General features: G+C 43.4%; 10 protein-coding genes and 1 long non-coding RNA gene across 28 annotated transcripts in view; 4 read left to right on the forward strand and 7 right to left on the reverse strand.

Moving 5' to 3' along the window:
* Positions 1–157,630, reverse strand: part of TEAD1 (TEA domain transcription factor 1) — a 230,359-nt gene extending 72,729 nt beyond the window's left edge. Inside the window, exons 1-4 of one of the 5 annotated variants that reach the window (XM_069739006.1) lie at positions 157,429–157,618; positions 155,359–155,478; positions 78,896–79,150; positions 8,098–8,162 (exon numbers count right to left, since the gene is read on the reverse strand). In XM_069739006.1, coding sequence (XP_069595107.1) covers positions 8,098–8,162; positions 78,896–79,043 — 213 coding nt within the window. In that variant the 5' untranslated portion in view covers positions 79,044–79,150; positions 155,359–155,478; positions 157,429–157,618. Of the gene's footprint in view, positions 1–8,097; positions 8,163–78,895; positions 79,151–155,358; positions 155,479–157,428 lie in introns of those variants that run through there. The other 4 variants (XM_069739004.1, XM_069739008.1, XM_069739005.1 and 1 more) reach the window with 4 other exon arrangements.
* Positions 157,631–235,540: 77,910 nt separating this feature from the next.
* Positions 235,541–302,171, reverse strand: PARVA (parvin alpha). Of its 2 annotated transcripts, none has more exons than XM_069740193.1 (13): positions 301,990–302,171; positions 252,163–252,252; positions 252,010–252,080; positions 250,133–250,235; positions 246,798–246,938; positions 245,899–246,014; positions 243,587–243,645; positions 241,662–241,681; positions 240,649–240,710; positions 240,165–240,233; positions 239,635–239,736; positions 237,280–237,352; positions 235,541–237,197 (listed from the first exon to the last, which is right to left on the reverse strand). In XM_069740193.1, exons 1-13 carry the CDS (start codon positions 302,123–302,125, stop codon positions 237,121–237,123), a joined length of 1,119 nt encoding a protein of 372 aa, XP_069596294.1. In that variant the 5' UTR covers positions 302,126–302,171; the 3' UTR covers positions 235,541–237,120. The 2 variants fall into 2 exon arrangements, with proteins under 2 accessions (XP_069596294.1, XP_069596295.1); XM_069740194.1 differs by lacking the exon at positions 301,990–302,171 and adding an exon at positions 255,290–255,611 and having other exon boundaries at positions 235,720–237,197.
* DKK3 (dickkopf WNT signaling pathway inhibitor 3) lies at positions 300,392–713,447 on the forward strand. Of its 4 annotated transcripts, none has more exons than XM_069740188.1 (9): positions 300,392–300,465; positions 629,395–629,667; positions 639,515–639,643; positions 664,610–664,690; positions 699,899–699,991; positions 700,362–700,500; positions 702,393–702,546; positions 710,570–710,794; positions 713,309–713,447. In XM_069740188.1, exons 1-9 carry the CDS (start codon positions 300,430–300,432, stop codon positions 713,310–713,312), a joined length of 1,134 nt encoding a protein of 377 aa, XP_069596289.1. In that variant the 5' UTR covers positions 300,392–300,429; the 3' UTR covers positions 713,313–713,447. The 4 variants fall into 4 exon arrangements, with proteins under 4 accessions (XP_069596289.1, XP_069596291.1, XP_069596292.1 ...); XM_069740191.1 differs by lacking the exon at positions 300,392–300,465 and adding an exon at positions 625,967–626,065; XM_069740190.1 differs by lacking the exon at positions 664,610–664,690.
* MICAL2 (microtubule associated monooxygenase, calponin and LIM domain containing 2) lies at positions 322,917–587,601 on the reverse strand. Of its 5 annotated transcripts, none has more exons than XM_069740179.1 (30): positions 587,493–587,601; positions 516,003–516,346; positions 483,080–483,287; positions 482,861–482,977; positions 472,912–473,013; positions 470,714–470,869; positions 467,043–467,143; positions 466,700–466,957; positions 466,501–466,616; positions 462,108–462,234; positions 458,926–459,016; positions 458,250–458,397; positions 457,359–457,558; positions 456,658–456,770; positions 452,402–452,470; positions 440,545–440,694; positions 416,899–417,085; positions 415,649–415,731; positions 413,495–413,594; positions 376,328–376,499; positions 374,572–374,720; positions 373,163–373,237; positions 369,386–369,447; positions 368,034–369,141; positions 359,628–359,716; positions 351,957–352,049; positions 347,733–347,826; positions 332,959–333,058; positions 331,373–331,446; positions 322,917–323,604 (listed from the first exon to the last, which is right to left on the reverse strand). In XM_069740179.1, the coding sequence occupies exons 2-30, from the start codon at positions 516,264–516,266 to the stop codon at positions 323,399–323,401; spliced, it is 4,812 nt and encodes a 1,603-aa protein (XP_069596280.1). In that variant the 5' UTR covers positions 516,267–516,346; positions 587,493–587,601; the 3' UTR covers positions 322,917–323,398. The 5 variants fall into 5 exon arrangements, with proteins under 5 accessions (XP_069596280.1, XP_069596279.1, XP_069596282.1 ...); XM_069740178.1 differs by lacking the exon at positions 587,493–587,601 and adding an exon at positions 571,548–571,715; XM_069740181.1 differs by lacking the exons at positions 322,917–323,604; positions 331,373–331,446; positions 332,959–333,058; ... (7 more) ...; positions 376,328–376,499; positions 587,493–587,601 and adding exons at positions 404,945–405,163; positions 409,716–409,771; positions 571,548–571,715.
* On the reverse strand, positions 429,878–438,538 carry LOC138649635 (streptococcal hemagglutinin-like). The gene is made up of 5 exons (XM_069740187.1): positions 438,419–438,538; positions 435,701–436,816; positions 434,776–434,877; positions 433,092–433,226; positions 429,878–430,078 (listed from the first exon to the last, which is right to left on the reverse strand). The coding sequence occupies exons 2-5, from the start codon at positions 436,586–436,588 to the stop codon at positions 429,899–429,901; spliced, it is 1,305 nt and encodes a 434-aa protein (XP_069596288.1). The 5' UTR covers positions 436,589–436,816; positions 438,419–438,538; the 3' UTR covers positions 429,878–429,898.
* Positions 641,008–643,927, reverse strand: LOC138649025 (uncharacterized). Its single transcript, XR_011315223.1, has 3 exons — positions 643,841–643,927; positions 642,251–642,343; positions 641,008–642,016 (listed from the first exon to the last, which is right to left on the reverse strand). It is a non-coding gene; the product is annotated as an uncharacterized lncRNA (long non-coding RNA).
* LOC138649474 (microtubule-associated serine/threonine-protein kinase 3-like) lies at positions 643,966–647,674 on the reverse strand. The gene is made up of 7 exons (XM_069739950.1): positions 647,608–647,674; positions 647,384–647,506; positions 647,133–647,233; positions 646,946–647,037; positions 646,470–646,549; positions 644,188–644,280; positions 643,966–643,985 (listed from the first exon to the last, which is right to left on the reverse strand). The coding sequence occupies exons 1-7, from the start codon at positions 647,672–647,674 to the stop codon at positions 643,966–643,968; spliced, it is 576 nt and encodes a 191-aa protein (XP_069596051.1).
* A 5,094-nt stretch (positions 713,448–718,541) lies between the features above and the next one.
* USP47 (ubiquitin specific peptidase 47) lies at positions 718,542–756,039 on the reverse strand. 4 transcript variants are annotated; one of them, XM_069740186.1, is made up of 28 exons: positions 755,904–756,039; positions 738,778–738,969; positions 737,590–737,703; positions 737,139–737,292; positions 736,937–737,033; positions 736,327–736,472; positions 735,419–735,498; positions 735,177–735,326; positions 732,864–732,959; positions 732,633–732,785; positions 731,794–731,958; positions 731,570–731,698; positions 731,376–731,452; positions 731,068–731,123; positions 729,787–729,899; positions 729,613–729,717; positions 728,592–728,799; positions 727,600–727,715; positions 727,265–727,384; positions 724,635–725,409; positions 724,187–724,362; positions 723,694–723,774; positions 723,332–723,447; positions 723,132–723,250; positions 721,275–721,405; positions 721,131–721,178; positions 720,902–721,032; positions 718,542–719,749 (listed from the first exon to the last, which is right to left on the reverse strand). In XM_069740186.1, exons 1-28 carry the CDS (start codon positions 755,940–755,942, stop codon positions 719,575–719,577), a joined length of 4,062 nt encoding a protein of 1,353 aa, XP_069596287.1. In that variant the 5' UTR covers positions 755,943–756,039; the 3' UTR covers positions 718,542–719,574. The 4 variants fall into 4 exon arrangements, with proteins under 4 accessions (XP_069596287.1, XP_069596286.1, XP_069596285.1 ...); XM_069740185.1 differs by lacking the exon at positions 755,904–756,039 and adding an exon at positions 746,145–746,280; XM_069740184.1 differs by lacking the exon at positions 755,904–756,039 and adding an exon at positions 743,445–743,728 and having other exon boundaries at positions 731,794–731,955.
* A 189-nt stretch (positions 756,040–756,228) lies between these two features.
* LOC138648920 (uncharacterized) lies at positions 756,229–776,159 on the forward strand. Of its 3 annotated transcripts, none has more exons than XM_069738901.1 (3): positions 756,229–756,366; positions 761,382–761,479; positions 774,569–776,159. In XM_069738901.1, the coding sequence occupies exons 1-3, from the start codon at positions 756,363–756,365 to the stop codon at positions 775,574–775,576; spliced, it is 1,110 nt and encodes a 369-aa protein (XP_069595002.1). In that variant the 5' UTR covers positions 756,229–756,362; the 3' UTR covers positions 775,577–776,159. The 3 variants fall into 3 exon arrangements, with proteins under 3 accessions (XP_069595002.1, XP_069595004.1, XP_069595003.1); XM_069738903.1 differs by having other exon boundaries at positions 756,233–756,378; XM_069738902.1 differs by having other exon boundaries at positions 756,249–756,476.
* Positions 776,160–887,994: 111,835 nt separating this feature from the next.
* GALNT18 (polypeptide N-acetylgalactosaminyltransferase 18) overlaps positions 887,995–1,080,000 on the forward strand; it is a 255,237-nt gene continuing 63,231 nt past the window's right edge. Inside the window, exons 1-3 of the mRNA XM_069739538.1 lie at positions 887,995–888,442; positions 1,067,209–1,067,401; positions 1,077,906–1,078,072. Coding sequence (XP_069595639.1) covers positions 888,199–888,442; positions 1,067,209–1,067,401; positions 1,077,906–1,078,072 — 604 coding nt within the window. The 5' untranslated portion in view covers positions 887,995–888,198. The remainder of the gene's footprint in view (positions 888,443–1,067,208; positions 1,067,402–1,077,905; positions 1,078,073–1,080,000) is intronic.
* On the forward strand, positions 914,936–917,918 carry LOC138649287 (uncharacterized). Its single transcript, XM_069739539.1, has 2 exons — positions 914,936–915,502; positions 916,294–917,918. Exons 1-2 carry the CDS (start codon positions 915,262–915,264, stop codon positions 917,616–917,618), a joined length of 1,566 nt encoding a protein of 521 aa, XP_069595640.1. The 5' UTR covers positions 914,936–915,261; the 3' UTR covers positions 917,619–917,918.

The following is a 1,080,000-nucleotide window of genomic DNA, read 5'->3' on the forward strand; positions in this document are numbered from 1 at the left end:
GAGCAGAAGCTCAGCAAATTACGGTACTTAACTTAAAAATGACTTCATTTTATCAATTTACATCCCTGATTTTTCAATATTTTAAAAGCCAAGTCGGTGGTCACCCTTCCGAGATGTCTGTCCATCAGTAAATAGGACCAGCCACTGGACTAACATTATTTATTTATATTTTAAGTACACTTTAAGGGTATTTTCTGGAATTTTCAAAAAGTTAAGCCACTGGATTTATTATGAAACAGTAGAACAAGGAGTACCATTTACTTGCTCAATTACCCTCTGCTCTAGTACCACCACTCCGGTGATCCCCGCCAGCCTTGCATCAATGGAGCAACCTCTATCGAAGAGACTGCTGTAACCAATCACTGGCAGTATATGCAAGTGTCATTTCTGAAGCCAGCGATTGGCTGCAGAAATCATATGCCAAGGATGGGACAAAATTGCTCTCTCGGACCAGCGGAGTTCACTGGAGAGAAGTGAGATTTTAATAAGTAATTGCAAGTGCTCATTACTAGAGTTTGCCTAGGGTGCTTGGGTATGGACAGAGTACCGCGAGTGCTCGAGTGACATGTTAGAGTCCCCTTGGCCGCATGTTTCATGGCTGTTAGACTTCAGTGTTTGTCAGACAATCCCCACATTTTGTGGCTTTTTAATAGCCGCAGAACATGCAGCCACGGGGACTAACATGTCACTAGAGCACACGCGATACTCGATGCATAAGCAAACACCCTAGGCAAACTCGAGTAACGAGCACTTGTGTTAATCACTATTTATTATAATTGGAAATTTTTTTTAAAAATCTTAAGACAATGCCTTTAAATATGCCCACTCATCAGCCAAGTGTAAGGCAGTATACACTAAGTGCTAAATGGTATATGGTGGGCACGGAAAGTATTCATACCCGTTTACATTTTTCACTCTGTTTCATTGCAGTCATTTGGCAAATTCAAAAATGTTATTTTTTTTTCATTAATATACACTCTGCACCCCATCTTGACTGAAAAAAGAACAGACAGAAATGTAGTAATGTTTGCAAATTTATTAAAAAAGAAAAACTGAAATATCACGGTCATAAGTAACATAGTTAGCAAGGTAGAAAAAAGACATTAGTCCATTCAGCTCAGCCTATATTCCGTCAGAATAAATCCCCAGATTTACGGAAGACATCCAGGCCTCTCTTGAACCCCTCGACTGAGTTCGCCATCACCACTTACTCAGGCGAGGAATTCCAGATTCTCCCTGCCCTGACAGTAAAGAATCCTCTTCTATGTTGGTGGAAAAACATTCTCTCTAGATCAGGGGTGTCAAACTGCATTCCTCGAGGGCTGCAAACAGGTCATGTTTTCAGGATTTCCTTGCATTGCACAGGTGATAATTTAATCAACTGCAGAGAATGATTCCAGCACCTTGTGCAATGCTAAGGAAATCTTGAAAACACGCATGGTTTGAGGCCCTCGAGGAGAATGCCCCCTTGTGACCGTCACCTTCCTTGGTATAAACAGATCCTCAGAGATATTCGTATTGTTCCCTTATATACTTATACATGATTAATAGATTGCCCCTCAGTCATCTTTTTTCTAGACTAAATAATCCTAATTTTGCTAATTATCTGGGTATTGTAGTTCCCCCATCCCCTATATTAATTTTGTTGCCCTCCTTTGTACTCTCTCTAGTTCCATTATATCCTTCCTTTGCTCCGGTGCCCAAAACTGTACACAGTACTCCATGTGCGGTCTAACTAGGGATTTGTACAGAGGCAGTATAATGCTCTCATCATGTGTATCCAGATCTCTTCTAATGCACCCCATGATCCTGTTTGCCTTGGCAGCCGCTACCTGGCACTGGCTGCTCCAGGTAAGTTTATCATTAACTAGGATCCCAAAGACCTTCTCCATGTCAGATTTACCCAGTGGTTTCCCATTCAGTGTGTAATGGTGATATTGATTCCTTCTTCCCATGTGTATAACCTTACATTTATCATTGTTTAACTGCATCTGCCACCTCTCAGCCCAAGTTTCCAACTTATCTAGATCCATCTGTCTGATTCAGACCCTTTCTCCTCAGTATTGAGTAGAAGCACCTTTTGAGCTAGTGCAGCCATGAGTCTTCTTGGGAATGATGCAACAAGCTTTTCACCCCTGGATTTGGGGATCCTCTGCCATTCTTCCTTGCAGATCCTCTCCAGTTCCGTCAGGTTGGATGGCGAACGTTGGTGGACGCCATTCTCGGGTCTCTCCAGAGATGCTCAATTGGGTTTAGGCCAGGGCTCTGGCTGGGCCAGTCAGGAATGGTCAGAGTTGTTCTGAAGCCACTTCTTTGTTATTTTAGCTGTGTGCTTAGGGTCATTGTCTTGTTGGAAGGTGAACCTTGGACCAAGTCTGAGGTCCAGAGCACTCTGGAAGAGGTTTTCGCCCAGGACATCTCTGTACTTGGCCGCATTCATGTTTCCTTCAGTGACAACCTGTCGTCTTCTCCCTGCAGCTGAAAAACACCCCCAAAGCATGATGCTGCCACCACCATGTTTCACTGTTGGGATTGTATTGGGCAGGTGATGAGCTGTGCCTGGTTTTCTTCACACATACCGCTTAGAATTATCACCAAAAAGGTCTATTTACGTCTCATCAGACCAGAGAATCTTAATTCTCATACTCTGGGAGTCCTTCATGTGTTTTTTTAGCAAACTATGCGGGTTTTCATATGTCTTGTAACTGAGGAGAGGCTTCCGTCGGGCCACTCTGCCATAAAGGCCCGACTGGTGGAGGGCTGCAGTGATAGTTGACTTTGTGGAACTTTCTCCCATCTCCCTACTGCATCTCTGGAGCTCAGCCACAGTGATCTTGGGATTCTTCTTTACCTCTCTCACCAAGGCTCTTCTCCTATGATTGCTCAGTTTGGCTGGACGGCCAGGTCTAGGAAGACTTCTGATGGTCCCAAACTGCTTCCATTTAAGGATTATGGAGGCCACTGTGCTCTTGGGAACCTTGAGTACTGCAGAAATTCTGTTGTAACCTTGGCAAGATTTGTGCCTTGCCACAATTCTGTCTCTGAGCTCCTTGGCCAGTTCCTTTCACCTCATCATTCTTATTTGATCTGACATGCACTTTGAGGTCTCATATAGACAGGTGTGCGCCTTTCCAAATAAAGTCCTATCAGTTTAATTAAACACAGCTGGCCTCCAATCAAGGAGTAGAACCATCTCAAGGAGGATCACAAGGAAATGGACAGCATGTGACTTAGATATGAGCAAAGGGTCTGAATACTTATGACCATGTGATATTTCAGTTTTTATTTTTTATTACATTTGCAAAAATTTCTACATGTATTTTTTTACAGTCAAGATGGGGTGCAGAGTGTACAATAATGTGAAAAAATGAACTTATTAAATTTTGCAAATGGCTGCAATGAAAAAGACTGAAAAATGTAAATGGGTCTGAATATTCCGTACCCACTGTAAAACCCAACACAGAAGATGTATGTAAACAGACTCCAGCAGAATAGTGAGTGCAGCTCTGGAGTATAATACAGGATGTAACTCAGGATCAGTACATGATCAGTAATGTATGTACACAGTGACTGTACCAGTAGAATAGTGAGTTCAGCTCTGGGGTATAATACAGGATGTAACTCAGGATCAGTAATGTAATGTATGTACACAGTGACTGCACCAGCAGAATAGTGAGTGCAGCTCTTGGGTATAATACAGGATGTAACTCAGGATCAGTAATGTAATGTATGTACACAGTGACTGCACCAGCAGAATAGTGAGTACAGCTCTGGAGTATAATACAGGATGTAACTCAGGATCAGTAATGTAATGTATGTCCACAGTGACTGCACCAGCAGAATAGTGAGTGCAGCTCTGGAGTATAATACAGGATGTAACTCAGGATCAGTAATGTAATGTATGTACACAGTGACTGCACCAGCAGAATAGTGAGTGCAGCTCTGGAGTATAATACAGGATGTAACTCAGGATCAGTAATGTAAGGTATGTACAGTGTGACTGCACCAGCAGAATAGTGAGTGCTGCTCTGGGGTATAATACAGGATGTAACTCCGGATCAGTAATGTAATGTATGTCCACAGTGACTGCACCAGCAGAATAGTGAGTGCAGCTCTGGAGTATAATACAGGATGTAACTCAGGATCAGTTATGTAATGTATGTACACAGTGACTGCACCTGCACAATAGAGAGTGCAGCTCTGGAATACAATGCAGGAGGTAACTCAGAGTCAGTAATTCATATACATAGTGGCTCAACTTTTACTTTGTCAATGTGAATCCTATTCAGTTGTGTAGCTGCTCTGATCCACTTTAATAAATGTACATAACTTTAAAGATTTTTTTTTATTTATTTACTTCTGGTGACAAAATTGAGTCAATCAATCTTATACCAGCATTTCTCCAGCAATGCATAGTACACAGCAGGCTTAATGCAGAGCACCACTTAAAGGGAATCTGGAAGCAGATTTTTGCTATATACCGTAATTCAAAGACAACAGGAGACAGAAACACAGATTTCAAGGATGTATCCCTTTTTTTGGTTGTGTGCCATTTACTAACACTGAAGGTTTTATCACCAGGACATTAATCACTGCCAGGACTGGTGTTCATGTGAGTTGTCCTACCACGCCCACAGCAATGATAAACAGCTCAATGTCTATAGACCATGTACATACAGAGCATGAAGTGCACATGGACAGCTTTCTGAGCTCTGCTACATCTAAATTCTGATTGTGTCACAACTTCTGCACCCAGTAAACCAAGTGATACATTATTGGAATCGGGGTCTCTATGTTGCAATCAGATGAGGTAGTAAAAACCTGATGACCGATTCCCTTTAAATCTGGTTCCTCAAAATAATTTAATGGCATGTAACCAAAAGTGTTCACTTTTATCAATTTTATCAAAAAATAAAATTTACCGTATTTTTCAGACTATAGGACTTCCCTCACTATAAGACGCACCCCAAGTTTGGACAGCAAAAAAAAAATTAAAAACAAAAAAAGGAAAAACATGTTTCCTACTGATTAAAGCTTCCCTGTAGGTGTAAATTTAGTTCAGGTTTCTCTGCCGCATGTGTATTATACACACATAGCTTGACAGCATGGAAATTCTGTGCACTATGCAGCACACCTCTGCCATGTGCACATATGTAACGCAGCTATACACGCACAAAACTTTTCCATGTTCGCTACAAGCATGTGACTGATCACATGACCTGAAAGGTCCTTCAGCTAGAAGCCAGGACTTGCAGATGTGTACAACCCCTGGCAAAAATTATGTAATCACCGGCCTTGGAGGATGTTCATTCAGTTGTTTAATTTTGTAGAAAAAAAAGCAGATCACAGACATGGCACAAAACTAAAGTAATTTCAAATGACAACTTTCTGGCTTTAAGAAACACTAAAAGAAATCAAGAACAAAAAATGTGATAGTCAGTAATGGTTACTTTTTTTAACTAAGCATAGGGAAAAATTATGGAATCACTCAATTCTGAGGAAAAAATTATGGAATCATGAAAAACAAATAAAAAAAACACTCCAACACATCACTAGTATTTTGTCGCACCACCTCTGACATTTATAACAGCTTGCAGTCTCTGAGGCCTGGACTTGATGAGTGTCACACACGACTCTTCATCAACCTGGCTCCAACGTTCTCCGATTGCTGTCCCCAGATCAGCTCTGCAGGTTGGATTCTTGTCATGGAGCATTTTCTTCAACTTCCACTAAAGATTTTCAATTGGATTGAGATCCGGACTATTTGCAGCCAATGACATTGACCTTATGTGTCTTTTTTCAAGGAATGTTTGCACAGTTTTTGCTCTATGGCAGGATGCATTATCATCTTGAAAAATGATTTAATCATCCCCAAACATCCTTTCAGTTGATGGGATAAGAAAAGTGTCCAAAATATCAACATAAACTTGTGCATTTATTGAAGACTAGATGGCAGCCCGATTCTAAAGAATCGGGAGTCTAGCATCCATATATACTTTATTTATTCAAATGTAAGAATAATACAATTAATAAATAATAGTAAGAAAGAACAAAAATAATAGGCAGTATATGGAGAAAACACCAAACAAAAGTTCAAAATTGGTGTGAAAATGTCACTGAACCACTTCACAACTAAATATATATATATAGTTTTGGTAAATGGTATTATCATTTTTTTGACGAAATTCGGCAGGAGCTTGAAGAGCAACGTCACTGGGCCCGCCTCCACGCAGTAAAAACTTGCTGTGAGGTAAAAATTCAAAAATCACACCAAAATGGCGGGCGGAGTGTGTCACAGTACGGCACGTTTCTGATTGGTTGCCGCCTGCTGCGAGCGACCAATCAGACACTGGACACTCTTGACGTCACTTATCTCCGGACATTAGCTCCGGACATTAGCTCCGGACATTAGCTCCGGACATTAGCTCCGGACATTAGCTCCGGACAAAGCCACGGAAGTTGGCAGAAATTGCAGGAAGTAGTATTCTAGGCAATTAATCTCCGGACATTATCTCCGGACATTATCTCCGGACAAAGCCACGGTAGTTGGCACAAATTGCAGGAAGTAGTATTCTAGGCAATTATATATTAGATGTAATGACAGCCATCTCCCCAGTGCCTTTACCTGACATGCAGCCCCATATCATCAATGACTATGGAAATTTGCCTGTTCTCTTCAGGTAGTCATCTTTATAAATCTCATTGGAACGACACCAAACAAAAGTTCCAGTATCATCACCTTGCCCAATGCAGATTCGTGATTCATCACTGAATATGACTTTCATCCAGTCATCCACAGTCCACGATTGCTTTTCCTTAGCCCACTGTAACCTTGTTTTTTTCTGTTTAGGTGTTAATGATGGCTTTCGTTTAGCTTTTCTGTATGTAAATCACATTTCCTTTAGGTGGTTTCTTAAAGTTTGGTCACAGACATTGACTCCAGTATCCATCCATTCGTTCCTCATTTGTTTTGTTGTGCATTTCCTGTTTTGGAGACATATTGCTTTAAGTTTCTGGTCTTGACGCTTTGATGTCTTCCTTGGTCTACCAGTATGTTTGCCTTTAACAACCTTCCCATGTCTGTATTTGGTCCAGATTTTAGACACAGCTGACTGAACAACCAACATCTTTTGCAACATTGCGTGATGACTTACCCTCTTAAGAGTTCGATAATCCTTTCCTTTGTTTCAATTGACATCTCTCGTGTTGGATCCATGACTCATGTCAGTCCACTTGGTGCAACAGCTCTCCAAGGTGTGATCACTCCTTTTTAAATGCAGACTAACAAGCAGATCTAATTTGATGCAGGTGTTATTTTTGGGTATGAAAATGTACAGGGTGATTCCATAATTTTTTGTCTCAGAATTGAGTGATTCCATATTTTTTTCCCCTATGATTGGTTAAAAAAAAAAACTAACCATTACGGACTACCACATTTTTGTTCTTGATTTCTCTTAGTGTTTCTTAAAGCCAGAAAGTTGCCATTTGAAATGACTTTAGTTTTGTGCCATGTCTGATCTGCTTTCATTCTACAAAATTTAACAACTGAATAAACATTCTCCAAGGCCGGTGATTCCATAATTTTTGCCAGGGGTTGTAGGATCTGGTAGCCTTCTCTCCTGCCCAGCATCGATTAGACAGATCAGTGTCAAAAAGGAGAGAGCAGTTCTCTCAGTGATTGGGAAGGACGCGGTGTTGAAATTCTCGATCATAAGCTGCCTCCAGACAAGACAATTAAACTTTTTATAAAGAAGATTGTTTTTTCTTGCTAGAAATGGAATACTATGGTCAAAAAATACGGTAACTTTTACAAGGGTACAGGGTATATCGCTTCTGTCACATCAACCACTCCAAATGCTATTGCACTGTTACGGCATTTTCACTTTTCAATTTTGCTGAATATTATATATTTAGCAAAGTCATAGCAAGTAAACTTTTTCAGCGTTGCTGGTGAGCTTTAATTTGCCAAAACGTGCAATATTTAATCTCAGGAGACTTATGCACATTTGTCCTTAAACATTATAATTTCTATTTCTAACACAAATTACACAATTTCCAAGCATCCATTAGGTTACCAAAAAAGAACAAATAGATTACCTGTTTCCTGGTCCGCGTTTTCCCTGTCCGTAATTTGATGTATCTTGCTATCAATTCATTCCTACCTAAAATAATGAATAGAAAAGACTTTGTAACATGTACAGTAAGCATCTTACATGGCATGAAATAGAAAGTGCAACACATTGTGCTCTGCATATTACAGAGATCCTACAAGTCCTGTATGTACTGTATACATATTATGATATCACACAGTTATCTCCTCCAACTGGTGGGGTTTTGTCAAGGAGTATATCCTATAGAAGCAATGATCTGTTGCCGGCAGCTCTGCAGCTGTGACAAAAACTCCCAACCAGCAAGATACTTGCAGATATTCAGGTATGCTAAGTATTTTAGTTTTGCAACAGCAAAAGTCATGGGTTACAGACCAGTACCAGAGAGCTGTAATCTGCTTTTTTCCTTCCATGAGGCCCAGTGTATTTGATGCACTCTACTGGTACCCGCAATTTTCTACTAAATTGTCCCTTTGAACTTACTGCAGCTTTTAGACCGTGTACAATTTTTTGATCCATTAATGATATTTTCACAGTGCAGTTGTGCACAACTCATTCACAGTACTTGTACCTTGCTGCAGTTCCTTTAGGGTATGTGCACACGTTGCGGATTCTCTGCGGATCCGCAGCGTTTTTTGAGGTGCAGAAACGCTGCAGATCCGCAATTGATTTACAGTACAATGTAAATCAATGAGAAGAGAAAAAAATGCTGTGCACACTTTGCGGAAAATCCGCTGCGGAAACGCTGCGGTTTAAAAGAAGTAGCATGTCACTTTTTTGTGAATCTGCAGCGTTTTTGTACCCATTCCATTATAGAAAACCGCAGGGGTAGAAAACGCAGCAAATCCGCAAAAAAAAAAACCACAGCAAAATTGCACAAAATACGCTGCGGAACCGCAGGTGCGTTTTCTGCCAGGAGAGGCAGAATCCGCACCAGAAAATCCTAAGCCTAATCCGCAACGTGCGCACATAGCCTTACTATACATATTCTGAGGATTTGTCTATGGAGAATCTGACATTTATTTACAAATGGATCAGAGGCAACAATCCGAGGTAGATATCTGCTGCGGTTGAGCCAAGGCTCATTTAGAAGAGCCGACAATCAGAAGTGAGTGTGTGTTAGAGTGCTTATTCACCGATTATCGGCTTGTGTAACATGCCAGCAATACTCTACAAAGGAGAAGAAAGCTTGTTCATCACATAATTGGATCGCTTATTCCAGCATTCAAATAATTGTTATCGGCAGCACATTGCCCTGTGGATGTGCTGCCAATCAGGGCTGTGGAGACAGTCATGGAGTCGGTGTCCATTTGGGGGTGGGGAGATTAGACTCCTTAAAATGTATAATAAATTGGGTACAGTATGTGCTGTAAAGGTCATCATAAGAATTTGGGAACCTTGAATGAAATGTCTGTTCTATTCTGATCTAAGGATCTCGGCTTTTAATTGCGATGAACCTGTGCTGCACTTTATGTACATGCTCAGTAGTGATCAGTGCTGTGAAGTCGGAGTTGGAAGTCAGAGAAATTGAGGAGTTGGGAGTTTTAGCTTACGGACCTCACAGCCCTGCTGCAAATAAAGCAGAGATTCTGGATGCACAGAAAAATAGTCATCCTGTGTGCACAGAAGTCTGGTCAGCTTATCTAGTCAAGAGATTAAATGTTGGCGGTCATTCAACGGCCACTGTCGGCTTGACCAAATGGGTCCTTCATCTAACCAATGACTTCTCTGTTACGAATCTGCAATAATTTGAATGTATCATTCTTGCATTGTTTCTTTCATTTTCAAATACACAGTTTAAGAAGTTTAAAAAATAAAAAAGACGACTCAATTGGAATGGATGTGGAAAGTAGATGGACGTCATGAGGATTTAGGCTTAGGAAGCCCTCCTATATACTCATCAGATGCTCAAGGTGAAAATAGCTTTACATAAAAATTGTCCACCATTGACATTAACAGAGAAAATGCTATATTCATATCATAATTCTACTATGGAACTTCTATTGCAGCGGCCCCCATAGACAACAGATGGCTGTTGGCCAAGTGATGGTTTGGTTGGCAACCATATCGTTCATCTCCTCCGTCCACTGTAGCGCTCACTGTCGATCTCTTCTGATCATTACAGCAGAGTTGTTGCCAGACTTCTATTTTGGCAACTTACCTCGCTGAGAAGCAAAGGATGGTCAGTGTGTAATCAGACATGCCGAATATCGAAGCATTCAATGATGGGTATGGAGGCCTTACTTAGGACTAGTGATGAGCGAATATACTCGGTACTTGAGATCTCCCGAGCACGCTCGGGGGTCCTCGGAGTATTTGTAAGTACTCGGAGAATTAGTTTTCATCGCCGCAGCTGAAGGATTTACAGCTACTAGCCCCCATAAGTACATGTGGGGATTCCCTAGCAACCAGGCAACCTCCACATGTACTTATGGTGGCTAACAGATGTAAATCATTCAGCTGTGGCGAGGAAAACTAAGTCTCCGGGTACTTACAAATACTCGGAGGTCACCCGAGCGTGCTCGGGAAATCTCGAGTACCGAGTATATTCGCTCATCACTAGTTTTAAGTAAGGCCTCCATACCCATCATTGAATGCTTCAATATTCGGCATGTCTGATTATTCGCTCATCACTACTTAGGACCCTGTCACCAAGTTAAAGTGTGCATTTTGGCACATTTTAATTCCCACTGCTTTTTGAGTATTCAGGTTTTTTTTTTTTTTTCCCTTAGGCTATGCGCACACGTTCAGGATCTTTTGCGTTTTTGATGCGGTGTTTCGCTATAAAAACACAAAAAAATGCATATATTAAGCATCCTATTATTAGAATGCAATCCGCAATTTTTGAGAACATGTTGCGTTTTTTTCCGCGGCGGAATCGCATTCCGGAAAAAGAAGCAGCATGTTCATTCCTTGTGCGGAATCGCGGAGATTCTGCACACATAGGAATGCATTGATCCGCTTACTTTCTGCATGTGGCTATGCCCACCGTGCGGGAAGTAAGCGGATCATGTGCGGTTGGTACCCAGGATGGAGGAGAGGAGACTCTCCTCCAGGCTCTGGGAACCATATAGTTGTTAAAAAATAAAAAAAATAAAAAAAAATTTAAATGATAAATCGAGATATTCTCACGTTCCGGCGTCCCTCGCAGCGTTCCCGCTCCTCGCGATGCTTCCGTTCCCAGTGATGCTTTGCAGCAATGACCTGTGGTGACATGCGGTCTCACAGGTCATCACAAATTGGTCACACTTGTCAAATACTATGCTTGACAAGTGTGACCAACCTGTCAATCTGTTTTCCAAGTGATGCTACAGATCGTTTGGAAAATGCTAGCACTCTGCAAGCTACGGTAATTACGCTTGTAAAACGCTAGTGTTTAGCGGGAAAACGCATGCCAATTCCGCATGCGTTTTACCCGCAGCAGTGTTATGGAATTCCAGACGTGTGCACATAGCCTTACATCTGCCACACAGTTCAACAGATACAGGATTATTTTTTTTTATGTACAGTGAAGTTATGCAAAGCAGCCTGAAAACACATCCCCAGAGAGTCCTGTGAGCCAACCCCCTTGTAAACGCCACAAAATCTCTGGAGCCATATGGTGGATTGACAAAAGATAAAAAATGGCATACTGAGGGGAATAAATAAAAAGGCTATATTGCCTGGCCACTTTGTACCTGATGACCAGTTCTCCTAGGGTAAACTCAAATAAAAATGACTATTTAAGCCAATGCATAAATATAACCACATATAAAAAGGTTTCAAGTGAAACAATGCAACAATAAGGTGAACAATTAGCCAGTCTGTATACCTGGACCACATAGGAAGAAAATAACATTCAGATGCCAAAAAAAAGATCCTACCTGACTCAACGTTTTATTATGAAGTACAGCACATGAGATCCAGGTCTTATAGCCATAAAATACTGCACATCGCTTCCTACTTTCAGGCTATTTAGAAGGGGATGTACAATAAATGGATTACATGGTATGCAGGATGTCAAGGATTGCGGTCCTGCTTCAGTCCCGGTCACCTGTGACATTGTGTGTAAACATCAATTTGTCTACCTGGAACGCTGAGAATTTCTAGTTACCTTAGAGAGTAAATATAAGAGGAGTTCACAGACATAAACTTTACTATCCAGAAACATATCAAGAGACTGAACAATGACCTAAAACTGCCAAGGTACATAGTGCAAACATTGATCTGACACTTCTGTGTGGTGCAACACGATACACTATTACATAACACTGCAATAATCAGTGCAGACAGTGCCTACTAGAACAGCCAGCACTTCTGCCTAGTCACTTATATCTGAGCAAAACATACTGGCCTAAAATAAGAAAATACAGTAGGAATAATTGTACAGTAAACAAAGTAAATAAAGAAATATATGTATATATTCGTGATGAGCGAGTGTACTCGTTGCTCGGTTTCCTCCCACATTCCAAAGACATACTGATAGGGAATTTAGATTGTGAGCCCCAACGGGGACAGCAACGATAATGTGTGCAACCTGTAAAGCGCTGCGGAATATGTTAGCGCTATATAAAAAAATAAAGATTATTATTATCTAGTACACTCCATAAATATTTGGACAGACATTTTTCTAATTTTGGTTCTAGACATTACCACAATGAATTTTAAACAAATCAATTCAGATGCAGTTGAAGTTCAGACTTTCAGCTTTCATTTGAGGGTATCCACATTAAAATTGGATGAAGGGTTTAGGAGCTCCAGCTCCTTAACATGTGCCACCCTGTTTTTAAAGGGACCAAAAGTAATTGGACAGATTCAATAATTGTAAATAAAATGTTAATTTCTAATACTTGGTTGAAAACCCTTTGTTGGCAATGACTGCCTGAAGTCTTGGACTCAGGGACATCACCGGACGCTGTTTCCTCCTCTTTGATGCTCGGCCAGGCCTTCACTGCGGTGGTTTTCAGTTGCTGTTTGTTTGTGGCCTTTCTGTCTGAAGTTTAGTCTTTAACAAGTGAAATGCATGCTCAATTGGGTTGAGATCAGGTGACTGACTTGGCCATTCAAGAATATTCCACTTCTTTGCTTTAATAAACTCCTGGGTTGCTTTGGCTTTATGTTTTGGGTCATTGTCCATCTGTAGTATGAAACGACGACCATCAGTTTGGCTGCATTTGGCTGGATCTGAGCACACAGTATGGCGGCTCTGAAGACCTCAGAATTCATTCAGCTGCTTCTGTCCTGTGTCACATCATCAGTAAACACAAGTGACCCAGTGCCACTGGCAGCCATGGATGCCCAAGACATCACACTGCCTCCGCCGTGTTTTACAGATGATGTGGTATGCTTTGGATCATGAGCTGTACCACGCTTTCCCCATACTTTTCTCTTTCCATCATTCTGGTAGAGGTTGATCTTGGTTTCATCTGTCCAAAGAATGTTCTTCCAGAACTGTGCGGCTTTTTTAGATGTTTTTTATCCTTTTTTTTCTTGATGCATATGAGAGGCTGCACCGTGCAGTGAATCCTCTGTAGTTACTTTCATGCAGTCTTCTCTTTATGGTAGATTTGGATATTGATACGCCGACCTCCTGGAGAGTGTTGGTCACTTGGTTGGCTGTTGTGAAGGGGTTTCTCTTCACTACGGAGATTATTCTGCGATCATCCACCACTGTTGTCTTCTGTGGCCGCCCAGGTCTTTTTGCATTGATGAGTTCACCAGTGCTTTTCTTCTCTTTCTCAGGATGTACCAAACTGTAGATTTTGCCACTCCTAATATTGTAGCAATTTCTCGGATGGGTTTTTTCTGTTTTCGCAGCTTAAGGATGGCTTGTTTCACCTGCATGGAGAGCTCCTTTGACCGCATGTTTACTTCACAGCAAAACCTTCCAAATGCAGCACCAAACCTCAGATCAACTCCAGGCCTATTATCTGCTTAATTGAGAATGACATTACGAAGGGATTGCCCACACCTGTCCATGAAATAGCCTTGGAGTCAATTGTCCAATTACATCTGGTCCCTTTAAAAATAGGGTGGCGCATGTTAAGGAGCTGAAACTCCTAAACCCTTCATCCAATTTTAATGTGGAGACCCTCAAATGAAAGCTGAAAGTCTGAACTTCAACTGCATCTGAACGGTTTTGTTTAAAATTCATTGTGGTTATATATATATATATATATATATATATATATATATATATATATATATATATATATATATATATATATATATATATACATACACACATACATATATACAGAGTAATCTCGCAAGGTTTCTTTGCTAGATTACTCAATATGTCTGGGTGTAAGGAAGCTTCTCTTCTCCCTTGCACTGGGATACTGCACCAACTCTCTTCTCCACGCTTCTTACTAGATGTGGTCGGTCCGTAGCAATCACAAATATGGCAGAATTCTAGGAATCATCACCTAACAGATTGTGTGCAAATCAAAAGCATCAAGGAGCCTCCCAAATAACCAACCACTCAGAAGTTTTCACCGATTTGGGGATTCAAGCTTCTGCATTGTGATCCATTTTCACAGCAACAGCTAAAACGGTCATCCCAACTCTATCTTGAATCTCCCGCCTCACCCATCAAAGGCCAATGGGCACGCTTCTGAAATCTAAGCTTCTCCTTCACATTACAACAAAATCCTCTTAGTCATGAAGAGTCTTTGAAGCTCCAAGAAAAAGAAAAAAAAAAGGGGGGGTAGATTGAGTTTTGGAAGTCACCGACGAGTTAAGTAGTTCCAGGCAGTAAGTCGGGTACACAATAAGAAGAGAATAGTGACAATATTACAAGCAGGTGCTTTGGTAGAGAGCTCACACTGCGGTGTATGGGAGGGGAGGTCTGAGCGGTCCGGGCACTCTGTGCTGAGGGGGCTTTACTGCAGGAGGTCATGTGACAAGGGCCAATAAACAGCATCTGGGGACTTTTAATTACAGCCCTCACCCAGCATGCCTGCACTGTAATCTCTACCAGATGAGGCTCAGGCCTCACTATTTTCAATATTTCACACACTGTGTACACATAACATGACAATAAGGGCATTCAAGCGGCCACCTGATTCGCAGATCAAAGCTCCTAAATGGGCGGCTGTAGGCATGCTTACTGCTGAATTATTCATTCTTTTCACGGGCTTGGGGGAAAAAAAATGCTCAGCAGGACTTGGCCGCTTAAGGCCCTTTTCTGTGTAGTATTCTAGACTCCAAATCTGAAAGGGAAGCAGCTCTCTAAAGGTAGAGGAAAAAAAAAAACCATCCCACCAAAATGGAGATTAGCAACAAATAAAATCTCCTGCACAAAGCCAGAGTGTGCAATCCGCTGTGCACTTTACCCGCAAATACAGCATCAACCAGCACTGAGGAAAATGGGTTCAAAGGGCCAGTCAGGTTTTATCAGTGGAAACAATGGCTTGTAAAAACGTTTCATCATATCTATATTTATGCTCAAGAGAACATTAAACAAAAGATAAAGAAACCAGAGAAGGGAGTGAGGAGAGAGGGAGATGGCACTCAATAACTTGAGGAGCAAAAATGGGAATGCACTCTTCATCACAGTCTGTAACACCTCGGGCGCTAGCCTGAAGAGGGAAGAAATGGAGAAGACCTCTCCACCCAAAATTCAGTATCACCATTAGCAAAGAAGATCACCAGTCTGAAGTAATATCTATAACTGCAGAGGAGGATAGAGTAGTGTATCCTTCAGAAGTCTTATCCTACATCAATTAGGCCAGTTTTACAAACCTGAATTTATTCTGGTACGTATGTATGTATGTATGTATGTATGTATGTATGTATGTATGTATGTATGTATGTATGTATATATATATATATATATATATATATATATATATATATATATATATAGGGAGGTGGTGTCGGCACGTTCAGCATGAGTACTGCCTAGTATATATTATGCACTATGAACATTTCTTTCTTTGAAACTGCTCCTGTTGAGGATACTTTTAGTACATGAGATGCCAGTTATTTATTTCAGCAAATATATTGATATATATTTGCGCGGCCGAAACTCCTCCCCGGACTGCATAATGGTCAGCGGATGCATTGAAAAACTGCATCCGCTGTCCACGTTTTGCAGTTATTTCACAACATCCATCGGTACGTCGGCCCGACGCATTGCGACAGGCCCGCACAGACGGAAATGTGAAAGTAGCCTTAGCTGCTCCTGGAGATAGACAGGGGACTACATTTGCTTACAGACTCTGGGTGGTTTATTGCATCATATACCAGGAACTGAAACTGGTAACAGACAACAGCCTGTCTGGCTCAAAAGAAAGTAAAACGTTCATACACAGTCTTGTCCAGTACTTCTGGGATAACAACTATGGCAGCTCTCACAGGAGCTTCAGTATGGAGGATTCCTTCCTTCTCACAACAGAGATAACAAAACTGGCTGGACACTTAACTCCCTCCACAGCCACACCCTGAAGGTGGAGATATGGCGGGTAGGCATCCCATCCATCTCTGACCTACCCACCATGAAAACCAGGCCCAGATAGCGACTGGATTGCTCAGCACATATCAGGCTGGAGAAAACACTAATATATATATATATATATATATATATATATATATATATATATATATATATATATATATATATATATATACACACACACACATACATACATACATACACACACACCACTTCTATATGGCAGAGAACATTCTCAAACATGTAAGGTTTATTCACACAGTGCCATCAAATTGGGCTATCCGCTAGCGGATTGCGCTAACGCAATGTCTTTTTCGGGGTCGCGTTTAACGTCCCCACTAGCGCAGATCCCCGATCAGCGAGAGCGGGGAACGGACCTCACAAAACACCGGCACATCGCTAGCGCGTGCCTAAAATGGCACGCACTAGCGATGCGCGTTCCCATTGCTGCCAATGGGTGCGCTAACGGACGCGTTGCACGGCGTTAATTTCGCCGTGCAACGCTGTCCATTAACGCGGTCCCATTAACGCAATGGGAACCTAGCCTAAGCGTTTTGTGAATAGACCACATAAGAGAGTTAGGGGGACTCGGCTTAAACTTATTTGTACGACGAACACACTTCTATTACACCTAAAGTGGCAGCGTAGTAAGCAAAAGTAAATTATGGAGAGAAAAAAAAAGCCACTTTGGACATTCCCTTCTCTAAATGAGAACCCGTCAGGGGGTAGTTGCAAATGGACACTGCAGGATACCTATGGTATTATATATGGCACCGTTTGAGTTGAGTCTTCAGAGGGGCTTTTTGCTCTATTATTTTTGGTTCATAGAGGATGAACGGTCCTGATAGAAAGAATCTCCTATCTTATATCCACATATCCCAGCTGACTTGTACATGTAAACCTACATATGTATACACCTCTGCAAGAAAAAAACAAAACAAACATCCTTATTGTAGGAGCTGTTGGGTTTCCACCTGTTACACCTCAGAATAAAGCGATGCATTGAAGAATAATTATCCCCTGCTCTGCGTGGCCTTTTTTCTTCCTTCATTTATAAGATGGAAATCGAAATGAGCTTTTGTACGTTTCACGTGCTTTGTTTAATTATATTAGTGTTTCATGGCCGTCAATCAGCAGTGAAACAGCAGGATGAACTAGGTGTGACCTCCCCTTGTAGTGAACGCCTGCTGCTAACCAGCTGTGCACAGCTTACTCCGTACTCTCCTCAATGCTTCCCTCCACATCACAATGATCCCTGCAACTTCCAAAATCCGTCAATTGTTATTGAAACTCTGCCTACAAAGGGGGGAGCAGAGCGGCAATTGTGCACCCGTCCTGAAGCAGCTGACATTTTATTCACTGACAAATCCAATTTAGCAGCTACAAGACTCTTGAGGGGGAGGATTCATATAAAGATGGCCACGCATAGAGACTCTCTGCTGGAAATTGGGGTCAATAGGAATTCAATACCTGCAGAGACTGAATGTGATTCTGTTCATATGAATATCCACACAATGTCTATCAGCATTGACCGTGCTCCTGTTGCGCAGACATTCAGATAGAAGAAAAATAAAATAGTCCTATATGATAAATGCACAATATGTGCATCGTGCAATGGATCACCCACCAGAAGACCCCACAATAAGGGCAGATTCTGCGTCAAGAATTCTTGGAACTAGAAATCAGTTTTAGTCTGTGTGCACAGATTTCTGCAAGGATCAGCCGAATGGGGCTAATACATTTCTATATCAAATTCTGCTGTGTTAAAATGGTCCTATAGTCAAATGCCCTGATCTACACTGGGGTAAAGCTACTAATGAAATTACATGGCTTCATTCCTAGCGCAATATTGGGGACGCTCCTTCATTTGACGCTTGGGTCAATAAAATTGGCATGGCTTTTTAGATCACACAAAGTGAAACATTTATAGCCGCTTTCTAGACTCCTTTCAAGCAGTGGTCTAATAAGTAGATTATAATTGGCCCTCGACAGTTCCTCAAACTCGGGCCCCGTATTTTCCACAGTCACCAAGCCACACCATGTCTATAATCAATACTTGCTTCTGTTTGCAGCTTAAAAAGAAAAAAAGTGAATGATTAGTACCCATCCTTCATCCTGGTCATAATATGATCAGACACTGACCACAAACGGGTGACTTACAAACTCTATGCAGATAAAACGCATTTGTATCAAGATGGCAATGGACAACAGATGTTCTTATCGATAATTGACCCCTTTGTCTGACGATTTCCCTCCTTTAGAAAGATAATGCCTGACAGCTGAACATAACGATGTCTGGAATAGACAGAATGGAGGAAGAATCTAGCTGTACATTTTTATTTCGGATTTTTTATCCCATTCCTGACAAACGTTTTCTGCAGGATTTCTTCCGTGTTTTCTGGATGTATGACCACAGAGGCACAATTACAACAATGTCAAAACACAGCTGCAAGTCCACACAGGCGCCCATAGCCTATAGGTAAGAGGAGAACATTTCAGCAATGCTTCCTTTCCATTTTTAGGTATAGATAGAAATCCTCGATATGTGCCAGAATACCTAAACTCCTATTCATTTTAGATGTTCCCAGACTTGGAGTGATGAGCAGAAGGACTTTCTTACTCACATTTAAAAAAAAAATTGAGGTTTAAAAGTATTATTTGCCTTTTGACACATGAATTGGGAGGTTTGCAGTGGAGATCAATCCCAGCGCAAATATGCAGATTTGTCACTCAGGACTCTGAGAAAGCTGAGCATAACCTCTGATAACGTTACACAGTTTTGTAATTTGTAATGACAATCAGTAAGACTTTGCTAAACAATTTTAATTAGACATTGAAAAATAAACCCTCAATGCCTTTATGAGTCCATGACAGGGCTCCATAAGGTCAGACACTCCAGATGCTCTGACAGCTACCCAATCCCAATATGTCTGCCCAGCTGCCAGAGAATGCTGGGAGATGTAGTCTGACAACCAGTGTCATAAAGTTGCTGATCCCTGGTCTAGGAGTTAGAAATCAACTGGTGAGGGTCTGTGTGCTAGGAGTGGTGGTAATGGGCAGACTTTGTTTAAGGGTATGTGCAAACGTTTTTTTTTTTTTTGTTTTTTTGTTTTTTTTTATGTGCAAACGTTGCAGATTTTGCTGTGGATCTGCAGCAGATTGGCCGCTGAGGACTCGCAGCAGTTTTCCATGCGTTGTACAGTACCATGTAAACCTATGGAAAATGAAATCCGCAGTGCCCATACTGCAGAAAATACCGCGTGGAAACGCTGCGTTGTATTTTCCACAGAATGTCAATTCTTTGTGCGGATTCCGTAGTATTTTACACCTGCTCCACAATAGGAATCCACACAAAAACCGCAGGAAATCCGCGGTAAATCCGCAAGTAATCTGCAGTGCGTTTTACAAAAACGTTTACGTTTTGCAAAAACGGTGCGGAAAAATATGCACACCAATCCGCAACGTGTGCACATAGCCTAAAGGTAGATCTCCTGTGGGGTGCACATTTTTAAAAAAACAATTACGGTATATATATTATTCATTTTGGGGTTTGTAAAGTGGGGTCATATAAAATACTGACAGCTGGGGATTATTTTCATTATTTTTTTTAATGTGTGGATAAAAGACGGGGGTTGAGTGTGTGCCACGGTTTACTCTCCTCTCCCGAATAAAAGCAGAGACAGCACCGAATCTGCCATAAAACACTCTAATGGTGCCGTGGGGGACCAAATTAACCTAGAATAGTATTACTAAGATTTCCAAAATGCTTTTTTGACAGGAAGAATTGTGAAGAACGAAGCAGCATTCTTCCTGTTAATATTGAAGGAAAACAACCTCCAAACCAAACCTGTGATGGCAGCGGGAGTATAGTCTATTTTTATTAAGATTTAGAAGTGATCAGGAAAAGTAATATATGTACACAGTGACTGCACCAGCAGAATAGTGAGTGCAGCTCTGGAGTATAATACAGGATGTAACTCAGGATCAGTAATGTAATGTATGTACACAGTGACTGCACCAGCAGAATAGTGAGTGCAGCTCTGGGGTATAATACAGGATGTAAATCAGGATCAGTAATGTAATGTATGTACACAGTGACTGCACCAGCAGAATAGTGAGTGCAGCTCTGGAGTATAATACAGGATGTAACTCAGGATCAGTAATGTAATGTATGTACACAGTGACTGCACCAGCAGAATAGTGAGTGCAGCTCTTGAGTATAATATCGGATGTAACTCAGGATCAGTAATGTAATGTATGTACACAGTGACTGCACCAGCAGAATAGTGAGTACAGCTCTGGGGTATAATACAGGATGTAACTCAGGATCAGTAATGTAATGTATGTACACAGTGACTGCACCAGCAGAATAGCGAGTGCAGTTCTGGAGTATAATATCGGATGTAACTCAGGATCCATACAGAAAGTAATTATTTGTTTGAAAAAATAATTACATTGAAACAGCCTTTTTCTGTGGAATAATTGTTGAATGGTTTGGATAAAAACCGACAATACTTAAAAATATTCTCACTGTCATGATCCAGACCGGGTTTTGAGTCCTGTTTTCCCTTTTTCCCGGTCTGGTCATGTCAAGAGTTAACCTTTCCCAGCCTCAGGTTGGCTATTTATCGCCGCTGCTTCCTGCAGCCGATGTCAGCCTAGGGCTGCTGTAGCTGACTACGATTGCTCTTATTTGTCCTGCTGTGTTTGCTGTCTGAACCCGTGTCTCTGTTTTCCCCTATTCCTGTCTTGACTCAATGTTTCCCTTTAGTGTGCTGACTCCCTGGTTTTTTGACTTGGCTTGTATCCTGACCTGCTTCTTTTGTTTTTTGTCTTCTGGCTTATCCGCTCCTGACCGTTACTGATCCCCTGGCTTGTCTCTGACCGTGAGTTTGCTTATTCCTTTGGTACGGCGCTAGAGTCTAGGATCTGACCTGGCTTGTTTGACTATTCTGCTGCCTCTTGTGGTAGCCTCACTGCTGCATTGCAGGCCAGCTCTGTTTAGGTGCAGTCCTGCTTCCATGCTACTGCCATCTAGTGGAGCCTGCACCTTTCTGCATTGCAGCAGCGTGACACTCCAGCAGAATTAAAATACTGCAGATTTTCTTAAACAGTAATCTATGATCAGTAATAAAAGCTTTGGTGGTCCAATTGAAAATAAGGTTGCGAGAATTTTTTTTTTCCAGCTTCATCTAAAATTAAGCAACATTTGCTCAGAAACTGACATCTTTGCTGTACAGTGTGGTTACGCACAACATTTTTCTAGCCTTGAGTACAATATGTTTGAGGGAATTTACAGGTCTGTCCCCCAGTTCACTGTGGTAAGCAACATTGTAGTTGTGTTTTTCCTTAATCGCTTTCATTTGAAAGCAAGGACACACACTGGATAATAAGTGACTTTTTTTTTGCGCCGTATTTCACATTTTGTCTGAGTCTCGGGTTTATACCTGTCTTTCTGCACAAACTATAAAAAAAGCGCTGTATGGACAATTCTTATAAAAAATAAATACCTGAACAATAAGAACCAAGGACACAAGTGTTTTTCCACAGCGCATACGAGAATACAGTTATTTAATAACATTTCTCTTTTAAGCACATAAAAAATTATAGAATAAAGCTCTTAGATCCTCTCCAGTCCAGCCTCTTATTAACTATTTGAGCTCTGCAGATACATAAAAAAAACAACAAAAAAAACAAAACACACATTATGCCACCAAACAGATGTGACTTGAAAAACGAGAACTATGAAGAGTCCATAAAACAAGAGACTATTTACTCCACAAAAGGCACAACGTATCATCTCAAGGCAGCTTTTCCCTATGAACAAAGTACATTTTAAAGTTAAATTTTAATCAATCCATCTTGGAATAATAATAATAAAATGATAATTTCCACAATTGGATGTTTAAAAAAAAAAAATGTTCCTGTGCGGAGATAATCTTATAACTGTGCCCCTGTACTGTGTAATGGCCGTGTCTGCCCGTGCAAGAATAAGGTCTGATCTTACGACAGCTGCTGGCCGGGAGTGAGTATACAGCTAGCACAGAATGCATGGGATCACAGCCGATTCTTTGTGATGTAAAACATTTTCCTACCCGTTTTTAAAAAAATAAATAAATGTTTTACCTCAAAGAAAAAATTATTTGCGATCCTGTGCAGTCCTATATGTATACTCTTTTGCTTCCTCCCCTACCCAGGAGCTGCGGTATGATCAGACCATGTCCCTGTACGGTCAGACACGGCCATTACACAGTACACAGCAGGGACAGTTATAAGATTATCTCAGCACAGGAACTTTTTTTTTTTTTTTTTAAACACATCCAATTGTGGAAATTATTATTCCAAGATGTATTGAATAAAATGAACTTTGTTCATGGGACAACCCCCTTTAACTTAAAAAGCTGTTTCCTTTAAAATATGAAAGCATGTTGTAAAGAAAAGTCACTTACGAAAATTTTCAGTACAATACTGTAATTAAAAGAACCCATTGCATGAGGGTAGTCACCCTTCTTTCCAAAAGGGCCAAAATGTAACTTATAAATCTACATTTAACAAAGTAATTTATAAAAATAGGAAAACACCAGGAAAGCTAAGGGCTGTCATTAGTGATGGTCGCCTATGGGACTGATATGGAAACGGCTGAGTACAGAAGGAATTTTTGCTGAATGCTTTTTTTCCATGGAATACGAGTGAATGTAATTATTGGAAAACAGGACAAAAAAAACATGAAGTTTCTGCCTTCATCCACAAACACAATGCTAGCCAGACACGAGAACAACCCCTCTCCCATATCGCAGAATAAAGCAGTTTATTTTACAACCAACCACTTGTCACAACACATCAGTAACACATGAAGACTGCGCTGCTACCAGCTACGGGTTGTATTTGCAGCCTTTTAACATATTTCCAGGTCTCAGTCTTTCTAATGCAAACGCCAATGATTTATAACGTTTTAAACGCTACAACAACATTTTATAATCCAGACAGCGGAGAGAGCAAATTACCGAGCTACCTGAAAAATCATGCTGCACACAGAACTCATTCATAAACGAGCCACTGTCATAACAGGCCAAGCACCAGCCTCATCTGTAGGGAACAAAAAAAAGGCATAAAATACACTAAATGCTCAGCTACGAGTCCTATCCAGTCTATTGTTTCAGGCTGAGGGACAGGTGCGTACAATCTATTGCTTCCAGTTATCAGCCCTTTCGGGGCTGCAGAGACACAGTCCATAGTGTTCTTTAAGTGGGTTGTCATTTAGTCCCAACGTTGTGATCCACACACTCCTCTGCCTCATGGCTTCCTGCTGGCCAGGGGGTGGTGAGATCCTGAAGACTGACAGGTCAGGCCAATGGCATAGATGCACCTGCGGGTGTGAACTGCGCCTTCTTCCACGCTGATAGAAGCTTTGCCACTGAAGTATTGGAGAAGCATAGGGTCCGGTTTTAGAGCTTTCAATCGCTCACACTGCTTATGAAATCGGCCACCTCAAATATCCTGGACAGGTGGCCGTAACCTAGGCAACGAGCAGTACGCTATAAAATGTTTCTATCTTTCAGCTCTGGAGAACACAGAGGATTTTTAAATACAAGCTAACATTGTTTTAAACACACACAAATGTATCCATTCAAAAAGTTGAGATCTCCGGTGATTGAATTAGTGAAATAAGTGCACAATACTCTCTGTATAATAATACAGCATTAAAAGGGACATTAGTGGCACAAATGTCTGACTGCTTGAGGGCCCAGATGTATGTTGAACAGTAGATTTCTGGGCTAGGGTGACATCTCCTTCAGTAGAATAATGACCTATAAAAGTAACACAAGCATCTTAAAAAGCGCTGATATGTTTGGTGAAGTAAACCCGGGTTGTGTATGCCGTCTATGTATTCGACTCTACAATTTCTCCTACGCTCTTCCGGTAATTCATGTGTCATGCCAAATCACCAAGAGCAATTTAAAAAAAATTAATTAGAATTCCAGTATGCTCCATCTTAATGATGCTTACTCCCAGCTCCGGGCTGTATTTCAGGAATATGAAGACAATAAGGAGCTGCACCAACTATTGCCCAACCCAGGAAGTGATTATATTTAGGTTTCTCATTCTCCGGTAATTGAGCTTTTATAGCCAGGGGTGCCTCGCACACGACCAAGCAAGGTGCAGTGTATGGCGATCTGATGTGCCGACATGTAGACTATGGCCAGGACTACCTCTGGCTTTACAGATGGAAGAACCTGTGGCTGCATTACAGTGAGCACTGGGGAGAGTGGCCTCTCCAAGGCCGTGCACCCTATCCACATAGCTTTTCCCAGAACATTTTAACCCATTTAATAACAGACATTGTTATTTTTACTGTTTTTGCACTTTTGCTTTTCCTCCATTCCTCTCAAGAGCCATAACATTTTCAATTTTCTGTTGACATAGCCGTATGTCAGCTTTTTTTGTAAGAAGAGTCGTAGTTTTGAATAGCATCATTCACTTTACCATTATTAGAAGGAAAAATAAATTTCGCAATTTTGTATTTTTGGGGGGGTTGTTTTATGGTATTAATTGCATAGTGCAAATGATGACTAGGACCCAACATATGACATATTAGTACATCATATTTCATAAAAGGGTTAAATGGAGCATAGCTGGACCTCACGCATCTTCAGTTCATTTGAGGCGGAGGCAATGGGAAGTGAATCTTTTACCCAAAGACCCATCGTGGGGGGAAAATTTTGCCTTTTTGTATGCTGATGGGCTCACACACTGACCAAATTTGTGCAAAAAAAAATCTTTTTTCTTTTTTTTTTTTTTTACAGAATTCAAATTATTGGAAGTAAAATAAATTCCTGTAAGGAGACATTTATACTATGAATGGCCATGACAAAACTACAAAGGAAGATTGTGCTTTTCTCTACCCACAATGCCACTCAGGTCAATGGGCTGTGTCTGATAGTACAACTCAATCCGGTTCAAGCAAATGTAGTCTGTAATGTTTTTGGGGAAAAAAAAAAAAAAAAAAAAGAGTGTTCCATCTAATCAGTTTTATCCCCTCATATACACAAATGTACTAGAAAGTCAAAGATTAACGAATGAAAGGACCCAAATCGGAGCAAACAGGGGGAAGGCATTATAATAGATAAACTTAAAGGAAGATTTGATTACTGGTTCTTCATTCGGGTACCCCCAAACTCTAAAGATGAAGCAACAACAGCTTCATCGTCACATCTGTCAATCATATGTAGCGTCCTAGAGATTTATTACATGATAAATCAGATACACTGTTTTGCATTGGAAATGCATTACAAAATTACAATACGATTGCCAACTTTTCATTTTTAACCCCTTTACCCCCAAGGGTGGTTTGCACGTTAATGACCGGGCCAATTTTTACAATTCTGACCACTGTCCCTTTATGAGGTTATAACTCTGGAACGCTTCAATGGATCCTGGTGATTCTGACATTGTTTTCTCGTGACATATTGTACTTCATGACAATGGTAAAAATTATTTGATAGTACCTGCGTTTATTTGTGAAAAAAACGGAAATTTGGCGAAAATTATGAAAATTTCGCAATTTTCCAACTTTGAATTTTTATGCAATTAAATCACAGAGATATGTCACACAAAATACTTAATAAGTAACATTTCCCACATGTCTACTTTACATCAGCACAATTTTGGAACCAAAATTTTTTTTTGTTAGGGAGTTATAAGGGTTAAAAGTTGACCAGCAATTTCTCATTTCTACAACACCATTTTATTTTAGGGACCACATCTCATTTGAAGTCATTTTGAGGGGTCTATATGATAGAAAATACCCAAGTGTGACACCATTCTAAAAACTACACCCCTCAAGGTGCTCAAAACCATATTCAAGAAGTTTATTAACCCTTCTGGTGCTTCACAGGAATTTTTTGAATGTTTAAATAAAAATGAACATTTAACTTTTTTTCACAAAAAATGTAATTCAGCTCCAATTTGTTTTATTTTACCAAGGGTAACAGGAGAAAATGGACCCCAAACATTGTTGTACAATTTGTCCTGAGTATGCCAATACCCCACATGTAGGGGTAAACCACTGTTTGGGCGCATGGCAGAGCTCGGAAGCGAAGGAGCGCCATTTGACTTTTCAATGCAAAATTGACTGGAATTGAGATGGGACGCCATGTTTCGTTTGGAGAGCCCCTGATGTGGCTAAACATTGAAACCCCCCACAAGTGACACCATTTTGGAAAGTAGACCCCCTAAGGAACTTATCTAGAGGTGTGGTGAGCACTTTGACCCAACAAGTGCTTCACAGAAGTTTATAATGTAGAACCGTAAAAATAAAAAATCATATTTTTTCACAAAAATTATCTTTTCGCCCCCAATTTTTTATTTTCCCAAGGGTAAGAGAAGAAATTGGACCCCAAAAGTTGTTGTACAATTTGTCCTGAGTACGCTGATAGCCCATATGTGGGGGTAAACCACTGTTTGGGCGGATGGGAGAGCTCGGAAGGGAAGGAGCGCCGTTTGACTTTTCAATGCAAAATTGACAGGAATTGAGATGGGACGTCATGTTGCGTTTGAAGAGCCACTGATGTGCCTAAACATTGAAACCCCCCACAAGTGACACCATTTTGGAAAGTAGACCCCCTAAGGAACTTATCTAGAGGTGTGGTGAGCACTTTGACCCACCAAGTGCTTCACAGAAGTTTATAATGCAGAGCCGTAAAAATAAAACAAAATTTTTTTCCCACAAAAATTATTTTTTTAGCCCCCAGTTTTGTATTTTCCTGAGGGTAACAGGAGAAATTGGACCCCAAAATTTGTTGCCCAATTTGTCCTGAGTGCGATGATACACCATATGTGGGGGGAACCACTGTTTGGGCACATGGGAGGGCTCAGAAGGGAAGGAGTGCCATTTGAATGCAGACTTAGATGGAATGGTCTGCAGGTGTCACATTGCGTTTGCAGAGCCCCTAATGTACCTAAACAGTAGAAACCCCCCACAAGTGACACCATTTTGGAAAGTAGACCCCCTTAGGAACTTATCTAGATGTGTGCTGAGCGCTTTGACCCACCAAGGGCTTCACAGAAGTTTATAATGGAGAGCCGTAAAAATAAAAAAAAAATTTTTTCCCACAAAAATTATTTTTTAGCCCCCAGTTTTGTATTTTCCCGAGGGTAAAAGGAGAAATTCGACCCCACAATTTGTTGTCCAATTTGTCCTGAGTGCGCTGATACCCCATATGTGGGGGGGAACCACTGTTTGGGCGCATGGGAGGGCTCGGAAGGGAAGGAGCTCCATTTGGAATGAGGACTTAGATGGAATGGTCTGCAGGTGTCACATTGCATTTGCAGAGCCCCTAATGTACCTAAACAGTAGAAACCTCCCACAAGTGACACCATTTTGGAAACTAGACCCCCTAAGGAACTCATCTAGATGTGTTGTGATATCTTTGAACCCCCAAGTGTTTCACTACAGTTTGTAACGCAGAGCCGTGAAAATTAAAAAAAAAAATCTTTCCCCCCAAAATTATTTTTTAGCCCCCAGTTTTGTATTTTCCCGAGGGTAAGAGGAGAAATTCGACCCCAAAAGTTGTTGTCCAATTTGTCCTGAGTACGCTGATACCCCGTATGTTGGGGGAAACCAACGTTTGAGCGCATGGCAGAGCTCGGAAGGGAAGGAGCGCCATTTGGAATGCAGACTTAGATGGAATGGTCTGCAGACGTCACATTGCGTTTGCAGAACCCCTAATGTACCTAAACAGTAGAAACCCCCCACAAGTGACCCCATATTGGAAACTAGACCCCCCAGGGAACTAATCTAGATGTGTTGTGAGAACTTTGAACCCCCAAGTGTTTCACTACAGTTTATAACGCAGAGCCGTGAAAATAAAAAATCTTTTTTTTCCCCACAAAAAATATGTTTTAGCCCCGAGTTTTGTATTTTCCCAAGGGTAGCAGGAGAAATTGGACCCCAAAAGTTGTTGTCCTATTTGTCCTGAGTACGCTGATACCCCATATGTTGGGGTAAACCCCTGTTTGGGCACACGGGAGAGCTCGGAAGGGAAGAAGCACTGTTTTACTTTTTCAACGCAGAATTGGCTGGAATTGAGATCGGACGCCATGTCGCGTTTGGAGAGCCCCTGATGTGCCTAAACAGTGGAAACCCCCCAATTATAACTGAAACCCTAATCCAAACACATCCCTAACCCTAATCCCAACAGTAACCCTAACAACACCTCTAACCCTGACACACCCCTAACCCTAATCCCAACCCTATTCCCAACCGTAAATGTAATCTAAACCCTAACTGTAACTTTAGCCCCAACCCAAACTGTAGCCCTAGCCCTAACCCTAGCCCTAACCCTAATCCTAACCCTAGCCCTAACCCTAGCCCTAACCCTAGCCCTAACCCTAGCCCTAACCCTAGCCCTAACCCTAGCCCTAACCCTAACCCTAGCCCTAGCCCTAACCCTAACCCTAGCCCTAACCCTAGCCCTAACCCTAGCCCTAGCCCTAACCCTAACCCTAGCCCTAATGGGAAAATGGAAATAAATACATTTTTTTAATTTTTCCCTAACTAAGGGGGTGATGAAGGGGGGTTTGATTTACTTTTATAGCGGGTTTTTTAGCGGATTTTTATGATTGGCAGCCGTCACACACTGAAAGACGCTTTTTATTGCAAAAAATATTTTTTGCGTTACCACATTTTGAGAGCTATAATTTTTCTATATTCTGGTCCACAGAGTCATGTGAGGTCTTGGTTTTTGCGGGACGAGTTGATGTTTTTATTGGTAACATTTTCGGGCACGTGACATTTTTTGATCGCTTTTTATTCCGATTTTTGTGAGGCAGAATGACCAAAAACCAGCTATTCATGAATTTCTTTTGGGGGAGGCGTTTATACCGTTCCGCGTTTGGTAAAATTGATGAAGCAGTTTTATTCTTCGGGTCAGTACGATTACAGCGACACCTCATTTATATCATTTTTTTATGTTTTGGCGCTTTTATACGATAAAAACTATTTTATAGAAAAAATAATTATTTTTGCATCGCTTTATTCTCAGGGCTATAACTTTTTTATTTTTTTGCTGATGATGCTGTATGGCGGCTCGTTTTTTGCGGGACAAGATGACGTTTTCAGCGGTACCATGGTTAGTTATATCTGTCTTTTTGATCGCGTGTTATTCCACTTTTTGTTCGGCGGTATGATAATAAAGCGTTGTTTTTTGCCTCTTTTTTTTTTTTTTTCTTACGGTGTTTACTGAAGGGGTTAACTAGTGGGCCAGTTTTATAGGTCGGGCCGTTACGGACGCGGCGATACTAAATATGTGTACTTTTATTGTTTTTTTTTTTTTATTTAGATAAAGAAATGTATTTATGGGAATAATATTTTTATTTTTTTTTCATTATTTTGGAATATTTTTTTTAATTTTTTTTTACACATTTGAAATTTTTTTTTTTTACTTTTTTACTTTGTCCCAGGGGGGGACATCACAGATCAGTGATCTGACAGTTTGCACAGCACTCTGTCAGATCACTGATCTGATAGGAGTGCAGGCTGCTTCACAGTGCCTGCTCTGAGCAGGCTCTGTGAAGCCACCTCCCTCCCTGCAGGACCCGGATCCGCGGCCATCTTGGATCCGGGGCTGGAGGGAGCAGGGAGGGAGGTGAGACCCTCGCAGCAACGCGATCACATCGCGTTGCTGCGGGGGGCTCAGGGAAGCCCGCAGGGAGCCCCCTCCCTGCGCGGTGCTTCCCTGTACCGCCGGCACATCGCGATCATCTTTGATCGCGGTGTGCCGGGGGTTAATGTGCCGGGGGCGGTCCGTGACCGCTCCTGGCACATAGTGCCGGATGTCAGCTGCGATAAACAGCTGACACCCGGCCGCGATCGGCGGCGCTCCCCCCGTGAGCGCTGCCGATCGCATATGACGTACTATTGCGTCCTTGGGAAGAAAAGCCCACCCCACATGGACGCAATAGTACGTCTAATGGCAGAAAGGGGTTAAAGACAAGATATAAGAGGTACACAAGTACAGGATTGTAGTGGCTGTACATGTTCTCGCCTCACTTCACTGAGCCTTTTGTGGTTTTCAAACACATTTTGGCAGCCATTTTTGCCAGGCAGCCCCCAATATCTCCTCGACAAGCTATTTTAATTCTTGTCACCCACCTCCTGGTCTAATGACAGAAAGCGGCACTGTAGTCACATCTCAGGACTGGGCTATTGATGCAGCAGTCGTTTATAAAGATCTGCGGCTCCGCTCGCTGGGAAGAGTCTGCTGCATGTTGCCAGATTCTCCCTGCGCTTCCAGCAGATGCTGATCATGGAAGAATTACTTGAAGCCTGGAGCATAGTGTTACGTGCCGATTCCTTTTTAACAAATAATAATAAGTTTGACTTTTCATTTACACATTTCTGCCAATTGCTAACAAGTCTCCATCTTGCTCAAACACCACATTGATTGTAAGAAATTGAAAATATTGATTTAACCCTCTGCTTGATCTGCACGGCGGAGCCCTGCTAGTGAAGTCTTAGCACATTACAATTGGTTGGCTGTAATTCCTCAGGGCCTCAATAATCACTACCTCACTTTGTCTTCTTGTCTACTGAAATTATGCTGCCAGTTGTCAGAGTCAATTTTGAATCATTGGAAACTGCTCTCCATCAAGATACGTGGCTAATAGACGATGATCCAGCAAGACGGGAGGTAATAGACAGGACGATTTGTGGTGTAATGAATGGTGTTAATTGTTCCCCGGTGCCAGGACAATAATGGACTGAACACGATCATTGAACCCATTAGATTCTCATTGACAAGAGTGACAGGGAGGAGGTGAATGTCATTGACAAAAGCACTTTAAACAATATATAAATATATATTCATATAACAGGGGAACGATATAATTGTAGCACCTGGAAACGAGTCACTAATATAATTTATTTCATTAATCTGGATGGAGATGCATCCAGGCAATGCACCTTAATGACATTTTAATTGCAGGGAGAATTACTAGGTTTAATCACAGTTAAAGTAACGGCTTATTACAGCTAAAAGGTCCGTATTCACAATGGATAATGCACGACCCTCTCCAGTCGTAGTATGAGCACTAACAGGGCTGTCTTTGTGCAGAAATGTTTAATTTACACAAAATAATATTTGGACATATTGGACTTAAGATGAAAGATCACATACGGTCAATGCTCCCATCCACGTGGCAGTATAAGGAGCAGGACACTAAACATGTAGGCTCTCCACAGAGCTATAAGCAGTAGGTGAATATGCTGGATGTAATGGTAGCTTTTCTAGTTACATATTTCTGGGTCCTGTCGGGGCTTGCGTCTGAAACCTGCTCCCCACCCGCCCATTCGGACATATGTGCAGACTGGGCCATAGACTATAATTGTTGCAGTACAGGAAACGTGTGTTCTGCCCTGCTTCATCAAGAGTGTATGCCTACTGGTGGCGGACACCCCAACATAGACTGCATCTGGGTGCCTGCCTCCAGTAGGCATACACATCCGAATATGTTGGCACGGCACAGTACAAGTTTGCTCTGACGGTGCCATTATAGTCTACGGCGCAGTCAGAGTATACGCCCAAACCAAGTTTTGCGGGGAGTTCAGATGCAAGCCTCCACAGGGCCACTGAATGGGTGCCAAAATGCAATTTGAAAGCACCCTTATGCTCAACTTTCTGATCACCAGGGTTTCCCCCAATTCACAAGAATTAGGCGCTCTACAAAGCAGAATCCTGGACTCGGATGGAATTTGGAAAGGGTGTTCTGATGCTAATGGACTCCCTAAAATAGAATATACGTGCACAATGATTCCACCAGAATAGGGAGTGCAGGACTGGAAAATAATACAGGATCAGCACATGATCAGTAATGTAGCGTCTACACAGTGACTCCACCAGCAGAATACTGAGTACAGCTCTGGAGTATAATACAGGATGTAACTCAGGATCAGTAATTTAATGTATGTACACAGTGACTGCACCAGCAGAATAGTGAGTACAGCTCTGGAGTATAATACAGGATGTAACTCAGGATCAGTAATGTAATGTATGTACACAGTGACTGCACCAGCAGAATAGTGAGTACAGCTCTGGAATATAATACAGGGTGTAACTCAGGATCAGTAATGTAATGTATGTACACAGTGACTGCACCAGCAGAATAGTGAGTGCAGCTCTGGAATATAATACAGGGTGTAACTCAGGATCAGTAATGTAATGTATGTACACAGTGACTGCACCAGCAGAATAGTGAGTGCAGCTCTGGAGTATAATACAGGGTGTAACTCAGGATCAGTAATGTAATGTATGTACACAGTGACTGCACCAGCAGAATAGTGAGTGCAGCTCTGGGGTATAATATAGGATGTAACTCAGGATAAGTAATGTAAAGTATGTACACAGTGACTGCACCAGCAGAATAGAGAGTGCAGCTCTGGAGTATAATACAGGATGTAACTCAGGATCAGTAATGTAATGTATGTACACAGTGACTGCACCAGCAGAATAGTGAGTGCAGCTCTGGAATATAATACAGGAGGTAACTCAGGATCAGTAATGTAATGTATGTACACAGTGACTGCACCAGCAGAATAGTGAGTGCAGCTCTGGAGTATAATACAGGATGTAACTCAGGATCAGTAATGTAATGTATGTACACAGTGACTGCACCAGCAGAATAGTGAGTGCAGCTCTGGAATATAATACAGGATGTAACTCAGGATCAGTAATGTATGTACACAGTGACTGCACCAGCAGAATAGTGACTGCAGCTCTGGAGTATAATACAGGATGTAACTCAGGATCAGTAATGTAATGTATGTACACAGTGACTGCACCAGCAGAATAGTGAGTGCAGCTCTGGAGTATAATACAGGATGTAACTCAGGATCAGTACAAGATTAGTAATGCAAGTAATGTAATGTATTAAAAAAGGCATTCAACTGAAAATTACATATATCTATATAATTGTCTGTCATCCACTTCCATCTGGACGTCCTTGAATGCCACCGCGCCGCACCGGAAGTACACCGACCGCCATATTGGATTACCCAAGTGATGGGTATTCCAATATGGCACCCGCTGGTGGAACCAGGCCTTTGCGCAGTACCACCAGCGGGTCATCGACAGACCCCCCGCTGCTGGGACTCCCCCGCCTCAAGAACCCCAGGACGCAAGGACCCCTCCCCACCGCTGGGATCCAGGCCGCCGCTGGGATCCCGACCACCGGGCACCCTCCCCGCCGGGCAGCCGTCTCAGTGCTGCAAAGCCTGCCCCCATTGGGACGTCACCACCCTCCCGATGCGATAGCATAGGGCCTCCATCTAGTTTATGTATAAACATGTTCAAAAGCTGAACATCCATTCTACATAAACACCTGTTTGAGCATATTACGGTACCTATTGCAATATGCACCAGTGATGAAGGTCATCCTTACCTTCCCAGTCCAGCTCTGGTTCCCAGCTACCATATTTCAGTGCCTGGTAGCCGGTCAGTGGCAGCTATTAATACCCTTCACCATCAATTCAAGTCAAGTCACTGCCAGGGCTGGTTAGGAGCATGGAAATAGAAGCATCGTCACCCACCTTATTTTACTAAGCAGCACACTGACCAGTGCCTCTGTAAGATCAGTTAATTAGCTGAATTGGTAAGAAGTTTTAACTGTTGTCTTTGCCATCTAGCAGCAGCAGGGCATGCTCGGACAATTCTTATGTCACTGAAATAATTTAAAGCTTTAGAACCAGGCTAATATCATGGCTTTAGCATCTTAATTGAGGATTATTATTTGGAAACATAAAATAAACTATTACCTAGGCGTACTGAAAACTATTTGCTTAACAGAACATTGGCATGTCCTTAGGGGTGCAAAACAAGGCATTACTGTTTGAGCCTTTAAGTACCACTAATATTCTGCTATTTTAGTTATAGCTAAAATCTCTTAATGTAACATATTTGTTCTGAGAAATTCAATACGCTTTCTCAGCGTGAACCCGGGGCTCAGACTGTTAATGCAGTGTGCTCTGCTACATGCCTTCAAATCAGCTTTATATGAAAGCACAAAGTGCAGCGCTATTGAATAATAGAAAATTATATATATATATATATATATATATATATATATATATATACACACACACACTAATATATATATATATATATATATATATATATATATATACACACATACACACACACACACACACAGTATATGTTTTTTTGGGGGGAGGTGTTAATGAAACAGAACACTGTCAAAAAATCAAGTGAAAGCATTGTTGATAAGGGTCAATAAATACATACAAGCGAGTGAAAGTTCTGATCTATAAAACGTGATTTTTGCTGCTGCTGTGCATGTTTATGGCTCAGCAAATATCAGCTAGGTGGCATCAAAATTCCAGATCAACACTTGAATACGTCAGCATGTAGAGAGGGTTCATGGCCTGATATTGCACCGCAGACTATAAAAGGAAAAGGCCAAGAAGAAAACAATTACCAGTATTGGCATTATTTCATAAAAGTCATAATAACATATAGGGTTGCCACAGGGACTTTAAAGTCCCTGCAAATTAATAAGGGAACCTTAAAATGTTTACAGTAGCATATATTGTGCCGATGTGATGCGAATCTGAACTTCTGCAGCATCTTATTAGCAGCTTACTCCACCCTAAATGGACAACTGTTAAAAAAAAAAAAAAAAAACCCGCACACTGACCTCAATGTGTGAATAGCAGAGCAATGAGCGGCATTTTGATCTTGATGGTTTTCAATCTATGAAACGAGTTTTGCTACTAAGGCTCAACAGTTTCAGGCCTGCGGTTCATAAATCTCTGGTTTAGCAACATACCAGATTACTTGTGTGTTTATTTTATTGTTCCATGGGGTGCATTAAAGGGAACCTATCAACAGGTTTTTGACACCTAATGTTAGGGCAACATAATGTAGAGACAGAACTTTATTTCGGCCATGTGTCCCTTATGGGGCTGCTTGCTGTAGCTTTGATAAAATCACTGTTTTATCACCAAGATATTATTACTAAAGTACTTGTAATATGTCGGACTACATGCTTCCATTTAGTCTCAGTCATGGTCTCTGTATAATCCTCCGACCTCTGATTGAAGGCTTTCTGCCTATGCACAGTGTACACAGAAAGCTGCCAGTGGTGTGGGTGGGGTTATACAGGGCTCAGCATTCAGAGAACTGGTATTTCTTCAGCAGAGTAAAGTTTTTATTAACTCCTTAACAACTGCCGATACGCCTTTTAACAGTGGCAGTTTTAAGGGTACTTCTGCCTCAGCGCCCCTTTTTAGCGGCACTGAGAAATAAGTATATAGCGCCCGCTAGAGTCGGAATTTCTCTGGGGTCTCGGATACTGAGGGTAGCCGAGACCACAGAGAACATGATTCGGGTTGATTTTTACCGACCTCAGTGTTGCGATCACCATTATTAACGGAATAGCGGCGACAGGAAAAAAAAAAAGTCCGATTTCCCATTTAATTTCTCTCTCCTCTGATGTGGTCCCCCGATACCCCAGTTGTCCTTTATCACCCCCTTAGATAGGTAAAAATAATAATATAAAAAATGTATTTATTTCCATTTTTCCATTAGGGCTAGGGTTGGGCTAACATTAATGCCAGGAGCGGTTTGGATTCTGCAGGTAGAGCGATGGTGACTTTTCTGCCCTCTGCTCCTCAGCACTCGGAGACCCCACTCTAACTTTATGTGGTCTCCACCTCGTGGCCAAGTTGTTGCCGTTCCTAAATGCTTCCACTTTTCAATAAAACCACTCACAGTTGATGGTGAAAAAATGTAAAAGAAATTTCATGAACTTCTTACACTGGTGGCTCTTATTACATGACCATATTCTAATTGAGTGAGCTTTGAGGAAAGAGACATTCTTTCACAGAAGTTAGAGAACACAGACTGAATGGCTAGGGGCTGGATTTTATACACCGTTGACACTGACAAACGTTAAGTCGGTGATTGAAGAAAAAAAAAATTATATGTCCCAATATTTTCGTCCATGTAGGCTACATCATATATCCTGTGACATAGCATGTATTACATTACAGAGCTGTATTCATAATGCTGCTGGGGCTTATTGTTAACTGACTGCTTTATGATGGTCCTAGAATAAGGGGTAATTGTTTTTTTTAATTCAGAGGAATGTAAAGTACCTGGTGTAAATGCATTTACAAAGCTGCAAAAGACTAGCACGACCTTTGTGCAGACACTGAACAAGCAGAGGGTACCCTGTATACGATACTAATTTTGGGAAATTAAAATTGAAAGTTGAGCTCTAAAACTATTACACCCAGTTAGTGAAATGGAAATTCAGCTACGATGATAAAAGCATCAGAGATGTTTTGTATTTTCCAATGTGTTTGATAGACTCCCAGCATGCAGAAGCTGCTCATCATATAAGCATCTCCGGAGGATGGATCAAGCAGATGCTGTGAAATGTTACAAAGTTATGTCAGCGATTCGCTCAGATATTTATAAAACACATTAAAAAGGGTAGTGCTTGAGAAACTAAAGTATGTAACTCCGCCAAAGAATGCTTCCTCCTTTGTCCGACACTTGGTCAGTGCAGCTCATTGTTACATGCTAAAGCACACTTTGTATGTAGAAAAACCTTCTGTGAATTTAAAATATTTCCTTCTTAAGTATATGTAATGTTTTTGCTACAGACACTATAAAAATACATTTTAACATCACTTTTCAGAAATGGATAGCCCCACTGAGACCTCCTCTTCCCATCCAATGCCTAAAATACAAAAAAACACACACACAAAAAAAAAAAAAACAGTACTATTCACCTGCAATCTCCACACACTACCTGACTGCAACAGTTCTAGACATTGGATGAAGTCAGCCTTGATAAAACAAAATCTTCAGTTTTATTCAAATTAATAGATGCAAAAAAAAAAAAAAAAAAAAAAAACTACTACATCTAGTATTTTGTAGGACCTCCATGGTTTTTAAAGGACAGCACAAAGTTTTCCAGGCATGGAATGAACTGGTTGGTGACATATTGCAATATCTCTGTTTCCATTCACGAACAACGTCATTTATAGCCTGGATGCTGAATGGAGAGTGATACTCAACCTGTCTCTTCAGACTGCCCCGTAAGTGTTCGGTTGGGTTCACATCGGAAGACACTTGGCCACTGAGTCACTTTCACAATCTTCTTCAGAAATGCTGCACTCACGTAGATGTGCGTTTTGGATACTTGTTACGTCTACCAAAGGCACAGAGTGATGGGAACATGCTTTAACCCCTTAATCCCATATGACGTACTATCCCGTCGAGGTGACCTGGGACTTAATTCTCAGTGACAGGATAGTACGTCATATGCAATCGGCCGCGCTCACGGGGGGAGCGCGGCCGGTTGTCAGCTGACTATCGCAGTTGACATCCAGCACTATGTGCCAGGAGCGGTCACGGACCGCTCCTGGCACATTAACCCCCGAAACACTGTGATCAAACATGATCGCAGCGTTCCGGAGGCATAGGGAAGCATCGCACAGGGAGGGGGCTCCCTGCGCGCTTGCCCGAGACCCTCAGAACAGGGCGATGTGCTCACCTTGTACCGAGTGTCTCCTCCCTGCAGGCCCCAGATCCAAAATGGCCACGGGGATACTTCCGAGTCCTGCAGGGAGGTGGTTTACCAAGTGCCTGCTCAAAGCAAGCGCCTGCTCAAAGCAAGCGCAGGTAAGCCTGCAGCCCTGCTTGTCAGATCGCTGATCTGACACAGTGCTGTGCAAAGTGTCAGATCAGCGATCTGACCCTAGAGTGTGATGTCCCCTCTGGGACAACGTTATGAAGTAAAAAAAATTTAGATAAGCTAAAAAAAAAAAATTCCTAAATAAAAAATATATATATATATATTGTTCCCAAATACATTTCTTTATCTAAAAAATAAAAGAAAAGTACACATATTTAGTATCGCCGCGTCCATAACGACCCCACCTATAAAACTATCCCACTAGTTAACCCCGTCAGGGGACGGCGTTAAAAAAAGAAGAAAAAAACAAGGCAAAAAAAAACGCTTTATTACCATACCGAACAAAAAGTGGAACAACACGCAATCAAAAAGACGGATATGAATAACCATGGTACTGCTGAAAATGTAATCTTGTCCCGCAAAAAACGAGCTGTCATACAACTTATCAGCGAAAAAAAAAAAAAAAAAAAGTTATAGTCCTCAGAATAAAGCGATGCAAAAATTATTATTTTTTCTATAAAAGTTTTTATCCTATAAAAGCGCCAAAACATAAAAGATATAAATGAGGTATCGCTGTAATCGTACTGACAGAATAAAACTGCTTTATCCATTTTACCAAACGAGGAACCCATTGGGGTTAGGGCTTGGATTACATTAACAGTTGGGATTAGGATTAGGGGTGTGTCAGGGTTAGGGGTGTGGTTAGGGTTAGGGTTTCAGTTAGAATTGGGGGTTTCCACTGTTTAGGCGCATCAGGGCTCTAAAAACGCGACATGGCGTCTGATCTCAATTCCAGCCAATTCTGCGTTGAAAAAGTAAAACCATGCTCCTTCCGGTCTACTTTCCTAAATGGTGTCACTTGTGTGTGTGTGTGTGTGTGTGTGTGTGTGTGTGTGTGGGTGGGTGTGTGGGTGGGTGTGTGTGTGGGTGGGTGTGTGGGGGGGTATCGGGGGTGGCAATGTTTAGGCACATCAGTGGCTCTCCAAACGCAACATGGCGTCCCATGTCAATTCCAGTCAATTTTGCATTGAAAAGTCAAGCGGCGCTCCTTCCCTTCTGAGCTCTGCCATGCGCCCAAACAGTGGTTTACCCCCACATATGGGGTATCGACATACTCCGGACAAATTGTACAACAACTTTTGGGGTCCATTTATTCCTGTTACCCTTGGTAAAATAAAACAAATTGGAGCTGAAGTAAATGTTTTGTGAAAAAATGTTAAATGTTAATTTTTTTTTATTTTTTAAACATTCCAAAAATTCCTGTGAAACACCTGAAGGGTTAATAAACTTTTTGAATATGGTTTTGAGCACCTTGAGCGGTGCAGTCTTTAGAATGGTGTCATACTTGGTTATTTTCTATCATATAGACCCCTCAAACCTTATAGACTTCAAACGTTATGTGGTCCCCAAAAAAATGGTGCTGTAAAAATGAGAAATTGTTGGTCAACTTTTAACCCTTATAACTCCCTAACAAAAAACCAATTTTGGTTCCAAAATTGTGCTGATGTAAAGTAGACATGTGGGAAATGTAACTTAAGTATTTTGTGTGACATATCTCTGATTTAAAGGGCATAAAAATTCAAAGTTGGAAAATTGCAAAGTTTTCAAAATTTTCGCCAAATTTCAGTTTTTTTTTTTCACAAATAAACGCAGGTAATAGCAAAGAAATTTTACCACCATCATGAACTACAATATGTCACGAGAACACAATGTCAGAATCATCAGGATCTGTTGAAGCATTCCAGAGTTATAACCTCAAAGGGACAGTGGTCAGAATTGTAAAAATTGGCCTGGTCATTAATGTGCAAACCACACTTGGGGCTTAAGGGGTTAATATAGAGCAGTAGATCTGTGAATTCATGATACCATGAATGAAATGTAGCTCCCCAACATAAGGATACTGCCACCACCATATATTTATCTTTGCACTCCTCACCTTTACGAATCCATACAGTTTTGAAGTCATCAGTTCCAAAAACACTTCGACGACACAGGTTAGGATAGGAAAGCGGGGCCACCTGGGAAGTATATTTTAGAATAATAGTAATAGCCTACCCTTCTGCAGTATGTGCATAATAGGGTGTTGGTGGTCTCCTGCTGATGTGTCATTTTATCCAGCTTTTACGTTTGAATAAAATTATTTTCTTTTATCATTTCCTGGCTTGCATTTTCTATTACTGGGGTTTCTACTTCTTTAACTAACTGCAGTGAACGTGCATGTCGATTTTCTTTGACTCTTCTCATCAGATGAGGCTCTTCTTTAGGTGTAACTTCTGTGGTCGGCCTGGGCCGTCTCTTGAGATGGTCACAGTTCCATTTATATTACAATTTTGTATCAACCTTCAGAACACTGTAGCAAAAGTAAGTAAAGCTTTGCCAACCTTCTTGAAAGCTTCACTTTTTTGTAAAAAAAAAAGAAAAATGTGATTATTTCTCTTCCATGTGGTGCCATTGTCGAAAGCAGGAAAATGATAAGAGGCTTTCACTGTGAAGTACAGTATTTTTTGGATTATAAAACGCACTTTTTTTCCCCAGATTTGAGGGGGAAATGGGGGTGCGACTTATAATTCAAATATACCTTACTGGCCACGGTGGAGCAGTGTCCAAGGCCGCTGCTGAAGAAGGCAAAGGTGGAGTGTTGCTGCAGGCTGGGATGAGGGGGTGTTTGGAGGAGCAACACTGCGGGCGTTTGGTGGTGCGGGGGCTGCGCCAACATTTTGTGAAAGCCCGAAGCACTCGTACTTCCACGGTGTACATTGCGGTGGACTCCGGGAAAATGGCTGTAGGGGGGCAGCGCGTGCACAGATGGATATCTAGGCACCAAGATCTCGGGAGATGAGATCTCAGCGTCAAGATCCCCATCTGCGCATGCGCTGCCCCGACGGCCATTTTCACAGAGTCCACTGCAAATTAAATTATGGAAGTAAAATGTCCGCAGAGCCCCTGCACCACCGAACACCCGCAGCGCCACACATCCGAACACCCTTTTCTCCCAGACTGGGGTCCGCAGCATCGCCCCACTCCTGTCTCCGCCATCAGTGACCCTGGGACAACTTCACTGCAGCCACCACCCCCGGTAAGCAGTAAGACGCATGGATTGTAAGAAGCACCACCATTTTATTAAAAAAAAAAAAAAAAAAAGTTTTTTTCCCCCCATTTTTCTTCTCAAAATATGGGGGGGGGGGGGTGTCTTATAATCCAGTGCATATTATAAAACGCAAAATACGGTAATGCTCTGTCTGCCCGATTAATGAATTAAGACTTTCTTGCGGTTGAATTTTGGTTACCGTATATTGGGGTATACACAATTTTGCAACATGGTCTTGAATTGTGCAAAATTACAAATATTGTTTGCAATCAATATCCCACATTTGTATTTTGTAGTATGGTATCCCATAGAACATTTGGATTTCTAAAAGCTGAATACTATATTATTATATATACATATCTACATTTTTCAGAACTGGTGCAGGTTTGATTGTGATTCGACTACCAGGGTACAAGAAATGCAACAATAATTTTCTTCTGCAACATTACCATGAGTTCTAATACTGTGCAGAGAACACTCCCACCAGTAACCTTCTGGAAACTTTAAGCAGATAAAGGCCTTTTAGTAACAGGTTCGACAGGTTGCCATGAATGCACAGATTTTCCACAACTGTCTTTTTTCAACCCAACTGGGTGTTCCAGTTCATTAACCCTGTGGACATTTCCCAACCCCTGACAGGCGTCAACGTCAGTCCGCACAATTGGCGGACTACAAGAGAAAACCTTAAAAGTGACCTAGATTCAAGTTCAAGTTGTGGAGAAGTCGATACTCATGGATTTGGAGGATGGGAAGAAAACTGGTGTTCGCTCAGAAATTTCCAAGGAACAATTATCTAGAAGAACATGGTCTTAGCTTAGATTAGGGAAAAAAAATATCAAGAAAGTCTGTATTGAATTAAAACAAATTAGAATTATGGCATCCAGAGACAGAACAGAGACAGTGTGAAGAAGAAGCTGGATTAACACATGGCCTTGATTTTTTCCAATGCTGTAAGCACAATATAGCTGCATCCATGGATTACGTGGAAAGTAATACTGAAATATAAACTCACAATTACACAGGACGTCATACTTAGGTGAACCGTTATTGTGTTAGGTAAAGTCCCTAGTGTCTAGAATTTAAAGGTCCATATTCATTAAGAATGGTGTTTTGAAGACCCTGCTGAAGATGCTCCAAATTGTTTAATAGGCGTGAGCAACATTCAGGATTTTGGCACATATTTACCACTATTGGGGGTTTGATGTACATTTCTAGCATACATTACATGACTTTTGTAGCGTAAAAAGAAGCGCCCTCCTTGCTAAAAGCAACTTACTGTTTACACATTTGGTGGAAATGGTGTAAAAACACAAAGTACCAAAATTTGTAAGCAAATACAAAATGTGGAAATGTTTATTGAAATTCCAAAACCGTTTTATGCAACACGTTTGGAGCAAACTGTTTAATGAATCAGGGCCTAAGTGTTTACTTGTGACAGTGTCTTTTTTTTTTTTTTTTCCAGTGATGTTCTAAATCTGCTACAAAACAGCAATTTTAAAATATATGGTCCAAATTGCAACATGTAAATAAACAAATCAGGTAAAAAAAAAAAAAAAAATTCTGGTTATTCCTCCCAGATTCTGGAAAGCCTCTATATGGAGATATTTATGAACACAAACTCACGGGGCAGGGGCCTCACATTCTCTACGCCTTTCATATTAACAAAATCATCTTTGACAGCTGTAATATTTACGGTGTATGTCAATAAGGGGTGGGGCGGAGGCCCCCTGAGGCCATTCACATTCCAAAGCACACACAATGAACTTTATGACAGTTACTCGGAAGGGTTGGTGTCTACCTTAAATATGACTTTAGATGATCTAAAATGGTCACCTAGGAGCCTGAATGCACTCTCTCATACATAATATAAAAAGAAAAAGAACACTAGCAAAAATGAACCAATTAAAATGATCCACTTGAACATTTTGTAAAAAAAAAAAAAAAAAACAACTAAAAAAATGTAAGAAAAAAAAGCTACATTTAAGAAAACAAAACAAACAGATGCACTAAATGGGTCAAGCAGCAAAGCTGATAAATTTGACAGTATGTTCTACTTTCAGTTTGTGTAAGAAAAAAAAAGTCAAGACTTACTGTTTGTGTTACACCTAAAAATGATATAAACACTGACTATAGGAGAAGTATGCACGTGAAAGTTTAATTATTCATTGTAGACAGCACATATTGAGTGTGGGGATAATGTCAAACTAAGGAATAATGGGGATTATACAGCAGGGGCGCATCGCAGAGGACTAGCAAAGCTGCAGCAGATATAATCCTCATCAAAAGTAATGCAAAAAGCGCAGTGGTAGAACACAGAGGTAGAATCAATGATTCTTACTATACTTTAGGCAATTCTCAGAAGAGACTAGGTAGGGGATAATTGTAAGATTGCTTTAGGTCCGATTGTTGGGACTGACCATAGATTACAGCATGCGCTCAGGTAGTGAAGCCCCTAGGTAGTCAATAGAGCAGTAGCCCCACACGTGCTTTAGCGCTCTACTCAGACAAGGACCTTGATCTATTCTAGAGCGCAGCTGGAACTGCCAGCACTTACCGTATTATTCGGATTAGAATACACACTTTTTTCCCCAAATTTTTTTGGGGAAATGGGGGGGGGGGGGGGGGGTGAGTCTTATAATGCGGATATACCTTACCGGCCACTGTGGAGCAGGGTCGCTGCTGGAGGAGGCAATAGTGGAGCGTTGCTGCAGGCCGCAGGCTGGGATGAGTGGGTGTTCGGTTGTGCGCCGCTGCTAGTGTTCGGTGGTGCGGGGGCTATGCCGACATTTTATTAAAAGCCCAGAGACCATCCACTTACATAGTTTACTATGCGGTGGACTATGGGAAAATGGCCGCTGAGGGCGGCGGATATGCAGATGGAGATCTCAGCGCCAAGATCTCGGAAGATCTTTGCTTACGACCACCGGTAAGCAATAAGACGCATGGATTATAAGAAGCACCGCAGTTTTATTGAAGTTTAATTTCCTATTTTTTTCCCCTCAAAACTTGGGGTGTATTTTATAATCCGGTGCATTTTATAATTCGCAAAATACGGTATATTTTAAAATGATACCAGATATCCATGCGATATGTGATTTAAGACAGTGCTTTCCGACTTGTAGCTTTATACATGTTGCAGAATCAAACTGCTATAGGAGCTGTAGTTTAGCAACCAGATGAATATATATATATATATATATATATATATATATATATATATATATATATATATATATATATATATATATATATATATATATATATATATATATATATATTTTCAAATTCACCCAGATCATTATATCAACCTGCAGGATAATATTCCAATAACCGCTGTTGATACGTGAAGGCAATTGGTTTCCAAAAAAACAACCATAGGAAGCTTTTTTCAATTCCACTGTAGTGTAAGAAGATGGATCGGACTGGGGTACCTTTCGTGCACCGGTTCCGGAACGGTCACCATTGTTGCCCAGGGGAAAGCTTTCTGACCCAGACCGACCTTTGCACTGTTCAACAGGGGGCGTGTTCAATATAAAGGGGCTGTGCACGGGAAGAGACCAGGAGACTTGGAGGGAAGAAAGCAAGCGCAGCAGAAGGTTGGTGCTCGATCCTGCGAGCAATATGACAGCGCAGGCCCGCGCTATATACCCCCGACTGTCAAGTACAGTGACTGTGAGCAGAGACCTGCAGTGTGCCCGCTGGCTCCAGCATCCAAAAGTGCCAGAGGCTCCAGGACGGTTTTTGCTGCGTGCATGCCGCCTGATACAGACAGGGTAACTTGCATAGAACTGTGTCCTACCTCACCTGTAGTGTTCTGCCAAGCTGAACCATGCTCAGGCAGCATCATAGACTATTGTCCACTCCTCACGGCGTATCCAGACCCAGGACCCCGCTCGAGACAGTGAGGACTTGTCACCACCAGTAGGAACTAGATCTTCAACTTCTTCAGTTCTACCCCTGGATGATCACGCATCGGTTGCGAAGGCGACACCGTTGAACATTAGGGCTCTGCAGCCGAGAAGCCGTTGGACTGATAAGTTTAACCTCTCATGAACAGTTGCTTTATCTATTGCCATTGTTACATTATCCCGCCCTTATACTGGGCCTTTTCCTCCAGCCATATCCCTGTTTACCCATCACTTCCCTGTGTGGAGTAATCTCTTTATTAAACCTGTTACCTCTTATTCTGCCTCCTGTCCGTCACTGCAACCCCAACCTGCTCACAGTAGCCGAGTATCCCCATATGTAAATGACCTCCTTAGACAATTAAGCTCAAGCCATTTTCAGGACATCATTTCATTAGGGCCCAAGTCCTGTCCAGTCAGTTGTGCGTCAATCCTTTAAAAGTATTTTAAGAATTGTGTGAGTTTTGTTGAAATACAATGTTGGGTAGTATGAAGTTTTTGTGCATATTGTGCGATTTGAAATAAAAAGGTTAATCTGCGATCTCAGGACCCAGAATGAGAATTAAAGCTTTTGCGCCTGCAAAAGTCAATCTCAAATAACAATGGCGAACATCGCAGTGGCCGGGAAGAAAGCAGCTGCAATAAATACACTGTACATAAGCGCTCAGCACAGCGGAGACATTTCACTATTTAGAAGAGGAGAAAGAAATGTGCCTTAAATTTATTGCCTCTTTCACAGTGAAAGAACATCTCGAGAGTCCTTTTGTCACATACAGGGTGTAGTTTATTGACATTTAAGAATATAAATCATGTAACTACGAACAAATGAAAGCTTTGTTTGTGGCTAATAATTACAATGCGTGGGTAAAAAACAAGTGCGGAGCAAACCACGCTAAACAAGGGCTTATTGTGACCATTAAAAGTATTACAATCAGGAACGAGACCCAGTTTTGTCATGCAATGCACTCACTTAGCAGCCAACACAATGGACCAGTGATATTTTCTACATGGTGACATTTTCAAAAGACTTTTTGTAAGTTCCCCAATTGAAAATACATCAGATTAAGGCGAAGTCACACTTATATTTGCCTTAAAGATTTTTATTTTATTAAAAATTTAATTTTTTAATATACAAAATTGTTGATTACGATTCCTAAATATAAAACCACCAGAACGCAAAGCTGAGAATACACATTGGAAAATATTTCAGGGTCCTTAACTTCACAGAAATCATCTTCACACTATGCCCGAAAGTGCAGACCTATCTCCTTATCTATAGGGGCAGTATTATAGTAGTTATATTCTTGTACCTAGGGCCTGTATTATAGTAGTTATATTCCTGTACATAAGGGCAGTATTATAGTAGTTATTTTCTTGTACATAGGGGCAGTATTATAGTAGTTATATTCTTGTACATAGGGGGCAGTATTATAGTAGTTATATTCTTGTACATAGGAGCAGTATTATAGTAGTTATATTCCTGTACATAAGGGCAGTATTATAGTAGTTATTTTCTTGTACATAAGAGCAGTATTATAGTAGTTATATTCTTGTACATAGGAGCAGTATTATAGTAATTATAATTATATTCTTGTACATAGGGCCTGTATTATAGTAGTTATATTCTTGTACATATGAGCAGTATTATAGTAGTTATATTCTTGTACATAGGGGACAGTATTATAGTAATTATATTCTTGTACATAGACGACAGTATTATAGTAGTTATATTCTTGTACATAGGGGCAGTATTATAGTAGATATATTCTTGTACATAGGAGCAGTGTTATAGTAGTTATATTCTCATACATAGGGGCAGTATTATAGTAGTTATATTCTTGTACATATGAGCAGTATTATAGTAGTTATATTCTTGTACATAGGGGACAGTATTATAGTAATTATATTCTTGTACATAGACAGTATTATAGTAGTTATATTCTTGTACATAGGGGCAGTATTATAGTAGATATATTCTTGTACATAGGGGCAGTATTATAGTAGTTATATTCTCATACATAGGGGCAGTATTATAGTAGTTATATTCTTGTAAATAGGGGCAGTATTATAGTAGTTATATTCTCATACATAGGGGCAGTATTATAGTAGTTATATTCTTGTACATATGGGCAGTATTACGGTAGTTATATTCTTGTACATAGGGGCAGTATTATAGTAGTTATATTCTTGTAAATAGGGGCAGTATTATAGTAGTTATATTCTCATACATAGGGGCAGTATTATAGTAGTTATATTCTTGTAAATAGGGGCAGTATTATAGTAGTTATATTCTCATACATAGGGGCAGTATTAATGAAATAGCAAAATGAAAAAACCTCCCACTATGACCGTAAATAAATTGGAATGAAAAGTGACAATTCCTTGTTCTAAAACCAGTTGTAAATTTCCTTGGCCCACTGGCATTGACAACTCATACAGCCTTAATAAAGTTACCGTAATTCTTTCCCAATTACCCAGCAGGACTATAGCATATTTTTGGCCATCATCTAGAGTTGTCAGATATTTAAGTCTTCTGACCTGACTTGATTCCACATGTGCTTCCAGAGCAGTAACACACTATGTGTCTTAAATTATAAGTCCATAATAGTGGGCAACCTGACAGTTCCTGAAACAAAATCACATGTGAGAAACATATCCTGAAGCAAAGTATTGCCAATGGTGATTTTCAGCCTGGACACAGATAATTATGATGCAAACGTCTCTCACAATCACTGCATTGTACTTAGTTTTAATGGCATTTCATTTAATAATCTAAACTAAATACAAAAAAAATAAAAGCAGAAACTTGTGAACTTCAAAGCCGCTCACATCATATTTACCAAACATTATCTTCATGTAATGCCTTCAAATTTAATAGTTTAATTTAATTTCACTCGGGATAATTTTTCTCCTAATCTGATAATGTGGTTAGCATCTGACAGAGACTGTGGTTTAAAACTAACCGCACTGCCATCTCTCGTCACACAGCATACAACAGGAGAGCCAAAGAAACCCATTAATACACCGCGACAAGAAAATAATTCAGGTGTGCGGGTTTTTAGCAATATGGATAATACAGCTGAATAATGAAGGAATATACAACTGTCTATTTATTACACCTAGACTTCAAATCTTCTCACGATTTTGATTGCGGACAGTGAAAAGGAGACATTCTTCTTTACACCCAGAGGCTGAAAACCCTCACATCCAGCTGACACAGGTACAAACTTGTACTCGTCCTTCAGCCGGAGGAGCAGGACAAGATTCTAATCTCTGGATGTAGATCACAAATATCTTTGTTTATTTATCTATATTATCATGAAAAGAAAAAATAAAGAAAAAGTCGCAAGGTTTTTTTTTTTTTGTTACACATTGAATAGAATTGTCCCTACACCACTATTATAAGTGTCCTAGATCGGTCTAGCTCTTATCACTCACATGCCAATTAGTCTGATCCAAAAGCAAGATGGCCATTTACAGTTATATCCATGACCAGCTTAAATCCTGATAATCTCAGTATTAAATTGAAGGGGTTTTTTGTGTTTTTTTTTTTTTTTAAATAATGGCGGCTGAGAATTTTGACTCATGCTAAACCTCATTCTTGTGAAGTAGGAATTATAAAACTCAAAAATAGTTTAAAATCGATATTAGAAGACTTCATATGGAGGGAGGTCAATTGGGCAGCTTTACTAAAACAGTCATGGTAGGATAGTTAAAGGTGGAGCAAATGTATCTAGTTCAATTTTAACCCCTTAACCACCGATATGCCTTTTAACTGCGGCAATTAAGGGTATTTATGCCTTGGTGCCGCTTTTTAACGATGCTGAGAAAAAAAGAAAAAAAAAAAAAAGTGTATAGCGCCCCTGCAAGACAGGAAAGTTAACTGACTGGTGAAACCCCTGGGGCATCAGTGGGATTTAGCAGAAGAGTTTATGCTTATTTGTAACCCTGGATGATCCCTATCAAAGATCAGTCCATATTTATACAAATGTTGAGTCTCCAACCTTACACTTAAGGGTACCGTCACACTATACGATTTACCTACGATCACGACCAGCGATATGACCTGGCCGTGATCGTAGGTAAATCGTAGTGTGGTCGCTGGGGAGCTGTCACACAGACAGCTCTCCAGCGACCAACGATACCGAGGTCCCTGGGTAACCAGGGTAAACATCGGGTAACTAAGCGCAGGACCGCGCTTAGTAACCCGATGTTTACCCTGGTTACAAGCGTAAAACTAAAAAAAAAAAAATAACAGCACATACTTACATTCTGGTGTCCGTCAGGTCCCTTGCCGTCTGCTTCCCGCACTCACTGACTGCCGGCCGTAAAGTGAAAGTGAAAGCACAGCCGCTGTGCTCTGCTTTCACTTTACAGCCGGCAGTCACAGTGCGGGAAGCAGACGGCAAGGGACCTGACGGACACCAGAATGTAAGTATGTGCTGTTTGTTTTTTTTTAGTTTTACGCTTGTAACCAGGGTAAACATCGGGTTACTAAGCGCGGCCCTGCGCTTAGTAACCCGATTTTTACCCTGGTTACAAGCGAACGCATCGCTGGATCGCATCGCTAGATCGCTAGATCGGTATCAGACACCGATCTAGCGATGACAGCGGGAGATCCAGCGATGAAAGAAAGTTCTAAACGATCTGCTACGACGTACGATTCTCAGCAGGATCCCTGATCGCTGCTGCGTGTCAGACACAGCGATATCGTAACGATATCGCTGGAACGTCACGAATCGTACCGTCGTAGCGATCGAAATGGTATAGTGTGACGGTACCCTAAAATGTAAGGTTAGCAAATTACCATGTGAGCCAAGTTCTCAAAAATGAGGGCCAGACTAATAAGAGCCCTTCAGGTAACACACGGTAATAAAGCGAAACGCGCACATGAAACAGACAGTGGTATAGACGATGAGGCAGTTGCTATAGAGACAGAAGCTAATTAACTGCATTGGGCTCTGAGAAGAAGATGCCGCGGGGCAGACAACACTGTATATCTCAGATCAAGAAACGCAGAACATTTCATGCAATCTCCAAACATCTCTCATATCTGGAATACCTGAGTATTCGCTTAGCTTGCAGAACCCCTCAGGAAAGACAACAATGTATTTTATTAATTTTGATCCAGCAACATTCTTTAATAGCATCAGCGAGACGACAGCTCATTGTCCGTGCCCAGGAAATAGAATGAAATCATTTGTACATCAGGCTTCCAGTGGAATAAGTCAGGTGCAAATAAGATTACAAGGAGTCTGATCCAAATGGAGTTTTGATCCCTTAGAAGCCTGTGATATAGTTACAGCGTTTCTCTTGTTTATAAGCCAAATCAGTTTTTCTTTCCAAGTCACAGAAAGCAATCATTAAAGAAACTGTAATTAAGGAAAGTCCAAAATTTGTTACAGTTTAGGTGCACTCCTAATGTGGTCAATAAACAGCCAATATTTAAACATTATTTCTATAAACAAGGCTACATTAAAATTTGCAGAGCATAAAAACGTACAAATTAAATCAAAACAAACTCACTTCCCCTAAAAAAAAAAGTTGTATAAAACAGAATAACACTAACTTATAGGCTCAGAGCTGGTATTGGCAAGTAGATCAGTAGTTAACCATAGTCTACCTCCAGCAGCAACAGTCTTTGTTCTCACTCCCCAGTTATTCTCACCACTCCTTGTCGAGAACAGTTCTTTACCGTAACTAACTGGCACCTTCATACCTCAATGTTGTTTTAAAAAGCAAACAATGCTCAATTCCCTCCTAGTACTAATCGGCACTATAAGACAGATTCACGCTAGTCTCCAATCCACTTCTACGGAAGCTCCTTTGGCACAAAAAATAAAAATAAAAAAAGATCAGCTACTGCTGTAATTGTCCTTCTCCAAAGCATTTTTGTAGCCTTGGTTTAAAAAGCCGTAGATTGTAAGTAGAACATGTTGGATATAGGGAAGACAAACACATATACGCTGCTTATGGAGTGCCCGTCAGGGCCGTGGGGTACTCTGTACCGGGTCCGGTGGTACTTAAAGGGGAAGGTCACAGCAGCGGTGACCCGGTACGTGGCCCTGGGCATCCAATTAACCCCTTCCCGACCTGTGACACAGCGTATGCATCATGAAAGTCGGTGCCAATCCGACCTGTGACGCATATGCTGTGTCACAGAATGATCGCGTCCCTGCAGATCGGGTGAAAGGGTTAACTCCCATTTCACCCGATCTGCAGGGACAGGGGGAGTGGTAGTTTAGCCCAGGGGGGGTGGCTTCACCCCCCCCCCCACCCCCGTGGCTACGATCGCTCTGATTGGCTGTTGAAAGTGAAACTGCCAATCAGAGCGATTTGTAATATTTCACCTAAAAAACTGGTGAAATATTACAATCCAGCCATGGCCGATGCTGCAATATCATCGGCCATGGCTGAAAACATTTATGTGCACCCACCCCACCGATCGCCCCCCAGCCCCCCGATCTGTGCTCCGCTCCTCTCCGTCCTGTGCTCCGCTCCCCCGTCCTCCTGTCCGCTCCCCCGTCCTCCTGTCCGCTCCCCCCGTGCTCCAATCACAACCCCCGTGCTCCAATCAAACCCCCCCGCACTCCGATCCCACCCCCCGCACAGCGATTCCCCCCCCCCCCCGTGCTCCGATCCACCCCCCCCGCACAGCGATCCCCCACCCCGTGCTCCAATCCACCCCCCCCCCCCCGTGTTTCGGTCCACCCCCCCATGCTCCGACGCCCCCCGTGCCCTGATCTCCCCCCCCCCCCCCCCCCTTATACTTACCGAGCCTCCCGGGGTCCGTCCGTCTTCTTTCCTGGGTGCCTCCATCTTCCAAAATGGCGGGCGCATGTGCAGTGCGCCGGCCGAATCTGCCGGCCGATTCGTTCCAGAGTGAATTTTGATCACAGATATAACCTCAGTGATCAAAATAAAAAAAATAGTAAATGACCCCCCCTTTGTCACCCCCATAGGTAGGGACAATAAAAAAAATAAAGAATTTTTTTTTCCCACTAAGGTTGGGGTAAGAACTAGGGTTAGGGTTAGTATTCGGGATGTGCACACGTATTCTGGTCCTCTGCGGATTTTTCCGCAGAGGATTTGATAAATCCGCAGTGCTAAACCGCTGTGGATTTACCGCGGTTTTTCTGCGCATTTCACTGCGGTTTTACAACTGCGATTTTCAATTGGAGCAGTTGTAAAACTGCTGCGGAATCCGCAGAAAGAAGTGACATGCTGCGGAATGTAAACCGCTGCGTTTCCGTGCAGTTTTTCTGCAGCATGTGTACAGCGATTTTTGTTTCCCATAGGTTTACATTGAACTGTAAACTCATGGGAAGCTGCTGCGGATCCGCAGCGTGTGCACATACCTTTAGAATTAGGCTATATGCACATGGTGCGGATTTGGCTGCGGATCCGCAGCAGTGTTCCATCAGGTTTACAGTACCATGTAAAAATATGGAAAACCAAATCCGCTGTGCCCATGGTGCGGAAAATACCACGCGGAAACGCAGCGTTGTATTATCCGCAGCATGTCAATTCTTTGTGCGGATTCCGCAGCGTTTTACACCTGTTCCTCAATAGGAATCCACAGGTGAAATCCGCACAAAAAACACTGGCAATCTGCGGTAAATCCGCAGGTAAAACGCAGTGCCTTTTACCCGCGGATTTTTCAAAAATGGTGCTGAAAAATCTCACACGAATCCGCAATGTTGGCACATAGCCTTAGGGTTAGGGTTGGGTTGGAATTAGGGTTGTGGTTAGGGTTAGGGGTGTGTTGGGGTTAGGGTTGTGGTTAGGGGTGTGTTGGGGTTAGGGTTGTGATTAGGGTTACGGCTACAGTTGGGATAAGGGTTAGGGGTGTGGGGGGCTTAGTGTTGACGTCAGAATTGAGGGGTTTCCACTGTTTAGGCACATCAGGGGGTCTCCAAACGCAACATGGCGCCACCATTGATTCCAGCCAATCTTGTATTCAAAAAGTCAAATGGTGCTCCCTCACTTCCGAGCCCCGACGTGTGCCCAAACAGTGGTTTACCCCCACATATGGGGTACCAGCATACTCAGGACAAACTGCGCAACAATTACTGGGGTCCAGTTTCTCCAGTTACCCTTGAGAAAATAAAAAAATGCTTGCTAAAACATCATTTTTGAGGAAAGAAAAATGATTTTTTATTTTCACGGCTCTGCGTTGTAAACGTCTGTGAAGCACTTGGGGGTTCAAAGTGCTCACCACATATCTAGATAAGTTCCTTGGGGGGTCTAGTTTCCAAAATGGGGTCACTTGTGGGGGGTTTCTACTGCTTAGGCACACCAGGGGCTCTGCAAACGCAACGTGACACCCGCAGACCATTCCATCAAAGTCTGCATTTCAAAAGTCACTACTTCCCTTCTGAGCCCCGACGTGTGCACTAACGGTGGTTTACCCCCACACATGGGGTATCAGCGTACTCAGGAGAAACTGGACAACAACTTTTGGGGTCCAATTTCTCCTGTAACCCTTGGGAAAATAAAAAATTCTGGGCTAAAAAAACGTATTTATTATTTTCACGGCTCTGCGTTATAAACTTCTGTAAAGCACTTGGGGGTTGAAAGTGCTCACCACATATCTCGATAAGTTCCTTTGGGGGTCTAGTTTCCAAAATGGGGTCACTTGTGGGGGGTTTCTAATGTTTAGGCACACCAGGGGCTCTGCAAACGCAACGTGACACCCGCAGAGCATTCCATCAAAGTCTGCATTTCAAAACGTCACTACTTCACTTCCGAGCCCCGGCATGTGCCCAAACAGTGCTTTACCCCCACATATGGAGTATCAGCGTACTTAGGAGAAACTGGACAACAACTTTTGGGGTCAAATTTCTCCTGTTACCCTTGGGAAAATAAAAAATTGCGGGCTAAAAAATCATTTTTGAGAAAAGAATTTTTTATTTTTATTTTCATGGCTCTGCGTTATAAACTTCTGTGAAGCACTTGGGGGTTCAAAGTGCTCACCACACATCTAGATTAGTTCCTTTGGGGGGTCTAGTTTCCAAAATGGGGTCATTTGTGGGGGATCTCCAATGTTTAAGCACACCGGGGCTCTCCAAACGCGACATGGTGTCCGCTAATGATTGGAGCTAATTTTCCATTTAAAAAGCCAAATGGCGTGCCTTCCCTTCCGAGCCCTGCCGTGCGCCCAAACAGTGGTTTACCCCCACATATGGGGTATCTGCGTACTCAGGACAAACTGGACAACAACATTTGTGGTCCAATTTCTCCTATTACCATTGGCAAAATAGGAAATTCCAGGCTAAAAAATCATTTTTGAGAAAAGAAAAATTATTTTTTATTTTCATGGCTCTGCATTATAAACTTCTGTGAAGCACCTGGGGGTTTAAAGTGCTCCGTATGCATCTAGATTAGTTCCTTGGGGGGTCTAGTTTCCAAAATGGGGTCACTTGTGGGGGAGCTCCAATGCATAGGCACACAGGGGTCTCCAAACGCGACATGGTGTCCGCTAACAATTGGAGCTAATTTTCCATTCAAAAAGTCAAAAGGCGCGCCTTCCCTTCCGAGCCCTGCCGTGTGCCCAAACAGTGGTTTACCCCCACATATGAGGTATCGGCGTACTCGGGAGAAATTGCTCAACAAATTATAGGATCCATTTTATCCTATTGCCCATGCGAAAATGAAAAAATTGAGGCGAAAAGAAATTTTTTTGTGAAAAAAAAGTACTTTTTCATTTTTACGGATCAATTTGTGAAACACCTGAGAGTTTAAAGTGCTCACTATGCATCTAGATAAGTTCCTTGGGGCGTCTAGTTTCCAAAATGGGGTCACTTGTGGGGGAGCTCCAATTTTTAGGCACACGGGGGCTCTCCAAACGTGACATGGTGTCCGCTAAAGAGTGCAGCCAATTTTTCATTCAAAAAGTCAAATGGCGCTCCTTCCCTTCCAAGCCCTGCCGTGCGCCCAAACAGTGGTTTACCCCCACATATGAGGTATCAGCGTACTCCGGACAAATTGGACAACAACTTTCGTGGTTCAGTTTCTCCTTTTACCATTGGGAAAATAAAAAAAATTGTTGCTGAAAAATCATTTTTGTGACTAAAAAGTTAAATGTTCATTTTTTCCTTCCATGTTGCTTCTGCTGCTGTGAAGCACCTGAATGGTTCATAAACTTCTTGAATGTGGTTTTGTGCACCTTGAGGGGTGTAGTTTTTAGAATGGTGTCACTTTTGGGTATTTTCAGCCATATAGACCCCTCAAACTGACTTCAAATGTGAGGTGGTCCCTAAAAAAAATGGTTTTGTAAATTTCGTTGTAAAAATGAGAAATCGCTGGTCAAATTTTAACCCTTATAACTTCCTAGCAAAAAAAAATTTTGTTTCCAAAATTGTGCCGATGTAAAGTAGACGTGTGGGAAATGTTATTTATTAACTATTTTGTGTCACATAACTCTCTGGTTTAACAGAATAAAATTTCAAAATGTGAAAATTGCAAAATTTTCAAAATTTTCGCCAAATTTCCATTTTTATCACAAATAAACACAGAATTTATTGACCTAAATTTACCACTAACATGAAGCCCAATATGTGATGAAAAAACAATCTCAGAACCGCTAGGATCCATTGAAGCGTTCCTGAGTTATTACCTCATAAAGGGACACTGGTCAGAATTGCAAAAAACGGCAAGGTCTTTAAGGTCAAAATAGGCTGGGTCATGAAGGGGTTAAAGGGGATGAAGTGTGGTGGAAAATGAAGTCTATGGAGAAATATTCGTGACGCCACTTGTGGTATTCTGCCAGAGATGACAGATGCTGCTTAAAGGGGTCCGCTGGAGCCGATGGTGATTCAGCTTAGATGTTATTGCTCCCCCACAGGTAGAGCGGAGGCCCCAGGGCTACCAGGACAGTCTACAAGGGTTTGTAGATGTTGGAGTGCAGGAAATAATTGGAGGACACAGGGTTGCAGTCTCTTTACCTTTTACTGGTGAAGTTCAGGTACACAGATTACAGGCGGTCTTTGGAATCCAGGCAGCCTGGAAGAGATTTGGAATTCCCCTAGCCAGGTGGGGTTGGAAGCCTTCCTTTCTGCGCTGAATTCTAGGTCCTTGATGCTTTAGCTTTCCTTAAGTCCCTATCTCAATCTGTCCCTAAGGTGGAACTCTACCCACATGGAAGGCATCTCAAGCCTTTTTACAGGTGTCCCTTTCTCGTGGTGACTCCGGGCTCTAATCCGCTGCTGTGCCTTTGGGTGAGAGTGGTGGCCCACAAACAGCAACTGAAAACCATCGCAGTGAAGGCCTGGCCGAGCATCAAAAAGGAGGAAACAGCGTCTGGTGATGTCCATGAGTTCAAGACTTCAGGTAGTCATTGCCAACAAAGGGTTTTCAACCAAGTACTAGAAATTAACATTTTATTTACAATTATTGAATCTGTCCAATTACTTTTGGTCCCTTTAAAAACAGGGTGGCACATGTTAAGGAGCTGAAACTCCTAAACCCTTCATCCAATTATAATGTGGATACCCTCAAATGAAAGCTGAAAGTCTGAACCTCAACTGCATCTGAATTGTTTTGTTTAAAATTCATTGTCGTAATGTCTATAACCAAAATTAGAAAAAATGTTGTCTCTGTCCAAATATATATGGACCTAACTGTACATCCACCTGCCTAGCTCTTTGATTGTAAAATTATTGGACTTCCTCATAGATATACAGGCGCTTCTCACAAAATTAGAATATCGTCAAAAAGTTAATTTGTTTCAGTTCTTCAATACAGTGAAACTCATATGGAGTCACTACAAAGTGATCTATTTCAAGTGTTTATTTCTGTTAATGTTGAGGATTATGGCTTAGAGCCACTGAAAACCCAAAAGTCATTATCTCAGTAAATTAGAATAATTAACAAAATACACCTGCAAAGGCTTCATAAGAGTTTAAAAAGGTCCCTTAGTCTGTTTCAGTAGGCTCCACAATCATGGGGAAGACGGCTGACCTGACAGATGTCCAGAAGGCGTCATTGACACACTCACCAAGGAGGGCAAGCCAAAAAAAGGTCATTGCTAAAGAAGCCGGCTGTTCAGAGTGCTGTATCCAAGCATATTAATTGAAAGTGGAGTGGAAGGAAAAACTATGGCAGAAAAGGTGCACAAGCAACCGGGATAACCACAGCCTTGAAAGGATTGTTAAGAAAAGGCCTTTCAAAAGTTTGGGGGACATACACAAGGAGTGGACTGCTGCTGGAGTCATTGCTTCACGACCCACCACACACAGACATATTCAGGACATGGGCTACAAGTGTCACATTCCTTGTGTCAGCCACTCATGGCCAATAGACAACGCCAGAAGCGTCTTACCTGGACCAAGGAGAGAAAGAACTGGACTGTTGCTCAGTGCTCCAAGTTGCTGTTTTCAGATTAAAGTAAAGTTTGGATTTAATTTGGAAATGAAGGTCCCACAGTCTAGAGAAAGAGTGGAGAGGCCACAATCCAAGTTGCTGGAGGTCTGGTATTAAGTCTCCACAATCAGTGATGGTTTGGGGAGCCATGTCATCCCCTGGTGTAGGTCCACTGTGTTTTATTAAGATCAGAGTCAGCGCAGCTGTCCACCAGGAAATTTTAGAGCACTTCATGCTTCAATCTGCCGACAAGCTTTTTGGAGATGGAAATTTCATTCCCCAGCAGGACTTGGCACCTGTCCACACTGCCAAAAGTACAATACCTGGTTTACAAACAACAGTATCACTGTGCTTGATGGGCAGCAAACTCGCCTGACCTTAACCCCATAGAATCTGTGGGGTATTGTCAAGAGGAAGATGAGAGACACCAGACCCAACAATGCAGATGTGCTGAAGGCTGCTATCAAAGTAACCTGGGCTTCCATAACCCCTCAGCAGTGCCACAGGCTGATCACCTCCATGCCATGCCACATTGATACAGTAATTAAGGCAAAAGGGAGCCCGACCAAGTATTGAGTGCATTTACTGAACATACATTTCAGTAGGCCAACATTTCGGATTTTAAAATAATTTTTTCAAGCTGGTGTTATAAAGTATTCTAATTTACCGAGATAATGACTTTTGGGTCTTCACTGGCTGTAAGCCATAATCATCAACAATAACAGAAATAAAGACTTGAAATACATCACTCTGTAATGACTATATAATATATGGATTTCACTTTTTGTATTGAATAACTGAAATAAATTATCTTTTTGATGATATTCTAATTTTGTGAAAGGCACCTGTGCATACTTTTTGGGTAACGTTACTGCACTTGTCACTTTTTCGATCATTGATTTTTGACAGATCTGTACATGCCTACTTATTAAACGGACTGAACTTTGTGCTTCATTGTAAGGTTTCTTTGCACTTGCAAATATATACACACAAACGCTAATGTTTTTCTTGTATTACCTTTTGACTGACCTCATAGTATTTTATGCCTGTTAATTTTTTATGTGATAAAGTATTCAGGTTTTACACACTTCTATATTTTTATTGGGTGAGAATAGTTTATTTCATTTTTATTTTTTTTTGTCTCTGCATGTCTATGGTGAACTAATGATTAATATACTTGTCAACACTAGCTCTGCGGCAATAATTTTACTTACTGTACATAACTGGAAATTCCTTTACTATGTTAAGGCTATATGCACACGTTCAGGATCTGTCGCGCTTTTTTCGGCCGTTTTCCATTGAAAACATGCTAAACAAAAACCGATTACATAAGCATCCCATCATTTTTAATGCATTCCACAATTTTTGTGCAAATGCGTTTTTGTCCGTGAAAAAAACGCATTGATGTTAAAAAAAAAAAAAAAAAAAAAAAGATTTTTCGCATTTTTGCCGCTATATCATTGCATTGGGGAAGCTCTGAAAAAAAAAAACACGAACTGATTTCTTGCAGAAAAGGTTCGTTTTGATTTGAAAATTCTGCAGAGATTCCTGAAAGCGTGCACATAGCCTAACGATTTCTCCAACTTCCCAAAATAAATTTTATTAGTTTCCCAAAATTTTAAGAACTCTGCTTGGTGTCAGGTTTTTGAGGACTAGGCAAGATTGATACAGTCTACTAATACTTCTCAGTGTTGAAGAGTCTGCAACAATTGTATCCAGTCTAGACAATCCTAGAATTTAGATTTGACATTATATCTGCACTGACATCATAGAAGTTTGCAAGTAAAAGCTCAGCTATGAGACATACCAGGTCATAAACTTTCATAGCTAGTCTAAAATAAAACAACATGTATTGTTAGATGCATGACAATTTAAGCAAAATCTTGTCTCGTCATGACCATTAGGACATAGAGGCAAAATGGACAATAGGGTTACAAATACAGTATCCATACCCAGCGAAGGTCTTGATTTTATTCTGAAAATCATGTTTCCTTGCACATTAAATCCATGCTACCTGGCTGATACTGGCTGGAAATACATCCAACTGAACAAGACCAAACGTGAATATTTTTTTTTTAGGACGTCAATCATAGCTGGCCACAGTTTTCCCGCGCAAAATTAACTTTTGTGCCAGGAGAGAAATCAATTGCTCCGCCTGGAGGCCATGTTTTGTAGTTAAAGATATATTTGTAAGGAGGTTTGCCTCCAAACCAGAAAAAGATTTACAATACAGAATGATTTTAGCCAACAAAATGAATTCAGAAAATTGCCAGCACATAACCTTGAGTATAATGTTTCATGCAAAACTGGTCAGAATTGACAGAAGTCTCCTCCGGGTATTGTAAATTGCTACGTGTAAACACCGGTACAGTCACACGTCATAAGACTCTTGCTGAAAACTTCTCTGTAATGGTTGATTAGTTCTGGAGAAGACATACAGCCCTGCTGGGGTTTCAGATGAGGATCACCTTATGTATGCGTGTATTCTCGCTCTGTCTTGGAGTATACGTCTGGTGCCAGGTATATAAATAAAAAAGACAAGCACACACCTTCAGTAACCTGATCTGAAGTTGCCAAATACTAAAAGCCTCTTTAATCTCAGCAGTGCCGGAGGGCTACACAAGGTGCTCCTGTCCCTCTGGCAAGGCGGTTAAAAACTGATTTCTCAGATCATGACCGATTAGGAAAGTCCACACCTTGTCACAAGAAACAACACTTGTCCCCGTCTGTCACAATGGTTGCAAAATACCTTCCACAGTCCATAATATGAGGTGCTTAACAGGTATCAAAATATCCCTCTTACAAAGTTGTGCGTAGCTTTTTAGCAACTTCTGAAACTATGTCATAAGATAGGCCTGATGGTGATGGAAGGGGCTCTATGATCAAGAAACTGATACATAAAAAGGTACAATGACATTTCAATTAGACAAATTGGAAGGTACATTTTTTTCTGTAGAGATTAGAGTTGTATTACAGTCACGTCCAGTGGTTGTTGAGCGTTATATCACCAAGTAATTCATACTGCAGTTTGTGGTCTTATGGAAATATTCTTCAACTTTCAGTATCTGATATTTTAACGTGTTTTTAACTCTTAAACTGTGTAAAATTGCTATATTACTGCCGCCTCTGTTGCTCATCAGAGGTGGACAGTTTCATATGTAAAGAGCGCACTCTAACAAGCTGTTTGCTGCATGGTTTGCAAGCACAGCTCTTTTGCTCTTTTAGTGCCTATGTGATCCTCCAACCGTGGAACGACTATGATGCTGGCCCAAATTGTCCAAATCTACAGGACTGAGCAGCATTCCCTTTCCTAGGAAGCAGAGCGGTGTGCTCCTAAATAAAGAAGTTTAGACTACTCCTGATGGGATGTACTTAACAGATCTTCAGGAGCTTACCACTCCTCTGGCTCCTGAATAATTGAGAGTTCGGACCTCTGCAGCATATAAGAGTAACCATGTCAATCAGTGGCAGCTTTACCTCTGGCGCTTTGGAGGAGCACAGGAAAACTGCAGCTTACCGAATCCAGTTATCCGGATAGCTTCAGAGCAGTGATTACAAGCTCTATAGGTAAGAGCTTGTAAGCGCTGTGCTCCTTGCATAGAAGGCCAGCCTACTCTGATAGACTGCAGCGGTGGGCTGTAACTTAGGCAGAGAAGGGTAAACTAGAACATTAAAATCCCCCCGTTCTTGAAAAACGATAGTATAGGTACAATGCAAATTTGCTTGTATTCATAAGCACTTCGCAATATTACAATTTTAAATGTTGAGGGAAAAACTGTTTAGCCTACAAAGTTTCAGACTTCTTTACTTTAACAAGAAGTATGAAAAGTAGTTAAATGGAACCTGTCACCCCCCAAAATCGAGGGTGAGCTAAGCCCACCAGTATCAGGGGCTTATATACAGCATTCTGTAATGCTGTAGATAAGCCCCAGATGTTTCTTAAAAGATGATAAAAAGAGGTTAGATTATACTCACCCAAGGGCGGTCCTGGTCCGATGGGCGTCGCGGTCAGGGGCCTCCCATCTTCATCAGATGACGTCCTCTTCTGGTCTTCACGCTGCGGCTCCGGCGCAGGCATACTTTGTCTGCCCTGTTGAGGGCAGAGCAAAGTACTGCAGTGCGCAGGCGCCGGGCCTCTCTGACCTTTCCCGGCACCTGCGCACTGCAGTACTTTGCTCTGCCCTCAACAGGGCAAAGTACGCCTGCGCCAGAGCGTGAAGACCAGAAGAGGACGTCATCGTAAGAAGATGGGAGGCCCGGACCGCGACGCCCACCGGATCGGACCTCCCAGGTGAGTATAATCTAACCTCTTTTTCTTATCTTTTAGGATACATCGGGGGCTTATCTACAGCATTACAGAATGCTGTAGATAAGCTCCTGATGCCGGTGGGCTTAGCTCACCTTCGATTTTAGGGGTGACAGGTTCCCTTTAAGGTATACAAAGCTACCAGAGAATATTAATATTTTGCACAAACTGTATATTTATGAACATTTAGATCATATAAAAACCACAAGAAAAAAAAAAAAACACGAAATTACATTTGTGTGTTTTTTGTACAATGTAGGAGTAGCACTGAATTTCATGATCAGATCCATTGATTAAGTCTTTGTTGAGGGTTATTTATTGTATAGCACCCTTACTTTTAACGCACTACACATGCAAAAAGAGGGTTCACCATACATAATCAGCTATCAGTAGATAAGGTACAAACAGTATAAGTACACATGGCTCAGTAAATGATAGACCGGTACAACGATAGAGGACCATGCTCGGTGGTCATATCACTGATGTGGGCTGTAGTATGTTCCTTGTAGAGAGAATCATAGACTTGCATTGTAGTAATGTTTAGTAGGGAGTGCCTAGCAGTTGGGATAAGGAGGTTTAACTATAATATTTTTAACAAATAAACAGCTAAAAGTTCTAGCTAGCTGGTCCCTGGCGTGATTTCATATACAGAAGTCTTATCACCGGCATAAATAAGTTAACAATTCACATACAACGTGATGTGTTTGAGTACAGATCCTCGGAGGGCTGAAGAGTCTCGCAGAGGTGATAACGTCCAGAACTAACCTGATATTAGACCGGACGAAATTCACAGCGTGATGAGCCGCTGCAGAGGACGATTGCTCGGTGTAATACATGACTCTGGGGGCAGACGGAGCAGAGAGTAAAGTGACAAGTAAAAGGCTACACTCTGGAGCAGTGGTGGTCTGACTTGTAGTTTGCAAATTAGAAAAAAAGGATTTCACAGGGCTACTGAGGCTATGTCACAAGTGAGAAATACAAACCCCAATCCTATTACATTCCCTGCAGCTTCCACTTCATATCTCTTGTCAAATCTACAGCTCTAAAATGAAGTTACCAACTGGAACATCACTCTCATAAACACAATATATCTCCATATAATTCTGTAGCCAACATGACCTCCCTAATAAAAAGCCTCATCCATCCTACACTACATGCAAGAGGGAGCACCAGTCTGGTAGCAGGAACGCAATGTATGAGGATATGAAGTATATTACCAAGCACAGACACATGAACGCTCTGCACATGGTCTATATCAATCACTTCTAATTACTAAGAGCATCTATTAGATGATCCCTAGTCTATGTAAATTTCTTGCCTGTATTCATATAACAACGAAGGACCAGACTGAACCTACCTTATATATTTCACCTAACATGGAAAGAGCCAACATACAGATAAATGGGAACCATATAATAGATGGCCATGCTAATGGCACCCCATTATGGTCAATAGAGCAGAATGAATAGAGTGGAATTTTCAGCCCCCAGCCCATATGATGAGCTTACAGCCTGCAATATAGGGCAGCAGGACAACCGCCATTCCAGGGACAACATATACCACAAATGAGCTGTTCAAACGCCAAAGAAATAGACAAGATAGGACATTTTATTGGGGCATTATACCACACTGAATGCAGAAGTGGATTCCCAGTAATTATTACCCACCCCCCACCCCCCTCCAAAAAAGCAGAAAATAAAAATCCAATAGCTTAGATTTATTTTTCCAGCAGATTGGTTGATCCCATCAGACATGAATGGCATCCAAATTGCTCGGTATGGAAAAAACATGTACAGTGCCAGCTAATAGATGGGTTCAGATTTCATATTTGGTTTCAGTTTAACAAATATGCAAATAAAAGCCTCCAATTCTTGCATTACACAGAGGTTTAAGAGATATCCCATAGTGATGAACAAACGCGCTGGGATAAGGTGTTATCTGAGCATGCTCGTGTGCTAACCAAGTGTCTTCAGCGTGCTCGAAAAATATGTTCCAAGTCCCTGCGCCTGCATGTCTCACAGCTGTTCAACAGCCACATGTGCATGGATTACCTGTTTGACAGGCAATCCCTGCATGTGTTGCGGCCCTGTCGAACAGCTGCGAGACATGCAGGTGCGGGGTATCGATCATGCTATTGAAGCACACTAAAGACACTGATCGCACCTGAGCATGCTCAGATAACACCTCATCTGAGCATATCTACTCATCACTACTGACCAACAGAGGCATGAGTTATCCATAGACTAATATGGGGTCCATTCAATGGTTAAAGTCAAGAAATAGCTGAGAATGAATCAGGTAAAGTTGGATACCATTATAATTTTTGGGCGACCAATACCACAAATAGGCATCAGATTACTGCATCCATTCACGCTAAACTATAATGGCGTCCACTTAACAAAAAAGTCATGAAAAGCTACTGAGAAGCTCATGTTACATCAGTCAAATAGGCACAGGATTTCATGCTAAAGCATGCTTGCTTTTATCATATATGATTTTCTAGACTTCTTGGGATGACATAACATAGTAACATAGTTAGTAAGGCCGAAAAAAGACATTTGTCCATCCAGTTCAGCCTATATTCCATCATAATAAATACCCAGATCTACGTCCTTCTACAGAACCTAATAATTGTATGATACAATATTGTTCTGCTCCAGGAAGACATCCAGGCCTCTCTTGAACCCCTCGACTGAGTTCGCCATCACCACCTCCTCAGGCAAGCAATTCCAGATTCTCACTGCCCTAACAGTAAAGAATCCTCTTCTATGTTGGTGGAAAAACCTTCTCTCCTCCAGACGCAAAGAATGCCCCCTTGTGCCCGTCACCTTCCTTGGTATAAACAGATACTCAGCGAGATATTTGTATTGTCCCCTTATATACTTATACATGGTTATTAGATCGCCCCTCAGTCGTCTTTTTTCTAGACTAAATAATCCTAATTTCGCTAATCTATCTGGGTATTGTAGTTCTCCCATCCCCTTTATTAATTTTGTTGCCCTCCTTTGTACTCTCTCTAGTTCCATTATATCCTTCCTGAGCACCGGTGCCCAAAACTGGACACAGTACTCCATGTGCGGTCTAACTAGGGATTTGTACAGAGGCAGTATAATGCTCTCATCATGTGTATCCAGACCTCTTTTAATGCACCCCATGATCCTGTTTGCCTTGGCAGCTGCTGCCTGGCACTGGCTGCTCCAGGTAAGTTTATCATTAACTAGGATCCCCAAGTCCTTCTCCCTGTCAGATTTACCCAGTGGTTTCCCGTTCAGTGTGTAATGGTGATATTGATTCCCTCTTCCCATGTGTATAACCTTACATTTATCATTGTTAAACCTCATCTGCCACCTTTCAGCCCAAGTTTCCAACTTATCCAGATCCATCTGTAGCCTAGGCTACATGACTTGGCAGCCTACTATAACTTTCTTTTTGCGGTATCGCGTCCTGGTGGAGTCCAAAAGGAACACTACTGGGCAAAGGAGCTTTATTTACCATCATAGTTCTTTCTAAGCATACATACTTCTAATGTAGGACTAAAATTTTATCTTAATGGTGCATAAGAAAAACAACAGAAGAACAAAGTAACAAGACTTTTTTGTAGCACAACGTCAAGAGAACGTATTAAAATCTAATATGTACTCCACAAGACCACATAATAAATTACTGCACATACATACCTACATATATGCAAATGTGCCCTGAGTTTGGCTGTAGATTGCAAAGACAACCCCCCTTGACACAATGTGAAATAAAATGAGGGGTTACAATGCAATATACGATAATAGAATTAAAAGCCATGTACACCTTTGGAAGAGTTTTTAGGGTAAGTTCACACAGGGCGTTTTTGGAGCTTTTTTTTCTGCAGCAAAACCTGATGATCTTGGCAGGCAAGAAGCTGCGTCAAAAATGCAGGTTTAGGTGCGTTTTTGGTGCGTTTTTTTTCTTTTTGTCCATGCTAATGTCCTTGGATTTTCAGCAGCAAAAACGCAGCAAATGAGGATACCTGCGTTTTTTTCAACACCCATTCAAGTCAATGGGTGAAAAAACGAAGAAAAAACGCTGAATGAAGTGACATGCTCTATGTCCAAAAAACACAGCAAAGCACAAAATACTGATCAAACAAAAAACCAATGTATCTGCGTGAGATTTCTGAAATCTCATAGGTATTGTAAAAAGCAGCTGAAAATTAGCATTAAAAAAACGCAGCAAAAACGCCCTGTGTAAACTTACCCTTAGTGTTCATTTGCTTTTATAAGTGTGAAGATAAGCAATTTTCTAAATAGCCCGCTTCAAAATTTTTCCTTCATTTTGCTGCTGCAAAGAATCTAAAGGTACCTTCACACTGAGCAACTTTAGAACGAGGACAGCGATCCGTGACGTTGCAGCGTCCTGGATAGCGATCTCGTTGTGTTTGACACGCAGCAGCGATCTGGATCCCGCTGTGACATCGCTGGTCGTAGCTAGAAGTCCGGAACTTTATTTGGTCGTCAGGTCGGCGTGATTCGTCATGTTTGACAGCAAAAGCAACGATGCCAGCAATGTTTTTTCATGGAGCGAACAACCAGCGAGAACGATAAGTGATTCGCCGTTACGTCACAGGATCGCTCCTGCATCGTTCAGCTGTTGCCGGTGTTTGACGTCTCTACAGCGACCTAAACAGCTGCAGCGTCGCTTAGTGTAACGGTACCTTAAGTCTCTTATGTAGCACAATATTACACATGTGAGCGCTCCTGGGATAAGCACAATATTACACATGTGAGCGCTCCTGGTGGCTTTCTGCTCCTCGTTCCAGAAGGGATGGAGAATAGGTTGTGAACAACTCTCCACAACATAAGGAGGGAAGAAAGTGCATACAGGTTCAGGAATGTCAGAGAAAACAAGCTATAGTCAAAGAGGAAAGCAAATAAAAGGTAAATACGTGCAGGATACAAGCCATGGTGGTAAGTGAATGAAGACAGCAGCATCCTGGATAGGCACAGACCTCATATCCAGCCTGTATTATTGTAGAAACACTCCCCATAGAAACATCAGCAACTTGGATCAGGCTACAATTTAATGACTGAAGCAATGAAGACTGCAGACAAAATTTATTGCATTAATATATGTAAAAAAAAAAAATCATGTCAAATGCACAACCTACATCAAATATATTTACCTACATTATATGGTTTCTACCATACTGTGAAGATTTCACAAGGAAACAGTCTCCGGTATAACTAGACTGGGTTGACACAGGACCGGTGATCAGTTTGAGCATGTTAAATCATGGAATAATGGCTACAGACATGAGTAATTAGTTTTTATTTCATTAAATCCTTCTTTACGTAACTTCAGTTTAGGTTCTAATTTATGTAAGGCGGGCTTTACCAGAGATTTATCTCTGGAGCGTGGATTTCTTCCCCTGCATGAGGTTGACCAATCATAAGCAGGCAGGAGCTTTCAGGGTGAAAAAAAAAAAACAAAAAAAACAAACAAACACACAACTCGGCTCTACTCCCAGCACTTTGATCTCCTTGTACAGCTGTGTGTGATTACAGGCAGTCTGTCTATCATATGTCTCAACTGAGAGAAACATGCTTTAAAGGGGCATGTGTTCATTTTTTTTTTCCTGTCTGTTGCTGCCAGCTTTTGATTGGTCCAACTCACGCAGGAGAAGAACTACAGTGAAAAGTGTCTGGTAAAGTTCCCTGGGACTTGACAAATTATAAAACTTAAAAGAATTACAAGCTAATCTCTCCTCAATGGAGAAAATAAATTAAAGCAATAAAAACGGTGTTTTATTCAGCTCGGCAGCCACTGTTCCATTATGTGGCAGGTTTAACATCCTCAAACGTCCTCTTTAAGGGAAAGTCTCCTTGCAGAGTAACTTCAAAAGACACGATTCTAGCTAATGGCCGCATTCTGATGTTTCCAATGGGCAGACCGTGCTCATCTCCGGTTACATCTAATCCTTTTCACCTTTAGATTTAGTATTAGGTTCTTTGCGTTTCCCTCCCGTCTTTTTCATGACTCTCATAAACAAGTCTATGATTTTATTTTTCCTCCTAGCTCGCAATTACTGCACCCTATACAGTTTCGTCCTGCACGGATCAGGTGTCCATGATACAACTAGTAGAGGTTGCCGAGAGACCCAGAAGACAATAGAAAATCTGCGTACAGTGATTACAATAACAGATGAAGCAGCACGCAATGCGATACCTCACATCTGGTATTTACTTACAGACAAAGACGACATTTTTAATGCTCAATATCCTGGAATATTTTAGAATCATAAATGCCATTCAAGCAGTGCAGCAAAAAATTAAAAAAATAAATAAATAAAAAAATGTGGAGAATTCAGCTTTAATTGAAAACTTACAGACGCTGAAAAAAAAAACAATAAAACCACAACATCATCTACATGACATGGAGGCAAAAATATTGCTGTAGGATAACGGCATGTAGGCGATCATCCTAAAAGCAAATGTCACATACAATGCACTAATATTTTCGGTGGTGTTTACCTCCTTTCACTCACATAAATGACATTTCTTATGGAATGGAAAAAAAAAATAGACAAAAAGTGCAGAAAGTGGACGAGGCAGTCTAGAGTCATCAGTAACCATGGAAACCGATATAAAGATGGCAGCAGCCTATGCAATTATGGTCCACCAAAAAACACAAGGGATAAATTTAAGGTGCTTGTTCATCTGAAGATGAGGAAAGCTACGATGGTAATGCTGCTACCAATCTCTGCCGAGGTCAGAGCAACAATTAAGCTTTAAGTAGAGTCCTGTCTGACAGCTTAGTTGTTAGGAATAACACTGCCGAACATCATCACAAAATAGGCAGCTGTATTTAACACCAGGCCACGACACTAATGCACTACAGGATGCAGCAAGCCCCTACCATGATAAAGGGGTAGTAACATTTTGCTATGCACATTTTCTCATCTTTTGCAGGATGCAGCCAAGTTCTTTAGTGTTGGCTTGGGAGAACATGCGGTGTCTGTCGTTATGGGGTGCACTTACATATTGCTTGGAAGCCCAACCTAATAGTATGGGTATATAAGCCAGACACTGTGCACTACATGTTTGTATGACTGGCGCCCATACAAGCCTCATCCATGTGCAATTACAATACTAGGCACCCACTATCTGAATGGTAGATGTGCGGGTGGTTGTTTCATCACTATGTTGTACCGCTGTTTATTATGGGGCTGTGGATTCCTGCAGGGCATTGCTATTGTATCCTGGTGTTAGTCAATATGGCTGCCTTTTTGTATGTGAATTTTATTTGTAGAATTGTACATCCTTTTCATGCTGAGCACCTATACAGGTCCTTCTCAAAAAATTAGCATATAGTGTTAAATTTCATTATTTACCATAATGTAATGATTACAATTAAACTTTCATATATTATAGATTCATTATCCACCAACTGAAATTTGTCAGGTCTTTTATTGTTTTAATACTGATGATTTTGGCATACAACTCCTGATAACCCAAAAAACCTGTCTCAATAAATTAGCATATTTCACCCATCCAATCAAATGAAAGTGTTTTTTAATAACAAACAAAAAAAACCAACAAATAATAATGTTCAGTTATGCACTCAATACTTGGTCGGGAATCCTTTGGCAGAAATGACTGCTTCAATGCGGCGTGGCATGGAGGCAATCAGCCTGTGACACTGCTGAGATGTTATGGAGGCCCAGGATGCTTCAATAGCGGCCTTAAGCTCATCCAGAGTGTTGGGTCTTGCGTCTCTCAACTTTCTCTTAACAATATCCCACAGATTCTCTATGGGGTTCAGGTCAGGAGAGTTGGCAGGCCAATTGAGCACAGTAATACCATGGTCAGTAAACCATTTACCAGTGGTTTTGGCACTGTGAGCAGGTGCCAGGTCGTGCTGAAAAATGAAATCTTCATCTCCATAAAGCATTTCAGCCGATGGAAGCATGAAGTGCTCCAAAATCTCCTGATAGCTAGCTGCATTGACCCTGCCCTTGATGAAACACAGTGGACCAACACCAGCAGCTGACATGGCACCCCACACCATCACTGACTGTGGGTACTTGACACTGGACTTCAGGCATTTTGGCATTTCCTTCTCCCCAGTCTTCCTCCAGACTCTGGCACCTTGATTTGCGAATGACATGCAAAATTTGCTTTCATCAGAAAAAAGTACTTGGGACCACTTAGCAACAGTCCAGTGCTGCTTCTCTGTAGCTCAAAAGTGGCTTTACCTGGGGAATGCGGCACCTGTAGCCCATTTCCTGCACACGCCTGTGCACGGTGGCTCTGGATGTTTCCACACCAGACTCAGTCCACTGCTTCCTCAGGTTCCCCAAGGTCTGGAATCGGTCCTTCTCCACAATCTTCCTCAGGGTCCGGTCTCCTCTTCTCGTTGTACAGCGTTTTCTGCCACATTGTTTCCTTCCAACAGACTTACCATTGAGGTGCCTTGATACAGCACTCTGGGAACAGCCTATTTGTTGAGAAATTTCTTTCTGGGTCTTACCCTCTTGCTTGAGGGTGTCAATGATGGCCTTCTTGACATCTGTCAGGTCGCTAGTCTTACCCATGATGGGGGTTTTGAGTAATGAACCAGGCAGGGAGTTTATAAAAGCCTCAGGTATCTGTTGCATGTGTTTAGAGTTAATTAGTTGATTCAGAAGATTAGGGTAATAGGTCGTTTAGAGAACCTTTTCTTGATATGCTAATTTATTGAGACAGGTTTTTTGGGTTATCAGGAGTTGTATGCCAAAATCATCAGTATTAAAACAATAAAAGACCTGACAAATTTCAGTTGGTGGATAATGAATCTATAATATATGAAAGTTTAATTGTAATCATTACATTATGGTAAATAATGAAATTTAACACTATATGCTCATTTTTTGAGAAGGACCTGTAATCTTTTCAAGGCTATGTGCAGATTGGGGGGGGGGGGGAATTAAGTTTCTTGGGGCTTAGATACACAAAAATAAAAAAAAGTCTAAAACTGCTGTAACATTCTTCCTATTCATTTCAATGGTAATCCTCTTTGCTCTTCATATTTACAGGGGTTTTTTTTGTTTGTTTTTTAGTGCTTTCCCACTTCAGGTGTTGGAGAAAAAAAAACAACAACAAATGTTACTTCTCTGACGTGGAGATCGCTGAGAGCTGCTACTGTGCAGGCGGCGCCATCTTGGAGGAGGACATTTTTTTCTTCAGCAAGATGGCGCCGCCATCACCTGCACAATAGTAGCTATCAGATCTCTATACACACCCCGATAGCGGCTACTGCGCAGGCACCATTTTCAAATTTTATTTTTTTTGCACTTGCTTTGTAACCTTAAGAATACTTAATAACTGGACACTAAACATGCGATAATGCTGCAGCGCAGGTGCCACGGGCTAGCACCTGCCTGCAGAAGCATTTTTTTTCAGTATGTACAGGTATTTATTATGCAAACTAGGGGTCAGGCCAGTGAGGGATCATTGACCTGTCAGCAGTCTGCTTTATGAATACCTAAGCAGAGAACCACATAAAGACTTCTTCCCCACAGGATGCCCCCCCTGGGGCACGAGCATATCATTAACTAAAAACTGAAAATAAAGATTAAAAAACAACCACAAGACGGATTTCATCACCCATGTATCATTTTAATCAGTATAACGCCGCCGACCTGACACTGTGTGTAGGTTACTGTGTGCAATCATGCCGACAGGTTCCCTTTAAAATTTGCATAAAAAATGCTGCAACGTGTGAACATAGCATTAACAAGGTTCTGTCGATACTAAATACCTAAAAAGCATAGCAGCACACATACATGGCATACCAAAAAGACAACAACAAAAAAAGCAGCGCCAAAAAGGCATGTTGAAAAAAAAAAAAAAAAAATTAATTCATTCTAATTTAGCCAATAGGTACAAAAAAAAAAAGGCTGCAGAAGATCTGCAATATCAAAAACTCAAACACCACGAGAGCTTAGCCATAGGTTTTTCAGCCAACATATGCTTAATAGCCAAGCTAGAAACGCAAAATGAATTTAGACATTCCCATAGAGCTTTAATGGTTACCAAGTTTACTTTAGGAATGTGCATTGCTACAAAAGTCTAGTGTCCAGTCTTCTCTAACTTGTCCTATAGGATAAGAGCAAATAGACAAGTAAAACCAACATCCGAATAACATGGCGGTCATCCTCTATACAGAACACACAATGCAATCATAGGAGACACTGGCTTCTATGGGATCTGGAGTGCCTGTTATTCAGCAACCTTTGAAGACAACTCATTATCTCCTATAGACAGGCGGTACATCCTCCGCTCCTGACAACAGCATATTTACACATGCAAAAATGAATGAATTCGGGTGGAGTGATGGGGAGAGATCATCTTTAAAAGGGGGATGTGTTATGGGGGATGCATTGTTGGCGGTTCACAGATTTCCAATTAAATCCTGTGGAGCTCATGTAAAGATGAATTGTATGGTTTAGGCCGGAGTCACACTAGCATATAATACAGACGAGTGCTATGCGAGAAAACATCGCATAGCACTCGAACCAATGTTAATCTATGGGGAAGCTCACATCACGTTTTTTTTTCCCCTCGAGCATATTCTGCGATTGTATGCGTATATCGGCCGAGTCTCGCCAATGCAAGTCCATGGGTGCGAGAGAAAAAAAAAAAAAAAAAAAATCGGACACCACACGGACCATCAGTGTGACTTGCAAGAAAAACGCACACATTTTTCTCCTTTCAGCCCATAGAGCCATAAAATTCAATGGGGAAAAGCAGTGAGAAATGTAATGCCATACGGATACATAGGTGCAAGAAATTCATCGCATTGCAAACGCATTACATACGGATGACCATACAGAGAACACTTGTGCGACTCTCGGCCTAGAGAATCGGACCGGTTTTTCATACGGTAAGTGTGACACCGGCCTTATAGGGATGCCCAAGGAACCCCATTCCCCAGAAATATGCATGAACCTACAAAGAATACCTCTAAAACCTAGGTGTGTCTCAGGCTTTGTGCACATGTTCAGGATTTCTTGCAGAAATTTTTTGAGCAAAACAGGACATTTTCTGCAAGAAATCCGCATGCGTTTTTTTGCGCGTTTTTACCACGTTTTTGGTGTGGTTTTTTTGCAGATTTTTTCCAGAGGTTCCCAATGCAATAATATAGTGGGAAATCCACAAAAAAATCTGCAAAATTAATGAACATGCTGCGTTTTTTACCGTGATGCGTTTTTTTCGTGGAAAAAAAATGCACCATGTGCACAAAAATTACGGAATGCATTCTAAATGGGATGCCCAATGTATGGTTTTTATATCGACAAAAACGCGAAAAATCTGCAACGTGTGCACACAGCCTTATAGTTCGAAAAAAAAAAGTATGTTACACAAAACAGTTAATAAATAACATTTGCCATATGTTTACTTTACATAAGCACATTTTTAAAAACTTTTTTTTCGTTAGGAAGCTAGGATTAAAAGTTGTTCAGAAAGTTCTCATTTTTTCCCAAAATTTTTTACAAAACGATTTTTTTTAATTTTTAGGCCCACATCACATTTGAAGTGACTGAGAGGACTATATGACAGAAAATACCCCAAATTGACACCATTCTAAAAAATGCACCCCTCAAGGTGCTGAAAACTATATTCAAGAAGTTAATTAACTCTTCCAGTGTTTCACAGGAACTAAAGCAACGTGGAAGGAAAGAATGAACATTTAACTTTTTTTAACCAGAATTTTACTATAGTTCCAAATTTGTTACATTTTTTTTTACAAGGGTAATGGGAGAAAATGGACCCTAAAATTTGTTGCACAATTTCTACAGAGTACGTCGGTACCTCATATGTGGGGGGAATCCACTGTTTGGGCGCACGGCAGGTCTCGGAAGGGAAGAAGCACCATGTAACTTTTTGAACACAAAAATGGTTGGAATCGAGAGCGGACGCCATGTTGCATATGGAGAGCCCCTGATGTGCCTAAACAGTGGAAACCCCCCTCAAAGTGACCTATTTTGGAAACTAGACCCCTCTAGGAATGTATTTAGAAGGGTGGTGAGCACCCTGAACCGCTGGTGCTTCACAGAAGTTTTTAACTTAGAGCTGTGAAAATAAGAAAAAAAAATCATTTATCTTCAAAGATGTACTTTTAACTCATTTTTATTATTTTCACAAGGGTAAAAGGGGAAAACTGACCCCACAATTTGTTGTGGAAGTTCTCCTAAGTACACCGAAACCCCATATGTGGAGCAGAACAACTGTTTGGCGCATGGAAGGGTTCGGAAAGGAAGGAGTAACGTTTTGGAATGCAGACTTTGATGGAATGGTCTGCAGGCGTCATGTCGCATTTGGAGAGCCCCTGATGTCCCTAAACATTGAAAAAACTCACAAGTTAATCCATTTTGGAAACTACACCCCTCAAGGATTTTATCTAGGGGCATAGTAAGCATTTTGAACCCACGGGTACTACACAGAATTTGATAACATTAGGTCATCATACTGAATTCCACCCCTCAGCTTTCACAAAAATGTTGTTTTAGCATCACATTTATAATTTTCACAATGGATAATAGGAGAAAATGGACCCCAGAATTTGTTGCACAATTTGTCCCAAACGCAACAATATCCCATATGTGGTCAAAAACTCCTGCTTGGGCACATGGCAGGGCTAGGAAAGGAAAGAGTGCTAATTGCCTGGGATAGATTGTGAATGCCATGTCGCATTTGAAGAGCCCCTAACATGTGAAAACAGAAACCCCCACAAGTGACCACATATTGGAAACTATATGGCCCTCAAGGAATTTGTCTAGGGTTGTAGTGAGTATTTTGAACCCACAGGTGCCTCTCAGAATTTTATAACATTGAGACTCAAAAAATTCCTCATATGGACAGTAAAGTGGATTTACCATATAAATAAATATGACGAGTATTCCCAAACAGATTTGGAGGGCTTTGAGGCTAAGTGCACATGTTGCAGAATTGCAGCGGAAATTTCCGCAGCAATTACGCAACTCCTGCCGCGGGTATATCGCATGCGGAATTGGCATGCGTATTCCTGCTAAACACTAGCGTTTTGCAAGCATAATTAGCTTGCAGTATGCTAGCGTTTTCCAAGCCTATGCAGCATCCTTCCGGCAGCCTTACCGCTCCTCGCGATGCTCCGGTCCCAATAATGCATTGCGGCAAAAAACCCATATGACAGAGGTCTCGCGAGACCGCTACGTCATCACAGGTCATTTTCGCAATGCATTATTGGGAACGGGAGCATCGCGAGGAGCGGTAAGACTGCTGTGGACGCTGGAAGGTGAGAATATCATGATTTTTTTTTTTTTTTACAATTATATGGTTCCCAGGGCCTGGAGGAGAGTCTCCTCTCCTCCACCCTGGGTACCAACCGCACATGATCACCTTACTTCCCACATGCGGAACGTAAGCGGATCAATGCATTCCTATGTGTGCGGAATCCCAGCGATTCCGCACAAAGAATGAGCATGCTGCGTATTTTTCCAGAATGCGATTCCGCCACGGAAAAAAAACGCAACATGTGCACAAAAAGTGCAGATTGCATTCTAATAGGATGGGGGGTTTTCGTGGTTTTATCGTGTTTTTATAACAAAAAACAGCGAAAAATCCTGAACGTGTACACACAGCCTGAATCATATCTGTTGCAAACAACTTCTTAAAACCCTGAATAAAGACTAGAATAAGCATCATGACACACATCTCAGACATTATACAACACTGGTGACAGGCCCAATTATCAGCAGCGATTTTACTTATATGCAGTTCTTTTACACTTTTTTCCATAACCCTCGATGGTCATGTTTTTTTGGGATATCTGTACGGGCACTGGTACAGTTATGCTTCATTTTTATCGCAAATCAAAATTGGGAAGAGCAGAGATCTGTTAATCTCCAGATCTTGCAATCCGGCAGGAAACCAGGGCCTACAAACTTTCTGCCAAGAGCAGCTGAGTAGCATCAGCACAAGGCTATTTTTTTCCCAGACATTATGTTCCATTTGGCTGCTGAGGTCACATGACAGCTGCAGACTAAAATCCTGGAGGATTGCTGCTGCTTCCAGTGTACACTGACAGCCTGGAAGAGCCTGCACACCAGAGCAGGAGCAGGGGAGGGGGGTCCGGCTTTCCATTACATCATCCAGCCAGCACTGGAGGGGGGAGTGGGAGCACAGCTGGTGGCAGCCGCTGTACCATCTGCTTTCCCCCTCGCACTCTGTGCTAGTTTTCGCTTCAATCTCCTACTGTTACTTATTGAGAAGCAAAAACTGTACAGAGGATGAAACGAGTCCTGTGCAAGAGCGCCAGAATTAATTAGTACAAGAGAGGAGGGTTTAGGAGGAGTGTAATATGCTGGATGGGAGCAGCCCCCAGTTAAATTGTGCTCTGACCTCTTATCTATGCCAGTCATGACCTTCAAAATACACTGCAGCTACCTGAAGAGCTCGGACTACTAATAATGTAATCACAGTTTTTACAACTACTGATGGGCGAACCTAAACGGTAAAGCTGGGGGTCCGTACTGAGCACCTAGTGTCCATGGTCAGACCCCAAACATGGACTTCTCCAGTAAGTCAGTGTCACTGCTCGGTAGCCCGAACATTGTGTGTTTCTCACGCTGTCATCGGTGTGACCGCAAGAGAAACAATGGCTCTGATCGGCGATAAGTTAGTTACCGTCGGTCAGAGCACTGTGGTTCCCACACTGTCCTACACGTGAGCCAGCAGTTCTAACCGGAGGTAAAAAAGTTACCGCCAGTCACAGGCTTTGGATCCATCGCCCCTTACCAGTCTGAATACCAGCCAGGTTATTATTATTATTATTATTTATTATTATAGCGCCATTTATTCCATGGCGCTTTACATGTGAGGAGGGGTATACATAATAAAACAAGTACAATAATCTTGAACAATACAAGTCACAACTGGTACAGGAGGAGAGAGGTTGCCTTCTTATTAACGATTCTGGCAAAATAAAAAATTTGGTATGCAAATATGACAATATAACAAAAATCACCATGTCAGAGGTGGCTTCTGCACTCCTGCAGCTCTTTATTACAGAAGTGCTCACATGTTGCCCTTTAATTAAGATGACCTCCTGCATTAAATTGTGTGCACGTGACAACCAATGTCACAACTACGATAGTACAGGTAGGTGCACAAGTTCAGTAATTGGCAGCGCTTTGGACACAATGTATGTCCGCCTCGTCCAAAGCGGAGCGAGCTATTGAACTCAGGTGAATCCGCATGTGTGCATTTAACCATGAGGTTTCACTGCGTCCAATACATTCTATGGGCGAAATTTATCTTGGGGAGACTTGAGTCTCTGCAAGATAAATAGACAAGCAGCAGTCTGGAAAGATGCGCCGCACGTCCGTTTCCGCAGGTAAGCTGCAGGCGTCTGTGCACGCATAGTGGGAATGGGATTTCTTGAAATGCCATTCACTATGCTGTAACATCTGGACGCTGCGCAAGTATGCAGTACGACTCCAAATATGAAAAGTATTCCAGCTCCAGCAGATGGATAAAAAATATGTCTTTATTAGAAAATTACACGTAAAAATATCCTTACACCAGGTAGACCAGACTGGTATGAGTAAGACCTCTAGTGGTCGAAACGCGTAGCCGTCTCACTCACACTATCACCTGTCATATTTGGAGTCGTATCGTTGGACGTCTTGGTCTGGACGGATTCCGTGCCCCGCATCAGATGGTCTGGTTGGTGAGCTGGCTCTGGCTTTTGTAGCCAATTTTTCACAAGTATGCAGTGTCCAACCCGCAGCGTTTACTGACCCTAAACGATTCTCAGGCTAATAAAACATGGGGCAATTGTGTATTATATTTACAAGAGCTTTCTAGTAACTATTGCAGCATCAGGAATTTGTTTTGTACGCTCCACTGTTTGTTCCTTTGGATGAAAGTCATGTTTTTGTTTGATTTGAGTATTTTCAGACCTGTTATACAATGCTCTGCTATAATCTAGAATGGGACTATTTGCACTATTCATCTTATTCTTCCAGTTTTTATAGACAGAACTATTGTGATAAATTGCACGGACAGGGCAGAAGGCAAATGCGGTATAGCAAAAGTATGCACAATTGAGAAAAATGGGTACAGAACTTCTGTATGTAACTTTACAGACTTCAAAGAGCTTGTGCACGAGGCCTACTTACATGTCAGCATGCAGGTTCTGACAAATTTTGATGGGATGCATCAATAATCTACCCATTAGCCGTCGCATAGAGACTGTCCCACCATGGACAATCACCTATGCAGAGATGAATAGTGATAAAATGTTTGGCCACTGCTGGGACCAACCACTAGAACAGAGGTCTCTATTGCTCCATTCGAGGTCTTTAGAAGTGACAAAGTGCTGTCATCCCTTGAATAGTGTCGGGTCGAGCAGATCTTTTCCATTTAAAGTTCTTTTTACTTCCAACAGGTCTCCAGTAAGTCTTAGATCATTAACAAGTTCTAGCATGATAATTTATCCCACCAGACCTTGAGAGCCAGTGACCCATCACCCCCTACCCCACCATTAAATCTTTAAAAAAAAAAAAAGTCAAAATGTGATCTGTATGTGCAATTACAAAAGCAGAGATGATGCATTCCAAGTGGATATGCACGTACAGCATGGCGTTGGATCTCTTTTTATCAAGTCATTTTTTGTTTTGTTTTTTATTTGGTCTGGGTACAGTTCAGTTTTGGATGCGTCAGAATCAGACCATTGAGCTCCAAGTATCTTTACATCTGATAAATTACTAACTACTTAGATCAGTAATTAGAAAGATACCTCTAAGGTACCTCAGGACTCCATAACCTGAGAAGATCCTTAATGATTCAATGTATTCTGTTTGTTTAATTACTCAGCATAACATGAGTTGATGAAATGCTTTTTTTCCATGAGACATGCACACACACACACAAACAAAATCTGGCAATGATGTAAACAGCAGCTGGCACTTACCATACATTTTGCCTTCATCTGACAGTATAATTTTCCTTCTCCCACATGGTGGGTAGATAGCGAGCGCTTCCTGAAAGCTCTGCTCAATATCCGGGCTCCAGACACCTTCTGCATCATTGTCCATGGGTTTATCAGCAGAATCACTCATTCTTTCAATATCTTCGGCAGGACTTTCGCTGCCGCTCCAACTACCGGGCTCAATGGTGGCGGTTGGTGTACTCCAAGCCGAAGCCTGGATGCTGGACAAAGAGAAACCTGGAACACAGAGGACAGGATATTAAAATACATTGTGGGCATATCACCCTCATGTTAATCTGCAAGCAGAGAGAGCCAGTAATCTTACAAAGAAATAAGAGCTTTTCTACTTCCCACATTTCCATTCAGTAGACTGCATCTATCTTTCCTGCCAATTTGCAGGATTTGAGATTAAAAAAAAAAAAAAATTGGGGTAAAGTTAAAATTTAAGAGTTGCTGCCTTTGTGCTTTCTGCAAATGTTTCACAATTTTTTTGAGGGGAAAAAAAAACATTTATTACTAAACTTTGACAGAGAATCAAGATATTCTTTGGGGCGAGAAGTCTCAGGAAGCAACAGAAAATCAACAAGCAACATCAAAAAATGCATTCATCACTTGGTTTCTTGATCACACAGTGCCTTAGTTGTACAATTCTCAGAGCATCAGAATTTCCGGAGTATTAGATGGTGAATTAGGCCTCATTCAGAAATCCATTTTTCACAGACAGAACACGAATCCATTATAGTATAGTTCACGTCTTTTTTTGCCGACTGTCTAAAATCTGCCGAAAATCTAACTTTTTTTTTCTTAACTATAGAGAAAAAAAAAAATCAACTGAAAGGGACAAGGCTTTAGAAATAACTAAATTGATCACAGCAACATCAACAGTTGTGAGTGACAATCACGGAGGAGCCAACAATCCAGCGGCGTTTGTAACATATGTTCAGATATGAAGCAGCAGCATGAACAGAAGCAGTCTGCTGTGAAATGGGAAGGGGCTGCCCCAGAGCCAAGGGTCTCCAAACTCCTGAGCTCTGGTCAAATATAAGCCTCTAATACAAAAGTCCTCCAACTGAGAGAAAAAACAGATCATGAAGGATCTGCTATGAAGCAGACAGTAGAGCAAACACATTTAACCTGCTTTAACCCTTTTATCACTTTTCAGCTTTAATTCACAGATGTTATTACTGAAACAGAAGAAAAAAAAATCATGTGAACACAAGGCATTTACTAATACTTGGCATATTGAATAGCATAGTACAAATGTAATTTGTCACTCAGTGAATGATATTTCAAACTCACTGGAAACATAATTGACACAATTCTTCTATAATGTCGCAAAATATAGTAGCAGAAAATGACTAATAAAAAAATATATATATAAAAAGATCCGATCTCCGAGAAAAGCAGCCTTACAATAAAAATCCAATAGTAAAAATCATGATAATCACATCTACAGGTTTGTACATTCATGAAAACAAAGTCTTAGGGTATGTGCACACGTTAAAGGGAAGCTGTCACCCCCAAAATTGAAGGTGAGCTAAGCCCACCGGCATCAGGGGCTTATCTACAGCATTCAGATAAGCCCCCGATGTATCCTAAAAGATGAGAAAAAGGTTAGATTATACTCACCCACAGGCGGTCCCCGCTGCTGTCCGGTCCGGGGCCTCCCATCTTCTTACGATGACGTCCTCTTCTTGTCTTCACGCTGCGTTGTCTGCCCTGTTGAGGGCAGAGCAAAGTACTGCAATGCGCATGTGCTGGGCCTCTCTGACCTTTCCCAGCGCCTGCGCATTGCAGTACTTTGCTCTGCCCTCAACAGGGCAGACAAAGTACGCCTGCGCCGGAGCCGCAGCGTGAAGGCAAGAAGAGGATGTCATCGTAAGAAGATGGGAGGCCCCGGACCGGACAGCAGCGGAGACCGCCTGTGGGTGAGTATAATCTAACCTTTTTCTCATCTTTTAGGATACATCGGGGGCTTATCTGAATGCTGTAGATAAGCCCCTGATGCCGGTGGGCTTAGCTCACCCTCGATTTTGGGGGTTCCCTTCAAGTAGGCCCATATAGCCTACCTACCTTAATTATCCATACAAAATTAGATGCGCAGTGGTGACTGCCCATTTTATTTATATTAAAAAAAAAGTGCCTAGAGGGCAGACAAAGTACGCCTGCACTGGAGCCGCAGTGTGAAGACAAGAAGAGGATGTCATCGTATGAAGATAGGAGGCCCTGGACCGGACCGCAACGCCCATCGGACCGGACCACCCCTGGGTGAGTATAATCTAACCTCTTTTTCTCATCTTTCAGGCTACATCGAGGGCTTATCTACAACATTACAAAATGCTGTAGATAAGCCCCTGATGCTAGTGGGCTTAGCTCACCTTCGATTTTGGGGGTGACAGATTCCCTTTAAGAAATTCGGTGCAAAAATTTCTGCACCATTTCTGCATCTTTTTTGCAAGAAAAATGCAGCATATAAAAGGTTTTAGCTGCATTTGTTGTGCAGATTTTTCTCCACTAATTACTTTGAGTGAAATGTGCAACAAAAATGCTGAGAGAATTGACATGCTGATGTTTAGAAGGCTATGTGCACACGTCAGGATTTTCTGCAGAATTTTCCTTAACAAAACCAGACTTTTTCTGTAGGAAATCCGCATGCTTTTTTTTTTGCACGTTTTTGACGTGTTTTTTTCTGGAGCTTCCCAATGCATTAACAGGAAAAACGCGAAAAATCCGCAAAATTAATGAACATGCTGTGCTTTTCTCACGGAAAAAAAAAAACACATCATGTGCACAAAAATTGCAGAATGCATTAAAAAATGGGATGCTTATGTATGCATTTTTTAGAATTTTTCCGGCGGAAAATGGCCGAAAAAACACAAATCCTGAACGTGTGCACATAGCCTAAAACAGTACCAAATCTGCAAGTCCCAAATAAGCAGGGTCTGCATGAGACTTCAGGATTCTCATTCACTTTGCTGGCATCAGAACACCCTTCAGGTTTTGTGACAAATCTGCACAGGCCGTAGTGTGGGTTAAGCTGGCCATACACAAAAGATAAATATCTGCTAAACAGAATGTACGGCCGACAGCCATCTCTCCCGATTCCTATTCAGATGAGCTCTCATCTCAGTGGAACATGGTCTTCCCCAACATTCTACAGGAGAGAGTCAGTAGACCTCCATACATTTCAGATTGTTGACAGGTTTGCCAAAATTGCGGATTTGGCCAACTTTCATCTAATGTGTGTGGTCATCTTTACACTGCAGAAAATATAACCTGCCAGCACAGGATGCTCTAGCCTAAAGGTCCTTGTGATGCAGTGACCCCTGTTACAGCTAGGGGGCGCTGCATGGTCTCAGAATACACACGGAGGCATATTGAGGCCATGGGAATGCATAGCAGTTACTGGCATAACTATGATGCCGACACAGTGTCCAACATGATTGTAAATGGCCGGTATGTGTCGCAGAGGGAATCTGCGCTGTAAGCCAGTTTTGTTGTTCTGGGACATGTAGTCCCACAAGTATTGTTGTGTAGCTTTAAAGGGAGGCTTACAGGGTTAGTTTGAGAGCTGGGGGGGCTGACTAACCACACACCTCCCACCTATGGGAGTGGTTACAAATATATAATGTGACCATGGTGTGGTCACATGGTCTCTGTGGTAGAGAGTGTATGGATCTGATTGGTCTGTGTGCAAGATCCTGGATGGCCGGTGTGTTGGGAGATCCTGGGAGTAGGATCAGATCCCTGAAGAACACATGATGAGGCCATGGATCTGAAGGCCTGTGTTGGAAGATCCTGGGAGTAGGACGTCCTGAATAGCACAACCTGTGTTGGAAGATCCTGGGAGTAGGACTTCATGAAGAGCACATGGAAAGGCATGTATGCAGAGTGTGACGGCACTGCATTGGGGGAGCTACCGTCCGTCTGAGGATCTGGACTGTCAGGTGGCCTGGTGAGCAAGGTCTTGTCCGAGACGATGATCCCAGTTCGGCAGCTTCCCTGGGAGAGAGAGTACTGACAGGAGTCAGCGTGTGGAGCAGGAGCTCCTGGAAGGTAATGGAAGGTAACCCAGAGTATGGGAACTGTGTGTTCTGACAGGGGGTCAGTTAATGAACTGTGCAGTCACCCATGGTAACTGGAAGGAAAGAGGTCTAGCATGTTTAGAGACTGAAAACTAATGTTGTATGTTTTTGCCTGTTGTGTTCCATGGACATTAATGAACTGTTTGGCGTGCGGTCACCCACGGTAACTGGACAAAGAGGTCTGGGGTGTTTACTGACAGTCTCAAAGCCGTATACTATGAAATGCTAAGGTCTATGTGAGGTCTGTGATGGGTAACATGGCCTACAGCGGTTTAAGATGCTTGAATAAACCAAAATACACTGTTTAAGTTGAAAACCGTGCCTGTCTAAGTTTATCCTGTTGCAAAGTATTCCCCAACCCGCTAGTGATCGCTGCATCACATCCTCTATACACATTTGAAGAGATTTGGATGAAAACCTCAATGTTACTAGGAAAGATCAGGTGTTTGGTGGTGCAGGGGCTCTGCCGACATTTTGTGAAAGCCCAGAGCCCCCAGACTTACGGTACATGGTTTACTGTGCGGTGGACTCCGGGAAAGTGGCTGCCGAGGGTGGTGCATGCGCAGATGGAGATCTCTGCACCAAGACAGCGCCGAGATCTCATCTCCCATGATTTTGGTGCAGAGATCTCCATCTGTGCATGCGACACCCTCGGCAGCCATTTTCCCCAGAGTCCACCGCACAGTAAACCATGTATTATAAGTGCGGGGGCTCTGGGCTTTCACAAAATGTCGGCAGAGCCCCCGTACATTGGAACACCCGCAGCGGCGCACATTGGAACACCCTCTCATCCCAGCCTGCGGCAACGCTCCACTCTTTCCTCCTCCAGCAGCGACCCTGGGACCCTGCTCCACCACGGCCAGTAATGTCTATCTGCATTGTAAGACGCACCCCCATTTTCCCCAAAAAATTTTTGGGGAAAACAGTGTGTCTTATAATCCGAAAAATACGGTAAATACCAGGCAATGCAGAAATCCGGTGTACAATGCCAGCCCATGGAGAACAGAACTCAAAAATCTTACCAGCTGCCAATGCAAATTCAGCTTTACTGGAGTAGTCCAGAGACCAATCAAATATGCAGCGTTTGGCTTGGAAACTTCTTCGGTATGCTACCCTTTTCCACCAGAGTTTGGGGAATTAGAAAACTACCATGGTGCCCTAATCTCCCCCCCTTATACTTACCTGGCCTCCCGGTGTCCGTCCGGCCGTCTTCTCCCTGGGCGCCGTCATCTTGCAAAATGGCGGGCGCATGCGCAGTGCGCCCGCCGAATCTGCCGGCCGGCAGATTCGTTCCAAAGTGCATTTTGATCACTGAGATATAACCTATCTCAGTGATCAAAATAAAAAAAAAATAGTTAATGACACCCCCCCCCCCCCCTTTGTCACCCCCATAGATAGGGACAATAAAAAAAAAATTAAGAATTTTTTTTTTTTTCCGCTAAGGTTAGAATAGGGGTAGGGGTAGGGTTAGGGGTAGGGTTAGGGGTAGGGTTAGGGGTAGGGTATTTTCAGCCATTTTAACCCTAAAAAACTTCCTAGAAAACACACAGACTCTGCATAGAAAACTGCATAAAAAAAAGGATCAAAAAAAGGACCAAAAAACGCATCAAAAAAGGACCAAAAAAGCACCAAAAAAAGGACCTGCGTTTTCTGCAAAGACCTGCGGTTTCAGTCCTGAAAAAAAAAAAAAAGGATGGAAATCAGGAACGTGTGAACATACCCTAAATAAGATTCTAAGCAACAAGTTATGTGTTACAAATAAATATCCTAAACAAGCTACATTTTCCCCAATAAAAAAAAACAACTATATCTTTTTGTCACATTGTTCCTTTTGTCCCTTTCGGAATATTTCAGCAGCACGGTTAATTCATTTGTTCTGTCCGACATGAAATCAATGAGAAGCCACTTGCCATACAAAGAAGCATCACTACACTGTAACTTTGATTGGAGGAGGAGAGGGGATATAAAAGCCTCCAGGAGATAACGTTTCCTAGCCAACGCACGAACCGTAGAAAACGATTTTAGCAAATTAGCAGAAACACTGTAGCCTGCGAAGAATGATCGGCAGGTAAATAGGACATAGGTATTTTAATTAACACATCTGATTTCCTGGCTTAACAACACGACTGAAGAGGCCTCATTAACACCTTGAGTACTGAAGATTACTTTAATGACCACAGAAATAAAGACCCAAGATCTATAAATATCACAAGGGATTATAGTTTAAATGAAGAGAAGTTCTCTTCCTGTGTTACAAAGACGACATCAGTGGAAAAGCTTAATGAACAAACTTTAAAAACTCTACATTTATATCACAAATTGTGGAAAACTGTACCATGATAAAGTTACATTATTCCCACTGATACAAACAAATTACGGTACACAAAATTCCAATCTTCGTGGAATTCACCAAGTAACCACCAGTTTTAAACAATACAAAAAGCTACACCAAGGGTCCCCACCTGTGACTCAGGAGCCACATGTGGGCCTATAATTTGTGGTGTGGGGCTGTCTGCCAGCTTGGTGCATTAGCACTATGTCTATCAAACAGCTATGAAGAAGGGGACCCCAGATGGTGACTTTTGGGAGTAGTCCCACACATATACTAGCCTTGGTGGGCTTAAATATAAATTACTTACAGTAATCTGGAGATGGAATTATACTGATAGTCGGTGTAAGTGCATGAAGCTGGATGTAATGGGAATGCTTGATACCAAATCGGAAAGGGGGTAACCCCAGGATGTAAGTACTGCCTAGAAGGGAGGGAGTCACAAGATCTTGGTGTGATGGGGAAACTTTGGCTGTAATCATGCTGGTAACTAGGGCTTTGGGTGTCGCCATTTGAGTGGCTGTTATTTGGCTATGAATTGCCATGGACCACACAATCAATATCTCAGGGTACCAATGGGGTTAAAGAGGGAGCCCCCACACTGTTAACCATCTAGATGTTGTAGTCACTATTGACAGCAGCATTTAAGGGGTTAATTGACCATAATCGGTGCCAATGCCGATCGTGGCTGATGCAGCAAGTTGTCAGCTATAGTGTACAGCCAACAGCTGCTGGATTATCTCCTGTATGGGGATGCCAGTCTCTTATATTGCAGGACAGTAGCAAGATGTACTGGTGGTCACTAAGGGGTTAAGAGGTTTTCCGTTTTTACTGAAATAAAGCTTATTCCACTTAAAATGAGATGTTCTGCCATTTTCCCGCTATACCTGGAGAGTAATTCCTCATATTAAGAACCGCTACTTTGGCTTCAAAAGGGGTTTTAGTCTCAAAGTTGCCCACAAATTGACATTTCTAGTTCTCGGGATTGTTTAGGTCCCAGCGGGCAGACAGTCGATTGGGAAGTTATCCTTATCTTTGGTAAAAGGGGGACAACTTCTAAAAATTAAGAACACCCCTTTAAGTATCAGACTGTTTATATTAAGTGGATCTAAAGATGATGTCAATTGACAAAAGGGCACCAATACAATGTAACAAGCCATACATCACAGTATCATTCTGACTGCAAACAAATGTTTCTATTCACGAACAGCAAGAAGGAATCTTGAAAACTGAGGAACGGAAATGCAAATTACCGTATATAACAAGGCTTCGGGAATTTTTATATTACAGTGATAGACTTCTAGTCAATGTATATATGGCGACAAAAACTATACAGGTACAAATCTTGCATGGAGAATTAAACCATCTTGTTCTACATGGCAATTTTATAACCAACCTCAATCTTTCAAGAAATCTGAATGCATTAAACCCAGGTTTGACTCAGAACAAGCTTCAATTGACTGTGCCCTACAATTACCAAATACCTTCCCAATTAAACTGCATGACACTAATCATATTGGCCTCATGTATTAATATAGGTACAATATTGCATTGCCGGATAAAGTTCAAAAACTGTCAATTTCCTATTCAGGAACCCAGTTCTCCATTTTCTGAGGGAGCAAAAAAGATTCAGAAAATGTCAACATCTATGGCCATCAAAATTAGTCCATGGGTCTTATTAGGAGGTAGGATTGTTGGATTAGTTAGGATTGTCTGAACAACTACTTGTATAAATGTACCCCAAAGTCTATAAAAATACAGAAAACAAAGCCTCGCAAGGATAAGGGTGAGGAAGCCACAACAGAGAATCCAAAAAGAAAAGGAAAACCCAGTTAAGATTGATGGTTGCTAAAAAAAAAAAAAAAAAAAAAAAAAAATATATATATGTTATGGTCTCATGAATAAGATGCAAGTTAAAACGCGTTGATCTTGTTTCATAAGTGTAATACAGTGCTGGACAGAATATGTAGCTAAATTATTTCATCTGCTTGGAATAAAATAAAAAAAATTTTTTAGCAACCTTCCCCCTTTGCTCGATTTCCTTTTCCTTTTGGATTCTCTGTTGTGGCTGCCAAAGTCTATAAGAGGTTACTGACATGTGATATTGAAGACAGAAAAAAGTAACATTTTATGTAATAAAAGTAGTATATAAAAGCTTCAGGGAGTATTTGGCTTCTGACTGCATCATTCGCCTTTTGTCATTATGCAAGCTCATTTTAATTTCCTTGCTTCTCTGGCTTTAATGGCAGGTTATGGATTAAGCACGGTTCTGGAATTTATCCACCAAATGTATTAACCCGGCAGGAAAGCAAAATAACTACCATTCTAAGCAACTATAACAATGAAACAATGATTACTTAGACTTCAATTATTACCAGTAGGTGCTTTCAGACACAATATTAAAAAGAGCGAAAAAAAAGTTCAGAAGTCGTCACATTCAATCTAAGCCAAGATAATAAGCCGATGCTTAGGGATAAATTGGAGACAAGTCAAGGAACAATCAAAGGTGTCCCATTAATCTGCAAAATGCATTGGTAAAAATATTGAGGAGACAACTTTTATTATTTCAAAAGGAAAAAAATTATGATGAACAACTGGGAAGATGTTTGGAATCAGACTTACGGTACTTTTTCATCTTTTCTTCAGGAGTCTGAACAACAAATCTTGGATTTTATGGTGTGGTAATACAATTATGTGACAACACTTTATTTTTATGTTTTTGTAAATATGCACTGATTCTTTTTAAATAAAAAATCAGATACATTTTTATTTAACCCCTCTCTGACCTTAGACATACTATCCCGTCGAGGTGCCCTGGGCCTATCTGACCCTCGACGGGATAGTACGTCATAGCGATCGGCTGCGCTCACAGGGGGAGCGCGGCCGGGTGTCAGCTGCCTATCGCAGCTGACATCCGGCACAATGTGCCAGGAGCGGTCACGGACCGCCCCTGGCACATTAACCCTCGGCACACCGCGATCAAACATGATCGCGGTGTGCCGGCGGTGCAGGGAAGCGTCGCACAGGGAGGGGCCTCCCTGTGGGCTTCCCTGAGACCCCCGCAGCAACGCGATGTGATCGCGTTGCTGCGAGGGTCTCCGTACCTCCCTCTGTGAAGCCTGCAGTGCTCTAAGTCAGATCGGTGATCTGACAGAGTGCTGTGCAAACTGTCAGATCACCGATCTGTGATGTCCCCCTCTGGGACAAAGTAAAAAAAAAAAATTTCCAAATGTGTAAAAAAAAAAAATAAATAAAAAAAATTCCTAAATAATGAAAAAAAAAAAAAATATTATTCCCATAAATACATTTCTTTATCTAAATAAAAAAACAAAAACAAACAATAAAAGTACACATATTTAGTATCGCCGCGTCCGTAACGACCCCACCTATAAAACTATATCACTAGTTAATCCCTTCAGTAAACACCGTAAGAAAAAAAAAAAAAGAGGCAAAAAAACAACGCTTTATTATCATTCCGCCGAACAAAAAGTGGAATAACATGCGATCAAAAAGACAGATATAAATAACCATGGTACCACTGAAAACGTCATCTTGTCCCGCAAAAAACGAGCCGCCATACAGCATGATCAGCAAAAAAATAAAAAAAAGTTATAGTCCTCAGAATAAAGCGATGCCAAAATAATTGGGTTAGGGCTAGGGTTAGGGCTAAGGCTAGGGCTAAGGCTAGGGCTAAGGCTAAAGTTAGGGTTAGGGTTTGGATTACATTTACGATTGGGAATAGGGTTGGGATTAGGGTTAGGGGTGTGTCTGGGTTAGAGGTGTGGTTAGGGATACCGTTGGGATTAGGGTTAGGGGTGTGTTTGGATTAGGGTTTCAGTTATAATTGGGGGTTTTCCACTGTTTAGGCACATCAGGGGCACTCCGAACGCGACATGGCGTCCGATCTCAATTCCAGCCAATTCTGAGTTGAAAAAGTAAAACAGTGCTCCTTCCCTTCCAAGCTCTCTCGTGTGCCCAAACAGGGGTTTACCTCAACAAATCGGGTATCAGCGTACTCAGGACAAATTGGACAACAAATTTTGGGGTCCAATTTCTCCTGTTACTTTTGGGAAAATACAAAACTGGGGGATAAAAAATTTTTGTGGGAAAAAAAGCATTTTTTATTTTCACGGCTCTGCGTTATAAACTGCGTTATAAACTGTAGTGAAACACTTGGGGGTTCAAAGTTCTTACAACACATCTAGATAAGTTCCTTGAGGGGTCTAGTTTCCAATATGAGGTCACTTGTGGGGGGTTTCTACTGTTTAGGTACATTAGGGGCTCTGCAAACGCAATGTGACGCCTGCAGACCATTCCATCTAAGTCTGCATTCCAAATGATGCTCCTTCCCTTCCAAGCCCTCCCATGCGCCCAAATGGTGGTTCCCCCCCACATATGGGGTATCAGCGTACTCAGGACAAATTGGACAACTTTTGGGGTCCAATTTCTCCTGTTACCCTCGGGAAAATACAAAGCTGGGGGCTAAAAAATAATTTTTGTGGGAAAAAAAATTGTTTTATTTTTATGGCTCTGCATTATAAACTTCTGTGAAGCCCTTGGTGGGTCAAACGGTGTGCTCACCGTACCTCTAGATAAGTTCCTTAGGGGGTCTATTTTCCAAAATGGTGTCACTTGTGAGGGGTTTCAATGTTTAGGCACATCAGTGGCTCTCCAAATGCAACATGCCGTCCCATCTCAATTCCTGTCAATTTTGCATTGATAAGTCAAACGGCGCTCCTTCCCTTCCGAGCTCTACCATGTGCCCAAACAGTGGTTTACCCTCACATATGGGGTATCAGCGTACTCAGGACAAATTGTACAACAACTTTTGGGGTCCAATTTCTTCTCTTACCCTTGGGAAAATAAAAAAATTGGGGTCAAAAATATAATTTGTGAAAAAATATGATTTTTTATTTTTACGGTTCTGCATTATAAACTTCTGTGAAGCACTTGGTGGGTTAAAGTGCTCACCACACCTCTAGATAAGTTCCTTAGGGGCGTCTACTTTCCAAAATGGTGTCACTTGTGGGGGGTTTCAATATTTAGGCACATCAGTGGCTCTCCAAACGCAACTTGGCGTCCCATCTCAATTCCTGTCAATTTTGCATTGAAAAGTCAAATTGCCCTCCTTCGCTTCCGAGCTCTGTCATGCGCCCAAACAATGGTTTACCCCCACATATGGGGTATCGGCGTACTCAGGACAAATTGTACAACAACTTTTGGGGTCCATTTTCTCCTGTTACCCTTGGTAAAATAAAACAAATTGGAGCTGAAGTAATTTTTTTGTGAAAAAAAGTTAAATGTTCATTTTTATTTAAACATTCCAAAAATTCCTGTGAAACACCTGAAGGGTTAATAAACTTCTTGAATGTGGTTTTGAGCACCTTGAGGGGTGCAGTTTTTAGAATGGTGTCACACTTGGGTATTTTCTATCATATAGACCCCTCAAAATGACTTCAAATGAGATGTGGTCCCTAAAAAAAAAAAATGGTGTTGTAAAAATGAGAAATTGCTGGTCAACTTTTAACCCTTATAACTCCCTAACAAAAAAAAATTTTGGTTCCAAAATTGTGCTGATGTAAAGTAGACATGTGGGAAATGTTACTTATTAAGTATTTTGCGTGACATATCTCTGTGATTTAATTGCATAAAAATTCAAAGTTGTAAAATTTCCGTTTTTTTCACAAATAAACGCAGGTATTATCAAATTAATTTTACCACTATCATGAAGTACAATATGTCACGAGAAAATGTCAGAATCACCAGGATCCATTGAAGCGTTCCAAAGTTATAACCTCATAAAGGGACAGTGGTCAGAATTGTAAAAATTGGCCTGGTCATTGACATGCAAACCACCCTTGGGGGTAAAGGGGTTAACCAAATTCAAGGTACAAAGCAATAAAACAGAAATCGCAATGAGAACAACATTAAAAATGGTCATTAGTTTCAGAAATTCCCTTCCTCCCTTCCCCTCCCCCCCATTACATACAAGAGCAGCATATAATGCATGGTATAACCTAAGTTCAGGGGCATCTTCTCTCCACCCAAGGTGTCCATAGTGTCTCAAATGTACTTATGCCTTTTCTCTTAACATGAATGTTTTTTCCATATTCACAATAGAGTCAGATGGTCTGAAAAATTCCCTGAACGTTGGCGGATCTTCATTTATCCAGTATCTGGCGATTAGCTTCCGTGCAATATATAATAATCTAGCTATTGCCACCTTATATTTATTATGTACCCGGACCTCCTCCACATATCCCAGTATACACACCACAGGATCCCTCTCAATCCTACAACAATATGCTCCTCCTATGGCATTAAGCACCGCTGCCCAATATGGGTTCAGATTTGGACACTGCCATAACATATGGAGAATTCCAGCCCCCTCCATCCGGCACCGAGGACACTCAGAAACTGTCTAAGACCCGCTCTACAGAGCCATTCATGAGTCCTATATACTCTATGGAGTACATATATCTGCGAGAGTCTGCCCGGCTCACTCAGCAATAATTGGGGTGTATATTCCATAATCACTTCCCATTTATCTTCCTATATCCTACCCAATTCCTCCTCCCATTTCCCCTGAGCTCTAATCGGATAATTATTTATATAAGTATGCATTAGATCCTTATAAATGCCCAACACTACCCCTTTTGTTCCCCCCTCTGCGCAGACATAATCATTATATCCTTGTGAATCTCCATATTCATGCACCGATTCTTCCTTAACGTAATGCTGCGTTCCCACGATGAGCTTTAGGTGTGTTTTTGCTGCGTCAAAAAAGCAGCTTCTTACAGTTCCAGCAAAGTGGATGGGATTTATGCCGTAGAAATTTCATGTCCACTCTGCACACTAGGGCAGCAAAACACATTATAAAAGATAACTATTCTGGAGTCATCTGATGTGCCACAAATTGAATTTAAAATTTGCAAAATTAGGCTTGCAAGTGCACTGGTGGGTGTATCAAGTGCGCTTATTCTCTTGGCTTACATTACTTCACATGTCAATAGCAACATTTTGGTGATGTGGATGGCTTAATAGGAATCTGTAATAGTGTTTTATACTGCTCTACCTCTTTTTGAACAAGAAAAGTATTACCGAAAGGGTATCATTAAAGCGGACAAAAAGGCTGGACTAATTAGCCAAAAGGGCAAATACACTGATATTTAAGTTGGCAGCCAAATGTGTCCAAAACCATGGCTACATTCACTTACAGCTAATGGAAGCAAAACTTTGATAATGATACTATGGTTTTACCTGAAAAATTGTGAACTTTTTGGCCACTGAATCTAATGGTATGATCACACATCACGTTTTGTCTGTGAAAAATGCAGTATTTTACTCTTCCAGCAAAGTGAAAGATATCTGAAATCTCATTCAGCTTTTTCCTTATAGTTTTGAAGCCATTTCAAATCTACAGCACCTCAATTCTTACAGCATTTTCCTTATTTTAACCCCTTAGTGACAGAGCCAATGTTGTACTTAATGACTGCCAATTTTTACAATTCTGACCACTTATTTTAGGAGGTTATAGCTCAGGAACGCTTCAACGGATCCCATGGATTCTGAGACTGTTTTTTCGTGACATATTGTACTTCATGTTAGTGATAACATTTCTTCTATATGACTTATGTATTTATTGGGGGGGAAGGAAATTTGGTAAAAATTGTGAAAATTTTGCAATTTTCAAACTTTTAACGTTTGTGCCCTTAAATCAGAGCCATATCACACAAAATAGTTAATGAATAAATTTCCCACATGTCTAATTCACATCAGCACAATTTTGGTAACAATTTTTTTTTGTTAGGACGTTTAAAGTTGACCAGCGATTTCTCATTTTTCCAACAAAATTTACAAAACCATTTTTTTTTTTAGGGACCACATTTGAAGCAAGTTTTGGGATCAATATAACAGAAAACACCCAAAAGTGACACCTTAAGTCGCACAAAACCACATTCATGAAATGTATTAACCCTGAAAGGTGCTTCACGAGAACTAAAGCAATGTGTAAGGAAAAAAATGAACATTTTACTATTTTCACAAAAAATTTACTTTGGAACCAAACTTTTTTATTTTAACAAGGGTATCAGGAGAAAGTGGATCACAAAACTTGTGCAATTTCTCCCGAGTACGCAGATATCCCGCATGTGGAGGAAAGCCACTGTTTGGGTGTATGGCAGGGCTCAGAAGAGAGGGTAACCGTTTGACTTTTTTGAACGCAAAATTGGCTGGAATCAATGACGGGCGCCATGTCGCGTTTGGAGACCGCTGATGTACCTAAACAGTGGAAACCCTCCAATTCTAACTCCAACCTTAACACAGCCCTAATCCTAACCCTAACCCCAACACACCCCTAACTGTAGCCTAAACCCTAAACTTAGCTCTAACCCTAGGTCCAAACACAACCACATCGTAAAAAATGGAAATAAATACTTTTTTTTATTTTATTATTTTTACCTAAGGTGGTGATAAAGGGGGTTTGACTTACTATTTTTTTTTTGATCACTGTGATAGGGTCTATCACAGTGACCAAAATGAACCAATAGGAAAAATCTATTGTTGCCAGGTGCCGGCCGGCAGATCTAGGCGGGCGCATTGTTCATGTGCCCGACATTTTCTTCCTGGAAGAAGATGTCGAGGGCCAGGGGACAGGACCGAGGGATGCAGGAGGTGCCACCAGGGGTTCCCATTTCTCTCTCCTCTGATGTACTAGATGAGTGTTCACCAACTGGTCACGTTTTCAGGATTTCCTTAGTATTGCACAGGTGATTGAATGCTTGCTTGTTCAGGTGATGCAATTATCACCTTTGCAACACTAAGGAAATCCTGAAAACATGACCTGTTGGTGGCTCTTGAGGACCGGAGTTGGGGAACACTATGCTAGATCACATCAGAGGAGAGAGAAATTAAATGGGAAATAAATAAACAGTGATTGCAACACTGCGGATTGTAAAAACCGACCTGAATCATGTTCTCTGGGGTTTCGGCTACACCTGGGTAGACTAGACCCCGAAGATTTTCCGACACTGGGTGGAGCGCTATAACCTTATTTCTCAGCACCATTAAAAAAGGCGTAAGTACCCTTGACTGCCACCGTTAAAAGGCGTATTGGCGGTCATTAAGGGGTTAATAAATGGGAAGGCACACATACAAAACACACAACAAAAATGTGCATTTTTAATGCATTTTTCTTGCAGAAATATCTGCAAACAATTAGTGTGCACATACTCCAAGCGTGATTTCCAATGCATGTGGCTGCTGAAGGGTGGGGGCAGACCAGGTGGTAGTGATTGTGCAATAAGTGATGACAAATTTACAAGCAAAAATGAAGATAAATCCTACAGTAAAGAAAAAAAAAAGTTAAATTTAAATAGGAGGCCTAGGGTCATTACGTCCACACACAAAATAAGAGCATCTTATGAAAAGGTCACATACGTGGGGAGGGACAACAAAAACAGGTCTAATTGAAGGCTTAAAACCTAAACAGAACATTTTTCTTCTTCTAGTAGCAGCAGAGCAGATGTCTGGGGCAGGTCACAGATGAAATGCAGCAATATAATAACATAACTGAAGAGATTTGTGCCTGAATGAGATCCATTTACTGCAAACAGGAGGAATGGACATCATTAAATGAGGGCTTTGTCACAGCAGACATCCCCTGACATATATGATTGCCTGAATAGTGCATCAACCTTAGGACAGCCGTGCATTATATCTATTATTAACAGTATCTCCAGCTTTAACGACGCACCGGGAATTAAATGCCACAGGTTAACAGGCACCATGAGATGTACAAGTTATTCTGCACTACTCACTGCCTATATAAATGAACAACAATGTCACAGGTCAAAAAAAGGAAGAAACAATTCAGTGTGACAACATGTATCTGGACACCTGATCAATGTCCAGATAAAAGATACCGCAGTTATTCACAATTACTGAAAGGGTTATTCCCATGATTTAAAGGCTTTGCCATTGAACAAAATTATTTCTACATATGTTGGTGGTTACTATTGCAATCTTCAATCCTTTAATTTTTAAACCCCTGATATGCAGTTAGCAGCCGAATCAAAGTTTCAGATTTTTGACATTGAGAGACTCTCTTCCTAGCAGTATAGCCTGAATTTGAGGTTTGTGTGTAATAATAATAATAATAATAATAATTTTATTTATATAGCGCCAACATATTCCGCAGCGCTTTACAAATTATAGAGGGGACTTGTACAGACAATAGACATTACAGCATAACAGAAATACAGTTCAAAACAGATACCAGGAGGAGTGAGGGCCCTGCTCGCAAGCTTACAAACTATGGGATCCAGTGTACTGCCATCTTCCCTCTCATATCACCACATCTTTATCCTGCATGTATTCCCTCTGCATGTGCCTTCCCCTCCTTTCTTTACCCTCCCCGATACTGTAAATACTTTTTCTCTCCACATTGTGGACATCTGTGAACAGTCCCCTCTCTCTTTCCGCTACCATCTCTAAGGGCTCATGCAAACGGCAGATTTTCTTGGACGGGTGCTACCCATGGTTTTTACAGATCGTGTTCATACCCATGGTATGCTTATGCCTGGTACAGTACCTAAACCTACGCCATTCTTTTGTGCTCTGCACAGGTCTCATTTTCCATGGACCAAATAGCTCAAAATCGGCAATGGAAGTCTATGGGTCCATACAGTAAAAAAAAAAAAAAAAAAAAGACCAATTTAGATTTCGGTATGGAGAAGCTGTAGAAACTTTCTTTTTTTTTTTAGCCTGGTTAGATGTGGAGATAACAAATCAATAGTTCTGATAGATTTTTTACATTTTGCAGATCACTCAGCAAGTTAAATGACTCTGCATCAGAATTTTGGTAGAATTTTTTAATGAAGACCATTTGGAAAAATCCTTAGCCATGTATTTAGGAAACAAAATTAAAAATTAAAAAAAAGTGAACATGGCCATTAAAGTGATCATCCTTCATTGGACAGAAAGAAAAAAAAATAGTGCTTGAAGCAAACAGTTTAGGAAATGTAATTCCATTATGTAGAAGCTTTTCGGTCTAGAAAGCATTATGATATATCACATATTTGCATGTTCAAAACCCCATACTGAATGTACCTTCTGCAATTACTTATTCCATAAACGATACATGCAACTGACGAATTAACGCATTTCAAATGTCTGCGCAAGAAAAAAAAAAAGATACCATGTAGCTCGGGGGTGTCAAACTGGATTCCTCGAGGGCCGCAAACCATGCGTGTTTTCAAGATTTCCTTAGCATTGCACAAGGTGCTGCTATCATTATGTGTGTAGGTGATTAAATTATCACCTATGCAGTACAAGGAAATCCTGAAAACAAAACCCCTGATGTAGCTCAAACCCCAACCTTTTATCACAAATGTAAACCTGTGCAGTAATTGTAGTGTCCAGGTCTATTTAAGAAGGAAAAGCTGCAGATTTTTTACCTACAGACTTGAACGTGTAAAATCTTTTTTACAACAGATCAGAGGTAGGAATTTAAACCTTCATTTGTATAAAAAAAAAAAAAAAAAAAAACTTAGACATTTTTTTGTTGAGAGTCATCCCATTCTCAAGGGGATGACTCACCAGTAAATCCTGACAGCCCTGCCCATTGTGCACGACAATACAAGAACAAGCTCCTGGTGCATTAAAAGACATCCGCCTACATAGACCGCACAGATTCAAGAAATGTGTATGGCTACACAAACAGCACCGAAGGCGCAGCACTTAATCACTCATCGCAATTGCGGGGTAGATCTGGGGGAAAGAAGTGGGGAGTGGACCAAAAAAAAAAAACAAAACTTAAACTACACACAATGTAATTGCCACAGGTACTACACTAATTTAAAGGGCCAATAAAATACAAGCCCCACCGTTGTCCCTATATGTACTTTACAAAACATATACAGGCAAAATTTAAAGGGTATATTCATATGTGGCAGATTTAGGGTATGTTCACACATCACGTTTTTTCCCTGTAAAAAAAAAAAAGGCAGTATTTTAATGCCACAGAAAAGTAAAAAAGATTTCTTAAATTTCATGCACATGTGGCATATTTTTAACATGCAGATTGGAAGTGCTATGAAATCTGCAGCATGTCAATTTTTCAGCACTTTGCACGCATTCTGAGTAATTGGACAAAAAGAAACTCTGAATGCAACATTTTTCCTGCCGAGACTTGTTTTTGATTCAGAAACGTCTGCAAACAGATACTTAACGTAACCTTTTTGCATACATCCATGCACATATGGCACAAAAAAGTTGGCTAAATATCTGCCGTGTGTGAGCATAACACCCTCACCCCCTCAAAAAAAAAAAAAAAAAAAATAGTATGATAACTGAAAATGCAATATATAGTAGCTATAGCAAGACCAAGCCCTACCCATAAGGCCTCAGTCTATATGGTTTATGTACCATACACAAGAGATACTATGGTGGGAGATTATTAAGGGACCTTGCCCAGCATTACAACTTCGGTAAATTCAGGATGCATTTGGTGATTTTTTTTTTTGGTCAGATTGTAGAATAAAAGGATGACCGGAAGACGGCAATGTTAGACAATAAGAGAGAAATATAAGCACAAGGGACTGCCTCATCCACGCTCCAATTTCTTGTGTGCACCTGAGCTAAAAAATTAAAAGAAAAAAACATGTACTAAAGCTCATTATCTGCTGCTTCCATTAAACCATGACTAGGGCTCCTTTATTTTTTTGCAATCTCAAGTTCAGATGTGTGTCAGGGTTATACGAATAGAGAGGAAAGAAAATACACCAATTCTCTGACTTTAGAGGAGGCCAACTTGGCTGCCCAGAAGTAGTGCGCTTTCTGGAATGCTTGTCATCTCTGCTATGAGAGTTTTTCAAGACCAACTTGAAAATCAAGTTTAATCCTCCAGGTAGTTAGCCAGAAGCAACAAGCACACCCACATCACACTTCACCGCCATCCTGTGTTTGCTCGGGCTTGATAATGAGAAGAAGGTCCTGTGAACCCTATGCTTGAACCAATAACCTGCATCTTTAACTCCTTGCTGCTAAGAGCCAACAAATATGGCAGTAGAGCAAATAAAGGGAAAAAAAAAAAAAGGTATGCGCTTTATCAAAAGCAAAATGTGTATTATCAGTAGCCAACGCTGATACTTCCAATTCTCAACCTGCATAAACAAGTCAAAGTGGTGACTATAGAGGTTTGTCGGGTTAAACAAAAATGATCATATGCATGTGTTCGTAAAGTGTATTTCCACCTTTAATAATTTGTACACTACATAATTAATGTCTGCTAATATAGTTCATGAGAGACAACATGCAAATCTATGGTATTGTTGTGGAAGTAAAACTGACCACAGACATGATCTTCTAATTGACAGACTAACAGGAGTATGAATAGGGGTCAGTACTTTCCAATATATCTCATTATAGGGGTAAAACCTTATGCTGTTTACTAAAATACGTACTTGTTAGGCTATGTGCCCAGGATACATTCTAATCATGCAGTCAAATCTGTGTTAATTGAACCATGCGGATTTACCGCAACTAGTGAATGGCTATGGGAGAAACTACGCAGTGGAGACGCGAGACGCAGATAATTGACATGTTGCGGCTTGAAAACCAGCACCATGGGCGAGTTTACGCAGCATTAAATAGAACAGTGGGCGTAGGATCCCATCCACTGTACTTCTAATATAGAACGCGTTTTGGACGCAGTGCAGGTGATCTAGGTCCAAAACGCTGCTATTCCTGATCGTTGCCACATACCCTAACAGGTTTTCATTTTGAGGTGTAGGTGTTCAAAAAGTCTGACAAATTGAAGGATGGAGTTGGCAGCTGCCTGTAAAATGATTTTTTCTTTATCTATAGTTTATTACAACTTTGGTGTGTTAATCTAGACAAAAAGTTAGTAACAATTACTGTACTTGTTTCCTTATGGCATCCCATAACTTAGTCTGGTCTCTGAATTGCAGCAATAATACTGGAACCCTGGACTCACAGAAGAGCCTCCTGCTATGAGCTGTATTAACTTCACATCAGGTTATTATAAGCCCCAGCAGGGAGGTGTATAATGCTCCACAGGGAAACATGGTGGAGATACTTTCAGGAACATCATGTTGCACAATATTCCTTTATGGCAAAACAAGAAGCATCAGTGGAGTCCTTACAGGGAGTGCAGTGGGTGCATTTCCAACTGGGCACTAATGCCTGCAGGGGTCACACAAGTTACTCGACCACATAAACTACAGCGCTGCAACATACATTTACAGCTCAAATTTACAAAAGCTATGGGTTTGAGATCTGCAGCTTTTCAGTTTACTGTATGTTGTGGATGTAGCTGCATACTACAAAGTACAATGATAGCAGCGATGGTAAATGCCAAGATGATATCGCTGGGGGAGATCCACAGTGAAGAGGCTGTTGAGGAGCATAGCCCCAGATGGGCTACAGCAGGGGTTCCCCAACCTGTGGCTCTGGGCCCAAGATATGTGGCTGCAGCTGTCTGTCAGCTGGCTGCATTAGCACCAGGTCTAATGAGCAGGTCTACAGATTCAGACATGTGAGCAGCTTCACACAGAAGAGCAGATCTGGATGAACAAAACTAGCTTAACCCCTTTACCCCCAAGGGTGGTTTGCACGTCAATGACCAGGCCAATTTTTACAATTCTGACCACTGTCCCTTTATGAGGTTATAACTCTGGAACGCTTCAACGGATCCCAGTGATTCTGACATTGTTTTCTCGTGACATATTGTACTTCATGACAATGGTAAAAATTCTTTGATAGTATCTGCGTTTATTTGTGAAAAAACGGAATTTGGCGAAAATTATGAAAATTTCGCAATTTTCCAACTTTGAATTTTTATGCAATTAAATCACAGAGATATGTCACACAAAATACTTAATAAGTAACATTTCCCACATGTCTACTTTACATCAGCACAATTTTGGAACCAAATTTTTTTTTTGTTAGGGAGTTATAAGGGTTAAAAGTTGACCAGCAATTTCTCATTTTTACAACACCATTTTTTTTTTTTTTAGGGACCACATCACATTTGAAGTCATTTTGAGGGGTCTATATGATCGAAAATACCCAAGTGTGACACCATTCTAAAAACTGCACCCCTCAAGGTGCTTAAAACCATATTGAAAGGGAACCTGTCACCCCGTTTTTTGAGATTGAGCTATAAATACTGTTAAATAGGGCCTGCGCTGTGTGTTCCTATAGTGTATGTAGTGTACCCCGATTCCCCACCTATGCTGAGAAATAACTTACCAAAGTCGCCGTTTTCGCCTGTCAATCAGGCTGGTCAGGTCGGGAGGGCGTGGTGACATCGCTGGTTCTTCCTCAGCTTTACGTTGGTGGCGTAGTGGTGAACAAGCAGCGCGCGATCTGCGCTGTCATCCCTTTCGTCGGTGGGGGCGGCCATCTTCCTGGGGCCGCGCGTGCGCAGATCGAGTGCTCTGCTGCACGGGGCTTCAGGAAAATGGCCGCGGGATGCCGCGCGTGCGCATTAGAGATCGCGGCAGCCATTTTCCCAAAGCCGAGATGCAAACTCGGCTTTGGGAAAATGGCCGCCGCGATCTCTAATGCACACGCGCGGCATCCCGCGGCCATTTTCCTGAAGCCCCGTGCAGCAGAGCACTCGATCTGCGCACGCGCGGCCCCAGGAAGATGGCCGCCCCCACCGATGAAAGGGATGACAGCGCAGATCGCGCGCTGCTTGTTCACCACTACGCCACCAACGTAAAGCTGAGGTTAATGTGCCAGGAGCGGTCCGTGACCGCTCCTGCCAGATGTCAGCTGCGATAGTCAGCTGACACCTGTCCGCACTCCCCCCCGTGAGCGCAGCCGATCGCATATGACGTACTATCCCGTCAGTGGTCATACGGGCCCACCCCACCTCGACAGAATAGTACGTCATATGTCAGAAAGGGGTTAAGGGTTGGAGAGAAAATTTTAATATGTTAAACTGGAGATAGGATGATACTGACAGTTAAAGGGGATATCCAAGCCTTTATGTACAAAATATGTGCCCAAGTACTGACAGGAAGTTAATTGCTACATTCTTGCCTGTTGTGCTCAGCGGCGTTCTTCACCAGCACAGAGCGGTCACATCAACAGGTTTCTTTTCTGCTCAGTTGACAGGGTGAGATTACAGACATCATTCTGATAGACAGCAGACTCCCAGTTGCCTAAGTGGGTGAGCCAGCTGTCTATCAGCATGATGTCGGCAGTCACGTCAACAGAGCAGCCCAGAAGAAGAGCTGCTCTGTTGATAAGGAGCAGCTGAATTGCTGGCAGGAACGGTCAATGATCGCTCTGTGCGGGTGTCATGTAGTTGCCATAGTTAGACAATTAAAACAAAAGAAACAAGCAGATAGTTGCCATGTGCTAAAAATCTATGTCCCAGACTTCCCCTTTAATGGATTGCTTGAAACAGGATGCAACAGTGTGTTGGCAGTGCCTAATGCAAAAGTACAATATGGGGTAAGGTACATCCTCTAGATTTATATTGCCCCAGCATTATTTCTATGGGGACATTTTGGCTATTACATCGGTAATGAGGGCTCCGGGTGTCACTACTGTGGAGGGGGGAGTAGAATTGAAATGTCACTACTCGAGGGCTCTGGCTCGCAACCCTTTCTCAGATGTGATTGTGCCTCTCAAGGTAAAAGTTTGGGGACCGCTGAGCCACAGGATACCCTACTCCTTAATATAAAAACTGCTAATCTGGAAAATTCCAGGCTTATAAAAGTTAATTGGTAATTCTAGTCAAATACAAAACAAAACCTGCGAAGCCCCCATTACAGAGGCACAATCTAGAGCACAAGCATTGCATGACAGCCCATGTTCCCAGTCCGGTTTATCATCCAAGACAAATCAACTCAAGTTCATATATTAAGTGTCCAATTCCCGCACCTCAGACCTCCCCATGAGTCACGTCTTACACAATCAGAACTCTAGACAGATGCTTCAAATTAAATCCCAGAGGCAAGAACTGAAGCTCCAGGGCCTAGAAACAGTCTGAAGTTTGGCCCCACGTCTTATACCAGTAATAGCCTTCTACGGGTCAGTGGGCATAAGGAACCAGGATGACAAACCTCTGTACCCTTTAAAGAGGGTCTCTAAGGCTGGTTTCACATGTGCGTTTTTTGCCGCTGCGTTTTAGCGCAAAAAAACGCATGCGTTTTTTTCCTATACTTAACATTAAAAACGCATGCGTTTTTCTTGCATGCGTTTTGCTGTGTTTGACGACGCATGCGTCGTTCCTATGCTTGCGTTTGTTGCGGAAATGCAACATGTAGTAATTTCTAGAGGCTTTTTTTGCGGCAAAAAAACGTATTGCTGTCTATGTAAACGCATGCGTTTTTAAGCAAATGTGTTTGCTTGCGTTTTTAAACGCATGCGTTTCAATAGAAAAACACAAGAATACACACTGATAAGCCACCCCCCACCATAAAGGTGATAAAGGGATCCAAACCCTAACCCTAGGGATCCTAACCCTAGGGATCCTAACCCTAGGGATCCTAACCCTAGGGATCCTAACCCTAGGGATCCTAACCCTAGCCATTTCTGTTTATAGTGGGTTTTCTAGTTGATTTTGAGGATTGGCAGCTGTCACACACTTATCATGCGTTTGAAAAACGCAAACGCACGAAAAAACGCAAACGCACGAAAAAACGCATGTAAACGCGTCAAAACGCCGCGTTTTTTTACCACATGCAAAAACGCATGCGTCTAAAAAATGCAGCGTTTGCACGCGTTTACATGCGTTTTTTTCACCACCTGCGTTTGCGTTTTAAACGCTGCGTTTTTAAACGCAAATGTGAAACTAGCCTAACAGTAACACATAATTTCAAAGAGAAAAAAAAACAAAACAAAAAAAAAAAAACTCCAAGTAAATGTGGCGCTAAGCACCTACGGATTTTTTTAATTAATTCATCCACTTCAAGTGAAAAATGTTAAAAAATTCATTTATTTTCTCAAAATAAAATATATTTGTAAATTTTTTTAAAAAACAGTACAACGCGTTTCGGCTGCTATTTTTACAGTGCAGCCTTCATCAGGTAGTAAAAAAACAAAAAGAACAAACAATACAATAAGCACTATAAAAACAAGTGAGCTGCACACCTTATTGGATTATACAACATACGAAGAAGAGTTGCCTAAAGAATTGATTCCTTGAGAATCTCAACGTGCATTTCTTACCGATAGAAGGTGAGCATAACTACAAATAAAAGAAATGTTTTTAACTTGTTGGTAAAAACGTATTACGCTCAGAGGAAGCGCCGCACTTGTCTCTTTTTTTTTTTTTCCCCTCTTTCCCTAAACCAGGGTATTTCTAAGTAACACATAATGCCATCTACATCTTCTATTGCCAAATTACTCAACCACGATACACAGTAAAAATCCTGCTTCCAGTTTAACCATCCCTAACTGCACACTGAATTATTAATCACCCCTCAGTTTAATCCTCGAACACCCACTTTACCTTTTGGAAGCTATTTTTTCCATCTAGTGTGTTGTGTATGTACTGTATAAATGGGGGAGCTTTGAAGCTGGACCAGAATAAAAGGTAACGCAAACTTCAAAGTGCACCAAAAATGCATTATACATGAGCTCCCAGCTGCACAAGGCCTTCTTCTACGAATATCAGAAGAGAAGCCCATGTCCATGTACTCACAAAGGGAAACCATTATCTGGCTTTGTCGCATGTCTCATATCTTACATTTTTATTAGACAGTATGTGTGGTTTTTGGGACTTATGTCAAAGCTCGCTGGTAATAAATCATGGACTATAGCAGTAGAGCAAGAACAACTAAACCAAACTGATGGAAATGTCATCTGACATTGTGAGGACATCAATGGATACTTCACACTTCATTGTAAGTGGAAATATATCATTTTTAACTTGTTACATAAATATATATTTTTAACTTGTTACATAAATAACAGATTATTGGGAAGATGGACAAAATCTCTGTACTGGTGATATAGAACCACATTTACCTAAAAGTAGAAGGCTAGATATGACGTTCACATTTTCGATTAAAACGTCAGTGTATCGACTCTGTAGTGGTCAAATTACCCATTAAACAATCGTCCGTACAGTTTTGTGGGTGAAACCAATTTTCTCCCCTGAATTCAAATAAATTGTTTAAGGCCATGTTCACACCATCCTTTTTTTCATGCGGAATCGCCGCGATTTTCCCGCTGCGGGTACGCAGCTGTTTTCCATGCAGGGTACATTACAATGTACCCTATGGAAAACAGGAACTGCTGTGCCCACATTGCGGAAAATCCCGAAAAAAGCTGCGCTGAATAGCCGCAGTAAAAAAGAAGTACCATGTCACTTCTTTTTGCGGAACTGCAGCGGTTCTGCACCCATTGACCTCCATTGTGAGGTCAAACCCGCAGTAAAACCCGCAGATGAAAAAAAATATCTGCGGGTTTTCTGCGGTTTGTGGTGCAGAACCGCTGCAGTGTGGCTGCCCCCCCGTGCCCCAATCCCACCCCCCCGTGCCCTCATCCCCCCCCCCCTTATACTTACCCGGCCTCCCGGTGTCCGTCCGGCTTCTCCCTGGGCGCCGCCATCTTGCAAAATGGCGAGCGCATTCGCAGTGTGCCCGCCGAATCTGCTGGCCGGCAAATTCGTTCCAAAGTGCATTTTGATCACTGAGATATAACCTATCTCAGTGATCAAAATAAAAAAAAATAGTAAATGACCTCTTTCCCCCCCCCCCCTTTGTCACCCCCATAGGTAGGGACAATAAAAAAGATTAAGAATTTCTTTTTTTTCCACTAAGGTTAGGGGTAGGGTTAGGGGTAGCCTAAAGGGAACCTGTCCTGACTTTTTTAGCATGCAAACTGTCCCCGATGTGCTGTTAGTGATGCAATATACATCACTAACTTTTTTTCCAGTCAAATATGGCAGTCTAATCATGTGCAAAAAGCACTTTATATACGGTAGCTAGATCATACCTGTTCCTTTAATCATAGGGGTGTGATTCATTTCATTCAGTCAAGGATGTCACGGCCCATGCAATTTGAATCATGTTCCAGAGGTTGCGTCGACGTCACTCAAATCCGCTTTGAAAAATCCTGTGCTTGCGCAGTGTATCGTGAAACGTGCATGCGCAGTGTCGAGTGGCTACCCACGCGCGCGCCCTGAAGAGGTGTAGTACCCAGCTTCAGTGACTGTGCAGCTGGAGACGATAGTTATGGCGCAAACATGAGAGGGGAGCCGCTAGTCACGGCACAAGAGCGGCTCCCCACTCAACACTGCACAAGGGCGGGGATTTTTTTAAAGCAGATTTGAGTGACGTTGGCGCAATCCCGGGAACATCACTCACACTGAATAGGTGGCGACAACTGTGACTGAATGAAACAAAGCACACACCTATAACTAAATGAGCAAGTATGATCCAACTATATAAAGTGTTTATTTCATTAAACCCAGGTAAGTGAAATAAACGGGTTAGTGATGCACATTGCATCACTAACCATGCACTGGAGACAGTTTACATGCTAAAAAGGACATGTTTGCTGCAATGGGCAGCTTGAGAACTATAGCAACACTCGGCCGGATCGAGACGTGAAGGCCTTACCCTCAAAGGTTAACCGGAGTTGTTAATTTGGTTGCTGCGAAAGTGCAGCAACTGCATTACAATTATTCCTATCTTTAAACAATGACATCCATAAAAGAAAAAGAAAAAAAAAAAAAAAAAAAACTTTCAACAAGTATGTCACGGAAGAGTAAAAAAAACAAGATGCAAGGCTACAATAAAAATTGAATGTAAAAGAAGTGTTCGGTTACTGGGAAATATACATTTTTCTAAATGAAGTCCTTTGATACAAATGGGTAGAGAAGCAGGATTTCTCATTTATTCTTCAAGAGAAAAATTCAGCAGAAATTACCTTAAAAAATTGAGACGGATTCAGAGAGCTCATAGCTAACCATACAATTATGGTTTCAGTAAGCCTTCTTTCAATCACAGCAGCCACTAGCCAGCATGGAGATTGCCGCCGGTAGAGTGCGCGTCTCCAAAAACACACCGATGAGGTCATCCTGGTGCCATGCCAAACTCCACAGACGTCTTCTCTATTCCCTCTTGCTTCTCTTGAACTTTAAAAATATACACTATGTAGAAATAGGATCCAGTAAAGCTTGTCGCTGTTGGATTTCCTTTTTTACCCCTATGCATTACTCTTCCCAGATCTGCAGCTTTGCAGGAATTAGCACACAGATGCGGATATATAAACACTCAGAGCCACAAACAAAATAATGGCAATCCTAGCTGACCTCATAGAAGGGAAGGACAGCTAGAGGAACAATAGAACGTGGGAGCTATTGATGTGCACTGCTAAATGAGAACATTATGTAAGTTACAAGAAAAGATGACAAGGTTGTTAGTAACATTAGAGGTGTTCAGGGCACATTGTTCTAATCCATCACTACTCGCGGAGTAAGCTCTTACTAAACATAGTTCGTTAATGCAGAAGCATATTATTTTTCCTGAATTATTTATATGCCAGCCATATACAAGTCGGCTTACCAGACTATTGGTTGGGGGCCAAGACTTGCGGTTGCAGTATGTGCAGAGAAATGCGCCAAGATTTGCGGTTTAAATAGGAGAAAATTCTAGAAATACGTCTATGTGATCACATGCAGAACTGTCCCAAATGTGATGTTTTCGTTAATATCTGAAAAACTGGGCACTTTTTAAATCAACAATTGGTCACCTTCAGGGCTATCCTGACTTTTCCCAGACGAGAAAAGTCCTAGAGGTGGCTCGAAGACACTGAAATGTCTAGTACAGTGTTCCCCAACTCCGGTCCTCAAGAGCCACCAACAGGTCATGTTTTCAGGATTTCCTTAGCATTGCACAGGTGATGGAATTGTTGCCTGTCTAGGTGATGCAATAATCACCTGTGTAATACTAAGGAATCCTTTAACCCCTTAGCGACCGCCGATACGCCTTTTAACGGCGGCCGCTAAGGGTACTTAAGCCACAGCGCCGTTAATTAACGGCGCTGTGGAAAAAGTACATAGCGCCCCCCAGAGGCCGATTTTCTCCGGGGTCTCGGCTGCCGGGGGTAGCCGAGACCCCAGAGAACATGATTCGGGTCGGTTTTCACCGACCCCGCTTTTGCGATCGCCGGTAATTAACCGTTTACCGGCGATCGCAAAAAAAAAAAAAAAAAACGCGATTAGTATTGTGTTTCTCTCCCCTCTAATGTGATCGGACATTAGAGGGGAGAGAAATAGGGTCCCCCGAGCCCCCCACGGTACCTTATGTACCGGAGAAGGTGCCCCCCCGGTCCCCGACCCTCCTCCTTCCTGCCCGGGCTCCAAAATGGCGGGCGCATGTGCAGATGCGCCCGCCAAAGCCTAGCTTCCCCCGGTGTATTGGGGTCTGTTTTTACAGACCCCCTGGAGCGATCGCAGACCCCCTGGAGCGATCGCAATCCCAGGGGTCTTTACAGACCCCCGGGATTGCGATCGCTGCAAATAGTTTGTAAAAAAAAAAAAATGCTTTGCATTTCTCTCCCCTCTGATGTGATCGCACATCAGAGGGGAGAGAAATAGAGCCCCCGAGCCCCCCACCATACCGCCTGCTCCTGTCCCCGGTCCTCAGTAGTGGTCCCCGGTCCTCAGTAGTGGTCCCCGGTCCCCAGCCCACTGCTCCTGGCCCCCCTTCTAATCTGCTGGAAGAAAATGGCGGGCGCATGCGCAGTGCGCCTGCCATGATCTGCCAGCAGAGACCCAGCAACATATGAGAATTTTCTCATTGGCTGCTGGGTTTTGATTACTGTAATATGTCCAATTACAGTGATCAAAACCCCTAATATTTGATAAACATGGCAGCACTTGGGCTGTACCTTTCTCTTCTCTCCTTGTAGTTGTTCTAGGAGAGAAGAGAGAGAGACTACAGTTCAAGTGCTGCTCTGTCAGTGACAAAAAACATAATATCTGCCTCCGCCAGCATCCCATTTACCCACCCCCGTTCTCCGTAATCCCTGCATCACCAGCAGAGGATTATAAAAAAAAAAAAATTATAATTTTTTTTAAAAAAAATTTTTTTAGGGTTAGGGTAGGAATTAGATAAAATGGCTCGCAGAACTTTTAGCGCGGAGCAAGCTTACAGCCTGCTTTGCTCCGGCAGCGAAACAGATTCTGCCCCTGAAGTTGAGCAGTTTTCAGACAGTGATGACGACTCTTCCTCCACGGGATCCCCCAGCCCGGTGGTAGCGGAGTCGGTCGTCACTGCTGAAGCTTCAGAGGCAGGACCAAGTACCGCAGTCCCCCCACCGCTGTGGTATAATGACACCTCATTTTCCCCTCAAATTCCCCCTTTTTCTGCAGTCCCTGGAATAAAAGTAGATGTCGCCAATTTTACCCCCATTGATTTTTTTGAAATTTTCATTAGCCCCGAAGTCCTGCAATTAATCGTCCACCAAACTAACCTATATGCCCGGCAATATATTTCCCAAAAACCCACTGCCTTTCATTCCCGTTCCTGGATCCCCACAAATGTCCCCGAAATTAAAAAATTCTTAGGCCTCACCCTGAATATGGGTATAGTAAAAAAAACCACTCTCCGCTCTTACTGGGCAACAAAAGCTGTCCACTGCACCCCTGTATTTGCAGCCATCATGTCCCGAGCCCGTTACGAAGCCCTGATGAGATTCCTCCACTTCAGTGACAATGCCCAAGCTCTCCCAAGAACTGACCCCAACTACGATCGGCTAAATAAATTAAGACCCCTAATTTCCCTCCTAAAAACTTCCTTTCTAAATTCCTATACCCCAGAGCAAAATATGGCAGTCGACGAGTCCTTGATGAGCTACAAGGGCCGTCTTTCATTCTGCCAATTTATTCCCTCCAAGAGAGCCAAATACGGCGTAAAATTATATAAAGCTTGCGAGAGCTCATCAGGGTACACGTCCACCTTCCTAATTTACGAAGGTAGGGACCGCCAAATAAACCCCCCAAACTGCCCCCAGACAATTGGTATCCCAGGCAAAATTGTCTGGGAGCTAATGACGCCCTTTCTCAATCAAGGGTACCACGTGTACACAGATAATTATTACACGAGTATCCCCCTATACAAATCCCTCCATGCTGCAAGTACAGGGGCCTGTGGGACAGTGAGGAAAAACAGAGTGGGGTTTCCGTCACAGTTGGTGTCCAGACGTTTGGAGAGGGGGGCGTCATTTTCACTTGCAAGCGACCAACTACTTGCAGTGAAGTGGAAAGACAGGAAGGACGTCTATATGCTTTCCACACTGCATACGGACACCACTGTGACGGTCAGAGAGAGGGGTGCCACCAGGGACAAAGAAAAACCTGTCTGCGTCACAGAATATAATAGACATATGGGTGGCGTAGACCTGTCAGACCAGGTTCTGCAACCATACCTGGTCAAGAGGAAGACCAGGGCGTGGTATAAAAAGGTGGGAATCTATCTAATTCAGACTGCCACCTACAACAGTTTTGTCCTATACAAAAAATCTCAAGGACCACTAACTTTCCTGCACTTTCAGGAAAAAGTAGTAGAGAGCCTCATATTTGAGTCCATGGCACCGGGGGAAGCCTTCGACTCTGAGGATTCCCGGAGACTGTCAGAACGCCATTTTCCTCACCCTGTCCCTGTCACTCCCACCCAAAGGTATCCTCAAAAAAGGTGCCGAGTTTGCAGAAAGCATGGCAGGCGGAGTGATTCCCGATTTTATTGCCCCACATGCCCATCCCAACCAGGCCTTTGTATCTCCCCCTGTTTTGAGACCTACCACACCACCTACAATTATTAGTTTGTTTTTTTTTTCAATCATTTTTATTTTCTGCTTAGTGGCCCCAGTAGTACAATTTGGAACAATTGATAAATATTTTAATTAGTAGATCCCATTTTACCCCATTTCACAATTAATTCCAGAATTTGATCAATCCCATACCAAACTACTATTCCAACAAATTCTCATCCACGTACCCACGTCTGTACGCTCTAGAGTGTGGACCCCACAAATGTTCTTGCAAAGTCAGGTCATCTGAAAATTCTACGACTCGATCAATCCCATACCAAACTACTATTCCAACAAATTCTCATCCACGTACCCACGTCTGTACGCTCTAGAGTGTGGACCCCACAAATGTTCTTGCAAAGTCAGGTCATCTGAAAATTCTACGACTCGATCAATCCCATACCAAACTACTATTCCAACAAATTCTCGTCCACGTACCTATGTCAATAAGCGTTAGAATGTGGACCCCAGAAATGATCTTGAAAAGTGAGATTATCTGAAAATGAATTCTAGGACTTTATTACTCAAACATTTTTGACCATTTATCTAACTTTGACTGTTTTTATAACTGTCTTGCTACACAAAACTTTGGCTTCCATTTATATTACTTATATTTATGTTGATGATACGGGCATGATCATTTTATTGTAGGATTTCTAAAAAATGAGGAAGTTCCGTACTTATACACTATGGGCTTTACTTTATGGTTCTTGCCGAACCTCTGGTACCAGACAATACTTTCTATAGAGAACTGGTTGTTTTGTGCATATAGCGGTTCTGACCTTGGCGGGTGGGAGCTTGCTATGGTGTACCACGTCTATTGGCACATTCGTCTCTCATATAGGGATTGATGGAGCTAAAAGGACGTTGTACGACCAGTCTCTGAAAGTGTCTGCCATTCTAGCCCTGATGGTGTTCTTTCATCTTTGGAACAAACTCCGCTTTGCCACATAGTTGGCTGCATTTTCCTACACATTTTGCCCTTCATTCCAGTACAGTTTATTCTTCCTGCTACAATATACGCAAATGCGGGACAACTGTTTTGTTAGCAAGACCAATTTTATAGTCAGCCATTGTGTTTTAGGAGCATGCCTCCCTCTGTGAGTAATAATTCCTGGAAGGATTTTCTTTTTTGCTCAATGTCTCTAGAAGCTTTGAATGGGTCCTGGATCTTCAATTTCAAATAAAGCCAAATTTGTCACATTGTGCCCCTTTCTGTCCAAGCCCTGCCATTTGTCCAAACAGAACTTTTTTACTACATATGGGATATTGCTGCACTCATAATAAAGTGGGTAACGAATTGTGGGGTCCACTTTTTGATGTTATTTCTGAAAAATCGAGACATTCAGGTCTAAAACAAGATTCTCGTGGAAAAAAATGAATTTTTTCAATATGACAACCTAATGTTATCAAACTCTGTGTCATACATGTGGGTTCAAATTGCTCAATATACCCCTGATTAAAATCTTTGAGGGGTGTAGTTTCCAAAACGGGGTCAGTTGTGGGGGGTTTCTGCTGTTAGGCACATCTACAAACCCAAAATGACGTCCGCTCTCACAATTAAGAGATTAAAAAGTCAAACGGCGCGCCTTCCCTTCCAAGCTCCGCAGTGCGCCCAAACAGAGGTTTACCCCCACATACAGGGTATCGACATACTCAGGACAAATTGCACAACAACTTTTGGGGTCTATTTTGTCTTGCTACCCTTGGGAAAATAAAAAATTGGGGGTGAAAAGATCATATTTGTGAAAAAAAAATGATTTTTAATTTTTTCGGCTCTACGTTATAAACTTGTGTGAAGCACTTGGGGGTTCAAAGTGTTAACCACACACCTAGATAAGTTCCTTAGGGGGTCTAGTTTCCAAAATGGTGTCACTTGTGGGGGGTTTCCACTGTTTAGGCACATCAGGGGCTCTCCAAACGCGACATGGTGTCCGATCTCAATTCCAGAGAATTCTATGTTGAAAAAGTCAAATGGCGCTCCTTCCCTTCTGAGCTCTACTGTGCACCCAAACAGAGGTTTACCCCCACATACGGGGTATCGACATACTCAGGACAAATTGCACAACAACTTTTGGGGTCTATTTTGTCTTGCTACCCTTGGGAAAATAAAAAATTGGGGGTGAAAAGATCATTTTTGTGAAAAAAAAATGATTTTTAATTTTTTCGGCTCTACGTTATAAACTTGTGTGAAGCACTTGGGGGTTCAAAGTGTTGACCACACACCTAGATAAGTTCCTTAGGGGGTCTAGTTTCCAAAATGGTGTCACTTGTGGGGGGTTTCCACTGTTTAGGCACATCAGGGGCTCTCCAAACGCGACATGGTGTCCGATCTCAATTCCAGGGAATTCTATGTTGAAAAAGCCAAATGGCGCTCCTTCCCTCCTGAGCTCTACTGTGCACCCAAATAGTGGTCCCTCCCCACATATGGGGTATCGGCATTCTCCGGACAAATTGCACAACAAATTATGTGGTTCATTTTCTTTTTTTACACATGTGAAAATAAAAAAAATTGATTCTGAAGTAAAATATTTGTGAAAAAAAGTAAAATGTTCATTTTTTCCTTCCACATTGCTTCAGTTCCTGTGCAGCAACTGAAGGGTTAATAAACTTCTTGAATGTGGTTTTGCGCACCTTGAGGGGTGCAGTTTTTAGAATGGTGTCAATTTTGGGCATTTTCTGCTACATAGACCCCTCAAACTGACTTCAAATGTGAGGTGGTCCCTAAAAAAAATGGTTTTGTAAATTTTGCTGTAAAAATAAGAAATTGCTGGTCAAATTTTAACCCTTATAACTCCCTAATAATTTTTTTTTTTTTTCCAAAATTGTGCTGATGTAAAGTAGACATATGGGAAATGTTATTTATTGACCATTTTGTGTGACATATCTCTCTGATGTAAGGGCATAAAAATTCAAAGTTTGAAAATTGCAAAATTTTCAAAATTTTCGCCATATTTCCGTTTTTTTAATAAATAAACGCAAGTAATATCAAAGAAATGTTACCACTAACATGAAGTGCAATATGTCACGAAAAAACAATCTCAGAATCAGCGGGATCCGTTGAAGCGTTCCAGAGTTATAACCTCATAAAGTGACAGTGGTCAGAATTGTAAAAATTGGCCTGGTCATTAAGTACCAAATTGGCTCTGTCACTAAGGGGTTAAACATGACCTGTTGGTGGCTCTTGAGCACCGGAGTTGGGGGAACACTGGTCTAGTAGGCCCCCTGTCCCTATGCTCACTCAGCAAGTCTTGCGCAGGCAGACGCCCATACAAATTGGACATCGATTGTATTGCAATACACGGACTGGGAGGTGGCTCTGCATATTTCTATGCAGCGGTCACGTTTGGGTCAACACAGGGCAAAAAGTTGGAGCTCAACCTAACATTTTTTTCATAACTAGATCAGCATAATCCACAGCAAAGAGGTTTTGCAAGAACATACCCTTGTGTGAATGGTCAGCAGTAGTTTTAACAAGATCAATTCTGGGAAAATTAATATTCATATTCTTCAATGGCAAATCTCTAAAGAAACAAAATAATCAAGCTAATCTTGAAGATTAACAAATTAGCAAAGTTTGTCATTTTGAACATTCCACTGAATGTAATGTAACCCCTTAACGCCGACAGTTAAGAGTAATTCCTCAGTGCCTCTTTTCTAACAGCGCAAAGAAATAAGGTTAAGGATAGGAAATTCTCCAGGGTCTCGGCTACATGATTCGGGTCAGTTTTTACCGACCTCAGTGTTGCGATCACTGTTATTCACGGAATAACGGCAACAGCAAAAAAGATCTCCATCTGCGCACGCGCGGCATCCCACGGCCATTTTCCTGAAGCCCCGTGCAGCAGAGCACTCCATCTGCGCACGCGCGGCCTCAGGAAGATGGCCGCCCCCACCGATGACAAGGGTAATAGCGCAGATCGCGCGCTTTTTCTTCACCTGCGCGCAGTGGATTCGGAACTTGGACATGCGCACAGCACTACGCCACCAACGGAAAGCTGGGGAAGAAACAGCGATGTCACCACGCCCACCTGACCTGACCAGCCTGATTGACAGGCGAAAACGGCGACTTTGGTATAATGTATTTCGCAGCATAGGTGGGGAATCAGGGTACACTACATACACTATTGTAACGCACAGCGCAGGCCCTATTTCACAGTATTTTTATCTCAATCTGAAAAAACGGGGTGACCGGTTCCCTTTAAGTTCTTTTTTTTTAACAAATATAAAGCTGGAGGCCATAGGCATCACTACAAAAAAATAAAAACAATTCAGGACAAAACGACGTTGGCATCTCATGAAGCATCCTACTCCTGGAAAACTCCCTGGGTTCAAATGCATCTAAAAAGAAGTCATATGCCCATCCATATGGGTGGATTCAAGTGTGCTTTACACTAGGATCAAATACACAGGACAACCTGCATTGCCTACACTTGGATTTTGATGCATGTACAACAGGTGCCAACACCGTTTTAGGCTATGTGCACACGTTGCGGATTAGGCTTAGGAATTTCTAGTGCGGATTCTGCCTCTCCTGGCAGAAAACGCACCTGCGGATTTGTTGCGTTTGTGCAGTTCCGCAGCGGTTTTCTTGCGGATTTGCTGCGTTTTTTACGCCTGCAGTTTTCTATAATGGAATGGGTACAAAAACGCTGCAGATTCGCAAAAAAGTAGTGACATGCTACTTCTTTTAAACCGCAGCGCTTCCGCAGCGGATTTTCCGCAAAGTGTGCACAGCATTTTTTTTTTCTCATTGATTTACATTGTACTGTAAATCAATTGCGGATCTGCAGCGTTTCTGCACTGCAAAAAACGCTGCGGTTCCGCAGAGAATCCACAACGTGTGCACATACCCTTATACAGCTGCTCCTGGGGGGAGAAGGGGAGAGACAATGGGAGCATTTGGCTGCTGCATCCATCAATTGGGCAGGTAGAAGAAGTCATCTTCCCATCCCCTTGCCATCAGTGAATCCCGATAACCATAGAAGTTTACACAGTAACTGTGGGAAGTGTTTTACTAAAAAACCTTATGCATTTCTTGCTCATTACCCAATCTGTATAACACTTTATTCACAGTTATGCCTCACCTCTGATTGCACAGCAAGTCATCCCCATTTTTCAGAAGTTAAATACAGGTGTTTATAATAATAAAAAAAAAAAAATGTCCACATTCAATTAAAGCTGATTGGGGGTTTAGAGAATGAAAGGCATTCACCAGCGTTCTTTTTATACTAATTTATACATCTAATCACGTCGTAAACAAATGATTTCAAAACACTACGGTTTCCAAGTGTATTCAAATTGCCTCAGGATTCGAGACTACTCATTATTTGGACCCAAGACACAAAAGAATGCATATTTCATATTAACATGGTCTAGCTTACAAATTCTACTTAATTGTGGTTGATGAGTGCGCTAAAGTGTTCAACAAAGGCATGCATCTTCAGTAGTGTGCAACACCATCCCCCAGCCGCAAGATGAAGTCAAAGCATACCTTACCATAATTACATTCATTAATGTGAATAAAGTAACAACACAAATGCTACACATGGAGCAATTAGCTATGCTTGGTAGATACACACATGAACACATGACGGGTGGGGGAAGCCAAAGTCATAAGTTAGAAACTTTTTTTTTATTATTATTATTTTTTTTTTTTTTTACATATCTTAAACAATTGAGAAGCCGCCTAATGATATGGCAAGGAATATGTGCAGAGACCAACAACTAGATTGCTGGCTGAAAACATGGTAGTGCACAATAGGCTGCAATAAAAAAAAAATCATATTCGAAGAATTAGAAAATACATCTTCACGATAACATAAGAATTCAGCCTAACCAAAAAAAAAAAAAACAACCTGCGGAAAAGGTTTTATTTTCTGTGCACAGACTATACAGATGCCTCAGTTGTGTTCCCATTACTGTACTGGTTGCCCATCTGCGACAATACAACAAATTTATCACCAATACCAAAAAAAGTGCTCCACTCTACATTATTTCTGTCTATCACCTACCCATGCTCTAGATTCTGCTAATGTTTTAGAGCAGTGTTTCCCAAACTCAGTCCTCATGAACCCCAACAGATCACGTTTCCAGGATTTCCATAGTATTTAACAGGTGAGAACCTATTTCTGCTGCCTTCATAATAATTGCATCACCTAAGGAAATCTGGGAATCATGATCTGTTGGGGCCATGAGAACTGGAGTTTGGGAAATACTAAATTTAAGGGGAACCCATCACCCCCCCCCCCCCCCAGGCATTTGTAACTGAAAGAGCCATCTTGCGCAGCACTAATGCTGCATTCTTACAAGGTGGCTCTTTTAGTTCTTGTTGCTGTAACCGCTGAAATAATAGTTTATGAAATTTGTCCTTCATACCTTGAAATCGTCCTGGGGGCAGGTCTTTCCCCCCTAATACAGACGCACCACAGCCGTCACTCACGGCCTCTGTGTGCCGCCTCCTCAGCGTTATTCAATTGTCCCGGCACCTGCGCTGTCATATTAGGCCTTGGGCATGCGCAGTTAGTGCTGCCCGTCCACTGACATCACTTGATGTCTTGCTTACTGCGCCTGCGTGCACGCGCAGCCCGAGATCCCGCCCCGCAATCTCTTATGACTTATTCACACTGTGGGGCTGAGAATCTTGGGCATGCGCAGTACTTATCTGCGGCTCTCCCTCATCTCCCTCTGCCTCTTTCCTACTGTGCAGCGTCATAGGAATCGTCAGATATCTGATGATTCCTATGACGCTGCACAGTAGGAAAGAGACAGAAGGAGAGCCGCAGATAAGTACAGTAGCAGTAGGGTCGGCACTGAGAGGAATTCCGATTCCAACTACGGTATTACGATCAATACTAATATTGTATTAAATGCATGGATGTGAATGTTGGAGGACAACAGTCGGCAAGGCTGTAGAGTCGTGGATTCAAAGTCTGTATAAAATGGTCCAACTCCTAAAATATATAATAAATTACAGTACAGTAGTTCAGTACAGGATGTGCAGTAAATTTGATAATTTGGGAAAGTTATGAAATGTCCTATAAAATGTATGTTCTATTCCTGATCTCAGGATCTCTGCTTTTAGTTCAGATGAACCTGTGCTGCACTTTATGTACATGCTCAGTAGTGACCAGTGCTGTGGAGTCGGAAGTCAGGGAAATTGATGGTCGGAATGGAAGGAACAAGGTTTAGCGAAGACCAGCAACCTGATGGCTTGATACAATCAAAATAACGGAAGACAGTAAGGAGCATAAGGCACGAGTAATGGTAAAAATGATCACATCACCGACGTGTGTACAGCGTAAAAAAATTACAATTGTGAGACGTAAACCATGCAGTAGTTACCCAATCTTTATTAGATTTGTAGGATACGCTTCCTGAAGTTCTATAATACAAAGTTTTAAACTTTGTGTAAAAGAATGTACAAAATTTTACTTTTTTTATGCGCAAGACACTCCTTCCTTTTCATAAACTCGGTCTATGCAATGTATATATCCAATGTGACCCTTCTTCTGGACATAAGAAGTCACAGAGGATTGAGGGCTGCAGTCTGTGTGGATTTGTACGCCTTTGTTTCTTAAGAGTTCAGGTCCGCGTTGCTTTGAACTGCAGCCTATACACTAACCGCTAACACTTCCATAAGCATTTCTCTGAGAGGAAGTCATTGAATCCTGGATTTCCTGCTTGAGGGCTGAGCCAAGAACTTCAAGACATGCAGTGGTTTCAGGAACTGACTCACACTGATTCATGGGTAACCTACTGGCTGCCGTCATCTATTCCTGATGAGAGAAAGTTTTCATGAACGGAGAAACCGCTCAGGCCGCTAACAAATAAGACATTTCTGAAAAGTACATTAAACATTCCCGTCCAGCGTGATCTAAATGTCTCCTTAAAGAAACAAGTGCCACTTCTCCACGGACCCCCAGATTCATATAGGTTGATATAATTTGGTCCTGTTCCTGGAAGCCAGATAATTACCATACTTGCAATTACTTGAACAAACCATTTACATTGAAATAAAAGTAAATGCATCATTAAGAGACAAATCAATGGCAGCTGGAACAGCCGGTTGTTGCTCTGCCATAATTCACAAGCAATTTTGTCCGAGTTGGGAGACTTATTTTATAAAAACCTGAAATATATTCCTTTCCAATGTACAAAAAAGGTGGCAGACAACTTAAAAAGAAAGGAGAAGAGTTACCCACAAAACCATTTTTTGGACTTGACTGAGAAAAGGTGTTTTTTTTTTTTCATCTGCCAATTTAGAAGAAAACTGACTCGCAGATTAACAGGCTGTAGTTCTTTCTTGGAACATTGGCTACCTAATTCCCATAAACCGTCAAGTTCCTTGACTGCTAGGACAGGATACATTTACAAAGCTTTTTACAATTTACTCTTGTAGCAGAATTTAGCAAATCAAAAGGTGTTTTAGAGGCTCATTGTATCAGGTAGAGCTGGGTGTTAAAAGTGCAGGTCACAGATTGGATTAAAAGTTTTCATAAGTCATTTCAGATCCAAGATATTTCACAATGACTAATGCAAGAACGGAAAAGATCACGAGAGCGGGAAGAATTAAATTCATCTCTTGTAAACCTGGGAAAGCGATAACTGCTATAATGGCATGGCAGGTGGGATTGCGTTTCCACACTGTAATGACAGCCTTCCACGGACAAACGCCAGCAGCGTTTTAATCAATCACAGAGTGTAAAATTGTGGCTGCTGATCTCCATTATTTAGAAATTAATGTATAATTTGAAGCTAGCTGTGGCAAATAAGGGAATGTGTACATTACTACACAGACTAATCACTGACAGACTGTATGCCTGAGACAAGTGATAGCAACACGCTCAGCTTCTGCATAGTTCTGCATGCAATTTCTAATTATGTAGATTAGAATAAACAATGATATTAATAGGAGACTACCCAATGACTAGGCTTCTTCTGTTAATATGCACATGGCAGCATTTAAGCAGTCAACCAGCCATGTGTAATTAAAATATGGCATCTCTCATTGACAATACTAATGTTTCCACACATGGCAAATCTTGCCATTTCATTGGGAAAGCCTGTAAGACTGGCCTAGTCTATTCACAATTTTTCGTTTGGCCAAAAAGTCACTATTCTACATCAGATTACCTTGACACCTACAACATACAGTGCCTTGCAAAAGTATTCGGCTCCCTGGAACTTTTCAACCTTTCCCCACATATCATGCTTCAAACATAGATACCAAATGTAAATTTTTGGTGAAGAATCAACAAGTGGAACACAATTGCGAAGCTGAATGAATTTTTTGGGTTATTTCACATTTTTGTGGAAATTCAAAAACTGAAAAGTGGTGCGTGCAATATTATTCGGCCCCTTTACTTTCAGTGCAGCAAACTCAGTCCAGAAGATCATTGTGGATCTCTGAATGATCCAATGTTGTCCTAAATGCCTAATGATGATAAATATAATCCACCTGTGTGTAATCAAGTCTCTGTATAAATGCACCTGCTCTGTGATAGTCTCAGGGTTCTGTATGAAGCACAGAGAGAATCATGAAGACCAAGGAACACAACAGGCAGGTCCGTGATACTGTTGTGGAGATGTTTAAAGCCGGATTTGGATACAAAATGATTTCCAAAACTTTAAACATCCCAAGGAGCACTGTGCAAGCGATCATATTGAAATGGAAGGAGTATCATACCTCTACAAATCTACCAAGACCCGGCCGTCCCTCTAAACTTTCATCTCAAACAAGGAGAAGACTGATCAGAGATGCAGCCAAGAGGCCCATGATCACTCTGGATGAACTGTAGAGATCTACAGCTGAGGTGGGACAGTGTCTTTTTATTGTGACACCTTGTATCTATGGAGTAGCTGGTTCCATATCGTGCCTCCTGATGAACCACAAGGATGGGGAAATGCGTCGAGGCTGGAAGCTAAGTTTGGGATAACACCCAGCTATGTTATTTTCAATTGCTCATCAATGTCCATTAATTGTATATTTATGCGTTCCTATGTGAACTATGGTGGACGGTTAATTTTTGGTTGAACCAGGCTGTTTGATTGGCTAAATGACCCCTCTTACTAGGTGTACAGGCCCTGTTGAGCTATTAAGAGACCATAATATATATCCAGTGTGTATGGGTCTCATAGAATGTTTATTTTTGAGAGACCGGTACTCTAGATGAGGGTGTTTAATTTTTACAATGACCTGCTTATCTTAATTACCGTATATACTCGAGTATAAGCCGAGATTTTCAGCCCAAATTTTTGGGCTGAAAGTGCCCCTCTCGGCTTATACTCGAGTCAAGGTGGGTGGCAGGGTCGGCGGGTGAGGGGGTGAGGGGGTGAGGGCGCTGAGGCATACTTACCTGCTTCCAGCGATCCTGACGCTCCCCGCCTGTCCCACGGTCTTCGGTGCTGCAGTTCTTCCCCTCTTCAGCGGTCACGTGGGACCGCTCATTAGAAAAATGAATAGGCGGCTCCACCTCCCATAGGGGTGGAGCCGCCTATTCATTTCTCTAATCAGTGGTGCCAGTGACCGCTGATAGAGAAAGAGGCTGTGGCACCGAAGACCAGCTGTGACAGGCAGAGGGAGCGTCAGATCGCTGGGACTAGGTAAATATGTAATATTCACCTGTCCACGTTCCAGCCGCCGGGCGTCGCTCCATCTTCCCGGCATCTGCGCTCTGACTGTTCAGGTCAGAGGGCGCGATGACGCATATAGTGTGCGCGGCGCCCTCTGCCTGATCAGTCAGTGCAGAGACGCCGGGAGCTGCAAGCAAGAGAGGCGAGTATGTGTTTTTGTTTTTTTTATTGCAGCAGCAGCGTCGGCACAGATTTATGTGGAGCATCTATGGGGCACCATGAACGGTGCAGAGCACTGTATGGGGCACAATGAACGGTGCAGAGCACTGTATGGGGCACAATGAACGGTGCAGAGCACTGTATGGGGCACAATGAACGGTGCAGAGCACTGTATGGGGCACAATGAACGGTGCAGAGCACTGTATGGGGCACAATGAACGGTGCAGAGCACAGTATGGGGCACAGCTATGGGACAAAATGAACGGTGCAGAGCATTGTATATGGGGCACAGATATGGGGCAATAATGAACGGTGCCAAGCACAGTATGGGGCACAGCTATGGGCAAAATGAACGGTGCCGAGCACTATATGGGGCACAGCTATGGGACAAAATGAACGGTGCAGAGCACTATATGGGGCACAGCTATGGGGAAATATGAACGGTGCAGAGCACTATATGGCACAGCTATGGGGAAGAAATGATCTATTTTTATTTTTGAAATTCACCGGTAAATGCTGCATTTCCACCCTAGGCTTATACTCGAGTCAATAAGTTTTCCCAGTTTTTTGTGGCAAAATTAGGGGGGGGCGGCTTATACTCGGGTCGGCTTATACTCGAGTATATACGGTAATAAGCACTATCCCTTCATTTCTTTATATTGCTTATTGTTTTCCCACCTATAGCAAAATAGGATTTATCAGGGCTAGTCGGGGACAGCTGTTGGAGTGGGGGCGCCAAATAATCGTATCTAATAGGGTGCCAACCTCCACTGCCAGGAAGGGATAGCAGATAAGTATAGGGAATTGCTAGGTTATTGTTAAGACCTTTATTACATTTGGTAATTGTTATTGTCTGCACTGGGAAGGGTATTTTTAAACCAAAAAATTGTTTTTCATTAAAGTTTTGACTTTTAAAGGGATTAAATGTTACACGTTTGAATACTTTCCGTGGCTTTATACTATATGTCTTTGCCGAATAATATTGCACGCCCCACTTTTCAGTTTTTGAGTTTCCACAAAAATGTAAAATAACCAATAAATTTCGATCAACTTCACAATTGAGTTCAACTTGTTGTTGATTCTTCACCAAAAATTTACATTTGAAATCTTTATGTTGGAAGCATGATATGTGGGAAAAGGTTAAAAAGTTCCAGGGAGCCGAATACTTTCGCAAGGCACTGTAACTCTTCCAGAAGATGGTGGAATATTGGGGTGATGTCTGGTCTCTGAATAATTTACCTGGGTGTATGGGTGGATGACAAACTTAAATTCAGTGGCCAGTGTCAGGCAGCTGCTACAAAGGCAAATAAAATAATGGGATGCATTAAAAGAGGCATAGATGCTCATGAGGAGAATATAATTTTACCTCTATACAAGTCACTAGTTCGACCACACTTAGAATACTGTGCACAGTTCTGGTCTCCGGTGTATAAGAAAGACATAGCTGAACTGGAGCGGGTGCAGAGAAGAGCGACCAAGGTTATTAGAGGACTGGGGGGTCTGCAATACCAAGATAGGTTATTACACTTGGGGCTATTTAGTTTGGAAAAACGAAGACTAAGGGGTGATCTCATTTTAATGTATAAATATATGAGGGGACAGTACAAAGACCTTTCTGATGATCTTTTTAATCATAGACCTGAAACAGGGACAAGGGGGCATCCTCTGCGGTTGGAGGAAAAAAGGTTTAAGCATAATAACAGACACGGATTCTTTACTGTAAGAGCAGTGAGACTATGGAACTCTCTGCCGTGTGATGTTGTAATGAGTGATTCATTACTTAAATTTAAGAGGGGACTGGATACCTTTCTGGAAAAGTATAATGTTACAGGGTATATACACTAGATTCCTTGATAGGGCGTTGATCCAGGGAACTAGTCTGATTGCCGTATGTGGAGTCGGGAAGGAATTTTTTTCCCCAATGTGGAGCTTACTCTTTGCACATGGGTTTTTTTTGCCTTCCTCTGGATCAACATGTTAGGGCATGTTAGGTTAGGCTATGGGTTGAACTAGATGGACATATAGTCTTCCTTCAACCTTAATAACTATGTAACTATGTAACTATGTAATTTGTGCCATAAGTTTTATATTCTACAATTACTCTATGTAACTCACTGTGGAGCATAAAGTAATGGTAAAAAAAACACTATATGTAACATGCTTGAGAAAGGTTCATATCCCAGAACAGAGACATCGCCATTGCCACTATGGGCAAATAAGCCACCAGTTTTTGTTTTTTTCCATATTGCTTGGTGTGCCTCCTCAAACCGTTACTACTTACACAGTCATTGCCGAAAGTGTTGGGATCCTTGCAATAATTTTCTGGGAGAAATACTTCATTTCCTGTAATAAATGTCAATTACACATGTTTTGCTATACACGTTTAATACCTTTGTGCATATTAGAACATAAAAAAAAAAAAAAAAACACTAATTGGACATAATTTCACACATTTCCAAAAATGGGCCACAAAATTTTGTCTGGCCCATTTTGGGAGTTGTGTGTGAAATGTCAAATTTGTCTTTTTTTTAGCCTCTTTTTTTGTGTTATGCCAATACAAAAGGTAATAAACATGTATAGCAAAACATGTGCTGCTGGACACCTCACAGACTAATAACACCAGCCCTCAGCCGCCCCAGGAAAGGTGCATCCATTAGTGTGTATTTCTTATTACTAAGGGGTTAGTAATGGGGGTGTCTTATAGGCAGCTCTCCATGACTAACCCCTGGGCTTGATGTCAGTGTACATTACACAGGTGACATCAAGCCCCCCAAAAATTACCCAGATTGCCAAAGCACCAGGGTAATCTAGAAGAGGCCAAGAGCCAGAATTGGTGAATATAATAGAAATGCCACTTCTGGGGTGGATGGGGGCTGTTATTAGTCTGGGAGAGGACCAATATCCATTGCCCCTTCACAGCCTATTCGTATCAGCCTGGAGCTGTCTGCTTAGCCATTGTTTGTTAAAATAAGGGGGACCCCACATCTTTTTGCCCCCCCCTACTTCCTTTTAATAACTAGCAAAGGCAAAGTAGACAGCTGTGAGCAGATATTAATTGCCTGGAAAGATCCTTGTTTATTGCCCCCTTGGCAGACTAATAGCACTAGCCCACAGCTGTCTGCTTTCCCTTTTCCATTTAATTTTATATCACCTAAATACATGTGCAGTAAATGTATATATCTCACTGACATCTTTATCTAGTCTCTCGGTTCACACTGAATTTACTGTACTTGGTTGATGAAATGTCAGGTTTCCTATGAGATGCGTAAAGAAACAAAAAAAAAAAAAAAATCAGACAGTACAAGTATGATTCGTGTGTTGTGCGATTTTTCTGAAAGGGTATGTGCACACGTATTCCTGAGGTCTGCGGATTTTTTCGTAGCGGATTTGTGAAAACCGCAGGTAAAAGGCACTGCTTTTTTACCTGCGGAATTACCGCAGTTTTTGTGTGGATTCCACTGCGGTTTTACACCTGCACAAAGAATTCACATGCTGCGGAATGTAAACCGCTGCATTTCCGCGAGGTTTTTTCCGCAGCATGTGCACTGTGGATTGTGTTTCCCATAGGTTTACATGGTACTGAAAAAAAAAAAAAAAAAAAAGGGAAACCGCTGCGGACCTGCAGCTGCGTAAACGCTGCGCATCCGCAGCGTGTGAACATAGCCTAACACACACTGACTTGCATTGGCGAATCTTGCCAGATACATGCGACCACTTGCATAACACAGATTTTTATTTCAGTCTAATCCGAGCGGAGGGAAGAAAAAAAAAATGCTGATGAACATCGAATTAGTGAATAAGTCAGAATGCAATCAAACCTGATGCAGATGATAGGTGCACTAGCCAAAAATTGGCCTATCTTTAGTGAACTTGCAGCCTCCTTAAGGCTATGTGCACACGTTCAGGATTTCTTGCAGAAATTTCCTGAGAAAAACCTGAAATTTTCTGCAAGAAATCTGCATGCGTTTTTTTGCGTGTTTATACTGCGTTTTGGTGCTTTTTTTTTTTGCAGATTTTTCCAGACATTTCCCAATGCATTATATAGTGGGAAATCCGCAGAATTAATGAACATGCTGCGTTTACAGCGATGCGTTTTCGCGGAAAAAAAACGCATCATGTGCACAAAAATTGCGGAATGCATTCTAAATGATGGGATGCATAATATATGCTGTTTTATAGCGTTTTTATAGCAAAAAATGCGAAAAATCAGAAACGTGTGCACACAGCCTTATAAAAAAAAAAATCCAATCTTTAATTTACGGTATATTTGTACTTTTCTTTTTTTCAGTGAACGAATATCCATTTGTGGCAGGGAAGGCTTTCCCTATGCTACATAAGCAAAGTAATGATATTGCTAACCCTAAAGCCTAACAGGTTCCTTTTAAAAGGTATGCTTTTTCCAAGTCATAAAGTTGTATTTATGCAGTGGATTCTGTTGCAAATTTAAACACTCACCCTTAGGCTATATTCACACTTAGCGGTTTTTACCGCGGAACCGCTGCGATTTTGATGCTGCGGGTCCGCAGCAGTTTCCATAGCGTTTACAGTAACATGTAAACCCTATGGAAACCGCAAACCGCTGTGCACATGCTGCGGAAAAAACCGCGCGGGAACGCAGCGGTTTACAACCCGCAGCATGTCACTTCTTTGTGCAGAATCGCTGCGATTCTGCACCCATAGGAATACATTGAACCGCTTACTTCCCGCATGGGGCTGTGCCCATGTTGCGGGAAGTAAGCGGATAATGTGCGGGTGGTACCCGGGGTGGAGGAGAGGAGACTCTCCTCCAGGCCCTGGGAACCATATTTGGGGTTAAAAAATAAAAAATCTGGTTATACTCACCCTCTGATGTCCGGAGCTCCTGGGCGCTGCACGCGGCCGTCCGGTCAGAGTTGCTGTGCGACCAGGACCTGCGGTGACGTCGCGGTCACATGACCGTGACGTCACGAAGGGTCCTTCTCCCACAGCATCTTAGGAACCGGACCGCCGGGTGCAGCGCCTAGGAGATCCGGACATCAGAGGGTGAGTATAACCAATTTTTATTATTTTTAACATTACTATTGATGCTGCATATTGCTGCATATGCAGCATCAATAGTATAGGCGGAAACCCGCAGCGGAAAACGCGGAACAAACCGCGATAAATCTGCAGGGAGAACCGCAGTTGTTTTGCCCTGCAGATTTATCAAATCCGCTGCGGGAGAACCCGCAGGGACCCGACGCAAGGTGTGAACATAGCCTTAAGGTATGTGCACACGATGCAGATTTAGTGCAGAATTGGTGCAGAACTGCAGCAGATTTTTCTGCTGCAGAAACGCTGCAGAACTGCACTGTGATTTACAGTACAATGTAAATCAATGTAAAAAGAAAAAAGCTGTGCACATGGTGCAGAAAAATCTACGCAGAAACGCTGCAGATTTCAAAGAAGTGCACGTCGCTTCTTTTGTGCAGTTCTGCAGCGTTTCTGCAGCAGATTTTTCTGCACCATGTGCACATCTTTTTTCTTTTCACATTGATTTACATTGTACTGCACAGAAACTGCACAGAAACTGCACAGAAACTGCACAGAAACTGCACAGAAACTGCACAGAAACTGCATCAAATCTGCAGATGCAGATTTAGTGCAGAAAATTCTGCACCACATTTCCTACGTGTGCACATAGCCTTAAGCTTCTGTCATGGATTTTAAGTTTTAACCACACCTGCACGTCTACAAGTAGATTAGTCCCATTTAATCTATAGCCGCCACGGTTGGAATCCGCTTTAATAAGCGACATGTCACTTATTCACGCTGCTTTCAAATCTACGACTTTAAATCCATGGTCATGTGAATAGCAATGTAGAGATAGAAATGAAAAGCATTTTGTGGCGGTTTAACGTAAAAAATTTAAAATCACAAAATACACGGGAAAAAAATCTGCAATTGGAAAAAAATTACATCTAAATGTAAGGTGGTTTCACAGACGTTTTGTTTGGAAAAAAAAATTTTTACTTAAGTTTTTGCTACTTATGACATCTACCAAAAAATTTCATCCTGTCAAGTACTGTAGTACATTTCAGGTGTAATTTACGCTACTAAAGCAGTGTAAATTTTAATGAATTTGATGGCCACATTCATGTCTGCCAGCTCTGCTCACTTTGGCGAAGCTGACCAGGACAAAAATAAGAAAAAATAGCAGTAAGTCAAAATGTTCGCGCAACTTCGAGCTGAACAAAATTTGTTTGATTTCAACGACTTTTACAGTGTAAAAACCTTGATGTACAGTGTTTAAGCACACTTGATAAAAAATTTTAACAAAAAGATACAAAAAAAAATGCTCCAGCAAAATGTATTCAATGCAAGTAATACAACAAGATTAAGGAGTTACGGTAATACAGAAGATGAATACCGTAAGTCAAAGTGCAATAGACAGAAAGCCCTTTCCATGGCTCCTCTCCTATAGCAGAAAGTTCCTTGTGACGGTCAGTGGCTTCAATCCAGCCTTTCCTCTGCTTCAGTTTACCACTATGACGCAGACTGTAATCAAAAGTCCCTTTACAAGTCAGACAACCCAGCAGAAGACTGGCCGGCAGTGTACATGACAGTGTCCTCCGAGAACTTTGGAAAAAAAATCAAAGCTGTCAAGCACTTGATCATCATTCACTAATGGCTGCTTTAAAGGAGACAGAGATGGTTTATAACGTAAAGCAGCAGTAGAACAAAGCAAGGCAAAATGGTGATATCTTCTAAGGGAACGCTTAAAACAATCCCATAGACCCAAAGAGGTTTTAGTGCATATTTATAATACACAATAACTGCATAGCTAAGTCTCATGTGGCAGAAACCATGTCTTAGCTTCATACCGTGCTTTTGAGGGGTGTGAAAGGCAAGTACATTCAATTATGAAGACAGAGCACAGTTTTATTTCTCCTTTAACATTAAAGGGAACCTGTCACCCCCAAAATCGAGGGTGAGCTAAGTCCACCAGCATCAGGGGCTTATCTACAGCATTTTGTAATGCTGTAGATAAGCCCCCAATGTATCCTAAAAGATAAGAAAAAAAGGTTAGATTATACTCACCAGGTGGCGGTCCTGGTCCCGGTCCGGTCCGATGGGTGTCGTGGTCCGGTCCGATGGGTGTCATGGTCCGGTCCCTCCCATCTTCATCAGATGATGTCCTCTTCTGGTCTTCACGCCGCGGCTTCGGCCCAGGCGTACTTTGTCTGCCCTCAACTTTGTCTGCAAAGTACTGTAGTGCGCAGGCGCTGGGCCTCTCTGACCTTTCCAGGTGCCTGCGCACTGCAGTACTTTGCAGACAAAGTTGAGGGCAGACAAAGTACGCCTGCGCTGGAGCATGAAGACCAGAAAAGGACGTCATCCTATGAAGATGGGAGGCCCCGGACCGGACCTAGACGCCCACCGGATTGGACCTCCCAGGTGAGTATAATCTAACCATTTTCTCATCTTTTAGGATACATCGGGGGGCTTATCTACAGCATTACAGAATGCTGTAGATAAGCCCCTGATGCCGGTGGGCTTAACTCACCCTCGATTTTGGCGGTGACAGGTTCCCTTTAAGTAGGCCCATATAGCCTACCTACCTTAATTAGCCATACAAAATTAGATGGGCAGTGGTGACTGCCCATTTTATTTATATATATATAAAAAAAAAGTGCCTAGTGCAGTCAAAACATGTCGGACTGGGTCATGTCGACCATGTAAATTTTTCCTTTTTGTATGCACCATAGTTTATTTTGAAAAAGAAAGGGAAAATCTAGTCCTGCTGAGCCAGACTCCAATTTTTCTATTCTCTTTTGAATGCCCCAGTGTGCTGCCGAAGCATATATTGCAATTCTTGGGATATAATTTTTACAAGATAGCCAGATCCAATTGAAAAACTGTCACATTTGACATGATCTAAAACAATATTTTATGTCAAGTCAACTATTTTTACTGGCACAATTATAGTAGGGAAGGAATAGCCAATACTATTGCAGTTATGTACCATCAGGTCACACCATGTAGCACAGTAAGATATGACCCTATAGCCTGCACCATTTAATTTCTGCTTGTAAAATATGTATCACATGGTGCAATGTGATGTGTTGTATGACTCTGCTTCATTATATGCAAGGCGGTATAGTCTGAAACACATCAGCTTTGTTCCCTGGGAAAGATAACTGCACGGTTTATCTTAGATTAGTAAAATAAAGTGCTGGCAGGTGAAGCATAATAAACAAAGTCTTGCTCATTTATAGCACACATACAACGTGTGCCTACACTAACAATCATTAGTCAGAAATGCAATCTGTAGCACTGGTCATTCTGTAAACATTGGGGGAGTTTGGACTAACCAGATGGCACGAAAATACGTTCTATACAGAATTTTTTTTTTTTTTTTTTAAATGGAGAACGCAACATGCTTAAAAAATAAAGGACATGGGTAGACTATGAGGGGCCAAATCAATCCAACCTGACGTCAGGCTCTGTATTTCTCTTGGCTTTCACTGCGCAGTTTGGTGTGCCCATACATTTCTGGGTAAGCTCCCCACGCCAGAAGTCATTTCCTGTACAAGCGATGCCACACACAAGTTGTGTGACATAATCATACGGACGCATTCTAGTCCAATGCTCTTCAGGGTCTCGCATTAGCTCTATAATAACCTTGCTTAACCAGGTGATGGGGGCAAATGGTTTATATAAAGTGGTCATATGTACGAAAATTTAAAAAAAAAAGGAGGTTTCCAGTTTCAGAACAGCTCTATGCCAAGGTGTTTTTGTTTTGTTTTGTTTTTTTGTTTTTTTTTTTATAAACTTCATCAGCACAGGGGTTTTCTGAAAACCCCTTTAATGTCAATACTTCTAAAGCATTTGTGAAACACAAACCATAATAATAATATTTTTTATTTATATAGCACCAACATATTCCGCAGCACTTTACAATTAAGCCATGTTCACATCACAATGCTGGTCTTAAAGGGAACCTGTCACCCCGAAAATCGCGGGTGAGGTAATCCCACCGGCATCAGGGGCTTATCTGCAGCATTCTGTAATGCATTCTGTAATGCTGTAGATAAGCCCCCGATGTTACCTGAAAAAGGAGAAAAAGAGGTTAGATTATACTCACCCAGGGGCGGTCCCGCTGCTGGTCAGGTCGGATGGGCGTCTCCGGTCCACTCCGGCGCCTCCCATCTTCTTTCCATGACGTCCTCTTCTGATCTTCAGCCACGGCTCCGGCGCAGGCGTACTTTGCTCTGCCCTCTTGAGGGCAGAGGATAGTACTGCAGTGTGCAGGCGCCGGAAAGGTCAGAGGCCCGGCGCCTGCGCACTGCAGTTCTTTGTCTGCCCTCAACAGGGCAGAGCAAAGTACGCCTGCGCCGGAGCCGTGGCTGAAGATCAGAAGAGGACGTCATGGAAAGAAGATAGGAGGCGCCGGAGCGGACCGGAGACGCCCATCCGACCTGACCAGTAGCGGGACCGCCCCGGGTGAGTATAATCTAACCTCTTTTTCTCCTTTTTCAGGTAACATCGGGGGCTTATCTACAGCATTACAGAATGCTGCAGATAAGCCCCTGATGCCGGTAGGATTACTTCACCAGCGATTTTCGGGGTGACAGGTTCCCTTTAACCAGAGGCATAAATGCAAAAACCACTATTGGTCAAGCTATGAGGTGGTGGGACTGGTAACTACAATCTGAACACAGTATGCCTTTCATGGAGGGATACTGGCCAAATGATGTATTCTATGGTGGTTAAAAACACATCTGAAGAAAAAAAAAATTGTAGTGGTTTTGGAATTCAATTGGGATATGTTCATGCAGTTTTTGAAGCAATTTTTAGCACATACTTCCCACTCAAATGCACGTCAAGAAATGTTTCAAATCTGCTTGCAACTAGATTTCATCATAGATGTATTTTTGTTGCCATTTTTTATGCATTTTTCCTCAGACAAAAAAAAAAAATGACAAGATACCCTTGATTGTCAGGGTTTTTTTGTTTTGTTTTTTATTCACACACACACACAAACACAGTATATCACCAAAGTGAGCACACCCCTCAGATTTTTCTAAATATTTTATTATATCTTTTCATGGAACACTGAAAACATGACATTTTGATACCATGTAAAGCAGTCAGTGTACAGCTTGTATAACAGTGTAAATTTGGTGTGCCCTCTAAATAATTAAACACAGCAGCAATTAAAGCCTCAACCATTGGAAATAAAAGTGAGTGCACCCAAAGTGAAAACGGTCAAATTGTGCCCACCATTATTTTCAAGCAATGTCTTATCTCTCTTGGGTATGATTGGCTAGTCTAGCACCTTTAGGCTATGGGCCAACGTTGGGGATTCGTGTGCGGATTTATCCCATACTGTTTTTGCAAAATCCGCAGGTAAAATGCACTGTTTTTACCTGCGGATATACCGCAGAATTCCTGCGGTTTTTGTGCGGATTCCTATTGAGGAGCAGGTGTAAACCGCTGCGGAATCCGCACAAAGAATTGACATGCTGCGGAAAATACAACGCGTTTCCACGCAGTATTTTCCACAGCATGGGCACTGCGAATTTGGTTTTCCATACGTTTACATGGTACTGTAAACCGCATGGAAAACACAAATCCGCAAAGTGCACATAGCCTTACCCTGAGTTTCTTTAGCAGGCAGTGTTTGTGTGTTATGTTGTAATACTGTCCTGCGGCCCAGTTTCTGAAGGGAGAGGGATCATGCTGTGCTTCAGTATGTCAATGTACATGTTGGCATTCATGGTTCCCTCAATGAACTGTAGCTCCCAACAGCACTCATGCAGCCCCAAACCATGACTCTCCCACCACCATGCTTGAATGTAGGCAAGACACTTTTCTTTGTACTCCTCACATGGTTGCCACCGCACACTTGAAACCATCTCAACCAAGTAAGTTTATCTTGGTCTCATCAGACAGCAGTATACACAAAAACTTGCATTGTCTTGCTAAAGCATGCAGACATGGACTATATCAAATATGAATAGCAATACTGCTCTGGATAATAAGAAAAAAATTGAGACGCTTAGCACATAAATTTGGCCAATTCATGCATGCCCAGCAACCAACGACAAGGTCGTCTCATGCTGCTGAGACCCTACCCATAAATAAAGGCTTTTGAGAGGGTCACATTTACCCAGGAATTCAGACTTCAGCCTAAGAGAGGTATTCACACTAGACACATAGGGTCCCAGCAGCATGAGACCACCTTGTCGGTTGCTGGGCATGCATGAATGTCCAAATTATGTGCTAAGCATCTCAATTTTTTTTTATTATTATCCACAGCAGTAATGCTATTCAGATTTCATATTGTCCATGTCTTCATGCTTTAGCACAACAAAGTGCAACTTTTTTTTGCACATTATATATGGAGGTGGCTGCTCCTAGTATGCACCTGTTCACATTAGCTTGGAAGTGCCAGTCAGTCTTTTGTCATCAGACAGCAGGATATGGTTCCAATAATCCATGTCCTTAGTCTGCTTGTCTTCATGTGCATCATCTTTAGAAGAGTATTCCTTCTGGGACGACAGTCATGCAGACCAATCTGATGCAGTGTGCGTTGGCCAATGTCAGAGCTAAAAGACTGACACCACACACACTTTAATCTCTGCGGCAATGCTGGCAGCACTCATTTGTCTATTTTGAATGAAAAGACATCTTCTGCAAAGGAGGTTGAGCAAGTGCACTCAACTTCTGTAGTTGACCAAGGCGAGTCCAGTTCTGAGTGGAACCTGTCTTTTTAAACCGCTGTATGGTCTTGGCCACCATGCTGCAGCTCAGTTCCAGGGTGTTGGTAATCTTCTTATAGCCTCAGCCATCTTTATGTAGAGCACCAATTTTTTTCAGATCCTCAAAGTTCTTTGCCATGACGTGCCATGTTTAACTTCCAGTGACCAGTATGAGAGAGTGAGAGCGATAAAAAATTTACCACACCTACGCCTCCATTCACACCTGAGACCGTGTAACACTAATGAGTCACATGACAATGGGGGACAAATGGTTGGGGCAACACTGTGGCTCAGTGGTTAGCACTGCAGCCTTGCAGCGCTGGAGTCCTGGGTTCAAATCCCACCTTGGACAACATCTGCAAGGAGTTTGTATGTTCTCCCCGTGTTTTGTTTGCGTGGGTTTCCTCCAGGCACTTCAGTTTCCTCCCACATTCCAAAGACATACTGATAGGGAATTTAGATTGTGAGCCCCATCGGGGCTGCAAAATATGTTAGCGCTACATAAAAAGATTATTATTATTTATATAAAGTGGTCCCATGTACAAAACTTATAAAGGAGGGTTCCAGTTTCAGGACAGCCCTATGCCAAGGTGTATTTTTATTTATTTTTTTAAACTTCATTGGCTAATTGGGTACAAATTTACCATTTTTACTTAGGCGTGTACTCACTTTTTTTTGCCAGCGCTTTAGACATTAATGACTGCTGATTTAGAGGGCACACCAAATTTACATTATTATACAAGCTGTACAGACTACTTTACATTGCATCAAAGTGTCATACCTTCAGTGTTAATGTCCCATGAAAATATATAATAAAATATTTTCAAAACATTACTTCCTTTTTTGATATAATGTATATAAAACTAAGTATATTTCAGTGGTTAAAAAAGAAAAAAAAGTTTTTCAGATGTGGCTATTAAGACCATGTCCAAATACCCCTAAAACTTTTTTTTTTTTTTTTAATTTGCAAGTTGGCAACAGCATACATATGCAAGTGCTTGCCATCTACTGAGCAGTTCTGGATGCCATGTTTTCTGTAATATTCATGCCACTCACAGGACAAATCTAGACACCGATATGCTGTTACACTGAACAGCTGCACATGGAGCGCAAATACATTTCTTATACTGAACAAATGCCTTACACAGTAAGAGACAGATGCACTTATGATGATACTAGAGATATGTAGGTGACAATTAACAGACATGCAACCTGCCAAAAGTTGGTTATATCATCAGGCCAGGAGTTTATGAAAATACTTCAAAACCCTATAAGTTTTCCCTATTTAAGATAGAATGGACAAAATTAAAAACAAGTTATAAAACCGCTGTATGTCACTATCAATAGTCATCTGGGAGGTGCTGCAGCCGTGACTAGTCATGGCCTTCTTTGCACTGTTAGTTCCATGAAAGCAGAGTGGCAAGCTAAGGAAAATGATCAAGAAATAATGTTTAAATCAGGTTTGTAGATTACATACATATAAAAAAAAAAATTAAAAAAAAACACTTTCATACGTTTATTAAAAGGATTTCAACTATACGTAACACCTCTGTATACACAGGGTCCATCACTCACAATGATTTATGTCCTGACTGACTCTGCTCTCCTGCCTTCATAATGACCACATTGCTCATTAGACACTCAATATAAGGCCTTCTTCACACTTTTTTTTTTTTTTTTTTAGACCCGCAGCTACAGGCATACGAACACCCGCTGCTTTCAATGGAGGTACGCACAGGTCAGGTTTTTCACACGGACCGTGTGCCCATGTGAAAAACCCACAGACGTGTCTTTTTTTTTTTCCACGCAGCACAGACAATGTGTGCTGCACGCTGACACATGAATGACATCTGGGTCATCAGTGTGACACATACCGACACCGGGAAAAAGCAGTAAAATTAGCACTGTACCCAGCGCCGGATATAGATCTCATCATTGTCGCCTGGTCTCCCTGCAATTTGCAAGACCAAGCAACGGTGAGTCTTGTAGTCAGAAGCAGAAGTCTGTGTATTGCACATGTTAAATTTTTGAATAAAAAAATGGATGGGGTCCCTCGTATTTATCATAACCAGCTGAGGGAAAGGCAACAGGTGGGGGCTGATGTTCAAATTCTGTGAAGGAACCAATAGCCATAAATGTTGCCTGGCTATTAATATTAGCTCACAGCTATTTGCTTAGCCTTTACCAAGTATAGGAGCCGCGTTCTCACGAACTGCTCAGTATGTTCAGGCCGGCATGGCGAGAGGTTGCTTCACTTATGTGAAAACTCACCAAATTATACGGATTGTCGTGGGACATTGCCATTTATGATTAGCGGAAAGGCGAGAATAAGTTTGCTTTTATATTTTTTATGGAATAAATGGGTAACAGAAGGTCGGGGAGTTTTTATATTAAATAAAGGACTTTGTGTGTATTACATTTGACTATGGAGTTAGTAATGGGAGTGTCTTATAGATGCCTCTCCATTCCTAACCCTTGGGCTTGATGTCAGCGGTCATAAAACAGCCGACATCAACCCCACTTGCCACCACACCAGGACAAGTGCGTAGAGAGGAAGCTAAGCACCAGAATTGGAGCACCTTATGGATGTGCCATTTCAGGGGTCAGCTGAGGACTAATGTCCTTCGTCTGGGAGGGTGCCAATATCCATGTGCCCCTTCCTAGATATTAATATCAGCCCACAGCTGTCTGTTTAGCCTTTGCTTGTTAGTAAATATACGAATGATCCAACGTCATTTTTTGGGGGGGCGAAGGTGGTGTAAGCTGATATTAACCCCTTAACGCCCAAGGGTGGTCTGCACGTTAATGACTGGGCCAATTTTTAAAATTCTGACCACTGTCCCTTTATGAGGTTATAACTCTTGAACGCTTCAACGGATCCTGATGATTCTGACATTGTTTTCTCGTGACATTGTACTTGTAAAATTTCTTTGACATTACCTGCGTTTATTTGTGGGAAAAAAAAAACGGAAGATTTGCGGAAATTTCACAATTTTCCAACTTTGAATTTTTATGCAATTAAATCAGGTATGTCACAAAAAAATACTTTAAAGTAACATTTCCCACATGTCTACATCAGCACAATTTTGGAACCACAATTTTTTTTGTTAAGGAGTTATAAGGGTTAAAAGTTTACCAGCAATTTCTCATTTTTACAACACCATTTTTTTATTTTTAGGGACCACATCACATTTGAAGTCACTTTGAGGGGTCTATGACAGAAAATAACCTAGTGTGACACCATTCGAAAAACTGCACATCTCAAGGTGCTCAAAACCACATTCAAGAAGTTCATTAACCCTTCAGGTGTTTCACAGGAATTTTTGGAATGTTTAAAAAAAAAAAAAAACGAACATTTAACTTTTTCACAAAATTTTTTTTTACTTCAGCTCCAATTTGTTTTATTTTACCAAGGGTAAAAGGAGAAATTAGACCCCAAAAGCTGTTGTGCAATTTGTCCTGCATATGCCGATACCCCATATGTGGGGGTAAACCACTGTATTGGCGCATGGCAGAGCTCAGAGGAGAAGGAGCGCCGTTTGACTTTTCAATGCAAAATTGACTGGAATTGAGATCGGATGCCATGTCGCGTTTGGAGAGACCCTGATGTGCCTAAACATTGAACCCCCACAAGTGACACCATTTTGGAAAGTAAACCCCTAAAGAACTTATCTAGATGTGTGGTGAGCACTTTGACCCACCAAGTGCTTCACAGAAGTTTATAACGTAGAGCCGTAAAAACAAAAAAAAATCATTTTTTTCACAAAAATGATCTTTTCGCTGATACTCCATATGTACGCTGATACCCCATATGTGGGGGTAAACCACCGTTTGGGCACATGGCAGAGCTCGAAAGGGAAGGAGCGCCGTTTGACTCTCTAAGGAACTTATCTAGAGGTGTGGTAAGCACCTTGACCCACCAAGTGCTTCACTACAGTTTACTGTATAAGGGCCGTGAAAATAAAAACTTTATTCCCCCCCCCCCCCCAAAAAAAAAATATTTAGCCCCCAGTTTTTTATTTTCCCAAAGGTAACAGGAGGAATTGGACCCCAAAAGTTGTTGTCCAATGTGTCCTGAGTACGCGGATACCCCATATGTTGGGGTAAACCCCTGTTTGGGCGCATGGGAGAGCTTGGAAGGGAAAGAGCATTGTTTTACTTTTTCAATGCAGAATTGGCTGGAATTGAGATCAGATGCCATGTCGCGGAGAGCCCCTGATGTGCCTAAACAGTGGAATCCCCCCAAATCTAACTGAAACCCTAACACGCCCCAACCCTAAGCCAAACCATAACCCTAACCACACCCCTAACCACAACCGTAAATGTAATCCAAACCCTAACTTTAGCCCCAACCCTCACCCCAACTGTAGCCCTAACCCCAGCCCTAACGGGAAAATGGAAATATGCATTTTTTTAATTTTATTATTTTTCCCTAACTAAGGGGGTCATGAAGGGGGGTTTTATTTACTATTTATAGCGGATTTTTTGGCGTTTTTTATGATTGGCAGCTGTCACACACCAAAAGACGCTTTTTATTGCAAAAATTAGTTTTTGCGACTCCACATTTTGAGAGCTATAATTTTTCCATATTTTGGTCCACAGTCATGTGAGGTCTTGTTTTTTGCGGGACGAGTTGATGTTTGTATTGGTACCATTTTTGGGCATGTGACTTTTTTGATCGCTTTTTATTCCGATTTTTGTGAGGCAGAATGATCAAAAACCAGCTATTCATGAATTTCTTTTGGGGGGGCGTTTAACCGTTCCGCGTTTCATAAAATGAATGAAGCAGTTTTATTCTTCGGGTTAGTACGATTACAGTGATACCTCATTTATATCATTTTTTAATGTTTTAGCGCTTTTATATGATAAAAACTATTTTATATTAAAAAAAAATATTTTTGCATTGCTTTATTCTGAGGACTATAACTTATTTTTTCGTTGATGACGCTGTATGGCGGCTCGTGTTTTGCAGGACAAGATGACGTTTTCATGGTATAACCATACCATGTTATTTATATCCGTCTTTTTGATTGTGTGTTATTCCACTTTTTATTTGGCGGTATGATAATAAAGTGTCGTTTTTGCCTCTTTTTGTCTTACGGTGTTCACTGAAGGGGTTAACTAGTGGGACAGCTTTATAGGTTGGGTCGCTACAGACGTGGCGATACTAAATGAGGTACTTTTATTGGTTTAGTTTTTTTATTTAAAGAAATTTATTAGAACAAAAAAATTTTTCTTTATTTAGGATTTTTTTCCCCACATTTTTTTTTTTTTTTTTACATTGCCCCGGGGGGGGGCATCACATCATAGTGACAGATCGCTGATCTGACACTTTGCAGTGCACGGTGTCAGATCAGCAATCACATAGGCACTGCAGGGAGGCTTCCCGGCTCCTGCTCTGAGCAGGTGCTTGAAAGCCACCTCTCTGCAGGACCCGGAAGGCCCCCTGCGGCCATTTTGGATCCGTGCCTGCAGGGAAGAGGAGGTAGGAGACCCTCGGAGCAACGCGATCACATCGCATTGCTACAAGGGTCTCAGGGAAGCACACAGGGAGCCCCCTCCCTGCACGATCCTTCCCTATGCCGCCGGAACGCTGCGATCATCTTTGATCGCAGTGTGACGGGGATTAATGTGCCAGGAGCCGTCCGTGACCGCTCCTGGCACATCGCGGCCGGGTGTCAGCTGACATCCGGCACCATCAGCCGCGCTCCCCCCGTGAGCGCGGCCCATCGACTATGACCTACTATCCCGTCACTGGGAATTAAGTCCCAGGTCACCACGACGGGATAGTATGTCATATGGGATTGAGGGGTTAATAGGCTGGGAGCCTTTATGGCTATTGGCCCCTCACCAGAATATCATCAGTCCCCAGTTATCAGCTTTCTTGCAGCTGGTTATAATAATGATGGGGGACCCCAAGCCATTTTTTTTTTTTTTAACACAAGTGCAGAAAAAAAATCAGCATGGAAAGCATTGTTAAAAAAAACAACACGGCGAAATACTTCCGGGACATAGTGCGTCGGCGCATGTGCACTAATGCTTTTCGGCTTTGCCCGCAGCTGGGCAAAGCATAGTGCGCGTGCCCAAGGCAAGATTGCCTTGCGCACGCGTGTTCTACGAAGGAAGGTGAATCAACTTCAAGACAATATTGCGGCCAGCGGGAAAGGAAGGGGTGCATAAAAGACCCGAAAACACCGCCCATCGGACCGAAAAAAAGGGCCCGCCAAATTCAGGTGACAGGTTCCCTTTAAGATCTTTAAGCGTCCACTCACATTTTCTTCAAGTAATGAGAACATCAACAGAAAATTATTTTTATTGTACTGTACAATCCATAGCCATCACTATCCTCAAGTGCTCACAATATAATCCCCTCATCTCACACAGGTTTTCCAAGTGTGACAGGAAATAAGAGTAGCATGAAGAAAACTACACAACCATGGTGATAACACAAATTCTATGCTAGTGTGGCCCCAGGCTGGAATTGAGCCAAGGACCACTGCAGATTGATGGGTGCTCCTATAAATTTTCTGCATTCTCTGTACTGTGAGAAGCTGAATGAAAGTAAGTACAAGGTCAGAAGGCGGTAAAAGAACTCCAGCAGCCAGTACAGGAAAAGTGCCCCCAGGAGATGGAGAAGAGAGACCTGAATGAGACATGGAATTCTTGTAAAACAGATGTCACAGTTATGGAAACCAGCAGGAGCCTATGCCCAGAAATGGTAAACTGTTTAATTCATGCAAAAGAAAAGTAGGTTTCTCACTGGTAAGAGGAAAGAGGCAAAGAATGGAAATATAGGTTCCTGTTATGAAACAAGACAATATTTTATTCCTCTTGATTCTTCAAATGAAGCCAGAAAACTCCCTACTCACGAATAATAATAATAATAATAATAATAATAATAATAATAATAATAATAATAATTATATATATATATATATATATATATATATATATATATATATATATATACATACATACATACATACACACACACACATATATATACATACACACCGTATATACTCGAGTACAAGCCGACCCGAGTATAAGCCGACCCCCCTAATTTTGCCACAAAAAAACTGGGAAAACTTATTGACTCGAGTATAAGCCTAGGGTGGAAATGCAGCATTTACCTGTGAATTTCAAAAATAAAAATAGATCATTATTTCCCCATAGCTGTGCCATATAGTGCTCTGCACCGTTCATATTTCCCCATAGCTGTGCCCCATACTGTGCTCTACACCGTTTATTTTGTCCCATAGCTGTGCCCCATACTGTGCTCTGCACCGTTCATTTTGTCCCATAGCTGTGCCCCATACTGTGCTCTGCACCGTTCATTTTGTCCCATCGATGCTCCACATAAATCTGCTGCAATAAAAAAAAAAAACAAACACATACTCACCTCTCTTGCTTGCAGCTCCCAGCGTCCGGTCCCAGCTTCTCTCTCCGCTCTGACTGATCAGGCAGAGGGCGCCGCGCACACTATATGCGTCATCGCGCCCTCTGACCTGAACAGTCAGAACAGAGACGCCGGGAAGATGGAGCTGCGCCCGGCGGCTGGAACGCGGACAGGTGAATATTACATACTTACCTAGTCCCAGCGATCCTGACGCTCCCTCTGCCTGTCACAGCTGGTCTTCGGTGCCGCACCTTCTTTCTCTATCAGCGGTCACCGGCACCGCTGATTAGAGAAATGAAAACGCGGCTCCACCCCTATGGGAGGTGGAGCCGCCTATTCATTTTTCTAATGAGCGGTCCCACGTGACCGCTGATAGAGTAAGAACTGCAGCACCGAAGACCGTGGGACGGCAGGGACAGCGCCAGGATCGCTAGGACTAGGTAAGTATGCCTCAGCGCCATCACCCGCCGACCCTGCCACCCACCTTGACTCGAGTATAAGCCGAGAGGGGCACTTTCAGCCCAAAAATATCGGCTTATACGAATATATATATATATATGTGACCCTTGATATGCACAGTTGAAACCAGAATTTTACATACAGTACGTAAAAAAGACGAGAGAGAACGTGCTCATAGCAGTCAGGCGGTGACAACTATAATTATTTATTATTATTATTATAGCGCCATTTATTCCATGGCGCTTTACATGTGAGGAGGGGTATACATAAGAACAGGTACAATAATCTTGAACAATACAAGTCACAACTTGTACAGGAGGAGAGAGGACCCTGCCCGCGAGGGCTCACAATCTACAACTATAGAGGCCTCCAGGAGACCTCTGGCTGTCATGCCGACCCATCAGTGACCCGCGGTCATGTGAATCGTGTGACACGGGTGCGGATGTAATGATGCACTTCCTGGGCGTGCATGTTAAATGCCGCTGTCAGAGCTGAACAGCTGCATTTAACATGTTAACAGCCGCGGGTAGATCGCAAATCTACCCGTGGCCGTTAGGGGCACATGTCAGCTGATCAGCTGTCATGTGCCAGAAAAATGGCAAGGCACATCGCCGGAGCCCGCACCAAACAGGGGGAGAAGTCCAATGACAGACTCTGCCAGTCATTGGACATTAAGGGGTTAATGGCATAGTAATCTTAGTGTATGTAAAGTTTTGACTTTGCAATAGGTAATAAAAATGCCTTAAAACATTCTCTCTCTCATTATTCTGGCATTTGGCAAATAATGATGGTAATCCTAATTACCTAAAAGGGGAAATGTTTAATCTAATTTCAAGTCAGATATTAAGAAAAACATGCATGTGTTTTTTTATATAGTGTATGTAAACTTCTGGTTTCAACTGTAGCTTCCAAAAGTTACCTGAAGATACAATTAAGCCCAAGAATGGCACAGTATTAATAGCAGGGGTCAAAACCTTACAAAGAGGGATTGGGTCAGAAAATAGGCAAACACTATGCATGGGAACCATGCAATACCATTTCTCAGCATTTGAAGAGTATTGGCATAACGCTGACAGATTACGGCTAAGTTCACATTAGCGTTCGGGGGCTTTGCCAAACGCTAATGTGAAACCGGTCTTATTGCGAGTTTATAAAATAATTTTCTAGCAACCCCAAGCTAATTTTATGAATGAACACACTGATATCAGAGCTAGCAGAGGTTTTTCACAATTTATCCAGCCATTTTCACTGTAAAATTGCTTAAAATGAACTTTAACCTTTGGCGTTTTTAACCCATCAACTTTTCGAGAGGTGGGCTTGGCTCAAGCATTGGCAAGTGCATCACAAATTCATTATAAATCTACAACACTTTTGATTACAAAAGTGTTGTAAATTAACACCATGATGTATTCCAGCCATTGGCTGGGGCACATTTTTTTGAAGGTGGAGCACAGGGGTTGAAAGATGCTCACGCCAGTCTTAAATTGGGCCCTCTCTTTCCCCCAAAAAGGCAGGAACTGCAAACAAACCAAAAATGTATTAAATCTGTTGCATTCCTTTTACTTCCCTGTAGCTCAAGATTCACAATCAACTCATGTGATCACTGCAGTCTCAAGAGCTTCGTGCCATATACTGATGGAGCCAGTGATTGGCTGCAGCAGTCATGTAGGTAAATCGCACTTGTCTCTTTTCCACTAGAGGGAAGTAAACAGAATAGAATATTTTAACCCCTTAGTGACGGAGCCAAATTTTTTAAATCTGACTAGTGTCAATTTATGTGATGACTCTGGAATACTTCAACAAATCCCAGTGATTGAGACTTTTTTCGTGACACATTATACTTTATGATAATGGTAAATTTAGGTTAATATGTTTTGTGTTCATTTATAAAAAAAAAAATCAGAAATTTGAGAAAAATGTTAAAAAATTTGCAATTTTCAAACTTTGAATGATTATCCCTTTAATCCAGATAGTCATACCACAGCAAAACATTAATAAACATTTCCCACATGTCGGCTTTACATCAACACCATTTGTAAAATGTTATTTTATTTTGCTAGCATTTTAGGAGGTTTAAAAATGTAGCAGTAATTTTTCATTTTTTCAAGGAAATTTACAAAATTTATGTTTTTAGGGACCTATCTATGTTTAAAGTGCCTTGAGTGGACCCATATATTGGGAAACCCCCAAAAGTGATACCATTTTAAAAACAGCACCCCCTGACATATTGAAAACTGCTGTCAGGTAGTTTATTAACCCTTCATGTGCTTTTCAGGAATTAATGCTAGTGGCATGACAAATGAAAATGTGTATTTTTACCACCTAAACGCCTCTAACTTCTCAACAGGTTACAACAGCCGTCAGACTCTAAGGCCGCTATTTGGTCGTGAATTGCCATGGCAAACATCAGGACCACAAAATCATGATTGGAGGGCACCAATTGGGATAAAGAGGAAGCCCCCACACTCTTAACCATTTATAACGATGTAGCCACAATTGACAGCAGCATCTAAGGTGTTAAACAGATTTGGACGGTGCAAACACCGATTGTGGCTGATGCAGCAAGTTGTCAGCTACAGTGTACAGCCGACAGCTGCTGGATTATCACCTGTATGAGGATGCCATTTTCTTATATCTCAGGTCAGTTAAAAGACATATTGGCGGTCATTAAGGGGTTAAATCCCTGACTAGCAACAGATTTTGACTGACAGCACCGAATCACCCAAAACAAACATGACAGGCCTGTCGGACATAACCAATTTGAAAAAGTCAGAAATTTAAATGAGGACTTAATTTCCAGTATCAAGCGGAACTGACGTACCGCTCTACAGCAGTAGTGTAATGTCATATACTGCATCTCATTTTACGATACTAAAAATCTAATAAATACTTTCAGATTCCAAAATAAAAGTGGGTTTTCAGAACATTAAAACTTCATACTTAATTCCTTAAAAGCAACATGGATTTACACTGCTAAAAGTAGCCATCTAGTGCAATCAATGAGCAAAAATATGTTAGCCATAGGTTGTGGTATAGAAGAGAACCGCCCAAAAAAAAAAAAATAAATAATAATACTATAACGCTTCAGTCTTCCCTACTTCACCACAATCAAGTGGAAAGACAAATTGTACCTCTAAAGTATTCTGCTGGCAAATTGTATAGTTATTGGGGACATTGTATTTTAAAAAGGAACACGAATTTACCCTGTGGAACATATGCTATTTAGTGATAATAAAGTTTATAATTTGCAAATTTCAGTCACTGTTGACTGCAGTTTACTAAAGCTTAAAAAGGGGGGGGGGGGGGGGAACAAAAAAAAAAAAAAAAAACACATTACAGATCAAATGCACTTTGGGATGAAGCTGTGCATCCTGAGACTCCTGGTTCAGAAACGGAATGCCAGTACTACTGTAAGGAGCAACAGAACTAAACAAGAGCATTTATGGTAGATGCCAGAGGTCATGGAAAGCAGTGCCTGCTTTTACAAGTCACCCAGTGTTGGTTACCTATGTACTGCACGATAAAGATAAAACAGAGCTCTAATTCTGGAATACATTTATTTCCTAAATGAGAAAAGAAAAATGATAAAATCCTGAAAATTCCTGAAGCTGCAGTCTGCAGATCTCATTTTGACAATGAAATAGTAAAGAAATAGCTGGAATTCCAATGTAAAATCTACACAAGCAGTGGATTTTCTAAGCATACTTGAACAAGAGGCAAAGTAGACTGAACTCTGTGGCTGGTGACACAACCATCCACGCTATCAGAAAGCTCAGAATTATCCGATAACTTATCAGGAGCGTATAGTGAGCATATGGTGACAGGGCCTCAGAAGCCTGTTGCTAGCCTAACAATAGAGAAGTAGAGCAGTCCACTAAGAGCCCCTGTTAAACAGTCAGCAGCATTTTTTAGAGCACTGGGGCGATGGAAAGCCTCTTGTATTTGCATTTTCTTTTCTTTTACAGGTGAAGAAAGAGCAACCAGATGTCAGCTTCACAATTGAGTCATCCACTGCTGACTTAACTCATTGCGGAGCAGAAGTACGGCAATTGCAGGAACCCCTCATGTACTCTTCTCAAAAGACGACATGCTCTTCCCTTAGGTGTTGATCGTGGGCTGGTTCTGACTATCAGAAGCCATGCATGGGTGACAAAGCAATTTGAGAAAAGTTTATTAGAACATTCAAAATACAGTACACAATTATAGTGATTGTCTTACAAGACAAAGTTTGACTCACAGTGATAACAAGAAGCTAGCAGAAACCCATCTGATATCTGCTACATGGAGACTCATCAACCCTTTTACTCTGTTTTCAGAGAAACCATCTAATATTGTTCACAGAAATCCAACAGGAAACGCTTCAAAGTTGAGATCTGGTTTGGAGAAGCTTTTAAAAGCAGGAAAGTGCTCAGAGTGCAATTCCATCATCTTATGAAGCTATACTTGGAATTGCTTTTGTTTTCCGCAGGTGAAGTTTAGGCTATGTGCACACGTTCAGGATCTCTTGCAGAAAATTCCTGAGAAAAACCTGAAATTTTCTGCAAGAAATCTGCATGCGTTTTTTGTGCGTTTTTGCCGCATTTTTGATGCGTTTTTTTTCCGGACATTTCCCAATGCATTTTATAATGGGAAATATGCAAAATTAATGAACATGCTGCGTTTTTTTTTTTTTTACGCGATGCGAAAAAAACGCATCATGTGCACAAAACATGCGGAATTCATTCTAAATGATGGGATGCTTATTGTATGCTGATTTTTTGTGGTTTTATAGTGTTTTTATCGCGAAAAATGGTAGTTACCTGCCGATAACGGTATTTCTCTGATCCCAAGATGGCACCACGGAGAGAGGGGTCCGCCCCCAGGGACAGGAAACCTACAGATGAAAAAGGGCGTACCTCTCTCCCACATCAGTTGGATTACAGAGCCTTATACAGAACTTCAGCTGCAACTCAATATTTGCACAAATTTAACTTAACCTATTTAACTTAACAGAGGCACCGTGACTAAAATTAATTACTAGTACATTATCAAGTGCACACCTGTGTGTGAAAAGGGAGGGAATATACGAGTGCCATCATGGGATCAGAGAAATACCGTTATCGGCAGGTAACTACCATTTTCTCTATCCCCATGATGGCACCACGGAGAGATTTGAATAGATAGAGCTATTAGGGAGGGACCACTGCCTCTAGAACCCTTCGCCCAAAGGTAGGATCAGAGGAGGTCAAGTCTAAGCGGTAATGCTTGAAAAATGTAGACTGGGAAGACCAAGTGGCCACTCTACATATCTGTTGCATTGAAGCGCCAGCTCTCTCCGCCCAGGATGATGCCACTGCTCTGGTCGAATGAGCTTTTATGTTCTCTGGGATGGCTGTCCCACAGGATGAGTAGGATAGGGCGATGGCGTCTCTTATCCATCTTGCTAACGTGGCTTTCGATGCTTTTTGTCCTTTGCGTGGACCCTGGAAGCAGACAGAGCCCTATCCTTCCTGCACTCCCTAGTGGCTGATAGATATTGGACCAGACATCTTTTTACGTCTAGGGTATGCAATGTTTTTTCCCCCTCATTTTTAGGGTTGGGACAAAAGGAGGGTAAAGAAATTTCTTGCGTTCTGTGAAACTGTGACGCTATTTTAGGGAGATAATCCGGGTCAGTTTTTAGAATGACTCTGTCATCAAGTATCTGAGTAAAGGGCGGGCATGAAGATAACGCTTGTATATCGCTGACACGACGAGTTGAGGTAAGGGCCACTAGGAGTGTGGTTTTTAGAGATAAGATCTTTAAAGGAATTTCTGTCAGGGGCTCAAAGGGAGGTTTGGTTAAGGTACCGTCACACTTAGCGACGCTGCAGCGATACCGACAACGATCCGGATCGCTGCAGCGTCGCTGTTTGGTCGCTGGAGAGCTGTCACACAGACCGCTCTCCAGCGACCAACGATCCCGAGGTCCCCGGTAACCAGGGTAAACATCGGGTAACTAAGCGCAGGGCCGCGCTTAGTAACCCGATGTTTACCCTGGTTACCATCGTAAAAAAAAACAAACAGTACATACTTACATTCAGCTGTCTGTCCCTTGCCGTCTGTTTGCTGCACTGACTGCTGGCCGCAAAGTGAAAGCAGAGCACAGCCACAGCGGTGAGTCACCGCTGTGTGACTCACCGCTGTGCTGTGCTTTCACTTTCACTTTGCGGCCAGCAGTCAGTGCAGGAAATAGACGGCAAGGGACAGACAGCTGAATGTAAGTATGTACTGTTTGTTTTTTTACGATGGTAACCAGGGTAAACATCGGGTTACTAAGCGCGGCCCTGCGCTTAGTTACCCGATGTTTACCCTGGTTACCAGTGAAGACATCGCTGAATCGGTGTCACACACACCGATTCAGCGATGTCTGCGGGGAGTCCAGCGACGAAATAAAGTTCTGGACTTTCTTCCCCGACCAGCGACAGCACAGCAGGGGCCTGATCGCTGCTGCCTGTCACACTGGACGATATCGCTAGCGAGGACGCTGCAACGTCACGGATCGCTAGCGATATCGTCTAGTGTGACGGTACCTTTAGAGCGTTTAGTACCAGGTTTAGATCCCATGGGGGAGAGTTGTGGAGGGGAGTGGGTCTGGACCTAGATGAGGCTTTAATAATTCGCATGACCCAACGATTTCTGGCCAGATCATAATTATACAGTGCTGCCAAGGCTGCTACCTGAACCTTTAGGGTGCTTGTAGCCAAACCTCTTTCCAGACCTTTCTGTAAAAATTCAAGGACTTTCCCTATAGGAATTTCCCCAGACGGGTCTGCCCCTGATACTGACATGAATTTTTTCCACACTTTCCCATATATTCTAGTGGTTACGGGTTTTCTACTCTGTAATAGAGTGGACACCAAGTTAGGAGAGAACCCTTTGTCCCTTAGCAACCTCCTTTCAAAAGCCACGCTGTCATGTGTAAATTTTTTACATTGGGGTGAAATACTGGACCCTGGGACAGAAGTTTCGGCGTGTCTGGTAGAACCCATGGACTTGATATGGACATTTTTTTTAGCCAAGAAAACCATATTCTGCGGGGCCAGAATGGCGCTATTAGTATCACTGTAGTCCCCTCCTCCCGAATTTTCCTCAGCACTAAGGGGATGAGTGACATTGGAGGGAACGCATAGGCAAGGTGATAGTTCCAAGGAATTGTCAATGCGTCTAGAGCTACAGGGTTCCCCCGGGGATCGATTGAGCAGAATGTTTTTACTTTGCGGTTTTGACTGTTCGCGAATAGGTCTATTACTGGTAGGCCCCAGAGATTCACGATTTGATCGAAGACCGATTGGTTTAGCTCCCACTCTCCCTGCTTTAAGCATGTTCTGCTCAGGAAGTCTGCAGTTTGGTTTTCGGAGCCTTTTAAGTGGAGAGCTGTCAAGGACTTTAGACTGTGTTCCGCTATGTGGAAGATGGATTGGGTTACCTCCATCAAAGCTCGACACCTGGTTCCCCCTTGGTGGTTTAGATATGCAACCACTACCTGGTTGTCCGAAAAGACTTTTACATGATGACCGTGAAGGAGATATAGGAAGTGTGTTAGGGCCAGTTTTACCGCTAGCAGTTCTTTCATGTTGGAAGAGTCTAGCTCTTGACTTTTGTTCCAACTCCCCTGTGCCACTTGATCGCCTATATGTGCTCCCCAGCCCCAGGGGCTTGCATCCGTCGTTAGAATCTTCTCCGTCGGTAGCGCCCAAGGAACCCCTTTGGTTAGATTCCCTGGGTCTGCCCACCATGCTAGGGAGTGTATCGTGTTTGGAGAAATACCTAACTGCCCGTCTAAATTTCCGTGCAGAGATATGCCTAAATTTAAAGTCTCCCATTGTAGATCCCGGGAGTGAAGTTGTGCCCACTGAACTGCCGGAATGCAGGTAGTCATAGAGCCCAGGAGGGACATTGCTCTCAGAGTGGTGACTGGGGATACCGTCAGCTGCAACACTGCCTGTGTCATTTTTTGTACCTTCTCCTGAGGAAGATAGCATGTCTGCGTGATCGAGTCTAGGACTATCCCCAAATACTCCTGTACCCGGGATGGAACCATTTTGGACTTGGGTATGTTTAGCAGCCACCCTAGACTCGACAGAGAAGCAATGACCAGATTCAACTGTTGTTCGCAGTGTTGAAATGAGTTCCCTACCACGAGGAGGTCGTCCAGATAGGGAACTATCAGGATATTCTGTTCCCGTATGTGGGCCATTACCTCTGACATTTTCGTGAATACCCGAGGAGCGATAGCTATCCCGAAGGGGAGAGCCCGGAATTGGAAGTGTTTTACTTCCCCCTGGATATTCACTGCCAGTCTGAGATATTTTTGGTAATCTCTGTGGATGGGCACATGGTAATATGCGTCTCGTAAATCTAGAACAGTCATGAAACACAAAGGAAAGAGTATTCTCACGCAAGATTTTATTGTCTCCATTTTGAAATGTTGTATCTCCAGGAAACTGTTTAGTTTTTTGAGATTTATGATCGTTCTGTACGATCCGTCCGGTTTTTTGCGGAGGAAGAGAGGAGAATAGAAACCCGTGCCTCTTTCCTGGTATGGAACTTCTTGCAATACATCTTTCTGGATTAGGCTCAGAATCTCCTTCTGGAGAGCTGACTGTTCGAGTGATTGTTTTTGAGGCGTTACCATGAAGGAGTTGCCGGGAGGAACACGAAATTTGAATTTGAGGCCTTCTCGTATAATACCTAGAATCCAAGGACTGTTTGAAATTCTTTCCCAGGCTGGAAGAAACTCGGCTAGTCTCCCTCCGACCCGGGGAGTACCTTCATTGGGATTTTTTATTATCTGGAGGGGGGGGTTTGTTGAACAAGAAGCCCCTGTTTTTGTTTCTTCTGTCTTCCCATCCGTCTTTATTTCCTTTTGGAGGTCTTCTGCGCATGAACTTTCTGTTCCGAAAGGAGCGCCTATATGACTGGTTGGGGAACCCGGGAAAAGGTTTCTTTTTATCTCCTGCTTTGTCGAGGATGTCGTCCAACGTTGACCCAAACAGGAATTCACCTTTGCAAGGTATTGAGCAAAGCTTGGTCTTTGTCTGCAGGTCCCCCGGCCAGCACTTTAGCCACAGGGCGCGTCTTGCGGCGTTTGAGAAAGAAGCCGACCTGGCTGATAATCTTGCTGAGTCCACCGAAGCGTCCGCCAGAAAAGCTGCTGCCCCTTTCATCATGGACACTGACTTTTGTATTGTCTCTCTTGGGACTTTCTCTTTTAGTTGCGAATCCAAATGCTCAAGCCATACCATTAGAGCACGGGCCGTGCAGGTGGCTGCGATGGCTGGCTTTAGACCCCCTCCTGCCGCTTCCCAGGAGTTTTTTTTAAGAAGGTGTCTGCCTTTTTGTCCATCGGATCCTTTAGAGTGCCCATGTCCTCGAAGGGCAGAGCGAACTTTTTAGAGGCCTTTGCTATGGCCACATCCAGTTTGGGTGCCTTGCTCCAGGATGAGCAGGCTGGGTCATCGAACGGGTACTTTCTCTTGGGGGTCAAGAGAACTTTTTTATCCGGTTTCTTCCATTCTTTCTTAATCAAAGAATGAATTATCTCATTTATTGGAAATACTCTTCTTTTCTTTTGTTCTAGTCCGCTGAACATTATGTCCTGTGCTGTTCTTTTAGGGCGTTCGTCTACCAGACCCATAGTTGTTCTGATGGCCTTTACCAATGCGTCTGTCTCCTCGATGGGGAAGCAACTGCGTCCCCCTTCCGATGATAGTGAGGAGGTCTCGGATGTCGATGAATCATTAGAGTCAGATGTCTCGTTTTCTGATTAGTCTATACTGGACTCGGGAGACTTATGACCTGATCTATGCTTTTTCCTCGGAATTTTAATGCCTTTGAGGGCACTTTCCACTTGATTTTTTATTAGAGTTTTCAGGTCTGGCGCGAACGTCGGAGATTCCTCCTGGATGGTTTTTTCTATGCAGGACATGCATAGCTTTTTTTCCCATGAGGAAGGTAGCTCTTCCAAACATATCGCACACACTTTGTGCTTTGATTTGCCTGTACATTTCCTTCCCTAGGAGAAAAAGTAATTTCGTATTACATTATTACTTTCACGTAGATCACTCACCCCTTACGACTAAGATACCGTCTCTGGCCTCGGGACTGTATCCACTGGATTCGTCGCCGGCCGTGTATTTCCCCCAGAGACTCGGCTGCGTTGTGACCCTGAGCGTCCGCTGCTGCTGCGTTGCTGGGATGAAGCGTTCCCCTTGCGCGGATGTTGTGAGCGCGGACGCAGTACTTGCTCAGGTGATGATTGTGCACATTCCTGTGCCTCTTGTGGTTCTTTACCGCTCATAGTGGCTCCGCACTGCGTTTGCCAAAAAGAGAGGGTTTTCCACGTTTCCCCTACGGAGAACGCTGTTTTTTAAACTTGCCGCCGGTAGAAGTGGTCATCTGCGCATGCGCGCGCGTCACTTCCGGTTCGCGGCACAGGCGTCCTATAGGGAAGATATTATTGGGGACGCCTGTGCGCGCGTTCTAACGTTCCGCCCGAGCCCGTACTTCCGGTTTGGGCGGCGGTTCAGCGGTGACCTGCGGCGCTTTGCTCTAGCGCTCCTGATGATGGTAGCGTAGCCGCCGCTACCCCCATGCACCGATTAGTGGTGCAGAGGCTGTAATGGTGACCGCCGTCACCTGCCTCTTTCCTCCCCCTTTTTTTTTTTTTTCTCCTTTTCCTTGGGGAAGGCAGGCTCGAACCTCTTCACTGCCTTCCCCTGCAACACTCACCCGTAGGGCCCGCCGACCCCCGTGGTGGTGCCTCAGGGTCGGAGAAAAGGGGGGAGAAAACCAGCTGGACACAGCCGTGACAGGGCGCCCCCTGTCAGGAACCGACCGGCCAGCACCCTGGAATCCCACGAAGAATCTTCAGGTACGTCGCTGTAGGTTCCCCCGTCAGGGACAGGAAACCAACTGATGTGGGAGAGAGGTACGCCCTTTTTCATCTGTAGGTTTCCTGTCCCTGGGGGCGGACCCCTCTCTCCGTGGTGCCATCATGGGGATAGAGAAAAAACGCAAAAAATCAGCAACGTGTGCACACAGCCTAAGCTCCCATGATGATTTTTTTTTTTTAAATGCATGTAACCCATTTTACTTAATGAGTGCCGAAAATCTGCAACATCAAAGTCTCACCAAAAGTTCATTGCTGGAACATAGCTAAGACGGGCATAATCTAACACGGAGTAATAAAACATTTGTTTTGTACATCATTATTTTTCTCCCACTGCATTCATAAGAAAAAAAAAGTATGCATATGCCAATATGTTTATACAGTTGCATATAGATCTAGAGAATACCTTTGGCAGGGAGAGGATATGAAACGAGTTAGGACAATTGCATGACAAAATAGAATGATGCTCTAACGGTACAAATAAAATAAAAAAATAAAATAAAAATACCCTCCATCATGAATAAGCAGCCTGCTAAATGATGTGCACGGCATTGTGGGTAGAAAGCACAGTGCTGTCATGAAAGGGTTTATAGATTCAAGCGGTCCAGCCAGAGTTTGACTGCACACAATGAGTGTCTGCCTGGGGGGTGTGCATGCTTCAAAACACCTGGCTTTTTTTTTTTTTTTTTTTTTTATTCCAGCAGCCTTCAAGTGCCAGCACAAATCAAGTCATTTTATGCTATCTGCACTTTAAAAAAAATTGCTGAGCCTCCCTGTTTGTACAGGGTCTGTGTCACTACAACATGTTTAGGGTGAAAAAAAAAATACAAAATGTCAAAAAGAAAGGAGAAAAATGTTACACATTAGACATCTCCACATTAATTACAATGCCTTGTGCCACACAGTCTTGGAACTGACAACACGGAAATGACAGCATTATTTCAGCAATTAGAGTCTGAATCATTAATAAACAAGAGCTTTCCCAATTTAGTTGAAAAGAAGGCCTGAAAGACAGCCAAAGCACGAACACGGCCATCAACTGGACTTTTGGCAGTCTGGAGAAAGAAAAAAAAACATGCAAGATTTTTTTTCTAAACCTTCTCACATCAATATCCATAAACTGACAAAAACAATGCGAGACATAACATTTGGTATTAATAAGCTTTGTATTACTCACGATCATATCCGTAAAAAAAAAATATATAAGATCTGCACAATAATGAGATGTGTATGTAACAGATTTGACATTGACCAAGGCAGATTAAATATCCAAAAAAATAAATAAAATAAATAAAAAGGGGTAGTGGGAGGGCTGTACATCTGACAAGGCCCTCTCTCAGTGGGTTTATAGTCTGATTGGATTAAAATCATATTTTTAGAGTACATACGGTATATTACAGTCAGACTAGCTGGTCAACATTCTAGCAAGTAAAAGTTAACAAGAGCAAAAAAAATAAAATAAAAATCAAATACAACAAGAAACAAAAGTTTTCAACCATAACTAGTCCTAGTCCATGCATGGTTCCATGCCCATGTGCCAATATGAAGAACTTCAAATATATATTAAACATAAGAGGAATTAAAGAATTTCCTGAATATGGGCATTGTCACAAGAGCATAATAGATGCATTTTCAGGGATCTATGATGCTGTCGTTTAGACCCATGGTCAGATCGTAACTAGAGGCAGTAACACTAGTGCAAAAAATGTGCCCGTAGTAAACTTGCTTGAAACTCTGAAAAGGTATATAGCGAGTCTTAAGTAAAGAATTACAAGCTATTAAATAAATTAAACAGATTGCTTGTCGTTATACATTAAACTTAAGGATTTTTTTAATTCTAATTTTTTTAAAATACAATTTCCAAGTATAAGCGATAAATAGAAACGTAAACAGCGTGAATACTTTTTGAAAAAATGTTTTTCGATAAACTAAACTACTAACAAAAATAGAAGAAACTGTACAGGCCCAAATCATTTAGCATAAATCAGATAAGCGCATAAAAATAAAATCAAAAGATCACGACAGGTCTGTATGGAGAATTACCATAGGAAAATAATAAAAAAATAAAATAAAATAAAAAAGAATCATGGGGGAAAGTCAATAGCATTTCAGACTGCTCCTTAGTAAAAGCAGGTTTCTGTACAAAGGTTTAACCAAACCCTCAGGCTCTGTGCTTATGGGATTTACAGTACATTATTTCATCATTAAAATAGCTTCCAGTCTCTCGCGGGAATGGTAAGCAGCAGACACATCTAAATAGAAGTTCTCCATCCCTAAATACATTCCACACAGCCATAATTAATGGTATCTAGGAGATAAAAGACACAACCAATTCTACAAGACTGAACCCTCAACATATCAATGTAAAATGAAAATAAATAAAAGCTTGTAAAATGTTATACAAGAACTGCAGGCAGTGCTAGAGCTCCAACATCACATTTCCAAGAAACCTTGGAATATTCAGGGTAGGAGTGAGCGGAGTTTTGGAGTCACCGCCCCTTTCTTTTCAATTTTAAAATTACATGGGCCTCGCATGAAACAAGTAGAAACATGTGGAAAGCAGTCAGCTGCGCCCCCTGAGAATGTCAGAGCCCACCTGCAAGAGCCAGAAGCTCTTTACATGCCCCTGATCTGCAAACTGAATTACCCTCACGAGCAGAAAGGTATTTAACCCTTTCCTAATGACAAAGTATAAATATTGTTTCCTACATTTTAAACACGATAATCTATATTACATGCACACCAAACAAAAAATGGTTTTAATGTAAAAAAAAAAAAAAAAAAAAAGAGATACATTATCTGATAGTCTGACAGCACTTTATGGTATTTAGTCGCCTAGTCATCTGAGTGCAGTTTGCAATAATCTACATCTGCTTGTCATATAAAAACAAAAAAAAAAAAACTCAATCGGATGAAAAGAACAGATTTTGAATGTCAGAAATATTTGCAATGAATCTGCAGCATGCGATTAAACCATAAAACTGAATGATAAAGATTGACTATAGAAATATAGAGATTGTAATGCCAGCTTCCAAAACTCTAAATAAATAAAAACAATGACACTAAAGAATAATTTGAATAAAAGAAAAAAAAAAAAATCAGAATAAAGACTAGTTTCATTGGATGATTTCTAACCTAAAAGTGTCATTTTATAATACAAAAAGTCTGATAATGTAGCACCTGTCTAGCCTTGCTCTTATGACACAGCAATAGTTACAACATTTAAAATATACCGTACATGTTACAAAATATATATCTTTATAAATCATATTGTAACCTGATGCGAGTTTCTTGAAAGAAGTTATATACCAATAAGTGACATGTCAATTGTATACACATTTTAAAAAAAAAAAAGTATATTTTATAATATAATTTTTTCAAAGATATTTGATCTACACATTTGACATCTTTTATACTGGTATATGCAATTGTGTACAAAAAAAAATTCTGTACATACACAATTACATATATCATTATAAGATGTAAATTGTATACACCATATATTTTTAAAAACAATATATAATTCTACAAAAAAATACATATATATTTATATTCACACACACACGGGTACTTCTTGCACATGTGACTGGTTTGAAATACTGTCACTGGATAGGGGATCAAAATCCAGTTCCAAAAATTAAACGTGTATATATTCTTGTTTACATTTTTTTATTATGTTTTTTTTTCTTGTCATAAATTTTTTTCCTGGGCTTTATTTCACCAGCTTTTTTTTTTTCCAACCCCCCTTCCCGTAGGAGTATGCTTAAGTGGGTACATGACTGCAGAATATGTTTGCACTTCACAAATAAAAGGACAGATGATCACACACATCACCAAGGCAGCAGTCTGTGCTCAGATCTGCACCTCTACCACACAGGCGGATGCAGCAGCAGCGCCAGGGAGCAACAGATTATAGGAGGAGGATGCTTTTTCCTACCAGAAGGGAAGTTTGCTGGGAGGAATCCTGTTGGATTTGCTCCTGGCTTTCTCCACTATTCTCTCGGATTTTGCTGACTCCAGACACTGACACTTGAACTTGGAGGGAAGAGGAGCAGCCCTGTAAGAAAGGGAGGGAGGGGGGGTAGATTTGACTTTCATGTCTCTCTATACAAGCTTCTGGGAGCGAACATTACAGGAGTGAGGGTGGGTGGGGGATTGTCTGCTGCTGTGGGCTGGTTTCCCTTTCCCAGGCAAAGTTCTTCCTTCTTTTGGAAAAATGTGAAAAATTCCCTTTTTTCCCCCCTCCTCAGCTTTAATATATATATATTTTTTGTTATGTCAGATTTGTCGAGTGGGTCAGAGGAGTCCACAAGTACTTGTAAAGGATCATGATCCTTTGTCATGTACCCCATGATCAAAATCATCTGACCCCCCACTCCCCAAATTTGTATTGTACCCCAATATTCAGTCATAACCTGACACAATCACAGAATGGTCAGAGAAACCTCAACATTACAAAAAGCCTCAGACTGTGGTGGAGAGGTCACTGTACTGTTGTCCTGTTAGTCTGGGCCCCCCATAGCTTACAGAGTACCCCCAAAAAACTAAAAAGCCTGGATGCTGACAGACATGACTGTAGACTTAAGACACTGGAGAATAAGGAGTTTGAGGATGTCTAATCACAAGGAACCTTAACTTTAGAATTAAAAACTCTTCGACTTGCACTCCCCAGAACAACCACATCACACACAATTCCCCGAAAAGGTCTGCACTAAACCAACATGACATCTAATGCCCCCCAAAAGTTTGCACCAAACCAACACGACATCCAATGCCCCCCAAAAAGTCTGCACTAAACCACGACACATCCAACGCCCCCCAACAGTCTGCACTAAACCACGACACATCCAACGCCCCCAACAGTCTGCACTAAACCACGACACATTCAATGCCCCCCAAAAGTCTGCATTAAACCAAAACACATCCAATGCCCCCCAAAAGTCTGCATTAAACCACAACACATCCAATGCCCCCCAAAAGTCTGCATTAAACCACAACACATCCAATGCCCCCCAAAAGTCTGCATTAAACCACAACACATCCAATGCCCCCCAAAAGTCTGCATTAAACCAAAACACATTCAATGCCCCCCAAAAGTCTGCATTAAACCACGACACATTCAATGCTCCCCCAAAAGTGTGCATTAAACCAAAACACATTCAATGCCCCCCAAAAGTCTGCACTAAACCACGACACATTCAATGCCCCCCCAAAAGTCTGCACTAAACCACGACACATCCAATGCCCCCCAAAAGTCTGCATTAAACCACGACACATTCAATGCCCCCCCAAAAGTCTGCATTAAACCACGACACATTCAATGCCCCCCAAAAGTCTGCATTAAACAACGACACATTCAATGCCCCCCCAAAAGTCTGCATTAAACCACGACACATTCAATGCCCCCCAAAAGTCTGCATTAAACCACGACACATTCAATGCCCCCCCAAAAGTCTGCATTAAACCACGACACATTCAATGCCCCCCAAAAGTCTGCATTAAACCACGACACATTCAATGCCCCCCAAAAGTCTGCATTAAACCACGACACATTCAATGCCCCCCCAAAAGTCTGCATTAAACCACGACACATTCAATGCCCCCCAAAAGTCTGCATTAAACCACGACACATTCAATGCCCCCCAAAAGTCTGCATTAAACAACGACACATCCAATGCCCCCAAAAATAATCATGGCACATGAAATGCACCCCCAAAAACTACACTAAACAATTACGAGTCATGCAATAGCCCCCAAAACATCCACAACACTAGTAACGCGCCCCCCTAAAACTGCACATACAATGTAACCCCCGAAACACTGAACTGTAATCCCCCCCTGTGGAGTTTCCCAAATGTGTAAGTTGCCCCTTCCCCCTCCAGTAGTGTGCGGTGTGGGCCTCCCGCACCCCTCGCCTCAGAGCCCACCTCCCTGTGACGGCCCCCTTCTTCCCCGGCTCTCTCCTGACAGACTCCCCCCTCTTTCCTCTCACACACACAGAACTTACCCCGGCGGCGGGCGGGCGGCTGAGGACACCCCACAAAGCGGAGCTGCAGCAGCAACTTCTCCCACTCTGCCTATTGTCCGCGGAGCTGCGGGTGGCGGGGGATGGGGGGCAGCACCCCGGGGAGGGCCGAGCGCGGTGCGGGGAGCGGGGACTCGGCGCGAGCGATGCGAGGAATGCTCGGAATGAGGACAGGAATGAAATGAACGTCAGGACCGAAGCAGCGGAGGAGGCGTGTCCCGGGTGACGTCAGGCCCCTCCCTCACAACCAGCCCCGGGGGGCTGTGCCCTGACGTCACGGGGAAGTCCGAAGGGGGCGGGGACAAAAAAAAAGTCTGTCAGCTCTGCCCACATCTGTCGCCGCGCGCCTCCAGTTCCCGCCCTTTAGCGCGGTCACGTGGTACGAGTTTGAGCGGGAAGATCCCTGAGGGGGAGCTATAATAGCGCTCCTGATCTGTGAGGGACACTGACGACGACGGCATGGCGGCTGCGGCTGTCCGTCACTGTGTCCTGTGCTCACACAAACATTAACACAAAACATCTCAAGAGCCAGAAATGTTTTTTTTTGTTTGTTTCTACAGACATTTTTTGCCGACACCATTCGGTTTACCATATGTAGTGTACTGAAAAAAAAAAAAAATAAAAGTGCATTGAAATGAGAAAAAAATACAATTTCAACCTTAAAAACAATAAAAATGGCACGATTACACGATTATATAGAATGTGTGATAGAAAAAAATGAAATTTGTCAGAAGTAAACTTTTCCTTTTTTTCCACCGTTTTTGTGAGACCCATATCTTTTTTATTTTTCGGCTGATAGTTGTGTCAGGCTTGATATTTTTTGCGGGCGAGCTGTAGTTTTTATCAATGCTATCTTGAGGTCTATAATAATTACAGATGAGATCTTGAAAAGTAAAAGAAAATATTGAAAAAAACAATAGTAAATTTAAACAAAATAAAGGGAAAACGGATAGACCGACGTATCCAGATATAGGGGATTCAGTAAAATCCATCTGACCAAAAACGTAAAAGCATTTATTTTCTCTTAACAGCCCCCATTTTCAGCATCATCTGAAGCGTATAGGGGGCCTCGTGACTTTATTTTGTTTATAGGGGAGATAAGTAGCTGCCAGAATTGTCTTGCGGCATCTTTCTCCTCTCTCCCAAACATGAACACTCGGTCGAGCTTAGTGCTCGTGTATAGAGGACAGAGGGATTTACACCAAGATAAGTGATCCCGCTGCGATGGTGTCCATGAACCATCATATTCATAATGTTGGACCACTCAAAACATAAGATCAATCAGATTTCGGTATTCACACTCACGTGTTATTATGGTTTGTTCAAGGGTCTCATAAGTTAATTGTCTCCATTTATACCACCATGGATGGGTGTTTACTCCTCCACAAAACACAGCATCCAGGGAAATAATCTTTTGGAGCTACTTCTATAAGACAAAGAGACATCCAAATATAGTGTAAAACAGTATTAGCCTCTTATGATTTGCCAAAACCGGTATTTCACCCTTCAGGCTGTGGCTAGGGCATCTGGATGAACACCATGCAGTTGAAATATTGTCCACTGCTTCTAATATAACACAAAGATACATCCAACCATAGTGTTAGACAGTAACAGCCTCATATGACTTGCCCAACTGTGTGTTTCGCCTTCTGGCTTTGTGTAGGGCATCTGGATACAAATCATCCACTGCTTCTTCTATAGGACAAAGATACATCCAACCATAGTGTTAGACAGTAACAGCCTCATATGACTTGCCCCAAACAGTGTTTCACCTTCTGGCTTTGTCCAGGGCATCTGGATACACACCATCCAGTTGAATAATCCTCCGACGCTTCTTCTAAAGGAAAAAAGAGACATCCAACCACAGTGTTAAATAGTAATACCCTCATATGACTTGCCTGACCCAGGGTTAGGCCCTTTTGCCTTTGTCTAGGGCAGAGGTCCCCAACCTGTAGCTCGGGAGCCACATGTGGCTCGCGATCCCAGGAATTGTGGCTCGCGACTGTCTGCCAGCTTGGTGCATTAGCTCCAGGTCTAGCAAACAGGTATGAAGAGTCCATCTCAAAATTGTGAAATTTTGAGTAGCCCAGCACAGAAGATCAGATCTGGATGCACATATACTAGTCTTAGGGGTTTAGAGATGTTTTAGGTATGGTATGCTGGAGGATGATACTACCTATTAGATGAGGTTCTTGAAGCTGGATGCAACAGTGTGTTGGGAGTCCTTGATGGGATAATACTGAATTGGGGCATTGTGGGAACCCTTGGGTCTCAGTGTACTGCTTTGGAGTGATTTCTGTGGAAAAGCTTCGGTTATCATTATACTAGTAATGGAGGCTTTGGTTGACACAACTTTGATGGGGACAGAAGCAGGATGTTGCTCGTGACCCCCTCTCAGAGCTGAATGTGTCTCTCAACCCCATCTCAGTGCGGAATGTGGCTCTCATGGTCAAAAAGGTTGGGGACCGCTGGTCTATGGCATCTGGATATACACCATTCTGATGAATAGTAACATAGTAACATAGTAACATAGTTAGTAAGGCCGAAAAAAGACATTTGTCCATCCAGTTCAGCCTATATTCCATCATAATAAATACCCAGATCTACGTCCTTCTACAGAACCTAATAATTGTATGATACAATATTGTTCTGCTCCAGGAAGACATCCAGGCCTCTCTTGAACCCCTCGACTGAGTTCGCCATCACCACCTCCTCAGGCAAGCAATTCCAGATTCTCACTGCCCTAACAGTAAAGAATCCTCTTCTATGTTGGTGGAAAAACCTTCTCTCCTCCAGACGCAAAGAATGCCCCCTTGTGCCCGTCACCTTCCTTGGTATAAACAGATCATCAGCGAGATATTTGTATTGTCCCCTTATATATTTATACATGGTTATTAGATCGCCCCTCAGTCGTCTTTTTTCTAGACTAAATAATCCTAATTTCGCTAATCTATCTGGGTATTGTAGTTCTCCCATCCCCTTTATTAATTTTGTTGCCCTCCTTTGTACTCTCTCTAGTTCCATTATATCCTTCCTGAGCACCGGTGCCCAAAACTGGACACAGTACTCCATGTGCGGTCTAACTAGGGATTTGTACAGAGGCAGTATAATGCTCTCATCATGTGTATCCAGACCTCTTTTAATGCACCCCATGATCCTGTTTGCCTTGGCAGCTGCTGCCTGGCACTGGCTGCTCCAGGTAAGTTTATCATTAACTAGGATCCCCAAGTCCTTCTCCCTGTCAGATTTACCCAGTGGTTTCCCGTTCAGTGTGTAATGGTGATATTGATTCCCTCTTCCCATGTGTATAACCTTACATTTATCATTGTTAAACCTCATCTGCCACCTTTCAGCCCAAGTTTCCAACTTATCCAGATCCATCTGTAGCAGAATACTATCTTCTCTTGTATTAACTGCTTTACATAGTTTTGTATCATCTGCAAATATCGATATTTTACTGTGTAAACCTTCTACCAGATCATTAATGAATATGTTGAAGAGAACAGGTCCCAATACTGACCCCTGCGGTACCCCACTGGTCACAGCGACCCAGTTAGAGACTATACCATTTATAACCACCCTCTGCTTTCTATCACTAAGCCAGTTACTAACCCATTTACACACATTTTCCCCCAGACCAAGCATTCTCATTTTGTGTACCAACCTCTTGTGCGGCACGGTATCAAACGCTTTGGAAAAATCGAGATATACCACGTCCAATGACTCACCGTGGTCCAGTCTATAGCTTACCTCTTCATAAAAACTGATTAGATTGGTTTGACAGGAGCGATTTCTCATAAACCCATGCTGATATGGAGTTAAACAGTTATTCTCATTGAGATAATCCAGAATAACATCCCTCAGAAACCCTTCAAATATTTTACCAACAATAGAGGTTAGACTTACTGGCCTATAATTTCCAGGTTCACTTTTAGAGCCCTTTTTGAATATTGGCACCACATTTGCTATGCGCCAGTCCTGCGGAACAGACCCTGTCGCTATAGAGTCACTAAAAATAAGAAATAATGGTTTATCTATTACATTACTTAGTTCTCTTAGTACTCGTGGGTGTATGCCATCCGGACCCGGAGATTTATCTATTTTAATCTTATTTAGCCGGTTTCGCACCTCTTCTTGGGTTAGATTGGTGACCCTTAATATAGGGTTTTCATTGTTTCTTGGGATTTCACCTAGCATTTCATTTTCCACCGTGAATACCGTGGAGAAGAAGGTGTTTAATATGTTAGCTTTTTCCTCGTCATCTACAACCATTCTTTCCTCACTATTTTTTAAGGGGCCTACATTTTCAGTTTTTATTCTTTTACTATTGATATAGTTGAAGAACAGTTTGGGATTAGTTTTACTCTCCTTAGCAATGTGCTTCTCTGTTTCCTTTTTGGCAGCTTTAATTAGTTTTTTAGATAAAGTATTTTTCTCCCTATAGTTTTTTAGAGCTTCAATGGTGCCATCCTGCTTTAGTAGTGCAAATGCTTTCTTTTTACTGTTAATTGCCTGTCTTACTTCTTTGTTTAGCCACATTGGGTTTTTCCTATTTCTAGTCCTTTTATTCCCACAAGGTATAAACCGCTTACACTGCCTATTTAGGATGTTCTTAAACATTTCCCATTTATTATCTGTATTCTCATTTCTGAGGATATTGTCCCAGTCTACCAGATTAAGGGCATCTCTAAGCTGTTCAAACTTTGCCTTCCTAAAGTTCAATGTTTTTGTGACTCCACTAACCTAATCCTCCACTAACACTCCTAAAGGACAAACAGACATCTAACCATAATGTAAAATATTAAAGATTGATTGATTGATTAGGTTCAATATATTTTGCTCAGTTAGCTAACTCAATGCTTTAAAAATCATTAAAGGGCTATACAATAGCACTCCTCATATAACTTGCTCGACCCATGGTTTCACCCTTCTGGCTTTGTCCAGGGTATCTTTTATAACACTCTATATATAGTAGATAACGCAGAATCCACTGCTTTCAATAGGTGATGTCACAGCTCACCTCCTCCTACTCCTCCTGTATAATGACTGATAACACCTCTATATACAGTAGATAACACAGGATCCACCATTCACAATCGGTGATGTCACATCTCACCTCCTCCTCCTGTACAATTACTGATAACACCTCTATATACAGTAGATAATACAGGATTCACCATTCACAATAGGTGATGTCACAGCTCACCTCCTCCTCCTGTACAATGACTGCGGCTTTTGGCATCCAATGGGTAAGACATGCTTGTCTGTGACGTATATGCACTTTTTGCACATTACCTTTAACTCTGAAGGAATGCGGTGATTATGTCAAACTTTAGATTTATTGATTAGCATGTCCTTTTGACAAGCATGGTATACCTTGCCCATTTATACTAGGCTTTTTATGAGGCTACTCTTTTTTATACGCACACATGTGGGGTTATTTTGAGTGCTCTCATTTTACGGATTGCCTGCCTCTGTCAGTTTGTATCATTGTTCATTAGATCTGTCCAGTATTTTTTTTTTTTATTATTGTATGCACTGGTTTGCCTTGTTTGTATTTAATTATTAATAAAGGTATTTTTTTTATAGAATTTCTCTGGGCATTTGTGATTATTTATTCATTATTAATGAGTTATATTTGGGAATTTAAAGCTCTTGTTTTCGTTCTTGTGTATACTATATAGCTCTATCAGAGTATTCCTTATGAATATGGTCATCTTACATTATCGGTTCTGGTATGTTATTACATTCTACAGGATGGTGGGGGAGGAGACAGTAGGTTGAGGGTTGCAGCAGCCCCGGTGATGGTGCGGCGGTGGCTCCGGTAGTGGTGAGGAGGCACCGGGGTCAGTGCAGGCTGTAAGCTTTCCTGAAGAGGTAGGTTTTCAGGTATCATCTGAAAGATCCGCAAGGGGTTGATAGTCGGACGTGTTGGGGCAAAGAATTCCAGAGGATGGGGATATTCGGGAGAAGTCTTGGAGGCGGTTGGGTGAAGAGCAAATAAGTGTGGAGGAGAGAAGGAGGTCTTGGGAGGACCGGAGATTTCATGAGGGAAGATATCGGGAGATTAGTTCAGAGATATATAGAGGAGACTGGTTATGGATGGCTTTGTAGGTCAGTATTAGTAATTTGAACTGGATACGCTGAGGGAATGAGAGCCAGTGAAGAGATTTGCAGAGGGGGGAAGTGGAGGAGTAGCGAGGAGAGAGATGAATTAGTCGGGCAGCAGAGTTAAGGATGGACTGGAGAGGTGTGAGAGTGTTAGCAGGGAGGCCACAAAAAAGGATGTTGCAGTAGTCGAGGCGGGAGATTATGAGGGCATGCACAAGCATTTTAGTAGATTGAGGGTTGAGGAAATGACGGATTATGGAAATATTTTTGAGCTGGAGGCGACCTCCACCTCCTATACAAATCATTAGGAAGTGAAGTGCAGTAACAAGCCCCAGCCACTACAAATAGAAGGCCAGCTCCGCAAGTAAGTACATGCGGCCGCCGCCACCAAAAACAGATGATCGACGGGGTGCCAGACTGCGGCCGATCACACGTTGATGACTTATCCTAAGGATAGGCCATCAATGTAAAAATAATGGACAACCTCTTTAAAGCTCATTTAGACCTCTGTGAAAATAGGTAGAAGATCAGACTGAATGCACGAACTGGCCGCCGGTCCTCCAACCTGAGAGTGACAGCTTCATAGAAATATATGAAGCTGTCACGCTCGGGTTTGTGGACCCACGGCCAATCCGTTCATTGTGGTCTGATCTTGGACCAATTTGCATGAAGGTCTGAATTAACCTTAAAAGTGAGATTTCAGGCCAGCACTACTTTTTCATATATACAACTTGGTTCAAGCTGCACGACTTTGTTGCAATGAGGTGATAGTGGTCAGGTAACACGTGCCACTGATGCGATGCAACCGTGATGTCCCAACTTTGTACACACTATATAGCAGTTCAATTGATCTGCTTTCATAGTGTAAATGTATCATGTTATTACTATTATGGTTGTATTCCCATTAGCATACTTTTAATTTTAAATTAAAATTAGTTGAATCCCACATGAAGAGATTTTTGACAACGCTTACTGCGGTTTGCGGATGCTGCTATGCAGATTTTGCCCTATACATGCTTATATATACTTCCTGCATCAGGGTTATCTACATTGTGGATTATACAAGTACAGGGTGAAACAAACTGTCTGAATGCGTGTCATAATATTTTTTTAACACACATCAATCTGGTAGTCAGGATCTTTTGAGAACATTCATATAATGAATATGTGACTTGTGAAAATAGATTAAATAACTTCCTCTGTCATTGAAAAGATAGTGAGTGAGGTCAAGTGGTTACAGAAAAGTAATCTCCTTGGATACCTATTGGACTCTAGGATGTGAGCCGCTGAGTACAGATGACTCCTCCAACCTACATATGTGTGACCATCAGAGGCGTAGCTAGAGCTTTTGCCGCCCGGGGCTGTTCCCGAGTTTGGCGCCCCCCCCCCCCGGCTCAATACACACAAAGGTTACCAAAAATGGTTTTCCTGTTTTGTAGAACTTAAACTGGGCCTAATGGTGTCGCCCCCCCACATGCCACACCTGTGACTTAATACCACCACACCATGACCAGGCCACATAGTGACCGAATAATACTACATACAAGGGACAAATACCACCGCACCATTTCCAGACCACATATTACCACCACATAGTGACTGAATACTACAATACTGATCAGTAATAAAAAAAAACCCACAATACTATCACCATAAGTGCCAGTATTCACAGGAGCTCTGTACTTAGTATGCAGTGTCTGTGTAGAGGTAATACAGAGATCACTGGTGACATTATACACAGGACCTCTATATAGTATACAGTGTATAGTGTCAGTGTATAGGTAACACTGACTCACCAGTGACGTCTCTAGGTGAAGTCCTTCATCTTTCATCCAGCACAGACCGCCATCATTCCTTCCAGCCAGGACTCGTTTCTGCAGGAAATAACACAGTTATCTCGAGCTCCGCTTGCAGAACACATTACTTAATTTTTCACAACTTCTACATTACATCACATGAAGAAAAAAAGGTGATATAGTGTCACTCTGCACAGTAACAGGCCTGCCCCCCATTTAAAACAGTATACTCAAAAAATAAAATAAATACATCACCGCAGTAATAATATCCCTTAATTATCCCCTATGGTAACACTATTCCCCACCCTGGCCCCGTTTATCTCATTCCTGGCTCCAGCCATATGTTCTCGCATCCTGCCCTCATGAGTATCCATTCTACCCCATATGATCTCCCCATCCTGCCCCACCAGCCTCCATCGTATCCGTCCTGCCCCATGATCCAATCCTGCCCCGTGTCTCCAATCATGCCCCGTATCTACATTCTGCCCATGCCTCAAGTCCTGCCCCCAGTGTGTCCAGCATATTACCCCCATGTTGTCCAGCAATCTGCCCCAGTGTGTCCAGCATATTACCCCCATGTTGTCCAGCAATCTGCCCCAGTGTGTCCAGCATATTACCCCCAGTGTGTCCAGCAATCTGCCCCAGTATGTCCAGCACTGCCCCCAGTGTGTCCAGCAATCTGCCCCAGTGTCCAGCCTTTCCCCAGTGTGTCCAGCAGTCTGCCCCAGTGTGTCCAGCATATTACCCCCAGTGTCCAGCATTGCCCCAGTGTGTCCAGCATATTACCCCCAGTGTGTCCAGCAATCTGCCCCAGTGTCCAGCATTGCCCCAGTGTGTCCAGAAGTCTGCCCCAGGGTCTCCAGCATTGCCTCAATGTGTCCAGAAATCTGCCCCAGGGTCTCCAGTATTGCCCCAGTGTGTCCAGCATTCTGCCCCATGGTCTCCAGTATTGCCCCGGTGTGTCCAGCAATCTGTCCCATGGTCTCCAGTATTGCCCCGGTGTGTCCAGCAATCTGCCCCATGGTCTCCAGTATTGCCCCAGTATGTCCAGAAGTCTGCCCCAGGGTCTCCAGCATTGCCTCGATGTGTCCTGAAATCTGCCCCATGGTCTCCAGTATTCAGTGTGTCCAGCAATCTGCCCCATAGTCTCCTGTATTGCCCCAGTGTGTCCAGCATTCTGCCCCATGGTCTCCAGTATTGCCCCAGTGTGTCCAGCATTCTGCCCCATGGTCTCCAGTATTGCCCCAGTGTGTCCAGCATTCTGCCCCATGGTCTCCAGTATTGCCCCAGTGTGTCCAGCAATCTGCTCCATGGTCTCCAGTATTGCCCCAGTATGTCCAGAAGTCTGCCCCAGGGTCTCCAGCATTGCCTCAATATGTCCTGAAATCTGCCCCATGGTCTCCAGTATTCAGTGTGTCCAGCAATCTGCCCCATAGTCTCCTGTACTGCCCCAGTGTGTCCAGCATTCTGCCCCATGGTCTCCAGTATTGCCCCAGTGTGTCCAGCATTCTGCCCCAGTGTGTCCAGCATATTACCCCCAGTGTCCAGCATTGCCCCAGTGTGTCCAGCATATTACCCCCAGTGTGTCCAGCAATCTGCCCCAGTGTCCAGCATTGCCCCAGTGTGTCCAGAAGTCTGCCCCAGGGTCTCCAGCATTGCCTCAATGTGTCCAGAAATCTGCCCCAGGGTCTCCAGTATTGCCCCAGTGTGTCCAGCATTCTGCCCCATGGTCTCCAGTATTGCCCCGGTGTGTCCAGCAATCTGCCCCATGGTCTCCAGTATTGCCCCGGTGTGTCCAGCAATCTGCCCCATGGTCTCCAGTATTGCCCCAGTATGTCCAGAAGTCTGCCCCAGGGTCTCCAGCATTGCCTCAATGTGTCCTGAAATCTGCCCCATGGTCTCCAGCATTGCCCCAGTATGTCCAGAAGTCTGCCCCAGGGTCTCCAGCATTGCCTCAATGTGTCCTGAAATCTGCCCCATGGTCTCCAGTATTCAGTGTGTCCAGCAATCTGCCCCATAGTCTCCTGTATTGCCCCAGTGTGTCCAGCATTCTGCCCCATGGTCTCCAGTATTGCCCCAGTGTGTCCAGCATTCTGCCCCATGGTCTCCAGTATTGCCCCAGTGTGTCCAGCATTCTGCCCCATGGTCTCCAGTATTGCCCCAGTGTGTCCAGCAATCTGCCCCATGGTCTCCAGTATTGCCCCAGTATGTCCAGAAGTCTGCCCCAGGGTCTCCAGCATTGCCTCAATATGTCCTGAAATCTGCCCCATGGTCTCCAGTATTCAGTGTGTCCAGCAATCTGCCCCATAGTCTCCTGTACTGCCCCAGTGTGTCCAGCATTCTGCCCCATGGTCTCCAGTATTGCCCCAGTGTGTCCAGCATTCTGCCCCATGGTCTCCAGTATTGCCCCAGTGTGTCCAGCAATCTGCCCCATAGTCTCCTGTATTGCCCCAGTGTGTCCAGCAATGTGCCCCATGGTCTCCTGTATTGCCCCAGTGTGTCCAGCAATCTGCCCCATGGTCTCCTGTATTGCCCCAGTGTGTCCAGCATTCTGCCACATGGTCTCCTGTATTGCCCCAGTGTGTCCAGCATTCTGCCCCATGGCCTCCAGTATTGCCCCAGTGTGTCCAGCAATCTGCCCCATAGTCTCCTGTATTGCCCCAGTGTGTCCAGCAATCTGCCCCATGGTCTCCTGTATTGCCCCAGTGTGTCCAGCAATCTGCCCCATAGTCTCCTGTACTGCCCCAGTATGTCCAGCATTCTGCCCCATGGTCTCCAGTACTGCCCCAGTGTGTCCAGCAATCTGCCCCATGGTCTCCAGTATTGCCCCAGTGTGTCCAGCATTGCCCCAGCCCCAGACAGTCAGACATAAAGAAAAAAAAAAAAAAGTAAAATCCTCACCTCTCCCGTTCCTAGCGCAGGTCCGGTGCAGCCAGTCAGCGTCTCTCCGGCTCTGCGACGCTCAGGACAGAGAGGCAGAGCGGCGCGCACAGTAGTGACGTCATCATCGCGCCCTCTGCCCTGAGACGTCGCAGAGTCAGAGGACGCTGAAGCCGCAGGAACCAGGAGAGGTGAGTATTAGAGCGGGGGGCGGGGGCGGGGCCCGGTGGTGGGGGGAGCTGGCCCTGGTCGTGGCGGCGGACGGCGCCGCCCGAAGATTTAAAGGGGCGTCTTTTTTTTTTTTTTCTTCTTCTTCTTCTTCTCCTGCAGCGCCGGCCGCCCCCCGCATTGTGCCGCCCGGGGCGGACCGCCCCCCCCCCCTCACCCCCCTTCCTACGCCACTGGTGACCATGTGTGCAATTATTACCTCCAGCTATGCCAGGACAGACCAGTGATGTATTATAAAATGGATTTTCAAAAGTAATTGCCTGTGTTAAATTCACATACATCTGTGTACCATTCTGCAACACATACCTATTATGCTATTTTTATTTAGATTTATCATAAAATTGAACTATATCATCAGTCATTTTTGAATGTGGAGGACATGTAATAAATGCATTAATAGAGGTTAATGAGATAGATATGTCACATACAGTCATGGCCGAAAGTGTTATCACCCTTGAAATTGTTACAGAAAATGAAGTATTTCTTCCACAAAATTATTGCAATTAGACATGTTTTATTATAAACATGTTTATTTCCTTTGTGTGTATTGGAACATCCCCCCCAAAAAACTGAGGAAAAAAAGGCAAATTGGACATAATTTTACACTAAACCCCAACAGTGGGCAGGACAAAATTGTTGGCATGTTTCCAAAATTGTGGTTAAACAACTTTGTTTCAAGTATCTGATGCTTGTTCAAACTCACCTGTGGCAAGTTACAGTTGTGGGCAATATGAAAATCACATCTGAACCCAGATAAAAAGGGGAGAAGTTGACTCAATCTTTGCATTGTCTCGGCATGTACAATACTAAGCATGGAGAACAGAAAGCGGATAAGAGAACTGTCTGAGGACATGAGAATTAAAATTGTTGAACAATATTAATAATGTCAAGGTTACAAGTCCATCTCCAGAGATCTTGATGTTCCTTTGACCTCGGTGCACAGCAAAATAAAGAAGATTACAATCCATGGTTTTGTACTGCTGGCTCAGGATGCATCAGTTTCAACACATACTATCTGCCGACATTTGAATGAAATTAAATGCTATGGCAGGATACCCAGGAGAACCCCACTGCTGACAGGGAAGTAAAAAAGCTAGACTGCAGTTTGCCAAAATCCTTCCGTGAACATATCTTCTGGACAGATGAGACCAAGATAGAGCTTTTTGAGACCTGAATGAGACCTACATAGAAAAAAACACAGTACCTACAGTCATAATTAGTGGAGGGTCAAAGATGTTTTGGGGCTTTTTTGTGCCTCTGGCACTGGGTGCCTTGACTGTGTGCAAGGCATCATGAAATCTGAAGATTACCGAAGGATTTTGGATCACAATGTAGCTACCGCTGTTAGAGAGCTGGGTTTGCATCCTATGTCATGGGTTTTCTAGCAGGACAATTACCCCAAACATAATTCAAGAAGCACCCAGAAAAGTATGGAAACAATGAGTCTGAATCTAAATCCCGTTGAAAACCTTTGGAGAGATCTTAAAATTGCTGTTGGGAAAAGGCACCTTTCAAATATGAGAGGCCTGGAGCAGTTTGCAAAAGAAGAGTGGTACAAAATTCCAGTTGAGAAGTTTGTTAATGGTTAAAGGAAGTGATTGTTTAGTTATTTATTCGTGTGGAACCAAACATTAATTTGAGGGTGCCAACAATTTTGTCTGGAACATTTTTGGGGTTTTGTGTGAAATGATGTCTCGACACTCATCAGTAAGCAAGACTGTTTGGAAATTAGTCTTCATGTATGTCTGGGCCCACTGCAACCATTTCTGCTTGTGAACACTGTTTAGGATTGGCCGAATAATAGGTTTATGCACCACAGCAAGCCTTTGAAGGATCCTACACCTTGAGGTTCGAAGGACTCCAGAGGCACCAGCAGCTTCAAATATCTGTTTGCTGGGGCGTGGCCTAGCAGGAGATGTGAGAGGACGCCTGCCGGACCTCTCCCGCTGCCCGAACGGAGACTTAGTGGATACTAAAGGCGCCGCCGAACGCCAAACACCGGAGGAGCAGCTCCTGAGTAGCCGGGGAGCAGGGAGAGTAAAACGCGCGCAGCAGGAGCCGAAAAATGACGCGCAAAAGGCAGAAAGAAGCCGGGGTGGCTGGCTGCACGCGCTCCCAAGATGGCGCCGACAGCGCAGCAGAGGAGGCGGCAAAGGCAGGCGCTGCTTACCAGAAGCGGCTAGAAATACTAGCAAAGCTGGAGCAGTTCGCCAGAACAGAGGAGGCAGGACGGATAATGCAAAGAGCTGAAGGAGAGGTGACAGGAGGAGCGGTGGACTCAGTGGAGCAGACGGGTGAGCAGGCTGGGGCACAGAGGGAGGTGGTGGAGAGTGAATCCTGCATAGCACCCACCATAACACCAGCCATAAGCAATGCCCCACTGGATAAAGGGGCTGGGCTGGCCCTGGATTGTGCAGCACAGCTGGGAACTGTATGTACTGATGAGGCTGCGGAGCCGACCCTGAGGGACATTTTCTCTGCTATATTGTCTTGCAAGACTGCTTTAACAACCCTAACTGCTCAGGTAGATGGCCTGAAGGGGGAGGTCTCCTCGTTTCGCTCAGCCATGCACAAAATGGAGGGGAGAGTTGAACTGTTAGAGGAACGTGTAGGGGGAGCGGAGGACCAAATTGCCGAAATGACTAAAAGGGAGAAAAAATACATCCAGCGCATTTCAGAGTTGGAGCTTAAAACTGACGATCTGGAGAACCGCTCACGTAGAAATAACTTGAGAATTGTTGGTGTGCCTGAAAAGGCAGAAGGAAACAACCCCACGGAATTCATTGAGACATGGTTGAAAACTAAGGTGGGAGGAGATAGTCTCACTAAATTATTTGCGGTTGAAAGAGCGCACAGGGTGCCGTCCAGACCTCTGCCCCCTGGATCCCCTCCAAGGACCTTTCTGGCTAAAATCCTGAACTATAGAGACCGAGATATTCTGATGAGGAAGGCCAGGAATATGGAGGAATTAACCATCGATGGCAACCGAGTATCTATTTATCCTGACTATTCCACAATTGTGCAGAGGCTTAGGATGAAGTTTGGAGAGGCTAAAAGACGTCTGCGTGAACTGGGCCTGGCTTATTCTATGCTGTATCCGGCAAAACTACGCGTGGTGGCTATGGACAAGGTCCACTTTTTCCAGAGCCCCGAGGAAGTGTCACACTGGTTGGATCTGAACGCGAAGCGTATTGGAGCGGAAAAGAACCGCTGAGGAGGATCAGGAGTGATTTTCTGTCTAAAGTGTTCATCTGACAGAATTAACTGAGTTACGGGTTCACTGTGACAGAATACTGGAGTAACTTGTTTTGAAGGACTATTGCGCTATGGTTGTGTTCGAGGGCGCAACTGTTTTTACATTCTGTTTCAGATGGGCGGGGGGAGGGGAACGACATGGATAGCGGGGAATTTATTGTGGGTGAGTGTCAGCTTTTAAGTCACTGGTAGGAGTGTTAGTACGTTCCCCCTTTTTCTCATATAGAGAGGGAGTAGGAGTTCTGTGAGGAAGGAGGTTATTGAGGGAGGGAGAGGTAAGGTTCAGGTTATTTTGCAATAATGAGGGATTGGGGGGAGGTTTAGGGTGGGAGGGGTCAGTTTAGGGGGGGGAAGAAGATCAAAAGATGGGAGAAGAATATTTTCATTGTTTGGCAATATGATGGGAGATAAAGTAAAAATTTTGAGCTGGAACATTAGAGGTCTATCAAACAATACAAAGCGTACGGCGATTTTGCAATATATCTTGAAACAGAGACCCTCGCTGATATGCCTTCAGGAAACCCATTTAGTAAAAGAAAAAGTGGATATACTGCATAAAAGATGGGTGAGGAAGGCGTACCACGCGACATTCTCGAACTACGCTAGAGGGGTGTCGATTCTGGTGCACACGAGCGTACCGTTTGAGGAGGTGGAGGTGGTGATAGACAGTGATGGACAGTATGTATTCCTAGTGTGTAAAGTATTTGCTAAATTGCTATGTGTAGTGTCGGTATATATTCCTCCACCGTACTCGGGGAAAAAATTGCAGGAAATCCTTAATATAGCCGGTAGATGGGGGGGAGTTCCTTTGCTTATAATAGGAGATGTCAATAACATTATTAACGATCACTGGGATAAGGGTCAACACGCACAGCTGAGGGCGGAAGGGAATGAGACAGCGTTTGGCAGTTATTTGAAAGAAGTGGCATGGAGGGATCTGTGGAGAGTCCGTAACATTGACACATACTGCTTTTCCTGCTATTCGGCGACATATGGCTCGTTGTCTCGCATCGATTTGGCCCTAGGTAATGAAGGAATGGATGGGCCGGTGGAGGGGGTGGAATATATGACTAGGGTAATCTCGGACCATAGTCCGCTTGTGGTAACACTGAAAATTGAAAGCTAGGGGGAGATAGCTAAACGGGGGTGGAAAATTAACCCTTTCTGGTTGCAAATTCTGGATATGGGAAAGATAGGGGAGGAGCTGGAGGAGTTCTTTCAAATTAATAACGGTAGTGCAGCGAAATACGTGGTGTGGGATACCATGAAGGCATTCTTGAGGGGGATATTATTTAGAGAGATATCTAGGCACAAAACACGAACAAGGGAATCTGATAAAGCGATAATGGAAGAATTGAGGGTAGCGGAGGCTGCACTGAATGATCTGCGCTCACAGGACACCATAGAACGTATGAAGAAGGCTCAGGAGGAGGTGAATAAGTTACACTTACGTAGAGCAGAAAGGACAAGGAATTTCCAAAGAGAGGCATTTTATGCGGAGGGAGAGAAAGTGGGTCATCTGCTGTCGGTGGTGGCATCGGCGCAAAGGGAATCGGCACATGTACATGCCCTAGAATTGGAGAATGGCAGTATTGTCACACAGGGGGCCCAAATTGTGGAAGGATTTAAGGGATTTTACAGCAAATTATATACATCACGATTGGAACAGGGAGAAGAAGGAATTGACAGGTTCCTAGAGGAGGCAGACTTGCCTAGAATAGAGACAGAGGATAGAGAATGGTTGGATAGGCCGTTTACGGTGGAGGAATTGGAGGGGGCCTTGAGATCCATGGCGGGAGGGAAGGCACCGGGGGCGGACGGCATTCCTGTCGAACTATATGGCGACCTTGCTGAGGAGCTGATGGCTCAGTTGTTGGGGGTCTTTGAGGAGTCGCTGGAGAGAGGTATATTGCCTAATTCCATGAGGGAGGCCATTATTGTGGTCATCCCCAAACCAGACAAAAATCCACGGTTACCGGAGTCATATAGACCAATATCACTCCTAACAACAGATGTCAAGATTCTGGCTAAGGCCCTGGCGAACAGGCTGACCTGGGTGATAGAAAAAGTGGTTCATTCAGACCAATCAGGCTTTATGCCTAATAAATCAACTGACATTAACTTGAGAAGGCTATTTCTCAATATGCAAATACCGGCTGATAATGCTGGCAGGAGAGTGGTGGTTTCCCTCGATGCACATAAGGCCTTTGATAGTATAGAATGGCAATACCTGTGGTCGGTGCTGAGTCGTTGTGGGTTTGGGCCAGTCTTTATGTCATGGGTGAGACTCCTATACTCCTCTCCGGTGGCCAAAATCAAGGTGAACAATATGATGTCAGACAGCTTTCAGCTTTTTAGAGGTACAAGGCAGGGGTGCCCGTTGTCCCCGCTACTGTTTGCTTTGGCGGTGGAACCACTGGCAGCGACTATCAGACGGTCTCAAATGGTGAAAGGGTTTTTGTATGGGAAGATGGAGGAAAAAATCGCCTTATATGCAGATGACATACTGCTTTTTCTTGAGAGCTCTGGGGAACCATTGAGGAACGTAATAGCATTAATCGAGAGATTTGGGCAAATTTCAGGGCTAGTTATTAATTGGGACAAATCGAGCGTTTTGCAGGTAGATAGAGAAGTGGATTGTACAAGGGAGGTGGAAGAAGGTACAAAATTAAGGGTGGTCACTCAGTTTAAATATTTGGGGATTCAAGTAGCTCTTCCCTTAACCAGATTTGAGGAACTTAATCTCGAGCCTTTAATAACTAAGATACGCACTAAGATCTCAGCTTGGAGTAAGCTAAATTTGTCGGTGGTAGGAAGAGTAAATCTCCTCAAGATGGTGGTGATGCCTCAGATCTTATATGTCCTACATAATTCTCCGGTATGGATCCCGATGAGAACATTCCGTAAGCTGAGATCATTATTCGGAGAGTTGGTGTGGGGAAAGAAGAGCCCGAGGATTAGGCAGGAGACTCTGCAGAGACCCAAAGATGAGGGGGGGCTTGCGTTACCCAACCCATGGTTGTACTTTCTGGCTGCACAGAGCCAACATCTTAGGGGATGGGGGAAAGGGTTAGAGGAAGAAATGGGTCACAGTAGTCTGGTGCATATCAGCGGGGTGTGGCCCTTGAGTTTGGGTCTGGAATCAGGACTATTTAGGAAATTGGGGACTGGTTGTCCCACCATGAATTTAATTCATAGAGTATGGCAGATGCTGAAGCGAATTAGGGGAATTGGGGGATTCACGGAATTTTCACCTATCTGGGATAACTCATCTCTTCAAGAATTTAACCATATGGAAGGAATGGGAGAATGGAGGGAAAAGGGCATTAGGCTATTAGGACAACTGATTCACAATGGGAGTCTTAGGTCTTATGATGCGCTTCAGCAGGAATTTCAGTTTCCGGGGTTGAAATGGTATCAATATAGGAGAGTTCAGCACGCTTTTCAGGCACAGAGGAGGAGGGGGCCCATAGTGATTCAGAAGGATCTCATGTTAGACTGTATACTAAATAATAATGGAACAAAGGGGGCTATATCGGAAGTATATGGGGATTTACTACACACATTTTTGGAGGATTACCCGATTAAAGCTAGAGAGAAATGGGAGGCCGAACTGGGGGAAATAGACGATGACAAATGGGGGTCTATTCTGGAATACATTCCTAAATTGTCAATGAGTGAGCCTGGGAGACTGTCGCAACTGTATGTGGTTAATAGGGCCTATAGGACACCCGACTTGTTGTTCAAAGCCGGAGTGAGATTGGATTCTGAGTGCCCTAGGTGCACTCAGACTGAGGCGGGTATGCTTCACATGTTGTGGGTGTGCCCCAGGCTCTTTTCGTATTGGGTAGCAGTGTTGAACCAAATCGGGGTGCTTTATGGATGTGCGGTTCCCAGGGATCCAGTGGTTTGTATACTTGGGTATGTGGAGGAATTGTCGGCCGATGAAACTGCCAAAATGGCAATAGCCAGATTGCTCTTCGTTGCAAGGAAAGTGATTGCGAGATACTGGATTAGGGAGGAACCTCCAACCAGACGAGAGTTTGTTGCACAAGTGAATCATATTGTCCAGCTCGAAAAAAGCATCTATACCAAGAGGAATAGGATGGGATTTTTTCAAAAGCTATGGCAGTCATGGCTAAATGGGAATGATTAAGAGGTTGTGGAAAACAATGTTAATAATGCAATATGTTTGTAATAAAGAAGATCATCTTGTGGAGGAGGGGGGGAAAGTTGGGGTTGGTTATCTGAGGGAGGGAGGGGGGAGAAGGGGTATATTTTCTTGTTAAAATAAAAAACACAAATGCACCTTGTTGTATAAGTAGATAACATTTATTATGATCAATAAAAATTTATCTGATTAAAAAAAAATAATATCTGTTTGCTGCTTTGTAATGGTATTTTGGCAGCTGCTTTCTCAATCCAATTAATTTGTCTGGCAGAAACCTTCCTCATTATGCCTTTATCTGCATGAACTCTGTCTGTGCTCTGTTTCAGTCACAAATCTCTTCACAGTATGATGATCACTGTTAAGTTTTCGTGAAATATCTAATGTTGTCATCCCTTGTCCAAGGCATTGCACTATTTAAAGCTTTTCAGCAGCAGAGAGATCCTTCTTATTTCCCATATTGCTTGAAGCCTGTGGCCTGCTTAATAATGTGGAGCATCATTTTGAAGTAGTTTTCCTTTAATTAGAATCACCTGGAAAACTAATTATCACGTGTTCAAGATTGATTTCAGTGATCCATTGAGCTTTGAGACACAATACCATCCACGAGTTTATATTAAAAACAAAACAATTATATTTATGACACTTAATTCTAATTTGCATAATAATTTGGAACACGGTGTAGGTGTCAAAGTCCAAGGTAGAAAAAAAAAAAAAAAAGGTTTATTACAGAAAAATGCCAAAAATACTGTACAGTATAACAACGGTCAATACTGATGTCCCAAGGAATCAATATGCTACAGATCCACCGTATGATAACGGGTATAGGCAATACATGAGCCAATAGATGCATATAAGACAAGACATATGGTATCTATATTGAACAAAATTACGGTATGTGTCAAAGTAACAGAAAGGTCAGAGACTATACAGAGATATTAGTTTTTAGACACCATATACTGTAAGCCATAAACTGGTAGGAACATCTCCCGAATACTATGTATATACAAGTGAAACAGTGCTACAATAGGTATAAGTAGAGATTTACATGTAGTAGAGAGTCAATCTTGTTCAGAACAATGCAGAGAAAGAAGGTAATATGAAAGAGTTAAATGGGAGAAAGAGGATATGCATCTTAAAGGGCCTTTTAACCCATGGTACCCCGTGTGGTAATGTGCAGCAAATGGCAGCCACAATGCACGTTTCGTGTAGACTTCCTCAGGGGCTGTGTTTATGTGTGTGAAGTGTCATCATTACATAGGAGCCAACTAAGGTGTTAATGGGCACCAAATGTAGGAAGAATTACCGGTAACAGCTGTGCCTGGAGCAGTGTGGATTGCGGCGCATACCCAGTGAGAACCCAGGCCATTCATGATGCTGCTTCCGGCATTTGCAGCAGTGTAGCTGGTATGGGGGAAATCCCACATAACGTCATTGACCCGCATATGTCAACGCCGAGTGCTGGCGACATTTATGAACATAGAACTCACCGCATATGCGTCCGCACCAGACTCCATTTTTAATGAGGGCAAGGACAGAAAAAAGAGATACAGAGAATGCATGTTATTTAATGTATGGAAAATAGATTGGCATACATGAAAGAGTGTAATATCTCTACGAATGGGTGATTTTTAAGGGTGTATACCAACAAGGGTATTAAAAACACAAATGAAGAAAACATATTAATAAAATGTATATTAAAGTGGCTAGTGCATAGTAAATCAAACTACAAAGAAAATTAGTAGTGACAAGCTGAATAGAGATCATTGATAATGATGGAAGTAGTCCAAACTGTACTGTCATCCGATGTAGGAAAATCCTTCTGTAGCGATGAAAAACTAAAAATAGTGTCTGCTCACAGTTTGTCATGAGCCATGATGGGCATTGTAATGGTGGTCTTTGTATTTTTAAAGGGACACTGTCACCTGAATTTGGAGGGAACAATCTTCAGCCATGGAGGCAGGGTTTTGGGGTTTTTGATTCACCCTTTCCTTACCCACTGGCTGCATGCTGGCTGCAATATTGGATTGAAGTTCATTCTCTGTCCTCCGTAGTACATGCCTGCGCAAAGCAATCTTTCCTTGCGCAGGCGTGTACTATGGAGGACAGAGAATGAACTTCAATCCAATATTGCAGCCAGCATGCAGCCAGCAGGTAAGGAAAGGGTGAATCAAAAACCCCAAAACCCCACCTCCATGGCTGAAGATTGTTCCCTCCAAATTCAGGTGACAGTGTCCCTTTAATAGAATATGTAAAGCTAAGATTAGTGTTTCACAGTGGAGTATGTTATTGAACCATCATAAGAAGCTATCTCGCCTTACTGGACCCGCAGTAATATGTATCAACTACTGTACCACTTTTGTGTCATGGTCACCTTGTCCAGTTATTTCACTAGTTAACATTTCCTTGAAATCAGACATCACTGACTTTCTAATCCCTTCCATCAACAGGATTAAACTAAACTGACTGAAACTGCTCCACATCCAAACTTAGTGATATTTTACAATCTTATTGTAAATTCAGTGTAATTATCAATGACAGGTTCTCATTACCATTACATTAGAAAATGTCTCACACCCATAAAACTGGGACTACACAGATTTATTCTGATTTTTGTCAGATTTGTGCACTACTGGCCACCTACTTGTATGTGATATACACTATTTGTTATATATAAATTACATGAAAATATCATGTAAAATTACATCTATCTGTGGTTTCGTGTATTTCTACATATCTCTCTCTGGTGCAAGAATTTCTTTTGAAATTATAATTTAGAAAGTCTGTGTGTTTCCGTTTTTTTTTTACCGTATGCGGTCTGTTTTTTAAGGACCTCAAACATAGACAAACGCACACCCATTTTATTCAATGGTGGTGTGCACGTCAGGTTTTTCCATGTGAAAAAAAAAACACATATATGTCCTTTTTTTCACACAGCATGGACAAAATGCGTGCAGCACACGTGTGCACGGTTGACATCCTTGTGTCATCAGCATGGCATGTACTGGCACCTGGGAAAAAGGGGTATAGTTCGCAATGAACCCAGGCACCAGGTACTGAAGGCAGCTCTCATCATTGTCTCCTAATCTCCCTGAGACTAGCGCGACCAGACGACAATGATGGCATTTGTATTCAGCACCCAATCTGTACATCATGTGTAAAATTAAGAATTAAATTTAAAATACTGCTGGGGGCTGATGTTAATAATTTAGGAAAAAGCATAATATCCCGAAAAGTTCCCAGACTATCAATAACAGCTCACAGCTGTTTGCTTAGCTTTTACTGGTTACTTTATGGGGGAGACCCGAGAAAAAAATTACATAGGGTCCAGCAAACTAACCAGTAAAGGCTAAGAAAACAGCTGTGAGCTGTTATTAATAGCCTGGGTTATATCCTGTATTATACTCCAGAGCTACACTCTCTATTCTGCTTGTGCAGTCACTGTGTACATACATTACATTACTGATCCTGTACTGATCCTGAGTTACATCCTGTATACCGGTAATACTCCAGAGCTGCACTCACTATTCTGCTGGTGCACTCACTGTGTACATACATTACATTACTGATCCTGTACTGATCCTGAGTTACATCCTGTATAATACTCCAGAGCTGCATTCACTATTCTGCTAGTGGAGTCACTATGTACTTACTGTATCTTACTTCTCTTCTACCTATAATGATTTACATTCTGCATTATATTCCAGAGCTGCACTCACTATTCTGCTAGTCACTATGTACTGTAAGATTGTGCTTACCGTATGCGTTGGGGGACACTCACTTGGCACGGGATTCAAGCACACGGGCACGTTTTTTTCGTTTAAACACAGTCTATGCGGTTTATTAAAGTGTCAGAAACCGGGTTATGCACAGTTCATTATATACGTTTCATACAACACAATAGGCACCAACTGGAGATATTAACTTACAGCTTTATCTTAGACACTTCATATACAACTTTATCTCACAGACACTAAACATGCTGGACCTCTCACTTCGTCCAGTTACCATGGGTGTCCGTACGCCGAACAGTTCATCAATGTCCCAGTTCATCATGACATTGGGTCGCGGTCTCTAAACACGCTGAACCTCACTTCATTCAGGTACCGTGGGAGACCACACAGTTCATAGACTATCACAAGCACCAACAGACAATGGTACCTTATGGAAGCTCCTGCTCCACCTGCTGACTCCTCGTAAGTCCTCTCTCCTGGGGAAACTGCCTTACGGGGTTCACCAACTTGCCTGGCCATCACACATCAGTCAGTCCAGAGCCACCGAAGGACGGTAGTTTCCCCAACACAGACCATCCAGGTCCATAGTCTCTCAGGTGCTCCAGAAAGACTCCACTCACAGGAGCTTCCAACACAGACTGTCCAGGACCATAGTTTTACTGTGCGCTATTCAAGACGTCCATCCCACATGGGACCGTCCAACACACTGGCATGTGCTCTTCAGGACTGCTACTCCCAGGACATCCAACACAGGTTGTGCTCTTCAGGAAGCCTACTCCCAGGACTTCCAACACAGGTTACTTAGTGCGCTATTCAGGATGTCCATCCCACATGGGACTGTCCAACACACAGGCATATGACCTGTAAGGGTGCTATTCAGGACATCTGTCCAACACCCCAGGCCACCAAGTCCAAAGCCCCACCATGTGCTCTTCAGGGAGACGACACTCCCAATACATAGGCTCTCCAGGACCTTCCAGCATAGACCATTCAGGTCCACACTCAGCGACCATGTAACCCACACCCTGGTCACATTATGAAGCTGTAACCACTCCCCCAGGTGGGAGTGTGTGTGTGTGGCCAGTTCAACCCGCCCATCTCTCATAGCTAGCCTAGTAAGTCTCCCTTCACAACTATAAAAACACTTGTGGGACTACATGTCCCAGAACAACATTACATCAGACTTACCACGCAGACTCCCTCTGCGACACATATCGGCCACTTACAATTCTGCCAGTCACTGTTTCACCACCATAACAACAACAGATACGCCTCCATACATATCCCAAGGAGCACACACAGTGCCCCCTAGCTGCCACAGGGGTCACTGCATCACAGTACATATATTACATTACTTATCCTGTACTGATCCTGAGTGACATCCTGTATTATACTTCAGAGCTGCACTCGCCATTCTGCTGGTGGAATCACTGTGTACATACATTACATTACTTATTCTGTACTGAACCTGAGTTACATCTTGTATTATACTCCAGAGCTGCACTCACTATTCTGCTGGTTGAATCACTGTGTACATACATTACATTACTTATCCTGTACTGATCCTGAGTAACATCCTGTATTATACTTCAGAGCTGCACTCGCCATTCTGCTGGTGGAGTCACTGTGTACATACATTACATTACTTATCCTGTACTGATCCTGAGTTACATCCTGTATTATACCCCAGAGCTGCACTCACTATTCTGCTGGTGCAGTCACTGTGCAGCTGATTAGTTGCGGACCCACATATATTGGACATCGCCCCTCACCTACCACGCCCCCCGTAACAAGCCAGCGGTGAAACGCGCGTTAGGGTGGGGAGATGCCACGCTCATGATTTCCAGGTAGCTACCGTTTCTGGATATATCTATATTCCCCCTCCACTGTGGAGTTTTCCTATGCATGTACTGCATTAGGGGATTGTTAATGACCACTAGGTTTTTGCTGTTTGCTTAATTGTACTAACAGACCATTGTACCTAGGTACTACTTATGATAAATTATGCAAATGGATTTGGCTGTTGATAAACCTGGTTATAATTTACGATGTATTATGTTTATGTATTTTGTGGCGTCTCTTTTTGTGTGAGACATTTTCTGCTTTTCTAACTTTTTTCTATTGTAGTTTTTTAATGGATTATTAATAAATATTTCATCTTTTACACACTCTGGATCTCTTCATACTTTTATTGACGATTTTCAGTAGAATTGTGGTTATCTGAATTACATAATGTATTATACTTTGGAGCTGCACTCACTATTCTGCTGGTATAATCACTATGTACATCAAAATTAGAATATCATCAAAAAGTAAATGTATTTCAGTTCTTCAATACAAAAAGTAAAAGTCATATATTATATAGAGTTGTTATAAACAGAGTGATCTATTTCAAGTGTTTATTTGTGTTAATATGGATGATTATGGCTTACAGCCAAAGAAAACCCCAAAGTCATTATCTCAGTAGATTAGAATAATTAGCAAAAAACACGTGCAAAGGCTTTCTAAGTGTTTAAAAAGCTCCCTTTCAGTAGGCTCCACAATCATGGGGAAGACTGCTGACCTGACAGATGTCCAGAAGGCGTCATTGACACACTCCACATGGAGGGTAATCCATAAAAGGTCATTGCTAAAGGAGCCGGCTGTTCACAGAGTGCTGTATCCAAGCATATTAATGGAAAGTTGAGTGGAAGGAAAAAGTGTGGTAAAAAAAGTTGCACAAGCAAACGGGATAACCGCAGCCTTGAAAGGATTGTTAAGAAAAGGTCATTCAATAATTTTGGGGAGATTCACAAGGAGTGGACTGCTGCTGGAGTCATTGCTTCAAGAGCCTCCACACACAGACGTCTCCACGACATGGGCTACAAGTGTCACATTCCTTGTGTCAGCCACTCATGACCAATAGACAATGCCAGAAGCGTCTTACATGAGCCAAGGAGAAAAAGAACTGGACTGTTGCTCAGTGGCTCAAGGTGTTGTTTTCAGATAAAAGTATGTTTTGAATTTCACTTGGAAATGAAGGTCCCAGAGTCTGGAGGAAGAGTGGAGAGGTCACAATCCAAGCTGCTGGAGATCTAATGTGCAGTTTCCACAATCAGTGATGGTTTGGGGAGCCACGTCATCTGCTAGTGTAGGTCCACTGTGTTTTATTAAGGCCAAAGTCAGCGCAGCCGTCTACCAGGACATTTTAGTGCAGAGCACTTCATGCTTCCTTCTGCTGACAAGCTTTTCGGAGATGGAAATTTCATTCTCCAGCAGGACTTGGCCCCTGTCCGCACTGCCAAAGGTACCAATATCTTGTTTAAAATCAACAGTATCACTGTGCTTGATTGGCCAGCAAACTTGCCTGACCTTAACCCTATAGAGAATCTATAGGATATTGTCAAGAGAAAGATGAGAGACACCAGACCCAACAATGCAGATGAGCTGAAGGCTGCTATCAAAGCAACCTGGGCTTCCATAGCACCTCAGCAGTGCCACAGGCTGATCGCTTCCATGCCATGCCACATTGATGCAGTAATTGATGCAAAAGGAGCCCTAACCAAGTATTGAGTGCATTTAATGAACATACATTTCAATAGGCCTAAATTTCGGATTTTAAAATAATTTTTCAAGCTGGTGTTATAAAGTTTTCTAATTTACTAAGATAATGACTTTTGGGTTTTCATTGGCTGTAAACCATAATCATCAACATTAGCAGAAATAAACACTTGAAATAGATCACTCTGTAATGACTCATGTGTTTAACTTTTTGTATTGAAGAACTGAAATACATTAACTTTTTGATGATATTCCATCTATCTTACTTATCTTGATCTTGAGTTACATTCTGCATTGTATTCCAGAGCTGCACTCACTATTCTGCTGGTGCAGTTACTGTGTACATACATTACATTACTAATCCTGTACTGATCCTGAGTCACATCCTGTTTTATACTCCAGAGCTGCACTCACTATTCTGCTGGTGCAGTCACTGTGTTCATACATTACATTACTGATCCTGTACTGATCCTGAGTTACATCCTGTTTTATACTCCAGAGCTGCACTCACTATTCTGCTGGTGCAGTCACTCTGTACATACATTACATTACTTATCCTGTACTTATCCTGAGTTACATCCTGTTTTATACTCCAGAGCTGCACTCACTATTCTGCTGGTGCAGTTACTGTGTACATACATTACATTACTGATCCTGTACTGATCCTGAGTTACATCCTGTATTATACCCTAGAGCTGCACTCACTATTCTGCTGATGCAGTCACTGTGTACATACATTACAATACTGATCCTGAGTTACATCCTGTATTATACTCGAGAGCTGCACCCACTATTCTGCTGGTGCAGTCACTGTGTACATACATTAAATTACTGATCCTGAGTTACATCCTGTATTATACTCCAGAGCTGCACTCACTATTCTGCTGGTGCAGTCACTGTGTACATACATTACATTACTGATCCTGAGTTACATCCTGTATTATACTCCAGAGCTGCACTCACTATTCTGCTGGTACAGTCACTGTGTACATACATTACATTACTGATCCTGAGTTACATCCTGTATTATACTCCAGAGCTGCACTCACTATTCTGCTGGTGCAGCCACTGTGTACATATATTACGTTACTATCCTGTACTGATCCTGAGTTACATCCTGTTTTATACTCCAGAGCTGCACTCACTATCCTACTAGTGAAATAACTTTACATATGTTAGTACTTACGTTGTACTGATCCTGAGTGCAGCTCTAAGGTGTAAAGTAGGATGTAGCTCAGACTTGAAAATTTCAGTCTCTAAAATCATCCTCTAGGGCAGGGGTGGGGAATCTCAGGCCCCAGGGCCATTTTGCGGCCCACGATGACCTTTTGTCAGGCACCCGAGCAGATTCTCAGGGACCGCATTCTTGGGCAGGGAGGTGTATTTTGATTACAACCAGCTCATTAATTTCTTCTTGCTCTGTTAGCACACACATGTAGTTTTCACTACTGAACACTGAAGGGCATGCAATGAAAGATTACGTCCTGAAACCAGTGCCAGAGTCAGGATGTACAATGTGGGCGGAGTTTGTAGGGCAACTGAAGGATGGTATAATTATCCAAATGGCCCTTGGCAGAAAAAAGATTCCCCACCTCTGCTCTAGGGTAATGTGTTGTCTTTTCATATTCTTTTTAGCCTGATCTGCACAGGTAACAGATGCTGGTTGATAACTGTATACCGTGCCCATGGACTTAACTGACATATCTTGGCATTGTTAAACAAAGTTTTATCTCTTTTGCTTACTCCATCCTTCTGATTTGCCTACCTGTGTAAATGCCAAGAAGGTAGCAGTAGCTAAGAAAGGTTTGAGACAATGTACCTTAACATAAAAAGGCACAAAACTAATAAATCCTTAAAAACAGTGAGTTCTTATTTCTCATGGATCCAGCATTGGACGCTGTTTTCTCCTCCTGCTCCTGGCTCTCTCTTAACATTGGAAGCTTAGGCAGTGGATTACCACATGAGTATTCAGGTAACAGGTGTCCACGCCTCTACTGTGACTGCTTTCCTGCGCCAGCTCTGCATTTAGCCATCTAACCAGCTCCAGCGAACACCAGGTAGCTGCTTAGCTACGCCCGTACTTAGGCAGATCCAGCCACGTGGCACAGTGGGTCCAGAAACCACGTGTGCCACCTGCGGGTGAGACACTCTGCTTAATTTGTCTTCCTAGGCTTAGTCTCCTGCTTCTGTAGCCTCCATTCCTCCAGCTGCCATCCAGCTACTATGGCTACTTTTGCTCCAACCAGTACTTGTCACTGCATCAATGTCAATAGTCCTTGCTGCATTTCATCTGGACTAAAGGCTTCAAGGATACAACTCTTCAGAAGGACACTTAAAGGGCCATTGTCACCCCCTCCAGCCGTTATAAACTAAAAGAGCCACCTTGTGCATCAGTAATGCTGCATTCTAACAAGGTGGCTCTTTTAGTTTTGTGTTCATGTATTACTAAAATAAAGCGTTTTGAAACTTTTCAAAAATACCTATCTTTGTCCATGGAGGCGGGTCTGAAGCCTCCTCTGTGAAGCGCCCAACTGCTGTCACTCATCTCTTCTGGGGCGATGGTCGCCGCCCCCTGCGCGCTGGTTTCTTCTGAAATCCGGCGCCTGCGCTGTGCGTGCCTGCCTGGGGCAGGCGCAGTGAGAATTGGCCGTCATAGCTCTCAGATGCCGGGTTCCTGCCTGCGCCTGTGCGGGCAGTGCGGCCACCCTGTTACTGAATCCCCGCCCCACACTGTGTTATGCATTATGCACAGTGCGGGGCTGGGATTCCTGGGCAGATTCCTGCACAGACCGACGCTGGAAGGCGGGGAACCTGGGGGAGCGTCTGACAAACGCAGTGCGCATGCCCAGGAATCCCAGCCCCGCACTGTGCATAATGCATAACACAGTGTGGGGCGGGGATTCAGTAACAGGGTGGCCGCACTGCCTGCACAGGCGCAGCCAGGAACCCGGCATCTGAGATCTATGACGGACAATTCTCAATGCGCCTGCCCCAGGCAGGCACGCACAGCGCAGGCGCCGGATTTCAGAAAAAAACAGAGCGCAGGGGGCGGCGACCATCGCCCCAGAAGAGATGAGTGACGGCATTTGGGCGCTTCACAGAGGAGGCTTCAGACCCGCCTCCATGGACAAAGATAGGTATTTTTTAAAAGTTTTAAAATGCTTTATTTTAGTAATACATGAACACAAAACTAAAAGAGCCACCTTGTTAGAATGCAGCATTACTGCTGCACAAGGTGGCTCTTTTAGTTTATAACGGCTGGAGGGGGGTGACAGTGGCCCTTTAACACAATGACAATGGCATTGTGAATGTTACAGACTTACATATTCTCTTCTCAAAACCATCCTTCTGATCTGAATGCAGCTCTGACATTCTAGTTAGATGTCAGGAAAAATGCCCAGCAGTGAAGGTAGGGGGCAAATAGCGCAAATAGATGCCCCTGAAGAACGAGTGAACTAGCCGAATTGCATCTTGCCGTATATCTTCATAGGGGGCAGAGCTCAAATTTAGCAGACATTTCTGGCAACCTGCTGCCATCACTAGGGGGCGTCTTCTGTATGCAGATGTATACAACTCATCCTGTGTACAAAGGCAAATGAGTCTCGCTCTGGCGCTCAGAAAATGTTCCCTCTGTTCCAATATAAGTCCCCCTAAACAGTAAAGTTTCATTTAGCGTCTGGATAAACATCTGCAAAATTCCTAAAAACCATACAGATGCACCTCCTGGCTTGATTTTCATTCTTCACTGTTGTGCTGCCCTTCTAATCATAAAGAAGCTTGGGATAAATGTTACTAGTAGTAGTGTAGGCTGTATGGCAGCTAAAAGCAGAATTTAGACTTTTTTATGTGGTTATTATCAGTAAGGGTCTGTATCTATAAGTGCTACTTCTATGATTTCACATTTTTTAGGCCTTTTTGTAATACCGCATTAGTATTTTTTTTTTTTTGCCTAGAATTACTGGATCCCATTGTCTGAGGTGTTTATCATCACAGAAAAGTTTACAGTGAAGATGAAGCTTTATACGAGAATCTGACACAGAGCAGCTTGACACACATCTTATGTAGAGGCCTCTTCAAAAACATAATAGAAAAAGCATGGGAACTTGTCCAAGGCGCAAATCCTCATCTTCATCCTTTCTTCCAAAAAAATAGACTGAAATTGTGAATTTTTTTTTTGTTATTATTGTGCATTCTGTTAACCAGGGCTGCATGATTCGTATAAAAGGGTCACACTGGCCGTGACTGGACATAAAGGAAATGTGTTAATAGATAATCAACTTTTGTTTAAATCAGGTTTTTATTTGAAACCCATTTTTATTTTTATTTTTTTCTGGGTTTTTTTTTTTTTCAATTTTACAAATTACTATCTACAGGACTTATACTAGGCTCATACTTCCTGTTCTTTACAGAAGACTTTTTAGCATTCTCAGTATCATCACAGACAGGAGTAAAATGAAAGGTAGCACCCAGTATATACAATGGATAACAGTAGATCCTCCATAAACCTCCACCTTCTCCCTTCATAATGACTTTTGTCCAGATTAAAGCATTACTGGATAATGCTTCTAGACAAATAGGGTAAGTGTCAGTATGTTGCTGCTAAAATCCATAGTTACTATGCAAAAAAATACATAATTTTCTCTTTGAAATTCCCTTTATCGAGAACATGTCACCAGAATAAATGCTATTAATTTGCAGACATGTGGTTAATCTGCAGTTTAATAGTGTTATTAACCAGCCCGGCATCTGCACTTACCCGAACTCTGCAGGGAGAAAATTAATTTTACTCCCAGCAGTGTTTCGGTTTCAGTCAACGGTTCAGTGGAGGCTGTAACTGCACCCCAGCACTGACTGACAACCAGCCTCAATGCAAATCAAGTGTCAGTCAGTGCCGTGGGCACAGTTACAGCCACCGCACTGTACGGCGCCACCCTGTGACTGAAATCGGAACACTGCTGGGGAAATAAAGTTCATTTTTGCACGAGCAAAAATAATTGCAGCATGCACAGTTTGCTGCCAATAGATGGCAGTCACAGAGTCACACAATGGGTCCATGGAAAACATCGGACAGCACTCGGATGGAGTCTGAGTGCAGTTCGATTTTTCACGGACAGACTGAATGAAGAAGATGGAGAATGTTTTTTTTAGTTCTCACATCTGAGAAAATCAGAATCCGATCAGACTAATCAGACCAATTTTCTCAGATGGAGAACATACGGTTGTGTGTCCCTAGACTAACACTGTGAAGTAACACTACATCAGTGAATTATTATCTTCCTTCATTTTTTTTTTACAAAACACAAACATCTTGACAACCTTTTCCATTTTTAGAAAATGCCATAAAATAAGCAAGAAAGAATTCTCAGCCAGAATATTCCCATAGCGCCCAACTCAACTGTGCAGCCCCCCCATCAGAAAACTTTACAGCTCAACTTCATGCTGCAGATAATTAAATCCCACGTGGAGAGATCTGCAAATGGCAGCCATCCAAACGCTAATGAAAACCATATAATTTTTACAGGACTCCTATTAATCCTTTACAGTTTTCCAGAAATCATTAATGGAAACACGGCGTCATCCATTGTTATGTTAATCTTCTATAATGGTAGAAGTAATCATCTTTATGATTAGGTCTCATGTCCCATTAATAGACATCAAAATATATGGACGCGGATAATATATGTATTAGCCTAATATCCAGAAGTGATTATTATAGATTTCATTGATACATTTTATTTGGGTTAATAATTTATATTTCAAGACAAACTCACTGTTCCTCAGGTGGAAGCAGTAACCAGTGTAATCTGTCAAACAAACAAACAAACAAACAAACAAACAAACAAACAAACAAACAAAAAAAGGAACAGAAACAGCGCCACCTTCTGGCTAATTTTATATAAAGTGTTATTGTCAAAAGTTATCAGATCACCACATACATGGTTAGTTATAGCACCGAAACAATATAAATTTTTTTTGTTTTAAATAAGTCTTCATACTGAAATAAATGGACAGAGACTGTACAGAGAGTCCATGAAGATTCCCATGCAGCATACAAACAATGTACTGCTTGGATTTTCTAGCCGTAAATCAGTTGCGTTTTATTATTATTATTATTTATTTATATAGCACCATTAATTCCATGGTGCTGTACATGTGAAAAGGGGTTACATACAGGGTTATAGATATCGTAAACAGCAAACAAATTTACAGTGACAGACTGGTAGAGAGGGGAGAGGACTCTGTCCATGCGGACTTACATTCTTCGGGATAAAGGGGAAGAGACAGGAGGTCGGTGTGCTGCAGCACTGGTGGTGGCGAGGCGGCAGCTTGGGTGGTTGGTGAGGCGGCAGCTCGGGTGGTTGGTGGGGCGGCAGCTCGGGTGGTTAGTGACGTGGCGGAGCACGGGTGGTTGGTGAGGCGGCAGCTCGGGTGATTGGTGAGGCGGCAGCTCTGGTGGTTGGTGAGGCGGCAGCGGCTCAGGTGGTTGGTGGGGCGGCAGCTCGGGTGGTTGATGAGGCGGCAGCTCGGGTGGTTGGTGAAGCGGCAGCTCGTGTGGTTGGTGAGGCGGCAGAATGGTTATTGCAGGCTGTAGGCTTTCCTGAAGAGATGGGTTTTCAGGTTCCGTCTGAAGGAGCCGAGAGTGGTGGATAGTCGGACGTGTTGAGGCGTGGAATTCCAGAGGATGGGGGATATTCGGGAGTAATCTTGGAGGCGGTTGTGTGAAGAACGAATAAGTGTGGAGGAGAATAGGAGGTCTTGGGAGGATTGAAGATTACATGAGGGAAGATATTGGGAGATTAGTTCAGAGATATAGGGAGGAGACAGGTTGTGGATGGCTTTGTAGATCAGTGTTAGTAGATTGAACTGGATTCGTTGGGGAATTGGGAGCCAGTGGAGGGATTTGCAGAGGGGAGAAGCAGGGGAGTAGCGAGGAGAGAGGTGGATTAGCCGAGCAGCAGAGTTGAGGACAGACTGGAGTGGTGCAAGGGACTTAGCGGGGAGGCCACAGAGGAGGGTGTTGCAGTAATCGAGGCGGGAGATGATGAGGGCATGCACAAGAGTTTTAGTAGATTGTGGGCTGAGGAAGGGACAGATTCTGGCAATATTTTTGAGTTGGAGGTAACAGGAGGTGGCAAGAGTTTGGACGTGCGGTTTGAAGGACAGGGAAGAGTCGAGAGTTACCCCGAGGCAGCGGATTTCAGGTGCGGGAGAGAGCGTGGTGCCATTTACCATAATAGATAAAACAGGTAGGGGGGATACGCGAGATGGGGGAAAGATGATGAGTTCGGTTTTGTCTACATTGAGTTTTAGGAAGCGAGAGTTGAAGAAGGAGGATATGTCTGACAGACACTCCGGGATTCTGGACAGCAGAGAGGTAGATCTGAGTGTCGTCCGCATAAAGGTGGTACTGGAAGCCATGGGACTTTATGAGTTGTCCTAGGCCAAGGGTATAGATGGAAAAAAGTAGAGGCCCTAGGACAGAGCCTTGAGGGACTCCAACAGAGAGGGGGCGGGGTGAGGTGGGAGTGGGAAACGCTAAATGTGCGGTCGGAAAGGTATGAGGCAATCCAGGACAGGGTGAGGTCTTTGATGCCGAGGGAAGAAAGAATCTGTAGCAGTAGGCAGTGGATCGACTGTGTCGAAAGCAGAGGGTAGGTCAAGAAGGATGGAGAACTGTCTGTTAGCTTTGGTTGTAAGTCATTAGTAATTTTGGTCAGGGCAGTTTCGGTGGAGTGGTGGGGGCGGAAGCCAGATTGGAGGTTGTCAAGGAGAGAGTTAGATGAGAGGTGGGAGGAAAGTTGACCATGGTTTTAGGCCTCATTCACATGTCAGTGAAAAATGGTACTGGTGTCATCAGTGTTGTGCATCAGTGTGTCCATTTTTGCAATCAGTATGTCCGTTTTTACCATCAATGTGTCCGTTTTTACCATCAGTGTGTCCATTTTTACAATCAGTGTTCGTTTTTACAATAAGTGTGTCCATTTTTACAATCAGTGTTTGTTTTTACAATAAGTGTGTCTGATTTTACCGTCAGTGTGCCCGTTTTTACCATAAGTGTGTCTGAGTTTACCATTAGTGTGTCCGTTTTTTTGCCATCAGTAAGTCTGATTTTACCATCAGTGTGTCTGTTTTTACCATAAGGTTATTAGTTTTGACATAGTGTTATTAGTTTGACATTTTTTTCCATCAGTGTGTCATCAGTGTTTTTTTACAGATGGATAAAGAAATAGATAAATTACAAAGCTTCTCCTATACTTTGCAATGTCAAACATGGACAGCACATGGATAGTACAGAGATGGAATCCGTGTACTGTACGTGTTTTTCACAGACCCATAGACTTGTATTGGCTCTTATCATCTGTGCTGCCAGAAAAACGCAGCAGCACAGACTCCATGTGTTATGCAAGGACACATTGTTAGAGGCCGGTACTTCCATCCCAGGTGGGATGTATCGCAGGAACTGTTTGTTGCTCTGGTCTCCCATTCAGGTCTGGCCACTGGGTCAGCTGATTAGCACAGACATTGTTCCCAGCATCTTGCTCAGGCTCCTGTTATACATGTGGTTACTACTGGCTCTCAAGCTAAAGTTTATGGTAACCAGTGGTATTCAGAGGCAGCCCCACTCTCTTTAGTCTAAGTCCAGAAATCACCTTACTGAGCATGTCCGTGATGTGGCGTCTTGTCATTGGTGCTCGGATGCTTTTGGCTCTGGTGATGTGGCATCTCCAGATTGGCCCACAGGCGACGCCCCGTCCAACTGGGTGTGAGTGTTTGAGGTGGAGCCTGGCGCATAAAGTGCTTTAAGTGAAGCAAGCGGGCATGCTAGCGTCACTTGTGTTTGGTGTGTGTAGGTGGATACGCTACCACTCTGTCGGTGAATTTTTGTGTGTTTTGCACCGTATCAGCTACCAGTGGGATGTCAGTGATCTGTGTCAGCAAGTGTTCAGGGCTGGCCCTGTGCCATTAGAATTCCGGCACCTCCGGAGAGGAGATTGGCTGTGTGAGTTCAGGGATGTCATCAAGCCATTAGAATTCCGGCACCTCTGGAGAGGAGATTGGCTGTGTGAGTTCAGGGCTGGCATCAAGTCATTAGAATTCTGACACCTCCGGAGAGGAGGTTGGCTGTGTGAGTTCAGGGCTGGCATCAAGCCATTAGAATTCTGGCTCCTCTGGAGAGGAGGTTGGCTGCGTGTTCTTGGTGATTGAGTTTTTGCTATCTGTTTCTGTCCGGGGTGTGTATGTTATATTTCCCTGTGGGGTTAACAGGGTATTGCACCATAGAGCAAGTTCTACCCATGTGTTCTTTAGCAGTGGTTCTAATGGGGTATTGCACACTTCCTATTGTCCCTGTACCCCTTGGTGGTTGGCTGAGCTGGTACTTTCCCTGTACCCCTCGGTGGTTAGCTGAGCTTGTACTTGCCTTCCCTGTACCCCCTGTGGATAGCTGAGCTGGTACTTACCTTCCCTGTACCCCTTGGTGGTTAGCTGAGCTGGTGCTTACCTTCCCTGTACCCCTCGGTGGTTAGCTCAGCTGGTACTTACTGTGTCTGTACCTCTCGGTGGTTAGCTGAGCTGGTACTTACCTTTCCTGTACCCCTCGGGGGTTAGCTGAGCTGGTACTTACCTTTCCTGTGCCCCTTTGTGGTTACCTGAACTGGTACTTACCTTCCCTATACCCCTTGGTGGTTACCTGAGCTGGTACTTGCTGTCCCTGCACCCCTTGTGCTTAGCTGAGCTGGTACTTACCTTCCCTGTACCCCTCGGTGGTTAGCTGAGCTGGTACTTACCTTTCCTGTACCTCTTGGTGGTTACCTGAGCTGGTACTTACCTTCTCTATACCCCTCGGTGGTTAGCTGAGCTGGTACTTACCTTTCCTGTACCCCTTGGTGGTTACCTGAGCTGGTTCTTACCTTCCCTATACCCCTCGGTGGTTAGCTGAGCTGGTACTTACCTTTCCTGTACCCCTTGGTGGTTACCTGAGCTGGTACTTACCTTCCCTATACCCCTCGGTGGTTACCTGAGCTGGTACTTACTGTCCCTGCACCGCTCGGTGGTTAACTGAGCTGGTACTTACCTTCCCTGTACCCCTTGGTGGTTAGCTGAGCTTGTACTTACTGTGCCTGTACCTCTCGGTGGTTAGCTGAGCTGGTACTTACCTTTCCTGTACCCCTCGGTGGTTAGCTGAGCTGGTACTTATTGTCCCTGTACCTCTCGGTGGTTAGCTGAGTAGGTAATCCTCTCCCTGTGTACCTCTGAGTTGTATTAGTTTTTTTTTTCTGCATTCCATTTAAACTGTGTGGAGTTAACCCAGTGTGTTTATGGAGGAATGTTCCCTAGTTTTTTATCCATTATTTACAATAGCAGCAGTTATTCATCTCTGCAGGGTGGACCACAGGTTGCGATTGCACTTTTTAGTTTAATTTAATTTAGTGCAATCCACCAACCCAGCACACAAGGTCTGTGAAAATAAAAACACGGACATGTGAATAACACCATAGATTATAATGGAAAGGGATACCACACGTATTGGAAGCTCTAAAGATTCTCAGGCACCAGAGTAATTTTGGGATAAGACTTAACCTTTATTCCATGTTTAAAATCGCACAGTGACAAAACAAAAATGAGGTAGACAGTGCAACATTTCAACCCTAACATGCCTTTATCAAGCCAGAAATACAATAAAAGTTGCAGGTGACTTGATTGAGGCTGTTTATACATCAGGGAACCATTCAGTTCCTCCTCCTCAGAGTCCATCCCAGTTGTCATGACAGTCGATAAATTATTCCAGCACTTTTGTAATCTCCTGGATGCTTTCTCGTTGACTCCTGATGGGACAATGGACATAGTGAGTACACCAGTGCCATGAAAAATTTAAATTTTTAATAATTTTTGTTTATATTTAGCTATATTCCATTTATTGCTTTTCTAGCTCAGTAAAGGCGCGTTAAGAGTCAAAACGTTGCACAGTCTACGTAATTTTTGTATTATCACTGTGATTTTTAAGGATGGAATAAAGGATATGTCTTATCCCTAAATTACTATCTGGTGCCTTGGAATCTGCACCTTTTAGGAATGGGTGAAATGTTGAGCAAATCTGTAGAATTTCCACAACAAAAAATGAATATTTTGCTATTGTTGATTTGGGTGCAGGTTTTCTTAACCCCAACACCATGAGCACTTTGTGTGCCACTATATGGTGCTCAGTATTGCACCATATTGCAGAATATTCATGGCCTTCAGTAGTTGCAGCACTCCTACTTTGTAGAACTGCAAGGTTTTATGAAGTCATAAGGTAGTGTGCATGAAACGTAAAGTTAATTAACCAGAAAACAGTCACTTAAACCCCTTGATTTCTTCTTGTTTTCAGTTATCTAAATGCAGATAGAATGGAGATTTATACATATATACCTTCTCACCTAACCTATATTAGACCCAATAACATACACAAAAATTATTAAAGGGAACCTGTCACCCCGTTCTTTCAGTAGGAGATAAAAATACCGTTAAATAGGGCCTGAGCTGTGCTTTACAATAGGGTATTTTTTGTCCCCTGATTCCCTACCTATGCTGCCGAAATACCTTACAAAAGTGGCCTTTTTCGCCTGTCAATCAGGCTGGTCAGGTCAGATGGGCGTGGTCACAGCGCTGTTTCTCCCCCACATCTTGCTTATGTTCCCGTTGGTGGCATAGTGCTTCTCGCATGCGCAAGTGCCAAATGCACTGCGCAGCTGTAGAAAAAGAGCGCGCTCGCCGCTATTCAGCGGTTTCTCGGTGGGCGCGGCCATCTTCCTGAGGCCGCGCGTGCGCAGATGGAGTCTCCTGCTTCCCGGGGCTTCAGGAAAATGGCCGCCGCGATGTCCATCTGCGCACGCGCGGCATCCCGTGGCCATTTTCCTGAAGCCCCGGGAAGCAGGAGACTCCATCTCCGCACGCGCGGCCTCAGGAAGATGGCCGCGCCCACCAAGAAACCGCTGAATAGCGGCGAGCGCGCTCTTTCTACAGCTGCGCAGTGCATTCGGCACTTGCGCATGCGAGAAGCACTACGCCACCAACGGGAACTTAAGCAAGATGTGGGGGAGAAACAGCGCTGTGACCACGCCCATCTGACCTGACCAGCCTGATTGACAGGCGAAAAAGGCCACTTTTGTAAGGTATTTCGGCAGCATAGGTAGGGAATCAGGGGACAAAAATACCCTATTGTAAAGCACAGCTCAGGCCCTATTTAACGGTATTTTTATCTCCTACTGAAAAAACGGGGGTGACAGGTTCCCTTTAAATGAGAAACACTTTTGCCCTACAGGCAAATATATGGGACTGTGAGCACAGCCATGGGAACTATTCTGAAAATGGTAGAACACTGCAAACATCTTATATATAATTGTCTAAGGGTCACTTCTGTCTGTCTGTCCTTCTGTCATGGTTATTTATTCACTGATTGGTTTCGCCAGCTGCCTGTCATGGCTGCCGCGACCAATCAGCGACGGGCACAGTCCGGAAGAAAATGGCCGCTCCTTACTCCCCGCAGTCAGTGCCTGTCGCCCGCATACTCCCCTCCGATCACCGCTAACACAGGTTTAATGCCGGTGGTAACGGACCGCGTTATGCCGTGGGTAACGCACTCCGTTACCGCTGCTATTAACCCTGTGTGTCCTTATCATACTGAGGACTAAGGGCACATTTGTTGCTCGAAACGCGTCCAGTCAGGTGTTGGTTGCTCTCCTTTACCTACTATGCCGGTCATGTCTCAGCAGCATTTTAATGTGAACTAATAAAGTTTTTACATTTTATTCCTGGAGCTGGATCCATATTTCCTTTCTCTACACCTTTAAATGCCGCAGCATTTCAGAGTAAAACATACTTGGCTGAACTGACTCCGATTCATGTTGGCATGGGCAGTATAAATCAGCTGCCAGGTTCACTTTAAATACAAAAACCTGATAGGGCAAAACTGATACAAGGAAATTCAGCCAATTTCAGCAGAGAATGGGAACCTTCTTTACTTTCAGAACCTAAAAACCTACAGATAAACCCACAGATGAGGACACATACAGAAGTAGACCCCTGTGCAAGAACTATATATGGGCCCTTTGCAATCCAATAGGTTATCATAATGTACAATTCCACCTGCTTCATAGGTGGAAGCGGCCCGGCCCACTTGCCTTTTGGGTTGCACCAGTAGTATGTCCGCCCCGGATAACCCATACATGCTTAATACTTTTAGCTGAAAGTTTGCTACAAATGTATTCTGACTACACAATCCTCAGTGAACTAAATAACCCCAACTTCAGACTGAAACATTTTACCTGTGCTGATACATTGTAACGGGTGAGAAATTTGTACTGCTAATTTTAGTTTACTGGATAAACAAACAAACCCTCAGCTCTGAGTAGTAGTACTGGATAGCATTTAGCTATCCAGGCTACGTTCCCACAATGAGTATTTGGTGAATTTATAATGTTGCTTATTTACTGCAACAATTCTGCATCTGTTGGGTAAAATACGCTACTAAGGTTTTTTTTTTTTCGGATGGATAAATAAATGACATAGCTGCTACTATGCTTTTCAATGTTAAATACAGACAGAACACGGATGGCGTACTGATGGCATTCATGTGCTGTACATGTCTTTTATGGGCCCATAGATGTGTATTGGCACTCGTCATCCATGATACTGGAAAAAAAATGGACATCTCTGTGTGGTTTTTCAAAAAGACAAGGCCATTTGAATATCACCATTCATAGATAATAATAGGTACATGTTCTATTTGTGAAAAAAAAGAAAATCCCAGATCGAACAGGTATGTCTGAATGAGGCCTTGCTTTCATAAACCCAGAAAACACACTTATAGCAGCATGTCCTTCACTGGAGTTACAGATAAGTGGTTCATAATATAAATCTTTGCAACCTCAGACATTCACAATAGATTGTTTCAAAAAGTTTCTATAGTGTAGCAGCACTTTCTGTAACCTTTCTCCTCTTCAAAAATATAGTAAAGCCCTAAGTCTTGTGATTGTGTTAATACACTAAGCAGCAGATACGATTTGTCCCTGAAAACATAATATACGATTGTGTCTATTGTGTATTGTGCTAGAGAAGTTACCGTATTCTCTGTTCCTTTTAGAGAAGCAAATTCAGAAAAGTACATTGCATGAGGGTGTGCATAGAACTACAGACTAGCATGTAGTATTGTGCTGTTCCTTGGTCTAGCAGGTCAAGGTGCAGACAGATGTTAGGTTTCAATATACAAAGTCTTACAACTCCGATACAAAGTAAATCTTGCATTTATCATAACTAAAGCCCGATCTTTTCTCAGTCTGCAGGGTCACGATGAGTGACATTTTTTATGTACCATGAGGCTAAAAACTAATTTACTCCCTTGTAATTCAATCCTACAAAAAATGTTGATGTAAAAAGGCGATGCAGGGAATGAATAAAACATGCGCAGGGTTCTAAACTGTAACCACAATAGAAATAGTTGTTTGTGGTGCAAAAATAGAAACTGTCCATTAATGGCAATTTTTCTTTTATTATTGTATATCACAAGGAGCACTGAAGACCTTCCTCAGCTATGACTGACCATGATTGATCCAATAAAGTATAAAACATTTATTATTTGTGGGGAGGTTGGGGGGTAAGATGTTATTGTCACAGTTTTATCACTCACTGTAGCCTAGGGAAGCTGTGAATGACAGCTTAGCCGTCCTATAGGATCTGAAGTGTGCTGGGCTATCAGCATTTTTATTGACAGACCTGCTGCTCAGTCTGGCTTTGCCTGCGGGTTCTCCTCCAGGTGCCTCCCAGTCTTAATTATTTGCTAGATATTTAGCCGGCTAGCTGTGAGCAGACAATTGTCAGCTGTAGCATTGCTCTGTGTCTGATTGGCTGATCTTTTTGCCGGACCTAGGATTTGTCTTGTCTATTCGTGTGTTATCCCTCTTGCTCCTGACACTCTGACCTAAGGTCCTTGACCCCGGACTTGGCCTCTGACTATCCGTTTGTCTCATCCCTTTATCTTGATGGACCCTTTTGGTATTTGACCGTGGACTGTTACTTAACCATACCTTTGTCTTGACCCTCTCTACTACGAGTTCTCCTGGAATCTGACCTTGGACCTCCTGACTACCCTTTCTCATGGCTTGACTCAGCATCACAGTAATCAGTTACAACTTTTTGGGGGATAATTCTCCCTTGTATGGTCTGGACCTATGGAATTGATACTAGTAGGAAAGGGAGTGTTACTATAGGATAAAACTACACAGAGTTTGTAGTCTATAGCCATGGAGACACAAGTCTAATTTGTAGCTGTAAACTCAAAATGGTAGAAGCTTAATTTTCTATTTTTTTTTTTTTTCAATTTAGATCTATTGGAGCAATAAAAAATTAGTGCTAAGATAGGTTTACACTTTCAGGTGGATGTCAGTGGGGTTCTGTGAGATGGCTGCGATTAATGGTAGACTTCACAGGTGCTTGCCTGGAGGTCCCAAGGGATGTAAATCTCCATGTAGTGCCTATGGGTTTCCAATATTTCATAAAGTGTTGCAACCCCATTCATTTATAATGAATAGGATATCAACTGTTGGACCCCATGACAATTTACATTGCAAGATGATAGAATATGGATAGCAGACTAACCCTAAAGAAATGTTTGGTAACTTACTTTTTTTGTTATATCCTATGGAATATAGAATTCGAAGGAAGTATGACTGTAGGATCTGACTACACATGGTTTATTTGTAGTCTGTAACCATAGAGACAGAGAGACAGACTAAAGAAATTATTCTGCATTATTTAGATGCATTTTAAAAATAGAAATTAAGTGTAAAGTTGGTCATACCATTTTAGAAGAACAGTACATAATATTTTGTTTGACATTTCATAGTTATGGTGAAATTGGTGTAGTCATTATTAGGGTATGTGCACACGTGGAAAGGTGCTCTGCGGATTTTTCCGCAGCAGATTTTAGAAATCCGCAGGTAAAAGGCACTGCGTTTTACCTGCGGATTTACCGCGGAATTTGTGCGGACTCCACCTGCGGTTTTACATCTGCGGATTCCTATAGAAGAGCAGGTGTAAACCGCAGCGGAATCCGAACAAAGAATTGACATGCTGCGGAATGTAACCCGCAGCGTTTCCGAGCGTTTTTTTCCACAGCAATGGGCATTGTGGATTGCGGTTTCCATAGGTTTACATTGTACTGTAAACGCATGGAAAGCTGCTGCGGACTCGCATCTGCAGATCCGCTGCGGATCCGCAGCAAAATCCGCAACATGTGCACATAGCCTAACTAGTTATACAGGTGCTTTGTTGAAAACGCCGATGACAGAAAGCACCAGTAGATGTAGTAGCAGCGCAGAGGGCGTACCTGTGCTTGATAGAGCACTTAAATTTAATTGGGGTCTCAGCTACGGAAACCTGCCTACTTATTAACATTTTCATAAATTTTATTAGAATAAATGTTGGTTGCTGATATGGATTCAGTCCAGCTGGACAAAAGCAAAAACAGTATAAAGAAAAATTGTCACTTATTTTAAATATTACAAAAAACATTCTTATTCAGGTTGAGAACTGCAATTTTGACACAAATTTAAATGTTCAAGTTCCTGTTTTTGGCTTTTAACTCCCGCATGAATCATTATGACATGTAGAGAGTGAACTCGTACATTACAGAGCCTGTAATCTTGTTTTTGCACCAGCTGAAAATTACAGGCTAGTTATCTGCATTTCTGTTCTGGTGTGCAGAGCCAACACTTAGCATTTAGTATAGCTCTCTACAATGTGCACAAACAAGAGGCCAAGTCAGCGCTGTAATATACAGTGCCCTGAAGTAAGTTATCATTTTCTTTTTTTCCCTTTAAAATACTTAAAAAAAAATATTTAGAATTGAGAGTCCTCAGTGGTTGATACCTTTTAATGGCTAACTGAAAAGATGGTAACAAATTGCAAGCTTTAGAGACTACACAGGTCTCTTCATCAGGCAAAGACTAAAAGAAATTCTGAAGAATCACATATTTATGCACAACATAGCACAGAAAAAAAAACCATACCGTATATAAGACAGGTGACATGAAGAAGAATTACCATGATTGATAAACAGTTATGTCCATAAATATTGGGCCAATTCTTAGATAAGGAATGTTTTATTGTCCTCTGATTGGGGTCTGGTTCTCTTGTAATGACCCCTCATAGTCTGAGGGGCAAGTTCCTTAGTTGATGTAAAAAGACATAAATCCATGCGACACATTCATTCCTGCACTAAGACTGTCAAAGGTCATCATCAGTTTATACTCCCAGATTCTTCTGTCTCTCTTAGATTTGAAGTTACCTTTTAACACAAGTAATTTCATGTCCATAATGTTATGATTTGGGAGACAAAAATGTTTGGCCACAGGTAGATCCATGTTTTTTTTCTCTTATTGTGTGGTGGTGAGAATTCATTCTTGTTCTAAGCTTTTGCCCTGTCTCCCCCACATACAGACTCCCAGTTGGACATTTAGTACAAATAATTAAGTGCACCACATTAGATGTGACGCAGCTGAAAGTACCTGGGATCTTGTAGTCCTGATGTGAATTGGGGATCTTTATCTTGTCCGTGGTCATTATAAATGGACAGGTTTTACATTTTTTCTGATTGCAAGCAAAGGTACCTGCAGCTGTTGGAGAGGACAGGGAGCTTCTGACAATGATGCTTCTTAGATTTGGGGGCTGCCTAAAACACAGCAGTGGGGGGTCTGGGAACATGGATTGTAATCGGGCATTTTTTTGTAGTAAAGGTTGTAATTTCCGTGCAGCTCCCCTTAGCACCTCCAGATTTGGATTGTAGATAAATACTAGAGGTACCCGGTTATTTTCTTCTTTAGCTTTGTAATGTAGCAGGTGATTCCTTGATATTCTGGTGGCTCTTGTAATCTGGTTTTCAATTGTTCTTGGATGGTAGCCCTGATTCAAAAAGGTCTTTCTGAGGTGACCAAGGTGTTCATCCCTATCCATTGGCTTGGAACATATATGATTGTATCTGATGGCTTGGCTGTAGACAATGGAGTTTTTTATGTGTTTTGGATGGAAACTGTCCCATTTAAGGTATGTTGGGCAGTCAATTGGCTTCTGATACAGGGATGTCTCTATTTTATTGTTCTGCAGCTTAATGATGGTGTCCAAAAAGTTAATTTCAGTACAGGAGTAGTTGAATGTCAAGTTGATGGTAGGATGAAACTGATTAAACTGTTCATGGAACGTCTTTAGCTGTGGTTCAGACTCCATCCAGATGATTAAAATGTCATCAATGTAGCGGTAGTAGGCCAGAGGCCTGATGGGACATGAGGAGAAAAAGTCGCTTTCAAGCTTGGCCATGAAAAGATTTGCATACTGTGGGGCCATTTTACTTCCCATTGCTGTGCCAGTCTCCTGTAGATAGATCTTCTTGTCAAATTCAAAGTAATTGTGGGTGAGGATGAATTTTATAAGTTTCACCACAGAATTTTCATCAGTCCCTGTGTTTTCCAGGAAGAATTTGCAGGCATTTAATCCATCCTGGTGTGGGATATTGGAGTACAAAGATTCCACATCCATGGTGGCCAGGATGGTTCCTTCTGGTAGAGGACCTATTGCTGATAGTTTATTCAATAGGTCAGTTGTGTCCTGAATGAAGCTGGGTGTATCCTTTACCAGAGGTTTAAGAATACCCTCTACCCATCCAGATACCTGCTCAGTAACAGTCCCCACACATGAAATATTTGGTCTTCCTGGATTTCCAGAGTTGTGGATTTTGGGAAGCATGTAGAATGTCCCTGTTCTTGGACTTTCTGGTATGAGGTCATTGGCTCTTATGGATTCATCAGGCAGTCAAGATACCAAATTGTTTAGTTCCTTGTAATAGTCCTGTGTAGGATCCGACTCCAATTTTTTTGTAGTAGCATGTGTCCGTAAGTTGTCTGTTTGCTTCCTTCATATAGTCTGATGTGTTCATCATGACTATTGCACCTCCCTTGTCAGCAGGTTTGATAATCATTTCTTTGTTGGTTTTCAGAGACTGTATGGCCTTTCTCTCCTGGGCACTGATGTTGGTTGATTGTCTCCTGTTAGTATCTATGATGGTGGTTAGGGTTGCATCCAGGTGGAGGTGTCCAGTCTGACCTCTTCTTTGTTGCTAGGATCCCTTTTCCTTCAGTCCAGGTGAGTTCTGAATCTTCTGTATCATTGAAATATTCCCTCAGGCGCAGTCTCATGAAAAAATATTCCATATCACTGCAGAGTTCAGTTTTATCCAGGGCCTTAGTAGGACAAAATGAGAGTCCTCTGGAAAGCACGGCCAGCTCCACTTTGTTGGGTTTATAATCTGAAAGATTAATGACACAGTTACAGGCCCGGATTTAGGGGGGGCCCAAGGGGCCCGGGGCCACCCACCAAGCGGGGGCCTCCCACCAATATAGGGATAAATATCTCAAAACATGTAAAATACACGTCTCTTTGCTGTGAACCATTTCTAATAACATAGTAACATAGTTAGTAAGGCCGAAAAAAGACATTTGTCCATACAGTTCAGCCTATATTCCATCATAATAAATCCCCAGATCTACGTCCTTCTACAGAACCTAATAATTGTATGATACAATATTGTTCTGCTCCAGGAAGACATCCAGGCCTCTCTTGAACCCCTCGACTGAGTTCGCCATCACCACCTCCTCAGGCAAGCAATTCCAGATTCTCACTGCCCTAACAGTAAATAATCCTCTTCTATGTTGGTGGAAAAACCTTCTCTCCTCCAGACGCAAAGAATGCCCTCTTGTGCCTGTCACCTTCCTTGGTATAAACAGATCCTCAGCGAGATATTTGTATTGTCCCCTTATATACTTATACATGGTTATTAGATCGCCCCTCAGTCGTCTTTTTTCTAGACTAAATAATCCTAATTTCGCTAATTATTATTTATTATTATTATACATTTTTATAGCGCCATTTATTCCATGGCGCTTTACATGTGAATACGGGGCAAATATAGACAAATACATTAAACATGAGCAGATAACAAGGCACACGAGTACATAAGGAGTGAGGACCCTGCCCGCGAGGGCTCACAGTCTGCAGGGGGTGGGTGAGGATACACTAGGAGAGGGAAGAGCTGGCTGTGCGGCTGTTCAGTAGGTTGAGGATCACTGCAGGCTGTAGGCTTATCGGAAGAGATGAGTCTTCAGGTTCTTTTTGAAGGTTTCTATGGTAGGCGCAAGTCTGATGTGTTGGGGTAGAGAGTTCCAGAGTATGGGGGAAGCACGGGAGAAGTCTTGGATGCGGTTATGGGAAGAAGAGATGAGACGGGAGTAGAGAAGGAGGTCTTGGGAGGATCGGAGGTCGCGTGTAGGTAGGTACCGGGAGACCATGTCACAGATGTATGGAGGAGACAGGTTGTGGATGGCTTTGTATGTCAGTGTGAGGGTTTTGAACTGGAGTCTCTGGGCGATAGGAAGCCAGTGAAGGGCTTGACACAGGGGAGAGGCTGGGGAATAGCGGGGGGACAGGTGGATTAGTCGGGCAGCAGAGTGTAGGATGGATTGGAGTGGTGCCAGAGTGCTAGAGGGGAGTCCAGAGAGTAGGAGGTTGCAGTAGTCGAGGCGGGAGATGATAAGGGCATGCACTAGCGTTTTTGCAGTGTTGCGGTCAAGGAAAGCACGGATTCGGGAAATATTTTTGAGTTTGAGACGACAGGAGGAGGCAAGGACTTGGATATGTGGCTTGAAAGAGAGGGCAGAGTCGAGGATCACCCCGAGGCACCGGGCGAGTGGGACTGGGGATAGTGAGCAGCCATTGACATTGATGGATAGGTCTGGTGGAGGGGTAGAGTGAGATGGGGGAAAGATGATGAATTCTGTTTTGTCCATGTTCAGTTATAGAAAGCGAGCAGAAAAGAAGGCTGAAATGATCTATCTGGGTATTGTAGTTCTCCCATCCCCTTTATTAATTTTGTTGCCCTTCTTTGTACTCTCTCTAGTTCCATTATATCCTTCCTGAGCACCGGTGCCCAAAACTGGACACAGTACTCCATGTGCGGTTTAACTAGGGATTTGTACAGAGGCAGTATAATGCTCTCATCATGTGTATCCAGACCTCTTTTAATGCACCCCATGATCCTGTTTGCCTTGGCAGCTGCTCCCTGGCACTGGCTGCTCCAGGTAAGTTTATCATTAACTAGGATCCCCAAGTCCTTCTCCCTGTCAGATTTACCCAGTGGTTTCCCGTTCAGTGTGTAATGGTGATATTGATTCCTTCTTCCCATGTGTATAACCTTACATTTATCATTGTTAAACCTCATCTGCCACCTTTCAGCCCAAGTTTCCAACTTATCCAGATCCATCTGTAGCAGAATACTATCTTCTCTTGTATTAACTACTTTACATAGTTTCGTATCATCTGCAAATATCGATATTTTACTGTGTAAACCTTCTACTAGATCATTAATGAATATGTTGAAGAGAACAGGTCCCAATACCGACCCCTGCGGTACCCCACTGGTCACAGCGACCCAGTTAGAGACTATACCATTTATAACCACCCTCTGCTTTCTATCACTAAGCCAGTTACTAACCCATTTACACACATTTTCCCCCAGACCAAGCATTCTCATTTTGTGTACCAACCTCTTGTGTGGCACGGTATCAAACGCTTTGGAAAAATCGAGATATACCACGTCCAATGACTCACCGTGGTCCAGCCTATAGCTTACCTCTTCATAAATACTGATTAGATTGGTTTGACAGGAGCGATTTCTCATAAACCCATGCTGATATGGAGTTAAACAGTTATTCTCATTGAGATAATCCAGAATAACATCCCTCAGAAACCCTTCAAATATTTTACCAACAATAGAGGTTAGACTTACTGGCCTATAATTTCCAGGGTCACTTTTAGAGCCCATTTTGAATATTGGCACCACATTTGCTATGCGCCAGTCCTGCGGAACAGACCCCGTCGCTATAGAGTCCCTAAAAATAAGAAATAATGGTTTATCTATTACATTACTTAGTTCTCTTAGTACTCGTGGGTGTATGCCATCCGGACCCGGAGATTTATCTATTTTAATCTTATTTAGCCGATTTCGCACCTCTTCTTGGGTTAGTTTGGTGACCCTTAATATAGGGTTTTCATTGTTTCTTGGGATTTCACCTAGCATTTCATTTTCCACCGTGAATACCGTGGAGAAGAAGGTGTTTAATATGTTAGCTTTTTCCTCATCATCTACAACTATTCTTTCCTCACTATTTTTTAAGGGGCCTACATTTTCATTTTTTATTATTTTACTATTGATATAGTTGAAGAACAGTTTGGGATTAGTTGTGATTAGTTTTACTCTCCTTAGCAATGTGCTTCTCTGTTTCCTTTTTGGCAGCTTTAATTAGTTTTTTAGATAAAGTATTTTTCTCCCTATAGTTTTTTAGAGCTTCAATGGTGCCATCCTGCTTTAGTAGTGCAAATGCTTTCTTTTTACTGTTAATTGCCTGTCTTACTTCTTTGTTCCTTATCCTTAATGATAAGGAACATTTAACAAAAGAGAAACTATTGAAAGTGTAGGGACCTGGCTACGGTCCTACATCTCAGTGGCTGGCGCAGAGTGGCAGAGTCATGGCACCTGACCTGCGTCAGTATCCACTGACCTGGCTAGCCTAGCTAGACTTCCTTAGTACCCTCCCTGTATCTAATGCTTAGCTTATGGCATGCGGCGGCCTTCTCCGATCCCAACAGAAGCTTCTAGGCCCTACCTATTCAGCTATATGATTGCTCCCTCGGATTAGATCAGATGAGAATTTGCTCAGCTCCCTTCCAAGAAGGAGGTGGAGCCACGATGTCGGCGCGAGAAGAGGATTCTCCACCGCGGAGATACAGAACAGAAACTTTCTTGCCTATCATTGATCAGTTTATCGCTTCTCTTGACAAACGTCTTCAAGCATATAAAGATATATCAAATTTAGCTTTTTTAGCCATCTGAAAGAACTGTCTTCAGACGCGCTTAAGGTCACAGCAGTGCAACTCGTCAGTTCTTATTCAGATGACTTGGACATTACATTTATCGATGAACTGTTTCAGTTTGTAACATTTGCCAATTTATTCACAGACGAGGAGCCAAAAGATATCAGCACTGAGCTTTTCATGTATAAGCTTATCATGGAAAAAGGTGTGCAAGACACTTTCCCAAATATTGAGATAGCTCTAAGGATATATCTAATTTTGATGGTAACAAACTGCAGTGGTGAGCGTTCCTTCTCAAAACTCAAATTAGTTGAAAACTAATTAAGGACATCCATGAAGCAGGAACGACTTGTAAATTTGGCTATCATGAGCATCGAGTCAGATATACTGCGTGAATTGGACTTTAGTGACATCATTAGTGATTTTGCAGCACGAAAATCAAGGAAAGTGCCTGGATTGTAAAAAAATGAATGATTTTACCTGAATTACTCTGCGTACATGATTTTTGTAAATAAACTTGTGTTCTCTGTTTTTGCATTACATATTGCAACACCTTTTAAAATGGGCCTCCCTCAAAAATGGGCCCCAGGCCAACCACCTCTTAAATCTGGCCCTGCACAGTTAGATGCTTTTGAGTCTGGAATGGAGTGGTTGTCCAAGTTGTCAGGTTTTGGCTTTGTTTTGTATCTGTTTTTTTTTTAAAGAAATTAACCTTCTTAAGATGAATTATATCCTAAACAGGTCTAACGACTCTCACAAGTATCTGTCTTTGCAGCACGGCAAAATCTAGATTTTGTATCTGCAGCCGCAATAGAATAAGAACATAAAGTTAAAACAATGCGTGCAGTGTGTCTCAAAAGTCACCGCCTCAAGACATAAACTAGACAAGTGCAAGTATTCAGAATCCACTGACAGAATCCCTGCAGCATTGATCGTGATTTTAAAAAATCCATCACCACAGATCGAGACAGGGAGAGCGTGTGGATTAGTAAGTTCTAGGGCAGAGACAGATGGCCGTGTAAATCGGGTTGAGATCGGAACTGGTCGGCGGCTCTCCTGACTCGAATGTGGTAGCTTCATAGAAATACATGAAGCTCTCATTCACGTGTAGGGAGAGCAGCCGACCACTCCGAGCATTGCGTTCCAATCTCCGGCCGATTCATACGGATATCTCATTTCTCCCTTAAAGTCATGCAAAACTTGTAACTATAAGGGCTCATTTAAAGGTGATTTTTTTTAACATAGTAACATAGTAACATAGTAACATAGTTAGTAAGGCCGAAAAAAGACATTTGTCCATCCAGTTCAGCCTATATTCCATCATAATAAATACCCAGATCTACGTCCTTCTACAGAACCTAATAATTGTATGATACAATATTGCTCTGCTCCAGGAAGACATCCAGGCCTCTCTTGAACCCCTCGACTGAGTTCGCCATCACCACCTCCTCAGGCAAGCAATTCCAGATTCTCACTGCCCTAACAGTAAAGAATCCTCTTCTATGTTGGTGGAAAAACCTTCTCTCCTCCAGACGCAAAGAATGCCCCCTTGTGCCCGTCACCTTCCTTGGTATAAACAGATCCTCAGCGAGATATTTGTATTGTCCCCTTATATACTTATACATGGTTATTAGATCGCCCCTCAGTCGTCTTTTTTCTAGACTAAATAATCCTAATTTCGCTAATCTATCTGGGTATTGTAGTTCTCCCATCCCCTTTATTAATTTTGTTGCCCTCCTTTGTACTCTCTCTAGTTCCATTATATCCTTCCTGAGCACCGGTGCCCAAAACTGGACACAGTACTCCATGTGCGGTCTAACTAGGGATTTGTACAGAGGCAGTATAATGCTCTCATCATGTGTATCCAGACCTCTTTTAATGCACCCCATGATCCTGTTTGCCTTGGCAGCTGCTGCCTGGCACTGGCTGCTCCAGGTAAGTTTATCATTAACTAGGATCCCCAAGTCCTTCTCCCTGTCAGATTTACCCAGTGGTTTCCCGTTCAGTGTGTAATGGTGATATTGATTCCCTCTTCCCATGTGTATAACCTTACATTTATCATTGTTAAACCTCATCTGCCACCTTTCAGCCCAAGTTTCCAACTTATCCAGATCCATCTGTAGCAGAATACTATCTTCTCTTGTATTAACTGCTTTACATAGTTTTGTATCATCTGCAAATATCGATATTTTACTGTGTAAACCTTCTACCAGATCATTAATGAATATGTTGAAGAGAACAGGTCCCAATACTGACCCCTGCGGTACCCCACTGGTCACAGCGACCCAGTTAGAGACTATACCATTTATAACCACCCTCTGCTTTCTATCACTAAGCCAGTTACTAACCCATTTACACACATTTTCCCCCAGACCAAGCATTCTCATTTTGTGTACCAACCTCTTGTGCGGCACGGTATCAAACGCTTTGGAAAAATCGAGATATACCACGTCCAATGACTCACCGTGGTCCAGTCTATAGCTTACCTCTTCATAAAAACTGATTAGATTGGTTTGACAGGAGCGATTTCTCATAAACCCATGCTGATATGGAGTTAAACAGTTATTCTCATTGAGATAATCCAGAATAACATCCCTCAGAAACCCTTCAAATATTTTACCAACAATAGAGGTTAGACTTACTGGCCTATAATTTCCAGGTTCACTTTTAGAGCCCTTTTTGAATATTGGCACCACATTTGCTATGCGCCAGTCCTGCGGAACAGACCCTGTCGCTATAGAGTCACTAAAAATAAGAAATAATGGTTTATCTATTACATTACTTAGTTCTCTTAGTACTCGTGGGTGTATGCCATCCGGACCCGGAGATTTATCTATTTTAATCTTATTTAGCCGGTTTCGCACCTCTTCTTGGGTTAGATTGGTGACCCTTAATATAGGGTTTTCATTGTTTCTTGGGATTTCACCTAGCATTTCATTTTCCACCGTGAATACCGTGGAGAAGAAGGTGTTTAATATGTTAGCTTTTTCCTCGTCATCTACAACCATTCTTTCCTCACTATTTTTTAAGGGGCCTACATTTTCAGTTTTTATTCTTTTACTATTGATATAGTTGAAGAACAGTTTGGGATTAGTTTTACTCTCCTTAGCAATGTGCTTCTCTGTTTCCTTTTTGGCAGCTTTAATTAGTTTTTTAGATAAAGTATTTTTCTCCCTATAGTTTTTTAGAGCTTCAATGGTGCCATCCTGCTTTAGTAGTGCAAATGCTTTCTTTTTACTGTTAATTGCCTGTCTTACTTCTTTGTTTAGCCACATTGGGTTTTTCCTATTTCTAGTCCTTTTATTCCCACAAGGTATAAACCGCTTACACTGCCTATTTAGGATGTTCTTAAACATTTCCCATTTATTATCTGTATTCTCATTTCTGAGGATATTGTCCCAGTCTACCAGATTAAGGGCATCTCTAAGCTGTTCAAACTTTGCCTTCCTAAAGTTCAATGTTTTTGTGACTCCCTGACAAGTCCCCCTAGTGAAAGACAGGTGAAACTGCACAATATTGTGGTCGCTATTTCCTAAATGCCCAACCACCTGCAGATTTGTTATTCTGTCAGGTCTATTAGATAGTATTAGGTCTAAAAGTGCTGCTCCTCTGGTTGGATTCTGCACCAATTGTGAAAGATAATTTTTCTTGGTTATTAGCAGAAACCTGTTGCCTTTATGGGTTTCACAGGTTTCTGTTTCCCAGTTAATATCCGGGTAGTTAAAGTCCCCCATAACCAGGACCTCATTATGGGTTGCAGCTTCATCTATCTGCTTTAGAAGTAGACTTTCCATGCTTTCTGTTATATTTGGGGGTTTGTAACAGACCCCAATGAGAATTTTGTTACCATTTTTCCCTCCATGAATTTCAACCCATATGGACTCGACATCCTCATTCCCTTCGCTAATATCCTCCCTTAAAGTGGACTTTAGACAAGACTTTACATAGAGACAAACCCCTCCTCCTCTCCGATTTTTACGATCCTTTCTAAACAGACTGTAACCCTGTAAGTTAACTGCCCAGTCATAGCTTTCATCTAACCATGTCTCGGTTATTCCCACTATGTCAAAGTTACCTGTAGATATTTCTGCTTCTAGTTCTTCCATCTTGTTTGTCAGGCTTCTGGCGTTTGCGAGCATGCAGTTTAGAGGATTTTGTTTTGTTCCAATCTCCTCACTGTGGATTGTTTTAGAAATGTTCTTACCTCCCTTCTGAGTATGTTTTCCTGGGTCGTCTTTGTTCGAGTCTAATGTTTTTCTTCCCGTCCCCTCTTCTTCTAGTTTAACGCCCTCCTGATGAGTGTAGCGAGTCTTCTGGCGAATGTGTGTTTCCCAGGTTTGTTGAGGTGTAGTCCGTCTCTGGCGAGGAGTCCATCATACCAGTAATTCACACCGTGGTCCAGGAATCCAAATCCTTGTTGTCTGCACCATCGTCTTAGCCAGTTGTTTGCATCAAGGATCCTGTTCCATCTCCTGGTGCCATGCCCGTCTACTGGAAGGATAGAAGAAAAAACTACCTGTGCATCCAGTTCCTTTACTTTCTTCCCCAACTCTTCAAAGTCCTTGCAGATTGTCGGTAGGTCCTTCCTTGCCGTGTCATTGGTGCCAACATGTATCAGAAGAAATGGGTGGACGTCCTTGGAGCTGAAGAGCTTTGGTATCCTATCGGTCACATCCTTGATCATCGCACCTGGAAGGCAGCATACTTCTCTTGCAGTTATGTCCGGTCTGCAGATGGCTGCTTCGGTGCCTCTCAGTAGTGAGTCTCCCACCACCACCACTCTTCGTTGCTTCTTGGCTGTACTTTTTGCTGTCACTTGTTGCTGTGTGCCCTTTTCTTTTTTGCTTGCTGGTATTGCTTCATTCTTAGGTGTGCCATCTTCATCCTCTACAAAGATTTGATATCGGTTCTTCAGTTGTGTGGTTGGTGATTTCTCCATGGTCTTCTTGCTTCTTTTGGTCACATGCTTCCACTCATCTGCTTTTGGAGGTTCTCTGACACTTTTTGCACCTTCTGTGACCAGTAGAGATGCTTCTGTTCTGTCTAGAAAGTCTTCATTCTCTTTGATGAGTTTCAAAGTTGCTATTCTTTCTTCCAGACCCCGCACCTTTTCTTCTAAAAGGGCCACTAGTCTACACTTCTGACAGGTGAAATTTGATTCTTCTTCTGGTCGATCTGTGAACATGTAGCACATGCTGCAGCTCACCATGTAGGTTGTCACATCTGCCATGTTGCTCCTAGATCCTGCTGACTTGCTGTGTGTTTTCCTTCTTGTGTAATCTACTCAGTCAAGCTCTCTTGCAATAATGTCCTACAGGCAAAAATTTGCGCGCCGTAAGGCGCGCGGTTTGGTGATGCTTTCGAAGCAGCTGGTCCCGGCTGTACCCAACGATCTTCTAGCTTAGTGAGACTTCGCTTCTCCCAGAAGGCACCTGGAATATGCAAATTAGCCTCCTGAAGCTTGAATCCCTGGTTTGGTGATGCTTTCGAAGCAGCTGGTCCCGGCTGTACCCAACGATCTTCTAGCTTAGGGAGACTTCGCTTCTCCCAGAAGGCACCTGGAATATGCAAATTAGCCTCCTGAAGCTTGAATCCCTGGTTTGGTGATGCTTTCGAAGCAGCTGGTCCCGGCTGTACCCAACGATCTTCTAGCTTAGGGAGACTTCGCTTCTCCCAGAAGGCACCTGGAATATGCAAATTAGCCTCCTGAAGCTTGAATCCCTGGTTTTGCTGTACGTGTTCTGTCCGTGTTTTTCACGAACTCAGCGCTGATCACAAGTCTGTGTATTTTTGCAGACCAAGCAATCCGCACCAAAATAGTCACGGTTCAAACTTGCCTGTGCAAGTCTATGGGTCTAGGAAAAAATAGAACAGCACTCAAATGATATCCGCGTATCATTCATTTTTCATGTTTGTGTCGCAAGAGAAGATTGAGAAAACGTCTCTTGCACAAAAGAAACTGATGAAACGCAAATGATAAAAACTGATACAAGAAAATCAAACGCTGTTGAAAATCTGACACCAAGCAAAGATGAAAATCAGCCAGGTTTTTGTGTACTAGAAAAATCACTGACGTCTGAATGAGCCCTTAGAATGAGGAGGAAAACCGATAAAAACTTTAGTGTGTCGTTTTTTTGGTTCCAGTTTTTTAGGTATTTTTTTCTAGCCCAAACCATAATTGTTTGATTGTAAATTATCATCTGCCTAGGTATATTGGGAGCTTCACTTCCATTGGTTTATCTGTTTTGGCTGCTTGCTCTGACATGCTGCTTGTTTAGCTTCATGTTCAGATATCAATGGGCATTTCCTATGAAACTGTTCTTTTTTCTTTTCCTTTAAAGAGGTGGTCCACTACATTGTATAATGCACCGATCAATTTACACCTTTTAACAAAGTACTTTTGTAAATACCGTCTGCTTGCATATGTGCCTGCGAGCGGCGCTATCGCTCGCTCAGTCCGCATCACATGACAGTCGGCGGCGGTAGCAGCATGTTAACTTCTGTATTTACTGAATTAACCCAGGCATTACCCAGTTGCATCCCGCTCCTGATTGACTGGGCTGTGTGTGCCGTTTCCCGGCATGTAACAACCCAGTATCCAGCGCACTTTCCCTCTCTCCTCTGCTTTCATTGGCTGCAGGCGCGCTGGATACTGGCCTGTGATGTGCAGTGAAATTTCGCCCACAGCCCACTCAATCGGGGGGGAGGGTTGGCCATGAGACTAGGTCACACCTGGCTGAATTCAGTCAATCTGGAAGTTAACTTGACATCTGCAGCGGACCCGCGTGTGTACGAGGTGTACGGATCGGAGCCGCGTGTGTACGAGGTGTGCGGATCGGAGCTTCATGAGTATGAGGTGTGCGAATCAGCCGCGGGTGTGCGGAGTGGAGTCGGGTGTGTACAAGATGTTCGGAGCGTAGCCGTGTGTGTGCGGAGCGGAGTCGCGTGTGCATAACTCCCAACTGTCCTGAATCCAGTGGGACAGTCCCAATTTTGAGACTCCGCCCCGGCCAGGATCCTCCTTTTTCCGCATGGCCTCAGACCAAATGTACCCCCGTTCTAAACTGCTTGCGCGATCGCTAGCTGTGTCGGATCGGAGCAGATATTGCTCCTCGCTCTGACACTGACTGGCAGAGGAGCCACGGAGAGGTCCTTATCAGTGACGTACCGGAGATGCAGCGACGTGAGCAGTCAGCGGCATGGCTGGATGACATCATTCAGCGCCGCAGGAGAGGAAGCTGCCGGCAGCTGTGAGGGAGAATGGTGAGAGATGTGTGTGGGTGTGTGTGTAGTGTGTAGTGATGGAGAAGGCAATGATGGGGGTTGGGGAGAAGGCAATGATGGGGGTGGGGAAAATATTTGTGGCCATTATACTGTACACAGCATCATGTGGAGCCAATATACTGTACCCAGCATCATGTGGGGCCATTATACAGTATGGAGCACTGTGTGGCCATTATACAATATTCAGCATCATGTGTAGCCATTACACAGTATGGAGCATTATGTGGGGCCATTATACAGTAGGGAGCACTGTGTGGCCATTATACAGTATTGAGCATCATGTGGGGCCATTATACAGTATGGAGCATCATGTGTGGCCATTATACAGTATGGAGCACTGTGTGACCATTATACAGTATGGAGCACTGTTTGGCCATTATACAGTATGGAGCATCATGTGGGGCCATTTTACTGTATGCAGCATCATGTGTGGCCACTATACAGTATGGAGCATCATGTGTGGCCATTATACAGTATGGATCATCATGTGTGGCCATTATACAGTATGGAGCATCATGTGTGGCCATTATATAGTATGGAGCACTGTGTGACCATTATACAGTATGGAGCACTGTTTGGCCATTATACAGTATGGAGCATCATATGGGGCCATTTTACTGTAGGTAGCATCATGTGTGGCCATTATACAATATGGAGCATCATGTGTGGCCATTATACAGTATGGAGCATCATGTGTGGCCATTATACAGTATGGAGCATCATGTGTGGCCATTATACAGTATGGAGCATCATGTATGGCCATTATATAGTATGGAGCATCATGTGTGGCCATTATTCAGTATGAAGCATCATGTGTGGCCATTATACAGTATGGAGCATCATGTGTGGCCATTATACAGTATGGAGCATCATGTGTGGCCATTATACAGTATAGAGTATCATGTGTGGCCATTATATATCACGGAGCATCATGTGGGGCAATTATACAGCATGGAGCATCATGTGTGGCCATTATACAGAATGGTGCATCATGTGTGGCCATTATACAGAATTGAGCATCATGTTGGTCCATTTTACAGTATGGAGCATCATGTGTGGCCATTATACAGTATGGAGCATCATGTGTGGCCATTATACAGTATGGAGCATCATGTGTGGCCATTATACAGTATAGAGTATCATGTGTGGCCATTATACATCATGGAGCATCATGTGGGGCCATTATACAGCATGGAGCATCATGTGTGGCCATTATACAGAATGGAGCATCATGTGTGGCCATTATACAGAATTGAGCATCATGTGGGTCCATTTTACAGTATGGAGCATCATGTGTGGCCATTATACAGTATGGAGCATCATGTGTGGCCATTATACAGTATAGAGCATCATGTGTGGCCATTATACATCATGGAGCATCATGTGGGGCCATTATACAGCATGGAGCATCATGTGTGGCCATTATACAGTGTGGAGCATCATGTGTGGCCATTATATAGTATTGAGCATTATGTGTGGCCATTATTCAGTATGGAGCATCATGTGTGGCCATTATACAGTATGGAGCATCATGTGTGGCCATTATACAGTATGGAGCATCATGTGTGGCCATTATACAGTATTGAGCATCATGTGTGGCCATTATACATCATGGAGCATCATGTGTGGCCATTATACAGTATGGAGCATTATGTGTGGCCATTATACAGCATGGAGCATCATGTGTGGCCATTATACAGCATGGAGCATCATGTGTGGCCATTATACAGTATTGAGCATCATGTGAGGCCATTATACAGCATGGAGCATCATGTGTGGCCATTATACAGCATGAAGCATCATGTGAGGTCATTATACAGCATGGAGCACTGTGGGGCCATTATACAGTATTGAGCATCATGTGTGGCCATTATACAGCATGGAACATCATGTGTGGCCATTATACAGCATGGAGCATCATGTGTGGCCATTATACAGTATGGAGCACTGTGTGGCCATTATACAGTATGGAGCACTGTGTGACCATTATACAGTATGGAGCACTGTGTGACCATTATACAGTATGGAGCACTGTGTGGCCATATATTTTTGTTTATACTTATTGTTTATGAAACAGTGTGATCAGCAGTGCCAAATGGGTGTGGTTGGGGTGTGGATAAGGGTGTGACTGGTTGTGAAATGGGTGTGGTCAGAGGCATGTCTTAAAATTTGCTGCAGCGCAGTCAGCGTGCCGCAAACTTTGTCCCTCTTTCCCATCTTAAAAAAGTTGGGAGGTGTGCATAAATGTCTTTTGTGAGACAACCCCCTTCATGAATCTATTTACAAATCTTTATTTTTTTTTCTTAATGGATCCGTGTGTCTATTCCATTAAATGCAGTGTATTTAGATTGTGAGCCCCAACGGGGACAGCGATGATAATGTATGCAAACTGTAAAGCACTGCAGAATATGTTAGCGCTATATAAAAATAAAGATTATTATTATATCAGGAGGCATTGAAGTGTTGAGATCCTGAAGGTTGATCTTGAGAAACCCCCTTTAGGAGATTGTATCTACAATTATTTGTGATGGCATCTGACATCAATATGTGGAGTAAGTACACAGAGAACATATCACGTAGACTTCAGTTAATATAGTAGCTAATAGTAATAGGTATTATAATATCATGAAGAAGGGAAACATTGTGTACAGTAATGTTATAAATTACCTTTAAACTGGCATTAATGGAAGTGAAAAGGTACAGATTATTAGAAATTAGATTATTTGGGTAAAGCCGGTATCATTTTATTGGTAACAGTAGAAAACCCTTAGAAAGCCCAGAATACATCTCCTGCTGTAAAGTTGTAATCTTCCCATTGGTTTCATTTTTCTCATTCTTCCGCACCTACTGGAATCAAATGACAGATTATCAGTCTTTCCAAATTACTAGATGCTGAATTAATGGAATTTCACTGTACAAAGAAATCCATCCTGCCTGTGGGGAGTCCCAAATCAGTCATTGAATTTCTGTTATTAAACATATATTTAGCATCCTCCTTGGTTTCAGCACTTTGCTCAGCACTAAACACACTATTTATACAATTCTGACACATTATTTTCTGTAAAATACTTGATCTATATGAGTCCAGCCAGGGTCTCCCACACATCCACTCTGAAAATGGTCCTTCTGCACTGGTAAACTTCACTGCACTGATGTTCCCATAGGAATGTGGCTTTTCTCCAAATATTCTCATGAACATTTCATTAATCTTCCTGGCTCAGAGACAATCTCAAAACATTGTTATGTAGAAGTTTTAACTGTTTGTGTTCCTTTAAAATGCCGGTTGTGGAACTTTTGCAGAGATGATTGCAAAACCGCCACTGAAGCTGCTTCAGGAAAAAGGCCATCGGCTTTGCCTAGGAAAACCTCAAGGCAGCTAGTGTCTTAAAGATGCTGTGTTAAAGATTGCCTTGCGCAGGCTTGTACTACGGAGGACAGAGAATGAACTTCAATCCCATATTGCGGCCAGCATGCAGCCAGCGGGTAAGGAAAGGGTGAATCAAACACCCGAAAACTCCGCCCATATGACCAAAAACCGGTCCCGCCAAATTCAGGTGACAGGTTCCCTTTAAGGTTTTTTTCGTTATAGTTGCAAAAAACTCAGTGTGCACATAAACTTAAACTTAGAAACACCTTGATGCTATGTGCACATGTCTTTTTCAAGCAGATTCCACCCAGAACCCGGCTGAAAAAGTGCTGCATAAAATGGGCATAATGCACAGCAATGTAAAAACAACATTGCTGTGCCCATGTTTAGTTTCATGTCACTTCTTTAATCGGATAGAAAACCCTGAAAAAGTTCTAAGTGACATACTCATTCTTCGAGCAGGGTCCATTAAGAAGCTTCCCGCTTTCTATACTGCACAGTATAGTTTGAAAGACGCTGGCGGAGCGAACTCGAGATCGATGGGCAAAACGTCGGGGAAAGCTGCTTCAGGAAAACACCCGCAGGCATTTTCCGCAGCTGCGGAAATCTGGTAGCTGTGCCAGTGTCTAAAACACTCTGTTTATACATAGCCTTCAGATTTTTCAGATTCCGTACATCACTTCCCAGTGTACTATACATCCAGATCTTACCGATGTGGCACAGACTATGGCGAGTTACCATCGAAATGTGAAGTAGCTGTAGGGTAATAATCCTGAGCATTGGATGAAAACTGGCCTCTTTTTACAGACACATCTTCTCCCTGTGTGTGGAAACTAGCGCTTTTTACTCATATCCTGTTCTTAAACATCTTGAATGTATTATAATGAACAGCTCACATTTCATGTCATGCAATTAGGACATCACTTTCTAAACGAGCAAAGTTTTCGGAGCCGAGGCGCGCCAATCCTCTTTACTCCAGAGAACAATTATGAACAGATATGTTTAAATACAGCAGCATATAAATAGATTTCCTTCTCAATTCTTAGGTGCATTTAATATGTTTCTTCATGGCGGCCAAAAAACCTTCCCCAATGAAACTTCATCACTTTGTATGGGGAGATGGAATGTACTGTAAAATTCAGGTGGTGCAGCGGTGAAGTTGGTAGGAAATGAAGATAAATTTATATTACAGAGGTTTTACTGTCTAATCTAAATAAATCATCTGCTCCTTTACACTACACTTGGAGGGCTTGCTAGATGGGCTTACTAGATGTCAGTGAATAGAAACATTCTAGTTTTCATCCTCCAGCAAAACCCTGTACAGACCTAATACCTCTTGCATCTGACAGTTTATTGCAATTGTATCTAGTTTACATATTTCTCTGTAAATATGATAGTCCGGACTATTTTCTACCTGTCCTGAGTCACTAAACTATTAAGAAACTAGACGGTGGCCCGATTCTAACGCATCGGGTAATTTAAAATATGTATTTATGCATGTATATAGCAGCCACATAGTATATAGCACAGGCCACGTAGTATATAGGAGCCATGCAGTATATAGCAGACAAATACTACGTGGCCTGTGCTATATACTATGTGACTGCTATATACATACATATTGTAGAATACCCGATGCGTTAATACAGGCCAATCAATATATAACAGTGGCCACGCAGCATATAACACAGCCACGTACTATATAACACAGCCCACGCAGTATATAGCAGCCACGCAGTATATAACACAGGTGACGTAGTATATAACAAAGGCGACATAGTATATAACACTGGCCACGTAATATATAGCACAGCCCATGCAGTATATAGCAGCCACGTAGTATATAACACTGCCCACGCAGTATATAGCAGCCACATAGTATATAACACTGCCCACGCAGTATATAACAGTGGCCATGTAATATATAGCACAGCCCACGCAGTACATAACACAGCCCACATAGTATATAACACTGCCTATGTAGTATATAGCAGCCACACAGTATCTAACACAGCCCACGTAGTATACAGCGGTGTGGGCACCATATCACTGTTAAAAAAATAATTAAAATAAAAAATAGTTATATACTCACCCCTGGGAGCCAGCGAAGCTCCGGCTATACGCGCGCAGCTGCCGCCATCTTCCGTTCCCAGGATGCATTGCGAAATTACCCAGAAGACTTAGCGGTCTCGCAGCGGATGCAGTTTTACAACGCATCCGCTGCCTATTGTGATGAGCGGCGAGGAGGGGGCGGACTTTCGGCAGCGCATGCGCGGACGAAAATGGTGGACACGTCGCACAAAAAAAGTTACATTGAACGTTTTTTATGCCGACAGTCCGCCAAAACACGACGCATCCATACGTCACAATGCGTCGCTAATGCAAGTCTATGGAGAAAAAATGCATCCTGCGGGCAACTTTGCAGGATGCGTTTTTTCCCCAAAACGACGTATTGCGACGTAGCCCAAACAACGGAAGTGTGAAAGTAGCCTTACACTGTTGCTTTCTTGTTCTTGTTGCTGTTTTCATTGGTTCAGTTCTGACCAAGAACAATGAGATTCCTCCTCTCAGACACATCTCAGAAAATGAAATCAGTGACCACAAGGGAACCTGTTCTTCCTTTTCATGACCTGTCGGTGGGTACTGATAGGTATATTGATGACCTAGTCATCAGGTAATTCTACGGTGGCTCAGTGATTAGCTCAATTACCTTTCAATGATTGGGTCCTTAGTTCAATTCTGGCTAAGGTAGGAGTATTTCTACATCTCAGTTGTACTTTAGAAATTGCAAATGGACCTGGTCTAGTTTTTCCTGATCTTCCCATTGGTGCTGCTAGTCATATCAATGATTTTGCCAAAGGTTATCTTCTGAGCAGCACGGTGGCTCAGTGGAAAGCACTGGTGCTTTACAGCATGGAAGTCCAAGGTTCAAATTCCACCATGCATGACATTTTCAAGGAGTTTTTATGTTCTCCCTGTGCTCAGGTGTGCTGCCACCCATGCTCCAAAGACATACAGGTAGGGGGCCAGTGATGGAAGCGCTGTGGCTAATGATGGTGTCATCTGTGCAGCATCCAGGAGGGCTGTCAACTTCATTGGGCAAGAATCCTGATTGGGTGAATGTTCTGGTACAAGTATCAACAAATTGACTTGTTATATATTCAGCTCAGTGGCAACTGAGCTGTGAAAACGCCTTTTTGGACTTAGCAAAAGTTTTCAGGCTTTTATCCCTGTCATGACCTGTCAATGAGTACTGATAGGCATATTAATCACCTAGCCATCAGGTAATTCTCTGGTGGCTCAGTGGTTAGCTCAATTACCTTTCAACACTTGGGTCTTTAGTTCAATTCTGGCTAATCCACAATAAATGAAGAATGGATGGCACTCACCAATGCGTTTTTTTCTTGCCTTATTTAACGCTGTGCGGCTCAGGCACGGGAGACATGTGCAAGGTATGGACTACAGCTGTTTCCCGCTTCAACAGGTCCTGCCAATTCTGGCTAAGGTTGGAGTAATTCTACCTTGTAGTTACACTTTAGAAATTGCAAATGGACCAGCTCTAGTTTTTCATTTTCTGTTGATGAGCACTGATAGACATATTGATGACCTAGCCATCACGTAATGCTCAGGCAGCACGGTGGCTCAGTGGTTAGCTCGATTAACTTGACAGGGCATGACGGGGATAAAAGCCTGAAACATTTTACTAAGTCGAAAAAGGAGTTTTAACAGCTCAGTGCTTTCCACTGAGCCACCATGCTGCTCGGAAGCTAACCTTTTGGCAAAGTCATTGATATTATTTCCAGCACTTATGGGACGATCAGGAAAAACTAGGGCGGGTCCATTTGCAATTTCTAAAGTAGAGGAGGAATTACTCCAACCTCAGTCAAAGTAGAACTAAAGACCTAAGCACTGAATGGTAAGGGAGCTAACCACTGAGCCACCACAGCATTACCTGATGTCTAAATCATCAATATGCCTATCAGTATCCACCGACAGGGCATGAAAAGTAAGAGCAGTTTTCATTTGAAATCTCTGATTTCATTTTGTAAGATGTGTCTGAGAGGAGAAATCTCATTCAGAGTTGAACTGAGGACCCAGGTGTAGGATTGCAATGGAGGAAACCACTGAGCCACTGTGCTGCCTGAGAGTTTAGCTCTGGCTAGATCATCAATAGGACTCTCAGCATTTATGGGAACGTCTGATAAAACTGAAGCAGGTACCATTACAATCACTGACTACAATTTCTAAAGTACACCTGAGAGGAGGAATCATACTGTCCTCAGTCAGAGTTGAACCCAGGGCACCAGCATTGGAGAGCAACAACTGCGCCATCATGCTGCCTGAGTGCTAACCTCTGGGTAAGTCATCTACAGCAGGGGTCCCCAACTCCAGTCCTCAAGGCCCACCAACAGGTCATGTTTTCAGGATTTCCTTTGCATTGCACAGGTGATGCAATTATTACCTGGGCAAGACTAAGGAAATCCTGAAAACATGACATGTTGGTGGGCCTTGAGGACTGGAGTTGGGGACCCCTGATCTACAGGACTACCAGCACCTATGGGAAGGTCAGGGAAAATTAGAGCAGTCCCATTTGCAGTCACTGATTACACTTTCTAAAATACACCTGAGTGGAGGAATCTCATCGTCCTCAGTCTGAGTTGAACCCAGGGCACCACCATTGGACAGCAGCAGTGCTAACCACTGGGCCATCATGCTGCCTGCATGGCTGCTATAGGGCAATAATGGTCTACCTCTATGTCGCGGCCGTTTATGGTGGTCTTTGGCGGCTGGCACTGAGGTAACTGGGCAGCGGAGTCTCGGAATAAGCCCCTGAAGCAGTGGACCCTCATCGTGCACCCGCTGAGCAGCTTGCAGGTGAAGCTGCCGTGAAACGTGCGGCTGAGACCTCAAGACCCGCTCACCTATCCGGACGCGGACCGGGTGTTCGTCATGGTGAGCGGGTGTCTTCCCTTCTCCCTGCAGAAGACACTGAGGCTCTGTATCTGTACTGCAGGTCTCTGCTGCGACCCAGTGTCTGAGCTGAGGCTGGAAACACAGCGAGGCTCAGACTCCAGGGGGTCCAAGTGGCTGATGGGCGAGGGCAGGGTACGGTGTGCAGGGTAGGATGGGCAAAGTTCGGTGTGCAGGGTACAGTGGGAAAGGTACGGTTGGCAAGGTGCTGTGTGCAGGGTACGGTGTGCAGGGTACGGTGTTGTGATTTCTGTTGTCAAGCTCCCTCCTGTGGTCATGAATGGTACTTCGGCTGGTTCTGTCCATGGGCTTCCTCTGGTGGTTGTGAGTGGAGCTGCGGCTTCTGAGTTTCCTTCCACAGGTGACGAGGTTAATTCGTTAGCTGGCTGCTCTATTTAACTCCACTTAGATCATTGCTCCATGCCACCTGTCAATGTTCCAGTATTGGTCTGGTTCTCTCCTGGATCGTTCTTGTGACCTGTCATCCCAGCAGAAGCTAAGTTCCTGCTTGTTTTTCTCTGGTTTGCTATTTTTCTGTCCAGCTTGCTATTTTGATTTTTGTCTTGCTTGCTGGAAGCTCTGGGACGCAGAGGGAGCACCTCTGCACCGTGAGTCGGTGCGGAGGGTCTTTTTGCGCCGTCTGCGTGGTCTTTTTGTAGTTTTTTGTGCTGACCGCAAAGTTACCTTTCCTATCCTCTGTCTGTTCAGTAAGTCGGGCCTCACTTTGCTAAATCTATTTCATCTCTGTGTTTGTAATTTTCATCTTTACTCACAGTCATTATATGTGGGGGGCTGCCTTTTCCTTTAGGGAATTTCTCTGAGGCAAGGTAGGCTTTATTTTTCTATCTCTAGGGCTAGTTAGTTGCTTAGGCTGTGTCGAGTTGCATAGGGAGCGTTAGGCGCAATCCACGGCTATTTCTAGTGTGTGTGATAGGATTAGGGATTGCGGTCAGCAGAGTTCCCACGTCTCAGAGCTCGTCCTATATTATTAGTAACTATCAGGTCATTCCGTGTGCTCTTAACCACCAGGTCCATTATTGTCCTTACCACCAAGTCATAACAGTACGGTGGGCAAGGTGCGGTGCGCAGGGTACGATGTGCAGGGTACAGTGTGCCATCTCACGAGGATCTAATCTCCTGATGGTCCTACATGATAGGCTCTAGGAGAACTGATCTGTGACTACAGCAGCAGTTGGCATCAATGTGGCTGTTTTTCTCATCATCCCCTTTGGCACATTTGCGCCTGTCTGATGCTTTTGTGACCAGATGTGCAATGTTAGTAAAAGAGGATTACTTTTAGGATATGCCGTGTGTATCAATCAGATGGGTGAAGGCCATACCGCTGTGGTCTAAGGATTAGCAGATTCTCTCCAATCACCCCGAGACATTTGGTGAATCAAATGTGCAGTATTATACTGTGAGGTCCAGTGCTATACAGTTAGGTCCATATATATTTGGACAGAGACAACATTTTTCTAATTTTGGTTATAGACACTACCACAATGAATTTTAAACAAAACATTTCAGATGCAATTGAAGTTCAGACTTTCAGCTTTCATTTGAGTGTATCCACATTAAAACTGGATGAAGGGTTTAGGAGTTTCAGCTCCTTAACATGTGCCACCCTGTTTTTAAAGGGACCAAAAGTAATTGGACAGATTCAATAATTTTAAATAAAAGGTTTATTTTTAGTACTTGGTTGAAACCCCTTTGTTGGCAATGACTGCCTGAAGTCTTGAACTCATGGACATCACCAGACGCTGTGTTTCCTCCTTTTTGATGCTCTGCCAGGCCTTCACTACGGTGGTTTTCAGTTGCTGTTTGTTTGTGGCCTTTCTGTCTGAAGTTTAGTCTTTAACAAATGAAATGCATGCTCAGTTGGGTTGAGATCAGGTGACTGACTTGGCCATTCAAGAATATTCCACTTCTTTGCTTTAATAAACTCCTGGGTTGCTTTGGCTTTATGTTTTGGGTCATTGTCCATCTGTAGTATGAAACGACGACCAATCAGTTTGGCTGCATTTGGCTGGATCTGAGCACACAGTATGTCTCTGAATACCTCAGAATTAATTCGGCTGCTTCTGTCCTGTGTCACATCATCAATAAACACTAGTGACCCAGTGCCACTGGCAGCCATGCATGCCCGCGCCATCACACTGCCTCCACCGTGTTTTACAGATGATGTGGTATGCTTTGGATCATGAGCTGTACCACGCCTTCACCATACTTTTCTCTTTCCATCATTCTGGTAGAGGTTGATCTTGGTTTCATCTGTCCAAAGAATGTTCTTCCAGAACGGTGCTGGCTTTTTTAGATGTTTTTTAGCAAAGTCCAGTCTAGCCTTTTTATTCTTGATGCTTATGAGTGGCTTGCACCGTTCAGTGAACCCTCTGTATTTACTTTCATGCAGTCTTCTCTTTATGGTAGATTTGGATATTGATACGCCGACCTCCTGGAGAGTGTTGTTCACTTGGTTGGCTGTTGTGAAGGGGTTTCTCTTCATCATGGAGATTATTCTGCGATCAACCACCACTGTTGTCTTCCGTGGGTGCCCAGGTCTTTTTGGATTGATGAGTTCACCAGTGCTTTCTTTCTTTCTCAGGATGTACCAAACTGTAGATTTTGCCACTCCTAATATTGTAGCAATTTCTCGGATGGGTTTTTTCTGTTTTCGCAGCTTAAGGATGGCTTGTTTCATCTGCATGGAGAGCTCCTTTGACCGCATGTTTACTTGACAGCAAAACCTTCCAAATGCAGCACCAAACCTCAGATCAACTCCAGGCCTTTTACCTGCTTAAATGAGAATGACATAACAAAGGGATTGCCCACACCTGTCCATGAAATAGCCTTGGAGTCAATTGTCCAATTACTTTTGGTCCCTTTAAAAACAGGGTGGCACATGTTAAGGAGCTGAAATTCCTAAACCCTTGATCCAATTTTAATGTGGATACCCTCAAATGAAAGCTGAAAGTCTGAACTTCAACTGTATCTGAATTGTTTTGTTTAAAAATTCATTGTGGTAATTTCTATACCCAAAATTAGAAAAATGTAATTGCTGTCCAAATATATATGGACCTAACTGTATACCCCTGTGTGTATGGTGGGAGTTCTGCACACCCCTCACCTGCCGCCGTGGTCACAGACGTTAGTAGGGTGATGGTGCCCTGGGGTCACACTGTGATTACACTGAGGCTGCTATATAGTCTGATCGCTTTACACGCGGACTGTGCTGTGGTTTGCGGTGCGGGTATCTCTAGATACGCCTCCATCAATGGAATTCCCTACAATCTGCAGTGTGTTTTCTGCGACTGTTTATTTTACTCACTTACATAGCGCCATTAATTCCACAGCGCTTTACAGACATCATCATCACTGTCCTCATTGGGGCTCACAATCTAGATTCCCTATTTGGAGTACTGGAGGAAATCCCTGCAAACACAGGGAGAACATATAAACTCCTTAAAGATGTTGTGCTTGGTGGGATTTGAAGCCAGGACCCCAATTCCACTAAGCCACCGTGCTGCCCTATGTGTTATATGGTGGCCACTGATATGATCATCTATCTATATAATTGTCTAACGTCCACTTCCGTCTGTTTGTCTGTCACGGAAATCCCGTGTCGCTGATCGGACGCGCCTGGCTAGCGACCAATCAGCGACATTGGCGCGGGATTTAAATCACGCTTTGCTGATTGGTCACGTCCAGCCAGACGCGACCAATCAGTGACAGGCGCAGTCTGGCCGCGAATTGGCACTGGATTTGAACCACACTTTGCTGATCGGCCAGCCGGGCACGACCAATCAGTGATATTGGGGCGAAATTTAACCCCCACTCACAGCGCAACGTACATACATACATACATATTCTAGAATACCCGATGCGTTAGATTCGGGCCACCATCTAGTTAGAAATATTGATCTTGTAGAAAATCTTCCTTTCCTTCATCCAGGGTAATATTAGTAATATATCCCATCTGGTTCATGGGGACGGGGACAACATGGACCTGTGTGATTTCAAATGCCAGGGCTGAATTTCAGCCCCAGTCTATACCTGGTTGGGGTATATGGAGATCATGTCTTTTCAGGTGGATTCCACCTGGAACCCGATTGAGCAAAACCGCCACATAAAGGAAACGTAAGAGAACATCTAATGCAACCATATTTTCGGTCCGAGTGCGATCCGACAAAACATCAGACCGCACTTGGATCAATATCATTCTATGGGGCGGAGGGATTTTTCCCTCACATGGCAGCATGCCCGATTGGCATACAATTTAGATTGCACTCAGATATGCAAGTCAGTCAGTCTGTTGAAAACAGTGGACTGCACTTGGATGACATCTGCACTTGCAGTGCGATTTTTATGGATTGACAGAATAATAGACTGGAAAAGATGGAGTTTTTTCGAATATCTCCACATAAGATAAAATCAGATCTGATTAGTTTTATTGGAGTGTGATTAGCATAATCAGCCCAATTCTCTCGGAGATGACATTGTTTTTTTCTATACACCTTTTCATAATGTTTGTTAAATATTTTTAGCTTGTTTTTTTATTTTATTCTTTTGAATGGCATTTATTGTATGGGTTATAATTTATGGTACCGTTTTATAGCTTGGGTCATTACAGGTGCGGCGATAACAACGGTTCATTTTTTGGTTTACTTTAGTTTATACATAGAACAACATTTGTTAGTCTCCAAAAACATTTTTCATACTTTATTTTGTTTTTCCCTTAATTGGCCACATACAGTATGTTTGTCTTACAATTAGCACCATATAGTAATTTTGACCAATATCTTATAGTAATGCCCCCATCCTGCAGTAGTTTCCCCATCTTGTTTTAATGTCCCAATCCTGGACCCCATCTTGTAGTAATGTCCCGATCCTGGTCCCCATCTTGTAGTAATGTCCCGATCCTGGTCACCATCTTGTAGTAATGTCCCAATCCTGGTCCCCATCTTGTAGTAATGTCCCAATCCTGATCACCATCTTGTAGTAATGTCCCGATCCTGGTCCCCATCTTGTAGTAATGTCCCGATCCTGGTCACCATCTTGTAGTAATGTCCAAATCCTGGTCCCCATCTTGTAGTAATGTCCCGATCCTGGTCCCCATCTTGTAGTAATGTCCCAATCCTGGTCCCCATCTTGTAGTAATATCCCCATCCTGATCACCATCTTGTAGTAATGTCCACAACCTGATCACCTTCTTGTAGTAATGTCCCCATCCTGATCACCATCTTGTAGTAATGTACCATCCTGGTCCCTATTTTGTAATAATGCCCCATCTTTGTCTCTATCTTGTAGTATTATGCCTATCTTGTTCCCCATCATGTAGTAATTTCCCCAATTCCGACAAAGTTTCACATACACATTAAAAACAATTCTTCTCACCTAACCTCCGCTCCCTGGGTGAACATTATCCTTTCATCTTCTCGTCCGCAGTCTCGGCGGTGCATGGCAGTAACGTCACACGCTGCCTGCGCCGGCCTGCCGACTTCAGCTGCCGTACTCCGATTGGCCGGTGGCTGGTATTGCGGCACGAAGAGCTGGTTTCTGCGCCATGATTCATTTCAATTGAATTCGTGATCAAGGATGCACATTCAACCGAAAAGAATCACTGACGTCAGCGGCCATCACGAATGAAGCAGCCTCAGGGGTCGCATGCGGCCCGTGGACCGTGTGCTTGATAACCCCCCTACCCTAGCCTAATGCACAGCAATTTAAAAACAACATTGCTGTGCACATGTTTAGTGTTTTGTTACTTCTTTTAACTGCTTCAGTGTTCGGAAACTGTGAAGTAGGTAAAAGAAGCAACATGTTCATTCTTCCGCTGGCTTTCACTTGGAAGCTACTTGATAGTTATAGTTTAAACTACAGAAAAAAATATGACTGTGCTGCAAAAATGACAATGGAACTGATTCAGGAAAAAAAGACTACAGGCTTTTTCCAAAAGTGGCTTTGTTTAGCAAAACGTTGGTGGTCCGCCAGTGTCTTAAAGATGCCGTATGCACATACCCTTACTAGCAAGAGGGCAGGAATTGGCTGCAGCTATCACATAGATGTATGACACATTACCACTGAAGGAAACTCACCAAATACCAACCATGACCAATGGGAAATCCTAGTACAGCGGGGTATCCATCTATTGGAAGAATAATGAGTATGAGAATGGTGAGGGTCCGGCACCTGGCACTCCCACCAATCTGCTGTTATCTCCTCTGGGGGCTGCCAGTTGTAAGCAGGGTATTGAATTGTACACCCCAGCTCCGTACGCTTTTCCTGCACACTATTCTCTTCAAAAGGAGCTTCTCCTGTGACCGCTCTATAATCCGAAGGTGACAACAGCAGATCAAGTTGGGTGCTGGGCGTCGGACCCCCCCACAATCTGATCCTGATAAATTATCCAGAGAATAGGTTATCAATATAAAAGTAATGGACAACCCCTTTTAAGTCTTTTTAATAGAAAGAGGCAGAAGAATTTATCTGTTCAGAATGTTTGTGTTGGACGGTGCTGGAGGATGATTATGGAGGACATTTAGGGCCTGTGAAATTCCGCAGATGTTCCCGTCTGGTCCACTTTCGTGACGTCGCTTGAGTAGATTAATATTTAATACTCTCATTTGACTCTTCACAATGGCAACTCAATCCTGTGGTTTCTTTCTGTTTTTCCTAAAAGGACCATTGAGAAAAGTAAGTAAACACGGGCCATCCTGTATTTAAAGGGAACCTGTCATATAAGATTCATGCTGCTCCAACTGCAGGTAGCATGAATCAGACATGGCTTCTGCACCGCAAAGATCTACCGTATTTTTTTTTTTTCACTCCTGAGAATGGAGCATAAATGGATAATGAATGGGGCAGAGGTTGAGCATGCACACCTCTGCTCCGTTCATGACGAGACTCCATGAGCCCAATTCTTGGGGTGCACTGCCAGGTTTTTGGGATCATTAGGGGTTCCAGTGGTCAAGACCCCAGTGATCAGTAAATTATGCCTTGTCCTATGCGTGGGGGGATTACTTTCAATTCTGAGAATGTCCCTGTAAGCAATTCCCCAATATATAACTGTAACAATATTTAACTTTACAAAGGTCAGATAAGAACATGTCCTGCTCCAAACAATGGAAGATAAGAATTGTATCTGAAACTGATACATGTTATTGTCACAGATGTTAGTGATACAAGCATCCTCAATCCGACAGCTCGCCTGAAAAATAGCTGTACAAACAAAGAAAGCCGTCCAAATGTCACAGTGACTCCATGTATCCTTAACAATCTGAGCTCAGAAGAATAACAAGATGAGAGCCCCTCGTGCTGGATCCAACGAGATGAAAATGTGAAGAAAGCCCCCGTCTGTTGCTTAGTCATATAAAAAAATAATAATAATTATAGTTAAAGGAGTCCTATCTGCAAGTCTCATACATGACCAGGCTGCTACAACTAAAGCGGAGAGATAGAGCAAGAGCTTTGGCACCGTGTTAAATGTCACGTACAAGTACCAGTTGGATGTCATCAGAACTGATTTGAGATCTAAACAGGAATGTCTCCATTCACTGATAGCAAGCAGTGGTTGTGAGCAGATTGTAATAAATTTAAAGGTTGTATGGAGCCGGGGCTTCCAACTCTACTAGTAAGATAAAGTCTAATCATTCCACTATTAAAATTTCTGCGCCCTTTTTAAAATCACTGCTTGCCGTCAGTGAATAGAAACCTAGAAAAATAGAAATTTGGGATGTTAACAAGAATGTTTCTAATCACTAACAGCAAGTAGTGATCAGAAAACAGAACATTGTGTTAGGTGTGGGGCTGTGTCTGAATAGAGTCTCATTCTATGATGAGGATCCACCATTCTTAAAGGGAACCTGTCACCCCCAAGATTGATGTTGAGGTAAGCTCACCAGCATCAGGGGCTTATCTACAGCATTCTGTAATGCTGTAGATAAGCCGCCGATGTATCCTGAAAGAGGAGAAAAAGACGTTAGATTATACTCACCCAGGGGAGGTCCCGCTGCTGGTCTGGTCAAATGGGTGTCTCAGGTCCGCTCCGGCACCTCCCATCTTCATTCCATGACGTCCTCTTCTGGTCTTCATGCCGCGGCTCCGGCGCAGACGTACTTTGTCTTCCCTGTTGAGGGCAGAGGATAGTACTGCAGTGCGCAGGCGCTGGGCCTCTCTGACCTTTCCGGCGCCTGTGTACTGCAGTACTTTCCTCTGCCCTCAACAGGGAAGACAAAGTGCGCCTGCGCCGCGGCGTGAAGACCAGAAGATGACGTCATGGAATGAAGATGGGAGGCGCCGGAGCGGACCTGAGACACCCATCGGAGCAGGACCGCCCCTGGGTGAGTATAATCTACCCTCTTTTTCTCATCTTTCAGGATACATCGGCGGTTTATCTACAGCATTACAGAATGCTGTAGATAAGCCCCTGATGACGGTGAGCTTTCCTCACCATCGATTTTGGGGGTGACAGGTTCCCTTTAAAAGGGACGGAATGAATCCAAGAGTGTTGGGATCAGTAAAGAGAAACATAGGTGAAGGGAAAGGGCTGTCAGGGCGCCAGAGAGTCACGCCGGCCACTGGTAAAGTAGCTGCATGCCAATCACACGGACACACGAGACAGTAGACTTCTGTGCCATGTAGCAGGTCCGACTCCCGGCAGCCTGGATTTATGACATTGCATTTACTTTCATGCCACTCACACCACCTTCCCCTAGTGATTAATATAGCACTAATCTATCTTCCTGCAACAGTAACCTGCACAGTCACCAAGTAAGGAATTAAAGTTGTGGATTTTGGCGCAGTTTCAGGTTCTTCAGCTGGAATTGGCCTTGTATCAGGTTTCCTAAACTCAACACGAATAAGCGGAATTTGTGCACATTTTTTTCTCTGGCTGCTAGGATGCCAACCATCCATTATACCCTCCAGGGGGTATGAATGTTTTCTTGTAGAAGACACAAACTAAGGGTATGTGCACACAACATCCTTTTTCAACAAAAGGGAGACTCTTCAGGAAACACTGGTGTTTTTTTCCTCAAGCGTCTTTTTTTTTATTACACTTTTTTGGGTGTGTCCCGAGTGCTGTTTTGACATTTTTGTAGATAAATATGAGGGTGTATACATAAAATCCACAGCGAGGGAAAACATTTTTTTCACTGGGATCCAAAAGACGCCAAGGTAGGAATGCAGTGTGCACCAACAGGCAATAAGATTGGTATTTGGTTTTGAAAAAAGGACACATCCGTGTTTAAATGGAGTTACTGCGCTGGTCGGCGTTGGTGATACAGTGGGAATGCTGAGATATATATATAACCAGGCAAGGAGGATTTATAGCCAAAAGAGGGTTGAGAAACAAGTCCGTTGGTGGTCCAGCTGTGCCTGCAGATCAGGCAGTTTCCCTGGAGTTGCTGCAGGAGCCAGAGTTGGTGGCTAAGGCCGGAGTCACACTACAGCGAGATACGGCCGAGTATCGCAGGTTGAAAACAAGATCTGGCACCGGTACTCCGGAGCGGAGCGTGCGGCTCCATGAATTGCGGCCGTTTGTAACCAGCGAGACTCGGCCGTATCTTGCTGTGTGTGATCCCGGCCTAAGTGGGAGATGCTGACACAGACGTGTCTAAGCAGAAGTAGGCAATCTTATTGCCTGTTGGTGCACACTGTATGCATTCCTACCTTAGCGTCTTTTGGACCCCAGTGAAAATTTTTTCTTCCCTCGGTGTGGATTTTATGTATACACCCTTTTATGTATACATCAACAATAGTACATGTTCAAATTCTAGAAAAGAACCTACGAAAGGCAACATTGTGGTCAAGGCCTTTGATTGGTAGAAACGTTATTTTTTTCCTGTCGCCTCACTTTTCACCAATAAATTATCCACTTGAAGCATACCTTCTCCTGTACGAGTGCAGTGATTATATATTTTATTATCGATGGGATTACTGGCTCCGTTCACTAGCACCGTCACCTCCACAGAAGTCGAGTGCTAACCTTCTTCTTCTTCTACGGTTCACAGCAGTGACAGTTCTATTACAATAGACAGGGTCGGCATCCGTCTGTTATCTCCTATGACCATGGGGTGCCGTATTATGACACTGTTAGTGTCCTGCTGCTACTGTGAAAGCAAGATGTCAGCCCCCAGTGCCATCTTTAACCTCATATAACACAGAAAATAGGTTTCAAATGTATTCAAAACTTGTTTATAACAGCATGTTATGCTACATTTCATTGATTTATTAATGATTTACAAATGCGGTACCTTCCCTTTAAGGCCTCTTTTACAGCATTGTAGTAAGTCCTCAAACGCCTCTGCATAGCACAAAAAATAACTTATTCTACTCCCATACGGTCCTGTCCAATACGAGTGATAGAGAAGTCGAGACTGCAGAAACCATGCCTGCCGGACCAACAAGATTAACATACAGTGCGGAAGAACTTCAAAAGGTTTTTAGGGGAATATACATTGGGAGTCAAGGGGTTATATTACTATTGATGGCCTGCAGCACAGGCACTGATCAAGGTCATAGTTTTAGTTGACACAGGACAAAACTGGTGACCATTTCCGTTTAAAGATTAATAATTTTTAGAATTTTTAATAATAATACCAATCACTCAAAATGTCATGAATAGTTTCTTTATTTTTAGTGAAAAAAAAGCATAATATGTCATACATCACGGTACAAATATAATTTTCTTCATTTTATGAACAGCAACATAAAAATATAGATTGCAGAATACAAAACAACGACATGTACATTGCGGCAGCTGTTTAACACTGCGACAGACTGAAGTCAACCATTTTGCACCATTATTGTATTCTTTGAAAGCCTCACGGTGATACACTTATATAGATATATACTTCTGTCTGTTCTGGAAAAAATAAGGCATCCACTATTTCTAATGTAAAATGGCTTTGATTAAAGTTTCTAAAACTTTTCACAGCTGCAGTACCAATCTTCGCCACTTCATTTTTCTATAGGAGTGAAGGCAATAGCGCCCCCCACGAAGAAGAGATCTAATGCAGAGGAAAATTGTGATCCTTGCACTGAAAATACCTTTGAAAAGAATCATCCAACACAAAAACAGATGCCAAATCTTAAACAGAAAAGAGGACAGACGGTAAAATAATATTTGATAAAACAGACGCAATTACATCTTTAGGGAAACTATATGCCGTGTAGTAGAATGTCTCCGTGATGGCTGCACCTTCCATGTCTATGGGTAATGAGTGCACAAGATTTAGTTTTAGTAAAGCTTAATATAATTTATCCTTCTACATTGTGCATAAATAGAATAAAGAAATCATGTGATGAAACATAAGAGTAAAAATCCCCATAAATATTAAATGAACCAAATTAATCATACAAATACAAATGTAGTGTTTAGTATAATGCAGACATTTTTTTAGAGCTCCTGTTATCATGTGCCATGCAATTCTACAAAACAATGTCACGGGGAACCAAATATACAATGATATTTGCAAAAATAAGCCAATTATATATTTCTCGGCTGCTGGTCATGGAAAACTCTTGGACCAATAATGACTAGTGAATTGGAAAAAATGTTTAACCAAAAAATCCATATTCCAACTTATTAATGAAAAAGAATCATATTGCACTAATTATTGCTAATTACCAAGATTGCCCTGCCATTATTGTGTCTATTGCCCGCTAAGGGCCCCGTTGAAACTTTTATTTTTATTTTTGCATACATGGAAAAACTAAACAACTTTCATCATTTTTTTAAATCAAATTTTCATCACTGGGATGCAACCAGGTTGCCATCCGCCTACTGCCCCAATTTCTCAAAGACCCATAAACATAAATGGGCGAGTTTGATTTGTGACTAGGATCAAAAATGGACATGCTTCAAATTTTTTTTTTTTTGTGGACACTTAGTGAAAAGTCCCAAATACCATAAAGTGTACATGCATTATTCATGAAAAACAAGGACGCCTGAATGAGGGTAAAAGAAAGTGTCCGGAATTAGAAAAACGTGACAGTTCTCTTCCAGAAACAGCGCTACAACAGTATATGTGTTATGTCTGGTATTACAGCTCAGCTCAATTGAAGTGAATAGGACTGAGATTACACAGAACCTGCGGACATGTGTGGTGCTGGTTTTGATGAATGCAATTATGGGTTTTCTATTGCAGTATAACAATTAATGAAATGTCCTATTGATACATTTTGAGTTTAGTAAACATGATAACCAGAAACGGGGTAATAGATTCAAGCATACCCTTAAAAAACTGCAAAAAAAAAAACCCTTTGGGAAAAAAAACAAGCTTTCAAAACTGCATCGGGAGAAACTCCTCAAAAAGGAGCATGTCCTGAAGTAGTTTCCACCTTTAAAACAAAAAAAGTCTGTGTGAGCATACTTCGTGAACTTGATGAATCTATGTCTCTTTCAACCTAGGAAATGCACAAAGAGCTTTTTTTAAGAGCTTTTGGAGCAGAAACGAGCTATGTGCACACAACGCCTTTTCCAGGCAGATTCCGCTGCAGAAGCCGTCTGAAAAAAAAAAAACCCTTTGAAAAACTTTCAAAAAAAATGAACACAAGCAATTCTATGTAAACATAAGGCGTTCCGGTTTTCGAAAGTTTTTTTAAACCCTTCAGGTTTCTAAAAACGCCAAACAGTTAAAAGAAGTAACGTTTCCATTCTTCTGCTCTGAAAACGCTCCGTACTTTACAATGTAAGTCAATGGGAAAGACCAGAAGACGCCCAGAAGACAACCGGACATTTTTTTAAGTGCTTTGCGATCCCAACAGTTTCTTTACTAATTCAGTGAAATGAAAAATGACCAAAAACAACAGTGAAAAAAAAAAGGTCTCACAAAAACGATGGGAAAACCATCCAAAAAAACCTGCCAGCTGAAAAAAAGAAATCATCCAAAAACGACCGAGGAAACAGTTGAAAAACACAAAAGACGTTTCAGGAAGAAAAACTTTGTGAAGTTGTTTTCTCTTTGAAAAACTCGACAGGTTCGCCCAAGTTTAAAAGATGCGATGTGCACAGAACCACTGAGAAGAAACTCTACAAAAGCTTGGGAGATTCCACTCATTTTCCACTCCAAAAATGCAGCAAAAAGACCCTTAACTATGCATCATGCTTTAATTTCAGAATTCAATGATACATATATTGTAATATGCCAACTAGCCGCCCCCACTTAAGATTATTTAGGAGGGGAGAAAATATTTTCTAACTCTCTTGAGCAATTTTTTTCTCTATGAGAAAAACCTCTTTAATGTTTTATGTCCTACATTAAGACTATGTATAAAACTAGAAATATAAAAATAAATTTCACCATTAAGCTTCGGCGTTAAGACAATTTTTTACTAAATAAAACCCAGAAAATCTAATAATGTCATTTGGCAAGCGGATGGCGCCCAGCCAAGCCACGGCCAATTATCCCAATAGGTGAAATATTATATTATTATTGAAATGGTATGCGACCGAAATTCCTCGCTACGGTGCGGGTGTAAACATAGGGCCACTTTCGTTTCGGGAGAACATGACTTACAATTAATCCATTTGTAGATCCTGCGGGGGATCGTCATGATATTATCCTTGATTTAGGAAGGAAACACCTGACACAATGGCCTGCGTGTTCCGTATCGGTGGCAGATTAGCGGCACGCCGAGCTTTCCTCGTATATATATTTCAACCTCTTAATTTTCACAGCAGGTAAATTACAGACCTGCAGCAGTTATTCATTAGCGGAAAATTTGCAAAAGCCATAAATTACGTGTTAAATGAGTTCAGACCAAGACGTTTTCATGGAAATTAACACCGTCAAATTCTTATTTTTTTACAACCTTTTTAAACACAATTTTTTTTTCTAGAAATGGTCCATTAGTGCGTGCAATTATTTTCCGTTTAATTTTATTGGTCTAGGTTTCACTGTCATTTTTCACCGTCAGAATGGCTCAGCGTATAGCAATACTTGGTTACAATGATTTGGAATGGTCAGGTTTTTTTTTTTTTTTTTTAGAAAAGAAGCATTATTGGATCTGTTCTAAATGTCAATATTTTGACGAATGCTAACCCTATAAAAACAAACAAACCAGAAAATAGAATTGTGAGCAATAGGCAAAAGCAGATAGTAAATAGATATAAAGTGTGTATTTTATCAGTGCTGTAGGCGGGGGTTATACAGGGCTCAGCATTCCGAGCTCTGCTAGATCTGCCGCAGAGAAAACTGGGATTGTATCACAACTGCTGCACCCATAAAACTAAGTGATACATCAAAAACCTGCTAACAGATTCCCTTTAACCCCCTTCCAACATCGGTCGTAAGGCTATGTGCACACGTGAGGGTTTTCTGCAGAATTTTCCTGAACAAAACCGGACTTTTTCTGCAGGAAACCCGCATGCGTTTTTATTGCGTTCTTCTCTCGTTTTTCGTGCGTTTTTTTCCAGAGCTTCCCAATGCTTTAAATAGCGGCAAAAATGCGGAAAAACCGCAAAGTTAATGAACATGCTGCGTTTTTCACCGCATTGCGTTTTTTTTTTTTTGCGTGGAAAAAAACGCATCATGTGCACAAAAATTGCAGAATACATTAAAAATGATGGGATGCTTATGTATGCATTTTTAAGCGTTTTTTTCAGCGGAAAATGGCCGAAAAAACGCGACAAATCCTGAACGTACGCCGATGTCGGACTCCCTCCCTTTGATGGGGGCTCTGGCGGTGAGCTCACATCTTTTCAGGCACATGTCAGCTGTTTTGAACAGACTATTGACTTTCATTGCTGATTTTGATCTGACCCTCGCATCAAAATGAGACATGTCTCCGATATTTTCCAGGGTCCCCACGGGCTGAGGAAAAATCAGACATGTAAATGGCCCCATAAACTATCATATGAAAATCACGGATAACTTGTACGTAAAAATGGACGCCTGAACGAGGCCTTAAGCTACAAAACCACCATAAGGGATGCGTTTTTAATTGCACAACAGCACAAAAATTACCCCATTCAGAGACCATAAAGTTGGGTGACAACCCACATATTCGCATATATATTATTTGCATATTGGTTGTCACCCAGTTATCTTCCGAATAAATAAGAGACAGCTAGGCAGAGTTTTTAGGAACCTGGACTTAAAAAAAAAATGGGGTGAAATGACGGATGGAACCCAAAAACAAGATGGCAGTGTAAAAAACAAAACAAAAAAGAAGCACCATCTAATAGTGCTTAATTACCATTCTCCTATAACCTGGATTGACCTGGATTGTGGTTTTAGATGGGAATTTATATGAAACAGTCTTAAAAATAATCCAAAAATATATCAAATGTTCCCTTTTTCTCAAGCATTAGATAAACATAGTGAATAGATGTGAAGCTTTTCAGACTTTTTTTTCTCTGGATTTCTTCCTCTCGTTGGGGCTGCGTTATTCCACGCTGCGATATTTGGTGAAGAGATTGTACAGGACTCTGAGTGTGGATTTCAAGTCACAATTCACTATGTCTGAGGGGTAAAACAGAGAGATCAGAAACCATCAAAGTGGAGGGGAACAATAATAACTCAACATGATGAAGACTGAACTAACCTTCCGGCCTTGGCTTTGGCTTCTCAAGGCCGCCGTCCTGCATGAGTTCAAATGCAAAGGATACATTTACGACCTAGAGAAATCGGAAAAGGGCTTTAATAATATGGAAGCATAGAATCATAGAATGGTAGAGTTGGAAGGGACTTCCTGGGTCATCTTGTCCAACCCCCTGATGTCTGTCCAGCCTCTGTTTGAAGACTTCCATTGAAGGAGAACTCGCCACCTCTCGTGGCCGCCTGCTCCACTCATTGATCACCCTCACTATCAAAAAGTTTTTCTAATATCTAATCTGTGTCTCCTCCCGTTCAGTTTCATCCCATCGCTTCTAGTCTCTCCTTGTGCAAATGAGAATAAAGATGATCCTTCTACATATTCACATTACAGCACAGAGTATTTCAGGAGAATTTTGTGGGATGCCAGTGCACGGCTAGAATATTGTTGGCGAGTTAACATTTTGGCCCCAATTCATCATTTGTGGTTTTTTTAAGTCAACTTTCTTTTTTTGTCTTGCGGTATTCATTGTCTTTTTTTTTTCTGCTAAATTCTTCAAAATGGCGCAATGGGTTCATGAATTTGGTGCAAAGTCAAAAATGGTCTTTATTTTTGATTTTCACTTTTTTATTACTTTTTAGTGGGAAAAAAAAAAAAGTCGCAAGTGTCGCAAAACTGGTGCCAACATTTCAGGTCTACATAACATCACTCTTAGGATGGGGACTGGAGTACATTTGCACCAAATTTTTTTTTTACATTTTTGAAAAGACGCAAATAATGAATCAGCTGAAAAAAATTGGAAACACCCATACCTTGCTCATGAGAGTGAAAACATTAAGTATACTTAAAAAAAAAAAGGTGAAAATTAAAAGGAGAATTAGAAGCAAATGATAAACAGACAAAGAAAAACACCCCAAAAAAGGACAACAATGCAATAATTAATGAAGCGCCAAACTATTATTAATCTGCATTTTCAGCATTTGTTTTAAATAGAGATGGTTATATAAAAATTTGGCTATTATAATATGTCGTTTCCTAATGAGACATTCCCCTTAACACTTTTCCGCCGTGTTAATCATCATTAGCACGGTGCAATATGTCACTACCAGCCTGTATTATAGTAATTATTATTGCAGTACTTCCTTTCTGCCAAGACAAGACTCAACATGTTTGCTACACATTAAACTAAGCATCAGCACAAAGGAAATATCTGTGAAAATGGATTTTATCAACTTGTTTTCGCCCCTTGAGCAGAAGTGCAAAAGTGAAAGAAAATTCACAAAACCATCCTGATGACATGGAAAATGTACAGATAAAGCCTTTACCTGTAACATTAGACCTAGTGATTGCTTGACTGTAAGGCTACGTTCACATTTGCGTTGTTGGGCGTTGCGTCGGCGACGCAACGCACAACGCATGCACAACGCATGCAAAAACGCATTGTTTTGTGACGCATGCGTCCATTTTTGGCTTGATTTTGGATGCAAAAAAAATGCAACATGCAGCCTCCTCTGTGCCCTGACACTTGCGCCAAAAATGTGCCCTGACGCAACGCAAATGTGAACGCAGCCTAAGGCGTGGGAGAGCGCCCCCTAGTGTGAACCATTGCTAGATGCTAGCTAACTAATCAGAACGCCCTTTAGGTGGGCAAAGATGAGCCGTGAAGGCCACTGGAAGAGGCTTCAGAAGGTCAATAGATAGGGGGCAAACTAGTTCTGGGAGAATAAAGATATGTAACTACCATTCGACACTCCCACGTTCCCGGCTTTTGAGAGATCAAATTTCCTGAGACTGTATCTGAAAATTCAGGATAGTTCCGGCAAATTAAGAACAGTTGGCAAGCATGTGAAATGTGTTGATAGCTGCATTGTTACCCTGCGTCTGCGTATCTCAATACACATTAGATACCCTTCGGCCAAACTGACAACTTTCTCTTCCAATTCCCAATACATAGGAACGCTGGGCTCAGCAAAACACTCCTCTGTTCTCTATGAGAGAGTCGCTGCCAAAGTCATCTGGCAGCTGCTTATCTTCAGGGAGAAGAAAAGAATTGGCTGCTAAAATTCAGCAAAGCGGATCCTTCTTTCCCCTGACATCAGCCGGATCCTACTCTTCCCCAAGAATGGTGGGTTCAACAATGGTGGGCCTTAGTATAATTTGTATGGGGCCTTTAGTTCTTGCACATACACCTTCCATTAGCTTTTCATGACATAGGGACTTTATAATATTAGGCCCAATTAATAACAAATTGTACAACACAATATTCACACACACATATAAATATATTACTTTGTCTCAAGAGCATCTCTATCAATATTTATGACAATAAAGAAATTTGTAGATGATACATTTATGTAGAATTACCTTTTGCTCAAAGCTGTCTGGAGTGAGGAAAAAATTATGAAGAGGCACAAAATATCCTTCCAAAAGACCCATCAATAGGACAAGATAGACGCCATCTGCAAACTACAAAAACACAAACATTGTACAACTTTTTTTTTTATACAAACAGTTATTCGGTTAAATATTGTTGTGTATTTTTCGGCTTTCTAACTTCTTGCACGCAACTTGTAGTGTGAAAAATTGAGGTTTTCATTTTAGTTTCCATGGGTACTTATTGATTATGTTTTTTTTCTGTGCTGCTTAGTACACTTCACCCCTGTACTATAATCTATGTGTATATTACATCAAGCGCAGAAAGAGTATTCACATGTATCCATACAGATCTGAAAAACCCCAAACACTATACTTTACACTGCTTACTGGACCGAGACAACTAAACCCTACTGCAAAATATAAACAGTTTAAGTAGGAAAACTTTTAAAAATGATATTTTCACAAACTCAAATAAATGAATAAGTAGTTGTTAATAAGAACCTAGAATCACTTCTTACCTGTGTCTCCAGCTCTGTCACTTCCAAGTTCAGTTTATTGAGGTGTTTATTGACAAAAGTTATCAAAGTCTACAAAAGTTTGAAAGGAAACAATAATTAATCGTTCAGAACAATGAACTTCCATCATTTCCTGTCATTTCTTTTTCTTCCCTTCAATACCGTTGACGTTAATAACTGCTATGGTAGCATCAACAGAGTCAAGGACCCAATACATCTTAGATGAGAGATGGTCCCGCTGAAATCGGCAGGTTTGGACAACCATTTGAGGTGTATGGAGGCCTCCCGACATCATCCGTCGGGGAAGAGATGTATCGGAAAGTTAACATTTCAACACCCGGTCCTTTTATTTTCATAGAAGAAAAGCCGCTGTCAGTGGTTATTATTTTCAATGTTAAATCTATTTAGCTTACTTTTTATTTTTTTTGCGATAACATTATCCCTGTAAATAAATAGAAGAGCGTTTCCAATTTCCCCCATAACTAACCTTTTTAACCACATTAAGTTTATCGGGTGCGTGGTCAAAAAGTGTATCAAAAGCATCTCTCTCTACAAAGACAAAACATAAAAGCGTTAAACACAGGAATAATGGAAATGCATACTTTGTTGAAAAATAAAAACATTGTACGTTATTGACATTTTGCACTTAGATGATCACCGGGAATCTTGCCTCAAGGATCCCTCCCATCAAGGTTGGCCAGGCATGTGGTGTTGATGATCTATTACCAACAGCAGATCGGTAGGGGTACGATGCCCGGCGCCCGCTCTGATCATCTGTTTTTGCTCTGGTGTTGAGCAGATGTAAACACTTTGAAGGAAGCTGCCGAGTGCAGCGCTGATCACTGTAGCGGCTGCTGCTGGCTACTGTAGCACAGTTTTGTATGTAAATAACAGGAGCCGGCTGTGGCTATCACATGTTGATTAGAGCGGCGCTTAGCACCCCCAATCAAAATATTTACATCCACCAAGCACCAGAGCAAAAACCATCTGATCGGTGGTGTCCCAGGTGTTGGACCCCCACCAATCTGTTCCTGTAAATGGCTCATCAATAACATATTACTAGATCACCCCTTTAATACTGGCTCATTTCACAGCAGAGGAAAGCAAATATTCATTTTTCAAAATCTCCATTTGCTAACAGTGGATGAAAAGCTTTTTGCATACATCCACAGGCTGATGATCTATTGCTTTAGATGACATATTCGGCTGACAGCTATTGTTCCTGACATCCCGTACACACAAAGACTCTTGCTCATCGGTCCACAGTACAGGTGATAATTTGTTGATTACTGAAGGAACCACCAGAGGGACCGCCACCGATCCCCAGGACAAGGCTTCGAGGGGGAAGTGCTCTGTCTGCATGCACCCAATGCTCCACTCATTGATATAATCTACAGTATATCCATCCAAATACTAGGGATGACGGACTATTGTCATTTTATGGAATTGTAATATAATATTTCTAATTTGTAAATCACATGAGACATCCAGTACACTCACCATGTCTTCCTGATAAGGCCCTTTGGAAATAAAACAGAAGAAATAGTCCATTAATTTTTAAGAACGTCCATGTAATTATGACATCTTCTCCAAACCCTATCTATTCCAATGTGGAAAAAGTTGATGTAAAAGCCATTGTTTTTGTATTTTATTTTTGTGAAGAATGCATACCCTTTTTATGTGTCTGCATGATCTTACCCTGGTGATTTGTATCATGGGGAATGTCTTCAGCAAAATACAGTAATGAGTGAGATTCCAGCTCTGGAATATAATATAGGATGTAACTCAGGATCAGTAATGTAATGTATGTACACAGTGACTGCACCAGCAGAATAGTGAGTGCAGCTCTGGAGTATAATACAGGAGGTAACTCAGGATCAGTAATGTAATGTATGTACACAGTGACTGCACCAGCAGAATAGTGAGTGCAGCTCTGGAGTATAATACAGGATGTAACTCAGGATCAGTAATGTAATGTATGTACACAGTAACTGCACCAGCAGAATAGTGAGTGCAGCTCTGGGGTATAATACAGGGTGTAACTCAGGATCAGTAATGTAATGTATGTACACAGTGACTGCACCAGCAGAATAGTGAGTGCAGCTCTGGAGTATAATACAGGGTGTAACTCAGGATCAGTAATGTAATGTATGTACACAGTGACTGCACCAGCAGAATAGTGAGTGCAGCTCTGGAATATAATATAGGATGTAACTCAGGATCAGTAATGTAATGTATGTACACAGTGACTGCACCAGCAGAATAGTGAGTGCAGCTCTGGGGTATAATACAGGAGGTAACTCAGGATCAGTAATGTAATGTATGTACACAGTGACTCCACCAGCAGAATAGTGAGTGCAGCTCTGGGGTATAATACAGGATGTCACTCAGGATCAGTAATGTAATGTATGTACACAGTGACTGCACCAGCAGAATAGTGAGTGCAGCTCTGGAGTATAATACAGGATGTAACTCAGGATCAGTAATGTAATGTATGTACACAGTGACTGCACCAGCAGAATAGTGAGTGCAGCTCTGGGGTATAATACAGGATGTAACTCAGGATCAGTAATGTAATGTATGTACACAGTGACTGCACCAGCAGAATAGTGAGTGCAGCTCTGGAGTATAATACGGGATGTAACTCAGGATCAGTAATGTAATGTATGTACACAGTGACTGCACCAGCAGAATAGTGAGTGCAGCTCTGGAGTATAATACAGGGTGTAACTCAGGATCAGTAATGTAATGTATGTACACAGTGACTGCACCAGCAGAATAGTGAGTGCAGCTCTGGAGTATAATACAGGGTGTAACTCAGGATCAGTAATGTAATGTATGTACACAGTGACTGCACCAGCTGAATAGTGAGTGCAGCTCTGGAGTATAATACAGGATGTAACTCCGGATCAGTAATGTAATGTATGTACATAGTGACTGCACCAGCAGAATAGTGAGTGCAGCTCTGGAGTATAATACAGGATGTAACTCAGGATCAGTAATGTAATGTATGTACACAGTGACTCCACCAGCAGAATAGTGAGTGCAGCTCTGGAGTATAATACAGGATGTAACTCAGGATCAGTAATGTAATGTATGTACATAGTGACTGCACCAGCAGAATAGTGAGTGCAGCTCTGGGGTATAAAACAGGATGTAACTGAGGATCAGTGCCTGGTACAGTGACACTACTGCTGTATTAACCCTTTAGTAAAATGAATTTGGTTAGACTACCTCACTGAATACATGTATGATACCCCACATAGAGGACTGTACTTTATATGTGCCGACTGTCCCGGTCAGGCTGGCAGATTGGGACTGGGCTGTCCTCTGCTTTCCCCTTAAGCACATTGATATCAGATTAGTTAGCTCATACACATCTGTTCTACATTAAAAACCATCAGACAGAAATGATGATCACATACTCAGTGTCACCGGTTATTTCCTCCTGGATCTGACGAGACTGCAGCATTCCGTCCAGCTTCTGAAACAGAATAACCTCACACAACTGAGTACGGCTCATACACCTAGCAGGAAAATCTACCCAACACAATGGGAATTGTTTAATAAAATATATATAAGAGGTTGCATGATTTTGCAACTGAAATTAATTGCTCCTGTGCTTTAGATGTAAAAAAATAGCACTTTGGCAGAGTCCTGCAATGCATCTAAAATGGAATTATGTAATTTTAAGAACTAGCCTTGATTAAGAATTTCTCTCATTTAGTGAATCTAGATCCTATTTAGACCTCTGTGTGTATATGGTTACAGACTACAAACACTCTCTGGAATCTGTCTCCTCTTCTGCTGTCCGACTGCACAGTGTTTGTGTGGAGTCAGTAAGCTTGGAGACACATAGGTCTGCACGGGAGCTGGATACATAAAACGAGAGAGATTTTAAAATCAATACTACTTGGTAAAGGTGCTTGCTTTTGATTTGAGAGGCATGGGTAGAATAAAAGAAAAGCGTCAGAAGTTTACACACTCAGATTTTACCTTCAGGGCTCAGAATAAACAGGAAAACCCTTACTGTAACCCTAGAAATATAGCTGGAATTGAAAAGAATTTATAAAATTTGGACAGAACAACTAAGGATATATATTCACGAGCAAATGTCTTGCAGAAATATCTACGACTTTCCCCATTTACCTAAAAACCCATAGCATATTTTTACTAGTGATTTTTAGAGAGAGTTCTACTTAATTTCTTTCTTTTTTTTAATAATTTTTTTTCTGTCCCAACTTCATTGTCCAGACTGTTCTACGTTGCTGTAGATCAAATTTGCCAAATAAATGTGTTCTGTGGCTCATTATCCATCTGACATCTATTACGTGTCAAAAAAAGGTTGACAAATGCGCAAATTAATGGGGATGATCTGATTTTAGTATCATTAGCGTAGTCGCCCATAATATAGGGTATCGCACATTATTTAGGTTTCCAAAATAGAAATAAACTGATGAGATATACTAATAAGCCATCACCAGGACAAAAGGGGCCAGTTTTTGCTGTTATTTTATTACCGCTGTTCTCCTGAATATTTTTTTAATTTCTGCTTAGAAATCCACCATATGGTTCCAGAGATATGGGCCTTTTTATTTTGTGCTATTTACCAAGGGGTGTAGGTAATTATGCAGGGCAACCTAAATACATGGCTACATAGAATCCTGTTAGCGACACCATAAAAAATAGCACAAAATAAAAAGGGATCATATATCTGAAACTGTACGGCAGATTAAAAAGCAGCAACAACAAAAAAAGCAATACTCGGAGCGGGAATAAAATAAGAGCAAAATCTGCCCACTTTCCGCCAGTGACAGGTTCTCTTTAAAGGGACATTGTCATCACAGGAAGACTGTTCACACCAAGTACAGGCGTTCGGTGCAATTATTTCATCCATTTATCTCCAACCTTTTTCTGGCTCTAAGAAGCCAGAGCTGTCAATCAAAGAAGAAGGGGTGGAGATCAAATGATTGGCCCCGCCGTGATGCACCGAGCGGCGGGATTTAGTTTGTACAGTTCTGTCCCTTTAAATATATTTCTGTGGAATAAGACATAATCAAAGTGACATGGAAGTTACATCATTGGATTATTTATTCATCTGACAGATTTTTTGGCCCAAGAACCTTATACAGTGATGACTGGTTTATTGGCTTTGATTTTCTTCTGTGTATAAAGGCTCATTCAGATGTCAGATAATAATAATAATCTTTATTTTTATATAGCGCTAACATAATCCGCAGCGCTTTACAGTTTGCACACATTATCATTTTCTCTAGTACGCGTGCTATCCATGATTTTCCTCATACCTATGATAGTCTACGGGCTTTGCACATGTCCGATTTTTTTTCCAGACCAAGTGGTCCATTTAAAAAAACAGATTTTCATCCGAGGATTGGATCAAAATCAACAAGGCAAGTCAATGGTTCCATTAAAAAAAAAATCAGACCACACTCGAGTGCAGTCCGGTTTTCATGGACTGACAAAAACGAGAAGGTGGAGACATTTTTTTTTACAAGATAAACTGATGACACGTGGAAAAAAACGATGTCTGAATGAGGCCTAACTAGAAAAATCTAACATTGAAAGAAAAAAAGCCCAAAGTCAGTAAATGTTCGTTCTGTACGAAAAAAGGGAAATTGTTATGAAATGCCAATGTGTTATTCCATTTTATCCTAAGTACAAAGTAATACCTTTATTCAATGCCTCTGACCAGAAAATACGATCAAATGTTACCTACCTGTACAACCACCACTTGTATTGACACATGATCCGGAAGTCTGATAGGAGCACGGAAATACTGAGATAAGGCAACCAAGAGATGGAGGATGGCCACTACAGATTTGGCATGGACAGCTGAAATATAAAGAAACAAGAGGTTACATAAAGCGGAGTATGACGCGGTTATTGTGCTTAGATGTGGCAAGGCTATATGTTTGGTAAAAACCATCTATGAATGAATCTATAAATCCAGGTACAATTACCGCAATTCACAGCAATAGAAAAACATGGCTGCTAATAGAAAACACTGCAACAACTGTCCAGAAGTAGTGATCAGTATTAGGTTATGTTCTCACGATGCGTTTTTGATGCTGCGTATTTTTGACTGTGCAAAAAATTTGGTTACAGATCCAGCAAAACAGGTCGGATTTATAGAAATTAAATACATTTTTTATAATGCGTATACGGACCTGCGGTGCGTGTTTGAAATCCGCAACGCGTCAACCGAGAAGTATACAAGACAAAGCTGCTTGAGTTACAACATGACAAACCAAAAAGAGACAAAACCCGCATCGTCAAAAGCGCGATACAAAAGCATGTGAAAAAGCGCACTCAAAAACGCAATAAAAAAAAAGTAACCGAATTGAACTGATAAAAATCTGCAACTTCAAAACCTTTCCAAATACCACTGTGTGAACGCAGCCTTCAGTATTTGAGCCGACATGTTTTTCTAATCTTGGACTGTTTTTACTACTTTACTAAATGCTTAAGCAGGTTATAGTGACAACTCCACGTCCTTTCCTTTATACTGCTTCACATACAAGGTTTTTTTTCCTGTATCAATGTGTTGTAGCACTTGTCAGAGTGGTTTCCATTAAGGTTAAGTAGTGGTGAGGAGGAGATGTACTGGGAACTCACAGTCCACGTTCCACTTTATGCTTCTTGGAGGAAGTTTCAGGGTCTCATTGATCTTCTCCAAGACTGTTTGCAGTTTCTGCTTTTGGGCAATTTCGGACTGTGTGACTTCAGCCACGTTCAGCTTTTCTCCTTCCAGCTTTTCTGGATTGTAAGACAAGAGCAGAAGGGAAAAGCTACTGCACACGGACTCATCGATTGCAGTCATGGATTCATAACTAATCATTTATAGTACTATTTAACCTGACATTCCCGATTCATTAATAAGTTACCAGAGATGACAGCATAGCAGAGCAGAAAGAATAAAATAATAAAGTTTACATGTATTGGTTAAAGGGGTTGTTGGAGCAAAAAAAAAAAAGTTTACTAGGAACTTGGAGGCATAAAAATGACTAAATAACTTCTACTTACCTACTGACCTTCATCTGGATTCAGCGTTCGCTGTGCTGTGGTCTGCGCTGACCAAGAGGAGACGTCACTGTTCAACCAGCAGCATTCGATGACTGCCTGCAGCTGTCAGGTGACTTAACCCTCCAGTCATTGGATATTTTTCTGCTCAAGTCAATTGACCACTGCAGCCAGTCACAGGCCACAGTGTTCCTGCTGCAGGCAGAAAAATGGCCTCTCTTCTGCCTGTGTCAATGCAGAAAACAGAACGGTCAGCTCCAGATCCAGGTGGAGGTGCCATTATTCCAGTATCATTTAATGTCATATTTTACAGCACCAAGGCCCTGGGAAACTTTTTTTTTTCCCCATACAACCCCTTTAATTGATGCTTCTTTAACGGCGCAGTCAGTCATATAAATCGGACCAAGACTGGACGGCAATGCACAAACTGGCCGGCAGCTCTCCCCACCTGAGTGTGACAGTTTCATATATTTCTATGCAGCTGTCATGCTGATGTGGGTAGAGCCGCTGACCAGTCCGTGCATTTCGGTTCGTACTTGGTCCATCTGACTACCCCCTTCGGGCGAGTACATACACACGAGCCGCTACTCAGTTTATTGAGCCGTGTGGCAGCAGGGGATGAGCATTTCTTATCCTTTTTTTTAACCCATTCCATACCTTGTGCAAAAAAATCTAAAACTGGCAGACAAAGTATTGTTATATATTGTCAGTATAACAAAATAACTACATATAAATATTTAAAAAAAAAAATCTATAAAATAATAGGAAGAAGAAAAATAAGCTGGACTTAAGAGCAGGGAGCCGCAGCCCTGCTCTCACTGAAGAGCCGGTGTGTGGCTCGAGTACACAGAGATGAAAAGAGATGAGTGGATGGATCAGACTCGCCAGAAGCAGAGCCGCTGAAAGCTCAGATGCATCTTTCGGCCCTAGCTACAGGCGGAGATATTGCATTGGAAATCAATGAGCCTCATATTAAACACAGGCAGGGTCGCTAGGTTTTAACACAAGCGTGAATGGAGCTTACATTTTTTACTGAGGAAATTATAGACCAAACATGAAGCCTGGTGCTCTGGAGACACATCTGTACGCCAGGTCAGGGGAAGGTTACACCGGCGATGCATGTCATTATAGGTATTATTAAATAAATGGGAAAAATTACACCGAGGAGGCGGTAATGAGACTTATTTATATTGAAAGGAATGTATACAGGCTGCTGACACAATGGAGAACGTACCTACGATGATACAACATATAATGTATTTACATTGATTTACAGATATAAAAGGTAAAATGTCATTGTAGTAACACCCGATATATGAATAATGTATATATGCAGATACCCATCTGGTGCCAGTATAAATATATTATACATATATTTGGTGTCAGTATAAATAAATACACTATATGGACAAAAGCACTGAGACAGGAGCTTTTCTGACCTCCAATTCTAGACCTAGTAAAGGGAACGTGTCACCAGGTTTACCCAATATAATGTACGGCCATCACCTTTGAGGCCGCTTTTTACAGCATCGTAGTATGTTGTATACATGTCCCCGAACCCTTCTGCATAGCACTAAATAATATCATTATACCCACAGATGGCGCGTTCCAATCTAATGGGTGTCCGGCCTTGATCCGGTGCCTCTTCTTTTCTTACAATCGCCGTCCTCCCTACTTGTTTCATGTGGATGATACATCCTACGTAGAGAAGAGTGAATCCGAACTGTAAAGTTTGGGGTTTGTACAAGAAATCTGGTGTCAGTTGCTGGACTCGTTGCTGGACTCTGAAGACGGACTTCTCCTGTAAATACGTTTTACAGATCAGGGAGGAGAGAGATTTTCCGGCTTCAAAATTCGAGTCCCCATTGATTTCGTTTTCAGGTTCAAGTTTCGGTACAATTCTGGTACCCGAACTGAACTTTGAACTGAAGTTTGGTCGAACCCAAAGAACTGGAAATTCCAAGGGTCCGCTCATCCCTAATCCTACGTCATCCACGTAGTGTCCTCCATCGCGCTGCGGCACTGGTGCATTGCTCTCTGCCCCGCTGAAGACAGAGGAAAGAAGTGTGGTGCGCATGCGCCGGCTTTGCTTCAGTCATCGGCGCTCCTTGGCCTTTCCTGGTGTATGCGCAGCGCACGTACTTTGCTCTGTCCTCAGCTGCGCAGAGAGAGATGCGCCTGCGCAGAAGCGAGACCGGGGGACACTGTGGATGAGATCGGACTCGTCATCCACATGAAGCAGGCAAGGAGGACGACGATTGTAGGAAGAGAGGAGGCGCTGGATTGAGACCAGAGACGCCCATCGGACTGGACTGTGGGTAAAATAAAAGTTATTTTGTACTATGCAGAGGGGCTTGGGAACATGTATACAGCATACTGGAATGCCGTAAAAGCAGCCTTAAAGGTGGTGACTGTACCGGGCAAACCTGGGGACAAGTTCCCTTTAATATGGACTTGGTCCCTCTGTATATATCACAGCTCCTGCTTTTCTAGGAAGTAATTCTACACAATTTCGGAGGAGTCTCGAATGCACTGAATATAGTATATCATGCACGAACACTGGATACAACCTGTGTATGTTCTGATGCTACAATGTATATATAATATGTTACCTAATGACAAGAAGTTTTTCCTAGGGCAGAAGTCTCCCATCTAACTGCATCCTCAGAACAGCGCCTGTAACGTGACTAAATCCTTCATCTCCCTCAGCCTATAATGTGATAATAAAACCTTTTTCTCCCCTGGAAGTTGCCTCCTGCGCAGTGCGACAAGGTCTCTACATTGTTCCAGATTAATGGCGTGATCACTTCTGTACGACAATGCCGCCTGCTATTGTGAATGTGTAATCTAGACCCCAGATGTTTTCACTCAGTCGTCCATGAACTCTTCGCCACCCCCATTTCTCTACTCTATTCAATCTATTTTCTTACCAAAAAGTTTCTGCAGAACCTGCCCGTCGTAGAGATCCTCCGCAAGGTCCTTCACTATAATTCGCTCTCCCACCAGCACATCATTAATCCAGTCAATTAGAACCTGGGGAGACAGACAAAAGTCACAAACATTAGCGGCCTCATACCAAGGAAAATGTTTTATCCATTTCTGTGGGAGAAATCCTTTTTAGTCACAAAGCAAAGCGTACACTTAACAAGATAAATGCGAAAATTGCCAAGACGTCGCCGCAACGGATTGTTTATTCTGCCGACCCCACGGGCGCCGATGCATTGACCGATTTCTATTACACTTTCTAAACAAGTTGCAAGCGACATCACGGAAAGGAACAGATGAACACGTGAACTTAATGCTTGCATAAAACAATTCCAACGCATTGTATAGGGTTTGTTTAACGGGCAGAGTGATACAAAGACTCTATGAGAATAATGCAGAGAAAACATTCCAGATATTCGCTTAAAAGCGCCATTGTGCGCAGCGGCCATTGTACTAGATGCAAAACGCTGTAATTCAAAGTTATAAAACCCATCTTGTAAGGTAATATCACACATATGTGAAACGTGCAGAAGCAAAGAGGTATGGGAGGGAATCATGGGCGCGATAATAAAGGATGCTACCTATATACCAACACTGGCATAAGTATACACCAGCGACTGACCATATGGCTGTCCATGATTGTAAGCTGGTGAGCTCGGCCCTCATTCCTCTTAGAACCTGTTGTGCTTATTGTCTGTACAAGTCCCCTCTAAAATGGAAAGTGCTGCGGAACATGTCGGCGCCATAGAAATAAAATTATTATTATGATGATGTCCTAGAGAAAATAACTATTCTAATGGTCAGAAACAAGGAATTAAGGATCACGTGGATACAAAAAAAAAATAGCTGCCTCCATGCAGAATAATGTGCTGGGAAACCTCCATGAATAAAGTAAGTGTTACAGTGAATAAACATTGTGAACGTATGAGTTCTACATACTTGATACTTTAAACAGGCTGAAGGGGATACCAAGACTGGTGGGATTGTGCCACTTGTGTGTATGACGTTTGCTCCAGGAGAAAGGACTGTAACCTGCTCAGGTGATCACGCATTGACATATGTGATCACGATTAAATGTTCAGGCCATAGAACCGCAAGTATCAGGGGGTGCTATGGACGATAGCTGTTCTGTCTGACAAAGCTGGGGCTAGCTCGGCAGTGTAGGAGCAGCCAGGGTCCGTCCTGTGTAGTTAGCGCCTGGACAAGTCCAAGGATTTACCGTATGTTTAGGATGATGTGGTTTTGGTGATGGGCAACCTGTGGAAAGCAATAAAAACTGCACGTGTGTTAGGACTAAAACTGCACTGCGTGTGTGAACGTGACCCAACGCCTGTTGCCTAAGAGAGAGTGAATCCCTACACACAAGACGAAAAAAGAAGTGGGACTTCGCCACAAATGATGAATCGGGACCTAAGTCTTTACGTTTTCCGCAACAGCGCTAACATATTCCGCAGCGCTCTACAGTTTTGCACACATTATCATCGCTCGCTGTCCCCAATGGGGCTCACAATCTAGAATCCCTATCAGTATGTTTTTGGAATGTGGGAGGAAACCGGAGTACCCGGAGGAAACCCACACAAACACGGAGAGAACATACAAACTCTTTGCAGATGTTGTCCTGGGTGGGATTAGAACCCAGGACTCCAGCGCTGCTGTGCTAACCACTGAGCCACCGCGCTGCCCAGTATTCACTGACAACCATCAGAGATCCTGAAAATACTGAGGAATTGAAACACAAAGTATATTACAAAGTTGTTCGCCTTTCATTATACAACGATGAAGCTTCGGTGACAGAACAGAATACATAGTAAATATCTGGTACCTTCATGAGCTCCTGTAGTCGGGGGTCACTTCTAGAGTAGGGGTCAATCATGGTCCTCACCTCATTCTCCTCTTTAGGAAAGAAAAAAAATACATATTATCTAAAACAAATGAAGAATAGCCAGCAAATACCAGCGACAGGATTATAACTCACCCAACATGGTATCCTCCGGGTCCAATTCATAAGGAATCGGATTAAGCGGCAGATTGATGGCGTTGATGCCTTCTTGTTGGAGATCAGATACTGAAAAAGAAGCATAAAAGTGTAATAACTACAGGAACGTTTGTCAACCATTACACATCTATTCTGTGCATACAGCTTTACGCAAACTCATGTGTCTCCATGGTAACAGACTACAAACAAACCCTCACGTAGTCCTATAACATATATTTGGAAGGGTAACAACAAGGATGTGACAGACGGGATCATAGCTTTTTTTTATTTTTTAGTCTGCAACGGTCATACGCTAGATCAATATAAGAAATAATTACAACAATATTCATTCATGGGGGAAAAAGTTACCAATTTAAAGGACACAATATCCAGCATTTTCTCGGAGATCTTCGCTGCCCGGTAGGTGTGCTCTGACAGAACACACAGACATTCTCATTTAATTGAACGTATTTTTCAGGAAATGATTCTGTACAGAAACATCGCTCATATTCCATTATCTCCTGATTCCCTGCCAAGCAAATATGCAAACTGCTCTACAAACGTCTATTTGCTTTCCCCACGCACTAGAAAAAGCCGCCATTATGTGGCACAGGGACTCATTTTAACGGATAAACAGAGCACAAGATGATGTAATTACATTGAGACACATGCGGGGAGCTCGCAGTCCACAAGCGTCGGCCCCCAAGGCCAGGGTCTCCACGTACAACTGACCCCCAGCTTGGCACATTCACATCAAGGACCGACAAAACCATCCTGGAGAATTAAAAAAACCGCAGGAGCGCATTAGCAGCAATTGCTTCAGAGCAGCATTTCTCTCCGCACATTAGCTCCTATGGCTTCAGAGCAGCACTCCACTCATGTCAATCCCCGGTCTGGGGAAAAACACTCCCATCACATTTGTTCACAAATTATCAGATTGTAGATGATACTTTATTGACTGACAGCCACAAACCTTATCTTGAAGATGATCGGGCCTTTGGGAAACCCGTCATGTAAACGGCCATGTTATATACTATCAATCATGGAGTTCCTGAGCCCCAATTCAAAGTGTGTAACAGAGCCCCATACCTACCATGTGCCATTTATACTGGTGTATTATACTGGTGTATTATTGGTAATACTGGTGTATCAGGATCTTGGACCCCAGGACCCAGGTGTGACTGCTACATCTGTACCCTCTTATAGATGGTACCATGCAATTACTTATTAGTCAGAACTATCAGCAGATATAAAGTAAATTAATGATACAGTCTTGCGATTTTGAGAGTCCCGTATAGAACCTCCAAATAACGAATCAATCAAACCTACGAGTAGAAGGAAGAGAAGTTATTTGACCTGTATGATAGTAGCAGATTTATGTCAGAACTAGGGTCATTCCTAAAAAGGATAGGAAATGACTTGCTGATTGTTGAGGGTCCAGCGCCCCGGCGGCAGATCGGGAACGGATTGGAGGTGCGCATGCTCGGCCTTTTCTCCATTCGTAGTCTGTGAAGCTGCCTAACGCAGCTCTTGGCTATTTCTTGGAGTTCTATAGATAATGAGTAGAGCAGATGCCGTGCGCGGGACTACAGAACCCTGAGCTTGGTATCACTGGGGGTCCCGACAGTTGGATCCCCAGCAATCCTTCATTTTCATTAAAAATAAATAAAAACCTCAGTAATTTCCCTTTAGTTTCTCCATTTGGAAATCTGCTCCGCCGTCTCAAAGAAAGAATTAAGCAAGTGTGCAAATAGTTTAGATTAAAAAAAGTCCATTTTGTGTGTAATAATAATAATAATAATCTTTATTTATATAGCGCCAACATATTCCGCAGCGCTTTACAGTTTATCAGTTTCAAACACAACAGTCATAGGTAACAATGTTAACAATACAGTAATAAAGCAAAATAAGACAAAATAAGACGTGTGTACAGCTCCTACGCACACCTATGTGTCTCCGTAGTTACAGACTACAAACAAACCCTGTGTAGTCTGATCTAGTAGTCATGTGTTACTTCGTTCTATCTGCTTTCTCCTCTGCTGTCTGTAAGTTATCAACGCCTGGCCGGATCGGACTACACAGGGCTTGTTTGTTGTCTGTAATCACGGCGACACCTGGGGCTCGAGAACCCTGTGCCCCATAAGAATAAACCAGGATTCTAAATGGAACATGGTAGCCGTGGGAACGTTACAGATTTTTCCATTGAGGCTCAGGAGCTCCAAGATTAGACTACAAAGAAACTGGATATGTAATATGATAGGAGATGTATAATTACTGTATACATTTCTTAGCCATCCATACATTATATAATTAATCAAAGTCGAACAAACCCATAGCACTTATACAAAAAAAATGGCAAGATTTTGTCCACACTCTGGTGCTTGTCTATCACAAGTAGATAGCTTACATAACAGTCTTCCTGCATCTTGTAACGTCAGCGGGATCTGAGAAGAGACCCTATTGCTAGTTATATAATTCAGCTCGGAAAAAAAGGTCTGCAGCTCGGAAACTTACACAACACAATCCCTAATAAGGCAACTTCCCCGAAAATGACGGTACACATTCCCCAGCAAGTATAAGTAACTAAAACCCCTTTCTAGATCTGAGCGAAAGTCCCTCTCACTTCTTCTATCAAGGTCACAGGTTGCCCACCTGACCACCCAATGGCCACGAAAATCCAATGTCAAGTCAGCTCAGCTTCATCTGGATGGAAGACGAAACTCTGGAGAATGCAAATCAGCACCACTACATCAGGTTGGCTTTAATCTGTCTCAGCCCCAACGGGCAGAAATTGTCATTACTGCAACCCAAAGTTTGATAAATCCAGCAATCTCTATTTAGATGTAGCAGAGCTAAATCTGTCACTCACCCAGAATCTATCGGGTATAACGGGTAGCCGCCACACTGAGATATTGCCTTGAGCTTATGGAAAATGACAAGTTAGTCTGCTTTACCTGTGTATAGGTTTATCACTGTCAGAAGGATATGGAATTAACTTGTCGACATCCATGTTTTGCATATTCCTTGCCCTGGATGTCAATGAGCTATGAAAATGGCGCGACTAGAAATACGAGGAGGTAATGGAACCGCTAGCTCCAGTGCATCACCCATGGATATGGCATCTTACCTTGAGAACATAGAGCACCGCAACCCATGGTACCTCCACCCGGCCACGGGCATGTTGTTTTCTGAGCTCGGAGTGATGTTTAAACGATGATCAGGGTCGACCGGTGAAAAGGACGACGCTGCACGAAGACACCAAATCCCATCTTTACTAGCAGCAGAGCAGCACTGGGAGCTCTGACTGGTCGTCTGTATAATTTAATATGGAGCCACAGGAGAATCACGAATAATGTGCAGAGTGGCGTTACACGGCCTCCCAGCGTCTGCAAGCTACAGCCCAGCGATACCGTATCCTGATCTCACAGCAGCCGCCATGTATCAGATACAGGCAGGGGGACTCAGGCAGAATACAGATCAACCTAAGGAAAGCTTCATCCCAAAATCAGAATCCTACACACAGGGAATGCAAAAAAATCCCCAAACAACTGCACTTGTCATCTATAGGAAAACAAGTTCTATATGTTCATATTTGCGACGACCATTATGTACAATAATATAAGGCTATATGTGCAAATACATTGGAATTAATGAATGCATGAATCCCATCATACCTGCACACATAAAAAATGAGGTGCTTAGCTAATATTTTTTATCAAGAGTGTAAGGCCATGTTCACACGTTCCTGATTTCCCTGCTGTTTTTCTGCACTAAAAACCGCAGCTCTTGGCAGAAAACGCAGGTGCGTTTTTTGATGCGTTTTTTTATGCGGTTTTTAGTGCGGTTTTTTATGCAGTTTTCTCTGCAGAGTCTGTGTGTTTTCTAGGAAGTTTTTTAGGGTTAAAATGGCTGAAAATACCCTAACCCTACCCCTAACCCTATCCCTAGTTCTAACTGTAGTGGGGGAAAAAAAAAAAAATCTTTATTTTATTATTGTTACTACCTATGGGGGTGATAAAGGGGTGGGTCATTTACTTTTTTTTTTTATTTTGATCACTGTGAGGTTATCACTGTGATCAAAATGTGCCTGGAACAAATCTGCCGGCCGGCAGATTCGGCGGGTGCACTGCGCATGCGCCCGACATTTTGGAAGATGGCGGCGCCCAGGGAGAAGACGGACGGACACCGGGAGGCACGGTAAGTATAAGGGGGGGATATGAGGGCACGGGGGGGGAAGAGGGGGGGGGCATGTCGGAGCACGGGGGGTGGCATCGGAGCATGGGGGGGTGGGATTGGGGCACGGGGGGACAGCCACACTCCGCCCACGCACTTCCTGCTGCAGCAGTTCTGCACCACAAACTGCAGAAAACCCGCAGATATTTTTTTCGTCTGCGGGTTTTACTGTGGGTTTGACCCTCACAATGGAGGTCAATGGGTGCAGAACCGCTGCAGTTCCGCACAAAGAAGTGACATGGTCCTTCTTTTTTACCGCAGCTATTCAGCGCGGCTTTTTTAGTGAATTTCCACAATGTGGGCACAGCGGTTCCTGTTTTCCATAGGGTACATTGTACTGTACCCTGCATGGAAAACAGCTGCGGACCCGCAGCGGCAAAATCGCGGCGGTTCCGCAGTAAAAAACGCATTGTGTGAACATGGCCTAAAGGAGACAAGGTGACCCCACTGGATGAATCCCAACTTTAATAACTCAACTACCTAGGTTCCTAATCAGGTATCAAATGATCTGGGGAATAAATCCAACTTAGCCCTAATTAAAAAAAAAAAAAAAAAAAAGTTTTGGAAAGATAGGTGGAAAAGGGTACACGGCCCATCACCCATGCAAAATGCAGAAAAATATAGGACAAGGTCAGCATGCCTATAGTATTAAATTAATGTGCAGGTGCATTAATAGTTGTCTGAGGAATGGTCTGCCATGTTGAATGCACTTGAGCAAAAAAATCATCAAGATCCTCTGCTGGCAGCTCCTGTGCAACTGCTGACTATTGACGTTCTAGCTGTGCTTGAGTGAAGACGCTGCAGGTCATAGTAGCACGTTTAGCACATGCTGGCTGCTCAGAGTAGCACAAGCAACATGTGGCCTGGGGCTCTCGTGTTGAAAAATGGGTACTAGGACACCTATACATCACCCGCACAGTACCACTTCTCCTGTTGAGTAAATCTCAGCATCTGTATTACTCTGCATATGCTCATTTATGCTTAACCATGCTATGATTAAGAGCAGTGTACCACTCGAAACGTGTACCGTATGTTTTTTAATGGATCTTCAATAAAATAACTTTTTTTTATTTTACCTATGGGTGGATGTGGAGAATTTCCTTTTCTACTGCCTATTATCGCTGCAAACTGACAGCTCAATACTGCAATCGCAGTGTTGGATTATTTCAAACGGATACCCCTATTAACAATGTTGGTGAGCTTCGTACCCTAAGTTTTGTTATTATTTTTTTTTTTATAAAATCTTTAAAGACCATGTTGCAAAAAATGAGTACACACCAATCAAAGTCTTAGGAACAGGGCATTATGTAACAAAGAAAATCCTGTCCCATTTCATGTGGTCAGCAACGGCACCACATGGAAGAGAAATGTCACAACACTGAGAAGAAAAAAAATATTTTCATAAGAAAGGTGAAAAGCTTTATTTCTCAGTCAGAATTTGGTACCAAAATTGATACAAAAAAACAAAGGTGGAACTGAAGCCACCTCAAAGACGTCTAGGCCACCACGGGAGGTACCACCTGAGCAGGAGCGTTTTCTGATGAGAAGAGATAAAGAAAATTCACATGTAAGCAAAAAGCCAAATTGGAGTTAATGATTTCCCGAGACACAATACGGCATACACTGCAGAGGAATGGCATGAATGGTTGTCGTCCATGAAAGAAGCCAAAAACAAAAACAAAAAACAATTTGCCAGGGCCAATGCTGAAATATATGAAGACTACTGAGACTCTATACCCTGGATTGATGATCGAAAGATAAATGTTTTTGAAACTGGATGCCGCCATCACTCTGTGCCCTCGGTACACAAACACTTTTTCAACATGACAATGATCGAAAAGACAAATCTACGGCCACTGTTTCATTTCTGAAGAAGAACAGGGTGAGAGTGACTCAGTGGCCCCGTGTCTCCTGATCTGCCCCCAACCGAAAACCTATGGGGACGTCTGAAGAGACAAGATGTCATCACTCTTCATCCAGCATCCAGGCTTACAGAACACATTGTTCTTGAAGAATGTTTTTCTTCAAGAGTTTTTTTTTTTATTTCTTGAAAGAAAAGAAATAATTTAAAGATTTAGGTTTCCAGGAGACTTTTTATTTTACATTACCCAGTAATTCCCCATAAATGGTCTTTTTTCCAACATTCTCACAAATCATCGGCCGCATCTGAGATTTCGTCTGGGGCCCCAGTATGCACAGAACGTACCATTAGTGACAAAACAGCTCAAAGATAATAAAAAAATCCTGGCAGGCGCATCTATCATGGGGGCGTAACGCTATACAGTATATCGCATTAGGCTAGGAAACAAATACACTATGTAAAAACATCATTGGTACAGTGTGAGCTTAAAAGGTTTGGGTCCACAAAGGAGAAGATGCAATTACTGCCCGTAATCTCAATCAGCGTCATGCGTAATTATATTATACCGCTTTCGAAACAAGCCAGATACTGTCCGCCAGAGATACCCGACTCTTTCATCTGTGGCATCTGCTCTCCAAACGACTGACATTTCTTCTACATATCAAGCATTCTAGAGAAATGTTTCACGCACGATTCATCTCATACTGAGCAACCAATAACGTAAGCGCTAAGACAAAAATATATACGTCTTTCCAGTTCATCCTATTCTACATCAATGATGTAAAAATCCTTTAATCCTTTTTTTTTTAAAAAAATCCATAAATGATGATATTCTGGCACAAAACTGTAGCATAAATCCGAAAGTGGAAAAAGTAACCAACAGTACGTTCCGTAGGCACTTTATTCTCCAGGAGGGTATGTTCACACTATGTTTTTTTTTTTTTTAGAAGCCTTTTAGAGCGGGTCCCTTCCAAGAGATGCTTGAAAAAAAAAAGTCAGAAAACGCTTTAAAGACTCTCAAAATCCATTTCCAAAACGACATGACTTTTCCGATTTTTGAGGATTTTTTAAATTGCTTCGGGTTTCCACAAAACACCAAGCATTTAAAAGAAGTGAGCGGACCGGTCTTTTGCCGTTTTCCCGCTTTGACACCGCTCTATAATTTACAATAGAAGTCAATAGGAAGGCTGGAAAAAAATGCCTGTTCTCGGAGATACATTGAAGGAAAAGACAATTCACGGATGCGGTAATCGAAATGTTGATCCTTGATCCAATATATAAAGAAGCGATTTTTATTCCATGACGGACTGGCATCTTTCTCAAGTGTAAAAACCAACTAGACTTGACAAAGTCGTCAGTCCGGCACGGATTTAAAAAAAAACAAAACACTTCCTTATAGATTGGTTAGTGCAGTTCAAAACAGAGAATTTTCTTTTCCTCCAATGATCCCGGTGGAGACATCCCCCCAACTACGGGGCGGCAGCAACCTTTATTGAGCTTTCACAGGCGTTGTGCCTACCCAACTCGCTAAGGGGAGCAGATGACCTGGTTTTAATACTGTATATGTTTTTATAAAGGTATCACCCTATGGTCTGGTGCACGCTGTCTCCCGAGATACATTGTAACAGTCAGACTTTCCCCTTTTCGACTCATTACTCTGAACACACATGTACACTGGAACATGTCTGCGGCGGCTGCCAAGAAGACAGCTGGAGAAGTGCTTGTCCTAAAATCTGATACCAGCTACAAAACTCAAGTGTTTCCATTTGTTTCAACCTGCAATACTCAGCACATTAAAACTGCAAGCTAAACTCAATGACCGTTCCCCAAAAACCACAAACGATGCACAATACCCAGATATTATAGGTGATGCCACACAATAATATAGGGGCTTAAAGGATAGTCATTGTCCACTGCACTCCTGTAACAGGTCATCCCCCAATTAACCCTTTATAAAGTGTGTAATTAGTCGCTCTGCTGACGGAGAACAATTGAGAAATGCCAACGCTCAAAATTACACATTGCACATTTTCGTCAAGGAAAAATTTCCTTATTGGAAATTTGTTCTAAGCAAATGAATATCATTACCAAGATCCCTGCCTGTTGTACCTGTATGTTAGGGGTTAGCCTAGGTTCACATTGCGGTAGTGGGTATCCGCTAACGGAATCCGTTACATAGCGCCACTAGCGCAATGTAACGGATCCGTTAGCGCACCCATTGACCGCAATGTATGCAACGCATTCCTAACGCATGCCATTTTTGGCACGCGTTAGCGATGTTCCGTTATTTTGTGACAGACCTCGAACGCTGTCTGCAGCGTTTTTGGGTCCGTTCTCACAAGCACAGATCGGTCATCTGCGCTAGCGCGATCGCTAAACGTGATCCCTTTTTGGACATTGCGTTAACGCAGTCCGTTAGCGTATGCGCTAAACGGACTGCACTAACACAATGTGAACCTAGCCTTAGTGAGCGTTTGCTACATTTATATCCAGTGTAGTAAAGGGATACCATCATGTATTCTGAGGACAGAAAGTAGATATGTGGAACTACCACTACATGAAAACAGAATTATGAATGCTGCTCTGGAGGAGTCTGGAATTAAAAGCTGGCCACACATTTGGGATCCCATATTTTTTAATTAACCGCTATACTTAGTGGGTCATTGATTTGGACTTCAGTGGCATAAGTTAAAACAACAATTCGCTAATCAATTGTAGCCATGATCTGTAGCCTGATCTTCCATTGATTGGATGCAGTGGTGGTCTTAAAGAGGACTTGTTAGCAGGTCAAAAGCAGCCAGTTTTTGTTCTTTATTCCTGCTGATCCCCCGAGTATTCCTTTTTTCCCGTTTTTAGCTACCATGCAGCCTTTTTTCTCTAGTCCTAATTTTTATGGTCTTTACCAAGGGGGCATGATTTACAGAATTTTCTGGAGGCGTGTTTTTAGGCTGCTCTGCGTTTATACTGTGTGAACTACGTCTCCTCGCAAAGACCATAAAAATTAGCACCAAATCAAAAAGCTCCATATCTCTGGAATTGGATGGTAGATTTTATTTTTTTTTAAAAAGACATACGGTACTCAGATGAACAGTGGAAATTAAATAAATACAAAAACTGGTCACTTTTGACTTAGTGACAGGTCTTTTTAAATCCAACTACTACTTTTATCCAATCCTGAAGCTAAGGGCAGGTGCAGGTGAGCGTATTTTTGTCCAAGTGTAATATGACAAAATTTGGAATTGTACCCAGACCAATGTTATTCTAAGGGGTTGTGCACATGTCAGAATTTTTCCTTGCTCAAAGTCTGTCTGGGGAAAAAAAAATTAAAAAATTGCATACGGTACAGACTAAAAGTTTGGACACACCTTCTCATTTAACCCCTTTCTGACCTCGGACGGGATAGTACGTCTGAAGTCAGAAGACCCCCTTTAAGATGCGGGCTCCGGCGGTGAGCCTGCATCAAAGCTGGGACATGTCAGCTGTTTTGAACAGCTGACATGTGCCCGTAATAGGCGCGGGCAGAATCGCGATGTGCCCGCGCCTATTAACTAGTTAAATGCCGCTGTCAAACGCAGACAGCGGCATTTAACTACCACTTCCGGCCGGGCGGCCGTAAATGATCGCATCGCCGACCCCGTCACATGATCGGAGGTCGGCGATGCTTCTGAATAGTAACCATAGAGGTCCTTGAGACCTCTATGGTTACTGATCGCCGGTAGCTGTGAGCGCCACCCTGTGGTCGGCGCTCACAGCACACCTGATTTTCTGCTACATAGCAGTGAACATAAGATCGCTGCTATGTAGCAGAGGCGATCGCGTTGTGCCTGCTTCTAGACTCGGCTTCAGGAAAATGGCCGCCGCGATGTCCATGTCCATATGAGCACGCGCGGCATCCAGCGGCCATTTTCCTGAAGCCCCGGGAAGCAGGAGACTCCATCTGCGCACGCGCGGCCTCAGGAAGATGGCCGCGCCCACCGAGAAACCGCTGAATAGCGGCGAGCGCGCTTTTTCTACAGCTGCGCAGTGCATTCGGCACTTGCGCATGCGAGAAGCACTACGCCACCAACGGGAACATAAGCAAGATGTGGGGGAGAATGACCACGCCCATCTGACCTGACCAGCCTGATTGACAGGCGAAAAAGGACACTTTCGTAAGGTATTTCGGCAGCATAGGTAGGGAATCAGGGGACAAAAAATACCCTATTGTAAAGCACAGCTCAGGCCCTATTTAACGGTATTTTTATCTCCTATTGAAAAAACGGGGTGACAGGTTCCCTTTAATTCATAGTTTTGACGCCTTCAGTGTGAATGTCTTTAATTCATAGTCATGAAAATACAGAAAAATCTTTAAATGAGAAGGTGTGTCCAAACTTTTGGTCTGTACAGTATATAAAATCGCTGCATGCCCGTACTCCAGCCATGGAAGTAAATGGGTCCATACTTGGCCATGCAAGTCAACGTGTCCATGAAAATTATCAGACTGCACTCGGATGACTCCCTCAGACTTGTACAAATAAACACCGTGTGCACTGCTATATATGTGGTGCAGAGACTAGGTTTCCAAACCGTCAGCAATCAATATAAAAGTCTCGCACTCAACTTCAGTTACTTGGATTGATGAATTTTATTTGTGCAAGGTAGCACTGGAAACGTTTCAGCTCACATGGAGCTTTCATCAGTCACGTGCTTAGCCATACACGTATTCAACGGACAGATCATAAGTTGGTGTAGAGAAGGTGCTTGATGCATGTACTTACAGCCAAAAAACCGTGGGAGGATCGGACAGTGGTTCTGTGTTAAGAATCTAAACTATAGCATATGGAATCTTGTATAGATAAATAGTACTGGGGAGGGTGGGCCCAACGGTAATCAGCAAAAGACTAGGGGCTAATATACGTGACGCACGGTGGACTCCGCGTCTCAGGGGTGGTGACCCAGTTCCAGGCGGCTCATCTTTTAAGCCCCTGTACCGCTTATGCCTATTGGAGGCCACTACCTCCTTCCACGGATACTATAAGTATAAGCCCCTGTTCCGCCTATGATCTGATTGGAGGCTGTCACCTCCCACCGCGGATTTCACGTATATTAGCCCCTAGTCTTTTGCTGATTACCGTTGGGCCCACCCTCCCCAGTACTATTTATCTATACAAGATTCCATATGCTATAGTTTAGATTCTTAACACAGAACCACTGTCCAATCCTCCCACGGTTTTTTGGCTATAAGTACATGCATCAAGCACCTTCTCTACACCAACTTATGATCTGTCCGTTCCATACGTGTATGGCTAAGCACGTGACTGATGAAAGCTCCATGTGAGCTGAAACGTTTCCAGTGCTACCTTGCACAAATAAAATTCATCAATCCAAGTAACTGAAGTTGAGTGCGAGACTTTTATATTGACTTCCTCAGACTGACATAATGGAGAAAATTGAGACTGATCAGAATGTAATTTGCATAATCAACCCGATTCTCTTGGATTTCAGAATACACATTTGCCTGCACTTGCCTTTAGGATTGTTCTCAACACTGCAACCGTTGCAATATAGAATATGCAGAAAAGTATCACTGGTGGATTGTTACAAATAGTCTGCAGGTAACAGAGTTTCAAAGTAATGTCCAGAATTTGTAGAACAAAAAACATAATTATTTCTTGTTTCTATTCGCCCCCATTGTTGGTGTGATTGCTAATCTGTGTTGCTGGAAAAAGTCAGTCTCCTTCCTCCTCTGGCTTCAAACAATAAGACTAAGTTCACACCGGGTTTTTTTTTTACGGGTTGGGTTTTTTTTTTGTAGCAGATCTTCTCTAAAGTCCTCCTCAAAAACACTTGGAATACTCTTCCTATTACGGTAATTTCTTTGGGGGAAATTGACTTTGCTGTTCAGATGAGGAGTTTTCAAGTTTTTTTCCCTGAAGACTTTTTCAAAAATTCATGTTGGGGAAAAAAAAGCACATCAAGTGCTGTATTTTTATTAATTTAGCAGAGAGTTACTGCAAAAAGCATCAGCTCTCATTGTAGGGGTCTAACGGAAGGCTAGTGACATCAATGGGTGCTGTATAGTGCCTCACCGTCCTTCGTCTTCTTAACACTTGCTGCTTAGCTCCATGGACAGCAGAACTAAAGTCTCCACCCCCATCAAATCGTGAATTATATTATGGAAGGGGGTGTCCATAGAGCAATGTCCTATAAAATAATTTTCACATTACCTTGAACTCCATAAACAGTCATTGCTGAAAGTGTTTGCACCCTTGAAATTGTTCTAGAAGAAGCATTTTCCCCAGAAAATTATTGCAATTACATGTTTTATTATACACATGTTTATTTCCTTTGTGTATATTAGAACAACACAAAAAAATAGAGACAAATAAGGCAAATTGGACATCATTTCACAGAAAAAAAACCCAAAATGGTCCTGACAAAATTGTTGGAACATTTAAAAAATTGTAGATATCAACTTTATTTTAAGCACGTGATGCTCGTTCAAACTCCCCTGTGGCAAGTAACAGGTGTGGGTAATATGAAAATCACACCTGAAACCAGATAAACAGGGAATAAGTTGACTCAATCTTTGCAGTATGTGCCTGTATGTGCCAGACTAAGCATGGGGAACATAAAGAAGAGAACTGTTTGAGGACTTGAGAACCAAAATTTTTGAAAAATATCCACAATCTCAAGGTTACAAGTCCATCTCCAGAGATTTTGATATTCCTTTGTTCATGGTGCGCAACATATTCAAGAAATTTACAACCCATGGCACTGTAGCTAATCTCCCTGGATGTGGGTGGCAGAGGAAAATTGATGAAAGGTTGCAACATAGGATAGTCTGGGTGGTTTATAAGTAGCCCAATCAAGTTCCAAAAAAATTCAAGCTTTCCTGCAAGTTCAGGGTTCACCAGCGTAAGTGAGACCTATCCACCGACATTTTAATTAAATGAAATGGTATGGCAAGAGACCCAGAAGGACCCCACTGGTGACAAAGGGACATAAAGAAGCTAGACTGCAGTTTGCCAAAATGTATGGGAGAAAGCCAAAATCCTTCTGGGAAAGCATTTTCTGGACAGATGATACCAAGATAGAGCTTTTTGGTAAAGCACATCATTCTATTGTTTTCTGAAGCCAGAATGAGGCCTACAAAGAAAATAACACAGTACCTACAGTCAAATATGGTGGAGGGTCAAATATGTTTTGAGGTTGTCTTGCTGCCTCTGGCACTGAGTGCCTTGACTGTGTGCAAAACATCAGGATTTTGGGTAGCAATGAAGTGTCCAGTGAAGAAAGCTGGTTTTGTGTCCTAGGACATGGGTCTTAGAGCAGGACAATGACCCCCAAACATACTTCAAGAATCACCCAGAAATTGATGGAAACAACGTGCTGGAGCATTCTGAAGTGACAGCAATGAGTCCGGATCTAAATCCCATTGAACACCAGTTTAAAGATCTTAAATTTGCTGTTAGGAGAAGGCGCCTTCACATATGAGAGACCTGGAGCAGTTTGCAAAAGAAGCGTGATTCAAAATTCCATTGAGAGGTGTAAGAACCTTGTTGATGGTTATAAGAAGCAATTGATTGCAGTTATTTATTCCAAAGGTTGTGCAACCAAATATAAAGCCGATGGTGCCAATAATTTTGTCTGGACCATTTTTGGAGTTTTGTGTGAAGTTACGTCCAATTTGCCTCTTTCGGCCATGACTGTATAAATGACTTCCTACAGGCGACACGGCGGTTTGGGGCTTCTTTCTGCAGACAGGGGAGCAGCACGAGACACAATGCAAGATTTTCATTTTAACTAAAACCAATATTTTGTCTAATGTCCAGCAAAAGCTCTGCGCTGCTGATGAAGACTAAAACGTCGTCTGGTCGAGGAAATCTAATTTTATCTTTGCTGCATCAGCGTATATTTTCTCTACAACCCAGAAGAATATGTGCGGCCAGCTATTCTGAGTAGGAATGAACATCTGGAAGAGTAGCCCTGGAAAGTGGAGACCTGGAGCAGATTCTGTTCAACAGGAACCAGACTTGAGGCTCAGTTATTGCCTTAAAAACATAACCCTTAATGTAGGGATGGTGCCCAGATTTCCCAGATTAGTTAATAGTTAAATTTGTATGACAGCCATAACGGTTGTCACTTAGCTTCCTCAAAGAAAAAAAATATATAATCATCATATTGACTTTTATACTAGGGTATCTCATGAATCCTTTTCTTACCAATAGTCCTAAAAGGCTTTTAATAACAGTTTTAAAGTAATATGCAGAATTTGTAGTGCAAAAAAAACATTGTTCTGATTGCTTGTTTCTATGTGCCCCCATGTTGGTGTGGCTGCAAATCTGTGATGTTGGATAAAATCAGTCTCCTTCCCCCTCTGGCAACCAGGGCTGTGGAGTTGGAGACATGGAGTCAGAGTCCATTTAGGTGAAGTTGAAATAAAATGGACCAATTCCAACTCCTAGAATATATCAAATCGGATTTAGTAGTTCAGGGCAGGATGGGCTGTAAATGTTTTCATAAGAATATGGGAAAGTTCTGAAATGTCCTATAAATGTCTGTTCTGTTCCTGAGCTCAGGATCTCGGCTTTTAGTTGAGATTAATCTGTGCTGCACTTTATGCACATGCTCAGTAGTGAGGCAGTGCTGTGGAGTCGCGAAGTCAGAAGTCAGGGAAATTGAGGACTCTGAGGTTTGTCTTACTTGCCTACTGGCAACTTATACTAAGGATAAGTTCACACTTAGGTTTTTAAGAAATTTTTTAGCACATTTTTTCCAACATACTCCTCACAACGCTTGGGAAAACTCATCTAATTAATTTCTATTAGAAATACACTTTGATGTTCACATAAGGAGTTTTTGTAAGTTTTTTTCTTTACCTGATGTTTTTGAAAAATGCCTGGTGGGAAATAAATTGTGAAGGTCACTCACTTATTTGAAGAGAATCCTGTTGGAAACCTCTGTAATCTTGACAATGTCCAATACAAAGGCTAAAAAGAAAGCACCAGGAGAAAAAAAAAACTCTTCCAAAAGTTTTCAAAACCATTTCAGAAAAAGAAAAACTTTACAACATTTCAAAAAATTCACAGGATGCACTAGTTTTTTCCATGTATTGGATGGAACTCGGCTGTTTTAGGGTATGGGTGAGCAAAAAGAATCAGATTTCATATTGAGCAACCATATAGCATCCGATTTTTAAGGATACATTACAATTCTTTCACATAGGAAACGGTTTGATCAGAAGAGTCTCTACGGTCAATCAAGCGGTGATGGTGGAGAGAAGTGTAGACTACGTGTGCACTCATGGACTCAGTAGTGGACTCATCTAGATTAGAAGACCCCCTGGACTCAGTGATTGGCTGCAGCCATAACGAACGCTGTCAATGTGACATCACAGCTGCAGCCATAATATAGAGATTGGCACAGTGGTAGAGAGCCTTTGACGGAGAGCGTGATTACTTGCTGACTTTCTTATTTAACACACCTGCCAGCAATTGAGGTCGACTTTGCTGAAAGTTGAAAACCTCTTAAAAACAGAACATGGGTTGTCCACCACTTAGCTATTGATGACCTCTCCTTAGGATAGGAAATCAATATGAGATCGGTGGGAGTCCCCACTCTGATTAACTGTTTGCAGCATGGTCGTGAGCAACTGGAGCTGCAAACAGCTGAACAGTAAAAGTGCCGGGTGTCAGACCAATTTGATATCGAGGACCTATTCTATTGAAAGGTCATCAGTCATGGAAGCCCCTTCTACACAATCTACATTTCAGTCGTTGATGACGATACGGACACAGTCATGGAAGGTGATGGGACATACTCTCCCTCCTCAAGATGAGCTGGTTCTTGGCAACCCAAATAGCATCCTTAAAATAATTCATAAGGTGCCAAGTCTCCTGGATGGCTCCGATGGTATGAAGCCAAGGGAAGAGTCCGTAAAGCACTGAATGGATCAATAGGCTCACTCTGCGGATACAGTTACTCGGGTTCCCCTCCAGGGCAACCAACAGGCACCGGGCGAAACGGTAATCCGAAAAGATGTGCACAGATGTTTCCTCCACAAAGGGACACCTTGGGCAGTATCAGATGGACAGTCTACCCTGTATCACTATCCACGACAGTAAAGACACATTTAGGCTACGTTCACATTTGCGTTGTTGTGTGCTGCATCGGCGACGCAACGCACAACGCATGCAAAAACGCATGGTTTTGTGACGCATGCGTCCATTTTTGGCTTGCTTTTGGATGCAAAAAAAAATGCAACTTGCTGCGTCCTCTGCGCCCTGACGCTTGCGCCAAAAATGACGCATGCGTCACAAAACGCAAGACAACGCATGTCCATGCGCCCCCATGTTAAATATAGGGGAGCATGACGCATGCGTCGCTGCGGCTGCGCCCGACGCAACGCTAATGTGAACGCAGCCTTACACATACAGTGCCTTGCGAAAGTATTCGGCTCCCTGGAACTTTTCAACCTTTTCCCACATATCATGCTTCAAACATAAAGATACCAAATGTAAATTGTTGGTGAAGAATCAACAAGTGGAACACAATTGTGAAGTTGAACGAAATTTATTGGTTATTTTACATTTTTGTGGAAATTCAAAAACTGAAAAGTGGGGGTGCAATATTATTCGACCCCTTTAATTTATTAATAGTGAGGAAAGAATGGTTGTAGATGACGAGGAAAAAGCTAACATATTAAACACCTTCTTCTCCACGGTATTCACGGTGGAAAATGAAATGCTAGGTGAAATCCCAAGAAACAATGAAAACCCTATATTAAGGGTCACCAATCTAACCCAAGAAGAGGTGCGAAACCGGCTAAATAAGATTAAAATAGATAAATCTCCGGGTCCGGATGGCATACACCCACGAGTACTAAGAGAACTAAGTAATGTAATAGATAAACCATTATTTCTTATTTTTAGGGACTCTATAGAGACAGGGTCTGTTCCGCAGGATTGGCGCATAGCAAATGTGGTGCCAATATTCAAAAAGGGCTCTAAAAGTGAACCTGGAAATTATAGGCCAGTAAGTCTAACCTCTATTGTTGGTAAAATATTTGAAGGGTTTCTGAGGGATGTTATTCTGGATTATCTCAATGAGAATAACTGTTTAACTCCATATCAGCATGGGTTTATGAGAAATCGCTCCTGTCAAACCAATCTAATCAGTTTTTATGAAGAGGTAAGCTATAGGCTGGACCACGGTGAGTCATTGGATGTGGTATATCTCGATTTTTCCAAAGCGTTTGATACCGTGCCGCACAAGAGGTTGGTACACAAAATGAGAATGCTTGGTCTGGGGGAAAATGTGTGTAAATGGGTTAGTAACTGGCTTAGTGATAGAAAGCAGAGGGTGGTTATAAATGGTATAGTCTCTAACTGGGTCGCTGTGACCAGTGGGGTACCGCAGGGGTCAGTATTGGGACCTGTTCTCTTCAACATATTCATTAATGATCTGGTAGAAGGTTTACACAGTAAAATATCGATATTTGCAGATGATACAAAACTATGTAAAGCAGTTAATACAAGAGAAGATAGTATTCTGCTACAGATGGATCTGGATAAGTTGGAAACTTGGGCTGAAAGGTGGCAGATGAGGTTTAACAATGATAAATGTAAGGTTATACACATGGGAAGAAGGAATCAATGTCACCATTACACACTGAATGGGAAACCACTGGGTAAATCTGACAGGGAGAAGGACTTGGGGATCCTAGTTAATGATAAACTTACCTGGAGCAGCCAGTGCCAGGCAGCAGCTGCCAAGGCAAACAGGATCATGGGGTGCATTAAAAGAGGTCTGGATACACATGATGAGAGCATTATACTGCCTCTGTACAAATCCCTAGTTAGACCGCACATGGAGTACTGTGTCCAGTTTTGGGCACCGGTGCTCAGGAAGGATATAATGGAACTAGAGAGAGTACAAAGGAGGGCAACAAAATTAATAAAGGGGATGGGAGAACTACAATACCCAGATAGATTAGCGAAATTAGGATTATTTAGTCTAGAAAAAAGACGACTGAGGGGCGATCTAATAACCATGTATAAGTATATAAGGGGACAATACAAATATCTCATTGAGGATCTGTTTATACCAAGGAAGGTGACGGGCACAAGGGGGCATTCTTTGCGTCTGGAGGAGAGAAGGTTTTTCCACCAACATAGAAGAGGATTCTTTACTGTTAGGGCAGTGAGAATCTGGAATTGCTTGCCTGAGGAGGTGGTGATGGCGAACTCAGTCGAGGGGTTCAAGAGAGGCCTGGATGTCTTCCTGGAGCAGAACAATATTGTATCATACAATTATTAGGTTCTGTAGAAGGACGTAGATCTGGGTATTTATTATGATGGAATATAGGCTGAACTGGATGGACAAATGTCTTTTTTCGGCCTTACTAACTATGTTACTATGTTACTATGTTACTTTGTTGCGCCACCTTTTGCTACGATTACAGCTGCAAGTCGCTTGGGGTATGGGGTATGTCAGTTTTGTACAATTCTTCCTTGGCAAACAGCTAGAGCTCAGTGAGGTTTGATGGAGATCGTTTGTGAACAGCAGTTTTCAGCTCTTTCCACAGATTCTCGATTGGATTGAGGTCTGGACTTTGACTTGGCCATTCTAACACCTGGATACGTTTATTTGTGAACCATTCCATTGTAGATTTTGCTTTATGTTTGGGATTATTGTCATGTTGTCCTGTCTCTGTCCCAGTCTGAGGTCCTGTATTTGGCTCCATCCAGAAAAGCACGCCCAAACCATTATGCTGCCACCACCATGTTTGACAGTGGGGATGGTGTGTTCAGGGTGATGAGCTGTGTTGCCTTTACGCCAAACATATCGTTTGGCATTGTTGCCAAAAAGTTCGATTTTGGTTTCATCTGACCAGAGCACCTTCTTCCACATGTTTGGTGTGTCTCCCAGGTGGCTTGTTGCAAACTTTAAATGACACTTTTTATGGATATCTTTGAGAAATGGCTTTCTTCTTGCCACTCTTCCATAAAGGCCACATTAGTGCAGTGATTGTTGTCCTATGGACAGACTGTCCCACCTCAGCTATAGATCTCTGCAGTTCATCCGGAGTGATCATGGGCCTCTTGGCTGCATCTCTGATCAGTCTTCTCCTTGTTTGAGATGAAAGTTTAGAGCGACGGCCGGGTCTTGGTAGATTTGCAGTGGTATGATACTCCTTCCATTTTTGCACAGTGCTCCTTGGGATGTTTAAAGGTTTGGAAATTCTTTATGTATCAAAATCCGGCTTTAAACTTCTCCACAACAGTATCACGGACCTGCCTGTTGTGTCCCTTGGTCTTCATGATGCTCTCTGTGCTTCAAACAGAGCCCTGAGACTATCACAGAGCAGGTGCATTTATACGGAGACTTGATTACACACAGGTGGATTATATTTATCATCATTAGGCATTTAGGACAACATTTGATCATTCAGAGATCCACAATGATCTTCTGGAGTGAGATTGCTGCACTGAAAGTAAAGGAGCCGAATAATATTGCACGCCCCACTTTTCAGTTTTTGAATTTCCACAAAAATGTGAAATAACCAAAAAAATTCATTCAGCTTCACAATTGTGTTCCACTTGTTAATTCTTCACCGAAAAATTACATTTGGTATCTTTATGTTTGAAGCCTGATATGTGGGGAAAGGTTGAAAAGTTCCAGGGAGCCGAATACGTTCGCAAGGCACTGTAGGTCATTAGTATCTAAGTAACGGAAAGCTGCTTTATACAATCGACATTTCAGGGTAGGCTGACTGTAAGGACATAGTCACATACAGGTCCTTCTCAAAAAATTAGCATATAGTGTTAAATTTCATTATTTACCATAATGTAATGATTACAATTAAACTTTCATATATTATAGATTCATTATCCACCAACTGAAATTTGTCAGGTCTTTTATTGTTTTAATACTGATGATTTTGGCATACAACTCCTGATAACCCAAAAAACCTGTCTCAATAAATTAGCATATCAAGAAAAGGTTCTCTAAACGACCTATTACCCTAATCTTCTGAATCAACTAATTAACTCTAAACACATGCAAAAGATACCTGAGGCTTTTATAAACTCCCTGCCTGGTTCATTACTCAAAACCCCCATCATGGGTAAGACTAGCGACCTGACAGATGTCAAGAAGGCCATCATTGACACCCTCAAGCAAGAGGGTAAGACCCAGAAAGAAATTTCTCAACAAATAGGCTGTTCCCAGAGTGCTGTATCAAGGCACCTCAATGGTAAGTCTGTTGGAAGGAAACAATGTGGCAGAAAACGCTGTACAACGAGAAGAGGAGACCGGACCCTGAGGAAGATTGTGGAGAAGGACCGATTCCAGACCTTGGGGAACCTGAGGAAGCAGTGGACTGAGTCTGGTGTGGAAACATCCAGAGCCACCGTGCACAGGCGTGTGCAGGAAATGGGCTACAGGTGCCGCATTCCCCAGGTAAAGCCACTTTTGAACCATAAACAGCGGCAGAGGCGCCTGACCTGGGCTACAGAGAAGCAGCACTGGACTGTTGCTAAGTGGTCCCAAGTACTTTTTTCTGATGAAAGCAAATTTTGCATGTCATTCGGAAATCAAGGTGCCAGAGTCTGGAGGAAGACTGGGGAGAAGGAAATGCCAAAATGCCTGAAGTCCAGTGTCAAGTACCCACAGTCAGTGATGGTGTGGGGTGCCATGTCAGCTGCTGGTGTTGGTCCACTGTGTTTCATCAAGGGCAGGGTCAATGCAGCTAGCTATCAGGAGATTTTGGAGCACTTCATGCTTCCATCGGCTGAAATGCTTTATGGAGATGAAGATTTCATTTTTCAGCACGACCTGGCACCTGCTCACAGTGCCAAAACCACTGGTAAATGGTTTACTGACCATGGTATTACTGTGCTCAATTGGCCTGCCAACTCTCCTGACCTGAACCCCATAGAGAATCTGTGGGATATTGTGAAGAGAAAGTTGAGAGACGCAAGACCCAACACTCTGGATGAGCTTAAGGCCGCTATTGAAGCATCCTGGGCCTCCATAACATCTCAGCAGTGTCACAGGCTGATTGCCTCCATGCCACGCCGCATTGAAGCAGTCATTTCTGCCAAAGGATTCCCGACCAAGTATTGAGTGCATAACTGAACATTATTATTTGATGGTTTTTTTGTTTGTTATTAAAAAACACTTTTATTTGATTGGATGGGTGAAATATGCTAATTTATTGAGACAGGTTTTTTGGGTTATCAGGAGTTGTATGCCAAAATCATCAGTATTAAAACAATAAAAGACCTGACAAATTTCAGTTGGTGGATAATGAATCTATAATATATGAAAGTTTAATTGTAATCATTACATTATGGTAAATAATGAAATTTAACACTATATGCTAATTTTTTGAGAAGGACCTGTATGTTGGATTCCATAAAAAAAAAAATTGCCCCTGAATCAGAATGAACTCTGCCTCTCAGGCATGTGAATGGGTTTTCCACAAACCTGTTTACAAATATCAAAGATGTTTTTTTATGCTGCCATGCTACCTATTTCCAATAGTTTCCACATGGAATAGCTGAGGGTTAGCCTAACTGAATGATTTCGGGTTAATTCATATTCAGATCCGTGGCAGTACAAATAGAAAATCCGTAGCACATATCCAAGGGTCAGCCGGGATATCTGCAATAGCAAACAACAGTTGACTGGACTCTCCTTCAGACAACAGCTGCTGCCTCCGACCCCCTCCTTCATGCACACGTCAAATAAGCACCTTTAAGGCTACGTTCACATTAGCGTTGTGCGGGGCAGCCTCGGGCGCAGCCGCGGCGACGCATGCGTTATGCGCCCCTATATTTAACATGGGGGGCGCAAGGACATGCGTTGTCTTGCGTTTTGTGAAGCATGCGTCATTTTGGCGCAACTGTCAGGGGGCGCAGAGGACGCTACATGATGCAGTTTTTTCTGCTCCAAAAATCATGCAAAAATGAACACGTGTCACAAAACGCTGCGTTGTGCATGCATTTTTGCATGCGTTGTGCATTGCGTCGCCGACGCAGCACCGCACAACACAAATGTGAACTTAGCCTAAGGGAAACTATCAGAACGTTCCACCTCCGAAATGTTCAAATGGTCATGTTGCTCGCTGACAGATAATGTCATCCACACCTATGCTACGGATTCAAGGCTTAAGTGCTCTGGGTGGGATCAGGGTACTTCCCAAGTCTCTGCCTCCCTGACTCTATTCCCCACCATCCTCTGCTTGACTGACAGCTCACTTACTATATAGTCAAACCACATGACTCTCCTCTGATATGTGGGGAAGGATCGGAATAGTTGTATTTCACCATGGAAGAAACACCAGTCTGTGGCGGTGGCTTTCCCCGCTGTTCTTATTAACACTAATGGGGAAATCAGGTGAATATAATCTAGTGCTCCCCGTTATCAGCCATTTAAAGCTGGAGAGAGGCCGACTGGAAACACGAGAAGCAATCGAATGAAACTGAGAAGATACAGATTAGATATTAGAAAAAGCGTTTGTTAGTGAGGGTGATCAATGAGTGGAGCAGGCGGCCACGAGAGGTGGTGAGTTCTCCTTCAATGGAAGTCTTCAAACAGAGCTGGACAGTCCGAGATGGTTTAGTGAATCCTGCTTTGAGCAGGGGGTTGGACACGATGACCCCGGAGGTCCCTTCCAACTCTAACATTCTATGACTACAGTGTTCTTTATTAGTTCAGGCATCCGATATTCACGTCCTGAGTATGGTCCAATGTATGGAGTATCCAGTATAGGCATCTATGAGGCTGTCAAGGTGACCCACGGCTAATCCGTACAGCACGGTCTATACTCAGATCGTAAATGTAGGATGTGTGAAGTTGGCCCAAGTGCTAAGACCTCACTGCCCTCTACGGTCACTACTTTATGTCACATATCAGAGGTGTCGACAAAACTGTCCTGCTTTTTCATCACAGACAGGGGTGTTGCCCTTTAAGAAAACTTTTCCGACTTTTTAAATAAATAAATAAATAAATGAAACTGCAGAAAAAGCTGAATTTCTGCTTTAATAGCCTGGAGTTTTGTTATTGCTCCGACATCATACACCGCTGTATTTATTTTTATCTGTACAATCATGCATGTAGAGGAGCGTTCTGATGGGACGCCAGCAGTCATCCTTACCGACTCACATCTGCACTCAATTTTCCACACTTACTACCATAAAAGGTAAATAAGGAACTGGATTTGCACTGGGATAATCCAAACAATATGATTCGTGTTACTGTAAGACACCATCTGGAAGACAGTGCGCGGCCCCAGACTATTAACCCATTGCTGCACAGGGAGGTAAGGCCTGATCACCCCCCAGAAGGCTCTGTCCTACAGGAGGGGTGCAGTTACTATTGCAACCCAAATATGAAGCCAAAGTTGGATTGTATTTTTTTTTTTACTTTACTGTGTGGGATACTTAACCCTTTGGTAGCGATACCTAACTCGCGGTGAAAGGGTAAAGCGGAGGCGGCGCTACTCCCAATGTGGTCACATGACCCTGTACAGTAAAACAGCAAAGTCTGCATCAGGGGAAAAAAAAAGGTCATGATCTCCAACTGGAAGGAGGGAAGTGGAATATTAGTTATCCGGACTCTCTGCAAATACTTGGAGCAATCTCCCATCCAGCGGCGAAGAATGAGAAATGCAGTAAAAATTCTGGTCCGATCTGTAGCTACAAAGCTGCAGTAGGATTAGTTTTAACCCCTTTACCCCCAAGGGTGGTTTGCACGTTAATGACCAGGCCAATTTTTACAATTCTGACCACTGTCCCTTTATGAGGTTATAACTCCGAAACGCTTCAACGGATCCTGGTGATTCTGACATTGTTTTCTCGTGACATATTGTACTTCATGATAGTGGTAAAATTTCTTTGATAGTACCTGCGTTTATTTGTGAAAAAAACGGAAATTTGGCGAAAATTTTGAAAATTTCGCAATTTTCAAACTTTGAATTTTTATGCAATTAAATCACAGAGATATGTCACACAAAATACTTAATAAGTAACATTTCCCACATGTCTCCTTTACATCAGCATAATTTTGGAACCAATTTTTTTTTTTGTTAGGGAGTTATAAGGGTTAAAAGTTGACCAGCAATTTCTCATTTTTACAACACCATTTTTTTTTAGGGACCACGTCTCATTTGAAGTCATTTTGAGGGGTCTATATGATAGAAAATGCCCAAGTGTGACACCATTCTAAAAACTGCACCCCTCAAGGTGCTCAAAACCACATTCAAGAAGTTTATTAACCCTTCAGGTGTTTAATAGGAATTTTTGGAATGTTTAAATAAAAATGAACATTTAACTTTTTTACACAAAAAATTTACTTCAGCTCCAATTTGTTTTATTTTACCAAGGGTAACAGGAGAAATTGGACCCAAAAAGTTGTTGTCCAATTTGTCCTGAGTACGCTGATACCCCATATGTGGCAGTAAACCACTGTTTGGGCGCATGGGAGAGCTCGGAAGGGAAGGAGCGCTATTTGACTTTTCAATGCAAACTTGACAGGAATTGAGATGGGACGCCATGTTGCGTTTGGAGAGCCACTGATGTGCCTAAACATTGAAACCCCCCACAAGTGACACCATTTTGGAAAGTAGACCCCCTAAGGAACTTATCTGGATGTGTGGTGAGCACTTTGACCCACCAAGTGCTTCACAGAAGTTTATAATGCAGAACCGTAAAAATAAAAAATCATATTTTTTCACAAAAATTATATTTTTGCCCCCAATTTTTTATTTTTCCAAGGGTAAGAGAAGAAATTGGACCTCAAAAGTTGTTGTCCAATTTGTCCTGAGTACGCTGATACCCCATATGTGGCAGTAAACCACTGTTTGGGCGCATGGGAGAGCTCGGAAGGGAAGGAGCGCAGTTTGACTTTTCAATGCAAAATTGACAGAAATTGAGATGGGACGCCATGTTGCGTTTGGAGAGCCACTGATGTGCCTAAACATTGAAACCCCCCACAAGTGACACCATTTTGGAAAGTAGACCCCCTAAGGAACTTATCTAGAGGTGTGGTGAGCACTTTGACCCACCAAGTGCTTCACAGAAGTTTATAATGCAGAACCGTAAAAATAAAAAATCATATTTTTTCACAAAAATTATATTTTTGCCCCCAATTTTTTATTTTTCCAAGGGTAAGAGAAGAAATTGGACCTCAAAAGTTGTTGTCCAATTTGTCCCGAGTACGCTGATACCCCATATGTGGCAGTAAACCACTGTTTGGGCGCATGGGAGAGCTCGGAAGGGAAGGAGCGCCGTTTGACTTTTCAATGCAAAATTGACAGGAATTGAGATGGGACGCCATGTTGCGTTTGGAGAGCCACTGATGTGCCTAAACATTGAAACCCCCCACAAGTGACACCATTTTGGAAAGTAGACCCCCTAAGGAACTTATCTGGATGTGTGGTGAGCACTTTGACCCACCAAGGGCTTCACAGAAGTTTATAATGCAGAGCCATAAAAATAAAACAAAATTTTTTTCCCACAAAAATTATTTTTTAGCCCCCAGTTTTGTATTTTCTCTAGGGTAAGAGGAGAAATTGGACCACAAAAGTTGTTGTCCAATTTGTCCTGAGTACGCTGATACCCCATATGTGGGGGGGAACCACCGTTTGGGCGCATGGGAGGGTTCGGAAGGGAAGGAGCGCCATTTGGAATGCAGACTTAGATGGAATGGTCTGCAGGCGTCACATTGCGTTTGCAGAGCCCCTAATGTACCTAAACAGTAGAAACCCCCCACAAGTGACACCATTTTGGAAAGTAGACCCCCTAAGGAACTCATCTTGATGTGTTGTGAGAGCTTTGAACCCCCAAGTATTTCACTACAGTTTATAACGCAGAGCCATGCAAATAAAAAATATTTTTTTTTCCACAAAAATTATATTTTAGCCCCCAGTTTTGTATTTTTCCAAGGTTAGCAGGAGAAATTGGACCCTAAATGTTGTTGTCCAATTTGTCCTGAGTACGCTGATACCCGATATGTGGGGGGGAACCACCGTTTGGGCGCATGGGAGGGCTCGGAAGGGAAGGAGCATCATTTGGAATGCAGACTTAGATGGATTGGTCTGCAGGCGTCACATTGCGTTTGCAGAGCCCCTAATGTACCTAAACAGTAGAAACCCCCCACAAGTGACCCCATATTGGAAACTAGACCCCTCAATGAACTTATCTAGATGTGTTGTGAGAACTTTGAACCCCCAAGTGTTTCACTACAGTTTATAACGCAGAGCCGTGAAAATAAAAAATCTTTTTGTTTTCCCACAAAAATTATTTTTTAGCCCCCAGTTTTGTATTTTCCCAAGGGTAACAGGAGAAATTGGTCCACAAAAGTTGTTGTCCAATTTGTCCTGAGTACGCTGATACCCGATATGTGGGGGGGAACCACCGTTTGGGCGCATGGGAGGGCTCGGAAGGGAAGGAGCATCATTTGGAATGCAGACTTAGATGGATTGGTCTGCAGGCGTCACATTGCGTTTGCAGAGCCCCTAATGTACCTAAACAGTAGAAACCCCCCACAAGTGACCCCATATTGGAAACTAGACCCCTCAATGAACTTATCTAGATGTGTTGTGAGAACTTTGAACCCCCAAGTGTTTCACTACAGTTTATAACGCAGAGCCGTGAAAATAAAAAATCTTTTTGTTTTCCCACAAAAATTATTTTTTAGCCCCCAGTTTTGTATTTTCCCAAGGGTAACAGGAGAAATTGGTCCACAAACGTTGTTGTCCAATTTGTCCTGAGTACGCTGATACCCCATATGTTGGGGTAAACCCCTGTTTGGGCACACAGGAGAGCTCGGAAGGGAAGGAGCACTGTTTTACTTTTTCAACGCAGAATTGGCTGGAATTGAGATCGGACGCCATGTCGTGTTTGGAGAGCCCCTGATGTGCCGAAACAGTGGAAACCCCCCAATTATAACTGAAACCCTAATCTAAACACACCCCTAACCCTAATTCCAACGGTAACCCTAACCACACCTCTAACCCTGACACACCCCTAACCCTAATCCCAACCCTATTCCCAACTGTAAATGTAATCTAAACCCTAACCCTAACTTTAGCCCCAACCCTAACTGTAGCCCCAACCCTAACCCTAATCCTAGCCCTAACCCTAGCCCTAACCCTAACCCTAGCCCTAACCCTAGCCCTAACCCTAGCCCTAACCCTAGCCCTAACCCTAGCCCTAACCCTAGCCCTAACCCTAGCCCTAACCCTAGCCCTAACCCTAACCCTAGCCCTAACCCTAGCCCTAGCCCTAGCCCTAACCCTAGCCCTAACCCTAGCCCTAATGGGAAAATGGAAATAAATACATTTTTTTTTATTTTTCCCTAACTAAGGGGGTGATGAAGGGGGGTTTGATTTACTTTTATAGCGAGTTTTTTAGCGGATTTTTATGATTGGCAGCCGTCACACACTGAAAGACCCTTTTTATTGCAAAAAATATTTTTTGCAATACCACATTTTGAGAGCTATAATTTTTCCATATTTTGGTCCACAGAGTCATGTGAGGTCTTGTTTTTTGCGGGACGAGTTGACGTTTTTATTGAAAACATTTTTGGGCACGTGACATTTTTTTATCGCTTTTTATTCCGATTTTTGTGAGGAAGAATGACCAAAAGCCAGCTATTCATGAATTTCTATTGGGGGAGGCGTTTATACCGTTCCGCGTTTGGTAAAATTGATAAATCAGTTTTATTCTTCGGGTCAGTACGATTACAGCGATACCTCATTTATATCATTTTTTTATGGTTTGGCGCTTTTATACGATAAAAACTATTTTACAGAAAAAATAATTATTTTTGCATCGCTTTATTCTCAGGACTATAACTTTTTTATTTTTTTGCTGATGATGCTGTATGGCGGCTCTTTTTTTGCGGGACAATATGACGCTTTCAGCGGTACCATGGTTATTTATATCTGTCCTTTTGATCGCGTGTTATTCCACTTTTTGTTCGGCGGTATGATAATAAAGCGTTGTTTTTTGCCTCGTTTTTTTTTTTTTTTTCTTACGGTGTTTACTGAAGGGGTTAACTAGTGGGCCAGTTTTATAGGTCGGGCCGTTACGGACGCGGCGATACTAAATATGTGTACTTTTATTGGTTTTTTTTTTTTATTTAGATGAAGAAATGTATTTATGGGAATAATATTTTTTTTTTTTTTCATTATTTTGGAATATTTTTTTTTATTTTTTTTACACATTTGGAAATTTTTTTTTTTACTTTTTTACTTTGTCCCAGGGGGGGACATCACAGATCAGTGATCTGACAGTTTGCACAGCACTCTGTCAGATCACTGATCTGATATGAGTGCAGGCTGCTTCACAGTGCCTGCTCTGAGCAGGCTCTGTGAAGCCACCTCCCTCCCTGCAGGACCCGGATCCGCGGCCATCTTGGATCCGGGGCTCGAGCAGGGAGGGAGGTGAGGAGACCCTCGCAGCAACGCGATCACATCGCGTTGCTGCGGGGGGCTCAGGGAAGCCCGCAGGGAGCCCCCTCCCTGCGCGGTGCTTCCCTGCACCGCCGGCACATCGCGATCATCTTTGATCGCGGTGTGCCAGGGGTTAATGTGCCGGGGGCGGTCCGTGACCGCTCCTGGCACATAGTGCCGGATGTCAGCTGCGATAAGCAGCTGACACCCGGCCGCGATCGGCCGCGCTCCCCCCGTGAGCGCGGCCGATCGGCTATGACGTACTATCCCGTCCAGGGTCAGATAAGCCCAGGGCACCTCGACGGGATAGTACGTCTAAGGTCACAGAGGGGTTAACATCATTTCATGATCTCTGCTTGCTGTCAGCGAATGGAAATATACATAGTCCTAGCTTACAAAGATGCATTTAAAAAACAAACAAAAAAAAAAAAAAACGGTATAGGTGCAGAAATCATCCTGGAGGCCAAAAAGGAGACAGATTTGTGCTACTGAATTTAGCATCCAAAAGTCAGTATACTCCCAATGGGAACCTATTACAGAGGCAGAGTGTATGATTATGGGGTCGGTACTGATCTGCTTTCCATGCTTTTCAAAGCCCATCATAGTGACTACCTGCGGCGGCCACAAGAGGGAGCTCATCAAATGCAGATTTGAGTGCAATACTTACTGTATGCAATCAGCGCCCTCTAGTGGCTGCAGCAGGGTGTCAAAATTAGATTGGCTATGTAAAAAAAAAAAATAAATCAAATCTCCCCTTTGCTAATATAATATGAAATTATTTATCCCATAATTTGCACCTTACGATTCCCTGGTGGCCATAAATTTGTAGCACATCAGTTACAGGCGTCAATGGAGAACTGGAAAAATTTAGTTTGGTGCAGGATAGACCAAGTCAAAAAGTCTCAGAAACCATCTCAATCATTACTCTTATCCTCTCCATAGGGGTTTGAATTCCTCCAGAATATTTTACGAGGGTCATGCTTTATTGCTTTTATTCAATAGATTTGGAATAAAATGGAACATTTTGCAGTAGGTCTATTTGGCGTGTGCCAAAATAACTGCAGGCTTGTGCCAAATTCACCTTCTTTTTTAGCACAATTTTTTTTAAGTTAAAGTGGGTGAGATTCAACACTATAATTATATATATATATATATATATATATATATATATATTAAATGCAACTTTTATAAAAGTCTTAAAGAAAGTTCTAGACTGAAGCAAAATCCTAAGACTTTCAATTTCTCTCTTCAAAACAAATGGTTTTCACGGATTCCCCTGATCAGGGTTGTCGTAAGGCACTTTGATTCAGAGCCTGCGCCCCCCGTATCATAGTGCAAAGCATGGGATCGAGTGCTGCTTTCACCACAAGCTAGTGCCACGCTGCGTATCTCAGCCACGCTGACTCCCAGGCATCAAGTCATGGACGTAGGTTGCTCCTAGATGATACCTGCACAACTTGCAGAGAAGCATTGCGGTTTAAAAGTCTCCTCACCTAGGCATATCAGGCTTGACACGTCACTCTCCACAAGGAGAAATGTTACCCCATGGATCCCGTTACCAGATCTCACACTTTGCACTGATGAGGGGCAGTACCCCAAAAACGGTGTCTGCAAATTGAGATTTTGGTTTTTGCTTTTATCCTAAATCATGTGACAAGGCTCATTAGAGACTTGACTTTTAGGATTGCTAATTACTATAGGTGGCGCTAGAGTTCTAGTCCTCTTCCTCTGCAGAGACAATCTGTAGTCCTATTGTCACAGGGTTATCGTAACAGAGAGGAACCAGGACCTCAGCGTCCGATTGCTCCTACTCCGGCGCAGAAAAGAAGAACTTCTTTTTAAATGGTGTTTATTTCCTTTGGCAGACCAGGGGTTAATCGGCCATGTAGGAAAACCCTGAGCTCTCAGCTGAGCTCGGTTAGCCACTTCCATCCCCTTTATAATCTTGTCCCTGATTCAAACCCATGTCAGAGCTAGCATTTGCAGCAGGGCTTGGAGGAGAGCAGTTTATATGAGGAGTTTTGGAGGAGTTATCTGTGACTGTTGCGTGGTTTGTGAGTGATAATTCCCTTCCATCCTCTTACTTTGGTATTTCCCCCGTCCTCCACTCCCCGCTGCATTCCTCTGTTATATGTGAGTGAATATATGTATCCTTGGTATTTTCAGTTTACCCTTGCTTGTGTTGCCTTGCTCATCGAGTTTGTGTACTGCAGTGCACAGCAGCGCTCCTCTTCACTGGGTGGGGGACAGAGAGCTGATTCAGGAGATAAGGCGATGGTGGAGGCCCCGGCATCTTCACCTTCAGAAGCATCCCAGGGAATAGGGCAAGCTAGGGCGCCCCCTAGTGGTAGGGACATGGAAGGAGCCCCTGGTCCCGTGTCACCTGACAGCAGAGTCGTGACACCTATGTTACACCACAGATAATAAAGTGGTAACTCTTAGTACAGAAATGTAATAGATGCAATTTGCAGGTCTATCATTGTGTGCTTTGTGTTACATAGGACTGCAGGTCATGTATACTACATTATCACTTTTCAGTTATCACTGTGTTATCAGTGGCTCTACATAGGACTGCAGATGACATTTACATTATCTGTACTCAGGGAGCTATCACTGTATTATGCGGTATCCAATTTATTTATTTTTGGGGGGGAAGGAAGATGTTTTGGATAAAGTACTGTATGTCTTGGGGTTTGGGGCCCAGATTTTTTCTGACTCTAGCAACACCCCTGCCCCCGATAATATGTGACCCCCAACAATTTGCAGCAATGGCTCTATGGCATGAGTAATGGAGGATGTATCTCTGGGTACAGGAGGGATATTCAGAAGATACCTGTAGGCAATACTGGTAAGACGAGTGTAATTAAGTAGAAGTAGTTGGTGAAATCTGTTACTATAAGCAGAAGGTAATCCAAGAGGCTCTGAATGCCTAAAATGGATTTTAAGGGTTATTCCCCAAAATATCAAGTCATCAGTAAGATAATGGATAACTTGCAAATCACTGGGGTTCAACCACTGGAACCCCCCGTGATCCAAAGAGTAGCGCATTGGAACCATTAGTATAAGGAGCGCAGCAGCCCCAATCTGAATGGAGTGGAGATTAGAGCCTGCACTCAATTCATTGTCTATGGGATTGTAGAGTAAATTTTCCCACTATTTTCAACAGTTCCACAGACAATGAATGGAGCACAGACCACTCCGTTCAAGAAGCGGCTGCAGAGATCCATTCTTATTATTCAAAAGTCGCAATCTCGGGATCATGGGTGCTCAAAGTGGTCAGACCCTAATTGATGAGTAAGTTATCCCTTATTCTTTGGATAGGGAATAACTAGATTTTTTGGGGAGTAACCTTTTAGATAAGCTTTAAGGGCATTGGGTGCCAAGAAAAATGAAAAATCTATAGCAGGGAGACAGAGGAATCTACTTGACAAGAAGAACACAAGTTCCTTAAAAGTGCTACAGAATTTCAGGTAGAATCCATAACATAGGCTGAAACATAATAAAAAGTAACAAAGCAATAACTTTGTGTAATGAGACAATAGGAGAGAAGGAAATTGCTAGGGCTCAGCATATCCTCTGCGTGTCAAGGCAGCGCGAGCGCGGAGCTGGGCGAATCTTCTCTCCGGTCCAGTGTCCATGAACTGTTCTTGTGAATCGCAGTTAATTAATGAAAGTCAGATGTATTCTGCAGCAAACAATGCCAGAGGTAAATATTTATTACATAAAGCGGCGAATAGACAGCGAGTCGTGTGCAACAACATAAAGGACGCAGAATTCGCTATAGTGGAAGCGCTCTATGCACAGACAATCCCCCACAATGCTGGGGCTGTGTATATATATATATATATATATATATATTGCATCCACCACACCTCCATGTTGGTTTATAGACAAGGATGGATGTATCTATTCCCCTTGAGAAATAATGCCAAGTCTCCACACACAGTGGGCAAATAAAAAAAACAAAACACCACACACAACTGTTCTCTGCAACAAAGAAGAGAGGCCTATTGGATCGGTAATAATGGGGTGACGTAACTCAGCCTTTCATTCCAATCACCTTGGCAATTGTACTGAAATGTAAAATCACAAAACTGATAGATACAAATAAATGAGAAGCTCTTAAAGAGGCACAGTCACGCTACAAGGTCTCATCCATCATTTATAAAGTTCAGAAACTTTCTAATGTACTTTAGTTCCTCTCTTTACTTGATGACAGTGAATGGAAACATTGTTTTCTTTCTATTAGACTAAAAGCCTGTTCTGACCTCGTCTTGTTCGCATACATGATAGACTGATACAATGTGTTAGTACAGGACAAGATTTTAGGGAGAACACAATAGCCATATCCACGACCTTGCGGATCTAAGGGCTTCCATCACTTGGTCTCTGAGGACAGATCTTTCTCTAATATTTACAAACCTACTAAATTCACTGACGCCTCAAGGGAGTCCGTTCACAATACTTATTTGTTGGCCAAACAATGGTTCGGCTGATCGTTTTGGCCGGCAGCTATCTCTCCCTAAAGGTACCGTCACACTCAGCGACGCTGCATCGATATAGACAACGGGCCGATCGCTGGAGCGTCGCTGTTTAGGTCGCTGTAGAGACGTCAAACACAGCAGCTCCAGAACGATGCAGGAGCGATCCAGTGACGTAACGGCGACTCACTTATCGTTCTCACTGGTTGTTAGCTCCATGTCAAACAGCCGGAGTGTACCGATCCGACACACATCTAGGGGCCCTACGTTGCTGGCATAGTTGCTTTTGATGTCAAACACGACGAATCACGCCGACCTGGCGACCAAATAAAGTTCTGGACTTCTAGCTCCGACCAGCGATGGCACAGCGGGATCCAGATCTCTGCTGCGTGTCAAACACAACGAGATCGCTATCCAGGACGCTGCAACGTCACGGATTGTTGTCGTTCTCGTTGTAAAGTTGCCGAGTGTGACGGTACCTTTAGTCTCCATAGACAGCAGCACTGTGTTCTCCATGAGACAGGAGGTGCCGGACTCCTCTGCTTATCTCAGGGAGAACAAAAGGTCCAAAATCGCAAATGTTGGATTCTTATTTCCACTGACATCATCTGTCAGTCTAATGTGTATGGCGGCCTTCAGTAGCTGTTTTTTTGCCTAGAAATATAACATAAAAGGACTCCAAAATTTGAATGTGGGGGAGAGATTTATTTGGGGTGAGTGAGTATTCAAAGGGAATTTGTCATGTAAAATAAACCTATTAACCTGCAGATATGAGGTTACTCTGCAGGTTTATAGCGTTCTGACATAAGACAGGGCCAGCAGTGAGAAATCATTCCCCTCAGCGTTTGGCTTCCAGTCATTGGGGGCTGCACCTGCGCGGTTTCAGACCCCAACACTGATTGATTGCCAGGTTAAACTGAGCTGCTGTCAGTCAGTGTGTGGTTACAGCTGGCGCTCTATATACACAGAACAATGACTGAAACCTTGCCTATGATTGGATACATTACTGATCCTGAGTTACATCCTGTATTATACCCCAGAGCTGCACTCACTATTCTGCTGGTGCAGTCACTGTGTACATACATTACATTACTGATCCTGAGTTACATCCTGTATTATACTCCAGAGCTGCACTCACTATTCTGCTGGTGCAGTCACTGTGTACAGACATTACATTACTGATCCTGAGTTACATCCTGTATTATACCCCAGAGCTGCACTCACTATTCCACTGGTGCAGTCACTGTGTACATACATTACATTACTGATCCTGAGTTACATCCTGTATTATACTCCAGAGCTGCACTCACTATTCTGCTGGTGCAGTCACTGTGTACATACATTACATTACTGATCCTGAGTTACCTCCTGTATTATACCCCAGAGCTGCACTCACTATTCTGCTGGTGCAGTCACTGTGTACATACATTACATTACTGATCCTGAGTTACCTCCTGTATTATACCCCAGAGCTGCACTCACTATTCTGCTGGTGCAGTCACTGTGTACATACATTACTGATCCTGAGTTACCTCCTGTATTATACTCCAGAGCTGCACTCACTATTCCGCTGGTGCAGTCATTGTGTGCATACATTACATTACTGATCCTGAGTTACATCCTGTATTATACCCCAGAGCTGCACTCACTATTCCGCTGGTGCAGTCACTGTGTACATACATTACATTACTGATCCTGAGTTACATCCTGTATTATACCCCAGAGCTGCACTCACTATTCTGCTGGTGCAGTCACTGTGTACATACATTACATTACTGATCCTGAGTTACATCCTGTATTATACTCCAGAGCTGCACTCACTATTCTGCTGGTGCAGTCACTGTGTACATACATTACATTACTGATCCTGAGTTACATCCTGTATTATACCCCAGAGCTGCACTCACTATTCCGCTGGTGCAGTCACTGTGTACATACATTACATTACTGATCCTGAGTTACATCCTGTATTATACTCCAGAGCTGCACTCACTATTCTGCTGGTGCAGTCACTGTGTACACACATTACATTAATGATCCTGAGTTACATCCTGTATTATACTCCAGAGCTGCAGTCACTATTCTGCTGGTGCAGTCACTGTGTACATACATTACATTACTGATCCTGAGTTACCTCCTGTATTATACTCCAGAGCTGCACTCACTATTCTGCTGGTGCAGTCACTGTGTACATACATTACATTACTGATCCTGAGTTACATCCTGTATTATACTCCAGAGCTGCACTCACTATTCTGCTGGTGCAGTCACTGTGTACATACATTACATTACTGATCCTGAGTCACCTCCTGTATTATACTCCAGAGCTGCACTCACTATTCTGCTGGTGCAGTCACTGTGTACATACATTACATAACTGATCCTGAGTTACATCGTGTATTATGCTCCAGAGCTGCACTCACTATTCTGCTGGTGCAGTCACTGTACATACATTACATTACTGATCCTAAGTTATATCCTGTATTATTCTCCAGAGCTGCACTCACTATTCTGCTGGTGCAGTCACTGTGTACATACATTACATTACTGATCCTGAGTTACCTCCTGTATTATACTCCAGAGCTGCACTCACTATTCTGCTGGTGCAGTCACTGTGTACATACATTACATTACTGATCCTGAGTTACATCCTGTATTATACCCCAGAGCTGCACTCACTATTCTGCTGGTGCAGTCACTGTGTACATACATTACTGATCCTGAGTTACATCCTGTATTATACTCCAGAGCTGCACTCACTATTCTGCTGGTGCAGTCACTGTGTACATACATTACATTACTGATCACGAGATACATCCTGTATTATACTCCAGAGCAGCACTCGGTATTCTGCAGATGGAGGATCAGACAGAATAAGTCATGTATATAGTAACGTTATCAGATTATAACTATATATAAATTATTACATGGTGCTCAGTGCGTTCTTTACCACAAAGAAAACAGAATCTGAAAACTAAAGTAAATAAAGCCAAGCCTTTTTTTTTTGCTTCCTCTCCACACCCGCGCACCAATGTTTAGAACCAAGATCATTTATGCAAACATATTAGGTGAATGCTGCACATGTCGAGCTAGTGGAAGCGTTATCTGTTTGTCAGTGGGTCAGATGTGTCACAAGGGGACGACTTATCATATTGCCCAAAGTTGAGCAAATAAAACATTCCAATGTATTATGTTCTCAATTCTTTTTGCTCTTCATAAAACCATTTTGAAAATTGCCAAAAAGGGGGCACAGCTGATAGTAGTGGGTGAGATATAGTAATGGTACAGTGGGGCAAAAAAGTATTTAGTCAGTCAGCAATAGGGCAAGTTCCACCACTTAAAAAGATGAGAGGCGTCTGTAATTTACATCATAGGTAGACCTCAACTATGGGAGACAAACTGAGAAAAAAAAAATCCAGAAAATCACATTGTCTGTTTTTTTATCATTTTTTTTGCATATTATGGTGGAAAATAAGTATTTGGTCAGAAACAAACAATCAAGATTTCTGTCTCTCACAGACCTGTAACTTCTTCTTTAAGAGTCTCCTCTTTCCTCCACTCATTACCTGTAGTAATGGCACCTGTTTAAACTTGTTATCAGTATAAAAAGACACCTGTGCACACCCTCAAACAGTCTGACTCCAAACTCCACTATGGTGAAGACCAAAGAGCTGTCAAAGGACACCAGAAACAAAATTGTAGCCCTGCACCAGGCTGGGAAGACTGAATCTGCAATAGCCAACCAGCTTGGAGTGAAGAAATCAACAGTGGGAGCAATAATTAGAAAATGGAAGACATACAAGACCACTGATAATCTCCCTCGATCTGGGGCTCCACGCAAAAGAACGGTGAGCAAAAATCCCAGAACCACGAGGGGGGACCTAGTGAATGAACTGCAGAGAGCTGGGACCAATGTAACAAGGCCTACCATAAGTAACACACTACGCCACCATGGACTCAGATCCTGCAGTGACAGACGTGTCCCACTGCTTAAGCCAGTACATGTCCGGGCCCGTCTGAAGTTTGCTAGAGAGCATTTGGATGATCCAGAGGAGTTTTGGGAGAATGTCCTATGGTCTGATGAAACCAAACTGGAACTGTTTGGTAGAAACACAACTTGTCGTGTTTGGAGGAAAAAGAATACTGAGTTGCATCCATCAAACACCATACCTACTGTAAAGCATGGTGGTGGAAACATCATGCTTTGGGGCTGTTTCTCTGCAAAGGGGTTAGGACGACTGATCCGAGTACATGAAAGAATGAATGGGGCCATGTATCGTGAGATTTTGAGTGCAAACCTCCTTCCATCAGCAAGGGCATTGAAGATGAAACGTGGCTGGGTCTTTCAACATGACAATGATCCAAAGCACACCGCCAGGGCAACGAAGGAGTGGCTTCGTAAGAAGCATTTCAAGGTCCTGGAGTGGCCTAGCCAGTCTCCAGATCTCAACCCTATAGAAAACCTTTGGAGGGAGTTGAAAGTCCGTGTTGCCAAGCGAATAGCCAAAAACATCACTGCTCTAGAGGAGATCTGCATGGAGGAATGGGCCAACATACCAACAACAGTGTGTGGCAACCTTGTGAAGACTTACAGAAAACGTTTGACCTCTGTCATTGCCAACAAAGGATATATTACAAAGTATTGAAATGAAATTTTGTTTCTGACCAAATACTTATTTTCCACCATAATATGCAAATAAAATGTTAAAAAAACAGACAATGTGATTTTCTGGATTTTTTTTTCTCAGTTTGTCTCCCATAGTTGAGGTCTACCTATGATGTAAATTACAGACGCCTCTCATCTTTTTAAGTGGTGGAACTTGCACTATTGCTGACTGACTAAATACTTTTTTGCCCCACTGTATGTAGCAATAAACTGATGTAAAAAAAAAGAAGAAGTTCTCTAGTATGTTGCCAAATCTATCACACAGTGTATACAATTGGCGGAAAAAATGCCTTGTGAACCGTTACATAAATTTCCCATTAAAAATCAATAGAAAAAAGTGGATTTCGGTGCAAAAAAAAATTCAGTGTGAGCATATCCTGAAACCTGAGCTATACATTTTCGTAGTTTTACTCCAGAGCAATTCCCAGGGTGCGATTATGAACATTGTATCACATCAGTGCACTGTAAGTACCAGCAAATAAGGTCAATACATAACCAGAGGCCAAACAGCAGGTTAAAATTGGAAGTCGGCAGCTGAGACATCACAATGGAGGAAAGTGAAAAAAACAAAAAAAAACAATTAAGGATAAAAAATCAGCAATAATGAAAAAAACATCAGTCATTTAAGGGGCTGGAAATTGGCAAAAGGAATCATTGCTACCGCCGTGCAATGCAGCTATTGAAAGCGTGATGGTATATGTGTATAACATATAGTGCATCTTTTATTTTTCAGTTATCTCTGAGCTAGTGCATGAAGACCAGCTGCTATGAGATCTCCAAAACTACATAGCACAAGGGATTCCTGCTCTTCCGTCTCTAGTTAGCACATGTTCACAAAGCAGTAGCACCATGGAGGACATTAGAAAGCAGTACTGAACAGTGCAGCTGTGAATCCAACACTGTGTGAGATGAAACACTTACTAGAAACTAGCTATCATTGTTTTTCCCCCATCCTCTTGCCATAGACTTCTATGAGCAAATGTAATCTGAACCTTTGCAGATTAGAAAGTATATTCTGTTTTAACCCATATGGATTTTTAAAATAAATGATGCATTCGGGAGGCGAAGGAAGGAGCACATTTTCTCTGATAAGACATATTGCAAAGTTTCTTATTCGCTTGCACTCTTAGTTTAGGCAAAGTTTTTAGAAACGTGGGAGACCGTGTATACGTGTATACTCGAGGCGAAAGGAATTAAGTGTCTTCTGCCTATTGTAGGATCTGAGAAAGCAGGAAATGACTCAGATTCGAGGAATTGATTAGACATAACTTGTCTTATCGGAATGTTTTTTGTTTTTTTTTAAATGGTAATACACTACATTAACCAGTAGGGGGAGACAAGGAGCATAGTTGCAGGCTCCTTACAGAAAATCAGAAGGTGTCTTCTGCCAAGGGGCATGATGGGAAGGACACTCAATGCAGGAAAACAATAACTATGAACCTTTTGTGATACTCCAAAATAAGCCTTTAATTGGGAACGTAACATATGCGGAGCCATTAATCTGCGCCTCGCAACGTCTCACTTTTCAAGGAAACGATCAAAGAATGAAATGACTGAATTTCTTATGGATCCAGAATGAATTTCTGCAAGAATTTCAATGTTATGTTGGCTGGCTAACCTCTGGTTCCATCAAATGTCTTCCATTATAGAGCGAATTCTCGAGATTCCAGCTATAACATAGACAGAACTGCAGTCTTCGGTGCCACAGAGGCGGCCATTGAAAAAGGAACGGGGCTTTGATAATACCTCGCGTGTCTTTGTATCATCCTAGTAATACCATTGCCTGTGTGCGCACGCATCGTGACCTTCACAGAAATGTGTACGACTTATGCTGGCAAGAGGAGATAAGGAATCTCGAACATTTTTCCAAATAAATGAAAGCATTGAGAGGAGGCAAAAACCTCGGACAATATCCCTCCGCAAAGCCACAGCCTCCATTCACAAGAACTACTCCGGTATTTACAGAGAATATTTCCCAATAGTCAGGTCGGAATTTGGAGACCTTTAGTACAAGAAATATTCAGCAGTTTTATCAATCTGAATGTATCTTGGCTTCGTACATGTAAGAAATAATTCCTCTGACTTCTAAAAGATATTGAAAACAACTAAGGGGTCCAGAGGCCAAGTAAAGGCATGCGGCTGCAAGCCCAGCCCCTTGATAAAAGGTAGAAAACTCCCAGGTGACTACTAGTATCCTTATCATTTGCAGGATGCATTATTATTATTCCACACCTCAACACTGAGTCTCCTCTGCTGCTCCTGTTGTCTGTTATTGTCTGCAGCGTTGATGTCACATTGACGGACGGCACTGCAGACAATCGGTGAGTTCAATCTGATTGGCTGCAATGTTGCCACCATGTCATAAGAGCTGTAGATAATAACAGACATTGGGAGCGATGATGGAGTCTCAGCATTGGACCTGAGGAGGGCGAGTGCCTCCAATAGTCAGGACAATTACGTAATTGACTGACGAGTGATGGACGAGGCTGTTTTCCCTACTAAGCCAATTATTGGGAAACTTCCAGTGAATGTATGGTATATACACCTCCGATTCCAACCCATGGAATATATATATACCCTGATAGGATCCCTGCCAACTCAATAACAAAAAGAACTACTAGCTGCCACCACCAGTCGCTTATATAGGCCAATTGGAGACTTGTTGAGATAGCGTATTGCTTTAGGGGTGCGGTTTACAGAGCAAGGAACAGAGCTACTACATTTTTTATATTTCATCCGAAAAAGTAGACAGTGTTTATAAAATAATATACAAAGAAGTTACAAAATGGGAACAAAACGATACGGTATATACAATCACATGCGATAAAAGGGATAACAACAGAAAAGTAATAAACTTGTGTCACGGAAATGGTTCAGATCTTAGCAACAGACAGAACCACACAGCCCTGTGTCTTCCAGAATTGACAAATGACAAAACCCCAAACTTTGATTTTTATTAGATCAAGGTTATGATCAAATACAACCCCTGGCAAAAATAGTGGAATCTCCGGCCTTGGAGGATGTTCATTCAGTTGTTTAATTTTGTAGAAAAAAAAGCAGATCACAGACATGGCACAAAACTAAAGTCATTTCAACTGGAAACTTTCTGGCTTTAAGAAACACTAAAAGAAATCAAGAACAAAAAAATGTGGTAGCCAGGAATGGTTACTTCTTTTTAACCAAGCACAGGGAAAAAAAATATGGAATCACTCAATTCTGAGGAAAAAATTATGGAATCATGAAAACAAACAAACAAAAAAAACAGTCCAAAACATCACTAGCATTTTGTTGCACCACCTCGGGCTTTTGTAACAGCTTGCAGTCTCTGAGGCCTGGACGTAATGAGGGTCATACAGGACTCTTCATCAATGTGGCTCCAACTTTCTCTGATTGCTGTTGACGGGTTCTCAACAGATCCCCTATTTAATTACCTGTTCATGGCAGGAAGTTCTACTTCAATGGAGGTTGAAGTGTCAGCTCTTTCTCATTACCCCAGTTATAATTAATCCCCTATGTTCAACGTGAGGGTGGCATGTCTCCTCCCCGGAGAAGTCTTTATGGATATTACAATTTTTATCTACGACAGTGAATAAAGCACAGTCCATGTAAAAACAAAATAAAAATAAAATGTAGTTTCTAGTACCTGAGGTGCGTGTATAAAGGGGTCTTACACTACTTAGGTACTGTATCATGAGGTTCTGCAGCAGCTGTCGGTGCGCAGTATGAGGTTCTGAATTGGGAAGTTCTACAGCAGCTGAGGCGTGTAGTAACTGTGTTACCCTTGAAGCTACTTATAAGCCCCAGTCTCAGAACCATGGTATGTGAATCTTAGGTGGATGAATTCTGACTTCAGTGTTATATCTGGCAGATTCCTTCAATCTCATCCAGAACTCCAATGTCTTACTTCCTGAGAATGTTCATTTTTTTGTCTACGCATTGATTGATCCTTTTTCACTAGCAAAAATGAATGTGCTTTTCAAGCTGCACTCGGGAGCTTGCAACTCAAGAGCTCTGTTGCTTGCTCAGGAATTGGGAGCTTGGATTCCCCTTAGTGGAAAATGCCGGGGGAATCAATAGTAAGGAACCCCACAACCAGCCATGCGGACTGGACTTCAATTCAAAGTGAACACGTTTCAACTTAATGGAGCAGATGCCACATACTTCGGACTGGAGCAATGACGGCATCTGTCTTAATACTACCTGCAGTCCTATGTAAAGCCACAGATCGCGGTGGGTGAGAGCACACAACAGATAGCAAATGACAAACACCGCTCTGCTACATCTGAATGTATCCTAGGATTTACATAGAAGAACCTTCTGTACGATTACCTGATTCTTAGTTTGGGGTTTATCACACAGTGGGCAGTGGACGCTCGTACATTAGTATTAGTATCCGGGATTATTACTCCTCCACGCAGTCTATTCCTATGATGAAGTGTCTGGAATGGAATTTGTGATGTGACCTCATCATGTGGGGCGGCTATGAACTCACCCAGAACATTCCTGCAGAGTGATGTGAGGGAAAACCCACTAGTGACAGCCACAACGTGGTCATCTACACATAGGCGAGGGGCACCAAGAAAGCAAAACAGACATCCTGGCATAGGAAGAGGTTAAAGTGTAGTGGTCACATATACTCAGCACTCTGCATAAGTGTTAGGCATGCAAGTAAGAATGCTTTACAAAATAGAAGTGTTACTAGTTAATTTTTAGCAAATGTCAAAAATAATGAGACCGTCCTTTGCCTTCAAAACAATTCTTCAAGGTACAGTAAGTTTGCATATTGTTTCTCAAGGAACTCGGCAGGAAGGTTGTTCCAAACATCTTGGAGAACTAACCACAGATCTTCTGTGGAAATAGGCTTGTGCATATCTTTAGGTGTCTTCTATAATCCCACACAAAGGTTGTGTTTGCATCAGGGCTCCGTGGGGGCCATATCATCACTTCTCCGATTCCTTGGTCTTTTTTCATGTCACATGTTCAACACCTTGGCAAGACTGAATACAGCAAGACATATACTGCATCAGCAAGGTGTATCCCAGGCAAAGATTTCAAGATGTGTTCTTTAAGCTTATTTGAAGAAGAACGAAGAAATGGGCAACACTGATGAGCTTAGACACAATGATTGTCCAAGGAGACTTAAGGTACCGTCACACTAAGTGACGCTGCAGCGATACCGACAACGATGTCGATCGCTGCAGCGTCGCTGTTTTGTCGCTGGAGAGCTGTCACACAGCTCTAATGGACCTACCCTTCCTATAAGTGACAGACGGGTAAGGGAAAATCCATCGATTAAGATCTGGGTCTGTTCGCAGAATCCCCCAGTGTTTTCTTAATATGCCCATGACCCTTTCTTGCTGGTCATCAAAAGTACCAATAAGTCTTGTTTTAGGGGTCTCATTCTCATTTTTTCGGGGATGAAGCAGTGTTGTCCTTTCTATGGTTTTAGCATATTGATTAGCTTCTTCAAGCAATGCCCTCGGATAACCACGATCCGTAAATGTCTTTTTCAGATCTCTTGCTTTGTTGAGATAGTCTCCATTTTCGGAACAGTTTCGCCTCAGCCTTAAGAACTGTCCTTTTGGTATCCCTCGTTTCAATGGAGTCGGGTGATAGCTCTCCCATCTTAGCAGGCCATTAGCCGCCGTCGGTTTGCGAAAGAGGGTAGTTCTTATTGATCCATTATCTTCTATGGACAGTTTCACATCGAGAAATGAAAGGCTGTTTTCAGATGTGTTGGGCTTTTTTATATACTGGCCCAATATAAATGGGAGACACCATATGTGATACCGGATATAGCATATATTTGCTTTTTTCTTTTTATTTTTTCTTGTTTTGTTGAATATTTTGTTTATTTTTTATTCCTGATATGCGATACTGAATGGGCATGTATCCAGGGTATAAACTTGTATCCCACTCAGATTGATGAGCACACATAGGACTGAGTACAGTACTTACCTATGAGAAGGGATTGAGGGATTGGCCTCAGATATATCGGGCTTTAGTGTATACTGATTTAATCTAAATGAAAGAAACTATACTCGATATCTGATATAGCATACATTTTTTGCTGAATTTTCTTTTTTTCATTCATTTTCTTTTTTACATCATATTCTGAATCTAGATGGTATCCAGGGTGTAAATTTATATACTACCCAAATACATGAACACCTTTTGAGTGAGCCAATATATCTGAGATACTCTGTGTTGGCTTCTGCCCTGTGCATGGGTCCTGTGTACAGGTCTGCCTCTAATGACGTATAGGTCATGTGCTAATAAAAACAGTGACACATTGGTATATACACTAGAGGTATACTTTTTATGACCTCTGAGTGTTTATGAGCACAATACATCTGTGCCCTACTGTACCCCAAACTTTGATTTTTTGAATATTGTTTGGGTATCATTATCTATACTTTAAACATCTTTTTTATCAAGCAATATATATAATAGTTCGGCTGACAGAGCCTTGGGGTACAAGCAACTCAGTGACATTTTACGCAACATCATTTTTCTGCTGCGTTGTTTTTAGTATTTTTTGTAAGTTTTGTTACACTTTTTTTTCATTTTTTTTCACTGTTTTACACCTTTTTTTCACGTTTTTGGTTAGCGTGACCTTATTGGTCAATTTGTGTGTATGTCTGTGGGGTACCTGGGCGTGGGTAGTTGACAGGGCCTAATAGGGCAAGAAGGGACAGTCGACGTGGAGCGGGGGCGCCATATCGCAATTTAGGGTGCCAACCTCCGCTGGTAGGTAGGTGAAAGCTATTATAGGGCCACCTCATAGGGACTGTGTTAGGAATACAGGCGCTATTCCTCCCTGCAACTTTTTCTGACCTACCCAAACCCAGATGTTTGATGTTGGTAGCATACAGTCTAGTATTTTTTGTTTATGAGAATTTTAGATATTACTAATAAAGTATTTTTTAAGGATATTGCGTTTTTTTTGGTTGTCTAATTGAGTATATCCTGTCAGTATTTTAGTATAATACAGGGTGTAACTCAGGATCAGTAATGTAATGTATGTACACAGTGACTGCACCAGCAGAATAGTGAGTGCAGCTCTAGAGTATAATACAGGATGTAACTCAGGATCAGTAATGTAATGTATGTACACAGTGACTGCACCAGCAGAATAGTGAGTGCAGCTCTGGAGTATAATACAGGATGTAACTCAGGATCAGTAATGTAATGTATGTACACAGTGACTGCACCAGCAGAATAGTGAGTGCAGCTCTAGAGTATAATACAGGATGTAACTCAGGATCAGTAATGTAATGTATGTACACAGTGACTGCACCAGCAGAATAGTGAGTGCAGCTCTGGAGTATAATACAGGATGTAACTCAGGATCAGTAATGTAATGTATGTACACAGTGACTGCACCAGCAGAATAGTGAGTGCAGCTCTAGAGTATAATACAGGATGTAACTCAGGATCAGTAATGTAATGTATGTACACAGTGACTGCACCAGCAGAATAGTGAGTGCAGCTCTGGAGTATAATACAGGATGTAACTCAGGATCAGAAATGTAATGTATGTAAACAGTGACTGCACCAGCAGAATAGTGAGTGCAGCTCTGCAGTATAATACAGGATGTAACTCAGGATCAGTAATGAAATGTATGTACACAGTGACTGCACCAGCAGAATAGTGAGTGCAGCTCTGGGGTATAATACAGGATGTAACTCAGGATCAGTAATGAAATGTATGTACACAGTGACTGCACCAGCAGAATAGTGAGTGCAGCTCTGGAGTATAATACAGGATGTAACTCAGGATCAGTAATGTAATGTATGTACACAGTGACTGCACCAGCAGAATAGTGAGTGCAGCTCTGGGGTATAATACAGGATGTAACTCAGGATCAGTAATGTAATGTATGTACACAGTGACTGCACCAGCAGAATAGTGAGTGCAGCTCTGGAGTGTAATACAGGATGTAACTCAGGATCAGTACAGGATTAGTAATGTAATGCATGTACATGGTGACTGCACCAGCAGAATAGTGAGTGCAGCTCTGGAGTATAATACAGGATGTAACTCAGGATCAGTAATGTAATGTATGTACACAGTGACTGCACCAGCAGAATAGTGAGTGCAGCTCTGGGGTATAATACAGGATGTAACTCAGGATCAGTAATGAAATGTATGTACACAGTGACTGCACCAGCAGAATAGTGAGTGCAGCTCTGGAGTATAATACAGGATGTAACTCAGGATCAGTAATGTAATGTATGTACACAGTGACTGCACCAGCAGAATAGTGAGTGCAGCTCTGGGGTATAATACAGGATGTAACTCAGGATCAGTAATGAAATGTATGTACACAGTGACTGCACCAGCAGAATAGTGAGTGCAGCTCTGGGGTATAATACAGGATGTAACTCAGGATCAGTAATGTAATGTATGTACACAGTGACTGCACCAGCAGAATAGTGAGTGCAGCTCTGGGGTATAATACAGGATGTAACTCAGGATCAGTAATGTAATGTATGTACACAGTGACTGCACCAGCAGAATAGTGAGTGCAGCTCTGGAGTGTAATACAGGATGTAACTCAGGATCAGTACAGGATTAGTAATGTAATGCATGTACATGGTGACTGCACCAGCAGAATAGTGAGTGCAGCTCTGGAGTATAATACAGGATGTAACTCAGGATCAGTAATGTAATGTATGTACACAGTGACTGCACCAGCAGAATAGTGAGTGCAGCTCTGGGGTATAATACAGGATGTAACTCAGGATCAGTAATGAAATGTATGTACACAGTGACTGCACCAGCAGAATAGTGAGTGCAGCTCTGGGGTATAATACAGGCAGTGGCGTAGGAAGGGGGGTGCGGGGGGGGCGGTCCGCCCCGGGCGGCACAATGCGGGGGGCGGCCGGCGCTGCAAGAGAAGAAAAGAAAAAAAAAAAAAAGACGCCCCTTTAAATCTTCGGGCGGCGCCGTCCTCCGCCACGACCAGCTCAACCCACCCCCGCCCCCGCCCCCGCTCTAAAATACTCACCTCTCCTGGTTCCTGCGGCTTCAGCGTCCTCTGACTCTGCGATGTCTCAGAGCAGAGGGCGCGATGACGTCACTACTGTGCGCGCCGCTCTGCCTCTGTCCTGAGCGTCGCAGAGCCGGAGAGACGCTGACTGCACCGGACCTGCGCTAGGAGCGGGAGAGGTGAGGATTTTACTTTTTTTTTTTTTTTCTTTATGTCTGACTGTCTGGGGGCAATGCTGGACACACTGGGGCAATACTGGAGAGCATGGGGCAGATTGCTGGACACACTGGGGCAATACTGGAGAGCATGGGGCAGATTGCTGGACACACTGGGGCAATACAGGAGACCATGGGGCAGATTGCTGGACACACTGGGGCAATACTGGAGACAATGGGGCAGAATGCTGGACACACTGGGGCAATACAGGAGACTATGGGGCAGATTGCTGGACACACTGGGGCAATACTGGAGAGCATGGGGCAGATTGCTGGACACACTGGGGCAATACTGGAGACCATGGGGCAGAATGCTGGACACACTGGGGCAATACTGGAGACCCTGGGGCAGAATGCTGGACACACTGGGGCAATACTGGAGACCATGGGGCAGATTGCTGGACACACTGGGGCAATACTGGAGACCATGGGGCAGAATGCTGGACACACTGGGGCAATCATGGAGACCATGGGGCAGAATGCTGGACACACTGAATACTGGAGACCATGGGGCAGATTTCTGGACACATTGAGGCAATGCTGGAGACCCTGGGGCAGACTTCTGGACACACTGGGGCAATGCTGGACACTGGGGCAGATTGCTGGACACACTGGGGGTAATATGCTGGACATACTGGGGCAATGCTGGACACTGGGGGTAATATGCTGGACACACTGGGGCAGACTGCTGGACACACTGGGGAAAGGCTGGACACTGGGGCAGATTGCTGGACACACTGGGGGCAGTGCTGGACATACTGGGGCAGATTGCTGGACACACTGGGGGTAATATGCTGGACACACTGGGGCAGATTGCTGGACAACATTGGGGTAATATGCTGGACACACTGTGGCAGATTGCTGGACAACATGGGGGTAATATGCTGGACACACTGGGGGCAGGACTTGAGGCATGGGCAGAATGCAGACACGGGGCATGATTGGAGACACGGGGCAGGATTGGATCATGGGGCAGGATGGATACGATGGAGGCTGGTGGGGCAGGATGGGGAGATCATATGGGGTAGAATGGATACTCATGAGGGCAGGATGCGAGAACATATGGCTGGAGCCAGGAATGAGATAAACGGGGCCAGGGTGGGGAATAGTGTTACCATAGGGGATAATTAAGGGATATTATTACTGCAGTGATGTATTTATTTTATTTTTTGAGTATACTGTTTTAAATGGGGGGGCGGTCCTGTTACTGTGCAGAGTGACACTACATCACCTTTTTTTCTTCATGTGATGTAATGTAGAAGTTGTGAAAAATTAAGTAATGTGTTCTGCAAGCGGAGCTCGAGATAAATGTGTTATTTCCTGCAGAAACGAGTCCTGGCTGGAAGGAATGATGGCGGTCTGTGCTGGATGAAAGATGAAGGACTTCACCTAGAGACGTCACTGGTGAGTCAGTGTTACCTATACACTGACACTATACACTGTATACTATATAGAGGTCCTGTGTATAATGTCACCAGTGATCTCTGTATTACCTCTACACAGACACTGCATACTAAGTACAGATCTCCTGTGAATACTGGCACTTATGGTGATAGTATTGTGGGTTTTTTTTTATTACTGATCAGTATTGTAGTATTCAGTCACTATGTGGTGGTAATATGTGGTCTGGAAATGGTGTTGTGGTATTTGTCCCTTGTATGTAGTATTATTCGGTCACTATGTGGCCTGGTCATGGTGTGGTGGTATTAAGTCACAGGTGTGGCATGTGGGGGTGACACCATTAGGCCCAGTTTAAGTTCTACAAAACAGGAAAACCATTTTTGGTAACCTTTGTGTGTATTGAGCCGGGGGGGGCGCCAAACTCGGGAACAGCCCCGGGCGGCAAAAGCTCTAGCTACGCCTCTGAATACAGGATGTAACTCAGGATCAGTAATGTAATGTATGTACACAGTGACTGCACCAGCAGAATAGTGAGTGCAGCTCTGGGGTATAATACAGGATGTAACTCAGGATCAGTAATGTAATGTATGTACACAGTGACTGCACCAGCAGAATAGTGAGTGCAGCTCTGGGGTATAATACAGGATGTAACTCAGGATCAGTAATGTAATGTATGTACACAGTGACTGCACCAGCAGAATAGTGAGTGCAGCTCTAGAGTATAATACAGGATGCAACTCAGGATCAGAAATGCAATGTATGTACACAGTGACTGCACCAGCAGAATAGTGAGTGCAGCTCTGGGGTATAATACAGGATGTAACTCAGGATCAGTAATGCAATGTATGTACACAGTGACTGCACCAGCAGAATAGTGAGTGCAGCTCTGGGGTATAATACAGGATGTAACTCAGGATCAGTAATGCAATGTATGTACACAGTGACTGCACCAGCAGAATAGTGAGTGCAGCTCTGGGGTATAATACAGGATGTAACTCAGGATCAGTAATGTAATGTATGTACACAGTGACTGCACCAGCAGAATAGTGAGTGCAGCTCTGGGGTATAACACAAGAAATAACTCAGGATCAGCAGGAAATAAATAATGTATGTAGAAAGTCACTGTTTGTGGATATAAACACTGTGTGTAAATAGAGACATATTTCTGCTTATATTTGTATAATATAATATATTTCTACACCTGAGCTGTGGACAGGTTCCATCAGACATTTCTGGCACATTCCTGCTGCTTTCTATGGATTCTGCCTTCGGCCCCAGGATACAGACAGGGAGGGTCCGGCCCAGTGGCCCGAGCAGATCTCACATTCCTTCACTCTCGGTGCAGCCTTCCCCGATGCTCCCAGGTGGGTGTCAGTGGGGGATGAAGACCACCGAGGTTCCCAGTCTGTCTCCCACCTCCTGCTGCAGTGTCCCAGGACAGTGAGTGTCCTGCGATGCTCTGCACCCAGTACAGGAGGGATGTGCTGCACACAGCGGCTGCTCTGTTACATTGTAGCAGCTTCTTACCTTCTTTGGCTTTTTTCCTTCTGGCTAAAGTTCCTCCGAGTTTTCCCAGGAAGGAGTCGTCTTTCTTCCTGGACGGGGGAGACTTGGGGGTCGGTGATTTGGGGGTAGAGGGAGACTTTTGGGGGGACGTGGCCATGTTTGCTGGGTGACTGCAGGGAGGAGGGAGGCTGAGCTCTGCTGCCAGCGGAAGCGGAATTATTCCGGCAATGTCAGGAGCAGCTGCCTCCTCCCAGTCATCCCAGTGCTCCCAGTAGTGATGATGGGGCAGAGAGCGCTGAGAGAGGGGCTGCAGCCCCCAAATACAGGATCCATCTGCCTCATAGGACTCAGGTCACCTCCAAATAAACCAGTGCACCGAGAGGCAGAATCCACACCAGTGCCCCCCAAGAGATTGCAGCCCCCATCCCAGAGCCCCCCAGGTACACTGACCTGTCACAGATTTTACCTGCATTTTCCAACCTCTCCTCCACAGGCAGGAGCACAGGTTATTGTGCAGCATTGGATCTGCTTTGCTGCAGAATTTCACCACTGATGTGGGTTTTTTAGATCTGCTGCACATCAGGGCTTATCTGGGCACAGATTTGGTATCGATTTTCCCCATTGATTCAATGTAGAAGAAGTCTACAATGAGATATGCAAGCAAAGTAGTGTGGCAAAGCTTGCTAACAGGTAATGTGCAATAATGCTTATATATGTGTATGCAGTACAGACCAATTATATACTTAACAAAAAGGTGTGAAACTACTGAAAATATCATGGTAAAATAGCTGCTAGGAAACCACTGCTAAGGACAGGCAACAAGCAGAAGGGACTTGTTTGGGCTAAAGAACACAAGGAATGGACATTAGACCAGTGGAAATCTGTGCTTTCGTCTGATGAGTCCAAATATGAGATCTTTGGTTCCAACCACTGTGTCTTTGTGTGATGCAGAAAAGGTGAACGGATGGACTCTACATGCCTGGTTCCCACCGTGATGCATGGAGGAGGAGGTGTGATGGTGTGGGGGGCTTTGTAGGTGACACTGTTGGGGATTTATTCAATATTGAAGGCATACTGAACCAGCATGGCTACCACAGCATCTTGCAGCGGCATGCTATTCCATCCGGTTTGCGTTTAGTTGGACCATCATTTATTTTTCAACAGGACAATGACCCCAAACACACCTCCAGGCTGTGTAAGGGCTATTTGACCAAGAAGGAGAGTGATGGGGTGCTACCCCAGATGACCTGGCCTCCACAGTCACCAGACCTGAACCCAATCGAGATGGTTTGGGGTGAGCTGGACCGAAGAGTGAAGGCAAAAGAACCAACAAGTGCTAAACATCTCTGGGAACTCCTTCAAGATTGTTGGAAGACCATTCCCGGTGACTCCCTCTTGAAGCTCATCAAGAGAATGCCAAGAGTGTGCAAAGCAGTCATCAAAGCAAAAGGTGGCTACTTTGAAGAACCTAGAATATAAGACATATTTTCAGTTGCTTCACACTTTTTTGTTAAGTATATAATTCCACATGTGTTAATTCATAGATTTGATGCCTTCAGTGTGAATGTACAATTCTCATAGTCATGAAAATACAGAAAAATCTTTAAATGAGAAGGTGTGTCCAAACTTTTGGTCTGTACTGTATATATATATATATATATATATATATATATATGTATGTATATATATATATATATATATATATATATATATATATATATAATGTGGTATATATACCATAATTATATTTGTTTCTATGTATTTTTCAGGCTCCCCAGCAGGTACGGACTGGGGCTGAAATTCAGTCCTGGCATTTGCAATCACACAGGCCCATGTTGTCCCCGTCCCCATGAACCAGATGGGATATATTACTAATATTACCCTGGAAGGAGGAAAGGAAGATTTTCTATAAGACCAATATTTCTAATGATACCCGTGGCTGCTGGGGTAAGTTACGGAGTCAGCGACTTTGTGCTCCATCACAACTCTTACCAGTATGGGTATCTTGAGATCACTGATTCTGTTAACAACGTATCAGAGAAGGCAGCTCATGACCAGACAGGCCCTTCTGGCATTTACCAGAATTGCCAGATGGCCAGTCCAGCCCTGCTCCCCATAAAAGCTTATAGGGGACACACACACCAGAAATACACTGCTATACATCATCTTTAATATTGGGAGCCTTTCCTCTGATTCCTGTTGCCCGAACCCCACAAGCAGTAAGAATTTGAAATTGGCTGCTGTTATTGAAGCCAGGCATGTTTTATGCCTCATTCAGACGTCTGATTTTCGCAACTGAGTGCTATCCTGTTTTTTCACGGATAGCACTCATACTTATGATAATCTATTGGGCCATTCACAAGTCCATCTCTTTTTTTTTTATTCATTGGACTAAGTGGTTTGCGGAAAATATCGGAGACATGTCCTATTTTGATCCAAGGGTCTCATGAAAATCAGCTGTGCAGGTCAATGGGCCCTTGAAAAAATTTGAACTGCACTCCGGTGGCATCCAAGTGCCCTCTGATTTTCGCGGACTGTTAGATTGGAGAAGGCAGAGATTTTTTTGTTTTATGAATTTCTTCGAATGACACTATTACCACATTCTGATGAAACTAATCAGAATAATTTGTCCGATTTTTCTCGTAGACAAAAAAAATAAAATGTCTGAATGATGCCTTATGCTGGACCAATCATTCAGAAATTACAGCACAGTCTGGGGTAAAATACTTTGTACAAATATTTTGTGACATTTTCATGCCAAAAGATCTGCCAGTGTGGGGTAAGACAAGACGGGGCAGAGCAGGGCAGGAAGAATTAGATGACGGGGTCCCTTTAAACACAAAGTGGACATGAGTTTTCAGGAGAATCCCATTCACTTTGCCTGAACTTAAATGCAGATTTTCAGCACAAAAAAATGCAAAATTCGCCCTACGCGGGAGCATAGACTAAGGATGCGATCACACAAAGCGAACTTGCTCACATGAGTGGCCATTGAAAAGCTCGATAAAGCTGTTTTCCTGCAAAATGAAGTGATTCTTCCACTAAGGTTTCAAGGACTGCAGCAGTTTAGGGCGACCTAAGTGCTCATCGCTGATTTTTCTCATAATCATAAAATGGATCTATTTTCGTCAGCGTCAGTTTTTACCATCGGGCTTTGTGCACCCAGCATCTTGTTCTGGCGGATTCTGCCCAGACATTGGGTTTTGTGCACACAGCATCTTGTTCTGGCGGATTCTGCCCAGACATCGGGCTTTGTGCACACAGCATCTTGTTCTGTTGGATTCTGCCCAGACATCGGACTTTGTGCACACAGCATCTTGTTCTGGCGGATTCTGCCCGGACATCGGGCTTTGTGCACACAGCATCTTGTTCTGGCGGATTCTGCCCGGACATCGGGCTTTGTGCACACAGCATCTTGTTCTGGCAGATTCTGCCCGGACATCGGGCTTTGTGCACACAGCATCTTGTTCTGGCGGATTCTGCCTGGACATCGGGCTTTGTGCACACAGCATCTTGTTCTGGCGGATTCTGCCCGGACATCGGGCTTTGTGCACACAGCATCTTGTTCTGGCGGATTCTGCCCGGACATCGGGCTTTGTGCACACAGCATCTTGTTCTGGCGGATTCTGCCCGGACATCGGGCTTTGTGCACACAGCATCTTGTTCTGGCGGATTCTGCCCAGACATTGGGCTTTGTGCACACAGCATCTTGTTCTGGCGGATTCTGCCTGGACATCGGACTTTGTGCACACAGCATCTTGTTCTGGCGGATTCTGCCCGGACATCGGGCTTTGTGCACACAGCATCTTGTTCTGGTGGATTCTGCCTGGACATCGGGCTTTGTGCACACAGCATCTTGTTTTGGCGGATTCTGCACCACAATCGGCCCCATAAAAAGAATATAGAGCGCAGCATTATCAAACTGACATTGCTGTGTGCATGATCCAGCTTATGTCCTGTCGTTTATCCACTTCATTCTTTTGAAATCCAGAAGCTGTTAGAAGAAGAGACTCATCCTAGGAAGGAGTCAGTATAAATGAAAGGGTAAAAGGTGACGGAGCAACTCCGCAAGAATGAAGGACAAGCCACTTCAGGAAAATGGCCGCTGGCGTCTCCGATCCACGAGAACAGGACATCACTAGGATGGCTGCCCTGTGCCACTCCGTTATTTCTAGGACCTATAGGCTCGGATGAGCGAGTTTGATCCCAGAATGGAATAAAAAAAAAAAAAAAATCCTCTATTTTTTTTTTCGGTGTGGCACTTGATCTGCAAAAAAAACCCAACCTTGGCGCAGTGATCAACCACATAATGGGTACTGTCCGTGAGCGCATATTCTCAGAAGTCTGTGCCTGAAAGTAGACACAGTGAGGATGGATGCCGAGGCAGCCGTCCACTATATGGACACGTTATTGTGTGTCTGAGAAAAACTGATGAAACCCCGATTATAAATCCTGAGACTGATCAAAAACTGATAACTCTTTTTTTTTTTTTTTTGTGGAGTAAAATCACTGAAGTGAATGAGCCCGAGCTCCCATGGAGGATAGTGGGGGGAATTGGGCAGTGAAATTCTAAATGCCTGACTGCATCTGTTGGAGGAGGGTAGGGTTGCCCCCAAAAAATATCAGATGGTCATGACGCTTGTGGGCCCCAATGCAAAATTTTCACCAGGGCCTCCACCCAACATGTCTTTTAATAGTCATTTCATATGGGGTAAAGGAACTTTTGGGCCCTATACTCCAGCACCTGGTTGTAATTGCAACCCCTGCACATATTATCATTTCTGCCCTTTTCTGTGTTTGGGTCTCCTCGGTGCAGAATCGATGGGCATAAGGCTTCTTTCACACTAGCGTCGGGCCCGGCCCGTCGCAGTGCGTCGGGCCGAGGTTACCGACGCTAGCGTTGCCTCCGCCGCACAACGGGTGCAGCGGATGCTGCTTTTCAGCGCATCCGCTGCCCCATTGTGAGGTGCGGGGAGGTGGGGGAGGAGTTCCGGCCGCGCATGCGCGGTCGGAAAAGACGGTCCGTCGGCTGCAAAAAATGTTACATGGAACGTTTTTTGCGGCCGACGGTTGGCCGAAAAACGGCGCAACCGTCGCGCGACGGTTGCGACGTGTGGCAATCCGTCGCAATGCGTCGCGTAATGTTAGTCAATGGAGAAAAAACGCATCCTGCAAACACTTTTGCAGGATGCGTTTTTTCTGCAAAACGACGCATTGTGACGGATTGCAGTTAACGCTAGTGTGAAAGTAGCCTTAGGGGAATGATGAGACAAAGACTCGATGTTTTCAGCAGCTCCGCGTTTTATTGCATACGGTTAATGACAGTATATATGTATGAATATCATCTATATGTACAACGCTCCACAGTTACACCCGGTGACTCCAAGAAAAGCCTTGTCCCTGGCCGGCTTATACTGACCGCCCTTTTATAAAGTAAAATCGTTTAGGAATTTCATGGCGTGACATTAAATACACATTGTATCAATAAATAATCACAATCACAGTTTCATTTTATACAGAGAGTAAAGGAGAATTAAGTGGATAACATGACTGACCGCAGCACAGAAAGCAGAGTCCCTGGTTCGGTCCATGGTATTATCACAGCCCATAGACAATACAGTGAACTCACCGCTGCCCCCAAGTGGTTACAATCGCATATAACAGTGGTAAAAAAAAAATCACTATGTAAAGAAAGGAAAGATGTTTTCTCCAGTAGGTCAAATACTTCTGGTGTCACCCAAGATAATAACTAAGAGAACCAAAACGTGGAAGACTATGGTAACACTTATGGTAAAATTATGAGGCAGCACAAATTAACAAAATGCCCTCGGGCCTTAAAGTAGTCTTCTGTCACTTTGCAGATAATTTATATTTTGTGCTCATCTTGCAAAAGGGTGCCTTGATCATAAAGCATTAAAGGGACTCTGTCACCTGAATTTGGCGGGACTGGTTTTCGGTCATATGGGCGGAGTTTTCGGGTGTTTGATTCACCCTTTCCTTACCCGCTGGCTGCATGCTGGCTGCAATATTGGATTGAAGTTCATTCTCTGTCCTCCATAGTACACGCCTGCGCAAATCAATCTTGCCTTGTGCAGGCGTGTACTATGGAGGACAGAGAATGAACTTCAATCCAATATTGCAGCCAGCATGCAGCCAGCGGGTAAGGAAAGGGTGAATCAAACACCCGAAAACTCCGCCCATATGACCCAAAACCAGTCCCGCCAAATTCAGGTGACAGGTTCCCTTTAATAAACTCACAGCCATGCACATATTTTATTTATACAGTATATATATATATATATTTTTTTGTCTGTGCAGTAGTATTGTATAATGAAAGTTCAGCAACTTTTTAAAAACTTTGGTCCCAATTCATCAAGTAGTTTTATTTTCCAGAATTGTGGCTTAAAAGCGCTTGAAATGTTGCAAAAGTTTTGAGCAAAAAAAAAATTTTGCAACTTTTTTCCATTTATTCTTTTCCATTGATTGTACTTTCCCCGGTGTTCTGCATATTGTGCCCATCTGGTTTTCGAAAAGTTTTCTTTTGCACTTTTCGGGTTATTTGTATATTATAAAAATATATTTTGTGATGGATTCAGGCTACTTTGGTTGGTTGAGCACATAAGGACCCCTCACAAAACAATAAGAGAGATCACATGAATGTATAGTTCGAAAAACATGAAAATTTTTATTGAAACACATACAATATATAAAAAATCCTCAACCAAATAAATAGGTCATAAAGTTAAAAATACCTCCGATCTATAGAAACAGCAAGTCTCATGAAATGATATAAACAAATACCTAAAACATTGCTTATAAATGGCCCTCCTAAATAGTAGTTGGCCTAAGTAATAGCATAATGATTGTGGTAAGTACAAAACCTACGTTCGGGAAGAATTACTAAAAATATGTATATGTGAAAAAGCACACTATTGCTACCAAAGTACCCAAAAAAGGAGTGTATAAACACTAATATATAATATCTATATAAGTACTAAGATAGTATAATAATAACTGTGCAAGATGGCGCTACAAATGTGCCAATAAATCGCCATTGGAGCTGCATATTTGTACAAAGCATACTAACTATATGCATAGGGGAGGAGAAAAGTAACTATTTAATAATCAAGCAATATCGCTAGATGGTAACAATAGCAAAGGCAAACCCTATAAATGTGCTGCGATGCAAAAAATGCTACCGCCGCTGCAAAAGAGCGGAGTCTATATATCAGGTACAACCTATGCTGGATAACCCCGATATCTACTCATACAAATTGTGTAGTGTCAAACCCATATTATGACTACAAACACTCCCCTTAAGTGCCCCAACGGCCACCAAATATAAATCCCAAGCAGGAGATAGAATAATAATTACCACATGAATCAGAGCACAGGACAAGCTGACTGCCCGACGCGCGTTTCGATAGAATATCTTCTTCCGGGGGCGTGTATACAGGCAGGAGATGGGCATGTATTTAACCTAATACCACCCAATCAGAAGTTAGAATGCTGCTCACGAGAATTGGAGACAGGGGAAATGACCGCATTATACCCACGTGGGGTTGTAGCCTGGATACCAGGACGCGTCATAGCCGAACTACAAAGACTCGGTGCTTTAGTGCGCAAGCGTACGCTATGTAAACACGTAATAAGACGCCGCAATTGAAATATAAATGTGCACATGTTGTGCGGCTGTGATGAGAATCCGCATCCACTATATGGGCTGCAGAACTAAAATATATGTAGGAATTGAACTGGTGTAAACGGCGCATGCGCTGTCGTGATCCACACGCCACAAGGATCCACCCTCCGGCGGCGGTGAGCAACCCGGCACACTGACCCAGCGTAAGCCGAGCGAGAGCGCCGAGGAGCCCTGAGCCGACAGGGGGAGAATCCAGCGGGGACCAAAAGGCGCATGCGCACTACCAGTGAATAAGTGTGAGTGCCTAAATGGGCAATAAATACCATAGATATAACATGGATGTAACAATACAAATGACAAAACAAAAACATTTGTTATAATAAAGAAAGTGATAATGAAACATCCAAGGCCAGAGAGTCCATGTATCCAGGCTGATAGTCTGTATAAAAATTCTTACAGCATTACCGCTGCGAGTATAGTCCTTATTGGCAATATCAAATGGTAATCTGGCAAGGCAGTTGGAGCAGTGCCGATCCCAAAATCCATAATGCGATGTAATCATGATGAACAGTCATAGGTGATCAATCTGAAATGGATGATATAGCTGAGATGTTCTATAAAAACAAACAATAACGATATTAAGAAAAGTGATGTTAAAAACAACCCAAAGCCCATAAAACTGTGTCAGATGAGGAAAATTAGAATGAAAAGATGGATCTGGCAGCGCCACAGAACTATAAAAAGGCACCAAATCCCAAGTTTTCATTCAGACCCTGCGGGGTCATGGTGCCCAACCTGTATATCCAACGGCTCTCAGTCTGTGCTAACAATCTACCCAGATCGCCACCACGAACACCCATGTTTTAGGTATTTGTTTATATCATTTCATGAGACTTGCTGTTTCTATAGATCGGAGGTATTTTTAACTTTATGACCTATTTATTTGGTTGAGGATTTTTTATATATTGTATGTGTTTCAATAAAAATTTTCATGTTTTTCGAACTATACATTCATGTGATCTCTCTTATTGTTTTGTGAGGGGTCCTTATGTGCTCATAAATTTTGAATGTGTTCTTGTATATATCATATATGGACTAATATGTATGCTCATCTGATTTCTGTTTTCAAACAGACAGTCCGCTATTATAGGATGGATTATAAAGCTAGAGAATCGGTCTGGCGTAAGAAAGCTACTAATATATTTACCACTAATGCCTCCGCTTCTAATGTTGATTCATCTGTGTCAGATCAAGAGATTTTCAGAAAGTATAAAAACGCTATGTTCAAGAAAACGAGATTTTGGTGGACGAGGACTGCGTTGCAGAATTATGTTGACCATGAGATTATACCCAGAGGTTTGCGGGTGCAGTTGTTCCCTACATTTGATTTAAAAGATGAAAAATTGATCAAAAGGTGGTCTAATGCTGCCACTTCATGTTCTCTAGAGTTCCTCAGGATCATCATTGAGAGCAATGTACAGGTGATATCTGAGATTGAATCCGAATTGGAAAGATTAGAGGAATTAATGAAAAAAGACATTACTAAGGAGAATCTTGAAACATGGTCCAATGAGTTTAATAAGGATCTCGATAAATGGGAAAACGATATTTGTCAGCGAAAACAAAAAAAATATCAGAGAGATATGAAAGATTATGAAGAAAATAAAATTTATAAATGGCAGTGGAAAAAGGTTAATACGGATTTCGATAGACATCGCAAATCATCATTTAATTCAATTTCATCTGCATCAGATGCAAGTACGTCCAGTACAAATCATGGGCCTCAAATGACCACCAGATTTGGCGGTAGAAAAAATGAGTATAAAAAACAAGCCGATATTTTCACCAGAGTTCCTAAACACCGTGATGATAAATTTAAGGTAATTAATTTATCTAATCACTGCCTTACAGACACACAACATAAAATCCTTGCTAAGGGACTGACCTTTTCTCCCTCTCGGTATTTAGATCCGTTCATAGCCACTAAGGATCTCCATCTATTCTCGAGAAAAATAATCTTACAGAAAATGCATTACAGATCTGAACTCGACGAATTATTTCCAACCGCCTATGAAAGGGAGGCATTGGCTAACCTTGAAGCCCTTGAGGAGGAGAACACCGCATCGGTAAGCCACAAATTCCCTACATCTTTGCTGGGCAAATCTAAAAAATTCCCTCCACTCGGTGTTTGCCCTGCTGTTGATGTCTTTACTAGACTAGTTGCTAGGGATATTGATAATTTAAGTCGCAATGGATATGGCAGCTCTAATTGCAGTAGGAGTGAGAGGGAGGCCATTGATGCCTTAGTGGATCTGACCGATGTGGTGTTCAAACCCTCTGATAAGGGTGGAAATATTGTGATTTGGCCCAATGTCATGTACGAGAGACAGGCTATGAAATTGTTGAATAATCGAAATTGTTATCGGAAACTAGCCAGTAATCCAACTCCCTCTTTCCAAAGTGAATTGATTAAAATTCTGGATGATGCCTTTATTCGGGGCATTATCCCAAAAAAATTTTTGGACATTATTAAAGAAATGCACCCAAGATTACCAACCTTGTATTTAATTCCGAAGATCCACAAAGACCCCGTGGATCCGCCAGGGAGACCAATTATTTCTGGGGGTGGAGGTTTATGTGAAATTGTCACTAGGGTTATTGATTATTATCTCAAGCCCTTGGTCAGCACATTATCTTCATATATTCAAGACACTAATGATGCCCTTCGTCGCATTGAAAATATCCATCTCAGTGACTCGGCGGTAATGGTAACCGCCGATGTCGAAGCCTTATATACATCCATCCGTCATGAGGATGGGCTTCGAGCGACGAGGTTATTCTTGGATTCTAGCAGCATGGATCGTGATTTGGTGGAGTTACTTATGTTGCTGCTGAGCTATGCTCTTACACACAACATTTTCATCTTCAAAAACGCTACGTACCTACAGCTCCAGGGTACGGCGATGGGGGCCAGTTGTGCCCCCTCATACGCCAACCTTTTCCTTGGAGCGTGGGAGCGTGAGATATTCGTATGTTCACCGATGCCTCTATCCAACCTGGTTTCAGGCTGGATGAGGTTCATCGATGACATTTGGTTCATATGGGAAGGTTCTCTCAATGACCTCAACTCCTTCATGACTCAGCTCAACAGCAATGATTTAAATATTAACCTCACCTTCCGTGCTGGTAGAGTAGTTGAATTCCTTGATCTCTCTATTAGTGTAGACCCGAATGGTCAGATTCAAACCAACCTGTACAGGAAACCAACTGCGACAAACTCCTTCTTACATGCCACCTCATCCCACCCCCTCTCCACCATCAGAGGCATTCCAATTGGCCAATTTCTCCGTGCCAAGAGGATTTGCTCGGATCCTATTGATTTTCAAGTTCAGGCCAAGGATTTGGCTGAACGATTTCAGGATAGGGGTTATAGCAAAAAGAGTATAAGAAGGGGTTACAACAGGGCAGTGGGTACACCCAGACAAGAACTTTTATATGGGTCAACAAATAAAACTGGAGTTAAAGATCAGGGATATGTTAGGTTGATTACCACATACCACAATAAATGGGGCCAATTCAGAGATATTGTGGATAAACATTGGCAGGTGTTATTGACTGACCCCATATTGAAAAAAATCCTACCCTCCAAACCCCTGGTAACAGCTAGGAGATCTAGGAATCTATCAGACACGTTGGTACATAGTTTCTACAATCCTGGTAGATCTAACACCTATAAAAAATCAGGGGCAGGTACTAATGTTGGATTTTACCCATGTGGTCTCTGCAAGGCCTGTGCTAATACAATTAAGACCAAGGTCTTCACCAATTTTGATGGTTCAAAACAATTTGAGATTCGCAAAAATATCAATTGCTCCTCTAAAGGTGTGATTTACCACGCTACGTGTCCATGCGGTAAGATATATATCGGTCTCACCTCTCGTGAGCTTAAAATCCGCATTCGCGAACACTGTAGAGACATTGAAAGAGCTAAAACTAGTGAGGATGACATCAGCCTAAAAACCTTGCCTCGCCATTTTAAGAAGTTTCACAACTCCAGTACTAATGGCTTGGTAATAAGAGGCATTGATATGATCTCTATGGGTGTTCGTGGTGGCGATCTGGGTAGATTGTTAGCACAGACTGAGAGCCGTTGGATATACAGGTTGGGCACCATGACCCCGCAGGGTCTGTATGAAAACTTGGGATTTGGTGCCTTTTTATAGTTCTGTGGCGCTGCCAGATCCATCTTTTCATTCTAATTTTCCTCATCTGACACAGTTTTATGGGCTTTGGGTTGTTTTTAACATCACTTTTCTTAATATCGTTATTGTTTGTTTTTATAGAACATCTCAGCTATATCATCCATTTCAGATTGATCACCTATGACTGTTCATCATGATTACATCGCATTATGGATTTTGGGATCGGCACTGCTCCAACTGCCTTGCCAGATTACCATTTGATATTGCCAATAAGGACTATACTCGCAGCGGTAATGCTGTAAGAATTTTTATACAGACTATCAGCCTGGATACATGGACTCTCTGGCCTTGGATGTTTCATTATCACTTTCTTTATTATAACAAATGTTTTTGTTTTGTCATTTGTATTGTTACATCCATGTTATATCTATGGTATTTATTGCCCATTTAGGCACTCACACTTATTCACTGGTAGTGCGCATGCGCCTTTTGGTCCCCGCTGGATTCTCCCCCTGTCGGCTCAGGGCTCCTCGGCGCTCTCGCTCGGCTTACGCTGGGTCAGTGTGCCGGGTTGCTCACCGCCGCCGGAGGGTGGATCCTTGTGGCGTGTGGATCACGACAGCGCATGCGCCGTTTACACCAGTTCAATTCCTACATATATTTTAGTTCTGCAGCCCATATAGTGGATGCGGATTCTCATCACAGCCGCACAACATGTGCACATTTATATTTCAATTGCGGCGTCTTATTACGTGTTTACATAGCGTACGCTTGCGCACTAAAGCACCGAGTCTTTGTAGTTCGGCTATGACGCGTCCTGGTATCCAGGCTACAACCCCACGTGGGTATAATGCGGTCATTTCCCCTGTCTCCAATTCTCGTGAGCAGCATTCTAACTTCTGATTGGGTGGTATTAGGTTAAATACATGCCCATCTCCTGCCTGTATACACGCCCCCGGAAGAAGATATTCTATCGAAACGCGCGTCGGGCAGTCAGCTTGTCCTGTGCTCTGATTCATGTGGTAATTATTATTCTATCTCCTGCTTGGGATTTATATTTGGTGGCCGTTGGGGCACTTAAGGGGAGTGTTTGTAGTCATAATATGGGTTTGACACTACACAATTTGTATGAGTAGATATCGGGGTTATCCAGCATAGGTTGTACCTGATATATAGACTCCGCTCTTTTGCAGCGGCGGTAGCATTTTTTGCATCGCAGCACATTTATAGGGTTTGCCTTTGCTATTGTTACCATCTAGCGATATTGCTTGATTATTAAATAGTTACTTTTCTCCTCCCCTATGCATATAGTTAGTATGCTTTGTACAAATATGCAGCTCCAATGGCGATTTATTGGCACATTTGTAGCGCCATCTTGCACAGTTATTATTATACTATCTTAGTACTTATATAGATATTATATATTAGTGTTTATACACTCCTTTTTTGGGTACTTTGGTAGCAATAGTGTGCTTTTTCACATATACATATTTTTAGTAATTCTTCCCGAACGTAGGTTTTGTACTTACCACAATCATTATGCTATTACTTAGGCCAACTACTATTTAGGAGGGCCATTTATAAGCAATGTTTTAGGTATTTGTTTATATCATTTCATGAGACTTGCTGTTTCTATAGATCGGAGGTATTTTTAACTTTATGACCTATTTATTTGGTTGAGGATTTTTTATATATTGTATGTGTTTCAATAAAAATTTTCATGTTTTTCGAACTATACATTCATGTGATCTCTCTTATTGTTTTGTGAGGGGTCCTTATGTGCTCATAAATTTTGAATGTGTTCTTGTATATATCATATATGGACTAATATGTATACTTTGGTTGGTTGCAACTGGAGTTTCTGTAGGATTTCGTGAGGTTTTTGTGACTCTTAGTCGATGTATATTATTTAGCTTAAGGGCTCAGTCAGACGGCCGTATTAATCGGACTAAGATCGGACCACAATGCATGGACTGGCCGACAGCTCTCCGGACCCGAGCATGACAGCTGCATAGAAATGCTCAAATCAGGAGAGCCGCCGGCCAGTCCGTGCACAGCGATCCGATCTCGGTCTGATTTATACGGCCCCCTAATAATGTGTCGGTGACAGAAGCTGATTTCTGCTTTGGAGATGGTAGTGGCCCCCTTACCTCGTTGCCCCTTACCTCGTTGCCCCCTTACCTCTTAGCCCCTTTGTGCGCCTGCGCAGGTTGCACCAATAGTATGTCCGCCCCTGGTCAGAACAGTTTTCTATCTAATGAAGAAAGCAGTGTTTAAAGTAGATTTTAAAATTAATGTGGAAAAAAGTCATGGGCTCCAATGTATCAAAGCTTTGGTTTGTACGTCGGTCTTGATGGACCCTGCGGTGGAGCAAGATGGCATCAAATTCATTATTAGGCACGCACCTCTTAATGGATTTGGTTCATCTTGCACCAATGAAAGAAATGTATATCACCCCTGTGGCATAAATTAAAACAAATTTCAGATGCCCTCGGTCCCACATTCCCCTCCAGCCGAGCTCTCGACTCTTCAAAATGTTGCAGGACTGGGATAAAAGTAACAAAAGTCACCAAAACTTTTTAGTTTGTTTTGCACAAGAATCAGTTTTGCATCAAAACTATCTGGGATGAGCTGCTTGATGAATAGACTCTACAGTATAAGAAAACTGCTGAACTTTTTATTATATGGGGAATTACAGGAAAAATCATCCATTTATGAAGATTGGGATTCCAACCTTCTGGATCAGCAGAATTCCTGCCCTCTTCAGTGTTTACCGACAAGTCCAGATTTTCGCACAATGGGAGTCCGGAGAGACCCTCAATGTGTTATCAGTGGGTTCTTAAAGGGAACCTGTCACCCCGTTTTTTGAGATTGAGCTATAAATACTGTTAAATAGGGCCTGCGCTGTGTGTTCCTATAGTGTATGTAGTGTACCCCGATTCCCCATGTATGCTGAGAAATAACTTACCAAAGTCGCCGTTTTCGCCTGTCAATCAGGCTGGTCAGGTCGGGAGGGCGTGGTGACATCGCTGGTTCTTCCTCAGCTTTACGTTGGTGGCGTAGTGGTGAAGACACAGCGCGCGATCTGCGCTGTCATCCCTTTCGTCGGTGGGGGCGGCCATCTTCCTGGGGCCGCGCGTGCGCAGATCGAGTGCTCTGCTGCACGGGGCTTCAGGAAAATGGCCGCGGGATGCCGCGCGTGCGCATTAGAGATCGCGGCGGCCATTTTCCCAAAGCCGAGATGCAAACTCGGCTTTGGGAAAATGGCCGCCGCGATCTCTAATGCGCACGCGCGGCATCCCGCGGCCATTTTCCTGAAGCCCCGTGCAGCAGAGCACTCGATCTGCGCACGCGCGGCCCCAGGAAGATGGCCGCCCCCACCGACGAAAGGGATGACAGCGCAGATCGCGCGCTGTGTCTTCACCACTACGCCACTACGCCACCAACGTAAAGCTGAGGAAGAACCAGCGATGTCACCACGCCCTCCCGACCTGACCAGCCTGATTGACAGGCGAAAACGGCGACTTTGGTAAGTTATTTCTCAGCATACATGGGGAATCGGGGTACACTACATACACTATAGGAACACACAGCGCAGGCCCTATTTAACAGTATTTATAGCTCAATCTCAAAAAACGGGGTGACAGGTTCCCTTTAAGGATATACATGTACTGTATATGGTTTTTATGGAAAGCCTCACACTTTATAGTTAGTAATGAGCGAACTTGCTGGGATAAGGTGTTATCTGAGCATGCTCAGGTGCTAACCGATTGTCTTCGTCGTGCTCGAAAAATATGTTCGAGCCCCTATGGCTGAATGTCTCATGGCGGCTCGACGGCTGCCACACATACATGGATTGTCTAACAAACAGGAAATAATCCATGCATGTGTTGTAGCGGTCCATGAGACATGAAGCCTTGGGGACTCAAACATACTGTTCGAGCACTCCGAAGCCCCTCAGCACATGAGCATTCTCAGATTACACCTTATCGAAGCTCGTTCGCTCGGCACTACTTATATCGCACTCTCTTGATGCCACGTAACCTCCCTAACTTTTTACATTTTAAGCAGAAATAGAACAGCAAAAATATCCAGTGTTTTATGTAAAAGCAAAAAAGATCTGCTGTTACACCTGGCGCCATATATAAAGCTGGCGCAGGTGCATGTACTGGTATCAGTTACTTGTATGGAACGAATCCTTTTATGCGCACAATGATACATTTCATTAACCTGGATATCTCCCGTATCCTCCCTAGCACGGCTTCAAAAGAAGCTAATGCAAAACCGTGTCACTCAATCTGCAAGGACCACAGGAATTAATTGATTGTTCTGAGCTTTAATGTACACTATCTGTGGTTATCTATGGCTTATTACATAGGCAGTCTTTTTTTTTTTTTTACAAAATACATTCCTTTTAATGAAGAAATCGGTCTGAGGCTCTTAATGAATCGGATTCTATGTATATCTACCTGCAAACCTGCTTTATTTTGACCTCTGAAGTCCTGGTTAGTTGGTTCAAACGAGCGGCTAAAAAAAAATCTGTCAGTTTCATCCAGAAAAGTGGATGATTTTTTTTTTCTCACTTATATCATTCATGTGCAGTCCATATACAATCCGTTTTTTTTTTTTTTTACAGCAGCAGATATCATTAACTTACAAAGCCAACTACGGTTTACTATGTTATAGAATAACATGCATTTTTTACAGATGAATTGCAATTCTGTAACTCCATACGGCATCCGAATTTTAGGCTGGGTTCACGCATCGTGTAGTTTTATCTGTAGCAGAATCTGTAAGTTACGTGCGGATTTGGTGCAGATTGCACCCTCTTGGGTAAATTCACACATTGTGAATTTTCTGCTGATTTTGTTTCAGAACGTTTCACTTGAAACCGTCCTATTTAGGAAACTGGAACAGATGATCAATCACAGAACTTTCTGCAACAAAATCAGGTGAAAAAGGTGAAAGTTGCTTTGATTCAGAGCAAAAAAAAAAAAAAAAAGATATTCTATGTATTTTTTCTTTTAAAGCAACAACAACTATTTCACCCCCCAAAATATCAGTTAAAACTCAACTATTAAAATCCTTTAGAGTTTGCATGCGAAAAATTGGCATCGAATATTTGACATGTGAACCCTAGCCACACACTACAGATGGAAAAATATATAGATGCACATAGGACCCTCCTCTGTCTGTGTCTGCCCCTGATTGCACAGGATATGGGTCCTTTGCAATCAAAAATGTTGTCTCTGACAGAAGCTGCTTCAGGCCGGTTTCACACGTCAGTGGCTCCAGTACGTGAGGTGACAGTTTCCTCACGTACTGGAGACACTGACTCACGTAGACACATTGAAATCAATGTGTCTCTGCACATGTCAGCGTGTTTTCACGGACGATGTGTCCGTGTGCAAAACACGGAGACATGTCAGTGTTCGTGGGAGCGCATGGATTACACGGACCCATTAAAGTCAATGGGTCCGTGTAAAACACGTACCGCACATAGACGCTGTCCGTGTGCAGTCTGTGTGCTGTGCAGAAGACAGCGCTACAGTAAGCGCTGTCCCCCCAGTGTGGTGCTGAAGCTGCCATTCATATCTTCTCTCTAGCGAACGCTGCTGGAGAGAAGATATGAATGGCGGCTTCAGCACCAGATGCAGGGGACAGCGCTTATCTCTAGCGCTGTCTCCTGCACGCCCCGTGTAGTACCCAGTCGGCACACGGACGGCACACGTGTGCCACACGGATGGCCTACGTGAGCTCACGGACACGGATAACTCCGGTACCGATTTTTTTCGGTACCAGAATTATCTGGACGTGTGAGACTGGCCTCAGAGGTGGAAATGGGCCCCTGTACCTCATAGGCCCCTGTGCGGCTGCATTAGGTTGCACCAATGTTATGGCCGCCCCTGGCTGCACTCCCAGTTTGGCATGTGTTATCATTGGGGAGACCCCCAGATAAATACATATTGGTAACCCGCATACACAAAGCCATGACAAAAGTTGCTAATTCTGCAGACTTCATATAAATTCAACTATAAAATAAATATATATTGCTTTCAATAATATAGTAGAAAACTCAATAGCTGAATGTAGTGATGGAGTCAATATTCCAGTTTCTTAGCCCTTATAATACAATAGATTAATCAATTTGCCAATAATTCAGTCGATATTGTGAAATCTGGTGACAGAGAATTTGGTAACAAAACACACACTGATTAGCAAATTTGACAATCAAATGACATATAATTAATCAAGAACTAATATCCACAGCTTTTACGTGCAGAAACATGGGGATATCAGTGTTCAGCAGAAATCTGTATTATTGTATTATGAAATAAACATTACGGCATATTAATTTTGTTTTTGGAGTATACAAATAAAAGACATGAAGATATTTCCTTGTAAGAAGCAGACATGTTATTGGAGGCCGGTAGGTAACACTGACGTGAATGAGATCCGATCTGCAGTACCGGAGAACGGCCACTATGTGGTGTATGGAGCGGCCCAGTTCCTGCTCTGTATTCCGAGGTATCACCTGAGGAATATGGGGGGTCAGACCCCACCGATCTGATATTGATGACCTATACTAGGGATAGATCATCAATATCTTGGTCCCTTTAAGGTGCATATTTATCGTATTGTAGCATCTGCTCCCATGCTCGGGTATTAAAGGGGTTGTCTCAACTTCTTAAATGGACAGGACTCAAGTCCTAAAACAAGCAACTTTGCAATTTACCTCTTATTAAAAATCCTCATCATTCTCAAGAATGGGAGGACTTATAATTCTATAGTTCACTACTCATTATTAGGCGGAGAGATCGCACTTACAAGCTGTTTGCTATCCAGCTTGTTTGCTTTACTGCCCCTAAAGAAGCAGCTTTGCAGCTCCGGTTCACACTATCATCAAGAGCTCACTGCCCCCCGGCAAGCAAGAAGCTGGGAGACAGAAAAAAGATTAGATGACCCCTCTAATGGTGGATTTCACATTATTATTATTATTCATATCATACAAATAATTTAAATTTATGCAACTTTCTAATACAATGTTGTTTCAATATCCCACTCCACTTGCTGACAGTGAATAGAAATATCCCGATTTTGCTTTACACCTGCGCCTTTTTCAATGGACACAACTACAGGGTTTTACAGTTTTTTTTTACAGTTCTGCCTTTAATCAGCCGGGATCCATCACCTTCCCCTATGGCTGCTGCCCTCTGTTGTGCTCCACGCCAGGTTTTACAAATGGCCGGGCATGCTGCCATGTCTGCCCAGCAAGACACACAACATGGTTCGGTTTGTTGCACTGTGCATCGCTGCCTGCATTGTCTTGGAGTCTCCTGGCTGCCTGCGGCCTCCAGTGCTAAAAGTCCTCGCTCCATATCAAGACCCTGGATCCGTGTGCCCACCCTGGGCAGCTCACAAGGTGAACCCTTAGCACGGGGCTTGTTACAGTGTATCGGCACTCAGTCTAATGAGCAATGCACATGTTCAGGACGGGTTTTAGTCTACAAATGAAAATAGTTTTTCCATTCACTGGCAGCAGATCTTAAGAATGTTGAAGAATTGAAACACAAAGACTATCGATTTCAACATTTTTCAGCACAGTTTTAAGCTTTATTGACAAAGAAAATATAATAATTTTGCTATCTTCCCACCACACTTCTCATCTTTGAGGGCGGCTGCCTCTGTACTTGCAGGACTGACCATTGTGACATTTCCCTTATTACCTTTTATCTCGCCCAAATTCCCTTCATTTCCTGAAACCGTTTATTTGGGAGACGTGTATGGACTCTTCTGTGGTGTATGCACCCAAAATGGCGTGTAGTGGGACAGCCTGCACCACTCTTTTTTTTTTTTGCCAGCGGTCATATATTTTCCCTTTTTGCTGTATTTGGAGGGTGAGGTTACAGAGAGCGGACCTGTAATGCGGCATGTTCATATGAGAAAACATCTTACGTTCGCAGCATATTACTTCTATAATAATGCCCCAAAATACAGTGAGAACATATATAACTTCACTTCCTAAGACGCCATCTTGGCATACCCGGGCAGGAGAATGGAGATAAGGAGCTCAATGCCACAAGAGCTGCTTGAGGATAGTCCAGGAACCTCACCACCTCCTCCTTAGCACAGCCGGGGAATACAATCGTCACATTCACCTTCATGCGGAATTCTTCCTTTTTGTTAATTTGCTTCCTAAATGCAAAATTAAACAACTTTCTAAATTGGTCTCCATTAAAAAAATGTTACCTTTTTTTTTTTTTTGGGTGCAAAGTCTGTCCTATGTAAGGCTATGTGCACACGTCAGGATTTCTTGCAGAAATTTCCTGAACAAAACCAGACATTTTCACAAAAAATCTGCATGCGTTTTTCTCGCCTTTTTTGGCGTTTTTGATGCGTTTTTTTTTTTTTGCAGATTTTTTCCGTTTTTTTTCCGGAGGTTCTGGGATGCAATAATATAGTGGGAAATCTGCAAAAAATCAGCAAAATTAATGAACATACTGCTTTTTTTACCGCGATGCGTTTTTTTTTCAGGGAAACCCCCCCCCCCCACAACATATGCACAAAAATTGCAAAAAATGGGATGCTTACACTGAATGTATGCGTTTTTAAGCTTTTTTTTTCGCGTTTTTATGGTGAAAAAACGCGAAAAATCCTGAACATGTGCACAGAGCCTAAAAATGCAAAGCTTTAGAAACAGCAGAGGAGAGAGCTATGTATACACATCCTTAAAATGAGAAAGGAGGTGGGGAAAATATCTACAGTTTCAGGGATGTAAGAGAAAAAAAAAGGCTACAGGTTTGAAGGAAAACGCTAAGGGGAAATAAGTGCAGGATAGAAGCTGTGCTGATATATTAACTAATGAAGGCAGCAGCACTGTGGATACACACAGACCTCACATCCAGCCTATATTACTGGGAGAGACACTCACAAGAGACAACTCTGAAACTTGAGTCTGCAAACTTTCTTATCAGGGTGTTTGAAAATGAATGAAGATGTGCACTTTGGGGCTGATTTTATGTAATCCATTTCTTGGTATTGCAAAAGCGATAGTGGCACTATGAATATTTTACTTTTATAGTGTTTTTTTGTTCTTTTTTTATAGTGTGTGCAGATATATATATCTATATACAAAGGCATGGATGGGATTCACAGGACTTCATAACAAACTGCAGGAAGCCCAATATTTCTAATAATGCGCCAAAGTCCACACCAAAAACCGGTAGCGGACACTGGCAAATGTAGACACCATTATAGCTGCCCTGACCTGATCCCCAGCAATAGTCGGCATCCAATAGCAATCATCCAAACTCTGATTTACTGCTCTTTAAGGCTCTTGGTATTTGGTCCGTGAAGATTTAAATAAATAAATATATCCCCCCTCTTTCCTAAGCCATGAAACCGTCTACATAAGATACATAGTTCATAGATCCAAATATACAAGACGAGCACCGATCAGAAAAGCCGCACTATTCTCTATACAGTGACATCGTCCATATTATCTCCGGCCCAATGAGGAATATACAACGTGTCAGCAGATCTTCTGCAGCTCAGACCACAATGCGACATTCTGAGCGCCAGCTCTTTACACGACTCTCCTGTTGATGGTGGTCATCTGCAGCTGGCAGTCTTTGGGCAGGGGAATGTCCAACAGGTTTTTTTCCTCTGTGTTTTCCCGGAGTCTTTGTTCTTCAATGCGAGTCACAAGTTGATCCCTCTGCTCGATAACTCGCATCATCTCCGCAAATATCTCTTCTTCCTCTGCAACGTCTTTCTCCTCTTTCAGTGCCGCTGATGTGAGATAAATCAAAGGTGTCAACAAGAAGAGGAACCGTAGAGGAATACACAGAAAAAGGCTCCTTAACTCAGGGATCACTCATACATTACTGATCCTGAGTTACATCCTGTATTATACTCCAGAGCTGCACTCACTATTCTGCTGGTGCAGTCACTGTGTACATACATTACATTACTGATCCTGAGTTACATCCTGTATTATATTCCAGAGCTGCACTCACTATTCTGCTGGTGCAGTCACTGTGTACATACATTACATTACTGATCCTGAGTTACATCCTGTATTATACTCCAGAGCAGTACTCACTATTCTGCTGGTGCAGTCACTGTGTACATACATTACTGATCCTAAGTTACATCCTGTATTATACTCCAGAGCTGCACCCACTATTCTGCTGGTGTAGGTACTGTGTACATACATTACATTACTGATCCTGAGTTACATCCTGTATTATACTCCAGAGCTGCACTCACTATTCTGCTGGTGCAGTCACTGTGTACATACATTACATTACTGATCCTGAGTTACATCTTGTATTATACCCCAGAGCTGCACTCACTATTCTGCTGGTGCAGTCACTGTGTACATACATTACATTACTGATCCTGAGTTACATCCTGTATTATATTCCAGAGCTGCACTCACTATTCTGCTGGTGCAGTCACTGTGTACATACATTACATTACTGATCCTGAGTTACATCCTGTATTATACTCCAGAGCAGTACTCACTATTCTGCTGGTGCAGTCACTGTGTACATACATTACTGATCCTAAGTTACATCCTGTATTATACTCCAGAGCTGCACCCACTATTCTGCTGGTGTAGGTACTGTGTACATACATTACATTACTGATCCTGAGTTACATCTTGTATTATACTCCAGAGCTGCACTCACTATTCTGCTGGTGCAGTCACTGTGTACATACATTACATTACTGATCCTGAGTTACATCCTGTATTATACTCCAGAGCTGCACTCACTATTCTGCTGGTGCAGTCACTGTGTACATACATTACTGATCCTAAGTTACATCCTGTATTATACTCCAGAGCTGCACCCACTATTCTGCTGGTGTAGGTACTGTGTACATACATTACATTACTGATCCTGAGTTACATCCTGTATTATACCCCAGAGCTGCACTCACTATTCTGCTGGTGCAGTCACTGTGTACATACATTACATTACTGATCCTGAGTTACATCCTGTATTATACTCCAGAGCTGCACTCACTATTCTGCTGGTGCAGTCACTGTGTACATACATTACATTACTGATCCTGAGTTACATCCTGTATTATACCCCAGAGCTGCACTCACTATTCTGCTGGTACAGTCACTGTGTACATACATTAAATTGCTGATCCTGAGTTACATCCTGTATTATATTCCAGAGCTGCACTCACTATTCTGCTGGTACAGTCACTGTGTACATACATTACTGATCCTGAGTTACATCCTGTATTATACCCCAAAGCTGCACTCACTATTCTGCTGGTGCAGTCACTGTGTACATACATTACATTACTGATCCTGAGTTACATCCTGTATTATACTCCAGAGCTGCACTCACTATTCTGCTGGTGCAGTCACTGTGTACATACATTACATTACTGATCCTGAGTTACATCCCGTATTATACTCCAGAGCTGCACTCACTATTCTGCTGGTGCAGTCACTGTGTACATACATTACATTACTGATCCTGAGTTACATCCTGTATTATACTCCAGAGCTGCACTCACTATTCTGCTGGTGCAGTCACTGTGTACATACATTACATTACTGATCCTGAGTTACATCCTGTATTATACCCCAGAGCTGCACTCACTATTCTGCTGGTACAGTCACTGTGTACATACATTAAATTACTGATCCTGAGTTACATCCTGTATTATATTCCAGAGCTGCACTCACTATTCTGCTGGTACAGTCACTGTGTACATACATTACATTACTGATCCTGAGTTACATCCTGTATTATATTCCAGAGCTGCACTCACTATTCTGCTGGTACAGTCACTGTGTACATACATTACTGATCCTGAGTTACATCCTGTATTATACCCCAGAGCTGCACTCACTATTCTGCTGGTGCAGTCACTGTGTACATACATTACATTACTGATCCTGAGTTACATCCTGTATTATACTCCAGAGCTGCACTCACTAGTCTGCTGGCGCAGTCACTGTGTACATACATTACATTACTGATCCTGAGTTACATCCTGTATTATACCCCAGAGCTGCACTCACTATTCTGCTGGTGCAATCACTGTGTACATACATTACTGATCCTGAGTTACATCCTGTATTATTTTTTTTTTATTTAAATAGATTTTTATTAACAATATAAAAAAAGAGAACAACAGAATGCCATTTACATTGCATTATATCAGATACACATTTTCTTACTTTAATAAACCCCAACATTACCCCAACTACCCCCCTCCCCCATAAGACAGCTCAGTCTCAATCTCCACCCCACCGAGGCATTATCTGCCTCATGTAATTTATCCTCTTCCAGGTCTTAAGAAACTCGACGTCTATACTCCTCAATCCAAATCAAGCCAAGGAGACCACATCTTATTAAACATTTCTATTTTCCCCCTTTTACTGTACACCCCCTTTTCCAATTTTAGACCATGTTGAACATATTGGAGAAATTCCCTTCTCACAGGTGGTTCCGCGTTTATCCAGTTTCGTGCTATTACTTTCCTGGCCATGTAGAGTAGCCTAGCGATTGCAATCTTCCAAGTATTGTCAACTCCAATTTCTTCCACATATCCCAGCACGCATACTATCGGATCTCTAACAACTCTACACTTATACGCTGCTTCAACCCGGCTCAAAACCACCACCCAAAAGACAGCCAGTCTCGGACACGTCCACATCATGTGATATATTCCTGCCTTCTCACTCGCACACCTCGGACACCCAGAATTGGCACGCAATCCCGCTTTGTATAACACTTCCGGAGATTTATATACCCTATGCAAAATGTATAGCTGCGAGAGCCTATATGGTTCACTCAAGGACAGTCGCGGAACCCACTCCATCACCGATTCCCAGGTTTCATTTTCCATCGGCCCCACTTCTCTCTCCCACTTAGCTCTCGCCTTTATAGGGAAATCTAGCAGAAATGTGTGCATAAGATCCTTATACAGAGTGGAAATAACTCCCCTTGTAGTACCCTCACCACACACATACTCCAACACTATATCATCTTGAACCCTGATATCAGCCTTCTTATTCTGAGCTCTAAAGGCATGTCTCATCTGCGCATACTGATATTCCCCTGTGGATCGCAAACCAAATTCTTCCTGCAATTGGGAAAAGGACTTCAGCTCCTGCTGCTGGATTATCTGGTGAACAAAGCAAATTCCCTTATTCTGCCATTCCATCAATCCTCCCAGGGCCTCAAAATCCTTTAAGTTGTGGTTAGACCATATCGGTGTGAATCTAGTCAACCCTGTAACCCCACGAATCTGCCTTAGTCTATTCCATAATTTACGAATCAGGAACAGGGTTGGGTATATTTTCCCCAGCGCGCCCAATGAGCCATCCTCCAAACACCTGGCCATCGGTCGTCGGTCCGTCACCTCTTCCAATAGCTGTTGTACTGCACTGGATGACGCCCCGCGCGCCCAGCCCTTCAAATGCTGGCCCTGGGCCGCAAGGAAGTATATTTCCGGGTTGGGCAAAGCCAAACCACCATCTTCCTTGGGTCGTTGAAGCGTCTCCAAGCTAATACGTGGATATTGTCTACCCCATATCAAACTTCTAAAGAGGGCATTAATCTGCCTGAACTTCCCCCGAGGGATCCAAATTGGTGCGTTATGCAGAACATAGAGAATTTTGGGCATAAGGACCATTTTAATAAGGTTTACCCTACCGACGACCGATAGATGTAGCTTATTCCAGGCGTCTACCTTTGCCTTGAGTACCCCCATAACAGGAGTCAAATTTCTTTGCAGAAACTCCGCCACCGGCACCGAAATCCATATTCCAAGATATTTAAATTGGGAAACCACCTTCAGCCTCTCATCCCCAACATCCTCACTCACATTCTCTCCTACGTCATCCACTCTAAAAAGAACCGTCTTATCCCAATTAATTGTTAGTCCCGACACAGTACCAAATCTCTCAACAATTTCAACGGCCCCTCTTAGTGAATTGTCTGGATCCTCCAGGAACAGCAAAACATCATCCGCATATAACGCTATTTTTTCCTCTACTTTGCCATACCTAAACCCAGGGACCCCATCCGACTGCCGAATCTTAGCAGCAAGAGGTTCTACAGCCAACGCGAACAGGAGGGGTGACAGCGGGCATCCCTGCCTAGTACCCCTAGCCAGCCCTATAGGACGAGATAGCTCACCATTTACTCTAATTCTGGCGGATGGTAATGAGTACAACAGCTGTATCCAGGCCACAAACTGCGGGCCAAACCCCATACATTCCAGCACCTGCCAGAGGTACCCCCATTCGACGCTGTCAAACGCCTTGTGTGCATCTAGTGATACAATCACTCTTCGACCACAGTTATCAGACTCTACCTGCAAATTTACATATAACCTCCGCAAATTGATCGCCGTTGATCTATCCGGCATAAAGCCAGATTGGTCCGAATGCACCAGACTCGCAATAACACTAGAGAGGCGGAGAGCCAACACCTTGGCCAGAAGCTTGACATCAATTGTTAGTAAAGAAATTGGGCGGTACGACTCCGGTTTCCCCAAGTCCTTATCCTCCTTTGGAATGACCACTATTATGGCCTCTCTCATAGAGGCTGGCAAGCGCCCACAAGACCTAGCTTCCTCCAATACCATTTTTAATCTAGGAATCAACACTTCTGCCAACCCTTTATAGATCTCAGCGGGTAACCCATCGACCCCAGGCGCCTTCCCATTGGCCATAGACATCAATGCCCGACTCAATTCCTCCTCAGTGATAGGGGCCTCAAGGCTCTCCCTATCTGCCTCACTCAGTCTCGGCAAATCCAGACCTTCCAAGAAAGTCAGTGCATCCTCGACCGATTCACCAACCCGAGAGGAATACAAATCTGCATAGAAGTCCGCAAAGGCTCTCAAAATTTCAGGTGTTTCCGTTATTTTACCTCCACTAGCAGAATCCAAAGAGTGTATATATGAAGAACCTCTCTGAGCAGCAGCCACTACCGACAGCATATGTCCCACTGTTTCTCCCTCCTGATAGAACAATACCCTTTGGAAATCTCGTTTCCTCTCAGCTTTACCTAGCAGAATTTTTTCCAAATGATCTTGTGCGTTTTTCATTCTTTTCTCTGCCTCAGGGGTTCCCAGTGTGGCCATCCCATCCTCTGCTTCCTTCAACTCCTCAACTGCCGCTTTTTCTACCTCTCTCGTCTTCCGCTTACACCTACTAATGTCCCTAAACAGTAGTCCCCTCAGGTACGCCTTCATTGCATCCCAAATTGTAAGAGCGTCGGCGCTTCCATCATTTAAGAGAAAGAATTCCGCCACCTCCCGTCCTATACTTTCCAACTCAATACTCTGTAACCAAATAGGATGAATCTTCCATTCTCTCCCACTTAGCGAGCGAGCCCCCTCCAATCTAACCTCTACTTCAATTGGACTATGGTCCGACAAGGCCCTTGGCAGATATCTCACCTCCCCAACCAGTGTGTCCATAATCCTGTTACCCAGAGCCATATCAATCCTAGAGAGTGTGGCATGTGCCGGTGAATAACATGAGTACCCTCTCTCCCCCACATGTCTAACCCTCCACAGATCAATCAAACCTATCTCCTGTATATAGGTGCCAAATGTTGTTATGTGTCCCTCCGACCTATTCTGAGTATTTTTATTTTTATCCCAATATTCATCACAGATGTTATTTAGATCTCCGATAATTATTAACGGTGTCGGTCCCCATTTTTCCACTCGCTCCATTACTTCTCTAATCTTCCTGCTAGAGTAGGGAGGCGGAATATACATCGCGGCAACACACAGCATCACTCCATACAATATACACTGTATTAGTACGTACTGCCCATCCACATCCACATATACCTTCACCTCCTCATACTGAACTCCCGCTGGAACCAAGATTGAGACTCCTCTTGCATACGTGGAGAAGGTAGAATGATATCCCTTCTGGATCCATCGTCTATTCAAAACATCCACTTTTTCCCTTACCAAATGCGTCTCCAGCAAGCAAATCATTGAGGCCCTTTGGTCTCTTGCATATTGCAAACACGCAGCACGTCTAGATTTCTCCCCTAGGCCTCTCACATTCCAGCACAAAATCTTAAAATGGGTCCCCATCACTTGGCTCATCTTCACTATAAGTATCATCAATTTTGAGCTCAGGCTGTCTAACTACCCTGCCCCCCCCCCCCCTCCCAACTCCCCCTCCCACCCTTCCCCCCTCACATCTAACCATTCCACCTCTTTCCAAGAGTGGGGCATCATCGCCCATAGCGAACACTCCGTTTGGCATTACCTTCCCAACCCTCCTCCCACCACTGTACATAGCAGGATTTCAGACATTTTGAAAAATAACGTTCTCAAAACATTTTAACTTAGAATTATTTGCACACACAAGAAGCCTGCATACACTTAAAATATGCCGCATACCCTTCCTCCCCCTTTCCCAGCAACCATTACACCATCCCTTTAACTTAATACAATCCAGCTCCCTTCTTCCCCCCCCATACCCCTTGGCTTGTCAATCACATGACTCTTTTCCAACTGACAGATAAGTAAACAACTTCAGACTCTTCCCACAGTTTCAGTCTCCTTTTCCTTTAAGCTTTTTAGCATTAATATCGATCCACTGGGTAGCGTCCTCCGGCTTCTGGAAAAAATTAATTTTATCAAACGCCACCACCCTCAGTCTTGCTGGGAACATCATGGAATACTGCACACCCAATTCCCTCAGCCGTCTCTTTATACCCGTGAACATCATCCGTTGTTTCTGCACCAGAGTAGAATAGTCTGGGTAGATAGCAATCTTTTGGCCTTCAACTGTCAGATCCGTCATGTCTCTGGCCTTCCTCAGGATAATGTCTCTGTCTCTATAGTTTAGAATTTTGGCGAGCATGGTACGGGGATTCGCTCCAGGGACAGGTGGTTTCGGCGGGACCCTATGCGCTCTTTCTACCGCGAACACTTTTGTTAGCGTCATATCTCCAAATGTCTCTAACAGCCATTTTTCAATATATTCCGTTGGATTCCTCCCTTCAGCTTTTTCAGGGTACATCCTGTATTATACTCCAGAGCTGCACTCACTATTCTGCTGGTACAGTCACTGTGTACATACATCACTGATCCTGAGTTACATCCTGTATTATACCCCAGAGCTGCACTCACTATTCTGCTGGTTGTCCATCATTGCAAATATTTTGCGACTTTTTACGCCAGTCCCAAACAGCTTGGGAAACTTTATGAAAACTAAACTCTCTTCATCAGGTCTGGTGAACAAGATGCCAGTCTTGATGAACTGGGGGCTTTCACTTTAGTTGAGCTCCTACAGTGCGAGGCAGCCGACATACTGATAGGGAATGTAGATTGTGAGCCTCATTGGGGACAGTGATGATTGTGTCTGTAAAGAGCTGTGGGATTAATGGTGATATACTGTATGAGTGAAATATATATATACATTTTGCTACTGTATCAGATGACTGTATAACAAGCTCTGTGCAGACACTGAACAAGCAGGAATATGTGGGAGATTTCAGTTTTGCAACTTGACACACAATATAAATAAACTTACAGTTAATCATCATCTTCTCTCGAAGTTTTTGTTCTAATCGTCCCTGTTGATCCTCCAGATCTAACTCTCTCGCTCTGTGGAAAGCACAGGAATCCTCCATATATCATAACTGTGTCATTAACAAATGAGAATTAACTTGTTTCATTTCTACATCATATTCGAGATGGGAAGATTGTTCATTCCATCCAGAAACTGAAAACCCATCCTGCACATGTCCTGTTCACTAAGTGCATGTCCTGTTCAAAAGTGCACTACATAGTAACGAACCATTCATCTGTGTGCAGGACCTGATCAGGCACGGGTTAGAGGAACATCTGCAAAGTGACCCATTTTTAAATCCGATTTTTGGGTTAAATTATTATTATTTTTTTTTCAGTTTTTATATATTTTTCCTAATGTCATGATCGGAATCAAAATAAATAAATAAATAAACGATCACACTAGTTAATTTTTTTTGTTTTAGATTCATACTTCCTTTTTTTTTCACGATCACTGTTCAGCAGTTTCCTTATTTAAAAATAAAAGTAAGATTGACACTGCCTCACACAGCGGAGCCCTGCCCTGTTAATGGTGGGATTAATTGGGGTTTGTCTACTGTCTCGTCATCTCTTATAAGGACATTTGGCAATGTTTTTAAGGTAGTATGGTCGAACACGACCATACTAAGGCTCTGTACTGTGGAGGCGTAGGCACACTTTGTTCTACCATATGGTGTTTAGTTTTGCATTCATTATTATAAGTTTATAGGGGAACTGTCTATGGGTGCAGTATTATAGCGCCGTACAACTCTGCTCGTGCACATAAGATTGAAATCAGATGGGTGTAAGAAAAAAAAACAATCACATCTGCAAATTGCAGACATAAGTGGCTCTGTGTGTTCGCACTGGTGCAGGAGCTGCTTTTTTTTACACTCACCAGGCTGGTCCTTAAAATGAACCAAACTAGTATAATTTTTTCCGCATGGATCTGAGATCCTTACGGCAAGCCACCCAGGTGCACTAGCACATAGAATTGGTCAGTTTCGGTGCTGTCCTTTTGCGCAAAGGAACTGCACATGGATCAAAAATATGTACATGTGAACGTACCTTAAGATTAATAATAAAATACATTACACGCCCCCCCCCCCATTAATTAAGTGCTACAATCTGGGGTAACACATAAGTTGGACGTGTGGCGCCTAACCGTGCACTTATTGCTGTGTGAATATTCAATGGGAGCACTGTCTCCTTCTCATTAGTCGCGCTGCGCCTGAGATTACAAATCTGTTTTTGTAGCCTCCCGGTTTTAAAAGAAAAATAAATAAAATATTTATTTCTCTGGTTTCGTGGTCTCCGGGTGAAGTGGAAAGAAGCGACTGTAGCTGTTTGCATTGCATATTATTTCTTTCCCTCTCGCTATGCTAATGAGCGGAATCTATGCGAGGAGTTAAAGCCTCAATTTAGTGCGGTAATAAGATCTGCATGCGGTGGAAAGACAATATACACCTGTGCGGACGGCCAAAATTAATAGGTTTCCCATATTTCCCCCTCCCGCCCTACCCCTAAGGATTCATTGTGCATACTGATGGCGAGCGCCGCCGAACTTACACGGACAAGAGCTCAGACTCGTAACGATTCAATTTACTCTTTTCTAGGGCGAGCTGGAACCAGTCGTGCAGGAGCCGGGTCTCATCCTGTGCGTCTGAATCTGTTAGAGAAATGAAGAAGGGACACGCCGGTTACGCGGCTTCGCTCTGCGCCAGGCGACTGTTCTACATTCACTTTGCATGAAATGTGTTTACTGCCGTGATAAACGGTTTAGTATGCGCATGTTCCAGTCATTTGTCTTTTTTTTTTCATCTCGTTCCGTCAGGTGATGGGAGGAAGGGTCGACGTTAAACTAAAATTTACCGAAAAAAATGTGAAAAAATTAAATTTTTTAATCTGAGGCCCGATTATCCAAAAAGTATGGAAACTTGGTACCTTTTTATATGCTTTTTACCCAAGACTGGAAGCAGGGATACAACCGGAAGAGAAAGTGTCCTACTGCAAAGATCAAGAGGGTCCTGGCCAGAAAAAGGTCCTGGAATAATAAGACTAGGTATTTAGCCAACCAAGGATTAGCCCCCTCTCCTATTGGGCCCCTGCATTGGTTGCTTTTAGGGCCACAGCACTGGGTCCTGGTACCTTCTCTATAGCTAGGGTTAACGTGCTTCCTAGTATTGGTGGGGTGTGGGCGCTCCAATACAGAATTTGCACTGATGACCCTGACTACCTTTATGGAACGTTTGTCAATGGCCGGTGCACAAAAATTTGGCTGGGTTAACGCAACGTTCACCTACATGCTGAGCATTTTGTCCTGTGCTTCTGCCTAAATGGTTAAAAAATATATATATATATATTTTTTCAGACGTGCTTCCGACGCATTTTTTGACGTTTGGTATTTGCTTGACCTCCTTTAGGGTACCTTCTAGACGCCGGAGTACCCGCCAAGATTTCCAAGGCAAAGTTTCTTCGTTGGCATTATTCGTCATCGTTTTTGCAGCAGATAAAAGTCCCACATGTTTTGAGTGGGAAGAAGAATATGGTGTGAACTCAGCTTTAATAATACAAAGTTTAAAAAAAACATATAGAATTTTTAAAGATTTGTATTTTAATAATAATAAAAAATAATAAACGGATGAAATAAAGCCATAAAATGGCCTCCATGTCGCTCTCAGAAAACAAGGATCTGGAGATGATTCCGAGAGACTCGTCCATAATTCCGGCCCATTGTGAGCGGCTCATCTTCTCTTTAGGACTTTATCGCATTTTGTCTCACCCACGGATGTTCTCGGCTAATTCGTCCGCCTGCTAAATGGATGTCGGCGGCAACAAAGGGTCTTTTCATTCCTCGCTCCCATAATTATTAGAGGCGAAACTGCATAAATGTTATTGAGAAGTTGTGTTCGGAGCCCCGTCTCCTCGCTTCGTTATTCTCAGCCGCGATCATTTTCTAATTATCTTAACATTAGTTACAGAGCAATTTGAAATGTATCACTACAGATGAAACGAGGCTGATTTAATAAGCGCGGGACAATGACTGAGCCGCCGGCCTTATTATGCATGACAGCCATAAGAGGGATCTTAACCCTTGTCATAGTCGAGGGATAACTGCAAAATAACCTGCACAGCCCCGATATGTTCTGGCGCAAGCGGGGATGAGCGATCGCTGCACCCCAACAAAATGCAATTATCGGCAGAATTCAATATATACTTTTCTGCTCAGATCTACATTAATACAATGTATTTTTTGCTTCCTAATTCTGCTCCTTTATGGCAAATTTGGATCACTCTTTTTCTACCTATAGTGGCTCAATGAAACTGTTTAGTTGGGGCCGAAAAATATATTTTAACTAATTAATAGAACATTCATGCCATAAACATCTCGTAGCTTAAAAAACCATCTCTGGGACCCCTAACCTCTGCACCGACAGGTGAGGTGGTGACCACTAATCCCTCTTAATATCCATTTTCATTGATCTCATAAACTTCGATCACTGCACAAAAATGGCCACCGCTCCATTCACTCTCCATCTGAAGGCAGCGGCCTCCTCACCTGAAACAATATGGTTCCTGGCAACACAACCACCAGGAGAACCAGGAATCCACTGATCGGCATCTTATTGGGTGAGGCAGCCTCTGCACCGAGATAAAGATTGAATAGATGGGAGCGTAAGTCTTTAAGAAATAGGATTTGTCACTTGCTGTAACTGTGTACAGGGTGTAAAATAAAAAACAAACACACAAAAAACAAACTCTTGTTATCAGGTGTAAACGCCGCTGTTGTCCTGAATCCGCCGATGTTTTTCTTTCTTTCCTGCGCCTCTCCATTCCTTAGATACGGCCTCATCTTCCTAGTACGAACATTTTGTTTTCTTAACGAAGTGGGCAAGGTTTTCAACTCTTCTCTGTGGGTGTGTTCTTGGGAACCACGCCCATTTGGTAAAGCAAGACTAAATTCATATACAGGAAAGAAGGGCCTATATCTCAGGAACGGAGAGGCGCAGGAAAAAAAGAAAAACAGCGCCGGATTCAGGAGAACAGCGGCATTTACACCAGGTAAAAAAATGTAAACAAATTTATAGTAACCTTTAAGTATATAGAGGATTTGAAAATTGGATGTGTGACCCCTACGTAACAGACATTAAGAACATATTCTTTTAGGGAAAATCGCAAACTCATATCAACAGTGGAAGTCTCTAGGCATTCTCCGTCTTTCTAAACATGGCAATAAAATCAGAGCTAGTGGCATCGTACATCCAAATAATGGCACCACACAGTGCCCATGTAACAGCCCTGTACAGTGCTCGGATATGACACCCTGCATGCTTTTTTGGGCTCAAACGATACTTCATGCAACGACTGAACTTCGTCGTGCCTTCTGCCTCGATGTTTTTGGCAAAACGTCTAGTGCACCTTGGCATCATCTGTGTGGGTCGGTGTGGTCCTAGCGGCTGTTGGTGGGACAGGGAGAAGCAATACCGCCATATCACTCTGGCTTTAGACTGCCAGCTCTAAAGATCAGGGCTCATGGTCACATAAGTAGCGGCACAGTGCCGGATATAGATGATCAGTGGTGTCATCACGACCTCAGAGGAGAAGAAATGTCTAAAATTCCAACTTATTCATATCATTTTAATGCCAAGTACAGCAGCTGAAATCAGATTTGTAACCTTGCAGCATAATTAAACTATTCGTTAACTCTGACGACGAACCACGCCAGAATGAGGACACCACTAAGTACAAATGTCGCCTGTAATGGGTTAATTGGCCGGTTAATACATATTACTCTCATTTATCAGCGACACTCGGCTCTTGTGTCTGCCTGAAAAGACACATTTCACAATTAGCCAAATAATCTGCTGCGTCCCAATCAGCTCAAAGAGGCCTTAATGGTGGAAATGACATTACTGCTATTTATAGTGGGGGGAATGTAACGTCTCAGGGCTGAGGGAATTGTCAATTAGTATCCATAGCGAACGAATACAAAGATAATCCATCCATCTCGCTAATCTGGCCTCAATGTCCATCTATCTATCATACCATGTACCAAGAGTCGGGGAGACCAGATTACTTGTGATCATCAAACTCGGGGCTATCAGATTTCTATGGGTTATTCTTATCTAACAAAGGGTAGTTATAATGTATCAGACTGCTGTTATATATCAGGGGGGTTGTTATAATGTATCAGGCTGCTGTTATATATCAGGGGGGTTGTTATAATGTATCAGGCTGCTGTTATATATCGGGGGGTTGTTAAAATGTATCAGGCTGCTGTTATATATCGGGGGTTGTTATAATGTATCAGGCTGCTGTTATATATCGGGGGGTTGTTATAATGTATCAGGCTGCTGTTATATATCGGGGGGTTATTATAATGTATCAGGCTGCTGTTATATATCAGGGGGTTGTTATAATGTGTCAGGCTGCTGTTATATATCAGGGGGGTTGTTATGTATTAGGCTGCTGTTATATATCGGGGGTTGTTATAATGTATCAGGCTGCTGTTATATATCGGGGGGTTGTTATAATGTATCAGGCTGCTGTCATATATCAGGGGGGTTGTTATGTATTAGGCTGCTGTTATATATCGGGGGTTGTTATAATGTATCAGGCTGCTGTTATATATCGGGGGGTTGTTATAATGTATCAGGCTGCTGTTATATATCGGGGGTAGTTATAATGTATCAGGCTGCTGTTATATATCAGGGGGGTTGTTATAATGTATCAGGCTGCTGTTAAATATCGGGGGGTTGTTATAATGTATCAGGCTGCTGTTATATATCGGGGGGTTGTTATAATGTATCAGGCTGCTGTTATATATCGGGGGTTGTTATAATGTATCAGGCTGCTGTTATATATCGGGGGGTTGTTATAATGTATCAGGCCGCTGTTATATATCAGGGGGGTAGTTATAATGTATCAGGCTGCTGTTATATATCAGGGGGGTTGTTATAATGTATCAGGCTGCTGTTATATATCAGGGGAGTTGTTATAATGTATCAGGCTGCTGTTATATATCGGGGGGGGGGTAGTTATAATGTATCAGGCTGCTGTTAAATATCGGGGGGTTGTTATAATGTATCAGGCTGCTGTAATATATCGGGGGGTTGTTATAATGTATCAGGCTGCTGTTATATATCGGGGGGTTGTTATAATGTATCAGGCTGCTGTTATATATCAGGGGGGTTGTTATAATGTATCAGGCTGCTGTTATATATCGGGGGGTTGTTATAATGTATCAGGCTGCTGTTATATATCGGGGGGTTGTTATAATGTATCAGGCTGCTGTTATATATCAGGGGGGTTGTTATAATGTATCAGGCTGCTGTTATATATCAGGGGGGTTGTTATAATGTATCAGGCTGCTGTTATATATCGGGGGGGGTAGTTATAATGTATCAGGCTGCTGTTATATATCGGGGGGTTGTTATAATGTATCAGGCTGCTGTTATATATCGGGGGGTTGTTGTAATGTATCAGGCTGCTGTTATATATCGGGGGGGGGGGTAGTTATAATGTATCAGGCTGCTGTTATATATCGGGGGGTTGTTATAATGTATCAGGCTGCTGTTATATATCGGGGGGTTGTTATAATGTATCAGGCTGCTGTTATATATCGGGGGGTTGTTATAATGTATCAGGCTGCTGTTATATATCAGGGGGTTGTTATGTATTAGGCTGCTGTTATATATCGGGGGGGTTGTTATAATGTATCAGGCTGCTGTTATATATCGGGGGGTTGTTATAATGTATCAGGCTGCTGTTATATATCAGGGGGGTTGTTATGTATTAGGCTGCTGTTATATATCGGGGGGGTTGTTATAATGTATCAGGCTGCTGTTATATATCAGGGGGGTTGTTATAATGTATCAGGCTGCTGTTATATATCGGGGGTTGTTATAATGTATCAGGCTGCTGTTATATATCGGGGGGGTTGTTATAATGTATCAGGCTGCTGTTATATATCGGGGGTTGTTATGTATCAGGCTGCTGTTATATATCAGGGGGTAGTTATAATGTATCAGGCTGCTGTTATATATCGGGGGTTGTTATAATGTATCAGGCTGCTGTTATATATCGGGGGGGTTGTTATAATGTATCAGGCTGCTGTTATATATCAGGGGGTTGTTATAATGTATCAGGCTGCTGTTATATATCGGGGGGTTGTTATAATGTATCAGGCTGCTGTTATATATCAGGGGGTAGTTATAATGTATCAGGCTGCTGTTATATATCAGGGGGTAGTTATAATGTATCAGGCTGCTGTTATATATCGGGGGGTTGTTATAATGTATCAGGCCGCTGTTATATATCAGGGGGTAGTTATAATGTATCAGGCTGCTGTTATATATCAGGGGGTAGTTACAATGTATCAGGCTGCTGTTATATATCGGGGGGTTGTTATAATGTATCAGGCCGCTGTTATATATCAGGGGGGTTGTTATAATGTATCAGGCTGCTGTTATATATCAGGGGGGTTGTTATAATGTATCAGGCTGCTGTTATATATCAGGGGGGTTGTTATAATGTATCAGGCTGCTGTTATATATCGGGGGGTTATAATAATGTATCAGGCTGCTGTTATATATCGGGGGTTGTTATAATGTATCAGGCTGCTGTTATATATGAGGAAGGTTGTTATGTATCAGGCTGCTGTTATATATCGGGGGTTGTTATAATGTATCAGGCTGCTGTTATATATGAGGAAGGTTGTTATGTATCAGGCTGCTGTTATATATCAGGGGGGTTGTTATAATGTATCAGGCTGCTGTTATATATCGGGGGTTGTTATAATGTATCAGGCTGCTGTTATATATCGGGGGGTTGTTATAATGTATCAGGCTGCTGTTATATATCGGGGGGTTGTTATAATGTATCAGGCTGCTGTTATATATCGGGGGGGTTGTTATAATGTATCAGGCTGCTGTTATATATCGGGGGTTGTTATAATGTATCAGGCTGCTGTTATATATCGGGGGTTGTTATAATGTATCAGGCTGCTGTTATATATCGGGGGGGTTGTTATAATGTATCAGGCTGCTGTTATATATCGGGGGTTGTTATAATGTATCAGGCTGCTGTTATATATCGGGGGGTTGTTATAATGTATCAGGCTGCTGTTATATATCGGGGGTTGTTATAATGTATCAGGCTGCTGTTATATATCAGGGGGGTTGTTATAATGTATCAGGCTGCTGTTATATATGAGGAAGGTTGTTATGTATCAGGCTGCTGTTATATATCGGGGGTTGTTATAATGTATCAGGCTGCTGTTATATATCGGGGGGTTGTTATAATGTATCAGGCTGCTGTTATATATCGGGGGGTTGTTATAATGTATCAGGCTGCTGTTATATATCGGGGGGGTTGTTATAATGTATCAGGCTGCTGTTATATATCGGGGGTTGTTATAATGTATCAGGCTGCTGTTATATATCGGGGGTTGTTATAATGTATCAGGCTGCTGTTATATATCGGGGGGTTGTTATAATGTATCAGGCTGCTGTTATATATCGGGGGTTGTTATAATGTATCAGGCTGCTGTTATATATCAGGGGGGTTGTTATAATGTATCAGGCTGCTGTTATATATCGGGGGTTGTTATAATGTATCAGGCTGCTGTTATATATGAGGAAGGTTGTTATGTATCAGGCTGCTGTTATATATCGGGGGTTGTTATAATGTATCAGGCTGCTGTTATATATCGGGGGGTTGTTATAATGTATCAGGCTGCTGTTATATATCGGGGGGTTGTTATAATGTATCAGGCTGCTGTTATATATCGGGGGGGTTGTTATAATGTATCAGGCTGCTGTTATATATCGGGGGTTGTTATAATGTATCAGGCTGCTGTTATATATCGGGGGTTGTTATAATGTATCAGGCTGCTGTTATATATCGGGGGGTTGTTATAATGTATCAGGCTGCTGTTATATATCGGGGGTTGTTATAATGTATCAGGCTGCTGTTATATATCGGGGGGGTTGTTATAATGTATCAGGCTGCTGTTATATATCGGGGGTTGTTATAATGTATCAGGCTGCTGTTATATATGAGGAAGGTTGTTATGGATCAGGCTGCTGTTATATATCGGGGGTTGTTATAATGTATCAGGCTGCTGTTATATATGAGGGGGTTGTTATAATGTATCAGGCTGCTGTTATATATCGGGGGTTGTTATAATGTATCAGGCTGCTGTTATATATCAGGGGGTAGTTATAATGTATCAGGCTGCTGTTATATATCGGGGGTTGTTATAATGTATCAGGCTGCTGTTATATATCGGGGGGTTGTTATAATGTATCAGGCTGCTGTTATATATCGGGGGTTGTTATAATGTATCAGGCTGCTGTTATATATCAGGGGGTTGTTATAATGTATCAGGCTGCTGTTATATATCGGGGGGTTGTTATAATGTATCAGGCTGCTGTTATATATCAGGCTGCTGTTATATATCGGGGGGGGGGGGTTGTTATAATGTATCAGGCTGCTGTTATATATCAGGGGGGTTGTTATAAGGTATCAGGCTGCTGTTATATATCGGGGGTTGTTATAATGTATCAGGCTGCTGTTATATATCGGGGGTTGTTATAATGTATCAGGCTGCTGTTATATATCGGGGGGGTTGTTATAATGTATCAGGCTGCTGTTATATATCAGGGGTTGTTATAATGTATCAGGCTGCTGTTATATATCGGGGGGGTTGTTATAATGTATCAGGCTGCTGTTATATATCGGGGGTTGTTATAATGTATCAGGCTGCTGTTATATATCGGGGGTTGTTATAATGTATCAGGCTGCTGTTATATATCGGGGGGTTGTTATAATGTATCAGGCTGCTGTTGTATATCGGGGGTTGTTATAATGTATCAGGCTGCTGTTATATATCAGGGGGTTGTTATAATGTATCAGGCTGCTGTTATATATCGGGGGTTGTTATAATGTATCAGGCTGCTGTTATATATCGGGGGTTGTTATAATGTATCAGGCTGCTGTTATATATCGGGGGTTGTTATAATGTATCAGGCTGCTGTTATATATCGGGGGGTTGTTATAATGTATCAGGCTGCTGTTATATATCGGGGGGTTGTTATAATGTATCAGGCTGCTGTTATATATCGGGGGTTGTTATAATGTATCAGGCTGCTGTTATATATCAGGGGGTTGTTATAATGTATCAGGCTGCTGTTATATATCGGGGGTTGTTATAATGTATCAGGCTGCTGTTATATATCAGGGGGTTGTTATAATGTATCAGGCTGCTGTTATATATCGGGGGTTGTTATAATGTATCAGGCTGCTGTTATATATCGGGGGGTTGTTATAATGTATCAGGCTGCTGTTATATATCGGGGGTTGTTATAATGTATCAGGCTGCTGTTATATATCGGGGGGGGGTTGTTATAATGTATCAGGCTGCTGTTATATATCGGGGGGGGGGTTGTTATAATGTATCAGGCTGCTGTTATATATCGGGGGTTGTTATAATGTATCAGGCTGCTGTTATATATCGGGGGGTTGTTATAATGTATCAGGCTGCTGTTATATATCGGGGGGTTGTTATAATGTATCAGACTGCTGTTATATATCAGGGGGTTGTTATAATTTATCAGGCTGCTGTTATATATCGGGGGGGTTGTTATAATGTGTCAGGCTGCTGTTATATATCGGGGGTTGTTATAATGTATCAGGCTGCTGTTATATATCGGGGGGTTGTTATAATGTGTCAGGCTGCTGTTATATATCGGGGGTTGTTATAATGTATCAGGCTGCTGTTATATATCGGGGGGGTTGTTATAATGTATCAGGCTGCTGTTATATATCGGGGGTTGTTATAATGTATCAGGCTGCTGTTATATATCGGGGGTTGTTATAATGTATCAGGCTGCTGTTATATATCGGGGGGTTGTTATAATGTATCAGGCTGCTGTTATATATCGGGGGGTTGTTATAATGTATCAGGCTGCTGTTATATATCGGGGGGTTGTTATAATGTATCAGGCTGCTGTTATATATCAGGGGGGTTGTTATGTATCAGGCTGCTGTTATATATCGGGGGATTGTTATAATGTATCAGGCTGCTGTTATATATCGGGGGGTTGTTATAATGTATCAGGCTGCTGTTATATATCAGGGGGGTTGTTATGTATCAGGCTGCTGTTATATATCGGGGGATTGTTATAATGTATCAGGCTGCTGTTATATATCGGGGGGTTGTTATAATGTATCAGGCTGCTGTTATATATCAGGGGGGTTGTTATGTATCAGGCTGCTGTTATATATCGGGGGTTGTTATGTATCAGGCTGCTGTTATATATCGGGGGGTTGTTATAATGTATCAGGCTGCTGTTATATATGAGGAAGGTTGTTATAATGTATCAGGCTGCTGTTATATATCGGGGGGTTGTTATAATGTATCAGGCTGCTGTTATATATCGGGGGTTGTTATAATGTATCAGGCTGCTGTTATATATCGGGGGTTGTTATAATGTATCAGGCTGCTGTTATATATCGGGGGGGTTGTTATAATGTATCAGGCTGCTGTTATATATCGGGGGTTGTTATAATGTATCAGGCTGCTGTTATATATCGGGGGTTGTTATAATGTATCAGGCTGCTGTTATATATCGGGGGGTTGTTATAATGTATCAGGCTGCTGTTATATATGAGGAAGGTTGTTATGTATCAGGCTGCTGTTATATATCGGGGGGTTGTTATAATGTATCAGGCTGCTGTTATATATCGGGGGGTTGTTATAATGTATCAGGCTGCTGTTATATATCGGGGGGTTGTTATAATGTATCAGGCTGCTGTTATATATCAGGGGGGTTGTTATGTATCAGGCTGCTGTTATATATCGGGGGATTGTTATAATGTATCAGGCTGCTGTTATATATCGGGGGGTTGTTATAATGTATCAGGCTGCTGTTATATATCAGGGGGGTTGTTATGTATCAGGCTGCTGTTATATATCGGGGGTTGTTATAATGTATCAGGCTGCTGTTATATATCGGGGGGTTGTTATAATGTATCAGGCTGCTGTTATATATCGGGGGGTTGTTATAATGTATCAGGCTGCTGTTATATATCAGGGGGGTTGTTATGTATCAGGCTGCTGTTATATATCGGGGGGTTGTTATAATGTATCAGGCTGCTGTTATATATGAGGAAGGTTGTTATAATGTATCAGGCTGCTGTTATATATCGGGGGGTTGTTATAATGTATCAGGCTGCTGTTATATATCGGGGGTTGTTATAATGTATCAGGCCGCTGTTATATATCGGGGGTTGTTATAATGTATCAGGCTGCTGTTATATATCGGGGGGGTTGTTATAATGTATCAGGCTGCTGTTATATATCGGGGGTTGTTATAATGTATCAGGCTGCTGTTATATATCGGGGGGTTGTTATAATGTATCAGGCTGCTGTTATATATCGGGGGGTTGTTATAATGTATCAGGCTGCTGTTATATATGAGGAAGGTTGTTATGTATCAGGCTGCTGTTATATATCGGGGGGTTGTTATAATGTATCAGGCTGCTGTTATATATCGGGGGGTTGTTATAATGTATCAGGCTGCTGTTATATATCAGGGGGGTTGTTATAATGTATCAGGCTGCTGTTATATATCAGGGGGGTTGTTATGTATTAGGCTGCTGTTATCGGAGGGATTGTTCTCATGATCCATGGGGTTGCCAATATTTTGTTACAATACAGGGGACTATCAGACTGAAATGACTGATACGCCAAGCATGGTCCTCTGGGAAATTAAATATGCAAATTGCCTCTTCAGAGAGGAAGAGGAGCCGAACTCTAGCGCCACCTACTGGAAGCAGCAATATGAGATTCTGGTTTGGCTTTCATCCTAAGTCATGTGGCAAGGCTCATTAAAGACAACGTAGATAATCCAGCTCCAGCAAGATGGGTAAAAAAATATTTTATATATAACTCTAACATGGCAATAAAAAACTCCTTACACAAGGTAGACCAAACAGGTGATAGTGTGAATACGGCTACGCGTTTCGACCCATATAGGTCTTACTCATGCCACATACAGGTCTCATGAGTAAGACCTATATGGGTCGAAATATTCACACTATCACCTGTTTGGTCTACCTTGTGTAAGGAGTTTTTTATTGCCATGTTGGAGTCATAAATAAAATATTTTTTTACCCATCTTGCTGGAGCTGGATTATCTACGTTGTCTGGAATTGCTGCTGCAGGACGTCTTGGTCAGGACGAATTTCCGTGCTCCACACTTGATGGTCTGGTTGGTGAGCTGGCTACGGCTTTTTTTAGCCTTTTTTTTCTTTATTAGGCTCATTAAAGAGTCGATATTGACTTTTAGGACTGCTGCTTGCACTAGACTTAAGGTCCTCTTCCTCTCTGCATATTTAATTTCCCAGAGGAGCATGATTGGTGTATATAAGTCTCCTCACTCTGACATGCCAGGCCTGGCATGTGACTCTCCCTAAGGAGAAACGTTGCCCCTTAGATCCCAGTCTTACGTCTCTCTCCTATTCTCAATCGGATTGCGCTGGCCACTTCAAAACATCCATTTTGTTGGTCTGAAACCAGGATGTTTCCCACTTGCCGGTGTGTTTGGGGTTGTTGTCCTGCTGAAACATCCATATCAAGAGCATGTTTTCTTCAGCATAAGGAAACATGACCTCTTCCAGTATTTTGAAATATACAGACTGGTCCATGGTGCCTGGTACGCGATAAATAGGCCCATCTCCATCATATAAGAAATTATTCCCAATTGGTTCTGCATGCGCTTCCATGTTCTACAGTCTTCACACCAACCAATCCCCTTGAGAAAGCTGTGTTTGTGCCAGCGAAACGTGCGTCGGGGCTGACATCCACCCTTGGGGTGACCACCTCTCTATCTCACAGACCTGGGTAAGCTTGTCCCCTTGCACTTTTCAGGTATTACCCTGTGTGATGTGTATTTATTTAAAGGGAACCTGTCATCCCCAAAATCGGAGGTGAGCTAATCCCACCGGCATCAGGGGCTTATCTACAGTATTCTGTATCCTTCACACTGTACTGTAGCTTGAATTCAGCATTTATGGGTCGTCTCACAACCTTTGCGCCGTTTCTCTTTAGTCCAGTCAATGTTTTCTTTGGCAAACTTTAACCTTTTCAGCACGTGTTGTTTTTTTTCAGCAATGGTACTTTACAAGGGCTCTTTGGGAATAGTTTGGCCTCTTCTGATGGTTGCAGGACTCGCACGTAACTGAAGATCTTCTTTGAGCTGATCACTGGATGCTTTTTTGGCATTCTTGTTATTCTATGATCTATGCTGATGATGCTATTTCTTTTCCTACCATGTGTTTTGGGTTTTGTTTTTCCATTGTAAAACACTGGAATTTTTTTTTTAACCGAGCAGCCAATTATTTTCTGCACTTCTTTATGTTTTTTTCCCCCTCTCCAAGCAATGTATTGAACAAAGCTCTTTCTTCTTCAGTACAATGTTTGGAACGACTCGTTTTATTCACTGAGCTAAAACCAGCAGGTACAACATTTGCTGCCCTCCATCTTTAACTAAGGGCCATTCTGGACACCCGATTCTTAAACCTGTGACCTCACTAATTGAACTCCGCACTGCTAATTAATTAGAACACTCCTCTTTCATCAAATGAGTCAAGAACACCCAATTAGCAGAGCGCATGTCACGACTGTCGATTCTGTTGGTTGCCCATTACTCGCCTGCACCTAGTCATGAATTATTTTCCATATTGTATGATCTTTTCTGCCAAAAACAGTAATTAAACACATGAGTGATGTTAGACTGGGATATCTTGGGTGTTCTCGTGTATCGTGGGCAGCACGGTGGCTCAGTGGTTAGCACAGCAGCGCTGGAGTCCTGGGTTCAAGCCCCACCTTGGACAACATCTGCAAAGAGTTTGTATGTTCTCTCCGTGTTTGCGTGGGTTTCCTCCGGGCACTCCGGTTTCCTCCCACATTCCAAAGACATACTGATAGGGAATTTAGATTGTGAGGCCCAACGGGGACAGCGATGATAATGTGTGCAACCTGTAAAGCGCTGCGGAATATGTTAGCGCTATATAAAAAATAAAATTATTAAAAAAAAAAATAAAGATTTGGTTGTTGTTATGGATCAGGAGGTCGTTTTCATGTACCTGGTGTATTATGTACCATAGGTATTATCATATATCAGAAGGATTTTCAGGAATCTGGGGAATGTTATAATATATTCTGGGGTTGTAGTTATGGATCAGGAGGTTTTTGTTAAAAATTTCTTCCACTTAGAAGGGGTAGATATCATGTGCTCTGTATCTGGGGCCATGTGTCATTGTTATCATGTATCCTGGGGTTATCCTGTGTTTCGGGGTTATCATATATCTGGAGGTCATTCATTATATTTTTCTGACAGTCACAGTATGAATAATGAATGAATTGCTTTGTTAATGGGTCGTTTCAATAGGACTTAACAATCTATTTATCTAATTAGATCACGGCTTTTAAATGTTTCGGATTTGGCTTCGCTCAGGTCAAGAGTTCATTGTGAATATACATAGATAATCTGTGCTAATTATAGGGAAGACATCAGGGGGGAAGGTGATACAAAGGTGGCCAATAATCCTAATGTAATTACTATATGATTGTTCCTTATTAGAAAGCTCAGGGGTCTCATCTCCTGGGAGCTCTGCCATTACTTCGGATCTGTATTGGGCTGGGTGCCCCTGGGAGGACATTTGGGGTGGAAGAGATAGTTGTGATACTTGTTGGTAGTACTGTTACCAACAAATTATATATATATATATATATATATATATATATATATATATATATATATTGCATCCCCCATATTGTATACTAGATGTTGGCCCGATTCAAACGCATATTCTAGAATATGTATGTATGTATGTTGCGCTGTCAGTGGTGTTTAAATCCCGCACTAATATCGCTGATTGGCTGATATCCGAGACAGACAGACAATTAGACCCTTAGACAACACAATGGCGGCACTTGACAGCAGTGGAGGACAATGATGATTCCAGAATTTGCGGCAGACTGTGCCCGTCACTGATTGGTCGAGGCCAATCAGAGACTGTGCTCGTCGCTGATTGGTCGAGGCCTGGCGGCCTCGACCACTCAGCGACGGGCACAGTCTCTGATTGGTCGAGGCCAGCCGTCGCTGATTGGTCGAGGCCTGGCGGCCTCGACCAATCAGAGACGCGGGATTTCCAGGACAGACAGACAGAAAAACCCTTAGACAATTATATATATAGATTGTGGGCCATCTTCTTTCCTCACACCAATATTCATGACCTTAAGGAGATAACATAACATGCTAAGGAAGCTTTACCTGTTTCTCCTCGAAAAGCCTTCTCCAGCTTGATACCTTGTATGTCAAGTGCTCGCTGCTTCTCTTCAGTCTCCTCAAGCTGACGTTGTATTGTCTAGGAGAAGAATGCATTTTTTACTTACAATGTTCCACTTGTTCGGGCGTTAGATCGTATAGAAGCCACTACTGTATTGTAACCTTTCCTTCCAACACAATGATTAAAGGAGCCGTAGAAACATCTGTTTATCCGACATCCGTCTCATAGGTTAGCCAAACAAGGAGGCATCTGTACATGTCACTGTTATGGAGGCTTCAAGAAAAGGAAGGACGTTCCTGAGCCCCGAGTAAATAGGATGGGCATGATCGAGAGGGTCATTGCAAACCATCATGGCCCCATAGATTAAATGTAAGTACATACGGGTATGGGACTGATCTACCCTTCTTTCCATTTACATCCAATAAATATTGGCAATTAGAATGATCTATTGTTTAGTTTTTATGTTAAATGTTAGAGAAAAAAAATATTGATTTTTTTTTTTCTATATTGAAAAATTTCAAAGAAACAGAAGCCAGTGTAAAAAAAAAAAAATTGCAAGATTTCTAAGCTTCATAGTATAAGCTCCTTCCTGTTCTGTACAAGGCCTTTTCAGGAGTCTCATTATCATCACAGACAGGATTAATTATAATCCTGTCTGTGATGGTCGGATCTCTTTCTACAGTAAATAGTGCTGGATCCACCATTCACAAGAGGTGATATCACGGCTTCCCTGTCCTTCTTTGCCCTTGACCATGCCCAGAAGGCTTCCATACAAAGGAATAGAAAATAGAAAACAATAAGTCTAAGGAAGTTGGAATTTTTGATTTTAATTATATAGATTGTGATATGAAAAAAAAAAAAAATCCTGACCATTTATTAAAAAATACATATAAATTAAAAACCCGATTTAAACAATAGGCCATTTTCTGATGACGCATTCCCTTAAAGGGGTTGTCTGGGAATTTAGGGGCTCGAGACCCCAGTTGTTTCAGTGCCGGTGGTAGACGGAACTGATCAGTTACATAGTTGCACAGCTTTGACGACGGTATAGTGGCCGCTGCCGGGTTCTGCGCATCCGCACCTCATTGATTTGAATAGCTTGTACATGCTGGGGCCTCAAATCTGCACGAGGGGCCCTGGAACATCCCAAATAGCTAGTCATTAATCCGGTGGTATTCTTATGTGGTATTAATGGTCCTCAGGCCACTTGGGTTCATGGGCCATGATAAAATAGCTTCCATGGCACTCACAACAGCTGCCCTCCTGTGTACCCACTCGGCTACTGCTCCCTATCTCAGGGCTTAGATACGGGTGGTTTACAAGAAAGCAGAGATGGAGCTGGCAGGAGAGATTCTGATTTTTCTTGTAATTACTTAAAATGAATGGTTCAGTGTCCATGACTGCATTACACACAGTTGCGCCTGCCGTGCCAGCTCCGGGGACGGTGCCTGTGGTAGATGTATTGACAGTACCCCTCCCCCATCTCGGCCACTGAGCGCTCGCCCTCCTTTATAGCGTTCCTTCAAGTCATAATGATTTTTGAGCTGTTGTAATCTGGTGTAAAGGATGTGAAAGCTTCAGAGACCTTGGAGAACAATGCGAGCGCCACAGAGCACAATTCCTGACAAACAAGTGGATTATTAAAGGTAAAAAGTTAAGTGTTATCTTTTCATGAAAGCGATTGACTGACGATTCTGTTATTTAACAAATTCTTTCCACGTTATTAAAAAGTAAAAATTTCGATATAAAAAAAAAAGATGAAAAAAAACAAGTGCGACCATCTGCAGATGATGCTTCACATAGAAAACTATTCTATAAACCTCCCTTGTAATAATCGGATTCGGTATATATACATTCCACAGTACCACTCCTGTCCTGTATATATACACCCCGCAGTACCACTCCTGTCCTGTATATATACACCCCGCAGTACCACTCCTGTCCTGTATATATACACCCCGCAGTACCACTCCTGTCCTGTATATATACACCCCGCAGTACCACTCCTGTCCTGTATATATACACCCCGCAGTACCACTCCTGTCCTGTATATATACACCCCGCAGTACCACTCCTGTCCTGTATATATACATTCCACAGTACCACTCCTGTCCTGTATATATACATTCCACAGTACCACTCCTGTCCTGTATATATACACCCCGCAGTACCACTCCTGTCCTGTATATATACATTCCACAGTACCACTCCTGTCCTGCATATATACACCCCGCAGTACCACTCCTGTCCTGTATATATACACCCCGCAGTACCACTCCTGTCCTGTATATATACACCCCGCAGTACCACTCCTGTCCTGTATATACACCCCGCAGTACCACTCCTGTCCTGTATATATACACCCCGCAGTACCACTCCTGTCCTGTATATATACACCCCGCAGTACCACTCCTGTCCTGTATATAAACACCCCGCAGTACCACTCCTGTCCTGTATATATACACCCCGCAGTACCACTCCTGTCCTGTATATATACATTCCACAGTACCACTCCTGTCCTGCATATATACACCCCGCAGTACCACTCCTGTCCTGTATATATACACCCCGCAGTACCTCTCCTGTCCTGTATATATACACCCCGCAGTACCTCTCCTGTCCTGTATATATACACCCCGCAGTACCACTCCTGTCCTGTATATATACACCCCGCAGTACCACTCCTGTCCTGTATATATACACCCCGCAGTACCACTCCTGTCCTGTATATATACACCCCGCAGTACCACTCCTGTCCTGTATATATACACCCCGCAGTACCACTCCTGTCCTGTATATATACACCCCGCAGTACCACTCCTGTCCTGTATATATACACCCCGCAGTACCACTCCTGTCCTGTATATATACACCCCGCAGTACCACTCCTGTCCTGTATATATACACCCCGCAGTACCACTCCTGTCCTGTATATATACACCCCGCAGTACCACTCCTGTCCTGTATATATACACCCCGCAGTACCACTCCTGTCCTGTATATATACACCCCGCAGTACCACTCCTGTCCTGTATATATACACCCCGCAGTACCACTCCTGTCCTGTATATATACACCCCGCAGTACCACTCCTGTCCTGTATATATACACCCCGCAGTACCACTCCTGTCCTGTATATATACACCCCGCAGTACCACTCCTGTCCTGTATATATACACCCCGCAGTACCACTCCTGTCCTGTATATATACACCCCGCAGTACCACTCCTGTCCTGTATATATACACCCCGCAGTACCACTCCTGTCCTGTATACTGGGTGTAATTCTCAGTATCTGTATTATTCTGTATATACACTGCGCAGTACCTCTCCTCCTGTCCTGTATACTGGGTGTAATCCTCAGTATCTGTATTATTCTGTGTATATACACTGCACAGTACCGCTCCTCCTGTCCTGTATACTGGGTGTAATCCTCAGTATCTGTATTATTCTGTATATATACACTGCACAGTACCGCTCCTCCTGTCCTGTATACTGGGTGTAATCCTCAGTACCTGTATTATTCTGTATATATACACTGCACAGTACCGCTCCTCCTGTCCTGTATACTGGGTGTAATTCTCAGTATCTGTATTATTCTGTATATATACACTGCACGGTACCGCTCCTCCTGTCCTGTATACTGGGTGTAATCCTCAGTATCTGTATTATTCTGTATATATACACTGCACAGTACCGCTCCTCCTGTCCTGTATACTGGGTGTAATTCTCAGTATCTGTATTATTCTGTATATATACACTGCACAGTACCGCTCCTCCTGTCCTGTATACTGGGTGTAATTCTCAGTATCTGTATTATTCTGTATATATACACTGCACAGTACCACTCCTCCTGTCCTGTATACTGGGTGTAATTCTCAGTATCTGTATTATTCTGTATATATACACTGCACAGTACCGCTCCTCCTGTCCTGTATACTGGGTGTAATTCTCAGTATCTGTATTATTCTGTATATATACACTGCACAGTACCGCTCCTCCTGTCCTGTATACTGGGTGTAATTCTCAGTATCTGTATTATTCTGTATGTATACACTGCACAGTACCACTCCTCCTGTCCTGTATACTGGGTGTAATCCTCAGTATCTGTATTATTCTGTATATACACTGCACAGTACCACTCCTCCTGTCCTGTATACTGGGTGTAATATCCCGGGGGTCTATGTGGTGATGGGACCCCGCTCTCACCTGGGCTTTGTGAAGCCTCTTCAGCTCCTCTTGTTTTGCTCGCAGTCTCGCTTCTCTTTCTACCCTTCTGTGATGCTTGGACGCCCGGATGCTCTGATGGAATAAGACATTGGAAGGGGGGGTTAATACTTTTTAAAAATAGTTTATGCATGATAAAAATAAAGCTGAATATAATACAGAATAAACAGGGAGGGGTCCATCGTCTGTGGGTTCAGGGGTAGAAATGGGACTATCCTGGTAATTGTAATGTAGAGGATGGTCATGATTCAATGGCTTTTCAATGCAGTGAAATAAGAAACCATAGCGCAGATTTGTCAAGTCTTAGAGGCCGTCACCCTACTTTCCATTGGGACCAACAAGCAAAAAGTTCATACTGATATCATTATGTAATATCGGGTGATTGTGTTAATATCCCAATATTAGGGAGCTGCTATTGAAGCAATTTTGTTATTTTAGGTTCCTTTATTGTGTGTTCACTGATCATCTCACTTTTCAAGGCTAATTCTCCTTTTAGGGTAGAAGAGTCCCGAGTCCTGCGGGCGCTCCGCTCCAGACTCCCTGCCAAATCGGGATGTAATGTACGGTGCAAGGGCGCGATCCAGAAGTCATCGCTGCTCTGGAGTGATTAAATGTCAGAGCGGAGGAGTCAAAGAGGCAGAACCGATCCGGCTACTGGATCCGGAGCGCTCAGAGCTGAATGGATGCTAAGTTGCCGGGGTCCTAGTATTTTCATCAGACCTGCCATTCACTTATTTTAGGTATTTTATATCTAAACTCTGATTTTAAAAAAATAAATATATATATATGCAATTACACGATTTATGAGGATTTGTTTTTATCAAGCATTTTGTTTTTTTGCCAATTGTTAGCCTTGTTAGGATAAATGGCAAAATGGCACCACCAGCTGGTAGTAAAAAGGTACTGCACGTGCACCCTAAAATGCAAAGTTTATAAAAGGTCAGCAGCTTCTTATAGTACAGCAGTGATAAAGGAGAGCGTGTAATGGATGTTGGAGTCTCTGGAGTTTCTTCGCATTGGATTATAGGGTCATATTCTATTGGGAAACTGTACAGTCAGCATCTCCTCAAGCAGAAATTAATGATAACACTGGATTCACAGATTATATGGTTCCGAAAAAAAAATCCACCAAAAAAATGCTGACTTTTATCTGTATTTGTCATTAAAATGCTGCAGATTTCACTCTCCTTCTTTCCGCGGTAATGTTAAATCAGATTTGTCAGAGGCACTAAATTATGATCCATGTGAATCCGCTTTAAATGTAGTCAGCTCCTTCCTCGGTCTATAACAGGGGACAGTAAATAGCATTTGTCTGCAGTGTAAATGTGGATGAGATGGACTGTGGGGTTACATTAGGCACTGAATCACTAAGCGGTCCTCTACGCTCCATGCAAAGCTGCCAGTTCTCCTGTAAAGGGAACCTGTCAGGATTTCACCACCGAAACCAGTGGAATGGCCGTATAGGTCCTAGCACCTCCATAGAAATGATCCCCGATGATCCAGAGCTGATAAATAAAGTATAAAGCTGTATGCAGGTTATTCTGGAAATGCATTTGGGGCGTGTCAATAAAAATCGCAGGGTATTGACACGCCTCTAATGCACTTCCACGCTAATTTGCATGTGGCTTCAAAGTTTGCTTTCCCGAGCGCTGAGACATTATATTACTACAAAAGAGGCGTCACTTTTGTTATACTGGGACCTGTACGGTCAGAACGCTAGTTTCTGATGGAAAACCATCCAGACGGATTCTCGGTAAAGCAACAGAGGCTTGTTCCAGACTGCTGGGATGGCGGCTCTATGATGTCTTGGGGCCCCTTGTAATATTGTCCCTAGATGCAGGGACTGAGTGTAATATTGTGTCACCACTTCTTCTGAGAAATGTAACAATGGCATTCTTATATGTATATATCGTATATGGTGCTACCCAGCTGGGAAGGGGTCAATTATTGGAAGGAAAATACATGGCGAAATGTCTAAGGCAAAATTAATCTTTCCAGTCTCTGCCGTGTGTGTGTATATATATATATATATATATATATATATATATATATATATATATATAATTTCTTGTGTGTGTATATATATATATATATATATATATATATTGTGAGGCAGTGACCGGTGTCATATGCGAGGGTCGCTATGTGTCCCCCAGGATGTGCTTAGAAGCATATTAGATCCGCTGGAGTGCCCTGTGCTCACAGCAGGTTGCCTGTGAGACACAGGGAAGAATAAAAGTAAGTGTGAACTGGGTCAAGTTATTTGTCCCAGAATTTATTCAGGAAAACCTGGTATGGGCTTTTATTTTGAAACGGACTGCAGGATGGTAGTGGGGCCGGTCCGTTTCCTCCAGCCCAGATCTTATAGTGGCTCAAGGACTTGTTTGCTTTCTTTTCCCATTTGTGAGTATGCTGTGTAATAAACAAGACTTTGTTTGAACTCATATGGGTCACTGCCTATTCACTGCACAGCAAGGACATCGCTACATCACAATTGGTTGGAGAATGCGGAGCAGTGTGAATTAAGGCATACCCCAACGCCATTTGCATGTCTGTTATTAAGCCTGCTACATTGCAATTCAGGCCTACAGACAAAATGGAGGAGATCCTGAGGCAGCTAGTCCTCACACAGCAACAACAGCAACAAACTAATAATCTGTTGCTGCAGCAAATTACAGCCCTGCGAGAGGCACCTCCAGCACCGACCCCAGAACGTCGCGATGCCCGTGACAAGGTCCGCTCTGCTTTGAGGAAATTGAGTCCGGAAGATGACGTGGAAGCTTTCCTCACCGTCTATGAGCGCACGGCAGAACGGGAGAATCTGCCAGCAGCACAGTGGGCTGAAGTTGTGGCTTTGTTCTTGAGGGGTGATGCGCTAAAGGCCTACTTTGACCTCAGTCGGGAGGATGCCCAGGACTATTCCAAGTTAAAAGGTGAGATCCTTGCCCGACTGGGGGTTAATACTTATGTGAGAGCTCAACGGGTGTTTTCTTGGACTTTTGTGGAAGCCCAGCCTGCCCGGTCTCAGATTTTTGACTTATTGCAGCTTGTGAAACGGTGGCTCCAACCTGAGACTTTATCCACAAGTCAGATAGTGGAGAGGGTGGTGGTCGACCGACTGGTGAGGGCTCTGCCAGCGGCCATTCAGCGTTGGGTGGGTCAAGGGGACCCGGGTACCCTAGACCAGGTTGTAGGCCTGATAGAGCGATATAAGGCCACCCAGGACTTTATACGGGACACTGCTCCGCTTCGGCTGTCACGTAAGGCTCCGCCAGCTCAGGAGTCTGAGAAAAGTCCACGGCCCTCCACTGGGACAAGACCGGACCGAGTCCGTGCTGAGGGGTTGTCTCGGAAAGAGAGTGACCACAGACCTGTGTTCCCTAAACTGGCTCCAAGGTTACCTCGTGCCACAGTCGTTACGTGTTGGCGGTGCCAAGAACCTGGACATGTGGTTGCTAATTGTCCCCTAACAACAGAACCCATGGACTGCGGGTAAACCCGCCGCGTGTCTATGTATGCCCAGCCAGTCTGCATTGCCACTACAGACCCTGCCGGTACTGAACCTCAGCTGTGCAGAGTGCTCGTTAATGGGTACCAGACGGATGCTCTCTTGGACTCGGGGAGCTTGGTGACCCTGGTACACGGGTCCTTGGTTGCTGGGGACAGTCCTATTGGACGGAAAGTGGGGGTAGTGTGCATACATGGGGACCTCCGAGAGTACCCGACTGCGGAGGTCACGTTCTCCACCCCATGTGGAGAGATAAAACATGTGGTGGGAGTGGTAAAAACTCTTCCATATGGGACTGTGATGGGTAGAGACTTACCGTTGTTCTGGTCCCTCTGGGAGACCAGAGTTAACCCTCTCAGGGTAAAAAGCATTCCGGGTGCAGAACCCGAAGATCCCGAGTCAGGGATACCTGCCGTAGGGGTCGCCACGATAGGGACAGTGTGTAATCCCGATAGGTTTCCCCTAGAGGTATTGGCAGGGGAAGTGGAAGAGAATCCACCAATTCATGAGCTGGAGGTGTCACCTGGTAAGTTTGGGACTGCCCAGCTCCAGGATCCCACTCTGACCCGGGCAAGGGAAAGAGTAATCGAGGTAAATGGGGTGGCACAACAACCTGGTGCAGAAAAGGAGTTTCCCCGGATGGCGGTCATCCAGGAGTTACTGTACAGGGTTGATAAAATCCGGGATGAGGTGGTAGAACAACTGGTAGTGCCCCAACCCTATCGTCGGGCGGTGCTCGACATGGCTCACACTCACATGTTGGGGGGGCACTTGGGGGCCAAAAAGACGTTAGAGCGCATATTACAGAGGTTCTTTTGGCCTGGTGTCTACGCTGAGGTTACAAAGTACTGTGACACATGTCCTGAGTGTCAACTAACCTCACCCACCACGAACTACCGGAGTCCGTTAGTACCTCTGCCCATCATAGAAGTACCCTTTGAGCGGATAGCGATGGATCTGGTGGGACCAATAGTAAAATCCGCCCGGGGCCATCAGCACATATTAGTAGTCGTAGACTACGCCACCCGGTATCCAGAGGCGATACCGCTTCGGCACACTTCGGCTAAACTAATAGCCCGTGAACTGTTTGCCATGTTTTGTCGTCTTGGGCTTCCCAAGGAGATCCTTACAGATCAGGGAACCCCTTTTATGTCTAAAGTGACTAGGGAGCTATGTAAGTTGCTCCAAATTAAACAGTTGCGTACGTCAGTGTACCATCCCCAAACCGATGGGTTGGTCGAGAGGTTTAATAAGACCCTCAAGGCCATGCTCAAAAAGGTGGTCGCCAAGGATGGGAAGGATTGGGATATGTTGTTGCCATATTTAATGTTCGCCATACGCGAGGTACCGCAGGCGTCCACGGGCTTCTCCCCATTTGAGCTATTGTATGGCAGGCACCCGAGGGGGCTGCTGGATGTAGCCAAAGAGACGTGGGAACAGGAGCCCACTCCACATAAGAGTGTTATCGAGTATGTGGCAAGTATGCAGGATCGGATTGCAGTCGTGCAACCCATCGTAAAGGAGCATCTGTTGGATGCCCAGGCCGCTCAGAGCCGTACCTATAATAAAAGGGCCACGGTCAGGTCCTTTAAAGAAGGAGACTGGGTGTTGGTACTAGTGCCCACCCCAGAGAGTAAACTCATGGCCAAGTGGCAAGGGCCGTATGAGATACGGGGAAAGGTGGGGGAAGTGAATTACAAAGTGTACCAACCCGGGAAAAGAAAACCCGAGCAGTTGTACCATGTAAACCTGCTAAAGGCCTGGAAGGACCGAGAATGTTTGGTCACAGATGCAACTACGGTCATACAATCGGAGGTCCCTCTGGCCCTGGCCAAGGACACAGCCAGGTGTGAGGTAAAGGTCAATGATGCCCTCACAAAACAGCAGCGGCGGGAGGCTCGAGCTTTGGTACAGCAGAATATGGATGTATTCTCAGAGCTGCCGGGGCGAACCTCAATGATTCAGCATGACATTGTCACTGAGCCCCGGGTAAAGGTGCGGATGAAACCGTACCGAGGGCCAGAAGCCCGAAGGCAAGCCATCGCGGCCGAGGTAAAGCAAATGCTTCAGTTGGGAGTCATTGAGGAGTCCCGAAGTGAGTGGGCTAGCCCCATTGTACTAATACCAAAACCTGATGGGTCATTACGCTTCTGTAATGACTTTAGGAAGTTAAATGAAGTATCAAAATTTGACCTGTATCCCATGCCACGGGTGGACGAGCTAATTGAGAGACTGGGGAAGGCCCAGTACTTCTCCACACTGGATCTCACGAAAGGTTACTGGCAGGTTCCCTTAACAGAGTCAGCGAAGGAAAAGACCGCTTTTATAACGTTGTCTTACCTTTTGGGTTACATGGAGCTCCGGCCACATTTCAGAGGCTGATGGACATTGTGTTAGCACCACATAGAGATTATGCATCGGCCTATTTGGATGACATAGTCATCTTTAGTACCGACTGGGATACCCATCTGTCCCAGGTACAAGCAGTGCTAGAGTCTCTTAGAGCCGCAGGGTTAACAGCAAACCCAAAGAAATGTGCGATAGGTCTCACGGAAGCCCGGTACTTGGGATACGTGATCGGCAGGGGGGTTATCAAACCTCAAGTGAACAAAATTGAGGCCATTCAAAACTGGCCCAAGCCCTTAAGTTCCAAACAAGTGAGGGCATTCCTTGGCATCATTGGGTATTACCGTCGGTTTATACCCAATTTTGCTGGTAAATCGGCTTCCCTAACGGACCTGTTAAAAGGGAAGAAAACGGTGATGGTCAAGTGGAATCCTCAAGCAGAGGAAGCGTTCCAGTCTCTGAAGTCGGCGTTGTGTGGACAGCCGGTCCTCATCAGCCCCGACTTCAAGAAAACCTTTATTGTGCAAACCGATGCCTCAGAGGTAGGCTTAGGAGCGGTGCTGTCGCAAGAGGTGAACGGTCACCTATTTAAGCAGGAAACTGACCCCGGCAGAGAAAAATTATAGCGTAGTGGAGAAGGAGTGCTTGGCGATCAAATGGGCCTTGGAGTCCCTACGCTACTATTTGCTCGGGCGTCAGTTTCGGTTGGTAACAGACCATTCACCCCTTGTCTGGATGAGAAATGCAAAGGAAAGGAATGCCCGTGTCACCAGATGGTTCTTGTCCCTACAAAATTTCAGCTTCTCTGTGGAACATCGGGCTGGGAAATCACAGGGAAATGCAGATGCCCTGTCACGGGCACCATGTATGCTGACAAATGTTCAACCCCACAAGTCTGAACAGAGGGGGGGTATGTGAGGCAGTGACCGGTGTCATATGCGAGGGTCGCTATGTCTCCCCCAGGATGTGCTTAGAAGCATATTAGATCCGCTGGAGTGCCCTGTGCTCACAGCAGGTTGCCTGTGAGACACAGGGAAGAATAAAAGTAAGTGTGAACTGGGTCAAGTTATTTGTCCCAGAATTTATTCAGGAAAACCTGGTATGGGCTTTTATTTTGAAACGGACTGCAGGATGGTAGTGGGGCCGGTCCGTTTCCTCCAGCCCAGATCTTATAGTGGCCCATGGCCATAGAATCTGGAGGATAGAAAAAAAAACCCTGCAAGAGAGTTTGGGTGTGTCAGTCTGGTCTGGGAGTCAGACATTGCAGGTGGCTTGTGCAAAGCTCCTTCCGTGTGGAGAAACACGGGCCAGGCAGAGCCTGAAAAGCCAGACACCCCAGCGTACACGGGGGTGTAATACGCTCACGGCAGCGGACTATGGACTGTTGTTATTTCTTTTCCCGGCTGCATACTGAAGGACTTGTTTGCTTTCTTTTCCCATTTGTGAGTATGCTGTGAAATAAACAAGACTTTGTTTGAACTGTATATGGGTCACTGCCTATTCACTGCACAGCAAGGACATCGCTACATCACAATATATATATATATATATATATATATATATATACGGCCTTATGGACAACCTCTTTTACGATGCTTGCCGACCTATCAAGTGTCCCCATAGCATAATAAAGGACATTAAATTCACGGATAATCACTTTTCCGGAGTTAGAATTTTCGCCTGATCCTTTCATCTCTATTTTTTTTTCTTTTTAATGGTTTGTAATTTTGCATTTCTGATAAAAATAAAAAATAAAGTATCCAACCTGTAATGTCCTCTTTCCTGTCATTTATTGTTACCTTAAGGGAAGACGATCGGCTCCTTGCGCTTTCCTCGTCGGACGAGCTGACGTAATTCTCCGATTTTGTTGTTCTGGCGCTTTTCTTTTCTGTAATATAGAACAGTAAATATTTGTCGCACTGCTGACACTTTCCTGGTTATTCTGCCTCACTAGTGACACCTAGAGGTGTGGACAATATCCACAGCCCGGGGCTCGGCGGGCAGCTCCACACCTGCTGTCTGATTCCTATCAGTCATCACTGGCCAGGTAGGATGGCAGCTCGTGATGGATTCACTTAGAGACAATTCCTCATTACAAATATTGCCATGTTTCCTACATGATTGTGTAACGCTCGCCATGCATTGCTAATTGAATGCACATAAAAAGCGTCCCGGTTCCTGCCAGCTCTTAAACAGATTAGCTTCATACGTCTTTGCTGTCTGGCTCCGTTACACCACATGACATCTGCTCCGTGGCGTCACTGAGTCTGATGCTTCTTTAAAACACAAAATGGAACAGCAGCAAAAATTCCGACAACATTGCTGTTGTGTCAATTCTCCCAACACTAAAAACAAGAAAAAGAAGCGCACATAGAGTAATACCTTCAGGTGTCGCAATCACGTGGACCCCCACAAAACAGACTCACCTGGTCTGGTTGTGACAGGTCACAACTCCCTTGGATCAGCACGTATGGTCGCAGCAAGCTCCCGGCAAGCAGAACAAATCCACATGGAGAGAAGTAGAACCGGAGAATAGAAGCCGCGCAGACCACAATAAAGGTATCAGAGTTACACACACACTCTGTTTATTAGCCTACGCGTTTCGTGGCCAACAGGCCACTTCATCAGGGCATCAAGATTCATCAGTGAAAACAGGTATATATACCTACAAATACAATCAAAAAATTATATACAAACATGTATAAACCCCACCTTCTTACGACATCACTTCTGATGAGAACGCCCACTTTAAATCAAAAATTTATAAATACACCCATAACATTAATTACAAAACATTAAAATACATAAAACACAATAATCAATCTTTAGAACTACAAATATTAATCAATAAATAATAAAAACAAATATATATAAACATTTCTGGTATCTAGATCAACCAGGATCAGAACTCACATATAAAGAAACCTAAAAACTATCCTCCAGAGAATAAACCTCCGTCTTATACCACTACACCACCTGGTGGTCTTAGGTGAGGGCAACTATTTATCCTGGATCCACCAGTTAAACCCATTCAAGACGCTATCATATGTTGACCCATAATAAAGGAAAAACAAACAAAGGGCTCATATAAGGTAACAACATCACATAATATGAAGTAAAAAAGTAAGGGAAAGAATGGGTTCCCATATGCTCAATTTCCACAACTCTTTTCGGATATGAACCCATATGATCTAGAGGTCTACAAACACTACAAAGGAATAAGCAGCACCTCAAACCAGTTAACCACCGGAGTTCATGAAAAATGGGGAGCACTGAGGTCCATAGTCTCTCCCCACGACGACACACGGAGGAACTCCTACAATCAAGAAAATCCATCACAGAAGAATCTCCGTGAGATGAAACTCATGATATTAATTACTTATAGGTACCTAGAAGAGGTCGCTAACCTCATTCAATCCACCAGGGCTTAAGGTGCCCAACTTAAATATCCAATATGTTTCTTTTTTACCCAGGACCTCCAATCTCCTAGGTGTATTAACAGGCACATGATCAATGGGAGTAACAGATAATTTAACATTCCCATGATGAACTATGGTACAATGTCGCGACAATCCATGTTCAGAAAAACCTCTAAGAATATTAAACCTATGGGAGTTCACACGTTTGTGAAGAGGTTGAGAAGTTCTTCCCACATACTGTTTACCACAGTTGCACTGAATCAAATAGATTACGTGATCTGTCTGACACGTCATTCTAAAATTGATATTAAAAGCCTTCCCTTTTTTTGCAAACGACGTGAAGCTGTCAACATTGTTACTAATAGATCTACAACATTTACACCTACGTCCATTACATCGGTAAGAACCGTAACAGCCAATCCATTCTTTACCTACTAAAGTGCATCCAGAGGAGGAAATCTTAACTACACTAGGTGCCAAAACATTTTTTATAGTAGGAGCCCTTTTAAATGTTACTGTTGGTTTCATGGGAACCACCTTATTAAGGATCGGATCGTTTAAGATCACACTCCAATGTTTTTCTAATATATTCCGTATTTGTACATTTTGTGACGAAAAAGTAGTAATAAAATTTGTTTCAAAAAGGTTTTCTCTAACACCCTTATTTTTGTCAAGATGTATAAGCTCATTTTGGGAACAACCCTTAACGGAATTGTAAGCCTTTTTAACAAGCTTCACCGGATATTCTTTTTCCTGAAATCTCTCCCTAAGAATTTTACTTTGTTCCCTAAATGCTGTATCAGAAGTACAATTTTTTCTAATCCTATAATACTGATTCCTTGGGATGTTCCTAAGCCATGGTCTATGATGGTTACTCTCATAGTGAACATACCCATTGGCATCCACTCTTTTAAAATGGTTTTTGGTCATGATCTCTCCGGCATCATCAATATAGATGTTCAAGTCTAAAAAGGTGACACTTTTACTATCCACACAGGGAGTGAGCTCCAAACCCCAATGATTATCCCTTATAGCATCAAGGAAATCAAAAACCGTATTATCTTCATTATTATAGATAATAAATATATCATCTATAAAACGTTTGTATAGAACCAGATTCTGTTTATGTTTACAATGGAGGACATACCAGGACTCAAAGGCAGCCATGAATAAGTTAGCATACGTAGGCGCTGCCTTCGACCCCATGGCAGTCCCCCGTATCTGGTGATAAATAGTCTCCCCGAATGTAAAAAAATTGTTCTCTAAAATAAAAGTCATGCTTTTCAACAGAAACTCTCTTTGGGCCATGGTCACATTCGATAATCTATCGATGTATAATTTAAAACATTGAAGGCCAATAGTGTGGTCAATATTAGAATATAAACCAGTCACGTCAATAGATATAAATAAAAAATCATCACCCCATATAAGTCCCTGCAATTCCTGTATAAGGTGGGTAGAATCCCTGAGATAAGAACCCAAATTTCTGACAGACTCCTTTGTAGTGTTTGTAGACCTCTAGATCATATGGGTTCATATCCGAAAAGAGTTGTGGAAATTGAGCATATGGGAACCCATTCTTTCCCTTACTTTTTTACTTTTTTACTTCATATTATGTGATGTTGTTACCTTATATGAGCCCTTTGTTTGTTTTTCCTTTATTATGGGTCAACATATGATAGCGTCTTGAATGGGTTTAACTGATGGATCCAGGATAAATAGTTGCCCTCACCTAAGACCACCAGGTGGTGTAGTGGTATAAGACGGAGGTTTATTCTCTGGAGGATAGTTTTTAGGTTTCTTTATATGTGAGTTCTGATCCTGGTTGATCTAGATACCAGAAATGTTTATATATATTTGTTTTTATTATTTATTGATTAATATTTGTAGTTCTAAAGATTGATTATTGTGTTTTATGTATTTTAATGTTTTGTAATTAATGTTATGGGTGTATTTATAAATTTTTGATTTAAAGTGGGCGTTCTCACCAGAAGTGATGTCGTAAGAAGGTGGGGTTTATACATGTTTGTATATATTTTTTTGATTGTATTTGTAGGTATATATACCTGTTTTTACTGATGAAGTGGCCTGTTGGCCACAAAACGCGTAGGCTAATAAACAGAGTGTGTGTGTAACTCTGATACCTTTATTGTGGTCTGCGCGGCTTCTATTCTCCGGTTCTACTTCTCTCCATGTGGATTAATTCTCCCAACAAGCATTTTATAAACATTTCAGTCATTTACTCCCCAAAAAAACCCTAAAAGAAATACTTTAACCGTATATCCATATTATAGGAAAAGCATCAGGTCATCACTGAGAACGATCTATAAGGTGGTGCGGACGGACAGCAATATAGGCGTTCATCTTAATATACGGTAATATATAATCTCCTCCCCACTGATATGACATTTATCAGCTAGCCTGAGGATACGTCATCAATGTCAGTGCAGTGGAAAATCCCTTTAAAGGAAATCACCTCCTAAGCAATGGCGTAAGGGCCCCTGAGCAAGATTTGGACTGGGGCCCCCATCCTGATGTATATGTTCCTCATCCTAGTATATATATCCCACCACCTTGGTATACAGTGGTGAAAAAGTGTTTGCTCCCTTCCCCGATTTCCTATTCTTTTTCATGTTTGTCAGACTTAAATGTTTCTGATCACCAAACAAATGTAAATATTAGACAAAGATAACACAGGTAATCACAGAATGCAGTTTATAAATGAAGGTCTTTATTAATGAGGGAAAAGAAATCCAAACCTATAGGACCCTGTGTGAAAAAGTGATTGCCCCCTCCTTAAAACATAAATTAACTGTGATTTATCACCTCATTGGGAGCAGAGTTCAAATTCCCTAGCCACACCCAGGCCTGATTACTGCCACACCAGTTCTCAATCAAGAAATCACTTAAATAGGACCTGCTTGACAAAGTGAAGTAGACTAAAAGATCCTCAAAACTTAGATATCATGCCGCGATCCAAATATATTCTGGAGCAAATGAGAAACAAAGTAATTGAGATCTATCAGTCTGGAAAAGATTATAATCAGTGAGAGCCATTATCCACAAATGGCGAAAACGCGGAACAGTGGTGAACCTTCCCAGGACTGGCCAGCAGACTAAAATTACCCCAAGAACTCGGCAACAACTCATCCAGGAGGTCACAAAAGACCCAACAACATCCAAAGAACTGCAGGCCTCACTTGCCTCAGTTAAAGGGAACCTGTCACCCCCGTTTTTTGAGATTGAGCTATAAATACTGTTAAATAGGGCCTGCGCTGTGTGTTACTATAGTGTATGTAGTGTACCCCGATTCCCCATGTATGCTGAGAAATAACTTACCAAAGTCGCCGTTTTCGCCTGTCAATCAGGCTGGTCAGGTCGGGAGGGCGTGGTGACATCGCTGGTTCTTCCTCAGCTTTACGTTAGTGGCGTAGTGGTGAACAAGCAGCGCGCGATCTGCGCACGCGCGGCCCCAGGAAGATGGCCGCCCCCACCGACGAAAGGGATGACAGCGCAGATCGCGCGCTGCTTGTTCACCACTACGCCACCAACGTAAAGCTGAGGAAGAACCAGCGATGTCACCACGCCCTCCCGACCTGACCAGCCTGATTGACAGGCGAAAACGGCGACTTTGGTAAGTTATTTCTCAGCATACATGGGGAATCGGGGTACACTACATACACTATAGTAACACACAGCGCAGGCCCTATTTAACAGTATTTATAGCTCAATCTCAAAAAACGGGGTGACAGGTTCCCTTTAAGATCAGTGTTCATGACTTCACCATAAGAAAGAGACTGGGCAAAAATGGCCTACATGGCAGAGTTCCGAGACTAAAACCACTGCTGAAAAGTGCTGTAAAATAAGAGAGGGAATATGTGCTGTAAAATAAGAGGGGGAACATGTGCTGCAAAATAAGAGGGGGAACATGTGCTGCAAAATAAGAGGGGGAACATGTGCTGCAAAATAAGAGGGGGAACATGTGCTGCAAAATAAGAGGGGGAAGATGTGCTGCAAAATAGAGGGGAAAGATGTGCTGCAAAATAAGAGGGGAAAGATGTGCTGCAAAATAAGAGGGGAAAGATGTGCTGCAAAATAAGAGGGGAAAGATGTGCTGCAAAATAAGAGGGGAAAGATGTGCTGCAAAATAGAGGGGAAAGATGTGCTGCAAAATAGAGGGGAAAGATGTGCTGCAAAACTAGAGAGGAAAAGATGTGCTGCAAAATAGAGGGGAAAGATGTGCTGCAAAATAAGAGGGGGAACATGTGCTGCAAAATAAGAGGGGGGACATGTGCTGCAAAATAAGAGGGGGAAGATGTGCTGCAAAATAAGAGGGGGAAGATGTGCTGCAAAATAGAGGGGAAAGATGTGCTGCAAAACTAGAGAGGAAAAGATGTGCTGCAAAATAGAGGGGAAAGATGTGCTGCAAAATAGAGGGGAAAGATGTGCTGCAAAACTAGAGAGGAAAAGATGTGCTGCAAAATAGAGGGGAAAGATGTGCTGCAAAATAAGAGGGGAAAGATGTGCTGCAAAATAAGAGGGGAAAGATGTGCTGCAAAATAAGAGGGGAAAGATGTGCTGCAAAATAAGAGGGGGAAGATGTGCTGCAAAATAAGAGGGGAAAGATGTGATGCAAAATAAGAGGGGAAAGATGTGCTGCAAAATAGAGGGGAAAGATGTGCTGCAAAACTAGAGGGGGAAGATGTGCTGCAAAACAAGAGGGGGAAGATGTGCTGCAAAATAAGAGGGGAAAGATGTGCTGCAAAATAGAGGGGAAAGATGTGCTGCAAAACTAGAGGGGGAAGATGTGCTGCAAAATAGAGGGGGAAGATGTGCTGCAAAATAGAGGGGAAAGATGTGCTGCAAAATAGAGGGGAAAGATGTGCTGCAAAATAAGAGGGGGAAGATGTGCTGCAAAATAAGAGGGGGAAGATGTGCTGCAAAATAAGAGGGGGAAGATGTGCTGCAAAATAAGAGGGGGAAGATGTGCTGCAAAATAAGAGGGGGAAGATGTGCTGCAAAATAAGAGGGGAAAGATGTGCTGCAAAATAGAGGGGAAAGATGTGCTGCAAAACTAGAGAGGAAAAGATGTGCTGCAAAATAAGAGGGGAAAGATGTGCTGCAAAACTAGGAAGGAATAAAGTGCTCCGCACAGAAGAAGGGGAAAATGTCCAGAAGAATCTGTGATTGATGTATTCACTTGCAACAATAGGATAGCTAAGACGAGGAGCTGCACGCTCCATGGATTGTGGTGGTGCCCCCATGACAATCATTCATGTCCTGAGCTTTGGTGTTTCAGCTTTGTCATGGGGACATTGCGGCTTGAACCTCATAGTGAATCTGATTATTATGTTGGGGGGATTGTCTTCAGCTTCATGCCCCATCAGTCCAGGAGCACGCTGGACCTTGTAGTCACGATACAAATAGCTGCCATCTGCTTATGGATGATTATGAGTGATGCTGGGAATGTTACATTTTACTCCATACCGAGAAGGAATGAAGAGTGTTACCTGTCGAACAGATCGTGTTACCATAGGAGCAGTAATGAAAGCCGTTATCTCATTTACCATTGGAACAATACTGTTCTCTGTGCGGCCTCTGCCCCGGCTCCGGGAAATAAGAGGCACCACGTGAGCGGGCAGAGGGTAAGGCTGCCGCTCATTGTTTTAGAAGCCTGTAGTGTGGAACAATTGGAATTCATCTCTGGTTGCTGAAGAAGACGGCAAATAATTGTTCATCATCTCCACGTCAGACCCTACCCTGACACCGACCGCCACGGCGGATATGAGTACCTTGCAAATATGGCGAAAATGTGACCGTCACCCTCCGTAATGGAAAAAAGGGGCATGCCCCGAATTAGGTGATATTTGGCGGGACAATGGGCCAAGGCCCTGAATGAAAATCTCAGCAAGAAATAATATACAGGTAGTAGAAGCCGCGTCCGTGGAAAATTATCCATGTAATGTATCAGGACCTGGATTATGTATGTAGAAGGACAATTTTTACATTCTATACAAGGGGGCGTGGTCACAGGTAACTGTAGAGCAGCTGAAGACACGCCCCTAAAGAATCACGTGAGCCACTCCCCCTTGACCATTACCAGCCCATTAAGGGTGCAGTCAGACGGCTGTATAAATCAGACCGAGATCGGAACTCAGGGCATGGCTATCCTGACACCTTCATGTATTAGTATGTAGCTGTCACGCACGGGTCAGGAAGGCTGCCGGCCAGTCCATGCACTGTGTTCCGATTTATACGGCAATCTTACTGTGTCCTACCTAAAAAGGCCCATATGTATGGAACCATGTACAGAAATGGACAAAAAATGGGAATATTCCAGGCACACACAGGATTTAGTACAAGAAGAACCTGGACATTTTTGAAGGGGTTCTCTACAAAACCCCCATCAATCATCTGTGATCTACAGAGAACTCTGGCAGTAAGTGTATCATTTCCCCACAGTGCCACCACTGGAGAAATTTAGTATTACACGATGCTCATTTAAACCAATGAACTGCTTGTATAATGCAGGACAAGATGGGTCCTCCAAGGTGACAGACACTCCTTCTAACCTCTCCTTCAAAAGATATTTGAAAATGGGTTTTTAAACCAGAGAATCTGTGTCATATGAAATGGTGGACACCGAGTGGCGCTATACTAATACAGATCGCGTTTTAGCACATCACTGGCATCCTAAAAAGCAGGTGTCAACTAATTCCTGGTCCATATTTGATAATTATATAGGCTTAACATAAAGGTATAGAATGATAAACGTCAGTGGTTTACCTGATTGGGCCATTGCTTGAAGTTTTGAGGCCACCTTAGATATATGGGGTCTCTGTTCTGCCTCCTTGTCACATGATTTTCTGCGGAAGCTCCAGGAAGCGTACCAAGAGTCATTTGATGGGGCGTTTGATGGAGTCTCTGAGTTTTTGCTCGTTAGTCTTAGAGAAGAGAAGATGGAACCTTTTCTGTTCCTAAAAGGTAAATCCGCACTTATATTATTGGGGTTATTTTCCCTAATACTGAACTTTTCCAACAATTTTGGCATGTCCTCCACTTTCGATAAATCTTGTTTAGGTTTTTGCGAAGATACAAATGGAGAATTTGCCGAGTTTCCATCAGTGGATGCCTTAAAATCGTGGTGAGATGGTGACGAATGGTTGGACAGGAAACTCATCTCGGTACCATTGGGGTTATTAGAACTCTCAGAATTACTATGACTTCTCCTGAAGAAAGAGCCGGGAAGGTCCAAGTAGCTGGTCGGTGATACTGGTTTGGTTTTAGGAGATGAAATGTTTTTGGGGCTGTCGGGGAAAGAACTGACCGATCGAGTAAATGATCTCTTAATTGCGTTTGATAATATGGCAAAGGCCGATTTGCCCTTGTTCTCTGCCTCCCCGCCAGGGTCGGGATTTCTATTAGAGGGGGTTTGTTCATTCGCATCCTTGACCGATGGTCTTGGTTTGGTGGAGCTCCAGTCTAGAAGTTTGGATTTTTCCTCATTTGAAAGAATTAATTTTTTAAGTGTCGGGTTTTGAGGTCTACCTTGCTCTGGTCTTGGCTTGTTTTGCTTAGAGTCTTCATCTTGTTTTTCATCTTTCTCAAAAACATCACTGTGGTCACTGAGGTATCCAGAAAGAGGATCATTCCCAATGTCCACATCTTTATATTTACCCAACTTATTATTCTTCAGGTGTAAAGATTGATGGTTGGAAGCTAAGGTGGACGTTGCCGAGGACCCTTGTTCTCCATTCTTTAAGGCTGTGCTCTTGCCCATCAGGACCTTGTGATGAGGTATATATGAAGGTATGGGATGGTATTCTTCTTCTGGGGCCTTCTGGCTTGGGATATAGGCCTCATTGAAATGTTCAGATACATTTTTGTTGAACACCTAAATAACAAATGTTAATATATTAAGAGGCAAAAAAGGAAAAGAATTATCAGGCTCTTCATTCAAGGAAATATTCAGCCACAATACAAAGTTACATCAACAACATTCATTTTGATTAACAGCTTTTGTTACTTTTGTCCCACAAAGACAATTGTCGGACTAGACAGAAATATGAAGATAATTCCACAAAGTAACAGGATAATGACAAACAAATCACGTTTTTCTTTCATAGAAATAAAGTTACCTCGTCATCTGGGGAGCTGGAACTGACATGGGATAGTCGTTTAGCAATGAGAAGCGGGAACGCTGAAAAATACGGATACATGATATGTTACATGTATTATATAATGTTACAGTTTAACAACCCAACAAGCATCCAGTATTTTACTTACATTCCTGTCATTAGGAGCAGTATTATAGTAGCTATATTCTTGTACATAGGGACAGTATTATAGTAGCTATATTCTTGTACATAGGGGGCAGTATTATAGTAGTTATATTCTTGTACATAGGGGCAGTATTATAGTAGTTATATTCTTGTACATAGGAGCAGTATTATAGTAGCTATATTCTTGTACATAGGAGCAGTATTATAGTAGTTATATTCTTGTACATAGGAGCAGTATTATAGTAGTTATATTCTTGTACATAGGGGCAGTATTATAGTAGTTACATTCTTGTACATAGGGACAGTATTATAGTAGTTATATTCTTGTACATATGGAGCAGTATTATAGTTGTTATATTCTTGTACGTAGGGACAGTATTATAGTAGTTATATTCTTGTACATAGGGGCAGTATTATAGTAGTTATATTCTTGTACATAAGGGCAGTATTATAGTAGTCATATTCTTGTACATAAGGGCAGTATTATAGTAGTTATATTCTTGTACATAAGGGCAGTATTATAGTAGTTATATTCTTCTACATGGGGCAGTATTATAGCAGTTATATTCTTGTACATAGGGGCAGTATTATAGCAGTTATATTCTTGTACATAGGGGCAGTATTATAGTAGTTATATTCTTGTACATAGGGGCAGTATTATAGTAGTTATATTCTTGTACATAGGGGCAGTATCATAGTAGTTATATTCTTGTACATAGGGGCAGTATTATAGTAGTTATATTCTTGTTCACGGGGCAGTATTATAGTAGTTATATTCTTGTACATAGGAGCAGTATTATAGTAGTTATATTCTTGTACATAGGAGCAGTATTATAGTAGTTATATTCTTGTACATAGGAGCAGTATTATAGTAGTTATATTCTTGTACATATGAGCAGTATTATAGTAGTTATATTCTAGTACATATGGGCAGTATTATAGTAGTTATATTCTTGTACATAGGGGCAGTATTATAGTAGTTATATTCCTGTACATAGGGGCAGTATTATAGTAGTTATATTCTTGTACATAAGGGACAGTATTATAGTTGTTATAATGTACATAGAGGGCAGTATTATAGTAGTTATATTCCTGTACATAGGGGCAGTATTATAGTAGTTGTGGTTCAGCAGCAGAATATCTCTGATATTATTGGATGGGTGGACAGATATATAATCATTATTAAATATAACTTTCCCTATATCCATGCTGAGCTAGTTCTCCATCACTATATTGTAATTGTGGTCTTTGTTTGAAAATAAAAGTTACATTTAATACATATTACTCCAATTAGATTAGTTTGTGAAGGTTTACAATCTTTTACATATGAGCAGTATTATAATCGGTGGCTGCATCCTGCCCGTTTTACACTTCAGAGAGCATCTTCTGGGATTTGGAGGGAATGTGATGCTGTTTATACTTCTTTAGTGGCTTTTCAGATGCATGTGACCTTTTTTTTGTAGGTGAGGAAGAAATATTCCAAGTGGCATTTGTCAAATTCTTCATCTGTCAGAAACACATATATGGCGGCATTCTTTGCTACTGTATTGTTAGGAGGTGACAGAACGCCCTCTACAGTCGGCTGTACTGTATTACACTCTCTATAGTCAGTGGTGTTTATATTTAGGTGAAGTCTCAAGCCTCATGAATTTCTAGATTATGCAGAATTCATGGCTCTTAAAATTTGTTGTCTTATGAAAGATCAGGATGATGTTCTGGGATAAACGAATAACATCAGTTTATACAAATTGCCCAGATTGGGTATTGCACATTTTTATTGTTTAGTGTCGGACACAGACAAAAAAGGGCCCCTATGCAGGAACAATATATGGGCCCCTTGTAGTCTAATAGCTCATCATAATGCACAATCCCTGCTGTTTTGGAGGTGGTAGTGGCCCCCGTGCCTCTTGGGCCCCCGTGTGATCGCACAGGTTGCACCAGTGATATGTCCGCCCCTGAGTCAGCAGGTTGGCATCATGTCTGCTAATCATAGCGTGCCCCTCAGTGGTGGTGATAGGAAATACTATAGGGTGGCCACGGGCTGTGACTTACTTTACCCTTAATATACAACCATCCCCTCCTGAATCCATAGGTCACAACATTAAGAATAAGCGCCATGTAAGGGAAAGGACAGAATATTTCTGCTTTGTTCTACATCGGTGGGCACTTGTGTCAGAACAGGGGGTGACGAAGGGGTTAATGTGGCCGATCTGAACTGAAAATTGACCGGATTTAATAAAATGCTGGCACCATATGTAAACGTCGGTGCAAAATCTCAGCTTGCAGTCAATGAATGGAAGTAATGTTTGTCTGCAGACGCTGGACAGATGTAACATCTAATGTAGCTCATCACTGCAGCCGCATCCAGCACACAACATTCTGTTAGCTAAACTTTCTCTCTGTCTTTTTCTCTCTTTCCATCTTTTTTCCTCTAGTCCGTTGTTGTTTCTTTTTCACTCTCTCTCTTTTTCTTTCTTTCTTTTTCTCTCTTTAATGCTTTTGTCTCCCTTTCTCTCATTCTCTTTTTTTCTATTTGTCTTTCCCTTCCTTTTTCCCTTTTTTCTCTCTCCCTCTTTTTTGCTCTTTCTTTATTGTGCCATCTCTTTCCTTCTTCTCTGTCTTTCTCTCTCTTTCTTGCTCTCTTGCTTGCATTCTTTATCTCTCTCTTTCGTTATCTCTCTCACTTGCTCTCTTTATCTCTGTCACTTTCGTTCTCTTTTTCTCTCTCTCACTTTCTCTTTATATTTCTCTTACTTTATCTTTCTCTCTCTCTTTATCTCTCTTGGTCTCCTTTTCTCTCTCCCTCTTTTTTCTCTTTCTTTATTGTTCCATCTCTTTCCTTCTCTGTCTTTCTCGCTCTTTCTTGCTCTCTTTATCTCTCTCTTTTGTTATGTCTCTCTCTCATTGTCTCTATCTCTTTATGTCTCTCTTTATCTCTCTGTCTTTCTCTCTCTCACTTTCTCTCTATATTTCTCATACTTTCTCTTTATCTTTTTCTCTCTCTTAATCTCTCTTGCTCTCCTTTTCTCTCTCTCTATCTCTCTCTTTGTACTCAGTTACCTGATTTGTTACATCCTATCTGCACCGATACAATGTATCAACCTGCAGTCCAGTCTGTTTTTAGATTGGATGTGTTTGTACCAAACCCTCAGCAGTTAGAAGTATCAAGTCTGCATAGATTTTCCATTTCTGACCATTCAGAATAATATTTCCATTCACTGACAGTAATCAGTTATTGTGAACATTTTAAACATAAAGTCCACTGTAAATAGACAGAACTTTCCACTCTATAGGAGACTGGGTGATTTCTCGGATTGTCTGCAGGGTGATTTCTCGGATTGTCTGCAGGGTGATTTCTCGGATTGTCTGCAGGGTGATTTCTCGGATTGTCTGCAGGGTGATTTCTCAGATTGTCTGCAGGGTGATTTCTCGGATTGTCTGCAGGGTGATTTCTCGGATTGTCTGCAGGGTGATTTCTCGGATTGTCTGCAGGGTGATTTCTCGGATTGTCTGCAGGGTGATTTCTCGGATTGTCTGCAGGGTGATTTCTCGGATTGTCTGCAGGGTGATTTCTCGGATTGTCTGCAGGGTGATCCCGTGGATTCTGATATGACATAGACTGGATTTACTTACTGGACTGAATTTTCTGCCTCCACCTTTGAGATTTATTTGAGGTCACAGTTGGGAGGTTGCTCGCGCGCACGAGTGCTGAAACAGAAGAGGGTGCAGAAATTCTGATTTATTGGTTATTTGTGGGGAAGGAGGGAAGCTTTGCATTCAGGGGTACAGATATTTGGGTTGCGACATTAGGATTCACAACTGATGACCGACATCTCCAAGGCCCATGGGCAACGAGCAGTGATATAAAGGAGGGAAAGAAGAATTGGGCACATTACATATTGGGGATAAGCCACTGCCACATGGATCTGGCAGCAGCTTTCTCCGCCAATCTCGAGGAAAACACATAAATGCTCAGCTGAGAACCAAAGTTAATGTGGAAGTTGCGAGAGATGTCAGTCAAATGAATATTTCTCTGACATCTATGTCATGTATATGACCAGATTTACATACAGTGTAACATGAAGTTATGTGGATGGAGAAGGTACAGATCGGCACCACTGCTCAGGACATCAATTTGCTCATTTACTTCTGTATCTGCTTCCGATGGCTTAGGCTTTCTCAGTGAATGTTTTATTAACTTCTGAAAGTTTCCGTATTTTTAGTTTTTAAATTGCCAAAAAAAAAGCAAATAATATTACCACATTCTGTCATTGTCATACTACAAAACAGCCAGCAGGGGGCACCATCATCCATTCCACAAATAACACTGGTATTATTATTATTATTATTATTATTATTATTATTATAGCACCATTTATTCCATGGCGCTTTACATGTGAGGAGGGGTATACATAATAAAAACAAGTACAATAATCTTGAACACGGTATACAGTTAAATGCTGTCTGAACGGTTTTATATTAAGTTTATGGTGTTTATTAAGAATATTACTTTGGTTTGACCAGATTAGTTTATGAGATATTTAATAAATGAATTAATTACAGTAGAAATCTGGCTTCAAAAAGTCACTTTTATAGTATTGTAAGCCTACAAATTGTACTAAATATCCACATATATCGTCAACTGAAGATTCCCTGCTGCTTACTTTAGTAGTAAGATTTTGCAATAAACCACAGAAATATTTAGAATGTTATAAAAGAAATAAAAAATACTCAGTTTATTAATTTCTAGTGTCTTTTTTGCAGGTTTCTGTACCTCTGGCTTTAGGGATGATGCATTGACACGGACATGTGACCGCTGCAGCCAATCACTTTCTGCAGAGGTCACATGTCCTTCTCCACATGTCATTGCTGAATCAGGAAGAATAGATAATTTTGAGAAGTAACAGAATGGGAGAGGTGGGGGATCCGTACAGTGAATGTCACTTCTCATGTTATTGTATATCTTCTAAGCAGTTATTAAAAGGACTCTGTACGACTTCATTGTTATTTCTCTGCTCCACCTTGACCAGTTTCTGACTTACCGTCAGCAGCTTTAGAGGGATGACCACTATTACCCTGCAAGTGACCCCCGGAGGAGCCAGAGGCGGACGAGTGCTTCATCTTCCTTGATGACAGTCTTCTGTGATGTAGTTTTCCATGGTTTTCCTCTGGATGATTTTCGGTATCTGAGCTGAAAGAACATAAAGGTATTACCGAGCCCGTGCTGATACGTGGACGTGTGTATGATCTGATATATACAACCTCAGAAAATTACAGGAATCTGACCGTAAAGGCTAAGGACACCTTTGACATGAAGAAAGACCTATTTTTACTTATGTTAATGGTTACCTTTTAGTTAACAAAATTTCTGATCCAAGTTTCAGATTGACTGTTGTGAGTGTCGCTCCCAGTAATACAGGCTGGATGTGAGTGTGTGTCTCGTCATGCTTTTATGTATCAGTACAGCTTCTATCCTGCACTTATTTCCTCTCCATATGTTTTATACCCTGTGTTTAGCCTGTTTTCTCTGCTTTCCAGGAGACTTTTTAAACCCTTACCCCCATCCCTCTACATTACATATCTTTGTACAACCTCCTGCTATCTCTAACACTGAGAGATGGAAGGGGGAGAGCACAGAGAACTGTCGGGAGCATGGTGGATTTGTAATAGTTTGGCAAAGTTGCTGAGCTCGGTAAAGGACTTAGACACTCTGCTGCAGCATAATGATAGACTTTTTTTTTTTTAAAGAGACTATTTATAAAGTTGTTTTAAGGTGTTTTCGGGACAATTTTATTTTTTTTACTATGGGTCTAAGAATTAACAGGCAGATAGTTGCTAACTACCTGCTCGTTCTACCGGTTGCTGGCTCAGAGGACCATCATTTATTTTTCAACAGGACAATGACCCCAAACACACCTCCAGGCTGACCAAGAAGGAGAGTGATGGGGTGCTACGCCAGATGACCTGGCCTCCACAGTCACCAGACCTGAACCCAATCAAGATGGTTTGGGGTGAGCTGGACCGCAGAGTGAAGGCAAAAGGGCCAACAAGTGCTAAGCATCTCTGGGAACTCCTTCAAGATTGTTGGAAGACCATTCCCGGTGACTACCTCTTGAAGCTCATCAAGAGAATGCCAAGAGTGTGCAAAGCAATCAAACCAAAAGGTGGCTACTTTGAAGAACCTAGAATATAAGACATAATTTCCGTTGTTTCACACTTTTTTGTTAAGTATATAATTCCACATGTGTTAATTCATAGTTTTGATGCCTTCAGTGTGAATGTACAATTTTCATAGTCATGAAAATACAGAGAAAATCTTTAAATGAGAAGGTGTGTCCAAACTTTTGGTCTGTACTGTATATACTTTTTATAAGATTGATTTACCTAACTATTTATATCAGCGCACTACTTCATTCATTATTTAGTTCCATCTGCTTGAATTTTTAATATCTTATTTTCTAAATATTTTCATTAAAAATTTAATTTTTAAACAAACTCTTTCGCAATGGACCCTCTTTTTTCCCCAAAAAAAGTTATGCATTTGGGGGTGGGGGGTGGTGTGTTAAAATACTTGAATATGGAGGTGTTTTGCCTCTAATTTTCTTATAGACCGGGTCTTATGATATAAAAATAAGACTTTTTCTACTTTGTCATTTATATTATATATAGTTTTCTATTACAGTTTGATCATTTAGAAATTTTGATAATTTGGCACCTGGTCCTGATGCCAAAACAAATATTATTGTACGTAAAATAAAAAAACTCTGTGACCAGGTGAGAAGTGTCCTAGAAAGTCACCTGCTTTCGTCGCTCACCACCATGACGCGCACGGCCAGGAGGTTATTATCCGCTGTCTCTTCTTCTGGCCCAATTCTGACTGATTTCCACTCTGTAGATACTGACGAATTTCTTCTCTTGAAAATTTTAAATATTGAATCACTCCGAGATTTCTTTGGCGAAGAAGGTTCATCTGTAGATTCATAACCACAGAAGATTATATATATATATTTTTTACATAAACCAATTATGTTGTATACATCCTGGAGGTGGGTACATGAAATAATAAGGGAGCCCTCCATGTACATGAATATAAATACTATAAGACTACTCACATGTATGGGCAAGAACATACTATAATACTGCCCCTGTGTACAAGAATATAAATACTATAATACTGCCCCTATGTACAAGAATATAACTGCTATAATACTGCCCCCTATGTACAAGAATATAAATACTATAATACTGCTCCTATGTACAAGAGTATAACTACTATTTTACTGCTCCTATGTACAAGAATATAAATACTATAATACTGCTCCTATGTACAAGAATATAACTACTATAATACTGCTCCTATGTACAAGAATATAACTACTATAATACTGCTCCTATGTACAAGAATATAACTACTATAATACTGCTCCTATGTACAAGAATATAACTACTATAATACTGCCCCTATGTACAAGAATATAACTACTATACTACTGCCCCTATGTACAAGAATATAACTAGTATAATACTGCTCCTATGTACAAGAGTATAACTACTATTTTACTGCTCCTATGTACAAGAATATAACTAGTATAATACTGCCCCTATGTACAAGAGTATAACTACTATTTTACTGCTCCTATGTACAAGAATATAACTACTATAATACTGCCCCTATGTACAAGAATATAACTACTATAATACTGCCCCTATGTACAAGAATATAACTACTATAATACTGCCCCTATGTACAAGAATATAACTACTATAATACTGCTCCTATGTACAAGAATATAACTACTATAATACTGCCCCTATGTACAAGAATATAACTACTATAATACTGCTCCTATGTACAAGAATATAACTACTATAATACTGCTCCTATGTACAAGAATATAACTACTATAATACTTTCCCCTGCGTACAGGAATATTGCATGTATACTATTGCTTCCCTATGCATAGTAATATGGATCCTAAAATTGGAGTTGCTCTTTCAGTTATAAATTAGGCCCAATCATAATTCACAGAGCATTATCTGTTCTCTGGTGTCAGGATGAGTCTCTACGTAACATAATATTTTAATTGGATCTTGTTAAATCACCAGCACAAGAAAAGAAATACAAGACTCCAAGACCGGACAGTGTCCAGAATTCTAGAGAGTTCATATTGCGCTATTCTTGTACGGAGATAATCCTAACACGATGTATCTGTGGTCGTGCATCACGCTTCAAATTGGTATATTGCCACTGTGTTTTTTTCTTGATTCTTGAGATTCTTCCAACCCAAAGTTGGTTCTTGGTCATTTCAGATGATAGAGCCATAAAGTGCTCCGATAAATAAGAAGTGCATTGCCCAGATAAATAATGCATACCATGCCCAGATAAATAGTGCATACCATGCCCAGATAAATAGTGCATACCATGCCCAGATAAACACTGTCATAGATAGATCTTAAAGAAATAATAAATGCAATGCCCAGATAAATAGAGCAGAACGTGGCTAAAGAAACATTGCCATTTAGTATCCAGATAATTATAAGTCATTACCAGATAAATAGTATATACCAGATTAAGGCTGGTTTCACATTTGCGTTCAGGAGGGCTGTGGATGGCTGGGTACTTCCTCCCTTCATCCTCCCTGAAGCTCTGCCTATGCTCTGCCTACCTCTGTAGGCATCCTGCGTACCTATCTTTAACATTGGGTACGCAGGGACATGCATTGTATGCGGATGTGTCCGCATGCAGCAATTTGACGTGTGTGGTGACAGCACGAAAACGCAATATTTTCGCAGGAAGGTTGTTACAAACATCTTGGAGAACTGACCACAGATCTTCTGTGTATGTCACCTGCACAAATCCTTTTGTCTCTTGATGTGATCCCAGACAGACTAGATGATGTGAGATTAGGGAACTGTTGGGACCGTATCATCACTTCCAGGACTCCTTGTTCTTCTTTACACTGAACATAGTTCTTAATGACATTGGCTGAATGTTTTGGGTCGTTGTCCGGCTGCAGAATTGGAGCCAATAAGATGCCCCCTGATGGATGGACTGCATGATGGATAAGTACCGGCCTGTTTTTCTCGTAAAAAAAAAAAGGAGATGAAAGACACATCATGATTACTTCCCTAAAAAAATCAGAACTCGTCCATTAGCAGGGCCGGTGTCAGGGGCAGGCAGGCTAGGCATCTGCCTACGGCCTCCACTACCCCAGGGGCCCCCAGCAAGTGGCATGCCGCTAATAGTTGCACATCACCTCGGCCACTATGAGCACCGTGAGCCAGGGGGGTCCGATGTCAGCACCCTCCCACCCGCATCGTGCATTCAACTGTATCGACAACATAGATGCTGATACAGTTAAAAAAAGTGATGGAGAAGAGTGTCACATGACGATCCCTCTCCCATCATCTCCCCTCTGCCTCTGAAGCACTACGATGGTCCGGGCAGTGGAGCTGCTGAGGAGAGAAGACGAGCTGTAGATGGGGAATGAGGAGAGAGGAGTATGTGGTGGCCATAATACTGGAGATCTACAGGGGCTGCATTATGCTCCTGTTGGGGCTGCATTATACTTTTATGGGGGCAGCATTATACTCCTCTGGGGGCTACATTAATGATAATCTGTGCAAAAATTGTAAAGCGCTGCGGAATATGTTAGCGCTATATAAAAATAAAAATTATTATTATTATACTCCTGTGGGGTTGAATTATACTCCAATTGGGGGTTACATTATGCTTCTGTGGGGGCTGCATTATACTCCTGTGGGGGCTGCATTATACTCCTGTGGGGCTGCATTATACTCATGTGGTCGCAGCATTATACTCCTGTGGGGGCAGCATTATTCTCCTGTGGGGGCTGCATTATACTCCTGTGGGGGCAGCATTATACTCCTGTGGGGGCAGCATTATACTCCTGTGGGGGCAGCATTATACTCCTGTGGGGGCAGCATTATACTCTTGTGGGGGCTGCATTATATGCCTGTGGGGGCTGCATTATACTCCTGTGGGGGCAGCATTATACTCCTGTGGGGGCTGCATTATACTCCTGTGGGGGCAGCATTATACTCCTGTGGGGGCAGCATTATACTCCTGTGGGGGCTGTATTATATGACTGTGGGGGCTGCATTATATTCCTGTGGGGGCTGCATTATCCTCCTGTGGGGCAGCATTATACTCCTGTGGGGGCTGCATTATACTCCTGTGAGGGCAGCATTATTTTCCTGGGGGGCTGCATTATACTCCTTTGGGGGCTGCATTATATTCCTGTGGGGGCTGCATTATACTCCTGTGGGGGCTGTATTATACTCCTGTGGGGCTGCATTATACTCCTGTGGGGGCAGCATTATTCTCCTGTGGGGGCTGCATTATACTCCTGTGGGGGCTGCATTATACTCCTGTGGGGTATGCATTATACCCTATGGGGCTGCATTATACTCCTGTGAGGGCAGCATTATTTTTCTGGGGGGCTGCATTATACTCCTTTGGGGGCTGCATTATACTCCTGTGGGGGCTGCATTATACTCCTGTGGGGGCTGTATTATACTCCTGTGGGGCTGCATTATACTCCTGTGGGGGCAGCATTATTCTCCTGTGGGGGCTGCATTATACTCCTGTGGGGGCAGCATTATTTTCCTGTGGGGGCAGCATTATACTGCTGTGGGGGCTGCATTATACTCCTGTGGGGGCTGCATTATATGCCTGTGGGGGCTGCATTATACTCCTGTGGGGGTGCATTATACCCTATGGGGCTGCATTATACTCCTGTGGGGGCTGCATTATACTCCTGTGGGGTATGCATTATACCCTATGGGGCTGCATTATACTCCTGTGGGGGCTGCTGTTTGGGGACAGATTGATCTACTAATGATCATTCTCTGGACATCATTCTTTCTTGGGCGGTGTAAAGAGGCCGGGAAACGAGCATTGAATGACTTCGATATTGTTGATCGCGTTCGTTTGACGGTCTGATCTCAGCGCATGTAAATACAGCTGAAATGTTTGTGTGATGGAGTAATATGTCAGCATTTGGGGCCCACTTTGTCTAAAACAGAACCGGACCTGTCCATCAGTGCCATTAGATCAGAACTGGCAGCAACTAGTGGGATCCAGCTACAACCATCTACAGTTTGAGAGAAGTCTGGCCAGGAGAGGTCTCCATAGAAGACCTGCAGCCAAAAAGCCAGACCTTTTACATGGAAACAAGGGCAACTATGCACAAACATATAGGAACCAGGGGCAGAAAAATGGCAGCAGGTGCTTTGGACTAATGAGTAAAATATGAAATATTCGGATCTACAAAAGGCAGTTTGTTCTATGAAGGGTTGGAGAGCGGCACAAGAACAAGTGACTGCAGGAATAGTGAAGCATGGTGGAGGATCCTTGTAAGTTTGTGTCTGCATTTCAGCAAATGTAGTTCGCAATTTCATCAGGATTAATGGTGTCCTCCATGCTCAGAAATCGAGGCAGACACTTACCCATCATGTAATACCGTCAGCGAGGTTTCTGATTGGCACCAAATTTATTCTGCAGCACAACGACTTGAAGCATACGGTCAATGTTAGGGCACAGTCAGATGGCTGTATAATTTGGAGAAAAATCGGAACGCAATGCACGGCCTGGCCAGCAGTTCTTCCTACCTGAGCATGATGGCTTTTTGTATTTCTATGCAGCTGTCACACTGGAGTCGGAAGAACCACCGGCCAGTTTGAGCATTGCATTCTGACCTCTCTCCGATTTATGCTGCTGTCTTCCTAAGAACTATCTTCAGCGTAAAGAAGAGCAAAAGCGTCCTGGAAGTGATGATCCGTCCTCACAGAGCCCAGATCTCACATCATCCAGTCTGTCTGGCATCACATGAAGAGACAGAACGATCCAGAAGATCTGAGGTCAGTTCTCTAAGATGTTTGGAACCATCTCCTACCGGGTTCCTTCAAAAACTGCGTGTGTAAGGGACGAGTACCTAGAAGAACTGAAGCTTTTGATGCTGTTTTGAAGACAAAGGGCGGTCACATCAAATAATTATCAGCTTACATTTCTCTTTTCATTTATTTTGACTTTTTGTTAATAGAAGCGGTAATTGATAAAAATAAACTATTTGTGAAAGCATTCTTACATTGAAGCACATTTTTTTTTCACACCTGCCTAAAACATTTCCACAGTACAATAGATTAAAAAAGAATGACAGATACTGGAAAAACTAAAAGCCTCCTGCCCCTGCTTGTAGTTTGCACTCCATTGTACCACGAGGAGGCAGCAAAGCACCTGAAATCCTCATGTAATGTCCCCTCTATGTCTCCTATGTCCTGTGCACACAAGGATGGACAAATATCGAGAGAACTATCCGATATTTCCAGGCATTATTAAACATTTTCTACAGGACAGCGCCCAGGAAGTCATGGGGGCTTCTAATACTCGCAGCATAGTGGATAAAGACACCCAGAAGGGTGACTACTACTCCCAGCATAAGGATAAAGACACGCAGACTTAGTAGTCTAAGGCTACGTACACATTTGCGTTGTTGTGTGCTGCGTCGGCGACGCAACGCACAACGCACGCAAAAACGCATGCAAAACGCAGCAAAACGCTGCGTTTTGTGACACATGCGTTCATTTTTATAGCGCAAAAAAATGCAACAAGCAGCGTCCTCTGCGCCCTGACGCTTGCGCCCAAAAAACGCATGCGTCACAAAACGCAACAAAACGCATGTCCATGCGCCCCCCATGTTAAATATAGGGGTGCATGGCGCATGCGTCGCCGCGGTTGCACCCGACGCACCGCAAATGTGAACCGAGCCTTATCTGGAATAGTGAGATGCAAGCCTGCAAGTGATGTCGGGCTTCTTCTCGGGGTATCACAGGCATAAGGGGTGGTTTAGTGCCATTTTTGGGAGCAAAGCTTCCCAATGACCTGCTATGCAGAAGACGTTTCTTCCTTCCTGATCTTCATACTGGATCATAAATTAAATCTGTAATTGGGAGCCAATCAGTACCAGGGTCACCTGTGCTTCCTCTGCTATTCTTCCTGTAAATCTATGAACAAATAGGTATTTTTATCTTACTAATCAAACGGACTATCTTCAATCAGTGCCAAAAGGAAAGAATAGTAACGTCCTACTTTGCGATTTGTCCGATATCATTTCCAGGAGGAGTAACAGAGGGAAGACACTATTCAGTGTTTGTCGAGGAAAAAAATGCTCCAGAATTTGTACTTTCTTGAAAATATAGGCGCACCTTTAGGGCTTTGGAAAAGTTTGGGAAAACGTTCTATATTGTAGATCCACAGACGCCAGCGATGTGCAATGTCTTGGGCATTAATAAACATTAAATAATACAAAGAAATCATCATTTATCTCTTTGTCTCCACAACCCAGGAGATCTGTCACTGGATAAAGAAGAGTTAACACATTGCTCTGATTGCAGAGTGTTTCCATGTGTGCAGGGATAAAGTTGCGTTTTTGCTGCATTTTTTAAATGCAAATTTTAAGCTGTGTTTTACAGTACCAGCAAAAGCCATGAGATGTCAGAAATCTCCTGCACACACAGTTGGTTTATTTTCCTTACTGATTTGGAAAATTGCTGAGTTTTTACAAACTGCGGCGTGTCAGCGTTTTTTCATTTTTTTTTTTTCACCCATAGAAAGCAATGACTAAGTGCAAAAAATCAGGTATCGGATTCTGCAGCGATTTTTGATGCAAAAACCTAAGAAAGTTGCATCATATTTTTTGTGGGGGCACTAAACCTTATCAACATGCACAATAGACAATAAAAGCGCAGCAAAAAAAACAGCTATTGTAATCCGCTATTTTACTGCCTAGAAAGCAGGTTTCTGCCTGCAGAAAAAAAAAACCGCAGCAAAAATGCAACGTGTGAACATAGCCTTAGGTTTGCTAAACCAAAACGCGTAGGATCTGGCCGAGTTCTGTATATTTGGTAAATAGAGGAGTCAGTACACACTCCCTCTTGTAACCTTGTATCATTTGCAGAAAGTAAAATTGAACAGCCATCCAAAAGCACTAAATAATCTGATGGGGCAGACGCATTAATTCTGGTTCTTACTTCTGCAGATTTGCTCAGGAGGAGTAGGGAAGGGGATCATAAAAAAATGTTCCCCTCAGTCAGTGCGTTGATAGCCATAGCCCACTTCTCTTATGGCTCGACTGGTAATTGTGAGATCAGGAGGGGAACTCGCCCTCCCCACACAAAAAGTTGACAAGAGCTTCTGTTTTCAGTGGGACTAAGTTGATGACCATCTAATTAGATTCAATGTAGCATTTCTCAACCTTCCTGAGAAAAGTGCCCCCTACTCAAATAACTTACTCCCAATTTTTGCCCATATATTATGCTGCACATCAGAACAGCGGGTACCCCTACAAGTCTGTCCTGTGTCCACACTTTAACTGTTGTAATGGTGGGTAACTACTTTATGGTGATGTTCAATAGTCGAACAATCTGTTATTTGATCAGAAAATGTTGTTTGTCTAAATCCATACAACGCGTTTTGGTTCCAATATTTGAGCTTTCGTCAGGTGCCTGCTGAAGGGTCGATCAATGGAGCAGAAATGCGTAGTATCGATTTAAAGAATAAATCACTCATGTCTGGAGTCTGTAGACAAGGGACAAGTGTTGTGAATTCTGTTGTCAAGCTCCCTCCTGTGGTCATGAATGGTACTTCGGCTGGTTCTGTCCATGGGCTTCCTCTGGTGGTTGTGAGTGGAGCTGCTGCTTCTGAGTTTCCTTCCACAGGTGACGATGTTAATTCGTTAGCTGGCTGCTCTATTTAACTCCACTTAGATCATTGCTCCATGCCACCTGTCAATGTTCCAGTATTGGTCTTGTTCTCTCCTGGATCGTTCTTGTGACCTGTCTTCCCAGCAGAAGCTAAGTTCCTGTTTGCATTTCTCTGGTTTGCTATTTTTCTGTCCAGCTTGCTGTTTTGATTTTGTCTTGCTTGCTGGAAGCTCTGGGACGCAGCGGGAGCGCCTCTGCACCATGAGTCGGTGCAGAGGGTCTTTTTGCGCCCTCTGCGTGGTCTTTTTGTAGTTGTTTGTGCTGACCGCAAAGTTACCTTTCCTATCCTCTGTCTGTTCAGTAAGTCGGGCCTCACTTTGCTAAATCTATTTCATCTCTGTGTTTGTAATTTTCATCTTTACTCAGTTATTATATGTGGGGGGCTGCCTTTTCCTTTGAGGAATTTCTCTGAGGCAAGGTAGGCTTTATTTTTCTATCTCTAGGGCTAGCTAGTTTCTTAGGCTGTGTCGAGTTGCATAGGGAGCGTTAGGAGCAATCCACGGCTATTTCTAGTGTGTGTGATAGGATTAGGGATTGCGGTCAGCAGAGTTCCCACGTCTCAGAGCTCGTCCTATATTATTAGTAACTATCAGGTCATTCCGTGTGCTCTTAACCACCAGGTCCATTATTGTCCTTACCACCAGGACATAACAGACAAGGGTCTACAGACGGGGCGTGAGGTGGCAGCGGGTAACCTGTAATGGGAAGGGTCTACGGTGGGGCAGGAGCTGGGTCTATATCCAGGGGGGCTGACATGGCCTCTGTATACAGGGGGTTCAGGTCTGCTGTCAGTATACATGGTCCAGTCCAGTCTGGACTGTATTGTGCAGCTGGTATTTGTTAGCGGGGTCTTGTATACAGTTTCCATTCGTTTTCGGCTGTGATGAAGGGGACTTTAAATGCTGTAAAATAGGAGTATTTTGGATGGGTCATAAAAAATACATTTAACACAGCGCGTTTCACGCCAGACATTCTGTTCCCATCTTTAGTATCTCCCTGATGTTTCTTCTCAATTGTTATATGTCCCCCAAGAAGCACAGGTGGTGCAGAATAAGAACCTAGGAACTAATGGTCAGTAGGGGGCCGCAGGGGGTCTTTACCCCGTGGACTGGTACTAATGATATTGTGCATCTGCTGCCCATGTAATGGAAATAAGAGCGGTGCCCAGATGTCGGCCGCACGGGCCGGCTCCCTGCAGATCGGCGTTAATCCTGACATGGCGCTCACTATATCACAGGACATTCCGACCAAGGAGCCAGTGACGGCCAAGAGCCGCCAATCAGTGGGGTTCCACGTGTCGATGAGCGGGGACGGCGCAGTCACCACTTGGATCTCGCATCTCCTCTTTCACCAAAACAAAATACCGGGCATAACTCATGACTATTTTTGAGCAGAGCATCTGTCACAATGTAACAGCCCGTTATTAATGATTTTACGCAGAGGACGTAAAATGTACAAAAGGTAAACTAACTATATTTACATCTTGTGATTTTGCTCGTCTCCCGCATGTGTCTATGGTAGAACGGCGTCTAACAAAACTTCCTATTCATGGCTGATGTGCGAGAAATCACATTATCCGAGGATGACTCCGCTCTCTAGAGTTTGTCCCGCTGCAACTTTTCTTTAGATCTTTGTAGCTTTCACTTCTGCAAGAACTGCCTGAATATAGGTCAGTAGACAAGTGCGGGGTGAGATCAGTGATGGGGGGTCCCATAGGGATATTCACCCCCAGATACAATTGTAACAATCCCCAGAAGTACAAATCTCTCTACAATGTTTGCTACAATGTATCAGTCTGGACAACAGCATTCTTGCAAATGCACAGCTGTAGATGTGTGCTAGTTTTCACACTGCATTGTCATTCACTGACAGCAAGCAGAAATCTAGAACAATAAAAAGTCAAAGTGTATAAAGTTTGGACAACTTTTTTGTTATCTTCCAGAGTTTACATATAAACTGTATATTTCATTTCTTTAAAAAAAAAACTGCAGATTAATTAAATAACAGGAGGTGCCCTGATAATTCCAGTGTGATGTAGGATGATGGGTGTAGTAGTAACACTTCTAAATACTATCACCAATAGCTTCACCATCATGTTGTACTGACTGTGAACACTCTGCCAAGCCTGTAGATGGCAGCATCTGTATAAAACTCTAAGTTTGATTGATTGCTAAAGAGAGAAAAATAAATAAATGTAAGATCTAAGAGCTAGCCTCTTATAAATTTAGACATAGGTTGGGGAAGCATTCATGCACTTTTATTCGTGCACATTTAATCAATGTATGTTTATCAAAGTACTGGCAGTTACAACATGGCAGTTAAAGCAGGAGACAGGTAAGAATCAAATAAATCTATTCCCTGTTCACTTGGAACAGAACAAATATTCACTATATGTATTTGTATATTCTATATCCTGGCTGCCACATTCACCACCCTTGCATAAACTCTCTACACTCCATCCATCGGCCCCTCTGTCCTTACCTCTCCTATGTGTAGCACTCATGCTCTGTTCACATTGCTCAACAGCACAGATCCATTCAGTCCCACCATCCAACACAAGAGACGCTCTCACAAATCACTTAACCAACTGCTCACTCTTTCTATCCTTCTTCTCCTAGTCGCTGGACACATCTCTCCCAACCCCGGCCCCCCATGTTATAGCCAGTCAAACCTCCCAACTGCTACACTCAGGAACCTCTCTAACCTTATTAATATTCCATGCATGCCTTCTGTCTCTTTTAATTGTGCCCTTTGGAATTCTCGCTCTGTGTGTAATAAACTCTCCTTCATCCACGACTTCTTCCTTTCTAATTCTCTTAACCTCCTGTGTTGTGAATTCTGTTGTCAAGCTCCCTCCTGTGGTCATGAATGGTACTTCGGCTGCGGCTTCTGAGTTTCCTTCCACAGGTGACGAGGTTAATTCGTTAGCTGGCTGCTCTATTTAACTCCACTTAGATCATTGCTCCATGCCACCTGTCAATGTTCCAGTATTGGTCTAGTTCTCTCCTGGATCGTTCTTGTGACCTGTCTTCCCAGCAGAAGCTAAGTTCCTGCTTGTTTTTCTTTGTTTGCTATTTTTCTGTCCAGCTTGCTATTTTGATTTTTGTCTTGCTTGCTGGAAGCTCTGGGACGCAGAGGGAGCGCCTCCGCACCGTGAGTCGGTGCGGAGGGTCTTTGCGCCCTCTGCGTGGTCTTTTTGTAGGTTTTTGTGCTGACCGCAAAGTTACTTTTCCTATCCTCAGTCTGTTCAGTAAGTCGGGCCTCACTTTGCTAAATCTATTTCATCTCTGTGTTTGTATTTTCATCTTTACTCACAGTCATTATATGTGGGGGGCTGCCTTTTCCTTTGGGGAATTTCTCTGAGGCAAGGTAGGCTTTATTCTTCTATCTTCAGGGCTAGCTAGTTCCTTAGGCTGTGCCGAGTTGCATAGGGAGCGTTAGGAGCAATCCACGGCTATTTATAGTGTGTGTGATAAGATTAGGGATTGCGGTCAGCAGAGTTTCCACGTCTCAGAGGTCATCCTATATTATTTGTAACTATCAGGTCATTCCGTGTGCTCTTAACTACCAGGTCCATTATTGTCCTTACCACCAGGTCATAACACTCCTGGCTCTTACTGAAACCTGGATCCAGCAGTCAGGCACCACCGCTGCTGCTGCTCTTTTATATGGTGGACTACACTTTTCTCATACCCCAAGATCGGACAACAGAGCAGGTGGAGGCGTTGGTCTGCTTCTATCAACCAAATGTACCTTCCAAGTTATCCCCCAAGTGCCCTCACTTGTCTTCCCTTCTTTTGAGGTCCATGCGTTCAGACTCTACGTCCCCTTCTCCATGCGAGTGGCGGTGGTGTATCGTCCTCCCGGACCCTCTTATCAGTTCCTGGATCACTTTGCCACCTGGCTTCCACACTTTCTCTCCTGTGACACCCCCACCCTCATCATGGGTGATTTCAACATCCCCATTGCTTTTCCCCTCTCCCCATCTTTTTCTCACCTTTTATCTCTAACCTCCTCTTTTGGCCTCTCGCAGCATACTAACTCTCCAACACATGAAGACGGAAACTCTCTCGACTTGGTCTTCTCCCGCCTTTGCTCAGTGGATGATTTCACAAACTCCCCTCTCCCGCTCTCTGACCACAACCTTCTTTCATTCTCTATCAAGAACTGCCATCCCGCTCAGGTCACCCCCACTTTCCACACTTATAGAAACATCCAGCCCATTAACACCCAGAAACTTATGAAGAACTTGCAGTCCTCATTGGCCCCAATCTTCTCATCTCATGTCCTGATTCTGCTCTGAAGCATTACAATGAAACCTTGCCTCTACCTTGTGCCAGTCATTACATTGGTCACCCATCCACTCCAGAATCCAGTACAAAACTACTACCCTCATCCACAAAGCACTCCATGGCTCAGCACCACCCTACATCTCCTCTCTGGTCTCAGTCTACCACCCTTCCCGTGCCCTCCGCTCCGCTAATGACCTCAGGTTAGCATCCTCAATAATCAGAACCTCCCACTCCCGTCTCCAAGACTTTACACGTGCTGCGCCGATTCTTTGGAATGCACTACCCAGGTTAATACGATTAATCCCCAATCCCCACAGTTTTAAGTGTGCCCTAAAAACTCATTTGTTCAGATTGGCCTACCGCCTCAACGCATTAGCCTAACGATCCCTGTGTGGCCCATTCAAAAAACTTAAACCATAATCGGGTTCCTCGTATCATGTTCTTATACACTTTATGCAGTTAATAGCCCTCTGTGTCTGTACTGCTACATACTTAGGCAGTACTGGTTCATGCAGCTTTACACGAACACCTGAGCCTTACACTATGGCCGGTCCGAATAACTAAAGCAATTGTTACCATCCACCTCTCGTGTCTCCCCTTTTCTCATAGTTTGTAGCTTGCGAGCAGCAGGGCCCTCATTCCTCTTGGTATCTGTTTTGAACTGTGATTATTGTTATGCTGTAATGTCTATTGTATGTACAAGTCCCCTCTATAATTGTAAAGCGCTGTGGAATATGTTGGCGCTATATAAATACAATTATTATTATTAAGGGCCTGTGCACATGTTGCAAATTTGTAGCTTTTTTTTCTGCACAGATTTGTCACTAAACCTGAAGATTTTTCTAGTACCAGCAAAGTGAATGAGAACCCTGCAGTCTCATGCACACGTTGCTTATTTTTGACTTGGAGATTTGGTGCAGAATTAAGTTTGCAGCATGTCAATTCTTTCAGCTTTCACCCATAATAATGAGTTGGGAAAAATCAACATCAAAGATGCGTAAAAAAACACCGATTTTACGCTGCATTTTTCCTGCCAAGAGATGCAGAAATTTGTGTATCAAATACTTATGTGGTTTTAGATTTTACAAATTAAGGTGATTTTAATCTTGTGATTTACTTGAGCAATTTTGTCTATCAATGAGGATTCAATCTATTGCTCACTGTTATCAGGCATTTTTATTTTTTGGCATCTATTGTCACCTTGGTTAACTAGCTGTTTGTTTTTTTATGATGGTGGTCATAGTTAAAAACCTAAAACAATAAAGAACCGCACCCATAAAAATAGCAGGCCGGGAGAAGAGTTCCATAAATAAAAACATAATTTTATTAATGATCAATAAGGATAAAAAAAAAAGGTGTTCCCCCTCACCCCGACGCGCGTTTTGCCCTGAGCTTCTCCCGAGGACGGTACTGGGGTTCCCACTACAGGGCATTTTGAGTATGATTGTCTTGTGGTTTTTACTCCTTTTTTATCCTTACTGATCATTAATAAAATTATGTTTTTATATATGGATCTCTTCTCTCGGGCTTGCTATTTTTATGGGTCCGGATCTTTGTTGTTCTATTATATGAAGTGCCATTGTTGTTATAGATACAGACATTATTTGATTTATTCGTAGTTAAAAACCTGTATTTTTTTTAAAAGATGCATTAATGTGACTTCCCCTATCTGTCTGTAAGTGAGTGCAGTATACAGGGGGAAACTGAACAATTCACAGTTTTATTCCTTATTTGATGTTTTGTAAGTTTGGAAACTCTTCACTTCTCCCTTGCACTAAATCTTTCCTAATTCTTTTCCTCTAGTCACATCCAAAGCTTCATAAATGGTGACCATGAAGCAGTCATTTGTGAATCTAAGTGTACCAAGTCCATAGCCAAGGCCAGAAGGCAGAGTTCTAGATGGAGATTTAGTGGTGAATGGAGCTCAAGGAGGCAAAAATTACAAAAAAAAAAAAATAATTCAAGTATTGGTAAAGTTAGTGGAGAGGACGGATTAATAGGAATTGCATTGTCCAGTTTTTAATTTTGCTGGCTGATCTCAGATAATAAACCCTCCGTATGGCAGGGTGTGACTGTTTGTTCTAGCACAGTAAGATCAACAATGGCGCGGACACAAGCACAGAACTGGTTGCACTGGTTCCTGGATCCAGGATTTTCCAGGACGTAGCTTTGAACCTTTTGCCAATGAGCCAGAAGAGGCGACTGCGGCTCCAGCGAGTGGAATATGACAGGTGATCCGTTTAATCAGGATGAGTAGATTATGGAGACGGAAATATAGAGTGCGATCGGGTGAGTATTATATAGACATCTTACAGTGAACTACTACTCCCAGCATGCTAAGACTTGTAAATGCGATATAAGTAAAACTATTCATGACTCTCCTGTAACATTTACCCTGCAAGAATAATATATAATTTAATACAAGAGGTGTAGTAAGCAGAATGTATGGGACTTGTAGTTCTCCAGTCACTAAATGTGAATTGATACTGATGGTGAAGGTGTATAACGATTATGTACAATAATTATATGTGCTGTAGAGATTGATATGTGCTTTATTTCTGTCCTCGGGGCAGATCTTCAGGTGTCCTGTCATGTCTGTCATTATAGTAATGTGTTGCTGTAAGGGACAGTCTATTATGCTGCTGTATCTAAGCCTAGCTTCTATGATACTGGCTGCTGAGCGGATGTATCTAACCCTAGTATGTATGATGTTGTCTGCTAAACTAGCATATCTTTATGATACCGGTGGCTGAGCTGCTGTATCTAAGCCTATTATGCTTGATATTGCCTCTTGAGACGTATCTAATCTCATCATGTGATACTCTCTGCTAAACTCCTGTACCTTAACCTATCAAGTGTAATCATGTGAGCTAGTGTATCTAAGCCAAAAAAAGCGTGACACTCTCTGCTAAACTGCTTTACCTTAACCTATCATGTGTAATTCGGTCTGCTGAGCTAGTGTATCTAAGCCAAAAAAGTATGATACTGTCTGCTGAGCTGATATATGTTTTACAGTCTGTTCCAAACATCTTGGAGAACCGACCCCAGATCCTCTGTGCATGTGGCTTGTGCAGATCCTTCCGTCTATTCATGTGATCCTAAACAAACTGGATGATGTGAGATCAGGGCTCTGCAATGGCCCCACATACAATATCACTAAGAACTATCCTCAGTGTAAAAAAAAAAAAAAAAAACTAAAAATTCCTAGAAGTGATCAACTTGCCCCCCACGGAGCCCCGATCTCAACATCATCCATTGGGTTCACATGAAGAGACGGAAGGATCTGCACAAGCCTCATACACAGAAGATCTGGGGTCGGTTCTCCAAGATGTTTGGAACAATCTCCGGCCTCTATTATTTTAGGTTTGCACATATTTTTGAAGGTTAAAGGATGAGCACACCAAATACTGATTTGATTTCAATCCATCTTTTGTTCACTCATGTGTTTTGTTTTTTTTTCATTTGATAAAAATAAACTATTAACACGTCTTCTATTGTTTTTTAAAGCAAACTTATTTTGCAGTATTTTTTCCACACCTGCCGACAACTGTTTCCTGGTTCTGTGTATATGTGTGTTCTTTTGTAACAACACCAAATGCAAGGTTAGAATTCAATATTTCCCGCTGCTAAATACACTCCGGAATACTGGCTGTGCTATATGTAGTCGGTTATCACCAGGAAAGCATTTATAAAGTCTAATATCGCAATAATGGGAACCTGTTAGTCGATCCATGCAGCCTGAATCACGGGCAGCACCAAACAGAACTTATCAGGAAGAAGCCAGCTGGGACATGTGTGTCTTTTCTTTTTCCCCTGTTTGTTAGGCCACGTTCACACATTCAGTATTTTACATCAGTATTTGTAGCCACAACCAGGAGTGGGTGATAAATACAGAAGTGGTGCAGATGTTTCTATTATACTTTTCCTCTATTTGTTCCACTCCTGGTTTTGGCTTACAAATCCTGATGTAAAATACTGAACAAATACTGCTAGTGTGAACGTGGGCTTAGACCTACAAACGTCTCCCCATTAGTATATATCAGCAAACATCTGTCAGTCCAGGGGAGCGGAGCAGGAAAAACCCACCAGAGGCCGGCCGTGGACTAATCATCTGGGATGCACGGGTCCCGGACGGCTTTTCAAAGTTTATTTTCTCTAAAGTTGGAGTAAACCATTCACGGCTCCAGTAATGATCCAAACTGCTCCATGCTACCCGCGGAATGAAAAGCAGGATCCCATTATAATATCTGCTGTGCTAGAATTATACATATATTGCCTCATTATAATTGCTGACAAGTAACTCATTATTACTAGAAAGGATTCATCAATTTATGCAAATATTTACTGAATTATATATCTATCATCTATCTATCTATTATCTATATTATCTATCTATTATCTATCTATTATCTATCTATCATCTATTATCCATCTATCTATTAATTATGTATCTATCTATCGTATCTATTATCTATCTATCTATCCATCTATCTATTATCTATCGTATCTATTATCTATCTATCTATGTATCTATTATCTATCTATCTATCTATCTATCCATCTATCTATTATCTATCGTATCTATTATCTATCTATTATCTATCTATCGTATCTATTATCTATCTATCGTATCTATTCTCTATCTATCTATCTATTATCTATCTATTATCTATCTATCTATTATCTATCTATCGTATCTATTCTCTATCTATCTATCATCTATCTATTATCTATCGTATCTATCTATGTATCTATTATCTATCTATTATCCATCTATCTATTAATTATGTATCTATCTATCGTATCGATTATCTATCTATCTATCCATCTATCTATTATCTATCGTATCTATTATCTATCTATTATCTATCTATCTATTATCTATCTATTATCTATCTATCTATCTATTATCTATCATCTATCTATCGTATCTATTATCTATCTATCTATTATCTATCTATTATCTATCTATCTATCTATCTATCTATTATCTATCTATCTATTATCTATCTATCGTATCTATTCTCTATCTATCATCTATTATCTATCTATTATCTATCTATCTATTATCTATCATCTATCTATCGTATCTATTATCTATCATCTATCTATCTATCCATCATCTATCTATTATCTATCCATCTATCTATTATCTATCTGTCTATCGTATATATCTATTATCTATCTATCTATCTATTATCTATCTATTGTATCTATTAATCTATCTATCTGTCAATTATCTATGTATTTGTCGATCATATCTATTATCTATCTATCTATCTATCAGTAATTGCTCTTCCTATCTATACTGGAATCTTTTTGTGATGAGTGAACATACAAGTATATGTATATGGCCACTTGTGTAGAGCAGATAACCTACCTTTACCACCATGAGAGTGCGACACATCCCATCCACAGCTATGATACAAGAGCAGGAGAGATAAGACCAAAACCACAAGTACAGGAGTCACAAGGAGAGAGAACAGTAGATAGAGGAGCACGGTATGGAGCAATTTGTGTTTGTTTTGTTCACATTGCCTTCAAAATTATATACCGTATATTATTATTATTATTATATACCGTACATAGTAAAAGAATAAAAACTGAAAATGTAGGCCCCTTAAAAAATAGTGAGGAAAGAATGGTTGTAGATGATGAGGAAAAAGCTAACATATTAAACACCTTCTTCTCCACGGTATTCACGGTGGAAAATGAAATGCTAGGTGAAATCCCAAGAAACAATGAAAACCCTATATTAAGGGTCACCAATCTAACCCAAGAAGAGGTGCGAAACCGGCTAAATAAGATTAAAATAGATAAATCTTCGGGTCCGGATGGCATACACCCACGAGTACTAAGAGAACTAAGTAATGTAATAGATAAACCATTATTTCTTATTTTTAGTGACTCTATAGCGACAGGGTCTGTTCCGCAGGACTGGCGCATAGCAAATGTGGTGCCAATATTCAAAAAGGGCTCTAAAAGTGACCCTGGAAATTATAGGCCAGTAAGTCTAACCTCTATTGTTGGTAAAATATTTGAAGGGTTTCTGAGGGATGTTATTCTGGATTATCTCAATGAGAATAACTGTTTAACTCCATATCAGCATGGGTTTATGAGAAATCGCTCCTGTCAAACCAATCTAATCAGTTTTTATGAAGAGGTAAGCTATAGACTGGACCACGGTGAGTCATTGGACGTGGTATATCTCGATTTTTCCAAAGCGTTTGATACCGTGCCGCACAAGAGGTTGGTACACAAAATGAGAATGCTTGGTCTGGGGGAAAATGTGTGTAAATGGGTTAGTAACTGGCTTAGTGATAGAAAGCAGAGGGTGGTTATAAATGGTATAGTCTCTAACTGGGTCGCTGTGACCAGTGGGGTACCGCAGGGGTCAGTATTGGGACCTGTTCTCTTCAACATATTCATTAATGATCTGGTAGAAGGTTTACACAGTAAAATATCGATATTTGCAGATGATACAAAACTATGTAAAGCAGTTAATACAAGAGAAGATAGTATTCTGCTACAGATGGATCTGGATAAGTTGGAAACTTGGGCTGAAAGGTGGCAGATGAGGTTTAACAATGATAAATGTAAGGTTATACACATGGGAAGAGGGAATCAATGTCACCATTACACACTGAACGGGAAACCACTGGGTAAATCTGACAGGGAGAAGGACTTGGGGATCCTAGTTAATGATAAACTTACCTGGAGCAGCCAGTGCCAGGCAGCAGCTGCCAAGGCAAACAGGATCATGGGGTGCATTAAAAGAGGTCTGGATACACATGATGAGAGCATTATACTGCCTCTGTACAAATCCCTAGTTAGACCGCACATGGAGTACTGTGTCCAGTTTTGGGCACCGGTGCTCAGGAAGGATATAATGGAACTAGAGAGAGTACAAAGGAGGGCAACAAAATTAATAAAGGGGATGGGAGAACTACAATACCCAGATAGATTAGCGAAATTAGGATTATTTAGTCTAGAAAAAAGACGACTGAGGGGCGATCTAATAACCATGTATAAGTATATAAGGGGACAATACAAATATCTCGCTGAGGATCTGTTTATACCAAGGAAGGTGACGGGCACAAGGGGGCATTCTTTGCGTCTGGAGGAGAGAAGGTTTTTCCACCAACATAGAAGAGGATTCTTTACTGTTAGGGCAGTGAGAATCTGGAATTGCTTGCCTGAGGAGGTGGTGATGGCGAACTCAGTCGAGGGGTTCAAGAGAGGCCTGGATGTCTTCCTGGAGCAGAACAATATTGTATCATACAATTATTAGGTTCTGTAGAAGGACGTAGATCTGGGTATTTATTATGATGGAATATAGGCTGAACTGGATGGACAAATGTCTTTTTTCGGCCTTACTAACTATGTTACTATGTTACATACCGTAGTAACAACACTCAGTGATAACAGAATCACAGCACACAGTGTGCACAGCACGGCGCCATTACCAGCAGGGCTAGAACGCTTTTGGTTGATTTCCCATTGGATGAACATTAAGCCTTGAAGAATCAGCGGTCCAGGCTTTACCATCAATACTACGACTCGTTTCCATGTGCTCCATATAGGAGATGTAACAGATGTTGAGTCCATTACATTCAGGATGAGTAACGATTTACTGTATGATGTTGTTTTACTGTGAATTTATTTCATAGAAACACCAGAATTTGCGTGGATTTATGGTAAGGTAAGAGGTTACTCATCTACAAGTGGCGTTCCAAAAAACAACCAAAAAACTGACAAATGATAATAATAAGCATGAAAATCACCGAGGGTCCTGTAGGAAACATCAGCATGCAGCAACAATGGCAAATATCAATGGTCACTGGATCATCCATATTCTTGTACCTAGGAGCAGTATTATAGTAGTTATATTCTTGTATATAGGGGCAGTATTATAGTAGTTATATTCTTGTACATAGGGGCAGTATTATAGTAGTTATATTCTTGTACATAGTGGCAGTATTATAGTAGTTATATTCTTGTACATAGGGGCAGTATTATAGTAGTTATATTCTTGTACATAGGGGGGCAGTATTATAGTAGTTATATTCTTGTACATAGGGGGGCAGTATTATAGTAGTTATATTCTTGTACATAGGGAGCAGTATTATAGTAGTTATATTCTTGTACATAGGAGCAGTATTATAGTAGTTATATTCTTGTACATAGGGGGGGCAGTATTATAGTAGTTATATTCTTGTACATAGGGGGGCAGTATTATAGTAGTTATATTCTTGTACATAGGGGGGCAGTATTATAGTAGTTATATTCTTGTACATAGGGGGGCAGTATTATAGTAGTTATATTCTTGTACATAGGGGGGCAGTATTATAGTAGTTATATTCTTGTACATAGGGAGCAGTATTATAGTAGTTATATTCTTGTACATAGGAGCAGTATTATAGTAGTTATATTCTTGTACATAGGGGCAGTATTATAGTAGTTATATTCTTGTACATAGGGAGCAGTATTATAGTAGTTATATTCTTGTACATAGGAGCAGTATTATAGTAGTTATATTCTTGTACATAGGAGCAGTATTATAGTAGTTATATTCTTGTACATAGGGGGGCAGTATTATAGTAGTTATATTCTTGTACATAGGGGGGCAGTATTATAGTAGTTATATTCTTGTACATAGGGGCAGTATTATAGTAGTTATATTCTTGTACATAGGAGCAGTATTATAGTAGTTATATTCTTGTACATAGGAGCAGTATAATAGTAGTTATATTCTTGTACATAGGGGGGCAGTATTATAGTAGTTATATTCTTGTACATAGGGAGCAGTATTATAGTAGTTATATTCTTGTACATAGGGGCAGTATTATAGTAGTTATATTCTTGTACATAGGGGGGGACAGTATTATAGTAGTTATATTCTTGTACATAGGGGCAGTATTATAGCAGTTATATTCTTGTACATAGGGGGGCAGTATTATAGCAGTTATATTCTTGTACATAGGGGGGCAGTATTATAGTAGTTATATTCTTGTACATAGGGAGCAGTATTATAGTAGTTATATTCTTGTACATAGGAGCAGTATTATAATAGTTATATTCTTGGACATAGGGGGGGCAGTATTATAGTAGTTATATTCTTGTACATAGGGGGGCAGTATTATAGTAGTTATATTCTTGTACATAGGGGGGCAGTATTATAGTAGTTATATTCTTGTACATAGGGAGCAGTATTATAGTAGTTATATTCTTGTACATAGGGGGGCAGTATTATAGTAGTTATATTCTTGTACATAGGGGCAGTATTATAGCAGTTATGTTCTTGTACATAGGGAGCAGTATTATAGCAGTTATATTCTTGTACATAGGGAGCAGTATTATAGTAGTTATATTCTTGTACATAGGGGCAGTATTATAGTAGTTATATTCCTGTACATAGAGGGCAGTATTATAGTAGTTATATTCTTGTACATAGGAGCAGTATTATAGTAATTATATTCCTGTACACAGGGGCAGTATTATAGTAGTTATGTTCTTGTACATAGGGAGCAGTATTATAGTAATTATATTCTTGTACATAGGGAGCAGTATTATAGTAGTTATGTTCTTGTACATAGGGAGCAGTATTATAGTAATTATATTCTTGTACATAGGGAGCAGTATTATAGTAGTTATGTTCTTGTACATAGGGAGCAGTATTATAGTAATTATATTCTTGTACATAGGGAGCAGCATTATAGTAGTTATATTCTTGTACATAGGGGACAGTATTATAGTAGTTATATTCTTGTACATAGGGAGCAGTATTATAGTAATTATATTCTTGTACATAGGGAGCAGCATTATAGTAGTTATATTCCTGTACATAGGGGACAGTATTATAGTAGTTATATTCTTGTACATAGGGGCAGTATTATAGTAGTTATATTCTTGTACATAGGGGCAGTATTATAGTAGTTATATTCTTGTACATAGGGGCAGTATTATAGTAGTTATCTTCTTGTACATAGGAGGCAGTATTATAGTAGTTATATTCTTGTACATAGGAGCAGTATTATAGTAGTTATATTCTTGTACATAGGGAGCAGTATTATAGTAGTTATATTCTTGTACAAAGGAGCAGTATTATAGTAGTTATATTCTTGTACAAAGGAGCAGTATTATAGTAGTTATATTCTTGTACATAGGGGCAGTATTATAGTTGTTATATTCTTGTACATAGCGGCAGTATTATAATAGTTATATTCTTGTGCATAGGGAGCAGTATTATAGTAGTTATATTCCTGTACATAGGAGCAGTATTAAATCGTAACATCTGAGGGGACAAAGAATCTAAAATTTGTGCTTCTTCCAGAGTGATGATTGGAGGAACCAATTAGATAATACTGTTAGCTGCATTTTCAGACAGCTTACATGTTCCAGTGAGGATAATATGTATAGTGACAGGATCTGCCGTCAGTGCTCGTATTACTTGATCTGCTTCTACAAAGTTTATTTTCTCCTGAGTTGCAGGGGACACAAGATCTGAACATATGAATTAAAGAGCACAGCTGGCCAGCACTTCAGGCAGAGCGATCCAGCTGTGATGCTTTACACGAGCCGCCTGATTCGTGCAGAGGTATCGGGGTCCGGCTGAGGTTTGGAAGAAACTTGGCATCATTCTGCTTTGTTGTTTTTCTCTCCTGGGGAACATAAGATCCTTCATCTCTTGTGCTGCTTGCTGGAATCATAAATTTACATGTGAAGACCAAAGTGCAGGCGGACAATGGTTATCCTTTAACTTCTCTTCTGTCACATTGCGGCTTCCCATGAACAAGATCACATTGAACCTTTTACCTTGATGTCCAGGTCTCAGCTCAAACACTTGCAACACGGTAAATTGCACCAAATACACAACATTCACAACGATGGGCCAGACCGGAGGTTGGTTGGATGCATCAACACCTTGTAGAAATGTGCTGACATATTGTCTGATTTTTCTCCTGGTTGTTTATTGTCATGGCAGTGCTGATTTAGTTTATAGTCTATAAACTTCTTGCATATAGTACACGGTTAAGAAGATATGAGAGGTCGGCATTTAGGTAACACGCATGGAAAGCAGGAGAATTTCACCAAACTAACCTAAAAATGGTCACTGTTTTCATAAATCAATAGTACAAGTGAATATAAGAAACTTTTATATATTTTATTAGAAAAATACTGTATGTTTCTTTCTCCATTTATGAGCCACTTCTTCTCTTCCCCCTGAATTCTGAACTCATCATTCACTCTGAAAACAGGTAATACCCATCTTATCGAAAAGATGGTCTAGTATCTCAGTGAATTTTTAGATTACGCACAATCGTTGAAGAATATGGACAGAGGAGAAGAAAAGATGTTAGAATAAACAAACAGACAAGCTTTCTAGTAAGTGTTTTCTCACCCAGCAGCTGGACTCACAGACACACTGCTCAGTACTGGTATACAATGTCCCACATGCTACTGCTTCTGAACATGTGCTACATAGAAACAGGAGAGCAGGAATCGGTGATGTCTATGTGTGCTGTGTACGGGAGACATCATAGGAGTTAGTCTCCACTCACTAGCTCAGAGACAATTGAAAACTGAAGGTGGAGCTTGTATAGGTGAAATACTATTCATGATCATATAATTTCCAGAAATAGTGTAATCCTTCATGTACACCCATAGTATAGGTCATTCTAAACAGTGGCCGGGACGGATAGGTACAGTATAAAAATAAGACTAAAGGGTGGTCCTCCTGAGACAGAAGATTAGGTATAGAGGTAAATAAACATCTAAAACAGACAAAGTTCTGGAAATCCAAAAACTAATGGTAGAAAAATTGGTTGAGAATTACAAAAAATAATGTGCATGAGACACAGATAGATGGAAATTTACAAAACTGGGAGCAAAGGTGTTAGATCCAAAAAGAAAAGGAGACTGAAGTCGTAAAGACAAGGCCGCAGAAAGTTTTTGAAAAATAAAAAATATAAGACTGTAAAATAGTGGTGATGGGTTAGAGGACGATGTAACCGCAAATAACAATGCATTAAAAAAGGTGAATAGATAGGAAGACGAAATATTATGTACAAAGACAAAACAGAAGATATCAGGATAAAGGAAAGAGGGGTCATATATAGTATAAGGAATGAAGGCTGGGAAGGAGGTGATGTTAGATCTACAACGCCTGGCAAAAATGATGAAGTCACCGGCCTAGGAGGATCTTCATTCAGTTGTTTAATTTTGTAGGAAAAAAAGCAGATCACAGACATGGCACAAAACTAAAGTCATTTCAAATGACAACTTTCTAGCAAAAAATGTGGTAGTCAGTAATGGTTACTTTTTTTCAACCAAGCCTAGGGAAAAAAATTATGGAATCACTCAATTCTGAGGAAAAAATTATGGAATCATGAAAACAAACAAAACACCACTCCAACACATCTCTAGTATTTTCTTGCACCACCTCTGGCTTTTATAACAGCTTGCAGTCTCTGAGGCCTGGACTTAGTGAGTGTCACACAGGAGTCTTCATCAATCTGGCTCCAACTTTCTCTGGTTGCTGTTGCCAGATCAGCTTTGCATGTTGGAGCCTTGTCATGGACCATTTTCTTCAACTTCCACTAAAGAGTTTCAATTGGATTGAGATCCGGACTATTTGCAGCCAATGACATTGACCTTATGTGTCTTTTTTCAAGGAATGTTTGCACAGTTTTTGCTCTACGGCAGGATGCATTATCATCTTGAAAAATGATTTCATCATCCTCAAACATCCTTTCAGTTGATGGGATAAGAAAAGTGTCTAAAATATCAACATAAACTTGTGCATTTATTGAAGCTGTAATGACAGCCATCTCCCCAGTGCCTTTACCTGACATGCAGCCCCATATCATCAATGACTATGGAAATGTGCATGTTCTCTTCAGGTAGTCATCTTTATAAATCTCATTGGGACGGCACCAAACACAAGTTCCAGCATCATCACCTTGCCCAATGCAGATTCGCGATTCATCACTGAATATGACTTTCATCCAGTCATCCACAGTCCACAATTGCTTTTCCTTAGCCCATTGTAACCTTGTTTTATTCTGTTTAGGTGTTAATGATGGCTTTCGTTTAGCTTTTCTGTAGGTAAATCCCATTTCCTTTAGGCAGTTTCTTACAGTTCGGTCACAGACGTTGACTCCAGTTTCCACCCATTCGTTCCTCATTTGTTTTGTTGTGCATTTCCTGTTTTGGAGACATATTGCTTTAAGTTTCTGGTCTTGACGCTTTGATGTCTTCCTTGGTCTACCAGTATGTTTGCCTTTAACAACCTTCCCATGTTGTTTGCATTTGGTCCAGATTTTAGACACAGCTGACTGTGAACAACCAACATCTTTTGCAACATTCCGCCATGATTTACCCTCTTTTAAGAGTTTGATAATCCTCTCCTTTGTTTCAATTGACATCTCTCGTGTTGGAGCCATGATTCATGTCAGTCTACTTTGGGCAACAGCTCTACAAGGTGTGATCACTCCTTTTTAAATGCAGACTAACGAGCAGATCTAATTTGATGCAGGTGTTATTTTTTGGGTATAAAAATTTACTGGGTGATTCCATAATTTTTTCCTGAGAATTGAGTGATTCCACAATTTTTCCCCTATGCTTGGTTAAAAAAAAGTAACCATTAATGACTACCACATTTTTTGTTCTTGATTTCTTTTAGTGTTTCTTACAGCCAGAAAGTTGTCATTTGAAATGACTTTAGTTTTGTGCCATGTCTGTGATCTGCTTTTTTTCTACAAAATTAAACAACTGAATGAACATCCTCCAAGGCCGGTGATTCCATAATTTTTGCCAGGGGTTGTAGAGAAGAATGGCACAATTCTACAGATGGGATACAACGATAGAATAAGAGTCCAGATCCAGAAGGAATAAGACAACTGTAGACCTTGATAGACAGGAACCGTAAGATCTAGAAAAACAGGATGAAACACAATAAGGGCTAATAGAAGACATCTTTCAAAACCATATAGTAAGCAATACAACTGGACTGTGTCAAAGACATTTAGAATAGGGGATATATAAGAGCAAGAAGAGAAAAAACTGTTGATGGAAGTTGATATAAGTTCTGGAAACGAAAGCTGGAGTCAAAACTGATGAACTAGATAGCAAAATGGATTTAGGAAAAGGAAACAACAAGAACAAGAGGGAAGAAGAGAGGAGGACACAGTTCTTGAAGTCAAGGTAAAAGAAAAATTTGGGATGGTGATTATTGTTATGTAATATTTGTCTTTGGCTACTATTTTGGATATTTGAGAAGATCAAATCCAGAACACTGAAAGAAAAGACAAGCCATGCAGTTGTTTGAACAGACTGAAGGCCGTAACTATAGCACATGACCTGGATGAAGAATTGATAATTATCTAAGAGAATTAGATGCTATATTGCAACAGGTGTGGAAATGTGTAATGGCTATAGATCCGTTATCATTATCAGGCTTGGTTATAGTACATAAAAAATTGGAGTCCAGCTCAACAGCACTTGATTTTCCTTTTCTTTTTATATAGTGCATAGAAAAGAAAAAAATTGACATCGTCGACATGACCCAGTCGACGCGTTTCGACTGCACTAGGCGGTCTTACTCATGAGATGGAATCAAGTTTCGATATTGGTTATAGTATGTAACTACAAGGACACATTCCTTTTTAGAGAAGATCCGATATAATGGGTGGAGGAGGATTTTTGTTTTTTTTTCTTACTCTTTTGTAAAACTCAAAAGCAAGAAAATATATTCAGGAGAGTGATTATCCCAACTGACTGCATTGGTCAATAATCGGGAACCAGCATTCCTAGGATTGCTCTGTCCTGATTCCTTCTGGGCGCACAGGCTCCCGATCACCTGACGCTTGAGCAAAATAATCGTTTGTAAAGTTAATTTATTTTTAAGCTTGCTTAAAAAAAATCCTCATTCTCGGCAGCATATTGTCCTGTGTAATACAGAACATGTGCTGCCGAGAACAACAATATTGCATTTCCACATGTAGCCGATCGGCAGCTGTTTAACGTTTACTGTAAATGTAACCTTTGACTTTATTACACGGTCGTCCCACATCTGTCTGGTGTCAACCTAGTCCCCATTTCTGGTAAGACACCTAAGTATCCTTGAAAACTGAGATTGTATTTTTTTTTCTTTTAATAAAAAAACTTTCCCTTTACCCTACATCAGACTTTTTTTTTTTGTTTTCATTTTTTTTTTATTGAATTCCCTCCCGGCCAAGATCATCTCTTTGAACTTGATCCAGGTTTACGTAAGTTTCTCCCATATAGTCACCCTGCATGACCGAAACGTTGTGTTGGGTGACATAATGGCTTTCATCGTATATTCAGACTTGAGTGTGGAAATGAAACATGAGCTGAAAGCTGCAAAGGTATTTAAACAAGTTTGAGGGTGAAAAATAAACATGGTGACTCATTAAAAGTTTTCTCGTTTATCCGATACCAAACATGTACTTCTCCAACATGACTCCTACAACACGGGAGGACATCAACGCCAACGGAGGCAAAAGATCGACCGCATTCGAGAGAGAAGCCAACGTGAAACGTTCAGAAATCTTTCTAACTCAGAAAATACATTTCATTGTTTTAATACCCTATTAGGTAATTCTGAGCTTGTCCGGGGGTGGGGAGGTCCCACATTCAGGGTCTTCCTATATTTGAGTGTGTTTAGTAGAATTCCGAAACCTCATCCGTTTTGCAACTTCTGGATTCCACAGCGGATTTTCCATCCTCAAAAATCGAGAAGAAAAAATCTGCAGCTATTCCCGTCTTTGTGAATAGGTCCTTTTGCCGAAAAGCTTCAATAAAGAACTTCTCTAACCCTGGAGGACCTGGCATGGTAAGAATCATATTGAAACCGTGTAATTATTAATGTCACCTCTGGAGGTGCTGCAGGGAATTTTAAACAATGCAAATGATCTCCGGGGATCCAAGCAGTGGGATGAACAAATATTTACTGATTATCCATCAATAAAGGAATGTTCCGAACCCATTCTGGGGTCCAAAATGGATTACTTGCCTCAAGAAAAAGTCGATTCGGACTGTTAGATGAACCGTTCCGCTCCTTAGGCAGGATGTGGCCACATTGACACTCAATATTTCTATTGATCGGGTGTCTTATATTGGTGACATCACCGAATCTCCTCAATGACATCACTAGTCTAATGGACCAGGTCCACCTTGGTCTGATCTCTGGTTGACGTAAACCCTGGGAATAATGACTTTTTATTATCATAAGTTTTAGGAAATTTCCCCCCAAAAAAGTTGTAAAAATGTTTTGAGAGTCGTAGAAGAATGGAGCGAAAGAAATGAAGCCAGAGTGTTTAACGAATTACTATATTTATTCTTGTTCACAGAGTATATGCCATCACAATTCTCCGTATGTCTCACACATACATGACATTGGGCTGAAACACAAGATTAAAAAAAATATATATATATTCATTCCATTTGGTAAATTATGTGACTTAAGATCCTAAGCAAGAAACTGCCCCAAAAACCAGAGGGAGACGAGTGGAAAAAAAATCCATTTGAGAGGTGTCTGAAACAGAAGAGAAAACAAAGATAGGCATGGAGCGAAGCCGGCTTTGTGCGAGACCACAGGCGCGGGGTGGGGTTATTTAACATGCAGATTACGGACACAGCTCAGGCAGGGAGATTAACGTGCAGTCAATGTAGCAATGGACGAGACGTAACTGAACAGAAAATGCAGTTGCTACCCACGGGCAGACTTGACTTATATAAATTAGGAGGATGGGGGCACCAGCACCTTTAAGTGCTACTAGGTAGTGCTCACTGCATAGAGACTTCTACGATGTATTCAATGCGATCTGTATGCGTTTCAATACGCTGAGCTCCCCCTAGTGGCAGAAGCCAGCAGCAGAGATTTTTATCATAGAATGTATAAAGTTTCAGAAAAACTTTTTACATGTCGTAGTGATAGGTCAAAAGTTTTGATTGGTGCAGTCTGAACCCAAAAAAGAAAGGAGCAGAAGTGCCCTCGCTGAATGCTGCTCCCCAGGAAACAAAGATGGGCTCTATATAATGTCTATGAGCCCATCTCCCGGATTGAAGGGGAGCAACTCTTAGCTGTGTTCCTCAGCCCCTTTTTTTTTAGCTATCTACGGAGGTCTTGGCACCCAGACCACTGCTGATGAAAAAGTCTGCAAAACTTTTTTCTAAAAGTGCAGGTAATGGACTGAGGGCCAATCTGTAGAATAAAGGTGCCAATTACTCCATTGGCTATTAGGTGAGAAGAGGCGCACTCATTTTTATTTTTTTATTTTTTTCAGTCCTGCCCCGACACCTATCAGTCCTATATTAACCTACTAAGGCCCTCTTCTTATACTGGGTTATAAATTGACTTTATTATTCATATAAAAGTCTAATTTGGGTCATTACAAGGACTTTTGTGCCCATATTACTGCCTTAAATCCTGACCCGAACATCATAGGATTCCAATATACTTTTATCTAACACCCGCACGCAGAATAGGATCTGCATCTGTAATATGGAGGCAAAAATACGCCCATATTAAACTTTTTGGCAACCGACCGAAATAAAAGTAAGTTTTGGGTGGATAAACTCTGCTGATTGGTTGCTATTGTTTGTGACATAGTAATTGGGAAGACTGTTTTCTCCGCTGGTTTCCTGGCTTCCTCTTCAGATGAGATCATCAAGTGACTGCTGCAGCGAATCAGCATCCACCGATTGGCTGCAGCGGTTACGTTCCATCCATTCCAGAGAAAATAGCCTTGTAGCTCTCTCTTCTAGCTCAGATGGAACATGAGTGCTGCAGCTAATCATTGGCCTCTGATTGGATGCGGCCAGAATAAGGAACCAGGAGAAGGAACCAGGAGACAGGTAAGGGACACTGGGGGTAGCACCGAGGATCGACAGAGGTTCGGTGACTATATATACTTTTTAAAGACAACCATGCGCCCATTTGTTTAACAATAGTTTGCAAAAAATGTAGTGGAAAACCCTTAATTAGAAAATAACAGGCAGTGAGCTCCTCTTAGTGGTGGCTGTAGGCTTCCTCACTTTCTTAAAGGGAACCTGTCACCTGAATTTGGCGGGCCCTGTTAACGGTCCGATGGGCGGTGTTTTCGGGTCTTTTATGCACCCCTTCCTTTCCCGCTGGCCGCAATATTGTCTTGAATTTGATTCGCCTTCCTCCGTTGAACACGCGTGCGCAACGCAATCTCGCCTTGCGCACACGCAGTATGCTTTGCCCAACTGCGGGCCAAGCCGAAAAGCATTAGTGCGCATGCGCCAGCGCACTATGCTCCGGAACTCTTTCGCTGTGTTCCGGGACATAGTGCGCCGGCGCATGCGCACTAATGCTTTTCGGCTTTGCCCGCAGTTGGGCAAAGCATACTGCGCGTGCGCAAGGCGAGATTGCATTGGAGAACTGGGGCAAAAAAGGAGCTAAAACTTTCATAATTTTAACATTAATCACAAAGGTTTGGAAATTAAATTTTGGAAATCGATGTGCAGCTCTGCATAATCTGACCTATAATTGGGACCAAAAATCAATATGGGAGAACAACGTTGTTGTTGCTTTTTTTACTGTTTCTAGAAAACCTTTTTAGACTAGAAAATTAGTGATACCAATTAGTCCAAAAAAGGTGGGATTTAGAAATATTTCTTTGAACGGACCCTAAAAGGGGAAGTTTGTAGTTTACTGATACATTTTGTCATCAGCATCTTCAATTAGAATTAAATTGTGGTCGGATATTAATAGCTTAAAAAAACAAACAAACAAAACTATCTTACTAAACACCAAGACTGGACTGAGTAGTCATACGGATGTTGTGATAAAAAAATCGCATGACACTCACATGATTTACCTCCGTTTTCTTCGGTCCGTAAATCGGATCGTTTTTTTTCTCTCAAGTGGAAAAGAGCCCTTTTTGTCATAAAGTTTGCAAATAACAGCAGCTAAAAGCACTTTCACCATCCTTTGGGTCAAGCAGTGAAACGGTCATTATCCGCACACCCATCAATAATGAAACATCTTTCAGATACCGGCATTTGCAAAACTGCAACACTCAGAAGGTCAACACAATTTTGCTTCACCCCCCTTGACCACAATGTGGCCGTAACAGGTCAATGCAGCCTCACATGATGTCTTATAGACGTGCGGGAACCCCACAAGTTTTTCAGGGGGAAGACGCTTCAAGACGCATCAACGTATTTTGTACTTAAGAAGGTTTTTTTTTGGAAATCTTTCCGGTTATTTTTTCCAACCTCTTTGGCCGTCAGGTTTTTTTCAAACGTAATAAACTAGTTACCGTAATAATAATCTTTATTTTTTATATAGCGCTAACATATTCCTCGGCGCTTTACAGTTGGCACACGTTATCTAGTTTGTATGCTCCAACTGGACGCAGCTTGAAGAATGGCGCAGGCGCTTCTTTTAACCGCTTTGCGTCTTTGGAAACCTCAAGCGGTTAAAAAAAAAATCTCAAAAGACTGAATGTATCAACATTGAGATACTGAGTCATATTTCACATTGTTCATTCTTTTTAGTGTTTATATACAGTAATGATTTTTTCCGGCAGGTTACGAAGAAGACGTCTTGGGCGCATACCCTTAGGCCTGTTTCACACGTCAGTGTCTCCGGTACGTGAGGTGACAGTTTCCTCACGTACCAGAGCCACTGACACACGTAGACACATAAAAATCAATGCATCTGTGCAGATGTCACTGATTTTTTGCGGACCGTGTCTCCGTGTGCCAAACACGGAGACATGTCAGTGTTCGTGGGAGCGCACGGATTACACAGACCCATTAAAGTCAATGGGTCCATGTAAAACACGTACCGCACAAGGCCGTTGTCCGTGTTCAGTCCGTGTACCGTGCAGGAGACAGCGCTACATTAAGTGCTGTCCCCCCCCCACTGGGGCTGAAGCCGCGATTCATATCTTCCCTACAGCAGCGTTTGCTGCAGAGAAGATATGAATAATAGTGTTTAAAATAAAGATCTATGTGCCCCCCGCCCCCCACCCCCTGTGTGCCCTCCCACCCCCTGTGCGCCCCCCCCCGCTGTTCTGAAAATACTCACCAGGCTCCCTCGTTGGCTGTCGCTGCTTCCTGTTCTGGCCGCATCTTCTCCTGTATGCGGTCACGTGGGGCCGCTCATTTACAGTAATGAATATGCGGCTCCACCTCCCATAGGGGTGGAGCCGCATATTAATTACTGTAATCGGGCGCACATAGATCTTTATTTTAAACACTATTATTCATATCTTCTCTGCAGCAAACGCTGCTGCAGGGAAGATATGAATCGCGGCTTCAGCACCAGATGCTGGTACGTGTGGTACCCAGCACGGTGCGTGTGGTACCCAGTGGGCACACGGGCGGCACTCGTGTGCCGCACATGTGCCATACTGATGTGCCACAGAAACGTAGGGGCACACGGACACGGATAATTCCGGTACCAATTTTTTTCGGTACCGGAATTATCTGGACGTGTGAAACCGGCATTAGATTGTAAATCATTCCAGCTGTGTGAGCAGGACTGGGTTAGTACATGTATAGTCCTTTACTGACAACAAGCAGAGGTCTTGACAGTGAGGAATGGAACCACAAAGTCTATTAGGAAGTTGCAGACCTTTTCGTAGCGTGAAGCTTTATTTACAGAAATCAGGAAAGTTGTTACATTATGGGAAAAGTTTGGCAAGTAAAGTTTGTCGGGACTCAAACGATGAAGACACGGCAGATGTAAAGCTGCATGCCCTCGGCTCACCAATAACACACACGTCTTAAACTTCATTAAAACCCCCAATAAACCCCTCTAATTACAATCTGTGAATACTCTGCTTGCTTTATCGGATTTTTCGGACACATCATAAGCAATGTTATTAGTAGCAATATTGCGCAGGCAAGTGAACTGATTACACAGAGAACGCTGCGAGGATGCAGGACGCAGCAGACAAACACAAATTGCTCCATAACAGTTATAACACACAACACGATTAGGAGGGGAAATATCGTTAGCTGTGAAGAAGGCGTTTCATAAAAATACAAAAAAATTATTTTGAAGTATTAGTTACAAAACTTCTGAAATTGGCAAGCGGGAGATTCACCTTTATAAGAGTAGTTCAGCCAACGAGTGGGCGTAGGAGCGGAATGTGAGAATGAACTAAAGGAGCAGAGGAAAGACAAGAAAACAGAAAAGAGAAGACAAAAAAAAAACAGCAGGAAAAAAAGAAAACCTAAATATTTGGAAATCGAAATCCAGAATCCCAAAAAATCAAAACCATAACATCATTTTCAACACATAAGAACATTCAATGACAAGTGGAACTTTATAATTATTCATCCCTTCCCGTCCTCCTCTTGAAATAATCAAACCAGTGAAACGTTTTCTAAAATTACATTTTTGGCAGAAATGTATCATTTGTTTTTTTGTTTTTTTTCCTTGTTGCAATGATTGGGACCGTGCCAAGAAAAAAAAGAAAAACACAAGATATGAGGAATGTAGAACACTTTTTTGGCTGCATTTAGATGGAAGGTTCAATTTTGAACATCGTGGTGCAATCATAACCTAGATCTGGTCTTATACTGTAGTCACAACCAAAGCTGCATTCGCATATTCAGTCGGATTTCAAATTAAAGGAGCTGTCTCAAGGTTATTTCTTCCGGAGCACAAAGCTCCCCTGCCTCCCAGCTTCCTGAATGATTGACAGCTCGGACCAGCGGTACGACTGCGCTACTGGATGGAATTGTGCGCTCTCCATTGTTGCAAGCATGTAGCAATATATTTCTGGATGCAGCTCTGGATGTGATTGGAGTATAAAACACAATGTAGCAAAGTAAGTAATAATATTTGTAAACAGATGAGCTGTCACCACGGCAGGGTTTTATCCGGAATAACTGCTTTAGAACAAGTCACATCGAAATTTCAGAAAACTTTGCTCAGGCTTCGCTTTGAAATTTTTTGACGTGAAATTGAAATGCTTTTTTTTTTTTTTTTTTGAGCAAAATTTATGGAAATCACATATGGGCACTTTTTCTATTGCACAAAACATTAGTATAAGCAAGCCAAACAAACTGAACATTGTTGCAAATAACAAAACGATAACAATATAAAAATTCGGGAAAAAAAAAGTTAATCGCAAGTTACCAAAATTTCTATAAAAAAAATCTAAATAGTATCAAATTAGTGTGTAAAAAAAATTCAGTAAAAAAGTAACTTTCAGCCTCACTTGTGAGTACATAATGCAGTAATTGGCACAGCAGGTCAGTACAGAACCAGCAGGGGTGATAGGTAAAGATTGGGGGTCAAAATATTCACAATTTTTTTTTATTTTCTTTTTTACCCCTCCAGATCGCAAATATTCTTAATCCTCAAGATGACACGTTTGGTTTTACACAAAACTTGGAATGCTAAAACTATAGAAAAAAAAGTTCTGGACCGCACATATAAAACCTATATGAAGAACTATTGAAGGCAAGCAAAAAATTACAAAAATTGAATGTAAAATTGGAAATGTCTGACTTTTTCAGGTTTTTACCATTTTCATAATCTATTGTTTCAAAGTAAATGTAGCTGTGCTATGTTTTTTTATATAGAAATTATGCTTTGAAGTATTACTTTATATATTTTGTAATTTATTGGTAATTAGAAATGTATAGACCAAAATTCCTTTTTTGGGAATTTTCCATCTATGTGACAAAGTAAAAAGCTAAAAATTGAATTCTATTTTTATTTTTCAGTCTTAAAAAGTAATAAATAATTTAATTAAAATTGTACCAAAATTGTCTACTTTTTTTTCTTACTTTTTTTTTTCTAGATGTCATCTATAGAATGCCCGCAATGCAATCTGGTTGTTAAAATCATCACCTTTTTTTTTTTCTTCCGTATCCCATTATGTGATTAAACATTTTCACCTCCAGATAACAAATTACACAAATTTCAGAGGCAAAAAAATGACTTGAACAGCTGAGGTGGACCAGGACAATATAATATAATGATACCAGAGAACAGGCTGCAGGGGCGTAACGATCGTGGCAGAACGGGGAGTATTATTACAGGATAAGCCCAGGAACTGGGACATTATATCAGGAAGGGTCCAAGGATGGCGGACATTATACCAGGATGTGAGGACATTATTACTGGAAGGGATTAAACTAGGATGTGGTGTATTACTACTGGAAGGGGCCCAAGAAGTGGACATTACACTAGGATGGGGGACATATATTACTGGAAGGGGCCAGGATGGGGACATTACACCAGGATGGGAGACATTATTACTGGAAAAGGCCCAAGATGGGGACATATATTACTCAAAGAGGCCAGCATGAGGATATTATACCAGAAAGGAACCAAGGATTGGGGGACATTATTCCTGGAAGGGGTCGAAGATTAAGGAAATTATACCAGGAAGGGTCTCAAGATGGGGGACATTATACCAGGAAGGGGCCCAGGTTTTTTTTTAACATTATTACTGCAAGGGGCTCAGGATGGGAGACATTTTTACTGTAAGGGGCCCAGAATGGGGGACTTGAAAGGGCCAGAACGAGGACATTACACCAGGATGGAGGACATTATACCAGAAAGTGGCCAAGGATGGGGAACATTATTACTGGTAGGGGTCCAGGATGAAGGACATTATACCAGGAAGAGTCTCAGGAAGGAAGGCATTATACCAGGAAGGGGCCCAGGATGTATGAGATTAGTCATCCAGGAAGGGGCCCAGGTTGTTGAACATTATTACTACAAAGGGCTAAGAATGGGAGACATTATTACTGGACGGGGCCCAGGATGGGGGACATATATTACTCGAAGGAGCCAGGATGAGGAAATTACACCAGGACGGGGGACATTATACCAGGAAGGGGCCAAGGATGGGCACATTATTACTGGAAAGGGTCCATGATGAAGGACATTATACCAGGAAAGGTCTCAGGATGGGAGAGATTATACCAGGAAGGGGCCCAGGTTGTAGGACATTATTATTGCAAGGGGCTCAGGATGGGGACATTATTACCGGAAGGGGTCCATGATGAAGGACATTATACCAGGAAACGTCTCAGGACGGGAGAGATTATACCAGGAAGGGGCCCAGGTTGTAGGACATTATTATTGCAAGGGGCTCAGGATGGGGACATTATTACAGGAAGGGGCCCAGGATGGGTGACATTCAAATCCAAATTTTGCACCGGGACCTACAGTACGCTAGTTACACCACTGATAGGTTCATTATGCCGCAGTGATGAAATTTGGGAAATACCATTTTTTTGTCCTGGTCACATTGTTAGGATGCAATTGGTCTATCTGGAGTGAATTATCAACCACCAAGTAGGGAAGATGAGAAATGTATAGTAGGGAATTTAATATTTACTGGGGAACATTTTTCTGCTGGTTCTTGTAGAAAACCTCCCGGTAAATGCGCCAAACATTGGCATAAAATGAGTATAAACTGTAAACCGGAAATATCGGACTTTTGCGTACAAAAAGTGCAAACCTAAAGCAACTCCTTCAATTAGCCATCTCCGAAGACAGCGATGGGTGCGATGTTGGACACGCCATGACTGTGCGGAGATGTCGTCGCATGATGTCACACCTAACTGTGCTTGTCCCAAAACGTGTCGTGCGCCTGCTCAGCTATGAATTGCACGGAAGGCCCGGCCTCTTGGACCATGAGGGTTAGTACCTCGTAAAGAACATACAAAAACGGCACGCTCACGCTCAGCAGCTCGTACAGGTAGGAATACTTCTGCTCATTGTCCCTGACATGGCGTCTGGCGTCACGCACTGCGCCACGCGTCCACTCAGACAAGCGGCTGGGGAAGGCAAGGATGTCCCTCGTCACCGCAAGAGGCCAGCTTAGCGTTTTCCTAAATAAGGAGGTCATGATACCTGGGGAGCTGTCCTCTGAAGTGCTGCCGGCGCTATAGGGACTGTCCGTCGTGACCTCCGCAGTTATGGCTTCTTCCTTTTTCCAAGCTTTGTCCGGATCCTACGATATAGGGGCGAAGTCAATGGTAAAACAAAGCAACAACTAAAGTCCTTATGTCAGTGCGCTGAAGCTTTACAACGGTCCAGACCTATGAGCTGAACAAGCAGGGGCTGCAAACACATGTGAAGTCCTGCACCCTTACATCTAGCAATTATCTAGGACTTTGAATGCAGCTTTGGATGTGATAGGAGTGTAAGTACATTTCCTCAACATTATATTAAGTCTTAAACGAAATAAAAAAAATACTATTATTAGCCTCATAAAAAGTAATTCTGGAAAAATGCAATTTATCAAAATAGGCCAGATGTGTGTGTGCTGGGAGCTGGGGAGCGGGAGGTGGAGCTAGCCGTAAATATTCCGCAAATGCGGGATATAAACAGCAACTGTTGTTTTGGAAAAGTGAAGGGGCGCTCGCCATTAACAATGTCGCCTGCATCGAGTCCCAAAGCAATCGCCTGTAGTTCATTCATTTATTTACCTGTCATTATGTGATTCTTTCCATTATTCCCAAAATATACATTCATTCATTCATTCAATCGCTCATCCAGGTTTATTTGGTCATTCCCCAAATCATTTATTCACTCATTCATTTTCTATCCATTCATTCATTAATTCGGGTCATTTTCTAAAACATTCCATTATTCATTTCTTTATTCATTCTCCCAACCATTATTTATTCATTCACTATTCTTTCTTCATTCATTTGGTCATTTCCCAAATCATTCATTAATTACTCTTGTACCTATCCACGGTTTCATTCATTAGGTCATTCTTCAAATCAATAAATCTTCCATCACTTCCTTTTTTCATTTGTAGTTTACCAAACCTGTCATCCTTTTCTTTCTTTCATTTACTTGACTGTCCACCTTTTCATTAAAGTACTCCTCTTCCTTCTCCTCATCCTCTTCCTACTTCTCCTCCTTCTCCTCATCCTCTTCCTCCTTCTCTTCATCCTCCTTCTTCTCCTCTTCCTCCTCCTTCTCCTCATCCTCCTTCTCCTCATCCTCCTCCTTCTCCTCATCCTCCATCTCCTCACCCTCCGTCTCCTTCTCCTCATCCTCCTCATCCTCCTCCTTCTCTTCCTCCTCCTCATCCTCCTCCTTCTCTTCCTCCTCCTCATCCTCCTTCTCCTCTTCCTCCTTCTCTTCATCCTCCTTCTCCTCATCCTCCTCCTCCTCCTCACCCTCCGTCTCCTTCTCCTCATCCTCCTTCTCCTCTTCCTCCTTCTCCTCCTCCTTCTCCTCTTCCTCCTCCTTCTCGTCATCCTCCTTCTCCTCTTCCTCCTTCTCCTCCTCTTCCTCCTTCTCCTCTTTCTCCTCATCCTCCTTCTCCTCATCCTCCTCCTTTTCCTCATCCTCCTTCTCTTCTTCCTTCTCCTCTTCCTCCTTCTTTTCATCCTCATCCTCCTTCTCCTCTTCCTCCTCCTCCTTCTCCTCACCCTCCGTCTCCTTCTCCTCATCCTCCTCCTTCTCCTCATCCTCCTCCTTCTCATCCTCCTCCTCCTTCACATCTTCCTCCTCCTTCTCCTCTTCCTCCATCTCCTCATCCTCTTACTCCCATTAAAGTTTTTATCCTCTTAATATATCGCAGTCATCATATTACACAGCACTGTGTACTTACAATTGCTCATTTTGCTTTTCCACTCAGCTAATACTTCTCTTTTCCATTAGGTTTATGGCATCGCATGATTAAAACAGACTAGCTGAATCCTTCAGAGCTCTATGTAAAAACAAGAGGTCATTTTTTTCCCAGCATGAGTCATCCCCATCTTCATCTCTGACCCACTCCTCCCCCTGACAGGGACTTTGCAGTGATGTGGAATTGTAGTTCTAATGCTGACTCATACAAGGAAAAGAGACTTCCTGCTTCTACACAGAGCTTAGAAGGATGCAGCTAGTCAGTTTTCATTGCGTGATGTCATAGACCTAATCAAAAAGTTTTGTTTTGTTCACTCATCCATTCATTCAGCTATTCTTTTTATCTACATTTATTTATTTCATTCCTTTTCTACGATTTTATTTGCTATAAAGTAATATAAAATCCTGTTCTCTCACCTGGCTTTTTGAATCCGTCCTGCGTTTGCGTTGCTTATTATTGGAGAACGAGTGCATGAAATGCGGCTGGCAGTAAAATTTACCTGTTAGATAAAGACAGAAGATGTTTTCAGACTGCGGCCGATGTCTGATGTATATAAATATGTATAACTAATCCCAGCACCACTCGCTGTACACGCAGGAGTGTTCTAGTGATCACTAAGACTCTGCAGCGCCCCCTGTTGGCCGTCAGCAGATCTATAGGGACTTACTAATGATGGAACCATTGGAGAAAGATGAAGAATTTTACGTTTTTAATTCTGACAAGTAAATGGTAAGGAATTGCTCTTTATGTAGTTCTCTAAAAATCTAATCTTTAACTCCATGGATACTGTTCTTTTGTGCCCCTGTTTGCTTTCCTTCAAACATTTTTTTTTTGCAGCTTTTATTTTTTGCCTTTAAGGCTAAGTACAAAATTCCATTCCAAAATTCTGTTTGTCCAATCCGTTTTGAAAATAAGACAGATGGAATTAATGTAAAAAAAAACGATCTGATGTATAACTGCTGTAAATGGACCCAGAAGGGCCACACTGTTTGCAGTGTATGGTCATCTTTCCCTATTGATTTTAAGCTAAAATATTGAATATTTCAGCTACAAAAAACACATAGTTTTTTCCTAAAATTGCTGAGCGACAGTATCCTTAAAGGGGTTGTACATTATCCTTTATTCGGAGGATAGGGAACGTCTTTCCGATCACTGGGGGTCTGAATGCAATTTCCGCCAGTCCCATAGAGCAGAGGTCCCCAACTCCAGTCCTCAAGGCCCACCAACAGGTCATGTTTTCAGGATTTCCTTTGCATTGCACAGGTGATGCAATTATTACCTGGGCAAGACTAAGGAAATCCTGAAAACATGACATGTTGGTGGGCCTTGAGGACTGGAGTTGGGGACCTCTGCCATAGAGCATGAATGTCATGGAGGAGAACTCACTCGACCGCCATGCCATGTAAATGGGGCTCTTCGGAGCCTAATTTTTATGATCAATGGTGGTCCCAGCAGTCAGACCCCCAGCAAATGGGAAGATATCTCCTGAGTACAATTTCATTCCATCTTTGCGCTAAAAGGCTTGACATTAGACAGACACATTGCATCTGCAGCCATACATTGTTACAGATTGTAGCAGAAGATCATGACGGCATTTCATGACCCTTCGAGCTCGGTTGGAACAAATGACTGTAGCAAAGTTTCAGGGGACGTTTTTTTTTTTCACCTTCTTCCATGTTGAAGACGTAATTTCCCAGACGGAGAACTGACGAGCAGAACGAACACTTGAAACATTCTCTGTGGAAGAAGTGTCCTTCGGCGCTCAGCCGCTCCACCACGTAAACGCGCTTCTTGCAGAAGTAACACGTGTCGCTGCCTCCGATGTTCGGGGGGAATTCCTTCCTTAAAGAGCCCTGAAATCGAACAAAGAATGTGGAAATCAATTACCTGGGTGCTAAAAAAATGTCGATGGTCAGGGGCGGCCGGTGCGGACTGTTCACCCGAAAAAGTCGGGTGTTAAGGGAAAAAAAAAAAAGATACAGTAATCGCTGCAGAAAAAGTTTCTCTAAAATGTGTTGTGAAAGAAAAATAGTTTTAGAAAGTTTTGATCAATTTGTGTTATGCATATTGGGGAGCCTGAGGGGGGCCGTGAAAGAAGTCATTAAATATTGCTCTAGATTTGCTATTTTTTCTCATAATGGACGGATTTTTAACAGTAACCTGTTTCTGATTTTCAGCGTTTGGGTTCATATGTCCATTTTTACTCTCCATATGTGATGGGTGAATTTGATCCATAATTTCTGGATATAATTTACAGTATGGAGCTTTTACGAAGGTTAAAAAATAATATTCTGCCCTTCCGTAGAACAACAGAGCAAATAATTAAGTCTGCGCAGGAGGTGAAGTTTTTACCTTGTGGAGAGGAGAGAGAGAAGAAGGAGAAGTAGGAGAAGAAGAGGGATCGTCGAAAAGCTCAGTCACCGCTCCCTCCGGAGAACTCTGGATGTAACACAAAGTCATATTATTCACCTGCTAAAACACAACGGGGCATAACTGACGAAAGGGGCAGTTATCCTCTACTGCCTCACACTCCAGTCATAGCCTCTCTGCTCTCCTGTCCCTCTGGACCAGGCTATCAGTCAGAACAAAGCGGTAATTGGCCAATGGTTTCCGTAAATGAGAACCTTTGCAACTGCCATAAATGAAGACCATGAGTCCTTATATCTCGCGCCGTGTTTAGGTTTGGCCCATATCCTACTCCCTATTATGGTCTACAATTACTCAACACTAAACTCAAAAATAAGCAGCATCTCCCCAGGCTTTATATCCATTGTGCATCCACCCATGGATGATGGTGGCGGATTTTAGCTGCTTACCAGCTCTGGAGATCTGGTTTTGGATTTGTGATCGCTCATGTAAAGATTGACGAGGACTTCTGCTACTGCGCCTATCCTGCCGGAGACATTTCCTACGGTCATCTATCCGACAAGAGGTAGAGACAGAAAATGAGAGAAGACAAGAAGAGGAAAGTAAAGGACGAGATCTGAAGCCAAGACAACCGAACAGCCAATTACAACACACGGGCAATTTACAAAAAATTTCCAAAATATTTTCCTTTAAAATGAAAAAAAAAAAAAAAAGTCAATTCTTTGGTTGACCTTGTCAGCCAAATTTTTTAATCCGCCATTTAGGTACAGATGCAAGATCGCGCCATTATACCTAACACAGGCTTTATCATTCGTGAATTACTAAATTGGCATAGTGATACCAAAATACGCAAAATAAGCAGATTTTCTGTTGAACAGTTTGGAAAACTTGGGTGTTAAATCTTTTTATTTAAAAAGCGTATCCATAACCAGAACTCACAATTCAACCTGGACACATTATTAAATAGACGTCTTGGACTTGATGAAGCTGGTGTACTTATGTTGAAAATCTGTGTGCCTGTAAAGTACCTTAAAAAAAGTTTATACTCTGACAGCTCCTCAGTGTTCCGCCTCCATGCTGCTGCTGAAATATCACAATACTTGTACAAGCTGATTTTCACAGTAAGTACAGCAGCCTCATCAGGTCTATGTATGAAAATCTGAGGCAGATCTGCATAAAAGGGAAATGTTCTTGAACAGCCATTGGTCACTGCAGTTATGTAACATCTTGGGGATGTTACATGCAGCTCTGAATTATTTCAGACAAGTGTTGAACTGTTATACAAACTATTGCAGCACTTTCCCTTGGGGAATTTGTCCGTGGGAACAAATTTCAGATTTCTGCATCGTTTGTAAACTATGGAAATTCCTTGAAAGCCTTCCCAGGAATTTCTGGGCGATGTTCAATGTAACTGAGGAAGCTGTAGCTCCTGGGGAACAGCTGTATCCACCTAATGAGGCAGCTGCACTAAAACAATGCATACAATCAATATTATTATGGCTCATGGTCGGCCACGATATGCTCTTATCATAGGTTAGTTCTTTTTGTTTCTTTTCACATCCTGTACCCTGCGGATGTTGGGCATAACATCAAAGCTTTGGAAAACTTGCGTACCTGCTTTGTTAAAACTACCCTTCAATTATTAGTTTATATAAATTTCCAGTGGGGGATTAACTAAAAGAATAGTTTACAAATATTTTGCAATGAAAACTAAAATCAAAACTTTAGAAATGGGTTGTTTACAAACCCCTAATATATATTTTGCCCTCTCTGGGCAACATCACTTAGATAAACAGATCCTGAACACAACCGATCAATTAACCTATCCTGCTGGGACTATAGGTATAGGCATAAGGATTTCATGACTTTCATCCACTTCAAAATGCTTGAAGCTTGAGTAATGGCCAAGGGCCTCTGTTTCAAAAGCATGTTGTCATGGTCCAGTCCGGAGTTTACTTTCTTCTTTCCTCTCTCGAGACTGGTCATGCAGGGGTTAATCTCCTCAGCCTCGATCTGGAGGTCGCTGGGCTATTTCAGTCCATCACAGTCTACTGACCAGTGTTAGTGATAGTTCTTGCTTCCAGGCTTGAGCCCCTGACCTGTATTAGTGATCCTTGTGCCTCTGACTGCCGATACCCGTGTATGACTCGATCTGATCTCTGGACTTTGCCACTGGTTTTCTGTTTCTGATACCACGCTCCCCAACTGGCTTCGACTCTGGTTTGTACCCCGACTTCCTCTTAAGTTTCACGTTTTTGTTACCACGTTCCCGTAGGCTCTGACTTCTTGCTTGTCCCTGACTATTCTTCTGACTTCCCCTGTGTACTGTGCTGACCTCTCTGTGTATGACCTTGGCTTGTCTAACTACTCTTTCGTTACCTGTGGCACCTGTGCTGCTATTCAGTGTTGCTACGCTGTGTGTACAACCTCTCTTCCCTCACGAGCACCCCCTGGTGGAGGTTGCACTATACTGCACTGCAGCAGCACATTACACATGTTATGGTAAGAAATTTAAGTGGCCCCCCCAATACACAAATTGCATTGTGCTCCAAAGTTTAAAACCACATTTTTGTCTGGGGGCATCTTGTTAGCAGTAGTTATGCTTATTTTATGGGCCAGCAGCAAGAAATATGAAGTGATTTTCTTTATTTTAATGAATGCTAAGAGTCCTACAGAGCCACTAGACATACTGGATTATACTCTGAATTTACTCTTGGTAGTAAAAGGCATCCCAAATCGGGTGATCCCCTCATTAACACAATATGTTCTAATAAAGCATTTCAGAAGTTTATCATAAATACACAAGCCCATTATTTATGTTGCTAGGGACCGCTATGGGGTTCACCACCAGGCACTGTAATGATTTTAAATCCAACAGAAAATAGATACTCCAGCTCCGATAAAAACTTGAAATCTTTAATAATCCAAATGGTTAAAATAGATAATCTTTACATGTGGTGGACCAAACAGGTGTTTGTAATAAATAAGGCTACGCGTTTCGACCTAAATCGGTCTTACTCATGCCTGTGTTACATTGCAAATGAAAGTTACACATATAGTGTTCCTAGACAGAAGGTTCCGCACTCTCCACATCACATGATCTCTAGTGAAAGGTCCTACAAGGTCCTACAAACACATATGTGATATACAATTTAAAACAATAACACTAAACAATTAGCAATAGTAGTATAATAATTCGTTTCTTTTGTTTAACCCTGATGGAAATCGAGTGTTGAGATTAAAAATCCAGAACGCCTCTCTTGTGAGTAGACGTCTTTTTATGTCTCCTCCTCGATTAGGCGGATAGATTTTTTCTATTCCATGCACTTTAAAGGATGAAGTATCACCATTATGCATCGTACGAAAATGTTTTGCAGCCATTGATATATTTCTATTAGTCATATTACACATATTGACATCTTTCAGGTGCTCTGTAATGCGAGTTTTTAATTTGCGCGATGTGCAGCCCACATAGGATTTCTGACATGTAGTGCACTCTATTTCATAGACTACATTTTTTGTATGACAATTTATAAAGCTATTTATATTATAGCTTTTAGATTTATCAGAGTTCCAGAATTTATTTCCCAGCTGCGCATGAATACAAGTGCTGCACGCTGCGGTACCGCATTTAAAGAAACCCTTGCAGTCTAACCAAGTAGTGGACTTAGATTTAGTTTTAGATTGAAGTGAATTAGGGGCAATTATATCACCAATGGTATGTGCCCTTCTAGCAACTATATTTACACCATCCTTTAATAAATGTGATAGCCCTTCATCTTCATATAGAATAGGTAATCTGTTATTGATAATATTTCTGATTAAATTAAACTGTGGGGAAAATTGTAAACATAAATGTAAATTATTTGCATATTTTCTGTTTTTATTTTTATTGTCATTAGTACCTTTTTTGATTTTAGAAGGGACTAGAAGGTCCTCCCTTTGTTTTTTCTCCACTATATTAATGGCCCTATTCAGTGTCCAATTTGGATAGTTTCTAGCTTTTAGCTTGGTTTTTAGTTCCTGGAACTCTTTTGATTGATCCTCTTTTTTTGCTGCAATTTCGTTTCAGCCTGGTGAACTCCCCCACTGGTATGGATTTTATAGTGTGAGATGGGTGACTACTATTAGCATGTAGAATTGTATTGCCGCTAATTGGTTTTATATGAGTTCGACTAGTGATTTCTTCGCCAACAGTACCACTTAGCTCCAGATCTAAAAAAGAAATGGATTTGTTGTCCTGAACATAAGTGAATTTTATACCAAAATTATTAGAATTAATGTATTCCACAAATCCCGGTATGGCAGACACATCACCCCCACAAATAATGAGGGTGTCATCTATGTATCTGCCATACCAGGAGATGTTGTCAACATAGGGGTTCTCAGCAGCATAAATAAATTCTTGTTCCCAATAAGCCATTGTCAGATTTGCCAGAGATGGTGAGTATTTTGCCCCCATTGGGACTCCCGACTTCTGAATATATATTTCACCATCAAATGAAAAAATATTATGTTCCATAATAAAATACGTTACTCTCAATAGAAAATCTATCAGGTTTTGAGAGTATTGACCATAATCTTTTAAATGGAACTCTAGCGCTTTCATGGCTACATTATGGGGTACGCTTGTGTATAACGAGATTACATCACAACTGAGCCAGGTGTGATTAACCTCCCATTTACGATTTTTAAATGTTTTTAAAATTTCTCTGGAGTCTTTCACATATCCTGGCATTTTTTTCACCAAAGGTTGCAATAATGAGTCAACCCATTCACATAGGTGTTCTGACATGGAGCCTATGCCCGAAATTATCGGTCGCATGGCTGGTAAACCTGTGCTTTTGTGCACCTTAGGAAGGCCATACATGATAGGCAGTTTTGGGGTTTCTACATATAAATATTCGGCTTGTTTTTTACTCAGGACTGCTAAAAATGCACCCTCCTCAATTAATTTTTTGATTTTCTCATTATATTCTTTGGTTGGATTCTTTTTTAATTTGTTGTAGGTAGCATTATCAGATAATAATTCATACATTTTGTCCTTGTAATCCTTTTCATTTAAGATAACTATTAGACCCCCCTTATCACTTTTTTTAATGATAATATTTTTAAAGGATTTTAGTTCATTAAGTGCTTTCCGCTGCCGATAAGAAAGGTTTCTCTGCATTTTGTTGTTACTATTCAGACTATGTTCTAAGTTCTTTAGGTCTTTTTCGACTAGTTCTTGAAACTTATCCATACATTCCACTCTAGTCTGTATAGGGTAGAAGTATGGGTTTTTAGTCTTAAAGTTTTTAGATGCGTTTGTAGTTCCTTCCATTGATTCATCCTGATTTTCTTTGGATAATTTCATTAGACAGTTCAGAGTAACTTGTTCCTTAAAGGTAAGGTTCTCAAATTCATTAATTTCCATATCATGATCTTGATTCACAGTTGTTATTTCATCTGCAGAGAAATGTTTTTTTAGAGTCAGATTTCTTACAAATTTGTTGATGTCTAGAATGGTCATAAACAGATTAAAGTCGGTATCTGGTACAAAATTAAGTCCCAGAGCCAATACATCTAGTTGATCTTGTGTCAATGTTTGGGCAGATAAATTGACCACATTACTTCCTTTTATTGTTTGTGTTTCTTTTTGTTGCGGGTCATAATTCCTGATGGATTTTTTATGTTTTCTCCCAGCTCTTCTCTTCCGTTTTTTGACACTTTTCCAAATTTTCTTCTGTTTTCCAATGTATAATTTGGTATAGACGTATCTGACATACTGGCATTAGTATTGGATGAATCAAGTTCCGTGGATGAGAAATTCACCTGAGGTCTGGTATTGGATTTATGACGAGCATGGCTATTTTTTAAGATGGATTTCGGAGATTTGTAATTCCTCTCCCATCGACTCCAATCATACACACTGTCTGTGGAGTAATCTCTTAGATCTCTTTCAAATTTCCGTCTTTTGCGATTCATTATGTCATCTTCCAATGTGCTGACATTGCCTTTCACTCTATCCATAGATAACTCATAATTTGGTAGTGATTTAAATTCTTCCAAAGTATTTTTTATTTTTTCCACATTTTCCTGAATTTCCTTCAGCTTGTTTTCCTCATTTTTTATTATAAGCTTCATTAGGTTCAGAGAGCAATTGGTTAGGATCTGATTCCATTCATTCGTAAACTCATTTCCTAATCGAGGAGGAGACATAAAAAGACGTCTACTCACAATAGAGGCGTTCTGGATTTTTAATCTCAACACTCGATTTCCATCAGGGTTAAACAAAAGAAACGAATTATTATACTACTATTGCTAATTGTTTAGTGTTATTGTTTTAAATTGTATATCACATATGTGTTTGTAGGACCTTGTAGGACCTTTCACTAGAGATCATGTGATGTGGAGAGGGCGGAACCTTCTGTCTAGGAACACTATATGTGTAACTTTCATTTGCAATGTAACACAGGCATGAGTAAGACCGATTTAGGTCGAAACGCGTAGCCTTATTTATTACAAACACCTGTTTGGTCCACCACATGTAAGGATTATCTATTTTAACCATTTGGATTATTAAAGATTTCAAGTTTTTATCGGAGCTGGAGTATCTATTTTCTGTTGGATTTGCTGTTGCTGGACGTTTGGATCAAGACGGACTCTCGTGCTCCATTACTGCTGGTCTGGTTGGTGAGCTGGCTAAGGCTTTCTAAGCCGCTTTTCGTATATACAGTATGTACTGTAATGATTTTGTCCTTATTATTTGGAATGTGACCAAAGATGTTATCCAAAACATAAACAGTCATTTTATGATGATGTTAAATGAGCTTTACCAGATCCCATACGAGTTCATCTGACCCCCGAACAGTGAATACCACTGGAAATAGAGAGGTCCTGTTCATTACCAACACATAACAGGGCATGCCAAAGTTTCTAAGGGTTAAAAAAAAGTATTCTATGCATGTCACATAGCCACTTTCCCACATGTTGGATCATTTCTTTTGTGTTGAGCTAAATAGTCTGACTCTCAAACTGATTGTTGTATCAGCCAGTGAAAATAAAGCCAAATCTAACAGACCTTACAGCTTAATGATCAGGCAGAAAGCCAGGGGTTCAATGGTGGGAAGAAGAGACTTTGCCTTCAAAAACGTACCTCTGAAACCTAATATTTAGCCCTAATACCAGACAGTTAAGGTCATTCTTATTCTTATGAGAGATGGACATATCCTGATGCCCCAATATAAACTTTACAAAATAATATGGAAAGGTGGAGACTAGTCAGCAGCAGAAAAGTTGTAGGGTCACGCAGTAACACAATGTGCACCCCCTGCTGATTTTAATGTCTGCTTTAATACAGGGAGCTGATCCGTCTATAGCAGGAAGACAAAGCTTCCTGGTTACACAGTAAGATACAACTATGTAAACGGTAGAATGGATTGTGAATACAGACACAGCAGGCAATGATAATTGTGTCACTACATATCATTACAACGAGGAGAAACAATGCAATGTGAACAGATCAAATGGCCAAAATATAGTTTAGTAAATGAAAGGATGAAATATCTATGCAGGAAAACTAATTTTACAATATTGATAGTATAACAGCACGTGCAGCTGTGTAGCATCATTACTTTTCATTTCTCTCCATAATCATTAAAAGTGATGATACTTTGCACATAGGTCAGTTTTAAAGTAGGTATAGTCTTGTAAACAGGCATAATATTTATAACAATAATAATAATAATAATAATAATAGTTATATTCTTGTACACAGGGGCAGTATTATAGTAGTTATATTCTTGTACATAGGGGGCAGTATTATAGTAGTTATATTCTTGTACATAGGGGCAGTATTATAGTAGTTATATTCTTGTACACAGGGGCAGTATTATAGTAGTTATATTCTTGTACACAGGGGCAGTATTATAGTAGTTATATTCTTGTACACAGGGGCAGTATTATAGTAGTTATATTCTTGTACATAGGAGCAGTATTACAGTAGTTATATTCTTGTACACAGGGGCAGTATTATAGTAGTTATATTCTTGTACACAGGGGCAGTATTATAGTAGTTATATTCTTGTACATAGGGGCAGTATTATAGTAGTTATATTCTTGTACATAGGAGCAGTATTACAGTAGTTATATTCTTGTACACAGGAGCAGTATTATAGTAGTTATATTCTTGTACATAGGAGCAGTATTATAGTAGTTATATTCTTGTACATAGGGGCAGTATTATAGTAGTTATATTCTTGTACATAGGGGCAGTATTATAGTAGTTATATTCTTGTACATAGGAGCAGTATTATAGTAGTTATATTCTTGTACACAGGGGCAGTATTATAGTAGTTATATTCTTGTACATAGGAGCAGTATTACAGTAGTTATATTCTTGTACACAGGGGCAGTATTATAGTAGTTATATTCTTGTACATAGGGGCAGTATTATAGTAGTTATATTCTTGTACATAGGAGCAGTATTATAGTAGTTATATTCTTGTACACAGGGGCAGTATTATAGTAGTTATATTCTTGTACATAGGAGCAGTATTACAGTAGTTATATTCTTGTACACAGGGGCAGTATTATAGTAGTTATATTTTTGTACATAGGAGCAGTATTACAGTAGTTATTTTCTTGTACATAGGAGCAGTATTATAGTAGTTATATTCTTGTACATAGGGGGCAGTATTATAGTAGTTATATTCTTGTACATAAGAGCAGTATTATAGTAGTTATATTTTTGTACATCGGAGGCAGTATTATAGTAGTTTTATTCTTGTACATAGGGGCAGTATTATTGTAGTTATATTCTTGTACATAGGAGCAGTATTATAGTAGTTATATTCTTGTATATAAGAGCAGTATTATAGTAGTTATATTCTTGTACATAGGGGTAGTATTATAGTAGTTATATTCTTGTACATAGGGGGCAGTATTATAGTAGTTATATTCTTGTATATAAGAGCAGTATTATAGTAGTTATATTCTTGTACATAGAGGGCAGTATTATAGTAGTTATATTCTTCTATATAGGGGCAGTATTATAGTAGTTGTATTCTTGTACATCGGAGACAGTATTGTAGTGCATATGTTTTTGTACATTTGCTTATTATGAGCATAACAAGGAAGCATACAGTTTGTTTGTTAATGTACAACACACATTAACACACAGCAATAAATTAGTGCTACATATTAGATTAAACCCTATTACCATGCAGCATAAAAGGTTATATAATGCTTGCACAATCTTGAATCACCTGTGCTGGATCAGGAAAAAATAACCTTTGTTTGATTCTGGGCTCGCCATTGCTTACTCTGTGATGTAAGATCTGACAATAATAAAAAAGTAACGAAGTTTAACGAAGGACATTTCCTGGATGAGAGTTATCATCACAGGCGCAGTAAGGCCTCATTCAGACGTCGGGGCCATGTGTCTGTTCTATCCTTGTTTTTTATAGATTGAATACAATCTCATTATAATCTATGGAGCTGTTCATATATCCGTGTTTTTTTTTTCGTGTGGCTTGAGTTGTGCCTTTTTTCATCTAAATAATGGATCAAAATGACCCAGGAGTCCGTTAGGATCACAGACAGCAGACAGTTGGCCTTTACGTGATGTCTGCGATGGATAGAGGAGAAACTTTGTCATTTATTGTTCTTCATACGAGAAAATTACTGATGAAACTGATGGTAAAAACTGACACTGACCCAGTGGCGTAGGAAGGGGGGTGCGGGGGGGGCGGGCCGCCCCGGGCGGCACACTGCGGGGGGCGGGTCGGCCGGCGCTGCAGAAGGAGGAGAAAAAAAAAAAAACGTGGGCCCTTTAAGTCTTCGGGCGCCCGCCCCCTTCCCCCGGTGCCAGCGCTAATAATACTCACCTCTCCTGGTTCCTGCGGCTGCGCGGTAGCTGCAGCCAGCGTCTTCAGCGCCCTCTGACTCTGCGACGTCTCAGGGCAGAGGGTGCGATTGTATCATCACTGCGCGCTCAGCCTCTCTGTCCTGATCGTCGCAGAGCCGGAGAGACGCTGACTGCACCGGACCTGCACTGGGAACGGGAGAGGTGAGGATTTTACTTTTTTTTTTTTTTCTTTATGTCTGTCTGGGGGCAATGCTGGAGACCCTGGGGCAGATTTCTGGACACACTGGGCAATGCTGGACACTGGGGCAGATTTCTGGACAGACTGGGGCAGATTTATGGACACACTGGGCAATGCTGGACACTGGGGCAGATTTCTGGACAGACTGGGGCAGATTTATGGACACACTGGGCAATGCTGGACACTGGGGCAGATTTCTGGACAGACTGGGGCAGATTTCTGGACACACTGGGCAATGCTGGACACTGGGGCAGATTTCTGGACAGACTGGGGCAGATTTCTGGACACACTGGGCAATGCTGGACACTGGGGCAGATTTCTGGACAGACTGGGGCAGATTTCTGGACACACTGGGCAATGCTGGACACTGGGGCAGATTTCTGGACAGACTGGGGCAGATTTATGGACACACTGGGCAATGCTGGACACTGGGGCAGATTTCTGGACAGACTGGGGCAGATTTCTGGACACACTGGGCAATGCTGGACACTGGGGCAGATTTCTGGACAGACTGGGGCAGATTTCTGGACACACTGGGCAATGCTGGACACTGGGGCAGATTTCTGGACAGACTGGGGCAGATTTCTGGACACACTGGGCAATGCTGGACACTGGGGCAGATTTCTGGACAGACTGGGGCAGATTTATGGACACACTGGGCAATGCTGGACACTGGGGCAGATTTCTGGACAGACTGGGGCAGATTTCTGGACACACTGGGCAATGCTGGACACTGGGGCAGATTGCTGGACACACTGGCGGCAATGCTGGACACACTGGGACAATGCTGGACACACTGGGGCAGATTGCTGGACACACTGGGGCAGATTGCTGGACACACTGGGGCAGATTGCTGGACACACTGGGGCAGATTGCTGGACACACTGGGGCAGATTGCTGGACAACATGGGGGTAATATGCTGGACACACTGGGGGCAGGACTTGAGGCATGGGCAGAATGTAGATACGGGGCATGATTGGAGACACGGGGCAGAATGAAAGACATGGGGCAGGATGGATACGATGGAGACTGATGGGGCAGGATGGGGAGATCATATGGGGTAGAATGGATACTCATGAGGGCAGGATGGGAGAACATATGGCTGGAGCCAGGAATGAGATAAACGGGGCCAGGATGGGGGATATTACCATAGGGGCTAATTAAGGGATATTATTACTGCAGTGATGTATTTATTTTTTTTTTTGAGTATACTGTTTTAAATGGGGGGCGGTCCTGTTACTGTGCAGAGTGACACTATATCGCCTTTTTTTCTTCGTGGTGTAATGTAGAAGTTGTTAAAAATTAAGTAATGTGTTCTACAAGCGGAGCTCGAGATAACTGTGTTATTTCCTGCAGAAACGAGTCCTGGCTAGAAGAAATGATGGCGGTCTGTGCTGGATAAAAGATGAAGGACTTCATCTAGAGACGTCACTGGTGAGTCAGTGTTACCTATACACTGACACTATATACTGTATACTATATACAAAGGTCCTGTGTACAATGTCACCAGTGATCACTGTACCTATACATTATATGCAGAGCTCCTGTGTATAATATCACCAGTGATCTCAGTATTACCTCTACACAGACACTGCATACTAAGTACAGATCTCCTGTGTATAATGGCACTTATGGTGATAGTATGGTGCTTTTTTTTTATTACTGATCAGTATTGTAGTATTCAGTCACTATGTGGTGGTAATATGTGGTCTGGAAATGGTGTTGTGGTATTTGTCCCTTGTATGTACTATTTGGTCACCAAGTGGTGGTAATATGTGATCTGGTCATGGTGAGGCGGTATTTGTCCCTTGTATATAGTATTATTTGGTCCCTATGTGGTCTGGTCATGGTGTGGTGGTGTTTCTTCCTGTATGTGATATTATTGGTCTTGGTATAGTGGATTCTGTTGTGTATGGCGGTCATTTGTTCTCTCTGATTTTAATTATTTAAAAGTCACAGGTTTGGCATGTGGGGGTGACACCATTAGGCCCAGTTTAAGTTCTACAAAACAGGAAAACTATTTTTGGTACCTTTGTGTGTATTGAGCAGGGGGGGGGGGGGGGAGGGGGGGGGGGGGGCGCCAAACTCGGGAGCAGCCCCGGGCGGCAAAAGCTCTAGCTACGCCTCTGCACTGACCAAACACTGATCAAACTCAGATCGTTGTTTTTGCGAAAAAATCCTGATGTCTGAATGAATCCTTATAATGTATTTCACGTCAGTAACAGACACAGATATTGGTCTCCAGGCACCGATACCTTTCTAGGCTGAGAAAGACGGGGAAAGAGATCAGAAGCACATGATGAAGATGATGGAGATGGGTCAGAGAATGGAGAGTCATGACAAGGAAATGTAGATGGAACATGGGATGAGCCGGGGGATGGGGGATTGATCTGTGCAATGCAAAAGCAACAGAAGAACACATTATATTCAATTACATCCTTAAAATTGACTAAAAGGGTAATAAAAGTGCTCATCAGGGCTTATACTAATAAAGTCTCATAACTTTATAATGAAAAATTCAGCAACTTTCTGTAATAATTTTATGTTAATTTCTCAACTTTTATTTTAGAAGGTTCATTATATGACGATTAAATTACAGTCTGGAAAATGTCTTTATCATCACAGAAGGATGATGAAGTGTGTGTAGTCTCTTCCTCTCATGCAGTGTCTGTGTGCAGTCTCTTCCTCTCGTGCAGTGTCTGTGTGCAGTCTCTTCCTCTCGTGCAGTGTCTGTGTGCAGTCTCTTCCTCTCGTGCAGTGTCTGTGTGCAGTCTCTTCCTCTCGTGCAGTGTCTGTGTGCAGTCTCTTCCTCTCGTGCAGTGTCTGTGTGCAGTCTCTTCCTCTCGTGCAGTGTCTGTGTGCAGTCTCTTCCTCTCGTGCAGTGTCTGTGTGCAGTCTCTTCCTCTCGTGCAGTGTCTGTGTGCAGTCTCTTCCTCTCGTGCAGTGTCTGTGTGCAGTCTCTTCCTCTCGTGCAGTGTCTGTGTGCAGTCTCTTCCTCTCGTGCAGTGTCTGTGTGCAGTCTCTTCCTCTCGTGCAGTGTCTGTGTGCAGTCTCTTCCTCTCGTGCAGTGTCTGTGTGCAGTCTCTTCCTCTCGTGCAGTGTCTGTGTGCAGTCTCTTCCTCTCGTGCAGTGTCTGTGTGCAGTCTCTTCCTCTCGTGCAGTGTCTGTGTGCAGTCTCTTCCTCTCGTGCAGTGTCTGTGTGCAGTCTCTTCCTCTCGTGCAGTGTCTGTGTGCAGTCTCTTCCTCTCGTGCAGTGTCTGTGTGTAGTCTCTTCCTCTCGTGCAGTGTCTGTGTGCAATCTCTTCCTCTCGTGCAGTGTCTGTGTGTAGTCTCTTCCTCTTGTGCAGTGTCTGTGTGCAGTCTCTTCCTCTCGTGCAGTGTCTGTGTGCAGTCTCTTCCTCTCGTGCAGTCATTGTAAGTGGGCTATTGTAAGGATGTGGACTGTCTTACCCTGTTCCTGCCCCATGAAGACAACAGACGCACAAAGTGAATGCAGTTGTGCGGTTTTATATGTGAAGTAACGTATGTCTAATGTAATGTGATATAATGTGTTATGGTGATGTACAGTGTATAAAGTGTTAATGCACAATGTGAATAGAGCATAAGGATAAGCTTAGGACAGCATAGAATATATTATAAGGATAATTAGGTTAGTCTGTAAGATAGGAAATGGTTGAGGTTAGGACTAGCCCAGTGGGTGGGCACTAGTGCTGATGAGAAGATGAAAATGGCGTCACCTCCTGGTTAGAGGGAGTTCAGTGTCAGACAGTGAAGTGTGGAGGAGAGGTCATCTTGAGGTGGGGTGGGCTGCTAGGGGCCGCATGGGCCAAACTTTCAGGGCAGAAGGCGGCCAACCTGAGATACCGGATGAACATGCCAACAGTGTCTGCAGCCCAGGGCTCGGGCCAGGTACCAAGGAGTGGGCTTTGTCTTCTGACATCATGAGGTCGGAGGACATGGAGTTAGATGGGGAAGGTGGCTGGTCCCGGGTGCACTTTCGGAGTGAACCACGGAATCCATGATGCTGATGGAGCCAGTGGGCTTGGGGGTAATCCAGAATGAATGTGTGGCAGAACAGAAGAAACGAAGAGGGGTTGTATTAAGGAAGGAAGTCTGAATTGCTGAGCCCTATCCCACTGTATCCACCTGATGAACTTGAACTGTTTAGTAAAAGTTTGACTGTTACAAAGAGCCTGGTGTCCCATGCATTGTATGTGGCGGCTCCTGAGGACAATAGCCTGGAGACAGCGGAAGCCTACAAGTGACTGTGATGCACCCCACACCCTACAGCACACTGGAACTGGGACACCCCTTGACTGTAAAGGGCAACCGGACAGCAGCTCGGTCGCCACTACTGCTCGGCAGCATTTTACACACTGTGTGCAGCCTCTCCCTCCTGTGCACTGTGTGCAGTCTCTTCCTCCTGTGCACTCACTGTGTGCAGTCTTTTCCTCCTGTGCACTCACTGTGTGCAGTCTGTTTCTCCTGTGCACTCACTGTGTACAGTCTCTTTCCTCTGTGCACTCACTGTGTGCAGTCACCATGTGTAGTCTGTTTGTCTTGTACAGTTACTGTGTACACGCTCTTCATCCTGCACAGTCTCTCTCATTTATTTGCTAGTGCTCTGACATCTCTCATAGACTGCCATATTATCTGCCAGTGCTTTGCTTATTTTGTCCCCTGGTCACCTAATGTCTCCTCCTGCTCCATCCCTCGGTAGTTCTCCCTGGTAGTGTCACTGGTGTGACAGACAGCCATCCTGGATCCAGCTATAGAAGGTCATTGCGTTTAGCTCTATAAGCACCTTCTTGAGGACCCAGCAGTTACTTCTACCTTCTGCTGCTAATTAACACACCTTTGCTGAAGGTTTAAATACATTCAGTTTCTGCAACAGGGTGCGAGTGTTAGCTCAATTTTCCTCTGTCTGGTTGGAAGTACTAGCAGTCGGCTAGTGTTTCCTTGGAGTAGTCTTAGAGGATTGCTGGCATGATATCTCAGTGGTCTTCTCAGGCTAAGTGAATCCCCTTGTTCGTTCACACTCTCTCTCTTCAGTTGTAGCAGGGGCTGACTAGTGTTTACCACGTCCCCTCTCTAGCCAGGGCCTATCGCTAGGGTCAGGCAGGGATTAGGTTCCTGCTCGGCGATAGGTGCAGAACCTATTTAGGGACATTTATGGCAAAAAGGGTGTTGCTTGATCTGCCTAGGGGTCTCCACTCCCCCCTTCCCTAGTGTTTGGGCTTCCCCCTCTCCCCACTGTCGTGTTGTTGTGCAGCTTGCTTCTCCCTCACCCAGTGTGACAAGTAGTCAATCCCATTGTTGTAATGTTTATGATAAATGAGGTGTTTTTCTATCACCGCACACGAGGTAAGTAATGAACAGACACCAAACAACACACTGCAGTACCTTGTCAGATGGAAAAGCGCAGAGTGCGGAGTCAGAGATGGATGGAGACGAGGGAGCAGATGAGTCAGAGACTTGGGGTTCACATAAAGGAAGTTTAGATGGAAGATGGGACGGACTGAGGGGAACAAGTTTATTCTGTACAGAGCGGAAGTGAAATGTTAGAATTAAACCATGGTGCAAATACAATGTGAAATCAAACACATCAATACTAAGGCTAATATAGCAGCCAAGGAGCGGTCACCCAGCTTTCCCAGCTCCTGAGCAACACGTCTGCTTCATTTATAGGAATAGTGAGATAAATTCAGTAGATAAATCTTATAGGGTTATTGAAAACTAAATTAGGTGATGTGTGAACAGACACAAGCTGCATGTTACTGTACTGTACAATGTAACTCAGCACCCGCGTATATACTGTATACACCACATACATCACACACCCAATAGACGCATGTGACCGCTTACATTGTAAACCTTCTGATCAGTCAACTTACAGCCCCAGAGATTCAGTCTGTGATGGACGACACAATACTTTACATTTGATTAATTAATCTAAAGCATCTGGAAAAGCCGCGTTGTTGTAAAGATCAGAAAATAAACTGAATATCAAAAGGCGACTTTAAAAATGGTGCAAATCCTTACATCAATTTGTTGCAAATCAAAATGTAATTGAGAGTCATTCATGTCAAAAACTAGCGAAAATACAATGATGAATCGGGCCCCGACCTTGGGATTGTGCGGGGTGCCAGCGGTAGGATTCCAAGGAATCAGGAAGTTATCCTATAGATAGGGGACGACTTAATATTTTGGGAATAATAGTTTAACTCACGATAGATTGATGATAGATAGATAATAGATAGAAGGATAATAGATAGATAATAGATAATAGATAGATGATTGATATAATAGATAACAGATAGATGATAGATAGATAATAGATAGATGGATAGATTGATAGATAGAAGGATAGATAGATGGATAGATGATAGATAGATAGAAGGATAGATAAGATAGATCATAGATAGATGGATGGATAGATAGATAATAGATAGATAGAAGGATAGATAAGATAGATGGATAGATAATAGATAGATAATAGATAGGTAATAGATAGATGGATAGATAGATAGATGGATGGATATATAGATAGATAAATCTAATGAAACAGGGATTTAGGTAAATTAGTGTCCTATGGATTTCCCTATAAGCCGGGCACTTGAGCAATGACCTAATCCCTTGGACAGTGCCCTACAGCCCATGGCCAGAGAGGGCTCCTAGCTCCACTTCCATAGCTACTAGAGATGTAGTTTCTTCCTCCTTACTTGGCTTGTGCACCACCCATGAGTACTGAGGGAGCTTGGTCCCCTTCGCCCTGGGGCTGCCTCCATGTATGGGGTATATATATAGGTGAGCACAATGTCATGCAGCAGTCAGGGGGTTCAATGCGGATCTATTACACCTTTATTCATTTTTCACCTATTTATAAACTTTGCTTAGAAACATTCTAATTTGACGATCAGACATAATTACGCCACTTCTAGCGGTTAGAAGAGCTCATTTCTTTTGTTACACACAGCAAGATCTCGGTTAGTATCAGTTAGACACCTGGCAGCCGGGTCAATGTCAGACCTAAGGGTGAGTATAATAATAATAATAATAATGTGCATGCCACTCCTGGAATATTCACCTGAGGGATATCCGAACATCCAAACATTGAGGCCAAGTGCACTGCTTTCTCTCTAATATTCTTTTTATGAAAATCTCTTATTGCTAAAGCCTGAGCTCTTTTCTGCAAAATGAAGAGGACGAGAAAGAGAGAAAATGTGAAAATAGCGAGAAAGAAATGCAGGAAAGATAAGATGTGGCGAGGAAGTGCAGCTGTAGTGTGCGGAGATGCAGAATTGTGCAATGCTGGAGTGCAGACAGACCTCCGAGGTGTCACATGCAGAGCGAGGACAAAGCAAAATATATTTTACATTTATTTTCGAAAAATCTGATTAATAGTGCAACCTAAACGGAGGACTGGTATGAAGCAACTGCTGCCAGGCAGAATGGTTTCTGCAACAATCTTGTTGAGAGTTTTATCAGGACGCCACACCACCATGCTACTTTGTTGCACGGACAACCACAAGAAACGTCCAGCGGTCCTGTATTACGACATGCTGCATCCATCCTGGCGACCCACTTCCATATATTATATTTATCACTTTATATGGGTGCATCAACATGAGTGAATCCGTGCGAATATTTTCGGTGAAGATTTCTTTTAAAATTTGGTGATTTTGTTAGGTGTGGAGAATATAGGGAAACAAGAGCGTACATAGAGAAGAGGCAACACCAAGAAACAAAAATATGAGACCCTCGTTCCTGATTTGTACCATCATTACTCAGGCTGGTGGTGTGATCCTCAGGCAGTTTTCCTCCTCCTTTCTTAAGCCTGTGCACCACCCATGAGTAATGAGGGAGCTTGATCTCCTTCCCCCCTGGGACTGCCTCCATGTATGTATGCTCTTGGAGGATGAAATAGGTATTAAGGATTATAGCAAATATATAAAATTATTATTGCATGCCATATGAAAACTCATGCTGTATAACTGTTAGAGGCCAGTCACCTGCTGAGCCCTTTCTTCAATGAGCTGCAGACGCTCTAAGATTCCAGACAGAACAAGAGTGGAAGGACAGGAAGAGGCGAGAGAGTCTTCTCTTTCTGCAGGACTGGAAGGGTCATCTGTCTCTTCTCTAAATAGTGGCTCTCTGGTTACAGTAGCTGAGGAAGGCATAGCTTTCTCTCTGGTTACAGTAGCTGAGGAAGGCATAGCTCTGTCTCTGGTTACAGTAGCTGAGGAAGGCATAGCTCTGTCTCTGGTTACAGTAGCTGAGGAAGGCATAGCTCTGTCTCTGGTTACAGTAGCTGAGGAAGGCATAGCTTTCTCTCTGGTTACAGTAGCTGAGGAAGGCATAGCTCTGTCTCTGGTTACAGTAGCTGAGGAAGGCATAGCTCTGTCTCTGGTTACAGTAGCTGAGGAAGGCATAGCTCTGTCTCTGGTTACAGTAGCTGAGGAAGGCATAGCTCTGTCTCTGGTTACAGTAGCTGAGGAAGGCATAGCTCTGTCTCTGGTTACAGTAGCTGAGGAAGGCATAGCTTTCTCTCTGGTTACAGTAGCTGAGGAAGGCATAGCTCTGTCTCTGGTTACAGTAGCTGAGGAAGGCATAGCTCTGTCTCTGGTTACAGTAGCTGAGGAAGGCATAGCTCTGTCTCTGGTTACAGTAGCTGAGGAAGGCATAGCTCTGTCTCTGGTTACAGTAGCTGAGGAAGGCATAGCTCTGTCTCTGGTTACAGTAGCTGAGGAAGGCATAGCTCCATCTCTGGTTACAGTAGCTGAGGAAGGCATAGCTCTGTCTCTGGTTACAGTAGCTGAGGAAGGCATAGCTCCGTCTCTGGTTACAGTAGCTGAGGAAGGCATAGCTCTGTCATTGGTTACAGTAGCTGAGGAAGGCATAGCTTTATCTCTGGTTACAGTAGATGAGGAAAGGCTGGCAGTCTCTTTTTTTACTGTAGCAGATGAAGACCAGGCTGTCTCTTTGGGAACAGTCACAGAGGAAGAAGGCCTTGCAGTCTCTCTGGCTACAGATGTTGAGGAAGACCTGGCAATCCCTTGGGTTACAATAGCTGTGGCGGGCTGGGTCAGGTATCTGACCAGCTGCTGGGATCTCGCTACAGTCTGAAACTGGGAAAAACTGCAAATGAAAAGAAGGGTTCCTCGGTCTACACCAGATCTCATGCATCACACTTTGCTTCAAATAATGCCTTTATTGCATTGGTATTCTGCAGCTGAGCTGTACTATAGCACTGGCTTAGCCAACAGATAAAATATTTACAGAATTCTCTTTATGAAGATATTTCTATAGATATAAATGTTCTAATTTCTACTGAGCCAGGAGTAAGTCTCTTATGGCCTCAGCACACTGTAGGAAATCCCCCAATTTTAGCGGGGCCACTCCAACCATCTAATATGTGTGGGATTTACCGACTCTTCAGTATAAAGAAGAATTGGGCAGATGGAGATTTCAACAACTGATCCTTTATTTTCAGGAGAGATAAGTCGCTGCCAGAGGAGTCTGTCGACATTTTTTTCCTCTCTCCCTATTGAAAACACATAAACGGCCAGCTGAGTGTCCATATTGATGGGACAGTCGGGAAAGAGAGTGGTCAGGTGAATGATCATGGGGCAGCTATCTTATGTGTATGGGCAGCTGTAGTCATACAGGGTTACAACCTGAACTCGGGGAAAACTACTGCAATCATCCAAATTCTGAATGCAGCAAATCTAATCCCAAAACCTTCCAAAATCAACTGGTCAAAGTTGCTGGAGGATAGAAAATGTTATTTAAAGCTTAGAAAAAGAAACGTATTGTTTTAAAACTGTTTTTTTAGGCAGTGGTTCTGTATACATATATAAAGCCTAATCATTTATTTTACTCTGTATTCCACTTCCTTGCTGTTTTCGAGCTTTGCTTTATGACAGCACATGGAGAAATCCATTGGTTACATGTGTATGCTTGATACAATGGATCGTAGAAAGTAAGATTGATACATTGTAACAAACACAAATGTGTAAGAATAACAATCAGGAGGCGATTTCACCTTCTAGATACAAACAAAAATGTTTCCAATCAGTGACAGCAAGCAAGGGTCCTGAAAACAGTGAGGAACGAGAACATTTTCAGAAATCAACGGGACTCCCGGAAATAGTCCCATAGACAATGAATTGATTTTGCACCTCTTAAACGTTCAATACGGGCTCTGCGCCTCCTATTTTTGGGGATCCTGCACCCTGTTCTCATGATAGCTGGGGGCAAGGGATAACTTGCAACCTGTCTAGAATGCATAGGGGTAGGTACAACTTAAAGGGACACTTTACTTTTAACTATCAGGATTAATTTGCAAGAAATAACGAGTAATTTGATTCATAATAATGTATTATACTCCAATCACAAGCCATGCTGAATTCTTTTGGCTTCCAGTTACAATATAGCATTATGCTCACATTATATTTTCACAGTTATTCCATTCTGACCGTAAAGTTTTGATAAATTGACAACAATTTCTATCAGCAATTGGCAGAACTGTGAATGCAGCTCTGGATACGGCAGGAGTATAAGACAGGATGTTTTGAACTGTGATCAAAATAGGACACTTGTGTTTTTGTTTTTTTTACACAGTAGCAGGTAACTTGTAGGCACGCTGGGAGTTGTAGTTCTCCAAGTTGCAGTTGCCCTTGTTTACAGTCAAAAACTCAACCCACTTAAAATCAAACACGACACCATACCTGCTTTTTGGGGTCAGTCTGTGCAAGGCAAGGGGGTGGGTCCGGAAGTTTAGCAAAGCGGGGGTTAACAGGAGGAGGATCGCAGGGCGGAAGCTCTGGTGTGGAGGTATCAGCAGGGGTTAAGGCCTTTTTTATCCCCCAGAATTAGATGAATAATAAAGAAAAGACAGCAGAGAAGATGGAAATAGATTAGCAGAGATGGCAGAAGAGCTGGGAGGGAGGCAATGAGGGATGGGATGACACATGGAGATTAGAAACATCATTTGTAGATGACAAGGAGGAAAAAATGAAAGTGAACTTATAGAAGTAGTGGTACGGCCGTATAGGCGCTCATCTCCCAATAAAAAAGACACCTTTATTGTACAGATCGGATGAGCCAGTCATGAGAAATCTAGTGTAGAAGCCGTATGCAAATCAGGCTGGCAGTGCACTGGGGGAAGAAGCAGTCTAGGCACAGACACGCCCCCAGTGCACTGCCAGCCTGATTTGCATACGGCTTCTACACTAGATTTCTCATGACTGGCTCATCGGATCTCTACAACAAAGGTATAATTTTTATTGGGAGACAAGTGCCTACACTACATAACACTACTAACAGATGTAAAAAAAAAAAGTGCCAAAAGGTTCCCTTTCACAAAACACTATCGAACTATATAAAAAGTTTAATGATTTGGAAAATCAGATTTGTTCTCCAGTCACACCCAAAGCTGCAAAAGAGAAACAACACTGCCATTTTTACATACTCTATCATGTTGCAGAAGCAAATTCACAGGTACACGTAGTTAAAAACGGACCGTACAAGGAGACGTTATGTCAGCGAGTTGGACCAAGCTTGGACAAACCTCCATGTTTGGGGTCTATAGACAATAATGTATGTATGTGGATAGAACACGTTCCTTTGCTATGTACAGAAATGTTGTGCCCTTGTGTGATCACTCTCCAGGTATCAGAAGTGTAAGAACTGATTTTGGGAAAGTCCCACGTAGAGATATGTGACTTCTTCCTTGTACTGACGTCACGTGTCTGGGAGGATTCACAGCCCCGAGGAACGTCACCATAAAAGCAGAAAGCATGATGGAAACCAGGCAGGTCTCCATTCATGCGGATGAAGCCAAATTGTTATATCATGAAAAGTTTTGCAACTTTCTAATAAACTTTGTTTTCCAATTCGTCAGTAAATAAAAACATCGGACACTGAGACACCCCATAAAGAGCTAATACTTCTCACAGCTGAGAGTTTGCTTCAACTGTATCCAGTCTGGACAATCTGCCCATACATAGATCAGGGGATTGGACCCTGATCTTGGGATTATGGGGGGCTTCCAGTGGTTGGACACCCAGAGATCAACAAGTTATCCAGTATCCCATGGATTAGGGAAAAACTCAATATTTCGGGACTAACATTTTAACTCATTGGATACAACTGTGGCAGATCCTAAGCTTCAAGATGTCAGCCATACACTGGTTTTCAAGTAAAAATGTTTCTGTTCAGTGACAGCAAGAAGAGATCTTAAACACCACGACCTGGGATAGGAGCTGGTGCTTCCTACGTTGGTCTTACAGGGCTTGTCTCATAATCGACATATATCAGAATTGGTGACAGTTATATAAAAGCTGGTGAGTAGCCCACTGAGACCCCCATCAATAATGAGAATACTCCCCCTGTGTGATTAATATCGTAGTGAGCATGTGCGACCACCGTGGTCGCACATGCTCACGACTGCTGTAAAAGAAGGGAAAAATTAAGTCTTTCCTTCTTGTGATCAATGAGGGTCTCAGCTGCTGGCCGCTCAGGGATCACACATTTAGCATCTGATCTGTGGATAGGGGGTAAACGTTGTGTTTTAAGGAGCCTGATAAGAGTGGTGGACATCTGGAAAGAACAAAAAACTTTTTGCAAATCAGGCTCAAATTTTTTTCTGCCCCAAATCGGCGCATAAAGTTTAATAAATCTCTCCCCAAGTCTATTAGAAAGTAGCCGAATTTTTCCACTATAAGTGCTTGAGGGTGAAATATATGAGGGTTCTGTTATCCCGGAAAATCTCCCTTTATACGAAGTTTCTCCTTAGATGGTGAAGTCTTAAGACGATAAACAGGACATACTTATTACACAGGCGCCGCTTTACCTGTCTCCGTAATGATGTATTTGGTGCGTTCTCTTCGAACTTGGCCAGTAACTGAGTAGCCATGGACTTGACTTTATTCTGATTAATGACCTCCTTTGTGTCGCTGCACTCCGTGCCAGAATTGATGCTTTCACTTGACAAATTCACTGCCTGCAAAACAAAAAACATGAAACCCGACTTATTGGCGTCTACTGAACCTTTTACCTGTTCAGTCACCCCAGAAATGAAGTCCTCCGCCAAAGGAATGAACATGGAATGAGGCACACCGGCTCTTACCAGCCCCGGTCCACATACCATAGATTCCACACACTAATATCTGGAGGAAATCCCAATAATCAGAGCAGTGTGAGAACATTTCAGACGTCTCCAAATTAAAAAGCAAATCAGTAAAGAATCTGTTCAAGATTTAAAGAGAAACTGCAATTATTCTATAGTAGTTATATTCATGTACATAGGAGCAGTATTATAGTAGTTATATTCTTGTACATAGGAGCAGTATTATAGTAGTTATATTCTTGTACATAGGGGGCAGTATTATAGTAGTTATATTCTTGTACATAGGAGCAGTATTATAGTAGTTATATTCTTGTACATAGGAGCAGTATTATAGTAGATATATTCTTGCACATAGGAGCAGTATTATAGTAGTTATATTCTTGTACATATGGTGCAGTATTATAGTAGTTACATTCTTGTACATTGGGGCAGTATTATAGTAGTTATATTCTTGTACATAGGTGCAGTATTATAGTAGTTATATTCTTGTACATATGGTGCAGTATTATAGTAGTTATATTCTTGTTCATAGGAGCAGTATTATAGTAGTTATATTCTTGTACATAGAGCAGTATTATAGTAGTTATATTCTTGTACATATGGTGCAGTATTATAGTAGTTATATTCTTGTTCATAGGAGCAGTATTATAGTAGTTATATTCTTGTACATAGGTGCAGTATTATAGTAGTTATATTCTTGTACATAGGGGGCAGTATTATAGTAGTTATATTCTTGTACATAGGGGCAATATTATAGTAGTTATATTCTTGTACATAGGGGGCAGTATTATAGTAATTATATTCTTGTACATAGGGGGCAGTATTATAGTAGTTATATTCTTGTACATAGGGGCAATATTATAGTAGTTATATTCTTGTACATAGGGGGCAGTATTATAGTAGTTATATTCTTGTACATAGGGGGCAGTATTATAGTAGTTATATTCTTGTACATAGGGGGCAGTATTATAGTAGTTATATTCTTGTACATAGGGGCAGTATTATAGTAGTTATATTCTTGTTCATAGGAGCAGTATTATAGTAGTTATATTCTTGTATATAGGGGCAGTATTATAGTAGTTATATTCTTGTACATAGGGGCAGTATTATAGCAGTTATATTTTTGTATATAGGGGGCAGTATTATAGTAGTTATATTCTTGTACATAGGGGCAGTATTATAGTAGTTATATTCTTGTACATAGGGGGCAGTATTATAGTAGTTATATTCTTATACATAGGTGCAGTATTATAGTAGTTATATTCTTGTACATAGGAGCAGTATTATAGTAGTTATATTCTTGTACATAGGAGCAGTATTATAGTAGTTATATTCTTGTACATAGGGGCAGTATTACAATAGTCATATTCTTGTACGTAGGTGCAGTATTATAGTAGTTATATTCTTGTACATAGGAGCAGTATTATAGTAGTTATATTCTTGTACATAGGAGCAGTATTATAGTAGTTATATTCTTGTACATAGGAGCAGTGTTATAGTAGTTATATTCTTGTTCATAGGGGCAGTATTATAGTAGTTATATTCTTGTACATAGGGGCAGTATTATAGTAGTTATATTCTTGTACATAGGGGCAGTATTATAGTAGTTATATTCTTGTACATAGGGGCAGTATTATAGTAGTCATATTCTTGTACATAGGGGCAGTATTATAGTAGTTATATTCTTGTACATAGGAGCAGTGTTATAGTAGTTATATTCTTGTACATGGGGCAGTATTATAGTAGTTATATTCTTGTACATAGCAGCAGTGTTATAGTAGTTATATTCTTGTACATAGGAGCAGTATTATAGTAGTTATATTCTTGTATATAGGGGACAGTATTATAGCAGTTATATTCTTGTACATAGGAACAGTATTATAGTAGTTATATTCTTGTACATAAGAGCAGTATTATAGTAGTTATATTCTTGTACATAGGGAGCAGCATTATAGTAGTTATATTCTTGTACATAGGGGCAGTATTATAGTAGTTATATTCTTGTACATAGGGGCAGTATTATAGTAGTTTTATTCTTGTACATAGGAGCAGGATTATAGTAGTTATATTCTTGTACATAGAGAGCAGAATTATAGTAGTTATATTCTTGTACATAGGGGCAGTATTAAAGTAGTTTTATTCTTGTACATAGGAGCATTATTATAGTAGTTATATTCTTGTACATAGGAGCAGTATTATAGTAGTTATATTCTTGTACATAGGGGGCAGTATTATAGTAGTTATATTCCTGTACATAGGGGCAGTATTAAAGTAGTTATATTCTTGTACATAAGGGGCTGTATTATAGTAGTTATATTCTTGTACATAGGAGCAGTATTATAGTAGTTATATTCTTGTAAATAGAGGGCAGTATTATAGTAGTTATATTCTTGTACATAGGGGCAGTATTATAGTAGTTATATTCCTGTACATAGGGGCAGTATTAAAGTAGTTATATTCTTGTACATAAGGGGCTGTATTATAGTAGTTATATTCTTGTACATAGGAGCAGTATTATAGTAGTTATATTCTTGTACATAGAGGGCAGTATTATAGTAGTTATATTCTTGTACATAGGGGCAGTATTATAGTAGTTATATTCTTGTACATAAGGGGCTGTATTATAGTAGTTATATTCTTGTACATAGGAGCAGTATTATAGTAGTTATATTCTTGTACATAGAGGGCAGTATTATAGTAGTTATATTCTTGTACATAGGGGCAGTATTATAGTAGTTATATTCTTGTACATAGGGGCAGTATTATAGTCGTTTTATTCTTGTACATAGGGGCACATTCAGCTAGAATAAAGCATACAATAGGCAGTGCTGCATCTTGTTCTACAATATTGTCGTGATCACTGCCTGCAGGACAGGGAATCAATATCTGCACCCACATAAAATTAAAGGTTTATTGCTGCCATGGATGTCACACCCCTGCACATACTATCTTGGCCGCTTCTTTCCCTTGGGCCTGGTTTTTACGCTCTGTGGCTTAATGATTTGCTTGCCGTCATATGTTTATATTGTGACGACATTTCTATAGGGACTTGAAATTCCTCGACTTTGTATTGATTCCTGATTGTGCTCTGATAATAGCATTGTTTGACAAGGGGGCGGCCGCCTATTCTCGGCAGGATATTAAACATAATTCTATATATTTAGCATATACCGGTTTGTGTGGTCAGCTGCCTGAACTCAGATCTTAACAACAATAACACTACCTCTTAACATTAAACGTTCCCATTGAATCATTATGATTATTGCTGTCGTTTCTGTTCTTTATGAATGTCATATTTGCCTTATTGGCAGTGGTGTAAGATAAGTATAGCGATCGATAAATTAATTTACAAAACCATGTCAGATTCTAGTGAATTCAACATTTTTGTGATTTAAAAAACGGGGGTCACCAGGACAGTATTTTGCTGTATTAATTAGGTAGGGAAATGGAGTATCAAATATCTGTTCCGATAGACTCTCTTCATTAAATATTTTTTTACCTTTCTTAGCACACGTTTGATCTTCTCATCAAGATGTGTGCTTTTTATTGATTAGAGCTTTTTGTAGAGGAGCCGAATAAAAGCAAATTTTTACGTCTGTTTTTTTGTTGGGTTTAAACGAATTGAATAAGCGAACATTCCCAAAATGAATTTCATCAGATCCACTCATCTATCTATATAATTATTTAAGGGTCACTTCCATCTGTCTTTCTTTCTGTAACGGAAATCCCGCGTCGCTGGCCGCGACCAATCAGCGACAGGCTTAGTCCGGCTGCGAATTGGCCCCTCCCTACTCCCCTCCAGTCAGTGCCAGTGTGTCGCCCCATCCCGGACCAACTTTTTACTATTGATGCTGCCTATGCAACATCAATAGTAAAAAGATATAATGTTAAAAATAATAATAATATTAAAAAAAAAAAAATTGTGCTATTCTCACCTTCCAACGTCCATCGATGCGCGCGATGCGGCCGCAGCTTCCGTTCCCAGAGATGCATTGCAAAATTACCCAGACGACTTAGCGTTTTTTTTTTTTTAATCAGGGATATGGTGCCCATACTGCTAAATACTACGTGGGCTGTGTTATATACTGCATGGGCTGTGTTATATACTGCCTGGCTGCTATATACTAAATGGGCAGTGTTATATACTATGTGGGCTGTGCTATATACCACGTGGGCTGTGTTATATACTGCCTGGCTGCTATATACTACGTGGGCTGTGCTATATACTACATGGGCTGTGCTATATACTACATGGGTGTGTTATCTACTGCCTGGCTGCTATATACTACGTAGGCTGTGCTATATACTACGTGGGCTGTGTTATATACTGCGTGGGCTGTGTTATATACTACATGGGCTGTGTTATATATTACGTGGGCTGTTATATACTACGTGGGCTGTGTTATATACCGCGTGGGCTGTGTTATATACTGCCTGGCTGCTATATACTAAATGGGCAGTGTTATATACTATGTGGGCTGTGTTATATACTACGTGGGCTGTGTTATATACTACGTGGACTGTGTTATATACTGCCTGGCTGCTAAATACTATGTGGGCTGTATTATATACGTGGGCTGTGTTATACACTGCGTGGGCTGTGTTATATACTACGTGGGCTGTTATATACTATGTGGGCTGTGCTATATATTGAGTGGGCTGTGTTATATACTGCCTGGTTGCTATATACTACGTGGGCAGTGTTATATACTGCATGGCCTGTGTTATATACCACGTGGGCAGTGTGTTGTGAATTCTGTGGCTGAATTCACTCCTGTGGTCACAAGTGGTACTGCAGCTTCTGGGCTTCCTCCCTCAGGTGTTCTGGTGAGCTCGTTGGCTGCCTTGTTATTTAACTCCACCTGATTCTGTCTTCCTTGCTCCTTGTCAATGTTCCAGTGTTGGATCTGAGCTTCTGGATCTTTCCTGTGGCCTGCTGCTCTGCTTAGATAAGTGCTTCTTTGCTGTTGTTGCTGTTTTTTCTGTCCAGCTTATCTATTCGTTTTTGCTGGAAGCTCTGAGACGCAAAGGGTGTACCGCCGTGCCGTTAGTTCGGCACGGTGGGTCTTTTTGCCCCCTTTGCGTGGTTTTTTGTTTTAGGGTTTTTTGTAGACTGCAAAGTTCTCTTTGCTATCCTCGCTCTATCTAGAATATCGGGCCTCACTTTGCTGAATCTATTTCATCCCTACGTTTTGTCTTTTCATCTTGCTAACAGTCATTATATGTGGGGGGCTGCCTTTTCCTTTGGGGTATTTCTCTGAGGCAAGTCAGGCTTGTATTTCTATCTTCAGGCTAGTCAGTTTCTCAGGCTGTGCCGAGTTGCATAGGTAGTGTCAGGCGCAATCCACAGCTGCCTTTAGTTGTGTTTAGGATAGGTTCAGGTATTGCGGTCTACAGAGATTCCACGTCTCAGAGCTCGTTCTATTGTTTTTGGGTTATTGTCAGATCACTGTATGTGCTCTGATTACTGGCACACTGTGTTACTGGATTGCCTACATAACAGTACAAGGAGCCAAACTAATGATTCTCAATAGAGGGAAAAAAGAAGTTCTGACATCATTTTTTTTTCTCAGCTCTGTGTTCAGTCTTTTTTTTCCCCTAGACATAAGGGGGCTTCAGGACACAGCTGTGGACATGGATATTCAGGCTCTGTGCTCTTCAATGGATAATCTCGTTATAAATGTACAAAAGATTCAAGATACAATTGATCAGAAATCTATGCTAGAACCAAGAATTCCTATTCCTGATTTGTTTTTTGGTGATAGAACTAAGTTTCTGAGCTTCAAAAATAATTGTAAGCTATTTCTGGCCTTGAAACCTCATTCTTCTGGTAATTCAGTTCAACAGGTTTTGATTATTATTTCTTTTTTGCGCGGCGACCCTCAGGACTGGGCATTTTCTCTTGCGCCAGGAGACCCTGCATTGAGTGGTGTCGATGTGTTTTTCCTGGCGCTCGGATTGCTGTACGATGAGCCTAATTCAGTGGATCAGGCTGAGAAAAATTTGCTGGCTTTGTGCCAGGGTCAGGATGATATAGAAGTATATTGTCAGAAATTTAGGAAGTGGTCAGTACTCACTCTGTGGAATGAATCTGCGCTGGCAGCTTTGTTCAGAAAGGGTCTCTCTGAGGCTCTTAAGGATGTCATGGTGGGTTTTCCTATGACTGCTGGTTTGAATGAGTCTATGTCTTTGGCCATTCAGATCGGTCGTCGCTTGCGCGAGCGTAAATCTGTGCACCATCTGGCGGTATTGTCTGAGATTAAACCTGAGCCTATGCAGTGCGATAGGACTATGACCAGAGTTGAACGGCAAGAACACAGACGTCTGAATGGGCTGTGTTTCTACTGTGGTGATTCCACTCATGCTATTTCTGATTGTCCTAAGCGCACTAAGCGGTTCGATAGGTCTGCCGTCATTGGTACTGTACAGTCCAAATTCCTTCTGTCCATTACCTTGATATGCTCTTTGTCATCGTATTCTGTCATGGCGTTTGTGGATTCAGGCGCTGCCCTGAATCTGATGGATTTGGATTATGCTAAACGTTGTGGGTTTTTCTTGGAGCCTTTGCGGTGTCCTATTCCGTTGAGAGGAATTGATGCTACACCTTTGGCCAAGAATAAACCTCAGTACTGGGCCCAGCTGACCATGTGCATGGCTCCTGCACATCAGGAAGTTATTCGCTTTCTGGTGCTACATAATCTGCATGATGTGGTCGTGTTGGGGTTGCCATGGCTACAAACCCATAATCCAGTATTGGATTGGAACTCTATGTCGGTATCCAGCTGGGGTTGTCAGGGGGTACATGGTGATGTTCCATTTTTGTCTATTTCGTCATCCACTCCTTCTGAGGTCCCAGAGTTCTTGTCTGATTATCAGGATGTATTTGAAGAGCCCAAGTCCGATGCCCTACCTCCGCATAGGGATTGTGATTGTGCTATCAATTTGATTCCTGGTAGTAAATTCCCTAAAGGTCGTTTATTTAATTTATCCGTGCCTGAACACACCGCTATGCGCAGTTATGTGAAGGAATCCCTGGAGAAGGGACATATTCGCCCATCGTCATCACCTCTGGGAGCAGGGTTCTTTTTTGTAACCAAGAAGGATGGTTCGCTGAGACCGTGTATTGATTACCGCCTTCTTAATAAGATCACTGTTAAGTTTCAGTATCCCTTGCCATTGTTATCTGACTTGTTTGCTCGGATTAAGGGGGCTAGTTGGTTCACTAAGATAGATCTTCGTGGTGCGTATAATCTGGTGAGAATCAGGCAAGGAGATGAATGGAAAACGGCATTTAATACGCCCGAGGGTCATTTTGAGTATCTAGTGATGCCGTTCGGACTTGCCAATGCTCCATCAGTGTTTCAGTCCTTTATGCATGACATCTTCCGTGAGTATCTGGATAAATTCCTGATTGTTTACTTGGATGACATTTTGATCTTCTCAGATGATTGGGAGTCTCATGTGAAGCAGGTCAGAATGGTTTTCCAGGTCCTGCGTGCTAATTCTTTGTTTGTGAAGGGATCAAAGTTTCTCTTCGGTGTGCAGAAAGTTTCATTTTTGGGGTTCATCTTTTCCCTTTCTACTATCGAGATGGATCTGGTTAAGGTCCAAGCCATCCAGGATTGGACTCAGCCGACATCTCTGAAAAGTCTGCAAAAGTTCCTGGGCTTTGCTAATTTTTATCGTCGCTTCATCTGTAATTTTTCTAGCATAGCCAAACCATTGACCGATTTGACCAAGAAGGGTGCTGATTTGGTTAATTGGTCTTCTGCTGCAATGGAAGCTTTTCAGGAGTTGAAGCGTCGTTTTTGTTCTGCCCCTGTGTTGTGTCAACCAGATGTTTCTCTTCCGTTCCAGGTCGAGGTTGATGCTTCTGAGATTGGAGCAGGGGCGGTTTTGTCACAGAGAGGTTCTGGTTGCTCAGTGTTGAAACCATGTGCTTTCTTTTCCAGGAAGTTTTCTGCTGCTGAGCGTAATTATGATGTGGGCAACCGAGAGTTGCTGGCCATGAAGTGGGTATTCGAGGAGTGGCGTCATTGGCTTGAAGGAGCTAAGCATCGCGTGGTGGTATTGACTGATCATAAGAACCTTACTTATCTCGAGTCTGCCAAGCGCTTGAATCCTAGACAGGCCCGTTGGTCGTTATTTTTTGCTCGCTTCGATTTTGTGATTTCGTACCTTCCGGGCTCTAAAAATGTGAAGGTGGATGCTCTGTCTAGGAGTTTTGTGCCCGACTCTCCGGTTTTATCTGAGCCGGCGAGTATCCTCAAGGAAGGAGTCATTGTGTCTGCCATCTCCCCTGATTTGCGGCGAGTGTTGCAAAAATTTCAGGCTAATAAACCTGATCGTTGTCCGGCCGAGAAACTGTTCGTCCCTGATAGGTGGACTAGTAAAGTTATCTCTGAACTTCATTGTTCGGTGTTGGCTGGTCATCCAGGAATCTTTGGTACCAGAGAGTTAGTGGCTAGATCCTTCTGGTGGCCATCTCTGTCACGGGATGTACGTACTTTTGTGCAGTCCTGTGGGATTTGTGCTAGGGCTAAGCCCTGCTGTTCACGTGCCAGTGGGTTGCTTTTGCCCTTGCCGGTCCCGAAGAGGCCTTGGATACATATTTCGATGGATTTCATTTCTGACCTTCCCGTTTCTCAAAAGATGTCAGTCATTTGGGTGGTCTGTGATCGCTTTTCTAAAATGGTCCATCTGGTGCCCTTGGTTAAATTGCCTTCCTCCTCTGATTTGGTGCCTTTGTTCTTTCAGCATGTGGTTCGTTTGCATGGCATTCCTGAGAATATTGTTTCTGACAGAGGTTCACAGTTTGTTTCAAGGTTCTGGCGAGCCTTTTGTGGTAGGATGGGCATTGACCTATCTTTTTCCTCGGCTTTCCATCCTCAGACTAATGGCCAGACCGAACGAACCAATCAGACCTTGGAAACATATCTGAGATGTTTTGTTTCTGCAGACCAGGATGATTGGGTGTCCTTTTTGCCGTTGGCTGAGTTCGCCCTTAATAATCGGGCCAGCTCGGCTACCTTGGTCTCTCCATTTTTCTGCAATTCTGGGTTCCATCCTCGTTTCTCTTCAGGACAGGTTGAGTCTTCGGACTGTCCTGGTGTGGATTCTGTGGTGGACAGGTTGCAGCAGATCTGGACTCAGGTAGTGGACAATTTGACCTTGTCCCAGGAGAAGGCTCAACTTTTCGCTAATCGCAGACGCCGTGTGGGTCCCCGACTTCGTGTTGGGGATCTGGTTTGGTTATCTTCTCGTCATATTCCTATGAAGGTTTCCTCTCCTAAATTTAAACCTCGTTTTATTGGTCCGTATAGGATTTCTGAGATTCTCAATCCTGTGTCCTTTCGTCTGACCCTCCCGGACTCCTTTTCCATACATAATGTATTCCATAGGTCGTTGTTGAGGAGATACGTGGCACCTATGGTTCCATCTGTTGAGCCTCCTGCCCCTGTTTTGGTGGAGGGGGAATTGGAGTATATTGTGGAGAAAATTTTGGATTCTCGTGTCTCTAGACGGAAACTCCAGTATCTGGTTAAATGGAAGGGTTATGCTCAGGAAGATAATTCCTGGGTTTTTGCCTCTGATGTCCATGCTCCAGATCTTGTTCGTGCCTTTCATGTGGCTCATCCTGGTCGGCCTGGGGGCTCTGGTGAGGGTTCGGTGACCCCTCCTCAAGGGGGGGTACTGTTGTGAATTCTGTGGCTGAATTCACTCCTGTGGTCACAAGTGGTACTGCAGCTTCTGGGCTTCCTCCCTCAGGTGTTCTGGTGAGCTCGTTGGCTGCCTTGTTATTTAACTCCACCTGATTCTGTCTTCCTTGCTCCTTGTCAATGTTCCAGTGTTGGATCTGAGCTTCTGGATCTTTCCTGTGGCCTGCTGCTCTGCTTAGATAAGTGCTTCTTTGCTTTTGTTGCTGTTTTTTCTGTCCAGCTTATCTATTCGTTTTTGCTGGAAGCTCTGAGACGCAAAGGGTGTACCGCCGTGCCGTTAGTTCGGCACGGTGGGTCTTTTTGCCCCCTTTGCGTGGTTTTTTGTTTTAAGGTTTTTTGTAGACTGCAAAGTTCTCTTTGCTATCCTCGCTCTATCTAGAATATCGGGCCTCACTTTGCTGAATCTATTTCATCCCTACGTTTTGTCTTTTCATCTTGCTAACAGTCATTATATGTGGGGGGCTGCCTTTTCCTTTGGGGTATTTCTCTGAGGCAAGTCAGGCTTGTATTTCTATCTTCAGGCTAGTCAGTTCCTCAGGCTGTGCCGAGTTGCATAGGTAGTGTCAGGCGCAATCCACAGCTGCCTTTAGTTGTGTTTAGGATAGGTTCAGGTATTGCGGTCTACAGAGATTTCACGTCTCAGAGCTCGTTCTATTGTTTTTGGGTTATTGTCAGATCACTGTATGTGCTCTGATTACTGGCACACTGTGTTACTGGATTGCCTACATAACACAGTGTTATATACTGCGTGGGCTGTGTTATATACTACGTGGCCTGTGTTATATACTGCATGGGCTGTATTATATATTATGTGGGCTGTGCTATATACTATGTGGCTGCTATATACTATGTGGCTGCTATATACTAAGTGGCTGTCTGTGTTACGGAGGCTGTGCTATATACTATGTGGCTGCTATATACTACCTTGCTGTGCTATATACTACGTGGCTGTTCTATATACTACGTGGCTGTGTTATATACTATGTGGCTGTGTTATATACTACGTGGCTGTGCTATATACTACGTGGCTGTCCTAAGCGCGATGTACATACATACATACATATTCCAGAATACCCGATACGTGTTATATACTACATGGGCTGTGCTATATATTACGTGGGCTGTGTTATATACTGCCTGGCTGTTTTATACTACGTTGGCAGTGTTATGTACTACGTGGCCTGTGTTATGTACTGCTTGGGCTGTGCTATATATTACGTGGGCTGTGCTATATACTATGTGGCTGCTATATACTACGTGGCTGTGCTATATACTAAGTGGCTGTCTGTGTTACGTGGGCTGTGCTATATAGTATGTGGCTGCTATATACTATGTGGCTGCTATATACTATGTGGCTGATATATACTATGTGGTTGTGCTATATACTATGTGGCTGTGCTATATACTACGTAACTGTGCTAAGTACGACGTACATACATATTCTAGAATACCCGGTGCGTTAGAATTGGGCCACCATCTAGTCTCTATATAAGATATAAGATAACATCACGGGAACTCCATGCATGATGACAATCTCTGTACAACTGTACATTGCTGCAGAATATGCTGGCGCTACATAAATAATTAAAATGCCGATAATGATATTGGAGTGAAGGAAAGATCTGCAATTAACCCTTCAAGACCCCGGACCAGGGTGGCGAAATTGCTGGATCGCTCCATTCTGCGCTGTACGCTGCATTCGTGAGGAGCGCTGCACCGTAATAAACTACAGCTGTCATTAATTGCTCTCAGGTCCCGTGTGGGCTGCGGCGAGCAGCGACCGTGAAGTATCTGGGCCACACCACAGCGTCTGCCCCAATACTGAACCCGTCTATAGTCTCCAGCAAGTTCCAAGCACCGACCTCATCAAAGAGCTGCATCGTCCTCCTCCTCCTCTTGTTCACATCATTTTCTTCAGATTTATTTTCTTGCTGGATAAAGGTAAAAAAAGAAAACCATTAATGTTCAGCGGCCAAAGGTGAAGCTGGGAATTATTTACTGTAGGCACAAAAGTGAAATACGGACTATCCTGCTCACTTGCTAGAACTTAGAATGCACCAAATAAGGGATATATAACTTTTTTTGGTTTATGCAAATAAAAATTAATCATGAATTTGCAAATTCTGAAAGTTCTAATATACTTTCTGCATCAATTTCTCATGGCTTTAAGATCTCTTCTTGCTGTCTCTGTATAGGAATATTATGTTTTACATCCACACACACAGATTATGTATAGATGAGGGTGTACTCATTATATGCAGTTTAGACTCCAGACAGATACATTGTAGCAAGATAAGACCAAGATAAAAAAATGTCTGATGATGATGTGCTCAGCTCACAAGGAATTGTCTAAACTGGATACAATTGGAACAAACCTTCAGCTGTATTATATATTTATATATTCACTTACTGTAGCAGGGACCTTTGAACTGAAACGCGAAGACTACGAATCGTAATTCTTTTTGCAGCTTTTGGTTTGGTTTTAGGCATTTTGACGTTTGCAGAAAATGGTGGTATTTGCGCCATTTAACTCTAAGGCCCCTTTCACACATCAGCTTTTTTCCTTCAGTCGCAATCCGTCGAATTTTGAAAAAAAAGTATCAGTTTCTTTCTCATACACTGTGTATTAGTGACGGATAGCCTTCCGTTTCATCCGTCGTTCGCTGGATCCGTCGAACATTTTGTCCGGCGGGCCGGAGATGACGGACAAATTAACGTTTTTTGTCTCCGTCGCCGTCCGTCGTTTGCTAGAATGGAAGCCTATGGGTGCCGGATCCGTCAAATGACGGAATCCGGCGACGGATTCGGTTTTTTTTTTTAACTGAGCATGCTCCTATTTTTTTTTAGGATCTGTAAGCCAGCCCCCCTAGTCGGATCCGTCGCATCAGTCTTTCACTGATCTGTGACGGATCCGTTGAACCAATAGATTGTGACTGACAGCAAAAAAACTGATGTGTGAAAGGGGCCTCATTCATACAGTCCTCATCATTCATCAAAAGTTTGCAAAATTTTTGTACTTATGAAATTTTTGTGCAATTTTACCCCAGTACCAGAGTAGAGTACAAATTCTACAGCTATTATTTATTGATTGATTAATTCGTTTTCTTTGCACAGTTCAAGAATAACATGTTACGTTTTCAAGCTTTTTGCAACAGTTGCTTAAAAAAAAAGTACAAACGAGCAAAAATAACAAAAAAAGCCTCTTTTGATTTGCATCATATTCTTCAAACATCGTTTGTTGTTTTGAGAAATTTGGTCAAAATCTGAGACAAGAAAAACACCTTAAATTTTGCAAATTATGAACTGAGCGACAAAAGTATATTGGAAAGTGCTTGTTACCGCTGTATTTTGTCTGGATCATCCTACTTGAGGATATACTTTACCTGCACTGATACATTGTAGCAAAATCATTATGGGAGGGAGAATTGTGTTGCCAATCTGCCAACACTTGTAGATGATTGCTTGCAATTAAGGGCATGTAACAAGTGATAATTAGACATTTAGAGAAAGTTGGGTGACAACTAGATTCGGGCAAAATGATTTCCGCCAGACGAGAGCCCTTTGAACTTCTTACTAGCCGCCGGCATCGTACCTCCTCCTGATTAATAGACTCCACAATATGGTGGTGTGACAGATGTCGTGACATTGCGGGGGCCTACAAATCAGAAAAGGCGCCCAGGAGGCCGGTAAGTAGTAGGAAGGTTGAGGTCCTCCGGTCCGGCGGTGGCTCCTCCAAGTCATTTTTTTCCCCTTGTAAGGCGGCCATATTTGTTGAATCAACTGCTACTGAAAGGCCAGAAAGGCGCCACCTAGAGGTTACTTTTTCAGCTCCCCATCTGTCCACGGCTTGTATCTGGGCTCCATTGAAATTAATAGGGCTAAGTTGCAGTACCACCCACAAACACTGGACATGTGTGGCGCTCTGTCTGGATGTAAGCAGCCATGTTTTTCTAATCCTGCCCAACCCCTTTAAGTAATAAAAGTCTGTATCTAATCTCTTATTCATTATACCAACCCCATATCATCTGTCTGCCAATAATCAAAGTTTGGCGACAGTTTTACGTTCGCCCCCGACCTTTCTCATATTAGCGCATGCTGGGGATAAATTAGTATTTAACAAAGTGAAAAGTCCTCACCAGTGTCAGCAATGGGGGCGCCAGCCTCTACCTCCAGAAACATATGGCCCGCATTAGGGTAACATGTGCTTCATGTATGGGAGCAGACGGGGGACAGGGGAAGGATTTGATGAACGCACGGCCTGGGTTCATACATGAGATAAGTGTTTCGTGATTGATTTTACCTTCCATAATTCCAGTAGATAAATCACCAATCTGGTTATTTTCTGGGACTGAAGTTTAAAAGAATAGAAAAGCTTCGAGGGCTCAGCCCGCGCCCCGAATAATTAATTTCAGGAGGTAACGTGAAATGCGTTAGTCAGGGTAATTAGATGACATCATGGAGTCGGGGTCATGGAGTTTCCTGTGTTTTGTTTCTATGGCAGTTTGGGGTAACATCACAATTAGGGGCCTCAGACTTATCTCCTTCAGTTAGTGCAAGACGAGGGATGAAAGGAGGCGGCCATCACCGCAACGGCGGCCAGACAGTGAGGAGAAGTGGAGCGGACACTTGTTTAATGTGGGTTTCAGTGAGAGATTTCCTCCAATCCCCCAGTTTATTTATGTAGGATTCCATTATCCAGCCATAACTCACAATGTGTCCACGGCTCCGGGAGGGAGGATTCTGCAGCTGCTGCACCGTGTAAAGCAGAGGATGATGATGAAGACACATCCCTCCGCCATCGCTCTACAGGTCCAGGCTACTGGATAATCACCGCAGCCGGTCCTGGTAATTATCAACAAACGGTGCATGTTCTCCGGCTATGACCCCAATGTCTGATACCAGCACAGAACGGCACCAGACACAGACAGCAAGAAAAAACCATCCGCTCATTCATGGAAGTACTCAAGATGTCTGGTGGAAGCACACTCAAATTGCAGTAAAAATAAAAGGTTAAGAGACTTGAAAATCTGCTTTACTACTTATAAGATGCAGTTTACAGTCGGTAATACCCCAGAGCTGCACTCACTATTCTGCTGGTGCAGTCACTGTGTACATACATTACATTACTGATCCTGAGTTACATCCTGTATTATACTCCAGAGCTGCACTCACTATTCTGCTGGTGCAGTCACTGTGTACATACATTACTGATCCTGAGTTATATCCTGTATTATACCCCAGAGCTGCACTCACTATTCTGCTGGTGCAGTCACTGTGCATACATTACATTACTGATCCTGAGTTACATCCTGTATTATACTCCAGAGCTTAACTCACTATTCTGCTGGTGCACTCACTGTGTACATACATTACATTACTGATCCTGAGTTACATCCTGTATTATACTCCAGAGCTGCACTCACTATTCTGCTGGTGCAGTCACTGTGTACATACATTACATTACTGATCCTGAGTTACATCCTGTATTATACCCCAGAGCAGCACTCACTATTCTGCTGGTGCAGTCACTGTGTCACATTACATTACTGATCCTGAGTTACATCCTGTATTATACCCCAGAGCTGCACTCACTATTCTGCTGGTGCAATCACTGTGTACATACATTACATTACTGATCCTGAGTTACATCCTGTATTATACCCCAGAGCTGCACTCACTATTCTGCTGGTGCAGTCACTGTGTACATACATTACATTACTGATCCTGACTTACCTCCTGTATTATACTCCAGAGCTGCACTCACTATTCTGCTGGTGCAGTCACTGTACCATCAGACAAATAAACACCTCCTGGTATAAAGAAGCACTACATATCCCACAATGCACGTACGAGCAGGAATGACATATAAAGCCAAACCCGGCAGTTACCAGGAAATCAGCAGAATAGTGAATGCAGCTTTGGAGGTGACTGTAGTATAAGACCAGATGAATGTCAGAATCTGTGCAAAATACTTAAAGCAAAGTATTTCCAAAAATTACTCAAGATTAAATGAGAAAGCAATAAAGGGAACAGACAAATATATATATTTTCCCTAAAATGATTGATATTTTAACTTAAAAAGAAAAGTGTCAGGAATAATTGGAGTTTGGGTTCTCACCTTTGGCACTCTCTTTCTGGGTAATGTTAAATTGAGGTAATTGTTACTGAGCAGATTGGATGGTTTGGAGGAATGGACCTCTCCATTCTTCCCATTGTTCTTGGGGGCGGAATCTGCAAAAATGAAAGGATATCAGTAAAATTGAGATGCCAATAGTGCCCCCTACTGGCAGGGTGGTAATAAACCAGTCAACATAAAATAAACAGGGCAGTTTGTTTTTTTTCATAGAGGGAGATAAAAAATGGCAGAAGAGTATATGACTCCTAAAAGTGTATAGAAATTGGGCCATTTCTTCCACCGCTCACTCGTGTTCCCTGGAGTATTGAGTGTGAGGACACTGATTTGTAAAGATTAAAAAGGCCGCTGCCTTAGCATTAAAGGTGTTGACCAAGGTTCAAAGTACATAGCTGCTATCTTTCAGAAACAGCGCCACTCCTGGCTTTAGGTTGTGTGAGGTATTGCAGCTCAGCTCCGTTCACTTCAATGTGGCTGAGCTGTAATAAACTGACACGTGCCACCTTTAAGGGATAACGTCGTTACTAAAAGAAAAGCAGCCATGTTTTTCCAATCCCGGACAACCCCTTTAAGTCATGTGTTGTCCTCTTAAGAGTTACAAAAGCACTTTTCACAAGACTCCGGGGCGGCCATGACCCCTTACATCACTTCAGTATATGAAGCTACAGCTACAAAGAGTCACTCACCAACTGGCCTCAGAGGGGCACCCCTAAATAATTCATAGAACTTGGAGAGGTAGAGGACCATGCTGAGCTTATCTGGTTCCTCTGTGGACGCCATCTCCTTCCCCGTAGTGATGGGCGAGATTCCAAACTCTTTCTCTGCGGTATCAAACGCCAGCTGGTTGTTCCTGACAGTGTCGTCCTCGTTCAAAGAGTAAAAGTCACTGAGGAACAAAGGATACAATATCACAGGAAGAAAGACATCATTAATGGGCCGGGGATCAAAGACGAAGCTCCTTTATATAACATGTCATGGAATAATTAAAAGGTGGAGAGCGAGTAAGTCAATGCCAGTGGCCAAAGTTTTCCTAATTAGGTCTAATAAAAAATAGAGATATATATATATATATATATATATATATATATACACACACACACATTTATTCCACTTTATACGGCTTTCAAGTTCCTCAGGGGCGTGATAATGCTTGCCACACCCCTTTGTGAACTCTCTCAGCCAATGAAAAAAGCTGAGAGGGCGTCACATGACACACTTCCCTTAAAAAAACCCTAACATACTCTAGTCAAGGAATTGTATAAGGCCCATAAATAAAGATAATATATTCCTGGTACTACTGGATAGAGGAGTCAATCGAAGCACCGGAGGCCGCAGAAGTACGGGGAGGACCGAGGAGAGGTGAGTATAAGATTATTTCATCCCTTTCCCAGCAGGTTATTTTGTTGAAATTCACGCAACTCAAATCATGAAAAAAAAAAAAATTGGATTTGGAAAAATTAAACTTTTTAAGAAATTTGCAAGAACTTTGATTAGTTCCGAATCGATTTGCTTGATAGAATTCTATTTTTGATTATTATTAAGAGATTACAGAACGTTGCCGATTATTAGTCACTCACAGAAGATCCGGTCGGAAATGGTGAATGATGGCACATAGCGCGAGGCCGCTCTTCCAGGAGCTGGTCAGGTTGGTGACGTGCACGTTCCTGTAGCCTTCCGTCTGCTTCTGACACCAGGTTAGGAGCTTGTTGGGTCTAACATCTGATTCTGATCAGACAAGAACAAGACACCAGGAGGAATCTTAGTAGTGGACATGGCATACTTTGTATTTAAAAGGAAATACCACCCAACTATATCTCCAGCTTTTACACTGTGGGGAGCGACTAAGAATACCCAGACAGCTTAGATAACCGAGAGGCAAAATCCCATTTGGGCGCCAACTATCTCTCCCGACACAACCATCATACGGGAGAGTGGAGCTGACGCAAGACTCATCCGGCAGCAACTACTCCCCGCCTGGACAACGAAAGGATCGAGCGGCTAAAATGAAATTGCTTGCTCCTTATTTTCCCCAATCATTATCTGTAGGAAAAGAGCGACATTAGATTGTCACTCAATCATCCCGAAATTTGGTCCTACCTACTGTGTAAGGAGGCCATAAACTGTGACCCTCATTGATTCCCATATTGATGACGAGCAGATTCTTTACATATCTGCACCTCCAGCAGTAATGTTTTATCTGCCCCAAATAAAGGAGAACGGGAACTCGGAGGGAGAACTTTGCACCATACATACCATGCCTGGTTATGCCTACGGATCTTCGGATAGAGCTGGCTCTTTCCAGAGGACATCCATGTAATTCCCCAGTGAAGTATAAGTGTTTAACCTGCAAGAAAAACACATGGATCAATATATAATATTGTCTTGGGAGTTCTAACGAAAGGCTCCTTTTAGCAGATTCTCACTTACACGACTGTTCACTTTCGGTCTAGAAAAAAAAAACCTCGATATTGTGACATTGGCAGTCACACGGTACTGAGAGGCTAAATACAACTTTTGCATATTCATGGCGGGTTTTCCACAACAAAGTGGATGAGTTTTCCTTTATTTTTCTGCAGAATCCACACAGAAATTGCCTTTGTTTGCATTGCAGCAGGTTAAGGGCTCCTACAGACATGTGATCCCTCAAAACATTGCATCATGCTCGGTCCAATGTTATTCAATGAGGCTCTGCGTATGTGTGATTTTTTTTCTTGGACTGAGGTGGTCCAAGGAAAAAAATCACAACGTTCTCGATTTGCCTCCGATTGGACGGTACTCAGCCATTTATCCGTGGAAAACTATTACATCTATTGAATGGGAGGAATAGAACTAAGCAAGAGCATGTGTGAAAAAGACTTGGGTATACTAATAGATCACAGACTGCACATGAGTCAACAGTATGATGCAGCAGCAGAAAAGGCAAACACAATTCTAGGATGTATTAAGAGAAGCATAGAGTCTAGATCACGTGAAGTAATTATCCCCCTCTACGTTTCCTTGGTCACACCTTAAAAAAAAAAGGTTGCATGACCTTAGCCTGATGGAAACTTTTAGTGCAGATTTTACCCTTTCATTTCAATAGGGACCCTAAAGCCCCAGGTTGGACCGCTGGCCTGACATTGTTCTGTTGTGGTTCCGACACACAAAAAGCACATAAAAACATAAGTAAGTGCAGGAAAATATGTGCAGATTTTAGATGTAGAAACAATTACAGACTGCACATGAGTCAACAATGTGATGCAGCAGCAAAAAAGGCAAACAGAGTTCTAGGATGTATTAAGAGAAGCAGAGTCTAGATCACTTGAAGTCATTATCCCCCTCTACGTTTCCTGCACAAGAGACAAATGTGCTCTGACATAAACGTAACAAAAATGCAACAAAAAAAAGCAAAATCTGCTTTTTTAGACAAGCTTTTTACTGTCAAATTATTGCCTTAGGGAAAAAAAAAACAAAGCAAAAACGCAACGTGTGAACACAGCCTTACACAACAAGCGGAGATCTTGAAAACAGCAAGGAACTGAAACACAGAACACGTTAGGAAGTTGCAGAATTTTACATCATACAGTGATTTTTCAAGTCCAGCAATGCAATTTAAAGGGAAACCAGTTCCCACAGATCAGCTGTGTTTTTTAACCTGCTTCACATGATCCGAGCTTTTTCCAAGCACAGCAGAGGTAAGACAAATATCTCGGCAGCAGGCGGCCGCTGGGTCACTGTTACTTTGTATCAGAGATTACACCCGTCTCACACTGCGCACATGTAAATATACACTTCTCCCGCCTGAAGGAATATCCATCACCATCACAGGTTACAGTAAAGTCTCAATCAGCAATTTCTGCAGCAGTGCGGTCATATTACAAAGCGACGGCACAAAGACGATCGCCTGGAACTCCAGGACAAAGTCCCAACATGAACTACAAACAGAACTGATATAAATAATCCCAATATTCCAGTAACCATAGAGATAAGGCTGATACATAGTAACAGCTCACATAAATAAGAAGTAACCCACGGCGATACAGCGCTGTTTACACTGGTGTTTAATAAACTGGATCACTCCTGGTGAGACCGCTTCAATTAATAATGATGTGTATCCTACCATATAACTTTGGAGAAGAAATTGCTCGGACATTCCGAAATTGGTTTTGGGCAGATTCTCTTGATTCAATTTGGTCAAATAAAGTTGGTCTGAGTTTTAAGTGCCCCGATTGCCATGAAAAGATGTTTTTTTATACTGTATGGTTTCTAAAAACCCTATAATAATGATTAGCCTCAAGCGGTCATGTGGGAGGCGACACATGTCGTGATGGAGGATGGGGAACGGCGGCAGCATAAAGACAGCTGAAGGTCTGGGACTGGTGAGTAGAATATATATTATTATTTTATCATCTTCAAATGCAGACAACCACTACTCATGCAAATTAAATCCCAAAATTATATATATATATAGCTGGCCTTGTGATGTAAAACCCAGAGAAGCAGTCTCCAGCACAAATAGTGGTGAGAGGTTTTGTTAATGGGCCCGGATTTTGGGTCCAGGTTGCAGGAACGGCCACTAGAGCTGGCTGGGACTGGCAATTCCCTTACCTCCAGTTCCAGGACTTGAAATGTGCTAGTTAAGGCAATCTAGCTGCCTCACTTAGGGTCTGTGTGTGGAAAGAGGAAGAGGCCGGGTGAACCAGTTACTGAGTACTGTACCTGTTTACTTTACGTTACATTGGTTTGCCGGAGAAAAGCCATTTTTTTCGTTGAAGATTTATGAAGGTAAATAATTTTTTATTATTTGACTGAGAACTGTGGCTACCTCAAGTGCTGCCAAAAAGTGGAATTGCTACAAAATATATCCATATTTATCCATAATATATATATATATATATATATTTGTTTAATATTTTAAATAAAGGCACCTGTAATAAAATCTCTTGAACAAATTATAGTTATGTCTTTGTTGCTGATGTGCAAGAAATAAGGTGAAACTGACAATGCAATTAGCCCCTTCGGTCGAGAATTTGGTCTGAATCCCCCCAAAAATGAGAATCAGACTTAATCCCTAAAGGAGCCAATAAGTGAGACAAGGGGAGAATATTTCAGACAGGCACTACAATGTATCCTACTTCTTGTGCCCACCGGAATAGACGGACACAACCGTAAAATCAGCTAAGAGGTCCATTTGAACTCCACTTTTCTCACTGTACTCTATGGCTCTGATGAAGGTTCTGTCTAAATCCGTTTTTTTTTTTTCATGGAAAACCATATGGAAACGGCAAAATGGAATGTGAATGGCCCCTAAGGAACATATATATCAAATAGCAGAAGCCACTTCTCCATTCATGAGAATCTCCATGGTTAAGTCATCTACTTATTGGGGATATTTGCAGCGAGATCAAAAACCGTCCTCAGCCTCCGCGCTAATTGTCTCGCTTTCTGTTACTGACCTGATGAGCGCGGACGCAGTTGGAGTTGAGGTTGGGATATCGTGTTGCAGGGTCGATCGTATACTGGTCAAAGTTCTTGTTGATATTTTCGGGTGTCGTCTGAGGTAGTAAGCGATAGATACTTTCCCTGAAACGAGAAAATAAAAACATAACTACAGTGATAAAGAAACAGAACTTTGCACCCCCCTCTGGTGTATCATGTCTTTGCCAAAATTGCCAAGTCAGACTGTGGTCAGGATAATGGAGACTGAGGCTGTGAATGAGACGGTTAATTATGTAGCCCCTCGTACATTTCATGAGGTCATCGCGTTCTGTGTACCCCTGGGGTATAATCTTCTCTCTGTTGCGCAGCCGGGAATAAAAACTTTCACCGTAAAGCTCCAACAATCCTCATTCTTCTTTGATTTTTGACATCTAGTTTTTTTTTTACTTCGACCACAGACAAGTGAGTCAGGAATGAAACAAGACCGTACGCCATTATGTCATACATTACATCAGCTACAGACATCTTAGACTTTACCTTATATTTAGCATCGTCCTTGTAGCGATGGAAAAGGGGCTTATTGTTACCTTAGTTCCAATTACAGGGCCGGAATAAATGATCGGGGCCTTAGCATAGAGTGGGACCCCAGGAGACTCTTCATTTCTATGTTATCACAATGACATTGAGTGGATTTTGATCATATCCTGATCTGACTATATATATTTATTCTATACATATATATATATATATATATATTCTCATATATACATATGTTCTCATTCCCTAGCAAAGACGTTGTGGAGAATTTATTAAGAACGGTGTTTTTTTACGTCAAACGTAACAAAAAGCACATTGGCATAAGACGCTTCTTACTTATTAGGAGCATCACGTATATGATACAGAAGCAATCGTATATAAATATTAATAACCGGGGTCTAGGAAGCTGTTTGTCTGTTGCCGTAGATACTAAAACAACAGAACGTCAGAAGATTTGTATCGGGGAAGTATATTGTCAGTTTTTAGACTCAATCTTCACCAACCTCTACTAATGTGATGAGTGAAGTGCTACACACCTGTCCCAGGTCAGGGCTTTGCTCCCTTCATACCGGTCTGCTAAACTTTCTTGTGCTCCACGTCGGGCTTTGCAAGTAGCCTGGTGCCTATATAAGGCCCATCAAGACACACATCTGTGCCTTGGTATTAAGACTCTTTCTTAGTTTGTCTGTGCAGCATGACCTGCTCGGTACCTGTATGGGGTGTCCATGACCTCTGCTACATGTCTGCGGTCTCCAGGACTTCAGCTACCTTTCTGCGGTCTCCAGGACTTCTGCTACCTGTCTGCGGTCTCCAGGACTTCTGCTACCTGTCTGCGGTCTCCAGGACTTCAGCTACCTGTCTGCGGTCTCCAGGACTTCAGCTACCTGTCTGCCGTCTCCAGGACTTAAGCTACCTGTCTGCAGTCTCCAGGACTTCAGCTACCTGTCTGCAGTCTCCAGGACTTCTGCTACCTGTCTGCGGTCTCCAGGACTTCAGCTACCTGTCTGCAGTCTCCAGGACTTCAGCTACCTGTCTGCAGTCTCCAGGACTTCTGCTACCTGTCTGCGGTCTCCAGGACTTCAGCTACCTTTCTGCGGTCTCCAGGACTTCAGCTACCTGTCTGCGGTCTCCAGGACTTCAGCTACCTGTCTGCAGTCTCCAGGACTTCAGCTACCTGTCTGCAGTCTCCAGGACTTCAGCTACCTGTCTGCAGTCTCCAGGACTTCAGCTACCTGTCTGCAGTCTCCAGGACTTCAGCTACCTGTCTGCAGTCTCCAGGACTTCAGCTACCTGTCTGCAGTCTCCAGGACTTCAGCTACCTGTCTGCGGTCTCCAGGACTTCAGCTACCTTTCTGCGGTCTCCAGGACTTCAGCTACCTGTCTGCGGTCTCCAGGACTTCAGCTACCTGTCTGCAGTCTCCAGGACTTCAGCTACCTTTCTGCGGTCTCCAGGACTTCAGCTACCTGTCTGCGGTCTCCAGGACTTCAGCTACCTGTCTGCGGTCTCCAGGACTTCAGCTACCTGTCTGCAGTCTCCAGGACTTCAGCTACCTGTCTGCAGTCTCCAGGACTTCTGCTACCTGTCTGCGGTCTCCAGGACTTCAGCTACCTTTCTGCGGTCTCCAGGACTTCAGCTACCTGTCTGCGGTCTCCAGGACTTCAGCTACCTGTCTGCTGTCTCCAGGACTTCAGCTACCTCTCTGCAGTCTTCAGGACTTCAGCTACCTCTCTGCGGTTTCCGGGACTTCAGCTACTAGTCTGCAGTCTCTAGGACGTCAGCTACCTGTCTACAGTCTCCAGGACTTCAGCTACCTGTCTACAGTCTCCAGGACATCAGCTACCTGTCTACAGTCTCCAGGACATCAGCTACCTGTCTGTGGTCTCCAGGAAGTCAGCTACCTGTCTGTGGTCTCCAGGAAGTCAGCTAGGTGTCTGTGGTCTACAGGACTTCTGCAACCTGTCTGTGGTCTGTGGAACCTCTGCAACCTGTCTGCGGTCCCCAGAACCTCGGCAACCTGTCTGCGGTTTCCAAGACCTCTGCTATTTGTCTAAAGTCTCCAGTACCTTAGCTACCTGTTTGCGATCTCGACGACCTATGCTTCTTGTTTCCTGTGTACCTCAACTACCTCCTGCACTGACACCCGTAGCCCACGTTTCTACTCGGACCTTGGGCTTTGAGGATCAACTTCACCTAGTGAGCCTAACATAAAGTAGTGAAATGCTGGACATTTACATTTGGATATAAGTATTTATTACAAAGTTTAGTCCCATAATACAGTACAAGAAACCTTTCAGATTGTAGCAGGAATTGTTAGGAGAAAGGAGTCAAGATCGTGATACAAATCATCTGACCTCAATGATGTCTACAGATGGAAATAGAGAGCTTTATAATCATGGTTTATTTCTGCAACAAAAATCACTTGGTAGCCTTAGCCTAAAGAAATACCCATATTAAACCAGGGTCACCTAGTGGCCATATTGCCTAGTTAAATCTTAAAGAGTAAACTTTTTTTGCTTAATTATTGATCAACGTGAAAGAAGTATATATTTAATAGGGAAAAAATATAACAGTAGTAGAGTTACATTTAGTTGACGGAAGGGGGAACCTGTATTGTAAGCACAAAGGGGCTTTCGCTGGTGGTATCAAACATGGCACCTCAGCTCCTGAACCCTAAGCTTGAAAGGGAGGCAAATGGTCTGTAACTAAGCAGAATATTTCCTATTAACTGTATAGAGAAGGGTGGGGGAGCCACAGGATATTTGAAATGCAAGGTCATAAATTAGTCCATCACTCACTCACAAACAGAAACTTCTACATGGGCCAAACTGGGTCATCCTGCAAATATGAGCCCTTGGTCAGGACTATAAAAAGCTGGGTGGCACAAAACAAAGTTGTTCACAAGTGGGGGCTCCCGATGCTGCTTCAGATACATAATTAATTTTCTCCTTCACCCAACGAAACAGAATAACAATAGGCATTTCTGTTATTTCTCCCTTTTTATTTTATAACTGTTTCGCATATTTGTGTGTCGTTTTATTTTTACCTTTTTATATCTTTTACTGTATATTTTTATATTAAAGTGTAATATATTTAATAAGTTTGATCCTTGTATGCTCTAAAGAATCTGTAGCCTTTTAGAGAGAGTGGGACCTTTTGATCGTCAGACAGTAACATATTTCGGGGACTCATCACTCTGTGCGTTTGAGCGTGCATGATTTATGCTCACTTTATAGCCTAGAACAGAGGTTGAGAGTTGAGCTGAGTGAGATGAGATAAATTAGCCTTTGAGGCGCACCCCACGTCACGTGCTGAAGTGTGTACATGGCAATCAATCTTTGCAAACTTATGAATCTTTGTAATATACTCCATTACTTATTTTGCTTCCTTCCCTTTCAAACACCTCTGAAAGTGCTTTTTTCACTGCCTAGTTCCTGTTTAAGAAGCTGCTTTGAACTGCTGCTCTAGCAAGAATCCGTACTCAAACTCAATGCACAAACACACTTCTTATATGAGGTTTTCTTCTCCCTTCCTTCACAATCAGACAGTGATAATGAAAGGAGTGTGTGTAAATAGTGTTAGAGTACAGATTACTTCTAGAGCAGCAATTCAAAGCAGCTTTTAAAAGAACACGAACTAAGCAGTTAAAAGAAAACTTTCATAGTTTTAAGGTTGAAAGAAGACACAAGTCTATAATGTTCAACCTATAATCTAAGACGATGATCCAGAAGAAGACAAAAATCCCATGAGGCAGATGGCAATTTCCCCATTCCTTCGGTCAATAAATACATTTAAGAAAAAAGGTTTTGTTTCTCTTTAAATAATGAGGCCTTGTCTACCTGGGTTTGTGCAGAAGCAAAGAACTAATGTCTTACCGTTCAGCCAGGATCTCGAGAGGCGGCGACCCCTGAGACCAACTCTTCACCATCCAGGCTGTATCAAAGGCGGCCAGAAATCCCCGGGCACAGCCCGTACCCATCGGCCAGAAAGGCTGAAAGGAAGAGCAGACTATAAAGCCGCCATCTCTATGCAGGAAAATACATTGAGATAAGAGGCCAAGATTTTCCAACCAACCTCTAACAAGCTGTCACCAACAAGAGCCACCAGAAGGTGATGCCCATAGCGTTCCCTGACCAGGGCGGCATCTTCAGAGGCGTACATAGAGGTGAAATCAAACATGGCCACATCCGGCTGCCCATAGTGATTGATGGCAAAATCCAAAGATGGCAGCTGGTAATTGGTGGCAAAGTCAGCAGCTTCTCTTGCATAGGACTGCAGGTTCTCCTGGTCTACATTCTCTGCACATAGCAACATCTCTGCATCAACATAATCCTGAAAATATAGAACATTTCAGGTTACTGGTTTCCATAGCACGTACCTCAGGTCCGAGAAAACCACCCCAGCGACATCCACCTACATTCAATATGACGCCTTTATCCAGCAGACTTTGCTTCTTTGCCGTCATTACAAAGTAATGTGTGCTGTCCTTGTAATACACAATGTTCTCAAGATCGATCCCTGAAAGCAAAAGACAACAACGGTAAGAAAGATGACTGTACAATGAAGAGGACATTTTACAGGGTGAAAATCAAGAGAGTAAGTTCTGTGCAGACAATGTGCAAGCAGGGAATGCTGGGAGATGTCAGCTCTGAAGCTGCAGAATTTATGTACACCATGACTACCAACAAAATAGTGAGTGCAGCTCTGGAGTATAATACAAGATGTAAGTCAGGATCAGTAATGTAATGTATGTACACAGTGACTGCACCAGCAGAATAGTGAGTGCAGCTCTGGAGTATAATACAAGATGTAACTCAGGATCAGTAATGTAATGTATGTACACAGTGACTGCACCAGCAGAATAGTGAGCACAGCTCTGGAGTATAATACAAGATGTAAGTCAGGATCAGTACAGGATCAGTAATGTATGTACACAGTGACTGCACCAGCAGAATAGTGAGTGCAGCTCTGGAGTATAATACAGGATGTAACTCAGGATCAGTAATGTAATGTATGTACACAGTGACTGCACCAGCAGAATAGTGAGTGCAGCTCTGGAGTATAATACAGGATGTAACTCAGGATCAGTAATGTATGTACACAGTGATTCCACCAGCAGAATAGTGAGTGCAGCTCTGGAGTATAATACAGGATGTAACTCAGGATCAGTACAGGATCAGTAATGTATGTACACAGCGACTGCACCAGCAGAATAGTGAGTGCAGCTCTGGAGTATAATACAGGATGTAACTCAGGATCAGTAATGTAATGTATGTACACAGTGACTGCACCAGCAGAATAGTGAGTGCAGCTCTGGGGTATAATACAGGATGTAACTCAGGATCAGTAATGTAATGTATGTACACAGTGACTGCACCAGCAGAATAGTGAGTGCAGCTCTGGGGTATAATACAGGATGTAACTCAGGATCAGTAATGTAATGTATGTACACAGTGACTGCACCAGCAGAATAGTGAGTGCAGCTCTGAAGTATAATACAGGAGGTAACTCAGGATCAGTACAGGATCAGTAATGTAATGTACACAGTGACTGCACCAGCAGAATAGTGAGTGCAGCTCTGGGGTATAATACAGGATGTAACTCAGGATGAGTAATGTAATGTATGTACATGGTGACTGCACCAGCAGAATAGTGAATTCAGCTCTGGAGTATAATACAGAATGTAACTCAGGATCAGTAATGTAATGTATGTACACAGTGACTGCACCAGCAGAATAGTGAGTGCAGCTCTGGGGTATAATACAGGATGTAACTCAGGATGAGTAATGTAATGTATGTACATGGTGACTGCACCAGCAGAATAGTGAATTCAGCTCTGGAGTATAATACAGGATGTAACTCAGGATCAGTAATGTAATGTATGTACACAGTGACTGCACCAGCAGAATAGTGAGTGCAGCTCTGGAGTATAATACAGGATGTAACTCAGGATCAGTAATGTAATGTATGTACACAGTGACTGCACCAGCAGAATAGTGAGTGCAGCTCTGGAGTATAATACAGGATGTAACTCAGGATCAGTAATGTAATGTATGTACACAGTGACTGCACCAGCAGAATAGTGAGTGCAGCTCTGGGGTATAATACAGGATGTAACTCAGGATCAGTAATGTAATGTATGTGCATAGTGACTGCACCAGTAGAATAGTGAGTGCAGCTCTGGGGTATAATACAGGATGTAACTCAGGATCAGTAATGTAATGTATGTACACAGTGACTGCACCAGCAGAATAGTGAGTTCAGCTCAGGAGTAGAATACATGATGTAACTCAGGATCAGTACAGGATCAGTAATGTAATGTAATGTATGTACACAGTGACTGCACCAGCAGAATAGTGAGTGCAGCTCTGGGGTATAATACAGGATGTAACTCAGGATCAGTAATGTAATGTATGTACACAGTGACTGCACCAGCAGAATAGTGAGTGCAGCTCTGGGGTATGATACAGGATGTAACTCAGGATGAGTAATGTAATGTATGTACATGGTGACTGCACCAGCAGAATAGTGAATTCAGCTCTGGAGTATAATACAGGATGTAACTCAGGATCAGTAATGTAATGTATGTACACAGTGACTGCACCAGCAGAATAGTGAGTGCAGCTCTGGAGTATAATACAGGATGTAACTCAGGATCAGTAATGTAATGTATGTACACAGTGACTGCACCAGCAGAATAGTGAGTGCAGCTCTGAGGGTATAATACAGGATGTAACTCAGGATCAGTAATGTAATGTATGTACACAGTGACTGCACCAGCAGAATAGTGAGTGCAGCTCTGGGGTATAATACAGGATGTAACTCAGGATGAGTAATGTAATGTATGTACATGGTGACTGCACCAGCAGAATAGTGAATTCAGCTCTGGAGTATAATACAGGATGTAACTCAGGATCAGTAATGTAATGTATGTACACAGTGACTGCACCAGCAGAATAGTGAGTGCAGCTCTGGAGTATAATACAGGATGTAACTCAGGATCAGTAATGTAATGTATGTACACAGTGACTGCACCAGCAGAATAGTGAGTGCAGCTCTGGGGTATAATACAGGATGTAACTCAGGATCAGTAATGTATGTATGTACACAGTGACTGCACCAGCAGAATAGTGAGTGCAGCTCTGGGGTATAATACAGGATGTAACTCAGGATCAGTAATGTAATGTATGTGCATAGTGACTGCACCAGCAGAATAGTGAGTGCAGCTCTGGGGTATAATACAGGATGTAACTCAGGATCAGTAATGTAATGTATGTACACAGTGACTGCACCAGCAGAATAGTGAGTTCAGCTCAGAAGTAGAATACATGATGTAACTCAGGATCAGTACAGGATCAGTAATGTAATGTAATGTATGTACATGGTGACTGCACCAGCAGAATAGTGAGTTCAGCTCTGGAGTAAAAGCTTAGTAATATAATATTTTGAAAATAACTAATTGTTACCATCTAATAACAAAGCCTTATCACCTAATTTCCTGGTGCACTTTCTTATTTGGTTTCTGGTCTAGTGAAATACAAAATAAGGGGCTAATTCATCAATGCTGGTGCAGCAAACAAACGCGCTATGCCAGTCTTGCTGAAATTAATGAAGGTGCCGCATTAAGAGACATATGACACCGTGAATTTGGCGCCTCTGTGCAGTGCGCCAGACATGCTGCTCCAGTCACAGACTGTCGTGGAGGCGACACATTGCAATGTATAATGCGAGTTGTGTGCAGATCCTGAACCATTGGGGTCTTCTGTGAAGATTGAGCTCAGAATGAAGAAAAAAGGTGAATAATTGTCAATGTAATGGTGTACTTCTATTTACACTCAAGACAATCGATGCCATGTAATAAATCGTGAGCACTTTTCTGTGCACGTTAGGAGAACAATAGACGCTGAGTACAGATGGCTCCGCCGCAGTCATTTCCACGTAAAGAGGATTTGAAGGAGAATTTCTTTTGTGCAGTAAAGGCCACGACGTGAACTATTGCTCGGCCTCCGGGATCTCTCTGTGCCCCCTGCTCCTGTCACCCGCATCACGTGCTTCTGTTTACTCCGCACGCGCAGAATGAGGACAAACCTGTTTCTTCCTTTAAGTCTTGAAAGAATTTCTGATTGAAGATAAAGGCGACTCCGCTGATCTCCTCCACTTTGGCTTCTGCCGTCGTGTTTCTGTTCACGAAGTTGGCGGTGATGGCGATGGCCAGCTTACCTCGAAATTCTTTCCTCTTAAAACCTGCAAAACAGAATCTGTAAGAAAGCAGCTGCAATGCCGACCCGCACTCTCCCCCTCTGAAATACTTTGCGATGCAGGAAGTCTTTTGCAGACCTCTTGACATCATGACACAGACCCAATACAATCCTGTCCTCAGTCTGTGCCCATCACCTTGTCTCCATTTACCCCCTCACATCACTATATTGCACCTGTCTCTGTACTGAAATAATCTGTGCTGCCGGTAAACCCTGCTCTCCCAGGTAATGGCGAGAAAATACCAGTAAATGGAATGGGTTCTCTGGTTTCTGTAAGTACTCACTATTTGCAGATATTCCCTATTTGCTGAAACATTCCCGTTTACATCCAGAAGTTGAAGATCTGTCCTGACTTAAAGGGGTTCTCCAATGAAAATAAGTTAGCAGCTATTCACAGGACTGGGGAGAAGTTATTGATTGGTGGGGGTCCCTTCGCTGAAATCTACACTGATTGGCAGAAAAGGGTCCTTTTGCCTCCCATTTCATTGGAGCCGCACTGAGCATGTGCGACCGCTGCGCCATTCATTCCCTTTTGGTGCTGCTGAGCACTCCGCTCTGCTTTTACTGGAAGCCCCACAGAGAATGAATGGAGCGTCTGATCCATTTTGTAACAAAGATAAAAATTATTCGTTCTGTCGATCGGTGAAGATCCCAGTGGTCGGACTTTCACCGATTAGCAAATGATCACCCCTCCAGCAGATAGGCGATGTCTTGCTTTCACTGGACAACCCCTTTAATCCTTCTTACGGATGAATGTTTGGAACAATTGTATCCAGTCTGATCACTGGTGAGCGAAAACAGACAGGACACCAGATTGATATATTTTTCCTGCACTAACACACTGGAGCAAACTATCAGAACAGAAGAGAGATTAGTTCTCCTGATGAGCTTAGCTCACATGGGATCGGATGGCCCAGACTAGATAAAACTGTAGCAAATCCTTAGCTATGAGAAGTATTAAAAGGGTTGTCCGGGTTGATCACCTATCAAAAAAGAGATCTGTTCTGCGGTACCCGGCAGCGGCTGCTACACTTTGTATGGAGATGTGCTCAGCGGCTCCATTCCAAAGGTTTACAATCACTAACAGCTGATCAGTGGGGGTGATAGCTACCGGACCCCCAACAAAGTCATATTCCAATGCAAACCTCATCGATATGTTGTGCCAGGACAACCCCTTAGGTCCACACAGATTTACCAGTTCTGAAGGTAAGGAGACAGCAAGCAGAGGTCTTACAAAATAGAAGAAAATATACAGGAGAACGTTCCATTGTCACATTCAGAAGTCTTAATTCTTTAAAAACGATAATCCCCTTTGTGCTCTTTATTAAGGGCTTTTATATGGGCTGTTATACGTGATATATGGCAAGCTGACATTCAGAAATCCTCTCTGGGATGACACGGCTTGTTGTACAGAGTGCGGAGCCGCTTCCCTGTGATCCTCCCAGTCCTGCCATATCCTGCACCCCACGATGTATCCCGCCCTGTATTTTCACCATCTGGGTACCAGGGATGGCGTTTCCAGCCATTAAATCCGTCATCCCAAACATGTCACCGCAGCTTCTCCTGACATCAGAGAGGGGTCTAATATTCCTGCGTCTAATAAGCATCACACAGGGAGGGGGCAGACGGAGAAGCCATGACTTCATCAGGGTAATTGCCATTTCTGGAGGTGTGAGATGAAAATTATACTATTATTTTGCTAATTTTAGAGGAGTTAGATGTGTTATAATGGAAGCACTGTCTATTTTTATCATAGGAAACACGTCTGCTTTCTATATGAGATTGACACTGTCCAGCTATATATACAAATATGTAATACTCAATTTCACCTGCGGGGGCACTGCAGGGATATTGAACACTTATTGTCAGTTTTCCCCACAGAATGCGCATGGTCGCTGGATTCCTAGTGATCATTGTATTGTCAGAAGTAAAGAACCCCAATACCAGGGCATATACTGCAAAATATCCTGTACGAAATGATCGGAACGCTTACAAATACCATTATTGCTGTTATCGGTCATATCTCACCTTCCAGGGTGTTCCTGCGCCCATCCGCCCCGATAATCACGCCAAACTCATAGTCTGATAAGGGATGGTCCTGAGGAAGATATTCTGCCCTCCATCCTATTTCTAAGGAAAACGAAAAAATATTATATAATATTAGTTTTCTGGTTACAAGTGTTAAGAGGCGGCATCATGGTTGGCAAAATTGGCACAATTAGTGAAGGGGCACTAACTCTGCAGGACCTTTATCTGGTATTGTGTGAGCACCATGGCAAATATGGCCGGTATCTTGTGGGCACTAGGGATGTGGGAACTAGGGATGTGGGCACTAGGGATGTGGGCACTAGGGATGTGGGCACTATGAATGTGGGCACTAGGGATGTGGGAACTAGGGATGTGGGCACTAGGGATGTGGGCACTATCAATGTGGGCACTGGGGATATGGGCACTAGGGATGTGGGCACTAGGGATGTGGGCACTAGGGATGTGGGCACTATGGATGTGGGAACTAGGGATGTGGGCACTAGGGATGTGGGCACTAGGGATGTGGACACTATGGATGTGGGCACTAGGGATGTGGGCACTATGAATGTGGGCACTAGGGATGTGGGCACTATGAATGTGGGCACTAGGGATGTGGGCACTAGGGATGTGGGCACTATGGATGTGGGCACTAGGGATGTGGGCACTATGAATGTGGGCACTAGGAATGTGGGCACTAGGGATATGGGCACTAGGGATATGGGCACTATGGATGTGGGAACTAGGGATGTGGGAACTAGGGATGTGGGCACTAGGGATTTGGGAACTAGGGATGTGGGAACTAGGGATGTGGGCACTATGAATGTGGGCACTAGGGATGTGGGCACTATGAATGTGGGCACTATGAATGTGGGCACTAGGGATGTGGGCACTAGGGATGTGGGAACTAGGGATGTGGGCACTAGGGATGTGGGCACTATGAATGTGTGCACTAGGGATGTGGGCACTATGAATGTGGGCACTAGGGATGTGGGCACTATGAATGTGGGCACCAGGGATGTGGGCACTAGGGATGTGGGCACTAGGGATGTGGGCACTATGAATATGGGCACTAGGGATGTGGGCACTAGGGATGTGGGCACTATGGATGTGGGCACTATGGATATGGGCACTATGGCTGGTAATACGTGACCATCATGGCAGTAAGCATTATAGCTGGTTATATGCGGCACTACTGCTAAGAGCGCTAATGAGACATTATGGTGCACCATGGCACTTCTATACATGTACTACGGGTGGTACTGTCATTCACATAAGTACTCCAGATTGTACTATTATATCTAAACTCCAAATGGTACTATTAAATACAGAATGTACTACAGGTGATACTATTTTCTATACAAATACTAGAAATGGTACTATTATATGTGTACTACAGGTGATATTATTATACAGTATGTATTCTCTAGATAGCATTATTATATGTATAGTCTAGATTGTATTATTAAGTATGTACTGTAGGTAGCATTATTATAAATTTACTACAGGTGGTACTATCTTATATACATAAACTAGATATGGTACTATTATATATGTACTGTAGATGGTACTATTATATGTATACTCTAGATGACACTATTATATACGGTATGTACTGTAGATGGTACTATTATACATGTACTGAACATGACACTATTATAAATGTACTATAGATGGTACTATTATATATGTATAGTCTAGATGACACTACTATATATGTAGTGTAGATGGTACTATTATATGTATAGTATGGATGACACTATTACATATGTACTGTAGATGGTACTATTATATATATACTGTAGATGACACTATTATATATGTATAGTCTAGATGACACTACTATATATGTAGTGTAGATGGCACTATTATATGTATAGTGTAGATGACACTATTATATATGTAGTGTAGATGGTACTATTACTGTATATATGTAGTGTAGTGTAGATGGTCCTATTATATGTATAGTCTAGATGACACTATTATACATGTACTGTAGATGACACTATTATATATATACTGTAGATGGTATTTTTATATATGTAATGTAGATGGTCCTATTATATGTATAGTCTAGGTGGTACTATTATATATGCACTGTAGATGACACTATCATATGTACTGTAGATGTGGTACTTTTATATATGTAGTGTAGATGGTACTATTATATGTATAGTCTAGATGACACTATTATATATGTACTGTAGATGATGCTATTATATATGTACTGTAGAGGATGCTATTATATATGTACTGTAGATGACACTATTATATAAGTACTGTAGATGATGCTATTATATATGTACTATAGATGGTACCATTATATATGTACTGTAGATGGTACCATTATATATGTACTGTAGATGATGCTATTGTATATGTACTGTAGATGTCCTGGCAGTGTGGTTATGGCATCCCATTATCATACTTGTGAAACCCAATATGAACTTATCTATAATAATGACCCATCATTGGGGTAAGTGTGACATGGCACAATCACAAAGCTGATCCCAGCACACAGTGAGATTACTTCTCGGTGCGAAGATTGTCAGTGACACAAGCAGAGGTTTATCTGCATAACTGCAGATGTTAGAACGTCCCTGAGGCTTGTTGTGTGGTTGCTGCGCGCTGACGTCCTGCCGTACCGCCGGTCCCGGCCCATTCACTTTGGAAGACGCTGGCACATTACACGCTGTATGCAGCTGGTGACGCTCCTGTTACATCGTGTCTTAAAGTTGGAGCGCCCCTATGGGGCCGTGGGGTACTCGGTACCGGGTCCTGCGGTTCACAGGGGGATGTCACGGTGGCTGACCTGGTCCGTGGCCCTGGGACGTCCGTGTAAAAGGGGAAAGGTCTTTAAGGGGAATGTTCGTGACACCACCTGTGGTATTGGGTCAGGGTGACCGACGCTGCTTCAATGGGTCCGCTGGGGTGATGTTATGGCAGCTAGATGGTATACCTTCCCACAGGTGAAGTATGACCCCAAGGCTTCCCAGAGTGTAGATGGTGGATGGTGAGAGGCGCAGAGAAGAACGAGGACACAAGGTTGCAGTCTCTTTATCTTTACTGAAGGCTTCAGCCACAGTCCAGGGCACCAGATCACAGGGCAGGCAGAGTCCGGCCGGTTTGGAGGCAAATCCAGAGTCCCCTTGTCCATGTGGAAATCAGTAGCCTTCCCTTGCGCTGCAGTGGTGTAGTCCCTTACTGCCTATGGTTTCACATAAGGGTCTCACAGATCTAATGTCTTTCTCTCTGTCCCCCATATAGGATAGGACAAACCCGTATGACTGGTGGCTTGAGGCTGTTTATAGGGACTCTAGCACGCCCCGGCCTCCATGGGTTGTCACCGTGCCTCCTGGGTGTACGGCGGACAGGTAACTTGCAATTAGCTGTCTGTTATGACCTGGTGGTCAGGACAATAATGGACCTGGTGGTTAAGAGCACACGGAATGACCTGATAGTTACTGATAATATAGGACGAGCTCTGGGACGTGGGAACTCTGCTGACCGCAATCCCTAATCCTATCACACACAGTAGAGATAGCCGTGGATTGCTCCTAACGCTCCCTATGCAACTCGGCACAGCCTAAGGAACTAGCTAGCCCTGAAGATAGAAAAATAAAGCCTACCTTGCCTCAGAGAAATTCCCCAAAGGAAAAGGCAGCCCCCCACATATAATGACTGTGAGTAAAGATGAAAATACAAACACAGAGATGAAATAGATTTAGCAAAGTGAGGCCCGACTTACTGAACAGACTGAGGATAGGAAAGGTAGCTTTGCAGTCAGCACAAAAACCTACAAAAAGACCACGCAGAGGACGCAAAAAGACCCTCCGCACCGACTCACGGTGCGGAGGCGCTCCCTCTGCGTCCCAGAGCTTCCAGCAAACAAGACAACAATCAAAACAGCAAGCTGGACAGAAAAATAGCAAACCAGAGAAAAATAAGCAGGCACTTAGCTTCTGCTGGGAAGACAGGTCACAAGAACGATCCAGGAGTGAACTAGACCAATACTGGAACATTGACAGGTGGCATGGAGCAAAGATCTAAGTGGAGTTAAATAGAGCAGCCAGCTAACGAATTAACCTCGTCACCTGTGGAAGGAAACTCAGAAACACCCACCAGAGGAAGTCCATGGATAGAACCAGCCGAAGTACCATTCATGACCACAGGAGGGAGCCCGACAACAGAATTCACAACAGTACCCCCCCTTGAGGAGGGGTCACCGAACCCTCACCAGAGCCCCCAGGCCGAACAGGATGAGCCAAATGAAAGGCACGAACCAGATCGGCAGCATGAACATCAGAGGCAAAAACCCAGGAATTATCTTCCTGACCATAACCCTTCCACTTGACCAGGTACTGGAGTTTCCATCTCGAAATACGAGAATCCAAAATCTTCTCCACCACATATTCCAACTCCCCCTCAACCAACACCGGGGCAGGAGGATCAACGGATGGAACCACAGGCGCCACGTATCTCCGCAATAACGACCTATGGAACACATTATGGATGGCAAAAGAAGCAGGAAGGGCCAAACAAAATGACACAGGATTGATAACCTCAGAAATCTTATACGGACCAATGAAACGAGGCTTAAACTTAGGAGAGGAAACCTTCATAGGAACATAACGAGATGACAACCAAACCAAATCCCCAACACGAAGTCGGGGACCCACACAGCGCCGGCGGTTAGCGAAACGTTGAGCCTTCTCCTGGGACAATGTCAAATTGTCCACCACATGAGTCCAAATCTACTGCAACCTATCCACCACAGTATCTACACCAGGACAGTCCGAAGACTCAACCTGCCCTGAAGAGAAACGCGGATGGAAACCAAAATTGCAGAAAAACAGCGAAACCAAAGTAGCCGAGCTGGCCCGATTATTAAGGGCGAACTCAGCCAACGGCAAAAAGGACACCCAATCATCCTGATCAGCAGAAACAAAGCATCTCAGATATGTTTCCAAAGTCTGATTAGTTCGTTCGGTTTGGCCATTTGTCTGAGGATGGAAAGCCGAGGAAAAAGACAAATCAATGCCCATCCTAGCACAAAAAGATCGCCAAAACCTCGAAACAAACTGGGAACCTCTGTCAGAAACGATGTTCTCCGGGATACCATGCAAACGAACCACATGCTGGAAAAACAATGGCACCAAATCAGAGGAGGAAGGCAATTTAGACAAAGGTACCAAATGGACCATCTTAGAAAAGCGATCACAAACCACCCAAATGACCGACATCTTTTGAGAGACGGGGAGATCCGAAATAAAATCCATAGAAATATGCGTCCAGGGCCTCTTCGGGACCGGCAAGGGCAAAAGCAACCCACTGGCACGAGAACAGCAGGGCTTAGCCCGAGCACAAGTCCCACAGGACTGCACAAAGGAACGCACATCCCGTGACAAAGACGGCCACCAAAAGGATCTAGCCACCAAATCTCTGGTACCAAAGATTCCAGGATGACCAGCCAACACTGAACAATGAATCTCAGAGATAACTCTACTAGTCCATCTATCAGGGACAAACAGTTTCTCCGCTGGGCAACGGTCAGGTCTATCAGCCTGAAATTTTTGCAGCACCCGCCGCAAATCAGGGGAGATGGCAGACAAAATTACCCCCTCTTTGAGAATACCCGCCGGCTCAGGAACACCCGGAGAGTCAGGCACAAAACTCCTTGACAGGGCATCAGCCTTCACATTCTTAGAGCCCGGAAGGTACGAAACCACAAAATCAAAACGGGAGAAAAATAACGACCATCTAGCCTGTCTCGGATTCAACCGTTTGGCAGACTCAAGATAAGTCAAATTCTTGTGATCTGTCAAGACCACCACGCGATGCTTGGCTCCTTCAAGCCAATGACGCCACTCCTCGAATGCCCACTTCATGGCCAACAATTCTCGATTACCAACATCATAATTGCGCTCAGCAGGCGAAAACTTTCTAGAAAAGAAAGCACATGGCTTCATCACCGAGCCATCAGAACTTCTTTGCGACAAAACAGCCCCAGCTCCAATCTCAGAAGCATCAACCTCAACCTGAAACGGGAGCGCAACATCTGGCTGGCACAACACAGGGGCAGAAGAAAAACGACGCTTCAACTCCTGAAAAGCCTCTACAGCTGCAGAAGACCAATTGACCACATCAGCACCCTTCTTGGTCAAATCACTCAACGGTTTAGCAACACTAGAAAAATTAGCGATGAAGCGCCGATAAAAATTAGCAAAGCCCAGGAACTTGTGCAGGCTCTTCACAGATGTCGGCTGAGTCCAATCGTAAATGGCCTGGACTTTAACAGGGTCCATCTCGATAGTAGAAGGGGAAAAAATGAACCCCAAAAATGAAACCTTCTGAACTCCAAAGAGACACTTTGACCCCTTCACAAACAAGGAAATCGCACGAAGGACCTGGAACACCATTCTGACCTGCTTCACATGAGACTCCCAATCATCCGAAAAGACCAAAATATCATCCAAATACACAATCAGGAATTTATCCAGGTACTCTCGGAAGATGTCATGCATAAAGGACTGAAATACTGATGGAGCATCGGAAAGCCCGAATGGCATAACCAGGTACTCAAAATGGCCCTCGGGCGTATTAAATGCTGTTTTCCATTCATCGCCTTGTTTAATACGCACAAGATTATACGCCCCTCGAAGATCTATCTTGGTGAACCAACTAGCCCCTTTAATACGAGCAAACAAATCAGACAGCAACGGCAAAGGATACTGAAATTTGACTGTAATTTTATTGAGAAGGCGGTAATCAATACAAGGTCTCAAAGAACCATCCTTCTTGGCCACAAAAAAGAACCCTGCTCCTAACGGTGATGATGACGGGCGAATATGGCCTTTCTCCAAGGATTCCTTTATATAACTCCGCATAGCAGCGTGCTCTGGCACAGATAAATTGAACATTCGGCCCTTAGGAAACTTACTACCAGGAATCAAATTAATTGCACAATCACAATCCCTATGAGGAGGTAGGGCACTGGCTTTGGGCTCATCAAATACATCCCGATAATCCGACAAAAACTCTGGAACTTCAGAAGGAGTGGAAGACGAAATAGACAAAAATGGAACATCACCATGTACCCCCTGGCAACCCCAGCTGGACACAGACATAGATTTCCAGTCCAATACTGGATTATGAACCTGTAGCCATGGCAACCCCAACACGACCACATCATGCAGATTATGCAACATCAGAAAGCGGATATCCTCCTGATGTGCAGGAGCCATGCACATGGTCAATTGGGTCCAGTACTGAGGCTTATTCTTGGCCAAAGGCGTAGCATCAATTCCTCTCAATGGAATAGGACACTGCAAGGGCTCCAAGAAAAAACCACAGCGCCTAGCATACTCCAAATCCATCAAATTCAGGGCAGCGCCTGAATCCACAAATGCCATAACAGAATAAGATGACAAAGAGCAAATCAGAGTAACGGACAATAGAAATTTAGACTGTACCGTACCAATGGTGGCAGACCTAGCGAACCGCTTAGTGCGCTTAGGACAATCGGAGATAGCATAAGTGGAATCACCACAGTAAAAACATAGCCCATTCCGACGTCTGTGTTCTTGCCGTTCAGCTCTGGTCAAAGTCCTATCACATTGCATAGGCTCAGGCCCATGCTCAGATAGTACCGCCAAATGGTGCACAGCTTTACGCTCACGCAAGCGTCGATCGATCTGAATGGCCAAAGACATAGACTCATTCAGACCAGCAGGCATGGGAAATCCCACCATGACATCCTTAAGGGCTTCAGAGAGACCCTTTCTGAAGATTGCTGCCAGGGCACATTCATTCCACTGAGTGAGCACAGACCACTTTCTAAACTTCTGACAATATATCTCCGCTTCATCCTGACCCTGACACAGAGCCAGCAAGATTTTCTCTGCCTGATCCACTGAATTAGGTTCGTCATAAAGCAATCCATGCGCCAGGAAAAACGCATCAACATCACGCAATGCCGGATCTCCTGGTGCAAGGAAAATGCCCAGTCTTGAGGGTCACCACGTAACAAAGAAATAATGATCTTTACTTGTTGAACCTGAGGAGCGAGGTTTCAAGGCAAGAAACAATTTACAATTATTTTTGAAATTCAAGAACTTTGATCTATCACCAAAAAACAAATCAGGAATTGGAATCCTAGGCTCTGACATCGGATTCTGAACCACAAAATCTTGAATGTTTTGTACACTTATAGTGAGATTATCCATCAAAGAGGACAGACCTTGAATGTCCATGTCTACACCTGTGTTCTGAACCACCCAGATGTAAAGGGGAAAAGAGAGACAAAACACAATGCAAAGAAAAAAAAATGGTCTCAGAACTTCTCTTATCCCTCTATTGAGATGCATTAGTACTTTGGGCCACCTGTACTGTTATGACCTGGTGGTCAGGACAATAATGGACCTGGTGGTTAAGAGCACACGGAATGACCTGATAGTTACTGATAATATAGCACGAGCTCTGGGACGTGGGAACTCTGCTGACCGCAATCCCTAATCCTATCACACACACTAGAAATAGCCGTGGATTGCTCCTAACGCTCCCTATGCAACTCGGCACAGCCTAAGGAACTAGCTAGCCCTGAAGATAGAAAAATAAAGCCTACCTTGCCTCAGAGAAATTCCCCAAAGGAAAAGGCAGCCCCCCACATATAATGACTGTGAGTAAAGATGAAAATACAAACACAGAGATGAAATAGATTTAGCAAAGTGAGGCCCGACTTACTGAACAGACTGAGGATAGGAAAGGTAGCTTTGCGGTCAGCACAAAAACCTACAAAAAGACCACGCAGAGGACGCAAAAAGACCCTCCGCACCAACTCACGGTGCGGAGGCGCTCCCTCTGCGTCCCAGAGCTTCCAGCAAGCAAGACAACAATCAAAATAGCAAGCTGGACAGAAAAATAGCAAACCAGAGAAAAATAAGCAGGCACTTAGCTTCTGCTGGGAAGACAGGTCACAAGAACGATCCAGGAGTGAACTAGACCACTACTGGAACATTGACAGGTGGCATGGAGCAAAGATCTAAGTGGAGTTAAATAGAGCAGCCAGCTAACGAATTAACCTCGTCACCTGTGGAAGGAAACTCAGAAACACCCACCAGAGGAAGTCCATGGATAGAACCAGCCGAAGTACCATTCATGACCACAGGAGGGAGCCCGACAACAGAATTCACAACAGCTGTCCTGCCGGTCTCTGGAGCAAAGCATAAAGGTCCTTACTCCCTCGGTGCTCCGGCTACCGGGATTCTGCGCCTCAGAAGGAGGCAGCCTGTTCGGTGCTGGTCCCCTTCTGGTATCCTCTCCTTTGCTGCGACTCCCTTAATGCTCGCTGCAATATAGTTCTGCCTTTCAATGTCTCTTTCTGGGAGCTGCAGCTCTGAGGGCATGCACAGCTCCTTTGGACCCTCTGTCCACCTCAGACTACTGTCTGGAACGTTCTAACAGAACTCCTGTCTGGAGCTCTGTCAGGAACTGACTCCTGTCTGGAGCTCTGCCAGGAACTAACTTTCCCTACAGACTACCAGTTATATATATAGGGAGTGACCTAATAAATAGCAGAAGCTCCCCCTGGTGGTCTGGAGTGTGAAATGTGTTGCATGTTTGTGATACCTGGATGCAGTTATCCTTCTTTGCCTCCAAACGTAGCATCACTCTCCCCAAGAGGAAAGCAATACCACTGCGACGACCAGGACCCTGGGGCGCCGCATACTCACACACTACATTCTGTATGCGGCTGGTGACGCTCCCGTTACATCGTGTCTTATACTCACACATTACAAGCTATATGCGGCTGGTGACGCTCACGTTACATCGTCTCTTATGCTCACACATTACACGCTATATGCGCCTGGTGACGCTCCTGTTACATCGTCTCTTATACTCACATTGTGTGACACCAATTCTCTTAAGCACAGAATAAAAACAAATAAATTACTTTGATTTTCTTGATCTTCCGGTGGTTCTAGGAGTTTGACGAATTCGACATTTACGTGGATCTCAATCCCATGCAGCAGTGCAATCTTAAACAACATGAGCTGAAGCTGCCAAATACCTGCAAGACGCAAGAAAAATGGTGATAATCCACAACAATGGATACAACTATTGCAAAACCTCAGCTATAAGATTGATTGTATCCATAGGTTATTGTACATACTGATATGATCAATGGCTCCGGCACAGAATTTTCCATAGAACTTCTTGGCTCCGAGGCACCTGAGGTCGTGGATGGTGTAAGGCCAGAGGTGGAGCACATTGTTCCGGGAGAACGTGTCTCTCTTCTCCACCACGACCACCTTGGCTCCTAAGCAGGCAAGTTCAATGGCCGTCCGGAGTCCACAAGGACCACCGCCGATTATCAAACACTAAACAAAACAGAGAAGATGGGATTAGAGCCACAAGATAATCCACATGTACGCACATCGGTATAAAAGTATTAGTGACCCCTTACTTCTAACTGATCTCTCTAGTTAAATGGGCATTCCAACCAGGAGCCATTATTTTATTGATTCCCTGGATAGGTGATAACTGCTTTATCGGTGTGGGCCAATTCGATGGGACCCCCATGATTGCCATGTTGGGAGACATAGTACCTAGTATACTCCAAATGCAAGACAATGGCTAAGAGGAGACAGAATGGAGCAGCAGTCGAGCATGCACCCCACCAAGCTATGGGCTTAGAATAGAAGATTGATCCAAACGACATGACCATAACTGATCCGAGCGCTGGGACCTGCACTGATCTGACAGCTCGGACCTGCACTGATCTGGCAGCTTGGAGCCATACTGATCTGACAGCTAGGACCCGCAATGATCTGAGTGCTTGGACCCGCATTGATCTGACAGCTAGGACCCACATGAAACCCAACCGCTAGGAACTACACTGATCAAACCACTAGGATCCACACTGATCCGACTGTTAGGACCTGCACTGATCCAACCGCTAGGATCCACACTGATCCCACTGCTAGGATCCACACTGATCCAACCGCTAGGATCCACACTGATCCAACCTCTAGGATCCACACTTATCTGGTTGTTAGGACCCGCACTGATCCAACCGCTAGGATCCACACTGATCCAACCTCTAGGATCCACACTGATCTGGCTGTTAGGACCCACACTGATCCAACCGCTAGGATCCACACTGATCCAACCCCTAGGATCCACACTGATCTGGCTGCTAGGACCTGCACTGATCCGAGTGCTTGGACCTGCATAGATCTGACGGCTAGGACCCGCACTGATATGACCGCTAGGACCCGCACTCTACCAGGAATTTTCACTTATCCAATGACCCCTCTAAGGTTCTGTTCACATGTGCGTTCGGACAGACCATTTGCCTATTCTGTGTTAGGAACAGACATATGAAATATATGTTTAGCTGCATCGGTTATACAAATGAAAGCAGGGGGCCACATTGATTATTATGGGGTCTGTCTGGGTTTGTTTTTTTAGAATGAAAAAAAGTCAGGCATGCCAAACATCTGTGCCGTTCCAAATAAAAATGAACCAACAATAATCAATATACAGAAATGAAGGCAGAGGCGATCCAGCGGGAATAGAGGCTTTCTTTTAAAAGTAAAACGTAGCATTTATTCAAGTTTAAAAAACTCCAAAAATTCAGGCAGCGTAGTATAAAATACCGTTAACTGGACTCACTAGTTCCGACAGCCTCTTACTCACGGTCACACTCTGACCCTACAGATCTACGGGACGTTTCCATCAGTTATGGGGCGTTCAGAGCGTCGCGGATATGTACAAAGCCGCCAAACATTCCAGACCTGTTATAACACGGCATCTTGTTTTGTTAATTAATCTTGAAGTTTAGACATCATCTGTACAATTCGCGGGGTGAGGTAAGGGGTCTGTCATAACATATCCCAGTGATTAGGTCATAGCAGATAATGAGGGGTCTGATAAAAGATCTGAGGTCACAGAGTACAGAGGCCGAGGTGATGAGAGGGTGCGGACGTTCTCAGGCTGCGGAGTCAGCCCTGCACTTCATATCATTTCCTACAGTAAAAGGTAAAATATTCCCAGTCCACGGACATGATGGGAACCTTGTTTCTCCAGTCTCCACCATGTGGTTGGTGGTTTGTATTTGTTGCCCTTAGATACATTACAGGTCTGTTCTACCCGATGTATATGACTTTTATAACGCAACCAAGGGCACCAAAGTGCAGACATCTTATCTGCCCAAGTGATCGATCAGTCCAAGGTCGGGGCGACACACTGCTTCTTCCTTGCTCACATTATAATAATAATAATTTTTATTTATATAGCGCCAACATATTCCGCAGCGCTTTACAAATTATAGAGGGGACTTGTACAGACAATAGACTTTACAGCATAACAGAAATTACAGTTCAAAATAGATACCAAGAGGAATGAGGGCCCTGCTGCTCGCAAGCTACAAACTATGAGGAAAAGGGGAGACACGAGAGGTGGATGGTAACAATTGCTTTAGTTAGTCGGACCGGCCATAGTGTAAGGCTCGGGTGTTCATGTAAAGCTGCATGAACCAGTTAACTGCCTAAGTATGTAGCAGTACAGACACAGAGGGCTATTAACTGCATAAAGTGTATGAGAACATGTTGCGAGGAACATGATTATGGTTTGTTTGTTTTTTTTGAATGGGCCACACAGGGATCGTTAGGTTAATTCGTTGAGGCGGTAGGCCAATCTGAACAAATGAGTTTTTAGGGCACGCTTAAAACTGTGGGGATTGGGGATTAATCGTATTAACCTGGGTAGTGCATTCCAAAAAATCGGCGCAGCACGTGTAAAGTCTTGGAGACGGGAGTGGGAGGTTCTGATTATTGAGGATGCTAGCCTGAGGTCATTAGCGGAGCGGAGGGCACGGGTAGGGTGGTAGACCGAGACCAGAGAGGAGATATAGGGTGGTGCTGAGCCATGGAGTGCTTTGTGGATGAGGGTAATAGTTTTGTACTGGATTCTTGAGTGGATGGGTAACCAGTGTAATGACTGGCACAGGGTAGAGGCATCGGTGTAACGGTTGGTGAGGAATATGATCCTGGCTGCAGCATTCCGGACAGATTGGAGCGGGGAGAGTTTGGTAAGAGGGAGGCCGATTAGTAGAGAGTTACAATAGTCCAGACGAGAATGAATAAGTGAAACAGTAAGAGTTTTTGCAGAGTCGAAAGTAAGAAAAGGGCGAATTCTAGAAATGTTTTTGAGATGCAGATAAGAAGTGCGAGCCAGTGATCGGATGTGGGGGGTGAATGAAAGCTCGGAATCAAGGATGACCCCAAGGCAGCGGGCGTGTTGCTTTGGAGTAATGGTGGAACCACACACGGAGATGGCAATGTCAGGCAAAGGTAGGTTAATAGAGGGAGCGAACACGAGGAGTTCAGTTTTTGACAGGTTCAGTTTCAGATAGAGGGAGGACATGATGTTAGAGACAGTGGTAAGACAATCACTGGTGTTTACTAAAAAGGTCGGCGTGATATCAGGAGCAGAAGTGTATAATTGGGTGTCGTCAGCATAGAGATGGTACTGGAAACCAAATCTACTGATTGTTTGTCCAATAGGGGCAGTATACAACGAGAAGAGGAGGGGGCCTAGGACTGATCCTTGAGGAACCCCAACAGTAAGGGGAAGGTGAGAGGAGGAGCCGGCAAAAGATACAGTGAAGGATCGGTCAGAGAGATAGGAGGAGAACCAGGAGAGAACGGTGTCCTTGAGGCCGATGGAGCGGAGCATATTGAGGAGGAGCTGATGATCCACAGTGTCGAATGCTGCGGAGAGATCCAAGAGAATTAGCATGGAGTAGTGACCATTAGATTTAGCTGTTAGTAGGTCATTAGAGACTTTAGTGAGGGCAGTTTCAGTAGAGTGTAAAGAGCGGAAACCAGATTGAAGAAGGTCGAGAAGAGAGTTATCTGAGAGATAGCGGGTAAGACGGGAGTGGACCAGCCATTCGAGGAGTTTAGAGATGAAGGGAAGATTAGAGACAGGTCTATAATTAGTGGCACAGTTTTGATCGAGGGATGGTTTTTTAAGTAATGGATGTATGATGGCATGCTTAAATGAGGATGGAAAAATACCGGAAGTGAGAGAAAAGGTTGAATATTTTTGTTAGGTGAGAGGTGACAGCCGGGGAAAGGGACTGGAGGAGATGTGACAGAATGGGGTCACTGGTGCAAGTGGTTGGGCGAGAAGATGCAAGGAGCCTGATTACTTCTTCTTCTGTAACTGGTTCAAAATCAGAGAGTGAACTAGATGCAGTAGGGGAGGGAGGACAGTGAATGGTATGAAGAGATTGGGAGATGATTTTCTGTCGAGTGAGGTCAATTTTTTCTTTGAAGTAATTGGCCAGATCGTCAGCGCGGAGATCCATGGTTGGGGCCTGCACTCTTGGGTTGAGTAGGGACTGGAAAGTGTCAAAGCGACGTTTAGGGTTTTTGGACAGCGAGGTGATGAGGGTGTTGAAATAGGTTTGTTTGGAGAGGTGAAGGGTAGAGTTGTATGTTTTTAGCATGAACTTATAATGAATGAAATCTTCGGGTAGATTACATTTTCTCCACAGACGTTCGGCGCACCTGGAGCACCGCTGCAGGAAACGTGTTTGCAGCGTGTGCCACGGTTGTCGCCGTCTGTGCCGAGCTGTTCTATGTATAGGAGGTGCAGCTTCATCCAGGGCACTTTGCAGGGTTTCATTGTAATGCTTCATTATCACCCTTTCTAAACAGCCTGCCTTATACTCAGGCACCAACCAACCAGTAACGCTGGGCAAACCGTGCTCTCCTGGAGAGGAAAGTGCCCAGAGACGTGGTGACGGCGCACAAGTCACGTCCTGGCACAAAGCCTCCGACGGCGGGGTGAGGAGGACGCGGTGAATTCTGTTTTTACACTTGTACTTTGATTTATTAGAAGGGGCATTCTCTAGCTGGCACTATTCATGGAGACATTATGGTTTACATTACGCAAATTGTCTCTTCAGAGAGGAAGAGGACTAGAACTCTAGTGCCACCTATTGGAAGTAGCAATCCTAACAGTCAATGTCGACCCTTTACCGAGCCTTGTCACATGACTTAGGATAATAGCCAAACCAGAATTTTAAGTCTCCTCACCTCGACATGCGTATCATGTCACTCTCCACAAGGAGAAATGATACTTCTTGGATCCCGGTCAGACGCCTCTCAATCAGCCAAACCAGATCCCCACTTTGCACTGACGAGGGGCAGTACCCCGAAACACAGTGTCTGTAAATTGAGATTCTGGTTTGGCTATTATCCTATGTGACGGTAAAGGGTCGACATTGACTGTTAGGATTGCTACTTCCAATAGGTGCTATAGGAAAAAAAATGGAGACACAAAGCGCAAAATAGGGTCTTATCCTCAAGATAACCAAGAGAGCTTTCTTAGAATTGCTCACCTGATTTTGTTGAATGAAAAGCATGTAGCGATTTTGGCTGCTGCAGATCCACAAGCCGATCAATGGCCGTATGACAATATAAACTGTGCAGGAGGTGTGGGTTAAATCCGTGCTGCCTTAATGATGAAGTTCCAAGGATAATAAATTTCAAGGATAATAATGTCGCACTGACCTTGGAACACGTTGAATAAACCACCTTTTAAATTTATTATCCTTGGAACTTCATCATTAAGGCAGCGCGGATTTAACCCACACCTCCTGCACAGTTTATACTTTCAATAGGTGGCACTAGAGTTCTAGTTCTCTTCCTCTCTAAAGAGACAATTTGCATATTTCCCAGAGGAGCATTGCGGCTTTACGTCTCCTCACCTCGACATGCTTATCATGTCACTCTCCGCAAGGAGAAACAATACTTCTTGGATCCAGGTTTAGATTACGGTTGGTGCTATCATGGGTACTATCATTGGACTTCTGTATTCTCCATTGTGCCATTTATGGGGGCACACAAGCTCGTAGTATTAATGAGCACAGGAAGATTGCCAGTTGTCACTATTCATGGGGCATTCCTCCTGGCACTACTCATAAGAGCACTCTGGTTGCCACCACCTCTGGGGTACTCTGCCTGGCACAACTCACTGGGACACTCTGGCTGATATTATTTATGGGTACTCTGCCTGGCACTATTTATGAGATCACTCTGCGGTATTTCTCCGAGCACTATTCATAACAGCACTCTGACTGCCACTATTCATGGGGTACTCTGCCTGGCACTACTCATAACAGCTTTCTAGCTGGCATTATTCATGGGGTACTTTGCATGGCACTACTCACAACAGCAACCTTCCTGTCACTATTCATTAGGTACTCTGTCTGGTACTATTCATGAGGTACATTGCCTGGCACTACTAATAACAGCACTCTGGCTTCCACTATTCATGGGGTATTCTGCCTGGCGCTACTCAGAACAGCACTCTGGCAACTATTATTCATGGTATACTTTGACTGGTGCTACTCATAACACCTCTATAGCTGGCACTATTCATGGGGTACTTTGCCTGGCACTACTCATATCAGCACTCTGGCTTCCACTATTCATGGGAAACTCTGCCTGACACTACTCATGACAGCTCTCTAGCTGCCACTATTCATGGGGTACTCTGCCTGGCACTATTCATGGGGTACTTTGCCTGGCACTACTCATAATAGAACTCTGGCTTCCACTATTCATGGGGTACTCTGCCTGGCACTACTCATGACAGCTCTCTAGCTGCCACTATTCATGGGGAACTCTGCCTGGCACTACTCATAACAGCTCTCTAGCTGCCACTATTCATGGGGAACTCTGCCTGGCACTATTCATGGGGTACTTTGCCTGGCACTACTCATAATAGAACTCTGGCTTCCACTATTCATGGGGTACTCTGCCTGGCACTATTCATGGGGTACTTTGCCTGGCACTACTCATAATAGAACTCTGGCTTCCACTATTCATGGGGTACTCTGCCTGGCACTACTCATGACAGCTCTCTAGCTGCCACTATTCATGGGGAACTCTGCCTGGCACTACTCATAACAGCTCTCTAGCTGCCACTATTCATGGGGAACTCTGCCTGGCACTACTCATAACAGCTCTCTAGCTGCCACTATTCATGGGGTACTCTGCCTGGCACTATTCATGGGGTACTTTGCCTGGCACTACTCATAATAGAACTCTGGCTTCCACTATTCATGGGGTACTCTGCCTGGCACTACTCATGACAGCTCTCTAGCTGCCACTATTCATGGGGAACTCTGCCTGGCACTACTCATGACAGCTCTCTAGCTGCCACTATTCATGGGGAACTCTGCCTGGCACTACTCATAACAGCTCTCTAGCTGGCACTATTCATGGAAGGTCAGACACACAATAAATTATGTGGACCAATATCCTAACAGTCATGAACTACTACTCTCAGCATGCTGTGTGGAAACCATCAGCCTCCCCTTGCTGTGCCTCCACCCTCTGTATTCTAGAATCCCATGGCCTCGAATACACAACGTTCTCCTGCTCGGGCTGCAGACAGGGTTACTCATTCCTAAAAATACACTTGGCGTTCCGAAATCACAGATTACATGCCATTCCCTTTACAAAAGAAAATATCCAACCTCCCCGGCCCAAATCTAGCCCAGATGTTATCAGGGGTGTGGAGAGGGGATGCCAGCGGGCACAGGGCAGATCTGAGAACGGTGTGTGCGGACCCTCGTGGTGCTAGCAGGCAGCGCCATCACCGGTGAGCACTATCAGTTTCTATCTAGGGTGGATACAGGGAGTAAAGTGAACGGCCAGATGTTCATTCATAAAAATATTGAGGAAAAACTCCATCCAGGAAACGGTATTATTCACCAGGAAATGGAGGCGAGTGCCAAAAAAAATCCAGTCCAGTCCATAAAGCTCAGATGTAGTCCTACCCCTGGAAACTAAAGGAAAGGAAGCTGTAATTAATACGCCCCATGATCTCCCATTGGTGACAGAAGTTAGGCACTTGTGCAAAATGGGCAAAACCCCACAATCAACGCAAAACACTCCAGTGAAAGTTCTCATGTTGCAAACTTTTAATATGCTGTATCATAGAGAAAGCCCACATAGTGACTATGGGGCCCCTGGGAAGAGGGCCCGACAAAGGTTAGCTCTATATTTTGTCCCAATAGTAAGAACCTGGGCAGGAGCCCTCTTTACATGTGCCTTGCCATACAGAAAAGATAACGGTGAGGGGGCAAACATTAGGTCCTCCTGTTTTGGGTAGGGGATAAAATTGTAGTAGTTGTAGGAGACAAGTATCAGGTCCATCTGTTTTGGGTAGGGAATATAACTGTACTAGTAGTTGTGTGAGGCACATGTATCGGGTCCTCCTATTTTGGGGAAGGTATACAGTTATAGTAGTAGTTGTGGGGGCAAGCATCGGGTCCTACTGTTTTGGGTAGGATATAGAGTTGTAGTTGTGGGGATAAGCATCAGGTCCCCCTGTTTTGGGCAGGGGATACAGTTGTAGTAGCTGTGGGGGCAAGCATCAGGATCATCTGTTTTGGGCAGAGGATATAACTGTAGAAGTAGTTGTGGGAGGCACATGTATTGAATCCTCCTGCTTTGGGTAGAGGATACAGTTCTAGTAGTTGTGGGGGGCAAGCATCGGTCCTCCTGTTTTGGAGAGGGTATACAGTTATAGTAGTAGTTGTGGGGGGCAAGCATCAGGTCCTACTGTTTTGGGTAGGATATACAGTTGTAGTAGTTGTGGGGGCAAGCATCAGGTCCTCCTGTTTTGGGCGGGGGATACAGTTGTAGTAGTTGTGGGGGACAAGTATCAGATCTATCTGTTTTGGGTAGGGAATATAACTGTAGTAGTAGTTGTGGGACGCACATGTATCGGGTCCTCCTGTTTTGTGTAGGGGATACAGTTACAGTAGTAGTTATGGGGGGCAAGCATCAGGTCCTCCTGTTCTGGGTAGAGGATACAGTTGTAGTAGTTGTGGGGGCAAGCATCAGATCCTCCTGTTTTGGGTGGGGGATACAGTTGTAGTTGTGGGGATAAGCATCAGGTCCCCCTGTTTTGGGCAGGGGATACAGTTGTAGTAGCTGTGGGGGCAAGCATCAGGTTCATCTGTTTTGGGTAGGGAATAGAACTGTAGTAGTCATTGTGGGAGGCACATGTATTGAGTCCTGTTTTGGGCAGAGGATACAGCTGTAGTAGTTGTGGGGGCAAGCATCAGATCCTTCTGTTTTGGGCGTGGGATATAGTTGTTGTGGGGATAAGCATCAGGTCCCCCTGTTTTGGGTAGGGAATATAACTGTAGTAGTAGTTGTGGGAGGCACATGTATTGAGTCCTGTTTTGGACTGGGGATACAGTTGTAGTAGCTGTGGGGGCAAGCATCAGGTCCCCCTGTTTTGGGTAGAGGATATAACTGTAGAAGTAGTTGTGGGAGGCACATGTATTGAGTCCTCCTGTTTTGGGTAGGGGATACAGTTCTAGTAGTTGTAGGGGACAAACATAAGGTCCACCTTTTTTGGGTACGAGAGAAAGTCGTAATGGTAATGATGAGGGGCGAACATCAGGTCCACCTGTTTTGCATAGGTGATACAGTTGCAGTAGTAGTTGTGGGGGCAAGCATCAAGTTTTCCCCTATTTTGGTAGGGAACAGATTTCTACTGGCAATCACAGGTGGGAAGCATCTGGTAGTAGTGGTGGGGCGTAAGCATCACGTGTTTCTGCTTTGGGAAAGGGAGACTCTTGAGTTAGTAGAAATCATCCCTGGTGCCTATGGGCCTGCTGTGAAGTGATATTTTTTGGTTATTCGCTATTTTGCACTTTCCAAACAAAGTGCCATTCACCTTGCAGCTCTTTTTACCCCGGTGTCCACAGACCTTGGCTTGGTCCATAGTGCCTTCCATAGAGAGGTCCGGACAGGCATTCCACACTATTGACATGTCTTACATCCCATCTGGGGTGTAGATTTAGGAGTCGCAATCTTGTCTTGTCCTTTTACCTCCTTGGCACCTGTCCCCTCTAGTCACATAAGAGGACGGCAGAGTTATACATGGTATGTGAGTTGGGGGTCACATTCTGCATTGGGGTCCACATCTCGGTCTATGTGTCTAAACCACATCACTGGGTGGCAGGTACCACGGTATCTACTCCAGGACCTGGCTACTTCCCAGTGAAGACTGGCACCACGGCCTCTACGTTCCATTATAAGGTTTGAGTTGTTATAAATAAACCCTTCCTCGGACTTTTCCAAGTAGACGCACATGAAACACTCGTCTGATTCTCTTTTCCGCAGTGTGGAAATTCTGATTGTACATTGTCATACTTTCCCAGCCTCCCGACGGACGCTCCAGAAAAAGCTGATGACACAACGCACAGAACAAGATGTTCTGAACATGTTTTACAGACTTTCTGGATGAGGTTTGGGGACAAGAAGGTGCAGAAAAAGGGAGAGAATTCTCAGAAATGTTTCATTTGAAAAATTCACATCTGATTGGCGGAATCTGCAGTTCTCCATAGATGGCCAAAGTCTGAGCTGTCCCCATCACATACCCAAATCTTCAGCCCCCCCCCAAAGCGACTGAGGTTCATTCCTCCATTCATGCTCCAAGTTATACACAGCAGTCAAGATGAAGAAACAAAGCTGCAGGGTAAAGCATGGCGGTGGGACAGAGAAACAGACATAAGATTCAGGCTACCTCCATTGTAGGACAATGGAACTGAGCGGGAGCCATTGATCACATCCGTGAAGCCGATACGTTGTCCTCCAGACTGATACATTGTACTGCACTGATACATTGTAGCAAACCTACAGGGCAGGAGGAAAATTGCTCACTAGATTGGTCTAGAGTCCTAATATTTTGCAATTTTCTTCCAGACTAAGGTTTAACATCAAATTGAGACCATTCAGGAGTCTTAAAAATCCAGACAACCAGTGGTGCTGGAGCTGCGGGCGGTGGTCTCCATCCTGTGGTTCTCCAGCTGTTGCAAAACGACAATGCCCAGAGTCCCCCGACTGCTTGCAATTGTCATGACATGCTGGGAGTTGTGGTTCTGCTACGTGCCCTATGATGGTGACATTCAGCACACGACACTTGCTCCCTCTTATCTATGATAGGGAGGATTTGTTGCTGGACAGCGGCCAGTCCCCATATCCTGGAGAAGTCCCAGCTGCCTCCACATCCAGATCACTAAAAGCAAACAGTGGTTTAAGCCGGGATGTGACAACCCTGCCGGCTCGTGTCTCTATAAGGAGAGGGGAAATCTCGGGTTCCACGCAGATGAACATCTTAGGAGGTCTGAGGAAGCAAAGACAAATGATCCAAATCTTTCCAAGCAAACTAGAATTAGAAGCAGATTGAGCAAAACCTTCTCCCAAACGAAGTGCGAAACGGCTACACGCACCACGAAGAGGGGGCGTCAATGCACTTATAGGGGGACGACACTTATTGCAAAGGGGTCGCTAAATAAAAATCTCCATACTAATGTTAAGATCTGTTTCATTTATGTCCTAAAGATCAAAAATGGAAATGCAAAATATACTGCCCTATTGGGGTATGTTGGGCGCTGCTGGGGTCCATCATGGAGCCCCTTAACTACTTTCTGCTTCCGTAGGCTGGCTACAATGTATCAGTGTTTCCCTAAGGTCAGCATTTTACATCCTATTTTGATTAGTCGCCCTGACATGACATCATCCTCGCGGTATGACGCACTTGTGACGTCACGCCAGGCTGGTTAATCAAAAGACGAGCCGTGGATGCTGGTAGGTAGGAGGCGGTTTGCAGAGCGCCCGTCTGACGGCCACAGATTACTGACATGGTCGAAGGGACAGATCCTCTTAATCGATTTCCACCATCTCTAATTATGAAGATAAATCTGAAAAATATTATATCAATATACATGGTGTTCTGAGTCTTTGCATAGCAAGACTACTACATTTGGGATATGTAAGCTTTGCTCCCAAAACTGCCATGAAAGGTCCAAAAATTATGCGTCAACAGCCCCAAAACAACCACTTATGAACACGGATTTATTAATACTTGCCCCATTGTGGTCCAGTGACAGCAAAATCGTGACTTCTGGCAACTTTGTGACTTGCTGGTCCACGCTATTGGACCCAATAACAGAGATGGCATCTTTTTAGACCAGATGGATTGCAGAAGAAACTATCAGCAGCATGGAGGGTTGAAAATAGATCAGTTAACAGATTTTGGGAGTTTTAGCTGTCACTGATGGGTCTTTTAGGTCTAATTAGATTCGGGTTTATAAAGGCAAAAGAGCCAGGAGATTGCACCATAAAAGTGGCAACTTGCCAAAAGGGAGGGGCAACCCGGGCACAACCGGCAGGAAAGTGTATTGTGTCTGTGATGTGCTCTGGGAGCACTCAGCTCCTTTCCACACTTAAATCTGCCAACGTCCTCACTTATCAGAAGGGAAATATATACCGTTACCAGGCTACCGGTAACAGGATGATGGCTGGAGCCGTGACCTAGGACAACAGGCACGTCCTGTGCTGACAACACGGTACGGAACGCAGCCAGTGTGCACATTCTGCAAACGATCCAGGCACCACGCAGTTAGGCTGTGTGCACACATTGCGTATTTTGCTGCGGATCTGCAGCTGTTTTCCATGCGTTTACAGTTCAAACCTATGGAAAACCAAATCCGCTGTGCCCATGCTGCGGAAAATACCACGCGGAAATGTTACACTGTTTATTCCGCAGCATGTCAATTCTTTGTGCGGATTCATTTTTGTTCCACAATAGGAATCCGCAGCTGTAAAACCGCAGGGGAATCCGCACAAAACCCGCAGTAATACCGCTGTAAATCCGTGGTAAGTCCGCAGGTAAAACGCAGTGCGTTTTACCTGCGGATTTTGCAAAAAAAGGTGCGGAAAAATCCGCACACTTTTCCGCAACGTGTGCACGTACCCGTACACAGCCATGAGAATATACTAATAAAAAGTTCAGAGATGATCTACAGCACATGACATATCACACCTTGTCATTATAGATTTACCAAAACTAGGCCAAAAATGAAGAAGCGGTGGATGAAAAAATTAAGTACACCCTTAGGCTACGTTCACATTTGCGTTCTGCCGGGCTGCGTCGGGCGCAGCCACGGCGACGCATGCGTCATGCGCCCCTATATTTAAGGCTACGTTCATATTTGCGTTCTGCCGGGCTGCGTCGGGCGCAGCCGCGGCGACGCATGCGTCATGCGCCCCTATATTTAACATGCGTTAACAATGCGTTGCATTGCGTTTTGTGACGCATGCGTCTTTTTTGGCGCACGCGTCAGAGAGCGCAGAGGACGCAGCAAGTTGCATTTTTTTTCCGTCCAAAATCATGCCAAAAAAGGACGCATGCGTCACAAAACAATGCGTTTTGCATGCGTTTTGGTTTGCGTTGTGCGTTGCGTTGCCGACGCAGCACCGCACAACGCAAATGTGAACGTAGCTTAACATGGGGGCGCATGGACATGCGTTGCATTGCGTTTTGTGACGCATGAGTCTTTTTTGGCGCACGCGTCAGAGCGCAGAGGACGCAGCAAGTTGCTTTTTTTTTGCGTCCAAAATTACTCCAAAAAAGGACGCATGCGTCACAAAACAATGCGTTTTGCATGCGTTTTGGTTTGCGTTGTGCGTTGCGTCGCCGACGCAGCACCGCACAACGCAAATGTGAACGTAGCTTAGAGCTTCCATAGGAGTTAAGAGGGTAAGTGTCAGCCAGGTGTTGCTAATCAAATGCTTTGTATTAATTATTTAAAGCACCACTCCAGCATTGCTGTTTTTTTCAGAGCTGGAGTGGCGGTTTAAATGTAAGCCCCCAGCCGCCGTTCCTATAGTCACTTTCACCTTTTACCCACGCCGCTCTGGTCCTGCAGCGCCATCTTGTTCTCCTAACTTCTCACTGGCCGTAAGTCAGAACTTATGTCACAAAAGCTGAATGCAAGTCTATGAGAACCAGAACGAGGCTCTCAGATGCAGTGGAAAGTGACCTTTGCCAGGCTCCGTGAAACACTGGTCACTCCTCGCCGGAGACACTGGAAAAGGATGAAGATGAAGGCACGTGAGTATCAGACAGGGAGCACCACTTCCATGGTATAATAAAAAAAAACACTGGAGTGGTGCTATAAGTGCAACCATCTCTATAAAAGTAGAAGTTTTGGCAGTTTGCTGATTTGGAGCATTCATGTATGATAGGAAGGACATCAGTAATAATATTAAGAGAAGCAATTGTTGCTGCCCAACAATCTGGAGTAATAAGACCACTTCCAAACAAATTGGAGTCAATCATTCTAAGTGAGAAAGATCGTTCACAAGTGGAAAACATTCCAAACAGTTGACAATCTTGAGAACATTTGACATTCTAGCAAATTAATCCCAAGGTCAGACCGTGCAATTCTTAGAAAAAAAATTACAAACGATCCCCAAGAGCTACAGCTCAGAGTCTAAAGGCCTCAGTAGCTTCTAGCAACTAAGATTTTATAATTTTTATAATTAGGTCCAATATTTTGTGTTGTGTTTATAAAATGAATGTTTTCAAAATAGGAAATCATGTCATTGTCATTTTTAATTGAATATTGGGACGCCCTTTCCTGAAAAATCCGTACATGTAAAAAATGTAATTTGGCAAGTAATGGGTTAAAGGCGTTGTCTCATTTTTTTTTATAAAAGGCAAAACTGCAATCAACATTGCAATTGATCTCTTATCAAAATCCTATCTGTTCTGAAGATCAGTGGGATTTGTCATTCTATAATTTACAGCTCATTGCCTAGGTTACCGGCCACTGCTGCCGTCTATTAGAGGTGGTCGGTTTCCTAGGAATGAAGTGCATGCTTGGTAGCAGAAACTGAAAACGCCAGCGGCTTGACCAATCAAAGCGTCAGTCATCAGGAGTGCAGCACCCGCCCTGGCACGCAGGAATCAGGGGAAAAGTGTGTTCCCGAAGACAGAAGACATAAGACAAGCCCTTTAAAGAGATTTTGCCCAAAAAAAAAGCAATGATCACCTATCCACAGGCGCTTTACTCACCCCTACTTCTTCCTATCTGTAGTCAAGGGCAGAAAGGTTACTCTAAACCCGCTATTCATTTTCTATAAAGTGACAGGTGACAGATCTACTCAGCTCTCTCGGTCAGAACAAAAGACACTAAATGTTGTGTCTGCACAGCTCCACAACCATGCCGCTCTAACTATAGAGAAGGGGCTATTTCTAAATGTTATCATATTCTCTACTATTGCCAAAGTTTCCAAAAATCCCCAAAATATCAAGACCAGATCTATACTGTAGATATATACATGCTCAATTCTGGCTGCCTAAAGTGAACACTAGGGGGAGCTCAGCGCTAACAGTCATGTTATAAAGTTCAACAGTGGCTGTATAAAGTCGTCTACAGTGAGCCCCCCCTAGTGGTGGCCGCAGAAAGACAGAATTTTATCAAATAAAACTGCAATATCACAAGTCAGACCCAAAGTTGTTGCCAGCCATTAATCTGTAGTCCCTGAAAGGCATATACATTGAGCTGCATTGCCCTCCTGCTACCCTTCTCTGCTTTACAGTGTCGGTATTCACACACCAGGAGGCGCAGGATGAACATTAGCAGCGGGATACCTCTGCTTGCTGTGAGTATACCTTTATCTTCTAACATTAGCATCCTATATACTATGAAACACTCGGAGATATGATCAGGCGGGATAAATTATCATGCAAAGATTAGGATGGACGTGGATATGGCGCACACAACGGGCGAGTGAGGTGATGAGTGAAATATGCGCATCAGACCCCTGATATACACCCGGGCGGGGGATCAGCCCCGGCTCCGCACATCCCTTTGGCCGAACACTGACATCTTTCCTGCTAGTTAAAGCATTTGGCACCGAGCAAAATCATTTCTTTGTTATGACAAGTGCCAAAAATGTCAGTGATGTAACGCAGTTCAACGATAGTGCGTGCTAAGGTTTCACCAAAGGGAACGACAAAGGAGATTATACACAGGCAATGGGGCGGACAGCGACTGACAGGACTGGAGGGGAACCAAGAAGTGGGATACCAAAGCCATATAATATCAGCGCTGTATGATAGCAGTACAATATAATACCAGGACCATATAATATCAGGGATGTATGATATCAGTACAATATAATACCAGGACCATATAATATCAGCGCTGTATGATAGCAGTACAATATAGTACCAGGACCATATAATATCAGGGATGTATGATATCAGTACAATATAATACCAGGACCATATAATATCAGCGCTGTATGATAGCAGTACAATATAATACCAGGACCATATAATATCAGCGCTGTATGATAGCAGTACAATATAATACCAGGACCATATAATATCAGCGCTGTATGATAGCAGTACAATATAATACCAGGACCATATAATATCAGCGCTGTATGATAGCAGTACAATATAATACCAGGACCATATAGTATCAGGGCTGTATGATAGCAGTACAATATAATACCAGGACCATATAATATCAGCGCTGTATGATATCAGTACAATATAATACCAGGACCATATAGTATCAGGGCTGTATGATAGCAGTACAATATAATACCAGGACCATATAGTATCAGGGCTGTATGATAGCAGTACAATATAATACCAGGACCATATAATATCAGTGCTGTATGATATCAGTACAATATAATACCAGGACCACATAATATCAGCGCTGTATGATATCAGTACAATATAATACCAGGACCATATAATATCAGCGCTGTATGATAGCAGTACAATATAATACCAGGACCATATAATATCAGCGCTGTATGATAGCAGTACAATATAATACCAGGACCATATAATATCAGGGCTGTATGATAGCAGTACAATACAATACCAGGACCATATAATATCAGGGATGTATGATATCAGTACAGTATTATAATAACAGGACCATATAGTATCAGGGCTGTATGATATCAGTACAATATAATACCAGGACCATATAATATCAGCGCTGTATGTTAGCAGTACAATACAATACCAGGACCATATAATATCAGAGATGTATGATATCAGTACAATACAATACCAGGACCATATAATATCAGGGCTGTATGATATCAGTACAATATAATACCAGGACCATATAATATCAGCGCTGTATGTTAGCAGTACAATACAATACCAGGACCATATAATATCAGAGATGTATGATATCAGTACAATACAATACCAGGACCATATAATATCAGCGCTGTATGATATCAGTACAATATAATACCAGGACCATATAATATCAGAGATGTATGATATCAGTACAATATAATACCAGGACCGTATAATATCAGGGCTGTATGATATCAGTACAGTATAATAATAACAGGACCATATAATATCAGAGATGTATGATATCAGTACAATACAATACCAGGACCATATAATATCAGCGCTGTATGATATCAGTACAATATAATACCAGGACCATATAATATCAGCGCTGTATGATATTAGTACAATATAATACCAGGACCATATAATATCAGGGCTGTATGATATCAGTACAATATAATACAGGGACCATATAATATCAGAGATGTATGATATCAGTGAAATGTAATTCCAGGACCATATAATATCAGGGCTGTATGATATCAGTACAATATAATACCAGGAGCATATAATATCAGCACTGTATGATATCAGTACAATATAATACCAGGACCATATAATATCAGCGCTGTATGATATCAGTACAATATATTACCAGGACCATATAATATCAGGGCTGTATGATATCAGTACAATATAATACAGGGACCATTGTTGTGAATTCTGCTTTTGGGCTCCCTCCGGTGGTTGTAGATGGTAATGCAGTTGTACCCGGACTGCAGGATTGGACAGGTGTATCTGCTAATTGCAAAGCTGACTGGGGTATTTAGCTTTGCAGGACTCATTAGTCCCTGCCAGTTGTCAATGTTCCTTTGAAAGTGTTTGTCCTGCCTGGCCTCTCCTGCTTGCTGCCAATTCAGCAAAGATAAGTGTTTGCTTCATTTTTTTAGACACACTGCTGTGTGTTTATTTTCTGTGCTGTTTCTATTTTGTTCCTGCTAGACTGTGCCTGATGTTTTTCTCAGTCTAGTTGGATTCGCTGGAGTCGCAGATATACTCTCCACATCTTTAGTTAGGTGGTGGAGTTTTTGTATTTTTCTGCTGTGGATATTTTGTAGTGTTTTATGCTGACCGCATAGTATCCTGTACTATCCTTTCCTATCTAGGTAGAAGTGGCCTCCTTTGCTTATCCCTGTTTTCAGTCTGCGTGTGTCTTTTCCTCTCCTACTCACAGCCATTATTTGTGGGGGGCTGTCTATCCTTTGGGGGTCTACTCTGAGGCAAGAGAGTTTTCCGATTTCCATCTTTAGGAATTTTTAGTCCTCCGGCTGTGTCGAGGTGTCTAAGTCTGGTTAGGCACACCCCACGGCTACTTCTAGTTGCGGTGATAGGATCAGGGTTTGCGGTCAGTAAAGTTACCACTGCTCCAGCGAAGGTCATTTCATGCTGCTCCAAGGCCACCTGATCATAACAGTTATTTTTGAAACTCAAAAATTTGGATCTGTCACCAAAAAATAAATCAGGAGTGGGAATCTTAGGTTCTAAAGCAGGAGTCTGAACAATATAATCCGAAATACCCTGTACCCTAGCAGCAAGCTGATCCACACGAGAAGCTAACTCCTGAACATTCATGTTAGTACTAGGTTCCTCAGCCACCCAGAGATTAAGAGGGAGGAGAAGACAGATCAAACTGAAGAAAAAAAAATGGCTCAAGACCTTTCCTCCCTTCTTCTCAGATGCATTTAACTCATTGTTGGCCAGTTGTACTGTTATGATCAGGAGAAGCATGAAATGAACTTCGCTGGAGAATGTGGTAACTTTACTGACCGCAAACCCTGATCCTATCACCGCAACTAGAAGTAGCCGTGGGGTGTGCCTAACCAAACCTAGACACCTCGACACAGCCGGAGGACTAAATATCCCTAAAGATGGAAATAGGAAAACTCTCTTGCCTCAGAGTAGACCCCCAAAGGATAGACAGCCGCCCACAAATAATGACTGTGAGTAGGAGAGGAAAAGACACACGCAGACTGAAAACAGGGATAAGCAAAGGAGGCCACTTCTACCTAGATAGGAAAGGATAGTACAGGATACTATGCGGTCAGCATAAAACACTACAAAATATCCACAGCAGAAAAATACAAAAACTCCACCACCTAACTAAAGATGTGGAGAGTATATCTGCGACTCCAGCGAATCCAACTAGACTGAGAAAAACATCAGGCACAGTCTAGCAGGAACAAAATAGAAACAAGATCAGCACAGAAAATAAACACACAGCAGTGTGTCTAAAAAAATGAAGCAAACACTTATCTTTGCTGAATTGCCAGCAAGCAGGAGAGGCCAGGCAGAACAAACACTTCCAAAAGAACATTGACAACTGGCAGGGACTAATGAGTCCTGCAAAGCTAAATACCCCAGTCAGCTTTGCAATTAGCAGATACACCTGTCCGATCCTGCAGTCCAGGCACAACTGCATTACCATCTACAACCACCGGAGGGAGCCCAAAAGCAGAATTCGCAACAGACCATATAATATCAGAGATGTATGATATCAGTGAAATGTAATTCCAGGACCATATAATATCAGGGCTGTATGATATAAGTACAATATAATACAAGGACCATATAATATCAGAACTATATGATAGCAGAACTATATAATACCAGAACCACATAATATCAGGGCTCTATGATATCAGAACAATACAATACAGGGACCATATAATATCAGAACTATATGATACGAGTACTCGATAATAAATGGATGTTATAACTGCTATTCTTTACCTGCAAAGATTGCAGCTCTGGAGAACATTAGTGGATGTGATCTGATCTTAGACGCTGCAGATAGTGAAGTCATAAAGCCTAATATTAATGAAGGATTGTCTCTAAACGATTTAAGATGAAAGCGCATGATCAAGGTATAAGACGTCTGTTTGTCCGGCAGAAACCATTCCCTGTAACTGTATCACCTCGCAGCCGTCTCAGCACATTCTTTTTTTAACACTAACTTCCAGTTTCTATAAAAAGGATTATAGGGAAAAGGGTTATTCCTGGACTGTGGGTGATTTGTCAGCAGTGGCCTCAATAACCCCAGAGAAGGATGATGTTCAATATATGACAGCCGAAAAAGAGAACAAAGTCTAAACAGTGAGCTTTACATTTACATATCAGAACAACAATGTGATACTGATATTATGTGCTAGAATATAACTGGTATAGTACTGCCCCCTATGTACTATAATACTGCTCCTATGTACAAGGATATAACTACTATAATACTGCTCCTATGTACAAGATTATAACTACTATAATACTGCCTATATGTACAAGAAGGTAACTGCTATAATACTGCCCCTATGTACCAGAAGGTAACTCCTATAATACTGCCCCTATGTACAAGAATATAACTACTATAACACTGCTCCTATGTACCAGAATGTAACTCCTATAATACTGCCCCATGTACAAGAATATAACTGCTATAATACTGCTCCTATGTACAAGAATATAACTACTATAATACTGCTCCTCTGTACAAGAATGTAACTACTATAATACTGCACCTATGTACAAGAATGTAACTCCTATAATACTGCCCCTATGTACAAGAATGTAACTACTATAATACTGCACCTATGTACAAGAATGTAACTACTATAATACTGCTCCTATGTACCAGAATGTAACTCCTATAATACTGCCCCTATGTACAAGAATGTAACTCCTATAATACTGCCCCTATGTACAAGAATATAACTACTATAATACTGCTCCAATGTACAAGAATATAACTACTATAATACTGCTCCTATGTACAAGAATGTAACTACTATAATACTGCACCTATGTACAAGAATATAACTACTATAATACTGTCCCTATGTACAAGAATATAACTACTACAATACTGCTCCTATGTACAAGAATATAACTACTATAATACTGTCCCTATGTACAAGAATATAACTACTATAATACTGCCCCTATGTACAAGAATATAACTACTATAATACTGCTCCTATGTACAAGAATGTAACTACTATAATACTGCACCTATGTACAAGAATATAACTACTACAATACTGTCCCTATGTACAAGAATATAACTACTATAATACTGCTCCTATGTACAAGAATATAACTACTATAATACTACTCCTATGTACCAGAATGTAACTACTATAATACTACTCCTATGTACCAGAATGTAACTACTACAATACTGCCCCTATGTACCAGAATATAACTACTATAATACTGCTCCTATGTACAAGAATATAGCTACTATAATACTGCTCCTATATACCAGAATGTAACTACTATAATACTGCTCCTATGTACAAGAATATAACTACTATAATACTGCTCCTATGTACAAGAATATAACTACTATAATACTGCTCCTATGTACAAGAATATAACTACTATAATACTGCTCCTATGTACAAGAATATAACTACTATAATACTGCCCCTATATACAAGAATATAACTACTATAATACTGCTCCTATGTACAAGAATATAACTACTATAATACTGCCCCTATATACAAGAATATAACTACTATAATACTGCCCCTATGTACAAGAATATAACTACCATAATACTTCCTGTGTGTACAAGAATATAACTACTATAATACTGCTCCTATGTACAAGAATATAACTACTATAATACTGCTCCTATGTACAAGAATATAACTACTATAATACTGCCCCTATATACAAGAATATAACTACTATAATACTGCTCCTATGTACAAGAATATAACTACTATAATACTGCCCCTATATACAAGAATATAACTACTATAATACTGCCCCTATGTACAAGAATATGACTACTATAATACTTCCCGTGAGTACAAGAATATAACTACTATAATACTGCTCCTATGTACAAGAATATAACTACTATAATACTGCCCCTATGCACAAGAATATAACTAGTATAATACTGCTCTTATGTACAAGAATATAACTACTATAATACTGCCCCTATGTACAAGAATATAACTACTATAATACTGCTCCTATGTACAAGAATATAACTACTATAATACTACTCCTATGTACAAGAATATAACTACTATAATACTGCCCTCTATGTACAGGAATATTACTACTATAATACTGCTCCTATGTACAATAATATAACTGCTATAATACTGCCCCCTATAGGAAGGCACACATATATTATTCTATGTATCTCTGGTTTCTTTGTTCTGCTCTTGGACACCTCTCGGTCTCTGACACTTCGTATCGGGTGTCACAGGCAGCAGAGATCTTGGCTCGCATTCTCTGAGAATTAAATATAAAGCTTCTAAATAATTCTACAACAAATGACCGGCAGCTGCCTAAATCCTCAGCAACCAGCATTGATTCTGCGCTGTTCGTGTATCGTCTGGTGATTTTCTGTGTGGTCTCCCGACATCACTGCGCAGAGGTCAAACATCAATCTTCATTCCAGAATTATAAATGAAACTGTTTAAAATAAGTAAACTTGGGAAAACATCGGCGATTACTCCCCACATCTGAAAGATAGAACTTAATTAGATTATATGTAACAGAGGAAAAGCCGGATCTCAGGAACCTCCATCCTCGCCAGAAGAGCTGAGAAATGGTGCTAAGTGTTAGATGGGAACACTAGGAATACTGTTACATAACAAGTCCATATTGATGAGTCCTAGACTGGACACTTATGGCCGGCCCAGGATAGTCACCCACATTGCCACCATCCCGGAAGATCTTCATAGTTATGCAGTAATACTGTCCATTCTCCATATCGCTGTCCTAATATGTGGCACTGCGGACTATAAGTACCATATGTTTTACTCTGAAACACTGAAGCTGAGAATCGGGAGAAGATTCATGGGGTGGTGCATTCTTCAGGTCCCTCCTTATCTGTTAATTTGTTATAGACATAATGGACCAGCTCCTTCATCCTTCTTCACCTGATTGACAGCTCTGTCCTTATTTACTGTAGAAGCCATGGGCTCCTTCTTCCTTCTTCACCTGATTGACAGCTCTGTCCTTATTTACTGTAGAAGTCATGGGCTCCTTCTTCCTTCTTCACCTGATTGACAGCTCGGTCCTTATTTACTGTAGAAGCCATGGGCTCCTTCTTCCTTCTTCACCTGATTGACAGCTCTGTCCTTATTTACTGTAGAAGCCATGGGCTCCTTCATCCTTCTTCACCTGATTGACAGCTCTGTCCTTATTTACTGTAGAAGCCATGGGCTCCTTCTTCCTTCTTCACCTGATTGACAGCTCTGTCCTTATTTACTGTAGAAGCCATGGGCTCCTTCATCCTTCTTCACCTGATTGACAGCTCTGTCCTTATTTACTGTAGAAGCCATGGGCTCCTTCTTCCTTCTTCACCTGATTGACAGCTCTGTCCTTATTTACTGTAGAAGCCATGGGCTCCTTCTTCCTTCTTCACCTGATTGACAGCTCTGTCCTTATTTACTGTAGAAGCCATGGGCTCCTTCATCCTTCTTCACCTGATTGACAGCTCTGTCCTTATTTACTGTAGAAGCCATGGGCTCCTTCTTCCTTCTTCACCTGATTGACAGCTCGGTCCTTATTTACTGTAGAAGCCATGGGCTCCTTCTTCCTTCTTCACCTGATTGACAGCTCTGTCCTTATTTACTGTAGAAGCCATGGGCTCCTTCTTCCTTCTTCACCTGATTGACAGCTCTGTCCTTATTTACTGTAGAAGCCATGGGCTCCTTCATCCTTCTTCACCTGATTGACAGCTCTGTCCTTATTTACTGTAGAAGCCATGGGCTCCTTCTTCCTTCTTCACCTGATTGACAGCTCTGTCCTTATTTACTGTAGAAGCCATGGGCTCCTTCATCCTTCTTCACCTGATTGACAGCTCTGTCCTTATTTACTGTAGAAGCCATGGGCTCCTTCTTCCTTCTTCACCTGATTGACAGCTCTGTCCTTATTTACTGTAGAAGCCATGGGCTCCTTCTTCCTTCTTCACCTGATTGACAGCTCTGTCCTTATTTACTGTAGAAGCCATGGGCTCCTTCATCCTTCTTCACCTGATTGACAGCTCTGTCCTTATTTACTGTAGAAGCCATGGGCTCCTTCTTCCTTCTTCACCTGATTGACAGCTCTGTCCTTATTTACTGTAGAAGCCATGGGCTCCTTCATCCTTCTTCACCTGATTGACAGCTCTGTCCTTATTTACTGTAGAAGCCATGGGCTCCTTCTTCCTTCTTCACCTGATTGACAGCTCTGTCCTTATTTACTGTAGAAGCCATGGGCTCCTTCATCCTTCTTCACCTGATTGACAGCTCTGTCCTTATTTACTGTAGAAGCCATGGGCTCCTTCTTCCTTCTTCACCTGATTGACAGCTCTGTCCTTATTTACTGTAGAAGCCATGGGCTCCTTCTTCCTTCTTCACCTGATTGACAGCTCTGTCCTTATTTACTGTAGAAGCCATGGGCTCCTTCATCCTTCTTCACCTGATTGACAGCTCTGTCCTTATTTACTGTAGAAGCCATGGGCTCCTTCTTCCTTCTTCACTTGATTGACAGCTCTGTCCTTATTTACTGTAGAAGCCATGGGCTCCTTCTTCCTTCTCCACCTGATTGACAGCTCTGTCCTTATTTACTGTAGAAGCCATGGGCTCCTTCTTCCTTCTTCACCTGACTGACAGCTCTGTCCTTATTTACTGTAGAAGCCATGGGCTCCTTCATCCTTCTTCACCTGATTGACAGCTCTGTCCTTATTTACTGTAGAAGCCATGGGCTCCTTCTTCCTTCTTCACCTGATTGACAGCTCTGTCCTTATTTACTGTAGAAGCCATGGGCTCCTTCATCCTTCTTCACCTGATTGACAGCTCTGTCCTTATTTACTGTAGAAGCCATGGGCTCCTTCTTCCTTCTTCACCTGATTGACAGCTCTGTCCTTATTTACTGTAGAAGCCATGGGCTCCTTCATCCTTCTTCACCTGATTGACAGCTCTGTCCTTATTTACTGTAGAAGCCATGGGCTCCTTCTTCCTTCTTCACCTGATTGACAGCTCTGTCCTTATTTACTGTAGAAGCCATGGGCTCCTTCTTCCTTCTTCACCTGATTGACAGCTCTGTCCTTATTTACTGTAGAAGCCATGGGCTCCTTCATCCTTCTTCACCTGATTGACAGCTCTGTCCTTATTTACTGTAGAAGCCATGGGCTCCTTCTTCCTTCCTCACTTGATTGACAGCTCTCTCCTTATTTACTGTAGAAGCCATGGGCTCCTTCTTCCTTCCTCACTTGATTGACAGCTCTGTCCTTATTTACTGTAGAAGCCATGGGCTCCTTCTTCCTTCTTACTTGATTGACAGCTCTGTCCTTATTTACTGTAGAAGCCATGGGCTCCTTCTTCCTTCTTACTTGATTGACAGCTCTGTCCTTATTTACTGTAGAAGCCATGGGCTCCTTCTTCCTTCCTCACTTGATTGACAGCTCTGTCCTTATTTACTGTAGAAGTCACGGGCTCCTTCTTCCTTCTTCACCTGATTGACAGCTCTGTCCTTATTTACTGTAGAAGCCATGGGCTCCTTCTTCCTTCTTACTTGATTGACAGCTCTGTCCTTATTTACTGTAGAAGCCATGGGCTCCTTCTCCCTTCTCCACCTGATTGACAGCTCTGTCCTTATTTACTGTAGAAGCCATGGGCTCCTTCTTCCTTCTTCACCTGATTGACAGCTCTGTCCTTATTTACTGTAGAAGCCATGGGCTCCTTCTTCCTTCTTCACCTGATTGACAGCTCGGTCCTTATTTACTGTAGAAGCCATGGGCTCCTTCTTCCTTCCTCACTTGATTGACAGCTCTGTCCTTATTTACTGTAGAAGTCACGGGCTCCTTCTTCCTTCTTCACCTGATTGACAGCTCTGTCCTTATTTACTGTAGAAGCCATGGGCTCCTTCTCCCTTCTCCACCTGATTGACAGCTCTGTCCTTATTTACTGTAGAAGCCATGGGCTCCTTCTTCCTTCTTCACCTGATTGACAGCTCTGTCCTTATTTACTGTAGAAGCCATGGGCTCCTTCTTCCTTCTTCACCTGATTGACAGCTCGGTCCTTATTTACTGTAGAAGCCATGGGCTCCTTCTTCCTTCCTCACTTGATTGACAGCTCTGTCCTTATTTACTGTAGAAGCCATGGGCTCCTTCTCCCTTCTTCACTTGATTGACAGCTCTGTCCTTATTTACTGTAGAAGCCATGGGCTCCTTCTTCCTTCTTCACCTGATTGACAGCTCTGTCCTTATTTACTGTAGAAGCCATGGGCTCCTTCTTCCTTCTTCACCTGATTGACAGCTCTGTCCTTATTTACTGTAGAAGCCATGGGCTCCTTCTTCCTTCTTCACCTGATTGACAGCTCTCTCCTTATTTACTGTAGAAGTCATGGGCTCCTTCTTCCTTCTTCACCTGATTGACAGCTCTGTCCTTATTTACTGTAGAAGGCATGGGCTCCTTCTTCCTTCTTCACTTGATTGACAGCTCTGTCCTTATTTACTGTAGAAGCCATGGGCTCCTTCTTCCTTCTTCACCTGATTGACAGCTCTGTCCTTATTTACTGTAGAAGCCATGGGCTCCTTCTTCCTTCTTCACTTGATTGACAGCTCTGTCCTTATTTACTGTAGAAGCCATGGGCTCCTTCTCCCTTCTTCACTTGATTGACAGCTCTGTCCTTATTTACTGTAGAAGCCATGGGCTCCTTCTTCCTTCTTAACTTGATTGACAGCTCTGTCCTTATTTACTGTAGAAGCCATGGGCTCCTTCTTCCTTCTTCACCTGATTGACAGCTCTGTCCTTATTTACTGTAGAAGCCATGGGCTCCTTCTCCCTTCTTCACTTGATTGACAGCTCTGTCCTTATTTACTGTAGAAGCCATGGGCTCCTTCTTCCTTCTTAACTTGATTGACAGCTCTGTCCTTATTTACTGTAGAAGCCATGGGCTCCTTCTTCCTTCTTCACCTGATTGACAGCTCTGTCCTTATTTACTGTAGAAGCCATGGGCTCCTTCTTCCTTCTTCACTTGATTGACAGCTCTGTCCTTATTTACTGTAGAAGCCATGGGCTCCTTCTTCCTTCTTCACTTGATTGACAGCTCTGTCCTTATTTACTGTAGAAGCCATGGGCTCCTTCTTCCTTCTTAACTTGATTGACAGCTCTGTCCTTATTTACTGTAGAAGCCATGGGCTCCTTCTTCCTTCTTCACCTGACTGACAGCTCTGTCCTTATTTACTGTAGAAGCCATGGGCTCCTTCATCCTTCTTCACCTGATTGACAGCTCTGTCCTTATTTACTGTAGAAGCCATGGGCTCCTTCTTCCTTCTTCACCTGATTGACAGCTCTGTCCTTATTTACTGTAGAAGCCATGGGCTCCTTCATCCTTCTTCACCTGATTGACAGCTCTGTCCTTATTTACTGTAGAAGCCATGGGCTCCTTCTTCCTTCTTCACCTGATTGACAGCTCTGTCCTTATTTACTGTAGAAGTCATGGGCTCCTTCTTTCTTCTTCACTTGATTGACAGCTCTGTCCTTATTTACTGTAGAAGCCATGGGCTCCTTCTTCCTTCTTCACCTGATTGACAGCTCTGTCCTTATTTACTGTAGAAGCCATGGGCTCCTTCATCCTTCTTCACCTGATTGACAGCTCTGTCCTTATTTACTGTAGAAGCCATGGGCTCCTTCATCCTTCTTCACTTGATTGACAGCTCTGTCCTTATTTACTGTAGAAGTCATGGGCTCCTTCTTTCTTCTTCACTTGATTGACAGCTCTGTCCTTATTTACTGTAGAAGCCATGGGCTCCTTCTCCCTTCTTCACCTGATTGACAGCTCTGTCCTTATTTACTGTAGAAGCCATGGGCTCCTTCTTCCTTCTTCACCTGATTGACAGCTCTGTCCTTATTTACTGTAGAAGCCATGGGCTCCTTCTTCCTTCTTCACCTGATTGACAGCTCTGTCCTTATTTACTGTAGAAGCCATGGGCTCCTTCTTCCTTCCTCACTTGATTGACAGCTCTGTCCTTATTTACTGTAGAAGCCATGGGCTCCTTCTTCCTTCTTAACTTGATTGACAGCTCTGTCCTTATTTACTGTAGAAGCCATGGGCTCCTTCTTCCTTCTTAACTTGATTGACAGCTCTGTCCTTATTTACTGTAGAAGCCATGGAATCCTTCTTCCTTCTTCACCTGATTGACAGCTCTGTCCTTATTTACTGTAGAAGCCATGGAATCCTTCTTCCTTCTTCCTCTGATTAACAGCTCTGTCCTTATTTGTTGTAGAGATAATGGAGCGGCTCCTTCCTCTTTCCTTACTTGATTGACAGCTCTCTACTTATTTGTTTATAGATAAACATCTGTCAATCCAACCCAGAGAGAGGTCAGCAGGGGGCTGTTCCTCCTCATTTCTGTGTTTTGGAGAAAATGATAGCTGGTTCCAGCTTTAGTCTTTGTCCCCGATTCTTGTAGCCCATGGTCAGGGTGACAATTCTTCTGAAGTGAACATTAAGAACAGCCTTGTCTGAAATGCATGAGAGTGCAGGTTATGGACTGTGGATATATCACGATCCCTACATAAAAATGAGTTCATAGGATGATACGGATGTGGAGGTATCAGAAAGGAGGAGGTTCACGGTGTTCTGGTCCGGTGGCCAAGGACTACTGATGTGGCTGCTGACCAGGATTCTCCATATCTTTTTGTTCAACTCTAGTTATTTGTACATTGGATAACAATAAATGCCCCATCTGGGGGAAGGTGGTGCCAGATATAGGTGCCAGAAGAAGCTACCATCCAAATGTAGGAGCCTATATGATGGATGCAGAATGTATTTGCAGGAGAATCTGACCACCGTATCAGACCCGATTATTTTGCGCTGACATTGGGGATTAGGGGACAGAAGCCTCTTTGTTTAATCGGAGCTCAAGCTGAATGAGACGCGTGATAATATTTTTGATCCAGTCAATCCAATCTTTTGAGGAGTTGAAGAAGTCGACAATATTTGTATTGTTCTGCTCCGGGTACATGAATGTCAATGGGAGCGGGGGTGCAGGGAGTTTTTCTGAGCTCGCACCGGTGGCTCGTGTCCTTGTCGACATCTGAGGGAATTAGCTCAAGGCGTTCTTAGATCTGCCGGGAGATTTCACAGAAACATTGTTTCTCCCATGAAATATTAATTCCAGAAGTTTGTTCTGTTCCAAGAAACACAAAAGCTCCAGTCATTGGATGGTGATTTTCACCCCACTTGTCTAATATGAATATATGGGAATTGTAAAGCTCGGCTTTCCAGCCATTCCTAAAATATTTGGGGCAATGAATTTGGGAATGAGGGGGGTTGTGCGAAGAGTGATTAGGGGAACAATGATGAAGGAGGAGGGTGGGAAAATGGGAGCAAGAAAGGGCATAGATTCTATAGAGGGGGCCCACACATCTGCTATAGGGTCCATACCGATGGGGCCCAGTCCTATTTGGTTCTATTCCCAGTTGAAACTTGGTGGACAGACACTGGCCAGCATTTTCTTCTCCATAAAATCTGCATTGTTAGCAAACATTGGGTCAATAATTGGCTCAAGGGTCATCAACACCAGACCTTCTGTCCTGCAGGGTAAAAACCAGCACTATAGTGGGGCCAGCTGTGACTTTCTGTAGGGCCCGCTATCTTTTATGAACACCACTGGGCCCCGGTGATGTCGGACAGGTTAAACAGGTTGTACAGGAACACGGCGAGGTTAAAGCTACACCTGGGAACCTTCATCGACTGCAGCAAGTGAAAATGGAAGTGAACATGTTCCTACGGTTAGACGGTACTGACCCTGTGGCTATCACCTAGGGAGACACTGGCCACAACGTAGGCGGTCTACAGCTCGCACTTATACGTCAATTATGCTACACCGTACATGTGTTTCCTATTTATCACCATTGCTGATGGCAGAATAGGTGTATTTAAAGGGTTATTCTCAAAAATCGTAGGAATCTGACCTCTGGGATTCCTCATCAATCTTGAGATTGTGACTCTGAACTTCTTGAATGGACTAGTGGTGGGCATGCTCGACCTCCACTCCATTCATTATCGATGGCATAGCCGGAGAAGGAGGAATACAGCACTCCATTATGTTCGACGGTCTCATAGAGTTGTACGCCTTCACTTCATTCTGTACAGACCAGTTCCTGTGGTCCAGAACCCTGCTCTCAGGATCTCCAGGGGTCCCATAGGTCAGATCACGAGAGATCATACATTTCTTCTGCATCCTATGGATAGGGAAGACTTTACGATTTTGGGAATAACACTTTTTAACCCCATTCTCAGTCCAACCCTGAAATACATCATCCCCACGTGAGAACATCCCACCCCTGCCGGGATTGTTTCCCAAATAATGAGGCTAATCATGGCGAATTTGGGACTTATGACAACTATGTTGTATATGTCAGGGGGAAGAGGACATTAAAAGAGCAGCTATTATGGATGACAATGGATGTCAGACAGATCGCCCCTGTCCCGGAAACCCAAGAGTTTGGAGCATTCTGGAAAAAGAAATAAGTGATGTCCCCACAGAGCAGCGTCTGGCAGAATGGAGCCCCCCATTGTAGTATTCTCTACACTGACGAGTCCCAGGCAGGACAGCACGGTCTGTGTGGGGGATGGGAAGTGACAACTGCTCAGACGGAGTCACTAGGCAGGTGGAGGAGTCAGAAGCGAGGACACGGTATGTGAATTCGGTATGTCACATTGATTCCCTCTCCCTATTATTCCCCTGTCGCCTGTTTATAGACGAATTATCTGAAAGCTTCTTCTTTTCTCCATCTCTGACAGCCGTGGGGAGAAGGAAGTTTACCTTCCAGGGATTACGCCGAGGGTGAAGAATGTTCTTTAGAGAACACACAAAGGTATTTGGAGTAAACTCTTCGCTCCACTTGATAAAGTGACTACGAGGTGATGGGTTTTGGTCATCGCTGACGCACCGGCCAAGGCGGACGAGTACGGACTGATCCCCCAAAATAAAGTTGTGCCCCCATCTGTGCCAGCTTACATAAACTATAATGGAGAATGCCGGTCTGGGTGATGACTCACGGGTAAAAAAATGCATGTTTAACGCTGGAGCGAAAGTAGAAAAATATTGTGAAATTTACAAACATTCTTGGAATCTCGACATGGCAGGACACGGAGATCCTCTGATTGGCGACTGATGGACTTAAGCTTAAAAGGAAGTGAAGACGATAATCTGACGACTGACAGACGTACGGTTTGTTCTGGGGGTTATGTAACTTTGCACAACATGCAGGGGCATGTGCCCCCCGATACTGGGTGCCAGGAGGGCACCAACATGCCGCTATGCTGTAGAATGTATATATAGGGGTACGATGTAATTGACTGTCCTGGATAAGGAAAAGCCAAGCTGCAACGATACAACCTTATGTTTTAAATTTCTTTTTGATCACGACCATAGATAAAGGCCCTCAGTCCATGACCCATATTAGGTAAGACTGGGGGCGGTGTCTGCAAAATCCGCTGTCTGCAAAATCCGCTGTCTGCAAAATCCGCTGTCTGCAAAATCCGCTGTCTGCAAAATCCATACAATCCAGGGGATAGTCTGTGAATCTACTGATACAAGTGAATACCTTGCCACAGTATTGGTAATGAAGAAAAGTACCGTATATTTAAGTACATATATTTACCCTACAACTCTATTATCTGATTCCTTCACATCATCGAGATCTCGTCTTGCTGTAAGTGACTGGAAACGGTCTTGTTTCCTGTATAGAGGGGTTGGACCAGGACGCACATGACACCTAGTCCTGTACTGATAATCTTCTGCTGATAAAACACTGAATGTATTGAAACGGCAACACACAGCCCAGTAAGTGATGCATCGCTGGTATCAGGGTATCTGCCCCTACACCATGCTGCTCTCAGATTACATAACCTGCTGACAGATTCCCTCTAAAAGTATTTAGCTTCTAGCGAAAGACAATAATGCCACTGTTCACTGACAGCAATTTTATGTCTTGAAGACAAAGTGGAAAAAAAAAAATGGTGTTGAGGTCTCCTTGCTAAAGTCAATTTTCACTCTCGTACTCCTTAAGTTCACACTCACCAGAAAGGGTAAACCCTCTAATCCTACCAGCCGTCCTCTTCACCCCAAGTCCTGACACAAGTGTCCACCTGTCACACGCTGAGCGTCCAGGAAAGAAGCTACACGGTCAAGTGTTTAATCCACAAACAGATGATATCCAAGAGCAACCCGAGCTGGCAGTGCCCGCACCTGCGCCAACACACGCAAACTGCACCAAGAGAGATGAGCAAAGACCCTGACATTTTTTGGGGGGCAGATTTGATTGGGTCTGAGCATTGCGTTCCGATCTCACGCCGATTTATACGGCCATCTTAGGAACTCGCCTTATTTCTTAGGCCGCCCCGGCTCCCCGGTCGTCCCCCTTGGATCCCGGTCGTCCCCCCTGGATCTTCAGTTCATTTGCTGTCACTTGGGGGCAACACATGTTATTTTTTTACAGGCCCCTACCCCACGTGACCGCGGGAACCTCAGATCCGGAAGAACCGACGTCCCGCAGGAAGACAGGGGAGCAGAGGCGTACAGACTTAACTGAGGACCTAGGGCAGGTGAGTGTCATTTCTTTTTTTTTTGTATTTTAACCCCTTCCAGGCCATCCAATGAATCTACCACAATGGCTGGTCACCGTTTTACTGGATTCTTGAAAATCAAATTCTCAAAATTTTAGGAATCACCAGAATTCAACATTTTTCAAGAAATTTGTAACAAATGTGATTTGATACAGACCGATTTTCTAATTTCTAGCAGCCAGTCCTATCAGTTCTTACGGAAGCCTGGCTAATGAAGGGGGTCGCAACTCAAAATAGCGAGAATAAGCTTTATAGAGCAAATGAAAACTCCCATCCGGCTTCCATAACCCTCATCATCTGATAGGCGAGTCCAATAAATGCTGGATTCTGCCGGTATTACAGAACACGTCAGCCCCCTTCCTTGCTTACTAACATGGCGGTTCCTATAGAGAGGGGGTCACACCACTACTCCCACGCGTTTCGCTTACCTTCGTGCCCATGCATGCCTTCCCTTTCTTGTATTCCTTCTGGCCGTACCGTTTATCCAGCTTGTTCCATAAGGCTTTGGCTTTCCAGGTGGTCACCTTGGACTTGAGTTTGCTGTAGAAATGCCGATAGTCCTTGGGATCAAGGTCAAGCTGCCGAGTGAGGATGTTAAAGGCCTGCAGGGTCCCTTTACATGTCGTGGCCTGGATAAAGTTTTCAAAGAGCTGTCCGGCTTGTCCGTGCTTGTCGTCATCATTCTCCCCCATAATTCAGGTTGTCAGTGGTCGGGTCTAAAAGACACTACATAAGGTGGGAAACGTCTTGGTCTTGGCTTCTTTTGCAACACCTGCAATGAGGAAGAGCACATGTAAGTTAGGAATCTGCAGTGAGTTTTCAAGAACGACATTTTACTATTGCTTTATAGTGATTGTGGCTCCGTTTTTTCAATGCCAAGATGTGAACACTAGAGGGCACTTATTGCATACAGGCTTATCATTACAATCAATGTATCAGCAGTACGCAGTTAGTGCCCTCTAGTGGTGGCTACGCATACACTATGTGTTATCTTTTAAATTGAAGTCTTCGCAGGAGATACGGCGATCTAAATCCGAACAAAAAGAGTGCAAACCACAGAAAAGATCTAAAATAAATAGATAGATACATGGATAGATAGAAAAAGAAAACAAAAAGTAGCACCAAAAGAAAATAAAGGGTGCAAAATATCCTTCCAGGTATGTACCAAACCTCATGCTATGGTCCAAAAGAAAGAAGCCAGCTCTCAAATAGGGCCAATAAATCACTTATTTTTTCTATTGGAGTGCTGCCTTCGTTCTTTTGGATGATAGATACATAGATAGATAGATAGATAGATAGATAGATAGATAGATAGATAGATAGATAGAAAAACAATAGATTAATAGACGATAGATAGATAGATAGATAGATAGATAGATAGATAGATAGATAGATAGATAGATAGATAGATAGAAGGAGGGATGGATAGATAGTCAGAAGGAGGAATAGATAGATAGATAGATAGATAGATAGATAGATAGATAGATAGATAGATAGATAGATAGATAGATAGATAGATAGATAGAGGGATGGATAGATAGAGGGATGGATAGATAGAAAGATGGAGAGATATGGATAGCTGGATAAGGGAATTGATAGATATTAGATAAAGAGATATGAAATAGAGAAAGAAAGAAAGAAAGAGAAAGAAAGAAAGAAAGAAAGAAAGAAAGAAAGAAAGAAAGAAAGAAAGAAAGAAAGAAAGAAAGAAAGAAAGAAAGAAAGAAGGAAAGAGAAAGAAAGAAAAAGAAAGAAATGGATAGAGAGGTAGAAAGATAGATATTCTTACTATGGTCTCCAAATTATACTTCAGATCCACAAGTAGAGAGCGGAGTAGCTGACTCAGAAAACACAGGGAGGAAACCAAATTAGGACACAAATCTTGGTTCCCCCATAGAGAAATAGTATTAGGCAGGAAGATGGTTCTGTGGGTCTGACTGTGGATTACTCCATCCTCCCGAATATAACAGCCAAAGCTGGACGCACCACCGGGGGCTTAACTGCTGGAAGGACAACAAAGGCTCCGCCACCAGCGCTCACACACTTAAGGCTCCTTCTCTTTTGCAACTTTTAAGAAAACAAAAAGAAAACTTCCTCCCATCAGACAGAAATGTATCTCTGTAGAAATTCTACTGAGACGTATAATTGCTTTCTCCATTTCTGGGGAAGCTGAGCGACAACCATTATAGCTGCTGTTACTGCTCCCAGGGGGCTCAGTCATCTTTTCCAGACTCAGAAAAGGCAAATATGACTTATTATACAATATGGAAAGTATGATGTTTTGCAGCACAAGAATATGCCACTCAGGGGAGTAGGAAAGCTGGGTGACAGCCCTCCGTGACTGCTGCACTGGTGGTCCGAGAACAGAGGGACTGCGGCACCTGCTTTATTATAGGGTCCAATAGAACAGCCGCTCTGATGTGGGAAAATGTTTCTGGCTTTGGAAGAACGTCTGGTAAAAATGAAGAAAAAAAAGCTAAAAGTAAAAAATAAAAAAAACAGCGTTGACTTATTCAGGACGCCTCCCAGGCCAGACGTTCCAAACCACAATTAGACACTCCTTGCGAAAACAGAACATGGCAGCCACGCAAAAACTTCTGTAGTTCTCCCTCAGCTCTCATGGTTTCTCAAGACAGAAAACCGGCATCACAAGATTTATTCCTGAGCACACGAAAGGATTTTTTTTTTTTAGTTAACTTTTATGGCAGGAAGAAGCACAAGTGAATGTTGCAGGTTAATTAGCTTACAATATAACGACGGTTCAGATGATCTATTATCTATCTATCTAGAAAACAACATTCATTTAGTTTATGTGGCGACATTTTGGCTCAGAATTGCAGAGTCTTTTCCTAGCATAATATATGGTGAATGAACTACATAGAAGTAGATGAATAAATACAAGTGATCAAGACACGGTCATTACACAAGGAATCCAAAAATTCTATCTATCTCATATCTATTGTCTCATATCTATAGCTATTATATTTACACATCTGCAGATGTATCTATTATCCTTCTCATATCTATCTCATATCTATCTCTAGCTATCTTGTATTTATCTCATAGCTATATGTCATATCTCCATCCATCCACCCAACCAACCAACCACACATTTACCCATCCATCCACCCAACCATACATTTACCTATCCATCCACCCAACCATACATTTACCTATCCATCCACCCAACCATACATTTACTTATCCATCCACCCAACCATACATTTACCCATCCATCCACCCACCCATACATTTACCCATCCATCCACCCAACCATACATTTACCTATCCATCCACCCAACCATACATTTACCTATCCATCCACCCAACCACACATTTACCCATCCATCCACCCAACCATACATTTACCTATCCATCCACCCAACCATACATTTACCTATCCATCCACCCAACCATACATTTACCCATCCATCCACCCACCCATACATTTACCCATCCATCCACCCAACCATACATTTACCCATCCATCCACCCAACCATACATTTACCCATCCATCCACCCACCCATACATTTACCCATCCATCCACCCACCCATACATTTACCCATCCACCCACCCAACCATACATTTACCCATCCATCCACCCAACCATACATTTACCCATCCACCCACCCACCTATCTATCCATCCACTCATCCATCCATCCACCCACCCATCTATCCACCCACCTCTTCATCCATCCATCCACTCACCTATCGATCCATCCATTTATATATCCATCCACCCACCCATCCATTTACCCATCCATCCACCCATCTATTCATCCATCCATCCAGCTATCAATCCATCCATTTATATATCCATCCACCAATCCATCACTCTAACCATCCATCCACTCACCCATCCATTTACCTATTCATCCACCCACCTATCCATCCATCCACCCATCCATCCATTTACCATCTATCCACCTATCTATTCATCCACTCATCCATTGATATAACCATCCATCCAACCACCCACCCACCCATTCATCCACCCAGCTATTCATCCATCCACCTATCTATTCATCCATTTATACATCCATCCACCCATTCATCCATCTAACCATCCATCCATTCATTTACCCATCTATCCATCCACCCAACCATCCATCCATTTACACATCCATCCATCTACACATCCATCCATCTATCCATCCATCTTTCCATCCACCCAACCATCCATCCATCTACACATCCATCCATCCACCCAACCATCCATCCATTTACACATCCATCCATCTACACATCCATCCATCTACACATCCATCCATCCATCCACCCAACCATCCATCCATTTACACATCCATCCATCTACACATCCATCCATCCATCCACCCAACCATCCATCCATTTACACATCCATCCATCTACACATCCATCCATCTATCCATCGATCTTTCCATCCACCCAACCATCCATCCAATTACACATCCATCCATCTACACATCCATCCATCCATCCATCCATCCATCCACCCAACCATCCATCCATCTACACATCCATCCATCTACCCATCTGTCCATCCACCCATCCATACATCCGTCTTATATTCATTGTCTATATATTATACTGTATATCAATCCCAAAAATTGGCAATGCTCCAGCTCTGTTACTTAATTTTGGAGTGCTGCCTATTTTTGAGCACGCCTTTGGATTGATATGTATGTGGAGGATTTTGGTGGCTTTGCACCCATGAATGTTTGGAAGAGCGCTGCTTGCTTTATATCTGTCTATTGTTATTACTTACATCTATCTACATAGAATCCCTTCATATTTACAGCTCTCCGCTATATGGCTCCTGTACCGCTGAGTATACATGAAGGTGTCTCCTCCGCCCTGCACACACACGTAAAGCCCAGGCTGATCAGAGGCTCCACGCCGAGCGTCCTGGTAAGAGCCAGGGCTTTACACATAAGCTCCCAACCTGCAGAGAACATTGTGTCCTGAGGGCACAGAGAAGGTCCGAATTCTCCAAGCTGCCATGATACAAATGCTGTGGCTGTGGGATGTGCAGACACATCTGCTCCAGCTTGGTGGCCCGGACAGGCAGATGTGGCAGCGGTCATGTCCTCAGTCACAGCTGTAATGTATGATACCAGCGATCAGTTCTAATAGTCAGAGATCGGGTCATATCCAGATAAATACAGAATATATCACTAAAGGGGCTGTGTCCTACTGTAACGTTACCAGCATTTCCACCCAAAACTTATCACCCAGCTTTCCCAGACTCCTCACCAGTCATAGCGTTCGGACCCTCGCATACAGATGAAAGCCAATTCCTCAGCCCCTTACTTGCTAACATTGCAATTCCACTACAAAAATGGGGGAAAAGTTTGGTTTTAAACAGGGCTAACCCTAGCAGCCGCATGCCTTTAAAGGATATAGACATGTTCGGTGCCATTTTATTTACTAAATTCACTTACCGTATTTTGGGCAAAAAAAAAATTTCAAAATTGGGTTTCATTAAAAACGTTAGAAGAGTTATCTTTCACTGGGCTCTATACTTGGATTTACATAGAAGGAAGGCTGAAGAATGAGTTAACTAAGAGTCCCTCAGTGAGCTTCTGACGGCAACATAGCCGTTATCGCTTCTCCTAACCGCTCAGATGACTTTTGACCTCAGTTCAACTTTGATGTGGTCAGAATCAGCAAACAGGAGCTCAGGAGAAGAGATAGGAGCTACAAAGTCAAAAAGGCATTTTATTTTTTTTACCTTGAAATGCATTGGTGTGAATAAAAACCCCTTGCTTCTACTCTCCAGATCTCACGCAGCCCGCACATCATGATAAACGGAAGGAGCTCACTGACGGAACCTCAGTTAACTCATTCTGCTGCCAGCCACGTACAGAGAAGCACAGGGCCCCGTTATAATTAATCTGTCCAAACCTTTTTATGAAATTCAGTTGTAAAATGATTTTTTTTTTTCACCCAGAATACATGCGCTTAGGAAAAGTAAATAAATGTCCCCAAAGGTGGGGACGTTGTCAAAAAAAGATGGATGCAAACATGTTGAAGAATGATTAATTGTAACTTGTGAACCTTGAGATCATCCATCAGACATGTTTGTACCAAGCCGTGAAGGCTTCCATGGAAGGTGTTGGATTGTGCGGAGTGTGTGTTTGGGGCTGATGTTCCCCAGACACGTTCTGGACCTGATTCAGCGAGGTCTGTTCCTCCGTACGGTCTCTGAGCCATGAGCTGTAATTATGGCTTTATTATCTGCTCCAACAGGTTCTATACGTGTATATATATATATATATATATATATATATATATATATATATATATATGTAACACAGGGATCCTCCGCAATGTAACCTGCACCCAATCTTCCCATTAGTGGGTTACGGAGCAGTAGACTGCAGATATCGCGCGGCTCCGATCATTCCATACACTATTATAGGAGCTTTCTGTGTTTATGTAAATAAAGATTCATTGTAGTATAAACATTCCGATGTATTTTGTGTTCCGTTTCCGTAACAATTACAAGATCAATGAGAACAATGGAGCGATTTCATCAGAAGCCGATGCCGGAAAATAACGTAAAACTATTCGAAATGTTACAATCATTTTTTTTTTTTGCAGATGCTGAAAAGTGGAGTAAATGAAGGTTCTCCGATGTCAGATGTCGCACGGCAGACTATACAGCGGCAGGTGAAATCTCATGGAATCTCACAGAACTGGAAGAAATGATGAAAATCCCTCAAATAAGGATTGAACGACTCCTGTCTGGCTACAAAAAGTGTTGACAAGCTGTGATCATTGCAAAAGGGGGTGCTACTGGGTACTAACCATGCAGGGTGCCCAAACTTTTGCATCGGCCCATTTTTCCTTTTTGTAATTTTTAAAATGTAAAAGTGGAAAATATATAATTGTTTGACCTAAAATACAAAGGAAATGTGTCAGCTTTAACTTTAGGCCTTTTAGAGATCATTTCATCTTCGACTTAATTAACTGTTCGCAATAACAGTCATTTTGACCAGGGGGTGCCCAAACTTTTACATCCCAGTGTTATCTTATTCCAACTCCTCTTAGGCTATGTATACTAAAAGCTGGGTGGACGGTGATGTATATGGGAAAAGATGAGTGCATAGCAATATATATAGGAAAGCTGAGTGCATAGTGATGTGCATGAGAAAAACTAGGTGGAAAGTGATGCATGTGGGAAAAGCTGGGTAGACAGTAATGTATATGGAAAAAGCTGGGTGGAAGGTAATTTATATGGAAAATCTAGGTGCTAGCAATGCGTATGGAGAATGATGATGGATAGTGATGTGTATGGGGAAAGCTGGGTGGATAATATCTATATGGGAAAGCTAGGTGGATAGTAATGTATACTGGAAAGCTGAGAGGACGGTGATGTATATGGGGAAAGCTGGATGGATAGTGATGTGTATGGGAAATCTGGGTGGACGGTGATGTATGTGGGGAAAGTTGGGTGGATAGTGATGCGTATGGGAAAGCTAGGTGGACGGTGATGTATATGGGGAAAGTTGGGTGGATAGCAATGTATATGGGAAAGCTGTCTAGGTAGTGATGTGTATTGGAAATCTGGGTGTATAGTAATTTATGGGGAAAGCTGGGTGGATAATGATACGTATGGGGAAAGGTGGGTGAAAAGCAGTGTATACGGGAAATCTGGCTAGGGAGTGATGGGTATGGGAAAGATGGGTGGATAGCAATGCATATAGGAAAGCTGGGCGGATAGTGATGTGTATGAGAAAAGCTAGGTGGACGGTAATGTATATGGAAAAGCTTCGTGGATAGCGATGTACAGTGGGGCAAAAAAGTATTTAGTCAGTCAGCAATAATGCAAGTTCCACCACTTAAAAAGATGAGAGGCGTCTGTAATTTACATCATAGGTAGACCTCAACTATGGGAGACAAACTGAGAAAAAAAAATCCAGAAAATCACATTGTCTGTTTTTTTAACATTTTATTTGCATATTATGGTGGAAAATAAGTATTTGGTCAGAAACAAACAATCAAGATTTCTGGCTCTCACAGACCTGTAACTTCTTCTTTAAGAGTCTCCTCTTTCCTCCACTCATTACCTGTAGTAATGGCACCTGTTTAAACTTGTTATCAGTATAAAAAGACACCTGTGCACACCCTCAAACAGTCTGACTCCAAACTCCACTATGGTGAAGACCAAAGAGCTGTCAAAGGACACCAGAAACAAAATTGTAGCCCTGCACCAGGCTGGGAAGACTGAATCTGCAATAGCCAACCAGCTTGGAGTGAAGAAATCAACAGTGGGAGCAATAATTAGAAAATGGAAGACATACAAGACCACTGATAATCTCCCTCGATCTGGGGCTCCACGCAAAATCCCACCCCGTGGGGTCAGAATGATCACAAGAACGGTGAGCAAAAATCCCAGAACCACGCGGGGGGACCTAGTGAATGAACTGCAGAGAGCTGGGACCAATGTAACAAGACCTACCATAAGTAACACACTACGCCACCATGGACTCAGATCCTGCACTGCCAAACGTGTCCCACTGCTTAAGCCAGTACATGTCCGGGCCCGTCTGAAGTTTGCTAGAGAGCATTTGGATGATCCAGAGGAGTTTTGGGAGAATGTCCTATGGTCTGATGAAACCAAACTGAAACTGTTTGGTACAAACACAACTTGTCGTGTTTGGAGGAAAAAGAATACTGAGTTGCATCCATCAAACACCATACCTACTGTAAAGCATGGTGGTGGAAACATCATGCTTTGGGGCTGTTTCTCTGCAAAGGGGCCAGGACGACTGATCCGGGTACATGAAAGAATGAATGGGGCCATGTATCGTGAGATTTTGAGTGCAAACCTCCTTCCATCAGCATTGAAGATGAAACGTGGCTGGGTCTTTCAACATGACAATGATCCAAAGCACACCGCCAGGGCAACGAAGGAGTGGCTTCGTAAGAAGCATTTCAAGGTCCTGGAGTGGCCTAGCCAGTCTCCAGATCTCAACCCTATAGAAAACCTTTGGAGGGAGTTGAAAGTCCGTGTTGCCAAGCGAAAAGCCAAAAACATCACTGCTCTAGAGGAGATCTGCATGGAGGAATGGGCCAACATACCAACAACAGTGTGTGGCAACCTTGTGAAGACTTACAGAAAACGTTTGACCTCTGTCATTGCCAACAAAGGATACATTACAAAGTATTGAGATGAAATTTTGTTTCTGACCAAATACTTATTTTCCACCATAATATGCAAATAAAATGTTAAAAAAACAGACAATGTGATTTTCTGGATTTTTTTTTCTCAGTTTGTCTCCCATAGTTGAGGTCTACCTATGATGTAAATTACAGACGCCTCTCATCTTTTTAAGTGGTGGAACTTGCACTATTGCTGACTGACTAAATACTTTTTTGCCCCACTGTATATGGAGACTATTAAGCTATATAGAAAAAAGACAATTCCCTGTAATTATATGCGTACAACAATGATATTGATATTACTAACCACCAAAAATAAAATATTAAATATAACATTCCCGTGACTAATGTGGACCATCGTGATACTCTCAGTCCCCTCTAGATACTTAATGTTACTAATCCACAGCAGAAGAAATCGCCCCGTTAAGAGAATGAAGATGTCACGGTCCAATATAAGGTCCATGTAATTATTATTATTATTACATGTCTGCCCAGGTGTCTGCACAGCTTTCTTGTCCTCCTAACCATAGGATACATCATCAGTATCACATCGGACGGTGGATGTCCGGCCCTCCGTGTACTTCTGGCCACCATTGTTCCAGCTAATAGATGATTGGTGGCACCAGATGTCGGACCCCCAACAATCTGACATTGATGACCTAGGTCATGAGGATCTAGATGACTCCGGAGTGATAATTCGGGGGTCGTTCTTTATCAATCATTGATAGGCGTCATAAGTTATATGAACAAAACAAGGTGAACACAGTTGAGACTTCGCTCGCTTTGATCCCGAATCCTTGATCTGTCTGTTTAGATTTGGCAGGAAACATTATTACACACTAATCTGCAGGAGTTGTGCGGGTCAGGAGAATAATATTATTTTCAGACTGTGCCTCGGGATCCTTCGTATTTTGTTTCCAGCGGATCTGTATTTCCAGATAAATTCCTGTGTTATTGGCTTGTAGCTTAGAGAATAAAATGTATCTCACACAAAACAAATATAAACTCACTGGGAACCGTTCATCTCTCCGTCAGGTTAACAAAGGGATTTCTACTTTAGACAAGCCCCGTCCGGTAGCTGCTTCCCCAGTTATAGGGCGATTTCAGGGGTCCTAGCGCTGCGGCTTCTCATAATATCATGGGAATACATGTAATATAGTGGTGGAACATAAGGACACTTGTTACTGATCATTGCCCTGCGTAAATGTGCCGCCGAATAGCCAACAACGCCGTTTTATCGGCTGATTTTACTGCTCAGTCTGGCCCTTAAATCACTATTTTGGACAGCACACCGCACCAATAATAATTGTATTCCTGATCGGTCTGTCCCCATGCAGTTTGCTTCCGCCCGTGTGGACAGGCCATAAATTAGCCTAATTGCACTTTAAAAGGAGCATAATACTGCACAAAACAGGGTGAGTGATAATGTAAAAACGCCATACAGTGAACACATAATGGGCCCATAAAGTTCCTGTATAATAGTTCAGCACAGCACCTATACAGCAGTGCCATATACTGAATACATAATGGTGCCATAAAGTACCTATATCTGCAAAATAATGGTGCCATAAAGTACCTATATCTGCAAACCTCTATCACCCTTATTCATTCTTGTCTGGACTACTGCAACGCTCTACTGATCGGTCTCCGTCTAACTAAACTTTCTCCTTTCCAACCCATCTTGAATGGAGCAGCCAGGGTCATATTTCTGTCCACCTGCTACACCGATGCCTCCACCCTGTGCCAGTCATTGCACTGGTTACCCATCTGCTACAGATAGTGCAATATAAACTTATCTATTTCACTTGGAAAGCTCTCCACAGTTCTGCAACACCCTACATCTCCTCCCTAAATCTCTATCACCCTACCTGTGCCCTTCACAGTGCCGCAACACCCTACATCTCCTCCATAAATCTCTATCACCCTACCTGTGCCCTTCACAGTGCCGCAACACCCCACATCTCCTCCCTAAATCTCTATCACCCTACCTGTGCCCTTCACAGTGCCGCAACACCCTACATCTCCTTCCTAAATCTCTATCACCATACCTGTGCCCTTCACAGTGCCGCAACACCCCACATCTCCTCCCTAAATCTCTATCACCCTACCTGTGCCCTTCACAGTGCCGCAACACCCTACATCTCCTCCCTAAATCTCTATCACCCTACCTGTGCCCTTCACAGTGCCGCAACACCCTACATCTCCTCCCTAAATCTCTATCACCATACCTGTGCCCTTCACAGTGCCGCAACACCCCACATCTCCTCCCTAAATCTCTATCACCCTACCTGTGCCCTTCACAGTGCCGCAACATCCCACATCTCCTCCCTAAATCTCTATCACCCTACCTGTGCCCTTCACAGTGCTGCAACACCCCACATCTCCTCCCTAAATCTCTATCACCCTACCTGTGCCCTTCACAGTGCTGCAACACTCTACATCTCCTCCCTAAATCTCTATCACCCTACCTGTGCCCTTCACAGTGCCGCAACACCCTACATCTCCTCCCTAAATCTCTATCACCCTACCTGTGCCCTTCACAGTGCTGCAACAACCTACATCTCCTCCCTAAATCTCTATCACCCTACCTGTGCCCTTCACAGTGCCGCAACACCCTACATCTCCTCCCTAAATCTCTATCACCCTACCTGTGCCCTTCACAGTGCCGCAACACCCTACATCTCCTCCCTAAATCTCTATCACCCTACCTGTGCCCTTCACAGTGCCACAACACCCCACATCTCTTCATCTCTGCCTATCACCCTATCCTTGCTCTCTGTTCTGCAACTGATCTAAGAATAACATCCTCTATAATCTGAACCTCGCACCTCCGTTTCCAAGACTTCACTTGTGCTGCGCAAGTTTTCTGGAATGAACTACCTTGGAGAATCCGACTAATACCTAACCCACACATTTTTAAGCATGCTTTACACTGATCACATAAAGGTGCCATAAAGTACCTACAGTAAATAATGGTTCAATACAAGACCTCTATACTGTGAGATACAGGTAACACATAGTGGTGCCATCAAGTGCCTGTGTAATAGTTCAGTGCTATACAGCAAACACTAAGGGGGGATTTATCAATGAATTTGCACCATTTTTTTTTTTACGTAGATTGTGCAAAATAGTCACTGCTTATACTGTATTCCCCAAAAGTAGAAAGAGGGATCATGGTAATTTTGGAGGCAGTGTGGTCTCCATGTCCCTAACAAATGTATCAGTCCTATGTAAGTCTATGGAGGGGCAAGAACAGTTTGGAAGAAAAGACGGGCAAAGGAATTCACCCACCAAAGAAGTATAGGTGGTGCTGTTGGAAGGGACATTGGGGTAAATAATGCTTTCTTCTCCGACGACCAGAAATAGTACCTGGCAATAATTTGCAATTCCTCTTTCAGTTGTATTTGCTTTGTTCTCCATTATTGCACCATTACTGTCCTTCATGATATATAACATCCTAGATGTACATATCTTAAAACTCCAATGTCCATCACCCCACACCTTTTTCATCCATAAATTGTCAGCCATATCAAGAGCCCCCAGTTTCCTCCAAGACTGTAACTGACCCTATAGTGTGTGATCTTAATTTATTCATTGCAATAGTTCTGGGGGGAAAGTATCAAATGGAGTCAGCAATACTCAATATGTAAGCGATTATCCTCCTGTGACCAATAATGGGGTCCCCTATGGTCCCCCCTGGGCTAGTAGATGTCCAGCATTTCAGGGATCGGGGCTAGCTACCATCCATCACAAGGGGCAATAAGGAGCAAACACTTCCTAAACTTCTCGTAGAACAATCACTACAATAAAGTGTAATGCAAATACTCACGACGCTCCATGTATCCAGGGTAAAGTCCTCATCTACGGGGGTCACTTTGGAGCCTCATAATTGAAGTAAATCATTGTTTCACTTTAACAATGTATCATCTCTTAAGACTTTGAGCTTCACCATCTTTCAGCGCATTGTTACAAAGTCTCCAGGCTTCTAGGTCATTGACACAAGGAATCGAGTTGTGGAATTCTACTGATTACAATGTATCAACGTCATTAGACAACTTACAATGTAACCGGAATGATGTAACTATCTTTAGATCAATGGTCAGGAGATGGCTCTTGGGTGAGAATGGCCAAGTATGGCTGTGTGCCGTCCTGGCACCCTGGGAAGTGTCCACACTTGGAAGCCTCCACTTATCAGGCAGTTTTGCTGGAGGAATGCGAGACATTTCAAGCATGAAACATTTCTGACAAGTGCAGCTCTGCCCGTCCAGGCTGACCCTCCAATACCAGCCGCTCCTAAAAGTAGAACAGCGCAACTTGCAAATTGACCTTGTTTTACAGAATGGAGACTCATGTGGATATCTGTATGGGAGTCCCGAAAATAGGAGATGCAGATGTGCAGCCACCTCTCTATTAACAGGTCCTATCGGTGGGATCCTCATCTGACAAACCCTTGAAACCCCCTCTGTCTGAATAAATGTCAGATTTCACTGTAATTCTGATATTTAAGTCCTGCCTAGATATTGGCGTTTAAAAGAATGGGAATCTTATATATGAAACAGTCCAATATTCTGACTTCAGAGGAAGGGGGTGGGCAGGTTCTTGCTCCAAAATCAAATAAGAAGAAGCAGGAATTGAAGTCAGATTTTTATTTTTGGTATGGGTTCCCATCTTTTCTATCTACTCAATGTTGCAAATCCTGGTAACCTGGTAAAGAAGGACAGTCGCGTATTTCTGCAGGACTGGGCAGATGGTTGTAATATCCTATTTATCATTAGTAATTCTGACATTAAACAAGGAACATATTCCCTTTGATTGATGGGGTCAGGGCTGTGACGACCATATAGGCCTTGAGCCTTTGGGCCCTATAGCTAGCTCTTTTTATCACGGCGGAGCTAACGGTTACAGTTAATCACACCTTCACAGATAAACTAAAGATAAAATAAAGAAAAAGGAATATACACTTTGGGAAGCGTTACCCTTCAAAATCATATTAACCTATCACTAACTTCTGGCACCTTCCCTTCTGCTTTCAAACATGCCACAATCACGCCTATCCTTAAAAAGCCAACCCTAGATCCAACTGCTATGTCCAGCTATCGCCCAATATCGCTGCTTCCATTCGCTTCCAAACTCCTGGAGCAGCACGTCCACTCTGAACTTTCCTCCCACCTCTCATCTAACTTGCTCTTTGACAATCTACAATCTGGTTTCCGCCCCCATCACTCAACTGAGACAGCCCTGACCAAAATTACTAACGACCTAATAATAATAATAATAATCTTTATTTGTATATAGCGCTAACATATTCCGCAGCGCTTTACAGACATTATCATCACTGTCCCCAAATGGGGCTAACGGACAATACTCTGTACTCCTCCTTCTAGACCTGTCCTCTGCTTACGACACAGATGACCACTGCCTCCTGTTACAGATCCTCTCCTCCTTTGGCATCAAAGACCTCGCCCTATCCTGGATCTCCTCGTACCTATCCAACTGCACATTCAGCGTTTCCCACTCCACCTCCTCATCCCACCCTCTCTCTGTTGGAGTCCCCCAAGGCTCTGTTCTAGGACCCCTACTCTTCTCAATCTATACACTCGGCCTGGGACAACTCATAAAGTCCCATAGATTCCAGTACCACCTTTATGCTGATGTCACTCAGATCTACCTTTCTGGCCCAAACGTCACCTCTCTGCTGTCCAAAATCCCAGAGTGTCTATCAGCCATATCCTCCTTCTCCTCTCGCTTCCTCAAACTCAATCTGAACTCATCATCTTTCCTCCATCTCATAGATCTTCCTTACCTGACCTATCTATCACAATTAACCACATCATGCTTTCCCCCGTACCGGAAGTCCGCTGCCTCGGAGTAACCCTTGACTCTGCCCTGTCCTTCAAACCGCACACCCAAGCTCTTTCCACCTTCTGTCGCCTCCAGCTCAAAAATATCTCCAGAATCCGTCCTTTCCTCAACTGTCAATCTATTAAAATGCTTGTGCTTGCCCTCATCATCTCCCGCCTTGACTACTGCAACATCCTTTTCTGCGGCCTCCCTGCTAACACCCTTGCAACTCTCCAGTCCATCCTTAACTCTGCTGCCCGACTAATTAATCTATATCCTCGCTACTCCTCCGCTTCCCCCCTCTGCAAATCTCTTCACTGGCTCCCAATCCCTCAGCGTATCCATATCAAATTACTAATATTGACCTACAAAGCCATCCACAACCTGTCTCCTCCATATATCTCTGAACTAATCTCCCGATATCTTCCCTCATGTAATCTCCGGTCCTCCCAAGACCTCCTTCTCTCCTCCACATTTATCTGCTCCTCATCCATCCGCCTCCAAGACTTCTCCCGAATATCCCCCATCCTCTGGAATTCTTTGCCCCAACACATCTGACTATCAACCACATTCGGATCCTTCAGACAGAACCTGAAAACCCATCTTTTCAGGAAAGCCTACAGCCTGCACTGACCCCGCTGCCGCCTCACCACTACCGGAGCTACCGCCTCATCAACACCGGAGCTACCGCCTCACCAACACCGGAGATACCGCCTCATCAACACCGGAGCTCCTGCAACCCTCAACCTACTGTTTCCTTCCCCATAATCCCGTAGAATGTAAGTCCGCAAGTGCAGGGTCCTCGCCCCTCTGTATCAGTCTGTCATTGTTAGTTTACTGTAAGTGATATCTGTAATTTGTATGTAACCCCTTCTCATGTACAGCACCATGGAATCAATGGTGCTATATACATAAATAATAATATTAAAAGAATTTGGCTGCAAACCAACGGCTGTCCACAATTATATAATATACAGCTTTGACCTCATAATCTTTTCCCCAGATCGCTGCGTAGATCAAGACCTGATTACATATCACACATAACAGACACAATGTAGTCAATGTCCAGAGTGTATAAAACTATCTGTATCCTATGTATTGTGCCACCAAAGCAGAAACTACGAGAAAACACACAGAACAGAACAGAACAGGCAGATATCATTACCATACAAGAGCCCAGAATCATCAGACATTAACACAAGGTTACTGAATTATGATTTCATTCCCAGAGAAAAAAGAAACAAGGCGCTGGCAAGAATCATAAGAAGTATTATAGTAGTTATATTCTTGTACATAGGAGCAGTATTATAGTAGTTATATTCTTGTACATAGGAGCAGTATTATAGTAGAAAAGAAAAAGCAACGAAGATCAGCTCACCTCCTCTCAGGCCCAGCGCTCGGATCATGCAGTGCAGCAAGTGGTTTGAAGGAAAAAGCAGAAGTCCAGCGCGGGTGATGTCCATAAAAAATACCTTTTATTCCATATTCGTTAAAAGCACATAAATCCAAAGTCCATCTTCATATCCATAGACACAAAAACGGGTGATTCCTACCAGTGACAGTCACAGGCTTAAAGTGCATTAAAATCATACGCGTTTCAACGGTCGTGCCGCCTTACTCATTGTGATCACAATCAGTAAGGCGGCACGACCGTTGAAACGCGTATGATTTTAATGCACTATAAGCCTGTGACTGTCACTGGTAGGAATCACCCGTTTTTGTGTCTATGGATATGAAGATGGACTTTGGATTTATGTGCTTTTAACGAATATGGAATAAAAGGTATTTTTTATGGACATCACCCGCGCTGGACTTCTGCTTTTTCCAGTATTATAGTAGTTATATTCTTGTACATAGGGGCAGTATTATAGTAGTTATATTCTTGTACATAGGGGCAGTATTATAGTAGTTATATTCTTGTACATAGGAGCAGTGTTATAGTAGTTATATTCTTGTACATAGGAGCAGTATTATAGTAGTTATATTCTTGTACACAGGGGCAGTATTATAGTAACATAGTAACATAGTAACATAGTTAGTAAGGCCGAAAAAAGACATTTGTCCATCCAGTTCAGCCTATGTTCCATCATAATAAATACCCAGATCTACGTCCTTCTACAGAATCTAATAATTGTATGATACAATATTGTTCTGCTCCAGGAAGACATCCAGGCCTCTCTTGAACCCCTCGACTGAGTTCGCCATCACCACCTCCTCAGGCAAGCAATTCCAGATTCTCACTGCCCTAACAGTAAAGAATCCTCTTCTATGTTGGTGGAAAAACCTTCTCTCCTCCAGACGCAAAGAATGCCCCCTTGTGCCCGTCACCTTCCTTGGTATAAACAGATCCTCAGCGAGATATTTGTATTGTCCCCTTATATACTTATACATGGTTATTAGATCGCCCCTCAGTCGTCTTTTTTCTAGACTAAATAATCCTAATTTCGCTAATCTATCTGGGTATTGTAGTTCTCCCATCCCCTTTATTAATTTTGTTGCCCTCCTTTGTACTCTCTCTAGTTCCATTATATCCTTCCTGAGCACCGGTGCCCAAAACTGGACACAGTACTCCATGTGCGGTCTAACTAGGGATTTGTACAGAGGCAGTATAATGCTCTCATCATGTGTATCCAGACCTCTTTTAATGCACCCCATGATCCTGTTTGCCTTGGCAGCTGCTGCCTGGCACTGGCTGCTCCAGGTAAGTTTATCATTAACTAGGATCCCCAAGTCCTTCTCCCTGTCAGATTTACCCAGTGGTTTCCCGTTCAGTGTGTAATGGTGATATTGATTCCCTCTTCCCATGTGTATAACCTTACATTTATCATTGTTAAACCTCATCTGCCACCTTTCAGCCCAAGTTTCCAACTTATCCAGATCCATCTGTAGCAGAATACTATCTTCTCTTGTATTAACTGCTTTACATAGTTTTGTATCATCTGCAAATATCGATATTTTACTGTGTAAACCTTCTACCAGATCATTAATGAATATGTTAAAGAGAACAGGTCCCAATACCGACCCCTGCGGTACCCCACTGGTCACAGCGACCCAGTTAGAGACTATACCATTTATAACCACCCTCTGCTTTCTATCACTAAGCCAGTTACTAACCCATTTACACACATTTTCCCCCAGACCAAGCATTCTCATTTTGTGTACCAACCTCTTGTGCGGCACGGTATCAAACGCTTTGGAAAAATCGAGATATACCACGTCCAATGACTCACCGTGGTCCAGTCTATAGCTTACCTCTTCATAAAAACTGATTAGATTGGTTTGACAGGAGCGATTTCTCATAAACCCATGCTGATATGGAGTTAAACAGTTATTCTCATTGAGATAATCCAGAATAACATCCCTCAGAAACCCTTCAAATATTTTACCAACAATAGAGGTTAGACTTACTGGCCTATAATTTCCAGGGTCACTTTTAGAGCCCTTTTTGAATATTGGCACCACATTTGCTATGCGTCAGTCCTGCGGAACAGACCCCGTCACTATAGAGTCCCTAAAAATAAGAAATAATGGTTTATCTATTACATTACTTAGTTCTCTTAGTACTCGTGGGTGTATGCCATCCGGACCCGGAGATTTATCTATTTTAATCTTATTTAGCCGGTTTCGCACCTCTTCTTGGGTTAGATTGGTGACCCTTAATATAGGGTTTTCATTGTTTCTTGGGATTTCACCTAGCATTTCATTTTCCACCGTGAATACCGTGGAGAAGAAGGTGTTTAATATGTTAGCTTTTTCCTCGTCATCTACAACCATTCTTTCCTCACTATTTTTTAAGGGGCCTACATTTTCAGTTTTTATTCTTTTACTATTGATATAGTTGAAGAACAGTTTGGGATTAGTTTTACTTTCCTTAGCAATGTGCTTCTCTGTTTCCTTTTTGGCAGCTTTAATTAGTTTTTTAGATAAAGTATTTTTCTCCCTATAGTTTTTTAGAGCTTCAATGGTGCCATCCTGCTTTAGTAGTTATATTCTTGTACATAGGAGCAGTAATATAGTAGTTCTATTCTTTTACATAGGAGCAGTATTATAGTAGTTATATTCTTGTACATAGGAGCAGTATTATAGTAGTTATATTCTTGTACACAGGGGCAGTAATATAGTAGTTCTATTCTTTTACATAGGAGCAGTATTATAGTAGTTATATTCTTGTACATAGGAGCAGTATTATAGTAGTTATATTCTTGTACACGGGCAGTATTATAGTAGTTATATTCTTGTACATAGGAGCAGTATTATAGCAGTTATACTCTTGTAGATAGAGACAGTATTACAATTTAATAGTTGCATTCAATGTGATACCTTGTGATATTAACAAAAATGACTTCTGATGAAATATATGCAGACTAAAATGTTTCTGGTATATTGGGAAACATTTCTCATAGGCCCTGTGAACATATTTTCTCATAATAACTTCACAACTTCCATGGAGATTATTAATGATTTACAGTCATTTATATGTAAAGCCTCAGATAATGCAGTCTTATCGTCTGCGATCAATACACACCTTCCTATGCCCTCGTTTTCCACGAAGCGTACACTTTACTCTCAGTACTTTGACCCAATGCTGGGGACGAGGAGGCGCTTCATGAGATTTGGCTGCTGGAACTGCTTATTTGTATGAGTTGGCAAATGCATTGCAAAAAGCTTCCATTTCCCCTGTTCTTTGTGGCAGAAAATAATTAAAGACACATTTGTCTGTAATCTGCTCCATTTAATTATTGTTACTCTTCTCTATGATTTATTGTGGCTATTAGTGGAATCAAGGGCTGCTCCAAAGGTCAACGTGCTGTAGGTAGTACAGAACGAGTTACGTGTGAGCTTCCACTCGTATAGGAGGACTGAGTGTGTCTGCTCACAGCTACGAATGTGATCATATAGGGTTATATATATAGAATATATAATATCATGGTCATAGTGTATATACCGCGGGAAAGCAAAGTGTGCAAATCTGTAACAGAGCCGTCACTTATGATGCTCCTCGGGTACCAAAACCAGGTGCAACTGCGGCCACCGCACCCCCATAGTTGTGCCCCAGAGTGTCCCCCCAGCTGAAGCCTTAAATGCAGTCTTATCTTCCAGGACCACTAACCATCTAAAATGTACACTTTTCTCCCAAAGTTGGGGACGAGGAGTGTGAGTGATTGGAAGAAATGGAAAAGTATGATTGAAGTATGATTGAAATCATACATGGCCACCTCACTGGTGATAACGTGGACCAGGACCTGCCATTGAACCATAACTGATATAATTCCTATGATATATCTGACCAATGACAATGATTACATCAATATCGTTCATTAAGAGGATTATTCCCATGATCATCAGTGTGTATTTGTGGGAGGATAATATGGAATGATATTAAATGTTTACTTGTGATACTAGCTGCACCTCATCAATACAGTGGTTCCTCTATGGTCCGCAGTCTGATGATGGCTGCTAAGAACAACTCCCAACATCTCCTTAACATTGATAAGGACATACTGGGATTTGTAGGTTCCTGCTGACTGTACTAAGCTTGGTGCTGTATACAAGTACTGTTGATGGTTCAGGTGCTGAATTCGTGTACTGACAGTGGTTCTGGCACTGCATTCATGAAATAACGGTGGTTCTGGAGCTGCATTAATGGACTGACGACATGTATCGACGGTGGGCCTAGCGCTGCATTCATGCACCGATGGTGGATCGGGCGCCGCGTTCATGTGCAGATGGTGGATCCAGGGCTACATTCATGCACTGACGGTGGTTGAGGAGCTGCAATCATGTACTAATGGTGTACTAATGGTGGTTCTGAAACTGCACTCATTTGCTGATATTTTCTGCTATATAACAAAACATAAAGTGCTTCATGGCTAACTTAAAACTTAAAATTCCTCAAAATTTACAGATTTCAGATTGAGGAGTATTTGTCCACTCTTTGGTAAGTGTGCACTCTAAACACTCAGTTTATGTTAGCATGTCTTCACACTTATTTTTTTTTTTTGGAGCAGAAATTGTCCAAATCCTCAAAACGTGGTTCTGGTGATGCATTAATGTACTAATGGTGGTTTTGGTGATGTATTTATGTAAGTACTCCTTTTAAAAAAATTGTGGCAGTTGGGATTGGTTCGGTAAGGCAATGTGGCCTTTGAACCAAAAAATGTTGTGCAACCCTGCCATAGAGAATGAATGGAGTGGTGACCCACATGCACGATCACCACTTTACTCCATCAAGGTATTATAGAGTCCCATTCTCTGGATTGGTGGGGTCCCAGTGGTCAATTTTTTGGGGGGATTCTCATCCTTCGGATGGAAAATACTTTACAAATGCCTAGCATTACAATATTGTATCATACAATTATTAGGTTCTGTAGAAGGACGTAGATCTGGGGATTTATTATGATGGAATATAGGCTGAACTGGATGGACAAATGTCTTTTTTCGGCCTTACTAACTATGCTACTATGTATGTTACTATGACTCCAATGCTGGTGAGTATGATCATATACAGACTATTCTCTGACCCAGGATACTGACTTTGCAGCATTTGAGTCACCCTTGTTGGGGTTTGACTTAAGTTGCGCCAATGTTGCAGTCACACAACTATGGGTGCGGCTAAACTCTCGGTCCGGCGCTGCTCTATACATATATATGTCTCATCCACTCACAATAGAGTGTTTTGTGCACAGCTGGGTCTGTGAGGAATAAATATGCGGATTATACCGGAGACACTAATAAGGTGGTAATCACATGACAGCGCAGGATTTATCCTCTCTAAGAATATCACAACATTCACCGGCTAAGAATGAGCCTATTGTTCGCCGGCAGAAATCCTATTGTGCCAAGGTTTCTACAAAATACGGTAACTTTTTTTTTTTTTAACGAGCCTACACAACAAATAATGCTCTAAAAAAAAACATTGTGGCAAAAAAGACACAGATTGGATACACTGCGGCTACTGCTAACTACAAGTTCCAGCAATGCCTTTACTCTTTTCCAGCTGCAGATGACATACAGTATATGCTGTCATGACACTTTTTATACAATGTCCAATGGATGGAGGTCCGGTCTGAAGATAGCTGGCAGGTTACGTAGAGGACAAGGACCATAGGCTCCATGGGTGACAGGCAGAAACTTATCACTGCTCCATGGGTGACAGGCAGAAACTTATAACTGCTCCATGGGTGACAGGCAGAAACTTATCACTGCTCCATGGGTGACAGGCAGAAACTTATCACTGCTCCATGGGTGACAGGCAGAAACTTATCACTGCTCCATGGGTGACAGGCAGAAACTTATAACTGCTCCATGGGTGACAGGCAGAAACTTATCACTGCTCCATGGGTGACAGGCAGAAACTTATCACTGCTCCATGGGTGACAGGCAGAAACTTATCACTGCTCCATGGGTGACAGGCAGAAACTTATCACTGCTCCATGGGTGACAGACAGAAACTTACCACTGCTCCATGGGTGACAGGCAGAAACTTATCACTACTCCATGGGTGACAGGCAGAAACTTACCACTGCTCCATGGGTGACAGGCAGAAACTTATCACTGCTCCATGGGTGACAGGCAGAAACTTATCACTGCTCCATGGGTGACAGGCAGAAACTTATCACTGTTCCATGGGTGACAGGCAGAAACTTATCACTGCTCCATGGGTGACAGGCAGAAACTTATCACTGCTCCATGGGTGACAGGCAGAAACTTATCACTGCTCCATGGGTGACAGGCAGAAACTTATCACTGCTCCATGGGTGACAGGCAGAAACTTATCACTGCTCCATGGGTGACAGGCAGAAACTTATCACTGCTCCATGGGTGACAGGCAGAAACTTATCACTACTCCATGGGTGACAGGCAGAAACTTACCACTGCTCCATGGGTGACAGGCAGAAACTTATCACTGCTCCATGGGTGACAGGCAGAAACTTATCACTGCTCCATGGGTGACAGGCAGAAACTTATCACTGTTCCATGGGTGACAGGCAGAAACTTATCACTGCTCCATGGGTGACAGGCAGAAACTTATCACTGCTCCATGGGTGACAGGCAGAAACTTATCACTGCTCCATGGGTGACAGGCAGAAACTTATCACTGCTCCATGGGTGACAGGCAGAAACTTATCACTGCTCCATGGGTGACAGCCAGAAACTTATCACTGCTCCATGGGTGACAGCCAGAAACTTATTACTAACAGAATTAACTTTTCTGTAAGACATTTCTCAGAGATATAAAAAAAATAGTTCAAGGTCTGTTCATCCGCTTGTTGAACATCATTTAGATTAACACCTCTGCTGCTTGGGGATCCTTTGGCCTCATTTTCCTTTAGAAATCATAAGGATTTATTATTTTTTTAACTCTATGGGAACCGACCAGCTTATCTACAGATGAATGTAAGGCCTCGCTCACATGTCCGTTTATCACATAACTGTTTTATTCATGATTTTCACGGATAGAACACATACCTATTATAGTCTACAGTGCAAAAAAAAAATCAAGGCGCTATGTCCGACAGTGCAAGGATGGGATCGGTGTGCAATTTGTGGGCACTCCACTATTAACATAGCAAATGGGAAGGAGAATCTTGGTAATTTGTTTATTTATTTTTTTCATATGTCAAAATCACTGATGAAACTGATGGTAAAAACTGAGGCACGGACTAAACACTGATCAGATCTAACACACTGATGACATTTGGACTGTTTTTTTGCATATGTGAAAAATCAGTGACGTCTGAATGAGGAACCAAAGACTGAGTGCAAATAAGGTCCCGAGTCTCTGTAATAATAATTATTGTAAAATGGGATCAGACACTGGAATCTAGAGCAAGTCTGGATCTACCATGAGCAGCGTACTGGAGTCACTACTGTGAGCCGCATACTAGAGACACTACTGTGAGCCGCATACTGGAGACACTACTGTGAGCCACATACTGGAGACACTCCTGTGAGCCGCATACTAGAGACACTAGTGTGAGCCGTGTACTAGAGACACTACTGTGAGCCGCATACTGGAGACACTACTGTGAGCCACGTACTAGAGACACTACTGTGAGCCGCATACTAGAGACACTACTGTGAGCCGCATACTGGAGACACTACTGTGAGCCACATACTGGAGACACTACTGTGAGCCGCATACTAGAGACACTACTGTGAGCCACGTACTAGAGACACTACTGTGAGCCACGTACTAGAGACACTACTGTGAGCCGCATACTAGAGACACTACTGTGAGCCGCATACTAGAGACACTACTGTGAGCCACATACTGGAGACACTACTGTGAGCCGCATACTGGAGACACTACTGTGAGCCACGTACTAGAGACACTACTGTGAGCCGCATACTAGAGACACTACTGTGAGCCGCATACTGGAGACACTACTGTGAGCCACATACTGGAGACACTACTGTGAGCCGCATACTAGAGACACTACTGTGAGCCGCGTACTAGAGACACTACTGTGAGACGCATACTGGAGACACTACTGTGAGCCACATACTGGAGACACTACTGTGAGCCGCATACTAGAGACACTACTGTGAGCCACGTACTAGAGACACTACTGTGAGCCGCGTACTAGAGACACTACTGCGAGCCGCATACTGGAGACATTACTGTGAGCCGCATACTGGAGACACTACTGTGAGCCATGTACTAGAGACACTACTGTGAGCCGCGTACTAGAGACACTACTGCCAGCCGCATACTGGAGACACAACTGTGAGCCGCATACTGGAGACACAACTGTGAGCTGCATACTAGAGACACTACTGTGAGCTGCATACTAAAGACACTACTGTGATCTGCATACTAGAGACACTACTGTGAGCTGCATACTAAAGACACTACTGTGATCTGCATACTAGAGACACTACTGCGAGCCGCATACTGGAGACACAACTGTGAGCCGCAAACTGGAGACACAACTGTGAGCTGCATACTAGAGACACTACTGTGATCCGCATACTAGAGACACTACTGCGAGCCGCATAATGGAGACACTACTGTGAGCCGCATACTAGAGACACTAGTGTGAGCCGCATACTGGAGACACTAGTGTGAGCCCTGTACTAGAGACACTACTGTGAGCCGCATACTGGAGACACTACTGTGAGCCGCATACTGGAGACACTACTGTGAGCCGCATAGTGGAGACACTACTGTGAGCCACGTAGTGGAGACACTACTGTGAGCCACGTACTAGAGACACTAGTGTGAGCCGTGTACTAGAGACACAACTCTGAGCCACAAACTGGAGACACTACTGTGAGCCGCGTACTAGAGACACTACTGTGAATGAGATAGTGAGACTATAAGAACTACTTTGGGTCTGGCAATATGGGCACCACTAAAGGTCTGGCACTATCTGCATTACTATGAGTGTGGCACTATCCACACTACTATGAGTGTGGCACTATCCGCACTACTATGAGTGTGGCACTATCCGCACTACTATGAGTGTGGCACTATCCGCACTACTATGAGTGTGGCACTATCCACACTACTATGAGTGTGGCACTATCCACACTACTATGAGTGTGGCACTACAGACATTACAGGGATCTTATCATTATGGGCACTGTTAGGAGGCATTATTTTCCTCACTGTATTCCCAGCAATGGTTGGCAAAGGCTAAAGGTAAATATAATGCTTAAATATGTCAGCAATTGCTCAGCCCATGGCATACCTTATGGCCTCGTGTGCCCATGCTTCTTACCCATCGCCATTCTGGGGAGAGGGCATCATTTCCTTTTCCACCTCAGGGAACATAAAGTCTAGAATCTGTTTTCATTTCGTTATCGATACAATCCCTATATAATTATGAGATGCCGGCTCATTAGCCTTCCTGTTTGTGTTATGACGCACGTTCTTTAACGACAATGAATAAAGATAAATACTCGTGCCATAGCATTACCAGTCTGTAAGAATGGCACGCCGGCGTCCTCACCCGCACACCCTGCATTGTCTTATCACAGTCATTTACTACATCAGGGAATGACATACCGAGCCGGATTCCTCAATTCCTGGAAATCTACAGATACATTGTTTCCACTAAGTATAAATAATTGCTACCTCTGCCACCATCCATAGCTGGTAACGTGGATGTTACCAGTCTCTTCTACATCTCACATACAAGGAGTAAAATATATGATTGCACTTGGAGTCTACAATTTTTTGCAAAGGTTTAACATTTTTCAAGGATTTTGCAATGGTGACTGCATGACCACTATGTCTGAACAGACCCCTAGGGGAATGAGAATATTTTTTAATTCAGTTTTATCAAAATACTACAATTTTGTGCATCTTTTAACATATCACTCCCATCTACAGATGTTTCTCCAGGTTGTATGCCATCTCCCCCACACATGATTGCAAAAATTGCAACTTTTTGGGACATTTAAGAAAAAAAAAAAACAACAACCTACAACTTTTAAATGTAGCTTAAATGTAGCCAGCTCCATATGGCTGAAACTTTGCCCATCATGATGGCCCACTGCTGCGACCATTGGCCCATCATGGGTAGGCACAGCTTTGTCCCAGCTAGGGCCACAATACCGTCAGCTGGGACAAAGCTGATTTTGCTCGTGAGACTCCAAATTATTAGTTGTAACAATTGAGTATAAAAATCCAACATGCTTGATCCTTAAACTAACCATGCTAAAATTGGGGTCAATTAATTCCCAAAACTAAGCAATCCCTTTAAGTCTATCTATCCTGATGACATATTACCTTTAAAGGGAATTTGCCACCAGATTTTTGCGATGTAATCTGACAGCAGCATAATCAAGAGCAGAAAAGCCTGATTCCGGCGATATATCACTTACCGGTCTGTGTGCTGTCATTTTGATAAAATCACTGTTTTCCCTGATGAAAATGTAGCAGTGCTCAGATGCGGAGCCCTGTATCACCCCGCCCAAACCTCTGATTGGCAGCTTTCTGTGCACTGAGAGAAAGCTGCCAATCAGTGATAGGGGCGGGGTTATACAGAGCAGCAGGACAAGGAGGCACAAAACAAGTAGTCCTGCACTGATTATCTCCTGCTAATGAAACACTGATTTTATTGAAAAAGCAACACACAGCCTAGTAAGTGATACATCGTTGGAATCAGGTTCCCCGCCCTTACAACATGCTGCTCTCAGATTACATGACAAAAACATGCTGACAGATTCCCTTTAAGAAACTGAGCTCGCAGGAGGCACAGGTTACAACATTGCCTCGTGCTCTGGGGCATTGAAATTGTCATTAGTTTCCTATTTATTGGTCTGGAGTCAGCGCAGGGCCGCCGACATTATGGAGTCTTCCCAGGTATTTCCTGCACAATATAATTTTACATTCTTCCATTTTATTAGGCAGGACGGCTAATTGTGCACACTACGAGGCGTCTCAGATGCCGCTGCGCAGATGGTGAGTAATCAGTAACGAGGCTTCTATCTGAGCTTTTACTGTGTGAACTGGCCTGTGTGCAGCCTTTCATCATCCTACTAATTACCCCAGGGAGGGATGGGATGGAAAGAATATAGGAGGATCCCAGTGAGCACTGGGTGTGTGGTGTGGATGCAGCGAAACTGAAATAAATCTCTTCATGCGATACTGACTCTTCATTCCCGACCCTTTAAAAAAATAAAATAAATGCCTTACCAGATGTTGCAGCCGTAGCCACAAAGATGTACAGAAAGATCCATAAACGCATCGTGATACAAAGTATTCTTCATTATTTTATTCTTCTACGTTCATTAACAGAATGCAAGAGATGGTTGTGTGTAGTATACCCGCTAAGACCCAAGAAAGTGACCAGGACTAAGCTGCAATACCACACCCAACCAGCGGACAAGAGTGGTGCTGTTTCTGGAAGAAAACAGCCAAGTGTTTCCATTTACTTCCCCCACAGCAACAAACAATTAACATTTAAAGACACAGGATTCCCAGAGTCACATGACTACCTAATGCCATGTGAGCAGATTCCCTAATTAAGACATAAATGACGCGCTGCATCCTCAGGGTGTAACGAACTGATCGGGCACGGGATGGGCACAGCTGAGGTTGGGATTTTTCAGCAATGCAAATTCTAGTAGCTTCTTCACTTAATGAGCAGTTTTGCTCCCTAATCTATATGTTACAAAGCCACTGTGAGGTCATAACATTCTGAACGAACATGCCCAAGGTTGCAACTGTAATTTTATACAACAAGGTATAAATGCCAGGCGTTGTTCAGCTTGGCACCGACTGTGAAGCTGAGCAACAGAAAAATGCTAAACTTTAATAATCTGGAAAACACGAACGACAGAGCTGCACTCACTATTCTGCTGGTGCAGTCACTGTGTACATACATTACATTACTGATCCTGAGTTACATCCTGTATTATACTCCAGAGCTACACTCACTATTCTGCTGGTGCAGTCACTGTGTACATACATTACATTACTGATCCTGAGTTACATCCTGTATTATACTCCAGAGCTGCACTCACTATTCTGCTGGTGCAGTCACTGTGTACATACATTACATTACTGATCCTGAGTTACATCCTGTATTATACTCCAGAGCTGCACTCACTATTCTGCTGGTGCAGTCACTGTGTACATACATTACATTACTGATCCTGAGTTACATCCTGTATTACACCCCAGAGCTGCACTCACTATTCTGCTGGTGCAGTCACTGTGTACATACATACATTACATTACTGATCCTGAGTTACATCCTGCATTATACCCCAGAGCTGCACTCACTATTCTGCTGGTGCAGTCACTGTGTACATACATTACATTACTGATCCTGAGTTACATCCTGTATTATACCCCAGAGCTGCACTCACTATTCTGCTGGTGCAGTCACCGTGTACATACATTACATTACTGATCCTGAGTTACATTCTGTTTTATACTCCAGAGCTGCACTCACTATTCTGCTGGTGCAGTCACTGTGTACATACATTACATTACTGATCCTGAGTCACATCCTGTATTATACCCCAGAGCTGCACTCACTATTCTGCTGGTGCAGTCACTGTGTACATACATTACATTACTGATCCTGAGTTACATCCTGTATTATACTCCAGAGCTGCACTCACTATTCTGCTGGTGCAGTCACTGTGTACATACATTACATTACTGATCCTGAGTTACATCCTGTATTACACCCCAGAGCTGCACTCACTATTCTGCTGGTGCAGTCACTGTGTACATACATACATTACATTACTGATCCTGAGTTACATCCTGCATTATACCCCAGAGCTGCACTCACTATTCTGCTGGTGCAGTCACTGTGTACATACATTACATTACTGATCCTGAGTTACATCCTGTATTATACCCCAGAGCTGCACTCACTATTCTGCTGGTGCAGTCACCGTGTACATACATTACATTACTGATCCTGAGTTACATTCTGTTTTATACTCCAGAGCTGCACTCACTATTCTGCTGGTGCAGTCACTGTGTACATACATTACATTACTGATCCTGAGTCACATCCTGTATTATACCCCAGAGCTGCACTCACTATTCTGCTGGTGCAGTCACTGTGTACATACTTTACATTACTGATCCTGAGTTACATCCTGTATTATACTCCAGAGCTGCACTCACTATTCTGCTGATGCAGTCACTGTGTACATACATTACATTACTGATCCTGAGTTACATCCTGTATTATACTCCAGAGTTGCACTCACTATTCTGCTGGTGCAGTCACTGTGTACATACATTACATTACTGATCCTGAGTTACATCCTGTATTATACTCCAGAGCTGCACTCACTATTCTGCTGGTGCAGTCACTGTGTACATACTTTACATTACTGATCCTGAGTTACATCCTGTATTATACTCCAGAGCTGCACTCACTATTCTGCTGGTGCAGTCACTGTGTACATACATTACATTACTGATCCTGAGTTACATCCTGTATTATACTCCAGAGCTGCACTCACTATTCTGCTGGTGCAGTCACTGTGTACATACTTTACATTACTGATCCTGAGTTACATCCTGTATTATACTCCAGAGCTGCACTCACTATTCTGCTGGTGCAGTCACTGTGTACATACTTTACATTACTGATCCTGAGTTACATCCTGTATTATACTCCAGAGCTGCACTCACTATTCTGCTGATGCAGTCACTGTGTACATACATTACATTACTGATCCTGAGTTACATCCTGTATTATACTCCAGAGTTGCACTCACTATTCTGCTGGTGCAGTCACTGTGTACATACATTACATTACTGATCCTGAGTTACATCCTGTATTATACCCCAGAGCTGCACTCACTATTCTGCTGGTGCAGTCACTGTGTACATACATTACATTACTGATCCTGAGTTACATCCTGTATTATACCCCAGAGCTGCACTCACTATTCTGCTGGTGCAGTCACTGTGTACATACATTACATTGCTTATCCTGTTCAGTAGGTAGGAGAGCGGAAATCTCACAGACTTCTCTCCTTGTTCAGTGTCTGCTCAGAGCTTTCTTTTCTGATTAACAATCTTGTAAGTGTTGTACACCAGTTACTGTACAAGCATCTGAGGAAGGAAACACAAGTTGCCATCTACAATCTTACTTGATAGAAGCTCAATTAAATTGTTAGGGCTGAGCTGTTCACAAGCTTACTGACTGTTTCAAAAGCTAACCAGCATAATTGTGAATGCAGCTCTGAGTTATTAGGCTACGTTCCAACGATGAATATTTGGTGAGATTTTGATGTTGCATGAGTTTTTTACAAATCCCATATAGCGACTAAGTAACCAAAAACTTCAGCTAAATAAAAGAAAAGAGAAAGAAATGAAGTTGAATGTAAGTGTGTATGCATGCAGTCTGTAGGTGCATGTTCACACTGGCAACTATACAGACAAAACCTAAGATAAAAACAAAGCGAGCAAATACCATGCAAGTCAATAGCAACAGGCAAGTAAATAACATAGGGTGCTTAGTTAACATTGCTTTGATCAAAAAATGTAAAAGCCATTCCACCGCGTCAAGGTGACCGTTCTAGAGATGACCTGGAATATAGGTTGGTGTGCATGCAATGTGTAGGCGCAAGTTCACACTGACCATTAAACAGACAAAACCTAACATAAAAACAAAATGCTCGGTCCTTTTAATATTTACATCATTTGACATATGGTAAGCTTTTAATGCTAGCGGTTAGGACCATCCCGAGTAGGGTCACCTTGACGTGGCGGGATGGCTTTTAAGGTTTTTTTTTTTTAATCAAAACCATGTTAACTTACTTTTTATTTTAGGTTTTGTCTTAAGCTTATGAAGATTAGGAAAGATGGCAACATCAGATCTACTGGTTGTCAGTGGAGTTGCATTCATTTAAGGGCTACTCCCAACATTAAAAGTTATCATCTAGCCAAAGAAGCCAACGAGCTTGAGAAAAGGGATCCACTGCACCATTGATGGTCTATAGAAACACAAGCTCACTACATCTCCTTTCAGAGGAATTTGGAACCATTGTTCTTGTGATCTGGAAGAATGTTAGTAGCCAGACCACCGGCAATCAGACATTGATCTTCTATTCTGTGGATGGTAACAAATATTGTTTATAGGATAGAACAAACCCCTGATACTGCTATCAAGTCCGATGGAGGAATGACAATGCCACGAGAAACAATGGATGCAGTAAAGTTCTCATAACATTCCAAGGATCTTACAAATGGAAGAAGGCGACCGTCGTGACCAACCCTATGAAAGTAGATGGTGACTAACTGCAGTGATCCTATCCCTTACTGCATTATCATATATTATAATGAGCCTTAAAGGAATTTATTGAGCCACATCGAATGGCAACACGTGAAAAGTGAAATAAACAAGATCAGACATTTCTCACGAGATGCGATGTATCTGCTTCATGTCCAAGAATGGAAACTTTGCATATTGACCGGTGCATTCCTTATCTTTAGAGGGTCAGTTGAGAGCATCAGGTCCTGGGGCACCTATCGAAAAACTCCAATCCATTACACTTTATACATTTGTGCTCCTCGCATCTTCGCTACACTGGGATAGTCTCAAACTCCACCTGTGACAGACACAGTTTTGTATCAATTAGGAGACCAGCTCATAACATTAGGCTGGATAATTGTAACAACCATCTGCAGTGAGAAGGATGGGGTCTTCCAACTTCTGGATGTAAGCAGCAATATTTATATTCTTTGACAGCAAGCAGATATTTCTATGGGAAGGAATTGAAAGCCAAAATATATTAGAAAGTTGCAGTACTTTTCATGATATCATGGTTAGAGAGGTTGTCCCGTTGGAACATTAGTGGCATATAAATAGGACTTTCTAGAAGCGGGTTCTACCTTTAGGATCTGCACGTGCCTTGAGGATGGGGCGCAGGCGCATACTGTCACGATTAGACAGTGCAGCTCTCTCCATGCTATTTTATCGCCCTATCCTTACAAAACATGCAGAGCCCAGAAGTGGGACCCTCATCTATTTGACACACCGTACTGATAAGCCATCAAAATCACAGATGTGATGACCCCTTTACATTTCATTTTCCTAATAGAGTGCGCAGAACAGCCCCAAAGTGAACCTACAAAATGATTAAGTTGGTATACTGCGCACACAGCCCAACGCACTGACATCGCCCACATGCACACAGCCCAACGCACTGACATCGCCCACATGCACGCAGCCCAACGCACTGACATCGCCCACATGCACACAGCCCAACGCACTGACATCACCCACATGCACACAGCCCAAAGCGCTGGCATCGCCCACATGCACACAGCCCAACGCACTGACATCGCACACATGCACACAGCCCAAAGCGCTGACATCGCCCACATGCACACGGCCCAACGCACTGACATGGCCCACATGCACGCAGCCCAACACACTGACATCGCCCACATGCACGCAGCCCAACACGCTAACATCGCCCACATGCACGCAGCCCAACACGCTGACATCACCCACATGCACGCAGCCCAACACACTGACATCGCCCACATGCACGCAGCCCAACACGCTGACATCGCCCACATGCACGCAGCCCAACACGCTGACATCACCCACATGCACGCAGTCCAACACGCTGACATCGCCCACATGCACGCAGCCCAACACGCTGGCATCGCCCACATGCACGCAGTCCAACACGCTGACATCGCCCACATGCACGCAGTCCAACGCACTGGCATCGCCCACATGCACGCAGCCCAACACGCTGACATCGCCCACATGCACGCAGTCCAACACACTGTCATCGCCCACATGCACACAGCCCAACACACTGACATCACCCACGTGCACACAGCCCAACACGCTGACATCACCCATGTGCACACAGCCCAACACGCTGACATCACCCATGTGCACACAGCCCAACGCGCTGATATCGCCCACATTTCTTTATGATGAAAGGAGAATTTCAGTAAATAGCCGTATAATCAGCCAGGACAAACGTTTCATCTCCATCAATGTTTGAGGCTAAAAGCCAATTACTGTCTGGAAGAACACAAGTCTGTCATTTCATTGCCATAAACCAGAATGAGATAAATAATAATACACAAGATCCCGTCTGACAGCCGCCTCCTGCCGCAAAAACCCCATCTTATCTCTGACTAACAGGGTAAACAGCTTGGAGCTTTCTTATTATATAGGGACAGCCAGGCGCAGCAACATTGGCCTCTATTCTTAATATTTACCTGCTCAGGTCTAAAGTTCCTTCCTTGCCTCCAGCACTCAGTCTAGTATTACTGCTGCTAAAGCCAGAGATAAAGCTGAGATGTCACCACTAGAGTTACATAATGTGCATTTCCCTGAGGGACTGGTCAAAATACCACAGAGGACAATGGGAAAGATTCAGGATTCTGGACCACCGCAAATGTTGGCGCTTTTTGAAGAAAAAACAAAACTCCACCTAAGAGTAGGTGTAAAGCAGTAAGCTAGCCAAGAGGAGGTGTAAACCTGAGAGCTAATGTCTTAAGATGTGCCACATTTTTAAAGAGTTACTGTGATAAATATGGTACATATTAACAGCCACTAGTCTAAATGTGCAGTGTCTGAATATCGCACAGGATTAGTAAATCTGCTGCAATGTGTTCACTCAGCAAATCCTGACACCTGCATCACACGAGAAATCTAAACCTGCAGATACCATAGGTTTCATCTTTTTACCAAGCAAAGAGATTTCCTCTATTACTGCTGACTAGTATTATGCAGTATGATCCAACGACAGGAGGGAAATTAAAGTGATTACTGCTCATATCTGGTTCACAAATCCAGTTATCTACAAGAATATAACTGCTATAATACTGCCCCCCATGTACAAGAATATAACTACTATAATACTGCCCCCCATGTACAAGAATATAACTACTATAATACTGCCCCCCATGTACAAGAATATAACTACTATAATACTGCCCCCCATGTACAAGAATATAACTACTATAATACTGCTCCTATGTACAAGAATATATCTACTATAATACTGCTCCTATGTACAAGAATATAACTACTATAATACTGCCTCTATGTACAAGAATATAACTACTATAATACTGCCTCCTATGTACAAGAATATATCTACTATAATACTGCTCCTATGTACAAGAATATAACTACTATAATACTGCCTCTATGTACAAGAATATAACTACTATAATACTGCCTCCTATGTACAAGAATATAACTACTATAATACTGCCTCCTATGTACAAGAATATAACTACTATAATACTGCCCTCTATGTACAAGAATATAATTACTATAATACTGCCCTCTATGTACAAGAATATATCTACTATAATACTGCTCCTATGTACAAGAATATAACTACTATAATACTGCCTCTATGTACAAGAATATAACTACTATAATACTGCCTCCTATGTACAAGAATATAACTACTATAATACTGCCCCTATGTACAAGAATATAACTACTATAATACTGCCTCTATGTACAAGAATATAACTACTATAATACTGCCTCCTATGTACAAGAATATAACTACTATAATACTGCCCCTATGTACAAGAATATAACTACTATAATACTGCTCATATGCACAAGAATATAACTACTATAATACTGCCCCTATGTACAACAATATAACTACTATAATAATCTTTATTTTTATATAGTGCTAACATATTCCATAGCGCTTTACAGTTTTGCACACATTATCATCACTGTCCCCAATGGGGCTCAAAATCTAAATTCCCTATCAGTATGTCTTTGGAATGTGGGAGGAAACTGGAGGAAACCCACGCAAACACGGGGAGAACATACAAACTCCTCGCAGATGTTGCCCAAGGTGGGATTAGAACCCAGAACTCCAGCGCTGCAAGGCTGCAGTGCTATTCACTGAGCCACTATAATACTGCCTCCTATGTACAAGAATATACCGTAACTACTATAATACTGCCCCTATGTACAAGATTATAACTACTATAATACTGCCCCTATGTGCAAGAATATAACTACTATAATACTGCCCCATGTACAAGAATATAACTACTATAATACTGCCCCTATATACACAAATATAACTGCTATAATACTGCTCCCTATGTACATGAATATAACTACTATAATACTGCTCCTATGTACAAGAATATAACTACTATAATACTGCTCCTATGTACAAGAATATAACTACTATAATACTGCTCCTATGTACAAGAATATAACTAGTATAACACTGCCCCTATGTACAAGAATATAACTACTATAATACTTACACTATGTACAAGAATATACAGTACAGACCAAAAGTTTGGACACACCTTCTCATTTAAAGATTTTTCTGTATTTTCATGACTATGAAAATTGTACATTCACACTGAAGGCATCAAAACTATGAATTAACACAAGTGGAATTATATACTTAACAAAAAAGTGTGAAACAACTGAAAATATGTCTTATATTCTAGGTTCTTCAAAACGGCTTTGCACACTCTTGGCATTCTCTTGATGAGCTTCAAGAGGTAGTCACCGGGAATGGTTTCCACTTCACAGTTGTGCCCTGTCAGGTTTAATAAGTGGGATTTCTTGCCTTATAAATGGGGTTGGGACCATCAGTTGTGTTGTGCAGAAGTCTGGTGGATACACAGCTGATAGTCCTACTGAATAGACTGTTAGAATTTGCATTATGGCAAGAAAAAAGCAGCTAAGTAAAGAAAAACGAGTGGCCATCATTACTTTAAGAAATGAAGGTCAGTCAGTCTGAAAAATTGGGAAAACTTTGAAAGTGTCCCCAAGTGCAGTGGCAAAAATGATCAAGCGCTACAAAGAAACTGGCTCACATGAGGACCGCCCCAGGAAAGGAAGACCAAGAGTCACCTCTGCTTCTGAGGATAAGTTTATCCAGTCACCAGCCTCAGAAATCGCAGGTTAACAGCAGCTCAGATTAGAGACCAGGTCAGTGTCACACAGAGTTCTAGCAGCAGACACATCTCTACAACAACTGTTAGAGGAGACTTTGTGCAGCAGGCCTTCATGGTAAAATAGCTGCTAGGAAACCACTGCTAAGGACAGGCAACAAGCAGAAGAGACTTGATTGGGCTAAAGAACACAAGGAATGGACATTAGACCAGTGGAAATCTGTGCTTTGGTCTGATGAGTCCAAATTTGAGATCTTTGGTTCCAACCACCGTGTCTTTGTGCGACGCAGAAAAGGTGAACGGATGGACTCTACATGCCTGGATCCCACCATGAAGCATGGAGGAGGAGGTCTGATGGTGTGGGGGGTGCTTTGCTGGTGACACTGTGGGGGATTTATTCAAAATTGAAGGCATACTGAACCAGCATGGCTACCACAGCATCTTGCAGTGGCATGCTATTCCATCCGGTTTGCATTTAGTTGGACCATCATTTATTTTTCAACAGGACAATGACCCCAAACACACCTCCAGGCTGTGTAAGGGATATTTAACCAAGAAGGAGAGTGATGGGGTGCTACACCAGATGACCTGGCCTCCACAGTCACCAGACCTGAACCCAATCAAGATGGTTTGGGGTGAGCTGGACCGCAGAGTGAAGGCAAAAGGGCCAACAAGTGCTAAGCATCTCTGGGAACTCCTTCAAGATTGTTGGGAGACCATTCCCGGTGACTACCTCTTGAAGCTCATCAAGAGAATGCCAAGAGTGTGCAAAGCAGTCATCAAAGCAAAAGGTGGCTACTTTGAAGAACCTAGAACATAAGACATAATTTCATTTTTTTTCACAATTTTTTGTTAAGTACCGTATTTTCCGCTTTGTAAGACGCACTTTATTTCCCCCAAATTTGGGGGGGAAATTTGGGTGCGTCTAACAAAGCGGATATATCGCTTACCATTACAGGCTGGGAGGAGGGGGTGTCCGCCGCCGCTACCGCCTGCCGCCGCTGTCGTCCGCCGCCACTGCCGGGGTTGTCCGCTGCTGCCCCGGGTGATGCTGAAGGCTCCGGTGCTGCGGGGGGCTCTGGCGACATTTTGTGAAAGACCAGAGCCCCCCGGCAGTTCTTCCATGCGTTCCAGTATGACTAATTCCGGGAAAATGGCCGCCGGAATCTCGGGAGATGAGATTTCAGCGCTGAGATCTCATCTCTCGAGATTCCGGCGGCCATTTTCCCGGAGTTAGTTCCAGTATGACTGACTCCGGGAAAATGGCCGCCGGAATCTCGGGAGATGAGATTTCAGCGCTGAGATCTCATCTCTCGAGATTCCGGCGGCCATTTTCCCAGAGTCAGTAATACAGGAACGCATGGATGAACTGCCGGGGGCTCTGGCCTTTCACAAAATGTCGCCAGAGCCCCCCGCAGCACCGGAGACAGCCCTGCAGCACAGGAGCCCCCTGCAGACCCCTCATCCCAGGCTGCAGCACAGGAGCCCTCCTGCAGCACAGGAGCCCCCTGCAGACCCCCTCATCCCAGCCTGCAGCAATGCTCCACTCCTGCCTCCGGCAACGACCCTGGGACCCTGATCCACCACAACCACAACCCCTGGTAAGTAATAAGACGCATGGATTATAACACGCCCCACCAATTTATTAAAAAATAGTTTTTTCCTATTTTTCTCCTCAAAATTTGGGGTGCGTCTTATAATCCGGAGCGTCTTACAAAGCGAAAAATACGGTATATAATTCCACATGTGTTAATTCATAGTTTTGATGCCTTCAGTGATAATGTACAATTTTCATAGTCATGAAAATACAGCGAAATCTTTAAATGAGAAGGTGTGTCCAAACTTTTGGTCTGTACTGTAACTACTCTAATACTGCCCCTATGTACAAGAATATAACTGCTATAATACTGCTCCTATGTACAAGAATATAACTACTATAATACTGCTCCATATGTACAAGAATATAACTGCTATAATACTGCTCCATATGTACAAGAATATAACTGCTATAATACTGCCCCTATGTACAAGAATATAACTACTATAATACTGCCCCTATGTACAAGACTATAACTGCTATAATACTGCCCCTATGTACAAGAATATAACTGCTATAATACTGCTCCATATGTACAAGAATATAACTGCTATAATACTGCTCCATATGTACAAGAATATAACTACTATAATACTGCTCCATATGTACAAGAACATAACTACTATAATACTGCTCCTTTGTACAGGAATATAACTACTATAATACTGCCCCTATATACAAGAATATAACTACTATAATACTGCTCCATATGTACAAGAATATAACTACTATAATACTGCCCCTATGTACAAGAATATGACTACTATAATAATGCTCCATATGTACAAGAATATAACTACTATAATACTGCCCCTATGTACAAGAATATTACTACTATAATACTGCTCCTATGTACAAGAATATCACTACTATAATACTGCCCCTATGTACAAGAATATAACTACTATAATTCTGCCCCTATGTACAAGAATATAACTACTATAACACTGCCCCTATGTACAAGAATATGACTACTATAATACTGCTCCATATGTACAAGAATATAACTACTATAATACTGCCCCTATGTACAAGAATATGACTACTATAATACTGCTCCTATGTACAAGAATATCACTACTATAATACTGCTCCTATGTACAAGACTATAACTACTATAATACTGCCCCTATGTACAAGAATATAACTACTATAACACTGCCCCTATGTACAAGAATATGACTACTATAATACTGCTCCATATGTACAAGAATATAACTACTATAATACTACCCCTATGTACAAGAATATAACTACTATAATACTGATCCATATGTACAAGAATATAACTACTATAATACTGCTCCTATGTACAAGAATATAACTACTATAATACTGCTCTGTTGTGAATTCTGTTGTCAAGCTCCCTCCTGTGGTCATGAATGGTACTTCGGCTGCTTCTGTCCATGGGCTTCCTCTGGTGGTTGTGAGTGGGGCTGCGGCTTCTGAGGTTCCTTCCACAGGATAATTCGTTAGCTGGCTGCTCTATTTAACTCCACCTAGATCATTGCTCCATGCCACCTGTCAATGTTCCAGTATTGGTCTAGTTCACTCCTGTATCGTTCTTGTGACCTGTCTTCCCAGCAGAAGCTAAGTTCCTGCTTGTTTTTCTCTGGTTTGCTATTTTTCTGTCCAGCTTGCTATTTTGATTGTTGTCTTGCTTGCTGGAAGCTCTGGGACGCAGAGGGAGCGCCTCCGCACCGTGAGTCGGTGCGGAGGGTCTTTTTGTGCCCTCTGCGTGGTCTTTTTGTAGTTTTTTGTGCTGACCGCAAAGCTACCTTTCCTATCCTCTGTCTGTTCAGTAAGTCGGGCCTCACTTTGCTAAATCTATTTCATCTCTGTGTTTGTAATTTTCATCTTTACTCACAGTCATTATATGTGGGGGGCTGCCTTTTCCTTTGGGGAATTTCTCTGAGGCAAGGTAGGCTTTATTTTTCTATCTTTAGGGCTAGCTAGTTCCTTAGGCTGTGTCGAGTTGCATAGGGAGCGTTAGGAGCAATCCACGGCTATTTCTAGTGTGTGTGATAGGATTAGGGATTGCGGTCAGCAGAGTTCCCACGTCTCAGAGCTCGTCCTATATTATCAGTAACAATCAGGTCATTCCGTGTGCTCTTAACCACCAGGTCCATTATTGTCCTGACCACCAGGTCATAACACTGCTCCCTGTGTACAAGAATATAACTACTATAACACTGCTCCTATGTACAAGAATATAACTACTATAATACTGCCCCCATATACAAGAATATAACTACTATAATACTGCCCCTATGTACTAGAATATAACTACTATAATAACACTCCTACCTCCTGTAAGTATGGCGCTGTACAGGTGCAGAGTTGTGATACATGATGTCTTATCTATTATTACATGGATTCACTTTCTGCGTTCCTATATAACAGATATTGCGGTTATGTTGCAGATGTGGCACAGACAGCAGAAATCAGAATTACAGGGCGTCAGTGCTTTGCGGTGGACGTGTCTCATCCTGTGAGGTCAGTGGCGGCTGAAGGGCACAGTCCTCAGTTATTAAATGCCACAACTGCTACTATAAAAATATCAGTCAGTCAGGTCCTAGGGGTCAGAGTGGGGGAAAAAAAAAAAAAAATGTTCCCAATTCAACGCTAATCAGATATATTACTACACCGACAGAAGGACTTAAAGGGGAACTCCATGCAAATCTTAATATCCCGATCTGCATTTCTTCCCACATCTACACTCTTATATTTATATACTTGGGGTTTATACCCTGAAACACCGGGTCTGCAAATTGGGATTCTGGTTTGGGTTTTAGCCTGAGCCATATTGCAAGGCTCGATAAAGGGCCGATATTGACTTGTAGGATCGCTACTTCCAATAGGTGGCGCTAGAGTTTATGTCCTCTTCCTCTCTTCCTTTGGAGATAGGGGGCAAACATTGGATTAGATCCCCCCCCATAAAATGCATTAACCAACGATGCACGATGGCCATACACCATTTACAATAGTCTATTGTCGTAAGACAGATTAATGCAATCTACTGTTCCCTGTTATCAGCCAATGTCATTTTATGGAAGTATGATTATAGAAATTAAACGTTTATTTATTATTTACACTTAGTTGTTCCATTAAGACACCATAAATAAGATGAATATCAGGATACGACGTGTCGATACATTTTTGGTCGTGTGGGCGCTGACGTCGGGTAATGAGCAACAGATACATGTGGCGTGACGTTATACCGCACATCCTGTGCACATGGGCTATAAAAAAAAGTGCAGTCACTTATTAATATCCCAGTGAGCAGCCGTCAGCGTATGTAACGAGCCCTGCTGTCCTCTGTAACGAGGACGGATGAGTCTGTGGGAGGTTAATGGCGACTTCTGGATGAATAAGACAATATTAATGGCAACAATTAACTGCAGAAAAGTTTGTGTCTAATCCCTAAATTTAGACAGTCCTCACCACATCATCCATCTGGCGTGGCCTTGTAAGTCTTATTGTATTATTGTTAACCCTACGTACATGCAGATTTGTAGCGAATGCGATGCTTTTCCATTTGATTAGTCATTAAAGGTCAGAACTGTTGCTCTTAAAGGGATTGGTGGGCGTCCAGTCCGGCCATTGGGACACGCTGACTTCGAGAACAGGCCTCTGAAATGCCCCATTGGCATGGTGTTTTGGCAGTCCCATAGAGAATTAATGAAAATAACCCTTTAAAGGGGTTTTCTCAAGTTTGGAAATAATCCATGGGAAAGGGGACAACTTGCCGATCGCTGGTGGTCTGATCGCCATGGCCCCCTGCGATCCTGAAAACCGGGGGTCTGAAAAGCCTCGGCTGAATGGAGCAATGTTCGTTCATGAGCAATGCGGTTCCATTCGTTCACATAGGAAAGCCGAACGCAGGGATCGGCAGTCTCTGGCGCTCCCATTAGGTATGAATGGAGCTCATTTGCGACCACTGCTCCTTTAAGCCGGGGTCTCTTCAAAAACCTGGTTCTCAAGATCACTGGGGGCCATGGGGAGCAGACCACCAGCAATTAGAAAATAATCCCCTATCCCGTGGATTACTTTCTAACTTAAGAACATTTTCAAACTTAAGAACATCCCTTTAAAGAATTATTTCCATTCATTTTTCTATGGGATTGCCAGAGAGAGGTGAGTGCTGTCAGTGGATAAGGAATACCTTTCAAACTTAGAGAAGAATTCCCCATCCTCCTCCTCCTCCCATCAAAATTTTTATCCTCTTAATATATTGCAGTCATCCTATTACATAGCACTGTGTACTTCCAATTGCTCTTTTTGCCTTTCTACCCAGCTAATTCTTCTCTTTTCTCTGCTCTATGTAGAAACAGAAAGTCTTTTGTCCCTGCATTTACCAATCCCCTCTTCAACTCCTGACCCAGCTGCTCCCTCCTCCTCCCTGCCATAGACTTTTGCAGTGAATGATGACTCATACAGGGAAAATTGACCTCCTGCTTCTGCATAGAGCTTAGAACAAATCACGAAGTCGGTTTTTAGTTAAGTGATGTCATAGACCTAATGGAAAAGAGAAGAATTAACTGGGTAGAAAGGCAAAACGAGCAATTGTAAGTGCACAGTGCTACATAATATGATGATTGTAATATATTAAGAGGATAAAAACTTTGATCGGAAGAGGAGAAGGAGGAGAAAGAGAAGGAGGAGTGATTCTTTAAGAACACTGTGTTAAGGATAACACATAAAAGTCTTTGAAAACCTCTTGAGCCCTAAGATACCAGTGACTTTGTACTCCGCCCGTCATACAGGGTTGGCCATTTGAATCCCCGAAAAATGGGATCCATACGGGACCATTGAGGGATCCATAGACTACCATGAGACATAGAGGGTTCAAATGGAATCCGCTTGTACTTTTTTTCATAAAAAGTAAAATACTTTCCTATATCCAACTGAAAAGGCAAATACGGTACATCAGGAAAAAAGCGCTACAGCTTCTTATTGGTGACTAGCGGGGTCACATGAGATGGCGCGTCACCAAAGAAAACAGGGGCGCAATGATGAGACCGGAGCGCTAGAATGGTAAAATATGGCAGAAGAGTTGAGAGTCATGTTTATTAATTGTCATCTTTTTAGGTCCTTTTTTATTATCGTGGATTTTACAAGAAGTCCGCAGAAAAATCTGGAAAAACAAAACAAATTTGGACTTTTTCATTGAACTCGATCTAAGACCACATTTTTTATGCAGAACACCAGAAAAGCCGTTGGAAAAAAAATGTCTGCAGTGCGCGGATGGGACTTAAATTGCCATCCACTTTGCTACTTGTGGATTTTGCACGTCAAAATCCTGATGGAAAATCTGCAGCTTTTTACATACTTGTGAACGCGGTTAAATGTTACACTTTGCTTTCTCCTTTTGAGAAGTCGCGGTTCATTATTTAACTTCCGCTTCCTTAGACAGTGACAACATATTTCCGGAGAGCTGTGCACAGATTGTAATCATCGTGCACCACAAATGCGAGAGTTCCTACCATTACATGAAAAAGAGAAGCGATACTGTGCACGGACACAAATAAAAGAGTGTATAAAAAAAAACAAAAAACAAGAAAAGTGGTAATGTGCACGGATACTAATAAAAGAGTATAAAAAACAAGAAAAGCGGTAATGTGCACGGATACTAATAAAAGAGTATAAAAAACAAGAAAAGCGGTAATGTGCACGGATACTAATAAAAGAGTATAAAAAACAAGAAAAGCGGTAATGTACACGGATACTAATAAAAGAGTATAAAAAACAAGAAAAGCGGTAATGTGCACGGATACTAATAAAAGAGTATAAAAAACAAGAAAAGCGGTAATGTGCACGGATACTAATAAAAGAGTATAAAAAACAAGAAAAGCGGTAATGTGCACGGATACTAATAAAAGAGTATAAAAAACAAGAAAAGCGGTAATGTGCACGGATACTAATAAAAGAGTATAAAAAAACAAGAAAAGCGGTAATGTGCACGGATACTAATAAAAGAGTATAAAAAACAAGAAAAGCGGTAATGTGCACGGACACTAATAAAAGAGTATAAAAACAAGAAAAGCGGTAATGTGCACGGACACTAATAAAAGAGTATAAAAAACAAGAAAAGCGGTAATGTGCACGGATACTAATAAAAGAGTATAAAAAAACAAGAAAAGCGGTAATGTGCACGGATACTAATAAAAGAGTATAAAAAACAAGAAAAGCGGTAATGTTTACGGATACTAATAAAAGAGTATAAAAAACAAGAAAAGCGGTAATGTGCACAGATACTAATAAAAGAGTATAAAAAACAAGAAAAGCGGTAATGTGCACGGACACTAATAAAAGAGTATAAAAAAACAAAACAAGAAAAGCGGTAATGTACAAATAAAAAAGTACGGTATATAAAAAAACAAAAAATGCAGTAATGTGCACGGATAATAATAAAAGGGTAAAAAACAAAACAAGAAAAGCAGTAATGCGCACTGATACAAATAAGAGTACAAAAAAAACAAAACAAGAAAAGCAGTAACGTGCATGGATACAAATAAAAGAGAATATAAAAAAACAAGAAAAGGCGGTAATGTGCACGATGCAAATAAAAGGGTAAAAAACAAAACAAGAAAAGGCGGTAATGTGCACAAATACAAACACAACAAGAGTATAAAACAAAACAAGAAAAGTGGTAATGTGAACGGATACAAATAACAGGTACGAAGAAGTACACAGATCACATGAGACAAGAGAAGTGATACAGAGCAATATGGGAATTCCGTCCCGGTGATATCTGTACGGAGCCTTTGTGGCTGATGATGAATCAGCAGCAGATAACTGTGGCTCTGAATCATCTGGATACAGAGAGATCCCAGAGAGGACACGCGAGCCCTCCGCACATTACGTGTGGTGTCATCGCCCTATCACACATGTGTGAATATCTGTGAGTCACTCTCTACCATGACACAAAGTCTACAGAAAGTCTCTGTCGTTATCACACTTGTGGCCGGCAACACTAGGAACCTCACAGTCACCAAAACAGCGCTATGACTTCATACGGGTCGTCAGAGGGCACGTGATGGCGCTGACGCACTTTTATACCGCGTCATCAACTGATCCGTTTTTTGTTTTATTTTATTCGTCACTAATAGATGTTACAATAAATATGACTTGGACAAAAATTTGTTTCTAAAACTTCATCTAATCCTCAGTGGGCAGGAAAAAAAAATATAAGTTGTTGCGCTGAAATTTGTCACTGTTTTCCGGTAACATATCTGACATATCTAGTAAATTTCCACCACTATGTTTTGGCTTGTGACATTTATGGGGGGTTTTGACTTTCTTTGTGTTGATTTCAAATTCCCCCCAAAAATAGTGGTGGAAATGTACTATTTCACGCACTATATTATGTGCACGGCAAGTTGTGTTACGTGGAAATCAAAAGACAGATTCTTTAACGCGTTTTCAGAGATTTTCAAGAATAGGCCTGCTCATAAAATGCTTGGAAAAAAAATGCTGTGTGAACGTACCCTTAGGGTGAGAACACAAGTTCAGGATTTGGATGCAGGTGTTGAAAATAAAAAAGAGGAATGGATAAAAAAAAAAAAAGAATAAGTAATATCTGTCCTGTATACTTTCTTTACGGTTAGGTTAGGGTCACTCGAGCGTATCGTCTCTCATCCAAGAGAATTGGGGCGATTATTATCAGAGCTTGATCGGAGTGTGATCATAATGTTATATGATTCTCTTGGATGAGAAGATGGAGAAAAAAAAAACGTCTCCATCTCCTCCATTCTGTGAGGCTGTGGAAACCGGACAGCACTCAGATGCCATCCGAGTGCAGTCCGATGTTTTCCACGGACTCACTGATTTGCAAATATCGGATCAAACAAGGGCATGTATCGATTTTTTTCCTCTGACTGATTTGGTCCTAGGAAAAAATCTGACATATGCACGGCCCCATAGAATAACATTGTTCCGAGTATGATCCGATGTTTTGTCGGATCGCACTCAAACCGAAAATATGGCCATTTGTACAAAGCCTGAGGGTGCACGTCTGAAAACCTGGACAAGCTGACCTTCATGTATATCATATCTATAGCGAGCAGCCATAAACATTCACTTTTTCGTGGCGCGTACATACATATCCCATGTGTGGAAAGTCGGCATGGCCAATCGATTCCAGGAGGACTGTATCTTGTAGACGAAACCTTGGGGTGCCCCCCATAGTATCCCCTGTATACAGGGCAGACTTAAGCCAATCAATTTGTCATGGTGTGTGCATAATCCCTAGAAAGCAGATCTGTCCAGCAGAGAACATCTATGGAGAGAGTATTAAATGGCACATTATAGGGTCACGAGACACGACATTGCGTCGCTCGCAGCACATAAGGGTATTATGGAGGGACATTCTTGAGATAACTTTGAAACGAAACCCACAGGGTAAAGAACTGTATCATATAAACCAAAAACCTTTCCTAAGAGGCCTGTAAGTAAAAGCGGCGGTTGTTATCCAGCTGTCCATCCCCCAAAAATGTGCCAGGAAAACAGAATCAATTTAAGAATATTTAAGCATATTTTCCTTGCAGAAGTTTTGGAAAGCTGGGTGACAACTCGGAGGGTTGTAATGCTGGTCATATCATAAATTGGACTACAGATGTCTAAGGCCGGTTTCACACGTCAGTGGCTCCGGTACGTGAGGTGTCAGTTTCCTCACGTACCGGAGACACTGACTCACGTAGACACATTGAAATCAATGTGTCTCTGCACATGTCAGCGTGTTTTCATGGACCGTGTGTCCGTGTGCAAAACACGGAGACATGTCAGTGTTCGTGGGAGCGCACGGATTACACGGACCCATTAAAGTCAATGGGTCCGTGTAAAACACGTACCGCACACGGACGCTGTCCGTGTGCAGTCCGTGTGCCGGGCAGGAGACAGCGCTACAGTAAGCGCTGTCCCCCCCCACGTGGTGCTGAAGCCGCCATTCATATCTTCTCTCCAGCAGCGTTCGCTGGAAAGAAGATATGAAAAATCCTTTTTTTTTTTTTTTCGTGTTGTAAATAAAGATCCCCTCCCATAGGGGTGGAGCCGCATATTCATGACTGTAATGGGTGGCCCCACGTGACCGCTCATACAGGAGAAGCTGCGGCGAGGACAGGACGCTGCGAGGGAGCCGGGTGAGTATTTTATTAACAGCGGGCGCACAGGGGGTGGGGACAGGGATCTTTATTTAAAACACGAAAAAAAAAAAGGATTTTTCATATCTTCTTTCCAGCGAACGCTGCTGGAGAGAAGATATGAATGGCGGCTTCAGCACCACGTGGGGGGGACAGCGCTTACTGTAGCGCTGTCTCCTGCACGGCACACGGACTGCACACGGACAGCGTCCGTGTGCGGTACGTGTTTACACGGACCCAATGACTTTAATGGGTCCGTGTAATCCGTGCGCTCCCACGAACACTGACATGTTTCCGTGTTTTGCACACGGACACACGGTCCTTGAAAACACGCTGACATGTGCAGAGACACATTGATTTCAATGTGTCTACGTGAGTCAGTGTCTCCGGTACGTGAGGAAACTGTCACCTCACGTACCGGAGCCACTGACGTGTGAAACCGGCCTAAAAGATAACTTCGGAGCTGATACATTCCAAGATCCTCCTCAATAAATACTGCAGAAACACTCGTCCAATTTATTTGTATGGGAAATCCACACTGCTGATCACATTAAGAGTTTTTGTAGCATTTTTTTTTCTTCTTTGAAAAGTATCTGGTGTTAAAAAAAAAAAAGAACATGTCACTCCGTTGAAGCGGATCATTCGCTCCCAAACTAGCGCCGCCCAATCAAAAGACTGCATAAAACTCTTCAGGAAAAAAAAGAGTCGTCGTTTTTTTTAAATAAAACTTCTTAAAGAGGAAAAAAGGAGTTTCTACTTGAAGTACTCGGCTGACCCTTGAGTTTCTGCAGTGGATTTGTACTATGAACTGCCGGGGGTCCGCACAATTCATAGGGGCTAATCCAGAATATGAGCAAATGAGTGCGAGTGAAAAATACCCAGTGTGAACATACCCCAAGGGTTACGCAAAGTCTTGTTTTATGCTCTTATTAAAGTCATAACTGTTTTTTCACAACTCCGTCAGGATCATTCTGCAGCGGGTAATTCATTGGGTTATTATTAACCTGTTACTCTGTAATGTCAGAGCCGACAGATGGGAATGTCACACACGTCCCAGCAGAGCTGTTCCACCATATGAAAGATGTACAGCACCGAGCAATGCGCAACCCCGAAAACCGAGGACGTCATGTACAAGGAAATCTCCAGGGAGGAAATGACTCATAGTGATGTCAGAGAAACGTGAGGAGTCGATCAACAGAGCTGTCACTCAATGAGATCAGAGAAATCACTCACTTATAAGAGAGCAGTCGCTCCATGACATCACAACAGTGAATCAATGAGATCACAACAGTTCATCAATGAGATCAGAGAAATCACTCACTTATAAGACAGCAGTCACTCCATGACATCACGGCTGTCAAACAATGAGATCACAACAGTCCATGAAGGAGATTATTATTATTTTATTATTATACATTTTTATAGCGCCATTTATTCCATGGCGCTTTACATGTGAATACGGGGCAAATATAGACAGAGATCAGAGAGATCGCTCCATAAGATCACAGCAATCACTTTATGACATCATAACAATTGCTTAATGAGATCAGAGCAGTTACTCCATGATATCACAGCAGTGAATCAATGAGATCACAACAGTCCATCAAGGAGATCAGAGAAGACACTCCACGAGAAGAGATCAGTCATTCTTTGACATTACGACTGTCACTCAATAAGATCAGAGAAATCATTCAATGAGATCACATCAGTCACCTGGTGACATCTCAGCACTTCTTCATCAATTGTTTACTGACATCTGTCATGCTGTAACTGAACCGTCCCTAGAGCTGGGGCCCTAACTATCCATACTCCCAAAGGTACCTCTGAAGGTGAGGAGGTTTGGGCCACCAGCCTTACTGTCATCCTGTTATTTCCTAAGCTGTCCCCTCTCCTTTTCCCAAGAGTTCCAGGACAGAAATGCTAGTGTATTAACGCATAAGACAGATAACAGAGGGATAACAGAAAGCAACTAACACGCATACAAAAGTAAAGAGGTATATAGGGAAGGAAAGGAATGGACCAACCAAATGGGAATAGGACAATAAGAAAAGAATACACGCAAAAACAGCACGCACCAATCTCCAGTAACAACAACTATCTCCTATTCAGCACAGCGTCTCCAAGGAGCTAGGAAGCAAAGCTTTCACTGGCAAGGAAGAGAAGGTCTGGCCAGATTATATAGGCAGAGGAAATGACCAGGTCAGAAGCAGCTGAAATGGAGCTGAATGTTTCTGACCTGCATAGAAAGGGTCGTTAACCTCTACAGCACCAAAGGAAACCAAATCCATTTAATATGGGACAGAAACACATTGACTAAATGGAAGATCTGCAATTCACAATACGCAGTGATCTTCTAACCCCAGATCTCCCAGGAGGATCTGACTCATTAGTGACAACATTACAGCAGTTGCTCAATGACATCACTTCAGTCACTCCACAATATCGGAGCAGTACTTCAATGACATGAGAGCAGGTTCTAATTGATCTCACAACAAACAACCAAGGAGATCTCGCTATAAGAGAAGAAGAAGTCACTGAATGAGACCAGGATAGAGCAGCCATTCATGGAGATCACAGCGGTCCCTTAGGGTAAATGCACACATAACAGTTTTGCTCCGGATTTTATGGAGCAAATCAGCACTGAAAACGCATCAACAAAAGCACCAAACTTTATGTGTGTGACATTTTGATTTTGTTCCAGATTTCATTCCCTGCATTGCAAAGGGTGAAATTCACAGTGACGGAACTGACATGCTGCGGATTTCAGAGTCTGCACCACAAGCAAACAATTTACTTGTGGAAAAGTTCCACAACTTACAGATGAGACTGTTGACATGTTATTGAGTTTCACACATTACATGACGATGAGGATATTAATTCAACTCATGAAGCTCCGCTGCTGGTCCGGAGATCGAGGTCCATGCTATGGATGTTGGTTGTGTGAATCCACCCTTGCTTTGCTGGTACGTTGTAATAGTGGGGAGGAAATGAATGCAAAACCATGCAGAAAATCCACACCAAATACGCATGGCGTGCATTCACCCATAGGGCTTGTGCAGTATGACGGTATAACTCGGAGGAGTGTTAGCCATGGCTTTGACGGATGGCACTCCACCCCATGTTATTATATGGGGCTGTGGACATTTTATCTCAGACCGAGTCGGTCCACGGAAAAAAGATCGCAGCATGCATGATTTGGCTCTGAGAATCGGATATCACTCGCCCATTCAACTCTATGGGTCCGTGGAAAAAAAAAAAATCGGACCACACTCCGATGACAGGGTGTGATTTTCACGGACTAATACTATAGAGGAGGTGGAGAAACTTTTTTTTCCTTTCTCCACATCTGGTAAAATTGAATCTTACTCTGATCAGAGTGTGATTAGTATAATCAAACCGATTTTCTCACTTGTGGAGAAAATGGTCGTATGGCCCTGGCTTTAAAGTGGTCAATTATATCAGAGCAATCAATGACATCACATCAGTTAATCAATGTCATCACAGCAATCAATGACATCACAACAGTCAATCAATGACATCACAGCAATCAATGACATCACATCAGTTAATCAATGACATCACAGCAATCAATGTCATCACAGCAATCAATGACATCACAACAGTCAATCAATGACATCACAGTAATCAATGACATCACATCAGTTCATCAATGACATCACACCAATCAATGACATCACATCGGTTAATCAATGACATCACAGCAATCAATGACATCACATCAGTTAATCAATGACATCACAGCAATCAATGTCATCACATCAGTTAATCAATGACATCACAGCAATGAATGACATCACATCAGTTAATCAATGACATCACAGCAATGAATGACATCACATCAGTTAATAACTGACATGACAGCAATCAATGACATCGCATCAGTTAATCAATGACATCACAGCAATCAATGACATCACATCAGTTAATAAATGACACATGGTAATCAATGACATCACATCAGTCAATCAATGACATCACAGCAATGACACCACATCAGTTAATCAATGACATCACAGCAATCAATGACATCACATCAGTTAATCAATGACATCACGATAATCAATGACATTACATCAGTCAATCAATGACATCACAGCAATCAATGACATCACATCAGGTAATCAATGACATCACAGCAATCAATTACATCACATCAGTTAATCAATGACATCACAGCAATCAATGACATCACATCAGTTAATCAATGACATCACAGCAATCAATGACATCACATCAGTTAATCAATGACATCACAGGAATCAATGACATCACATCAGGTAATCAATGACATCACAGCAATCAATGACATCACATCAGTTAATCAATGACATCACAGCAATCAATGACATGACATCAGTTAAGCAATGACATCACATCAATCAATGACATCACATCAGTTAATCAATGACATCACGGTAATCAATGACATCACATCAGTCAATCAATTACATCAAATCAATCAATGACATCACATCAGTTAATCAATGACATCACAGCAATCAATGACATCACATCAGTTAATCAATGACATCACAGCAATCAATGACATCACATCAGGTAATCAATGACATCACAGCAATCAATGTCATCACAGCAATCAATGACATCACATCAGTTAATCAATGACATCACAGCAATCAATGACATCACATCAGGTAATCAATGACATCACAGCAATCAATTTCATCACAGCAATCAATGACATCACAACAGTCAATCAATGACATCACAGCAATCAATGACACACATCAGTTTATCAATGACATCACAGCAATCAATGACATCACATCAGTTAATCAATGACATCACACCAATCAATGACATCACACCAATCAATGACATCACATCAGTTAATCAATGACATCACAGCAATCAATGACATCACATTAGTTAATCAATGACATCACAGCAATCCATGACATCACATCAGTTAAGCAATGACATTACGGTAATCAATGACATCACATCAGTCAATGACATCACAGCAATCAATGACATCACAACAGTTAATCAATGACATCACAGCAATCAATGACATCACATCAATCAATGACGTCACCGTGGTTGTTCAATGAGCTCATACAGAGTTGTGCAACCAGGAGAGTGTTAAATCCACAAATACAATTAATAAATGATTCATCAGGACCTGAGTGACACCTGGGAACAAGATCCTACCAACACGGCGGCTGCTGACAAGTATGGGATAGTCTTTCGAGCACGTCTCAGCAACAAGGCTCCAGCTGCAGATCCATTACAGCGAACAGAACTCCGAGTCTTCCTTCGTCTGTGGTGTAAGATCTACGGTCACATATTAGGGAATTGCATATGTAACAGTTCCCTTTTATACGCTCTTATCGGAATCTTTACCTTTACGCACAGAAGTGATCCCATAAGAGACTTGTAGAGGTGCGAGGAATTTAAATCCCCCACCGCCACACCGTGCAGATAGGTCAGCGCCATACCGTGCAGATAGGTCAGCGCCACACCGTGCAGATAGGTCACCGCCATACCGTTCAGATAGGTCAGCGCCATACCGTGCAGATAGGTCAGCGCCACACCGTGCAGATAGGTCAGCGCCACACCGTGCAGATAGGTCAGCGCCATACCGTGCAGATAGGTCAGCGCCATACCGCGGCTGTTTATGGCCGCCTGCACTCAGTTCCGTCTATGGAACTGCAGGTACTGTGGGATCCAACATTTATCAGAGAAAATAATACACGTACTATGGACATAAAAGCAGTAAAGAGCCGAAGCCCCAGAGCTTACAATCTACATGATGTATATAGTGACCGACAAGGAGTATACAGTCCCTTTAAATGAGGCTCCAATCACATAGAGTCCCTAGATCTGATATCAATCCCAGTGTTATGCCCCCTGCCACCCATCCCTATATATATATATATATATATATATATATATATATATCTGCTATAACATAGGCTCTGATTACACAATAACATACAACACGAGTGCTGCGGGATAAGTGTAGGAATGCAGTGACTTATGTGCCCCAGTGACGACCCTATAGAGCAATCTAATATTATAACACACCTGCTATGACATAGGGTTACAGCATCTGTAAATATTTAATATAACAGATGCACTAATAATGCAGCATATAATCATATAGCAGTGATGACCACACATAACATGTGACTTACACATTATATCTTAAGGATGGGTTATAATGAGTCTCTACATCATTAACATGATGATCATATCGCTGCTATAACATGGGTTTAATGGCTAATCGTGGCCATGTATGACATAGCTGTCAACTCACAGGGTTAGAATGACGTCTAATATAGCCGATATAACATAGGCTTATTGAGAAAATATATATTGTAGCTTCTTTAACAGAGGGTTGGGTTATTATAAAAATGTAAATAATCACTTTTATTCTATTGCTGCTGTAACATGGGTTTAATATGTGATGAGGACCATATATAATAACTGTAATATAGGCTTACTATGATAACATAGCTTCTATAACATGGGTTTCATTTTTAATGATTATGACCATACATAAAAAATAGCTGCTATAACAAAGGTTTAAGGGGTAAAGATTACTATATATGACAGCTGCTATAACAGAGGGATACAGCAATGACCTAAAACAATGTACATTATAACACAGGATGCTAAAACATAGGGACAGGAAATAATGACCTTACACAAAGTACCGTACATTATAATATAGGTGCTATAATATAGGGTTAAGATGCAGAGATAATACAAAATATACATTATAACATAGCTGCTATAACATAGGGATAGGATGTAAAGACCTTACAGAATGTATTCTGTAACCTAGCTGCTATAACATAGGATTAGGATGTAGTGATCTTACACAATGTATTCTATAACCTAGCTGCTATAACATAGGAATAGGATGTAATAACCTTACACAATGTACATTATAACACAGCTGCTATAACATAGGGATAGGATGTAATATCCTTACAGAATGTATTCTATAACCTAGCTGCTATAACATAGGGTTAGGATGTAATGACCTTACACAATATACATTATAACACAGCTGCTGTAACATAGGGATAGGATGTAATGACCTTAAACAATGTATTCTACAACCTGGCTGCTATGACATAGGGATAGGATGTTGTGATCTTACACAATGTATTCTATAACACAGCTGCTTTAATATAGGGATTGGATGTAATGTCCTTACAGAATGTATTCTATAACCTAGCTGCTATAACATAGGGATAGGATGTAATTACCTTACACAGTGTACATTATAACACAGCTGTTATAACATAGGGATAGGATGTAATGATCTCGCACAATGTATTCTATAAACTAGCTGCTATGACATAGGGATAGGATGTTGTGCTCTTACACAATGAATACTATAATCTAGCTGCTATAACATGGGTTAGGATGTAGTGCTCTTACACAATGTACTCTATAACCTAGGTGCTATAACATAGGGATAGGATGTGGTGATCATACACAATGTACATTATAAGACAGCTGCTATAACATAGGGCTAGGATGTAATGATCTCACACAATGTACATTATAACATAGCTGCTATAAGGAACAGGATGTAGAGATTTTACACAGTCTATTCTATAACCTAGCTGCTATAATATAGGGTTAGGATGTAGTGAACTTACATAATGTACTCTATAACCTAGGTACTTAAACTTAGGGATAGGATGTAGTGATCATACACACTGTACATTATAACATAGCTGCTATAACATAGGGCTAGGATGTAACAACCTTACATACTGTACATTATAACACAGCTGCTGTAACATAGGGATAGGATGTAGTGATCTTACACACTGTACATTATAACCTAGCTGCTATAACATAGGGATAGGATGTAATTATCTTACACACTGTACATTATAACCTAGCTGCTATAACATAGGGATAGGATGTAATTATCTTACACACTGTACATTATAACCTAGCTGCTATAACATAGGGATAGGATGTAATTATATTACACACTGTACATTATAACCTAGCTGCTATAACATAGGGATAGGATGTAATTACCTTACACAATGTATTCTATAACCTAGCTGCTATAACATAGGGATAGGCTGTAGTGATCTTACACAATGTATTCTATAACCTAGCTGCTATAACATACGGATAGGATGTAGTGATCATACACAGTGTACATTATAACCTAGCTGCTATAACATAGGGATAGGATGTAATTACTTTACACAATGTATTCTATAACTTAGCTGCTATAACATGGGTTACGATGTAGCGATGTTACACACTGTACTCTATAACCTAGGTACTACAACATACAGATAGGATGTAGTGATCATACACAGTGTACATTATAACTCAGCTGCTATAACATAGGGATAGGATGTAATTACGTTACACAATGTATTCTATAACTTAGCTGCTATAACATGGGTTACGATGTAGTGATGTTACACACTGTACTCTATAACCTAGGTACTACAACATACAGATAGGATGTAGTGATCATACACAGTGTACATTATAACTCAGCTGCTATAACATAGGGCTAGGATGTAATTACTTTACACAATGTATTCTATAACTTAGCTGCTATAACATGGGTTACGATGTAGTGATGTTACACACTGTACTCTATAACCTAGGTACTACAACATACAGATAGGATGTAGTGATCTTACACACTGCACATTATAACTCAGCTGCTATAACATAGGGCTAGGAGCTAGGACATTAGTTCTGAGCTGTATGGGAGGTCAGTGCCTCCTGTTGGCTCTGTCACTCGCTGTCACATCCAGGACTTGTCACTAAGTGCACAGGAACAGGACAGACGAGCGGAGGGATCCGGAGACCCCGGTCCTTACCATGAGATGAGCCCCATAAACAGGGGGCGCGGGGGGCTCAGCAGCAGGTCATAGTGTCAGTGCCGGGGGCACAGATCCAGCAGCCGGTGCAGGCGGAGGACGCGGCTCCAGCAGCCAGTGCAGTCTGACAGCTCCGCTCACATTGCTGGAGCTCCCGGGACAGAGTGCAGAGGGCGTGTCCTGCCGGGTGACTGACGGGTCACAGGATCCGCCCACTCAGCGCTGGGACGTGCAGAGGGCGTGTCCCTGCCCGGGTGACTGACCGGTGACAGGATCCGCCCACTCAGCGCTGGGCCGTGCAAAGGGCGTGTCCTGCCCGGGTGACTGACGGGTCACGGGATCCGCCCACTCAGCAAGCTGCTGTCAATCACCGCAGATCCCTCCCACAAACCTGAGCTGTGACAGAGAGCAGAGGATGCGCAGCAGAGATCTCTGGCCGGACTGCCATGATGTCTGTCCACCTGTAACACTGGAATAAATGCTACTGTCAGCCAGGAACTACACCAGGCGGTGAAATACTGGATGCTTCTCTGATACTGTATCACAGGCTTAGATACCTCTTCTCAGTAGTCTGTATCACACTTTAGGAGCTTAGATACTGTAGCTTGGCAGACAGTATCACACATGTCAGGCTTAGATACAGAACCTCAGCAGAAAATATCACACTCATAAAAAGCTTAGCTACAGCAGTTCAATAGAGAGTATCACACATTATAACTTGAGATATGTATCTCAGCAGCCAGTGTGACACATCATAGGTTTGTATACAACAGCTCAGCAGCCAGACTCATACATGACAGGCTTAGATACAAAGCTGGTAAGCCGGTATCACACATGACAGGCTTAGATACAATAGCTCAGAAACCAGTATCACATATGCTAGGCTTAGATACACAGCTCAGCAGCCGGTATCACACATGTCAGGCTTAGATACACAGCTCCTCAGCCAGTATCACACATGCTAGGCTTAGATACACAGCTCAGCAGCCAGTATCACACATGCCAGGCTTAGATACACAGCTCCTCAGCCAGTATCACACATGCTAGGCTTAGATACACAGCTCAGCAGCCGGTATCACACATGTCAGGCTTAGATACACAGCTCAGCAGCCAGTATCACACATGCCAGGCTTAGATACAATAGCTCAGTAACCAGTATGACACATGCCAGGCTTAGATACAATAGCTCAGTAACCAGTATGACACATGCCAGGCTTAGATACACAGCTCCTCAGCCGGTATCACACATGCCAGGCTTAGATACACAGCTCCCCAGCCGGTATCACACATGCCAGGCTTAGATACACAGCTCCTCAGCCGGTATCACACATGCCAGGCTTAGATACACAGCTCCTCAGCTGGTATCACACATGCCAAGCTTAGATACACAGCTCGTCAGCCGGTATCACACATGCCAGGCTTAGATACACAGCTCCTCAGCCGGTATCACACATGCCAGGCTTAGATACACAGCTCCTCAGCCGGTATCACACATGTCAGGCTTAGATACACAGCTCAGCAGCCAGTATCACACATGCCAGGCATAGATACAATAGCTCAGTAACCAATATGACACATGCCAGGCTTAGATACAATAGCTCAGTAACCAGTATGACACATGCCAGGCTTAGATACACAGCTCCTCAGCCGGTATCACACATGCCAGGCTTAGATACACAGCTCCCCAGCCGGTATCACACATACTAGGCTTAGATACACAGATCAGCAGCCAGTATCACACATGCCAGGCTTAGATACACAGCTCAGCAGCCGGTATCACACATGCCAGGCTTAGATACACAGCTCCCCAGCCGGTATCACACATGCCAGGCTTAGATACACAGCTCAGCAGCCAGTATCACACATGCTAGGCTTAGATACACAGCTCAGCAGCCAGTATCACACATGCTAGGCTTAGATACACAGCTCCTCACCCGGTATCACACATGCCAGGCTTAGATACACAGCTCAGCAGCCAGTATCACACATGCTAGGCTTAGATACACAGCTCAGCAGCCAGTATCACACATGCCAGGCTTAGATACAATAGCTCAGTAACCAGTATCACACATGCCAGGCTTAGATACACAGCTCCCCAGCCGGTATCACACATGCCAGGCTTAGATACACAGCTCAGCAGCCAGTATCACACATGCTAGGCTTAGATACACAGCTCCTCAGCCGGTATCACACATGCCAGGCTTAGATACACAGCTCAGCAGCCAGTATCACACATGCCAGGCTTAGATACAATAGCTCAGTAACCAGTATCACACATGCCAGGCTTAGATACACAGCTCCCCAGCCGGTATCACACATGCCAGGCTTAGATACACAGCTCTTCAGCTGGTATCACACATGCCAGGCTTAGATACACAGCTCAGCAGCCAGTATCACACATGCCAGGCTTAGATACACAGCTCAGCAGCCAGTATCACACATGCCAGGCTTAGATACACAGCTCAGCAGCCGGTATCACACATGCCAGGCTTAGATACAATAGCTCAGTAACCAGTATCACACATGCCAGGCTTAGATACACAGCTCCCCAGCCGGTATCACACATGCCAGGCTTAGATACACAGCTCAGCAGCCAGTATCACACATGCTAGGCTTAGATACACAGCTCCTCAGCCGGTATCACACATGCCAGGCTTAGATACACAGCTCAGCAGCCAGTATCACACATGCCAGGCTTAGATACAATAGCTCAGTAACCAGTATCACACATGCCAGGCTTAGATACACAGCTCCCCAGCCGGTATCACACATGCCAGGCTTAGATACACAGCTCAGCAGCCAGTATCACACATACTAGGCTTAGATACACAGATCAGCAGCCAGTATCACACATGCCAGGCTTAGATACACAGCTCAGCAGCCGGTATCACACATGCCAGGCTTAGATACACAGCTCCCCAGCCGGTATCACACATGCCAGGCTTAGATACACAGCTCAGCAGCCAGTATCACACATGCTAGGCTTAGATACACAGCTCAGCAGCCAGTATCACACATGCTAGGCTTAGATACACAGCTCCTCACCCGGTATCACACATGCCAGGCTTAGATACACAGCTCAGCAGCCAGTATCACACATGCTAGGCTTAGATACACAGCTCAGCAGCCAGTATCACACATGCCAGGCTTAGATACAATAGCTCAGTAACCAGTATCACACATGCCAGGCTTAGATACACAGCTCCCCAGCCGGTATCACACATGCCAGGCTTAGATACACAGCTCAGCAGCCAGTATCACACATGCTAGGCTTAGATACACAGCTCCTCAGCCGGTATCACACATGCCAGGCTTAGATACACAGCTCAGCAGCCAGTATCACACATGCCAGGCTTAGATACAATAGCTCAGTAACCAGTATCACACATGCCAGGCTTAGATACACAGCTCCCCAGCCGGTATCACACATGCCAGGCTTAGATACACAGCTCTTCAGCTGGTATCACACATGCCAGGCTTAGATACACAGCTCAGCAGCCAGTATCACACATGCCAGGCTTAGATACACAGCTCAGCAGCCAGTATCACACATGCCAGGCTTAGATACACAGCTCAGCAGCCGGTATCACACATGCCAGGCTTAGATACAATAGCTCAGTAACCAGTATCACACATGCCAGGCTTAGATACACAGCTCCCCAGCCGGTATCACACATGCCAGGCTTAGATACACAGCTCAGCAGCCAGTATCACACATGCTAGGCTTAGATACACAGCTCCTCAGCCGGTATCACACATGCCAGGCTTAGATACACAGCTCAGCAGCCAGTATCACACATGCCAGGCTTAGATACAATAGCTCAGTAACCAGTATCACACATGCCAGGCTTAGATACACAGCTCCCCAGCCGGTATCACACATGCCAGGCTTAGATACACAGCTCTTCAGCTGGTATCACACATGCCAGGCTTAGATACACAGCTCAGCTGCCAGTATCACACATGCCAGGCTTAGATACACAGCTCAGCAGCCAGTATCACACATGCCAGGCTTAGATACACAGCTCAGCAGCCGGTATCACACATGCCAGGCTTAGATACAGCGCTGGTTTCTCCGCTCACCCGGCAGGACGGTGACTATTACCACCAGTCAGGTCACCAGGATGATCCCCAGAGATGGCCGCTCTGATTCCGCTCTTCACAATTATTTCTTTTTTAGTCTCTTTCCGTTTTTGTTCTTTAATAACCACAAATTCTGATGTGTTTCCATCTCCCCTGCTGAATTCTGACTAATTCTGAGTAATTTCCTACTGCAACCTAATATCCTCCGAGTATCCGCTGATAGAAGAGGTACCAAGCACTGCAGACCTGTGGAGACAACCTGCATGAAGGATCCCAGGGGCCCCCGGGGCCCTAACTCTGGGGGGTCTACTTTAGGGTGAAATACCATTTATTCCAAATTTAAGAATTGTGTCGCTGCTCCAATATTTGTATTTCTTTAATCCCAAATTTCATCCCTTTCTGTAAACATGCAGTTTTATTAATTGTACATTGGATCATTTTTATAATTGATCACTAATGAGACAGTCACGCCTCGCACCCCGTTAACCCCTTCAGTCCCAGAGCCATAGCTAAAATCAAGAACCAGAGGGGATGTCTAGTATCAACTGTCGGCAACAATGCCGGAGTTTATTTCCGTGTGATAGTAATTACCCCGTATAATCGTCGGGTCAATTACTTACATGTATTGTGTTTATATTTGGGTTTGCCCATACACAAGCCGAGACGCGTCTAATCTGGGCGGGTGCAGGAGACACAATGACGGATGTGCGTTCATGTATATATTATCTCGGGTCACAGGATAAAGTTTTGTAAACTTACACATTAGATAAAAGTCACTTGAGCCCAAACGTTTTTGAATGGATCTTCTAACTATCTAACGTGCATGGGGACCTCCCCGAAACATGATGTTGGGGGACATGAGGGGCGTGGAGTTGGAATTCAATCATCAGATCACTTTGTTTAGTGGGAAGATGAGCGACTATCAGACGATTTGAGCAGCGGCTCTTACATAGAGGACCTAGAGGAGCCAGGAAAGCTCAGACTAGCCACGTCCGGAAGGATAGCCGTCATCTGAACGATGGCGACCTAATGTATATCATCAGCTTAAATGGTGCCCAGTGGTTGAATGACCGAAATTGGCAGGATGGCCATCTAATCTAATGCGCATGGGTGACTTACAGGGGTTGTCTCATGTTCATTAATGGTTAAAATTGCAATGTGATTGTAAAAACAAGCAATTTACCTCCTATTAAAAATCCTCTCCATTCTCAAAAATGGAGTGATTTTTAATTCTTTGTTTGACAGCTCTTTGTCTAGCCAGGGATGATTCTAGGCAAAGTGGGGGCCTGGGCAAAAGTTTAAAGTGGTGCCCAAAATGCTGATATATTGCACCATCACACAATCATTTCTGTTGTATTTACATGCGCTGAGTTAAGGCCATTAAATGAGTGTGATCGACAACATTGAGTTGTTCGACGCTTGTTTCCCGGCCTCATTACATCGGCTGAGGAAGAATGATGTCCATGATCACTAGTAGATCAATCTGTCCCCATACAGTATCATGTGATCAGCAGCACATCTGCAGCTTACACAGCTGAGAACAATGATTTTTGTTCAGGCATAAACAATCCAATCACTCAATGAATAGGCAGCATTTTGCTTGTTTATTATAATGCACCCCATAGTCCTCTACATAGCATTATACACACCCCATAGTCCTCCACATAGTATAATACACCACATAGTCCTCCATATAGTATAATACACACCCCATAGTCCTCGATAGAGTATAATGAAGCCTCCATATAGTACACATAGTATAATGCACTCCCCATAGTTCTTGATACAGTGTAATGCAGCTCCCATAAAGCACATATTGTATAATGCACAGCCCATAGTCCTTGAGAGAGTATAGTGCAGCTCCCACATAGTATAATGCAGCCCCCATATAACATAATGAGGCCCCATATAGCATAATGCATCCCTCATATAGTATAATGCAGCCCCCATATAGTATAGTTCAGCCCCATATAGTATAAGGCAGTCCCATATAGTATAATGCAGTCCCATATAGCATAATGCAGTCCCATATAGTATAATGCAGTCCCCATATAGTATAATGCAGCCCCATATAGCATAATGCAGTCCCATATAGTATAATGCAGCCCCCATATAGTATAATGCAACCCCATATAGCATAATGCAGCCCCCATATAGTATAATGCAGCCCCCATATATTATAATGCAGCTCCCATATAACATAATGAGGCCCCATAAAGCATAATGCAGCCCCCATATAGTATAGTTCAGCCCCCATATAGTATAATGCAGCCCCATATAGCATAATGCAGTCCCATATAGTATAATGCAGCCCCATATAGCATAATGCAGTCCCATATAGTATAATGCAGCCCCCATATAGTATAATGCAACCCCATATAGCATAATGCAGCCCCCATATAGTATAATGCAGCCCCCATATATTATAATGCAGCTCCCATATAACATAATGAGGCCCCATAAAGCATAATGCAGCCCCCATATAGTATAGTTCAGCCCCCATATAGTATAATGCAGCCCCATATAGCATAATGCAGTCCCATATAGTATAATGCAGCCCCATATAGCATAATGCAGTCCCATATAGTATAATGCAGTCCCATATAGCATAATGCAGTCCCATATATAGTATAATGCAACCCCATATAGCATAATGCAGATCCATATAATATAATGCAGTCCCCCCTATAGTATAATTCACACCCCATAGTCCCTCAGGAATGGATAATGGCCACCACTTACTCACTGATTTAAAAAAATAAAAAAACAATACTCACCTATCCTCTGAATGTTATTATAAACTGGACAGTATTACGGTAATATGGAAAGCACAGTTTGCGGATACATATTGTCTCTTAAGCCTAAAAGGTCTCTTTGCTCCATATGAGGAGACGAATACTGTCTGTAATTTATGCTATATAGTGATTAGTTACAAATTTAGCATTGAATCTTTCAAAGAGAATCTGTCAATACAAAATTCCCTTTCTAAGTCCTCATTCAGACACCAGTTTGTGACGTATGTTTTTCACAGACAGAACACATACCCATAATAGTCTATGGGGCTGTTCACATGTTCGTAGTTTTTTGTAGACTGAGCGTCTGCAAAATAAGAACAGAGCTATGTCCGATTTTGATCCAAAACGTGGAATAAACCCGCCCATTCAAATTACTGGGTGCGTGAAAAAAAATGCACAGCTCACGGATGCCATCCGTTTCATCTGAGTGAAGCCAGTGTTTTTACTCTTTAATGGGTAGGAGAAGTTTGAATTGTTTTCTTTAACAAGGATGCCAAGCTAGTAGTAAACAATTGACACATAGGCAATAAAATCAGCTAAGGCACACTGATGAAAAACAGTTTGGCTATTTTTTACATAAGCAATAAGGAATGTGACGATTGAATGAGACCTTAGTAATAACAAAGTAGTAAATGCCTATACTTACTTTTGCAATGATGTCAATGTGACAGGTAGTATGATGGCACTTGATGGCTCCAATGGCACGTGATTATCTCCAACGGTTTGTAATTCGTTATGACCGACCCTACATCATTTGTCAAAGGAAGTTGGGAGACCCTCCATACACGGTGGTGGTCTTGTGTCACCAAAGCTGGTAGGTTAAATTGACATTAATCCATTAACCTGATGTATATGGGGTAGTGATGAGCGAATGTGCTCGGATAAGGTGTAATCCGAGCATGCTCATGTATTATCTAAGTATCTTTGGCGTACTCGAATAATATGTTCGAGTCCCTGCGGCTGTTAGGCAGCTGCAACCCATACAGGGATTGTCTAACAAACAGGCAATTTTCGCATGTGTTGCTGCTGTCTAACAGCCACAATCATATTATCCGTGCACGCTGATAACACCCGAGCATGCTCAGATAACACGTTATCCGAGTATGTTCGCTCATCACCAATAAGGGGTACTTATCTGATAACCCATTGATCAGAGGGGGTTCAACGACTGGGACCCTCACCATTCAGCAGATCAGGAAATGTTTATCCCCACTGGACAACTTTAATCCTCACTACAAGATGGTGCGGCTCCATTCATTTCTAATGGGGCTGCTGGAAAAAGCTGAGTGCAGCTCTTGGCAGCGACATAAAGGATGAATGGAGCGGCGTGCGAGCATTTGCACTACCGTTCCATTCTGAAGGGGATAAAAGTGACCTGTTCTGCTGATTCGCGCTGGTCCCAGTGGTCGGACCCCCCAACAATCAACAAGTTATCACCTACACTGTGGACTGGTAATAATTTGTTTTCACTGGACATTTCCCTTAAAGGGACACTGTCACCTGAATTTGGAGGGAACAATCTTCAGCCATGGAGGCGGGGTTTTGGGGTTTTTGATTCACCCTTTCCTTACCCGCTAGCTGCATGCTGGCTGCAATATTGGATTGAAGTTCATTCTCTGTCCTCCATAGTACACGCCTGCGCAAGGCAAGATTACCTTGTGCAGGGGTGTACTACGGAGGACAGAGAATGAACTTCAATCCAATATTGCAGCCAGCATGCAGCTAGCGGGTAAGGAAAGGGTGAATCAAAAACCCCAAAACCCCGCCTCCATGGCTGAAGATTGTTCCCTCCAAATTCAGGTGACAGTGTCCCTTTAAGTGCAAGGCTGGGTTCACATTATACTGACGGATGAGTCTGTGTATCCTAGCTCATCATGTATGATGCTGTCTGCTGAGACACTGTATCTAAGGCTATTTTTACATCTGAGCTGGTACTTTCCGATGAGGGTCCATCGGGGTTCCTGTACGTTTTGGTGACCAGGGTAGTACAGCATGCCAACAATGGGTCCATTAGAGACCACTTAGATCTGTCATAGGACACATATGGCGCAGCATCGTTGCTCCATTATAAATAGAAGCCATGACGATGGTGGGATCACGGCCTAAGCCTTTCCTGTACGGTGTCAGACTGCCCGACAGCACTACAGTCCCCATCATGGATCACTATTATTTCCTGGGACAATCACGAAAACCTGGGAGTGCCCCTGGAGATGAGGGACACCTAATGACTGATAATGAATTTTGGAATGCTGAACAGGGCAGGGGCCCGGCTTGTCAAGTTAAGCAAAACGTTACACACATGTGGGCACGTCCACAAAGGCATAATATTCGGCTGTTCACATAATCTCATATTATTCATAAGAAATGGCATAAATTATAAAGGTGTTTACTGGAACAAATAAAGTTTATACAAAAAAAAATCAAGTTTATTTTTGAGCTAATAGAGTAGCCAATCAGATTTCAGCTTTGATTATTCAACATCAGGGAAGAAAATGAAAGCAATGCTCTGATTGGTTGCTAAGGGCAACTCCTTCACTCTTTGTCTATCCAGTCTACCTACATGAGGCCTAGCAGTGTGCATGCATAGTTTGTGCTCCTTTCAATAAACTTTATTTATAAAATACTGGTGACAATTTAAAGATTTAAATCTGATTTAACAGAAAATTACTTATATTAAAGGAAACCTGTCACATGAAAATTCTCTATTAACCTGCAGATTGTTAATCTGCAGGTTAATAGTGTTCTGAAACTGTGCGGCGCCCGCACTTAATGCCCCACTGCCGGGAGGAAATTAACTTTATTCCCCCCGGCAGTGTTCAGGTTTCAGTCATAGAGGCGGCACCAGCGCAGGTTCAGTCACCGCTTTGTGTATAGAGAGCGACGTGTTATGAAAGGTAATTCAGTACCACAATGGACATAGAGGTCAGCGCACATACAGTGACCTGGCAATAACCCAAAAAACAAGAACGAGCTCTGAGACGTGGGAACTCTGTTGACCGCAATCCCTAATCCTCTCCAACAACACTAAAGGCAGCCGTGGATTGCGCCTAACGCTCCCTATGCAACTCGGCACGGCCTGAGAAACTAGCTAGCCTGAAGATAGAAAATAAGCCTACCTTGCCTCAGAGAAATACCCCAAAGGAAAAGGCAGCCCCCACATATAATGACTGTGAGTTAAGATGAAAAGACAAACGTAGAGATGAAATAGATTTAGCAAAGTGAGGCCCAACTTTCTGAACAGAGCGAGGATAGGAAAGGTAACTTTGCGGTCAACACAAAACCCTACAAATACCACGCAAAGGGGGCAAAAAGACCCTCCGTACCGAACTAACGGCACGGAGGTACACCCTCTGCATCCCAGAGCTTCCAGCAAGCAGTAAAAAACAAATTGACAAGCTGGACAGAAAAAAACAGCAAACAAATAGCAAAGAGGAACTTAGCTATGCAGAGCAGCAGGTCACAGGAACGATCCAGGAGGAAACAGGTCCAATACTAGAACATTGACTGGAGGCCAGGATCAAAGCACTAGGTGGAGTTAAATAGAGCAGCACCTAACGACTTCACCACATCACCCGAGGAAGGAAACTCAGAAGCCGTAGTACCACTTTCCTCCACCAACGGAAGCTCACAGAGAGAACCAGCCGAAGTACCACTTGTGACCACAGGAGGGAGCTCTGCCACAGAATTCACAACAGCGGCGGGGGTTACTGTGCCCCGGTCCTGACTGATAGAGCGGACACAGACAGAAGAGGCCCCAGTGGAAGAACAATATATAGGCCCTTTGCAGTCCAATAGTTTATCACAGAGGCATAGCTAGGGTTTCAGCTTAGGGGGGTGAAAAATCTGAGTGGGCCCCTAACCAGAATCTCCTCAGGTCAATAATGCCGACACCGTACACTGCAGGGGGAGACTCCACTGCTCTCCTCCTGTGCGATGTTCTGCCTCATCAAAAAGCGACAGTGACTCTCAGTGGGCCCCTGCATGTGACAGGCCCCGGGGCGTTGGCATCCTCTGCCCCTTGAGTAGCTACGCTACTGGTTCAACTTTATCATAATGCGCAGTTCCAAATGCTTACCCCTCGGGCCCCTGTGCTGCTGCACCAAAGTAATGTTCTCCCCTGTATTATATATAAAATTGTTCAACAGACTTTTGAGCAGTCTCATTATCATCAAATACATGATTAAAATGGAAGGAAACACCTCTATATACAGTAGATAACACAGGACCCACCATCCTTAATAGGTGATGTCACAGCTCACCTCCTCCTCCTGTACAATGACTGATAACACCTCTATATACAGTAGATAACACAGGATCCACCATCCACAATAGGTGATATCACAGCTCACCTCCTCCTCCTGTTTAATGACTGATAACACCTATATACAGTAGATAACACAGGATCCACCATTCACAATAGGTGATGTCACAGCTCACCTCCTCCTGTACAATGTCTGATAACACCTCTATATACATTAGATAACACAGGATCCACCATTCACAATAGGTGATGTCACAGCTCACCTCCTCCTGTACAATGTCTGATAACACCTCTATATACAGTAGCTAACACAGGATCCACCATTCACAATAGGTGATGTCACAGGTCACCTCCTCCTCCTGTACAATGACTGATAACACCTCTATATACATTAGATAACACAGGATCCACCATTCACAATAGGTGATATCACAGCTCACCTCCTCCTCCTGTACAATGCCTGATAACACCTCTATATACAGTAGATAACACAGGATCCACCATTCACAATAGGTGATGTAACAGCTCACCTCCTCCTCCTGTACAATGACCGATAACACTTCTATATACAGTAGATAACACAGGATCCACCATTCACAATAGGTGATGTAACAGCTCACCTCCTCCTCCTGTACAATGACCGATAACACTTCTATATACAGTAGATAACACAGGATCCACCATTCACAATAGGTTATGTAACAACTCACCTCCTCCTCCCTCCCTTCACAACTACATTTATCAAGATTAGAGCATGATCATATAATGCTTCAGTGCAGATAACTAGGGTTCTGAGTGAGTCTACAGCCGCTAATATGAATAACAGAAAGTAGGAATTAGTGATCAGCGAACTTGTTATCTGAGCATGCTCATGGGCTAACCGAGTGTCTTCGGTGTCCTCCAATAATATGTTTGGGTCCCCGCGGCTGCATGTCTCACGGCTGTTAGACAGCAGCAACACATGCTGGATTGTCTGTTTTAGAGGAAATCCCTGCATGTGTTGCAGCTGTCTAACAGCCGTGAGACATTCAGCCGCAGGGACCCGAACATATTTTTCAAGCACGCTGAAGACACTCGGTTAGCACATGAGCATGCTCAGATAACACCTTATCCCAGCACATTCACTCATGACTAGTAGGAATAAATTGCAAGATATTTTTTTAACAGCGATTTGAAAAATGATACAAAATTTAACAAACAAAAAATAAATTTAACATAAAAATCTTATGACACGTTGTCTTTAAAAGCAAACCAAAAGAATTGTGAACCTTGCTTTAGTTATAAATGGGGAAGAAAGTTAACTAAATCAAAGTATCTAAACTTCTTAGATGGTAATGCGGCGCCCCAGAGATCTGGTCGTTGCAGTATGACACTCTGCCGCTAAGGGGAGTGATTGTACGTCTGATGGCACTGAAGGAATTCTACTGACCAGGTATCACCAGCACACATTATACTTCACACTCCGGCCACTAGGGGGAGAAAAAGGCTTTATTTATTGGGCCACTCCTCACACTGGTAAAACTAGGGGTTGGATAGGAAGTTAGTCAGAAGCCCACCACATGGTTATTTACCCTAAATTTGGCCATCTAATACTATGTATGTCCAGTCTTATATGATGGCAAAACTACTCCGATCCCCCCAAAGTCACAAGCATTGCAAGCCACTTATACTTGTGTTTGGCAGACCAGGCGCCACTCGAGTACACAATGAGCAAAGGTGAGAACTCTATATAGAATGCAAGAACCTGTGTTCATTATGGGCAATTTATATGGATAATTCCATTTTCAGGCAAGATCCCATGGCAGGGGGTGTTGCAGGGAGAAGATTCAGGGGGGTGCCTGTCAGGCGTGGGAACCTGGCAGGTACCTAGCGAACAGAACAGAATGTTACAGAACCGCGCCTGCACTACCTTGCGGCGGTATCCTAAGAAAGAGACACGAAGCGAAGGATATTGTGGAACAGTGAGAAATGAGATCAAGCACAAAGGAGAGCCAGTAGGAGTCGTGCCCGGAGAACGGCAACATCCTACTGAGGCGCGTAGCCGGTGGTCGGAACACCGAGGAAGTAACTGACTCTATGCCTTACTTCAAACTCCGCAGGACAGTTAATTATAGGTTGGCTGTCTACCTTACATTTCCTATGAAGACATAGGGGGCAACGCGTGGAGAGGGGCGTCTCTAGGGTCCCGGAAGAGCTCCGAGCCTTCCCATCATACGGGTGCATCCTAGCCATAACATACCTGGGGGACGAGAAACTAGTAACATCTGGAACGAAATAGAAAGAAAGAGAAAGAACTAGAAAGAACGAACGAACTAGAACAGAAGTTGTGAGGACTATACCGAATGCTCAGCAGGGTAGCACTACAACACACAGGCGCTAGTGGTAGGCAACGATTTCCACCTGCAAAGGAAACTCTGGATGTGCCATCGGACCGGCCGGTCTCAGACAGCCCTGTTAACTGTGCTCTGGATTGAGGATCCTGAAGTCTTCAGTAAAGAGGTAAAGAGACTGCAACCCTGTGTCCTCGTTATTGTCTGTACCTCACACCATCACCATCCACCTTACTGGGAAGCCCTGGGGACATACTTCACCTGTGGGAAGGTATACCATCTAGCTGCCATTCCATCACCCCAGCGGACCCCAAGCAGCGTCGGTCATCTTGACCGAACACCACAGGTGGCGTCACGAAACCTTGACAGACTCCTATCACCTTTTATTGGACGCCCCTTAGCAGGGTCACGGACCGGGTCCAGCCACCGTGACAACCCCAGAACTGAGACAGAAAGGACCGGTACCGAGTAACCTGTGGCCCTGTGCCTGGGGGCGTTTCAGTAACCTTGGTGTGTTGTAAGTTATTCTTCAACTGTGGAGTTTTCATTTCAGTATTAAGCAATTTTCCGCCCACACTCGCCCAGTTCTTGTAATAAGTGACTCCTGATACATAGCAGAACAGACACAATAAAACTAACTTTTTTTCTCTTCCCGAACCTCTGGAATAAATAAATAAATCAGGCCGAGCACCAATATAATGGAGATGTTTTCCTGTGAAGGACCCAGCTAGACTGACCACATGACCGTGTGACTGGCGCAGCCCTAAGATCTCACTTCTGGAGCCTGGTGAACTCCCTCGGGGCACGATGCCACAGGTGTGGCTGCAACAATATCCTAACAACACGTTTATGCCCTTTGTGAGAATCGCCCACAAAGCAAGAACATAAACTAGCAATGCGTGATTACTTTATTATATACAGTATGTGGCCCATATAGCGCCTACATAATCCTTAGCGTTGTACATAATTTCTTGTGTTGTTTAAATGTTGCCTGTTGGGTTAAAAAAAAAGTAATGGAACCCAAAGCAACCATCATAAGGAAAGTAATGTTTGTGAGCAATTATTGATTATATAAAGATTGACTTTTGGGGTCTGAGTTTAGCCCACCACATGGTTATTTACCCTAAATTTGGCCATCTAATACTATGTATGTCCAGTCTTATATGATGGCAAAACTACTCCGATCCCCCCAAAGTCACAAGCATTGCAAGCCACTTATACTTGTGTTTGGCAGACCGGGCGCCACTCGAGTACACAATGAGCAAAGGTGAGAACTCTATATAGAATGCAAGAACCTGTGTTCATTATGGGCAATTTATATGGATAATTCCATTTTCCTCAAATACCATGAACCATCTATAAAATAAGAACATGTCAGAAATATTTTACTCCGCAGAAAATAATTTAATCATTCTGGATTCTAAAATGGCAGCAATGGCCCCATCTAGAGGAAACACTTGGCATAGACCAAGGACGGAATCTCCGATTTATAAACAGTCTGATCATGGATCGATGGAATTTATTTTTAAGAACCAGAAATTAACTCTTTTGGATACACTATGAAGCTATAGTAAATGAAACAAGGTAGTGTACACTTTACCGCAGTTTATTTTGATTGCTTACTTGCTTCCTAAACGCAAACAGTCCTTATTGAAGGGATTATCCGTGACTTCGTGTCAACAGAGCAGCTCTTCCTCTTCCGCGGCTGCTCTGTCAATGAGGCGTGACTGCTGATGTCATGCTGATTGACAGCCAGCTTCCTGGAGGTATTCCTCCTGGAGCCAGCTTTCAATCAGCATGACATCAATGCCCCATCAACAGAGAAGAGTAGAAGAGAAGTAACTACTCTGTCGATGTGACGTCACCGGAAGCCATAACATTGCTGGCAGAAGTTGTCTGTGTATGGGTAGAGATCGGCGCCAGGCACAACAGGCAGGTAGTTGGCAACTACTCATGTGTTAGTTCTTAGACCCATAAGAAAAAAATTAAATAGTCGCAGATAACCCCTTAAAAAATCTACACTTTTCCTGCTGCAAAGTTTACATAAGTTTTTATTTTGTTGAATACTTCAGAATACAATCCTGCTCATCTCCCTGTAGTTAGAAATTGAGGCATGGACGGGGAGGGAGTTTTACACAAATTATTCCATCGTGGAGAGGTAGGAAAGCAAGGATAGTCTTAGGGAAGGTTGAGAAAACACGCTTGTAGACAAGGTAGAAAATCTATAAAGAGGAAGAAAGCACAGCATAGAAAAACTGTGCTGAAATATAACCTAATAAAGTCATCAACACCCTGGATATACATAGACTTCACATCCAGCCTTTATTACTGGGAGAGACACTCCCACAAGAGAAAAGTCCAAAACTGCATATCAAGAGTTCTTGCCAAAATTGGAGTGTATGGCTTATTTTATCTAATGTATATGGGGATCTTAAGACACTTTTTATACCAGACCTTCAATTACGTGGTGACTTACCTCCTTCAGGTGACTACTGATTGAGGAAATGTGGCAATCTGCTGTGGAGACGGATATGAAGTTGTCAGGTTTTTGGTTGTCAGTCTATGTGGTGACAAGGAGAGCAAAGTACATACTGTGCCACGGACAGCACCGGCTATGTACTACTAGGTCTCCTCTGAGTAAGCAATTCTCATTAATCAATAACTGTAAATTATATCTCTTCTCACCGTACATGGACTGAGGCTGTCAACAAACCCGACAAAGGTTACGGCGTGGAGCGGCCATATCATTACCTTCTAAGGCTCGCACCTACCCTGAACCGGCCATAATAGGTAAACGCGCCCCATACTTCAGCATGACCTCAGGATATCTGTGGGCAAAACCCTGTCTGATCATACAAGGAGCCAAACTATGGGATGCAACTATAAAAGGTGAAGATGCAGATTCGCACTTGGACCCTAGTGCTTCAGGGGTCCCTACACCCCTCTGACATATAAAAAGACATCATTATTGATTTTGCGCCATTACCCATACAGTTGGTTGGTGATAGGACTCTTCTCTCAGTACAAGGGATCGATAGATGAGTATACGTTCTTTTTCTTAGTCCATTAAAATGAATAAATAGTGGTGGTCAGTTCGTTTAAAGGAAACCTGACAGCTGATACATACTGGCCGAACCACGGGAAGCATGAATAAGACACTGGCTTTAAAAGCCCCTGAGGGAGACATGTTGGAAAGTCGAAAGAGAGACCAATAAAATAAGTAAAATGTCATTTTAAAATAAAAAAAAAAATAAAAATATATATATATATATATATATATATATATATATATATATACATACAAATTGAAGCACACCACCTTACCGAAAACAAGGATAGAGATAATTAAAAAATTGAAAAAATAAACATATTTGGTATCACTGCTGCCATATAATCCAGATTTATCAAAGTATAAAAATATTCAACCCATACAGTAAACGCTGTAATGAAAAAATACATCAAAATGCTGTTTTTCGATCATTGTACTTCCCCTAAAAAATTGCAATAAAAGCGATCAAAACATTGTATGGAACCAATAAAAACTACAGCTCAACGCACAAAACACAAAACCTCATGAATCTTACGTTTTTATTTTTTTTATTTTTTTTTAAACCACCGATACATGCAAAATAAATACAAATTTGGTATTGTGATGATCATATTGATGTGAAAAATCAGATGTTTAGCACGCACTGAAGCCCAAAGACCAACGGTGAGAAATAAGACTTGGTCCCTTAATGGGTTAAACAAGAGCGTTTACAGTCAGTAGCAGCAAGCAGAGATCTTTAAAATGATGACGAATTGAAATACAGAGTAAATATGGAAATATCTTTCAATATAAAATAAGGAAGCAATTCCAGTAAAAAAAAAAAACTACCGGTAAGTTGTATTTGACCCCCTCAAAAAAACAAGGATTGCAGGACCATTGGACTGGAGAGGATGAGGCTAAACTGGGCTCCAATCTTCACTGCCTCTTTCCAGGTTACAGATGGCCCCATCATAAATGGGATGGCAGAGCATGCTGGGACGTGTCGTATTGTACTTACAGAACAGGGTGTATATTCCTGTTGCACATATGATAACAAATAGTCGGCTACTGCAGGCCGCACAGTGCTATCCCCCATTCCTCCCCATTAGGCCACATTCACGCGTTCAGTATGTGGTCAGTATTTTACATCCATATTTATAAGCCAAAATCAGGAGTGGAACAGTCAGAGGAAAAGTATAATAGAAACTCATCACCACTTCTGTATTTCAAACCCACTTCTGGTTTTAGCTTACAAATATTGATGTAAAATACTGACCAAATACTGACCGTGTGAATGTGGCCTTATTACCGTGCTGGAACTGGATTACCCTAAGGATCCTGTTACTGGAACATTTCCTTGACTGTTCTCTGGTAATTTGTAGCAATGTAGTAAGACATATGAAATAATAATAATCTTTATTTATATAGCGCCAACATATTCCGCAGCGCTTTACAGTTTAACAGTTTCAAACACAAAAGTCATAAGTAACAACATTAACAATACAATAATTAAAGCACAATAAGACGACCCTGCTGGTGAGAGCTTACAATCTACAATGAGGTGGGGGAGATACAAAGTACAGGTGCGTATTTACAATGATGTATTTACAATCATGGTCCAGCCATCTTTAGGGGTTGGGGAATAGATGGAGATAGTGAATGGGCTACACACACACAAACATAACATAACTTTGATTAGTGAACGTGATAGGCCGCTCTGAACAAATGTGTTTTGAGCGAGCGCCTAAAACTAATACACTGCTCAATGAAATACACTGCTCAAAAAAATAAAGGGAACACTTAAACAACAGAATATAAATCCAAGTAAATCAAACTTCTGTGAAATCAATCTGTCCACTTAGGAAGCAACACTGATTGACGATCAATTTCACATGCTGTTGTGCAAATGGAATAGACAACAGATGGAAATTATTGGCAATTATCAAGACACCCTCAATAAAGGAGTGGTTCTGCAGGTGGGGACCACAGACGACATCTCAGTACCAATGCTTTCTGGCTGATGTTTTGGTCACTTTTGAATGTTGGTTGTGCTTTCACACTCGTGGTAGCATGAGACGGACTCTACAACCCACACAAGAGGCTCAGGTAGTGCAGCTCATCCAGGATGGCACATCAATGCGAGCTGTGGCAAGCAGGTTTGCTGTGTCTGTCAGCGTGGTGTGCAGAGGCTGGAGGCACTACCAGGAGATAGGCCAGTACACCAGGAGACATGGAGGGGGCCGTAGGAGGGCAACAACCCAGCAGCAGGACCACTACCTCTGCCTTTGTGCAAGGAGAAACAGGAGGAGCACTGCCAGAACCCTGCAAAATGACCTCCAGCAGGCCACAAATGTGCATGTGTCTGCACAAACAGTTAGAAACTGACTCCATGAGGATGGTCTGAGTGCCCGATGTCCACAGATGGGGGCATATGCCACAGAACACCAGGATTGGCAAATTCGCCACTGGCGCCCGGTGCTCTGCACAGATGAAAGCAGGTTCACACTGAGCACATGTGACAGATGTGACAGAGTCTGGAGATGCCGTGGAGAGCGATCTGCTGCCAGCAACATCCTTCAGCATGACCGGTTTGGCAGTGGGTCAGTAATGGTGTGGGGTGGCATTTCTTTGGAGGGCCGCACAGCCCTCCATGTGCTCAACAGAGGCAGCCTGACTGCCATTAGGTACCAAGATGAGATACTCAGACCCCTTGTGAGACCATATGCTGGTGCGGTTGGCCCTGGGTTCCTCCTAATGCAGGACAATGCCAGACCTCATGTGGCTGGAGTGTGTCAGCAGTTCCTGCAAGATGAAGGCATTGAAGCTATGGACTGGCCCGCCTGTTCCCCAGACCTGAATCCGATTAAACACATCTGGGACATCATGTCTCGCACCATCCACCGTCACGTTGCATCACAGACTGTCCAGGAGTTGGCGGATGCTTTAGTCAAGGTCTGGGAGGAAATCCCTCAGGAGACCATCCGCCGCCTCATCAGGAGCATGCCCAGGCATTGTAGGGAGATCATACAGGCACATGGAGGCCACACACACTACTGAGCATCATTTCCTTGTCTTGAGGCATTTCCACTGAAATTAGATCAGCCTGTAACTTCATTTTCCACTTTGATTTTGAGCATCATTCCAACTCCAGACCTCCGTTGGATATTAGTTGTGATTTACGTTGATCATTTTTAGGTTTTATTGTTCAACGCATCCCACTATGTAATGAATAAAGATTTACAACTGGAATATTTGATTCAGCGATATCTAGGATGTGGGATTTTAGTGTTCCCTTTATTTATTTCAGCAGTGTATATATGAGAAATGCCATGTGTGCCACACTCTTTAAGAGGCAATTCTAGCAATGAACGATCCCTTGCATACATAATGTATATTTAGAGTATCATATTTATTAACTACTTTCAGCCACTGAATGGCATCTTGTTTATATCCAGAGTCTAAAAACCTGTTCTATTAGAAGATGGTTTCTTACAATTGTATTTGGCAGCAGATAGTTTCTTACAATTATATCTAGTGTAAAAAATCGTCTGTGAGCTAAATCCATCACCAGCGCAAATCTTCATCTTTTCTGAATAGTTTGTTATAATGTATCAGTGTGGAATCAGGCCACATAGAATTGTATATACTAGATACAATTTTAGCAAACCCTCCAATATCTTCAGATTAAGGCCGTACAGGTATGTTCACACTGTGTCTTTTTCCACATTTTTTTTAAGCTGTCCACTCTTACAATTGCCAGAAAAAAAAACCACTTGAAAAAGACTATTAAGAATTGTCCCATTCATTGACTGCCCGAAAAAGACACAGTGTGAACACACCCTAAGTGTCTGCTGTACTCCTCACTGTACTTTCCTGCCTGTTTCCAGCTCATCATCACATCGCAAAATCCGAACTATTTTACAGTCCTGAGCGAGAGGGAATCGCTGCTGCAGCACATTCAGTTCTAAAAATGTCTCTTCCATGGGGGAAAAGAGATCAGCAGGAAGGGTCCACAACAGACTATCCACATGGGATGGGTTTCTGCAGCAAATTGTGATTGCAGACCAGCATGACAGATCCAAAAACCATGTCTTTTACATGGATATTAATTCTGCAGTTTTTCCCATTGCAGTCACTGGTGAAATAAACAGCAAAAACAGAGCAAAACAGTGGGTGTCATGCACATGACAGCGTGGCAAACACTGCTTCTGATTGGCGGTAAAATCATTACTGCCGGTCAGACAGCTGCGGTTCCCACACTGTGAAATGACAGCGTGAGCCTGCAGTTGTGATCGGAGTTAAAAAGTTTACCTCCAGTCATTGGTGTCAGCTGATGCGGCTACTACTCCCATCAAGCCTACGCCTGCTGCCGCTAACAACAGCGAGAGCAGGCAGCGACTGATGGGAATATTCATCAGCCGGCGCCTGCGCTCTAAAAAAAAAATAATATTTTTTAAAAAACGGCATGGGTTTCCCTGTATGTTTGATAACCAGCCAGGCAAAACTGACTGCTGAAGGCTGCAACCCTCAGCTATCAGCGTTAGCAGGGCTGATTATCCAGAATAGAGGGGTCCCCACGTTGTTTTTTAACATTTTTTAAATAAACAATAATAATAAAAAATGCTGTGGTGTCCCCCTCATCTTTGAAAACCAGCCAAACCAAAGCAGACAGTCCGGTGACATCAAGCCCACAGCTTAGTAATGGATAGGTGTCTATAAGATGCCTAACCATTAGCAATCCTATAGTTGTAATGTAAATAAACACACAGCCAGAACAAAGTCCTTTAAATAAGGGCAAGTGGGAATAGCCAGGCATTTAAGTAATTTAAAAAAAGACACAGGGACCCCTCTATTCTTGATATCCAACCTTACTAATGCTGACAGCTGAGGGATACATGCCACAGTTGTCATTTTTGCCTGGCTGTTTATCCAAAATACAGGGGAACCCATGCCATTTAAAAAATATATATATTTATTTGTTTAGAACGCAGGTGCTGGCTGAAGAATACTCCCACCAGCCGCCGCCTGCTCTCGCTCTTATTAGTGGTAGCAGACGTGAGTAGTCCCATCAGTCATCGCCAGTGACCAGAGGTTAACTTTTTACCTCCGGTCATAGCTGCGAGCTCACACTGTTATTTGACAGCGTGTCAACCATGGCTGTCTGACCGTGGTAATTATTTTATTGCCGATAAGAGGCAGTGTTTGTTGCGCTGTCATGCACATGACAACGTGGGAAACACTGGATGTTGGGGCTCACCTTTCAAGTGAATTGGATCCATGTTCGGATCCACATACTGTTCTGGTACCCAAACTGAACTTTTTTTTACCAGCTTTGCCGAACCTGCAGGACCCGAGCATCCAAGAGTTCACCCATTTCTATTGATGGTTGTTGAGGGGCTGTATTTATGTAGTGATGATGATTATGGTGATATATTCATCACCAGAACCATCATCAGTACATGAATACGAAGCCAATATCATCATCAGTACATAATTAGAGAAACAGACCCATCAATAGTACATGAATATGGCACCAGAAACATCATCAGTAAATAAATATATCACCAGAACCACCATCAGCTTATGAATGTCACCAGAACTGCCATCAGTATATGAATATGTCACCAGAACCACCATTAGCACATTAATGCATCACTAGATCCACCATCCACCACAATACATCAATAAACCCACCATTAGTACTTGACTACATCACCAGACCCACCATCAGTAAATTAATGTCACCAAAACCTCCAGCAGTACATGTCTCTGTTTAGTTCCCTCAATCTGCACAGCCCATCAGTTTATTCTGTCTCTCTGCCCAGCCTCTCATTTTATTCCCCATCTGCATAGCCCTCATTTTATTCCACCTCGGCTGGGGTCACACTAGAGAGGAATACGGACGTATGAGAGGCGCAAAAACAACGCATTGCACACGAACCAATGTTTCTCTATGGGGCAGCTCCTATCTGCCGTATATTTCTCGGCCGTATTTTACGGCCGTAGAAAATCTCAGCATGCTGCGTTTGTCAGCGTATTGTGCAAAAAAATCCACCAATGAAAGTCTATGGGGGCGAGAAAAATACGGATTACACACGGACCAACAGTGTGACTTGCGAAAAATACGCAGCGGTGTTTTCTGTATTTTCATGACTATGAAAATAGTACATTCACACTGAAGGCATCAAAACTATGAATTAACACATGTGGAATTATATACTTAACAAACAAGTGTGAAACAATTGACAATATGTCTTATATTCTAGGTTCTTCAAAGTAGCCACCTTTTGCTTTGATGACTGCTTTGCACACTCTTGGCATTCTCTTGATGAGCTTCAAGAGGTAGTCACCGGGAATGGTTTTCACTTCACAGGTGTGCCCTGTCAGGGTTAATAAGTAGGATTTCTTGCCTTATAAATGGGGTTGGGACCATTGGTTGTGTTGAGCAGAAGTCTGGTGGATACACAGCTGATGGTCCTACTGAATAGACTGTTAGAATTTGTATTATGGCAAGAAAAAAGCAGCTAAGTAAAGAAAAACAAGTGGCCTTAAAAATTGGGAGAACTTTGAAAGTGTCCCCAAGTGCAGTGGCAAAAACCATCAAGCGCTACAAAGAAACTGGCTCACATGAGGACCGCCCCAGGAAAGGAAGACCAAGAGTCACCTCTGCTTCTGAGGATAAGTTTATCCGAGTCACCAGCCTCAGAAATCGCAGGTTAACAGCAGCTCAGATTAGAGACCAGGTCAATGCCACACAGAGTTCTAGCAGCAGACACATCTCTACAACAACTGTTAAGAGGAGACTTTGTGCAGCAGGCCTTCATGGTAAAATAGCTGCTAGGAAACCACTGCTAACGACAGGCAACAAGCAGAAGAGACTTGTTTGGGCTAAAGAACACAAGGAATGGACATTAAACCAGTGGAAATCTGTGCTTTGGTCTGATGAGTCCAAATTTGAGATTTTTGGTTCCAACCACTGTGTCTTTGTGCGACGCAGAAAAGGTGAACGGATGGACTCTACATGCCTGGTTCCCACCGTGAAGCATGGAGGAGGAGGTGTGATGGTGTGGGGGTGCTTTGTTGGTGACACTGTTGGGGATTTATTCAAAATTGAAGGCATATTGAACCAGCATGGCTACCACAACATCTTGCAGCGGCATGCTATTCCATCCGCTTTGCGTTTAGTTGGACCATCATTTATTTTACAACAGGACAATGACCCCAAACACACCTCCAGGCTGTGTAAGGGCTATGTGACCAAGAAGTAGAGTGATGGGGTGCTACCCCAGATGACCTGGCCCCCACAGTCACCAGACCTGAACCCAATCGAGATGGTTTGGGGTGAGCTGGACCGCAGAGTGAAGGCAAAAGGGCCAACAAGTGCTAAGCATCTCTGGGAACTCCTTCAAGATTGTTGGGAGACCAATACCGGTGACTACCTCTTGAAGCTTATCAAGAGAATGCCAAGAGTGTGCAAAGCAGTCATCAAAGCAAAAGGTGGCTACTTTGAAGAACTTAGACTATAAGACATAATTTCAGTTGTTTCACACAGTATATAATTCCACATGTGTTAATTCATAGTTTTGATGCCTTCAGTGTGAATTTACTATTTTCATACTCATGAAAATACAGAAAAATCTTTAAATGAGAAGGTGTGTCCAAACTTTTCATCTGTACTGTATATATTTATATTTAATACAGCGCTGGATAGCTTAAAAGCTGGTAATTCAATTGCCGGCTTTTCCTATCTCTTTATCAAACCCGACAGGATATGAGACATGGATTACATACAGTAATCCGTTTCATATCCCTTTTTTTTACATATTCCTCACTAGTAATGTAAGAAGTATCTGTGTGTAAAATTTGGGAGCTCTAGGTGTTAAAATAAACGGTTGAATCACAGATAATACTGGCGTGGGCTCCCACGCAATTTTCACCGCCAGAGTGGTAAAGCCAGTGACTGAGGGCAGATATTAATAGCCTGGAGAGGGTCCACGGTTATTGCCCCCCCTCCCCCGGCTAAAAACATCTGCCCCCAGCCACCCCAGAAAAGGCGCATCTGTAAGATGCGCCTATTCTGGCACTTAGCCTCTCTCTTCCCACTCCCGTGTAGCCGTGGGACATGGGGTAATAAAGGGTTAATGTCACCTTGCTAATGTAAGGTGACATTAAGCCGGGTTAATGATGGAGAGGTGTCAATAAGACACCTATCCATTATTAATCCAATAGTAGTAAAGGCTTAAAAAAACACACACATTATGAATAAAGTATTTTAATGAAATAAATACACATGGGGTTTTAACATCTTTATTATACGCTCAATCCAACTGACGACCCTTGTCATCTGAAAAAAGGGAAAATAGCAAAGCAACAATATCCCATACCTGTCCGTCGTACAGTCATGTCCCATGATGTAAATCCATCTGAAGGGGTTAAATAATTTTACAACCAGGAGCTCTGCTAATGCAGCTGCCCCTGGCTGTAAAAACTGGGAAATGATATGAAATGCAGGGGAACGTATCTACCTAGACTTGCGGTGCTGTGCCCCCTGGTGGCATAAACTCATATGAACTCTAGTGTGGGAAAATATTCAGAAGAATTCCCACGCTAGAGTTCATATGAGTTTATGCCACCAGGGGACACATCACCGCAAATCTACGAAGCTATGTTTCATTAATTCCCCAGTTTTTACAGCCAGGGGCAGCTGCATTAGCACCACTCCTGGTTGTAAAATTATTAAACCTAGAGTTCCCAAATTTTGCACACAGACACTTCTAACATTAGTAGTGTGGAATATGTAAAAAATAATGGATATGAAATGGTTTACTGTATGTAAACCATGTCTCATATCCTGTTGGGTTTGATAAGGAGATAGCAAAAGCCGACAATAGATTTACCAGCTTTTCTGCTATCTAGCTCTGTATTAAATATAAATATATAAATATAAATATATACTGTATATATATATATATATATATATATGTCTCACTGACATATATATGTATATATATATATATATATATATATATATATATATACATATATGTATTTACTAGACTGTGGCCCGATTCTAACGCATCGGGTATTCTAGAATATGCATGTCCCTGTAATATATGGACAATGATGATTCCAGAATTCGCGGCAGACTGTGCCCGTCGCTGATTGGTCGAGGCAACCTTTATGACATCACCGTCGCCATGGCAACCATTATGACATCATCGTCGCTGTGCCCGTTGCTGATTGGTCGAGGCCTGGCGGCCTCGACCAATCAGAGACGCGGGATGTCTACGTCCTTTATGACATCATCGTCGCTGTGCCCGTTGCTGATTGGTCGAGGCCTGGCGGCCTCGACCAATCAGAGACGCGGGATTTCTACGTCGATGCTGTGCCGGTCTCTGATTGGTCGAGGCATGGCGGCCTTGACCAATCAGAGAGCCGGGATTTCCAGGACAGACAGACAGACAGACAGAAAAACCCTTAGGCAATTATATATATAGATATATATATACTAGATTGTGGCCCGATTCTAACGCATCGGGTATTCTAGAATATGCATGTCCCCGTAGTATATGGACAATGATGATTTCAGAATTCGCGGCACACTGTGCCAGTCGCTGATTGGTCGAGGCAACCTTTATGACATCATCGTCGCCATGGCAACCATTATGACATCTACTTCGATACTGTGCCCGTCACTGAATCAGAAACGTGAGATGTCTACATCCTTTATGACATCATCGTCGCTGTGCCCGTTGCTGATTGGTCGAGGCCTGGCGGCCTCGACCAATCAGACGCGGGATTTCTACGTCCTTTATGACATCATCGTCGCTGTGCCCGTTGCTGATTGGTCGAGGCCTGGCGGCCTCGACCAATCAGAGACGCGGGATTTCTACGTCGATGCTGTGCCGGTCTCTGATTGGTCGAGGCCTGGCGGCCTCGACCAATCAGAGAGCCGGGATTTCCAGGACAGACAGACAGACAGACAGACAGACGGAAAAACCCTTGGACAATTATATATATAGATATATAGACTGTATATATGTTTTCACGAATATCTGCACCCATGGATCCATTCTATGTCCACTTTGTAAGCTGCGTACGGATGCCATACGGAGGTTTACATGCGCAAAATACGCAGCCACACCTTGTCTACGGATGACATACGGATCACTGTTCAGGGAACATTTCTGCGTATTTGGCCCGGAAAAAAACGGACCGTATTTTTATATGTTGTGTGTGACTCCAGCCTCATACCTAACCCCCGCTCCCATCCACCGTTTCCTCTTCTGTGAAGTGCAGCAGTGGACACTAGACAGTGCGCTAACGTCGCTGCACCACGCCATCCAACGTCCCCTGCGTGTGCCTTCTCCAAAAAGGCGCGGCTGCCAGTGCGTTGCATCTTTCTGGAGATCCCGGCGGTGCAGGGGAGATGACAGCTCCTCTGCTACTGTGCCGGTGGTGCGGCTCACAGCAATTGCATTTGCATCTGATAGACGTGTGTGCAATTGAGAGCAGGGAAGGAGCGACGGCTGTGTCGCAGGACAGAGAGGGGTGAGCGGTCAGTGACTGACATCGCTGACCTCAGAGCCTGCGCCCCCCTCGGGCAGGCAGGAGGTAGCGCCGTAGGCAGGTGCCTACCCTGCCCACCCCTCGTCCCAGCCCTGCAGATATGAGCGTACCCTAAGGCTGGAATCACACTGGTGTGTATGGCATCGGATGTGAAAGCAGCAGATGAGATACAGTATGCTAATGACTTCAGCTTCAGCTCTACTGCGAGCATGATCCGAGAGTCAGTGCTCTGTGCTCCGATCCTCTGGCATGATAGAATCACAGCACAACTGTGGAGGAGACAGAGAAAGTAATTTCTCCATCTCCTCCATGGCCTGACTCGGCGTATATCGCGCTGACATCCTAGTGCAGTCCAATGTTTTGCACGCAGTCATTGATTTGCATGAGTGCAAGTAAGGTAAAGTTTACTGTGAGTAGCAGCGTGCTGCAGAATCAGGATTAGAAAATATTCGCAATATTATTTGTATTGAATATTTCCTTTGAAAACTATCTTTAAATGACATAGAAAATTACTCTATGTAAAAGCTAATGTTAAAATCGCATTGCATGCGGATCGCATTCGCATGTCATTGGGATGTAATTGGGATGACGGGTGATAAACATTGCGTTGTTCTCGCATGAAAATCGCATGACGCTTGTCCGGCTTTATTAACGGCGATGGGTATGGATTCTAATAGGAGACTGATTAATAGAGAGTTGCAGTAGTCCTCCTGGCGATAATGGATAAGGCTATGTGCCTACGATCCGGAATAGCAGCGCTTTGGACGCAGATCACCTGCGTTCTAGGTTACAAGCACAGAGGATGCGATTTCTATAAATCCTACGCCCACTGTGCCTCTATTTAATGCTGTGTAAACTCACCCACGGTGCGGGTTTACCAGCCGCAGCATGTCAATTATCCGCTGGGTAGTCTCACCCCTAGCCAGTCATTAGATGCCGGAAATCTGCATGGTTCACTGAACACATGTGGATTTAACTACGTGATACGCCGAGTCTGAAACGCTGCTGTTACCTGATCATGAGCACATTGCCTAAGAGCCACAGTCAGGCCTCACTCACAATAGTGTTTAAAAAATGGCTCCGATATTGATCCAGAAAAGTTGGACGAATGCCATGCGGGGACAATGCGGCTTTTCTAACCTAGCATCCGTAGGCAATCCGTTTTTTTTTCTCTGCAACTATTAATTTACAATCATTTACAGTGTCCCATGCTACAGAATGGTAATGTATCCGTAAATATTGTACGGGATATGCATGGTCCGTGTTCCGTCCGTTTTTTTCTCTCGCACCCATTGACTTGCATTGGCCAGTCCTGGCCGATGTATGCGGCCTCTTTGTAGAGTCAAAGGTAAGAAAAAGTCAAATTCTAGAGATGTTTTTGAGGTGTAGGTGACATGAGCAAGCAAGTGATCGAATGTGGGGAGTAGAGGAAAGGTCTGAGTCAAATATAAACCCAAGACAGCAGGGCAATAATGGTAGAACCACACACGGAAATGGCAATATTGGGCTTGGGACAGTTAGTAGAGGGAGGAAACGCAAGGAGTTCAGTTTTTGGCAGATTCAGGTTTAGATAGAGCGAGGACACGATGTCAGAGACAATGGAAAAACGATCACTGCGAAATTGCAGGATGATGCTGTAATTTAATGCACTGAGAATACAATGGGATACGGCGCAAAAAAATACAAAATGATGTTATTATTATTTTTATCATTATTTATTTTTAAGGTGCCATTAATTCCATGCTGCTGTACATGTGAAAGGGGTCACATACATACAGTATAATAATTAAACACACTAACAGGTACAGAAGTGGAGCGGACCCGGCCCTCGGGGGCTTACAGTATACAGGGTGATGGGGAACAGTAGGTTGGGGGATGTTGTTCTCAAAATTGCAGTTTACACAGTTCGATGAAAACTTTTCTATGAAGTCAGTATAGTTATATGAAACATTTCATTTGTCACAGTTGTATCCAAATCTATACTTTATACAGAAATAATATTAAACATTTTCGTGTTCCAGAATAGCAAAAAAAACAGAATGTGTTTCATTTAATTTTGGATATAAAAATGGAAAAAAAAACAGTAAAATGCTGTATATTAAAGTGTATTAAGAATGTTATGTGGGTCAGACCTGCTCCATAAGACGTCAGTGAGGGATTGCTGCAAAGTGTCCTGCTAGATGGGTCATGGGCTCGTCAAGGTCACAGCGGGCTACGCGCTGCCGAGTAATCATCAGACGTACGCCATTAATATAGGGGTCTCTGAAATGTCATTAGATACTCGTCCAGCACTGAGATGTCCCCTGCTGACCCATGTGTGACCTACACAATGCTAGCATAATCTACAGAGACAATCAGTGCATCTAAGCTAAGATATCATCTGCTGAAGTTATGTATCTAAGCCTATCGTGCATCTAAGCTTCTCGGCTGATATCATCTGCTGAAGTTATGTATCTAAGCCTATCGTGTGATATTGTCTGCTGAGCTGCTGCAACTAATCTTTATTGCGTGATACTGTCTGTTGAACTGATGTATCTAAGCCTCTTATGTGGTATACTGTCTGCTAAAGTAATGCATGTAAACTCATTGTTTTAGATACTGTGCCGCTGTACCTGACCTTTCCTGTGTGATATGGCCTCCTAAGCTGATGTATCTAAACTTATCATGTGTTATACTGCTATTTGTAAGCTCATCATGTTAGATATTGTGCTGATGTATCTAATCTTTCCCGTGGGATGCGGCCCGCTGAGCTGATGTATCTAAGCCTATTATCTGATATGTTTGCTAAAGTGATACATGAGTCAATTATTTTTGATACTGTCTGCTGTATCTAATCCTTTACTGTGTGATACTGTCTGCTAAGCTGATGTATCCAAGCCTATCATGTGTTATTCTGCCTGCTCAGCTTCATACCTAAACCCACCATGTCTAATACTTTCTACTGAGTCACTGTATCTAAGCCTTTGTGTTATACTGTTTGCAGAGTGGATGTATCCAAGCACATCGTGTGTCAAATGAGTTGTTATATCTAATGTTATAATGTTATATCTGATGTTTATAAACCTATCATGATAGTGATACTGTCTACTAACTTGCTTGTAGCTAATATTCCTGTATCTAAACCAATCATTTGTGATACTCTGCTGAGTCGCTATATCTAATTCTTTCATGTTTCACGTAAAGCAAAGAAGAAGAAAACACCGAACTGGAGGGTCAAAAAGTAAATAAACAATAAAGAAAATATGTAGTACAAAGAAATAGTTTATTGATGATAAGAACAACCAAAGGAAACAGAGATAACGGACAACGGAACACGATACTGAATAAATAAATCCTGCACAAAGGCGATGAGAGTATAAAAAAGTGCGCTATATGATAAGTATCCAAGAAGTTATGTACTATACAGAAAAGACTATACGCCATGCAAAAGGTGAATGTGTCCCAATAATAAATTTAACGTGTAAATATGAATGTAGATACAATTATACATAACATCCAATGGTAGCATGAGACACTTTGGTATGAGTATATATCTAAATAGCAAAATACACTAAATAGTGGGTATAGCAGGTGCACTGTCAAGTAGATGGCATGAATGGTATGACTGGCAAATGCCTAAAGTAGAGAAATATATATATATATATATATATATATATATATATATATATATGTATCTATATGTGACAGTGTATCCAAAAAATAGAGCAAGTGCTCAAATGATCAAAAAACAGATAACCATTGTAATCACAATGTCATCTAAGGAAAGTGGTGTAAAGATACATATATATGGCATAACAGGACAACAAATGTTTAGAGAAATAAGGACCCAAGAAGACGGTATGCAGCACTGCAATAAATCTCAGGTCCATGCATTGTGAGTTGTCCCAAGTACTGCCTGAAGCGGCCTAAATACAAAATGAAATGACTAAACCATCATGCTGGTAATGCTAGTACGGCCACTGTATACCAAGTTAAAATAGATGACAGGGAATGGAATGAATGATGTCCTAAGACATGGTTACCTGTGCGATTGGGTGGGTATGGGCAGACATGCGCCCCGACGCGCGTTTCGGATCAGAGTCCTTCGTATTTATTCAGTATCGTGTTCAGTTGTCCATTATTTCATCTCTTGATTGGGTTTGCACGGGCGGATACACACTGTGTGTGACCAGCACCGTTTTGCCAATTTCTGTTTCCTTTGGTTGTTCTTATCATTAATAAACTATTTTTTGTACTACATATTTTCTTTATTGTTTATTTACTTTTTGACCCTCCAGTTCAGTGTTTCCTTCTTCTTTGCTTCATGCATTCTCTCCACAGCAAGCTTTGTAGTATATACTATTGTTCTCTTATATGGGATATGTATATATATTCTCTTTGCCTGTGAAGTGTGTAATCTTTCACATGTTTCACATAAAAAAGTGAGCTAAGCAGAATTAGAAATGATTATGTATTATTGGAGCGCCACCCTGTGGTAGACCTGTGATTTACAGCTACACTTGGCTATTTGCTGTAGTGCAACACTTCACACAGTTTGAAACCCTATTTATTATTATAATTATTATTTATTTATATAGCACCATTGATTCCATGGTGCTGTACATGAGAAGGGGTTACATACAAATTACAGATATCACTTACAGTAAGCAAACTAACAATGACAGACTGATACAGAGGGGCGAGGACCCTGCCCTTGCGGGCTTACATTCTACAGGATGCTCCCCAGACAGTATTATGCCCACACAATGCCTCCCCAGACAGTATGATGCAACCACAATGCCTCTCCAGACAGTATGATGCCCCCACAATGCCTCTCCAGACAGTATGATGCCCCCACAATGCCTCTCCAGACAGTATGATGCCCTCACAATGCCTGCTCAGACAGTTTGATGCACCCACAATGTCTCTCCAGACAGTAAGATGCCCTCGCAATGCCTCTCCAGACAGTATGATGCACCCACAATGCCTCTCCAGACAGTATGATGCCCTCACAATGCCTCTCCAGACAGTATGATGCCCCCACAATGCCTCTCCAGACAGTATGATGCCCTCACAATGCCTCTCCAGACTGTATGATGCCCCCACAATGCCTCTCCAGACAGTATGATGCCCTCACAATGCCTCTCCAGACAGTATGATGCACCCACAATGCCTCTCCAGACAGTATGATGCCCCCACAATGCCTCTCCAGACAGTATGATGCCCTCACAATGCCTCTCCAGACAGTATGATGCACCCACAATGCCTCTCCAGATAGTATGATGCCCCCACAATGCCTCTCCAGACAGTATGATGCCCCCACAATGCCTCTCCAGACAGTATGATGCCCTCACAATGCCTGCCCAGACAGTTTGATGCACCCACAATGTCTCTCCAGACAGTAAGATGCCCTCACAATGCCTCTCCAGACAGTATGATGCACCCACAATGCCTCTCCAGACAGTATGATGCACCCACAATGCCACCCCAGACAGTATGATGCACCCACAATGCCACCCCAGACAGTATGATGCACCCACAATGCCTCTCCAGACAGTATGATGCACCCACAATGCCTCTCCAGACAGTATGATGCACCCACAATGCCACCCCAGACAGTATGATGCACCCACAATGCCTCTCCAGACAGTAATATGCCCTCACAATGCCTCCCCAGACAGTATGATGCACCCACAATGCCTCTCCAGACAATATGATGCCCTCACAATGCCTCCCCAGACAGTATGATGCACCCACAATGCCTCTCCAGACAGTATGATGCACCCACAATGCCACCCCAGACAGTATGATGCAACCATAATGCCTCTCCAGACAGTATGATGCCCCCACAATGCCTCCCCAGACAGTATGATGCCCCTACAATGTCTCTCCAGACAGTATGATGCTCACACAATGCCTCCCCAGACAGTATGATGCCCCCACAAAGCCTCTCCAGACAGTGTGATGCCCCCACAATGCCTCCCCAGACAGTATGATGCCCCTACAATGTCTCTCCAGACAGTATGATGCCCCCACAATGCCTCCCCAGACAGTATGATGCCCCTACAATGCCTCTCCAGACATTATGATGCCCCCACAATGCCTCCCCAGACAGTATGATGCCCCTACAATGCCTCTCCAGACATTATGATGCCCCCTACAATGTCTCTCCAGACAGTGTGATGCTCACAAAATGTCTCTCCAAACAGTATGATGCAACCACAATGCCTCTCCAGACAGTATGATGCAACCACAATGCCTCTCCAGACAGTATGATGCAACCACAATGCCTCCCCAGACAGTATGATGCCCCTACAATGTCTCTCCAGACAGTATGATGCTCACACAATGCCTCTCCAGACATTATGATGCCCCCACAATGCCTCCCCAGACAGTATGATGCCCCTACAATGTCTCTCCAGACAGTATGATGCTCACACAATGCCTCCCCAAAAAGTATGATGCCCCACAATGCCTCCCCAGAAAGTATGATGCACACACAATGCCTCTCCAGACAATATGATGCAACCACAATGCCTCTCCAGACAGTATGATGCTCACACAATGCCTCCCCAAAAAGTATGATGCCCAACAATGCCTCCCCAGAAAGTATGATGCACACACAATGCCTCTCCAGACAATATGATGCAACCACAATGCCTCTCCAGACAGTATGATGCCTCCCAGACAGTATGATGCACCCACAATGCCTCCCAGACAGTATGATGCACCCACAATGTCTATCTAGACGGTATGATGCACCCACAATGCCTCCCCAGACAGTATGATGCACCCACAATGCCTCTCCAGACAGTATGATGCCCCCACAATGCCTCCTCAGACAGTATGATGCACCCACAATGTCTCTCCAGACAGTATGATGCCCTCACAATGCCTCCCAGACAGTATGATGCACCCACAATGTCTATCCAGACAGTATCATGCACCCAAAATGTCTCTCCAGACAGTATGATGCACCCACAATGCCTCCCCAGACAGTATGATGCACCCACAATGCCACTCCAGACAGTATGATGCCCCACAATGCCTCCCCAGACAGTATGATGCACCCACAATGCCTCTCCAGACAGTATGATGCCCCACAATGCCTCCCCAGACAGTATGATGCCCCACAATGCCTCCCCAGACAGTATGATGCACCCACAATGCCTCCCCAGACAGTATGATGCACCCACAATGCCTCTCCAGACAGTATGATGCCCCACAATGCCTCCCCAGACAGTATGATGCCCCACAATGCCTCCCCAGACAGTATGATGCCCCACAATGCCTCCCCAGACAGTATGATGCACCCACAATGCCTCTCCAGACAGTATGATGCCCTCACAATGCCTCCCCAGACAGTATGATGTACCCACAATGTCTTTCCAGACAGTATGATGCACCCACAATGCCTCTCCAGACAGTATGATGCCCACACAATGCCTCTCCAGACAGTATTATGGCACTCACAATGCCACTCCAGACAGTATGATGCACCCACAATGCCTCTCCAGACAGTATGATGCCCTCACAATGCCTCCCCAGACAGTATGATGTACCCACAATGTCTTTCCAGACAGTATGATGCACCCACAATGCCTCTCCAGACAGTATGATGCCCACACAATGCCTCCCCAGACAGTATTATGCCAACCAAAATGCCTCGCCACAGTATGATGCCCCTGAAGCGCCCTACCAGGGCAGCGGGGTACTCGGTACTGGGTCCGGTGTTAAAGGGGATGTCACGGTGGCTGCGACCCGGTCTGTGGCCCTGGGCACCCAATTAAAGGGGAAGGTCTTTTAAGGGGAATTGTGATAAAGTCTGTCGTGATGCCATCTGTGGTGTTTGGTCCATAGGGGGACTGACGCTGCTTTAAACGGATCCTCTGGGGGATGTTGTTGCAGCACTGATGGTAACGCTTCCCACAGGTGAAGCGGGGTGCCCAGGGCTCCCAAGGTGTGTGGCAAAGATGGTGTATGCCGACAAATAAGTGGAAGACACAAGTTGTAAAGTCTTTACCTGGTTTACTGTTTTTAGCAGGCCACAGTCCAGGATACCAGGCACGGGTGGTGGCGTGGTCCGGCCAGCTTGGAGGCAAATGTGATCCCTCTCCCAGGTGAGGTCCGTAAGCCTTTCCTACTTGTGCTAAGTTGGTGAGGTCCCTGCTGCTTGTAGCTTGCTGGCAAGGAATTCTCTCTCCTATCCTGGGACAGTTCCCTGCACGGTAGGCAGTTTGAGCCTTTTTATAGGGTCTCTATCACGACCCGGACTCTTAGAGTACTGTTGTACCTCAGGCTTGGTACGGGCAGTTAACGTATAGTCTAGTGCCCTCCAGTTCTGCTTCGTGTCTTAGAGTCCCACAAAAGCATCGGGCTCCCGGTACCGGTTTCTGCACTCTGGCTCTGAGGTTGCCCGGTCACAGTTCCCCTCTGAGCCCTGTTCCACTCCTGCGCTCCTTTCTTCAATGCTCCACTGCATGCAACAACCTTTCAGGTTCTCTTCCTTCCTGGAGCTGCAGCTCAATCCTGGCTGCCAGCTCTGCTGTCTGCTCTGCGTCTCTCCTAGACATCTGCTCTCTTTGGTCTCCCTGGACCAACGAACTAACTCCTCCTCTATATCAGGACACTTAAAGCTGAGGGAAGCTCCCCTGAATCCGGGTCCTGAGCTCCCCCTCCTGGTCTGGATTCAGAATGTGATGAATGCGCGTGCTTACCTGGTAAAGAGAATCCTCATTGCCTCCACGCATGACATCGCCCTCCCCGAAAGGAAGCCAACATCACTGCAACAACCGGTTATCTGGGGTGTTACAACCCCACAATGCCTCTCCAGACAGTATGATGCCCACATAATGTTTCTCCAGACAGTATGACACCCACATAATGTTTCTCTAGACAGTATGACACCCACATAATGTTTCTCTAGACAGTATGACACCCACATAATGTTTCTCCAGACAGTATGATGCCTCCACACAAATGAATGCTCCCACAGTGCCACTCCCACACAGTTCCCAGAGTGTATCCCCCCACACATTTTGATGCTACCGCAGTTCCCCTCCACACCTGATGCGACCGTATGGCCTGCCTTACACATTATTAAAGTCACACAGCGCCTCCATATATTAAAATACTCCCATTATCCCTCCATGTATAACACCCCAAATGCCCCTCACAAATATCGTGATTCTCCCATGTTGTCCCGGCACACAATATGATGCCTCCACACTAACAGTATGATGACCCTTGGTGCCCCCTTTCTCCCAGTATTTGCCCCGTCACACCACAGGCAAATTTAAAAAAATGTCTCTCCTAGCTCTGTTCCCACGTTAAATGGAGCAGATCTCTGCCCTGTGCGGTTTGTTCGTGGCTGCAGGCACCATCTAGTGACATCATTGTGCCTCCTGAGCTGAGCTTCAGATGACGCAGGGTAGTGGTGGAGCAGGGAGCTAACAGCTGTGCCTTCGTCCTGCCTCTCTCTTATGGTATCTGTTCCTGTATTTGTGTAGTAAGCTTGTTTTTGTTCCTGTATTTAAGTAGTGAGCTTGTTTCTGTCTCTGTATCTATGTAATAAGCTTGGTTCTCTTCCCATATCTATGTAGTAAGCTTGGTCATGTTCCCATATCAATGTAGTGAGCTCAGTTTTTTTCCCTGTATCTATGTGGAAAGATTGTTTCAGTTACCATATCTTTGTAGTAAACTTCATTCTGTTAACATATCTATGTGATAAGTTTGGTTCTGTTCCCTTATCTATGTAGTAAACTTGTTTATATTTCTGTATCTATGTAAAATATTTAGAATTGAGAGTCCTCAGTGGTTGGTACCTTTTAATGGCTAACTGAAAAGATGGTAACAAATTGCAAGCTTTCGAGACTACACAAGTCTCTTCATCAGGCAAAGACTAAAAGAAATTCTGAAGAATCACATATTTATGCACAACTCATCACAGAAAAAAAACATGGATAAGACAGGTGACATGAAGCAGAATTATCATGAGTGATAAACAGTTATGTCCATAAATATTGGACCAGTTCTTAGAAAGGGAATGTTTTATTTTCCTCTGATTTGGGTCTGGTTCTGTTGTGATGACCCCACATGGTCTGAGGGGCAAATTCCTTAGTTGATGTAAAAAGACATAAATCCATGCGACACATTCATTCCTGCACTGAGGCTGTCAAAGGTCATCATCAGTTTATATTCCCTTATTCTTCTGTCTCTTTGAGATTTGAAGCTACCTTTTAATACAAGTAATTTCATGTCTATAATGTTATGATTGGGGAGACAAAAATATATTGCCACAGGTAGATCCATTCTTTTTTCTCTTATTGTATGGCGATGAGAGTAAACTGAGAACAAGAATGAACTCTCATCGCCATACGATTTTCTTTTCCAGAAATATTTTCTGTAGAAGTTTTGAAGAGTTTTTGTAGTATCTTGGAAGTTTTTTTCTTCCCTGAAGTGTCTTGTGGCCACCTTCTGATTGTAAAGTGCCTAGTTTGAAGCAGATTCCACCAGGAGTAATTTCAAAGAACTGATGATATGCACTTTTTCCCCTATTGATTTTCAAAATCTGAATCATAAAAAAAACCTCAACATTTGACCAGTAGAGTGGTTTTACAATAGAAGTGGATAGGAAGTGTCTTTCAATCATTTTTAAAGTGATTTTTTTCAGTTTTTTTCAGTGCAAATGCGATCCAACAAAACTTTTGATCGCACTAGGACCAATGTTACTCTTATAGGGCCGTGCACATGTCAGATTTTTTCCCTCGGACCAAGCCAGTCCAAGGAATAGATCGCTGCATGCCCGAATTTTATCTATTTGGACTGCACTAATCCATGCAACTCAATGAGCCCGTGGAAAACATTGGACTGCACTCGGATGATATCTGAGTGCAGCTGGATTTCCACGGACTGACAGAATGGAGAAGATGGAGAATTATTTTTCTCCCTTTTCTCCTCATCGGATCACACTATGATCACATTCTGATAAGAGTGTGATTAGCATAATAAACCCGATTCTTTCAGATGAGAAATTACTCGCTAGTCTGAACCTGCCCTTTATTGTAAACTGCTGAGGAATTTGTTGGTGCAGTATAAAAAAACTTACTACGCGAAGCTGTATGCAAAAGTGTATAGAATAAAGTAATACATACATGCTAGCCACCTTAGGGAGAAGTAACACTACACAGCACATGTGAATGAGGCAAAGAGAATGAAGCAAAAGGCGCCAGTGACATCACTTATGGTCCACAAATCATGGATACATATATTATTAGCGGGTGCATCAGTGCCCCACTGGAGCAGTCCCTTATTGATAAAATTGGTGCAATTTATGCCAATTTCAGCCTTGTGGGATTATTAATAAAACCTTCCAAAGTTGCTCACTAATACAGTGTAATGCTCAGTTTTTTCCACTAGGTGTCAGCAGCCTGTAAGGAGCCTCCGCACCGCTGGCACCATAAGTTGTTGACTAATATAACTTTATTTTTATCAGAAGGAGCGAGATGTTCTGAATGCCAAGCTGCAGCAATCAGCATAAATAAATGTGAAATTAAATATTAAAGCGCTGAGGAGCAGGCGCACCCCGTAAATTGGGACTACTCTGCACACATTGGCGACATATGTGGAGGGTGTGCACTTTGTGTATGGAGAGGTGTCGGTGACTGAGCCCTCGCCATATAGACTGGGTGCAGGCTGTGTTATACGGCCGACCCTTGAGCCTAGCTCCGACCTCAGCAGTTTAACCCCTTAGATGTTGCTGTCAATCATAAAATCGGCATTTAAAAGGCTGGAAATTGTGAGTGGGGAGTAAAGTATAAGGGACCCCACGGAGCCCATCAGCCCTGCCTCAATGCAGAGTGCCGACCAGGGCCGCCATCAGGGCATTACTGCCTTGACTGGCATATGGGGCCCGGTGGGCACACCACTGAACACACTGGGGGTAGAATGCTGGAGCACTGGGGGCAGAATGCTGGTGGAGCGCCCCCAAGGGCTAGGGGAACTCGGCACCGGGCCCTTTGGTTCTCAAGGGGGATGTCACGGTGGCTGACCCGGTCCGTGGCCCTCGAGAGGTCCGTTGTAAATGGGGAGAAAGGTCTTTAAAGGGGAAAATGTTCGTGATGCCACCTGTGATATTCAGTCAGGGTGACCGACGCTGCTTGGGGTCCGCTGGGGTGATGTGATGGCAGCTAGATGGTATACCTTCCCACAGGTGAAGTATGTCCCCAGGGCTTCCCAGTGTGTAGATGGTGGATGGTGTGAGGCGCAGTGAAGAACGAGGACACAAGGTTGCAGTCTCTTTACCTTTTTACTGAAGGCTTCGGCATCCACAGTCCAGAGCACCAGATCACAGGGTAGGCAGAGTCCGGCCGGTCTGAAGACAGATCCAGAGTCCCCTTATCCAGGTGGAAATCAGTAGCCTTCCTCTAGCGCCTGGGTGTTGTAGTACCTCCCTGCTGAGCCTCTCATATGGTCCACACAACTGTTGTTGGTGTTCTAGATGTTATGTTTCTCTCTGTCCCCCAGATGGATAGGAGCAACCCGTATGACTGATGGCCTGAGGCTTTTTACAGGGACTCTAGCACGCCCCAGCCCCCATAAGTTGCCACCATGCCTCCTGAGTGTAGGTGCAGATCAGCAGTATGCAACTAACTTTCCTGCTGGTCTCTGGAGCAAGGCATGGAGATGATTGCTCCCTCGGTGTTCCGGCTACCGGATCCTGTGCCTCAGAAGGAGGCAGCCTGTATAGGGCAGAACTCCTTCTGGTTTTCCTGTCCTTTTGCTATGACTTCGTTTCTCACCCTCTACAATACAATTCTCTTTCGTGCCCTTCCTTAGGATGCTGCCGCACGCCGGGCCGACGCAGTAGGCAGTCGCAGCTCCATGGCCTTCTGTCTAGGCCTCTGACAGGATCTCACCCCTGTCAGGGACCCTCTGTCGGCAACTGCTAGATGTTCCTCCTTCCCCCGTCTGCCTGACAGGTGCTGCCTGGGTGAAGCCTAGTCAGATTCTGACCGACTTCCTATCCAGACCACCAGTTTTACCTAATTGTGAAGAGTGCCCTAATAAATAGGAGCATAGCTCCCGCTGGTGGACTGAAGTGTGAAGTGTGTTGAATGGTTTGTGATACCTGGTAAAGTGATCTCCTTTATTGCCTTCAGACATAACATCACTCCCCCTGGTGGAAGAACGACATTACTGCAACGATCAGGACCCTGGGGCGCTGCACTGGACACACTGGGGCAGAATGCTGGAGACACTGGGGCAGAATGCTGGAGCACTGGGGGCAGAATGCTGGAGAACTGAGGGCAGAATGCTGGACACACTGGGGCAGAATGCTGGAGACACTGGGGTAGAATGCTGGACACACTGGGGGCAGAATGCTGGACACACTGAGGGCAGAATGCTGGACACACTGGGACAGAATGCTGGAGCACTGGGGGTAGAATGCTGGAGACACTGAGGCAGAATGCTGGACACATTGGGGGCAGAATGCTGGAGCACTGGGGGCAGAATGCTGGACACACTGGGGCAGAATGCTGGACCACTGGGGGCAGAATGCTGGAGACACTGGGGCAGAATGCTGGAGACACTGGGGGCAGAATGCTGAAGCACAGGGGATAGAATGCTGGAGACACTGGGGGCAGAATGCTGGAGCACTGGGGGCAGAATGCTGGACACACTGGGGGCAGAATGCTGGAGCACTGGGGGCAGAATGCTGGACATGGAGCGCCCCCGTAGGGCAGTGGGGTATTCGGTACCAGGTCCTTCGGTTCTCAAGGGGGGATGTCACAGTGGCTGACCCGATCCATGGCCCTAGGGACGTCCGTTGATAAAAGGGGAAAGGTCTTTAAAGGGGAATGTTCGTGACGCCACCTGTGGTATTCGGTCAGGGTGACCGACGCTGCTTAGGGGTTCGCTGGGGTGATGTTATAGCAGCTAGATGGTATACCTTCCCACAGGTGAAGTATGTCCCCAGGGCTTCCCAGAGTGTAGATGGTGGTATGGTGAGAGGCGCAGAGAAGAACAAGGACACAAGGTTGCAGTCTCTTTACCTTTACTGAAGACTTCAGTATCCACAGTCCAGAGCACCAGATCACAGGGCAGGCAGAGTCCGGCCGGTCTGAAGGCAAATCCAGAGTCCCCTTATCCAGGTGGAAATCAGTAGCCTTCCTCTAGCGCCTGGATGTTGTAGTACCTTACTGCTGAGCCTTTCGTAAGGTCCTCACAACTGTTGTTGGTGTTCTAGATGTTATGTCTCTCTCTCCCCCAGATGGATAGGAACAAACCCGTATGACTGGTGGCCTGAGGCTTTTTTACAGGGACTCTATCATGCCTCAGTCCCCACAAGTTGCGACCGTGCCTCCTGGGTATAGGTGCGGATCAGCAATGTGCAACTAACTGTCCTGCTGGTCTCTGGAGCAAGGCATGGAGACGATTGCTCCCTCGGTGTTCCGGCTACCGGATCCTGTGCCTCAGAAGGAGGCAGCCTGTATAGGGCAGAACTCCTTCTGGTTTTTCTCTCCTTTTGCTATGACTTCGTTTCTCACCCTCTACAATACAATTCTCTTTCGTGTCCTTCCCTAGGATGCTGCCTGTTGTGAATTCTGTGGCTGAATTCACTCCTGTGGTCACAAGTGGTATTGCAGCCTCTGGGCTTCCTCCCTCAGGTGTTTTGGTGAGCTCATTGGCTGCCTTGCTATTTAACTCCACCTGAGTCTGTCTTCCTTGCTCCTTGTCAATGTTCCAGTGTTGGATCTGAGCTACTGCATCTTTCCTGTGGCCTGCTGCTCTGCTAGATAAGTGTTACTTTGTTTTTGTTTCCGTTTTTTCTGTCCAGCTGTGCTATTCTCTTTTGCTGGAAGCTCTGAGACGCAAAGGGTGCACCGCCGTGCCGTTAGTTCGGCACGGTGGGTCTTTTTGCCCCCCTTTGCGTGGTTCTGTTTTAGGGTTTTTTGTAGACTGCATAGTTCTCTTTGCTATCCTCGCTCTGTCTAGAATATCGGGCCTCACTTTGCTGAATCTATTTCATTCCTACGTTTTGTCTTTTCATCTTGCTAACAGTCATTATATGTGGGGGGCTGCCTATTCCTTTGGGGTATTTCTCTGAGGCAAGTCAGGCTTGTATTTCTATCTTCAGGCTAGTCAGCTCCTCAGGCAGTGCCGAGTTGCATAGGTAGTGTTAGGCGCAATCCACTGCTGCTTTTAGTTGTGTGAGGATAGGTTCAGGTATTGCAGTCTGCAGAGATTCCACGTCTCAGAGCTTGTTCTATTGTTTTTGGGGTTATTGCCATATCACTGTATGTGCGCTGATTACTGCACACTGTGTTGCCTGATAGCACAGCATAACAGTACAAGGAGCCAAACCAATGATTCTCAATAGAGGGAAAAAAGAAGTCCTGACATCATTTTTTTTTTTCCTCAGCTCTGTCTTCAGTTTTTTTTTTTTTTTTTTTCCCCTAGACATTAGAGTGCTTCAGGACACAGCTGTGGACATGGATATTCAGGCTCTGTGCTCCTCAATGGATAATCTCGTTATAAATGTACAAAAGATTCAAGATACAATTGATCAGAAATCTATGCTAGAACCAAGAATTCCTATTCCTGATTTGTTTTTTGGTGACAGAACTAAGTTCCTGAGCTTCAAAAATAATTGTAAGCTATTTCTGGCCTTGAAACCTCATTCTTCTGGTAATCCTATTCAACAGGTTTTGATTATTATTTCTTTTTTGCGCGGCGACCCACAGGACTGGGCGTTTTCTCTTGCGCCAGGAGACCCTGCATTGAGTAATGTTGATGCGTTTTTCCAGGCGCTTGGATTGCTTTACGATGAGCCTAATTCAGTGGATCAGGCTGAGAAAAATTTGCTGGCTTTATGCCAGGGTCAGGATGATGTAGAAGTATATTGTCAGAAATTTAGGAAGTGGTCAGTACTCACTCTGTGGAATGAATCTGCACTGGCGGCTTGGTTCAGAAAGGGTCTCTCTGAAGCTCTTAAGGATGTCATGGTGGGATTTCCTATGCCTGCTGGTTTGAATGAGTCTATGTCCTTGGCCATTCAGATTGGTCGTCGCTTGCGCGAGCGTAAATCTGTGCACCATCTGGCGGTATTGTCTGAGAGTAAACCTGAGCCTATGCAGTGCGACAGGACTATGACTAAAGTTGAACGGCAAGAACACAGACGTCTGAACAGGCTGTGTTTCTACTGTGGTGATTCCACTCATGCTATTTCTAATTGTCCTAAGCGCACTAGGCGGTTCGATAGCTCTGCCGTCATTGGTACTGTACAGTCCAAATTCCTTCTGTCCATTACCTTGATATGCTCTTTGTCATCGTATTCTGTCATGGCGTTTGTGGATTCAGGCGCTGCCCTGAATCTGATGGATTTGGATTATGCTAAACGTTGTGGATTTTTCTTGGAGCCTTTGCGGTGTCCTATTCCGTTGAGAGGAATTGATGCTACACCTTTGGCCATGAATAAGCCACAGTACTGGGCCCAGCTGACCATGTGCATGGCTCCTGCACATCAGGAAGTTATTCGCTTTCTGGTACTGCATAATCTGCATGATGTGGTCGTGTTGGGGTTGCCATGGCTACAAACGCATAATCCAGTGTTGGATTGGAACTCTATGTCGGTAACCAGCTGGGGTTATCAGGGAGTACATGGTGATGTTCCATTTTTGTCTATTTCGTCATCCATTCCTTCTGACATCCCAGAGTTCTTGTCTGACTTTCAGGATGTATTTGAAGAGCCCAGGTCTGATGCCCTACCTCCGCATAGGAATTGTGATTGTGCTATCAATTTGATTCCTGGTAGTAAATTCCCTAAGGGTCGTTTATTTAATTTGTCCGTGCCTGAACACACCGCTATGCGCAGTTATGTGAAAGAATCCCTGGAGAAGGGACATATTCGCCCATCGTCATCACCATTGGGAGCAGGGTTCTTTTTTGTAGCCAAAAAGGATGGTTCGCTAAGACCGTGTATTGATTATCGCCTTCTTAATAAGATCACTGTTAAGTTTCAGTATCCCTTGCCATTGATATCTGACTTGTTTGCTCGGATTAAGGGGGCTAGTTGGTTTACTAAGATTGATCTTCGTGGTGCGTATAATCTGGTGAGAATCAGGCAGGGAGATGAATGGAAAACGGCATTTAATACGCCCGAGGGTCATTTTGAGTATCTGGTGATGCCGTTCGGACTTGCCAATGCTCCATCTGTTTTTCAGTCTTTTATGCATGACATTTTCCGTGAGTATCTGGATAAATTCTTGATTGTTTACTTGGATGACATTTTGATCTTCTCTGATGATTGGGAGTCTCATGTGAAGCAAGTCAGAATGGTTTTCCAGGTACTGCGTGCTAATTCCTTGTTCGTGAAGGGATCAAAGTGTCTCTTCAGTGTGCAGAAAGTTTCATTTTTGGGGTTCATCTTTTCCCCTTCTACTATCGAGATGGATCCGGTTAAGGTCCAGGCCATCCAGGATTGGACTCAGCCGACATCTCTGAAAAGTCTGCAGAAATTCCTGGGCTTTGCTAATTTTTATCGTCGCTTCATCTGTAATTTTTCTAGCATTGCCAGACCATTGACCGATTTGACCAAGAAGGGTGCTGATTTGGTTAATTGGTCTTCTGCTGCCGTGGAAGCTTTTCAGGAGTTGAAGCGTCGTTTTTGCTGTGCCCCTGTGTTGTGTCAACCAGATGTTTCTCTTCCGTTCCAGGTCGAGGTTGATGCTTCTGAGATTGGAGCAGGGGCGGTTTTGTCACAGAGAGGTTCTGGTTGCTCAGTGTTGAAACCATGTGCTTTCTTTTCCAGGAAATTTTCTGCTGCTGAGCGTAATTATGATGTGGGCAACCGAGAGTTGCTGGCCATGAAGTGGGCATTCGAGGAGTGGCGTCATTGGCTTGAGGGAGCTAAGCATCGCGTGGTGGTATTGACTGATCATAAGAATCTTACTTATCTCGAGTCTGCCAAGCGCTTGAATCCTAGACAGGCCCGTTGGTCGTTATTTTTTGCTCGTTTTGATTTTGTGATTTCGTACCTTCCGGGCTCTAAAAATGTGAAGGCGGATGCTCTGTCTAGGAGTTTTGTGCCCGACTCTCCGGGGTTATCTGAGCCGGCGAGTATCCTCAAGGAAGGAGTCATTGTGTCTGCCATCTCTCCTGATTTGCGGAGAGTGTTGCAGAAATTTCAGGCTAATAAACCTGATCGTTGTCCGGCCGAGAAACTGTTTGTCCCTGATAGGTGGACTAGTAAAGTTATCTCTGAACTTCATTGTTCGGTGCTGGCTGGTCATCCAGGAATCTTTGGTACCAGAGAGTTAGTGGCTAGATCCTTCTGGTGGCCATCTCTGTCACGGGATGTGCGTGCTTTTGTGCAGTCCTGTGGGATTTGTGCTAGGGCTAAGCCCTGCTGTTCACGTGCCAGTGGGTTGCTTTTGCCCTTGCCGGTCCCGAAGAGGCCTTGGACACATATTTCGATGGATTTCATTTCTGACCTTCCCGTTTCTCAAAAGATGTCGGTCATTTGGGTGGTCTGTGATCGCTTTTCTAAAATGGTCCATCTGGTGCCCTTGGCTAAATTGCCTTCCTCCTCTGATTTGGTGCCTTTGTTCTTCCAGCATGTGGTTCGTTTGCATGGCATTCCTGAGAATATTGTTTCTGACAGAGGTTCCCAGTTCGTCTCGAGGTTCTGGCGAGCCTTTTGTGGTAGGATGGGCATTGACCTATCTTTTTCCTCGGCCTTCCATCCTCAGACTAATGGCCAGACCGAACGAACCAATCAGACCTTGGAAACATATCTGAGATGTTTTGTTTCTGCTGACCAGGATGATTGGGTGTCATTTTTGCCGTTGGCTGAGTTCGCCCTTAATAATCGGGCCAGCTCGGCTACCTTGGTCTCTCCATTTTTCTGCAATTCTGGGTTCCATCCTCGTTTCTCTTCAGGACAGGTTGAGTCTTCGGACTGTCCTGGTGTGGATTCTGTGGTGGACAGGTTGCAGCAGATCTGGACTCAGGTAGTGGACAATTTGACCTTGTCCCAGGAGAAGGCTCAGCTTTTCGCTAATCGTAGACGCCGTGTGGGTCCCCGACTTCGTGTTGGGGATCTGGTTTGGTTATCTTCTCGTCATATTCCTATGAAGGTTTCCTCTCCTAAATTTAAACCTCGTTTTATTGGTCCGTATAGGATTTCTGAGATTCTCAATCCAGTGTCTTTTCGTCTGACCCTCCCAGACTCCTTTTCCATACATAATGTATTCCATAGGTCGTTGTTGAGAAGATACGTGGCACCTATGGTTCCATCTGTAGAGCCTCCTGCCCCTGTTTTGGTGGAGGGGGAATTGGAGTATATTGTGGAGAAAATTTTGGATTCTCGTGTCTCTAGACGGAAACTCCAGTATCTGGTCAAATGGAAGGGTTATGCTCAGGAGGATAATTCCTGGGTTTTTGCCTCTGATGTCCATGCCCCAGATCTTGTTCGTGCCTTTCATGTGGCTCATCCTGGTCGTCCTGGGGGTTCTGGTGAGGGTTCAGTGACCCCTCCTCAAGGGGGGGTACTGTTGTGAATTCTGTGGCTGAATTCACTCCTGTGGTCACAAGTGGTATTGCAGCCTCTGGGCTTCCTCCCTCAGGTGTTTTGGTGAGCTCATTGGCTGCCTTGCTATTTAACTCCACCTGAGTCTGTCTTCCTTGCTCCTTGTCAATGTTCCAGTGTTGGATCTGAGCTACTGCATCTTTCCTGTGGCCTGCTGCTCTGCTAGATAAGTGTTACTTTGTTTTTGTTTCCGTTTTTTCTGTCCAGCTGTGCTATTCTCTTTTGCTGGAAGCTCTGAGACGCAAAGGGTGCACCGCCGTGCCGTTAGTTCGGCACGGTGGGTCTTTTTGCCCCCCTTTGCGTGGTTCTGTTTTAGGGTTTTTTGTAGACTGCATAGTTCTCTTTGCTATCCTCGCTCTGTCTAGAATATCGGGCCTCACTTTGCTGAATCTATTTCATTCCTACGTTTTGTCTTTTCATCTTGCTAACAGTCATTATATGTGGGGGGCTGCCTATTCCTTTGGGGTATTTCTCTGAGGCAAGTCAGGCTTGTATTTCTATCTTCAGGCTAGTCAGCTCCTCAGGCAGTGCCGAGTTGCATAGGTAGTGTTAGGCGCAATCCACTGCTGCTTATAGTTGTGTGAGGATAGGTTCAGGTATTGCAGTCTGCAGAGATTCCACGTCTCAGAGCTTGTTCTATTGTTTTTGGGGTTATTGCCATATCACTGTATGTGCGCTGATTACTGCACACTGTGTTGCCTGATAGCACAGCATAACAGCTGCCGCATTGGTAGGCAGTCGCAGCTCCGTGGCCTTCTGTCTATGCCTCTGACAGGGTCCCACCCCTGTCAGGGACCACTCTGTTGGCAACAACTAGATGCTCCTCCTTTCCTCTGTCTGCCTGACAGGTACTGCCTGGGTGACGCCCAGTCAGCTTCTACCTAACTTCCTATCCAGACCACCAGTTTTACCTAATTGTGAAGAGTGCCCTAATAAATAGGAGCATAGCTCCCCCTGGTGGGCTGGAGTGTGAAGTGTGTTGAATGGTTTGTGATACCTGATAAAGTGATCACCTTTATTGTCTTCAGACGTAACATCACTCCCCCCGGTGAAAGAATGACATTACTGCAATGACCAGGACCCTGGGGTGCTTCAGACACACTGGGGGCAGAATGCTGGACACACTGGGGGCAGGACTGGAGACACTGGGGGCAGAATGCTGGACACACTGAGGCAGAATGCTGGACACACTGAGGCAGAATGCTGGACACATTGGGGGCAGGACTGGAGACACTGGGGCAGAATGCTGGACACACTGGGGGCAGGACTGGAGACAGGTGGGGCAAGAATGGAGATATGGGGCAGAATGAAAGACATGGGGGCAGGATGGATACGATGGAGACAGATGGGGCAGGATGAGGAGATCATATGGGGCAGAATGGATGCTCATGAGGGCAGGATGGGAGAACATATGGCTGGAGCCAGGAATGAGACACACGGGGCCAAGATGGGGGATATTATTACCATAGGGGCTAATTAAGGGATATTATTACTGCAGTGATGTATTTATTTTATTTTTTGAGGATACTGTTTTAAATGGGGGGGCGGTCCTGTTACTGTGCAGAGTGACACTATGTCGTCTTTTTTTCTTCATGTGGTGTAATGTAGAAGTTGGGAAAAATTAAATAATGTGTTCTGCAAGCGGAGCTCGAGATAACTGTGTTATTTCCTGTAGAGACGAGCCCTGGCTGGATGAAGTGACGGTGGTCTGTGCTGGATGAAAGATGAAAAACAAAGGTCAAGGACTTCACCTAGAGACGTCACTGGTGAGTCAGTGTGCTACCTGTGCACTGACACTATACACTGTATACTATTTACAGAGCTCCTGTGTATAATGTCAATGGTGATCACTATTATCTGTACACAGACGCTGCATACTAAGTACAGATCTCCTGTGTATAATGGCACTGATGGTGATAGTACTGTGGGTTTTTTTTTATTACTGATCAGTATTGTAGTATTCAGTCACTATGTGGTGGTAATATGTGGTCTGGACATGGTGTTGCGGTATTTGTCCCTTGTATGTGCTATTTGGTCACATTGTGGTGGTAATATGTGGTCTGGTCATGGTGTTGTGGTATTTGTTCCTTGTATGTGATATTATTCGATCTCTGTGGTGGTAATATGTGGTCTGGACATGGTGTTGTGGTATTTGTCCCTTGTATGTGCTATGTGGTCATTTTGTGGTGGTAATATGTGGTCTGGTCATGGTGTTGTGGTATTTGTTCCCTGTATTTGATATTATTCGATCACTGTGGTGGTAATATGGTGTCTGGTCAGGGTGCGGTGGTATTTGTTCGTTGTATGTGATATTATTGGTCATTTTAAAAATTGAAAAATAAATAAAAATATACCTAAATTGTATTGCATATTTTAACAAATATTTAGTAGGTTACAGTAGAGTAGGGCCCGGCTAAAAAAGTGTCTACCGTGTTATGGTGGCGGCTTAAAAAATCTTTTGGTCAAATCAAAAGCTGCCGGCTATATGTGTGATCTGGTGATGGGAACTGCTAATGTCTGATAGGTGAGAAGTGGAGATTTTCCAAGAGAGAGCGGTGGGACTGTGGACAGTTCGAGGGGTGGAGCCTGGGCAGAGTCTCAAGGGGGCCCCGAAAATTTTGCCAGTATGGGGCCCCGAAATTTCTAATGGCAGCCCTGGTGCCGATGGTATCGTCATGGCAGTCGGGGGTCTAATGAAGACCCCATCTATGCCATATTTGTACACCTGTGAAGCCCAATGTGGCTGGGCTTCTAAGATCAGTAATTGTACAGTACAGTGCAATGTTGCTGTATGACACAAGGATAGTTACTGTACATAGGTTGAAAAAAAGATATAGAGTCATCAGATTCAACCTTTCTCTATCAGTTATACATTCTCTGTTCTCCAGAAACAGCGCCACTCTTGTCTATAGGCCATGTGTGGTATTGCATTGTGGGGCGGATTCAGCATGGGTGTACATTATTAGCTGCAGCTCCTGGTGCACCGTTCATATATGTGCTGTATATCAGTATGGACCTGCACTGTGTATAGGAATCTGCTGAGCCAGGAGCCTGATGTCCATTGTGATATTCGCCTGTAGTGGAGGGTGGATTGGATTTCAGGTATTTTCAGGTCTCGGGGAGGACCACACAGACTCATGACTCACATCCTCCGGAGGGAGGCTCGTTCGGCCCCTCTCTTCCAATTATCTGGAACCTGGATTGAATTAATGTGAAATATCTCCTGGAACAAAGGACAATCCGGATTTCATGCTCTCGGCTGCGGAATTATGATCTGAATTATATATGAAAAACTACAATTTCTATGGAATTACACTAAATAAGGAGATAAGTCATTATGCTGCACTCACAATGCTACACAATTCAGAGCTGAAATCCCTATACTTATTCAGTGAAAGGACAGAGTTTGTTCTCAGTATGTCATTTTTACATCAAAGTACAATCAACTGATGGAAAAAAAAGCAATGACTCCATCCCCTGAACATCAGCTCTCAGTAAAGCTGTTAAGGGGTATGCACCGCCGAACTTCTGTTTTCAGTATCAACGAGCAGAATAGTGAGTTCAGCTCTGGAGTATAATACTGTGTGTAACTCAGGATCAGTAATGTAATGTATGTACACAGTGACTGCACCAGCAGAATAGTGAGTGCAGCTCTGGAGTATAATACAGGATGTAACTCAGGATCAGTAATGTAATGTATGTACACAGTGACTGCACCAGCAGAATAGTGAGTGCAGCTCTGGAGTATAATACAGGATGTAACTCAGGATCAGTAATGTAATGTATGTACACAGTGACTGCACCAGTAGAATAGTGAGTGCAGCTCTGGAGTATAATACAGGATGTAACTCAGAATCAGTAATGTAATGTATGTACAGTGACTGCACCAGCAGAATAGTGAGTGCAGCTCTGGAGTATAATATAGGATGTAACTCAGGATTAGTTATGTAATGTATGTACACAGTGACTGCACCAGCAGAATAGTGAGTGCAGCTCTGGGGTATAATACAGGATGTAACTCAGGATCAGTAATGTAATGTATGCACACAGTGACTGCACCAGCAGAATAGTGAGTGCAGCTCTGGAGTATAATATAGGATGTAACTCAGGATCAGTAATGTAATGTATGTACACAGTGACTGCACCAGCAGAATAGTGAGTGCAGCTCTGGAGTATAATACAGGATGTAACTCAGGATCAGTAATGTAATGTATGTACACAGTGACTGCACCAGCAGAATAGTGAGTGCAGCTCTGGGGTATAATACAGGATGTAACTCAGGATCAGTAATGTAATGTATGTACACAGTGACTGCACCAGCAGAATAGTGAGTGCAGCTCTGGAGTATAATACAGGATGTAACTCAGGATCAGTAATGTAATGTATGTACACAGTGACTGCACCAGCAGAATAGTGAGTGCAGCTCTGGAGTATAATACAGGATGTAACTTGGGATCAGTAATGTAATGTATGTACACAGTGACTGCACCAGCAGAATAGTGAGTGCAGCTCTGGAGTATAATACAGGATGTAACTCAGGATCAGTAATGTAATGTATGCACACAGTGACTGCACCAGCAGAATAGTGAGTGCAGCTCTGGAGTATAATACAGGATGTAACTCAGGATCAGTAATGTAATGTATGTACACAGTGACTGCACCAGCAGAATAGTGAGTGTAGCTCTGGGGTATAATACAGGATGTAACTCAGGATCAGTAATGTAATGTATGTACACAGTGACTGCACCAGCAGAATAGTGAGTGCAGCTCTGGAGTATAATACAGGATGTAACTCCGGATCAGTACAGGATCAGTAATGTAATGTATGTACACAGTGACTGCACCAGCAGAATAGTGAGTGCAGCTCTGGGGTATAATACAGGATGTAACTCAGGATCAGTAATGTAATGTATGCACACAGTGACTGCACCAGCAGAATAGTGAGTGCAGCTCTGGAGTATAATATAGGATGTAACTCAGGATCAGTAATGTAATGTATATACACAGTGACTGCACCAGCAGAATAGTAAGTGCAGCTCTGGGGTATAATACAGGATGTAACTCAGGATCAGTAATGTAATGTATGCACACAGTGACTGCACCAGCAGAATAGTGAGTGCAGCTCTGGAGTATAATATAGGATGTAACTCAGGATCAGTAATGTAATGTATGTACACAGTGACTGCACCAGCAGAATAGTGAGTGCAGCTCTGGAGTATAATACAGGATGTAACTCAGGATCAGTAATGTAATGTATGTACACAGTGACTGCACCAGCAGAATAGTGAGTGCAGCTCTGGGGTATAATACAGGATGTAACTCAGGATCAGTAATGTAATGTATGTACACAGTGACTGCACCAGCAGAATAGTGAGTGCAGCTCTGGAGTATAATACAGGATGTAACTCAGGATCAGTAATGTAATGTATGTACACAGTGACTGCACCAGCAGAATAGTGAGTGCAGCTCTGGAGTATAATACAGGATGTAACTCCGGATCAGTAATGTAATGTATGTACACAGTGACTGCACCAGCAGAATAGTGAGTGCAGCTCTGGAGTATAATACAGGATGTAACTCCGGATCAGTACAGGATCAGTAATGTAATGTATGTACACAGTGACTGCACCAGCAGAATAGTGAGTGCAGCTCTGGGGTATAATACAGGATGTAACTCAGGATCAGTTATGTAATGTATGTACACAGTGACTGCACCAGCAGAATAGTGAGTGCAGCTCTGGGGTATAATACAGGATGTAACTCAGGATCAGTTATGTAATGTGTGTACACAGTGACTGCACCAGCAGAATAGTGAGTGCAGCTCTGGGGTATAATACAGGATGTAACTCAGGATCAGTTATGTAATGTGTGTACACAGAGCCTTTTGTATATGTAGATTATAATTATTCATATTATACTCTTTATGCCATTAAATGTTTTGCTGCAGTTTCAATCCCCTCCTGTTTCTTGTGTCTGAATATTTATCTAATGAAGCATCCTCCTCCTCATCCTCCTCCTCCTCCTCCATCCCCACCATCTGTTCTCCATCATCAGACACCGTCCACATGTTGCTCCTGTCTGTACTTAGGAAAATCCAGCAACAGCAGAATGATGAGCCAGTCACAGGATGGTTCCTTGTCTGGGCGGCTCGTGTACACACTGGCAGATATATTAAGTCCTAGTCAAATACAATAATGTTACAATTCGTTTGCATATACTTTATTATAATATGAGATGTATAAATAGGGGGGGGGGGGGGGGTTTCAGCGCATTTCATCGGCAAAAATCACATGAAAAAGAAACGTTTTGCCTTTATTTACAATCGGAAAACACATCATAGAACTATCTGTTGTGTTTGCTTTTTTATCTCCCTGAGACTAAGGGTCTATTTTAAGGAATAATAAAAGTTATATTTTAATCTTACCATTACGTTGCTATATTCTGTTTATACAAATAGTTTGAGTCAATAATAAAAAGTACAACGTTTCTAGTAAACATATGGGGGAGATAAATACAAACACGACACATTTTGTAATGCTCCAATTTTACCCCCCAAATTGTGATGTGATTCTTTTCCAGTCCACTGATTAGACAATAGTGCGATATTTTGTCTGGTCTTATGTTAGGGGGCAACACAAGTCCACAAGATTGTGGATCCGCAGACGCATTTATTAGTCACCCGTCTGCCGAATCTATGGGGAATGAATCACCCCTGGACCAGATGAGGAGGCCAAGGTACAGGGCGGCTGCTCGCCCCCAGGAGGGAATTTACTTTTTTTGGTTACGCAGCACATATTTCCTAAATTTACGGTAAATCTGGACCGACCCGTCTGCACACCTGTCTGTCCTTTCCTGTACTCTGCAGGTAACATGCAAGAAAAAAAATGCTGACAATCCAGGGCACAGGTGGGACGGGAGATGTTTTTGGAGCAGAATTTGTATTTGTAAATTAAAAAGTATCTGAAGTGCAGGTGATCTTTAGACTATATTCACACGTCGCGTTTTCGATTTTTCGTTATGCATATTTTAAGCTGCGTTTTCCAGTACCAGCAAAAGCTCTGAGTTCAGAAATCTCCTGCACGCACATTGGTTTTTTTTTTCCCTGACCGAATTGGAAAACTGCTGCATGTCACTTCTTTCAGCATTTTTGCAGCAAAAAAAAGCAGGTATCAGGTTTTGCTGCATTTTTGTGCAAAAACGCAAGGAAGTTGCATCATGTTTTTTTGGGGGGACGCTAAACTTTATCAGTGTGCACAAGAGATAACAAAAAGCCAGCAAAAAAAAAAAAAAAGCAGTAGATGCACAACAAAATAAGCAGCAAAAGCTGCTTTTTTGTAAGCAGCTTCTTTACTGCCAACATGGAATCTGCCTTTAATAGGCATCGTGTGCACAGGCCTGAAGGGCTCAGGTCAGGAGAGATCTGTGCTGCTGCTATGGTCAACTCACCCAGGAGTGTCTATGAAAATATTGCAACAAACCCTCAGCTGCGAGAAGTGTTTCGCCTGAATGAATGTAATGAATGCTTTCACTTGCTAATAGAAAGTGGTTTAACGAAAAGTATTGAAGTGCTGAATGAAGTATGTTAGAGAGTTGTAGGACTTTTCTTAAGCTATATATATATATATATATATATATATACACACACACACACACATACATATATAGCTGGGCTAAGGCTGCACAGAATGTGTCTGACCGCCCATGGGTTTCCCCCAGGTCCTCCTGCCCTCCAGATGACGCCTAAATCTTGACTTTTTGGATCAGCCTATCAGGGATCAGTATGCAGATTGAGGGGCGTGTCCTGCCTGCTTGAGGCTGCTGCTGAGGATTGTGCCTCCAGGACCTGTCAGCTGCAGATTAGTGCGGAGATCACAGGAGCGAGGTGCGTACATGTGCCTGTGTATATATAATATATATAATATATATATAATATAGAATCTGTGCATAGAATATACATATGATATACAGTGTGTGTCTGTCATTGTGTACATTACATCTGTCATGTTGGAGTACAGCTCATTGATCAACAATTTCCAGCTCTTTCCTAACTGCAGTTTCTATAAGATCAGGATGGATGCAGGTCACGGTGTATCGGTATGGAGATGATGTGTGTGTGTGATGTATGGGCTGTGTATGTGATGTGTATGGTGACTGTAATGTGGCTTTGTATGTGTGCTATGTATTAGTGATGTATGTGTGCTATGTATTAGTGATGTATGTGTGCTATGTATTAGTGATGTATATGTGCTATGTATTAGTGATGTATATGTGCTATGTATTAGTGATGTACAGTGGGGCAAAAAAGTATTTAGTCAGTCAGCAATAGTGCAAGTTCCACCACTTAAAAAGATGAGAGGCATCTGTAATTTACATCACAGGTAGACCTCAACTATGGGAGACAAACTGAGAAAAAAAAATCCAGAAAATCACATTGTCTGTTTTTTTTAACATTTTATTTGCATATTATGGTGGAAAATAAGTATTTGGTCAGAAACAAACAATCAAGATTTCTGGCTCTCACAGACCTGTAACTTCTTCTTTAAGAGTCTCCTCTTTCCTCCACTCATTACCTGTAGTAATGGCACCTGTTTAAACTTGTTATCAGTATAAAAAGACACCTGTGCACACCCTCAAACAGTCTGACTCCAAACTCCACTATGGTGAAGACCAAAGAGCTGTCAAAGGACACCAGAAACAAAATTGTAGCCCTGCACCAGGCTGGGAAGACTGAATCTGCAATAGCCAACCAGCTTGGAGTGAAGAAATCAACAGTGGGAGCAATAATTAGAAAATGGAAGACATACAAGACCACTGATAATCTCCCTCGATCTGGGGCTCCACGCAAAATCCCATCCCGTGGGGTCAGAATGATCACAAGAACGGTGAGCAAAAATCCCAGAACCACGCGGGGGGACCTAGTGAATGAACTGCAGAGAGCTGGGACCAATGTAACAAGGCCTACCATAAGTAACACACTACGCCACCATGGACTCAGATCCTGCAGTGCCAGAGGTGTCCCACTGCTTAAGCCAGTACATGTCCGGGCCCGTCTGAAGTTTGCTAGAGAGCATTTGGATGATCCAGAGGAGTTTTGGGAGAATGTCCTATGGTCTGATGAAACCAAACTATAACTGTTTGGTAGAAACACAACTTGTCGTGTTTGGAGGAAAAAGAATACTGAGTTGCATCCATCAAACACCATACCTACTGTAAAGCATGGTGGTGGAAACATCATGCTTTGTGGCTGTTTCTCTGCAAAGGGGCCAGGACTACTGATCCGGGTACATGAAAGAATGAATGGGGCCATGTATCGTGAGATTTTGAGTGCAAACCTCCTTCCATCAGCAAGGGCATTGAAGATGAAACGTGGCTGGGTCTTTCAACATGACAATGATCCAAAGCACACCGCCAGGGCAACGAAGGAGTGGCTTCATAAGAAGCATTTCAAGGTCCTGGAGTGGCCTAGCCAGTCTCCAGATCTCAACCCTATAGAAAACCTTTGGAGGGAGTTGAAAGTCCGTGTTGCCAAGCGAAAAGCCAAAAACATCACTGCTCTAGAGGAGATCTGCATGGAGGAATGGGCCAACATACCAACAACAGTGTGTGGCAACCTTGTGAAGACTTACAGAAAACGTTTGACCTCTGTCATTGCCAACAAAGGATATATTACAAAGTATTGAGATGAAATTTTGTTTCTGACCAAATACTTATTTTCCACCATAATATGCAAATAAAATGTTAAAAAAACAGACAATGTGATTTTCTGGATTTTTTTTTCTCAGTTTGTCTCCCATAGTTGAGGTCTACCTATGATGTAAATTACAGACGCCTCTCATCTTTTTAAGTGGTGGAACTTGCACTATTGCTGACTGACTAAATACTTTTTTGCCCCACTGTATATGTGCTATGTATTAGTGATGTATATGTGCTATGTATTAGTGATGTATGTGTGCTATGTATTAGTGATGTATATGTGCTATGTATTAGTGATGTATGTGTGCTATGTATTAGTGATGTATGTGTGCTATGTATTAGTGATGTATATGTGCTATGTATTAGTGATGTATGTGTGCTATGTATTAGTGATGTATATGTGCTATGTATTAGTGATGTATATGTGCTATGTATTAGTGATGTATGTGTGCTATGTATTAGTGATGTATATGTGCTATGTATTAGTGATGTATATGTGCTATGTATTAGTGATGTATGTGTGCTATGTATTAGTGATGTATATGTGCTATGTATTAGTGATGTATATGTGCTATGTATTAGTGATGTATGTGTGATATGTATTAGTGATATATATGTGCTATGTATTAGTGATGTATGTGTGCTATGTATTAGTGATGTATATGTGCTATGTATTAGTGATGTATATGTGCTATGTATTAGTGATGTATGTGTGCTATGTATTAGTGATGTATATGTGCTATGTATTAGTGATGTATATGTGCTATGTATTAGTGATGTATATGTGCTATGTATTAGTGATGTATATGTGCTATGTATTAGTGATGTATGTGTGCTATGTATTAGTGATGTATGTGTGCTATGTATTAGTGATGTATGTGTGCTATGTATTAGTGATGTATGTGTGCTATGTATTAGTGATGTATGTGTGCATTGTGCTTTGTGTACCTGATCCGATGTGTAAGACTATGCTGCACTCTCTGTGTGTGATATACATTATATGTATTAGTGATGTATGTGTGTAATGTATTGATCCGATATGTATGACTGCTGTACTCTATAGACGTGTGTGATGTATGGGCTGTGTATGTGATGTGTATGGGGGCTGTAATGTGTCTTTGTATGTGTGCTATGTATTAGTGATGTACAGTATGTGTGCTATGTATTATTGATGTATGTATGCATTGTGTACCTGATCCGATGTGTAACACTATGCTGCACTCTATATACGTGTGTGATATATATGTATTACTGATGTATGTGTGTAATGTATTGATCCAATGTGTATGATTGCTGTACTCTATAGAAGTGTGTGATCCATTTATATCCGGACTTCGCTCTTCCTCGTGAGTTGCGGATACCGATCTCTTGCTTTGCTTCTCTCCTGCAGACGTTTTTCTATCGCTCTTTATATTGATGACTCTTCCCTCCTCGTAGTTCCATGTTTGCTGATATTGATACATGAGCTCGTGCACATATCACAGATTTTTCACGTTTTTTTTCCACCTTGTTGTGCAGATTTTCTCAGTCTCGTTTTCCCTTGAGTTACGGTTTGGAGATTGCGCCATGTGGACGAGTGATGCCACAATGCTCCTTGTGGTCCTGGCCCTGGCTGTTGGCTTTGTAGTCGCCTCTCCAATACAATCCACCCCATTCCCAGACCTTGATGATGATTATTTGGACAGCGTGGAGCCCCGCCCTGTAGTTGACGGCAGCCTGATCGGTATAATGCAGGAGGTAGAGAAACTGATGAAGGACACGGATGCCAAGCTGAAGAATGCTGTGAAAGAGGTAAAATGCTGCGCTGCACTACCAGATACATCCTCTGAGTGGCGCTGTTTATGGGCAAAAAATAACCCCGAAAGTTCATGCTAATCTCTGACATCTCCTTTGAGGACCCCATAATCAGTGCTGTGGACAGAAGAAAAGCGGGACCCTTAAACATCAAAATGGGCCCCCGTTATGGTGCATAGCTTAGTCACCTAGGACAGAATAGATTGAGGGTTTTTTTTGCCCTCTGCACCCTTTCCCTGACAATTGGGCCTTTTTTTATACCTCTAGTTCCTCTAAAGAGAAGCATAATGCCAGGGAATGGGACCAGCTAGATACTGCCCCCCTCCTACTAAAGTTTGTAAACTCTTCCCCATGATACCAGATATTTTTCTGTTATGGGGTTTTCGATTGGACGGTTCCTAAATCCTGGGAACGAGGGTCCTAATTACAAAAAGAATAACGCAACCGCGTTGTACGGGCTGGCGACACAACTTCCTTGGACTACTATGGGCCCATGTTGGGTATGGGGGTGGCAGTCGCCCTGGGCCAAGGAGCAAAAGGCGACCCTAAAGTTACGATGGTGGGGTAGCTATTGGAAACTTTGCATTCTGACCCATGAGCTTCAAGCTTCGCCATTAGGTGGCGTGTTCCATCAGACGCAAAAATATGAAGGTTTTTCTTCCACGGAAGGGTCTCTCCAGGCCAGTCCACGTATTACTCATGCAGCTTGGGCGTGCGAGAGAGTCGGACCCCCTATATCTCTGTACGCGCACAATGACACCATTTACTTCTTATATTGTGGAGATAAAGTTCTCGCCTGGGCAGCTGCAGGGTCTTATCAGATCCGGATCGGCTCCGCAACCTTCGTCAGGATGATATTTTCCCCTGTAACTGAGGCCAGTGTGTCCGCTCCGGGAACAGGGACAAATTGGCAACAAAAATGATACTTTGTTGGAAAGGTCTCACATGACCATAATGTATCTAAAAAAAAACAATGTAAATAGCTACAGATAAAATAAAGAAAAATAAATAAATAAAGCCACAACTAGCACAAAACACATATATAGATCAATTACCAGTGACCCCAAACTATACATATCTTGTAATGGGGCATCCGTCATAGATCTGCACAAAACGATAACACTACATGGGAGTTACAGAACGATTATTCCTGGTATTCAGTTTTCTACCCTTATGTGGTTTTTATTTTGCAAAAGCTTTGACACCAACTAGAATGGATGCAATTGCAACAAACCTTCAGCTGTCTAACAAGAACGCTACTATTCTCTGACAGCAAACAGAGATCTTGAAAATGGCAAAGAAGGACAAAGGATATTTCAACGTCATATGTTACATTTTATATGGCCTCTAATGGGTTAACTCCGTCTTGAATTCTGCAGACTTTGGATTTTCTTTAATCCGGAATGTTACATTTTCGGCTCTGATTTTGTCACGTGCTTCCATATTACCGCAGATCCCTTTTTTTTTTTTTTTTTTTCTTTTCTTGGCAACGTGTTATATAAAAACATAGAGGACGTGTAGGATGAAATAACGGGGCCGAGAATTTCCAGAAAAATCACCGCATGGAAAATTACCAAAAAAAACCCAGCTTATTTCTTTCCATGGGACAAAACCAAATTTCTGAAAAGAAAGATTAACAAAAAGTATGTCTCTTAAAGGGGCAGCGCTAGCATAACTTAAAGGAAGCCTTCACTTTTATATAACACTAGATGGTGGCCCGATTCTAACACATCGGGTATTCTAGAATATGCATGTCCACGTAGTATATAGCACAGCCACGTAGTATATTGCCCAGCCACGTAGTATATTGCCCAGCCACGTAGTAGATTGCCCAGCAACGTTGTATATTGCCCAGTGACGTAGTATATTGCCCAGCCACGTAGTATATTGCCCAGCCACGTAGTATATTGCCCAGCCACGTAGTATATTGCACAGCCCACGTAGTATATTGCACAGCCCACGTAGTAGATTGCCCAGCAACGTAGTATATTGTCCAGCCACGTAGTATATTGCCCAGCAACGTAGTATATTGCCCAGCCACGTAGTAGATTGTCCAGCCACGTAGTATATTGTCCAGCCACGTAGTATATTGCCCTGCCACGTAGTATATTGCACAGCCCACGTAGTATATTGCACAGCCCACGTAGTATATTGCCCAGCCACGTAGTATATTGCCCAGCCACGTAGTATATTGCCCAGCCACGTAGTATATTGCTCAGTGACGTATACAGCACAGAGCCACGTAGTATACAGCAGAGCCACATAGTATACAGCACAGTCATGTAGTATATTGCCCACCCACATAGTATACAACACAGTCACGTAGTATATTGCCCAGCCACATAGTATATTGCCCATCCACGTAGTATACAGCACAGTCACGTAGTATATTGCCCAGACACGTATGTAACAGGTTAACCCCTTCCCGACCCATGACGCAACGTAGGCGTCATGAAAGTCGGTGCCAATCCGACCCATGACGCCTATGTGGCGTCATGGAAAGATCGCGTCCCTGCAGATCGGGTGAAAGGGTTAACTCCCATTTCACCCGATCTGCAGGGACAGGGGGAGTGGTAGTTTAGCCCAGGGGGGGTGGCTTCACCCCCTCGTGGCTACGATCGCTCTGATTGGCTGTTGAAAGTGAAACTGCCAATCAGAGCGATTTGTAATATTTCACCTATTATAACTGGTGAAATATTACAATCCAGCCATGGCCGATGCTGCAATATCATCGGCCATGGCTGGAAATACTAATGTGGGGTAGGGTTAGGGGTAGGGTTAGGGGTAGGGGTAGGGGTAGGGTTAGGGGTAGGGTTAGGGTTAGGGCTAGGGTTAGGGCTAGGGTTAGGGGTAGGGTTAGGGTTTCGGTATGTGCACACGTATTCTGGTCCTCTGCGGATTTTTCCGCTGCGGATTTGATAAATCCGCAGTGCTAAACCTCTGCGGATTTATGGTGGATTTACCGCGTTTTTTTCTGCGCATTTCACTGCGGTTTTACAACTGCGATTTTCTATTGGAGCAGTTGTAAAACCGCTGCGGAATCCGCACAAAGAAGTGACATGCTGCGGAATGTAAACCGCTGCGTTTCCGTGCAGTTTTTCCGCAGCATAGCGATTTTTGTTTCCCGTAGGTTTACATTGAACTGTAAACTCATGGGAAACTGCTGCGGATCCGCAGCGTTTTCCGCAGCGTGTGCACATACCTTTAGAATTAGGCTATGTGCACACGGTGCGGATTTGGCTGCGGATTCGCAGCAGTGTTCCATCAGGTTTACAGTACCATGTAAACATATGAAAAACCAAATCCGCTGTGCCCATGGTGCGGAAAATACCACGCGGAAACGCTGCGTTGTATTTTCCGCAGCATGTCAATTCTTTGTGCGGATTCCGCAGCGTTTTACACCTGTTCCTCAATAGGAATCCGCAGGTGAAATCCGCACAAAAAACACTGGAAATCCACGGTAAATCCACAGGTAAAACGCAGTGCCTTTTACCCGCGGATTTTTCAAAAATGGTGCGGAAATATCTCACACGAATCCGCAACGTGGGCACATAGCCTTAGGGTTGGAATTAGGGTTGTGGTTAGGGTTGTGATTAGGGTTATGGCTACAGTTGGGATTAGGGTTAGGGGTGTGTTGGGGTTAGTGTTGGAGTTAGAATTGAGGGGTTACCACTTTTTAGGCACATCAGGGGTCTCCAAACGCAACATGGCGCCACCATTGATTCCAGCCAATCTCGTATTCAAAAAGTCAAATGGTGCTCCCTCACTTCCGAGCCCTGACATGTGCCCAAACAGTGGTTTACCCCCACATATGGGGTACCAGCATACTCAGGACAAACTGCGCAATAATTACTGGGGTCCAATTTCTCCTGTTACCCTTGTGAATCTAAAAAAATGCTTGCTAAAACATAATTTTTGAGGAAAGAAAAATGATTTTTTATTTTCACGGCTCTGCGTTGTAAACGTCTGTGAAGCACTTGGGGGTTCAAAGTGCTCACCACATATCTAGATAAGTTCCTTGGGGGGTCTAGTTTCTAAAATGGGGTAACTTGTGGGGGTTTCTACTGTTTAGGCACACCAGGGGCTCTGCAAACGCAACGTGACACCCGCAGACCATTCCATCAAAGTCTGCATTTCAAAAGTCACTACTTCCCTTCTGAGCCCCGACGTGTGCCCAAACAGTGGTTTACCCCCACTCATGGGGTATCAGCGTACTCAGGAGAAACTGGACAACAACTTTTGGGGTCCAATTTCTTCTGTAACCCTTGGGAAAATAAAAAATTCTGGGCTAAATAATTATTTTTGAGGAAAGAAAACGTATTTATTATTTTCACGGCTCTGCATTATAAACTTCTATGAAGCGCTTGGGGGTTCAAAGTGCTCACCACACATCTAGATAAGTTCCTTTCGGGGTCTAGTTTCCAAAATGGGGTCACTTGTGGGGGGTTTCTACTGTTAAGCCACATCAGGGGCTCTGCAAACGCAACGTGACGCCCACAGAGCATTCCATCAAAGTCTGCATTTCAAAACATCACTACTTCACTTCCGAGCCTCGGCATGTGCCCAAACAGTGGTTTACCCCCACATATGGGGTATCAGCGTACTCAGGAGAAACTGGACAACAACTTTTGGTGTCCAATTTCTTCTGTAACCCTTGGGAAAATAAAAAATTCTGGGCTAAATAATTATTTTTGAGGAAAGAAAACGTATTTATTATTTTCACGGCTCTGCATTATAAACTTCTATGAAGCACTTGGGGGTTCAAAGTGCTCACCACACATCTAGATAAGTTCCTTTGGGGGTCTAGTTTCCAAAATGGGGTCACTTGTGGGGGGTTTCTACTGTTAAGCCACATCAGGGGCTCTGCAAACGCAACGTGACGCCCACAGAGCATTCCATCAAAGTCTGCATTTCAAAACGTCACTACTTCACTTCCGAGCCCCGGCATGTGCCCAAACAGTGATTTACCCCCACATATGGGGTATCAGCGTACTCAGGAGAAACTGGACAACAACTTTTGGGGTCAAATTTCTCCTGTTACCCTTGGGAAAATAAAAAATTGCAGGCTAAAAGATCATTTTTGAGAAAATATTTTTTTTTTTTAATTTTATTTTCATGGCTCTGCGTTATAAGCTTCTGTGAAGCACTTGGGGGTTCAAAGTCCTCACCACACATCTAGATTAGTTCCTTTGGGGGTCTAGTTTCCAAAATGGTGTCATTTCTGGGGGATCTCCAATGTTTAGCCACACAGGGGCTCTCCAAACGTGACATGGTGTCCGCTAATGATTGGAGCTAATTTTCCATTTAAAAAGCCAAATGGCGTGCCATCCCTTCCGAGCCCTGCCGTGCGCCCAAACAGTGGTTTATCCCCACATATGGGGTATCAGCGTACTCAGGACAAACTGGACAACAATATTTGGGGTCCAATTTCTCCTATTATCCTTGGCAAAATAGGAAATTCCAGGCTAAAAAATCATTTTTGAGGAAAGAAAAATTATTTTTTATTTTCATGGCTCTGCGTTATAAACTTCTGTGAAGCACCTGGGGGTTTAAAGTGCTCAATATGCATCTAGATAAGTTCCTTGGGGGGTCTAGTTTCCAAAATGGGGTCACTTGTGGGGGAGCTCCAATGTTTAGGCACACAGGGGCTCTCCAAACGCGACATGGTGTCCGCTAACAATTGGAGCTAATTTTCCATTCAAAAAGTCAAATGGCGCGCCTTCCCTTCCGAGCCCTGCCGAGTGCCCAAACAGTGGTTTACCCCCACATATGAGGTATCGACGTACTCGGGAGAAATTGCCCAACAAATTTTATGATCCATTTTATCCTACTGCCCATGTGAAAATGAAAAAATTGAGGCGAAAAGAATTTTTTTGTGAAAAAAAAGTACTTTTTCATTTTTACAGATCAATTTGTGAAGCACCTGAGTGTTTAAAGTGCTCACTAGGCATCTAAATAAGTTCCTTGGGGGGTCTAGTTTCCAAAATGGGGTCACTTGTGGGGGAGTGCCAATGTTTAGGCACACAGGAGCTATCCAAACGCGACATGGTGTCCGCTAACGATGGAAATAATTTTTCATTCAAAAAGTCAAATGGCGCTCCTTCCCTTCCGAGCCTTACCATGTGCCCAAACAGTGGTTTACCCCCACATGTGAGGTATCAGCGTACTCAGGAGAAATTGCCCAACACATTTTAGGATCCATTTTATCCTGTTGCCCATGTGAAAATGAAAAAATTGAGGCTAAAAGAATTTTTTTGTGAAAAAAAAGTACTTTTTCATTTTTACGGATCAATTTGTGAAGCACCTGGGGGTTCAAAGTGCTCACTATGCATCTAGATAAGTTCCTTGGGGCGTCTAGTTTCCAAAATGGGGTCACTTGTGGGGGAGCTCCAATTTTTAGGCACACGGGGGCTCTCCAAACGTGACATGGTGTCCGCTAAAGAGTGGAGCCAATTTTTGATTCAAAAAGTCAAATGGCGCTCCTTCCCTTCCAAGCCCTGCCGTGCGTCCAAACAGTGGTTTACCCCCACATATGAGGTATCAGCGTACTCAGGACAAATTGGACAACAACTTTCGTGGTTCAGTTTCTCCTTTTACCATTGGGAAAATAAAAAAATTGTTGCTAAAAGATAATTTTTGTGACTAAAAAGTTAAATGTTCATTTTTTCCTTCCATGTTGCTTCTGCTGCTGTGAAGCACCTGAAGGGTTAATAAACTTCTTGAATGTGGTTTTGAGTACCTTGAGGGGTGCAGTTTTTAGAATGGTGTCACTTTTGGGTATTTTCAGCCATATAGACCCCTCAAACTGACTTCAAATGTGAGGTGGTCCCAAAAAAAAATGGTTTTGTAAATTTCGTTGTAAAAATTACAAATCGCTGGTCAAATTTTAACCCTTATAACTTCCTAACAAAAAAAATTTTTGTTTCCAAAATTGTGCTGATGTAAAGTAAACATGTGGGAAATGTTATTTATTAACTATTTTGTGTCACATATCTCTCTGGTTTAACAGAATAAAAATTCAAAATGTGAAAATTGCGAAATTTTCAAAATTTTCGCCAAATTTCCGTTTTTATCACAAATAAACGCAGAATTTATTGACCTAAATTTACCACTAACATGAAGCCCAATATGTCACGAAAAAACAATCTCAGAACTGCTAGGATCCGTTGAAGCGTTCCTGAGTTATTACCTCATAAAGGGACACTGGTCAGAATTGCAAAAAACGGCAAGGTCTTTAAGGTCAAAATAGGCTGGGTCATGAAGGGGTTAAAAAAGACTTAAAATAAAAAATAAACATATACTCACCTTCCAGGGAGCCCTTGTAGTCCTGTCGCCTGTGTGCGGTGCACGCGGCAGCTTCCGGTCACAGGGTTGTGATGACATCGCAGAAGGTCCTTCTCGCATAGCATCCTTGGCCCCGGAACCTGCCGCTTGCACTGCTGAGGAGAGGACGCAACGGCGGAGGGTGAGAATAACGTTTATTTTATTATTATTATTGTTATTTGTAACATTACATCTTTTTACTATTGATGATGCATACGCATCATCAATAGTAAAAAGTTGGTCACACAGGGTTAATAGCTGCGTTAATGGAGTGCGTTACACCGTGGTCCATTAACGCTGGCATTAACCCTGTGTGAGGGCTGACTGAGGGGAGTATGGAGTGGGCACTGAATGCGGGGAGGAAGGAGCGGCCATTTTTCTGCCGGACTGTGCCGGTCGCTGATTGGTCGTGGCTGTTTTGCCGCGACCAATCAGCAACTTGGATTTCCATGACAGACAGAGGCCGCGACCAATGAATATCTGTGACAGACAGACAGAAAGACAGACAGACCTCTCCAGTCCCTACCAAAGCAGCTTCTGTTATTTATAGTGACTTGTGGTAGCCACATAACTATTTGTTCACACATCTGGCAATGGGGTGAAGCTTAGTTCATGTCTGTTTCCAAAGGATTATCAGAAGAACTGAAAATGCAGCTTTGGATGTGATTGGAGTACAATACACGAAAAGTGTAAAATTGTATTTATTTGGTGACTAGCAGTTATTGAATGCATCACCCACATCTCTTAGAATTGACTTCTGGAAAAGCTGGGTGACCTTGTTACAGAAGTGAGCAGGGGCGTAATGATTGCAGTCGCAGAGGGTGCAACCACAAACCAGGCCTGAGCTAGAGAGCGGCCTGCTGAGGTCAGCAGGTATTTTAGCTGGAAGTGTGTCCGAGTACTGACATTCACCTGAAATATAATATGGAGCAGAGACCCGCCAGGTCCCTGCACTGCAATTTATGCTGATGGCCAATCAGAGGCTGGCGTTGGCGTGCATGTCACTGGCGGCGCACCAGTGACGTCATGGGCCGCCTGTTGCTTGCACACTGAAGTCACCGGCTGGTTTCTGCACTGGCTATAGAAGAGGACACCACATGCTATGGGAGCGGAGAAGGTGAGAAGAATTATTTCATTGTTTTTACATTTGTTGGAGGAGAGCTGCAGAGCAGGGACATTATTACTGGGAGAAATCCAGGATGGGGGACATTGTTACTGTAAGGGGCCCAAGAATGGGGGACATTGTTACTGGCGGGGTCCCAGGATGGGGGACATTGTTACTGGAGGGGTTCCAGGATGGGGGACATTGTTATTGGAGGGGGACCAGGATGGGGGACATTGTTATTGGAAGGGGACCAGGACGGAGTACATTGTTACTGTAAGGGGCCCAGAATGTTGGAAATTGTTACTAGAAGGGGCCCAGGATGAGAGACATTGTTCCGAGAAGGGGACCAGGATGGTGGACATGGTTACTGGAAGGGGCCCAGGATGTTGGAAATTGTTACTAGAAGGGGCCCAGGATGAGGGACATTGTTACTGGAAGGGGCCCAGGATGGGGGACATTGTTCCGGGAAGGAGACCAGGATGGTGGACATGGTTACTGGAAGGGGCCCAGGATCAGGGACATTGTTATTGGAAGGGGTCCAGGATCAGGGACATTGTTACTGGAAGGGGACCAGGATGGTGGACATTATGCCAGGAAGGAGTCCAGGATGGGGGACTATATGCCAGGAAAGGAAGACATTGCACCAGGAAGTGGCCCAGGATGGAGAATGGAGACATACCGGGATTGAGGACATTATAACTGGAAGGGGCCCTGGATGGAGACATTATATCAGGATGAGAGACATTATTACTGGAAGGGACTCAGGATGAAAGCATTAAATCAGGAAAAATCCCGGGATGGAGGGCATTACACAAGGATAGGGGACATTATTACAGGGCATTGTTACATGGGGGTGAACACATACGTCTTCACAGGGTCTGAAACGCTACTTGGGCCCATACATTTGCTGAACATGCAGGTGGGAGTCCAGATCCAAATTTTGCACCGGGTCCCATCAGACTCTAGTTACACCACTGGGAGCGAGGGTTGCGCCACTACTACCTGACTAGGTAGGAGTTTGGAAAGTTGGGTGACCGCTCCTGCGGGAGCACGTTTTGATTCTTCTTTGCAGGGACTGGTGGCTCAGGAGCTGCAGCATCGTCGTGTGCTCCTTTCCCGGGCGCTGCTGCAGTTTTTAATGTGTATAAATTATGGATGATTCAGGATATTTTAAGCTCAGTTTGATATCTGAGTCAGAATGTAAATTACCTGAGCAGATTCGCATGATGGCGGCAGAAAAATGAACTTCTCACCCTCAATTATTATTGTCATTTCAAAAATATCAGATAATGACCAGTCGTCAATAAAAAAAAGAATCTAGAGTCCACCGAATTCTATCAGTGATTCAGAAAATCATTCCGTTGGTTTCTGTTACTTTATTGTAACATATTCATGTTTTTTTTGTTTTTTTTTTAGCTGGATGCAGAAAAATTTTCAGAAGACAAATTCTCCCTAGAAGATCTGCCGCCCAATTATCACAATGAGACAGTAAAAGAAACAAAGGTGGGAAATGCCACTATTGTGACCAGGGAGGAAATCATCAAGGTAATGATACCACTGGATAAACGATTAACTTGTGACCTATTTGCTGCATGTGTTGGGCGCTGCTGGCATGGATTGGGCGCTACTAAATGACGTTGGGTTGCAGTAGTATGGCTCCTGCTGAGCTCTGCGCATTAGTCCTTCTGGGCTTTGTGGCAGTAGTTTAGTTTCTGCTGGAATCCACTGCGGCATTTTTGGGTTCTTGAGCCTAGTTGGGCTCGTCTACAGAAGTTTGGATCCCGCCGGATCTACTGTTCTACAGTTGGTTGGGTCCTAATACGTTATGTTGCACCATTTGGGTCCCGCTGGACTCCATTGTGGTAGATTGATCACTGCTGGTTTCTGCAGTAGCTTGGGTCCTCCTAAACATTTTTCTCCATTACTTTGGGTCCTTGCGTTGTTCTACAATAAGTTGGGTTCCAATAGGCTCTTCTGCAATCATTTGGGTCTTGCTGAGCTCTATTTTTATAGCTTGGTTTCTGCTGGGTAATTCTAAGCTCTGGTACACTTTATTGGGATACATCATTCTCGCTGAGCTCTACTGTACAACCAGTGTTATGTTTTGTTTAACCCCCCCCAGGAGTTATTAGAAATTTTATGGAAGAAAATGAAAACTTTATACAACAGCATATTGAGAATTAATGTCCTCCATATAGATTAGATTACACTAATAATTCATCCTTCAGGCATTGCAAAATTCTGCATTTTTGTAATATTCATCAGCATTACCTTATTTCGTTTACTTCTCTTCCAAACACTGATGCAGTCCTGTTTCATCTCCCAGTTCATGCTCCTTTCCAAAAGCTGCTCAGCAAAAGATCCGTACACCATACTCAAACAATATATGTGCAGATGTTAAGTGCTAGTGAGTGCAGTGGGCAAAACATAGATTACTGAGAAGACTTAATAGTCCTGCCAAAAATTACCTGGATTTAGTGCACACTTAAATCCATAGACAGTGGAAATGAACACCCGATTGTCTAAAGTAGTGCCCTCCTGAGAGCTGATGAAGCACAGAAAAAGTCATCGACCTGGGAGTGGGAGAACCTGATTATTGAGGATTCTAGTCTTAGCTCATTGGAGTGTAGATTTGGTGGTAGAGTGACAAATGGGAGGAGTTGTAGGACAGTGCGGTACTGTGGAGAGCTTGGTGGGAGAGTGCAATGGCTGGTACTGAGTGGCGGCGGCATCAGTGTAGCTGCTGGACAGAAATATGAGCCTGACTGCTGCATTCAGGATAATGGCAAATGCTTTTAGTGACAAGAACAGCAATTAGTGACTTACAATTAGTTGTGAATTCAAGATGAAAAGGAATCAGAGCAACAGTAATGGCTTTTAGTTATTTTTTTATTATTAATAATAGAATAAAAGGTTAAGGGATTAACAAATCCAGGAACATTATCAATAGACGAAATCATAGTCAGGTAGAAAGCCGGGGTCAGGTACCAGGTGATCAGTAAAAGCCAAGCCTGGCGAGCAGTATGAATACCGCGGCGGCTGGTGACAGAGGCAAAACATGTCCGGGTATGAATAGACAAAATCATAGTCAGGAACAAAGCCGGGGTCAGGTACCAGGTGATCAGTAAAAGCCAAGTCTGGCGAGCAGTATGAATACCGCGGTGTCTGGTGACAGAGGCAAAACATGTCCGGGTATCAATAGACGAAATCATAGTCAGGTAGAAAGCCGGGGTCAGGTACCAGGTGATCAGTAAAAGCCAAGTCTGGCGAGCAGTATGAATACCACGGCGCCTGGTGACAGAGGCAGAACATGTCCGGGTATCAATAGACGAAATCATAGTCAGGAACAAAGCCGGGGTCAGGTACCAGGTGATCAGTAAAAGCCAAGTCTGGCGAGCAGTATGAATACCACGGCACCTGGTGACAGAGGCAAAACATGTCCGGGTATCAATAGACGAAATCATAGTCAAGAACAAAGCCGGGGTCAGGTACCAGGTGATCAGTAAAAGCCAAGTCTGGCGAGCAGTATCAATACCACGGCGGCTGGTGACAGGCAGAACATGTCCGGGTATCAATAGACGAAATCATAGTCAGGAACAAAGCCGGGGTCAGGTACCAGGTGATCCGTAAAAGCCAAGTCTGGCGAGCAGTATCAATACCGCGGTGCCTGGTGACAGCGGCAAAACATGTCCGGGTAAAAATGTAACCCTCAGAAGGCCACAGGTAGATGGTGAAGATCCTTCAATAAAGGTCCAGCAGTGATGGTGGATCTGCTATACTAAAGGGCGCTAGATGTGGAGATTTCCAGTCTTTCTGATGGTTCTGGGGGCCTGGAGCAACAGTAACAACATGTAAATGCGCGAGCAGCCCTGGATAATCCACGCCAGCTGGATGATAAGATCTTGTGGAGGAAGGAATCTGTGGGAAGAGAAGTAAATATAATGTAAGTGACGGGACTCCATATTACATGATACTACTGTGCGGTCACTGCGGCCAAACGGCAGCGGAATCTTACTATACAGAGGTCAGGGATCACTGTCAGCCATCATACTGTACATGGGACAATCCCATCACTGACAGATAATAACTTCTCCACATGAATTTTTCTCATTGATTGACATCACACAACATTGAGCTGATTCTCAAACTTACCTGGTGTCTTTTCCTCCTTTTCTTTATTTTCTGAGTTTTGTTGTGCTCTACTCAAAGGTATCAAATATTTTCTGTCCTCGTGAACTGGAATATCTGATCAGAATGTAAAAACAAAAACCTCAGTAACAATGTATTCTTATAGTATCTGCTTTGTATGTATAACATAAGTAAAGGGACGACTTATGACATGTCACTATTGTGCAGTCACTGTGGCCAAACGGCAGAGAAATCTTATTCATAAAGAGATCAGGGATCATTTATGATCAACATTTTTTTAAATTAGTTAAATAAATTCTTTTTTTTTTTTTAAACGGCGCGGGGTCACCCCAATTTTGGTAGCCAGCCAATGTAAAGCAGAAAGCTGAGGGCTTGTATTCTCAGGCTGGGAAACTCTGTGGATATTTGGCCCTCCCCAGCCTAAAGAAAGCATCCCACAGCCGCCCGAAAAAGGTGCATCTATTAGATGAAAAGTCCTTTAATTATAAAAAGCACTCACCAATCCTCTTTTACCCATTTTTTACCTTTAAAAAAAATAATAATCCAAAGGGATCAACCGTAAATCGATCCCATGTCCCACAATGATCCCGGATAAGGTTACTAATGTCAGCAGCTAGATTCACATGCTACTGTCATTGTGTTCTGGCTGGTACAGGCACCGGATGGTGAATACTATCATCAGTAATGCCTGCTATTGCTGCTCTCAGCAGAGCAGGCAACGCTGATGACAGTAGTAGTTATCAGCTGACACCCGACCGACGGTAATCTTTTCACCACCAGTAACAGACGCACACTCACATGTTGGTAAATCCAAAGAAGATAAAGAAAGGCAGCACTCACCGATCCTTCTAAGACAGGTATCTTTATTAGTTCATGATAAAAGTCTTCACGGCCGGGGGTACAGGTGTAAAGAGTGCGGCAGGCCTGACAGCCGTTTCGCGCCCTCCTGGCGCTTCTACGGGTCAGCGCCAGGAGGGCACGAAACGGCTGTCAGGCCTGCCGCACTCTTTACACTTGTACCCCCGGCCGTGAAGACTTTTATCATGAACTAATAAAGATACCTGTCTTAGAAGGATCGGTGAGTGCTGCCTTTCTTTATCTTCTTTGGATTTACTGGCATGTGTTGTCGGCAGGAGCACCCGAGGTCCAGCGGTTATATCTCCATTGCAGGCGTGAAGGCTCAGCTGTAATAGAAGGAGGTGGTGCGGTCTACTGCACTTCTTAGAGATTGACACTCACATGTTGTCCTGTGTGACCGCGTGGGAACCCACAGCGGTCAGCAATGCCCTGGGCTCTGACTGGCGGTGACTTCAGTATGGTTACCGCCAGTCAGAGCCGGTGTTTCCTATACAGTCACCCAGAGGACAGCATGGGAACCGCGGGATGTTTGGGCCTCCCATTCACGTGAATAGGTTTCGAACCATCCGGGTTCAGGATCGCGTTTGGGTAAAATTTTTGGTACTAAACCAAACTTTCGCTGAAACCAAGGGACCCGAACATCTACGGGTCCGGCCATCTCTACTAACATCTGCTCCACATGAATTATTCTCACTGACTGACATTACACAACTTAGAGCTGATTCTCACACTTACCTGGTCTCTTTTCCTCCTTTTCTGAGCTTTGTTGCTCTATACTCCAATAAATTGAAGACTTTGTTTCCTCGGGAGCTGGAATCTCTGATGAGAAAGTAAACAAATCTCTTAGTAACAATGTATTCTTATAAGATCTGCTTTGTATCTATAATGTAAGTAAAGCGACGACTTATGACATGATACGATTGTGCGGTCAATGCGGCGGAATGGCAGAGGAATCTTATACAGAGGTCAGGGATCACTGTCAGCCATCATACATATCCCATCACTGACAGATGTCATCTGCTCCACGTGAATTCTTCTCACTGACTGACATCACATAACATACAGCTGATTCTCACACTTACCTGGTCTCTTTTCCCCCATTTCTTCATTTTCTGAGCCTTGTTGCTCTATACTCAAATAAATTGAAGATTTTCTCTCCTCGTCAGCTTCATTTTCTGATCAGAAAGTAAAAAGATACTCTTAGTTTAGTAACAGAATACTCTTTTAGGATCTGCTACATAAAACAAATTTCAGGTGTCAAGGTTTTTCTTACGGATTTAGGGTTTTAGCTTGTCCAAAAGGCTCAATCCCATTAAACCCAACTTTCTGTTTATTCAGATACCTGAATGACTAACCCTAAGGCCGTGACAAAATGAAGGGTGGGGCAGCACTTCTGCTAGGAAAACGCTGAAGGTCGGGCACAGATCTCTGGCGCTCCCCTCTTTTATCCCCCTCTCCCTCTTTATTTACTAATACATACACCAATCAGAGACTGTTTACAAGGGAAGGAAACCTATCCGTCCCCTGCTAAGGTCCCCTGACTGGCCAGGTTTGCTAGCCAACTACCTGCAAAGCACTTGTGAGTACATACAATGGAAAAAAAGATAAAGCTAAAGATATATTTCCACCATTTAACCCCTTCAGGAGGGGGAAATATAACAAATAGGGTAATGCCTGGTGTTTCTTTCGTGATGGTCTAGGGATCACCATTACTTTTGCTGAATTGGTTCTAGTTTTTGAGATAATTGTCAAAAGTGTGGCTCGTCCTTCTGGAAGATCTGGGCTTAGAAGATCACTACTTATCGTGAACCGCAGATCTTCCATTTGTTTGTGTCTCATATTAAATGAATCTAATTTCCTTTTGTGCTGAAGGGATTAATGACCATTTCTAAGCTGGTATAGACTCAGGCCTCTCTGTTGTGAATTCTGCTTTTGGGCTCCCTCCGGTGGTTGTAGGTGGTAATGCAGTTGTCCCTGGGTTGCAGTCCTGGTCAGGTGTATCTGCTGATTGCAGTTCTGACTGGGGTATTTAGGTGTGCAGGATTCATTAGTCCTTGCCTGTTGTCCATGGTTTTTGGGAGGTGTTGGATCTCTGTCTGGTTCCTCCTGCCTTGCTGCCAAATCAGCAAAGATAAGTGTCTGGTTTTGTTTCTGTGGCACACATGTTGTGTGCTTTATATTTCAGTGCTATTCATTTGTTTTTTCTTGTCCAGCTTAGATTGTGTCAGTATTTTCTCTGTCTAGTTGGATTCTCAGGAGTTGCAGATATACGTTCCACGTCTTTAGTTAGATGGTGGAGTTTTTTTGTATTATCTGCTGTGGATATTTTTGGAAGGATTTTAATACTGACCGCTTAGTATTCTGTCCTATCCTTTCCTATCTAGCTAGAGTGGCCTCTTTTGCTAAATCCTGTTTTCTACCTACGTGTGTCTTTCCTCTCCTACTCACAGTCAATATTCGTGGGGGGCTGCCTATCCTTTGGGGTTCTGCTCTGAGGCAAGGTAGATTTCCTATTTCCATCTATAGGGGTATTTAGTCCTCCGGCTGTGTCGAGGTGTCTAGGGTTTGTTAGGCACACCCCACGGCTACTTCTAGTTGCGGTGTTAGTTCAGGATTTGCGGTCAGTACAGTTACCACCTACTCCAGAGAAAGATTCATGCGGCTCCAAGGTCACCGGATCATAACACCTCTCTACCTTCAAGAGTACCCCTGGGACACGAATAGTTGAGGTCCCAGTTCCAGGAACAGTTTGAGGCCCGTTTCGTTACTGAAAACCATCACAGAGTGACAATAGTTAATCCATAAAAATAATGATTTCCAAGGTAATGAAATATCCTATGCAATTATTTTGTATTTCAATTTGTAGGCTTACAATGCTATAAAAACAACTTTTTGAGGCCAGAATTTTATTTTAATTAACTATTATTTAAAAAACTAGAGCCAAGCTGGCAAAACCAAAGCAATATTTTTAATCAGCACCATAAACTTAATATAAAACCGTTAAGACATTGTTGCCACCAAAATCTCTGTTTACCAGCGCAATGTAAGTAAAGGGACGCCTTATTACATGATACTATTGTGTACAAACAGCAGAGGAATGTTATCATACAGAAGTCAGCGATCATTGTCAGCCATCATACATGCGACCATCCCATCACTGACAGATAACATCTGCTCCAGATGGATGAATGATCTGGTAATCTAGGAAAACTGTACAAAATTAGCGAAATGTATGAGTCTATGGGCAACATAATTGGGATCCATGAAACATGGACAGCATAGGATACCAGTTACAGAAAAATCATGTGGAAATATGTTAGACAAAGTCAACATTCTGATTTGTAGTGTGTAGACATGTACATACCTGACAATGGGGGCGAGCATGGCAAACTGGTAAAAGCATCATCTCTAATACTAATAGATGCAGGAAAAGATTCTTTCTGCCTGTTTGGAAGAAGAAAAATGTGTAACTCACAAGTAAATGCAGTATAAAAGGGGTTGCCTCAGTAGTTTAACACCAACTATAAAGTCTATTAAGACATATGAGAGTTATAGTGGGGAAGTTTCGTGCTTAAATCTACCTTTTATAGAGCAGAGCGAAAAACAACTACAAGAATGGCTGGCATGTATAACTACATCTCCTACAGTGTGGGCAGCAGTAAATGTGCATGACTGGCTGCAGTTATAGGATGTTACCATCAGCAGTTTCTGAAGCCTAATGACTGCTAATCATGGGGCAATGGATGCTGTAATTTATATTATGGTATTTATGTCCTATATTTGGAGTTGTGCACATATATCAGCCTGGGACTGTAAGTAATGAAAATATAATCTACTCACATTTCTAAGATGTTTGTGTAGGATGCTTGGGTAAATTCTGCAGGTGACTTGGGATCCTCATTATTCATCCTCCTGGTAGTGGTGGTACAGAGCTAAATTCGGACAACAAGAAGATATGAAATACTTTTTTTTTCTTACTTTTAGATGTATTTTTTTTACATTTTTTTGTATTTGTTCTCATACTTACTTTAGAAAGCCATTCAGAAGAAGATGTAAAATTTTGATAGATAAAGCTCTCATTGTCCTCCTCATCCTCTGAGACCAGATATTTGTTTATATCAGAGTGATCTACAAGACATAGGTAATGAAGTATTATTACAGGTTGTCAGTATAACACAGTCACCATTTACCCGTAATATTAATGGGAACCGATTGTCTCAAACTATGATAGACAAGACAAGCAGCTGCTTAGTCTAGATGACGTCTCCTTCTACTTACTGATAGAGAAGCTTGTGTACGTGTTTGACGCAAGCTGAGGAACATACTCCGGCTTCTGACTTAGAAGGTTGTCAAAGTCTAAGCCAATCAGGAATGGATGACCCTTGATCTCAAATGCTCCTGCTGGAAAATACAAAACAAAAGTGTTGCGGATATTGTCAGAGACTGTTCCGTATCTTAATCTGAACTAATGACGTTTCTGAGCAAACATGAAGGAAATTTACTGAATGTGATATTATGAAGAATTAGAAATGGATGAGCTGATAGGGAAGTGCTGATTCTCATAGACATGAGCGATATGTCCTTTCTGTAATAAGCAAATTATTACCTGTCCCAAGTCTGTCTTCAGGATTTTTTATTAGCAGTTCATTGATGAGGCACCAAGCATCAAAGGGAGGAATGGGATTACAATCCCAACGTAGGTGTCCTGTTATATAGAAAATTGCAGAAAATAAAACATCTTTATTGTACGTCAAGATAAAGCTAAATAAATACCGTATATACTCGAGTATAAGCCGAGATTTTCAGCTCACTTTTTTTAGGCTGAAATTGCCCCTCTCGGCTTATAGTCATACCCAGGGGTCAGCAGGGGAGGGGGAGCGGAGCTGTGTAATAATACTCCCCTGCTCCTGGCACGGTCCCTGGTTCCCCGGCGCAGGCAGCGCAGGCAGACGCGCAGGTCAGAGGGTGCGATGATGCGATTAGTGCGCGCCGTCCTCTGCCTGAATGTCAGTGCACGGGGAAGATAACGGCGGTCGGCGGTGGAATGGGGAGCAGGTGAATATAGCAAGTGCCGGGGGCCTGAGAGATGAGTATGGAATTTTTTATTTTTTTAATCCCAGCAACAGCATATGGGGCAAATGTCTGTATGGAGCATCTTATGGGGCCATGTGCAGCATTATATGGGGTAAATATCTGTATGGAGCCATGTGCAGCATTATATGGGGCAAATATCTGTATTGGGCCATGTGCAGCATTATAGGGGGCAAATATCTGTATGGGGCCATGTGCAGCATTATATGAGGCAAATACAGTATCTGTATGGGGCCATGTGCAGCATTATATGAGGCAAATATCTCTATGGAGCATCTTATGGGGCTTTAATCCACATTTGTGGAGCATTATATGGGGAAATGTGTCTATGGAGCATCTTATGGGGTCATAATCAACATTTGTGCAGCATTATATGGGGCATATTTTAATATGGAGCATCTTATGGAGCCCATCAGAAATTGTATGGAGCATTATATGGGGCGTATTTTGTATGGAGCATCTTATGGGGCAATCATGAACTGTGTGGAGCATTATATGGGGCTCCTGATTCAATATGGATATTCAAAAACACTTAAACTGTTGATGCCTCAATCAATTTTACTTTTATTGGTATTTTTATTTTTTAAATTTACCAGTAGCTGCTGCATTTTCCACCCTAGGCTTATACTCGAGTCATTAAGTTTTCCCATTTTTTTTGTGGCAAAATTAGGGGGTCGGCTTATACTTGAGTATATGCGCTAAGTAAACAAATGTAACCAACCAAAGCAATGGTTGGATTATTCCACTTACCATCAACAATATCTTTTTTCATATAAAATGGTACAAATCCCACAAGGAATTGATGTAGTATGATCCCCATTGACCACCAGTCAACAGGTCTTCCATAGCCTTGTTTCAGGATGACCTCTGGGGCTAGATAATATCGGGTGCCACAGACCTGGAAACCAGGAGAAGAAAGAGATGAGATTGATCATTCTATTATTATGACAAGTTCTCACCATAAAAACACAATCACAGAAGATAAAATATCAGCGGCAAAGATCTCTAGAAATGAAGAATGCAGAGAAGATACAGTGATGAGATTAGTAAAGAACAGGCTGCGTTTCTGTAAGTGATGCCGACCTCATGGTCCCGGAACTCTCTGCTGATCTCCTCTACTAATTGCTTGTAGATGTTGGTTTTTGGTATCATGACACCAAGTTTTGAAAGGCCAAAATCAGTAACTTTAATGTGTCCAGTAGATGTTATCAGGAGGCTGTGAAAGAAAAGATGGTTTTAACCTTGTAGACTATATGATATAAATGATAACTTCCTTTATCATACTACAGGGGGTACTTACTTCTCTGGCTTCAGGTCTCTGTGGACCACACCATAACTGTGCAAGTATTCTACAGCAACAACCGCTTCTGCAAAGTACAAGCGGGCCAAGGGGACAGGTAAAGGACCCCTGGTGTTTAATAGGGTCTGACAGTCTCCACCTGTAGAAAAAAATAAATATGACCGGTGAAGGGTTTATAAAGCAGATCACCATGATGTATAATGGGAAGTGAGCCGAGATATTTGGCAGGAGGGAATATATACAGATATTATGAATAGTGCACATAATATTAGACTAAAGTAATGGTGAAATGTGGTCCATGTAACTAATAACAAAGTGTAATCACATCTTGTCTACAGCTGAAGATACTATCTATCTATCCATCCATCTATCCATCCTTCTATTCTTCCATCCATCCAAGCCCCTTAGTGTTCTCACCAGCAATATACTTTTTATGGCCATTTCAAAGTATGATGCCGTCAAGTGTGCCCCCACCCAAACACACTGAGTATGGTTCCCCCAGTGAATCCTCCTCCCTACAGTATCACTCCACATATACGGTGTCAGTATGATGCCCCCACTCAGTATGATGGCGCCCACAGTCCCTATACTCAGACTCTCACACAATATAATGGCCCCCACATGTCTTCACTTAGTATAAGGGCCCCCACAGCTCCTCACACATAATTTGGACCCTAACACAGAATGAAGACCCCCACACAGTATAAGGTCCCCCACAGCACACCACTCAGTATGAAGACCCCACTCTGTACAGGGGCATTCTCAGTCGATAAGTCAATCTGGGGGTATTAGCAGGCTTCCATTGCCTCGCACACAGTAGTATGTCCCCCACAGCCACTCAATCAGTATTGTGGCCCCTACAGATGCTGACATTAAATAAAGCACTATTCCCCTAGCCCCATTGCCATGGCATGCTGCTCTGGTCAGTCCGGTGTGAGTGCTCAGACTCCACACAACAGGCGCAGTGCTGTGAGTACTTGGCCCCTGTGGTGTACGGAGTCTCAGACCACAGTCTCACAACCACGGGCTGAATGGTGGATCGGGAGCTTTCGGCTTCCTGATGCGCCATTCTGTTCAGCTGTATTCACATTCTGAGGATGCGGCCATGCTGAAATTGTGATGACCGGAGGAGTGATGTGGCCCAATGCCAAGTGATGCTGGGCGCCCTAGAACTCATGGGCCCCATAGTACCCCTGCTCACAGATGAATAAATTTTTGGGCATGGAGGTCATATATAACCTATAGTAAATGCTCTGTGGTGATGGTCAAATCCTAATGATATGATAAGATGTAAGCAGACGTGGACTGACTATACAATAATACACATGTCCTACCTTCCACATACTCCATGACCATACAGAGGTGAGATTTAGATGGAAAGGAGCAGAGCATGGAGGCCACAAAGGGACAATCAGAGAATGTTAAGATGTCCCTTTCCAGATAAGCCCATTCCATCTTTTTTGGAGTATACAGGCTCCTCTTGGCCATTTTCTTTATTGCAAAGTTCTGATGTAAGTCTTTATGGCGTGCTAAATAGACGGAGCTGGAGAAAAGGAGAATCCATGGTAAATAATCAATCCTTATTAACAGTCTATCTATAGAAGTCATTATATCAGGGGTGTCAAACTGCATTTCTCAAGGGCTGCAAACAGGTCATGTTTTCAGGATTTCCTTGTACTGCACAGGTGATAATTTAATCACCTCCACAAAGAATGAGTTGGTGATTAAATTATCACCTGTGCAATTTAGGGAAATCCTGAAAACATGACCTGTTTGCAGCCCTCGAGGAATGCAGTTTGACACCCCTGCATTATATGATCTGCTTCTGTACTAATTTCTTGAAGCCCGTCCGTCACTGGAGATACAATTCTAGAAATGAATAATATAGCATTGCATAGATCAACTATGGAGATCTGCACAAAGCCATGTCTGCCGGAGCCCTCACACGTCATATTAGACAGGAGAGAATCTTCGAGGGCAGATTCGCTATAATTGACCAAAAGATCCGATTCTGTCCAAGTAAAATTTAGTCCAAATTGAAATTCCTCCAATTGCTGTAAGAAGTTTATTCTGCTCCTCTCAATCCCTAAGGCCGAGGTCACACTTGTGAGTGCAATGCGAGTCTCTCGCCTCAATACCCGGCACTGCCGCCGGCACTCGGGAGCGGAGTGTGCGGCTGCATGTATTTCTATGTCCCGAGTGCCGGTGGCAGTGCCGTATATTGAGGCGAGTTTCTCACACTGCACTCACAAGTATGACCCCGGCCTAAGGCATGAAAAATGGAGGGCATGGAAGTAGTTAAATAATAATGGAGCACATTCTACCCACCTGTCCGAGGCTCCCACCTGTCCATCCCTGCAGTTCTCCATCCTCCGGGCCAGTCTTTGGTTGCTCTGGCGCCCCCTTCTGGTGCTGAGGCCAGTGATTGGACTCACGGGGTCATGGTGGAGGGTGCAGATGTCATTGACGTCAATATCGTGTCAGTCCTCCCGTGACCGTGTGTAGCCGATTACTCTTATCAGCTCCATAATGGAACCAAAAAAACAAAGACTGCTGAGGAGGAAGCTCTGGTGGAGGCGGCAACATGAGAACAGATGGGGTCTAGGACAAGTGACTGTAATATGTTATATTAATCCCTTTCCTTAAGGGTATGTGCCCACATTCAGTATTTGCAGCAGAAATTTTTGTACCATATCTGCATTTTTTTGACGATGCATCAAATGGGCACATTTTTGTTGCGTTTCCGCTACAATTTTTAACTGTGTTTTTGTTGCAGATTTTCCTCCACTCATTATTAGGCCTCTTTTCCACTTGAGAGAAAAAAAAACAGTCCGTAATCTGGACCAAAAAAAAAGGGATGAAAAGTATGCGTTTGTCATGCGAGTTTAATGCGATTTTTTAATCGCACCATGTGTTTTACATCCGTACGACATCCATATGCAATCCGTTTTTTTCTCTGCAACTATTTTTATGCAGTCATTTACAGGACTATTTACAGTGTTCTATGCCACAGAACGGTAAGGTATCCGTAAAAAAACGGATTGAATACGGATGGTCCCTATTCCATGCGTTTTTTTTTCTCGCACTCATTGACTTGCATTGGCGAGTCTCGTCCGAGAATCGCAGCAAATCGCAGCATGCTGCGATTTTTTTCTCAGTCCGATTTCAGCTGAGAAAAAAAAATCGCAAATGGAATGTCACCTATTGAATAACATTGGTCCGAGTGCAATCCGATTTTTTTTATCGGATTGCACTCGTCCGTTTTTCTCACAAGTGGAAATGAGCCCTTAGGGTAAGTTCATACTGGGCGTTCTTGCTGCATTTTTTATGCTAATTTTTGGCTGCTTTTTACAATACCAGCAAAGCCTATGAGATTTCAGAAATCTCACGCACACACATTGTTTTTTTTGTGAGATCAGTATTTTGTGCTTTGCTGCGTTTTTTGGACATAGGGCATGTCACTTCTATCAGCGTTTTTGCTGCGTTTTTTCACCCATTGACTTGAATGGGTGTTGAAAAATACACAGCAAAAACGTAGGTATCATTTGCTGCGTTTCTGCTGCTGAAAATCCAAGGACATTAGCATTGACAAAGAAAAAAAAAATGCACCAAATATGCAACAAAAAACGCACCTAAACCTGCGTTTTTGAGGCAGCTTTCTTTCCTGCCAAGAAGATCAGGTTTTGCTGCAGAAAAAAAAAGGAGCAAAAACGCTCTGTGTGAACTTACCCTTATGTGTGAAATCTGCAGAAAAACGCTGAAAGAATTGTCAAGCTGCAGATTTAAATGGAAAGCTAAGCATCGTGTGCACGAGACCTCAGGAATCTCATTCACTTTTCTGGCATCATGAAATCCCTCAGGTTTAGTAACAAATCTGAGCAGAAAAAAAAACACAAAAAAAATGCGACAAGTCTGCGATGTGTGCACATGTCCGTATAGTGTAACCTGTTATAGGTCCGTACGCTCCACTGTATAGAAATGAGCTGAATAGTGAAAAATTAGATTTGAACAGTGATGTGGACTCCGATCATTTCCCTATGATAACACTGAATAGCAGAGCACAGAGGCAGAAGTGTTGTCATAGGGAACCCTGAGCAATGTGGATTATACCATCAGAAATCTCACCCGAAACCTCCAGTGCCGATCAGTTTAGATGTTTCAAAGTCTCTTATATGTGGCATTCTCGCTGGGATCAATGATTCAGTCGCTCCCTATAAAATAATAAGAAATGATATACAGATAAGAAAGCTGCAAGAAAAAAGCTCCAGATACAAAAACGTCTTCCTCCAATATTATGTCCCAACTGATTCACAGTGATTGAATGTAAGGGCTTGTTTCCATTTGCGAGAAACACGTCCGTGTCTCGCATGTGGAAACGAAGCTCTGGTGCCGGCACTCCGGAGCGGAGCGTGCGGCTCCATGTGTTACTATGCGGCCGCACGCTCCGCTCCCAAGTGCCGGCGCCAGAGCTTCGTTTCCACATGCGAGACACGGACGTGTTTCTCGCAAATGGAAACAAGCCCAAAGGCCAAGTGAGGGCTTGTTTTCTTTCTGGGACGAGTTTTATGTTTGAATTACACCATTGCTTTTACTATATCCTTTACTGAAAAGCGGAAAAAAATTCTAAGCGTGGTGAAACTGCAAAAAAGTGCAATTCCACAATTGTTTTTTTTTTTTTAACACATTCACTAAATAAATGCTAAAACTGACCTGCTATTATGATTCTCCAGGTCATTACAAGTTCACAGACACCAAACATGTCTAGGTTCTTTTTTATTTAAGTGGTGAAAAAAATCCAAAGCTTTTCAAAGCAAAAGAAGAAAAAAATTGGCGCCATTTTCTGAGACTCGTTGCATCTCCATTTTTCCTTATCTGGGTGAGGGTTTATTTTTTGCATGCTGAGTTGACGTTCGATACCATTTTCGGATAGATACGATGTTTGATCGCCCTTTATTGCATTTTATTGCAATGTTGCAGCGACCATATATATATATAAAATCCTTTTTATTTTTTTCGTGTTTAAAATAAAGATCCCTGTCCCTATCCCCCTCCCACCCCCTGTGCGCCCGGCCGCTGTTACTAAAATACTCACCCGGCTCCCTTGAAGCGTCCTCTCCGCGCCACACCTTCTCCTGTATGAGCGGTCACGTGGTGCCGCCCACAGTCATGAATATGCGGCTCCACCCCTATGGGAGGTGGAGCCGCATATTCATGACTGTAATCGGCGGCACCACGTGACTGCTCATACAGGAGAAGCTGGCACTGAGAGGACGCTTCAAGGGAGCCGGGTGAGTATTTTATTAACAGCGGATGGGCGCACAGGGGGTGGGAGGGGGTAGGGGACAGGGATCTTTATTTTAAACACGAAAAATAAAAAAAAAAGGATTTTTCATATCTTCTCTCCAGCGAACGCTGCTGGAAAGAAGATATGAATGGCGGCTTCAGCACGACGCTGGGGGGACAGCGCTTACTGTAGCGCTGTCTCCTGCACGGCACACGGACTGCAGTAGCGCTGTCTCCTGCACGGCACACGGACTGCACACGGACAGCGTCCATGTGCGGTACGTGTTTTACACGGACCCATTGACTTTAATGGGTCCATGTAATCCGTGCGCTCCCACGAACACTGACATGTCTCCGTGTTTTGCACACGGACACACGGTCCGTGAAAACACACTGACATGTGCAGAGACACATTGTTTTCAATGTGTCTACGTGAGTCAGTGTCTCCGGTACGTGAGGAAACTGTCACCTCACGTACCGGATCCACTGACGTGTGAAACCGGCCTTATATGGGGCTAATACTGGACGCGTCATTCACACCCCATGATCTGGTGATATACAGACATCCCCTCTAGGATACTCACAGCGGCAGGTTCTTGGATCTCCGGGATCTCATAGATTCCACTGTCAGGAATCGCCAGCACAGTTGGATCTAAAACAGTGATTAAACAGTGAAGAAATAAAATGTATTAGACAACATCAATCCTACATACACAATACAGCAATCTACAGGAGAAATAACGGCCGTCTGTAAATGGGGATATTACTAATTATATGGGGACTGTAAATAAGAGGAGCACATCACCCTCACTGTACATGTGAGTGATGGGAAGAGAGAGCTCAAGCTGAGCAGCAATATGCAGATTAGCCTGGAAGTGCACGAGGGCGTGTCACTGCACTCAGACGGTTTCTGCCACGCCCCCAGTGCACTTCCATCCAATTTGGTGCATTGCTTCTACATTAGATTCTCCTGAGATATTGGATTTCTAAAAACTAAAAGGTTCCTTTCATTAGAGGGTAATAGACTGCCCAGTCAGAGCAGCACTTCACATGTACCATGTGCTGGCAGGTTCCCTGTACACAGAGTAGAGTAAATCCGCCATTGTCCCCTGTGCTCTAGAATATCTGGAGATCCCTTCTAGAAGGTCGGATGATCGGCTTACCTGTGATCAGATCGCTGGTCAGTTCCACCTGACTCGCATTCAGGTCAGGGATCATTTTCGGGTGTAGATTTTGCTCATCTTCGGTGTCGCCTTCTGCTGTTTCCTAATAGTAATAATATATAGATTTAATATTTGGAAGATTGCACTAAATCACCAAATCCATAAATCAGGGAGCACTAAACCTGCATTTACAGAGCAGCAATTGTAAATATACAGATAATGCGCCATGTTTTCTCATTTTCTCATTTTGGTGGAATAAGATAAATTAAGAATGAAAAATCAAATGTTCAGTGTAAACTTCTCTGCACCGTGACCCCAGAGCCGTGTTACCTGCGCTCATTATATCATGGGGACATCGTGTCCTTCATTCATTACAGTATTAGAGGGAATTGCTTTACACTGCAGCTCCTCTCCACAAGTCCAGATTAATATACTGTATAGGAGACTTGTAGACACGACATTTCTGTAATATCGCCTGTTATCTCAGCATTACAAGCAGGAAGCCTGTAATCCTAGTGATAGACAGAGGCCGATATACAGACGTTCCGCCACTGAGCTGTGACTACATCTGCAGAATACAGACTGCCATCACAGGCGAGGAGGGAGCATTAGGGACTAGCAGCCATAAATCTGCTGTGCCTGCCCGGAGCTGACAGGGAGGCCTGTAAGATCTAACACCAGCTCTTCTGATATCTGACCGGTGATCTGGAGAAGATCAGAAAACAAGGACGTGTGACAGAGAAGAAGACGGCTCCTTACCAGGCGTTCCGATGAGCGGGCCGGACCTTCCAGTACAGACAGGACTTTTTGGGCGAGTTCCTTAATAGGAGACAAATCGCCATTTTGAAATCTTGTTTCAGCCTATAAAAAAAGAAAAGAAAGAAAAATGAAAATCCTGAGGTGAGAAAGGTCACAATGAAGGCGGCCATTTTATGTGACATTTGCTCCTCTGTCTGCAGACACAATGACGCCTTATCTGGGGATTAGTGGTGTTTAATATTGGAGGAAAGAAGAAACTTGTATCCCGCCATTATTATCTATTATTATGGAGAAGATTTGTGCGGAGCGTCCTCCACTTACCTGCTGTAGTGAAGTCCTGATGTTCTGAGGTAAATCTCTCAGATAGTCTGAGGTGAGATGACCTTCGTAGTATTTGGTCAGGCAGTCCCTTACTAGCCCCATCACCAGCCGGTGAGTGAAGCTGAGGACGCCATCGGGTGGTAGAAGCGCAGTTTCAGGGCGATTGTTGTTAAAAATCCCCCATAGTGCGTCTACCTGAAGTTTATCTAGAAGATAGTGAGCCATAGCGAGTAAGTGCAAGTGCGCACAGTTCACCAGCTATAGAGTCAAACAATGACACCCGTGACACTGTGCGAGTTCTATAAGTAGAGACAGTGTTCCGTGATGTCATAATGGCTGACAATCAGTGATGTCATAATAGCCGACATCATGAATAATGTCATAATAGCCGACCATCATGAGTGATGTCATCATGGAATGTTGAGATAGAATCTTCATGGGCGGCTCTGTACAAATAGATGCTGCCTAGCAATTCTGAAAGTGGAGAACCATAGAATGAATTATGTCGCCATGTTATTATGGACATTCTACAGGGTGGGCCATGTATATGGATACACCTAAATAAAAATGGGATGGGAATGGTTGGTGATATCAGCTTCTTGTTTGTGGCACATTAGTATATGGGAGGGGGAAAACTGTCACCATTCCCATGTTATTTAGCTGTATCCATATAAATGGCCCACCCAAAAAAGTTTGCCTCATCACTGAACATAATGTTATGTGTAAACTGAGGGTCCTGTTCCAATTTTTGTTTTGCCCATTCTGCAAATTCTCCAAAATGGCCAACTTCAAAATGGCTGCCAAAGTCACCACCCATCTTGAAAAGATTCCCCCCCATATACTAATGTGCCACAAACAGGAAGTTGATATCACCAACCATTCCCATTTTATGTAGGTGTATCCATATACATGGCCCACCCTGTATTTTATTTCCAGCTTGAACACAACCAAAATTAGGGTATGTTCACATGATGCATTTTTGTAGTATTTTATTCTACCCCTAAGGGTATGTGGACACGTCAGGATTTTTAGCGTTTTTTTTTGCGGAATTTCGCTATAAAAACGCTATAATTCCGCATTAAAAACGCTAAAATTATGCATCCTATCATTTAGAATGCATTCCGGATTTTTTGTTCAGATGTAAGCATTTTTTTCCGCTAAAAAAACGCTTACCGCTAAAAATCCGGACATGCTCTATCTTTTTCCGGAATTTTTGCGGTTTTCTAAGCCAAAATCAGGAAAAAAAAATCCGCAAAAATTCCGCGCAAAATCCGCACAAAAAACACGCAATTTCCGCGAGAAATCCGCACGAAAAAAAACGCGGATTTCTGGCAGAAATCTCAGGATTTGGTCAGGAAAAAATCCTGACGTGTGCACATACCCTTAAACCAGAGTGGTAGCACGAAAAACGCTACGTACAATACTCATGTTTTTGCAGCATTTTTTTTTTTCTTTCATTCAGTTTAATGGGTGAAAAATGCTGCAACACTAAAAGAATTGACAAAGTTCAAATAAGAAAAAACGGAAGAAAAAATGCAACGTGTGATTGAGAGTTTAGAAATCTCATTCTCTAAGCTGGTACTGTAAAATGCAAGATTTTTTCCACACAAGGAAATAAGTCTGAAAAAACCTAGAGTTAGGCATATTTTCGTGTTATAAGCTGGAACTCACAGGCTGTGTCAGTGACACACTGACAAATTTATGCACTGCAGTACACAAGTAATGCAGTGTATGAGACCTGCAATTAAAGTAAAAATTATACATGTCCCACAGTGAGACGAAGTACAAAAGTGAAAAAAAAAGTAAAATAAAACATGTAAAAAAGTAAAAAACACAAAAAAGTGCACACACATCACGGAATGCCATTTCGCCACTGAAAGCGCAGCATTTATAATAAATATAAACTAAACAAGAAATGTACACATAATTGGTTTTGCCACATCCGGAACGACCCACTCTATAAAACTGGCATGTTATTTATTCCATTTGTCAAACACCGTAAAAAAATAAATAAAACACTTGCCAAGAATGTACAGGTCCTTCTCAAAAAATTAGCATATAGTGTTAAATTTCATTATTTACCATAATGTAATGATTACAATTAAACTTTCATATATTATAGATTCATTATCCACCAACTGAAATTTGTCATGTTTTTTATTGTTTTAATACTGATGATTTTGGCATACAACTCCTGATAACCCAAAAAACCTGTCTCAATAAATTAGCATATTTCACCCATCCAATCAAATAAAAGTGTTTTTTAATAACAAACAAAAAAACCATCAAATAATAATGTTCAGTTATGCACTCAATACTTGGTCGGGAATCCTTTGGCAGAAATGACTGCTTCAATGCGGCGTGGCATGGAGGCAATCAGCCTGTGACACTGCTGAGATGTTATGGAGGCCCAGGATGCTTCAATAGCGGCCTTAAGCTCATCCAGAGTGTTGGGTCTTGCGTCTCTCAACTTTCTCTTCACAATATCCCACAGATTCTCTATGGGGTTCAGGTCAGGAGAGTTGGCAGGCCAATTGAGCACAGTAATACCATGGTCAGTAAACCATTTACCAGTGGTTTTGGCACTGTGAGCAGGTGCCAGGTCGTGCTGAAAAATGAAATCTTCATCTCCATAAAGCATTTCAGCCGATGGAAGCATGAAGTGCTCCAAAATCTCCTGATAGCTAGCTGCATTGACCCTGCCCTTGATGAAACACAGTGGACCAACACCAGCAGCTGACATGGCACCCCACACCATCACTGACTGTGGGTACTTGACACTGGACTTCAGGCATTTTGGCATTTCCTTCTCCCCAGTCTTCCTCCAGACTCTGGCACCTTGATTTCCGAATGACATGCAAAATTTGCTTTCATCAGAAAAAAGTACTTGGGACCACTTAGCAACAGTCCAGTGCTGCTTCTCTGTAGCCCAGGTCAGGCGCCTCTGCCGCTGTTTATGGTTCAAAAGTGGCTTTACCTGGGGAATGCGGCTCCTGTAGCCCATTTCCTGCACACGCCTGTGCACGGTGGCTCTGGATGTTTCCACACCAGACTCAGTCCACTGCTTCCTCAGGTTCCCCAAGGTCTGGAATCGGTCCTTCTCCACAATCTTCCTCAGGGTCCGGTCTCCTCTTCTCGTTGTACAGCGTTTTCTGCCACATTGTTTCCTTCCAACAGACTTACCATTGAGGTGCCTTGATACAGCACTCTGGGAACAGCCTATTTGTTGAGAAATTTCTTTCTGGGTCTTACCCTCTTGCTTGAGGGTGTCAATGATGGCCTTCTTGACATCTGTCAGGTCGCTAGTCTTACCCATGATGGGGGTTTTGAGTAATGAACCAGGCAGGGAGTTTATAAAAGCCTCAGGTATCTTTTGCATGTGTTTAGAGTTAATTAGTTGATTCAGAAGATTAGGGTAATAGGTAGTTTAGAGAACCTTTTCTTGATATGCTAATTTATTGAGACAGGTTTTTTGGGTTATCAGGAGTTGTATGCCAAAATCATCAGTATTAAAACAATAAAAGACCTGACAAATTTCAGTTGGTGGATAATGAATCTATAATATATGAAAGTTTAATTGTAATCATTACATTATGGTAAATAATGAAATTTAACACTATATGCTAATTTTTTGAGAAGGACCTGTAGCTTCTTCGTCATAGTGACTGATAAAAAAGTGAGTAAAAAGTGATCAAAAAGTCATATGTAAAAAAAAAAAAAATAGTATAAATGAAAATGCCAAACCGTCCCGCAAAAAAATAAGCCATAATAAGGTTAATTAGGCAAAAAAATAAAAAAGTTACAGCTCTCAGAATATGATGATGCAAAAAAACAAATGAATTTTTGTAAAATAATGTTTTTGGTGTGTAAAAATAGCAAAGCATAAAATAAAAATCTGCTATCGCTGGAATCGTGCCAACTCGACGAACAAATTGGTCTCCCTTGCTTGTGCCAAGCAGCATGGGAAAATGAACAGGCTTTTTTGCCAAGCTACACAGTTCAGCGTGGGTCAGGCCGGCAGCGAAGGCAGCAACAGTGATGTCACCGGTAGTCACTGATGCTGCGCGGTATCATCTCCTCATTCCCCCAGTAGTTTGCAGCTGGGGCGGTAACATCTTAGCACCGTCCTGGTTACAACCTGTATATCCCCCAGACATGGATTACTGCGTAGGACACATCGACGGAAAGGTATTGTATATTGTTGGTTTGTTATTTTTTATTTTTTTACAGGAGATTGAGGGCCTCACATGGATTAGCTGTTTAATAAAGATGGCAAACTGTGTTTAGGGATTTATTTCATTAAAACACTTTTTTTCTGGCTGTGTCTTTTTTTTAACCCATTACCAACTATAGGATTAGTAATGCATAGGTGTCTTATTGACACCTCTCCATTACTAAGATGGGCTTGATGTCACCTTACAATCCAAAGGTGACATTAACCCCCTATCACCACCACTTGCCACCACTACAGGGCAATGGGAAGAGAGAGGACAAGTGTCGGGGGGCAGCTGAGTACTGATATTTGTAGCCGGAGGGGGGGGGCAATATCCATGGCCCCTTTCTGGGCTATGAATATCAGCCCACAGCTGTCTGCATAGCCTTTTCTGGTTATTAATTATAGGGGGTCCCACGTCGTTTTTTTGGGGGGTGCCCCTATTTTGATAGCCGGTAAAGGCTAAATATACAGCTGCGGGCTGATATTCATAGCCGGGAAGATCCATGGGTATTAACCCCTTCCCAGTCTAGAAACATCGGCACCCAGTCGCTGGCTTTCCATCTCTGGTTTTAAAAATTGTGCTAGAACCCACGCCAGTTTTTCACCCCAAAATAATCTTTTATTAATTACATACATGTCCCCTAATTTGCACACACACTACTAATTGTATCGATCACTGACATATACATTTCTACGTATTCTGCATCTTTTTACTGTATGTAGACTATTTCTTCTCTCCTGTCGGCTCCTGCATTGATTTAACAGATGACGACTAATGAATTAACGGCTATTCTTCTATCTATCTTTCTGTGCAATATATATATATATATATATATATATATATATGTGTGTGTATGTATGTGTGTATATACTGTGTATATATATATATATATATTCTGTAGGTATATAGCTACTCTTTCTTTTATAACGCGTCAGTGTGTTGTTTAGAGTAGCCGCATATGAATTGCCGGCTTTTCAAAGGACACCGCTGCGTAGAAATCGGACAGCACTCGCATGGTGCGAGTGCTGTGCGATTTTAATTTTTTTTCTCACCTCACCTATTGACTTTTATTGCGGGATGTGATCCATTTTCTGATTATAATTGCGGCATTCTGAGATTTTTTTTCCAGCCCGATCGTGATCCGATCCAAGCTGGCAAAAAAACGCAGATGAACGTACCATCTTAGATTAACATTGGTCTGAATTCAATCCGATTTTTTTATCGGATTGAATTTGTCCGATTTCATCGCAAGTGGGCATGAGCCGTTACTTGATTACTTACATGTTTTACTTCACATGGATAAACAGATATTAAGACTGTGATCAACTTTTTTTTTTTGGGCACCAAATCACCCAGACAAGTTAATATGCTAGGTGGATGATGTGTGGATGACGCGTCTCTACATCATGCAGACAGTCGCCCCGACATAGCGCTCCGGCGCAGGCGTAATTCTGTGCTCTGATGAGCGCAGTGCAAAGTACTGCAGAACGCAGGCATCGGGAAAGTTCATAATGCTTCGGCGCAGGCGCACTGCAGTACTTGGCTCTAGTCAGTGCAGAGAACTATGAATTTTTGTGCTTAATCTTCATTACTTAATATCACTTGTTGTCAACTGTCTCATCATCATTAACCCCTTGAGACTCTAATTGACGTAGCACACCATCATCTTCTGAACGTGACTGCACAAATATTTGGCCATCACTCCACACGATCTCCTCGTGTCCCTCTTGAAATGTCCAGAGCGATAGGCCAGAATCAGTAAATGCAGGAACACGGGCATATCTTTAACTCAAAGCTGAAAATAACAACAACCACAAGACAGATTTCATCACTCAGGTATCATTTCACTCAGTATGAGAAAATGCATCCATAATCTACAAATATTGTTAATCCAGGCTTAGACAGAAAAAAAAAATAGGACAAAAAAACAAAAAAAGTAAAAAAAAAAAGGACAAAATAATTGCAAAACTAATTATATTGTTATCGATATTTATTTCTATACTAGTTATAAATATGAAAGGAAAATTTCTGTATACAGACTGTTTGAATATTCTGGAAAGAAAACTAAAAATTATAAAATGTGCTTTTTGCTATGTTGCTTTGTCAGAGACTCTGACAAAGCAGCATAGCGAAACACACGGAGTGAATTGATTATCCCGAGTGTCATTTAATTCAGTTTTTATTATTGTCACAGTGAGCAATTACTACTTGAAACAGTCTAAAAAAAAGTAACTGAAAGAAATGACACCAAAAATAATCAATTGATTCTGACCGAGTAGCATTGTATGGCCTGATACCCATCACCACCACTCTCAACGTGTGTTTCGCTACGTTGCTTTTTTGGGGACTCTGATGAAGCATTGTAGCGAAACACTTTTTTTTAAATTTATTTGTTACAATATTCAAACAGTCTGTGTACAGGAATTTTCCCTTCATATTAATATTTAGATATAGAAATTAATTTGAATAAATTACAATAATAACATAATTATTTTTGCAAGTATTTTGTCTTCTATAGCCTAATTATTCAAACAGCAGAAATCATTTACCCAGACTGTTTGTCTGTAGTGTGTGGATCTTGCTGAGCAGCAATTGAAAGAAGCTTTTAAAGGAGTGTGAACTGAGCATGGATACAGTGGTACAGCATGTTGTTTGGGAAAGTAGGAAGCAAAATAGGGTCATTAAGTATATTACAAAAATTCATATTTATACAATGATTAAAAGTTTAGTTACTCATTAAAGTTAGTCTAATCCTCCCAATATCTGCAGGGTCGACTAACCATCTAATGTGTATGGGGCTTCCCAACTCTGCCCAGAAAGATGTTTTCTGTGGAGATAACAATCCAAGCACCTGACTCTGCTTTGCAGGAGAGATAAGCAGCCGCCAGGTGTGTCTGGCAGCGACTCTCTCCTCTCTCCCCTCTCCCCATGGGACTCACAGTAGTGCTCAGCCGTTCATGTGTTTGGGGGAGCTGGGTGTGTGTGTTGCCAGCTATTTGTGTTTAGCAAACCGCTGTTGAATGTGGAAGGCCAGCTTTGACTGCTGGAATTCTAGAAATTACTTGGTACAGGTAACTCGGGGCATTAGAGGACAACTAGTGGAGCAATTAAGACCAGGGGTGTCAAACTGCATTCCTTGAGGGCTGCAAACAGGTCATGTTTTCAGGATTTCCTTGTACTGCACAGGTGATAATTTAATCACCAACTCATTATTTGTGTAGGTGATTAAATTATCACCTGTGCAGTACAAGGAAATCCTGAAAACATGACCTGTTTGCAGCCCTTGAGGAATGCAGTTTGACACCCCTGATTAAGACCATTGTCTATCAGTCTCATTATACGGTACTTTAATATTTGTTTCTTCCTGCAGAAGGAGGACAATAAAACCGGATCCATTTTCATCTCTGAGACTATTGTATCATCACTGAAAAGTGGGGTCAAACCGCAGCACGTAAGTCTGTGTATGTGTGGACTGTGCTATGGCGCTATATGAGGTGCGCAGTTCTGCGGTGATAATGGATATTCCTATAATACTGCTCGGAGGGCGCTGCCCGCTTCTGTCTGTGTGTCGTAATATGGCAGCCAGTGGCGTATTACAGGTATCTATCATGGTGACGGTCTGGAGCTATTGCTACATGTTGGTGCTGTGCTGGGGGAGTAGGTTGGGCAGTAACTTACCTTGTCATTCTAATTTGAGTACCACCATTCTTTGAGGATGTAAATTATTATTATTATTATTTATTGATTCCATGGTGCTGTACATGAGAAGGGGTTACATACAAATTACAGATATCACTTACAGTAAACTAACAATGACAGACTGATACAGAGGGGCGAGGACCCTGCCCTTGCGGGCTTACATTCTACAGGATGGTGGGGATGGAGACAGTAGGTTGAGGGGTGCAGCAGCTCCTGTGATGGTGAGGCGGTAGCTCCGGTACTGGTGAGGAGGCAGCGGGGTCAGTGCAGGCTGTAGGCTTTCCTGAAGAGATGGGTTTTCAGGTTCCGTCTGAAGGATCTGAATGTGTTTGATAGTCGGACGTGTTGGGGCAGAGAATTCCAGAGGATGGGGGATATTCGGGAGAAGTCTTGGAGGCTGTTGGGTAAGCAGCGAATAAGTGTGGAGGAGAGAAGGAGGTCTTGGGAGGACCGGAGATTACGTGAGGGAAGATATCGGGAGATTAGTTCAGAGATATATGGAGGAGACAGGTTGTGGATGGCTTTGTAGGTCAGTATTAGTAATTTGATATGGATACGCTGAGGGAATGGGAGCCAGTGAAGAGATTTGCAGAGGGGGGAAGCGGAGGAGTAGCGAGGAGAGAGATGAATTAGTCGGGCAGCAGAGTTAAGGATGGACTGGAGAGGTGCAAGGGTGTTAGCAGGGAGGCCACATAAAAGGATGTTGCAGTAGTCAAGGCGGGAGATGATGAGGGCATGCACAAGCATTTTAGTAGATTGAGGAAAGGACGGATTCTGGAGATAGTTTTGAGCTGGAGACAACAGGAGGTGGACAGAGCTTGGATGTGCTGTTTGAAGGAAAGGGCAGAGTCAAGGGTTACTCCGAGGCAGCGGACTTCCGGTACGGGGGAAAGCATGATGTCATTGATTGCGATAGATAGGTCAGGTAAGGAAGATCTATGAGATGGAGGAAAGATGATGAGTTCAGATTTGTCCACATTGAGTTTAATGAAGCGAGAGGAGAAGGAGGAGGATATCGCTGATAGACACTCTGGGATTCTGGACAGCAGAGCGGTGACGTCTGGGCCAGAGAGGTAGATCTGAGTGTCATCAGCATAAAGGTGGTACTTGAATCCATGAGGCTTTATTAGTTGTCCCAGGCCGAGTGTTTAGATTGAGAAGAGTAGGGGTCCTGGAACAGAGCCTTGGGGGACTCCAACGGAGAGAGGGTGGGATGAGGAGGTAGTGTGGGAGTGGGAGAGGCTGAATGTGCGGTTGGAAAGGTACGAGGAGATCCAGGATAGGGCGAGGTCTTTGATGCCAAAGGAGGAGAGGATCTGTAGTAGGAGGCAGTGGTCAACTGTGTCAAAAGCAGAGGACAGGTCTAGAAGGAGGAGTACAGAGTACTGGCATCATCATGGTAAAGAGTTGTCCTATATACTGTAAGCTTTGCCCATGTATACTGTGTACTGCCTGATCTCTGCCCATGTATACTGGGTACTGCCTGATCTCTGCCCATGTATACTGGGTGCTGCCTGACCTCTGCCCATGCATACTAGGTACTGACTGACCTCTGCTTATATATGCTGAGTACTGCCTGACCTCTGCCCATGTATACTGTGTACTGCCTGACCTCTGCCTATATATGCTGGGTACTGCCTACCTCTGCCCATGTATACTGTGTACTGCCTGACCTCGGCCTATATATGCTGGGTACTGCCTACCTCTGCCCACGTATACTGGGTACTGCCTGACCTCTGCCTATATATGCTGGTACTGCCTGACCTTTTCCATGTATACTGGGTACTGCCTGACCTCTGCCTATATATGCTGGTACTGCCTGACCTTTTCCATGTATACTGGGTGCAGCCTGACTTCTGCCTATATGTTCTCGGCACTGTGCGTCCTCTGCCGGGTAGTGTCTGGGGTCTGATGAGTCTTGTACATTGCCGGGTTCTGCAGACGTCATTGCTCTGTTCTGGTGATCGCTTTCTATTTCCTCTGGCTTCAAAACAGAATAAATGTTCTGCGATCTCATCAAATAAACCTCTAACTGTTTACGTCCACAGCTAATTTTTCCTAGAAGGAATTTCACTACGTATGAAGATATAAGCTGGTTTTTACCCCTGGAAAAGCTCCGTAAGGTGCTCTCTCATATCTGGAGACCAGGACTGCAGTGATGAGGAGTAACAGAATATGGGAGGCCTGGATACAAGGGAGACATAATGAGAACCGAAACAAAGCAAAATAAAACAAAATGTGTCCTGCTTCACCAATAAATACAGAATGTGAAATGAAAACTGCGTCATCATCATTATATTTAATATTAATGGTGTAATGATATTATGGTGACAGATGTAGTTATATTCTTGTACATAGGGGCAGTATTATAGTAGTTATATTCTTGTACATAGGGAGCAGTATTATAGTAGGTATATTCTTGTACATAGGGGCAGTATTATAGTAGTTATATTCTTGTACATAGGGGCAGTATTATAGTAGTTATATTCTTGTACATAGGAGCAGTATTATAGTAGTTATATTCTTGTACATAGGGGCAGTATTATAGTAGTTATATTAACTTTTATTCCATTTTCATTAAAAGCACATAAGTCCAAAATCCATCTTTCTATCCAGAGACACACAAAGGGTGATTCCTACCAGTGACAGTCACAGGCTTAAAGTGCATTTAAAATCATACACATTTCAACGGTCGTGCTGCCTTAGTCATTGTGCAATGAAAAAAAAGTATAAAACATTCATGTGGACTACAAATGATAAGACTCGTGTTATTTCAAGCATTTTGGAGTGATGGTTATTTGGGTTTCTCACAGATGGTGTCACTATATGGCAGGTGTGAAGTGTTGTGATGAGATAATTCAGTACCACAATGGACATAGAAGTCAGAGCACATACAGTGATCTGACAATAACCCAAAAACATAGAACGAGCTCTGAGACGTGGGAACTCTGCTGACCGCAATCCCTAATCCTCTCCAACACACTAAAGGCAGCCGTGGATTGCGCCTAACGCTCCCTATGCAACTCGGCACAGCCTGAGAAACTAGCTAGCCTGAAGATAGAAAATAAGCCTACCTTGCCTCAGAGAGATACCCCAAAGGAAAAGGCAGCCCCCACATATAATGACTGTGAGTAAAGATGAAAAGACAAACGTAGAGATGAAACAGATTTAGCAAAGCGAGGCCCGACTTACTAAACAGAGCGAGGACAGGAAAGGTAACTTTGCGGTCAACACAAAACCCTACAAACAACCACGCAAAGGGGCAAAAAGACCCTCCGTACCGAACTAACGGCACGGAGGTACACCCTCTGCGTCCCAGAGCTACCAGCAAGCAAGAAAAAACAAATAGACAAGCTGGACAGAAAAAAAACAGCAAACAAAATAGCAAAGCGAAACTTAGCTATGCAGAGCAGCAGGCCACAGGAACGATCCAGAAGGAAACAGGTCCAATACTAGAACATTGACTGGAGGCCAGGATCAAAGCACTAGGTGGAGTTAAATAGAGCAGCACCTAACGACTTCACCATATCACCTGAGGAAGGAAACTCAGAAGCCGCAGTACCACTCTCCTCCACTAACGGAAGCTCACAGAGAGAATCAGCCGAAGTACCACTTGTGACCACAGGAGGGAGCTCTGCCACAGAATTCACAACAGTACCCCCCCCTTGGGGAGGGGTCACCGAACCCTCACCAGAGCCCCCAGGATGAGCCATATGAAAGGCACGAACAAGATCGGGAGCATGGACATCAGAAGCAAAGACCCAGGAATTATCTTCCTGAGCATAACCCTTCCACTTAACCAGATACTGGAGTTTCCGTCTTGAAAGACGAGAATCCAAAATCTTCTCCACAATATACTCCAACTCCCCCTCCACCAAAACCGGGGCAGGAGGATCAACAGATGGAACCATAGGTGCCACGTATCTCTGCAACAATGACCTATAAAATACGTTATGTATGGAAAAAGAATCTGGAAGGGTCAGACGAAAAGACACAGGATTAAGAACCTCAGAAATCCTATACGGACCAATGAAACGAGGTTTAAACTTAGGAGAGGAAAGCTTCATAGGAATATGACGAGAAGATAACCAAACCAAATCCCCAACACGAAGTCGGGGACCCACACAGCGTCTGCGATTAGCGAAACGTTGAGCCTTCTCCTGGGACAAGGTCAAATTGTCCACTACATGAGTCCAAATCTGCTGCAACCTGTCCACCACAGTATCCACACCAGGACAGTCCGAAGACTGAACCTGCCCTGAAGAGAAACGAGGATGGAACCCAGAGTTGCAGAAAAACGGTGAAACCAAGGTAGCCGAGCTGGCCCGATTATTAAGGGCGAACTCAGCCAAAGGCAAAAAGGACACCCAGTCATCCTGATCAGCAGAAACAAAGCATCTCAGATATGTTTCCAAGGTCTGATTGGTTCGTTCGGTCTGGCCATTAGTCTGAGGATGGAAAGCCGAGGAAAAAGACAAGTCAATGCCCATCCTACCACAAAAGGCTCGCCAAAACCTCGAAACAAACTGGGAACCTCTGTCAGAAACGATATTCTCTGGAATGCCATGTAAACGAACCACATGCTGGAAGAACAATGGCACCAAATCAGAGGAGGAAGGTAATTTAGACAAGGGTACCAAATGGACCATCTTAGAGAAGCGATCACAGACCACCCAAATGACTGACATCTTTTGAGAGACAGGAAGATCTGAAATAAAATCCATAGAGATATGTGTCCAAGGCCTCTTCGGGACCGGCAAGGGCAAAAGCAACCCACTGGCACGAGAACAGCAGGGCTTAGCCCGAGCACAAATCCCACAGGACTGCACAAAAGAACGCACATCCCGCGATAGAGATGGCCACCAAAAGGATCTAGCCACCAACTCTCTGGTACCAAAGATTCCAGGATGACCAGCCAACACCGAACAATGAACCTCAGAGATAACTTTATTCGTCCACCTATCAGGGACAAACAGTTTCTCCGCTGGGCAACGATCAGGTTTATTAGCCTGAAATTTTTGCAGCACCCGCCGCAAATCAGGGGAGATGGCAGACACAATTACTCCCTCTTTGAGGATACCCGCCGGCTCAGATAAACCCGGAGAGTCGGGCACAAAACTCCTAGACAGAGCATCCGCCTTCACATTTTTAGAGCCCGGAAGGTACAAAATCACAAAGTCAAAACGGGCAAAAAACAGCGACCAACGAGCCTGTCTGGCATTCAACCGCTTGGCAGACTCGAGATAAGTCAAGTTCTTATGATCAGTCAAGACCACCACGCGATGCTTAGCTCCTTCAAGCCAATGACGCCACTCCTCGAATGCCCACTTCATGGCCAGTAACTCTCGATTGCCCACATCATAATTTCGCTCAGCAGGCGAAAACTTCCTGGAAAAGAAGGCGCATGGTTTCATCACCGAGCAATCAGAACTTCTCTGCGACAAAACAGCCCCTGCTCCAATCTCAGAAGCATCAACCTCGACCTGGAATGGAAGCGAAACATCTGGTTGACACAACACAGGGGCAGAAGAAAAACGACGCTTCAACTCTTGAAAAGCTTCCACAGCAGCAGAAGACCAATTGACCACATCAGCACCCTTCTTGGTCAAATCGGTCAATGGTTTAGCAATACTAGAAAAATTGCAGATGAAGCGACGATAAAAATTAGCAAAGCCCAGGAACTTTTGCAGACTTTTCAGAGATGTCGGCTGAGTCCAATCATGGATGGCTTGGACCTTAACAGGGTCCATCTCGATAGTAGAAGGGGAAAAGATGAACCCCAAAAATGAAACCTTCTGAACACCAAAGAGACACTTTGATCCCTTCACAAAGAATTAGCGCGCAGGACCTGAAACACCGTTCTGACCTGCTTCACATGAGACTCCCAATCATCCGAGAAGATCAAAATGTCATCCAAGTACACAATCAGGAATTTATCCAGGTACTCTCGGAAGATGTCATGCATAAAGGACTGAAACACTGATGGAGCATTGGCAAGTCCGAATGGCATTACTAGATACTCAAAATGGCCCTCGGGCGTATTAAATGCAGTTTTCCATTCATCGCCTCGCTTAATACGCACAAGATTATACGCACCACGAAGATCTATCTTGGTGAACCAACTGGCCCCCTTAATCCGAGCAAACAAATCAGATAACAACGGCAAGGGGTACTGAAACTTAACCGTGATTTTATTTAGAAGGCGGTAATCTATACAAGGTCTCAGCGAACCATCCTTCTTGGCTACAAAAAAGAACCCTGCTCCTAATGGCGACGATGATGGGCGAATATGCCCCTTCTCCAAGGACTCCTTCACATAACTCCGCATAGCGGCATGCTCAGGCACAGACAAATTAAACAGTCGACCTTTTGGGAATTTACTACCAGGAATCAAATCGATAGCACAATCACAATCCCTATGCGGAGGTAGGGTATCGGACTTGGGCTCATCAAATACATCCCGGTAATCAGACAAGAACTCTGGAACCTCAGAAAGGGTGGATGACGAAATAGTCAGAAATGGGACATCACCATGTACCCCCTTACAACCCCAGCTGGACACAGACATGGATTTCCAATCTAATACTGGATTATGGACTTGTAGCCATGGCAACCCCAACACGACCACATCATGCAGATTATGCAACACCAGAAAGCGAATAACCTCCTGATGTGCAGGAGCCATGCACATGGTCAGCTGGGTCCAGTACTGAGGCTTATTCTTGGCCAAAGGCGTAGCATCAATTCCTCTCAATGGAATAGGACACTGCAAGGGCTCCAAGAAAAACCCACAACGCCTAGCATACTCCAAGTCTATCAAATTCAGGGCAGCGCCTGAATCCACAAATGCCATGACAGAATACGATGACAAAGAGCAGATCAAGGTAACGGACAAAAGAAATTTTGACTGTACCGTACCAATGGTGGCAGACCTAGCGAACCGCTTAGTGCGCTTAGGACAATCAGAGATAGCATGAGTGGAATCACCACAGTAGAAACACAGCCCATTTAGACGTCTGTGTTCTTGCCGTTCAACTCTGGTCAAAGTCCTATCGCACTGCATAGGCTCAGGTTTAAGCTCAGGTAATAACGCCAAATGGTGCACAGATTTACGCTCACGCAAGCGTCGACCGATCTGAATAGCCAAAGACATAGACTCATTCAAACCAGCAGGCATAGGAAATCCCACCATGACATCCTTAAGGGCTTCAGAGAGACCCTTTCTGAAAATAGCTACGAGCGCACCTTCATTCCATTGAGTGAGTACGGACCACTTTCTAAATTTCTGACAATATACCTCTATCTCATCCTGACCCTGACACAGAACCAGCAAATTCTTCTCTGCCTGATTCACTGAATTAGGTTCATCGTACAGCAATCCGAGTGCCAGGAAAAACGCATCGATATTACTTAATGCAGGATCTCCTGGCGCAAGAGAAAATGCCCAGTCCTGAGGGTCGCCACGTAAAAAAGAAATAATAATCAAAACTTGTTGAACTGGGTCAACAGAGGAGCGAGGTTTCAAGGCCAGAAATAGTTTACAATTATTTTTGGAACTCAGAAATTTAGTTCTAGCTCCAAAAAACAAATCAGGAATAGGAATTCTTGGTTCTAATATAGATTTCTGATCAAAAGTGTCTTGAATCTCTTGTACTCTTGCCGAGAGCTGATCCACACATGAAGACAGACCTTTAATGTCCATCGCTACACCTGTGTACTGAACCACCCAAATGTCTAGGGAAAAAAAAAGGCAAAACACAGTGCAGAGAAAAAAAAAATGGTCTCAGAACTTATTTTTTCCCTCTATTGAGAATCATTAGTACTTAGGCCTCCAGTACTGTTGTGATGAGATAATTCAGTACCACAAGGGACATAGAGGTCAGAGCACATACAGTGATCTGACAATAACCCAAAAACAAAGAACGAGCTCTGAGACGTGGAAACTCTGCTGACCGCAATTCCTAATCCTCTCCAACACACTAAAGGCAGCCGTGGATTGCGCCTAACGCTCCCTATGCAACTCGGCACAGCCTGAGAAACTAGCTAGCCTGAACATAGAAAATAAGCCTACCTTGCCTCAGAGAAATACCCCAAAGGAAAAGGCAGCCCCCACATATAATGACTGTGAGTAAAGATGAAAAGACAAACGTAGAGATGAAACAGATTTAGCAAAGCGAGGCCCGACTTACTAAACAGGACAGGAAAGGTAACTTTGCGGTCAACACAAAACCCTACAAACAACCACGCAAAGGGGCAAAAAGACCCTCCGTACCGAACTAACGGCACGGAGGTACACCCTCTGCGTCCCAGAGCTACCAGCAAGCAAGAAAAAACAAATAGACAAGCTGGACAGAAAAAAAACAGCAAACAAAATAGCAAAGCGAAACTTAGCTTTGCAGAGCAGCAGGCCACAGGAACGATCCAGAAGGAAACAGGTCCAATACTAGAACATTGACTGGAGGCCAGGATCAAAGCACTAGGTGGAGTTAAATAGAGCAGCACCTAACGACTTCACCACATCACCTGAGGAAGGAAACTCAGAAGCCGCAGTACCACTCTCCTCCACTAACGGAAGCTCACAGAGAGAATCAGCCGAAGTACCACTTGTGACCACAGGAGGGAGCTCTGCCACAGAATTCACAACAGTGAAGGTAACAGATGGGACAATGATCTCTTATCTCCAGACTTAGGTCATGATGTTCTTAACTGTGATCATTTTGTAATGAGCCTTCAGGATGTCACCCGTGACCCGGCCATATGTGAAAGTAGTGACGGTAATGGGTGTGTTCTTTTTGGCTTTTTATATTCACTAGATGGGATTTTAAAGGGACTCTGTCAGTAGGATCAACCCTCCTAAGCCGTCTATCTGGGCAAGCACATAGAATCTGAATAAAGTGATACCTTGTTATCTGCGATCTGATGTCTTATTCCAGAGAAATCCACGTTTCCTAATATGTAAATTAGCTGTTAAGATCTATGGGATGGACATAGATCCCTCTGAGAATCTGCCTACAGAAAGTATTACCACTGTGAGACATGTAACGACTGACAATCTGCTCTCCTGATCTACATGTCTCATACTGGTAACGACCCCCTCTTACAATATACTCTGGAGTCAGATTCTCAGGGAGATCTATGTCCAGCCCATAGCTCTTAACAGCTCATTTATTTTTAGAAAAATATGGATTTCTCTGGAAAAAAAGTGATCAAACCGCAGATTCCAGGGTAGACGGGCACAGATCTTTTCAGCTCATTTGCATAAAAGAAAAATGTGGATTTCTTGGGAGCTATTCAGATATGAAGGTATCATTCTATGATCTATCTGCATGGCCATATAGAGGTGATCCTACTATTGCGAGATGCCTTTTAAATTGCACTTCTGGGCAGGAGCCTATCCCTGCACCTCTGTCTTAAGCTTTATGCAAACAGCTGGACTGCAGCAGAGAAGTTGTGGCTGTGTTAGAACAGCTAGTGATTGCGGGTCTTAACCCCTTTACCCCCAAGGGTGGTTTGCACGTTAATGACCGGGCCAATTTTTACAATTCTGACCACTGTCCCTTTATGAGGTTATAACTCTGGAACGCTTCAATGGATCCTGGTGATTCTGACATTGTTTTCTCGTGACATATTGTACTTCATGACAATGGTAAAAATTATTTGATAGTACCTGCGTTTATTTGTGAAAAAAACGGAAATTTGGCGAAAATTATGAAAATTTCGCAATTTTCCAACTTTGAATTTTTATGCAATTAAATCACAGAGATATGTCACACAAAATACTTAATAAGTAACATTTCCCACATGTCTACTTTACATCAGCACAATTTTGGAACCAAAATTTTTTTTTGTTAGGGAGTTATAAGGGTTAAAAGTTGACCAGCAATTTCTCATTTCTACAACACCATTTTATTTTTGGGACCACATCTCATTTGAAGTCATTTTGAGGGGTCTATATGATAGAAAATACCCAAGTGTGACACCATTCTAAAAACTACACCCCTCAAGGTGCTCAAAACCATATTCAAGAAGTTTATTAACCCTTCTGGTGCTTCACAGGAATTTTTTGAATGTTTAAATAAAAATGAACATTTAACTTTTTTTCACAAAAAATGTAATTCAGCTCCAATTTGTTTTATTTTACCAAGGGTAACAGGAGAAAATGGACCCCAAACATTGTTGTACAATTTGTCCTGAGTATGCCAATACCCCACATGTGGGGGTAAACCACTGTTTGGGCGCATGGCAGAGCTCGGAAGCGAAGGAGCGCCATTTGACTTTTCAATGCAAAATTGACTGGAATTGAGATGGGACGCCATGTTTCGTTTGGAGAGCCCCTGATGTGGCTAAACATTGAAACCCCCCACAAGTGACACCATTTTGGAAAGTAGACCCCCTAAGGAACTTATCTAGAGGTGTGGTGAGCACTTTGACCCAACAAGTGCTTCACAGAAGTTTATAATGTAGAACCGCAAAAATAAAAAATCATATTTTTTCACAAAAATTATCTTTTCGCCCCCAATTTTTTATTTTCCCAAGGGTAAGAGAAGAAATTGGACCCCAAAGGTTGTTGTACAATTTGTCCTGAGTACGCTGATAGCCCATATGTGGGGGTAAACCACTGTTTGGGCGCATGGGAGAGCTCGGAAGGGAAGGAGCGCCGTTTGACTTTTCAATGCAAAATTGACAGGAATTGAGATGGGACGTCATGTTGCGTTTGAAGAGCCACTGATGTGCCTAAACATTGAAACCCCCCACAAGTGACACCATTTTGGAAAGTAGACCCCCTAAGGAACTTATCTAGAGGTGTGGTGAGCACTTTGACCCACCAAGTGCTTCACAGAAGTTTATAATGTAGAACCGTAAAAATAAAAAATCATATTTTTTCACAAAAATTATCTTTTTGCCCCCAATTTTTTATTTTCCCAAGGGTAAGAGAAGAAATTGGACCCCAAAAGTTGTTGTACAATTTGTCCTGAGTACGCGGATACCCCATATGTGGGGGTAAACCACTGTTTGGGTGGATGGGAGAGCTCGGAAGGGAAGGAGCGCCGTTTGACTTTTCAAAGCAAAATTGACAGGAATTGAGATGGGACGCCATGTTGCGTTTGAAGAGCCACTGATGTGCCTAAACATTGAAACCCCCCACAAATGACACCATTTTGGAAAGTAGACCCCCTAAGGAACTTATCTAGAGGTGTGGTGAGCACTTTGACCCACCAAGTGCTTCACAGAAGTTTATAATGCAGAGCCGTAAAAATAAAACAAAAATTTTTTCCCACAAAAATTAGTTTTTAGCCCCCAGTTTTGTATTTTCCCGAGGGTAAAAGGAGAAATTCGACCCCACAATTTGTTGTCCAATTTGTCCTGAGTGCGCTGATACCCCATATGTGGGGGGGAACCACTGTTTGGGCGCATGGGAGGGCTCGGAAGGGAAGGAGCTCCATTTGGAATGAGGACTTAGATGGAATGGTCTGCAGGTGTCACATTGCATTTGCAGAGCCCCTAATGTACCTAAACAGTAGAAACCTCCCACAAGTGACACCATTTTGGAAACTAGACCCCCTAAGGAACTCATCTAGATGTGTTGTGATAGCTTTGAACCCACAAGTGTTTCACTACAGTTTGTAACGCAGAGCCGTGAAAATTAAAAAAAAAATCTTTCCCCCCAAAATTATTTTTTAGCCCCCAGTTTTGTATTTTCCCGAGGGTAAGAGGAGAAATTCGACCCCAAAAGTTGTTGTCCAATTTGTCCTGAGTACGCTGATACCCCGTATGTTGGGGGAAACCAACGTTTGAGCGCATGGCAGAGCTCGGAAGAGAAGGAGCGCCATTTGGAATGCAGACTTAGATGGAATGGTCTGCAGACGTCACATTGCGTTTGCAGAACCCCTAATGTACCTAAACAGTAGAAACCCCCCACAAGTGACCCCATATTGGAAACTAGACCCCCCAGGGAACTAATCTAGATGTGTTGTGAGAACTTTGAACCCCCAAGTGTTTCACTACAGTTTATAACGCAGAGCCGTGAAAATAAAAAATCTTTTTTTTTTCCCACAAAAAATATGTTTTAGCCCCGAGTTTTGTATTTTCCCAAGGGTAGCAGGAGAAATTGGACCCCAAAAGTTGTTGTCCTATTTGTCCTGAGTACGCTGATACCCCATATGTTGGGGTAAACCCCTGTTTGGGCACACGGGAGAGCTCGGAAGGGAAGAAGCACTGTTTTACTTTTTCAACGCAGAATTGGCTGGAATTGAGATCGGACGCCATGTCGCGTTCGGAGAGCCCCTGATGTGCCTAAACAGTGGAAACCCCCCAATTATAACTGAAACCCTAATCCAAACACATCCCTAACCCTAATCCCAACAGTAACCCTAACAACACCTCTAACCCTGACACACCCCTAACCCTAATCCCAACCCTATTCCCAACCGTAAATGTAATCTAAACCCTAACTGTAACTTTAGCCCCAACCCAAACTGTAGCCCTAGCCCTAACCCTAGCCCTAACCCTAATCCTAACCCTAGCCCTAACCCTAGCCCTAACCCTAGCCCTAGCCCTAACCCTAGCCCTAACCCTAGCCCTAACCCTAGCCCTAACCCTAGCCCTAACCCTAGCCCTAACCCTAACCCTAGCCCTAACCCTAACCCTAGCCCTAACCCTAGCCCTAGCCCTAACCCTAGCCCTAACCCTAGCCCTAGCCCTAACCCTAGTCCTAACCCTAGCCCTAACCCTAGCCCTAACCCTAGCCCTAACTCTAACCCTAGCCCTAATGGGAAAATGGAAATAAATACATTTTTTTAATTTTTCCCTAACTAAGGGGGTGATGAAGGGGGGTTTGATTTACTTTTATAGCGGGTTTTTTAGCGGATTTTTATGATTGGCAGCCGTCACACACTGAAAGACGCTTTTTATTGCAAAAAATATTTTTTGCGTTACCACATTTTGAGAGCTATAATTTTTCTATATTCTGGTCCACAGAGTCATGTGAGGTCTTGGTTTTTGCGGGACGAGTTGATGTTTTTATTGGTAACATTTTCGGGCACGTGACATTTTTTGATCGCTTTTTATTCCGATTTTTGTGAGGCAGAATGACCAAAAACCAGCTATTCATGAATTTCTTTTGGGGGAGGCGTTTATACCGTTCCGCGTTTGGTAAAATTGATGAAGCAGTTTTATTCTTCGGGTCAGTACGATTACAGCGACACCTCATTTATATCATTTTTTTATGTTTTGGCGCTTTTATACGATAAAAACTATTTTATAGAAAAAATAATTATTTTTGCATCGCTTTATTCTCAGGACTATAACTTTTTTATTTTTTTGCTGATGATGCTGTATGGCGGCTCGTTTTTTGCGGGACAAGATGCCGTTTTCAGCGGTACCATGGTTAGTTATATCTGTCTTTTTGATCGCGTGTTATTCCACTTTTTGTTCGGCGGTATGATAATAAAGCGTTGTTTTTTGCCTCGTTTTTTTTTTTTTTTTCTTACGGTGTTTACTGAAGGGGTTAACTAGTGGGCCAGTTTTATAGGTCGGGCCGTTACGGACGCGGCGATACTAAATATGTGTACTTTTATTGTTTTTTTTTTTTTTATTTAGATAAAGAAATGTATTTATGGGAATAATATTTTTATTTTTTTTTCATTATTTTGGAATATTTTTTTTAATTTTTTTTTACACATTTGAAATTTTTTTTTTTAACTTTTTTACTTTGTCCCAGGGGGGGACATCACAGATCAGTGATCTGACAGTTTGCACAGCACTCTGACAGATCACCGATCTGACATGCAGCGCTGCAGCCTTCACAGTGCCTGCTCTGTGAAGCCACCTCCCTCCCTGCAGGACCCGGATCCGCGGCCATCTTGGATCCGGGGCTGGAGGGAGCAGGGAGGGAGGTGAGACCCTCGCAGCAACGCGATCACATCGCGTTGCTTCGGGGGGCTCAGGGAAGCCCGCAGGGAGCCCCCTCCCTGCGCGGTGCTTCCCTGTACCGCCGGCACATCGCGATCATCTTTGATCGCGGTGTGCCGGGGGTTAATGTGCCGGGGGCGGTCCGTGACCGCTCCTGGCACATAGTGCCGGATGTCAGCTGCGATAAACAGCTGACACCCGGCCGCGATCGGCGGCGCTCCCCCCGTGAGCGCTGCCGATCGCATATGACGTACTATTGCGTCCTTGGGAAGAAAAGCCCACCCCACATGGACGCAATAGTACGTCTAATGGCAGAAAGGGGTTAATAGTAAATTACTATCTGACCCTGAAAAAAAAACATTTTTTTTGTTATCCCTACAGAGCACCCCTGGGATAACGTAGACTGAGCTCAGAGCTTCTCAGCATTTCCATCTAATTTGCAGCAATTGCAAGAAGTTCTCCTGTCCGCATGTGCCAGTATGCGCCAATATTCCTGCACAACGTCTTCTACACCATCACGTTACTGTTAGGGGTGCCCCTAATAAAGTGGCCACTTAGTGTGGTCCGCACTGTATGGGCGATCTGTGTACGAATGATCACATCGCGGTTCAGTGCCAGGCGGGTGACTTGGTCGGTTTGTTCTTGCACAAGGAGCCCCGGAGCTGCTGCCAGGTTGTGTTTGTTCATCTCTTGTGACAAAGAATAACTGTCAGGGTTTTGCCTTTTGGTCTTTTTTTTTTTTGCATTTCAGGAGCTCAAAAGAAACTGGCAGATCCAGGGAGACGGAGAAGCCGTGGATGATACATGACAATAATCAGCGCTCTTCTCTTGTCATCCTAGCAGATAATATCTTTATATAATGTGGTGGAACTGTGCCAGTACGGTGCTTTTCTGATTTGAGTTACAGCCTATCTAATACTCCAGACACATCCAGAGCAACATTCACAATTACTTCTAAGGCTGCATTAACCTGTCATACACTGAGTGAGTCACCATGTGATCATTGTCCTGTCGTGCGCCGAGCCCTCGTATGATCTTCGCCCTGTCCTGAGCCCCCATGTAATCATCCACCTGTCCTGCACCAAGTCTCCCGTGTAATCATTGAGCACCCATGTGAGCATAGCCCTTAGCTGCACAAAGTCCTTGTGTGATCTTCGCCCTGTCCTGCACTGAGCCCCTTTGTGATCTTCGCCCTGTCCTGCACTGAGCCCCTTTGTGATCTTCGCCCTGTCCTGCACTGAGCCCCTTTTGATCTTCGCCCTGAACTGCACTGAGCCCCTTTTGATCTTCGCCCTGTCCTGCACTGAGCCCCTTTTGATCTTCGCCCTGTCCTGCACTAAGCCCCTTTTGATCTTCGCCCTGTCCTGCACTGAACTCCTTTTGATCTTCGCCCTGTCCTGCACTGAACCCCCTTTGATCTTCGTCCTGTCCTGCACTGAGCCCCTTTTGATCTTCGCCCTGTCCTGCACTGAACTCCTTTTGATCTTCGCCCTGTCCTGCAATGAGCCCCTTTTGATCTTCGCCCTGTCCTGCACTGAACTCCTTTTGATCTTCGCCCTGTCCTGCACTGAGCCCCTTTTGATCTTCGCCCTGTCCTGCACTGAGCCCCTTTTGATCTTCGCCCTGTCCTCCACTGAACTCCTTTTGATCTTCGCCCTGTCCTGCACTGAACTCCTTTTGATCTTCGCCCTGCCCTGCACTGAGCCCCTTTGTAATCTTCCCCCTGTCCTGCGCTGAGCCCCTTTGTGATCTTCGCCCTGCCCTGCGCTGAGCCCCTTTGTGATCTTCGCCCTGTCCTGCACTGAGCCCCTTTTGATCTTCGCCCTGTCCTGCACTGAACTCCTTTTGATCTTCGCCCTGTCCTGCACTGAACTCCTTTTGATCTTCGCCCTGCCCTGCACTGAGCCCCTTTGTAATCTTCGCCCTGTCCTGAACTGAGCCCCTTTGTGATCTTCGCCCTGCCCTGCGCTGAGCCCCTTTGTGATCTTCGCCCTGCCCTGCGCTGAGCCCCTTTGTGATCTTCGCCCTGCCCTGCACTGCACCCCTTTGTGATCTTCGCCCTGTCCTGCAGTGAGCCCCTTTGTAATCTTCGCTCTGTCCTGCAGTGAGCCACCGTGTGATCTTCGCCCTGTCCTGCGCTGAGCCCCTTTGTGATCTTTGCCCTGTCCTGCGCTGAGCCCCTTTTGATCTTCGCCCTGTCCTGCACTGAGCCCCTTTGTGTTCTTCACCCTGTCCTGCACTGAGCCCCTTTTGATCTTCGCCCTGTCCTCCACTGAGCCCCTTTTGATCTTCGCCCTGTCCTGCACTGAGCCCCCGTGTGATCTTTGCCCTGTCTGCACTGAGCCCCTTTGTGATCTTCGCCCTGCCCTGCGCTGAGCCCCTTTGTGATCTTCGCCCTGCCCTGCACTGAGCCCCCGTGTGATCTTTGCCCTGTCAGCACTGAGCCCCTTTGTGATCTTCGCCCTGCCCTGCGCTGAGCCCCTTTGTGATCTTCGCCCTGCCCTGCACTGAGCCTCTTTGGGATCGGATGAGACTTGTGGCTTCTGATTCGCGTGTTTGCAGTGGCCGCCTTCTCTGGGGCCTATAAATGACTGTGTCTACTCTGTGGATTCTTCACTACATCCTGCATGATCCTGCCTGCAGCTAATGATCTGTTGCCGGACAGAAATAGAAGGATATTCTCATCAAAGGAGCATGGTACCTACCCCTGATATAAAAGTGTCATCCTAGTCATGCTTGGCAAGTCATAGTCAATCAAGAGGAATACGTGTATTGCTCGCTGTTATCAACCATTTCAGGATGGGAAGAGCTAGACCGTAGAGCAGGCAAATGCGATCTACTGTTCCCTGTTATCAGCCATTCCAGGTTCGGTAAAGATTGTAGGATTTGTAGGAGAGGAAAGAATACAGAATACACTTCCGTACTTACAAGGGCATTGCAGAGAATTATTCACCCTGGTAAAGATATATATATATATATATATATATATATATATATATATATATATATATATATATATATATATATATACTGGATATATGTTTTTCTTATTGGTTCCCTCGCGTGGTTTATATCTCATCTCTGCGCCGCCACGTCCCTATAACAGGAGACGCGTAATCACATTATTGTCGCTGGTGCATTGTGTACTTGGCGATTAGATAAGACCTGAGGGATATAGGAATCGTTTTATTTCGCTGCTCAGCCTTCATAATGAGCCGTCAGCTGCTCTCCTCTCGTCTTGGCAGCCAAAGTGATGTATAGGACAGGTCTGTGCCGCTGCTGGAGCCAGAAATGTAACGGATGGGACAAAATATGGAGCGGATATGGGTGGCACAGCGGGCAAGCAATGGAGCCGTGCATTGTGCTGCGAGGCTACAGACCAATGCTAGTGAAACATACAGGGGGCACAATCCAGACCCTCATAATGATTTATCGGAATCGGGGAGGAAGATGGTACCACTGCCTCCTGGTGCCGAAGGTACACAGTTGGGTTGCAACCGCCAAGATCGGCACCACAGCGGTGACTGCTAAATTTCTACCCCCTCTATGATAAACTTTAAAGGGGCAGTCCACTTCTTTGATATAGATGACTTTATCTGGAGATCTGACACCTGGCGCCCCCACCGATCAGCTGTTTGTTCTAAACATCCAGAACAGCACTGACTATTGGCCATTCCCAGGTACTGCAGCTCGGATCTTGATAACTGAAATAGGAGCTGAGCTGCAGTACCCGGGAACGGCCACTACGCAGAGTATGGCGCTGTGCCCTTGTGGCTTCTTTCACCATGAACAGCTCTGACTGACCTGGATTCTAGTTGTATATATCAGTGATTTTCAACCTTTTTTGAGCCGCGGCACACTTTTTATACTTAAAAAATCCCGGGGCACACCACCAACCAAAATGGTACAAAATGGTGCGTCCAGGTTTGAGATGAAAGTCTGCAGTCATTCTATGTGACTGCAGGCTTCTGAATTCTCACAGCGCAAGCACTGCACACTTTCAGGATTCTCCCTTGCCGGTGGCCAGAGTGGACGGTCATGACAGCACAAGTGTGTGATTTGGATACTTCTGGCCACATTCTAACTAGACGTGTCCGGCCTCAGTCAATTCATTTTCATTGAATGAGGCCACACATGTCTAGTCAGCACGTGACCACATGTATGTAAATCACCAACATCAGAGAATTATGATAGCAGTGCGCACTGTGAGAATTCAGAAGTCTGCAGTCACATAGTATGACTGCAGACTCATCACAGCCTTGGACATCCCCTTTAATGTTCCTAACATAAATAAAAATATGAGAATTAGTATCACAAAAAAAACACATTTACATCCAGGTACCTGATGGATGACGTTGTTTGTGGAGTCGCCTCTTTCTTTTCATCTTCACCTTGTTCAGATGCCATGATGACTCTTCTCATCCACCGGCAGAGCTCGTTTCTGCAGACTTCCATCTTCTCCTGTCTTCTGCAGAACATCCCGACACAACACCCTTAAAGATAGCAGTGTTATTATAATGCTCCGGAATAACAATATCTGCCCTAGGCTGAGCCCCTGAGTAAATAATTGCCCCTCACTTTATTTCCAGCACATAATATGACCCTCACTGTCCCTCTTATGGTACATGCCATCCACACTACCCTCTCTCTCTTTTCCATACTTCACACTGCCTTCTCATACGGTGTCCCTCATAGAGAGCCCAGTCTCTCTACTGTGCCCCTTCATTACACTCCTCCTACTTGGCATACTGTCTCCTCCTGGCTGTTACCCTCACACTACTCAGTATCTATTCTGTGTCCACTCATACTTTCATCCCCCCATACTGTCTGCACACATTTCTAATAGCCTCCTCATGTACATCCCCCCCTGCTAACATACCCCTTTGCTCTCTCCATATTTCCCCCCTCACACATTCCCCCCTCACACATTCCCCCGACTCCCCATACTGTCCTCACACATCCCATCACCGTTGCTCCCAATACTGTGTCAGCACACATTTTTCCCCTCGCTACTGTGTCCACCCCCATCTCCCCACTCACCCCCACAGAATATATCCACTCCTTTTCCGATAGAATAAATCCATCCCCTTCCACAGAATAAATGCACCCTGCCCCACACATGCTAAATAAATTCCAGCCCCCCCACACTGAATAAATCCCCCCCACACTGAATAAATCCCCCCCAAACACACTGAATAAATCCCCCCTCACACTTAATAAATCCCCCCCACACACTGAATAAATCCCCCCCCACTGAATAAATCCCCCCACACACACTGAATAAATCCCCCCTCACACACTTAATAAATCCCCCCCCACACACTGAATAAATCCCCCCCCACACACTGAATAAATCCCCCCCCACACACTGAATAAATCCCCCCCACACACTGAATAAATCCCCCCCACTGAATAAATCCCCCCACACTCTGAATAAATCCTGACTCCCCCAAACACTGAATAAATATTCCCCATAAACCCACCCCACGCTGAATCTTCGGTGTCTTCAGCTCCACAACCACAGGAGCACTTACCACCAGGTTTCTTCTTTCTCCTGCGCGCCGGATAGTGACGCCAGCAGCGTGATCACATGACTTGATCACGCTGCTGGCGTCGCTCTGACCCAGCGGTCAGAGCCTCAATTGTACTCGCAGCTGGTAGATGTCTGCGAGTACAATTGATCTCCGGGAGCCGGCGCGCTGCGGCTTCTCAGTGCCGGCTGTCAGCTTGACAGTCGGCACAGAGAACAGCTGACTCCCGTTCCCCGCGGCACACTAGTGTGCCGCGGAACACTGGTTGAAAATCACTGGTATATATCTACAGGGTGGGCCAGGTATATGGATAAACCTAAATAAAATGGGAATGATTGGTGATATCAACTTCCTATTTGTGGCACATTAGTATATGGGAGGGGGGAAACTTTTCAAGATGGGTGGTGACCATGGCGGCCATTTTGAAGTCGGCCATTTTGGATCCAACTATTTTTTTCAATGGGAAGAGGGTCATGTGACACATCAAACTTATTGAGAATTTCACAAGTAAACAATGGTGTGCTTGGTTTTAGCATGCCTTTATTCTTTCATGAGTTATTTACAAGTTTATGACCATTTATAAATTGTGTTCAAAGTGCTGCCCATTGTGTTGGATTGTCAATGCAACTCCCTTCTCCAACTCTTGACGCACTGATAGGAACACCGCAGAAGAAATGCTAGCACAGGCTTCCAGTATCTGTTGTTTCAGATGCTGCACATCTCGTATCTTCACAGCATAGACAGTTGCCTTCAGATGACCCCAAAGATAAAAGTCTAAGGGGCTCAGATCGGGAGACCTTGGTGGCCATTCATCTGGCCCACGACGACCAATCCACTTTCCAGGAAACTGTTCATGTAGGAATGCTGGGACCTGACACCCATAATGTGGTGGTGCCCCATCTTGCTGGAAAATCTCAGGGAACGTGCCCTCTTCAGTGCATAAAGAGGGCAACACATCATCACGTAGCAATTTCAGATATCCAGTGATATTGAGATTCCCATTGATGAAGAATGGCCCCACTATCTTTGTACCCCTGAAGGCAATTGTCTATGCTGTGAAGGTACGAGACTTATAAAGCAAAATATTACAAAAAATATTCAATGCAGAATTCCGGAGCTATTTAATCACAAAAAAATAAATAACAAACTAAATCAAAATAACAATTTAACTTCCAGTGCTAGATTAGCACAGATACCACCGCTATACTCTGCTGACTATGATGGCGCTAACAATGGAGGCATCCTGGTTGCCTCTACATGGATGTGTCATTCATGTGCAGTGTGGAAGACTTTGTGTGTACTGGATGGTCGCATTGTGTCTATAGTACGGTAGTGTTATTTATGGTGACTTTATGGTGGTATTGTGTTCAATATGGCAGTGTTATACATACTGGATGGTGACATGTGTACAGTATGGCAGTGTTATGTATACTAGATAGTGGTATTGTATGGTAGCATTATGTGTTTAATATGGAAGTGTTATTTATGTGTTCTGGTGGTGGCGGCATGTGAATAGTATAGCAGTGTTATTTATGTATACTTTATGGTGATATTGTGCTGAATATGTCAGTATTATGTATACTAGATGGTGGTATTGTGTGTTATGGCTGGCAATCAGGCAACACAGCGTGCAGTAATCAACGCACATACAGAGATCTGGCAATAACCAAAAACAATAGGACGAGCTCTGAGACGTGGAATCTCTGTAGACTGCAGTACCTGATCTATCCTCACACAACTATAAGCAGCAGTGGATTGCGCCTATCACTACCTATGCAACTCGGCACTGCCTGAGGAGCTGACTAGCCTGAAGATAGAAATACAAGCCTGACTTGCCTCAGAGAAATACCCCAAAGGAATAGGCAACCCCCCACATATAATGACTGTTAGCAAGATGAAAAGACAAACGTAGGAATGAAATAGATTCAGCAAAGTGAGGCCCGATATTCTAGACAGAGCGAGGATAGCAAAGAGAACTATGCAGTCTACAAAAAACCCTAAAACGAAAACCACGCAAAGGGGCAAAAAGACCCACCGTGCCGAACTAACAGCACGGCGGTGCACCCCTTTGCTTCTCAGAGCTTCCAGCAAAAGTTAATAGCAAGCTGGACAGAAAAAACAGAAAACAAACTAGAAGCACTTATCTAGCAGAGCAGCAGGCCCAAGGAAAGATGCAGTAGCTCAGATCCAACACTGGAACATTGACAAGGAGCAAGGAAGACAGACTCAGGTGGAGCTAAATAGCAAGGCAGCCAACGAGCTCACCAAAACACCTGAGGGAGGAAGCCCAGAGACTGCAATACCACTTGTGACCACAGAAGTGAACTCAGCCACAGAATTCACAACAGTACCCCCCCCTTGAGGAGGGGTCACAGAACCCCCAGGCCGACCAGGATGAGCCACATGAAAGGCACGAACAAGATCTGGGGCATGGACATCAGAGGCAAAAACCCAGGAATTATCTTCCTGAGCATAACCCTTCCATTTGACCAGATACTGGAGTTTCCGTCTAGAGACACGAGAATCCAAAATCTTCTCCACAATATACTCCAATTCCCCCTCCACCAAAACAGGGGCAGGAGGCTCCACAGATGGAACCATAGGTGCCACGTATCTCCTCAACAACGACCTATGGAATACATTATGTATGGAAAAGGAGTCTGGGAGGGTCAGACGAAAAGACACCGGATTGAGAATCTCAGAAATCCTATACGGACCAATAAAACGAGGTTTAAATTTAGGAGAGGAAACCTTCATAGGAATATGACGAGAAGATAACCAAACCAGATCCCCAACACGAAGTCGGGGTCCCACACGGCGTCTGCGATTAACGAAAAGCTGAGCCTTCTCCTGGGACAAGGTCAAATTGTCCACTACCTGAGTCCAGATCTGCTGCAACCTGTCCACCACAGAATCCACACCAGGACAGTCCGAAGACTCAACCTGTCCTGAAGAAAAACGAGGATGGAACCCAGAATTGCAGAAAAATGGAGAGACCAAGGTAGCCGAGCTGGCCCGATTATTAAGGGCGAACTCAGCCAACGGCAAAAACGACACCCAATCATCCTGGTCAGCGGAAACAAAACATCTCAGATATGTTTCCAAGGTCTGATTGGTTCGTTCGGTCTGGCCATTAGTCTGAGGATGGAAGGCCGAGGAAAAAGATAGGTCAATGCCCATCCTACCACAAAAGGCTCGCCAGAACCTCGAGACAAACTGGGAACCTCTGTCAGAAACAATATTCTCAGGAATGCCATGTAAACGAACCACATGCTGGAAGAACAAAGGCACCAAATCAGAGGAGGAAGGCAATTTAACCAAGGGCACCAGATGGACCATTTTAGAAAAGCGATCACAGACCACCCAAATGACCGACATTTTTTGAGAAACGGGAAGGTCAGAAATGAAATCCATCGAAATATGTGTCCAAGGCCTCTTCGGGACCGGCAAGGGCAAAAGCAACCCACTGGCACGTGAACAGCAGGGCTTAGCCCTAGCACAAATTCCACAGGACTGCACAAAAGCACGCACATCCCGTGACAGAGATGGCCACCAGAAGGATCTAGCAACCAACTCCCTGGTACCAAAGATTCCTGGATGACCGGCCAGCACCGAACAATGAAGTTCAGAGATAACTTTACTAGTCCACCTATCAGGGACGAACAGTTTCTCGGCCGGACAACGATCAGGTTTATTAGCCTGAAATTTCTGCAACACTCTCCGCAAATCAGGGGAGATGGCAGACACAATGACTCCTTCCTTGAGGATACTCGCCGGCTCAGATAACCCCGGAGAGTCGGGCACAAAACTCCTAGACAGAGCATCCGCCTTCACATTTTTAGAGCCCGGAAGGTATGAAATCACAAAATCAAAACGAGCAAAAAATAACGACCAACGGGCCTGTCTAGGATTCAAGCGCTTGGCAGACTCAAGATAAGTAAGGTTCTTATGATCAGTCAAAACCACCACGCGATGCTTAGCACCCTCAAGCCAATGACGCCACTCCTCGAATGCCCACTTCATGGCCAGCAACTCTCGGTTGCCCACATCATAATTACGCTCAGCAGCAGAAAATTTCCTGGAAAAGAAAGCACATGGTTTGAACACTGAGCAACCAGAACCTCTCTGTGACAAAACCGCCCCTGCACCAATCTCAGAAGCATCAACCTCGACCTGGAACGGAAGAGAAACATCAGGTTGACACAACACAGGGGCACAGCAAAAACGACGCTTCAACTCCTGAAAAGCTTCCACGGCAGCAGAAGACCAATTAACCAAATCAGCACCCTTCTTGGTCAAATCGGTCAATGGTCTGGCAATGCTAGAAAAATTACAGATGAAGCGACGATAAAAATTATCAAAGCCCAGGAATTTCTGCAGACTTTTTAGAGATGTCGGCTGAGTCCAATCCTGGATGGCCTGAACCTTAACCGGATCCATCTCGATAGTAGAAGGGGAAAAGATGAACCCCAAAAATGAAACTTTCTGCACACCGAAGAGACACTTTGATCCCTTCACGAACAAGGAATTAGCACGCAGTACCTGGAAAACCATTCTGACTTGCTTCACATGAGACTCCCAATCATCTGAGAAGATCAAAATGTCATCCAAGTAAACAATCAAGAATTTATCCAGATACTCACGGAAAATGTCATGCATAAAAGACTGAAAAACAGATGGAGCATTGGCAAGTCCGAACGGCATCACCAGATACTCAAAATGACCCTCGGGCGTATTAAATGCCGTTTTCCATTCATCTCCCTGCCTGATTCTCACCAGATTATACGCACCACGAAGATCAATCTTAGTAAACCAACTAGCCCCCTTAATCCGAGCAAACAAGTCAGAAATCAATGGCAAGGGATACTGAAACTTAACAGTGATCTTATTAAGAAGGCGGTAATCAATACACGGTCTTAGCGAACCATCCTTCTTGGCTACAAAAAAGAACCCTGCTCCCAGTGGTGATGACGATGGGCGAATATGTCCCTTCTCCAGGGACTCCTTCACATAACTGCGCATAGCGGTGTGTTCAGGTACGGACAAATTAAATAAACGACCCTTAGGGAATTTACTACCAGGAATCAAATCGATAGCACAATCACAATTCCTATGCGGAGGTAGGGCATCAGACTTGGACTCTTCAAATACATCCTGAAAGTCCGACAAGAACTCTGGGATGTCAGAAGGAATGGATGACGAAATAGACAAAAATGGAACATCACCATGTACTCCCTGACAACCCCAGCTGGTTACCGACATAGAGTTCCAATCCAATACTGGATTATGGGTTTGTAGCCATGGCAACCCCAACACGACCACATCATGCAAATTATGCAGTACCAGAAAGCGAATAACTTCCTGATGTGCAGGAGCCATGCACATGGTCAGCTGGGCCCAGTACTGAGGCTTATTCTTGGCCAAAGGTGTAGCATCAATTCCTCTCAACGGAATAGGACACCGCAAAGGCTCCAAGAAAAATCCACAACGTTTAGCATAATCCAAATCCATCAGATTCAGGGCAGCGCCTGAATCCACAAACGCCATGACAGAATACGATGACAAAGAGCACATTAAGGTAATGGACAAAAGGAATTTGGACTGTACAGTACCAATAACGGCAGAGCTATCGAACCGCCTAGTGCGTTTAGGACAATTAGAAATAGCATGAGTAGAATCACCACAATAGAAACACAGTCTGTTCAGACGTCTGTGTTCTTGCCGTTCTACTTTAGTCATAGTCCTGTCGCACTGCATAGGCTCAGGTTTACTCTCAGACAATACCGCCAGATGGTGCACAGATTTAAGCTCGCGCAAGCGACGACCGATCTGAATGGCCAAGGACATAGACTCATTCAAACCAGCAGGCATAGGAAATCCCACCATTACATCCTTAAGAGCTTCAGAGAGACCCTTTCTGAACAAAGCCGCTAGTGCAGATTCATTCCACAGAGTGAGTACTGACCACTTCCTAAATTTCTGACAATATACTTCTACATCATCCTGACCCTGGCATAAAGCCAGCAGATTTTTCTCAGCCTGATCCACTGAATTAGGCTCATCGTAAAGCAATCCCAGCGCCTGGAAAAATGCATCAACATTACTCAATGCAGAATCTCCTGGTGCGAGAGAAAACGCCCAGTCCTGTGGGTCGCCGCGCAAAAAAGAAATAATAATCAAAACCTGTTGAATAGGATTACCAGAAGAATGAGGTTTCAAGGCCAAAAATAGCTTACAATTATTTCTGAAGCTCAGGAACTTAGTTCTGTCACCAAAAAACAAATCAGGAATCGGAATTCTTGGTTCTAGCATCGATTTCTGATCAATAGTATCTTGAATCTTTTGTACATTTACAACGAGATTATCCATTGAGGAGCACAGAGCCTGAATATCCATGTCCACAGCTGTGTCCTGAAGCACTCTAATGTCTAGGGGAAAAAAAAGACTGAAGACAGAGCTAAGAAAAAAAAATGCTGTCAGGATTTCTTTTTTCCCTCTATTGGGAATCATTGGTTGGCTCCTTGTACTGTTATGGCTGGCAATCAGGCAACACAGCGTGCAGTAATCAGCGCACATACAGAGATCTGGCAATAACCAAAAACAATAGGACGAGCTCTGAGACGTGGAATCTCTGTAGACTGCAGTACCTGATCTATCCTCACACAACTATAAGCAGCAGTGGATTGCGCCTATCACTACCTATGCAACTCGGCACTGCCTGAGGAGCTGACTAGCCTGAAGATAGAAATACAAGCCTGACTTACCTCAGAGAAATACCCCAAAGGAATAGGCAGCCCCCCACATATAATGACTGTTAGCAAGATGAAAAGACAAACGTAGGAATGAAATAGATTCAGCAAAGTGAGGCCCGATATTCTAGACAGAGCGAGGATAGCAAAGAGAACTATGCAGTCTACAAAAAACCCTAAAGCAGAACCACGCAAAGGGGCAAAAAGACCCACCGTGCCGAACTAACAGCACGGCGGTGCACCCCTTTGCTTCTCAGAGCTTCCAGCAAAAGTTAATAGCAAACTGGACAGAAAAAAACAGAAAACAAACTAGAAGCACTTATCTAGCAGAGCAGCAGGCCCAAGGAAAGATGCAGTAGCTCAGATCCAACACTGGAACATTGACAAGGAGCAAGGAAGACAGACTCAGGTGGAGCTAAATAGCAAGGCAGCCAACGAGCTCACCAAAACACCTGAGGGAGGAAGCCCAGAGACTGCAATACCACTTGTGACCACAGAAGTGAACTCAGCCACAGAATTCACAACAATTGTGTACAATATGGCAGTGCTTATATGTACTGTATGGTGGCATCATATGTTTAGCCTGTACTGAATGGTTACAACATGTTTATAGTATGGCAGTGTTATGTATACTGGATGGTGGCATGTGTACAGTATGGCAGCGGTATTTATGTATACTGGATGGTGGTATGTGTACAGTATGGCAGCGGTATTTATGTATACTGGATGGTGGCATGTGTACAGTATGGCAGTGGTATTTATGTATACTGGATGGTGGCATGTGTACAGTATGGCAGCGGTATTTATGTATACTGGATGGTGGTATGTGTACAGTATGGCAGCGGTATTTATGTATACTGGATGGTGGTATGTGTACAATATGTCAGTGTTTTTATGTATACTGGATGGTGGCATGTTTACAGTATGGCAGCGGTATTTATGTATACTGGATGGTGGCATGTGTACAGTATGGCAGTGTTATGTATACTGGATGGTGGCATGTGTACAGTATGGCAGCGGTATTTATGTATACTGGATGGTGGTATGTGTACAGTATGGCAGCGGTATTTATGTATACTGGATGGTGGCACGTGTACAGTATGGCAGCAGTATTTATGTATACTGGATGGTGGCATGTGTACAGTATGGCAGTGTTATGTATACTGGATGGTGGTATGTGTACAGTATGGCAGTGGTATTTATGTATACTGGATGGTGGCATGTGTACAGTATGGCAGTGTTATGTATACTGGATGCTGGCATGTGTACAGTATGGCAGCGGTATTTATTTATACTGGATGGTGGCATGTATACAGTATGGCAGTGTTATGTATACCGGATGGTGGTATGTGTACAGTATAGCAGTGGTATTTATGTATACTGGATGGTGGCACGTGTACAGTATGGCAGCAGTATTTATGTATACTGGATGGTGGCATGTGTACAGTATGGCAGTGTTATGTATACTGGATGGTGGTATGTGTACAGTATGGCAGCGGTATTTATGTATACTGGATGGTGGCATGTGTACAGTATGGCAGCGGTATTTATGTATACTGGATGGTGGCATGTGTACAGTATGGCAGTGTTATGTATACTGGATGATGGCACGTGTACAGTATGGCAGTGTTATGTATACTGGATGGTGGCATGTGTACAGTATAGCAGTGGTATTTATGTATACTGGATGGTGGCATGTGTACAGTATGGCAGTGTTATGTATACTGGATGGTGGCATGTGTACAGTATGGCAGCGGTATTTATGTATACTGGATGGTGGCATGTATACAGTATGGCAGTGTTATGTATACTGGATGGTGGTATGTGTACAGTATAGCAGTGGTATTTATGTATACTGGATGGTGGCACGTGTACAGTATGGCAGCAGTATTTATGTATACTGGATGGTGGCATGTGTACAGTATGGCAGTGTTATGTATACTGGATGGTGGTATGTGTACAGTATGGCAGCGGTATTTATGTATACTGGATGGTGGCATGTGTACAGTATGGCAGTGTTATGTATACTGGATGGTGGCATGTGTACAGTATGGCAGCGGTATTTATGTATACTGGATGGTGGCATGTATACAGTATGGCAGTGTTATGTATACTGGATGGTGGTATGTGTACAGTATGGCAGTGGTATTTATGTATACTGGATGGTGGCACGTGTACAGTATGGCAGTGTTATGTATACTGGATGGTGGTATGTGTACAGTATAGCAGTGGTATTTATGTATACTGGATGGTGGCATGTGTACAGTATGGCAGTGTTATGTATACTGGATGCTGGCATGTGTACAGTATGGCAGCGGTATTTATGTATACTGGATGGTGGCATGTATACAGTATGGCAGTGTTATGTATACCGGATGGTGGTATGTGTACAGTATAGCAGTGGTATTTATGTATACTGGATGGTGGCACGTGTACAGTATGGCAGCAGTATTTATGTATACTGGATGGTGGCATGTGTACAGTATGGCAGTGTTATGTATACTGGATGGTGGTATGTGTACAGTATGGCAGCGGTATTTATGTATACTGGATGGTGGCATGTGTACAGTATGGCAGCGGTATTTATGTATACTGGATGGTGGCATGTGTACAGTATGGCAGTGTTATGTATACTGGATGGTGGCATGTGTACAGTATGGCAGCGGTATTTATGTATACTGGATGGTGGCATGTATACAATATGGCAGTGTTATGTATACTGGATGGTGGTATGTGTACAGTATGGCAGTGGTATGTATACTGGATGGTGGTATGTGTACAGTATAGCAGTGGTATTTATGTATACTGGATGGTGGCATGTGTACAGTATGGCAGTGTTATGTATACTGGATGGTGGCATGTGTACAGTATGGCAGCGGTATTTATGTATACTGGATGGTGGCATGTATACAGTATGGCAGTGTTATGTATACTGGATGGTGGTATGTGTACAGTATAGCAGTGGTATTTATGTATACTGGATGGTGGCACGTGTACAGTATGGCAGCAGTATTTATGTATACTGGATGGTGGCATGTGTACAGTATGGCAGTGTTATGTATAATGGATGGTGGTATGTGTACAGTATGGCAGCGGTATTTATGTATACTGGATGGTGGCATGTGTACAGTATGGCAGCGGTATTTATGTATACTGGATGGTGGCATGTATACAGTATGGCAGTGTTATGTATACTGGATGGTGGTATGTGTACAGTATGGCAGTGGTATTTATGTATACTGGATGGTGGCACGTGTACAGTATGGCAGTGTTATGTATACTGGATGGTGGTATGTGTACAGTATGGCAGTGGTATTTATGTATACTGGATGGTGGCATGTGTACAGTATGGCAGTGTTATGTATACTGGATGGTGGCATGTGTACAGTATGGCAGCGGTATTTATGTATACTGGATGGTGGCATGTATACAGTATGGCAGTGTTATGTATACTGGATGGTGGCATGTGTACAGTATGGCAGCGGTATTTATGTATACTGGATGGTGGCACGTGTACAGTATGGCAGCGGTATTTATGTATACTGGATGGTGGCATGTGTACAGTATGGCAGTGTTATGTATACTGGATGGTGGTATGTGTACAGTATGGCAGCGGTATTTATGTATACTGGATGGTGGCATGTGTACAGTATGGCAGCGGTATTTATGTATACTGGATGGTGGCATGTGTACAGTATGGCAGTGTTATGTATACTGGATGGTGGCATGTGTACAGTATGGCAGCGGTATTTATGTATACTGGATGGTGGCATGTATACAGTATGGCAGTGTTATGTATACTGGATGGTGGTATGTGTACAGTATGGCAGTGGTATTTATGTATACTGGATGGTGGCACGTGTACAGTATGGCAGTGTTATGTATACTGGATGGTGGTATGTGTACAGTATAGCAGTGGTATTTATGTATACTGGATGGTGGCATGTGTACAGTATGGCAGTGTTATGTATACTGGATGGTGGCATGTGTACAGTATGGCAGCGGTATTTATGTATACTGGATGGTGGCATGTATACAGTATGGCAGTGTTATGTATACTGGATGGTGTTATGTGTACAGTATAGCAGTGGTATTTATATATACTGGATGGTGGCACGTGGACAGTATGGCAGCGGTATTTATGTATACTGGATGGTGGCATGTGTACAGTATGGCAGTGTTATGTATACTGGATGGTGGTATGTGTACAGTATGGCAGCGGTATTTATGTATACTGGATGGTGGCATGTGTACAGTATGGCAGTGTTATGTATACTGGATGGTGGTATGTGTACAGTATGGCAGCGGTATTTATGTATACTGGATGGTGGCATGTATACAGTATGGCAGTGTTATGTATACTGGATGGTGGTATGTGTACAGTATGGCAGTGGTATTTATGTATACTGGATGGTGGCACGTGTACAGTATGGCAGCGGTATTTATGTATGGTAGATGGTGGCATGTGCACAATATGGCAGTGTTTTTATGTACTGGATGGTGGCATGTGTACACTATGGCAGTGTTATGTATACTGGATGGTGGTATGTGTACAGTATGGCAGCGGTATTTATGTATACTGGATGGTGGCATGTGTACAGTATGGCAGCGGTATTTATGTATACTGGATGGTGGCATGTGTACAGTATGGCAGCGGTATTTATGTATACTGGATGGTGGCATGTGTACAGTATGGCAGTGTTACGTATACTGGATGGTGGTATGTGTACAGTATGGCAGCAGTATTTATGTATACTGGATGGTGGCATGTGTACAGTATGGCAGCGGTATTTATGTATACTGGATGGTGGCATGTGTACAGTTTGGCAGCGGTATTTATGTATACTGGATGGTGGTATGTGTACAATATGTCAGTGTTTTTATGTATACTGGATGGTGGCATGTGTACAGTATGGCATCGGTATTTATGTATACTGGATGGTGGCACGTGTACAGTATGGCAGTGATATTTATGTATACTGGATGGTGGCATGTGTACAGTTTGGCAGCGGTATTTATGTATACTGGATGGTGGTATGTGTACAATATGTCAGTGTTTTTATGTATACTGGATGGTGGCATGTGTACAGTATGGCAGCGGTATTTATGTATACTGGATGGTGATGTGTGCAGTATGGCAGTGGTATTTATGTATACTGGATGGTGGTATGTGTACAGTTTGGCAGCGGTATTTATGTATACTGGATGGTGGTATGTGTACAATATGTCAGTGTTTTTATGTATACTGGATGGTGGCATGTGTACAGTATGGCAGCGGTATTTATGTATACTGGATGGTGGCATGTGTACAGTATGGCAGTGTTACGTATACTGGATGGTGGTATGTGTACAGTATGGCAGCGGTATTTATGTATACTGGATGGTGGCATGTGTACAGTATGGCAGCGGTATTTATGTATACTGGATGGTGGCATGTGTACAGTTTGGCAGCGGTATTTATGTATACTGGATGGTGGTATGTGTACAATATGTCAGTGTTTTTATGTATACTGTATGGTGGCATGTGTACAGTATGGCATCGGTATTTATGTATACTGGATGGTGGCAAGTGTACAGTATGGCAGTGATATTTATGTATACTGGATGGTGGCATGTGTACAGTTTGGCAGCGGTATTTATGTATACTGGATGGTGGTATGTGTACAATATGTCAGTGTTTTTATGTATACTGGATGGTGGCATGTGTACAGTATGGCAGCGGTATTTATGTATACTGGATGGTGGCATGTGTACAGTATGGCAGTGTTACGTATACTGGATGGTGGTATGTGTACAGTATGGCAGCGGTATTTATGTATACTGGATGGTGGCATGTGTACAGTATGGCAGCGGTATTATGTATACTGGATAGTGGCATGTGTACAGTTTGGCAGCGGTATTTATGTGTACTGGATGGTGGTATGTGTACAATATGTCAGTGTTTTTATGTATACTGGATGGTGGCATGTGTACAGTATGGCATCGGTATTTATGTATACTGGATGGTGGCACGTGTACAGTATGGCAGTGATATTTATGTATACTGGATGGTGGCATGTGTACAGTTTGGCAGCGGTATTTATGTATACTGGATGGTGGTATGTGTACAATATGTCAGTGTTTTTATGTATACTGGATGGTGGCATGTGTACAGTATGGCAGCGGTATTTATGTATACTGGATGGTGATGTGTGCAGTATGGCAGTGGTATTTATGTATACTGGATGGTGGTATGTGTACAATATGTCAGTGTTTTTATGTATACTGGATGGTGGCATGTGTACAGTATGGCAGCGGTATTTATGTATACTGGATGGTGATGTGTACAGTATGGCAGTGGTATTTATGTATACTGGATGGTGATGTGTGCAGTATGGCAGTGGTATTTATGTATACTGGATGGTGGTATGTGTACAGTTTGGCAGCGGTATTTATGTATACTGGATGGTGGTATGTGTACAATATGTCAGTGTTTTTATGTATACTGGATGGTGGCATGTGTACAGTATGGCAGCGGTATTTATGTATACTGGATGGTGATGTGTACAGTATGGCAGTGGTATTTATGTATACTGGATGGTGGCATGTGTACAGTTTGGCAGCGGTATTTATGTATACTGGATGGTGGTATGTGTACAATATGTCAGTGTTTTTATGTATACTGGATGGTGGCATGTGTACAGTATGGCAGCGGTATTTATGTATACTGGATGGTGATGTGTACAGTATGGCAGTGGTATTTATGTATACTGGATGGTGGTATGTGTACAGTATGGAAGTGGTATTTATGTATGCTAGATGGTGGCATGTATATACAGCGCCCCAGAGACCTGGTCGTTGCAGTATGACGCTCTGCCACTAAGGGGAGTGATGGTACGTCTGATGGCACTAAAGGAGTTCTCCTGACCAGGTATCACCAGAACACATTACACCTCACACTCCGACCACTAGGGGGAGAAAAAGGCTTTATTTATTGGGCCACTCCTCACACTGGTAAAACTAGGGGCTGGGGAGGAAGTTAGTCAGAAGCTGACTGGGTTGGATTCAGGCAACATCCCGTGGCAGGGGGTGTTGCAGGGAGAAGACACAGGGGGGTCCATGTCGGGCGTGGGAACCTGGCAGGTGCCTAGCGAACAGAGCAGAACGGAACGGAACCGCGCCTGCACCTCCTTGCGGCGGTATCCTAAGAAAGAGACAAGAAAGGGAAGGATATTGTGGAACAGTGTAAACGAGATCAAGCAAAAAGGAGAGCCAGTAGGAGTCATGCCGTGAGACCGAGGCAACATCTTACTGAGGCGCATAGTCGGTGGCCGGAACACCGCGGGAGTAACTGACTCTAGGCCTTACTTCGAACTCCGCAGGACAGTTAATTATAGGTTGGCTGTCTACCTTAAATTTCCTAAGAAGACATAGGGGGCAACAGTGGGAGAGGGGCGTCTCTAGGGTCCCGGAAGACCTCCAGGCCTTCCCGTCATACGGGTGCGTCCTAGCCAAAACATATCTGGGGGACGAGAAACTAGTAACATCTGGAACTAAAGAAAGAGAGAGAATTAGAAAGAACGAACGAACGAGAACAGCAGTTGTGAGGACTATTCCGAATGCTCAGCAGGGTAGGACTACAACACACAGGCGCTAGTGGTGGGCAACGATTTCCATCTGCGAGGGAAACTCTGGAAGTGCCCATCGGACCGGCCGGTCTCAGACAGCCCTGTTAAACGTGCTCTGGATTGAGGATCCTGAAGTCTTCAGTAAAGAGGTAAAGAGACTGCAACCCTGTGTCCTCGTTATTGACTGCACCCTCTCACCATCACCACCTACACCAATGGGAAGCCCTGGGGACATACTTCACCTGTGGGAAGGTATACCATCCAGCTGCCATTCCATCATCCCAGCGGACCCCACAGCAGCGTCGGTCACCCTGACCGAACACCACAGGTGGCGTCACGAACCCCTGACAGACTGTACCACCTTTATTGGACGCCCCTTAGCAGGGTCACGGACCGGGTCTAGCCACCGTGACAGCCTCAGAACCGAACCAGAGAGGCCCGGTACCGAGAACTCGTGGCCCTGTGTCTGGGGGCGATCCATGTACAATATGGCAGTGTTTATGTACTGGATGGTGGCATGTGTACAGTATGGCAGCAGTATTTATGAATGCTAGATGGTGGCATGTGTACAATATGGCAGTGTTTTTATGTACTGGATGGTGGCATGTGTACAGTATGGCAGCAGTATTTATGTATGCTAGATGGTGGCATGTGTACAATATGTCAGTGTTTTTATGTACTGGATGGTGGCATGTGTACAGTATGGCAGCAGTATTTATGTATGCTAGATGGTGGCATGTGTACAATATGTCAGTGTTTTTATGTGCTGGATGGTGACATGTGTACAGTATAGCAGCAGTATTTATGTATGCTAGATGGTGGCATGTGTACAATATGTCAGTGTTTTTATGTGCTGGATGGTGGCATTAATGATCTGTACAGTAATCCAGCATTATGCTGCATAGTAGCATTCGTTATATGTACACTACTGCAGCATGAATTACCTGTATGTATGGTAGCACAATTTACATATACTGCTATACTCCACATACATTTGGTGATATTTTTATTCATTTTATATTGATGTTTTTGATGAGAAGTTTTCATTTTAATATACATAATTCAGATACAAAAGAATAGTAACTTCCAACATTAGAGGCTGACAATATATCACTGATGGGTGACTTGTCTTCTCACGCTCCTCACATACGTGTCATTATAGGAGTGCATCGTGGACGAAGACTGCAGGGCCGGAAATTACTGTCATCTATCAAGCGTTAACTACAGGTGCCTGCCCTGTAAGGAGGAGGAGACGGTGAGAATGGAGGCGTTCTGACAACTTTTACCAGGTCTTTTACTAAAATAGTCGCAGTAATTTGGAATACACCAGTCGCATCCAGATCTGCATTCACAATTCTCCCGGCTCTTACTCTTTAGGACCTTTGGGCAGAGAAACATTATTAATGTGCAGCTCTGGATGTGAGTAGAGATGGGGAGAACAATTGATGTGGAACTCCAGATACAGGAAATCTACTAATGTCAGTTGGTTTTTAAAAAAGAGAGAAAAAAGTGACGAAGTAATAAATTGACCTTTTTTTTATATAAAATAGCGTAAAATTAGTGATTTATGTATTGGCCGCAATCTGCGGTTGTTTTTCTTATGAGATTTTCTCTTGGTTCTGCAGTGCGCAAGGGACGGAGAGTGCTGCGAGGGGCGGCTGTGTGTGTGGGGACAGTGCCGAAAGTCCCTCAAGGGTCAGAGCGGGACGATCTGTGAAAGTCCGCAGGACTGCGGCCCGGGGCTGTGCTGTGCAATGCATGCAAGTAAGTATAAACTCATACTGTATTCAGCCTACTCCCCAGCCGATCAGTTAATGATGACTCTTTGCGTCATGTCTTATACTCTAGTCACATACAAAGTTTGCATTCAGCGTTCCTGGGACACTTTTCTTTATTTGTTTTATTCCTCCTGTTTTTCAAAGAGCCCCCAATTTTTTTTTTCCATAAGCATAGCCACATGAGGACTCGTTTTTTTGCCATTTTTCCAAGTGTCCCAGAAGCCACAACTTAACACAACAACGCCACAACGCGCGTTCTAATGGAGGATGACAACAACCTGATTCTAATGTGATATAACTTAGGATAAAAGAAAATGAGCAAATACCCAGCAGTAAGTAATAAGTAAATGGCACACGTAAATAACATAAGGGACTTAGCTGACATTATTTTGATCAAAAAAGCATAAAAGCCATCCCTCCACGACAAGGTGTACCCCAATCGGGAAGGACCTATAACATAGGATAAAAACAAAATGGGCAAATAAGTAACTAACACATGTAAGTAAATAAATAAGCAGAAAGTAAATAAAGTAAATACCACATGTAAGTAAATGGCACACGTAAATAACATAAGGGACTTAGTTGACATTATTTTGATTAAAAAAGCATAAAAGCCATCCCGCCACGACAAGGTGTACCCCATTCGGGAAGGTCCTATAACATAGTTACTTATTTGCCCATTTTGTTTTTATCCTATGTTATAGGTCCTTCCCGAATGGGGTACACCTTGTCGTGGCAGGATGGCTTTTATGCTTTTTTAATCAAAATAATGTCAACTAAGTCCCCTATGTTATTTACATGTTCTATGTTCTATTCACTTACATGTGGTACTTACTTTATTTACTTTCTGTTTATTTATTTACTTACATGTGTTAGTTACTTATTTGCCCATTTTGTTTTTATCCTAACACATGTAAGTAAATAAATAAGCAGAAAGTAAATAAAGTAAATACCACATGTAAGTAAATAGAGCATAGAACATGTAAATAACATAGGGGACTTAGTTGACATTATTTTGTTCAAAAAAGCATAAAAGCCATCCTGCCACGACAAGGTGTACCCCAATCGGGAAGGTCCTATAACAGGATAAAAACACAATGGACAAATAAGTAAATAGCACATATAAGTAAATAAGCAGAAAGTAAATAAGTAAATACCACATGTAAGTAAATAGAACATGTAAATAACATAGGGGACTTGGTTGACACTATTTTGATCAAAAAAAGCATAAAGGCCATCCCACCATGACAAGTTGTACCCCAATCGGGATGGTCCTATCTCTTGTATGTGCCAGCAGGCCTTAATAAATAGGGGCAATGCAGGACCCAGGTCTTATTGTTTAGACACCTACCCATGGAAAGCTATATAATTTTAAATGCTGCTGTCCTACATCAACAACGCCGCCTAAAGGAGCAGGGCGCTGCTATTAGAGGCAAGTGCTGGCCGTATATCCCACCATTACTGTGGCTGCTTTATTCTGGAGGGGGTCTGAGACCGATCACACTGATGGGGTTAGGATAAAGACCACCATCAGCAATCTCAGGAAACCAGGGCTGTGCAGCCTCACGTGTCTCTGCTGCCCCCTAGTGGCCACTGAGCATGCAGCGCAGGCTCGTTGCAAAATTTATGCTACATATAAATATTTGGTCTTGGAAAAGTTTATGTCGAAACAGATTAAAACGATTGAGATCCTTCTAATGAGCAGCCAGAACAATTCTAATTGCAGCTTTGGATGTGAGTGGAGAAAAGCTGCAACGAATCGCAAGAAAAGTAAAGTAGATGCGTATTATAAATAAATGCAAACTGTGAAATAAGACACGTAATGGTGTCCTGGCGGCAGCTTCACAGTCCCTGATTAACGCTCTGGTCTTCCTGCAGGTCTCCTGTTTCCTGTGTGCACCCCGCTGCCTGGTAAGGGGGAACAGTGCCAAAATCTGAACCCATTACTTGATCTCTTCGCTTGGGAGTTAGAATCTGATGCCCCTGCGAACCTTTGCCCCTGTCCAAGAGGACTTGTCTGCCAGCCTGAAAGGTGACGACTAGCATGCAAACAGTTAATGCCACAGGCAGATGCTCACAAGGTCTCATTTCTAGTGCCTGTGAATGGTGGAACAGAAAGCAAATAAATTGGGCAGGATTACACACTGTGCAAAAATGGATAGAGAGAACCACTCCAAAAGAGAGCACACCGCTATATAATTATATATAAAGAGGCAAAACTTTTATTGATACAAAAATATAAAAACACTTAAAAAATTCATGTATACAACAACATCCCCAGTGCTACTGCCAAAATACAAAAGGTCATGATATATATAGTACAGATACATAGATAATATGCATAGTCATAATGAAAAAACGACCTAGAATATAGAAAATACCATAAACACACACCCCGGAAAGGTATAGAACCGATGGGCAATAACCACCGATAAAACCAACCATGAAGCAACACTCCCTAAGGCAAATATACCAGAAATACCTGTATGCAGACGCAAGATTATACTGTCAGTGGTCACAAGACAGCAGCATAGAGGACAGCAAAGAGAGGTAAGTATTGCACCAGAGGCCACAAGGCACATGAAACTGGGAGTCCTGGATGAAAAGCTGTGCCAAAATCCATGACCACAGCCTAGAATAAGTAAGAATCAGCAGAACCCACATATAACACAGCTGAAATAGAGGTGCTGCACCTCTATTTCAGCTGCGTTATATGTGGATTCTGCATCTGTGAGACCCTTATGTGAAGCCATAGGCAGTAAGGGACTACACCACTGCAGCGCAAGGGAAGGCTACTGATTTCCACCTGGACAAGGGAACTCTGGACTTGCCTCCAAACCGGCCGGACTATGCCTGCCCTGTGATCTGGTGCTCTGGACTGTGAATGCTGAAGTCTCCAGTAAAGGTAAAGAGACTGCAACCCTGTGTCCTCGTTCTTCTCTGCGCCTCTCACCATCCACCATCTACACACTGGGAAGCCCTGGGGACATACTTCACCTGTGGGAAGGTATACCATCTAGCTGCCATTCCATCACCCCAGCGGACCCCTTAAAGCAGCGTCGGTCACCCTGACCGAATACCACAGGTGGCTTCAAGAACAAAAATTCTTTCCCTTTAAAGACCTTTCCCATTTAATACGGACGTCCCAGGGCCACAGACCGGGTCAACCACCGTGACATCCCCCTGCGAACCGCAGGACCCGGTACCGAGTAACTCAGTGCCCTGACGGGGTGCTCCAATTGATTTCTCCGTTATAAACTATGGTTTATGTACAAAACTGATATAATATTAAGGGTGGAATGGAAATGCAAGAAGTCTGATAGAAACGCGTGCTGCAACATAAAATGCCGAGAGCATTGAACAATCTACATTCTGCAGTCACACGTACAATGCTGAGAACAAATTGGCGTCAGCACTCTACTAATATATGATGTACAAGAGATCCTGATAGAATTCAGGAAGCCTTATATTCACTTATATGTGATGCAAATACATTGTGGTCACTGATAAACAAAATGGAGAAACAGCGAGCGAATGCAAGATGCAGAGCATCAGATGTGTAATACGGAGCAATAAGCAATCCAAAATATCATGTAGATGGCAACCCAGTGACTGACCTAATGCAGAGCGATGTAATCTATTATATACAATTCAGAGAGCGATATAATGTATTATATACAATCCAGAGAGCGATGTAATGTATTATATACAATCCAGAGAGCGATGAAATGTATTATATACAATCCAGAGAGCGATGAAATGTATTATATACAATCCAGAGAGCGATGAAATGTATTATATACAATCCATAGAGCGCTGTAATGTATTATATGCAAACCAGAGAGCGATGTAATGTATTATACATAATCCAGAGAGCGATATAATGTATTATATACAATCCAGAGAGCGATGTAATGTATTATATGCAATCCAGAGAGCGATGTAATGTATTATACACAATCCAGAGAGCGATGTAATGTATTATATACAATCCAGGGAGCGATGTAATGTATTCTATACAATCCAGAGAGCGATGTAATGTATTATATACAATCCAGAGAGCGATGTAATGTATTATACACAATCCAGGGAGCGATGTAATGTATTCTATACAATCCAGAGAGCGATGTAATGTATTATATACAATCCAGAGAGCGATGTAATGTATTATACACAATCCAGAGAGCGATGTAATGTATTCTATACAATCCATAGAGCGATGTAATGTATTATACACAATCCAGGGAGCGATGTAATGTATTCTATACAATCCAGAGAGCGATGTAATGTATTATACATAATCCAGAGAGCGATGTAATGTATTATATACAATCCAGATAGCGATGTAATGTATTATACACAATCCAGATAGCGATGTAATGTATTATACATAATCCAGAGAGCGATGTAATGTATTATATACAATCCAGAGAGCGATGTAATGTATTATATACAATCCAGAGAGCGATGTAATGTATTCTATACAATCCATAGAGCGATGTAATCTACCATATACAATCCAGGGAGCGATATAATGTATTCTATACAATCCATAGAGCGATGTAATGTATTATACATAATCCAGAGAGCGATGTAATGTATTATATACAATCCAGATAGCGATGTAATGTATTATACACAATCCAGAGAGCGATGTAATGTATTATATACAATCCAGATAGCGATGTAATGTATTATACACAATCCAGAGAGCGATGTAATGTATTATATACAATCCAGAGAGCGATGTACTGTATTATACACAATCCAGAGAGCGATATAATGTATTATATACAATCCAGAGAGCGATGGAATGTATTATACACAATCCAGAGAGCGATGTAATGTATTATATACAATCCACATAGCGATGTAATGTATTATATACAATCCAGAGAGCGATGTAATGTATTATATACAATCCAGAGAGCGATGTAATGTATTATACACAATCCAGATAGCGATGTAATGTATTATACACAATCCAGAGAGCGATGTAATGTATTATATACAATCCAGAGAGCGATGTAATGTATTCTATACAATCCATAGAGCGATGTAATCTACCATATACAATCCAGAGAGCGATGTAATGTATTATATACAATCCAGATAGCGATGTAATGTATTATACACAATCCAGATAGCGATGTAATGTATTATATACAATCCATAGAGCGATGTAATGTATTCTATACAATCCAGAGAGCGATGTAATCTACCATATACAATCCAGAGAGCGATGTAATGTATTATATACAATCCAGATAGCGATGTAATGTATTATACACAATCCAGAGAACGATGTAATGTATTATACACAATCCATAGAGCGATGTAATGTATTCTATACAATCCAGAGAGCGATGTAATGTATTATATACAATCCAGAGAGCGATGTAATCTACCATATACAATCCAGGGAGCGATGTAATGTATTATATACAATTCATAGAGCGATATAATGTAGTATATACAATCCAGAGAGCGATGTAATGTATTATATACAATCCAGAGAGCGATGTAATGTATTATATACAATCCAGGGAGCAATGTAATGTATTATACACAATCCAGGGAGCGATGTAATGTATTATATACAATTCATAGAGCGATATAATGTATTATACACAATCCAGAGAGCGATGTAATGTATTATATACAATCCACATAGCGATGTAATGTATTATACACAATCCAGAGAGCGATGTAATGTATTATATACAATCCAGATAGCGATGTAATGTATTATACACAATCCAGAGAGCGATGTAATGTATTATATACAATCCAGAGAGCGATGTACTGTATTATACACAATCCAGAGAGCGATATAATGTATTATATACAATCCAGAGAGCGATGTAATGTATTATACACAATCCAGAGAGCGATGTAATGTATTATATACAATCCACATAGCGATGTAATGTATTATATACAATCCAGAGAGCGATGTAATGTATTATATACAATCCAGAGAGCGATGTAATGTATTATACACAATCCAGAGAGCGATGTAATGTATTATATACAATCCACATAGCGATGTAATGTATTATATACAATCCAGAGAGCGATGTAATGTATTATACACAATCCAGAGAGCGATGTAATGTATTATATACAATCCAGAGAGCGATGTAATCTACCATATACAATCCAGAGCGATGTAATGTATTATATACAATCCAGAGCGATGTAATGTATTATACACAATCCAGAGAGCGATGTAATCTATTATATACAATCCAGAGAGCGATGTAATGTATTATATACAATCCAGAGAGCGATGTAATCTACCATATACAATCCAGAGAGCGATGTAATGTATTATATACAATCCAGAGAGCGATGTAATCTACCATATACAACCCAGAGCGATGTAATGTATTATATACAATCCAGAGAGCGATGTAATGTATTATACACAATCCAGAGAACGATGTAATGTATTATATACAATCCATAGAGCGATGTAATGTATTCTATACAATCCAGAGAGCGATGTAATCTACCATATACAATCCAGGGAGCGATGTAATGTATTATATACAATTCATAGAGCGATATAATGTAGTATATACAATCCAGAGAGCGATGTAATGTATTATATACAATCCAGAGAGCGATGTAATGTATTATATACAATCCAGGGAGCAATGTAATGTATTATATACAATTCATAGAGCGATATAATGTATTATATACAATCCAGAGAGCGATGTAATGTATTATATACAATCCACATAGCGATGTAATGTATTATACACAATCCAGAGAGCGATGTAATGTATTATACACAATCCAGGGAGCGATGTAATGTATTATATACAATTCATAGAGCGATATAATGTATTATACACAATCCAGAGAGCGATGTAATGTATTATATACAATCCACATAGCGATGTAATGTATTATACACAATCCAGAGAGCGATGTAATGTATTCTATACAATCCATAGAGCGATGTAATGTATTATACACAATCCAGAGAGCGATGTAATGTATTATATACAATCCATAGAGCGATGTAATCTACCATATACAATCCAGAGAGCGATGTAATGTATTCTATACAATCCATAGAGCAATGTAATGTATTATACACAATCCAGAGAGCGATGTAATGTATTATACACAATCCAGAGAGCGATGTAATGTATTCTATACAATCCATAGAGCGATGTAATGTATTATACACAATCCAGAGAGCGATGTAATGTATTATATACAATCCAGAGAGCGATGTAATGTATTCTATACAATCCATAGAGCGATGTAATCTACCATATACAATCCAGGGAGCGATGTAATGTATTCTATACAATCCATAGAGCGATGTAATGTATTATACACAATCAAGAGAGCGATGTAATGTATTATACACAATCCAGAGAGCGATGTAATGTATTATACACAATCCAGAGAGCGATGTAATGTATTCTATACAATCCAGAGAGCGATGTAATGTATTATATACAATCCAGATAGCGATGTAATGTATTATATACAATCCAGATAGTGATGTAATGTATTCTATACAATCCAGAGAGCGATATAATGTATCATATACAAAGCAGATAGTGTTTTAGTGTTTAGTACACCAGGCATTATCTTTCCTTTGAGAAATATTCTATACAGGGAACATTTAATGTACCTCCTAAAATGGAAGTATATAGAGCTTCATCGTAACCAATATACACTGCTCAAAAAAATAAGGATGAACCCTAAAATACCACATCCCAGATATCACTGAATGAAATATTCCAATTGCAAATCTTTTATTCATTACATAATGGAATGAGAACAATAAAACATAAAAATGATCAATGTAATTCAAAATGAATGTCCCATGTAGGTCTGGATTTGGAATGATGCTCAAAATCAAAGTGGAAAATCAAATTACAGGCTGATCCAATTTAATTGGAAATGCCTCAAGACCAGGAAATTATGTTCCATAATGTAAATGCGTTCACCCCTAGAGGTCCTGTGCAGAAGCATGAGGAGGTGTCTACAACCCACAGAAGTGGCTCAGGTAGCACAGCTCATCCAGGATGGCACACCAATGTGAGCTGTGGCAAGAAGGGTAGCTGTGTGTGTCAGCAAAGTGTCCAGAGCATGGAGCAGATACCAGGAGACAGGCCAGTGCACCAGGAGACGTGGAGGGGGCCGTAGGAAGGCTACAACCCAGCAGCAGGACCGCTACCTCCTCCTTTGTGCAAGCAGGCCACGACCATCCATGTTCTGTTCAAACTGTCAGAAACAGACTCCATGAGGATGGTATGAGTGCCGGATGTCCACAGGTGGGTGTTGTTCTCACAGCCCAACACCATGCAGGACGATTGGCAGATTCAACATTGGTGTCCTGAGCTCTTCATGGATGAGAGCAGGTTCACACTGAGCACATGTGACAGACGCGACAGAGTCTGGAGACGCCGTGGAGAATGTTCTGCTGCCTGCAACATCCTCCAGCATGACCAGTTTGGCAGTGGGTCAGTAATGGTGTGGGGTGGCATTTCTTTGGAGGTCCGCAGAGCCATCCATGTGCTCACAAGAGGCACCCTGACTGCCATTAGGTATCGGGATGAGATCCTCTGACCCATTGTGAGACCATATGAGGATGCTCTGGGCCCTGAGTTCCTTCTGGTATATATCAATGCTAGGCCTCATGTGGCTGATGTGTATCTACAGTTCCTGCAAGATGAAGGCATTGATGCTATGGACTGGCCCACCCCTTCCCCAGAACTGAATCCAATCGAGCATATCTGGGACATCATAAATATAAGAAGAAAAAACTGGTGCACTTCCAATATATAATATTTCAGGGGTGCAAATTAGTGGTAATAAAGTCTAGTGGAAACAAAAAGAACAAGAAAACCACCACAGGGACTGCACACCACTATTCAATGATCTATATAAAAAGGTAAACGTCTATTGACAAACCGCATAAAACCAATTAAAAACAATAACCAATCACCCCCCCCCCATATCTGTCCCCCAAATACACAGGTATATGGAAATATATTACATATAAATATTCCAACAACAATCCTGATAATGCAAATAAGAGAAATAACAAGAGCCAAACACCTAAATTGCAGTGACCCCTAGACAACTCTGATAATAGAAAAAATCCTGGAAACAGGATAATGTAAAACGGATCTACAATAATATGCAGAGATCAAAAGGAAGAATGTCACGCCAAGACCAAAAAGTATGCTGATGTTAGAGTATTTACGGACAATTACCTGTAGCAGGAGCTATGATTGCCATAAGCCAGCCGATAGGAGTGCCAAAATAAATAATCTGTATGCACTCATAGGTATAAATGCACCCAAAATGACTGCAGCAATGTAGCCATAAGCTGCACACAAGGATTGAACCCAATGAATGGCAGCTCACATGTGCAAGGTAGAACAAGGCATCCAACTACCAAAGTAAAGAACCAGGGGGAAGGGGGGCGGGAAAAGCGTGGGAGGGGGAGAGCCCAACGCATGTCGTCGTTGCACGGACGGCTTTGTCAGGGACATCCATCCACCAACACCACGTTGCAGCACAGACTTTCCAGGAGTTGACTGATGCTTTAATCCAGGTCTGGGAGGAGATCCCTCAGAAGAACATCCGTCGCCTCATCCTGACGATGCCCAGGCATTGTAGGGAGGTCATACAGGCACGTGGAGGCCACACACACTACTGAGCATCATTTCCTTGTCTTGAGGCATTTCCACTGAAGTTGGATCAGCCTGTAATTTGATTTTCCACTTAGATTTTGAATAGCATTCCAAATCCAGACCTCCATGGGATATCAATTTTGATTTACATTGATCATTTTTATGTTTTATTGCTCTCAACGCATTCCACTGTGTAATGAGTAAAGATTTGCAACTGGAATATTTAATCCAATGATATCTAGGATGTGGGATTCTAGTGTTCCCTTTATTTTTTTGAGCAATGTACAATGCCCGTCCCCTAATCTCACCTGTCCCAGGATCCCCTGCAGAGCTCTTATGGCTGCTACATTGCATTGATTTCTTTTTCTGTTTTCTTAGTCACAGCTTGGTGTCTGTCTGTGAAGATCCATCTGTATTGAAGAGAAATAATCCGGACCTTGTAGACGAAGACTTGTCACTTTTCACCCCTGCACCCCAGGAAGGAATTATCTATGAAGACAGCCTTGTTGTGCCCACAGGATTTGAACATGACCTCAGCGCGTCTGAAGACGTCATTGACAAAGAGCCAGAACTTGCTCCTCAGACGCACTTCACAGATTATATTTAACCCTCCGTCACATACAATATTCGGACTAACGAGTTCACATACAATGTGCCTGTCAGGCGCCTGCTGGAAAAATACCTATAATATCTAATATTTGCAATTTCAGTGCTCTAAAAGTGATCAGTGACCTTCATAGGGATGTAATAAAAGAGACTACACATAATCAGTTGCAAAAAAAACATTTACTTAACATAAAACTAATAACTATGAAATACAAACTTTTCAAAACTCCCGCCAAATAGTCCCCAGTTCGACTCTCTCAAAAAAATGTACAAAGAAAATTTTTGAACACAAACTTAATTTTAAGGTACCTTAAGTACTATTAAAAACATATTCAATCAGAAGTAGATGCTGAGGTTTCCCCAGAAAAGTCACACTTGCAGAGCAAATAGCAAGAATTACACACCATTTTTGCATGTGTCAGGCAAATTGCTTTATGACATTTGAGACATTCATAATTTGAAAGCCTTCTGGTTCCGCTTTCCGTTTGGCAGGTGGTGCATCTCCTTCTTTTGTGAGGTGGTGCAGATGGTGACTTTTCACCATCATCTTCTGGGCGGAACCTTTTGAGCTGAACTTGAAGGCGAGAGGGGATACCGATTGTTTTCACGCTTCTCCTGCGTAGCTCTCCAAGTACTAGTTCATGGGCCAATTTTTTCAGATACAATCGTCTACGGAGTGGTTCAAGCTTGTTTTCAAGATAAATTACTTGTGAATTTATACCACCCAAATTCAACATAGCAAAAAATATGACCATTGGCCATCGTTTGATGTTTCTGCTGACGTTGAAAGTGGAGCACATCTGATCTGCTGTATCCACACCCCCTTTGGTGGCATTGTAAAATGTAATTATCTCCGTGTTTTTTTCTGCCCCAGTCCCAGGATCGATGGCAGCATCATCATGAAGTGTTGATAGAAGAAGTACGATTTTTTTGGCATGTGGTACATAGGAAACTAAAGCCTTTCCATTATGGAATGCAAACATACTGCTGTACTGTTGTCTCTCTTTCACACTTACAAACTGTGGTGGCAATTCCCTTTTGTTTTTTCTTACAGTTCCCACATATGACAGCTTCTGAATTTTCAGATGATCAATCAGATCACAACTTGTAAACCAATTGTCAGCTGTAATATTGCGACCCGATCCAAATAAGGGTTCAGCCAGTCTTTTTACAACATCAATGGGTTTGTTGCTCACACAGTAAGGACCTTCTGGTTGTTTTCCTGCATAAACTTCCAGGTTGTAAGTGTAGGTCTTACTGGCATCAACAAGGGCATACATTTTTATTCCATATTTGTTTGGCTTTGATGGAATATATTGACGAAAGGCACATCTACCACGAAAACCAGGGAGCATTTCGTCAATAGTGAGATTCTCTCCAGGGTAATAACTTTGTTTACAGTTTACAACAAATCTTTGAAATATATCACGAATTGGAGCAAGTCGGTCATGTGTTTTGCGTTCGGTTCGTTTAGTTCTGTCGTCAAACCGAAGGCAACGAATTAGAATCTTGAATCTGTTTATGGACATAACAAGGCTAAATTTTTCAACTCCATCCCCATCTTTACCCCAAAGTTCCTCCAAACTTTGTCTATTTGCCCTATAAGCTCCTGCAAGGTACAGTAATCCAAAAAAAGCACGCAGTTCTATTTCATCTGTGGGCTTGATGGTTCTGTTGCAGATGTACTTGTCCTTTATAATGTCTATATATTGGTTGGTATATGTGACAATAGAGTCCAGAATGTCATCTGTAAATATACTGTTCCAGCATTCAACTGCAGTTTTTGCATTACGTGCAGTTCCTATTACTGCAGGAAGGTGAGTAATAATGTTTAAAGGTTCCCTACGTTTTTTCTTGAATGGCTTCTTGTTCCATTTAGTATTTTTATCTTTTCCAATATAATATGATCCAACTTCTTGATCCTCACCACTGTCACCATCTTGCTCTGTTTCAGAATCCAGGACACATTCTTCCACCTCATCATGAGAATCAATCTCACTTTCCTCTCCTAAATCCTCATTCAGTGTGAGGTCTCTATCATCTAACAGCATGTTTGTTACTTCCTCAACATCAAGTTGTTTGGATAAATTGTACATTTTCCTCTCCATTTCAGCAGATAATCTGAAGCAAGAGAAGGAATATGTTAGGGAACTACTGTATATGCCTGAGCAGCACACTTTCTTTTATAAAATCTCCCTTATTTCTATGAAATATCCTCACATTTTGTGCTATACTTTCATAAAACAAGCTAAATAAACTATTGTGATGAATAAAAACATAAAATACCAACCTTACTGAATGTGACGTATTCACATACAATGAGCCTGAGAGATCTGTGCAGCTATATCCTCTCCCCTGAAGCTCTGAAATCCAACTGTGATATCAGGTTTCACAGACCTTCAAGAGACAGGAGACTACCTGGAGGGAGGGGGTTTCCTCACAATCTGGTGAGGAAGGAGAAATGAAAGTAAAAGAGAAGCGCCTGTCAGATCAGTTGTATGTGACGGAGGGTTAAAGATCTTAACGAGAACCTTTGACTATTTGCGCCTGTTACACTGGCCACGTCGTGGAGCAGCGGCTGCAGAGCGGAGCAAAACCTAGTTCTTCTCTTTTAACTTCTCGACGTTGGGGAGATCTTCGCTTCTAAAGTTTAGGTTATAATTTATATTAAGTCGGGGGGGGGGGGGGAGGGCCACTAGCGGAGATTTTTCTCTGAGGGCCTGTGCTTTTCTTCCTGCTTATCGTGAATAAATAGATCATCCATATTCTATAGATGACCGGTCAGTAAAGCATACAGGATTAGAAATAAACCGGGTCTGCTTTCTCCACACCGGTCCATTGGTTGTGTCTGGCATGGCAGCTGTACTCCATTGAAGTGGATGGGACTGAGCTGCAATACCATACACAGCCTGTGCACAGGTGTGGCGCTATTTTTCTTAAACTAGCTGCAGACACAACCTAAGGACAGACGTGGAGCTGCTTGTGGAAGAAAGCAGACCAGCTTGTTTTTTTTCTAGTCCTGCACTCTTTACTGACCGGTCATCTATAGCATATGGATCCAACAAAAAAAAGTGTCCCAATATTAAAAGGAATAGTTTTTGGACACAGTAACATCAATGTGTCAAGAAATATTTTTGCCAGATGGAAGTGCAATAATACTGTCCACATTAATATATATATATTCCTGTATTTGCATGTGCCTGATTTTCCCCTGATATTTTTGTCAGTAAAGATGATTCTCATGAACTCAGTAAATAAACTATTTTAATATCTTGGTGCATATTGTGTCGCTTCCATTAAAAACAAGGAAGAAATTAGAAAACAGCAAATATTTCATGAGAAATTGAATATATAAAATTGTATGATTTTTACATAATTTGCATTTTATTGCATGAAATTAGTATTTGATACAATAGAAAAGCAGAACTTAATATTTGGTACAGGAACCCTTGTTTGCAATTAGAGGTCAGACATTTCCTGTTGTACTTGACCAAGTTTGCACACACTACAGCAGGGATTTTGGCCCACTCCTCCATACAGATCATCTCCAGATCTTTCAGGCTTTGGGGCTGCTCCTGTGCAACATTGAGTTTCAGCTCCCTACAGAGATTTTCTGTTGGGTTCAGGTCTGGAGACTGGCTAGGACACTCCTGGACCCTGAAATGCTTCTTATGGAGCCACTCTTTAGTTGCCCTTGCTGTGTTTCAGGTCATTGTCATGCTGGAAGACTCAGCCATGACCCATCTTCAATGCTGTCACTGAGGGAAGGAGGTTGTTTGCCCTCCCTTCAATATGGTGCAGTCGTCCTGTCCCCATTGCAGAAAAGCATCCCCAAAGTATGATGTGTCTCCCACCATGCTTCACGGTTGGGACAGGGTTCTTGAATGTTGTACTCATCCTTATTCTTCCTCCAAACACGGCGAGTGAAGTTGATACAAAAAAATTCTATATTGGTCTCATCTGACCACATAACCTTCTTCCATGCCTCAGCTGGATCATCCAGATGGTCATTGTTGAACTTCAAATGCGCCCGGACATGTGCCGGCGTCTGCAGGCGGACCTTGCGTGCCCTGCAGGATTTTAATCCATGACGGCGTAGTGTGTTACTAATGGAAATGTTTGAGACGGTGGGCCTAGTTCTCTTTAGGCCATTGTCTGGCTGTGCAAAATGCCTCCTGGAACTACAGTTCTACAGACTCCCTCCAGGATTCTACTTCCACACTGTTGTATTTTTGCCCGGTGTGCATGCCTGGGAGTTTTGTCATGGACGTGCTCCGCTGCTGGCATGACAGCCATGACACTCCTGCCGGGCATGGCTGGTGCAGTGCAAATGCACCAATGTTAGTGCTATGATTGGCCGCTGGGTAGACACGTGACTATGCGCAGGATCGGGGTCACAGGGATATAAGGTCCTTTTTGTCTCCATGCATTCATACCCTAAAACGCTTGAATATTCCCCATGAAACGCGCGTTGGGGTTCTGCTCTCTGCTCTTGTACCTGGTTCCTCCCTCACCCCCTGGTAAGTTATGCACTGCCTTTGCTTTGCACACATCGCGGTCGTCTTGGCCTTCATTTATGTCTGCCAAACTTTGTGACTATGGCGGTACATACGCTTACTGTGCCTTACATACAGGCTTTTTCTGGGCTGATGGACTAGTTCTTTGCTGGTTTCTTTCACTTGTCTATCTTTGCTACTTTGGAAGATATTTTATTCTTGTTGCAATTGTTTTGATTAAACAAGTACACTTGTTATATGCATTCATAAATCTCCTGCTTCTCCAGTTCTCTTTCAACGTATACTCCGGCTCATTTCTTTGGTTTTGCTCTAATTTCTTGTACTTTCTACAAACAGGGATGTGGCTCCCCTTTCTGAGCTAGGCACTACATCTGTATAGTTTCCCATGGGCAGGTGTCTGAAGTCTGGGTCCTGTTCAGCTCCCATCTATATTATTGAGGTCTGCTGACAAGGTGAGATTCTAATACTAGAGACAGGACCGTCCCAGATTGGGGCACACCTTGTCGCGATGGGATGGCTTATAAACAGTGATTACTGAACATGCTGGGATAAGGTGTTATCTGCGCATGCTCGTGTGCTGAGTGACTTCATCGTGCTCGAATAATATGTTTGAGTCCCTCCACCAGCATGTCTCACGGGTGATCGACAGCCGCAACACATGTAGGGATTTCCTAACAAACAGCTGTGAGACACACAGTCGGGAATAATCGAACATTTTTCGAGCACTCCGAAGACACTCGGCTAACACCTTATCTGAGCACGTTCGATCATCTTTATGATTTTTTTAATCAAAATAATGTTAACCAATCACCCCATGGTATTTACATGTACTATTATTTACTACAGGGTATATGATCATTTTGGTTTTTTTTCTTGGGTTTCTTTGGGTTTACATGGAGCTGCAGCGACTACACCTTCAAATGTCCTTGCGGTCTCATATGTGGGGAAGACGACCCAGCATATACGAGACCGCATATCTCAGCACAAATCGAGTGTCCATTGTGGGGAAACCTACCTGCCGGCGCCCTTTCCTTTCGAGAAGATGAAACAAAACATCTCTCAATTAAAATTTAAATTTCTGGAACATGTTCCTGTTCCAGGAAGAGGAGGCAACAGAATCAAAAATGTTGCAAAGTCGAAAATCCTTTTGGAATCATAGACTAGATACTCTGGAACCTAAGGGGTTAAACAAAGATTAGGACATTTGTATTTACTTTAAAACTATTTTGTTCTTTTCCTTTCTTTCTCTAGAATTGTAAGTCACAGATTCTTACCTGCCTTTGTTTCCCTTTTCTCTATATCACTCTCTTACTTGATTTATATCACTTAACAAAAATGTAAGGTGAAGATAGAATGGCACCAAGTGTTTCATCCACGAATATGGTATAACGTGGGGTATGCCTAGACTGTCAAACAAACAGTGCTGGAAAATGGAGACTCAATTTAGAACCACTGTGGCATGCGGTAATCAAAAGCATTAGGGTGGTGCTCAACAAAAAAGCAATGAAGATCCAAGGAATGAAGAAAAAATAAAGTGGCACTCACCCAATATTGCTGTATGAAAAATGTCCTTTATTCAGAGTATACACTCACAGACATCGGGTGGAGAGGCGGCTTGGTAGGAAGGGAGGTGCAAGAGGACGACGGCCGTTTCGCGCCTGCGCGCTTCAACGGGTCCCGTTGAAGCGCGCAGGCGCGAAACGGCCGTCGTCCTCTTGCACCTCCCTTCCTACCAAGCCGCCTCTCCACCCGATGTCTGAGTGTATACTCTGAATAAAGGACATTTTTCATACAGCAATATTGGGTGAGTGCCAATTTATTTTTTCTTCATTCCTTTGATTTATATCACTGCTACTACTACTATATTCTATATTTTTTTTTACTATTAACACTTTCTAATCCTTCAGATTTAACAGTTTTTCTTTATCTGGCTCCTTTCCCATTAGTGCTGTAGCGTGGCCATCAACAATGTCCTCTTCAAAGATCAGAGTATCATTGGTTAATACTATAGTATTCACAATATTGGTGCTTTCCCTCAGCGCATCTTTTCGGCTATATCCCCTTCTTTTGGACTGATTTTCCGGTTGACTAAAGGCCATAAACGAATGATTGTGCGTAATTAGCCATTACAATACGGAGTATCGCTAATTGTATGATACATGCATTCTTTTGTTAATGGTTTACAGTTCTGAAGGCGGCCAATACAGGCTGTAACAATCATGGTGGAACACGCTATTTAATAAAAATCGTTCATTTTTTGCATCAATCCTTTTGTCTGTCATATTCTAATTTTTTTGGGCTATATTATAGAGTGGAATCCTACTTGTGCACCCTTCTGCGAGTGCCACGTAGCCCTTTTTTTTTTTTGTTCGGATAGTACACCTTAAAAAGACGCAAACATTTTTAATTTATTTTTTTTTTTATTTACTTTTTATTTATTGGCATGTTCATTGTTGTAAACAGCGATCGGCATGAGAAGAAAAAAAAAAAAAAAAAGAAAAATGATCAAAACCCTGTACTGATCTGTTATAAATTAGATGGCAATTTCAAAATGTTTATGCAGAGAAATTATTCGTTACATTTTGTGGGTTTCTATTTCTGTAAAACAATAATAGATGAGGACGGATTTTATGCGGTTTTTATTGTTTTGCTGGAGATGATTAAAATGAAGCAAAAAAAAAAAAAAAAAAAAAATCTGTAAGGGAAGGAAAAAAAAAAAAAAAAAAAAAAAGTGTTCACAACTAAAAACAGTGACCCAAAAAAATTAATAAAAAACCCACAAGCGTATACAGAAGCCTATATAGTACCAGGTGATGGGGGAGGGGAAACAAAAAAAAAAAAAAAAACCTTACATAGGCAGCTATACTGTCCAATGTCCACAGTGTAGATATATAAGAATTTGGGGACCGCTTCTGTATCATTTCTATTTACACTCTGAAGGAAACACAGTAGAAGTTTGCTCTATTGCAAAAGTGAGGCAAGCGGCGCTTCTCCAGCCGCTGTAGAACTACAAGTCCCAGCCATCCTATAAGGCTATTAGGATCTATTCCACTCTCTGGCAGGGGAGAGATTATGGGGTGTAACAGAGTTGTCGTGTATTTCTGCATTACTTATGCTTACATTCGAGCGCTCTGCTTGCTGTCAATGAATAGAGTTCTGCCCTGTAAACGACCACAGTCTGCAAACATTTTTCTTTTCCTGACCTCGTCCTGTTCACATTTAGCACAAATTTTTTCAAAAAAAAAAAAAAAGTAATGAGAAGGACGCTAAATTAGAGGAAAATCTAGATCCACGGTATCTGGGTATAAACAAGGTTTGTATTCACTAACATCAAGCGTGTATATTGCAAATGGTGCAAAAGTTTAGGAAGTCGCAGAAGTCGTGCTCGTCCAGGATATATAAAAAAAAACAGAACAGCGCCACACCTGTCCACAGGTTGGTTGTGGTACTGCAGCTCGATAGATACAGGGTGCCCCTATAGTAATCCTTTAAAGACCTCCATTTATAATGGGCCGGTCCAATGAACATTTTGCAGCAATGGCTTCCTGCTTCCCACATCCTTGGACTTGTAGTTCTACAGCAGTGATAGAGCAGCAGTATCTTGCACTATTGCTACTAACCAGCCCCACATTCTTTACCTCATTGGGCAACCTGTTGTGCCCTTCCCCTTCTCCCCAGGCAGCGTCCGGAGCCCGTCTCAACCCACCGGCAGGCGAGAGACAAGTCCGGGTGTATACAGCAGTGTCAGGCTCGAGTGATCGTACCGGCGGCCGGGCTCTCGCTCACATACAGGCTCGCACTTTATACAACTCTCAATGAGGTAATGTGTGTATCAGCAAAATAAAAGTGTCCAGGCTTTATCTTTTTTTTTTTCCTGCCCGCCGCCCTCCAGGGCCGTAGCCGCGGCCGTCTTACCTGAGCTAGGTGATGCCCATTCCTCCGCTGCTCCCGGCTCTGCATTAACTTAATATATTTATAAATATATCTCATCTCTTACTTATTTGCACGTCCCTTTCAGCTTTACAGTTTAATCGACCTTAGTGCAGAACACGATTAGAAGTCACAAACAAGGAACCCAGAAGGTTACTAGGCTGCTGATTGGCTGAAGACAGCTGACCAATCAGTGCTGGTGTCATAGCGTCACACTCAAACGTATCACCCCTCCCCCCTCCGCCAAGAGGCGCGACTCCTGCGGCAGTGAACCAGTCTAGAAAAAAAAAAAAAAACGTGGCTCGCCAACGTGGCCGGGCGCGTCAATCGTCAGTCCTGAGCGGTGTCTTTAGTGGATGCTCCGTCCAGATAGATTTTTAGCGCCTTCTCTTTGCGGGGGGAGTAAGTCACGCGGTGACCAGTTTTTTGCAGCCGGCTGCTTTCCTTTTTCATCAGCTCGTTCCTCTGCTCGTCTGTTAATTCAATCAGATCCTCGGTTTTATCCCTGTGAGGGGTGAGAGGGGGGGCGAAAAAAATAAAATGAGGTGTGGACCTCCCACAAGATCAGCATGCTTCACTCCTGAAATACTCTGTGCTACTGGGAGACCCAGATACTTACTATGCACCCCTCAGTCTATACACACAAGACCAGCACACTCCTCTCCTGAAATACTCTGTACTGCTAGGAGGAGCCCAACCTCACGGCACGCTGCTCTCCTGAAATACTCTGTACTGCTAGGAGGAGCCCAACCTCACGGCACGCTGCTCTCCTGAAATACTCTGTACTGCTAGGAAGAGCCCAACCTCACGGCACGCTCCTCTCCTGAAATACTCTGTACTGCTAGCAAGAGCCCAACCTCCCGGCACGCCGCTCTCCTGAAATACTCTGTACTGCTATGAGCAGCCCGTCTGAAACCTTGCAATACCTTCCTCCCTTTAACGCTCCGCTCTGATGGGGGATTCACTCCACTTCCACTATGCAACTCTCGATCTGATGTCCAACAAAATCAGTGCACTGAAATACTCTGTGCTGCTGCATCATCCTGCTCCTGTCACTAAGGCCAGAGTCGCACAATGTGTTTCGTGGTCCATACGTGGACCAACCGCACGTGTCCTAGTCCATACAAAGCAACATCAATGGTCACTGCTGAGCTTGGGCCAGGCACCACATGATCAGTCTACGCATGGCAGCCCGTACTCGGATACTCGGACCACCAATCACAGATGTGTAAATTCGACGTCTATAACACTTTGCTGCTTCCCAAGGCTACTTTCACACTCCATCTTTTACAAGACGCCGCAATGCGTCGTTCTGTGTAAAAAAAACGCATCCTGTAAAGTTGCCCTCAGGGTGCGTTTTTTGCACATAGACTTGTATTACCGACGCATCGTGACGTATGGACACACGTTCCATACGTCGTGCACCGGATGCGTCGGTATTTGGCGGGCCATCGTATCGAAAAAACGTTCAAGGGAATGTTTTTCCGTACGTCGGGTCCTGCATTTGCACAGGCGCGGCCGAACTCCACCCCCTCCTCCCTGGGACTTCACAATGGGCAGCGGACGTGTTGAAACACTGCGTCCACTGCCCACGTTGTGCTAAAAAACTTCAACGTCCGTCGGACGCGTACCGACGGAAGTCTGAAAGAAGCCTTACCTGTAAAATATCACAGCGCCATCATCGGAGATGTACAGGGGCCAGGCATTCAGTGTCGATACTTTCGGGTTCCAGTCTAACTCCTGATGTATCTCCAGAACAGATATGTCACATGGAAACGTCCCCCGGCCCTGCGGGAGGTTATTGGTCGTGTTACTGTACGGGAAGTGCTTTATGGAATTGCTACTTCAGCCCGTCTGATCGGCTGGAGGACGGCAGCAGGACTTACCTTGGCAAACTCTAAATTCTCCAGCGTTATGTCACCGAGGTCACAGATCTAGAATGGAAAAAAAAACAAAGCCCAGTAAATCTCCCCATCATCTGTGGGCGGATAATGGAAATCCGTCCAGTGTATAGCCATGACTGCGCTCACCTTCTCCCTCAGCTCCATCACACTATTGGTCTCCAGCACGATCTCCTGGAAGGTGTCCAGCAGGAGCTGCGATGGCCGCCACCTCTTGGTGAGCAGAGAAAGCTGAGACATGGACTTCATCTTCTCACTCTCTGCCATGAGAAACAAGGAGAGCAGATGATGATGTGTGCAGACGGGCATCGTGGTGTATAATGACCGCCACACGACCAGGAGACCTTAGTACAGATCCGGCCTGGAGACATTAGCAACCTGGACCCTGCGGATCCGATATCATAGACACATGAAACTGAGTGCCGCGGTGTCAGAGCACGGGGGTCCAGGAGCAGTATACATTTTATGTCCACTCTGGGGTCTAAATCAATATCAGAGAAGAGTCAGACGGCCGTATAAATCCAGATGGGATTGGAACGTAATGCTCGGACTGGCCGGCGGCTCTCCCCACCCGAATGTGGCAGCTGTCGCACGCAGGTGGTCAGTCTGTGCACTGGGTTCCGATCCCTGTCCAAGTTATAAGCTGTCCGAATTCCCTTAGAAGCCATTCTGGGGCCAATGATTTTTGATGGTCTGGTCTGGGGTCTGAATTATCCTCAGGGGGCATGGATGGGCTCTGGGTGGGTTTCAGGTTCTGATCTGAAGTCTGAATTCATTTAAGGATCTAGGATGCTATTTTTGGGGGTTTGGTCTAAATTATTTTGGGGATCTTTTTTTTTCCCCCTCTGTAACAAGTAAGAAATTTTTATGTAAATTGTTCTAGTAAGTCTGAATACTTAAGAAGACGACATTATTACCTTTAGTGATTGAACCTTCTCCCTACCAAGGACTCCACTAAGTAGATGCTTCCTAAAACGGCTTGAGACCCCAACCTTTACACTCACAATGTGTAAGAAGCAATATTCATATGACAGAGCCGCACACTGGGGACCCTTCCTCTATTAACTCAGAATTTAATTTACTCTCTTATATAAGCGCCATTAATTCCACTGCGCTTTACAGATATCAGCAACGCTAATATCTAAACTCCTTATCAGTGCGTCATGGAGTGTGGGAGGAAACTGAAGACTCTGGAGGAGACCCACAGTCACAGGGAGAACATACACATGACGGCCTTGTTGGAATTGGAACACAGGACCCCAGCGCTGCAAAGCTACAGTGCTAACCACTGAGCCGCCATACAGTGCTAACCACTGAGCCGCCATACAGTGCTAACCACTGAGCAGCCATACAGTGCTAACCACTGAGCCGCCATACAGTGCTAACCACTGAGCCGCCATACAGTGCTAACCACTGAGCCGCCATACAGTGCTAACCACTGAGCAGCCATACAGTGCTAACCACTGAGCCGCCATACAGTGCTAACCACTGAGCTGCCATACAGTGCTAACCACTGAGCAGCCATACAGTGCTAACCACTGAGCAGCCATACAGTGCTAACCACTGAGCCGCCATACAGTGCTAACCACTGAGCCGCCATACAGTGCTAACCACTGAGCAGCCATACAGTGCTAACCACTGAGCCGCCATACAGTGCTAACCACTGAGCAGCCATACAGTGCTAACCACTGAGCTGCCATACAGTGCTAACCACTGAGCTGCCATACAGTGCTAACCACTGAGCCGCCATACAGTGCTAACCACTGAGCCGCCATACAGTGCTAACCACAGAAGGAGACAACTTAAAAATGACCCTATACCCGACAGACTGTGGTCCTCTACAGTTTGAGAAGCTCTTTGCTCTAGTTTAAAAAGGGTTGACCCCCTGTGTTATAGGAAGGGTCTTCAGAGACCACCCTGTACAAATTGCAGGGAAGAATGACTAAAATACCAGGTGATGTAAGATGCATGGATCCTGCATTTTACCTTCCAGCACCTCTAGGAAAACTTCCCAGTTGCTTGAAATACTATTTTCATTCTCATACATGTGGTAATCTAGGAATACTGTGCCCGGATTCTTCCAAGTTTTCTTCCGTAAGCGGAATCTGCAAAGAAAAAAATAAAAATAAAAAAAAGTTATCCGTTGCATTCGTGGCCGACCTCTGGGCTGGTGGACGGCCACCTACCTGTCTATGGAGAGCTCCAGGCCACATTGCTCCCTGAGCTGAGGAATCAGCTCCTCCTTAGACTGCCGCACACTCATCCCCTTGGTGAACACAGCGTCCAGCAGGAACTTGCAAGGCTGTGAAAGAAATCACAAGGTCAAAGTTGTGCACTCTTCCTGCAATGCAAAGGGTGAAGTCGAAATACAATTTCGCAGCAATATTCTCGGCGATCCTGTTGCACATAACCGCTGGCACCAAATCTGCCACTGTGCGTCAAGCCTATCCTCTTGATCTCCATTGACCGCACTGGGCCCAGTGTGTATTTCTGATAGATACATAGGAAGCTTCCCGGCCATATGCGACTAAAGTCGGGGGTCTCGTACCTCAGGGTCGTTTATCAGGAGTTGGAACACTTTCACTCTGTATTCTCCTTTCTTCAGGGCCCGGCCGAGGCGGATCGTGATCTAAGCGTGAACAAAGTGTGGGTTACATCACACGTTATTCACGGCGTGTGTCATTACAGGTCTGTGCGGATAGTAGGACAGCATTCTGTGGTGCTGGGAAAAGGAGATCAAGGGGCCGGATAAGTGAGGATGACATTACTCTTTGGTGGATTGTTCAATTTATCAATATCATTTTCTGGATCTGACCATGGTGACATTACATGACGAAAGTGGATCTGTAGCCGCAAATAAAACGGAGGCATTTACAGTTCACATTAAAACTATCGCCCAAAAACCTTAATTGCGTAGGGAACTTGGCTCCTATAAATAATAATAAAAAAAAATCATACCTGCAGAATAAATTAATTAGCTCTTTGGGGGTGACAGAGACCCTTTAACTTGTTGGACTTCTTACTGACTGCTCTGTAAATACCTTGTTGTCATCAGAAAAGGAGGAGAGGGTTTCGTTCAGGCGAACGCTTTCAAACTCCTGGTTGCTGGCATAGACGCGGAAGACTTTAAAGTGGGAGGACGAGACCCCCACGAAGGGCTCCAGCTGCTGTTTGAAAGCAGAGAGGGTGATTCTTTTATCTACATTCACCAATAAACCTGTAGGAGAGAGATTTCGATCAGCAGCAGTCAGCAAGAAAAATTCCCAAGGAGCATCGAAAGAAGAGGTTTAGGGTAAAGTCAGACATGGCACTCCTCAACGCGACTAAGTATGGGGTCCTAGAGGAAACGCTCAATGGGAAACCGAACTCTTTCCTCCACAGAAAGCGAATCTGCACTCAGATTTCACCAAGGAGGCTCCATACTTAGCTCAGCCCTTTAGATCTTCTAAAACAAGGGGAAAAGAAATCCAAACCATTAGAAAGACTTACATTTATGTCCATCCCCAGACCCTTCCTCCCCAGAATGCATCTCCGCTCTGAAATACATGTACTGGGCATCCCCCCGGCTTTTCCCGCTCTCGTCGTATTCACTGTCCGTCCCGGAGTCCTCTTCGGCCGTGTCCCACGTTTCCGTCTTTCCTTCGTTGGCTTTGGACCTCCGGCTGCTGGTGATACTGTGCGAGTCCAGCCCATTTGCCAGAGGGATGGGGGCATTGTCCGCATTACACAGAGTGTCGCTACTATGGCTTGAGCTAAGAATATCGCTGTCCACAGAGCTGGTGCTCCGGTCATTATTAATATCAGAGTCCGATCGCTCTTCTGATGGAAAATGGTTTTCAGGGTCAGATGATGGGAGAATCCGATTCTCCAGTTCTCTGTTGTCAGCCGACCCTGAGGAATCCGCTTCGTTCAGCGGAGAGTCAATGTTTTCAAAGTCGCTGCCCTCTGTGCTCTTACTGCTGTCCCCGTTGCCGCTCTCCTCCTGCTGCTGGAGAGAGAGACACTTCAGCTTTTCAGTGCTTTCCTCCAATATGGCCTCCACGGACTTGCCGCTTCCTTCTCCTTGCTCACAGAAGTCGTTCTGCTGCACGGAGTTCCCGCCCGGCTTTGGACACGAGGAGCGGCCGGCCTGGTGGCCCGGGGCGTGCTCGGGTAATGAAACGTACAGTCTGATGGTGTTGGCGTGACGGTCTAGGAGCCTCCAGAGATGCGAATCTGAGAACTGCAGCTGGTGGTCGGTGGAGTCCGAGCTTTCGACAAACACCTGCAACGAAAAGTCAGAAGAGATGGGAACTTTTTTTGCTTCAATCAGTGCTGCCATCTTATTAGATGCATGTAAAGCGATGCAAAAATGCAATATCATCCTCCAATTCATCAGATAGTGTAATAGCCCATTACAGATGACAATCACTGATCGCAAAACACACTGGATCAGGAATCTCATGGGACCGAGGACAACAATCTGCGGTCTCACTGTTCGGAAATTACCCATCCCACCAATGAGCATGCTGGAGGTTGTAGTTTCACAACAACTCGAGAAGTACAGGTACGAGGCCAATGCTCCAAGTTCATTGCGAGCTTAAAGAGGCGATTCCACCACTGATATTAGACATCTTCCTCCACTGACAATCATGGTGCAAGTAAAGGTACCTTCACACTCAGCAACGCTGCAGCGATACCAACAACGATCCCGATCGCTGCAGCGTCGCTGTTTGGTCGGTGGAGAGCTGTCACACAGACCGCTCTCCAGCAACCAACGATGCCGGTAACCAGGGTAAACATCGGGTTACTAAGCTCAGGGCCGCGCTTAGTAACCCGATGTTTACCCTGGTTACCATCGTAAAAGTAAAAAAAACAAACACTACATACTTACATTCCGCTGTCTGTCCCCGGCGTTCTGCTTCTCTGCACTGACTGAGCACAGCGGCCGGAAAGCAGAGCGGTGACGTCACCACTGTGCTTTCCGGCTGGCCGGCGCTCACAGCCATTGCAGAGAAGCACAGCGCCGGGGACAGACAGCGGAATGTAAGTATGTAGTGTTTGTTTTTTTTACTTTTACGCTGGTAACCAGGGTAAACATCGGGTTACTAAGCGTGGCCCTGCGCTTAGTAACCCGATGTTTACCAGTGAAGACATCGCTGAATCGGCGTCACACACGCCGATTCAGCGATGTCTGCAGGGAGTCCAGCGACGAAATAAAGTTCTGGACTTTCTGCAGCGACCAACGACATCACAGCAGGATCCTGATCACTGCTGCGTGTCACACTGAACGATATCGCTATCCAGGACGTTGCAACATCACGAATCGCTAGCGATATCGTTCAGTGTGACGGTACCTTAAGATTGCAGAATTGCTTCACATCTGTATACTTTATGGCAGTGAAGTGATTCAGAGACCTTGCAGGACGAGGGGTGTTGTGCTTTATTAAGTGTAAAGCCCCTTCGTCATTTGCTTTGCTTGCGCTTATGCTCACAATAAGAGATTAAATGGGTATTCCCATCTCCAAGATCCTATCCCAATATATAGTAGCTATAATAACAATAACATTAACAAATACATCCAATTAAAAATGTAGTACAGTTTTTCCGATTTGCTATGTCCCTTTACCCAAGTACAGGACATTATAGTAGATACCCAAGCTATTGCAATGCCCTGCACATGGGGTAAGTGACATAGCTTATCAGAAGAACTGTACATTTCTACATTTGCAAATAATATTACACCTACTACATATTGGGATAGGATCTTGGAGATGGGAATGCACCTTTAATAAATGTCCTCGCCGATTAGGTGGCAATGCTCAGTTTCTGGTCTGAATTGTTTCAAATTGATTTGCAGGAGCCGTCCATCAATCCCGTTGGTAATCTGTGGCCCCTGGATGGGAGCCCTGAAAACTGCCGTTGACGTTACTGCATGTGCGGCTCTTTTTATTAGCCGGACTTGCGCAAAGTTATCGTTGCAGCAAGACAAGTAAAGTCGCACCAGGTCGGCTAATAATAAGAAGCCGCGGATGCCATCAAGTCACAGGCAGTTTTCAAGGCTACCCTCCCTTGGCCACAGATTGATGATCTGACTCCTCTGCATCAATCTGCACTAGTTCGATCCCTCTAAGACTCACCTTATTGCTTCTGAAGAAACCTTCAGCCTTGAGCGTCTTATTGGGCACGCCGAGGAGCCGCAGGTCATTGTAACAGCGCTCCAGCACGACCCGCATGTGTTCAGGTGGCAAATCTATGCTCTGCAACACACGATGGTCACAAAAAGGTTAATACAAATGTGAAGGAAAACTAATACGTTTAGAAATTATGTTATTTATGCAAAGTTCCAGCATTCTGGCATTTTCAGCGGTGCGAACGCTGGTTACTAATAGGACACACGGGACTGCAGAAATATCTGGAAGAAACTAATAAGAGATCAACGCAGACATTTTAGCACAAGTTATAAAACCAGAACCTTGGAGATTAGCTGCTTAAACTCCTGGATGGTTTGACTGAGATAGGCGCGAACACTGACTGGAGGAGCGATGGTTTCCGTCTTCAGGTCGACCACATAGACCTTCACCATCACCTCTGAAGACAAGATAGAAGAAGCAGTAAGTACCGACACTGCAGACGGGTCATGTAAAAGACAGACGATTGCTCAGCAGCATGGATATGGTGTAGTGCCCACGTCTTGAGACGCTGCAAGACCCCAATAAGAAGGTCAGACAGAAGCATCAAGCTGCGTGTGGGCACCTTAAGACTATGTTCACCCTGACTTTCCTTTAGGTGGAAAAAAATCTGATTTACTTCGTTTAGCACAGTGAATCCACATTAGGAATCCACTTCATGTTTGCTTAACATACATGGAATCCGCATTATAGGAGGGACACGTCACTTTAATTCCCCAGCTGAATTGCTTTCAAAGCCTCATAGCGAGAAAAAGCTTGCAGTGTGAACAGCGATGTGAATCAATAGGAAGCAGATTCATTATTGGAAGTGGTGGTTTTTCTTATGCAGATTTTGAAGCGGATTCGCGACAAAATCCACATAAAAAAACACTGTGTAAACATAGCCATTATATATTGATGACCCCCCCCCATACCAATCAGCCATGCAGGATGCAAACAGTATAGAGCAGTGTTCCCCAACTCCGGTCCTCAAGAGCCACCAACGGGTCATGTTTTCAGGATTTCCTTCGTATTGCACAGGTGATAATTGCATCATCTGCACAGGCAATAATTCCATCACCTGAGCAACACTAAGGAAATCCTGAAAACATGACATGTTGGTGGCTCTTGATGACCGGAGTTGGGGAACACTGGTATAGAGGAACACTGCAGCTCCGTACAATGTTTATTGGCTGCAGCAGTCACAATGACAGCGCTGCAGCCAATCACGAGCTCAGCGACTCTGCCCGTATTATCAGCAAACTCACAGCCTGGCTGCAGAGCTCCGACCACTCACCTCCGGGTTTATATGTCTGGAACACTTGGTCCGGCCACTTGGTTTCCAAGAGTAGATCAAACATGTAGGAGGACTTGACACCACCGAGCAGAAGCCCCATTGGCCGATCTTCTTCATCCTCATACGATCGCTCTAAATAATCGTGAAACTCGTCGTATTTCACCAAGCGGCAGCAGTCAAGGGGAACGACGCCCTCCAAATCCATTATCTGGAACAGTAATGGTCAGAGCAGCCATCAGCGCAGGTATCGCACAGATTACAACAAATTTTTTCCTTTTGCTTAGTTAAAAGGGAAAGTCTAGTAAAAACTAGTGATGATTGAACGTGCTCGGTTGAGGTGTTATCAGAGCATGCTCGGGTGCCAACAGTGCATTGGGCGTGCACGAATGATATGTTTGGAGCTCCTGCGGCTGCATGTCTCGCGGCTGTTTGTTAGGCAATCCCTGCAAGTGTTATGGCTGTTGAAGAGCCGCGAGACATGCAGGCGCGGTGACTCGAACATATTTTACAAGCACGCTGAAAACACTCGGTTAGCGCATGAGCATGCTCAGATAACACCTTATCCCAGCACGCTCCCTCATCACTAGTAAAAACGTATTCTTGAGGCTTCCTGCCTCCCTGATGAATAATTTATTCGCTAGGAGTCTTGCAATTCAAGCAGCCGCATAGTAACAGCAGATGTGGCCTGAGGCCGGATCTGTACTTTCAGGCACAGAACCGTCATAGTAACTCTGGATCCATAGTGTACGACACATAGTGATGTGCACAGTGAATACGGTGGATGCCATAAAGACAAGATGGCAGACTATTCTGCAGCCATCTGCTGGTTTTCTATTTTATATCTTTTCCAATACTGTAGACGTCTGATTTTTTTTGCATATGAGGAAATTGGATCAATTCTGATCAGAGTTGGATTAGTGTGTGGTATGAGCGTCATCTGATTTCCTCATAGTTACACTTCACCATACCGACGCGTCCTCTACGATGCCCTGATCCCAGAGAACCATGTAATCCATAATACCTTATAGGCAATCTCCACGGCTTCTTTCATGGTCTTGTCCTTGTGCACTTCCAGCTTATTCTCCATCAGGATGTGCTTGACCGGGTGCATGCAGAAAAGCTTCAGCTGGAAGAGAGCAGAAGTTCACAGACCGATCCTCCGGAGCTGCAGCCCCACAAATACCCGGCTACTTACCTTACAGGTATTGCGCTCGATCTCCCGCAGCCGCTTCTCCTCCTCCTCTTGTTCTTTCTCTTTCTGCACCAGATTCTTTATGTGCTCTGGAAATTCTGTGGTGTCCAGAAACTCTAAAACGTAAAGCACAGGACTGATCTTCCGGCATTTTATATTTATTGTTTTCAAATTTCCGATCATCATCATCATATATACTGGGTCTTACACTGATCTCTTCTGGACTGGGGATAAATAATTATCTATAATCTAGAATACAGGAAATTCTGCTTGATATGGAGGGGTGACAAGAGGCTACGTGGCTCTTCTTCTAATTCAGTCCACGTTTATCTAGAAGTACAATTATACTCCAGAGCAGCACTCACAATTCTGCTGGTTGCTACTGTAAAGAGTCATAGGTATCTGTTATGTAGCTTACTAACACATCACATGAATGGATATAATAAGTCAGCGTCAGCAGAATAGTGAGTGCAGCTCAGGAATATAATACAGGATGTAACTCAGGATCAGTAATGTATGTACACAGTGACTGCACCAGCAGAATAGTGAGCGCAGCTCTGGAGTATAATACAGGATGTAACTCAGGATCAGTAATGTATGTACACAGTGACTGCACCAGCAGAATAGTGAGCGCAGCTCTGGAGTATAATACAGGATGTAACTCAGGATCAGTAATGTAATGTATGTACACGGTGACTGCACCACCAGAATAGTGAGTGCAGCTCTGGAGAATAATATAGGATGTAACTCAGGATCAGTAATGTATGTACACAGTGACTGTACCAGCAGAATAGTGAGTGCAGCTCTGGAGTATAATGCAGGATGTAACTCAGGATCAGTAATGTATGTACACAGTGACTGTACCAGCAGAATAGTGAGTGCAGCTCTGGAGTATAATGCAGGATGTAACTCAGGATCAGTAATGTAATGTATGTACACAGTGACTGCACCAGCAGAGTAGTGAGTGCAGCTCAGGAGTATAATACAGGATGTTACTCAGGATCAGTAATGTAATGTATGTACACAGTGACTGCACCAGCAGAATAGTGAGTGCAGCTCTGGAGTATAATACAGGATGTAACTCAGGATCAGTAATGAAATGTATGTACACAGTGACTGCACCAGCAGAGCAGTGAGTGCAGCTCAGGAGTATAATACAGGATGTAACTCAGAAATGGTATTTGGACAAAATGACAACTGTAAAATGACAAAATATTAATGGTAAAACTATGTGAATCATCTATGATGGTTAGACAGAGGGTAAGAGGTTACACAGTTACGCACTTGAATTTCTCACAGGGTTCTTCAGACGGTACATCAGCATATATGCATTAGTGGAACTGCAGGAAATGAAAAGGTTTTTAAAATTATGCTCATATTTGGTTTTATCATTTACAACTCGACATATAAAGACATTTTTCAGCTAAGAAAAGCTCCAGAGCAAATACCAGCACATATTCAGCAAATAAATTTGGCAGCATGGTTCCCTTCTTAGGATGGTGTCTGGAAAAGCCTATGTGCAAGGAAGAGGGGCAGCAGTGCTACGTAACGCACGATCAGACAAGGAACGATTCATCAGAGCCTGCACCAACCTAGCGAAGGCACTGGAGTAGTAACCGCGATTTACTGTAGATCCCCCGTAGGTTTTCTTAATATCCTCTGGAGTAATCTGTGAAAAAACAACAAAAAAAAAAAACGTTTGCTTATTCCATAAAACACTCAAATCTGTTAGACGTGAATATCAAAAAAGTATTACTACAGTGGCGGCAGATTCCCAGAAACTCACCCGACTGACATGCTGATCATTGAAGCTGTACCACTGGTCGTCAGCGAAAGACTTGATACAAGCGTAGTAATGGCCGCCTGCAGCGCTGCCTGAATGGACCATCACAGAGAAAAGTTCATACAAAGAATTCTAGAAATAATGAAGAAAATCCATGTCAGGGTTTCATTCTCAGCATTGCTCTGTGCACATTACCGGTGTCATCCCGCCCGTCTGGCTTAATTCACCTTTTCCGGTGATTTGTTTGGCTTGTCAATGCTATTGCTGCTTTCGAGGCAAATTCCTTCATCCAGGGCGTCATCTGTGCAGAAATCATTGCTCATCTGGTCGCTGTGACAGCTCCCCTCGTTCTCGGCCCCGCTGTCCGTACAGCTCTCAGTCTGAGGGGACTTCTTGAGGAAAGCAAACATGACAAAAGGAGCAATAAATGTTATCAAAACCTGACTCCTTTCGCAGGAAATCCGCATGCATTTTTTTTTTGCTGATTTTTCGCGTTTTTTTCCGGAGCATCCCAATACAATTATATAGCGGCAAATCCGCAAATTTTTCGCAAAATCAATGAACATGCTGCGTTATTTTGAGCGATGCGTTTTTTTTTTTTTTTTGGGCGGGAAAAAAAAGCAGCATGGGCACAAAAGATTGCGAAATGCATTCGAATAATGGGATGCTTAATGTAAGCATTTCTGCAGCGGAAAACAGCTGCAAAAACGCTAAAAAAAAACAAAAAAAACACGTGGAAAAATCCTGAACGTGGGCACATAGCCAGAAGGCTATTCAAATAAGACAAGAAAGTCACCGGTAATTGGTAGAATTTGGGGCACGATTGCCATTTATACCAGGGAGGTCTCTATATGCGCAGCGTAAAATCAACTCAACTCCCAAATACACACGTGGTTTAATATAATATTTTTTTATGCAAGATCCCTTTGTCTTAAAATAAAATAAAAAAAAGTTACCTACAGGAGAACTCGCCGATCGGATCTGGAGTAACGTGACTTATGTGATCACCCTATTTGCATAAATCTACATTAACCATCAAGGGTCATGTATGAAAACATGAACCTACCTCATCTTCCACGTCGATAACGGGACTCATGTCGAGCTCTTCGGGGAAGGTCATGCGGTCGTTTAGCTTGATGCGATGCATACTGGTATAATCGAAGTCGAATCTCTTGAGCTGCAGAGTCAGGAGGTAAGGAAAGTGCAAAAAGCGCAGACCCTGTGGAGGAGACATCATCACTCAGAAGCTTGTGATCGCAAAATCGAGAGCTAAATATATGGCTTCATGGCTCCTCACCTTCCTGGCATCACATTTCTTCTTGCAGCGCTCACAGAAGTATTGGTTGGGACCATCCAGTGTCTCGGGCTGAATGAAGGCATGCAGTGCTTCTTCCTTGAATCCATACAAGACTGTTAAGACCACCATACAACGTAAGCCCCCATAGCAATTAGTTAGCGGTCAGTTGAATGACTGATCAGTGGGCAGCAATTTCAGCCTCTCACATACACAGGACCGCTCAATCTGCCGAGCGCTTCTCTGTGAGCAAAAAGGATCTGCAGTCCGCAATCGGACATGCCAAATCCTTAAAGGGGATATCCAGGACGTAATGAAAAAACAAAAAATCTGCCTAAATACTAACGGGCAGGTAGATACTACGTGACTGTTGTGCATGGCACCATTCTTCAAGCGAACCGGTCAGCTGTCCTGGCCGATATAAGATGCGGCCACCGCCTTTCAGGGTTTGTCTACAGCATTCTATAATGCTGTACATAAAGGTACCGTCACACTAGCCGATATCGCTAGCGATCCGTGACGTTGCAGCGTCCTGGCTAGCGATATCGTCCAGTGTGACAGGCAGCAGCGATCAGGCCCCTGCTGTGCTGTCGCTGGTCGGGGAAGAAAGTCCAGAACTTTATTTCGTCGCTGGACTCCCCGCAGACATCGCTGAATCGGCGTGTGTGACACCGATTCAGCGATGTCTTCACTGGTAACCAGGGTAAACATCGGGTAACTAAGCGCAGGGCCGCGCTTAGTAACCCGATGTTTACCCTGGTTACCATCCTAAAAGTAAAAAAAACAAACACTACATACTTACCTACAGCCGTCTGTCCTCCAGCGCTGTGCTCTGCACTCCTCCTGTACTGGCTGTGAGCGTCGGTCAGCCGGAAAGCAGAGCGGTGACGTCACCGCTCTGCTTTCCGGCCGCTGTGCTCACAGCCAGTACAGGAGGAGTGCAGAGCACAGCGCTGGAGGACAGACGGCTGTAGGTAAGTATGTAGTGTTTGTTTTTTTTACTTTTAGGATGGTAACCAGGGTAAACATCGGGTTACTAAGCGCGGCCCTGCGCTTAGTTACCCGATGTTTACCCTGGTTACCGGCACCGTTGGTCGCTGGAGAGCGGTCTGTGTGACAGCTCTCCAGCGACCAAACAGCGACGCTGCAGCGATCCGGATCGTTGTCTGTATCGCTGCAGCGTCGCTAAGTGTGACGGTACCTTAAGTCCCTGATCTGACCTGAAAGATAAGAAAATAAGTTTTATTATACTCACCCGGGGGCAGTCCGGTCTGATGAGTGTCGCAGGTCCGGTGCCTCCCATCTTCTTGCGATGCCACCCCCTGCTTACTTCACAGGCTCCTTGGCATCGGCGCTCCTGCGCAGGCGTACTTATCTGCCCTGTCGAATGCAGAGCAAAGTACTGCAGTGCGCAGGCGCTGGACCTCTCTGACCTTTCCCGTCGCCTGTGCAATGCAGTACTTTCCTCTGCACTCACCAGAGCAGATAAGTACACCTGCGCAGGAGCGCGGTGCCGAGGAACCATGAAGCAAGCAGGAGGGCGGCGATCATTAGAAGATGGGAGGCGCCGGACCTGGACCTGCGACACCCATCAGACCCAACCCACCCCCAGAGAGTATAATAAAACATTTTTTCTTATTTCAGGTCGGATCGGTGGCTTATCTACAGCATTGTAGAATGCTGTAGACAAGCCCTGAAAGGCGGTGGACTTACCTTATATTGGCCAAACCTGGTGACAGGTTCCCTTTCACAACCATTTACCGCTCTTGCCAGCGATTCAGCTGCCCCTATTGTCGACAGAGCAGCAGCTTCTTTTCCGCCCTGCTCTGTCAACAAGGTGTGAAATCCGACGTCATTCTGATCGATATTCGGCTCCCTCAGTTAGGCAGTCAATCAGAATGATGTCGGAAGTCACGCTTCATCGACAGAGCAGGATGGAAATGAAGCCACTGCTCTGTTAAGGTGACATCAGCAGAATCACTGGCAGGAGCCGTCTGTGACGGCAAAGAACAGCGTTGGTAACAACAGGCAGATGGGTAGCAACAATATGCCCGTTTGTGAAAAAAAGTGTTTAAGCACTATGTCCCCAGATATCCCCTTTAACAATCATCTGTCAGGAGCCCCCATACACATAAGACTCTATGCTGAACCTGGCCAAATATGTATGGGGGGCTTTAGCCTGGTGAAAAGAATGATATTATAATCTATCAATCAACACTTATCTAGTTATTTGTAATATTACAGATAATGAGAGAAGGGTTAACCACTTGCCGGAGGGATCAGCAAATCATTTGATGAGCTTCAGGATATACGTACCACGCTGCCAAAAGCTGTGTTGGAGCCATAAGGCCTGATGACAAGTGGGATATCTAAAAAAGTGTCGATCCGCCAGCTTTCGTAGCCGCACTCCAGGCAGCGGACGTAGTCCTTCAGCTTGCCCTGGTAGAGCTGATTGATGAGGTCAGCCTGCCACATAAATAAAACATCTAGTAGGATTAAAGGGGTTTATTCATTCATTGACAATGTGTACGGATCAGCCTCCTGCAGTGGACACATACCTGCTCCGTCTGCTTCCACTTCTGCTCCAGTGCATCAAACATGACCCTGCAGAGCTCCTGGACGTCGTGCTGCTGCCAGGCTGCCAGAATACAGAAGGCAAACTAAAGAAATAACTCAATGTCGCCCGGGGAAGACAATTTTTCGGGGGGTAAGCGGTTTCAGTGCAAAGTTAACTTAGGGCTAAGTCACCAATTTAAGCTGAGAATTCTTAGACAGGGCACATATTTTGCAGCAGTGGCGTTTTATTTTTTTTTGCCATGATTTTTCTAAGTGGGAAAAAAAATGCATTTACGATGTGTAACCCAGCCTTGGGGTTTATTCACAAGCAGCAAGTTTGTTGCCACTAAACCAACCCCATTCAGATGATTAAGTTAATCGCAATTTTCTTTCCCCGACTAACAAAACACTTATGGCATGTGCACACGTTCAGATTGGCAGCAGAAAATATCTGATGAAAGCCCTAGTGAGTTGGCAGGAAAAGTGCTGCATAAAAATATGCACGTTTTCTGCAGAGTTTCTGTGGCTTATTTTTCCCCCCCAACTCATATGGGTGAAATATGCAGAAAGAATTCACATCTGCAAGGAAAAAAATAACTATCTAAAAATAGAAAAAAAGTTTCAGATTTAATACTAAAGTGCCTGATGACGCTGACCGGTGATAAGGGAAACACACATCCGGCGACATTACGGGGAATCTTCCCTTTTCTCAAGCCCCAAAACATCGCTGGAGATATGTTTCCCTTAACGTCGGTCAGCGTCTCTGCTCTTCTGCTCAATTTATGGATGTGAATGTCTGCACAGAGATCACCCACACCCAGGGTGTCACAAATGCCTCCTACTCAAGCGATTAGGTGCATGATGCCAACGGGCTGTAAGTGGGTCAATGCCAAGTGATGAATGTCGTTACCTTCACTGCTGTCCCAGCCAAAGCTCCTTGTCACGTCCGTCGTCTCAATCGCCCTCTTTTTACTGGTCTGCAGCAAGACAAATAGCCTCTGCAGCTGGTATGGGATACTGGTGACTGGGTCTTCTTCAGACTCCTCAAAAGCCCACCTAAAAAAGGAAAAAACAACTTATTGCATCTACACTGCAGAAAAAAAAAAAATGGTGTAGTAGACTGCTCTTTCTATCTAAATGAAGTGCGTGCTCGCTCCCCATTATTTTATTTATTTTTTTTTTTACACATCGTTAGCCTCTATACCACTGTATGTCTATACCAGTGGTCCTCCAGACTTCAGGGGATTTGTGATGTGCAGCAATAGTCTGGAGATTAAATGGTTTGGCTCACAGATGTGTACAGGTTTTTAACCTCTGACTCTAAACTAAACTGTCCCCATTCACTGACAGCAAGAAAACAGGGAAGGACATGGTGGGACATTGAAGCACAAAGTCTATTAGAAAGTTGTGACATTTTCTTTTCTCATTGCACAGCGATTAAAATGCATCACTCCAATCAGAAAATCCCTTTAATTCCCCCAGAAGGGAGTATACAGCACAAAATTAGAGCCAATACTGACTTGTACAGGGCATTGCGGAACTCCGGCGTCATGAACAGCGTTTGGAGAAGGCTGTTCAGGTAGCAGGTCATGGCCTGATTCACTAAACCCACATAACCTGGGAACAGAATGATGAGAGTCATTAGGACGGAGCACCCCGAGTCTACCGGTCATACACAGATCTGGCTGCTCAGACGACCGGAGTACATGGAATCGGAGTTACCGGTGTCGGACTTGGTGAGAAGTGATGAATACGAGTAATTCTGACTGACGTAGTCACTGGTGCAGCCAACAGAGCCATCTCTGGGGAGGGGTCCGATGAACTTCTCTTGGGTGCTGTCATCCAGACCGCTGCTGTCTGCCGTCCCAGACTCATCCTGGAAGACGACGAGAGGCTTCATGAACAAATATGGTTAATACAGAGCCTATTCTTATTGATAAATGAAGCATAGAATTAATCTTCCTATAAAAACATTGGTCCTGGGCGACCGTGCGGACCACTCCGCCACCATGCAGTCTCTGCAATAATGCAAGAACCGATGTAAAATGGCCATTATTTGGATGTCAGTGCTAGATGAATAATGTATAAGGAATAGTGAAGATATCGGCCACCAATGCAATTCACTGCTCTTCTACTACATAATGCTGCGACGCTCTAGTATATGGCTCCTTACAGATGTCAGCTGCGGCTGCTCCCCGTTCTTATCGGTTAACTGGAGGAAATTTTTCTTTCCGGCCTCAAAACCGGCATCCGGCAGCGTCTGGTTCAGTGCGGCGTCAAGATCAGCCTGAAAGAGTAAAAACGTCACATTAATACCAATAATGTCCTTGTAATGGTGATGACCATCAGAAAGCACTGGCTGGACATGCGCCAGTCTGGGGTGGTGAGATGATCGCCTCCAACTAACCAGGACCACTAATACATTCTGGTCTGAATGTGTCGCCTGCTGTACTAATCTGAAATTGCTGCATCACGGATCCTCCAGGACCACGAGGGCCGATGGCCAAGGTGAATGGAAGTGTTACCATCACAGTTGTGTGGCCATTGTCCTCCGCACATGGACTGGGCTGCATGTAGCAGCCAATAATCAGATACCTGGTGCAGCGGTGGAGACTCAGTCCTGAACCCAGGGACTCACGGGAAGGCAAAACTGGACCAGGAACTGGGATTTTTAGAAAGGGGCAACCTCTTAACTCTAAAGATGCCGATAAGTCAGCCCAATCCGGGCTGAGTCATGAGTAAGACCGCCTAGTGCAGTCGAAACGCGCCGACTGGCTCATGTCGATCATGTACATTTTTTTCTTTTGCATGCACTAGATTTTCTTCTGAAAAATAGAAATAAAAGGAAAACCCAGTCCTGTTGGGTCGGACTCCAATTTTTTCTATTATCCTCAATCCGGACTGACTCTCCGCCAACTGGTGATGATTGTCAGGGAAAAAAAAAATGATCGGGCATATGTTTTTCTCTTGCTCTTCGACCTAATACTAGGGAGAAGTAAAAAGATGTGAATTACCGGGGTCCAAGGTCCAGTTCTGCACCAGCCGCTCTATGCCCAGCATCATGGCTGCACTTACTAGGCCCCAGCGGAAGAGGCACCGGGCGAAGAAGTGATCGCAGCCCAAGTCCGGCAGCCACAGAACTAAGTTCCAATATTTCTGCTTATCACAATTAAAACCAGAGCGTGCAAGCGTTTAGAGAGATTGGGGGGAATAGCCGACGGCAGATTAAAGTGGAAACCAGTGCAGAGCATTTTAATTTACGCTATTAGTCTCAGAACGTCCTCTTACTACTAGAACTTCTGGTTAATCCGGGTGCGTCACTGTGTGTACATGGCTTTATACATGAGGGCAGGGGACTCACCATATCTCCATTACCACATTTCAGGCTAAATGTCCCGGTCACGTAGCCCACTTTGCTGGCCACGTCCACATACAGCTGGCGCACGGTGGTGGAGGCCGGGAGGTTCAGTGTGACCCGCTCATTGATGGTCTTGCAGCTTGTGGTGTCCTGCACGATACACAGCACTCTCGGTTCATCGGCAGCATTTTCAATCTGGAAAAAAATCATTGACAGCGATAGGAAAGGTGCGGCCGCAGCATGCAAGTGCGGATCCAGGAAAACATCCCACAGGTCGACGAGAGGGACCACTCAAAAAAAGAAGAAGAGGACTTTTCCTATTTTCAATGATGGTGTCCACAGTGACAGGGAAAACCAGCCCAGTGTCCTCACAGCAAACCTAGGTGGGCTCTGCTGAAGAGTAACTACGCAAAGAGCAACTAGAGGTATAGCAGTTTTTTTTAGATTTTGCAGGCACATTAATTGCTTGTAGATCGAGGAGGGGGAAGGGGGGGATCCGGGTCCTGAGACCACCACTGATCACTCAATAGACCCTCGAGACCTCCCCAGTTCAGGAGGCACAGTGGAGTGTGGATTCAGTATAAAGCCTGTGTGTGCTCCGCGGCGTGCGCGTGCACCACCTAAGATGTGCACTTCTCAGGGGTCTTTGGAGCCATTGTGGGGTGCTTGTCCTCAGGACCTAGACCTCCACCGATCTGGATTTAAAGTGTCTAAAAAGTATAAAGAAACTGAAAAAGTTGACTTACTTTAGCTGCACATAATAATGGAAAGCTAAATGCAACTGGGAAAGAATAACAAAAAAAAACCCCCATAAGGCTTAAAAATAAATGCTGCTATCCTACAATAATACCCGATCACTGTCCGTATACATCATACAAGGATCAGTGCAGAAGTGACACTATTATCAGGCTCCTCTGTAGATCACGATCACAAGGTGGCTGTGTATTTGCCAAACACTATTATAGGTCCGTACGACGTTTGAGTATCATTGTGCTGGGTAGGAAGGTTGTCGTACACTGGATTACGGGGATATGGAGCATCATGCAGCATTAATAATGAATACACAACGGTGTGGTACTGTGCCGCCATACAGCCTGCATGCTCGTCAGTACAGCAGAGCACAGTTATTGCATCACACACATTATTAGCGTTAGGACCATGCGGTAGAGCGATGGCATCCACGGCACACGGGCGAGCTACCCGCGCAGGGCCACCCACGGGCGAGCTACCCGCGCAGGGCCGCCGACTACCTGAGAGAACTTCTTCTTCATCTCATTAAAGATACTTTGTCTGCAACTCCAAAACACACCCTAGGGCAGAAACAAGGTAATGACCATAGTGCTTTGTATCACCGATAAACACCGTTTACACCTGTAAAATGGAACCAAGGTGGTCCGCACGGCACAATATGGGGGATTCGGGCTGTCAGGGTGTGTGTTACTGTACTGCACCGAAAAAACAAGAGCGTCGGACCACTAACCCCTTAATGACCGGGCCAATCTTTACAATTCTGACCGCTGTCACTTTATGGAGGTTATAACTCTGGAACGCTTCAACGGATCCCAAGGATTCTGAAAACGGAAATTTGGCAAAAATGTTGCCATTTCCAAACTTTTAATTTGTGTGCCCTGAAATCAGAGCCATATCACACAAAATAGTTAATAAATAACATTTCCCACATGTCTACTTCACATCAGCACAATTTTGGAAACAATTTATTTTGTTACCAAGTTAGAAGCGTTCAAGTTGACCAGCGATTTCTCATTTTTCCAACAATTTTTTTTTTTTTTTTTTAAAGGGACATCACATTTGAAGTGACGTTGAGGGGACAATATGACAGAAAATACCCCAAAGGGACAGCATTCTGAAAACTGCACCCCACGAGGTGCGCAACACCACATTCAAGAAGTTTGTTAACCCTTCAGGTGCTTCACGAGAACTAAAGCAATGTGGAAGGAAAAAAATTTTACATTTAACTTTTTTCACAAAAAAAAAAGTTACTTTAGATCCAAACTTTTTTATTTTCACATGTGTAAAAAGAGAAAGTAGACCACAACATTTTTTGTGCAATTTCTCCTGAGTACGCCGATAGCCCGTCTGTGGGGGAAAGCTACTGTTTGGGTGCATGGTAGGGCTCAGAAGGGAGGGAGCACCGTTTGACTTTTGGAACACAAAATTAGCTGGAATTGATGGCGGGCACCATGTTGTGTTTGGAGACCCCCTGATGTGCCTAAACAGTGGAAACCCCCCCCAATTCTAACTCCAACCCTAAGGGGACCCCATTTCTCTCTCTGATGGTATGCTAGATCAAAAAAAAAAGAGAAAAAAAAAAAAAAGAAATGATTGGAAAACCTGACTTTTGTGACCGTCGATATTCAGTGAATAACGGTGATCACGTGACAAGGGACAGTAAAAACCGACCCGAAACACGTTCTCAGCTACCCCTGGTAGCCGAGACCCCATAGATTATCCGACGCTGGGGGGCATTACGCACTTATTTCTCAGCGTCGTTAAAAAGCAGCGCTGAGGAATAAGGCCCATTAACTGCCGCGGTTAAATGGTGTATCGGGGGTCATTAAGGGGTTAGAGGGTTCTTCACATCCTCATTGTATTTAATATTTACTCTCTCAAAATTTGCGGCCACTCAGATTTTAACACTTGTTTACAGCTCGTTGTCTAGGAGACCGACCACCGCTGCTGTAAGCACTGTGCTGAAGCTGGCCAGGATTAGTTCAGTGGAGCTGCTTGTTCCCGGCCTTCTGCACTGGCTGATTAATTGGGGTCCAGAGCAGCAGTGCCCCCTTTATGGCATCCATATTAACACGGGCTCTCCACAAATATTAATATGGGACTAAGAAGCAGCGGACGGTGTCGGATGTGGGTGGTGACAGCACGGCTTGTGTATCAGCCACGTAGGTACACAAGTGACTGAGGCCCTGGGTCTCATATTTCTTTTCTTTAATAATACACAGACTATACTAACCACCTAAATGAAATAAAACAAAAAAACAAACAAATAATAATTAAAAAAAAAAACTCCGAAAGTCACGAGATGGATCCGACGGCCCGAACGTGACGCAGAACCCTATACCTCCATAGGCCTCGGACTTTACACAATCAATTCATATGCCACCACCATAGCTCTGCGCTACGCTGTGATATTCACCCGATCGCCAGGATCGAGAACTTAGTGCTTACATCAAGAAGCTGAAAGCTGGCCCTGATAGAGTCTGTAGAGAATGTATAAAGGTACATATGGGTAAGAAGGTTTTTTCCCCCCCCGTCTTTGGGCCTGTGCGCACACTGCAGCTTTGTCACGAAACCCAAAGTATTTCCCAGTGGCAGCAAAGTTAATGAGAATCCTGATGAGGTCTCACGCACACGTTGCTTATTTTTCCTTGCAGATTTAAATCTGCAGAATATCAATTATTTTCGTGTTTTTTTTTGCAGATTTTATCCACACTAATGAGTGGGGGACACATCTGCAACAAAAACGTCCCTATTTTAAGCAGCCAAAAGATGCAGAATAATCTGCTAAAAATCCTTAACGTGTGCACGTACCCATAAATGGCTTTTTAATTGGCTGGATTTTACGACTCATTATGCCTTGCAAATCTAGGCCTCCATGAATATTAACGGCTGCACCATTTTGCGTAAAAACAGATGTTTTACTGTCCATATCTGTGAAAACCACAAATATGGTCGCCATTTTGTGCAAAAATAATCTGTGACCGCGGTTCTTACAGTTCATATCCACAATCGATACATGAGTCGCCGTGTAGACTTTGCCTAATATTTCTTTTGCGGACAGCATGCAGGGATCTTTAAAATAAAGTTGTAAACTTAATCAGACTTTGACTTAGATCATTTTTTTTTATCTCCCAACTATTTTAGAAGGAAGCTCCATCAATATGGCAGCGGGGGGCGAGTGCGAGCAGACGGACCAGATACTGCCCCCATCGCAGGACCCCCAGTTATCAGATGCATTTACATCCAGACCCGAGCCGCTGCTTATCCCAAGACCCCGTAGTATGACCCATACCAAACATTGCAGCAGACTGCCGTCATAGCTTTATATAAGCCCTAGAGCCTGTGATCCATGCCAAGCCTGTGTGCCAAGTGTTTCACCACCGTGTCAGCCGCCTCCGCTCTAATGGACACCAGGGTGTGTGCACTTTGTAGATCTGGGTGATAATCGATAAGGCCAAACTGGAGTTCAGCTTTCCCGGACCCCTGAGCAGCAAATAGAAGAACTCAAATGGAAAACTTAGCAGAAGGGTGAATGACAGCCCATAATACGACCCATGTACATATACGTGGCTAAAACACAAATATAATGGCACACAAGTATGCCCGCAGGCTTATATTACAGAGAAACATCAAAAGTCAATAATTGGGGTCTGTGACGCAGGACCCCCAGCCATAAACATCTTTTAGAACGTTGGCACTGACAGAGCTGAAGGTTACATAAGTGGCAGTACAGCATCAGCACCCCGGGGTGGTCACACAACTCCGTCTACCACCGCTATACAACGCTGAAGGTCACCAGGAGCCTCCACAACATAACAGCTACACAAGGCAGGACGTTATGTGGGAACTCCGCTCCTATGGTGGTCTGCATGATACAGCCTGAACCTTTACAGGATCCGAGAGCGTCGATGTGAACTCACCTGACTGAGGATGATGAGTCTGAACTCATCCTTAGATTTGGAACAAGACAGGAAGAGATTGATAAGGAACCTCAGCAAGGAGAAGCCTGAGCCGTGGGTCATGTGGCTCATTTTCAGCACTTTTCATGGCAAGAATGCCCACCGTGCCGCTCGAGACAGCCCACGAGGGCATCTTTCCCCATCTCAAAAAGCCTGGTGTGGCAATGAATGAGTGCCCAGCGGGAAGTGGCCGACAACTGGAGGCCAAGACCGGGACGTCTTCTCTGGATTGGAAAGACGGGATTAACTTCCTGTTCCTGGGTAGAAAGTTTCTTGCTCACTCGCTCCTTATCTGTAAGACTTTGAGCTGCACTCTGTGCAATATAACGTCCGCTATAAAACACGTCACCGGGTGGACGGAGAATGGAATTTATACTGCCGGCTGAAGAAGGAAAGATTAATGTCCGCAATGAGCAACGCTACAGACCGCCCGGGACATGGAGACCATTGCAAGTACGTGAAGTTCCGCGGGTGTCCCCCCTACAAGGGGACAGGGCCTTAGCCTCCGTGAGAGCTCGTCGAAATTAACAGGTCATGAGGGGCGAATAAGAAGAGGATTCACAGGCGCCCTCTTCTAGGGAACAGGATGTGCGGTTCCGTGGGCCAGGATGTGAGGTTCCGTGGCCCAGCCATAAGGGGACAGGATGTGAGGTTCCGTGGCCCAGCCATAAGCGGACAGGATGTAGGTTCCGTGGCCCAGCCATAAGCGGACAGGATGTGAGGTTCAGTGGCCCAGCCATAAGGGGACAGGATGTGAGGTTCCGTGGCCCAGCCATAAGGGGACAGGATGTGAGGTTCCGTGGCCCAGCCATAAGGGGACAGGATGTGAGGTTCCGTGGCCCAGCCATAAGGGGACAGGATGTGAGGTTCCGTGGCCCAGCCATAAGGGGACAGGATGTGAGGTTCCGTGGCCCAGCCATAAGGGGACAGGATGTGAGGTTCCGTGGCCCAGCCATAAGGGGACAGGATGTGAGGTTCCGTGGCCCAGCCATAAGGGGACAGGATGTGAGGTTCCGTGGCCCAGCCATAAGGGAACAGGATGTGCGGTTCCGTGGGCCAGCCATAAGGGGACAGGATGTAGGTTCCGTGGCCCAGCCATAAGCGGACAGGATGTGAGGTTCCGTGGCCCAGCCATAAGCGGACAGGATGTGAGGTTCCGTGGCCCAGCCATAAGGGGACAGGATGTGAGGTTCCGTGGCCCAGCCATAAGGGGACAGGATGTGAGGTTCCGTGGCCCAGCCATAAGGGGACAGGATGTGAGGTTCCGTGGCCCAGCCATAAGGGGACAGGATGTGAGGTTCCGTGGCCCAGCCATAAGGGGACAGGATGTGAGGCTCATCGGGGGTCCGCCTCCCAAATGGGACAGGATGTGAGGTTCCATTGTCCACCCCATGGGGACAAGGCATAAAGCTCTGAAGTCACCCCCCTCTCCACCCAGACGGATGGCACGTGAGGCTCCACAGACAAGAAGCTCTGCTGCCCGCCCAAGAGGACAGGCAAGAAGCTCTAAGGTCGCCCCCAAGGAGACAGGACTTAAGGCTCCTCAGATATCAGTTACGTACTAACAGATAAATGTACAGATTGATGAAGGTGAAGAGCTCCTTCCAACGCTCCTGCACAACTCTGAAATCCAGCAACCAGCTTTCCCAGATTCCTGAATGACAAATTTACCCTTGCATATAGCAATGCATCTTGCAGTCCAGCACACAGGCATTTACCATACAGGAAAGTCTTCGTGGAGTTTTAATGGTGGCCATGAAGGTTTAGGCCTCTTTCACACTTCCGTCGGTACGGGTCCGTCGCAATGCGTCGGGCTGACTTACCGACGGACGTTGGGAATTTTTTGCACGACGTGGGCAGCGGATGCAGTTTTTCGACGCATCCGCTGCCCATTCTGCAGTTCGGGGAGGAGGGGGCGGAGTTTCGGCCACGCATGCGCGGTCGAAAATGGCGGACGCGACGCACAAAAAAACGTTACATTGAACGCTTTTTTGTGACGACGGCCTGCCAAAACACGACGGATCCGACGCGACGTGTGGCGAAACGTCGCTAATACAAGTGTATGGGGAAAAAAAAAAACGCATCCTGCGGGCACATTTGCAGAATCCGTTTTTTTCCCTAAACGACGGATTGCGAAAAACGCAAGTGTGAAAGTAGCCTTAACCACTCTTCTTTCCAGAAACTCAAAGTGATAGTGGCTTCCCCACAAACATGTATTCTGTCCATATGCCCGAAACCCTCATCTATGAGCCGCCATCAGGGAAGCTGGGGCAAAGGGGTCCAATTCTCAAAAGGTGCCGCTGCTGATGAGACTACCCCTCTAAGAGACAAAATAAGGCTCTTTTGAGCCGAAATGTTGCTTTTTTTTGCACACATGACAAGTTTGTTCACTTTTGTAACATTACTATAGTGTGATTCTATATTTTTTATATATCCATACATAAACAGTATACATCCTATAATCCAGGACGTCTGATAATCTGGCCCTTGGTTCTTGCGACGGATTACAATAGAATTTCACAAGACTCAATGAGGAAATTCCTCCGGTTAATAATAATCTGTAACAGCGACAGGTTCCTGTTAACATTTTACTTCCAGCTTTCTACAACAAGACAGATACAAAGAGAGAACAGCAGCGATCAGATCCTATCATCCACATACCCCACGTCCGGCCAGGAACACGCCTGTGATGTGGGTCCCTTTCCCAAGAGCGGACCCCGCCGGGTGCACAGACGCTGCTCCCATGGGGTTTAATGGGATCCCTCGGGGTGATCACATTCTGACCATAACGTCTATCTCTAGCTCCTCAGCTACCAGTAGCCGGAAGTAGTAAGACAAGTCACCGGCTGGGTGTGGTACATGGGGGTGTCACACTCCTGGACGGGAATACGAAAGCCGCAGTCCGGAGAGAGCACCAGATTATCGGAATTTCCCCTTATAAATAACCTCACCGCCATAAAACCTTTAACCTCGTCTGCATCATTGCTCTGCCAGGAGACACATTTTTTCTGGATCTGAGCGAAGTTCTGATCGCTGATGGTTCTGCACGATAGAGGGTTAAAAAAATGTAGTCCTTAAATAAACCCAGGAGTCCGTCCGTCCGTCATATAAGTCGATTTTATTGTATTGTGCATTTTTCTGAATGTGGGCTGCAGTGTAAAGCAGGGAGGTTTAACAGCGAGATTGAGGTGTATAGATGTGAAGACACCAACGTGCGTAGGATCAGGAATCGCCATCGACCAGGAGATCGACGCGTTCCAGGCCTCCTCGTAGTCACTGGGTGAGAGGGAACAGAGTAAATCCGCGGTGCTGGGGCACATAGCCTTACTGCTCGGCTCACACCGCACTTCAGGGCTTAAGATGAATAATTAACTGCAGATTATAACCGCGCTCCATACACAGCCACGGTTCAGGAACCAAAGCCAAAAATACGCAGCCAAGAACGGGGAGCTGCAAAAGTGGCGTAATAATGGCACATCTGTTTCTGGGAAAGCCGAGTGACAAGTCTGTGATGGGAACTATGAGCGTGAGCCATTTTACAGCACCCGACTTTCCCAGGCCCCTGAATGACAAGCATGCCTACTTTAGGCTGGAGCCACACTAGCAATTTTAAAATCAGTCCGATTTTGTTCCTTCAAAGCCGGACGAGTGTCAGGCGAGTACAATCCGATTTTTCACACCTAGCATCCGATTTACATCCAAATGCAGTGCGATTTTAACATGAGACTTTACATAGAGAAATTCTCAGCAGCTGACAGGATAGAAGAGATGGATTACAGACAGTAAACACAAATTGAATACTGTAGATATATAGAGGTCAGTGACCAATACAACTAGTACAGTGTGTGCAGCTTACTGTACATGTATTATTAAAAGATTATATTTCTGAAAAAAATGGCGTGGGCTCCAGAGTGATTTTCTTAACCAGCAGAGAGAAAGAAGATGGCTGGGAGCAGATGTTTATAGCCTGGGAAGGGGGTAATACCCACCGAGCTTCCCAGGCTATTAAATTCGGCTCACAGCTGTATACTTAGCCTTTACTGGCTATTAAAATGGAGTACCCTCCAAAAATGAAGTAGGGTTCCCCTATAATTAATAAAAAGCAAAGGCTGTGCTTTTTATTAATTAGCAGTGGGTTGATATTAATAGCCTAGGAAGGGGCCATGGATACTGGTCCCCCTCCCAGGCTAAAAACATCAACTCAGCCGGCCCACAAAAGGCACATCCATAAGATGCACCAATTCTGGCACTTAGCCTCGCTCTTCCCACCTGCCCTGTAGCGGTGGCAAGTGGGGTTGATATTTGTGGGGTTGATGTCACCTTTGTAGTGTCAGGTGACATCAAGCCCACAGGATAGTAATGGAGAGGCGTCATTAAGACGCCCATACTCATTGTATAAAAACACGCACACACGGAAAAAAAGTCCTTTAATTGAAAGACTGTCACAAACTCCTTTAATAAATCTTAATTAAACCATACTTACGACATTGCCCATTCCACTGACGCCCTTGTCTTCTGCAAAAAAGTTAACAAACAATATTCCTCACCTTTCGCCAGAGATGATAATCAATTTGACCCACGATAGGTCTAGCTCTGCTACATTCATCGCAAGCGGGAATGAACCCTTATAATGGAATACATCCCTCGAATGTTGCTGCGTAATTTTCCAAATTTGCTAAAAGAGGGGTAATTCAATCAATTCATGATCTGGTGGGGTCTCCAGTGATGCAGAAAACAAAAGGGGTTGCAGCCAAAGTGTATACACCGTTACTTTGAGGGTATGTGCACACGATGCAGAAAACGCGGCGCATCCGCAGCGTTTCCGCAGCTGTGGGTCCGCAGCAGTTTCCCATGAGTTTACATTACAATGTAAACCTATGGGAAAAAAAAAACGCTGTGCACATGCTGCGGAAAAAAAAACCGCGCAGAAACGCAGCTGTTTACATTCTGCAGCATGTCACTTTCTGCAGATCCCGCAGCGGTTTTACAGCTGCTCCTATAGAAAACCGCAGTTGTAAAACCGAAGTGAAATCCGCGGTAAATCCGCAGAAATCTGCAGCAAAAACTCAGCTGTTGAGAAACTACAACTCCCAGCATGTTGGCTGTCAGAGCATGTTGGGTGATGCAGTTATGCAACAGCTGTGGACCACAGCTCCGGGGGGACACCCGTCACTGGCTCATGGTGGGATTTTGAAAACCCTGGCTTGCTAAAAAGTTCCCATGACAAATCAAAGTTTTCCCCTCCGTGGGGGTCAGACCCTGCGCACAAGGAAAAAAAATATTTAATCTAAAAGGAGAAGGTGAAGTATTGCACATTGCCTCTTTTTCGGGAAGAAAAAGGGTACATTACTTCTTGCCACACAAACACAAGGACAGTCTGTCCTCTCCTAAAACTGCTCATACACTTGGGGGGGTGTACGGCTCCTCTATATCGTATAGGGTGAGAGGAGGCGTCGAACTAAGAGTGCAAGAAGTGGGTGACGTTATCATGGCAGCTGCTTGTAGCACATGGTGCACTAGCAGGTGGTCTGCAAAATGCAGCGTTTTACCATCTGCTGCCCCCCAACCCCTGCAAAATCAAGATCGTATTGAACTGGTGGATTACAACGTGGCCACGAAATAAGAGCAGGAGCTGCAGTTTACTACACACGACCCAACTATTTATGGAGCAGAATCGGGGTTGGGGGGGGGGGGGTAGATGGATCGCACAATCCAACGCCACATTCCAAGTGTTGTGGGGGCACTGGAGCGGAGGAGCAGGTGACACTGGGAGGATATAAATTTAGCTGGATGCATCTCAGCCAAGAGACCAACGTTCTTGCAGGGATAAAACAGGCGTCCATCACTGCAGGACCCCAATCCGGGACTAGGGAAGCCACGGGGTTACACGTATCGGACATCTTGCGGATTTTTCCATTACGATCTGCAGTGTCCAGGCAGAGTGAATAATAAGTAGCGTGTGTGTCACTCGGCATTGATCAGGGCTATGCGAATGCAGCTTTCCTAATCCGAGCCAAAACAGATAAGCTAGCACTAAAATGCAGAAAAAAAAAAAAATGTAAGCGTCTTCATAAAATATATGTTTTCCGCCAGTGATCAGTGAAGATCTCGTCATCGTGGCATGTGGTTTGCCCAGATAAGTTTACATGCTGCACGTGGGGCGGTATAAATATCCCGCACGTGTTTGTGCGATTCTTTTTGCTCCTCCACCTCTGACCCCAACACTTTCTACTATAGATTTCCAAAAGTTCTGCACGTTTCCAAGCCTTTAGGGAAGATACATGTGAAGGAAAAGACCTGGAGTAGGCTCCTATATTAAAAATATATTTGAAATCCGTTTGGTTACTTTGGAGAACAACTTAAATTTTCATTGGAAAGTTTGGAAAAACTTTTGAAAGTTCTACAACTTTCTTATAGACTGTTTCGATGTTTCACCATTTATGATCTCTGCTTGCAGTCAGTGAAAGGGAACACTCAGAGTCTAAAAACCTGTCCTGACCCAAAACATATCACAGCGGATGGGGATAATGCAATGTATTGGGGTTAGGCTAGGGTCACACGACCCGATTTCTCTCCGTCTGAGAAAAACGGTCCCATTATGCTAATCAGGCTCTGATCAGGGTAGGATCCATTTTTCTCAGAGGTGAAGGACAAAATAAAAATTTAGATACCTAGCACGGTGGCGCAGTGGTTAGCACTGCAGCTTTGCAGCGCCGGAGTCCTGGGTTCAAATCTCACCAAGGACAACATCTGCAAGGAGTTTGTATGTTCTCTCCGTGTTTGGGTGGGTTTCCTCCCACACTCCAAAGACATACAGATAGGGAATTGAGATTGTGAGCCCCATTGGGGACAGCGATGATAATGTCTGTAAAGCGCTGCGGAATAGGTTAGCGCTATATATAAAAATAAAGAATATTATTATGTGCACAGCCCCATTGAATAACATGAGAACAAGTGCTGTCCGTCAAAACCACAGACAGCAAGGTTCCAATTAAATGGTCGTGGACCCTAGTGAGAGCTACCAGCCTAAAGTCAGGGTCATGGCGTAAACTAGAGGGCAGTTCCATTTTACAGTAAATATCACTTTAATATGGCAGCCAATAGTCCCAAAAAATGTGGACAATCTGGATCTTTTTCACCTCCGTAAAACAGCTGTAATTTGAAATGAGTTTTCACAAGACCAGAAGAAGAGGGCAGAGGAGAGAAAACCAAAAATTAAATCACTGATGATAAACAACTTTGCAGCTGCAGATTCTGTGATCCCATTTTATAATCCAGACTATTTGATAATCCAGAAATTATTCAGGATTAGCAGTGAGGTAAGTGGATGCCAGATACTGCTGATCTCAGGAGACGATGTCATAAGGAAGCGAGAAGAAGAGAAAAAAAAAAAAAAAAAGAGGGGGGGGTGGGGTAGTTTTGAGTATAAGCCGCACAGATCACAACAATGGCGTCAGTAGCTTATTGTATCAGGCCAAAACACACAGACGACTTAACGTGTGCGCTGTAAATGCCAACCCGGAAAGTCAGACTGGCAGCCTCATGCGATTCATCATCTGTCAGAATCTGACTCGGTCTCCCGACCTGTTTATTTACCAACACGGTGACACCGGCTCAATATAAAGAATTACACAAGAATCGCTGAAGGTCACGGAATTAAAGGGGAATCCTGCTGATGACAAACAACTTATTGCTGCTAAAACTGAAGTTTCCCTTTAAAAAACAGGTCTTAACATTCCCCTGGCACAGAGTGTAAACTGAGGTGGAGCAGAGATGCCAGCTGATTGCAAATACAAGGCTTCACTTCTCACTGACGGCTTAAAGGGATACGTAAGGTAGAAGCGCTGTTTATGCCTAATCACAGCTGGTCTGCACCGAGCAGGTACGAAGCATCAACTCTGCGCCACAATCTCACTGGTGGTCAATTCCAGATGGAGAAGGAAAGGAGGGGAGGAGGTTTCCGCAACTCTCATAGAACCGAGATGAGAGAGCATCCCCTCTCCTACAACCAAACAAAAGCAGAATTAAAAATCTACCCCTTTATGTTTCAGATATTTTACAGAACTTTTGTTGCAATCGGTGATTAAAAAAAACAAGTTTGTTACAGCATCTGAGGACGTCACTCACTCCCATCAGTGGATAGGTGGTCACAAAAACCACACAGATTAGTGGGCAATCCATGCACCTCTCCACTGACACGAGGACCCCGCTCTTGAGATGGATACATGTCCCATGGGTGGGATCCATAACTACTGTGCAATTATAGCGAATCCGAGCTGGGTGCATGCTCGTCTCTCATGGAGGACAGTCCATGCGGGACACACATTGCTTTATGTCCCATGATTACCATGTGTTCCCGATGTCTTCACACATCTTCATTAGTCAGAGGCTAAACAGGAAATGCAACAGCGAAGTAAGCTATGGATATATATATAAAAAAAAAAAAAGCACACCGCCAGAAGCAAACGTCGTCCACGGCGCAGCAGCAGTGGCCAGAAAACAACGTCGTCCACGGCGCAGCAGCAGAGGCCAGAAACCAACGTCGTCTACGGCACAGCAGCAGTGGCCAGAAGTAGGGTTGAGCGAAACGGATCGTTCATTTTCGAGAGAGAGAGAGAGATAGAGAGAAATAATTCCTATTGACTTTGCATTGGGTTTCGTGTTTCGGTCGATCCTCGACTTTTCGCCATAATCGGCCGATTTCACTCGACTTTTGAGATAGTCGGGTTTCGCGAAACCCGGCTCAACCCTAAAAAAGTCAAGGTCGCTCAACCCTAGCCAGAAGACAACGTCGTCCACGGCGCAGCAGCAGTGGCCAGAAGCCAATGTCGTCCACGGCGCTGCAGCAGTGGCCAGAAACCAACGTCGTCCACGGCGCTGCAGCAGTGGCCAGAAACCAACGTCGTCCACGGCGCTGCAGCAGTGGCCAGAAACCAACGTCGTCCACGGCGCTGCAGCAGTGGCCAGAAACCAACGGTACAGCACCACTGGCCACAAACAAATGGCACCCACGGTGTAGCAGCGTCCAGAAATCAAGGTGCACACTGAAGAAACTAATGCCGTCCATAGCATAGCACAACGCCACCACGTCTGATGCGCCATTCACGCGCCACCGCCGCGACACCGGGCGGGCAGCCGCCAACGCCGCGACACCGGGCGGGCAGGCGGTGTCGTGGTACCGGGCGGGCAGGCGGTGTCGTGGTGACACCGGGCGGGCAGGCGGTGTCGTGGTGACACCGGGCGGGCAGGCGGTGTCGTGGTGACACCGGGCAGGCGGTGTCGTGGTGACACCGGGCAGGCGGTGTCGTGGTGACACCGGGCAGGCGGTGTCGTGGTGACACCGGGCAGGCGGTGTCGTGGTGACACCGGGCAGGCGGTGTCGTGGTGACACCGGGCAGGCGGTGTCGTGGTGACACCGGGCAGGCGGTGTCGTGGTGACACCGGGCAGGCGGTGTCGTGGTGACACCGGGCAGGCGGTGTCGTGGTGACACCGGGCAGGCGGTGTCGTGGTGACACCGGGCAGGCGGTGTCGTGGTGACACCGGGCAGGCGGTGTCGTGGTGACACCGGGCAGGCGGTACCGTGGTGACACCGGGCAGGCGGTACCGTGGTGACACCGGGCAGGCGGTACCGTGGTGACACCGGGCAGGCGGTACCGTGGTGACACCGGGCAGGCGGTACCGTGGTGACACCGGGCAGGCGGTACCGTGGTGACACCGGGCAGGCGGTACCGTGGTGACACCGGGCAGGCGGTACCGTGGTGACACCGGGCAGGCGGTACCGTGGTGACACCGGGCAGGCGGTACCGTGGTGACACCGGGCAGGCGGTACCGTGGTGACACCGGGCAGGCGGTACCGTGGTGACACCGGGCAGGCGGTACCGTGGTGACACCGGGCAGGCGGTACTGTGGTGACACCGGGCAGGCGGTACTGTGGTGACACCGGGCAGGCGGTACTGTGGTGACACCGGGCAGGCGGTACTGTGGTGACACCGGGCAGGCGGTACTGTGGTGACACCGGGCAGGCGGTATTGTGGTGACACCGGGCAGGCAGTATTGTGGTGACACCGGGCAGGCAGTATTGTGGTGACACCGGGCAGTACTGTGGTGACACCGGGCAGGCAGTATTGTGGTGACACCGGGCAGGCAGTATTGTGGTGACACCGGGCAGGCAGTATTGTGGTGACATCGGGCAGGCAGTACTGTGGTGACACCGTGCAGTATTGTGGTGACACCGGGCAGGCAGTACTGTGGTGACACCGGGCAGTATTTTGGTGACACCGGGCAGGCAGTATCGTGGTGACACCGGGCAGTATTTTGGTGACACCGGGCTGGCAGTATTGTGGTGACACCGGGCAGTATTTTGGTGACACCGGGCAGGCAGTATTGTGGTGACACCGGGCAGGCAGTATCGTGGTGACACCGGGCAGGCAGTACTGTGGTGACACCGGGCAGTATTTTGGTGACACCGGGCAGGCAGTACTGTGGTGACACCGGGCAGGCAGCCACTAACGCCGTGACACCGGGCAGGCAGTATTGTGGTGACATCGGGCAGGCAGCATTTTGGTGACACCGGGCAGGCAGCATTGTGGTGACACCGGGCAGGCAGCATTGTGGTGACACCGGGCGGGCAGTATTGTGGTGACACCGGGCGGGCAGTACTGTGGTGACACCGGGCGGGCAGTATTGTGGTGACACCGGGCGGGCAGTATTGTGGTGACACCGGGCAGCATTTTGGTGACACCGGGCAGGCAGCATTGTGGTGACACCGGGCGGGCAGTACTGTGGTGACACCGGGCGGGCAGTATTGTGGTGACACCGGGCGGGCAGTATTGTGGTGACACCGGGCAGTATTTTGGTGACACCGGGCAGGCAGTACTGTGGTGACACCGGGCAGGCAGTATCGTGGTGACACCGGGCAGGCGGTATCGTGGTGACACCGGGCAGGCGGTATTGTGGTGACACCGGGCAGGCAGTACTGTGGTGACACCGGGCAGTATTGTGGGGACACCGGGCGGGCAGTACTGTGGTGACACCGGGCAGTATCGTGGTGACACCGGGCAGGCGGTATCGTGGTGACACCGGGCAGGCAGTACTGTGGTGACACCGGGCAGTATCGTGGTGACACCGGGCAGGCGGTATCGTGGTGACACCGGGCAGGCAGTACTGTGGTGACACCGGGCAGTATTGTGGGGACACCGGGCGGGCAGTATCGTGGTGACACCGGGCAGGCGGTATCGTGGTGACACCGGGCAGGCAGTACTGTGGTGACACCGGGCAGGCAGTATTTTGGTGACACCGGGCAGGCAGTACTGTGGTGACACCGGGCAGGCAGTACTGTGGTGACACCGGGCAGTATTGTGGGGACACCGGGCGGGCAGTATCGTGGTGACACCGGGCAGGCGGTATCGTGGTGACACCGGGCAGGCAGTACTGTGGTGACACCGGGCAGTATTTTGGTGACACCGGGCAGGCAGTACTGTGGTGACACCGGGCAGTATCGTGGTGACACAGGGCAGGCAGTACTGTGGTGACACCGGGCAGGCGGTATTGTGGTGACACCGGGCAGTATTTTGGTGACACCGGGCAGTATCGTGGTGACACCGGGCGGGCAGTATCGTGGTGACACCGGGCAGGCAGTATCGTGGTGACACCGGGCAGGCAGTATTGTGGTGACACCGGGCGGGCAGTATTGTGGTGACACCGGGCAGGCGGTATTGTGGTGACACCGGGCAGGCAGTACTGTGGTGACACCGGGCAGGCAGTATTGTGGTGACACCGGGCAGGCGGTATTGTGGTGACACCGGGCGGGCAGTATTGTGGTGACACCGGGCAGGCAGTACTGTGGTGACACCGGGCAGGCGGTATTGTGGTGACACCGGGCAGGCGGTATTGTGGTGACACCGGGCAGGCGGTATTGTGGTGACACCGGGCAGGCGGTATTGTGGTGACACCGGGCAGGCAGTATTGTGGTGACACCGGGCAGGCAGTATCGTGGTGACACCGGGCGGGCAGTACTGTGGTGACACCGGGCAGGCGGTATTGTGGTGACACCGGGCAGGCGGTATTGTGGTGACACCGGGCGGGCAGTACTGTGGTGACACCGGGCAGTATTTTGGTGACACCGGGCAGGCAGTACTGTGGTGACACCGGGCAGGCGGTATCGTGGTGACACCGGGCAGGCAGTACTGTGGTGACACCGGGCAGGCGGTATCGTCGTGACACCGGGAAGGCAGTACTGTGGTGACACCGGGCAGTATTGTGGGGACACCGGGCAGGATGTGACTGTCAGCGCCAGGGACTCCGGCTGATAACGGTCACTGCCAGCTTGGTGTCTGCCCTTAATCCCTACTGGGGCCCCTGATGTCGCACAGATGAGACACCGGAAGCAGCTGACCCCGCTCCCGGAAGCGCCGCCTCACCTCTTTGGGTAGGAGGGGACTGTCCTCTCCGGGAACCATCTCCGTGCTGGCCGCGGCAGAGACCAGGAGCTTCAGGCAGGGATCATGGTGAGAAGCCACAGCGCGGATCTATCTGCCAGAAGCAGACGCAATCAATGGAGAAATGGCCGCCGGAACTCTCGCGAGAAGACTCCTAGCGTCACTTCCGGCCTCCTCAGGCCTTTGAGCTAGAGTCACCATGACAACGCATAGCAGTGGTGCTGCCGCCATCTTGGTGCTCTCAATATTAAAAAATGTATTTGCAAAGCGGCCACACGAGCATCACGTGGTCACCCTGCAGCCAATCAGATGACGATGTATAAGTTGTCTGGGACGAGTGTAGAGATGAAATATTAGTGAGCGCCTTTCACACAGGAGAATTTGGGATCCGTGTTCTCGGGACTAGCGGGGTCTCCACAGCCGAAGCCTCAGCGAGTATATATGAGTCAGTAAGCAGGTGATCATGTGTGGAAAATGGTGTTATCTGTTCAGAATAAAAAATGGCGGTAACAGCGTCAGCTGGAGGGGCCGAGCCGACTACAAGCAAGCTGTAATGTATGTACACAGTGACTGCACCAGCAGAATAGTGAGTGCAGCTCTGGAGTATAATACAGGATGTAACTCAGGATCAGTAATGTAATGTATGTACACAGTGACTGCACCAGCAGAATAGTGAGTGCAGCTCTGGAGTATAATACAGGATGTAACTCAGGATCAGTAATGTAATGTATGTACACAGTGACTGCACCAGCAGAATAGTGAGTGCAGCTCTGGAGTATAATACAGGATGTAACTCAGGATCAGTAATGTAATGTATGTACACAGTGACTGCACCAGCAGAATAGTGAGTGCAGCTCTGGGGTATAATACAGGATGTAACTCAGGATCAGTAATGTAATGTATGTACACAGTGACTGCACCAGCAGAATAGTGAGTGCAGCTCTGGAGTATTATACAGGATGTAACTCAGGATCAGTAATGTAATGTATGTACACAGTGACTGCACCAGCAGAATAGTGAGTGCAGCTCTGGGGTATAATACAGGATGTAACTCAGGATCAGTAATGTAATGTATGTACACAGTGACTGCACCAGCAGAATAGTGAGTGCAGCTCTGGAATATAATACAGGATATAACTCAGGATCAGTAATGTAATGTATGTACACAGTGACTGCACCAGCAGAATAGTGAGTGCAGCTCTGGAGTATAATACAGGATGTAACTCAGGATCAGTAATGTAATGTATGTACACAGTGACTGCACCAGCAGAATAGTGAGTGCAGCTCTGGAGTATAATACAGGATGTAACTCAGGATCAGTAATGAAATGTATGTACACAGTGACTGCACCAGCAGAATAGTGAGTGCAGCTCTGGAGTATAATACAGGATGTAACTCAGGATCAGTAATGTAATGTATGTACACAGTGACTGCACCAGCAGAATAGTGAGTGCAGCTCTGGGGTATAATACAGGATGTAACTCAGGATCAGTAATGTAATGTATGTACACAGTGACTGCACCAGCAGAATAGTGAGTGCAGCTCTGGAGTATAATACAGGATGTAACTCAGGATCAGTAATGAAATGTCTGTACACAGTGACTGCACCAGCAGAATAGTGAGTGCAGCTCTGGGGTATAATACAGGATGTAACTCAGGATCAGTAATGTATGTACACAGTGACTGCACCAGCAGAATAGTGAGTGCAGCTCTGGGGTATAATACAGGATGTAACTCAGGATCAGTAATGTAATGTATGTACACAGTGACTGCACCAGCAGAATAGTGAGTGCAGCTCTGGAGTATAATACAGGATGTAACTCAGGATCAGTAATGAAATGTCTGTACACAGTGACTGCACCAGCAGAATAGTGAGTGCAGCTCTGGGGTATAATACAGGATGTAACTCAGGATCAGTAATGTATGTACACAGTGACTGCACCAGCAGAATAGTGAGTGCAGCTCTGGGGTATAATACAGGATGTAACTCAGGATCAGTAATGTAATGTCTGTACACAGTGACTGCACCAGCAGAATAGTGAGTGCAGCTCTGGGGTATAATACAGGATGTAACTCAGGATCAGTAATGTAATGTCTGTACACAGTGACTGCACCAGCAGAATAGTGAGTGCAGCTCTGGAGTATAATACAGGATGTAACTCAGGATCAGTAATGTAATGTATGTACACAGTGACTGCACCAGCAGAATAGTGAGTGCAGCTCTGGGGTATAATACAGGATGTAACTCAGGATCAGTAATGTAATATATGTACACAGTGACTGCACCAGCAGAATAGTGAGTACAGCTCTGGAGTATAATACAGGATGTAACTCAGGATCAGTAATGTAATGTATGTACACAGTGACTGCACCAGCAGAATAGTGAGTGCAGCTCTGGGGTATAATACAGGATGTAACTCAGGATCAGTAATGTAATGTATGTACACAGTGACTGCACCAGCAGAATAGTGAGTGCAGCTCTGGAGTATAATACAGGATGTAACTCAGGATCAGTAATGTAATGTATGTACACAGTGACTGCACCAGCAGAATAGTGAGTGCAGCTCTGGGGTATAATACAGGATGTAACTCAGGATCAGTAATGTAATGTCTGTACACAGTGACTGCACCAGCAGAATAGTGAGTGCAGCTCTGGAGTATAATACAGGATGTAACTCAGGATCAGTAATGTAATGTCTGTACACAGTGACTGCACCAGCAGAATAGTGAGTGCAGCTCTGGAGTATAATACAGGATGTAATTCAGGATCAGTAATGTAATGTATGTACACAGTGACTGCACCAGCAGAATAGTGAGTGCAGCTCTGGGGTATAATACAGGATGTAACTCAGGATCAGTAATGTAATGTCTGTACACAGTGACTGCACCAGCAGAATAGTGAGTGCAGCTCTGGAGTATAATACAGGATGTAACTCAGGATCAGTAATGTAATGTCTGTACACAGTGACTGCACCAGCAGAATAGTGAGTGCAGCTCTGGAGTATAATACAGGATGTTACTCAGGATCAGTAATGTAATGTATGTACACAGTGACTGCACCAGCAGAATAGTGAGTGCAGCTCTGGGGTATAATACAGGATGTAACTCAGGATCAGTAATGTAATATATGTACACAGTGACTGCACCAGCAGAATAGTGAGTACAGCTCTGGAGTATAATACAGGATGTAACTCAGGATCAGTAATGTAATGTATGTACACAGTGACTGCACCAGCAGAATAGTGAGTGCAGCTCTGGGGTATAATACAGGATGTAACTCAGGATCAGTAATGTAATGTATGTACACAGTGACTGCACCAGCAGAATAGTGAGTGCAGCTCTGGGGTATAATACAGGATGTAACTCAGGATCAGTAATGTAATATATGTACACAGTGACTGCACCAGCAGAATAGTGAGTGCAGCTCTGGGGTATAATACAGGATGTAACTCAGGATCAGTAATGTAATATATGTACACAGTGACTGCACCAGCAGAATAGTGAGTACAGCTCTGGAGTATAATACATGATGTAACTCAGGATCAGTAATGTAATGTATGTACACAGTGACTGCACCAGCAGAATAGTGAGTACAGCTCTGGAGTATAATACAGGATGTAACTCAGGATCAGTAATGTAATGTATGTACACAGTGACTGCACCAGCAGAATAGTGAGTGCAGCTCTGGGGTATAATACAGGATGTAACTCAGGATCAGTAATGTAATGTGTGTACACAGTGACTGCACCAGCAGAATAGTGAGTGCAGCTCTGGGGTATAATACAGGATGTAACTCAGGATCAGTAATGTAATGTATGTACACAGTGACTGCACCAGCAGAATAGTGAGTGCAGCTCTGGGGTATAATACAGGATGTAACTCAGGATCAGTAATGTAATGTATGTACACAGTGACTGCACCAGCAGAATAGTGAGTGCAGCTCTGGGGTATAATACAGGATGTAACTCAGGATCAGTAATGTAATGCATGTACACAGTGACTGCACCAGCAGAATAGTGAGTGCAGCTCTGGAGTATAATACAGGATGTAACTCAGGATCAGTAATGTAATGTATGTACACAGTGACTGCACCAGCAGAATAGTGAGTGCAGCTCTGGAGTATAATACAGGATGTAACTCAGGCTTAGTAATGTAATGTATGTACACAGTGACTGCACCAGCAGAATAGTGAGTGCAGCTCTGGGGTATAATACAGGATGTAACTCAAGATCAGTAATGTATGTACACAGTGACTGCACCAGCAGAATAGTGAGTGCAGCTCTGGAGTGTAATACAGGATATAATTCAGGATCAGTAATGTAATGTATGTACACAGTGACTGCACCAGCAGAATAGTGAGTGCAGATCTGGGGTATAATACAGGATGTAACTCAGGATCAGTAATGTAATGTATGTACACAGTGACTGCACCAGCAGAATAGTGGGTGCAGCTCTGGAGTATAATACAGGATATAACTCAGGATCAGTAATGTAATGTATGTACACAGTGACTGCACCAGCAGAATAGAGAGTGCAGCTCTGGGGTATAATACAGGATGTAACTCAGGATCAGTAATGTATGTACACAGTGACTGGACCAGCAGAATAGTGAGTGCAGCTCTGGGGTATAATACAGGATGTAACTCAGGATCAGTAATGTATCTACACAGTGACTGCACCAGCAGAATAGTGAGCGCAGCTCCGGGGTATAATACAGGATGTAACTCAGGATCAGTAATGTAATGTATGTACACAGTGACTGCACCAGCAGAATAGTGAGTGCAGCTCTGGAGTATAATACAGGATGTAACTCAGGATCAGTAATGTATGTACACAGTGACTGCACCAGCAGAATAGTGAGTGCAGCTCTGGAGTATAATACAGGATGTAACTAAGGATCAGTGCAGGATCAGTAGTGTAATGTATGTACACAGTGACTGCACCAGCAGAATAGTGAGTGCAGCTCTGGAGTATAATACAGGATGTAACTCAGGATCAGTAATGTAATGTATGTACACAGTGACTGCACCAGCAGAATAGTGAGTGCAGCTCTGGAGTATAATACAGGATGTAACTCAGGATTAGTAATGTAATGTATGTACACAGTGACTGCACCAGCAGAATAGTGAATGCAGCTCTGGGGTATAATACAGGATGTAACTCAGGATCAGTAATGTATGTACACAGTGACTGCACCAGCAAAATAATGGGGTGCAGTACAAATAGAATAATGTGGGGGTACCGTGCATACAGAATAATGTGGGGTGCATTATATGTTATATGTGTACATGGAGTATATGTGTATATGGGGTATATGTGTATATAGAGTATATGTCTATATGGGGTATATGTGTATATAGAGTATATGTGTGTGTGGGGTATATGTGTGTACTTTGACCAAAGTACTGGCCACAGATGTTTCTTTCTCTCCTCGTCACTTTAATTTCTTATGTTCCCCAGGAAGAAAAATCTTAATGGAGTCACAAAAGTTGAAGAAAAGGAACAAAAAGAAAAACAGAAAATCTTTACACAGGCCTCACAGCTCACAGCAGAATAAGGTACTCCCATCATTAGGGCTCGTTCAGACGAACGTGTGCCGTCCATGTTATGTCGGTGTGCCGTCCGTGTTACGTCGGTGTGCTGTCCGTGTTACGTCTGTGTGCTGTCCGTGTAACGTCTGTGTGCGGTCCGTGTAATGTCTGTGTGCGGTCCGTGTTACGTCTGTGTGCGGTCCGTGTTACGTCTGTGTGCGGTCCGTGTAACGTCTGTGTGCGGTCCGTGTTACGTCTGTGTGCCGTCCGTATTACGTCTGTGCTGTCCGTGTTAGGTCTGTGTGCTGTCCGTGTAACGTCTGTGTGCGGTCCATGTAACGTCTGTGTGCGGTCCGTGTTACGTCTGTGTGCGGTCCGTGTTACGTCTGTGTGCCGTCCGTATTACGTCTGTGCTGTCCGTGTTAGGTCTGTATGCGGTCCGTGTTACGTCTGTGTGCGGTCCGTGTTACGTCTGTGTTACGTCCATGTTACGTCAGTGTGCCGTCAGTGTTACGTAGGTGTGCCATGCATGTTACGTCACTGTGCTCTCCGTGTTACGTCGGTGTGCTGTCCGTGTTACGTCCGTGTTACGTCGGTGTGCTGTCCGTGTTACGTCTGTGTGCCGTCCGTGTTACTTCTGTGTGCTGTCCATGTTATGTCGGTTTCCCCTCCGTGTTACGTCGGTGTGCTGTCCGTGTTAGGTCCGTGTTACGTCGGTGTGCTGTCCGTGTTACATCTGTGTGCCGTCCATGTTACGTCGGTGTCCCCTCCGTGTTACGTCAGTGTGCTGTCCGTGTTAGGTCCATGTTACGTCGGTGTGCTGTCCGTGTTACGTTTGTGTGCCGTCCATGTTACGTCGGTGTGCCGTCCGTGTTAAGTCTGTGTGCTGTCTGTGTTATGTCTTTGTGCCGTCCGTGTTACGTCTGTGTGCCGTCCGTGTTACGTCTGTGTGCTGTCCGTGTTATGTCTGTGTGCCGTCCGTGTTACGTCTGTGTGCTGTCCGTGTTATGTCTGTGTGCCGTCCGTGTTACGTCCGTGTTATGTCTGTGTGCCGTCCGTGTTACGTCTGTGTGCCGTCCGTGTTACATCTGTGTGCCGTCCATATGCAAAAATGATAGCAATATGGACAGCAGACTGACCAATGCAAGGCAATGTGGTAGTTCACATGAACGTTTTTACACACGAACTTATGATCTATGTATGAAAAATCCATATTCTGAATCAGACTCGCCTATTATAAGTAGTGATAGGCGAACCTGTGGATGTTCGGGTCCGGCGGGTTCAGCTCAACATTTTAAAAAAAAAGTTTAGTTCGTGTACCAGAACAGTACCCAAATTCGAGCCTGAACCTGGACCCCATTCAGATGATTGGGGGGCCCAAACATCCTTTGTTTGCTACGCTGTTATCTCCATGACAGCATGGCAAACATGGGCTCTGATTGGCGATACGATTGTTACCGCCGGTCAGAGCATTGTGGTTCCCATGCTGTCATACAAATGACAGTGTGTGAGCCAGTAGTTGTGACTGCTGGTAAAAAGGTTACTACCGAATATTCAGACACCTGGAGTTTGGTATTCTAACTTTCACACTAGCATCGGAATCTCCCCGTCGCAATGCGTCGGGCAGAGATTCCGACGCTAGCGTTTGACGCACTGCACAACGGGTGCAGCGGATGCATTTCTCCGGCGCATCCGCTGCCCCATTGTGAGGTGCGGGGAGGTGGGGGCGGAGTTCCGGCCGCGCATGTGCGGTCGGAAAAAGCGGTCCGTCAGGAGCAAAAAACGTTACACGTAGCGTTTTTTGCTCCCGGCGGTCCGCCACAACACGGCGCAACCGTCGCACAACGGTTGTGACGTGTGGCAATGCGTCGCTAATGTTAATCTATGGGGCAAAAACGCATCCTGCAAACAACTTTGCAGGATGCGTTTTTTGCCATAAACGACGCATTGCGACGTCTGGCAAAAAACGCCAGTGTGAAAGTAGCCGACTGATAAGGGCCATGGATATTGTTTCCCACCCAGCCTAAAAAATGCAGCCCACAGCCGCCCAGAAACGGCACATCTATTAGATGCACCGATTGTGGCGCTTTGCCTGGCTCTTCCCACTTGCGGAGGCAAGAGAGGTAATAGGTTTTAGATTAATGTCTGTTTTATGGTCACTGACATCAAGCCCAGGGTTTAGTAATGGAGAGGCGTCTATAATACACCCATTACTAACCCCATAGTTACAGTGGGGCAAAAAAGTAATTAGTCAGTCAGCAATAGTGCAAGTTCCACCACTTAAAAAGATGAGAGGCGTCTGTAATTTACATCATAGGTAGACCTCAACTATGGGAGACAAACTGAGAAAAAAAAATCCAGAAAATCACATTGTCTGTTTTTTTAACATTTTATTTGCATATTATGGTGGAAAATAAGTATTTGGTCAGAAACTTTCATCTCAATACTTTGTAATATATCCTTTGTTGGCAATGACAGAGGTCAAACGTTTTCTGTAAGTCTTCACAAGGTTGCCACACACTGTTGTTGGCCCATTCCTCCATGCAGATCTCCTCTAGAGCAGTGATGTTTTTGGCTTTTCGCTTGGCAACACGGACTTTCAACTCCCTCCAAAGGTTTTCTATAGGGTTGAGATCTGGAGACTGGCTAGGCCACTCCAGGACCTTGAAATGCTTCTTACCAAGCCACTCCTTCGTTACCCTGGCGGTGTGCTTTGGATCATTGTCATGTTGAAAGACCCAGCCACATTTCATCTTCAATGCCCTTGCTGATGGAAGGAGGTTTGCATTCAAAATCTCACGATACATGGCCCCATTCATTCTTTCATGTACCCGGATCAGTCGTCCTGGCCCCTTTGCAGAGAAACAGCCCCAAAGCATGATGTTTCCACCACCATGCTTTACAGTAGGTATGGTGTTTGATGGATGCAACTCAGTATTCTTTTTCCTCCAAACACGTCAAGTTGTGTTTCTACCAAACAGTTCCAGTTTGGTTTCATCAGACCATAGGACATTCTCCCAAAACTCCTCTGGATCATCCAAATGCTCTCTAGCAAACTTCAGACGGGCCCGGACATGTACTGGCTTAAGCAGTGGGACACGTCTGGCACTGCAGGATCTGAGTCCATGGTGGCATAGTGTGTTACTTATGGTAGGCCTTGTTACATTGGTCCCAGCTCTCTGCAGTTCATTCACTAGGTCCCCCCGCGTGGTTCTGGAATTTTTGCTCACCGTTCTTGTGATCATTCTGACCCTACGGGGTGGGATTTTGCGTGGAGCCCCAGATCGAGGGAGATTATCAGTGGTCTTGTATGTCTTCCATTTTCTAATTATTGCTCCCACTGTTGATTTCTTCACTCCAAGCTGGTTGGCTATTGCAGATTCAGTCTTCCCAGCCTGGTGCAGGGCTACAATTTTGTTTCTGGTGTCCTTTGACAGCTCTTTGGTCTTCACCATAGTGGAGTTTGGAGTCAGACTGTTTGAGGGTGCGCACAGGTGTCTTTTTATACTGGTAACAAGTTTAAACAGGTGCCATTACTACAGGTAATGAGTGGAGGAAAGAGGAGACTCTTAAAGAAGAAGTTACAGGTCTGTGAGAGCCAGAAATCTTGATTGTTTGTTTCTGACCAAATACTTATTTTCCACCATAATATGCAAATAAATTGTTAAAAAAACAGACAATGTGATTTTCTGGATTTTTTTTTCTCAGTTTGTCTCCCATAGTTGAGGTCTACCTATGATGTAAATTACAGACGCCTCTCATCTTTTTAAGTGGTGGAACTTGCACTATTGCTGACTGACTAAATACTTTTTTGCCCCACTGTAGATTGTAAAAAAGAAAAAATACAGCCAGAATAAATCTCTTTATTTGAAATAAAGACACTGGCACCTTTATTTGAAATAAAAATAAAAAGACAAAGTTATACCCACCTTTATGCCTAATCCACTGAAGGCCATGTCCTCTGTTAAAGACAAAAAATAATAAAACACCATAATCCTCACCTGTCCGACGTGAATATAATCCTCCGATGCCAATGTCCCCTGTAAAAAAACAAAAATAATAAACAACAGTATCCCTAACCTGTCCGACGTGAAGATAATCCGTCTATGATAAATCTGGTTGTTAAACTGGACAGTGGCATGATGCAACCATTCACGCTGAAAAGCAGGAGACACTGAGCTGCTGAGAAGGCAGCTTCAGTGACGAGTGGTGACGTCATACAGGTTACCACCAGTCATTGAACCTGCGTTCACATGTTCGCTTCTCTATGAGCTGGGACGATGAACTGCGGTGACCTCAATGAGATCACCGCTAGCACTGTGAAGATAATCCATGTGTTCCTTGACGAGTCTAGCACTGTTACATCTAGGGGGCATGCAGTACGTTGGCATGATGTGAGTATTCAGCCTCCACCTGAGACACTGAGTTGCGCATCATAGTGAGGCATCAGTGTCTCGCGGTGATGTGAATAAAGTGAGCGAAGTTCATAGAGTTCACTTTCTCTATTTAAATAATTTTTAAAAAGCGGCGTTTCTTTATAACCAGGCATGATAAAGCTGACATCTGAGAGTTGCAGCCTGCTGCTGTTGGTTTTGTCTGCACTGGTTACCAAGAATAGAAGTGACCCCATTTTTAAAATGTATTTATTTATAACACAAGCGCCAGCAGCCGACGCCTGCTCTCTATGCTTCCAGCGACAGCAGGCATAGGCTGATGGGAGTAGTACTCTCTCATCAGCCGACGCCTGTGACCGGCGGTAACCTTTTTACACCAGTCACTGCTGCTGGCTCATGTTGTAATCTGACAGCGTGGGAATCATCACAGCACTCAGACAGGCAGTAAGTAACTTACGGACGGTCAGAGCCGCTGGTGTTTCTCACGCTGTCACACAGATGACAGCGTGGGAAACAGACAATGTTCGGGGGGCTGAAGCCGAACAATAACACAGACTTCCTGTAGAAGTCCATGTTCGAGGTCTGTGCACAGACACTAGGTGTTCTGTACGGACCCCGAACTTTACTGTTCGGGTTCGTCTATCACTAATTATAAATCAATGGGTACGTAAAAAATGGATCACAAACGAGTTACCAGCCGTAAGTCATGGATTTTTCATGGAAAAATTGCAATGATAAAGTTAGGAAACTGTATTAACTTTTATTACTTATAAAATTGTTTATGTAAAAACAGATGCCATACAGATGGACAAAACGGACATAAGGATGACAATATCCGTACCTCAAGCTAAACATGGGGTGCATGGTTTTTTTTTTACATCTTTTGTTGCATCCATCTCTGGTATAAAAATGAAGCTTGCCATAAATTATGTCACCTGCCATAAATATGTATTAGCATGTAGTAAATGTTCTCCTGAATCTGGCTCTGTTATTCTTTTTTTTCTTGCTCCTCTCTATTCCTGAGATATGACCTGGTATGTACATATAGTGTTTCTCTATTTTGTTGTTTCTTATTAATGATTTCCATTTTGCAGGTTCACCTCGCGATTTGGACAACAGAGTGTAATTGATAATTCTGTTCTCCCCCCTAAAAACCGAGAGCACAGTGTGGGATTGCGTCACTACTGTTGTCTCCCCGGTCCATCCGGCAGGACCCTATCCCCCTAACACATCAAGAGTGTTTAGGTTTAGGGCATCCACATTGGTCCTTGCCATCCCCACTTGGCCTGCTCGCCTTCCAGAGCCAGACGTGGACGGTGGGAAGTGGGACACGTTCCCGGGCCACAGGTTTTCTGATGACAGCCCGAAGATCTGCGTCCAGCCGCGCCATGGTTTTCACCCAGGTGTTCGATGTCCATCTTCGGCACCAATTCTGCGAAGAAGGATTCCTGGTCTTTAGGACTGGTATCTCTGTTCAGGCAGTGAGGGGGCTCTTTTTAATAATAATGTTTATTTTTATATAGCGCCAACATATTCCGCAGCGCTTTACAGTTTGCACACATTATCATCATTTTTAATAGATTATCACTAATCCCTAGTCATGCAGTAAGTATTATAGGCCCCTTCCCGTTTAACAAGCAAACTCCTTTCATAGAGCGCAAAATAACTTTAATATTCCGTCTACTGCACCCCCTCCCCTACACAGCCATCATAATAAAATTTAGTCCCTGGCTCCATCCCAGGCCTTCTCCTGTCAGCCAGCCAATCCCACGTGCCGACTCATCGTGTGGCCACGCCCACTACTCCTAACCAATCAGGACTCTTCTATCTCCCAGAGAACAGGATTCCTGCGTGCACTTTTCACATCTCCACCTGCTCCTCTCCTCTGGCTTGTGGGAAACTTTTGCGCGTTTTACTGGCTCCATCCCTAATACTCGGCATCATCTCCAGCTACTGACTCGGGTGTCTCAGCATTGTGTGTCACAGCTCCGGTCCCCGCAGCACAGCTTCACCGGACTCTTCACACAATGCTGGAGTCAGTATAAAATGGACCGACTCGGACTCCTAAATATGTAATAAATTGCGTTCAGTGCAAGATGTGCTGTAAATGTTTTCATAAGAGTTTGGGAAAGTTATCAAATATCCTATAAATGTCTGTTCTGTTCCTGATCTAAGAATCTCTGCTTTTAGTTGAGATGAATCTGTGCTGCACTTTATGTACATGCTCAGTAGTGAGGCAGTGCTGTGGAGTCAGAGTTGAGGAGTTGGAAGTCAGGGAAAGTGAGCAGTCTGTTGTTTGACTCACCGACTCCACAGCCCTGCTTAGAACGACTGCTGTTGTGAATTCTGTTTTGGAACTCCCTCCTGTGGTCATGAATGGTACTTCGGCGAGTTCTGTCCATGGATGGACTCCCTCTGGTGGCTGTGAGTGGAGCTGCTGGTTCTGAGGTTCCTTCCACAGGTGACCTGGTTAATTCTTTGGCTGGCTGCTCTATTTAACTCCACCCAGATCGTTACTCCATGCCACCTGTCAATGTTCCAGCACTGGTTCAGTTCGCTCTTGGATCTTTCTGGTGACCTGTCTATGCCAGCAGAAGCTAAGTCCCTGCTAGTTTATTTTGTTGCTCTTGTTTTCTTGTCCAGCTTGCTAATATGATTCTCTCTGGCTAGCTGGAAGCTCTGGGATGCAGAGTGGCACCTCCCACACCGTGAGTTGGTGCGGGGGTCTTTTTGCACACTCTGCGTGGTCTTTTGTAGTTTTTTGTGCTGACCGCAAAGTTACCTTTTCTATCCTCTGTCTGTTTAGGTAGTCTGGCCTCCCTTTGCTGAAACCTCTTTCATTCCTGTGTTTGTGTATTTCATCTTAACTCACAGTCAATATTTGTGGGGGGCTGCCTTTTCCTTTGGGGAATTTCTCTGAGGCAAGGTAGGCTTTACTTTCTATCTCTAGGGGTAGCTAGCCCTTAGGCTGTGCCGAGGCGTCTAGGCCTGTTAGGTACGCTCCACGGCTATTTCTAGTGTGTGTGATAGGATTAGGGATTGCGGTCAGCAGAGTTCCCACTTCCCAGAGCTTGTCCTGTGAGTTTAACCATCAGGTCATTCCGGGTGCTCCTAACCACCAGGTCCATAACAGACTGCCCAGCCCTGCCTCCACCACAGGTTCTCCGATATCTTCCCTCTGTGTTATGGACCCCGCGGCCTCTCAATTCCAAAAGGTCACACCACGCAGGCGTTACAGGGGTTCTAAAAAGTGTGCCCGCACTAGCTCATCGTCTAGATCCTCATTATCCTCTCCATCCTCCAGGATCCTTTCTCTGTCCCCCTCCCTCCTCTTCGATGCTCTAGCTCTGCTGGAGTCAGAACCTCAGTCTGAGTCAGATTCTGGTCTAGACTCCGAACAGATCTCTAAACTCCAGGACATGGTAAATAGCCTAATTGTAGCGGTCAATCAGATGTGGAGGATCCAGAAACCTCTTCTTCGGAGCAGACCATATCCTTGAGATAGACGAAGCATCCTCCCAGACCCTTCGCCAACCACAAGGAAATTTTTTCAGTTCGCGGTACAGCAATCCCATTTCCACTTCACGGCATTGCTGTTCTTCCTAGCCACAGGACCAAGAGTATCCACGAAGATAATGGCGACGATTATGGCCATTCCTTGGAATAGAGGCATCCTTGTCACCCCTTATTTAGATTACATTCTCATCAAAGCGGCATCCTCCTTCGCATGTCACTAGAGCCTACAGATCATTCTGGGCACCCTCTCCTGTCTAGGTTGGATTATCAACATCCCGAAGTTGTGTCTGATCCCGGTCCAATGTATTGTTTTCCTGAGAATGTTGTTCGACACCACGCGTTCAAGAGTTTTTCTGCCTGAAGAGAAACACTGGGTTCTATTGCTCGGGATTCGCTCCCTCAGAAGCACATCTCCTCAATCTCGTAGTTTCTGTATGAGTGTCCTAGGCAGAAAGGTCACGTCAATGGAAGCAGTTCCATTCGCCCAGTTCCATATGCGTCCCCTTTAACTTTTTCTACTTTCAAGATGGGACAAGTCAACTCACTCCTCGGATGATCAACTAATTACGATCCCTCCCCAGATAAAGAAGTGCTTGGAATTGTGGACTCCATCTCCCTAGTCTATCACGGGAGATCTTTTTTGCGACTTCGTTGGAAGATAGTTATAACAGAGGCCAATCTTCTCGGTCGGGGAGGAGTTTTTCAGAAATTAACAGTCCAGGGTCTTTGGACCGCGCAAGAATCATCTCTTCCCATCAACATTCTGGAACTCAGGGTAATCTTCCTTGCTCTACATCTCTGGCAGGAACTTCTCATCAACCATCCAATTTGGGTTCAAGTAGACAATGAAATGGAACCGAAAGTCGAGCAATATTGTCAGAAGTGATGCGCATTCTGTTAGGGCCGAGCAGAAAGTACCGATGATCTCGGCAGCCACATCCCAGGAGTGCAGAACTGGGCTGACCATTTCCTCAGTCAAGAGAATCTCGCCACTGGCGAATGGTTCCTCAACTTGTCAGTCTTCCACGAGATTTGTCTCTGATGTGAGACTCCCGACATTGACCTAATGGCGTCCTGACTGAATTATAAGGTTTCTTGGTTCATCTCCAGATCACACATCCTGCTAGCAATTGGTACAGACGCCATGGTAATCACTTGGTTTCAGTTCTCCCTCTCGTACCTGTTCCCTTCCTTGCCACTGATCTCCAGGGTGGTCAAGAAGATCAAAACAGAGAGAGTGTCCATCAGTCTCATTGCCCCAGCCTTGCCCAGAAGAGATTGCTACCCAGAAGTAATCAACCTCCTCGTGGACACTTCATGGAAACTCCCGGACCTTCCCTCCTAGGGTCCTCTCTTCTCAGTCATTTAGTTTAACGGCATGGCTGACAGTTTCTCTGATCAGGTTATTCAGACCAGAGCAAGGAAGCCTTCTTCCTCTCACATTTACCACCGTGCGTGGAAAGTGTTTGTCCACTAGTGTGAAACCAATAGGACCTCCCCAATGGTTTTTCATCTGCCTTCTGTTTTGTCCTTCCTACAATCGAGTCTGTAATTTGGTCTGTACATCAGTTCTCTCAAAGGATAGGTGTCTGCCCTTTCCATCCTCTTTCAAAAGATTCTCGCTTGCAGATCAAGACTTTTCTGCATGGATCCACACACTTCATTCTCCCCTCCCTGCCTTCGGAAGAACCTTGGGACCTCAATCTAATACTCTGTGTTCTTAATGAGTCACCATTCAAACCTCTACTGGAAATTTCTCTTTCATGGAAGGCTGCCTTCCTGGTCACCATCACTTCTATCAGATGAGTTTCCGAACTCACAGCTCTGTCTTGTCATTCTAGTTTTCCACCAGGACAAGGTAGGTTTACGTCCGATACCATCCTTTCTCCTGGTTTCTGCATTTCACCTCAATGAAGATATTGCCTTGCTTTTGCCCATTCCCTTTTCATCCTCAAGAGAGGTCTCTCAACAAACTGGATTTGGTAAAAGCCTTTAGTCTTTACCTTTCCAAGACAGCACCCATCAGATATGCGGATTCGCTGTTTATAATTCCCGAAGGTCCGCGGAAAGGCTTAGCTGCTTCCAAGTCTACCATTGCCTGCTGGATTCGTTCTGCCATTCTGGAAGCCTACCGACTAGGACAGAACGCGTCTAGTCAGGGTCACCGTGTACTCCACTCATGCAGTTGGGGCCTCCTGGGCCATCCGCCACCAGACGTCTGCTTCACAGATTTGCAAGGCTTTGACGTGGCCTTCCTATTATACCTTTGCCAAATTCTACAAGGTTCACATCTATGCTTCGTCAGATGCGAATCTTGGTAGAATGGTCCTGCAAGCTGCAGTGATCCGAACTCTGACTTGAGGGTACTACTTTTTCCCACCCTTGGGACTGATTTTGGACGTCTCATGGGTTCCTGTGTCTGCCAATGAAACGATAGAGAAATGAAGCTTTTAGGTACTCACCTTAAAATCTCTTTCTCAGAGCCTTCATTGGAGGACACTGCACCCGCCCCTGTTTATTGCTAGTTCTGGTTATGTTATGGTTGTTTTATATCTGTTTCTTCTCCTACTGCTTTCTCACTAACTGCTTAGCTTTGTGCCAGTTGGTGGGTATAAACTGCTGGGTAGGAGCTAACATATTTTTCAGACTATGAGACTCACTTTTTTCCTCCAAAATTTTGGAAGAATCTGGGTGGTGCGTTTTATAGTCCGGATGTACCTTAGTCTGGCTGTAGATGGAGGCAGGAGCAGCTGGTCGTAGGAGGCAAGAACCAGCTGCTGCAGCTAATACGTGTGCCCGCTGTTAAAGAAAATTCTATCCACGGCCGTAGTCACTCCCACCTCCATTCATTGAAGCCGGCGCCGAGAGGTGGGAGGGACTATGGGAGTGAAAAGCAGTGAATAGTCATTCTCTTTAATAGCGGGTACACATGATCGCCCAGCCTCTGCAGGAAGCCAGCGGCTGCTGCTAACAGTGTGCCCACTATTAAAGAAAATTAATATTCACTACTCTCCACTCCCATAGTCCCGGGCATGGGGAGCAGTGAATATTCCGACAGCTGACCTCGGCTTGTGAGGGTGCATGGCAGTGACATCATGAGTTGTTACCAGCTGAAATCAGCTGCCAGCATCAAAACAGGACACCACACTGCGAGGGAGCGGAGGGACGGTAAGTAGAATGGTTTATTTTTTTATGTGTGTAGTGTGATGAGGGCCATATATACCATGATGGGGGTCATGTATACCAGAATGGGGATAGGGCCATGTATCGAAGCAATAAAAGGGGAGAAGCCAGCGCTGCCTATGGTCAGAACGCAATACATAAAGTGCAAATGCACATATTGATTTCTAACTTTATTTAAAATGAGACATTTAGCAAACAATTGATCAATTCTTTGAGCCACCCCGCCACTTCACAGCATTCTCATAATGGGGCAGTCCTACTCTACGTTTTTTATATTCGCTGTGCCATAAAAGCCTCCTAAATAAATAAAAGCAAGGCCACATTAAATGCAAGCTGTACCTGGAGCATTACTGAATCACTCCCATGGCGTCAGAGGGGCAGGCAAGGATAAAGGTTGACCAGGTCCAGACAGACATTTCAGGTCCAGCACATAAAAAAAGGAATAGCTGACAGCACTCACTCTTGCAGGGCGCTCGATCCAAGCCCAGGGAACCCTCCTGGGCAATATATAGACTCCAATGTAGAAAGACAGCGCTCCATCCGGGTGTTGGGATTCAAAAAGTCTTTATTTCAGCCATGATAAAAGCAGCCAACAGCAACGTTTCGACCGCACAACCGGTCTTTTATTTCAGCCATGCTTTTATCATGGCTGAAATAAAGATTTTTTGAATCCCAACACCCAGATGGAGCGCTGTCTTTCTACATTGGAGACATTTCAGGTCCAACCTCCACACTGCCCAGCCAGCTTTTAATTTATTTAGGAGGCCTTTATGGCACAGCGAATATAAAAAAACGTAGAGTAGGACTGCCCCATTATGAGATTGCCGTGACGTGGCGGGGTGGCTCAAAGAATTGATCAATTGTTTGCTAAATGTCTCATTTTGAAATACAGTTAGAAATCAATATTTGCATTTGCACTTTATGTATTGCGTTCTGACCATAGGCAGCGCTGGCTTCTCCCCTCTTTTGCTTCGATAGGGCCATGTATACCAGGATTGGGGGCCATGTGTACCAGGATGTGGGGCAACGTATACCAGGAATGGGGGCCATCTATACCTGATGGGAGTCATGTATACTAGGATGAGGAAGGGGGCCATGTATACCAGAATGGGGATGGGGGCCAGCTATTCCAGGATGCAGGGCCTTGTATACCAGGAAGGGGCGCCATGTATACCTAAATGGTGGAGCATATATACCAGCCAGGATGGGGGCCATGTATACCAGAATGGGGATGGGGCGAGCTATTCCAGAATGGAGGGCTTTGTATACCAGGAAGGGGGGCCATGCATACCTGGATGGCGGAGCATATATACCAGCCAGGATGGTGGGGGGTGTATACCAGGATGGAGGGCCATACATTCCAGGACATATATATCTGGATGGGGACTTATATATCAGGATGGGGGTTTGACATATATACCAGATGGGGACATATACCAGGATGGGGAATATTGGTACAGAATTGGGGGACATTACCCCTACAACAGTGTCAGCAGCAGATACCCCCTATAACAGTGTGTGATGACCACATTTTTTGCTTCAATTTTTTTCTATTTTCCTCCTCTAAAACCTGGGTGCGTCTTATAGTCAGAAAAATACGGCAACTTTTTGTCATATTCTCAGCCTCTTAGTGGCAGCAGCAGACACCCATGGTTTCCTGTGTCCCCCAATAAAGGCTCAGAGTAAGAGATTTTACAGTAGGTATCCAAAATCTTCATTTTGCATAAGTGGATATTACTCAATAGAGAAGATTTTTATGACTATGCCCACTTGGCTTTAAAAAAAAACCTACATTTACAAATGGAATGGAAAGGAGCAGGAACAAATGAAAAATAACTCCAAATTCAGGAGAACAAGAGTATTTACACCAGGTAAAAAAATGACATGTTTATGGCAAGTGCCAGGTCTTCTTCATGTGTAGCTATCTGCTTTACTGCATATCCACTGTCTGTGACATTTGTATTTTTGTGCAATTTGCCACCGCATCAAATATATAATTTTTTCCTTTTTTATTAATTCAAAGCTGGATGGAGCCTTAACAAATGAGGATGTGCTATTTATATGTCTTTTGGAAAATAGTATGAAAAGTAAAGAAAAGAAGAAAAAACAGAAGACGAAGATTGATAAGACTGGTATCACACTCCCATGCGGGCTCGAAAACCTTTCCCAATATAGGCAGAAAGGACTAGATCGGAGCCGAGGCAGTGTCTGCTCCGGCAGAGCAACAAAGAAGACGAAACGAAAAAGGAAGAGTGTTGCCATGAAACCTGATAATATTTGGCCACCTTGGAAAACGAGTAATATGTCTGATGACCCTTTCGAGTCACCAGTCAAGAAAAACAAGAAGAAAAAGCTGTTGATGCTCTCCAAAATCCAGGCGTCTAAAAGTTCTTCGTCAAGGATTAAGCAGATTGGAACTGCCCCACAGAAGATCAGTGATGGAAAAAGTCATAAGCGTAGAAACAAAGAGGCCACCACTGACCCAAAACGTGTGTCTGCACCAAAGGTCAATGGTGGGATCAGTCAACGAGTAAGAAAACATTCATTGCTGTACACCAGCACCCCACTGTCTTCTCCTACTGCCCTCCCCAAGACTAAGAGAAACATCAAGCACATTAGTCCTGGCAAAGCAGAAGATATGGAAGGCATGTTTAATCACAGGCAAGAAGTCTTTATTGTCCAGAAGCAGTTTGGATTGACCCAACCTTGTTTGAAGAAGCCCCTAAATCTCTCTCTAGAATCTCGGATTAGAGCCAAGAGTCCAAGTGAGGACATCATCGAAGTACTGTCTCAATCACCTCCTGTAAAGCCTAATGCTTCTAAAAATGAAAATCTAACATTTTCCTTTAAACCCTCAAAAAATGGCCAAAAAACAAAGTTCATCCAGACTTTCCTGAACCCCTTGTATTTCTTTAGGAGAAAAGGAAAATCCGGTAATGCAAATGTAGTCACTCCATTACTCACAGTAAATAACCGAGGAAAAAGCCGTGGAATAAAAAGAGATCAGAGCAAACTAAGGAATGAAGTATGAGTTTATTTTATCGTTACGTTTCTGTTCTTCAGTTTTGTATGACATATATTCAGCAAGTTGCAAATGTTTGAAAATGTTTATACTGTTTTGCTGGGTCCAGTTGGAATTCAACAACTTAGGGAAACTCAAAATGGGCTGAACTCTGCTGAGCTGCCTTATAAACAAGAGGGGAGGAAAAGAACGACCTAAAGTTCCATGTGGAATACAACGGAACACGTCTTTAATAAATATTATATACCGGCAAGGAAAGTACACAGAACACATATACATGTACAACAAGTGTACATGGGACACACAGGTCAAGGAGCTGTGACACACCTCTATATCACGGAGTACTAACAATATGACATATGTACAGTGATATGTATCATGTGATGTATCCCTGCAAATTTTACCAAGTGGTATGATGTCAGACAGATCATATGGACATAATCCATTAATAAAGGCAAACACATGTAACGGTAGTGCTAAAGTGATGGCAGAAAGTTGTAAACGCCGGAGGTACCATCATGCTTGACAAAGGCCATTGTGGCCGAAACGTTGCATCTTCTTTATGGCTGAATAAAGATCGTTTTTTGGACACAATTCACCTGGTATGGATGCTGCTTTTTTTCTTTTATTAGGAGGTACCATCAGAGTCACAAAAAAATGATAACCAAATGTATAACAAATAAGATAACCAATATAAGCAGGGGCTCCCAGTACCTGTTTGTCCGCCCCCCCGTGCATTATGTCAAGGCTGATGTATCAGAGGCATGAATGTAATAAATAAAGTTTTATTTTTTCTGTTGAGTTTTGATTTCAATTGTTCGGTTATTGTCTATTGTTTTGTCAATTTGCAAGTATATAACTACTATAATACTGCCCCCTATATACAAAAATATAACTGCTATAATACTGCCCCTATGTACAAGAATATCACAACTATAATACTGCCCCTATGTACAAGAATGTAACTACTATAATACTGCCCCTATATACAAAAATATAACTGCTATAATACTGCCCCTATGTACAAGAATATAACAACTATAATACTGCTCTTATGTACAAGAATATAACTACTATAATACTGCTCTATGTACAAGAATATGACTACTATAATACTGCTCCTATGTACAAGAATATAACTACTATAATACTGCCCCTATGTACAAGAATATAACTACTATAATACTGCTCCTATGTACAAGAATATAACTACTATAATACTGCCCCTATGTATAAGAATATAACTACTATAATACTGCCCCTATGTACAAGAATATAACTACTATAATACTGTCCCTATGTACAAGAATATAACTACTATAATACTGCTCCTATGTACAAGAATATAACTACTATAATACTGCTCCTATGTACAGGAATATAACTACTATAATACGGCCCCTATGTACAAGAATATAACTACTATAATACTGCTCCTATGTACAAGAATATAACTACTATAATACTGCCCCTATGTACAAGAATATAACTACTATAATACTGCCCCTATGTACAAGAATATAACTACTATAATACTGCTCCTATGTACAAGAACATAACTACTATAATACTGCTCTATGTACAAGAATATAACTACTATAATACTGTCCCTATATACAAGAATAGAACTACTATAATACTGTCCCTATGTACAAGAATATAACTGCTATAATACTGTCCCTATGTACAAGAATAGAACTACTATAATACTGTCCCTATGTACAAGAATATAACTACTATAATACTGCTCCTATGTACAGGAATATAACTACTATAATACTGCTCCTATGTACAAGAATATAACTACTATAATACTGCTCCTATATACAAGAACATAACTACTATAATACTGCCCCCTATGTACAAGAGTATAACTACTATAATACTGCTCCTATGTACAAGAATATAACTACTATAATACTGCTCCTATATACAAGAACATAACTACTATAATACTGCCCCCCTATGTACAAGAATATAACTACTATAATACTGCTCCTATGTACAAGAATATAACTACTATAATACTGCTCCTATGTACAAGAATATAACTACTATAATACTGCTCCTATGTACAAGAATATAACTACTATAATACTGCTCCTATGTACAAGAATATAACTACTATAATACTGCTCCTATGTACAAGAATATAACTACTATATTACTGCCCTTATGTACAGGAATATAATATACCTATACTATAATAGTAATATATTACTAGGTAATTATTCACATGTCGAGTGACGGGAGGCTCTGAAATCTGAGTGACAAGTGGGTGACAACGACCATTAACCGCCATTACGTCCCCCAGGCCTCTCCCTCACATACTGAATAACATACATTTTCGCTTTATTACTCCATTACAGCTCTGACTCCTTCTGTAGATTGCGGTCCTGTAGGGATCAGAGCTCCACATGACATCTGTTATTTTAGTGGAGTTTCTCAAATTGTTTTCTGTTCTTTTGCTGAACATTAGTTCCACAATAATAATTTTATTTTTTCGTGTAGCGGCACAGCTTTTAATCTTAACGTCTTGAAGGAAATGTTTTTGAAAGTTGCATTTTGCGGATTACGATTATTTATATTCTCAGTAAACAGATGCCTGAGAAATGCTCCGGCTGTGATCACTAAGCATCGAGCAGCCCCCGCAGTGTAGTCAGCCCTGTAATTAGGGTCTAACACACCCCAGTGAAGACCCCACGTACATAAGCGCCTTTCCCCTTATGTTGCCAAATGTGATAAATCTGATTTTTTTCCAGTTCAATTAAGATCTTTGCTTGTGTTTATTGAGCTGTAACAAATGTGACATTTTTGTAGTATTGTTATGTTTGATCATTTTTAGAGTTCTTTTATATGAGTAATTTTAAATTTGATGAAAAAGTCCAAATTTTAACCTTAGATTGAATCTTACCAGACATATGGCGTGTGGATAACTACAAAATAATAATGTCTAATTGCATATATCACATGTATACTGTATACCATACACAGGTGCTTCTCCCAAAATTAGAATATCATTTTTTCAAGCTGGTGTTATAAAGTATTCTATGTTACTCCCTTGTCCCGGCTCTATCGCCAAGTCTTGCTTCCCTCCTCTATGACAGACCCCTCTCTGTTAGTCCTCACCGGATTACTGTGCCTGAGTATTCAGAATACATTGCTCCTAGCTAAGACATGTTTCACAGACACTTGCCTCATCATCCCCTTCTCTGAGCCTCAGCCAGGTATTTAATAATCTCTCTAGCTAATCCGGTTTTTCTTTCCAGCAACTTCAACTACTTCCTAACTCTGTCTCCTGTGAATTTTGGTGCTGTTGCACTCTCAACTCTTCTGCACACTCCATTTGCAAAGCTATAAGGGTCCTGATAACCTCACCTCTGCTAATGCTGGTGCTGATTACACCTTGATCTCTGCAAGCAAGGTACATGATTATTCATTGCTGCTATTCCTATGCTGTTTATTCTTGCAGCTTTTCTTTTCCTGTGTGTAACCAGAGCACTGCAATCAAGGTGCCCCATTGGCTCTACATCTATTATTCATGTGTGTAGCCACAGCTCTGTACTCAAGGTATCGGCTTGTCTATACATATATTATTTGTGTGTGTAAATCCAGCACTGCAGTCAAGTCACCAGATTGCCTATACATCTATTATTCCTGTGTGTAACCACAGCATTGTAATCAAGGTACCAGATTGCCTACACATATATTATTCCTGTGTGTAAACCCAGCACTGCAATCAAGTCACAAGATTGCCTATATATCTATTATTCTTGTGTGTAGCCACAGCACTGCAATCAAGGTACCACATTTATTATTTGTGTGTGTAAACCCAGCACTGCAATCAAGGGACAATATTGTCTATACATCTATTATTCCTGTGTGTATTAGAGAATAGTATTGTTGAATCAAAATTCCCACATTTGACATCACTGTCAAAATCAAGTGACAGCAGAAGGAACATTAATAAGTGTACATTGATACTGATGCTGCTCATTGATGACATGTGTTGTTATTCTACCATGTGACCACAAGATGGCGGCAGAGTTACACAGACTAGATCTATATTGAGTAACATTATACCTTGCTGACTACAGTGCGGGGTTGTAGTTTTCTTATCACTTAGTAATAACTTGAAAAACAGAAAGATTTCAAAAAGTCTAATTTATTTCCCAAAGTGACAAAGGCAGAGTGTGAAATCAACTTGATTCACAGAATGCAACTTAATGCTGTGTTTCTGCTGCCTTAGGCTCAAAGGAAATTGGCGCCTTCCAGTGGCCACATTGGAGATGGCAACAAACAATGGGCACATTCTCTGATATAGTACACTCCTGGCTATACCTCCAGGACAATTTTACAAAACTTACAGGGGTGCTAACAGCTGCAAATAGCCCCAGTGGTACATGCTCATTACAGTCCTATAATATACCAATAATGGCTCCTTCACTCAGCGCCAATGTGACAATTCCAACATTGCTAGACCCATTGCAGTGCCCATAGGGCTAGTCCCATAATACCCCAGTAATGGCTCCTTCACTCAGTGCCAAAGTGATAGTTCCAGTAGTTCTAGACCCATTGCAGTGCCCATAGTGCCAGCCCAATAATATCCCAGTAATGGCTCCTTCACTCAGCACCACCGTGACAATTCCAACATTGCTAGACCCATTGCAGTGCCCATAGTGCTAATCCTATAATACCCCAGTAATGGCTTCTTCACTGAGTGCCAACGTGACAGTTCCAATAGTGCTAAAGCCATTGCAGTCCCATAATACCCCAGTAATGGCTCCTTCTCTCAGTGCCAAAGTGATAGTTCCAGTAGTTCTAGACCCATTGCAGTGCCCATAGTGCCAGCACAATAATATCCCAGTAATGGCTCCTTCACTCATAGATAGAATCATAGAATGGTAGAGTTGGAAGGGACCTCCTGGGTCATCGTGTCCAACCCCCTTCTCAAAGCAGGATTCACTAAATCATCTCAGACTGATGTCTGTCCACCCTCTGTTTGAAGACTTCCATTGATGGAGAACTCACCACCTCTTGTGGCAGCCTGTTCCACTCATTGATCTCCCTGTCAAAAAGTTTTTTCTAATCTGCGTCTCCTCCCATTCAGTTTCATCCCATTGCTTCTAGTCTTTCCTTGTGCAAATGAGAATAAAGATGATCCTTCTACAATGTGACAGCCCTTGAGATATTTCCAGACAGCTATTAAGTCTCCTCTCAGTCTTTTTTGCAAGCTAAACATTCCCAAATCCTGTAACCGTTCCTCATAGGACATGGTTTGCAGACCGGTCACCATTCTGGTCGCTCTTCTCTGAACTTGCTCCAGTTTGTTGATGTCTTTTTTAAAATGTGCCCAAAACTGGACACAGTATTCAAGATGAGGTCTGACCAAAGAGGAGTGGAGGGCAATAATGACTTCACGTGATCTAGACTGTATGCTTCTTTTAATACATCCCAGAATTGCATTTGCCTTTCTTGCTGCTGCATCACACTCTTGACTCATGTGCAGTCTGTGATCTATTAGTATACCCAAGTCTTTTTCACATATGCTGTTGCTTAGCCCTATTCCTCCCATACTGTATATGTTTTTTCATTTTTATTGCCCAGATGTAGTACTTTGCATTTTCCTTGTTAAAAACCATTCTGTTAGTTGCTGCCCACTGCTCCAGTTTATTTATATCTTTTTGAATCCTCTCTCTCTTCTCTAGTATTAGCTATCCCTCCTAGCTTTGTGTCATCAGCAAATTTAATCACTTTACCCTCAATTCCTTCATCTAAATGATTGATAAAGATGTTGAACAATACAGGCCTCAGGACAGAGCCCTGTGGTACCCCACTTGAGACATTCTTCCAACTGGATGTGCAGCCATTTACGACCACTCTTTGGGTCCGATCACTAAGCCAGTTATAAATCCACCTAACAGTTGCCTTGTCCATTCCATACTTAGTCATTTTTTCAATAAGGATGGTGTGAGATAGATTGGCAAATGCTTTGCTGAAGTCAAGATATACTATATCTACAGCATTTCCCTGATCCGCCCAGTCAGTGATTCTGTCATAGAAGGAAATTAAGTTAGTCTGACTTGACTTATTAGTTACAAACCCATGTAGACTCTGTTTAATCACTTCATTCTTATCCAGTACTTACTCAGCGCCAATGTGATAGTTCCAATAGTGCTAGACCCATTGCAGTGCCCATTGTGCCAGTCCCATAGTATACCAGTAATGTCTCCTTCACTAAGCGCCAACGTGACAGTTCCAATAGTGCTAGACCAATTGCAGTGCCCATAATACCACAGTGCCAAATCAATGCAATGCCAGCCACACAGAAAAGTGCACATGACTGACAGCAGCTAGAAAGTGACATCTCAGTGCCTGTCAGTCATTACATATCAGCAGAGAGAAAGCTGTGTGCCATCCCCTCGTAGACGGTGCCCTCCTGTACTCAGAGCCCGGCCATGTGATTTATTTCAATTACACAAAGTAAAACCGTATTTATAGAAAATAAAATCTCCAGCCGGTAATTAAATGACTGACGCCGATAAGTTATTCTGCTGAAAGACGGAGAAATAATCCATTAAGATGAATGGAGCGGCCGCGGGATCGGAGATCTGAGGTCAGTAGTCAATATGGTTATATTACTGCTGCCATTAAAGCTCCTGGGGGGGAGGAGGACCCCGCGTGTTCTGTGCAGAGCGCAATCGATTGAGTGGTCAGCCGAAATGAGGCATTAATAATGTATTACACTCAGTGAGCGGCCGGGGGGCACTTCATGGACCTCACCATGCGCTGCCGAACAGGACGCACCGACGTGTCCTACAGTGACAGATTGCTATCAAATCAATAATAAACTAGACGTGTCCAACTATTCATCCAGAGGAGCATTTGTGAGGTCAGACCCTGGTGTTGGGGGAGGCCGGGGACACAATCTCCGGGCTAATTGCTGGATGGGGTTAAGGTCCGGGCTCATGTTCTCCCTCCATGTCTGTATGGACCTTGTGCACTGGGCACAATCATGGGGAACAGAAAAGGGTCTTCCCCAAACTGTTCCCACAAAGCCGAAGCTATGATTGTCCCCAATGTCTTGTGCTGAAGAATAAGATTTACGTTCACTGGAACTAAGAGGCCGCCCCCTGATAACAGCCCGTATCATTATCCCCCTCCACCATCTGTACAGTGGGCACAATGCAGTCAGGGGGTAACGTTCTCCTGGAATCACCAAACCCAGCCTCCTCCATCAGACGCAGATAGAGAAGTGCGATCCATCACTGCTCAGAACACGTCTCCTCCAGAGTCCAGCGGTGGCGGCTTTACACCACTCCATCCGAAGCTCTGCATTGTGCTTGGTGATGTGAGGCTGCATGAAGCTGCTCTCCAGTGTTTGTGCTGATGTTAATACCAGAGGAGGTCTGGTCTGTAGAGTTATGGGGTCAACAGAGCGGTGGTGACTTTATTGCCCTCTGCTCCTCAGCACTCGGCCCCCCGCTCTGTAATATTACGGGGTCTCCATTTCGTGGCTGAGTTGCTGCGGTTCCTTCCACGTCTCAATAACATCACTCACAGGTGATGGGGGAAGATTTAGGAGGAAGAAATGTCAAACGCACTTGTTACATTGGTGGATCCTATCGCTTTGGTATCAGTAAGCTCTGTAATACCAGCCATTCCAGGTGGGGGTCCGGAGGTTATACCCCGGGGGTCCGGTTGTTATACCCCGGGGGTAATGGGCTGGATATTATATACCGGGGGTGAGGGGCCAGATATTATACACCAGGGGCAATGTGTACTGAATAATAAGCCAGAATTCAGAGAATTAGACCCTTTTTGCGATATAGAGCATCTGCTTGTTGTCAGTAGATGGCTTTATTACTGCTGGCTCCATACTTCTAACAGGTGCGGGTTTGCTACAGTTGCATCACTGATTCAGAAGTAACACTGTGCATTGCTACGTGATCCTGTTATCCGGGTACAATGGACTCCAGACAGATCTATTTTGCCTGCGCTGACACATTGTTGCAAACTATCAGGTCAGCAGAAGGATTTGTGCAGCAGACATGTATAGCTCACAGAAGATTGTCTAGACTCGACGCAATTGTAACAAACCCTCTGCTATGAGGAGTATTAGGTCCAAGCAAGTTGTCAGATTGTGCTGCTTGCTGTAAGTGAAAGAAGGCATGTTATTCCAGTTGACTAAGAAAAAACAAAAATCTTATTAATTGAGAGGACTTCAAGTGCAAAATCATTAAGCTTTAATGACATAATGTTGGCCTGCCCCTTTAAGGCCGCTGCCATTTCCATCACTCCGGGAGCAGACGTCTCATGTACAGTCATTTATAAACTCTCCGCCATGAGTAACAATGGTCAGGCCATGCGGACCACTTTACCTGCGCGCCCCCGTGCTAATAAGGCAGCACTGGAGACGAGTGGATGTAATTCACAGTCGTTAGTTCTTTTTTTATCTAATGAAAAAATCTGAATTAATCTGCAGGAGAGATTGAAATCCTAATTAGGTCACTTCATTATTTTCCTGCCATCGCTCCACGTTCTCTCACTATGCAGTCACTTCGCTTTATATCAGGTGGATGCGCTGCAAAACCTGGTGTCCTGAACCCCACACCCATCACTGCGGAAGAAGGACACCCCCAACTCAAGACATCACACCACATGACATGTACCGGCCCCGGGCAAGAGAACAGGAGGCGAAAAATCAATAGCAGAATGTAAAATATTAATAATCTCTCCAAGAAGAGAACATATTATATCCTAGTAGATATAAGACACACGGTGCTGCCATTATATGCACTGTATATAGCAGTTATATTCCTGTACATAGGAGCAGTATTATAGTAGTTATATTCTTGTACATAGGAGCAGTATTATAGTAGTTATATTCTTGTATATAGGAGCAGTATTATAGTAGTTATATTCTTGTACATAGGGGGCAGTATTATAGTAGTTATATTCTTGTACATAGGAGCAGTATTATAGTAGATATATTCTTGTACATAGGGGCAGTATTATAGTAGTTATATTCTTGTACATAGGAGCAGTATTATAGTAGTTATATTCTTGTACATAGGGGCAGTATTATAGTATTTGCTTGTACATAGCAGTATTATAGTAGTTAAATTGTACATAGGGGCAGTATTATAGTAGTTATATTCTTGTACATAGGAGCAGTATTATAGTAGTTATATTCTTGTACATAGGGGGCAGTATTATAGTAGTTATATTCTTGTACATAGGAGCAGTATTATAGTAGTTATATTCTTGTACATAGGGGGCAGTATTATAGTAGTTATATTCTTGTACATAGGGGTAGTATTATAGTAGTTATATTCTTGTACATAGGGGGCAGTATTATAGTAGTTATATTCTTGTACATAGGGGGCAGTATTATAGTAGTTATATTCTTGTACATAGGAGCAGTATTATAGTAGATATATTCTTGTACATGGGGCAGTATTATAGTAGTTATATTCTTGTACATAGGGGCAGTATTATAGTAGTTATATTCTTGTACATAGGGGTAGTATTATAGTAGTTATATTCTTGTACATAGGAGCAGTATTATAGTAGATATATTCTTGTACATAGGGGCAGTATTATAGTAGTTATATTCTTGTACATAGGAGCAGTATTATAGTAGTTATATTCTTGTACATAGGGGCAGTATTATAGTATTTGCTTGTACATAGCAGTATTATAGTAGTTAAATTGTACATAGGGGGCAGTATTATAGTAGTTATATTCTTGTACATAGGAGCAGTATTATAGTAGTTATATTCTTGTACATAGGGGCAGTATTATAGTAGTTATATTCTTGTACATAGGAGCAATATTATAGTAGTTATATTCTTGTACATAGGAGCAGTATTATAGTAGATATATTCTTGTACATAGGGGCAGTATTATAGTAGTTATATTCTTGTACATAGGAGCAGTATTATAGTAGTTATATTCTTGTACATAGGGGCAGTATTATAGTAGTTATATTCTTGTACATAGGGGGCAGTATTATAGTAGTTATATTCTTGTACATAGGAGCAGTATTATAGTAGTTATATTCTTGTACATAGGGGCAGTATTATAGTAGTTATATTCTTGTACATAGGAGCAGTATTATAGTAGTTATATTCTTGTACATAGGGGCAGTATTATAGTAGTTATATTCTTGTACATAGGGGGCAGTATTATAGTAGTTATATTCTTGTACATAGGAGCAGTATTATAGTAGTTATATTCTTGTACATAGGGGGCAGTATTATAGTAGTTATATTCTTGTACATAGGAGCAGTATTATAGTAGTTATATTCTTGTACATAGGGGCAGTATTATAGTAGTTATATTCTTGTACATAGGAGCAGTATTATAGTAGTTATATTCTTGTACATAGGGGCAGTATTATAGTAGTTATATTCTTGTACATAGTGGCAGTATTATACAGTTAGGGCCAGAAATATTTGGACAGTGACACAATTTTCGCGAGTTGGGCTCTGCATGCCACCACATTGGATTTGAAATGAAACCTCTACAACAGAATTCAAGTGCAGATTGTAACGTTTAATTTGAAGGGTTGAACAAAAATATCTGATAGAAAATGTAGGAATTGTACACATTTCTTTACAAACACTCCACATTTTAGGAGGTCAAAAGTAATTGGACAAATAAACATAACCCAAACAAAATATTTTTATTTTCAATATTTTGTTGCAAATCCTTTGGAGGCAATCACTGCCTTAAGTCTGGAACCCATGGACATCACCAAACGCTGGGTTTCCTCCTTCTTAATGCTTTGCCAGGCCTTTACAGCCGCAGCCTTCAGGTCTTGCTTGTTTGTGGGTCTTTCCGTCTTAAGTCTGGATTTGAGCAAGTGAAATGCATGCTCAATTGGGTTTAGATCTGGAGATTGACTTGGCCATTGCAGAATGTTCCACTTTTTGGCACTCATGAACTCCTGGGTAGCTTTGGCTGTATGCTTGGGGTCATTGTCCATCTGTACTATGAAGCGCCGTCCAATCAACTTTGCAGCATTTGGCTGAATCTGGGCTGAAAGTATATCCCGGTACACTTCAGAATTCATCCGGCTACTCTTGTCTGCTCTTATGTCATCAATAAACACAAGTGACCCAGTGCCATTGAAAGCCATGCATGCCCATGCCATCACGTTGCCTCCACCATGTTTTACAGAGGATGTGGTGTGCCTTGGATCATGTGCCGTTCCCTTTCTTCTCCAAACTTTTTTCTTCCCATCATTCTGGTACAGGTTGATCTTTGTCTCATCTGTCCATAGAATACTTTTCCAGAACTGAGCTGGCTTCTTGAGGTGTTTTTCTGCAAATTTAACTCTGGCCTGTCTATTTTTGGTATTGATGAATGGTTTGCATCTAGATGTGAACCCTTTGTATTTACTGTCATGGAGTCTTCTCTTTACTGTTGACTTAGAGACAGATACACCTACTTCACTGAGAGTGTTCTGGACTTCAGTTGATGTTGTGAACGGGTTCTTCTTCACCAAATTAAGTATGCGGCGATCATCCACCACTGTTGTCATCCGTGGACGCCCAGGCCTTTTTGAGTTCCCAAGCTCACTAGTCAATTCCTTTTTTCTCAGAATGTACCCAACTGTTGATTTTGCTACTCCAAGCATGTCTGCTATCTCTCTGATGGATTTTTTCTATTTTTTCAGCCTCAGGATGTTCTGCTTCACCTCAATTGAGAGTTCCTTTGACCGCATGTTGTCTGCTCACAGCAACAGCTTCCAAATGCAAAACCACACACCTGGAATCCACCCCTGACCTTTTAACTACTTCATTGATTACAGGTTAACGAGGGAGACGCCTTCAGAGTTAATTGCAGCCCTTAGAGTCTATTGTCCAATTACTTTTGGTCCCTTGAAAAAGATGACGCTATGCATTACAGAGCTATGATTCCTAAACCCTTTCTCCGATTTGGATGTGGAAACTATCATATTGCAGCTGGGAGTGTGCACTTTCAGCCCATATTATATATATAATTGTATTTCTGAACATGTTATTGTAAACAGCTAAAATAACAAAACTTGTGTCACTGTCCAAATATTTCTGGCCCTAACTGTAGTAGTTATATTCTTGTACATAGGAGCAGTATTATAGTAGTTATATTCTTGTACATAGGAGCAGTATTATAGTAGTTATATTCTTGTACATAGTGGCAGTATTATAGTAGTTATATTCTTGTACATAGGGGCAGTATTATAGTAGTTATATTCTTGTACATAGGGGCAGTATTATAGTAGTTATATTCTTGTACATAGGGGCAGTATTATAGTAGTTATATTCTTGTACATAGTGGCAGTATTATAGTAGTTATATTCTTGTACATAGGGGCAGTATTATAGTAGTTATATTCTTGTACATAGGAGCAGTATTATAGTAGTTATATTCTTGTACATAGTGGCAGTATTATAGTAGTTATATTCTTGTACATAGGGGCAGTATTATAGTAGTTATATTCTTGTACATAGGGGCAGTATTATAGTAGTTATATTCTTGTACATAGTGGCAGTATTATAGTAGTTATATTCTTGTACATAGTGGCAGTATTATAGTAGTTATATTCTTGTACATAGGAGCAGTATTATAGTAGTTATGTTCTTGTACATAGGGGCAGTATTATAGTAGTTATATTCTTGTATATAGGAGCAGTATTATAGTAGGTATATTCTTGTACATAGGGGGCAGTATTATAGTAGTTATATTCTTGTACATAGTGGCAGTATTATAGTAGTAATATTCTTGTACATAGGGGGCAGTATTATAGTAGTTATATTCTTGTACATAGGAGCAGTATTATAGTAGTTATATTCTTGTACATAGGAGCAGTATTATAGTAGTTATATTCTTGTACATAGGAGCAGTATTATAGTAGTTATATTCTTGTACATAGGAGCAGTATTATAGTAGTTATATTCTTGTACATAGGGGCAGTATTATAGTAGTTATATTCTTGTACATAGGAACAGTATTATAGTAGTAATATTCTTGTACATAGGGGGCAGTATTATAGTAGTTATATTCTTGTACATAGGATCAGTATTATAGTAGTTATATTCTTGTACATAGTGGCAGTATTATAATAACTATGTTTTGCTCTATATAATAGTATCACTGAACATGGACAGAATATATTATTCGTTTAGATCTTCCTGATGTACAAGATCTTTTTTCTGTTTCATCAGTTTCTCCTTAGATAAATCTACTGGAATGTTTTATGTGTCAGGTAACTACACTGGATATTTTGATTCAGGGAATCGCCGGACATGCTGCAGCTAATATGGAGTTATCGCCCCTATACTGTACCAGCCCCGGAGCAGCAATGAATCTTCCAGTTTCCTCTTGAATTTCTCCAGAGACCTTAATGTGTTCATTCCCGTGTAGAGAAGCCCCCATTAGTGCGGTGACTTGTGATCGATGCTGCTGCTCTATGTTCTCGGCTATATAGGAGAGGTGTTATGGCGAGCAGGTTTATGCCCACAGTAAAAGTCGCGTTATGTATGGTCAGACCATCATAATGTTCTCTGCGATTACGGCCACGGCGAATCCTTAAAAACAAAGCTTTCTAATTTAGTGAGCACAGGAATATGTACAGAGGCGATGTACAATTAACTTTTATGTGCCCTAATTATGACGAGCTAAAACTTAATGGGACTTTCATAAAATGCAGTACACATTACAGACCTCGGTTACACGGCTGCAATTATCTCTTGAGAAGCGTCCAAAAAGTTTAGCCATGTTTTCTTCCAGAAGCAGAGATATCCAGCCCTACTGGTTGTGCCGGGTATTGCAGCTCCTTTCTATCGAAGTGAATAGGACTCAGCTGCAATACCGCATAGGTCCTGTAGACAGTGGTGGCACTGTTTTTGTTTTGCGATTTTGAAAAAGAAGACTGATAAACCCCCTTTAAGGTCCATCTGTTTTACAAAAGACTGACTCTCAATGTAAGGTCTCATTCGGACGTCTGTTTTTCACGTATGAGTACCGGCAGTGATTTTTACGAGAGCTCTCATGCCTGTGATAATCTACGGGACCACTAACATGTTCGTAATTTTTGACGGACCGAGCGGAAAATGAGGAAGACATGTCCGATACTGATCAAGATCGGCAATGCAAGTCTATGGGTCCGTGAAGAAATTGAACAGCGCTTAATGGCATTTGAGTGCAGTAATTTTTCACGGACTGTCGGACTATCAGAAACGTTTTTATTTTTCTCCTTCTCCACGTATGATAAATATTGATGACACTTGGACCAAATCTTCATCCAAGTCTGATCAGAATAATTGGTTTATTTTTTTTTTCATAGGTGTAAAATGCTGATGTCTGAATGAGCCCTACACGGACTTTTTTGGTGGCTACTGCAAGAAGAAAAAAGTCCTTCAATTGCAGTGTAGAAAACAATTAAAAGAAAAAAGTCGAAGAACATGAAATATTAACTTACATTCTATTCTTGTCTTGAGATGGGGGATGTATTTCTTAGTGTCGAAGTTTCTTGAGCTCTCCGACTTTCTATTCACGTTGCTCAGGTTGAAATTTCTTGTTCTGATTTGTCCTTTTTGTAAAATTACTTTTCTAAGAAAGCAATTACTCTACAGAGCGAGATGTCACCCGGGAGCCATGTAAATGATGTCTCCGGTATAGATCAGTGTCCACCCAGAGGGAACAGGTTCTCCGGTCTTGACTTTCAGCTCTCCAGCTCCTGGAAGGATCCTCACAGTGCAAACAAGACCATGACTGGTGGCAACCATGTCTGATATGTAGTGCGTAATATCTCTATAGATCTACTTTTGTGTATAGCAATGGGATTCATCGCACACGTTTTTCCCACCCTGAACATCACAAATCTCAAAAGCTACTTGCACCTATACAGCTTGGACAGAGGAAGATCTAGTGATGGACTCGTCCATCCTTGGAACCAAACTTCCCAATTGGACTGACTTCCTCATATGTTCCTCCAACTGTGTCCATAGAAGGCCCTCATTAAGACCATGGAGGTTAGAGGGAAAGCGTATTATCTCTTGAAGGATTTCGAAAAATGTAGGGAAAAAATTCTAGGCTCCTTATTGCCCAGCCAGAATATTATTTAAGATGGGGAGAATTGTCGTGTCAAGGTTCTGCACAGAAAGTTAATGTTGATTAGAAAGAGAAAAGGTACAACAGGATAAATATGAGGCTTCCCAAGACATGAGGACTAGTAGTCAATGTTCACATTCAGAGGATGAGAACGTTCTGAGGTCAGGATTTCAGGTAGTAGCAGGTGCGCTAATGTGAACATGGACAGGGCGGCTCAGAGAAACATTAAGTCAAATTGAAGGTCACAGGTAGAAGAAAAAGTTCTAAGACAATCTAGAGTGGAAGTTCCAATATATTAAGGAGACATGCCAAGGTCAAAAACGCAATGTGATATTCAAGAGAAAATTTGACGTCAAAGACATGGACAAAGGAGAATGACAAGTCCAAAGGTCAAAGAGGTGAAGAACAGAAGCATAGAACAGCATGGAGAGTCCAGATATTGACGTCCATCAGATCCAGGGTAAAGCAAGGCGAACTTTGTGGACATGTGGAGGAGATGAACAGGAGTGCACCGCTCCTCAGCCTCCTTCTTCCTGCTCCTCAGGGGCACTGCTCTCCTGATGATTGGCAGTTTGGACACATGGCGCGGTCGTGCCACTGGCCCAATCTGTGCGGCTTTTCGGTGCTGTAAGCACAGGCAGCTTTGACTTTGCTGCATTGTTGCACTGACTTTGGCTGGGTACAGCTTCAGAGCAGAGTTTACAAGCCCTAGTAGAGAGAGCTTGTGAGCGCTGCATTCTTTGCTTTGGAAAGCGTCTACTTCTAATAAACTGCATCGCAGCGTTGGCTGGCGCTAGACAACGAGCACTAAGTAATAAAATTTTAAAAATCCTTCATTCTGGAGAATGAAATAAATTGCTTCATTTTACAAACACTTTGCGATGTCACCCACTCAAGTTGATGACACAACCCCCTCGACCACAATGGTTTCCAAAAGCGAAAATATTGCAAATCACCAAATTACATTTGCAAGAAGTCTCGCAGTTGGTGCAGTCCCATAATTTTAAGATTTGCGCCACATTTGTCATACGTGTTAATCGAAATGATAGATTCCCTCTAATTAGTTTTTTTTTTAGTTTATATCATTAATATTCGTCTCACAGAGTAACGATGACTGACAGCCTGCAATGTACGAGTCAAATCCACAAACAAACAGCATAAACCCGAGCGCCTGGAATTCATTAAATACGTTTTCTCCGATGCAGTCACGCCGCTCACAAGACGTCGCCGATGGAAACCAAAGGGCAGATTGTGAGTGACAGTTCCCTCTATTCCTCCTTTTCTTCCTCTGATATTTTACCATTGACTCTACAGAATGGACAGACAATTAATCGCGCTGCCCTCTCCCCCCCACTGCCCCTCGGTTCTTGGAGGCGTGATTTTTTTTTACATGCTCTTATGTATCATCTTCTTCCCCCGTAAAGTGATGATTAATTTACTGACGGCTCTGAGATCTCAGCTGAAAACTCATCTTTTCCCCTTCAACCTATAAAGCGACATCTGAGAACAATGGCAGAAGCCGTCGCTGACGCGTTTCACTCCCCGGAATACATTCTATTTATTCAGCTTGTTTCACATGATGATTGAGAAGTTTCTTTTGCAGATTGTATTTCCATATCATTGCCGATCTCTCAGAAGAGAAGAGGATTTTTTTATAAGTCCTTATGGCTTTAAAAATAAAACTCTCTCTTCAATGCTTGGTTAATCATTTAGACCCCAAAGTAGAGCAGCATAACAGTTAGAAGTGCAGATGCATCCCTGAAGGTGCCGAAGTCCCACCTGAAAACGGATCCTTCCCCAGATTTCACAAGTAAATCTATCTCTTAGACCTGATGAGACTGTTGTACTTACTTTGAAACGTCCACGGCTGTGCTACCCTGTGTGAAAATCTGCTTGCATCATTGTATAATAAGCATTTTGTGTTTTCAGCTCCAGTTGATTAATTTGAGGATCGTATAGCCATTTTTGACATGTATTTTCAAAGTAAGTACATGAGTCCCATCAGGTCTAAGACACCTATTAATGTATGCAGCATGTATAGTGACATATCCACTTAGAAAAAAGGCCACTTCTGAACATTTTACATTTTAGCAATGCATATAATTTGAATATTATGATTGTTTTCCAGCTATACTCCAGTTACAACCAGAGCTGCAATTCATTAACGCTAATCTTAAAGGGGTTGTCCACTACTCTGACTGCCCTCTCTCAATAAGCATGATTTGCCCCCTGTATGGAAGAACGGAATTGAAAACCAAAAGAACAATTTTTTTATTAATGTTCCATTCCCCACAAGGCTACGTGGTTAATTTCAAGTGTTGTGAATTTGACCCCAAAAGCTCCCTTTAAGGGGTTGTGCAGTATTTTTTTTTTAAGATTGTGTCTGCTGCAGTCAATCACTGACTGCAGCAACGGTGCTTTGTTCAGTGATTGGCTCAACTGGTCACATGATGTCTCCACCAGACGAGAAGGCTGGAAGACTTGGGGAGTGAAAGCATGAGGATGAGCAGGGGTTAAAAAAAAAAAAAGTACTGGACAATCCTATGTTTTTTAAAGGGGTTGTCCCACCTAAGACAATTTACGGCAGATCAACAGGCTAATATACAGGATGTCTGAAACCCTTTAAGAAAAAAAAAGAAGCTTGCGTCATGTGTTTTGCTCCAGTTACATTCAGAGCTGCGTTTTAAATTCTGCTGTTCATTATGGTAGGACACAGCACGGGGACGCAGTGGTACGTTTTATTCATTTTCCTATACACTTTGCAGTTGTATAATCCCTGAAGTTTTAGTGAACTTGATAATTTGACCATTTAGAGCAGTTCATACACGATCCAGCAGAGGGCGACAAAGAGCACGAGGGAAGCTCCTCCCACAGCACAGAAGCTATGAAGTGTGAAGCATGCTGGGAGAGACTTTCTGATTGGAAAATAAGGGTTTATCAAAACCAATTTTCTAAAACGAATTTATTGTATCACTCTGGGATGGTCCCTGACCGGTTCTAGCTAATATCGGACCTGAATAGAATTACCCTTTAATTGCTTGTAAATGATCGCTCATCAGCGCCTCCCATTAGCATCATGGGGGCGTCCTGACCTCATATTACCGTCGTTCTGAACATCCAGCCATGATCCAACCCAACAGGAGGCAGCGAGGAGCAGATCTCAGAAATACACATTTATTGATTTCTGGATTCCAGGGACTGACACATTTTACCAGCAAATGGCCGTGAACAGACTGCGCGCGAGGTCGATTTCATGCTGCCAAAAAATGCTCTGCTCATTTTATAGGATTGTAAATTGCAAAACGACCTGAACAATGAGGACGGCTCAGAAAATCACTTAGTGGTTTTAGTTTTTATTCCCGTGAACCTCGTCTAGAGTTCAGCAACATCAACGGCTTCTGAGCTAATTGCAGAACAGGAATGTGCAGTCAGTACATTTCCATGGATCCTCTCCCATTTCTGGTCATGCCACATGAAGCCTGGTACAGATGGTCTATTCTGCTTCTGGTGTATTGTGGTAACGCTTCATTTCTTCCAGCAGGTGGCGCTTTCTTTACGTTCTGCTCATAACTGTGTTCATTGCCAACAGCGCACCGTGTGGTTACTTATGGTATTGCAAGCGTATTTAATCTGAATCTTAATAGCACGCATTCCCTTAGCAAAGCAATCTGTTCACTAAAAAAAAATACAATCAGGTAACGGCCACAACTCAGGTTTGTGGAGCCGTATAGAAGTATCATCCGGCAGTTAAAGGGATGACTGACATTGTGATAATATAACAGACTGGGTCCAATGGAGCAGAAGGTACTCTTACTTAAGAACTCTCCACTCTTAGAAGAAAGGGACTACAGTATTTTTTTCTTGTTTCTTTGCGCACTTTCTGCTTCCAAACATTGGAAAGTTCCTAATTACCTCCTTAAAGGTGCACATCACCTTCAGTATAGCACAGCTGAGCAGCCTAAAGTAAAAATAAAACGTTAACTGATCTCCCAGTCCTCGAATAAAGTCACGTGACTGCTGCAGCCAATCAAGAAGTCTGCTCCGACGAAGTAGCGAACACTGCAGTCAATCAGAGACCACTGATTGCCTGCAGCGGTCACATGACTAGTGAAGGACACAGTGCTAATATCAGAGAAGCGCGCTGGTCTAAGAAGTAAGTATGAAGGTTTTTTTTTTTATTTTAGGCTGCTCACCAGAGCAATTAATAAAGGGTTTCCAATAATGGAATATCCCTTTAATAGTAGGACGGATATTCTATAACAACCTGTGAAAGCTTTAATCACAGCCATGTTGGCCCCCACCCAGATCCTCCCCCGAAACAGATATCACTGAGAAACAGTTCAGTAAAATTTATAAAAATTGGACGAAGGTCTTTTAAAGGGCCGGTGGCTGCTAGAAGAACATGTGACCAGACCTGTCCATCAGCCTCCAACAACTAAAGGAGAAGGATGAAGGACAGGTCTGGTTGCATTTTGAGGACAGGAGGTCTGAGCAATCTGTGCGGATGGAGGAAGAGAATCTGTAATGCTTACATATTAGAAAGTGCCATTAAATCATTCATACATCTGTTACAATAGAGTGGACAACCCCTTGAAGGACCTACATCTACCGGAGATCTTTCTTATGTAATGTAGAAATGCTCTGAAGTACAAATTAATTTCCATTGTTCTCTTATTCATTCTTATGCCATACTATAAACTAATTTCTAATATTCTTGCATTCAAAATTCCCTATCCTTCCCTAACTGCACTATCTAACTGCTTTTCTCTCTTTCTTTCCTACTTCCTTCTTGATGACACTTCGTTTGAGAATGCCAGCGCATACTGGGATGCTCAAATGAAGTGTCATCAGGAGCAGAAGTCACTGCTGCCACCACTGCCGACTTCCTGAAGCAAAGTGTCATCACTGACGCTCATATCAGGGGCTAGTCCCTGTGTGATGTGCAATGGGCACAATGACAGTGCACTCTCTGTTGACAGCTCAGATCAGCAGTAATGAGCTGGCAACAGAGTGCATTGTAAGAGCACCCTACATGCAGAGACCAGTGATGTCACTTGTAGGGCTAGTGCTGGTCTCTGCACGCCGGCTATTCTGACAACGTGCTCTGTTGCAGGCTCATTACAGCTGATGTGATCCAACAACAGAGTGCGCGCTGTCACTGTGCACAGGGCACAGCACGTAGGGACAAAGCAGGGACTAGCCCAAGCCCTGAATGAAGGTCACTTTGGTAGAGACTGCGGCTTTGACAGCAGCCTCTGCCCTCTTATAACACTTGGTTTGAGTGTTCTCAGGATGCAGTGGGATTTTCGAATGAAGCATCTTCAAAAAGTAAGTAGAAAAAAAAGGGAGAAAAGCTTTTAGATAAGGTGGTTAGGGAAGGATAGGGAATTTTTAATGCAAGTATATTAGAAAAAAATTTACATTAGATTACGCAGTCCGAAGGTTTATGTTTTTCCTAGATTACATTTCTATCAGATAGATAGGGATTAAGGATGAAAGTTCATTTTGATGTTGGACCACCACTTTAAGGGTTCGTTCACATAATAAGCAGGGGTATGGAAAGAAAAGTGGGTGTTAACGTACATGGTACTTTGGGTGGCCGTTCATTTATTTTACTGATATAGCGCCATCATATTCCACAGCACTTTACAGACATCATCATCACTGTCCCCATTGGGGCTCACAGTCTAAATTCCCTATGTGTTTGTCTTTGGAGTGTGAGAGGAAACTGGAGAACCAGGAGGAAACCCACATACAAACAGAGCACACATCTCTTTGCAGTTGTTGTCCTTGGTGGGATTTGATCCCAGGACACCACCGCTGCAAATCTACAGTGCTAACCACTGAGCCATGGTGCTGCCCACTGTACAGTGCTAACCACTGAGCCACGGAGCTGCCAACTGTACAGTGCTAACCACTGAGCCACGGTGCTGCCCACTGTACAGTGCTAATCACTGAGCCACGGTGCTGCCCACTGTACAGTGCTAACCACTGAGCCACGGTGCTGCCCACTGTACAGTGCTAACCACTGAGCCACGGTGCTGCCCACTGTACAGTGCTAATCACTGAGCCATGGTGCTGCCCACTGTACAGTGCTAACCACTGAGCCATGGTGCTGCCCACTGTACAGTGCTAATCACTGAGCCACGGTGCTGCCCACTGTACAGTGCTAACCACTGAGCCATGGTGCTGCCCACTGTACAGTGCTAACCACTGAGCCACGGAGCTGCCCCCTGTACAGTGCTAACCACTGAGCCATGGTGCTGCCCACTGTACAGTGCTAACCACTGAGCCATGGTGCTGCCCACTGTACAGTGTTAACCACTGAGCCATGGTGCTGCCCACTGTACAGTGCTAACCACTGAGCCACGGAGCTGCCCACTGTACAGTGCTAACCACTGAGCCACGGAGCTGCCCACTGTACAGTGCTAACCACTGAGCCACGGAGCTGCCCACTGTACAGTGCTAACCACTGAGCCACGGAGCTGCCCACTGTACAGTGCTAACCACTGAGCCATGGTGCTGCCCACTGTACAGTGCTAACCACTGAGCCATGGAGCTGCCCACTGTACAGTGCTAACCACTGAGCCACGGAGCTGCCCACTGTACAGTGCTAACCACTGAGCCACGGTGCTGCCAACTATACAGTGCTAACCACTGAGCCATGGTGCTGCCCACTGTACAGTGCTAACCACTGAGCCATCAAGCTGTCCAGCACTGCTTTAAGGTATATTATATGCAAAAATATCACTTATCTAGTAGAACATAGTCTCAGATTGGTGGGCATCTAACTACTGGACGTTTGCCACTCCGTAGAGTTGGAGCCCCTCCAGTCACACACCTGAGATGAGGGGCGTTTGTGCGCTGTCCCAGCTGAGTGCGCTATAACCAATGAAGGAATCACAGATGAACTGAATGCTGAACTCCTTGATCTTGAACTAGACATAAAACGGCATCTTACTATATGAAAAATTTGCTACAATTTCCAAAGAGAAGGGAGAAACAAAACATCCGAGTCCCTGGCGGACACAGACAGAAACTGATAGTGTAAGGCTAAGTTCACTTTTGTGTATATGTGCGCAGCGTGTCATCTGTATACGCAAACGCATGTTTTCGCAGCATTTTGTATGTGCATCAGCATACGCATGACGGCAAAAAAAAATGCTGCCTGTGCATGCGTCTGTATGCGTTTTGGCATGCGTTTGCGTTGTTTATGCGCATGCGTTCGATATTTCCTGGAGGGCGTGTCTCAATCAGTTAATGGACATGCCGAAGTACGCAAGCGTTCCCATAGACAGCAATGCGTTTTTTGATGCACTCATCCGCATGCCTGCGCATATTACATTTTTTATGCCTCCAAAAATGCAACATGTTGCGTTCACCGTGCCCCGCCGCGCACCGAGAAACCGCATGCGTACACAAAAAGCTTGTCCATGTGTACAACCATGTTAAATATATGTACGCATGACACATGCGGATCAAACGCAATGTGAAACCAGCCGTAGTGATGAGCGAGCGGTAAGGCGTTATCCGCATGCTCCAGTGCTAATAGAGGGTCTAATACTATGTCGGAGTTCCCGTGGCTGCATGTCTCACGGCTGTCTGTTAGGCAATCACTGGGAACTTGGACATCATTTTTGAGCATGCCAAAGTCACTCTATTATTAGATGAGCATGCTTGGATAACAGAGATGCGCATGCTCGTCACTAGTCCCTGTACAAGAACAATACATGCAGTCCAATAGCCCAACATAATGCACAATTCCACCTGTTTTAGAGGTTGTAGTGACCTCTTGGGTTGCACCAATGGTTTCTCTGCCCCTGATCTGGGTACTAGAGCGAGATGCAGCAGGTGGACACAGGAACTATTCATTATACCAACTTTGCAACATTGTATCCAATTATTAAGATCCACCATGTTGCATTCTTCTCATTACACTTGTCTATAAATCTGTAAATATTTGCAGAAGTAAATCCCGCATCTACATTTGCAGGCGATGAATGATTCCATGCAAGCCCCGGCCTCCATTTACAATGAGGTTGTCATCAGAGTATAAAGGATGGGGATCGGGGCGTCCTGATGAAGACTGTGACGCCCCATCATTGATTCCGAACAATCAGGCAAGTGGTTGTGCAGGGCCGGGGTCGCTGATGCTGATCCCTCAGTTCATTATGGCGTTTGGCCTCTAACTAATCACTGGCTGGAAGCTGCAATCAGTCAGCGTCCTCCGGGGTGAGCCCTGTGGCCTTTAGCTGGATGGTATTGATTTATGTATTCTTCATGGGAGTATGGAAGACTCGGTGCATTCTGCATGCAGGAGCCTATTCTTCACCATCATTGGGGCTCGGCTATTAATCAGCTCTGAAAAATGTTGTACCATAGTCATTAATTTATTGCTACATTTTTTCCACTCATTAAAACAACTTCAATCCTTTACAGTAACATATCTGTCATCTAAGGGATAGGATTAAATGCAGCAAAAAATATAGTCTAAACCTGGCGCACAAACCCTCCGTTATTTTTTAAAATATTTTTTATTTATATATTTATTAAAAAAAACAGTGTGACAGATGACATCATAACCAAAAAAAAGTCCATCATGTTGTACAAGAGCCACTATGATCCCCAACAGATAGGTATCTGCAAAATGACCTCATGTGTTCCACCGGGATAATTCTCCGTCCTTGCAGCGTTGAGGTCCATCTAAGGGAAGATCCACTTTGAAAGAGGATCTGTCATTAGGTCCAAAAGTATCCGGTTTTTCCTCTTATTATATTCCCGAATAGGACTGTGTTTATTTTTCTTGAATCTGCCATATGGTTCGAGAGATATGGAGCCTTTTTATTTAGCATACATTTTATGGCATTCCGAGGGGGGCGTGGCTCACAGGATCCTCAGGGGCGTGTCTTTAGGCTGTTCCGCATAATTACCTTGTGAGCCACGCCCCCTTAGTGAAGAGCGTGCAAATTTCTCTAAATAAAATGGCCCATATCTCTGGAACAGTATGGCGGACTAACAAGAAAAGAAAGAAAGAAAAAGGAGAACGGTGGAAGCAAAATAGGATAAAAACGACCCACTTTCACCTGGTGATAGATCCTCTTTAATGCCACTAACATGACTAGAGACCCAAATTTGGATCACATAAAACAATGAAAAAGGTAACACGATTTATAAAAAATAAACATTTGCAAGGATTCGTGCCATGACTTAATTATCAGTCAAACTGGTAATAACACAGGCGTCTGATCCTGGGGGCAGAGGGGAAGATAAAGGAATCCGACTACTCGTGTAACGCGGCATCTCTCACACACACTTCCAGTTATAATTAAATATACAGCAAACTGCGTGGAGAGTGCGGCCCTGACCCTGGCCCCGCACGAAAGATCCTCTGTGCTAAGAGCACGGAAAACCTGCGGATCTGTGATAATCAGATCAGAAAAAGTGCTCTGGGCTGAAGACCCCACACAGAGAATGTCTCACAGTCCTAACATCCTCAAAAGCAAAAACTGATAACCGACGGGCAGCTTCATGCATCATTGCTGGTACCAAAAAATATTAAATTAGGTAAAACAGGAGATTATAATACAATTTTATAAAATGTGGTATTCATATGTACAATATATTATACAATATTATGTCTGCTATACTTTGAATGAGCTTCCTCTGTTCTTAGTTATACAGTCAACATGATGCTCTAATAAAATATAGTTCTGCTGTCCCATATGTACAAGAGCAAACTACTATATTACTGCTCCACTGTACAATATAACTACTATAATACTGCTCCTATGTACAAGAATATAACTACTATAATACTGCTCCTATGTACAAGAATATAACTGCTATAATACTGCTCCTATGTACAAGAATATAACTACTATAATACTGCTCCTATGTACAAGAATATAACTAATATAATACTGCTCCTATGTACAAGAATATAACTACTATAATACTGCTCCTATGTACAAGAATATAACTACTATAATACTGCTCCTATGTACAAGAATATAACTACTATAATACTGCTCCTATGTACAAGAATATAACTAATATAATACTGCTCCTATGTACAAGAATATAACTACTATAATACTGCTCCTATGTACAAGAATATAACTACTATAATACTGCTCCTATGTACAAGAATATAACTACTATAATACTGCACCTATGTATAAGAATATAATTACTATAATACTGCTCCTATATACAAGAATATAACTACTGTAATACTGCTCCCTATGTACAAGAATATAACTACTATAATACTGCCCCTATGTACAAGAATATAACTACTATAATACTGCTCCTATGTACAAGAATATAACTACTATAATACTGCACCTATGTATAAGAATATAATTACTATAATACTGCTCCTATATACAAGAATATAACTACTGTAATACTGCTCCCTATGTACAAGAATATAACTACTATAATACTGCCCCTATGTACAAGAATATAACTACTATAATACTGCTCCTATGTACAAGAATATAACTACTATAATACTGCACCTATGTATAAGAATATAATTACTATAATACTGCTCCTATATACAAGAATATAACTACTGTAATACTGCTCCCTATGTACAAGAATATAACTACTATAATACTGCCCCTATGTACAAGAATATAACTACTATAATACTGCCCCTATCTACAAGAATATAACTACTATAATACTGCTCCTATGTACAAGAATATAACTACTATAATACTGCCTCCTATGTACAAGAATATAACTACTATAATACTGCTCCTATGTACAAGAATATAACTACTATAATACTGCTCCTATGTACAAGAATATAACTACTATAATACTGCTCCTATGTACAAGAATATAACTACTATAATAGTGCTCCTATGTACAAGAATATAACTACTATAATAGTGCTCCTATGTACAAGAATATAACTACTATAATAGTGCTCCTATGTACAAGAATATAACTACTATAATACTGCTCCTATGTACAAGAATATAACTACTATAATACTGCTCCTATGTACAAGAATATAACTACTATAATACTGCTCCTATGTACAAGAATATAACTACTATAATACTGCTCCTAAGTACAAGAATATAACTACTATAATACTGCTCCTATGTACAAGAATATAACTACTATAATACTGCACCTATGTATAAGAATATAATTACTATAATACTGCTCCTATATACAAGAATATAACTACTGTAATACTGCTCCCTATGTACAAGAATATAACTACTATAATACTGCTCCTATGTACAAGAATATAACTACTATAATACTGCACCTATGTATAAGAATATAATTACTATAATACTGCTCCTATATACAAGAATATAACTACTGTAATACTGCTCCCTATGTACAAGAATATAACTACTATAATACTGCCCCTATGTACAAGAATATAACTACTATAATACTGCCCCTATCTACAAGAATATAACTACTATAATACTGCACCTATGTATAAGAATATAATTACTATAATACTGCTCCTATATACAAGAATATAACTACTGTAATACTGCTCCCTATGTACAAGAATATAACTACTATAATACTGCCCCTATGTACAAGAATATAACTACTATAATACTGCTCCTATGTACAAGAATATAACTACTATAATACTGCACCTATGTATAAGAATATAATTACTATAATACTGCTCCTATATACAAGAATATAACTACTGTATTACTGCTCCCTATGTACAAGAATATAACTACTATAATACTGCCCCTATGTACAAGAATATAACTACTATAATACTGCCCCTATCTACAAGAATATAACTACTATAATACTGCTCCTATGTACAAGAATATAACTACTATAATACTGCCTCCTATGTACAAGAATATAACTACTATAATACTGCTCCTATGTACAAGAATATAACTACTATAATACTGCTCCTATGTACAAGAATATAACTACTATAATAGTGCTCCTATGTACAAGAATATAACTACTATAATAGTGCTCCTATGTACAAGAATATAACTACTATAATAGTGCTCCTATGTACAAGAATATAACTACTATAATAGTGCTCCTATGTACAAGAATATAACTACTATAATACTGCTCCTATGTACAAGAATATAACTACTATAATACTGCTCCTATGTACAAGAATATAACTACTATAATACTGCTCCTATGTACAAGAATATAACTACTATAATACTGCTCCTATGTACAAGAATATAACTACTATAATACTGCCCCTATGTACAAGAATATAACTACTATAATACTGCTCCTAAGTACAAGAATATAACTACTATAATACTGCTCCTATGTACAAGAATATAACTACTATAATACTGCACCTATGTATAAGAATATAATTACTATAATACTGCTCCTATATACAAGAATATAACTACTGTAATACTGCTCCTATGTACAAGAATATAACTACTATATTACTGCTCCTAAGCACAAGAATATAACTACTATAATACTGAAGAAAAAGCAGAAGTCCAGCGCGGGTGATGTCCATAAAAAATACCTTTTATTCCATATTCGTTAAAAGCACATAAATCCAAAGTCCATCTTCATATCCATAGACACAAAAACGGGTGATTCATACCAGTGACAGTCACAGGCTTAAAGTGCATTAAAATCATACGCGTTTCAACGGTCGTGCCGCCTTACTCATTGTGATAAAAATAAAATGAAAGAGGGCTGCCATATAGGACTAGGCCCATTAGGTTACACCCCCTGATCTTGCAGACAACAGGTTGTCACTGTGTACATACATTACTGATCCTGAGTTACATCCTGTGTTATACCCCAGAGCTGCACTCACTATTCTGCTGGTGCAGTCACTATGTACATACATTACATTACTGATCCTGAGTTACACCCTGTATTATACCCCAGAGCTGCACTCACTATTCTGCTGGTGCAGTCACTGTGTACATACATTACTGATCCTGAGTTACACCCAGTATTATACTCCAGAGCTGCACTCACTATTCTGCTGGTGCAGTCACTGTGTACATACATTACATTACTGATCCTGAGTTACACCCAGTATTATACTCCAGAGCTGCACTCACTATTCTGCTGGTGCAGTCACTGTGTACATACATTACATTACTGATCCTGAGTTACATCCTGTATTATACCCCAGAGCTGCACTCACTATTCTGCTGGTGCAGTCACTGTGTACATACATTACATTACTGATCCTGAGTTACCTCCTGTATTATACTCCAGAGCTGCACTCACTATTCTGCAAATGAAGCCATTGTATTTGATTCATTGCAGAAATCTATAGATTGCCTGGAATTTACCTATTGAGACAATCAAAAACCAGAATGGGGAAAGTTTTTGAATCTTTTTCTTCCTGAAGGAGAGAGGCGCTCACCTGACCCCATTATCATAAATATAATCCATATTGTTCTCACTGATTCCTTGCAATTTCTTGGAGAAAATTTCTGGCAATTAATTTTTGTGTCTTTTATTACTTTTTACCGTGTAATTGTTTGTATCTCGGCCCATAAAACTGAATTATGTCTCCTTGTAATGACTTGATAAAAATATCGGGTCGATATGCAGCGCACCTGCTCGTTCTACGTTATTCGTTACCTTTTCAACCTCTCCCCTTAAGAACTGTTTGGATAGAACGTCGGTTTATGTTCCGCCGGTGGAGGAAGAAAACGACTCCCAACAGATTAATAAAACCCAGATATAGTCTCTGAGAGCAGAGAGAACAATTTGAGCCGAGAATCTTGTATCTTGAGAGGTTTAATGCGCGGTATTCATAAGGGATCGACTGTTCTGTGTCAAGGATATTTTTTCCGAGGAGCCTCAAAGCTCGAGGTCAAGCTGAGATTGTGGCGCATTGTAAGACAACAACAAAAAAAGAAAGAGTTCTCGTAGTTCTCCATAAATATTTAGCTCCAAGCGAAGACTCAAACATACTGAAAAATAAGAAGAGAAGAAACAGGGAAAGTCTCCAGCTGTAAACGTCTCCTGGAATACGAGCCAACGCAGAAGCATCTCTGACTCCGAGAACACAGATGTCCTCCAGACATACGCATCCTGCAAGATACCGTCCACATCGGTACAGAGCCGCCGACTGGCCGACGTCCTCGCCGCCCCGTCCAGAAAGAGGATCAATATATCTGTCGAGAAAAGATATGATAACACACCGGACAAGATATTTAGAGAACAAATTCAGGCACATTTCATCATATAACCAGGACCAATAACGTGGAATAATAATTTGTATTGAAAAATTAGATCTCTTATACAGATTTTTTTTCATGATATGTCTTACATAATGCTTCTGGGTGCAGCACAAATCTTATATTCTGTCTTCAATTTTTATTCATAAATATGTGACTCTTCAGATTTTGTGTTATTCTATGCCTGATAAGAGACCTGAGTAGTTTTGAAAGCTAGAAATTTGTTAAAGTCTTTTTAGTTAGCCATTTTTAAAGTAACAATAACTGAGGACTCTCAAATCTTAATATTTTTCTTCAGTTCCATTCATTCATAGTCTTATGGGCAATGTTATATATTATAGTGCTGCCCTTATGTACAAGAATATTACTACAGTATAATACTGATCCCTATGTACAAGAATATAACTACTATAATACTGCCCCATGTACAAGAATATAACTACTATAATACTGCCCCTATGTACAAGAATATAACTACTATAATACTGCCCCCTATGTACAAGAATATAACTACTATAATACTGCCCCCTATGTACAAGAATATAACTACTATAGTACTGCTCCTATGTACAGGAATATAACTACTATAATACTGCCCCTATGTACAAGAATATAACTACTATAATACTGTCCCTATGTACAAGAATATAACTACTATAATACTGCCCCTATGTACAAGAATATAACTACTATAATACTGCCTCCTATGTACATGTACAAGAATATAACTACTATAATACTGCTCCTATGTACAAGAATATAACTACTATAATACTGCCCCTATGTACAAGAATATTGCTACTATAATACTGCCCCTATGTACAAAAATATAACTTCTATAATACTGCTCTTATGTACAAGAATATAACTACTATAATACTGCTCCTATGTACAAGAATATAACTACTATAATACTGCTCCTATGTACAAGAATATAACTACTATAATACTGCTCCTATGTACAAGAATATAACTACTATAATACTGCTCCTATGTACAAGAATATAACTGCTATAATACTGCTCCTATGTACAAGAATATAACTACTATAATACTGCCTCCTATGTACAAGAATATAACTACTATAATACTGCCTCCTATGTACAAGAATATAACTACTATAATACTGCTCCTATGTACAAGAATATAACTACTATAATACTGCCTCCTATGTACAAGAATATAACTACTATAATACTGCTCCTATGTACAAGAATATAACTACTATAATACTGCCTCCTATGTACAAGAATATAACTACTATAATACTGCTCCTATGTTCAAGAATATAACTACTATAATACTGCCTCCTATGTACAAGAATATAACTACTATAATACTGCTCCCTATGTACAAGAATATAACTACTATAATACCGCCCCTATGTAAAAGAATATAACTACTATAATACCGCCCCTATGTACAAGAATGTAACTACTATAATACCGCTCCTATGTACAAGAATGTAACTACTATAATACCGCTCCTATGTACAAGAATGTAACTACTATAATACCGCTCCTATGTACAAGAATATAACTACTATAATATTGCTCCTATGTACAAGAATATAACTGCTATAATACTGCTCCTATGTACAAGAATATAACTGCTATAATACTGCCTCCTATGTACAAGAATATAACTACTATAATACTGCCTCCTATGTACAAGAATATAACTACTATAATACTGCTCCTATGTACAAGAATATAACTACTATAATACTGCCTCCTATGTACAAGAATATAACTACTATAATACTGCTCCTATGTACAAGAATATAACTACTATAATACTGCTCCTATGTACAAGAATATAACTGCTATAATACTGCCTCCTATGTACAAGAATATAACTACTATAATACTGCCTCCTATGTACAAGAATATAACTACTATAATACTGCTCCTATGTACAAGAATATAACTACTATAATACTGCCTCCTATGTACAAGAATATAACTACTATAATACTGCTCCTATATACAAGAATATAACTACTATAATACTGCCTCCTATGTACAAGAATATAACTACTATAATACTGCCTCCTATGTACAAGAATATAACTACTATAATACTGCTCCTATATTCAAGAATATAACTACTATAATACTGCTCCTATGTACAAGAATATAACTACTATAATACCGCCCCTATGTACAAGAATGTAACTACTATAATACTGCTCCTATATACAAGAATATAACTACTATAATACTACTCCTATGATGGGATTTTATAAATTCTACCATTCCTGTGACATCTTAGTGTGAGTTTAATCATCTATCATTATTAATCATTTCTCCTCTGATTATTATGTGGGTTCTGTGTATTTTTATTTTTTTTGCTTTCTTTATTTTCTCATTTATCTCAGTATTTATTCATTCAATGATCATTTTTGCTTACAGTATTTTACAGTTTTAATTTTGTAAGATGTATAGCTTTTATTAGTAATTTTCCATACATTGCGATAGGTATCATTATGCTGGATATTTCTGCACTTGGCTTAGGATATTATTAATATTTTCTGCGGGTGAAGGGTTAAGCTCTCACTAGCACCTGAGGGGTCCTGTAATCCTGCGTGGCAATGATAAGTGAGGAGTCTCCGCCGCCATAGTCAATCATTGGGGCAATTGCTCCTCTTTCGTGCAGATCATTAGAAACCAGAGCAGCTCGACGCCTTTCGCTGTCATCCTGGATCCAATCTGAAGCGTGAGTCACTGGGACCTAAGGAAAGCGTCAAGGGCACAGAAGATAAGTGGTAACAATCCCATAATCCGTGGCATACAGATCAGCCCCAGACCTATTACTTTATCTGGAAAAATCCTCTTCTTTTCATTCATCTCGATGACCTCTGAGCCTGGATTCTCTGTAGTTCTATTCACTTGACAGGTGCGAGACATTGAGTTTCGCCAAGAAAGGTGAGAATTCAGAAATGAGGCTCTGAAGGATTTCGGTGTCTTGGTCCTATTAATTAACGCTGTTCAAGCCAAGATCCCCACAAGTCTGCAGAAATAAATTGATTATTTATTTGATTGAGGTTTTCTTCTCAAGCTCCATTCTGCATGGGCACCGTATATCCCTAGATGACACTAACATCTGAAACCATTTTAAGATATACCCGTTCTTTTAAACAAAACTTGTAGAAATGCATTGTCCGCAATAAATAAAACTTGCTTTTGTTGCGCATAACGGTCTAATATGTCCAGGAACTGTCCAAATTCTCAAGCTTTGTAACTTGCCACCTAGGTTTCGTGAGCGATTGGTTTTATTTTTTCAACATTCAACCAGCACTATAGGAGCTGGAACTTACCTTCTGCCACTTCCTATGATGCTTTGTGCTTGCAATTGTCCAATGACTTGCCTGTCCTGAACAGAAAGCCGTATCTCTGCTATGGCTGTATTTATTGCGACAGACAGGAGAGCATGAGCAGAGAGACAAAAAGTAACCCCCAACTTTCTGTAATCCTTTATGGTTCCTCTTCTGCTGGAGACAGATGACACTTAACAACAGGCAGAGGACCAAAAGGAAGCACCTAGTGGCTGGTGTTAGAGTGATTTTTTAGGGGTAATACAATCTAATTTTTACATAAAACGATTTGCAGATTTTTTACTATTACTTATCTATCAAATGAGATCTAGAGGTCCAAAAGTAGAGGAACCATTCAACATGGTAACATCGTTTCTAAGGCTGAGGAAAGACGTGTCCATTCATTTCATCCCGTTGACCTGCAATGTTACTACTCATAAGAATCCAAATTCCATCATAGTGAATTTACCATGAGAGCTTCCTCAGGAATAGAGCTCAGAAGTCTCACTGCTCTTACAGTAAAGAATCCAGTCTATGTTGGTTATAGAAATCTTATTTCCTCGCAATGTGTTTGATGTTTCCCTGTTGATGTTGCAGTCCTGGATAGAAAAAGACCATGTGAGAGATCTGTGTAGTCGTCTTTCTTTTTTTTTATAAATGGTTATCAGGTCACACCTTGGCCATTGAAAGATATATACAGTATATATATATATATATATATATATATATATATATATATATATAATCTGTGTAATGTAGCCCCCCCCATTCGATTTATTGCTTTCTGAATCCTCAAAGACTCTGCCATGTATTTCTTGTGGACTGCTGCAACAACAAAATGTACGAAAGGTGACAAATTTTAGCGAGCTAAAAACTAGACCAGGCAGGAAGAAACCCATTAAATTGACTCATGATGCATCAGAATTTGGGGGCATCTTGCTAGACATTTTACTATCCCTTTTTCCACTGTTTTTGGGATGTATGCCACTTTCCTTTAGTGCTTATCCCTGTCTATGTGCAACATGTGTTTAAGGGGCATAATAAATCTGAAGCAAGGTGTGTACTTTGGTTTTTGTTTGGCACAAATTGAGCCAAATCTTTGACTTTAAACTTTTCCTATGAGTTCTTCAGTGTTCTCTCCTGGAGAAAGTTCCCATCACAAGTGCATATCATCATCAGCATCAAGCCTCCAGGACCTCTACTACCTGTTTCCAGTCTGCTGTCTGCCTGCGGTCTCCAGGACCTCTACTACCTGTTTCCAGTCTCCTGTCTGCCTGCGGTCTCCAGGAACTCTACTACCTGTTTCCAGTCTCCAGTCTGCCTGCTGTCTTCAGGACCTCTACTACTTATTTCCAGTCTCCTGTCTGCCTGCGGTCTCAAGGACCTTTACTACCTGTTTCCTGTCTCCTGTCTGCCTGTGGTCTCCAGGACCTCTACTACTTGTTTCCAGTCTCCTGTCTGCATGCGGTCTCCAGGACCTCTACTACCTGTTTCCAGTCTTCTGTCTGCCTGCGATCTCCAGGACCTCTACTACCTGTTTCCAGTCTCCTGTCTATGGTTTCCAGGACCTCTACTACCCATTTCCAGTCTACCGTCCCTCTGCGGTCTCACAGTCTACTACCTGTTTCCAGACTGCTGTCTGCCTGCAGTCTCCAGCACCTCTACTGCCTGTTTCCAGACTGCTGTCTGCCTGCGGTCTCCAGGACCTCTACTACCTGTTTCCAGACTGCTGTCTGCCTGCAGTCTCCAGCACCTCTACTACCTGTTTCCGGTCTCTTGCGTAACTGTAGTCTCCAGCACCTCTACTACCTGTTCCAGGTCTCTTGCGTACCTGTAGTCTCCAGCACCTCTACTATCTGTTCCCAGTCTCTTGCGTAACTGTAGTCTCCAGCACCTCTACTCCCTGTTCCTGGTCTCTTGCGTACCTGTAGTCTCCAGCACCTCTACTACCTGTTCCAGGTCTCTTGCGTACCTGTAGTCTCCAGCACCTCTACTATCTGTTCCCAATCTCTTGCGTAACTGTAGTCTCCAGCACCTCTACTACTTGTTCCAGGTCTCTTGCGTAACTGTAGTCTCCAGCACCTCTACTACCTGTTCCAGGTCTCTTGCGTACCTGTAGTCTCCAGCACCTCTACTATCTGTTCCCAATCTCTTGCGTAACTGTAGTCTCCAGCACCTCTACTACTTGTTCCAGGTCTCTTGCGTAACTTGAGAACAAGACAAGACCATGCAGTCACAGAATCCAATAAAACAGTATGACTTTATTACAAAAAACGTTAAAAAATACATACAAAAGGCCAGACAAATGGCGTAGAAAGGGCCGGCAGATGACATCACAGTAACTGCCTCAGGCAACAAAAAGTGCAGTCACCCAAGGTATAATGGCCTCGGCAACAACCCGGAACCCGACACCTGGTATATATATAGGCACATAGCGCAACACTTAGTAGTAGCCTATAAGAGCTACCGTGTCGACCGTGCTGCCACAAAGGGCTACATAATAGCCTTACAGGTATAAGAAAGTAAAGTACAGTGCATGTGAGCGCTAGAAAGTCTCTGTGCTAATACCTTATGTGGAGGGTCCGGACCGCTGCAGGGGACATAGGACACCCCGACGCGCGTTTCGGTAGTTGTACCTTCCTCAGGGGCGCATACGCCCCCCTGAGGAAGGTACAACTACCGAAACGCGCGTCGGGGTGTCCTATGTCCCCTGCAGCGGTCCGGACCCTCCACATAAGGTATTAGCACAGAGACTTTCTAGCGCTCACATGCACTGTACTTTACTTTCTTATACCTGTAAGGCTATTATGTAGCCCTTTGTGGCAGCACGGTCGACACGGTAGCTCTTATAGGCTACTACTAAGTGTTGCGCTATGTGCCTATATATATACCAGGTGTCGGGTTCCGGGTTGTTGCCGAGGCCATTATACCTTGGGTGACTGCACTTTTCGTTGCCTGAGGCAGTTACTGTGATGTCATCTGCCGGCCCTTTCTACGCCATTTGTCTGGCCTTTTGTATGTATTTTTTAACGTTTTTTGTAATAAAGTCATACTGTTTTATTGGATTCTGTGACTGCATGGTCTTGTCTTGTTCTCAATTTGCTTTTGGCAGTTATCCTTTGTGTCCATGCGAGGAGGGTGTATGCTGACTATTTATATTTACATCATCTTATTTACATCATCATCAGGATCATGGGGTGCATTAAAAGAGGTCTGGATACACATGATGAGAGCATTATACTGCCTCTGTACAAATCCCTAGTTAGACCGCACATGGAGTACTGTGTCCAGTTTTGGGCACCGGTGCTCAGGAAGGATATAATGGAACTAGAGAGAGTACAAAGGAGGGCAACAAAATTAATAAAGGGGATGGGAGAACTACAATACCCAGATAGATTAGCGAAATTAGGATTATTTAGTCTAGAAAAAAGACGACTGAGGGGCGATCTAATAACCATGTATAAGTATATAAGGGGACAATACAAATATCTCGCTGAGGATCTGTTTATACCAAGGAAGGTGACGGGCACAAGGGGGCATTCTTTGCGTCTGGAGGAGAGAAGGTTTTTCCACCAACATAGAAGAGGATTCTTTACTGTTAGGGCAGTGAGAATCTGGAATTGCTTGCCTGAGGAGGTGGTGATGGCGAACTCAGTCGAGGGGTTCAAGAGAGGCCTGGATGTCTTCCTGGAGCAGAACAATATTGTATCATACAATTATTAGGTTCTGTAGAAGGACGTAGATCTGGGTATTTATTATGATGGAATATAGGCTGAACTGGATGGACAAATGTCTTTTTTCGGCCTTACTAACTATGTTACTATGTTACTATGTTACTATGTTATTTTTCAGCACGTTTTTGCACCACCAACTATGCTTATTGGAATTGTTTTTATACTCTTGCGTAACTGTAGTCTCCAGCACCTCTACTAGCTGTTCCAGGTCTCTTGCGTACCTGTAGTCTCCAGCACCTCTGCTACCTGTTCCAGGTCTCTTGCGTACCTGTAGTCTCCAGCACCTCTACTACCTGTTCCAGGTCTCTTGCGTACATGTAGTCTCCAGCACCTCTACTACCTGTTTCCGGTCTCTTGCGTACCTGTAGTCTCCAGCACCTCTACTACCTGTTCCCAGTCTCTTGCGTACCTGTACTCTCCAGCACCTCTACTAGCTGTTCCAGGTCTCTTGCGTACCTGTAGTCTCCAGCACCTCTACTACCTGTTCCCAGTCTCTTGCGTACCTGTAGTCTCCAGCACCTCTACTACCTGTTCCCAGTCTCTTGCGTACCTGTAGTCTCCAGCACCTCTACTACCTGTTCCCAGTCTCTTGCGTACCTGTACTCTCCAGCACCTCTACTAGCTGTTCCAGGTCTCTTGCGTACCTGTACTCTCCAGCACCTCTACTACCTGTTTCCGGTCTCTTGCGTACCTGTAGTCTCCAGCACCTCTACTACCTGTTCCCAGTCTCTTGCGTACCTGTAGTCTCCAGCACCTCTACTACCTGTTCCCAGTCTCTTGCGTACCTGTAGTCTCCAGCACCTCTACTACCTGTTCCCAGTCTCTTGCGTACCTGTACTCTCCAGCACCTCTACTAGCTGTTCCAGGTCTCTTGCGTACCTGTACTCTCCAGCACCTCTACTACCTGTTTCCGGTCTCTTGCGTACCTGTAGTCTCCAGCACCTCTACTACCTGTTCCCAGTCTCTTGCGTACCTGTAGTCTCCAGCACCTCTACTACCTGTTCCCAGTCTCTTGCGTACCTGTAGTCTCCAGCACCTCTACTAGCTGTTCCAGGTCTCTTGCGTACCTGTAGTCTCCAGCACCTCTACTACCTGTTTCCGGTCTCTTGCGTACCAGTAGTCTCCAGCACCTCTACTACCTGTTCCCAGTCTCTTGCGTACCTGTAGTCTCCAGCACCTCTACTAGCTGTTCCAGGTCTCTTGCGTACCTGTAGTCTCCAGCACCTCTACTAGCTGTTCCAGGTCTCTTGCGTACCTGTACTCTCCAGCACCTCTACTACCTGTTTCCGGTCTCTTGCGTACCTGTAGTCTCCAGCACCTCTACTACCTGTTTCCGGTCTCTTGCGTACCTGTAGTCTCCAGCACCTCTACTACCTGTTTCCGGTCTCTTGCGTACCAGTAGTCTCCAGCACCTCTACTACCTGTTTCCGGTCTCTTGCGTACCTGTAGTCTCCAGCACCTCTACTACCTGTTTCCGGTCTCTTGCGTACCTGTAGTCTCCAGCACCTCTACTACCTGTTTCCGGTCTCTTGCGTACCTGTAGTCTCCAGCACCTCTACTACCTGTTTCTGATCTCCTGTTACCCTGCGGACTCCAGTGTAACTGCTACCTGTTTTCTATGTGCCTCACCTGCCTGCTGCACCAACACTCATGGCCCGTATGCTCACCTGGACCATGGGCTTGGAGGATCCACCTCACCAGGTGAGCCTAGCAGAAGTGAGCAAATTTCAGCTGATCTATGGGTGTGCCAGGTATCGTACTCACAGCAATGTCATATTGGTGAGCTACTCAGTAGAAAATCCTTTTAAGAAGAATAAGTCCTCACACTAACCTCGGCGGTATCAAGCCAGCAACCTAACTTTTTTCGGTTAACAACCGCCTTCTGCTTCTTCCAAGTACCCCATGAAGCTGAAAACTCTCTAAACAGACATCTTCTTTCTTCCTTTTTTTATGTAATTTTTTGAGGGGTCCAACTTTCAGCAATTAGACACAGGGGTCTCTCTGGTGATAAGTCCAGTTTACGCTTTTTTTTCAGCTTTTAGCTTTTTCTCCATTTTATACAATCGCTCACCGCTCTCCAATCTCCACTTCCATAAATGAAGACTTTCGCTGCACCGATCCATAAGCGAGAACTAAAATCTGTAGCTCCCATCCTAATGACCTCTTCTCCTGGATGGATGGATGGATGGATGGATGGACGGATGAATGGATGGATGGATGGGGGGCTCTGCAGGTTTAGCAGAGTCCTCTCTACTCAGACTCTCTCTTCTGTGTGGGATAAACCCCAGATTGTCATCCTTCACACCGGCCATGCTTGCCTCTTTCTATCAGAGAACAGGCTCGGAGGTAAAGCTCCTTTTATCTTCTCCTTGAAAGCAGAATTAACTTTATTTATTGCAAAGAAAAGTTTTTCTTGTTTGAAGTGCAGAAATAAAATCATCAGTAAAACCACAACTGATCCCACATATCAGCTCTGTGAGGACACACATGAGAGGTAATCTCCCTCAAATCCTTCTGTAGTGGCCCCCAATTCAAAACTGTGATTATTCTCTACCATGCTTCTCCTGACTGGAGGCGGTCTGCTCATTCACCATCATGGTCACGTGACAACCAGCAAGAGCGCCACAATATGGGCCGATAGTATTAACTCTGGTTCAGCATCCACCTAGTTACTTCTGATCCGCAGATAAGTTTCCACTAAGACATATTATATAGAAAGGGATAATTATGTTATCCATATCCTGAGTTACTGTATATCCTGTATTATACTCCAGAGCTGCACTCACTATTCTGCTGGTGCAGTCACTGTGTACATACATTACATTACTGATCCGGAGTTACATCCTGTATTATACCCCAGAGCTGCACTCACTATTCTGCTGGTGCAGTCACCGTGTACATACATTACATTACTGATCCTGAGTTACATCCTGTATTATACCCCAGAGCTGCACTCACTATTCTGCTGGTGCAGTCACTGTATACATACATTACATTACTGATTGTGAGTTACATCCTGTATTATACCCCAGAGCTGCACTCACTATTCTGCTGGTGCAGTCACTGTGTACAGACATTACATTACTGATCCTGAGTTACATCGTGTATTATACCCCAGAGCTGCACTCACTATTCTGCTGGTGCAGTCACTGTGTACATACATTACATTACTGATCCTGAGTTACATCCTGTATTATACTGCAGAGCTGCACTCACTATTCTGCTGGTGCAGTCACTGTGTACAGACATTACATTACTGATCCTGAGTTACATCCTGTATTATACCCCAGAGCTGCACTCACTATTCTGCTGGTGCAGTCACTGTATACATACATTACATTACTGATCCTGAGTTACATCCTGTATTATACTCCAGAGCTGCACTCACTATTCTGCTGGTGCAGTCACTGTGTACATATATTACATTACTGATCCTGAGTTACATCCTGTATTATACTCCAGAGCTGCACTCACTATTCTGCTGGTGCAGTCACTGTGTACATACATTACATTACTGATCCTGAGTTACATCCTGTATTATACTCCAGAGCTGCACTCACTATTCTGCTGGTGCAGTCACTGTGTACATACGTTGATTATCCTGTACAGAAGTGTAACTAGTGTGTTTGGACAGTCAATTCTGCAATTTAGTGAACAGAAACAAATACAGACCTCCCCTTTCACCCTTCAGCTCGTGCATTCAGTGTTTGGGGTCCTGCTTTGTCTTGGTGATTATTATGAATATTTACACTTCATGCTCTTTGTTATTTTTCTCTCTATTTGTATAAATCTGTAATAATCCTGTAAATGATCTCCTGACTCAGAGGAAGCAGAATACACGGAATCAGCGTGTGAATGGAATTCCAGATTCAATTAAATTGGAGCAATTAAGAAATAATTAGCTAATCCAGCGCGGCAGGACGAGTGTGTTGTGAGTGGCGGTCCGGGCACGTTACATACAGACGATTAGTTCTGCAATAATATTTGTCTTTAATGCACAGAATATTGTTTCTTACAGTGGGGAAGGGGGATAATCCGCCATCCATCAAGCTGAACGCTTCCTGCAGGATTACACTGTGGCAATTGTGCGCAGTGTTACAATTTTATGCTCTGCTGTAGATAATTAAAGGGATGAATTCCAGAGAAGGATATTCAGTAAATTTGCATAAATTTCTGCTTGCTGATCTTTCATATCTTTATACAGTAGTTTTGTATAGCCACGTGTTCACATACAGACAGAAGACGCTGTTAATGTGCAATCTATCAATCTAAATATCTACTAAAATCTAAATATTAATCTCAGATTCTTTTAGTGGCAGAAAAAAAAAAGGTATGTGGGGTAACTAAGGTAAGCAGAATAGTGAGTGCAGCTCTGGAGTATAATACAGGATATACAGTAAGGCTAGGGTCACATTGCGTTAGTGCAACCCGTTTAGCGCTAGCGGGTTGCGCTAACACAATGTTCTTAATGGGGCTGCGTCCTGGGGTTGCGGTAACGTCCCCGCTCTTGCAGATCCCCGATCTGCGAGAGCGGGGAACGGACCGCGGTGCGCCTCAGACGCTGTGAGCAGCGTCCGCGGCGCGCCAAGAAACACCGGCGCGTCGCTAGCGCGTGCCGAACATGGCACGCGCTAGTGCTGCGCGTTCCCATTGCCGTGAATGGGTGCGCTAACGGACGCGTTGCACGGCGTTAATTTCGCCGTGCAACGCTGTCTGTTAAGCGCGTTCCCATAATGCAATGGGAACCCAGCCTAACTCAGGATCAGTACATAATCAGTAATGTATGTACACAGTGACTGCACCAGCAGAATAGTGAGTGCAACTCTGGAGTATAATACAGGATGTAACTCAGGATCAGTAATGTATGTACACAGTGACTGCACCAGCAGAATAGTGAGTGCAACTCTGGAGTATAATACAGGATGTAACTCAGGATCAGTAATGTATGTACACAGTGACTGCACCAGCAGAATAGTGAGTGCAACTCTGGAGTATAATACAGGATGTAACTCAGGATCAGTAATGTAATGTATGTACACAGTGACTGCACCAGCAGAATAGTGAGTGCAGCTCTGGAGTATAATACAGGATGTAACTTAGGATCAGTAATGTAATGTATGTACACAGTGACTGCGCCAGCAGAATAGTGAGTGCAGCTCTGGAGTATAATACAGGATGTAACTTAGGATCAGTAATGTAATGTATGTACACAGTGACTGCACCAGCAGAATAGTGAGTGCAGCTCTGGAGTATAATACAGGATGTAACTTAGGATCAGTAATGTAATGTATGTACACAGTGACTGCGCCAGCAGAATAGTGAGTGCAGCTCTGGAGTATAATATAGGAGGTAACTTAGGATCAGTAATGTAATGTATGTACACAGTGACTCCACCAGCAGAATAGTGAGTGCAGCTCTGGAGTATAATACAGGATGTAACTCAGGATCAGTAATGTAATGTATGTACACAGTGACTACACCAGCAGAATAGTGAGTGCAGCTCTGGAGTATAATATAGGAGGTAAGTCAGGATCAGTAACGTAATGTATGTGCACAGTGACTGCACCAGCAGAATAGTGAGTGCAGCTCTGGAGTATAACACAGGATGTAACTCAGGATCAGTACAGGATCAGTAATGTAAAGTATGTACACAGTGACTGCACCAGCAGAATAATGATTTCAGCTCTGCAGTGTAATGTAGGATGTAATGCAGGATCAGTAGTAGAGTTGGTGTAAATCCATTTGTAGGACCTGGTACATATGTCCCATCAGTAATCTGTGACTGCTGGACTTGTGCCCGATCACCTCCTACAAACTGCATTCTGCATCCTCGGCTCTTTGTTTGATTAGTCGGCCTGGCGTGATGTCATTGATGCAGTGTGACACATATGTGACATCACGTCAGGCCGACTAATGAAAAGAGGAGCTGCAGATGCCGTCACATAAGAGTTAGCGCTCAGGGCTCCTGATAAGCAGCCAATGATTACCGATATGGCCGATCGTCTACGTCCGACTGATTGATTCACACAAGCTCTAATTAGTGCATAATAAACCATTTTAAGATTTCATAAAGTTTTTGTTGCTGTGAATATGGAAATCACACCTGGGAATTAGCAGCGCAGCTTTAAATGTGACCCGAACCGTAAGGCTGTGTGCACATGTTGGTGATTTTTCGCGTTTTTTTCGTGTTTTTTACCATAAAAACGCCATAAAACTGCAAAAAAAAAAGCACACAAAAAGCATCCCATCATTTAGAATGAATTCCGCATGTTTTGTGCACATGATGCGTTTTTTTCCGTGAAAAAAACGCATCGCGGTAAAAAACGCAGCATGTTCATTAATTTTGCTCTTTTTTTTGCAGATTTCCCACCATAAAATGCATTGGGAAATGTCCAGAAAAAAACGCATCAAAAACGCGCAAAAAAACGCATGCAGATTTCTTGCAGAAAATTTCAGGTTTTTCTCAGGAATTTTCTGCAAGAAATCCTGAACGTGTGCACATAGCCATAAAGTTAATGAAGATCAGTTTGAGGTACGTGTGCGAGATCCTCAGCGATCCGTGCAGATTCCCAGTATATAATGTTGTGATAAGGGGCGGCCGGGGCTGTTTACACAGGATCTCTCTCCCGATGTGTAATCCGCTCATCCCTGGAGGGAACCTGGCATTTAACCACTGACAATGAAGATTGTGACGGAGCATGTGCAGAGCGCCCCGCGCAGGATGTGATGAAGTGCCGCGGTTCTGTCTGTATCTGCACAGGGAGCTCGTCCTCTGCCGTTTATGGCGCTCGGGGGAATCGTTTCGCTGCGCCGTGCAGCTGCTTCTGTTAATGCTGACCTTTAAGTTAAGTTACTGTATTGCCAGAGATTACAATTTGCTACATTTGTGAACTGTGCAATGAAACATTATTAATTATTGTATCCACAATAGGAGGACGACTGCTATATATTAACCATTTCTCTTCTAAATCATTGCCATTTGCATACGGGGCAACAACGCAAAGCTCCATTTTTCCTCTGTGTGGGCGTCCTGTGATTCTTCATGATCACCCTTCAACCAGAACCGTTAACTAAATTGTTTTCCTTGAGTTTTCTTGCCTTAACCCTGCTGTTGTCTTCGGTCTGGGGAGACCGATTTTGAACTTTGGTATTTTTTGGGGTGTTCAAGATGCGGTTCTGAAACTTGTGGTTGATTGACTTAAATGAGGATGGGTCGGTCGGCCACGGGTTTCAGAGCCGCATCTTGAATATTTTAAAGAATATTGAAGTTCAAGGTCGGTCGTTTTTGACCGAAGACAACAGCAGGGTTAAAGGGAATGTGACATCAGAAAGTGAGCTACTGATCATATTAAGTTTTTATCTTAACAAAAATGTGTAGAAATTTTGAAAAAAAATTATTTTTCATATCATGATCTACATTAAAAAAATTTTGTTAGGAAGCTTGCAATTTTCACTCTGTCACTAGGGCTATTATATTATTTTATTTCCTGGAAATGCACATATACTTTAGCAGCAATGAATTAGACTGCAACCCTATTTTTTTTTTCATATTTAAAATGAGCGTGTGCCAAAGCCAATGTGAATGAAAGGGGGAGGAAGTGAGCTGTGATATGGTCTATTGTGATTGGTGGATCATGTGTTATTAGCTATGTATAGAAGTGTTATCAGCCATTGTAAGTCTGCCTCTGATGATCATGAGACTACTGAAAAGGCTTATGTAAAGAATCAGAAAGTGTGAGTCTAAAAATCCCTAGTGGCTTGTGAGAAAATAGCAAGACTTCTATTTTATCATAATATACATTGGAATATAAAAAATGCAAACAAGCATTGTTATTTTCTGATGATAGGGTCTTTATAAAATAACAGATTCCACCATATTCAGCATTTCTATTATATCCACAATACCCGGACCTCACACGTTTCTCCAGAACCATGAGTTAAATAATCTTGACTTCAGACCGGTATATTTTGCCTGTACTGATACATTGAAACAAATTAATCAAACAGGAGACACATTTGTGGTGTTGAGGAGGTGTCTGGAGCAGGAGAGGAGTAGAGCCGGAATAAAGTTGTCATCTATCCATGGACGCACCCAGGATCAAAACTAGGGAGGGGCAAGCCATGGTCGTTCTTTTTACTCACCTCGATCGTCGGGTTCCCGCGGCGATCGCTCCTCATCCCGGCACAGTAGGACCTGGCACAGGACCTTAAACAGTACCATATGACCGGGCGACATCACCGGTCACATCGTACTTCCGAGTCCTAGAGCCCGCGCTCGCTGTGGCCCAGGTAGGGGATCGCAAGACACCAGGGGAGCGCTGCTAGGTGAGTATAAAGCGTAGGAATAATAATAATAATAATATATTTTTTTTGCTTATAGACAAGGGTGAACTTCAAAATGACGCCCCTCCATAGGGCTCCCATCTCATATACAGTCCCCCCATACATTACATGAGTGATAACTATTGTACATTCTACAATAGGTCATAAATCAGACAGTATAATCCTCCATACAGTATTCTGGGCACCGCACAGTGCTCCATACAGAATAATGAGCCCCATATATTGCTCCATACAGTATAATGAGCCCCATATATTGCTACAAACAGTATTATGGGCACCACATAGCCCTCTATACAGTATTGTGGGCATCGCATAGCGCTCCATACAGAATATCATGCCCCATATATTGCTCCATACAGTATTTTGGGTACCATATAGTGCTCCATATAGTATATTGAGCCCCATATATTACTCTATACAGAATTATGAGCCCCATATATTGCTCCATACAGAATAATAAGCCATGTATATTGCTCCATACAGTATTATGGGCACCACATAGCGCTCCATACAGAATAACATGCTCCATATAGTGCTCCATACAAGATGATTCCCACATATTTCTCCATGCAGTATAATGTGCCCCATATAATACTCCATACAGTATAATGTCTCCATACTTGCATATACATCATCACTAGCCCACTGAGCTCAGCACCTGTGTATACATCATCACCAGCCTCAGCCCACTGATCCCAGCACCACCTGTATATATCATCACCAGTCCCAGCCCACTGTGCCCAACTCCACCTGTATATACATCAGCCCAAGCCCCCACCACCTGTATAAACATCAGCCCAGCCAGCCCCAGCCCCTGTATATACATTAGCCCAGGCCCCAGCTCAGCACCTGTAGCAACTGCCTCGGGACCGCGTGGGTACTAGGTGCTCCTCCGGATGCCTGAGACCTGATCCTGATATGTTTAGCGGCTCGCTGAAGCCAGGGGCGGGAGACAGGGAGAGCAGATCGCTCTCTCTCCGCCCATAAAGAACGTCCTGACGTTCAACGTCAGCTGTTCTTAACCCCTCTGCACAGGCACCCGGGCCACTGACTCACTGATACGCGTACCTGTAAAGCCGCCGTGCCCAAAGATTTAAAGGGTCGGCAGCAGGAAAAACAGGTGGCCAGGCCTCATCATGATGGGTGCGTGGCGCGCCCCTGCTTCTATCTACGGGAAGCTACATACAATACTATCTTCTTTCACTGAAAGCAAGCAGAGGTATTCTATGCTAGGAAGCTGTATAGTAGGATACCCAGACATACATAATTTTGCTTGTAAGGTTGCTCTCACAGTATCCAGATGTCATTTCTTTCTGAAGTTCTGGATCTATTTTGCCACATGTAGTGGATCATTCTGGTTAGGACTTTTCCAAACCCACAAATTCCTTAATTATTGCGCTTATATAGTAGGTGACTTGGTTTAGAAATCCCCAAGCTTAAAGTTTGTTGATTTTTTTCACAGCCCAGACCCTTATCCCTGGACATATTATCGAGCCCTGTCCATGGTGCTGAAGGACATTTTGAGATCTATTCCATCCAAGGGAAATGGCAGCAGAATTCTAACAATTGGATAAAATTAGTTTGTTTCTGTCAATATTTATCAATTGCCTTGTTACAATGTATCAGTGTAGGTAAACACTACCGGTCTGGACTCCAGGAAAGGAGAGGGATTGGTGCTGCGTTGTTTCACTAACAGACCGTGGCTTCTTGTTAGTAAACAGTAAGGTTCTTGTCCACATCCAGAGACGAGTCTCATCCTAACCTGGTCCTGCGTCTGACGGATTTGTCACAATGGACTCAGGAAAAATATATCATTGTACCTTGTTAACTACTGAGGATCCTCACATTGTAATAGTTTTCACAATGAATTTATGTAAGAACTTTTAGCTTTAAATCCAGTGCGAGAACAATTTCTGCTGAAGTCACTTTTCTGTTTTTGACTTTTCCACTGGTTTCCACTGACATTTTTTGGCGACAAATTTCATCAAAATAGCGCACACGATTCAACGGTTTTTATGTCTTTTTAACTCCGAAAGTTGTACGTTTTGCAAAATATCTAGAACATTTTTTTTCCTCGACGTTTTGACTAATAGACATTTAATAACTCTGGGAGGGGGAAGAACTGGAGTGGAATTGTGCCATATAAAAAAAAAAAAAAAAAAAGTAGCAGTTCATGAATTAGTTTAAAAACATTTTAAAAAGACACATAAACTTATAAATCCGAAAACACAGCAAAGGCAATTTGAAAAAAAGGTGTAAATCATTTGATGAATTTGTTGCAAATCTAAAAGTCACTTATTGAAAGGTATTCACGTAAAAAAAAAAAATCTGGCGGAAATACATTGTCTATACCTTCAGGTATGAAACTAGTAAAGGTGAGAGGAGTATGGTGGATTAGCGGAGTTGTCGCTAACAAAGGTTAATCCAGGCGGAAAGTATTAAAAAACTTTATTGCAACGCGTTTTGGAGTTTACCCTACTCATTCCTCGGGTTCTATTGCAATAAATTGGAAGTTTTTATACTTGCTGAATGTATTAACCTTAGTAAATGGCAGCGCCCGGGATCCACCGCACTCTTCTTTCCTTTACTGGTTATGTCTCTCTTATGAGGGAAAGACTAAAAAGAGGCAAGTTACTATCCTCCAATATCATCCAATATCAGCCTATCCAGAAAGTGTGATACATTCTCCCGTCAGAAAGTTGCATTTATAATTCTGCTCATTGATGTTTGTAAATAGACTAACATCGCAGTCCTCGCTCCGCCGCTGTTATCGTCGCTCTCATGACGCACTGTTTTCTGTGAAACGAAAGCAGCAGAATCGTGATTGCAGCTCCAGATGTGACTTGGAGATAAAAACCATAGAAAATATCCTCAATATGTATTCTGAATAGTATTGGGAAATAATATCCCATCCCTTCCGTGATATCAGGGATAACGCTTCACCAGCCGCAGTATTGGATAGACGTTATTCTGTCGTCAAGTAGAGAAAAATCTTGTTTATTCATCTGCAAAATTGTCTAAATGGAGGTTATAAATCTGCCTGCGGCTCGTGGTCCGTGCCGGGGCCGCCGATCCCGCTCACTGTGGCCGCTTCTTAACTATCCACCGCTCTGAGAATGGAAATGATGGTATAGGAGTGATGAATTTATATCGGAGGAGAGGTCGGCGAATCGCGGATCCATATATTTGGTTTATTTGTTCTTTTTCACATGACCGATTCGGCTGTGGAATGAGTTTAGTCCTCATTTTTGGTGCATTAGGTGGTGATTTGTGCCGGGAATCCACAGGGATAATTCACCGCTGTGAGGAAGACATATTTATTTGTGATTTTGTAGCTATTTGGATTTTAGGCGCTGAATACATTTTGGTCTGTAAAGCTGATAAAAGTCTCTAGTGTTGTGTACAGAGGAGGAAATACAGAAATAACTAAATACACAGTCGTTTATTATTATGGAGTAGGTATGCAATAGGTCCATAGGAAGGTGAGCTTAAGGGGCGCTCTTAAAGGGGGCGTCCGCTGAAAATAAGTTATCACTTAGCCATGGAACATGTGATCCCTTGTTAATCGGTGGGACCTGCACCGATAGGCAGCAGTGTGCATGCTCCATACATTCCCTATAGTGCTGCGCTCGGCTTATTCCTGCAGACCCAAAGAAAATGAATGATGCAGCAGTTGGTGCGAGTCCCAGCATTGGACTCCACCAATAAGTAAGTTAGCACCTGCGGATAGGTCATAAGTTGCTTTTACTGGAAAACCCCTTTAAAGGGAATCTCTCAGTACGATCAACCCTCCAAAGCCGAATACATGGTCATGTTTGTCATAGGAAGCTGAATAAAGTGATACCTTGATCTCAGTGATCTGATATTTTATTCCAGAAAAATCCATGTTTCTCTTAATATGTAAATGAGCTGTTAAGATCTATGGGCCGGACATAGATCTCCACGAGAATCTGTCACCAGAGATTACCTTATAAGAAAGGGGTCGTTACCAGTGTGAGACATGTAATGACTGGCAGTCTGCTCTCCTGATCTACATGTCTCACACTGGAAACAACTCCTGTAGGCAAATTCTCAGGAAGATCTTTGTCCGGCCCATAGATCTTAACAGCTCATTTACATATTAGAAATAATGTGAATTTCTCTGGAATAAGACATCGGTTATGCAGCTGCGCCGAATGCAACATGTTGCTTTTTGTGTCAGTTGGCGCAGCGTCATATTCGCATGGCCTGCGTACCCAATGTTATAGATAGGTACAGCAGGACACATGCTGATGTAGGCAGAGCTGAATGGAAGAGGTGCGGCAGTGGGCGGGGCTTAATGGAAGAAGTATGAGGAAGTACGCAGCCCTCCGCAACTATGACCTACACAAGTGTGAAACCAGCCTTAGTGTCACGCTCACACCCTGACAGATGGGCGTGAGCTCGGGGGGTTTGTGGCCCCACTGTGCCACAAATCGGACTACCCTGGAAAGGGCGTAACTATGACCTCTGCCTTGGTCTTCACTGGAGCCTCTGATGGTGAGGTCAGGCTAGTGCGGCAGGCAGCTGCCAGGTGCTACTCCAGGGTGGTGTCTGGCTGTGGCTGCTGATCCCACTTGGGAATCAGGAACACCAGGATTGGTGCTGGCATCAGACAGGGCTAGCAGATGAGCACTGATGAGATTCAGACGAGTAGGCTGGCACGGCTGAGACACAGAGCTGGCAGAGACACAGGACTGGCAGGAACGACAGAGACACAGGGCTGGCAGATATGGTAGAGACACAGCACTGGCAGGAACGGCAGAGACACAGGGCAGGTTGGTGTGGTGTCTGAAGGAACAGGTAGGGACCTGTTCACACAGGAGGCGCAGATACAGAAACAAGCCAGAAGGAAAGGAGAATGAAGGAACAGGTTGGGACCTGTTCACACAGGAAGAGAAGTGCAAGGCTGCAGATAGGAGCGGAAGAGCAGCAAGAGATAGCGTAGCAACAAAAGCTAAGCAGAGCAGAACCGCAAGGAATGCGGAGAGGAGCTGCAGCAAGAGATTCCTGCAGCAACAGGAGCGGGGAAGAATAGAACAGAGCAGAACTGCAGGAGTGCGGAGCAGAGGTAAAGTCACAAAGGTACAGAGCAGGCAGAGCCGCAAGAGTGCGGAGTGTAAGCAGACTGAGAACACAAGGAAAGACACAGCAGGGAAGGAAGCCACAGACAAGGAGACCGAGATAAGACTAAGTTCAGACAAGGTAATGGAACAAGACAAGGAACAAGAACAAAGACACAGGGACCAGGATATTCTGCCTTCTGGAGGGTGGACAACAAGATCAAGGCAAGAACACAGAGAAAAGCCTCTAGAGAGGGAGTAACACAGAGCAAGGCCTGGCAAATTCAGAAGCTAAACACAAACTGAGCTAACACATTGCACAGGCTCAGACCACAGGGTGGAGCTGCACTAAATACTGGAGGCCTCTTGGTAATTGGTCAGGAACAGATTAGACAGGTGCACCTGATTCCTATAAGGCTACTTTCACACTAGTGTCGGAATCTCCCCGTCGCAATGCGTCGGGCAGAGATTCCGACGCTAGCGTTTAACGCACTGCACAACGGAGGCAGCGGATGCATTTCTCCGGCGCATCCGCTGCCCCATTGTGAGGTGCGGGGAGGTGGGGGCGGAGTTCCGGCCACGCATGCGCGGTTGGAAAAAGCGGTCCGTCAGGAGCAGAAAAAACGTTACATGTAGCATTTTCTGCTCCCGACGGTCCGCCAAAGCACGACGCATCCGTCGCACGATGGATGCGACGTGTGGCAGTCCGTCGCAATGCATCGTCAATACAAGTCTATGGGGAAAACGCATTCTGCAAGCACTTTTGCAGGATGCGTTTTTTCTGCAAAACGACGCATTGTGACGGATTGCAGTTAACGCCAGTGTGAAAGTAGCCTAAGAACCAGAGAGTTCAGATGCCGCCCCCCTATACACAGAGCCAGGAAGCATGCAGAGGGCAGAGAAACAGAATATGGAGCTGGCCAGAAACAGAAACCACAATATGACCTGGAGCAGTGGGTAAGAAAGTGTGAGAGATGAGAGGCCATGCCGTGATGTAAGCAGAGTTGTTACACTTAGGAGGGTTGACCCTACTGAAACATTCACTTTAATGCTCCTCTGAGACTAAAGGATGAGATATGTATGTAAAATTTAAAGTACTACAATTAATCAAATAGCTTCAACTGTTATGCAGATTTGTGTGTCCCCATGACTACAGACTCCAAACTTTGTGCTGAGTGTTGTTTTGTTCATGTGTTACTTTTTCTTCCTCATCTTCTTAATAATCTGCAGGCAGTAGTAATTAAGGCCATTTGCAAAATTGACTTCTTTTTTACTTATTGCAGAACACCATACAATTCTTAAAAGCGAAAAATTTCAGAACACTCTGACATGGTTTGTGTTACAAATCCTCGCCAAGTGCATGGCCTTAGCTTATTGTCGATCAGTGGGAATGTGGCACCCCAGAAGTCCGGATGCCACAGTGACAATGCCTCCCTCACAGGAGGTGATGCCATGCCTGGAAGCAAGAAGGGATCCCCTTAACAGGTAACATTAGCATGCAACACTTTCCTGACTCCAGACCAGAAGGGGGAGCTCTAAACCCAGTTTCAGGGGAACTTCCCTGATAAGTTCTGGTCTGGAGGTGTGGTTGAGCTCACCCCAGGGCTGAGCACAACAGACCGGATACCGGAGTCCGTGATTGTGTGGGAACTACATGCCAAGCAACTGAATCCAGAAAACAGGAGATTGCAGGTCTCCTGGCCATATCTGATACCTGAAGGCACAGCAGCAAACTAGAGAGCCCGGAGTCACCACGATGGAGTGACATCAGGAAAAGGCTCGAGCTGCCTGCCATGTGGGTAGTGTTTCACCAAAAGGACAGACAGAGAGGGACTTGAAGAGAGCTTAAGGCATCAAGATCCTAAAGAACAGCGAAGTAGGGAGGCTTCCAACCCCACCTGGCTAGGGGAATTTTGAACTGCTTCCAGGCTGCCCGGATCTCCAATATCACCTATACCTGTGCTCCGGACTGCACCTACAATTAAAGGTAAAGAAACTGCAGTCCCTGTGTCCTCCAATCATTTCTGCACCCCAACTTCCACAACCCCTCATAGACTGTTCCGGTAGCACTGGGGCCCCGCTCCACCTGTGGGGAGCAGGATCATCCTAGCTGCATTACCATGGGCCACAGCGGTCCTTTTTAGCGTCGGCCATCTATAGCCGAATACCACAGGTGGTGTCACAAACAATCCCCTACAAACATTTCCTCATCCCTTTTAATTGCGCACCCAGGGTCACGGACTGGGTCACTGCTGCCGTGACCACCCCTTTAAGAACCGTCCGACCCGGTTCTGAGTTCCCCACGGCCCTAGCGGGTGTTGCAGGAACATTGTTGGTTAAGTTTTAGACACCATCAAATAAGGGAGACAAGAAAATCTGCAAATTACTATAGAGATAAAATCCTGACTTATAATTAATGCGCTGGTTGTGTGCACCTGCCAATTCCTTCTCCAAGTCGACCAGACCAGACGGCTTTCCCTTCTTCATGGACTTACTCATCTTTTATAGGTGAAATTCAAAGTACTGCAAGTAGCAAGAAGAACAAAAAGAATCCAAAGCTCCGTGCGGCCAGTAGGCATCTGACCACCAAGGAATGAGAGAAGCCATGAGACCGCACCCGCCTGCCAAAATCTGCAGGAGGAGGCGGCCGCAAGTCTTCTGCTACCTCCTATAATGCTAAAGGGAATCTGTCACCCTCTGGGACGTCTATGACCTATTAATATGGGCATACAGGTAACAGAAATGTTACACTAGTCCTACCTGTCTGCCTCATATTAAGGGCCTTGTTGCTGAGAAATCTTAGTTTATTTCCTTATGCTTATGATTTCTTCCAGGCTCCGGGGCCTGCGGTGCCTGGAAACAATCCCTGCCTCCTGTCTTATTGTAATATTACCCCCATCCCTTGCATTCAGTTATCACCCCAGAATCCCGCGCCTCCGCCCTGCACTGCCTTAGAAATCCATACATCTTTCTCCCTTCTATAGACACTGCATTCAGGGATCTTCTGCGCAGGCGACTTCTGCTCCCGTGACCTCCGGTGTGCGCGTTGATAAGGTGCTCTCCCCACTTCCTGCATAGTCATCGCTATGTACATCTGCTTCCTAGTAACGACTGTGCAGGGAGGAAGTGGGGAGAGCACCTTTTTCGGAGCGCACACCAGAGGTCACAGTGACTCGCCGGTGCCTGCACAGAAGATCCCTGAATGCAGCACCCACAGAAGGGAGGAAGACGCATGGATATATGATGGAGTGCAGGGCGCAGACGCAGGATTCCAACTCTAGAACTGAGGTGCATGGGAGGAGAGTGGTATTACAATAAGACAGGAGGCAGGAATTTCTTCCAGGCACCACACACCTTCTCATTTAAAGATTTTTCTGTATCTCCATGACTATGAAAATTGTAAATTCACAATGAAGGCATCAAAACTATGAATTAACACATGCGGAATTATATACTTAACAAAAAAGTGTGAAACAACTGAAAATATGTCTTATATTTTAGGTTCTTCAAAGTAGCCACCTTTTGCTTTGATGACTGCTTTGCACACTCTTGGCATTCTCTTGATGAGCTTCAAGAGGTAGTCACCGGGAATGGTCTTCCAACAGTCTTGAAGGAGTTCCCAGAGATGCTTAGCACTTGTTGGACCTTTTGTCTTCACTCTGAGGTCCAGCTCACACCAAACCATCTCGATTGGGTTCAGTGTTATGTAGGCAATCCAGTGACACAGTGTGCCAGCAATCAGAGCACATACAGTGATTTGATAATAACCCAAAAACAATAGAACGAGCTCTGAGACGTGGAATCTCTGTAGACCGCAATACCTGAACCTATCCTAAACACAACTAAAGGCAGCTGTGGATTGCGCCTGTCACTACCTATGCAACTCGGCACAGCCTGAGGAGCTGACTAGCCTGAAGATAGAAAAACAAGCCTGACTTGCCTCAGAGAAATACCCCAAAGGAAAAGGCAGCCCCCCACATATAATGACTGTTAGCAAGATGAAAAGACAAACGTAGGGATGAAATAGATTCAGCAAAGTGAGGCCCGATATTCTAGATAGAGCGAGGATAGCAAAGAGAACTTTGCAGTCTACAAAAAACCCTAAAGCAAAAAACCACGCAAAGGGGGCAAAAAGACCCACCGTGCCGAACTAACGGCACGGCGGTGCACCCTTTGCGTCTCAGAGCTTCCAGCAAAAACGAAAAGACAAGCTGGACAGAAAAAGTAGCAACAAAAGCAAAGAAACACTTATCTAAGCAGAGCAGCAGGCCACAGGAAAGATCCAGAAGCTCAGGTCCAACACTGGAACATTGACAAGGAGCAAGGAAGACAGAATCAGGTGGAGTTAAATAACAAAGCAGCCAACGAGCTCACCAGAACACCTGAGGGAGGAAGCTCAGAAGCTGCAGTACCACTTGTGACCACAGGAGTGAATTCAGCCACAAAATTCACAACAGTACCCCCCCCTTGAGGAGGGGTCACCGAACCCTCACCAGAGCCCCCAGGCCGACCAGGATGAGCCACATGAAAGGCACGAACAAGATCTGGAGCATGGACATCAGAGGCAAAAACCCAGGAATTATCTTCCTGAGCATAACCCTTCCATTTAACCAGATACTGGAGTTTCCGTCTAGAAACACGAGAATCCGAAATTTTCTCCACAATATACTCCAATTCCCCCTCCACCAAAACCGGGGCAGGAGGTTCAACAGATGGAACCATAGGTGCCACGTATCTCCGCAACAACGACCTATGGAATACATTATGTATGGAAAAGGAGTCTGGGAGGGTCAGACGAAAACACACAGGATTGAGAATCTCAGAAATCCTATACGGACCAATAAAACGAGGTTTAAATTTAGGAGAGGAAACCTTCATAGGAATATGACGAGAAGATAACCAAACCAGATCCCCAACACGAAGTCGGGGACCCACACGGCGTCTGCGATTAGCGAAAAGTTGAGCCTTCTCCTGGGACAAGGCCAAATTGTCCACTACCTGAGTCCAGATCTGCTGCAACCTGTCCACCACAGAATCCACACCAGGACAGTCCGAAGACTCAACCTGTCCTGAAGAGAAACGAGGATGGAACCCAGAATTGCAGAAAAATGGAGAGACCAAGGTAGCCGAGCTGGCCCGATTATTAAGGGCGAACTCAGCCAACGGCAAAAAGGACACCCAATCATCCTGGTCTGCAGAAACAAAACATCTCAGATATGTCTCCAAGGTCTGATTGGTTCGTTCGGTCTGGCCATTAGTCTGAGGATGGAAAGCCGAGGAAAAAGACAGGTCAATGCCAATCCTGCCACAAAAGGCTCGCCAAAACCTCGAAACAAACTGGGAACCTCTGTCAGAAACAATATTCTCAGGAATGCCATGCAAACGAACCACATGCTGGAAGAACAAAGGCACCAAATCAGAGGAGGAAGGCAATTTAACCAAGGGCACCAGATGGACCATTTTAGAAAAGCGATCACAGACCACCCAAATGACTGACATCTTTTGAGAAACGGGAAGGTCAGAAATGAAATCCATTGAAATATGTGTCCAAGGCCTCTTTGGGACCGGCAAGGGCAAAAGCAACCCACTGGCACGTGAACAGCAGGGCTTAGCCCTAGCACAAATCCCACAGGACTGCACAAAAGTACGTACATCCCGTGACAGAGATGGCCACCAGAAGGATCTAGCCACTAACTCTCTGGTACCAAAGATTCCAGGATGACCAGCCAACACCGAACAATGAAGTTCAGAGATAACTTTAGTAGTCCACCTATCAGGGACGAACAGTTTCTCCGCCGGACAACGATCAGGTTTATTCACCTGAAATTTTTGCAACACTCGCCGCAAATCAGGGGAGATGGCAGACACAATGACTCCTTCCTTGAGGATACTCGCCGGCTCAGATGAACCCGGAGAGTCGGGCACAAAACTCCTAGACAGAGCATCCGCCTTCACATTTTTAGAGCCCGGAAGGTACGAAATCACAAAATCGAAGCGGGCAAAAAATAACGACCAACGGGCCTGTCTAGGATTCAAGCGCTTGGCAGACTCGAGATAAGTCAAGTTCTTATGATCAGTCAATACCACCACGCGATGCTTAGCTCCTTCAAGCCAATGACGCCACTCCTCGAATGCCCACTTCATGGCCAGCAACTCTCGGTTGCCCACATCATAATTACACTCAGCAGCCGAAAACTTCCTGGAAAAGAAAGCACATGGTTTCAACACTGAGCAACCAGAACCTCTCTGTGACAAAACCGCCCCTGCTCCAATCTCAGAAGCATCAACCTCGACCTGGAACGGAAGAGAAACATCTGGTTGACACAACACAGGGGCAGAACAAAAACGATGCTTCAACTCCTGAAAAGCTTCCACAGCAGCAGAAGACCAATTAACCAAATCAGCACCCTTCTTGGTCAAATCGGTCAATGGTTTGGCAATGCTAGAAAAATTACAGATGAAGCGACGATAAAAATTAGCAAAGCCCAGGAATTTTTGCAGACTTTTCAGAGATGTCGGCTGAGTCCAATCCTGGATGGCTTGGACCTTAACCGGATCCATCTCGATAGTAGAAGGGGAAAAGATGAACCCCAAAAATGAAACTTTCTGCACACCGAAGAGACACTTTGATCCCTTCACAAACAAAGAATTAGCACGCAGGACCTGGAAAACCATTCTGACCTGCTTCACATGAGAGTCCCAATCATCTGAGAAGATCAAAATGTCATCCAAGTAAACAATCAGGAATTTATCCAGATACTCACGGAAGATGTCATGCATAAAAGACTGAAACACAGATGGAGCACTGGCAAGTCCGAACGGCATCACTAGATACTCAAAATGACCCTCGGGCGTATTAAATGCAGTTTTCCATTCATCTCCTTGCCTGATTCTCACCAGATTATACGCACCACGAAGACCTGTCTTAGTGAACCAACTAGCCCCCTTAATCCGAGCAAACAAGTCAGATAACAATGGCAAGGGATACTGAAATTTAACAGTGATCTTATTAAGAAGGCGGTAATCAATACATGGTCTCAGCGAACCATCCTTCTTGGCTACAAAAAAGAACCCTGCTCCCAGTGGTGATGACGATGGGCGAATATGTCCCTTCTCCAGGGATTCCTTCACATAACTGCGCATAGCGGAGTGTTCAGGCACAGATAAATTAAATAATCGACCTTTAGGGAATTTACTACCAGGAATCAAATTGATAGCACAATCACAATCCCTATGCGGAGGTAGGGCATCGGACTTGGGCTCTTCAAATACATCCTGATAATCAGACAAGAACTCTGGGACCTCAGAAGGAGTGGATGACGAAATAGACAAAAATGGAACATCACCATGTACCCCCTGACAACCCCAGCTGGATACCGACAGAGTTCCAATCCAATACTGGATTATGGGTTTGCAGCCATGGCAACCCCAACACGACCACATCATGCAGATTATGTAGCACCAGAAAGCGAATAACTTCCTTATGTGCAGGAGCCATGCACATGGTCAGCTGGGTCCAGTACTGAGGGTTATTCTTGGCCAAAGGTGTAGCATCAATTCCTCTCAACGGAATAGGACACCGCAAAGGCTCTAAGAAAAACCCACAACGTTTAGCATAATCCAAATCCATCAGATTCAGGGCAGCGCCTGAATCCACAAACGCCATGACAGAATATGATGACAAAGAGCATATCAAGGTAATGGACAGAAGGAATTTGGATTGTACAGTACCAATGACGGCAGACCTATCGAACCGCTTAGTGCGCTTAGGACAATCAGAAATAGCATGAGTGGAATCACCACAGTAGAAACACAGACCATTCAGACGTCTGTGTTCTTGCCGTTCAACTCTGGTCATAGTCCTATCGCACTGCATAGGCAGGGCTGCCACTAGAAATTTCGGGGCCCCATACTGGCAAAATTTTCGGGGCCCCCTTGAAACTCCGCCCAGGCTCCACCCCAGCCCCGCCTCCAGGCTCCACCCCACGAACTGTCCACAGTCCCACCACTCTCTCTTGGAAATTCTCCACTTCTCACCTATCACACATTGACAGTTCCCATCACCAGATCACACATATAGCCGGCAGCTTTTGTTTTGGCCAAAAGATTTTTTAAGCCGCCACCACAACAAGGTAGACACTTTTGGCCGGGCCCTACTCTACTGTAACCTACTAAATATTTGTTAAAATATGCAATACAATTTAGGTATATTTTTATTTATTTTTCAATTTTTAAAATGACCTATAATACTACATACAAGGAACAAATACCACAACACTATGACCAGATGACATATTACCACCACAGTGATCGAATAATATAAAATACAAGGAACAAATACCGCTACACCATGACCAGACCACATATTACCTCCACATCATGACGAGACCACATATTACCAACAATGACTGAATACTACAATACTGATCAGTAATACAAAAAAAACCCACAATACTATCACCATCAGTGCCATTATGCACAGGAGATCTGTAATTAGTAAGCAGTGTCTGTGTACAGGTAATACAGTGATCACTGGTGACATTACACACAGGAGCTCTGTATATAATGTATAGATAATACAGTGATCACTGGTGACATTGTACACAGGACCTCTGTATATAGTATACAGTGTATAGTGTAAGTGTATAGGTAACACTGACTCACCAGTGACGTCTCTAGGTGAAGTCTTTCATCTTTCATCCAGCACAGACCGCCATCACTTTATCCAGCCAGGACTCGTCTCTGCAGGAAATAAAACAGTTATCTCGAGTTCCGCTTGTAGAACACATTACTTAATTTTCCCAACTTCTACATTACACCACATGAAGAAGGCAACATAGTATCACTCTACACAGTAACAGGACCGCCCCCCCCATTTAAAACAGTATACTCAAAAAATAAAATAAATACATCACTGCAATAATAATATCCCTTAATTAGCCCCTATGGTAATATTCGCCATCCTGGCCACCGTGTGTCTCATTTCAGGCTCCAGCCATATGTTCTCTCATCCTGCCCTCATGAGTATCCATTCTACCCCATATGATCTCCCCATCCTGCCCCATCTGTCTCCATCGTATCCATCCTGCCCCATCTGTTTCCAATCCTGCACCATCTCTGTCCAGCACTCTGCCCCATCTCTGTCCAGCACTCTGCCCCATCTCTGTCCAGCACTCTGCCCCATCTCTGTCCAGCACTCTGCCCCATCTCTGTCCAGCACTCTGCCCCATCTCTGTCCAGCACTCTGCCCCATCTCTGTCCAGCACTCTGCCCCATCTCTGTCCAGCACTCTGCCCCATCTCTGTCCAGCACTCTGCCCCATCTCTGTCCAGCACTCTGCCCCATCTCTGTCCAGCACTCTGCCCCATCTCTGTCCAGCACTCTGCCCCGTGTCCAGCTTTCTGCCCCCCATGTATCCAGCTTTCTGCCCCGCCCCCCCGTCCAGCTTTCTGCCCCCCCCGTGTCCAGCTTTCTGCCCCCCCCCTGTGTCCAGCTTTCTGCCCCCCCCCGTGTCCAGCTTTCTGCCCCCCCCGTGTCCAGCTTTCTGCCCCCCCCCGTGTCCAGATTTACTGCCCCCTCTGTGTCCAGCTTTACTGCCCCGTGTCCAGATTTACTGCCCCCTCTGTGTCCAGATTTACTGCCCCCTCTGTGTCCAGATTTACTGCCCCCTCTGTGTCCAGATTTACTGCCCCCTCTGTGTCCAGATTTACTGCCCCCTCTGTGTCCAGCTTTACTGCCCCCTCTGTGTCCAGCTTTACTGCCCCCTCTGTGTCCAGCTTTACTGCCCCCTGTGTCCAGCTTTACTGCCCCCTCTGTGTCCAGCCTTCTGCCCCCCCTGTGTCCAGCTTTACTGCCCCCCTGTGTCCAGCCTTCTGCCCCCCGTGTCCAGCTTTACTGCCCTTCTGTGTCCAGCGGCCTTCTGCCCCCCCCCCCCGTGTCCAGCTTTACTGCCCCCGTGTCCAGCTGCCTTCTGCCCCCTCTGTGTCCAGCTGCCTTCTGCTCCCTCTGTGTCCAGCTGCCTTCTGCCCCCTCTGTGTCCAGCTGCCTTCTGCCCGCTCTGTGTCCAGCTGCCTTCTGCCCCCTCTGTGTCCAGCTGCCTTCTGCCCCGTGTCCAGCTGCCTTCTGCCCCCCTGTGTCCAGCTGCCTTCTGCCCCCTCTGTGTCCAGCTGCCTTCTGCCCCATCTGTGTCCAGCTGCCTTCTGCCCCCCTGTGTCCAGCTGCCTTCTGCCCCCTCTGTGTCCAGCTGCCTTCTGCCCCCCTGTGTCCAGCTGCCTTCTGCCCCCTCTGTGTCCAGCTGCCTTCTGCCCCCCTGTGTCCAGCTTTACTGCCCCCCTGTGTCCAGCTGCCTTCTGCCCCCTCTGTGTCCAGCTGCCTTCTGCCCCCCTGTGTCCAGCTGCCTTCTGCCCCCGTGTCCAGCTGCCTTCTGCCCCCTCTGTGTCCAGCTGCCTTCTGCCCCCTCTGTGTCCAGCTGCCTTCTGCCCCCCTGTGTCCAGCTTTACTGCCCCCCTGTGTCCAGCTGCCTTCTGCCCCCTCTGTGTCCAGCTGCCTTCTGCCCCCCTGTGTCCAGCTGCCTTCTGCCCCCGTGTCCAGCTGCCTTCTGCCCCCTCTGTGTCCAGCTGCCTTCTGCCCCCTCTGTGTCCAGCTGCCTTCTGCCCCCCTGTGTCCAGCTGCCTTCTGCCCCCTCTGTGTCCAGCTGCCTTCTGCCCCCCTGTGTCCAGCTGCCTTCTGCCCCCTCTGTGTCCAGCTGCCTTCTGCCCCCCTGTGTCCAGCTGCCTTCTGCCCCCGTGTCCAGCTGCCTTCTGCCCCCGTGTCCAGCTGCCTTCTGCCCCCGTGTCCAGCTGCCTTCTGCCCCCTCTGTGTCCAGCTGCCTTCTGCCCCCCTGTGTCCAGCTGCCTTCTGCCCCCTCTGTGTCCAGCTTTACTGCCCCCCTGTGTCCAGCTGCCTTCTGCCCCCTCTGTGTCCAGCTGCCTTCTGCCCCCCTGTGTCCAGCTGCCTTCTGCCCCCCTGTGTCCAGCTGCCTTCTGCCCCCTCTGTGTCCAGCTGCCTTCTGCCCCCCTGTGTCCAGCTGCCTTCTGCCCCCTCTGTGTCCAGCTGCCTTCTGCCCCCTCTGTGTCCAGCTGCCTTCTGCCCCCCTGTGTCCAGCTGCCTTCTGCCCCCTCTGTGTCCAGCTGCCTTCTGCCCCCCTGTGTCCAGCTTTACTGCCCCCCTGTGTCCAGCTGCCTTCTGCCCCCTCTGTGTCCAGCTGCCTTCTGCCCCCTCTGTGTCCAGCTGCCTTCTGCCCCCTCTGTGTCCAGCTGCCTTCTGCCCCCTCTGTGTCCAGCGGCCTTCTGCCCCCCTGTGTCCAGCTGCCTTCTGCCCCCCTGTGTCCAGTTGCCTTCTGCCCCCCCGTGTCCAGCTGCCTTCTGCCCCCCCTGTGTCCAGCTGCCTTCTGCCCCCCCTGTGTCCAGCTGCCTTCTGCCCCCCTGTGTCCAGCGGCCTTCTGCCCCCCTGTGTCCAGCGGCCTTCTGCCCCCCTGTGTCCAGCGGCCTTCTGCCCCCTCTGTGTCCAGCCTTCTGCCCAAACCCCCCCCCCCCCGATCGCCGCTCTCCGCTCTTAATAGAAAAAAAAAAAAGTTCTACTTACCTGCCGCGCTCCTCTCTCCACGCAGCTGCACTGTGCACTCGCCGGCGACTGACAATGACGTCAGACGCCGGCGACCTGCACGCTGCGGCTGGCGGCTGTTAACTATTGACGTGCGGGCGCGGGCCCGCATGTCAATAGCGTACAGCTGCAGCGCCGGCCGCCGCTAAGGGCCCGGTTCAGCCTGCGGCTGCCGGTAGGGGCCCGGTGAGCAGGTAAGAGGGGGCCCGATGCGGGCCCCCTCTGCTCACCGGGCCCCTTACGCCAGTCACGGCTGTAATGCCTTGATGGCGGCCCTGTGCATAGGCTCAGGTTTAATCTTAGACAATACCGCCAAATGGTGCACAGATTTACGCTCGCGCAAGCGTCGACCGATCTGAATGGCCAAAGACATAGACTCATTCAAACCAGCAGGCATAGGAAAACCCACCATGACATCCTTAAGAGCCTCAGAGAGACCCTTTCTGAACAAAGCTGCAAGCGCAGATTCATTCCACAGAGTGAGTACAGACCACTTCCTAAATTTCTGACAATATACTTCTATATCATCCTGACCCTGGCACAAAGCCAGCAAATTTTTCTCAGCCTGATCCACTGAATTAGGCTCATCGTAAAGCAATCCGAGTGCCAGGAAAAACGCATTTACATTATTCAATGCAGGGTCTCCTGGCGCAAGAGAAAATGCCCAGTCCTGAGGGTCGCCGCGCAAAAAAAGAAATAATAATCAAAACCTGTTGAATAGGATTACCAGAAGAATGAGGTTTCAAGGCCAGAAATAGCTTACAATTATTTTTGAAATTAAGAAACTTAGTTCTATCATCAAAAAACAAATCAGGAATAGGAATTCTTGGTTCTAACATAGATTTCTGATCAATAGTATCTTGAATCCTTTGTACATTTGTAACGAGATTATTAATTGAAGAGCACAGACCCTGAATATCCATGTCCACACCTGTGTCCTGAAACACCCAAATGTCTAGGGGAAAAAAAAAGACTGAACACAGAGCTGAGAAAAAAAAATGATGTCAGAACTTCTTTTTTCCCTCTATTGAGAATCATTAGGTTGGCTCCTTGTACTGTTATGTAGGCAATCCAGTGACACAGTGTGCCAGCAATCAGAGCACATACAGTGATTTGATAATAACCCAAAAACAATAGAACAAGCTCTGAGACATGGAATCTCTGTAGACCGCAATACCTGAACCTATCCTAAACACAACTAAAGGCAGCTGTGGATTGCGCCTGTCACTACCTATGCAACTCGGCACAGCCTGAGGAGCTGACTAGCCTGAAGATAGAAAAACAAGCCTGACTTGCCTCAGAGAAATACCCCAAAGGAAAAGGCAGCCCCCCACATATAATGACTGTTAGCAAGATGAAAAGACAAACGTAGGGATGAAATAGATTCAGCAAAGTGAGGCCCGATATTCTAGATAGAGCGAGGATAGCAAAGAGAACTTTGCAGTCTACAAAAAACCCTAAAGCAAAAAACCACGCAAAGGGGGCAAAAAGACCCACCGTGCCGAACTAACGGCACGGCGGTGCACCCTTTGCGTCTCAGAGCTTCCAGCAAAAACGAAAAGACAAGCTGGACAGAAAAAGTAGCAACAAAAGCAAAGAAACACTTATCTAAGCAGAGCAGCAGGCCACAGGAAAGATCCAGAAGCTCAGGTCCAACACTGGAACATTGACAAGGAGCAAGGAAGACAGAATCAGGTGGAGTTAAATAACAAAGCAGCCAACGAGCTCACCAGAACACCTGAGGGAGGAAGCTCAGAAGCTGCAGTACCACTTGTGACCACAGGAGTGAATTCAGCCACAAAATTCACAACAGTTCATGTCTGGTGACTGTGGAGGCCAGGTCATCTGGCGTAGCACCGCGTCACTCTCCTTCTTGGTCAAATAGCCCTTGCACAGCCTGGAGGTGTGTTTGGGGTCATTGTCCTGTTGAAAAATAAATGATGGTCCAACTAAACGCTGATGGAATAGCATGCTGCTGCAAGATTGTGTGGTAGCCATGCTGGTTCAGTATGCCTTCAATTTTAAATAAATCCCCAACAGCAAAGCACCCCCACACCATCACACCACCTCCTCCATGCTTCACGGTGGGAACCAGGCATGTAGAGTCCATCCGTTCACCTTTTCTGCGTCACACAAAGACACGGTGGTTGGAACCAAAGATCTCAAATTTGGACTCATCAGACCAAAGCACAGATTTCCACTGGTCTAATGTCCGTTCCTTGTGTTCTTTAGCCCAAACAAGTCTCTTCTGCTTGTTGCCTGTCCTTAGCAGTGGTTTCCTAGCAGCTATTTTACCATGAAGGCCTGCTGCACAAAGTCTCCTCTTAACAGTTGTTGTAGAGATGTGTCTGCTGCTAGAACTCTGTGTGGCATTGACCTGGTCTCTAATCTGAGCTGCTCTTAACCTGCAATTTCTGAGGCTGGTGACTCGGAGAAACTTATCCTCAGAAGCAGAGGTGACTCTTGGTCTTCCTTTCCTGGGGCGGTCCTCATGTGAGCCAGTTTCTTTGTAGCGCTTGATGGTTTTTGCAACTGCACTTGGGGACACTTTCAAAGTTTTCCCAATTTGTCGGACTGACTGATCTTCATTTCATAAAGTAATGATGGCCACTCGTTTTTCTTTACTTAGCTGCCTTTTCTTGCCATAATACAAATTCTAACAGTCTATTCAGTAGGACTACCAGCTGTGTATCCACCAGACTCCTGCTCAACACAACTGATGGTCCCAACTCCATTTATAAGGCAATAAATCCCACTTATCAAACCTGACAGGGCACACATGTGAAGTGAAAACCATTCCCGGTGACTACCTCTTGAAGCTCATCAAGAGAATGCCAAGAGTGTGCAAAGCAGTCATCAAAGCAAAAGGTGGATAGTTTGAAGAACCTAGAATATAAGACATATTTTCAGTTGTTTCACACTTTTTTGTTAAGTATATAATTCCACAGGTGTTAATTCATAGTTTTGATGCCTTCAGTGTGACTTTACAATTATCATAGTCATGAAAATACAGAAAAATCTTTAAATGAGAAGGTGTGTCCAAACTTTTGGTCTGTACTGTATGTACAAGAATATAACTACTATAATACTGCTCCTATGTACAAGAATATAACTACTATAATATTGCTCCTATGTACAGGAATATAACTACTATAATACTGCTCCTATGTACAAGAATATAACTACCATAATACTGCTCCTATGTACAAGAATATAACTTCTATAATACTGCTCCTATGTACAGGAATATAACTACTATAATACTGCCCCTATATAGAAGAATATAACTACTATAATACTGCTCCTATGTACAAGAATATAGCTACTATAATACTGCCCCATGTACAAGAATATAACTACTATAATACTGCTCCTATATACAAGAATATAACTACTATAATACTGCCCCTATGTACAAGAATATAACTACTATAATACTGCCTCCTATATACCAGAATATAACTACTATAATATTGCTCCTATGTACAAGAATATAACTACTATAATACTGCTCCTATGTACAAGAATATAACTACTATAATACTGCCCCTATATAGAAGAATATAACTACTATAATACTGCTCCTATGTACAAGAATATAACTACTATAATACTGCCCCTATGTACAGGAATATAACTACTATAATACTGCTCCTATATACAAGAATATAACTACTATAATACTGCTCCTATGTACAAGAATATAACTACTATAATACTGCTCCTATATACAAGAATATAACTACTATAATACTGCTCCTATATACAAGAATATAACTACTATAATACTGCTCCTATGTACAAGAATATAACTACTATAATACTGCTCCTATGTACAAGAATATAACTACTATAATACTGCCCCTATGTACAAGAATATAACTACTATAATACTGCCTCCTATATACAAGAATATAACTACTATAATACTGCCCCATGTACAAGAATATAACTACTATAATACTGCCCCTATGTACAAGAATATAACTACTATAATACTGCTCCCATGTACAAGAATATAACTATTATAATACTGCCCCTATGTACAAGAATATAACTACTATAATACTGCTCCCATGTACAAGAATATAACTACTATAATACTGCCCCTATGTACAAGAATATAACTACTATAATACTGCTCCTATGTACAAGAATATAACTACTATAATACTGCCCCATGTACAAGAATATAACTACTATAATACTGCTCCTATATACAAGAATATAACTACTATAATACTGCCCCTATGTACAAGAATATAACTACTATAATACTGCCTCCTATATACAAGAATATAACTACTATAATATTGCTCCTATGTACAAGAATATAACTACTATAATACTGCTCCTATGTACAAGAATATAACTACTATAATACTGCCCCTATATAGAAGAATATAACTACTATAATACTGCTCCTATGTACAAGAATATAACTACTATAATACTGCCCCTATGTACAGGAATATAACTACTATAATACTGCTCCTATATACAAGAATATAACTACTATAATACTGCTCCTATGTACAAGAATATAACTACTATAATACTGCTCCTATATACAAGAATATAACTACTATAATACTGCTCCTATATACAAGAATATAACTACTATAATACTGCTCCTATGTACAAGAATATAACTACTATAATACTGCTCCTATGTACAAGAATATAACTACTATAATACTGCCCCTATGTACAAGAATATAACTACTATAATACTGCCTCCTATATACAAGAATATAACTACTATAATACTGCCCCATGTACAAGAATATAACTACTATAATACTGCCCCTATGTACAAGAATATAACTACTATAATACTGCTCCCATGTACAAGAATATAACTACTATAATACTGCCCCTATGTACAAGAATATAACTACTATAATACTGCTCCCATGTACAAGAATATAACTACTATAATACTGCCCCTATGTACAAGAATATAACTTCTATAATACTGCTCCTATGTACAAGAATATAACTACTATAATACTGCCCCATGTACAAGAATATAACTACTATAATACTGCTCCTATATACAAGAATATAACTACTATAATACTGCCCCTATGTACAAGAATATAACTACTATAATACTGCCTCCTATATACAAGAATATAACTACTATAATATTGCTCCTATGTACAAGAATATAACTACTATAATACTGCTCCTATGTACAAGAATATAACTACTATAATACTGCCCCTATATAGAAGAATATAACTACTATAATACTGCTCCTATGTACAAGAATAGAACTACTATAATACTGCCCCTATGTACAGGAATATAACTACTATAATACTGCTCCTATATACAAGAATATAACTACTATAATACTGCTCCTATGTACAAGAATATAACTACTATAATACTGCTCCTATATACAAGAATATAACTACTATAATACTGCTCCTATATACAAGAATATAACTACTATAATACTGCTCCTATGTACAAGAATATAACTACTATAATACTGCTCCTATGTACAAGAATATAACTACTATAATACTGCCCCTATGTACAAGAATATAACTACTATAATACTGCCTCCTATATACAAGAATATAACTACTATAATACTGCCCCATGTACAAGAATATAACTACTATAATACTGCCCCTATGTACAAGAATATAACTACTATAATACTGCTCCCATGTACAAGAATATAACTACTATAATACTGCCCCATGTACAAGAATATAACTACTATAATACTGCCCCTATGTACAAGAATATAACTACTATAATACTGCTCCTATGTACAAGAATATAACTACTATAAGATTCTCTTTTGTTCAGTCACTTTTTCATTTTGTCCATTTATAACAAAAAATAAACTATTCACAGTTCTGTATTTGAAAGCTTCTTACTTTGCAGCATTTTTCTATACCTTTATAAAACTTTATCACAGTACTGTACATGACTGGCAATAAGTATATAGCGTATATTCAGTCCGGTGACTTCAGCTTCTTTAATGGTCTAGCTGTGTCTTATCTGTGTGGTGCAGACTGTAATAACGAGAGTTCAGGAGGAAGTGTTTATCGCATTAGCACAGATCTAATTAATTTACTAATATGATTTTGCATTTTGCTGCTTATTGAGCATTATCATAGTGAGGGGCGGATGATATATTCCCCCGCGACATCTGCCGTTTCATAACTAGCTCTGTAATAAGAACAAACTCTGCGTCTCTAGAGATAGCGGGAATGTTCTCTTCTTGGCCAGAAATAAACCCAAACCTCAATGGGCAAACAAGAGGCTTCTGATCCTCAACATCATTTTATAAATTTAGTGCATAAACTTTTTTTTTGCTTTTTATATGTTATTCTCCAATGACAACCCAAACTTCTGGCTGCCGCTTATACTCGCAGCCACTAAGTATTTCTCTGGAAGTCCCGATGCAGAATCTAAAGGAGCAGGAATTTGTGAAGTCCGGAGACTCAGGAAAAATGCAAAAGTTTTTGAGTGCAGCTCTGTATGTGACTGGAGTACATATACTCAATAATAAATGATCCTTTATAATATGATAAAGGTTTTTTTACTATTGAATTCTATCTAAACAGTTCACCTGCGCTCCGTATTGCTACATATATCTGCACTGATACATTGTACCAAACTATAAGGACACGAGAAAAATTTGAGTTGCTGATGTTTTTAGCTCAGAGAACATTGCCTGCAACGATACTTTGTCGGAAAAACAGCTGTGAAATATTCGGTATACGCAGGATTACAGAGGCAGGATGTAATGAAGAATGTGTTACTCACCTGTCCTGACTCCAGTGCCGGGCTTTTGCACTCTTCTTCCCCAGTGGCCATGTCCCTTTACTCACTTGTGTGTCAGATTACTGGTACGCTCACTTGGTGAGGTGGATCCTCTAAGCCCAAGGTCAAGGTGGGCACATGGACCACATGCGGCAGATGAACCAAGTGGGAAATGGGTAGCAGAAATACTGGAAGAAGCAGACAGATAGCAGAGGTACTGAAAGCCTCAGACAGACAGCTAACTGAGGTCCCGGAAGCCGCAGGCAAATAGGTAGCTGAGGTACTGGAAGCCGCAGCCAGATAGGTAGCTGAGGTACCGGAAGCCGCAGGCAGACAGCTGAGGTACTGGGAGCTACAGGCAGATAGGTAGCTGAGGTACTAGGATCTGCAGGCAGATAGGTAGCTGAGGAACTGGAATCCGCAGACAGACACATAGATGAGGTACTAGAAGTCACAGGTTGACAGGCAGCTGTAGTACTAGAAACCACAGGCAGACAGGTAGCTGAGGTACTGGAAGCCACAGGCAGACAGGTAGTTGAGGTACTAGAAGCCACAGGCAGATAGGTAGCTGAGGTTGTAGAAACCACAGGCAGATAGGTAGCTGAGGTACTAGAAACCACAGGCAGACAGGTAGCTGAGGTACTAGAAGCCACAGGGAGACAGGTAGCTGAGGTACTAGAAGCCGCAGGCAGATAGGTAGCTGAGGTATTAGAAACCACAGGCAGACAGGTAGTTGAGGTACTAGAAGCCACAGGCAGATAGGTAGCTGAGGTACTAGAAGCCACAGGCAGATAGGTAGCTGAGGTACTAGAAACCACAGGCAGATAGGTAGCTGAGGTACTAGAAACCACAGGCAGACAGGTAGCTGAGGTACTAGATGCCACAAGCAGACAAGTAGTTGAGGTATTGGGAGCTTCAAGCAGATAGATAGCTGAGGTACTGGAAGATGCAGGCAGATAGGTAGCTGAGGTACTAGATGCCACAGGCAGACAAGTAGTTGAGGTATTGGGAGCTCCAAGCACATAGTTAGCTGAGGTACTGGAAGACCCAGGCAGATAAGAAGCTGAGGTACTGGAAGCCGCAGGCAAACAGGTAGCTGAGGTACTAGAAGCTGCAAGCAGATAGGTAGCTGAGGTACTAGAAATCATAGGTAGATAGGTAGCTGAGGTACTAGAAATCATAGGTAGATAGGTAGCTGAGGTACTGGAAGACGCAGGCAGATAGGTAACTGAGATCGTGGAAGCAACTGCTTATGGTTGTGGCCAAAAAGTTTAATTTTGGTCACATCACTCCAAATTACCTTGTTCCATAAGTTTTGAGGCTTGTCTCTGTGCTGTTTTGTGTATTGTAGACGAGATACTTTGTGGCATTTGCACAGTATAATCTTTCTTCTGGCGACTTGACCATGCAACCCATTTTTCTTCAAGTGCCTCCTTATTGTGCATCTTGAAACAGCCACACCACTAATTTTCAGACAGTCCTGTATTTCAGCTGAAGTTATTTGTGGGTTTTTCTTTGTATCCCGAACAATTTTCCTGGCAGTTGTGGACGACATTTTTGTTGGTCTACCTGACCGTGGTTTTGTTTGTACAGAGCCCCTGATTTTCCATTTGTTAATCACAGTGTGAATGCTGCTGACTAGCATCATCAATTCCTTGGATATCGTTTTGTATCTCTTTCCTGTTTTATACAGTTCAACTACCTTTTCCTGCAGATCCCTTGACAATTCTTTTGCTTTCCCTATGACTCACAATCCAGAAATGTCAGTGGCTGGATGAAAGATGCAAGAGTCTGTCTGGATCCCAGAAACTCACTCAGCTTTTATGCACACACACACTGATTACAAGCAAAGAGGTCCCAGGTGAGGATGTTACCTTTAGTAGCCATTCAAACACATTTGTGTCAACTTCTGTGTATGTTATCAGGCCCAAATCAGGAGGGTATGTGGACTTTTAGAGGTTTTGGGTTGTCATTATGATTTAAAGAGAGAAATCACAGTAGTTTGACAATAAATGGCTTCACCCAACCACTAGTGGAGAAAAAGTTTTGGTGTTATCGTTCATATTCTCTGAAAAAAAGGGCAAGAAAGCAAAAATTCTGCCGGGGTATGTAAACTTTTGAGCACAAGTGTACTTGGCTATGCTGTTGCAAGGTGTCATCCTGTATTCTCAGCTCAGCTTTTCTACGACCAGGGAACCTTCTAGCAATCTCAACTGAGCCGTTCTTTGTCTGTACAAAATAAAAGTGAAATGGACCGGTCAAAGGGAGCGCAAGCGACGCAATTCAGCTGGTATTTAAAAGTCTTCATTTATTAATTTCCATTAATTCTTTGTCTATACGGCTCTGCTAGTCAGTGCTGTTCATCCATGCCTACTGCTTACAGACTCCACGTCACTACACAAGTCCATTCACTGACAGCAAGCAGATTTCTGGGTGAGGACTTACATTACATTAGACTGCACTGGCCGTTTAAGGCTACTTTCACACTAGCGTCGTACTCGGCCCGTCGCAGTGCGTCAGGCCGACGTACCGGCGCATACTGTGGAAGCGCCGCACAAAGGGGGAAGCGGATGCATTTTTACAACGCATTCGCTGCCCCATTCTGAGTTGCGGGGAGGAGGGGGTGGAGTTCCGTCCACGCATGCGCGGTCGGAAATGGCAGACACAACGCACCAAAAAACGTTACAAGCAACGTTTTTTGGTGCCGACGGTCTGCCACAACACGACGCAACCGTCGCACGGAGAAAAAACGCATCCTGCAGACAACTTTGCAGGATGCGTTTTTTTCTGCAAAACGACGCATTGCGACGTGCAGTGCACGACGCTAGTGTGAAAGTAGCATAAGACATTTTCCTCGAGGAAGCAGAAATAGATTGAAGGTCAATCATGTAAATGCAGGACACAATAATAAGCTAGAAAACGAGTAACGACTCAATTCTATGGGGGTGTCCTATGGGGTCTGCTGCAGTTCAGCCGCCAGTTAATTAAATATCTGCAGTCTTTGTTGAGGCTGACAGTGCGGAGCGCGGGCGGCGATGGGGACGCCAGTCCGGAGGGGATCATCAGCCTCCTTACAGCAAGGACTCGAGGCAAGCATTGAACTGCTGTCATATGTTAGCGATTTTCAGTCACTTTCACTGTGAGACGGGGAGGAAGCCACCGCCGCGAGGTGAAAAGCTCTTAATTTCAATGCTAATCAAAAAATGTTTGAGAATGAGGAGAACAGCCGCAAAAAGACAGAAAAAAAAACTACAACGTTTCTGTCTGCTCCTCGACTGCAGCTAAAAGTGACAGCGAGAACCGTCCTGGGCTGAGTCATTTACACTATAAATGCTGGAGACGGATGAGTCCTCCACCCGGGAGGAGAGCGGAGATAATTAGAGAAGTCAGCCACGGTTATAGGAGAAAGAATGCCCCGAGGAAAAGCAAAACAGGGAACCAGCCTGAGGTAAGGTAGATAGATAATAGATGATGGATAGATAATAGATGATGGATAGATAGATGATAGATAATAGATAGATGGAAGATAGATAGATGATAGATAATCGATAGATAGATAGATTATAGAAGATAGATAGATGATAAATAGATAATAGATAGATAATAGATAAATAGATGATAGATAGATGATAGATAACAGATGATAGATAGATTATTGATAGATAGATAGATTATTGATAGAGATAGATAGATAGATAGGTAAATATAGAAAAAAAAACTGACCAGCACCTCCTAAGTGTGAACATGTGCAAACTGCCAGACTGGTTTATATAGAAAAAAGAAAGCACAGCAGCACTATGTATAAGTTTAGCCCATGTGAAAAGACAGAAAAACGTTAAAAACATATAATGTAGATACTCAAAAAAATTGTTTTCAATTTTTTTTTTAACTTACGGAAATGAATGAAAATGAAGGTTCTTAGTGCATAAATTGGCCAATTCATGTATGCCCATCAACCATGGCAAGGTGACCTCCCTCTGATGGGTCACTGCTCTGCTGTAAATGCCTTCTCTTGGACTATCAACCTACAATTTTGGACACTTATGTCTACTCCTGGGTTTAGCCTACAATTTATCGGCAAGTAGAGCTGATTACGGCCACCTGCAGGTCAATGGGAGGAGTGCAGAATCCGATTGGATGCAGCCAACATCCAATAGTTAAATATACAAAAAAAAAACTGACCGGCACCTCCTAAGTGTGAACATGTGCAAGCTGCCAGACTGCATTATACAATTATACAGAAAATCAGCTCTACTTGCCCATAAATTGTAGGCTAAACCCAGGAGTAGACATAAGTGTCCAAAATTGCAGGTTGATAGTCCAAGAGAAGGCATGTACAGCAGAGCAGGGACCCATCAGAGGGAGGTCACCTTGCCATGGTTGATGGGCACACATGAATTGGCCAATTTATGAGCTAAAAACCTTCAATTTCATTCATTTTCGTAAGTTAAAAAAATGTTTTTGAAAATAGTAATTTCTAGATTATATGTTTTTAATGTTTTTCTGTGTTTTCACATGAGCTAAACTTAGACATAGTGCTGCTGTGCTTTCTTTTTTCTAGCTAGATAGGTAGATAGATGATTAATCGATAGATAGATAGATAGATAGATAGATAGATAGATAGATAGAGTATTGAACTTGTATATAATAAAGTCCTTTATATATAAAAGGTGGTCACTGGTAGCCAAGCATTGATGATTAGGTCCATAGTGGTCTGGCAGAGTGATTGGGTGCACGACCCTAGCAACACAGTTGATAAGAAAATCCATAATGGTCTAGGATAGAAATAGGGTAGAAAATTGGCAAGTGCTAAAATCCTTGGAGGTGTAGGGTAGAGAAGAGATTGACTGCAAAATCCAAAGTAGGCTTGGGTTGTAAAGAGTTGATGATAAAGTTGGTGGTGTAGAGTACTGCATGGGTGTTAGATGAAGTCCATAGTGGTCTAGGGTGGGGAATAGATTAATGATAAAGTCCCTGATGGTCTAGAATAGTATATTATAAAGTTTGTAATGGTCAGGATATTTAAGGGATTGATTATAAAGTCCCTGGTGGTCTAGTATAGTATAGTATAGTGAATGGGCATATGTCATACAAACTAGCTTATGATAAAATTTCCAATAAATTTAAGATAGTCAAGGGACTGATGGTTAATTCTGTAGTGTCTTGGGACAGAGATTGCGTATATCACAAATTCCCTTATTGCCTAGTGTACTTACCGTAATTAGAATATGATAAAAAGCCTGGTGGTCTAGTGTTGTGAAGAATCGATAATAAAGTTGTTGGGAGTCAAAGGTAGTGAGCGTGTTTATGATAAAATCTGTTGTGCTCTAGAGTAGTGAAGCAGAAGGGATTGATTATACAGTTCCTGGTGGTCTAGGGCAGTGAAGGGATTGATGATAAAGTTCCTGGTGGTCTAGGGCAATGAAGGGATTGATTATACAGTTCCTGGTGGTCTAGGGCAGTGAAGGGATTGATGATAAAGTTCCTTGTGGTCTAGGGCAATTAAGGGATTGATGATAAAGTTCCTGGCGGTCTAGGGCACTGAAGGGATTGATGATAAAGTTCCTGGTGGTCTAGGGCAATGAAGGGATTGATGATAAAGTTCCTGGTGGTCTAGGGCAGTGAAAGGATTGATGATAAAGTTCCTGGCGGTTTAGGGCAGTGAAGGGATTGATGATAAAGTTCCTGGTGGTCTAGGGCAATGAAGGGATTGATGATAAAGTTCCTGGTGGTCTAGGGCAATGAAGGGATTGATGATAAAGTTCCTGGTGGTCTACATCAGTGAAGGGATTGATGATAAAGTTCCTGGTGGTCTAGGGCAATGAAGGGATTGATGATAAAGTCCCTTGTGGTCTAGGGCAATGAAGGGATTGATGATACAGTTTCTGGTGGTCTAGGGCAATGAATGGATTGATGATACAGTTCCTGGTGGTCTAGGGCAATGAAGCGATTGATGATAAAGTTCCTGGTGGTCTACGTCAGTGAAGGGATTGATGATAAAGTTCCTGGCGGTCTAGGGCAGTGAAGGGATTGATGATACAGTTCCTGGCAGTCTACGTCAGTGAAGGGATTGATGATAAAGTTCCTGGCAGTCTAGGGCAGTGAAGGGATTGATGATACAGTTCCTGGCAGTCTACGTCAGTGAAGGGATTGATGATAAAGTTCCTGGCAGTCTAGGGCAGTGAAGGGATTGATGATAAAGTTCCTGGCGGTCTAGGGCAGTGAAGGGATTGATGATAAAGTTCCTGGCAGTCTAGGGCAGTGAAGGGATTGATGATAAAGTTCCTTGTGGTCTAGGGCAGTGAAGGGATTGATGATAAAGTTCCTGGCGGTCTAGGGCAGTGAAGGGATTGATGATACAGTTCCTGGCGGTCTAGGGCAGTGAAGGGATTGATGATAAAGTTCCTGGCAGTCTAGGGCAGTGAAGGGATTGATGATAAAGTTCCTTGTGGTCTAGGGCAGTGAAGGGATTGATGATAAGGTCTAGGGTAGTAAAAGGGTAATGATAAAGCTCCTATTGGTATAGGGTAGTAAAAAAGTTACTATAAAGTTGATAAAATCTGTGTTTGTGGTGGGATCTGCTGACAAGCTTATGGGTATGTGAGCCTCTTAGCTATTCCTTGACACATGATGTCTGGAGAAAGAGGGACCAGATATGTGAAATTTAAAAATCTCATTCAATTGTTTTCCAGGAGACACCACACAGCGTGAACGTCCAAGACCTATAAGGAAAAGGTGCACGGCAAACTAGGCAGCGGTCTAGGGGATGTATGAACGTGAACGTTGCCCCCATTGTACTAAACCTGGATCTAGACTTGGATTGAGCAGAGTTTTATCTAATCTACTGTAAATATTATGCTTATAAATATTTAATCTAATTTTTCTGACATTATGTATTTGATATGTATATAAGATGCTGGTCGGCAGCGCGCATTACATGAGCACAGGCGGCCGCGCTGAGCGGCTTTATAAGAGTCAGTTTGGATAATAATCATAGTAACTCGCTGCCAGCCGCCATTAGTACAGTCATTATTTGCAGTAGTTTCCTGTCTCTGACGCGGCCTATGACCTACACGGAAGTCTATTCACTTACAATATTACACATCAGAGCGAATGTTCCGCCAATTACTGCAAGAGAATCATCGAAAGAGTCACTTCTCCTCCATATGCAAGAAGCTGCGGAGGAGCAGATGCATTAATATCCCTCGTACAAAGAGGAGCCGAACCCACAGCCTGAAACTGTATAATGAGCCGCAGATACACGGAACCGGCTCACACCGCGCGTCTTCTTCTTATACCGCTAACCTTATGTATAGTGGGCCTTCTTCTAAAGGGAGCACTAAAATCCCACATCCTAGATATCACTGAATGAAATATTCCAGCTGTAAATCTTTATTAATTGCATAGTGGAATGTATTGAGAACAATAAAGAGAACATAAAAATGATCAATGCAAATCAAAATTAATATCCGATGGAGGTCTGGATTTGGAATGATGCTCAAAATCAAAGCAAAAAATCAGATTACAGGCTGATCCAACTTCAGTGGAAATGCCTCAAGACAAGGAAATGATGCTCAGTAATGTGCGTGGCCTCCACGTGCCTGTATGACCTCCCTAGAATGCCTGGGCATGCTCCTGATGAGGCGGCGGATGGTCTCCTGAGGGATCTCCTCCCAGACCTGGACTAAAGCATCCGCCAACTCCTGGACAATCTGTGGTGCAACGTGACGTTGGTGGATGGAGTGAGACATGATGTCCCAGATGTGCTCAATCGGATTCAGGTCTGGGGAACGGGCGGGCCAGTCCATAGCTTCAATGCCTTCATCTTGCAGGAACTGCTGAACCACTCCAGCCACATGAGGTCTGGCATTGTCCTGCATTAGGAGGAACCCAGGGCCAACCGCACCAGCATATGGTCTCATAAGGGGTCTGAAGCTCTCATCTCGGTACCTAATGGTAGTCAGGCTACCTCTGGCGAGCACATGGAGGGCTGTGCGGCCTCCAAAGAAATGCCACCCCACACCATTACTGATCCACTGCCAAACCGGCCATGCTGAAGGATGTTGCAGACAGCAGATCGCTCTCCACGGCGTCTCCAGACTCTGTCACGTCTGTCACATGTGCTCAGTGTGAACCTGCTTTCATCTGTGAAGAGCACAGGGCGCCAGTGGCGAATTTGCCAATCTTGGTGTTCTGTGGAAAATTCCAATCGCCCTGTACGATGTTGGGCTTTGAGCACAACCCCCACTTGTGGACGTCGGACCCTCATACCACCCTCATGGAGTCTGTTTCTGACAGTTTGAGCAGACACATGGATGTTAGTAGTAGAAGAAATATCGGCACTCCAAGATAATGGTGCAGAAGTAGGGTCCCAAACCTTACATAGGAAGATGAACTTGGCTCTCAGGCGGTGGTGATAAGAGTAGACTTTTAATATATATATATATATAACAGTACAGGTGTGACGTTTCGGTCCTTATGGACCTTCATCAGAGTTCACACTGTAGAGGTTTGTGTGTATAATGGACTCAGTGTCCAAGAATAATGCTATCCGTTAATTGGGGGTCCAGGGGAGCGCAGTGAAGTGCTAGTAGCATGAACGCGGTATCAACGTGCGAATGACTTGGCGTTACATTGTGTTGTTTAATGTTCCCTTTTTTTCTGAGCAGTGTAGTTAAACTGCTCTTAATACACCTGACTGTCTCCTTATATGTCAGGGTTCCTTCCTATACAGCGATTCTTATCCCTTATAGCCCTTCTTCCTATACCCCCGACCGTCTTCCAGTATAGCGGAAATGTTATCTTTTCAGCCGATTTTCTTCCAATATAGCCGCCTCCTTTATTGGGGAACTTAATAATAGTAACATTTTGGTTCCTTTAACTCGAAGGGGTCTTCATCACAGAAAGTAACTTTCCAGGGGGTGCAGGGATTGAGGTAAAGTTATTTTCTCTGATGAAGCCCCCTACATGTGTAGCAGAGCTGAATTCAGGGGCAGACATATCATTGGTGCAACCTGTGCGGCCGTACAGGGGTCCAAGAGGTTAGGGGGCCACTACCACCTCCAGAGCAGGGGGAATTGTGCATTACGCCGGGCTCTTGGACTACCAAGGGCCCATTTATTGATCTTGCACAGGGGCCCTTTTCTGTCAATTGCGGCGCTACGATAACACGGTGATAGTGATCAGCCAACAAAGTGCAATTAGGTTTTCTCAGTCCTAGTAAAGCACAACATCATGTTTGGACTCTGTGGCAAACACAGCTCTGCCACGTCTGTGTGTGCACGCTCCACGTTTGGGGCTCTTGTCATCCCTAATAATTGGACCTGTCATGGTTCCTACGAGACATCTGTGGCAGGTATCTGTCTGGCTCATTAGGAGGTGTGCCAGTTATTCTGTCCAAACCAACTTTACTTTAATGAGCCGATGACAAGCCGCGCTCGTCTCCGAGCTCCGATCATTAGTCTGAGTGACTTGTTGAGGTGTTTGACGTCGTGCTCAGAACATCCGTTTTGGAGCAGATTGTGCGTCTGGTTCAGGATAATAAAGTCATCGTCTGATCATCTCCCAGGATCTGGGCTTCTAACATCTTCGAGGAGCGGATATATTTGTAACGACATCACGGAATAAAATAGAAAGTTCTCATATTGATGAAGTGATGGCGACGTGGGGCTTGTCTGCTTGTGGCACACTTGGGCGTGGGGCATGATGCCATGAGCTAGTATTGGCACTCAGTGGAACTAAAGGGTTGTCTAAGGATGTGACTTGCAACGTTTGCATCTGATAGAAGTCAATGCAGTTAGTATACTGTATGTTTACTGTGAAAATTGGTTTTAAAGGATACAGACTTTTTTTTTTACTTGGATGCAAATATTTTGGGTTTCGTCTAATTTTTGCAACTCTGTTTTGTTAAAAATGTTGCAGCGGTTTTTCTTCTACAGCCTCTGTATTGCGCTGCTTACTGCTGGCTGCAGAATGAGTTATCTGAGAACCTGTCAGTAAGCTGGTTGTAATCGACACTTTGTAATTCTTTCATCTATTTTTTTCCCTCATCAACTTTATTTGATTTATGATAACATGAAAGTTCAGCTCCCCTACCCCGTCCGTATAAATCGGTCCAAGATCAGACTGCAATGCACGGACTGGCTGGCCAGCATGACTGCTTCATATATTTGTATGTAGCTGTCACCCTCTGGTTGGGAGAGCAGTAGCCAGTACATGTATTGCTATCTGATCTCAGACCGATTTATACATCCACCTGACTGCACCCAAAGACTGATAGAAGAGTTACATACTGAATATTTGACCAGCTCACTGATAGATTCTTAGTTAACTCAATCTGTTGCCAGCAGCCAGGGCTGCCACTAGAAATTTCGGGGCCCCATACTGGCAAAATTTTCGGGGCCCCCTTGAGACTTCGCCCAGGCTCCACCCCAGCCCCGCCTCCACGCTCCACCCCTCGAACTGTCCACAGACCCACCGCTCTCTCTTGGAAAAACTCCACTTCTCACCTATCACACATCAACAGTTCCCATCACCAGATCATAAATATAGCCAGCAGCTTTTGTTTTGGCCAAAAGATTTTTTAAGCCGCCACCATAACATGGTAGACACTTTTGGCCGGGCCCTACTCTACTGTAACCTATTAAATATTTGTTAAAATATGCAATACAATTTAGGTATATTTTTATTTATTTTTCAATTTTTAAAATGACCAATAATATCACATACAAGGAACAAATACTGCTACACCATGACCAGATGACATATTACCACCACAGTGATCGGATAATATCACATACAAGGAACAAATACCGCAACACCATGTCCAGACCACATATTACCACCACATAGTGACTGAATACTACAATTCTGATCAGTAATTAAAAAAAAGCACCATACTATCACCATAAGTGCCATTATACACAGGAGATCTGTACTTAGTAGTGTCTGTGTACAGATAATACAGTGATCAATGATGAAATTATACACAGGAGCTCTGTATACAGTATACAGTGTATAGTGTCAGTGTATAGGTAACACACTGACTCACCAGTGACGTCTCTAGGTGAAGTCCTTCATCTTTCATCCAGCACAGACCGCCATCATTTAATCCAGCCAGGACTTCTCTCTGCAGGAAATAACACAGTTATCTCGAGCTCCGCTTGTAGAATACATTACTTAATTTTTCCCACATTCTACATTACACCACATGAAGAAAAAGAGGCGACATAGTGTCACTCTACACAGTAACAGGACCGCCCCCCCATTTAAAACCATGTCCTCAAAAAATAAAATAAATACATCACTGCAGTAATAATATCCCTAAATTAGCCCCTATGGTAATAATATCCCCCAGCCTGGCCACCGTGTGTCTCATTCCTGGCGTCAGCCACATGTTCTCCCATCCTGCCCTCATGAGTATCCATTCTGCCCCATATGATCTCCCCATCCTGCCCCATATGATCGCCCCATGTGATCTCTCCATCCTGCCCCATCTTTCTGCATCATATCCATCCTGCCCCATGATCCTGCACGATCTGTCTCCAATCATGCCCCATGTCTCCATTCTGCCCCCTATGTCTCCAACCATGCCCCCATGTCTGAAATCCAGCCACTTGTCTCCAATCATGCCCCGTGTCTCCATTCTGCCCCATCTGTCTCCAATCCTCCCCCATCTGTCTCCAGTCATGCCCCCATGTCTTTCATCCTGCCCCGTGTCTCCAATCATGCCCTGTATCTCCATTCTGCCCCGTGTCTCGCATTCTGCCCGAATGTCCAGCATTCTGCCCCCGGGTCTCACAGTCTGCCCCTGTGTCCAGCATTCTGCCCCTGTCACTGTGTCCAGCATTCTACCCCTGTCACTGTGTCCAGCATTCTGCCCCTGTCACTGTGTCCAGCATTCTGCCCCTGTCACTGAGTCCAGCATTTCTGCCCCACTGAGTCCAGCATTTCTGCCCCACTGTGTCCAGCATTTCTGCCCCACTGAGTCCAGCATTTCTGCCCCACTGTGTCCAGCATTTCTGCCCCACTGAGTCCAGCATTTCTGCCCCACTGTGTGTCCAGCATTTCTGCCCCACTGTGTCCAGCATTTCTGCCCCACTGACAGGTCCCCCGGGCCCCGCTGCCGCCGGCGCTTGCCTCTTCTCCTCTGCTCTGCCGGTCCCCCGGGCCCCGCTGCCGCCGGTGCTTGCCTCTTCTCCTCTGCTCTGCCGGTCCCCCGGGCCCCGCTGCCGCCGGTGCTTGCCTCTTCTCCTCTGCCGGTCCCCCGGGCCCCGCTGCCGCCGGCGCTTGCCTCTGCCCTCTTCTCCTCTGCTGGTGACCGGTCCCCCGCTGCCGCCTGCCTCTTCTCCTCCGCCGGGTCCCTCGTCGTCCGGTGGTCCCCCGCTGCCTCTTCTCTGCTCCCTCGGCTTCCGCCGTCCACGTGGTGTGCCGCCGCACGCTGCTCTGCTCTGGTCCCGGAATGAGGAAGTGGAGCAGGGTAGCGTGTGACGTCACTTACTTGCGGCGGGCGGGCCCATGAATCACCGCCGCCTTAAAGGTACAAGGCTCATTTAGAGACAGCAGGCACAGCACAGTGGCACTGCAGCCGCAGCCTGAATAAAAATGTCAGGGGGGGCCCGAGCAGAGCGCGGACCGGACCGGCTGCCAGCGTGCTCACTCGGGCCCCCCTTTTTGCTCCTCATCACCGGGCCCCATACGGCAGTGATGCCTGTAATGCCCTGATGGCGGCCCTGCCAGCAGCAGACAGTGCAACACAGAAGCTTTAAAAGTTAAAATCTGCAAAATTTTAATTGAATTCCAATTGCAAAAATTATTTTTCACGTAAAATCAACATATTAGCAAACATCATTGTTCAGTGACCCTGCGTCCTTGTTTTGCAAGGATAACAGTACATTAAACTGTAAGAGCTGATATAAGAGGTAAATGACAAATTTACAAATATCAATTCAATCTACAAGATGAGACAACAGAAACATAACAGTCTATGCCTCCTGGCTTACTGAAAATAGACATCTGGATAATTAAGATTAAATGTTGAGTCGTCACACTTGCACTTGCCAATTTGGATTGGTATTGGTCAGGTTGGAAAGACATTGGTCAGATACTAGTACCTATATTGAAACTGTGGGGCCCATGAGGGAAAAGGACCCCAGTATTATGAGGTTATACCAAGATAATAAAACAGTCGCCATTAAAGTCGTCCAGGTGCGTGGAACTCCGTCCTGATCCGACATAACAAGTAAAAAAAAGAAAAGTAGCCACATAAGTGGGTGTTGGTTCTTAGGGAAGGATGAGGGGCAACAGGTGCTGCTCCCACCTGCCTCAGTATAGGAGATGGGATCAAACATCACTAGCAGGGGTCCCTATTAAAATTGTTTATCTCTTTATATTCTAATTATATCCCAATGGTCCCCAATGGCGTTGAGCCTGCAGGCACCTCCTCGGCAAACTTGTCGTCTATGGATTGTTGCTAATTCGATCTGAAGATACAATGATGGATTGAAGTTAATGGAATCATTGGGCGTAAAAAGTGACATTTGTAATCCAGTAATGATCCCGGAACCAGAGGCGTAAGAATAATGGGTGCAGAGGTGGCAGCTCTGGTGTTTAAGGGGCATTAAAAAGTCCTTTTGCCTCATCTGAGAGGAGCAAAACTAAACTATTAAACACAAGAAATATTTGGGGGCCCCATTGAATGTTTACATTGGGGCCCCATTGAATGTTTTGCGTTGGGGGCCCATTGAATGTTTTGCATTGGGGGCCCCATTGAATGTTTTGCGTTGGGGTCCACAAGCTTCAAATTATGCCACGACCGAGAACAGTTGTCACTTCCCCTGAGCAGCAAAGAGAACACGAAATCTGTGCTTTATCCCGAGCATGATGATATGGACATTCCGGATAAAATACATGATTTTTCGGAAGACCGATTCATAAAATGATGCCACCATGTGATTGTAGGGTGATTCCTATATCTTAGACGTTAATACCTTCTCTGGTCGGAGTTGCCCTTTAAATTCCAATTTATTTTATCTGTACTTGGAAAACCTTTTTCTGGTCCTTCTGATTAAATGGAGCCACGATGTGGAGCTGCAGGGGAAGTGTAATGAGTCTGGAGCTTTATGAGCGGCGGGGGGCAGGGTCATGTTTACCAAACCATCCAATTCATTATATAGGCGGCGGTGGTCCTTGAGTACTCGGCCCATGGCGTACCATCCCTCATCCTCACTGAGGTTACAGAGTCTGCGCCACTTTGCTGATACCGTATGTTCTGCACCCACCGCTGAGCGCAGGTCGTAAAATACCATTTACAGAAACTGTTTGCTCAAGCAAGACACGAAGCCAGAACTTTCTTCCAAGATTTTTTTTTTTATATATAAGATATATGTACGGTATATTCACAGATATGGGCGAGCGCCCCACCAGGAGCGACAATGAAACCAAGGTAGAAAGAGGCAGAAAATAGATTAAATGACATCATGTGGCCCATGACATTCCGTATGTTTTCCAGTTATTCGATTGGACGGAATGGGGTCTTTATTATTCTCCTTGTCATATATAATCATCATATAACCAGCAATTACAGGATTTGCGATCATTCTTCTAGCGTACCATGCGGATTGTGTGCAGGTTATCGCCTCCTGTAATTATTTTCATTAGCCGCTGGGAGATTATTTCTGCCGCTTTCATTCTGCATTAATGTCTAGAGTTTAATTGCTCATAAAAAAAAAATCATACATAAATTGCAGCTGCATTAAAAGCGGCATCATGTTTATCACTAAAGGGGGTCATTTATTATAATGTATGCAAACAGTCAGATAATACTTTGCAGTATATGGCACAATTTGCACCTGGCATCAGTTACCTGAAAACCCCTTAGCGACCGCCGATACGCCTTTTAACGGCGGCCGCTAAGGGTACTTAAACCACAGCGCCGTTAATTAACGGCGCTGTGGAAAAAGTCCATAGCGCCCCCCAGAGGCCGATTTTCTCCGGGGTCTTGACTGCCGAGGGTAGCCGAGACCCCAGAGAACATGATTCGGGGTTTTTTTAACCCACTCCGCATTTGCGATCGCCGGTGATTAACCGTTTACCGGCGATCGCAAAAAAAAAAAAAAAAAAAGGCGACCTCTTTTTAATTTCTCTGTCCTCCGATGTGATCGCACATCGGAGGACAGAGAAAAGGGGTCCCAGGTGGCCCCCCAATACTCACCTAGCTCCCCCGATGCTCCTCGTGTCTCCCGGTGGGCGCCGCCATCTTCAAAATGGCGGGCGCATGCGCAGTGCGGCCGGCACCGGGAGAATCTTTGGGGTCTCGGCTGCCGGGGGTAGCCGAGACCCCAAAGAGCATGATCGGGGTTGTTATTACCGACCCCTGTTTTGCGATCGCCGGTAATTAACTGTTTACCGGCGACCGCAAAAAAAAAAAAAAAAGTAAAGTGTAATTCTCTGTCCTCTGATGTGATCGCACATCAGAGGACAGAGAAATAGGGGGATTCGGGGACCCTAGCATACTCACCTAGGTCCCTGGATCCTCTTGCTACTCCTCCTGGCCGCCGGCAGCAGAACATGGCGGACGCATGCCCAGTGCGCCCGCCATCTGTCTCCATCTGCCGGCCGGCAGCAGAACAGCAGTTGGGGCTAAAATTAGGGTTAGGGGTAGGGCTAAATTTAGGGTTAGGGTTGGGGCTAAACTTAGGGTTAGGCTTCTTTCACACTTACGTCGGTACGGGGCCGTCGCAATGCGTCGGCCCGACATACCGACGCACGTTGTGAAAATTGTGCACAACGTGGGCAGCAGCTGTAGTTTTTCAACGCATCCGCTGCCCAATCTATGTCCTGGGGAGGAGGGGGCGGAGTTACGGCCACGCATGCGCGGTCAGAAATGGCGGATGCGACGTACAAAAAATCATTTCATTGAACGTTTTTTTGTGCCGACGCTCCGCCAAAACACAACTGATCCAGTGCACGACGGACGCGACGTGTGGCCATCCGTCACGATCCGTCGGCAATACAAGTCTATGGGCAAAAAACGCATCCTGCGGGCACATTTGCAGGATCCGTTTCTTGTCCAAAACGACGGATTGCGACGGAATGCCAAACGACGCAAGTGTGAAAGTAGCCTTAGGGCTAGGGTTAGGGTTGGGGCTAAAGTTAGGGCTAGGGTTGGGGCTAAAGTTAGGGTTAGAGCTGGGATTAGGGTTAGGGTTTGGATTAGGGTTGGTATTAGGGTTAGGGTTGGCATTAGGGTTACGCTTGGGATTAGGGTTAGGTTTGGGATTAGGGTTAAGGTTAGGGTTGTGATTAGGGGTGTATTGGGATTAGGGTTAGGTTTGAGGTTAGGGTTGAGATTAGGATTAGGGGTGTGTTGGATTTAGGGTTTTGATTAGGGTTATGGTTAGGGTTGACATTAGGGTTGTTTTGGGGTAAGGGTTGTGATTATGGTTAGGGTTAGTGATTAGGATTATGGATCAGGTTGGGATTAGGGTTAGGGGTGTGTTGGGGTTAGGGTTGGAGCTAGAATTGGGGGGTTTCCACTGTTTAGGTACATCAGGGGGTCTCCAAACACGACAGCCAATTTTGCGCTCAAAAAGTCAAATGGTGCTCCCTCCCTTCTGAGCTCTGCCGTGCGCCCAAACAGTGGGTTACCCCCACATATGGGGCATCAGCGTACTCGGGATAAATTGGACAACAACTTCTGGGGTCCAATTTCTCTTGTTACCCTTGTGAAAATAAAAACTTGGGGGCTACAAAATCTTTTTTGTGAAAAAAAAATATTTTTTATTTTCACGACTCTGCATTCTAAACTTCTGTGAAGCACTTGGGCATTCAAAGTTCTCACCACACATCTAGATAAGTTCCTTGGGGGGTCTAGTTTCCAAAATGGGGTCACTTGTGGGGGGTTACTACAGTTTAGGTACATCAGGGGCTCTGCAATCGCAACATAATGCCCACAGACCATTCTATCAAAGTCTGCATTCCAAAAAGGCGCTCCTTCCCTTCCGAGCTCTGCCGTGCGCCCAAACAGTGGTTTACCCCCACATATGGCGCATCAGCGTACTCGGGATAAATTGGACAACAACTATTGCAGTCCAATTTCTCCTGTTACCCTTGTGAAAATAAAAACTTGGGGGCGAAAAGATCATTTTTGTGTAAACAAAAGCGATTTTTTATTTTCACGGCTCTACGTTATAAACTTCTGTGAAGCACTTGGGGGTTCAAAGTGCTCACCACACATCTAGATAAGTTCCTTAAGGGGTCTAGTTTCCAAAATGGTGTCACTTGTGGGGAGTTTCCACTGTTTAGGCACATCAGGGGCTCTCTAAACGTGACATGGTGTCCGATCTCAATTCCAGCCAATTCTGCATTGAAAAAGTCAAACGGCGCTCCTTCACTTCTAAGTTCTGCGGTGCGCCCAAAAAATGGTTTACCCCCACATATGGGGTATTGGCGTATTCAGGAGAAATTGCATAACAAAATTTATGGTTACATTTCTGTTTTTACACTTGTGAAAATAAAAAAAATGGTTCTGAATTAAGATGTTTGCAAAAAAAAGTTAAATGTTCATTTTTTCCTTCCACATTGTTTCAGTTGCTGTGAAGCACGTAAAGGGTTAATAAACTTCTTGAATGTGGTTTTGAGAACCTTGAGGGGTGTAGTTTTTAGAATGGTGTCAAACTTCATTATTTTCTATCATATAGACCCCTCAAAATGACTTCAAATGTGATGTGGTCCCTAAAAAAAAAAATGGTGTTGTAAAAATGAGAAATTGCTGGTCAACTTTTAACCCTTATAACTCCCTAACAAAAAAAAAATTTTGTTTCCAAAATTGTGCTGATGTAAAGTAGACATGTGGGAAATGTTATTTATTAACTATTTTTCGTGACATATCTCTCTGATTTAAGGGCATAAAAATACAAAGTTTGAAAATTGCAAAATTTTCGCTATATTTCCGTTTTTTTCATAAATAATCGCAAGTAATATCGAAGAAATGTTACCACTAACATGAAGTACAATATCAGATGAATAAAACTTGGCACTCAATTTGAGAAGAAAAGCTTCTTAGTTTATTGATGCATCCAGACAAACAAAAGTGCTAAACGTTTTCGGTCCACACCGGACCTTCGTCAGAGCGTTTCTTTGACATTGACTGGATGAGGAAGCCAGAAAGCCTGGATGAGCGTTAGCAAGAACAGAAAATCCAAGAGCTGCAGTATGCTGGAGGATCACGTTGCTCCTCTCTGCCCTGCTCCACTGAGCGCTTAGGATCCAGCGCCGCTACTCCCCTCAGGCTCTGTGCCTTTTCATGACGCGGCACTCTCCATTGTGATCCTCCAGCATACTGCAGCTCTTGGATTTTCTGTTCTTGCTAACGCTCATCCAGGCTTTCTGGCTTCCTCATCCAGTCAATGTCAAAGAAACGCTCTGACGAAGGTCCGGTGTGGACCGAAAACGTTTAGCACTTTTGTTTGTCTGGATGCATCAATAAACTAAGAAGCTTTTCTTCTCAAATTGAGTGCCAAGTTTTATTCATCTGTTATCTACGGGGTGGACACCCTACTAGAGCACCGCCAATCCTCATATTTACTGAGTGCCGTGTTCTCTAATCGTATGAAGTACAATATGTCACGAAAAAACAATCTCAGAATCAGCGGGATCAGTTGAAGCGTTCCAGAGTTATAACCTCATAAAGTGACAGTGGTCAGAATTGCAAAAATTGGCCTGGTCATTAAGTACCAAATTGGCTCTGTCACTAAGGGGTTAAATATGCAGTAAGGAGGTGTTATGCTTTGTGCTTCTGTGGGGTCCATTTGATGAAATAATTGGTTTCCTTAATGTGGTGGAATTCGGGGTATTAGTTTTATAAAAGATAACGTGGTGGTATGTCCCTTTAAGAGTATAAGATACAATGTCCCCTGATGACAGAGAGTTTCGCCAATCAGGGATGGTAGAAGGAATTTAGGTGCACACAGATGACAGTTCAACTTTATTCTCAGAGAGATTGATGTTCACATAGTCTTATAAGGCAACAAGCTTAGTGGTTACAGTACTAAAATGAGGCAAGAGAATTGAACAGATGTATATAGTTGATATACACAATGTGCCGACACTTATGACCAGTAATTTGTCACGCCGTAAACGGCGATAAAGGGGCAGGACGGCGTACTGGAACCCGCACCTGACCCTACCACTTAAATGGGGCCCTGGCTTTCCCTTATCTCGGGGGTACCTATGATGGTTAGGAGGCCCGAGCCGCCAGCGTATCCCTGTTTCCTGTGCAGGCCCTATCAGGGGCCCCCTCTCCCCCAAAGGAGGTGGACTGCACCAGGGTAATAATACAACAAATAACAGGGTATACAGACAATGTAACTAAAAGTCTCAAACTCACCAAATGCTCACACAACCACAGAGGAAACACAGAGAAGGGAAGAGAAGGAATAAACTTAGGAAGGAAAACAAGTTTAACATGCAACCAAAACTGCAGACACCAATCTCTGTAAATAAACCTCCAACACCAACACTACGCTCCTTCAACCTCCAAGCCAGGCAGTAGAACTGATCACTGACACTAGCTGAAGTCAGGACTGGGTCTATATAGAGGATCAGATTACAAACTTCAGCTGAGAGACCCAGCTCTCAGCAACTCAGCAATGAGGTTAACTCCTGCACTGCTGGCACAAAGCAGCTAGGTCAGAATACAGGTGAAGAGCTTCTGTTCACTGTGTGTGAACGAGGCCCAGAGCGCTGTGGTTCTCTGGAACCTCTCTGTCGCAGAAGCCCCGTGACATTATTCTAACACTTTACTTGTGTTTGTAAGAGTCTGCTGGCAATCACTTCAGCAGCACTACCTTCACACTGTTAGACTGTCTGTGACTCTCACATTTTTTCCCAAACTTCTGAATATATTTCACCATGCAAATTTGGTATTATTTAGAGGAATGAATTTAGAAAAATGCATGTTGCCTACAGTGAAACATGGTGGTGGTAGTGTCCTCGGGGGGGGGACGGCATGAGTGCTGCTGGTGTTGTGGGGGCTACACGTCATTGATGGTATCATGCTGAGCACTGTATATAGACTATGCCTGTAAATTACATTATAACTTATAATAAACGAAACATAACCAAGTCTATGGAAATAAAAGATTTTTTATGGATGTTATGGCTAAAAACATGGGAAGGTAAACATAAAAAATAATTCCAACCGTCTCAGCAAGTACAGCGACCACATTTTCATCAATAAATTGATGAAATTAAAAAAAGGTGTAGTTTGTCGTTATTTGACTCAAAATGACAAAAAAATATATTTGTCACTGTATAAAAGAAAAAAATGCATTAAAGCATGCTGCGGAATTGAATACAATGCATTCTTGGTGTAACGTTTACTGGAAGGACAAAAACGTTTAGGGCCCCTGTTGTTCTATCTCCTAAGGGCCCTTGTAATCCCAGAATTGACCCTGGGTTTAGACAATTGTTTTTCTTCCTAATATATCGTTTGTGGAGCAGAAGACATTGCTATCACCAGAGGAGTTCCTGAGTGCAGACACCGAGGCATGAATTCTCTCACCAGCCGCACCGCCGCCGCCACCGCAGGGACCCAAGACTGACAGACGCTTCATCTTTTCTGAAGGTTCAGAGAACATTTATTCCTGTAACAAGAGACTGGAGCCGTGTTGTCAATCACATTTACCATCAGCGACGTGACACGTCTGGCCAGAAGAATAACATCATGTGATGGTCTGGAAACCCGCTACTCTACCAGGTACCCCAAGTACAGGTGTCACTTAGAGTTCTGCAACCCCAATTCAAAAATATGTAACCCCCACCTACCATATGGCAATTATCATAATGGTTTATTTCTATATGACAGGAAAAACACGATAAGGAGAACATGGAGGTACTGATGAACAGCACCATCTTGGTGAATCCACCTCACCAGGTGAGCCTAAGAATTGTTTCTGGACAAGCTTCTGAAAGGGGATGAATGGGAAATATAGGATGAAATACCCCTTTAAATACAATTAGGATGCAGCAGCACTGATTGTAAAGTGGTTTCTGGCTCATGTATGGTGAGAGGTTGCAGACGTACACATTCATTGATTGTAGAACTTTACACAGAGGCCAAGAGCTTGATGGTTGCAGCAATGTTACATGAGGCTGTTGGATGACTTAAACAGAGATAACACACTTTTCTAGAACTTGTGATTATGCACTGATGATTTTGGCAATTTGCTGACACTTTCCTCAGCAGCACTTCAGTCTTGGCAATTTGCTGGCACTTACCTCAGCAGCACTTCCATCACTCTACAACCATCTCTTGGTTACTATCCTAGCTTCTCTGTGTTGGTCATTAATCAATGGCATTAATAACCTACACTAGTGTGATGGTCACTTTGCACACACCATTGAAAGTCAGTGTCACAGTCCGTCACAGCCGTCAGTCTCCAGCTCTCACTGGTGTCATTAGCTTTTTGACTCCCCTGGTGTGGCCGTATCCCTCTCCGGTAGTTATCTCCTCGCCTATTTGGCATGTGCCCTCATTATTTATTGCTGCTCTGCTCTGCTGTGTCTCCTCTACCTGGGACAAACCTCACACAACTGTGGCCCCTTGGGCCCCTGTTCGGCTGCACAGGTTTCGCCACTGGTGTGTCCTCCCCTACTGTGCTGATCGGGAGTTAACTCCTCTTTTAGACTCTTGTCACATCCAGATCCGTTCTGTATTTCCTTCTGGTGTCAGGTTCCTGTAGATTTCACTATAAAACGGCTTGTGCCATAAATTGGATGAATTTCAGAGATATTACCCGTATCAATGGCATTGAACAGCGGACATTATGGCTTCCTAGTTATTGTTGCGGCTCTGTATCTGTCATTTGTGCTGCAGGAATAAAGCTTGTGATTCATTAATCTTTATACTAATTATATAGAGAAAAAGTATAACGTCCCTTTTTTCGTAAAAATATATAAAAAGTTCCAAATCTACGTGCAAAAGTCGTTATTCCCCCATTTGTAAATCCTATTAATGGCAGAGCTTTTGCTACAATAGCGAGCAATCATCGCAGATTCCGGCCCGATGCCGTCCGCCCGTCCGGATTACAATATCCTTTCATCAATAATAATCATTCTCTTGTGTTCATCGAGATGGAAGATCCGTGGTAAGAGCTGGAAATGTGGACGTCAGGAAGAAAAATACATCTAAAAATAGTTCTCCGAAGGAAGGTCTGTGCTAATGTACAAGACAATCGCACGCATAGCAATTCCCCAATATGCGGCAGAATTACTTATTGGGTTGTGAAACTGCGGTAATATCCCAGTGGAACAGACGGAAAGGATTCATATGGCTTGTAGCCACTTTGTTGCCCCTTCATTAGTCACTTTACAATATCTTCTATAGGCGGCAAACAACTCTTGGAGAGGAAGATGGCGGTCAGGACTCGGCGCTCGGTTGTAGATTTTTTTAGAGGAAGAATTTTCCATATTTCAATGGATAAAATGTCAATAAAAACTTCTCACTAAGATCATCGCTGTCCCCACTGAGACTCACATCCCTGTCAGTATGTTTTTGGACTGTACAAGGAAACCCAAAATCCTTGCATAGGTTCTTGTTGTTGAACCCACGACCACAGCGCTACAAATAACCGTGCTAACCACTGAGCCACCAAAATTGAAATTTTGCACAGTTAAGGCCCCATTCATACCATGACATAGAAATTTGCATCTTCTCCTATGCATATAAGCAATTTATCCACCACCTCATTGATCTGGAAAAAGAAATTCTGCAGGAATAAAAAAAAAAAGCAAACAATATATTTTGTCATATACAGGCGATGGACTAGATCCACATGGTTCAGCCAATTTTGCAAATCTGCAAACATTTTAGTTTGGCATTTCCTGCAAAACCAGCACATGATTACTACATAGTCCAGCAGAAAACCCAACCATGTGTTATTATAGAAATACAATTGTATCCAGTCTGAAAACAAACATCCAGGATCCAGACTGATACATTTCACCAGCATTTATACATAGTGACCAACTAATAGGACCTGAGATGATGTGTTTATGTTTACAGAAGATTGGATACATTGTAACAAACCCTCCACGAGCCATTAACAAGGCTAACAGTGCAGAGACAGGAGTTACATTGTCACAGTGCTGCATTATGGCTCTTCTGATTACTGTTCATTTCTATGAGGGACCTTGCGGCAAACATGACAGATGACAATGTATGTATGTCAGCAGAAGACGGGACATGATGGGAGACAGAATCCAGAGATAATCTGTAGAGTCCGGGATCCCTGACAGGTAACGAGCCGCAGACGGGAGCGAACGGCTCAAACCGGAGACAAAATGACATTTGGAAAATTTAAAATTCTTTTTTTTTTTTCCTGTTCTAAATAATAAATGTATCAGAAGATTCGCCGGACTCATAAAATGCTCATTCTTATTGGAAGACTATATAGGGATTCTGAAATGGACTTTCACAGTAAGATCACTGGTCTCATCAGGTCTAAGAGATCTGTTGGGTCGTAGAGTATGTAATCTATAGCGTGAAATGAAAGGTAAAGGGGTCTTCTTATCTTGGGCATCCACACGATATGTCTGAAATGTTTAGTAGATGCAAGTCCCACATCTGGGTCAAGAATAGGACCTCATCGCTCACGAGTATCAGTGGGAGGAGGACAGAATTCCCATACAAATCAAGGGGAATTCCGACCATCTCTAGGGGATTAGGGATTGCGGTCAACAGAGTTCCCACTTCTCAGAGCTCGTTCTTATTTTTTGGGTTATTGCCAGGTCACTGTATGTGCACTATAAAGGCACAGATGATTGGCCTCGGGGAGACCAAAACATCCAACACCGCGGAGACACCATCACGTGTTTCTCAACGCAGTGATTCCAGAACACTGCCCCCATCCCTTATGGGAAATATGCAGATGCATGTAAAGAAGCTGCGGAGACACCATCACGTGTTTCTCGACGCAAGCAGTGAATAGCCAGGCCTTTCCCCGGGAAGGAACAACCACGGGAAGGGCAGCATCCTATGAAGGAAAGCCACCTATGCCAAGCATGGTATCCATCCACAGACAGCTGTTTCGGGGTTTTTGCCCCTCATCAGTGTGGAGTAGGAATCTGGCTATTAGGAGCAGTGCCTAGTAAAAGGCTATAAAGGCACAGATGATTGGCCTCGGGGAGACCAAAACATCCAACACCGCGGAGACACCATCACGTGTTTCTCAACGCAGTGATTCCAGAACTGTTGTGAATTCTGTGGCTGAATTCACTCCTGTGGTCACAAGTGGTACTGCAGCTTCTGAGCTTCCTCCCTCAGGTGTTCTGGTGAGCTCGTTAAATGCTTCATTACTTAACTCCGCCTGATGCTGCTATCCTTGCTCCTTGTCAATGTTTCAGTGTTGGATCTGAGCTTCTCCTGATTGTTCCTGTGACCTGCTGCTCTGTATAGCTAAGTGCTTTTTGCTTTTTTGTTGCTTTTTTTCTGTCCAGCTTGTCTTTTGTTTTGCTGGAAGCTCTGAGACGCAAAGGGTGTACCGCCGTGCCGTTAGTTCGGCACGGTGGGTTTTTTTTGCCCCCTTTGCGTGGTTTTGCTTTAGGGTTTTTTGTAGACTGCAAAGTTCGCTTTACTGTCCTCGCTCTGTCCTAGAATATCGGGCCCCACTTTGCTGAATCTATTTCATCCCTACGTTTTGTCTTTTCATCTTACTCACAGTCATTATATGTGGGGGGCTGCCTTTTCCTTTGGGGAATTTCTCTGGGGCAAGTCAGGCCTATTTTTCTATCTTCAGGCTAGCTAGTTTCTTAGGCTGTGCCGAGTTGCCTAGGTAGTTGTTAGGCGCAATCCACAGCCGCTTTTAGTTGTGTTTAGGATAGGATCAGGTGTGCAGTCTACAGAGTTTCCACGTCTCAGAGCTCGTTCTTGTATTTTTGGGTATTTGTCAGATCACTGTGTGCGCTCTGATCGCTAAGCACACTGTGTTTCTGGATTGCCTTCATAACACCTGTCATTAGCAAACATAACAGTACAAGGAGCCTAACTAATGATTCTCAATAGAGGGAAAGAAAAAGTTCTGACATCATTTTTTTTTTTTCTGCTCTGTGTTCATTTTTTTTTCTTTACATGCATCTGCATATTTCCCATAAGGGATGGGGGCAGTGTTCTGGAATCACTGCGTTGAGAAACACGTGATGGTGTCTCCGCGGTGTTGGATGTTTTGGTCTCCCCGAGGCCAATCATCTGTGCCTTTATAGCCTTTTACTAGGCACTGCTCCTAATAGCCAGATTCCTACTCCACACTGATGAGGGGCAAAAACCCCGAAACAGCTGTCTGTGGATGGATACCATGCTTGGCATAGGTGGCTTTCCTTCATAGGATGCTGCCCTTCCCGTGGTTGTTCCTTCCCGGGGAAAGGCCTGGCTATTCACTGCTTGCGTCGAGAAACACGTGATGGTGTCTCCGCAGCTTCTTTACATGCAACTGTATGTGCACTGACCTCTATGTCCATTGTGGTACTGAATTACCAGCCATAACAGATCAGCCAAGGACAATCCTCAGACCACCTCCAGAGAGCTGCAGCATCAACTTGCTGCAGATGGTGTCACTGTGCATCGGTCAACTATGCAACGCACTTTGCACAAGGAGAAGCTGTATGGGAGAGTGATGCTAAAGAAGCCGTTTCTGCAAGCATGCCACAAACAGAGTCGGCTGAGGTATGCAAAAGCACATTTGGAGAAGCCAATTTCTTTTTGGAAGAAGGTCCTGTGGACTGATGAAACCAAGATTGAGTTGTTTGGTCATACAAAAAGCGTTATGCATGGCAGCCAAAAAAACACAGCATTCCAAGAAAAACACTTGCTATCCACAGTAAAATTTAGTGGAGGTTCCATCATGCTTTGGGGCTGTGTGGCCAATGCCGGCACCAGGAATCTTGTTAAAGTTGAGGGACGCATGGATTCCTCTCAGTATCAGCAGATTATTGACAATAATGTTCATGAATCAGTGACAAAGTTGAAGTTACGCAGGGGATGGATCTTTCAGCAAGACAATGATCCAAAACACGGCTCCAAATCTACTCAGGTATTCATGCAGAGGAACAATTACACTGTTCTGGAATGGCCATCCCAGTCCCCAGACCTGAATATCATTGAACATCTGTGGGATCATTTGAAGAGGGCTGTCCATGCTCGGCGACCATCAAACTGAACTGGAATTGTTTTGTAAAGAGGAATAGTCAAAAATACCTTCATTCAGGATCCAGGAACTCATTAAAAGCTTCAGGAAGCGACTAGAGGCTGTTATTTTTGCAAAAGGAGGATCTACTAAATATTAATGTCACTTTTCTGGTGGGGTGCCCATACTTATGCACCTGTCAAATTTTGTTTGAATGCAGATTGCACATTTTCTGTTAGTACAATAAACCTCATTTCAAGGCAGAAACATTACTGTGTCCAACAGTTATTAGATATATGAAACTGAAATAGCTGTTGCTAAAAAACAATTTTTGTAAAACATTAAGCTGAAGATTAATAGGGGTGCCCAAACTTTTTCAAATAACTGTATTATTACAGCAGTTTTGTTTTTTTTATGCAGAGCTCCAATAATGATACAAAATAATCACCACTAGAGGGAGCTCACTGAATGCGGTGTAATTGAGTTCAAATTTTAAACAGTATGCAGTGAGCTCCCCCTAGTGGTGGCTGAATGCTGCAGGCGATTTGGAGCGATGCATCAGAAATCAAAGCTCTGACCATTATAAAGTTGTAGTGTTAAATTAATCAGCACAAAATAATTTAGGGTCAGTTCAGATTAAAAGGAAAAAAATCTATAGCATTAAGTGTAAGTGCTATGACTGGTAAGTGTGTGGTTGCTGTTCAATTGCTTGTTAAAGGGACGTACACTGCATTGCAAAAATGGCAATTTGTATACAGAAAATTGTTCTAACTGTTGAATATCTCATTTTCGTATCTTGCAAAGGAAAATGAATACAATCCAATTACCTAAACAAAATTTCCATCAATTCTAAAGTGACAGACAGAAAGCGATTATCATTACCGATCACCTTTTCCGGTCAGAATTATCATACATCCAGGGAGTAATTGAGCAGTTGTGGAATAACATAATGAGGTTAAATCCTGAGTGATGCCCCCTATAAATAACGATCCGTCAGCAGGAACGCCCATTACTGATGATGGTAGCGCACGATGGAACATAAGACCCTCATTATCGGAGTCACTGTTCTGGTGAGTGGGCAGCGAGACTGACAGACTGCCGAGAGGAGCCGTGGGGGTTAACAAGACGCCTTCACCAATTAGACATCACCAACATTATTTATAGAAATCAAAACCTCAACCAAAACAGCGTACCCCAAAGATAAATCAGGAGTCCAGCGGGTGCTGAGAGGTGTCCCATAGTAAAGCATCTAGTTAATAAAGAATGGTGAATACATGGTAAGGCAGAGGCAGAGCAATAGTGGATGGGGGGAGTTGTAGTTGCTAATATAGCACTGTTTCAGATTAAAAGTCAAGGGACATAATTAAATTACATGTAAAGTGATTTTCTACCTCCCAATTCCTGGTGGATTATTGAAGACACATGAGAACGTTATTGAGAGGAAGGGGCCAATATACGGTATATTGGCCCCTTGCTCTCAATAACTGGGACTGCATATAATCTATGATAGGGATACCCCTTTAAGTAACTCCCAACTGGATTTGTGTGACTTTCACATCTACAAAAAAATATAGAAGTACCGTAACAATAAAGGTCGCTAAATGGGATATCCGAACCTGGGCATTTATGGGACAATCGGAGTATGAGCCATAAATGAAAAGAGAGCGCAAAGTTGTCACCAGAGTAAAAGAGAGTACTTAGCGCAATCTAAGGTTTAACACGTATTCTGGTTTATCAACATGCGTTTCTTTACTATTTGTTTCTACATGGTCCTTCCTTTGTGGTTTCGCCGCCTTCAGTCTGAATCTACAAAGTGTACATATCAATAAGAGCAAGGAGAACCATTGCACAAACGGGTGTCCAAACATTTGGTTGGTGCTGTATTGCAAGAATGGGGTTCACATTTGGAATATATCTTTACCTGGGGGAAAAAAAACACTTAATTATACAGGTTAAATGTTGGGGTGACCCTCTAACCTCCAATAATCAAGATGTGCCCCCCTAATCCACTTACTCTTGGGTGACTACCATTGTCATGCTCATGGGGATATAAACTGAAAGGAGGAAAGTATCCGGACGCACGTCTTCATCGTTATATTATGGTTTATCATTGAGTCCCATTTCCCCCAGTCTCTCTTACCAGCCCGGTGTAAATCATTCGGCCCATCGCTCAGTCCCGATATATAACATTTGGCCCGTCATTCACTCCCCGATGTATAACATCTGGCCCATCGTTTGCCCCCCCAATTTATAGCATCTGGCCTATCGCTCAGCCCCCGATATATAATATCTGGCCCATCGCTCGTGCCCTAATATATAAGATCTGGCCCATTGCTCGCCCCCTGATGAATAGCATCCGGTCTGTCCCTCGGCCCTCCGATATATAACATCTGGCCCATCGCTCGCCCCCCCCCAATGTATAATATCCGGCCTGTTGCTCGCCCCCCTATATATAACATCTGGTCCATCGCTCAGCCCTCTGATATATAACATCTGGCCCATTGCTCCCCCCCAATGTATAATATTCGACCTGTCGCTAGCCTCCACTATATATAACATCTGGCCCATCGCTCGCCCCCCCAAATGTATAATATCCGACCTGTCGCTAGCCCCCCCTATATATAACATCTGGCCCATCGCTCGCCCCCCCCCATTGTATAATATCCGGCCTGTCGCTCGCCCCCACTATATATAACATCTGGCCCATCGCTCGCCCCCCCCATTGTATAATATCCGGCCTGTCGCTCGCCCCCACTATATATAACATCTGGCCCATCGCTCGCCCCCCAATGTATAATATCTGACCAGTCGCTCTCCCCCCTATATATAACATCTGGCCCATCGCTCGCCCCCCCAATGTATAATATCCAGCCTGTCGCTCGCCCCCCCTATATATAACATCTGGCCCATTGTTCGCCCCCCAATGTATAATATTCGACCTTTCGCTAGCCCCCCTATATATAACATCTTAGCCTGTTGCTCACTCCCCCTCCGATCTGTCGCTCACTCCCGGTGTATAACATCTGGCCCGTTGCTCACCCCCCTCCGACCTGTCGCTCACTCCCGGTGTATAACATCTGGCCCGTTGCTCACCTCACCTCCGACCTCTCGCTCACTCCCGGTGTATAACATCTGGCCCATTGCTCACCTCACCTCCGACCTCTCGCTCACTCCTAGTGTATAACATCTGGCTGGTTGCTCACCCCCCCTCCGACCTGTCGCTCACTCCCGGTGTGTAACATCTGGCCGGTTGCTCACCTCACCTCCGACCTGTCACTAACTCCCGATGTATAACATCTGGCCCGTTGCTCACCCCCCTCCGACCTGTCGCTCACTCCCGGTGTGTAACATCTGGCCCGTTGCTCACCCCCCTCCGACCTGTCGCTCACTCCCAGTGTATAACATCTGGCCCGTTGCTCACCTCCAACCTCTCGCTCACTCCCGGTGTATAACATCTGGCCCGTTGCTCACCCCCCCTCCGACCTCTCGCTCACTCCCGGTGTATAACATCTGGCCCGCTGCTCACCCCCCTCCGACCTGTCGCTCACTCCCGGTGTATAACATCTGGCTCGTTGCTCACCCCCCACCGACCTGTCGCTCACTCCCGATGTGTAACATCTGGCCCGTTGCTCACCCCCCTCAGACCTGTCGCTCACTCCCGGTGTATAACATCTGGCCCGTTGCTCACCCCCCTCTGACCTGTCGCTCACTCCCAGTGTATAACATCTGGCCCGCTGCTCACCCCCCTCCGACCTGTCGCTCACTCCCGGTGTATAACATCTGGCCCGTTGCTCACCCCCCTCTGACCTGTCGCTCACTCCCAGTGTATAACATCTCTCCCGTTGCTCACCCCTCCCCCTGATGTATAACATCCGGCCCGTCTCTCATCCCCGAGGTGAAACATCTGACCTGTCGCTCACCCCCAGTGTATAACATCCGCCCCTCCTTCCCGCCATGCCGTCTACCTTTACTAACACGTGACAGAGCGGCCGGTGGTGCAGAGCTCACTGATACCAGCGCTGTCCTGTAATAGGAGCCATCGGGGTAACAGTCTGTCCATGACATTTCTTCCCCCTAAATCTTCCCCCATCACTTATGAGTGATATTATAGAGAAGTGGAAGGAACCGCAGCAACACAGCCATGAACTGGAGCCCCAGTAATGTTACAGAGTGGGGGGCTGAGTGCTGAGGAGCAGATGGCAGAAAAGTTGGCAACATTTTGCTGACCCCATAACTGCACAGTACAAACCTCCTCTGGTATATCATCAGCACAAACACTGCGCGCCCACCGCAGCTTCACGATCAAGCAGCTGAATGCTGCTGTACATCACCAAGCACAATGAGTCTGATGGAGTGGTGTAAAGCCGCCACCACTGGACTCTGGAGGAGACGTGTTCTGTGCAGTGATGATCACACTTCTCTCTCTGCGTCTGATGGAGGAGAATGGGTTTGGTGATTCCAGGGGGACGTTACCCCCTGACTGCATTGTGCCCTCTGTACACATGGTGGAGGGGGATAATGCTACGGGCTGTTATCAGGGGGCGACCTCGGCCTCTTAGTTCCAAGAAGGGAAATCTTAATGCCTGACCAGAAGACATTTGTAACTTCCAGCTTTGTTGGAACAGTTTGGGAAAGACCCTTTTCAGTTTTCTAAGACTGTGACCAGTGCACAAGGTCCAAAAAGACTTTGAAGGGGGAGTTTAGTGGTAGAATATGCCCGGCCGCACAGAGCCCGGACCTCACCCCCATCAAAAACCATAAAGCGGAGATTGTGAGTCTGGTGTCGCCTCCAAAATCAAGGTCTGGCCTCACAAATACTCTTCAGGACGAAGGGGAAAAATCACCAACAGACCCCTCCAAAATCGTGTGGAAATCCTTCTTGGAAGAGCGGGAGCCGTTCTATCTGCAGAGGGGCGACTCCATATTAATGTCTACGGAGAATGGGAGGTGAGGAAAGCTCCTGCAGGGGGAATGTGGAGATGTCCCAGTTCTTTGTATAGTGTATGTCTACATTACTCTTGGTTTTTTTCTCATTTGGGTCAATTCTTCAGATGATCCATTTGGTCTAAGGCATAAAGTTTCTCCTTGTGGTGAGCGCCAAGTCTGACTAAGGAGGCTTATAGGCCATGCAATGCTCCCCTGTAAATGTAACTATGCATATTGCCTCTTTGGAGTGGTAGAGAACAGGGTCTCTAGGGTCACCTACTATATCCTAAAAGTCAATATTTACCCTTTAGGACCTTGCCACATGATTTTAGGATAAAAAGCCAAACCAGAAACTCCATGTTCCATATTGACTTCTAGAATGAGAATATGAACTTCCGCTACAGAGTCTACAACTGTGGGAAGACACAGGTTAGAATTGTTACATTCTCATCAGCGACAATGTTGCCTTTAAATTGTTGGAATGGCCCTTTAGAGTTCTGATCTCGTGCTGTAACGGGTTCTGCTCCATCTGCGTAGATCAGACTCCTCTACGAGAAGTTCCGCTCCATTCAACAATGTATGGCGCCCAGTGCTTCTTCGCTTCCTGGATTTCTCTCCGTTATTACAGCGATCCGTTGTAAAGGTTTCTTCTGGGTTTGATGATTGAGCAGTCACGTAACGGCATTGTTCTAACAATATCATCTCAGAGATAAAAATCAATGATCTCACTTCAGATGATGTAAGAGAGCAATTGCTGCGTGCACCACCATTACTCATTACTGGCACCCAATGTCTTCAAATTAAGGATGAAAAGGAACATTAGAAGAAAGTCAGGTATCCGGCATGTTACACAGGAATGCACATAGGGAATGGGCACATACTGCGATATAATGCGACGGGGAGGATATGTAGATTACAGCGGCTGAATGTGTGCAAGAGAGGGGTAGACAGGCAGACATAGATAGATAATATAGATAATATAGATAATAGATAGATAATATAGATAATATAGATGATAGATAGATAATAGATAATATATAGATAGATAATAGATAATATAGATGATAGATAGATAATATAGATAATATAGATAATAGATAGATAATATAGATAATATAGATGATAGATAGATAATAGATAATATATAGATAGATAATAGATAATATAGATGATAGATAGATAATATAGATAATATAGATAATAGATAGATAATAGATAATATATAGATAGATAATAGATAATATAGATGATAGATAGATAATATAGATAATATAGATAATAGATAGATAATATAGATAATATAGATGATAGATAGATAATAGATAATATATAGATAGATAATAGATAATATAGATGATAGATAGATAATATAGATAATATAGATGATAGATAGATAATAGATAATATATAGATAGATAATAGATAATATAGATGATAGATAGATAATATAGATAATATAGATAATAGATAGATAATATAGATAATATAGATGATAGATAGATAATAGATAATATATAGATAGATAATAGATAATATAGATGATAGATAGATAATATAGATAATACGTAGATGATAGGCAATCGCCACAGAAATACGCACACCGGTGACCTGCGTCACGTGATCGCGGGTCACCGGTGTGTCAGCATGACAACCCGAGGTCTCCAGGAGACCTTTATGGTTGTCAGTGCCGGATTGCTGTGAGCGCCACCCTGTGGTTTGCGCTCATAGCAAGGCTGTGATTCAGCTACATAGGAGCGATCTGAGCATCGCTCCTATGTAGCAGAGCCGATCAGGCTATGGCAGCTTCTACTCTCCAATGAAGGCTATTGAAGCATGCCAAAAAAAAAAAAAAAAAAATGTTTTTAAAAATATAAAAGTTCAAATCACCCCCCTTTCACCCCATTCAAAATAAAACAATAAAAATAAAATCAAACCTACACATATTTAGTATCACCGCGTTCAGAATCGCCCGATCTATCAATTACAAAAAAGGATTAACCTGATCGCTAAACGGCGTATCGAAAAAAAAAAGTAAAAACACCAAATTACGGGTTTTTTTTGGTTGCCGCAACATTGCATTAAAATGCAATAATGGGCGATCAAAAGATCATATCTGCACCAAAATGGTATCATTAAAAGCGTCAGCTCGGCGCGCAAAAAAATAAGCCCTCACCCAACCCAAGAGATCACGAAAAAAGGAGACGCTATGGGTATCAGAATATGACGCAATTTTTTTTTTTTTAACAAAGTTAGGAATTTTTTTCACCACTTAGATAAAAAAAGAACCTAGACATGTTTGGTGTCTATGAATCGTAATGACCTGGAGAATCATAATGGCAGGTCAGTTTTAGCATTTAGTGAACATAGTAAAAAAGCCAAAACAAAAAAACAAGTGTGGGATTGCACTTTTTTTTGCAATTTCACCGCACTTGGAATTTTTCACTTTTTCTAGTACACGACATGGTAAAACCAATGATGTCGTTCAAAAGTACAACTCGTCCCGCAAAAAAACCAAGCCCTCACATGGCCATATTGAGGGAAAAATAAGTTATGGCGAAAAATGAAAATGCAAAACCATAAAAACCTCCAGGGGTGAAGGAGCTATATTATAAAATAATTATAATTACAGTTAATGTTGAGCAGAATTAATTTCAACCTATTGCTTTAACCCTCCACAACAGTCACGGTCTCTCATGTGGCCCTTTAGGAAAATTAATTGCCCATCCTTGCCCTGAACTGTAATCTGCATATATAGTATATGGAGCCACATCAAAGCGTGAACAGGTGAGAAGTTATCTGTCCATAGACAAAGCGCAGGTGTCTGTGCAGCTTCTGATTAGAATACGGAGCAATAAATGAGCCAATCTACAGGTGGCAGCCCACTGGGAACCTACAAGCTGCTGTGTGAGCCCCCGCTACACCGGAGCCCCTGTAGCGTGGCATGGGGCAGTAGCCATGGGCAAGGTGTTCATCTCTTACACCCTGACACCCTACATGAAGGTGGGGGTCCCGGCTGGGTGTGTGGACTTGTGCTGTGAGGGTGCTACGCCACATTTCACCTATGACTTGGATGTTTGACAGCTCAGGAGAGAGTCCACCAGTATAAAATAAACTTTTTACTGAACATTAACTTGCGGAGGTTTATATACAGTAGATAGCGGGCACATATTTTCTCACCCGTTGCCTTGATGATACGTAACATTTTCCTCACACAACTTCAATCCCATCATTTGTCCTCTGTCTTCACTTTTCCTCGCTGCTTCACCACAACACAGCTCAATACTACAGTTCAGCCAGCAAAAGTCCTTTACTCAACCCACAGTTTTGCGTCTTCTTTCCCCTTAGGCCGGTTTCACACGTCAGTGGCTCCGGTACGTGAGGTGACAGTTTCCTCACGTACCGGAGCCACTGACACACGTAGACACATTAAAATCAATGCATCTGTGCAGATGTCATTGATTTTTTGCGGACCGTGTCTCCGTGTGCCAAACACGGAGACATGTCAGTGTTCGTGGGAGCGCACGGATTACACGGACCCATTAAAGTCAATGGGTCCGTGTAAAACAGGTACCGCACACGGACATTGTCCGTGTGCAGTCCGTGTGCCGTGCAGGAGACAGCACTACAGTAAGCGCTGTCCCCCCCACTGGTGCTGAAGCCGCCATTCATATCTTCTTTGCAGCAGCGTTTGCTGTAGAGAAGATATGAATATTCCTTTATTTTTTTTTTGTTTCTCGTGTTTAAAATAAAGATCCATGACCCCACCCCCTCCCACCCCCTGTGCGCCTGCCCGCTGTTCTTAAAATACTCACCCGGCTCCCTCGATGGCTGGCGCTGCTTCCTGTCCTGGCCGCACCTTCTACTGTATGAGCGGTCACATGGGGCCGCCGATTACAGTCATGAATATGTGGCTCCACCTCCCATAGGGGTGGAGCCGCATATTCATTACTGTAAATGAGCGGCCCCACATGACCGCTCATACAGTAGAAGGACAGGAAGCTGCGGCGAGGACAGGAAGCAGCGAGGGAGCCGGGTAAGTATTTTATTAACAGAGGGGGGGCGCACAGGGGCTGGGAGGGGGTTGGGGACAGTGATTTTTTTTTTTCAAACACACAAAAAAAAGATTTTTCATATTTTCTCTCCAGCGAACGATGCTGGAGAGAAGAAATGAATGGCGGCTTCAGCACCAGATGCAGGGGACAGCGCTTAACTCTAGCGCGGTCTCCTGCACGGTCCGTGTGGTCCTCGGTCGGCACACGGCTGCCGCACGTGTGCCACACTGATGTTCAACGTGAGCACACTGACACGGATAATTCCGGTACCGATTTTTCTGGTACCGGAATTATCTGGACGTGTGAGACTGGCCTAACGGAGAGAGTTTGTCAATCTGCGGAAATCGAGGAGCTCAACCTAATTGCATCTCTTGTGTATAAGGACCTTTACAATGATAAAGTTTTGTTGTATGGTCAGTAATATGGCGTCTTTGCCCATGTTACACATAGGTCCATTTCATGCTGTATTATGGCATTGTTCCTGATTCTCAGGGACGGTGTGGGGCAGAACACGAAGTCCAGTGGAGTTACCTGAATCTCATGGTCCCAACACAGGATATATCATAAAGAACCTCTACTGATTCAACTTTTAACAGTATTGTTCTCATATGGGTCAAAGGGAACTCTGAGCTTCCTAGTCGCCTTTGAATAATTCATCAATATCAGATTGGTGATGTTCCAATACCTGACACCTACATTTATCATCACTTTTTAGTTCAGGTGGTGGCCGCTAGTAAGCAGTGAACAGAGCTGGAAAAGCACTACTTCATACAGCGTATAGCTGCAGTTACCAGGTATTTAGGCTTAGCTCCTATTTACTTCCATAAAAGCTGAACTGCAGTATCAGACAATGGCCCCTACACAGTGTGCAGAGCTCAGCTGCAGTACCAGAGAACGGCCACTACACGGTGTACAGAGCTCAGCTGCAGTACCAGAGAACGGCCACTACATGGTGTACAGAGCTCAGCTGCAGTACGCGAGAACGGCCACTACACAGTATACAGAGCTCAGCTGCAGTACCAGAGAACGGCCACTACACAGTGTACAGAGCTCAGCTGCAGTACCGGAGAACGGCCACTACACAGAGCTCAGCTGCAGTACCCGAGAACGGCCACTACACAGTATACAGAGCTCAGCTGCAGTACCCGAGAACGGCCACTACACAGTGCACACAGCTCAGCTGCAGTACCAGAGAACAGCCACTACACAGTGTACAGAGCTCAGCTGCAGTACCAGAGAACGGCCACTACACAGTGTACAGAGCTCAGCTGCAGTACCAGAGAACGGTCACTACACGGTGTACAGAGCTCAGCTGCAGTACCAGAGAACGACCACTACACAGTGTACAGAGCTCAGCTGCAGTACCAGAGAACGGCTACTACACAGTGTACAGAGCTCAGCTGCAGTACCAGAGAACGACCACTACACAGTGTACAGAGCTCAGCTGCAGTACCAGAGAACGGCTACTACACAGTGTACAGAGCTCAGCTGCAGTACCAGAGAACAGCCACTACACAGTGTACAGAGCTCAGCTGCAGTACCAGAGAGCGGCCACTACACAGTGTACAGAGCTCAGCTGCAGTACCAGAGAACGGTCACTACACAGTGTACAGAGCTCAGCTGCAGTACCAGAGAACGGCCACTACACGGTGTACAGAGCTCAGCTGCAGTACCCGAGAATGGCCACTACACAGTGTACAGAGCTCAGCTGCAGTACCAGAGAACGGCCACTACACAGTGTACAGAGCTCAGCTGCAGTACCAGAGAACGGCCACTACACAGTGTACAGAGCTCAGCTGCAGTACCAGAGAACGGCCACTACACAGTGTACCCTGGCTGTTGTTCTAAACTTTGTACAACCCCTTTAAGCCTGGAAATTCCCTTTAATGTTTCATCCAAGAACTACTAGATGACCAGTCTAAATTCCTGGTGGCTGAGTAGTTAGCACTGTTGCATCACAATGATGGGGTCCTGGATTATATCTTGTACCTCTAGTGCTTGCCTCTGCGTACTGTAAAAGCATCCTCAAAATGCCTTTAATCTTCTGCCATAGAGGAACATTGTGCTCTCATGATCGGACCCTTTATTCTTGCAATTGGTGGAGGACCTCAATGATTATTTCTTGTAACACCTCACAAGATTAAAGGGACACTGTCACCTGAATTTGGAGGGAACAATCTTCAGCCATGGAGGCGGGGTTTTTGTGTGTTTGATTCACCCTTTCCTTACCCGCTGGCTGCAATATTGGATTGAAGTTCATTCTCTGTCCTCCATAGTACACGCCTGGGCAAGGCAAGATTGCACCTTATGCAGGCGTGTACTATGGAGGACAGATAATGAACTTCAATCCAATATTGCAGCCAGCATGCAGCCAGCAGGTAAGGAAAGGGTGAATCAAAAACACAAAAACCCCGCCTCCGTGGCTGAAGATTGTTCCCTCCAAATTCAGGTGACAGTGTCCCTTTAAACCTCCACTCTTAGGTAGAACATCTTATCTGCAGTGATGCGGATGGCCACAAGGGGCACTGCTGCCCCACAGTTCAGGGTTTAGCGTTGGCAGCAGTCACCCAGGGACAGAATTTTGGTTAATAATAGCACAAGCAGATCTGCTCTAAAGCCCCTGAAAATTGAGATGTATCTACAGAATTATGGAGACGGGACCCCTATGGTTGTTATTGAGCTGTTCTTGTATAAGGAGGATACTCTGATTGCTGCTGTGATACTGGATTCATACAATGTACTGCACAATATGTAATATACAGCTGCAGTCTGGCTTTGTTTTGGGGGCTTATAGTGGGGTATTTCTGTGTGTGCTGGGTTGTATCCAATAAATGCACCTGTCCCATGGAAGGTGTAGGCATGAGGAGTAATCAGTGGTGATCTAATGACAGGCAGTCAAGGGTTAAATGACCCAAATATGATTCTGAATGTTACAATACATAATGCTGGGTGACTGGGAACACTCTCTGGGCACAGGAAAGGGTTAATGTGCTGTGTGGAGGATCTCGGCTCTAGGAGCTTCAGTGGTTCCAGAAATTCATGCAAGATATGAGAGCTGTGCTGGAGACATGAGACCTGAGAAAAATCCCATCCCACCATGCCCAGTATACTGTCAATGTTTCCATACAGTCCCATGGCAATGCATTGTTGGGCTGGTTTCACACATCCATTTATTTCTGGTACCGGAGATATGTGTCATGAATGTAATATGTGTGCCAACTATGTGCCGCATCAGTACCACATGGTCGGCCGCCGGGGAAGAAGCGCTACAGTAAGCGCTGTTCCCCGGTGGAGGGTGCTGAATATGGCCTTCCTCATTCTCCCCTGTTCTGCCGGCAATCGGAGTGAGCAGATGCGAATGATAAGAGTTATATTAAAGTCTGAACGATGACAACAGGTGGGGGCTTCTGGGTCTCTTACCCCCATCATCCGACACCTGCTGCCATTAATAACAGTGACAGCAGGAGCGGATGATCGGGGTATTCCTCAGCCGCCGCCTGTGATCTAACTAAATAAATGAATGAAAAACCCAATGTCACGAGGCAGAAAAAGGAAAACAGGAGATGGGGAATCTGGGCCCCTGAACTGCCCCTCAGGCTAGGGGAAGCCCTGTCTTTCCTTAACTTGGGGGTACCCTTGAAGGTAGGGAGGCCCAAGTTACGGACCTGTCCCTGTCTCCTGTTAAACCCTGAACTAAACCCCCAACCCCCACCCCAGGAGGTGAACAGTGTAAACAGCACCACAAAGCAAATAAACTATATAAGAGTGAGGGGAACGATACCAAAAGGTGAATGCAGAAACTACAAAATAACAAAACTCAGAACTTAGCTTGTGCACGCCGCTGCAGACTCCACAACAAAGATAGTACAGCAACTGAGCTCCAAACACCAGACTTCGCTGACACTAGGGAGCTGCTACTGCGAGGTTGGTCTCCTGAAAGGAACTGTATAACCAACAGTCAGCTGAAGCACCAGGTGACCTTATAAAGGATGATGGGACTGGTCACAAACATCAGCTGACCCAGCAGCAATGCAGTGCAATGCAATGCAATAACACGAGCGGCCACCAAGGGAGAAAACTGCATTAACCCCCAATGACCAGAAAAGGAAAAAAGGTTTAAATCTGAGGGAAACCAGATCTGCCACAGATCCAAACATGGATCGTGACACCCGATGTGGGTCCCCCCCTATTTTCTTCAACCAACCAGGCAAAACTCACAGCTGGGGGCTGCAACCCTCATCTGTCCGCTTCAGCAAGGTTGGTTATCAAGAATAGAGGGGTCCCCATGCTGTTTTTTTTAATTATTTAAATAAATAATTAAAAAAAAAACGGTGTGGGGTCCCCTTCATTTTTGACAACCAGGCTTGCTAAAGCTCACACCTGGGGCTGGTAATCTCAGGCTGGTAAGAGGCCATGGATATTGCCCCCCCAGCCTAAAAACAGCAGCGCGCATCTGCCCAGAAAAGGCGCATCTATTACATACACCTATGCTGGCGCTTTGCCTGGCTCTTACCACTTGCCCTGTAGCTGTGGCAAGTGAGGTTAATACTTGTTGATGTCACCATTGTATTGACTGCAGCGCGCCGATACAGTTACATTCTGTAGCAGAGCAGGGAGAATCGATCTCCCTGCTCTGCCGCTATGGGGCCCCTGAGCAGGTGGGGGGCCTGGTGCCAGCAGTGGGCACCCGCCGTCATCAGAACATCAACTGTACAGGCATTTAGCCGATACAGCTGATCGCATTGATGGGAGAAGGAGCACTGCGCTCCTTCTCCCATCATCCACTTGTCAGTGTCGGTGTCTGACGTCACTGACACTGACGCGGGCGCGATGACGTCACTGCCCGGCGCCTGCTGTCAGGAGATCAGCGGGAGCAGCGCAGGAACCAGGATGAAGAGAGGTGAGTATTTATTTATTTTTTAATGGGTGCTGCTGCCTTATTACAGGGTCTGCCTATGGGGGTGCTGCCTCATTACAGGGTCTGCCTATAGGGGTGCTGCCTCATTACCGGGTCTGCCTATAGGGGTGCTGCCTTATTACAGGGTCTGCCTATAGGGGTGCTGCCTTATTACAGGGTCTGACTATGGGGGCTGCCTTATTACAGAGTCTGACTATGGGGGTGCTGCCTTATTACAGGGTCTGCCGCCTTATTACAGGGTCTGCCTATAGGGGTGCTTCCTTATTACAGGGTCTGACTATGGGGGCTGCCTTATTACAGAGTCTGACTATGGGGATGCTGCCTTATTACAGGGTCTGCCGCCTTATTACAGGGTCTGCCTACAGGGGTGCTTCCTTATTACAGGGTCTGACTATGGGGGCTGCCTTATTACAGGGTCTGCCTATATGACGGTGCTGCCCTATTACAGAGTCTGCCTATGGGGGCTGCCGTATGCTATAGAGTCTGCCTATGGGGAGTGCATTATACTATATTGTGGACTATTTGGTGCATTATGCTACAGTACATGGAGGCTATCTAGGGGGCCATCATACAGTATGGAGATTACAGTGTGGGGGTCATTATACATTGTTGGAGCCACCAGTTTGTGGGCTACTAAGGAGTCAGTATACTGTGTGGGTGCATTATACTGTGTATAAGAGAGCATCATGCTGTGTATAGGGGAGCTGTACAGGGGGAGACTCGGGACTTTATTAAATGTAAAGTGGGCACTTATTGTTATAGGGGAACTCAGGTTACTGTGGCTATCAAAGGGGCACATAGGGCATTATTAGTTTCTAGGGGCAAACTATGGGTACTGTTTTCTAGGGCACTTGCACCCGGCATTACTATACTTATAGAGGGGTGCTTTAGAATTTAGAGGGCACAGAGAACCACACAGCAGGGGCAGTAATAGGGTCACATATGGCAGCAGCGGCTCAGTATTGGGGTATCAGGGGCAGTAATAGTGTCACATACGGCAGCAGCAGCTCAGTATTGGGGTAGCAGGTGCAGTAATAAGGACACATACGGCAGCAGCGGCTCAGTATTGGGGTATCAGGGGCAGTAATAGGGACACATACGGCAGCAGCGGCTCAGTATTGGGGTATCAGGGGCAGTAATAGGGACAGATACGGCAGCAGCGGCTCAGTATTGGGGTATCAGGTGCAGTAATAGGGACACATACGGCAGCAGCGGCTCAGTATTGGGGTGTCAGGTGCAGTAATAGGGACACATACGGCAGCAGCGGCTCAGTATTGGGGTATCAGGTGCAGTAATAGGAACACAAGCGGCAGCAGCGGCTCAGTATTGGGGTATCAGGGCCAGTAATAGGGACACAAGCGGCAGCAGCGGCTCAGTATTGGGGTATCAGGGCCAGTAATAGGGTCACATACGGCAGCAGCGGCTCAATATTGGGGTATCAGGGGCAGTAATAGGGACACATACGGCAGCAGCGGCTCAGTATTGGGGTATCAGGTGCAGTAATAGGTACACATACGGCAGCAGCGGCTCAGTATTGGGGTATCAGGGCCAGTAATAGGGACACAAGCGGCAGCAGCGGCTCAGTATTGGGGTATCAGGGCCAGTAATAGGGTCACATACGGCAGCAGCGGCTCAATATTGGGGTATCAGGGGCAGTAATAGGGACACATACGGCAGCAGCGGCTCAGTATTGGGGTATCAGGTGCAGTAATAGGTACACATACGGCAGCAGCGGCTCAGTATTGGGGTATCAGGTGCAGTAATAGGGACACATACGGCAGCAGCGGCTCAGTATTGGGGTATCAGGTGCAGTAATAGGGACACATACGGCAGCAGCGGCTCAGTATTGGGGTATCAGGTGCAGTAATAGGGACACATACGGCAGCAGCGGCTCAGTTTTGGGGTGTCAGGTGCAGTAATAGGGACACATACGTCAGCAGCTCAGTATTGGGGTATCAGAAGGATGAGGAGTTTGTGTAGGTTGGGAATAGATACCAAGGAAGGTGACGGGCACAAGGGGGCATTCTTTGCGTCTGGAGGAGAGAAGGTTTTTCCACCAACATAGAAGAGGATTCTTTACTGTTAGGGCAGTGAGAATCTGGAATTGCTTGCCTGAGGAGGTGGTGATGGCGAACTCAGTCGAGGGGTTCAAGAGAGGCCTGGATGTCTTCCTGGAGCAGAACAATATTGTATCATACAATTATTAGGTTCTGTAGAAGGACGTAGATCTGGGGATTTATTATGATGGAATATAGGCTGAACTGGATGGACAAATGTCTTTTTTCGGCCTTACTAACTATGTTACTATGTTACTATGTTACTATGTAATAGATGGTGATGGGGCTGGAATATGAGAAGTGAAATGTGTCTTTGTTGTATTCTCTGCAGACGAGTCCTGGCTGGAAGAAGTTGTCATGTCTGTCTGGGCCAGATGGAAAAGACGGAAAAAATGAACGATTCCATCATCGGTAAGTCATTATCTGTAACTGTGCTGTGATCTCTTATATGCTCTGTAGGGCTGGTATCTACCACTGACCATATGGCGGTAATATCCATATTGGTCTTTATATAGAGATTATTTTCAGTAACAGTGCAGTCATCTGCTGGGGTTCTCCTCCACTATTAGGGCGCGTCACCGAGTTGCAATCAAGGCTACGAGAGAGAGAGAGAGAGAGAGAGAGAGAGAGAGAGAGAGAGAGAGACTTCTCACTCACACTCTCTCCTCACACACACTCTCCTCACACACACTCTCCTCACACACACTCTCCTCACTCACACACTCCTCACACTCTCTCCTCACACACACACTCTCCTCACACACACTCTCCTCACTCACACACTCTCCTCACTCACACACTCTCCTCACTCACACTCTCTCCTCACTCACACACTCTCATCCACTCTCCTCACTCACACACTCTCCTCACTCACACACACTCTCCTCACTCACACTCTCTCCTCACACACACTCACTCTCCTCACTCACACTCTCCTCACACCCTCTCCTCACTCAGACTCGCCTCACACACTCTCTCCTCACACACACTCTCCTCACTCACACTCTCTCCTCCCTCACACACTCTCCTCACTCACACTCTCTCCTTACACACACTCTCTGCTCACTCACAGTCTCTCCTCACTCACACTCTCTCCTTACACACACTCTCTCCTCACTCAGTCTCCTCACTCACACTCTCCTCACTCACACTCTCTCCTTACACACACACTCTCTCCTCACTCACACACTCTCTCCTCACTCACACTCTCCTCACTCACACTCTCTCTCCTCACTCAGTCTCCTCACTCACACTCTCTCCTTACACACACACTATCTCCTCACTCAGTCTCCTCACTCACTCTCCTCACTCACACTCACTCCTTACACGCACACTCTCTCCTCACTCAGTCTCCTCGCTCACACTCTCCTCACTCACACTCTCTCCTTACACACACACTCTCTCCTCACTCACAGTCTCTCCTCACTCACACTCTCCTCACACACACTCACTCCTCACACTCTCCTCACACACACTCTCCTCACTCACAGTCTCTCCTCACACACACTCCCTCCTCACACTCTCCCTTCACACACTCTCTCCTCACTCACTCACACACACTCCCTCCTCACACTCTCCCCTCACACACTCCCTCCTCACACTCTCCCTTCACACACTCTCTCCTCACTCACTCACACACACTCCCTCCTCACACTCTCCCCTCACACACTTTCTCCTCACACTCTCTCCTCACACACTCCCCTCACTCACACTTTCTCCTCACACTCTCCCCTCACACACTCCTCACACTTTCTCCTCACACTCTCCCCTCACACACTTTCTCCTCACACTTTCTCCTCACACTCTCCCCTCACACACTTTCTCCTCACACTTTCTCCTCACACACTTTCTCCTCACACTTTCTCCTCACACACTCCTCACACTCTCCTCACTCACACACTTTCTCCTCACACTTTCTCCTCACACACACTCTCCTCACACTTTCTCCTCACACTCCCGTAGTTTATCCGCGCAGCGCTCAGCACAGGAATGTGCGGAGAGAGAAGCAGGTTTAATCTCCGATTGTAGCTCCGCCCCTCTCGCTTTTGATTGGACAGGTATCCGGACACTGAAGCAGTGATTGGCCGGGCGGGCTGTCACATGGTGCCCGCTGTGGCCGGACTCCTCTCCTGGAAGCTGCTGCCCGCTCAGTGTGATGAGAAGCGGCGGAGAGTTCGCGCTGCTCCCGGGACCCCCGCTGCCCTAACAGCCCCCGTACTCTGTGGTCGCCGGGACCCTCAGCCCCGCTCTATGGAGGCAACCGAGGATGCTGTGTACACGGAAAACCAAACCGCTCGTGTCCACCTGCGTCATCCTGAGCGGCATGAGTAACCTGCTGTGCCTGCTCTATGTGGGCTGGGTCACCAACTACATGGCCGGCCTCTACGTGCGGGTACAGGAGCCCCCGGAGCGCCCGAAGATGGAGCCCCCCGAGGACAAAGCCGGGGACACCCTGAGGATCATCGAGCGCCTGGAGCGGCTGGAAAGCGTCATCAACCAGCACATCCAAGGTACAGACCGGAGTATATACTGTGTACACGGTATATACCCTCTATATACTACATGTATATACTGCACCTGCCTGTATATACCGCCTACTACCTCTATATACCGCCTACTGCCTCTATATACCGCCTACTACCTCTGTATACTGCACCTGCCTGTATATACCGCCTGCTAACTCTATATACCGCCTACTACCTCTCTATACCGCCTACTACCTCTATATACCGCCTACTACCTCTATATACCGCCTACTACCTCTATATACCGCCTACTACCTCTATATACCGCCTACTACCTCTATATACCGCCATCAACCAGCACATCCAAGGTACAGACCGGAGTATATACTGTGTACACGGTATATACCTCTATATACTACCTGTATATACTGCACCTGCCTGTATATACCGCCTACTACCTCTATATACCGCCTACTACCTCTATATACCGCCTACTACCTCTATATACTGCCATCAACCAGCACATCCAAGGTACAGACCGGAGTATATACTGTGTACACGGTATATACCCTCTATATACTGCCTACTACCTCTATATACCGCCTACTACCTCTATATACCACCTACTACCTCTATATACTGCCATCAACCAGCACATCCAAGGTACAGACCGGAGTATATACTGTGTACACGGTATATACCTCTATATACTACCTGTATATACTGCACCTGCCTGTATATACCGCCTACTACCTCTATATACCGCCTACTACCTCTGTATACTGCACCTGCCTGTATATACCGCCTGCTAACTCTATATACCGCCTACTACCTCTCTATACTGCCATCAACCAGCACATCCAAGGTACAGACCGGAGTATATACTGTGTACACGGTATATACCCTCTATATACTGCCTACTACCTCTATATACTGCCTACTACCTCTATATACCACCTACTACCTCTATATACTGCCATCAACCAGCACATCCAAGGTACAGACCGGAGTATATACTGTGTACACTGTATATATCCTCTATATACTACCTCTATATACTGTGTACACTGCCTACTGCCTCCATATACTGCCTACTACCTGTATATACTGCCATCAACCAGCACATCCAAGGTACAGACCGGAGTATATACTGTGTACTCGGTATATACCCTCTATATACTACCTCTATATAATGTGTACACTGCCTCCATATACTGCCTACTACCTGTATATACTGCAATCAACCAGCACATCCAAGGTACAGACCGGAGTATATACTGTGTACTCGGTATATACCCTCTATATACTGCCTACTACCTCTATATACTGCACCTGCCTGTATATACCGCCTACTACCTGTATATACTGCACCTGCCTCTATATACCGCCTACTACCTCTATATACCGCCTACTACCTCTATATACCGCCTACTACCTCTATATACTGCCATCAACCAGCACATCCAAGGTACAGACCGGACTATATACTGTGTACACTGTATATATCTCTATACACCACCTACTACCTCTATATACTGTGTACACTGCCTACTGCCTCTATATACTGCCTACTACCTGTATATACTGCAATCAACCAGCACATCCAAGGTACAGACCGGAGTATATACTGTGTACTCGGTATATACCCTCTATACACTACCTCTATATACTGTGTACACTGCCTACTGCCTCCATATACTGCCTACTACCTGTATATACTGCAATAAACCAGCACATCCAAGGTACAGACCGGAGTATATACTGTGTACACTGTATATACCTCTATACACCGCCTACTACCTCTATATACTGCACCTGCCTGTATATACCGCCTACTACCTGTATATACTGCACCTGCCTGTATATACCGCCTACTACCTCTATATACTGCCATCAACCAGCAAATCCAAGGTACAGACCAGAGTATATACTGTGTACACTGCACCTGCCTCTATATATACTGCCTACTACCTCTATATACTGTGTACGCTGCCTACTGCCTCTATATACTGCCTACTACCTCTATATACCTATATACTGCCATCAACCAGCACATCCAAGGTACAGACCGGAGTATATACTGTGTACACTGTATATACCTCTATATACTGCACCTACCTGTATATACTACCTACTACCTCTATATACCTATATACTGCCATCAACCAGCACATCCAAGGTGCAGACTGGAGTATATACTGTGTACACGGTATATACCTCTATATACTACCTCTATACACTGCACCTGCCTGCATATACCGCCTACTACCTATGTATACTGTGTACACTGCCTACTGCCTCTATATACTGGAACACATGGGCTACTTGCACAGTGAACAAGTCTGTAGAATCATGTTCACACACCACCAAGAAACCTGAAGACACAAAAGAGAATAGTAAAACCAAAAACACTCAGTTTGAAAAAAATTGCAGTAATCTGCAAGTGCTAGTAAAAGATGTAAAAAACAGGGTATTTGGTTGATACGTTTTTTGCAAAAAATGTATACTAAGCTGCTCTACCAATCTTCACGGTATACCCTTATCAGAGCAGTCCTAACTAGTGTATGCAATCCCTATCTGATGTATTTAAAAACCTGATCATCTGTATACAGAGTATATACTGTGCACACGTTATATACCTCTATATACTGCACCTGCCTGTATATACCGCCTACTACCTCTATATACTGCCATCAACCAGCACATCCAAGGTACCGACCGGAGTATATACTGTGTACACTGTATATACCTCTATATACCGCCTACTACCTCTATATACTGTGTACACTGCCTACTGCCTCTATATACCGCCTACTACCTCTATATACTGCACCTACCTGTAAATGCTGCCTACTACTTTTATACACTGCACCTGCCTCTATATACTGCACCTACCTGTATATACCATCATCAACCAGCACATCCAAGGTACCGACCGGAGTATATACTGTGTACACTGCACCTGCCTGTATATATTGCCTACTACCTGTATACACTGCACCTGCCTGTATATACCGTCTACTACCTCTATATACTGCACCTGCATATATATACCGCCTACTACCTCTATATTCTGCACCTACCTGTATATACCATCATCAACCAGCACATCCAAGGTACCGACCGGAGTATATACTGTGTACACTGCACCTGCCTCTATATATACTGCCTACTACCTCTATATACTGTGTACGCTGCCTACTGCCTCTATATACTGCCTACTACCTCTATATACCTATATACTGCCATCAACCAGCACATCCAAGGTACAGACCGGAGTATATACTGTGTACACTGTATATACCTCTATATACTGCACCTACCTGTATATACTACCTATTACCTCTATATACCTATATACTGCCATCAACCAGCACATCCAAGGTGCAGACTGGAGTATATACTGTGTACACGGTATATACCTCTATATACTACCTCTATACACTGCACCTGCCTGCATATACCGCCTACTACCTATGTATACTGTGTACACTGCCTACTGCCTCTATATACTGCATACTACCTGTATATACTGTGTACACTGCACCTGCCTGTATATACCGCCTACTACCTCTATATACTGCACCTGCCTGTATATACCGCCTACTACCTCTATATACTGCACCTGCCTGTATATACCACCTACTACCTCTATATACCTATATACTGCCATCAACCAGCACATCCAAGGTACAGACCGGAGTATATACTGTGTACACGGTATATACCTCTATATACTGCACCTACCTGTATATCCTACCTACTACCTCTATATACCTATATACTGCCATCAACCAGCACATCCAAGGTACAGACCAGAGTATATACTGTGCACACGTTATATACCTCTATATACTGCACCTGCCTGTATATACCGCCTACTACCTCTATATACTGCCATCAACCAGCACATCCAAGGTACCGACCGGAGTATATACTGTGTACACTGTATATACCTCTATATACCGCCTACTACCTCTATATACTGTGTACACTGCCTACTGCCTCTATATACCGCCTACTACCTCTATATACTGCACCTACCTGTAAATGCTGCCTACTACTTTTATACACTGCACCTGCCTCTATATACTGCACCTACCTGTATATACCATCATCAACCAGCACATCCAAGGTACCGACCGGAGTATATACTGTGTACACTGCACCTGCCTGTATATATTGCCTACTACCTGTATACACTGCACCTGCCTGTATATACCGTCTACTACCTCTATATACTGCACCTGCATATATATACCGCCTACTACCTCTATATTCTGCACCTACCTGTATATACCGTCATCAACCAGCACATCCAAGGTACCGACCGGAGTATATACTGTGTACACTGCACCTGCCTGTATATATTGCCTACTACCTGTATACACTGCACCTGCCTGTATATACCGTCTACTACCTCTATATACTGCACCTGCATATATATACCGCCTACTACCTCTATATTCTGCACCTACCTGTATATACCGTCATCAACCAGCACATCCAAGGTACCGACCGGAGTATATACTGTGTACACTGCACCTGCCTGTATCCATCAGCACATCCAAGGTATGGACCCTAATGTATGTGCGCTGTGCTATCCCCTACCTGCATATACCACCTCCATCTACCTGTATATAACCCCACACAGTTACTTGTTGGCACAGACGAGCGGCCGCGCTGCAGATCGCACTGGTTACTGTATCCGTCTCTGTAGCAGCGCACTGTAGGCGCAGAGCAGCGGAGCCGTCTACTGCTTCTTACCTGTATATACGTGTTCTGTAGTGTACAGGCCGTATACAGGCATTTCCCACCTTCTGTACATTATGTTGTCTGTATCCCCTTCCCCCTGTATTACTGCTGTATACCGGTCTCTACAAGGCTGTATCCGTCACCTGGTGCCACAGGTTTATCCTCACCGACGGTGACCCCTCTGCCGCACCCTCCTAATAATCCCCGGGGGTCACCTGGTCACACAGGGAGGGTGATGCGTTTATAGAGGTCCTGCTAATTGTATAACGAAAAGTTCTGCAACTTTTTAACAAACTTTGTATTATTTTCGGGGTCTTGGTCGCCCGTTACTTTTCAACTGCGCCAAAGAAAAACCAGACTGATTTAGAAAAAAAAAAGTCCAAAGCGGAAAATGGCGCAAAAGCGTAATTCATTTTGCCACAAAAAATAAAATTGCTGGGAGTTGTGGTTTCCTGGCTGATGGTCTTGAGTGTTGGTGATCTGGTTGTTGCAGTGGGTCGGCGCCGGTTCTGGGACTGCGCTATTTCGAGTCTGGGAAGATGAGTAAATATTTGAGGACGAGCGCGGGACGGAATGATATTTTCACAGCTGGTATTTATGGGCCGAGCACCGGACACGGAGGAGATGATGATTTTCTTTTATTTCTGGGTTATTTGACGTCGTGATATTTGTTTCACTGCTTGGAGAGAATCCTAATTATCTGCAGAGTCGTTACCAGAGAAACAGCCGCGTTCTGATTGGTGGGGGGTATCTGGGATAACGAACCCCAATGTGTCTGAATGGGGCAGATAATTGGCTAAGGTCAGGACAAGAATAGGAACCTGGGGGCGGCGGTGCGACCGGCGGTGCAGGGGTTACATTGTTCTAACATTTTCTTCCAGAATTTAGTAAGTAAATAATCTGCAGGTCCCTAATATTCTGTGTGTTTCAGTTCCTCCCCAGCTCTGCTTGCTGTCAGTGAATGGGAATATTCTCCTTTCCGTCCCTTCCTATCCCCATTAGTTGCTATGATAATTCCACTCCTCAGCTTTATGGTTTTAGTCTTTTCTTCATGACCTATTGCTTTAGTCCTGACAACCTGTCGCTGAGGCCTCCGGGCAGTTTTTCTTTTTTTCACATTCCCCGTCAGGTAACGTTGTCCGCGTGTCCTGACAGGATCTGAGATTTTTACAGTTTTGTAAATTCTTGTAGCAACGTCTCTTCTTTTGCCCTTTGTAAAATGAGTGAAATCGAAATCTTTTGTCCTGGCCTGAAAAGCGAATGTGTCACGAGGCATAATAATAAACCGAGAAATAAGAGTGGTTAACCTGATTCTGATGCTTTTTCGGAAACTGCAAACTAATTTGATTAGCTGCATATTGAGTTGAACATCTCTAGTCTCGAATATATAATTAAAAAAAGTGTAATCTTGCTTTAACGGAGACCACTGAGCTTCAGATTAGTGTGATACTTCCTGTTTTGCAGAGAGGACTTTTCAGCCATCTCATTATCATCACAGGCAGGATTACAATAGGTAAATCTGCTGTATACAGTAGATAACATAGGATCCACCATTCCCAATGTGATTTCATAGCTCACCTCCTCCTACTCCTGTACAGTGACAAATAACAGCTATATACTGTAGATAACAGAGGATCCACCAATCACAATAGGTGGTCACAGCTCAACTCCTCTTACTCCTGTACAATGACTGATAACATCTCTATATACAGGATCCACCATTCACAATATCTGATGTCACAGCTCACCACCTCCTCCTCCTGCACACTGACTGATAACACCTCTATATACAGTAGATATTACAGGATCCACCATTCACAATAGGTGATGTCACAGCTCACCTCCTCCTCCTGTACAATGACTGATAACACCTCTATATACAGGATCCACCATTCACAATAGCTGATGTCACAGCTCACCTCCTCCTGTACAGTGACTGATTACACAGGATCCACCATTCACCATAGATGATGTCACAGCTCACCTCCTCCTGTATAATGACTGATAACACAGGATCCACCATTCACAATAGGTGATGTCACAGCTCACCTCCTCCTCCTGTACAATGACTGATAACACCTCTATATACAGTAGATAACACAGGATCCACCATTCACAATAGGTGATGTCACAGCTCACCTCCTCCTCCTGTACAATGACTGATAACACCTCTATATACAGTAGATAACACAGGATCCACCATTCACAATAGATGTCACAGCTCACCTCCTCCTCCTGTACAATGACTGATAGCAGCTCTATAGTAGATAACACAGGATCCAACGTGATGCAGTAACATAACTCTCGATACTGCTGAGCAGTTTGTTGTTTTCTTTTGCTGTTGATCACATTGAGATGTTCTATGATGGAGTAATAATTGTCAGGCCACCCTGTTGAGCGGCGCCTCCACCAGTTATATAGGAGAAGTGCAACAGCTTCTCGCTGCTATAACCCGGGCAGTGATTAATCTGGACGGGTTTTCCTGGCGACGCTTTCTGCTCTGTCGGAATTCTGATTATTCATTGGTTCTAATCTATGCAAATGACAGAGAAACGTGCCGCTTGTAAAGCGATGACGGGGGGATCCGGGCCGCGCGCCACCATCGCTGTAATGACATTTGTCAAGTCTTTGTTGTGTGGAGCGAAAATCTGCTCGGATAAATGGTGGGAACCTGATCGATATGCAACAGCGAAGATCAACGTGAAAGATAAACGTATGGATGTAGACCGAAGATCGGCCGGTGCGAAGAGCTCAGACTGCTGGTAGATTCACTTTGGTTTTTTTCAGGTTGTTTTTTGCCGCAACAGAAAATGCAGCGATTGCTGCTAGTTTCTAAAAGCGTTGCAACAATATTGCAGCTTTACTGCAGTGAAGATCTGCCCCACAACTGCAAGGTTTGAACACAGCCTAAGGCTATGTTCACACAGGTTATGTTTTTTTTTTTTTTTTTTTTTCTTCTTCTTGCATAAACTGCTTTAACTGGTTTTTGTATTGTGCTTTTTTTATTTTTTTGCAGCCTTTTTGCAGCCTTTTTTTGCAGCTTCAGATAGTAAATGGCTTCAGTTAGTAAATAGCTTCAGTTAGTAAATAGTATTGATGTCATATCTGCTGAACAGACAGAAAATCCTGGGATGAGCAATAAGGATTCTGCACCCAAAATACAGAAGGACTTGTTTCTGCGGATTCCGTTAGGATTCGCTTTAAATAATAAGTGAGCTGTCCTTACTTTTTTTCCTACCAGGAGTTTTTTTTTTTTTGTTTTTTTTTAACATTCATTCTCAAAAGACTGAACATGAACGTCAACACAATGTCACTTTCAGGCGGAAACTGCTTGAAAAACTTTTCAGAAAACACTTCAAAGAATGAACACACATAATTCTATAACAGCTCACTGAGTAGATGTTAAAACAAGTGACCGGTCTATTCTTCTGGCGGGAAAGCTCAAAAGACGCTCTGATGTTTTTTGTAGCGGTTTCCATAGTTTTGCTTAAAAAAACAAGCAAAAATAAAAAAAAACTGAGTGATTTATTAATTATTCAATGAGTGAGAAAAAAAATTAGTAAAGTACCCCCCCGAAAAAAAAACCAACACAAAAGATGTTTCAGGAAAATCTCCAGTTACCTGAAGAGTCTTGTGGGTGAGAAACTTCTCGGGTTTGCGTTAGCTGAAAAGATGTTGTGTGCGTATAACATGAGTGTTTCTATTCATTTGTTTGGAAAAAGAAAAAAAGAAAAACTTTTAAAGTAGTTTTGAAGAAGTTATTCAGGGTAATTTTGCAGGAAATCTACTCCCCCAAAAATCCTCTAACTGTGGGATTAATAGCTGAGACCCCAGACTGTTACATTCTATCTGCACTGATACATTGTATCAAACGGGACACACAAGAGATTTCTGCTGCTGATGTGTATGGACTGGACATGGAGAGGAAGAAAACAACTTTTTCTCAATGAAATTCTAGGGAAGCTTGTTGGAAAAGGGGTTTGATCTGGATTTTGGCCGGGGAATCCGCACTGAAAACCATATAAAAGAGGGAAAAAAACAACAAAAAATACTGTTCACTTTTTTTTTTTTTTTTTAAAAGATTTTTGAAGCTGTTCTGCTCCAAAGTCCGCATCAGAGTATTAGGAGTTTTAGATGTGGATTTTGGAGCAGATTTTCTTTTTTCCAAATCCATGACAATAAGTGAAAATATCTGTATGAGTTTCGTCTTTGAATTGCTTTTATCAATGGTGAGGACTTGATACACAAGGTCCATTAGAATGAGCAAAGATGATATAAAGCTTTGGTCTTCTACCTCTCCAGCTGTGATAGAACTACTACTCTCAGCATGCCCTGACAGCCTTCGCCTGCGGTTTTGCTACAGATTGAAGATGACTTCCATAAGGTCCCATGTAAGATTTCCCATCACCGGCCGCCTCTTTACCGCCACGCGTGGGGACGTCCGCGCTCTATGAAGACATGACGGCCATAATGTAATCTCGACTCCTCTTCTTGTCTCCGCCGCCAAACAAATCTGTATTGTGACCAGTGGAGCGGACGAGTCGCACATAAGAAAGATGTTCTTGTTTTTTGAGAATGCGAGCGCCCGGCGAAATAATTTTTCTTTCTCATTAGCGCCCATTAATCTCCAGTACTTATCTCACCTCTCCTCGCCATTTATCGTCGTCGTTGATGTACGAGCGATGTCTCCCACCACGACAAGCGCCAAACACGCCGCTGATTAATGCGCGAATACTTTTAATGTCAGAGAGTGCTTGTTCTTATTTCCAGCAAGTAAATGCATATTTATTGACGCGTAATTTCCCATCGCGCTCCGAGGACTTTCATTTAGCAGAATGTATTTTTCTCCGCTCGTCAGCATCTCGTTTATTACTCGGGGCAGGACCGCTCTGCTTATACATTTTCTGCAAAAGCCATCATTTATTTTCCTTTTTTGTTTGTTAGAATCAGACTTGATACATTGTATCAGGATGAATGCAATAATAACATTGGGGAAGGGGAGGCAGAAGAAATGTGCGCTGACACTTGGGGGCACCCGTAGCATTGCATGCTGGGAGGAAGATCAATACTGTGTTCAGGTTCTATCCATCCTGCTAATGTTTGTCCAAAGGGGCCGTCATTGTCCGATACACTCTTAATAGGGAATTATTTAAAAAAAAAAAAAAAAAAAAAGTGGTTGGGGGTCTCCCATTCATATAATATATTGTACTTATAAATTAGAAATTAAATTTTCCGGCCATTGGGGCTTTTTCATACTCTTAACTTCCAATTGTTTCAGGAAATTTACATGAATATAAGCCACGATGAACAGAAAAGTGTCTTAACTTATGTATTGAAGCATCTAATGAGCTTGTGAAAGTCATTGTGAAGGGAGGGGGAGCAGGTGATATGTGATATCAGTCATTGTAGGAAAAGGTGAGCTGTCACATCACCTATTGTGAATGGTGGATCCAGTAGATAACTGTATATAGAGGTGTTATCAGTAATTGTACAGGAGGAGGAGGTGAGCTGTGACATCACCTATAGTGAATGGTTGATCCTGTGTTATCTACTGTATATAGAGGTGTTATCAGTCATTGTACAGGAGGAGGTGAGCTGTGACATCACCTATTGTGAATGGTGGATGCTTTATCAGCTGTATATAGAGGTGTTATGTCATGGTAATCCTGCCTCTGATGATAGCGAGACTGCTGAAAACTTCCTGTTAGGACAGGAAGTGTGAGACTAGCATAGCCCTAGTGGTCAGGGTAAAAATTGCAAGATTTTGAATTTTTCTTTTCTTTAGATTTTCATATGGGGAGAAAAGGCCAACATTAATGTAAAAAAACCAAAACCCCCAAACCTGATTTAAACAATAGGTCATTCTCTAACACATTCCTTTTAGTGGAGGTGGCCCCATCGATCGTCTCTCTCGCTGTCGGACCCCGCATGCCCTCTTTCTTCATGAACAGCATATTGATGAGTGGACACTGTGTAATACTTTATCCATCCAGTGATGGCGCTGCAGGGGAATTCAACACTTGCTGCCAGGTTCTGTAACAGATCACAGGTGATCGCCAGGGATCAGAGCAGTGGAATTTCACATGATTGGAAAAAAAAATGCAATTTTGTGCACACCTAAAATTTAGCAACTTGTGATGTTTTTGTGCCTATGACAACACTTTCTGTCTTAATATTTTCAGTTTTGTCAAAGGACATCACAGCAGCCAATTGGGTCTTTTGTTTCGTGTCCATTTACCTATAGTGAGGCCCAGTATACCTTGGTGTTAGAGATCAAAAGCAGGAAGTGTTGTCATAGGGGCAAAGCCATAAAGAAGCTGTGAGAAGGGCTAGAACGTGAATTTGACACTTTGAGATTTTTAGCGATGCCGCTGTAAATTGAGACCCATCAATGACCGCACGATGGGGATTGTGCGCCCATTGTGGTGGATGGACGATCAGCCTTGGGTGGTCTTAGGTTTTAGGTCTTTTAAATACTATTTCCTTATAAAACAGATTTGGGGGGTTAACCCTGTTAAACCTCCCAGGAGACTGAATCTATTCTGGATGATGGCGTTTAACTAAAGGGTCTCATTTATAGTAATAAGCCAGGAAAGATGCATTAAAGTCCCTGACGTCCGTGCTGACGATTGGACCCCCCCCCCCCCAGTTCCAATAATTTTTACCGTAGCTTTAAATAAGACTGAGGTCGTTAACAGTTAAGCTGTGTGGTAAACATCCCCACCGCAATTATGCAATTAATCACTTTTAAATAATTTACTTTGTGGCTCTTCACTCCAGAAGTGTCCAGAATACCGCTCCGAGCCCCCTGATAATGAACGCTGCTAAATACTCCGAAAAAAAAAAAAATCTGAACTGCAGCCAAATCTCCGTGAATTGCATTATTCCAGTGTGAAATGTCACCTCCTAATAAGACGCCGTTATCGGGAATTAAAGGGCTTGTGGTTCCGCTCTGGGCTTCAGAGTCTTCTGTTCGTGTGAACCGTATGTGTCACCTCTGAGGGGGCAGAGGCGACGATCGGGGCACAGAGAGCCGGGAACAGTTAGAAAAGTCGCAGTTATTTACTAACATTTAAAAAAGTTTATTAAAGCGGATCTGTCACTATATAGAATACAAAGTGCATACATTATGGAATAGATCTATTGGAGCTTATGAGGCTGGTGTACTTACTGTGAAAATCCATGTCCAAACAGCTGTGTAATCCTGATGTTGAGACGAGCATTTTCTGAGTCCAATTAAAGAGTAAGAAAGCTCTAGAGTCCAATATTCTGTCTCCCTCGCACCCACTAAGCCTGACTGACCGCTGCAGCTTGTACTGAGCAGTGTGAGATGCCAACAGCAGCAAGGAGGGGGGACAGTGAGGAGCTGTGAGTGAGGCTAGGTTGGCGCAGAATCAGTCTAAACCTTGAATTAGGATTACAAGGCCAGTCTGATTTTGATTTTCAAAGGAAGTACACCAGCCTCATTAGGGCTGAGTGATCAGTTTTAAATGTAATCCAGTTTCTAATGTGAAATCTGATGGATGCACTTTAAAATTATGAAACTGTGGCAGAGAAAATGTTTTTTTTTTAAAAATGATTTATTAAAACTACGGTAATATGCATTTGAGAGTTGATCCCACTCCTTCATCAGGTCGATACCCAATGGAGGAGTTTGAGCAATTCTGAAATGTGTAATTTTAATAAAGCCAAAATTAAAAGTTTGGACAGTCATGGGCCGACCTCAAAATATATATATATATATTTCTACTATTTGAGACGGGGTTTCCTCATGAACTATTAACTTTTTTTTTTTTATAAGGAAGAAAACTTAAAGGGGTTTCCCACGAACAAAGTACATTTTGGAAAATATTTCTTAGAATAAAATATTGGAATAATATAATGTTATGTAAGAGCAGTAAAAAGTATGTGGTCAATGGCCTAAATTAAAGGGAATCTGTCACCAGGCTTGACCGATGTGAGATATTACCACCAACTTTCAGGCCTGATATCCTGCATTCTCTAGTGCTATATATGCCCCCATTCCCAAATGCAAGGCCAGAAAAAGACCTTTTTATTATACTCACCTGGGGGGGGCGCTCCAGTCCAAGGGGTGTTGCTGGTCTTGGTCCGACGCTTCACTTCTTGCTTCGTGTGGATGATGCGTCCCTACAACACCCCTCAGATTGGAGCAATTCCCCGGGTGAGTATAATAAAAGGTCTTTCCTGGTCTTGCAGGTCAGGTTGGCGGCAGATATACAGCATTATAGAATTCTGTATATCAGGCCTGAAAGGAGGTGTCTTTATCTTATATCTGGCCAACCTGGTGACAGGTTCCTTTTCAATATGTATATGTAATAACAAAGGACAAAATGCCTTGAATAATACAGATAAAGTATGATGTCAACAGAAGGCATCCATACAGTATAATGGCCCCACATAGCTCTCCATACAATTTGATGGCCCCATATAGTGCTCTATATAGTATAATGGCTCCACTTAGCTCACCATACAGTATAATGGCCCCATATAGCTCTCCATACAGTATAATGGCCCCAAATAGTGCTCGATATATTATAATGGCCCCACTTAGCTCACCATACAGTATAATGGCCCCATATAGCTTTCCATACAGTATAATGACCGCACATAGCTCTTTATACAGTATAATGGCCCCATATAGTGCTCGATATAGTATACTGGCCCCGCATAGCTCTCCATACAGTATACTGGCCCCACATAGCTCTCCATACAGTATACTGGCCCCACATAGCTTTCCATACAGTATACTGGCCCCACATAGCTCTCCATACAGTATACTGGCCCCACATAGCGCTCCATGCAGTATAATGGCCCCATATAATGCTCGATATAGTATAATGGCCCCACATAGCTCTCCATACAGTATACTGGCCCCACATAGCTCTCCATACAGTATGATGGCCCCACATAGCTCTCCATGCAGTATAATGGCCCCACATAGCTCTTCATACAGTATAATGGCCCCACATAGCTCTCCATACAGTATACTGGCCCCACATAGCTCTCCATACAGTATAATGACCCACATAGCGCTCCATGCAGTATAATGGCCCCACATAGCGTTCCATACAGTATAATGGCCCCACATAGCGTTCCATACAGTATAATGGCCCCACATAGCGTTCCATACAGTATATTGGCCCCACATAGCGCTCCATGCAGTATAATGGCCCCACATAGCGTTCCATACAGTATAATGGCCCCACATAGCGCTCCATGCAGTATAATGGCCCCACATAGCGTTCCATACAGTATAATGGCCCCACATAGCGTTCCATACAGTATAATGGCCCCACATAGCGTTCCAAACAGTATATTGGCCCCACATAGCGCTCCATGCAGTATAATGGCCCCACATAGCGTTCCATACAGTATAATGGCCCCACATAGCGTTCCATACAGTATAATGGCCCCACATAGCGTTCCATACAGTTATGGTTTCTTCATGGTGTCTTCAGATCCTCTGCACATCTTAGTACAGCGCGCTCGTTATGATGTCATCGCGTCCGCTACGCTGAGACGTCAGATGAGAGAAGGCGCTTCAGCTGATGTTCCCTGTGATGAAAGTGTGATGCCAGGTGGGAGACTTGCTCAGTGTCAGGGACAAATCTTCAGGGGGGACCTGCCCGGCGTCGCGGGCCAGAGCTTGACATATGTGACTTATATATCTACAGACTGCGCCCGTATGAGTTTTTGTGATACTCTGTTCTGGTTCTCACGAGTCCTGGAGCCATCGGTCGGAGCTGCAGCCCTTTCTGGGGGTCTAACCTTGGTCTTAGTGTTGTGCCTGCCCTGCCCGGCTCAGGTGGGCAGTTTGCTACCATTCACTGAGCAATGACCCAGACTGGTGCAGACATGGAGCTTTTCTCTTCGTGATCTGTGTAATTTCTGTCTCTGCCGAGCTCCGCAGTGTTCGCCGGATGGAGAGACATCAGCCTGCATTTTAACTTCTGCCAAACTGCATCGTCTTGGAGGGACTGAGTTCAGCGGAAAGTGATGGACGGTGCTCGGATCTAATCTTCTCTTTTGGCTTAAAGGGAACCTGTCGCCCCCCCCCTCAGGCGTTTGTAACTAAAAGAGCCACCTTGTGCAGCACTAATGCTGCATTCTGACAAGGTGGCTCTTTTAGTTATGTTCCTTGCACACGCTGAAATAAACACCCTATAAAATGTGCCCCCTCATACCGTGAAACCGTCCGGGAGGCGGGACTTTCCTTCCTAATAAGACGCAGTACAGCCGTCATTCACACCCCCTTGGTGCCGCCTCCTCAGAAACCGTTTTAGTGAACAACCCCCAGAGCCCTTCCTCCCGGCTTCCCAGCCCTCCACCTCCAAAACCAACTTCTCCACCATTGCAGAAGACGGACTCTCCACTCTACTCTCAAGATCGCATCTCACCACCTGTGCACTTGACCCGATCCCTTCCCACTTCATCCCAAACCTCACCAGTCTTCATCCCAACCCTAACCCATCTCTTCAACCTATCACTAACAACTGGTGTTTTCCCCTCAAGCTTTAAACATGCCTCCATCACACCTATCCTCAAAAAGCCCTCTCTTGACCCATCCTCTGTATCTTGCTATCGCCCTATATCACTTCTCCCCTATGCCTCCAAGCTACTGGAACAACACGTCCATCTTGAACTGTCCTCCCATCTCTCTTCTTGCTCCCTCTTTGACCGCCTACAATCTGGCTTCCGGTCACACCACTCCACTGAAACTGCCCTAACTAAGGTCACCAATGATCTCTTAACCGCCAAGAGCAAGCGACACTACTCTGTCCTCCTCCTCCTGGACCTGTCCTCTGCCTTTGACACAGTGGACCATCCCCTATTATTACAGACTCTCTCATCTCTTGGCATCACAGACTTGGCCCTATCCTGGATCTCATCATACCTAACAGACCGGACATTCAGCGTCTCCCACTCACACACCACCTCCTCACCTCACCCCCTATCTGTCGGAGTCCCACAAGGTTCAGTTCTAGGGCCCCTGCTCTTCTCCATTTACACCTTTGGCCTGGGACAGCTCATAGAATCTCATGGCTTTCAGTATCATCTCTATGCTGATGACACACAGATCTACATCTCTGGACCAGATATCACCTCCCTACTAACCAGAATCCCTCAATGTCCGTCCACTATTTCATCCTTCTTCTCCGCTAGATTTCTGAAACTTAACATGGACAAAACAGAATTCATCATCTTTCTCCCATCTCATGCAAACCCCCCCCCCCCCCCCATGAACCTATCTATTACAGTAAACGGCTGCCCACTCTCCCCAGTCCCACAAGCTCGCTGCCTCGGGGTAATCCTTGACACTGATCTCTCCTGTAAACCACATATCCAAGCCCTTTCCACTTCCTGCCGCCTTCAACTCAAAAATATTTCCCGTATCCATACATTCCTAAACCAAGAATCTGCAAAAACCCTAGTCCATGCCCTCATCATCTCCCGCCTTGACTACTGTAACCTCCTGCTCTGTGGCCTCCCCTCGAACACTCTCGCACCCCTCCAGTCTATTCTAAACTCTGCTGCCCGACTAATCCACCTGTCCCCCACTATTCCCCGGCTTCTCCCCTCTGTCAATCCCTTCACTGGCTCCCCATTACCCAGAGACTCCAGTACAAAACCTTAACCATGACGTACAAAGCCATCCACAACCTGTCTCCTCCATACATCTGCGACCTCGTCTCCCGGTACTTACCTACACGCAACCTTCGATCCTCACAAGATCTTCCCTACTCCCCTCTTATCTCCTCTTCCCACAATCGCATACAAGATTTCTCTCGCGCATCACCCCTACTCTGGAACCCTCTACCACAACATATCAGACTCTCGCCTACCATCAAAACCTTCAAAAGAACCTGAAGACCTACCTCTTCAGACAAGCCTACAACCTGCAGTAACCACCAATCCACCAAACCGCTGCATGACCAGCTCTACCCTCGCCTACTGTATCCTCACCCATCCCTTGTAGATTGTGAGCCCTCGCGGGCAGGGTCCTCTCTCCTCCTGTACCAGTTGTGACTTGTATTGTTCAAGATTATTGTACTTATCTTTATGTATACCCCTCCTAACATGTAAAGCGCCATGGAATAAATGGCATAATAATAATAATAATATTATTATCAGCATCATCTGGGGGCAACGTCCAATCACCCCCCTCAAAATGTTGTCCCAGTAAAAGTTCTTACGTCATCCTTCCCTCTTAAAGGGTTTGTCGACAACTAAAAAAATTTTCTATTTTTCTAAAAGTGGCACCCCCTTCTTGTTCATGGTTGCATCTGGTATTACAGCTCATCGCAGTCCACAGTTAACTTTTCAGATATAGAAAAAAAATTGCTGACTTTTAAGTAATAAGTCACGAGATGTACGTAATCTATCTTCTCCGAACGCCCAGTCCCTTCTGTATGGGAACAGAGGATTCATCACTGTAATGAGGTAGATTGTAGATTTTCACAAGGAAAAGTTTGGGGAACATGATGTAGCTTTAATGGTGGACACGTCCGCCTTCAATCAAGTTCCTAAAACTAATAGTGTCCATGACTGTTATGCCGGATCAATTTGCATACTTACTGCTCTCGCGCCCTAATCTTTCTCGCGCCCTAATCTTTCTCGCGCCCAGGGTTTGACCACAAAGACCCCTGATCTGACTAGCTTCATAGAGATAAATCACTGCACATGGCCATCATAGTGATAGTCACCCAGCTTTCCTGGGAGCAGAAAAGACTGAAGAAACTGTTAAATCCAATTTTTATGAATTTGACAAGATGACGACGTCTCAAGGTCTTCCTGGGGATTCTTTGTGTATAATTAGCTGTGAGTGGCGTCTCCCCAGGGTCGCTGCTCTTATATTGAGCTCTGAATAATATATGTCTGTCTCTGTTCTTGTCCCCGGGACACCAAAGCTGTCGTGCTTCATTCCTGCGCAGTGTAACGCTGGTGCAGCGATGGCGATGATCCGCCCCGGATCAGCACTGATACCGGGTGGAATACTGCATGGTCTTTAGTTAAAGAAAATCTTTGTGGGGGGTTTAAGTCTAAGAAATGATACCCCCTCCCCCTCTAGTATAAGACTCATAGGGCAGCTCCTCGCCAAAATATGACATTAAAGTAACTAGAAATTTGCAAAAATATGTAAATATTATGGGAAATGTACATTTCATGGAGTTGCTGTTGTGTAGACTGATGTTGTGGTTTGTTACATGTTTCTAAAGGGAAACCAACACCAAGATAAACCCAATATACAAGGGCAACTAATACTAATGAGTGATGTTGTGCTCACTAATTGGCTTAATGAAATTTTAGGAGGGGGTAACATTACATTACTGATCCTGAGTTACATCCTGTATTATACTCCAGAGCTGCACTCACTATTCTGCTGGTGCAGTCACTGTGTACATACATTACATTACTGATCCTGAGTTACATCCTGTATTATACTCCAGAGCTGCACTCACTATTCTGCTGGTGCAGTCACTGTGTACATACATTACTGATCCTGAGTTACATCCTGTATTATACTCCAGAGCTGCACTCACTATTCTGCTGGTGCAGTCACTGTGTACATACATTACTGATCCTGAGTTACATCCTGTATTATACTCCAGAGCTGCACTCACTATTCTGCTGGTGCAGTCACTGTGTACATACATTACTGATCCTGAGTTACATCCTGTATTATACTCCAGAGCTGCACTCACTATTCTGCTGGTGCAGTCACTGTGTACATACATTACATTACTGATCCTGAGTTACATCCTGTATTATACTCCAGAGCTGCACTCACTATTCTGCTGGTGCAGTCACTGTGTACATACATTACTGAACCCGAGTTACATCCTGTATTATACTCCAGAGCTGCACTCACTATTCTGCTGATTATTAGAAAGTCAGCATGCTTGTAGACAGCTGTGACCCATACAACAATAGTTGTTCTAATACTGAGGAGCAGTCCCTTTTCCTGAATGACGTCTCTTGATGTCAGGACGCCGCTCTCCATATTAGAGGTCTCGGACTCCCATGTGACAGTAGCGGCACAGACAGACGTCCATTCGCTCATGATTAATTTTTCCGGTATCTCGGCAGCAGTGCGTTGTCTGATCTGACACGACTGGTGCGGGGCGGTGAGGCTGTGTTTGGTGGAGTGCACCCTTCCCAGCTCTCACCTCTCATCGTGTAGGGCAGGGGTCCCCAACTCCAGTCCTCAAGGCCCACCAACAGGTCATGTTTTCAGGATTTCCTTTGCATTGCACAGGTGATGCAATTATTACCTGGGCAAGACTAAGGAAATCCTGAAAACATGACATGTTGGTGGGCCTTGAGGACTGGAGTTGGGGACCCCTGGTGTAGAGGGTTCGCTCTCAGTTGATGACCCGGTAAGCTGCCGGCACTGCTGGACCCTCATTATCTCCCCTCGCACATGTTCCAAAAACTCTCCAGTCTGCAAAAACATATGGTGTCCGGGACACGAGGCCTGGCAGCTGCCTCCATCCATGTACCGGGTTGACTAAATGGAATGAACGATTAATTAGTTTACTCCGTCTAATTGATGAGCTCGTCTTGTCAGGAATATTTGCTCGTTTAAGGTAATTATTTGAGATTTTTAATTGAGAGATCAGCCTGAAGTCAGCGCTCCGCACTCCTGACCCTGCGCCTGTGCAGCATCTGTGCCCTGTGCAGCTGGTCCATGACAATCTTATAAAGGGTCTGTGTATTTTTATGTTTATTAAAGAAAAAAAGCCTACACTTCTGCTGTTTGTGTAAATCAATATTACAAACAAATGTACAAAACTTTGTAACATTTTGTGGGGGGATAATTGTTTGTTTCCTTTTTTTTTTGAACTCCTCATTAACTCTGAAAAATCCACCTTGCTCCAGATATAGACTCGTTATGCTACTTTCCAATAAGTGCTTAATTCTTCCCCTGGTGCTGGATTCACAGCTACGCTACTGAATACCCAAGTATGACGTTTTCCATACTCCGGCTTCTGAAGAATACTCTATATAGAGGCAAGTGAGTAGGAATCCCTCATGTATGCATATGCTGTGTAAGGCAGACATCATAGCAAATACTCTGTACCCACTAGCTCCGAGACCGCTGCATATTCGAGAGCGGGAAATTGTTGAAGAATTCAGGATACAAGTCAATAATGGCCTGAAATAGTGGAATTCCTCATGTACTCACACAACAGATCATTCTGAAGTTACACGTATTCTTTAGTTCTAAGGGGTAATGTTTCTCTTTGTAGAGAGTGACATGCCAATATAAAGAGACTGTAGGCCATGTAATGCTCCTCTGGGAAATAAAATATGCAAATTACCTCTTCATAGAAGAGGTCTTGTACTGGAGGTAGCAATCCTAAAAGTCAATATTGATCCTTTAACGAACCTTGCCGCATGGCTTGGGCTAAAAGCCAAACCAGAATCTCAATTTTTCAGACTCGTATTTCAGGCTTTTTGCCCCTCCTCAGGGCAACGCAAGAGATCTGATTTGACTGTTTAAGATGCCTATGAATGTGGTGTAAGGGGTGAGTGTCCTGCCTAAGTTGCCAATGTAAGGAGACTTATAGGCCATGGAATGCTCCTCTTGGAAATTAAAAAGCAAATTTGCTTCTTTAGAGAGAAGTACTTGAACTGAAATCAATATCTTGCTTTTTGCTGAGTAGGGGGAACAACCCCGAAACACGTGTCTGCAAATTGAGATTCTGGTTTGGCTTTTAGTCCAGTTTGTACTGTTGCTTTGTGTCAGTGTATCAGTGCAGGTCAGCGCAATATTAATCCAGATTGAGATTGTGATTTGCGCTGTCGCTGCTCGTCTGTGTGGTAACACTGTAGCGGGCTCATCCGCTGTATGAGCAGGCCAATCTCCGAATGATCCAAGAAATGCAGCAGCTTTAGCAACATCCACAATTTGTATTGAAGCCATCTTCACAAGGTGTCCCGTGCCAAGTGACTGCGTTCCTCCAGAGTCCTGTCTCTGCTGAGCGATGACCTCTCACGTAAATGCCGCTGGAATGAACTTGCAGAAAATAATACATCAGCTTAAAAAAAAAAAAAAAAAAAAAAAAAAAAAGGAAAAAGCAACTGCGGCTTCCGTCGGTGGTAGAACCGCTTGCTTAGGGCAGAGTATTTAACCTGCTAATTATCTCTTTGATTGACTAGCTACCTGCTGAATAATTGTGAGGCTGTGACAGCGATTGCATTGTGCGAGCCGGCAGCGCTCTGCGTGAGGACGCCTCATTGAAATGCACACAATAATCCGAATGCTAATGCGCAGGAAACGTGCAAAATGTGATACATTACGGACGGATTAGGTCCCTTTGATTTTTGGATTTCCTTAATGCACTGCGGACAAGGGATGGGGCCCATGGGGTCACTGTGTGCTTCATATGTAGCACCCCACTCCTTCCTTTGGTCCCAGAGCCATGAAGACCACCCTTATAGCAAATCAACATGGGACTTATCCTCTGCAGCGGATCTCAGGATGCCCTTTGATTTCGAGGGAGATAAGATGACTGTAGAGGGGTCTGTAGGGGGAACGGAGGGTCTTCTGCCAAGGAGCGTGCATGTGCATTTGGAGACCGTTAAAAGTAGCAGTCGGCCGAGCCAGCTTTTGGAAGTGTATGGCCACCTTTAAGGCCACTCGTTGAGCAGATGCGTGCCCCGTGCATCCAGATTTTTTTTCGGGGTCAAGTCTTCTTATGCTGCACTGCTTGTAACTAAACCAAGTCACCCAAGAGTCTGAGTCATAGACGTTTAATGCCTAGAGACCCCTTAAATGCGGGAGGATTTTCATAAATATTAGTGGTTGCCTTAAGTTAATAAAATTGTGCTAAATTTCACTCTGCAATCATCATTCCTTCGTGTTTTAGACCCACTGATATGCAGTTTGCAGCCTGATCTAAGTTTCAGATTTTTTTCTCCCAGCAATATAGGCTGAATGTGAAGCCGGTGTATATTCAGGGTGCTTAACTTAATTGCTCTTCAAATGCTTTCCCTTTTTTTTTTTTTCTACAGCCTGCTTTTCTCTGCCCTCCAAGAGACTGTAGATACTTTCCCCTCTTTCTACATTGTGGAGATCTGTGTACAACCCTCTACCTGCTGCTGTCTTTAACACGGAGAGAAAGGAGGGGGGAAAAAAAGAGTAGGAGTTGTGGTGGATTTGTAACATATCACTCGCTTAGACAAATGACTTGGATACTCTGCTGGAGCAAAATGTTGGAAACTTGTCAAATGGGATAATTATGCAGCGCCGTAAGCTTATCAGGGTTTTGTCCTGTGCTTTAACCGCTCGCAATTTACAGGAACCCGTCCAGCGTCCAGATATCAGACACAGCCAAGGACCCCGGGTAAAGGCAGAAACTGTCTGTTGCTGCTTCTGTCTTCTGTTACACTGGCTGAGTGAGTCCAGTAGTGTTCAGAAACATCAGAAAAAGCAAAAAAAAAAAAATGACTACAAAATTAATGAACTGCGTGCGCCATTTTCAAAGAGTATTAAAAAAAAAAGCGCATGTGCTGCATTTATGCATTTGAGGCTAGTAACAATTTTTACTCTTCGGTTTCATTAAAAACCGTTGCACCGTTTTGGCTTTTCTGAGCTCTTTGTTCCTCGGCACATTCAACTTCGCTGTGGTCTGTGATCATAAATCAGGTACAATCTCCCTGTCAGTCCATCATTGCGAACTCACTGATGGATCCTCAGTTAAATCATTCTGCAGCCAGCAATGTACAGGGCAACACTTTGGCTATAGAAGACAAACGGGGCTAATTTTGTAACGAAACCCAATTGCCAAAATGATTTTAAGCTCCAAATACATTCATTTAAGGAAGAAGAAAAACATTTCCCCACTTGTGAACAACTCTTTTTAAGCCTTTTGGACTGTCTGTACAAGTTCTTGCAGGTTCAGTTAGGTAATTGGTTGCATTTCTGTAAGAAAAAAAAATCACCGCTGCAGCCAAACAGTCCAGGGCATTGGCAGAGACAGTTTGTTTTTTGGCCGCAATACCAGATGCTACCTTTGGACCGAAGTGGCGCTGTTTTAGGAAGAAATCGGATTTTGTTTTGCTTGCAGTAAGATTATTTCTGGGCAGCACCTGTTTATAGAGGATGTTCGGTCCAGTTGCCGGTGTCGCTGCCCTCCGGATTTACTGGCAGTCACAGAGGATTTCCTGCCCACTCGAGGAGAAGCCGCGTCCAGCCGCGCCCTGATTTACAGCGCTGACGTACCGGTGCTATAAAACTCTTTGGCCCGAGCATTTTACATCATTGTTTTGGACCAGATGTTCAGCCATTCCGTGAAACCCTTTAAATTCAATTTCCGGCTTGAGCTTTTACATGGGACTGCGATGCGGAGTGTACGGGGTACAGGGAGCCGCCATAGTGTGGCCTTGGCAGGAGCGACTACGGGGCTGCAGGCATCGCTCTATCCCAGGAGCCCCGCGCCTTGTATGATACTGGGGGTCTGTGGAAAGCTGGTGGTCAGCCAGCAAAAGCTGGGATCAATCAGAAAGCAATAAATGGATTAATAAAAGATTTCCCGACTCCGGAGCTGAGAGTTCTGTGTGATCAGCAGCAAAACTGCAGCCAAGAAAATATATATATAAAAAAAAAATTATACATTTTTTTTTCTTTTTTTTCCCAATTTGCACTAATGACCAGAAATCCGGCAGCCGACGCGTCTCCTGTGTTGAGCGAAAGGATCCGATCTCACAAGGTTCTAAGATCTGATCTTGTGGCGTCTTCACACGACTCATCAGTGGATTAATCCCATCCAGTATGGCCGCCGCCTATGCCCCATAACGTTCAGTGCCAGTCTCCAGTGATCACAGCGGATCGAGTGCCAGAGACATTCAGTGCTGGTCTAATTGTGTCTGCTGGTAAGTGAAATCTTTATACAGGAAAAACTTGTGACCCAGGATGGAGACCCCGACCCTGCGAAACTAGGGGATCAAGCAGCTACTTTTGCTGAAACCCTCCATTCTTTACCCTGCAGGCTGCACTGGAGAACACTTCATCGATAAACCTGCTGGATTCTGACCACCCCATGTCAGCCATTAAGATGGGCGGCATTATACCCCCTCTCCCCGGTCATGACCACTCATGTCGCTGGGTGCGGAGGGGTGACTAGCGCAGCTCTTGCGACTCCTTGTCATTCCTGGGATATTTGTTGCCTTTGATCACATTTTTGCTCACTAGAGGTAGATAGAGGGGAACACCAGATGCTGCTGGGATTGTTGGGGTCTTCAGGGCCCAGGAAACAGCAACCTCCCTCTCAATTCATGTGAACTTGTAGATTCCCTGTAAAGTTGTTGTAGTCCAGCAGTGATAGGAGCGGCCGATATCAGTGACCTCTTATTACAGTCCAGCAGTGATAGGAGCAACACATCACTCTCGCTTACCATCGAAACCTTCAAAAAGTAACCACCGATCCACCAAACCGCTGCACGGCCAGCTCTACCCTCACCTACTGTATCCTCACCCATCCCTTGTAGATTGTGAACCCTCGCGGGCAGGGTCCTCTCTCCTCCTGTACCAGCTGTGACTTGTATTGTTCAAGATTACTTGTTTTTATTATGTATACCCCTCTTCACATGTAAAGCGCCATGGAATAAATGGCGCTATAATAATAAATAATATCAGTGACCTCTTATTACAGTCCAGCAGTGATAGGAGCGGCCGATAACCGTGACCTCTTATTACAGTCCAGCAGCAGTCTCAGACATCCAGGTTATGAACACTGCAGTTGGCCTCTCCCGGATTGCATACAGGGGGTATGTAATGTAGTGTCCGGTGACTACCCCTGGGGGCGCTGTAAAGGCAGAATTCATGTTTCTTACTCAAATTGTGTAGAACAGAATAACCTGGGACCCTCTATAAGTGATTCCTGGGGGTCCTATGTTGTCCCTCTGCGGCTGACGTTGCGGTGTCGGTGTGCCGTTCACTTTACATGTCTATCAGAGTTTCCTCCGCTTTCTGTCGGTCCACACCTGCAGAGCGGGAGATGAGGACGCGGCTGCCAGCAGCTTGTGTGAACATGTTGTCTCCTGGAAGGAATCTGGAAAATGTGAGGCTGCCTGTGGAAAGTGTGACGGAGCCGCAGCGGTGACTGAATGGGCCTTTTATAGTGTGACAAGTATCGCTCGGCTCTGCTGCATATGACAAGGGAATATTTGCCCTTCTCTACACCGGTCTCTGGGGGGCAGCCCCTGATCTTGTGAGAATGTCTCTGGATTCTGCAAAAGTGACTGTGGGGCTCGGCGGCCCCGCGACTGTGGGGCTCGGCGGCCCCGCGACTGTGGGGCTCGGCGGCCCCGCGACTGTGGGGCTCGGCGGCCCCGCGACTGTGGGGCTCGGCGGCCCCGCGACTGTGGGGCTCGGCGGCCCCGCGACTGTGGGGCTCGGCTAGGAGACTGACCACTGCTGATAGACTTGCAGAGGTGGCTGGTCACCTCAGCAATGAGAAATAATAGTTTAAAAAACGGTCATCAATTCATGATGACGGAGAGGATTTTTATTATGAAGTCAATCACAGAGTTGCTAATTTGTGCAATGTTACCAGTTTATTGAGAGAAGCCCCTTTATGGTCTTGTGTTGAGATTTGTGTTGTCTTTTTATCGTTTAATAAGTTGTACCTGCCGTCAGACGGTTTTTATTGTGGATGTAAATTATTCACTGACAGCAAGAAGAACTGATCTACAGGGACCGTTATGGGGTCCACATCTCCTCTCTGTGGTTCTTGGGATCCCGCAGCTCTCACCTGTCTCTCCCTAGAAACTGTCAAATCTTTTTTTTTTAATTCTTAAACTTCCCCCTCAGGGACAGTTTTTCCTTTCTTTCTTTTTTTTTTCTCTCCTGTATTTCTTGGCTGAAATCCATATTGTGGAAGAGCGGTGCGCTCCCTGCAGAAGGAGACGTGCGGCTCCAGGTCCTACTAGAAGGAAAGAGCTTGTTGGAGTGTGAGGAGCGGCTCTGCCTATAACACAGGCCTGCTTGTCTACAAGGCTGTGGAGCCGCTGCCAGCCGGGATATGTGAGGCATGTGAACAGCCAGGAATTCTATTAAGTCCTTGCTGGAAATGTTAGAAGCCTTCTTCTTCTTCTTCTTCATTCCCCTGCACCGCGCCCTCTGATTCCTCTACCTCACAGAACAGAACAGCAAAAGGTCACACTGTGATAAGGTTAATGAGGCCGAGATCCAAATCCTATACATCCATCCCTGCCAAATAGACAGGAAACAGCGCCAATTACTGAAAAGGACACGCAAATATATTATGTCACAGGGCAGTATTTTAGGCTACTTTCACACTTGCGTCAGTACGGGTCCATCGCTATGCGTAGGGCCGACGTACCGACGCACGTTGTGAAATTTGTACACGACGTGGGCAGCGGATGGTTTTTCAACGCATCCGCTGCCCATTCTGAAGTCCGGGGAGGAGGGGGCGGAGTTTCGGCCGCGCATGCGCGGTAGAAAATGGCGGACGCAGAGGACCAAAAAAAGTTACATTGAACGGTTTTTTGTGACGACGGTCTGCCGAAACACGACGGATCCGTCGCACGACGGACACGACGTATGGCGATCTGTCGCTAATACAAGCAGGGTGGATTGATTTAAATCACGCCGATTTTAAATCAAAAGATTTTTTTCTATTTAAATCGGATCGATTTAAATCATGATTTTAATCATGATTTAAATCACTGATTTAAATCAAAAGGTTTTTTTTTAATATAAATCACGATTAAAATGAGAAGTGAGAGCAGTGCGCATGTGCGCCCATAGTTACACGGACGAAACTAGGGGCAACGATCTAACGCCAGGGTGAGGGGGGGGACCCCAAAGTAAGTAAAAATCTTTTTTGTTTTACTATATGGCAATAGGTAGGTGTTTAAAAGCAGCATGTCTTAATTGTATAAACTATTAATAGCCTCCACATTTTGTTCATACTGCCCCTTTAATTCCACACTTCTAGCTTGGTTTCACTTTTGGTTTAGTTTCTTTTTCCATTCAGTTGACATGCCCAAACTTGTTGGATAGTCAGCAGTACTTGGCTGTAGTAACAATCAAACTTCATAAGTGATCTGTGTGAGCCATGGCAGGTCGTAAGAGAGACCCTATTTGGGTTCATTTTGTTGAGATGCCAGCAGCAGATCTTGGAAAGAAAGGTGCAAGAGCAAAGTGCAAATACTGTCAAAAGGATATCCAAGGACTTGTTTGCCGTTTGAAATCAGATTATGAAAACTGCAACCAGAAGGGAAATGAAGATGTTGATAGTGATACAACTAATGCCAATGAACCCCCACAGCTTCTTATGCACCAGGAGCCTAGTACTAGTAAGTCTGGCAATTACAACCTATTTTTTTAACAGACATTTTACTGGGATGGTTAAAGTCTATGAAAAGAGAAATTTCTAGCACTACTAGTTCTGGAGTATAGAATTTAAATTTATGTTAAGGCAATATTTCACAGAAAATTAACGCTAAAGGACATGTGCACCTTTATTTTTTTAAGGTGCACATGTCCTCCCCCCCCCCCCCCCCGCAGCGCTCTTACCTCCGATCCCCGCAGCGCTGAGATCCGTGGCTTCGTTTTGACCGTCCGCCTCCCGTCCTCCGGTTGCGGCCTACTCGCAGTGATCCAGCGGCGTGACGTCAGCGGGCCGCACGCTCCATTGAAATGAATGGAGGCTCGCGGACGGGCAGAACGAAGCCACGGATCCCCGCAGCGCTGACATCAGAGGTAAGAGAGCTGCGGGGGGAGGACATGTGCACACTGCACCTTAAAAAATAAAGGTGCACATGTCCTTTAAGTAAAAATAAAGTGTGTATACGCTTATTTTTTTTTTTTATTGTAGGCTGCAATTCACTTTTGAAGTCTGCCAAATTGACCATTTTTAAAAAAAAAAACATTTTTAAAACTTTTGTGACATAATTTTTTTCAGTTGCTCTGATATTAGTTACCAGTATTACAGCAACTTCACCGGAAAACTTGAGTAGCATAACTTTTGAGACAGCCCTTATAGGACGAGGACCATTACATTGTTCAAAAAGTTTGTTTCAAAATATTTTCGTTATATTTCTTCAAATACGCAGTCGATTTATATTTTTAATTTCTGTGCTTTCAGGGTCAAATATGGCTTGTGCTGCACGTGACAATCAATATCTGGGTACAACTTCAACAAAGCAGCCCAAAAAAAAACTTTGCGTGCAAAGTGTAGAAAAATTCATCTTAAAGACTACGACGAGCCAGAAAGAACATTTTGACGAATTAATTGCTAAATTCATATTTGCAACCAATTCTTCTTTCCGACTAGTTGAGCACCCATTGTTTGTACAAATGATCGAAGGAATTAGACCAGGCTACAAACCACCAAGTAGATTTGATATCTCAGGAAAACATCTTCAGGCTGTATACGACATAGAAAGAGCGGCTTGTACAAAATATTTGAAAGACAAGGTTGTTAACATGAGCTTGGATGGTTGGAGCAACATCCACAACGACCCCATAATTTGCAATTGTGTCACAACAGAAGATGGTGAAACTTACCTTACAGACACAATCGACACATCTGGAAATTCACATACTGCTGAATATTTACTTGAAATTGCTAAGAACTCAATTCACCAATGCCAAGAACAGTTTGGATGTAAAGTAAGGAGCTTAGTTACTGATAACGCAAGCAATGTGGCAAAAATGCGAGCGGAACTGGCACATGAGGATGACACAAATGTCATTACATACGGTTGTTCTGCCCATTTGTTGCATCTTTTGGCAAAAGACCTGCATATTTCGGGTGTCAAGGAACATGTTGTAGAAATTGTTAAATATTTCTGCAATAATCATTTTGCACATGCAACCTACAAGGAAATGGGAGGACTGAAGTTGGTTCTACCACAAGATGTTAGATGGAATACCTTGGCTGACTGCTTGGAAATGTTTATTAACAACTGGTCAAAATTACTGTCCATTTGCGAAACACATCGGGATAAAATTGATGCTAATATACGAAGCAAAGTATTAAATCTTGGTGTGAAGAGAAATGCCGAGGACCTTTTGGAAAGGTTAAAGCCAATATCGATTGCGTTGGATAAAATGCAGAAAGATACTGCAACCATAGCTGATGCCACAGAAGTTTGGAAAGATTTAGAAGGTTCTCTAGATCGCTTGAACCTCTCAAACAATGTAAAGGTTGCAATACAGCACCGCAAGGACCAAGCATTAAAAGAAGAACACTATTTAGCCAATATCTTGCATCCCATCTACAGAGGGAAAAAATTATCTGAGGCGGAAATCAACTCTGCAATGGAGTGGCTCGCCAATACTAACCATGACATTGTGGCAACTGTGCTGAAATTGAAGTGTGAATCTGCACCATTTCAAAAATACATGTTTGCAGATAACGTCGTTAATGAACTAAAACCACTGGACTGGTGGAAGTCGCAAAGATAATAAATCTAGCTACTCAGCTACTGACTGCATCGGCTTCATCCGCAGGAGTAGAGAGATTGTTTTCTTCATTTGGTTTTGTGCACACAACAGTCCGAAACCGCTTAGGAACTGCTAAAGCAGGACAACTGGTTTTCCTATTAAAAGTCCTAAATAAACAGTAGGCTTAAAGGACTGATGTATTCACTGAAGATGTTTGCTTACTTCAAACGTTAGAGATAGGCTATTGTTAAAAAGTACTTACTCTCTGTAGTTCAATTCTGAGTGTTTAATAGTGCAAATAAAAATTATTAGGTTTCATAATCAACTGTTTTAATATTTTTATTTGTGTAAAACAATTAGATTTGCAAAAAGACAAAGTTTTGCTTGTGTACAACTTGATTAAAAAATCTGATTTAAATCAAATGATTTAAATCAAAAAAATCTGATTTAAATAAAAAAAATCTGATTTTTTTGATTTTTTTTTTTTAAAAATCAAGATTTTTATCCACCCTGAATACAAGTCTATGGGCAAAAAACGCATCCTGCGAGCACATTTGCAGGATCCCTTTTTTGCCCAAAACGACGGATTGCTAAAAACGCAAGTGTGAAAGTAGCCATAGGAGTTACAGTTAGGGCCAGAAATATTTGGACAGTGACACAAGTTTTGTTATTTTAGCTGTTTACAAAAACATGTTCAGAAATACAATTATATATATAATATGGGCTGAAAGTGCACACTCCGAGCTGCAATATGATAGTTTCCACATCCAAATCGGAGAAAGGGTTTAGGAATCATAGCTCTGTAATGCATAGCGTCCTCTTTTTCAAGGGACCAAAAGTAATTGGACAATGGACTCTAAGGGCAGCAATTAACTCTGAAGTCGTCTCCCTCGTTAACCTGTAATCAATGAAGTAGTTAAAAGGTCAGGGGTGGATTCCAGGTGTGTGGTTTTGCATTTGGAAGCTGTTGCTGTGAGCAGACAACATGCGGTCAAAGGAACTCTCAATTGAGGTGAAGCAGAACATCCTGAGGCTGAAAAAAAGAAAAAATCCATCAGAGAGATAGCAGACATGCTTGGAGTAGCAAAATCAACAGTTGGGTACATTCTGAGAAAAAGGAATTGACTGGTGAGCTTGGGAACTCAAAAAGGCCTGGGCGTCCACGGATGACAACAGTGGTGGATGATCGCCGCATACTTAATTTGGTGAAGAAGAACCCGTTCACAACATCAACTGAAGTCCAGAACACTCTCAGTGAAGTAGGTGTATCTGTCTCTAAGTCAACAGTAAAGAGAAGACTCCATGACAGTAAATACAAAGGGTTCACATCTAGATGCAAACCATTCATCAATACCAAAAATAGACAGGCCAGAGTTAAATTTGCAGAAAAACACCTCAAGAAGCCAGCTCAGTTCTGGAAAAGTATTCTATGGACAGATGAGACAAAGATCAACCTGTACCAGAATGATGGGAAGAAAAAAGTTTGGAGAAGATAGGGAACGGCACATGATCCAAGGCACACCACATCCTCTGTAAAACATGGTGGAGGCAACGTGATGGCATGGGCATGCATGGCTTTCAATGGCACTGGGTCACTTGTGTTTATTGATGACATAAGAGCAGACAAGAGTAGCCAGATGAATTCTGAAGTGTACCGGGATATACTTTCAGCCCAGATTCAGCCAAATGCTGCAAAGTTGATTGGACGGCGCTTCACAGTACAGATGGACAATGACCCCAAGCATACAGCCAAAGCTACCCAGGAGTTCATGAGTGCCAAAAAGTGGAACATTCTGCAATGGCCAAGTCAATCTCCAGATCTAAACCCAATTGAGCATGCATTTCACTTGCTCAAATCCAGACTTAAGACGGAAAGACCCACAAACAAGCAAGACCTGAAGGCTGCGGCTGTAAAGGCCTGGCAAAGCATTAAGAAGGAGGAAACCCAGCGTTTGGTGATGTCCATGGGTTCCAGACTTAAGGCAATGATTGCCTCCAAAGGATTTGCAACAAAATATTGAAACTAAAAATATTTTGTTTGGGTTATGTTTATTTGTCCAATTACTTTTGACCTCCTAAAATGTGGAGTGTTTGTAAAGAAATGTGTACAATTCCTACATTTTCTATCAGATATTTTTGTTCAACCCTTCAAATTAAACGTTACAATCTGCACTTGAATTCTGTTGTAGAGGTTTCATTTCAAATCCAATGTGGTGGCATGCAGAGCCCAACTCGCGAAAATTGTGTCACTGTCCAAATATTTCTGGCCCTAACTGTATATTCTTGTACATAGGGGGCAGTATTATAGTAGTTATATTCTTGTACATAGGAGCAGTATTATAGTAGTTATATTCTTGTGCATAGGAGCAGTATTATAGTAGTTCTATTCTTGTACATATAGGAGCAGTATTATAGTAGTTATATTCTTGTACATATAGGAGCAGTATTATAGTAGATATTATTGTATATAGGGAGCAGTATTATAGTAGTTATATTCTTGTACATAGGGGCAGTATTATAGTAGTTATATTCTTGTACATAGGAGCAGTATTATGGTAGGTATATTCTTGTACATAGGGTGCAGTATTATAGTAGGTATATTCTTGTACATAGGAGCAGTATTATAGTAGTTATATTCTTGTACATAGGAGCAGTATTATAGTAGTTATATTCTTGTACATAGGAGCAGTATTATAGTAGGTATATTCTTGTACATAGGGTGCAGTATTATAGTAGGTATATTCTTGTACATAGGAGCAGTATTATAGTAGTTATATTCTTGTACATAGGGTGCAGTATTATAGTAGTTATTTTCTTGTACATAGGGGCAGTATTATAGTAGTTATATTCTTGTACATAGGGGGCAGTATTATAGTAGTTATATTCTTGTACATAGGAGCAGTATTATAGTAGTTATATTCTTGTACATAGGAGCAGTATTATAGTAGTTATATTCTTGTACATAGGAGCAGTATTATAGTAGTTGTATTCTTGTACATAGGGGCAGTATTATAGTAGTTATATTCTTGTACATAGAAGCTGTATTATAGTAGTTATATTCTTGTACATAGGAGCAGTATTATAGTAGGTATATTCTTGTACATAGGGTGCAGTATTATAGTAGGTATATTCTTGTACATAGGAGCAGTATTATAGTAGTTATATTCTTGTACATAGGGTGCAGTATTATAGTAGTTATATTCTTGTACATAGGGGCAGTATTATAGTAGTTATATTCTTGTACATAGGGTGCAGTATTATAGTAGGTATATTCTTGTACATAGGAGCAGTATTATAGTAGTTATATTCTTGTACATAGGGGGCAGTATTATAGTAGTTATATTCTTGTACATAGGGGCAGTGTTATAGTAGTTATATTCTTGTACATAGAAGCTGTATTATAGTAGTTATATTCTTGTACATAGGAGCAGTATTATAGTAGTTATATTCTTGTACATAGGGGCAGTATTATAGTAGTTATATTCTTGTACATAGGAGCAGTATTATAGTAGTTATATTCTTGTACATAGAAGCTGTATTATAGTAGTTATATTCTTGTACATAGGAGCAGTATTATAGTAGTTATATTCTTGTACATAGGGGCAGTATTATAGTAGTTATATTCTTGTACATAGGAGCAGTATTATAGTAGTTATATTCTTGTACATAGGGGCAGTATTATAGTAGTTATATTCTTGTACATAGGAGCAGTATTATAGTAGTTATATTCTTGTACATAGGGACAGTATTATAGTAGTTATATTCTTGTACATAGGGACAGTATTATAGTAGTTATATTCTTGTACATAGAAGCTGTATTATAGTAGTTATATAGTTATATTCTTGTGCATAGGAGCAGTATTATAGTAGTTATATTCTTGTACATAGGAGCAGTATTATAGTAGTTATATTCTTGTACATAAGGGACAGTATTATAGTAGTTATATTCTTGTACATGGGGACCAGTATTATAGTAGTTATTTTCTTGTACATAGGGGCAGTATTATTATAGTTATTTTCTGGTACGTAGAAGGCAGTATTGTCTTCCTGTGATATAATCTGTGTGTGGTGAGCACTTTTGTGTGTCCTACCTTCTGGGCTTGTGGACAATACCTACCCAGATCCTCTACAATCGCCCCCGTATTCTTGCAGAATGGGTTACTTATGGCAGTCTGCTTGCTGTTCTGTAAGGTTTACGGTCAGTGCCCGGCAGAGAGATCATTAAACGCGATGAAGATCGGCGGGTTCATCTGCGGTGTGCTGGTGAACGGCTGCGCTCTCTGCCGCTTTATGGGCCCTTTATTACTGGCATTAAATATAACGCTGAGGTCTCTCTTATTTGTTTGGACGGGGATGTAAGCTGCACAGGATCAGGCTGCTGGGGATCTTCTCCACGCGTTTCCCCGGGGGTCTCTGCGCTTTCCTTGATATTCCTGCACCCCCTCCTCTCCAGTTTGCGGAGCCGTGTGACGTCCCCGTGTTGCACGTGACGGTTTTCTCTGGTGTTGACATGGCCGCTCCGATGTTTAGTGCTGTGTACACAGCGGGATCACGGCTCTAATGAGAATTTTGCTCTTCAATCTGTCAAGTCCTTGAGTTGTCACTCAGCTTTCTCAGTCTCCTGATGGACGGGTTGTCTAGTAGGGCAGCGTGAGGCACAGATCGCCCTATAACGAGCTGATTCTGCGTTTTTAATGACCGATTAGTGGCAGCGGTGACCATTTCTCTGGCCTTTTCTTCCCTATTAAGTAAAATGCATTGGGCGCAATGTACAAAACGTGTGGACCGAGGGTCTGCTATGTACGGAACCATAAACCCTCCAGATTTAATTGTCGTGTCCTAACGAGCAAGCTAAGAATTTTCTTGGCGCCTTCACAGGGTGGAAGCCTTTGCCATGGAGATGCTGTTATCTCCAAATAGCCCGCCATTTTATATGTTCACATCCAAGAAACAAGGCGGAAAGACGTGAGCAGAACTATGGAGGACCCGCCAGTGTCATGTCCTGGCCACCGCACATTACCACTGATTAGCCACATTCTTGCTATTTTTGGGCCATTATTTTGGAGCGGTTTTCTGCACGTCGACGCGTTTTAAGCCACATGTCTCAGTAAGTCTATAACAAGGCAAAAAAAAAAGCGCAATAATAGTCACGCACGCCAGTAATTACAGCCAGAACTCTTGACATGTTTAACTTGGTAAATCTCCCCCGTTGTTTTGCAGCGATCATCAGTTTTCGGATTACGACCTGCAGTGTAAAGAATGGCGGTGAGCTTTCTTGCAGTCACATACATGAACCATTACGAGCCGGTTTCATCAGTTGGAGGTTTTTTTTTTTTCTTTTTCGCATTTGTTGACTTCAGTCCATTTCTTCAAAATGGCGCACGTGGCTTATTAATTTTGCACAAATATATATATATATATATATATATATATATATATATATATATATATATATATATATATATATATATATATATAAATTTTTTTTTTATTATTATTATTATTATTTTATATAGCACCATTGATTCCATGGTGCTGTACATGAGAAGGGGTTACATACAAATTACAAATATCACATACAGTAAACAAACTAACAATGACAGACTGATACAGAGGGGCGAGGACCCTGCCCTTGCGGGCTTACATTCTACAGGATTATGGGGAAAGAGACAGTAGGTTGAGGGTTGCAGGAGCTCCGGTGTTGGTGAGGCGGTAGCTCCGGTGTTGGTGAGGCGGTAGCTCCGGTGTTGGTGAGGCAGCAGCGGTGTCAGTGCAGGCTGTAGGCTTTCCTGAAGAGATGAGTTTTCAGGTTCCGTCTGAAGGATCCGACTGTGGTTGATAGTCGGACGTATTGGGGCAGAGAGTTCCAGAGGATGGGGGATATTCGGGAGAAGTCTTGGAGGCGATTGGATGAGGAGCGAATAAGTGTGGAGGAGAGAAGGAGGTCTTGGGAGGACCGGAGATCACGTGAGGGAAGATATCGGGAGATTAGTTCAGAGATATATGGAGGAGACAGGTTGTGGATGGCTTTGTAGGTCAGTATTAGCAATTTGAACTGGATACGCTGAGGGAATGGGAGCCAGTGAAGAGATTTGCAGAGGGGGGAAGCGGAGGAGTAGCGAGGAGAGAGATGGATTAGTCGGGCAGCAGAGTTAAGGATGGACTGGAGAGGTGCAAGGGTGTTAGCAGGGAGGCCACAGAAAAGGATGTTGCAGTAGTCAAGGCGGGAAATGATGAGGGCGTGCACAAGCATTTTAGTAGATTGGGGGTTGAGGAAAGGACGGATCCTGGAGATATTTTTGAGCTGGAGGCGACAGGAGGTGGAAGGAGCTTGGATGTGTGGTTTGAAGGACAGGGCAGAGTCGAAGGTTACTCCGAGGCAGCGGACTTCGGGTACAGGGGAAAGCATGATGTCATTGACTGCGATAGATAGGTCAAGTAAGGAAGATTTGTGGGATGGAGGAAAGATGATGAGTTCAGATTTGTCCACATTGAGTTTGAGGAAGCGAGAGGAGAAGGAGGATATGGCTGATATGCACTCTGGGATTCTGGACAGCAGAGCGGTGATGTCTGGGCCAGAGAGGTAGATCTGAGTGTCATCAGCATAGAGGTGGTACTGGAATCCATGGGACTTTATGAGTTGTCCCAAGCCAAGTGTATAAATTGAGAAGAGTAGGGGTCCTATAACAGAGCCTTGGGGGACTCCGACAGAGAGAGGGTGGGATGAGGAGGTAGTATGGGAGTGGGAGACGCTGAATGTGCGGCTGGAAAGGTACGAGGCGATCCAGGATAGGGCGAGGTCTTTGATGCCAAAGGAGGAGAGCATCTGCAGTAGGAGGCAGTGGTCAACTGTGTCGAAAGCAGAGGACAGGTCTAGAAGGAGGAGTACAGAGTATTGTCCAGTAGCTTTGGCGGTAAGTAGGTCGTTAGTGATTTTGGTCAGGGCAGTCTCAGTTGAGTGATGGGGGCGGAAACCAGATTGTAGATTGTCGTACAACAAGTTAGATGAGAGGTGGGAGGAGAGTTCAGCATGGACGTGCTGCTCCAGGAGTTTGGAAGCGAATGGGAGCAGCGATATTGGGCGATAGCTGGACATAGCAGTTGGATCGAGGGTTGGCTTTTTAAGGATAGGCGTGATTGTGGCATGTTTGAACGCAGAGGGGAAGGTGCCAGAAGTTAGTGATAGGTTGAAGAGGTGGGTTAGGGATGGGATAAGTGTGGTGGTGAGGTTGGGGAGGAGGTGGGATGGGATGGGGTCGAGCGCACAGGTGGTGAGGTGGGATTTGGAGAGGAGACAATTAAGTCCCCCTTCAGTGATGTTGGATAGGGAGGTTATGGGGTTTGGGCATTGGTCTGGTATACAAAGTGGTTGTGGTGGTTGAACAATAAAGTCTTGCCTTGTCTGGTCGATCTTATTTTTAAAGTGTGTGGCAAAGTCCTCAGCAGAGATGAGGGAGGTTGGAGGGGGCAGTGGGGGGCGGAGGAGGGAGTTAAATGTTTTGAATAACTGTTTGGGGTTGTGGGATAGGGAAGATACGAGGGTTGTGAAGTAGGCCTGTTTAGCAGAGGTGAGTGCAGATTTAAAAGCGAGTGTTGCTTGTTTGAATACAGTGAAGTCGTCTTGCGAGTGTGTTCTCTTCCAACGCCGCTCCGCAACCCTGGACACTTGCCTTAGCTTTTTGGTGGTGTTATTATGCCAAGGTTGTCTAGTGATACGTCGCGCTCTGCCATGGACGAGAGGGGCAACTGTGTCAATAGCTGATGCGAGAGTGGCATTGTAGAAAGCAGCGGCACTGTCTGTGTCGTGGAGTGAGGATATGGATGCCAGTGGTAGGATGGAGTCAGAGAGTGTGTGGGTGTCTAGGTGTGCAAGGTTTCTGCGTGGGTGCGCATGTTGCTGGATATGGATGATTGGTGAGGAGGACAGGGATGAGAAGGTGAGCAGATGGTGGTCGGATAGAGGGAGAGGGGAGGTGGTGAAGTTAGATAGAGAGCAGAGACGGGTGAATACCAGGTCTAGTGTATGCCCATCCGTGTGGGTGGCTGCGGAGGACCACTGAGTAAGTCCAAAGGATGAGGTAAGGGACAGAAGTTTGGAGGCTGTTGACTGAAGGGTATCAATGGGGATGTTGAAGTCACCCATGATGATGGTGGGAGTGTCAGCAGAGAGAAAGTGAAGAAGCCAGGTGGAGAATTGGTCAATAAAGGCAGTGGTCGGGCCCGGAGGTCGGTATATGACGGCCACTTGGAGGTTGGAGGGAGAGTAGATGCGGACAGAATGGACTTCAAAAGAGGGGAGGATAAGGGAGGGAAGAGGGAGGGAAGATATATATATGAAGATATATATATATATATATATATATATATATATATACAGTGGGGCAAAAAAGTATTTAGTCAGTCAGCAATAGTGCAAGTTCCACCACTTAAAAAGATGAGAGGCGTCTGTAATTTACATCATAGGTAGACCTCAACTATGGGAGACAAACTGAGAAAAAAAAATCCAGAAAATCACATTGTCTGTTTTTTTAACATTTTATTTGCATATTATGATGGAAAATAAGTATTTGGTCAGAAACAAAATTTCATCTCAATACTTTGTAATATATCCTTTGTTGGCAATGACAGAGGTCAAACGTTTTCTGTAAGTCTTCACAAGGTTGCCACACACTGTTGTTGGTATGTTGGCCCATTCCTCCATGCAGATCTCCTCTAGAGCAGTGATGTTTTTGGCTTTTCGCTTGGCAACACGGACTTTCAACTCCCTCCAAAAGTTTTCTATAGGGTTGAGATCTGGAGACTGGCTAGGCTACTCCAGGACCTTGAAATGCTTCTTACGAAGCCACTCCTTCGTTGCCCTGGTGGTGTGCTTTGGATCATTGTCATGTTGAAAGACCCAGCCACGTTTCATCTTCAATGCCCTTGCTGATGGAAGGAGGTTTGCACTCAAAATCTCACGATACATGGCCCCATTCATTCTTTCATGTACCCGGATCAGTCGTCCTGGCCCCTTTGCAGAGAAACAGCCCCAAAGCATGATGTTTCCACCACCATGCTTTACAGTAGGTATGGTGTTTGATGGATGCAACTCAGTATTCTTTTTCCTCCAAACACGACAAGTTGTGTTTCTACCAAACAGTTCCAGTTTGGTTTCATCAGACCATAGGACATTCTCCCAAAACTCCTCTGGATCATCCAAATGCTCTCTAGCAAACTTCAGACGGGCCCGGACATGTACTGGCTTAAGCAGTGGGACACGTCTGGCACTGCAGGATCTGAGTCCATGGTGGCGTAGTGTGTTACTTATGGTAGACCTTGTTACATTGGTCCCAGCTCTCTGCAGTTCATTCACTAGGTCCCCCCGCGTGGTTCTGGGATTTTTGCTCACCGTTCTTGTGATCATTCTGACCCCACGGGGTGGGATTTTGCGTGGAGCCCCAGATCGAGGGACATTATCAGTGGTCTTGTATGTCTTCCATTTTCTAATTATTGCTCCCACTGTTGATTTCTTCACTCCAAGCTGGTTGGCTATTGCAGATTCAGTCTTCCCAGCCTGGTGCAGGGCTACAATTTTGTTTCTGGTGTCCTTTGACAGCTCTTTGGTCTTCACCATAGTGGAGTTTGGAGTCAGACTGTTTGAGGGTGTGCACAGGTGTCTTTTTATACTGATAACAAGTTTAAACAGGTGCCATTACTACAGGTAATGAGTGGAGGAAAGAGGAGACTCTTAAAGAAGAAGTTACAGGTCTGTGAGAGCCAGAAATCTTGATTGTTTGTTTCTGACCAAATACTTATTTTCCACCATAATATGCAAATAAAATGTTAAAAAAACAGACAATGTGATTTTCTGGATTTTTTTTTTCTCAGTTTGTCTCCCATAGTTGAGGTCTACCTATGATGTAAATTACAGACGCCTCTCATCTTTTTAAGTGGTGGAACTTGCACTATTGCTGACTGACTAAATACTTTTTTGCCCCACTGTATATATATATATATATATATAAATATATAATATAAATATATATATATATATATATATATATATATATATATATATATACATACATACATACATACATACATACATACATACATATACATATATATATATACATATATATATATATATATATATATATATATATATATATATATATATACATATATATATACATACTAGATGGCAGCCCGATTATACAGAATCGGGAGTCTAGAATCCATATATACTTTATTTATTCAAATGTAAGAATAATACAATTAATAAATAATAGTAAGAAAGAACAAAAATAATAGGCAGTATATGGAGAAAACACCAAACAAAAGTTCAAAATTGGTGTGAAAATGTCACTGAACCACTTCACAACTAAATATATATAGTTTTGGTAAATGGTATTATCATTTTTTTGACGAAATTCGGCAGGAGCTTGAAGAGCAACGTCACTGGGCCCACCTCCACGCAGTAGAAACTTGCTGTGAGGTAAAAATTCAAAAATCACACCAAAATGGCGGGCGGAGTGTGTCACAGTACGGCACGTTTCTGATTGGTCGCTCGCAGCAGGCGGCAACCAATCAGACACTGGACACTGTTGACGTCACTTATCTCCGGACATTAGCTCCGGACATTAGCTCCGGACATTAGCTCCGGACATTGCCACGGAAGTTGGCACAAATTGCAGGAAGTAGTATTCTAGGCAATTATATATTAGATATATATATATATATATATATATATATATATATATATATATATATACATACATACATACATACATACATACATACATACATACATACATATACATGTTCCAAAAGAAAAGGCTATATTTTATTTAATAAATCTGCAGGCTTACATAGAACGACACCATGAAAAAAGCGTTTTATCAGGTTGTTGTTTTTTTTTTTTTTTTTTAAAGTACGATGAAAATGTATAGAAATGCCAAACCACAATAGTGAAGTAATAATGAAAAAAAACAAACAAAGCAGGCGTACTTATATAAAATTGACTTTTAATTGAGAGCAAATTGGAAGAAGAATAAATAAAGTCCAGATTTAAAAATGCCAAAAATTAGACAAAAGTGCGAAGTTTGCAATGATTCTTGCTTTGTGGAGTAATTACCTTTTACGGACTATAGAAAGCTGTGCTTGGCCAACACAACACAAAAGCTCCATTCTTTACACTGCAGGCTGCACGGAGCAAACAAAGCGAGGTAGAAACCAGGTTTATCTTACAATGTAATTACCCTTGAACTCTCAGGTGATCGGTTACATGACGGGACATCTCAGGACATGGCGGCATGGCATCCTCCTGACATTGTGACCACCCGGAGGAGGTTCATGTCAGCGCCAATGTGATCACTGGTGCTCAGAGACATGGAGGATGCACAGCTGCTGCTGCGGATGATCGCTCCTCTCATTTTGCTGATTGGTCGATTTTCCTTATGGGAAATAATTACCGGCTGAGTGTGTGCTGGGCTCTGGGATATGTGTAAGAAGAACATGCGTGCTCAGTTGTGTTGTGTTAGTAGCAGCGTACATTGTACGGGGTCAGTGGGCGACATTGTGGATCATAGAGATGAAAATGTAAATATTTTGTTTTTATAAAGGTTATTTTGTAAACAACATGGATCATCCCAATGTGATTACTGAGCCCTGACCACTGGAACATAAGTCCCAAAGTTCTGAGTGGAGCCTCAGTGAGCATGTGCGACCACCAAGCCTACAGGCAGTGAATGGAACAGTCGTCGCACATGCTCAGTACTACTCGAATCACACAGGAGGGATCCAAGCGGTCAGATCCCCAGTAATCCTACATTTGTCACTTATCCTGCAGACGGTTGATTTACGCTTACAGGACAACCTAGAGATATATATTTAGATCTTTCTAGTGCCCCCTCGTTCTCGCGCCCTCTGTCGTTCTCTCGTTCTCGCGCCCTCTGTCGTTCTCTCGTTCTCGCGCCCTCTGTCGTTCTCTCGTTCTCGCGCCCTCTGTCGTTCTCTCGTTCTCGCGCCCTCTGTCGTTCTCTCGTTCTCGCGCCCTCTGTCGTTCTCTCGTTCTCGCGCCCTCTGTCGTTCTCTCGTTCTCGCGCCCTCTGTCGTTCTCTCGTTCTCGCGCCCTCTGTCGTTCTCTCGTTCTCGCGCCCTCTGTCGTTCTCTCGTTCTCGCGCCCTCTGTCGTTCTCTCGTTCTCGCGCCCTCTGTCGTTCTCTCGTTCTCGCGCCCTCTGTCGTACTCTCGTTCTCGCGCCCTCTGTCGTACTCTCGTTCTCGCGCCCTCTGTCGTTCTCGCGCCCTCTGTCGTTCTCTCGTTCTCGCGCCCTCTGTCGTTCTCTCGTTCTCGCGCCCTCTGTCGTTCTCTCGTTCTCGCGCCCTCTGTCGTTCTCTCGTTCTCGCGCCCTCTGTCGTTCTCTCGTTCTCGCGCCCTCTGTCGTTCTCTCGTTCTCGCGCCCTCTGTCGTTCTCTCGTTCTCGCGCCCTCTGTCGTTCTCTCGTTCTCGCGCCCTCTGTCGTTCTCTCGTTCTCGCGCCCTCTGTCGTTCTCTCGTTCTCGCGCCCTCTGTCGTTCTCTCGTTCTCGCGCCCTCTGTCGTTCTCTCGTTCTCGCGCCCTCTGTCGTTCTCTCGTTCTCGCGCCCTCTGTCGTTCTCTCGTTCTCGCGCCCTCTGTCGTTCTCTCGTTCTCGCGCCCTCTGTCGTTCTCTCGTTCTCGCGCCCTCTGTCGTTCTCTCGTTCTCGCGCCCTCTGTCGTTCTCTCGTTCTCGCGCCCTCTGTCGTTCTCTCGTTCTCGCGCCCTCTGTCGTTCTCTCGTTCTCGCGCCCTCTGTCGTTCTCTCGTTCTCGCGCCCTCTGTCGTTCTCTCGTTCTCGCGCCCTCTGTCGTTCTCTCGTTCTCGCGCCCTCTGTCGTTCTCTCGTTCTCGCGCCCTCTGTCGTTCTCTCGTTCTCGCGCCCTCTGTCGTTCTCTCGTTCTCGCGCCCTCTGTCGTTCTCTCGTTCTCGCGCCCTCTGTCGTTCTCTCGTTCTCGCGCCCTCTGTCGTTCTCTCGTTCTCGCGCCCTCTGTCGTTCTCTCGTTCTCGCGCCCTCTCTCGTGACTGGATAATCACATTGAAACCCCCCCATTCTTTACACTGCAGGTTGCCTCCTTAATTGGAGAACGGTCCAATAGAAACCATATTCGTCGGACATACTTGGGGTGTGACCTGTTGGGTTTTATCTGGTTCTTGGGGCATCTGATGCCTAACAGATGATCACTTTTCTGTCTTACCATGAACACTGGATATTTGGGTTTTATTGCTCTGCTGGTGAGATCCCAGTTATGACGGCAGTGCTCATACTTATTAAATCTGATGGTAGCGGAGCCAATGCAAATCTCAGTGAAGATCCAGGACACTTGGTTACGGCACAGACATTGCATCCGGGCGCAGGAGCTTTCAATTCCTTCTCTTGACCCAAGGGATTACAATTTTATGTAAAATATGTGGCTCTGTAAATCTCTCAGACTCGGCTTCGCCTCTGAAGATCACAGCAAAAATCTCCTTTTATAGTGACTGCATCAAGGGAGGATGGGAAGAGCGTGGCAGGAAGCCCCCGACATTGTGCGAATGGATGCTTGCAGTATTGGCGGAGGCCGGGCTGGTTACTGCCTCCCACGGTCCAGGCTGCTAATTGTGACAAAGGTCTGCAGCGTCTCGGTGGAAGCGTTGATCTCGTTTACTCACACTGCAACTTTCCTTTCTACCCAACTGGGTCTGAGCACTTCTCTGATTAAACCGTAACAGGAGCGGGCAGCGCAGGACGAGCGAGACTCCAAGACAGAGAAACCAATCCAGCCATCCATCCATCCGTCCGTCTGTCCTGTGACTAGAGGATACAGAAATCAGTCACAGAAAATAGAGCCGTGGTGCACGTCCATTTCAGAGCCCCATTCTTGACATCGGTGGAGGTCACAGTGGTCTATTACCTGTCCATTAGTAAGGCGATAAATTTTAATACTGAGAATATCCATTCAGAATAAAATAATGATGTTTAGTGTTGACCACTAGGGGGCAGCTCCTTGTACACAGATTTATATGGTCGCCACTAGGGGGAGCTCCTTGTACACAGATTTATATGGCCGCCACTAGGGGGAGCTCCTTGTACACAGATTTATATGGCCGCCACTAGGGGGCAGCTCCTTGTACACAGATTTATATGGCCGCTACTAGGGGCAGATCCTTGTACACAGATTTATATGGCCGCCACTAGGGGGCAGCTCCTTTACACAGATTTATATGGCCGCCACTAGGGGCAGCTCCTTGTACACAGATTTATATGGCCGCCACTAGGGGCAGCTCCTTGTACACAGATTTATATGGCCGCCACTAGGGGGAGCTCCTTGTACACAAGATTTATATGGCCGCCACTAGGGGCAGCTCCTTGTACACAGATTTATATGGCCGCCACTAGGGGGAGCTCCTTGTACACAGATTTATATGGCCGCCACTAGGGGCAGCTCCTTGTACACAGATTTATATGGTCGCCACTAGGGGGAGCTCCTTGTACACAGATTTATATGGCCGCCACTAGGGGCAGCTCCTTGTACACAGATTTATATGGCCGCCACTAGGGGGCAGCTCCTTGTACACAGATTTATATGGCCGCTACTAGGGGCAGATCCTTGTACACAGATTTATATGGCCGCCACTAGGGGGCAGCTCCTTTACACAGATTTATATGGCCGCCACTAGGGGCAGCTCCTTGTACACAGATTTATATGGCCGCCACTAGGGGCAGCTCCTTGTACACAGATTTATATGGCCGCCACTAGGGGGAGCTCCTTGTACACAAGATTTATATGGCCGCCACTAGGGGCAGCTCCTTGTACACAGATTTATATCGCCGCCACTAGGTGGAGCTCCTTGTACACAGATTTATATGGCCGCCACTAGGGGCAGCTCCTTGTACACAGATTTATATCGCCGCCACTAGGTGGAGCTCCTTGTACACAGATTTATATGGCCGCCACTAAGGGGAGCTCCTTGTACACAGATTTATATGGCCGCCACTAGGGGGAGCTCCTTGTACACAGATTTATATGGCCGCCACTAGGGGGAGCTCCTTGTACACAGATTTATATCGCCGCCACTAGGGGGAGCTCCTTGTACACAGATTTATATGGCCGCCACTAGGGGCAGCTCCTTGTACACAGATTTATATGGCCGCCACTAGGGGGACCTCCTTGTACACAGATTTATATGGCCGCTACTAGTTAGAGCTCCTTGTACACAGATTTATATGGCCGCCACTAGGGGCAGCTCCTTGTACACAGATTTATATGGCCGCCACTAGGGGCAGCTCCTTGTACACAGATTTATATGGCCGCCACTAGGGGCAGCTCCTTGTACACAGATTTATATGGCCGCCACTAGGGGCAGCTCCTTTTTTTTAATGAAAACAGATTGCAAAAATCTTTACATCCAAGGTTAACAACCCCTTTAAGCAGTTGACCGCATTGGATTAATATAGATAGTTTAGAAATTGCCATTATTGAACTGTTCAGGATGAGAGGTTCGCAGCTGTAATCTCTGATGGAAGAGCCGGAGTCTCTGCTGATGAACGCGCGTCCCGGTCAGAGTCCTCAATCTGCTGGAAGAGACCCTCATATGTAGCTGGGCTGATTGGTTGTGAGCTGGGGGGGGGGGGACGCAGGACCAAAATATTGATTTCTTTTTATAGACCACCGCTGTCATTATGACTGCTTCAGGTCCACAGCGTGAGGCCTCGGCTACAAGATTGTATGGTAACTGCAGGGTTCCCTGTCCGGCTGCATGACCCCGGGGGGCTACACCGCCATCCATGGTCAGAGAGTGGCTGTTTTGCCATTCAGTGCACTATGGGGGGCTCCTGCAAAACCACAGCAGAGAATGGTGGCTGCCCCTGTAATACCTGGACACGGGGATAGTGTGTAACTTCATGTCACAGTGCGGAGATCGGCCGCCGCTTGTACAAAATCTGCCATTTTTTGAATGATCTTTTCTTCAGGGAAAAATGTGACCTACAAAATATTAATGTCAAAAAGTGACGAAATGTTCTACAGCGAAACTGCTCGTTACTGAGAAGGGAAATCTTCCCACACACCGCACAGTACCGCTCCTCCTGTATATACACACTGCACAGTACCACTCCTCCTGTATATACACACTGCACAGCACCGCTCCTCCTGTATATACACACCGCACAGTACCGCTCCTCCTGTATATACACACTGCACAGTACCGCTCCTCCTGTATATACACACCGCACAGTACCGCTCCTCCTGTATATACACACCGCACAGTACCACTCCTCCTGTATATACACACCGCACAGTACCGCTCCTCCTGTATATACACACTGCACAGTACCGCTCCTCCTGTATATATACTGCACAGTACCGCTCCTCCTGTATATACACACTGCACAGTACCTCTCCTATATATATACACTGCACAGTACCACTCCTATATACACACCGCACAGTACCGCTCCTCCTGTATATACACACTGCACAGTACCACTCCTCCTGTATATACACACTGCACAGTACCACTCCTCCTGTATATATACACTGCACAGTACCACTCCTCCTGTATATACACACTGCACAGTACCACTCCTCCTGTATATACACACTGCACAGTACCACTCCTCCTGTATATACACACTGCACAGTACCACTCCTCCTGTATATACACACTGCACAGTACCACTCCTCCTGTATATACACACTGCACAGTACCACTCCTCCTGTATATATACACTGCACAGTACCACTCCTCCTGTATATATACACTGCACAGTACCGCTCCTCCTGTATATATACACTGCACAGTACCGCTCCTCCTGTATATATACACTGCACAGTACCGCTCCTCCTGTATATATACACTGCACAGTACCGCTCCTCCTGTATATATACACTGCACAGTACCACTCCTGTCCTGTATACTGGGTGTAATCCTCAGTATCTGTATTATTCTGTATATATACACTGCACAGTACCACTCCTGTCCTGTATACTGGGTGTAATCCTCAGTATCTGTATTATTCTGTATATATACACTGCACAGTACCACTCCTGTCCTGTATACTGGGTGTAATCCTCAGTATCTGTATTATTCTGTATATATACACTGCACAGTACCACTCCTGTCCTGTATACTGGGTGTAATCCTCAGTATCTGTATTATACTGTATATATACACTGCACAGTACCGCTCCTCCTGTCCTGTATACTGGGTGTAATTCTCAGTATCTGTATTTTTCTGTATATATACACTGCACAGTACCGCTCCTCCTGTCCTGTATACTGGGTGTAATTCTCAGTATCTGTATTATTCTGTATATATACACTGCACAGTACCGCTCCTCCTGTCCTGTATACTGGGTGTAATTCTCAGTATCTGTATTATTCTATATATATATATATACACTGCACAGTACCACTCCTCCTGTCCTGTACACTGGGTGTAATCCTCAGTATCTGTATTATTCTGTATATATACACTGCACAGTACCACTCCTCCTGTCCTGTACACTGGGTGTAATCCTCAGTATCTGTATTATTCTGTATATACACTGCACAGTACCGCTCCTCCTGTCCTGTATACTGGGTGTAATGCTCAGTATCTGTATTATTCTGTATATATACACTGCACAGTACCCCTCCTCCTGTCCTGTATACTGGGTGTAATTCTCAGTATCTGTATTATTCTGTATATACACTGCACAGTACTGCTCCTCCTGTCCTGTATACTGGGTGTAATCCTCAGTATCTGTATTATTCTGTATATATACACTGCACAGTACCCCTCCTCCTGTCCTGTATACTGGGTGTAATTCTCAGTATCTGTATTATTCTGTATATACACTGCACAGTACCGCTCCTCCTGTCCTGTACACTGGGTGTAATTCTCAGTATCTGTATTATTCTGTATATATACACTGCACAGTACCGCTCCTCCTGTCCTGTACACTGGGTGTAATCCTCAGTATCTGTATTATTCTGTATATACACTGCACAGTACCGCTCCTCCTGTCCTGTACACTGGGTGTAGCTCTCTATTTTCGGGGCGGTGTATATGGACAGTGCCGCTTGTCTCGTGTGATGGATGTGCTGATACAATGTATCAATCCCGTTAGTTGAGTGAGACTGTAATACAGACAGTAGTGTGACCCCGGAGCCTCCTCTGTATAAATAATGTCCAGACAGATCGTTCTTGTTCTGGATTTAATGAGGCTCTTTTTTATTAACCTCCTGTTTTTTTCCACAGTTCATTAAAGTTGTTGGCTTACCCTACAGATAATAAAAGTATATGGCTTTATTATAAGAGTGGGCGGCCGCCCCCCACCCGCTCCCGATTACCGAGCACTACATTGTTACATTCCCAGCATATGGCCGAGACCTAGGGCTATAAACACTTAACATTCTCCGAATGTAGTGAGGCCATTAATAAAAGCTCCGACTTTATATCAAATCCAATTTATATTATCCTTAAATAACTTCTCTAATAATGTTAAAATAAATTTTAGCTTAAAACTAATAACGTTACAGCTTATTACATTGTCTGTTTGTAAAATAAAATATATTCTGTTATCGAGCAAAAGGATTAGGCTCAAAATTACCAGTAGGAAACTCTGAAACCCCATAGATTACACTGAGACACGGGAGGAAAGGAAGGAAACCAGGGGAATGATTAATACCGTTCTTTGTGCTTTATGGCACCTTACAGCGTCATGTACTGACAGCGGTGACTTCTGGTAGGACACTTCTTACAGCTGTGTATTAGGCCCTGAGGGCAAAGTTTAAGGCATTCATCAAGACTGGCATTCTGTACACCCACTCTCAGAAAGATGGTGGAGTTGGATGGAATTCTGGTAAAGCTGGATATATCAGGGGTAAGTTAAGTTTTATTCTTGTACACAGGAGCAGTATTATAGTAGTTATATTCTTGTACATAGGAGCAGTATTATAGTAGTTATATTCTTGTACATAGGAGCAGTATTATAGTAGTTGTATTCTTGTACATAGGAGCAGTATTATAGTAGTTATATTCTTGTGTATAGGGGCAGTATTATAGTAGTTATATTCTTGTACATAGGAGCAGTATTATAGTAGTTATATTCTTGTACATAGGAGCAGTATTATAGTAGTTGTATTCTTGTACATAGGAGCAGTATTATAGTAGTTATATTCTTGTACATAGGAGGCAGTATTATAGTAGTTATATTCTTGTACATAGGAGGCAGTATTATAGTAGTTATATTCTTGTACATAGGAGCAGTATTATAGTAGTTATATTCTTGTACATAGGAGCAGTATTATAGTAGTTGTATTCTTGTACATAGGAGCAGTATTATAGTAGTTATATTCTTGTACATAGGAGGCAGTATTATAGTAGTTATATTCTTGTACATAGGGGCAGTATTATAGTAGTTATATTCTTGTACATAGGAGCAGTATTATAGTAGTTATATTCTTGTACATAGGGGCAGTATTATAGTAGTTGTATTCTTGTACATAGGAGCAGTATTATAGTATATTCTTGTACATAGGGGCAGTATTATAGTAGTTATATTCTTGTATATAGGAGCAGTATTATAGTAGTTATATTCTTGTACACGGGAGCAATATTATAGTAGTTATATTCTTGTACATAGGGGCAATATTATAGTAGTTATATTCTTGTACACGGGAGCAGTATTATAGTAGTTATATTCTTGTACATAGGAGCAGTATTATAGTAGTTATATTCTTGTACTTAAGGGCAGTATTATAGTAGATATATTCTTGTACATAGGGGCAGTATTATAGTAGTTATATTCTTGTACATAGGGACAGTATTATAGTAGTTATATTCTTGTACATAGGGGCAGTATTATAGTAGTTATATTCTTGTACACGGGAGCAGTATTATAGTAGTTATATTCTTGTACATAGGGGCAGTATTATAGTAGTTATATTCTTGTACATAGGAGCAGTATTATAGTAGTTATATTCTTGTACATAGGAGCAGTATTATAGTAGTTATATTCTTGTACATAGGGAGCAGTATTATAGTAGTTATATTCTTGTACATAGGAGCAGTATTATAGTAGTTATATTCTTGTACTTAAGGGCAGTATTATAGTAGATATATTCTTGTACATAGGGGCAGTATTATAGTAGTTAGTCTTGTTTATAGGGGCAGTATTATGGTAAATATTTTCTTTTATGCTATGAAGAGAAACATTTCTGTTATTGATAGTTTATATGATATTTTTCAGGCAGTGTATCTGATCTAATGCAGTTGGTGTGCAGATTATATTCCAGTATTTGATTAGTAATTATGGGTTGGAGATGACGCTGTTATGTATGATGTTGGTGGAGACCTTTTCAGCTGCTGTCATCTGACACTTATTTTCTGGATCTGCTTATCGGATATATTATAGAGACCGCTGTAATATTATGTAGCTGGACTGCAGCTGTCATTTCTCCTGTATCCTGGCGTGCGGACGGGAAGCTTCTAATGTGGCCCCGATGGGGGTTATAACCTTTATAGGATACAGCTGAGGAAATGTCCTCATAAATGAGATGTCATCGCGGGGGCGAGATAACGCTCTACCATTCCCGCAGTAGGACCTTGTATACTTGTCGTGTGGTTGGAGGGAGGTGACTCTGCAGTCATTATTGGTCTTCAGAAGCCTCCAGAAAAAAATGTTCTCCAATCCTCTGCTTTATTTTAGGTCTGTATTCAAACACTGTGCTTGTTTTCATCAAATTTAAACATTTTTAAGGCTTGCAGCTCAAAAATGGCTAAATCTGCCTAATAAATGAGCAAAATTGTTCCCACGACCCTTCTCGGTGTCCTCAGCGGTGCTGTGGCCAAACCAGGACTGAGCAAAGTCTCTGGGCGGTCACTATAATGCCAGCACTTGACCTCACGCCACCACATGACGTCACGGGGCCCTAGGAATGGAAAGTGGCCCCCTGGATCCTGGCTGCTTGCCAGTCAAGGAAATTCGCTTTGCCCTCGTTTGCCCGCAACAAGGTGACCTGTAAGAGGGTAAAGTGAATCGTTCTCCTCCTGTTTTTCCTACTTTAGAGCTCTGCTCCATGCACTTCAGTGGGGCTGGGTTACAATACCAGACACAGTCCATGCTCAAGGGTGGCGCTGTTTCTGAAAGAAAGCGATGATGTTGTGGTCTTGGACTATCCCTTGAAATGGATTCTTATATGAATGACACCCACATGTCAGTCTACATCCGATATACAACAGGTGGCGACCATGGTGGGAAGTGCAACCGTCAGCAGCCGCGCTACGCTCTGCCAGTACAGGGCGAACCGACACGGCAGGAGGGCAGCCAACGGCTGTTGTCCTCTGTGCTGCCATGTAAAGCGATCCCCTCCTTCCTGTGCGCTGTGCCGGCTGCTAATTACCGTGCCCCCTTCCCTCTGTGCGCTGGCTGTAGATTATAATCATCTGTCATATAGAGAAGGAATTAATCACAGACATTGGTGAGACGTTTCCTGGCTCCTTGTCTTCCATCAGCAGGTAACTCCGGGTCATTACCTCCTAGAACATGGGGGTCATTGGTGGGCTCGCAGTGACCTACATGTCCCAGGTGTGGCGTCCTGCTCAGCCCCCTCCCTTATAATAAAAAAAATTAGAAGTGACCAGTGTTTGCTCTTGCTTTATTCCCTCTGCTTCCTTGAGTATTCTTCCTTTCTTTTTTTTTTTTTTTAATTAAATTCACCATACGGTTCCAGAGATGTGTGCCTTTTATTTAGTGGCAACATTCATGATCTTTTCATGAGGGCGTGGCTCACAGGATCCTCTGGGGCGTGTCTTTATACTGATCTGCATAATTACCCTGTAAGCCACACCTCCTTTGTGAAGACCGTGGGAACAGCACCAGAAAAATAAAAAAAAACACGTTTCTGAAACCGTATGGCGGATTTTAAAGAAACAAACAGCGGAAAAACCAGAGGAGCAGTATAAAATAAGGGCAAAAAGTGTCCATTATTGATCTGGTGACGGGTCCTCTTTAAATATTATTTTAGGTTTCTTGCTCAGCTTTTTTTCTATGTTTTTTTTTTTTTTTTTGCATTTGTTCTTCTTCATAGCCCACTGATTATGTTTCATACTCCAGTCACGTCCAAAGCTGCTTTCATAGTGTTTCCTTTTAGCAGCCAACCTGCATCTTCATCAGCCTCATTTATCTACATGGCCAGATATCGGTGATGAAGATTGTCGTGCAATATTGTATAGTGATGTCAAGCAGATCTGTACTCTAGTTGCATCAAGAGCTGCGTGTAACAAATAGGTTGCTGCGGTTTTCTAGAATTAGAAAATCATGGCTGCTTTCTTCCAGAAACCTTGTGCCTGGTATTACAGCGCTGCCCCTTTTGAAGTGAATAGGGCTGAAAAGGTGAAGGATTCTGTGTCGGACAAGAATAATGCGGCGCCGGCGTTTGTGTGTAATTACACAGCGTCAGCGGAAAGGCCACTGTAAGGGCGCAGCGAGCGGGCAGCCGTGTGCCGGCAGGGTGACAGTCATTAGGATCTCATGCATTATTTATAAAGGGACAGCACAGCCCTTCATATTCCAAAGACGAGAGTACAGCATGTTCCTGAAACCCGTGTATAGAGGGGCTGTCTGCGCGCGGCGACGGCCGCCGCCATAAGGCCCCGCGCGCGGCCACGGCCGCCGCCATAAGGCCCCGCGCGCGGCCACGGCCGCCGCCATAAGGCCCCGCGCGCGGCCACGGCCGCCGCCATAAGGCCCCGCGCGCGGCCACGGCCGCCGCCATGTCCCACCCAACACCCAATGTGCATGCAAAAGACGCTGAAAAGGTTTCTCTGCCTTGGACAAGCCCTACTTGTTGGTCCCTGTTCACACATCGAGTGCTCAATGTGCCCCTCTGCTGGGGTCTTCTGTGAGAAGATTATCAGGCTCTTATGATAATGCAACTTAGGTTACATTCACTTCAGTTGGAGCTGATCTGCAGTACCTGACAATGGCCACTACAGTGTGTGGCGCTGTGCTCTGCCAGCTCTGTACACGGTGTAGCTCTTGTTGCTGCAGGGCCTGGTAACCCCTGATCAGTGGAGGTTTTGGGTGTCAGGACCCCACTCATCATATTGAATACCTATCCAAAGAATAGTATTTTTCTGTAATCCCAGCAACCTCTGGCTTCACAGTGGCCATGTAACTTGGTCAGAAGACCCCTTTTTGACGGTGAAGTGTTGGTACCTGTTATGAACGGTTAAGTTTTTGTCATAGAAGAAAAATGAGAAAACCCCTTTTATGGTGGTCCGTGTTCTGGCTCCGGAGCAGTCTTCACGTTTCTGGGTTGTTTAGGCCCCCAGCCGTATTCCATATAGCAGCTTGTAGCCCCCTTTTGATGCATTGACCCAGTTCTCAGCCGGTTTCAACTTGCCCCCAGAATTGGGTTCATCCCACAGATGGAGCCATGGATGGTGCTCCTAACTTTACTGTGCACGCCCTGACGCCGCTGGAGGCTCCTGAACTCCTCGTCGGAAACAAAAAGTTTTAAGCTCTTCTATCCCTAATCTGGAGACCCCCGGGTTTGACAATGACACTTGTGGAACATTAATTGATGAAAAGAATATAACCGAAGACATTTCAACAGTCATTAAAAGTAGTGACAGATTCCCTTTATGCAGAAACTGTCAGTGGGTTTTTTCATGTAATCTGAGAGCAGCATGATGTAGGGGCAGAGACGCTGATTACAGCAATGTGTCACTTACTGGGCTGCTTGGTGCAGTTTTAATAGAAACCCTGATGTAGCAGTGGTCGGAATGCTGAGCTGTGTATAACCCCGCCCACACCCCCGATTGGTAGCTCACTGACAGTTTACAGTGTAAACAGCCAATCACTTTTGAGGGTTGCAAAGATTAGCTTGACTGGCTTGCATGTGAGACCTAGTCCAGCAGTGATAATCTCCTGATGATATTACACTGGTTGTATTGGAACTTCAAGAAACGGCCTAATAAGTGACACATCTCTGGAATCTGGCTCTCTGCCCCTATGTTATCCTGCAGCTCAGATCCTATTAAAGGGAAAGAGCTGACCTGTAGTACCAGATAACGGCCACTACAGCGTACGGCGCTGTTGTGTTCGTCAGTACTCTGTGCATCTGGGTGTCTTGGGAGCAGTAGTGGTGTGGGGGGTGTTGGACCCCCACTGGTTTGATAGATGGCCTATTCTAATGATAGCTCATTTAATATTGTAAGCTTGGAAAACCCCTTTAATTTCCCATAATGCAGTGCATTAATTGCTTTGCATTATGGGAGGTGCTGTATGTATAGTGTCGGACACCTGATCCTGCACAGAAACTTAAGACTTTTTGCTAACCCCTGAAAGCTAGCCACAATCCAGCAGTCATGTACATGCAGCTCTGGATGTGACTGGAGTAAAAGACAAGTCTTGCGTGTTTAGAAAAATTTTGATTTTTCTATCCAAATATTTAATTATAAATTTGAATGCACCAAGCTTAATAAAAAAAAAAGTGTTTGGGATAAACGCCTCTACCTTGCAAGTCAAACTTTTCCCAAGTCTCCCTGTGGCCCCTCGTCGCCCCGGGGAGCTCATTATTAGAGGCGAACAAAGCGACAACCTGTCCCTGATCTCTTATTTCAAAGGGAATGAAATTGGTGGCGTTCTGACACCCAATCCGCTGCGGAGACGTCGCCGCTGACCCTCCCCCCATTACCGATGAGCCCTGCACCTTGGGTGCACAGGAGGTTTGGAAAATCTACAAAGCGTCAGGGTGGATGGGGACGTCGCGCCGTCGTCACAAGATGTTCTAATGGGCAGGAAAAAGATAAAAACTGTAGTTATAGAAACACATCAGTCCGGCCATAATGAAACCCTTCTACACGAGCGAGATGGAGGAGGAACTGCTCATAACAGTCGCCCGATATGGCAGATTACCAAGCTCGAAATCGCTCAGATTATATAAGGAATTGTAATAATAGTGCAGTTATCGGGAATACACAATCCCTGCAGCTGCATAGGGCAAATATGGCTGCCTGCGCAGAGGCGAGGGGGCCGGCTCTGTGGCTGGCCGTGCGGAGGCGAGGGGGCCCACCCTGTGGCTGCCCACGAGGAGGCGAGGGGGCCGACCCTGTGGCTGCCCGCGAGGGGGCCAACCCTGTGGCTGCCCGCGAGGGGGCTGGCTCTGTGGCTGCCCGTGTGGAGGCGAGGGGGCCGGCCCTGTGGCTGCCTGCAAGGGGGCTGGCTCTGTGGCTGCCCGTGTGGAGGCGAGGGGGCCGGCCCTGTGGCTGCCCGAGAGGGGGCTGGCTCTGTGGCTGCCCGTGTGGAGGCGAGGGGGCCGGCCCTGTGGCTGCTCGCGACGGGGCCGACCCTGTGGCTGCCCGCGAGGGGGCCGGCTCTGTGGCTGCCCGTGCAGAGGCGAGGGGGCCCATCCTGTGGCTGCCCGCGAGGGGGCTGGCTCTGTGGTTGCCCGTGCGGAGGCGAAGGGGCCGACTCTGTGGCTGCCCGCAAGGGGGCCAACCCTGTGTCTGCCCGCAAGGGGGCTGGCTCCGTGGCTGCCCGCGAGGAGGCTGGCTCTGTGGCTGCCCCTGTGGCTTCCCGTAGGGAGGCGAGGGGGTCGGCTCTGTGGCTGCCCGCGAGGAGGCTTGCTCTGTGGCTGCCCCTGTGGCTGCCCGCGAGGGGGCTGGCCCTGTGGCTGCCCGTGCGGAGGCGAGGGGGCCGGCTCTGTGGCTGCCCTCGAGGGGGCCGGCCCTATGGCTGCCACTGTACACAGTACATAAAGGTCGGACAGAGCTGCCGTTTCTCATCCATAATGATTAATGGTCGGCTGTTATGAGGGATCATTAGTCGGACATCGGTGGAATCACGCAAATGTTCATTATCGTTCCGACACCCGATCAGGGCGTGTTGGAGTTTTATTTTTGGCCGATAAGACGCACTAGGGGCATCAACCGAAATAATCCAACTCTGCCGGGCGGTGTAAGATGCGCGAGTTTATTTCTTGGTCTCCAGGAGCGCACTGGGTTAGTAGTGCCATTGATATTTGTTACTTCCAGCAGAACCCGGGCGCGGGTTAATCAGGGCGTCTATTAGATTAGTACCCAGTACACGATATGGCGGCTGATTGATGATCTGCCACACACACTTTGCCCCGAAACCTACATGTGATGTGCGTGACGTCCTCCATTTTTTTTTTCCACCACATTGCACAACACCACAGACAATGATGGTGCTACATTGACCTCAAGGTACTAGAAGTCTGCAAGATGCCTGGAGGACTACAGGTCCCATCATGCTTGCATTCTTGACCGTCTAGATACATTTGTGAGAGTGGTTTGTCCCCGGCTGCACCGTATACATATGTATAGAATACAGCCTTCTGCCATGTTCCATATTGATATCTTTGCTCTTTTTTTTCCTCCATTTTTGAGCAGTTTTCGCCGCTTCTGATGAGCGTGAAGTGTCCGTGTCTTCCCGGCGTTCTGATTGGCAGCATGTCGGGGAAGATGACAACCTCTCCGAGGCCGTCTCTGATCTTGCGTCCCAAACAGTCACGCACAGCGTGGCGCCCGGCATGGGGGCAGATCCATCAGAATATTGACAACTCTGACAAGCGGCACGAAGCCAAGTCTCGGCTCCGCACCTCCTCGCTACTCCCCGTAAGGTTACACAATGTCGAGGAGCAGAAAATAAATCACCAGAAGCCAAAGTCCTTGAAGAAACAAGTGAACATCGAGGAGGCGGCCATTTATCTTCCTGGCTAATGTAATGGTTTTCTATCAATCCGCTTGGAATTGGGTGTTGGGTCGCGGTGTAAGGCGACCATTCCCTCCGCCGGTGGAATCCACGAAGGACGGACAGTCCGTGTTCAGTGTCTGCACCGACAATCTGGCATCTCTGCTCATCTGTTCCTGCATCCAGTAGGTTTGTGATGTGCAGCTCTTGATGTGACTGGAGTATAAGACACGGCGACTCGGGGGAAGTATAACATATGCAAAATGTTCCTGAAGACTCGCGCATTCTTGTGCATTGAGGTTGTGTTGCATTAATGCCGCGGTTTGGAAGCAATGAATGGCACAAGTCCCCCTTATGACCAAGTCCCTTTAATCAGAATGTGGCTTGTAAAAATGTTGAGCTGAAACCTGCTTCTTCCATGTCGGACGTTGCGATCATCATCCCCAATCTTGGGCTTTTCCCTATGGGTGTTTTTTTTTTTCCTGCAGATTCCTCCATGTCCCGTGTGGCTAATTACTTTGCCTTTACCACGGTTAAACCTGCAAACTCCACCGATGGGAGCAGCCGATGGCCCCAGACCTGGCACAATCCAGCTGACGTCATGCAGACATACGGACAGGCTGCACCACGGCGTAGGATCCATCGTATAGATGCTACGCGGATCGTGAAAGTCGGAACCGGTCGTACATGAATAAAGGGAGTATAGAAGACCACCCCAAGATCTCCCAACTGGCGCCATCCCATCCCTCATCCTCCGAGGGAACTCTTCCCCCAAACCATGCCTCAACCAATCCTGACGGAAGTGGCCATTTGGATCCGCCGCCTTTAAGGAACACTCCCCCCCCCATCTATCAGCCCCGGCAAAACGACAACACAACACCAAATTTTCAGCCCAATTTTGGAAGTCGGACAACTCTGAACACAACAGTGAGGAATATTTTTTTATTTTTAACTCTATACTTAGTAAGAATTGAGCAGCCTCCAAATCCTTTCTGAAAGTAGCGATGCTCCAATAGGACGTAACCAAAGCCATTAATAATGTCACGGCTGCTATTGATCAGGTGGACCAGATCGAGCAAAAGAACTTACCCGCTCCCAACTCTTATTGATCAAGATCAAACCGGCAGTCCCAGGAGATAGAAACCGCAAGAGTAATGTTAAATGGGTTATTTCCATCTTCATAAGTGAGTATTGTCGGATAGAGCTTGTAAATGCAAGCAATTTTGCAATTTAGTGCTTGTGAAAATTTCCAGCCGTTCTTGAGATATTGACTTTTTTTTTTGTTTATAGCTCGTTACTTTGGAAACCGACCGCCGCTGCTAGACAGCAGAACATGCACTGTGCTGACAAGCTCTCTTCTGTTGAGCTTGTAAGCACTGTTTTGAACCAGTATTGGAGTGCGATGTTACCTCCTGAATCCTGGACATCTGCAGCATGGTGCTTTAAAGGCTTGTCAGCAGCAGTGGTCGGTCTCCTTGGCAACGAGCTATAACTGTTAATATCTCTAGAACTGTTACAAATTTTAACAAGCCGTAAGTTGCAAAAGTGATTGTTTTTTACAAGCTCTATCCGAAACTATCCATCTGTGAATATGGGAATGTGTCTCGATGTCGGCGCTTTCTGCTTTACGTTCATCAGTTTATTAAAGCAGCTCTACCTCAATTCACAAATCAAGATCTGACTATTGACCGAGCCCATCGGCTTCCGAAACCAAAAGTCGCCAGATGCTCTTCCAGGAGGCTTAATGGCGCTTGTGACTGTTGCATAGATGGAGATGAATGACGAGGTCACTTAACCAGCAGAACAGTGAGCGCAGCTCTGGATGCGAATAGAATATATCTGGACAATATTTGTTTGGTGATTTGCAAAGCTGCACATTATCTTGTGAAGTGGAGCTGCGCTGTAAATCTCCGGGATTTCTAGGTTATAATGGACGTATTGGAAGACGCAGGATTTCTTTTATTTCTCAATCTGATTTTTTTTTTCTTCTTCTCTGTATTATTGATCAGGAGCCGCCTTGTGTGAGCGCGTCGGCTGCTGAGATCTTTTCTTCTGTTCTCGCCGCGCACAAGCCGCCATCATTAATACGGCCGCACAATGGGGAAACTGCGACGCTTCTTGGCTCATCCCTGGAATCCTCCTGGGTTATTTCTCACTTCTGGAAATCCGATTTTCTGCATTATCGGACAAATGAAAGTCGTTTTCAGAGTTGCATATAATTTTTTATTTTTTTTGCTAATAAAGCTTGAGTATTCCCATTAGTACAGGATGCTCCATACAGGAGGCCAGACAAGATGGGTGGGTTGCATGTCTCTCTGCATATTTATTTCCCAGAACCTCTCCGTTACCGGGACCCTGTTCACCTGATGGATGCAGGACCACTAGAGAATCCACAGCATCATAGATTTATGGGAATACCCCAATAATCATTGTATAAAGTACAAAAAAACACACCTTTATTTCCCATAATCTCTGCTTGCTGTCACTGAACTGTAACTGTGTTTGAAAACCTGAGCAAACCTAGCACTTCTCATTCCTGAGGGTTTGTTACAATGTGTCAGTCTAGAGACAACGCTCTGAGCTTCAGACCTTTCACCAATGCCGTAGCCTACGTTATTGTTATTCTCCATTGTGATACATCTCTTGTGGTCATTGGTGACTCATCCTGATGGTGGGGTGCACTATCCTGCACTGATACATTGTACCAAACCCAAAAGGACAGGAGATAAGATTTGTTGCTGCTCTCTTTTTGACCTTGGAGGATTGCCTATACTGATACATTGTAACAAACCCTCATCTGCATGATGGGTCAGGAAGGGTTTTCGGCCCCTGGATTCTGATTACGAGTCAGTTTTGTTTTTGTTTTTTTTTGCTCATTCATGAAGGGTTAACTGCCGTTCTATTTCGAGGAGGAACCGAAGGCAGGAGACAATAGTAATGGAGAGGAGGCCAATAACCAGCTCGTAATGAGGCGAGTACCGGCAGCGAGTCCAACGGCGGCAAAACCAGCGAGCGCTAATCGTCGTGTACGTAGCGCAACGTTGGGTATCTGGATTTTGTTCAAAGAGCTAAAATCCTCCAGAAGAACATGGGCAGAACGTCTCGTAACTGCTCCTCTTCCAGATTAGTTGCCAAACCCCTCTCTACCTGCCCCCCTCCTGTCTATATCCCCTTTTAGGCTACGTTCACATTTGCGTTGTGCGCCGCTGCGTCGGCGACACAACGCAAATAAAAACGCACCAAAACGCACGCAAAAACTCGTTTTGCGACACGTCCAAATTTCGGCAAAAAGCGACGCATGCAAGAAAAATGCAACTTGTTGCGTTTTCTGTGCCCGACGCTTGCGGCAAAAAAAAAACGCATGTGTCGCACAACGCAGCACAACGCATGTCCATGCTTCCCCAGACTCCAATAGACTGTGTAGCGGAACTGCAGTTCCTTATGAAAGCTGTGCTATTCTGCAACGTGCTGCAGGGTAAAGCATGGTGGAGCGTGGATATGAGAGTACCTCCGACTTCTGCAGGAGTCGCTGATCATGGCTGTGCCCTTATTCGTTGTGTATTACTGCATTGTATGGGGCTCGGAGCCTCACACCTTTTATGTTCTGCTTTTTATACAAGCGATAAATGGAGACGGTTGGAAGCACAATGGCGTCTAATTGAAGCTCTTCACGCAGCACCTGTAACCCCAGAGCCCTCCGTGTCGGCCAGATGTGTGGTCCACAAAGGCAAAACGCAGTCTCCCCGACCACCGCCGACACAGGATCCTTAACCCCTCTGTGACCTTAGACGTACTATCCCGTCGAGGTGCCCTGGGCTTATCTGACCCTGGACGGGATAGTACGTCATAGCCGATCGGCCGCGCTCACGGGGGGAGCGCGGCCGGGTGTCAGCTGCTTATCGCAGCTGACATCCGGCACTATGTGCCAGGAGCGGTCACGGACCGCCCCCGGCACATTAACCCCTGGCACACCGCGATCAAAGATGATCGCGATGTGCCGGCGGTGCAGGGAAGCACCGCGCAGGGAGGGGGCTCCCTGCGGGCTTCCCTGAGACCCCCGGAGCAACGCGATGTGATCGCATTGCTGCGAGGGTCTCACCTCCCTCCCTGCTCAGTCCAGCCCCGGATCCAAGATGGCCGCGGATCCGGGTCCTGCAGGGAGGGAGGTGGCTTCACAGAGCCTGCTCAGAGCAGGCACTGTGAAGGCTGCAGCGCTGCATGTCAGATCAGTGATCTGACAGAGTGCTGTGCAAACTGTCAGATCACTGATCTGTGATGTCCCCCCCTGGGACAAAGTAAAAAAGTAAAAAAAAAATTTTCCAAATGTGTAAAAAAAATAAAAAAAAATATTCCAAAATAATGAAAAAAAAAAAAAAATATTATTCCCATAAATACATTTCTTCATCTAAATAAAAAAAAAAACCAATAAAAGTACACATATTTAGTATCGCCGCGTCCGTAACGACCCGACCTATAAAACTGTCCCACTAGTTAACCCCTTCAGTAAACACCGTAAGAAAAAAAAAAAAAAAACGAGGCAAAAAACAACGCTTTATTATCATACCGCCGAACAAAAAGTGGAATAACACGCGATCAAAAGGACAGATATAAATAACCATGGTACCGCTGAAAGCGTCATATTGTCCCGCAAAAAAAGAGCCACCATACAGCATCATCAGCAAAAAAATAAAAAAGTTATAGTCCTGAGAATAAAGCGATGCAAAAATAATTATTTTTTCTGTAAAATAGTTTTTATCGTATAAAAGCACCAAACCATAAAAAAATGATATAAATGAGGTATCGCTGTAATCGTACTGACCCGAAGAATAAAACTGATTTATCAATTTTACCAAACGCGGAACGGTATAAACGCCTCCCCCAATAGAAATTCATGAATAGCTGGCTTTTGGTCATTCTTCCTCACAAAAATCGGAATAAAAAGCGATAAAAAAATGTCACGTGCCCAAAAATGTTTTCAATAAAAACGTCAACTCGTCCTGCAAAAAACAAGACCTCACATGACTCTGTGGACCAAAATATGGAAAAATTATAGCTCTCAAAATGTGGTATTGCAAAAAATATTTTTTGCAATAAAAAGGGTCTTTCAGTGTGTGACGGCTGCCAATCATAAAAATCCGCTAAAAAACTCGCTATAAAAGTAAATCAAACCCCCCTTCATCACCCCCTTAGTTAGGGAAAAATAAAAAAAAATGTATTTATTTCCATTTTCCCATTAGGGCTAGGGTTAGGGCTAGGGCTAGGGCTAGGGCTAGGGTTAGGGCTAGGGTTAGGGCTAGGGCTAGGGTTAGGGCTAGGGTTAGGGCTAGGGTTAGGGTTAGGGCTAGGGTAAGGGTTAGGGTTGGGGCTAAAGTTAGGGTTAGGGTTTAGATTACATTTACAGTTGGGAATAGGGTTGGGATTAGGGTTAGGGGTGTGTCAGGGTTAGAGGTGTGGTTAGGGTTACCGTTGGAATTAGGGTTAGGGGTGTGTTTTAGATTAGGGTTTCAGTTATAATTGGGGGGTTTCCACTGTTTCGGCACATCAGGGGCTCTCCAAACACGACATGGCGTCCGATCTCAATTCCAGCCAATTCTGCGTTGAAAAAGTAAAACAGTGCTCCTTCCCTTCCGAGCTCTCCTGTGTGCCCAAACAGGGGTTTACCCCAACATATGGGGTATCAGCGTACTCAGGACAAATTGGACAACAACTTTTGTGGACCAATTTCTCCTGTTACCCTTGGGAAAATACAAAACTGGGGGCTAAAAAATAATTTTTGTGGGAAAACAAAAAGATTTTTTATTTTCACGGCTCTGCGTTATAAACTGTAGTGAAACACTTGGGGGTTCAAAGTTCTCACAACACATCTAGATAAGTTCATTGAGGGGTCTAGTTTCCAATATGGGGTCACTTGTGGGGGGTTTCTACTGTTTAGGTACATTAGGGGCTCTGCAAACGCAATGTGTCGCCTGCAGACCAATCCATCTGTCTGCATTCCAAATGATGCTCCTTCCCTTCCGAGCCCTCCCATGCGCCCAAACGGTGGTTCCCCCCCACATATCGGGTATCAGCGTACTCAGGACAAATTGGACAACAACATTTAGGGTCCAATTTCTCCTGCTAACCTTGGAAAAATACAAAACTGGGGGCTAAAATATTTTTGTGGAAAAAAAAATATTATTTATTTGCATGGCTCTGCGTTATAAACTGTAGTGAAATACTTGGGGGTTCAAAGCTCTCACAACACATCAAGATGAGTTCCTTAGGGGGTCTACTTTCCAAAATGGTGTCACTTGTGGGGGGTTTCTACTGTTTAGGTACATTAGGGGCTCTGCAAACGCAATGTGACGCCTGCAGACCATTCCATCTAAGTCTGCATTCCAAATGGCGCTCCTTCCCTTCCGAACCCTCCCATGCGCCCAAACGGTGGTTCCCCCCCACATATGGGGTATCAGCGTACTCAGGACAAATTGGAAAACAACTTTTGTGGACCAATTTCTCCTGTTACCCTTGGGAAAATACAAAACTGGGGGCTAAAAAATAATTTTTGTGGGAAAACAAAAAGATTTTTTATTTTCACGGCTCTGCGTTATAAACTGTAGTGAAACACTTGGGGGTTCAAAGTTCTCACAACACATCTAGATAAGTTCATTGAGGGGTCTAGTTTCCAATATGGTGTCACTTGTGGGGGGTTTCTACTGTTTAGGTACATTAGGGGCTCTGCAAACGCAATGTGTCGCCTGCAGACCAATCCATCTAAGTCTGCATTCCAAATGATGCTCCTTCCCTTCCGAGCCCTCCCATGCGCCCAAACGGTGGTTCCCCCCCACATATCGGGTATCAGCGTACTCAGGACAAATTGGACAACAACATTTAGGGTCCAATTTCTCCTGCTAACCTTGGAAAAATACAAAACTGGGGGCTAAAATATTTTTGTGGAAAAAAAAAATATTTTTTATTTGCATGGCTCTGCGTTATAAACTGTAGTGAAATACTTGGGGGTTCAAAGCTCTCACAACACATCAAGATGAGTTCCTTAGGGGGTCTACTTTCCAAAATGGTGTCACTTGTGGGGGGTTTCTACTGTTTAGGTACATTAGGGGCTCTGCAAACGCAATGTGACGCCTGCAGACCATTCCATCTAAGTCTGCATTCCAAATGGCGCTCCTTCCCTTCCGAACCCTCCCATGCGCCCAAACGGTGGTTCCCCCCCACATATGAGGTATCAGCGTACTCAGGACAAATTGGACAACAACTTTTGGGGTCCAATTTCTCCTGTTACCCTAGGGAAAATACAAAACTGGGGGCTAAAAAATAATTTTTGTGGGAAAAAAATTTTGTTTTATTTTTATGGCTCTGCATTATAAACTTCTGTGAAGCCCTTGGTGGGTCAAAGTGCTCACCACACATCCAGATAAGTTCCTTAGGGGGTCTACTTTCCAAAATGGTGTCACTTGTGGGGGGTTTCAATGTTTAGGCACATCAGTGGCTCTCCAAACGCAACATGGCGTCCCATCTCAATTCCTGTCAATTTTGCATTGAAAAGTCAAACGGCGCTCCTTCCCTTCCGAGCTCTCCCATGCGCCCAAACAGTGGTTTACTGCCACATATGGGGTATCGGCGTACTCGGGACAAATTGGACAACAACTTTTGAGGTCCAATTTCTTCTCTTACCCTTGGAAAAATAAAAAATTGGGGGCAAAAATATAATTTTTGTGAAAAAATATGATTTTTTATTTTTACGGTTCTGCATTATAAACTTCTGTGAAGCACTTGGTGGGTCAAAGTGCTCACCACACCTCTAGATAAGTTCCTTAGGGGGTCTACTTTCCAAAATGGTGTCACTTGTGGGGGGTTTCAATGTTTAGGCACATCAGTGGCTCTCCAAACGCAACATGGCGTCCCATCTCAATTCCTGTCAATTTTGCATTGAAAAGTCAAATAGCGCTCCTTCCCTTCCGAGCTCTCCCATGCGCCCAAACAGTGGTTTACTGCCACATATGGGGTATCAGCGTACTCAGGACAAATTGGACAACAACTTTTTGGGTCCAATTTCTCCTGTTACCCTTGGTAAAATAAAACAAATTGGAGCTGAAGTAAATTTTTTGTGTAAAAAAAAGTTAAATGTTCATTTTTATTTAAACATTCCAAAAATTCCTATTAAACACCTGAAGGGTTAATAAACTTCTTGAATGTGGTTTTGAGCACCTTGAGGGGTGCAGTTTTTAGAATGGTGTCACACTTGGGCATTTTCTATCATATAGACCCCTCAAAATGACTTCAAATGAGACGTGGTCCCTAAAAAAAAATGGTGTTGTAAAAATGAGAAATTGCTGGTCAACTTTTAACCCTTATAACTCCCTAACAAAAAAAAAAAATTGGTTCCAAATTTATGCTGATGTAAAGGAGACATGTGGGAAATGTTACTTATTAAGTATTTTGTGTGACATATCTCTGTGATTTAATTGCATAAAAATTCAAAGTTTGAAAATTGCGAAATTTTCAAAATTTTCGCCAAATTTCCGTTTTTTTTCACAAATAAACGCAGGTACTATCAAAGAAATTTTACCACTATCATGAAGTACAATATGTCACGAGAAAACAATGTCAGAATCACCAGGATCCGTTGAAGCGTTTCGGAGTTATAACCTCATAAAGGGACAGAGGTCAGAATTGTAAAAATTGGCCTGGTCATTAACGTGCAAACCACCCTTGGGGGTAAAGGGGTTAATGTAATCTGTAGTAATACAAATATTCATGTATTGTCCCCGAGCACCTGCGCAGTACAAAGAAAGACCTCCATGCTGCGAGTCCTGGGATGGCGCAGGATTAGCATAAGATGACTTAAAGGGAATAAATCAGCAGGTTTTTACATATAGAAGTAGTAGTATGGCTGTGTAGGCGCTCGCCTCTCCGTAAAAATGACGCCTTTATTGTAGAGATCCGATGTGCCAGTCATGAGCAATTTAGTGTAGAAGCCGTATGTAAATCAGAGTGGAAGTGCACTGTGGGCGTGTCACTGCTCTTGGAAGAAGCCATCTAAGCACATTGACACGCCCCTAGTGCAGGTCTACAGTTGATTTCTCATGACTGGCATATCGGATCTCTACAATTAAGGTATCATTTTTATGGGGAGACTATCACCTACACAGCCATGATATTACTGCCGTACGTAAAAACGTGAGGACAGGCTCCCTCGAAGAGAGATCTCCCCTTTATTTAGGCCTTGCCTTCTCAATCTGTTGTAATGGGGCAAATATAAAAAAGCAAAATGTCTGATGCTTTAGTCCCGACGAGAGCTGCAGTTAGAATTTCGGAGGTCTCCTTTAATCCTAATGCAGTGCATTGTGGGAGTTAAGCTGTCAGCTACTCAGCTGTAAATGAGTCTGACTGCAAGAATGGGTTTAGTCCACAGAATTTTGATTGCAGCTCTGGATGTGACTGGAGAGCACTGGCAATGTTTGCTGTTGATACTACAGGTCACCGGGCAGTGCGCCTCGGCCTCTCCTTCCGCCGCTGTGGCTGCCGGTGATTTTGGCGCAGTTTTCTGTGATTTTTCTGCTGCACTGAGTCACTCTCATTGCTCGGATGCTCGTGCTTTGGGATGAGACGGCGGACAGATGGCTCCCGCGGTGCGTCCCCTCCGGCAGCGGAGACGAGCTGTACCAGCGGCTCAACTGCTCCATAAATATCCGCCAATGATTGCTCTGTGTCAGGACAAGTCCCAACCTTGTCTGTGCCTGGCGGGAAGTTTCCAGCACCTCCGGGGGCCAGGCGTGACGTTGGGACACCCTCCACCTCCTCAGCCGCAAATTATGGGACGCTGCTTCTTTTTCCGATCCGTTCTGCCAATTGCCAAAAGTATGTGCACCCCCTGACATCACATCAATATGTGCCAATGGGCATTAATGTTGGTGCCACTGCCGAATCTACTAGCTAGAAGTAGGGGACAAAAACTTACATGTGCCTTACATGAATATTAAAGGGGTTCTCTATTATATTTTATAAAGGGTCCTAGAATAAAAAAAAAAAACAACTAAACTTTATGCTCTCCCTCCGGTCTCCCACCATGCTGTTTCCTCCTCTAGTCATCTGATTTCCTTTTTCCGTCACATAGAGGCTTTTTATGACTGGTGCATCCAATCAGGGACTACCGATTGGCTGCAGCGGTGACCTTACAGTCTGCGCCGTCTCATACCTTTCTCTTCTGGCTCGGATGGATGGTCTCCACTGTAACTAATCGGTGGTCCTTTACTGGGCACATCAGTCATAAAATCAGGGCCACTGATCGGCTGCAGCGGTGACCTTACAGTCTGAGCCATCTCCTACCTTTCTCTTCTGGTTCAGATGGAACGTCTACACTGCAGCCAATCAGTATCTGCTGACTGTCTGCATCCTTGATGTAATGCAGAAGAATAAGCCCAGGAGACTTGGAGAGGGAGCATGGGCAGTGGGGCGTAGAAATAGTGGGGGTCTGGTAGTGAGCGTTTTTTTTTTTTTTTTTAAATTTTAGGGCCACCCTAACCTAAAATATAATAGTGGACAACCCCTTTAATATTTCCACAGGGGCTAAGCACAGGATCAGGGGGGCAAGAGATCCTTAATAGCCGACACAACAATTCTCTCCACCTTCTCTTTTCTGGACCTTCTTGTCTTTCCCGGTGGGATCTTTTCCGCTGTTACCTGCCGCTGGCGACTGTGCCGGACAAGTTCTCATATTGATTGCTGATGCTTTATCTTTAATTGTCTGCAGTGTCGTGGAGAAGCCACGAGAATAACAATGGAGGCTGTGAACTATGTGTGTAATAGGTCGGACCCCTGTAATGAACACAGGGGGCTCCCAAAATCCACAAAGGATAGTAATGTCAGGGGGTCCTGGTAAGGATTTTGCATTGGGCATGAAAGAGAACAGAACAGCCTCTTCTCGAATATTCGCTCTCGAAGGTCACGATGGGTAATCTTATCAGATGTAATGGATGCCATCTGTGGGGGCACTCTGATTGCATGGTGGGCTCCCCACCTCGGTGGATGTGTGGTATCTTTTTATTATAGTGCCAACATAGTCTGTACCACTGTAATCAGATGAATGATTGGGTCTTCATAGATAGACAAATGTTTGATAAACCTTTTAGCCTTTACCGAGCTTCCACCAAACTTTTTCTGCAGCCGCATATCCCCAGTTTGGCTCACTTGACGTTCAGGAGCCTGGGAAAGTTGGGTGTCCATCTGCTTGACAGCTGACTGACAACCCCTTGGCTGCTATCACAACTTTCCCTATGTTGTTGTCATTTGGGGGTTCCTAAATTCTGCACAGCAGCTTGAACTAGTTATATAGTGCCATGGCTGTGGGTCTACTACTGCCCTTCAGGATTTTCAGAAGGTAGCATGGGTATCGGTCACCCAGCTTTCCCAGGAACAGACGTGGAAGAAATGAGGCTTAGATTTATGGCAGGGGCTGAGTGCTGCTGTTGACCTGTACTGTTTGTTCCTTTCCGCCGTCCACCTCTGCATCCCTCGCCGCCTCTTCTCCGGAGCTGAGTGCACTTATTCTCTTGGCAACCAGTCAGCGCGACTATTCTGTACCTTAAGTGATCAATAAAGCCGGGCGCTCGGATCGCCCCCCCCTGACAGCCGCTGTCACCTGCGGATCCTCGCCGGAAACTTCCATCAATAGGGTGATGTGAGGGAACATTGCTCATTGCCTCTGATGCAATTTGTGTCATCGTTTCAGGGCTCATTCTAAAGGGGGTTGCCCAGAACGGAAATATTGGTGACCTATCTCTATATCTGATCGGTGGGGGTCCGACAACCCCCATAGGCTACAAGGACCATGAACGCCAGATGTATGCAATTAGCTGGTTGGGGGGTTGTTAGACCTTAACCAATCTGACTTGTTAATATTCTGGTCCCGGACACCCCCTTTAAAGAATATGGACACATTGGTGGTGGGGGAGCATTTTTTTTCCCTAAATGTTTTCTTGTAATAGAACTTAATATATTTGTCTTCTACGTCCTCTATTTATCATAGCGCATAGCTGACTGCAGAATGAGTTATCCGTGGATTAGTTGGCGAGCGCCTCTTTTACAGAAGATCTGCAACCCTTATCACTTTTCTCCTCAATGTCTCGAAGCTGATTTTATTACCAATGGAAAGTGGAATATTTTTTGCCTTGCGATTTACAGACCCTACGGTCAGAACCAGCTCACTAATGGATTCTCTGGAAACTAGATCTGCAGTCTATGTACTATGATTCATAGAGGATGCAGAGGCCCAAAACACACAATTTTTTTTTAACTTAAAACTATTGTAAAAATGATTTGTAGTAAAAAAAAAAAAATGCATTTAAGTAAAAGAAAAAATAGGGCAAGGAATCGTCCCTATTAATTAATGATTTTAAAGGGAATAGAATCAAGACCTGAACATAAAGCCCCTAGGAAAGACCAGTCTGTGAAGGTGCAACACGGACACTCGGGGGGCAACGGAGCTGAATCTGTACTGGAGCTCTGCCACCTACCATGTGCCGTCTGTAATGTAGCAGAGGGGCTTCCAGCAGCAGGGGCCGAGTGCAACTGTTACCTGCTACAACCCCGTGCAGTTTTCATGTTCTCTGCTTACTGCCATTTAATGGGAACATTCAATTTTTACTCCCAGAGATGAAGAATCTTTCCCGAGTCTTGTGAAGTCAGCAGCTCAACCACACATTAAATGGACATAGATTGGAAAGAGACGGCCTGATGACCCCCGAGGATGAAACGTGGCCCTTGTGTGATACACGGAGTGCTGGGGGTCTGTATGGGAGGGTCCACACAAGGGGTTTAGATGTGGCTTCTCTATGGCAATAGTGTTCGAAGAGAATTTGAAGAGGAGTTTGAAGCAGAAAACGCCACATCAATAAGTGTGTGAACATTCCCTGAAACAACTAGGATCACCCAAATGATAATAATAATAAAATAATATTATTATATTATTATTATTATATATATTTTTTTAGTGAATCTGCTTAAAAAAACCCCAAAAAATACGGATTTCTTTTTTTTTTTTTTTAATACTTAAAATGATTGATAACTCAAATATGGATGGGAATGCCTCAACCTGAATTTTTTTTTATTTTTATTTTTTTACAGTTAGTTAAAGAAGGCCCATATGCACTGTAGGCGTCTGTATCGTCGAAACCAATCACTGATGCAAATCGTGTGTGTGAAGCCGTTTTCATGCGGATATTAAGGCAAAACTTTCTTCCAAATCTGCATAAAGGAACAGTGTGAACATGCGCCAAGGATAAAATGATCTGGATAATGGGAAGGACGGTAACGAGCTGCGCTGCTGTGTGTCCGTCACAGGAGCCGGAGACTAGAGGTTCCTATTAAATGACAGCAAGCAGAGATCCTGAAAACCGCGAGGAATTGATAATGCAAAAGTGTCCTGGAAAATGGTAGAACTCTACATTGTATAGAAAAGAGCCCTCTGCCGTGTGGTGCTGTTATTGTTACTATTGTTTATTATTGTTTCTTTGTTTATTATTTATCACATTGTTACTTTGTTGCACAGATGTGGTTGGCGGAGCATTTGTTGCATAGACCAGGAGCAGGATTGCGTTTCATAACCTTTTGATATCGATTCTGGGGCCGGGGGGCCGTTACTGAGGGAGGGGGTACAGGGGAATTGCTGGGGGAGGTCGGATGCTACAGGCGCACAGGGCGAGCTATACTCCAAATTAAATGTCATGGTGGCAGCGAGTGGGAAGTGTTGAGCCGTCCGCTCATTATCCCGTTGGCCCCTAGGAACCTAGGACTGGGGGCCACATTCCTTCCAGGACCCCCTGTGATTATCTGCACATGTGCCCGGTGTACAGGACCGAGCTCCTACCGTTCAGTGGAAGCAAGCGACGAGCGGTACGGTCCAGTCCGGGTGCAGGGTCTCCTTATAGTGAGGGGCTTAGATGCAGCAGCTCTACAGTCACTGTCCGACATCATAGGATTAGATGCACCAGCTCTGTACACAGTATCACACATCATAGGCTTAGGTACATACTGTAGCTGGGCAGACTGTTTTATTTATAAGATTAGATACAGTATCTCAGCCAATATCACACTTGATAGAAATAGATAGGCTAGCTTGTCACACAGTACCACACAATTGTATTCGATACAGTAGATAGTTTCACACATCACAGACTTGGGTACTGTGGCTCAGTGGACATTTACCCACATCATATGCTTAGATACAATATAACACATAATTGGATTGGATACACAGCTCAGCAGCCAGATTTACACATGATAGATTTAGATACAGCAACTCATAATACTGTATCAAACATGATCTTAGTTATAATATTAGCTAACGGGCTGTATCTAAGACCATCATGTGTGATACGGTCTTATGAGTTGCTGTATCTAAATCTATTGTGTAATTCTGGCTATCCAATCCTGTCACGAGTTAGATACAGCAGACAGTATAACTGGCACATGAAATGATTGGATGCACAACTCAGTAGTGAGAACTGCACATGTGCTGAAATACGTAGCTCAGCAGACTTTCACACATGATCGGATTAGATACAGCAGCTCAGCCAATATCACACATAATAGGAAGAGTTTGCTTGCAGTATCACGCTAGAAGTTTAGCTACTAAGGATAGGCTTAGATACAGTGGCAGAGTAGACTGTATCACAGGATAGGCTTAGATGCAGTGGCAGAGCAGACGGTATGACAGGATAGGCTTAGATGCAGTGGCAGAGCAGACGGTATCACAGGATAGGCTTAGATGCAGTGGCAGAGCAGACGGTATCACAGGATAGGCTAGGATGCAGTGGCAGAGCAGACGGTATCACAGGATAGGCTTAGATGCAGTGGCAGAGCACAGTATCACAGGATAGGCTAGGATGCAGTGGCAGAGCAGACAGTATCACAGGATAAGCTTAGATGCAGTGGCAGAGCAGACGGTATCACAGGATAGGTTAGGATGCAGTGCAGAGCAGACGGTATCACAGGATAGGCTTAGATGCAGTTGCAGAGCACAGTATCACAGGATAGGCTAGGATGCAGTGGCAGAGCAGACGGTATCACAGGATAAGCTTAGATGCAGTGGCAGAGCAGACGGTATCACAGGATAGGCTTAGATGCAGTGGCAGAGCAGACGGTATCACAGGATAGGCTAGGATGCAGTGGCAGAGCAGACGGTATCACAGGATAGGCTAGGATGCAGTGGCAGAGCAGACGGTATTACAGGATAGGCTTAGATGCAGTGGCAGAGTAGACGGTATCACAGGATAGGCTAGGATGCAGTGGCAGAGCAGACGGTATTACAGGATAGGCTTAGATGCAGTGGCAGAGTAGACGGTATCACAGGATAGGCTTAGATGCAGTGGCAGAGCAGACGGTATCACAGGATAGGCTTAGATGCAGTGGCAGAGTAGACGGTATCACAGGATAGGCTAGGATGCAGTGGCAGAGCAGACGGTATCACAGGATAGGCTAGGATGCAGTGGCAGAGCAGACGGTATTACAGGATAGGCTTAGATGCAGTGGCAGAGTAGACGGTATCACAGGATAGGCTTAGATGCAGTGGCAGAGTAGACGGTATCACAGGATAGGCTTAGATGCAGTGGCAGAGTAGACCGTATCACACGATAGGCTTAGATGCAGTGGCAGAGTAGACCGTATCACACAATAGGCTTAGATGCAGTGGCAGAGTAGACAGTATTACAGGATAGGCTTAGATGCAGTGGTCAGCAGACAGTATCACACGATAGGCTTAGATGCAGTGGCAGAGCACAGTATCACACGATAGGCTTAGATGCAGTGGCAGAGCACAGTATCACACGATAGGCTTAGATGCAGTGGCAGAGCACAGTATCACACGATAGGCTTAGATGCAGCGTCTTCTGTATAATTTTGGCTCTTCTGAGGGTCACACTGTCCTTTACTAAATGAATCTGTAATCGGAGCGGGCGCTCGTCTGGGGGTCAGCGCCGGTCTCTCATGTTCCGATATTTTTAGCCGTTCTTGGCCGCCACCTTGTTCCACTGTTCTTAGAGGAGAGGAATTTAATCCCCGAAGACGAGGTGAGCGGCGGTCCACACGCAGAGCGCGACTTATATTACCGCAATATCTGACATCTACCATAGATAACGCAGCACAGCCGCGTGTGACCGTCACTCTACACTATCCGACCATCTACCAGGTCACAGCCGCACACAGGGGCCATTCACTGCGGGGAAAGGAAAGATCAGATTCTTAGTGTTTCATGAAAGCCGCAATCTGTTGGCAAAACAGTAAAAACACTGCAACGCCGCGCAGGAGCCACAGTGCCAACATCCCCCAACCCCGAGCTCCGCGGCTTGTAACCGAAGACCACCGCGGACTGAAGATACAGAAACCGCCGCTAATAACGAGGCAGTACAGAGGGGTTAGAAAAGGAAAGCCGAGCTCTGCTCCGGAGGATAATACAGCATGTAACATGGGATCAGTGCAGGATCAGTAATGTATGTACACAGTGACTGCACCAGCAGAATAGTGAGCACAGCTCTGGAGTATAATACAGGATGTAACTCAGGATCAGTAATGTAATGTATGTACACAGTGACTGCACCAGCAGAATAGTGAGCACAGCTCTGGAGTATAATACAGGATGTAACTCAGGATCAGTAATGTAATGTATGTACACAGTGACTGCACCAGCAGAATAGTGAGTGCAGCTCTGGAGTATAATACAGGATGTAACTCAGGATCAGTAATGTAATGTATGTACACAGTGACTGCACCAGCAGAATAGTGAGTGCAGCTCTGGGGTATAATACAGGAGGTAACTCAGGATCAGTAATGTATGTACACAGTGACTGCACCAGCAGAATAGTGAGTGCAGCTCTGGAGTATAATACAGGAGGTAACTCAGGATCAATAATGTAATGTATGTACACAGTGACTGCACCAGCAGAATAGTGAGTGCAGCTCTGGAGTATAATACAGGAGGTAACTCAGGATCAATAATGTATGTATGTACACAGTGACTGCACCAGCAGAATAGTGAGCGCAGCCCTGGAGGATAAAGAAAAATGTTGACAATAAAAGCTGATCATCCATTAAATCTCCAATATTCCGCTCTCCTCCATTGTTGGCGCCTCCTGCAGGGAGGAGATGTGGACCCCTCACTTGTGTATACGCCGATCTGTAATGAAGTGGTGGGGAGTTAGCGCTTCGGCTCGGTGGTGAAGGATGAAATGAGCCGTGTTTGTGTATCGGTTCCCGCGTCCTGCATTATACAGGCGGCTGCACCGAGGAACGAGTCCCGTCCCCTCACTCCAGATTTGCAGCTAATGACTCAGAAAACACAATGTTTTAATTGGTAAATGTTCCAAGTCCAGATCCGTGTGGCCGGAACGTTATCTGTGGGGACGGCGGCTGCACCAGATCCCGCACTGGGCAGCAGCTCCGACTTACCGCTGATAATCCATCATGTCTACCGGTGGCCTCCAGCGGGAAAAACCCCAGAAAGAAGAAGCCACATTGGTTTCACATTTTTGCCAATTTTCAGCCATTTCAGTGCGGTGTCTGGGAAAGCTGGGTGATGACGGTCATAGGAGGTGAGATGCAAGCCACCCAGCTTTCCTAGCACTCAAGAGTCTATTAGTCATTTCTTAGTTTCGACCAATACGGTGAATGTTCCAGCTCTCGAAAGGGCGAGTGAAAGGCATTCTACGACCCTAATGTGGGTCTGCTACCTACTCCCATAAATTGGGCCGATTTGGCAATGTGGATCCTATATTGGCCATCACCCAACTTTACCAGAAACAGATAACTGTTAATTTTGTTAAACTTAAAGTAAATATTATTTTTTCTCACATCTTCAAGGCAAAATGCGATTTTGCAGAAATCCTCACAAATTCGGCTCCCAGTAATTTGCGTCTTCTTTCATCCCACCACTTTAGAGAGATTTCATCTCTTTTAAATGCAAATTGAAGAAATAGAAAATGGGTCTTTAATGTGTAAATATGTCGCGGCATCAGAGGCCGAGCGCAGCCGAGGAGAAAAGGGAGCAAATGGTAAGCAAAAAAAAAAAAAGGCAACTCCACCCAACAAAAAGGGGTGAAATCGGGAAAAGTGATGAAGTCCTTAAAATCCAGGTCTCCTGCATCCTCCTATTTACAGCCACCGCCTTCCTCAAAGCGCAAGGAAAACTATTGTAATATGTACGGGGGTCTCCCAACTCCTCCCGGACAGATTATGGGGGGCAGAGAGGGATCACACCATTGGAATTTCACCAGCTGATCCTTTTGTTCTGCATGAAGATAAGAGGCTGCTGGAGGAGTCTCATGGGGGGTCAGAAGAGAAGCTGCAGGAGGTCACCTAATTACCGTAGCCTCATTCTGCAGATCAGAGAAGAAAAATGTAAAGGTACCTTCACACTGAACAACGTAACGATATCGCTAGCGATCCGTGACGTTGCAGCGTCCTGGCTAGCGATATCGTTGTGTTTGACACGCAGCAGCGTGACGTCACCGCTCTGCTTTACGGCCGGCCGGCGTTGACAGTGCAGGGAAGCTGAGGCCGGGGGACAGACATCGGAATGTAAGTATGTACTGTTTTTTTTTTTTTTTTACATTTACAATGGTAACCAGGGTAAACATCGGGTTACTAAGCGCGGCCCCGCGCTTAGTATCCCGATGTTTACCCTGGTTACCGGGGGACTTCGGCATCGTTGGTCGCTGGAGAGCTGTCTGTGTGACAGCTCTCCAGCGACCAAACAGCGACGCTGCAGCGATCGGCATTGTTGTCGGTATCGCTGCAGCGTCGCTTAGTGTGACGGTATCTTTATTCTACAGATCAGAGAAGAAAAATGTAAGTGTCGGAAATAAGCTTTTCTATTCTAAGTCAATTATTTTATCTTAATGTGAACTTCTCCTTTTAAATGTTGCTGTTCCCAATTAATCAGCGGTCTCCAAAATGTAAAAACCGGTTCAGGTTCCTGATTTACATCCTGTAATATACCCCAGAGCTGTACTCACTATTCTGCCGATGCAGTCACTGTGTACATACATTACATTACTGATCCTGTACGGGTCCTGAGTTACCTCTTGCATTATACCCCAGAGCTGCACTCACTATTCTGCTGGTGCAGTCATTGTGTACATACATTACATTACTGATCCTGAGTTATATCCGGTATTATACTCCAGAGCTGCACTCACTATTCTGCTGGTGCAGTCACTGTGTACATACATTACATTACTGATCCTATACTGATCCTGACTTGCATCCTGTATTATACCCCAGAGCTGCACTCACTATTCTGCTGATGCAGTCACTGTGTACATACATTACATTACTGATCCTATACTGATCCTGACTTGCATCCTGTATTATACCCCAGAGCTGCACTCACTATTCTGCCGATGCAGTCACTGTGTACACACATTACATTACTGATCCTGTACGGGTCCTGAGTTACCTCCTGCATTATACCCCAAAGCTGCACTCACTATTCTGCTGGTGCAGTCACTGTGTATATGCATTACATTACTGATCCTGAGTTACATCCTGTATTATACTCCAGAGCTGCACTCACTATCCTGCTGGTGCAGTCACTGTGTACATACATTACATTACTGATCCTGAGTTACATCCTGTATTATACTCCAGAGCTGCACTCACTAGTCTGCTGATGCAGTCACTGTGTACATACATTACATTACTGATCCTATACTGATCCTGACTTGCATCCTGTATTATACTCCAGAGCTGCACTCTCTATTCTGCTGGTTCAGTCACTGTGTACATACATTACATTAATGATCCTGAGTTACGTCCTGTATACTCCAGAGCTGCACTCATTATTCTACAAGTGGTGTTTCTATGTACAGATATTGCTCATCCTGTATTATACTCCAGAGCTGCGCTCACAGGTGACATAGGCCTTCCTTGCTGTACAATATATATTTTGTATCTAGCTGCAGATAATTTTCCGAGCACCAGACTTTGGTGGTTTGTTCTCGGGAAGGTGCACAGAGCAGGATTCCCACCTCTGCTCGTCTTCTCCTATAGTGATCACCCTGTATCTCTTCCATCCTCCCAGCCCCCGTCTAGATGTTTTAGAGATACACGCGTTCCCCTCTGCCCGGCGCTGCACATAGACGAGGTACAGCTCATTCCTATCATCAGAGAAGCTCAGCGCCGCCGCTCATCGTTTAACCCCCTTGGTCCGCGTTTCCATATTTTCATATGTATGAGGAGGTGCCGATGCCGGAGCTGTTTGAACAGTTTTTATTGAGTTGGCGGTGTACTGAGCGGGCTGGAAACTGCTCAGCGCCTGGAGGGTCCCCGACTATTCAGCTCCACTATCCGCTGATTTATGACTCGTCAGGATCTAAGATGAAACCCGCTTTTAGGTTAAAAAGGTAAAGAAAGGGAATTAAATGTCTCCAATATTTAGTCTGTGCGCGGTTTACAACGTGGCAGCGCACGTCACTGTAAAATCACTTATCCGCGCATCATGGCATATATATATATATATAGTTAACATGGAGACTTGGAAACAGTCAGGAATCCTGCAGCTGTCCATCACCGCCTCAACAAAGAATCTGCCAAAAGATTGTTGGGGAAACCACAGTAAAGGAGTCGCAGATTTATTATAGATGATTAGAACAAGAAAGTGGCTGCAAAATTTCCAGCTTTGCAAATTCTCTTCTGGAGTGATGTCTTTTCTTTTGGTAACGGCCCTCTGCTCTTCTTGGGTAACGGCCCCCTCGGCTCTTCTCTTCTTCTGGGGTAACGGCCCCCTCTGCTCTTCTTATGGGGTAATGGCCCCCTCTACTCTTCTTCTGGGGTAACGGCCCTCTGCTCCCCTGGGGTAACGTCCCTCTGCTCTTCTTCTGGGGTAACGGCCTTCTGCTCTTCTTCTGGGGTAACGGCCCTCTGCTCCCCTGGGGTAACGTCCCTCTGCTCTTCTTCTGGGGTAACGGCCTTCTGCTCTTCTTCTGGGGTAACGTCCCTCTGCTCTTCTTCTGGGGTAACGGCCCTCTGCTCTTCTTCTGGGGTAACGGCCCTCTGCTCTTCTTCTGGGGTAACGGCCTTCTGCTCTTCTTCTGGGGTAACGTCCCTCTGCTCTTCTTCTGGGGTAACGGCCTTCTGCTCTTCTTCTGGGGTAACGGCCCTCTGCTCTTCTTCTGGGGTAACGGCCCTCTGCTCTTCTTCTGGGGTAACGGCCCTCTGCTCTTCTTCTGGGGCAACGTCCCTCTGCTCTTCTTCTGGGGTAACGGCCTTATGCTCTTCTTCTGGGGTAACGGCCTTCTGCTCTTCTTCTTCTGGGGTAATGGCCCTCTGCTCTCCTGGGGTAACTGCCCTCTGCTTTTCTTCTTTTGGGGTAACGGCCCTCTGCTCTTCTTCTTCTGGGGTAACGGCCCTCTGCTCTCCTGGGGTAACGGCCCTCTGCTCTTCTTCTTTTGGGGTAACGGCCCTCTGCTCTTCTTCTTCTGGGGCAACGGCCCTCTGCTCTTCTTCTTCTGGGGTAACGGCCCTCTGCTCTTCTTCTGGGGCAACGGCCCTCTGCTCTCCTGGGGTAACAGTCCTCTGCTCTTCTTCTGGGGTAACGGCCCTCTGCTCTTCTTTTGGGATAATGGCCCTCTGCTCTTCTTCTGGGGTAACGGCCCTCTGCTCTTCTTCTGGGGTAACGGCCCTCTGCTTTTCTTCTGGGGTAACGGCCCTCTCTGCTCTCACATGTGATTAATTTCCCCCCCCTTGTAATAGTTCTTGGAACGTTTGCATTTGGAAAGAACGGAGACCTCACATTTTGGAGCATTTACCTCCTGCCCTGTTTGAGGCACGGGGTGACGCCTCCTCTTGAACCTGCGCCTGTCTGGTGCCTCTGGCCTCTTCTCTTAGTCTACGAGACAGTCTTGCACTTTTGCCACATATGCTGCTCCAGGCGACCAGTCGTGTTCATACTCATCAGTCGGGGCCGGGGGGCCGCTCTCTGTGCTCTCGTGTCATTTTTTGACAGCAGACAGACAGGAGGACGTTTCTAGGATTAGAGGACGCTCTGACTTTTGCCAGAAGCAAATACTCTGCAGCTGGTGCTGTGCCATCATGGGTCAGATCCTCATCCCGTCAGATGGGGCGGCATGAATCCGATCCTGGCCGCACATTTACAGCCGGGTATGTCTGGTGTTTCAGAGAAAATATAGCTAAGAAAGGTACGGATGTAGAGCAAAGTGGACTCGTCCGGCACAGCCCTTTGGCCGGCTCTTCACAGCACCTTTGCAGATGATTGACAGGACACTCCCATACTGGAGAGCCCCTTTAACAAGTTTGTTGGGGTGCAAAAAAATCTCCCCTAACATTCTTATATGGGGACTCCTGACCCTTTATGGAATAACTTTATTTCTCTTGAAAAAGTTTGTGTTTTTGTGCAGAGATGATGAACGTTTGGACGCTTCCGAACGGCAGCGACTACCGGTCTTTGTTTTATTCCTTTCTTATGAAATAATAAAAAAATGTAGCAGAGACCATAAGACACACGGTAATTTCCCTATTTCCCTGACATCGGCGGCTAGCGGTGGCCACAATCAGTCGCTGTATGTTTTATTACATAGAGATGAGGACTTTTCGGCCCGCTGTGATCTGCATAAAACAGCCCAAGATCAGCCGTTCCCCAGGATCTGTCCCTCTGGGGCTTTCTAGGCCATTTTTCTCGTTTTCGGCCTTCTCCCTTTAATCAAGTTGGCAAATCCAAACATCCTTAAGATGCATTGTTAATTTTCCCTGTGACAGCGATTTTTGTCAGCCATCCAATACCCGGAGATGGATGTGCAGCTGTTCACAGCTGCCGACAACATGTCCACCAGTTCTCCGTGCAGGGGGCTCGATGTTTGGGAAGGTCTCCAGCGACTACTCTGTCAATTAGACAACTTGTCCTGACCTGAAAAGTCTGCCGGCAACTTTCTAGGGGAGAAATAAAGATAATGGAGCTGCTGTCATGTCTGTTTGCTGCGCGAATCGTCTTCTGCCACCGTCTCATGCTGCATGCTAAGTAGGGTCCACCTTAAACAAGTCTGTGAAACGAGGAGAGGCATTCTCCTGTACAGCTGGCTTCATATAGGAAATCGAGTGGTTTCTAGCCAACCGCACTGCACAAATGACCCCCGAGATGTGGACCTAAAGGACGGAGATGAGAATATTCTTCATTTATGGAATGCTGTGTATAAAGGGTTATTAATAACGTTGATAACTTTGATTTCTGGGGGGCTGATTGTTTGGAAAAAGATTCCGTTTGGGGGTCTGATTGTTTGGACCCCTCAAACATCCTGGGAACAGGACTTTAAAACATCTTGGCCTCCTCTACAATCATTTTCTATGGGACTGCCAGAAGAAGCCTAGCGCTGTACCCGGCCACCTCCGGCAGTCCCGTAGAGGATGATGGTGTGCGTGCTTCATCACTGCTCCATTGTGATGGCAGAGCCCAATTCTCTGGATCAGTGGGGTCCTCTCTCATCCATTGGATAAACAATGTCAATGTTGCGAATAAACCCCTTTTAAAGGTTCTGATCAGAGATGAGCGGCTCAATCGCCGGACTGCGGTCCAAGTCGGTGGTGCCTGGCGGGTCCACAGGAGGACCATGGATCTCTTACCTTCCCGTGTATCTGGCACAGCCAGCCTGGACAAGTCAAATGCCAGGGACGCCGGAAGGATCGCAGGCCTCCCGTCTATCCGCCAGGTACCACCGGACTGGACGGAGTCCAATCAACCGCTCCTCTCGTCTCTAGTTCTGATAGTCCGGCACTTGGTTACAGAACCTCCCGGCGATGCAGAGATGCTGATGATCCCGAAAATGGCAGATTAATGCATTGGGGAAGTTATGCCGACTTACTACTTTCTGCTAGTCTCAGTAAGCAGCACTTGTATACGGGCCGTGGTTCCCCTTGAAGTGTCCGTATACTTCCTAAACGCGTTTTGATCTCCCGTCTCCTTTGTGAATAGATGAACCATTTACTTTCTTTTCGCTAGTCGCCAATTTTTTATATTTTCTTTTTATTTTGAAGAGTAGAAGAAAGGAGTTGCTGCTTCATCTGTGCCGAGAAAGCAAAACGCGAGTAACCGGGACGTCTGGGTTGGAGCATTGATCAAAGGGCTCTCCCCATTAGAAGGAGTTAGCGAGGCGCAGGCGGCCGACGCCAATAAACGCTTCCAATCAGAACTTTAAATGGAGAAGCAGAATTTCTGATTTATTCAAATAATCAGCAGAAAACGGCAGCGATGAAACCTGCGGGTGTCAAGACCGAGACGGAGCTAAATTATTAATGGTCCATCACCATGAGCGGGAGACGGAGCCCGAATCAGGAGGGGGGCGCATGGCGCGGCACCCAGGAACCAACCTCGCTATACAATGTACAGGCGTCATGCTGGGGGTTGTAGTCTTCTATACATAATAGCATTGTATGAAGGTCATGTCCAGGGGTCCGATCCTGCTGGGGGTTGTAATCTTCTATATATAATAGTATTGTATACTGGTCATGTCCAGGGGTCAGAACCTGTTGGGGGTTGTAGTCTTTTATATATAACTAGATGGTGGCCCGATTCTAACGCATCGGGTATTCTAGAATATGTATGCGTAGTGTATAGCGCAGTCCACGTTGTATATTGCGCAGCCCTCGTAGTATATTGCGCAGCCCACGTTGTATATTGCTCAGCCAGGTAGTACATTGCCCAGCCCATGAAGTATATTGCCCAGCCACGTAGTATTTTGCCGAGCCACGTAGTATATTGCCCAGCCCACGTAGTATATTGCCCAGCCCACGTAGTATATTGCTCAGTCACATAGTATATTGCTCAGCCACATAGTATATTGCACAGCCCACGTAGTATATTGCGCATCCCACGTAGTATATTGCTCAGTTACGTAGTATATTGCTCAGTCACATAGTATATTGCTCAGCCACATAGTATATTGCACAGCCCACGTAGTATATTGCGCATCCCACGTAGTATATTGCTCAGTTACGTAGTATATTGCCCAGCCCACGTAGTATATTGCTCAGTCACGTAGTATATTGCTCAGCCACATAGTATATTGCGCAGCCCACGTAGTATATTGCGCAGCCCGCGTAGTATATTGCGCAGCCACATAGTATATTGCACAGTCCATGTAGTATATTGCGCAGCCACATAGTATATTGCGCAGCCACATAGTATATTGCACAGCCACATAGTATATTGCACAGTCCATGTAGTATATTGCACAGCCTGCGTAGTGTATTGCGCAGCCACATAGTATATTGCACAGTCCATGTAGTATATTGCGCAGCCCGTGTTGTATATTGCGCAGCCACATAGTATATTGCACAGTCCATGTAGTATATTGCCCAGCCCGTGTTGTATATTGCGCAGCCCACGTAGTATATTGCGCAGCCCGTGTTGTATATTGCACAGCCTGCGTAGTATATTGCGCAGCCACATAGTATATTGCCCAGTCCATGTAGTATATTGCGCAGCCCACGCGGTCTATATCAATGTGGGCACCATATCCCTGTAAAAAAAAAAAAAAAAAGAATTAAAATAAAATAGTTATATACTCACCCTCCGGTAGCCCCCTGGATCGAAGCGGTTACCAATTCTCCTCGTGCGCTCCAGTCTGAAGATTGCATTGTGATCTCGCGAGACCGCACGTCATCATCTCGCGAGACCGCTATGCGTGGAGCGGTCACCGGGGCGTCGCGAGGAGTGTCGATTCGGGGGGCCACCTGAGGGTGAGTATTTAACTATTTTTAATTTTTTTTAAAATAATTTTTAACATTAGATCTTTTTACTATTCATGCTGCATAGGCAGCATGAATAGTAAAAAGTTGGTCACACAGGGTTAATAGCAGCGTTAACAGAGTGCGTTACACCGCGGTCAACGCTGCCATTAACCCTGTGTGAGCGGTGACCAGAGGGGAGTATGCGGACGCTGGGCACTGACTGCGGGGAGTAAGGAGCGGCCATTTTCTTCTGGACTGTGCCCATCGCTGATTGGTTGTGGCTGTTTTGCCACGACCAATCAGCGACTTGGATTTCCATGACAGACAGAGGCCGCGATCAATGAATATCCGTGACAGACAGAAGGAAGTGACCCTTAGACAATTATATCGTAGATGGCATTGTATGATGGTCATGTCCAATGGTCAGATCCTTTTGGGAGTTGCAGGTTTTTTTTTTTTTTTTACATATTTTGTATAATAGGATTGTATGAAAGTCAAGTCCAGTACTTAGAACACTACAACCCCCAGCATCACTCAGACTGGACATGACCATCCTATAATACTGACATTGTCAGAACACTTAACACACAACATGACCTCATAACAGAATGATGCTATATGGTGGTCATGTTGGGGGTTGTAGTGTTCTATCGATTGGACTTGACCTTCATACAATCCTATTTTACTACATATGTAAAAGAACTACAACTCACAACATAACCTGATGACTGTATATAACATTCAAAACATGCAATTACACTATATGCATAGAAGAATACAACTCCCAACATGCCCAAACCAGAGCGATTGGACTTGACCTTAAATCAATTCTGTTATACTATACTATTATACAAAAAAACACTACAACTCCCAACATGGCATTCATAAACCGTTCTGTTATACTCCAAAAATGCAACACTGCAACTCTCAATATCACCATAATAAAACAGTGTAAATTTCTTTATATAGAACACTACAACTCCCAATATGGTCCGACCAAGAGTTATGGCCAACATACGCTTAAATTATTCTTCATACAAACAAAACTACAACCTCCAACATGACCCGACCTCTAGAAACAACCATCATGGAGTCCTATTATACTACATGCTTAGAATACGGCCATAATACAATTGCCTTTATTCGCTATGCATGGACAACAACCCCCAGTGGAATCCATCCCTTGAACATGATCACCAAACTGTTTTATTATAGGCCGCACATACAACACTACAACCCCCAACATGACAGGAGCCACCTGGAGCAGGGAACTATGGTGGTTTCTTGTATAGTGATACCTTTCAGTTTTTATATAACCGCCTTAGGATGCTGAGTGCGGCTCCGCTAATATGTCTCCCGTCTCTGGCAGTTGGGGCGTAAATATTTGGCAGCAGCGACTGTGATGGATAACGGGACCCAGATCTCCTCCCGGGATCCTCGGTGTAAACCAGTCATTTCCCTTCTGCTGACCTTTCTTCTCCCATCTCCTCCGGTTTCAGACTTATGATAACCTGTCTGTGCGTCGTAATTCACTCGTCCACCCTCATTCTGGCTCATGGCAAAAACACAAATATCACCCATCATTTACAGGAATATGAATAAAATCCTCAAACTGCGCCATGAAGTATAATTGTGGACGATGCATCATTAGCCGGAGAGTTCTACCAGCGCAGTTAAAAATTCATTAATCTCTACAGCAGAATCTGCTGCAGAAAATATTTAGTCCTGTTATTATGTAAGCACTAAAAAAAAGAAATTTGCACAGTAGAACTGCTGTAATGCGGCCCATATATAAAACTAGATGGTGGCCCGATTCTAACGCATCGGGTATTCTAGAATATGCATGTCCACGTAGTATATTGCCCAGCCACGTAGTATAATGCTCCATGCAGTTATGGCCCCATAGATGCCCCATATAATGCTCCATGCAGTTCATTATGGCCCCATAGATGCCCCATATAATGCTCCATGCAGTTCATTATGGCCCCATAGATGCCCCATATAATGCTCCATGCAGTTCATTATGGCCCCATAGATGCCCCATATAATGCTCCATGCAGTTCATTATGACCCCATAGATGCCCCATATAATGCTCCATGCAGTTCATTATGGCCCCATAGATGCCCCATATAATGCTCCATGCAGTTCATTATGGCCCCATAGATGCCCCATATAATGTTCCATGCAGTTCTTTATGGCCCCACAGATGTCCCATATAATGCTCCATGCAGTTCTTTGTGGCCCCATAGATGCCCCATATAATGCTCCATGCAGTTCTTTGTGGCCCCATAGATGCCCCATATAATGCTCCATGCAGTTATGGCCCCGTAGATGCCCCATATAATGCTCCATGCAGTTATGGCCCCATAGATGCCCCATATAATGCTCCATGCAGTTATGGCCCCATAGATGCCCCATATAATGCTCCATGCAGTTATGGCCCCATAGATGCCCCATATAATGCTCCATGCAGTTATGGCCCCATAGATGCCCCATATAATGCTCCATGCAGTTATGGCCCCATAGATAGTTACATAGTTACATAGTTATTAAGGTTGAAGGAAGACTTTAAGTCCATCTAGTTCAACCCATAGCCTAACCTAACTTGCCCTAACATGTTGATCCAGAGGAAGGCAAAAAAAAAACCATGTGGCAAAGAGTAAGCTCCACCTTGGGGGAAAAAATTCCTTCCCGACTCCACATACGGCAATCAGACTAGTTCCCTGGATCAACGCCCTATCAAGGAATCTAGTGTATATACCCTGTAACATTATATTTTTCCAGAAATGTATCCAGTCCCCTCTTAAATTTAAGTAATGAATCACTCATTACAACATCATACGGCAGAGAGTTCCATAGTCTCACTGCTGTTACAGTAAAGAATCCGCGTCTGTTATTATGCTTAAACCTTTTTTCCTCCAAACGTAGAGGATGCCCCCTTGTCCCTGTTTCAGGTCTATGATTAAAAAGATCATCAGAAAGGTCTTTGTACTGTCCCCTCATATATTTATACATTAACATAAGATCACCCCTTAGTCTTCGTTTTTCCAAACTAAATAGCCCCAAGTGTAATAACCTATCTTGGTATTGCAGACCCCCCAATCCTCTAATAACCTTGGTCGCTCTTCTCTGCACCCGCTCTAGTTCAGCTATGTCTTTCTTATACACCGGAGACCAGAACTGTGCACAGTATTCTAAGTGTGGTCGAACTAGTGACTTGTATAGAGGTAAAATTATATTCTCCTCATGAGCATCTATGCCTCTTTTAATGCATCCCATTATTGTATTTGCCTTTGTAGCAGCTGCCTGACACTGGCCACTGAATATGAGTTTGTCATCCACCCATACACCCAGGTCTTTTTCATTGACGGTTTTGCCCAGAGTTTTGGAATTAAGCACATAATTATACATCTTATTACTTCTACCCAAGTGCATGACCTTACATTTATCCCCATTAAAGCTCATTTGCCATTTATCAGCCCAAGCTTCTAGTTTACATAAATCATCCTGTAATATAAAATTGTCCTCCCCTGTATTGATTACCCTGCAGAGTTTAGTGTCATCTGCAAATATTGAAATTCTACTCTGAACGCCCCCTACAAGGTCATTAATAAATATGTTAAAAAGAAGAGGGCCCAATACTGACCCCTGTGGTACCCCACTGCTAACCGCTACCCAGTCCGAGTGTGCTCCATTACCCCATTTAATGCTCCATGCAGTTCTTTATGGCCCCATAGACGATCCATACAGCATTGTGCCACATGTAATGCTACTGCTGCTGCAATAAAAATAGAAAAAATCACATACTCACCTCTCGCCGCTGCTCCTCAGCCTCTCGTCTCTCCGCACTGACTGTTCAGGCAGAGGGCGGCGCGCACACTAATACTTCATCGCGCCCTCTGACCTGCACAGTCACTGCAAGAGGAGGGGAAGACGGAGCGGCGCCCGGCGGGTGGAATGCGGACAGGTGAATATTAAATACTCACCTGCTCCTGACGCTGTCCCTGCCTGTTCCATGGTACCGGAGCTTCTTCGCGCCTGCGCGAGAAGGACCTGCCATGACGTTACGGTCACATGACCATGACGTAATGACAGGTCCTAGGCGCGCAGGGCCTGTGATGACGTCGCGGTCACATGACCGTAACGTCATGGAAGGTCCTTGTCGTATACCATCCTTAGCACCGGAACATCGCGAAGAGCGGGAAAGGCGCCGGAGGGTGAGTATATGATGATTTTTTTTTTTATTTTTAACATTAGATCTTTTTACTATTGACGCTGCATAGGCAGCATCAATAGTAAAAACTTGGTCACACAGAGTTAATAGCGACGGTAACAGAGTAAGTTACCTGCGGCATAATGCGGTCCGTTACCGCTGGCATTAACCCTATGTGAGCGGTGACTGGAGGGGAGTATGCGGGCGCCGGGCAATGACTGCGGGGAGTAGGGAGCGGCCATTTACTTCCGGACTGTGCCCGTCGCTGATTGGTCGTGGCTGTTTTGCCGCGACCAATCAGTGACTTGGATTCCATGACAGACAGAGGCCGTGACCAATGAATATCTGTGACAGACAGAAGGACAGAAAGACGGAAGTGACCCTTTGACAATTATATAGTAGATAATACTGCTCCTATGTACAAGAATATAACTACTATAATACTGCCCCTATGTACAAGAATAACTACTATAATACTGCTCCTATGTGCAAGAATATAACTACTATAATACTGCTCCTATGTACAAGAATATAACTAATATAATACTGCTCCTATGTACAAGAATATAACTACTATAATACTGCCCCCTATGTGCAAGAATATAACTACTATAATACTGCTCCTATGTACAAGAATATAACTACTATAATACTGCCTGCTATGTACAAGAATATAACTACTATAATACTGCTCCTATGTACAAGAATATAACTAATATAATACTGCTCCTATGTACAAGAATATAACTACTATAATACTGCCCCCTATGTGCAAGAATATAACTACTATAATACTGTCCCTATGTACAAGAATATAACTACTATAATACTGCTCCTATGTACAAGAATATAACTAATATAATACTGCTCCTATGTACAAGAATATAACTACTATAATACTGCCCCCTATGTGCAAGAATATAACTACTATAATACTGTCCCTATGTACAAGAATATAACTACTATAATACTGCTCCTATGTACAAGAATATAACTAATATAATACTGCTCCTATGTACAAGAATATAACTACTATAATACTGCCTGCTATGTACAAGAATATAACTACTATAATACTGCTCCTATGTACAAGAATATAACTAATATAATACTGCTCCTATGTACAAGAATATAACTACTATAATACTGCCTCTATGTACAAGAATATAACTACTATAATACTGTCCCTATGTACAAGAATATAACTACTATAATACTGCCCCTATGTACAAGAATATAACTACTATAATACTGCCTCCTATTTATAAGAATATAACTACTATAATACTGCTCCTATGTACAAGAATATAACTACTATAATATAATTCCCTTACGTAGGTGTATGTGCCCTTTATATTATTATTAGTGCTGTCCTTTTCCTCCCTGGATATTCTGGAGATGTCATTTTTGTAATGTAGTTGATTTTTGCTCCGTTTATCCTCCTTAATTCTGCAGATTTTCCTCCTCTACTCGTATTGATTTTTCCCTTTTTCTGCCTGTAAACACACTTGACAGTAAACCTTTCTGACAGACACATCACAGAACTTTTTTCCAGGCCGGTTATGAATTTATGTAGTGGGAATATGGCCGCCCGGACGCGGTGATCCTAGAAGAATGGCTAATTAGCCCGAGTGTCGCTCTTTCCATTCTAATTGCATTTTTGCAGTCCTGACTCCAGTCTCCAGTAAATATATTGATGGCTTTCAGGCTTCTCCTTTTGTATCTGAGGAGCGACTCTCCAACTTAATTATTTATGTTTCTCGGTGTGCGATGTCATGAGGGTCCGAGCCAATATCTGCCAGTCATTAGCTGCTTGTATCATACAATATTCATCATTTGGTTTCTTGGTTAGATTGTTGTATTGATTGGTGCTGCCTTGGCTGTGGACACATGAGGATGAGCGCCAAATGGAATGGTGGGTGAGCGCCTCTATTTGGGTGGTGGCAGATATATACAGTTATATTAAAACGTTTGGGCACCCCTATTAATATTAAGCTTAATGTTTTATAAAAATTGGTTTTTTTGCAACAGCTATTTCAGTTTCATATATCTAATAACTGTTGGACACAGTAATGTTTCTGCCTTGAAATGAGGTTTATTGTACTAACAGAAAATGTGCAATCTGCATTCAAACAAAATTTGACAGGTGCATAAGTATGGGCACCCCACCAGAAAAGTGACATTAATATTTAGTAGATCCTCCTTTTGCAAAAATAGCAGCCTCTAGTCGCTTCCTGTAGCTTTTAATGAGTTCCTGGATCCTGGATGAAGGTATTTTTGACTATTCCTCTTTACAAAACAATTCCAGTTCAGATAAGTTTGATGGTCGCCGATCATGGACAGCCCTCTTCAAATGATCCCACAGATGTTCAATGATATTCAGGTCTGGCCAATCCAGAACAGTGTAATTGTTCCTCTGCATGAATGCCTGAGTAGATTTGGAGCCGTGTTTTGGATTATTGTCTTGCTGAAAGATCCATCGCCTGCGTAACTTCAACTTTGTCACTGATTCATGAACATTATTGTCAAGAATCTGCTGATACTGAGAGGAATCCATGCGTCCCTCAACTTTAACAAGATTCCCGGTGTCGGCATTGGCCACACAGCCCCAAAGCATGATGGAACCTCCACCAAATTTTATTGTGGGTAGCAAGTGTTTTTCTTGGAATGCTGTGTTTTTTGGCCGCCATGCATAACGCTTTTTGTATGACCAAACAACTCAATCTTGGTTTCATCAGTCCACGGGACCTTCTTCCAAAAAGAAATTGGCTTCTCCAAATGTGCTTTTGCATACCTCAGCCGACTGTGTTTATGGCGTGCTTGCAGAAACGGCTTCTTTCGCATCACTCTCCCATACAGCTTCCCCTTGTGCAAAGTGCGTTGTATAGTTGACCGATGCACAGTGACACCATCTGCAGCAAGTTGATGCTGCAGCTCTCTGGAGGTGGTCTGAGGATTGTCCTTGGCTGATCTCACCATTCTTCTTCTCTGCCTTTCTGATGTTTTTCTTGGCCTGCCACTTCTGGCCTTAAAAAGAACTGTACCTGTGTTCTTCCATTTCCTTACTATGTTCCTCACAGTGGAAATTGACAGGTTAAATCTCGGAGACAGCTTTTTGTATCCTTCCTGAACAACTATGTTGAATAATCTTTGTTTTCAGATCATTAGACAGCTGTTTTGAGGAGCTCATGATGCCACTCTTCAGAGGAGATTCAAACAGGAGAACAACTTGCAAGTGGCCACTTTAAGTAGCTTTTCTCATAATTGCATACACCTGGCTATGAAGTTCAAAGCTCAATGAGGTTAAAAAACCAAAAATGTGCTTTAGTAAGTCAGTAAAAAGGAGGTAGGAGTATTTAAAACAAGAAAATGATAAGGGTGCCCATATTTATGCACCTGTCAAATTTTGTTTGCAGATTGCACATTTTCTGTTAGTAAAATAAACCTCATTTCAAGGCAGAAACATTACTGTGTCAAACAATTATTAGATATATGAAACTGAAATAGCTGTTACAAAAAACATTTTTTATAAAACATTAAGCTTAAGATTAATAGAGGTGTCCAAACATTTTCATATAACTGTATATTGCTCAAAAATATAAACAGTAAAATCCCACATCCTAGATATCACTGAATGAAATATTGCAGTTGCAAATCTTTATTCATTACATAGTGGAATGTGTTGGGAACAATAAAACACAAAAATGATCAATGTAAATCACAAATAATATCCCATGGAAGTCTGGATTTAGAATGATACCCAAAATCAAAATGGAAAATCAGATAACAGGCAAATCCATCTTCAGTGGAAATGTCAGGACTAGATGATGCTCAGTAGTGTGTGTGGCCTCCACGTGCCTGTAGGACCTCCCTACAAAGCCTGGTAATGGTCTTGAGGAGGCGGTGGATAATCTCATAAGGGCTCTCCTGCCAGACCTGGATTAAAGCATCCGTCAACCCCTGGAAGTCTGTGGTGCAACGTGGCATTGGTGGATGGAGTGAGACATGATGTCCCAGATGTGCACGATTGGATGTAGATCTGGGGATTGGGCGGGCCAGTCCATAGCTTCAATGCCTTCATTTTGCAGGAACTAATGACACACTTCAGCCACATGGCCTAGCATTATCATGCATCAGAAGAAAGCCAGTTCACCTGCATAAGGTCTCACAAGGGGTCTGAGCAACTCATCTCGGTACCTAATCGCAGTCAGGCTACCTCTGGTGAGCACATGGAAGGCTGTGCGGCTTGCAAAGAAATGCCACCCCACACCATTACTGACCCACTGCCAAACCGGTCATGCTGGAGGATGTTGCAGCCAGCAGAACGTTCTCCACGGTGTCTCCAGACTCTGTCACGTCTGTCACATGTGCTCAGTGTGAATTTGCTCTCATCCGTGAATATCACAGGGCGTCAATGTTGAATCTGCAACTCTTGGTGTTCTCCGGCCAATGCCAATCACCCTGCACAGTGTTGAGCTGTAAGCACAACACCCACTTGTGGATGCCGAACCCTCATACCACCCTTTTGGAGTCTGTTTCTAACAGTTTGAGCAGACATATGGATGTTCGTGGCCTGCTGGAGGTAATTTTACCTCTGGCACTGCTCCTCCTGTTCCTCTTTGCACAAAGGAGTTGGTATTGAACCTCCTAAATGGATGTTGCCCTCCTGTAGCCCTCTCCATGTGTCCTGGTGTACTGGCCTGTCTCCTGGTATCTACTCCATGCTCTGGACACTGTGCTGACAGACACAGCTACCCTTCTTGCCACAGGTTGCATTGATGGGCCATCCTGGATGAGCTGCACTACCTGAGCCACTTCTGTGGGTTATAGACACCGCCTCTTGCTACTGTCTAGGGGTGAGAGCAATGGCAAAATGCAAAAGTGACCAAAACAGCCACAAAGGATGACAACAGAGAAATGGTCTGTGGTCACTCCCTGCAGAACCACTCCGGGTTTGTGTTGCCAATTGCCTTTTATTCATACCTGTTGTCTGTTCCATTTATACAACAGAAGGAAACATTGATTCACAATTGGGGTTTCTTCAGAACTGGAAAGGTTTATTTCACAGAAGGGTCAGTGACTTGGAGTTATAATATTTTGTTTGTGTTCTTTTTTTTTTTTTTTAAGCGGCACGTGTGATTTTTTTTTTTTAATATTTTTATGGGTTTTTTTTAAGCTAAACTTACGTCTTTGCATCTAATTTGATATTGGATCCAAGTTTCTGCTTTATTTATTTCATTTAATCTAATTTAATGTAACTTTATAGTTTTAAGTTTTTCTCATACAGAGCTCCAAATTTCCTGCTGTCATTAATTCGGACAAAAAGTTATTTGCTAGAATGCTACCTCCGGCCACCACTAGAGGGAGCTCTCTGAAGACAGAATATATATGGACTTCAATGGGAGGTTTAGATATCTGTACTTGGCGGGGGCTGCAGGTGGGCACGTGAGGCTGCATGACAGCAGTCAGGGGACAGGCATACCTATAACCGCATGTCCTCTCCTTTTTACCAAGCTCTCTGCTTGCTGTAAGTGTATTCTAAACTTTTAGATTTAGACGCTCTAAAGCAGAATTCGGGTTACAGCACCGAGAGACGGTAAAGCATGGAGAAAGTCCTGTGTCTCCAGCAGGTTCTCAGCAGGTTGTAGGATCATAACTGGATATGTCTGACTTTCTCCTCTTGTCTCTCACATCTTGGCAGAAGCCAAACAATCCTATCGGTCTGGGGTGATGGATTTTATCAGCAATAAACCTGATACAAGACGTTTGCAGCTGCCAACATGGCTGATAGCGAGGGTTGTAAGCGCACGTGATGCCAGCGATTGGTCGGAGGCTGCAGTCAGGCTGGATGTGCCCCTCCGCTATATGACGCCGTTGGGATAAGCCGACGACAGACGATCAATTATTTCTCGGCTGGATGTGGCGTTCCTCTGTTAGTTTCTCATATATATTATATATGTAGTCTGCTTGTTCCTAGTGATTAGAGTTACCCCGAGTAAGCTTGCGCCCTACTTTTCTGTATTCACCAATGCTCAGTCTCTAGATACTGTATGTAGTGACCCGCTGCCTTCATACTGCTGCTAAAGTAGACCAATAGCGAATTATTATTATTTTTTTTCATCCTGTCACTAGTTCCTCACTTAATATAATTAATCTAGAATTCCCTTATTGGTTCCTTTCTATCTAGAAATTTATTGTATCCTTCTCTTCAGTTAGGTCTTTTGATCTCCTGTATGAAGCGATTGCATGGACTGTGCCCATGAAGTTCTCCAAAGGGAGAATAGTGAATCTCCTATCACAGGTGATCATGATGACTGCACAGCTCCTGTCATACAGTTATCATGTAGATATCTCTGCATCTTTCTGGTCTGTATATGTAGAATATATTAGATTATTTAGGAGATTATATAGTAGGGGATAGTCGCGCTGGTACCACCTATGTGCTGATGCAACAGGGATTGATAGCAGAGCGTGGAGGAAAAACGGCAAGATGAAAAATAGTAATCAAGATTGGAAATACGGTAAGTGCACTATATAGGAGTGGGGTGCAGTTCTAGAAGAAAACTTGGATGCTTCTTTATTTCTAGATTATCTTGGTCACAGCTGTGTTGGCAGTCATATTTAAAGTATCACCCATCTTTCCCAGAAACAGACAGGACTGTGCAGTGGCCTCCTAGCTTCAGTCATTGCACCTACAGGCGACTTTATAAAAACGCTGAAAATCTGAGATTCTCTCGAGCTTAATTGAAGATGTCAGGCGAGCAGAGCGCGGAGCAGTCGGCTTTTCATTCCTTATCTGTCACGGCCCTGTTTTCTTCTCTGTTCCGCCAGCTCATGTTATCGCGTCCTTGCCATTTGTGTTGCGCATGGATGGATGCCCATTGGGCATCCTGTGCCCCCAGGTCCGAGGGACAAGAACTTCTTAGTCTTCTGACTTGTTACATTGTTTCCATTGTGCCAGCAGCGGGATCTTCTTCTTTTTCTTACATTGTTTGCTTCCTTTGAGCAGTAAACATCCTTCATATTTCTGCTGAGCTGGTGCCTCTAGGTGTCAAAGAAGCTGCCCCTGGCCTTACTATTGGGTTCTCTAGGGGAGAAAAGCCTCTGTTTACTCTGAAAAGTCAGATATTCCCCTGCTGCTCCTTCACACTTCTCACACAATGACACTAGCAGAGACACGGAGGCTGAGGGACCTCCTGAATAAGAACGCACGTCTGCACTATTAAAGATGGTGCTACACAGCAACAGGTTCCGGAGCTTAACTTTTGGGATCAGTAACTTATTCCTAAGATATGGTCAGGGGATCTGGGAGGTGAGAACACAACACTGGTTTTTTCTCTGACTTTGTGTGGGGTAAGTCTACATGGGACTGATGCGCTGCCCACGGGACTGATGCGCTGCCCACGGGACTGATGCGCTGCCCACGGGAGTGATGCGCTGCCCATGGGAGTGATGCGCTGCCCATGGGAGTGATGCGCTGCCCATGGGAGTGATGCGCTGCCCATGGGAGTGATGCGCTGCCCATGGGAGTGATGCGCAAACATTGTTTGGGAGATTTTACACAATCTGTGAAACTGTGTAGCAAAAAATCGACCAGTGCTTGGAATTTGAAACCTGCAATATGTAATTTTATTTTGTGGATTAACTCTTCACAGTGCAAAGGGTGAAATCTGCAGCCAATCCACATAATTTCCACAAGAAAATAAGCAGTGGCTTTTGCCCCTGAGGATTTTGTTGCAGATTTTCATAGTGACAAAGTCCAGGAACCTATGAGGACAGTCCCATTGTGGCTGTAGTGAGCGGTTGGATAAGGTGGTGTTGAGATCTCATCATAATATGGCAATACCACAATCTACAAACGAGCTCCACTAATGTTGGGTCACAAAAGCTTCTGTGTTATCTCATCCCAACAAATCCCATGAGAGCCGCAGCTTAATGGAGCATTAATGTGTAATACATCAGGACCATGGAGAGACCTCGCGTCTCTACAGGAGAAGTTCTTGCAATTACATTTACTACTTTACTGCTAATATCAGCACAACATGTGGACGCCGAGCACATTACTGTATAATCCCGTGCGCTTATCTTCATGTTCACATTAATATTGATCTGTGCTGCAATTTCTGCTAAAATGTTCTGCCGATAAAACATCAGTAAGAGGTGAGAGACGAAGATACACAATGTCCCCCGGGACCGGGAAAGGGGCTGAGGGTACAATGATCGTCCACAGCAGGTCCTCCTCCTACCTGGATTACATGTGTCTAATGGAAAATAGATCAGAAAATGCCTATGGTGCTGACAATGCCCATAATCCCCATAACAAAGTGTATGACTACTATAATACTGCCCCTATGTACAGGAATATAACTACTATAATACTGCCCTCTATGTACAAGAATACAATTACTATAATACTGCCCCTATGTACATGAATATAATTACTATAATACTGCCGCCTATGTACAAGAATATAACTACTATAATACTGCCCCCTATGTATAGGAATATAACTACTATAATACTGCTCCTGTGTGCAAGAATATAGCTGCTATAATACTGCTCCTATGTACAGGAATATAACTACTATAATACTGCTCCTATGTACAAGAATATAACTACTATAATACTACTCCTATGTACAGGAATATAACAACTATAATACTGCTCCTATATACAAGAACATAACTACTATAATACTGCTCCTATGTACAGGAATAGAACTACTATAATACTGCTCCTATATACAAGAATATAACTACTATAACACTGCTCCTATGTACAAGAATATAACTACTATAATACTGCCCCTATGTACAGGAATATAACTACTATAATACTGCTCATATATACAAGAATATAACTACTATAATACTGCTCATATATACAAGAACATAACTACTATAACACTGCTCCTATGTACAAGAATATAACTACTATAATACTGCCCTCTATGTACAAGAATATAACTACTATAATACTGCCCCTATATACAAGAATATAATACTATAATACTGCTCCTATGTACAACAATTTAACTACTATAATACTGCCCCCTATGTACAAGAATATAACTACTATAATACTGCTCCTATGTACAAGAATATAACTACTATAATACTGCCCCTATATACAAGAATATAATACTATAATACTGCTCCTATGTACAACAATTTAACTACTATAATACTGCCCCTATGTACAAGAATGCAGTAAATGATCTGTAATGACCCCTGCATTTCATTCCTCAGTGTCCTTTTCAATCCCAGATGTCAGTACAATGGTTGTTATCTTGCGCAGACCTGCAGCTATATGGGTGGAATATACCGTAATATAACGTGCACAGTTTGTGACTCTTGTACGTCATTAGGACGAGTTCATTTCAAAATCTAATTTACTCATTTAGTTTTGTTTTTTTTTGCTCATTTTAGGTGAACATCTATAATTGTTCTCTTTTGCATGTTATTATAATTTTCTGATAGTAAGGCTATTAATTAATTTTGTGCAGGTAACAAAGGCTTCGGGGGAAGGGGTGTACGTGTGAGATAGATGTCAGTCGTGCCGTTACATGCGGATTTATCTCTTCAAGGGCGTTTGTTGCACTTTTTAAGTTTATTTTCAAGCGTCTGAGTGAGAATAATCTGCATCCTGAGCGGAGCATTTGTATGCCGGGACGCAGAGCGCGCTCGCTCCCCGGGGTAAATGGGTTTTTTACCGTTGTGTTGCGCGGTGGGTTTTCTTTCTGTTGTCTAGTCAGCGCCGTCTCCTAGCAGGTGGCAGAACGAGGAGACGCTGCTGCTATTACTGTGATCTAAGGCGGTTTCCTCCAGTCCTGATGGTGAGCAACATGAATAAGAGATGGAGTCGGGTTTAGATGTGATCTTTATTTTTTTATATATATATATATATATATATATATATATATATATTTTTGCCATCCCCAAGTCCTGCTTCACCATTGAATTTGTGCTTTTATTTTGCCTACTTTTTTTTTTTGTTGCCTGTTTTTTTATTTGGCGCCTGTTTTACATTCTCTTTTGTATTTGTTAATGTTGTTTCTTTATGTTTTCCATTGGGAGCAGGGTTTTGGGTTATCCAGATGTTGTCGGATTGATCAGTTGCGTCTCTTTAAAAGTTGCTAAATTGTTGCTGAAATTTTACTCTTGTCCCTCTTAGTGATTTTATGTGCGCCTGAAATGTTTTATGCGCGTTTTTAGAACATCCAAGTGCAGAGATATATACACCTTTTATATCATTCTTTTATTTTTTCTTACGTTTTGCCATAAAATCAATTTCTGATTCAATAACCCCGTTTTCACACCTCGGCCTTTCTGACCTAAAAGGTGTCAAGAATGCGGAACAAAAAGACCCTTGTGGCCGATTTATGGAATTGCCTCCATGTTTAGTGCGGAGTCGCCGGCGTTCGGAGGCTGGGGGTCGCTCTTTTGATTACTTAGCGCCACCGCTGCTGGGCATGTATGGACGGCTATGATATTGCTGCCTCTCTGATCTTGGGGCGTCCTTGAAGAATAATCCCTGCTGATTTTCGCTCTGTGACTTCTCCGTTAAGCAGATGAAATATGGCGCAGCTTTTGCTTTACTGCTTTACCTGCCCTTAATTTTATTATTGCTGTATAACTGCTATTGATCCAGTCCATATAACCGGTGACAAGGCGATTAGCTTCTCAGTAACGGACGAGGCGCGGGTGAACTTTATGGTCTGAGTGTCATAAACCCCGATTGGCGATTTATTGAAAGGGTTTTACAAGAGGAACGGAGTAAATCCAAAACTTTTAATACAGCACTGTTCACATTTGATGCTTCTTTTCTCCATCTTTGGGCAGTGACTGATGCTGCACTAACTGTGCCCTTTCATGGGACTTCCATTAGTATGCAAAAACCTTTTAAAAAGTTCTACAGCAGCTGTTAATGGTTTTGGGGTGTTCTGCAGCAGCTGTGGCATTTATCTTCACATATCCAGTGGGGGAAATAAGTATTTGATCCCTTGCTGATTTGGTAAGTTTGCCCACTGACAAAGACATGAACAGTCTATAATTTGAAGGGTAGGTTAATTTTACCATTGAGAGATAGAATATCAAAAATGAAATCCAGAAAATTACATTGTATAAATTAAATTACCGTATATAGATTTATTTGCAATTTGCACTGAGAAATAAGTATTTGATCCCCTACCAACCAATATGAGTTCAGGCTCCTACAGACCAGTTAGACGCTCCTAATCAACTCATTACCTGCATTAAAGACAGCTGTCTTACATCACCTTTATAAAAGACTCATGTCCACAGACTCAATTAATCAGTCAGACTCTAACCTCTACAACATGGGCAAGACCAAAGAGCTTTATAAGGATGTCGGGGGACAAGATCATAGACCTGCACAAAACTGGAATAGGCTACAAAACCAAAAGTAAGACCCTGGGTGAGAAAACGACAACTGTTGGTGCAATAGTAAGAAAATGGAAGAAATACAAAATGACTGTGAATCAACATCGATCTGGGGCACCATGCAAAATCTCACCTCATGGGGTATAGTTGATCATGAGGAAGGTGAGAGATCAGCCTAAAAGTACACAGGGAGAACGTGTTAATGATCTCAAGGCAGCTGGGACCACAGTCACCAAGAAAACCATTGGTAACACGTTACGCTGTCATGGATTAAAATCCTGCAATGCCCGCAAGGTCCCCCTGCTCAGAAGGCACATGTGCACAAGTTTGCCAATGAACACCTGGATGATTGTGTGAGTGATTGGGAGAAGGTACTGTGGTCAGATGAGACAAAAATTGAGGTCTTTGGCATTAACTGAACTCGTCGTGTTTGGAGGAAGAGAAATGCTGCCTATGACCCAAATAACACCTTCCCCACTGTCAAGCATGGAGGTGGAAACATTATGCTTTGGAGGCGTTTCTCTGCTAAGGGCACATGACTACTTCACCTCATCAATGGGAGAATGGATGGAGCCATGTACCATAAAATCCTGAGTAATAACCACCTTCCCTCTGCCAGGACATGAAAAATGGGTCGTGGCTGTGTCGCCCAGCAAGACAATAACCCAAATCATACAGCCAAGGCAACAAAGGAGTGGCTCAAATAGAAGCACATTGAGGTCATGGAGTGGCCTAGCCAGTCTCCAGACCTTAATCCCATAGAAAACTTATGGAGGGAGTTGAAGCTCCGAGTTGCCAAGCAACAGCCTCAAAATCTTAATGATTCAGAGATTATCTGCAAAGAGGAGTGGAGCAAAATTCCTCCTGACATGTGCGCAAACCTCATCATCAACTACACAAAGAGTCTGACTGCTGGGCTTACCAACAAGGGTTTTGCCACCAAGTATTACATCTTGTATGCCAGAGGGATCAAATACTTATTTCTCACTGCAAAATGCTAATTTATATATTTTATACAATGTGATTTTCTGGATTTTATTTTTGATATTCTATCTCTCAATGTTAGGTTAATTTTATCATTAAGATTATAGGCTGCTCATGTCTTTGTCAGTGGGCAAACTTAGAAAATCAGCACGGGATCAAATAATAACTTCCACCACTGTATGGCATCATTAGTTTGCTAGTTAGACTATCAGTCGTCTTCTCTTTTTTTTTTACGACCATAGCACACAGAAAGGGTTAATTCATAGACCTCATAATGGATGACATGATTATAGGTAACATATCTCATCAACAAGTCAAATATTTAAAAGAAGGGGAGTACTTTATTCTTAAAAATGTACCGTGTAAGTCTGAGCATGGCTACTATGAATGACCACTTCCCCAGAGCATGTGGCTCGTCCATTGATTTAAATCCGATGTGTGTAATGCATGTTTCTTCCTGTGGTGGCGCTGCAGGAGCTCAGCATATGCTGCTTCCAGGCTGCTGTGTAAATCACAGCTGATTGCAAGGAGTTTCTAAAGTTCAGCACCACGTGATCAACTTACGGTATTTAAGAGGGTATTTCCCAGCAACATTAAAGTGAATGTTATGTGATTGATTGAAGACATTTATAGAAAAGCCGAATCTAAATTGCTGTCCCTCAGAAGACGAGATCTCCCTCCCCTGCTGTCCTTTCACCCGGCCGCGCTGAATTGGCAGAAAAGCTGTTCTGCAATTTTACTTGTTGTGTATCAAAAGCATCAGCATCAGCTCGCCTGATCCGCGAGGAGACGGAGATCGATGCTGCCGATGACACTCAGTATGTGATGACCCAGGGAAAAAAGCAACCAGAAAATCACTGTACTGATATATACTGATCATGGTTTGGTGGATTTCCAGACCTGACTGCTCTGGAGCTATATGTGAAGGTCCAAATTACAGATTACATACATTAATTATATGTCAAATTGTGTACAATCTGCATAATGAGATAAGTCATGGTGTACATACATAGCTGATCCTGAGTTACATCCTGCATTATACTCCAGAGCTGCACTCACTATTCTGCTGGTGCAGTCACTGTGTACATACATTACATTACTGATCCTGAGTTACATCCTGTATTATACTCCAGAGCTGCACTCACTATTCTGCTGGTGCAGTCACTGTGTACATACATTACATTACTGATCCTGAGTTACATCCTGTATTGTACTCCAGAGCTGTACTCACTATTCTGCTGGTGCAGTCACTGTGTACATACATTACATTACTGATCCTGAGTTACATCCTGTATTATACTCCAGAGCTGCACTCACTATTCTGCTGGTGCAGTCACTGTGTACATACATTACATTACTGATCCTGAGTTACATCCTGTATTGTACTCCAGAGCTGTACTCACTATTCTGCTGGTGCAGTCACTGTGTACAGTCATGGCCAAAAGTTTTGAGAATGACACCAAAATTATATTTTCACATGATCTGCTGGCCTCTGGTTTTTATTAGTGTTTGTCTGATGTTTATATCACATACAGAAATATAAGTGCAATCATATTATGAGTACCAATAGGTTATATTGACAGTTAGAATGAGTTAATGCAGCAAGTCAATATTTGCAGTGTTGACCCTTCTTCTTCAAGACCTCTGCAATTCTCCCTGGCATGCTCTCAATCAACTTCTGGACCAAATCCTGACTGATAGCCGTCCATTCTTGCATAATCAATGCTTGCATTTTGCCAGAATTTGTTGGTTTTTGTTTGTCCACCCGTCTCTTGATGATTGACCACAAGTTCTCAATGGGATTAAGATCTGGGGAGTTTCCAGGCCATGGACCCAAAATCTCTGTTTTGTTCCATGAGCCATTTAGTTATCACCTTTGCTTTATGGCAAGGTGCTCCATCATGCTGGAAAAGGCATTATTGGGCGCCAAACTGCTCTTGGACAGTTGGGAGAAGTTGCTCTTGGAGGACATTCTGGTACCATTCTTTATTCATGGCTGTGTTTTTAGGCAAGACTGTGAGTGAGCCGATTCCCTTGGCTGAGAAGCAACCCCACACATGAATGGTTTCAGGATGCTTTACAGTTGGCATGAGACAAGACTGGTGGGAGCGCTCACCTCTTCTTCTCCGAATAAGCTGTTTTCCAGATGTCCCAGACAATCGAAAAGGGGATTCATCAGAGAAAATGGCTTTGCCCCAGTCCTCAGCAGTCCACTCCCTGTACCTTTTGCAGAATATCAGTCGGTCCCTGATGTTTTTTCTGGAGAGAAGTGGCTTCTTTGCTGCCCCCCTTGAAACCAGGCCTTGCTCAAAGAGTCTCCGCCTCACAGTGCATGCAGAAGCACTCACACCAGCCTGCTGCCATTCCTGAGCAAGCTCGGCACTGCTGCTAGTCCGATCCCGCAGCTGAAACAGTTTTAAGATACGGTCCTGGCGCTTGCTGGTCTTTCTTGGGCGCCCTGGAGCCTTTTTGACAACAATGGAAGCTCTCTCCTTGAAGTTCTTGATGATGCGATAGATTGTTGACTGAGGTGCAATCTTTGTAGCTGCGATACTTTTCCCTGTTAGGCCATTTTTGTGCAGTGCAATGATGGCTGCACGTGTTTCTTTAGAGATAACCATGGTTAACTGAAGAGAAACAATGATACCAAGCACCAGCCTCCTTTTACAGTGTCCAGTGATGTCATTCTTACTTTATCATGACTGATTGATCGCCAGCCCTGTCCTCATCAACACCCACACCTGTGTTAATGGATCAATCACTAAAACGATGTTAGCTGCTCCTTTTAAGGCAGGACTGCAATGATGTTGAAATGTGTTTTGGGGGTTAAAGTTCATTTTCTGGGCAAATATTGACTTTGCAAGTACAGTAATTGCTGTTAAGCTGATCACTCTGACATTCAGGAGTATATGCAAATTGCCATTAGAAAAAATGAAGCAGTAGACTTTGGAAAAATTACTATTTGTCTCATTCTCAATAGTTTTGGCCATGACTGTACATTACATTACATTACTGATCCTGAGTTACATCCTGTATTATACCCCAGAGCTGCACTCACTATTCTGCTGGTGCAGTCACTGTGTACATACATTACATTACTGATCCTGAATTACATCCTGTATTATACTCCAGAGCTGCACTCACTATTCTGCTGGTGCAGTCACTGTGTACATACATTACATTACTGATCCTGAGTTACATCCTGTGTTAATCTCCAGAGCTGCACTCGCTATGTAGTTTATCTGAACTGCTGTAATGAAGGGGGTGAAGGGCAGATGACTATAAATCTGTAAAACTGACTCTTCCCAGAATGATAATCTCAGGGCTCTGTGCACCCGCTGATTAAGCAGGGAATGCTGAGAGATTTTTTTCCTTTGCTGCCTGTTAAAACATGTTAGTTCTACACTGTTCAAGCCAGTTATCATGGATGATGTCCTGTATCTACAGTCATGGCCAAAAGTATTGACACCCCTGCAATTCTGTCAGATAATACTCAGTTTCTTCCTGAAAATGATTGCAAACACAAATTATTTGGTATTATTATCTTCATTTAATTTGTCTTAAATGAAAAAACACAAAAAGAATTGTCCTAAAGCCAAATTGGATATAATTCCACACCAAACATAAAAAAGGGGGTGGACAAAAGTATTGGCACTGTTCGAAAAATCATGTGATGCTTCTCTAATTTGTGTAATTAACAGCACCTGTAACTTACCTGTGGCACCTAACAGGTGTTGGCAATAACTAAATCACACTTGCAGCCAGTTGTCATGGATTAAAGTTGACTCAACCTCTGTCCTGTGTCCTTGTGTGTACCACATTGAGCATGGAGAAAAGAAAGAAGACCAAAGAACTGTCTGAGGACTTGAGAAACCAAATTGTGAGGAAGCATGAGCAATCTCAAGGCTACAAGTCCATCTCCAAAGACCTGAATGTTCCTGTGTCTACCGTGTGCAGTGTCATCAAGAAGTTTAAAGTCCATGGGACTGTGGCTAACCTCCCTAGATGTGGACGGAAAAGAAAAATTGACAAGAGATTTCAACGCAAGATTGTGCGGATGTTGGATAAAGAACCTCGACTAACAACCAAACAAGTTCAAGCTGCCCTGCAGTCCGAGGATACAACAGTGTCAACCCGTATTATCCATCGGCGTCTGAATGAAAAGGGACTGTATGGTAGGAGACCCAGGAAGACCCCACTTCTTACTGTCACGATATGGTATGAAATATCATAAGTAGGTCTCTTGCTAGCCTGAGTGGGCTAAGCCCCCTTCTTGGAGAACAGTTTGTAGCTGCAAATTCCTGGCTTTCCTTCTCTGAGAGTATGGGGGAAGAGAGGTTTTATTGCCGAACGGAATTTACGACTAGCATTTCCTGTGTAAGCTCTTGTCCAGCTAGAACAGGAAAAATGGCTCCAAAAATTCATGAAAGATTCTTTGTTTAGTTTTTGTTAGATATTAGGCAAACGATTTAAGCTAGAAATACGAAAATATATATTCGTAGTCCCACTCGGTGTAGCTACACATCTCATGACACTCGGGTTTCTAACTCCATCTGGTAAAGAAGTAGGGTTTTCTCTGTAAATATGTATCCCAGATAGGACATATTTGATCTCATTAGAATGCTCACGTTAATCCGAGATGAATTATGGGTTTGGTATGACTCTGTCATGTTTTGTAGTGAAGTTATAGAAATTAGAGAGAATAGTTTAAAGTTTAGGCAGAATGTAGAGAGAGGAGGGTCTGGATAAGCCAGCCTTTCTGTGATGTCACAGCCTTAATGTTTTAAGTGTCTGGCAGGCTCTGAGGAGTCACTTTTTGCTGATTTCTCCTTCTGGACTGCTTTGTCCTATTGTCCTGGAAGAGCTGGTACATCCCATGGACTGGGATGTATGGAAACTGCACTAGCCTGGATGCCTGCAATGCTTTTAATATGTGAGTGTTATCTTTTCTCATTTATTCCCTTTATGTTATAATTACCCTTGTACATATTTGCAATTGTCTCATGTATAACATCTTTATAAACTATTTTTGATAACGCACTGCCTAGTTATTTTGAATGGGATATACTATTATATATTAGTTCGTTCTCCCGCTCTAAACCGTACCCTAAGTCTCTTGAAGGGAAAATACGCTACTGTTACTGTTGTGTTGGGTTAGCTTCGGACCCGTTTAATCGAAGCTGGTGGCAGCGAAAGTGTGCTGACGGTTGGATTATGCTGAAGCAACTGCGGGTTTGATAATTATTGTTCCTGCCTGTGTGGGAGTAGTTATCGCGTCGCTGCAGCGTGCCCAATAGCCAGTACATAGCAGGCAGCCTTTCTGGCGACTAATTACCCAGGGTGCAGTACCTAATCTGACCTGAGAGTAAGGGGGCGCCAGAGAGCTGCAAGTGTTAAGTGGAACTGTAAGCGGGATATACATAAATCCCTGCAGTTCGTGGTATATAGAAAAGCAGTGGGATACCTAGAATAAGCCCCTGCTGTAAACTAAGAGGTCAATAGCCTTGTGTGTGGTTTTTCATCACATTGTTAGCAGTGGAGGGATAACTAAGATAAGCCCCCCTGCACACGTGATGGCCGTCTGTTGGCCTAAAGTCACCCTGATCCGTGACGTAGGGGTGACGGTCACGGTGTGAATCCTGACCCAGTGGTGACAGCGGTCAGGGGAATCGTGACAATTGGTGGCAAGGCGGTGGGATATCTTAGAGCATTAGTGATTTGGTTTGAGTAATCATTCCTCTCACTAAAAACTTGCAGAAAGTTCTTGCGAGGACTCTGCGCAAATAAGTTTGGAGAACGAACTCAGTGCTTTTTAGTTGTGAGACAATTGCGTACTGGTAATTATCCCCTCCCTTTCTCTTCGTTTTTCTATCCTATCTTTTATTTGGCAACCATGGTTGTGCTGGGAGAAACCTTCTATGAGCAGCAGACCAGAGACACCCTTGTCGCCTTATGCAAGTCACAGCACATTGACTCTGCAAGCAAAAACAAAGCCCAACTGGTCGCAGATCTGGTGCAATGGGAAGCCGCTCGAGACCAATCTCAGAGCTCAGAGGCCGCAGAAGCCAGCACCAGCGAACATGGTGCTGCAGCAGAGGTCCAACCACTGAATGCTGGCCCTGTTAGCAATCCGGGCGAATTGGACCCCCACCTGCAGGCGGCCTTGAAAGAATTCCCCACTGACGACCATGAGGGACGTCGGCAGCTGATTCAGCAATACCGGCAAGAGGCCCGAGCCGAGCGGCAAGCTGAGCGGGAGTACCAGCTGCAGATGGCCCGGCTGCAAATGCAGGGGTCGTCCCAGTCCAGCCGTGAGCACAGCAGCGCTCAGATACCTAAACCCCGACCCGATCACTTTCCTGTTATGGAGAAGGACGGAGATTTGGACACTTTTCTGCGGGCCTTTGAGAAAGCCTGCAGACAGTACCGGCTGCCTACAGATGAATGGGCCCGATACCTGACACCAGGGCTGAAAGGTAAAGCTCTGGAGGCGTTTGCTGCCCTCCCTCAAGAACAAGATGGAGACTATGAGGCCATCAAGCAGGCTCTGATAGCCAAGTACCAGCTTACACCCGAGGTGTACCGTAGAAAGTTCCGGACCCTCCAACGTGGCCCACACGACAGTTACAGTGATGTGGTGCATGGACTGGGGACCCACTTTGACCAGTGGACCCAAGGACTGTCAGTGACCACCTTTGCACAGCTGCGAGACCTGATGATCAAAGACCAGTTTTTTCATCTTTGCCCAGCTGAGGTGCGACAGTTCGTGATGGACAGAGAACCCAAAGACGTGACGAAAGCAGCGCAGATTGCCGATGCTTATGAGGCCAACCGTAGATCGGAAGCGCGGAAGCCAGTCACCACCAGCTGGAGAGGGGGTAAGCCTGCAACCAACGCCAGTACCCCTGCCAGCCAACACACCAGAGGTCCTGTCCCTGTGGCCAACAACACCAGACCTACCACCGAACCTCGCCAGTGTTACTACTGCAAGCGGCCTGGGCATATCAGTACCTTCTGTCCAGACAGGCCGAAGAACCCCCCAGCCAAGGCCCCAGGGCCTAATGCAGCAGTTCTTTTTGTGGGTGGTGTGGTTGGGAGGGTGTGTGACAACGTACAGCCCGTCACTGTGGGAGGCCATGTTGCTACAGGCCTCAAGGACACCGGGGCTGAACGAACCCTCATCCGACCCGAACTGGCGGCCCCTGAAGAAATCATTCCGGGGAAAACCCTAACTGTCACTGGGATTGGGGGCATCAGCTGTCCCTTACCAATGGCCCGGGTTTTTATTGATTGGGGTGCTGGGAGCGGGGTGAAGGAAGTGGGGCTGTCTGATAATTTGCCCACTGATGTTTTGTTGGGGACTGATTTGGGGAGGATGTATGCATACTACGTTCCTGACACCCCTCCCCAATCTACTAATGAGGGTAAAGTTAACCCTGATGATGATGATGATGGGAAATCGCATGTGTTACCTGACCATGCTTTATCTTGTGTTGATGCATCTACTAATGATTTTTTCCCTAGGATTGATGGTGAAAATGTTGTACCTGTGCCAGCTGAACCTGATAATGATTTTTCTGTGAAGGTTAATGTGTCCATAGGTACAGGTGTGCCCAGCCACGTCGCTCTGCGGAGTGAGACGGCTGAGGAACCCCTAACAGGGGCAAGTGTCGGTGCTACAGGAAATGGGGAGATGCATGGGAACCGTGAGGAAGGTGACGCCATGAAAGTGACCAGTGCCACCGAGGAAGGTAACTGGCCCATAAGTAGCCCAGCCCCTGGGGTGTTGGGGGTGGATGGGGAGGTAGAGCCCATAGCAGCGCCGGCTGATGGGCCTGTAGAAATCCCCGGGGAGACAGCCTACGTAGCTGCTGTCACCCGCAGTCAGAGTGCCCGGAACGCAGATAACTGTCTGCCTTCCGGACCCTCCTCAGTCCCCACTGTGACTGAACCAGAGGTGGACCCAGAGCAGGTCCAAGAGGGTTCCCGTGGGGAAGGGACCCTGACGTCGCTTTTGGCTTCCCCTAGCCAGGAGTTTCAGGCCGCTCTGCACACAGATGCGAGCCTAGAGAGTTTGAGACAACTCGCCGAGACGCCCACCTCCGTGACTGATAAGGAGAGGGTGTTCTGGGAACAAGGAAGGTTATACCGGGAGACAGTACCCGGAGAATCACAAAAGGAGTGGTTGAGGGAAAGACAGCTGGTCGTCCCGCAGCAATTCCGGGGTGAGTTGTTGCGGATTGCCCATGAGATCCCGCTAGCTGGACACTTGGGGATCAGCAAAACTAAGGCCCGGCTGTCTCAACACTTCTATTGGCCTAAGATGGGGACAGATGTGTCAAACTACTGCCGCTCCTGTGTCACCTGTCAAAGAGTGGGGAAGGCAGGGCCTGCTCTTAAGGCTCCCCTGATCCCTTTGCCAGTGATAGAAGAGCCTTTCCAGAGGATCGCGGTGGACATTGTGGGCCCGCTGGCCGTCCCCAGCAGCTCTGGAAAGCAATACATCCTTACTGTGGTAGACTATGCTACCCGGTACCCAGAGGCAGTAGCTCTGTCGTCAACTAGGGCAGATAAGGTGGCGGATGCCCTGTTGGCCATCTTTTCATGTGTAGGATTTCCCAGGGAAATGCTTACTGATCAAGGGACCCAATTTATGTCTCGCCTAATGGAGGCTCTCTGTAAGAAAATGCAGGTGAAGCACCTGGTATCGAGTGCGTACCACCCACAGACCAATGGCTTGTGTGAACGCTTCAATGGTACCCTCAAACAGATGCTACGCATGCTGGTTGAGACTCAAGGGCGCGACTGGGAGCGGTACCTCCCACACCTGCTGTTCGCTTACCGAGAGGTTCCACAGGCCTCGACGGGGTTCTCCCCCTTCGAGCTCCTGTACGGCAGGCGAGTCCGGGGACCCCTTGGGTTGGTAAGAGAATCCTGGGAAGAGGAGCCGAACCCTTCTGAAGTGTCCATAGTGGAGTATGTCATGCGCTTCCGTGACAAGATGCAGACCTTGACGCAGTTGGTGCATGACAACATGACGCAGGCTCAGGCTGACCAGAAGCACTGGTACGACCAGAACGCCCGGGAGCGGACCTACCACGTGGGTCAAAAGGTGTGGGTGCTGGTCCCCGTACCAACGGATAAGCTTCAGGCAGCCTGGGAGGGCCCGTACGTCGTCCACCAACAGCTCAACCCGGTCACGTACGTGGTCACGCTTGACCACGCTCGGGGTAGGCGAAAGGCCTTTCACGTCAACATGATGAAGGCTCATCACGAACGTGAACCTTTCGTCCTACCGGTCTGCAGCTTGCCCGAAGACGGTGAGGAAGACACCCTCCTGGACTTGCTGGCCCAAGCCAAGGCCAATGGGTCCATCGAGGATGTGGAGGTAAGCGCCTCGTTAACTGAACCCCAGCGGGTGCAGTTGCAAACCACACTGGAACCCTTCCGGGTCGTATTCTCCAACCGACCTGGGAGGACTGAGTTAGCCGTCCACGAGGTGGACACCGGGAATCACGCCCCACTACGGCGAACACCCTATCGAATCTCTGACCAGGTGCAGCAGACTATGCGCCAAGAGATCGATGAGATGTTACTGCTGGGGGTGATTCGACGGTCAAAGAGCGCGTGGGCATCGCCTGTAGTTCTCGTGCCAAAGAAGGACCGGACCACACGGTTCTGCGTGGACTACAGGGGGCTCAACGCCATCACAGCCTCGGATGCGCACCCAATGCCGCGCATCGAGGAGCTGCTTGAGAAGTTAGCTGGCGCAAAATACCTGACAATAATGGATTTGAGTAGAGGATACTGGCAGATTCCCCTGAGCCCGGAGGCGCAGGAGAAGTCCGCCTTTATCACACCCTTTGGACTGTACGAGTCCACGGTCATGCCCTTCGGCATGAAGAATGCCCCTGCCACTTTCCAGCGGATGGTCAACCGCCTGCTTCAGGGACTGGAGACGTACGCCGTGGCGTACTTGGATGACATTGCCATCTTCAGTTCCTCCTGGGAGGAACACCTGCAGCATCTCGAGGAGGTGCTCAGGCGAATTCACCAAGCAGGACTGACTATCAAGCCGGGAAAGTGTCAGATGGGCATGAGGGAGGTTCACTACCTGGGAAACCGGGTAGGCGAAGGCACCATGGAACCAGATCATGGCAATGGTGATGGGTTGGCCCACCAGGGTGAACCTGCTGAGGTGCGCATGGAGGAGGACCATCAGGTCCTGCCTCCCTAGCGCACACCAAAAGGGGGAGGTGTCACGATATGGTATGAAATATCATAAGTAGGTCTCTTGCTAGCCTGAGTGGGCTAAGCCCCCTTCTTGGAGAACAGTTTGTAGCTGCAAATTCCTGGCTTTCCTTCTCTGAGAGTATGGGGGAAGAGAGGTTTTATTGCCGAACGGAATTTACGACTAGCATTTCCTGTGTAAGCTCTTGTCCAGCTAGAACAGGAAAAATGGCTCCAAAAATTCATGAAAGATTCTTTGTTTAGTTTTTGTTAGATATTAGGCAAACGATTTAAGCTAGAAATACGAAAATATATATTCGTAGTCCCACTCGGTGTAGCTACACATCTCATGACACTCGGGTTTCTAACTCCATCTGGTAAAGAAGTAGGGTTTTCTCTGTAAATATGTATCCCAGATAGGACATATTTGATCTCATTAGAATGCTCACGTTAATCCGAGATGAATTATGGGTTTGGTATGACTCTGTCATGTTTTGTAGTGAAGTTATAGAAATTAGAGAGAATAGTTTAAAGTTTAGGCAGAATGTAGAGAGAGGAGGGTCTGGATAAGCCAGCCTTTCTGTGATGTCACAGCCTTAATGTTTTAAGTGTCTGGCAGGCTCTGAGGAGTCACTTTTTGCTGATTTCTCCTTCTGGACTGCTTTGTCCTATTGTCCTGGAAGAGCTGGTACATCCCATGGACTGGGATGTATGGAAACTGCACTAGCCTGGATGCCTGCAATGCTTTTAATATGTGAGTGTTATCTTTTCTCATTTATTCCCTTTATGTTATAATTACCCTTGTACATATTTGCAATTGTCTCATGTATAACATCTTTATAAACTATTTTTGATAACGCACTGCCTAGTTATTTTGAATGGGATATACTATTATATATTAGTTCGTTCTCCCGCTCTAAACCGTACCCTAAGTCTCTTGAAGGGAAAATACGCTACTGTTACTGTTGTGTTGGGTTAGCTTCGGACCCGTTTAATCGAAGCTGGTGGCAGCGAAAGTGTGCTGACGGTTGGATTATGCTGAAGCAACTGCGGGTTTGATAATTATTGTTCCTGCCTGTGTGGGAGTAGTTATCGCGTCGCTGCAGCGTGCCCAATAGCCAGTACATAGCAGGCAGCCTTTCTGGCGACTAATTACCCAGGGTGCAGTACCTAATCTGACCTGAGAGTAAGGGGGCGCCAGAGAGCTGCAAGTGTTAAGTGGAACTGTAAGCGGGATATACATAAATCCCTGCAGTTCGTGGTATATAGAAAAGCAGTGGGATACCTAGAATAAGCCCCTGCTGTAAACTAAGAGGTCAATAGCCTTGTGTGTGGTTTTTCATCACATTGTTAGCAGTGGAGGGATAACTAAGATAAGCCCCCCTGCACACGTGATAGCCGTCTGTTGGCCTAAAGTCACCCTGATCCGTGACGTAGGGGTGACGGTCACGGTGTGAATCCTGACCCAGTGGTGACAGCGGTCAGGGGAATCGTGACACTTACCCCAAGACATAAAAAAGCCAGGCTGGAGTTTGCCAAAACTTACCTGAAAAAGCCTAAAACGTTTTGGAAGAATGTTCTCTGGTCAGATGAGACAAAAGTAGAGCTTTTTGGGCAAAGGCATCAACATAGAGTTTACAGGAGAAAAAAAGAGGCATTCAAAGAAAAGAACACGGTCCCTACAGTCAAACATGGCGGAGGTTCCCTGATGTTTTGGGGTTGCTTTGCTGCCTCTGGCACTGGACTGCTTGACCGTGTGCATGGCATTATGAAGTGTGAAGACTACCAATAAATTTTGCAGCATAATGTAGGGCCCAGTGTGAGAAAGCTGGGTCTCCCTCAGAGATCATGGGTCTTCCAGCAGGACAATGACCCAAAACACACTTCAAAAAGCACTAGAAAATGGTTTGAGAGAAAGCTCTGGAGACTTCTAAGGTGGCCAGCAATGAGTCCAGACCTGAATCCCGTAGAACACCTGTGGAGAGATCTAAAAATGGCAGTTTGGAGAAGGCGCCCTTCAAGTATCAGGGACCTGGAGCAGTTTGCCAAAGAAGAATGGTCTAAAATTCCAGCAGAGCATTGTAAGAAACTCATTGATGGTTACCGGAAGCGGTTGGTCGCAGTTATTTTGGCTAAAGGTTGTGCAACCAAGTATTAGGCTGAGGGTGCCAATACTTTTGTCTGGCCCATTTTTGGAGTTTTGTGTGAAATGATCAATGTTTTGCTTTTTTCTTCATTCTCTTTTGTGTTTTTTTCATTTAAGACAAATTAAATGAAGATAATAATACCAAATAATTTGTGTTTGCAATCATTTTCAGGAAGAAACTAAGTATTATCTGACAGAATTGCAGGGGTGTCAATACTTTTGACCATGACTGTGTGTATATATGTGTATATATATATATATATATATATATATATATATATAATTGTCTAAGGGGTACTTCCGTCCATCTGTCTGCAACTTCCGTCACGGAAATGCCACGTCGCTGATTGGTCTCGCCAGCTGCATCAGCTGCCTGTCCTGGCAGCTGCCTATGCAGCATCAATAGTAAAAAAGATATAATGTTAAAAATGATTAAAAAAAAAACCCAAAAAGCCTGCTATTCTCACCTTTCGTCGTCCGCTGAGGTGCACGCGGGTGCCGCGAGCTTCTGTTCCCAGAGATGCATTGCGAAATTACCCAGAAGACTTAGCGGTCTCGCGAGACCGCTTAGTCATTGGGTAATTTCACTTTGCATCCTGGGAACGGAAGCTGGCGGCAGCCGCGCGCACATCGACACAGCTATGCTGGACGCCGGTGGGTGAGTATAGATCTATTTTTTATTTTAATAATTTTTTTAACAGGGATATGGTGCCCACACTGCTTTATACTACGTGGTCTGTTATATACTGCTTGGCTACTATATACTACGTGGCCAGTGTTATCTACTGCGTGGGCTGTGTTATATCATGCGTGGCCTGTGTTATATACTATTTGGGCTATGTTACATGCTGCGTGGGCTGTGTTATATGCTGTGTGAGCTGTGTTATATATTGAGTGGGCTGTGTTGTATACTGCGTGGGCTGTGTTATATACTGCGTGGGCTGTGTTATATACTGCGTGGGCTGTGTTGTATACTGCGTGGCCTGTGTTGTATACTATGTGGGCTGTGTTATATACTGTGTGGGCTGTGCTTTATACTGCGTGGGCTGTGCTTTATACTGCGTGGGCTGTGCTATATACTGCGTGGCTGCTATATACTACGTGGGCAATGTTATATATTGCGTAGGCTGTGTTACATACAGTTTGGTACGTGGCCTGTGCTATATACTATGTGGCTGCTATATACATACATATTCTAGAATACCCGATGCGTTAGAATCGGGCCACCATTTAGTTCTAATATAATAATAATTTTATTTCTATAGCGCCGACATATTTTGCTGCACTTTACATTTTAGAGTGGACTTGTACAGACAATAAAAGACATTACAGCATAACAATAAACACATAAACAACAGATACCAAGAGGAGTGTGCGTCCTGCTCAAAACCTGCAATTTATGATGAAAAGAGGAGACACAAGAGGTGGATGGTAACAATTGCTTTCGTTGTTCGGACCGGCCATAATGTAATAAATCGAGTGTTCATGTAAAGTTGCAGGAACCTGTTAACAGCCTAAATATGTACCTAACAGTACAGACACAGAGGACTATTAACTGAATATAGCGTGTGAGTATTCTGATAATAAAAATCTTCAGAATTGTGAGTGCAGCTTTGGATGTGACTGGAGTATAAGGTTAATCTTCAGCTGCCGACTTAAGATGTACAGGACGCTCTGCATTAGAGGTCACTGAGCGGCTTTGAATGTTTTTTCCGTGTGTCACATAATGTCCACTTTTCAATCGTGAATTCCTCTTGGAACACTTGGAAGTGGAGTGTTCTAGAATGGCGCTATTCATACTGCCGGAGTCTGCTGGGAAATTGGAAGTTTGTAATGACGTCTGAGCGGTTTATTTACAAGTAGAGGAGGCCAATTTCCCCTCCTGTGAGTGGAGGATGAGGGTCCTTGAGAGAAGTATTAATCTCTGGGGTCTTTCAGGACATTCCACAGTGCCGCGTCTATCCTATATACTGGGTGTAATTCTCAGTATCTGTATTATTCTGTGTATATATACTGCACAGTACCTCTCCTCCTGTCCTATATACTGGGTGTAATTCTCAGTATCTGTATTATTCTGTGTATATATACTGCACAGTACCGCTCCTCCTGTCCTGTATACTGGGTGTAATCCTCAGTATCTGTATTATTCTGTATATATACACTGCACAGTACCGCTCCTCCTGTCCTGTATACTGGGTGTAATCCTCAGTATCTGTATTATTCTGTATATATACACTGCACAGTACCACTCCTCCTGTCCTGTATACTGGGTGTAATCCTCAGTATCTGTATTATTCTGTATATATATACACTGCACAGTACCACTCCTCCTGTCCTGTATACTGGGTGTAATTCTCTGTATTATTCTGTATTATTCTGTATATATACACTGCACAGTACCCCTCCTCCTGTCCTGTATACTGGGTGTAATCCTCAGTATCTGTATTATTCTGTGTATATACACTGCACAGTACCGCTCCTCCTGTCCTGTATACTGGGTGTAAACCTCAGTATCTGTATTATTCTGTATATATACACTGCACAGTACCGCTCCTCCTGTCCTGTATACTGGGTGTAATTCTCAGTATCTGTATTATTCTGTATATATACACTGCACAGTACCACTCCTCCTGTCCTGTATACTGGGTGTAATCCTCAGTACCTGTATTATTCTGTGTATATACACTGCACAGTACCGCTCCTCCTGTCCTGTATACTGGGTGTAATCCTCAGTATCTGTATTATTCTGTATATATACACTGCACAGTACCGCTCCTCCTGTCCTGTATACTGGGTGTAATTCTCAGTATCTGTATTATTCTGTATATATACACTGCACAGTACCACTCCTCCTGTCCTGTATACTGGGTGTAATCCTCAGTATCTGTATTATTCTGTGTATATACACTGCACAGTACCACTCCTCCTGTCCTGTATACTGGGTGTAATCCTCAGTATCTGTATTATTCTATATATATATACACTGCACAGTACCGCTCCTCCTGTCCTGTATACTGGGTGTAATCCTCAGTATCTGTATTATTCTGTATATATACACTGCACAGTACCACTCCTCCTGTCCTGTATACTGGGTGTAATCCTCAGTATCTGTATTATCCTGTATATATACACTGGACAGTACCACTCCTCCTGTCCTGTATACTGGGTGTAATTCTCAGTATCTGTATTATTCTGTATATATACACTGCACAGTACCACTCCTCCTGTCCTGTATACTGGGTGTAATTCTCAGTATCTGTATTATTCTGTATATATACACTGCACAGTACCACTCCTCCTGTCCTGTATACTGGGTGTAATTCTCAGTATCTGTATTATTCTGTATATATACACTGCACAGTACCACTCCTCCTGTCCTGTATACTGGGTGTAATTCTCAGTATCTGTATTATTCTGTATATATACACTGCACAGTACCACTCCTCCTGTCCTGTATACTGGGTGTAATTCTCAGTATCTGTATTATTCTGTATATATACACTGCACAGTACCACTCCTCCTGTCCTGTATACTGGGTGTAATTCTCAGTATCTGTATTATTCTGTATATATACACTGCACAGTACCACTCCTCCTGTCCTGTATACTGGGTGTAATTCTCAGTATCTGTATTATTCTGTATATATACACTGCACAGTACCACTCCTCCTGTCCTGTATACTGGGTGTAATTCTCAGTATCTGTATTATTCTGTATATATACACTGCACAGTACCACTCCTCCTGTCCTGTATACTGGGTGTAATTCTCAGTATCTGTATTATTCTGTATATATACACTGCACAGTACCACTACTCCTGTCCTGTATACTGGGTGTAATCCTCAGTATCTGTATTATTCTGTATATATACACTGCACAGTACCGCTCCTCCTGTCCTGTATACTGGGTGTAATTCTCAGTATCTGTATTATTCTGTATATATACACTGCACAGTACCGCTCCTCCTGTCCTGTATACTGGGTGTAATTCTCAGTATCTGTATTATTCTGTATATATACACTGCACAGTACCGCTCCTCCTGTCCTGTATACTGGGTGTAATTCTCAGTATCTGTATTATTCTGTATATATACACTGCACAGTACCGCTCCTCCTGTCCTGTATACTGGGTGTAATTCTCAGTATCTGTATTATTCTGTATATATATACTGCACAGTACCACTCCTCCTGTCCTGTATACTGGGTGTAATTCTCAGTATCTGTATTATTCTGTATATATACACTGCACAGTACCGCTCCTCCTGTCCTGTATACTGGGTGTAATTCTCAGTATCTGTATTATTCTGTATATATACACTGCACAGTACCACTCCTCCTGTCCTGTATACTGGGTGTAATTCTCAGTATCTGTATTATTCTGTATATATACACTGCACAGTACCGCTCCTCCTGTCCTGTATACTGGGTGTAATTCTCAGTATCTGTATTATTCTGTATATATATACTGCACAGTACCGCTCCTCCTGTCCTGTATACTGGGTGTAATTCTCAGTATCTGTATTATTCTGTATATATACACTGCACAGTACCGCTCCTCCTGTCCTGTATACTGGGTGTAATTCTCAGTATCTGTATTATTCTGTATATATACACTGCACAGTACCGCTCCTCCTGTCCTGTATACTGGGTGTAATTCTCAGTATCTGTATTATTCTGTATATATATACTGCACAGTACCGCTCCTCCTGTCCTGTATACTGGGTGTAATTCTCAGTATCTGTATTATTCTGTATATATACACTGCACAGTACCTCTCCTCCTGTCCTGTATACTGGGTGTAATTCTCAGTATATGTATTATTCTGTATATATACACTGCACAGTACCGCTCCTCCTGTCCTGTATACTGGGTGTAATTCTCAGTATCTGCATTATTCTGTATATATACACTGCACAGTACCGCTCCTCCTGTCCTGTATACTGGGTGTAATTCTCAGTATCTGTATTATTCTGTATATATACACTGCACAGTACCACTCCTCCTGTCCTGTATACTGGGTGTAATCCTCAGTATCTGTATATATACACTGCACAGTACTGCTCCTCCTGTCCTGTATACTGGGTGTAATCCTCAGTATCTGTATTATTCTGTGTATATGCACTGCACAGTACCGCTCCTCCTGTCCTGTATACTGGGTGTAATTCTCAGTATCTGTATTATTCTGTATATATACGCTGCACAGTAACCCCTCCTCCTGTCCTGTATACTGGGTGTAATTCTCAGTATCTGTATTATTCTGTATATATACACTGCACAGTACCCCTCCTCCTGTCCTGTATACTGGGTGTAATTCTCAGTATCTGTATTATTCTGTATATATACACTGCACAGTACCGCTCCTCCTGTCCTGTATACTGGGTGTAATTCTCAGTATCTGTATTATTCTGTATATATACGCTGCACAGTAACCCCTCCTCCTGTCCTGTATACTGGGTGTAATTCTCAGTATCTGTATTATTCTGTATATATACACTGCACAGTACCGCTCCTCCTGTCCTGTATACTGGGTGTAATTCTCAGTATCTGTATTATTCTGTATATATACACTGCACAGTACCACTCCTCCTGTCCTGTATACTGGGTGTAATTCTCAGTATCTGTATTATTCTGTATATATATACACTGCACAGTACCGCTCCTCCTGTCCTGTATACTGGGTGTAATCCTCAGTATCTGTATTATTCTGTATATATACACTGCACAGTACCTCTCCTCCTGTGCTGTATACTGGGTGTAATTCTCAGTATCTGTATTATTCTGTATATATACACTGCACAGTACCGCTCCTCCTGTCCTGTATACTGGGTGTAATTCTCAGCATCTGTATTATTCTGTATATATACACTGCACAGTACCACTCCCCCTGTCCTGTATACTGGGTGTAATTCTCAGTATCTGTATTATTCTGTATATATACTGCACAGTACCGCTCCTCCTGTCCTGTATACTGGGTGTAATTCTCAGTATCTGTATTATTCTGTATATATTCACTGCACAGTACCGCTCCTCCTGTCCTGTATACTGGGTGTAATCCTCAGTATCTGTATTATTCTGTATATATACACTGCACAGTACCTCTCCTCCTGTCCTGTATACTGGGTGTAATTCTCAGTATCTGTATTATTCTGTATATATACACTGCACAGTACCGCTCCTCCTGTCCTGTATACTGGGTGTAATTCTCAGTATCTGTATTATTCTGTATATATACACTGCACAGTACCGCTCCTCCTGTCCTGTATACTGGGTGTAATTCTCAGTATCTGTATTATTCTGTATATATACACTGCACAGTACCACTCCCCCTGTCCTGTATACTGGGTGTAATTCTCAGTATCTGTATTATTCTGTATATAAACTGCACAGTACCGCTCCTCCTGTCCTGTATACTGGGTGTAATTCTCAGTATCTGTATTATTCTGTATATATTCACTGCACAGTACCGCTACTCCTGTCCTGTATACTGGGTGTAATTCTCAGTATCTGTATTATTCTGTATATATACACTGCACAGTACCTCTCCTCCTGTCCTGTATACTGGGTGTAATCCTCAGTATCTGTATTATTCTGTATATATACACTGCACAGTACCTCTCCTCCTGTCCTGTATACTAGGTGTAATCCTCAGTATCTGTATTATTCTGTATATATACACTGCACAGTACCGCTCCTCCTGTCCTGTATACTGGGTGTAATTCTCAGTATCTGTATTATTCTGTATACAGTGGGGCAAAAAAGTATTTAGTCAGTCAGCAATAGTGCAAGTTCCACCACTTAAAAAGATGAGAGGCGTCTGTAATTTACATCATAGGTAGACCTCAACTATAGGAGACAAACTGAGAAAAAAAAATCCAGAAAATCACATTGTCTGTTTTTTTAACATTTTATTTGCATATTATGGTGGAAAATAAGTATTTGGTCAGAAACAAACAATCAAGATTTCTGGCTCTCACAGACCTGTAACTTCTTCTTTAAGAGTCTCCTCTTTCCTCCACTCATTACCTGTAGTAATGGCACCTGTTTAAACTTGTTATCAGTATAAAAAGACACCTGTGCACACCCTCAAACAGTCTGACTCCAAACTCCACTATGGTGAAGACCAAAGAGCTGTCAAAGGACACCAGAAACAAAATTGTAGCCCTGCACCAGGCTGGGAAGACTGAATCTGCAATAGCCAACCAGCTTGGAGTGAAGAAATCAACAGTGGGAGCAATAATTAGAAAATGGAAGACATACAAGACCACTGATAATCTCCCTCGATCTGGGTCTCCACGCAAAATCCCACCCCGTGGGGTCAGAATGATCACAAGAACGGTGAGCAAAAATCCCAGAACCACGCGGGGGGACCTAGTGAATGAACTGCAGAGAGCTGGGACCAATGTAACAAGGCCTACCATAAGTAACACACTACGCCACCATGGACTCAGATCCTGCAGTGCCACACGTGTCCCACTGCTTAAGCCAGTACATGTCCGGGCCCGTCTGAAGTTTGCTAGAGAGCATTTGGATGATCCAGAGGAGTTTTGGGAGAATGTCCTATGGTCTGATGAAACCAAACTGGAACTGTTTGGTAGAAACACAACTTGTCGTGTTTGGAGGAAAAAGAATACTGAGTTGCATCCATCAAACACCATACCTACTGTAAAGCATGGTGGTGGAAACATCATGCTTTGGGGCTGTTTCTCTGCAAAGGGGCCAGGACGACTGATCCGGGTACATGAAAGAATGAATGGGGCCATGTATCGTGAGATTTTGAGTGCAAACCTCCTTCCATCAGCAAGGGCATTGAAGATGAAACGTGGCTGGGTCTTTCAACATGACAATGATCCAAAGCACACCGCCAGGGCAACGGAGTGGCTTCGTAAGAAGCATTTCAAGGTCCTGGAGTGGCCTAGCCAGTCTCCAGATCTCAACCCTATAGAAAACCTTTGGAGGGAGTTGAAAGTCCGTGTTGCCAAGCGAAAAGCCAAAAACATCACTGCTCTAGAGGAGATCTGCATGGAGGAATGGGCCAACATACCAACAACAGTGTGTGGCAACCTTGTGAAGACTTACAGAAAACGTTTGACCTCTGTCATTGCCAACAAAGAATATATTACAAAGTATTGAGATGAAATTTTGTTTCTGACCAAATACTTATTTTCCACCATAATATGCAAATAAAATGATAAAAAAACAGACAATGTGATTTTCTGGATTTTTTTTTTCTCAGTTTGTCTCCCATAGTTGAGGTCTACCTATGATGTAAATTACAGACGCCTCTCATCTTTTTAAGTGGTGGAACTTGCACTATTGCTGACTGACTAAATACTTTTTTGCCCCACTGTATATACACTGCACAGTACCACTCCTCCTGTCCTGTACACTGGGTGTAATTCTCAGTATCTGTATTATTCTGTATATATACACTGCACAGTAACCACTCCTCCTGTCCTGTACACTGGGTGTAATTCTCAGTATCTGTATTATTCTGTATATATACGCTGCACAGTAACCACTCCTCCTGTCCTGTACACTGGGTGTAATTCTCAGTATCTGTATTATTCTGTATATATACACTGCACAGTACCACTCCTCCTGTCCTGTATACTGGGTGTAATTCTCAGTATCTGTATTATTCTGTATATATACCCTGCACAGTACCACTCCTCCTGTCCTGTATACTGGGTGTAATTCTCAGTATCTGTATTATTCTGTATATATACACTGCACAGTACCGCTCCTCCTGTCCTGTATACTGGGTGTAATCCTCAGTATCTGTATTATTCTGTATATATACACTGCACAGTACCGCTCCTCCTGTCCTGTATACTGGGTGTAATCCTCAGTATCTGTATTATTCTGTATATATACACTGCACAGTACCTCTCCTCCTGTCCTGTATACTGGGTGTAATTCTCTGTAATATTCTGTATTATTCTGTATATATACACTGCACAGTACCACTCCTGTCCTGTATACTGGGTGTAATTCTCTGTATTATTCTGTATTTATACACTGCACAGTACCACTCCTCCTGTCCTGTATACTGGGTGTAATCCTCAGTATCTGTATTATTCTGTATATATACTGCACAGTACCACTCCTCCTGTCCTGTATACTGGGTGTAATTCTCAGTATCTGTATTATTCTGTATATATACACTGCACAGTACCGCTCCTCCTGTCCTGTATACTGGGTGTAATTCTCAGTATCTGTATTATTCTGTATATATACACTGCACAGTACCTCTCCTCCTGTCCTGTATACTGGGTGTAATTCTCGGTATCTGTATTATTCTGTATATACACTGCATAGTACCACTCCTCCTGTCCTGTATACTGGGTGTAATCCTCAGTATCTGTATTATTCTGTATATATACACTGCACAGTACCACTCCTCCTGTCCTGTATACTGGGTGTAATCCTCAGTATCTGTATTATTCTGTATATATACACTGCACAGTACCGCTCCTCCTGTCCTGTATACTGGGTGTAATCCTCAGTATCTGTATTATTCTGTATATATACACTGCACAGTACCTCTCCTCCTGTCCTGTATACTGGGTGTAATTCTCTGTATTATTCTGTATTATTCTGTATATATACACTGCACAGTACCACTCCTCCTGTCCTGTACACTGGGTGTAATTCTCAGTATCTGTATTATTCTGTATATATACACTGCACAGTACCGCTCCTCCTGTCCTGTATACTGGGTGAAATCCTCAGTATATGTATTATTCTGTATATATACACTGCACAGTACCTCTCCTCCTGTCCTGTATACTGGGTGTAATTCTCAGTGTCTGTATTATTCTGTATATATACACTGCACAGTACCACTCCTCCTGTCCTGTATACTGGGTGTAATTCTCAGTATCTGTATTATTCTGTATATATACACTGCACAGTACCACTCCTCCTGTGCTGTATACTGGGTGTAATTCTCAGTATCTGTATTATTCTGTGTATATACACTGCACAGTACCACTCCTCCTGTGCTGTATACTGGGTGTAATTCTCAGTATCTGTATTATTCTGTATATATACACTGCACAGTACCACTCCTCCTGTCCTGTATACTGGGTGTAATCCTCAGTATCTGTATTATTCTGTATATACACTGCACAGTACCACTCCTCCTGTCCTGTATACTGGGTGTAATTCTCAGTATCTGTATTATTCTGTATATATACACTGCACAGTACCACTCCTCCTGTCCTGTATACTGGGTGTAATCCTCAGTATCTGTATTATTCTGTATATACACTGCACAGTACCGCTCCTCCTGTCCTGTATACTGGGTGTAATCCTCAGTATCTGTATTATTCTGTATATATACACTGCACAGTACCGCTCCTCCTGTCCTGTATACTGGGTGTAATCCTCAGTATCTGTATTATTCTGTATATATACACTGCACAGTACCACTCCTCCTGTCCTGTATACTGGGTGTAATTCTCAGTATCTGTATTATTCTGTATATATACACTGCACAGTACCGCTCCTCCTGTCCTGTATACTGGGTGTAATCCTCACTATCTGTATTATTCTGTATATATACTCTGCACAGTACCGCTCCTCCTGTCCTGTATACTGGGTGTAATTCTCAGTATCTGTATTATTCTGTATATATACACTGCACAGTACCGCTCCTCCTGTCCTGTATACTGGGTGTAATTCTCAGTATCTGTATTATTCTGTGTATATACACTGCACAGTACCTCTCCTCCTGTCCTGTATACTGGGTGTAATTCTCAGTATCTGTATTATTCTGTATATATACACTGCACAGTACCACTCCTCCTGTCCTGTATACTGGGTGTAATTCTCAGTATCTGTATTATTCTGTGTATATACACTGCACAGTACCGCTACTCCTGTCCTGTATACTGGGTGTAATTCTCAGTATCTGTATTATTCTGTATATATACACTGCACAGTACCGCTACTCCTGTCCTGTATACTGGGTGTAATTCTCAGTATCTGTATTATTCTGTATATATACAGGTCCTTCTCAAAAAATTAGCATATAGTGTTAAATTTCATTATTTACCATAATGTAATGATTACAATTAAACTTTCATATATTATAGATTCATTATCCACCAACTGAAATTTGTCAGGTCTTTTATTGTTTTAATACTGATGATTTTGGCATACAACTCCTGATAACCCAAAAAACCTGTCTCAATAAATTAGCATATTTCACCCATCCAATCAAATAAAAGTGTTTTTTAATAACAAACAAAAAAACCAACAAATAATAATGTTCAGTTATGCACTCAATACTTGGTCGGGAATCATTTGGCAGAAATGACTGCTTCAATGCGGCGTGGCATGGAGGCAATCAGCCTGTGACACTGCTGAGATGTTATGGAGGCCCAGGATGCTTCAATAGCGGCCTTAAGCTCATCCAGAGTGTTGGGTCTTGCGTCTCTCAACTTTCTCTTCACAATATCCCACAGATTCTCTATGGGGTTCAGGTCAGGAGAGTTGGCAGGCCAATTGAGCACAGTAATACCATGGTCAGTAAACCATTTACCAGTGGTTTTGGCACTGTGAGCAGGTGCCAGGTCGTGCTGAAAAATGAAATCTTCATCTCCATAAAGCATTTCAGCCGATGGAAGCATGAAGTGCTCCAAAATCTCCTGATAGCTAGCTGCATTGACCCTGCCCTTGATGAAACACAGTGGACCAACACCAGCAGCTGACATGGCACCCCACACCATCACTGACTGTGGGTACTTGACACTGGACTTCAGGCATTTTGGCATTTCCTTCTCCCCAGTCTTCCTCCAGACTCTGGCACCTTGATTTCCGAATGACATGCAAAATTTGCTTTCATCAGAAAAAAGTACTTGGGACCACTTAGCAACAGTCCAGTGCTGCTTCTCTGTAGCCCAGGTCAGGCGCCTCTGCCGCTGTTTATGGTTCAAAAGTGGCTTTACCTGGGGAATGCGGCACCTGTAGCCCATTTCCTGCACACGCCTGTGCACGGTGGCTCTGGATGTTTCCACACCAGACTCAGTCCACTGCTTCCTCAGGTTCCCCAAGGTCTGGAATCGGTCCTTCTCCACAATCTTCCTCAGGGTCCGGTCTCCTCTTCTCGTTGTACAGCGTTTTCTGCCACATTGTTTCCTTCCAACAGACTTACCATTGAGGTGCCTTGATACAGCACTCTGGGAACAGCCTATTTGTTGAGAAATTTCTTTCTGGGTCTTACCCTCTTGCTTGAGGGTGTCAATGATGGCCTTCTTGACATCTGTCAGGTCGCTAGTCTTACCCATGATGGGGGTTTTGAGTAATGAACCAGGCAGGGAGTTTATAAAAGCCTCAGGTATCTTTTGCATGTGTTTAGAGTTAATTAGTTGATTCAGAAGATTAGGGTAATAGGTCGTTTAGAGAACCTTTTCTTGATATGCTAATTTATTGAGACAGGTTTTTTGGGTTATCAGGAGTTGTATGCCAAAATCATCAGTATTAAAACAATAAAAGACCTGACAAATTTCAGTTGGTGGATAATGAATCTATAATATATGAAAGTTTAATTGTAATCATTACATTATGGTAAATAATGAAATTTAACACTATATGCTAATTTTTTGAGAAGGACCTGTACACTGCACAGTACCACTCCTCCTGTCCTGTATACTGGGTGTAATTCTCAGTATCTGTATTATTCTGTATATATACACTGCACAGTACCGCTCCTCCTGTCCTGTATACTGGGTGTAATTCTCAGTATCTGTATTATTATGTATATATACACTGCACAGTACCTCTCCTCCTGTCCTGTATACTGGGTGTAATTCTCAGTATCTGTATTATTCTGTATATATACACTGCACAGTACCACTCCTCCTGTCCTGTATACTGGGTGTAATTCTCAGTATCTGTATTATTCTGTATATATACACTGCACAGTACCGCTCCTCCTGTCCTGTATACTGGGTGTAATTCTCAGTATCTGTATTATACTGTATATATACACTGCACAGTACCGCTCCTCCTGTCCTGTATACTGGGTGTAATCCTCAGTATCTGTATTATTCTGTATATATACACTGCACAGTACCGCTCCTCCTGTCCTGTATACTGGGTGTAATTCTCAGTATCTGTATTATTCTGTATATATACACTGCACAGTACCACTCCTCCTGTCCTGTGTACTGGGTGTAATACTCAGTATCTGTATTATTCTGTGTATATACACTGCACAGTACCGCTCCTCCTGTCCTGTATACTGGGTGTAATTCTCAGTATCTGTATTATTCTGTATATACACTGCACAGTACCACTCCTCCTGTCCTGTATACTGGGTGTAATCCTCAGTATCTGTATTATTCTGTATATATACACTGCACAGTACCACTCCTCCTGTCCTGTACACTGGGTGTAATTCTCAGTATCTGTATTATTCTGTATATATACACTGCACAGTACCACTCCTCCTGTCCTGTATACTGGGTGTAATTCTCTGTATCTGTATTATTCTGTATATATACACTGCACAGTACCGCTCCTCCTGTCCTGTATACTGGGTGTAATCATCAGTATCTGTATTATTCTGTATATATACACTGCACAGTACCGCTCCTCCTGTCCTGTATACTGGGTGTAATCCTCAGTATCTGTATTATTCTGTATATATACACTGCACAGTACCACTCCTCCTGTCCTGTATACTGGGTGTAATTCTCAGTATCTGTATTATTCTGTGTATATACACTGCACAGTACCGCTCCTCCTGTCCTGTATACTGGGTGTAATTCTCAGTATCTGTATTATTCTGTATATACACTGCACAGTACCACTCCTCCTGTCCTGTATACTGGGTGTAATGCTCAGTATCTGTATTATTCTGTATATATACACTGCACAGTACCACTCCTCCTGTCCTGTACACTGGGTGTAATTCTCAGTATCTGTATTATTCTGTATATATACACTGCACAGTACCACTCCTCCTGTCCTGTACACTGGGTGTAATTCTCTGTATCTGTATTATTCTGTATATACACTGCACAGTACCGCTCCTCCTGTCCTGTATACTGGGTGTAATTCTCAGTATCTGTATTATTCTGTATATATACCCTGCACAGTACCACTCCTCCTGTCCTGTATACTGGGTGTAATTCTCAGTATCTGTATTATTCTGTATATATACACTGCACAGTACCGCTCCTCCTGTCCTGTATACTGGGTGTAATCCTCAGTATCTGTATTATTCTGTATATATACACTGCACAGTACCGCTCCTACTGTCCTGTATACTGGGTGTAATTCTCTGTATTATTCTGTATTATTCTGTATATATACACTGCACAGTACCACTCCTGTCCTGTATACTGGGTGTAATTCTCTGTATTATTCTGTATTTATACACTGCACAGTACCACTCCTCCTGTCCTGTATACTGTGTGTAATCCTCAGTATCTGTATTATTCTGTATATATACACTGCACAGTACCGCTCCTCCTGTCCTGTATACTGGGTGTAATTCTCAGTATCTGTATTATTCTGTATATACACTGCACAGTACCACTTCTCCAGTCCTGTATACTGGGTGTAATTCTCAGTATCTGTATTATTCTGTATATATACACTGCACAGTACCGCTCCTCCTGTCCTGTATACTGGGTGTAATTCTCAGTATCTGTATTATTCTGTATATATACACTGCACAGTACCGCTCCTCCTGTCCTGTATACTGGGTGTAATTCTCAGTATCTGTATTATTCTGTATATATACACTGCACAGTACCTCTCCTCCTGTCCTGTATACTGGGTGTAATTCTCGGTATCTGTATTATTCTGTATATACACTGCATAGTACCACTCCTCCTGTCCTGTATACTGGGTGTAATCCTCAGTATCTGTATTATTCTGTATATATACACTGCACAGTACCACTCCTCCTGTCCTGTATACTGGGTGTAATCCTCAGTATCTGTATTATTCTGTATATATACACTGCACAGTACCTCTCCTCCTGTCCTGTATACTGGGTGTAATTCTCTGTATTATTCTGTATTATTCTGTATATATACGCTGCACAGTAACCCCTCCTCCTGTCCTGTATACTGGGTGTAATTCTCAGTATCTGTATTATTCTGTATATATACACTGCACAGTACCACTCCTCCTGTCCTGTACACTGGGTGTAATTCTCTGTATTATTCTGTATTATTCTGTATATATACGCTGCACAGTAACCCCTCCTCCTGTCCTGTATACTGGGTGTAATTCTCAGTATCTGTATTATTCTGTATATATACACTGCACAGTACCTCTCCTCCTGTCCTGTATACTGGGTGTAATTCTCAGTATCTGTATTATTCTGTATATATACACTGCACAGTACCGCTCCTCCTGTCCTGTATACTGGGTGTAATTCTCAGTATCTGTATTATTCTGTATATATACACTGCACAGTACTGCTCCTCCTGTCCTGTATACTGGGTGTAATCCTCAGTATCTGTATTATTCTGTATATATACACTACACAGTACCTCTCCTCCTGTCCTGTATACTGGGTGTAATCCTCAGTATCTGTATTATTCTGTATATATACACTGCACAGTACCACTCCTCCTGTCCTGTATACTGGGTGTAATTCTCTGTATCTGTATTATTCTGTATATACACTGCACAGTACCGCTCCTCCTGTCCTGTATACTGGGTGTAATTCTCAGTATCTGTATTATTCTGTATATATACACTGCACAGTACCGCTCCTCCTGTCCTGTATACTTGGTGTAATTCTCAGTATCTGTATTATTCTGTATATATACACTGCACAGTACCACTCCTCCTGTCCTGTATACTGGGTGTAATCCTCAGTATCTGTATTATTCTGTATATATACACTGCACAGTACCTCTCCTCCTGTCCTGTATACTGGGTGTAATTCTCTGTATTATTCTGTATTATTCTGTATATATACGCTGCACAGTAACCCCTCCTCCTGTCCTGTATACTGGGTGTAATTCTCAGTATCTGTATTATTCTGTATATATACACTGCACAGTACCACTCCTCCTGTCCTGTACACTGGGTGTAATTCTCTGTATTATTCTGTATTATTCTGTATATATACGCTGCACAGTAACCCCTCCTCCTGTCCTGTATACTGGGTGTAATTCTCAGTATCTGTATTATTCTGTATATATACACTGCACAGTACCTCTCCTCCTGTCCTGTATACTGGGTGTAATTCTCAGTATCTGTATTATTCTGTATATATACACTGCACAGTACCGCTCCTCCTGTCCTGTATACTGGGTGTAATTCTCAGTATCTGTATTATTCTGTATATATACACTGCACAGTACCGCTCCTCCTGTCCTGTATACTGGGTGTAATCCTCAGTATATGTATTATTCTGTATATATACACTGCACAGTACCTCTCCTCCTGTGCTGTATACTGGGTGTAATTCTCAGTATCTGTATTATTCTGTATATATACACTGCACAGTATCGCTCCTCCTGTCCTGTATACTGGGTGTAATTCTCAGTATCTGTATTATTCTGTGTATATACTGCACAGTACCACTCCTCCTGTCCTGTATACTGGGTGTAATTCTCAGTATCTGTATTATTCTGTATATATATACACTGCACAGTACCGCTCCTCCTGTCCTGTATACTGGGTGTAATTCTCAGTATCTGTATTATTCTGTATATATACACTGCACAGTACCGCTCCTCCTGTCCTGTATACTGGGTGTAATCCTCAGTATCTGTATTATTCTGTGTATATACACTGCACAGTACCGCTCCTCCTGTCCTGTATACTGGGTGTAATCCTCAGTATCTGTATTATTCTGTATATATACACTGCACAGTACCTCTCCTCCTGTCCTGTATACTGGGTGTAATTCTCTGTATTATTCTGTATTATTCTGTATATATACACTGCACAGTACCACTCCTCCTGTCCTGTATACTGGGTGTAATCCTCAGTATCTGTATTATTCTGTATATATACACTGCACAGTACCACTCCTCCTGTCCTGTACACTGGGTGTAATTCTCTGTATTATTCTGTATTATTCTGTATATATACACTGCACAGTACCACTCCTCCTGTCCTGTATACTGGGTGTAATCCTCAGTATCTGTATTATTCTGTATATATACACTGCACAGTACCACTCCTCCTGTCCTGTATACTGGGTGTAATTCTCAGTATCTGTATTATTCTGTATATATACACTGCACAGTACCGCTCCTCCTGTCCTGTATACTGGGTGTAATTCTCAGTATCTGTATTATTCTGTATATATACACTGCACAGTACCACTCCTCCTGTGCTGTATACTGGGTGTAATTCTCAGTATCTGTATTATTCTGTGTATATACACTGCACAGTACCTCTCCTCCTGTGCTGTATACTGGGTGTAATTCTCAGTATCTGTATTATTCTGTATATATACACTGCACAGTACCACTCCTCCTGTCCTGTATACTGGGTGTAATTCTCAGTATCTGTATTATTCTGTGTATATACACTGCACAGTACCACTCCTCCTGTCTTGTACACTGGGTGTAATTCTCAGTATCTGTATTATTCTGTATATATATACACTGCACAGTACCGCTCCTCCTGTCCTGTATACTGGGTGTAATTCTCAGTATCTGTATTATTCTGTATATATACACTGCACAGTACCACTCCTCCTGTCCTGTATACTGGGTGTAATCCTCAGTATCTGCATTATTCTGTGTATATACACTGCACAGTACCGCTCCTCCTGTCCTGTATACTGGGTGTAATTCTCTGTATCTGTATTATTCTGTATATATACACTGCACAGTACCACTCCTCCTGTCCTGTACACTGGGTGTAATTCTCTGTATTATTCTGTATTATTCTGTATATATACACTGCACAGTACCACTCCTCCTGTCCTGTATACTGGGTGTAATTCTCAGTATCTGTATTATTCTGTATATATACACTGCACAGTAACCACTCCTCCTGTCCTGTATACTGGGTGTAATTCTCAGTATCTGTATTATTCTGTGTATATACACTGCACAGTACCGCTCCTCCTGTCCTGTATACTGGGTGTAATCCTCAGTATCTGTATTATTCTGTATATATACACTGCACAGTACCACTCCTCCTGTCTTGTACACTGGGTGTAATCCTCAGTATCTGTATTATTCTGTATATATACACTGCACAGTACCGCTCCTCCTGTCCTGTATACTGGGTGTAATTCTCAGTATCTGTATTATTCTGTATATATACACTGCACAGTACCGCTCCTCCTGTCCTGTATACTGGGTGTAATTCTCAGTATCTGTATTATTCTGTGTATATACAGGTCCTTCTCAAAAAATTAGCATATAGTGTTAAATTTCATTATTTACCATAATGTAATGATTACAATTAAACTTTCATATATTATAGATTCATTATCCACCAACTGAAATTTGTCAGGTCTTTTATTGTTTTAATACTGATGATTTTGGCATACAACTCCTGATAACCCAAAAAACCTGTCTCAATAAATTAGCATATTTCACCCATCCAATCAAATAAAAGTGTTTTTTAATAACAAACAAAAAAAAACAACAAATAATAATGTTCAGTTATGCACTCAATACTTGGTCGGGAATCCTTTGGCAGAAATGACTGCTTCAATGCGGCGTGGCATGGAGGCAATCAGCCTGTGACACTGCTGAGATGTTATGGAGGCCCAGGATGCTTCAATAGCGGCCTTAAGCTCATCCAGAGTGTTGGGTCTTGCGTCTCTCAACTTTCTCTTCACAATATCCCACAGATTCTCTATGGGGTTCAGGTCAGGAGAGTTGGCAGGCCAATTGAGCACAGTAATACCATGGTCAGTAAACCATTTACCAGTGGTTTTGGCACTGTGAGCAGGTGCCAGGTCGTGCTGAAAAATGAAATCTTCATCTCCATAAAGCATTTCAGCCGATGGAAGCATGAAGTGGTCCAAAATCTCCTGATAGCTAGCTGCATTGACCCTGCCCTTGATGAAACACAGTGGACCAACACCAGCAGCTGACATGGCACCCCACACCATCACTGACTGTGGGTACTTGACACTGGACTTCAGGCATTTTGGCATTTCCTTCTCCCCAGTCTTCCTCCAGACTGGCACCTTGATTTCCGAATGACATGCAAAATTTGCTTTCATCAGAAAAAAGTACTTGGGACCACTTAGCAACAGTCCAGTGCTGCTTCTCTGTAGCCCAGGTCAGGCGCCTCTGCCGCTGTTTATGGTTCAAAAGTGGCTTTACCTGGGGAATGCGGCACCTGTAGCCCATTTCCTGCACACGCCTGTGCACGGTTGCTCTGGATGTTTCCACACCAGACTCAGTCCACTGCTTCCTCAGGTTCCCCAAGGTCTGGAATCGGTCCTTCTCCACAATCTTCCTCAGGGTCCGGTCTCCTCTTCTCGTTGTACAGCGTTTTCTGCCACATTGTTTCCTTCCAACAGACTTACCATTGAGGTGCCTTGATACAGCACTCTGGGAACAGCCTATTTGTTGAGAAATTTCTTTCTGGGTCTTACCCTCTTGCTTGAGGGTGTCAATGATGGCCTTCTTGACATCTGTCAGGTCGCTAGTCTTACCCATGATGGGGGTTTTGAGTAATGAACCAGGCAGGGAGTTTATAAAAGCCTCAGGTATCTTTTGCATGTGTTTAGAGTTAATTAGTTGATTCAGAAGATTAGGGTAATAGGTCGTTTAGAGAACCTTTTCTTGATATGCTAATTTATTGAGACAGGTTTTTTGGGTTATCAGGAGTTGTATGCCAAAATCATCAGTATTAAACAATAAAAGACCTGACAAATTTCAGTTGGTGGATAATGAATCTATAATATATGAAAGTTTAATTGTAATCATTACATTATGGTAAATAATGAAATTTAACACTATATGCTAATTTTTTGAGAAGGACCTGTACACTGCACAGTACCACTCCTCCTGTCTTGTATACTGGGTGTAATTCTCAGTATCTGTATTATTCTGTATGTATACACTGCACAGTACCGCTCCTCCTGTCCTGTATACTGGGTGTAATCCTCAGTATCTGTATTATTATGTATATATACACTGCACAGTACCGCTCCTCCTGTCCTGTATACTGGGTGTAATCCTCAGTATCTGTATTATGTATATATACACTGCACAGTACCTCTCCTCCTGTCCTGTATACTGGGTGTAATTCTCAGTATCTGTATTATTCTGTATATATACACTGCACAGTACCACTCCTCCTGTCCTGTATACTGGGTGTAATCCTCAGTATCTGTATTATTCTGTATATATACACTGCACAGTACCGCTCCTCCTGTCCTGTATACTGGGTGTAATTCTCAGTATCTGTATTATTCTGTATATATACACTGCACAGTACCGCTCCTCCTGTCCTGTATACTGGGTGTAATTCTCAGTATCTGTATTATTCTGTATATATACACTGCACAGTACCGCTCCTCCTGTCCTGTATACTGGGTGTAATTCTCAGTATCTGTATTATTCTGTGTATATACACTGCACAGTACCGCTCCTCCTGTCCTGTATACTGGGTGTAATTCTCAGTATCTGTATTATTCTGTGTATATACACTGCACAGTACCACTCCTCCTGTCCTGTATACTGGGTGTAATTCTCAGTATCTGTATTATTCTGTGTATATACACTGCACAGTACCGCTCCTCCTGTCCTGTAAACTGGGTGTAATTCTCAGTATCTGTATTATTCTGTATATATACACTGCACAGTACCGCTCCTCCTGTCCTGTATACTGGGTGTAATCCTCAGTATCTGTATTATTCTGTGTATATATACTGCACAGTACCGCTCCTCCTGTCCTGTATACTGGGTGTAATCCTCAGTATCTGTATTATTCTGTATATATACACTGCACAGTACCGCTCCTCCTGTCCTGTATACTGGGTGTAATTCTCAGTATCTGTATTATTCTGTGTATATACACTGCACAGTACCGCTCCTCCTGTCCTGTATACTGGGTGTAATTCTCAGTATCTGTATTATTCTGTGTATATACACTGCACAGTACCACTCCTCCTGTCCTGTATACTGGGTGTAATTCTCAGTATCTGTATTATTCTGTGTATATACACTGCACAGTACCGCTCCTCCTGTCCTGTATACTGGGTGTAATTCTCAGTATCTGTATTATTATGTATATATACACTGCACAGTACCGCTCCTCCTGTCCTGTATACTGGGTGTAATTCTCAGTATCTGTATTATTCTGTATATATACACTGCACAGTACCACTCCTCCTGTCCTGTATACTGGGTGTAATTCTCAGTATCTGTATTATTCTGTATATATACACTGCACAGTACCGCTCCTCCTGTCCTGTATACTGGGTGTAATCCTCAGTATCTGTATTATTCTGTATATATACACTGCACAGTACCACTCCTCCTGTCCTGTATACTGGGTGTAATTCTCAGTATCTGTATTATTCTGTATATACACTGCACAGTACCACTCCTCCTGTCCTGTATACTGGGTGTAATTCTCAGTATCTGTATTATTCTGTATATATACGCTGCACAGTACCACTCCTCCTGTCCTGTATACTGGGTGTAATTCTCAGTATCTGTATTATTCTGTATATATATACGCTGCACAGTACCACTCCTCCTGTCCTGTATACTGGGTGTAATTCTCAGTATCTGTATTATTCTGTATATATACACTGCACAGTACCACTCCTCCTGTCCTGTATACTGGGTGTAATTCTCAGTATCTGTATTATTCTGTATATACACTGCACAGTACCCCTCCTCCTGTCCTGTATACTGGGTGTAATTCTCAGTATCTGTATTATTATGTATATATACACTGCACAGTACCTCTCCTCCTGTCCTGTATACTGGGTGTAATTCTCAGTATCTGTATTATTCTGTATATATACACTGCACAGTACCGCTCCTCCTGTCCTGTATACTGGGTGTAATTCTCAGTATCTGTATTATTCTGTATATATACACTGCACAGTACCACTCCTCCTGTGCTGTATACTGGGTGTAATTCTCAGTATCTGTATTATTCTGTGTATATACACTGCACAGTACCGCTCCTCCTGTCCTGTATACTATGTGTAATCCTCAGTATATGTATTATTCTGTATATATACACTGCACAGTACCTCTCCTCCTGTGCTGTATACTGGGTGTAATTCTCAGTATCTGTATTATTCTGTATATATACACTGCACAGTACCGCTCCTCCTGTCCTGTATACTGGGTGTAATTCTCAGTATCTGTATTATTCTGTATATATACACTGCACAGTACCACTCCTCCTGTGCTGTATACTGGGTGTAATTCTCAGTATCTGTATTATTCTGTGTATATACACTGCACAGTACCGCTCCTCCTGTCCTGTATACTATGTGTAATCCTCAGTATATGTATTATTCTGTATATATACACTGCACAGTACCTCTCCTCCTGTGCTGTATACTGGGTGTAATTCTCAGTATCTGTATTATTCTGTATATATACACTGCACAGTACCACTCCTCCTGTCCTGTATACTGGGTGTAATTCTCAGTATCTGTATTATTCTGTGTATATACTGCACAGTACCGCTCCTCCTGTCCTGTATACTGGGTGTAATTCTCAGTATCTGTATTATTCTGTATATATACACTGCACAGTACCACTCCTCCTGTCCTGTATACTGGGTGTAATTCTCAGTATCTGTATTATTCTGTATATATACACTGCACAGTACCGCTCCTCCTGTCCTGTATACTGGGTGTAATCCTCAGTATCTGTATTATTCTGTGTATATACACTGCACAGTACCGCTCCTCCTGTCCTGTATACTGGGTGTAATCCTCAGTATCTGTATTATTCTGTATATATACACTGCACAGTACCTCTCCTCCTGTCCTGTATACTGGGTGTAATTCTCTGTATTATTCTGTATATATACACTGCACAGTACCACTCCTCCTGTCCTGTATACTGGGTGTAATCCTCAGTATCTGTATTATTCTGTATATATACACTGCACAGTACCACTCCTCCTGTCCTGTACACTGGGTGTAATTCTCTGTATTATTCTGTATTATTCTGTATATATACGCTGCACAGTAACCCCTCCTCCTGTCCTGTATACTGGGTGTAATTCTCAGTATCTGTATTATTCTGTATATATACACTGCACAGTACCGCTCCTCCTGTCCTGTATACTGGGTGTAATTCTCAGTATCTGTATTATTCTGTATATATACACTGCACAGTACTGCTCCTCCTGTCCTGTATACTGGGTGTAATTCTCAGTATCTGTATTATTCTGTATATACACTGCACAGTACCGCTCCTCCTGTCCTGTATACTGGGTGTAATTCTCAGTATCTGTATTATTCTGTATATATACACTGCACAGTACCGCTCCTCCTGTCCTGTATACTTGGTGTAATCCTCAGTATCTGTAATATTCTGTATATATACACTGCACAGTACCACTCCTCCTGTCCTGTACACTGGGTGTAATTCTCAGTATCTGTATTATTCTGTATATATACACTGCACAGTACCGCTCCTCCTGTCCTGTATACTGGGTGTAATCCTCAGTATCTGTATTATTCTGTATATATACACTGCACAGTACCACTCCTCCTGTCCTGTATACTGGGTGTAATTCTCAGTATCTGTATTATTCTGTATATATACACTGCACAGTACCGCTCCTCCTGTCCTGTATACTGGGTGTAATTCTCAGTATCTGTATTATTCTGTATATATACACTGCACAGTACCACTCCTCCTGTGCTGTATACTGGGTGTAATTCTCAGTATCTGTATTATTCTGTGTATATACACTGTACAGTACCTCTCCTCTTGTGCTGTATACTGGGTGTAATTCTCAGTATCTGTATTATTCTGTATATATACACTGCACAGTACCACTCCTCCTGTCCTGTATACTGGGTGTAATTCTCAGTATCTGTATTATTCTGTATATATACACTGCACAGTACCACTCCTCCTGTCCTGTATACTGGGTGTAATTCTCAGTATCTGTATTATTCTGTATATATACACTGCACAGTACTGCTCCTCCTGTCCTGTATACTGGGTGTAATCCTCAGTATCTGCATTATTCTGTGTATATACACTGCTCAGTACCGCTCCTCCTGTCCTGTATACTGGGTGTAATTCTCTGTATCTGTATTATTCTGTATATATACACTGCACAGTAACCACTCCTCCTGTCCTGTATACTGGGTGTAATTCTCTGTATCTGCATTATTCTGTGTATATACACTGCACAGTACCGCTCCTCCTGTCCTGTATACTGGGTGTAATTCTCTGTATCTGTATTATTCTGTGTATATACACTGCACAGTACCACTCCTCCTGTCCTGTACACTGGGTGTAATTCTCTGTATTATTCTGTATTATTCTGTATATATACACTGCACAGTAACCCCTCCTCCTGTCCTGTATACTGGGTGTAATTCTCAGTATCTGTATTATTCTGTATATATACACTGCACAGTAACCACTCCTCCTGTCCTGTATACTGGGTGTAATTCTCAGTATCTGTATTATTCTGTATATATACACTGCACAGTAACCACTCCTCCTGTCCTGTATACTGGGTGTAATTCTCAGTATCTGTATTATTCTGTGTATATACACTGCACAGTACCACTCCTCCTGTCTTGTACACTGGGTGTAATCCTCAGTATCTGTATTATTCTGTATATATACACTGCACAGTACCGCTCCTCCTGTCCTGTATACTGGGTGTAATTCTCAGTATCTGTATTATTCTGTATATATACACTGCACAGTACCGCTCCTCCTGTCCTGTATACTGGGTGTAATTCTCAGTATCTGTATTATTCTGTGTATATACAGGTCCTTCTCAAAAAATTAGCATATAGTGTTAAATTTCATTATTTACCATAATGTAATGATTACAATTAAACTTTCATATATTATAGATTCATTATCCACCAACTGAAATTTGTCAGGTCTTTTATTGTTTTAATACTGATGATTTTGGCATACAACTCCTGATAACCCAAAAAACCTGTCTCAATAAATTAGCATATTTCACCCATCCAATCAAATAAAAGTGTTTTTTAATAACAAACAAAAAAAACAACAAATAATAATGTTCAGTTATGCACTCAATACTTGGTCGGGAATCCTTTGGCAGAAATGACTGCTTCAATGCGGCGTGGCATGGAGGCAATCAGCCTGTGACACTGCTGAGATGTTATGGAGGCCCAGGATGCTTCAATAGCGGCCTTAAGCTCATCCAGAGTGTTGGGTCTTGCGTCTCTCAACTTTCTCTTCACAATATCCCACAGATTCTCTATGGGGTTCAGGTCAGGAGAGTTGGCAGGCCAATTGAGCACAGTAATACCATGGTCAGTAAACCATTTACCAGTGGTTTTGGCACTGTGAGCAGGTGCCAGGTCGTGCTGAAAAATGAAATCTTCATCTCCATAAAGCATTTCAGCCGATGGAAGCATGAAGTGGTCCAAAATCTCCTGATAGCTAGCTGCATTGACCCTGCCCTTGATGAAACACAGTGGACCAACACCAGCAGCTGACATGGCACCCCACACCATCACTGACTGTGGGTACTTGACACTGGACTTCAGGCATTTTGGCATTTCCTTCTCCCCAGTCTTCCTCCAGACTCTGGCACCTTGATTTCCGAATGACATGCAAAATTTGCTTTCATCAGAAAAAAGTACTTGGGACCACTTAGCAACAGTCCAGTGCTGCTTCTCTGTAGCCCAGGTCAGGCGCCTCTGCCGCTGTTTATGGTTCAAAAGTGGCTTTACCTGGGGAATGCGGCACCTGTAGCCCATTTCCTGCACACGCCTGTGCACGGTGGCTCTGGATGTTTCCACACCAGACTCAGTCCACTGCTTCCTCAGGTTCCCCAAGGTCTGGAATCGGTCCTTCTCCACAATCTTCCTCAGGGTCCGGTCTCCTCTTCTCGTTGTACAGCGTTTTCTGCCACATTGTTTCCTTCCAACAGACTTACCATTGAGGTGCCTTGATACAGCACTCTGGGAACAGCCTATTTGTTGAGAAATTTCTTTCTGGGTCTTACCCTCTTGCTTGAGGGTGTCAATGATGGCCTTCTTGACATCTGTCAGGTCGCTAGTCTTACCCATGATGGGGGTTTTGAGTAATGAACCAGGCAGGGAGTTTATAAAAGCCTCAGGTATCTTTTGCATGTGTTTAGAGTTAATTAGTTGATTCAGAAGATTAGGGTAATAGGTCGTTTAGAGAACCTTTTCTTGATATGCTAATTTATTGAGACAGGTTTTTTGGGTTATCAGGAGTTGTATGCCAAAATCATCAGTATTAAAACAATAAAAGACCTGACAAATTTCAGTTGGTGGATAATGAATCTATAATATATGAAAGTTTAATTGTAATCATTACATTATGGTAAATAATGAAATTTAACACTATATGCTAATTTTTTGAGAAGGACCTGTACACTGCACAGTACCACTCCTCCTGTCCTGTATACTGGGTGTAATTCTCAGTATCTGTATTATTCTGTATGTATACACTGCACAGTACCGCTCCTCCTGTCCTGTATACTGGGTGTAATCCTCAGTATCTGTATTATTATGTATATATACACTGCACAGTACCGCTCCTCCTGTCCTGTATACTGGGTGTAATCCTCAGTATCTGTATTATGTATATATACACTGCACAGTACCTCTCCTCCTGTCCTGTATACTGGGTGTAATTCTCAGTATCTGTATTATTCTGTATATATACACTGCACAGTACCACTCCTCCTGTCCTGTATACTGGGTGTAATCCTCAGTATCTGTATTATTCTGTATATATACACTGCACAGTACCGCTCCTCCTGTCCTGTATACTGGGTGTAATTCTCAGTATCTGTATTATTCTGTATATATACACTGCACAGTACCGCTCCTCCTGTCCTGTATACTGGGTGTAATCCTCAGTATCTGTATTATTCTGTATATATACACTGCACAGTACCGCTCCTCCTGTCCTGTAAACTGGGTGTAATTCTCAGTATCTGTATTATTCTGTATATATACACTGCACAGTACCGCTCCTCCTGTCCTGTATACTGGGTGTAATTCTCAGTATCTGTATTATTCTGTATATATACACTGCACAGTACCACTCCTCCTGTCCTGTATACTGGGTGTAATCCTCAGTATCTGTATTATTCTGTATATATACACTGCACAGTACCGCTCCTCCTGTCCTGTATACTGGGTGTAATTCTCAGTATCTGTATTATTCTGTATATATACACTGCACAGTACCGCTCCTCCTGTCCTGTATACTGGGTGTAATCCTCAGTATCTGTATTATTCTGTATATATACACTGCACAGTACCGCTCCTCCTGTCCTGTAAACTGGGTGTAATTCTCAGTATCTGTATTATTCTGTATATATACACTGCACAGTACCGCTCCTCCTGTCCTGTATACTGGGTGTAATCCTCAGTATCTGTATTATTCTGTGTATATATACTGCACAGTACCGCTCCTCCTGTCCTGTATACTGGGTGTAATCCTCAGTATCTGTATTATTCTGTATATATACACTGCACAGTACCGCTCCTCCTGTCCTGTATACTGGGTGTAATTCTCAGTATCTGTATTATTCTGTGTATATACACTGCACAGTACCGCTCCTCCTGTCCTGTATACTGGGTGTAATTCTCAGTATCTGTATTATTCTGTGTATATACACTGCACAGTACCACTCCTCCTGTCCTGTATACTGGGTGTAATTCTCAGTATCTGTATTATTCTGTGTATATACACTGCACAGTACCGCTCCTCCTGTCCTGTAAACTGGGTGTAATTCTCAGTATCTGTATTATTCTGTATATATACACTGCACAGTACCGCTCCTCCTGTCCTGTATACTGGGTGTAATCCTCAGTATCTGTATTATTCTGTGTATATATACTGCACAGTACCGCTCCTCCTGTCCTGTATACTGGGTGTAATCCTCAGTATCTGTATTATTCTGTATATATACACTGCACAGTACCGCTCCTCCTGTCCTGTATACTGGGTGTAATTCTCAGTATCTGTATTATTCTGTGTATATACACTGCACAGTACCGCTCCTCCTGTCCTGTATACTGGGTGTAATTCTCAGTATCTGTATTATTCTGTGTATATACACTGCACAGCACCGCTCCTCCTGTCCTGTATACTGGGTGTAATTCTCAGTATCTGTATTATTCTGTGTATATACACTGCACAGTACCACTCCTCCTGTCCTGTATACTGGGTGTAATTCTCAGTATCTGTATTATTCTGTGTATATACACTGCACAGTACCGCTCCTCCTGTCCTGTATACTGGGTGTAATTCTCAGTATCTGTATTATTATGTATATATACACTGCACAGTACCGCTCCTCCTGTCCTGTATACTGGGTGTAATTCTCAGTATCTGTATTATTCTGTATATATACACTGCACAGTACCGCTCCTCCTGTCCTGTATACTGGGTGTAATCCTCAGTATCTGTATTATTCTGTGTATATACACTGCACAGTACCGCTCCTCCTGTCCTGTATACTGGGTGTAATCCTCAGTATCTGTATTATTCTGTATATATACACTGCACAGTACCTCTCCTCCTGTCCTGTATACTGGGTGTAATTCTCTGTATTATTCTGTATATATACACTGCACAGTACCACTCCTCCTGTCCTGTATACTGGGTGTAATCCTCAGTATCTGTATTATTCTGTATATATACACTGCACAGTACCACTCCTCCTGTCCTGTACACTGGGTGTAATTCTCTGTATTATTCTGTATTATTCTGTATATATACGCTGCACAGTAACCCCTCCTCCTGTCCTGTATACTGGGTGTAATTCTCAGTATCTGTATTATTCTGTATATATACACTGCACAGTACCGCTCCTCCTGTCCTGTATACTGGGTGTAATTCTCAGTATCTGTATTATTCTGTATATATACACTGCACAGTACCGCTCCTCCTGTCCTGTATACTGGGTGTAATTCTCAGTATCTGTATTATTCTGTATATACTTCACAGTACCGCTCCTCCTGTCCTGTATACTGGGTGTAATTCTCAGTATCTGTATTATTCTGTATATATACACTGCACAGTACCGCTCCTCCTGTCCTGTATACTTGGTGTAATCCTCAGTATCTGTAATATTCTGTATATATACACTGCACAGTACCACTCCTCCTGTCCTGTACACTGGGTGTAATTCTCAGTATCTGTATTATTCTGTATATATACACTGCACAGTACCGCTCCTCCTGTCCTGTATACTGGGTGTAATCCTCAGTATCTGTATTATTCTGTATATATACACTGCACAGTACCACTCCTCCTGTCCTGTATACTGGGTGTAATTCTCAGTATCTGTATTATTCTGTATATATACACTGCACAGTACCGCTCCTCCTGTCCTGTAAACTGGGTGTAATTCTCAGTATCTGTATTATTCTGTATATATACACTGCACAGTACCGCTCCTCCTGTCCTGTATACTGGGTGTAATCCTCAGTATCTGTATTATTCTGTGTATATATACTGCACAGTACCGCTCCTCCTGTCCTGTATACTGGGTGTAATCCTCAGTATCTGTATTATTCTGTATATATACACTGCACAGTACCGCTCCTCCTGTCCTGTATACTGGGTGTAATTCTCAGTATCTGTATTATTCTGTGTATATACACTGCACAGTACCGCTCCTCCTGTCCTGTATACTGGGTGTAATTCTCAGTATCTGTATTATTCTGTGTATATACACTGCACAGTACCACTCCTCCTGTCCTGTATACTGGGTGTAATTCTCAGTATCTGTATTATTCTGTGTATATACACTGCACAGTACCGCTCCTCCTGTCCTGTAAACTGGGTGTAATTCTCAGTATCTGTATTATTCTGTATATATACACTGCACAGTACCGCTCCTCCTGTCCTGTATACTGGGTGTAATCCTCAGTATCTGTATTATTCTGTGTATATATACTGCACAGTACCGCTCCTCCTGTCCTGTATACTGGGTGTAATCCTCAGTATCTGTATTATTCTGTATATATACACTGCACAGTACCGCTCCTCCTGTCCTGTATACTGGGTGTAATTCTCAGTATCTGTATTATTCTGTGTATATACACTGCACAGTACCGCTCCTCCTGTCCTGTATACTGGGTGTAATTCTCAGTATCTGTATTATTCTGTGTATATACACTGCACAGTACCGCTCCTCCTGTCCTGTATACTGGGTGTAATTCTCAGTATCTGTATTATTCTGTGTATATACACTGCACAGTACCACTCCTCCTGTCCTGTATACTGGGTGTAATTCTCAGTATCTGTATTATTCTGTGTATATACACTGCACAGTACCGCTCCTCCTGTCCTGTATACTGGGTGTAATTCTCAGTATCTGTATTATTATGTATATATACACTGCACAGTACCGCTCCTCCTGTCCTGTATACTGGGTGTAATTCTCAGTATCTGTATTATTCTGTATATATACACTGCACAGTACCACTCCTCCTGTCCTGTATACTGGGTGTAATTCTCAGTATCTGTATTATTCTGTATATATACACTGCACAGTACCGCTCCTCCTGTCCTGTATACTGGGTGTAATCCTCAGTATCTGTATTATTCTGTATATATACACTGCACAGTACCACTCCTCCTGTCCTGTATACTGGGTGTAATTCTCAGTATCTGTATTATTCTGTATATACACTGCACAGTACCACTCCTCCTGTCCTGTATACTGGGTGTAATTCTCAGTATCTGTATTATTCTGTATATATACGCTGCACAGTACCACTCCTCCTGTCCTGTATACTGGGTGTAATTCTCAGTATCTGTATTATTCTGTATATATATACGCTGCACAGTACCACTCCTCCTGTCCTGTATACTGGGTGTAATTCTCAGTATCTGTATTATTCTGTATATATACACTGCACAGTACCACTCCTCCTGTCCTGTATACTGGGTGTAATTCTCAGTATCTGTATTATTCTGTATATACACTGCACAGTACCCCTCCTCCTGTCCTGTATACTGGGTGTAATTCTCAGTATCTGTATTATTATGTATATATACACTGCACAGTACCTCTCCTCCTGTCCTGTATACTGGGTGTAATTCTCAGTATCTGTATTATTCTGTATATATACACTGCACAGTACCGCTCCTCCTGTCCTGTATACTGGGTGTAATTCTCAGTATCTGTATTATTCTGTATATATACACTGCACAGTACCACTCCTCCTGTGCTGTATACTGGGTGTAATTCTCAGTATCTGTATTATTCTGTATATATACACTGCACAGTACCACTCCTCCTGTCCTGTATACTGGGTGTAATTCTCAGTATCTGTATTATTCTGTGTATATACTGCACAGTACCGCTCCTCCTGTCCTGTATACTGGGTGTAATTCTCAGTATCTGTATTATTCTGTATATATACACTGCACAGTACCACTCCTCCTGTCCTGTATACTGGGTGTAATTCTCAGTATCTGTATTATTCTGTATATATACACTGCACAGTACCGCTCCTCCTGTCCTGTATACTGGGTGTAATCCTCAGTATCTGTATTATTCTGTGTATATACACTGCACAGTACCGCTCCTCCTGTCCTGTATACTGGGTGTAATCCTCAGTATCTGTATTATTCTGTATATATACACTGCACAGTACCTCTCCTCCTGTCCTGTATACTGGGTGTAATTCTCTGTATTATTCTGTATATATACACTGCACAGTACCACTCCTCCTGTCCTGTATACTGGGTGTAATCCTCAGTATCTGTATTATTCTGTATATATACACTGCACAGTACCACTCCTCCTGTCCTGTACACTGGGTGTAATTCTCTGTATTATTCTGTATTATTCTGTATATATACGCTGCACAGTAACCCCTCCTCCTGTCCTGTATACTGGGTGTAATTCTCAGTATCTGTATTATTCTGTATATATACACTGCACAGTACCGCTCCTCCTGTCCTGTATACTGGGTGTAATTCTCAGTATCTGTATTATTCTGTATATATACACTGCACAGTACCGCTCCTCCTGTCCTGTATACTGGGTGTAATTCTCAGTATCTGTATTATTCTGTATATACTTCACAGTACCGCTCCTCCTGTCCTGTATACTGGGTGTAATTCTCAGTATCTGTATTATTCTGTATATATACACTGCACAGTACCGCTCCTCCTGTCCTGTATACTTGGTGTAATCCTCAGTATCTGTAATATTCTGTATATATACACTGCACAGTACCACTCCTCCTGTCCTGTACACTGGGTGTAATTCTCAGTATCTGTATTATTCTGTATATATACACTGCACAGTACCGCTCCTCCTGTCCTGTATACTGGGTGTAATCCTCAGTATCTGTATTATTCTGTATATATACACTGCACAGTACCACTCCTCCTGTCCTGTATACTGGGTGTAATTCTCAGTATCTGTATTATTCTGTATATATACACTGCACAGTACCGCTCCTCCTGTCCTGTATACTGGGTGTAATTCTCAGTATCTGTATTATTCTGTATATATACACTGCACAGTACCACTCCTCCTGTGCTGTATACTGGGTGTAATTCTCAGTATCTGTATTATTCTGTGTATATACACTGCACAGTACCTCTCCTCCTGTGCTGTATACTGGGTGTAATTCTCAGTATCTGTATTATTCTGTATATATACACTGCACAGTACCACTCCTCCTGTCCTGTATACTGGGTGTAATTCTCAGTATCTGTATTATTCTGTGTATATACACTGCACAGTACCACTCCTCCTGTCTTGTACACTGGGTGTAATTCTCAGTATCTGTATTATTCTGTATATATACACTGCACAGTACCTCTCCTCCTGTCCTGTATACTGGGTGTAATTCTCAGTATCTGTATTATTCTGTATATATACACTGCACAGTACTGCTCCTCCTGTCCTGTATACTGGGTGTAATTCTCAGTATCTGTATTATTCTGTATATATACACTGCACAGTACCACTCCTCCTGTCCTGTATACTGGGTGTAATTCTCTGTATCTGTATTATTCTGTATATATACACTGCACAGTAACCACTCCTCCTGTCCTGTATACTGGGTGTAATTCTCTGTATCTGCATTATTCTGTGTATATACACTGCACAGTACCGCTCCTCCTGTCCTGTATACTGGGTGTAATTCTCTGTATCTGTATTATTCTGTGTATATACACTGCACAGTACCACTCCTCCTGTCCTGTACACTGGGTGTAATTCTCTGTATTATTCTGTATTATTCTGTATATATACACTGCACAGTAACCCCTCCTCCTGTCCTGTATACTGGGTGTAATTCTCAGTATCTGTATTATTCTGTATATATACACTGCACAGTAACCACTCCTCCTGTCCTGTATACTGGGTGTAATTCTCAGTATCTGTATTATTCTGTATATATACACTGCACAGTAACCACTCCTCCTGTCCTGTATACTGGGTGTAATTCTCAGTATCTGTATTATTCTGTATATATACACTGCACAGTACCGCTCCTCCTGTCCTGTATACTGGGTGTAATTATTAGTATCTGTATTATTCTGTATATATACACTGCACAGTACCACTCCTCCTGTCCTGTATACTGGGTGTAATTCTCAGTATCTGTATTATTCTGTGTATATACACTGCACAGTACCTCTCCTCCTGTCTTGTACACTGGGTGTAATCCTCAGTATCTGTATTATTCTGTATATATACACTGCACAGTACCGCTCCTCCTGTCCTGTATACTGGGTGTAATTCTCAGTATCTGTATTATTCTGTATATATACACTGCACAGTACCGCTCCTCCTGTCCTGTATACTGGGTGTAATTCTCAGTATCTGTATTATTCTGTGTATATACAGGTCCTTCTCAAAAAATTAGCATATAGTGTTAAATTTCATTATTTACCATAATGTAATGATTACAATTAAACTTTCATATATTATAGATTCATTATCCACCAACTGAAATTTGTCAGGTCTTTTATTGTTTTAATACTGATGATTTTGGCATACAACTCCTGATAACCCAAAAAACCTGTCTCAATAAATTAGCATATTTCACCCATCCAATCAAATAAAAGTGTTTTTTAATAACAAACAAAAAAAACAACAAATAATAATGTTCAGTTATGCACTCAATACTTGGTCGGGAATCCTTTGGCAGAAATGACTGCTTCAATGCGGCGTGGCATGGAGGCAATCAGCCTGTGACACTGCTGAGATGTTATGGAGGCCCAGGATGCTTCAATAGCGGCCTTAAGCTCATCCAGAGTGTTGGGTCTTGCGTCTCTCAACTTTCTCTTCACAATATCCCACAGATTCTCTATGGGGTTCAGGTCAGGAGAGTTGGCAGGCCAATTGAGCACAGTAATACCATGGTCAGTAAACCATTTACCAGTGGTTTTGGCACTGTGAGCAGGTGCCAGGTCGTGCTGAAAAATGAAATCTTCATCTCCATAAAGCATTTCAGCCGATGGAAGCATGAAGTGGTCCAAAATCTCCTGATAGCTAGCTGCATTGACCCTGCCCTTGATGAAACACAGTGGACCAACACCAGCAGCTGACATGGCACCCCACACCATCACTGACTGTGGGTACTTGACACTGGACTTCAGGCATTTTGGCATTTCCTTCTCCCCAGTCTTCCTCCAGACTCTGGCACCTTGATTTCCGAATGACATGCAAAATTTGCTTTCATCAGAAAAAAGTACTTGGGACCACTTAGCAACAGTCCAGTGCTGCTTCTCTGTAGCCCAGGTCAGGCGCCTCTGCCGCTGTTTATGGTTCAAAAGTGGCTTTACCTGGGGAATGCGGCACCTGTAGCCCATTTCCTGCACACGCCTGTGCACGGTGGCTCTGGATGTTTCCACACCAGACTCAGTCCACTGCTTCCTCAGGTTCCCCAAGGTCTGGAATCGGTCCTTCTCCACAATCTTCCTCAGGGTCCGGTCTCCTCTTCTCATTGTACAGCGTTTTCTGCCACATTGTTTCCTTCCAACAGACTTACCATTGAGGTGCCTTGATACAGCACTCTGGGAACAGCCTATTTGTTGAGAAATTTCTTTCTGGGTCTTACCCTCTTGCTTGAGGGTGTCAATGATGGCCTTCTTGACATCTGTCAGGTCGCTAGTCTTACCCATGATGGGGGTTTTGAGTAATGAACCAGGCAGGGAGTTTATAAAAGCCTCCGGTATCTTTTGCATGTGTTTAGAGTTAATTAGTTGATTCAGAAGATTAGGGTAATAGGTCGTTTAGAGAACCTTTTCTTGATATGCTAATTTATTGAGACAGGTTTTTTGGGTTATCAGGAGTTGTATGCCAAAATCATCAGTATTAAAACAATAAAAGACCTGACAAATTTCAGTTGGTGGATAATGAATCTATAATATATGAAAGTTTAATTGTAATCATTACATTATGGTAAATAATGAAATTTAACACTATATGCTAATTTTTTGAGAAGGACCTGTACACTGCACAGTACCACTCCTCCTGTCCTGTATACTGGGTGTAATTCTCAGTATCTGTATTATTCTGTATGTATACACTGCACAGTACCGCTCCTCCTGTCCTGTATACTGGGTGTAATCCTCAGTATCTGTATTATTATGTATATATACACTGCACAGTACCGCTCCTCCTGTCCTGTATACTGGGTGTAATCCTCAGTATCTGTATTATGTATATATACACTGCACAGTACCTCTCCTCCTGTCCTGTATACTGGGTGTAATTCTCAGTATCTGTATTATTCTGTATATATACACTGCACAGTACCACTCCTCCTGTCCTGTATACTGGGTGTAATCCTCAGTATCTGTATTATTCTGTATATATACACTGCACAGTACCGCTCCTCCTGTCCTGTATACTGGGTGTAATTCTCAGTATCTGTATTATTCTGTATATATACACTGCACAGTACCGCTCCTCCTGTCCTGTATACTGGGTGTAATCCTCAGTATCTGTATTATTCTGTATATATACACTGCACAGTACCGCTCCTCCTGTCCTGTAAACTGGGTGTAATTCTCAGTATCTGTATTATTCTGTATATATACACTGCACAGTACCGCTCCTCCTGTCCTGTATACTGGGTGTAATCCTCAGTATCTGTATTATTCTGTATATATACACTGCACAGTACCGCTCCTGCTGTCCTGTATACTGGGTGTAATCCTCAGTATCTGTATTATTCTGTGTATATATACTGCACAGTACCGCTCCTCCTGTCCTGTATACTGGGTGTAATCCTCAGTATCTGTATTATTCTGTATATATACACTGCACAGTACCGCTCCTCCTGTCCTGTATACTGGGTGTAATTCTCAGTATCTGTATTATTCTGTGTATATACACTGCACAGTACCGCTCCTCCTGTCCTGTATACTGGGTGTAATTCTCAGTATCTGTATTATTCTGTGTATATACACTGCACAGTACCGCTCCTCCTGTCCTGTATACTGGGTGTAATTCTCAGTATCTGTATTATTCTGTGTATATACACTGCACAGTACCACTCCTCCTGTCCTGTATACTGGGTGTAATTCTCAGTATCTGTATTATTCTGTGTATATACACTGCACAGTACCGCTCCTCCTGTCCTGTATACTGGGTGTAATTCTCAGTATCTGTATTATTATGTATATATACACTGCACAGTACCGCTCCTCCTGTCCTGTATACTGGGTGTAATTCTCAGTATCTGTATTATTCTGTATATATACACTGCACAGTACCACTCCTCCTGTCCTGTATACTGGGTGTAATTCTCAGTATCTGTATTATTCTGTATATATACACTGCACAGTACCGCTCCTCCTGTCCTGTATACTGGGTGTAATCCTCAGTATCTGTATTATTCTGTATATATACACTGCACAGTACCACTCCTCCTGTCCTGTATACTGGGTGTAATTCTCAGTATCTGTATTATTCTGTATATACACTGCACAGTACCACTCCTCCTGTCCTGTATACTGGGTGTAATTCTCAGTATCTGTATTATTCTGTATATATACGCTGCACAGTACCACTCCTCCTGTCCTGTATACTGGGTGTAATTCTCAGTATCTGTATTATTCTGTATATATATACGCTGCACAGTACCACTCCTCCTGTCCTGTATACTGGGTGTAATTCTCAGTATCTGTATTATTCTGTATATACACTGCACAGTACCCCTCCTCCTGTCCTGTATACTGGGTGTAATTCTCAGTATCTGTATTATTATGTATATATACACTGCACAGTACCGCTCCTCCTGTCCTGTATACTGGGTGTAATTCTCAGTATCTGTATTATTCTGTATATACACTGCACAGTACCGCTCCTCCTGTCCTGTATACTGGGTGTAATTCTCAGTATCTGTATTATTCTGTATATATACCCTGCACAGTACCGCTCCTCCTGTCCTGTATACTGGGTGTAATCCTCAGTATCTGTATTATTCTGTATATATACACTGCACAGTACCGCTCCTCCTGTCCTGTATACTGGGTGTAATCCTCAGTATCTGTATTATTCTGTGTATATACACTGCACAGTACCACTCCTCCTGTCCTGTATACTGGGTGTAATCCTCAGTATCTGTATTATTCTGTATATATATACACTGCACAGTACCGCTCCTCCTGTCCTGTATACTGGGTGTAATCCTCAGTATCTGTATTATTCTGTATATATACACTGCACAGTACCGCTCCTCCTGTCCTGTATACTGGGTGTAATTCTCAGTATCTGTATTATTCTGTGTATATACACTGCACAGTACCGCTCCTCCTGTCCTGTATACTGGGTGTAATTCTCAGTATCTGTATTATTCTGTGTATATACACTGCACAGTACCGCTCCTCCTGTCCTGTATACTGGGTGTAATTCTCAGTATCTGTATTATTCTGTGTATATACACTGCACAGTACCGCTCCTCCTGTCCTGTATACTGGGTGTAATCCTCAGTATCTGTATTATTCTGTGTATATACACTGCACAATACCGCTCCTCCTGTCCTGTATACTGGGTGTAATTCTCAGTATCTGTATTATTCTGTATATATACACTGCACAGTACCGCTCCTCCTGTCCTGTATACTGGGTGTAATTCTCAGTATCTGTATTATTCTGTATATACACTGCACAGTACCACTCCTCCTGTCCTGTATACTGGGTGTAATCCTCAGTACCTGTATTATTCTGTATATATACACTGCACAGTACCACTCCTCCTGTCCTGTATACTGGGTGTAATCCTCAGTATCTGTATTATCCTGTATATATACACTGCACAGTACCACTCCTCCTGTCCTGTATACTTGGTGTAATTCTCAGTATCTGTATTATTCTGTGTATATACACTGCACAGTACCTCTCCTCCTGTCCTGTATACTGGGTGTAATCCTCAGTATCTGTATTATTCTGTATATATACCCTGCACAGTACCACTCCTCCTGTCCTGTATACTGGGTGTAATCCTCAGTATCTGTATTATTCTGTATATATACACTGCACAGTACCACTCCTCCTGTCCTGTATACTGGGTGTAATTCTCAGTATCTGTATTATTCTGTATATATACCCTGCACAGTACCGCTCCTCCTGTCCTGTATACTGGGTGTAATCCTCAGTATCTGTATTATTCTGTATATATACACTGCACAGTACCGCTCCTCCTGTCCTGTATACTGGGTGTAATCCTCAGTATCTGTATTATTCTGTGTATATACACTGCACAGTACCACTCCTCCTGTCCTGTATACTGGGTGTAATCCTCAGTATCTGTATTATTCTGTATATATATACACTGCACAGTACCGCTCCTCCTGTCCTGTATACTGGGTGTAATCCTCAGTATCTGTATTATTCTGTATATATACACTGCACAGTACCGCTCCTCCTGTCCTGTATACTGGGTGTAATTCTCAGTATCTGTATTATTCTGTGTATATACACTGCACAGTACCGCTCCTCCTGTCCTGTATACTGGGTGTAATTCTCAGTATCTGTATTATTCTGTGTATATACACTGCACAGTACCGCTCCTCCTGTCCTGTATACTGGGTGTAATTCTCAGTATCTGTATTATTCTGTGTATATACACTGCACAGTACCACTCCTCCTGTCCTGTATACTGGGTGTAATCCTCAGTATCTGTATTATTCTGTATATATACACTGCACAATACCGCTCCTCCTGTCCTGTATACTGGGTGTAATTCTCAGTATCTGTATTATTCTGTATATATACACTGCACAGTACCGCTCCTCCTGTCCTGTATACTGGGTGTAATTCTCAGTATCTGTATTATTCTGTGTATATACACTGCACAGTACCTCTCCTCCTGTCCTGTATACTGGGTGTAATCCTCAGTATCTGTATTATTCTGTATATATACCCTGCACAGTACCACTCCTCCTGTCCTGTATACTGGGTGTAATCCTCAGTATCTGTATTATTCTGTATATATACACTGCACAGTACCACTCCTCCTGTCCTGTATACTGGGTGTAATTCTCAGTATCTGTATTATTCTGTATATATACCCTGCACAGTACCACTCCTCCTGTCCTGTATACTGGGTGTAATCCTCAGTATCTGTATTATTCTGTATATATACACTGCACAGTACCACTCCTCCTGTCCTGTATACTGGGTGTAATTCTCAGTATCTGTATTATTCTGTATATATACACTGCACAGTACCTCTCCTCCTGTCCTGTATACTGGGTGTAATTCTCAGTACCTGTATTATTCTGTATATATACACTGCACAGTACCGCTCCTCCTGTCCTGTATACTGGGTGTAATTCTCAGTACCTGTATTATTCTGTATATATACACTGCACAGTACCTCTCCTCCTGTCCTGTATACTGGGTGTAATTCTCAGTATCTGTATTATTCTGTGTATATACACTGCACAGTACCGCTCCTCCTGTCCTGTATACTGGGTGTAATCCTCAGTATCTGTATTATTCTGTATATATACACTGCACAGTACCGCTCCTCCTGTCCTGTATACTGGGTGTAATTCTCAGTATCTGTATTATTCTGTATATATACACTGCACAGTACCGCTCCTCCTGTCCTGTATACTGGGTGTAATTCTCAGTATCTGTATTATTCTGTATATATACACTGCACAGTACCGCTCCTCCTGTCCTGTATACTGGGTGTAATTCTCAGTATCTGTATTATTCTGTATATATACACTGCACAGTACCACTCCTCCTGTCCTGTATACTGGGTGTAATTCTCAGTACCTGTATTATTCTGTATATATACACTGCACAGTACCACTCCTCCTGTCCTGTATACTGGGTGTAATTCTCAGTACCTGTATTATTCTGTATATATACACTGCACAGTACCACTCCTCCTCTCCTTTATACGCTCTTCTGCCTTCATCCTGATGGTCTCGTGGGATTTTTCGGGACATGGCGGCGCGCAGGCGTTTCGTTCCCAGAGCCTTGAAGCGACTGTAATTTTAAATTGCTATTTCTAAAGGTGATTTAATGAGACAAATTCAATTTCTCAAGTGTGAAATGTTTACAAGTAATTGACGCGTTAATTGGAAAAGTCGCTCTTATATGTAATGTGCGGCTCCTCGCCATCCTCACTGGCCAATGTCATGGAGGTCTCTACTCTTAACCCCAGCTCTGCCGAGAATGGCCATAAGGATGACGCTGCCCTTGATGTCACGGCTGATTCTTCGGATGGTTCCCAATGGCACCCGTTTCCCGGATAGGTGGGCGACCACCAATGTGGCTCCAGCTCCCACAGCGGGTGTCAGTCGGTTTTCTTTAGATCTCGAGGTTGAGATTCTCCTTCGTTCTTCAGCCCCATGAGTGAAGACGGTCTTGGAAATCTGGTAGAAAAATTAAAGTTCAAAAATGTAGTTTAAGTGCGACACTCACTGTGTAGTTTTGTTTTGGATATTTCTTTACTTGTGTTAATAAAAATCCATAATTTTTTCCTGCGACTTGGAATAATTGGGGCAATTTTGGCGAAAAAAAAAAAACCCAGCGCTACAGGATTGAATGAACAAACCCCAACATAAAGCAATCCCCGATTCCTAGAGGGCGGGATCGTGTTTGTCTAAATAGATAACCCCACCCCCCATCAGCCAAAATTGTCCCTCTGGGGTTGTCCTCTGATTGAATCAGTTTATCATAGAGGTGTCACGTCACCAACTTCCTCCTATTTTTAATAGGAATGTGTCACCGGGTTTTTGCCACCTAATCTGAGAACAGGATAATATAGGGATAGAGAACCTGATTCCAGTCACACTGTGCTGTTTGCTTTAGTTTTTGATGGATTAAAATTGCTGTTCTACCGGAGGAGTTGATCACGATAGAACTAGTAAGTCCTCTATCATATTCACCACCACTGATTGGCAATTTTCTGCCTATGCACAGTGTACACAAAATGCCAATCGGAGGTGTGGGCGGAGTTATACAGAGCTCAGCATTCAGAGAACTGCTGGATCTGCCTCAGAGAAAACTGTGATTTTATCAAAACTGCAGCAAGCAGCCCAGTAAGTGACACATTGCTGGAATCAGGGTCTGTGTTCCTCCCCCATCTAAGGGGCATCATAGTGACAGATTCCATTAAGAGCCCCATTCACATTAGACAGCTCTCAGCCGAACGGTCTCCCCTACTTCTCCATACACAGGATTGTTCGTTACCGTGTCCTCCATGGGAGCCGTGGCGTTGACCTTTCTCCAGGAGGACAGAAGGATCAGTCGCTCTCTGACCCTTCTGTCCTCCAATATTGTCTGTTGGGGAGCGTCAGAGACCCCCCATACACATTAGACCAGGGGTGTCAAACTGCATTCCTCGAGGGCTACAAACAGGTCATGTTTTCAGGATTTCCTTGTACTGCACAGGTGATAATTTAATCACCAACTCATTATTTGTGCAGGTGATTAAATTATCACCTGTGCAGTACAAGGAAATCCTGAAAACATGACCTGTTTGCAGCTCTCGAGGAATGCCTTTATGGGGTCTTAACACAGAGAGTAGGTTCTATAAAATTCAGGTGATTCTTTTCCTAATGAAAAGTCACTTTCTGCTTCAGTTCTTTGCAGTTTTCTGGCCGCAGATGTTACAGAGGCCGCACTGCTACTCTCCATACAGCATGTTCCTGGGAATAATGATAAAAAGGACACGGTGCTGGTGAGGGTCCGGAGGTCAGAACCCGACTGATCCTGCTGAGATTGGAGCCCTCTATTTAGGCTTCTGACCCTTTGTCCTTGATGAGCAGTTCACGCTGCCGCCAGTCACGGAGGCGTCGTGGTCTGCGGGCGCTCTGCGTATCGATCGCTCCCGTTATTTCAGGAGTCGTCTTTGTGTTATCCGTATCTTCAGTGACACAAGGCGCGGTCCTGCGTGCTCCTTGCACCGACAATTCTCACTTCAACTTCTATTGGCAGCGTTCCTAATCAGAATAATAAGGGTCCTGGTCAGGGGGGCCGCCGCTGCTGACCGTTACCAGGAGGGCTTATGCTGTTATCTCTGCGCAGCTGAACGATCTAATGAAAAGGTCGACAGCTTCTAATAGACTTTGTCCCTATTCATTACTGGTTTTATAGGGATCCCGTCATGTTGATAATGGTATCTGACCTACGGCAGGAGGACTGATGTGTCTTTATGAGAAAAGCTTTACCAAAACTTGCATTTTAGTAATTGAAATCCCTGGTGTTTATATGTATGAGTCCAATGGGCGGGACAACTCAGTCCCGCCCACTGGACTCAGTCTTTTCTATAGGTCTGTGCCTATAGAGCTGGCTGCCAATCACATGTAGGACAGCCCACGGGACTCAGTCTTTTCTATAGGTCTGTGCCTATAGAGCTGGCTGTCAATCACTAGTAGGACCGCCCACGGGACGCAGTCTTTTCTATAGGTCTGTGCCTATAGAGCTGGCTGTCAATCACTAGTAGGACCGCCCACGGGACGCAGTCTTTTCTATAGGTCTGTGCCTATAGAGCTGGCTGCCAATCACATGTAGGACCGCCCACTGGACGCAGTCTTTTCTATAGGTCTGTGCCTATAGAGCTGGCTGCCAATCACATGTAGGACCGCCCACGGGACTCAGTCTTTTCTATAGGTCTGTGCCTACAGAGCTGGCTGTCAATCACTAGTAGGACCGCCCACGGGACTCAGTCTTTTCTGTAGGATGATGGCTGTCAATCACTAGTAGGACCACCCACCTGACTCCTAAATATAACAGGGATTTCAATGAATAAAACACAAGTGCTACTGAGCCTTTTCCCACAATCTTGTATATCATTGTGCTCGGCTTCTCCTTCTCTATTCGGTGCAGCCCACAGATCAGACTTCATGTATAATGTGACGGGTCCCTTTAACCCATTACTTGCCAAATTAGAAATTTTCATTTTACGGATTTTTCAGAAAAGGGCGTCCCAATATTCACTTAAAAATGACAATGACATGATTTCCTATTTTGAAAACATTCATTTTACAAACACAACACAAAAAATTGGACCTAATTATAAAACTTATAAAATTTTAGTTGCTAGAAGGAAAAGATGAGGCGTCCCCCAAAAAAAGGACATTGGTAGATAATGGGTTAAGCACTCAGTAAATGGAAACATCTAGGCTTTTTTCAGTGGTTTTCCGCTGCACAAATGCTTACATTAAGCATCCCATCAATTTTAATGCATTCCGCAATTTTTGTGCCCACGTTGCACAAAAAAAAACGCATCGCAGAGAAACATGCAGCATGTTCATTAATTTTGCATATTTTTTCTGTATTTGCTGCTGTATTATTGCATTGGGAACCTCCGGAAAAATCCGCACAAAAAAACGCCAACAGATTTCCCGCGAAAGTATTCCGAATTTGCTCAGGGAAATTCTGCAAACTTTCCTGAATGTGGGCACATAGCCTAATTCTTTACCACAGCCGTCACTTATTCGTACCTAGTCCTTCTACCGCTGCTTGTTTCCATGTAGCAGAGCTTTCGTCTGAGCCCTACAGCTGTGACCGATTGATGGAAATGCTGATGGATCGTCACAATGTGTCAGTGCATGCAGCTCCTATGGGAGGAAACCAACAGCGGCACAAATCTCAGTCCTGGACTGACACATTGTAACGAGGACGTCTCCAAACCTGATGAGTGGAGGCCGCGACGAGCAACTAATCGCTGCCGAAAATGACCGCTGGATCCGGATTGGTCACTTTGGATCAATATCGCCGTCCACATCCATAGGAAATAAGAGCAGCAGATATCCATTGATGGGATCGGTGATTTGCATTTGTCCCTGTGACCACACTGAAAGCCGCCTGGGCAGGAGGGGTTGTCGTGAGATCATGGCAGCAGCTGGAACCGTCGTCGGGCAGTGATGGCTCGGACTAGAAGTCAGCGGTAACGACCCGGTAATTGGGGGGTCACATATTTCTTTTGTCACATCTCGGGGTCCATAATCTTACATCTGCAGCCACAGATGATTCACGGACCTATCCAGTCTCCTTATGACTGCGGCTTTTCGATGAATCTCTCGGGACCCTCACAGCGGGGTCATCCGGGGTCTGGAGGTGAAACGCCCCCGGTGCTATCAGCCGCCGCCGTCATAAGTCAATTGCTGAACATTGCCGCTCTAATCCCCCGTCCAATCCCGCTCATCATGAAAACCATTTCTCGCTCAGCGGCCGCGGAGATGACGGCTGGCACCTTACCGGTCCGATCACACATGGCCACCTACGGCGGGGCGGTCATGGCCCAGAGCCCCTGCTAATAGAAGACGGGAAAGTAGAAAGTTCCAGCGATCGATAACCACTGGGGAAATTCCTCCAGTGTGCGGGAAGAATGATAAAAGTAATCCGTGTAATGGCTGATGGCGGCTATTAACAGGGCCCCCGAGAGGTGAGGAGTCAGAATTGCCCTGTAATATCCCCGCTCCTCTCCTGTGGCCCCTGTCTGTGTCAGTCGTTACTGCGGCTCTGGCCTTCTATTCCCTATCTTAGGGGTATAGTCACTCCTATCGCCACTTGTGCACCGTGCGATGCTCCCTGGTGGAAAATACGCAGACAAATAGGCTCTTTACAGAAAAAAAGGAAAGGGTCTCTAGTGCGCCCCCTACTGGGAGTCGTAGTCCTAGAAGTCAATTCAGACCCTCACAAGCGGTATAAAGCATAAAGGGCGTCTACTCCAATCCTCCATTTGTAGGCAGCTGTCTTACGGTTCCTTCCCATCATTAATGCAAAGTAGTGATGGGGCCTTCAGTGGAGGGTGTAAGGGATGAAGACCACCGAGTCGGCGTAGAGAGACTTACAAGCCGTACAATGCTTCCTGGGGGGAAAATGTGCAAATAGCCATTTGTAGGCAATTGTTTTGGGCGATCTGTCTCTTCGCTGTCGTTTCCTTTTTGCGATGTCTTCCCTTTGCATTTCGGCCATAGATGTGGGCACCAGAGCATGCTGTATGGGCGGCTATGCTATTGGTGATGATTGACCGGCCTCGAATAAGGTGTTATCTGAGCATGCTCGCTTGCTAACAGACTTGCTTCGCCGTGCTCGAAAAATATGTTCGAATCCCCGCGGCTGCATGTCTCAAGGGTGTTCGACAGCCACAACACATGCAGGGATTTCCTGTTAGACCCCCGAGCACACTCGGATAGCGCCTTATCCCACCATGTGCGCTCATCACTAGCGGTTCTCCTATGATTTCCTTTGCATTGAATATACATGATACAAAGAAAGGTTTGGCAGTAAATTGTCAGGTATGGCTGGGATCTGTGGTGCCCTTCAGGCCCTGTTTATACATGGAAGAATTTCAGCATGGCGTTCACCGCTAGTTTCACGTCCGATTGCACAGTTTGCAATCCACTGCATGTGAATGTCGCTGTGCGGATTGTGCCTGACTCTGCGGATTCTGCATAGAAAAGCCGAGGATTCGTCCTATTGAATGACGTCCGAAGCAGAAACCACAATGTCGGCCAAATAGTCTGTTGTAAATCGGGCTTGTGTGCGCTCAGCCATCCGGAGCATCCGGTGACGGCGCACTTGCAGGTCCCAGCGACTCCTCTTCGCTTTTCTTCTTTTTCTGCGTTTACTCCGTTCTCGGATAGAAGTGCAGCCGCTGCTGCTCTAAGGATTCATCAGGAAGGAGCCGTAAATGAAGCAAAGACCTGAGGAGGATCGGGGAGGATGCCGGAAAACTCACGGACTTATGGCGACATCCCAACGGAGGAAACTCCCAGTGCAGGAGCGGGACCAGGACCAAACTGGTGGCTGCATGTGACGCCATCACCCCGTCTAGGATCTATAGTATTCCTTATTGTCACGGCGTAGCGTATGAGACGACCATGACAACAGCCTCCTAAAATACTCTGTGCTGCTGAGATTCTGTGTTCTCAGAGCTTCGTGCACACCAGACAACATGGAAAGGTGTCTACACACATGATGATTGGCTAAACCTTGTGATTTTGGCAGGAGCGGCCGATCGTCCATTGTCTATGCAGTGCCAGCAGACGTTTGGAGACAGTAGGATTGGGCAGAGCGATTTCCATATGCCTGAGCCATCTGATCTTGGGGTACATAAGTGTCTGACAGCAGCTTACTACCCTCTCCCCATGCAGAGCATGCGCAAGCATGAATATGTATGGAGGAGTCACTTGGCCAACAGCTGCCTAAAGTAAATGGCTCGTCCCAACACATCATCATATTGCACCTGAAATACTCTGTGCTACTGCGAAACCTCCTCTATGCCATCTAGATTACGATAAATGTGGACGCTTAACGACAAATGTGCTACTTCCACTCTCTAGGGCGGCCATAGATTTCAGGGCTTATTCACACGACTATATAACGCCGTTTTCTCCGGTTCTAGTTCCGGCCGCTTTTTCCGCCTGATTGATTGGGGGTCTCCTGCCCAAACGGTCTTCTAAGCCTCCGAGGCTGTGCGTTCTGGTTGGGAGATGGGTCGAGAATTGGAGTGATACTATAGACTGGAAAATGGGGTCTTGTGAATGAACGCCTTCATCTTCACATGTGGATGGAGACCCCACACAATCCGGTTCTCGCCCCTATTGCGATCCCACGGTGGAATAGATGCATCGCTCGGGGGGCCGTGGCTCGGGTAATTACTTTGCGATCGCTTCTTTACTTTACTGTTTGACAGTTAATTACTTAATGCACTTATTCTAATTATAAATGATAATGGCGGCCATTAGCTCCCGGAGAATCTGTTTACCTTTGTTCAGTGATAACATTGCGCTGCCGTCCCGCTCCGTTACCTTGTGGAAGGGATCACATTAAAAGTTAAATTCTGTAATAAAACTCCTGAATGTCACGTAACGGCTCCCGGGGGCGCAGTGTGCGCGACCTAATGATAGGTGGCAGTTATAGCTGAGAATATGCTGTCACCGGCGAATGTCGGGGGACGATGAAGATACGAGAGGGGCGAACGGAGGCCACATGGATCAAAGATGGTGAACCAGATCGTTAGTGCGCTCATTGTAATTCTGCCGCTTCAAAATGGGCTTGGTGCAATTTATACAAAGTTTTATGCATCTCTTAATCATTTTTACTACACATCCAAGAGTCAGAGCAGGAGACCAACGTTGTCTGTCGGTGCTAAATTTTGTTTAAAAAAAAAAAAAAAGGATAGCAAATAGGTTTATGTTGTGTCGACCTCACAACTTTTTTTGCAACTTTTTAATAGCCATAAATTTATCAACTAGATGGTGGCCCGATTCTAACACATTGGGTATTCTAGAATATGCATGTCCACGTAGTATATTGCCCAGCCACGTAGTATATTGCCCAGCGGCGTAGTATACAGCACAGCCACGTAGTATATTGCCCAGCGGCGTAGTATACAGCACAGAGCCACGTAGTATATTGCCCAGCCACGTAGTATATTGCCCAGCCACGTAGTATATTGCCCAGTCACGTAGTATATTGCCCAGCCACGTAGTATATTGCCCAGCCACGTAGTATATTGCCCAGTCACGTAGTATATTGCCCAGCCACGTAGTATATTGCCCAGCCACGTAGTATATTGCCCAGTCACGTAGTATATTGCCCAGCCACGTAGTATATTGCTCAGCCACGTAGTATATTGCCCAGCCACGTAGTATATTGCCCAGCCACGTAGTATATTGCCCAACCCATGTAGTATATTGCCCAGCCACGTAGTATATTGCCCAGCCACGTAGTATATTGCCCAGCCACGTAGTATATTGCCCAGCCACGTAGTATATTGCCCCAGCCACGTAGTATATTGCCCAGCCACGTAGTATATTGCCCAGCCACGTAGTATATTGCCCAGCCACGTAGTATATTGCCCAGCCACGTAGTATATTGCCCAGCCACGTAGTATATTGCCCAGCCACGTAGTATATTGCCCAGCCACGTAGTATATTGCCCAGCCACGTAGTATATTGCCCAGCCACGTAGTATATTGCCCAGCCACGTAGTATATTGCCCAGCCACGTAGTATATTGCCCAGCCACTTAGCGGCTAGAAGCTGGCCGTTACACCTGTTTTAGATCTGGGAATCCGCGTATCGGGTTGTGATTGGCTCCTGGGGCTTTTTAATCTCCCTCTTCCTGTTCTTTCGTCACCCCTTGAGAAAGGCTACAATCGCCGAAACGCGCGTCGGGGAGGACGCCTGCAGTGCTTCCCAACTGCATAGGTAATATTTACAGCTAATGTGGCTACTCCAATTTATATGGTTGTAACACCTTGTTTGGGGAATGCTATGCAATGGATTTATTGGGTCAGTGTGCAATAGAGTGATGCCGCTACCAGTGGCAATGCCTATTTATTTACTATTGCTTTACTGTGGGCGTCTTGTTCTGGACACGTGCGAGCAGGTGTTTTGTTCCCCTCCCCCGTGTGTTATTTGTACTGGGTTTTATGAATAAAATTGGCATTTTGTTTATACATCTTATTCTTGGAAGTTTTTTGTCGTGTGTTCTTTTTCTTTGTGTATTATATTGCCCAGCCACGTAGTATATTGCCGAGCCACGTAGTATATTGCCCAGCCACGTAGTATATTGGCCAGCCACGTAGTATATTGCCCAGCCACGTAGTATATTGCCCAGCCACGTAGTATATTGCCCAGCCACGTAGTATATTGCCCAGCCACGTATGTAACAGGTTAAAAAAGGGTTAAAATAAAAACATATACTCACCTTCCTAGGGCCCCTTGTAGTCCTGTCGCCTGTGTGCGGTGCAGGCGGCAGCTTCCGGTCCCAGGGTTGGTATGAGCGCAGGACCTGTGATGACGTCGCGGTGACATGACCGTGACGTCATGGAAGGTCCTTCTCGCGTACCATTCTTGGCCCCGGAACCTGCCACTTACACTGCCGAGGAGAGGGTGCGACGACGGAGGGTGAGTATAGCAGGTTTTTTGTTTTTTTATTATTTTTAACATTACATTTTTTACTATTGATACCGCATAGGCAGCATCAATCGTAAAAAGTTAGAGACACACAGGGTTAATAGCAGCGGTTACGGAGTGCGTTACCCGCGGCATAACGCGGTCCGTTACCGCCGGCATTAACCCTGTGTTGGCGGTGACCGGAGGGAAGTATGCGGGCGACAGGCACTGACTTCGGGGAGGAAGGAGCGGCCATTTTCTTCCGGACTGTGCCCATCGCTGATTGGTTGTGGCTGTTTTGCCGCGGCAAATCAGCGGCTTGGATTTCCATGACAGACAGAGGCCGCGACCAAAGAATATCCGTGACAGAAAGGACAGACAGACAGAAAGACGGAAGTGACCCTTAGACAATTATATAGTAGATTCCTTACTTTTTTGCATAAGTACTAAACAAACAATTCTATATTAAATGGAATAAAACATTTCATAACTTTGATGCGCCCGTTTACGACAACAGAATGTTGCAAATTGCAACACATTTTAGGAGCAAACACATTGATATCAAAATATTGCATATACTAGTATAGAATATCCCTGATTCATATTTCTTTTTATGCTTTTTTTCCCTCATAAAAAAATTGCATTTTAGATCATTTTATTTTTGCACCAAATTCATTATAACTTTTTGGTGTCATTTTTACTTGTGTTTTTTTTTTTTTTTTTAAAGTTGTGTTCAGTTATGGGGTTTATTTGACAACCTAGACAAAGGGGCCGATTCATTCATTTAGATGGCATGCAGGAGGAGCCAACGTTATGAATTCGGCTCTTATCCTGAGTGACATGAGCCTCCGTTAAGGACTGGAGTAGCCTGTCTGCCGTGCCCCGTCCTGCCCCTACCAAGCCCTGCACAACCGAATCAAACTGGTGTCAGAATGCCAAAAGTCACACCTGTGTGTTGTGCAAAAATTTCAAAAATTCAATGACCTTATTTTGTAATTTGTAAATTTCAAAAATGACAAAAAAATTTTTTGTGCAACTACAAAAATGAGATCTCACATGGGCTCTAGGACGGCTCCCATGCTAGTCAGATAATTGGGACCCCTCTGACTGCCGGTCTCTGCTCGGAGATGCCCCATGGAGTCACCTGACAGCGGCAAACAATCGATAAGCACTTTACCTAAATGTCACTAAATAACCCGTCTATTTAAGATCAGAATGAACTTGTCTGTAACGGAGCCATTGTTTCATACGTTCCTTCTGTCTCTGAAGGTTCCAACCATTGCGTCTCCTGCCTGACATTTACTGTGTGGAAGTTTTGGGCACCGACTTTGATATTTAGTCTTTGGTTGAGTCGTTTCTTTTATTGAAAGGAATAAATTAGTTTTTGTTGGATTCTTCTTAAAATGAGCAACTTATTTCCCCTGTTAGCAGAAGGTTTCTATAAAGGGCAACAAGAGTCATAAATAAAATGTAATAGAGCAGAAAATCTGTCTACAAGAAGTAACTGCAAATGACTACTATATTGGAATATATGTACTGTAATATACTGTAACTTCTATACTACCGCCTCCTATGTACAAGAATATAACTACTATAATACTGCTCCTATGTACAAGAATATAACTACTAAACTACCGCCTCCTATGTACAAGAATATAACTACTATTCTACCGCCTCCTATGTACAAGAATATAACTACAATAATACTGCCCCTATGTACAAGAATATAACTACTAAACTACCGCCTCCTATGTACAAGAATATAACTACTATTCTACCGCCTCCTATGTACAAGAATATAACTACTATAATACTGCTCCTATGTACAGGAATATAACTACTATAATACTGCCCCTATGTACAAGAACATAACTACTATTCTACCGCCTCCTATGTACAAGAATATAACTACTATAATACTGCTCCCTATGTACAAGAATATAACTACTATAATACTGCTCCCTATGTACAAGAATATAACTACTATAATGCTGCCCCTATGTACAAGAATATAACTACTATAATACTGCTTGTTGTGAATTCTGTGGCTGAATTCACTCCTGTGGTCACAAGTGGTACTGCAGCTTCTGAGCTTCCTCCCTCAGGTGTTCTGGTGAGCTCGTTAACTGCTTCATTACTTAACTCCGCCTGATGCTGCTATCCTTGCTCCTTGTCAATGTTTCAGTGTTGGATCTGAGCTTCTCCTGATTGTTCCTGTGACCTGCTGCTCTGTATAGCTAAGTGCTTTTTGCTTTTTTGTTGCTTTTTTTCTGTCCAGCTTGTCTTTTGTTTTGCTGGAAGCTCTGAGACGCAAAGGGTGTACCGCCGTGCCGTTAGTTCGGCACGGTGGCTTTTTTTTGCCCCCTTTGCGTGGTTTTGCTTTAGGGTTTTTTGTAGACTGCAAAGTTCGCTTTACTGTCCTCGCTCTGTCCTAGAATATCGGGCCCCACTTTGCTGAATCTATTTCATCCCTACGTTTTGTCTTTTCATCTTACTCACAGTCATTATATGTGGGGGGCTGCCTTTTCCTTTGGGAAATTTCTCTGGGGCAAGTCAGGCCTATTTTTCTATCTTCAGGCTAGCTACTTTCTTAGGCTGTGCCGAGTTGCCTAGGTAGTTGTTAGGCGCAATCCACAGCCGCTTTTAGTTGTGTTTAGGATAGGATCAGGTGTGCAGTCTACAGAGTTTCCACGTCTCAGAGCTCGTTCTTGTATTTTTGGGTATTTGTCAGATCACTGTGTGCGCTCTGATCGCTAAGCACACTGTGTTTCTGGATTGCCTTCATAACACCTGTCATTAGCAAACATAACAGTACAAGGAGCCAAAACTAATGATTCTCAATAGAGGGAAAGAAAAAGTTCTGACATCATTTTTTTTTTTTTTCCTGCTCTGTGTTCACTTTTTTTTTTTTTTCCCCTAGACATTTGGGTGATTCTGGACACAGGTGTGGACATGGATTTTCAGGGTCTGTGCTCTTCAATGGATAATCTCATTATAAATGTACAAAAGATTCAAGATACTATTGATCAGAAATCTATGTTAGAACCAAGAATTCCTATTCCTGATTTGTTTTTTGGAGATAGAACTAAGTTTCCAAGTTTCAAAAATAATTGTAAGCTATTTCTGGCCTTGAAACCTCATTCTTCTGGTAATCCTATTCAACAGGTTTTGATTATTATTTCTTTTTTGCGCGGCGACCCTCAAGACTGGGCATTTTCTCTTGCGCCAGGAGACCCTGCATTGAGTAGTGTCGATGCGTTTTTCCTGGCACTCGGATTACTGTACGATGAGCCTAATTCAGTGGATCAGGCTGAGAAAAATTTGCTGGCTTTGTGCCAGGGTCAGGATGATATAGAAGTATATTGTCAGAAATTTAGGAAATGGTCAGTACTCACTCAGTGGAATGAATCTGCGCTGGCAGCTTTGTTCAGAAAGGGTCTCTCTGAGGCTCTTAAGGATGTCATGGTGGGATTTCCTATGCCTGCTGGTTTGAATGAGTCTTTGTCTTTGGCCATTCAGATCGGTAGACGCTTGCGCGAGCGTAAATCTGTGCACCATTTGGCGGTATTGCCTGAGGTTAAACCTGAGCCTATGCAGTGCGATAGGACTATGACCAGAGTGGAACGGCAGGAATACAGACGTCTGAATGGGCTATGTTTCTACTGTGGTGATTCCACTCATGCTGTTTCTGATTGTCCTAAGCGCACTAAGCGGTCCGCTAGGTCTGCCGTCATTGGTACTGTACAGTCCAAATTCCTTCTGTCCATTACCTTGATATGCTCTTTGTCGTCGTTTTCTGTCATGGCGTTTGTGGATTCAGGCGCTGCCCTAAATCTGATGGATTTGGATTATGCTAAACATTGTGGGTTTTTCTTGGAGCCTTTGCGGTGTCCTATTCCATTGAGAGGAATTGATGCTACACCTTTGGCCAAGAATAAACCTCAGTACTGGGCCCAGCTGACCATGTGCATGGCTCCTGCACATCAGGAAGTTATTCGCTTTCTGGTGTTGCATAATCTGCATGATGTGGTCGTGTTGGGGTTGCCATGGCTACAAACCCATAATCCAGTATTGGATTGGAATTCCATGTCGGTATCCAGCTGGGGTTGTCAGGGAGTACATGGTGATGTTCCATTTTTGTCGATTTCGTCATCCACCCCTTCTGAGGTCCCAGAGTTCTTGTCTGATTATCAGGATGTATTTGAAGAGCCCAAGTCCGATGCCCTACCTCCGCATAGGGATTGTGATTGTGCTATCAACTTGATTCCTGGTAGTAAATTCCCTAAAGGTCGATTATTTAATTTATCCGTGCCCGAACACGCCGCTATGCGCAGTTATGTGAAGGAATCCCTGGAGAAGGGACATATTCGCCCATCGTCATCACCACTGGGAGCAGGGTTCTTCTTTGTAGCTAAGAAGGATGGTTCGCTGAGACCGTGTATTGATTACCGCCTTCTTAATAAGATCACTGTTAAATTTCAGTATCCCTTGCCATTGTTATCTGACTTGTTTGCTCAGATTAAGGGGGCTAGTTGGTTCACTAAGATAGATCTTCGTGGTGCGTATAATCTGGTGAGAATCAGGCAAGGAGATGAATGGAAAACTGCATTCAATACGCCCGAGGGTCATTTTGAGTATCTAGTGATGCCGTTCGGACTTGCCAATGCTCCATCAGTGTTTCAATCCTTTATGCATGACATCTTCCGTGAGTACCTGGATAAATTCCTGATTGTTTACTTGGATGACATTTTGATCTTCTCAGATGATTGGGAGTCTCATGTGAAGCAGGTCAGAATGGTTTTTCAGGTCCTGCGTGCTAACTCTTTGTTTGTGAAGGGATCAAAGTGTCTCTTCGGTGTGCAGAAAGTTTCATTTTTGGGATTCATCTTTTCCCCTTCTACTATCGAGATGGATCCAGTTAAGGTCCAAGCCATCCAGGATTGGATTCAGCCGACATCTCTGAAAAGTCTGCAAAAGTTCCTGGGCTTTGCTAATTTTTATCGTCGCTTCATCTGTAATTTTTCTAGCATTGCCAAACCATTGACCGATTTGACCAAGAAGGGTGCTGATTTGGTCAATTGGTCTTCTGCTGCTGTGGAAGCTTTTCAGGAGTTGAAGCGTCGTTTTTGTTCTGCCCCTGTGTTGTGTCAGCCAGATGTTTCTCTTCCGTTCCAGGTCGAGGTTGATGCTTCTGAGATTGGAGCAGGGGCGGTTTTGTCACAGAGAGGTTCTGATTGCTCAGTGATGAAACCATGTGCTTTCTTTTCCAGGAAGTTTTCGTCCGCTGAGCGTAATTATGATGTGGGCAACCGAGAGTTGCTGGCCATGAAGTGGGCATTCGAGGAGTGGCGTCATTGGCTTGAAGGAGCTAAGCATCGCGTGGTGGTATTGACTGATCATAAGAACTTGACTTATCTCGAGTCTGCCAGGCGCTTGAATCCTAGACAGGCCCGTTGGTCGTTATTTTTTGCCCGCTTCGACTTTGTGATTTCGTACCTTCCGGGCTCTAAGAATGTGAAGGCGGATGCTCTGTCTAGGAGTTTTGTGCCCGACTCTCCGGGTTTATCTGAGCCAGCGGGTATCCTCAAGGAAGGAGTCATTGTGTCTGCCATCTCCCCTGATTTGCGGCGGGTGCTGCAAAAATTTCAGGCGAATAAACCTGATCGTTGTCCAGCGGAGAAACTGTTCGTCCCTGATAGGTGGACTACTAAAGTTATCTCTGAAGTTCATTGTTCGGTGTTGGCTGGTCATCCTGGAATCTTTGGTACCAGAGAGTTAGTGGCTAGATCCTTCTGGTGGCCATCTCTGTCACGGGATGTACGTACTTTTGTGCAGTCCTGTGGGATTTGTGCTAGGGCTAAGCCCTCCTGTTCTCGTGCCAGTGGGTTGCTTTTGCCCTTGCCGGTCCCAAAGAGGCCTTGGACACATATTTCGATGGATTTCATTTCTGACCTTCCCGTTTCTCAAAAGATGTCAGTCATTTGGGTGGTCTGTGATCGCTTTTCTAAAATGGTCCATCTGGTGCCCTTGGCTAAATTGCCTTCCTCCTCTGATTTGGTACCTTTGTTCTTTCAGCATGTGGTTCGGTTGCATGGTATTCCTGAGAATATTGTTTCTGACAGAGGTTCCCAGTTTGTTTCAAGGTTCTGGCGAGCCTTTTGTGGTAGGATGGGCATTGACCTATCCTTTTCCTCGGCTTTCCATCCTCAGACTAATGGCCAGACCGAACGAACCAATCAGACCTTGGAAACATATCTGAGATGTTTTGTTTCTGCAGACCAGGATGATTGGGTGTCCTTTTTGCCGTTGGCTGAGTTCGCCCTTAATAATCGGGCCAGCTCGGCTACCTTGGTTTCTCCATTTTTCTGCAATTCTGGGTTCCATCCTCGTTTCTCTTCAGGACAGGTTGAGTCTTCGGACTGTCCTGGTGTGGATTCTGTGGTGGACAGGTTGCAGCAGATCTGGACTCAGGTAGTGGACAATTTGACCTTGTCCCAGGAGAAGGCTCAACTTTTCGCTAATCGCAGACGCCGTGTGGGTCCCCAACTTCGTGTTGGGGATCTGGTTTGGTTATCTTCTCGTCATATTCCTATGAAGGTTTCCTCTCCTAAATTTAAACCTCGTTTTATTGGTCCGTATAGGATTTCTGAGGTTCTCAATCCGGTGTCTTTTCGTCTGACCCTCCCAGACTCCTTTTCCATACATAATGTATTCCATAGGTCGTTGTTGCGGAGATACGTGGCACCTATGGTTCCATCTGTTGAGCCTCCTGCCCCGGTTTTGGTGGAGGGGGAATTGGAGTATATTGTGGAGAAGATTTTGGATTCTCGTGTTTCTATACGGAAACTCCAGTATCTGGTTAAATGGAAGGGTTATGCTCAGGAAGATAATTCCTGGGTTTTTGCCTCTGATGTTCATGCTTCCGATCTTGTTCGTGCCTTTCATGCGGCTCATCCTGGTCGGCCTGGGGGCTCTGGTGAGGGTTCGGTGACCCCTCCTCAAGGGGGGGGTACTGTTGTGAATTCTGTGGCTGAATTCACTCCTGTGGTCACAAGTGGTACTGCAGCTTCTGAGCTTCCTCCCTCAGGTGTTCTGGTGAGCTCGTTAACTGCTTCATTACTTAACTCCGCCTGATGCTGCTATCCTTGCTCCTTGTCAATGTTTCAGTGTTGGATCTGAGCTTCTCCTGATTGTTCCTGTGACCTGCTGCTCTGTATAGCTAAGTGCTTTTTGCTTTTTTGTTGCTTTTTTTCTGTCCAGCTTGTCTTTTGTTTTGCTGGAAGCTCTGAGACGCAAAGGGTGTACCGCCGTGCCGTTAGTTCGGCACGGTGGGTTTTTTTTGCCCCCTTTGCGTGGTTTTGCTTTAGGGTTTTTTGTAGACTGCAAAGTTCGCTTTACTGTCCTCGCTCTGTCCTAGAATATCGGGCCCCACTTTGCTGAATCTATTTCATCCCTACGTTTTGTCTTTTCATCTTACTCACAGTCATTATATGTGGGGGGCTGCCTTTTCCTTTGGGAAATTTCTCTGGGGCAAGTCAGGCCTATTTTTCTATCTTCAGGCTAGCTACTTTCTTAGGCTGTGCCGAGTTGCCTAGGTAGTTGTTAGGCGCAATCCACAGCCGCTTTTAGTTGTGTTTAGGATAGGATCAGGTGTGCAGTCTACAGAGTTTCCACGTCTCAGAGCTCGTTCTTGTATTTTTGGGTATTTGTCAGATCACTGTGTGCGCTCTGATCGCTAAGCACACTGTGTTTCTGGATTGCCTTCATAACACCTGTCATTAGCAAACATAACAACTGCTCCTATGTACAAGAATATAACTACTATGATACTGCTCCTATGTACAAGAATATAACTACTATAATACTGGTCCCTATGTACAAGAATATAACTACTATAATACTGCCCCTATGTACAAGAATATAACTACTGTAATACTTCACCCTATGTACAAGAATATAACTACTATAATACTGGTCCCTATGTACAAGAATATAACTACTATAATACAGCTCCTATGTACAAGAATATAACTACTATAATGCTGCCCCTATGTACAAGAATATAACTACTATAATACTGCTCCTATGTACAAGAATATAACTACTATAATACTGCCCCTATGTACAAGAATATAACTACTATAATACTGCTTCCTATGTACAAGAATATAACTACTATAATACTGGTCCCTATGTACAAGAATATAACTACTATAATACTGCTTCTATGTACAAGAATATAACTACTATAATACTGCTTCCTATGTACAAGAATATAACTACTATAATACTGGTCCCTATGTACAAGAATATAACTACTATAATACTGCTTCTATGTACAAGAATATAACTACTATTCTACCGCCTCCTATGTACAAGAATATAACTACAATAATACTGCCCCTATGTACAAGAATATAACTACTATACTACCTCCTCCTATGTACAAGAATATAACTACTATAATACTGCTCCCTATGTACAAGAACATAACTACTATTCTACCGCCTCCTATGTACAAGAATATAACTACTATAATACTGCTCCCTATGTACAAGAACATAACTACTATTCTACCGCCTCCTATGTACAAGAATATAACTACGGTACTATAATACTGTTCCTATGTACAAGAATATAACTACTATTCTACCGCCTCCTATGTACAAGAATATAACTACTATAATACTGCTCCTATGTACAAGAATATAACTACAATAATACTGCCCCTATGTACAAGAATATAACTACTATACTACTGCCTCCTATGTACAAGAATATAACTACTATAATACTGCTCCCTATGTACAAGAACATAACTACTATTCTACCACTTCCTATGTACAAGAATATAACTACTATAATACTGCTCCCTATGTACAAGAATATAACTACTATAATGCTGCCCCTATGTACAAGAATATAACTACTATAATACTGCTCCTATGTACAAGAATATAACTACTATAATGCTGCCCCTATGTACAAGAATATAACTACTATAATACTGCTCCTATGTACAAGAATATAACTACTATAATACTGCCCCCTATGTACAAGAATATAACTACTATAATACTGCCCCCTATGTACAAGAATATAACTACTATAATACTGGTCCCTATGTACAAGAATATAACTACTATAATACTGCCCCTATGTACAAGAATATAACTACTATAATACTGCTTCCTATGTACAAGAATATAACTACTGTAATACTGCACCCTATGTACAAGAATATAACTACTGTAATAATGCACCCTATGTACAAGAATAGAACTACTGTAATACTGCACCCTATGTACAAGAACATAACTACTATAATACTGGTCCCTATGTACAAGAATATAACTACTATAATACTGCCCCTATGTACAAGAACATAACTACTATTCTACCGCCTCCTATGTACAAGAATATAACTACAATAATACTGCCCCTATGTACAAGAATATAACTACTATACTACCACCTCCTATGTACAAGAATATAACTACTATAATACTGCTCCTATGTACAAGAATATAACTACTATTCTACCGCCTCCTATGTACAAGAATATAACTACTATAATACTGCTCCTATGTACAAGAATATAACTACAATAATACTGCCCCTATGTACAAGAATATAACTACTATACTACTGCCTCCTATGTACAAGAATATAACTACTATAATACTGCTCCCTATGTACAAGAACATAACTACTATTCTACCACTTCCTATGTACAAGAATATAACTACTATAATACTGCCTCCTATGTACAAGAATATAACTACTATAATACTGCCCCTATATACAAGAATATAACTACTATAATGCTGCCCCTATGTACAAGAATATAACTACTATAATACTGCTCCTATGTACAAGAATATAACTACTATAATACTGCCCCCTATGTACAAGAATATAACTACTATAATACTGCCCCCTATGTACAAGAATATAACTACTATAATACTGCCCCCTATGTACAAGAATATAACTACTGTAATACTGCACCCTATGTACAAGAATATAACTACTGTAATACTGCACCCTATGTACAAGAATATAACTACTATAATACTGGTCCCTATGTACAAGAATATAACTACTATAATACTGCCCCTATGTACAAGAACATAACTACTATTCTACCGCCTCCTATGTACAAGAATATAACTACAATAATACTGCCCCTATGTACAAGAATATAACTTCTATACTACCGCCTCCTATGTACAAGAATATAACTACTATAATACTGCTCCCTATGTACAAGAACATAACTACTATTCTACCGCCTCCTATGTACAAGAATATAACTACTATAATACTGCTCCTATGTACAAGAATATAACTACTATTCTACCGCCTCCTATGTACAAGAATATAACTGCTATAATACTGCTCCTATGTACAAGAATATAACTACTATACTACTGCCTCCTATGTACAAGAATATAACTACTATAATACTGATCCCTATGTACAAGAACATAACTACTATTCTACCACTTCCTATGTACAAGAATATAACTATTATAATACTGCTCCCTATGAACAAGAATATAACTACTATAATACTGCTCCCTATGTACAAGAATATAACTACTATAATGCTGCCCCTATGTACAAGAATATAACTACTATAATGCTGCTCCCTATGTACAAGAATATAACTACTATAATACTGCTCCTATGTACAAGAATATAACTACTATAATGCTGCCCCTGTGTACAAGAATATAACTACTATAATACTGCTCCTATGTACAAGAATATAACTACTATAATACTGCCCCCTATGTACAAGAATATAACTACTATATTACTGCCCCCTATGTTCAAGAATATAACTACTATAATACTGGTCCCTATGTACAAGAATATAACTACTATAATACTGGTCCCTATGTACAAGAATATAACTACTATAATGCTGCCCCTATGTATAAGAATATAACTACTATAATACTGCTCCTATGTACAATAATATAACTACTATAATACTGGTCCCTATGTACAAGAATATAACTACTATACTACTGCCTCCTATGTACAAGAATATAACTACTATAATACTGCTCCCTATGTACAAGAACATAACTACTATTCTACCGCCTCCTATGTACAAGAATATAACTACTATAATACTGCTCCCTATGTACAAGAACATAACTACTATAATGCTGCCCCTGTGTACAAGAATATAACTACTATAATACTGCTCCTATGTACAAGAATATAACTACTATAATACTGCCCCCTATGTACAAGAATATAACTACTATAATACTGTCCCTATGTACAAGAATATAACTACTATAATACTGCCCCCTATGTACAAGAATATAACTACTATAATACTGTCCCTATGTACAAGAATATAACTACTATAATACTGCCCCCTATGTACAAGAATATAACTACTATAATACTGCCCCCTATGTACAAGAATATAACTACCGTATATACTCGAGTATAAGCCGAGATTTTCAGCCCATTTTTTTGGGCTGAAAGTCCCCCTCTCGGCTTATACTCGAGTCATATACCCGGGTGTCAGCAGGGCAGGGGGAGCGGGGGCTGTGTAGTCATACTTACCTGCTGCGGCGCGGTCCCTGCAGTCCCTGGCTTCTCCGGCGCTGCAGATTCTTCCTGCACTGAGCGGTCACATGGCACCGCTCATTACAGAAATGAATAGGCAGCTCCACCCCCATAGGGGAGGAGCCGCATATTCATTGCTGTAAATGATCGGTGCCATGTGACCGCTCAATTACAGGAAGAAGCTGCAGCGCCGGAGAAGCCAGGGACTGCAGGGACCGCGCCGCAGCAGGTAAGGGGAGCGCAACGCTATAATTACCTGCTCCTCGCTCCGGCTCCGTCTCCAGCGTCCTCTAGCAGTGACGCTCAGGTTAGAGGGCGCTGTGACGTAGTCAGTGCGCGCCCTCTGCTGAGCGTCAGTGCTGGAGACGGAGCCGCACGAGGAGCAGGTAATTATTGAAAGCGCCGGCGTCCTGAGAAGAGAGGTGAGTATGTGATTTTTTTTTTTTTTATGGCAGCACCAGCAGCATTCTAAGGAGCACCTATGGGGCCATAAAGGTGCAGAGCATATATGGGGCACAGCATTATAAGGAGCACCTATGGGGCCATAATCAAAGGTGCAGAGCATATAAGGGGCACAGCATTATAAGGAGCATCTATGGGGCCATAAAGGTGCAGAGCATATATGGGGCACAGCATTATAAGGAGCACCTATAGGGCCATAAAGGTGCAGAGCATATATGGGGCACAGCATTATAAGGAGCACCTATGGGGCCATAAAGGTGCAGAGCATATATGGGGCACAGCATTATAAGGAGCATTTATGGGGCCATAATCAAAGGTGCAGAGCATTCTATATAGCACAGTTGTATATGGAGCATCTATGGGGCAATAATGAACGGTATGGAGCATCTATTTTTATTTTTGAAATTCACCGGTAGCTGCTGCATTTTCTACCCTAGGCTTATACTCGAGTCAATAAGTTTTCCCAGTTTTTTGTGGCAAAATTAGGGGGGTCGGCTTATACTCGAGTATATACGGTACTATAATACTGGTCCCTATGTACAAGAATATAACTACTATAATACTGGTCCCTATGTACAAGAATATAACTACTATAATACAGCTCCTATGTACAAGAATATAACTACTATAATGCTGCCCCTATGTATAAGAATATAACTACTATAATACTGCTCCTATGTACAATAATATAACTACTATAATACTGGTCCCTATGTACAAGAATATAACTACTATAATACAGCTCCTATGTACAAGAATATAACTACTATAATACTGCTCCTATGTACAAGAATATAACTACTATAATACTGCTCCTATGTACAAGAATATAACTACTATAATACTGCTCCTATGTACAAGAATATAACTACTATAATACTGCTCCTATGTACAAGAATATAACTACTATAATACTGCTCCTATGTACAAGAATATAACTACAATAATACTGCCCCTATGTACAAGAATATAACTACTATACTACCGCCTCCTATGTACAAGAATATAACCACTATAATACTGCTCCCTATGTACAAGAACATAACTACTATTCTACCGCCTCCTATGTACAAGAATATAACTACAATAATACTGCCCCTATGTACAAGAATATAACTACTATACTACCGCCTCCTATGTACAAGAATATAACCACTATAATACTGCTCCCTATGTACAAGAACATAACTACTATTCTACCACTTCCTATGTACAAGAATATAACTACTATAATACTGCTCCCTATGTACAAGAATATCACTACTATAATACTGCTCCCTATGTACAAGAATATAACTACTATAATGCTGCCCCTATGTACAAGAATATAACTACTATAATACTGCTCCTATGTACAAGAATATAACTACTATAATGCTGCCCCTGTGTACAAGAATATAACTACTATAATACAGCTCCTATGCACAAGAATATAACTACTATAATGCTGCCCCTATGTATAAGAATATATCTACTATAATACTGCTCCTATGTACAAGAATATAACTACTATAATACTGCTTCCTATGTACAAGAATATAACTACTATAATACTGCCCCCTATGTACAAGAATATAACTACTATAATACTGCCCCCTATGTACAAGAATATAACTACTATAATACTGCCCCTATGTACAAGAATATAACTACTATAATACTGCCCCCTATGTACAAGAATATAACTACTATAATACCGCCACTATGTACAAGAATATAAATACTATTATACTGCCCCCTATGTACAAGAATATGGCTACAATAATACCGCCACTATGTACAAGAATATAAATACTATAATACTGCTCCTATGTACAAGAATATAACTACTATAATACTGCCCCCTATGTACAAGAATATAACTACTATAATACCGCCACTATGTACAAGAATATAAATACTATAATACTGCTCCTATGTACAAGAATATAACTACTATAATACTGCCCCCTATGTACAAGAATATAACTACTATAATACTGCCACTATGTACAAGAATATAAATACTATTATACTGCCCCCTATGTACAAGAATATGGCTACAATAATACCGCCCCCGTTGTGAATGATTGGTAGTCTTTCAGATGTATTGAGTATTTGTATTTTGGGTTATTTCCGTCACTGTATATTGTGGAGTTGTTATTTTGGCAGTTTCCCGTATACTGTAGTGGAGCATATTTCTCGTGGTAATGTGGCGGTCCGCGCCTGTGGTCGGCACTGGCGGCTGTATAGTAATCACCGCGGACGCCCCTGGCCGCAGCCTCAGATTAATCTGTTTCTTGTCCTCCCTGCTATATAAATACAGATTCGCTCTGACGTTCCCAAACATTGCCTTTGCGTCCCCTGCTGACCGCGGCTTCACATTTGTCAGAATCGTCTATAAAACCTGCAGCCCAGAGATGTCGGCTAATGAAAAGCTGATGGAGCGTAATATCGACATCCATCACCTCCTTGTACAATCTGTATTTCCTCCTTTCTCGGCCGGGGACTGTGGGGAAATTAGCACCATTCTCGCTTTATATACAGTAACGTGCAGGAATTAGGCGGCGTTTACCTCTGACAATGGCGCTCCGTTTTCCTCCCTGCACCGGGGGCTTTTCCCTTGTGGCGGGCATTAATTCACACATCTGAATGAGGTTGGGGACTGCGAGGAGAGACGCTGACCCCATTACTGTAAATGGGGTCACCTCTCATGTCTGTGCGCCACGCTGGACTAGAGATTATGGATCGTAACATCAATTCCTGATGCAATTTCATGGACCTCCGGGGTCCCATTGCAGGGCCAGTGATCGGCCCGAGTGTGAATTACGCCCAGGAACGCTTCTCCTCGCTCCCCGGACACTTTAGATTGAGCTTAAAGTGATTGTCCTCCTTTACCACCTTTTCCCCGGATTCTGTGCTGATTCATTTCCCAATGCATCCTCATATAGATCTGATACAGAGTTCCAAATCCCCTGCACCGAGATGGTTAGATAACCAAATTCTGCCTTCCTGCAGCTGCCACTAGGGGGAGCTCACTGCATACAGTTTCTACATTAAGCTCTATGACAGCACCGAGATGGTTAGATAACCAAATTCTGCCTTCCTGCAGCTGCCACTAGGGGGAGCTCACTGCATACAGTTTCTACATTAAGCTCTATGACAGCACAGTATGCAGTGAGCTCCCTCTGGTGGCTGCAGGCGGGAGTTATGGAGCTTTGTATCTGAAAACTCAGGCTCCTTTAAAGGTAATAATTAGATTTTTTTCTGCTGGGAACAGTCTGTGCTGTATAGTCAGATGATGGCTGATTAACCCCTCCACAGCCCTGCAGCTCGCGATCTGCTTCACACAATGTTTATGGAACTGCTTTTTAAGCAATTTTTGTTTTGTTTTTGTACTCGAGCGCATTTGTTTCAGGGGGCAGCGTCTGATGTTGAATGTACACGATCCTCAAAGTGGGCAATCCCCAGCATGGGGGGGGGAGGGTGTTAAATATCTAGTGATTGTGGATTTAAAGGGATTGTACAGATTGGGAAAGCGTGGGTTGTATCAGGGCGTTAAAGCCAAGTAAATGTTATTACACTCAACCTATGGACGGATGCAGCGCTGGTTTTGTATCTTGTCGGCCATGTTTTTAAAGTCTTAAAATGCTGAGAGCCCCAATTCTTCCTGCTTATGTCCTACTAGATCATTGGCTTGTAACATTTGGGACTCCTCCCTTGACTCTAGAATTTAGCATTTTTCACCCATCCAATGAATTTGTAAAGAAATAAAAAAATAAAATAAAAAAAAAAAAAATTTGGGCTGGTGTACCAGTTTAAAAACAGAGCTGTGAATCATCCTACTGCCCGGCCCAGAGTCGGCTGCCTAGCATGGTGCCCAGCAGAGGGCGCAGCGGTGGTCGCACACATCCATCTCCTGATGAATCCTGTTAGTGCCCCCCACCAGGATCAGAAGCCCCCTGGATGCGCTGTAATTCCCGCTGTATTTTCTCCCCATCTCTTCTATGGACTCCAGTCCAGAAGTCGATGTGTTTACCCATTTTTTGCTCTCATTTTCCTCCCAGAAAATTACCTCTGCTAATCTGCCCTTGCATCGGCTCTAATCACATTAGGGAATTGATAGCAGTTCAGCTGTATAATGCAAATATGCAATTTCAGTAAAAGGGTAATCACTTTTAGATGTTCGCTGCTGCTCGGTAATTGCTGCCGGTGCGTTTTTAAAGGTGTAGCCCTATTTAAGAACAAGCCGTCAGTGCGGGGGTAATGGGCAGGAGGCGCTCAGCCATATAATAGTGGCCGCTATTTATAACATTCCTTTAATAATTCAGTGCCCCTTTTACACGTTTGCAAAAGTCCGGGGACATCAATGTCTGCATGAACCCAGCTATGAAATGAATCAATCACATCGTTATTTACTGTAGTCACAGCCAAAGCTGCATTCACAAATTTGTTTTCCTCTTTTCCGTTTTGCAAGATGGGCCCCTGCTGCTTCAGAGGCTGCTGTGCGGTTACCCCAGGAGAACGTAGCGCTTCCATCAGGCTCCGGCCCACTAGACGTATGTGCGAGCCACAAGGAAAGGCAAATATATTATACTAGATGGTGGGCCGATTCTAACGCATCGGGTATTCTAGGAGCGGCCATTTTCTTCCGGACTGTGCCCATCGCTGATTGGTCGTGGCTGTTTTGACGCAACCAATCAGCGACTTGGATTTCCTTGACAGACAGAGGCCGCGACCAATGAATATCCGTGACAGAAAGAAGGACAGACAGAAAGACAGAAGTGACCCTTAGATATATATATATATATATATATATATATATATATATATATATATATATATATATATATATATATATATATATATATATATAATATAATTTTAGTACACACAACACAGAAATATAAAATTTATATTGTGAATATATATGAACATTTTTATATATCTGTGTTTGTATATTAGAACAAATTTATATATATATATATATATATATATATATATATATATATATATATATATATATATATATATATATATATATATATATATATATATATATATAATTTATTTTGTTTCCCATCCACCCCAGAGATATCTTTAGCCTTTTAAAGAGTAATTAAACTTTTTTTTTATTGTCTCCATAAAAAGCCATGATTAAAGTAATTCTTTCATTGTTTAGTTCATGCTTCTTTTGGAAGCTGCTTAGAACTGCTGCTCTAGCAAGAATCCATATTCACACTATTTGTTAACACCCTCTCTGAGTGAGTTTCTCTGCTCCCTCCTTCCACCCTCAGACAGTTAAAAGAATGTACGGTAAATTGCATTTGTGACGATATTTTTTTGCTACAGCAGCAGATCAAAGCAAAGTGTAAAAGAACATGGACTAGGCAGTTGAAAAAGCACTTTCAGCATGGGGTTTGACAGAGATGGAAGTAAAGTAATGGAGTATATTACAAAGATTCCTAGCTTTGCAGAGGCTGATCAATAATGAAACAAACACAAGTTAAGTTACTTTGTAACAATATGTGCTGTGGCCAACAATAAAGAGCTCCGCTGTCCATTGCTTCGGCTGAAGGTGAGGAGCTTTCCTTGTTTTCAGTGCATTCATGGCCATCCTAAGCATACATGTATTATAGGTCAGGACTATGTCAGTCAGCATAGTTTTGCCAGCAGAATTATGAATGCAGCTCTGGATGTGACTGGAGTCTCAGTTCATGTTGAGAAGAGCAAATCTATTCACCATAATATATAGTTTTAACCTGTAAAATGGTGTTCATAGTTTCTCTTCCAGTCCGGTTAATAATTGATGCAGTTCGTAGCTTTCAGGCCGTAGCAGAAAAGAAGAACTCCGGGAGCGCAGGATTTGCAGCATGTGATTTTCTGGAAGTACTTCACATAAAAGCTATTTTTCTAAAGTTCGAGTCCAGATTCTTGGAGAATCAGCACAAAGCACGCGTACAAAGTGATGCATATTTAAAGGGTTCTTACCGAGGAGACAAAACCATAGCGCTCCCTCCCTTTATCCAATATTCATTATATTGTGGGCGCCGTACCTTTAAGAGAACAGACAGTCAGTTCAACCAAGGTACAGTATATGAGATAAAATATTGATAAAGGTGATCCATTGTGCGGAGGGGTCACTGTGGATCACCAGGCCTGGGTCTGCAGCGGTTGTGGGTTGCATCATGCTGGGACTTGTAGTTTTCCAGCCTGCTGGAGACTGGAGCGATCCTGTCAGTAGATCACAGCATCACTGATGGTGACTATTCAAAAGAAGCCTCGTCTTCTGCTCATCCTGATCCTCCTGGTTCTTGAATATATTCAGTAGAGATGTGAATGTAGTTTCTGCAGCACGGGCATGGATTTCTGCATGCCCCATTGAGGTGAATGGGAGCGTCCCAGAATGTCTGCACACGAGAGGTCGGCGCGTAGTCCGGGTTTATCCACACAGTATCCAAAGCTGTTGCAAAAATCTTGGCATAACCAAAATGTGTAAGTAAGGGGATTAGATTGGGGGCATGATGTAAATTAGCGCATGTTGTGTACAGCGCTGCGGTATATGTCGGCATCTCCAGCACTGCTATCAGAGGTGGTGACGCAGCCGTCCTCTCCGCAGTCTGAGTTACTATGTAATCATGTCCTCTTTTTTGCAGAGGCTCCGCAGAAGGCCGAGGAGGCTGCAGTCGAGCCGTTCACGGACTCGTCCCTCTTCGCACATTGGGGTCAGGACCTGAGCCCGGAGCACAGGAGGGTCGCCCTGAAGCAGTTCCAGTACTACGGCTACAACGCTTATCTGAGTGACCGGTTACCCCTGGACAGACCCCTCCCGGACCTCCGACCCGCCGGGTGAGTAGCGATATACAAGTCTTCATTTCACCGACGTGTATCTACCCATAAGACCATGGCCACCAATATAAAAACCTCCATTCTTTACACTGCAGCCTGCATTCAAGATTAAAGGAAGCTTCTGTCCTGGTTTTACAACTAAATACTGTTTTTTCACCCATTTTTTAATAAAAGTATTAGACCCCTGTAAGACGTGCATGAGTGCATAAATGTGCAGCACAAAAGTTACCTGCAAGAAACCTCCTCATAGAGTGACGCTGCCCAGCGATCAGCAGTTATCACCCGGGCGAGCGCCACACATCTGCCACCAACTATTCCTCTGGACCCCACTCAGTACAGATACATGGTTGGGTCAAGGTAGCCAGACCATCTGTTCGCCTCTGCTTCCTTTCTCAGATGCCTCTGCTCTGCCCTCCATCCATCCCCTGGATGCCCCTGCTCCCCCTCCATCCACCCCCAGATGCCTCTGCTCCCCCTCCATCCATCCTCCGGATTCCTCTGCTCCCCCTCCATCCACCCCCAGATGCCTATGCTCCCCCTCCATCCATCCTCCGGATTCCTCTGCTCTCTCTCCATGCATCCCCAGATGCCTCTGCTCCCCCTCCATCCATCCTCCGGATTCCTCTGCTCCCCCTCCATCCATCCTCTGGATTCCTCTGCTCCCCCTCCATCCACCCCCTGGATGCCTCTGCTCCCCCTCCATCCACACCCTGGATGCCTCTGCTCCCCCTCCATCCATCCCCTGGATGCCTCTGCTCTCCCCTCCATCCATCCATCCCCTGGATGCCTCTGCTCCCCCTCCATCCATCCCCTGGATGCCTCTGCTCTCCCCTCCATCCACCCCCCAGATGCCTATGCTCCCCCTCCATCCATCCCCTGGTGCCTCTGCTCCCCCTCCATCCATCCTCCGGATTCCTCTGCTCTCTCTCCATGCATCCCCAGATGCCTCTGCTCCCCCTCCATCCATCCTCCGGATTCCTCTGCTCCCCCTTCATCCATCCTCTGGATTCCTCTGCTCCCCCTCCATCCATCCCTTGGCCGCCTCTGCTCCCCCTCCATCCATCCTCTGGATTCCTCTGCTCCCCCTCCATCCATCCCTTGGCCGCCTCTGCTCCCCCTCCATCCACCCCCTGGATGCCTCTGCTCCCCCGTCCATCCATCCCCTGGATGCCTCTGCTCTCCCCTCCATCCATCCCCTGGATGCCTCTGCTTCCCCTCCATCCATCCCCTGGATGCCTCTGCTCCCCCTCCATCCACCCCCTGGATGCCTCTGCTCCCCCGTCCATCCATCCCCTGGATGCCTCTGCTCTCCCCTCCATCCATCCCCTGGATGCCTCTGCTTCCCCTCCATCCATCCCCTGGATGCCTCTGCTCCCCCTCCATCCATCCTCCGGATTCCTCTGCTCCCCCTCCATCCATCCTCTGGATTCCTCTGCTCCCCCTCCATCCACACCCTGGATGCCTCTGCTCCCCCTCCATCCACACCCTGGATGCCTCTGCTCCCCCTCCATCCATCCCCTGAATGCCTCTGCTCTCCCCTCCATCCATCCCCTGGATGCCTCTGTTCCCCCTCCATCCATCCCCTGGATGCCTCTGCTCTCCCCTCCATCCACCCCCCGGATGCCTCTGCTCCCCCTCCATCCATCCCCCGGATTCCTCTGCTCCCCCTCCATCCACCCCCAGATGCCTATGCTCCCCCTCCATCCATCCTCCGGATTCCTCTGCTCTCTCTCCATGCATCCCCAGATGCCTCTGCTCCCCCTCCATCCATCCTCCGGATTCCTCTGCTCCCCCTCCATCCATCCTCTGGATTCCTCTGCTCCCCCTCCATCCATCCCTTGGCCGCCTCTGCTCCCCCTCCATCCACCCCCTGGATGCCTCTGCTCCCCCGTCCATCCATTCCATGGATGCCTCTGCTCTCCCCTCCATCCATCCCCTGGATGCCTCTGCTTCCCCTCCATCCACCCCCCGGATGCCTCTGCTCCCCCTCCATCCATCCCCAGGACGCTTCTGCTCCCCCTCCATCCATCCCCCGGACTCTTCTGCTTCCCTTCCGTTTTCCTTCCCCCGGACGCCTCTGCTCCCCCTCCATCCATCCTCGGATGCCTCTGCTCCCCCTCCATACTCCATCCCCCAGACGCCTCTGCTCCCCCTCCGTTCTCCATCCCTCGGCTGCCTCTGCTCCCCCTCCGTTCTCCATCCCTACGGCTGCCTCTGCTCCCCATCCATTCCCGGGCCGCCTCTGCTCCTCCTCCGTCCCCCGGCCGCCTCTGCTCCCCCTCCATCCCCCGGACGCCCCTGCTCCCCCTCCGTCCTCATCCCCCGGGTGCCTCTGCTCCCCCTCCATCCATCCCCCGGACGCCTCTGCTCCCCATCCAGGTCTTGGACGTTGCCTCTTCTTCCCCTCCGTCCTCCATCCCCCAGACGCTTCTGCTTCCTTCCCCCAGATGCCACTGCTTCTCCCCAGCCCTGCCTAAACTTGCAACATCTCATCTCCCACAGGAAGGATTAGCCATGTTGGATTTAAACATGTTCAATCCTTCTTTTCACTGGACCTCTGTTGTTGGGACAAATTCTGGACTCCCTCAGTTCATGTACATAATGCCAATGGGCGTTTTTATAGAAGGGTCCCCAAGTGCGGAGCCCACACTCCAGGATATCCCCTGACAGGTCTCGCCCGTGGAGCACTGATTCCCCAGTTGCCACCTCCTCTTGGCAGCCCAGTACCAGGATCCGGCTGTGCCCGGTACCTGGATTCCAGGATCTTTCTGTGCCTGGTACCCGGGATTCCATGATCTTTCTGCGCCCGGTACCGGGATTCCAGGATCCCGCTGCGCCCAGTACCTGGATTCCATGATCTTTCTGCGCCCGGTACCTGGATTCCAGGATCTTTCTGCGCCCGGTACCGGGATTCCAGGATCTTTCTGCGCCCGGTACCGGGATTCCAGGATCTTTCTGCGCCCGGTACTTGGATTCCAGGATCTTTCTGCACCCAGTACCAGGATTCCAGGATCTTTCTGCGCCCAGTACCGGGATTCCAGGATCCCTCTTCACCCGCTACTAGGATTCCAGGATCCTCTGGGCCCGGTACTGGGATTCCAGGATCCCTCTGGCTTCACATTGTTGTTGATGTTCCCACATCAGATTAAAGGAAATTTCAGAACTTTCCGCATTTGGATCCTTCTCTTCTTTCTTGAGGAAATGTTGTCTCTTTAATTACTTCTTGTCCTCATTATCCCCCTTAGCTGCCGGCTGCTTTCTCCTCTCTGTACGCAGCACGTCCCTCCATGATGGCCGCCTGTCACTCTGCTGCACTCACTCACTTTGATTTAGGTTTATGGCAGAGAAATGCTTAGAAAGGGGAAAAAGGAATTGATGTGGGATGACGCTCGTCTCCTCTCGCTCTCTCCTGTCTGCTGGAAGCTGCGGGTGCCCTCTCCATCACTTTATAGACCTTCGCCACTTCTTCCCCCACTTCTGGAGCGGCATCACATCCTGTGCTACAGTCACATCCAGAGCTGCATCCATAGTTCTGCTGGATCGCGGTGAAACCTCACGTGTTACTTCTGCCCCCTACTGGTTCATTCTGTGAAGAGCGGGCTGCTGTTTTGCATTACAGGAGATGTAGTGATCACATCAGTCCTCCCTCCATACACTCACAGCAACCAATCTGAAAAAGCAGAGCTGCAGTGTAAAGCATGGGGATGGGGTTACATATATATTTTGTGATTTATAATTAAATATTAAGTACTGAAAAAAAAATTGTACAAAAGGATCGTGGGAAATCTGCATTAACTCCTGGATGTACCGTCTTTGTCGCTGAATGTGTTGTTTGCCGGTAATAAATCGCAGGTGTTTCCACTTCCAGCTCCAGCGGTTCGGTGAGGCGTGCAGCTGTGCTGAAATATTGATAATATGAACTGGAGGCGACGTGTGCGACATTCAGAACTTATAAATCAACCTATCCCAGGTTAGCGTTTTCCACAAGAACAAACTATACCCCCTGTCCGAGGCTTCTCATCCAGCCAGAAATCCTGCTTTGCTCTGATGAGGAGCAAACGCCCCGAAACACGTGTCTAGATAAGAAGCCAAGCCAGACACTCCATTTACAAAGTCGTGGTCAGGCCATCTTGGATTCCTACCTCCAGTCGGAGGCGCTAGAGTTCTTGTCCACTTCTTCTCTGGGAATTTAAATATGCAGAGACCCCCTTCAGAGGAGCAGTGCATGGCCTATAAGTCTCCACACGGAGATTCAGTTACCGGTTTGTTCGGAGCATGAACTGCGCTCAGTGTACTAACAGATTAAACACCTTATAAATGAATCAACAGTATTGACCAAACGCCCACAGCGACACAGAGTATTTAAGGAGCATTTCTGGCCGATTCTAGAGACCTGTTTATCACTTGGTGTGATTGTCTCACATGTGAGCGACATAAGGTCCATTCACACTGCGCAATTATCGCTCGTTTCCTGTAAACCGACCGCCGATCACCTGATGAATGAGCAAAACTAATGTTCGTCTGGTGTAAACATCACCTGTGCTGTCGAGAACCATGGCAGTCTGTGCTCAGTGAGCAATCGATCACCACTGGGCAGCGCTCATAGCAATCCGGCTAGAGGTCTGCTGCAGACCCCGTGTTGTCATGCCAACCCGTTGGTAACTTGAGGTCATGTGACACAGGCGCCGATGGACGGGATTAGTCATGCGCTTCTGGTGCGTTCACACTAAGAGATTAATGGCGGCATTTACCGGTTGACAAGTGCGGGTGGATCGTTAATCCACTCGCGGCTGTTAGGGGCACATGTCAGCTGTTCAAAACAGCTGACATGTGCCAGGAAAGATGTGGGCTCAGCGCTGGATCCCACATCAAAGGGAGTGACACGACATGCATCGAACATGTATGGCGCATGTCATGAAGGGGCTATTGCAGCAAAATTGGGCTGTTAAAATGCAACCAAGGGAACTGCAGCTTAGCAGGCTGTATCAAACAACATGAGATTAGATGCAGCAGCTCGGCCATCTGTATCACACATGATAGGAATAGATACACAAACTCCACAGACTGTATCACATATAATGGGATTAGATGCACAATTCAGCACTCTGTTCACACAGAAGATTAGATACTTGGCTCAGTACGCTGTATCGTAAATTAGATTATATGCACTGCTCAGCACACTGTATCACACATAATATTAGATACACAGCTCAGAAGACCGTATCACGCCGTTTAGATACACCACTCAGCACACTGTATCCCACATAAGATTAGATGCACATCTCCGCACATTGTATCACACAAGATTAGATACACAGCTCAGCAGTGCTCTAGGTACAGGTTTCCTCTCGGCTGATGACTTTTCAGAACTTTTTCTCTGTATGACATGGTGACCTCCTCCCCCGTCGCGCTGCCCCTTTAAGGGGACCTGTAATGGTGACTGCGCCCTCGGTTCCTTGAACCTCACACGAGTTCTTTCTCCGCGAACACTAAGAATTAATGGAACCGCGGTGTCCGTCGCCATGGTTACCAGCACTTTTGCGCAGACATTCTTCCTCTCAAGGTTGTTTTTCATTTTCCGAAGCGAACAATGCGGCCGCTCGGTGTTATAGCCACACAATGTGGCGGCTGCCGGGGACGTCGTACATTAGCGCCTGTCACTCCTGGCCCCGGGGGTGACGTTCCGCCATTACTCTGCGAGCGGAAATATTTGCGGTAAATACATCTCTGCAGATTTACTGTACGAGCCGGGGAACAAAGCCGCGCACGCAATGTTCCACACATCCAGCTGTTGTATCTGCGAGCTACCGGAACAAGCGCCCGGGGGCAGGGACCACCGGAGACGTCGTCTTTCCCCGTATCACGATAATGGCGCTGAATCGCTAGTATGGGCGAGAAGATTGTACAGTTAGCGCCAATTTGTTACCTACAAAAGCTGCATTAGTCGCTGACCGATGTCTGCGCTCACAAGATCCTGCTGCTGCACATTCACGAGATGTTCAGATCCTGAGCGCTAACAGGAAAGCAGCAGCAAAGTTATCAGTGAAGCTTTTTGGGGGAAAAAACCCTTTAAGGCTTATGTGCACACATTATATACACATATGTACAGGTCCTTCTCAAAAAATTAGCATATAGTGTTAAATTTCATTATTTACCATAATGTAATGATTACAATTAAACTTTCATATATTACAGATTCATTATCCACCAACTGAAATTTGTCAGGTCTTTTATTGTTTTAATACTGATGATTTTGGCATACAACTCCTGATAACCCAAAAAACCTGTCTCAATAAATTAGCATATCAAGAAAAGGTTCTCTAAACGACCTATTACCCTAATCTTCTGAATCAACTAATTAACTCTAAACACATGCAAAAGATACCTGAGGCTTTTATAAACTCCCTGCCTGGTTCATTACTCAAAACCCCCATCATGGGTAAAGGTACTGTCACACTAGACGATATCGCTAGCGATCCGTGACGTTGCAGCGTCCTCGCTAGCGATATCGTCCAGTGTGACAGGCAGCAGCGATCAGGCCCCTGCTGGGAGATCGCTGGTCGGGGAAGAAAGTCCAGAACTTTATTTCGTCGCTGGACTCCCCGTAGACATCGCTGAATCGGCGTGTGTGACACCGATTCAGCGATGTCTTTGCTGGTAACCAGGATAAACATCGGGTAACTAAGCGCAGGGCCGCGCTTAGTAACCCGATGTTTACCCTGGTTACCATCCTAAAAGTAAAAAAACAAACACTACATACTTACCTACAGCCGTCTGTCCTCCAGCGCTGTGCTCTGCTCTCCTCCTGCTCTGGCTGTGAGCGTCGGTCAGCCGGAAAGCAGAGCGGTGACGTCACCGCTCTGCTTTCTGGCTGCCCGGCGCTCACAGCCAGACCAGAGAAGCAGAGCGCCGAGGACAGACAGCGGTAGGTAAGTATGTAGTGTTTGTTTTTTTTTACTTTTTAGGATGGTAACCAGGGTAAACATCGGGTTACTAAGCGCGGCCCTGCGCTTAGTTACCCGATGTTTACCCTGGTTGCCGGGGACCTCGGGATCGTTGGTCGCTGGAGAGCGGTCTGTGTGACAGCTCTCCAGCGACAAAACAGCGACGCTGCAGCGATCCGGATCGTTGTCGGTATCGCTGCAGCGTCGATATGTGTGACGGTACCTTAAGACTAGCGACCTGACAGATGTCAAGAAGGCCATCATTGACACCCTCAAGCAAGAGGGTAAGACCCAGAAAGAAATTTCTCAACAATTAGGCTGTTCCCAGAGTGCTGTATCAAGGCACCTCAATGGTAAGTCTGTTGGAAGGAAACAATGTGGCAGAAAACGCTGTACAACGAGAAGAGGAGACCGGACCCTGAGGAAGATTGTGGAGAAGGACCGATTCCAGACCTTGGGGAACCTGAGGAAGCAGTGGACTGAGTCTGGTGTGGAAACATCCAGAGCCACCGTGCACAGGCGTGTGCAGGAAATGGGCTACAGGTGCCGCATTCCCCAGGTAAAGCCACTTTTGAACCATAAACAGCGGCAGAGGCGCCTGACCTGGGCTACAGAGAAGCAGCACTGGACTGTTGCTAAGTGGTTCCAAGTACTTTTTTCTGATGAAAGCAAATTTTGCATGTCATTCGGAAATCAAGGTGCCAGAGTCTGGAGGAAGACTGGGGAGAAGGAAATGCCAAAATGCCTGAAGTCCAGTGTCAAGTACCCACAGTCAGTGATGGTGTGGGGTGCCATGTCAGCTGCTGGTGTTGGTCCACTGTGTTTCATCAAGGGCAGGGTCAATGCAGCTAGCTATCAGGAGATTTTGGAGCACTTCATGCTTCCATCGGCTGAAATGCTTTATGGAGATGAAGATTTCATTTTTCAGCACGACCTGGCACCTGCTCACAGTGCCAAAACCACTGGTAAATGGTTTACTGACCATGGTATTACTGTGCTCAATTGGCCTGCCAACTCTCCTGACCTGAACCCCATAGAGAATCTGTGGGATATTGTGAAGAGAAAGTTGAGAGACGCAAGACCCAACACTCTGGATGAGCTTAAGGCCGCTATTGAAGCATCCTGGGCCTCCATAACATCTCAGCAGTGTCACAGGCTGATTGCCTCCATGCCACGCCGCATTGAAGCAGTCATTTCTGCCAAAGGATTCCCGACCAAGTATTGAGTGCATAACTGAACATTATTATTTGATGGTTTTTTTGTTTGTTATTAAAAAACACTTTTATTTGATTGGATGGGTGAAATATGCTAATTTATTGAGACAGGTTTTTTGGGTTATCAGGAGTTGTATGCCAAAATCATCAGTATTAAAACAATAAAAGACCTGACAAATTTCAGTTGGTGGATAATGAATCTATAATATATGAAAGTTTAATTGTAATCATTACATTATGGTAAATAATGAAATTTAACACTATATGCTAATTTTTTGAGAAGGACCTGTATGTGCTCGATGGTGGAAGTTACTTCTGCAGCAATGTCCCCATGACAACACTCCCTGTCAGCGCAGTCATAGGAACATTATGCATCTCCCCTCTCCCCGCTTCATGGATTTCACAGTCCTTTTCATAAAGACAGGCGAAACTATGAACAGGAGAAGACGGTGAAGTGGTTTTCGCGCAATGCTGCTCTTGGTTGATCAGTGGAGATGTCCAAATGCAGGAGAAAAAATCCTAAAAGTAATCAATAAGAGACAAGGCAAATAATTACTGATGTGTCTCCTATTTCTTAAATACTCTGTGCTGTGCTGGCGACCCTACTCCATAAATGATGAATCTGTCTATAACCTCCCACAAGATCAATACGTTGCTGAAATGCTCTGTGCTGCTAGAAGAACTTGCTCCTTCCCACTATGTAACTCCCAAACTGTGACCTACTGGTATTCTAGCTCACGCCTCTCCTGAAATACTCTGTGCTACTGGGTAAATTGCAGCATCCACTATATAATTTCCAGAGTGCGACCTACCACAGGAGCAGAAATCTCCTCTCCTGAAATACTCTGTGCTTTTGTACGAGCCCCTGCTTCACCCAGTGTGTCCTCTCATAAAATCGGCACACTCCTAACCTGAAATACTGTGCTGTTAATAGATACTGCTCCTACCACTAAGGTATCGCTCCCACTACGCCGAGTTCAATGCACCAATGTTATTCGATGAGGCAGTGTTCCTGTAAGTTTTTCCTCAGCTGGAATGTGACAAATCACCGCTACCATTACCCCGATTACCACCGCACCAGGGCAAATGGGAAAGGCACTAGAATTAGCTCATCTAATGTGATGCGCCAATTCTGGGCTGGCCGCGGGCTGGTATATTGAGGCTGGGTAGGGCTAAATCACCATGCACCTTCCCAGCCTGATAATATAAGCCCACGGCTGTCTGCTTTACCTTGCAGACCCTCGGCCAACTCTTCAGGATGAACATCAGACAGATTTTTCTTTTTCTATTTTTCACGAATGTGAGAAAGACCTAATAGGGCACGTAGACAGGGGTTACCTTCATGAGAAAACTCCTTTCTGGGACCTCACTCAAGATCTACACTTTCCTCCCCTGAAGTGCTCTGTGGGTATTTTGATGAATATATGCTTCTCTCTGTACATTTCAATGAAAATTTCTGTTGGATAAACCCAAAATGTAGCGGTCCAGATGTCTAAATGCCGCACACGTTGCTATCACTTAAACAGCCCCCCAGCTCCTATTATTCCTATTTCAGCGCACCTGCACCTGTGATGCCGAGCTGCTGGAGCGTACCGAAATGGAAGCACCTGCTCGATTTACATTTATCAGTCCCAGGAAAGGGGCACAATGAAAAGTAACTGTATAGGTCGCGCAAGTTCACTCCGGCAGCAAAGGAGTTAATGCAGATTTCCGATCCCATGTTCTGCAGCCTGTAGCTGTCCAGGAGCTACAAGTACCAGCATGCTGAGGTTAGGACAGAACCTGTGGGTGAAATCATGCATGCAGATATGTTGCAGGCATCCACGCATCTGCTGCAGACACAGCGGCCTTCACATGATAGGGTGGATTTAGAGTTCTAGAGGTTTCTGCAAGAAATCTGCCGCATGTGAACACTGCCTGAAGTCGGGTTCAAACGTCGCGCCCGTGATGCTTGTGCTTTCCCATGGTTTTTCAACATCATCCCAAAACTGGTGCGAAAAAAAAATTCGCAATTTGTAAATCTAATGTAATAACCACTGGAGAGTCATGTGATGTAGTCCTGCACACGACTGTCCTGAAATACCCCGTGCTGCTGGGAGGCCCATTTGGAGAACCTGGTTGAGGTGTAACAGTCTGGAATTCTGTGAAGCCCACCGTTACATTGTATATACCTTTTATATGACCAGTCTGTGTTACAGGACATTTCATAATCCGGCATCTGGGCCCTTTAATTCTGGATAAACGAATGTCACTTGTCGTATGTCTGCAGAGGAGACCCCATGACAACACTGCCTGGAAAGAATTCTAACATTGATAACGTTACGTTTCTGTTATTTCCCCCAATAGCTGCAAGAACCTGACGTATCCGGATCATCTGCCCCAGGTCAGCATCGTCTTCATCTTCGTGAATGAGGCTCTGTCCGTCATCCTGCGCTCCATCCATTCTGCCATTGACAGGACGCCCACAGAACTTCTCAAGGAAATCATCTTGGTGGACGACAACAGCAATAATGGTGGGTCCTAGGGGGGCTCGGATCTGTGAGGGGGGGACTCTAGTGTAGTCTAGGGGGGATGGCGTCTTCAGAGGCGGAGGCAGTGTAGGACCTGGAGTCAGATCTCGCTCTGATCTGTAGGTAAATGTTCCTAGGAGCTGACAATCTAATCTCTCTACTTCACATACGCTGATTTACAGGTGCATGTCACAAAATTAGAATATCATCAAAAAGTTAATTTATTTCAGTTCAATACAAAATGTGAATCTCATATATTATATAGTCATTACAAAAGAGTGCTCTATTTCAAGTGTTTATTTCTGTTAATGTTGATGATTATGGCTTACAGCCAATGAGTCATTATCTCAGTAAATTAGAATACTTTATAACACCAGCTTGAAAAATGATTTTAAAATCCGAAATGTTGGCCTACTGAAATGTATGTTCAGTAAATGCTCCTTTTGCATCAATTACTGCATCAATGCGACGTGGTATGGAGGCGATCAGCCTGTGGCACTGCTGAGGGGTTATGGAAGCCCAGGTTGCTTTGATAGCAGCCTTCAGTACGTCAGCATTGTTGGGTCTGGTGTCTCTCATCTTCTTGACAATACCCCATAGATTCTCTATGGGGTTAAGGTCAGGCGAGTTTGCTGCCAACCAAGCACAGTGATACTGTTGTTTGTAAACCAGGTATTGGTACTTTTGGCCGTGTGGACAGGTGCCAAGTCCTGCTGGAGAATGAAGTTTCCATCTCCAAATAGTTTGTCAGCAGAGGGAAGCATGAAGTGCTCTAAAATTTTCTGGTGGACGGCTGCGCTGACTTTGATCTTGATAAAACACAGTGGACCTACACCGGCAGATGGCATGGCTCCACAAACCATCACTGATTGTGGAAACTGCACACTAGACCTTGGAAATGAAGGTCCCAAAGTCTTGAGGAAGAGTGGAGAGGCCACAATCCAAGCTGCTTGAGGTTAGATCAGACATTTCAGTGTTTCCTCTGACTGTTTCATGGATGTCTGAATTTGTCATTAGGCCAAAATTATAGAAAACTGTTTAAACCCAAGTTGGGCAATTAGTTTTCCCGAAGGGCCACATGAGAGACCATGATGGTTGTGGAGGGCTCAACCAATAGGCTGAAATTAATTCTTGTACAGAAACAGATGCGTGTGTGTGTGTAGTGTGTGTGTGTATATATATATATATATATATATATATATATATATATATATATATATATATATATATATATATATATATATATATATATATATATATATAGCTACGTTCAGACTAGCGTTGTGCGCCGCTGCTTCGGCAACGCACCGAAAAACGCGGCAAAACGCACGCAAAAACGCTGCGTTTTGCGACGCGTGCGTCGTTTTTTGCCGAAAATCGGACGCAAGAAAAATGCAACTTGTTGCGTTTTCTTGGTCCGACGCTTGCGGCAAAAAAGACGCACGCGTCGCAAAACGCAACAAGCAAAAACGCATGCGTCCCCATGTTAAACATAGGGGCGCATGACGCGTGCGTCGCCGCTGCGTCGCCCGATGTGGCGCCGACGCACCTAATAAATATATATATATATATATATATATATATATATATATATATATATATATATATACATACATACACATATACACACACACACAAAGGTGTATATATAGGTATGCGCTGGAAAAATAGCAGAAAGAAATGGCAAAAGTTGGAAATATCCTTTAAAAACAAAATAACCACTTATAAATGTCCCAATATTAAAGTCTGGTACCAAAAACACCGCAGGTATATCCCCAGTGTGTTCACTTCATAGAGCCAAGAGAGTTGTGAAGGCACTTAGAAAGTTTTCCTACCTCCGTTGCTGGCTGGAAGTCTAAGGTGTTAATCCTGTTCCAAAGACTTTCCGGTATACAGGAGTGATGTTAACAGGTGGCTGCCCCGGCCGGCGG

This window comes from Ranitomeya imitator, chromosome 9 (genome assembly GCF_032444005.1).
Source record: "Ranitomeya imitator isolate aRanImi1 chromosome 9, aRanImi1.pri, whole genome shotgun sequence".
In the NCBI taxonomy this organism is placed as follows: domain Eukaryota; kingdom Metazoa; phylum Chordata; class Amphibia; order Anura; family Dendrobatidae; genus Ranitomeya; species Ranitomeya imitator.

Coding starts and splice junctions, on each gene's coding strand:
- DKK3 (XM_069740188.1), top strand. CDS start 300,430: ATGAAAGATGAAGGACTTCACCTAGAGACGTCACTG. Junction 639,644..664,609: donor CCAGGGAGGAAATCATCAAG/GTAATGATACCA, acceptor TTCTTCCTGCAG/AAGGAGGACAATAAAACCGG. Junction 702,547..710,569: donor CTTGTCTGCCAGCCTGAAAG/GTGACGACTAGC, acceptor CTGTTTTCTTAG/TCACAGCTTGGTGTCTGTCT.
- PARVA (XM_069740193.1), bottom strand. CDS start 302,125: ATGGCCACGTCCCCCCAAAAGTCTCCCTCTACCCCCAAATCACCGACC. Junction 250,236..252,009: donor GACTACAGGAGCTCATGAAG/GTACCAGATATT, acceptor CTGTCTCCCCAG/GTTCTAATTGACTGGATTAA. Junction 237,198..237,279: donor GCCAAAGCCAAGGCCGGAAG/GTTAGTTCAGTC, acceptor TTTACCCCTCAG/ACATAGTGAATTGTGACTTG.
- LOC138649635 (XM_069740187.1), bottom strand. CDS start 436,588: ATGCCTTCCTCAGCTACTGTAACCAATGACAGAGCTATGCCTTCCTCA. Junction 434,878..435,700: donor TTGAAGAAAGGGCTCAGCAG/GTGACTGGCCTC, acceptor TTCATTTTGCAG/AAAAGAGCTCAGGCTTTAGC. Junction 433,227..434,775: donor GATGTTCGGATATCCCTCAG/GTGAATATTCCA, acceptor CGCTCTGTACAG/AATAAACTTGTTCCCCTCAG.
- MICAL2 (XM_069740179.1), bottom strand. CDS start 516,266: ATGGGGGAGAATGATGACGACAAGCACGGACAAGCCGGACAGCTCTTT. Junction 466,617..466,699: donor TTGGTGACAGCTTGTTAGAG/GTTGGTTGGAAA, acceptor TCTTCCTTTCAG/CCTTTCTGGCCGATGGGTAC. Junction 359,717..368,033: donor TCAAGCAATGGCCCAATCAG/GTAAACCACTGA, acceptor TCTATATTACAG/AAAAGAAAAGCGCCAGAACA.
- LOC138649474 (XM_069739950.1), bottom strand. CDS start 647,674: ATGTCTATGAGAATCAGCACTTCCCTATCAGCTCATCCATTTCTAATT. Junction 647,234..647,383: donor GTACACAAGCTTCTCTATCA/GTAAGTAGAAGG, acceptor TATGTCTTGTAG/ATCACTCTGATATAAACAAA. Junction 647,038..647,132: donor CTTCTGAATGGCTTTCTAAA/GTAAGTATGAGA, acceptor GTCCGAATTTAG/CTCTGTACCACCACTACCAG.
- USP47 (XM_069740183.1), bottom strand. CDS start 743,555: ATGAGCCACATGACCCACGGCTCAGGCTTCTCCTTGCTGAGGTTCCTT. Junction 735,499..736,326: donor TGGCTGGGACAGCAGTGAAG/GTAACGACATTC, acceptor GTATTCTGGCAG/CCTGGCAGCAGCACGACGTC. Junction 731,453..731,569: donor ATGATCAGCATGTCAGTCGG/GTGAGTTTCTGG, acceptor GTTTTTTCACAG/ATTACTCCAGAGGATATTAA.
- LOC138648920 (XM_069738901.1), top strand. Junction 761,480..774,568: donor ACAGCTCACAGCAGAATAAG/GTACTCCCATCA, acceptor ATTAATTCAAAG/CTGGATGGAGCCTTAACAAA.
- LOC138649287 (XM_069739539.1), top strand. CDS start 915,262: ATGGCAGGTCGTAAGAGAGACCCTATTTGGGTTCATTTTGTTGAGATG. Junction 915,503..916,293: donor GCACCAGGAGCCTAGTACTA/GTAAGTCTGGCA, acceptor CTGTGCTTTCAG/GGTCAAATATGGCTTGTGCT.